The sequence below is a fragment of the Triturus cristatus genome, chromosome 7 (genome assembly GCF_964204655.1).
Source record: "Triturus cristatus chromosome 7, aTriCri1.1, whole genome shotgun sequence".
Classification (NCBI taxonomy): domain Eukaryota; kingdom Metazoa; phylum Chordata; class Amphibia; order Caudata; family Salamandridae; genus Triturus; species Triturus cristatus.
The window spans coordinates 21633449-22564761 of NC_140590.1; the positions used below are offsets into that span (position 1 = coordinate 21633449).

General features: G+C 48.4%; 3 protein-coding genes and 1 pseudogene across 7 annotated transcripts; 2 read left to right on the plus strand and 2 right to left on the minus strand.

The window, feature by feature from the left end:
* Nucleotides 1-42871: 42871 nt before the first annotated feature.
* On the minus strand, nucleotides 42872-245062 carry LOC146808710 (cell adhesion molecule CEACAM7-like). Its single transcript, XM_085614783.1, has 6 exons — nucleotides 244868-245062; nucleotides 217294-217416; nucleotides 198125-198475; nucleotides 57271-57549; nucleotides 48557-48618; nucleotides 42872-43033 (listed from the first exon to the last, which is right to left on the minus strand). The coding sequence occupies exons 2-6, from the start codon at nucleotides 217361-217363 to the stop codon at nucleotides 42872-42874; spliced, it is 924 nt and encodes a 307-aa protein (XP_085470909.1). The 5' UTR covers nucleotides 217364-217416; nucleotides 244868-245062.
* A 26431-nt stretch (nucleotides 245063-271493) lies between these two features.
* On the plus strand, nucleotides 271494-615739 carry LOC146808711 (cell adhesion molecule CEACAM6-like). Of its 5 annotated transcripts, none has more exons than XM_085615521.1 (14): nucleotides 271494-271604; nucleotides 351763-351831; nucleotides 424417-424514; nucleotides 452360-452479; nucleotides 465100-465450; nucleotides 466126-466422; nucleotides 507617-507895; nucleotides 510520-510783; nucleotides 524675-524806; nucleotides 599233-599318; nucleotides 599498-599530; nucleotides 606320-606363; nucleotides 612441-612524; nucleotides 612633-615739. In XM_085615521.1, the coding sequence occupies exons 4-14, from the start codon at nucleotides 452413-452415 to the stop codon at nucleotides 612709-612711; spliced, it is 1716 nt and encodes a 571-aa protein (XP_085471647.1). In that variant the 5' UTR covers nucleotides 271494-271604; nucleotides 351763-351831; nucleotides 424417-424514; nucleotides 452360-452412; the 3' UTR covers nucleotides 612712-615739. The 5 variants fall into 5 exon arrangements, with proteins under 5 accessions (XP_085471647.1, XP_085471650.1, XP_085471646.1 ...); XM_085615520.1 differs by lacking the exon at nucleotides 271494-271604 and adding an exon at nucleotides 323540-323673 and having other exon boundaries at nucleotides 612633-615732; XM_085615524.1 differs by lacking the exons at nucleotides 271494-271604; nucleotides 452360-452479 and adding an exon at nucleotides 323355-323673 and having other exon boundaries at nucleotides 612633-615732.
* LOC146808712 (lymphokine-activated killer T-cell-originated protein kinase pseudogene) lies at nucleotides 498065-498832 on the plus strand (annotated as a pseudogene).
* Nucleotides 615740-649890: 34151 nt separating the features above from the next.
* LOC146808713 (endogenous retrovirus group PABLB member 1 Env polyprotein-like) lies at nucleotides 649891-651698 on the minus strand. The gene has a single exon (XM_085614220.1). The coding sequence runs from the start codon at nucleotides 651436-651438 to the stop codon at nucleotides 649891-649893; it is 1548 nt and encodes a 515-aa protein (XP_085470346.1). The 5' UTR covers nucleotides 651439-651698.
* Between the last annotated feature and the right edge of the window lie 279615 nt (nucleotides 651699-931313).

Below are 931313 nucleotides of genomic sequence, written 5' to 3' on the forward strand. Positions count from 1 at the left end.
TCCCGCTCTTGGCACTCTTCGGCGGTGGTAGACCGGGGTAGGTGTTCCTCGGAGGACCGAAAGAAAAACAAACAGAGGAGCCGTCAGTCCTGCAGGGATTCTGCGGAAGATACCGTCCCCGAGACCCACAATGTGATGAAGAGGAAACGGACCGTGAGGGGGGGGGGAAAGAAATGGGTCGAGGAGGAAAAAGGACAAGACTGAGGGTGCTCGGAAAGGGTTTGTGAGAAATAGGACTTATAGTGTAAACAGTGCTGTATAGTATTTACAAGGGGGTTGGACGTGACTGTAGAAGTGAGGGAGTCTATATACAAGGAGGCTTCTATGGTTTTACACAGCGTACCTAGCGAGCTAGAATATGGGGGAAGGTACTCACACGCTCCGCCGTAACTCTCCTTTGAGTTACGGCCGCTCTTCAGCTACCTCCGGAGGACTCCACCAGTCTTCCGACCATTCCTCGAGGTCCCCACTTCCGTCTTCTCCTTCCTCCGTATCGCCAGTCGAGAGTTCCTGCCACGATCTTCCGACTCCTTCGTTCTTCTCAATTCCGTCTTTTCTGTGGTCGTCCACCGGGGAGGGGGAGGGACTTCCGGGGTACCGGTCGAATCCTTCCGGTCTGTCGTCACATCGGATTGGACCCTGTAAGAGAGAGAGGGGCGGGGTCGTCGTTGTCACGGACTCTTTGGAGATCATATCGTTTGGCGTGTCCGGGAAGGGAGAACTCCGTAAAGGAGGTAATCCGGGTGGTACACGGGAGGGTTTAGGGTTCGGGGAAAAGGGTCCCTCACATCCCCTTTCCCTAGGTGTCTTTGGGGGTGGGATGTCGGAGTAGGGTCTCAGTGTCTGTGGTTTTTTTCAGTAAGTCGGTGAGCGGTGCTGCCCTTTGAGAAAAATTGGGCACGAACCTCCGATAATACCCTAAGAGGCCTAGGAAGGCACGGAGGTCCTTTTTCGTTGCAGGAAAGGGGAGGGAACGGATGGCTTCGGTTTTGGTATGTTGGGGTCGTATGAGGCCCTCACCCAGAAGGTACCCCAAGTAGTGGACTGTTTGAGCAGCTAGGGTGGTTTTAGCGGGATTGATCGTGAATCCGTATGACCCAAGAGAGGAGATGACTTTGTGCAGGTGGTCCAAGTGTTGTTTCCAGTTATCGCTATAGATGACTATGTCGTCTAGATATGCCCCAGCATACTGGGTATGGGGTCGTAGGATGTGGTTCATGGCACGTTGGAAGGTGGCGGGAGCACCGTGTAGGCCAAAAGGGAGGACCAGGAACTGGTATAACCCCTCAGGAGTGGAAAACGCTGTTTTCTTCCTATCCTCTTTTCTGAGGGGTATCTGCCAATAGCCTTTACAGAGGTCCAGAGTGGAGATGAACTGGGCCTTCCCTATGCGTTCGATCATTTCGTCGACCCGCGGAAGGGGGTATGTGTCGAATGAGGATATCTTGTTGACTTCCCTGAAATCAATGCAAAACCTGACGGACCCGTCAGGTTTGGGAACCAGGACGATCGGTGAGTTCCAATCGCTCGATGAGGGTTCTATTATGCCCATTTTCAGCATCTGTTCTATCTCTTGTTTTATGACAGTCCGACGGGCTTCAGGGACTCGATATGGCCTTTGTCTGACCACCTTTCCAGGTTCTGTGTGAATAGCGTGTTTGGTGATGGTCGTATGACCGGGTACCGAGGAAAACACCTGACGTAAGGGGTATAGATATGTCATAAGGTCGTGACTTTGGTGGGAGGGGAGCCCCGAATCTATACAGGCAGCAAAGGAGAGGGGTACCTGCTCCAAGGTGTTAGTGAGGACGGGACGTGGGCCTTCCCACTTTTTCAGCAGATTCACATGGAAGATCTGCTTGGTGGCTCGTGTTGGGTCCAGTTCCAACTCATAAGTGACAGGGGTTACCTGTCGAATCACGGAATATGGGCCTTGCCACTGCCCCAGGAGTTTATGGTCAGATGACGGCATCATTAACAGAACCAAGTCCCCCACGGAGAAGTTTCGGGTTTTTGTTCCCTTGTCGTATTGAACTTTTTGTTTGTTTTGGGCGTTCTCCAGGTTCTGATGTACAATGTCTCTCATTAGAGCCAAATGGGTTTTCAGGTTGGATATGTATTCCGGGAGGGGGCGAGTACGGTTGGGTTCCGCTTCCCAGGCTTCTTGAGCCATATCCAACAGGGTACGTGGGGGTCGTCCGTATAGTAGCTCATAAGGTGAATAGCCGGTACTGCTCTGGGTTTTGCACCGAATAGCAAACAACGCTAGGGGTAGCATATCCTCCCACCTTTTTGCTTCCAACCCCAACAGTTTCTTAAGCGTTTGTTTCAGCGTTGCGTTATAACGCTCCACCAGCCCATCGGTTTGAGGGTGGTATGCTGAGGTCCGGATCTGTTTGATCCCTAGTTGTGAGCAGACCTGTTTCATCAGGGCGGACACAAAAGGCGTACCCTGATCGGTTAGAATCTCCCGGGGAAATCCTACCCGAGAGAACACTGAGATGAGGGCTTTAGCTATGTTCTGGGTAGTCGGTTGTCGCAGAGGTATCGCCTCCGGGAAGCGAGTGGCATAGTCCACGAGGACTAGGGCATAGCGACAACCGCTACGAGAGGGTAACAAGGGGCCTATAATGTCCATCCCTACTCTGCTAAACGGGACATCTATGATAGGGAGAGGCAACAAGGGCACCCTAGGGGGTCGATATCTACTGTTTTTTTGGCATACCGGGCATTCCCTGCAGTATGTTTTCACTTGTTGGTGGACCCCGGGCCAGTAGAATCTTTCCAGAATGGTTTGGCTGGTTTTTTCGTCGCCAAAATGTCCGCCCAAGAGGTGGCTATGGGCGAGAAACAGGACCTTGTCCCGGAAAGGGCCGGGAATCAGGAGTTGAGGCTTTTGTTGCGCCCCTCCCTTACGGTACAACAACCCTTTTTGTTTGAAAAAGTAGGGACCTACGGTAAGTGGATCTTCTTGCTCTAACGCCGTAGCCCATGCTTCCTGTAGAACGGGATCCTCTTGTTGAGCGGCTCGGAATTCCTGGTCTATCTGCCAGGGATGTTCGTCCGGGATAGCTGGGAAGACGTCTACATAGTCTCTTTTCTCCTTTTTCTTCTGTGCTTTGGTTTTCGGGAGTTTGGGTTGGTTTATGGGCGAGGAGAGCCCCTGAGGAAAGGGGGCTTCTTCCCACCAAGTGTTTAGGGCATCAGTTGTGTCCTGGAGTAGACCGGGCAGACCGTGATAATCGCTCCCCAAGATGGCTTCTTCTGGAAGGGAGGGAACGAGACCTACTGTGAGGGAGGTTCCCGGATCCTTGGAATGTTGGACCTGGACTTGGGTGGTCGGATATCTCTTCGTGTCGCCGTGAACACATTGAATGGCGACCATCCCTGAGGGGGGATCGACAGGGCTCTGCATGACCTGGGGCCTAATAACACTCTGTCTACACCCTGAGTCAGCCAGAGCGGTGAGGGTTTGTCCGTTTATTGTCACTGGACGATGGAACGAGGGCGGTCCGGTACCGGGAACGGAACAAACATAGTTTCGGGCCATACCAATCTCCATGGGTTCTTCCTTGTGGGGGCACATTCGAGCGATATGTCCAAAACCCCCACAGCCGTAACATTGAGGTCCTGGATTGGTAGGGCGTAGGGGTATTGGGGAAGGCATCAGAGGGGTTAGTATGGGTCTTTTGGGTGGAAGAGGGCGGATAGGTCTGATCCCTGTAGCGGGAGGGTGTCTCTGGGGATGGTCCTCCTTGACTCGTAGGTTCTCTTGGGCTCGACTGTATGCACTTGCTATTTCTACCGCTGTTTCCAGAGAGAGACGGGCATGCTGACGTACCCACCGTTGGGTGCTGGGATGGAGAGAGGACAGGAATTGTTCTAAATGTATTTTCTCCAAAATCTCCTCTTTAGTGGCTGTCTCCGGTTTCAGCCACCGCGCGGTCAGGTCCTTGATCCGAAACGATAAGGCTCGGGGAGTCTCCTGTGGTCGTTCCTTGACTTGTCGTAGCTTCACCCGGTAGGTCTCGTCATCAATGCCCAATCGTTCCAATATACAGGTTTTGATGTCCGCATACGGAGTGGTGCCTTGTACGTTCGCTTGCTGATATGCTGCCTGTAATTCGCCAGTGAGTAAGGGCCCTAGGTAATGTCCCCAACGGTCTATAGGCCATGAGGCGGCCTGGGCTAACCGTTCAAAGTTTGTGAAGAAGAAATCCGGGTCTTCTCCCGGTACGAACTTTTGGAGGACCACCGAAGGTAGGGAGGCTGTTGGTCTCTGTTGCTCCAAAACCGTGGTCAGCTTACCCAGCGCCTGTTCGTGGGTGTTTCCCTGGCCTTTCAGGACGTCATGGAGCTGCCCTCGGTCGTCTTCGGCTGTTTTTAGGAAGCGTTCCATCAGGTTCCCGAGTTGTTCTTGGGAGGCAGCCATCCTCTGCATTACGGCCTCCATGTCTCCAGCGGATCCCACTTCTGACACCAACTGTGATCGTGGGGATGTGGCGGGCTGGAATAACAGACGAGGAGGCCAGATATAGTGGGCTATAGTGCGTTTCTTTAATATACACAAGTTCCAGTATAGGGTTGAGAGTCACGGGTAACGGGGTGATGGTTCTCGTCTCGGTCGTCGTTGTCGGGGTTTCTGGTACGCTTCCCGCTCTTGGCACTCTTCGGCGGTGGTAGACCGGGGTAGGTGTTCCTCGGAGGACCGAAAGAAAAACAAACAGAGGAGCCGTCAGTCCTGCAGGGATTCTGCGGAAGATACCGTCCCCGAGACCCACAATGTGATGAAGAGGAAACGGACCGTGAGGGGGGGGGGGAAAGAAATGGGTCGAGGAGGAAAAAGGACAAGACTGAGGGTGCTCGGAAAGGGTTTGTGAGAAATAGGACTTATAGTGTAAACAGTGCTGTATAGTATTTACAAGGGGGTTGGACGTGACTGTAGAAGTGAGGGAGTCTATATACAAGGAGGCTTCTATGGTTTTACACAGCGTACCTAGCGAGCTAGAATATGGGGGAAGGTACTCACACGCTCCGCCGTAACTCTCCTTTGAGTTACGGCCGCTCTTCAGCTACCTCCGGAGGACTCCACCAGTCTTCCGACCATTCCTCGAGGTCCCCACTTCCGTCTTCTCCTTCCTCCGTATCGCCAGTCGAGAGTTCCTGCCACGATCTTCCGACTCCTTCGTTCTTCTCAATTCCGTCTTTTCTGTGGTCGTCCACCGGGGAGGGGGAGGGACTTCCGGGGTACCGGTCGAATCCTTCCGGTCTGTCGTCACATCGGATTGGACCCTGTAAGAGAGAGAGGGGCGGGGTCGTCGTTGTCACGGACTCTTTGGAGATCATATCGTTTGGCGTGTCCGGGAAGGGAGAACTCCGTAAAGGAGGTAATCCGGGTGGTACACGGGAGGGTTTAGGGTTCGGGGAAAAGGGTCCCTCACAACTGCCTTTTCCCCTCATATTAATGAATATTGTTCTGCACTGCCCTCTACCTAGATATTTAGTAAACATGAACCTGCACTGTTCTCTCCCCCCATATGAAGTAAAAATGGTTCTGTACTGCTCTCTCCTCTCCAGATTCAGTTAATATGGCCCTGCACTGCTCTCTCCCCTATGGCCCTGTACTGCTCACTCCCCTTATATTGAGTAAATATGGCCCAGTGCTGGCCTCTCCCCTCATATTTACTAACTCTGGCCTTGCACTGCTGTCTCCCCTCAAATTTAGTAACTGTGGCCCTAGACTGCCCCCTCCCCTCGTATTTGGTAAATATTGTATAATGTGTTCAGTGCATGGCCCATTAAAGTTTTCCCTATGTTAGCCTAACTGTGCATGATACAGACCCCATTTGCTTTGCACACATTTCTATATAAGCACGTTGTTTTTGTGCCACATTGTGCTTTCACTCACAGCTGTTTTCGCATTCTGTTCTTTCCTGGGATTTAGACTGAACACAGCGGACAAGGCCAAACAACAATGTCCCTTGTTATTTCTTTATGGTCAGGCACTAGCAGCTAGACACAATACGTGAGCTCAGCTGTTGTTTGTGAGCAGATGAGCCTTGTCATATAGGTATGCACAGTAATGTAACATACATGGAGAGAGAGAGAGAGACATTTTGAGAGATGACAGCTATGCCTGAGATGTAGAAAACGTACACCTGTGTATGCTAAGGTATGGGGTCAGCTGCTAATCCCAGAGATCTTTGTTATATAATCATGCCGCTTCTGTAGAAGGGGAGGGGGGCTAGGCTAATCTGTTTTATAATATGTACGAGTGTGAGAGTGAAAGGGGGTGTCCTGTTACAGCCATCCCTGAGAGTGTTGTGTTCTGGAGTGTCGATTCACTGGTCTTTCTGGATGTGGTTAGGAGGGCAAGTGAGGCAATATAGCTAGTAGGAAACGGGCTCATGGGTACTGAGGTGGTATGGTGAATCAGTCCCTACCTACTGATGTTTTATGGTCCCAGGCATAGTTTTGTTCATGTGCAGATCCCTGCAACATGGTACCACCAATGTTTTGTCAGGTACGTAGGTACCCTGAGTATCGCTTATGCTTGTCCAAAATACCCTCACACTGTCTTGCAGAGACGTCTGTGGTGTTTGGGGTTTATCCTCCACAGTTTTTAGCGATCAACTATTTTTTGGGGGGGTTTTCAAACTTGAATAGTAAAAGGCCTATACCCGCTATTATGCTACCATTTGAATCCTGTGCTAATTTATTATGGTGCAACCTGTTGCGATTGCGGTTAACTACTGCCCAGTGGTTACTCAACATTTACTTCAGTACGGCTTGCCTAACGCGGGGGCTGCTGTGGTTTTTGTAATTGAGACAGATGCTGCACCTGCAGCACCGTAGCTTTATCGTCCCTATGTTCTTCTTGAAGTTCCTCTTACCAACAGGGAACACCAGACTTGATTTAATGGCCCCCTTCCCTATGTCCATTGTTCGCATGGGCCCCTTGAGTATTGACGGGCCGCTTGGCCTACTCTTGTGGGCTTTACACCATACCCTAATCTAAATGCAGCGGAAACGCATGCTTTGTATAACCAGGTAGTTCTTTTATACAAACGCTTGATCCAATTTGTTTCCCACGCTTTCCTAGCGGGATCTGCTAGAGATGGTTCACAAGCACGGGCACAACAAGCACTGGGACTTGTTATCAGTCCAGTTATTGTTGATTCAGTAATTGGCAAACGCCCAACTAATTGAGAGGACATTCCCTTTTGGATTGCCCAGAAAATTGATCAACTTGATGCTGTGTTTCCCCTTACAAGACCACAAGGGAAATATAAGATTTTGACTATGTGTTTGCCCAGTGGTCTGGTTCCCATGTTGGCTGACTGCAACACCTAGGGGGCTGTGTTTTGCCACAGGGTATCATCTCTGTTATGACACACCCTCGATGGGCGTTCTGCCGAACGTCGTTAGACAATTACAGAATGAACATGGGGCAGGTCCTGCTCTCAATTTGGGGATAAAACTTGTGAATAATTATCCAGTTATCTCCCAAATGATTCTTTCTAATTTTAAAGGTGAAATAGCATCTTTGGCAATACTCCAGCAACTTTCTGTGATTGTATTAGCAGACAGTGAACGTGAGTTGCCTATTTTCATACCTCAGGTATATATGTCCTTGGGACGTAAAAGTCTGGAGACCAAACCCTCCATTCTAGCTCTTCTGAAACCTGTTTCGGAAAAGGATGCTTTTCTGTCCTGTGACTTTTCTAAAAAAAACAACATGGGATAAGAAAGAACAACCATAACATAGCAGTAAACCTTGTGGGGATTCGCCACCCTCTGAGTCACCTGAACTACAAAACAATTTTTGTGATTGCTCTAAAATCAAGACTCCTGATCGATATCAGATTCCTGATGCCCGTTCTCCTCGTTCCTTTCAGGACTTAGTGGACCAGCAGAACAACAGAGGAGGTTGATCCAATCACAGATAAGGAGGGTACATGCAACCTAAATGGGAGACACAACGCTTGTTTGACATGAAGATAATGAAAGAGGATCAACTACCTCCTTACAAAGCCCCTTTTCAAAAGAAGAAAGTTGCAGCCGTGATGGCAAAATATGCCCCAGACCGCGAGAACCCTTCTCCTGGACAGGAGTTGGGAGGTGACTCGCCTCGATAGCACAGCAGAAGTTACCATAGTGCGCTAGACACTCCACCATTTCCTGGAGGCGAGAGCAACTGAGCCTTTTATCACTATAGAGACCGGGGACACCTGCGTTGCACCCCAGATAGGCTCTATCACTTAGATATTCAAATTAAAGGTGATGTTAAACGCACCAATAAATCCATTTTTTGGGACAATTTAACTTCTTCTTATGGCATTCTTTTATTTATTTATGATTTTTTTTCTTTTGTTTTTTTAGTCCTCATTGCACAATAAACAGGTAGAGTAAATATGACAAGATTCTTTCCATGTTATGGGGGACCATCTTCACCGTGCTGTGCCGCCCTGGCCCTGCCCCATGACAGACGCCATTCGGTTGGGGGTCCACATGTGTCGGGATATCCTATCGGCCGCTGGGCACCCCCTATGCACCTTGCCCACTCATCCCTTGTTGGGATTCAAATCCTGTACCGGCAGCTCTCCCTTCCCCTATTGCTGTTGTGCTTAAATATTGGACTTCCGCTTTCCTGGGTACTCCGTTCCAACAATTCAACAGTCCCAGGATTGTTCCCACATATCCCAGAGTTCTTGCCTCTTGATTTGTGTTCCTGCCCTGTCTAGTTTATTTATCCTATGAACTGAATCCAGCCATTCTGCTTGAGTAGGCGGATTGTGAATAACCCATTTAATGCAAATCTGCCGCCTGGCCAGTAATATAATAGGAAGAGCAGGTTATTTTGCTTTCTGTTTAATCTGTGTCCTCCCCTGCTGTCCGTATCACCTTCCACCCCAAACATGACTATCTATAAGTTTTCCTCTATTTTATGGTGTAGTACTTCTGAGAGGATCTTACCCACCTCTTCCCAAAAGACCTGTAGTTGGGGGCACCACCGGGACATGTGGATATCGTCCACTCTCTCCTCGCCACATTTGAGACACTCTTTCACTCCTCCTCTTCTCAGTTTGGAAAATTTCTTTGGTGTCCAATAGGCTCTCTGCAGGGTGAATAAATTGTTCTTTTTTGAGAGGTGCAGATTTGATTATCTACCCACATGTAGCCATTGATACTTGCCATAAATGAGATACATCCAGCATCGGCAGGTCTTTCCCCCAGGTCTCTGTGGGTAGAGTAAATTCTTCCTCCCCTTCGGAGATAAGCGACCAATACCAATATGCTACCTCTTTCTTCAGAGCTTCCCCTTGAATTTTCGTCTACAAGTCCCTGTTTCCTGAGTCATCATTCCCCAGGGAGTTTGCCCAGCTCGTCAGTTGATAACATTTAAACTTAGACCAAACCCCATTAGTCAGTGACACTAGGGGGTCCCAGCTGATTATTGCGTTCCTTATTAATAATTGTCCCCACTTTCTTATCCCTCCTTCTCTTAGAGGAGCTGATAATGTGTCTTCTAGTCACTCCTGCATTCCTGGTGAGTTCCAGATTGGGACATATTCACTGTAATAAGGGATTTTCTATAGGCGCCTCAATTGAACCCATAGTCTGGCTGCAGACCATAGTATCTTTTAATTTCACCTTTAAAACACATTTTGGGTGACCAAATTTATACAATAAGTAACTTCCTTCTGAAACTGTCATAGCTTGCATGTAACGTGGGTATAGCCGATGTTCTTTGAATAGCACTCTAATGTTTTTTAAATGAAAAGCCCTGTAATATCGGAACAAGTCCGGGCTGGCAATGCCTCCATGTTCTTTCTTCCTCCTTAACTTCTTCCACGCAATTCTAACTCCTCTTGAAGCCCGGATGAAACCGCTGATATACCCCTGAATTCTGTTGAACCACTCTTTTTTTATTTCTGGGGTTATGGAGTTAAACATATACATGAATTTAGGGAGTATCATCAGCTTTGCTATATTGGAGAGCCCCAGGAAAGACAAAGGGAGGCTACTCCATGCATTGAGGAGTTTTTTTAGATTCCGCTAGAATATTATTGATTTCTCCCACAATCTGAATGCCCAGATACCTGATCTGTTGCTTTACCATAGGTTTGTTGCACTGGCTGTTCCACTCCATGATCTCCGTCTTCTGTTGGTTTATCTGATCGCCAGAGATTTTTTCCGAACTGCTCAAGTGTCTCTTTTATTCTTGGAAGTGAACCTATCAGATCATCCGTAAATAACATTAAATCGTCCGCATACAGTGAGACCTTCTTCTCCCAGTTCTTATACTTGAAGGGGGATATCTGGAAGCTTGAACTTAAGGCATTCACTAGAGGGCAGCCCCGCCTGGTCCCCCATCCAATGCTTATCTTCCTCGTAAGGGACCCATTTACTAGTACTCGCGCTGAGGGGATTCTATATAGGGATCTTACAGCTCCTGTGAAGGTACTTCCCAGGTTGAAAGCTTCTATTGGTTTATGTAAAAAGGACCAGCTGACCCTGTCAAACGCCTTTGCAGCGTCGAAATTGATTACTGACAGGGATCTTTTCTTGCGTAGCCACATCATCACTGAATTCTGTCCTTCCTAATAAAACAACATTTAACACAGCAGAAACCATTCGTAATCCGTGGTATTCCCCGAAACTTCGTGAATTTAAGAAGATTTGCAAGAGAGCCAAAAGGAAATGGAGGAAGGACTTTTCTGCCAGTCATAAACAAACTTATAGAGAGGCCAGAAAAACCTATGAAACTGAAATTCAATTGGCCCAAACTCTATACGACGAAGAGAGAATTCTAGCAGCTGCAAATTCCCCATGTGAAATCTTTCGCATTGCTAAGGGTTTACTTACCATCCCCTCTCCCCCTACTGTATCGGAAGATACTTCTGCGCGATGTAACGCCATAGCAGATTTCTTCTCCAGTAAAATCCAAACCATTTATTCCTCCTTCCCTCAAATAACATCTCAACTACATATTGGAGAGCAGGAGAACTTGGACAAAGGGAGAGTTGGCCTAATTGAGGAAATCCCTCCACTTAACCCATCCATGTTGCTAGACATCATGAGTAAATTGAAATCCGGCTCCCCCACTGTCCCTGCCCCTCCTAACATCTTAAATTTGGCCTCTAAAACTCTTTCTCCAGTAATCCTTGACCTGATTAATGCCTCTTTTTTCCTCAGGAACGGTCCACCCACCGTGGAAATGGGCTATGGTTAAAGCCTTACTGAAAAAAACAACTCTGGACTCGGAAGTCTGGAGCAATTACCACCCCAGCTCCCTGCTGCCAGCTATCAGTGAGATCGCAGAAAAATATGTGAACTCGGTATTGTCCACCTTCTTGGAGAGTGATAATCATCTCCATCCCTCCCAGAGGGGTTTTAGACCTCAACAGGACACCAAGACAGCTCTTCTGGTGGTAGTGGAAGAGTCTAGAAAAATCCAAGACACTGGATGCTGTGCGGCCATCATTCTTTTAGATTTAAGCACGGCCTTCGATATGGTAAACCACCGGCTGTTGATAAAAAGGCTAAGTGAGGTGGGAATTGCTGGGACCATGCTCAATGGGCTGCAGTCGTTTTTAGAAGACCGATCCTTCGAAGTTCTTGAAGAAGGCATTTCCTCAAAGCGCATACCTCTTAACTGTGGGGTTTCCTAGGGGTCTTCGCTGAGCCCCACACTTTTTAATGTTTATTTGAGGCCTCTGGCAGAGGTAGTGCTACCTATCGGGATCCAGATAGTCACGTATGCTGATGACACTCAGTTGGTTGTTTCTTACAACCAACGGGACTCTTCCAGCTCTGGTCTTGCCCTTTGTCTGGATAAAGTATCAAGGTGGATGGAAGAATCATTTTGAAACTCAATGGATCAAAAACGGAACTAATGCTACTAGGTAATAAAGAAAAGACAAATCTTGGGCTACTCTGGCCCAGCTCTTTTGGTCCTGCTCCCTCTTTGGCTCGACCGGAACCTTGATTTTAAAGAGCAAGGGCAAAATGTAGCTGCAAGCCGCTTCGGGATCCTATGAATGGTCCGTAAAGTGCTCCCACTACTCCCTTTTCCAGCAAGAAGAGTCCTAGTTCAAGCTCTCATCCTGTTCCGTCTTGAATATGCTAATGCACTTTATCTTAGAGCTCCTTGCTCCTCGATACGAAAGTTACAAGTTGTTCAAAACTGTGGGCACGCATGCTCATGAACATCCCAAAGCATTCTTCAGCTAAACCAGCTTTGGCATCTCTACACTGGCTCCCCTTCCATGAGCGTATTCAGTTTAAGGCATTATGCATAGCCCACAGGGCACTTGCAGGTAAGGAATCCTTGGCTATTCAGTCCCTTATCCATCTGTACCACGCAAATAGAGCCCTAAGGTCGGAAACTAAATATTTACTGTCAACACCAAGAATAAAGAGAGCACGAAGTGGGGGCCGCCTCTTTTCTCATAATGTGGCTAAAATCTGGAACAGTCTGCCTTTGCAGATCCGTGCTCAACCTAACTACCTCATCTTCCGGAAACAGATTAAAACACTACTCTTCCCTAAATGAATGCGTCACAGCTCAGTGTGTTAGCAGACATTAGCGCGGGGATGCCTATGGGTAACCAGGCGCTTTAGAAATCCTGTTTTCATTTCATTCATTCATTTCATTTCATCTATTGCTCCGATTAGTTCATGTGTTAGCTCTTGGATCTGCCTACCCTTTATAAAACCTTTGTTGTCCTCATGGATTAGACTCCCAGCCATCTTGCCCATCCTTTTTGCCAGCAGTTGAGAGTAAATCTTGTAGTCGCTGTTTAGCAATGATATTGGTCTATACAATTTGCACCGGTTTGGGTCCTTTCCTGGTCTTGATAAAATGCATATTGTTTTCTCTGCCCAGGACTTTGGTAGCCCCTGACCCTTTAAGACTACCTCGATAAACAAATCAGTCAAGCAAGGGACCAGTTCTTCCTTCAAGGATCTATATATCTCCTTAGGTGGTGCATCTGGATCTGCCGCTTTTACCTTTTTTACCTCTTTTATCACCCCCATTACCTCTTCTTCTGTTATTTCAGCGTTTAACTCCTCTCTGTTCTTTCCTGATAAGGTCTGCTTTGTCCTGGTTTTAAGATAATCCTCTATGTGCTCTTCACTGGCTCGCGTGTCCTCTGTATATAATTCCCTAAAGAAACAGTCGAGTGAGCTCCTGATTGCCATTTCTTCTATGCTGGGGTCCGCCTTATGCTCCCCCTGGATACATTCAAGCTTTTTGCAGCTTTGTTGTGTCTTGGTCTTCCAAGCTAGTGTCAGGAATCAACGCTCATTAGCAGGTTCCTCATCCTGCATGATTTGCTGCTATGCACAGGACAAGTACATCAACCATGTACGTCTTGTACACTAGATAACTTATGAATGTCTTTGCCCTGCTTCTGTAATTTATTTATGTAGTCATTTTCCTGTCTCATGATGTGTTTTTACCCCTCTTATTTTTTTAATCGTAATTGCTTGTGCCATGATATATTTTGGTGCACGCACTGGTTTGTGGCAGTTTAACACGTGTTTCATTCAATTAATATTGACACGTGCTTGTTAGCACGGCCAACGCCCTCCCTCAGCTATAAATAGATGCACATCCTTTCCTCTGCGCTTGACTTCGTTTTTCTTCAACTGGGATTACTGTCTTTTCCCAGCAACAAATCAAGACGCCTTCCTGAAGACCTCCGAGCAGGCTCCAACGTGGGACAAGGACGTTTCAAGTTCAAGGAGATAAGTCCTTTTCCTTTCAAGACTTTTTCTTTCGTGTGTGTTAATGGTGTGTGTTAATGACAATGAGAACAGCCTTCAAGACACTGTCAGGACGCTTTCTAAAGAATATTATCTTTGAACTATAGTTTCTGTGAAAAGAGTCAAGACTTTCATGTTTAAATCTTTTGACCTATGACCTATAAAACCCTGCTTGCTGAAAGGTTGCTTTATTTTCATGTTAGTAGAATCATTTGAAAGGCACAGTTTATTGTAAATTAAGGAATCCATGAAACAAATGGCACCATTAAGTGATATGTTAAAACAAAGCTGAAGCATTTGTGTTTAGTTATTTGTTGATGAGCACCTGATTCGTGTTAATTAAGAAAATATCACCAGGGGAGAAAAGATAAAGTCAAGGTGAGAATCAAAGTAGTCACTATTTATATTTAAATTTAGCCAAGCTATCTAAAAAGAGTTGTTTATGAGTAAATGAGTAAATGTTGCTTTCTGCCTGTTGTAGATTCCTTCCAACTTAAGAGTGCAAAACAATTCTATTTCTGGAAAGAGAACAATAAGGCCTATTCAATAAAAAGGTTGAGAAGCCTTGATACTTCAGGTGATTTTGTTTACATCCTAGTGATTAAACCTTCTGCATAATTGATAGGATTATTATTACAGCTCATTTGTATTTGTGTCTAGGCAGTCTCAAATTACTTTGTTTTGCTTGGTTTACCAATGACTTCCCTATTAGATCTTTCTCGTTCGCTTGCAAGACCCTGATCTCCTCCTTGTTGGTCTCCACGTTTTTCCTGGCTCCTCCACCACGGCTTCCACTGCATTAACCTGTTCCATAATTATGTTAATCTTTGTTTCCAGTACTTCACAGGCCCCCTTAATTCTGAGTTGGTTTTTCTCTGAGGTAGCAAAATTCGCCCTCATTTCCAAAATCAAGATCTCAATTAGGCCTTCAGTGTTTTTTGAGGATATTGAGTGATGACCATCAACCATCCCAGGCTTCACAGGGTTCTGCCTGAGAGAGACCCTGCTAAGCATCAGATTGGCACTAAGTGCTACACATGATTCTTGCCTATAGAGCTCGGGAGCTCCCTATCGGGCTTCCTATGCTGCCGCAATGTTCTCCAAAACGACCATATGACATTCTTTTGGCGAAGTTTGATTAGCGTCCTCCTTTTTTTTGCTTGTCTCCAAGGCAAGGATTATATCCTCCCTTCCTTTTCGTATCTAATCCCTGACAAAGTTAAACACGCATATGATTATGAATGGGCTCTTGCTTTTGCTTTCCCTGTATATCACAACCACGCTTGTTGGGATAAGGATTCCCCTTTCCATGTCATTCCTATATATTCCACTACGCAGCCACAGTATCCTCTAAAACGTGATGCCAAGGCTTCCGTTACATATTTTTTTACCGATTTAGAGTACCAGGGTGTAATTGAACCTTCTGTGTCTCAGATCAGTAGCGGCCGGAGGTGGGAGTGCATGCTGCGGGGCGGTGAGGCGGGGCAGGGGAGGAGCAGGGTGGGGGGTAGTTAACTACGGCATAGGGCCGAACAGAGGTAAATAAACAAATAAATATATTAAACGTATTTCATTGCGTGCGCTGCATTGCAAAATGCGATGCAGTGCGCGTAGCGAAATTTGTTTTATTTATTTATTTGTTTACTTACCTCCGTTGGGTCATATTCCATAGTTTACTACCCCCCACCCTGCTTCACCCCCGCCCTGCCCACCACCCCGCAGCACTCCCACCACCGGCCGCTACTGTCTCAGATGCTCTGTTTCTGGTTTTTAAACCTGATCACTCCTATCGTATGGTGTTAGATTACAGATATTTCAATAGTCAAACATGCACATTTCCTGTGCAAAATGCACAATGTACTAGCTTAATTCATAATATTGTTTGTAAGAAATTTATGACTATACTGGATATTTCTAATGTTTTTTTCAGTCACAATTTGCAAGAGAGCTGTGATTCATCTGCTTTTTCAGGCCTCGGTTCCCAGAGGCACTACTCTCATTTGCATATGGGCTACAAAAACAGCCCATGTGTCTTTACAGCACATATTGTGTCAATCAATTCTGCATGACATTGACCTGGATCCTATGTCCTATTTCGATGACTGCTACTTAATGGATGACAAATTAAATCCTCACTTAGCAAGAGTACATCGCATTATACTGCAATTTGCTGACCTTCGTTATGAGTTCAATTAAAAAAAAAATTCACATTGATTTCCTCAGTGTTGTTTTCCTTGCTAGTGAATTAACCAATGAGGGTAAAAGCCTGGCCCCTCACTTTTTGGAAAAATGTGTGTAGTTGAAACCCGTAAGTAACCTGAAAAATGTGCTGTCTCTGCTTGGATTTTTTAATTTTGGCACAACATATATTCCTGATTATGCTCAGTGTATTAAACCGCTCAATGCCTTGATACATCCAGATTTTTCTGCATCCTGCTGGATGCCTAAACACAGTGAGATACTCAGAGCTTTACTTTCTGACTTGCTTGAAACATGAAATTTACTTACACAACTTAATACAACGAATTTGGTTATCCTGATCTTACCGGGATTACTTGGATTTACATATGTCCCCTTTAATGAGGGTGAAATTCTTCCCATTGCTTTTAAGTCGAAAATATACTTCTTACCAGAACTGCGTTTTGCTTCCACTGAGACAATGATAACTGCCATAAAGATTGGCATCCTCAAACTATAAGCTCTTGCTCAAGGTAAACAAATTATTCTCATTTCTCTTGTGCCCACCTTGGAAGCTGCCACAAAAGCAAGAGTTCCTAATTCTAAAGCCCATCATCCTCATCCTAGATGGATTCAGTGGGCTGCGTCCTTAACAGCACTTGATGTCGACTTCGCCTTTCACCCTTCTTTACAGATGCAATAAGTTTTGCAATATGAACACATTTATCCCAAGCCGTCTTCAGTTCTTCCGCTTGATGATCACATGTGTGTCATTTACACTGATGGTTCAGCACAACCGGCTATAGGTTCTAGGCAGCAATATTCTGCATGTGCCTATGTTATATGGCGTTTTTCACCCTACACTTACTCGCACTCAGTCTCCGGGAGACTATACCGCACAATTGGCTGAACTGATCTTAGCTTCTTGCACTTGAACATACGAATCCTGATTTCCCCACACTATTAGTGGGTGATTTGTTTTAATTTGTGCAATCATTTAATAGTAATTTGCATTTCTGGCAACAAAATTATGTCAAGGATTCAAAGGGTAGAACCATTAAGCACAAGATGCTTTGGGTAAAGGTGGCGATTCCTAAAAAACTCAAATAATGCATACATTGAGTAATCAACGTGTGGGAGCACAACGGTAGGGAAGTATTTGGCTGATGAAGCAGCCAAATATGCAATAGCCAGGTCACAAATACCAGCAGTTAGTCACTCTAAAACTCCTACTGATAATGACATTGTGGCTGCCTTCCATGCTTTTAAAACCGACATCACATTACCGAAAGGTTTTCCCACAAAATATTCTTATTATCTAAATGACAAAATGTCCCATTTGTTACTATTCCAGGGGTTGGCGATTTTTGTATTCCCAACCTTGATCACAGACATTCTTCAATAGTTGCCACGCATGAAGGCGTCACTTCAGCACATGCAGGAATGGCTGCCACTATTCCCCTTTTGCAACAGAGGTATTGGTGGCAAGTGTTATACCAGCAAACAAGAAAATATGTCTTATGTTGTACATTTGTCAACAAATTAAGAGTTCTATTGTGTCTCGTCCAAAACAGACATGTTTGTTTATTTCTAATCGGCTTTTTGGCTGTATTTACCCAGATCATTGTGTTCCCTTGATCTCAGATATTGCTTTCATTTAATGTTGGTTGCAGTTGATTCTTCATTTTATTTTGGTTGCAGTTGATTCTTGCTCTAGGTGCCTCGGGTTTGGCCACAGCGTTTGGCTGGTGCTTGAACTGCTATTAAAGACTTGCAGGTCTTCATCAGGACTTGTGCCTGTCATGCATTCCACTCAGCCAAAGGACCAGCTTTTGCTTCTAAAGCGTACCATGATTCATTGAAGTCCATGCGTGTGCAAGTGCATTTTTCTTCTCCGTACAGGCCAGAGGGCTATTCTGTTGCAGAGAGAATGTACCACAATTAAAAGCATTCCTTAACAGATGGAGTTTTAGTTACAGGGTGTGGTTCATTGAACCATCTCTATGGGGTTTAACTTGCATTAAATAACCACCCTAAAAGATCTCTGGGTGGGTGGACCCCAAACGAAATGCTCTTTGGCATCAAGATGTATGTTCCAGACCTTGATGGTCCAGACATTGTGGTGGCAGCCGCGACCTTTGACGTAGATGACCACTGTACTGTATTTCAGAATCTATAAAAGCACAGTGATTCCTTGTCTCTGAAACATTTGCCTGCAGCTCTATCAGCGAGTTCTGAAACTCAAATTCCTGTATCTGGTTGGCTCCTCAAAGTTGGAGACATTGTTACGAAAAAGTAGCCATCAAGAAGGAATTCGGTCAAAAGTACTGTGCTCCTGTTCCAGTCCTTGGTATCCAGGGTACACAAACTGTGATTTTGCTGCTTCTTCCAGGATATAAAGAAAATCAATCAATCAATCAAAGCATTTATATAGCGCACTACTCACCCAGAGGGTCTCAAGGCGCTGGGGGAGGGGGGTCCGCTACTGCTCGAACAGCCAGGTCTTGAGTTGCTTCCTGAAGGCGAGGTGGTCCTGGGTCAGGCGGAGGTGGGTCGGGAGGGAGTTCCATGTCTTGGCGGCGAGATATGAGAAGGACCGTCCCCCTGTGGTGGCTCTTCGGATGCGGGGGACGGCGGCGAGGGCGTGGCCGGTCGATCGAAGCTGGCGTTTGGGAGCGTAGAAGTTGAGGCGGCTGTTGAGGTATCCTGGGCCTTGGTTGTGTAGGGCTTTGTGTGCGTGGGTGAGGAGTCGGAAGGTGATTCTCTTGTTGACCGGGAGCCAGTGCAGGTCTCTCAGGTGTCCGGAGATGTGGCTGCGACGGGGGATGTCCAGGATGAGTCGTGCTGAGGCGTTCTGGATCCGCTGGAGTCTCTTCTGGAGTTTGGCGGTGGTTCCGGCGTAGATGGAGTTGCCGTAGTCCAGACGGCTGGTGACGAGGGCCTGGGTGACCGTCTTCCTGGTCTCGGTGGGGATCCACCGGAAGATCTTACGTAGCATGCGCAGGATGTTGAAGCACGACGAGGAGACGGCATTGACTTGTCTGGTCATGGAGAGGGAGGAGTCCAGGATGAAGCCCAGGTTGCGTGCGTGGTCTGTTGGTTTGGGTGCACTGCCTAGGGCGGGGGGCCACCAGGAGTCGTCCCAGGCGGAGGGTGAGGATCCCGGGATGAGGACTTCCGTCTTGTCCAAGTTCAGTTTCAGGCGGCTGTTCTTCATCCATTCGGCTACCTCTTTCATCCCTTCGTGAAGGTTGGCTTTGGCGGTGGCGGGGTCGTTGGTGAGGGAGAGAATCAGCTGGGTGTCTTCGGCGTAGGAGATGATGTTGAGGTTGTGCTGGCGTGCGATGTCTGCGAGGGGGCTCATGTAGACGTTGAAGAGGGTTGGACTGAGCGAGGAGCCTTGAGGAACGCCGCAGATGACTTCGGTGGCTTCAGATCTGAACGGGGGGAGGCGGACTCTCTGTGTCCTTCCGGCGAGGAAGGAGATGATCCACTTCAGTGCCTTCTCCTGGATTCCGACGTTGCTGAGTCGCTGAACTAGTGTACGGTGGCAGACAGTGTCGAAGGCCGCGGAGAGGTCTAGGAGGATGAGGGCTGCTGTTTCTCCGTTGTCAAGCAGTGCTCGGATGTCATCGGTGGCTGCGATCAGGGCGGTCTCGGTGCTGTGGTTGGCCCGGAAGCCAGACTGCGAGAGGTCGAGGGAACCGTTCGTCTCGAGGAAGGCGGCCAGCTGCTTGTTGACGGTCTTCTCGATGACTTTTGCAGGAAACGGGAGCAGCGAGATGGGGCGGTAGTTCTTGAGGTCGGTGGGGTCGGCTGATGGCTTCTTTAGTAGAGCGCTGAGTTCGGCGTGCTTCCAGCTCTCCGGGAAGGTAGCGGTGTCGAAGGAGGTGTTGATGATGTCCCGCAGGTGGGGTGCGATGACAGCGTCGGCCTTGTTGAAGACGTGGTGAGGGCAGGGGTCGGTAGGAGATCCGGAGTGGATGGAGTTCATCGTGCGGGCGGTGTCTTCGGTGCTGATCGGGGTCCAGGCGCGGAGGGTGGTGGTGGTGGGCGTCGGTTGAGTGCTGAAGCTGTTCTGTATGTCCGCGATCTTGTTGTGGAAGTAGGAGGCGAGGGAGTTGCAGAGGTCTTGCGAAGGGGTGATGTCGTTGTTTCCGGCGTTGGGGTTGGAGAGCTCTTTAACGATGTTGAAGAGTTCCTTGCTGTTGTGTGCGTTGTTGTCCAGTCGTTCCTTGAATGCGGTTTTCTTGGTGGCGTGGATGAGTTGGTGGTGTTTTCGGGTGGCGAGCTTGAGGGCAGTCATGTTGTCCGGTGTTGGGTCTCTGCGCCATGTTCTCTCGAGGGCTCGGCAGTTCTTCTTGGAGCTCTTGAGTTCGTCAGTGAACCATGGGGCTTTCTTGCTACCGGGTCTGCTAGGCGTGGTCTTCAGATGGGCGAGGTCGTCTGCGCAGTTGCTGATCCACTTCACGAGGTTGGTGGCCGCATTGTCTCGATTGAATATGTCAAACAACACCATATGGCTGATTCTCCATAGTATGCCCAGGGGTGATACCCCATATGACATTTCTTTGCAGCTCATGAGAAACTCTGTTACTGCTTATCACTGGCTGCTGGGGGGGGCGCAGGGCAAAACCTCCTTTGGTATGCTACCTGTTTCAACATTCGAGCCTTCTACAATGGGGTCATTTACATTGACTGGCCATTGGACACCCCTTCTGAGTTACATTTTTCAAATCCGACTGCTGAATCACAGCCTCCTCTTTTCCAGTTGAGCTCCTCCAGGTAATATATGGATCAAGACCATTTTTCTTTTGACAGTTCTTCAATATCTTTGGCGTTGCATCCACCTATTGTGTGGATTTGTGTTTTTATTTCTTGGTTGAAACTCACTGATCTAGTCCCTCTTTGGACAGATGTCTGGCTCTTCTTTTCCTTGATTTGTTTATTCATGTGGATTGGATTGGTAACAGTTTTTTTTCCTTCATATCAAGGCCATTACCTCCCAGAACGCTCTGCTACAGAGCTGGTTGATGGGGTGTTGGCCCCCACTACTCCTCTTATAAAATGAAAAGAGACTTGTCCCTAGTCAACATTTCAGCCGTTCCAGTGAATGATGGAATTGTTTGGGATCAAGTACCTTTCAATATATTTGGTCCTATGGAGACCCTGCTGATTCCATAAGTGTTCAAAGTTTCTAAGGGTTACAATCAGATGATGGGGATGTTGACACTGTAAATTAAATGCTTTCTGAATTAGAATATTATCCAGTTTCAATCGGAATATTTATATTTTAATTCTTCTGAGATGTTCTGCTACCACCATTATGGACATAATTGTCTACATATGGCAAGTAGACGGTGTTCCCATTGCCATTATACACAATGGGAACATTGTCCAACTCCACCACAAGTAAGTTAAAAAAACACAGACCGATAAGTACGCATATTTTATGAGCTATGACATTTCAGACCCAAAGTCATACTATTTTTAAATTGGTTCCTTCTCCACTCAAAAATATATGGTTATTCAGGCCAAACTTATATATGCGGCTTCATTTTTCGATCAGCTGACCCTTGAGGGCTATGATTATTGAAAAGAAAATAATGACCAATTTGGGGTACAAGATCCTGGCAGGTCCAGAGCACATAAACTTTATTTCAAGCATGTCTCCTCCCCACACAAATTCTCTTCCTAAACTAAACAATCCATCAAACTACTTGTCTGGGATTGGCCAAAATGAAAGAATTTAGGAGCATATTATCAAGCCAGGCGATAAAATTATCGCCGCTTTAGCTGCAGAAAACTGCCGCTAAAACGGCGATAATGGGCTTGATAATATGCTCTACGGAATTCTAACTGAAGCCCATGTTAGATGTGAAGGGCATCTAACCCGAGCTTCAATTGGAATTCCATAGAGCATTTTATCAAGCCCATTATCACCGTTTTAGTGGCAGTTTTCTGCCGCCAAAGCGGCGATAATTTTATCGCCTGGCTTGATAATATTCCCCTTAATTCCCAGACCATTCCTTCAATTGCCCGCTTTGATGATTGCTAGTCTTACACAAACTATACTGAACCCAGTTAAATGGGATGATACAAATCGGTTCATTTAACTTGTCATTTTAGAATCTTAATGGGTGGTTATTGTGGCAAGTGGACACAAATAGTTTTCACGCTTGTTTTCTTAACTCCACACCAGAGTTCAAATTAAGTAGACCTTATCAAGGGTATTCACAGTCAACCCATTCGAACATCATTACCATCTATTCAGTGGGTAAGCTATGCCAGCAACGGTTGGAACATTAGCTGCAGTGAAACAATATCTTCATCTTTTGTCCAAGATCAGGAACCTATCTGACTTTTTAACGGGTCCTAAGTACCCTCGTTCCGAAAGATTCCTATATGCAGCTTACAATGAAATCTGGAAACTATCACAGATGGAAACTGCTCTACGTTTAATACAAAGTGATCAAGATAAATTAGAAAAAGTGCTTGCTGTAGAAGACAACAGTATTAATACACTGTCATTCCATATTTATAATTCAAATAACATTGTGTCCTCCGTTCTTGATACTGTACAGAGTGATATGTCAACATTTTACAATGGTCAAAGTCAGCTCAGATTTATTATGCAGTTTAGATAGACGCTTTAAACACTCAAAAATGGACGCCTTCCTTTGCATTATCTGAACTGTACTGCTTCGTTTCTGCCTTTCAAGTTAACACACAAACAACAATCAATGGCTATGAAAGACGCAACTTACACCATGCTACATTTAGAGAAGTTAGAACAACTCCCATTTACTAAAGAAGAAACACCTTCAGCAGCGTGGTTATTACAAAGTGTTATTTTATTGCCCGTCTTGACTTTCCAGTTTAGAGCTTGCATGAGGAGCTGCTATATACATGAGTTATGGTCCATGCCCTTTAGCTATCACAGTGAACCTACTGATAGGGAAGTTTAACTCATTGGAGAAGAGTGTGACTCTACTGCCGGACATTCACTTGTTTGTCATCACGTTAAAATTCATGGTGCGTTTAGTGCTTCAACACCCAATTTGGCTTGTTTTTGAAAAGGAACTCTGGTTCCTGCAATTCTCCCCTTCATTACAGTACTTGCAAATGGAAGCCATCTCATACTTAATAATCAATACTGTTGTGGTATGCGGGCGAGAGCCCCGTATATTGTATCCGTTAAACAGTTAGTCACTTGTTGCAATAACGTCTTGTTTCCTCCTCCACATGGAAATGTAGATAACTCGTTGTGGCCTTCCATTCAAACTTTGAAAGCAGAGTTTAAAAAGTTAAACACACTCAAAGCATTATTGTTCCAACATGAAGTGGCTCTTACATCTGCCCGTGAGACCTTTGAATTGCAGGTGGCTAGAACTTCCAGTGAATTACAATCGTTGTTAAATACACATCTTCTTCTGCATTTCGAGAACTCATACATAAAATATATAATGCCTCTGATACAGATGGCATTGCCCATTTTTTAAACTTGTAGGCTCCGGCCTCGTGACATCTTTTCAAACTATCTTTGGAGTAATTCTGGCTTTTATACACTCTATTTTTTGCAGCGTGTTCGACAGGTTCCCGTTGCTGCTGTTCTTCATTTACGGAAATCTTGTTCTGTTACTACTGTTCTGTAATGGATGCTCCTTCTGTGGGTGACCAGGAGATGACATTGCTCCAACGCTTACCGTATGCTTTGGATCTTTGGAATACTTCCGCTGCAAGTATTGGATGAGGTTGGTGTTTAACATTTCAATATGCTTATTTCACCTGCATGCAACCTGTGTTTCACTGCATCCGGTGCCCGTTCCAAAGGGCACTGGACATATGTCTAGCTTCATAGACGCTGCTGCCCTGGATTTTGAGCTGCTGATAGTGGCCCATTACCTGGACTGTTCCTTGGGTTTGCGACCTCTACATCATCCATGTCTGGAGCCAATGGCCAACGAGGATTCCTGTGCAACGACACAGCGATTACTGGACCAAAGTTTCATTAAAATCAACGGAGGTTGCCCGGTGACTGTCCCCGCTTTTGCTGGGAATGAGGATCATTTATGCTCTTTAGAACTTTTGTATTGGGCAGTGGCCCAATCCTCCTACATGGAGTCAGACTCCGTCATAGAGCCCTTCGTCTTTGCTATGGCTGATCACATATTGGATGCCATCGACATGCATTGATTGGATATTTTTGATTGAAATTTTCTTTTACATGCCCTTACTGAGAATTGGTTCTAGAGAATGGCTTCCAGTTTGTTTATCTTCCTCATTCCATTATCCCTTTCTGTGCTACCTTCTGACCGAGGGGAGGGTAGCTTTACTGAAGTTAGCCTAACTGTGCATGATACAGGCCTCATTTGCTTTGCACACGTTACTACATAAACGCGTTCTGTTCTTTCCTGGGCTTTAGTCTGAACACAGCAGACAAGGTCAAGCAACAATGTCACTTGTTATTTCATTCTGGTCAGGCACTAGCACCTAGACACAACTCGTGAGATCAGCTGATGTTTGTGAGCATATGAGCCTCGTCATATAGGCATGCAATGTAATGTAACATACATGGAGAATGAGAGACATTCCAAGAGGAGATGACAGCTATACCTGAGATGTGGAACTTTCACCTGTGTGTGCTAAGGTAAGGAGTCCACTGCTAATCCTAGAGATCTTTGCTATATAATCATGCTGCTTCTGTAGAAGGGGAGAGGGGTAGGTCTAATCTGTTTACTGACTATGCTGAATGCATTTGTTTTCTAATTGTGGTGCAAATACTGCATTCTGGAGCACAATAGTTTAAATAAATATTTCAAACTTCCTTCTTGTCTCTGTTATATCTTATTGTCGATGAGTATGAGTGTGAGAGAAAAAGGTGATGTCCTGATACTGCGATCCTTGAGAGGGTCTGGAGTGTTGTGTTCTGGGGTGTCAATTCACTTGTCTCTCTGGATATGGATAGGAGAGAAAGTGAGACACTATAGCTAGTTGGACTCTGGCTTATGCGTGCTGAGGTGATATGGTGAATCAGTCCCTTCCTACAGATGTTCTATGGTCGCAAGCATAGTTCTGTTCCTGTGCAGATTCCCTGCAACAATGCGCACTCCCAAAATGTTTAGTAAATTTGGCCCTCCACTGCTCTCTCCTCTCATATTTAGTAAATATGGAGCTGTACTGCTCTCTTCCCCATATTCAGCAAGTATGGGTTTGCACTGCCCTCTTCCTTCCTTTTTAGAAAATAGGCCCCTGCACTGCTATCTCCTATCATATTTAGTTAATTTGGCCCTGTACTGCTCCCTCCCCTCATATTTAGTAAATATATCCTTGGACTGCTTTCTCACAACATATTTAGTAATATTTGGCCCTGCACTGATTTCTCCTTCCAAATATAGCAATGATGGCCCTGGACTTCCCTCTCCTCTCATGCTTAATAAATACCGCTCTGCAACGCCCTCTCCCCAAATACTTAGTAAGTATGAACCTGCACTACTCTTTGCTCCCATATTTATTAAATATGGCCCTGTACTGCCCTCTCCCCTCATATTCAATAAATATGATACTGTACAGTTGTCAACCCCCATATTAAGTAAATTTGGCCATGTACTACTCTCTTACCTGTATTTATTAAATATGGGCCTTTACTGCTCTCACCCTCATTTTTATTAAAACAGGCCCTGTACTGCTCTCTCTCCTCATATTTATTAAATATGGCCTCGTACTGCTCTCGCCCCCAACAATGATTAAATATGGCCCTGTACTGCTCTCTCCCCTTGTACTGCGCTCTTCCATTATATTTAGAAAATATGGCCCTGTAATGCTTTCTCCCCTCACATTTAGTACATATGTCCATGCACTGCTCTCTCACCCATGTTTAGTAAATATGGCCATGTACTGCTCTTGCACCTCATATTTAATAAATATGGCTCTGTACTGCGTTCGCCCCTCATATTTAGTAAATATGGCCATGTACTGCTCTCCTCCCTTTTATTTAGTAAATATGGCCCTGTACTGCGCTCTTCTCCATATTTAGTAATTATGGACCTGCACTGCGCTCCCTATCATACTTAGTAAACATGGCACTGTATTGCTCTTTTCTCTCATATTTAGTAAATGTGTCCCTCCACTGCTTTCTTCCCCATACTTTGTAAATATGGCCCTGTACCGATCTCCCTCATATTAAGTAAATATCGCCCTGTATTGCTCTCTCCCTTATATTACGTAAATATTGCCCTGTACTGCTTGTCCCCCTCATATTCAGTAAATATGGGCCCTGTGCTGCTCTGCCCCCATATGTATTAAATATGGCCCTGTGCTGCTCTCTCCCACCCATATTTAGTAAGCATGACTCTAGACTGCCCCATCCCTCCATATTAAGTAAATGTGGCTCTGCACTGCTCTCTCCACTCTTAATTAGTAAATATGGCCCTGTACGTCTCTCTCTTTTCATATTTAGTCATTATGGCCCTGTACTTCTGTATCATTTCATATTAAGTCAATATAGCCCTGCACTGCTTTCTCCTCCCATACATAGTAAACATGGCCCTGGACTGCCCTCTCCCCTTATATTTGGTAAATATTGCTCTGCACTGCCCTCTCCCAAACTATTTAGTAAATGTGATCCTACATTACTCCCTACCCCCATGTTTATTAAATATGCCCTGTACTGCCCTCTCCCCTCATATTTAGTAAATATTAACCTGCACTGCTCTCACCCCCATATTACATTAATATCGCCTTGTACTGCTCTCTCCACCTACATTTACTAAATATGGCCCTATAATGCTCTTGCCCCATTTATATTTATTATGGTCCTGCACTGCTCTCTCTCCTATATATATTAAAAATTGACCTGTACTACTCTCTGCGCCAATATTTATTAAATATGGCCCAGTACTGCTTTCTCCCCTTGTGCTCTGCACTCCCCTCATATTTAGTAAATATGACCTTGAAATGGTTTCTTACCTCATATTTAGGAAATATGTCCCTGTGCTGCTCACTCTACCCATATTTAGTAAATATGCCCCTGTATTGCTCTCTTCCCTCACATTTAGTAAATATGTCCCTCTACTACTCTTTCTCCTCATATTTAGTAAATCTGGCCCTGTATTGCTCTCTTCCCCACATTTAGTAAATCTGGCTTTATACTGCTTTCTCCCCCCATATTTAGTAAATATTGCCCTTTATTGCTCTCTCACCCAATATGTATTAAATGTGGCCCTCTACTGCTCTCTCCCCTTGTACTACTATCTTCAGTCATATTTAGTAACTATGGCCCTGTACTGCTGTTAGACATGGGATTTCTAGCTAGCTGAGACTTGCGCCAAAGCGAGGCAGAAACCACCACTCTAGTCAGGATAAGGGAGTTACACGTCTAAAATAACCCCTGCTCACCCCCTTGGTAGCTTGGCATGAGCAGCAAGGCTTATCTTAGAGGCCGTGTGTAAAGAATTTGCACATAACCAACAGTAATACAGCGTACGCACTACAAAAGGACACCACACCAGTTTAGAAAAATATCCAATATTTTTATATAATTAAAATAAGACCAAAACCGATATAAACTCCACAACACTATACTTAAAAGTTCACAGTTCAAAAACTACGTTGATTAAAAAGAGTTCCTTGGGTGGATAGCTCCGTCCGGGCTTCCACGGCGTTGTGAGGACACAAATCCGAAAACAGTTCTGGCTGACCGCGGGGTGGCGGCCAACTACGGTGTTGGGAAGACCCGCAAACAGTACCTTTCAGAGATGCAGGGCGACGGGGCCCTTGAAGTCACTCACGTTGCAGGTCGAGCTCCCCTCTGATGGGATCAGGAGCGCTGGCGCCAGCAGGTGCCGGGTGCTGCGGTGTGAAGTGCAGCAGTGCGGCGTGCGGTGCCCCCAGGTTGCGTTGTGAGCAGCGGCTCGGTGGTGGCGTCAGAGGGTGTCGTCGGTGAGAACAGGGTCGCGGTGCGAGATGGAGGCGGTGCTCGTCATGGTGCAAGCAGGTCACAGTGCAAGCCGCGGCATTATCGTTGCTGGAGCACTGTTGTCAGCTGAAGAACTGGAGTCGATGACACCGGTGGGCCAAGGCTGTGGTGTGGGATGAGTATGGTGCGTTGTGTAACTTACAAGCGGTGCCCCAGAACCACGGTGCAAGCAGCAGTGCCGATCTCGGCGGGAGGTGGCGGTGTCAGGAAGGCCACGGCCTCGTCGTGTAGCGAGGCGGTGCAGAGTGCGGGCCCCAAGGTCGCGGTGCGAGCAGCGGCTCGGTGATGGCATCAGCAGGCGTCCTCAGTGAGGCCAGGGTCGCGGTCCGGTGTGGTGGCGGTGCCCTGTGTGGTGCCAAAGCTTTGGGGTGAAGCAAGGCAGTGCGGATTGCGGTGCCCACAGGTCACGGTGTGAGCAGCGGCTCGGTGATGGTGTCAGCAGGCATCCTCGGTGAGACCAGGGTCGCGGTGCGGCATTGCGGCGGTGCCCTCTGCGGTGCATTCAGCACACACGTTCGGCAGTGTCGTCGTAGACGTCTTTGGGTGGCGTTCTTCGGTTTGCAGCACAAAACACACAGTCCCCATTGCTTCGGGTCGAAGAACCTGAAGTCTTTGCAGTTCCTGAGACTTTGTGAACAGGGGGCAAGCTCTACCTCAAGCCCTTGGAGAGTCTCACCAATTTGGTTGCAGAAAGTCCAGTCCAGGCCTTTCACTGCCCACGACAGAAGCAGCCACTGCAGGTCAGCCCAGCAAAGCACGCAGCAAAGCGGTCGTTCCTCTTAGCAGTTTCTCCAGCGCTTCTCCTGTGCAGTCTTCTTGATCCAGGTGAGTTCTAAAATTCAGGGGTCTGGAACCAGGCATTTGTACACAAAAATCCTTTGATCTGCCAGGCAGAGGGTATCGGTGTCTGGCCAGAACCAGTTGGGCCTTCTCTGGCGTGCGTTTCTGGCAGGAGGTGGAGACGGCTTTGTCAGAGGCAGACCAGGCCCTTTAAGGTGCAAGGAAATTCCTCCCCCTTCCGCCATCGCAGCCCAGGTCTACTCAGCCCTTTCCTGACCTATCCAGACCATCTGGAGCCCCTTCGGCCCCCCAGCCTTCTGTCCTCCAAAACTCAGACAGGCAATACACATTCCAGCAGAGGCATATGGAATGACCAAGCAAAATAATACCCACTTTCTAAAAGTGGCCTTTATGAACTCAGAATGAAAAGGGCACCCTCGCTAAAGGCTGTGTCTTTAGACACTGAGTTCAGGCATACCAAACTTCATTCACTTATCCCGTTTTCAGGCTACGTATGTGGGGGGCACAATCTGTGCTGCAGGCTCACGAGTAGCGGTCGACTCACAAGCCCCAGGACCCGCAGTGCCTTTTACTGGGGACTGACAAGTACGTTGAACATCCAATCATAACACAAATTACCACAGGAGCACCAGCACTTTACCACTGATCAGCAGTGCGAAAAGCGCGCAGAAACGTTATACCAGCAAAACTGGGAGGGCAGAAAGCAAAAACTCGGGGGAAACACGCCAAAAGATGCCAAGTCTAACAACTGTCCTCTCCACATATTTTGTAATTATGACCCTGCACTGCTTACTTCCCTCATATTTAGTAAATATAGTCATGTGCTGCTCTCTTCCCTCATATTTAGTAAATATAGTCATGTGCTGCTCTCTTCCCTCATATTTAGTAAATATGTCCCTGCACTGCTCTCTCCACCCATATTTAGTCAAAATGACACTGTACTGCTCTCTCCCCTCATTTTTTGTGAATTAGCCCTGCAATTCTCTCTTCCCTCTTTTTAATAAATATGCCCTGCACTGATTTCTTTCCTCATATATGTAATACTTATGGCCAAGTACTTTTCTCTTGTGACATATTTAGTCAATGTGGCCCTGCACTGCTCTCTCTCCTCATTCATATATGTATTAAATATGGCCCTGTACTGCTTTCTCACAAATTTTTAGAAAACCTGGCCTAATACTTTGCTGTACAGTGCAGCACACATGCAAAGTCAGAAAGGAAAAATAAAAGCATTTTTCTTTGATAGTGCCTGGTTGAAGTGGGCTATATTTTTTGATGCAATCCTATGTCTACTTTTTTCAGTATATAGGGTTTCGTGTCAAAAACCTTTGGGTGAAATGCATGGGAATGTCTATGCACTACCCATGGAACGCCCCCTTGGTGCTAAATAATGCAAAGCACTACTTTGAAGTGGTTTTCCAGTGCAAAACAAGTTTTGTGCTGGAATCAAATTGGTAAAAAATTGGTTGTGTTGATTTGCGTCACTTTTGTGATATGAAACATGACTATAAATCTTAGCAAATATACCCCCTGATATCAATTCACCCTCCAGTGATGTGAGGCTGGATGGACTTTTAGAAAGGAAGGTCCATGTGCAGTGCCCCACAGGGGTACATGTAAAGTGGCCAGTTTCCTTGGGCTACAACTCTGTGGCCACCACAAAGTCACATCTTGAGCCCTCAGTAATGATGGCCTGGCCTGGCCACATTAATCATCGCATCTACTAAAATCTGATAGCTCTGGGTTGGGCTTTAACTATCGCCTATTCTGAGTTCATCCTGCAAAATGGGGCATAACATGTGGATTTTAGTGTTTCCTGCAACAAATCCAAATGTCCCAATATGTTCCGGACATTGTTCCCTTGCAAAATTAGTTTTGACCTATGAAAGAACACTAATGTGGTGCGGTGATAGCCTTAAGACCTGGAATTCTGGTATGAACAGTAATAAGAGCTACTACACAGAGCCACAGCTGCTGCAGGTAAGAGTGGTGAGTTGGTGGGGCCGGCTGGAGAGAATTTAGAGAGACGACCACTTGGTAAAATTAAATAAATATCTAGTTTTCCCTAGTGGTCATCTCTTGAAATCCCCCCCCCAGCAGGCCACCCCGCCCACCGCCCTTACCTGCAGCGGCTGCGGCTGGCTACACATACTGTTATTTCACAGGACAGTCGTTGTTCTCAGAAGGAAATGGTGAGCACAGAGACTGACTGATTCAGGATACTTGTACTGCACTCTCCACAGGAAGAGACTGACCCTATACATTAGTTTCATTGCTTCAGCCATTAAATTGCTCTTCTGTCACATCTTCTTTGAAGGTCCACATTGAAGTGCCAATAACTGAGGGTTACTGGAGAGGCCATGAATTCTGTTATTGTTTCTCAGATTGATTACCCGTGTGTGTGTCTGTAGAGGACGTATTTGCATGTATCATAAACCCAGGCAGAGGCAGAGAAGGGCTGGAAAAGAGGAGTGCTGAGTTCTGAAAGGACGTCTCCTTGGCGCTGAAATGTAGTGTTCTTTGGAGAGTTTTAAGTCCTTCCTGGATTGAATGAAGGATGGAGCTGTCCTTATATCTATGGGAAACCAGCCAGAGGAGGTATCTTCCTGGGTTTTTAAAAAACTTTTTGTTTTTATATTTGTCCATGAACTAATGGAAGTCTCTCAGATTCAATATTAAGGCCATTAATGGAGGGTTTAGATTTGTAGATCCACGTTTCCCTATTCGGGCTGAAAGCTGCTCTGTGGGTGTTTACAAAGTGCCAATCCTTCAGCACAGATTGTGGCAGCACAGGGCATGCCCAGGTGTGTACCTTCAGTCTGGCCCCTGCCACCGGGGGGATCAGTCCTTGTATCTTCATTACCATGTCCAGTCTTCAGTTCAGCAGTAAATGCTGATCCTCTTGCATTCAGGTGACTTCAGGGATGTCAACAGTTTCATTCCACTGTCACTGAGGTCACTCCATGAGTCACTGACCTCCTGCATCTGCTGCAGGAGAGAGGTCAGGCTCAGGCAGATTGAGGCATTAGTGAGACCGTGACCATTGCAGACCAGTGCTGAACCAAAAGGGGTTTGTGGTATCCCATAATTGCTTATGTTATTTGTTGTGCATTATAGTTCATCCTCCTTTGTTATAGTATTCCCCCTTTCATGTCTATGGAATGTTCTTCTGTATCATTCTAATGAGAATGTTGATGTCTGAAAGAAGCAATGATTAGTCAAATGAGAAAGCTGTTCCCTTGCAGTGGCTGGAGTTTCTTTCCTTACAATAAAACAACTGTGTTGGGGCATAACTACTGCTACCCGTGTCTACTTGAAAAGATCTTCACAGGGCTCTCCTGTTCATTGTTAGCAGCACTCCCTTTCTTGATAACTAGTGCTTAGAGGTAAGAAACCCCACAAACACTGCACGCAGTCATAGGAAAAATGCACACTTAATGTGAGCAGATGCCCTTCTGGAAAGCTCAGAAAATCACACAGTTAGAGGCAGTGTTCCCAAACACAAGCCCCTGAGAAAAACACAGAATGGCAACAATCTGCTTGCCAATGGGGATAGCTCCCCAGATAGAGGATTGTACCTCTTGTGGTACAGTTTTTGCTGCCATCTATGCCAGAACTCATGCTATCCCTTCAATAGCAGTGATACCAGACGTATTAAGACACATACAGAACAAGTACGGAGCAGAACCTGCTGAGAACTTAGGGATCAAATTATCAAGAAATTTTACCCAGACATCTACGATTATGTTTGCAAACATAAAAGGGGAGGCAGCAGCGGTGGATGTGTGGTGGAGGCGGAGCTACAGGTAGACACATTGCTAAGTTAGCATAAGCGTCTTAGACATTAAAACGCCATCTTGCCACTTTTGCTGCTTATGCACACGACACTGTGGATAGATGTTATTATGTGAAAACTGCTTGCTTGCTTTTTCTTCACATGAGAACGATCTGTTGTTCACATCCCTAGACGTGAACCGCGACCTTGGTCTGAACATTGTGTGCAGAAACAGTCAGGGCCAACAAACAATGTATGCTTTTGAATTCAGGTTGATCGGCCCACGCTCTAGCCATAACACGCACACAGCTGCAAATATCGGAAACTCGAGCGCCTTTAATATTGCAGTTTGCATGCATGAGACACACATTCTGGAGAAGACCTTTTCCAGACACAGAGCAAAGCTGATCCTGTGATGTGATTCACCTAAGCTGTTATTTACGGTATGGGTTCCCCATTCAAACCTAGAGACCTTCTATTAGTATAATAATACTAGCTTACTAGCGAAGGGAGGGTGGTTGTATTCCACTATCATTTGTAATATGATTTCTCCCTTCATTTTCTATGGTATTGTAACAATGCTGATGGTTTTATTTTTAATCATTTGTCTGCTTATGTTAGCCAAAGTACTGCATCTAAGGACACGTAGTCTATAAAATAAACATTTTAAACTTTACTGTGTCTCTTAATACTCTTGTTGTGGACTGATATGAGAATAATAACGAACCGGTATTTCTAATTCCCACCATTCCTGAGAGTACTCTAAGTCGCATGTTCTGGGTTGTCTAATCATTGGTAGCTTCGAGATGATACGAAGAGCGAATGAGACACTGATGCTAGTCGCATAGGGGTTCTGGGTACTGAGGTGAGTTTTTGGTACACCGCAATTCACTGTAGTCCTGGTTTCCTGCGCATAGTTCTGTGCATGAGCAGAATCCCTGCAACATGGCGCACCTAACGTTTGGTCTTATGATTTGAGACGCCTTAGTAGTGCTTATATTAGTCCACGACGCCCTCACTCTTGTCTCCGGATAACGGGAGTTACGGTTTTATCCTACCTAATAGTTATTCTATAGGTTCAAACAAGCTTGTCAATTAAAAAGGTTTTTAATTTTATTTTAACCCCCTTTTTGTTCTACTGTTATAATAGATTGTTTTTCTTCTCTGTGTCCTTTTGGCTGCGGTCGCTATTGCGGCGCATAGCCGTGCACCTCTTAGGCGGCATTTGACGCAGTTTGGGGTGCCAGACAATGGGATGGCTGTTATTTTTGTCATAAGTGCTGATGCATCGTATCCCTATGAGTTGTTTTACTCTTGGGTTACGATGCCGGCGGTGAATGCGGACAATAGTACGTTTCACTCCTATACTCCCACACAGGTCCCAGCGAATTATACGCCATATAGGGCACAGGAGATTTCTATTTCGGCTTGACAGCATCGTATTTGATTTACTGGCGCCCTCCCCCACACGGTTACACCAGTTCGTTTGGGCCCTTTGTCCATTCCAGGGGCCACTTGGCCGGTATTGGCCGGATTCACTCCTCATCCTCGTTATTTAACTGCTACGGTGGATGAGTTACGTCAACTACATACAGCCCTGATTACAGTAGATCGGGCTTTCGTGCAATACGTTTCCCGCAATGTGCAGGTGGGGACACCTGTCGTCGCGGGGCAGCCAGCTGGCCCGGCCGGGATTGTAATTAGTCCCGTCATGGTTAATTCGGTGATGGGCAAGCGCCCCCAAAATAAGGACGATTTGCCTTATTGGCTTGCTGAGAAATTTGACCAGCTGGAAGCAGTATTTCCGCACACTACTCCTGTGGAGAAACACAGGACACTCACCATTAGTTTGCAGAAAGACTTAGTCCCAGAAGTGGCCGATTGTGAGAACTGGGGTAAGGTTTTTGCAGCGGTCTACTGGAAGTGCTTCGGCACCCCATCTATGGCCGTGCTTCCTTCCGTGATCAAACGTGTTCAAGATCAACGCGGTCCGGAGGCGGCAGTCGAGTTGGGAATGAGGCTTGTTGGTGTGTTCGACGTGGTTGCCACTCTCATCCTTGGTAACCTCAAGGGAGATGCGGTTCACTTTCAAGTGGCGAATGGTCTAGCCCTCGTGAACGACGACGATAAGCCCCAAGAGTTGCCTAAAATTATTGTGGAGGCGTATCTAACCAGAGGCCGCAGTAGTTTAGGGATTAAGCCTTCCGTTCAAAACATAGATGTGCAACAGCAAACTAAGGTGGGTTCGTCTTTCAAAGAAGATCGTCCAGCTTTTCCAAAACAAAGATCTAAGAAACAGGGAAGCAGCAGCAGAAACAGGGGTCTCGTCCCGCGTCACCTGTACAGGTAACTAGTGAACGCACATATGATTTGCGTGATCGTACTAGACTTAGGTCACCTGATAGATTTCAGGTTACTGAACAACGTTCTCCTCGTTCTTCACAGGAAACATCGGTCTCGCAGTCCGGTGGCGGAGAACGTGGCAAAGGTTGGGTGACCAACAAGGACGTGAGCAACCCCGTCAGCCTGATGGTAAAGGCAAGCAGGACGAGTTTGCACGTCAACGTACCCCATTTCAGAAGAAGAAAGTTGCTGCACCAACAGCGAGGCATGCCACAGATAGTGAGAACGCAGCTTCGGAACCTGACATGGGCACTAACGCTGCTCGACAGCGCAGCAGAGGTTACCGTAGTGCGGCAAGCACTGCATCCATATCTGGAGGTGACAGCAACTGATACGTTCATTACTGTAGAAACTGCGGATACTAGAGTGGCTCCCCCTGATAGACTATATGACATAGTCCTTTTAATAGAAGGTGACATACAACGTAACATAAAAGGGATTTTTTGGGAAAATCTGACCTCTACATATGACATCCTGTTAGCGGAGGCAGACTGGCCCCCAGCTTTTATTTTGGCCGCTCCTAGAGGGGAGGAGGTAATCCTCCCGTCCTTCGCACACAGTGCCGAAGGATCACACTCAAAAGTTTGCAGAAGAGTGGGTTCAGGTTCTTGCTCCATCTTTGTACCGTACTCAGGTTAGGTGGGATAAATTGTCGCCAAGCCATGAGACTCCTTTACGGTCTATGCCCCAGCCGCAACCCCAATATACCATGCGCCGTGAAGCAAGATCACACGTCGCGGAAATCCATGAACAATTGGAATATCATGGTGTAATCGAGACATGTGTGTCACCCATGAATAATCCTTTATTCACTGTAACTAAACCTGATGGGTCGTACCGCCTAGTTTTGGATTATCGGCATTTAAACTCTCATTGTCGGACTTGTGCTGTACAGAATACCCACAGTTCTGCCCTCGTTGATAGTCTCGTGAGAAAAAGGTTTAAAACCACACTTGACATATCTAATGGATTTTTCAGCCATAATCTGTCCTCTATTAGTAGTCAATGGACAGCCTTTACTTCTGGCGGCAAACAAAAACAGTTTAAGAGATTGGCCATGGGCTATAAAAACAGCCCTGGCATCTTTTCCGCACGTGTAGTCTCTCTGTTAGAGAGCATTGACCCTGATGTGTACTCATATGTTGATGATAACTATCTCACAGACGACGAGTTGTGGCTGCATCTGTGTCGCGTTGACCGCATCATTGTTATGTTTGCGGATTTCGGTTACAAATTCAACTTTGCGAAGTCTCACATTGCATAGTATACAGTGTTGTTTTTGGGTTATGAACTCAACAATGAAGGTCGAGGATTAGCCCCTCACTTTCTGGAGAAGTGTGCATGTTTGTGCGCTCCGACAACTCTGAAAAAACTACAATCTCTGCTGGGTTTTCTAAATTTCGGGCGTACTTACATTCCCGATTATGCCCAGCGTATCAAGCCACTATATGCCTTGGTACAACCTACTTTTTCCAAATCGAGCTGGCTACCAGAACATTCAGCTATCTTGCAATCTTTGCAGGCTGACCTTCTTGCTTCGAAATACTTACTGACGGATGTATGACGTTACAACGCACACTTTTACAACGCATAATCCATTACAACGCATGACATTACAACGCATGACACTACAACGCATTTTTAAAAAATACCTTTACAACGCATTTCCATTACAACGCATACTACCTTTACAACGCATACCATTACAACGCATAATATTAAATTACATTTAAGGTAAGTATTAGATAGTATAGGGGTAAAAGTTACTTTTCTAACTCCAGGGGGTGCAACGGTAGGGTAAGTGTTGGATAGTATAGGGGTAAAAATTACTATTCTAACTCCAGGGGGTGCAACAGTGGGGTAAGTGTTGGATAGTATAGGGGTAAAAATTACTATTCTAACTCCAGGGGGTGCAACAGTGGGGTAAGTGTTGGATAGTATAGGGGTAAAAATTACTATTCTAACTCCAGGGGGTGCAACAGTAGGGTAAGTGTTGGATAGTATAGGGGTAAAAATTACTATTCTAACTCCAGGGGGTGCAACAGTGGGGTAAGTGTTGGATAGTATAGGGGTAAAAATTACTATTCTAACTCCAGGGGGTGCAACAGTAGGGTAAGTGTTGGATAGTATAGGGGTAAAAATTACTATTCTAACTCCAGGGGGTGCAACAGTAGGGTAAGTGTTGGATAGTATAGGGGTAAAAATTACTATTCTAACTCCAGGGGGTGCAACAGTGGGGTAAGTGTTGGATAGTATAGGGGTAAAAATTACTATTCTAACTCCAGGGGGTGCAACAGTAGGGTAAGTGTTGGATAGTATAGGGGTAAAAATTACTATTCTAACTCCAGGGGGTGCAACAGTAGGGTAAGTGTTGGATAGTATAGGGGTAAAAATTACTATTCTAACTCCAGGGGGTGCAACAGTAGGGTAAGTGTTGGATAGTATAGGGGTAAAAATTACTATTCTAACTCCAGGGGGTGCAACAGTAGGGTAAGCGTTGGATAGTATAGGGGTAAAAATTACTATTCTAACTCCAGGGGGTGCAACAGTGGGGTAAGTGTTGGATAGTATAGGGGTAAAAATTACTATTCTAACTCCAGGGGGTGCAACAGTAGGGTAAGTGTTGGATAGTATAGGGGTAAAAATTACTATTCTAACTCCAGGGGGTGCAACAGTAGGGTAAGTGTTGGATAGTATAGGGGTAAAAATTACTATTCTAACTCCAGGGGGTGCAACAGTAGGGTAAGTGTTGGATAGTATAGGGGTAAAAATTACTATTCTAACTCCAGGGGGTGCAACAGTAGGGTAAGTGTTGGATAGTATAGGGGTAAAAATTACTATTCTAACTCCAGGGGGTGCAACAGTAGGGTAAGTGTTGGATAGTATAGGGGTAAAAATTACTATTCTAACTCCAGGGGGTGCATCAGTAGGGTAAGTGTTGGATAGTGTAGTGTAATATTATGCGTTGTAATGGTATGCGTTGTAATGGTAGTATGCGTTGTAATGGAATGCGTTGTAAAGGTAGTTTTTAAAAATGCGTTGTAGTGTCATGCGTTGTAATGTCATGCGTTGTAATGGATTATGCGTTGTAAAAAATGCGTTGTAAAGGTAGTGCGTTGTAAAAGTTGCGTTGTAAAGGTTGTTCCCCCTTACTGACATGTGTTAACCACACTAAACTGGTAATAAGAATTGTGCCTGGCGCAGTGGGTTTCACGTATTTAACGTTCAATGAGGGTGACACAGATCACACCTGAACACTTCGGCTGAAATGCGCTTTTCCACGGTCAAAAAAGTTTTGACTGCGATTCTCAGGGGAAACGCATGTTGGTTGTCACACCGTATCCTGCCCTAGAGGCAGTGATGAAAGCCAGTGTACCTAATTCAAAAGCTCTGCATCCACGTTGGATACAATGGGCCACTTCATTGACGTCACCTGATGTCACCCACATCTTTGATGCCTCATTGCAGACTCAGGAGTACTTGCAGTATGAATTAGTTCATCCAGCTCCTCTGTCTTTGCGCCCACTTGAAGATTACCATTGTATTATTTACACAGATGGTTCGGCGCAACCGGCGACGGAATCGAAGCATGCTTATTCAGCCGCCTGCGCAATTGTATCTGGTATTTTTGAGAATGGTGAATTCAAGTCTGATGTCATGCATACGCAGTCATTGGGTAATTGTACCGCACAGTTGGCAGAGCTACGGGCTCTTGTGCTTGCACTAGAGTTTGCTGATCCACGAGTTACAACTCTTATAGTGAGTGACTCTTTTTACTGTGTTCAGTCTTTTAACGACAATTTATTCTTTTGGTCTCAGAATGAATATCGCGATTCCAAAGGTAGCACAATCAAGCATACAATGCTTTGGGTTCGAGCGGCAGAACTTAAACAGACTCTGCCTCTGGTGAATGTAATTCACACTCTTGGGCACCAGCGAGTTGGTGTCCACGCTGACGGCAACAGCTTAGCTGACGAAGCAGCGAAAACAGCAGTGGCAACATATCTAGTAGCAATCCTATTGGTTAGGGGTATACCCATCAATAACCCTCCTATTACCTGGGTATTAAAGACACAGTTTCAAGAGAAAGATTGGCAAGGAGGAAAAGATACAACAATGTTTTTGATCAAGGATACATTTAATTATCCTTTCATGTGTTTATATATTCACATTTTCTTTTTTATCATTTTATCACTGAGCATATACAAATTGTATTTACAAAAACAACACCTCTGAAATGAAAAGAAACTAACGCTACTGTACACCAAAAAATATTTCCGATTGTAGAGCCACCTTTCAATAGTGTGAGCTACCCAGAAGGCTCGTACATTGCATGTAGGAAAGTCTATCTCCCAAGATTAAAAAGCAACGGTAAACTTATTAAATCCACCAAAAGTTCAGTTGATTTAAGGTCCTTCTGTACACCAAAACTGTCGACGCGGTCACGTTTCAGCCAATCAATTTCTTTTGGCCTCTTCAGGACAAGAGCAACAGCAGCACTCTACATGAAATAAATAATAAACTCACATAACGTGTAAAATACATAAACACCAACAAATACCTTGCCGATATCTACACACAGGTCTCGTTCACCAAACTAAAATACAGGAAGTACCACCACCACAATATACACACCGAATACAGTGCTACATGAATTTCAAAGTGAAAGGTCCCTCGGTTTTACACGTCAAAGCCTTGTATATTTCACCCTAAAGGAAAGTGAGTAAAATCATTGGTGTTTCAGGTGGTTCTGCTTACTGGAATCACTTAAAGAAAAATAGCTAATAGGAGGGATCTCATTGTTCTCTCTATAGAGCTCTATACTGACCTTAACTTAATCGCCTCGTTTCGCGCATCCAGCATGAGAACTCCATGCTAATAGGCGCTGGCGCGTGAGGGAATCAATCACTGGCCCAACTCTAAAAACAAGGATATTACTTTAGATCCGGTCTGCTGTGGAGAGCCACTCTATTGCTCAAGTGATCAAACTTTGTTCCTTATTCACGCATAGTTGTACTTGGCGCCTCACTTGGGTTCCTTAAAGGTGCTATCAGTTCAACGCGGTATTCAATCTGAAGACTTAGAAAGTAAGCAATACAATACGCGGGGATAGGAATAAAGGTCTCAATTCCATATTGGAGCAAACAGACGGATACCATCTGTTCCTACCTTATAATTCTCTCCTTTCTTCAGATTCTATTCAGCGGTTAGCCGTGTACGATGGCTTGCTCCTGAACCACGGTTCCCAAGTCAAAACTCAGGATCTAATTTCTAGATAACAGAGAAAATGGACTAGCACATCTCCCCTAAACAGAGTGAAGTGAATCAGCCATTTTAGAAAGGGAAATAGTTAAAGGTCAACTGATTCAGTTTGTTGATCTCTCCCTTTAAACGGGAAAAAAATTAAATTGAAAGAGAAAATATACAAAGCAAATTAAAATAATAATGCTCAAAGTAACAAAAATAACTTAATCAACTAAATACTAGTGCAACGGTGTAAAATAATCGAAAGGGCTAACTAAAAAATAAAGTGAAACCGCCACAATTATAACCCTTGTGTCAAAAAGCAAAGTTAGAGAACCTGTGGGCATAAAAGGCTCACAATCTACTGATGTATAAAAAACATTTTACATATATACATACACCTATGAATAGTGACCACACATATCAGGTATTGGCTGGCTAAACCTTACACCTTTGTCTGAGCTTAAAGGCAGTCCTCATATCTAAAGATCTTATCATATTAGGGCCCATATTTCGTCTCTGTCATTTAAACCATCAATGGCTGTGCGGTACTTCTCAATCAACCGTGCTTCTAGACGGTTCAAAGTATTTTGTAACATGGCTTTGTTTATCGGGCGCATGACCATTAGAACGGTCCACCTCAATTCATCTTCCTCATGCCCGTGTTCCAAAAAATGTTGGACCAATGGGGCACCGAGAATTTTGCACCGAATTCATGATTTGTGTTGTTGGATGCGTAATTTAACAGCTTGAGTTGTCTGGCCAATATAGGTTTTTTTGCATGGACATTCGATTGAGTAAATCACATTCTTGGAATTACAATTTGAGAAAGTCAGTTGTACATGTTTTTTATTTCCAATCATAATACATTTGGAGTCATTTGTCTGTGGACACACCACACAGTTTTGACATCTAAAGTGTCCCTGCACTGGCGGCAGTCCCATCATAGTTCTTATATCTTTTTTAGATATTGGTCTAGCCGCTTTAACCAAATGTTCTCTCAAATTCTTTCCTTTCTGGAAAGCAAAAAGCGGTGTACCCAATCCCAAGTGCTCCACCAACCGCCAGTTTCTCTGGATGATCTGTCTCACTTTGTTAGCTTTCGGATTATATGTCAGTACACATGTGAGTGGATCGTTCTTAACCTTACTTCTTGGTATGAGTAAGGTCTCACGAGGTGTGAACCAAGCTCGTTTGAGGGCATTCCTGACTAATTTCTTAGGGTACCCTCTATTACATAGTTTGGTCTTCAGGATGGCATCATTGTCAAAATAGTCACTTTTGTTCGAACAATTGCGACGAATTCTCAGGAACTGCCCGTAAGGTAAATTATCCTTAAGGTGTCGAGGATGTCCTGAGCTGTATGCCAGTAGCGTGTTTCTATCAGTAGGCTTGGTGAATAGACTCACTTCTAGAGCTCCTTCGTTATTTTTTACCCAAACGTCTAGAAAATTGACTTGGGTGTCACTAACATTTTTGGTAAATTTTAGATCTTGTGTCCGTGTGTTGAGCCAATCGTGGAATGATTCTAGATCTTCTACATTTCCATTCCATATTAAAAATATATCGTCGATGAATCTGACCCATCTCGCAATGTGTGCAGAGTATGGGCCAGTTTCATCGAAGATAAAAATGGTCTCAAAGTGATCCATAACCAAATTCGCTATCTCAGGGGCAAAGCTGCAACCCATGGCTACGCCTTTTACTTGTAGGAACAGGTCTTCTTTAAAATTTAAAAAGTTGTTTTTAAGACATATTTTGGCCAAAGAGATCAAAAGATCTGTTGGAACTTGGTGTGGTCTAGGTCTTTTATTTAGTACCAACGTCATGATCAAAAGTGCCTCATCCTGAGGGATGTTAGTATAGAGGCTTTCGATGTCGAAAGTAACCAAAAGACTTTGGTTGCTATCAAACACCGATCCCTCAACCTTGGCAATGAAGTCCATGGTGTCCCGTACATACGCTTTTGTCTCTGGGACAAATGGTTTAAGAAAGTGATCCACATATTTTGCCACAGGCTCTAGAATGGAGCCACAAGCCGAAATAATCGGCCTCCCTGGTGGTTTGGTGGCATATTTATGGATTTTAGGCAAAACGTATAGTGTGGGGACTTTTTGAGATGTAATATTCAAGAACTCGAATTCGTTTTTACAGAGGAACCCATTCTCAAGTGCTTTGTTGGTCAAATGCAGTATTTCAGCTTTCAACCGCGCTGTAGGGTTATTTTCCAAGGGTCAATAATGTAGTTGATTATTCAACTGCCTAGTGATTTCCTCATCGTAATTGTCCGCATCCCATAGCACAATTCCTCCGCCTTTATTGGTGGGTTTCACTACCACAAGTGGATTTTTTGCTAAATCAAGAAGTGCCTTATGTTCATCTCTAGAAAAATTAGGTTTGAAAAAGATCTTTTAGAGTGAAGATTATCTACCTCCCTAAGTATTTGATTTTCAAACAAAAGAATTTGATCAGGCATAGCTGCATTTTCGGGACAAAAGGTTGATTTATTTTTTAGTCCGCTAATGTTATTCTCAGAGGCTTCATTAAATTCTGAAAAGAAGATTCTCAATCTAACTTTCCGAAGGAACTGTAGAACCTCTTTTTTGGTATCAATTGGGTTCTGTATAGCATGGGGAACGAATGATAGCCCTTTATTGAGCATTTGGGTCTCGGTTTCAGATAAATGATGCTTTGACAAATTATAGATAGGGATTACCTCATGCGTTGTCAAGGGCAAGGTGGATATTGATGGGTCTATCTTCGATAAGCTCTTTGTCTGGTCCGAAAGTAATTTTGTTCTTGGATCTGCTGTGGAGCAGGTGGTTGCCATATTTGCTGGCTTCGCCAGTTGCCTCTGAATCCTCTTCCCCTGCCTCTGCCTAAAAAAGGAGGGGGAACACGTGGATATTGGTAATATTGAGGATATGGAGGAAGATCGGGACCAGTCCCCTGATCTGAGTCTGAGGAAGAATCAGAAAAGGTAATGAATTTAGACCGTGATCGTGTTCTGCATTGGAGGTTCAATGTGCTTGGATTGTTATTTTTATTAAAGTACTCCTTGAGATAAGGGTAAACTGTTAAGTTATCGAACCCCTTAATGTCTCTGGTGACTTTTAAAGTTTTCGCACTGATGGTTTGATTTTTGAAGTCAACAAGTGTTTTTTCTATAGACTCTAAGAGTGTCTTTGCATCCTGAACAGTACTGTCACCATTGATTTCTTTCTCTAGCTTTCGAATTTCTTTCAGTTCTTCTTCACTAATTCGTAATGCTATATGGATAGATAACACGAGCCAATCTCTAGAACACTTTGTGCTTACTCCACTGAAGTCCAACAGATAGGCTTTATCGTTTACAAAGATAATTGGGATGTTTTTCGCCTGCAGCCCTACTGGGATGGTATTAGATTTGAGGTACTCAAGTAGGACCTGGGCATGCAGTTGTGTCCTCGTATTTTTCTTTCTAAGCTGTATTAACCTTTCACCTTTGTCTGTGGTGATATTTGTAGAATCACTAGTAAAGAAGGAGTCTCAATCAATTTATTAATCTCGTCTTCCGAGAAACTCACCATATGTGGTAGTGCCATAACCCCAAGAGAGCACAATAATTAACCTCTTTCTGTGCAGTCACTATCACAAAAACACAAAACTAAACAAAATATATACAATGCTCATTCATTACATCGATTTTTACATCTAGTGTATTAATAGTATTTGTACTACAGCCCTCACACTTAAAAAAGTGTAAATACACAATCCTATTGGTTAGGGGTATACCCATCAATAACCCTCCTATTACCTGGGTATTAAAGACACAGTTTCAAGAGAAAGATTGGCAAGGAGGAAAAGATACAACAATGTTTTTGATCAAGGATACATTTAATTATCCTTTCATGTGTTTATATATTCACATTTTCTTTTTTATCATTTTATCACTGAGCATATACAAATTGTATTTACAAAAACAACACCTCTGAAATGAAAAGAAACTAACGCTACTGTACACCAAAAAATATTTCCGATTGTAGAGCCACCTTTTAATAGTGTGAGCTACCCAGAAGGCTCGTACATTGCATGTAGGAAAGTCTATCTCCCAAGATTAAAAAGCAACGGTAAACTTATTAAATCCACCAAAAGTTCAGTTGATTTAAGGTCCTTCTGTACACCAAAACTGTCGACGCGGTCACGTTTCAGCCAATCAATTTCTTTTGGCCTCTTCAGGACAAGAGCAACAGCAGCACTCTACATGAAATAAATAATAAACTCACATAACGTGTAAAATACATAAACACCAACAAATACCTTGCCGATATCTACACACAGGTCTCGTTCACCAAACTAAAATACAGGAAGTACCACCACCACAATATACACACCGAATACAGTGCGACGTGAATTTCAAAGTGAAAGGTCACTCGGTTTTACACGTCAAAGCCTTGTATATTTCACCCTAAAGGAAAGTGAGTAAAATCATTGGTGTTTCAGGTGGTTCTGTTTACTGGAATCACTTAAAGAAAAATAGCTAATAGGAGGAATCTCATTGTTCTCTCTATAGAGCTCTATACTGACCTTAACTTAATCGCCTCGTTTCGCGCATCCAGCATGAGAACTCCATGCTCATAGGCGCTGGCGCGTGAGGGAATCAATCACTAGCGCAACTCTAAAAACAAGGATATTACTTTAGATCCGGTCCGCTGTGGAGAGCCACTCTATTGCTCAAGTGATCAAACTTTGTACCTTATTCACGCATAGTTGTACTTGGCGCCTCACTTGGGTTCCTTAAAGGTGCTATCAGTTCAACGTGGTATTCAATCTGAAGAGTTAGAAAGTAAGCAATACAATACGCGGGGATAAGAATAAAGGTCTCAATTCCATATTGGAGCAAACAGACGGATACCATCTGTTCCTACCTTATAATTCTCTCCTTTCTTTAGATTCTATTCAGGAGTTAGCCGTGTACGATGGCTTGCTCCTGAACCACGGTTCCCAAGTCAAAACTCAGGACCTAATTTCTAGATAACAACAGAGAAAACGGACTAGCACATCTCCCCTAAACAGAGTGAAGTGAATCGGCCATTTTATAAAGGGAAATAGTTAAAGGTCAACTGATTCAGTTCGTTGATCTCTCCCTTTAAACGGGAAAAAAATAAAATTGAAAGAGAAAATATACAAAGCAAATTAAAATAATAATGCTCAAAGTAACAAAAATAACTTAATCAACTAAATACCAGTGCAACGGTGTAAAATAATTGAAAGTGCTAACTAAAAAATAAAGTGAAACCGCCACAATTATAACCCTTGTGTCAAAAAGCAAAGTTAGAGAACCTGTGGGCATAAAAGACTCACAATCTACTGACGTATAAAAAACATTTTACATATATACATACATCTATGAATAGTGACCACACATATCAGGTATTGGCTGGCTAAACCTTACACCTTTGTCTGAGCTTAAAGGCAGTCCTCATATCTAAAGATCTTATCATATTAGGGCCCATATTTCATCTCTGTCATTTAAACCATCAATGGCTGTGCGGTACTTCTCAATCAACCGTGCTTCTAGACGGTTCAAAGTATTTTGTAACATGGCTTTGTTTATCGGGCGCATGACCGTTAGAACGGTCCACCTCAATTCATCTTCCTCATGCCCGTGTTCCAAAAAATGTTGGACCAACGGGGCACCGAGAATTTTGCACCGAATTCGTGATTTGTGTTGTTGGATGCGTAATTTAACAGCTTGAGTTGTCTGGCCAATATAGGTTTTTTTGCATGGACATTCGATTGAGTAAATCACATTCTTGGAATTACAATTTGAGAAAGTCAGTTGTACATGTTTTATTTCCAATCATAATAAATTTGGAGTCATTTGTCTGTGGACACACCACACAGTTTTGACATCTAAAGTGTCCCTGCACTGGCGGCAGTCCCATCATAGTTCTTATATCTTTTTTAGATATTGGTCTAGCCGCTTTAACCAAATGTTCTCTCAAATTCTTTCCTTTCTGGAAAGCAAAAAGCGGTGTACCCAATCCCAAGTGCTCCACCAACCGCCAGTTTCTCTGGATGATCTGTCTAACTTTGTTAGCTTTCGGATTATATGTCAGTACACATGTGAGTGGATCGTTCTTAACCTTACTTCTTGGTATGAGTAGGGTCTCACGAGGTGTGAACCAAGCTCGTTTGAGGGCATTCCTGACTAATTTCTTAGGGTACCCTCTATTACATAGTTTGGTCTTCAGGATGGCAGCATTGTCAAAATAGTCACTTTTGTTCGAACAATTGCGACGAATTCTCAGGAACTGCCCGTAAGGTAAATTATCCTTAAGGTGTCGAGGATGTCCTGAGCTGTATGCCAGTAGCGTGTTTCTATCAGTAGGCTTGGTGAATAGACTCACTTCTAGAGCTCCTTCGTTATTTTTTACCCAAACGTCTAGAAAATTGACTTGGGTGTCACTAACATTTTTGGTAAATTTTAGATCTTGTGTCCGTGTTTTGAGCCAATCGTGGAATGATTCTAGATCTTCTACATTTCCATTCCATATTAAAAATATATCGTCGATGAATCTGACCCATCTCGCAATGTGTGCAGAGTATGGGCCAGTTTCATCGAAGATAAAAACGGTCTCAAAGTGATCCATAACCAAATTTGCTATCTCAGGGGCAAAGCTGCAACCCATGGCTACGCCTTTTACTTGTAGGAACAGGTCTTCTTTAAAATTAAAAAAGTTGTTTTTAAGACATATTTTGGCCAAAGAGATCAAAAAATCTGTTGGAACATATCTAGTAGCAGCAGTTACAAGATCCAAAAGTAAGATTGATGATGACATCTTGGCAGCTATAGCTGCGACAGAGAAGGGAAGTAATTACCCTAGAGGTTTCCTTCTAGGTACTCTTATCATTTAAGTCCTGATAAATTTCCTTATGTGAGAATTAACGACGTTGGTGACAGATTGATTCCCAACGCGGACTGCAGACTATCAGTGGCTCACGAAGGCATTGCTTCTGCACATGCCAGCATTTCAGCGACTGTTACTCTCTTACAACAACGTTACTGGTGGCATGGAATGTATAAACACAAAAGACTTTGCTGTACCTATATGTTTTGATATTTCGCAAAAAAGTTGATTATTGAAAAAGACCACTCTTGCTAGACCATGCCGTTAAATTATAATGCGAATCTGATAATCACATTGATATTTTGTCTTTTCTTTAATTAGAAATTAATTGAAACAAAACATAAATGTATCCATCATGTATTGAGAAAAGAGGTTCAAATAGCAAGAAAACATCGGAAACCTGCTAAAGCATAATTCCCATGGACAATCTAGGACACAAAACACTTTCTCTTTCATTCAAAACCATTCAAACCAAGAAAACACATTAAACGAACATACATCCTAAAATCTGGAAAGTCATAATTCAGATGCCCAAAAGTAACTGGCATATCTCGTTTAAATCCCTAAAAAAACGAAGAATAATAATATGCTGTTGATAATGATTTATAGTCAAAGTCTATAGAACTGACATCAATATATTGAAATGTTAAATAAACATGTTAATTCGAGACGCCGACGCGCGTTTCGGTGTAACACCCCCTTCCCCGGGGTAACACCTTCTTCAGGGCGTGAACTTATTTGCGTCCGATGTCCATGGGACCTGTTGGATGATAAACAAAGTTGACATACAATCTATTTCATGATTGAAATCAAACTAGCTGTATAGCAAGAAGTACAATGAGGAATAATTTCTAATCCCTGCTGGGTATATGCATTGGTCAAGGCGCAAGAGTGGTTAAAACAGGATAAGTGGGCTAAACCAAATAGCTGCACACATACAACAAATAGAAGTTCAGAAAGAGAAAAGAATAATATACTATGGAAACAACTATTACGAGTCTGAGAGTTCTCACACAACTTTAAAGGACTGATGGTTTCTAAGATTCCTAATGTAAATGTTCCACAGTTGTCGTAAATAACACTAATGAGTAAAACAAAAGAATAATTATTGGCCAAGGATCAACATGACTACAATCAGTTCTTAAAAGGAACAGTTAGAACAGAAATCCAAGCTAGCAGAGGATGTCTCTTTGCCCTTGAGACATAAACGGTATCATGTGCCGCCCCTGGGGCGTAAGAATGGAAATAGGCAAAGTTAATGGTTCATAATAAAACTCACCGTAAGCAGAAAGAAGAATGTTAATGGGCCGTGTTAGTAAGCTGAAACAAGCTTGTCGAATGAGCCAGGCAGTGATAATATTTTCATCCACTAGAGGGAGATGTTGATCTGAATCTAAAGACAAAAACGATAGTAACTCTAAATTGCTGCCTAACGAGAATACATGAGCATGAGTAGCACCGAAGGGCAAAGAAGGGGAAGGTTTCCCTAATGCAAGAGTTGATAGCTACCTTTAATGCAATAGTTCGACTATCTCTTTGAAGAGCATTTCCAAACAGTGATAAAAGAGAATCTGTAAAAAACACATGGAATACAGTAAGTCCCACGTCACAAGGTTTCCAAGTGCGAACTAATTACGCTATTCAGGAGATGGTACCACAGAAGAGGCAGAATCGGAAAGACACCTACTTCATAAATCGAAGTTTCTACAAATCAACTCTGATCCAGTGACGAAAAGGCTCCAAGTATTAAGCTGGTCCAATGGTTGGTAATACGATCCTAAAGGTCTGAGATAATCAAAAATGTAAAATTAGCCATTGCAGAAAACGCTTCAGGCCAAAATAGTTCAAGTTACAGAGATTTTGAACGCTGCTAGAGCACACCGTTAGAGTTGCTTAATGCCAAAATGGAGAAACACCTCTTCTTCCGACTGATCTTTTCCTGATGCAAGGAACCTTGGGAACAAACAGCCAGAGAGCATTCAGCTGTTTAAATACTGCTCGTGTACTGCGCGGAATGTATAAACAGACTCCTGCTTATGTTCTTGATTGTGACATATGCCAGCAGATTAAACCTTCAACTGCTGCACGTCCACCACAGACACAGTTGTACTTATCTAATAAACAACTGGGGGGGGGTGTCTATTTAGATCACTGCGGTCCATTCTCCTCTGATACTGCGTATAAGTACATCTTAGTTGCAGTGGATTCGTGCACTCGTTTTCTTTGGGTATGGCCACAAAGGAGTGCTGATGCTCGAACTGTCATTAGGGATTTGCGTGTCTTTGTGGGAATTTTCGCATGTGGTACCCTTAATTCTGACCAAGGTCCTGCATTCGCCTCTAAGCCATACAAAGAAGCCATGAGATCTTTCGGGGTCCAAGTCAAATTTTCGTCTCCATTCAGGCCTGAGGGCAATAGTGTTGTGGAGCGAATGAACCGTGACTTAAAGCAATCCCTGACAGCTAGGGTTTTAGGCACTGGCTGGAACTGGTTAGCCCATCTGTATAACGTGCAACGTGCGCTTAATATCTCCCTAGAAGGTCTCCGGGTGGGTGGACACCATACAAAATGCTCTTTGGCATAAAAAATTTTGTCCCGGACCTTGATGGACCAGAGACAGTCTTGCAAAGGAACACTTGCCCTCCACAACTGATGCTGTGCTTCAGATTCCGGTAGTCGGCAGGCTACGAGTTGGTGACCTGGTCCGTGAGAAGGTGGAGAACAAGAAAGAGTTTGGCCCCTCTTATCGTGCACCAGTGCCAGTGCTTGGCGTGCAGGGTACAAGAACAGTCATTCTACCTCCACTTCCTGGTTGCAAGGATAACAGGTACATCTCCATTGACAATGTCAAACTACAGCTAGTGGCCGATTCTTCTTAGTATGACTCCAGCGGTCTTTTGTCCAGCGATGCTGAGAAATTCTGTTTTGGCTACGGCATCTACAACCAGGCCTAAGATTGCTATCAAGATGCATACAGTTACTCATCCTTTGTTGCCTCCACCGGCTGGTGGTCAATCTGAGGATACAGTGTATGCTTATCCCACAGATGTGTCGTTGCCTGGTTTACAATCTACTGCAGTTGACCAGTCACGTTTTTCATTTGACACTAACTCTATAACTTCCAATCCCCTACGAAAGTTTCTATTTTTGCTACTTGGTTTAAGAGACATTTTTTAATAGCCCCTTGGACTTACATTTGGCTGCTGCTCATAAGTATTTTTTTGTTTATGTCCATTGGATTTGTGGTGGTATTTTTTCGTCTTGTAAATGGACACTATCTCACCGAAAGATCTGCAATTAGACTAATTGATGGAACTTTGGCCTCCCACTCCTCATCACACATCATGAAAAGGGACCAGACTTTTGTGAATATTACTGCCTGGCCTGTGTTGGATGGGATTGTGTGGGATGCTGTTAAATTTCACATTCATGGTCCCACAGAGGTGATTAATGTCCCCAATGTGCTTCGTGTTTCTATGGGAGATGTTGTGAAACAAAACATCCGCTCTGATGATTGGGATGTTCAGGTCATAGAGGCACTGTTTTCAGATTTGAAATATTATGCTGCATTTGACGCTGAAGATCTGTATTTAGACACTGCTAATTATGGGGAGCTATTTTGCTACCAACTCTATGGCAATCATTTCCTACATAAAGCAAATACATTTAGAAATGTTGTTAATTATACGCAATGGGAACATTGCCCGTCACCGGTTGAAGGCAGCTCCAGAACCTTAGTGAACAAATTTACATATTTTACTGATTTCAGCGTTACTGCACCTGTAGCCTTTTATTTTAAGGTGCCGGCGGAGTCAGATTCCAAAGTTAGACTGACCCACACTAAATTGTTGTATTCCAAGTCCTTTATGGATGAATTGGCTATTGGGGGATATGAGCTGTGGAAAGATACTATTGATCTTAAATCTGTTTGGGGTTCTAAGACATGGCAGGTACGAGGGACTGAAGCTCTGCATCGTGCTTGCCTTATCCAAAACCACATGTTATTTTTGAATTCCACCATTTTTCAAACCACCTGCTTTGGATTGGCTACTTCTAAAAAGATGAATTTCCCCCTCAACTCCTGATCTGGGAGCTTATCCAAAATGGGATAATCACACAGATCTGTCCCTTGATGCGTTGCAGTCATACATTACTAATACATCCTTCAACATTTCCGATTTAGATCACGAAGGATGGTTGATATGGCAAAAGAGCTCAGATTCCTGTCAACATCGTTTTCTGGGTCTATACCCTGGATATACACAGGTTAGAGTGGGCCCCCGCTTTGAATCTTCCCATTCGGTTGCAACCTATTCTGTAGGGAAGTTATGTCAGAAATGGCTGCAACATTCCACCTTGACATCTGTTAAACTCCATTTATCAAAATTACATGACAAAATAGATTTGAATGATTTTGTTAAGGGTCCTGTGGGTGGCAGATCCAAAAGGTGGGTGTATGGTATTTATAACGAAGTTTGGAAATTATCACAAATTGAAGCTGCTTCCAGATTAAGAGCTATTGATCAATCAAATTTAGAAAAAGTGTTAGCTGTCATCGATAATAGCATTAACACCCTTTCTTCCAGAATTTACACGTTAGATAATATTGTTTCATCTGTTGTGGATATTGTACAGGATGATATGTCTGTTTTATATCATGGTCAAAATCAATTGCGTTCTATAATGCAGTTTGCATGGACTTTACAAACATTGAAAGCTGGGAAGGTTCCCTGGGACTACATGAATACGTCCTCTTTATTACTTAGGACTGGCAGGTTCAGGGAACGGAGGCACCATTTAGAGCAGCCATATAACGCTGCAAATTATCTTCCTGAATGACATTGTGCAACAAACTTCCTGTCTTAGGTTAGCCAAGATTAAGGACTTGAACACATCTCATATTTCCTTGATTTCACACTTTGAGGAATGGCAAAACTATACAGAAAATGGTGAGGGTACACTAGATGATATCATGCATGGCGTTTCATACAATACAACAGACCCCAATTGGAAACGATGGTTAGTTTGGCCTATCAATAGTAAAGTATGTATAGGCACTTCAATTTAAATCAAGGTAGGTAACTCGATTAATTAGTTTATGGGTGCTACTGAAGAGTTTCGCCGTCTGGTCCCCAGGACATAGAGAAGTAAACAAGTAAGATTCGTCTCCCTGCTAGGGAGATGTCCCCTTAGTGCACACCAATGGTCCATATAGATTGGACTGGTCCTTAGTATATTTGTATTCAATGATGGTATTGGTCTCAAGGTAGTTAAAAAAATACGCTGGATTTAATCCTGAGATCAGTCAAGATAAAATGTATTGCATCATTCTGTCCGGTTTCTCGATGTAAACAGAGCATTCATAAGCATGTCTCTTGTTATGTAGATACATCATGTTTTTTCAATCCATAACCCAATGTATTTCGAGCTAAATTAGCCCTTCATCAGGGGAATATTCTATTCTGTGAAAATACAAATAAGAGCAGAGTCGAACAACCATAGGCAGTAATATAGAGCACAGAATGGCTGAATAAAGTATTGTGACTTGTAGCATGCTAAAAATAAATGTCATGCTCATGTAATATTGATAAATGTGTTTGAATCATTGATAAACTAATATCGCTACTGCGAATGAAACCATAAGTGTGTGAAGTGAAAAACGTCCCGTTTATGAAGGGTGACGTTGAAGATAGATGAACTAAGTGCTAATGTGCACGGAAAAGTGAAAGTAGGAATCTGTGAATAACAATATTAATCAAGACGGTGTGTGCGAAAAAACAAGCTTGCGTGTCATATTAATCATGTAGGTAGCAGGCGGAAGAAACAAGTCAGTGCGAGGTAATATCATGCCTCTAAGTTAAACATAGCCACATGCATCGTCGATTCGGGATTATTAACAAAAAGAAGAAACACTAGCGTCAGTAACGGAAGGCTTACCAGTGATCGTAAGTTGTTATCTTACCATATAGACGCGATGAAACAACATGCATTGTGAATTCAAAGTCCCGAACGGTAAAGTCGGGAAGCATAGAGTGCAAGCGAGTTAAAACGCGGAAGTACGTGCGTGTAGAACATGAAGTGTAAAGATCGAAGAGGGACTCTTGTGTGCAAGGATAGCCCAATAGAGTGCCGCCATATTGGAAAGGTCAAGAAAAACAAAGTAGTTAAAAGTGAAATGTAAATGGCCATGAAATTACAATGACAATAAACTATGAGAAGTACTGATATGTTTACAAGAAGCAACTATAGTCTAACTGGTCATTCATCCATGAATCTTGGGAATTGCGGTATAGATTTAGATGCAGAAATGGGGACACTGAAGTGTTTCTCAGCAGTACAGACTGTGAGAATTCTTTGAGTGGATCTCTTATTTGCCAGGATATTATGCTTCACAGGGCCTGCAACGGTTCAGTTCCAAACTTATCTTGTCATTTAAAGTGTTTCTCAGCTGCCGTGATTAATTCAATGTTCAGGCTGCTCTCGAATGGGAGTTACTTAATGCTGAATGATCAATGTTGTTGTGGGATGCCTCCAGGCATTGCATATCTAGTCACAGTAAGTTCCAGGCTTACTTGTTGTATGCAATCACTGTTTCCACCGACTCACACAGTCAGGGTGGCACCGTTATGGCCTTCGTTGAATGTTTCCTTTATATGGTTTGATTCTCTGAGCCGACTGAAAGCCATGCTTCTACAAAAAGATGTGCCCTTAACCTCAGCCCGAGAGACTTTTGATCTTCAGGTTGCAAGGTCCTCAGTTGAGATCAGGCACTAGTACAAACTAATTGCCCTTCCCATTTGGGAGAAATGGTACAATGTATGTTTAAAATGTCTGATACGAAGGGTATAGTACACCCATTTAAACCCATAGATTCTGGACTATTAAGCACCTTTCAGATAGTCTTCGGAGTGATTTTTGGAGGACTTTTGCTTATCCTGCTACTGGTAGTGGGAGTTGTGATGTACATTGTTCTGCTATGCAATGGATGTTCCAGTCACCAAGGAGATGGAAAAAATGCTCTGGAGTGCCGTTACCATATGGTACACCATCTGGGCACATCTAGACTTCGGGAGCTCAGCAAGTCTTGGTTCCTATCATTCCGACCAGTCAGTGTTTTTCCTGTTCTCTGCTGCTTGTTCTGGATGAGTGTTGGATCTCTGTCTAACACTTCCATCAGTTGCGCCACCGAACGTTAAAGGCCAACGTAGTGCTGTGTCCTCAGCGTATTCCCATGTTGATGTTGGCATTTTTAGAGCCACCACAGGATGCTTCAGCTCCTGTTGGATTGGATTCTGGCTCTACTACAGGTACACAGGCTTTGGATTTTCCAAATTCTTCCCCAGCATCGGCTGTGGAACTGAAGAAGATCATCTTTGCTCGATCGACCTGATCTCTGAGGTGTTACAGGGACTGTCGTCTGAGAAGGCAAGCAGCAGGGATGTTGCATCTCCCACACAGGACACAAACATTTGGCTCTCCGTGTGCTGGGAAGAATTTGGACTTTTTTCCTAAACAATCAAAATTGAAATTAATTAATTTTTTTTTTAGCTTTTACTCTCACTCACTCACCTCAGGTCCTTCACCAGATTGAGTCTGGTTCACTCCACCGGTTTCGTTACTTACTGGGTGCGCTTCACCATCCCCCCTCACAGCCATGTAAATAATTGTAATCTGGTCCTGATGATGGGCTAACATCCCTAAAGGCAAAAACGCTATCAACTCTCAGCATAATTTACGACGCCAATCCTTCAAGGGTACCCACGTCCCTCCTTGTCGCTGTAACACTGTCTCACATGGCACTTGAGCTGTTCTCTACTTCACAAGCACTTGTAAACTATCACATAGGTTACATGCTATTGAATGTAACGCAGTGCTCTTTCATGTCTTTCTAAAATATATTCATTTGTCTCCCTGTTCACCCCTTGTGCTCCGAGCAACTAATTGTGCTCCAGATAAAATTGCCCTATTACTTACACCCTTAGAGATGTTGTTCTATGCTACACATGTTGGCCCTGGTCTCTATAGGGCTTAAGGGCGACCTCCTGTAGTCTGATACTGCATCCAGTTTCTCTTCGGCAGTGTTGGGTTGTATTTTAAATCTACTTGCTTCAATGGGGTTTAGGTGTCAGACAGTGAATACCTCAGTATGTGGTGGACTGCAGGTGCACTCAGTTACACACGGATGCTGTATGTTATAGATTGGTGCTTGAGCCCACTGAGGCCTGGGTAGTGTCCTACACAGGTATGCCTGGCCATGCGGGTATGTACTGTACACTGGGCAGTTGTGCCCTCCTGCGACGGTTGTGTGCTCTACACTGGGCATCTGTGCCCATCTGCAGGGTTGTGTGCTGTACATTGTGCAGCTGTGCCCAGCCTGTGAGGAATGTGTTGTACACTTGGCATCTGTGCCCAGCTGCAGGGATTCTCTGCTGTACACTATGTAGCTGTGCCCAGTTGACAGGGAATTTGTTGTACACTGGGCATCTGTTTCCAGCTGCAGGGTTTGTGTGCTGTACATTGTGCAGCTGTGCCCAGCTGACGAGAAATGTGTTGTACACTGGGCATCTGTGCCCAGCTGCAGGGTTTCTGTGCTGTACACTATGCAGCTGTGCCCAGCTGACAGGGAATGTGTTGTACACTGGTCATCTGTCCCCAGCTGCAGAGTTTGTGTGCTGTACACTGTGCAGCTGTGCCCAGCTAACGGGGAATGTGTTGTACATCGGGTAGCTATGCTTGTCCACAGGTGAGTGCTGTATCCTGGACAGCTATGTTTAGCTGCAGGTGGGTGCTGTACAGTGGATAGAAATGCCTTGCCACAACTGTGTGCTGTACACTGTGCAGATGTGCTTGGCCGCAGGTGTGTGCTGTACATTGGGAATCTGTGTCCGGCCACAGCTGAGTGCTGTACACTGGGTAGGTGTGCTTGGCATCAGGTTAGTGCTATGCACTGGAAGGTTATGCCCAGCTGCACGAGTTGCATGCCTCACATTGTGCAGCTGTGCCCAGCTAGAGGGGGCTGTGTTGTACACTGTGCAGTGTGCTCGGCTGCAGGTGAGTGTTGTTCACTGGGCAGCTGAGCCCAGCTGCGTGGGTTGACTGCTGCACACTGGGTGGCTGTGCTTGGCTGCAAGTCAGTGCTGTACACTTGGCAGCTCTGCTTGGTCACAGGTGTCTGCTGTACACTATGCAGCTTTGCCCAGCTGACAGGGCTGTGTTGTACACTGGGCAACTTTGCCCGGCCACAGGTGAGTGCTGTACACTGGGCTGCTGTGCCAGGCCACAGGTGATTGCTGTACACTGGGCAGCCGTGCTGGACCTCAGATGAGTGCCTTACACTGGGCAGCCATGCCTCAGAAGAGTGCTGTACACTGGGCAGCTGTGTCTAGCCACAGTGGAGTGTGTTGTAAACATCTCACTGTAAATAGAGAGGACAGTTGGATGGTTTACCTCCTTTGTGCCATACTCCCTCCTGCAGTTGGATGAATGAGTGATTACTCCAAAGGAGTAACTTTTACTTCATCAATATAAACCTGGTGATGCGCTCGACTCAAAACAGGGTGGGCAGACCAAGAATTTGGGCAACAGGGTTCTCAGTTGATGTTTGAGATGGAATATCTAATTGGCCAAACTTGTAATCAGGCCCATATCACGACGCAGTCTTTACCTTGAGCTGTGCTGAGTGCACAAGCCTTAGCAGGGTTGTTCTATTTTCTGGAGGCTCTCTCTGGTATTTTACTAATCCAGGTGCTGTAGCACATGATGAGGAGTGGTAAGTGCTCTAGTAGTGTCCTGGTTTAGCTTGGATGCTGTTGTGCAAATCGGAGGCCTAAGCACCTTCTTTAAGAGAGACAATTAGGACAGAATGCAGAGGCACTGGTGGACTCCTGCACTGCACGTTGATTGCTGTCTGTCAGTGGTTGATGACACCCCCCTCAGCTCCACTCTCTGCTGAACTTCAGCAGAGACCTCCTGGAGCTGACTTTACTTTAGCAAAGGCTCTGTTTGTCTATTATTAATGACTCTCTACTGAGGCCGTTTTGCACAGACCCATTGAGATGGTGCTGCCTGCCTTTATTCCTCTTAATACCTGAAAACAACTCGGTGTCAGTACAGCACCAGAAAACCACTTAGTACAAGTCTGTTTGCGAAGTACATGTCTGTTAGTGAAGAACATGTCTGTTATGGAAGTCTCGGATTTGGACATGCTTCTTATTCATACTTACAGCTGACGGTGAGAGTGTATTGACTGCTGGTGGAATGACTGACAGCATTGGACACCCTGCAGGTGAAGTTGGTGCCGGTATCAGACCTGGTGCAGGGGAACAGGGTGAGGATCTGGCTGTTGCCGGTGACAGAAATCCTTCCTTCAGACACCACCGGTTTGTCCTCCTGACACCACTGGTAGGAGACATCTGTGCCCGAAGCATTGCAGAACAGAACCAGTGATCCGTTCTCTATTGGGCTCTGAGTCACTGCACCGATCACAGGAAGGGACACTCTCTCTGTAGAGAATAAGACAAGAATCACAGGATTACAGGAAGATACACTCTCTTTGCAGAGAATAAGACAAGAACAACAGGATCACAGGAAGGGACACTCTCTTTGTAAAGAATGAGACAAGAATCACAGGATTACAGGAAGGGACACTCTCTCTGCAGAGAATAAGACAAGTATCACAGGAAGGGACACTCTCTCCGCAGAGAATAAGACAAGTATCACAGGAAGGGACACTCTCTCCGCAGAGAATAACACAAGTATCACAGGAAGGGACACTCTCTCCGCAGAGAATATGACAAGTATCACAGGAAAGGGACACTCTCTCCGCAGAGAATATGACAAGAATCACAGGAAGGGACACTCTCTCCGCAGAGAATAAGACAAGTATCACAGGAAGGGACACTCTCTCCGCAGAGAATAAGACAAATATCACAGGAAGGGACACTCTCTCCGCAGAGAATAAGACAAGTATCACAGGAAGGGACACTCTCTCCGCAGAGAATAAGACAAGTATCACAGGAAGGGACACTCTCTCCGCAGAGAATAAGACAAGTATCACAGGAAGGGACACTCTCTCCGCAGAGAATAAGACAAGTATCACAGGAAGGGACACTCTCTCTGCAGAGAATAAGACAAGAATCATAAGATCAGAGGAAGGGACACTCTCCATGCAGTGAATAAGATAAAAATCATAGGAAGGGACACTCTCACTTTAGAGAATAAGACAAGAAACACAGGATCACAGGAAGGGGCACTCTCTTTGCGGAGAATAAGACAAGCATCACAATATCGCAGGAAGGGACAGTCTCTTTGCAGAGAATAAGACACATATCACAGGATCACAGGAAAGGACACTCTCTCTGCAGAGAATAGGACTACAACTATAAGATCAGAGGAAGGGACACTCTCCATGCAGTGAAAAAGATAAGAATCATAGATCACAGGAAGGGGCACTCTCTCTGCAGTGAATAAGACAAGAATCATAAGATCAGAGGAAGGGACACTTTCCATGCAGCAAACAAGATAAACATCACAGGATCACAGGAAGGGACACTCTCACTGCAGAGAATAACACAAGAATCATAAGATGAGAGGAAGGGACACTTTCCATGCAGTGAATAAATAAAACTCACAGGATCACAGGCAGGGACATTCTCTCTGCAGAGAATAACACAAGTATCACAGGAAGGGACACTCTCTCCACAGAGAATAAGACATGTATCACAGGAAGGGACACTCTCCATGCAGCGAATAAGATAAGAATCACAGGATCACAGTAAGGGACACATTCTCTGCAGAGAATAATACAAGTATCTCAGGAAGGGACACTCTCTCTGCAGAGAATAAGACAAGTATCTCAGGAAGGGACACTCTCTCTGCAGAGAATAAGACAAGTATCACAGGATCAGAGGATGGGAGACTCTCCGCACAGCGAATAAGATAAGAATCAAAGGATCACAGGAAGGGACACTCTCTGCAGAGAATAAGACAAGAATCATAACATCAGAGGAAGGGACACTCTCCATGCAACAAATAAGATAAGAATCACAGGATCACAGGAAGGGACACTCTCTCTGCAGAGAATAAGAAAAGAATCATAAGATCAGAGGAAGGGACACTTTCCATGCAACGAATACGATAAAAAACACAGGATCTCAGGAAGGAACACTCTCTCTGCAGAGAAGAAGACAAGTATCACAGGATCACAGGAAGGGACACTCTCTCTGCAGAGAATAAGAAAAGAATCACAGGAAGGGACACTCTCCCTGCAGAGAATAAGACATGTATCATAGGATCACAGGAAGGGGCACTCTCCATGCAGCGAATATGATAAGAATCACAGGAATTGACACTCTCTCTGCAGAGAATAAGACAAGTATCACAGGATCAGAGTAAGGGACACTCTCCACGCAGCAAATAAGATAAGAATCAAAGGATCACAGGAAGGGACACTCTCTCTGCACAGAATAAGACAAGAATCATAAGATCAGAGGAAGGGACAATCTCCATGCAGACAATAAGATAAGCAAGACAGGACCACCCGAAGGGACACTTTCTCCCTGCAAAGTATAAGCCAAGAAGCACAGGATCACAGGTACGGACACACTCTTTGCAGAGAATATGACAAGGATAACAGGATGACAGGAAGGGACACTCTCTGCAGAGAATAAATCAAGAACCACAGGATGACAGGAAGGGACACTCTCTGCAGAGAATAAATCAAGAACCACAGGATGACAGGAAGGGACACTCTCTCTAAAGAGAAATAGTCAAGAATCACAGGAAGGGACACTCTCTGCAGTGAATAAGACAATAATCAAAGGATCACAGGAAGGGACACTCTCTCTGCAGAGAAAAAAACAAGAATCTAGACTTATTCAGCTGTGCTAGACATGAAACCCTGATTCAGCTTCAATGCTTTCCTCAATGTTGGCCATGCAGATGTAATGAAGGACTATAGTACACAAAAGAGAGATGGATTAAGTTTTAAGACTGGCAGTAGCCACCTCCCCACAAATGGAAATGAGTCACAACAAGACCCCTGGGTCTAAATAGAAAGTAAGAAAGGTTGGAGAATACTGGAGTATTTATTTTATGCGCTGGTTACACTCACCCACCTGTAGGTGGCATGCTTTATCACAGGGAATTCTCCTCGCATTGCAAACCTAGTCGCAGTGTGGGCTGCAGCCCCCTCTCTGAGAGGTAGGAGCTCAGGGATGTTTTAGTTTGTCAGAAGAGGTCTTCTAAAGCCTGTCAGAGAACAGGATGCGATGGAGAAAAGCTAAGAAAGTGAGTGTTGAAGGTGGGATAAAACTAATTTTAAGGAGTCGGTAGGTTAGAATAAAAACAAATACTATGAGAGGAGGGGATTCAACCTCTCACAGAATGGTTGTGGTCAACATGTTTCTGCCATATACCTTCAATAGAGGTGTGACGGATTTCATCAGGACCAAGAGAAAATAGTAAAAAAGTAAGAGTCAAAAGGTTGTTATGCGTGTGTCGCAATACCTTAAAAACAGAATACTAAGCCAATGGTTGGAGTGAATTTCACTCAGATGGAATTCCACTGGTAGTGATGTTCTACCTATTGAAACAAGAAATCGGGAGGGTACCGGTCAGGCTGGTGGGTAGGGATTGTGGCCTCAGTGCAACATGTGATGCCAGCATCAGCAAGGGCCATGCCTGAGATCTGCTTACCTCACTCGGAACCTCGGAGTCTGTACAGAATGGTATGAATAAAAAAGATATTAGGTTCTCAGCCGGCCTTCTGTCATAAGGCTGTAATGATTAATTCTGTAGTAGTTCTCTAGTCTTTCCAAGTTCCCACCAGATCTGGACTGTCTTGCCATGTTTCCTTTGTTAAAACTTCCTCTACAGCTTATTTTTCAAGTCTGCTGCCCACTCTCCGAGGATGAAATCAGGCCAGGGTGAAATCACATCAAGAAGTTGGAATAGCCACACTTGCAGTGGCAGCTGGTCATTTTAGGAGGGAGGGGAAAGAGGAACATGCATGCACAAACTCACTCACTCACCTACTCACTCCCTCACACCCATGCATTCACACTTGCGCACACTCTCAAGCATTCAAAACACTCACTCACAAATACACATACATACATACATTCATACATACACACCCGCATGCATCAAACATCAAATAAACAAAATTTACCTTCATTGCTGCTCTCCAGGAGGAAAGCCTCAAAGGTCCCAGGAGGGTTGGGACTGCTACCTTTCCTCATTGGCTGACCTTTATTGGCTGACCTAAGTTCAGCAAATGTAAATGTAAATGTATGGATACTTGTATAGCGCACGACTACCCGGAGGTCTCTCGGCGCTTGTACGAATACCGCTGTGGAACCCATCCTGGCTTTTCCCTGTGAGGCGTCCACTCCTGGGCACCCCCAAGGTGAAGGCCAGGCATCCTTAGCGTTGTGGGGGCCGTTGTGGAGATTAAGCAAGCTATTGCCCAGAGTTGCAGAGTGGGACTCCATGATTAGAATGGCACCGAGGCGAGAATTATCAGGTCCGTGGAATTTTTGAGCCCAAGACCCGCCGAGGCGGGGAATTGAACCCTGGTCCCGGGCTAGACCTCTGCATCAGGGTCTGCCGCTCTAATCATTGAGCCACACTTCTCCAGCAAATGAGGGAAGGCAGCACTCATTGGCTGATCTAAGGTCAGCCAATGAGGGAAGGCAGCAGTCCATCGCTCGTTACAGAGTGTGATGGGGTCAGTGAGACTGCTGACTCCACCCCACTATGTGATGAAGTGTCACAGATTGACATTCGGCCCTGGGTGCTTTCAAACTGGAGTACCCCGGTATGAGGCAATCAGTGATGCACCCCCTCATCATGAGGGGAGAACCTTGGGACACTTCTGCCAGGCTGAGGAGGTCACACCCATACGTAGTTGAAATCCTCAGCCTGGCAAAGTTCCTCTCATGCAGCCTGGCGCCTGCGCTTTTAGCCATGTATAGCACCTGGCAGCCTGACCTAAACCTGAAGGGTGTATGTCCAGATAATCTTTGTTTACCCTGACAGACACTCTTCTTATCAGGAAAAAGGTAGGGGGGCACGGCCACTCTGTCCCTATTGATGGGCCGCCACCGTACACAAACTATTCAAGAGAGTTCATCGTTATTAGTTAAATTAAAAAATGTATTGCCCAACAGCAAACTTTTCTGCTTTCTCTGGGCCTCTTTTTCAGATCATTCATGCTACAGAAGTAAACATATAGACTCACAATTAGAAGGCTTAGACAGAAGAAAATATATATACCAAAATTACAAATCCATAAAAATAAAAATCACTCAATCCATCCTGTTTGAAAATTGCACACCATTGACACATGGGAAAATCTAAAAAGTATACTGATTGTCAGTATACTGAAGACAGAAAGTATTTTCACCTACATTATACCTGTCATGCCATGACATATGAACTGTTGTATTCCAGTTTCTAACATCCTTTAATATAAACATTATTTATACAAGTATGGCTTTATGTTAACTTTTTTAATTACGAAGCAATGCAAATCAACATTAGCGCTGCTTTGTAAATACCATCATGGGTTTTGTGTCGGGTCTGCATGAAAACAGTGATGCAAACGTGAGTAAAATCTTTGAAAATCTGGGCCCCAATTCCCACTGAGCAGCACGCTATTTCTGACAAGGAGTGTCGTCTTTATTGGACAAAATGCCTATATTTGCTATTGCTGTTAATGACCAGACAGGTCAGATCCCATCCCATTGTGAGTGCCCACAAAGACAAGGATGCAGACACAAGAACCATTTATTACTCTTTCTATGTGTTTCAATGACAGTTTATCTGTTCTGAGCTTTAAATTAGGCAGTGCAGAGATTGCTGTGTAAACAGCATGCCCTCATTGCACGTACTTTAAATATTAATGTAATGGGTAGGCGCCTCACCAGAATTAGAAATATTAGATTCTTTTTTTAGCCTTGAAAAAGGACTGAGCAGGGCTGTCCCTGGAGGGGCGGAATATGCACTGGATAATGTTAAGCGTTGATTAAAACTGCAATGTTGTAAGTACCACTTAAGATACTTTTATTGCAGGAGTGGCCGGCTTTCCTGCTGCTGTCTCATGTTGTTGTATTCTAAGTTCTACATGCCGTCAGAGAATGTCTAAGTTCAAGCGTCCGGCAGTTGGATACTGGCCATTGGTGTACATGGTGACTTACCTCAGCTGCTGGGGACAATTGTACCATTAAAGCTTTATTTTATCACTGTTGTGGTCTGTCGTACTTACTGTTGTGTGGGCCCTGATGAGCCAGACTCATGCGGTCACCCACTTGAGGGGTGTTTCTGCAACTCCCCCTTCATTTGCTTTCCACCTTCTGCCAACGGTGGAGGAGGAACTGGTCAAACTGGAACAGGCTGATATATTTGAAAAAGTAGATGGCTCAACACCCTGGGTGTCTCCAATTGTGGTCGTCCGCAAACCCGAGGAACCTGGAGTGGTTCGGATCTGCGTAGATATACATCTGCCCAACCTTGTCCTTTAGCAAAAACGGCACATCTGCCCTACGGGAAACATCCATTATAACACAGTTATTATATTGCACTGCATTTACAATGCAGCTGTTACAACGCAAGTGCCTTTACATCGCATGCCATTACAACGCATGTCATTACAACGCATGTCACTACAATGCATGGCATTACAACGCATTATAAGGTAAGTAATGGAGATTTATTAGTTTCAGGGTGGCTATGGGTTTTGCGGTAGATGGGAATAGTAATTTTTACCCCTACACTATCCAACACTTTCCCTACTGTTGCACTCACTGGAGTAGGCATAGTAATTGTTACCCCTACAGTATCCAACACTTACCCTACTGTTACACTCACTGGAGTGGGAATATTAATTTTTACCCCTACACTATCCAACACTTGCCCTACTATTGCCCTAAAAGTATTATGTGTTGTAATGGTATACATTGTAAAGGTGTGCATTGTAATGGAATGCGTTGTAATGGTAGTTTTAAAAAATGTGTTGCAATGGCATGCGTAGTAAATATATGTGATGTAATGGTGGTTGTGATGTGAAAACTGTGTTGTAAAAGCATGTGTTGTAATTGTTTGCATTGTAATATCATATATTCCACCCCCTACAGTGGATTATGTCATGACTGAGGTCAGTGGTTTGAAATGGTTCTCCAAGATCGATATCACCAATTGATGCTGGATCCAGTCTCCTGTGTGATCACCACTTTTTCCACTCATGTGGGATTAAGAAGGGACAAGCGCCTCAGTTTTGGAATCTTGAGTGCTGCAGAGGTCTTCCGGAACACCATCAGGGGGGTACTTTCCACACAGACCCTGGTTACTTGACGAGGTCCCGATCGTAAGTGACATTGCCTCAGCCCTGCACAGAGCCGGCGCTCATGTAGCGTACATGTCGTAATTTTAAATTTACAATTTCAGCTTTGCCTGCACCTCTTGCCACTAGTCACATGGCGCTCATGTACTTTATGTGCCCCCATTGTATTGGCTAATCCCTTATCCAGTTGTAAAGCCAATCATTGCCTCAAGCCACCCACTGCTGCCATATGCGTGCCACCAGCCTATGTGGAGTTCTTCTGTTGACAGATACCAATAAGTTTTGCACATCAGCATTGCAGCGCATGGAATGCCAGTCCAGCTCTTTAATGCCACAGTTATTAAATCAATGCCGCATGTTCAATTTTAACCACTTTTAGCCACTTTTAATGAATCATAACTGTGAACATCGTTCCCTATTTCATTCACATATTCTGGCCTCTGCACTCATCTGATACTGGACAATTACTTATAACCACAGGTATTTCCATTTTATTATTTTTATCAGCATGCAGAAGTGTTGAAACCCACCACCACCTATAATCCAAACCCCTGGAGATCTGCCCATGAAATGTAGTAAATGAATAGGGTTGATTTACAGCAACAAGAAAGAAAGGGTTGGTTGCTATTGAACTGTATTGGTGCTGAGGCACAGCACATTTTTGATCACTTACCTCAAAGTCAAGTGCCTGTTGGGGTTGAGGAGTATAATGAGTTTTGCGTAGCTTTAGACAGACTAAAGTTACATTTTACTGTTGAGCTAAATGTGGTGATTGAGCACTTTAACTTATATTAAAGACATAATTTGGGCACTGAACCTGTTGACGGTCATGTTGCTGCTCTTCACATTTTGGTGTCAATGTGTGAGTTTGTTAATATAGCTGAGCATTTGGGATCAGGTGATCATGCATTGCAATAACAAAATAAATTCAGGAGCAAATACTAAGACATCAAACCCCACGTTGTCTGAGACGGCAGAGGTGTCAAAGGGTATTGAGAGGTCAATACGTTCATGCAAGATGATATATGATGAAATAGGGAGCCATCTTGAAGTTGCTTTTGTTTGTAATGGTAATAGAAATAAATTCAACAGAGGATTTAGCAAACCTCCTAGCAATAAGGCCAAATGTATAAGATGTGGATCTGGCATATACTTCAAGAAATCCTTGTGTCCTGCTATTGCTAAAGAATGCTTCCATTGTGGGAAGTTCGGACACTTCTCAACTGTCTGCAGGTCACAACCTAATGTACATGCCATAATGGAGAATACATCTGACTCTTATCAAGACACACAAGTAAAGGAAATTCTAACTTTGACATTAGGCTCTGATGAGGAGAAAGAAGACTGCTATGATTAGATTCTAGCCATGTCCATTGTCAGTGATGTTTGCAAACCACCAAACTGTGAAATTGTTATGGATGGAGTGAAAACCATCATGTTGGTGGATTAAGGAGCACCTTTTTCATTAGTTTCTGAAGCATTCTTCAAAAACATTGGAGTGAAAGAAGTTTAGCAGATAATGATGTGAAAGGTTGTGGTTATGTGTAATCCATCATTAACATGTTCAGTTACTCTGTGGCTTCCATTTCCAATATGTCTCGCACCAATTTGGGGAAAATATACGTTGTTAAAAGTTGTTAACATGTCTTAGGGTGGAGGCACCAAGGGAACCTAGTACTCATTCTGGATCCATCTTCAGTTATTCCAGTGCATTTTGTGGTCATTCTTCAAGGTATTGATGGTGCTATTTTCCAATACAAAGATGTATTTAGAAAAGAGTTGGGTACGGTTAAAGGATTCTCTCATGAGATTAAATTTAAAGTCGGGCCGTAACCTGTTAGACATAAACTCAGAGATGATCTCAGTGCTGTACCACAAATGTTGCGGGAAGAAGGTGTAATTGAACCTTTTGATTCTTCTGAATGGGTGTCCCCATTGTATTAGTGAAGAAAAAGTCTGTCTCCTTTAGCTTATGTGCTGATTGAGGTATCTAAACAAACAGATTATCTTTGACTTTCAGACCCTGCAGAAAATAAAAGAACCTCTGGTCCAATTGGATAGAAGCAACATTCTTTACCTCACTATCCTCAAATATGCATATCACAAGATTTTACAGGAAGATGTTTGCATATACCTTACCATATTTATCACCCCGGAGAGAGCTTTTAGGTATGTGCGTATGCCTTTTGGCTTAGAGTTAGCTGCATCCATTTTCAAAAAACAAAAACGTATGTTTACCCTTTTCAAGGGCATGGAAGGCGTTATGGCGTTTCAAGACAACATTCTGTTTTTGCTGACACTATAGAATTACACAATATATGGCTATCAAAAGTATTACAAATCCTACAGGAAAAAGGTATGTTGTTACAAATGGAGAAGTGCAATTTTCTCACTCCGGAAATCGATTATTTGGTCACACCAAATCTGACAAGGGAAGATCACCTAAACTGTGCTTAATACAATCTATTGAAATGTTATGCACACCTCCTGACAAAGATCAACTAAGATCTTATTTAGGGTTGTGTGGATTTAACTGCAGATTCATGTGTATGTTTTCTCACATAGAGAAATTTGCTCGAGAAAGCAGTAAAATTCATATGGTCTAAGGAACATCAGGGGCATGTTGGTCAATGCTCTACCTCTAATTCCTTTCAATCAAAAATGACAATGTCATTTGTATATGAATGCTAGCTCTGAAGGACTTGAGGCTTAATCATAGAGGACAATGTTTGGAAAACACTGTGGCTTTCACTTCAAGGCCCCTATCCTGCTCCTACTCCACTATTGAGAGGAAAGGTCTGGCCTGAATGTAGGTGGTAGAACATTTTAAAACATATCTATGGGGTGGGGAATTTATCATCAAGATGGATCATAAACCCCTTTTAGCATTACTTAACAGAAATGGCACAGATACAGCGTCTGTCCGTTTGGTTAAAATTCTTTCCAAACTTATGAATACAATTTTCATGCAGATTGCATCCAAGGAACTAATGCGTTGTCCAAGACTAGAGCAGCGTCTCCACTAAGCACACCCTAAACCATGTCGATAACTTCCATCATTTGTAGATACTTGTATTAAGTGCTTTATTAAAATCACACGTAGATCACTTTTTTGTAATTAAAACAATCCCAATGCATTTTGGGACACAGCCCTTCATCAGTGGAAATGTTCCTATAAAGTAACAGAACAACATGTATTCAAAGATCCAAACGGAAGATTTCAGATGAAAGAATGAAGACAGAGGAAAATTCAGATGAAAAAGAAAAACGTCCACCGTGGTATTGCATATGCACATTTAGGAACGTCACTTTAGTTCGTGGTAAAGCAAAAATAGTATATTCGTTCGGAAATGAGTACTAAAAGAGTTGTGCACATACTTAAAACACCCAAAAGCAAGATCAAAAACGAAGAGTAGAACCGGAGTGCAGTGACTGAGCGTTTTACGAGTGTGATAAAAATGAAAATAAGAGCATGGGTTTGGATTGAGGTAAACTAAAGAAAACCGCATAGTTTCTTACCATTCCATTACAATCCGGCTGGGTTAATGTGTCCGTGCAGTGCATGCAAGTGAATTAGTTTCACAGCAGTATTTAAGACAAAGTCAGGGAAATGAAAAAGTAAAGAAGGACTAAATTACAGCCCTATTCTAATATAGACACCCGCATCCGCCATCTTTGACAGCCCAATGCAAAAGGTGTTCTGTTATTGTGATTCTTAGTATGTCTAAAATGCAGTGTGTTTACGAATGTTCATATGCGGTAGAAAACATGTTAGTAAGTCTCATAGCAATGTAAATAGCGTGATGTGAGATGAGTGAAAAAATACAGAATGTAAATCAAACCCACGAGTAGACACCTAGGTCGGTCATTTTAAAGAGGCAAGAAGAAAAAACTTTTAAGATAATAACTGGTCAAACTGGCCAGATCCAAATCCATAACTGCAAAAAATCAAATAAAGCATGAGCAATGTGTGTGAATCATCATGAAAAGGACATGATTGTCAATCGGGAAGCAATACACAGAAGATGCATGTTATAGATAACAACTTAAGTCCAATCTTTCGTTTAACCCTTTAGGGTAGCATGAGTCAAGTTTGTTAATCCAAAATGCTTCAGGTTGAAGCAGCAATTTTTGTTGACTCTTCCTTCGTGGATTGATATAGATTCAAAAATCATAAATCGTAGTTGACTGACGTGGTGTTTGTGTTAAAAAAAATATGCCCTCAACCGTTGACTTCTCGTAGTGGTTGAGAATGTTGCTTTTAGGTTCTATAATCCGAACTTGTACCTTACGCTCAGTTTTTCCCACATAGACCAAGCTACATGGGCATTTTAACATTTACACAACATTTTTAGTGTCACACGTATCCGTCGTGTAAATTTTGACACGTGTACCTTGAGTGGAGTGCATAAAGTATTGCCTCTAATGATGTTATTGCAATGTCCACAATTCAAACAAGGTATAATTCCCTTGTGAACGGTAGAAATGATTGTAGTCAGTTTGCTGAGACATTCTTTAAGATATTTTTACCTTTGGTATACGAAAAGTGGAGTATGTTTAAAAATTGCTCTGAAGTCAACTTCAGTTTGTAACATAGGCCAATGTTTTAACACCATCTTTCTGAATAAATGAATTTGAGTTGAGAATTTGGAAACAAATACCATTCTTTTTGGGTTTTACCTTGTACCGTAATGGATACATCCAAGAATGTTAGGTGTTCCTTACTTATGATAAGGGTGAAGCTAATACGTTCATCAATGGTATTTAAATCTTGAATAGCAGTAAAGGACGGGGCCCTTTAGGGCCACACGGGTTATAGACAACCACCTGCTATGCCTTCCCCAAAATGAAGAGTAGGTCAGACAGTAGAGAATGCAAACTTACTTTATTCAGTATATACTCTGCAGAGGAGCCCCGTCAGGCCTTCACCCTAAGATGTCTGCCAATGGGACTGACGCTCCAGGGTACGTTAATACTTAAAAACCCCTTCTGGAGACTTCGGCCACGACTCTATGGAAAGTTACCGACTTGAGCCGGCCATGAACAAAGGAGATACAGAGAGATGAGCTCACACCTGCCAGATGGACGCACTATCAGTACTCCAAGGCCACTGTGCCAAGTCTCAGCGTCTCCTAACGTGGGAGCAGAGCTACACATTGAGATTGGAAAGCAGAGAAAGAATATTCGTTCATTAGCAAGTCGAGTTACAGCCTTGAACAGGAGAGAAAATAATAACGAAGTACAGTGTTTTGCTGAGGCAAGCGAGAACAGAAATAAGGCCTAGTATGAGCACAGCCCAAGCAGTCTTCTAGTGGTTGCGAAATACAAAATGGATTCACACAAGCTAACTAAAGCTTACATGTTGCACGGATGACTCAGTGGGTTGTATAGCGTGAATACAAATGGCGTCATTTTTAGCCACATATTGCTAATCTAATATAGCATGTGTAAGTGCACAATGGGAAGGGGAATTTCAAACCTAACAGCAGTAACAAGTTGAGATTCCTGACCTTTACATATTAGGAATATATCATCGATATATCTCCAGAAGGTGATTACGTTTTGAGACCATTCCTTATTTTGAAAAATTTGATCAATTTCGAATCTATGCATTAACAAATTCGCAAATGACTTGTTATTTGATAGGTGTGGATGTGAGTCACAGGACCTGTCTGACCACATATGTCTGACTTGGGGTTGATGGGGAGGTCACCATCCCATCCCTGCAAAGCAATCGTTTCATGCTATATTAGGTTAGCAGTGCGTGGCTAAATATACGCCATTTGTATTCCCGTTATGCAACCCACTGAGTTATCCCTATAAAGTGCAAAGCTTCAGTTAGGGAGTGTGACTCCATTTGGTATTTCGTAATCCCTACAAGACTGCTTAGGCTGTGCTCGAACTAGGCCTCATTATTCAGTATTGCTTGCCTCAGCAACACACTGTACTTCGTTATTATTTTCTCTCTTGTTCAAGGTTGCTGCCTGACTCACTAATGAATAGGCCATTCTGCCCTCGCATACCTATTCCAGTGTGTAGTTTCTGCTCCCACGTTAGGAGACTCTGAGAACCAGTGCCGTAGCCTTGAGTCGTAGATAACATGTACCCATCTGGCAGGTGGTAACGCATCACTCTGTGCCTCCTTTGTTCATGTTTGGCCTAGGCCGGTAGTTTTCTATTGTGGGTGTGGTTGGAGGCTTCTCGAGAAGAATGATTACTGTGTGCACCAGGCGAGTGATTTGATTCATGGCGCCAGTCTTGAACGGCACAGGCCTACGGGCTGTGTCTTGGTACGGTCTCTGGGCCGTCTTGGTTTGAACTTGGTGGGTTTGTGGACCCTCTAAAAGACACAGAGGGGCCAATTCCGATTTCGTTCGTGAGAGACTCCGACCGACGGTTGGAGCCATTCCGATCAGATCGTGTTGGCCGGATTCCTTTCCAACCAAGCCATTCTGATGGACTTGGTCGGAAAGGAATCTGACACGGATTTCCGGATTGCGGACGACAGGCTTGGGGAGCCCGTCCGCCGTCCAGAAATCCCTCAGTACTCCCCCGGATGCCTCTTTGCGACCGAAGGAGTACGATGATAGTTTTTCACTGCCTTTTCGTGCCGATTTTTCCAGCACAAAAAGGCAGTCGGAAACTGTCTTTGGGGGCTCCCAGCAGGGCCCCATGGGTGCGAGGCTGCCGTATGGTGGCCTGGGGGCACCTATGGTGCCCCTCTGTGGATCCCTGCACCCGGTGACAGGCACCTTGGAGTGCCGCCCACAGGGTGCAGGGATGAACTGCAGCCCTGCTTTCCACGATGCAAGCATGCATTCCGCTCAGAATGCATGCTTACATTGTGATGTATGCGAGTGCGACCGAACCCTGTTCGGTCGCATCATACTAGCAGGGCCGTAACCGATGACAGCAGGTCGGTCGGTTACGGCTCCTTACCGATGTCGGATGAACCTGAGTTCGTCCGACATCGGAATCGGCACCATAGGCCATTTCCGACTGCCTTTTCGTGCCGGAAAAACCAGCACGAAAAGGCAGTGAAAAACTACCATCGTACTCCCTCAGTCACAAAGAGGCGGCCGGGGGAGTACTGAGGGATTTCCGGATGGCGGACGGGCTCTCTGAGCCTGTCGTCCGCAATCAGGAAATCCGTGTCAGATTCCTTTGTGACCGAGCCCATCAGAATGACTCAGTCGGAAAGGAATCCAGCCGACACGATTCAATTTGGTCGGAAGGGCTCCGGCCGAAATCAGAATCGGCCCCAGAGTGTTTGTAAACAGTCTACCAGACCAACCTGAAATTTGGCCCACTCTTGAAAAAGTCTGTGGCTGTTCGTGAACAGTCTGCCAGACCAACTGGTAATTTGGTCAATGCTTGAAAAGGTCTGGGGCTAGAGCCTGTCTTCTTGGACTCGGTACAGTCTCTGGACTGTAGGGAGCAGTCTCTGGATCGTTTTGGTTTGGTTCTTTATTATTTATCCTTTCTTTCATTGCTGTTGTTGATGTTATACTTGTCTGTTGGGAACTGCGCATGTGTCTTATATTAAGATGCCTTGTTTAAGTAAGTTAAGATGCTTTGGATGTCAATGTTGTTCCACTGATGCTCGGCTGGAAAAGAGCCAGCCTGCGCCTCTGGAGGGCTTCCCAAATTTCGATGTATACGTCAAGCATGGAATTGGCCCTATTATGTTTAGCACACTGTGGAATAAATATATGAGGGATAATGCTGAGCTACAATGGCCACATACTGGTTCAACAGAAAAAATGAATTACCTGCAGGACAAATTGTTTCCCTAAGAGTATGGCAAAAGCAAGCAAAGCAACGGGGTATGAGAGCAGAGAAAGAGGCTTACTATACCACAGAAACCAGTAGCCTATGTAAGAGAAAAGATAGAGAAGGGCATAGAATGCGCAGATAGAAAGTTTTGGTTACAGACAGATACATGTTATGTTACTAGAGAGGAAGGTGATGATTTTGTTGAAGAACTATTGGATTCTCGCCCTCTTCCACCTTATGCCCCTGAACGGATATACCCGACAGTCCTGACGTCTCAGTCCTCGGACCCTAGTGCCGCCCTCTCCAATGTTACTGTTTCTAGTGCTACTGCCTCGGCCCCAGCCCCCCTCGCTTCTCCTCCACTCACGCCAGTCACAGGAGTGGGTGCTATTAGCTCTCACACCCTGTCTATTGGTTCCGCATCAACTGCTACTCCCCCTTTCACTCCTACAAGCCTGTCTCCCTACATGATGGTACCTGTCTCTGCATCTCCTCTTTCCTCTGTGAGTGTGATACCCCAAACACTGTCGAATGTCGAAACGCCTGTGCATGGAGAAAGTGTTGGTGCGCTCTGCTATGGGTGATGAGGAAAAGCAAATGGTGGTGAATCAAGCAGCTCAGTGGGCTTGGAACCCGATCTATAGTTTGGAGGATATATGGAGTGTGATGAAAGATTATGAGGCTTTCATACAGCAGTATGCTCTTAAGCATATGTTGGCCACGCTAATAGGACTGTGGTAAGAGTGCTTTCAGGGTGTTGCACAGCAAATCATCAATGACATACGGGATAGGGTATATGCTGCAGGTATGGCCGCCAATTAGGTTTTTAGCAATGTAACAACATTAGTGGGTTACAAAGGCAGATTGCTCCAGAAGGCTCCAGAAGGTTCCGATGATAGGGACACAGCACCACATGAGAGAGGTTCAACCCATTTATCACCCTGAAATACCAGAACTGCGCCACTCCACAGACACTGTGATTAGACCACAAGTCGACGCTTGGTTTCAGGAACAGTGGATCTATACTCCCTGGAAGAGGAGTGAGGTACTATCCCTAAAGAGCTAGCTCCCAGACCCTCGAAGCACCCTACTGCATATTATAAGTAATTGACGGAGGCGGCATCCTCCACAGTGATGATATTAGCTGATATAGAGTTATTTTTCGGCCTGTTGGTACCGGTTGATATATGGAGGCAGGTTCATACACAGGATAATGCACTGGAGTTGGGTGGCACATGGGATGAGATTAGGGCTTGGGATAAGGAGCATAAGCCCGGCGACAAGCTGAAAGCGGAGCTTCTAGCTTTGCCGGGGCGCATCATAACTTACATGCACTCACTTATCCTGCCGAAGCGAGTAGATTGGGATAAGTTGACTGCGTGTCGTCAGAAGAAGGATGAAAGTGTGCCGGAGTTCTTTACTAGATTTCAAGGGGTATTTTTAGATTTTGGTGGTCAGGACCTGTCACAGGAGGGTGGTGTTTGTTTGTTTGTTAACAGATTTGTCAACAACTTGCTTCCCGAGATTGCAACCAGTTTGCATGCTTCGGAAAGCACTCGGACGACCTCATCACCGTCAGTGATATTGAGTATGGCACAGAGAGAATGAGGACAAGGAAAGGGTAGAGAAAAAGTCAAAAGATTTGAAGACGAGGGTATTGATGCAGCAAATTGCGAGGGCAAGTAAAAGAGGAAGAGGTTCAGGTTCGACCCCATGGCTACCCCTGTCAAATAGGGGTGGTGCTTCAAGTGTGCCCCTCTATGTGCATACTGTAAGCAGGAGGGACAATGGCGGAACGTGTATCCAGAGTTGTTGCAGAAAGGTGAGGCCCGAGAGGTGGAGGGTTTCCAGGACGTGGATGAGGAGGAGGAGGGCGAGGGGGGACGCAGTCAGAGTATACATCACACAATCTGCAAAACTGGAACTATTTTGATGACCCTCGAGGCCAGCAGTACTACCACGATGACTACGACATGGATGAGGTGATGGGGTTTTTCCACAGCTAGGACAGCTAGGAATAGGGCAAGGGACCAGTTCCGGTGCCTATAGATCAGCGCAAACCCTACATCACTGCTGATTTACAGGGTATGACCGAGGAATTTTTAGTTGATAAAGGGGCTATGAATAGCTCTGTTTCCATTCACTGGTCCCGGAGCAGCTCTGTCTGGCCAAAATAATGTTTTGGTGGGTTTCTCAGGTGTGCCGGTTGTTAGCCCCATTTCCAAACCTCTTGCTTTGACTATTGGCCCCTTTACGGTTGATTCACCATTTCTATTGACGTCGAATTGTGGGGAGAATTGGTTGGGGTTGGATTAGTTAAAAAGGTTGCATGCGACAATTTTTTGTTCTCCAGTTGGTGTTTACATGACTATTGGACCGCAAGTAGCCTGTGCCAAACAATGCCTCGCACAGGATTTTTCCCTCCCCACTGAGTTTAAGGATGTGCCACGTACCCTGTGGGCTACAGGAAACACGGATGTAGGGCTACTTCAGATCCCACTGGTCTCTATACAGATTAAGGACAATGCTGTATTGCCACAAACTCCCCAGTACAAGATATCCCAGGCAGGGGAGAAGGCCCTATTGCAAATAATACAGGATTTGATTAAGTCTGGTGTGGTAGAGGAGACAGTGGCGAATGTGTGTAATTGCCCTATCCTCCCTATTCTTAAAAAGGCACCCCTGGATTCTTCTGATGCCCACCCTGATGTTTACCGCTTTGTAATTGACCTTAGAGCAGTGAACAAAATAGTGGTTCCACAATACCCTGTGGTTCCAGATATTACTGCGATTTTGACAATGATTCCCTTGTCAGCAAAATTATTTTCCATGATCGATTTAAAGAATGCTTTCTTCAGCATCCCGAGCCATACAGACAGTAGGCATCGTTTTGGATTCCCAATACGCGGCATAAGCTTTAGATTCTGCCATGCTCCACAAGGCTATACTGAAAGTCTTAGGGGCCCATTAGGATGGCGGGTGGATTGCCCCCGCCGGGCCGGCAGTAGTCCCCGCCGGCCCAGCGGGGGCAATCCACCTGCCATCCACACAGCAAAGACCCCCAACCATATTATAATGCCTGGGGGTCCGCGGCGGATGGAAAGACCGTCCGCTGCTTTTCCGCCGGTCGACTCGCCGACCGGCGGAAAAAGTGCCTGCTTATGGTGGCTTATGGTGGCCATCCATATTACAATGCTGGCGGTCGTATGCCTTTCCACGGCGGCGTTGCCGCTGTGGAAAGGCATATGGTCTTTGCTTTCGGGCCTGTTGTGGACCCCCAGGGTGAGGGGGTGGAGGGGTGCACATGGGGGGTACCTATGGTACCCCCCCTATTGCCATGCACTACGTGGCAGGCACCACATGGTGCCTGCCATGTAGTGCATCGAAATGATGTGCACAGTCCTTTTCCAATGCGGCCGGGTCTGCAGCCAGCAGATCCACCCGCAATGGAAAAGCCACCAGTGTGGCGGGCACATCCTAATGTGCATGGCGGCACCGCTACAGCTTTGGCGGGCGGTCCCGCGCTCCATTACAGTGGCGGGCGGACATAGTCCCCGTAATAGGCCCCCTATCTATAGCCAAGCTTTGAAAGCTCAATTGGACTCTTTGACACTTCCCCTCGGTAATGTGCTATTGCAGTACGTTGACGAACTCCTTGTGGTTTCAGACACTGAAGATGGTATCAAAGAAGCCACAGTTAAATTATTGTTACATTTGGCACACCATGGCCAAAAGTTGTCACTTTCAAAATCTCAATATTATCGACAGGAGGTCACCTATTTAGGTCACCTACTGTCGAAGGAGGGTCGCAGACTAACACCTGAACGCATAACTGCTATTACTAACATGCCTGTTCCTAAGACCCAACGCAAGGTACACACGTTTATTGGGATAACTTTGTATTGTCGGCACTGGATCCCTAATTACTCCTTACTAACAAAACCCCTTTTTACCTAACCACCAAGGATGTGCATGAACCCTTGCCTTGGACACCTGCATGCCAGCAAGCTTTTGAGCAATTAAAGGTTGCTCTTTGCTCTGCTCCAGTGCTTGGTACTCTTGATTACCAGAAGCCTTTTGTGCTCTATGTACAGGAGGTGGATGGTTGCGCGCTTTCTGTCATATTTTTCAGTTATTCTCAACAACGTTACCAGAGCTCTCCCGAGCTGCCTGAGAGCTGCCGCGGCAGTGGTGGTTTCTATCAGACAATCGGCAGGGCTCGTCCTTGATACTGATCTCACAGTAATGGCATTCCATGCTGCGGGCACGCTTTTGAACAAAACAAAGACGCAGCACCTTATTAGTGCGCGTCTCACTGGATATGAGCTAACATTTTTTGCTCTGCACATTACCACCAAACGATGTGCCACTTTGAACCCAGCCACGATAATACCCCTCCCTTCAGAAGAAAAGGACAATGATGTCCATGATTGTTTATTTCGGACTGAGGAAGAAATGAAAGGATGGGTAGATCTGACTGATGTTCCCTTATCTGACCCCCAAGGGGAACTATATGTTGAAGGCTCTTGTTTCAAGCTACCAGATGGCGCTACTACTGCAGCTTATGCGATAACAACGTTACACACTGTAGTTGAGACATCCCGAATCTCATACCAATCGTCCAAGCTGCAGAGCTGGTTGCCCTCCTTAGGGCTTGCAAGTTGAGTGAGGGACTGACTGTCAATGTCTACACTGACAGCCAGTACGCCTTTGGGGTGGCCCATAACTTTGGGCACCTCTGGGCGGAGAGAGGGTTTTTGACCTCGCATGGGCTGAGAATACAGCATGGGCCATTGATACTTCGACTGTTATCTGCATTGACACTTCCTGATAAGTTGGCGATACTAAAATGTAGCGCTCACAAAGCCATCACAGACGATGTTGGGAGGGGAAATGCGTTTACAGACCAAAAAGCTAAGGAAGCAGCTCGATGAATGAAAAAGATGTTTGTGACAGGTCCCACTAGATGGGTTCTAGACAATGGGATGTTCGAGGATACATTGGAGAATGTGTGGGAAATACAGAGGGAGGTGACTGTAGATGAAATGGCAATATGGGAAGAGAGGGCAGGGTGTCTAGATGAGGATGGGTGTTGGACTGGCTTGTCGGGAAAACAGAGGTGGTTGCTCCCAAACGCATCCATGCTCCCTGTTGTGTCGCCTCCCTTCCCTTTCGAGGTTCTCCAGATGGATTTCATCAAAATGGAACGGGTGAATAGCTTGAAGTATGTGCTGGTAGTGAATCGTGCATTCAGTAAATGGATTGAGGCTTACCCCACTAAGGAGAATAAGGCCATGGCGACGGCAAAAGCACTCTTAAAAGAGTTCTTCCTGCGCTACGGATTGCCATGTGTCATTTGGAGTGACAACGAAAGTCACTTCAATTCAAAGATGATTGAATTGGTGTGCAAGGGCTTGCATGTTAAGCAGAAGTTTCATGCAGCAAACCATCTCCAGTCAGCAGGCCTGGTTGAGAAGTACAATGGTACTCTCAAAGTGAAACTAGCAAAGATCCAAGAAAGCACAGGATTGCGATGGCCAGATGCGTTACCTTTGGCCTTATTATCTACCAGGGTGACAGTGCATTCTAGAACAGGGTTGTCCCCATACGATGTGGTCTTCGATCGCCCCACTAATGTCTGGGGCGTTCCAAGACTCAAGCGCTTTTACAAGATGGAGTACCCCCTGCTTGTAGATTATCTGTATGAATTGTCCAAAGATCTTTGTTCTCTTCACCAACAGATTCATGCCATGCTGCAACCAGTACCAGAGGGGTCCGGGCATCAGATACAGCCTGGGGACTTTGTGCTTGTCAAGAACTTTCAGCTGAAAAACTGCTTGGAGCATAGGTAGAAAGGGCCCGTCCTTGTCCTTCTCGCCGCCCGCACAGCCATGTAGCTTGAAGGCAGGAAGCACTGGGTCCATACGCTCTCCTTCCTGATCAGCGATGCCTTCGAGGACTCAGGGATCATACGGAAGTGGTAGTGGTATCCGTTTGACATGCGATCTATAGACTCCATAGATCGCATGTCAAACGGATACCACTACCACTTCCGTATGATCGCTGAGTCCTCGAAGGCATCGCTGATCAGGAAGGAGAGCGGGTGCCTCGCTTCATTCCTTTCTCTGATGCCTGATTGAGGTGAGTGCAGACGGACGAAGAAAGTGACGCAGCTATGTTTGAGGTGATTCCACCAGCCATAAGGGCTGCCTCGGATAGCCCTGTTTCCAATACACCAGAATCTGATTCTCGATACCCACCTGACCATGAGTTTTTGCCCCTTTTTGTTGATGAAACATTGCCAGGAATAACAAGGTACAACCTGTGGCCCTGAAAGAAGGACTGTGCACCAGCCGAACAGTCCAGGAGTTAGGGAAGGACTTGAGCTTAGGGCACAGGTGCTGTGCCTAAGGTGCCTGTATTAGATTAGAGTGAACTGCACTGTTGCACTGCCCTGGACACTGGACAGGATCATTGAGAGTATTTGCCGAGGAGGGAGGGTGCCCAATCCTGAAATAAGATGATTTGTTTTCCAGCAAGGGCTGCGATCACGCAGCTCCCCCGTGGGAGTGCTTCATAGCACCGTCGTTGATACAATAGGAGCCTGCCAGCTAAGGTTTCTTCCTATGTACCCGTTTTGACGTTCAGTCATGAGGGAGGAGCAGCCCTTGGTGGCCACTTGGTTACAGCAGAATGGTCCTGGGTGGTCTTGTTGGTCTACTGGGAGGGTAACTAGTCACAATAGCGAATTTTTAATATCGATATACTATAATATCGAGTTTAGTATATCGACAATACTAAAATAACAATTTTATATATATCGATGTTAAAAATATTGTTTTTTTGTGTAAAATATCAAAGTATAAAATATCAAATCAAAAATATCGCCATAGTATTATTTTATCTTAAAATATTGCTAATGTAATAATAGTTGTAGTATATTGTTTAAAAAATAAATGTAATATAAATTTTAGAAGTGGGATGTTGGGGTTTTAGGGGATTAGGGTGGGGAGTGTTTTAAAATATATTTTTTTATTTTTTTTATTTAAAAACTTGATAATTTCAATTATGAATTGTTGTTTTAGGAGTGGGATATTGCGTTTTTAGGGGATAAGGGTGGGGAGTATTTTAAAATAAATGTATAAAATTGTATTTACAATTAAAAAATTTGAAATTTCAAGTTATGAAATGTTTTTTATGAGTGTCATGTGTTTGTAGGGATAAGGGTGGAGAGAGTTTTTTAATAATTTTGAATTTAAAATTTAAAAATGTGAAAATATTTTTTGAAAAACAATTATTATTTTGGATTAGGAATTTTGTGTTTTTAGGGGTTAATGGTGGGGAGTTTATTTTAATTTTTCTTTTATTTTAAATAAATAACTTAAATATAAAAAATAAAAATTTAAATATGGAGTTATTTGCAATGGGATGTTAGGATTATAGTATATGATGTTGTGAAATATCATTTTAATATAAAATGAAAATGTTAAATTGTAATTAAAATATTGTTTATAAAAATTGAATTTATAATTGCAAATTTGTGTTTATCGGGATGAGCGATGACGAGTGGTTTGAAATATAATGTAATATTTTATTTAATATTACATTTTTAATAATGTATCCAAAAATCAAAATAAAAATGTATTTCTAATTAACGAGTGTACTTTAAAAAAAAATTGTATTTTTAATTTAAAATGTTCATATTTTAAAATGGTTAAGTAATAAGAATCTTATAACTATTGGTGAAAAAATATATTTTAAATGTGGAATAATGTGTTATATTTAGTATATGAATTTGAGTTTAATAAGATATATAAATAATAATTTTTTGATAATTTATATAATGTTCAATGTCCAGCACCTTCTTTTAGTTAATATTAACTGGAGTGGAAAGAGTAAATTATATATGTTTACTGTCCAGCACCTTTCCCTGAGTTAATACTAACTGGAGTGGAAATAGTAAATAATATAGGTTTAGTGTCCAGCAGCTTGTCTGAATTTATACTATTTGGAGTGGAAATAGTAAATTATATATGTTTAATGTCCAACACCTTCCCTGACATAATACTAACTGGAGTGGGAATAGTAAATTATATAGGTTTAGTGTCCAGCATCTTCCCAAAATTAATACTATCTGGAGTGGGAATAGTAAATTATACATCTTTAATGTCCAGCATCTTCCCCAAATGAATACTATCTGGAGTGGGAATAGTAAATTTTATATCTTTAATGTCCAGCACCTTCCATGACATAATACTAACTGGAGTGCGAATAGTAAAATATTTATCTTTAATGTCCAGCATCTTCCCAAAATTAATACTATCTGGAGTGGGAATAGTAAATTATATATCTTTAATGTCCAGCACCTTCCCTGACATAATACTAACTGGAGTGGGAATAGTAAATTATATAGGTTTAGTGTCCAGCACCTTCCCTGAATTAATACTAACTGGAGTGGGAATAGTAAATTATATAGGTTTAGTGTCCAGCACCTTCCCTGAATTAATACTAACTGGAGTGGGAATAGTAAATGATATAGGTTTAGTGTCCAGCACCTTCCCTGAATTAATACTAACTGGAGTGGGAATAGTAAATTATATAGGTTTAGTGTCCAGCACCTTCCCTGAATTAATACTAACTGGAGTGGGAATAGTAAATTATATAGGTTTAGTGTCCAGCACCTTCCCTGAATTAATACTAACTGGAGTGGGAATAGGAAATGATATGAGAATAATGGTGATGTCAATTTACCCCTCGTATTGAAAACTGTGAATAAAGACCAAGCAGAATTTGAGGACTCCATACCTCCCGAGGAGCTGAGAGTCAGTGGAAATCAAGTACTCAGCCCTATTCAATCAATACAACAAGTTCAATTAAGCCAAGATGTATCTGTGGCGAAACAATCAACGCACAAAATGGTAGTTTATGTCCAAGTCCATGTTGTCCCAATTAATGAGTACATAAAGGAGGAGTCTCAATGGAAGACGCGGCCTGGTGTAAAGGTTGCTCAGTCAGCGGTCATTTCTTTGGACTTATCAAGCTGCACTATGCCCTTGAATGTTAGTGATGCATCTGTTATTTGTATGGGGGATGAGCAGGTTAACAAAGTGTCCCAAGACCCTTTGATTACTGGGATGCCCGTGTTTGGGGCTGGTAAAAAAGGCAAGAATCTAGGAACGACGATTTTAGAGATAATAAATGATAAGAATATGTTAAGTTTATTTGGTTCAGAGAAATGTGGTGCTGGTCAGGTATCAATCCAGCTATTGGATGAGCGGGCAATTTTAATTCCGGTAAAAATGGATAATATAAACAATCCTCAGGGTGTTCAGATCCTAGGACAAGCTGATGCTTCATTGAATGCTGCAGATTCTACTCTAGGTCAGCATGATAATTCACTGAGCCCTGCGGATCTTTAATGTTTGGAAAAATATGACATTTTAGCCAATGTTGATGGTCATGTTACAAAAAACGAAAATATAGCTGACATGGGTGTGTGGAAAAGTTTGCTTAATACCATGAATATTATAACAGGTGCACTTGATTTCCACTCCAATAAACTTGAAATTCAGGTTGATTTGTTAAATACTTTAGCAGTCTATGTGGCCGGTATTGACTCGAAATTACAAACCCTGACAGGTTTGGTGGTTAAGGCCCAGGCTGAGGTGAATGACCAATTGATAAGATGTACCTGTTCTCATATGTTGGACAAAATGTCTGAGCTCCCAGAAATTTTAGGCTCTCTTGTGAAAGAAGTAAAGAAAACAGCAGGGAAATCGGTTTTGGATAAAAACTTGGTTTGTACAAAGGAAGGGGACGATAGTGTATATATTGAAAATAAGAAGATGCAAGATGTTGAGGCGAACATGGGTTGTGTTAACTCGGGGCTGCGAAAGGAGGTAGACGGGGAGGCCGTAGTCAGCAAGTGTCTAGATGTACATGTAGATGATGGCCAGGCCTCCAATGGACCTAAGAAAGGCAAGCCACTACTCACAGCCAAACCACTGTGTATAAGTCCAGGGGAAGGTATAAATGATTGTCCTCCGTTATCTAAACGCTCAAGGAAAAGGCTGCGGAAAGAGCGGAATAAGGCCAGAAGTGCAGTTGCGTTAGCAGCTATAGCAGCAAAGTCTAGGGAGTATTACCCTATATTTAAACCAGCCGTTAAGAAATGCCCACCGCAGGCCACCGTTGTAGCAGGTGGGGATTCTTCTATAGCACTGCCATTCCCTATGAGGGATAACAATCAGGGACCTATAAATAGTAATAAGACTGAGGTTCCCAAACCAAATGATATAATAAAATCGGATTTGGTAGACGTCAATAAGGAATGTGTAATAAAATTGGATAATATACCTCAGGGGTTAGGACTTTTGCTCAAAGATAATGTTGTTGATACACGGAATCGGTCGAGTATGGTAGAAATACTAGAACCTATCATTGCCCAGAGTCAACCCCCACTACAAATATTCTCTAAATCTATTTTATCTAAAGAAATTAACTCAGGTTTATTAAGCCCCTTGTGTGGCAGACAAGACGATAGTTGTATAAACGGGGACACCAAATTAGTAATGCACCCATTGTATGAATCCCAGGGATCCTAGGATAGCCTCAACCGGGGTTTATTATTGAAAATCATTTCAACTATCCCTGATTTAGCATTTATTAAATCTTCTGATTTGGTGTCAGTACAATTTAGACAGGTACAGCCCAACACTCCTCGGGAGTCCACTATTACAACTTGGTCCTCGAGTGATATTGTTACGAAGATTTTAGGATCTAGGTTGAATTTTATGGACTGTGGAATCAAGGTCGAGATCTGGGCCAGTGTACAATATCCCCCGAACTTGAAGGTATTGGCCCTTAAGATGGATATGGGTTGTAAAATTGTTGAAAGTAAAAAGTCAAATCCAGTACTTAGAGGTGCAGTGGGCCCATCAAATAACCAATCTTGCAGCTCTGGTTTGTTAATTTCCAATACCCAGTCAGGGGGCCATCTTTGCGAGTGGTTACCTAAAAACAATGTGGGAATGGAGGACTGGTCTTGGTTGCCAGCATCATTGGCAAAGGTGCCCCGTGGAGACAGTAATTGAACAACCGGAGCTACTAAAGATAATATAAATGAAATAAGTCTATGCTCCTGGAATGTCCACGGTTTGCATCATTTATTGTCTGATCCAGATACGATATCATTTTTAAATTCATTTGCATTTTTATTATTCCAAGAAAAATTGGTGTGAACAAATGACTCCTTTTTCCGGATTTAATGAATATAGTATTCCAGCAGTAAAAACCAATAACTTTGGCCATGCAAAATGTGGATTGTCGTGTTATATCGCGGCTAATTTAAACCTAGCTGTGGAAGTGGTAGATTTTAATTTGGGTTGGTTACAATGCCTTGTGGTAAATACCTCTGAGTTAAGGTTACTTTTTCTTAATGTGTATCTGAGTACTAGTAAAAATAAGTCTGCACAGCTGTATATCCTTCCGAGTGTATTAATACTCCAATAACTACATGCTGGCTTAAAAGTATCAGGTGATTTTAATTTGCAATTATTTCGGTACTCAGATCAGGAGGTTTAGCTAAGGACTGCTGTGACATTATGTCCAAGGCTGGAACCAGCCAGTTAAAATAAAAATCTAGATCTACTCCCACGTTTAAAAACTCTAAGCAAGGTTCAATTATCGATTATACATTTATTTCAGACAATCTGAGATTACATTTGTCTGAATATAATGTAATCGGCCGGCCAGAAAGTGATCACAACCCCCAGGTTGTAAAATTTAATTTTTTGGTAGAATGTCTTCTAAAATCTAAGGATCTCCCCAACATGGCATGTTCTGCATATAACCTGAGGAGGCAGGTATGGAATTTAGCCAAAAAGGAGGATATTATGCAAACAGCTGAGGCATTGATTAAGGAAAGTGATCAGGGTATCCAGGGTGACATGAATATGATTAATAAATGGAATTTTATCACAGAGTCTATCGTGGGGAAATTTTCATCTGGAAAGACTAGGAAAATTACCACCAATCTGAATATACATAAAACATGGTTTTCCCCCAAACTATTAAAGTTAAAGAAAGTACTCAATAGAGTTGTCCGTGAGGCATACACCCGTAGATTTTGTCAGACCTACCCAGTGTATAAAGAAAACCTGAAGAAACTTAAGAAGACCTGCAAACAAGAAATATGGAAAGCAAAACTTAAATATGAAATTGGGCTATGGAATAGCTTACTATCCGCCACTAAGCAAAATAATGCAAGAAAATTTTGGGGGGTTATTAATAACCTCGAAAGGGGAGGCTGTAGGGCTTTTCTATAAATGAACCCAGTTGGGTAATTTTCATAACCAATTTGTATGGTGTATTGGGTCGGGTGGCAAAACACCCAGACAGGTTTGCTTTAGGTGGGGTAAATAATATATCACTAACCAATGCGGGGAATGGAGAGTGTCTCGATATTGAACTCTAATGATCATGTTATTGATTCTAGTCCTGATTCAAATTTCAATTTAGAAATTCCAAGCTGTAATCAAGTATTGACCCTGTTACGTGGGCTGCGAGCAAATGGAGCCCCGGGACCTAATGGGCTACCAAATGTCCTGTTTCGTGTTAATAGTGATCTGTGGGCCGGCATTTTGCATAATTTATTTAGGGAAGTTTTGACATTAGGGGTTGTTCCGGAGTCATGGCAAGGAAGCATAGTGCAACTAATTTATAAAAGCGGCCAAGTGTCAAACCCCGCTAATTATCGACTAATCTCGTTGAACGATGTCGATGCAAAGGTGCTTGCTTCTTGTCTCCTAATAGAATTGGAAGACTGGGCTATGAAGGAGAGTATTATCCCATTTAATCAGACTGGTTTCCAGAAAGGTCAATCCACTATCACTAATTTGTTGGCTCTAACCTTGCTTGCGGAGAAGGCTGTCTTGAATAAGCAAAATTTATATATTGCTTTTATTGATCTTAAGGCAGCCTTCGACTCTGTGCCTCGAAATTTATTATGGAAAAAATTGTCAGATCTGGGAATCCCAAAGAAATTGTTGAAAGCTATTATACTTCTGTAGACCAACACTTGGGTTCAAGTTAAGATTGGGGAGGGTAATTCTTTATCAAGGAAGATTAGAACATATAATGGCCTGAAGCTGGGCTGTGTTCTTGACCCCTGCTTATTTAATTTATTTTTATCAGACCTTTATCAGCATTGGGATGTTGTGAATGGGCATGTTCCTAGGATGGGGGGAGTGCAAATTAACTACCTCCAGTATGCTGATGATAGGATTCTTGTGAGCCATACTCCTATCGGCCTACAAAGACTTATTACTGCCTTTGATGATTATACACAACAGAATGGCCTTGAACTGAATGTTAAAAAAACTAAAGTGATGAAGATCGGTGCAGTCAAACAGAAGTTTAATCCCTGGAAGGCCAGAGCAGGTACAATTGATATTGTTAAGACGTATAGATACTTAGGGGTGATACTTGACAATCACATGTCTTTTAAATTTCACCTCAAAGATCTAAGGGCTAAGGCTGTGACATTGATCCATGCTTTTAAATGTTTAATCAATCATATGAGTTTATTCTTAAAGTAATCAAAGCCAAGTTACAACCTACCCTCATTTATGGTTCCCCGATTACTAGAGGAAAAGATGTGAAGGTGCTTGACTTATTGATTGTTAAGGTTTTTAAAGCAACCTTTGGAATTGCCAGGTCAGTGTGTCAAGCAGCAATTAGATTGGAATTCGGTCTCCAAAGACAGTGCTTGGTAACAAAAGGATCTTGCCGAAAATGTACGGCTGCATTGTCAACATCAGCCCCTGCTTCTTTAGGGAATATTTGTTGGCAAGAAATTGATAAATCTGCTTACACGGTTAAATGGAGAGCTTATATTTTAACTGCCTTTCGAGATATCGGCCTGCAAATTGAACTGCCAACTTTGGAAATGCCCAACTATAAATTAATTTTAAAAAAGCATATTAAAGTTGAATCGTTTAAATTGGATAAAATTGCATTAGCTGAGAAAAACTATGCATGGTATGTGATCAACTCATACCAATCCCCACGTGTTCAGCTGTATTTAAATGTTTTAATTTCCGTAAAGTTTAAAAAAATGTTTTTAAGGCTACTTATGGGTATAAACCCAACAATGGAGGGCACTCGATCTTGGATCAAACAGTGGCTGGATTTTAATTGTAGATTTTGTGGATGGCCACAGGAAACTCTTGTACATATAATATGTGTATGCCCGAAGCTGATTAATCTTAGACGTTTAGTTTTGAGACCTTATTTTCTGATGAGTGGTGTTAGATCTGCCCGACAGGCATTAATCATGTCATTGTCTGGTGAATCGGTTCCATTACAATGTCAATTGGTAAAAATTTTAATGGCAGTTGAAAAATGTCTAATATAGGGCAGATCCTCTCTAATTTTATGGCCTTGGTGCTTTTAGTTTTAATGGCTTATAAATTCTATTATTTAATAATTTTTGTTGCGATGGTATTAATTCAAAATGTAACAATAGCTGGGTTATCATCGCAGAAAACTGATGCATTTTTTGCACATTAGCACTTCGAAAGGAAGGGGAAATTAATGTTAATTGGTTAGATTATTTCTCTGCTATATCCATGGAAATAGTATGTAATGCACACCGTCACTTTAAAATGTATAATGTGCAATAATATTCTGTGATTAACAATGCAAAGTTGCTAGATTTGGGCTTATCGATTAGTTTTTAAATTGTATTTATGGGACAGTTTTTAGTATTCTGTGATGAGATGATGTTTTGTTGTTTATAATGTAAATGTGTGTTGGAGATATAAGATGTTGTGATTGCACTGATTTTAACTAATCAAGCAATAAAGATTATATATATATATATATATATATAGATATAGGTTTAGTGTCCAGCACCTTCCCTGCATTATTACTAATTGGAATGGGAATAGTAAATTATATCTCTTTATTGTCCAGCACCTTCCCTGACTTAATACTAACTGGAGTGGGAATAGAAAATTATATAGGTTTAGGGGCTGATTCCGATGTCGGACGGACTCAGGTCCGTCTGACATCGGTCAGGAGCCGTAACCGACAGACCTGCTGTCATCGGTTAATGCCCTGCAAGTACGATGCGACCGAACAGGGTTCGGTCGCATTCGTATACTTCACAATGCAAGCATGCATTCCGAGTGGAATGCATGCTTGCAGTGCGAAAAACAGGGGTGCAGTTCATCCCTGCACCCTGTGGCCGGCACTCCAAGGTGCCTGCCACCGGGTGCAGGGATACACAGAGGGGCACCATAGGTGCCTCCAGGCCACCATTCGGCAGCCTCACACCAATGGAGGCCCCACTGGGGGCCCCCAAAGACAGTTCCCGACTGCCTTTTTTTGCCGGCACGAAAAGGCACTGAAAACCTGCCATCGTACTCCCTCGGTCGCAAAGAGGCGGCCAGGGGAGTCCTGAGGGATCTCCGGACGGCAGACGGGCTCTCCTAGCCTGTAGTACGCAATCCAGAAATCCAAGTCGGATTCCTTTCCGACCGAGCCCATCAGAATGGCTCGGTCAGAAAGGAATCCGGCCAACGCCTTCCGATTCGGTCGGAAGGGCTCCGACCATCGTTCGGAGCCCTTCCGACCGAAATCGGAATCAGCCCCTCAGTGTCCAGCACCTTCCTTGAATTAATATTAACTGGAGTGGGAATAGTAAATTATATATCTTTAATGTCCAGCACCTTCCCTGACTATATATTAATTAGAGTGGTAATAGTAAATTATATTTCTTTAGTGTCCAGCATCTTCCCTGACTTAGTACTAACTGGAGTGGGAATAGTAAAATATATATCTTTAATGTTCACTCAGTGTATGTTTATGATATATTGAGATGATATATATTAGTTTAAAAAACTTATACATTACATTTAAATATACATATAAGGAAAATATTTAATAATAATAATTGAATAGAAAAAGAATAACACTTTTTTCTTTTTCACATTTTTAAATGATCTTTATTTTATTAAGGCCACATTATACAAGTCAGGAAACATGCAAAATAAATACACATTTTTCTTCTTAAAACAAAAAATAATTGGGATATATGTTTATTCACATATATTATATTTTTTAACATTTTATATTTTAGAAGACAGGTATTTATTTTTTGTAACGGACAATATTTGTTGACATTTTAGTTCATAATACGTTTGTCTGGACATCAGGGGATGGACACCAGGCAATGACAACGCAACATACACACACATCACTGCATGCACAACAAGCAGTGTGTGCACACCAAGCATACCAGCCACACACAGACATGAGTGACAGAACATCAACTCACACAACACCAGTCAGCACAGCACAAAGACAACAGCACACCCAGGAAGTGAAGCAATTACACAGCCAACACACATACATCCAACTCAACACCAACAGATGCACAAGTCTGGGACACAAAGGTGGAAACAACTTGACCAAAGGACTAGACAGCACACACAGTTGAACTGCATAGGAGCAAGCATGACTGCCAAACAGCACAAGAACATCACTGAGTGACACATGGATCCTGGCCAAAGAACTGCACCACAAAGCTGTCACAAATGAAGTGATGGGAAGGCACACGAGCATGTAAACCAAGGGGGCAGCTCACACCAAAGTGAAGTGTACTGCATGTCAGTAGGGGACATGGCAGGAGTGTACCATACACAAAGAGAGGGAGTGCAGACCCACAATGAGTAGGCATCTGAAGCACAGATAGGGGATGGTATGACAACACACACAACATCACTAGAAGTTAAACTGAAGCACACCCTTTTTGCGTCTCGTGTTCAATCCATGTTTTACCTTTACAGTTCTCAAGTTTGGCGTGCATGCACTCTTAGGGGCCGATTCACAGAACAAACTTAAGACAAAATCCTAAACTTAGTACCATTTTGGTATTCACAGAATGCACTTACTACTTCTGGTATTCACAGAATGAACTTACTACTTTTTCGATTCACAGAATAAACTTACTACTTTTGCTATTCACAGAATGGATTTACGACTACTAAACTTACGTCCGCACTCGGGCCGGAAATTCCGGCCCGGAGGTGGAGCTTCCGGCCCGGAGGTGGAGCTTCCGGCCCGGAGGCGGAGCTTCCGGACCACAGGTGGAGATTTTGGCCATGGCTAAATCTCCGTCACTGGCCGGAATCCCCACCTTCGGGCCAGAAGCTCCGCCTCCGGCCCGGAAGCCCCGCCTCCGGGCCGGAAGCTCCGCCTCCGGGCCGGAATTTCCGGCCCGAGTGCGGACGTAAGTTTAGTAGTCGTAAATCCATTCTGTGAATAGCAAAAGTAGTAAGTTTATTCTGTGAATCGAAAAAGTAGTAAGTTCATTCTGTGAATACCAGAAGTAGTAAGTGCATTCTGTGAATACCAAAATGGTACTAAGTTTAGGATTTTGTCTTAAGTTTGTTCTGTGAATCGGGCCCACTATGCGCCCCGTCCCAGGTGCGCTTATGTAAATGCATCAAAAACGTGACCTGTGGTTTACAAGTCACAAAAGAGTTGCACAGCCTTATGCACATGTGTGATCAAAATTATCCACATACTCTAATACATTTGTAGAACCCCCTGACGAAGGTCACTGTATGACCGAAATGCATTGGGTGAAAGTAAAATGTGACGGAGGATTCGAGATTCATAACGTGCCTGTGAATAGGCCCGGATGGGCAATTCCTGTGCAAATATAAAGCATGAAACAATGGAACCTCGCACCTTTGACGTGATGGACAAGTTTTGTCAACAACATTAAATAAATAAGATTAAACGTTTTGGAATACTGACTGAGTACGTGGATAATTTTGATCACACATGTGCATAAGGCTGTGCAACTCTTTTGTGACTTGTAAACCACAGGTCACGTTTTTGATGCAACACACACAACATGCCATACAGGAGGCAAGAAGGCACCATGTGACAGCAATGCATGAGAAAACACAACCACAATGGCAGTGTGGAATAACAGGTCTGCAGAGTCTCCACAAACAGTAACAAGACACATGGATGTGCAACAAAACACAACACTGACTTGCCAGTCTCACACTCTGCATACTCACAAGTGACAAAAACAACAAGTAGGAGTCAGACAGAACTGCAAGGACACAACAACACACTGCACAGTGCACAACATACAGCTCACACATGTGCATACAACCACATCCACAGGGCTTAACAATCAAAACAAGAGGCATACAACTCCTGGGTGACACATGTGTGTAGTTGACAATGCAGGGGCATGCACACATCAACACTACCCACAAACTCACCCCTTCACACTGCATACTTCCTGACCATCCACGAGCACACATGGAAAGTAAGCCGTGGGACTAGGATGACTGGCCATCACAAGATGACCACACACATACACCACTGGTCACACATAAAGGAAGAATACACATACATGATGAACCTGGCCAGCCTGCCTGCAATACTGTGTGCAGAAACCCACTCTGTGCTGGCAGTGCCCCCCAACCTGACATGTGTACAATATAGCCAACATGAACACAATAACAAAATTAATTTACACCATTGCCCCCACAAGTATCTGGGTCAGGAAGAACTGAAGACCCTGTCACCCCTGTAAAAAATAGAGTAAGTGAGCCCAAACATTGACTATGTTGAAGTGGCACACAGACCATGTGGCAGAGTAAACCATATACACACAGCAAAAGAACATTATTCAGTAAGGACACTGACAAAATAGACAACAGGAGCAACTGTCTTTATTCACATATTGCACAGATAGGCACCATGAGAAGACAAGAGTAAGGCACAAAATGCAGAGCATGTCCACGAGAAGCTGCACAGGCAAGGGCAAAACAGCAGTGAACAACAAGGTCAGTGGCCAGGGCTAAGTTCAGAGTATGTCCATGAGAAGCTGCACAGGCAAGGACAAAACAGCAGTGAACAACAAGGCCAGTGGCCAGGGTGAAGTGCAGAGTATGTCCATGAGAAGCTACACAGGCAAGGGCAAAACAGCAGTGAAAAACAAGGCCAGTGGCCAGGGCTAAGTGCAGAGTATGTCCTCGAGAAGCTGCACAGGGAATGTGTGTGACTGTACCTTTCCATGGTCAGCAACACAGTCAGGGGGTAACAATGTGCAGTACAGGCCCACCTGTGTGAGAGACGGGTGTGTGAGGGTGACTACCACTCAGACTTGGCTGTGATGCGGACTTGGAGCTGGCTGTGTCTCGGGGACCGTTGGGGCACTTGACGGGGGAGAGAGCGGACCAGCTGAGGTAGAGCTATCAGTGGTTTGGCAAGCTGGAGGGCTCCTTGGACCAGGTGGTGTATTGGCACGTGGAGGCGGAGTCATGCAGACGGGAGACACAGTGTGGCTGGGAGATTGTGGAGGGGTGCCTTCCACTTCTTGGGGATCCTAAATGGCCTGCCTGACTTTGGATCAATGGGAAGTGGTGTGAGCACAACAGGAACACTCACCACCAAAGCTGCATCAGGTGAAGACGCTGGCACCCCCTCTGGAGATGTGCTGGATCCAGCGGAACGCTTCGCCTGGCTTCGCCTCTACCCCCCTTTCCCTGTTTACTAGGTGTCACCCCTATAGTGCCCTCCTTCCCCTGCTTCACTGGGCTTGGAATGGGAGTCGAGGTGGTGGGTGAATCTGCCTTGGAGTCCTTCCTAGGTGTACCCTTGGCATGCACCACCTCCTCTGTGGGCAGAGAAACTGTATGCTTCTCTTTGCGAGATGCTTTAGGGAGAGTCCTTGGATGGGGATGCCTCTGAGGCATGTGTGCCTGAGGTCTGCTGCTTTGCTTTTTGTCCCCTGGTGTCGCCTGACGGGCTTTTCTCCCTGCGCTCTGGGGTGGCTTTGGTCTTCTGTGGGGATGGTGTCTGCGCCCGGGACCGCTTGGGTTGCTGCTGCTGTGTGCTTCGTGTCCCGTATCGTGACTTTGATGTATGTGGACCGTGGTCACTATCGTCAGATGTGGCTACTGCCAGGGGGGTGGACAAAGGGACCGGAGTTGGACTGTGAGTGTGTGGCTGTTTAAGGACAGATGTCACTGTGGAGGACAAAGCCTGGACAGTCCGGTGCAGCCCACCCACGTCAGAATGTATGCCCTCCAATTTTTTGTCTTGGTCAAAGAAGGCATTGAAGAGAGCTGTCTGGCCTACACTAGGCCTGGGCAAAGATTTCCGTTCCGCTCGCGGAAGTTGCAAAGTTTTGGCATTTCTGCGTTCCGCCGAAAACACGGAGATGTCGAAACTTCGGCGATCCGCTGCGAAAGCGGATGTATTTTCTTCTTCGCTCTTTAAAAATGCATTCTCGCACGCGCGGTAGTGACTTACTGGATCCATGTGTTCACCGACAAGTTTTCCTATCCGTTCACGGGCACCACGAGATGTTGGATTGTTGATAGTCCGTCGCGTTATACTGCGAGATTTTGCGATCGCGAACACGTCATTTGACCCGGAACAGGAAATAAGCATCGTGAGCAAGATGGCCGCGCCCATTAGCGACCACATGGGCAAGTTAGAGATATATTTCCCCGCGAGCACGCAAAAACACATCGCGAATGGGCAGGAAAAGCAATCTCCGCGTCTTCGCGAAAGTTCGGCGTGCTCGCGGAGATTTAGAGCAATTTTGCGATAATTTGCATAGGGCAACTACACAAATTCTGCCCACCCCTAGCTTACACACAGCTGGCGCAAAAGGTCCACAGACTCAGCACTGATGGCAGCAGGGGGGGCAGGGGCAGCGGTGCCAGGGGTGAAGGACACTCTTGCCCTCTTACTGAGGCGGACACAGGCAGCACCAGAGGAAGTGGCTGGGAGGGTGGGCACTGGCCGCTGTGTGGTGGAAGATGATGCAGAGTACCCGTTCTCTGTGCCCGCCAACTTGGATGCATCACCGCTGGCATCAGATGACGTGGAACTTTGCGTCTCAGGCTGGGATTCCTCCAGCGGACTCCTGTCCCCCTCCGAGGCGCTGGTCACATCTGTGTCACTGGGCTCCTGTGCGGCTGTTGTGCTTGTTTCACCCCCACTGGTGTCCGTCTCCTGTCCCTCCGTGACCACAGGAGATGCTGCATGAGAGAGAGAGAGATGTAGGGTCCGTTCAGTGGCAGCAACATGACAAACATATGCAAGCAAAGCATCACAGAAGATGGCTAAATCTACATGTTGCACACCACCCTGTGCAATCACATTGTCCTAACTCACTATATTGACTCAAACAGTGCGTGGAAACTGGAAATTCAAGCATGAGTGAGCCACGTGATGACCACACAGCACAACACCCTGCTAGTGGCTCAGTTCAACCAGACACACGAATAGCTCTGAGCACACCTAGGGCCATGATGGGGGCACACTACTTGTTGCCACTGACAGATCTGGATGGAGCAGTACGGGACAACACAGACACAGACTACAACATGGCATTACACAATGGCCATGAGCCCATGCCACCCACCATGTTGTACTTTGGGGCACAATGACTAGTGCACATTGGTGCCAGATGACTAAGCCTCCCTAATCGGAGTTCAGGCAATTGATGCATTGATGAAGGCACACTCAGATTGTGAGAAAACTCGATTTTCGATCGTGATCGAATCGACCCGCCATTTTGTGCTCCGCCGCCATTTTGTGTTGCCTTCACTCAGGCAGCACGGCGAACAAAGTCTATTCTGCTTTTCCTGCAGCTTCGTGTCGAAATAAGCCTTCTGCCTCTATTTACAAAGCTGGTGTTAGGACTGGCCGAGAACACTAATCCCTGTCTGGTTTTTCTAATCCCCGTCTCAAATATCTGTTGGTTCACACTTCTTTTCCGACTTTATCTTATCGTCTGGCCTTCGCTGTCCTCTGCTAGCATTCTCTCGTTTCACAACTGTCCTCCAACACACACAAACGTATCTCGCCACCTGCAAGTTAGTTGCAGATCTGTTAATGAATTAGTTTGAGGGAGGGGTGACAAACACAGTTGGAGGAGAGGTTTCCTCGAGTCATCTGACACTTTGTTTTCAAACTTTTTCTATTGGTTCTGTCCTGTTTTCCAACTTTTCTAATTGGCTCTTCCTTATATGTTCTGGGTGTGTATGTGGTTAATGTATATTTCACCTATGTGCTATATAAGATTGTGCGCCACGGAGTGAAGTGGCAGTCTCCTGAGAACCTACCTTGTGTACTTCTGGGATAACTGTACTAGCTGCAGCTAATAAATCCGATCTTCTAACTCCTGACAGAGTGTCCCGTGTCTCTGTGTAGCTGAGCAGGAGAACCCCGGAGATTAAGGCGTACCCTGCGCCGCCAGGCCCAAAAGGTTCTGGTTCTTCAACTGGCGCCCAACGTGGGGCGGCTTCAGTGGTACCGGTTCTGCCTGAAGGTCGTGAGGAACCCCGCAAGAAAATTCTGGAGGATTCGCGAGCCACGTCAAGCGACCCCTGTATGTCGAAAGTGGTCCGAAGGTCTTTTTCAGTGTGGTTACTCCTTCCTGACGGCTACTGACGACTGCTGCCCTGACTGCCGCCCTGCCTTGGCCCTTCCTTTTGTGATGTATGGTAAGGCAAGACGATAGACGGGCCTCTGTTGGCGTGAGAAGACATCCTTAGTTAAGTATTTGGTGGGTCGCTCCCACAATTTTGTTCCTTAGTTTCCTTTTGTTCCTTTGGTCCTTAGATTCGACTATTGCAATAGCCGAAGCCGAGGGGTAAGTGCATTTGTGCTGCGTAAACTGAGTTTTACCCCCTTGAAGTTTGTGAACAGTCCGGTGAAATCACGAGAAGCCTGGTCTGACTAAGTTTGGAAAATTTTGTTGCTTTGGTTGTAATAGGGACTCCCGGCTTGAGGACTCTTGTCCGATTCCTTCGGTTGGAACTCCCACATACGAGCTCTATTGAAAACATGGTATTGGCCCCATTGCCTTTAACGAGGCATGGACCCGATACACGAAGAAAGATGGTGTTCTAAAATGGCCAGAAAATGGTAGTTTTGAGCCTAATGTGCTAGATAATTTAGAAGCAGTTTTATTCAAAAGAAAAGCCCGGCCGGCAATGTTTTACTCTTTCCGCCTTTGGCACAAGGAAGCCAAACAGAAAGAAATTAAGCAAGCAAAACGAGATAGGAAAGCACAGGTTATGACAATTATACAGGCTGCCCAACGATTTAAAGATGATGAAATTGATAATGCGACGGAAGTCTCAGAGAGACAGCATCGTATGGCGATACATAAATGCTATCCGGTGTTGCCTGTTTCCCCTTCCGATAACAAGAGAGATTTAGAAGAAGATCCCCTAATGTCTCATTTATTGAGATTGCCTCCGCCCTATGCACAAGGTGCCAATGCACCCCAGTTGTTACAGGCTGTTCAGCCGCCAGCAATACCTCTGCCTGTTCCGGCTCTTCCACATTTGCCTCCTCCAGTATTACCGCCTCTGCCAGTTTTTACCATTAACTTCGACTTCTTTGCCCTCATCACCTGATCTTCGATCTTCTTTGCCTTCTGCACCTCCTGCAATTACCGGTTCTCCTTCTGTTAGTTCGCCTAATACCTTGTCTCCTATTCTTATGTCCAATTCTCCGTCTATGCGTAAGCGACTCACGGACACTGTCACTGGTATTCTATCTCCTTTCTTTGAAGCTTTAAATGTGTCTCCGGCTTTTGCTCGAAGACAGTCTCGTAGTCAGTTCCCAGATTCTGAAGAACGAGAAAGGTTGGACTCTCTCGCACATAAATGGATCAAAAAGGGTCCCCAATACAGTGTGCCTGATATTATGCCTACCTTCTCACAATGGAATGCACCCACGCAAAGATATGTTTTCGATGTAATGTGTGATATTCTCATTAAAGAATGGGAGGATGTGAATTTGAATTTGGTTCCACAGGGTCTGTTAGATGTTCAGGCTGACTTTGATAAAGGTCTTATTGTGGGTTCCAAAGTTGAAAACGCTGTAAGGACACTTATTTCCTTTAGAAACTTATTGTCCTCTCCGAATTTCCTTGATTCCGATCCGTCGGTTAGACTGACACTGAAAAATTATCCCATGAGAGAGGTCCCTCCAGTATGGAAGGAAGAGGTTGCAGCAGTAAGTGCTAATCCAGTTATTCCCGCTCATTTTCAACGTATATGGGTACATGTCCCATGGAAGAGATCTGAAGTTTTGGCCCTTAAACAGACTCTACCAGATCCTCGTAAAAACCCTGCGGGTTATTATAAAGAATTATCACAGACAGTTGACGCTTGCATCATGAATCATAGATACTGGGGCGATGAGAAGTTCTATCATTCATTCTAAACTCCCTGGGGCACCTTTGTCTGGTTTAACAAATGTATCTGTAGGATTCTCTGGTGCCCCTGTTCGTAATCCGGTTTCTTGCCCTTTGCCTATTTCAATTGCCCCTTATGATTTGGAAGCGCCACTTCTTTTGACGAATGGTTGCGGTGAGAATCTGTTGGGTCCGGACTTATTGAAAAGAATGCATGCTACAATATATTGTTCTCCTTCTGGTGTACATCTTACTTTAGGACAGAAACTGATTCCTCCAATGTATTTGTCCAAAGATCAGTTTCCACCTGAATTGCTTTCTCTTCCGGCAACGCTTTGGGCCACGGGTCCGAATGATGTACGTTGTCTTGAAATTCCTCCTTATGTTGTCACTCTCAAGCCTAATGTTGAATTGCCACGTATTCCGCAGTATAGAATTTCCACTGAAGGTGAAAAAGCGCTTTTGGAAATCATTCATGATTTGATTCAGAAGGGTGTGGTTGAAGAAACGAGAGGAAACACATGCAACAGTCCTATTCTTCCTGTTCTTAAACGCACTGATCCTTCTCAGCCACCTGTATATCGTTTCGTAATTGATCTTCGAACAAAATTGTTGTACCGCAATTTCCTGTCGTTCCAGATATCACTGCTCTATTGACAATGATACCTTCCACAGCGACTTGGTTTTCTGTTATCGATCTCAAGAATGCCTTCTTTAGCATTCCCATTGCAGAAGAGAGTAGGGACATTTTTGGCTTCTCTCTTGGATGCCGAAGCTTCCGGTTCAAGCGCGCACCTCAGGGCTATTGTGAAAGTCCCTCCATTTACAGCCAAGCTTTAAAATGTCATCTTGATTCTTTTCATTTGCCGTCTGGTGCTGCTCTTATACAGTACATGGATGACTTGTTGATCGCTGCTGATTCAGAAGATATTTGCAAAAATGTGACTGTGGCATTGTTACGCCATTTGTTTAATCTGAATCATAAGGTTTCACCTTCCAAACTGCAATATGTCCATCGAGAGGTTACCTACTTGGGTCATCTCCTATCAAAGGAGGGACGACGATTAACCCCAGAACTAATTCAGGTGATTACGCAAATGTCTGTGCCATCCACACAAAGGGAGGTACGTGCCTTTCTGGGTATTACTTCCTATTGCAGGCAGTGGATCCCTAACTTCTCTTTGTTGGCCAAGTCTTTGTTGGCACTCACTTTGAAAGATACACCTCAGCCTCTTCCTTGGACTGATGAGTGCCAAAGGAGTTTTACTGATTTGCGTACTGCTCTGTGTTCCGCTCCTGTCCTAGGTACTCCTAATTACAGTAAGCCTTTTACGCGCTATGTCCATGAGAGAGAGGGTTGTGCATTGTCAGTTTTAACACAGCAATTTGGAGACAAACAGCGTCCATGTGCCTATTTTTCGGCTACGCTAGATCCCGTAGCAAAAGCATTGCCTAGTTGTCTTAAAGCGACAGCAGCAGCAGCAATTTCTATTCGACAGTCTGCTGGAGTGGTGCTAGACAATACTCTCATTGTCATGGTACCACATGCAGTGGATACTTTGCTAAACAGAACAAAAACGCAGCACCTTACGAGTGCTCGTTTAACTGAATACGAGCTGACGCTTTTGGCTAGTCACGTACACATCAAACGATATAATACCCTAAATCCAGCTACTCTGTTGCCCCTTCCAGAAGAGAAAGGTGTTGAGGAGCAACATGATTGTTTCTTTCGTACTGAGGAAGAGACAAAAGGAAGAATTGATTTGAAAGACACGCCGCTAGAGAATCCGGATGGAATTCTATGGGTAGATGGTTCTTGTTTTAAAATGCCTAATGGAGATACTGTTTCAGCCTATGCTGTAACTACTTTACATACAGATGTGGAAACAGCACGTATCAGACACAACTCAGCTCAAGCAGCGGAACTGATAGCTTTAACGAGAGCATGTGTATTGTCAAAAGGGAAAAGAGTGAACGTGTACACCGACAGTCAATACGCCTTTGGTGTAGCGTTCAATTTTGGGCGTCTTTGGAAAGAGAGGGGATTCCTTACTTCACATGGCACTAAAATACAACACGTCAGTTGGTGACTGATCTTCTTGAGTCACTTGCGTTGCCTACCCAAATAGCAATTGTGAAGTGTAGTGCACACAAAAAGATTGCAGATAATGTTGGCCGAGGAAATGCATTTGCAGATGAAGTAGCGAAAAAGACAGTGAGAGACGCAACAAGTCGAATGTATGTGGCGGGTCCTGCGAATTGGGTCAGAGAAAGAGGAATGTATGAGAATACAGTAGAAAGTGTGAAGTCGATTCAGAAAGAGGCTACAGAGAAAGAATTAAGTAAGTGGAATGAAAGTACGGGAATGTTAGATGAGATGGGTTGTTGGGTGGAATTATCTGAACACCAACGTTGGCTGTTACCAGATGCCTATGTACTCCCAGTGGTTACTATGGCACATGGTCCAGCTCACTTAAGTGAAATATGCAAGCTTCTGGCTCCAGTGTGGCAAAATGAAGGAATCCCAAAATGCGCAGACAATGTAGTGAAACATTGTATTGTTTGTTTGATGTACAACCCAGGAAAGGGAACCCCAACTCCAGCGGGTTATTTTGCTCCTCCGACATATCCATTTGAGGTGTTGCAGATAGGTTACATTCACATGGAATGATGCAACAATCTCAAATATGTTCTGGTGGTAGTATGCGCCTTTTCTAGATGGATAGAAGCATACCCTCTAAAAGATAATACAGCCTTATCCACAGCCAAAATTCTACTGAAAGAATTTTTTCCTAGGTTTGGTTTGCCGCGCATTGTCTGGAGTGACAATGGGAGCGAATTTGTGGGCCAAGTCATGCAAAAAGTTTGTGCGGGTCTTGGTATCAAGCAAAAGTTCCATGCGGCAAACCATCCACAGTCAGCAGGTTTAGTAGAATGCTATAACGGAACTTTGAAGCTCAAACTAGCGAAAGTGCAGGCTAGTACACAACTTAATTGGCCCGATGCTTTACCACTGGCTCTCCTGTCCACCAGAACTGCTGTACACTCTCGTTTGGGACTTTGCCCTTACGAAGTGGTCTTTGGGCACCCAGCTAACATATGGGGAGTCCCTCGCCCTAAGAAATACTCAGACTTGCCATATCCAATGTTGATTGATTACTTGCATGAACTTACAACTAAATTGCGTGTTCTCCATCAACAGGTTCAGAGTGCTTTACCGGAGGCTTCCACAGACCCAGGTCATTCCATCCGACCAGGTGACTGGGTCTGTATAAAGAATTTCCAAAGGACGAAAAATTTGGAGCCCAGGTGGAGGGAGCCTCGTTTAGTGCTTTTAGTAACGAGAACAGCAGTCAAAGTCGAAGGAAAGAAAAATTGGATTCACGGCGTGCATTGTAAGAAAGTGCCTTTGCATCTACCCTTTGATCAATGGGTGCGTAGGGGCATTGGTGACTCTGAGAGTGAGAAGGTTCCACGATTCATACCTTTTAGCGATACACGCCTGAATGGAACACTATCTGAGAAAGAGGACGACGACATTCTTCAGGAAGCGATAACACCACATCGTCGCTTGAATACGACAAATCTGCCAACATTGTTCCGAGACCAAACTGTACCTGATAAAGAACATTATAATCTGAGACCTAGACAAAAGAACACTTAAGATTTTTCTCTCTCCTGTGTAGTATTCTAGGTTGCAGGGTCACGGTAGGAGTCTTGATTGTGACCTGAGTAGTGGCAATAGGCCTGCAGGACTTGCAGTGTCATAGGACGGCAGATAATCATAATTAAGTGATTGAGGAAGATTGCCGTGAGCATCCATTAGAAAGATGGAAACTACACTAGGCAAAAAAGAGAGAAAAGATTAAATTAAAAAAGAATCCTGTAGATTAATGTACAGTCGTTTTAGTATATCCTTATGTATTATTATATTATTGTGTATCCTTTTGGCGTTTATAAATTGGATTATTTATGCTCTGCAGCAAAAAGATGTCTCTCCTTCTACCTCTTCTTCTTCTTCTACTGTCTCTCCACATCTATTTCATACCCTTCCTCAACATGAACTCATTAGAAGAACTGAATATTATAACAATTCCTTTGTCCAGTTATTACATCAACACCAATTAGTGATCAATACGACTGATTGTTGGGTGTGTGGACTTATGCCACATACCACAGAAAAAGGAATGCCATATTTAGTTCTCCCGTTTTCTTATGAGGGTTCTGCTTGGGCTTATTTTGTTATCTTCTCCAATGCCTATCAAAGCAAATTCAGACGATCCGTTAGTTCATATATGGGTGGTCCAGATTTTAGTCATAGCTCATTGATAAAGGGAATGGTAGCTATGGCTAAAATCATGGAAAATAGTAAGATTTCCGTTGACGAAAAGAAAGCGTACACAAACTGGAACGTCACCCATTATGTCACTAGCCTTAGTGATAAGGTCAAACAAAGAAAATCTCCACCAATTTGGACTATACCTCATCAGGGAAATTTCTCTCTGCAAATAAATGGTCAGTCTTCTGACACCACACAAAGGAACAACTGTTCCCACACATACGTCTACTCCTCTCAGAACTCGCCGCCTCTGGTGCCATCTCAAGGCACGTACTTTATCTGCCACAACAGGGCTTACAAGTGGTTGACAACGTTTTTTTTTGGTACCTGTTATATAGCTTTCCTTCTTCTCCCTACATACACCGCTTCTGCAAACTATCATCGAAACAGATATGGCAGAGGGATTATTAATTCCAAAGACACAGCAGGACAAGAGGGAGGAGATTTCCTCAAAGGATTTCTTCCTTTTTGGGGTCCAATGGCCAACAGCAGAAATATAAGGCAACTGGTTCGTGTCGTGGAAACAACAATAGACATCACTGTAGGAGCCTTAAGTAATATCACGGCAGAACTACAGGCGGATCGTCTTATGACTTTACAAAACCGAGTTGCCTTAGATTTTGTTCTTGCGGATCGCGGTGGAGTGTGCAAATTGATCGGGTCAAGTTGCTGTATTTTCATACCTAATGACGCTCCGACAGTATACCAAGCTATCTCTAAATTACATATAATCTCTGAGTCAATTCATCAGGATGAAGGAGATTGGTCATTATCAAAGTGGTTTTGGGGACTACTGTCCAAATGGGGTTGGAAAGTATTGACATTCCTTGGAATAGTTTTGACCATTATTTTCTCCTGTTGCCTTTGTATGCACTGTGGTCCCGCCATTTGCGACCTATGTGCTACTATGTGCATCCCTAAACCCAAATCGCAAAGAACGGAAAATATAAGAATGATGCTACAGCAACAGCTCGATGACCTCATGGCCATCGACATTGACTCAGATTAAAATGAGTCTATCTTGCCTGAGTTCTGGCAAAAGGAGGGTCTGAGAAAACTCGATTTTCGATCGTGATCGAATCGACCCGCCATTTTGTGCTCCGCCGCCATTTTGTGTTGCCTTCACTCAGGCAGCACGGCGAACAAAGTCTATTCTGCTTTTCCTGCAGCTTCGTGTCGAAATAAGCCTTCTGCCTCTATTTACAAAGCTGGTGTTAGGACTGGCCGAGAACACTAATCCCTGTCTGGTTTTTCTAATCCCCGTCTCAACTATCTGTTGGTTCACACTATTCTTTTCCGACTGTATCTTATCGTCTGGCCTTCGCTGTCCTCTGCTAGCATTCTCTCGTTTTACAACTGTCCTCCAACACACACAAACGTATCTCGCCACCTGCAAGTTAGTTGCAGATCTGTTATTGAATTAGTTTGAGGGAGGGGTGACAAACACAGTTGGAGGAGAGGTGTCCTCGAGTCATCTGACACTTTGTTTTCAAACCTTTTCTATTGGTTCTGTCCTATTTTCCAACTTTTCTTATTGGCTCTTCCTTATATGTTCTGGGTGTGTATTTAGTTAATGTATATTTCACGTATGTGCTATATAAGATTGTGCGCCACGGAGTGGCAGTCTCCTGAGTACCTACCTTGTGTACTTCTGGGGTAACTGTACTAGCTGCAGCTAATAAATCCGATCTTCTAACGCCTGACAGAGTGTCCCGTGTCTCTGTGTAGCTGAGCAGGAGATCCCCGGAGATTAAGGCGTACCCTGCGCCGCCAGGCCCAAAAGGTTCTGGTTCTTCATTTGGGCACACTGCAGTTCCCCCCCATGGGATTCCCCAGACCACCCCAATACAGACGATACCTGAAGACCATGACTGAATGCAGTGGGAATGCACAGTACTCAAATTACCTTAGTGAGTACAGTTGAGGCAAATGCATAACACCTGCACCTGCACCCAGCAGCCACTTACAAGCCACTGCATCACACTACCAACATCACATAGGCCAGCGCTGGCACAGGCTCTGTACACATGCAGCAACTCCCAGCCAAAGTCACCCTTCCCAGAAAACTCACCCCTGGCTTGCTGCTGATGCTCCTTCAAACGTGCATCAAGCTCAGGGTGTGTCACGGCCAAGATGCGGCCCATGAGTGGTGTCATGCTGCGCCGTGCCAATTGCCCAGTGTGAGGAAGCAGCCCCAAGGTCATCTCCGCCACGTTCTTTGCCAGCTGGCTGATGTCGTGCCACCATTCTGGCAGTGGGTGCGCCGTCGATTTGAGACACCCAGAGCCCGCACCTTGCCCACAATGGCCCTCCACACAACCTTATGCTGGTGTACCTTGAGCTGCAGGCATGGGAGACAAGAGGGGGAAATTATCAGTGACACAGTGTTATGTACCTACATCTCTCAGTACAGTAGCATGATACAAACTCATCCCAGATCCAGAGATATGTCTAACAGAGACAAGGATATATCTCACATGGTACATCTGCATGGGAAAAGCTGATGTAAATGCATGCAGGTGTGAGGGGGAACCCAGTCCCTGCACATATCACACACATGCAGGATACCAGCACCGAAACACCTATGTAGCCTGCCCACATCTCCGGTCCATTGTTGGGTTGAGCAACACACACATCACATATCGACCTGTGTCTGGGGGTGGACTCACTGTGTATAAGACTGTGCAGCCCCCAATGTACCTGCCCTGTGAATAGATAACTGTGTCATGATTGTAACATTAGGGGACATGATCTCACAAATCCAAAATCTTCATCACAAGGCCGGTCGTATGCAACCTACAGTGCTGAGATGGCCCATAGCTGGAGTGCAATGAGAAAAGACTGATGTAATACTCTGTAAGTGGAGGTCACTCATACAGACATGTGCAGGCAGGGAAACCTGTGGCATTGGGTACACACACCTTCCCCCTGGAGACAGCATGTTAGGCAGTGCATGACACAACCCCACAATCCCAGGCACATACTGCATCAGTCCAACCACATGTGTGCCCCCGTGCCCTCACCCCCACTGTTGAGGACTTACCACAAAATTTGGGGCACCATATAGCCTTACGTACTGTGTAAGCACCTCGTCCACCAGGACCTCCAGCTCCTCGCTTGTGAAGGGACTGGCACGGATCTTCTCTGTCCTTGCCATCACTGTTGACATGAGACAACAGCGGAGGAATTTGGTGGTGAGGTTTCTCAGGCAGCAGTCCCTGGGGGCAGCAGCAGGTGAGGGGTCTCTGGCAGAAGTCCCTGGAGGCAGCAGCTGGTGAGGGGTTTCAGGCAGCAGGCTCTGGAAGCAATGGAAATGTGAGGCTCACTCCCACACATATATAGCCCCCTGGGGTCATTTCAAAGGTGCCGAGCTGCAGGAATTGGTGGTCCAGGTCCGCCTCTTTCAAAATGCATCTAATAACCGCCTCTGCGGTGGCGGAGCACACCTACCGTGATCTTCGAAAATTGCATCATGCCACCGCAATCAAGGTTTCCATTGGCTGTAAGGGCATGCTCCATGGCAGTGTCACACCGCTGGGGCCCGGTGTGCGCTACTGCGATGGTGCATCTTTCACATGCATCCAATGGCTGCCTCCGCGGTGGCGGAGCACGTCTGCAGCGATCTTCAAAATTGCATCATGCCACCGCAATCAAGGTTCCCATTGGCTGTATGGGCATGCTCCATGGCGGTGACACACTGCTGGGGCCCGGAGTGCGCTACCGCGATTTTAGCGGCGGAGCATGCCCACCGCCATTTCCCCATGTCTCCATGCCAATCACTATCGCACTTGTGTGAATGGGGGTGCTGGTGACACACCGCTGGGGCCAGGTGGTAGCTACCGCGATATGGGTGCCATACAGTGGCAATGGCCATCTGGCAAACATCAACAGTGCACAGTACCCACATGGCCAATGGCACATCATTGTTCACACGATGGTAATGTTCCATTTACACTTATATAAACAAAGGGATCCACCCGCATGTATAACATACCAAGAGATTCCCATTCATACCATGTGTGTCCCACGGTCGTGGAGAATACACATCTGTTGTTAAAATACCCCTCACACACCAAAAGGGCCCTTGGTGTCATGCTTCATCATAGGGGTCTTCCCGCCCCTCTACGGGGCGTGCTACGACCAGCGTGTACGTGGGAGCACTGTTCTTGGTAGGACTACTATGTGTAGTGCAGGGGTGTGCAAGGAAGGGTCAGGAGCGACGGAGCCGACCGGGGTGGTTTTTCCAGCAGGACATTGATCCTAGGAGGCGTAGCCTATTTTGGCACTTCAACCACCCGGTAAATGAGCTCATGAGGAAATCATCCTTTTTGCAGCAAGTCACAAGGAGTACGTAAGACCCAGTGGGGCGGTACCAACTTTTGGAGGCTATTTACCTCCTATGTTTATTTTTACACCCACTATTTCTCACCACATCACAGTGCATTGTTGGAAGGGATCTTCTTAGGTCCTGACGAAGAAGCTTGGGGTAAGCTTCGAAACATGTCGACATCAGGAGGTCAAGCTCATTGAGGCATACACCCTCCATCCCCACATTTTTACTAATACCAGCTTAGATGGCAGAATAAAAATTTTTTCCTAGTCCAGTAAGCCAGGTATTTTTTAACATCACTCTCCACTCACTCCTGACCCTTCCTTGCACACCCCTGCACTACACATAGTAGTCCTACCAAGAACAGTGCTCCCACGTACACGCTGGTCGTAGCACGCCCCGTCCCGTAGAGGGGCGGGAAGACCCCTATGATGAAGCATGACACCAAGGGCCCTTTTGGTGTGTGAGGGGTATTTTAACAACAGATGTGTATTCTCCACGACCGTGGGACACACATGGTATGAATGGGAATCTCTTGGTATGTTATACATGCGGGTGGATCCCTTTGTTTAAGTACGCTTGGTTGGGAGGAAGTATCCACCTCCACCACTCGTTGAGTGGAACCTCTCTACTCCCCCCCTTGTTTCTCTTTCAATGTTCCATTTACTCCACTGGTGACTACACATGCCATGTTTGTGTGTCTGATTTCGTAGATTGGCCTATACTCACTCACATGTCACTTATGAATTTGATGGTCGTGTAGGCAGAACAGTGTTGTTCTGGACTCTACAATGTGTACACATGTCAATGTGTTGAGGTGCAGTGACAATCACAGCAATGCTTGTCTTAATGAATGATGATCTATTTTGCAGTGCCTCTCATGTCTGCTCATGCACACATTCGTCATTTCTGCACTGACTGTGGTCATTGTGTGGTGGATGTGTGCCAGGTTGAAATGACGCATGAAGGTGTGACAGGTAAAGCAGCTAGGTAGGAGACAGTGGGGTTGATTTGTTACACATATGCTGGATGCTATACTTCCAGGTGTGCCCATGTGAAATGTGGCCAGATCCCTCTGTGCATTCACATTGACCAAGGTGATGTTTTGGGTACTTGTTCTGTGTAAGTTGACAGGCGTGCCCTTTGTGTAGCTGAAGGTGTACCTACATATAAGCTGGTCTGTAACTCAATTTTGATGGCAGTCATTGTTGTCATTGTGTCCTCCAGAACATGAGATGCTGTGCCCAACTCATGATGTATTGCATTGACATGTGTCCACTTTCATCTCAACTAAGAGGAGGCCAAATCTGATTCATCACTTGACAGTGCTGGAGGACATGGAGGATGTGGTGATCATCCGGAAATGCCATCTGGATAGAGCCACCCTAAAAACCCTTTGTGATATGTTGGAGCCCCACCTTCAGCCTTGCCGGACATATCCAACAGCTTTCACCCCAACTTATAAGGTGATTGCGGCCCTGCATTTGTTTGCCACTGGATCGTTCCAAGAGACAGTGGCCAGTGCTGGTGATGTGTCACAACCGATATTCAGCATGGTGCTGGGTGATGTTCTGTCCGCCATGATGATATACAAGGACAGATATATAGATTTCCCCAGGGGTGCTGAATTGCCAGCTGTGAAGGGAGACTTCTATCCCCTTGGACACATCCCCCATGTTGTTGGTGCCATTGATTAGACCCATGTCGGGCTTGTGCCGCCACAGGCAAGTGAGCACATTTACAGGAATCGCAAACATTACCACTCCATAAATGTGCAAGTGGTGTGCCTGGCAGATATGATCATCTCCCAAGTGAGTGCCAAATTCCCATGCTCAGCCCATGACTCCTACATCCTGAGGATCAGCATTGTGTCCCAGCTGATGGCTAATCTGCTTCCGAGCGTTCATGGATTGTGGGTGAGTATGCCTAGTCGTATGGCGTGCTGTGTGTGTGACCTGCTGCCTTATGCCCACTGCAGAATCTCAGGACCCTGGCTGAAGTCCACTACAATGAGGCCCATGGGAGGACACGTCATGTGGTGGAGCGCACTTTTGGCCTGCTCAAGTCACGTTTCCGCTGCCTGGACAAGACCGAAGGTGCACTGGCATACTCGCCCGGGAAGGTGTGTCACATTGTGGTGGCATGCTGCATGCTCCACAACCTAGCCATTCACAAGGCGATTCCCCTGCTCCTGGATGATGATGAGGACCCAAGGCCCCAGCCTGCAAACCAACCCGTGTCCAGTGATGAGGATAGTGGAGAGGAGGAAGTTGTTGACCTGCGTCAACAGCTCATCAGCCGCTACTTCACTTGAAGGTGAGTGACAATGTACAACATACCCATTGTCTGCTGATATTGCTGTTGTCGTGAAGGGGTATGTGAGAATTGTGACATCAGCCAGTTGTAGACTCAACAGTGGTTGGCAATGTTTCTGGGACAGGTCATTTTGGAACATCTACAGGACGTGTATGTTGACACTTGTTGCCCATCGTGACGTGTGCATGTTGGATTATCTTGATGGTAGGTGTTGTGTGATGTCTGTGATGCCACACCCAGACTAGTGAATGTTGTTCTGTTGTGTTTCCCTAGGTGCCTTCAACTTCTCCTTGCCTACATACAGTCCACACTCCTGGTACATTGTGATCATGTTGAAGACTGTACATCCTGCAATAAGGACGGAGCAGACACGACAACATGTGTGTAAGTATTTTTTATTTACAATGGTGACATGTGAGGGGGTGTACATTTCCATTGAGTTGGTGGTGGAGCAGTGAGTTGACAGTTGTGGGAAATGAGATAGTCGAGTAGTTACCACATTGATGTGATGACCCAGTCCAACAGACAGATGCCATTCACAAGGCAGTGTGGGGAAGGACAGTCCATAAAGTCAATTCAGTGGTGAAGAGGGTTGACATCAGGACTGGCTCCGTGACTGGCGTTTGGCAGGTGCTTTGCCTCCAGATACTCCCAGGGTCTTCTTAGGATGGCCCCTTCATCGCTTGGCAGGGGGGGCCCTGCTGCAGGGCCAGTGGCATCTGAGGACTCACCCCTCTCTGGGGGCGCAGGGGAGGATAGTGAACTGTCATCCTGCAGCCCACCAGAGGGAGGTGGAGGTGTTGGTTGTGGCGCAGGCCTGTCCCTCAGTACCGCCACGTGCTGGCCCAAGAGGTCCTCAATTTGTCCCATGCGGGTGTCGATGGACCTCATCAGCAGGATGAGCTCGCATAACAGTTCGTCCGACCGGCCCGTTTGTCCCTGGGTCTGTTCAAATGCGCCAAGGACTCTGGTGATGTGTTCCAGGGATTGAGCCCCAGCCTCCTGGTGTGTGTGGGTGACCCTGCCCCTCCCACCTACCCTACTGCCACAAACTTGTTGCCTCACCACTGTGGGCACCCACATCCTCTTCCTGCCCTCCTCAGTCGGTGGTGTGGGGTGGTCATCCTCTGGTACAGGGAGGGTGTTGAAGGCACCACTGGTGGTGGTGGTGATGCTGGTTGCGGTGGCCGCACAGGCCGTAACAGCAGGGTTCTGCAGTGAAGTTGTTATTTCCGCAGATGTGGTGGGGAGGATGATGGGGTCCTGGGACCTGTTGCTCCCTGGCACACCAGATGGGCCGGCTTCAAGCTCATTGTCCGTAGAATCCTGGGAGTCAACATCCGAGAGTTCATGTACCGGGGGGGAGACTGGCTCTGCAGGTTGCTGGTGTTGTCCTCTGCAGTGAGTTCTTGGTCACCTGTGGATCAGATGGGAAATTGTCATTGTAGTGCACCCCGTAAGCTTTTTGTTAGCTGTTTGTCATTCACTGTTTGTACACTGCACAATTGACTGATCATCACATTGTTTCCTGTGTGCACTACTGTGCCTCCTGACATGATGCAGTGGTACATGCATTACTTGTCCATGGTGTGAGGTGTCAATGCATACCATGCGAGCCGTGCATAATTTATGTTTACAGGGACCTGTTGCCATCCAGGGACTTGCACCACATGTTTCTCATTGTGGTCTCTTTGTTGATTTGTCTGACCTGGCAGACATTACATCTGGCCATGGACTGGCCATTGTCATCTCCTGCATACCTTTGTCCTGTCATGTGCATATCTTGATTTATACCACCACACATGCTTTATTATTTCTCGAATGGTCCTGGTTGCACTGACCCCATGGCGATGCACATGTCAATAGGTGCTGTACATGATTGTGCCCAGACTTTCTTCTACATGTGCATTGGTGTGTCACACTTTGGTAGCAGTGACAGTTTCCTTAGCTACCTGTGTGCACACTGTGTGTAGCAATGGGGTCGGTGTGCATATTTGTGCAATGAGAGGGCTGGTGTTGTCATATGGCACCATTTCGTTTGTGGCAAATGTGTGGGTGGACGTACTGGCTACTTGCCTGTTAAATGCTTGCCTTTGGCTTTGTGATGTGGCACATATGTGTGTGCGTGGTGGAGGCTTACATCCTGCTCAGTGGTATCATAAGACAGAATGATATGTCTACCTACCTGTAGGTTTGTTTGCTGTACTGCAATGGCTTCCAACTGCTTCTGGGTGGGGTGGGGCTGGGTTCCATATTGCTAGGCTGTGGGATAGGGGGCATGGTGGGAGTAGTAGTGCAGGCCTCCCACCCACAAACACCCTCCTAGGGAAGATGGCTACCTACCTGTGAGCTTGATGTGGGTTGTGTAATGGCTGACATGCTTCTGGGTGGGGTGGGGGGAGTGCTCCATCCTGCTGAGGTGTAGGGCAAAGGGCATGGTGGGAGTAGTGGTACAGGCCTCCCTCCCACAAACACCCTCCCAGGGAAGATGGATACCTACCTGTAAGTTTGTTTGGTGTAGTGCAATGGCTTCCAACTGCTTCGGGGTGGGGTGGGGTAAGGGTTCAATCTTGCTAGGCTGTGGGACAGGGGGCCTGGTGGGAATTGTAGTGCTGGCTGCCTGTACACATGCCCCCATGGTAATGTTGGTAGCTACATTAGGGGTGAATGGGAGTGGGTGAATGTTGGATCTGTGGGACATGTTATTGTGAGTGTGTGGTGCAGATGGATGGAATTTGTCCTAGGTGGTGTAGCTTTGTAGTTGTGCAAGACAGTACATAGCAGTGTGGTGGTAGTCATTTGTTTGTACTTACCAGCCTCCACTCCCCTGGCTACTCCTGTGAGACTCTCTGGATGCAGTATGGCAAGCACCTTCTCCTCCCATGGTGTGAATGGTTTTGGTGGAATGGGAGGGTCACCGCCAGTCCTCTGAGCCAACTCACGGTTCTTGCTTCTCCTCTCCTTGTCAACCCTCTTCAGATCATGCCAGCGCTTCATGATCTCCTTTTTGGATCTTGGGGTGGTCCCTACTGCATTGACCCTTTGGACTATCCTTGCCCACATTTGTGTCCTTGTGGCTAATGGTGTCTGTTGGACCAGGCTACCAAACAGTTGTGGTTCCACTCTGTCTAGCTCATCTACCATGACTGTGAACTCAATCTCTGTGAATTTGGGCATCTTATGTGTTGCCATGGTGTGTGGTGTGCAAAGTGGTTGTGTGGGCAGGAGTGTGAGTGGTGGGTGTGGTTGTGATGTGTATGGTGTGTGATATGCAGGGGGGTTAGTAGTGCAGGTGTGGAAGTGGTGGTGGTGCTGTGTGTGGTGTGGCTAGTGATGTTGTGTTCTTTGTCTCTCCTTTAAGTTGGGGTGTATGTCACTTCTCTCCTGGAGTATTGCAAAGGATTGTGGTCAGGGAAGGGGCTGGTTTTATACTCAGCTATGTGGGTGTGTCTAAATGGGGTATTGCTGTCAGGTGTGTTGTTCTTTGAATTGTATTTAACTTTTTGCCATGTGGTTGTGTCATTGGGGTGTGTTTTGTGTATTTGGGGGGCATGGCTAGTTTGCTGTGTGCAGTTTTTGGCGTTATTGTGGGTTTTTTGCTTCGTCCAACATTCATTTCACGGATCGTCCGCAGCGGTGGCTATGCTGCAGCTCTTCCACTGGCTCTCCCATTCATACCAGTGTGTGACCGTGGCGGTCGGAAACAGTGGTACGTACCGCGGGACCATCGGGGATATCATAATTTCCCGTGCTGTGTCTCCACTATGCTTGCGGCGGGTTGGTGTTTTTCCACTGCGTATCTGACCGCTGTGGATGGATTTTGACCATCATCACCCGCTACGGGCAGTTTTCCTTGGCCCCGTTCCGCCGCGGTCGGCGTTTTTTGGCAGATGATCCTGATTTGGCTGCCGGTTTTTCCATGGTGCAGGCGAGCGGTTGTTTTCCGCTTCCATGACAGTCGAGGTGGTTTTCCGACCGCCATCCTAATGGGCCCCTAAGTTTTCACTTGCATTTGAATGTAGTTAGCTGGTAGGTAGTATGTGTAGTGTTAGCTAGTTGTGTTTTTGGTGTGTTTTAGTTGTTAGTTATGTTTTAGCGAGATGTCGAGAGTTGGTGTTTGAGGCCTAGTGTAGAGAGGGTAGGATATATATACAAATGTGTGTATATGGTAGCTAAAGTGTTTTTTATGTTATTTATTACAGTGGATGTGTATGTTTGTGTGGGTGGGTATGTTTAATTTTATTTTCACAGGTTTCGTTATCGGAATCGCTTTTTGGAGAGGATAGCGTTTTTTTTATTAGGAAGTCTGTATTAGTATTTAATACTAATATTTATTTAATACTTTCTTAATTTTGGGGGGTTTCATTAGAGCGTTTCTTTTTTTTAAGAAATATTTTCATGTTTTTTTATGGTTTAATTGCGTTGGATTTATTGACCGTGGATTTAGCTTTGGAACAGTTGTATTTGCACATTTGTTTGGGGTTATTTTTTATATTTATTTGGATTGAGAGATACCTGGATGGGTTAACGATGTTTGGACTACATTTTCATCAGCTACAGAAACCGTAATTTATTTAATAATTGTGAGAGGGCAATGTTGAGTATATTATTTTTTATATGTGTTATTTTTTGTAAAATGATATTAAGATGTCAATATATATTTTTATTATTAAATTAAATATATATGACAAATTATTTATATTTTACAAAGTTATGAAAAATTATATGTACAGTTACGGTTTGTTATTTGTAAGAAAGCTATTTTAAATTATTTTAGATTAATAGTTTAGGGTATTGTTTTTGCTTTCAGCACCGGGACACTTGCATGAGTAGCCGTGCGCTTTACAAATACCCATATAACATAACATATAACATAACATAACATTAGTGATAGGTATTCTAGGCCTCTTGTGGTTGGGTATAGTGTTACCTGACTTTGTAGTCATTCGTAAATTTTTTTGGTTTGCTTGGTGAGCATTGGCCTATTTGGGACACAGATTGTTCCATTCTAAGTTCCTGATAACTTTGTTCTTTTTGGAGGGCTTGGAGTAGTTTATGTAGGGTAGGTATCCCTCTCCCTGTTGTTGATTGGAAGGCATTATGCCATCCTTCAACAGCATTGTTGCTTTTGACTTATTTGTTTAGTGTGCTCAAGTACACCGTCCACCATGGAAAGTGGAATTTGGGTCTTCTGTGGCCTGATCTGTGGAGTCTTCCCACCCAGGTATCTTCGAAGTAATTTAAAAGTGGGCTTAGTTTTTCTTCATGTCGTTTATAGTGTGGGCTTTCTATTAGGGTGTTATAGTGTTCTGCTACCTCAGTTACTGGGACATAGGCCAGTGCTATCAGTTTTTTTACTTGGTATGCAAAAGTACTGTCAGTTGCATATTCCACACTTGGGGGCCTATTACGATGGCGGGCGGACTTTGTGCGCCTGCCACCGTACTGGGAAACAGGACCGACCACCATAGGTGCGGCGGTCCCACCATGGAAATTAGGATGCCACCGCCACGGTGGCGGTGGCATCCTGCTTATATTGCATTGTTGCGGGCGGTGCTGTAAGCAGCACTCACCACAATGCAATATATGCATGTCGTGCATTTGCATGCACAACGTGGCAGGCACCGCGCGGTGCCTGCCACATTGTGCATGTAAATGGAGGGGGTACCATGGGTACCCCCCAAGTGCACCCCCAACCCCAGGGAGCCCACAACGGGCCACCAAAAGTTCACTCCACCTGCCTTTTCATGGCGGGGTCTCCGCCATGGAAAGCCCTGCACCGTCATCCATCCTAATATGGATGGCGGTGTCTTGCAGACACTGCCACCATGTTGAAGCCCTTTTTTGCCCAGTCCCCTGTCCGACCGGCGGAAAACCGGCGGTCGGTCTTTCCGTCCGCCGAGGTCCCCACCGCCATCGTAATTTGATGGGGGGAAATGATAGGTGGGCGGTGGAAAATGGCGGTTGGATGGCCACCGCCAGACGGGCGGTGGCGATCCGCCCGCCATCTTAATAGGCCCCTTAGGCTTGACTTTTGCAGGTGTCTCCATAGACATTGGTTAAAATGGTAATAGCAACCCTGGATTGCTGTATGTGGGTAGCATTTTAGTATAGTATTAATCATGGCTTGCTCAAATTCAATAATTATTTTCTGGGGGAAATAATTATTGATTTTATCTTTTATTTGGTTTAGAATTTTTATGTAGGTAGCTTCTTGTTTATTGGGGAGTAGGGTATAGATAAATGGAATATTAGTATTTTTGAGAAAAAAAACAGATTGTGTACAACTGATAAAATGGTTTGGGACATATTTTGAAGGTCCCATCCATCATCCAGGTGTTACATTGTTGTAATTTAAGTAAATTGTTTGCAGTAGCAAACATATTAATTCTTTTATCTTTGCATTTATTGACAAATAGTATAAATGGTTCATTACTGTGTGTTATACTTAGTTCATGGGGAATCTCTACCTCTTAAAAGGTTTTAGGGGCAGGTGTAGTAATTGTAGTGACTTTCTTTTGTCTAGCTATTGTCCTTTTTAAGGAATCAATAGAGGGTAATTGGCCAGATGCATGTTGTGGTACTCTTAGTAACTGCTCTTTTAGTATTTTTGTAGTAGGTCTCTCTGTATTAGTGCTAGCTTCTTTTATTGTTTCAAGAGCATCTCTTACTTCAATCTCTGTTACATTTGGTGGGTGGTTATGTTATTTTACAGATACAACAGTAGCTTCCTGTGTAATGGCTCTTCCATAGCATTTATTCGAATAATATTTGCTGCATTTACAAAATACTTTTAAACCAGTTTGTTTTTCTTGTGGGTATATATAACCCATATAACATGATAACATTTTCCCTTTTTGCAACGTAATAAATTGTGCGCCTTCAGTAATGGTGCTCCTTTTAGTTCTGAGGAAAATATTTATAAAAATTAATTGAAATAATACAGCATAGTTTTTAAGTAAATACATATACATTTCTGTGCATATACTTACAATGTTGCTGTTGATGTGAGTAAAGATGGTTTTGAATATTTTTCACAGTTCTATTTTCGTTTTTTTTAAGATGTTTCCATTGGGAAGAAGAAATATAATTGTAATATTTTTGTTCTATTGTGTTGGAGGTGATGGGGACATTGCAGATAGGTGGGGTTTTGGGTTGGGATTTTAGGGACTTGCTCAATATAAAATTACAATATACTTACTTTTTTGAATTTTGAATTGAATTTAAAAACATTTCTATAGCGCACTTTTACCAAGCGGTTTCTTGGCGCTGTTGGATTGCGAGAAGCAAGCAGGAGCAAAGGGGAATTTAAGCATTGTAAGCACGAGAAAAAAGAAAAGTTTTAAGACCCTTCCGGAACTCAATGTAGGAAGATGACATACGGAGTTCCGGGGGGAGGGAGTTCCAAAATGCGGGAGCAAGCACTGCGAATTTCGTACCGCCAGTCTTTTTCTTGCTGAAGCGGGGAATGGTTAACAAAGCCTGATGAGTAGACCTAAGCTCTCGTCCAGGTGTGTAGGGGGTGATGGCAGAACAGATAAATTCCGGGGCAGTGCCTGTTTTGGCCTGGAAAGTAGTGCAGCCAAGCTTGAACAGAGCACGCTCTTTCACCGGCAGCCAGTGCAAGGCCTGCAGTAGGGGAGTAGCTCTATGGTATTTGGGCAGGCCGTGGATCAGGCGGGCAGCCTGATTCTGCACTAGCTGCAAACGGCGAGTGGCGTAGGCTGGAGCGCCATTATAGATGATGTTCCCATAATCGAGGCGCGAAAGCACCATGGCCATCACTATAATTTTTAGGGCAGGTAAAGAAAAAAAACGAGAAATCTTCCTAATGATTCGAAGGGAAAAAAAACAGGAGGAAACAACTAAATTGACCTGAGAGTGAACAGAAAGTGAGGGATCCAGGAGAATGCCAAGGGTCTTGACCTTAGGAACTGGGAGCGGGGGAACACCAAGTGAGGTTGGCCAATGGGAGGGGGACCAGGGACTGCAACCACCTCTGGTCAGGACTAATTCCGTCTTGTCCGGGTTGAGTTTGAGGTGGTTGCAGTTCATCCAGTCCAGGATGAACAGCATGACGGATTGGACATTTGAAGCAGAGGAGGTGGAGTGGGAAAGGTCAAAAATTAGCTGGAGGTCATCGGCGTAATTGAACACCGTGACCTCGAGCTGCTGTAACATAAAAATGACTAATAGTTAAATAGTAACTTTATTGTTGATGCAGCAGAAGTAGTTTGTGTTCCTTTTTAGAAGGTATCTGTAGAGGAGATATAAGTTTAAGAGACATATATTAATGAAATATATTTTTATATATTTTTTGCTGAAGACTATAAGGGGCCGATTCCGACCGGGTTGGAAGGGCACCGAACGCGATCCAGATGGAAAAACTGCGAGCCGTACGCGTGTTTTCCGCCCGACTCATACAGCTGTACGAGCGAGCAAGTACGATACGAGCTACGTGAAATTCACCGACCGAGTTGTTTCCGGGTCCGAACCGCTCCGTACGTCTCGGTCGTAAGCTAACCATAGCGTGCAATGGATGAGATTTACGACCAAGCCAGTACAATGCACGCATCGGACAGCCGGTGCGAGCCAGAGTGTCCGGCTCGCAAAACGTCCGGGTGGTTGCCTTTGGGGACCCCCTGTCGGTCGGCAAACACTCCGGATCCGGCTCAGTCGGAGTGGTTTCCGACCCGGATCGGAATCGGCACCTAAGTAGTGTTTTATTCTAACTGCAGTTTTACTTACTTGGTGCAGTTGCAAAGCTTCCTTCTGTAATGTAAATCTGCGTTCTGGAAGTAATCCGGCAGAGTTTCCTCTCCTGTTTTTTTGTAGAGTTGTAGTGTATATTAAATGTAACTTTTTGTTGTTTATATAGTGTTTGTTTAATTGATAAATGTATTTCTTTGGAGTATTTAATTAGTGTGAGGTTTTCATTTGTTGTTAATTGTTTTTTTGTCTTTGGCAGTTGTTTTTCATACGTGGGAAACGCTAATTAAGAAGTTGTTAGTGGTCATTTTTTTTTCAGATTTCTTTGCTTATGTATGTTTTAAATTGGTTATAATGTTGTATGTGTTATGTTTCCTAATATTTTATTTTATATGTATTAATGTGTTTTGCTATTATTGTATGCTTTTATATGTTTATATGTTATAATAATATTATGTTGTAGTTATAATGTGTGTAGTGAGTGTTTATATTGTTAAAATACATTTTGGGCTAAAAATATCTTGTTTTTAGTTGTTTTTTGAAAGTCGATATTAAGTATAAATTTGCTGTCTATATTTTAGTATTCGATATTTAGGACATGTTATATGTTTTTAAAGAAATGTTGATATTTTATATAACGATATTTGTGTGTTCGGTAATGTTGTTTACGATATTTGTTGTTGACGATAATATGGTTTCGATATTTGTGTTATTTCTTAAATAAGTATAGTTAGTCGATAATAGTGTTTTCGATAATTTTGTGTCGATATTTTTGCATGTCGATATTGTGGTAGTCGATTTTATGTCAGTGATTCCTACTGGGAGTAGGGTAGTGGTGGTAGTGTTCCTTCTCACAGTAACTATAACCCTATTTGGGGTGGTCTGGTGTTTAGAAGAACAACATCCTGTGCATATCTTGATAGGTACTACCCCTGATCCACCTGAGCATTTGTTTATTACACTGGCTCCGCATAAAGAGAGACATAGACAGACTTATGCCCAGAACGCTTTTGTCCAGATGCTTCATCAGGTACACAGTACTACTAATGCCACAAATTGTTGGGTGTGTGGTTTACTTCCCTCAGATATGCACAAAAATGATTTGTTGGTGTCATTGCCCCTGTCATATTTGGGTAGCTGTAAAGCCTGGTTTCAACGGCTCTCTGTGGTATACTTGCACTATCATGCTGATGCCATGAAAATGGTACAGGCTGACTACGGAGCAGTATTGGAGTATATAGTAGTACACCAATGATATACACCTGGAGCAGATGGCAAGGAGGGTACCCTGCACCCAGATGCTTGTATGAACATTTTCGAAGCTAATGAGAATGTCACTTGGTTACAAAATGAAATGCTAGATTTTTAGGGATTTAATGTTACCGAATACTTTAAATGTTTCCAGGAACACAATATTACAGAAGACAAAGCCATGCCCGTCCCTGTGATCAATGCAACAGCTAGTTTCTCGGTTGAAGGATCAGGAAACATTTCAGTAGGACAAAGCCATTGTAACTACACATATTGATTGAACACTACCAGTAGCCCACCTTTGCTTACACCTCCAAATGTATACTTCATCTGTGGGGAGCAGGCTTATACATGGCTTCCCAGGGGATGGTCTGGCCAGTGTTATGTTTCCTTCCTCTTACCTCCCGTTTACATTGCTCTGCCCAATTATCACAAGGATCATAAGCTGCAGCTCAGGTATCTCCATGTGAACAAGTCAAAAGAGTAGTCAATCCAGATAATATAGATCAAACAGACACTTTCCTCCAGCAATTTACTGACATAATGAAGGGCATTTTGCCATTCTGGGGCCCTGTGTTCAATAGTCGTAATATTTGTCGCCTTGCAAGAGTAGTCAAGGGAGTTATTAATACTACTGACTAATCTTACAGTCGAGCTTCAGGCTACGGGGCTCATTGCTCTTCAAATTGGATGGTTTTAGACGTCATCCTTGCTGATAGGGGTGGAGCCTGCCGTGTCATCGGCAGCAGTTGCTGCGTTTACATCCCTGATAGGGCCCCTACTGTATATTCCGCAATACAAAAATTACACAGGCTTGCTTCAGAAATTAACCAGGATAATGGTTCATGGTCCCTCACAGGGTGGCTCTGGGGTCTGCTGACATCATGGGGTTGGAATATATTTCTTGTCCTGATAGTTATCGCAAGTGTCATCTTTACATGTTGCTTATGCATTAATTGCCTTCCAGCCTATTGCACCTATTGTGTGAATAAAGTCACCCCTACCCCTAAACTGCCAAGACAAGATAACAAGGTCTCTACTATGATGATGAAGAATATCCAGGACATCATGCTTATTGATGAGGGCATCTTTGAATATTAAATGGATTTGATATTTGAGTGCTACTGTATTTTCTCCCTGTGATTTGAAAGACTGCGATTTCCCCTCCCCTACCGGATAGCTCAATAAAGCATTTAGCTACCCATGCTAAAAGGAGGGTCTGTTAGGCTTGAAAATCCCATCCCAGCAACGCAATCGTTTCATGCTATATTAGGTTAGCAGTGTGTTGCTAAATATACACCATTTGTATTCACATTATGCAGCCCACTGAGCTATCCCCGTAAAGTGCAATGCTTCAGTTAGTGAGTGTGACTCCATTTTATATTTCGTAATCCCTATTAGACTGCTTAGTCTATGCTTGAACTAGGCATCATTATTCAGTATTGCTTGCCTCAGCAGAACACTGTACTTCGTTATTAGTTTCTATCTTGTTCAAGGTTGCTTCCTGACTCGCTAATGAATAGGCCATTCTACCCTCGCATACCTATCCGAGTGTGTAGTTTCTGCTCCCACGTTAGTAGACGCTGAGACCCAGCACCATAGCCTTGAGTCGTAGATAACACGTACCCATCTGGTTGATGGTAGCTCATCATTCTGTGCCTCCTTTCTTCATGTTCGGCCTAGGCCGGTAGTTTTCCATTTTAGGTGTGGTTGGAGGCTTCTCGGGAGGAATGATTACTCACTGTAGACTGTTGGGGGGTCAGTCTCTCGGCAGACATCTTAGGGTGCGGGTCAGATTGGACTCCTCTGCAGAGTATTGGTAATAAATGTATGTTTGTATTCTCTACTGTCTGACCGACTCTTCGTTCTTGTGAAGGCATAGCAGGTGGTTGTAAGTAACCTGGTGGCCCTTGAAGGCCACTTCCTTCATTGCCTTTATTGGGCCTGCATACATCATGGTACTCACTGACGTCGTATTTACCCATTCCAACACCATGGTCCAGTCTCTTGAGCAAATTATACGGCCAATAATTATGTCATGCTGTTACAGAAATATATTTCCCATGGGAATATATCCAAATGCTGTGCTTCCACACATCTTTCTGCAGGCATTGGTGAGAATATGGCCAACAATGTTGTGCCTCTGACAAAAGCAGTAGGGTGCACCTTTTTTGGGGAAATACTCGGCGCTACAGGATTTTATGGGATGCTGGTGGGATCTCTATATGAAAGTCCATAATATAATATAATCTCAAATCCATGTATGGGATAGAACTTGACCACAGTTGAACAGGGGTTGATAACACATTTTAGAAGAGTAGAAATGGGAGGACTTTGCAATTACAGTGAACTAATGTTTGCAAATGGACCTGCGAATACCTTTTTAATAATAGAACAGAAATTTACAAGACCAATATTTGTCAGAAACACGCTGTATACAGGGTGAGCCTAGAAGTAGGGTACAGTCACTGAATAGAGAAAGTAGTGCTCCCTCCTCATAGCAATTGTGTTTTTCCAGCCCCTGCATTAATAGTGTATATGGGTGGTTCCTTTTTTGTGGTCCCCATAGTCATTTTTATCTTCTCGAAGGATGGAACAGGTAATGTTATTTATCTTTCCAGCTACCCAGGATGTATTGCACTGATAATTTGCCGGGGAGCATACCTTTAAGAAGAAAGTGGATGGCAGAATGGGTCATAAAGGTCTTAGATTTTTTGGGGGGAGATATGATTCCTCGAGTAGGGATAGCACAGAATTCTGTTCAAATAAAAAAGTTGGCTCTGCTAGTGAAAAACAAGGTGACGCATAACTCATCGCCTCTAGGACATAAAATGGATTAAATGGTTGCCGTCAGAAGTGTGGCGTTATGGAACAGAATGGTGCTTGACACAATAGAGCGAGTGTTGTACCTGTAATCCAGATAACAGTGATAACATACATGGATTAATAAGAAGGATCACCACCATTACAGAAAAAGCGAGGGATCAAAAGGATGGAGGATTATGAGAACCATTGCCATCCTGATTAGGGAGTTAAGGGACTTGAATGGCAGAGAAAGTACTAGTGGGCTTGGAGATCCTAATTATTCTCTTTGTGGACATTTATGTTTTTCTTTGTTGTCCTGTGTTTGGGTTACCGAGCAGTGCCCAAGTCCATATGTTGAAATTACCCCTATTTATCAAACAGCCTCAAGGATTGTGAAGGACCCCCTGATTGACGATGAAGCAAAAGGCATTATGAATAAAATAATATGATGTAGGGTACTAATTAGTGTCAGAGAAGGGGATGGAGAATTCATTTTAATTCAGGTTCCATTTTGTGACACTTAACATGAACTTTCAGAATGTCTAGAGGCCTGCTGATATGTGAGGAATTCGCAATGAGCTCAAGACTTTGAGAAATGAGGAATCAGGAATGTAGATGACAATCTGCTACTTTACTTAGCATTTAAATGTTAGGTAGGAGTATACAAACTGCCTCAAAAGAGAGCAAGGAGATGGAGCAAATATGAAATGACAGTGTAGAACCTTCAAGCCACAGCATTAAATACTGTCAAAGACATTATACCAGAGACGAGCGGGAACACCTATGCCTGTTTTGAGCACAGGAAAACTCTGCCCCGTAACATAGCAGGAATCCTTGACATCAATGTAAATTCAACATGTGTCAATATATGTCCGATAAATACGTCTTATATATTTCTCAGGAATAAACTACATACCAGATAATGATGTGAATTTATTAGGTTTGTCTCCACCTTCCACTTTCACTCCTTCACTAGACCAGTTAGGTCCGGAAGTTCTAATGTTTGGACATTCTGTCCTGAAACGGCTATATCAGGCAACCAAATATGTCCTGCTCCCTAGATCCAATTTTGATCAAGAACAACAGCAGGCCTTGCAAACATTGCAAAGCAATAAATATCTAACAATCAAGAATTGTGACAAAGGTGGAGAAATTGTGATTTTGGACACTAAAGAATATGTATCTAAAATGTATTCTTTGCTATATGACCCCAGTAACTACGTTAGGATCCATTCAGATCCCATGCCCAAAATAGCTAAGACTATTGAACATATTACATCATCGGCTCATCAAACTGGAGACATCGGTAAAAAGGAATTTGAATACTTGCACAAAAAAACTCCTCACTTGGCGAGCATCTATGGGATTCTAAAAATACATAGGAGCATAGAAAATCCTCCTTATCGTCCGAATGTCCCTATGATCGTTTCCATTACGGAACCTTTGTCTAAAAAACATTGACAGCATGCTACGTCCCTATGTCCCTAACATCAAGTGTCATATAAGACACTGGACACATGATTAATATGGTGGAAAATGTACCATTTCATACTCATAGCCAGATTTTAGTTATGTTGGGTATCGATTCACTCTACGGTAATATCCCTTAAGTTCGAGCACTAGAAACCGTAGACTGGTTTATAACAGAACAACACATTGACTATCCCTCTAAATGTATCTTAGACTGTTTCGAGATAGTATTGTCAGAAAATACACCTGAATTTGGAGACCATCTCTACAAACAGACCAAAGGAGTCAGTATTGGGGCATCCGTACACCCACGGTTTCCAATATCTATATGCCAAATTTTAAGATATTAACATCTATAATGAGATAGCCCCTTTCTTTGAAACCATCCAATATTGGTCTTGAGACGATATATTCTTCATCTGGACCGATTCTGAAGAATCACTACATGAATTTATGTTTTGGCTAAACTTGTGTGATTTCAATATACGGTTCACTAGTCACTGTAGTTGAGTTCTTAGACATCTTTATTAGGCACAACAATGACGTCCTTGAAGTGGACCTCTTTGTTAAACCTACCACAAGAAATACGTTGCTTCATTTTGAAAGCTATTATCCCAGGACTCAAAAGCAAAGTATCCCTTTTGGACAATTTTTGCACCATTGCAGAAATTGTACCAATCTTTCTGACTATGACCTTCAATTTGTAACCATGAAGGAGAAATTCCTCATGAGAGGCTACCCTAGATGCATAGTTAGGGAAGCATTCAAAAGAGCACATTTTTTGACAGAGATCATCTGCTCAAAAAATCTACACAACCAAGTCCATCTCGTCTAGTCTGTGTCACCCACCACTCATCCATGAATGAAAAAATTTGATGGATTATCTGTTCCAATTGGCACATCTTGAACTGTGAAGCGGACAGTAATTCCCAACTACCTAAACCGATGTTTGCGCACAAACAAAATCAAAACGTCATAGATTTCATAGTACAGTCTCGGCTCACAAATTCCACACCCCTGGTGCAAAAGACTATGGGGTCTATTAGGATGCCGGTCGGAAAACCACCCCAACCCCCATGGAAGCGGAAAACAACCGCCCGCCAGCACCGTGGAAAAACCGGCCAAGAAAACCCACCCGTAGCGGGCGGAGATGGCCAAAATCCATCAGCGGCCCGCCGCAAGTATAGCGGAGACACCGCATGGGAAATTATGATATCCCGATGGTCACGCAGTACATTCTGCTGTTTCCGACCACCACGATCGCAAACAGTGAGGAATGGGAGAGCCGGCGGAAGAGCTGCAGCATAGCCATCGCTGCGGACGATCCGTGAAAAATATGGGGGACGAATAAAGAAAAACACAATAAGTCAAAAAAGTGCACACAACAAACTAGCCATGCACCCCAAAACAACAAAACACACCCCAATGACACAACAACATGGCAAAAAGAAAAATACAATTCCCAGGACAACACACCTGACAGCAATACCCCATTAGGACAAATCCACATAGCTGAGTATAAAACCAGCCCCTTCCAGGACCACAATCCTTGGCAATACTCCAGGAGTGAAGGGACATGCACCCCAGCTTAAAGGAGAGGCAAAGAACACAACATCAATAGTCACACCACACACAGCACCACCACCACTTCCACACCTGCACAACTAACCCCCCTGCACATCACACACCATACACATCACAACCACAACCACCATTCACACCCCTGCACCCACAACCACTTTGCACACCACACACCATGGCAACACATAAAATGTCCAAATTCACAGAGAGTGAGTTTTAGGCCTCGATCGGATAAGGGTATGCATCATGTTAGTTAGGTTTGGAGATGCTGCACTGTTGCAGGGATTCTGCTCATGCACAGAACTATGCACAGGAAACCAGGACCTCATTGAATTGTGGTGTACCAAAAACTCACCTCAGTACCCAGAACCCCAATCCGACTAGCATCAGTGTCCCATTCGTTATCTGTATTCTCTCGGAGCTCCCAACGTATAGACAACCCAGAACAAGCGACTTAGAGTACTCTCAGGAATGGTGGGCATCAGAAATACCTGTTCATTATTATTCTCATATAAGTCCACAACAAGAGTAATCAGAGACACTGTAAAGTTTAAAATGTTTATTTTATAGACTACGTGTCCTAAGATGCAGTACTTTGGCTAACATAAGCAGACAAATGATTATAATTAAAACCATCAGCATTGTTACAATACCATAGAAAATGAAGGGAGAAATCATAGTATAAATGACAGTGAAATACAGCCACCTTCCCTTCACTAGTAATCTAGTATTATTAGACTAATAGAAGGTCTCTAGGTTTGAATGGGGAACCCCATACCGTAAAGATCAGCTTAGGTGAATCACATCACAGGATCAGCTTTGCTCTGTGCCTGGAAAAGTTCTTCTCCATAATGTGTGTCTAATGCATGCAAACTGCAATATTAAAGGCTCTCGACTTTCAGGTATCTGCAGCTGTGTGCGTGTTATGGCTAGAGAGTGGGCCGATCAACCTGAACTCAAAAACATGCATTGTCTGGCGGCTCAGACTGTTTCTGCACACAATGTTCAGACCAAGGTCGTCGTGCATGTCTAGGGATGTGAACAACAGACAGTTCTCATGTGAAGAAAAGGCAAGCAAGCAGTTTTCAAATAATAACATGTATCTGCAGTGTCGTGTGCAAAAGCAGCAAAAGAGGATAAATGGCGTTTCTAACATGGAAGGCGCTTATGCTAACATAGCAATGTATGTATCTAAAACGCTGCCTTCACTTATGCCCTTATGCTTACACTGATGGTTCTGTGCAGAATGTGCTTTTATGCCTAATGCCCTACAACAATGTTTTCATCCCAAGCCTGCGCTAATGTGTTCATGCCAATGCAGGTTCTGGGCCTAGTGTTTTCCTACCTACGGATGGCGCTTGACCTCATGTGATTATACCTAGTGGGCATACAGTACTGCAAAGGCACATTATGTTTTCATGCCTCATGTCATGCAATGGTATTTTACCCTTTGCCTAGCCTGATAAAGGCCTTGGTTTATGTTAAGGGGGTATGCTTTATGCTTTGCCTACCAAGGTGGGCCCTATAATGCTGGGGTACTTTATGCATGCTTACTGCTATGATGTTTTTCAGACCTGATGTTCTCACTCCAGGCATCCTGCAAACGCGACTCATGCTAAAGATGTATGCCTAACATGTCTTTACACTAATGATATTGCACTTATGCTTCATCTGTTTTACTGCATAAGGTGGCTGCAGGCTAATGTGTCATGCTAATGTGATTTATGCCCACAGGGTTGTGCCGGATAATAATGCTTTTGTGTTTATGGCAATTTTGCCAATGCTAAACTGTTTAGGCCTAATGCCCTTATGCTAACGGGTTGTTTCTAAGTTCAGGATTTGGCCAGGACTACTGGCCATCATACCTTGGTTATTGATGGACTTTACATTTACTGATTATACCTTATGATGGTTCTGGCAGCGGCCTGATTGGCCCTGCCTTGTAATTAGTCCCCTGTGAATGGTTACCCGGTGCCGGCTGGCATGGAAGATATGCACCTGTGTTCTGCATTCTAATGTGTTTTATAAATACACAAGTTATTTTTCATGCAACCTGGTGTGGAATCTCTTTTTGCAGTGTGCCTGGTGTGTCGCCTGTGAGTGCTGCGCGGATGCTTTACACATTTCCTCCGGAGTTTGGCCCGCCCGCTCTGTACCACGCTTCCCCGTTTCTAACACCACCACACTGCTATGTACTGTCTTGCACAACTACAAAGCTACACCTCCTAGGCACAACTACTTTCATATGTACCATATACTCCCCAGAACATGTCTCACAGGTCAAACATTCACACACTCACATCCACCCCAAAGGTAACTAGCAACATTACCATGGGGGCATGTGTACAGGCAGACAGCGCTACAACTCCCACCAGGCTCCTTTGACCCACTGTATCAGGAAGATGGAGCCCAGTCCCCAGCCCACCCAGAAGCATGTGTCAGCCATTACATAACCCACATCAAACTTACAGGTAGGTAGCCATCTTCTCTGGGAGGGTGTTTGTGGGTGGGAGGCCTGTACCACAACTCCCACCATGCCCCCTGTCCCACACCTCAGCAGGATGGAGCACTCCCCCGAAGCAGAAGCAGTTGGAAGCAATTGCAGTACACCAAACAAACGTATAGGTAGGCAGACATCTTCCCTGGGAGGGTGTTTGTGGGTGGGAGGCCTCTACCACTACTCCCACCATGCCCCCTGTCCCTCACCTCAGCAGGGTGGAGCACTCCCCCTACACCACCCAGAAGCAGTTGAAAGCCATTGCAGTACACCAAACAAACTTACAGGTAGGTAGCCATCTTCCCTGGATAGTTGTTTGTGGGTGGGAGTCCTGAACAACAACTCACCCAAGGCCAACTCGTCCCCAGACCATCACGAAGGAGCCTCCACTCCCACCCAGATGCATGTGTCAGCCATTGTATCACCACAAACAAACTAACAGATAGGTAGACATATCATTCTTGCTTGTCACACCCCTGAGCACGATGCAAGCCTCCACCACACACACACAGATGTTTCAAGTCAAAGCCAAATGGGAAAACATAACAGGTAAGTAGCCAGCATGTGCACACAGCCAGTGTCCGCAAAAAGCATGGTGCCACATGACAACACCAGCCCTCCCATTGCACACACTTACCCACAGATCCTATTGCCACTCACAGTGTGCACACAGCTAAGCCAATGAGACTGTCACAGCAACCAAAGTGTGACACACCAATGCACATGTAGGAGAAAGTCTGGGCACAATCATGCACAGCACAGAATTCCTTGTGTAAGTGCCATGTGGCAAGAGCAGCAAGGACCAAATGATAAACTAGAAAGCATGGTTGGTGGAACGAATCCAGATATGCACATGACAAGACAAAGGTATGCAGGAGATGACAATGGCCTGTTCATGGCCAGATGTAACGTCTGACAGGGCAGAGTGAGCACAAAAGAGTCCTCACAGATATGTTTCCCTGCGCTAGTCCCTAGATGGCAACATGTCCCTGTGCTCAGAAATCATGCACGTTGCACATGGTAGGTATTGACAACTCTCACCATGGACAAGTAATGCACAGTAGTGCACATACAACAAAATGTGATGATTAGTCAACTGTGTGGTGAACAAACAGTGAATGACATACAGCTAACACAAAGCTTTTGGTGTGCACTACAATGACCATCTCACATCTGACCCACAGGTGACCAAGTACTCACTGCAGAGGACGACACCAGCAACATACAGAGCCAGTCACCCCCCCGGTACATGGTCTCTCGGATGTTGACTCCAGGGATTCTTTGGATGATGAGCTCGAAGCCGGCCCGTCTGGTGTGCCAGGGCGCAACAGGTCCCAGGAACCCATTATCCCCCCACCACATCAGCTGCAACAACGTGTCTGCAGACCCTGCTGTCACAGCCTGTGAGTCCACTGCTACCACCACCACCACTGCTCCTGCAACACCCTCCCTGTCTCAGAGGATGACCACCCCACACCACTGACTGAGGAGGGCAGGGAGAGTATGCGGTTGCCTACAGTGGTGAGGCAACAGGTCTGTGGCAGCAGAGAAGGTGGGAGGGGCAGGGTCACCCACAGACAACAAGAGGCTGGGGCCCAATCCCTGGACCACATCACCAGAGTCCTTGGGGCATATGAACGGGTCGAGGGACGAACGGGCCGGTCGGATGAACTGTTCCGCGAGCTCATCCTGCTGATGAGGTCCATTGACAATCACATGGGACAAATTGTGGACCTCTTGGGCCAGTAAGTGGCAGTACTGAGGGACAGGCCTGCGCCACAACCAACACCTCCACCCCCCTCTGGTGGTCTGCAGGATGACAGTTCACCATCCTCCCCTGCGGCTACAGAGAGGGGTGAGTCCTCAGACCCCACTGGCCCTACAGCAGGGCCCCCCTCTGCCAAGTGACAAATGGGCCATCCAAAGAAAACCCTGGGAATAACAGGAGGCAAAGCACCTGCCAAATGCCAGTCACGGAGCCAGCCACAATGGCAACCCTCTTTACCACTGCATTGACTTCATTGACTGTCCTTCCCCACACTGCCTTGTGAATGGCATCTGTCTGTTGGATTAGGTCACCACATCAATGTTGTGACTACTCCACTATCTCATTTACCACAACTGACAACTCACTGCTCCACTAATCACCTCAATGTAAATGTTCACCCCCCTCACATGTCACCATTGTAAATAAAAAGATCCTTACACACAAGTTGTTGTGTCTGCCCCGGCTTTATTCCACAATGTACAGTCTTCACCATGATTACAAAGTACCAGGAGAATGGAGTGTATGTAGGCAAGGATAGGATGAAGGCACCTAGGAAAACACAACAGAACAACATTCACTAGTCTGGGTGTAGCATCACAGACATCACACAACACTTCACAAGAGAATCCCACATGCACACATCACAATGGGCAACAAGTGTCAACATACACATCCTGCAGATGTCCATAAATTAACTGTCCCAGAAACATTGTCAGCCACCACTGAGTCTGCTGTCACTAATCTAACATACACCTTCACAACAACTGCAACATCATCAGACAATGGGTACGTTGTACATTGCCACCCACCTTCAAGTGAAGTAGCGGGTGATGAGCTGTTGACACAGGTCAACACCTTCCTCCTCTCCAATGCCCTCATCACTGGACACGGGTTGGTTTGCAGGCGGGGCCTTGGGTTCTCATCATCATCCAGAATCAGGGGAATCTCCTTGCGAATGGCTAGGTTGTGGAGCATGCAGCATGCCACTACAATCTGACACACCTTCCTGGGCGAGTACATCAGGGCACCTCCGGTCTTGTCCAGGCAGCGGAAACGTAACTTCAGCAGACCAAAAGTATGCTCCACCACACAACGTGTGATCCCATGGGCATCATTGTAGCGGACGTCAGCCGGGGTCCTGGGATTCCGCAGTGGGCTCAGCAACCAGGGACGGTTGGGATATGCAGAGTCACCTAGGTGTGACAAACACAAAAAAACATTGCTATGTCGTGGAGGCAGAGGGCAGCAGGTCACACACCCAGCATGCCATATGACTAGGCATACTCACCCACAATCCATTCACGCTCGGGAAGCAGATTAGCCATCAGCTCGGGTACAATGCTGTTCCGCAGGATGTATGAGTCATGGGCTGAGCCTGGGAATTTGGCACACATGTGGGAGATGATCATATCTGCCAGGCACACCACTTGCACATTTATGGAGTGGTAATGTTTACGATTCCTGTAGATGTGCTCACGTGTCTATGGTGGCACAAGCCCAACATGGGTGCAATCAATGGCACCAATAACATGGGGGATGTGTCCGAGGGGACAGAAATTTCCCTTCACAGCTGCCAATTCAGGCCCCCTGGGGAAATGGATATATCTGTCCTTGTAGATCATCATGGCGGACAGTACATCACGCAGCACCATGCTGAACATCGGTTGTGACATCCCACCTGCGCTGGCCACCGTGTGCTGGAGCGATCCAGTGGCAAAAAAATGCAGGTCCGCTATCACCTTATACGTTGAGGTGAAAGCTGTTGGATATGTTCGGCAAGGCTGCAGGTGGGGCTCCAACATATCACAAAGGATCTTTAGGGTGGCTCTATCCAGACGGCATTTCCGGATGATCGCCTCATCTTCCATGTCTTCCAGCACTGTCAAGTGACAAAGCAGATTTCGTCTCCTCCTATTTGAGATGAAAGTGAACACATGCAAATACAATACATCATGAGATGGGCACAGCATCTCACGTTCTGACACAACGCCAACAATGACCGTCATCAAAATTGAGTTACAGACCAGACTACATGTAGGGACACCTTCAGCTACACAAATAACACACTTGTAAACTTACACAAAGCAAGTCCCTCAAACACCACCTCGGTCAATGTGAATGCACATAGGGATATGGCCGCAATTACCATGGGCACGCCTGGGAGTATAGCATCCAGCATATGTGTAACAAATCAACACCACTGTCTCATACCAAGCTGCTGTACCTGACACACCTTCATGCATCATTTGAACCTGGCACACATCAACAACGCAATGACCACAGTCCGAGCAGAAATGACGATTGTATGCATGATCAGACATGAGAGGACATGCAAAAAGAGAACATCATTAATTGAGACATACATTACTGTGATTGTCACTGCACCTCAACACATTGACATGTGTACACATTGTAGAGTCCATAACAACACTGTCCTGTGTACAGGACCATCAATATCACAAGTGACATGTGAGGGAGTACATGCCAATCTATGAAATTACATACACAAACATGGCATGTGTAGTCACCAGTGGAGTCAATCAATCAATCATCGGCATTTGTATAGCACGCTACTCACCCGTAAGGGTCTCAAGGCGCTGAGGGGGAGAGGAAGCTAAATGGAACATTGGCATTGTGTGCACAATGATGTGCCATTGACCATGTGGCCGTTGTGCACTGTTGATGTTTGCCAGATGGCCATTGTTATTGTATGGCACCCAAATTGCGGTAGCTACCGCCTGGCCCCAGCGGTGTGTCACCAGCAATCCCCATATACACAAGTGCGGTAGTGATAGCCATGGAGACATGCCCAAATGGTGGTTGGCATGCTCCGCCACCCAAATCGCGGTGCCTCATGTGAATGTATGGCACCCAAATCGCAGTAGCTACCACCTGGACCCAGCGGTGTGTTACCAGCAATCCCCATATAAACAAGTGCGGTAGTGATAGCCATGGAGACATGCACAAATGGCGGTTGACATGCTCCGCCACCCAAATCGCGGTGCCTCATGTGAATGTATGGCACCCAAATCGCGGTAGCTACCTCCTGGGCCCTGCGGTTTGTCACTGCCATGGAGCATGCCCTTACAGCCAATGGGAACCTTCATCGCGGTGGCATGATGCAATTTTGAAAATCGCGGTAGGCGTGCTCCGCCACCGCGGAGGCGGTCATTGGATGCAATTGAAAGATACACCATCGCGGTAGTGCCCGCCTGGCCCCTGCAGTGTGTCACCGTCATGGAGCATGCCCTTACAGCCAATGGGAACCTTAATCGCGGTGGCATGATGCAATTTTGAAAATCGCGGTAGGAGTACTCCACCCCCGCGGAAGCGGTCATTGAATGCAATTGAAAGATGCACCATCGCGGTAGTGCCCGCCTGGCCACTGTGGCGTGTCACTGCCATGGAGCATGCCCTTACAGCCAATGGGAACATTAATTGCGGTGGCATGATGCAATTTTGAAAATCGCCGTAGGCGTGCTCCGCCACCGCGGAGGCGGTCATTGGATGCATTTGAATAAGGCAGACCTGAAACACCAATTGCTGCAGTTTGGCACCTTCGAAACGACCCCAGGGAGCTATATATGTGTGAGAGTGAGCCTCATATTTCCAATACTCCCAGAGCCTGCTGCCACAGACCCCTCATCTGCTGCTGACTCCAGAGACTGCTGCCAGGGACCCCTCATCTGCTGCTGCCTCCAGAGCCTGCTGCCAGAGACCCCTCATCTGCTGCTGACTCCAGGGACTGCTGCCTGGGACCCCTCATCTGCTGCTGCCTCCAGAGCCTACTGCCAGAGACCCCTCACCTGCTGCTACCTCCAGGGACTGCTGCCAGAGACCCCGCATCTGCTGCTGCCTACAGAGCCTGCTGCTAGAGATCCCTCATCTCCTGCTGACTCCAGGGACTGCTGCCAGGGACCCCTCACCACCCAATTCCGCCACTGCTGTCTCATGTCCACAGTGATGGCAAGGACTGAGAAGATCGGTGCCAGTCCCTTTACAAGTGAGGAGCTGGAGCTCCTGGTGGACGAGGTGCTCACACAGTACCCAAGGCTATATGGTGCCCCAAATGTCGTGGTAAGTCCTCAACAGTGGGAGGGGTGGGGGGCACACATGTAGTTGGACTGATGCAGTATGTGCCTGAGAGTAGGGGGTTGTGTCATGCACTGCCTAACATGCTGTCTCCAGGGGGAAGGTATGTGTACCCAATGCCACAGGGTTCCCTGCCTGCACATGTATGTTTGAATGACCTGTGTTGTGTTGTCAGCCATACAGTGATGCAGTAAGTTGTTCATGCAGGAGTCAGGACAGTGATTGCTTAGCTGAATGGCTGTGTGTGCCTTTGTTGTCCCTCTCAGTGTGAACCCAGATGGCCTGCACAGTCCCAGCACAAAAAGAGAAGGACACATCACTTCACTTACAGAGTATTACATCAGTCTAATCTCATTGCACACCAGCTATGAGCCATCTCAGCACTGTAGATTGCACACAACTGGCCTTGTGATGAGGATTTTGTATTTGTGAGATCATGTCCCTCAGTGTGATATCCATGACACATGGCAGGGACATTGAGGGCTGCGCAGTCTTGGACACAGTGGGTCTACCCCCAAACACAGGTTGATATGTGATGTATGTGTTGCTCTACCTAAAAATAGACTGGAGATGTGGCAAGGCTACACAGGGGTTTCAGTATTGGCATCCTGCATGTGTGTGAGATGTGCAGGGACTGTGTTCACCCTCACACCTGCATGCATTCACATCAGCTTTTCCCATGCAGATGTACCGAGTGAGATGTATTCTTGTCTCTGTTAGACACATCTTTTGATTTGTGATGAGTTTGTATCTTGCTGCTGTACTGAGAGATGTAGGTACATAACACGGTGTCAATGATCATTCCCCCCTCTTGTCTTGTCTCCCATGCCTGCAGCTCAAGGTACACCAGCGTAAGGCCGTGTGAAGGGCCATTGCGGCCAATGTGCAGGATCTGGATGTCTCAAACCGACACCGCACCCTCTGCCACAAGAGGTGGGACGACATCAGCCGGCTGGTAAAGAACGTGGCGGAGATGACCTTGGGGCTGCTTCCTCGCACTGGCCGTTTGGCACAGCACAGCATGACACCACTAATGGGCCGCATCTTGACGGTGACACAACCTGAGCTGGATGCACGTTTGGAGAAGCATCAGCAGCAAGCCAGGGGTGAGCATTCTGGGAAGGGTGACTTTGGCTGGGAGTGGCTGCATGTGTACAGGGCCTGTGCCAGCGCTGGCCTATGTGATGTTGGTAGTGTGATGCAGTGGCTTGTAAGTGGCTGCTAGGCTGGGTGCAGGTGTTACGCATTTGCCCTACCTGTACTTACAAAGGTAATTTGAGTACTGTTCATTCCCATTGCATTCTGAGACGTGGTCTTCAGGTATAGACTGCATTGGGGTAGTCTGGGGAATCCCATGGGAGGGAACGGCAGTGTGTCCGATCGGAGTGTGCCTTCATCAATGCGTCCATTGCATGTACTCAGATTTGTGAGGCCTAGACATCTGACAACAATATGCACCAGTCTTTGGGCCCTAAAGTACAACATGGTGGGTGGCATGGGCTCATGACCATTGTGGAATGTCATGTTGTAGTCTGTGTCTGTGTTGACCACTCCTGTTCCATCTAGGTCTGTCAGTGGCAACAAGTAGTGTGCCCCCATCATGTCCCTAGGTGTGCTCAGAGCTATTTGTGTGTCTGGTTGGACGGAGCCACTAGCAGGGTGTTGTCCTGTGTGGTCATCACATGGCTCACTTATGCCAGAATTTCCAGTTTCCATGCACTGTTTGAGTCAATATAGTGGGTTAGCACAATGTGACTGCACAGGGTGGTGTGCAACATGTAGATTTAGTGATCTTTTGTAATGCAATGCTTGCATATGTTTGTTCTGTTGCTGCCACTGAACTGACCTTACATCTCTCTCTCTCATGGAGCATCTCCTTTGGTTACGGAGGGACAGGAGACGGACATCAGTGGGGGTGAAACAAGCACAACAGCTGCAAAGGAGCCCAGTGACACAGATTTCACCAGCGCCTCAGAGGGGGACAGGAGTCTGCTGGAAGAATCCCAGCCTGAGACGCAAAGTACCACATTATCTGATGCCAGCCGGGATGCATCCATGTTGGCGGGCACAGGGAACGGGAACTCTGCATCATCTTCCACCACACAGCAGCCAGTGCCCACCCTCCCAGCGAGTTCTTCTGGTGCTGCCCGTGTCCGCCTCAGTAAGAGGGGAAGAGTGTCCTTCACCCCTGGCACCACTGCCCCTGCCCCTGTTCCCCCTGCTGCCATCAGTGCTAAGTCTGTGGACCTTTTGTGCCAGCTGTGTGTAGGCCAGACAGCTCTCCTCAATACCTTCATTGACCATGACAAAAACTAGGCACAGGTGTTTGCTTTCATGGAGGGCATACATTCAAACGTGGGTGGGCTGCACCTGACTGTCCAGGCTTTGTCCTCCACAGTGACGCCTGCCCTTCAACAGGCACATACTCACAGTCCAGTTCTGGTCCCTTTGTCCACCTACCTGGTATTGGCCACATCTGACGATAGTGACCACGGTCCACATACCTCAAAGTCACGATACAGCACACGAAGCACACAGCATCAACAACCCAAGCGGTCACGGGCGCAGACACCATCCCCATAGAAGACCAAAGCCACCCCAGAGCGCAAAGACAAAAGCCCAGCCAGCGACACCAGGGGCCAAAATGCAAAGAAGCAGACCTCAGGCTAACATGTCTCAGGGGTATCCCCATCCAAGGACTCTTCTGTCCCTAAAGCATCTCGCAAACAGAAGCATACAGTTTCTGTGCCTACTGAGAAGGTGGTGCATGCCAAGGGTACACCTAGGAAGGGCTCCAAGGCAGATTCACCCACAACCTCGACTCCCATTCCAAGCCCAGTGAAGCAGGGGAAGGTGGGCACTAAAGGGGTAACACCTAGTAAACAGGGGATGGAGGGGCAAAAGCGAAGCCAGCCAAAGCGTTCTGCTGGATCCAGCACATCACCAGAGGGAGTGCCAGCGTCCGAACCTGATGCAGCTTTGGTGGTGAGTGTGCCTGTTGTGTCCACTCCACTTCCCATTAATACCAAGTCAGGGCAGCCATTTAGAATCCCCAAGAAGTGGAAAGGCACCCCTCCACAATCTCCTAACCACACTGTGTTTCCCGTCTGCATGACTCCCCCTCCACGTGCCACTACACCACCTGGTCCAAGCAGCCCTCCGGCTTGCCAAGCCACTGATAGCTCTACCTCAGCTGGTCCGTTCTCTCCCCGGTCAAGTGCCCCGACAGTTCCCGAGACACAGCCAGCTCCCAGTCGGCCTGACAGCGAAGTCTGAGTAGTATTCACCCTCACACACCTGTCTCTCACACAGGTGGGCCTGTACTGCACATTGTTACCCCCTGACTGTGTTGCTGACCATGGAAAGGTACAGTCGCACACATTCCCTGTGCAGCTTCTCCTGGACATACTCTGCACTTCGTTTTTGCCACTGGCCCTGTTGCTGTTTGCTGTGTTCAAGTATTCCCTGTGCAGCTTCTCCTGGACAACTCCACCTGCTCGTGCCATGTCCCTGACCTCGCTGCTACCGTGAGTTCAAGGCCCCCGTAAGTCTCTGCCTTCTCGCTCTGCCCGCTGAATTGTTCTGTGCTCATAGTTATATTGTGCTCCACTGTACCTCCTGCTGTTGTTTCTTATTGTAATTAACTGTTGATTTTCTGTTTTATTCTGTTCCCTCAATCTACTGCACTACTAGTTGTTGTCTGTTGTTCCCCCGTGGTTCGCTCATTTCTTTTTCACGCTGTAAGCCCACCGCTGCGTCCCCTGCAGCCCCGCCCCCCTCGCTCGCCCATTCACTCTCGTTCCCCGCCTCCCAGCTGCTCTTCCCTCCCACCTCCCCTTATTATGGCAGCCACTGCGTGGCCGCGCCAAAGGCGCACCTAAGGCAAGCTTGTCTGTGCCCGTCCACGCCTGGTCCGCGCCTAGTGCCAGAACCCCTGGTCCCCGCGAACGCCACGATGCCCGGCGCCGCAACGATGCCAGCATTCTCCATGCACTCAACTTCAGACGCTCACACACCTGCTTCCGGGCCACCCCAAAACGCACCCAAGGACCCTTCTCCTGCCGGAACTGCAGCTACACCAGCCTGCAAGCCTCCGCCACGCTCACTGGGGTAGGCCGCATAACCTACGATGCATACTTCTCAACACTCGCTCCGCCCGCAAGCATGCCATCAAACTCTGGGACCTACTTGACTCTTTCTCCCCAGACGTCGCCTTCCTGATGGAGACCTGGATGAACCCCTCCTCGGCACCCAACATTGCCATATCCATTCCCGATGGCTACAAGATCACCCGCAGGGACCGCACTAGCGGAACAGGAGGGTGTTCGCCATCATCCACAGAAACACCCTCAGAATCTCTACCAGCACCAACAACACCCTCAGCACCGCCGAACACCTGCACTTCCAGATCCACACCGACCCCAACACCACCCTCAGAGGTACCCTCATCTACAGACCCCCTGGCCCCCGGCCACAGTTCAGTGACTCCATCACCGACTTCGTCAGCACGCACACCCTTGTGTCCACGGACTACATCCTCCTCGGGGACCTGAACTTCCACCTCGAGAACACCAATGACAGCAATTCCACCACTCTGCTCGACAACCTCACTAACGTCGGACTCAAACAGCTCGTCACAACTCCCACCCACTCCACCGGTCACACGCTCGAACCCATCTTCTCTGCCAGCAACCACGTCACCTTCAGCCACACCAATGAACTCCACTAGACCGACCACAATTGCATCCACTTCACCTTCAAGAAGCCCACCAAACACCACCACTCAGCCGCTGCTGGAGCAAAGTGACCGAAGACCAGCTAAACACCACCCTCATCCAAAACCCACCTACCGACTCCACCAACATGGCCACCCGCAACCTCAGGCATTGGATCATCGACTGCGCCAACACTCTCGCCCCGATCAAGAAACCTTCCAACAGACGCAATGAAAGAAAGGCCACCTGGTTCACCGCCGACCTCCTAGCATCCAAGCAGGCCAGCCGCAGGATCGAGAAGTGGCACCATGAACAGACACCGGACAGCAATGCTACCTACAAGAGTGCCAGCCGCAGACACCATCAACTCATCCGAACAACCAAAAGGACAGCCTTCAAGGAACACATTAACAACAACGCGCACAACAGCAAAGAACTCTTCAACATCGTGAAGGATTTCTGCGACCCCAGCTCCAACTCCAATGACATCCTGCCATTGCAAGACCTCCGCGACTCCCTAGCCACCTTCTTCCACCACAAGATCGCAGACATCCACAACAGCTTCAACACCCAGACCCCCTCGACAGATACCGACACCTCAGACTCACCGCCCCCCAGCCACACCGTCTCCGTGCCCTCCTGGTCCCAGGTCAATGACGAAGACACCATCAAAGTCATGAACACCATCTACTCCGGCTCACCATCAGACTTCTGCTCGCACCACATCTTCAACAAAGCAAGCTCCAATATCGCACCCCATCTCCGCAAAATCATCAACAACTCCATCGAGACCGCCACCTTCCCGGAGAGCTGGAAGCACGCGGAGATCAACGCCCTACTGAAGAAACCCAAGGCAGACCCCAAGGACCTCAAGAACTTCCGGCCCATCTCCCTACTCCTGTTCCTGGCGAAAGTAATCCAGAAGATTGTCAACAGACAGCTGACCTCCTTACTCGAAGAATACAACATCCTGGACACATCCCAATCCGGATTCTGCAGCAACCACAGCACTGAAACAACCCTCATTGCCACCACCGACAACATCAGGGCCCTGCTGGACAACAGAGAAACCGCGGCCCCCATCCTCCTGGACCTCTCAGCCACCTTCGACACCGTCTGCCACCACACCCTATGCACACGCCTCCACAACGCAGGGATCCACGGCAAAGCCCTGGACTGGGCCTCCTCCTTCCTCACCGACAGAACCCAGAATGTCCGCCTCCCTCCTTTCCGATCTATAGACACCAAGATCATCTGCGGCGTACCCCAAGGATCGTCCCTCAGTCCGACACTCTTCAACGTCCACATGGCACCACTCGCCAAGATCATCTGATCACAAGACCTCAACATCATCTCATACGCCGACGACACCCAGCTCATCCTCTCCCTCACCAAGTCCCCCACCACTACCAAAACCAACCTCCACGAAGGTATGAAGGCCATCGCCATATGGATGAAGAACAGCTGCCTGAAACTGAACTCGGACAAGACGGAGGTCCTCATCATCAGATCCACCCCCTCTGCCTGGGATGACTCATGGTGGCCGGCCGCACTGGGAGAGACACCGACGCCCCCCGACCACGCACGCAACCTGGGGGTCATCCTGGACTCATCGCTGTCCATGACCCAGCAAGTCAACGCTGTCTCTCCTCCTCCTGCTTCAACACCCTCCGCATGCTCCGCAAGATCTACAGTTGGATCCCCACTGAAACCAGGACGGTCACCCAGGCCCTCATCAGCAGCAGGTTGGACTACGGCAACGCCCTCTACACAGGAACCTCTACCAAACTCCAGAAATTACTACAACGCATACAGAACGCCTCTGCACGCCTCATCCTCAGCATCCTGTGAACAAGAGGATCACCTTCAAGCTCCTCACCCACGCTCACAAAGCACTCCACAACGCCGGACCAGCATACCTCAATGAACGACTCACCTTCCACACGCCGAACAGCCAGCAGCACTCCGCCGACCTCGCCTTCGCCACCGTCCCCCGCATCCGACAAACAACCGCCGGCGGCAGATCTTTTTCCCACCTCACTGCCAAGACTTGGAACACTCTCCCCCTCCGCCTACGACAGACCTAGGACCTGCTGACCTTCAGGAGACTCCTCAAGACCTGGCTGTTCGAGCAGTAGCACCACACTCCCCTTCCCCCCCAGCGCCTTGAGACCCTCACGGGTGAGTAGTGCGCTCTACAAATGGACTGATTGATTAATTGATTGGACATACTATGCACTTTGTTTTTGCCACTGGCCCTGTTGCTCTTTGCTGTGTTCAAGTATTCCCTGTGCAGTTTCTCCTTGACATACTCTGCACTTCGTTTTTGCCACTGGCCCTGTTGCTCTTTGCTGTATTCAAGTATTCCCTGTGCAGCTTCTCCTGGACATACTCTGCACCCTGAACTGGCCACTGGCCTTGCTTTTTTGCTCTTGCCTGTGCAGCTTCTCATGGACATACTCTGCTCTTTGTCCTGCCCACTGGCCTTGTCATTCACTGCTGTTTTGCCCTTGCCTGTGTAGCTTCTCATGGACATAGTCTGCACCCTGAACTGGCCACTGGCCTTGCTGTTTTGCCCTTGCCTGTGCAGCTTCTCATGGACATACTCTGCACCCTGAACTGGCCACTGGCCTTGCTGTTTTGCCCTTGCCTGTGCATCTTCTCCTGGACATACTCTGCACCCTGAACTGGCAACTGGCCTTGCTGTTTTGCCCTTGCCTGTGCAGCTTCTCATGAACATACTCTGTACTTTGCCATGCCCACTGGCCTTGTCATTCACTGCTGTTTTGCCCTTGCCTGTGCAGCTTCTCCTGGACATACTCTGCACCCTGAACTGGCCACTGGCCTTGCTGTTTTGCCCTTGCCTGTGCAGCTTCTCCTGGACATACTCTGCACCCTGAACTGGCCACTGGCCTTGCTGTTTTGCCCTTGCCTGTGCAGCTTCTCCTGGACATACTCTGCACCCTGATCTGGCCACTGGCCTTGCTGTTTTGCCCTTGCCTCTGCAGCTTCTCATGGACATACTCTGCACTTTGCCCTGCCCACTGGCCTTGTCATTCACTGCTGTTTTGCCCTTGCCTGTGCAGCTTCTCCTGGACATACTCTGCACCCTGAACTGGCCACTGGCCCTGCTGTTTTGCCCCTGCCTGTGCAGCTTCTCATGGACATACTCTGCACATTGCCCTGCCCACTGGCATTGTCATTCACTGCTGTTTTGCCCTTGCCCTTGCCCTTGCAGCTTCTCATGGACATAGTCTGCACCCTGAACTGGCCACTGGCCTTGCTGTTTTGCCCTTGCCTGTGCAGCTTCTCATGGGCATACTCTGCACCCTGAACTGGCCACTGGCCTTGCTGTTTTGCCCTTGCCTGTGCAGCTTCTCATGGACATTCTCTGCACCCTGAACTGGCAACTGGCCTTGCTGTTTTGCCCTTGCCTGTGCAGCTTCTCATGAACATACTCTGTACTTTGCCCTGCCCACTGGCCTTGTCATTCACTGCTGTTTTGCCCTTACCTGTGCAGCTTCTCATGGACATACTCTGCTCTTTGCCCTGCCCACTGGCCTTGTCATTCACTGCTGTTTTGCCCTTGCCTGTGCAGCTTCTCCTGGACATAGTCTGCACCCTGAACTGGCCACTGGCCCTGCTGTTTTGCCCCTGCCTGTGCAGCTTCTCATGGACATACTCTGCACATTGCCCTGCCCACTGGCATTGTCATTCACTGCTGTTTTGCCCTTGCCCTTGCAGCTTCTCATGGACATGGTCTGCACCCTGAACTGGCCACTGGCCTTGCTGTTTTGCCCTTGCCTTTGCATCTTCTCCTGGACATACTCTGCACCCTGAACTGGCAACTGGCCTTGCTGTTTTGCCCTTGCCTGTGCAGCTTCTCATGAACATACTCTGTACTTTGCCCTGCCCACTGGCCTTGTCATTCACTGCTGTTTTGCCCTTACCTGTGCAGCTTCTCATGGACATACTCTGCTCTTTGTCCTGCCCACTGGCCTTGTCATTCACTGCTGTTTTGCCCTTGCCTGTGCAGCTTCTCCTGGACATACTCTGCACCCTGAACTGGCCACTGGCCTTGCTGTTTTGCCCTTCCCTGTGCAGCGTCTCATGGACATACTCTGCACCCTGAACTCACCACTGGCCTTGCTGTTTTGCCCTTGCCTGTGCAGCTTCTCCTGGACATACTCTGCACCCTGATCTGGCCACTGGCCTTGCTGTTTTGCCCTTGCCTGTGCAGCTTCTCATGGACATACTCTGCACTTTGCCCTGCCCACTGGCCTTGTCATTCACTGCTGTTTTGCCCTTGCCTGTGCAGCTTCTCCTGGACATACTCTGCACCCTGAACTGGCCACTGGCCCTGCTGTTTTGCCCCTGCCTGTGCAGCTTCTCATGGACATACTCTGCACATTGCCCTGCCCACTGGCATTGTCATTCACTGCTGTTTTGCCCTTGCCCTTGCAGCTTCTCATGGACATAGTCTGCACCCTGAACTGGCCACTGGCCTTGCTGTTTTGCCCTTGCCTGTGCAGCTTCTCATGGACATACTCTGCACCCTGAACTGGCCACTGGCCTTGCTGTTTTGCCCTTGCATCTTCTCCTGGACATACTCTGCACCCTGAACTGGCCACTGGCCTTGCTGTTTTGCCCTTGCCTGTGCAGCTTCTCATGGACATACTCTGCACCCTGAACTGGCCACTGGCCTTGCTGTTTTGCCCTTACCTGTGCAGCTTCTCATGGACATACTCTGCACCCTGAACTCGCCACTGGCCTTGCTGTTTTGCCCTTGCCTGTGCAGCTTCTCCTGGACATACTCTGCACCCTGATCTGGCCACTGGCCTTGCTGTTTTGCCCTTGCCTGTGCAGCTTCTCATGGACACACTCTGCACTTTGCCCTACCCACTGGCCTTGTCATACACTGCTGTTTTGCCCTTGCCTGTGCAGGTTCTCATGGACATACTCTGTATTTTGTGCCTTGCTCTTCTGTACTCATGGTGCCTAGCTGTGCAATATGTGAATAAAGACAGTTGCTCCTGTTGTCTATTTTGTCAGTGTCCTTACTGAATAAAGTTCTTTTGCTGTGTGTATATGGTGTACTGTGCCACATGCTCTGTGTGCCACTTCAACATAGCCAGTGTCTTGGCTCACTTACTCTATTTTGTACAGGGGTGACAGGGACTTCAGTTCTTCCTGACCCTGACGTGTGGGGGCAATGATGTCAATTTTTAATGGAAAGCAGTTGTCAGTTTCTTAATTTGTTCATGTTGGCTATGTTGTACACATGCCAGGTTGGGGGGCACTGCCAGCACAGAGTGGGATTCTATCCACAGTATTGTAGGCAGGCTGGCCAGGGTCATCATGTATGTGTATTCTTCCTTTATGTGTGCCCAGTGGTGTATGTGTTGGTCATCTTGTGATGGCCAGTCATCCTAGTCCCATGGCTTTCTTGCAATGTGTGCTCTTGGGTGGTCAAGAAGTGTGCAGTGTGAAGGGGGTGACTTTGTCGTGAGTGTTGATGTGTGTATCCGATGACATCCGAACACTGCTCGACAACGGAGAAACAGCAGCCCTCATCCTCCTAGACCTCTCCGCGGCCTTCGACACTGTCTGCCACCGCACACTTGTGCAGCGTCTCAGCAACGTCGGAATCCAGGAAAAAGCATTGGATTGGATCACCTCCTTCCTCGCAGGAAGGACACTAGGGGGCAGATTTATGACGTCTGGCGCATCCCTGCATATCAGCAGGGATGCGCCAGTTATTGTGCGCCACAGCTCCGCCACCATGGATGCGCCGCATTTACAATGCGGCGCACCATGGGGCAAAAATGGCACAGATGCGTGACGCATCTGTGCCGTAAAAGTGGCGCATTGCTGGAGTTGCGTCGCAAGCGCGACGCAGCTCCAGCAATGCTCTGGGGGGCCCTATGGTTACAATGCTGCGTCAATCCTTACGCCTGCTTCAAGCAGGCGCAGGGTTTTGACGCAGCATGGGCTCAAAAGTGACTGAGTGAAATCTTGTAGATTTCACTCAGCCACTTTTAGGAGGTGTTCCTGCGCCAGAACGCCCCCCCCCTGTGCAGGTACGCCCACATGTGGCGCAAGCTTTACAACGTGACGCATCTCCCTAGATGCGTCACGTTGTAAATGGGGCGCAACATGGCGCAGGGTTTACGCCGCCGCTGCGTCACAAAAGTGACGCAACGGCGGCATAAAAGTGGCGCAAGTCCGATATAAATCTGCCCCAGAGAGTCCGCCTCCCCCCGTTCAGATCTGAAGCCACCGAAGTCATCTGCGGCGTTCCTCAAGGCTCTTCGCTCAGTCCAACCCTCTTCAACGTCTACATGAGCCCTCTCGCAGACATCGCACGCCAGCACAACCTCAACATCATCTCCTACGCCGACAACACCCAGCTGATTCTCTCCCTCACCAACGACCCCGCCACCGCCAGAGCCAACCTTCACGAAGGGATGAAAGAGGTAGCCGAATGGATGAAGAACAGCCGCCTGAAACTGAACTCGGACAAGACGGAAGTCCTCATCCTGGGTTCCTCACCCTCCGCCTGGGACGACTCCTGGTGGCCCCCCGCCCTAGGCAGCGCACCCAAACCAACAGACCACGCACGCAACCTGGGCTTCATCCTGGACTCCTCACTCTCCATGACCAGACAAGTCAACGCCGTCTCCTCGTCGTGCTTCAACATCCTGCGCATGCTACGTAAGATCTTCCGGTGGATCCCCACCGAGACCAGGAAGACGGTCACCCAGGCCCTCGTCACCAGCCGTCTAGACTACGGCAACTCCCTCTACGCCGGAACCACCGCCAAACTCCAGTAGAGACTCCAGCGGATCCAGAACGCCTCAGCACGACTCATCCTGGACATCCCCCGGCGCGACCACATCTCCGGACACCTGAGAGACCTGCACTGGCTCCCGGTCAACAAGAGAATCACCTTCCGACTCCTCACCCACGCACACAAAGCCCTACACAACCAAGGCCCAGGATACCTCAACAGCCGCCTCAACTTCTACGCTCCCAAACGCCAGCTTCGATCGACCGGCCACGCCCTTGCCGCCGTCCCCCGCATCCGAAGAGCCACCACAGGGGGACGGTCCTTCTCCTACCTCGCCGCCAAGACATGGAACTCCCTCCCGACCCACCTCCGCCTGACCCAGGACCACCTCGCCTTCAGGAAGCAGCTCAAGACCTGGCTGTTCGAGCAGTAGCGGACCCCCCTCCCCCAGCGCCTTGAGACCCTCTGGGTGAGTAGTGCGCTATATAAATGCTTGATTGATTGATTGATTGTATGCCCCTGTATTGTCAACTACACACATGTGTCATCCAGGAGTTGTTTGCCTGTTGTTTTGACTGTTCATCCCTGTGGATGTGGTTGTATGCACAAGTGTGAGTTGTATGTTGTGCACTGTGCAGTGTGTTTTTTTTGTTTGTTTTGTTTGCAAAGTTTTGTATAGCACTGGCTAGACCCGGAGGCATCAGAGCGCTTTACATGAGGATCAGAACGTTGCAGGTTGCATAATTACATCAATTACAGACTTCAAGTAAAGACATAGGAGAAAACAGAAACATGAGATGCGGGGGAGGGAAGGAAACACAACGGGGCAATGAGGAAAACAATGTCAGATGTCCGGCTGGGTAGGTGAAGGCCAAGGGGGTGAACCAGAGCCAAACTCCTCTATAGTTGCATAGGGCAGCTCCACCGGGCATCGGCCAACGTTGCTCGGGCTCCGCGGTAAGTACAAAACTGTTATGGTATCCGTCTAGGGGGCATCATGGGGTGTGTCCTTGCAGTTCTGGCAGACTCCTACTTGTTGTTTTTCTCACTTGTGAGTATGCAGAGTATGTGACTGGCAAGTCAGTGTTGTGTTTTGTTGATCATCCATACGTCTTGTTACTGTTTGTGGAGACTGTGCAGACCTGCTGCTCCACACTTCCATTGTGGTTGTGTTTTCTCATACATTGCTGTCACATGGTTCCTTTTTGCCTCCAGTATAGCATGTTGTGTGTGGTGTCATACCATCCCCTATCTGTGCCTCAGATGCCTACCCATTGTGAGTCTGCACTCCCTCTATTTGTGTATGGTACACTCCTGCTATGTCCCCTACTGACATGCAGTACACTTCACTTTGATGTCAGCTATCCCCTTGGTTTACATGTGTGTGTGCCTCCCCATCACTTCATTTGTGACACTGTGCTTTGTGGTGCAGTTCTTTGGCCAGGAGCAATGTGTCATTTCCCCAATGGTTTGTATGTCATGTTCTTGTGCTGTTTGGCAGTCATGGTTGCTCATATGCAGTTCAACTGTGTGTGCTGCCCAGTTCTCTTCTCAAGTTGTTTCCACCTTTCTGTCCCAGACTTGTGCATCTGTTGGTGTTTTGTTGGATGTATGTGTGTTGGCTGTAGTACTGCTTCACTTCCTGGGTGTGCTTTAGTCTTTGTGCTGTGCTGATTGCTGTGGTGTGGGTTAATGTTATGTCACTTAGGTCTGTGTAGGGCTGGTATGCTTGGTGTGCACACACTTCTTGTTGTGCATGCAGTGCTGTGGGTGTATGTTGCCTTGTCATTGTCTGATGTGCATCCCCTGATGTCCTGCTGTGTTTGCTATGTGATTTTTTTGCCTGTGCATCTGTTTTTTGTTTGATGTGGCTGTGTTGTTCTGTGATGGTGCACTTCTTGTCTGTGTTGTGGTATGTTGCCTGTGCATTGTTCCTGAGTGATGAGGTTGTGCACTCCTGCTGTGTCTGTGCTCCCATTGCCTTTCCACAGTTTAGCTGTACAGGGCATGTCTGTTCTTGTTGTGGTTCTGTGTGTGTTTCTGTTGGGTTATGTGTTTGTGTGTTTTTTTGTGCAGACATTTGTTCTGGCATCCCTGTGTGTGTGTAATGTTTGTGGCTACCCCTAGGGTGTGTGATTGTTTGTCTGTGTATTGACTGGACATTATTGCAACCCTCCAGTCTATTTGACACTGGTGTTGTGTGCTGCTGGTGTGAGGGAGGTTATGTTTGTAGATTCCTACTAGTGTTTGGCAGTCATGGAGTGTGTCAATGGTCCCTGTGTGTTGTGCTGCTGGTGTACTCCTGTGAAGTAGTTGTATACATGTGTGGGTGTTCACAGTTTGCCTTCAGGGCCTTTCTTTCATCCTTGTGCCTATACATGGTTTGCCTTGCTGTCTCCCTGTATTGTTGCACTGAGCTGTCTGTGGTTTGACTTCACTAACTGTGCCAGCCATGTGTACTTTAATGGGCTGAGGAAGTTGTTCTCTTTTCCTTGTCTTGCATGTGATGTACACTTGCTTGTTGGTTGTCTCCATGGCCTTACATTTGTGTGCACCACACTTTGTCTTTCCTATTTGTTGTGCTCCATTGCTGTTGGCATGTGGTGGGTGTATGTGTCTGTGTGTCAGTATGGGGTATGTATGTGTGACTTGGCAGGCTGTGTGTCCAGTTGGATGCTTTTTCCTTATATGTGTGTGTGTTCATTTGGTGCTTGTATTCATTTTTATTGCCATGAGTGTGGTGGTGTTGTGGTGTGTGTGTTTCCCTGGGCCTGTGCTTCTGTGCTGTGTTTTCCTCTGCAGCCACTCCTGCTGTGGCTGTCTTCCTGGTTGTTTGTTGTGTGGTGCAGGGTGTGGATTCACCTGGCTTGTTGTTGTGCATGGGGGTGCACAGGAGGGGCACATGGCATGTGCCTTCAGGGGGGGTGCTAATGTGTGGAGGGTGGAGCTGTGGCCCTGTGCTCTTTGTGCCCTGCCCATGCCTGGCGCTGGCCCTGCCTTCTGCATAGTGCACATGTATTCCCTTGTCTTCACCGCTGCGGTGACGTGACCGGGACATTGCTGCATGATCGCGGAATATGTGTGTCTAGGATGCGGAGGGGTGACTTGGTGTCAGGTGGGTCATGTGTGGTAAATATTTAAATTACCTGTACTATTTTTATGCGGTAAAGTCTAGTAAGAATAACTCAGTCAAAATAAGAGGCAGAATCCGTGGTATTAGAGGTTCTGAAAAGGGCTTTATTCCTTACAAAGGAATCATAGTTCGAACTAGGCAATCTTATTCCATCACCACGAAGGTTCAGGAAGGGATAGGCAATACATTATTGACAAGTAACAATATATATATGAAAAGCATTGCATTAAGACAGATGCAGGAGGCGTAACAGCTGATAATACAGATAAGAATACACATACGTAATGAGAATGGGCGTAATAACAGGCGTATACTAGAAACGTCATTTAAAATGATGTCACAAGTGGGTGGATCCATAAGAGAATCCTGCAGTGTCAGCAGAAATGTTTGGCAGAGATGCGCGCGCAGCCGCATGACGTGTGATTGACGTGCAACTAGAGGGTGAAGGGGAATTGACATTTAGCTCTACATGTGGAGACAAAAGTCTGGGGGGTCAGGTCAACCTAATCCCAAATCGTATCTAATATCTTTGTTTAAAGAACTGTTTTATCCAAAAGGAAAGGTCTCTCGGGCAGAATCTATTCTATACTGACTGTTAGTGCATGTACAAGCGTCTATGTGTCTACACGAGATGCGAGGGGGCAGGAATCTTCCATGGTAACAGGGGCTATGAATTACTTGCATAAAGACAGCGAGGCCAAGCTCTTTGCTCGGTAGCTGGAAGGATGTTTACCTAAACTACTAGACAGGAATGCATTGGATGAGGAGCGGAGCAGATAACTTGAAGGCTGAATACAGTTTTTGGCAGGCAACAGGCCGCGTCAGGCACCGTTAGCCGCGCAGGGAGTAGGACAAAGTTCATGGATACAGATGCAGGTCCAAGCTGGAGCATTTTAGAGGCAGAAGTAGGAAAAGGCTTGATGGTAGAATTCAGGGCCTGCTCGCCTGAACTGTAAAACATGAAAAGTGAACCAAATAAAGTCAGTGGCCAATCATATTTAGGAATGGAATATTCGACCCATTCATGGCGGAGCACAAAGAAAACATGTTGACGTTGGACGCACATGTATTTGCGTCTTCATAGCTGGAACCGGAGGGAACATACATGTACTTGTAGCATGTACATGGAGCCGTTGGGGTCTAAGATAGGGGACACAATTGACCATAAAAATTCATATTTCCTCACATGTGTGGGTGCACTTGTGGATGTGTTCCTGTCCCCACCAGGGTATCTGATGTGGATTTGGACCCTGTATCAGCCCATGAGTTGTGTGTAGTGGTTGTGTTATTGCGTACCTGCGGCGGTCCATGAGTTGCTGGTGATGTATCAGGCACAGCACTGGGAAAACGTGCAGAGCTGGATCCATGGCGGTCGGGACCGGGTGGAAACGACCAGGGCTGTGGTTTCGCAATCCGCTGTCGAGCTTCCGCCGTCTCTGGTTGGGCGGTTTCTCCGCTGTGGTGCGACTGGTTGTTTGGGGCATCATAATTTGTGGTGCGGGACGGACGTCATTCCGCACGGCGGTGAGTCTCCATTGGCTCCCACCGCCTCAGTGGTGGGCGCACTTTGATGGCGGTTCACGTCGCATCACGACAGATGGGAAATGGGCTATGTTTGGCCATACTAATATGGCGGGCGTGAGGACCGCTGCTCGCGGGCGGTAAAATGCATTTTTCCTCACTGCCAGCAACGCGGTGGTGCCACTGCATGCCATCCTAATAGGCCCCTACAGATGTTAATCTTCCAGTTGTAGGCATGTATAGGTGTAGCCAATGCAAAGCATGTGACCACGCAATAAAAATGCACAGTATCACCTACAATGGACATACAGTAAAGGTAACAAAAATGTATAACTGTAAAACGAAACAAGCATTTTCAATGCAATAGGCATTTGTTAGAGTTATAGCTATTGGCGCTGTAATTGACAATGTCTTTCACCCATGTGTTTTGGTGTGGAGTGTAGTGGTTGTATGTAGTGTGGAGTGGAATTATGTGGGTTGGATTGCTATTGTTAGTTGTGGAATTGTGTGTGGTGGAATTGTGTGGTGTGGAGTGGATTTGTGTTGTGGAATTATGTGGCATGGTGTGCAGTGGGTTTTTGTGATAGTAATGATGTGGTATTGAGTGTCCTGGAATGATGCCAAGTGGGATTGCGCGTTATTGAGTTGAATTAAGTGGAATGGTGTTTTGTGTTGTGGAGTGGTATGTAGTGGAGTTTAATTATGTGGTGTGCTGTTGAATTTTGTGGCATAATGTGGGATTTTGTGGTATGGATTGGATGTATGTGGTTTGTTGTGTAATTGTGTTGTTGAGTTGAATTAGGTGGTTTCTTGTCGAACTATGTGGTGTGGAATGGAAATGTGAAGATTTAAATTGTGTGGTGTGGAAGTGTGTGGCGTTGAGTGAAATTATGCTGATTGTATAGAGAAGAGAAGGGGATGAGCATGTAGATGTGAGGTAATAAGCGATGGAGAAGAGAGGGAAAAGAAAAGGGTGATGGTAGAGAAGTAGAAATCATGCCGATTGCAGAAGGGGGTGCAAAAAAATAGAAGAAAGACAGAACTTGTAAGGGGACTGGTAGAGCTAAAGGGGGAGGGAGAAGGCGAGGCAAAGGTAACAAAGAAAGGTGGGAGATGGTGGAGAGACCCTGCAGGACATGGACGTGGGGCGGTGACCGGAGGAAGATGATGAGGAAGTGAGGACAGTGGAGCTTTGAGACGGAGAAACAGCTAAACAATTTGGAGAAGCAGAAGTCAGAGACTCAGGTGCAAGAATAAGGGAATCTGGAAAATATGAGCCAACAGTGGAAGAGTGGAGTGGGAGAAAACCAGAGCATGAAAGCGATGCAGAGGGAAATGGGGGAAGAGGGGTATTGGCCAGACCGGAAGTGAGAGCAAACAGTGGAGCTTACCTGTTTATTTTTTTATGGGTGATTTGTTTCCCCTGTTGTTTGTGTGCGGAGTAAGTCACTGAGGAATGTGAATGAGAAGGAACGAGAGGGGAGAGCGAGGTAAGGAAGAGAGAGGTAGAGATAGTGGCGAGAAAGTGAACTGGTAAAGATGGAGACCAAGAACTAGAGAGATGAGGGTGAGAAAACGAGTGGCAGAAGTCAGAGCAAAACTGTGAAGGTGGGGAAAGGGGGGAAGTATGAGAAAACAGTGAAAAGGGAACTGGGACGAAGGTCGGGAAGAGTGGGACTGATACAGGTGTGTGCAGCACCGAAATGAAGTGCGGCGCCGAATAAATGTGCATCCCCGAATGTATGTTCCGTGGTTAGTACAGAGCTGGGCAACTGTGTGTGGGCTCAATATGCCCAGACAGAAAGCATGCCTGGCATAGAGTATACGCACAATCTAAATTTCGTCCGTCACAACGTATAGTAAATGCCTGCTGTAACAAGTGTCTAAAGGCCATGTTCCAAATACCTTGGAGTAACGGGTGGCAATGGTACTTAGTATAAATGAGATTGCAAAACACAACGAGGATCGGTTAACAACACAAGCCCTAGCAAAAAATATGAAAGCGCGCGCCGTGCTGAAATAAAGTGACGTGCCCATGTACAAAAAATGTATGTGTGTGGTGGCCCGTGAATCGGGCGCCATGGCAATTAAAACAAGCATTTGCAATGCAAATCGGTCTTGCATTTGAGAGAGTTAGAGGTATTGGCGATGCAAATGACAATGTCTTTTACCCATGTGTTTTGGATTGGAGTGGAAGTATGTGCTGTGAAGTGAAATCATTTGGGTCGTATTGGAATTGTTAGTTGTGGAATTGTGTGTGGTGAAATGTGTGGAGTGGATTTGTGTAGTGGAATTATGTGATATGGTGTGTAGTGGAAAAAAGTGGATAGTAAATATGTGGTATTGACTGGACTAGACTAATGTGAAGTGGGATTGTGTGGAATTGGATTTTGTGTTGTGGAGTTTAACTATGTGGTGTGCTGGTGAATTGTGTGGCATGATGTGGAATTCTGTGGTGTTAATTGGACATATGTGGTGTGTTGCGTAATTGTGTTGTTGAGTTGAAATATGTGGTTCGTTGTCTAATTATGTGGTGTGGAATGGAAATGTATAGAGTTGAATTATGGAGAGTGGAAGTGTGTGGGGTTGAGTAAAATTAGGGCAGATTGGAATTATGTGGCAAGGTATGGAATGCATAAAAACATGGGGGCATATTTACAAGCTGGCGATAAAAAATTATCGCCGCTTTTGTGGCCGTTTTCAGCAGAAAAGCGGTGATAATTTTATCGCCTAATTAGCAAGGCCACGCTAACGCGTGAAACCTTGCTTTAGCGTGGGGATTCCTAACGCCCAACTTTGCATCTCTAATGAGATGCAAAGTGGGCGTTCCTGACCTGACATGACTGGAGAAATGTCGCTAAGCGACATTTCTCCTATCATCAAGCCCCACGCTATGAAGCATAGCGGCAGGAAAAGTAGCGATAACCCCTGTTATCGCTACTTTCCTTAAACCTGCTTCAGGACTGACTTAGCCATGATATCCTATGGAAGGTGGATATCATGGCTAAATTTGTGAGTCCCTATCAACAAGCTAACGCCACATTGCGTGAGATTATCGCTGGGTTTCCAGCGATAATATCACGTTAGGCAGTTAGCGTGAGGATTTTTATCGCTGAGGAGACAAACGTTGCTAATAGCACGCTATCTCAGTGATAAAAATCCACGTTAGCCGGCGATAATTGTCCTAGCGCTAAGTGCGCTGAGCGATAATTATCGCCGGGTGTTGCTGGTATGCCCCTTAGTGTGTGAGGGGGTGCTGCACAGCCCACCTACCTGTACTGAGAGTCAGCTTTGTGCACCACTTTTTTGTTTCTCTGTCTCCACTTTATTAGTTATGAAATTTGCATGTGCAGAGCCTCTGACCCCAGGGCTGTAAATAAACAGAGGTCTCGTGTGGCCTGTGTCACACTAGGGAGTGCAGCTTGCGCAGAGCCCATCCACAGCGATGAAGGATACACACCACGGACATGAGGATCGGGTGGACATCCAGTTTGGCCACGGCGGAGACCACTCGGTGTCCACAGTGGCCAAACTTCTCCTTCGGCCCTGGGGAGCAAGGGCTGTCAGAGAAACGGCTACATGTCTGATCACCCAATTTAAATGGACAGATATGTAATCATTTTTTACTGTTTCTTACCGCCAAATTGTAAGCATTATGGGGCATATTTACAAGCTGGCGATAAAAAACTTATCCCCGCTTTTGCGACCGTTTTCGGCTGAAAAGCGGTGATAATTTTATCGCCTAATTAGCAAGGTCACGCTAACGCGTGAAACCTTGCTTTAGCGTCAGGATTCCTAACGCCCAGCTTTGCATCTCTAATGAGATGCAAAGTGGGCGTTCCTGATCTAACATGACAGGAGATATGTCGCTAAGCGACATTTCTCCTATCATCAAGCCCCGCGCTATGAAGCATAGCGTCAGGGAAAGTAGCGATAACCCCTGTTATCGCTACTTTCCTTACGCCTGCTTCAGGACTGACTTAGCCATGATATCCTATGGAAGGTGGATATCATGGCTAAGTTTGTGGGGGCACTATCAACAAGCTAATGCCACACTACATGAGATTATCGCTGGGTCTCCAGTGATAATTTCACGTTAGGCAGTTAGCGTGAGGATTTTTATCGCTGAAGAGATAAGCTTAGCTAATAGCACGCTATCTCAGCGATAAAAATCCACGCTAGCCGGCGATAATTATCCTCACGCTAAGAGCGCTGAGCGATAATTATCGCCGGGTGTTGCTGATATGCCCCTTAATTCATTGTGTGCTTACAGCACATTTCTTTGCCTATCTACAAAGTTTGCTTCAATGTGAGGCAGATGACAGATGACAGCACAGCCATACGTAGGAAATATTGTGTATTTGCAGCCTGTTTGCTGAAGGACACACCGGCTCATACACTGTTTACACACATCAAACATAGATGAACATGATGCTGCCTTGATCTTCACCATCTGTTGGAATGAAGAGGATGTGCACAAACCAATGTTCCAAGAAGGCTGAGAAGAGCTGTAAATTTAAGAGCACTGGCGCCCTCTAGAGGTTAATTGGTGCCGGCAGGATATGATCACAGTATCTGAAGCACAGGGTGAGGCTGGATGCCCTACGCTGGTTTATCTGCAGCCTTTGTTTCTTCCTTTGTGGTAGTTCAATGTATAATCCTTGAGAGTGGTCAGACTGTGAGACAACAGGAACACACTGGCACACAGACATTGACATGCAAGCAAGCACAGCCTGTCACCACAGGTATTGCATCTTTTTTCAAATAACACTGCATTCTGCTCTGGATCAGTCCCTCTTACCGAGCAAGAAGATTCTCCTTCGCCTTGATGATATATAAACACTATGTGGGTACCTGGCAGTGCCCTAACCTCTCTGAAGAACATGTTTCATGAAGTAAGCAGACACATGGGACTGGGATGTTTGTAGATTAAGTCTTTGCAGCTATTAGCCATTCAAATGCGAACCTCGATGTTGGGCACTCGGTGGAACTGGTGTACTTGCATGCAATATGTTTTGTATGGGGTATGTTAGAAGGCGACCTCAGAGGAGCCCGGAGGGGTGGTGGGGTGCCCCGACTCTCCTGAGACCAACCCTCGAGGTATCGTAGCCGGGCACTGGCGGGAGACTCCTCAGGGGAGGAATCTCGTATCTAGGATCATACACTCGGCACCACACGACAAAGAGACGCCACACCGTGAGTTCTTAAGAACAAATCTTTATCAAATCGAAGTCGTAGGATCTTTATGATCAGCACGGCAAATATATACAAGTAGAGCACGGGCTCTTAGAGTCTCGGGAGTAGTAGGAGGTAGCGGGACAGGCTTTGGGGAGATGGATCAAATGCAGGGGCGTACCCGGCGCGCAGCTCACAATCCTCGAGCTGGGGGGTACGCTTGTCGTCGTTGGGGTCCGGCGGGACCAGGAGAGTCTGAGAGGGCCGCGAGTTGCTCAGCAGGGCCCAAGCACAAGTTCGGAGGTCTTACGATCTTCAGGGAGCCGCGAGTCACTCAGCAGGGCTCAAGCACAAGTTCGGAGGTCTTACGATCTTCAGGGAGCCGCGAGTCACTCAGCAGGGCTCAAGCACAAGTTCGGAGGTCTTACGATGTTCAGGGAGCCGCGAGTCACTCAGCAGGGCTCAAGCACAAGTTCAGAGGTCTTACGATGTTCAGGGAGCCGCGAGTCACTCAGCAAGGCTCAGGTGTTTCCAAAAGCGAATCTGCCGAGAGTCCCAGAGCCCCCCTTGTTATAGGTCGACTCCTCTTTGATGTCCGGAGTCTGGGCAGGCAGGGGTCTTGTCACTTGGGGGCCGCTTGTCGGGGTTTCCTGCCATTGTCTTTTGATCCTTTCAGGGCCGGGTCGGGAGGAGTCCCAGACACCCAGCAGGCGTGGAGCCAGCCCTCGGGGAGGCTGGATGGCTGATCGAAACCCACCTTCCCAGGGGAGTTCAGAGGTGTGATGGAGGCTGCTCCTCCCTCTCGTATCCCAATGGGAGCGCGGTGTCCGCACGCCGGAGTGGCGCCTCTAGGCCCGGAGCGCGCTGGAGCCGGGCGGCCATCATGGTGCATGAAGTGGGCACGCGGGCCCGGTGTGGCCGAGAGGAGGAAGGCCATGGACGGGGAAGTCCGGGTCGTGTGTGTGTGTGTGTCCTGGTGGGAAGGATCGGCTAGGCCGTGTGCTCGGGGGTTGCATGAGGTGCATGGGTCAGGATATGTGGTACGGGGGCAGGGACGGCCATGCCACGAGGCCGGGTCTAACATGCGTCCCCCCCAGCTGAAAGCCGGAGAGAACTACCCATCCTCTTGGGGGGTTCTCTTCGCTGAGGCGGAAGAACCGGGAGAGGCCATCGGCGTTGGCATGGTCAGTACCAGGGCGATGTTCCACGGTGAAATCCATCCCCTGGAGGGAGATTGACCACCGCAATAGTTTGGGGTTTTCTCCTCGCATCTGCATGAGCCATCGCAAGGGGCGATGGTCGGTTTGGACTTTGAAATGGGTGCCGAACAGATAGGGGCGTAACTTCTTGAGGGCCCAGACGACGGCGAACGCCTCGCGCTCGATGGTGCTCCATCTCTGTTCTCTGGGCAGCAGCCATCGGCTGAGGAAGGCTACGGGCTGGTCTAGGCCCTGGTCATTCACCTGGGACAGGACGGCCCCAATGCCATGCTCGGAGGCGTCCGTTTGTACCACAAACTCCTTGGAGTAGTCGGGGGCCTGGAGGACGGGGGCAGTGCACATGGCCGCTTTCAGGGCATCGAACGCCTCTTGGCAGGCAGAGGTCCACTGCACTTTCTTGGGTTGTTTCTTGGACGTGAGTTCCGTGAGGGGACCGACCAGGCTGCCGTATCCCCGGATGAATCTCCGGTAGTAGCCCGTGAGGCCCAGAAAGGCTCGGACCTCCGTTTGGGTAGTGGGTGGTTCCCAGGTTAGGATGGCGTCGATCTTGGGCTGTAGAGGGGCGACCTGGCCGCTTCCGACCTGGTGTCCCAGGTAGACCACTGAACCTTGCCCAATCTGGCACTTGCTGGCTTTCACGGTGAGGCCTGCCTGGCGCAGGGCGGTTAGCACCCTCCGGAGGTGCTGGAGGTGCTCGCTCCATTCGGAACTGAAAACTGTGATATCGTCCAGATAGGCAGCGCTGAACTTTTCCAGCCCGGCCAAGACCCTATTTACCAGTCGCTGGAAGGTGGCCGGGCATTTTTCATCCCGAAGGGCATCACGCGGAAGCGATAGTGCCCATCCGGGGTGGAGAAGGCGGACCGCTCCTTGGCTCCTTCTGTGAGCGCAATTTGCCAATAGCCGCAGGTGAGATCGAATGTGCTGAGGAACCGAGCAGCCCCGAGCCGGTCAATGAGCTCGTCGGCCCGGGGAATGGGGTGGGCATCGGCTCGGGTGACTTCATTGAGTCCCCGGTAGTCCACGCAGAAGCGGAGTTCTGGGGAGACACCGGGGGCAGCTGCCTTCGGGACCAGGACCACGGGGCTGGCCCAGGGACTGTCTGACGGTTCGATCACTCCCAAGATCAACATCTTCGAGACCTCGGCTTGAATGCAGGACCCGACCCGATCAGGGACTCGGTAGGCTCGGTGCTTCACCGGTGGGCTGTCTCCGGTGTCCACGTCATGGACACACCAGTCGGTGACTTGGGGGACGAGAGAGAATAGGTCGGAAAACTGCCCCAGGAGCTGGCGGCAATCCTCACGTTGCTGGGAAGTGAGGGATGGGGAGAGGTTAACTCCCTCTACGGAGCCATCCTTCTCTTGGGTACACAGGAGATCAGGGAGGGAATCCGACTCCTCTTCGGCTCCGTCATCGGTGGCCAGCAGGAGGCTCAGTTCCGTCCGCACAAAGTGAGGCTTGAGGCGGTTCACGTGAAGGACCCGGAGGGGGTCCCGTTGTGACTGGACGTCCACCAAGTACGTGACCTGGCTCTTCCGCTCAATCACTTTGAAGGGCCCGGTCCATTTATCCTGGAGGGCGCAAGGTTTCACGGGGGCCGTGACCCATACCTGCTGGCCCGGCTGGAACTCGACCAGAGTGGCATTCTGGTCGTACCAGCGCTTCATCTCTTCCTGGCTCGCCTCCAGATTGGCCTCGGCCAGCTCTCGGAACTTCCTAGTCTGGTTCCGGAGGGTCAGGACGTATCGGAACACATCTCGTGGGGTGTTTCGGGGTGCCGCCTCCCACCCTTCCTTGACCAGGCTGAGGGGCCCCCGGACGGGGTGTCCATATAGTAATTCAAACGGGCTGGACCCCAAGGATTTCTGGGGGACTTCCCGGTAGGCGAACAGGAGGCAGGGGAGCAGGGCGTCCCACTTACGCCGGAGGGGCTCTTCCAGGCCCGCGATCATTCCCTTCAGAGTCCGGTTAAACCGCTCTACCAGGCCATTTCCTTGGGGGTGGTACGGGGTGATGAACTTATAGGACACTCCACATTGTTGCCACAGGGACGTCATGTATTTGGAGATGAAGTTCATACCGCGATCGCTCACGACCTCGCGGGGAAAACCCATACGGGAAAAGATTCCCATCAACGCCCGGCCCACCATGGGGGCTGTGACGGTGCGCAGGGGTATGGCCTCAGGGTATCGGGAGGCATGATCCACCAGGACGAGGATAAAGCGGTGACCTTGGGAGGTCGGGGGGTCCAGGGGCCCCACGATGTCGATCCCGACCCGTTGAAAAGGGGTACTGACGACAGGGAAGGGTTGGAGGGGAGCCTTGCGCTTTCCTCCGCTCTTCCCACTAGCCTGGCACGTGGGACAGGACTTGCAGTGGGCTTCTACATCCGCTTTCATTCTGGGCCAGTAGAAGTGAGTCACGAGACGACTGTAGGTATTGTCCTGGCCCAAGTGGCCTGCGAGGGGGACGTCGTGGGCCAAGCCCAGGAGGAGGTCTCGGAAGCGTAGGGGTACCACCAGCACCCGGGCGGATCCTAGCTCCACCGCCTTCTGCTCGCTGTACAAAAGGTCATTTTCCCAATACATCCGGTGCGTCCTAGTTTGGTCGCCCGCGGCCTGGGCCTCTGCTTGTCGCCGGGGCCCGACCAGGGAAGGACAGGTAGCTTGCTCCCGGCAGAACTCCTCTCGGGAGGGTCCCCCCTCGTGGCGCCACTGGGCCAACTCGGGCAGGTCGCCTAACTCGGTGACCTGTGCGGAGTCGGAAGGTTGGGGTTCGTCGCTGGCGACCGGCCCTCCTTGTGGGGGAATGTGGGGCCCCTCGGCGGGGACCATCCTGTCTTCTGTGGTCGGGGCGTCTTCGACTTCCCCCAGGGGGGTCAGTCGGGCTGCCATAGATCGGGTGGTGGCGCACACCCACTCGGGGAGACCCATCATCCCTAGGTGGGTCTTGCACTCGACTTGTTTCCAGGGGGAGCTTTCCAGGTCGTTCCCCAGGAGACAGTCGACTGGCTGGGAGGTTCTCACTGCGACTTTCAGCTTACCGACCACCCCTCCCCATTCAAAAGGCACCAGGGCTACCTTACACAGACTTTCCGTATTGTCAGCGGAAACTACCGGGCAAAAGACGTTGGGGAGGACCTGGTCTTCGTTGACTAAGTGACTGAGGACACCGGTGATGCTGGCCCCGGTGTCACGAAGGGCCTCTACTTGGTGGCCATTGATTGTTACGAGCTGCCCGTATTTCTTGGTGTTGGAGGGCAGGAGGCTTCCAGGGACCATTTCTCTATCTCCTAATGATACTAGGGCCATGGCGGCGGGTTCCCACTCTACGGTCTCCTCAACCTCCTCCCCCAGTGCTACATTGGCTATTTGTCTAGCGGGGGGTACTGTCGGGGTGATGTGTGGGGCCATGGGGCATTCAGGGTCGTTTGCATAATGCCCGGGCTTCTGACAACGGAAACAAGTGATGGTCACCCGGTGCCCTCGTCTCATGAGTGGGCCGGATACAGCTGGTGGGGGCGCCGGGAAAAGCGGAGGTTGGTTTTCGGGGGACTGGACTGGGACTCTCTCTGCCCTCCCTGGTTCCCCCCCCCTCTCTGATGGGGTGGTCCCTGACTGGCTCGGGGGTACTCTCCTACGGGGCCCCGGGAGACCCGGGTGTTGGTCCAGCGATCTGCCTCGACAGCCAGCTTTCTCGGATCCATGAGCTTGCTGTCGAGCAGATGCTGGCGTAGTTCCACAAAGCAGTTCGCAGCCAGGTGTTCCCACAACATGAGGTCGGTTAGTTCTTCCAGGGTGGTTACCTTGCTGCCCTTGATCCACCCATCGAATGCACGGCTGAAGAAGTTTACATACTCCACCCAGGTGGTGCCTGGGATCTTCCTGCAGTCCCGGAACCGCTGGCGGTACATTTCCGGGGTGAGGCCGTACCTGGTGAGGAGGGCCTCTTTCATGTGGTTGTAGGAGGTCTGCATGGAGGTGGGCAGGTCGAGCAGGGTGTCCCTTCGCTCAGAAATCGTCCCCACAACCCGGCCCCCCAATCCTTCTGCGGGACCCGATGGGAGGTCATGGCGACCTCGTATGCCCTGAACCACTGTTGGATGTCATCGTTTTTGTAATATTATTTGACCACATCCTTGGGAATGTGGACCTTCTTCTCCGCCGGGGAGGCCGCCTCTCGGTTTCCCGGGGGCCGTGCTTCTTCGCTTTTTGCTTTTAGCTCGATTTCCTTCAAGCTGCGTTCGTGCTCCAGTTGAAGTCTCCTTCCTTCGTGTTCCCGTTGGAGTTTCTTCTCCTCTAGTTCTCCTTGCACTCGCATCTGTTCCACTGCTAGCTTTTTCTCGGCTAATTTCAACTCGCCCTCGATTTTAAGTTTGGCCAATTCGAGTTCGTGATGGCGACTTCTCTCTCTGTCTGTGAGTTCCTCCAGGGTTAGGCCCCCGTCTGGTACGAAGCTTCGCACCTGGTTGCTGCTGCGTTCTCCTTGGGAGGCTCCAGCTTCATCGTGGAGCTCCACCGCTCCTTCTGGGCGGGGGGCTCCAGAATCCACCCAAGCTTTCAGTGCCTTCTGCATATCTTCTTTGGTGTTGAGACCAGTGGTAGCGATTTTTAGTTCTTTGCAGAATTGCTTCAGTTCTCTGTGCGTGTACTCTTCCAGTTGTTCCACCTGGAACACGGTACTGGTGTCGTTTTCTACGAGACTCATGGCGTTTCCTTCTGCCATCTTTGTCGGTAGTGCGTCAGCCGTTCACGGTACGATCTCTAGATTATGGGCCCGAATCCCATCGCTTGCCACCAATGTTAGAAGGCGACCTCAGAGGAGCCCGGAGGGGGGGTGGGGTGCCCCGACTCTCCTGAGACCAACCCTCGAGGTATCGTAGCCGGGCACTGGCGGGAGACTCCTCAGGGGAGGAATCTCGTATCTAGGATCATACACTCGGCACCACACGACAAAGAGACGCCACACCGTGAGTTCTTAAGAACAAATCTTTATCAAATCGAAGTCGTAGGATCTTTATGATCAGCACGGCAAATATATACAAGTAGAGCACGGGCTCTTAGAGTCTCGGGAGTAGTAGGAGGTAGCGGGACAGGCTTTGGGGAGATGGATCAAATGCAGGGGCGTACCCGGCGCGCAGCTCACAATCCTCGAGCTGGGGGGTACGCTTGTCGTCGTTGGGGTCCGGCGGGACCAGGAGAGTCTGTGGGGGCCGCGAGTCGCTCAGCAGGGCCCAAGCACAAGTTCGGAGGTCTTACGATCTTCAGGGAGCCACGAGTCACTCAGCAGGGCTCAAGCACAAGTTCGGAGGTCTTACGATCTTCAAGGAGCCGCGAGTCACTCAGCAGGGCTCAAGCACAAGTTCGGAGGTCTTACGATGTTCAGGGAGCCGCGAGTCACTCAGCAGGGCTCAAGCACAAGTTCGGAGGTCTTACGATGTTCAGGGAGCCGCGAGTCACTCAGCAAGGCTCAGGTGTTTCCAAAAGCGAATCTGCCGAGAGTCCCAGAGCACCCCTTGTTATAGGTCGACTCCTCTTTGATGTCCGGAGTCTGGGCAGGCAGGGGTCTTGTCACCTGGGGGCCGCTTGTCGGGGTTTCCTGCCATCGTCTTTTGATCCTTTCAGGGCCGGGTAGGGAGGAGTCCCAGACACCCAGCAGGCGTGGAGCCAGCCCTCGGGGAGGCCGGATGGCCGATCGAAACCCACCTTCCCAGGGGAGTTCAGAGGTGTGATGGAGGCTGCTCCTCCCTCTCGTATCCCAATGGGAGCGCGGTGTCCGCCCGCCGGAGTGGCGCCTCTAGGCCCGGGGCACGCTGGAGCCGGGCGGCCATCATGGTGCATGAAGTGGGCACGTGGGCCCGGTGTGGCCAAGAGGAGGAAGGCCATGGACGGGGAAGTCCGGGTCGTGTGTGTGTGTGTGTCCTGGTGGGAAGGATCGGCTAGGCCGTGTGCTCGGGGGTTGCATGAGGTGCATGGGTCAGGATATGTGGTACGGGGGCAGGGACGGCCATGCCACGAGGCCGGGTCTAACAGGGTAATATACATATTTGATTATGGCACCCTAAGCAGACCGGGGCACTAAAGCAGCCCAGGAACATAACATTGCTTGAGCATCCTTTTCCTGATAGGACAGCACCACTGGCAAAACTTTAGGCACATTGATTAGCCCCGCTGGCCCACTGTAAGGCACATTGATCAGCACCGCTGGCCCACTGTCAGGCACATTGATCAGCACCGCTGGCACACTGTCGGGCACATTGATCAGCACAGCTGTCACACTGTGGGCACATTGATCAGCACCGCTAGCACACTGTTAGCACATTGATCAGCACTGCTGGCACACTGTCGGGCACATTGATCAGCACCGCTGGTACACTGTCGGGCACATTGATCAGCACCGCTGTCACACTGGGGGCACATTGATCAGCACCGCTAGCACACTGTTGGCACATTGATCAGCACTGCTGGCACACTGTCGGGCACATTGATCAGTCCCGCTGGCACACTGTGGGCACATTGATCAGCACCGCTGGCACACTGTCGGGCACATTGATCAGCACAGCTGTCACACTGTGGACACATTGATCAGCACCGCTGGACCACTGTCGGGCACATTGATCAGCACCGCTGGCACACTGTCGGGCACATTGATCAGTCCCGCTGTCACACTGTGGGCACATTGATCAGCACCGCTGGCCCACTGTAAGGCACATTGATCAGCACCGCTGGCCCACTGTCAGGCACATTGATCAGCACCGCTGGCACACTGTCGGGCACATTGATCAGCACAGCTGTCACACTGTGGGCACATTGATCAGCACCACTAGCACACTGTCAGGCACATTGATAAGCACTGCTGGCACACTGTCGGGCACATTGATCAGTCCCGCTGTCACACTGTGGGCACATCGATCAGCACCGCTGGCACACTGTCAGGCACATTGAACAGCACTGCTGGCCCACTGTCAGGCACATTGATCAGCACCGCTGGCACACTGTGGGCACATTGATCAGCACTGCTGGCACACTGTCGGGCACATTGATCAGCACAGCTGTCACACTGTGGGCACATTGATCAGCACTGCTGGCACACTGTCGGGCACATTGATCAGCACCGCTGGCACACTGTCGGGCACATTGATCAGCACAGCTGTCACACTGTGGGCCCATTGATCAGCACTGCTGGCACACTGTCGGGCACATTGATCAGCACCGCTGGTACACTGTCAGGCACATTGATCAGCACAGCTGTCACACTGTGGGCACATTGATCAGCACCGCTGGACCACTGTCGGGCACATTGATCAGCACCGCTGGCATACTGTCGGGCACATTGATCAGTCCCGCTGTCACACTGTGGGCACATTGATCAGCACCACTGGCCCACTGTAAGGCACATTGATCAGCACCGCTGGCCCACTGTCAGGCACATTGTTCAGCACCGCTGGCCCACTGTCAGGCACATTGATCAGCACCGCTGGCACACTGTGGGCACATTGATCAGCACTGCTGGCACACTGTCAGGCACGTTGATCAGCACCGCTGGCAAACTGTCGGGCACATTGATCAGCACAGCTGTCACACTGTAAGCACATTGATCAGCACCGCTAGCACACAGTCGGCACATTGATCAGCACTGCTGGCACACTGTCGGGCACATTGATCAGTCCCGCTGGCACACTGTGGGCACATTGATCAGCACCACTGGCACACTGTCGGGCACATTGATCAGCACAGCTGTCACACTGTGGGCACATTGATCAGCACCGCTGGACCACTGTCGGGCACATTGATCAGCACAGCTGTCACACTGTGGGCACATTGATCAGCACCGCTGGACCACTGTCAGGCACATTGATCAGCACCGCTAGCACACTGTCGGGCACATTGATCAGTCCCGCTGTCACACTGTGGGCACATTGATCAGCACCGCTGGCCCACTGTAAGGCACATTGATCAGCACCGCTGGCCCACTGTCAGGCACATTGATCAGCACCGCTGGCACACTGTCAGGCACATTGATCAGCACAGCTGTCACACTGTGGGCACATTGATCAGCACCGCTAGCACACTGTCGGACACATTGATCAGCAACGCTGGCACACTGTCGGGCACATTGATCAGTCCCGCTGTCACACTGTGGGCACATTGATCAGCACCGCTGGCACACTGTCAGGCACATTGATCAGCACCGCTGGCACACTGTCAGGCACATTGATCAGCACCGCTGGCACACTGTCGTGCACATTGATCAGCACAGCTGTCACACTGTGGGCACATTGATCAGCACCGCTAGCACACTGTCGGGCACATTGATCAGCACCGCTGGCACACTGTCGGGCACATTGATCAGTCCCGCTGTTACACTGTGGGCACATTGATCAGCACTGCCGGCACACTGTCAGGCACATTGATCAGCACAGCTGGCACACTGTGGGAACATTGATCAGCACAGCTGTCACACTGTCGGGCACATGGATCAGCACAGCTGGCACACTGTGGGCACATTGATCAGCACCGCTGTCACACTGTTGGGTACATTGATCAGCACAGCTGTCACACTGTCTGGCACATTGATCAGCACAGCTGGCACACTGTCGGGCACATTGATCAGCACAGCTGGCACACTGTCGGGCACATTGATCAGTCCCGCTGTCACACTGTGGGCACATCGATCAGCACAGCTGTCACACAGTCGGGCACATTGATCAGCACAGCTGGCACACTGTGGGGCACATTGATTAGCACAGCTGGCACACTGTGGGGCACATTGATCAGCACAGCTGGCACACTGTGGGGCACATTGATAGGATGTTTTCACTATCAGGACATGTAAAACCTAAAAGTACGTCTTAGTTTTTGAATTTATTGCACCCTTTCCTTTAGGGGTGACATATGCATGGTGGTGATAAAGCCTCTTTAGGGGCAAATTTGGATTGAACACTACTATTTTATAGATGTCACTTTTAGAAACTATCACAAAAAGATGGAGTGGACCTCCACTCCACTTCGGATGCACAGCATATTCGGTTGTATATAACAACATACCACAAAGCTCTTGGTTTCTCATTTATATTTATTTCGCTTATGTTCTCTCCAATGTAGTTCAACTTTTCAAAATATTCGTGATGTTCACATGTCACAAGAGGGACACTCATGTCTTCACTCCACTCTTAAAGGTACAGAAATGTCCATCCGGGCATTATCCCTCACCTCGACTGTGTACATGAATTAATCCACAATGTTCTTAAATTACCCAATGCATTTCGGGCCCATTTTTTGGCCCTTCGTCAGGGGTTTTCTAAAAATAAAAACACATCAATTAGATTCCCAATGTCACCTGTTTACTGATGTACATGATTATTTGTTCTTTAAACGTTTCCCAGAAGTCAACATTCTATCCCACTAACAATTATGCTTCGCTGCGCAACGTTACTGTAACCTAAATTCCCATTGTAATCCTTCTTCCGTTACTACTACCCGTCAAGTCCCATTTATAAGTCGTAACCATACCCCTTCCCCATTCGTACACCAGCTATTTTTACTCCAAATATATGTCGAGAATCCCTCAAAGCAGTATAACTCTACCAATCCATACCTCTAAAGCCATCCATGTAGTCATTTTCCTGACTCATTTACTCAAATCAACTAATTCTGCAGCTCTCTTGAATCTACGCCTTTACTCTTACTTGTCTCCACCTGTTATCAGTTAAACTGCCTCCCGTGCTCAAACCAACTCCCGCTTTTCCTCCTACTCTCGATGATTCCCTCCAACTCCCACAATACCCCACTATCGTCAATCCATTCCATACCTAACATATTATAACAAGTCCCTACATTCACAGTAGTAACCTCAAAACTACCCTCATCACAGTATCCGTAAGCAATACACCGCCCACCCGCTGATGTCAACAACATTGATTTAAAACATACTGGCCTACGATAATAAAAACATCACGTGTCCATCATTTTATCTCCGCTTGTAAACATAAATGCTTGTTAAAAATCAACATTTTAGTGACCCAAGACAACAATCCCAATTAATATATCAGCCATATAACCCTTTTTGTGTTATTCAAAAAGGAATGTTTGTGCTATCGTCTCTCTTGTGACTGTTCGAATGTATGCCAAGTTCATCATAATCCTCAGTGGGTGCTACCCATCAGGTGGGCCGAAGGTACATTTAATCAGTTCAAGCAAAATGCGACGCGGTGCACTCCGTTATTCTTTTCTGTCTTTCGTTCGCCTTAGTTTGCACATTGATGGCGTGCCACCCGGAAACATGGTCAGCCCAAGCCACGCTATTTGAAATATCACAAAAAGATGGAGTGGACCTCCACTCCACTCCGGATGCACAGCATATTCGGTTGCATATAACAACATACCACAAAGTTCTTGGTTTCTCATTTATATTTATTTCTCATATATGTTCTCTCCAATGTAATCCAGCTTTTCAAAATATTCGTGATGTTCCGACATGTGAACATGTTGTGATATTTGCTGATCAGGCCATACATGAAGGTACCACGCTGTGATACAAGATAGAATTGTACATATATGGAGTGATACCTTTATAGTGCAGTTACAAACAGACGCAGAAAAGAAGCGCAAAAGACTGCTGTAGTCAATTACTGACAAAATACCTTAAAACTCTGGCTGACGAAAGTAGTAAGAAAAAAACATACGGTCATTGCACTTACCAGAGCCTCGACAAGCAAAAGACCCAAGAAGCAGCACAAGGGTTGTGCTTACTGAGCTGCCCGATATCCAAAGTGGCCCACCACCAAAGCTGCCAGGTGATGGCCAACAACTCCAGGGGTCTCTAGAAAGTGAAGGGCCCCAATGGAGACCAAGGATGAGGTCAGTGTCCAAGCGATTGTCTACAATGACTCTCAAACTGGTCTATCACAAGGCTTCAGAAACAAAGTGAATGACCAGGCTCTAATTGGCAGCAAAATGTTGTGGTAAGAGCTCCACTCTCAATGTTAACCACTCCCATAACTGGCTACCATGCTGCCACCTTCCAGAAAGCACCACCACCTCACGATAGAGCCAAAAAGCAAAATATTGGCAATAGACGGTCTGTGTTGATAGAGACATCTAATGATTGTATTGATGCAATAGAAGAGACTGATAACACGATTATCAAGTATCTCAAACATGTTGCTGGTGATGGTGTGAAAGAAGTCACATCATCTGCCGAAGCTTTTCAGGATGAAGTTAATATTTATAGATTCCATCAAATATCTTGGTTTAGCAATGTTACGAACATGCTAATCTCTTTGGGTCTGCAAGCAGCATGGAACACTACTCGTTCGGAACTCATCCCAAAGCACAGCTGAAGAAATACTTCTGAGCATGGGTAGTGCAAGCTGAGGCAGTATGCCCCTCAAGAGGCTCTTTGACAAACATGTTCTTAGATTCAAAGCCTGCTAGTGCACTCTGTTGGAACTTGAAGAAGATTTCAGGTACATTACAACGTTTTCTACACATGTTGGTCTGTATCATTACAAGAGACTCACCGCTGGTGGGGCATTGGCTGCAGAACTTTTACAGGACGTCATTCCATGTATCATACAGCCTGTTGTGAATGCATTCAATTATAGCAATGTGATATTGGCTTTTGGAGCTACACATAAGGGGTATGACAAAGCTCTCATACAAGTATGTTGAGAGTTCCGCAGGACGAAGTTGACATTTTTTGGCCATATCTTTTCAGATGGGGGTATGATTCCTGATCCTGTAAAAGTACAAGCGCTATGAAATGCTGATCCCCCACAAGATGTTTCTATACTACGTTTGTTTCTTGGAATGGCCAATTACTGTTCACGATGCATAAGAGACCTTGCTACTCTAAGTGCTCCATTACAAGATTTGACAAAGAAAAATATTTCATTTGAGTGTTCGCAAAAATGCACAAAAAGTTTTCAGAAAATAAAAATGCTTCATACAGAGGTTGTTGTTCATGCTAGTCCTGGTGGGTTGGGCGCTATTCTTGCATTGCATAAAGGCATATTGTGGCATATGCCAGTAGAAGTTTGTCCCAGACAGAACATGCTTACTTCCAGCCTGATAAAGAGAGTTTACCTCCGGTATGGTCTTGTGAATACTTCCATGTGTTTCTGTATGGAAAGCCTTTTACACTGGTAGATGATCATCAATCTTTTCTGACTCTCTTTGGCACTCCAGAGGCCAAGCTGCCTCCTCACATTAAAAGATTGGGATTAAAATTCCAAGAACATAATTATACCATCGTGCATCATCCAGGAAGTGATCAGAATCCTGATGACTACTTTTCCAAAGTGCCTATACTAGGGCAAGGTACTCCATCCAAGACGGCTGAGGCCTATATCAATATCATTGCCAAAGCAAATACACCAGCTGCCATATCGTCAGCCCAGATTATTACTGCCGCAAGTCATGATAGTCACATGCCGAAATTGAAAGATACAATAACACATCAGTCATGGAGCTGACACACATGACCCCTCACCAATGATGGTGAATATAGAAAAATACAAGAGCCTTAAAGACAAACTGTCCATAACTCAGAAAGGAGTCCTACTGCAAGGGTTGAGAATCGTTATTCCGGAGGGCCTTCAACAGAGAGTGATTGAAGTGGCTCACAAAGGACATCGCGGTATAGTTGCCTCAAAGGGAGCTCTCTGAAATCAAGTTTGGCTCCCATACATAGATGAGATGGTCAAAAAGGAACTCAAGGCCTATCATCAATGAAGCTTTCTACAAATGTGACTCAACATACGATGAATATGTCCGAACTCCCTAAGCATGCCTAAGAGAGAATAGCCATTGAATTATTTTTTTTGTTCTACTTGATAACAAAGATTATATGATAGTAATTTTTGATCAATACTGCCGCTTCCCACTCATCGAACGAGTTAATGAGAGACTGGATAACATCTGTGCCACATAGCACATTCCAGACATTGTGAAGTCTGAAAATGGCCCGCCCTTTAACAGTCGAGAATTGAAGGATTTTCTGCTGCATCTGAACATAAATGATCAGAAGAGTACAACTTTGTGGCCACAAGACAACGGACTTGTTGAGCATTTTATGAGTATACTAAAGAAAACGGTACAGCGTACAACTCTAGAAGAGCTCCGGTTGAATTCTGCCCTATAAGCCTATCATTGAACACTGCATTTGACCACTGGCTAAAGTCCTGCGGCTTTGATGTTCGGGAGAGCGATGACAACTAAGTTACCTCTCTGACACTGAAGACAACAGCTCCCAACTTCCAGTAACCAAGTCACGTTCTTTGGTTAAAGAGCCAAAAAGTCTCATTGAAGAGATGTAAATGTATGTCTATATTGCTGATTTGTAAAGAAAAAATTCTACATTTTTAATTACCATAGGGAGAGATGTAGTGTCCTACGCATTTTTTTGACAGAAGCCTTTCGGCTCCCACCAAACTCTGTAAAGCTGTGACGTAGGTGTTAGAGATGAATGCAATGAAAGCTTGGTTTAGAATGTTGAGTTTGCAGTTACACTCAGCAGACTAAAGATGGGTAATCCTAAAATCTATGTGTGAGCATTCTAATTCCCCAAGGAAATCATGGAAACAGATCTACCCTTTCGATGCTATGCACGGATGCCCAAAGGAGACACAAAAAAGATACACATTGCCATTACAAGCATTTCTTGAAAAAACTGTGGGGCATATTAGCAATAGACGGCGATAAATATCGCAAAGCGCGCTTAGCGCTTTTTTATTTATTGCCGTCTATCGCTGGAATTTATTGCCCGGTTAGCGTGTTATTACCAACGCGTATCACCGAGGCGATAAATATTCCTGTGATAGCGGGGATATCGCCGTTTTCCATGGAACGACCCTGGTTTTCCAGCGATGTTCCGTGGAAAACTGCGATATGGTTGATGAAAGGGCCCTGTGGTCTTAGCCCCACAATCCACCTCCCATGTTAGGTATGCCTTAGTCAGGAATTTAACAGACGTTAAATTTCTGCGTTAAGGCCGAGTTAGGGCAAAAAACCGGACGGGGCCTCATTGTAAATATAGTGAAGCCCCGTTAGCGACATTTTACACTGAAGTTTTATGAGGCACGCCTACCTTGCATCTCATTAGCGATGTGAGGCAAGGTGAAAAGAAACCGGGCGCTAAGGCAAGGAAACGCACGCTAGCATGTCCTTGTTAATAAAGTGATAAAATTATCGCTGCTTTTCGCCCAAAAACGGACGCTAAAGCGGCGATAATGTTATCGCCAGCCCTTGATAATATGCCCCAGTATTCTTGAGTTAAGAGCGTGAGCTGCAATTATAAGTAGGATGAAAACAAAGCACTGTAACCAGCATTACAAGAATGGTGAGGAAGATAAACAGTTCGACCATTATAACATCACTGTGTGATTATATAATTATATTTACATTTCTACTCCTATCTCCTACTACCTACACTAGTGAGAGCATAGTGCCCTCCCCCGATCTCTTGGGACAACCCAGCCCCCCATACGTGGCTAAGATATATCTGGAAGCCGATCTAGTGTAGAGAAGCCTCTAGTCCTTTGCAGGTTGAAGATTAGCGTCCGCATGGCTGCATCTCACTCACAGTGCACAGCATTCCAGGACAATCCAAGCAGAAGTGCTCCTCTGCAGAAATGTGGCACAGAGGCAGCTTACTTCCTAAAAGTATTGTTCCTATCGCACTGCGTCAGAGGTGCAGTGCTGATATGATTGGTTGTCTTGCGAAATACAGCTGTCTCCAACCGGACAACCAAATGCACGGGCATTGCTTTCAATGTTCCTAGACTTGGATGGAATGTACTGGCAACCTGATAATTTTCCTACTAGGACATGCACTGCATGCAGAATAATTTATAAGTATTGTATTGTAACTGTATTGCAATTGCATTTATATAGCGCCTACTACCACTGACGAGGTGTCAAATAGATTTTTTGGCTTTTTAGCAAGCTACTCCAGAACCCATAAAGAATTAGTGGTCATTTTGTATGTGAAATTTGAAAGAGGAGTTGGCCTAATGGCTAGGGCGCTCGACCTCGGACCTGGGGAACTGGGTTCGAGTCTCTGTAACGACGCTGAGCATCCTGTGATTCCGAGCAAATCACTTAATCTCCCTGTGCCTAAAAAAAATATGAATGTGTGTCCTCATGTAACGTAACTGGTGCTATGTAAAGCACTCTGATACCTGATTGGATTCGGGTCAAGTTTGCGCTATATAAAACTCAGCAAAAAATAATAATATATTTGATTGGTGGACATGTTAGTCAGTTATATTGGGAAGAATAGAATAGTGAAAAAAAATTGCATTAATATAGTGCTTGTAACCCCTGATGAGGTATTGAAGTGCCTATTCAACAAGTAGCATGCTACTCCAGAAACCATAAAGGATTAGTGGAGAATAAGTGTAGTAAAATATGAAAGTAATTTGAGTGGTGGATATGTAAGTAAGTTATTTGAATTGAGAAGGAAGCGGGAGTATGAGTGGGATTGGGGTGGGTAATGGGGAGGTGTTGGGGAGTGAGTATAGGGAAATATGAAATTAATGTGAGTGGTGGACATGTTATTCACTTTTTGTGATTGAAAAGGAATAGTGGAGGGGTAGAAGTGCATAGAAGATTCTCTTTTGAGTTCATAGCAGTAGGAGGGGGTTTGGAATGAGTAAAAGGGAGGCAGAGGGGGAAGAATCAGAGGTAAGGGTTTGGAAAGGCTTGTTTGGGAGATCGGAATAGTATAAGAGTTATGAGGTGATGCAAAGAGGGATAGAGGAGGGAAGAGTCTAGAAAGGGTTATTTTGGGGATCATAGTAGTGGTATGGGGTTTGGGATGAATGAGAGAGTGGAGGTAGAGGATATATTGAAAGAGGTATGGGATGAGAAATAGGGTAGGGCATTGGAAAGAGTAGTAGAATGAGGTTTGCGATGAGCCAGAGACTTGAGGTACAGGATATATTGAGAGTGATATAGGGTAATAAATAGGGTAGTACATTGGATATGCTGAATTAGAAGAAAAGTAATAAATATATTGATACATAAGTACATGGAAGATATATATATGCATAAGGAAGGTAGTACATGTAGATTAAAGATGCATTTAATAAACTCCAAATTTAAAGTGATGTACTTTAAATTAATTTATTTTCATTTTATTTTTTTAAAATTCAATAGTGAAGCAATTGTAGATAAATAACAAAGATAAAAGATTTATGCAGTCACTCATATGAATGATAAATACATAGAATAATGTAATTATCAGCAATATGTACATTTGTTAATCAGGACTAACGAATATCTATATTTTTAAAAACATAATTATTATACATGTTTATACAAAGCAATACACATATATAGGTACATATCTTTAGTCTGAAAAAATTCTTATATACAGAGGGATATGCTGTATATTTCTGTTTGCGTATAGTGCTGAAGATAAGTTGGTTATCCATGGACCTTATGTTGGGGTGTCAAGAGTTCCATAGTTTAGCTGCTTGAACAGAGAAGGATGTGCCACCTATGTTTTTTTTCTTGTATCTTGGGATTTTGAGGCGAGGTTCCACTTTTGAGTGAAGGTTCCTTTGTTAAATGTGCTTGGTGATTTTATTCCTGATGAAGAGCGATCCTGTTCCATGTATCGCTTTGTGGGTGATACAAAGCAGCTTGAACATGGACCTTCTGGTAACCGGTAAAATTGCAGGGCTTTCAAGGCAGGGGAGATGTGGGCTTGCAACTTTATATGTAAGAGTAATCTGGCAGCTGAGTTCTAAATTTTTTGCAGTCTTTTCATAGCTGTTAAAAGTGATCCATCGTAGAGGCTATTGGCGTAACCGAGTTTTGACAGAACAAGAGAGATGGTAGACTGGACCTTGTGTGGAAATCCTGTATGGGGGAAGATTTGTCGCAGAGTTTTTATAGAAATAAAGCTTGATTGTGCTAGTTTGTCCTCTTGGGCATTCATTGATAGATTGGAGACCATGGGCATTCCTAGGTTTTTTACTTCCTTCAATACATTAGGGGGTGTTTCCAGATCATCAGGTGGTGAGGGGTGTCATAATTTTTCCAATCGCCTAATGAGAGCATTTCTGTTTTGTAAGCATTCAATTTGAGAAGGCTCCAAGTCATCCATTGATCCACGGCTCTGAGACAACAAAAAATTGTGGACCTTCCAATGTCTTTTGGGGCATTCCAGTTGAAGGAGTATTTGCGTGTCAAATCAAATCAAAATCAAATATCTGTATTCGGGTATTTGAAAATATCCATAAAAGATACACATCATAAAAATGATCATACTTTTGTTAAAAACAACAGTCAAATATGCATAGTAACCCTTAAAATCAAAAATAATAAAACCCCATTATGCATGGTGATAAAAACAGGACAATCACATACTGTAGTCCATTATCTGCGACTTTCTCATAATGAATAATATGTACTGAATCTAGAAACAACTTTTATGTTCGTGTAAACAGGGGAACCATCCTGACAATTAGTCCTCTCCTCTGGTGTTTCTTAGTCTAACTGCCAGTCGCAAAAAGTGCACAGTGCTAAAGAATACAAATAGGTCAACGGAGAGTTTAAGAAATAAGAGGGCCACTTTAGCCTGTCTGATTTTTGAGCGTTTCAGGATGGTTTTTAAAAACCGCATCCTTGGATAGGCGTAAAAAGGACATATTAGGACGAAATGAAGGGTATCTTGCGGAGATCGTAGATCGTAGCTGCAACACCCTTTTGTGCTTACGTCGCTAGCAAAGCCAGCTGGGACTGATAAAATGTGGTGCAAGAGATTTAACCTAAATCTTGTCATCAGGAATCTATCCTGTCTATTGTGTATATTAGACAGGTAAAATTCCATGCCCACACAAGTTTTGGTAAGCTGGTGTTCTCTTACAGTGCATTTCCGCCCTTCCCTTTCCTCTCTGGCACTGGCTGAGTGTCGTAGGAAGTCTGCCTTTATGGCGCCCTTATCTCTATTAACTAGTGTGGAGGGAGCATCGAAATAATTGGCATGGCCCAGACTCATTAATGTGTCCCTTACGTATTTGAGCCAGGGTATTTTCAGCCCCTTGTCCCCTTTCATACAGTCCTCCAGGATTTGTCTACTGAGGCTTGCCTCAGGGTTTGTCCAGATTTTAATCCAACAAATGATGGGTTTGAGGCAAGCCCTCTCGCTAATATAGGAGATACCCAGCTCCTCGTGGACTATAAACGAAGGGGTGCTTTGAAGCACTTGCAAAAGTCTCCTTAAAAACTTATTTTCCTCCATTTGAATTTTTCCCCCATTTGTGAAGCCCCAGACCTCACTTCCGTACAGGGTTTTAGCGCAGCAGACAGAACCATTTAGGTGCGCTATTTCATTGGGTGACCAACGACCAAGTCTGCGTGCATAATTCATTATTGACCCCACCGCAGTGAGATGTTGGGTGCATTTGTGGCTTACGAGGGATTTAAAATTTAAATCTTTATCGAATACAATCCCCAGGTAATTAAAGTGTTTTACCTTCTCAAGTTTATGCGTACCTATGGTAAAGACACAGTTCTTATGGGGGGCTTTGCCCACTTCCATAATGTATGATTTTGTGAGATTGGGGACCAGGTCAAGGTCTGCCATGAAACTGACAAATCCGCTAATGAGGACCTGCAAACTCCTACCTGTGCGCGCCAAGAGGACCGCGTCATCTGCATATAGGAGGACGGGTATACCTCTCCTCCCAATGCAGGGACAGTCTGTCTCCAAGGCCCCAAGCGCCTTGTTGAGCCCATTAATGTATAGCGTGAACAGGAAGGGCGCGAGGATACATCCTTGCCTCACCCCGCCACGACATTTAAAGTCCTCTGTGACGTCACCCTCGTCAGTAAATCTGACCCGTGCCGTGGTGTTTTGATGGAGCATACGCAGAGCGTGGATCAGTCCTGGATCCACGCCCATGGCACTCAGAATTTCCCACAGCTTTCTTCTGTTCACGCAGTCGAAAGCCGCTGAGAGGTCCATGAATGCCAGATAAACTGTACCTTCCCTGGCCACGGTATACTTTGCCACCAGATGATAAAGGTTAAGGCATTGGTCAGTTGTGGAACGCCCATTTCGGAAACCATACTGGACGTCCGTAATAATGTTGTTTTCTTCAGCCCATATCATTAGACGGTTTAAAATGACTCTCCCCAAGACTTTCGCCGTACCATCTATTAGGGATATTGGGCGATAACATTGTGGGTCATTTCTGTTACCCTTCTTGAATATGGGCACAATGACGGCCGTAGACCAGGATCTCGGCATACCAACCTCCATAGCTGTATTATACACCCTAGTTAGTATGGGGGCCCAGAGATCTGTCTGGCTTTTAAATAAATCTGGGGGTATCCCATCCGGCCCTGGCACCTTTCTCACTACTAGGCCATCTATGCCCAGTTGAACCTCATCCACCGTGATGGGAATCCAGGCACCGGTGGAGAGTCCTGTGACTGGAGTTGACTGCTCTTCCGATTCCCCACGATTGTACAAACTGATGAAATGCGCCTCCCACGCCTCTGGCAGAATATGAGACGCCACTTGGGGTTTGTTTGGAGGTTGGAAACACGGGGCATTTATTACCTTCCAGAAACTGCTCATGTCTCTGATCTCAGCGGCCTCTCTTAACGATTCCCATGCTTCAATTTGTATGGAGGTTTTCCGCAGCTTGGTCGCTTTTTTATAGCGCTTCCTGCATGCGGCAATGTTTCCTTTGTCCTTAGGGACCGTTGTTAGTGCCAACTTCAGATCCCTATGAGCCTTTGAACAGTTCTTATCGAACCATCTAGGGTGAAAATCAACCCGGGGCTTTGTTTTTTTTCTTAGAAGGCTGTCTATGTGCTGAGCAGTACCCTCGAAAGCTAAAATAAGGTCCGTCCCCTCTACCTTAGGGTCTAGGCACCTCCAGGTGTAATTCTCAGCGTTGGCGAGGAGAGCTCTATGGAGTTCGTCACCATCAATGTTACTCCATTTAATTCTCCTCCCCTGATCCCTAGCCTTATATTCGCCCACGGTGAATGTTTCAGCCACTTTGCCGCCGAGTGTGTCCGCCAGTGACAGTGCCAGGGGGTTATGGTCGCTAAACACACTTGGCACTATCTCAAAATGGCCTACCCTACTTTCTAGCACAGTGGATATGAAGATGTAATCAATAATTGAATCATTTCCTCTCCCCTTAAAGGATGGGGTCAATGTGTTAGGTGTCCCACACCCAATCATATCCATCGTATGAGTTAGTGCAAACTTGCTGACAATTCTACTTAGTGCCAGACCCTCTCTGGAGTGCTCCGGGTGCCAGCCCTTAATAGAAGGACAGGCATCCCATCTCCCACCTTCCCATTTCAGGTGGGGACACTGATGACAATTAAAATCCCCCATAAGGATTAACTGGGTACCTGCATCCCTTGTGTCATTTAAGCTGGTCAGCCTCTCCTCCAACTCATTCAAGTTTAACAGGGATTGTCCTGCATTGTAAAAATTAATAAAAATAATCTTTGCGCCCTTAGTTGTGTATCTGACTCCCTCGAGGCAGCTTGAGTCCCACCCCAAGTCTGCCCATCTCCCATGCAGTGCCAATGCCACATACATGATTAACCCTCCCTTGGCACGACCCATAGGTGATTTCCTAGCTGCAACAAAGAACATTTTATAGCCTTCGAGGAATGATGCATTATTGCTTATTTCCCATGTTTCCTGAAGGCAGATGACATGTTGATTTTTAATAAAATCTTGCCAGTCCGAGTTATGGATCTTGGTTGCCAGTCCTGCAATGTTCCAGGAAATCAGCCTCAGTTCTTTGTGGTTTAGATCTAGACCCTTGAGTACGCCGGGCGACTTCCTTGGGGTGGTGCGCATGTTTAGACTGTTGGCTGATGGTATCATGATTCCAGCTTCCCTCCCCAACACTCCTGCATAGCCGGCTACTAAATCTGAGTCAGATGCCCCCGGTGCCAAATCAGGTGCCCCTAGAGGGTGTGTTTCTCCAGTGGTACATTGAATATATGGTTCTGTCTCAAACTCCCCGTTCCCTGATTTCGTCAGTCAATCTTGCTCATCCAGGGCAGACAAACTTGAAAGTGGAGCAAATCTATTCGATACATTACTATAAACCTCCTCCCTTCTATTCATGACTGCCCCTGACCCCTGCCATCTCGCCCCATTATCCGATGCTCTGTTCCTATAAAAGAACTGCAGGGGTAACATCCTGATGCAGGACCCGTTAACTCCCTCCTCATGGCGATTGTCAAGCAGATCTCTAACTACCTCGGGGTGCCTAAAATTGGCAATCACACAGTCGCCCGCAAATTTTTTCTCGGTTTTTCCAATCCAGGCAACTCTCCTAGCCATAAGGATGTGCCTGTGCTGCAATCTCCTGGCAGGTGTATTTCTAAGTAACCAGTGCGTGGCTTTATTAATCAGTGTGTCGGTCGTTTCTTCTCTATCGTTGTTAAGACCAGGCACGCCAACTAACACAATCGAATAGGGACTGGATGCGGGGGGTAAGTCTAGTGTCTGGAGACCTGGAGTGCTCTGGACGCAAACATTCCTAGTGATCTTATCAGCATTAACAAGCTCTTTTGGGCCCCGACAATTATCCTTGGGATCAAGAAGGGTTCGAGTGATACCCTGGGCCTGTCCACCGGGCATCATGTTGCATGTATTCCCATGTTCCCGGTGTATTTCCCTGTAATCTCTAGGCTCAGGGTCAGAATTAGTGGTAGCCTTATTCCCGCAATCAGCCACTGCTAGCTCCTCCTCCTCCCTCCTTTGTGGTTTGGCCCCGGGAGGCTGTCCAGTAAGTGGGTCAACCAACCTACTTATTTTCTCCACCAAGTTTAGGATTGCTGTCATAACTGGATCTAAATGCTGAGATAAAAGCTGTTCCATTTTTTCCCCAAAAGCTGTGGTGATGTCATGCAGCCCCACCACCCTGTTTGTGTTATGACAATCTGAGCATACTGTGGTCTCGGGGTTTAAATTACCTCCTTTACTAGGCTTAGTTTGCCCTCTGCGGCTAGGCTTGCTAGGCTTGCTGGGGCGATTTACTATGAGCGTTCCGCCACTATCTGGGTGCCCTATCACTAATTGAGATTTTTTAGAGCGTGTGATTACTTCACTAATGGGAGGCTGAGTGAGGTCACTATTAGGCGCTAGTCGTTGTGCGCTAGACGCCCCCCTTTGTTCTTCTCCACCCGGTGTATTATGTTCAGTAACCGGCTGGGTATTAATATTAGCGGGCAATTGCTTCGGGCTACCTATATTGATGAGGTCTGTCACAATTGGGCCTAGTGTGTCTAGGTCTAGGCCCCCCTGTAGGCTACACTCTGCCCCCGTTAGTGTGTCAAAGGAGGAATGGGGCTGGGTTAGATGGGCTTGTGTTGTTTTGGGTAAACGGGCTCCTCCACCAGGCGTTTGGCAAAGAACTATGTTGCCCAATGAAGACCGTTTATTTGCTATTAGGGAATCCAGCGCGAGCCGCTTCTCAGTCAGCTGGAGCTCATGAGCTAATAATGACTCGGCGCATATAATAAATGCGTCCAGGGTTCCCTTTACCCCTCCCTCTATCCTTGAGTGATGATTCTTTGACTTAACCATAGTCCAGTTAGTACTACCCCACTTGTTTGTACAAACGCCTCAAACGCTTCGAACGGGGGTGAAGTGTCTAGAGAGTACAATATCACACCAGAGGCTCACGGTGAACTCCTCAGGGCCACCTAGCGGCAGCAAATGGCATACATGACACTGAGGGTTTGAGCTACCTGAATATCGGTGCAGGAAGCAGAAGCCTCGAGCTCCAGTAGGTGAGTCAGGTGCGACCTCCACACGGGCAGTGTCCGGCGTAAATCCAAGGGACAGGACCCAGCCAGGCCCCGTTTGGCCCCGGACGGCCACAGACGGTCCCGCCCTTGTCCCGGGCTTCTCCCGGCATCGCCCGCACACGTCCCACGACGCGGGGGGAGCGCTGCTCTTTTATGCGCCTCCGGGCGCGTGGATGTCGTCAGGGCCCGCGAAGCACTCTGGGGGCTATAGTCTCCCCCCGCTCTCGGCCGCGAAAGGTAGTGGCGGTGGCGGGGGAGACACACAGCAAGGAGACACCCCGGAACGGCGGTGACAGCACCAGCAGCAGGGCAGCAAGTCAGGGTCCCCCAGCAGGTAAACAGCGATCTGATTTGAGAAGTTCCCGCTCTCCGAGACGAGCGCTGCTCTTTTATGCGCCTCCGGGCGCGTGGATGTCGTCAGGGCCCGCGAAGCACTCTGGGGGCTGTAGTCTCCCCCCGCTCTCGGCCGCGAAAGGTAGTGGCGGCGGCGGGGGAGACACACAGCAAGGAGACACCCCGGAACGGCGGTGACAGCACCAGCAGCAGGGCAGCAAGTCAGGGTCCCCCAGCAGGTAAACAGCGATCTGATTTGAGAAGTTCATCTGCATAGTTATAGCACGTGAGGTGAAATTGATTGATCGGTGCTGATAATGACTTCATGTAGATGTTGAAAAGCATGTGCAAGATGATAGAGCCTTCAGGGACCCCTGCTTTTGTGAAGTACTATTTGGACAGAACGTGGGGTTATGGATGACATTAGTTCTGTTGCGAAGGTAGGATGTGATCCAGTCTAGAGCAGTCCCCTCTATGCCGGCTTCGTAGAGTCTTTGCATCAGAGTGTCACGGTGAACCATGTCAAAGGCAGCCGATAGGTCAAGAGAAGTAGCGCAGCAACCCCGTTCCGATCAACTGTGTTCTTCAGGTCATCCCAGATGGCAAGGAGGGCAGATTCTGTGCCTTTTCCTGAATGGAATCCTGTTTTTAAGTCTGAAAGCATGGCATTATCTTCAATGAATTGTGACATCTGGGCGAACGCTGCTCTTTCTATTAGTTTGCCCAGGAAAGGTCCATTTGTAATGGGTCTGTAGTTGTCAGGGTTCAGCGGGTCCAAGTTTGTTTTCTTCAGTAGTAGGCACATATATTTATGACTTTTTGAGTTCTTGTGGAAATGTTCCAGTAATTAAGCAATTGTTGATGAATCTTCTTACTGGTGTGGCAGCAGAGGTTGTTAGAAGAATTCTCTTGAAGGTTTGTGGTAGACACTGGTCGAAAGGGCTGCCTGCAGGCCTGCTCGCTTTGACCATGTCTATAAATTCCTTGTGTGAAATGTGTTGGAGGGAACAAAGAGGCTCAGAGTCCAATGTGTCTGCTTTGGCCTTGAAATGATTTGCCAGTTTGTCTGTGAAATCTTGAGTAATGGAATGAGCTTCTTCTAGGCAATTTGGTTTACAAAATCCATTGAGAATTTTATAGAAATCTTTATTTGCACATTTAGCATTTTTGAATTCTGTATGAATAGTACTTTTACTTAGCTTTTCTGGTAGCTGACCTGTATAATCTGTTAAGTTTCAGTAGGCAAAGTTTTTCTTGATTGGTGTTTGTTTTGAGCCAGGTACGTTGCAGCTTTCTAATTTGTTGTGTTATCGCCTTTATCTCTGTATTTCTCAAAGTTGCCTGTTTTCCTTTGTTCTGTTCTTTTGTTTTTAGTGGTATTAGTTATCAAAGCTTCCTGTAGCCACTCATATAGTTTTAGAAACAGAATGTATTGTGCCTACATCCGTCCTGGATGTTAGTTGTGTTTGTAAGTGTTCCAAATTGAGTTTTTTCCACAGTCGATAGGTGGATGCATGTAATGTGGTTTTAGGTGCGTAGCTTTGTGTTGTTTTATATTGGAAAGCAAGTAAATGGTGGTCTGACCATTGTTTGAAAGGAAACTAGTTCTGCATTAGTAAAAATGACATCTAGGATGTGTCCAGGGTTGCGTGTGGGTTTGTGGACGATTTGATGCAGGTTCAGTGCGTCTAGGCCAGTGATGGTTTTTGGGGGATGGGGCCTATTGGATTTGTCAAACCGAATGTTGAGGCCACCCAGAAAGCATAGGTTGGAGTGTAGGGTTATCAGGTTTGAAACCTTGTCTAGAAGTGTGTCTGGGAATGTTGCATTGCTAGGTGGAGATCTGTAAAGGACCAGGACGTTACAGGAGGAAGATGGTGTAGGATTGCTTCTGGTGAAAAGGGCCTCACAATCTTTTCTGGAGACGTCATCAGCTTTAGTGATATGTAATTTTTGTCTGAACACAACAGCTAGGCCATCTCCTCTTTTGCCTATACAATTTTGTCGTCTCCCGAACATGAATCAGTTATGAATAGTATGTCAGGTTTTGTGTTAGTGAGAAGGTCGTAGATGTGATGTTTGTTTTTAGAGAGCGAGTGAGCATTTATTAGTAGACAGTTTAGAGAGCGTGCTTTGGTGATAGTGGGACTTTTTTTTGTAGAAGAGTGAGCAGAATTTTGTGGGCTTGCAGCAGGTGTGTCCTTAGTGTTGGTATTAGCTGTATGAAAATAGCAATCATGTAGCTGTTCTGTTATCGTTTTCCTTGTCCCGCAGGCTAAGAAAGCATTTTGATGGGTCTGAGTGTGTAGGTGGTGGGGACGGTGGTTGAAAGTGAGTTGGTGCACTGTGTTCATTTCTTTGTGTAACCTTGTTGTGCAGTAGACACAGAGAAGCAAAGTTGTGATGTGTGGCACATTGCTTATTTTGTTTTTGTATGTTTAGGGCTGAAGGTGTATGAGTCAGGGGTGGTGGTGCAGCATGTGAGTCATGCAGTAAGGTTCTAAATTGTCCAATGGATGGGAGGCAGTTAAAAGAGAGTTGCTGTGTTGCTGTGTGTGTGCTATATGTGGGGGAAGAGATAAAACTTGGGAATGGAATTTTTTAATTTGTGTAGTCTCAAATGTGATGTTTAATGAGATGTTGTGTGTGAGAGATTGTGTTGTGCGGGTGAGCATGTTTTGTTTTTGAAGAGAAGTGAAACAAGGTGCTGATTTATTTGTTTTATTAGATGGTTTTGTTTTTATAGTATTATTTGTGAGTGGAAGTTGTAAGGTAAAGGAGTGGTTATGTGTTTGTGAGTAGAGTGAATGTTGTGTGTAAGAGGGTATAAAGTTGAGTTAAGAGTGTTTGTCTTTATCTTGATTGCTGAAAGAGGTAATATGTGTGGTGCGGTGGAGTGTAAGTGTTGTGCGGTTGTGTTATTGTGGTAGGAAGAAGAGGAGGATGTTGGTTGGAGAAATGATGGAAGTCTGAGTATAGGTTTGTTAGTGACAATAAGGGATCTGTTGGGAGTAATCAGAGCAGGAAGTGTGTGTCTGGATGGATACTGTTACGTATGGTATGGATTTGGGTTGTTTTAGTGATGAGTGGATTGGTTACTGGTATTGCATAGAGTTGTGTATTGTTTGTAGGTGATGGTGCAAATGTGTGGTAGCTGGGATACAAGGGTGTATAGGTTTGATTTCTGGAGTTTTTTAGTGGGTTCTGAGACATTAAACTTTGTCTTGGGTTCGTTTGTAGTGAATGAGTGACAACTCTGGTTGTGGATGGGAGAGAGTGGGTGCTGATTTATATGAAATTGGGCAGCATTTCTGAAGCAAGCCCAGACCAGTCTCAAACAGTCTCAAACAGACAATTTCCCTTGTCCTTTCTGTCCTTAGCCTCGACGCCCGGGTTGATATGCCCTGAACCCTGGACTTAAATAGCCCTAGTAATCAGGTGACCCCTTCTGTCAATGAGAAACCCTCACCCTAACCAGTCACAACACTAGCCCTAAGCCCTAGTTTCAATAGGACATCAGCCTCCTATAGTCAACCACAACCTTAGTCCCAGCAGCCAATCAGGCACCAAGCCTTAAGCCCTACATCCAATAGAAATCTTAGCCCCAGCCCTAGTCCCATCCCTGGTCCCAGCAGCCAATCATACAGGAAACCCTAAGCCCTATGTCCAATAGACAGCCTTGCCCCAGGAACCAATCTAAAATACTAACCCTATCCACCAATCGAATCACTAACCCTAAGTCCTACATCAATAGAATCACTGACCTAGGAACCAATCAGCACCCCGAAATACTCAACCATTGAGAACACTAATCCCAATCCAATAGAAACACCAGATGCAACCACCAATCAGTGCACACATTTAGCATTCAATTGCAGCCTTTATAAGGTCCCTGCGACCTTAGGCAATGCTTGCTGGCCAGAGGGCTGGAAGCTCCAATTCAGCATCTCCTAGGAGACAGACAGGTTCAATCTACATTCTTCAGTTCTGCAGGTAAGGGACTAACAAACTTTACCCTCTAATAATACAATTGTTTGGAAACTTTACTCACACTCCTAGCCAAAAAAACAAGTGTGCTATCCCTAAAAACACAGCTTAAACAACTTACAGCAGTTTACTGCTGACTCGGAGCACCCTCTGTTCTGTCTCTGATGCATAATATCTCTTTTGCTAAGGGGGAGCTGGTTGGTTACATCTGGTTTGACTTACATGCTAAGACAAAATGGGAGCTGGGGGTGTATTGCTTAACACACAGGTCTCAGCAGAGATAATGGGAGAAACTAGGAGGAAAAATCAGGTCATAGGCATAGGCAATTTGAAAATACAATTTGGACTGCAAAACCCACAATGCAATAGGTAAAATGAAACAGTCAAGGGCAACTAAAAACTTCAAATATCTAAACAAAATATGTGAAAAATGATGCAATCACAGGCAGGTAACAACGTACATTTTTAAACTGTAACAACCACAAGTAAAACAGGTAAAAATGAGGCAATCACAGATAGAGGAAAATCACTTTTTAATTATCAGGAAAGAGACAGCACAAGTCTGCCTTTTTACCGCCTCCTAGTCACAGGCATAGGGAAACAGCAGCTCACAAAATGGAGCTGTTATTGTGTATATGCAGAGCCAGTAGAAAGCCTCCATCACAAAAAGATGTAAAAATTAAATGTGTGTTGTGACTTTAGCACAAACCCTGATGAACCTTACAACACTGTGGGGCATATTTCTGGGAATAGTGGCGCAGGGCAGCGCAAGAAGTTACCTTGCTGCGCTGCTCTGCGCCACAGGGAAAGGACAGGAATGTACTGCATTTATTCAATACGGTGCATTCCTGTTGTTTCTCCCTGCGTTGGTGCCGTTTCAGCAGCCTTCCTCCAATGAAGTGCTTGTGTTGTAGGCAGGATTGTTTTTGTGCAGGAAGGGGTACCTTCCTGCACAAAAACAATTTATAGAGCCATTTTACTCTTTCTATGTGTGCTGCAGAACAAATATATTTTTCTTCATTATGCCTGCCCTGGGGAGGTGTAAGATTTTTGACGCATTTCCTGGTTACAAGTCCTTGTAAATCTGGGAATGTGTCAAATTCCATGGGAGTTGCGTAGAAACACCCACCAGGACACCCATGGAACGCCTCCCTTGTGCAGAGTAAGGCAACGCAGCAATTTGCGCTGTGTTGCATTACTCCATATTTGCGAAGCCATTTAAATCCATGCAAAGTGGTTTTGCGTGGCTTTTTAAATATGACTTTAAGCTTTGCGTTGTGCATGGTGCAAGCATGGCACAAGGATCTTGTAAATATATCCCCTTGTGTTTGTGAATGTATGTGAGTGCTGCTTCAGTGCTGGAATGGCACAGCAGAATGCTGAGAGTACGTTTCCTCTTCGTGTCTTATGTTTACAGGTGTTTAATACACAGATGTCACAAAACACATTGTCCAAGGCTTGCAAATGTAAGGTGTGTGAAACAGCACTAAACAATACAATGTGGGTGAGCCACAAATTTCATGTTAGAAAGAAAACTGATAAAAGCTTAAATATCCAACTTCCAAATGAGTAACCAAGCAATATATTACTTGAATGGTTATTTCCCTGAACAAAAACTTGTAGTATCTTATGTAACTATCTGTGGGTGGGAGGAGGAGAGGTGTATGACATCAGAATAGAGAAGTGTGACTGAGCACTATAGGAGGCTGGCTTAGTACATGGTGCTCACTTATGTAAGTGTAGCACTCTGCACTAATTCAAACAACCCTTATAGTGGGTTTAGTGGTCTTAGACAACTTTAGAAAGCTCTCTAAGTGGTAGCTGTGGAGAGCTGCCTTCAGGCTTAGTCCAGAAGGAGTGTAAAGTAGCTTGTTTTACCAGAACGTAGGGCCCGATTTACAAAAGTAATCTGAGACAAAATCCTAACTTTGCAACTTTTGGTATTCACCAAAGGCATTTAGGAGTAGTAAAGTTAGGAATCCTATGTTCCACTGTATAGTCCATCCCTTGTAGGGAAATGGACCACCTCACCGCAGGCCGGAGTGCATGCTGTAGGGTTGTATTTCTGTCACTTGGTGATCTGCTACAAACTGGGAATGAATCTTCATACAGCTGAGTTGACTCCGTGTCTTTGCTTGAGATATTGCAAACTGAGGACCAGAGTGCATGTTGTAAAGTTGATCGGTGTCACAGGGTGACATATTACAAATGAAAGGTCAGTATTTATGCTGTTGAGTGGCATGAGGTTAGATGCTGAAGACAAGTATGCATGGTGCTACCCTGGAGGTGTATAATGAGGGAAATTCTATATTGAATTCTAAAATAATTGATCAAAAGTGCACAAGCTCTGGCGGTGTATAACGACGAATGATATTCTAAAAATTGTAGATTGCTGTGCATGCTATAGGGTTGAATCACAGGGTGAGATTTCTGGAAATTGAGGACCTGTGTGCATAGTTCTCTCCAGGAAGCATATAATGAGGGGTGAAATCCTAGAATGAGTATAAGTGTGCATGCTCCGGATGTCTATAACGTGGTGAGATACTCTGTGAAATTTACACTGGTGTGCATGATCTGGGGTGTGAATAACTTAATGAGTGAGAGGTGAGGTGTGTGAATGCACTGGGTGAGTAGTGTGACTTTGTGAGTGCAGGGTGAGGGGTATGCTTGGGTGAGTGTAGGATGAGAAAAGCAGTGAGCATCTGTGAGTGCAGAGTGAGCAGAGCAAAGGGAGAGTGATGTGTCTGTGTGACCGGGTGAGTGATGTTTCTGTGTGAGAGCAGCTTGAGTATAGTGTCTGTGTGAGGGCAGCTTGAGTGGTGTGTCTGTGAGTTCCAGGTGTATGGTGTGTCTGTGAGTTCAGAGTGAGTGGTGTGTGAGTGCAGGGAGAGGGGTGTTTTGATGCAAGCTTGCTCACACTTTATATTTTACACAAAGGTTTCTGCCACCACTTTTAAAATGCATGAGCCGCTACTGCAGGTGACCCAAGTATACAACCTTGCTCTGCCCTATCTTGCACTTGGTGGCCTTGATAGTGAGGCCTGCCTTTTGCAGGGCCTCCAGAACATTTCTGAGGTGGACCAAGTGATCCTCCCAGGTGGAGCTAAAGACAGCAATATCATCTGCATATGCTGTACTATAGGCTTTCAGACCTGTTAAGACTTTGTTCACCAGCCTCTGAAATGTGGCAGGTGTATTTTTCAGACTAAAGGGGCATCACAATAAATTGATAATGCCCACTAGGGGTTGAAAATGCTGTTTTAGGCTTGGCATCTTCAGCTAGTCAGATTTGCCAATAGCCTGCATGCAAGTCAAATGTACTCAGATATTTGGTTGAAGCCAAAGTATCTTTGAGCTAATCTGCCCTTGGAATAGGATGAGCATCAGTCCAAGTGACTACATTGAGGCCTCTGTAGTCCACACAAAACCTCATCTCTCTTTTGCTACCCTCGATGTGAGGTTTTAGTCCAAGGACTACTGGACTATCCCAAGGGCTATCTGAAGACTAAATGACCCCCAATTCCGGCATCTTTTGGCCCTCTGTCCTTATGCAGTCTCTGACATAGTCAATGCAGGAAAGTAGGATCTGCTTTCATGGTCACCCCCACTTTTTGCTGCTGTCATTATGTTTATCTGACTAGCCTGACTGGGATCCTACTCATCAGGACCCCAGTGTCTGTACTTCTTCCCTGAATTGGACATGGTGAGTACTTAGGTACACCCTAGATTGGCTACTGGTGTACATTTGTAACTACCTAGTATATGGTACTAAGGTACCCAGGGCATAGGTACACCAAGGGTCCCCCATGGGCTGAAGGATGTATTATGCCACGCATGGGAGACCACTCAAAGTGTGACTACAGGCCTGCCATTGCAGCCTGTGTTATCGGGTGCTAGCACCCCTTACAACAGATATAAGTTTCCTTATATCTGAGGTCACTGCACTTAAAAACTATAATTCACCCCAAAACAGGCCTTTCAATCCTGGAGGCAGGATGCTAGGCATAAGTTTGAGGGTGTCCGTGCATGAGCTGGACACCCCTACAATCCACGGAGTCCATTCTTCCGGGTTGTAAGTTCATCAGCCATTACGATACATAGAGTGGACGGGCGTCATTACGCGGTGGCTAGCTTTAAACTGGCTGTAACATATCCTGTTGTATTTGGCATCAAACATGTTGGATTCCATGCACTGTAAAGCTCCTCTGGGAGGCCCTCAGTTCTCCCGGTACCAGTCTTCCAGACCTGGACAGCAAACTATGGCTCCTGCCGACCAGAGTCACAATTTTGTCCTCCAGCTGCTGGGGAAGGCAGGGAATAGGTTTCTTGTCACTGGGAGGTGTGACCACCTCCTAGACAGGACTTAGTGTATTAGGACAGGGTGGGGGCTCTTGCCAGCGCCACTAGACTGCATTGAAGGGCACATTTGATACCCCCCTTGCATACTCCAGTTGGAACCCGTTCAGGGAGCTGTTGTCTTCCGCTCTGGCGCAAAACTGGATTCGTCGTGGGACAAGATTCAGATCCGAAACCACTTCATCTTGAACCATCTGGGCATTTAGGACTTCACTGGACTTCGCTTTGGGACAACTGCAAAGACTCCTGCTGCTTCTGGTCTCGTCGTTCTGTCAGTCTTCTGCATTGTCTGTGCCTGTGCTCCATACTGGTTCTTCTACAGGCCGGCTGTTAGAAGGCGACCTCAGAGGGGCCCGGAGGGGGCCCTGACTGCCCTGAGACCCACCCTCGAGGTATCGTAGCCGGGCACTGGCGGGAGACTCCCCAGGGGGAGGAACCTCGTATCTAGGATTGCACACTCGGCACCACACGACAGAGAGACACCACACAAGGAGTTCTTACGAGCAGATCTTTATCAAGTTAGAGTAGTAGGATCTTTATGATCTGCACGGCAAATATGTACAAGCAGCGCGTGGGCTCTCAGAGTCTTGGAGGGGGGTAGCGGGACAGTCTTTGGGGATATGGATCAGATGCAGGAGCGTACCCGGCGCACAGCTCACAATCCTCGAGCTGGGGGGTACACTTGTCGTCGTGGGGTCCGGCGGGACCAAGAGAGTCTGCAGGAGCCGCGAGTCACTCAGCTAGGCCCAGATACCAGTTCGGTGGTCTTACGATCTTCGAGGAGCCGCGAGTCACTCAGCAGGGCTCAAGCACAAGTTCGGAGGTCTTACGATCTTCAGGGAGCCGCGAGCCACTCAGCAGTGCTCAAGAGGTCTTACGATCTTCAGGGAGGCGCGAGTCACTCAGCAGGGCTCAAGCACAAGTTCGGAGGTCTTACGATCTTCAGGGAGCCGCGAGTCACTCAGCAGGGCTCAGGTGTTCCAAGGCGAATCTGCCGGACGGTCCCCGAGCGCCCCTTGTTATAGGGCGACCCCTCTTTGATGTCCGGAGTCTGTGCAGGCAGGGGTCTTGTCACCTGGGGGGTTGCTTGTTGGGGTTTCCTGCCATTGTCTTTTGATCCTTCCAGTGCCGGGTCGGGAGGAGTCCCAGACACCCAGCAGGCGTGGAGCCAGCCCTCGGGGAGGCCGGCAGGTCGATCGAAACCCACCGTTCCTCTCTCATCCCAAGGGGAGCGCGATGTGCTCCAGCCGGAGTGGCGCCTCTAGGCCAGGGTCGCGCTGGGGCCAGGCAGCCATCTTGGTGCATGAAGTGGGTACGCGGGCCCGGTGTGGCCGAAGGGAGGAAGGCCATGGACGGGGATGTCCGGGTTGGGTGCGTGTGAGTTTCTGGTAGGGAGGATCGGCTAGGCCGTGGGTTTGGGGACTGTGTGAGGTGCAGGGGTCGGGTCTAGCTATGGTGCGATGGCCGGGTCTAACATGCGTCCCCCCCAGCTGAAAGCCGGAGAGAACTACCCATCTTCTTGGGGGTTCTCTTCGCTGAGGCGGAAGAACCGGGAGAGGCCATCGGCGTTGGCGTGGTCATTCCCAGGGCGATGTTCGACGGTGAAATCCATCCCCTGGAGGGAGATTGACCACCGCAGTAGCTTGGGGTTTTCTCCTCGCATCTGCATGAGCCATCGCAGGGGGCGATGGTCGGTTTGGACCTTGAAATAGGTGCCGAACAGGTAAGGGCGTAGTTTTTTCAGGGCCCAGACTACGGCGAATGCCTCTCGCTCGATGGTGCTCCATCTTTGTTCCCTGGGCAATAGCCTTCGGCTGAGGAAGGCCACGGGCTGGTCTAGACCTTGGTCATTCACCTGGGAGAGGACGGCCCCGATGCCGTGCTCGGAGGCATCAGTCTGTACCAGGAAATCCTTAGAGTAGTCGGGGGCCTGGAGGACGGGAGCAGTACACATGGCCGCTTTCAGGGCCTCGAACGCCTCTTGGCAGGCAGGGGACCATTGCACCTTCTTGGGCTGGTTTTTGGACGTGAGCCCCGTGAGGGGACCGACCAGGCTGCCGTAATTCCTGATGAATCTCCGGTAATAGCCCGTGAGGCCCAGGAAGGCCCGGACCTCCGTTTGGGTCGTGGGTGGTTCCCAGGCTAGGATGGCGTCGATTTTGGGCTGTAGGGGGGCGACCTGGCCGCTTCCGACCTGGTGTCCCAGGTAGGTTACTGAACCTTGCCCAATCTGGCACTTGCTGGCCTTCACGGTGAGGCCTGCCTGGTGCAGGGCGGTCAGTACCCTCCGAAGGTGCTGGAGGTGCTCACTCCACTCAGAGCTGAAAACTGCGATATCGTCGAGATATGCAGCACTGAATTTTTCCAGCCCGGCCAGGACTCTATTTACCAGCCGCTGAAAGGTGGCCGGGGCATTTTTCATCCCGAACGGCATCACGCGAAAGCGATAGTGCCCATCCGGGGTGGAGAAGGCGGACCGCTCCTTGGCTCCTTCTGTGAGCGCAATTTGCCAGTAGCCACAGGTGAGATCGAAGGTACTGAGGAATCGAGCAGCCCCGAGCCGGTCAATGAGCTCGCCGGCTCGGGGAATGGGGTGGTCATCGGTTCGGGTGACTTCATTGAGCCCCCGGTAGTCCACGCAGAAGCGGAGTTCTGGCGCGACCCCGGGGGCGGCTGCTTTGGGGACTAGGACCACGGGGCTGGCCCAGGGGCTATCTGAGGGCTCGATTACGCCTAGGGTCAACATTTTTGAGACTTCGGCCTGGATACAGGACCGGACCCGATCAGGGACTCGGTAGGCCCGGTGTCTCACTGGCGGACTGTCCCCGGTATCCACGTCATGGACACACCAGTCGGTGACCCTAGGGACCAGGGAGAAGAGGTCCGAAAACTGCCCTAGGAGCTGGCGGCAATCTTCCCGTTGCTGGGGAGTGAGAGACGGGGAGAGGTTCACCCCTTCTACGGAGCCGTCCTTCTCTTTGGTGCACAGGAGATCGGGGAGAGGATCGGACTCCTCCTCGGCCCCGTCATCGGTGGCCAGCAGCAGACTTAGCTCTGTCCGCACAAAGTGGGGCTTGAGGCGGTTCACGTGAAGGACCCGGAGGGGGTCCCGGGGGGACTGGACGTCCACTAAGTACGTGACCTGGCTCTTCCGCTCAACCACTTTGAAGGGCCCTGTCCATTTATCCTGGAGGGCGCAGGGTTTCACGGGGGCCATGACCCATACCAGCTGGCCCGGCTGGAATTCGACCAGTGTGGCGTTCTGGTCGTACCAGCGCTTCATCTCTTCCTGACTCGCCTCCAGGTTGGCCTCGGCCATCTCTCGGAACCTTCGAGTCTGATTTCGGAGGGTCAGGACATACCGGAACACATCTCGGGGGGGGCCTCGAGTCGCCACCTCCCAGCCTTCCTTGACCAGGCTGAGGGGCCCCCTGACGGGGTGCCCGTAGAGTAACTCGAAGGGGCTGAACCCCAAGGACTTCTGGGGAACTTCGCGGTAGGCGAATAGGAGGCAGGGGAGCAGGATGTCCCACTTACGCCGGAGGGGCTCTTCCAGGCCCGCGATCATCCCCTTCAGAGTCCGGTTAAACCGCTCTACCAGGCCGTTCCCCTGGGGGTGGTACGGGGTGGTGAATTTATAGGACACCCCGCATTGTTGCCATAAGGACTTCATGTATCGGGATATAAAGTTGGTACCGCGATCGCTCACGACCTCGCGGGGGAAACCCATGCGGGAGAAGATTCCCATCAACGCCCGGCCCACCACGGGGGCCGTGACGGTGCGCAGGGGGATGGCCTCAGGGTAACGGGTGGCATGGTCCGCCAGGACGAGGATGAACCGGTGCCCTTGGGAAGTCGGGGGGTCCAGGGGCCCTACAATGTCGATCCCGACCCGCTCAAAAGGGGTACTGACGACAGGGAAGGGTTGGAGGGGAGCCTTGCTCTTCCCTCCGCTCTTCCCACTGGCCTGGCACGTGGGACAGGACTTGCAGTGGGCTCCTACCTCGGCTCTCATCCGGGGCCAGTAAAAGTGGGTCACGAGGCGACTGTACGTTTTGTCCTGGCCCAAGTGGCCTGCGAGGGGGACATCGTGGGCCAAGCCCAGGAGGAGGTTTCGGAAGCGTAGGGGTACCACCAGCACCCGGCCGGACCCTAGCTCCACCGACTTCTGTTCACTGTACAGGAGGCCATTCTCCCAGTACATCCGGTGTGTCCCCGTCTGGTCGCCCGCGGCCTGGGCCTCTGCCTGTTGCCGGGGCCCGTCCAGGGAGGGACAGGAAGCCTGCTCTCGGCAGAACTCTTCTCGGGAGGGGCCCCCCTCGTGGCGCCACTGGGCTAATTCGGGCAGATCGCCAAACTCGGTGACTGGGTTGGAGTCGGAAGGCGGGGGTTCGTCACTGGCGATCGACCCCTCGGGTGGGGTAATGGGGGGACCCTCTGCTGGGACCATCCTATCTTCAGGGGTCGGGGCGCCTTCGACTTCAGGGGGGTCAGACGGGCCGCCATGGATCGAGTGGTGGCGCATACCCACTCAGGGAGGCCCATCATCCCTAGATGGGTCTTGCGCTCAACCTGTCTCCAGGGGGAACTTTCCAGGTCGTTCCCCAGGAGACAGTCGACGGGCTGGGAGGTTCTCACTGCGACCTTCAGTTTACCGACCACCCCTCCCCACTCAAAGGGCACCAGGGCTACTTTACATAGGCTTTCGGTATTGTCGGCTGAGATGACAGGGCAAAAGACGTTGGGGAGGACCTGGTCTTCGTGTACTAAATGGCTAAGGACCCCGGTGATGCTGGCCCCGGTGTCACGGAGGGCTTCTACTTGGTGGCCATTGATCGTTACTAGCTGCCCATATTTCTTTGTGTTAGGGGGTAGGAGGCTCCCAGGGACCATCTCTCTATCTCCTAAGGATACTAGTGCCATAGCGGCGGGTTCCCACTCCTCGGCCTCCTCAACCTCCTCCCCCAGGGCTACATTGGCGATCTGTCTAGCAGGGGGTGCTGCCTGGGTGGTGCGTGGGGCCATGGGGCATTCAGGGTCGTTGGCGTAATGCCCGGGTTTCTGGCAACGGAAACAAGTGACGTTTACCCGGTGCCCCCGTCTAAGGGGGGGGCGGATACAGCAGGTGGGGGTACCGGGAAGGGTGGAGATTGGGACTTCGGGGGACTAGCTTGGGACTCTCTCTGCCCTCCCTGGTTTCCCCCCCCCTCTCTGGCGGGGTGGGCCCTGACTGGCTCGGGGGTACTCTCCTACAGGGCCCCGGGAGACCCGGGTGTTGGTCCAGCGATCCGCCTCGACAGCCAGCTTTCTCGGGTCCGTGAGCTTGCTGTCGAGCAGATGTTGGCGTAGTTCTACAAAGCAGTTGGCCGCCAGGTGTTCCCACAACATAAGGTCGGTTAGTTCTTCCAGGGTGGTTACCTTGCTGCCCTTAATCCAACCATCGAAGGCGCGGCTGAAGAAATGCACATATTCCACCCAGGTGGTACCCGGGATCTTCCGGCAGTCCCGGAACCGCTGGCGGTACATCTCCGGGGTGAGGCCGTACCTTGTGAGGAGGGCCGCTTTCATGTGTTCATAGGACGTTTGCATGGAGGTGGGTAGGTCGAGCAGGGTGTCTCTTCCTTCGCTCAGGAATCGTCCCCATAACCCAGCCCCCCAATCTTTCTGTGGGACCCGATGGGAGGCCATGGCGACCTCGTAGGCCCGAAACCACTGCTGAATGTCATCATTTTTATAATATTCTTTGACCACATCCTTGGGGATGTGGACCTTCTGTTCCGTCGGGGCGGCTGCCTCCCGGTTCCCCGGGGGCCGCGCTTCTTCGTTCCTGGCTTTTAGTTCTATTTCCTTTAGGCTGCGTTCATGCTCCAGTTGAAGTTTCTTTCCCTCGTGTTCTCGCTGGAGTTTCTTCTCCTCCAGCTCTCCTTGTACTCGTAACTGTTCTACTGCTAGCTTTTTCTCTGCTAATTTCAGCTCGCCCTCAATTTTGAGTTTCGCTAATTCGAGCTCGTGATGGCGACTTTTTTCTCTGTCTGCGAGTTCCTCTGGGGATAGGCCCCCGTCGGGTACGAAGCCTCGCACCTGGTTGTTGCTGCGTTCTCCTTGGGACGGTCCAGCTTCGTCGTGGGGTACCCCTGCTCCTTCTGGCCGGGAGGCCCCTGAATCCACCCAAGCTTTCAGTGCCTTTTGCATATCTTCTTTGGTGTTGAGACCAGTGGTAGCGATTCGGAGTTCCTTACAGAATTGTTTTAGTTCTTTGTGAGTGTACTCTTCCAGCTGTTCCACCTGGAACACGGCACTGGCGTCGTCTTCTACGAGAACCGCAGCGTTTCCTTCTGCCATCTTTGTCGGTAGTGCGTCAGCCGTTCACGGTACGATCTCTAGATTATGGGCCCGAATCCCATCGCTGCCACCAATGTTAGAAGGCGACCTCAGAGGGGCCCGGAGGGGGCCCTGACTGCCCTGAGACCCACCCTCGAGGTATCGTAGCCGGGCACTGGCGGGAGACTCCCCAGGGGGAGGAACCTCGTATCTAGGATCGCACACTCTGCACCACACGACAGAGAGACACCACACAAGGAGTTCTTACGAGCAGATCTTTATCAAGTTAGAGTAGTAGGATCCTTATGATCTGCACGGCAAATATGTACAAGCAGCGCATGGGCTCTCAGAGTCTTGGAGGGGGGTAGCGGGACAGTCTTTGGGGCTATGGATCAGATGCAGGAGCGTACCCGGCGCATAGCTCACAATCCTCGAGCTGGGGGGTACACTTGTCGTCGTGGGGTCCGGCGGGACCAAGAGAGTCTGCAGGAGCCGCGAGTCACTCAGCTAGGCCCAGATACCAGTTCGGTGGTCTTACGATCTTCGAGGAGCCGCGAGTCACTCAGCAGGGCTCAAGCACAAGTTCGGAGGTCTTACGATCTTCAGGGAGCCGCGAGTCACTCAGCAGGGCTCAAGCACAAGTTCGGAGGTCTTACGATCTTCAGGGAGCCGCAAGTCACTAAGCAGGGCTCAAGCACAAGTTCGGAGGTCTTACGATCTTCAGGGAGCCGCGAGTCACTCAGCAGGGCTCAGGTGTTCCAAGGCGAATCTGCCGGACGGTCCCCGAGCGCCCCTTGTTATAGGGCGACCCCTCTTTGATGTCCGGAGTCTGTGCAGGCAGGGGTCTTGTCACCTGGGGGGTTGCTTGTTGGGGTTTCCTGCCATTGTCTTTTGATCCTTCCAGTGCCGGGTCGGGAGGAGTCCCAGACACCCAGCAGGCGTGGAGCCAGCCCTCGGGGAGGCCGGCAGGTCGATCGAAACCCACCGTTCCAGGGAGGCGCGGAGGTGTGATAGAAACTGCTCCTCCCTCTCTCATCCCAAGGGGAGCGCGATGTGCTCCAGTCGGAGTGGCGCCTCTAGGCCAGGGTCGCGCTGGGGCCAGGCAGCCATCTTGGTGCATGAAGTGGGCACGCGGGCCCGGTGTGGCCGAAGGGAGGAAGGCCATGGACGGGGATGTCCGGGTTGGGTGCGTGTGAGTTTCTGGTAGGGAGGATCGGCTAGGCCGTGGGTTTGGGGACTGTGTGAGGTGCAGGGGTCGGGTCTAGCTATGGTGCGATGGCCGGGTCTAACACCGGCAAACATCCAATACACCCGAAGAAATCTCCCTTGAAGTGAAGGAGTCACTTTCCTGCACCTGCAGGCACAGCAACGAAGCTGACCGGTCTGCTGTTTCTGAGCTCCTACGGACTTCAAAAGGTTTAGCAACACATGTAGTGAGTCTGCAACTCCCTCAAGGCCTGCACTGTTTTCACAGCAAGTTTGAAGACAGTATCCCTTGTGTGAACCACTGGAGCAGTACCCTGTGCACTGCGTCCAGGTGCAGTTGCCAAGGCTTGTTGACTCTCTTCACCAGACATCTTCGGGCTCCAAGAAGCTCCAGACTCAACCATCTCTTACTACCAGGTTCTGCATCCTCACCTAATCCTCAGCACTGTGAGCATCCATCATTTGTGAGCTGCTTGAGGTCCTCTTGCGACTCCTGTGCCTTTGGCCCGTGGGTCTTCCTGAGGGTCTTCTTTGGCTCCAGTGGGCTCTCATGCCTGCCCTGACTTACCTGCTCAATGTGAGTCACTTGGACCTTGCTGGTCCTAACACTGCACCTTTTTCATCTACTAGGTTTGCTGCCATTGCCAAGGCTTGTTGGTGCTCCCCACAGACAACGACCCCCTGGCATACGATGTGGGACAGCTTGTGAATGGCTCCTGTTCTTCCACAGCATCACTTGATCTGCACAGCTGCAGCTTCAATGGCACCGTCAACTCTGCTGCATCTCCGACATTGGTGGGCATTCCTCTTCCGTGCCTCTTGGTCACTCCTGAGTGGCATAAACTTTTTCCCCTCTGCTTGCAGGTACCTCTCATCTTAAATCCACCTTTGGGTTCCACGGGACTCTTTCACCTTCTTCCCCAGTGGCATCTTCACTGAAGTCCTCCATTGTGGTCTACGGCGGTTTCTGACATCACATTGCACCCATGCTCCCATCTTCCCTGGTGTTGGTATCCTGGTTCCCAGAGTATCCACGGGTGGGGTGACTCTCCAACCTTCCATCATCCACAGGGTTTCTTCAGGGTCCTCTGGGAAGGGTCCTTCTTCTTAAAAACTGCAACCCTGAGGTACCCTTGACTTCTATTGAGCACGCCGCGTGTTCCCATTTTGCACACGGCCTCCGTAGGATTCCACGGTACTTACCTTGGAGGGTTCCTTGGGTCCCCAGCTCTTCTACGGCTTCTGGGTACAGTCTCGACTTAGGTCGTGGTTCACATTCCACTTTATTAGTATATGGTTTGGTCTCCCCCTGGAGACCACTGTGTATTTGTGCTACTTACTTGTTCCCATGTTGAAGTATTGTGGGCATTGGAATTACATCTCTGTGTAGGAGAAATTGCAATGTGTTAGTGAGTGATTATAATAAATACATATTTTTATAACTACACTATGTGGTTCTTTTTCACTGAACATGCACTGTATGATTAGTACTGGTAAAACAAACTGCTTACACTCCTTCTGGATTAAGCCTGAAGGCTGCTCTCCACAGCTACCACTTAGAGACCTTTCTATGGTTGTCTAAGACCACTAAAAGTACTATAAGGGCTGTCTGAATTAGTGCAGGGTGCTTCACTTAAATATGTGTGCACCATATACTAAGCCAGTCTCCTACTGTCAGGCTGTCTGTAAGGTTTGTTCTTTACAGGCAGACTGTCACCTGTGTCCACTTCATGGGTACACCAGGTGGTTTGACTAGGAGTCAAAGGGAACATGGGCTTGTACTGATTGAGGACCTTCATGCAACCAGCTTGCTGCTGGTCAGTGAGGCTACCTGCCAAGGCTATTCCTTCCACTGACCCATCAACCATGGTTCTGAGAGAGGAGATCATGGAGAGGGACACTTTCTTCCTCCTGTCCCTCATCAGTGGCCATGAGTAAGCTCAGTTCAGCCCTGTCTACAAGAGGTTTCAGGCAATTCACATGAAGTACCCTGTGGGGACCCTTTTGGAGTGCCTAGGTCAACCAAGTAGGTGGCCTCACCTTTCTTTTCATGGATTGTGTGGGAGCTATTCCCCTTGCCATGGAGGGCTGCTGGGGCCACAGGCTCCAACACCCCAAGTTTCTGTCCTGGCTGATAAACAGTCAGTACAGCCTTTTGGTCATGCCAAGCTTTCTCAAGCTCCTGGCTGGACTCAAGGGGCCCGAGTTACAAAGTTAAACTGAGACGAAAGTCTAACTTTACAACTTTCGGTATTCACAAAGGGCATTTACAAGTAGTAAAGTTAGACTTTCGTCTCAGTTTGACTTAAGGTTTGGTCTTAAGTTTAACTGAGACTGGATTTTGGTCTCAGTTAAACTTAAGACCAAAACTTAAGTTAAACTGAGACAAAAGTCTATCTTTACGACCGTCGGTATTCACAAAGGGTATTTACGAGTAGTAAAGTTAGACTTTTGTCACAGTTTTGGTCTCAATTAAACTTAAGACCTTCAAAGCATAAGTTGGGTGCAATTGAATAAAAGACCTTTAGTGGTTAACATCCGCCTTGCGTAAACTATTACTGGAACATGCTGCTCATTTAAAGTGACTTGAGCATAGGAACAAATGTGCAATATACTTGTGAGAATATCACTAGGATAAGGTGCTATGGTGCCTGGGCTCTGCCTGGTGCCAGTCAACAAGGATATTGCAAAGTGCGCCGTTCTAGTCTTTTCATTCATCCGTGCAATCCAAGATGTCAGCGGACCTTCTGCAGGGGCGCTCCGGCCTTTCGCATCGACAGATTTGTTTGCCTTCATCACAGCTTATCTCTGTCGCCAAATTCAGAGCCTCCTTCTCTACTCTCTGTGGGTATTTTACCACCAAGTCCTTCAACCGAGGATCACTGGGATGAAAGAAGCTACAACCGCCTCGCTGCATGGCCTTATTCTTCCTTCAGTAGATGTCATCCCTAGAACGGATGGACGACCTCCAAGGGGGCTTTCACAGACATAACCCATGGACCATATCTTCGACCCCCTGTCTGCACCATCTGCAGGTACCCTAGAGAGGCTCAAGAGCCGGAGTAAGGAACAGGCCTAATGCTGAGCGCACTGAGGAAGTCCTCGTGGACAGGGGGCAGCCAGGGGTGTGTCCCTGTTCCTTTCCTTTTTACTCTCTATATTAATAATCTGGAGAGGGTGTTTGTAGAGGAAGGCAGGGACATCCCCCAACAGCTCATGGACAAGTGCCAGCCCTCCTGTGTGCGGATGATGCAGTCTTAATGTCCCGCAACCCCTAGGGTCTTCTGCTTTTGTTGAACATCTGTATCTAATTTTATGGGAGCGCTGGACCTCAGGATATACCATGATTAGTGGGCCCCAGCACCCCCTCTCCAACCCTCGCCAAGGTTGGCTTCACCTAGAGGGAGCTATATTAAAGCATCAGACCAGTCCCTTCTTGTATTTCGTGGACATTTTGATTCTGATGGCTTATGGACCAGCAAACTGCCATCAGATGTAGCTAATCTGAGCAGGCTACAACTGGCCTTTTGAATGTTTTCTTCAAAGTTAGGAATGCAACCCCTGGAGCAGAAGAGTATCATTTACTGGGCGAAGCGTATAGTGCTGCCCACCTATGTGCAGACGTTGGGGGGCACATAAACCAGCAGAAATTACAGAGGTCAGCACATTCTTGTCTTTGCAGGATGCTACCTCTTCCCACATAGATGTTACATAAAGAGCTGGGTCTTTCCTTTCTGGAGGATCTTGGTACAATTCGTCCCCTGGTTTTCTGGCACTGGGTGTGGACTAGGGAGGAGGCCAAACTCTAGAGGCTGATAACACGGGGCTCTCTCACTCTGCATCCGGCACTGCGCACCCCTGGTTGAGGGATATTCTTTGTATGAAGAGGGACAGACCTCATTTGTTCAGCGATTAAAAGTTATTAAATCAGATTAGCAAAGAGGAATTTAAATCTTGTTGTCTCAAAATGTTTGAAGAGGAAAAATACTACAATGAATGTCAGAAAATGAGTGTCTCCCCCAACGCCGAAGGCTTCTTGGCGGCACATTTTACATCTCCAGCACAGGTGTGTGCTAACCGGGTTGAGATGTAATGCGGTCCACCGGTTAGTGAACTTCCCAAAGCGACGTGACTGGTCAAAAAAAGGAGTATGCTGTCCCTCCCTGTGATACTATTTCAAAACAATTCACCGTGCACTTGATTCACCGCGCACTTGATTCACCGTGCACTTGATTCACCATGCACTTGGTTCACCTTGCACTTGATTCACCGTGCACTTGATTCACTGTGCACTTGATTCACCGTGCACTTGATTCACCGCGCACTTGATTCACCATGCACTTGGTTCACCTTGCACTTGATTCACTGTGCACTTGATTCACCGTGCACTTGATTCACCGCGCACTTGATTCACCATGCACTTGGTTCACCTTGCACTTGATTCACCGTGCACTTGATTCACTGTGCACTTGATTTACCGTGCACTTGATTCACCGCGCACTTGATTCACCATGCACTTGGTTCACCTTGCACTTGATTCACTGTGCACTTGATTCACTGTGCACTTGATTCACCGTGCACTTGATTCACCGTGCACTTGATTCACCGTGCACTTGGTTCACCGTGCACTTGGTTCACCGTGCACTTGGTTCACCGTGCACTTGATTCACCGTGCACTTGGTTCACCGTGCACTTCATTCATTATGCACTTGATTCACCATCCACTTGATTCACCGTGCACTTGATTCACCGTGCACTTGATTCACCGCGTACTTGATTCACCGTGCACTTCATTCACCATGCACTTCATTCACCATGCACTTCATTCACCGTGCACTTCAGTCACCATGGTTGATCTGATCTTTCTTCTCCTCTGAGGTTCTTTCTCACAATCCTCAGCAACAACCCATGGTTCATGATTCAGGAGGTGGTGAAGATGGATGAGGCAATGAGCAGAGCTTACCGTAGACTCTTAGCTGCCGGGTGAGCGTTGATGGTAGTCCAACATATGGTATTAGGTGCACCGTGTAGTTGCCGGTGTCACTTGTCCGCAGGTTTCTGATCTGTAAGGACCCATAAGGCCCCACGAACTCGCGCCCTGTGTACTGAGCACCATTGTTCTGGATGGAAGTCGGCACAATGTATGTGATTATCCGCTGAGCATCGTCCACCGCTGTCCCTCTGAACCAGGAAACGGTCAGTATATCCGCAGTGACCGGGGCAGGGAGGGTGGCCGTCTGTCCCACCGCAGCTGTGACCACCTCCGCCCCGGGCCCCTGCCCGGCCATCAGCTGGATCCAGACACTCAGCCAGGCTGGAAGGGATAGAGACCAAGGAGACATTTAAATACAAAACGGTCCAAAACCACCAGTCAGAGAGGGAGGGAGGGAGGCGTAGGTGCTGGAAGCAGGGGTGCTAGGGGTGCTGGGGGTGCTGGGGGTGCTAGGGGTGCTGGGGGTGCTAGGGGTGCTGGGGCTGCTAGGGGTGCTGGGGATGCTAGGCGTGCTGGGGGTGCTAGGGGTGCTGGGGGTGCTAGGGGTGCTGGGGGTGCTGGGGGTGCTAGGGGTGCTGTGGATGCTAGGGGTGCTGGGGGTGCTAGGGGTGCTGGGGATGCTAGGGGTGCTGGGGCTGCTAGGGGTGCTGGGGGTGCTAGGGGTGCTGGGGGTGCTGGGGGTGCTAGGGGTGCTGGGGATGCTAGGGGTGCTGGGGCTGCTAGGGGTGCTGGGGCTGCTAGGGGTGCTGCGGGTGCTAGGGGTGCTGGGGGTGCTGGGGGTGCTAGGGGTGCTGGGGATGCTAGGGGTGCTGGGGGTGCTGGGGGTGCTGGGGGTGCTAGGGGTGCTGGGGATGCTAGGGGTGCTGGGGCTGCTAGGGGTGCTGGGGCTGCTGGGGGTGCTGGGGGTGATGGGGGTGCTGGGGGTGCTAGGGGTGCTGGGGATGCTAGGGGTGCTGGGGCTGCTAGGGGTGCTGGGGCTGCTAGGGGTGCTGGGACTGCTAGGGGTGCTGGGGGTGCTAGGCGTGCTGGGGGTGCAAGGGGTGCTGGGGCTGCTAGGGGTGCTGGGGGTGCTAGGGGTGCTGGGGGTGCTGGGGGTGCTAGGGGTGCTGGGGATGCTAGGGGTGCTGGGGCTGCTAGGGGTGCTGGGGGTGCTAGGGGTGCTGGGGGTGCTAGGGGTGCTGGGGGTGCTAGGGGTGCTGGGGCTGCTAGGGGTGCTGGGGCTGCTAGGGGTGCTGGGGGTGCTGGGGGTGCAAGGGGTGCTGGGGGTGCTAGGGGTGCTAGGGGTGCTGGGGGTGCTAGGGGTGCTAGGGGTGCTGGGGGTGCTAGGGGTGCTGGGGCTGCTAGGGGTGCTGGGGGTGCTGCATGCTGGAGTTCAGAAGGTGAATGAGCAATAAATATGCCTTGAAATGTTGTCTTGCTCTTGTCACATTTGCTGTGTGTTCAGAGACAGAGGTCAGATGCCAGGCTGTGTTTTCTGATAAACAGCTGCTCATGCATTTCTCACTGGGATGGGTGTTCACTTCCTCTGACTTTCAAAGTGAGAGGATTTTGTGAAGTCAGCTTTGTGACAATCTTGCTGGAGTGCAGGGAGCGTCATAGGAAAGGCAGTCAGATGTCAATTGTTTTCAAACATCACAAAATCCAAATACCTGTAAATGAGATATACAAATATTTCCAAAATATCAACAGTTACAAAAGCACAAAGTGCCATTTCAATGAAAAATGTGCCGTGTGTAAACGACAGCACGCTACTACGCCAAGCTTTAGTAACATATTTGTGACGGTGGGCTCCAAAATGCACCACCGGCTGTGCGCCACGCCCTCATCACTCTCCTGCTGAATGGGCGTGGCTCATTCTTTATACTTCTTTATAGCGTGGGTTTTTCATAATCCCTCTGACTTCAGTGAGATAACATTGAGAGCAGCTCCCCCTACTTTGAAAATGGTTTCCGCGCCACTGGACAGAGAAGTACCACCATGAAATGCAGTGGCCTGACATGGCAAGTCTCTAGGCTCAATTCACAAAGGGCCTCCGCACTCGTGGCAGAAGCCCCGCAGTCGTGGGGGAGTCACTGCACTCATGACAGAGGCCCCGCAGTCATGGGGGAGTCTCCGCAGGTGTGGTTGAGGCCCCGCAGTCATGGGGGAGTCTCCGCAGGTGTGGTTGTGGCCCCGCAGTTGTGGGGGAGTCTACGAACTCCTGGTAAAGGCTCCGCAGTAGTGGGGGGAGTCTCCGCACTCGTGGCAGAGGCCCCGCAGTCGTGGGGGAGTCACTGCACTCATGACAGAGGCCCCGCAGTCATGGGGGAGTCTCCGCAGGTGTGGTTGAGGCCCCGCAGTTGTGGGGGAGTCTACGAACTCGTGGTAAAGGCTCCGCAGTAGTGGGGGGAGTCTCCGCACTTGTGGCAGAGGCCCAACACTTGTGGGGGAGTCTCTGCACTCATGGTGGATGTCCTGTAGTCTTGGGGGAGTCTCTGCACTCATGGTAGAGGCCTCACAGTTGTGGGGGACTCTCTGCAGTTGTGTTGGAGGCCCCTCAGTTGTGGGGAGTCTCTGCACTTGTGACGGAGGCCCAGCAGTACTGGAGGGAGTCTCTGCACCCGTGGAGGAGGCCCCGCAGTTGTGGGGGAGTCTACGTACTCATGGTGGAGGCCGCTAGTAGTGGGGGGAGTGTACGCACTCATGGTGGAGGCTGCTAGTAGTGGGGGGAGTCTCCACACTCGTGGCAGAGGCCCTGCAGTCGTGGGGGAGTCTCTGCACTTGTGGCAGAGGCCCCGCAGTCATGGGGGAGTCTCCGTATTCATGGCAGAGGTCCCTCAGTTGTGGTGGAGTCTCCGCAGTTTTGTTGGAGGCCCAGCAGTAGTGGAGGGAGTCTCCGCACTCGTGGCGGAGGCCCAGCAGTCGTGGGGGAGTCTCGCATTCGTGGCAGAGGCCCCACAGTTGTGGGGGAGTCTCTGCAGTTGTGGTGGAGGCCCCACAGTTGTGGGGGAGTCTACGCATTGTGGTGGAGGCCCTGCAGTCATGGCAGAGGCCTCACAGTTGTCGGGCAGTCTCCACAGTTGTGTTGGAGGCCACGCAGTTGTGGGGGAGTCTCTGCACTTGTGGAAGAGGCCCAGCAGTAGTGGAGGAAGTCTCTGCACCTGTGGCGACGGCCCTGCATACATAGAGGAGTCTCCACACTTGTGGTGGAGGCCCTGCAGTCGTGGGGTAATCGCTGCACTCAAGGCAGAGGCCCTGCAGTCGTGGGAGAGTCTCTGCACTCATGGCAGTCGTGGGGCAGTCTCTGCATTTGTGGCGGAGGCCCTGCAGTTGTGGGGGAGTCTACACACTTGTGGCAGAGGCCCCGCAGTAGTGGGGTGAGTCTCTGCACTAGTGTCAGAGGCCCCACAGCCATGGGGGAGTCTCCGCATTCGTGGCAGAGGTCCCACAGTTGTGGGGGAGTCTCCGCAGTTGTGTTGGAGGCCCCACAGTTATGGGGGAGTCTCCGCACTTGTGGCAGAGGCCCCGCAGTAGTCAGGGGAGTCTGCACTCGTGGCAGAGGCCCCGCAGTAGTGGAGGGGAGTCTCTGCACCAGTGGCCGAGGCCCTGCAGTCATAGAGGAGTCTCTGCACTTGTGGCTGGGGCTTTGCAGTCGTGTGGGAAACCCTGCACTCAAAGCCGAAGCCCCGAATTTGTGGTGGGACCTCTGTACTTCAGTTACCCATTGCAGAGATCGCACCATGACTGCGGGGCTCTGCCACGAGTGTGGAGGTCCTTTGTGAATCGCTCCTAAATTTCAATGAGTCATTCCATCTAGTCCCTCTGGTGGTTGTGCGACAAATACTAGCCCTACGGGTTTTACGATTTCAGGCTAGAGAACACACCAATACACTGAAGTGTATTGTTTGCTCATTTAAACTACCTCTCCTCCCCTCAGGTATAGCACAAGGCGATAACTTGTTGTCTTAGTGATGTGGTGCTGGCTGGGGTCAGGGAGTGGTCTAAGGCTACTGGAAGTCTTAAAACACATCCGTCTCCTCTCACTCTCCTTGGTGCAAATGGGGAGCCGGGGCGTTTCCCCCTGGCTGCCTGAAACACTCTGGGGGTCCCTTTGGTTGGACTTGGCTTCCTTCACTTGCGCATTGTGCTCTCTAGCAGAAAGAGCCATCAATCAATCAATCAATCAATCAATCAAACAGTTCTTATAAAGCACAACTAATCATCCGAGAGAGTATCCAGGTGCTGAGAACCCTACTGCTTAGGGATTGTTTGGTTGAAACAGCCAGGTATTGAGTCCTGTCCTGAATTCCAGCAGAGAGGAAGAGGCCCAGAGGTGAAGAGGGAGGTTGTTCCAGGACTGCGCAGCGAGCGTCCTCCATTGTTGCTTCGGCCGATGCGAGGGTGTAACTGAGGGAGAGGAAGGTGGAGCGCAGGTGTCTGGAGGGCTGGTGGGAGTTCAGGCGGTGTTTGATGTATGCTGGTCCTTCGTTGTGTATGGCTTTGTAGGTGAGGATCAGCATTTTGAAATGACATCTCCACTGAATGGGGAGCCAGTGGAGTTTCTTGAGGTGCGGAGTGATGTGGGTCCATTTGGGGATGTTGAGGATAAGTCTGGCTGCTGAGTTCTGAATGATCTGCAGTCTTTTAATGGGGTGCGAGGTGATTCCTACTTAAAGTGCATTGCAGTACTCCAGCTGGCTGGTGACTAGGGCTTGAGTAACGGTATGTCTGGTGTTGACATGGAGACATTTTAAGATCTTGCAATGCAGGCAAAGAGTGAGGAAGCAGGCAGAGGAGACAGCTTTGATCTGGTTTTTTATGATAAGGTTACTGTCCAGGATGATGCCAAGGTTGTGGGCATGGTCTGTTGGAGTGGATGAGGGTCCAAGATGGAAAGGCCACAATGCTTCGTTTCAGGAGGAGGTGTTGTTCCAGAAGTTCGGCATTTCCGTTTTGTCCGTGTTGAGTTTTAGGCAGCTGTCTTTCATCTAGTCGGCGACACTCATAATTTATTTATTTATTTATAAAGTTTTATATAGCGCAAACTAGATCCCGAGGGATATCAGAGCGCTTTACAATTTGAGGGAAAGGAAGGTAACAGATCACAACAAGAATCAAATGGGGAATCTAATAGGCATTGAATCATATAGTGCACACATAACAGATCCTTTATAAACCTGGGGTAATGAAGAATGGGCTAGTCGATGATACATAATGACATAAGATGAGCAAATACAATAGTAATAAACAGGATTAATAACCAATACTGTAGTATTTCCGATGCGATTAGAGCTGATAGTTGTCCATCATGTTAAGGTAAGAACTTATTCATGAGGAATCTTTTTGCTTCCAGTTTGAAAGCAACCTTGGAAGAGATTCTACAAATTTCTGGTGGAAGTGAGTTCCAAATTTTTGGTGCAGAGCCAGAGAAGGCTCGTTGGCATGTTCTCTTTTTGCAGAAGATCTGAGGTTTCAAGAGGAGGGAGTTAGCACCCCTAGACGGTCTCCCCCCTCTGGATAGTTCTAGCTTTTGCGCAAGGTAGTTTTGAAGTGGAGGGCTTTGTGCGAAAGGCAGGCAATCTTCAATTGAATTCTAGCTTCATAGGGCAGCCAGTTTAGAGATTTTAAGACCGGGGAGATGTGTGCATTTCGCTTGGTGCCCGTGATCAATCTGGCCGCCGTGTTCAGTGAGGCCTTTAAGGGGGCCAAAGTGTATTTGGGGAGACACATAGCGTGGCACTGCCATAGTCAACCCTCGACAAAACAAGTGCTTGGACCACTTGCTTGAAATCTGCCTTAGGTAGGAAAGGTTTGAGATTCCTGAATGTTCTCAGAAGGTGGTTAGCTCCCTTGCACACGTTGCTAATGTGGGTTTTCATATTCAAATGCTTGTCCAGGGTGATTCCTAGAGATTTAGCCGAGTCAATAATGCGGAGCAGTTGAAGGCGGTGAGTTGGTTCATCCAGAGGTCTATTTTAGGAGTATGTTTCGGGGGAGAAATGAGGAGGAATTCTGTTTCGGAGATGTTTGGCAGGAGGTGGTGTTGAGTGACGTGATGTCATGCAGGGAGGAGATTTTCAGATAGAGTTGGGTGTCGTCTGCATACATGTGGAAGCAAATGTCCAAAGATGTTAGAACATTAGCTTATGGTTCCAGGAACAAATTGAAGAGAATGGGAGATAAGGAGGACCCTTGGGGAACCCCCATGGTGACTGGGGATGGTTGGGAGAGTAAGTGGTTCGCTTTAACTCTTTGGGACCTGTGCTGCAGGAAGGACGAGAACCAATGCAGCACCTGACCAGAGAGGCCCATCCCATGCTCAAGAATGACTAGGAGGTTATCATGATTGACAGTGTCAAAGGCGGAGGAAAGGTCGAGTAGGAGAAGGAGGCAGGATTCATTTCGATCAAGCTTCATTAAAATGTCATCCATCACGTGAGTGAGAGCCGATTCTGTGCTGTGCCCACTACGAAAACCAGACTGGTGTTGGTCCAGAAGATGGAAATTTTCGATGTGCGCACATAGTTGAGACTGGATGTATTTTTCAAGGAGCTTGGCTAGTGTGGGGAGACTGGAGATAGGTCGGAAGTTGTTAAGCTCTGTACTGTCAGTTGTAGTTTCTTTTTATATAGACGTTACCTGAGCCTCTTTTAGGCCTTCAGGGATCGTGCCTTGTGACAGCGATGCATTGACGATCTTTGTCCAGAAGGGGGAGATTTCGTCCTTAATTGCTTTGAAGATGGTGGGTGGTAACGGGTCACTGAAGTGATTAGATGGGTTTATACTCCGAAGAACCTTTTTGATCTCATTTTCATTGAGGGGAAGGAAGGTGTCCCAGGAAGCGTTGTTCTTGATCCCCAGCTACATGGTGCTGCTTTGTATAGTAAGGCCGTGGGGGGGCAGATACTTTGGGTAGTAATAGAGCCCTCCTGGTTTCCAGATCTATGTTAATAAGTCTAGTTTTCTCAGTAAAAAAGGCAGCCAGATCATCACATGAGGGAGGTCTGACTTCCGAAGCTGATCGGTTAGGGGCTTCCACCGATTGTTGTTTAATCAGTTCAAACAATTTCTTGTGTCGATTAGCCGCTCGGTTTAGTTGGGATCTGAAATATTCCACTTTTTCTGTCTTGATTTGTTTGTTATACGAACTTCTTGCTGTTCTAAGGATTTTTAGATGGTCCGCAGATGGAGTAGATCTCCAGGAACGTTTGATGGCCCTTAGATTGCGACGTTCCGAATTTAGGCTGCTATTGAGGACAAGGTTTAGATCTTTTTGTAGGTGCATTTTTTTGTTGGAGTGAAGCCAAAGAATCCATGATGCTGGAAATAGAAGAGTTGTAGAAGTCTGCGAGTGCATGGACTTCATGTATTTCCAATGTGTGAGAGAGGGCACGATTACAGCGGGTTGCTAGGTCAACTGTATTTATGTCACTGAAGTCCCTTTTCCAAATCTTTGGTTTGGTTGTTTGTGCCTTACTCTGGTAGACCTCCAAGTTAATATGGAAGGAAATGATGTGATGTCCCACCAATCACATGGTATGATGGAGTCCAATGTGATGTTATGACCTTTGGAGATGATGAGGTCTAGAGTTTCCCCTTTATTGTGGGTAGGCTGGTCACAGTGTTGAGTCAAATCGTGATCATTCAAGAAGGAATTGAGGCATGAAACTGCTTGGTCATTAGTGTTTGACCAGTGAAGGTTAAAGTCCCCAAGGTAGATGTGGGACTGGAATGAATCACATTGCCAGAGATGATTTCCATTAATTGTTCAATGAAGGGGAGATTGTCGCCTGGGGGGTGATAGAATGTGTGTAGTTTGCAAACCAGATGATTGTTACCAGAGATGTTGAGACAAAGGTATTCGCAAGTTCCTGGTGAAGAGGACTCAGAGAGGGAGACGGCAAGCGAGCTCCGATGTATACAAGCTAGGCCACCTCCCAGCTTCTTAACTCTGTCCAGGCCAATTATATCATGTGTGGGGGGCACTAGGAGGTCTAGAATTTGAGTGGACAAGGGGTTGAGCCAGGTTTCTGTGAGGATAATGATATCTATTGCATTATGTAGTATCAGGTCGAAGATCTCGGAGGTGTGTTTGTTGGCAGACCTACAAATGAGTAGTGTGTATTTGAGTGGAGCCGGGGTAAGGGTGGGAGAAATCTGAATGATGTTCACTCTCCTGAGGTTATCGTTGTTTATGACTCTGAGGTTGTGTTAGGGTTCTCTGTTAGGGTTAGATTGAATGGTTTGAATTATTCCCTTTGGACTCATATTGATATGCGTGCTAGACGAATAAGACTTGAGAAGGCTATCAATTTCCTTGGGCATAAGACTGGACGAGCTTTTTGGGCGAAAGGCTGCGTTAGGTAGGGGAACGGAATTGGAGATGGTAGGGGAAGAGGGATGGTCACGGGGAGCTGTGTCAATTGTGCTGGTGGGGGCTCTGGGCCTGTTCGGACTAGAGAGGAGGGGGCTTAAAAATGGGAGATAATCAAGTGAGAGGGCTTTCAAACCGTGGAGTTCAAGGGAGAGAAGGTGTATCTGGAGGGAGATATCGTCCAAGCGTGTGCACCTGCAGAAGTTTGCCATCGTAATGGAGGAGTCTTCTGATAGCAAAAGGATGGGCTGGGTGGTGTAAAGTATGATGTTTAGGGCATGGGTTCTGATGATATTGGCTAAGGGGGTCATGTGGGTGTTGCACAGTGTGGGGCTGCGGGATGAGCCATTAGGGATGGAGCAGATGATGTTGTTGGGTTACGGGGTGAAAGGTGGTAAGAGGATAGACTGGCTTTTTCCGGTGAGGAAGGAGGCAATCCATTTGTGGGCGTCTCCTTGGATTATAATGTGATGGAGCCTATTCATAAGGGTGTGGTGGGATACGGAGTCAAACACTGCCAAGATTGAGGAAGATCAGGGGCCCTATTTCTTCCCAGTCGAGGATTCTTATGTCGTCGGTGGCCGCAATCAGGGAGGTCTCGGTGATACAGTTGGTGCAGAGTCCGGATTGGAAAGGGTCCGGAAGATTGTTGCTCTCCAGGTGGTCGAGATTTGGTCGCTTTATGGCCTTCTCAAGGACTTTGGCAGGAAAGCAGAGCAGAGTTGGGGCAGTGGTTCTTGAGTTTTCAGGTGTTGGCAGATGGTTCCTTGAGAAGAGGTTTGTCCTCAGTGTGTTTCCATTTTTCGGGGAAGGTGGCTGTGGTGATGGAAATGCTAAAAATGGTGGTGAGCTCATTGCTGATTGTATTGCTCCTTTTGGTCTTTTCCAAGAGTCTGTAGTATTGGATGGGGGATGTCTTGAAGGTGGCTCGTCTGTGGGCTCCTTGCTGGTGCACCATTTCCTTTCTACTTGCTTGCAGTTGAGTTTTGTTGCCTTTTTCAGTTTTTTTGCAGGGGAGAGGAAGGACCCAGCTCACTTCCTGGTATTTCTTCTGGCGCAAGTCTCTGAGGGTGAAAGAATCATGGGGACTTTGTGGCTGTTGGTGCTGCTGAGTGCAGCAGCTGGAAGTGATGTCAGAGCAGTGGCACCTGTAGTGTCCTGAGGACAAGTAACAGTGCAGTTCCCTCCCAGATGGCTGTACCCATGCAGAACACACAGCACCAGAAGTGGCATAACTAAAGCTTAGAGGGCCCCATGCAAGATATCCTGAGGGTGCCCTCACACAATAATACTACTCACCGTTGTGTGGCAGCACCTTAACACTGCCACAGACTCTACAACATCAGGGTTTAGGTAAAGTACAGGCATAATATATACATACAGTTAGCACCCCAGGAAAAACAGATATGCATTCGACATAAACATGTTCTGCAGTCAGAGAGACTGCGTGGCACACTGAGAAAAAATGTATGCGGCCCTATTAAAGTGAACTTTAGGGGACACTACTGATCTTTATCCAAACCATTGGCATTTGGGGCACAGCTTATAATGGCTATAACTGTAAGAGTAGGGAGACTTGTTGAGTGCTGCTAGACTAGATGCACTCTCAGACAGTAATGGACCACCGCAGTACACAATGCTGTGTTGCTAACTGCCACCCTGGAACCTGGCGGCCTCTTTATTCCCTTAACAGTTCTCACCTGGGATCATCTATCAACATCCAGGTAGGGTTGACCGTGGAACTCTCTCCCCACTGGTACACTCCCTTCACTGTGAGAGCGTACCACAACATTACATTCAAACTCAACCATGCAAACTTCAAACATAACCAAAGAAATATGTTCCTTGAACCACTAGCGGTCTAGACCCTTGCAAGCCACACCATGAAGGTTTAGTGGAGCATAGAGGTTGCAGGATTCTGTCTCAACAGATAACAGGATTGGGTGCCCTGAGAAGCACTTGGGGTGAAGTTGCAACTTCCTTGGACAGTCTGTGTTTCAGGGCTGGTACAAGAATGTCTTTCTGAGTTCTTCATTGTCTCCTTATCTGAGATAACCAGCCTTGACGGTGATCTCTGACATTGGCTGTCCATTTCCACGTCATCTTTGCCGCCACCTTACTCTTCTCGGTCGGAATTTGCCCCCACCGGAATGGCACCATGATATTTTTTGAAGAACGATATACTCCTTGTTACTTTTTTGTCACCTCTCCTGGCTGCCACCATAGTGCCTTAGCACACCCTCATTTGCCATTGTGGTTCTGACTCGAATGGCATCCGTTACTAAATTCTTGGGTGCCAGTCACACAACATCCCCCATGTGCAGATCTCCATGCCAGACTCACCTCCGTACACTGCTTCGGGCATTCCTCTGCTTACGGCATTGAAACACTTCAAGGACCCAACCAGGACAACAGGATATGACGTCCTGAGCTACTAGCACCATGCTCACCTGAGGGGGCACTAGTATACCGTTGTTGCATGCGGACTCTGTCGGTACCCTCATAGGAAGGAGTAGCTGGCCCATTCCAGTGGCTTTCAATTACTCTGGGTGATGTGAATTATCTTATTTCTTGTTCTCATTCGATCTCACAATTGACCTCAGGCCATTGCTGTGTTATCCACTGGTGCAATATGTTCCAAGATTTCAGCTACTCAGCTGGTTCCTGCCGGTTGAGCGGAGGTTCAGCATCAGTCGTAACACCCGCAAAATGCCATGGGTGGCCATGATTTTCTCTAGTTTGGCTATAAATTCACTGGGTGCTTCAGTAGACATGATTTCACCCTTGGGATACTTAGTGTAATCGTCTATGACAGTCATCATGTGCTGGCCATCCGGAAGGCTACCTAAAAATCAGTGCTCACGCAGACCCAAGACTGACGTGGCTCCTTTCAGTGATAGTAAGAGCCAGGGAATCAGGTGACCCGGTACCTTGGCAAGGACTACTGGTCTTCGCCGTGGTCGCTACAAGTTCATCCAATTGCTGGATCCACAGCTTGCCTCACAGGCAGCTTTTGGTCTTCACTTTGCCTTGATGGCCGGAATCGGCCAGTTGTATCACATATATGCAGCTACCAGATGCTCTGTCAGTGCCTGTTACCATTGGACCAGTGGCCCCCATATATACTCCTGAAGAGAGACAAACTGACAGTCAACAGTACACAAGTGATAGGGAAGAGACAATATCTGGAGGGAGCCTTACCCAAATGGGAACAGGTCTTGGCTTATAGTACTCCATTGCCTCCTACTGCAGATCCATCAAGAATGGACAGTGGGTCAGAAAGGAGACCAACAGGATTCTTAGCGAATTCTAGGTCAGACCTCCGAATGTGGGTTCACCCAGTGAGAGAGTCAATGTTGCCAAGAGAAGACATGACGAGGGCAGAACCGCCTAGGGTACTGTGTGGGCCACAGGTTGTGTGTGCAGGTAATCACCGGCGGAGTAGGAGCCGGGATAGAGAAGAGCGTACAGCCAATCAATCAATCAATCAAGAAATTTGTATAGCGCGCTACTCACCCGGAGGGTCTCAAGGCGCTGGGGAGGGAGGGGGTCCGCTACTGCTTGAACAGCCAGGTCTTGAGTTGCTTCCTGAAGGAGAGGTGGTCTTGGGTGAGTCGGAGGTGGATGGGGAGGGAATTCCGGGTCTTGGCTGCCAGGTAGGAGAAGGTTCTTCCTCCCATGGTGGCTCTTCGGATGCGTGGAATGGCGGTGAGGGCGTGGTTGGTTGATCGTAGTTGGCGGGTGGGAGTGTAGAAGGTCAGGCAGTTGTTGAGGTACCTGGGGCCTAGGTCATGGAGGGCTTTGTGTGCGTGGGTGAGGAGGCGGAACGTGATTCTTTTTCTGACGGGGAGCCAGTGCAGGTCTCTCAGGTGTCCGGAGATGTGGCAGTGGCGGGGGGTGTCCAGGATGAGTCGTGCGGAGGCGTTCTGGATGCGTTGGAGTCTTTTCTGCAGTTTGGCTGTGGTTCCGGTGTAGAGGGTGTTTCCATAGTCTAGTCGGCTGGTGAAAAGTGCCTGGGTGACCGTCTTCCTGGTTTCGGTGGGGATTCATCTGAAGATCTTTCGGAGCATGCGTAGGATGTTGAAGCATGAAGACGAGACAGCGTTGACTTGTCTGGTCATCGACAGGGAGGAGTCCAGGATGAAGCCCAGGTTGCGCGCGTGGTCCGTTGGTTTGGGTGCGCTGCCTAGGGCCGGGGGCCACCAGTAGTCGTCCCAGGCTGATGGTGTTGATCCAAGGATGAGGACTTCCGTCTTGTCTGAGTTCAGTTTCAGGCGGCTGTTCTTCATCCACTCGGCTACTTCTTTCATCCCTTTGTGAAGGTTAGTTCTGGCAGTGGCGGGGTCGTTGGTGAGGGAGAGGATCAGCTGGGTGTCGTCGGCGTAGGAGATGATGTTGAGGCTGTGTTGGCGTGCGATGGCTGCGAGGGGGCTCGTGTACACGTTGAAGAGGGTGGGGCTGAGTGATGAACCTTGTGGTACGCTGCAGATGACTTCGGTGGCCTCCGATCTGAAAGGGGGGAGGCGGACTCTCTGGGTTCTTCCGGCGAGGAACGAGATGATCCAGCAGCAGCGAAGAGGGAAGAAGGAGCAATACCAAGGAGAACACAGAGTTGAGACAGAGAAGATGTAGGAAGGGAAAAAAATCAGACTGTGTTGCAGAGTGTAATAAAAGCGCCAATGTTGGATGTGGTTCGATTGAAGGTGGAAATAAATAGATAAAGTAGTTGAAGGGGATTTGCCTTTGGAGAGAATTGAGACATATGACCCAAATAAATTATTATCTGTAGCCAAAGACATTACAAGAAAGGCAAAGCGGGCTTATGATGCCCTATGGCAGTTAGCACAAAAGTATGATGTTGATTTGACAAAGACCAAAATGATGCTGGGTTCTTGTAGATTAAATTACACAGACAAGGAGCTGGAGGAAAAGCGAACTGTTGGATTGAGAGCCCAGATTAGAGAACTGGTGATAGGAATGCGAGCTTGGAAAGAACTAGACAGATGGGAAGAGAGATGGGTCAAAAAGAAATGTGCCAAGACCGGGATAGGTACCTCTCCACCTCGGGGGGGATGGGAGCCACAGGTAATTTTCCCTTGAGAGAAGTGTAGAATGGAGGGTACGTACATGTGCCGTGGAGCAGGGGTGATTTGGCTGCTTTTACAAATGATTTTCCTCGGCTGAGGGAGAAACCTGCTGAGTGGTACAAGCAAATAGACCGGTTTGTTAAGATCTCAATGGTGTTATGGATTGATTTGAACACTTTGTTTGATATAGTGGTCCCGGCAGATCTGCGGGCAGCATGCAAAATTGCCATTGAGAGCCTCCTAGAGATTCAGTAACGCATGGTCCTTCGCCTGACGTGATGAGGAAATATGAGCAAGTAATTACCTGGTTGCAGCCTAAGGTAGCTCCGCAGATTGTTGATTGGCTTAAAATTGATCGTACAACTCAAGAGCCTAAGGAATCAGTGCATGATTATTACGAACGATTGTTACTAGCTTGTAAACAGCATAGTGGACTAGATACTATTGATCACAAGGATATGGGACAGTTTGTCTCAAAGTTTGTATTGGGTTTGAAAGCTGATATTAGTTTGATGATACGACACCACCTGATATGTTGGCTGAATAAGTCAGTGGATGAAATACTGTGGTATGCCAAGTATTGTAGTGACCAAGTGGAATTGGCACAAAAGAAATTGCAAGACTAGGTGATGTTCGCTCAGTTGAGCAATGCAGACTACATGCAGGGGGTTGGAGGAGGTACGGGTCGAGGCAGAGGAAGTGGTAGAGGTATGGGTCAGCAGACGGTAACCTCATCAGGTCAGGGACGAGGAAGAGGTATGGAAATGAGGACAAGTGAATGGGTTGTACAACAAAAGAAAGTTACGGCATGTCACTATTGTCACAAGACAGGACATTGTAAGTGCGAGTGTCGCTTGAATCCCGCAAATCAATTCCAACAGGAAGGAGAGGGACACCTGTCTGAGATTATTCAGACTGTCACTAGACCTAGGTCTATGTGCAGCGGTTGTGAGCCGCAAGTACAGGTGCCACAGCCTCCCAAAATACCTATGCATAATCAGACATACCATCAGATGCCGTATTTTTAAATACGAGACAGATTCGATCAGTCTCAGAGTTCTCTAGAGTGCCAGAGGGGGGTGCAAGAAGAATGCCCTCTCGATACAGTACTGGAGGTAGATCAGAGTGGACCGTTCGTGGATGCAGGTGTAAATGGATATCCTGTCACCTTTTTATTAGATACTAGAGCGCGCACTCCACAGTAAGAACAGATGTGGTCCCCAATTTCTCTCTTTCTGGACAATCGATTCAAGTAGTGGGGGTCAGTAATCAGAAAATGACCAACCCATTAACAAATGCATTACCTGTAAGAATAGGGCAGTTCAAGGATAAGCATCAGTTTGTGATCTGCAATACAAGTCCCGTCTGTCTTTTGGGTTGTGATCTTTTGTGCAAATTAAATTGTAACATCTCATGCACTCCGAGACGTGTGGAGCTGCAGACCTATGATGACGATGACGATTTCAAAATGGCAAACATGAGCATGTGTGTAGAAATGTTTGTGGTTCTTACAAAAGCAGAACTGCCGCATGATTTGAGACACAGTATAATTAACAAGGGGACCCGAGAAGGTAGCTTTGGACCTCGGGTGATTACTTATTTTAAAGAACAAAGGTCCTTAGCTTAAGGTAGGTAAAAAACATTTCGACATAGACTTCAATGAGAACTATGGGTAGTCTTCCAATGTCCAGCCGGACAAAGGAACATTTATTTAGAACAGATGTAGCAGAAGTTAAACAGAGTGAAAGAAAGGAGAAAGGATGAAACATAGACACAATCCTGTACCGAGCTTTACAAGAGGGAAAATAGGGAAATGAGAAGAAATGGCAGGCAAAAACTTTGGAGCAAATGGTGGCTTAAAGTACAATACAATCTTAAATAAGCTCTAACCCACAGTTACCACAATACAATTTACACAATGGATACATTGCGGTACTGTTTGAAAAGTCGACGTTTCGATCCCTAGCTCCTAATGCAAGGGGATCATCCTCAGGACTAAACATAAACAGTTGCCTGATTTGAGTTTGTCGCCTGTAAGATACAACCAGGAAAAAAGGGGGAGAGAAAACAAAATAAGATCTACCATTTACAATTGGAGATAGCATGTCAGTGTCATTGCAAGTTGTGAGGACCATATATGTCGTCTGTGACCAAGTGAAGAATTTCTTAAGCAAAATAAGGGAGAACCCGATCGAAGTAACTCATGCAATTGGTTGCGAAAGCATCAGGGACAACCGTGGTGAGAGCTTTAAGAACTAAGGAAGCAGTTATATAAGCAGTTTTTACGAGAACTGTTAAACGGTGTCTAAGTGAAAATTTGTGAAGAACGAACGACGCAGTGAGAATTAAGACACAATCAAAATATCGCATATCATGTGCGTGTTCATGCGCTGTTGGATTTAAACGACATGCCAAGGAGGATTCGATGTTAAGCCAAGTTGAGTTATAATAAGCACAAGGGGCGAGGTGTGTCAAATTTTCGGTGAACGGGTAAGGGTGACAACGCAACTGTAGAATTTGTAAATAACGTGTTGGAGTGATTAAAAAGTGGTCGGCGCAGTGAAGGATAGCTGGCGTACTCACTGGGAGTTAAAGGATGGTCTTATGAAATAACTCGTGGTGTGACCAGCACAGGGAAAAGGCACGTAGTGTGTTGTAAGATCACCTGGGGATGAAGGAAATTGGTGAGCGGCTATGTTAATAAGCCGGAGGAACATGGTATGACAAAGTGCGGAGGTGGATGGGAATTACCTTGGACACGGGAAAGTAGAGTGTGGTCTAGATGGGTAAGGTCACGTTCAAAGAGCCCAGCCGGGCACCGCGTCGGTGGAAGCGACGTAGGAATCAAGGCAGCAAGCAATGGCTGCTAATATATGAGGAGCTGTGGAAGCGGGAGAGGGCATTAGGTTAGGGGTGTCAGGGGCACGAGCAATTCCTGATATGTCGGATTCAGTTTCAAGGGCTTACCTCAACGGAGTCTCGTGGCTACAGCGTACGGTCTTCCTTTGTTTACAGCATGGTAGCGGTAACACATTGTGGGTCGGAACATGCTGTTTATGTAAGCGCCTCATCGTCCACTTGTGTAACAATAGACGAATTACTTATATTCGTAGAATCGGCTCTGTATTGATTTATCTATACCTATATATGTTGGTTTTGCGATGTGTATCCATCTTATTATTTTTGGCTTTATAATAAATTGACAACTCTACAGAAGGAGTCTGTGGTCCTTTCAGGTATGCTAATTGAAGTATTGTTATGAAGTGTTTCTTCCCCGCCACCACTTTTAGTTGGTAAATAAATGATCATCGGTGCTAAATTCTAGGAAGCAGACAGGGGTGTAATTTAGCGTAATCAAATGCGTAACATGAGATTCTATGGGCATATGGTTTGATTGCCCATTAAAATTATGCAGAAGACCTATATAGAGTAAATGAGTCTCAGGAATTTCACAGTCGAGGAAGATGGAATCAATCAGCGGTCTGCGGCCATCCATATATCAATGCAACCTGTTGGCAAGCCATGTACAAGAAAGCCCCTTGACAAGGAGTGGTGTCCCGAAGTCAGGATCCACGTCTGGGGCTGAGCTGCGATTTCAGCAGCATCTCTCTGAAATTGCACAGTGCCGGAGTGGGCACTTCCGCACCGCAGGGGCACCGGGGCATTGTCACGCCCCTGGTGTGCACTGCATTATAACTTCTCAGTTTCTCGTCCACAGCATCTCCACCAGTCAGCCTTGGATTGCTTGTTATCACTGTCCTTAGAGTAAAGTGCTAAAACATGTTACGTTATCCCCTGCCAGCGGCTCCATAGTACGAAGGGTCCCGGGCGCCAACACAAGCATCCTTCAGTGACATAAGTGGGGTCCTGTCACTTTTGATTTCACTGAGAAGCAGGGTTCTGTTCTGTTAGTGTTTTTCTTCATGATGGCAATGTTCATTCACCATTTCACTCACCAACTCACAGGGGCTGTTCACAAAATGCATTTTGTAGTAAGTTTAGTAGGGCTGCAATAGTACACCTATTGTGCTGCAAAAAGCTATTCACAAACCTACAAGTGTATATCTCCACCTCCCCTCTCTTTTCCATAGGGGGTACTCATACATGTAAGTTTACTACTTAGTTGTAAATGTGGGAGGGGCAAGGGGAGTAGCTGAAACAGGGGCATAAGGAGGGGCTTCGGGAGCGGCGTATGCCCACTCACAGAAGAGGAATAGCATAGTCATTCACAAACTGCACTTATTAAGTAACTACAGCGATTAAGGGATCCAAAACAGTAGTAAATTACTCCACCTCACAGCTGAAGTAAGTCTAGCACTACACATGGCCAACCACTGCAGCTGCAACGTCCTCCAATAGAAAATAATGGAGTAATGGACTTAAATTAAAATCCCATAGAAAATAATGTTAAATTAAAATACATTATTTAAAATTGTTACAAATATAAATAAATATCATTTAATGTTAAGAATAATTTCTAAAAAAAGTACACATTTTTAGTTAAATAATTAAATGCTTATTTTATGTTTAAAAAGTAATGTAACAATTAGTTTAAATGAATACTATACGTCATATTTAAGAATTAATAATGCATATTGATTTTTTTTTACTTTAGGTGGGAATTTATTTTTTACTTTAAGTGCTAGAAAAATAATTCCATACCAATATTGTTTTAGATCTTTAAAATTAATATTTAAAATTAACTCATTATTTATCATAAAAATGTTTAATATTTTTACGAGTCTAATATTTTTAAAAATGTTATTGTACTTTACAATGAGGAGGCACTGCAGTAGGGTGAAGATCTTGTATATTTTGGGTCAGCGTTACCCGAGGATGCGACTCTGGAAATGTGCCATCTGCAGGTAGACATTTTAGACGTTCTTCGCTGCCCTGTAGTTCATTACTTGCTGCCCAGAGTTGAAAGAGGGAGTTACCAGCGCAGAGGTCAGGCGCTATTTCCGCACTACTTCTGGGCATTCTGACTATTAGTATCGATGTTGGGGAATATCCTGGTTGACCCGGAAGTACTGTTTTACCCAGGGTCTGGCCACTGTTTCCTCATATTTGTTGCCTGTTGTGATCTGGTGATGAGTGTGAACTGGATCCAGATAGGGTGGCGGCTGTGGCTGTTGGGTGGGGAGGGTTTCAGGAGCAAGGCAGGGTGCAGGGCTGCAAGGGAGAGCTTTACATGCCCCCTGCTGCTACAGAAGAAGTCAGATGGGATTGCACTGTGCCTTGGTACTCTGTCTGTATGTACTGGTATTTACATAGGGCTAGGTATCAACAGTGCATTGTACATTACGAGGGGTTGGAAGAAGTGTGCATCAAGTGAGATTACACATATACATTTTACACACATTACATTTCACATTTTTAGGCACAGGAAGAATCAGTGATTGCCTAAACACACAATGATGACCCGTGGACCAGATTCAAACCAGGGTACCCAGTTTCCAAACGTGGTGGCATCTCCTAACCTGCCTGTGGCCTGGAGCTCCAGTGGTTTTACCAGCCACATTTCCATAGCTAGTTAAACTGAGCCTGTCATCCCTGTTTTTCAGGTGTTGGAACACCAGGCCCCTAAGAGTGAAAAAGGGATGGTATCCAAGTCGTGGCCAACTCCTAGTAGGCCCCTCAGATGGTACACATTCCCTGACATCAACATGGGCTTAGGTGTGTAGCACCGGCTTTCTCACCTGTGATGGTGAGCCATGGGAGGCTGCCATTTCTTCCACATCGCTGACTGGGGAGGAGGGTCCTCATCATCTTCTTCTTTCAGTGATGCTCTTATTTCACTGGAGGACAATGTGGTCCAGAACCTGTGGAGATGCAAGGAAGTCAGGTGTTGCTGCATTCTTTCATCTGGTGCAAGAATCTATTCGCAAAGGTGATCTGAGGCAGGAGTCACCGCCAGCTTTTAGATAAAGAACGACTGTTTTTTTTTTACAGAGTTTTATATAGCGCGAACTTGACCCGAATCGGCTATCAGAGTGCTTTGCATAGCACGAGTTGCATTACATGAGGACACATTCATTTCTGTTAGGCACAGGGAGATTAAGTGATTTGCCCAGAATCACAGGATGTTCAGCGTCATTGCCGAGACGCGAAGCCAGTTCCCCAGATTCGAGGTAGACCACCCTAGACGTTAGGCCTACTCCTCTCCCCAAACTGTGCATTACCATGCTTTGCAGGGAACTTTAACCACATATGCAAGATATGATTACATTAAAAAACCAATGTCAAACTAGAGTCTTTAACACATCAGGGTTTAGAGGGGGGCAGGACGGGTAAGAATTAGGGAAAAAACAATGGAGAGGGAGGAGAACACATTTTGAGGTCGTGTAGAACAAGCAGGCCATGGTGGGCAAGAGAGGGTAGGAATGAGCAGTGAAGTGTAGATGGTGAGGAATGAGCAGGGAGAGGTAAAGGGTGAGGAATGAGCAGGGATCAATCAATTAATCAGGGAATTGTGAAGCGCGCTACTCACCCCTGAGGGTCTCAAGTCGCTGGGGGGGGGTGCAGCTCCGGGTCAGCCGAAGATCTTGAGGCTCTTCCTAAAGGTGTGAAGAGTGGGGCAGCATCTGATGTTCATCGGGAGCTCGTTCCAGGTCTTTGCTGCGATGTAGCAAAATGCTCTTCCTCCCGCTCTGGCTCTGTGGATGCGGGGGGTTTCTGAGAATGAGGTGGAGCAGAGGTTTCTCTTGGGGACTTGGAAGGAAGTCTTTTATTTGAGGTATTTGGGCCCGGTGTTGTGGAGGGATTTGTAGGCATGGGTGACTAGCTTGAAGGCTCTTCTCTACGGGGACCCAGTGGAGGTCTTGCAGGTGTCGGGTGATGTGGTTATGTTGTGGGATGCCGAGGACCAGTTTTGCCGCGGTGTTCTGGATGGTCTGGAGTTTGCGTAGCATGGATTTGTTGTTTCCGGCGTAAAGGGCATTTCTATAGTCCAGTCTGCTTGTTATGAGCGCGTGGCTGACAGTCTTTCTGGATTCGGGGGGGACCCATTTGAAGTTATTGCGAAGGATGCAGAGGGTAGAGAAGCAGGTGGAGGCGACAACGTTGATATGTTGGGTCATTGTGAGGGGGGAGTCGAGTATGATGCCGAGGTTCTGGGTGTGTCCGTGGGGATAGGTGGGTTGCAGAGGGCAGTGGGCCACCAGGTGTTGTCCCGTGCTGAGGGGGAGGGCCCGTGGACAAGGACTTCTGTCCTCTCTGAGTGGAGGCTTCAAACAGCTGCTGCTCATCCAGGATGCAACGTCTTTCATTCTTTCCTGGAAGCAGAGTACGGTGGTGGCGGGTTCCTTTGTGAGGGAGAGGATGAGCTGGGTGTCATCGGCGTAGGATATGATGCTGTGTCCATGCTGTCTTACGATGGCGGTGCGGGGAGCCATGTACATGTTGAAGAGCATGGGACTGAGCGATGATCCTTGGGGTACTAAGCAGGGATGGGCAGAGAGAGGGAATTAGCAGGGATGGGTAGAGGGTGAGAAGGGACAGGTAGAGTGTGAGGAATGAGTAGAGACGGATAGAGGGTGAGGAAAGAGCAGGGATGGGTAGAGGAATGAGAAGGGACAGGTAGAGGGTAAGGAATGAGCAGGGATGGTTCGAGAGTGAGAAATGAGCAGGGAGAGGTAGAAGGTGAGAAATCAGCAGGGACGGGTAGAAGCTGAGGAATGAGTTGGGATGAGAAGAGGGTGAGAAATGATCAGGGACGGGTAGAAAGTCAGGAATGAGCAGGGATAGGTAGAGGAATGAGCAGGGATGGGTAGATGGTGAGGAATAAGAAGAGAGTTGGAAGAGGGTGAGGAATTAGCAGGAATGAGTAGAAGGTGAGGAATGAGCAAGGTCGGGTAGAGACTGAGGAATGAGTAGAGATGGGTAGAAGTGAGGAAAGTAGCAGGGATGGGTAGAGGTTGAGGAATGAGAAGGGATGGGTAGAGGGTGAGGAATGAGCAGGGATGGGTAGAGGGTGAGGAATGAGCAGGAACGGGTAGAGGGTGAGGAATGAACAGGGATGAGTAGAGGGTGAGGAAAGTAGCTGGGATGGGTAGAGGGTACAGAATGAGCAGGGACGGGTAGAGGGTGAGAAATGAGCAGGGACAGGTAGAGGTTGAGGTATGAGAAGGGACCGGAAGAGGATGAGGAATGAGCAAGGACGGGTAGAGGATGAGGAATGAGCAGGGACAGGCAGAGGGTGGGGAATGAGCAGTGACAGGTAGACAGTGAGGAATGAGCAGGGGTGGGTAGAGGGTGAGGAATGTGCAGTGACGGGTAGAGGGCGAGGAATGAGAAGTGATGGGTAGAAGATAAGGAATGAGAAGGGTTGGGTACAGGGTGAAGAATGAGAAGGGACAGGTAGAGGGTGAGGAATGAGCAGGGATGGGTAGAGGTTGAGGAATGAGAAGGGATGGGTAGAAGATGAGGAATGAGCAGGGATGGGTGAAGTAATTAGGGATGGGTAGAGAGAGAGGAATGAGAAGTGGCGGGTAGAGGATGAGGAATGTGAAGGGGCGGGTGGAGGGTGAGGAATGAGCAGGGACAGGTAGAGGGCGAGGAATGAGAAGGGTTGGGTACAGGGTGAAGAATGAGGAGGGACAGGTAGAGGGTGAGGAATGAGCAGGGATGGGTAGAAGATAAGGAATGAGCAGGGATGGGTAGATGGTGAGGAATGAGCAGTGACAGGTAGAGGGTGAGGAATGAGCAGGGACGGGTAGAGGACAAGAAATGAGCATAGACGGGTAGAGGGTGAGGAGTGAGCAGGGGCGAGTAGAGGGTGAGGAATGAGCAGTGACGGGTAGAGGGTTAAGAATGAGCAGGGTCAGGTAGAGGACGGGGAATGAGCATAGACGGGTAGAGGTTGAGGAATGAGTAGGGGCGAGTAGAGGCTGAGGAATGAGAAGGGACAGATAGAGTAATTAGGGATGGTTAGAGGGTGACAAATGAGAAGGGGTGGGTAGAGGATGAGGAATGATAAGGGGCGGGTAGGGGATGAGAAATGAGCAGGGACAGGTAAAAGAATGAGCAGGTATGGGTAGAGGGTGAGGAATAAGAAGGGATGGGTAGAAGGTAAGGAATGAGCAGAGATAGGCAGAGGTTGAGGAATGAGCAGGGACAGGTAGATGGCAAGGAATGAGAAGAGACGGGTACAGGGTGAAGAATGAGAAAGGACAGGTAGAGGGTGAGGAACGAGAAGGGATGGGTAGAAGGTAAGGAATGAGCAGGGGCGGGTAGAGAGTGAGGAATGAGAAGGGATGGGTAGAAGGTAAAGAATGAGCAGGGACGGGTAGAGGATGAGGCATGAGCATAGAGGATGAGGAATGAGAAGGGATGGGTAGAGGGTGAGTAATGGGAAGGGCCGGGCAGAAGGTAAGGAATGAGTAAAGCATGAGGAATGAGCAGTGCAGGGACAAGTAGAGGACGAGAAATGTGAAGGGATGGGTACAGGATGAAGAATGAGAAGAAACAGGCAGAGGGTGAGGAATGAGTTGTGACTGGTACAGGCTGAGGAATGAGCAGGGACAGGTAGAGGGTGAGGAATGAGAAGGGATGGGTACAGTGTGAAGAATGAGGAGAGACAGTCAGAGGGTGAGGAATGAGTAGTAACTGGTAGAGGGTGAGGAATGAGCAGGGAGAGGTAGAGGGTGAGGAATGAGAAGGGAAGGGTAGAAGCTGAGGAATGAGTAGAGATGGGTAGAGGGTGAGGAATGAGCAGGGACCGGTAGAGAGCGAGGAATGAGAAGAGACAGGTACAGGGTGAAGAATGAGAAGGGAAGGGTAGAAGCTGAGGAATGAGTAGAGATGGGTAGAGGGTGAGGAATGAGCAGGGACCGGTAGAGAGCGAGGAATGAGAAGAGATGGTACAGGGTGAAGAATGAGAAGGGACAGGCAGAGAGTGAGGAATGAGCAGTGAATGGTAGAGGGTGAGGAATGAGAAGGGATGGATAGAAGGTAAGGAATGAGCAGGGACAGGTGGAGGACAAGGAATGAGCAAGGACGGGTAGAGAGTGATGCATGAGCAGGGACAGACAGAGGGTGGGGAATGAGCAGTGACGGGTAGAGGCTGAGGAATAAGAAGGGATGGGTAGAGGGTGAGGAATGAGAAGGGGCGGGTAGAAGGTAAGGAATGAGCAGAGATGAGTAAAGGATGAGGAAATGAGCAGGGACGGGTAGAGGGCGAGGAATGAGAAGGGATGGGTACAGGGTGAAGAATTAGAGAAACAGGCAGAGGGTGAGGAATGAGTTGTGACATGTAGAGGGTGAGGAATGAGCAGGGACGGGTAGAGGCTGAGAAATGAGAAGGGACGGGTAGAGTATTTAGGGAAAGGTAGAGGGTTACGAATGAGAAGGGGCGGTAGGGGATGAGAAATGAGCAGGGACTGGTAGAAGAATGAGCAGGGATGGGTAAAGGATGAGGAATGAGCAGGGACAGGTAGAGGGCGGGGAATGAGAAGAGACGGTACAGAGTGAAGAATGAGAAGGGACAGGCAGAGGGTGAGGAATGAGCAGTGACTTATTGAGGGTGAGGAATGAGCAGGGACAGGTAGAGGGCGAGGAACGAGAAGGGACGGGTCCAGGGTGAAGAATGAGAAGGGACAGGTAGAGGGTGAGGAACGAGAAGGGATGGGTAGAAGGTAAAGAATGAGCAGGGACGGGTTGAGGATGAGGCTTGAGCAGGGACAGGTAGAGGATGAGGAATGAGAAGGGATGGGTACAGGTTGAAGAATGAGAAGAAACTGGCAGAGGGTGAGGAATGAGTTGTGACTGGTAGAGGGTGAGGAATGAGCAGGGACTGGTAGAGAGTCAGGAATGAGCAGAGATGGGTAGAGGAATGAGCAGGGACGGGTAGATGGTGAGAAATAAGAAGAGAGTTGGAGAGGGTAAGGAATGAGCAGGGATGTGTAGAGGGTGAGGAATTAGAAGGGACAGCCAGAGGGTGAGGAATGAGCAAGGACGGGCGGACTGTGAAGAAGGAGAAGGGATGGGTAGAAGGTAAGGAATGAACAGGGACGGTTAGAGGGTGAGGATGAGAAGGGATGGGTAGAAGGTAGAAGGTAAGGAATGAGCAGAGATGGGTAAAGGATGAGGAATGAGCAGGGACAGGTAGAGGGTGAGGAATGGGAAGGGACGGGTACAGGGTGAAGAATGAGAAGGGCCAGGCAAGGGGGGGAGTGTAGGACTTTGCCTATTTGGCTAAAGTTCCCTAAACTTTTTGCTTTCCCCCTAGACTGTTTTCCTGACATAGAGTTGCCAATTTTGATGCTTTTGGTACTTTGCCACTGCTGGTCAGTGTCAAAGTACAAGTGCTCCCTGTGTAAAGTGTAACTGGTTGGCCATGATTGGTATATTTGCCTTACTAGTAAATCCCTAGTTATGTGCACTGTGTGTGCCTGGGCTAGTAATGCAAAGGTGCGCGGAGAAGGGAACTCAGGCCTGCAGTGTAGGGCATGCGCACAATTTTCTAAGTTAGCATGTTGTGCTGACAAGTGCAACCGCTTGTGAGGCCTTACTTTCCCTTTTGCGTACACAGTGGGAACCCCTGTGCTAGGTCCCGGGTAACCCCGGGGCAGGGTGCAGTGTAAGTAAAAGGCAGGACATATACTGAGGTGTGTGCTATGTCCTGACAGTGAAAAACACTCCATTTAGTTTTTCACTGGTGAAAGGCCATCCTGCCCATAGGACAGAACGGGGGAGGCTGGGTATTGTGTTTGTTAGCCTAGTTTCCCATAAGTTTAAAATGGAGAGGTGAAGTTTAGTGTGTATGAACTCACAGTGTCATAACACATCTTTCTATGAAAGTGGTTTTGTCACTGTGTATTCAGAAACCACTCTTTTAGAAAGTGGCTGAGTTTTGTGCTTTAAGCATTTCTGTGTGTCTCTGCTGAATGTGGATTGACTGTCTGGATCTGAGAGTTAAGAGGAGCAGGGGGAGGTCTTGACCCAGGGAGTGGTTGAGATGGCACCAGCCTGACCTACATCTGGAGACTAGGCGGAGGAGAAGCCCCCGGAGGTGAAGAGGCCTGGGGCGCTGCTATAAAACAATTGACTCGTCTCCTGCTGAGTGAATAAGGATCCAGAGCCCAGTATCAAAGGGAGAAAGGTGACACTGGGAGGGAGACACCCAGAACTGATTTAGGCAGAGGTCAAGGACCCCTGAGCACAACAAACTTCAAAGCCAATTAGGAGTATAACTATGAGAGCGGAGACCCCTGAATGTTGGAATAGAAATGGATTGAGACTGAAAAGGCTTGGACCCATTTTGTGGTCAAGAGGAACCTCTACTTCAGAAGGAACAACTGAAGAGACTGCTGGGAAGGACTGACCCTTGCTTCCTGATCTGGGGCTGGTCTGCAGTTTGCTGTTTTAACCAAGGAAGATGCTGTTGGGACTGTGCTTTGTGCGCTGTGTCCCCCTGCTTGAAGAAGACTATGCTTTGTGCTGTGTCTTGTTACCCCAAGGGCCCGAGGTGAGCTGGCTCCCTGTTTGGAAACACAGGAACATAAACGTTTCCGGAGAAGTTTCAAGCGATGCGGTGGGCGCGTGTTGTGGCAGCTTGAGACCCTCGAAAGGTGTGCCCTGTGATCTTGGACACACGGAGGAGAAGTGAGACTCGGATGCGCTGGGAGCGCGTCGTGGTGCACAGCAGGCATTGGGGAACAGCATCTGGTAAACATGTGCATCGAAGGTGTAGTGAGTCTCGGACACGTTGGGTGCGTGTCGCGGTGCATCGCAGGCGTTGGTGAAGACCGCCTGGTCAGTGTGTGCAGCAGAGGTGAAGGGAGTCTCGGACATGCAGGGTGCGTGTCGTGGTGCACAGGAGACGTTGGAGAGGAGTGCCAGAGGAAACCCAGAGGGTGTTATGGTGAACTTGCACCCAACGTAATCTCAGAGGCGTGGGGTACGTGAGCCCTGCAGCCACCTGAGACCTTCCTAACAGTCGCGGCCCAAACCGGCAGCCCCAGAGGAGCTGAGCTGCCAGGCCGAGCCACTGAGGCCCATTGAGAAAGTTCTGCACGGAAGACCCAGTTCACTGAAGGAGGGGAGGAGAATGGGGTTGCGCCCCCAGGTAAAGTAGATCACTACCTGAGAGGGGAGCAGGCTCGGAGGGACACTCTCGGCCTCTCAGTCCTTCTGGTGACGTGAGCCTTTGATTCGGCTCAGATTGGGGCCCGTACTGACCAAAGGAGTGGCAGTACTGGGGCCAGAGTGAGAAGCTGTACTTAATGTCATCGTTGATACGCGTGGGGCGGCAACTGTTATCGAAGAGGCTGACTGTCATAACACACATTGCCAATATTGCTGCTAATGAACTGCTGCACTGTCTTATGATGCCTGACATTATTTCTGCATAAAAAAGTACACGATTGTAGCGCTACGCATTGCATTATTTCTCCATAGCAAAGTACAGGAGTATAGTGGCCCACATTGCATTATTTCTTTATTGCAAAGTACTTGATAGTAGATACGCATTGCATTATTCCTTAATTGCAAAGTACATGATTGTAGCAGTGCGGATTGCAATATTTCTTCATTGCAAAGTACGTGATTGTAGCAATACGCATTGCATTATTTCTCGCATTGCAAGGTACAGGGGTGTGTCGTTAAGCATTGTATTATTTCTCCTTTGCCCAGCACAGGATTGTATCATTATGCAGCGCACTTTTGTTTGTCCATTGCAACGTTTGTGATTCTAGCATTGCGACCAGCATAGCTTTTTGAAAGCGGTGGTTAAGGTTTTTATACCTACCAGCCAGCCGGAACGAATATTACCCTTTAATATATGTTGGCTTTTGTATCATGTGGTCTGATCATATAACTTTTTATATAAAATGTATACTTGTTTTATCAAACTCGTGTGGAGTCCATTTGTGGTGTCACCAGTGGGTTGCTGTGAGTGTGGTTGCACATACTGTACACTTGTGCCTTGGAGATAGGCCTGGCTGCTCGTGCCAAGCTACTAAGGGGGTGAGCAGGGCTATCTCAAACGGTGTCCTTACTTGGCCTAACGTTGAGTGAGGAGTCCCAGGTCTCACATTTGGTGACAGTGGTGCGGGACTGGGACTTCGGCTTCCAACATTTGGCGGCAGAGCGGTGGGATACAATCCTAACGTAATTGAAACGCGTGTGTGCAAAACCACTCACAGTAATTGGTGTACATCATAAATTGATCGCAGAGCATGACACAACAACATATTGTTTTGAATTGTTGGTTCTATTGTTGAGTAACCTTTAAACCACACATCATGTCTCAGGAGGGGAGCCAGATAGCCAGTGAGACTGCGGCTGCAGAATTAGAGTTTGACATTGAGACATTGTTTACCTACCAGTTGAGGAAATTCTGCAGAGCTTTGGGATGTCCCATGAAGGGCAGCGCCAAGAAGCAGGAGCTGCAAGTGGCCTTGAGTGCCTGGTGGGAAGCCAAAGAGGCTCAGGAGACGGGTGATGTTGAGGTGGATGAGGATGACCCAGGGAATGGATTTGGTCCACAAGATTTGCCAGTGGAGGGACCAGCCGCAGAGGCTGGTAGTAGCCATTCAGGGAGGCGTATTTCACCAAAGGAGTGAGAGGGAAACCAAAGGGTCAGACTGCATGACGTCAGCTTCAGCCACACCACCGAGCTCCACTGGACCGACCACCGCTGCATCCACTTCATCTTCAAATAACCCATCACACATCACCACCCTCTACGGACCCCCCACTGCAGCTGGACCAAGGTCACCGAAGACCAGCTAATCGCCACCCTCGCCTGAAACCCACCAACTAACAGTGGGGACACCGACACCAACACCCACAGCCTCAGGCAATGGATCAACGACTGTGCCAACACCCTCTACCCGATCAAGAAACCCTCCAACAGACGCAGTGACAGAAAAGCCATCTGGTTCTTCACCGACCTCCAGGCATCCAAGCAGACCTGCCGTACACTCGAGAGGAAATGGCACCACGAACAGACACCAAATAACAACAACGCAGCCCACAAGAACGCCATCCGCAGGTACCATCAACTCATCAGAATCGCCAAAAGGACCTCCTTCAAGGAACGCATCGACAACAAAGCACACAACAGCAAAGAGCGCTTCAACATCATGAAGGGAGTCTCCAACCCCAGCTCCAACTCCAACGGCATCCCGCTGTCGCAAGACCTCTGCAACTCCCTAGCCACCTTCTTCCACCGTAAAATCACAGACATCCACGACAGCTTCAACACTCAGAGCCCCCGACATCCACCGACACCTCAGAACCACCGCCCCCCAGCCACACCGACCTCCTGCTCTCCTGGACCCACGCCAATGACAATGACACCATAAAAATAATGAGCACAATCCACTCCGGATCCCCGTCCGACCCCTGCCCACACCACATCTTCAACAAAGCCAGCACCATCATCGCACCCCACCTCCGCAAGATTATTAACACCTCCTTCGAGACCGCCACCTTCCCGGAAAGCTGGAAGCACGCCGAGATCAACGCCTTACTCAAGAAACCCAAGGCGGACCCCAATGACCTCAAGAACTTCAGGCCCATCTCCCTGCTCCCATTTCCGGCGAAAGTCACCGAGAAGATGGTCAACATACAACTGACAAGTTTCCTCGAAGAGAACAATGCTCTGGACGGATCCCAATCGGGATTCAGCAGCAACCACAGCACCGAAACCGCCCTCATCGCCGCCACTGACGACATCAGGACCCTGCTAGATAACGGCGAAACCGTGGTCCTCATCCTCCTGGACCTGTCTGCCGCCTTCAACACCGTCTGCTACCACACCCTACACACACGCCTCCACAACGCAGGGATCCATGCCAAAAAGCCCTGGACTAAACCACCTCCTTCCTCACCGGCAGAACACAGAGTGTCCGTCTCACCCCCTTCCGCTCGGAAGCCATCAAGATCATCTCCGGCGTACCCCAAGGATACTCACTCAGCCCAACACTTTTCAACGTCTACATGGCACCGCTCGCCTACATCATCCGAGCACACCACCTCAACATCATCTCGTACGCCGACGATACCCAGCTGATCCTCTACGCCGACGATACCCAGCTGATCCTCTCCATCACCAATGAACCCACCACCGCCAAAACCAACCTCCACGACGGAATGAAGGCCGTCACCGAATAGATGAAGAACAACCGCCTGAAGCTGAACTTGGACAAGAAGGAGGTCCTCATCCTCGGATCCACCCCCTCCGCCTGGGACGACTCCTGGTGGCCGGCCAAACTAGGAGCCGCACCGACACCCACCGACCACGCACGCAACCTGGTAATCATCCTAGACTCATCGCTATCAATGACCCAGCAAGTCAACGCCGTCTCATCCTTCTGCTTCAACACCCTCCGCATGCTCCGCAAGATCTACAAATGGATCCCCACAGAGATCAGAAGGACGGTCACCCAGGTCCTCGTCAGCAGCAAACTGGACTATGGCAATGCCCTCTACGCAGGAACCACGGCCAAACTCCAGAAGCGACTCCAACGCATACAGAACGCCTCTGCACACCTCATCCTTGACATCCTCCGCCACAGCCACATCACAAAACCCCTGAAAGACCTACACTGGCTCCCCATCAACAAAAGGATCACCTTCAAACTCCTCACCCATGCCCACAAGGCACTTCACAACACCGGACCAGCATACCTCAACACATGACTCACCTTCTACACCCCGTACCACCAGCTCCGCTCTGCTGACCTCACCCTCGCCACCATTGTAGTGTAGTTCCTATATCCCTGATAGGCTCTGCGCATTAGAATAATATACACTATAGTTTTGACATAGGACTGAGGTCAGTATGTCTCTATCGAGTACATTAAACTTAATTACTTGTGTGTGCCAGCTAACTCGGAGGTCACTAGAAACTTCTTGAATATACAAGAAGGGATTAGTTTCTGACAACCGCATAAACATGACAACTTTGTTTCCCTTAGAGTTGGAACAATCTCAGAATCGTGGAAACAATAGATAACAGTTTCACTCAGTCAATCGTGCATGCTTCGTTTCTTCAGAGTTGAACAGAAATAGAGAGACGGGCTTTCAATAAAAAGGGTTTATTGAACAGTCTTATTTCTCATGCAGGAGATATGAATTGCTACAATCGTAAGACAGGATGCGAAGTACAATACGTACAGAGTTAGCAGTAAGATAAAATAATACTGCAATAGCATGGTTTGTAGCTATGACATATTCCTAAAATATATACATAAATAACACAGGCTAAAATGTGAATACTCATCTGATGCTTCTAAATAGTTCTACCCCAGTGTACCTAACCTAAGTGTAGTAGGAGGTAAGAAGTAGGGGCTGTTTTTTAAAGTTTCCCTACACTGTATGTTGTTATTAACCATGGATGCTGTCTTTGAACATAGCGTGGGTCTGGCCTATTGATAGTGAAACCCTGTGTTTTGTTCAGGAATCGATTTTGACAGTTGTTTGTGTCTATGGGCCAGAGCAACAATTTTTTCCATTCTGTTTCTGATCTGTTGTGATGCAAAATATTATGTACGTCTGCCTCCACCCGTGTAGTGCTATTGCTTGCAGGTACTGGTATGGTCGGTGTGTTCATGTCTTTGATATTGGCTAACCCAAGGCAAGACGTTTGTTGGACAGTGTCATTCAAAAACATAATTTGCTCAGGGATGATACAGGCTCTAAACAAAGCTTCTACTCCCTGTACTTGCCAATCTTTTGTACCCCAGACAGATTTTGTGTCTTTCCAAAAGTCGAAACCCTGTCTAGACTGTTGGGCAATAAAGGCTGAAGAATAAATCTGTTTCGTATTGGTTAACATATTTTTAGTTCCTGTCTTGTTCACATTTTTGAAGTAAAACGTTTCTGGAGTAGACAAATTGTAGCCTGAAAAATATGTTCTACCTCAGTGTACCTAACCTAAGTGTAGTACGAGGTAAGAAGTAGGTGCTATTTTCTAAAGTATAGCTAGCTAAAGTTTTAGTTTTGCCAAGAGTTACCAAAAGTTTCTTTATGTTCTAGTCTGCTCCATACCTTAGAATGTGTGAGGTTGGAATCTCTTTCCAGGACTCGAAATCTAACACCCCGCAAGGGGAGTCAGAAACACTGGAGCTGGATTCTCAGCGAGGAGGATGACAGAGTCTGGTCAGTGCATCAGGCGGGAACTCGATCTCCTTACGAACTTGCTGTGGCGAACCGCAAGTAGGCAGTCGAACTGGACCGTGCCAGAACTGTGGTTTGCCAAGGCAAGTGCAGGTATATTAATACCCTAAAGGTGTCTAGGAATGCCTGTATTGACGTAAAAGTCGGGCATCGGAATGTCATGAATAAACCCCTAAGGAATAGATGTTCATGCATACTAAATGAGTTCTTGGAGAAATCAATATCCAAGCAAGGGAAATTGCTAAAGGCTTAAGAGTCTGCCTGGTCAGCATGTGCATCGGAGATTAAGGGAGTCTCGGACGTGCAGGGTGCGTATCATGGTGCACAGTAGGTGTTAGTGAGGAGCGCCTGGTTAATGTGTGCATCGGCAGTGGAGTGAGTCTCAGATGCACAGGGTGAGTGTTGGGGTGCACCGGAGGCGCTGGTGAAGAGCGCCTGGTCATTGAGTGCACCGGAGGAAAAGTGAGGCTCGGACACGTTGAGCGTGTCGGGGTGCGGCCGAAGGCGTTGGTGAAGAGCGGCTGGATATCGGGGCACCAGAGTTGGAGTAAGTCTCTGTGAAGCAGTTTGCGTGCTTTGGTGCAAACTGGGACTGTGGAGGTGATCAGCTGATCATCGTGTGCAGGGGAAGAAAGTGAGTCTCTGCAGCGCGGTGTATGTGTCTTGGTGCCAACTGAGACCGCAGGAAGGAGTGCCAGGTGAATGTGCACCCGGAGTCGACATAAAGTCCCATCAGCATTGTGTGTGTGGCTTCATGCGAGAGGAGACCCAGAGGGTGGTGTCGTGAACATACACCCGGAGTAACGTAATCTCAGAGGTGTGGGGTACGTGTGCCCTGCGGCCGCCTGAGACCTTCCTAACAGTCGAGGCCCGGCAGCCCCGAAGTAGCTGAGCTGCCAGGCCAATCCGCTAAGGACCATTGAGAAATTTCTGCACTCAAGGCCCAATTTGCTGAAGGAGCAGAGGAGAGTGGGGTCGCGCCACCAGGTAACGTGGATGACTGCCTGGGCGGGTTGCGGGCTCGGAGGGACACTCTCTCGGCCTCTCAGTCCTTCTGGCGATGTGAGCCTTTGCTTCGGCTCAGATTGTGGCCCGTACTGACCAAAGGAGTGGCAGTACTGGGGCCAGAGTGCGAAGCTGTACTTTATGTCATCGTTGATACGTGAGGGGGGGCAACTGTTTATCGAAGATGCTGACTGCCGTAATACACATTGCCAATATTGCTGATAACGAACCGCCGGACTGTCTTATGACACCTGACATTATTTCTGCATAATGAAGTACACGATTGTTACGCTACGCATTGCATTATTTCTCCATTGCAAAGTACAGGAGTGTAGTAGCCCGCATTACATTATTTCTTCATTGCAAAGTACATGATTGTAGCTACGCATTGCATTATTCCTTAATTGCAAAGTACTTGATTGTAGCGGTGCGCATTACATTATTTCTTCATTGCAAAGTACGTGATTGGGGTGGGACGCATTGCATTTTTCCTTCATTGCGCAGTATATGATTGTAGCAGTAAGCTTTGCATTATTTCTCCCATTGCAAGGTACCGGGGTGTATCGTTATGCATTGTAATATTTCTCCTTTGCCCAACACAGGATTGTATCGTTACGCAGAACACTATTGTTTGTCCATTGCAATGTGTGTGATTCTAGCATTGTGACCAGCATTGCATTTTGAAAGCGGTGGTTGGAATTTGAACCTGCCAGCCAGCCGGAACAAATATTACCCTTTAATATATGTTGGCTTTTGTATCATGTGGTCTGATCGTATATCTTTTTATATAAAGTTTATACTCGTGTGGAGTCCATTTGTAGTGTCACCAGTGGGTTGCTATGAGTGTGGTTGCACATACTGTACACTTGTGCCTTGGAGATAGGCCTGGCTGTTCGTGCCAAGCTACTAAGGGGGTGAACAGGGTTTTCTCAATCGGTGTCCTTACTTGGCCTAACGTTGAGTGAGGAGTCCCGGGTCTCGCATTTGGTGACAGTGGTGCTGGACTGGGACTCCGGCTGCCAACCAACTGTGAGGAATGAGCAGGGACAGGCAGAGGGTGAGGAATGAGCAGGGACAGGCAGAGGTTGAGGAATAAGCAGGGACGGGTAAAGGCTGAAGAATGAGCAGGGATGGGTGGAGACTGAGAAATAAGAAGGGATGGGAAGAGTAATGAGGAGGGATGGGTAAAGCGTGAGAAATGAGAGAGGAAGGGAATAGTGTGAGAAATGAAAAGGGACAGACAGAGTGAGGAATGAGCAGTGACGGGTAGTGGGTGAGAAATGAGCAGAGATGGGTAGAGGGTGAGGAATGGGCAGTGACAGAAGAATGAGCAAAGATGGGTAGAGGGTGAGGAATGAGAAGGGATGGGTAGAGGGTAAGGAATTAGCAGGGATGGGTAGAGTGTGAGGAATGAGCAGGATGGGTAGAGGGTGAGGAATGTGAAGAGATGGGTAGAGGAATGAGCAGGGATGGGTAGATGTGTGGAATGAGCAGGGAGGGGAAGAGGGTCAGGAATGAGCAGGGATGGGTGGAGGGTGAGGAATGAGAAGAGATGGGTAGAGGAATTAGCAGGGATGGGTAGAGGGTGAGGAATGAGCAGGGACAGGCAGAGGAATGAGCAGAGACAGGCAGAGGGTGAGGAATGAGCAGGGACAGGAGGGTGAGGAATGAGCAGGGACAGGAAGAGGGTGAGGAATGAGCATGGATGAGTAGAGGGTGAGAAATGAGCAGGGACAGGCAGAGGGTGAGGAATGAGCAGGGGCAGGAGGGTGAGGAATGAGCTGGGACAGGAAGAGGGTGAGGAATGAGCATGGATGAGTAGAGGGTGAGAAATGAGCAGGGACAGGCAGAGGGTGAGGAATGAGCAGGGCCAGGAGGGTGAGGAATGAGCAGGGACAGGAAGAGGGTAAGGAATGAGCATGGGCGAGTAGAGGGTGAGGAATGAGCAGGGACAGGCAGAGGGTGAGGAATGAGTGGGGACTTGGAGTCTGGTGGTACTTTGCTAATGTCAAAGTTTCAAGGTTGTGTGAAGTTTGGACAGACAGCCATTGCTGATCTGCCCTGGGGAGAGGGAGTTGAAGCTTGGGTAATTCTTTATTTTTTTTTTGTTTGTCCCTGCTGGGGACTGGGAGGGACGCAATGAGCTGCGTGTTCATGTGCATATGTTAAACGGCCAGCATTACCTATACTCCAATCATTGCAACAACTGCCCAGGACTTTGAATGTCTGACATGGAATATCTGAGGGATGGGGTCTGCTGACAATGGCATAATATATACCGTTACCTCAGACGTAGAAAAGTGCATATTGCTATTCTCCAAGAAATGCATCTTCTGGGTGTGGAAGTGGAACGACTGCGCCGTAGATGGTGTGGCCAATTATACGTGTTGTAATCATCCTTTCCCTCTTTTCTGTTTCCTTTGGTACATCCCTGGCACCCCCACCCTTTCCTCCCTCTTGGACTCTCCCTCCAGAGTGCACCTTAGAATGTTGACAGTGTTCTCCAGTTGAGGTGAGTGGATGGCCAATAAACTAGTTCTGGAACTAACCTCGGTTTCCTGTTGAGTCTGTACTTCCAACACTGGCGACGAGCCACTGCGCAGAGGGCAGTTTTGGCCATTTCCCCTTTAAGTGCTCTCTCCAACCTCTTTGAAAAAACGTAGAGGTAATGATAGGACTCTTCACCTGCTTGGTTAGGAAGCTTTTTCTCTGGTCGTCACCCTTATCAGCCATGCGCTAGGGACTGCTTCAAGTTGCTCCTCGCTTGTTTCTTTGCTGATCCTGAACTCTGGTCATGCTGCGCATCATCCGCCACACCATCGCAAGGTTATCTTTGTTGTGGTGCAAACAATATTGGCAGAATCAACTGTCCTTTTGAACTTGTTGTACTTCATTGCCTACGGACTGCAGATTGTTTCAATAGAACACTCTTTTCAGCAGTTGTGGAGCTGGTGAGGTATCGTGTGTGTACTTGTGCAGTGATGCTGTGTCGGTGCCCTTCTCATCGACTGTGCACTTGAGGATTGTGTAGTCGTGACTTTCACTAAGCCCGAGACTCCATTAGTCCTGGAAGCCTGTGGGCCCAGCTTCACTGGCGCTGGTGTCCCGAGGAGATTTGACGTGTGGCGCGAGCAGTTCCTCCTCAGCAGCGGTTCATCTGAGTGTGGCCGGCCTCACACTCTCTCAATTGCCAGCATTGTGCCTGTAGTGTTGGGCCTCAGGCCCAAATGGTGCAGAAAGGAGGGACGCAGACGCTTGATATGTGGTACAGAAAACTGGCCTCGAGCACGTGCACCCGGGCCTTTTTATTAGCGGGGCCACGTCACTCGTGACACCCGTGATGGATGGGTGTGGGGTGCCAGTGTGTCCAGCCCTCAGGGGAGTGGCTGGAAGTACAGCTTCCTGCGGGACACTAGAACGTGTCTCGCAGGACACTACGGGCCCGATTCACAGAACTAACTTAAGACAAAATCCTAAACTTACTACCATTTTGGTATTCACAGAAGGCACTTACTCATTTTGGTATTCACAGAAGGCACTTACTCATTTCATTATTCACAGAAGTTAGGAGTCCTAACTTTAGGACTCCTAAATGCCTTCTGTGAATACCGAAAGTCTTAAAATTAGGATTTTTCTCAGTTTAGTAGTAGTATAGTTAGGACTCCTAACTTTAGGACTCCTAAATGCCTTCTGTGAATACCGAAAGTCTTAAAATTAGGATTTTTCTCAGTTTAGTAGTAGTAAAGTTAGGACTCCTAACTCTAGGACTCCTAAATGCCTTCTGTGAATACCGAAAGCCTTAAAATTAGGATTTTTCTCAATTTAGTAGTAGTAAAGTTAGGACTCCTAACTTTAGGACTCCTAAATGCCTACTGTGAATACCGAAAGCCTTTAAATTAGGATTTTTCTCAGTTTAGTAGTAGTAAAGTTAGGAGTCCTAACTTAAGGACTCCTAAACTGAGAAAAATCCTAATTTTAAGACTTTCGGTATTCACAGAATGCATGTAGGAGTCCTAAAGTTAGGACTCCTAACTTCTGTGAATACCGAAGTGAGTAAGTGTCTTCTGTGAATACCAAAATGAGTAAGCGCCTTCTGTGAATACGAAAATGGTAGTAAGTTTAGGATTTTCTCTTAAGTTAGTTCTGTGAATCGGGCCCTACATTCCTCCCCAACTTTACTGAAGGACAAAGTGTCAGTCCAACCTGTGGGGAAGAAACAAACGGTTAACTAAATACCACAGGGTCCATCAGTCTCTCGAGTCAGGTGGCAGGACGACATCAGACATGAGCTGGCAAACTTGGCTAGCCGCAGGACCTTCTCGGCGGACACCCGTAATTTAACCTGAGGGACTCAGGACACGACTGCTGGCTTGGAGACGTCCGCTACGTACCGTCAGTTCGCTGACAATGTCATGTCTTGCTGTCTTGCATGGCTTCCCCTTGGCTGACATCGGGGATGGTCTGTGGTGAGTTCTAACAGTTCTTTGTAGGGTGCTGCATCGTGACCATGGATGGAGTCTCAATTGAGAATTTACAGAGGTGTTGCCAGACCGACTATCCCTGTTGAACCGCTTGGCTGTGACCGGTACCCTGTCGGTGGGGCAATGTTTCTCCTCGCTCTCCCGCCTGGGCAGGCCCGTCGTCGGGGTTGCTGCGGGACTGTAGGAAGGCTGCGCTGGAGCCGCTGCTTGTGTGCCATCTGGGGGCAGCTGCAGGACCACCGAGGAGCCGTTGCTTCGTCACACGCACAACCCTCCCGGGTGGATGAGTCTTGGCCAAGACTTGCACTCGCTGCCGCGGTTCCGGTGTAGGCCAGGTTCTCAGGTGGTTTCTGGTTCCATTTAGTCAGCTTGTGTGGCAACGGTTTCGGACTCCAGTCCATCGGTACTCGGGGAGTGGTGTTTGACGCATGTGCTGATGGCTGGTGTGGTGATGGTTGCCAGCCATGTGGCGAGTCAGAATGACAGGTGGTGGTGACTTGATGGGAGAGTTTGGATGTCAGGATGGACCTAGGCAGCCACGTGCCTCCGCCTTGCTGATGTTGAGTGTCTGTGGTGGCTTACCACGTAGAGTGTGTGGATCCTCTCTTACCTGGCTTGGGGCCACTGCCGACTCCATCTTGAGGCGGTGTGAGGAAGGACACTCACAGCTGATCTTCACGCGTGGCATCTGCGGACAGGAGCAGGGATGCCACTTGACTTGGACTGCCGACACTTGGGGAGTGGCCGTTCACCTGGGGAAGCGTTGTGGAGAGGCGTGGTTTGCGACTGCTGCGGCTTACATTCGGTTCTCCCGTGAGGCTGTGTCCAGGGACGTTGGTCCGCCTTGGTGGCTGTCGGATGTGTCAGGGTGTGCTCTTGGCTGCTGGGCAAATCCTTGGTCTTCTCTCTTTTGTTGGTCTATTCAGACCACCTGTGTTTATCCGGTTTTCAGGGTGACAGGGCTGTCACTCTTCTTTCATTGAGGGCGTTGCGCTTAGACCTCGAGGCGGCACTGTCCTGGCGCCGGCTTCTGCCTTTGCTCCGGTGCGCTCCTTGCTCGCTGGGGGACGTGACGTACAGTCGCGTGTCACTGGCATTGGAGCGCCTGTTGCTGTGGCGGCCTGCCACGTGGTGTGTGCGACTCCTCTCTTGCCTGTCATGGGTCACCGCCGACTCCATCTTGAGGCAGTGTTGAGGAGGACACTGTGTCGCTTTCGGGCCGCTGCGGGTGCGACTCCTCTCTTGCCTGTCGTGGGTCACCGCCGACTCCATCTTGAGGCAGTGTTGAGGAGGGCACTGTGTTGCTTTCGGCTCACTGCTGGGTTTTGTCGGTACAGTGGAGACGTGGTCGCTCTCTGTGCTGCGTTCAGCTGTGTTTCTTTGTTGAGATGTCTCGTTCTTGGACGCTGTCTTCTGGCACTTGGGGTGCCAGTGGTGTGGTTGGCGGTTGTGCCTGTTCGCCAGTAGGGGCGGGTGATGCAACCTCTTCCCCGGTGGTGGAATTGGGCAGCCACGTGTGGTGCGTGCTCTGCACCAGTCTGTCTTGCGCTATTGCTGGAGTTAGCTTCTCTCAGGACGTTGCTGTTTTAGCTGGTCGTCCTTTCTTGCTAATGGCGGCTGTCCGTGTGTGGCTCCGAGTTCCTTGTAGCTTCTTGCGGGGGTTTGTCGGTTTCTCCCCGTATTTTCCAGAGGTGACAGGCGGTGCTCCTGCCTCTCTGATGCTGGTTTGCGATGGTGCAGCTTGGGGCTTGAGTGTGGCATCCACCTGGAGACTTCGCTATCTTCCCAGGCGTCCTGGCTGATCTCACCTGCAGGGTGCGGGGGGCCACTCATTGAGCATTCTTTTCGGAAGGCATGCCTTGCTGCGCCTGGTGCAGTTCGTCTTAGCTGGTGGCGTGAGCAGGCCGTCTTCCTGGTGATGGCGGGGCGCACCCAGAGATCTGCTGACTGCTGTTGCCAGTTGGTTGGCAGGACACTGTGCTGGGCCCCGGTGCAGCTGGTCCATGGGGTACAGTGCTGCTTTGCTGGTCGCAGGTCTGCAGCCGTCGGTCGTGGTGGGCAGTTCATGTGCTGGACCGCTGCTTCTGGCAGGGTAGTGGGGTGTCCAGACTTTGCTTCCGGTCGCTGGTGCTGTTTGGGTTAATGGTCGTGGAATACCGCTGGCTAGTTGCTCTGGCCAGGCAGTCAGTCCGTCCCTTAGCGTGTGGCATTTGGGGAGCTACCACGTGGTACTGTGGTCATTGCGGTGGCTCGCCTTGAGTGCTGCAGGTTTCGGGTGCTGTGGGAGCTGTGCCGGCTTCTGCGCAGTGCCTGCCTTGCTACCTGGGGTGGAGTTACTGCAGGCGCCTCTTCCCCCGCCTTGGCACTCACCCAGGCCTCTCAGTTTTCTTGTAGGGTGATGCAGGCAGGTGCAGGGGCCATGCTCCCCTGGTGACAGCAGCAGGGTGCCCTTGCCGTGTGGGACATGAGAGTCTGATGCTGCAGTAAAGGCGACTCCTGTTCGAGTGGCGACCTGGGCTGGGGGGCCCCTTGTCTTTGCTGGTCCTGAGCCTGTCCTATTGTCTTGGCGTGTTGGGCTTGCTTCATGAGGCTGTAGGAAGGCGCCGTGCCTCAAATTACCACCTGGTGGCAGTGCTGGGTGTCCGTCTCCCAGGCCCTCAGCAGCCTGTTTCTGGAAGCTGCGGGCCTTCTTCTGACTGCTCTGGGGGTTGTTTTTCATAGAGAAAATGAAGTCCTGGAGCTTACTCCCGTGTCGCTCCTCTGTGCGGTGCGGGGCAGGTGGGTCATGCAGGCCGCTTCACCATTGCGCCGCCCAGCGCTCCGGATTACCGCTGGAGGGGCTGGGACGGCGAATCTCTTCTATTCTGGCTACATCACTATTGCGCTGCCCAGCGCTCCGTATTGCTGCTGGAGAGGCTGGGATGGCGAATCTCTTTCATGCTGTACCGGGGGCCGCGTTATGCAGTGTTCTTGCTGTGTGGGGGTAGCGGTGTGGCGTGAGACCAGCAGGTGGCGCTGCAGCTCTCCTCCTCTCGCTCAGCTCAGGCCAGCCGTCGCTCCCCACGGGTCCGCTCTGTGCTTCAGCTGGGGTTGTGGCAGCCTGCCACTCCTCACTGCAGGCCACGCTGTGCTCTCGGCGGTGGCAGCGGGTGCATCCGCCCACTACTCCCTCCCACAGTGCCAGCGAGACGACCCGCAGCAACTCAGCGCCGCTCGAGCGCCGGTCCACGGAGGCTGCCGGCGCGCAGGAAACCGGAGGCTCAGCAGGTGGGTGCGAGCGGTGCTGCAGGGTATGGGAGGCGCTGTGCCGCAGCAGGTTCGCAGGCCCTCCTGCTGTTGCGGGCTGTGTGGCAGTCGTCTTGTCTTTGCGGTCTGCTTACTACCCTTGCGGGAACGTTCCGAGTGTCACCAGGAAGTCGACGCTATCCGGGGATTCGGGCGGTAGCTGGGGGTAGTGTCTTCCCTCTCCGCACGCCGTGCAGTCGCGGAGAACTGCCCGTGGGCGCTCCAGAGTTCGCAGGGGGGTGTCTACACCCTTCACGCTGTCGAGGCTGGCCGGCTCCTTCGTCCCTCGCAGTGCAGTCACGGCTGTCGTGTTGGCACGGAGCTTTGTGCAGGCAGCGCTCGTCTCCTGAGGACTAGGAGGTGGGGACAAGGTGACGCGAGGGGCATAATTCTCACCTTTTTCACGGGTGGCGGGGAACGGTGCGTTGGGGGTGCCACTCACCGGGCACCTTTCCTCCCTCACGGGGGGCAATGAAGCGCAGAGCGGCAGGTCCGCGGGGTCAGCTGTCTGCCTCGTCGCCAGTGTAGTGTTGGGCCTCAGGCCCACATGGTGCAGAAAGGAGGGACACAGACGCTGGATATGTGGTACAGAAAACTTGCCTCGAGCATGTGCACCCGGGCCTTTTTATTAGCGGGGCCACGTCACTCGTGACACCCATGATGGATGGGTGTGGGGTGCAGTGTGTCCAGCCCTCAGGGGAGTGGCTGGAAGTACAGTTCCCTGCAGGACACTAGAACGTGTCTCGCAGGACACTACAGTGCCCTGGACGTGCAACTTGACGTGTCAGCGAGGAGCTCCAGTGCCCGTTGTACTTCGGCGTGGCACCGCCAGGATCACTAATTGCAGCAGCGGTACATCCGGCGGATTATCCGACGTCCTGAAATCCGTTGTTACCTCAGCGAGCTCCCAGCGCGACGCGGCTAGGAGATGCTACTCTCCTGAAGCGCGTCTTCCTCATTTCATCGCCAGTGCGCAGAAGCCTAGTGTACCACTCGTCGTTCCTGTAGGAATCCTGTTGTCTCTTCTTTTTCACGGTTGCTAAGGATCCCAGTCTATACAGGGTATTTCAGTTCGTTTTCACTACTTGTGGCTTTAAAGGCATTTGAAAACCTTGAGTTCTCACCCTTTCTTCCTCATCAAATGCCTGGGTGAGTGGCTCTCTGTTCCTTCGGCTATACCACCTTTATGACTATTTGCGCCTTGTATGGCGAGACTTCACATTTTTGCACAGCCCTGCCTTGTTGCCTGAGTTCTTTTCACTCCTTGACTTCATGAATTGGTCGTTTTGCAGCAGCTTAGTTTGCAGCCTGTCTGGGAGTCCCCCTCATTCATACCTTCATCCACCAGCCATTTGGTGGGGGAGTTATGTTTGAGTGCATGGTGTTGGGGACCCCCCTTGACTGCCAGATCTACCACGGCATTTGTATTTTTGCGAGCCTGCATCTCACTTCAACATCCACATTCCATTGACCTTTCCTACACCATTACCTTGCTTCATTATGATGGCTGCGGCGAGCATGAGTCAACCCCCATCCTTCCTTGATGAGAATGGAGAACCTGAAATATGCTGGAAAGACTGGGTCAAATTGTCTGAGTCGTATTTAATTGCCATCAGGGGGGAACGATTCACAGCATTGCATGAGCAACATTTTCTTCTTCATAATTTGGGCGTGTATGGGCGCAAAATCTACGAAACATTGCCTGAACCAGGAATTCAGGGAGAAGGTGAAGTAGAAGAACTAGACATTTTTGCAAATACTATGCTCAAACTGGAAACACGTTTTGGGGACAAAATCAATGTGGTTTTAGAACGTCACAGGTTTGTCTCTAGGGCGCAAGGAAAACAAGAGACAGTAACCAACTAGATTGCAGCGCTGAGGGGTCTAAGTCATTTATGCGATTTTGGGAACCTCACAGATTCTCTTATAAGAGACCAATTAGTATGTTGCACTAACAATGTGTGTATACAAGAAAAACTACAAGCCAAGAACCCAAGTCTTAGGGAAGCAGTTGTCATCGCTCAGTCAGTGGAACACACTGCTATGTGCCCCGCTGACGTACTGACCAGCATTCAGGGAGTTGAGGAGAAAAGTGAAGTTTGTAAAATAAAAGGAAAGGGAAGTTTGCACAACAAACCTCCCGTTAATGAAAGGTACCTCAGATGTTTTAGGTGTGGCAGTAATAATCATTTAGCCAACAATATTCAATGCCCAACCAAAAGTGTCACATGTAAGAAGTGCAATAGAAAGGGGCATTTTGCCAGAATGTGCTGAGATGGTGACCCACACACTGACAGCATTGTGGAAAGAGATCTTGGACAACTGGAAACACCTGGGTACAGACTCAGAGACAGAACCTGACGGCATGGAGAATGTGGAGAGAGGGACCCTGAGAAACGTGAAACAAACAGATAGGAAAAGGTGAATGGTGGTACCAGTATGATGACACCTGGGAGATGGGCATTGGTCACCCTGCAATCTTTAAGAGTTAGCCCTCACCGATCACACCCATGGCTTGAGCACTGACGAATGAAGCCCCCACCCTGGACCTATTCAGGCCGGACACCATTAACGCAAAACCTGAGTCACCTGCCTGAAGGCACAGGCACATGAGCACACACTCCTATAGATAATAGAGACACTCTACCCCCCCCCTCTACCCCCAGCAGCATAGTAGCAGAGAACCCCCCCCCCTTAGTTTCTATTTCATTTTTATAGCTTAAATGATTATGATTTTCTCCCAATTCAGCCCCACTAATGACCTCCAATTGACCACCTTGTAACACGTTCTACTTGGTGACGCTGATTGCCTCTTTGAATGACACACCAAAACCCTCTAGCCAGAAGACATGGGGTGAGAAGTCCTAGGTTACACTCTATAGAACAACTGAATTGATAGGAATGAGGACTCTTTACCTCACTGATGCATATATATGTTACTGATTGCTGCAATGGAGACAATTACAATAAGATATGGGGCTAATAGAGGCTGGAATGTTAAAACTATACTGGAGACAGATTGAATATTGCAACTGTACTGTATCAGACAATAACTTTAAATGCCAATAAACACATCTTTTAAAAAAATGTGCCTCTCCACTCCTGGTTGCGAGCAGCTCTCACCTACACATGTCCCTCTCCACTCCTGGTTGCAAGCTGCTCTCACTTACATGTGTCCCTCTCCACTCCTGAATGAGAGCAGCTCTCCCACCTACACATGTCCCTCTCCATTACTGGCTGAGAGCTGCTCTCACCTACACATGTCCCTCTGCACTCCAGAATGAGACCAGCTCCCTCACCTACGCATGCCCTTCTCCTCTCCTGACTGAGAGCAGCTCTCACCTACACATGTCCCTCGCCACTCCTGGTTGCAAGCAGCTCTCACTTACATGTGTCCCTCTCCACTCCTGAATGAGAGCAGCTCTTCTACCTACACATGTCCCTCTCCATTCCTGGCTGAGAGCTGCTCTCACCTACACATGTCCCTCTCCACTCCTGGTTGAAAGCAGCTCTCACTTACATGTGTCCCTCTCCACTCCTGAATGAGAGCAGCTCTCCCACCTACACATGTCCCTCTCCATTCCTGGCTGAGAGCTGCTCTCACCTACACATGTCCCTCTGCACTCCAGAATGAGACCAGCTTCCTCACCTACATATTCCCTTCTCCACTCCTGGTTGAGAGCAGCTCTCTTACATACATATGCCCTTCTCCGTTCCTGTCTGGGAGCAGCTCTTGCTCTTACCTACATATGTCCTACTCTCCTCCTGGTTGAGAGCAACTCTCTCACTTACACATGTCCATCTCCACTTGTGAATGAGAGCAGCTCTCCCACCTACACATGTCCCTCTCTATTCCTGGCTGAGAGCTGCTCTCACCTACACATGTTCCTCTCCACTCCTGAATGAGAGCAGTTCTCTCACCTACACACGCCCTTCTCCACTCTTGGTTGAGAGCAGATCTCTCAACTACATATGCCCTTCTCCACTCCTGGTTGAGAGCAGATCTCTCAACTACATATGCCCTTCTCTACTCCTGGTTGAGAGCAGCTCTCTTACATACACATGCCCTTCTCCGTTCCTGTCTGGGAGCAGCTCTTGCTCTTACCTACATATGTCCTACTCTCCTCCTGGTTGAGAGCAACTCTCTCACTTACACATGTCCATCTCCACTTGTGAATGAGAGCAGCTCTCCCACCTACACATGTCCCTCTCTATTCCTGGCTGAGAGCTGCTCTCACCTAAACATGTTCCTCTCCACTCCTGAATGAGAGCAGTTCTCTCACCTACACACGCCCTTCTCCACTCTTGGTTGAGAGCAGATCTCTCAACTACATATGCCCTTCTCCACTCCTGGTTGAGAGCAGATCTCTCAACTACATATGCCCTTCTCTACTCCTAGTTGAGAGGAGCTCTCTTACATACACATGCCCTTCTCCGTTCCTGTCTGGGAGCAGCTCTTGCTCTCACCTACATATGTCTTTCTCTGCTCCTGGCTGAGAGAAGCTGTAGGAGGCACCTTGCACTAATCCATGCAGCCCTTATGGTGATTTTATTGGTCTTTGATAACTATAGACAGCTCTCTAAGTGGTAGCTGTGTAGTGCAGCCTTCGGGCTTATCTTGAAGGTTTGTAAAGCAGCTTGTTTTACCAATTTTAATCAACAGTGTAAGTTAGATGAAAAATAACCACACAATGTTTATGGAAATATAAGTCTATTTATTTACAACAATAACTAACACATTGGTATTTCTCCTACCCGGTGAGATCAATAGCACACGCTAGAATACTTTGAAAACTATCAGGTAAGATGCACAAAAAATAGTGGTCTCCAATGGGCGACCAGACCACATATAAAGAAAGTGGAATTCAAACTGTAAAGGAGAACAGGACTTGGACCAGAAGACTCAGAGGAGCTGTGGGCACAAGGATCCATTCAAGGTAAGTACCCAGGGACGCCACGGAGGCTGTGTGCAGAGTGGAAACTCAGACGCATGCCCAATAGAAGTCAATGGAGAAGTTTGAAAGAAGGACCCTTCCCGGAGAACCCCGAAGAAACCCTTTGGAAGACAGGAGGAGGGAGAGCCACTTCGGTATACACAGAAGGCATTTAGGAGTCCTAAAGTTAGGACTCCTAACATCTGTGAATACCGAAGTGAGGAAGTGCCTTCTGTGAATACGAAAATGGTAATAAGTTTAGGATTTTGTCTTAAGTTGGTTCTGTGAATCGGGCCCTCCGTCCTGTCTGGGAGGTGGTCCCACCTCCCTGTGACAGGAAACCTATAGTTCTACCTTCCCCTGCTCGAGCTTAGCTCAGCAGCAGGAGGGCAGAATAGTGTCTGTGGTTAGCAGCAGCACTAGCTTGCTGCAGACCCTGAAATGCAGTTACCGGGAGTAGAGGGGGGTCCCCTAAGGAGCCCCCAAGTACATAGGATCATACTTCCATCATCAGAATTGGTGTTGGAGTACGATTCCAACATGTTTGATAGCACACATGACCAGGTTCGGTGCAGCTATTATATAGTTACACATCTCGTAGTGACTGATGTCCACTATATGTCTTAAAATGGCTGACCGCACTATCAAAGCCTGGATAATCGAATCCAGGGTTTGTAGGGGTTTCCTGCTCATGTAGATGCAATCTCACACTCACAACCAAGCACCCTGACCTCAGTCCTGAGGAGTCTGCCATAGGGGTGACTTATCTGTTTTAAGTGCAGTGACCACAGATATAAGGAAACTTATATCTGGTGTGAGAGGTGCAAGCACCAGCTCACACAGGCTGCAATGGCAGAACTGTAGTCACCGTTTAAGTGAACTCCCATGGGTGGCACAATACACGCTGCAGGCCATGAGAGACCCCTGGTGCACCGATCCCCTGGGTACATTAGTACCATATATTGGGGACTTACAAAGGTACACCAGTGGCCAATTGGGAAGGTACAAAAGTACTTACCGGAACCATTTTAGGAGATAGAGCACAGTTGCTGAGGTCCTGATGAGCAGGATCCCAGCAGGCTAGGTCAAAAACACACTGACACCAGGCAAGAGTGGGGGCAACCATGAAAGCAGATCCTACTTTCCTACAGCATCACTCTCACCTACATATGTCCTTATCGGCAACTGGCTAAGAGCACCGCTCTCACTTAACATTTGTCTTTCACTTTTTCTAACTGAGACCCGCTCTCCCACCTACACATGTCCCTCTCCAGTCTTGGCTGAGAGCAGCTTTCTCTCTTACCATACATATGTCCTTCTCTACGCCTGGCTGAGAGCAGCTCTCTGACCATATGTCATTCCCTGTTCCTGGCAGAGCGCAGCGCTTTCTCTTACCATATGGCCCCTTTAAGGTGCTGTATAAAAGTAGGTAAGTCACTCACCAGGTCTCCTGTCTTTGCCTGCAGCTCTGTCTCTTAAGAGGCCCCCAGTGCCTGCGGGTGACGGAGTGGCTCAGTCCCTGAGTCTGATTCCAGTACTGGCAATGCGGCAGGGTTAGGGGCTTCCTGTGAGGTTTCTGCAGCCTCAGTCCCCCGAAGACAGTGGCATCTTCTGCTGCATGTGGGGAGATGTGGTGAGCTCAGAGCTGTGGACAGAACCCTTAACAGCTTTATTCCTGGCAGGACACTTAATAATCCTACAAACAAATGTTGTGAAACTTCCTGGTGCTCAGGCCAAGGGGTGGAGGCAGATTAAGGAAAGCCTCGACTGGCCATCCATGAGGCACAGGCCCTTGTGCAGTGCATGAACACAAAGACACATAATCTACAGGCACACACAGACCACATATACCAGCACTAGCCCTTGTGCAGTGCATGAACACAAAGACACACAATCTACAGGCACACACAAACCACATTTGCCTGCACTGACAATGCATGCAGCACTGGCCCTAGTGCAGTGCATGAACACAAAGACACACAATCTACAGGCACACACAAACCACATACACCTGCACTGGCCATGCATGCATCACTGGCCCTAGTGCAGTGCAGTGCATGAACATAAAGACACAATCTACAGGCACACACAGACCACATACACCAGCACTGACCCTGCAAGTAGCACTGGCCCCTGTACAATGCATGAACACAAAGACAAACAATCTGCCAGCACACACAGACCACATACACCTGCACTGACCCTGCATGCAGCACTGGCCCTTGTGCAGTGCATGAACACAAATACACACTCTACAGGCACAAACAGACCACATACGCCTGAACTGACTCTGCATATAGAACTGGTCCTTGTGCAGTGTTGAATACAAACACACACAATCTACAGGCACACACATACCAGATACACCAGCACTGACCCTCCATGTAGCACTCGCCCTTGTACAGTGCATGAACACAAAGACAAACAATCTGCCAGCACACACAGACCACATACGCCTGCACTGACCCTGCATGTAGCACTGGCCCTTGTACAGTGCATGAACACAAAGACACACTCTACAGGCACAAACAGACCACATACGCCTGAACTGACTCTGCATATAGAACTGGCACTTGTGCAGTGCATGAACACAAAGACACACAATCTAAAGGGTCACACAGACCACATACATGTGCACTGACCCTGCATGCGATACTGGTCCTTGTGCAGTGCATGAACACAAAGGCACACAATCTAAAAGCACACACACAGAACACATACACCAGCACTGACCCTGCATGCAGCACTGGCCCTTGTGCAGTGCATGAACACAAATACACAATCTACAGGCACACACAGACCACATACACCAGCACTGACCCTGCAAGTAGCACTGGCCCCTGTACAATGCATGAACACAAAGACAAACAATCTGCCAGCACACACAGACCACATACACCTGCACTGACCCTGCATGTAGCACTGGCCCTTGTACAGTGCATGATCACAAAGACACACTCTACAGGCACAAACAGACCACATACGCCTGAACTGACTCTGCATATAGAACTGGTCCTTGTGCAGTGCTTGAATACAAACACACACAATCTACAGGCACACACATACCAGATACACCAGCACTGACCCTCCATGTAGCACTGGCCCTTGTACAGTGCATGAACACAAAGACAAACAATCTGCCAGCACACACAGACCACATACGCCTGCACTGATCCTGCATGTAGCACTGGCCCTTGTACAGTGTGCATGAACACAAAGACACACTCTACAGGCACAAACAGACCACATACGCCTGAAGTGACTCTGCATATAGAACTGGCACTTGTGCAGTGCATGAACACAAAGACACACAATCTAAAGGGTCACACAGACCACATACATGTGCACTGACTCTGCATGCGATACTGGTCCTTGTGCAGTGCATGAACACAAAGGCACACAATCTAAAAGCACACACACAGAACACATACACCAGCACTGACCCTGCATGCAGCACTGGCCCTTGTGCAGTGCATGAACACAAATATACAATCTACAGGCACACACAGACTACATACACCTCCACTGACCCTACATGCATCCCTGCCCCTTGTGCAGTGCATCAACACAAAGACACACAACCTACAGGCACATACAGACCATACAAGCCAGCACTGACCCTGCATATAGAACTGGCCCTTGTGCATGAACACAAAGACAAATAATCTAAAGGGGCAAACAGTCCACTTCCGTGTGCACTGACCCTGCCTGCGATACTGGCCCTTGTGCAGTGCATGAACACAAAGACACACAATCTACAGGCACACAAAGTCCACATATACCAGCACTGACCCTGCATGCAGTGCATGAACACAAAGACACACAATCTACAGGCAAACACAGAAAACACACGCCTGCACTGACCAAGCATACAGCACCGGCTCTTGTGCAGTGCATGAACACAAAGAAACACAATTGACAGGCACACACATGCCACATTTGCCTGCACTGACCCTGCCTGCGATACTGGCCCTAGTGTAGTGCATGAACATAAAGACACACAATCTACAGGCACTCACTGACCACAAGTGCCTGCACTATCCCTTCATGTAGAACTGGCCCTTGTGCAGTGCATGAACACAAAGACACACAATTTACAGGCACACACAAACCACATACGCCTGCACTAACTATGCATGCAGCACTGGCCCAACTGCAGTGCATGAAAATAAAGACACACTCTACAAGCACACACAGACCACATAAGCCTGCACTGACTCTGCATATAGAACTGGCCCTTGTGCAGTGCATAAACACAAAGACACACAATCTAATAGCACACACACAGACCCCATACACCAGCACTGATCCTACATGCAGCACTATCCCTTGTGCAGTGCATGAACACAAATACACAATCTATAGGCACACACAGACTACATACACCTGCACTGACCCTGCATGCATCACTGCCCCTTGTGCAGTACATCAGCACAAAGACACACAACCTGCAGGAACACACAGACCATGCAAGCCTGCACTGACCCTGCATATAGAACTGGCCCTTGTGCAGTGCATGAACACAAAGACGCACAATCTAAAGGGACACACAGACCACATACATGTGCACTGACCCTACCTGCGATACTGGCCCTAGTGTAGTGCATGAACATAAAGACACACAATCCTCAGGCACTCACTGACCACATATGCCTGCACTATCCCTTCATGTAGAACTGACCCTTGTGCAGTGCATGAACACAAAGACACATAATCTAAAGGGACACTGTTGGACTTGGCCCTTCTGGCAAGTTCACCCCTAGAACTTTTTGCATTATCCTAGCCTTTTCCCTATGTTGTATTAGTGGATTTAGGCCTCTAGGCGCTTTAACACTGTGTCCCAGTGTAAAGTGCATGCGCTCTGGGTTACATTGAATGAGACTGACCTGCCCTCCCATAGGAATGCATGGGGAGTGTGTGTGTCCATGGTAGTCCTGATGTGAGAGGAGTGCAGGGTCGAGTTTGGTATGTGCGAACTCGTGAGATTAAATGCTGCGCGATGATGTGTGCGGCGTTACTGTGGCGAGTATAGAAGTGCCACTTCTAGACGCTGGCAAAAATGTGCAGTGACTGTCTGGCTGGTGATTGGCTGGTGTGTCTGTCTCCAGGAGTCAGGATGGGTCTGCCCCGGTGGTGGGTGGAGAGATCTGCATGTTGATGGCAGGGAGGAGTACACCTGGGACCTGAATAGGGCTGGGCTTTCCCCACACAATGCTGGCTCCACCCCCTGTGGTGCGTCTGATGTCCCTGACCTGGCCTGTGAATAGGGAGAGGGGCTGAGCAAAACAAAGTGCTCAAGAACCAGTTGCATCTGGTTCGCCCCTTCCCTGAACCTTGAAACAAAGGATTCTGTGTATAAAAGAGGGGCTGTGACCCCATGAAAATGTTCAGTGTTCCTGTTCCTGACAGAGGAGGGGGCTTGCTGCTGCTGGGGCCCAGGAGGGACCGCCATGGGGGCTGCCTCCCTACTGGAGGACCCTGTGTGCTGGCCCCTGGGCCCAGCTCTGTCCCTGACACCTCTCCTGGTCTTGTTCTCCTTTGCTGCAGGACTTTTGCCTGCTCCTAGCGCCTGGTGAGCGCTCTATTCCTTTGTCTAGAGCCAAGCGCTTTATTTTTCCCCGAGGAGGAGCGAGCAGGCTTTGCAGCGCTGGGCTGCGATCTCCGCTGAGGGAATCCCGACGTAGGGATTCCCCCGTGATGCTGCCGGGCGCGGGTGCCCACCCCGCTGGTCGTTTCCCTTTGGTGCGCAGGTGCCCACCCTGCGTCTTCGTGGTGTTGGCAAGATTGATGCGGGAGCCCACCCCGCTTATGGCCGCTTATTGTTATGTTTGGTGCGCGGGTGCCCACCCGGCGACTTTGCCGGCCTTGGGGTGCGCGGGTGCCCACCCCGCGACTTTGCCTGCCGCCGAGATTGCCGCTCTGGGTCCCGCCGCGGCCGCCCCAGAAGTCAGGCTATTCCAGCTGTGACGGGCGCAGGGCCGCGGCTGGACCGGAAGCTGTGCGCGTCGGTGCGGGGCTCCCTTGAGCCGATGGGAGCCCCGAAGCGTATGACACGAGGGAGGACGGGAGCCCACCCCGCCTCCCAGAGCCGAGAGATAAAGTCCCGGGTCCCAGGAGTGTGCCCGGGTGAAGCTGGCAGCGCGGGGCTCCCAGGAGTGAGGGAAGCCCCGCGCCGCATGAGAAGTGCTGCCGCCCGCTGCCACCTCCAGGAGAGGAGTCCCCTGTGCCGGAGCCCGGTGAGTAAGGGCTGGGCAGGGGACAGGGCTGCACATCCCTCACGCTCCACCGAGGGAGCAGGTTTGGTGTTCGGTGCGAGGCACCGAGTCAGAGCAGGCCCGTGTGTGCAGTGGGCCGCTCCAACGCCGGGGGCAGTGTTCTCGAGCCCCTGTGAGGCTCCAACGACGGGGGCATCTTTGTCTTAGAGCCCCGAGTGAGGCTCCAACGTCGGACCTTCTTTTGTTTTAGAGCCCGAGTGAGGCTCCAACGACGGGGGCATATTTGTTATAGAGCCCTGACAGGCTCCAACAGTTGGGGCACATTTTCCTTTGAGGGCCCACGAGTCCCCCGAGCAGGACTCCAACCTTTTGGGGCATTCTTCTTTTAGAGCCTAGGTGGCTCCAGCGCAGCATAGTATGGTTTAGAGCTTGCATGCTCCCACATGTGGTATACTAACTTCCAGAGCCTAGGTGGCTCCAATGCTGCATATTTGTTTTGAAAGGCACAGTGGTGCCCCGGCTCATTTTCCCAGCTGCCCAGCACTTAGTGGCAGCTGCAACATTTAGGTGGTGCCCTGCGGCCTGCACCCTGTGCGTTGCTGCATTCGCAGCTAGCCCTGACTCTGCTGGACAAAGGGCGTTTGAGCCCCTGAGAGGCCAGGTTGGCCTAGGGGACAGGTCTAGGTGATCTGTGCGCTAATTGTCATTATTGCCTAATGTGATTTATGCAATGCTTTGTGTATACCTCTAAATGTGGTCTTTTCTGATTATGAGGTTGTTCTTGCGAGTGAGATTGTGTCTCCCTGTGTGATGTATGCCCCTAGTGTAGTTATACTTAGGTGGTTAGGTCTAATGCGTTAGACTAAGGAGAAATTGCATAATGTGTTTATGCCCCTGTGATGGATGCAGGATAGGTTGTATACCTGATTCTAGTGTGATGACGCTCAGGTCATTATTGCACCAGTAGTTACTGGTAGTGCTCTACAGTGATAATTTGTGTTACAGTTAGGATATGTTCTACATGTACACTTGGTGATTTGTGCTGATTCTGACAGTGGTCCATGTGGCCCTGTCCCGTGTAAATAGTCCCTTGTAAAATTCTGCCCAGTGCCAGTTGGCACAGTGTAAATTATGTGATTATCATCTAATGTTTTTATTATAATACAAAGGCTATTTTTATATTTAACCTTGTGTGGAGTTTCCTTTGTGGTGGGCCTAGGGTGTTGTTGCTGTGTGCGCCTGCAAACGCTTTACACATTGCCTCCGGGATAAGCCTGACTGCTCATGCCAAGCTACCAAGGGGGTGAGCAGGGGTTATCTTTGGCGTGTAACTCCCCTGCCCTGACTAGAGCGGTGGTTTCTGCCTGGCTTTGGCGCAAGCCTCAGCCAACCAGAAATCCCATTTCTAACAGACACACAGACTACATCCGTGTGCACTGACCCTGCCTGCGATACTGGCCCTTGTGCAGTGCATGAACACAAAGAAACACAATCTACAGGCACACACACCACATAAACCAGCAATGACCCTGCATGCAGTGCATGAACACAAAGACACACAATCTACAGGCAAACGCAGACCACACACGCCTGCACTGACCATGCATGCAGCACTGGCCCTAGAGCAGTGCATGAACACAAAGGCACACAATCTACAGGCACACACAAACCGCATTCACCTTGTTAGAAGGTGACCTCAGAGGAGCCCGGAGGGGGCCCTGACTATCCTGAGACCAACCCTCAAGGTATCGTAGCCGGGCACTGGCGGGAGACTCCTCAGGGGAGGAATCTCGTATCTAGGATCGTACACTCGGCACCACACAACGAAGAGACACCACACCGGGAGTTCTTAAGAACGAATCTTTATCAGGTCGGAGTTGTAGGATCTTTATGATCAGCAAGGCAAATATATACACGTGGAGCGCGGGCTCACTTTTGGAAAGCGTTCCCCCGGGATGTGCGGAATACGTTCCTGACCACCCGGAGGCCCACCTCTCCTCGAGTTCGGCCGAGCAAGAGCGGAGAGGCCCTTCCTGGAAGGGTCTCGTACCTGGGATCGCACACGCTGCACTACTATTTTCAGATAGAGGGACACCACACAGTAGTTCGTTGCAGGATAATAGATTTTATCATAGGTTCTTTGGGATCTTTATGATCCGGAAGGCAGGAGCAGAATTAGTGCCACAAGCGGCAGAGGTCTCGTGATGAGGGGTAAGGGGTAGCGGGACAGTCTTTGAATCAGTGTCTCTGCGGAGTACCCGCCGCACAGCTCTCAATCCTCGAGCTGAGGGGGTGTTGCTTCTCTCAGCAATCTCTGCCGGTTCTCTTGGAGGAGTGGGCCGCGAGTCACTCAGCAGGCACCGGAGGTTCGTAGTTCGAGGAGCCGCGGCGACGTCGGCAGGGCTCAGATGGATCAGAATTCGGGGAGCCGCGACAGCGTCAGCAGGGCTCAGATGTTTCAGAGTTCGAGGAGCCGCGACAGCGTCCGCAGGGCTCGGATGGTTCGGGGAGCCGCAACAGCGTCAGCAGGGCTCGGATGTTTCAGCGTTCGAGGAGCCGCGACAGCGTCTGCAGGGCTCGGAGGGTTCAGTGTTCGAGGAGCCGCGACAGCGTCAGCAGGGCTCAGATGTTTCAGAGTTCGGGGAGCCGCGACAGCGTCAGCAGGGCTCGGATGTTTCAGCGTTCGAGGAGCCGCGACAGCGTCCGCAGGGCTCGGAGGGTTCAGAGTTCGAGGAGCACCGACAGCGTCAGCAGGGCTCAGATGTTTCAGAGTTCGGGGAGCCGCGACAGCGTCAGCAGGGCTCAGATGTTTCAGAGTTCGAGGAGCCGCGACAGCGTCAGCAGGCTCTCGTCAGTCCAGGTCTTCTTCTTCTCCCATCCCTTCAGCACCCCTTGTTATACTCCCCCTCCTCTTTGAAGTCCGGAGTCCTCGTGGAGAGGGGTCTGGTGCCTGGGGCGGTGTGTCGGGGTTCTGGTCCTTTGATCTGCTCAGGGGGGTCCTGGAGGGACTCCAGACACCCAGCGTGTGAGGCGCCTGCTCACCGGGGGCCTGGTGGTCGATCGGGCCGCCCTCGGGGAAGAGACCAGAGGTGTCACCTGACCGGCGCCTCTCGGTCTGGTTTTGGGGGGGTTTCGCCCTCCCTCCGCCGGGCATGCGTGTTGGGGATCTGGCCGGCCCTCGGGAGGCTGGCCCACGGGGGCCGGGAGGCTGTAACATCGAGGTTCGGCGTGGTTGCAGGGTAGCTGGCTGGTCGGGAGGACCCATGCCACGAGGCCGGTCTCACACTCACAGAGTCTTGGAGGGGGTAGGAGGTAGCGGGACAGTCCTTGGGGATATGGATCAAATGCAGGGGTGTACCTGCCGGCCGAGCAAGAGCGGAGAGGCCCTTCCTGGAAGGGTCTCGTACCTGGGATCGCACACGCTGCACTACTATTTTCAGATAGAGGGACACCACACAGTAGTTCGTTGCAGGATAATAGATTTTATCATAGGTTATTTGGGATCGTTATGATCCGGAAGGCAGGAGCAGAATTAGTGCCACAAGCGGCAGAGGTCTCGTGATGAGGGGTAAGGGGTAGCGGGACAGTCTTTGAATCAGTGTCTCTGCGGAGTACCCGCCGCACAGCTCTCAATCCTCGAGCTGAGGGGGTGTTGCTTCTCTCAGCAATCTCTGCCGGTTCTCTTGGAGGAGCGGGCCGCGAGTCACTCAGCAGGCACCGGAGGTTCGTAGTTCGAGGAGCCGCGGCGACGTCGGCAGGGCTCAGATGGATCAGAATTCGGGGAGCCGCGACAGCGTCAGCAGGGCTCAGATGTTTCAGAGTTCGAGGAGCCGCGACAGCGTCCGCAGGGCTCGGATGGTTCGGGGAGCCACGACAGCGTCAGCAGGGCTCGGATGTTTCAGCGTTCGAGGAGCCGCGACAGCGTCCGCAGGGCTCGGAGGGTTCAGTGTTCGAGGAGCCGCGACAGCGTCAGCAGGGCTCAGATGTTTCAGAGTTCGGGGAGCCGCGACAGCGTCAGCAGGGCTCGGATGTTTCAGCGTTCGAGGAGCCGCGACAGCGTCCGCAGGGCTCGGAGGGTTCAGAGTTCGAGGAGCACCGACAGCGTCAGCAGGGCTCAGATGTTTCAGAGTTCGGGGAGCCGCGACAGCGTCAGCAGGGCTCAGATGTTTCAGAGTTCGAGGAGCCGCGACAGCGTCAGCAGGCTCTCGTCAGTCCAGGTCTTCTTCTTCTCCCATCCCTTCAGCACCCCTTGTTATACTCCCCCTCCTCTTTGAAGTCCGGAGTCCTCGTGGAGAGGGGTCTGGTGCCTGGGGCGGTGTGTCGGGGTTCTGGTCCTTTGATCTGTTCAGGGGGGTCCTGGAGGGACTCCAGACACCCAGCGTGTGAGGCGCCTGCTCACCGGGGGCCTGGTGGTCGATCGGGCCGCCCTCGGGGAAGAGACCAGAGGTGTCACCTGACCGGCGCCTCTCGGTCTGGTTTTGGGGGGGTTTCGCCCTCCCTCCGCCGGGCATGCGTGTTGGGGATCTGGCCGGCCCTCGGGAGGCTGGCCCACGGGGGCCGGGAGGCTGTAACATCGAGGTTCGGCGTGGTTGCAGGGTAGCTGGCTGGTCGGGAGGACCCACGCCACGAGGCCGGTCTCACACTCACAGAGTCTTGGAGGGGGTAGGAGGTAGCGGGACAGTCCTTGGGGATATGGATCAAATGCAGGGGCGTACCCGGCGCACAGCTCACAATCCTCGAGCTGGGGGATACGCCTGTCATCGTTGGGGTCCGACGGGACCAAGAGAGTCTGTGGGAGCCGCAAGTCACTCAGCAGGGCTCATGCACAAGTCGGGGGTCTTACTTTTCGGGGAGCCGCGAGTCACTCAGCAGGGCTCAAGCACAGGTTCGGAGGTCTTACGATCTTCAGGGAGCCGCGAGTCACTCAGCAGGGCTCAAGCACAGGTTCGGAGGTCTTACGATCTTCAGGGAGCCGCGAGTCACTCAGCAGGGCTCAAGCACAGGTTCGGAGGTCTTACGATCTTCAGGGAGCCGCGAGTCACTCAGCAGGGCTCAAGCACAGGTTAGGAGGTCTTACGATCTTCAGGGAGCCGCGAGTCACTCAGCAGGGCTCAAGCACAGGTTCTGAGGTCTTACGATCTTCAGGGAGCCGCAAGTCACTCAGCAGGGCTCAAGCACAGGTTCGGAGGTCTTACGATCTTCAGGGAGCCGCGAGTCACTCAGCAGGGCTCTGGTGTTTCCAAAGGCGAATCTGCCGGACAGTCCCAGAGCACCCCTTGTTAGAGGATGACTCCTCTTTGATGTCCGGAGCCTGACAAGCCTGACAAGTCATGTCACCTGGGGTTCGCTTGTCGGGGTTTCCTGCCATTGTCTTTTGATCCTTTCAGGGCCGGGTCGGGAGGAGTCCCAGACACCCAGCAGGCGTGGAGCCAGCCCTCGGGGAGGCCGGCGGCCGATCGAAACCCACCTTTCCAGGGGAGCTCAGAGGTGCGATGGAAACTGCTCCTCCCTCTCTCATCCCAATGGGAGCGCGAAGTCCCCCAGCCGGAGTGGCGCCTCTGGGCCAGGGTCGCGCTGGGGCCGGGTGGCCATCCTTGTGCATGAAGTGGGCACGCGGGCCCAGTGTGGCCGAAAGGAGGAAGGCCACGGACGGGGCAGTCCGGGTCAGGTGTGTGTGGGTTCTGGTGGGAAGGATAGGCTAGGCCGTGGGCTCGGGGGCTGCGTGAGGTGCATGGGTCAGTTTATGTGGTGCGGGGACAGGGATGGCTATGCTACGAGTCCGGGTCTAACACGCCTGAACTGACCATGCATGGAGCACTGGCCCTACTGCAGTGCATGAACAAAAAGAAACACTCTACAGGCACAAACAGACCACATACGCCTGAACTGACTCTGCATATAGAACTGGCCTTTGTGCAGTGCTTGAATATAAACACACAAAATCTACAGGCACACACATACCAGATACACCAGCACTGACCTTCCATGTAGCACTGGCCCTTGTACAGTGCATGAACACAAAGACAAACAATCTGCCAGCACACACAGACCACATACGCCTGCACTGACCCTGCATATAGCACTGGCCCTTGTACAGTGCATGAACACGAAGACACACTCTACAGGCACAAACAGACCACATACGCCTGAACTGACTCTGCATATAGAACTGGCCCTTGTGCAGTGCATAAACACAAAGACACACAATCTAAAGGGACACACACACCACATACATGTGCACTGACCCTGCCTCCGATACTGGCCCTTGTGCAGTGCATGAACACAAAGACACACAATCTACAGGCACACAAAGTCCACATATACCAGCACTGACCCTGCATGCAGTGCATCAACACAAATACACACAATCTACAGGCAAACACAGACCACACATGCATGCACTGGCCATGCATGCAGCACTGGCCCTTGTGCAGTGCATGAACACAAAGACACACAATCTAAAGGGACACACAGACCATATACGTGTTCATAGACCCTGCCTGCGATACTGGTCCTTGTGCAGTGCATGATCACAAAGACACACAATCTACAGGCACACACAAACCACATTCGCCTGCACTGACAATGCATGCATCACTGGCCCTAGTGCAGTGCAGTGTATGAACATAAAGACACAATCTACAGGCACACACAGACTACATACACCTGCACTGACCATGCATGCATCACTGCCCCTTGTGCAGTGCATCAACACAAAGACACACAACCTGCAGGAACACACAGAACCTACAAGCCTGCACTGACCCTGTATATTGAACTGGCCCTTGTGCAGTGCATGAACACAAAGACACATAATCTAAAGGGACACGCAGACTACATCCGTGTGCACTGACCCTGCCTGCGATACTGGCCCTTGTGCAGTGCATGAACACAAAGACACACAATCTACAGGCACACACAGACCACATATACCAGCACTGACCATGCATGCAACACTGGCCCTTGTGCAGTGCATGAACACAAAGACACACAATCTACAGGCACACACAAACCACATTTGCCTGCTCTGACCATGCATGCAGCACTGGCCCTAGTGTAGTGCATGAACATAAAAACACACAATTTACAGGCACTCGCTGACCACATATGCCTGCACTATCCCTTCATGTAGAACTGGCCCTGCGTGAACACAAAGACACACAATCTAAAGGGACACACAGACCACATCTGTGTGCACTGACCCTGCCTGCGATACTGGCCCTTGTGCAGTGCATGAACACAAAGACACAATCTACAGGCACACACAGACCACTTATACCAGCACTGACCCTGCATGCAGTGCATGAACACAATGACACACAATCTACAGGCAAACACAGACCACATAAGCGTGCACTGACCATGCATTCAGCACTGGCCCTTGTGCAGTGCATGAACACAAAGACACACAATCTACAGGCACACACAAACCACATACGCCTGCACTAACCATGCATGCAGCACTGGCCCTAGTGCAGTGAATGAACACAGAGACACACAATCTACAGGCACACACAAACCACATACGCCTGCACTAACCATGCATGCAGCACTGGCCCTAGTGCAGTGCATGAACATAAAGACACACTCTACGGGCACACACAAACCACATACGCCTGCACTGACTCTACATTTAGAACTGGCCCTTGTGCAGTGCATGAACACAAAGACACACATTCTAAAGGGATACACAGACCACATACATGTGCACTGACCCTGCATGCGATACTGGTCCTTGTGCACTGCATGAACACAAAGACACACAATCTAAAAGCACACACAGACCACATACACCAGCACTGACCATGCATGCACCTCTGGCCCTTGTGCAGTGCATGAACACAAATACACAATCTACAGGCACACACATACTACATACACCTGAACTGCCCCTGCATGCATCACTGCCCCTTGTGCAGTGCATCAACACAAAGACACACAATCTACAGGCACACACAAACCACATACGCCTGCACTGACCATGCATGGAGCACTGGCCCTAGTGCAGAGCATGAACACAAAGACACACAATCTACAGGCACACACAAACCACACACGTCTGCACTGACACTGCATGTTGCACTGGCCCTTGTGCAGTGCATGAACACATAGACACACAATATACAATCACACACAAATCTCATGGCGCTCCCGAACGGCTCTGAAATATCATAGGCAATCGCGAGCCCCCGGCAAGTCACTTCCACACAAGTGAAAGGACATTATGACCGCGTGCAGAGTTTATCGGTAACTTCGCATTCAATGCGGAGCGCCGAGTTGCCGAAGTCCGTAAACTCTGCGAGCGGAGTGGAGCTTTATACCCAGGCCTAGTCTACATTCACTGACCCTGTGGCTCTATCACTGTTGTTTAGCACTTCTTGTCTGGGTTTCCCTCACTGAGGTTTCCTGGGTCATTTCAGCATGCTATCCCCCTGCCTCGGGCCAGCGGCGATGGATGTGCTGTATTTTTGGGCCCCGTCTTGAGCCTCTTTTCTTTATATGTCTGGCCCTTTGGGGTGGAGATGGATGGCATGGAAGGGTGTCCTTTGTTACTTGTTCGTGGGGACCCCTTCTTAGATGCCTCTGGTTATTGATTTCGAAGTTTGGACTGGGGCTTTGACATTCCTCATAAGTAGTCTTACTAGTCCTCGTCGCTGTCAGTGGACCCAGTGGGCTCCCTTGACTAGTCCGGTGCTCGGTTTTGTCTTCATTATGTCAGGAGGAACACTGAAACCAGAAGCAGCTCTGTTGTGTTGTGTTTGATGGAAGTGTATTTTTATGCTGCTCCAAGGGCTCGCTAAACTCATCTCCCCGTGTGGGATGGAAAATTCCATTGCATGATGAGTGATGTACACCCCTGCGCTTAGTGACCCAGCTGCGAGGATGTTTGGTTCCTAAATCCTGATTATTTTTGTCATAGGCAAAATCAGATCATGCATGTGCACTACGGCATATGCCTGTCTCACGGACTGCGGTTTTGTTGGACAGTGAGGGGCACCCAAAGCGCTACCCTCATATGGTGAAAGGCTGCTGCCTTTGCCAGAAGTTAAGCAGCAAAAGTGCGGTGGTGGCAGCGTACTGTGTTGTGATCCGTAGGAGTGAACAGGTCATTTTTAACCGTGTCCCTGGAGTGAGGCCGACAGCGTCACTCATGTTAAGCTCTGCTGCTGTGTGCTCTGTGCTTAACTCACCCTTCGCTTATCTGAGTTTGGTGTGTAGTGCTGGACAGTGCATGTGTGGTATATATGTGCAGTGTGTATGTGTACCTGTGAATGACAACACAGGGATAATCCAGTACTGTGCAGTGCATGCATGCTATATGCGTGTCCTGGGTGTATGTGTGCCTGTGAATGGTGCAATTAATGGACAACTCTGGCTTCCATATTGGGACACCCTGGGCAGACTGGAGGAGCATCAGGAGGTAGAGGTCTCCTCCCAGACAAATTTGTGGGTTGCTGCGTTCCTGTGAGATGGGTGGGATGAACTGGAGGAAGAAGAGTCAGGCTCCCCCTGTGAGCTGGGTGGGAAACACTGGAGGAGAGAGCCAGATCCCCCTTTGAGCTGGGTGGGACACACTGGAGGAGAGAGCCAGGCTCCCCCTGTGAGCTGGGTGGGACACACTGAAGGAGAGAGCCAGGCTCCCCCTTTGAGCTGGGTGGGACACACTGGATGAGAGAGCCAGGCTCCCCCTTTGAGCTGGGTGGGACACACTGGAGGAGAGAGCCAGGCTCCCCCTGTGAGCTGGGTGGGACACACTGGAGGAGAGAGCCAGGCTCCCCCTGTGAGCTGGTGGGACACACACTGGAGGGGGGTGAGCCAGGCTCCCCCTGTGAGCTGGTGGGACACACTGGATGAGAGAGCCAGGCTCCCCCTGTGAGCTGGGTGGGACACACTGGAGGAGAGAGCTAGGCTCCCCCTGTGAGCTGGGTGGGACACACTGGAGGAGAGAGCCAGGCTCCCCCTGTGAGCTGGTGGGACACACACTGGAGGGGGGTGAGCCAGGCTCCCCTGTACACTTTAAAGTGTGCTCTTTGAATCAGAGAGAGGTCACAAGCACGGGGTCTGGGCACCTCTCAAGAAGGAAATGGGGCTGATAGGAGCCCCTCACTCTCACTCATTTCACTCCACAGAGCTCTGCTGCCTCTTCCCTCGCACACAGCTGGGCACGTTTTGTCATCCATATCCTTCCATTCAATATTGACCCTTTGTTGGACAGGCCACACGAAGGGCTTGCTCCCTCCCCGCACGACAGGGCCCGAGCTCCGGCCCGCCAGGCATAACCCACGAAAAGCACCTGCACCCCGTCTCCCGACGGATCTTCTGCCCTCGGACCTCTACTCATCACGGGCCCCAGCCCCACCGGCTTCCCCGGCCGGGTCAAGCCGCCATCTTGGGCCCTGCACCACGAGGCCGCGTGGCCTCGCCCCGACCCTAACCCCGGGCCTGGCCGGCCCCGACATCCCGGCACCACCATCCACCCAGGAGGTGAGCGGGCCACTTGGCAGGTCAATGGGAGAACGAAGCGTCAAGAGCTCTTCCCCCGCCAGGTGCCGATCGCCTCCAGCTCCCCCAGGCGCTGGCTCCACCCCCTGCTGGGTGTCTGGACACCTTCATCCCGGGCCCTCCGACCTCCAAGTGCGAGGGTCCGGACATCAAAGGGCGCCTGCCCTATAACTGGGGCAACTCCGGAGCAAGAAGGCAGTTGTATCCTGGAGTCGAGAGACACCGAGAGAACTCAGCCTTGAAGGACTACTGGCGCTGCCGTAGCCCTATCCTGTGAACCATCGTCTTGCCTGCTGGCGCTGCCGCGGCCTTCTGCAACACCTATCCTCGTCGGGACCTGCTGGCGCTGCCGCGGCCCGTTGTAACCACCATCCTCACCGTGACCTGCTGGCGCTGCCGCGGACCGTACATCGACCATCTTTCCGGGACCTGCTGGCGCTGCCGCGGACCGTGTACCGACCATCTCGACCGGGACCTGCTGGCGCTGCCGCGGCCCGTACCAGCTAAACCACCAAGCTCGAGGATTGTGAGCTAATCATCATCTCATCCGAACTACCTGACTGGTAAACAGACTGTCCCGCTACCCCCTTCCCTACTTTGAGAGACTTGAATCGAGGGGACCCCTGAGTCCAGACCTCCTTGTACCATTCAACCGTACCTTAAGAAGTGCTTATAAAGAACGCTGAATCTTATCCTTGTGTGGTATCTGTCTGTGGGGGGGGGAAGTTACTTGTCTGTACGATCGCTGGAGACGGCTCTCCCCGGAGACCTCTCCCCCTGACCTCGGCCGACCCTCCCGGTCCGTTTAACCTTTCTAACATTGGTGGCCAGCGGCGCGATCCGAATCAACGCGTAATCGTACAGAGAGTAGCTCACCCCACGACAAAACCACGATGTCAGCCAAAGATAGCGGTTCCACTGAGAAATTCCAAATGGATAAGTTAGAAGAATACAGCCACCGCGAACTGAAACAATTCTGCATAGAACTTGGCATTGCTACCACCGGCCTGAGTACCAAAGAGGATCTAAAGCACGCCCTTGAGTCGTGGACGGAAACTGGGATCGCCGGACCCTCCGACCAAAACAGTGTCGCACCAGAGGGGAACGCCACGGCTCCCGAGGAGCGGGGAACGGGCCTCTCGCAGGAGGAGATCCGAGAGAGAGAAAGAACCAGATTGCATGAGTTGGAAATGGCACGACTCAAGATGGATGGGGAACTCAAGTTAGCCGAACAGAAACTCAACCTAGAGCACATGCGGCTCTGAGAAGAACGAGAAGAAAAGCAGAGACAGAGAGAGCTGGAGGAAAAGAGAATAACACTCGAACACGAGCGCCAACTGGCGGAAATAGAACTTCGGAAACAGAGTAAAGAACTGGGGGTGCCTGAAAGACCGCACACCCCGGGGCCAACCGAGAAAAAAGTCCACATCCCCAAGGATGTTGTCCGCGAGTATGTCCGAGAAGACGACATACAACAGTGGTTTAAAGCCTACGAGATCGCCATGACCTCCCACCGGATCGACCGGAGCGATTGGGGAGCCGGACTATGGGGGAGGTTCGTCAACGAAGGTCGCGATGCCCTGCTGCAGCTCCCAGATCACCAAATGTCGTCCTACGACCACATGAAGGCTGCCCTCCTCACCCGCTACGGCCTCACACCCGAGATGTACCGTCAGAGGTTTAGAGATTGCACCCGGATCCCAGGTACAACTTGGGTAGAATACGTGAACTATTTCAGCCGTGCCTTCGAGGGTTGGATCAAGGGGAGCCATGTCACCACCTACGAACAACTCTTTAACCTTATGGTATGGGAGCACCTGTCGAACAACTGTTTCGTCGATAAGCTGACTGACCCCCGGCAGCTCGCCGCCGAAGCTGACCGATGGGAAAGCACCCGAGTGGGCCGGCAAGGGCCACACGAGCAGAACAGAAGCAACCAAGGCCAGCACCGTCCTCGGGGAGGAGGAGGGGGCCAGGGGCGAGGGAGAGACGCCTTGCCAGCAACACCCGTGGCCAGCACCCCGCCTCCGGCCGGCCGGGGTAACCCCCCGTTGCGTCCTGGGTTCCGAGCCAACGTCACGTGCCACCGATGCCAGCGAGTCGGCCACTACGCCAATGACCCGAGCTGCCCGCAGAACCAAACACCCAAGCCCCGCCAGGTAGCTGCCGCCGCACTGGGGGAAGAGCGATTATCGGAGGAACCAGAAGAGTATGAGCCGGCCCAGCAAGAGTGGGAACCGGCCGCCATGGTCCTGGCGTGCTTAGGGGGAAGAGACATGGTCCCGCGGGCTCCCCTACCCGCTAACACCAGGAAATACGGTCAGTGGGTGACCATTAATGGACAGCGAGCCGAGGCCTTGCGTGACACAGGCGCCAGTGTGACGGCCGTCCGCTGTCACCTGGTGAAGCCCGAGCAGATCCTGCCGAACATTCTCTGCCCCGTCCGCTCGGCAGACAACTCTGAGAGTATGTGTCAAATGGCCTGCGTCCCCTTCGAATGGGGAGGGGTCTCCGGCCTGTTGAAGGTGACGGTCCTTGACGATGCCCCCGTGGACTGCCTCCTGGGGAATGACATCGAGAGTTCCCCGTGGGCCACCGTTGAGAGAAGAGAGCACCTGGGGATGCTGGGCCTCCCGGACTGGGCCTGCATAACCACCCGGTCCATGGCCACCCGTGCCGTCCCCCGATCAGAAGAACCGGAATGGCCAGCACCTCCGCCCCCGGTCGCCCCAGTAGAAGACAACGACGAGGCCAGCCTCCCAGACCCGACGACCGAAGGGGACGCGCAACCCCAGGACCTCCCTGACCTGGCTCAGTGGCGTCAAGAAGGTGGACCCACCCAAGAACAGTTCCGCCAGGAACAAAAGACCTGTCCCTCCCTCGAGGGACTCCGCCAACAAGCCAGCGCCCAGAACGCAGGGGACTCCACCGGAACTCACTGGGTCTACTGGGATAACGACCTGCTATACAGCGAGCAAAGAATCGCCGAGCTGGGGGCCGGTCGAGTACTGGTGGTACCTCTCCGCTTCAGAGACTTTCTGCTCAACCTGGCCCACGATGTCCCCCTGGCTGGACACCTGGGCCAAGACGAAACGTACAGCCGCCTAGTGACCCACTTTTTCTGGCCGAAAATGAGGAACGACGTCCTGAACCACTGCCGATCTTGCCCCACATGCCAAGCCAGCGGGAAGAGTGGTCGGAAGCTGAAAGCCCCTCTGCAACCCTTCCCTGTGGTCACCACCCCGTTCGAGAGGGTGGGGATAGACATTGTGGGGCCTCTGGACCCCCGCACGGCGCAAGGACACAGGTTCATCTTAGTACTGGTGGACCATGCCACCCGCTACCCCGAGGTGGTGCCCCTACGTGGCCGGGCCCTAATGGGGATCTTCTCCCGGGTAGGCTTCCCCCGAGAAGTCGTCAGCGACCGGGGCACGAACTTTATCTCCAAATACATGAAGTCCCTCTGGAAACAATGCGGGGTCACCTACAGATTCACGACCCCTTATCACCCCCAAGGGAACGGACTAGTGGAGCGTTTTAACCGCACTCTCAAGGGGATGATTGGGGGATTGGAAGAGCCCCTCCGTCGCCAGTGGGATGTACTACTCCCGTGCCTCCTCTTCGCCTACCGAGAAGTCCCCCAGAAGTCCCTCGGCTTTAGCCCTTTCGAACTCCTGTACGGGCACCCTGTGCGGGGGCCCCTCAGCCTAGTCAAGGAAGGTTGGGAGATGGCGCCCCTAAAGACCCCTCCAGACGTCTTCAAATACATCCTGGCCCTACGCAACCAGACCCGGCGCTTCAGGGAGATGGCCAAGGCGAACCTCGAGGCCAGCCAGGAGGACATGAAGAGGTGGTATGATCGCAATGCCTCCTCCGTTGAGTTCGAGCCTGGTCAACAAGTATGGGTGATGTCCCCCACCGAACCATGTGCCTTGCAAGATAAGTGGACGGGGCCCTTCAAAGTGGTCGAGCGCAAAAGCCCCGTCACTTACCTCATCGACATGGGGACCTCCCGGAACCCCCTTCGGGTCCTCCACACCAACCGACTCAAACCACACTTTGTGCGCTCAGAACTCAGCCTCCTGATGGCTACGGACAGTGGGGCAGAGGAAGACTCCGAACCCCTCCCGGATCTTCTGAAGACTCAGGAGAATGACGGTTCCGTGGACGGGGTCCGGCTCTCTGACGCCCTCACTTCGGAGCAACGCCAGGGCTGCCGGAGCCTCCTGCTGCAGTTCGCTACCCTGTTCTCCCTCACCCCCGGGGTCACCCCTTGGTGTTTGCACGACGTGGACACCGGGGACAGTCCCCCTGTCCGACACCGGGCCTACCGCGTACCAGATCGGGTACGGGCCTGCATACAGGAGGAAGTGGCCAAGATGCTCACAATCGGGGTCATCGAGCCCTCGGACAGTCCCTGGGCCAGCCCGGTTGTATTGGTTCCCAAAGCCGCTGCCCCCGGCACCGCACCTGAACTGAGATTCTGCGTCGACTACCGGGGCTTGAACGCTGTCACCCGGACCGACGCTCATCCGATTCCCCGAGCAGACGAGCTGATCGACCGGCTGGGGGCCGCCCGCTACCTTAGTATCTTCGACCTAACAGCGGGCTACTGGCAGATCGGCCTCACACCCAGGGCTCAGGAACGGTCAGCCTTCTCTACCCCCGATGGCCACTACCAATTCAAGGTCATGCCCTTCGGCATAAAGAATGCCCCCGCCACGTTTCAACGCCTCGTGAACCAGGTCTTGGCGGGGCTCGAAGAGTTCAGCGCTGCCTACCTGGACGATATCGCTGTATACAGCCGCCACTGGTCCGACCACCTCCGTCACCTCCAAGAGGTCCTACAGGCCCTCCAGCGGGCCGGCCTCACAATTAAGGCCGGCAAGTGCCAAATTGGCCAAGGGTCCGTGACCTACCTTGGGCACCAAGTGGGAAGCGGGCTGGTGGCCCCGCTGCAACTTAAGATTGCTGCCATCCAGTCCTGGCAGCCCCCCGTCACCCAGACCGAGGTCCGAGCCTTCTTGGGGCTCACCGGCTACTACCGGCGGTTCGTGAAGGACTACGGCAGCATCGTGGGGCCCCTCACGGGTCTCACGTCTAAGAACCAACCGAAGCGGATTAGCTGGACCCCCGATTGTCAAGCGGCCTTCGAGAAGCTGAAGGCCGCCCTGTGCACCGCCCCTGTGCTCCAGGCCCCCGATTACAGTCGGGAATTCGTGGTACAGACCGACGCCTCCGACCACGGCATCGGAGCCGTTCTTTCTCAGTTAAACCCCGAAGGTCATGACCAGCCGGTGGCCTTCATCAGTCGACGTCTCCTGGCCCAAGAACAGCGCTGGAGCACCATCGAGAGGGAGGCCTTCGCAGTGGTGTGGGCCCTCAAAAAGCTCCGGCCCTATCTCTTCGGTACCCACTTCCGGGTACAAACCGACCATCGACCCCTGCAGTGGCTGATGCAGATGCGGGGGGAGAACCCAAAACTCTTGCGCTGGTCCATTTCCCTGCAGGGAATGGACTTCACCGTGGAGCACCGACCAGGCCAAGACCACGCCAACGCGGATGGCCTGTCCCGCTTTTTCCGCCTCGACGAAGAGAGTCCCCAAGGAGATGGGTGACTCTCCCCGCCTTCAGCTGGGGGGGACGCATGTTGGACAGGCCACACGAAGGGCTTGCTCCCTCCCCGCACGACAGGGCCCGAGCTCCGGCCCGCCAGGCATAACCAACGAAAAGCACCTGCACCCCGTCTCCCGACGGATCTTCTGCCCTCGGACCTCTACTCATCACGGGCCCCAGCCCCACCGGCTTCCCCGGCCGGGTCAAGCCGCCATCTTGGGCCCTGCACCACGAGGCCGCGTGGCCTCGCCCCGACCCTAACCCCGGGCCTGGCCGGCCCCGACATCCCGGCACCACCATCCACCCAGGAGGTGAGCGGGCCACTTGGCAGGTCAATGGGAGAACGAAGCGTCAAGAGCTCTTCCCCCGCCAGGTGCCGATCGCCTCCAGCTCCCCCAGGCGCTGGCTCCACCCCCTGCTGGGTGTCTGGACACCTTCATCCCGGGCCCTCCGACCTCCAAGTGCGAGGGTCCGGACATCAAAGGGCGCCTGCCCTATAACTGGGGCAACTCCGGAGCAAGAAGGCAGTTGTATCCTGGAGTCGAGAGACACCGAGAGAACTCAGCCTTGAAGGACTACTGGCGCTGCCGTAGCCCTATCCTGTGAACCATCGTCTTGCCTGCTGGCGCTGCCGCGGCCTTCTGCAACACCTATCCTCGTCGGGACCTGCTGGCGCTGCCGCGGCCCGTTGTAACGACCATCCTCACCGGGACCTGCTGGCGCTGCCGCGGACCGTACATCGACCATCTTTCCGGGACCTGCTGGCGCTGCCGCGGACCGTGTACCGACCATCTCGACCGGGACCTGCTGGCGCTGCCGCGGCCCATACCAGCTAAACCACCAAGCTCGAGGATTGTGAGCTAATCATCATCTCATCCGAACTACCTGACTGGTAAACAGACTGTCCCGCTACCCCCTTCCCTACTTTGAGAGACTTGAATCGAGGGGACCCCTGAGTCCAGACCTCCTTGTACCATTCAACCGTACCTTAAGAAGTGCTTATAAAGAACGCTGAATCTTATCCTTGTGTGGTATCTGTCTGTGGGGGGGGGAAGTTACTTGTCTGTACGATCGCTGGAGACGGCTCTCCCCGGAGACCTCTCCCCCTGACCTCGGCCGACCCTCCCGGTCCGTTTAACCTTTCTAACACCCTTCATTTGTTTTACTGTCTTCACTGTAGGTTTTATTTATCATCTCTGATGTGCCTTTGTCGCTGTTCTTTATAACCTTTTGCAGGCAAATACTTTTAAACAAAGAAACTTTTTTAGAAATATGTAAACAAGCCAATAAATTCATAATGAGACACGAGCCAGAGCCGAGCCACGTGTATGATAGGTAGTGTCTAAGAGTCATAATACGAGCCGAGCCGCTTGTATGACAGGATCTGAGAGCCAGAATACGAGCCTAGCCGTGCGTACGACAGGGTCTGAGAGCCAGCATACAAGCCGAGCCGCACGTATGACAGGATCTGAAAGCCAGAATACGAGCTGAGCCACGTGTATGACAGGGTCTAAGAGCCAGAATACGAGCGAGACCATCTCAAACTTTTCCACGTAAAGCACAGGCCAAACATCAAGTAAAAATATGGTAAATATGATTTCTATTTAAAAACAACTGATTAAAGTGTGTGCGAGTATGGTGTTCGGATGTGTGAGAAGTTGGCCTGGTATATGCCGGCCACTAGTTCTAGTGGGCACCCTGTATCAGTCCAAACAACCCCTTATGGTGAATAGGTTAAATACAACCTTTATTGAAAGCTATCCTAGTGGTAGCTATGGAGAGCAGCCTTCAGGCTTAGTCTTGAAGAATGTAAAGCAGGTTGTTTTACCAGTCTATAATCTCTTGAATGATCAAATGAAAGGACAACCACACCAGGTATATATTCAAAATATATGTATTTAGGATAAAACACTCCCCTCTAGTCTCTTTAAGAGGCTAGAGTTCAAAGTACATAAGTTATAAGTCAGTATTCAACAGTAAAAGCACAAATACACGTTTGGGTCCTAGGGGCGTAACAAACCATATACCATAATTAAAGATTAGGGATGCTTAAAAATGAGTCAGGGCCAAACCCTTTTGGACTAAGGAAGTTCTAGGTTTAGCACCCACGGGAGCACCAGAGTGCTTGTGTTACCTCACCCAGGGAAGCCGGGTGCATAGCTGTCTTTTGGTGTCGGGTCACGTCGTCGATTTCAATGGGAGCTGGCGAAGAAGTGCTACTGCCATGAACATGTGAAGTGTCCGAAGAGATCCAAGCCTGGATCGAAGATGAGAAGAACCTGAAAGCAGAGGGGACAGAGTCTGGGTCACTTGCCAGTGACCAGGGGCACGATAGTCCAATGTCCACAGATGGGTGCTTCAGGTGAGTTGACGGATGTCTTGACTCTTCAGCCACGAGGTCCAGGACGCGTCAATGACAACCAGGAGCTGGATTCGAGCTGTCCCACGAAATCTGTCGAGTGCTGCAATATCAGCGACCAGAATGGACACAACAAGCCTTGGCAACAGCAAGTCAAGTGGAAATAGAAGAAAGACGTCGGTGCAGACCAGTAAGATCTGGGGGACTCACCCAGCAAGGGTAAAACAGGGCACGTCTGGAGCAACCAGGAAAGCCCAAGCAGAAAAGGAATTGCCTTCATGGGGACCCACTAGCCAACGGGCTAGCATTTGCAAAGGAGCCTCGAGCAGTCGCACTGAAAACTGGCCCACGGGTCACTCATGGAGTGGAGGCCAGAGATCTTCAGTGCAGTTGGTGCTCAAGGCTGGGGCTACTCAAAGCCCAAAGCACAACTTCGAGGAAGACCAGGAAGATGATGTATCGGCAAAAGATCACAGTGTCCAGGGGTCACTGTTCCACGTCACCCACGAGAGCCACGGGCCTCAGCTTTGCTGTGGACACAGGGTAGCCTCTGGGAAGTCTGGAAATCCCCCTTTGGTGATGTAAAGACTTCGGCATCCGGCAGAAGCTTCAGAGTTGCAGACTGGACAGTTGCTTCTTTGGTGCCTGCCAAGCAGGGGAGTCACTCCTTGACCCCAAGGGAGATTTCTTCAGTCTTCTAGTTGAAATAGAAAGTCGAAGGGCCAGGATATATGTTGCAGAGTTCTGTCCAGGATAATCTAAAGTCTCAAGGACTGGGTTCCTATACTTATACTAAGATAGGAGGTTGGACATACTCTGGGGGCCCACCTGTGGGAGGATTTGGAAAGAGGAGTGGTTACACCCATTTCCTTTGTCCAGTTTCACACCAGAGCAGGGGCAGGTAGACCTGCAACCGGTTTGAACTGGACTATGCACAGGGAAACCAAGTGTGCCCCCAGTGCAGGACTTCAAAGCACCAGAGAGTGCTCCCACCCAGCCCCAATACACATCTGCCTGTCTGGGGAGGTGGTTACACCTCCCTGTGACAGGAAACCTATTGTCCAGGCCTCCCCTGCCGGAGTTTCAGTCAGCAGCAGGAGGCCAGACCCGTGTTTGTGGCAGTGGCATCCATTTTGTGATGCCAGGGCTTTAGAAAGTCTTTACCGGTTAGGCCAGTGTGTACATATCTCTCCCTCTAGAAGGGTGGAATGCTACCCCCGCCACCAGAACTGGCGTGGGGGTAGTATTCAAAGTGTTTGACACCAAACACAACATGTTTCCGTGCAGCCAGTCCAAAGTTAGCATTTAACACGAGGTTATAATGCACTTGAGAGTATATGGTCAGGTTGCACCACAAACAGCATCAGAAGAGGTACTCCGAATGCTGCAGAGGGGCTCTGCTCATGCAGGGGCACCATCGCACATAAAAACCAAGCACTCTGCCTTCAGGATTGTTAAGGCCTGCCTTAGGAGTGAGTTATAGGTTTTATATGTGTGTGCAATGGTAGTGATATATGTAGCCTGTACCACAGTAAGGGGTGCATGCACCACCTTACCCAGGCTGCAGTAGCAGACCTGTGGTGTCATTTTGTAGTGCTTCCCAGGGGTGGAATAATACATGCTGCAGCCCCTGGTAGGCCTCTGAGGTACCTATGCCCTGGGTATATAGTATACCATATACTAGGGACTAATAAGGCACTCCAGAATCCAATTAGAGATGTACCTAATGTACATGGAAACCATTTTAGAGAGGAGGCAGCTAGGCTGGGGTCCTGATTAGCAGGGCCACAGCCAGACTAAGGTCGAAAAACAGGGAAACACTAGCAAAAAGTGGGGGTACCCATGTGAAGCAGATCCTACTCTCCTACAGTATGGCACACATGCTGAACCAATTCTCTTCAATATGGTTTCCCATATAGCGCTCAATAAAAAAAGAATCACAGCAAAGTAAAGTTATTTAGGCAGGATTATACAATTTGGTTCGATGGGGAAGTCGGGATTGGACCCATTTTTCCTGCTTTCACGTTTTACAGTTCAGCTACTAGAAGAACACCCCCCGCCTCCCCCTCACCCCCTCTCCTTTTTACCACCAAAGGACACTGCTTAATGCTGAGTAAAGAAGAAAGAGAAAAGAGCACCCACTAGACCTGTATTTCTTACACTAAGCTAACGTATGCTGTTGGTTCTCTCCAATTACTAATAATACGAATCCTAACTTTACTACTCCTAAATGCCCTTTGTGAATACCAAAAGTCATAATGTCAGGATTTTGTCTCAGTCTACTTTTGTGAATCAGGCCCAAGGACAGACCACAGCGGAGATGTAGAATGTATTATTGTCCACTGTGGTGGTGTGGGCTGGGATCGGCTTTCCAACAATAGGTCAACGCCTCTTTCGGTGTGGGCCTCGGGTGCCCCCTATCACCTTCAGGACCACAGAACAGGGGTGAGAATGGAGGGAAGAATTAAGGTAGTTTAAGGAACGGCCTTAATGTTAAGGTATACTCGTCCTTATAAACGGTTGTAAATACTGGGACGTATCCACACTTGTCCAGGGTAAAGGAAGTTTCCTGCAGTGCGTCTCGACACACAAGGTCCTTTAACAGATGTTAGCTCAGTTCATACATGTGCATTGAAGTGCTATCATACTTGCAAAGCCAAAAGACTTGCCCAGCTTCTGATTTTGGTAAGCGTTAGACTCCAGGGGGCATATTCTCAAGAACGTGTGATAATCATCGCAAAAGTAACTTAGCGCAACCTGCAACATCGCAGTCTATCGCGGCAAAATTTACGCCGTGCTAACCAAGTATTCACAACACGGCGGTACCGTGCGATAGTCACCAGATAATGCGTCAAATGGCCATGTTAAAATCAACGCAACACAACCAAAATGCGAAACACGAATGGCAAAAAAGCTGCGATGAGGCCAAGTGCGATTCAAAAAGCTGCGAAAACCAGCGGCATGTCTGCAAATCCCACGCGTTCAGCGGGAAAATGCACTTTAAAAGCAGAACAAGAAAAACACACCAGAAACAATCCAAAGTGCGCAGCACCATTGATGCACCCTGACACAGCACAGAGGCCAACGCCAACCCCACAAGCCCCACAGACCACCAAGGTACAACAGAGTCGGGGAAGGCCATGGAGAAGAGGGAGAGGAAGACGGGGTGCAGTCCGCAGGAAAACAAGACGACCGTCACGGAGGTGACAGAACACTCCCAGCAACTGTCCCACAATCAGAGTACCTGGAATGCAGCCAGAGTGTCGAGGAGGCCAATGGATGTGCCAAGAGGCGCTGGCATGACGTGACAACCTAAACCAGGCACAAAGACGCTGCCAACAGGAAGGCAGCAACAGCGACAGGAGGTGGGAGTCCAGTGCCACAGGAGGAGCAGGAGCAAATGGAGGACAGTCATCATTGTGGAGACGGTGCAAGGAGGTGGGAGTATGGACCCAGCTCCAGAGAACCTGACACAACAACAACAGTGTGAGTAACGACCAGGGACTGGGGGAACGGGGGGAGACGGGCACAATGGCACACATGCACAATCAAGTATAGCACACTGCACACCCACAACGACCCAGGATCATGTCCCTCATCCCTGTGGCACACTGCAGCACACACACATAGCAATCACAGCACATCCCATGACAATGTGGCACCAAGTGCAACACCTACACAGCAGAACAGGGGACACAACTGGGTCCGCTCAAGCGCAGAAACTGGCCAATCATATTTGACAGAGCAGGGAACTGTGAGATGCATATGCACTGGTACAACCTCACATCCGTCATGAAGTCCAAATGTCCACTCTCCCCCCTCGAATTGCCAGCAACGCCCAATCAGTCACAGTGTACATTCTCACACTGTCTGCATGTCAACAAGAACAATGCACCAACATAAATGTCAACACGTGAACATGCATCTCCCCTTCACATTGCAGCGGGACAAACAACACATCCAGCAGGTCAGACCAGACAACCCATCAGTGATGCCGGGGCTGTGATGGTCGTAGTAGGTTGCCAGGTTCACATGCCTCGGGCTTTCAGCTTGCACAGGCATGTGGTTGGCCTTGTTTGATACACGCTGGTGTCGGCGGGTGAGCAGTGAGGCCAGGGTGCGCAGGGGCGGGCAAGTCGGGTTCGGGAACTAGCGGCCTGGGGTGCAGCAGATACATAGGTTCGCAGGCAACACCACTCAAGGCGACAGCATTGGCCTTGTGGTGGGCTGAGAGGTGCCGCCCTGGCAGCGACGTTGGGCATTCTGGAAGAGGACCACGCCCAGAGCTACGTGCTTTTTATTCACACTCCTATGCTGGCCTGGCGTATGCCGGGCCAGCCCACTCCTCTCACGCTTACGGGGGGACATAACAAGCTGAATTTCCGAGATCTTCCCCACTGGCTGGGGTAACATGGCTGCGTCCACTGTCCACTACACTCCATACACCAGCAGTGTATGTCAACATGGTTATGTGTGTTGTTTGCATACTGCAGTATGGCCATCACATCCACGCCACACTTGGCAATGGGTACTTTCTCATTCATGGGTCACTTGTCTCCTTCGCACATGCCTGGTTCCCACCTCTCCCCACATTCAGCTATTGTGTGGCTGAAGTGCCATGACGTTGATGGCTCATGTACATTGCTGGCCCAGGTTCCCACAGTGAGTTGTGCTGTTGTGTCTGTTTGGTGGGCATGTTGTTTGGCATGTTGTATGTAAGTTTGTGACGTGTGCATTCCCAGTAGTGTGCGTTGCATGATTGTGGAGTTGAGGTGTGTGTTGTTTTCCATTGGTACTTGCCAATGAGCAGTGCATTTCCTTAGATGCCATCCTGGTAGCGCTGGTTGCTAATGGACTGTCGGGAGATGTCGGAGTCATGCACACTGCCTGGGTGGTTGTCGTCGACGTTTGTGGAGATGTCCCGGGGGACCGCTATTGCATGCACATTGATGGGATGCGTGTGCTTTCAGTTGCAGTTATTGTGTGCAGTGTTGCCAGGGGGCACCAGTAGGACACGTGTGCAGTCAGTTGCTCGCACAATGTGCGGGAAGCCAGCTATGGCGTGGACGCCTTTCTTGGTCTCCAGCTGTTCCTGCGCAGTGTGTGGGTACTGGGGTGCAAAGCTGATGATGGCATCCAGGACAGGTTTGTGGGACTTTGATGCGGCTCCACCGACTCTGGCAGTTGTTGGTTGGGGGGTAGCAGGGGCCAACAGGTGCAGCACGGCCAGCAGATTTGTCTGAGGTGGGATGTTGGTTGTCCCTTTGTGCCTGTGGTGTGTAATGTAATTACTGGGGGTGATAGTGGTGGGTGTTGTGGCCCTCTTGGGTGTCTGGCCTGCATGATCAATGGCTCAATGGCATTTGTTGGTCTTCAGGTGTGGCTGTGGGCTGGTCTCCCTTTTGTGGTGCTGTTGTCCGACTTTGCACCAGGTCGGAGCAGGTGTTAGTTTCCTGCTGCTTACGCGGAATAGCGCATGTTTTGTGGACTTATCGCCAATCTGGTTGGTCGTTGAGAATGTTGTGGAGTGGTGTTTTCGCTGCTTTTTGCACGGGAACGCCTACTCTGCATCTCATTAGCGATAGTTGCCGGGGTCATCTGTGGCGATGTTTTTAGCGGCCGCTATCGCAGATAAAATGGTGTTATGGGCTGTTGACACCAGTTTGTGAATGGGGTAATACATTTATCGCAACTTTGGCTGAGATAAAGTGCCGTTACCTCGGCGAAAGCTCCTTGAGAATATGGCCCAGAGAGTTTTCCGCTTACCACGGCATCAAACTCCGCACAGGTAGTGTTAAATGTTGAGTTAAGTACAAGTATCAAGTTAATTAAATCTAACACAATATATGTGTAAATGTCAAAATGTCTGTCTTGAAAAAAACTACAAAGTTAAATGCAAAATGAGTTAGGAGACTACCTTTGTGTTAACATCACAGGGGCTTATTTAAGAGTGCCTCGCGACACACTTGCACCACGTGAACCGATACATGCCTGACGCAGGGCTGTGAATCAGATTTATAAAACCACGTACAGCCACCCTGCGTGGCTTTGAGTGGCCTCATAAATCATGAGTAGGCAATGCAGCGTAAATCGCTGCGTCTCCCTACTCTGCGCTAGGGGTGGGCGGAATTTGCGTAATCGCGTTACGCAAATCTCCGCGAAACGGTAAAAAATCTCCGCGAACATGCAGAAATTCCGCAAACACGCGGAATTGCTTGTTCGCGATACTTTTTTCCTGTTCGCGATTGCTGTTTGCGTGCTCGGGGTGAAATATCTCGCGAACATGCATATTGAGAACGCGAACAAGCAAAAAATTTCGCGAAGTTGCGGAACGTAGATTTTTTTGCAATTTCTCGTTCTCCGCGGAACGCGAAATTACCCAAATTTCGCAAATTCCGCGAACGGAACGGAATTTGCCGGCCAGGCCTACTCTGCGCTCAAGAGGCGTTCTGTGGGCGTTGCGGTGGGTTTCCCAAATACAGTGCATTCCAGCCATTTCACTTTGGAGATGGGCTGCACAGCAAGATGACTTTATGCACGGCTTCCTGCCAAAACCTCCCGAAATAAGGCCCGAGTTTCATGTTAATATCACAGTCCCCCCCTGCCACAGAGCCAGGGTGCCTGCGTTGGGGCTAGGCAGCACATTGTGTGCCAGCATAAGGAAAAGACAGGAATGCTAGGGTGACCAGATGTCCCGGTTTTTCCCGGACGGTCCGGGTTTTTCATGAAGTGTCCCTGTGTCCCGACTTTCTTGCAAACTGAATAAATGTCCCGGTTTTTAGATAGAGGATGGGATGAGCCCAGAAATGTCCCGGTTTTTGAGTAGTGGCTGAGTGGGTACTGATGTTAAAAAGATGTGCGCATCTGGATGTCACTCCAGATGAAGGTGGGAAGGGAAATCCTTTAAAAAGAGGCATTTTCTCTTGGGATTTCCCTTCTCTTTCTAAAACACAGAATGTCATTATGCCAGCCATTGTGGCATTAGCGTGTCCTAACCGCCAGCATGACCCTGTTCAATGGAGTCAGAGGTCACTGCCTGCACCAAGAACCAGCTACCCACCAGTGTAAAATGTAGTCCTACTTCTATGTTTATGACCTGTCCCAGTTTTTAGGTTGAGCCTAGAGCAGCGCATGCGCTGCAGCTCGACTTTTAGTAAGGGGCTTTTCAAAGTGCTACCCACAAGCTTTTCCTGGCAGAAAGCTTGCGTGCACGCTAGCGTGCACGCCGCCATCTTCCTTTCTTATCTCTTCCTCCGCATCGCTGGCCTAATTACTTTCACTTTCGTGGCCACACACACATGTGGTTCCCTCAGTATGTTTACAGAGCGCCCTCGCTTTCCACCTCCCCGGCTTTCTCTTCCTTCTCTGCCCTCACCCTCTTCTGACTCGATTTTGCTTCTGCCTCCCTATTCCTAACCCCCCGCCCTTCTCTTTTACATGATCGCAATCGCAATCAGTTTTGATTTTACGGGCGGCCATGTCACTTTTGCTTATTCAAAAATGCAGCAGGTCAAAAAGAAAATTATTCGGCATTGTCTCAAAACTGCATCCAGTAGGTGGCAAAACAGCACCCTCAAAGTATTTCCCGCAGACATATTCAGTTAAAAGGGGTTATGCAGACTTGCCCAGTGTTTGACAATTTGTTGTATAATTGAGTTATGCATCTGGCGAGATTTCAAAGATGCATAAGCATAGCTGAATAACAGCACTTCACACAACACAGCAGCTGACTCTTTGAAGACCTTTCTGTTCTTGCCTTACCTAAACTCGCAGTGTAACTCTTACTGCAGCACAAATGGTGATGGTGATGTGGGCTACACACACGCTCTACGATAAACCCGCAAAATGCCGCTTTATGACTGCTGCACCTGGAATAATTGAGTTAAAGCTACCTGAGCAACAGCGGGATTTCGAAATTGTAAGAACATTCAGGCACACGTTTTTTGGATAATTGGACAGAACCATAAATCTGTTGAATTGTATGCTGCATGCATGATATTTAAGCCTCTCTTTGCAAGTGGCTGATTGAAAATATCTTGCCTCACTTAAACCCGCCAATTGGTTAGTTTTGATGTGCAAACATTCAGAGGCACACGAATGCACCAATATGTGGAGGCTATTTGTACTTTGTCTCCTACGCCTGTGCCATGTTTTTTTAGCACTACAAACTTAGGGAATGCAACATGTGCAAGCACGCATTAGCACATTAAAGCCAGATCCGAGCTGCGCTGGAAGAGCGCCACACTCGTTTGAGACGCGGAGACTTCTGGAAGCTTCTCTCTCTCTCTCTCTCTTCCCCTCTCTCTCCCACTTTCACTTTGTCTCTACCTCTCTGCCTCTCTCTCGTCACCTCTCTCCCTCTCCGTTTCTCTCTTTCCCCTTTCTTTCTCTGTCTCTCCCCGTTCGCTCTTTCTCCTTTTCCCCCCTTTCTCTCTCCCCTCTCTCTCCTCCTCTCTCTCTCCCTCTCTTTCTACCTCTCTGCCTCTCTCTCTCCCCCCTCTCGCCGACTCAGCTTCTCTCTCTCTCTACCGCTCTCTCCCTTTCTCTCTCGATCCCCATTTCTCCCTCTCTTTCTCTTTCCCCCTCCTTCTCGCTCTCCCCTCTCTCTCCCTCTGTCTCTCTCTCTCTCTACCCCTCTCTCTCCATCTCCCCCTCTTTTTCTCTCTCTCTCGCCCTCTCTGTTTCTCTCCACTTCTCTCTCTCGCTCCCTCTCTCGCTACCTCTCTCCCCTCTCTCCCCCTCTCTCTCTCCTTCTCTTTCTAGCTCTCTGCCTCTCTCTCTCCCCCTCTCCACCTCTCTCTCTCTCCCCCTCTCCCTCCCCCCTCTCTTTCTCTCTCCCTCCTTGCCTTGGGGTTTTAGTGGCTTTGTGGGCGCTGTACTATGGTTGATGAGCTTGGTACACAGCAAGTGAAAGTGAAATTGGACCTGTACAGCCACCTAAGACTGGCAGTGTGGGAGCCTGGGGGTCATGGGCCCTAGTGCAAGCAATGAATCTAAGCCCCCAGCTGGTATTAAAATGCTGCCATAAATGAGGTGCAGCACCCAACACACCCCTGTACCCCGGTGTCACTGCACCTTCTCCGCTTTCGTCACCTTTTCCTGACCTCCTTCCCGTTCTTTCACCCTCTTCTGTTCTTTAATCCCTTCCTCTCCTTTATTGTTTCCTCAGCCGCTATTCAGTCTAAAAGTAAACACAGCTAAGCCTCTGACAGGCACTGTGATTAAACAAACAAGCATTGGCATAGCCAATGGGTCTCGCCTTTGGGGGCTTATAAGTATTTAGTTATGCAGCACAATATCCTAGGTGCAACATCAACTGTTGCATGGCTAAACACTTATAAGGTCCCAAAGGCGAGACCTATTGGCTATGCCAATGCTTGTTTGTTTTGGGAATCTGGTCACCCTAAGGCAGAGGTCTTCAAACTGGGGGGCCTCAAGTGATCCCAGGGGGGGATGCCAGTCTCTGGCCAGAAGAAACATTATGCTTTGTTTTCATCCCAAAAAAATGACCAGCAGTATGTTTGTCTGTAATGGGCCCTCATTAACATCCTTGTCATTTAAATCCTGGCCGGGAGAAGACGTCAAGAGGGAAGGGACTCTGAAACCCCCTCTACCATTTCGAATAATCACACTGTGACTACTGTTACACATTAGTAGGGCCCGCCTCACTTGAATAGGATGTTTGGAAATCCTGTATTTGTTTGCATTTGTAAAACAGTGACAGAACTTTGCTGAAATGTTTAAATAAGTCCAGAAATATTTCAACATTGCAAGTTAAACAGAATAATTGTGGAAAATGTTGAGGGGGGGCGGTGATTTTTTTTTCTACACTGGGGGAGTCGCGGAATTAAAAAGTTTGAAGACCACTGCCCTAAGGAATGCGCCATGGCATGTAAAACATGGCGCATTCCTGCCCTTTCCCCGTCACGCAGCGCAGCAAGGCGATCTGCTGCTGCGTGATTAGGTCTCGCCTACGCAGTGCGCATGCACTGCATAGGAGGGGACCTCATGTAATCGATCCGCTTTTGTCCCCAAAAACGTGCATACGTTGCATTGCTTTGAATGGCAACACGTGCACGGTTGGCGATTCCCTTGCGTGAGCGAGCTTTGGCAACATCTGTTTGTAATCAAGTTCCAAACAGATGGTGCCCAAGGCTCGCTAACACGAGGGAATCGCACTCCCCCCACCCGGAGTCGGTTTCACTTTCGCGGCCGCGGGGTTGCTCTCGTGTTTCAGCGCTTGCATTACTTGGTAATAATAACAGAGGAAACCTCCAACTGACTTGGGCGAGGAGATACGACGATGAAACACCTCAATGCTCAAAAGGTACGAAGTAACCTCTGTTTGTTCTGGTCGTCAAAGAAGACTTGTTGCTGAAAAGAAATGCTTTGGTCCAGTGTGCTTGGCCCGTTTTGGTTAGTGTGAAGGGGACGAGGGTGAGTCTGCCAAACTCCAGCTTTGTGGTTTATAGCACGATTTACTGTTTCATTTAGCTCGCGCTGCTACGTAGGAGCTTAATTTCTGTGGTGATTGTGATTTCAGGGTGAGGAGAGCCGCAGCTTGAAATATGTTGTCAGGCTCCATTAAATTGACCAGAGTTCATTCCAAGTATTAGCCTTTTGCTAATGCTGAGTGCGAAAATTCTCACTCTGCTCTCGCTTGGTCGACTGCATGCCATTAACTCGCTGCTCCACGCTCGTAAACTGCAGGCAAGGCTTTCAGCCACGTCCTTAAATCCTTCAGAATGCCATGGCAGGGGTCATGTGGCATGCACCGCACTGGCTTCCGGCATGTAACCCCTCTGTTTGCTGTGCAGCTTCGATTGTTTCTGCGCTGGTAATCCACTCACTGTGCATTACCTCCTTGTTAGTCTTCCTCGCCACATGACTAACAAAGGAGGGTTGGGCCGGCCGCCTCTTATAGAGGTCAGGTGTGTAATGGTCGGCCATATTGGGAAGGGATGGGAGGCATGGGAGGCTGACTCTTTTGCTTTGGAGGGTTCTGGTGTGGAGCTGAAGCTCACTTTGTTAGTCATGTGGTGAGGAAGACTATACTCGGAGTAATGAAGATTACCGGTAAGTAATCGGGGCATTCTTTTGTGCCATGTAAAGCAGTAGTTTGACTTTGTATCAGCGCTCATGTGATGGGGACTGAAAAGTTTGGAAAGAAGCACCAAAATTGTTACCGACTCTGAATGGCTTTGATATTATTGCCCGGATTCCCTTCATTATTGTTGGTTCTTCTCAACACTCTAAGCTACGCTGTCTCGTTCTCTTGAACACGGGGCGCGTATTACAAAGCAATAATCGGGATGTGAAAGGCAGGGACGGTGACGTATTAATTGCAATGCCAGTAATGTGTCTGTCTGAAAGTGATGTCGCCATCACAGTTGACCTACCCTGGCCTTGTCGTTCTTTGGGGTGCGTCTGTTCTATTTTTCGCGGGACTACATTGGTCTATCCGCCTATGTATGGAGCCTTCTCTCCAGGCATCTAGAGAGGGCTAGCTTTTTACAACTCCTGCTGGGGTTTCCTAATGTTTCTTTTGTTATACTGCACATACGTTAAATGTCAGTGGGTTAATATTTCATGGCTGCTATCTAGAAGTGACGTTGTATACATGCTAAGTTCCCGTAGTGGTCATCCTGCAAAGGTCATTGTGATGAGCACTGGTCTCTCAATCAATTAGGGTTCTTGTAAAGCGTGACTACTCAAACGTTAGGTTCTCAAGGCGCTGTGGAGGGGGGTGGCGGGGTCTCTCCATAGGAGCCGTATATGCTGTAATGTTGCTGCCTCTCACACAGACTACTTCCTGCCATCGGTTTGACCTTGCACCGCTTTCGCAGCCTGAGAACTTTCCTCCTGGTTCTGTTAACATTGGTGTATACAGGAGTTTCGTTTTCTGTGACCCTTTAATTAAAGCCTGGCTATACATCCAACTACCCCTTGCCAGCTTGAATGTTTAAGGTCCTACATTTAATCCTCAAGGTGAAACCACATGTCCCAGAAACAAAAGTGCAACGGCTAACAAGACAGCAGTGGCTGAATTATTGAAGTTTGACCGTTTATTTAAATCATAGAAACAATTCTACGTAGCACTGTGCCCTCCCGAGGATTATATATTGATCGTTTGGTAGATTGTTGCCATGGCAGCGCTCAGATGAATCAGCCAGCCCAACTCACCCCTTTGTCTTAACTCTATGGGAGATCAATACCTTTCTTAAATCCCAGTGGAATGCAATGGAATGGAAAGAACATTTGTAGAGCGCGATAGCTACTCTGAGGCGTCCTAGCGCTATAGACAGTCGAGTGTGGAGGGGCGGAGAGGGAGCCTAGTCTGATTTGTTAAACAGCGGGGTTTTTAGCTTTTTTCGAAAGGGTAGATGGTTGGACTCTGAACGTAGATGTAGGGGAAGAGATTTCCAGAGTTTAGCCGAATTGTAGGAGAACGACCGGCCCCCGGATCTGGCTCTCTTAATCTTGGGCACTCTGGCCAGAAACAAGGAGGCTGATCTAAGTTGTCAGTTGGGTAAATAGGGAGAAGTCAGGGAGTGGTTAATAATGGCGCCCATTTTCCAAAAGGCTCGATGAGCAATACATAGACTCTTGAATGATATTCTTTCCCTGATTGGGAGCCAGTGAAGTTTCTTTCATTCAGACTTAACAGAGAGGCGGCGAGGGATCTGAAGGAGAGTTCGTGCCAGGCGCGGATCGTCCATTGGGGCGTTGGGGCGTAGCCCCCCCGTCCCCCCGCGCACCCGCCCGCGCCCGCAGCTCCCTCGGTGTCTCTGAACTTAGTTTACTTAAGTTCAGAGACGCCGAGGGTGGGGAGAACTAACTGACAATGCATGTCAGTCAGCATGACGTCGGACCGTGGGCGGTCCGGCGTCATGTTGACTGACATGCATTGTCACAAGCCAGGGAAAGGCAGCACAAGTGCCCATGAGTGGGCATGGAGATTAATTTTTAGTCCGTGCCCAGTCATGCGTACTTGTGTTTTTACTGCCTTGCGCATGCCCATTAGGAGCCCCTCGGTCTCCTAATGGGCAGGCGGCGGGCGTAGCGTACGCTGTGCCCTCAGCCAATCCAGGCGCTGCTGGCAGTGCCAGGATTGGCTGAGAGTGGTTGGCAGGCCCCTCCTCCAGTACTGTTAGTGAAGGCGCCCAGGGGATCAGAGGTCTGAGAGGTGGCGTCGACCCGTGGACCAGCTGTGAGGTAAGTTTTAAAAAATATATATTTAATTCCCCCCGTGCGCGACCCCCTCCCCCCCTCTTCCCGCGAGCCACGACTAAACATAAGCCTTCTTGTCAGTGTGCCTGCTTCCCGGTAAGAAATGTAAATGTGCGCGCCAACTCCCCAATCTGCAAATGTAAAGGGTGCCAAGTTCGGATGTGTGTTGTCTTTGATTTTTATTTATTACACCTGTCAGCATCTTCTCTGCCTCTGTTCATGGGTGCCTGTATGTGTTTAGATTCGGTTTGTGGGTGCTTGTTTTCGTCCGTGGAATTCGGCACAAACCGGGCACGTGTATATTTAAATACAAAAATGAAAACTGAGCAGTTTAGGGCCTTCTGTCTTTCTGCAGGACTATGTAAAAGTCTGTCAACTGTCTCCCGTATGGGAAATTCAACAACTGTAGGAGGATTACAAATGCATGCAGTGCGCAAATAGATTTTGTGTTTTTCTGCACAAATAGATTAAAAAAATATGGCTGGCGTCTATTATGTAATAAGCAATAGGGCTGGACCGAGATTTGTAAAGTGTTCAGTCGAAGCGGACAGTTTTGGGGTACACTTTGCCTAGACAGGTGGCTTGCTCTTAGACTGCCCGATGCAGGAAGTTGAGTGACAATTGAATAACTTTTCCTCGCTCTTACCAAACCATGCGGTGGATGGACGAGCAAACAGGGAGAGGCAGACTCCAACGGCGAGAAGTGGCAGAAGCATCATGTTGACGCTGGCCGGAGCACTGTAAACTCTCTCTGCCTTCTCCCTCTTGGATGTCACATTCCTTCTTCCCTTTGGAAGGTGGGGTGCTGAAAGTTGCACTATTTGTGGTAGGGGTCACGGGTGAGGTGAGACAGGTAAATGGACGTCCGTCTTCAAACCGTGGCTGGGCTGGAAGCGTTTTTTTGGCTGATTGATGGAATCACTTGAAGGTACACGTTTATTCTTTTTCAGATGCATTGTAAGGGACCTACAAGCTATAATGTAATGTGTGAGCTTTTAAAGGTTGCCAAAAAAAAGGGTTTCCTGAAGACACATATTTATTCTTTTTGACGGGTATTGTAAGGGAGCTACCAGCTAAGGTGTGTGAAGTGTGTGCTTTTAAAAGACCGTGGCATTATAAACAAAACTGCTCTTACTGAGTGCAGTCCGCAGTAAATCTATATTTTGGAAACACTTATCTTAAAACTTTTTGTGTATTCTGTAGCAGCCTATTTTATACTGTGTGCAATGCAAGTTCGAAGCCTGTTATGAAGCTCTGTGGTTATACTGAATAAGCAGTTACCCACGTTATCACATGAAATCTCTTTATTGATGTCATAACTACACACAATTGCGTTAGTAACCTTCTTGCTTTCTCACATTTGCGTGAAAATGAAACATTTGCCCCCTCTTTTTTTCAAAATGTTCTCAGTTGTTTGCCACATTGCACTCAGCCGCAACTTTTACGCCTTACCACGTTTAAATGTCACCAGCCGCCACTGGTTCGTGCTGCACAATTCTGAATGACCGGGAGCTTATTTAGAGTAGCCTGGGGGGGCCCCTAAGTAGAGGGCATTCCCAAAGTCCAGACGAGACAAAAAAGACCCTGAATCATAATTTGTCTAGCTTTAAAGGGTAGTAGAGGAAGAATTTTCCGAATGAGCCTAAGTATACCGACGCAGGTTGCTGAAAGTTTGGCTGCCTGGTAGTTAAAGTCAAAAGATTTGCCCAGTCAAATGCCCAGGCTCTTGATTGATTCCTTGGGAATGGGGGTTGGTCCGAGACACACTGGCCAGAGTGAATTGATGATGTTGTTAGAGGAGTTACCTAGGAGCATCAGCTCTGTCTTGTCTCCATTTAGTTTGAGACAAGAGGATGTCATCCATGAGGTCACCACTTCTAAACAATCCCTCAAGTTGTTTTTCGCCTGAGTGTGGGGTTGATTTAGGGCTACCACTAACTGAGTATCGTCCGCATTGATGAATACAGGCCCCAGCTAGGCCCGCAAGAGACAAGGGTTCGCTCTCCTGTAACAGAATCTATAAGGAAGTTGGCACGGAAACTGCAAAGTACAAAAACAACGTTTATTAACCCTTAAGGGTGGTCCTACAATCCACACAACACTCTTCAGTATTGCAAGGAGTAGCACACCGAACTTCCGTACATTGTCCCCTTTTATACACAACAGAGGGGCTCATAAGTGGGTGGATACCACATGAAGTCGAAGAACATTACCATTTATGGCCATTCTCGATACTGAATCAATACATGGGCGGAGCTAACACACTCCTTGAGCCCGCGAAAACACATGGTCAAGCAAAGCTAATTATAACAGATGTGGTCAAGTCTGGGCATGCGCCAGATGGACAAGAGAGCTATTTTTAACTGTTACTAGGCAGATTACAAGAGCAACTAACACAGAGGTCGGACTCTCCTCGTGGCGAACACGTGGCAGCATGTCAATACAAAATGGAGTCCGGACTTCGGTCAACATAACGAAGAGAGCACGATCCAAAAGGGGAAAGCATTAATGTCTTCAGTAAATGCTTAATCACATTCTGCTTTAATTTACAACAGACGACCCTTTCAGCATTTACTGAAGACATCCGGTTTCCAAGAATAATCATCATATATATCAATTATCATCATTCCTTTAACCTCTTTGGCTAGACCCTTCTGGTGAGCAACATCGGCAATAGCTTTCTTATCTGGAATACAGAATGAAATGCATACGGAACAGCACAATGGTCCACATTGAATACACATACAAAGAAAGAACAGAATTGCTATAATAATGCAGAGACCAGTTAAGACCTTCCATCCCCAGGCGGTAACCAACGCCCAAAACCATCCAGAAAAGGACCAAGTGCCGTTTTCTGTGTGGATTTCAGCTGCTATTTTATGCAGCTTGTTAATGGCGTTATAAACGGATGGCGTACCTCCTTTCTTCTGATGGGCTGGCATCATCCCACATATCCAACAGTTCGTAGCGTTCGTAGCAACGTGGGTATGATGCAGCATCTGAATGAAAGTGTTATTCAAATAGGACTGTCGATGCTTCAACTCTTGATACGGTAATGTATAGAAGTAGTGCTCCGCCGGCACTGGAGTCGTCAACACAAGTGTTTTCCGAGCAGGAGTTACCTCTTCCACAAACCATGCGGTTATCCCAACAATAGCTACTGTTAGCATGAACCCCAACGCACAAAGGATTTTCTTCTTCTCCATGTCAAAAGAAACAATACCCTGATATCTTCCTGAAACTAAAAAGGTCTGTCAGAACTCTTCCCCTTGGGCAGCGGTTGATTTCTTCACCAGCGGGCCAAGACGGGTGTCACTACACTAATGCAGGGCTGATCCCCCCCCCTTGCCTCATCGGCTCTCCGTTTCACTAGCCCAAGGGCCGTTCTGACAGTATGTCCCGGTACTGGAAACCTCACTTCCTTGGTCGCAGATGATATCGCCTTCCTCCAGAAGTCGTGTGGTCCGGAAAGAGCTCCTCAGTGTCGTTCGGCTCCGCAGCACGGCCTGTCTCCGCTGCTAGGATTTCTCGTTGATCGGTCAGCACGGCAGACTCCACCAATCCGGGCGGTACCTTTCGACAGTGCAAGGAATGGATCCAATTCTTCCTGTTCGAGACTCGCACTGCCGTCCTCGTTGCAAGGAGGACTTGCTCAGGTCCTACCCATCTCGGCTCCAAACTGCTCTTTCTGTCGAAGACCTTTACCATGACATGATCTCCAGGCCGGAGACCATGTCCTTCGCCGGTAGACCGATCAGGGAGCGCCTCTCGGACCTGTTGATGAATAGAAACCAAGTTATCCGTTAACTGTGCCAGATAATCACTCATCATCACACAAGGTACATCATACACAGCCTTAGGCCTTGGTGGACCCCAAATATTCATTGGGCGTCCAAACACAATCTCGTACGGTGTAAGGCCGGTTCGAGAGTGTGGCACCGACCTAATTGACAATAACGCCAGTGGCAAGGCGTCTGGCCAAGTCAAAGATGTTGAAGCTTGGATTTTGGCGATCTTAAGCTTCAGTGTACCATTATACTTCTCGACTAGTCCTGCAGACTGGGGGTGAAACACGGCGTGGAACTTCTGGGTGATGCCTAGGCCCTTCAAGACATACTTTATAACATCCGCTACAAAGTGAGGGCCATTATCACTCCACAGAAGTCTACAGACGCCGTATCGAGGGAAAAACTCTTTTAGCAGTAGCTTCGCCGTTGTCATTGCAGTATTATCTTTCGTAGGGTACGCCTCAACCCATTTACTGAAGGCGCAAACCACTACTAGAACGTACTTCAAATTGTTACAGCGTTCAAGCTGGATATAATCCATCTGCAGAACCTCAAAGGGTGCAGTGGGCATCGCAAATCCTCCTGCTGGAGTTCGCGTGCCTTTCCCTGGGTTATACTTCAGACAGACCATACAGGTCTGCACCACCCTCTTTGCCGTGCTAGCAATCTCTGGATGCTCCCAGACTTGGGTAAGCAATTTCACAATTGCGGAAGCTCCAACATGTGCTAGCCCATGTGCCATTTGAACCATAGGTTGTACGAAAGCCGTGGGTAACTTCCATCTATCCATCTGCTTATTTCTCCAACAACCCTCATCATCCAACTCTCCCTCGCTAGCCCATTGCTCCCGCTCTTTATCGGAAGCGGTCCTTTGCATTTCCCGCACTTCTTCCTTTGCATCACGCCATCTCTCCACCTGTGATTTCACTACATACATGGCAGTAGTACCGGGCTGCATCGCAGTCTCCCGTGCTACTCGGTCTGCTAACGCATTCCCTTCTCCAACTTTATCAACTACTTTCCTATGGGCACTACACTTAACAATGGCAATTTTCTTCGGGTATGTCAATGCGGTTAAAAGATTGTGGACTAACTCCCCATGCATTATCTGTACCCCATGTGACGTTAGAAACCCTCTCTCCTTCCAGAGTAGGCCGAAATCGTGCGCTACTCCGAAGGCATAGCGGCTATCTGTATAAACATTCACACATAATCCTGTACTGAGCTCACATGCTCGTGTTAATGCTATCAGTTCCGCTGCTTGAGCTGATTTCTGTGGTATGCGTGCTGTCTCCACTATCGTCTGTAACGTGGTAATTGCATACGCTGCTGAAGTCGTACCATCTGGCAGCTTCAGGCATGAACCATCTACCCACAGTTCTCCATCTACATCTGGAAAGGGCGTATCCTGGAGATCAATACGACCCTTTGTTTGTTCCTCAGTCACAAGAATACAATCATGCGCTTTCTGTGCCTCCGGCTGGGTCTCGGGGTATGGCAACAATGTAGCCGGGTTTAATGTCACGCACCTTTTCAACGTAATATGAGGAGCTAAAAGCGTCAGCTCATATCCCGTTAAACGGGCACTGGTCAAATGCTGTGTCTTTGTTTGATTAAGCAGGGCATCAACAGCATGGGGAACTAACACCAACAGTTTATGGGACAACACAATTCCTTCACTCTGCCGTATTGACACAGCTGTCGCCGCAACCGAGCGAAAACACCCTGGTAATGCTCGGGCGACAGGATCAAGTACGGCCGAAAAGTATGCACAAGGGCGTTGCTTATCACCATGCATCTGTACTAGGACCGATAATGCACATCCATCTTTCTCATGCACATACAACGAAAAGGGTTTAGCATAATCAGGGGTCCCTAACACTGGTGCTGAACAAAGGGCCTGTCTCAATTGCTGAAAAGCAGCATCACACTCATCTGACCAAGGGATTGGGATAGGCGTATCTTTTGTCAAGAGAGCTAGTAATGGCTTAGCTATGTGTGAAAACCCCAATATCCACTGTCTACAAAAAGAAACGAGGCCCAAAAATGCACGCACATCCTTCTGCGTGGATGGTCTCGGTGTGTCCAAGATTACTTGGATACGATCTGGTGTGAGTGCACGCCCCTCCTTAGACAAAAGGTGACCTAAATAAGTCACCTTTGGTCTACAGAATTGCAATTTCTTCCTAGATACCTTATGATTGTGGGATGCTAAAAAGGAAAGTAGGGATAGCGTGCTCTTCTCGCACAACTCCAGGGTGTCAGCTGCCAGCAAGATGTCATCGACATATTGAATGAGGGCGACCCCCTCGAGTAAAACAAAGGAGTCCAACTGTCGTTTCAGAGCCTGACTGTAGATACTAGGGCTTTCTGTGTAGCCCTGGGGAATTCTACAAAAACGATAAGATCTATTGTTTAATGTGAACCCAAAAAGAAATCGGCTATCAGGGTGAATGGGAATAGAGAAGAAGGCATTTTTCAAATCAATCACGGAGAACATGGTCGCCGTAGGCGGGACCAAGGTAAGCAACGTCGTGATATCGGAAACCACCGGGTACTGAGGTATCACGATCTTGTTTACCTCCCTCAAATCAATTATGAACCGATAGACCTTTGCATCCGTGTCCTTTTTCAGAATAGGGATAATCGGACTGTTACAGATATTATAGGGAACTTCTTCCACTACTCCTACTGCGATCAAATCTTGCACAATCTGTATGAGAGCTTCCTCGCCCTCCTGGGAAATACGATACTGCGGGAGGCGTGGTAACACCGCCCCCTCCTGGACACTAATGTGGACCGGAGGAATCACCATTTGTCCCACATCTGTGTCCGAAGTCGCCCATAAAGCTCGGGGGAGGGTAGCCAACAATGCATCCTCTGATATCGTACACATCCGCCCAGACCGAGGATAGTTGTCATTTAAGATCACCCTCACACCCTCAGGGGAACAGCGGATTGTAACCCTAAAGTGCTTTAACATATCAAGGCCCATAATGTTATCCGGTGTATACGGAGCAAGCAGAAACGGACAGGGCGCAGAGAAACAATCAACTTTAAATGTAAGGGGCTGTGAAAGAGGGCTTCGGGAGAGTGTACCGTCAAACCCTACCGATGTAACCATTGAGCCGGATGGGGGAGCCCCCGGAACCAAGTACCTAGACAATGCACTACGTGTCGCTCCTGTATCCACTAGGAACTGATCAGTAGAACCTAAAACCTCAGCCGATACATAAGGACCCGTCTGATCGACCGACACCTCAACTGATTCGGACCCCCATCCAACGCGTTCCTATGCATGCTGAGAATCATGATATTCCGAACGATCGATGTCCGATACATGATACTGGTGCTGGCGATCAAAAACATTTGAGCTATCTCGATGCTGCCCGGCAGTATCGAAACGGACATTATCGTTAGAATTCCCTCTAAAGTTGGAGGAGCCCCCTCTACCTCTCGGGCCACCCGGAGTGTGCCCCTGACGCGAAGCACGCAACACTGGGCAATCCCTGGCCCAATGGCCCAACTGCTTACAGTACGCACACTGGTTCCTATTCAAATCAGACCGGCCCGAAGGGGGACCATAAGATCCACCCCTTCCTCTATTATTATTACCCCGTCGGGGCGGGCCATATACTTGTGCTAACATCACCTTGGTTTTGAGATCTTTCGATTTCTTCTCCTCCTGGCCCTTCGCCTCGTGTTCCTGACGCTCATAATACTGAGCGATGGTCAGAAGGGCCGTCGGTGTCGCGGAGGACCAAGAACTCTCACTCGCTTTCAACCGGGCCGCAACTGCCGGTAGCAGATTAGCCACATATTTGTCCGCGAAAAGGTGGCGGCCTGTGTCGTCAGTAAGCGATTGGCCACTAAAGTCATGAAACGTTTCTTCAAAGCGCGTGAAGAAATCTGCAACTGACTCGTCAACTTTCTGTTTACATGCCGCTAACATATTCCAGTCAATCTTTTTAGGGGGGATTATAGTTTTCAATTTAGCCACAATAGCAGCAGGGAGATCTAAAATATTCTGGGGTGGTTTTTGAGCGGGCTTCCTCTCCCTGTCTTCGTCCTCAAGCTCAGACCATCGGGCCTTGAAGGCAACCGAGTCATCTACCTTTCGGACAGACCGCCACGTGTCCGGTGGCAGAATAAGGCCAAAGAACAGGTCTATATCTGCTAAAGTCATAATGCAAGAATTCAAGGCCCCCTCGACTTCCTCATAGAAGGCCGCTGGATTCTTGCGGGGGTCAGGCAACGCATTCTTTAATGCCATAACATCGGCCCTATGCCATGGGGTGTAAACCCAATTATACACAAAATATCCCCTAGCATCGGCGGAGTTAATGTCCGAGCTAGTCCCCGCTCCTTTAGGAGGAACATACAAAGGCGCCGCCTCTCGCATTGGTTTAGCATGCACTACATTATCCTTATCTGACTGGGAGGTGGATGGGTGGCCCCCTGCCGCAACCGAATCCGACTGCTTCTCCTCCTCCGTTTGTTGGCGTGCTTTCTCTCTAAGGGCCAGCACCTCGTCCCGTAAGGCGAACAGCCGCCGAGCCGCCTCAGGAGCCTTAGAGGGAGAAAAAACACCGTTACGTATTGCTCTGGCATCCAAAGTCACTGCGTCAGGCTCTAGGACATCAGAATATTTTCGGAAAGCAGTAATCACTTCATCCGCGAAATGACCCAGAAAATACACTTTATCTCTCTCCTGCCACGGCCCCCAAGTTTGAAATAAGTCCTCCATGGATACCTTGGGCCCGATTCACAGAACTAACTTAAGACAAAATCCTAAACTTACTACCATTTTCGTATTCACAGAAGGCACTTACTCATTTTGGTATTCACAGAAGGCACTTACTCATTTCGGTATTCACAGAAGTTAGGAGTCCTAACTTTAGGACTCCTAAATGCCTTCTGTGAATACCGAAAGTCTTAAAATTAGGATTTTTCGCAGTTTAGTAGTAGTATAGTTAGGACTCCTAACTTTAGGACTCCTAAATGCCTTCTGTGAATACCGAAATTCTTAAAATTAGGATTTTTCTAAATTTAGTAGTCCTAAGTTTAGGACTCCTAACTTTAGGACTCCTAAATGCCTTCTGTGAATACCAAAAGTCTTAAAATTAGGATTTTTCGCAGTTTAGTAGTAGTATAGTTAGGACTCCTAACTTTAGGACTCCTAAATGCCTTCTGTGAATACCGAAATTCTTAAAATTCGGATTTTTCTCAATTTTGTAGTCCTAAGTTTAGACTTAGGACTACTAAATTGAGAAAAATCCTAATTTTAAGACTTTCGGTATTCACAGAAGGCATTTAGGAGTCCTAAAGTTAGGAGTCCTAACTATACTACTACTAAACCGAGAAAAATCATAATTTTAAGACTTTCGGTATTCACAAAAGGCATTTAGGAGTCCTAAAGTTAGGACTCCTAACTTCTGTGAATACCGAAATGAGCAAGTGCCTTCTGTGAATACCAAAATGAGTAAGTGCCTTCTGTGAATACCAAAATGGTAGTAAGTTTAGGATTTTGTCTTAAGTTAGTTCTGTGAATCGGGCCCCTTGCCCTTAAGTGCACGGAAGGAAATTTTCCGAAGCTCAGCCATTTGCTCGGCCGACAGCATGGACCGTGTGTCTACTTTACCCGAAGCTGGGTCAGAATCTTGCGGCCGTGGAGCAGACGCGCCAACATAAGGGGGCGGAGAGCGATCTAGCAAATAAAAATCATCATCAGAATTATTAAGGACAGGATAAAGCGGCTGGCGAACAACATATTGACCCGAAACTTGTAGCCTACGCTCTTTCTCTTGTCTGTCCGTTTGCTCTTTGTCCTCCCGACGCTTCGCTTCCTGCGCTCGCACATGATCATTCTTCCGTTGTTCTTTGTCAAACAGCGCTTTCTCACGCTTCTCTCGCTCACGCACTTCCTTCACCCATAATCGCACACACTCAAACATATCCTGACGAGCACGTCGCTTACACATACACTGTTCCACATACTCAATCTTACGTATATCAAACGATCCATACAAAGGCCATCGCAACTCAGGATCCTTCCTCGTATATTTCCTCCATAGCGTGCTGTACATTATGGAAGAAAGACCATGCTTCACATACATATCCCTATTAGGAGTCCCCTCTGGGGGAGCTGGAGCAGATTCCTTGAGGTTCAACCGGTTTCCAAAACAGCAGCACCACTTACGGAGTGCGCTAAAAGCAGGCATGCTAGCAATAATGCAAAATATGCAATATTATAAAGAAAAATGGCACTTAATCGTTGCGCCGTTCAAAGTTTACACAGCTCCGGAGAAATTTCTCCACATTACCTGCCTATATGTGTTGCAACGCATATATTTTCACAAAGACAAATTCAAAATATGACTAGTCACCATCAATCAAACTCAAATAGCCAACCCAGGCTTCAAAAACTCGGAGCAAGTACCGTACAACGGTTCTTACCAATCAAGAGTCCAGGTTCCAACTGCCAAGCTCCACAATCGCCCAAACGGCTCTCACGGCAGGACCGACAGAAGAGGTCTCAGTCGATGACCGGCGCCACCCAGACGGTCAGCTCGGAAGGGAAGGAAGAAAAACCTCGGGATGCCAGGGCTAAGACGCCGCTGGCAGTGATCACGTCCCCGGCCAAACTCCTCACCTTCGTCGTGACCAGTCCTTCGAGCATCCGAGTCGCCGATGAGCCCCATGTTGGGCGCCAATTGATGAATACAGGCCCCAGCTAGGCCCGCAAGAGACAAGGGTTCGCTCTCCTGTAACAGAATCTATAAGGAAGTTGGCACGGAAACTGCAAAGTACAAAAACAACGTTTATTAACCCTTAAGGGTGGTCCTACAATCCACACAACACTCTTCAGTATTGCAAGGAGTAGCACACCGAACTTGCGTACATTGTCCCCTTTTATACACAACAGAGGGGCTCATAAGTGGGTGGATACCACATGAAGTCGAAGAACATTACCATTTATGGCCATTCTCGATACTGAATCAATACATGGGCGGAGCTAACACACTCCTTGAGCCCGCGAAAACACATGGTCAAGCAAAGCTAATTATAACAGATGTGGTCAAGTCTGGGCATGCGCCAGATGGACAAGAGAGCTATTTTTAACTGTTACTAGGCAGATTACAAGAGCAACTAACACAGAGGTCGGACTCTCCTCGTGGCGAACACGTGGCAGCATGTCAATACAAAATGGAGTCCGGACTTCGGTCAACATAACGAAGAGAGCACGATCCAAAAGGGGAAAGCATTAATGTCTTCAGTAAATGCTTAATCACATTCTGCTTTAATTTACAACAGCATAGGTAACAATTTTTATCCCGAAGGGGCGGACGATCTCAGCAAGGGGGCTCATATAAATGTTAAAAAGCGTAGGGCTCAAGGAAGAGCCCTGCGGCACACCACATCCGAGCGGTTTGCTGGGAGAGGTGACGTCGCCCTCGAAAACCTGGAAGGAACGGTCAGACAGGAAGGATTCAAACCATCTGAGAACTTTTGTTGAGATTCCTAGGTTGGTGAGTCTTTGCAGTAGGATGCTATGGTTTACAGTGTCAAAGGTGGCACTTAGGTCCAGGAGGAAAATGGCCGCAGTACCTCCCTGATCCATGATCCTCCTTGCCTCCTCTGTCACGGCGACAAGGGCGGTCTCAATTCCATGCATGGGTCGAAATCCTGTCTGGGAGGGGCCAAGCAAATGATTGGTCTCAAGAAACTCTGTCAATGTCTTATTAACATGTTTCTCTAAAATCTTGCTGAGCCAAGGTAATAAGGAAATTGGACGGTAGTTCCCAGGGTTATTTCGATCCAGGTTGTTTTTTTTTAGGAGGGCTTTAACCATAGCCCATTCCCAGAGGAGCGGGACTGTCCCGGTAGCTAGGGAGGCATTGAGTTGATCAACAATAGTGGGTAGAATATGTGTGGTGACTGACAGCAGAGAGCGCGAGGGTGCTGGGTCGTTAGGAGAGCCAGATTTAATCTGAAGCATGATGGACTGTAGCATGGAACAATCAAGAAAGGGAAGGTTATCAAGTGTTGCTGGGGAATGAGGCTCTGTCTCAGTAGGTTTAACGGCCGATGTGGGGATCTGGGTATGAGGAAAGGAGGTGTAAATAGTTTGGATTTTATTATAGAAGAACTCTACAAGATCATTGCAGCGGGATTGGGCATTAATTGGATTAGGGGTTTTTTCTGGGAGTTTTGAAAGGGTCTTTACAATTTGATAGATTTCTCTAGGCTTGGAGGCCGCTGCATTGATCTTGTTTTCGTAGAAGGCCGCTTGCGAGATTATAATTTCGTTTTTATAAGATTTTATTGCGGCTCTATATGCGATTTTTCTGAGAAGTGAGTAGTCCAGACGCCATTTCCTCTCCAATTTTTTACATTGACGTTTGCTTTCTCGCAAGTCTTGGGAATACCAGGGGGCCGTCTCAGTGCCGCGCTTAGGCTTAATGCATTTTATGGGGAGTACAGAATGCAAAGAGTTTGAAATCCATCTATTGTAGTTTTCGCTGGCTAGGGTAGGGTCAGGGTTGAAAAATGGTCTAGACGCTTCGAGGATCACTGCCCATTCAGCCTGGGAAAGTTTTGACCAATTACGTTCCTTCCGAATAACTATAGTGGAGGAAGGAAGGGTATGTGCAGTGGCCCAAAAGATGGGAATCAGGAAATGGTCCGTCCATGGCAGAGGGGAGGGGTTTCCCACTAGTAAATCTATGCAATTACTGAAAATAGGATCCAGGAGGTGACCCTTAGAGTGAGTGGGTTTCATTACTAGTTGTTGAAGTTGTAAAGCGGCAAGACTAATAGTCAAATCTGAGGCATTGTGATCAGTGGTGTCATCAAAGTGGATATTGAAATCCCCTAGGAGTGTTTAATTTGCTGAGCTACACACAAGATTGGCTACCGATGAAGTACTGGGTATTTTAAGCCCAGCGGTGCAGGGGAACACACCCTATGACTTCGGGGTTCTTCCTGTTTCAGACCTACAGAAACACAGAGTCTTCTGGGTGAAGTCAAAGATCAGTTTATTGGCTGCAGACCAATTACAGGCGTGTATGTTCTCAGGAGACTGCTGAAAAACACAGAAACGGGCTTCTTCTTAAATACAGTGGGCCCGATTCACAGAACAAACTTAAGACAAAATCCTAAACTTAGTACCATTTTGGTATTCACAGAATGCACTTACTACTTCTGGTATTCACAGAATGAACTTACTACTTTTGCGATTCACAGAATAAACTTACTACTTTTGCTATTCACAGAATGGATTTACGACTCCTAACTTTACGTCCGCACTCGGGCCGGAAATTCCGGCTCGGAGGCGGAGCTTCCGGCCCGGAGGCGGAGCTTCCGGGCCGGAGGCGGGGCTTCCGGGCCGGAGGCGGAGCTTCCGGCCCGGAGGTGGGGGATTCCGGCCAGTGGCGGATCCGCCACTGGCCGGAATCCCCACCTCCGGCCCGGAAGCTCCGCCTCCGGCCCGGAAGCTCCGCCTCCGGCCCGGAATTTCCGGCCCGAGTGCGGACGTAAAGTTAGGAGTCGTAAATCCATTCTGTGAATAGCAAAAGTAGTAAGTTTATTCTGTGAATCGCAAAAGTAGTAAGTTCATTCTGTGAATACCAGAAGTAGTAAGTGCATTCTGTGAATACCAAAATGGTACTAAGTTTAGGATTTTGTCTTAAGTTTGTTCTGTGAATCGGGCCCAGAATATCCTGCCTCAGGCATACATTCCTTAGTTTACGATATGGCTATTACATGTATACATTTCAAACGAAAAGGCAGAGTCATGATGACCATCCCACATTCCAGTTAAGCCAGCCCGCAATTATTTACACAGCAAGGCTCAGATCCCACATCAGATATCGATAGGCCCCAATAAACATGAGCATCTCCTGTTTGGGAAACAAGCCATAAAGCAGGAGCAGTCAGGTGCGAAAGAGATTAGCTGGAGGCTCGTGTAGGATGAAAAGACTTTATGGTGTGTAGAGCCCTGATGCTAATCACAGGTGGCCAGAGGACGGGGAACTCGTGAGACCAGTTTGACCTGGGGCAGCGGAGCCAAGCTGCCCAGGTCACAGAAAAGTCAAAGAAAGGCACATGTGCTCTAAAAGGCCCGTATTCGCTTCATGCTATATAGCCTATGTGAGGGCAACCATAAGATGGCCACCGATACAAAATGGAACACACGTAGTGATGTATAATAGCGTATACACAGTGCATTCATAACTAAAACGTTACAAAAAACACTTGTACATACCGCATTAACCATTCGAGGTTCACTATTACCGGGATAGACAGGGGTAGGGCCCTGCCTCCTACGCGGTCCCAAATTCTAAAGTACGACAGACCCTCCTTTTGCCCTTACATAGGCAATAACTATACTCATTTCAATCCGAGTCTAGGTCAATATTCATGAAGTCATGGCGATGTTGCTGTAGCATCATCCTATTACTTAGCTCGTCCCTCGATACAGGTTTCCTTACACATAATGTAGCTCAGAGGCCACATATCGCAGGAGCACACTGTATGCACAGACAGAACAGGAAAAGGATGGCTAAGATCATTCCAATGACCATCAGAACGTTCCAACCCCAGGCAGATATCAGTTCCCAGAACCACCCCACCAGTGACCAATCTCCTTTATCCACGTGTATGGACTCAGATATTTTATGCAGTTTGGAGATGGCTTGATAAACTGTTGGAGCGTTATCTGGTATGAAAATGCAACAACTGGATTGGATAACCTTACATACCCCACCGCGGTCTGCAAGTATGACGTCTAGAACCATGCGGTTCTGCAAAGTCATGAGGCGATCCGCTTGGAGCTCAGCTGTCAAATTACCAAGGGCACCAGCCGTAACATTAACAGTGGATTCAACCACACGAGTCAGCTGTCTCAGGTTCCTACTATTGACCATAGGTCCCCAAAACGGCAGGAAACCCAAAAAGAAATCTCCCGCTTCCTGACCGGCAGTATCCTCCTTACTAATCACGCCTCTCACAACTCTGGTCTTGTGATAGTCAGAGGCGGCAGTAAATGTTGGCGATAGCAGATTTGCAATATAACATGTGCCCGAGAAGTCGGGGGGCAACCATGTATATGCTCGATCATTGCAGATAAAATATGTACCCTTGGCAGCCAAAAACGCAGGGGAAAACTGTGACGGAAAAGTGTACGTTTCAGTACAGTCACTTCTTCCCAGTTGAGCTCTAGGATTCTGACCATTACCTTGCAAACAGAACCGACCTATGTGGGGTACGACCCAGATTGGGGATGAGATTTTTCGCTGTCTTTCACCTAGACTAATACTATACCCCGTCGCGTTCCACCCTACATAAGCTCTCAACTCTTCTTTGGGAATGGATGAGTATGCATCGATATCTCTACTCATATCGGCAACTCCTTTCATTAAAGCTTTATTATTGGTGCTAGGTCTGATGGAACGCGGTTGTCGCGGGGAGTACGCATCTAGTGCATAGAGAAACATGGTCTGGAATGCCCATGACGATCCATTGTAACTATACGGCAGCACTAGATAGGGAATACCCTTGTTAATGGTATGTGGCATTAAACCACACACCCAACAATTTGTTGTATTCATGACTAGTTGGTGCTGGTGCAGGAGCTGAATAAACGAGTTATTCACAAACTCTGATCGTCTGGCTTGTTCATGTTCAGGCAGAGGGTGAAAAGAGTGTGAGGAGATAGTAGGAGGAGGTATAGGCTGTACAGTGGGTGCAATGGGCTCTTGAGAGGAGAAGAATACACATCCTACAGTAAACACTACCATACTACATAATACAAACAGGCATAAGAATACAAAACGTTTGCGCTTCATTATTTTACACATTCTTGCTTTAAAGTTCATTTCCTCAGCGGGTCTCTCCATCTTGAAAAACTCCATCCTCTAATCGTGCCGCTCGCGGCGGGTGAGTTTCTTCTGCTAAGGAGTACGCCTGTCAGTCCAGGGAACGCCCTAGACCAACCAGAACCGTCGACCAAACGTCTTCGGCCTGTACCCCAAAGTCTTGGCACCGCGACCCTGCGGCTGAACCCGGATGGTGGTTCGAAAAACAAAAATCAAGAAAGTCCTTCAGATGGGAGAGCTCTGGTTATCAAAAAATAGAAAGGTAAAAGGAAAAGAATATTTATTTGTCCATAGACCTTGGTCTTAGATTGTAACGAGAACGGCCAGGTACTGTTTGATCTTGGAACAAAAGTTCAGGCTCTGTAGTGTCCAATCGAATTGACGGTGGCACAGCTTCTTGCAAAATATCGTCACTTTCCTGCGCTGAAGTTGTGCCTTTTATGCGTGCATCACTGAACGGCACAAAACGAGGTACAGTGTCTGTTTCAGAGTCAGCGATACCCTCCTGGACCCACTGGTCGTACGGCAGAGGCAAAGGGATCCTCTTCACGTGTGCGCCGTGGATCCAGTTCCTTTTCCCCTTTACTCGAACAGCTGATCTTGTAGACAGTAGCACGAGATTAGGGCCAATCCGGCGGGGCTCATCGTTGGTTTTCCGCTGGAAGTTTTTGATGAGCACCCACGTGCCAGGTTCGATAGGGTGTCCAGGAGCTTCAGAAGCCGGGGGGAGAGTATCATGCACCTGTTGGTGTAAAACACGCAGTTTAGCTGTCAATTCGTACAAGTAATCAAGCAGTACTGGGTGTTCGATTTCACTGAATTTCGTCGGTCCTGGCACACTCCATACATTGGCCGGGCGGCCAAAAACTACCTCGTAAGGACTAAGTCCCACTCGTGAGTGTACGGTCATTCTGGTGGACAGGAGTGCTAGAGGCAGAGCGTCAGGCCATTTAAGACCTGAGCTCGCTTGGATTTTTGGCCAGTTTGAGTTTTAGAGCGCCATTGTAGCGCTCTACTAATCCAGCTGATTGGGGGTGATTTGCAGCGTGAAATTTCTGCCTTATACCTAGTCCCTCACACACATTCTTCATCACTTGGCCCACAAACTCACTTCCATTATCACTCCACACCATTCTTGGCATTCCAAACCTAGGGAAAAATTCCTTCACAAGGGCTTTGGCTGTGGACAGAGCAGTGTTATCTTTTAGAGGATAGGCCTCTATCCATTTTGAGAAAGCGCAAACAACCACTAATACGTATTTCAGGATGTTGCACCTTTCCATGTGGATAAAATCCAACTGCAAAACTTCAAATGGATATGATGGAGGCGCAAAATGACCAGCTGGAGTTGGGGTTCCCCTACCAGGGTTGTACTTCAAGCATACCATACAATTCTTGACCATATTCTCTGCACACTTGGGAATTCCAGCATTCTGCCATACTGGAGCCAACAATTTACAGATTCCTTTCGTACTGATATGTGCCATTCCATGTGCCATAGTAACCACTGGAAGCACATATGCATCAGGTAACAACCATCGCCTATGTTCTGACAAATCAATCCAACAACCATTCTCATCCAACTTACCGATACTTTCTCTCCACTTGCTCAACTCTTTCTCTGTGGCTTCAGCTTGAAGGGACTTTACACTCTCTATTGTGTTTTCACACATTCCAACATCACCAACCCATCTGGCAGGGCCTGCAACATACATTCGAGTCTTCACATCTTTTGCTGTTTCTTTCGCGACTTTATCAGCAAACGCATTACCACGACCAACATCATCAGTGATTTTCCTGTGCGCACTGCATTTCATAATCGCAACTTGCAACGGTAGGGTCAGTGACTCAAGGAGATCATTCACCAACTTGCCATTCTGAATCTTAGCTCCATGCAAAGTCAGGAACCCACGTTCCTTCCACAATTGCCCAAAACTGTGCGCCACGCCAAAGGCGTACTGGCAATCCGTATATATGTTCTCTTTCATTCCTTCAGACAACACGCATGCTCTCGTAAGGGCAATCAATTCTGCTGCTTGAGCCGAATTTTGTGGCACACGTGCAGTTTCCACAATCGTGTGCAAAGTCGTGATAGCATATGCAGCAGTCGTATCACCATTTGGAAGCTTGAAACACGAACCATCCACCCATAGATTACCATCACACTCAGTCAGGGGAGTATCTTTGAGATCTACTCTCCCTTTCGTCTCTTCTTCTGTTCTGAACAGACAATCATGTTGCTCAATCTCATCTAGGTCTGCTGGAATCGGCAATAATGTAGCTGGATTCAACGTGTTGCATCTCTTTATGTGTATATGATTTGCTAACAGTGTCAGCTCATAACCAGATAATCGCGCACTAGTTAAGTGTTGTGTCTTGGTCCTGTTTAACAATGTGTCCACAGCATGTGGAACCATAACAGTCAACGTGTTATCCATCACTAGGCCAGCAGACTGTCGAATAGACATAGCTGCGGCGGCTGTGGATCTCAGACAGCTTGGCAATGCCCTCGCTACCGGGTCCAAGGTTGATGAAAAATACGCGCATGGACGCGGTCTGTCGCCAAAAGGCTGTGTTAACACTGATAATGCGCAACCATCTTTCTCATGAACATACAATGTAAAAGGCTTTCTGTAGTCAGGGGCACCTAACACAGGAGCTGAACACAATGCATTACGCAATTCCAAAAAACTTTTCTGACACTCTTCAGACCATGGAATAGGATTCGGTGTGTCTTTGCATGTTAATGCTAACAAAGGTTTTGCCAACAAGGAATAATTAGGAATCCAATGCCTACAGTATGAAGTAATGCCCAAGAAAGCACGCACTTCTCTCTGTGTTCTTGGCACACTCAACTGTGCAATGGCTTGAAATCTTTCTGGGGTCAGTCTCCTTCCCTCCTTCGATAAGAGATGACCTAAGTAGGTCACTTCTTGTCGACAATATTGCAGCTTTGAGAGAGACACTTTGTGATGAAAGGCAGACAAATGACGCAACAATGACAAGGTAGCTTCTTTGCAAATCTTTTCAGTATCCGCGGCGATTAGTAAATCGTCAACATACTGAATGAGGATAGCGCCACTAGGTAAAACCAGTGCATCAAGCTGCGCTTTTAAAGCCTGACTGTATATTGATGGACTTTCACAGTAGCCCTGGGGAGCGCGTTTAAAGCGGAAGCTGCGACCTCCTAAACTGAAGCCAAAAATGTCTCTGCTCTCCTCTGCAATTGGGATGCTAAAGAAGGCGTTCTTCAGATCGATCACTGAGAACCATGCAGCGGAGGCTGGAATCATGGTTAACAAGGCAGTTATATCAGGGACAACTGGAAACTGTGGCACAACAATCTTATTAACCTCTCTAAGATCAATCACAAATCTATAAACAGGTGGCTGTAAAGGGTCCGTTCGTTTTAAGACAGGTAAAACAGGACTATTGCAAACGTTGCCTCTTGTCTCTTCAATTACACCCTTTTTAATCAAATCACTGACAATTTCTAACAACGCTTTCTGACCTTCATTGGAGATCTTGTACTGGGGAATGCGTGGCAATCTGACATTAGCTTTTAAAGTGACCACATATGGCGGTATTTCCAAAAGACCCACATCATTGGGATCAGTAGCCCAAAGGACATCCGGAAGGGACTCACTTTCTTGCCTAATGTAAGTTGTACTCCTGCGGGAGAACAATATAGCGTTGCATGCAATCTTTTTAGCAAATCTAATCCCAGCAAATTTTCACCACAACCTGTCGTTAGAATGAGGGGTGCTTTTAGCTCACAAGGTCCAACAGAAAGTGACATAGGACTAGAAATCGGGTTCCTAACTGGGGCGCCAGAAAAACCTACTGAGACATTTATTTCGCCAGACAAAGGCGCGCCAGGGAGTTTTGAATGCATGATTGAACTCTTTGCAGCACCAGTATCCAGCAGAAAGGGCTCCATTACATTTGCTGTAGTTACTTAACATAAGGTCCGCTCTGATCCACTGGCACTGAAACAACTCCCTCTCTCTGTCTAAAGCGTTCCTAGTAATCATCATCTTCTACATTGTCGTCTTCTGCATAATAATCATTATTGTAGTACTGAGCTGTATTACCAGACGCATTGGCTTGCTGATCAAAGCTATTTATGGTATTTTGAGGCGGAAGAGGACGCGCGTTCTGGGAAATAATTCCACACCCCCTGCCTCTAGGAGCTTGTTGACCACCTCTACCTCTTGCGCCATACGCATTACTGTTACGCTGCATTAATTTAGGGCAACTATATTTAAAATGACCTTCCTCTTTGCAATATGAACATTGGTTGGGACCTACAGAGATTCGTGGTTGATAATACCCGTTCATTTGCTGACTATTCTGAAACTGTTGGGGCTGCTGATAGATACCTTGTGTGTGCCTATAATTACTCTGTCCTCCACGTGGCGGATAGGCTTGCTATAAAAGGACCTTTGTCTTCAGTTCTTTCGTTTTCTTATCTGTTCTATCCTTCTCATCTTTGTCTCTATTCTCATAATACTGTGCAGTAGCCAGTATTTGCGCTGAAGAGGAAACAGCCCAAGAACTTTCTGAATCTTTTAATTTCTTACACAACTCGGGTAGCAGATTCTGCACAAATTTATCAACAAATAACCGTTGGCCACCTTCAGTGCTCATGTCTTGACCACTGTGGTCGATAAACGTTTCTTCAAACCTGGTGAAGAAATCGGACACTGTCTCATCTTTCTTCTGCTTACATGTGGATAGTTTATCCCAATTTACGCGCATCGCAGGCATTATCGTTTTCATGTAGGTAATGATTCGACCAGGGAGTTCTGCTACTAAAGGATCAGGTTTCGTGCCACCAACTTGGCCAGCATCTGCAGCAATGATATTAGCCCATGTGTTACCCAATTCTGCAGCGTGGTCTACATTACGAATGGATCCCCATAAAGGCTGTGGAACAACATTCCCAAACAACATATCTATGTCAGCCAAATTCATTACACATGATTCTGCAGTTTGTGATAACTCCTTATAATAACCGGTAGGGTTTTTACGGGGGTCAGGCAATGTCTGCTTAAGTGCTAGGACCTCAGATCGCTTCCATGGGACATGCACCCAAACACGCTGAAAATCTGCTGGAGCAGCAGCAATACCTTGAGCGGCATTAGCCGCGACGGCTTCTTTCCATACCGGAGGGACTTCTCTCATAGGGTATTGTCGCGATTTTCCCTTCTTCCCCACAGGGAATTCCTGTTCGAACAATGATTGTTGACAATCACCATTTCTGAGGGACAGTAAAATCGCAACTGCTTTATCTACATTGGGGCCCACAATTGTACCTTTTTCAAAATCAAATCGCACTCGACACAATTCCTGTGGGTTTGGGTTTGCACCATTATCCTCCAATTCCTCACAGAGGAATTCACACATCTTATCAAAGACATACCTCTGTTTTGGGGCATCCCATTGATGAAAAACATTAACAACTGACTCCACGTCATAGTGTGCGGGAAAAACAATCCACCTACGCGCCATATTATTCAATACCTCTTTTTCTTCAGGGCCAGGCAATTGACTGCGCAATTGCTTACGCTGCAACTCAGGGGTCGCACCAGACGACCCAAAGAGAGGCGTCATTAAACTAGTAACTACATTAGCTAGTCGTTGTCGTGCTGAAGGAGAAGTTTAGGCGAAAACGGGGGGATAGACAGAGGGAAGGAAAACAGATTCAGATACAGGTACCGGGGTAGTGCAGGAAGGAGCGTCAGAGGAGGCCGCTGGCGTGCTAGGCAAAGTCGCAGGAAGCGCGGGGGTAACAGGTAGCAAAACTGGTGGCCCTTGAGAGGGCTGCACTGCAGGGATAGGAGCCAGCTGAAGAGGAGCTGGCGGCTGCGGAAAGGCTTGCGGCACATTAACCGGAGGCTGCACATTCACGAGCTGTGGAGGTGCGGTGGCATTTTGCGCATACGGGGGTGGTGAACTTAACAAATGGGACATTAGAGAATCTTTCTCTTTCGTCTCATCTTGCACAAGGGGTGACAAAACAGGGTAACATTTATCAATCCCTAGTTTGCGCTGTCTATGTAACTGTTCCTTCATTTGTTCCTCCTCATTATCTTTAAATTGCACAGCCGCTTGCATCACTGACATACCTCTTTCTCTCTTATTTCTTTTCGCTAACTTTATTTCCTTCTGTTTGGCTTCCTTTCGCCATAGGCGGAAAGAATCAAACATCACCGGCCGGGCTTTCTTTTTAAACAATTTTACTTCCAAATTATCTAAGATATCTGTATCGAAACTACCATTTTGGGGCCATTTTAAAACACCGTCCTTTCTGGTGTATCGGATCCATATTTCATTATATGCAATGGGGCCCACGCCATGTTTTACATAAAGCTCATAAGTTGGAGTTCCAATTGGAGGAACCGGACATGAATCCTCCAACTGGAAATCCCTTCTACAACTCAAACAAAACCAATTTCCAAATACACTAGAACCAGGCATCTTCGCTCACTAGTCTAGTTTCAAACGTCAAAGGTTTATCGAATACGATAGTCTCGTGAATACACGAGTCCTCTGTGTTAGACGGACCGGGAGGGTCGGCCGAGGACAAGGGGAGAGGTCTCCGGGGAGAGCCGTCTCCAGCGATCGTACAGATAAATAACTTCCCCCCACAGACAGACACCACACAAGGAGAAGAGTTAGCGGTCTTTATAGGCAATTTCTTAAGGTACGATGAAATGGTACAAGGAGGTCTGGACTCAGGGGTCCCCTCGATTCAAGTCTCTCAAGATGGGGAAAAGGGGGTAGCGGGACAGTCTGGTTACCAGTCTGGTAGTTGAGATGGTATGGTGGATAGCTCACAATCCTCGAGCTTGGTGTTCTAGCTGGAACGGGCCGCGGCAGCGCCAGCAGGTCCCGGTGAAGGTGGTCGATACACGGTCCGCGGCAGCGCCAGCAGGTCCCGGGAAGATGGTCGATACACGGTCCGCGGCAGCGCCAGCAGGTCCCGGTGAAGATGGTCGTTACAACGGGCCGCGGCAGCGCCAGCAGGTCCCGACGAGGATGGATGTTGCAGAAGGCCGCGGCAGCGCCAGCAGGCAGGACGATAGTTCACAAGATAGGGCTACGGCAGCGCCAGTAGTCCGTCAAGGCTGAGTTCTCTCGGTGTCTCTCGACTCCAGGATACAACTGCCGTCCTGCTCCGGAGCTGCCCTAGTTATAGGTCTGGCGCCCTTTGATGTCCGGACCTTCGCACTTGGAGGTCGGAGGGTCCGGGATGAAGGTGTCCAGACACCCAGCAGGGGGTGGAGCCAGCGCCTGGGGGAGCTGGAGGCGATCGGCACCTGGCGGGGGAGAGCCCTTGACGCTTCGTTCTCCCATTGACCTGCCAAGTGGTCCGCTCACCTCCTGGGTGGATGGTGGTGCCGGGATGTCGGGGCCGGCCAGGCCCAGGGTTAGGGTCGGGTGGAGGCCATGCGGCCTCGTGGCGCAGGGCCCAAGATGGCGGCTTGATCCGGCCGGGGGAGCCGGTGGTGGCTCGGTCCCGTGATACATGGAGGTCCGGGGGCAGGAGTTCCGTCGGGAGACGGGGTGTGGGTGATTCTTGTGGGTCACGCCTGGCGGGCCGGGGCTCGGGCCCTGTCATGCGGGGAGGGAGCAAGCCCTTCATGTGGCCTGTCCAACATGCGTCCCCCCAGCTGAAGGCGGGGAGAGTCACCCATCTTCCTGGGGACTCTCCTCGTCGAGGCGGAAAAAGCGTGACAGGCCATCTGCGTTGGCGTGGTCTTGGCCCGGTCGATGTTCCACGGTGAAGTCCATTCCCTGCAGGGAGATGGACCAGCGCAATAGTTTTGGGTTCTCCCCCCGCATCTGCATCAGCCACTGCAGGGGTCGATGGTCGGTTTGTACCCGGAAGTGGGTACCGAAGAGATAGGGCCGGAGCTTTTTGAGGGCCCACACCACTGCGAAGGCCTCCCTCTCGATTGTGCTCCAGCGCTGTTCTCGGGCCAGGAGACGTCTGCTGAGGAAGGCCACCGGCTGGTCATGACCCTCGGGGTTTAGTTGGGAAAGAACCGCTCCGATGCCGTGGTCGGAGGCGTCTGTCTGTACAATGAATTCCCGACTGTAATCGGGGGCCTGGAGCACAGGGGCGGTGCACAGGGCGGCCTTCAGCTTTTCGAAGGCCGCTTGACAGTCGGTGGTCCAGTTAATCCGCTTCGGCTGGTTTTTGGACGTGAGACCCGTGAGGGGCCCCACAATGCTGCCGTAGTCCCTCACGAACCGCCGGTAGTAGCCGGTGAGCCCCAAGAAGGCTCGGACCTCGGTCTGGGTGACGGGGGGCTGCCAGGACTGGATGGCAGCAATTTTAAGTTGCAGCGGGGCCACCAGCCCGCTTCTCACCTGGTGCCCGAGGTAGGTCACGGACCCTTGACCAATTTGGCATTTGCCGGCCTTAATCGTGAGGCCGGCCCGCTGGAGGGCCTGCAGGACCTCTTGGAGGTGGAGGAGGTGGTCGGACCAGTGGCGGCTGTACACAGCGATATCGTCCAGGTAGGCGGCGCTGAACTCCTCGAGCCCCGCCAAGACCTGGTTCACTAGACGTTGAAAAGTAGCGGGGGCATTCTTCATGCCGAAGGGCATGACCTTGAAGTGGTAGTGGCCATCGGGGGTAGAGAAGGCGGACCGTTCCTGAGCCCGGGGTGTGAGACCGATCTGCCAGAAGCCCGCTGTTAGGTCGAAGATGCTGAGGTAGCGGGCGGCCCCCAGCCGGTCGATCAATTCATCCGCTCGGGGGATAGGATGAGCGTCGGTCCGGGTGACAGCGTTCAAGCCCCGGTAGTCGACGCAGAATCTCAGTTCAGGTGTGGTGCCGGGGGCAGCGGCTTTGGGGACCAGTACAACCGGGCTGGCCCAGGGGCTGTCCGAGGGCTCGATGACCCCGATCGTGAGCATTTTGGCCACTTCCTCTTGGATGCAGGCCCGTACACGATCTGGTACGCGGTAGGCCCGGTGTCGGATAGGAGGACTGTCCCCGGTGTCCACGTCGTGCAAGCACCAAGGGGTGATTCCGGGGGTGAGGGAGAACAGGGTAGCGAACCACAGCAGGAGGTCCCGGCAGCCCTGGCGTTGCTCTGGGGTGAGGGCATCGGAGAGCCGGACCCCGTCCACGGAACCGTCGTTCTCCTGAGTCTTCAGGAGATCCGGGAGGGGTTCGGAGTCCTCCTCCGCCCCACTGTCCGTAGCCATCAGGAGGCTGAGTTCTGAGCGCACAAAGTGTGGTTTGAGTCTGTTGGTGTGGAGGACCCGAAGGGGGTTCCGGGGGGTCCCCATGTCGATGAGGTAAGTGACGGGGCTTTTGCGCTCGACCACTTTGAAGGGCCCCGTCCACTTATCTTGCAAGGCACATGGTTCGGTGGGGGACATCACCCACACTTGTTGACCAGGTTCGAACTCGACGGAGGAGGCATCGTGATCGTACCATCTTTTCATGTCCTCCTGACTGGCCTCGAGGTTCGCCTTGGCCATCTCCCTGAAGCGCTGGGTCTGATTGCGGAGGGCCAGGAGGTACTTGAAGACGTCTGGAGGGGTCTTTAGGGGGGCCATCTCCCAACCTTCTTTGACTAGGCTGAGGGGCCCTCGCACAGGGTGCCCGTACAGGAGTTCGAAAGGGCTAAAGCCGAGGGACTTCTGGGGAACTTCTCGGTAGGCGAAGAGGAGGTATGGGAGTAGGACATCCCACTGGCGACGGAGGGGCTCTTCCAATCCCCCAATCATCCCCTTGAGGGTGCGGTTGAATCGCTCCACTAGTCCGTTCCCTTGGGGGTGATAGGGGGTCGTGAATCGGTAGGTGACCCCGCACTGTTGCCAGAGGGACTTCATATATTTTGAGATAAAGTTCGTGCCTCGGTCGCTGACGACTTCTCGGGGGAAGCCCACCCGGGAGAAGATCCCCATTAGGGCCCGGCCAACCACCGGAGCTGTTACAGTTCGTAGGGGCACCGCCTCGGGGTAGCGGGTGGCGTGGTCCACCAGTACCAGGATGAACCTATGTCCTTGTGCCGTGCGGGGGTCCAGGGGCCCCACAATGTCTATTCCTACCCTCTCGAACGGGGTGGTGACCACTGGGAAGGGTTGCAGAGGGGCCTTCAGCTTACGGCCGCTCTTCCCGCTGGCCTGGCACGTGGGGCAGGACCGGCAGTGGTTAAAGACGTCGTTCCGCATCTTCGGCCAGAAAAAGTGAGTCACTAGGCGACTGTAAGTTTTGTCCTGGCCCAGGTGTCCAGCCAGGGGGACATCGTGGGCCAGAGTTAGTAGGAAGTCTCTGAAGCGGAGAGGTACCACCAGCACTCGACCGGCCCCTAGCTCTGCGATTCTTTGTTCGCTGTATAGCAGGTCGTTATCCCAATAGACCCAGTGAGTTCCGGTGGAGTCCCCTGCGCTCTGGGCGCTGGCTTGCTGGCGGAGTCCCTCGAGGGAGGGGCAGGTCTTTTGCTCCTGGCGGAACTGTTCTTGGGTGGGCCCCCCTTCTTGACGCCACTGAGCCAGGCCGGGAAGGTCCCGGGGTTGCGCGTCCCCTTCGGTCGTTGGTTCTGGGGGGTTGGCCTCGTCGTTGTCCTCTACTGGGGCGACCGGGGGCGGAGGTGCTGGCCATTCCGGTTCTTCTGATCGGGGGGCGGCACGGGTGGCCATGGCCCGGGTGGTTACGCAGGCCCAGTCCGGGAGGCCCAGCATCCCCAGGTGCTCTCTTCTTTCGACGGTGGCCCACGGGGAACTCTCAAGGTCATTCCCCAGGAGGCAGTCCACGGGGGCATCATCCCGGACCGTCACTTTCAACAGGCCGGCGACCCCTCCCCATTCGAAGGGGACGCAGGCCATTTGACACAGACTTTCGGAATTGTCGGCTGAGCGGACGGGGCAGAGAATGTTCGGCAGGATCTGCTCGGGCTTCACCAGGTGACAGCGGACGGCCGTCACACTGGCGCCTGTGTCACGTAAGGCCTCGGCCCGACGCCCATTAATGGTCACCCACTGGCCGTATTTCCGGGTGTTGGCGGGTAGGGGAGCCCGCGGGACCATGTCTTTTCCCCCTAGGCACGCTAGAAGCATGGCGGCCGGTTCCCACTCTTGCTGGGCCGGCTCATATTCTTCCTGTTCCTCTGATAGTCGTTCTTCCCCCAGGGCGGCGGCAGCTACCTGGCGGGGCTTTGGTGTTTGGTTCTGCGGGCAGCTCGGGTCATTGGCGTAGTGGCCGACTCGCTGGCATCGGTGGCACGTGACGTTGGCTCGGAACCCCGGGCGCATCGGGGGGTTGCCTCGGCCGGCCGGGGGCGGGGTGCTGGCCACGGGTGTTGCCGGGATGGTGTCTCTCCCTCGCCCCTGGCCTCCTCCTCCTCGGGGACGGTGCTGGCCTTGGTTGTTTCGGTGTTGCTCGTGTGGCCCTCTCCGGCCCACTCGGGTGCTTTCCCATCGGTCAGCTTCGGCGGCGAGTTGCCGGGGGTCAGTCAATTTACTGTCGAGGAGGTGCTGCCTGAGCTCGACGAAACAGTTGTTCGACAGGTGCTCCCATACCATAAGGTTAAAGAGTTGCTCGTAGGTCGTTACATGGCTCCCCTTGATCCAACCCTCGAAGGCTCGGCTGAAATAGTTGACGTACTCCACCCAAGTTGTACCCGGGATCCGGGTGCAGTCTCTGAACCTCTGGCGGTACATCTCGGGTGTGAGGCCGTAGCGGGTGAGGAGGGCAGCCTTCATGTGGTCGTAGGACGACATTTGGTGATCTGGGAGCTGCAATAGGGCATCGCGGCCTTCGTTGACGAACCTCCCCCATAGTCCGGCTCCCCAATCACTCCGGTCGATCAGGTGGGAGGTCATGGCGATCTCGTAGGCTTTGAACCACTGTTGTATGTCGTCCTCTCGGACATACTCTCGGACAACATCCTTGGGGATGTGGACTTTTTTCTCGGTTGCTCCCGGGGTGTGCGGTCGTTCAGGCACCCACGGTTCTTTATTCTGTTTCCGAAGTTCTATTTCCGCCAGTTTGCGCTCGTGTTCGAGTGTTATTCTTTTTTCCTCGAGCTCTCTCTGTCTCTGTTTTTCTTCTCGTTCTTCTCGGAGCCGCAGATGTTCTAGATTTAGTTTCTGCTCGGCTAACTTTAGTTCACCGTCCATCTTGAGTCGTGCCATTTCCAACTCATGTAATCTGGTTCTTTCTCTTTCTTGGATCTCCTCCTGCGAGAGGCCCGTTCCCCGCTCCTCGGGAGCCGTGGCGTTCCCCTCTGGTGCGACACTGTTTTGGTCGGGGGATCCGGCGACCCCAGTTTCTGCCCACGACTCAAGGGCGCGCTTCAAATCGTCTTTGGTACTCAGGCCGGTGGTAGCAATGCCTAGTTCCATGCAGAATTGTTTAAGTTCGTGGTGGCTATATTCTTCCAACTTATCCATTTGGAACTTTTCAGTGGAACCGCTATCTTTGGCTGACATCGTGGTTTTGTCGTGGGGTGAGCTATTCTCTGTACGATTACGCGTTGATTCGGATCGCGCCGCTGGCCACCAATGTTAGACGGACCGGGAGGGTCGGCCGAGGACAAGGGGAGAGGTCTCCGGAGAGAGCCGTCTCCAGCGATCGTACAGATAAATAACTTCCCCCCCACAGACAGACACCACACAAGGAGAAGAGTTAGCGGTCTTTATAGGAAATTTCTTAAGGTACGATGAAATGGTACAAGGAGGTCTGGACTCAGGGGTCCCCTCGATTCAAGTCTCTCAAGATGGGGAAAAGGGGGTAGCGGGACAGTCTGGTTACCAGTCTGGTAGTTGAGATGGTATGGTGGATAGCTCACAATCCTCGAGCTTGGTGTTCTAGCTGGAACGGGCCGCGGCAGCGCCAGCAGGTCCCGGTGAAGGTGGTCGATACACGGTCCGCGGCAGCGCCAGCAGGTCCCGGGAAGATGGTCGATACACGGTCCGCGGCAGCGCCAGCAGGTCCCGGTGAAGATGGTCGTTACAATGGGCCGCGGCAGCGCCAGCAGGTCCCGACGAGGATGGATGTTGCAGAAGGCCGCGGCAGCGCCAGCAGGCAGGACGATAGTTCACAAGATAGGGCTACGGCAGCGCCAGTAGTCCATCAAGGCTGAGTTCTCTCGGTGTCTCTCGACTCCAGGATACAACTGCCGTCCTGCTCCGGAGCTGCCCTAGTTATAGGTCTGGCGCCCTTTGATGTCCGGACCTTCGCACTTGGAGGTCGGAGGGTCCGGGATGAAGATGTCCAGACACCCAGCAGGGGGTGGAGCCAGCGCCTGGGGGAGCTGGAGGCGATCGGCACCTGGCGGGGGAGAGCCCTTGACGCTTCGTTCTCCCATTGACCTGCCAAGTGGTCCGCTCACCTCCTGGGTGGATGGTGGTGCCGGGATGTCGGGGCCGGCCAGGCCCAGGGTTAGGGTCGGGTGGAGGCCACGCGGCCTCATGGCGCAGGGCCCAAGATGGCGGCTTGATCCGGCCGGGGGAGCCGGTGGTGGCTCGGTCCCGTGATACATGGAGGTCCGGGGGCAGGAGTTCCGTCGGGAGACGGGGTGTGGGTGATTCTTGTGGGTCACGCCTGGCGGGCCGGGGCTCGGGCCCTGTCATGCGGGGAGGGAGCAAGCCCTTCGTGTGGCCTGTCCAACACTCTGGCTTTGGGGTTTGCAAACTCCAAATAAACCAAATTTATCCCGAAGGATACCAAACAAATTGGGAGACGCTCCAGTTATACTTAACTGAATATCGATGATCAATGGCGTCACCAGAAGACTCTCTCGATTGTTTCGCTCTACCAAAATCGTCAAGGGTCCTAAACAGGGCGATTAATCAGGGCAGCAGTCCTTCGTAGCTGTCGGGACGCGGAGAACCTCGCAGAAAAGACCTTCGGACCACGTCAACATGCAGGGGTCGATGAAGTGGCGGCCTTCCTCCAGAATTTCCACACGAAGCTCCTCACGAACCTCTGGCTTGGACCGGTACCGCTGAAATCGTCCCGAGTTGGGCGCCAACTGAAGTACTGCGTATTTTAAGCCCAGCGGTGCAGGGGAACACACCCTATGACTTCGGGGTTCTTCCTGTTTCAGACCTACAGAAACACAGAGTCTTCTGGGTGAAGTCAAAGATCAGTTTATTGGCTGCAGACCAATTACAGGCGTCCTAGAAGTACAACAGCGTGTATGTTCTCAGGAGACTGCTGAAAAACACAGAAACGGGCTTCTTCTTAAATACAGAATATCCTGCCTCAGGCATACATTCCTTAGTTTACGATATGGCTATTACATGTATACATTTCAAACGAAAAGGCAGAGTCATGATGACCATCCCACATTCCAGTTAAGCCAGCCCGCAATTATTTACACAGCAAGGCTCAGATCCCACAACAGATATCGATAGGCCCCAATAAACATGAGCATCTCCTGTTTGGGAAACAAGCCATTAAGCAGGAGCAGTCAGGTGCGAAAGAGATTAGCTGGAGGCTCGTGTAGGATGAAAAGACTTTATGGTGTGTAGAACCCTGATGCTAATCACAGGTGGCCAGAGGACGGGGAACTCGTGAGACCAGTTTGACCTGGGGCAGCGGAGCCAAGCTGCCCAGGTCACAGAAAAGTCAAAGAAAGGCACATGTGCTCTAAAAGGCCTGTATTCGCTTCATGCTATATAGCCTATGTGAGGGCAACCATAAGATGGCCACCGATACAAAATGGAACCCACGTAGTGATGTATAATAGCGTATACACAGTGCATTCATAACTAAAACGTTACAAAAAACACTTGTACATACCGCATTAACCATTCGCGGTTCACTATTACCGGGATAGACAGGGGTAGGGCCCTGCCTCCTACGCGGTCCCAAATTCTAAAGTACGACACCGAGGAAGATAGGGCATTGAGAAATTGTCCCATGGTCCCCGGTGGATGGTATACAAGTGTCCCAGAAAAAGTACTAGTGGGGAAAAAGTCAAGAGAGAAAGCGAGGCTTTCGCAGTCGGGTAATGGATTTGAAAAGATGCGGCAGCTGTAGCAGTCTTTGTAGATAATTGCTAAGCCACCCCCTCTTCCAATAGGGCGGTCTGCACGTAGGATTTGGTATTCTTTGGGTAGGGCCTGGATGATATCAGGTTCTGATTCAAAGTGGAGCCAAGTTTCTGTCAGGAAGATAGCATCTGGGTTTAGTTCATCTAAAAGCAGGGATATATCTGTGGTATGTTTAGGGAGCGATCTACAGTTCAGGAGGTACATGCTCCGTTGAGTACTTTTAACTGTGGGCTCGAGGAAAGGTTGAAATCCGCAGTGTTGGCAGAATGACCCTTGTTCAGCGGGGTTGCATGTGGGGAGGCATAGGGGTGAGGCCTTTCTTCTAAGTTTGTGTAAAAAATTTGAGCTGTATCTCCTTATATGAGTGGTGGGACGAGCAGGGGTCATGGCCCCTGGCCCCGGCCGGCCGCAGACAGGCGCAGACGGGTTTGCCTTTGGCGCGCCCTCGGCGCGCGCGCGCCATCACCCCAATTCTAGCGTGTGGGAGTCAGACGCTAGTCTGCTCCCCATGCTACTCCCAAGATGGTGGCCGCACGAAGAAGCAGGTGATCTACCGCTCTTTAAGCGTTTATGTTTGAGTTGGCACAGATTAAAGAAAGTCCTGATTTTAAGGTGCAATAAAAGATTCTGTATATTTATAAAAAATACCCCGCATAAATAAAAGACACAGTGGGGGGTTAAAAAAGTAAATGCTACTGTTTTAAAAGCGAACCAAGTAGGAACGTCTCCAGTGCTCCACACACACACAATCAGCCTCCGTCTCCCGGCTCAAGCCTCAGGAGATGTGACAAAGCGCGCTCGCGCCATTACCCCAATTATAGCGTGTGGAAGTCAGACGCTAGACTGCTCCCCACGCTACTCCCAAGATGGCGGCCGCACGAAGAAGCAGGTGATCTACCGCTCTTTAAGAGTTTATGTTTGAGTTGGCACAGATTTAAGATCGTCCAGTGGCCCCTGCTCTTTCTAATTTACCTGATGCATTTCTGCCCATGTAGAATTTTCTCCCACACAACTTCCACTTCTATTAGGGAGAGACATTTCAGGATAAAAAGAGAAGCTCTTGAAAAGAGACTTGATCTGCTTCTGTTGTTTCAGCTAGGAAAGCAGCTTCAAGTGGGCAAAACAAAGCTGATTTAGATATGCGTGCGGTGTGAGGTAGTACGTTGAGGGCAAACATGGAGCTGATTTAGATATGCGTGCGGTGTGAGGTAGTACGCTGTGGGCAAACATGGAGCTGATTTAGATATGCGTGCGGTGTGAGGTAGTACGGTGTGGGCAAACATGGAGCTGATTTAGATATGCGTGCGGTGTGAGGTAGTACGGTGTGGGCAAACATGGAGCTGATTTAGATATGCATGCGGTGTGAGGTAGTACGCTGTGGGCAAACATGGAGGTGATGGAGATATGCGTGCGGTGTGAGGTAGTACACTGTGGGCAAACATGGAGCTGATTTAGATATGCATGCAGTGTGAGGTAGTACGTTGAGGGCAAACATGGAGCTGATTTAGATATGCGTGCGGTGTGAGGTAGTACACTATGGGCAAACATGGAGCTGATTTAGATATGCATGCGGTGTGAGGTAGTACACTGTGGGCAAACAAGGAGCTGATTTAGATATCCATGCGGCGTGAGGTAGTACGGTGTGGGCAAACATGGAGCTGATTTAGATATGCATGCGGCGTGAGGTAGTACGGTGTGGGCAAACATGGAGCTGATTTAGTTATGCGTGCGGCGTGAGGTAGTACGCTGTGGGCAAACATGGAGCTGATTTAGATATGCGTGTGGTGTGAGGTAGTACGCTGTGGGCAAACATGGAGGTGATTGAGATATGCGTGCGGTGTGAGGTAGTACACTGTGGGCAAACATGGAGCTGATTGAGATATGCGTGCGGTGTGAGGTAGTACGTTGAGGGCAAACATGGAGCTGATTTAGATATGCATGCGGTGTGAGGTAGTACGCTGTGGGCAAACATGGAGGTGATTGAGATATGCGTGCGGTGTGAGGTAGTACACTGTGGGCAAACATGGAGCTGATTGAGATATGCGTGCGGTGTGAGGTAGTACGTTGAGGGCAAACATGGAGCTGATTTAGATATGCGTGCGGTGTGAGGTAGTACACTGTGTGCAAACATGGAGCTGATTTAGATATGCGTGCGGTGTGAGGTAGTACACTGTGGGCAAACATGGAGCTGATTTAGATATGCATGCGGCGTGAGGTAGTACGGTGTGGGCAAACATGGAGCTGATTTAGATATGCATGAGGCGTGAGGTAGTACACTGTGGGCAAACATGGAGCTGATTTAGATATGCGTGCGGCGTGAGGTAGTACACTGTGGGCAAACATGGAGCTGATTTAGATATGCATGCAGCGTGAGGTAGTACGGTGTGGGCAAACATGGAGGTGATTTAGATATGCGTGCGGCGTGAGGTAGTACACTGTGGGCAAACATGGAGCTGATTTAGATATGCGTGCGGTGTGAGGTAGTACACTGTGGGCAAACATGGAGCTGATTTAGATATGCGTGCGGTGTGAGGTAGTACACTGTGGGCAAACATGGAGCTGATTTAGATATGCATGCGGCGTGAGGATGTACGGTGTGGGCAAACATGGAGGTGATTTAGATATGCGTGCGGCGTGAGGTAGTACACTGTGGGCAAACATGGAGGTGATTTAGATATGCGTGCGGCGTGAGGTAGTACACTGTGGACAAACATGGAGCTGATTTAGATATGCATGCGGCGTGAGGTAGTACACTGTGGGCAAACATGGAGCTGATTTAGATATGCATGCGGCGTGAGGTAGTACACTGTGGGCAAACAGGGAGCTGATTTAGATATGCGTGCGGCGTGAGGTAGTACACTGTGGGCAAACATGGAGCTGATTTAGATATGCGTGCGGCGTGAGGTAGTACACTGTGGGCAAACATGGAGCTGATTTAGATATGCATGCGGCGTGAGGTAGTACACTGTGGGCAAACATGGAGCTGATTTAGATATGCGTGCGGTGTGAGGTAGTACACTGTGGGCAAACATGGAGCTGATTTAGATATGCGTGCGGTGTGAGGTAGTACACTGTGGGCAAACATGGAGCTGATTTAGATATGCATGATGCGTGAGGTAGTACACTGTGGGCAAACATGGAGCTGATTTAGATATGCATGCGGCGTGAGGTAGTACACTGTGGGCAAACATGGAGCTGATTTAGATATGCCAGCGGCGTGAGGTAGTACACTGTGGGCAAACATGGAGCTGATTTAGATATGCGTGCGGTGAGAGGTAGTACGCTGTGGCCAAACATTGAGCTGATTTAGATATGCGTGCGGTGTGAGGTAGTACGGTGTGGGCAAACATGGAGCTGATTTAGATATGCATGCGGTGTGAGGTAGTACGCTGTGGGCAAACATGGAGGTGATTGAGATATGCGTGCGGTGTTAGGTAGTACACTGTGGGCAAACATGGAGCTGATTTAGATATGCATGCAGTGTGAGGTAGTACGTTGAGGGCAAACATGGAGCTGATTTAGATATGTGTGCGGTGTGAGGTAGTACACTGTGGGCAAATATGGAGCTGATTTAGATATGCATGCGGTGTGAGGTAGTACACTGTGGGCAAACATGGAGCTGATTTAGATATGCATGCGGTGTGAGGTAGTACGCTGTGGGCAAAAATGGATCTGATTTAGATATGTGTGCGGTGTGAGGTAGTACACTGTGGGCAAACATGGAGCTGATTTAGATATGCATGCGGTGTGAGGTAGTACACTGTGGGCAAACATGGAGCTGATTTAGATATGCATGCGGCGTGAGGTAGTACGGTGTGGGCAAACATGGAGCTGATTTAGATATGCATGCGGCGTGAGGTAGTACGGTGTGGGCAAACATGGAGCTGATTTAGATATGCGTGCGGCGTGAGGTAGTACGCTGTGGGCAAACATGGAGCTGATTTAGATATGCGTGCGGTGTGAGGTAGTACGCTGTGGGCAAACATGGAGCTGATTTAGATATGCATGCGGTGTGAGGTAGTACGCTGTGGGCAAACATGGAGGTGATTGAGATGTGCGTGCAGTGTGAGGTAGTACACTGTGGGGAAACATGGAGCTGATTTAGATATGCATGCAGCGTGAGGTAGTACGGTGTGGGCAAACATGGAGGTGATTTAGATATGCGTGCGGCGTGAGGTAGTACACTGTGGGCAAACATGGAGGTGATTTAGATATGCATGCGGTGTGAGGTAGTACACTGTGGGCAAACATGGAGCTGATTTAGATATGCGTGCGGTGTGAGGTAGTACACTGTGGGCAAACATGGAGCTGATTTAGATATGCATGCGGCGTGAGGTAGTACGGTGTGGGCAAACATGGAGGTGATATAGATATGCGTGCGGCGTGAGGTAGTACACTGTGGGCAAACATGGAGGTGATTTAGATATGCGTGCGGCGTGAGGTAGTACACTGTGGGCAAACATGGAGCTGATTTACATATGCATGCGGCGTGAGGTAGTACACTGTGGGCAAACATGGAGCTGATTTAGATATGCATGCGGCGTGAGGTAGTACACTGTGGGCAAACATGGAGCTGATTTAGATATGCATGTGGCGTGAGGTAGTACACTGTGGGCAAACATGGAGCTGATTTAGATATGGGAGCGGTGTGAGGTAGTACACTGTGGGCAAACATGGAGCTGATTTAGATATGCATGCGGCGTGAGGTAGTACACTGTGGGCAAACATGGAGCTGATTTAGATATGCGTGCGGTGTGAGGTAGTACACTGTGGGCAAACATGGAGCTGATTTCGATATGCGTGCGGTGTGAGGTAGTACACTGTGGGCAAACATAGAGCTGATTTAGATATGCATGATGCGTGAGGTAGTACACTGTGGGCAAACATGGAGCTGATTTAGATATGCATGCGGCGTGAGGTAGTACACTGTGGGCAAACATGGAGCTGATTTAGATATGCGTGCGGCGTGAGGTAGTACACTGTGGGCAAACATGGAGCTGATTTAGATATGCATGCGGCGTGAGGTAGTACGCTGTGGGCAAACATGGATCTGATTTAGATATGCGTGCGGTGTGAGGTAGTACGCTGTGGGCAAACATGGATCTGATTTAGATATGCGTGCGGTGTGAGGTAGTACGGTGTGGGCAAACATGGAGCTGATTTAGATATGCATGCAGTGTGAGGTAGTACGCTGTGGGCAAACATGGAGGTGATGGAGATATACGTGCGGTGTGAGGTAGTACACTGTGGGCAAACATGGAGCTGATTTAGATATGCATGCAGTGTGAGGTAGTACGTTGAGGGCAAACATGGAGCTGATTTAGATATGCGTGCGGTGTGAGGTAGTACACTGTGGGCAAACATGGAGCTGATTTAGATATGCATGCGGTGTGAGGTAGTACACTGTGGGCAAACATGGAGCTGATTTAGATATCCATGCGGCGTGAGGTAGTACGGTGTGGGCAAACATGGAGCTGATTTAGATATGCATACGGCGTGAGGTAGTACGGTGTGGGCAAACATGGAGCTGATTTAGTTATGCGTGCGGCGTGAGGTAGTACGCTGTGGGCAAACATGGAGCTGATTTAGATATGCGTGCGGTGTGAGGTAGTACGGTGTGGGCAAACATGGAGCTGATTTAGATATGCATGCGGTGTGAGGTAGTACGCTGTGGGCAAACATGGAGGGGATTGAGATATGCGTGCGGTGTGAGGTAGTACACTGCTGGCAAACATGGAGCTGATTGAGATATGCGTGCGGTGTGAGGTAGTACGTTGAGGGCAAACACGGAGCTGATTTAGATATGCGTGCGGTGTGAGGTAGTACACTGTGTGCAAACATGGAGCTGATTTAGATATGCGTGCGGTGTGAGGTAGTACACTGTGGGCAAACATGGAGCTGATTTAGATATGCATGCGGCGTGAGGTAGTACGGTGTGGGCAAACATGGAGCTGATTTAGATATGCATGAGGCGTGAGGTAGTACACTGTGGGCAAACATGGAGCTGATTTAGATATGCGTGCGGCGTGAGGTAGTACACTGTGGGCAAACATGGAGCTGATTTAGATATGCATGCAGCGTGAGGTAGTACGGTGTGGGCAAACATGGAGGTGATTTAGATATGCGTGCGGCGTGAGGTAGTACACTGTGGGCAAACATGGAGCTGATTTAGATATGCGTGGGGTGTGAGGTAGTACGGTGTGGGCAAACATGGAGCTGATTTAGATATGCATGCGGCGTGAGGTAGTACGGTGTGGGCAAACATGGAGGTGATTCAGATATGTGTGCGGCGTGAGGTAGTACACTGTGGGCAAACATGGAGGTGATTTAGATATGCGTGCGGCGTGAGGTAGTACACTGTGGGCAAACATGGAGCTGATTTAGATATGCGTGCGGTGTGAGGTAGTACACTGTGGGCAAACATGGAGCTGATTTAGATATGCGTGCGGTGTGAGGTAGTACACTGTGGGCAAACATGGAGCTGATTTAGATATGCATGATGCGTGAGGTAGTACACTGTGGGCAAACATGGAGCTGATTTAGATATGCATGCGGCGTGAGGTAGTACACTGTGGGCAAACATGGAGCTGATTTAGATATGCCAGCGGCGTGAGGTAGTACGGTGTGGGCAAACATGGAGCTGATTTAGATATGCGTGCGGTCTGAGGTAGTACGCTGTGGGCAAACATTGAGCTGATTTAGATATGCGTGCGGTGTGAGGTAGTACGGTGTGGGCAAACATGGAGCTGATTTAGATATGCATGCGGTGTGAGGTAGTACGCTGTGGGCAAACATGGAGGTGCTTGAGGTATGCGTGCGGTGTTAGGTAGTACACTGTGGGCAAACATGGAGCTGATTTAGATATACATGCAGTGTGAGGTAGTACGTTGAGGGCAAACATGGAGCTGATTTAGATATGCGTGCGGTGTGAGGTAGTACACTGTGGCCAAACGTGGAGCTGATTTAGATATGCATGCGGTGTGAGGTAGTACACTGTGGGCAAACATGGAGCTGATTTAGATATGCATGCGGCGTGAGGTAGTACGGTGTGGGCAAACATGGAGCTGATTTAGATATGCATGCGGCGTGAGGTAGTACGGTGTGGGCAAACATGGAGCTGATTTAGATATGCGTGCGGCGTGAGGTAGTACGCTGTGGGCAAACATGGAGCTGATTTAGATATGCGTGCGGTGTGAAGTAGTACGGTGTGGGCAAACATGGAGCTGATTTAGATATGCATGCGGTGTGAGGTAGTACGCTGTGGGCAAACATGGAGGTGATTGAGATATGCGTGCGGTGTGAGGTAGTACACTGTGGGGAAACATGGAGCTGATTTAGATATGCATGCAGCGTGAGGTAGTATGGTGTTGGCAAACATGGAGGTGATTTAGATATGCGTGCGGTGTGAGGTAGTACACTGTGGGCAAACATGGAGGTGATTTAAATATGCATGCGGTGTGAGGTAGTACACTGTGGGCAAACATGGAGCTGATTTAGATATGCGTGCGGTGTGAGGTAGTACACTGTGGGCAAACATGGAGCTGATTTAGATATGCATGCGGCGTGAGGTAGTACGGTGTGGGCAAACATGGAGGTGATATAGATATGCGTGCGGCGTGAGGTAGTACACTGTGGGCAAACATGGAGGTGATTTAGATATGCGTGCGGCGTGAGGTAGTACACTGTGGGCAAACATGGAGCTGATTTAGATATGCATGCGGCGTGAGGTAGTACACTGTGGGCAAACATGGAGCTGATTTAGATATGCATGCGGCGTGAGGTAGTACACTGTGGGCAAACATGGAGCTGATTTAGATATGCATGCGGCGTGAGGTAGTACACTGTGGGCAAACATGGAGCTGATTTAGATATGCGTGCGGTGTGAGGTAGTACACTGTGGGCAAACATGGAGCTGATTTAGATATGCATGCGGCGTGAGGTAGTACACTGTGGGCAAACATGGAGCTGATTTAGATATGCGTGCGGTGTGAGGTAGTACACTGTGGGCAAACATGGAGCTGATTTAGATATGCGTGCGGTGTGAGGTAGTACACTGTGGGCAAACATAGAGCTGATTTAGATATGCATGATGCGTGAGATAGTACACTGTGGGCAAACATGGAGCTGATTTAGATATGCATGCGGCGTGAGGTAGTACACTGTGGGCAAACATGGAGCTGATTTAGATATGCGTGCGGCGTGAGGTAGTACACTGTGGGCAAACATGGAGCTGATTTAGATATGCATGCGGCGTGAGGTAGTACACTGTGGGAAAACATGGAGCTGATTTAGATATGCGTGCGGTGTGAGGTAGTACACTGTGGGCAAACATGGAGCTGATTTAGATATGCGTGCGGTGTGAGGTAGTACGGTGTGGGCAAACATGGAGCTGATTTAGATATGCGTGCGGTGTGAGGTAGTACACTGTGGGCAAACATGGAGCTGATTTAGATATGCCAGCGGCGTGAGGTAGTACGGTGTGGGCAAACATGGAGCTGATTTAGATATGCGTGCGGTCTGAGGTAGTACGCTGTGGGGAAACATTGAGCTGATTTAGATATGCGTGCGGTGTGAGGTAGTACGGTGTGGGCAAACATGGAGCTGATTTAGATATGCATGCGGTGTGAGGTAGTACGCTGTGGGCAAACATGGAGGTGATTGAGGTATGCGTGCGGTGTTAGGTAGTACACTGTGGGCAAACATGGAGCTGATTTAGATATACATGCAGTGTGAGGTAGTACGTTGAGGGCAAACATGGAGCTGATTTAGATATGCGTGCGGTGTGAGGTAGTACACTGTGGCCAAACGTGGAGCTGATTTAGATATGCATGCGGTGTGAGGTAGTACACTGTGGGCAAACATGGAGCTGATTTAGATATGCATGCGGCGTGAGGTAGTTCGGTGTGGGCAAACATGGAGCTGATTTAGATATGCATGCGGCGTGAGGTAGTACGGTGTGGGCAAACATGGAGCTGATTTAGATATGCGTGCGGCGTGAGGTAGTACGCTGTGGGCAAACATGGAGCTGATTTAGATATGCGTGCGGTGTGAAGTAGTACGGTGTGGGCAAACATGGAGCTGATTTAGATATGCATGCGGTGTGAGGTAGTACGCTGTGGGCAAACATGGAGGTGATTGAGATATGCGTGCGGTGTGAGGTAGTACACTGTGGGGAAACATGGAGCTGATTTAGATATGCATGCAGCGTGAGGTAGTACGGTGTGGGCAAACATGGAGGTGATTTAGATATGCGTGCGGGGTGAGGTAGTACACTGTGGGCAAACATGGAGGTGATTTAGATATGCATGCGGTGTGAGGTAGTACACTGTGGGCAAACATGGAGCTGATTTAGATATGCGTGCGGTGTGAGGTAGTACACTGTGGGCAAACATGGAGCTGATTTAGATATGCATGCGGCGTGAGGTAGTACGGTGTGGGCAAACATGGAGGTGATATAGATATGCGTGCGGCGTGAGGTAGTACACTGTGGGCAAACATGGAGGTGATTTAGATATGCGTGCGGCGTGAGGTAGTACACTGTGGGCAAACATGGAGCTGATTTAGATATGCATGCGGCGTGAGGTAGTACACTGTGGGCAAACATGGAGCTGATTTAGATATGCATGCGGCGTGAGGTAGTACACTGTGGGCAAACATGGAGCTGATTTAGATATGCGTGCGGTGTGAGGTAGTACACTGTGGGCAAACATGGAGCTGATTTAGATATGCATGCGGCGTGAGGATGTACGCTGTGGGCACACATGGAGCTGATTTAGATATGCATGCTCTGAATGACGCAAGTGTTTGTAAAGCCCCTTCTCATACATGGGATGCAGATGCTTCAAACCTAGTTAAGAGGATCGCTTGTACCACTGTCTTCTAGCCGTACCCGATAGAAACTAACACTGTTTGACCAGTAGCCTCAAATGATGGCTGCAGACTGAAACGATGTTGTGCTTTCAACAGCAAATTAACTAAAGTCACACTTTTCTTTATAAAACTCCTAGACCGGATGGGCGATGATCCAGGCTGTGTGGGCCACCAATTCATAGGCCACATGTCGGAGGATCTTACTTATTGTCAGAGTTAAGTTTCAAGGTATCCTGTGACATTGCGGAAGCTGCAGCTGTCAGGCCACCTCTGGACCTGCTTGTTAGCACCACACCCAGTGGATTGAAGCCCTAAATACCTGCAAGAGTACCACAGTAATTCGCAAACTGATAATACAAACTTACAACGAACAACATTTATAAAATACAAACTTTATGACACCGCAATACAAATAGAGCATAATATATTAACTTTTGCAGATCCCCATAATAGTTGCTTCGCTTACCCTATGACATTTGTCAAGAGCTTGGATATGTGTTGGTATTCTGCTGTGATCCCACATTAGCCAGTCGCCTCAGACCACATGCCACCTTTCCTACCCACAAGCTTTACACTTAACCTGCTATTTTTTTCTTGATTAGCTTATTATTTTGGAGCAACTAAACTAGTAAATTTAAGCCACTCTTCACAATATGTGCACACCAGGACAGATCCCACTTTGCTCTTACAATAATTATCAAATGTAAGTGGCAGGACTATGGAAACAAGCATTGGCATAGCCAACAGGTCTCGCCTTTGGGACCTTATAAGTGTTTAGTTATCTGACACAATTTCCTTGGTGCAACAACGTCAACTGTTGCATGGCGAAACACTTATAAGGTCCCAAAGGTGAGACCTATTGGCTATGCCAATGCTTGTTTTTCGATACCTGTGCCCCCCCCCCATCCCCATGTGTTCAGCTGTCCTGCGCCAAGTGCTCCGCGACTCATAAAACTGCAAAACGGATGCAACAAGGAGGCGCCTCCGATAGCAGTCTTGGCTCTACGGGCTGGCCGGTCCAGTCCGCCAAACTGTAAAGGAGTCGGCTTCTGCTTATCTCACTTTCGATACTTCAGCACATGTGATCTTGTGCACATTAGTGAATACTCAGCTATCTTCAGTATGTCTTCCCATTCTTGTCGGATTTGTAGAATGAGGTAGTGACCCGGGATTTGGATTTATTTGCTGTTGCTCAGCACTCGTTGCTAATTAAAGAGTTTGGAAATGTCCCTGGTGGTTTTAGCATTGTTGATCTGTGCTGAGTGCCAGTGAAGCTTCACAAAAACCTTTTTCATCATACCAAGTCCAAAACGGTTGGCACTGCCAATGTTTACTTTATTTATTCTCTCAACTTCCTCGTCGCTTTGTTCTGAGCACGAGGAAGTATTTTCTCGTTTCTTAAAATGATTATTAGCGTCCACTGAGAGGGCCGAAGAGCTCAGAGTTTGTTTTCAGTGGAGGGTGTGTGCCTAACTCTTGACGCCCCCCCCCCCCCCCCGCCCCCTTCAACACCTGAGCAGTTCGGAGGTGAGAGAGATCACTCGCCCCATCGGTCGGTGAATCTCACAACCCCAAGAGAATGGAAGGTGCAAACCTGCTCAACGCCCAGTGAGTCAAAACCCCGCAGCGACAGAGCATCGGTCAGTCCTGGGCACAGACAGAGATCCGGAAGTGACAGAGGCCTCTGGGAGGGGCAAAGGCAGGGGACCGGGGTACGGCAGAACCACTCTGATCTACAGGCGAAACACACAGCTGGTAAGTGACAGAGCCACTCTCTTAGCCGAGGGGTGACAGGGGTCTGGTAAGAGACAGAGAGGTTCTGAGACAGTAGCAGCAACATACCCCAGGAAAGTGAAGTGACAGAACCACTCTCTATCTATCAAGAACAGAGATAGAGAGGCGCTGAGACAGGAGCAGGAACATACCCCAGGGAAGTGAAGTGACAGAACCACTCTCTACCGATCAAGAACAGAGACAGAGAGGCACTGAGACAGGAGCAGGAACATACCCCAGGGAAGTGAAGTGACAGAACCACTCTCTATCGATCAAGAACAGAGACAGAGAGGCACTGAGACAGGAGCAGGAACATACCCCAGGGAAGTGAAGTGACAGAACCACTCTCTATCGATCAAGAACAGAGACAGAGAGGCGCTGAGACAGGAGCAGGAACATACCCCAGGGAAGTGAAGTGACAGAACCACTCTCTACCGATCAAGAACAGAGACAGAGAGGCGCTGAGACAGGAGCAGGAACATACCCCAGGGAAGTGAAGTGACAGAACCACTCTCTATCGATCACGAACAGAGATAGAGAGGCTCTGAGACAGGAGCAGGAACATACCCCAGGGAATTGAAGTGACAGAACCACTCTCTATCGATCAAGAACAGAGACAGAGAGGCACTGAGACAGGAGCAGGAACATACCCCAGGGAAGTGAAGTGACAGAACCACTCTCTACCGATCAAGAACAGAGACAGAGAGGCACTGAGACAGGAGCAGGAACATACCCCAGGGAATTGAAGTGACAGAACCACTCTCTATCGATCAAGAACAGAGACGGAGAGGCACTGAGACAGGAGCAGGAACATACCCCAGGGAAGTGAAGTGACAGAACCACTCTCTACCGATCAAGAACAGAGACAGAGAGGCGCTGAGACAGGAGCAGGAACATACCCCAGGGAAGTGAAGTGACAGAACCACTCTCTATCGATCAAGAACAGAGACATGGAGGCACTGAGACAGGAGCAGGAACATACCCCAGGGAATTGAAGTGACAGAACCACTCTCTACCGATCAAGAACAGAGACAGAGAGTCGCTGAGACAGGAGCAGGAACATACCCCAGGGAAGTGAAGTGACAGAACCACTCTCTACCGATCAAGAACAGGGACAGAGAGTCGCTGAGACAGGAGCAGGAACATACCCCAGGGAAGTGAAGTGACAGAACCACTCTCTATCGATCAAGAACAGAGACAGAGAGGCGCTGAGACAGGAGCAGGAACATACCCCAGGTAAGGCAGTGACAGAACCACTCTCTGTCAATCAAGAACAGAGACAGAGAGGCGCTGAGACAGGAGCAGGAACATACCCCATGTAAGGCAGTGACAGAACCACTCTCTGTCAATCAAGAACAGAGACAGAGAGGCACTGAGACAGGAGCAGGAACATACCCCAAGGAAGTGAAGTGACAGAACCACTCTCTATCGATCAAGAACAGAGACAGAGAGGCGCTGAGACAGGGGCAGGAACATACCCCAGGGAAGTGAAGTGACAGAACCACTCTCTACCGATCAAGAACAGAGACAGAGAGTCGCTGAGACAGGAGCAGGAACATACCCCAGGGAAGTGAAGTGACAGAACCACTCTCTACCGATCAAGAACAGGGACAGAGAGTCGCTGAGACAGGAGCAGGAACATTCCCCAGGGAAGTGAAGTGACAGAACCACTCTCTATCGATCAAGAACAGAGACAGAGAGGCGCTGAGACAGGAGCAGGAACATACCCCAGGTAAGGCAGTGACAGAACCACTCTCTGTCAATCAAGAACAGAGACAGAGAGGCGCTGAGACAGGAGCAGGAACATACCCCATGTAAGGCAGTGACAGAACCACTCTCTGTCAATCAAGAACAGAGACAGAGAGGCACTGAGACAGGAGCAGGAACATACCCCAGGGAAGTGAAGTGACAGAACCACTCTCTATCGATCAAGAACAGAGACAGAGAGGCGCTGAGACAGGGGCAGGAACATACCCCAGGGAAGTGAAGTGACAGAACCACTCTCTATCGATCAAGAACAGAGACAGAGAGGCGCTGAGACAGGAGCAGGAACATACCCCAGGGAAGTGAAGTGACAGAACCACTCTCTATCGATCAAGAACAGAGACAGAGAGGCGCTGAGACAGGAGCAGGAACATACCCCAGGGAAGTGAAGTGACAGAACCACTCTCTATCGATCAAGAACAGAGACAGAGAGGCGCTGAGACAGGAGCAGGAACATACCCCAGGGAAGTGAAGTGACAGAACCACTCTCTATCGATCAAGAACAGAGACAGAGAGGCGCTGAGATAGGAGCAGGAACATACCCCAGGGAAGTGAAGTGACAGAACCACTTTCTATCGATCAAGAACAGAGACAGAGAGGCACTGAGACAGGAGCAGGAACATACCCCAGGGAAGTGAAGTGACAGAACCACTCTCTATCGATCAAGAAGAGAGACAGAGAGGCACTGAGACAGGAGCAGGAACATACCCCAGGGAAGTGAAGTGACAGAACCACTCTCTATCGATCACGAACAGAGACAGAGAGGCAATGTGACAGGAGCAGGAACATACCCCAGGGAAGTGAAGTGACAGAATCACTCTCTATCGATCACGAACAGAGACAGAGAGTCGCTGAGACAGGAGCAGGAACATACCCCAGGTAAGGCAGTGACAGAACCACTCTCTATCGATCAAGAACAGAGACAGAGAGGCGCTGAGACAGGAGCAGGAACATACCCCAGGGAAGTGAAGTGACAGAACCACTCCCTATCGATCAAGAAGAGAGTCAGAGAGGCACTGAGACAGGAGCAGGAACATACCCCAGGGAAGTGAAGTGACAGAACCACTCTTTATCGATCAAGAAGAGAGACAGAGAGGCACTGAGACAGGAGAAGGAACATACCCCAGGGAAGTGAAGTGACAGAACCACTTTCTATCGATCAAGAACAGAGACAGAGAGGCACTGAGACAGGAGCAGGAACATACCCCAGGGAAGTGAAGTGACAGAACCACTCTTTATCGATCAAGAACAGAGACAGAGAGGCGCTGAGATAGGAGCAGGAACATACCCCAGGGAAGTGAAGTGACAGAACCACTTTCTATCGATCAAGAACAGAGACAGAGAGGCACTGAGACAGGAGCAGGAACATACCCCAGGGAAGTGAAGTGACAGAACCACTCTCTGTCAATCAAGAACAGAGACAGAGAGGCGCTGAGACAGGAGCAGGAACATACCCCAAGTGAGTTAGTGTCCCAGGGGAACAAAGAGGGTTGAAGGATGGGTTGCACTGAGCGACAGCCAAATTCTGTAGATTTGAGATATATACAAGTGCCAATCCTTGGAGGGGCTTAGAGGATTGGAACCATCCTTCCTATAATTAATCACCTCCCTATATATTACTTTAAAAAGTAAACTCGGATCACTTTCATTTAAAATGCTGTCTGCATTCACTCCCTAAAAATAAGCTGCTGCGCAAGGATTTGGAGAGAATAAATATTATCTCCAACTTCAAGCCTGCCACCACGAATCATCATTTTTTTATGCAAATCCTTTTCTTTTAAAGTTCCTAGCCTCAGAATCCATAGGTGGAATGCCCGTGTACCACCTACGTTGCGCCTACTTGATGCAAAGGTGAACTCACTTTAGGGCTCCATTCTTGCACAATTCAGATTTTGCGCTGGAAAGTAAACCCCAAAACAACTCTTTGCACCAAGTTTCATTCAATTTTGTGACACAAACCAGGTGCAAAGTGTTAGTAAATCCTCACCATGACCTCAGGATTTGAAACATGACACAATGATTGATGGTGTTATGTGACTGAAATTGTTTTTCTACATAAAACAATCCTTTTTATCAATCTTAGAATAACCAAAGATTGACAAAAAAACAATACGGTTCTAAACTTATGCTTGCAATTTGAATGCAGCGCTTTGATTCCAGTTCATAGCTTATTGTGCCATACTGGAAGGATTGTGGCTTATGAATGGAAAGTAACGCAAGGATCTCTATGAGAAAAGCAGCCTCACACTGAGCTATCTAGATAAAATGCAATTGTGTGTTGTGCATGTAACAAGATGGACAGTAACCCTCTATGCTGCTTGACTAGACAAATCACACATCTCTCTGTCAAGTGCATTAACCACCAGAGTTATCATGCTGTTGTTATTATCCTAAGACAAAGGTCATCACGCAAAGATCTCTATTAAACACAAAAGGTTAAGTACTATTCAACAATTATAACAAGCAATATCAATATCAAAGGAACAGTGAGCACACAAGAAGATGTCCAGATCCCAGATGTTGATTTCTGAAAAGGAATTGTCTTTATTTAGTTCATTTAAAAATAAGAAGACCATAGCCAACGTGTTTCGTCTCACAAAGAGACTTCTTCAGGGCTAATAAAGAAAACATGCAAATACAGTTTTAAAACATATTCTCATACGTACAAAAAAGCACACTCACTACATTAAAAAGAGACACACATATATACATTTGTGTATAGGATATGCCATCCTTAAGATCTCTGTAGGCTGCTCTTACCTTCACAAAGCCTGTCATGCAAAGAGCGCCCACAAGAGCTTGGCACCAGGTGTGACAGCACCGGTCGCACTGCACTAAAGCTGGCATTGTTCAGGGTATCAGGTAACCTCTGACAGCGGCACACCATCTCTTGATGGGTTCAGGGTATTAAAACCACTCGCCTGCTCCTTACCTACTCTCATTTACCATGTAAAATCTGACGGCGCCCTGTTCTCCTAATAACTTCATGGCATTAAATCCATGTTCAGGCCACTGTCACTCGCCATGTAACCTGTCAACGCAGCACCCTGTTCTCTGTATGGTTTTATGTATTAAGGTATGTTAGTAGCTGCACGGAGCCTGGTGTCACTCACACTAAGATTTTGCACCTTGACTGCATCACAAAAGTGACGCAAAGCAGCAGGTAGTTGTACTTTGCATTACTTGGCGCCGAAGGGATGTTCCATGGGTGGTACATGGGGTTTCTCATGCAACCACCCATAGTTTTTGATTCAAAACCCTATCTATTAAATAAGGGAGACAGGGGTTTGCTGAAAAAAATAGCAGCCTTTGAAATAGGTTAACAAGGAGAAATGCTTTTATTTCATTCTATTTTTTCGGACTTTGCATGCACGCTTCACTGTACAGCACATATTTAAAGTAAGAAACGTTCTAAATTCAGACTAAGGGGAGTATTTTGTAATAGAAGGATGCCCTTTCATTACAAATCATAGACTCTGAGGATCTGCTTCACATGGGTACCCCCACTTTTTGCGGGTGTTTCACTGTTTTTCAACCTTAGTCTGGCTGTGGCCCTGCTAATCAGGACCACAGCCTAGCTGCTTCCTCTCTAAAATGGTTTCCATGGACATTAGGTACATATCTAATTGGATTCTGGAGTGCCTTTTAAGCCCCTAGTACATGGTATACTATGTACCTAGGGCATAGGTACCTCAGAGGCCTGCCAGGGGCTGCAGTATATATTATGCCACCCATGGGAAGCTCTCCAAAATGGCACCACAGGTCTGTTCCTGCAGCCTGGGTAAGGGTGTGCTTGCACCCCTTACAGTGGTATAGGCTATCTATATCCATGCAAATTTACAGACACATAAAACCTATAAGCCACTCCTAAGGCAGGCCTTGAAAATCCTGAAGGCAGAGTGCTTGGTTTTATGTGAGAAGGAGCTGAGCTGAGCCCCTCTGCAGCTTTCGGAAATACTTCCTTATGTCTGTTCTGTGATACAGCCATACCATATACTCTTAAGTGCATTATAACCTCGCGGTAAATGCTAACTTTGGAATGGCTGCATCAAAACAGGTCGTGTTTGGTGTCAAACGCTTTGGAATATAACCCCCCCCCCTCGCCAGTTCTGGCGGCGGGTGTAGCATTCCACCCTTCTAGTGGGAGAGATATGTTCACACTGACTAAACCCGGTTAAATCCTTTCAAAGCCCTGGCATCACAAAATGGATGCCACTGCACATGAAACATATATTCTGGACCTTCGACTTTCTATCTCAACTAGAAGACGGAAGAAATCTCCTTTGGGGTCAAGGAATGACTCCCCTGCTTGGCAGGCACCAAAAAAGCAACTGACCGGTCTGCATTGCTGAAGCTCCCGTCGGATTCCGAAGTCTCTGCATCACCAGAGGCAGATTTCCAGACTTCCCCGAGGCAGCAGGGGTAGCATTCCACCCTTCTAGAGGGAAAGACATGTTCACACTGGTCAAACCCGGTAGGACTTTCCTGAGCCCTGGCCTCACAAAATGGATGCCTCTGCCACAGACACGGGTCTGGCCTCCTGCTGCTGACCGAAACTCCGGCAGGGGAGGCCTGGACAATAGGTTACCTGTCGAAGAGAAGTGTGACCTCCTCCACAGACAGGCCGATGTGTTTTGGGGCTGGGCGGGAGCACTCTCTGGTGCTTTGAAGTCCTGCACTGGGGTCACGTTTGCTGTCCCTGTGAATAGCCCAGTTCAAACTGGTTGCAGGGGCTACCTGCCCCTGCTCTGGCGCAAAACTGGACAAAGGAAATGGGAGTAACCACCCCTCTTTCCAAGCCCACCCATAGGTGGGGCCTTAGAGTTAGTCCATCCCCTAAACTTACTATAAGTATAGGAATCCAGTCCCTAGGACTTTAGATTACCCTGGACAAAACTCTGCAACATTTATCCTGGACCTTCGACGTTCTACTTTAACTAGAAGACTGAAGAAATCTCCTTTGGGGTCAAGGAGTGACTTCTCTGCTTGGCTGGCACCAAAGAAGCAACTGACCGTTCTGCATCGCTGAAGCTCCCGCCGGACGCTGTAGTCTTTGCATCACCAGATGTGGATTTTCAGACTTCTCTGAGGCTACCCTGAGTCCACAGCAAAGCTGAGGCCCGTGGCTATCGTGGGTGACGTGGAACCGTGACCCCTGGACAGCGTGAACTTTTGCAGCAACACTATCTTCCTGGTCCTCCTCGAAGTTGTTCTTTGGGCTCCCAGTAGCCCCACCCTTGAGCAACTCCTGCACCGAAGATTGTTGGCCTCCACTCCACGAGTGACCCATGGGCCAGCTTCAAGTGCGACTGCTTGAGGCTCCTTCGCGATCACTAGCCCGTTGTCTAACAGGTCCCCACGAAGGCAACTCCTTTTCTAATTGGGCTTTCCTGGTTGCTCCAGACAAGCCCTGACTTACCCTTGCTGGGTGAGTCCTACCTACCTTGCTGGTCTGCACCGCAGTCCTTTCTCTGAATTCCAGTGACTTGCCGTTGCCAAGGCTTGTTGGGTCCATTCTGGTCGCCGACACCGCAGCACTCGATAGACTTTGTGGGACAGATCGATTCCGGCTCATGGACTTCGTTGACACCTCCTGGACCTCGTGGCTGAAGAGTCAAGACACCCATCAACTCACCTGAAGCACCTGACATCTGTGGGCATTTGTCCATCCTGCCCTTGGTCACTGGCTAGTGACCCAGACTCTGTCCCCTCTACTTTCAGGTTCCTTCCATCCTAGATCCAGGCTTGGATCTCTTTGGTCACTTCTCCTCTTCACGGCAGCAGCAGTTCTTTGCAGGCTCCCATTGAAATCGACAACGCGACCCGACACCAAAAAACACCGATGCACCCGGCTTCCCTGGGTGAGGTAACTCGAGTACTCCAGTGCTCCCGTGGGTGCTAGCCCTAGAACTTCTTAAGTCCAAAAGGGTTTGGTCCTGACTCGATTAGAAGTGTCCCTAATCTTTAAATTTCCAACCTCAACATTGCCGATAGAAGATAACGGGAACCTGGGGTTGTGTTTACACACTGCATACAGTCCCCGTGGGCCCCTGTGTCACTACCTTCGGTGGTTCCTTGGGGTCCCAGAGATTCTACAGGCTCTAGGCCTAGTGTCTATTCCAGTCGTCGTTCTTATACCACTTTTTTGGTATATGGTTTGGTACGCCCCTAGGGCCCAAACGTGTATCTGTGCTTTTACTGATAATTGCTGACTTGTAAACAAAGTACTTCGAACTCCAGTCTTATAAAGAGAGTAGAGGAGTGTGTTTTATCTTAAATACATATATTTTGAATATATACCTGGTGTGGTCGTCTTTTCATTTGATCATTCAAGAGATTATAGACTGGTAAAACAAGCTGCTTTACAATCCTTCAAGACTTAGCCTGAAGGCTGCTCTCCACAGCTACCACTAGGATAGCTTTCAATTAAGGTTGTCTTTAACCATTCACCATAAGGGGTGGTTTGGACTGATACAAGGTGCCCACTAAAACTATTGGACAGCATATATCATATATATAAACTCTCTCTTAGGGCTATAACCCTGTTCTCTACCCACAGTAGTGACTTGTAGAATCTCATTACAGATTTCTGTGAGGGGGTTGGTACGTAGTATCCTGTAGTGCTTTGTCTCACCAATTTTTTAAGGATCTCTATCTCATAATCTTTACGTTCTTGTACCACGATTCCCCCGCCTTTGTCAGGCGGTTTCAGTATTAGAGACTCATCACTTTTTATTGCCTTAAGAGCTCGTCTTTCTAGTAGTGTGATGTTGCAAGGAATGAATGACCTTGTTGTTTTCATTCTGTCATTGCCTTGTATGCCGCTGTCGCCATCGCATCACCAAAGCGCGGCGCGTCCCCGGAGAAGTGTGCCGCCGCCGCAGATGTCACCGTCGCATCACCGGAGAAACGCATCGCAGGGCCTGTCGCAGCTCCAAATATCATCGAGTCACCGCACAGCCGTCGGGCGTGCAAGCATCGCATCAACGTTGTCGCATCGTAACCAAGACGCCCTTTTGTCATATTGCACCGGGGAGAAGTATCACATTGAGGCGCCATCGTGTCACATCGTACCAGAGAGCAGAAAGAAACTGACGCATCACCTCTCCAAACACTAAGGAAGCGAGCATCAACTACCCTACGCAGCAGTAAGGAACCAACGCATCACCTTCCCTGCGACTCCTTTTGTTTGCACTGCGTTACGCATCCAAGGTACTTTGAGAATAAAGTGTCGTATTTACAACTTGAGAGAACTGAGCTATTTTCTACTATTTGAGAGTCGATTTTTAAGTACAGTATTGTGGATTTTTGTCATTTGGTCTAGTGTTGTCTATAAGAAAATACTTATTTTTATAATACAACCTGTGTGGTGTCCATCTGCAGTGTTGTCACTGTATTACTGTATGTGTTCACAAATGCTTTACACACTGCCTCTGAGATAAGCCTGCCTGCTCGTGCCAAGCTACCAAGGGGGTGAGCAGGGGTTATTTTAGGAGTGTAGCCCCTTACCCTGATGTGAGAAGTTGGCCTGGTATATACTGTGCACTAATTAAAGTAGGCACCCTGTACCAGTTCAAACAACCCCTTATGGTGATAGGTTAAAGACAACCTTTATTGAAAGCTATCCTATTGGTAGCTATGGAAAGCAGCCTTCAGGCTAAGTCTTGAAGGATTGTAAAGCAGCTTGTTTTACCAGTCTATAATCTCTTGAATGACCAAATGAAAGGACAACCACACCAGGTATATATTCAAAATATAAGTATTTAAGATAAGACACACCCCTCTAGTCTCTTTATGAGGCTGGAGTTCGAAGTACTTAAGTTACAAGTCAGTAGTCAACAGAAAAAGCAAAAATACACGTTTGGGCCCTAGGGGCGTACCAAACCATATACCAATAAAGTGGTATAAGAACCACGACTGAACTAGACATAAGGCCTAGAGCCTTTACAAGTATTTGGGCCCCAAGGAACCACCCAAGGTAGTGATGTAGGGGACCCAGGGGGACGCGTGCAGTGTTAGAACTCAGGTGCGAATCGCCGTTGACTTCTATGGGGAAAGTCGCGGTTGGAAAACTACAAGTTAAGGACACTAAGAGGATGACTACAAGCAAACCCTTTTGGACCTAGAGGTGTCTAGGGCCAACACCCACGGGAGCACCGGAGTACTCGAGTTACCTCATTCAGGGAAGCCGGTGCATAGGTGTCTTTTGGTGTCGGGTCGGGGCGCTGCTTTCAATGGAAGCTGGCAAAGAAGTGCTGCTGCCATGAAGAGGAGAAGTGTCAGAAGAGATCTGAGCCCGGATCGAGGATGGAAAGAACCTGAAAGCAGAGGGGACAGAGTCTGGGTCACTTACCAGTGACCATGGGCATGATAGTCCAATGCCCACATATGTCGGGGGCTTCAGGTGAGTTGACGAGTGTCTTGACTCTTCAGCCACGAGGTCCAAGAGGCGTCGACGACAACCAGGAGGTGTATTCGAGCTGTCCCACAAAGTCTGTTGAGTGTTGCAGTGTCAGCGATCAGAATGGACCCAATAATCCTTGGCAACGGCAAGTCAAGTGGAAATAGAAGAAAGACGTCGGTGCAGACCAGCAAGGTCTGGGAGACTCACCCAGCAAGGATAAGCCAGGGCATGTCTGGAGCAACCAGGAAAGCCCAAGCAGAAAAGGAGTTGCCTTCGTGAGGACCCACTAGCCAGCGGGCTAGCGATCGCAAAGGAGCCTCGAGCAGTCGCACTGGAAACTGGCCCACGGGTCACTCGTGGAGTGGAGGCCAGAGATCTTCGGTGCAGAAGGTGCCCAAGGTTGAGGCTACTCGGAGCCCAAAGCACACCTTTGAGAAGGGCCAGGAAGATGAGGAACCGGCAAAAGTTCACGGTGTCCAGGGGTCACGGTTCCACATCGCCCACGATAGCCACGAGCCTCAGCTTTGCTGTGGACTCAGGGTAGCCTCGGGGAAGTCTGGCAATCCACCTCTGGTGATGCAAAGGCTTCGGCGTCCGGGCTGGAGCTTCAGAGTTGTAGACCGGACAGTTGCTTCATTGGTGCCTGCCAGGCAGGGGAGTCACTCCTTGACGCCAAGGGAGATTTATTCAGTCTTCTAGTCGAAATAGAAAGTCGAAGGTCCAGGATATATGTTGCAGAGTTTCATCCAGGGAAATCTAAAGTCTCAAGGACTGGGTTCCTATACTTATACTAAGATAGGGGGTTGGGCATACTCTGGGGACCCACCTATGGGAGGGTTTTGAAAGAGGGGTGGTTACATCCATTTCCTTTCTCCAGTTTCATGCCAGAGCAGGGGAAGGTAGCGCCTGCAACTGGTTTGAACTGGACTATGCACAGGGACACCAAGTGTGCCCCCAGTACAGGACTTCAAAGCACCAGAGAGTGCTCCCGCCCAGCCCCAATACACATCTGCCTGTCTGGGGAGGCGATTACACCTCCCTGTGACAGGAAACCTATTGTCCAGGCCTCCCCTTGTGGAAATATGGATTTTTATGATCAGTTATGTCCCCTATCTTGGACCCCAACGGTTCCATGTACATGCTACAAGTACATGTATGTTCCCTCCAGTTCCAGTTATGAAGACGCAAACACATGTGCGTCCACCGTCAACATGTCCTCTTTCAGACCCGCCAAGAATGGGCCGGATATTCGATTCCTAAGTACGAAAGGCCACCGACTTTATGTGGCTCAGTTACTCCATTTTGCAGTTCAGGCGAGTAGGCCCCGAATGCTACCATCAAGCCTTTTTCTGTTTTCTACCTCTGACAGCTCCAGTCTGAGCTCGCATCTGTATCCATGAACTTTGTCCCACTCCCTGCGCGGCTAACGGTGCCTGACTCGACCTGTCTGCCTGCCAAAAACTGTATTTCACCTTCAAGATTATCTGCTCCGCTCCTCATCCAATGCATTCCTGTCTAGTAGTTTAGGTAAACATCCTTCCAGCTACCGAGCTAAGGGCCCGGCTTCTCTGTCTTCATGCAAGTAATTCATGGCCCTGTTACCATGGAAGATTTCTGCCCCTCGCATCTCACGTAGACACTTAGACGCTTGTACACGCACTCACAGTCAGTATAGAATAGATTTTGTTCGAGAGCCCTTCCCTTGTGGATAACATAGTTCTTTAAACATAGGATGTTAGATATGATTTGGGATTAGGTTGACTTGACCCCCCAGACTTTTTGTCTCCACATGTAGAGCTAAATGTCAAGTCCCCTTCACCCCCTAGTTGCACGTCAATCACACGTCATGCTGCTGCGCGCGCATTTCTGCCAAGTATTTCTGCTGACATTGCGAAATCCTTTCATGGAACCACCCATTGTGACATCATACCTAATGACGTTTTTCTTGTTAACGCCCAGTTACGCCTATTTTAGTTACGCATGTATGGTTTTATCTCTGTTATCAATTGTTACGCCTCTTGCATCTGTTTAACTTTAATGCCTTTTCTATAAAAGTGATTACTTGTCAATAATGTATTGCTCTTCACTTCCTGAACCTCCGTGGTGATGGAATCTGAAGTCCACAATTCGAATTGTTCTTGGAATAAAGCCCTTTCCGAACCTCTAATACCACGGATTCTGCCTCTTATTTTACTGAGCTATTTTTAATAACTTTCCGCATCAAATTAAGTACCGGTAATTAAATTATTTACCACATGATTGGCGCCCGAACAGGGACACTTTCTCATCTCACGCGCCGGAGGTGCGTTGCAGGCCCGGTCTCCTGCCACAGCTGGACGGACAACAACGCGTACCAGCAGGATTTCCTGTATCTCCCTCCGGTCAAGCGGGGGCGACTGAGGCTGCGATCAACACCCAGACGAGGCGGTGAGAAGTGCGAAGTATCCCGACCAGAGCCTAGCTGAGAGAGCAAGATCCGAGGTATACAGAGTCCCACCAGGTTCCGAAGTTCCGAAGTCCCGAGTCGAGTCCAGTCCGGTCCAGTTCAGTTCAGTTCCGTTCCGAGGCCTTCTGTTCCGAGCTACCCGGTGAGTACCATTGCCGGGGAGGCGTTCTGACGTGCACATAGGTTGTGCCGGTCAAGACGGGTTTGGGTACACAAATCCGGTCTGCACTGTTTCAGCAGTATATCTGTACTGTTTAGCAGTATATCTAGTATGTCAAGTATGTTAAGTGACTAGTTCCCTAATGGCCATCGTTATTGTTCGTTAACTGTTAAACGCTAAATGTTAAATGTTTTAGATACGTTCTGCATATTGTGGTGTGAATGACTGTTCATTATTGTGTTTTATTGTATTAAGTGTGTTCAAAAATCAGGTATCAGATCAGTCCTCAATATGCCGCTCTTTTCGAAATTAAGACAGATCAAAACTAGAAAAGGGGTACTCGAAGAAGCTGTTCCCATTCCTCCTAGGGACACTCCAGGGTACTTCATGTATCATAAACATGGCCTAGACGCCATATTATTTCTTGATTTATGGGTAGACTACACCAAGGAATTACCAGAAAATCAGAGGTGGCCCGCAGCTGGGACCTGGGATGCGGATTGCATCATGAAAGTAGAGGAAGAGTTATGGAAAAGGAAAGCTAGACAGTCACAGAAAGACGCCGTTGAGTTATGGCGTAAAGAATCCCATAGACGTACAGAAAAAGCACTCAGACAGGAAGAGAAAAGTAAGGAGAATTCAAATAAAGTCCGAGAAAATGTATTAATTGAAGAAGGTACACGAGTAAAATCAGAACAAGTAGACAGACAAAGAAATGCCCTTATGAATGGCATGTATCCACTTCTGGCCGAAGGGTTACCTAAGGCTACTCCGGAAATACCAAAAGACTTGCCACCCCCATTGTTTCCAATAAAAGTACACCCTAAAGGGCATCCCAGAACCGCAGAAGATGTTTTCCTTTCCTCTTATTTAGACGATGCAGCTCCCGAGTATGTTAACACCGCACCACACAGATCGTCTGCCGAGGGGGGTCAACGCCAAGACTCTGCGTCTGTACCTCTGCAACAACAAATTCCGACACAAGTTCCGGCAAGCACATCTGTTTCTACAGCTGTTTCTACATCCGTTCCTACAGCTGCTTCTACAGCTGTGCCCACACCTATGGTTGCTATATCACGTTCAACGAATCCTTTCACGCCCGGAACCCCAGACGGTGCTACCGGAGGTACAACAAACATTTTTTCCACGCCACCCAGAATACATAAACTTACCTTTCAAGAATTAGCACATCAACGTACGCCCAAACTTGTAACTCCCCACACGCTTAAGGAACTTCTTGTAGATTGTAGATACGACCCTGTGCGAAAGGACGAAATGCTCCTGGCATCATTACGTATCCGACGAGCTGCAATGTATTTAGGGAAGCTACCAGGAATGACTACACATTTAGAGAATATATATCATTTTGTCCAGTCAGGGCGAGATTCTGAAAGTATTAACAGAGCTATGGAATACCAGAAAGTGGAGATACAGGGGGAACTGTTACGTTTCCTCATAAATTGTGTGATCAGAAATCAAGACCGGCCGGGGGTAAATCCGGAAGCAATGCGAATTCTCACCAAATGGAGCCAGAACATATCAGAGGGGAAACATGATAGACTATTAAGTATAGTAGCTATGTGCCGAAAGATCCGCAAAGAAATAGAACGAATACACGAAGAAAGATTAGCGGTAGACCAGCCTGAACAAAACGAGGAGGAAGAAGGATTAGAATTACCCGCAGGACAGTCAGAAACCATGGCCTATGTAGGGAGAGGAAGATCTTGTAATAATACTAGATGCTTTACTGATCCGATACGTCCGATACGTCCAGATAATAACAGGAATTTCCAAACACCTATAATAAATATAAGGTCCCCCGAACATTCGTTCCAAGCCGCTGACAAATTACTCCGAGAACGAAGGGGTTATCATATACTCGATTCTATGGACGAACAAGAATTAGCCAGGTCAGCCGTTCACTGGGTTGACAGTCCCGGAAAATATGGTGATGATACACTAGCACACATGTTTTTGAACCTCACCCCAGATGAACAGCGTTTAGCTGGGATCTACATGATTCAACAACTCCTTATATTATATAAAAGCCAACACTCCGATCCTGGTTCCTTACCTGATATATTGACTGAATTACTCACGAATAGATGGAGAGGTTCAGGTACCGAGTTAATTAGAGAAATACTAGAATCCAGAAAGCAGTACATTCTCTTTGTATGCCCAGAACATGTCTCACTACCCATCAAGGAAAGAACGACGTATTATATGGATAGACAGAATCCCTTACGCGAAGTACACCCAATAAAAGGTGCAGACAATGAGTTTAAACGTGTATTTGTATACGCACCCATATCTAAAATAGAATTATTAGAAATGAAGAAAGTGGTACCCAGTCATGACAAAGATCCAGCGGGTTTCCACCGAGAAATTAAAGACATGTTGCTCATGGGAGAGTATACCTATCCCGACATTATGAAAATATTAAAGGTATTAATGCCTGCTGGCATTTATGAAAAACTCAAGGAAAAAGATTGGGAGGTGGGAGACCAAAAGATAGACTGGACAGCATTAGAAACAGAAGAAAGAGCCCGAGGTCCAGGTTCAGGGCTTGGGGAAAAGACTAAAATGTTACCAGGTTTATTAGTACAGGTATTGCCACGTTTATTAACTACGAAAAAGGAAGACTGGGGTGCAATCTCAGCCTGTAAACAAAAGCAAGATGAAGACACTAGTGATTTCTATGCCCGATTTGAAAAATGTTTTGGTATAAATAGTGGCATAAAAGCAAGTAGCGAGTCATATCCACATCTGTTTGTGACAAAATTAGTTGAAAATTCCTTGCCCCAAGTGAAGAATAGAGTATTGAAATTTGAGAGTACCTGGCAAGGTAACACTCCGTCACAAATGTTACAAATGCTACAGTACCACCACAATAGAATTAGGGAGGAACAAGAACATGAACAAAGACGCATGAAAGACACGAAAATGAAAATGCTAGTCTCCCAGACAGTTCCAGCTGACGGTCATAAAAAGGGTATGACACAGTCCAGTGATTCAGCAGGTTCTGTAAAAGGGACATGCAACTATTGTAAGCAGCCAGGTCATTATATACACGATTGTCCAGTCTTAAAACATAATATTGCCACAGGTAAAACACAGGAAAGACCACGGCCACCTAGACAGGATCAGAACCAACAAGGAGCCCCGCAGCATGCACAGTCCATGCCAGCTCCGCAACAGTCTATGCCAGCTCCACCACCGCAGCCTATTGCTGCCACACAAACAACGACACGACAAATGTACCAGACCGCACAGTATGACTATCCTGATTATCAACGATACTCATGAAACAGCCTAGAGAGGGAAGTTGACTTACCCCTTATCGAGGTCCCTGTAGATCAAGAAGGACCTTATGTACACAGTGAACTATTAGGCCAAGATAGAACATTTTTACTTGATACAGGGGCAAGCCGAACAACCATAAAACGTAGTGAAGTTCCAGGGGCACCCCTCTCAGGCTCACAGAATATTTCCCTTGGTTTTTCAGGAAAACCTATTGTTAATGAAGTATCACAGCCTCTTCCACTTACGATTGGACCCTTGACACGAACTACAGATTTATTGCTTACTAAATCATGTCCAGAAAACTTGTTAGGTATAAAAACATTGAAAGCTCTAGGAGCTATAATATGCTGCTCTCCGGAAGGAGTACGATTGTTTTTACGTGATTTCAAAGGGCACTATGTGTCTCGAGACATGGATCACCGACTGCAGAATTTACCTATACATTTATGGGCACAAGGCCCTACAGATGTTGGTTGCATGAACATTACTCCATATCGAGTCACACTAAAGGCAGGAGTGGTACTACCACGAATACGACAATACAAGTTACCCCCAGATGCTGTAGTGGCTTTACTGCAAATCATTGACAAGCTTATTGCCCAAGGAGTGGTTGTGGAAACAGACTCCAATGTATGTAATTCCCCGATAATTCCGATTCTTAAACGAACTGATCCAAAGGCCCCGCCAGTATATCGATTAGTTATTGATCTGCGCGAACTAAACAAATGCATTGTGCCACAATTCCCTGTGGTCCCAGACATCTCGTCATTACTGACAGCCATTGATTCCAAAGCAACGTTCTTTACTGTAATTGATCTCAAGAATGCCTTTTTCAGCGTCCCAATAGATCCGGAAAGCCAATACTTGTTCGGATTTAGTTTAAATGGACGAAGTTTTAAATTCACACGCGCACCTCAAGGATTTACAGAAAGCCCCAGCATCTATAGCCAAGCACTGAAACGAGAACTTGACAGTATACACATGCCAGTCAACACTGCATTGCTTCAATATGTCGATGATCTGCTGATCACCGCCCGAAGCGAACCTGAATGTGAAAAAGCATCACTGACGGTTTTACAATTTCTAGCCGAAAAGGGGCACAAGGTGTCCCCTTCTAAGCTGCAATTCTGTGTCCAGCGAGTTGTTTACCTTGGACACTCGCTGTCCAAGGAGGGAAGGCAGCTTACATCCGATCGCATTCAGTTAATTGCTAACATGCCAATACCCAAGACACAAAAGGAGGTGCGGGCTTTTATAGGCCTCACTTCATATTGTAGGCAGTGGATCCCTCAATATGCATTCCTAGCAAAACCACTCATTCAGTTGACAACACAGGAGGCGGCCACATCGACTGTCCTCCCTTGGACTCAGGAACACACACAAGCTTTTGAAAGCTTAAAGACAGCTCTATGTCAAGCACCTGTTTTAGCGACACCATGTTACAATAAACATTTTACACTCTTTGTTACAGAACGCGAAGGTACTGCCTTGTCAGTACTCACTCAGGAACAAGCAGGATCATACAAACCATGTGCCTATTTCTCTAGTACATTAGATCCCGTAGCCCAGGCTTTGCCTGCGTGCCTGAAATCAGTGGCAGCGACAGCTTTAGCAATCAGACAAAGCGATGCTATAGTGTTAGGACATCCATTGACAGTACAAGTACCACATGCAGTAGAGGTTCTTGTGAACCGAACGCAAACACAACACTTGACCATAGCAAGACTTACAGGTTATGAATTGACATTGTTTCAGCCACATATAGAAATCAGACGCTGTAATACATTGAATCCTGCCACACTTTTGCCCGTAAACGGAACAGACCCACTAGCACATGATTGTATTGAAGTTATTACTATCACGACGAAACCCAGACAAGATTTGACAGATGTCCCATTGTCAGATCCAGACCTGACGTTGTATGTAGACGGTTCATGTATGAGAACAAGTACAGGAGATTTAGTGGCCGCGTATGCAGTCACAACAGACACTGAAGTCATCGAAACAAACTGTATAACCACCTTGTCAGCTCAAGCAGCAGAGCTCACTGCTCTGACACAAGCCTGTATTCAAGCCACAAATAAGAAAGTCAACATATACACTGACTCACGTTATGCATTCGGAGTTGTACATGACTTCGGCGTGCTGTGGCGAGAGAGAGGTTATTTAACTTCTCACGGTGCCCACATTCAGCACGGATCCCTCATTCATGCCCTGTTAGACGCAATTCATTTACCCACTGCTATATCGATTATGAAATGCAAAGCTCATACGAAAGTTACTGATATCATTTCTCAAGGCAATGATCTAGCTGACAGAACAGCTAAACAGACTGCTCAAACTCACACATCTGACATGACAAAGACAATAGCTCCGACACCGACTCATTGCATGACAGTCAAGGATCCCGCTCTTGACGTAGTTGACATACAGACACATGCTACACCAGATGAAATAAAGAAATGGACTGAATTAGGAGGGATCCAAACAGACCAAGGATGGATGACGAAGGAAAAATCTGTATGGTTTCTTCCTGACTCTATGGACCAAGTTATCATTAACACGATACATAGTCCAGCGCATCTAGGAGAGAAAGCTATGCTAGACAGCATTCAACACATTTGGTTCAACAAACATTTACGAGCAGCTGCTAAACAAAAAGTCCGTACCTGTATGATATGTTGTCAGTTTAACCCAGGTAAAAGCATTCCCGTAGAACAGGGTGGATTTCAGCCTCCTGATCACCCTTTTGAAGTTCTCCAGATGGATTACATCCAGATGGAACGATGTCGAGGATTTAAATATGTTCTCGTAGTTGTCTGTGCTCTTTCCCGTTGGACCGAAGCCTACCCAGTTTCAGATTACACTGCCCCGACTACTGCCAAACAGTTAGTTCGAGAATTCTTCCCACGGTACGGTTTACCACGTGTTGTCTACTCAGATAACGGCCAGCCGTTTTCATCCGAATTAATGAAACACGTTTCACTTTTGTTAGGCTATCAATGGAAATTTCACTGTGTCAGACACCCCGAGGCAGCAGGTCTCGTGGAACGACATAATCAAACTCTGAAAATTAGATTGTCAAAAATATGTAGAGAGAAAGGTGTTGATTGGGTAGTAGCCTTACCAGTTGCACTCTTTTACATGAGAATGGTAGCGCACTCTCGAACAGGGCTATCCCCTTATGAGGTGATCTTTGGCAGACCACCAAATATGTGGGGGACGCCTATACCCCGTAAAATAACCGATGTTGACTGTAATATGCTGACAGATTACCTGGCTTCCTTGATGTCTGCACTACAATCTTGTCGTTCACAGGTAGCTGCAGCCTTTCCTGACAACACCGAGGTGAAACCCCATGACGTAGTTCCCGGGGACCTGGTGTTAGTGCGAAATTTTGACCGAAAGACTCAGCTGGATCCTAGGTGGAAATCACCGCAACTTGTACTGCTCACCACGAGGACAGCCGTGAAGATCGAAGGTCGCAAAGGCTGGTTGCATTCAAGTCATATCAAGAAATTTCATGGACTACCGTCAGATGTAAACGTCACACCTTGTGTGTCTTCACCTATTGACTCAAAGCTCCCTTTGGTTGAACCAAGTGATAAGGAACAATACAAATTAAAATTACGGTCTAGTAAGTCAGACAATTTGATTGTTTAAGTCCTCTCCAAGGTGAATCGGTTGAATTTGTCTCTGACATGTATCCCCTAGACCTGAATAGAGAAAGAAACCGAAAAATGTTGAAACAACATGCGTACTGTAAATCACTGCGTAGTCATTGCACAGTGACGTTATTAATTTTGTTTTTCTTAAGTCTTATAATAATCGCTGCAAGTATATTGTTGCACATATATTGTCCTATTTCTAAACATGTTTACAATGTTACTGCTGAACATTCTTTTAGTGAATTACCCCCGCATGAGTTGTCCTATAGATTTGCGCTGCGCAATAACACTTTTATTAGTATGTTACATCATGCCCATCAGACTAGTAATGCTACAAATTGTTGGATATGTGGCCGACTCCCTCCCTATCAGAACTATAAGGGAATTCTGCCTCTCTTTCCATATCCGTTCACACACAATGGCTCCTGTGGAGCATGGTTTAGTTTAATCAATTCCTTAGACTCAAACTCAGTAGTTTATCAAGACAATTGGGTATGGGGAAACCTGAACCTAGTTTTACTCAAAGTCTGCTACCCTGACAAGGAGAGTCATCCCAAAAGAACAGGAACTGATCTAGAAAATGAAGTATATGGATTAGGTAATTTTACGCTTAATCTCATGATCCTGAATGTTGAATCCGAAGCTGCACCAAGCTTGCCCGCCATGTCAGTATTTCCAGTTAAAGGTGAATTATGCGTAAGAAAGAATGGTTCAATACATATGGGCCATAGTAAATGCACCACTGTGATAGAATTTAATGATCAAGGCAAATCTACATTTAGAGCTTCTCGCCATTCCTACTTTGTATGTGGTCAGACTGCATATATACGTCTGCCTCTAGATTGGGACGGTACCTGTTACATCGCATTCCTCTTGCCACCTGTTTTTCTAGCCCCTCCTGATTATCACAGAAATATTCATTTAGTACACAGTAGAGAACGGAGAGATCTCCCAATTGTCGATTACACTGAAACGGCATGGGAAAAGTATACAGATTTTAATAAAGGTCTCTTTCCCTATATAGGTACAGTTACCAATAGTAAGCTGATACGTAGATTAACTAGGACTCTTGAAGCCGTAGTGAATGAAACTATTTCCGCCTTAGGCAACTTGACAGAGGAGCAGTCTGCGATGAGGATTGTTGTTCTTCTAAATCGTCTTGTCCTTGACGTCATCCTGGCCGATAGGGGCGGAGCTTGTAGGGTCATCGGATCAAGCTGCTGCGTATTCATCCCAGAAAATTCGCCATCTGTATATAAAGCTATAACTCGCCTTCATAAGATCGTAAACCAGATACACCAGAATCCAGGCACTTGGACTTGGTCCGGGTGGTTTTGGAGCGTATTGTCAGCCTGGGGATGGAGGGTTTTATCCTTCCTAGGTATTGGCTTTCTCATACTATTCAGTTGCTGCTTATGCCTGCAATGTGGACCAGCGATTTGTGGTCTGTGTGCCACATCGTGTATTCCACATCAAGGTTTTCACTCAAGATCCCGAAAGAAGAAAGAAGAACAAATGATGCTATATGAACAGATCGATGGATTGATGAAGATTGATATTTCCTAAGGGCCAGTAGGGGACAAGGAGGGAATGTGGAAATATGGATTTTTATGATCAGTTATGTCCCCTATCTTGGACCCCAACGGTTCCATGTACATGCTACAAGTACATGTATGTTCCCTCCAGTTCCAGTTATGAAGACGCAAACACATGTGCGTCCACCGTCAACATGTCCTCTTTCAGACCCGCCAAGAATGGGCCGGATATTCGATTCCTAAGTACGAAAGGCCACCGACTTTATGTGGCTCAGTTACTCCATTTTGCAGTTCAGGCGAGTAGGCCCCGAATGCTACCATCAAGCCTTTTTCTGTTTTCTACCTCTGACAGCTCCAGTCTGAGCTCGCATCTGTATCCATGAACTTTGTCCCACTCCCTGCGCGGCTAACGGTGCCTGACTCGACCTGTCTGCCTGCCAAAAACTGTATTTCACCTTCAAGATTATCTGCTCCGCTCCTCATCCAATGCATTCCTGTCTAGTAGTTTAGGTAAACATCCTTCCAGCTACCGAGCTAAGGGCCCGGCTTCTCTGTCTTCATGCAAGTAATTCATGGCCCTGTTACCATGGAAGATTTCTGCCCCTCGCATCTCACGTAGACACTTAGACGCTTGTACACGCACTCACAGTCAGTATAGAATAGATTTTGTTCGAGAGCCCTTCCCTTGTGGATAACATAGTTCTTTAAACATAGGATGTTAGATATGATTTGGGATTAGGTTGACTTGACCCCCCAGACTTTTTGTCTCCACATGTAGAGCTAAATGTCAAGTCCCCTTCACCCCCTAGTTGCACGTCAATCACACGTCATGCTGCTGCGCGCGCATTTCTGCCAAGTATTTCTGCTGACATTGCGAAATCCTTTCATGGAACCACCCATTGTAACATCATACCTAATGACGTTTTTCTTGTTAACGCCCAGTTTCGCCTATTTTAGTTACGCATGTATGGTTTTATCTCTGTTATCAATTGTTACGCCTCTTGCATCTGTTTCACTTTAATGCCTTTTCTATAAAAGTGATTACTTGTCAATAATGTATTGCTCTTCACTTCCTGAACCTCCGTGGTGATGGAATCTGAAGTCCACAATTCGAATTGTTCTTGGAATAAAGCCCTTTCCGAACCTCTAATACCATGGATTCTGCCTCTTATTTTACTGAGCTATTTTTAATAACTTTCCGCATCAAATTAAGTACCGGTAATTAAATTATTTACCACACCCTGCCGGAGTTTCGGTCAGCAGCAGGAGGCCAGACCAGTGTCTGTGGCAGTGGCATTCATTTTGTGATGCCAGGGCGTTAGAAAGTCTTTACCGGGTAGACCAGTGTGAACATGTCTCTCCCTCTAGAAGGGTGGAATGCTACCCCTGCCGCCAGAACTGGCGGGGGGTAGTATTTCAAAGTGTTTGACACCAAACATGACATGTTTCCATGCAGCCAGCCCAAAGTTACCACGAGGTTATAATGCACTTAAGAGTATATGCTCAGGCTGCACCACAAACAGCATCAGAGGAGGTACTCCAAATGCTGCAGAGGGTCTCTGCTCATGCAGGGGCACCCTCTCACATAAAAACCAAGCACTCAGCCTTCAGGATTGTTAAGGCCTGCCACAGGAGTGACTTATAAGTTTTATATGTGTGTGCAGTGGTAGTGATATAGGTAGCCTATACCACAGTAAGGGGTGCATGCACCACCTTACCCAGGCTGCAGCAGCAGACCTGTGGTGTCATTTTGGAGTGCTTCCCAGGGGTGGCATAATACATGCTGCAGCCCCTGGTAGGCCTCTGAGGTACCTATGCCCTGGGTACATAGTATACCATATACTAGGGACTTATAAGGCACTTCAGAATCCAATTAGAGATGTACCTAATGTACATGGAAAACATTTTAGAGACGAAGCAGCTAGGCTGTGGTCCTGATTAGCAGGGCCACAACCAGACTAAGGTCGAAAAACAGTGAAACACCAGCAAAAAGTGGGGGTACCCATTTGAAGCAGATCCTACTCTCCTACATCTGACTAGACGCAAGGGTCCCTATTTGGTCAAAGTTACCTATGTCTGCCAACTAGACATCCCCAAATCTAACATTGGTGGTCAGCGGTGAGGACTCTGGACTTTCTATTTCTATTTCTATTTAGGGAGTTTTGTAAAGCGCTTGGTGACGCACAGCGGCGTGTCCCCGCGCTAAGGAGCGGCTGCTTACTGGAACCTACAGGTTGCATTTGCATTTGTGACTCATATACAGTGATTGATGTACGCTACTAGTGCGTGCAGACCATAACGCAACCACATACATTTTGGTAGAGTTTTTCCTTGGAACTTCTTTTCTATTTTTGATTCTTGAGAACTGCCAGTCTTTTCTACCGTGAGTAAGCCAGCATCGATCGCATCTGTAGACATTGAATTGGAAGAAGAGAGAATTGATGCTTACACTGTGCCTAATCTCAAAGCTTTGTGCAAGAAATTAAAAATCTCTGTAAAAGGCCTCTTCAGGAAAAAGGAATACCAAAAGGCGTTGAGGGCCTGGTTGGAATCTAGAAATGCCAGTGAGCATCCTGAGGAGCCAGTGATGGAGGCAGAGGGTTTAGATGGGCAGCTTGAGAGGCCAGTGGGCCCAACCGGGGAGAGAGCACCTTTCAGGGTGGGCAGCAGTGTTTCTTCCTAGGGTCTGTCTCCAGGAGAGCTGGAGGACAGAGAGAGGGAGAGGGTGCACAAGTTGGAGCTAGCTAGGCTCAAGATGGAGGGTTGGAAAGACATAGAGAACAAGAACATAGAGCTTCGGATGGAATTAGAAATTAAGAAGTTAGCCTTAGAGGAAAAGAAAATGCTTTTTGAACATGAGAGAGGACTGAGGGAATTGGAACTCAAGGCCAAAAGTTTAGAGGTTCCTCCCTCTGGTGGCAGCGCACCACCAGTGCCTGTAGAAGCAAGAGCCTACATCCCCAAAGAAGTAGTTAAGATTTCCACAAAAACGAGGATATTGGTCAATGGTTTAGGGCTTATGAAGCTGCAATGTTGGCCCACCGGGTCTCTGAGAAGTATTGGGGAGCAGGGTTGTGGGGCCGCTTTGTTAGTGATGGGAGGGACACTTTGTTAGATTTACCTACAGAGGAGCAGGTGTCCTATGCTCATATGAAGGGAGCCCTTATGTCCAGATATGGTTTGACCCCAGAGTTATTCAGACAAAGGTTTAGGAATTGCAGAAAACCGGAGTCTACCACTTGGGTGGAATATGTGTCTTTCTTTTGCAGAGCATTGGATGGTTGGGTGAAGGGTAGCAAAGTGGATCATTTTGAGGCGCTCTATGATTTGTTTGCATTGGAGCACTTGTCCAATAATTGTTTTTAAGAGCTACTCCAGCACCTTATTGATAGCAAGCTGACTAACCCTAGGAAGTTTGCTGAGGAGGCGGACCACTGGGTGAGCACCCAGGTCCAGAAGGGTCTTGTGGGTGACTTTGCCCAAGGTGGGCAGGTCCTCAGCAGAGAAGTGGAGGGGACAAGAGTAAACAAAAGGAGTTCCAGAAAGGGCCCCAAAGTAATTCCCAAGGGAACCAAGGGAAAGGTTCCCAGCCTCCCCCTGAGAGGAAGCCTGTGGCCCGACAGAAAAGCCTGTTCACAGGGGGCCCAAGACTTGCTTTAAGTGTGGTAAAGAGGGCCAATGCTCTTATGATGCTAGATGTCCCTTGTATGGGAAGACAGCACCCACTGCTGCACCACCCCGGCAGATGGCCAGTGTAGCCCTGGGGGAGGAGATGGGTGCCCAAGATGAGTGGGGTCCGACAGAGATGTCCCTAGTCTCTTTAGGAGACTGTGAGGTGATCCCCAGGACCCAGCTGCCTGATAACACTAAGAAGTACAGGCAGTGGGTGACCATCAATGGCCATGGGGTGGAAGCTCTTAGAGACACAGGAGCCATTGTGAAAGCTGTCAGTTGTCGGCTAGTGTCTGAAGCACAGGTAATCCCCAATGCATTTTACCCAGTTGTTGCCACTGACTGCCAGGTGGCTCAGTTTCCCTTTGAGTGGGGGTGGGGGGTCTTAGGGACTCTTCAAGTAGCAGCGAGGCCAGCCATGCCTGTTGATTGTCGGTTGGGTAATGATTTGGAAAGCTCCCCTTGGGCTAAGGTGGAGCGAAGTGCTCATTTAGAGATGTTGGGCTTGCCTGAGTTGGCCTGCATGACCACTCGGTCTATGGCAGCCAGTAAGGGTGTTCAAGAGGACCTCGAGCTTGAAAGAGTGACCCAGGTGCCTACCTTAAAGAGAAGAGGCCGGAGGCGTGGGAAACCCGCCCTCACCGTTCCCACTGTCTAGGAGGAGGTAGACCTTGATGGGGATGCCGTGGAACCTACAGGGGAGCAGGTAGCTGAACTGTGGGACCTGCCTGAGCTGACTCATTGGCAGCAGGAAGGAGGACCCTCCAGGGAGGAGTTCTGTGAGGAGCAGAGGAAGTGCCCTTCTCTTGTGGGTTTGCAGCAGCAGGCTGCAAACCAGGCAGCAGGTGATCAGTCTGGATCACATTGGATCTACTGGGAGAATGGTCTCCTGTATAGTGAGCCTAACGTTGCTGAACCTGGGTCAGCCCGTATGCTGGTGGTACCCCAGTGCTTCAGAGCCTTCCGACTGGGGCTGGCGCATGATGTGCCTTTAGAAGAACATTTGGGGCAGGACAAGACCTTTGAAAGGCTTGTCACCCACTTTTATTGGCCCCAAATGCGCAAGAGTTCAGACACTCATTGCAGGACCTGTCAGACTTGCCAGGCAAGTGGAAAGAGTGGGAGGAAGCACAAGGCTCCTCTCCAGCAATTCCCTGTGGTCAGCACCCCCCTTTGAAAGGGTGGGCATTGACATTATGGGGCCTCTGAATCCCAAGACAGCCATGAGCAACAGGTTCATCCTGGTCTTGGTGGACCATGCCTCCTGGTACCTGGAAGCCATCCCTCTCTGGATGTTTATGGCCCCCGTGGTGGGATGTGCACTGATGGGTGTTTTATCCCGCGTGGGCTTCCCCAGAGAGGTGGTGTCTGACCGAGGCACAAAAGCATTTCCAAGTATATGAAGTCCCTGTGGCGGGAGTGCGGTGTAACATACAAGTTCACCACTCCTTACCACCCCCAAGGTAATAGGCTGGTTGAAAGGTTCAACCGGACCCTCAAAGGCATGATTATGGGTCTTGAGGAACCAATGAGGCATAAGTGGGACGTCCTCTTACCATGTCTCCTCTTTGCTTACCGTGATGTGACACAAAAAGTTCTAGGGTTCAGCCCATTTGAACTTCTCTATGGTCACCCAGTGAGAGGACCTCTGAGTTTGGTCAAGGAAGGCTGGGAGCAATTTTCCAGGAAACCTCCCCAGGATGTATATAGATACATGCTGGCCTTCAGGAACCAGACTAGGCGTTCAGACAACTCGCTCAGGCGAATCTGGAAGCCAGCCAGGAGGAGATAAAGCGGTGGTACGGCCAGAATACCACTCTGGTTGAGCTGCAGCCTGGTCAGAAAGTGTGGGTCATGGCCCCAGTGGAGCCCTGTGCGCTCCAGGATAAGTGGACCGGACTATTTGAGGTGGTGGAGCGCAAGAGTGATGTCACCTACTTGGTGAACTTGCGGTCTCCAAGGAACCCTTTGCGGGTCCAACATGTCACCCGCCTGAAGCCCCACCTAGAGAGGTCCAAAGTGGGCATGCTCCTAGCAACAGATGCTGGAATGGAAGAGGAGACTGAGCCTCTTCCTGAACTCCTGTCTGCAATAGAGCAAGATGGGTTAGTGGATGGTGTGAACCTCTCTCCCCCCTGACCCCTGAGCAACAGAATGACTGTCACCAGTTGCTGGGACAGTTTTCTGACCTGTTCTTCATGATTCCCAGTGTCACTGATTGGTGCGTCCATGATGTAGACACTGGGGACAGTCCTCCTGTTAAGCACAAAACTTACAGAGTGACTGACAGGGTGAGAGCTTGCATCAAGGAGGAGGTTTCCAAGATGTTTGCGTTGGGGGTGATTGAGTCCTCTAACAGTCCTTGGGCCAGCCCAGTGGTCTTGGTCCCAAAGGCTGCCGCACCGGGTGTCACGCCAGAACTGCGGTCCTGTGTGGACTACCGAGGGCTCAATTCAGTCAACAAGACTGACGTGCACCCCATCGCCAGAGCTGATGAGCTCATTGATCGGTTAGGGGCTGCCCGGTACCTCAGCAAGTTTGACATAACGTCTGGGTACTGGCAGATCGCCTTGACTGATGGGACAAGAGAGAGGTCAGCATTCTCCAAACCAGATGGGCACTACCAATTCCGGGTTATGCCTTTTGGGATGAAGAATGCCCCTAAATAAAGTGAAGGCCAGGTGGTCACTAACCTGGACACAAGAAAGCACAGCATTTACAATATACAACAATTGCATCAAAATTTCAACTCATTTAGTTTCACTTTTCTGAGAATGTTTAATTACATCCTATTTTCTTAAACCAAATCTCTGGTTTTATCTATGACATCACTTACTCTTATTTGTGCACGCCAAATATTCTTTATGCCTTCACCAAACCTATAAGTAACAGGGTAAAAACAGACTACACAAAGATATATGCAAATTGCTTTCTTTAACAGGTTTTTTTCTTTTAACTGAATGTCCAAAATCTAGCCTATGCAAATCATAAGCTGAAAGTTCCAAAAATGATTGTTCTACTTAACGTTGGTTAAGTTACTTCAAGCTTTCTTGCGTTGGGCGCCAGAAACTAAAATTTATTACTTAGCTCTTCATTCTCTGAATTGTCTCTGTCCTTAGATCCCTTTGATGAAGCGACGGCGCCCTCCTGTGGATGAAGACAGAAGACGCGGCCACAACGAAATCCAGGTGAGTTTCTTCGTCGAAGTCAGGAGGCTAAGCGAAGGAAATGGCTGGGTGTATCTTTAAATACCTCTGCCACACCCAGAATGCCCAGAACGTTCCTTACGTGGCTCACGCACGTAGCGCGAGACGCATCCTACCGATCCCGGTTAGAGACCGGGTCGGCTTTGATTGCAGTGCGCTTCACCCGCTGCGCGTTGGCTCTGCATCTCAAGACATGAGCTTGACAACAATGCTGAAAACAACCGGCCCATGCCAAAGATGGACTCAAGAAGCATTAACAAATATAGACCACAAATTCCAAATAAGAAATAAAAACACAAATATCACTGCGCATTGGCAAATAGTAATTTACATACATTTGACCTATATACTTCGTTTTCATCAATACAGTATTACATCATACCACATTATAAAATACATCACAGATCTACCTTAAGGAGTGCTGGTTGCACGGGACAGGGGCGGGTTTCAAACGGGGATAAATCAAGACGCTTTATAAGAAAGCGTGTCCTTGGTTTTGTATTTGCTTAAGATTCATGACAGCACCCCTACAGCCCTAGATTGAGACCATCATGTCTTGGGAACCTCCCAAGACCCAGACAGAGATGAGAGTCTTTTTAGGACTCACTGGGTATTACAGGAGGTTTGTCAAGGGGTATGGCAGCATTGTTGCACCCTTGACAGATCTGACTTCCAGGAAGCAGCTCAAGAAAATGAACTGGACTGACACCCGTCACAAAACTTTTGATGCCCTCAAGACTGCCATGTGCACGGCGCCCGTGCTCCTGGCACCCAACTTCTCAAAAGAGTTTATTGTTCAAACAGACGCTTCAGGGCATGGTGTGGGGGCTGTTTTGTCACAGATGAATGAGGAGGGCCTAGACCAACCTGTAGCCTTCATCAGTAGGAGGTTACTTCCACGGGAACAGAGTTGGAGTGTGATTGAGCTTGAGGCATTTGGTGTGGTCTGGGCACTGGAGAAGTTGAGACCATACTTGTTTGGGACTCACTTCCGGGTTCAGACAGACCACAGGTCCCTCAGATGGTTGATGCAGATGAGGGGTGAGAATCCAAATCTGTAGAGGTGGTCCATTTCCGTACAAGAGATGGACTTCACGGTGGTACACCGCCCTGGTACAGAACACACCAATGCTGATGGTCTGTCCAGATTTTTCCACCTTAGTGATGAGAACTCCCAAGAGGTAGGGTAGTTCTCCCCACATTTCAGCTGGAGGGGACACGTGTTAGACCTGGCACCATTGGCATGGCTCTCCCTTCCATTTTTTTCTGTTGCTTCTGATGTTTTTGCTGGTTTTAGATGCTTTGGGCACTGTGCCACTGCTATTCAGTGCCACAGTGCAAGTGCTGCCTATGGTAAATTGATGTATGGATTAGTGACTCCATGATTGGCTTATTTGCTTTACCTGTCAAACCCTAGTACAGTGCTGTGCGTGTGCCCAGGGCGTGTAAATCAAATGCTGCTGGTGGGCTTGATGCACTGATTGTGCCACCCACTGCAGCAGCTTGTAAAGTGTGTCTCAGGCCTGCCATTGTAGAGCCTGTGTGCAGTCTAGTACTGCTATGTTGACTTGGCAAGTGCACCCACTTGCCAGTCCCCAAACCTTCCCTTTTCTACATGTTAGCCACCCCTAAGGTAGGCCCAAGGGCAAGATGCACTGTATGCAAAAGGTAGGACATGCCCTGATGCGTGTGGAATGTCCTGATAGTGAATTACAGCCATATTCATTCTTCACTATTGCAGGGCTACCTTTCCCCATAGGCCAGAATGGGCAGTTTGATTATAACACCTTATGATCCTAACTGACTCAGGGAACATGGTAGAAATTCGAGATTAGTATGCCTGAACTCAGAATGATAAAATACATCTTTTAGTGAAGTTGGTTTTAACATTGTGTTTGAAAATACCACTTTTAGAATGTAGGTATTTTCTTGCCTAACTATCCAAGCCTGCCTCTGCTAGGTTGTGTATTCCATGTCTGGTTCCTAAGTGACAGGGGATGGGGGGCTCTAGGAGACAGGGTGAGTCAGCACAAGGCTGATTAGACCTATCGGCATGAGGAATGGTAGTAGGAGTAGCACCTGGGTATGAATAGGGCTGTGCCTGCCTTCCACAATGCTGGCTCCACCTCCTGTGGTGCGTCTGATGACCCTGGCACACACTGTCAAAGGAAAGAAGGAGTTCTGTACACAAAGTGCTCCAGGACTGCACAGTACTGGTTTGGACTAGGTACGGACACTCTCTGCCTTCAGAGACAAAGGATTTTGGTGTATAAAAGGGGGGACCCAGACCCCAGAACTTTAGATCACTTCTGGGAATCAAGACGAACCTTTGCTGAGGAGAACAAGTAAGCTGAAAGAGGATACCCCTGTGCTCTTTGTTTGGGGGTTGACCTGCAGTGGTTGCTTCATTGCCAAAGAAAGGAGAAGATTGTGCTTTTCATCAACTTGCAGAAGATCTCCAAGGGCTTGAACTTGAGCTTGCCGCCTGCCTGAAGTCTCGGGGATACAAGACTTCACCACCCAGCTCCCCCCTGAATTCCCTTACTGGAAATTGAAATGCATGCTGTTGTGCCGGGCCTTCTGAAAGACTGCGTGTCGCTGGAAGCTTGAAGCGCGACTCAATAACGAGAAGCGTGTCGCAGCCGCAGCAGTTGCCGTTGCATCGCCAAGGAAGCATGCCACCGCTGTCACCATCGCAGGGCCTGTCGTGGCTCCCAAGATCATTGAGTCGCTGCACGGCCGTCAGGCGTGCACGCATCGCATTAACGTTGTCGCATCGTAACCAAGACGCCATTTTGTCGCATCGCACCAGAGAGAAGTATCGCATCGAGGCGCCATCGTGTCGCATCGTACCGGAGAGCAGTAAGAAACCAACGCATCACCTCCCCACACAGTAAGGAAGTAAGCATCAACTCCCCTGCACAGCAGTAAGGAACCGACACAACCACTCCCCTTAGTGTAAGGAACTGACTCATCACCTTGCCTGCGACCCCTTTTGTTTGCACTGCGTTTCGCATCTAAGGTACTTGAGTTAAGTGTCGTATTTACAACTTGAGAGAACTGAGCTATTTTCTACTATTTTAGAGTCTATTTTTGAGTAGAGTATTGTGGATTTTTGTCGTTTGGGCTTGTGTTAAGTCTATATAAAAAGACTTATTTTTATAATACAACCTTTGTGGTGTCCATCTGTAGTGTTGTCACTGTATTACTGTATGTGTTCACAAATTCTTTACATACTGCCTCTGAGATAAGCCTGCCTGCTCGTGCCAAGCTACCAAGGGGGTGAGCAGGGGTTATTTTAGGAGTGTAGCCCCTCACCCTGACTAGATGCAAGGGTCCCTATTTGGTCAAAGGTACCTACCTCTGCCAACTAGAGACCCCCAAATCTAACAGACCTGGCTCCGACGGCCACCAGGTGGAATCCCAATTGGAGGTCTTGTTGCCGAAGACCAGTACTTCCATTTTGTAAGTGTTAAGTTTTAGGCAGTTGGTTCACATCCAGTCTGCTATCATTGGTGAAGTTGATTCTGGTGGTGTTTGACTTGTCTGTCAGTGAGAAGATGAGGTAGGTGTAATTGACGTAGGAGATGACGGTGATGTCTTGTAATCAGGTGATGTTGGTGATGTATAAAAGAGTGCAGCTTAGGGATGATCCCTGTGGGGAAACTGCATTTTAGTTTCTTGGTCTCTGATGTGAAGAGTGGCAACCCTTTTGGGTATTCCCGTGTGGAAGGAGCAGATCCATTTGAGAGCGAATCTTTGTATGCCAATCTCTTGGAGTCTTGTAATGAGGGTGTTGTGGGAGACAATGTTAATGGCTGTGGAGTGGTCAAGCTATTTCTTCTCAGTACAGGATGGTTCTAATGGCCTTGGTGGCTGTGATGAGTACTGTTTCAGTGCTATGTTTCTTTCTGAATCCTGATCGAGTGTTATCTAGAAGATGGTAAATTTTGAGGTTGGTTGTGAGTTGCTTGTTGATGGCCTTCTCAATCACTGTGGGTAAGAGGTTGTTCAGTTGATTCAGGTTGGCTGTGGGCTTCTTGAGGAGAGCGTTCATTTTGGCAAGTGTTCCTTTATCTGGGAAAGTGGTGGACGTAATAGAGCTGTTGATGATGTTAGTCAGGGTGGTGCTGATTGGTGATGTTCCCAGGTTGTAGGTGTGGTGGGGGCATGGGTCAGTTGGGGCTACATAATTGCCACTGTGTCTTTTCTGATTAGAGTTGTCTATTTGGTCATGTGGCTGTCTTGATTAGTGGTGGGTAGGTTAGCAATGAGTTCTCTAGAGTTGAGTTGGTGTGCGAAGTTAAGGTAGATGTTTGCAATTGTGCTGAGGAAGAAGTTAGATCGGTTTCTGCAGAGTTGTTAGGAGGCAGCAATGTGGTTGACAGTTGCTGAGGGTAAGGTGAAATCATTGTCTATTGAGAAGATCTTGCAGCTGTTGGAGCTTCCTTCAATGCTGTCCACTGTTGCTTTTTAGGTCTCGCCTGAGCCAGCGCGCATGGGCTGCTCTGCGAGATATTTAGTAAGGGCTTTAAACTTTGGAACACACGCTCGTGCGTGTGCTTTTGTTTTCTTCACCCGCTCTTGGCCTTTGCATGCATCTTTCTAAGAAAGACAGCATGCAATTGGCCAAAGGCGGGTGCATGTCCCGCCTTCTCTCTGCCCTGGCCTAGGGTGGGAGCGAGCACGGTTTTCCTCCCTCATCATGGCTCATTAAGCACAGCGTGCACTTTCAGCTCAAACATGGTCGCTTTCACTTTCGCGTATCGTGCTTGTTTTATTTATTTATTTACTAGAGCACCGTAATGCCTTTCTGCACAGAACACCCCTCCCACCTCCCAAACATCAACCAGAACAATGCGGTGGCTTATTTCTTTTCTTTGTGAGCCTCTCTCACTGCAGGCACAACGTGTTTTTTTATTAACGGAGAATTGCGCTTTAATGCGCTTTAAATTTTAAATGCAGTACTGGGTTGTACAGAGCCCTCATTGCTGTGCGTACCCTACATGAACGGATATTTGTTTGTTGTGTAGTGTGCAGTACTGGGCTGTACAGAGCCCTCATTGCTGTGCGTGCGCTACATGAACAGATATAATAGGCTCTTGCTCTACAAGGTCTGCTGGCTGTTTGTTTAGCAAATTCATACAGTGCAAACTGAACTCAAGAGTAGTAGAGACCTTTACAAGACACCCAGTTACATTACAAAAGAGCACATTCACACAGGAACACATTGCCTTTTATAAGGCACAGGAGATTAACTAATTTGCCCAGAATCACACATTGGTAAGTCAACGCCGTGGCTCGGACAACAGCAGCTTCTGCACACGATCATCATGCGTGATTAATCAATTAACCGCACTCGATCATCATGCGTGATTAATCAAATAATCTCCCAATGGTCCCCCATTTACTAAAAGCAGGGTACAAAGGAACATTCACATGCGCTATAAGAAGGGACCACCCTGTTAAATCTGTTTCGTGTTCTATCTATTCGCCGTTATTTTGGCCTCTTTCTGCTCTCCCATGTGCCCCTTCGAGATCCTCCTCTCCATCCACATTCTACCACCACCCTCCTACCCAATAGTCGTCCACCACCACGTCCACCACCACTACCACGTCCACCACCACATCCTCCACCACCACGTCCACCACCACCACCACGCCCACCACCATGTCCACAAACCACCATCATGTCCACCACCAGGTCCACCACGTCCACCACCACCACATCCACCAACACCACGTCCACCACCACCACCATGTCCACCACCACCACCACGTCCACCGCTAACACCACCACAACGTCTACCACAACCACATCCACCACCACCACCACGTCCACCACCACCATGTCCATCACCCCCATGTCCACCACTACCAAGTCCACCACCACCACCACGTCCACCACCACCATGTCAGCACCACCACCATGTCCACCACTACCACCACATCCAAAACCACCACCACATCCACCACCACCATCACCATGTCCACCACCACCACATCCACCACCTCCACCACCACCACCTCCACCACGTCCACCACCACCACCACCATGTCCTCCAACACCACGTCCACCATAACCACCACATCCACCACCACGTGCACTACCACCATGTCCACCACCATGTCCAGCACCACCACCACATCCACCACCACCATGTCCACCACCACCATATTCACCACTAAATCCACCACCACATCCACCACCACGTCCACCACCACCACATCCACCACCACGTCCACCACCATGTTCACCACCACGTCCTCAACCACCACGTCCACCACCATGTCCACCACCATGTCCACCACCATGTCACCACCACCACGTCCACCACCACATCTACCACGTCCACCACATCCACCATCACCACGTCTTCCACCACCACCACGCCCACCACCACCACGTCCACCACCACCATGTCCACCACCACGTCCACTACCACCACATCCACCACCAGCACCACGTCCATCGCCACCTCGTCCACCACCACCATGTCCACCACCACCATGCCAACCACCACCACCACATCCACCACCACATCCAAAACCACCACCACGTCCAACACCACCACATCCACCACATCGACCACCACCATGTCCACCACCATGACCTCCACCACCAATACCACATTCACCACCACCACGTCCACCACCACCATGTTCACCACCACCACATCCACCACCTTGTCCACCACCAACATGTCCACCACCACCACATCCACCACCACCACATCCACCACCACCATGTCCACCACCACCATATCCACCACTACCACGTCCACCACCACCATCACCACCATGTCCACCACCACCACCACGTCAACCACCACGTTCACCACCATGTCCACCACCACCACCACGTCCACCACCATATCCACCACCACCACATCCACCACCACCACCATGTCCACTACTACCACGTCCACTACCACCATGTCCACCACCACCATGTTCACCTCCCCACCACCAAAACATCCACCACCATGTCCACCACCACCACCACATCCACACTACGTCCACCACAAGCACCACCACTACATCCACCACCACAATGTCCACCACCACCACATCCACCACCAAAACATCCACCACCATGTCCACCACCGCCACCACATCCACACTACGTCCACCACAAGCACCACCACTACATCCACCACCACAATGTCCACCACCACCACAACACCACCATGTCCACCACCACCATGTCTACCACTACCACGTCCACCACCACCATGTCCACCTCCCCACCACCAAAACATCCACCACCACGTCCACCACCACCACATCCACACCACATCCACCACAAGCACCACCACTACATCCACCACCACAATGTCCACCACCACCACATCCACCATGACCATGTCCACCACCACCATGTCTACCACTACCACGTCCACCACCACATCCACCACCACCACATCCACCACCATGTCCACCACCACCATGTCCACCTCCATGTCCAACACCATGTCCACCACCACGTCCACCACCACCATGTCCACCACCATGTCCACCACCACCACCACCACATCCACCACCATGTCCACCACCATGTCCACCACCACCACATCCACCACCACCACGTCCACCATCAACATGTCCTCCACCACAACCACATCCACCACGTCCACCACCACCACGTCCACCACCACCATGTCCACCACCATGTCCACCACCACCACCATGTCCACCACCATGTCCACCACCACCACATCCACCACCACATCCACCACCACCACGTCCACCATCAACATGTCCTCCACCACCACCACATCCACCACGTCCACCACCACCACCACCACGTTCACCATCACCATGTCCTCCATCACCACCATGTCCACCACGTCCACCACCACCACATCCACCACCACCACCACATCCACCACCACCACGTCTACCACCACCACCATGTCCACCACCACCACATCCACCACCACCATGTTGTCCACCACCATGTCCAACACCACCACATCCACCAACACCATGTCCACCACCACCATCATGTTGTCCACCACCATGTCCAATACCACCACATCCACCACCACCACATCCACCACCAACACCATGTCCACCACCACCACCATGTCCACCACCAACATGTCCACCACCACATCTACCACAACCACATCCACCACCACCATGTCCATCACCACTGCCACGTCCACCACCACCACGTCCACCGCTAACACCCTCACAATGTCTACCACCACCACATCAACCACCACGTCCACCACTACCACTTCTACCACGTCCATCACCACCACCATGTCCACCACCATGTCCACCACCATGATCATGTCCACCACCACCACACCCACCACCATGTCCACAAACCACCACCATGTCCACCACCATGTCCACCACCACCACGTCCACCACCACCACCATGTCCACCAGCACACATCCACCACCACCCACCACCATGTCCACCACCAACACGTCCACCACTGCCACCACCACGTCCACCACCACCATGTCCACCACCACCACATCCACCACCAACACGTTCACCACCACATCCACCACCACCACGTCCACCACCACCACGTCCACTGCTAATACCACCACAACGTCTACCACCACCACATCCACCACCACCACATCCACCACCACCACATCCATCACCACCATGTCCACCACCACCAAGTCCACCACCACGTCCACCACCACCACATCCACCACCACCACCATGTCCACCACTACCACCACATCCACCACCACCACCACCACGTCCACCACCACCACCACCATGTCCACCACCACATCCACCACCTCCACCACCACCACCTCCACCACCATGTCCACCACCATGTCCACCACCACCATGTCCTCCAACACCACGTCCACCATAACCACCACATCCACCACCACGTGCACCCCCACCATGTCCACCACCACATCCACCACATCCACCACCATCATATTCACCACCAAATCCACCACCACATCCACCACCACGTCCACCACCACCACATCCACCATCACCACCACGTCCACCACCATGTTCACCACTACCAAGTCCACCACCACGTCCACCACCACCACGTCAGCATCACCACCATGTCCACCACTACCACCGCATCCACAACCACCACCACATCCACCACCACCACCACCATGTCCACCACCACCACATCCACCACCTCCACCACCACCACCTCCACCACTACCACGTCCACCACCACCACCACCATGTCCTCCAACACCACGTCCACCATAACCACCACATCCACCACCACGTGCACTACCACCATGTCCACCACCACGTCCAGCACCACCACCACATCCACCACCACCATGTCCACCACCACCATATTCACCACTAAATCCACCACCACATCCACCACCACGTCCACCACCACCACATCCACCACCACGTCCACCACCATGTTCACCACCACGTCCTCAACCACCATGTCCACCACCATGTCCACCACCATTTCCACCACCATGTCCACCACCACCACGTCCACCACCACATCTACCACATCCACCACATCCACCATCACCACATCCTCTACCACCACCACGCCCACCAGCACCACATCCACCACCACCATGTCCACCACCACGTCCACCACCACCACATCCACCACCAGCACCACGTCCATCACCACCTCGTCCACCACCACCATGTCCACCACCACCATGCCAACCACCACCTCCACATCCACCACCACATCCACAACCACCACCATGTCCAACACCACCACATCCACCACATCCACCACCACCATGTCCACCACCATGACCTCCACCACCAATACCACATTCACCACCACCACGTCCACCACCACCATGTTCACCACCACCACATCCACCACCATGTCCACCACCACCATATCCACCACTACCACGTCCACCACCACCACCATGTCCACCACCACCACGTCAACCACCACGTCCACCACCATGTCCATCACCACCACCATATCCACCACCACCACATCCACCGCCACCACCATGTCCACTACCACCACGTCCACTACCACCACGTCCACCACCACCATGTCCACCTCCAACCACCAAAACATCCACCACCAGTGGCGGCTCCTCCATAGGGGCGTTTGGGCGCCGCCCCCCTACTTTCTCGCAGTGCGAGAAGGCAGAAACATAAATGGTAATAACTACCATTTATGTTTCTGCCTTCTCGCACTGCGAGAAAGCAGAAGTGCCTGATCGGGGTGGGCGGTCCTGCTTGAGGGCAGGGGGAGTGGCTTGCCCACTGTTGTGCATAGGGACTGTTTGGTCCCCCCTGGGGCCGATCAAACAGTCCGTATGTACAACAGTGGGCAAGCCACTCCCCCCATGCCCTCGAGCAGCACCGCCCACAGCGCCCACTCTACATAGTGAAAATGGTCCCGGCTGGGGCGCTCTCCACTGCGCCTCAGCGTTGTGATTGGCAGAGCGGAGGCAGGGAGGCTGCCTTTCATTGATGACGACATGACGACGAGAGCTTCAGGACGGCGGGAGCGGCAGTTTGGACGAATCCAGAAGCTGCGGTGTTGCAGGACGGAGCGGGAGTTGAAACGCATCCAGAAGATGTTGCAGGACGAGGATGGTAAGTTTTATAATATTCTTTAATTTACCCACCCGCCTCCACCCCCCGTGACGACCCCCACCCCCATCATGCCGGCCGTTACTGTTGACAGAAGTATGAGTTGCCCAAGGCAGACCGGCTGGAAGTCTCCGCATTGGATTATCCGCTCGGCTCCACAAATGGAAAAGCACGTTCACTTTCCATGCGCCAGAATTAATAATAACTCTTATTAGTGGGTAACGGGGAGATGCAAAGGTACATAGCAGCTCTGTGAGATATGATGATTGCTCCGTACTTGTGCGCTGCGGCTGCACTGCAATTACGGGTTTACAACGCCTCCAGCCCGAGCTGTATTTACTAGACGCTATGTTTGTAATCATGGGCGAATTATGGTATTTAACTTCTGAATGCTCCGCGCTGGAGTCGGAATATATCCTCAAGCACTCAAGGAACGTGAGAGGCCCAGATAGCCCCACTGAAACAGGAGTTAAAATGTTACTTGGTGTTTTGTACTGGTCTGCTCAGGTCTCTCATGACTCATAGATGGCAAGTATTCAAACGTTTATACAAAACTATTTTAGGCCCTCCTTAGGCCTAAAATAGTTATGCACATTCATTACTATTTTAGACCCTCCGGTGCCGTATCAATGCCAGTCAGGGCCGGCTTTAGGGCGGTGCGATCGGTGCCACCGCACCGGCTGCTGGAATCCTGGGGGCGCCGTGTTTGAAAGTTTATTATGCCTTTGAAGCACCTGCTGCAGCGTTTCTTTCACCCCGCAATTACCAGGGCTCACATAAATGTCAAGATAACTCGTGTGATTAATTATCTTCCTGGAGAGAGAGATCAGCATTTTGTATAGTTGTGGTTTTGACTTAGGTGACCTTAGTGCAGAGGGTTAATATGCCTGCTGCAGAGAACGTGTACCATGTAGATTACAGATGTAAACAGATCAGCAGGTTACTTGCAATGTATAATTTAAAGTCCTAATATAAGAATAGTGAGGTATTAACTTTCATCCTAGAACTGCATACACTCTGCAAAGTACAGAACATTGATCAATGTTGCAAAAAGGGTTAATTTGGCTAGAAATCGATTCTTATTATTAAAGAAAACTCCCAACTATGCTGTTTCTTTTTCGACTCTGAGTTTGTGCTTCTCCACACCAAGCACTCTTAAACTATGCTGCCTACCAGTATGGATGACATGTGACTCCTACACTTTTAGTCCTTTGGCTTACGTAACATTTCCTACACAGTGATTTACACATGTATGATTGAATGTCTGTGTGTAATATGCGTGTGATGCAAAGTGCTCAGACACCCTGCACTGGTATGAGTGGCGCTATATAACTAATTCAATGCATCTGAGAGAGTGTGGTTATGGAGACTTGGTCATTGTTTTCGCCACCCAATCTTTGGCCCTAATGGAGACCTGAGGTGACATATAGTTCATCTTTCTTTGGCAATAAGGTCAGGCGGCTAACGCCAATGTTCCCTATTCTTTTAAAATAATGCAGTCAGGCTAAATGGATGGCACGGGTGCAAGCAGGAATGAAGCACGATATGGGACAGTTTTAAATGTGTTTAATTATTTCAAGTCTACATATCCTACCTACTTTTATAAATATTCTTGCTTTCTGAAATGTGGTTTAACCTGCATCCTTTGGGCCTTTTTTTTTTGTTCTTCAAAATTTCCTTGGCGTGAGGGTCCTGCAGTTCCCCTTTAGTCAATCAGGCTCGCTATGACACAAAACACATTTAGACCCTTTTTTTACGCCCCACCACTTTCAAATGTCACCAGCCACCACTGTCCACCACCATGTCCACCACCACCACCACATCCACACTACGTCCACCACAAGCATCACCACTACATCCACCACCACAATGTCCACCACATCCACCACCACCATGTCCACCACCACCATGTCTACCACTACCACGTCCACCACCACCATGTGCACCTCCCCACCACTAAAACATCCACCACCACGTCCACCACCACCACATCCACACCACATCCACCACAAGCACCACCACTACATTCACCACCACAATGTCCACCACCACCACATCCACCATGACCATGTCCACCACCACCATGTCTACCACTACCATGTCCACCACCACATCCACCACCACCACATCCACCACCATGTCCACCACCATGTCCACCACCACCATGTCCACCACCATGTCCACCACCACGTCCACCACCACCATGTCCACCACCATGTCCACCACCACCACCACCACATCCACCACCATGTCCACCACCATGTCCACCACCACCACATCCACCAGCACATCCACCACCATCACGTCCACCATCAACATGTCCTCCACCACCACCACATCCACCACGTCCACCACCACCACATCCACCACCACCACCACCACGTTCACCATCGCCATGTCCTCCATCACCACCATGTCCACCACGTCCACCACCACCACATCCACCACCACCACCACATCCACCACCACCACGTCTACCACCACCACCATGTCCACCACCACCACATCCACCACCACCACCACCATGTTGTCCACGACCACCATGTCCAACACCACCACATCCACCACCACCACATCCACCACCAACACCATGTCCACCGCCACCACCACCATGTTGTCCACCACCATGTCCAATATCACCACATCTACCACCACCACATCCACCACCAACACCATGTCAACCACCACCACCATTTCCATCACCAACATGTCTACCCCCACATCTACCACCACCACATCCACCACAACCATGTCCACCACCACCGCCACGTCCACCACCACCACGTCCACCACATCCACCACCACCACCATGTCCACCGCCATGTCCACCACCATGTCCATGTCCACCACCACCACGCCCACCACCATGTCCACAAACCACCACCATGTCCACCACCATGTCCACCACCACCACGTCCACCACCACCACCATGTCCACCAGCACACATCCACCGCCACCACCATGTCCACCACCAACACGTCCACCACTGCCACCACCACATCCACCACCACCACGTCCACCACCACCACGTCCACCACCAACACGTCCACCACCACATCCACCACCACCACGTCCACCACCACCACGTCCACTGCTAACACCAACACAACGTCTACCACCACCACATCCACCACCACCACATCCACCACATCCATCACCACCATGTCCACCACCACCAAGTCCACCACCACGTCCACCACCACCACGTCCACCACCACCATCATGTCCACCACTACCACCACATCCACCACCACCACGTCTACCACCACCATGTCCACCACCACATCCACCACCTCCACCACCACCACTTCCACCACAATGTCCACGCCCACATCCACCACCACCATGTCCTCCAACACCACGTCCACCATAACCACCACATCCACCACCATGTGCACCTCCACCATGTCCATCACCATGTCCACCACCAGCACCACCACCACATCCACTACATCCACCACCACCATATTCACCACCAAATCCACCACCACATCCACCACCATGTCCACCACCACCACGTCCACCATCACCACCACGTCCACCACCATGTTCACCACCACGTCCACAACCACCACATCCACCACCATGTCCACCACCATGTCCACCACCACCACCATGTCCACCACTACCACCACATCCACCACCACCACCACCACCACCACGTCCACCACCACCATGTCCACCACCACATCCACCACCTCCACATCTAACACCACCATGTCCACCACCTCCACCATTATCACGTCCTCCACCACCACCACGCCCACCACCACAACATCCACCACCACCATGTCCACCACCACGTCCACCACCACCACATCCAGCACCACATCCATCACCACCATGTCCACCACTGCCATGTCCACCACCACCATGCCAAGCACCACCACCACGTCCACCACCACATCCACCACCACCACCACCACGTCCACCACCACCACATCCACCACCACCATGCCAACCTCAACCACCACCATTTTGTCCACCACCACCACATCCAACACCACCACATCCACCACCACATCCACCACCACCATGTCCACCACCACGACCTTCACCACCAAAACCACATCCACCACCACCACAGCCACCACCAACATGTCCACCACCGCCACGTCCACCACTATGTCCACCACCAACATGTCCATCACCACCACATCCACCACCACCACATCCACCACCACCCTGTCCACCACCACCATATCCACCACTACCATGTCCACCACCACCACCACCACGTCCCCCACCACCACATCCACTACTACGTCCACCACCATGTCCAACACCACCATCACATCCACCACCACATCCACAACCACCACCATGTCCACTACCACCAAGTCCACCAGCACTACATCCACCACCACCACGTCCACTGAGGAAATATGAATTTTTGTGATCAGTTATGTCCCCTATCTTAGACCCCAACGGCTCCATGTATATGCTATAAGTACATGTATGTTCCCTCCAGTTCCAGTTATGAAGACGCAAACACATGTGCGTCCACCGTCAACATGTCCTCTTTCAGATCCGCCATGAATGGGCCGGATATTCCATTCCTAAGTATGAAAGGCCACCGACTTTATATGGTTCATTTGCTCCATTTTGCAGTTCAGGCGAGTCGGCCCTGAATTCTGCCATCATGCCTTCTACCTTTGACAGCTCCAGTCTGAGCTCGCATCTGTATCCATGAACTTTGTCCTACTCCCTGCGCGGCTAACGGTGCCTGACTCGGCCTGTCTGCCTGCCAAAAACTGTATTTCACCTTCAAGATTATCTGCTCCGCTCCTCATCCAATGCATTCCTGTCTAGTAGTTTAGGTAAACATCCTTCCAGCTACCGAGCAAAGGGCCCGGCTTCTCTGTCCCCATGCGAGTAATTCATAGCCCTGTTACCATGGAAGATTCCTGCCCCCTCGCATCTCATGTAGACATTTAGACGCTTGTACACGCACTAACAGTCAGTATAGAATAGATCTCGTTCGAGAGACCTTTCCTTTTGGATAACACAGTTCTTTAAACATAGGATGTTAGATATGATTTGGGATTAGGTTGACTTGACCCCCCAGACTTCTGTCTCCACATGTAGAGCTAAATGTCAAGTCCCCTTCACCCCCTAGTTACACGTCAATCACACGTCATGCGGCTGCGCGCGCATCTCTGCCAATTATTTCTGCTGACATTGCAGGATTCTCTTATGGATCCACCCATTTTGTGACATCATGTATAATGACGTTTCTAGTTACGCCCAAATGTACGCCTTTTTATGACGTATGTGTACTGATATCTCTATTATCAGCTGTTACGCCTCCTGCATCTGTCTTAATGTAATGCATTTCATATATATATCATTACCTGTCAATAATGTATTGCCTTCCCTTCCTGAACCCCCGTGGTGATGGAATATGATGCCTGCAGTTCGAACTGTAAAGGAATAAAGCCCTTTCAGAACCTCTAATACCACGGATTCTGCCTCTTATTTTACTGAGTTATTCTTATTAGATTTATCACATCAAAAATAGTACAGGTAATTAAAATATTTACCACATAAATTGGCGCCCGAACAGGGACACTTTCTCATCTCACGCGCCGGAGGTGCGTTGCAGGCCCGGTCTCCTGCCACAGCTGGACGGACAACAACGCGTACCCGCAGGATTTCCTGTATCTCCCTCCTGCCAAGCGGGGGTGACTGAGGCTGCGATCAACACCCAGACGAGGCGGTGAGAAGTGCGAAGTATCCCGACCAGAGCCTAGCTGAGAGAGCAAGATCCGAGGTATACAGAGGCCCACCAGGTTCCGAAGTTCCGCGTCGAGTCGAGTCTAGTCCGGTCCAGTCCAGTTCAGTTCAGTTCCGAGGCATTCCGTTCCGAGCTACCCGGTGAGTACCATTGCCGGGGAGGCATTTACACGTGCACATAGTCTGTGCCGGTCAAGACGGGTTTGGGTACACAAATCCGGTCTGCACTGTTTCAGCAGTGTATCTGTACTGTTTAGCAGTATATCTAGTATGTCTAGTATATAATTCAGTATCATCTAGTGTTAATATTATACCAGTAACTAGTTCCTCATAGTCATCATTGTTCGTTAATTGTTAAATGTTAAATGTTTAATACGTTCTACATATTGTGGTGTGAATGACTGTTCATTATTGTGTTTACTGTATTAAGTGTATTCAAGACTAAGTAACCAGATCTCAAGATGCCGCTCTTTTCGAAATTAAGACAGATCAAAACTAGAAAAGGGGTACTCGAAGAAGCTGTTCCCATTCCTCCTAGGGACACTCCAGGGTACTTCATGTATCATAAACATGGCCTAGACGCCGTATTATTTCTTGATTTATGGGTGGACTACACCAAGGAATTACCAGAAAGTCAGAGGTGGCCCGCAGCTGGGACCTGGGATGCAGATTGCATCATGAGAGTAGAAGAAGAATTATGGAAAAAGAAAGCCAGACAGTCACAGAAAGATGCCATTGAATTATGCCGTAAAGAATCATACAGACGTACAGAAAAAGCACTTAGACAGGAAGAGAAAAGTAAGGAGAATTCAAATAAAGCCCGAGAAAATCTCTTAATTGAGGAAGGTACCCGAGTAAAATCAGAACAAGTAGACAGACAAAGAAACGCCCTTATGAATGGTATGTATCCTCTTCTGGCCGAAGGGTTACCTAAGGCTACCCCGAAGATACCAAAAGATTTGCCACCTCCATTGCTCCCGATAAAAGCACATCCCAAAGGGCATCCCAAAACCGCAGAAGATGTTTTCCTTTCTTCCTATTTAGATGACGTAGCTCCCGAGTATGTTAATACCGCACCACACAGACCGCTTGCCGATGATGTTCAACGCCAAGATCATCCGACCATAGTCCCGCAACAACAAACTCCTACGCCCATTCCCGTAGGTCCGTCCGTTTCTACCGCTTTTCCCGCATCTACAATTTCTATTTTACATCCGACAAATCCTTTCCTGGCCAGCACCTCAGATGGTGCTACAGGAGGTACGACAGACACGTTTGCCACACCGCCACGAAATAAACAGACCCTTAGAGATTTAGCACTCCAACGTACACCCCAACTAGCAACTACCGACATGTTTAAAGAGCATCTTGTAGATTGTAGATATGATCCAGTGCCAGGTAAGCAGGATAGAATGCTACTGTCATCACTACGTATACGACGAGCTACATTGTATTTAATGACGATACCAGGAATGGTCGAACACCTAGACAATATATATCACTTTGTCCAAACAGGGCGAGGCCCTGAATGTATTAACGAAGCTATGGAATACCAGAAAGTGGATGTACAAAGACAACTACTACGATTTTTTATAAACTGTGTGATCAGGAATCAAGACAGGCCCGGGGCAGATCACGATACCATGCAAAAACTTGCCAAATGGGGTCAGAATATATCAGACGAGAAACATGATAGACAGGCGTGTATAATCGCCATGTATCGAAAGATCCGCAAGGAAGTAGAGCGAATACATAAAGAAAGACGAGAAGCAGTCAGAATTGAATCAGAGGGAGAGGAGGAGCAAGAATCAGAAATAGCCGCAGGACAATTAGAAACGATGGCTTATGTAGGTAGAGGAAGACCTCATAATAACAGCAGATGTTTTAATGACCCAATACGTCCGACACGCCCAGAATGTAACAGAAATTTCCAATCCCCTATAATAAATATAAGGTCCCCTGAACACCTATTTCAAGCTGCTGATAATTTACTCCGAGAACGAAGGGGGTATCATATGCTCGATTCTATGGACGAACAAGAATTAGCCAGGTCAGCAGTCCTATGGGCTGACAGTCCCGGAAAATATAGTGATGATGCACTAGCACACACGTTTTTTAACCTTACCCCAGACGAACAGCGTTTAGCTGGTATATACATGATTCAACAACTCCTTATATTGTATAAAAGCCAACACTCCGATCCTGGTCCCTTACCTGATATATTGACTGAATTACTCACGAATAGATGGAGAGGTTCAGGTACTGATTTAATTAGAGAAATACTAGAATTCAGAAACCAGTATATTCTTTTTGTATGCCCAGAACATGTCTCACTGCCCATCAAGGAAAGAACGACGTATTACATGGACAGACAGAATCCCTTACGCGAAGTACACCCTATCAAACTGGATGATGACAATTTCAAACGCGTGTTTGTGTACACGCCTATATCTAAAATTGAATTATTAGAAATGAAGAAAGTAGTACCCAGCCATGACAAAGACCCAGCGGGTTTCCACCGTGAAATCAAAGACATGTTACTCATGGGAGAATATACCTACCCCGACATTATGAAAATATTGAAAGTATTAATGCCTGCTGGCATTTACGAAAAACTCAAAGAAAAAGATTGGGAGGTGGGAGACCAAAAGATAGATTGGACAGCATTAGAAGCAGAAGAGAAGGCCCAAGCTCCAGGTTCAGGGCTTGGGGACAAGACTAAAACACTACCAGGTTTACTAGTACAGGTACTGCCACGTTTATTAAGTACGAAAAAGGAAGACTGGGGTGCAATCTCAGCCTGTAAACAAAAGCAAGATGAAGACACTAGTGACTTCCATTCCCGATTTGAAAAATGTTTTGGTATAAATAGTGGCATAAAAGCAAGTAGCGAGTCATATCCACATCTGTTTGTGACAAAATTAGTTGAAAATTCCCTGCCCCAAGTGAAGAATAGAGTATTAAAATTCGAGAGTACCTGGCAAGGTAACACCCCGTCACAAATGTTACAAATGTTGCAATATCACCACAATAGAATTAGAGAGGAACAAGAACATGAACAAAGACGTATGAAAGACACGAAAATGAAAATGCTTGTGGCACAATCAGTTCCAGTTGACGGTCATAAAAAGGGTGATACCACAGGTCCTGCAAAAGGGACATGCAACTATTGTAAACAACCAGGTCATTATATACATGATTGTGCAGTCTTGAAACATAATATCGCCACAGGTAGAACACAGGAAAGACCACGTCCACCTAGACAGGATCAGAACCAACAACAAATCCCTCAGCATGCACAATCTATGTCAGTTCCACAATCTATGCCAGCTCCACAACAGAACGTAGTTACATCACAGCAGCAGCCTATTGCTGCCACACAAGCAACAACGCAACAAATGTATCAGTATGCACAAGCAGATTATCCCGATTATCAGCGATACACATGAAACAGCCTAGAGAGGGAAGCTGGCTTACCCCTTATTGAGGTTCCTGTAGATCAAGAGGGACCTTATGTACATAGTGAACTATTAGGCCAAGACAGAAAGTTTTTACTTGATACAGGGGCAAGCAGAACAACCATACGACGCAGTGAAGTTCCAGGGGCACCTCTCTCAGGCTCACAGAATATTTCCCTTGGATTCTCAGGAAAGCCTATCATTAATGAAGTATCACAACCCCTTCCACTCACGGTTGGTCCACTGACACGAACTACAGATCTACTGCTTACTAAATCATGTCCAGAAAACCTGTTAGGTATAAAAACTTTGAAGGCTCTAGGAGCTATAATATGTTGTTCTCCGGAAGGAGTAAGATTATTTTTACGTGACTTCAAAGGTCACTACGTGTCCAGAGACATGGATCACCGACTACAGAATTTACCTACACATTTATGGGCACAAGGCCCCACTGATGTTGGTTGCATGAACATTACACCATATCGAGTCACACTAAAAGCAGGAGTGGTACTACCACGAATGCGACAATACAAATTACCACCAGATGCTGTAGTGGCTTTGCTGCAAATCATTGACGAGTTCATTGCACAAGGAGTGGTTGTGGAAACCGACTCAAATGTATGTAATTCCCCGATAATTCCGATTCTCAAAAGAACGGATCCAAAAGCTCCGCCAGTATATCGATTAGTTATTGATCTGCGCGAATTAAATAAATGTATTGTACCACAATACCCCGTGGTCCCAGATATCTCTTCATTACTGACAGCTATTGATTCAGGAGCAACGTTCTTTACTGTAATTGATCTCAAGAATGCTTTCTTTAGCGTCCCAATAGATCCGGAAAGTCAATACTTGTTCGGGTTCAGTTTAAATGGACGAAGTTTTAAATTCACACGCGCACCTCAAGGATTCACAGAAAGCCCCAGCATCTATAGCCAAGCATTGAAACGAGAACTTGACAGTATCCACATGCCAGTTAACACTGCCCTGCTTCAATATGTCGATGATCTGCTGATCACCGCTCGAAGCGAGCCTGAATGTGAAAAAGCATCACTGACGGTTTTACAGTTTTTGGCCGAAAAGGGGCACAAGGTGTCCCCTTCTAAGCTGCAATTTTGTGTCCAGCAAGTTGTTTATCTTGGGCACTCGCTGTCCAAGGAGGGGAGACAGCTTACACCCGATCGCATCCAGTTAATAGCTAACATGCCACCACCCAAGACACAAAAGGAGGTGCGGGCTTTTATAGGCCTCACTTCGTACTGTAGGCAGTGGATCCCTCAATATGCATTCCTAGCAAAACCACTCATTCAGTTGACAACACAGGAGGCAGCCATATCGACTGTCCTCCCTTGGACTCAAGAACATACACAAGCCTTTGAAAGCTTAAAGAAAGCTTTATGTCAAGCACCCGTTTTAGCAACACCATGTTTTAGCAAACGTTTTACACTTTTTGTTACAGAACGCGAAGGTACTGCTTTGTCAGTACTCACTCAGGAACAAGCAGGCTCACACAAACCATGTGCTTATTTTTCCAGTACATTAGATCCCGTAGCTCAGGCTCTGCCTGCGTGCCTGAAATCAGTGGCAGCGACAGCCTTAGCAATCAGACAAAGCGATGCCATAGTGTTAGGACATCCATTGACAGTACAAGTACCACATGCAGTAGAGGTTCTTTTGAACCGAACGCAAACACAACACTTGACTATAGCAAGACTTACTGGTTATGAATTAACATTGTTTCAGCCACACATAGAAATCAAACGTTGTAATACATTAAATCCTGCCACACTTTTGCCAGTAAGCGGAACAGACCCACTAGCACATGATTGTATTGAAGTCATTACTATAACGACGAAACCCAGACAAGATTTGACAGATGTCCCATTGTCAGATCCAGACCTAACATTATATGTAGATGGTTCATGCATGAGAACAAATACAGGAGAGTTGGTGGCCGCGTATGCAGTCACAACAGACACTGAAGTCGTTGAAACAAATTGTATTAACACTTTATCAGCTCAAGCAGCAGAGCTTATCGCTCTGACACAAGCCTGTATCCAAGCCACAAATAAAAAAGTCAACATATATACAGATTCACGTTATGCATTCGGAGTTGTACATGACTTCGGCGTGCTGTGGCGAGAGAGAGGTTATTTAACTTCTCACGGTGCCCACATCCAGCACGGACCCCTCATTCATGCTTTATTAGATGCGATTCATCAACCCACTGCAATATCGATTATGAAATGCAAAGCCCATACGAAAGTCACCGATATCATTTCTCAGGGTAATGACCTAGCTGACAGAACAGCTAAACAGACTGCTCAAGCTCACACAACTGACACGACAAAGACAATAGTTCCGACACCGGCACATTGCATGACAGTTAAGGATCCCACACTTGATATAATTGACATACAGACACATGCTACATCAGAAGAAATAAAGAAATGGACTGAATTAGGAGGGATCCAAACGGATCAAGGATGGATGACGAAGGAAAAATCTATATGGTTTCTTCCTGACTCCATGGTTCAAGTTATTATTAACACAATACATAGTCCAGCACACCTAGGAGAAAAAGCTATGCTAGATAGCATTCAACACATCTTGTTCAACAAACATTTACGAGCCGCAGCTAAACAAAAAGTTCGTACCTGTATGATATGTTGTCAGTTTAACCCAGGTAAAAGCATTCCCGTAGAACAGGGTGGATTTCAACCTCCTGATCACCCTTTTGAAGTCCTCCAGATGGATTATATCCAGATGGAACGATGTCGAGGATTCAAATATGTTCTCGTAGTTGTCTGCGCTCTTTCCCGTTGGACAGAAGCCTACCCGGTTTCAGATTACACTGCCCCGACTACTGCCAAACAGTTAGTTCGAGAATTCTTCCCACGGTACGGTTTACCACGTGTTGTCTACTCAGATAATGGCCAGCCGTTCTCATCCGAACTGATGAAACACGTTTCACTTTTGTTAGGTTACCAATGGAAATTCCACTGTGTCCGACACCCCGAGGCAGCAGGTCTCGTGGAACGCCATAATCAAACTTTGAAAATTAGATTGTCTAAAATATGTAGAGAGAAAGGTGTCGATTGGGTAGTAGCCTTACCAGTTGCACTCTTTTACATGAGAATGGTAGCACATTCTCGAACAGGGCTATCCCTGTACGAGGTGATCTTCGGTAGACCACCAAATATGTGGGGGACGCCTATACCCCGTAAAATAACTGATGTTGACTGTAATATGCTGACAGATTACCTGGCTTCCTTGATGTCTGCACTACAATCTTGTCGTTCACAGGTAGCTGCAGCTTTTCCCGATAACACTGAGGTGAAGCCCCATGACGTGGTTCCAGGGGATCTTGTGCTAGTGAGGAATTTCGAACGGAAGACCCAACTGGAGCCTAGGTGGAAATCTCCTAAACTCGTTCTGCTAACAACAAGGACAGCCGTGAAGATCGAGGGACGTAAAGGGTGGTTACACTCGAGTCATATCAAGAAATTTTATGGATTACCGTCCAATGTGAACACTCAGCCTTGCATTCCTTCACAGACTGATTCAAAGCTCCCCTTGGTTGAACCCATGAAAACCGAACTTTACAAACTGAAATTAAGATCTAGCAAGTCAGACAATTTGATTGTTTAAGTCCTCTCCAAGGTGAATCGGTTGAATTTGTCTCTGACATGTATCCTCTAGACCTGAATAGAGAAAGAAATCGACAGATGCAGCTTAAAAAGCACGCGTATTGTAAATCACTGCGTAGTCATTGCACAGTAACATTATTAATTTTGTTTTTTCTAAGTTTTCTGATTATCATGATCAGTATATTACTTCATATATATTACCCTATTTCTAGACGTGCTTACAATGTTACTGCTGAACATTCTTTTAGCGAATTACCCCCGCATGAGTTATCCTATAGATTTGCGCTGCGCAATAACACTTTCATTAGTATGTTACATCATTCCCATCAGACCAGCAATGCTACCAATTGTTGGATATGTGGCCGACTCCCTCCCTATCAGAACTATAAAGGAGTTCTGCCTCTCTATCCGTATCCGTTCACACACAATGGCTCCTGTGGAGCATGGTTTAGTTTAATTAATTCCTTAGATTCAAATTCAGTAATTTATCAAGATAATTGGGTATGGGGAAACCTGAACCTAGTTTTGCTTAAAGTCTGCTACCCTAACAAGGAGGGACTTCCCAAAAGAACAGGAACTGATCTAGAGAATGAAGTATATAGATTAGGTAATTTTACGCTTAACCTCATGATCCTGAATGTTGAATCCGAAGCTGCACCAATCCTGCCCGCTATGTCAGTATTTCCAGTTAAAGGTGAATTATGTGTAAGAAAGAATGGTTCAATACATATGGGCCATAGTAAATGCATTACTGTAATAGAATTCAGTGATCGAGGCAAGTCTACATTTAGAGCTTCCCGTCATTCCTACTTCGTATGTGGTCAGACTGCATATATACGTTTGCCTCTAGACTGGGATGGTACCTGTTACATCGCATTCCTTTTGCCACCCGTTTTCCTAGCCCCTCCTGATTATCACAGAAATACCCATTTAGTACACAATAGAGAACGGAGAGATCTCCCAATTGTCGATTACACTGAAACGGCATGGGAAAAATATACAGATTTCAATAAAGGTTTCTTTCCCTATATAGGTACAGTCACTAATAGTAAGCTGATACGTAGATTAACTAGAACCCTTGAAGCCGTAGTAAATGAAACTACTTCCGCCTTAGGCAACTTAACAGAGGAGCAGTCTGCGATGCGGATTGTTGTTCTTAAAAATCGTCTTGTCCTTGACGTCATCCTGGCCGATAGGGGCGGAGCTTGTAGGGTCATCGGATCAAGTTGCTGCGTATTCATCCCAGAAAATTCGCCATCTGTATATAAAGCCATAATTCGTCTCCACAAGATTGTAAGCCAGATACACCAGAATCCAGGCACCTGGACTTGGTCCGGTTGGTTCTGGAGCGTGTTGTCAGCCTGGGGATGGAGGATCCTATCCTTCCTAGGTATTGGCTTTCTCATACTATTCAGTTGCTGCTTATGTCTACAATGTGGGCCAGCGATTTGTGGTCTGTGTGCCACATCGTGTATTCCACATCCAAGTTTTCGCTCAAGATCTCGGATGAAGAAAGAAGAACAAATGATGCTATATGAACAGATCGATGGATTGATGAAGATTGAAATCTCCTGAGGGTCCGTAGGGGACAAGGAGGGAATGAGGAAATATGAATTTTTGTGATCAGTTATGTCCCCTATCTTAGACCCCAACGGCTCCATGTATATGCTATAAGTACATGTATGTTCCCTCCAGTTCCAGTTATGAAGACGCAAACACATGTGCGTCCACCGTCAACATGTCCTCTTTCAGATCCGCCATGAATGGGCCGGATATTCCATTCCTAAGTATGAAAGGCCACCGACTTTATATGGTTCATTTGCTCCATTTTGCAGTTCAGGCGAGTAGGCCCTGAATTCTGCCATCATGCCTTCTACCTTTGACAGCTCCAGTCTGAGCTCGCATCTGTATCCATGAACTTTGTCCTACTCCCTGCGCGGCTAACGGTGCCTGACTCGGCCTGTCTGCCTGCCAAAAACTGTATTTCACCTTCAAGATTATCTGCTCAGCTCCTCATCCAATGCATTCCTGTCTAGTAGTTTAGGTAAACATCCTTCCAGCTACCGAGCAAAGGGCCCGGCTTCTCTGTCCCCATGCGAGTAATTCATAGCCCTGTTACCATGGAAGATTCCTGCCCCCTCGCATCTCATGTAGACATTTAGACGCTTGTACACGCACTAACAGTCAGTATAGAATAGATCTCGTTCGAGAGACCTTTCCTTTTGGATAACACAGTTCTTTAAACATAGGATGTTAGATATGATTTGGGATTAGGTTGACTTGACCCCCCAGACTTCTGTCTCCACATGTAGAGCTAAATGTCAAGTCCCCTTCACCCCCTAGTTACACGTCAATCACACGTCATGCGGCTGCGCGCGCATCTCTGCCAATTATTTCTGCTGACATTGCAGGATTCTCTTATGGATCCACCCATTTTGTGACATCATGTATAATGACGTTTCTAGTTACGCCCAAATGTACGCCTTTTTATGACGTATGTGTACTGATATCTCTATTATCAGCTGTTCGCCTCCTGCATCTGTCTTAATGTAATGCATTTCATATATATATCATTACCTGTCAATAATGTATTGCCTTCCCTTCCTGAACCCCCGTGGTGATGGAATATGATGCCTGCAGTTCGAACTGTTAATGAATAAAGCCCTTTCAGAACCTCTAATACCACGGATTCTGCCTCTTATTTTACTGAGTTATTCTTATTAGATTTACCGCATCAAAAAATAGTACAGGTAATTAAATATTTACCACACCACCACCACCACATCCACCACCACCATGTCCACCACCACCATGTCCACCACTACCATGTCCAACACCACAACCACATTCACCACCACCACATCCACCACCATGTCCACCACCATGTCCACCACCACATCCACCACCATGTCCACCACCATGTTCACCACCACCACATCCACCACCACGTCTACCACCACCACGTCCACCATCACCATGTCCTCCACCACCACCATGCCCACCACATCCATCATCACCACATCCACCACCTCCACGTCGTCCACCACCACATCCACCACCAACACCACATCCACCACCACCCCCACGTCTACCACCACAACCATGTCCACCACCACCACGTCCACCACCACAGCCACCATGCCGTCCACCACCACCATGTCCAACACCACCACGCCCACCTCCACGTCCACCACTACCACATCCACCACTAACACCATGTCCACCACCATGTCCACCACCATGTCCACCACATCCACCACCACATCCACCACCACCATGTCCACCACCACCACGTCCATCACCAGCACGTCCACCACTAACACCCTCACAACATCTACCACCACCATGTCCACCACCACCACCACCTCCACCACCACCACATCCACCACCACCATATCAACCAACAACATGTCCACCACCACCACATCCACCAACACCACATCCACCACCACCATGTCCACCACCACCATATCCACCACTACCACGTCCACCACCACCACCATGTCCACCACCACCACGTCAACCACCACGTCCACCACCATGTCCACCACCACCACCATGTCCACCACCATATCCACCACCACCACATCCACCACCGACACCATGTCCACTACCACCAGGTCCACTACCACCACGTCCACCACCACTATGTCCACCTCCCCACCACCAAAACATCCACCACCACATCCACCACCACATCCACACTACATCCACCACAAGCACCACCACTACATCCACCACCACAATGTCCACCACCACCACATCCACCACCACCATGTCTACCACCACCATGTCTACCACTACCACGTCCACCACCACCAAGTCCACCTCCCCATCACCAAAACATCCACCACCACGTCCACCACCACCACATCCACACCACGTCCACCACAAGCACCACCACTACATCCACCACCACAATGTCCACCACCACCACATCCACCACCACCATGTCCACCACTACCATGTCTACCATTACCACGTCCACCACCACATCCACCACCACCACATCCACCACCATGTCCACCACCACCATGTCCACCACCATGTCCAACACCATGTCCACCACCACGTCCACCACCATGTCCACCACCACCACCACCACATCCACCACCATGTCCACCACCACCACATCCACCACCACCACGTCCACCATCAGCATGTCCTCCACCACCACATCCACCACCACCACATCCACCACCACCACCACCACATTCACATCACCATGTCCTCCATCACCACCATGTCCACCACGTCCACCACCACCACATCCACCACCACCACCACATCCACCACCACCACGTCTACCACCACCACCATGTCCACCACCACCACCACATCCACCACCACCACCACCATGTTGTCCACCACCACCATGTCCAACACCACCACATCCACCACCACCACATCCACCACCAACACCATGTCCACCACCGCCACCACCATGTTGTCCACCACCATGTCCAATACCACCACATCCACCACCACCACATCCACCACCAACACCATGTCCACCACCACCACCATGTCCACCACCAACATGTCCACCACCACATCTACCACCACCACATCCACCACCACCATGTCCACCACCACCGCCACGTCCACCACCACCACGTCCACTGCTAACACCCTCACATCGTCTACCACCACCACATCAACCACCACGTCCACCACTACCACTTCCACCACGTCCACCACCACCACCATGTCCACCACCATGTCCACCACCATGTCCATGTCCACCACCACCACGCCCACCACCACGTCCACAAACCACCACCATGTCCACCACGACCACGTCCACCACCACCACGTCCACCACCAACACGTCCACCACCACATCCACCACCACCACGTCCACCACCAACACCATGTCCACCACCACCACCATGTCCACCACCAACATGTCCACCACCACATCTACCACCACCACATCCACCACCACCATGTCCACCACCACCGCCACGTCCACCACCACCACGTCCACTGCTAACACCCTCACAACGTCTACCACCACATCAACCACCACGTCCACCACTACCACGTCCACCACGTCCACCACCACCACCATGTCCACCGCCATGTCCACCACCATGTCCATGTCCACCACCACCACGTCCACCACCACCACCATGTCCACCAGCACACATCCACCGCCACCACCATGTCCACCACCAACACGTCCACCACTGCCACCACCACATCCACCACCACCACGTCCACCACCACCACGTCCACCACCAACACGTCCACCACCACATCCACCACCACCACGTCCACCACCACCACGTCCACTGCTAGCACCACCACAACGTCTACCACCACCACATCCACCACCACCACATCCACCACCACCACATCCATCACCACCATGTCCACCACCACCAAGTCCACCACCACGTCCACCACCACCACGTCCACCACCACCATCATGTCCACCACTACCACCACATCCACCACCAGCACGTCCACCACCACCATGTCCACCACCACATCCACCACCTCCACCACCACCACTTCCACCACAATGTCCATGCCCACGTCCACCACCACCATGTCCTCCAACACCACGTCCACCATAACCACCACATCCACCACCATGTGCACCTCCACCATGTCCATCCCCATGTCCACCACCAGCACCACCACCACATCCACCACATCCACCACCATATTCACCACCAAATCCACCACCACATCCACCACCATGTCCACCACCACCACGTCCACCATCACCACCACGTCCACCACCATGTTCACCACCACGTCCACAACCACCACATCCACCACCACATCCACCACCATGTCCACCACCATGTCTACCACCACCACCATGTCCACCACTACCACCACATCCACCACCACCACCACCACGTCCACCACCACCATGTCCACCACCTCCACCATTATCACGTCCTCCACCACCACCACGCCCACCACCACAATGTCCACCACCACCATGTCCACCACCACGTCCACCACCACCACATCCAGCACCACATCCATCACCACCATGTCCACCACTGCCATGTCCACCACCACCATGCCAACCACCACCACCACGTCCACCACCACCACCACATCCACCACCACCACCACCACGTCCACCACCACCACATCCACCACCACCATGCCAACCTCCACCACCACGATTTTGTCAACCACCACCACATCCAACACCACCACATCCACCACCACATCCACCACCACCATGTCCACCACCATGACCTCCACCACTATGTCCACCACCAACATGTCCATCACCACCACATCCACCAACACCACATCCACCAACACCACATCCACCACCACCCTGTCCACCACCACCATATCCACCACTACCATGTCCACCACCACCACCACCACGTCCCCCACCACCACATCCACTACCACGTCCACCACCACCACATCCACCACCACCATGCCAATCTCCACCACCACCATTTTGTCCACCACCACCACATCCACCACCACCACATCCACCACCACATCCACCACCACCATGTCCACCACCATGACCTCCACCACCAAAACCACATCCACCACCACCACAGCCACCACCAACATGTCCACCACCACCACGTCCACCACTATGTCCACCACCAACATGTCCATCACCACCACATCCACCAACACCACATCCACCACCACCCTGTCCACCACCACCATATCCACCACTACCATGTCCACCACCACCACCACCACGTCCCCCACCACCACATCTACTACTACGTCCACCACCATGTCCAACACCACCATCACATCCACCACCACATCCACAACCACCACCATGTCCACTACCACCAAGTCCACCAGCACTACATCCACCACCACCACGTCCACCACCACCACATCCACCACCACCATGTCCACCATCACCATGTCCACCACTACCATGTCCAACACCACAACCACATTCACCACCACCACATCCACCACCATGTCCACCACCATGTCCACCACCACATCCACCACCATGTCCACCACCATGTTCACCACCACCACATCCACCACCACGTCCACCACCACCACGTCCACCATCACCATGTCCTCCACCACCACCATGTCCACCACATCCATCATCACCACATCTACCACCTCCACGTCGTCCACCACCACATCCACCACCAACACCACATCCACCACCACCCCCACATCTACCACCACAACCATGTCCACCACCACCACGTCCACCACCACAGCCACCATGCCGTCCACCACCACCATGTCCAACACCACCACACCCACCTCCACGTCCACCACTACCACATCCACCACTAACACCATGTCCACCACCACACGTCCACCACCATGTCCACCACCATGTCCACCACATCCACCACCACATCCACCACCACCACCACCATGTCCACCACCACCACGTCCATCACCAGCACGTCCACCACTAACACCCTCACAACATCTACCACCACCATGTCCACCACCACCACCACGTCCACCACCACCACATCCACCACCACCATATCAACCACCAACATGTCCACCACCACCACATCCACCAACACCACATCCACCACCACCATGTCCACCACCACCATATCCACCACTACCACGTCCACCACCACCATGTCCACCACCACCACGTCAACCACCACGTCCACCACCATGTCCACCACCACCACCATGTCCACCACCATATCCACCACCACCACATCTACCACCGACACCATGTCCACTACCACCAGGTCCACTACCACCACGTCCACCACCTCCATGTCCACCTCCCCACCACCAAAACATCCACCACCACATCCACCACCACATCCACACTACATCCACCACAAGCACCACCACTACATCCACCACCACAATGTCCACCACCACCACATCCACCACCACCATGTCTACCACCACCATGTCTACCACTACCACGTCCACCACCACCATGTCCACCTCCCCATCACCAAAACATCCACCACCACGTCCACCACCACCACATCCACACCACGTCCACCACAAGCACCACCACTACATCCACCACCACAATGTCCACCACCACCACATCCACCACCACCATGTCCACCACTACCATGTCTACCATTACCACGTCCACCACCACATCCACCACCACCACATCCACCACCATGTCCACCACCACCATGTCCACCACCATGTCCAACACCATGTCCACCACCACGTCCACCACCATGTCCACCACCACCACCACCACATCCACCACCATGTCCACCACCACCACATCCACCACCATGTCCACCACCACCACATCCACCACCACCACGTCCACCATCAGCATGTCCTCCACCACCACATCCACCACCACCACATCCACCACCACCACCACCACATTCACATCACCATGTCCTCCATCACCACCATGTCCACCACGTCCACCACCACCACATCCACCACCACCACCACATCCACCACCACCACGTCTACCACCACCACCATGTCCACCACCACCACCACCACATCCACCACCACCACCACCATGTTGTCCACCACCACCATGTCCAACACCACCACATCCACCACCACCACATCCACCACCAACACCATGTCCACCACCGCCACCACCATGTTGTCCACCACCATGTCCAATACCACCACATCCACCACCACCACATCCACCACCAACACCATGTCCACCACCAACATGTCCACCACCACATCTACCACCACCACATCCACCACCACCATGTCCACCACCACCGCCACGTCCACCACCACCACGTCCACTGCTAACACCCTCACAACGTCTACCACCACCACATCAACCACCACGTCCACCACTACCACTTCCACCACGTCCACCACCACCACCATGTCCACCACCATGTCCACCACCATGTCCATGTCCACCACTACCACGCCCACCACCATGTCCACAAACCACCACCATGTCCACCACCACCACGTCCACCACCACCACGTCTACCACCAACACGTCCACCACCACATCCACCACCACCACGTCCACCACCACCACATCCACTGCTAACACCACCACAACGTCTACCACCACCACATCCACCACATCCACCACCACCACATCCATCACCACCATGTCCACCACCACCAAGTCCACCACCACGTCCACCACCACCACGTCCACCACCACCACCATGTCCACCACTACCACCACATCCACCACCACCATGTCCACCACCACCACCACCATGTCCACCACCACATCCACCACCTACACCACCTCCACCACCATGTCCACCACCACGTCCACCACCACCATGTCCTCCAACACCACGTCCACCATAACCACCACATCCACCACCACGTGCACCACCACCATGTCCATCACCACGTCCACCACCAGCACCACCACCACATCCACCACATCCACCACCACCATATTCACCACCAAAACCACCACCACATCCACCACCACGTCCACCACCACCACGTCCACCATCACCACCACGTCCACCACCATGTTCACCACCACGTCCACAACCACCACATCCACCACCATGTCCACCACCATGTCCACCACCACCACATCCACCACCACCACATCTAACACCACCATGTCCACCACCTCCACCATCACCACGTCCTCCACCACGCCCACCACCACCACATCCACCACCACCATGTCCACCACCATGTCCATCACCACCACATCCACCACCAGCACCACATCCATCACCACCACGTCCACCACTGCCATGTCCACCACCACCATGCCAACCACCACCACCACATCCACCACCACCACCACATCCACCACCACCACGTCCACCACCACCACTTCCACCACCACCATGCCAACCTCCACCACCACCATTTTGTCCACCACCACCACATCCAACACCACCACATCCACCACCACCATGTCCACCACCATGACCTCCACCACCAAAACCACATCCACCACCACCATGGCCACCACCAACATGTCCACCACCACAACATCCACCACTATGTCCACCACCAACATGTCCATCACCACCACTTCCTCCACCACCACATCCACCACCACCCTGTCCACCACCACCATATCCACCACTACCATGTCCACCACCACCACGTCCACCACCACCACATCCACTACTACGTCCACCACCATGTCCAACACCACCACCACATCCACCACCACATCCACAACCACTACCATGTCCACTACCACCAAGTCCACAAGCACCATGTCCACCACCACCATGTCCAACACCCCACCACCAAAACGTCCACCACCACATCCACCACCACCACCATCATCTCCACCACATCCACCACCACGTCCACCAGCACCACCACTACATCCACCACCACCACGTCCACCACCACCACATCCACCACCACCATGTCCACCACCACCATGTCCACCACTACCATGTCCACCACCACAACCACATCCACCACCACCATATCCACCACCATGTCCACCACCATGTCCACCACCACATCCACCACCATGTCCACCACCACGTTCACCACCACCACATCCACCACCACGTCCACCACCACCACGTCCACCATCACCATGTCCTCCACCACCACCATGTCCACCACATCCACCATCACCACATCCACCACCTCCACGTCATCCACCACCACACACCACCAACACCACATCCACCACCACCACCACGTCTACCACCACCACCATGTCCACCATCACCACATCCACCACCACAACCACCATGTCGTCCACCACCACCATGTCCAACACCACCACACCCACCACCACGTCCACCACCACCACATCCACCACCAACACCATGTCCACCACCACACGTCCACCACCATGTCCACCACCATGTCCACCACCACCACATCCACCACCACGTCCACCACCACCGCCACCATGTCCACCACCACCACGTCCATCACCAGCATGTCCACCACTAACACCCTCACAACATCTACCACCACCATGTCCACCACCACCACCACGTCCACCACCACCACATCCACCACCACCATATCAACCACCACGTCCACCACTTCCACCACGTCCACCACCACCATGTCCAACACCACCACCATGTCTTCGTGCACCACCACCACCACGTCCACCACCACGTCCACCACAATGTGCACCACCACATCCACCACCACTTCCATTACCACATCCACCACCACATCCACCACCACCATGTCCACCACCATCACATCCACCACAACCACCACGTCTACCACCACCATGTCCAAAACCACCATGTCCACCACCACGTCCACCACCACCACCATGTCCACCACCACCACATCCACCACCACATCTACCACCACCACGTCCATCAGCACCACATCAACCACCACGTCCACCACCATCACCATGTCCTCCACCACCACCACTTCCACCACCACTACCAACACCCTTGACAGGTAAAGTGTCGCTTGAGGGCAGGGGTGATAGGAATGTCAACCCCGGCTGTACATGGGACATTTAAGGATTCATTGGGTGAGAGACAATGGTAATAGGGGCTAGAAGTATTACACCAGACCCAAGATACATTTTGAAGAGCCGCAATGTCACAGGGGCTCCTGTAAAAGCACTCGCAGCATCTCTACCTCACAGTGGCATTCCTGCACGAGCCACTCACTCAAAACAGGCATTGGCATAGCCAATAGGTCTCTCCTTTGGGACCTTATTAGTGTTTAACACTTGATGTTGTTGCACCAAGGATATTGTGCTGGATAACTAAACACTTATAAGGTCCCAAAGGCGAGACCTATTGGTTATGCCAATGCTTGTTTATTGCTGTCCCTAAATCGATGGTGATAGCATCCCAGTTCAGCCTTGTAGGCAGTTCTGTTGGTGGAGTTGAGAATGGCTCTCTATTTCCTTTCCGGCTGTTTGGAATTTCTGAGGTCTTCTGTATACTAGCTAAGCTGCTTTTTTGATCTACTATGCTTTTTGGGTTTGATGGGTCTGAGGGAGTCCATGCAGTTCTTGACCCAGTTGTTGAAGTTGTTGTTGTCCTTCTCAAGGCTGTTCAGTGCTAAGAGCGCTGAGCCAGTCTGCGTAAGTGATTTTGCCCCTTTGCGGCTTGGAGTGCTGAGCCTTGTAGGGTGTGTTCTTGAGGTGTGTTGATTTAGAAGTGGATGATGGAGTGGCCTGTCCATGTAAGCCTTGTGGTAGAGTTGTATTTGATGCTATTGCTTGTGGTGCGGTGTGTGTTGGTTCTGTGACAAGCCGGGTGAGTCTGAAGTTGCTAAAATTTTTGAGGAGTGCTGTGGAGCAGGGATCATTTTCAATCTTCCAGGTGAAAGTTGAGGTCACTGAGGAGAATGTAGGCTCTGGAGTCGATGGTGAGCTGAGCAACAAAGTGGGTGATGAGGTTGGTAAGGGTGGCTTGTGGTTCGAGTGGTCGGTAGGCAAGGGTTCCGTTCTGGGTGAATTTTTTGAGGATTTGAAGTTTGTAGTGCTGGTGTTCCATGAATGGAGTGGCATTTACTGTGGCTGTTGTGCATTTGATGGATTCCTTATACATGGTAGCGAGTCCTTCTACTGACTTGTGAAGGCAGTCCGGTTGAGCAATCTTACAGTCCGCTAGAATTGCTGTAGCGATGTCGGGAGCCGATGAGGGGGTGAACCAGATCTCTGTGATGAAGGAAATTTGTGCCTCCACACAGAACACAGAATTTTCCTTCACATAAATGTGAGGAAAATGTGTTTTTGTAGTAAAGGGTTGAGGGTTGCAAGGGATTCCGGGTTAAAAAGCCTGGTGAGATTCTGGGTATAAAAACCCGGTGAAAGCCATGCAATTCAGCCCTGCCTGGATTCACCCAGATGTCTAGTTTAAAAAAATGTGCCAGTTTACTAGGTTTGACTAGGTGCTGGCTGAGCTAGGGCGAAAAGTCCACAGCTACCCAATTTGCAAGAAGCGGAAAACTGTGATGCATCCAGGGTTCATTTTCGGCTATTTCCTGTCGCACGTACCGCCACAAGTGAAGTATCATTGTTATCGGAATTCATATGGGATTGTAGAACAGTAGAATATTTGTTAATTTCAAGAAGATTTCACTGCATTTATGCTTTCCAAATGTAAGCCAGTGTGTAAGAAAGAAGACGTTTTAAAAAACACCCTCTAAATCATATGCTATTATGGGTACCCATAAATTCAGAGATGTACCACTAAGCACCATATCCTGTGCTCATTTAAAACAATACATAGGTTTCCTTCATACCCATTTTCAGTCCACAAATTTCACCATATGAATTGGTCCATACTAAGTACATAATAAAAAACACATTGTACGGTGCTGTTCAGTTGTTGGTTCTGGGTACCTTGGGTTCCTGTAGAACCTAAAAACCCTGTAAATCCCCACAACAAGAAGGGTCTAGTGCATGTAATGGTTTATTGCTTTTATAAATCAGCCATTGTTTAAAAAAGTTACAGATGATAACTTTGTCACAAATGGCTGCTTTTCCTACTCATTTTCAATATTTCTTTATTTCAACATGTTGTTTCATTAGGAAAACCTTGAGGGATCTACACATATGACCCCCTTGCTGAAATTTGAATTGTGTCCACTTCTCTGTAATCTGTAGCTTCCTGGATCACCTGTGGATTTGACACTGGTTTCCACCACAAACTGGAAGTAGGTTGAAAGCACAAAAATAGGATAAACTAGGGGGCAAATTCACAAGGACTTATCTCCGATTTATCTCCACCTCAACGCAACAAAAGTGGAGATAGATTTAACACCCCATTCACAAGCAGGTGCAAACTGCAGACATTGCCAGTATTCTCGCGATAACTGCCGCAAAATCTAACACCACGCCGGATACCACCAACTAACTCTAATGAGATGCAGAGTAGGCGTTCGCATGCAAAAATACACGAAAAAACAACACCACTTTCACAACGAACTGACAGAACTGCGAAGCGAACCAAAAACAGGCAATAAGCCCCGGTGGCGGCAGGTACTTAGCACCTGCCTCAAGCAGGTGTAAAGACGGACGCCTATCTGCAGTAGGAAATGGAGCCCCGCACACAGCCATACCCAAAGAACAAACAATGCCATGGAGCTACTCATCATGCAGCTCGGAGCACCAACAGGGCCACAACACCCACCGCCACCACCCTCAGGACCGCCACCCCTAGGACCCTCACCAGCCCCGGACCACTACAGAGGCAGTGTAGAGTAAGACAGTGGACCTACCGAAAACGCACCACCCTCACAGACCTAACGCCCGCGGAAGTCATTGCCCACTACTGGCTCAAAAGGAAAACCATTCTCCGCATCATGACCCACATCGCCCACAGGCTGATGGTCCCAACACAGCGGAGAACCAACATCCCAACTCAGACAAAGCTGCTGACTGTGCTGCACCTGTTGGCCTCTGGGACATTCTCACCAACAACTGCCAGAGTTGGAGGAGTCTCACAGCCAGCCCTATCAAAGTTCATCACACCTGTCCTGGATGCCATCTCAGCTTCATACCTCAGTACCTTCACTTCCCCAACACTGCGCAGGAACAGCTGGAGACAAAGCAAGGCTTCTACGCCATAGCTGGATTTCAGGGCGTGTTGGGGGCAGTTGACTGTACACATGTTCCACTTATGCCCCCTGCGGATACTGCACACCACTACCGCAACAGAAAGCACATGCATTCCATCAATGTGCAGGCAATAGTGGACCACTGGGGATTCTCTACCAATGTCGTCGCAAACTACCCAGGCAGTGTGCACGATTCCTTCATCTTCCGACAGTCCATCATCAACCAGCGCTTCCAGGATGGCACATAGCGAATGGGACTGTTCGTTGGTAAGTACCAAATCAACACATCACACATCCCACAGCCCCCAACGCACAAAGCACATCTGTGGGGATGCACACATGACCAAGCCACATTCGACAAGTCAGACTACAGGACCACCTACCAGACACACACTCCATGGTCATCCTGGGCTACCCCTGCACCCTATAGACATTTCATGGCACCACTGCCACACAACAGCTTGACGTCTGGAGATGCGGAATGCAGCCATGACACATGTGAGGCACTGCTCTGCCCTCATGACCCTTCCCCATTCTCCCGCAGGTCAGCGTCCCGTGGCGGTGGGCCTGTGGCGGCCACTGTGCATCCGGGGCCACTGGCTCTGTGCGACTCGAATCATCCCCCCTTGTGGTTCTGACATTGCATGTCTGAGTGCCTGATGACTGTTGGAGTTGTTGCAAGCACCAGCTACTCCCTGAGGGCTGGCTTACACTCACCCCACACACAGCCAGCACAGGCGTCACTGAATTGGTGGGCCTCCCATTACATCCTGCCAAACCAAGTATTGACTCTTTTATCCCTGCACTGTCACAGGTGATCAAGGATATGCACTCTGGCCTTGGATGATGAAACTAGGCCTGGGCTAAAATTCTGTTCCGCTCGCAGAAATTGCGATAATTTGACATTTTCACGTTCCGCGGAGAGCACGAAAATGTCAAAATTTCCGCAATCCGCATTTTACTGGAAATTTTTTGCTTGATCGCCTTACCTGATTTCCCGCGTTTGCCGACAAGTTTTCCCGATCCGGTCGCGTTCTCCAAGAGATGTTGGATTGTTGGTAGCCATTTGCGCTGTCTCGCGACAGTTCGCACCCGCAGTAACGTCATTCGTCGCACGATCACGTCTTTCTTCTCACGATCATGCACCGCGAGACAAGTGAATACAAGATGGCTGCGCCCGTGAGCAACCGCATGGGTAAGTTGGCGAGCCGCGACCACGCAGAAAATACCGCGAACGGGCAGGAAAAAAACTTCCGCATCTTTGCGATATTTCCGCGTGTTTGCGGAGATTTTTTACAGTTTCGCGATAATTTGCGAAAGTGAATTTCGCAAATTCCGCCCACCCCTAGATGACACCCCTCCGGGACCCGAACACACCTGCCCAGAGGCAATACAATGCGGCCCACATACGCACCAGGGGCATCATTGAACGCACATTTGGCGTGTTGAAGTCAAGTCTCAGGTGCCTGGACTGCACAGGTGGGAAACTCCTGTACAGCCCGGAGGTCGTGTGCAGATGTGTGTTGCACAACATCTGTGTTCACACCAGGGAACAAAGGATCCCAGTTCCAGAGGTACCGGACGATGATGATGGTGATGGGGCAGGTGGCCCACATCCCACTGCAGCTGCAGCAGGAATGGCCCATAGGAACTACATCATTGACACCTACTTCTCATGAGCACGTCACATTGTGACCGTCCATGGTAATCATGGGAAAGTAGTAAATGTCCAATTGCACTGCATGTATGAATAAAACATATTTGCAGGTTACAGGTTGGAATTGTGCATTGTCATGTTACATATCCCTGGGGTTGTAGATCTGATTTGCCTGGGTGGGCACATTTGCCGATCTAGTTGTGTCCTGTGTTCAGTTGTGGAGGGGTTGTTGTTTGTACCGGGATGTTGCCAATGTCGAGGTGCACTTCTGCTTATGTGCATATGCTGCACAGTGGGTGTGTCGCTCCTGCGGCTCTGATTTGTCTGCCAATGGTCTCTTTCATGTGGTGTGCCTGTCGGTACTGTCCTTCCACGGTGCTTGGATGTTGTGTGGTGCATGTTGTCCTCTGCAGTTGGCCAGGGTGCATCCGTGGTACTCCGCTTTAGCTGTATTTTGTTCAGTGGCATTTTCCATATGCTGTTCTTGTGCTTGTTCCCGCATTGCGCGTGAGTTTGCTGCCCTTGCCCTGCTTATCCCTGCTTTCCTCATCGCAAAAGGGCTCATCGTCGGTTTTCTGTTGTTGTGGTTTTTGTTTTTATCTCCGTCGGGGTGGTTGTATCGCAGACATTCTCCGTGTTTTTTTGGCAGACTATCGCATAGTATCGCCGTGTTGTGAATTCCACGTTAACACAGGGTTATTTTCCCGCGATGGGCTGCAATATTGAAAGTTGCGTTACGCTACTCTTGCGGTAGTTATCGCACGTTCTTGTGAATATACCCTTGGGTTTCTTCTTTGAAAAATGCAAAAACTGTAGTAAAAATTTTTATTTTTCCAACTCTGCATGCTCCTGAAGGCTTTGAAGATGGTAACTTTAGCATAGCAAACAATTTATGGATGCCATTTCTAAGGAATGAAAATAGACACTCTTATCCTGAGTACTTATTTTCCCATATTTCCCCCCAAAAACTAAATTTATCTACATTTTGGGCCCGATTTCGATGTCGGATGGACATGAGTCCGTCCGAGATCGATTCTGATACTGACCGACCTCCTGTTGGCGACCCAACCCAGCAATTAGGATGCAACCAAACACTGTTTGGTCGCACTCCTATTCTTTACAATGAATTGGAGCATGCATTCTGACCAGAATGCATGCTCTCATTGTAAAAAGAAGAGGTGCAGTTCATCCCTCCACCCTGTGGCAACCCTGGGTACATTTAGAAATTCCTAAGATGTTGGAAAAAGAAGCACATTTGGTGTGGTTATCTTTTGCAGAAAAAACAGTTATCCGGCTCTAAGAACAAATTATCCCAAATAGCAGAACAAGCATTGGAAATGCAATTGGTCTCGCGTTTGTTTGAGTTGAAGCTATTGGCATTGTCAATGGCAATGTATATTACTTATTTGTTATGGAGTGTGTGTATGTGGTGTGTAGTGGAACTATATTGGTTGGATTGATTAGTTGTGTAAGTGTGTGGTGTGGAATTGTGTGGAGTGGCTATGTGTAGTGGTATTATGTGGCATGGTGTGCTGTGGAAATATATGGTTAGCAATTATATGGCATTCAGTGTAGTGGCATTATGTGGAGTGGTAAGTAGTTCAGTTTAATTATGTTTTGTGCTGTTGAATTTTGCGGCACCATGTGGAATTGTGTGGTGAGGATTGGAGATTGGATGTATGTAGTGTGTTGCGTAATTGTGTTGAGTGTTTTATGTGATTTGGTGTTAAATTATGTAGTGTGGATTGAAAATTTGTGGAGCTGAGTTGTGTGGCATGGAACGGTGTGTATAGCTTGCGTGTTTGGTGATGAAAAAGATCATATAGGTACGAGCAAGCATCAGATCTGTGTGTTTAAAAAAAGAAAAGAGTTGGAGCTATTGGCATTGTAAAGGTAAAAGTGGATGTATGGGGTGTGTACCAATTATGTAGTTTGGATTGGACTTGTTAGTTGTGAAACTGTGTGGTGTGGATTTGTGTAGTAGAATTAAGTGGTATTATGAGCAGTTGTAATATGTGGATAGTAATTATGTTTTATTGAGTGTATTGGAATAATGTGGAGTGGGACTGTGTGTATTGGAGTGTAAGTATGTGGAATGGTATTTTGTGTTGTGGGGTGTTATGTAGTGGAGTTTAAAGAAGCCATTGTATACAATTGAATGACTCTATTAAAAAAAGAATTAATACAAAATGTCTTCTAGTTTTTTTGTTCTTGCAATGATGGCAACCTCTTCCTGCCTGTGGTAAGGCTTGTTTTGTACAGCTTTTTTTGTTGTTATGAATGGAGGGACATAAACAGGAGGGTGGATATTAAGAAATAGTACCTGAAATACAACTCTAGCAGCGGAGGGGCACTAGGATAGAATCATTAGATTTCAGATTTCGTGGGCACACTGAGGTGGTGCTCAGTAATGCAGAAGTGGGGCTGAGGTGGTGGTGTGCATGTGCAGATGTAATGCTGAATGATACTCAGGTGGTGCTGAGTGATGCTGAGGTAGTGTGTGCTGGTGTGGAGGTGATACTGAGTGTTACTGAGGTGTGAGTGATGCAGAGGTGTTGCTGAGTGACGCTGTGGTGCTGAGCTATGCTGAGGTGGTGGTGAACTGATGAGGAGTTTATGATGAGGTGGTTCTGAGTGATGCTGAGGTGCTGGTTCATGCTAAGGTGGTGGTGCTGCACTGGTGCTCAGGTGGTGCTGAGTGATGTTGGTGCTGTGCTGAGGTTATGCTGCGCTGAGTTTGAAGTGGTGCAGTATTGGTGCTGAGTTGCTTCTGTGCTGTGCTAATGCTGAGGTAGTGCTGCGCTGGTACTGTGGTGGTGCTGAGTTATGCTGAGGTGGACCTGAGTCATGCTGCAGATGGGCGATTTCTTCGTCACCACCACCCTTTAACAGTGACCCTTAAGGCTCTATAACCACTAATGTTCAAATGCATTTGATTAATTATAAAGCGCTACTCATACCAGTGTAGGGTGTCAAAGCACTTTGCATCACACACAAATTACACAGAGGCAATCAATCATACATGTACAAATTACCGTAAAGGAAATGTTACATAAGACAGAGGACTACAGTGTACAGGAGTCAAAAGTCATGCAAATTGGTAGGCAACATTGCTAAAGAGTGCTTGGGCCCCAGAAGCACAAACTCAGAATTGAAAATGGAATACCATAGTTGAGGGTGCTCTTAAATAAAAACAATCAATTTCTACGGAGATGAACCATTTTTGCAACATTAATATCTGCTCTAATATATACTTTGCAGTGCATGCAGTTATTTGATGACAGTTATAAATTCACTGTTCTGTTTCAGGATTTTAATTTATAAGCTTGAAGTAACAGAAAAGCAGTAACCCACTGACCTATTCACACTTTATACACTTTGTGTTCTGCATGGTACACTTTCTTTGCAGTTGGCATATTAACCTTCTGCTACCTTGAAATGAGTCAAAACATCTTCCACTAGCCAACTCCATCTCTGAAGCAAGAACATTAATCACTGGAGTTATCTTGACATTTTTATTATTGTCTGGAATTGCTTGAGGCCAGGAATGTGTCAGTGAGTGCTTTTAAAAGCAATTTAAACTCGGAAACACTGCCCCTCTGCTCTGCAGTCAGTATCCAGTGCGATCTCACCGCACTTGTGCCGGCTCTGCATTCTTGTTCCGCATTTATTTAATGTACTTCATTCAAATAGACATTTACAGGGGACATTCTTCCAGAAAGAAACATTTAGGCCTCAGCACTAAACCGAGAGGGGAGACTTCCAACCCCTCAACCAACAGCCAAGCACAGGCCCTGGAGGAGAGGAAAGAACACAAACAGCATGCATATTATAGTATCATTTGAAGCATTGTTTTAATGGAACTGAAACAATGGTTGTTTTTAAGTAGTGGCTTAACTTTTTTGTACATGATTTAGAGCTGCAGTAGCTAGAAGGCATGCTGTTGCAGTGTTTTTGTGTATGTTTCTGGAGGAAATTAAAGGTGGAGGTGGCAGACTTAAGACTTAAAATCACAATAAATAATTGCTTGAATTCCTAGCCAGGCAGCGAGCTGTCTTCAGGAACAATACAAAAGAATGCCAGCCATATGGAAGGAACTGAGAGGGTTAAGGCTGCAATAAAATGTAAGCAGCTACAGGTCTGAGCAGCGACAGTGTAACACGAGGTTGAAAACATAATAATATAGTCCCCCCCAAAGAGCAGATCAACAGAACAAAGCGTAATGATATTGTACTAAGTACTAAGTCCCTGGTCCTTGGAAGAAAAAGGAGGGTCAAAGAGGCAGGACTGGCCATTGGCAAGCAAGGATTTTTAAAGGTCATTGAAACAACAAATGCGAAGCAAGGAATGGCATTTGGCTCACAGGGATATATGTATACTAAAGTATACAAGGGATCAGCACTGGGGCGGGGGAGGGCAAGACCCATCAGTTAAAGGGTTACTATACAATTGTGTTCATCAACACCTTTAGCAAAAAATGACAATGTCGTTCTTGAAAGCTTACACCCCAGGAACGTCTTTAAAGAGATGATAAAGGCAAGGCCAAAATGCATCCATATATATTTGTACACCCTTAAAGGTATTATGAAAGTGGTCTTCAGTGAGATTTTAATAAAAGCAACCTGGTGATAAGCAGCTTTCAATCAATGGTTCTAAAGCATTTATCACGACCAATAAGCGCCATAAGCTCCTTAAGCTTGGGTAAAGGGTGGCAAAGCAATTCTTGTTTGATGATATTAGATCCACACATAAACGGACATGTCCACCTGCAGTTTGTGCCATTACCACTCCACTTACCCACTTAAATGCATTCACAGGGTCAATGACCTTACTTTTACACCATTCATTTAGGTGTTTTTTTTAATCCTCTCTTATGCTGAGCAGAAAATCACAAACATTGCGAATAAATAGAAAGGCACCTTCTTTCACTTTAATTTCATGTTCAACACCTTGGACAATGGCAGTTCTATCATAAATACTTCCTCATATTTGTTCAGATTTTATGTTAAATCGTCATTTGTTTCCTGCAATATGCACAACTCATGTGCCAGTACCAGGTCTCAGCATAATTCCTAAGATACACTAGTCTACCCAAACCATAATGTCTCAACCATCTACTGCTACATAGATTTTGATGTAATTTCTCTACCAAAACACTGTCTGGCCCATGGAACACTCAAGCCCCCACCTACATAATAAAACAAATAAACAGAACTAAGTAGAACAACATTCTACTTATTAATTGTGCTATACTTATAGTTACCACAGCTTACTCTTTACAAAAATGAATAGGAAAGAAATATGTCTCACGCAGAAACTAAAATAGGCAAACAGCTATAACAACTTTTTTTTAATAATACTGTACATACACTTATTTTGTCTAATCTTGCAAATAGACAAGTGGACTGAAAACCTTCTGTGGCCCTGACAACTCACTTCTCAGATCAACATGCTTTTGCTCCCCAATGACCCTCCCAGACGCCCCATCTCCACCACCCATATTAAAACTGTGATGCCTCTCATTGGAATGACTTTTCCTCCCACCAACAATCAACAACAACTCACCATCATTCATCAGCATAAAGCTGCTGCAACCCTCCTCCTCTTCATCTCTCAAATCATCACCTTTATGATATAATTCCACTCTCCTTAAATTCCACAGGTTTACCATTTTCTAAAACCATGAACAAATCATACACCTCTGTTGTATTCCGCTTTAGGTGTCCGTATACAGGTTTTCCTGAAACACGTCCTTATATAGGCACAATTCGCATTGCCCTTATATAGGCATAAGATCCCAGTCCTTATTTAGGTATTAGCCATGCTATCCAAATACAGGCATGGTCACCTACATCCGTCCTCCCCAACGTCACAACGAGTTCTTAGAAACCATACCCTTAAGGTCTTGGGAGTTCCCCTAGCACAGGATCATTGATTTCTCCAAGAACTCATTTATTATGCATGAAACGCTATTCCTTAAGGGTTGATTCCTGACGTCTTCTTCTGCCCAACTTTACATCAATGCTAACATTCCAAGGCACTACTAGATATAAATATACCTTCCCTTGCCCAAGCAAGTAGGAGGAGACCTCGACTTTAGAGGAGCCCATGTCCCAGCCTGACGCACTGACAAGAGACGCTGTCATCCCAGCTCGCAGAGAATCCAGCTTCCAGTGTTCTGACTCCCTTCGCGGTGTGTTAGAATTCGAGACGCGGAAAGAGATTCACACCTCTCTCATTCTCAAGGTATGGAGCTGACTAGAACCTAGAGGGACTCTTGGTATACCAGACTTGGAATACCAGACTATAGCTTACCATACTATAGCCTACCATACTATAGAATATATCACCTACTTCGTACCTTGTACTACACTTAGGTTAGGTACACTGGGGTAGAGCTAGTTAGAGAAGCATCTTATGAGTACTCGCATTATTAGCTTATGTTATTTATGTATATGAATATATGTGTCATAGCTAAAAGATAATGCCAGCGCAGTATTATTTCTTTCTACTGCTTACGATGTACATAATATATCTCGCATACTGTCTTACGATTGTAACAGCTCATATCTCTTACACGAGAAACAAGACTGTTAAATAAATCCTTTTATTGAAATGCCTGTCTATTCTTTCTGTGTAACTCTGATGAAACTAAGCATGCACGATTAGCTGAGTGAAACTGTTATCTGTTGTTTCCACGATTCTGAGAGTGTTCCGATTCTAAAGGGAAACAAAGTTGTCATGTTTATGCGGTTGCCAGAAACGACTCCCTTCTTGTTTACAATGAGTTTCTAGTGGCCTCTGAGTTAGCTGGCACAAAGTAATTAAGTTCAATGTACTCGATAGGGGCATACTGACCTCAGTCCTATGCCAAATCTATAGGGTATATTATTCCAATGCGCAGAGCCTATAGGGAAATAGGAACTGCACCACATGGCGCCCAATGTTTGGTAAGGCACTAATTTAATGCTAGATACTGAGTAACTCAGTCGTGCTTTTCTCAGAGACCCCTACTCACATACTCCATAAGATGTCTGGAGTGGGTAGGGTTAAGTATCCGCCAAAGCTGAATAGGACAAAAATCCTATATATTAGCTGTTTGGTTTGTTCAACGTTGAAGGATACAGTGTTCCAAAATATTGTGCACCTTATCTTTGTTTACTTGAAACATGTTCTACATTTTTCAAAAACAATGTCCCTTAACGGGCATACTAACACCGAGAGCAGTGTAGCTGCGGCTGACCCAGTCGTAACAGCTTTAAATTTTACAGGTTTAATGAAATTGATGAGGGTGTTATAAACATCCCTCCAAACTTAAGGAGAACCATTACTCTAAAACTTATAAAACACGGCCTAACACCAAGAGGTGGTAGTGCAGTTTTTGTGATAGAGGCACACGAATCCTTTCAGACAGAGGTATTCTATTCATGGATTGTATTCCCAGAATCAAATCCAGTAACAAAAGTATTTCACTTCTTTAAAGAAGATGAACCACCTGAGGAATATATTCCTTTCGAGGATATTTAAATTCCACTCACATACTAGGAGCATAATCTCTGGTTTAAAGGCGCCCTAAAACATCACAAAAACATTACAAGGCTTGGTCCACTAGGTAGACCAGGAGCAACATGGCTGATTCTAGCCGGCTACACACCTCTTCCTGACATCAAAGCGATGTCAGACGAGGAATTACTTACTCAACTACAAGAGTTAATAAAAATTTACAGACAATTAGTTCAATATGTCATGCGGACTTTCACAGTCAAACCACCATTGACCATTCCAAATCAAACCCCTCAATAGGGGTATACACTAAAAATTACTCCACAGACTTTAAACACAGTCATGGGTAAAATGCCCACAAAACGTGAACAAATTCCATTCTGGATAGCTCAAAAAATTACTCAAATCGAAGCAGTGTTTCCAAATACTAGCCCTTATGAGAAACACAGAATCCTAACAATCTGTTTCCCAATGGGGATCACACCACAACTGAAAGACTGCACCACTTGGGGCACAGTCTTGCTGCCATCTTGCTGTACACACGCAATGAATCCGTGGGTACGGTGCGTTACACACGTACCCCTACAGCACCAGTAGAACAGTCAAACGAACCGTACACACGACACACGCAATGAATGCGTGGGTACGGTGCGTTCCAGACGTACCCCTACGGCACCAGTAGAACATTGATACGGACCGTACACACGCAATGAATGCGTGGGTATGGTGCGTTCCACACGTACCCCTACGGCACCAGTAGAACATCCATACGGACCGTACACACGCAATGAATGCGTGGGTACGGTGCATTCCACACGTACCCCTACGACACCACTACAATAGTGATACGGACCGTACACACGCAATGAATGCGTGGGTACAGTGCGTTTCACACGTACCTCTACGGCACCAGTACATTTGGGATACGAGGCGTACACACGCCAGGAATGTGGGCTTACGGACTGGCCCTGCATGTTACCTTCATAGTGGTGTGTGTGTAGGTCCAAGCCAGCAGTGTACTGCTCCAAGGGGGTGGGTGGGTGGGTGCAGGGGATTCCCAGCAGTGGCCACACATATAGGGGTGGGTGCAGATTAATACCAGCAGTGGACAGAGACATGGGGGTGGGTGCAGAGGACTCCCAGCAGTGGACAGAGACATGGGGGTGGGTGCAGATGAATACCAGCAGTGTCCAGACATATGGGGGTGGGTGCACAGGACTCCCAGCAGTGGCCTGCAATATGAGGGGTGGGTGCAGATGAATACCAGCAGTGTCCAGACATATGGGGGTGGGTGCACAGGACTCCCAGCAGTGGGCTGCAATATGAGGGGTGTGTGCAGATGAACACCAGCAGTGTCCAGACATATGGGGGTGGGTGCACAGGACTCCCAGCAGTGGACAGAGACATGGGGGTTGGCGCAGAGGACTCCCAGCAGTAGACAGAGACATGGGGGTGGGTGCAGATGAATACCAGCAGTGTCCAGACATATGGGGGTGGGTGCACAGGACTCCCAGCAGTGGCCTGCAATATGAGGGGTGGGTGCAGATGAATACCAGCAGTGTCCAGATATATGGGGGTGGGTGCACAGGACTACCAGCAGTGGCCTGCAATATGAGGGGTGTGTGCAGATGAATACCAGCAGTGTCCAGATATATGGGGGTGGGTGCACAGGACTCCCAGCAGTGGCCTGCAATATGAGGGGTGTGTGCAGATGAATACCAGCAGTATCCAGATATATGGGGGTGGGTGCACAGGACTCCCAGCAGTGGCCTGCAATATGAGGGGTGTGTGCAGATGAATACCAGCAGTGTCCAGATATATGGGGGTGGGTGCACAGGACTCCCAGCAGTGGACAGAGACATGGGGGTGGGCGCAGAGGACTCCCAACAGTGGACAGAGACATGGGGGTGGGTGCAGATGAATACCAGCAGTGTCCAGACATATGGGGGTGGGCGCACAGGACTCCCAGCAGTGGCCTGCAATATGAGGGGGGGGTGCAGATGAATACCAGCAGTGTCCAGACATATGGGGGTGGGTGCACAGGACTCAAGGCAGTGGACAGAGACATGGGGGTGGGTGCACAGGACACCCCCAGCAGTGGCCTACAATATGAGGGGTGGGTGCAGATGAATACCAGCAATGTCCAGACATATGGGGGTGGGTGCCCAGCACTCCCAGCAGTGGCCTGCAATATGAGGGGTGGGTGCGGATGAATACCAGCAGTGTCCAGACATATGGGGGTGGGTGCACAGGACTCCCAGCAGTGGACAGAGACATGGGGTGGGCGCAGAGGACTCCCAGCAGTGGACAGAGACATGGGGGTGGGTGCAGATGAATACCAGCAGTGTCCAGACATATGGGGGTGGGTGCACAGGACTCCCAGCAGTGGCCTGCAATATGAGGGGTGGGTGCAGATGAATACCAGCAGTGGACAGAGATATGGGGGGTGTACATCATTATCAGATGACCACACCTACATGGTGGTATGGGCGCATCCCTAACTTTGGACTATGATGAAAGTGCAATAACAACACATCACTGGCGGCTGTGTCCCACTCCCAGGAGGATGGATGTATTTCACACACTGCATGCCACACCACATGTGTGTGTGAGGACATATAACACATGCATACCCACCCATGGCGGATGCAGCACAATACACACCCTGATATCATGCCACAAGACTATAGTCATGTAACTGCTTACAAAACTAAGATAGCCAAAGGGAAGACACACTGTAACACACATGCCAGGACTGATAGGAATGTCCAGGTGCTGGTCCAGCCACCAAGATGTTGTCTCTCATGGAAGGAATAGGGTGGAAGTCCCCTAGATACAATGCCCACAATTGTCAGTCAGGTGCCCAAATACCCTGCATAACAAGTACCATTTGTGTGGTAGGCCACGATTACACACATGCATAGTGCTGAAAAGGGGGAATTTGTCCATGAAGGCATTTCGACATACTCAAAACACAAGTAGAGTGACTAGCAAGGATGGCACAGACGATTCAGCAGGAGACATCGGTGAGCAGGCATGGCCATTGTTGAAGGGATCCATCACCAACAAAGGAAATGTTGACACAGGTCAGCACAACAATTGTGCAACTGTTTGCAGGGAAGATGTCAGGTGCCACAGAGGAAGGAACACTCCTTGGGACAATGTCTCTAAACAAAATTAACACACACTACCAATGATTCTATGCAGAGACATTGTGATGGCACACAGATACCATGGTCCACCTCATGACCACCATACAAAAACATTTCTCACAACCCCAACACATTACCAGAACACCAACTCCAGGAGCCTCAGCACCAACATCAAGTACCTGAAATGCAATAGTGCTGAAAGTAAAAAGAAAGGCTTTATTCAGCACTTTAAAAAAAATAGAAAAATAGACTATGTACATAGACCAATGGCCAGTCCATATTTCAAGTCCAAGGGGGGACGTAGGGGACCGCGTCTACCCCTAGCTTGCCTGCACAAAGGAACCTCAAGGTTTGTCGACCGGGGGGGCATCATCTGTGGCAGTACCAGGCACCGCAGGGACAGGAGGGGGAAGGGTAGGTGTTGCGGGTGCAGGGGTGGATGTCTCCACCACAGGGGGTGGGGCAGCACCAAAGGTGGAGGTGAGCTCGGCGCTGCACACCGCTGCCAGTGCCTCCATCCGAACCCCTGCACCTGAGGATTGCCCAGGGTCAACAGAGGGTGTGGTGAGTGAGGGATGGGGTGCAGCGCTCTTGGGGGAGGGGGTCGAGCTGGTGGGGGACTCAACTCCCATGCCCGGTTACTTCCTCACCCGCTTGTGGGGTGGTCGCTCAGTGGGGGCGAGCTCCAGCTCACCCATAAAGATATTCTTGGGTGAGAGTTTGGCAGGAGAGCCAAGGGGAGTGGTTTTGGAGGAACAGGGTTGTGAGGACTGTGGACTGCGACTGTGGCTGCGTGTATGTCATCTGTCCCCAGACCCTGTGGGTGTGCCTACCTCCCCCTGAGTGTGCATGCCAAGAGGTGTGCGCTTTGCCTTACTTGGGAGTGTGCTGGCTGTGTCTGGTGGGGTGCGTGCCCGTGACTCTCTGTGTGTGCGTTGGACAGGCATGGGAGAGGGAAGTGTGGATGGGTCTGGGGTAGGGGGGGAACGGAGCGCTGCAGGAGACTAACTGCTGCCATCAGGGAAGAGTCCATGGACCGCAGAATCCTGCGTTGGTCAGACATCGTTGCTGACATGCCCTCCATGAACGATACCATCTGTGTGAGCAGTTGAGTGTGTCCATGGAGGACATTCAGCACCGATGCCTGCCCAACCTGAAACTGCCGCAGTATGTCCACAGACTCTTCACTGAGGGCAGCAGGGGTGACAGGGGCAGGGGGTGCGGTGCCTGGGCCGAAGGAGACATGGTGGGCCTCTGCACGGACAGAAGGGACGGGAGCAACTGGGAGGGCGGAGATGGTAACGGAGGAGGCGGGGACAGATGTGGGGATGGTGCCAGGTGGTGTTGCAGCCTCCGCCCCAAGGAGTTCAGGGTCAGACCCGTCGGCGTCGTAGCTGGTATCGTGTCCAGACAGGTCCTCTGACTGACTCCCTTCACCCTCCGTGCCACTGGCTCCTCCTGACTCTACAGCACTGGTGGCACTGTCGCTGGGTCCCTCCTCCAGGTCCGTGCAGGTGTCTCCCTCCGTTGCGGATGATGATGCTGTGGGCAAGGAGAAGAAACCGAAATGCATCAGTCACCTGTATACATCTGACACATGAGCACAAAAACAATTGGTCACAGTGCATATCAGGCAATGCATCATGAGTAACAGCTAGATTACTCCGCACATATGTAAGCCCTGTACTGCCCAGTTGGTAGACCCACTATGCCACTTGGACACAAGGAAAAAAAGAACACACCAGGCCACAACTTGAATGAGAAATACACTGAGAAGCTAGTGTCTGTGAACCGGTGAGCACAGCAATACAATGAAGTCATGCGACCTCTTGTTTACCCTGAAAGAAACAGTAGTGGTGCACCCAACGTAAACTGACACACCTCAACACTCAAGGTGTCACCACACTCAGAGACCTGTAGGTACTTTGGAACACAAAACGAAAAAATGTTCGTACCTTGGGACTCACAATACTTTACACAATCGACATGTTTGGAATGTGCCAATTCGCCATTTCGCAAAAAGAACACTCATGTGCCTGCATGAAATATGTCTCACAAGGCAGTGCACACATAACTACATTTACACTGTCATTGAAGAAGCTAGCACCTTTTCTAAGAAGCCACAGTTAGAAATGAATGGTGTTGCAGAAAGTACATATACATGGGCCCACGGAGGTCTGGATGTCTTGAGACTTGTTAGTCTGTATCACCAACAACAAAGGAGTCTCACAAAATCCAGACCACTGTGGGAACATGTATATGGAGAATCTGCAACACCAGTTAATTCTAACAGTGGCTTCTTGGTAAAGGTGCCAGCGTGTTCCATGAAAGTGGAAATGTCGTTTGGTGTGCACTTCCTTGGGAGACATCTTTCATGCAGGCACATCAGTGTTCTCAACACAAATCATCAAATTACCACATTTAAAACATGAAGAACTGTTGACAAGTGCTGTGAGTGCCAAGGTACAATTTTTTTAGAGTAACAACTTGAATTATGTCAGTTGTCACATGGCCATCCGTCACCTCAATACACAGTTGGCTACACATATGACCTAATGCCTGTCGTCTGGAGTGGCACCAATGTCCACACCCAGGACAATGCATAAGCTACTGTGCCTGCAATTGGGTTGTTAAAAAGCATAGCTGTACTGTGGAGACACCCTCATGGCAAGCCAGAATATCCACACAGATGTCAGCACACAAAGTCCAAACTGTGTTGCATCTGAACCACACACAGGTGCCAAAAATGTATGAGCAGGAATCATGTTTTTGAACAAATGACACAGGCTGCAAAGCACGAACATTAAGCACTGTCCAGCATCACAGGGGCACTGCACGGTGATTCTGTGTACAGCCAATTCGCACACACAGGTCAGACCTGGCAAGGAAAAATCAGGGGTGCCCATGTAGGCCTCTCCCGCACAACCACCCATACCTGAGTCAATGTGATTGATACAGATCAAGAAGTGACACCTCTTATTCAGGGTAACAAAAACTGTGCAGCAAAAATTGCTAGATTTACACAACATCACCTCCTGGGGCTGGCAACACATATTTGTGACAAACAACCAGCAACAGATTTTTGTGAATAGCCACACAGGCACTGCCCAGTGCGAGTATGTACAAGCAAAATGGTGTATCCCTGTCCAGTGGACACATGTAGCACACATTAGAAAAATACAAACTAGGCCAGGGACCAATGTCACAGAGGCAGACCTAGGCTGAACCCATAGAGAATGAGCACAGTGTTGGATGACACACACATGATTAGGAGGCCAGGGTGTCTCGGGGGACTGTAGTGGTCACACTGCTCTGTGTTCCTGAAATGAGCTGACTGTACCATGAGCAACCGTCATGGCACTATGCATATCTCACACTCATGCACATCATGTCTGAGGCCACAACATTGGTCATGCATGCTGCAAGGGTGTTCATTTGAAACCTCACACTCCTATGTTGAGAATCATCATCATTGCCAACAAATATGGACCCCCAACATAGTGAACTGGTCATGGCACAGGCAAGGTACCAACACAAGTCACAGACCACCCTCGCACATGATGCAGAAAGCAATGTGCACTTAGATTTACTGGAACCTTAGATGACCATGTGCAAATGTGATTACACACAGACCAGGGGACACATGTCAAGGAGGGGAAGGGATGAAAAAGAGCACCAGGTGACATTGGGGAACAGAAAATGCACTGCACATATAAACTCTGGGAGTGTATCCAGGCTACAGAGCACTTCCAAAAGCTGGTGATACATAACACAACAAACAGCCATGTACCTACCCCCTCGTTGCTGCAGTCTCTCCTGTAACTGCCTATCAGGGAATACCACCGCCAGAACACGGCTCATATGGGGGGTCAGGCGTCGGCGCCCGCCGTTGGGGCGAGGAGAGTCGATCCCCAGCTGGACCCGGGTGATTCACCGGGTCCAGCACCGGATGTCCTGCCACCTTTTGCGGACCTGGGGCAGGCTCCGACTACGCTCCCCCACAGATCTCACGGCCCTGACGATGTCCCTCCAGATCTCACCCTTCTCGTAGGTAGTTACCTGTCAGGATGACAAAGTGACACAACATCAATACACCTGCTCCATGCCCCAGAGACACACATTTGAACATCTTTAAAATGTTGAACAGGGCATAGGATGCGGACAGGAATGCATCATTCACAATAAGAAATTGGCCTGTGTGCAAGCCCCAATGCACTACATGGCATTGAAAGTCAACAGGTGGCATGAGGGGTGCGACACACTCACTGATCATGGCACACACTGTGCAGCACATGCAACAGCAGGCTGATGGACAGCACGTGTCAAGCAGTCACATGTCCCACTCCACTGACGCACCCTCAGCAGACTAGACAGACACACCCAGGCACAGATCACTCGCCTGTCAGTCACAACAGCGGATGCAACCCTCACTCTGCACATGTGCCACTTGCAAGTGGGGTGTCACAGGTGTCGTGCCAGCTCTGCAAGTCAGACACACAGCACGGCTTACTTGTCACATCAGATGGGTAGATCTGTTGCCTCCTCAATGCAGCTGTGGTGCAACACTTCACATAGACACTCACCCACATGACAAGGAACATTCACCCACTTCAATGTCCATGAGGTTGTACACATCATTTGGACACTCTCACCACAGGTCCACTAAACTCATACACATCTGTGGGTACAGTCACCTGTCACACCGGGGGGACCACTGAATCACCTCAAGACAATAGGAAAAAAAGCCAACAAGGATTTCCCAGGCTGAATGTGTCATGCACTATGCAGTGAATGTCACAGTAAGCACAATACAAGTGAGGAGTGCACACAGGAACTACCTCATGCTCTGCATGAGAGACATAAGCATGTCCACCCCCTGGGACCCACTCTAGACAACATTGCATGTCTGTCACACCTGGACACAATGCCAGAAGTGACAGTCACACAACAGGTGCATAGGGAAAGGTAGTGGAGTCAGCACTCACCAGCTCCCCTGGTCTCCCATACAGCTTGGGGTACTGTGGGAGGAGGACGTCCAGCAACGCCCCATTCTCCTCCAGGGTGAATGGCTGGGCCCTCTCCACAGTACGTGACATGGTCCAGAGGAAGCAGAGACAGCAGCAGTGTGGTCGACTGGAAAGTTGTGCAGGCAAGTGCCCTCTCATGGGTTCTGGCTGCCTTCTATCTGTCTTGCTGAGGGGCATTCATTATGAGGAGTACATAGTGATTGGTCAGACACATTTGCATTGTACGTTTACTCCAATCCTTTTAAACATACACCTATGACACGCATTCGCATCTTTCAAATTTTGAGCATCATGTCAAGTCAACAACCACTTTGCAACATTGTATTTTTTGGCCAACTGACTGTTCCAGGACACCTGATGGACACATTTCAACTGAAAACTCAGTATCCATGACAACCAGCATGCATTTAGGGCCTAATACTTGTCCCTTATGTGCCCCCATTTGTAATTTTGAAATCCACACACAGGTACGGTGCGTTTCACACGTACCCCTACGGCACAAGTACAATGGTGAAACGAGGCGTACACAGGCGACGATTGCGGGTGTACGGTGCGTTTCACACATACCCCTACGGCACAAGTACAATGGTGAAACGAAGCATACACACGCGACGATTGCGGGTGTACAGTGCGTTTCACACGTACCCCTACGGCACAAGTACAATGGTGAAACGGAGCATACACACGTGACGATTGCGGGTGTACGGTGCGTTTCACACGTACCCCTACGGCACAAGTACAATGGTGAAACGAAGCGTACACAAGCAAAGATTGCGGGTGTACGGTGCGTTTCACACGTACCCCTATGGCACAAGTACAATGGTGAAATGAAGCATACACACGTGACGATTACGGGTGTATGGTGCGTTTCACACGTACCCCTACGGCACAAGTACAATGGTGAAAGGAAGCGTACACACGCGACGATTGCGGGTGTACGGTGCATTTCACACGTACCCCTACGGGACAAGTACAATAGTGAAACGAAGCATACACACGCGATGATTGCGGGTGTACGTGCGTTTCACACACTTACAATGGTAATACAGGCGTACACATGCCAGGAATGGAGGGCTACGAGTCGCACAAGGATGTCCATCAAGTACTTGTCATTGCACACTTTCATGTGCAGGCCCTAGGTGTGTCAGCCAGTGATATTGCACATGTCATCTCATCTAGTTGCACAATTGATGTGTGATGACCTGTGTACACATGTTATGTGTAGTGGGGCACTATGTGGCACACATCACCTTGACACTTGCCACATGTGTGTCTGTAGTCCAACTGTGTCATGCACAGCAGCAGTGGGATGGCACAGTCATCACCACCCGCACCTGTCTCCTGATGCCAGGGACAGGGACACTCTCAACTGACATGTCACGATCAGCGTGCCCCTATGTGACTATGTCAGGTGTGTGTCATGTGTTCCCATGAGCTTGCTGTTAGTGTTCCGTCAACTGCATCTGCTGTTGGTGCATCCAACATGGGTCTGTGTGGAGATGTGCATGGCACACATCTATGCACACCATGCCACATGTGGATTCCCACGGCTGTAGGGTCTGTGTGCATCGGACATCATATTTTCCCAGGCATACATGTCTGCATCGTCTCAATGGCTGTGTTTAATTGTTGTCACGTGTACCCCTTCATCGCAATGTGTGTCATATGTACATTAGGCATTCCATGTGACCTGTGCGTGTGCCTTGCGGTCAACTTTCTGGATGAGATGACAACCTTCCAATGCAGCTATGTGGATGTGTGTCACTCCGGTGATATCTCTGCTTGTTCACTCAGACTTGCCCCCAGCTTATTTCAGGGCCTGTCATGTAGACTTGACAATCAACAGGTGCATCTGGCTTTTCGTAGGAGTGCCAGCAAGGTGGCATATGTGTCCTGGATGTATTGCACACACCAGACTCCATAGTCACCTGATGTGTAGTAGCAGTTTAGCATGTGCTATGTTCATTGACATTGATGTGGGCAGACTCTCAATCTTCATGATTCCTAACAATGGCTTGCAGGGCACCGCCTGTCCCAAGAACAATGCCAGACTTGGCTGCCATGAGGGAACGTGCCTGCATCCGATGTTACAGATTCACTCAACAGTTGATTGAGGACTTGACCAACAGGCTGGCACCACACCTCCAACCGCGACACAGGTATCCTACCGCGCTGCCCCCAAGATGAAGGTGTTGGCAGCCCTACATTTTTTTGCCACAGGTACATTTCAATTGACCATAGCTGATGTTGGTGGGATGTCACAGACAATGTTCAGCCGTGTCCTGCGTGATGTTTTGGCAGCCATGTTGGAACACCTTGATGAATTCATCAAGTTTCCTACTCCTGAGGAGTTGACAGATGTCAAGGGTGATTTTTATGCCCTGGAAGGGATGCCCCATGTCATTGGGTCCATTGATGGGACACATGTGGCTTGGTACCCCCACAGGCACAGGAGCAAGCCTATCGCAACCGTAAACATTACCACTCAATAAATGCCCTTGTGGTGTGTCTTGCTAACATGCTGATTTCCCATGTCTGTGCACATTTTCCAGGATCAGCACACGATGCCTACATCATGAGGCGTAGCAGGGTGCCACAAATGATGCTGCGGCTACACAACGAACGAGCATGTCTTGTTGGTGGGTATACTCTGTTGGTCCTGTGTGTTGCTGTATCTTTGGCTCTTACGGCATCTCCTGACCCACTTATTTACATGATGTTTCCATGTAGGGGACCCTGGATATCCCAACATGCCATGGCTAATGACACCTCTCCGCAACCCAAGAACAGCTGCAGATCACAGGTACAACAATGCACACAGGCAAACCAGGCGAGTGATTGAGAGGACGTTTGGCCTCCTCAAGAGCCGATTCCGGTGCCTTGACAAGTCAGGCGGGTCCCTCCCATATGCACCGGAGAAGGTGTGCCAAATCTTCATTGTGTGCTGCATGCTGCACAACATGGCCGTTGAGAAGGCAGTGCCACTCATCCTTGATCCTGATGAGGAGCAACACCCACCCGTGGAGGATCCAGGGCTTGGTCACGAGGCAAGTGATGAGGAGGAGGAGGATGATATCCGGAGTCAGCTCATACGCAACTTCTTCTCATAATGGTGAGTCACTGGGTATGAGTGTGCAAGCTTGTAGCATTGAGTGGCATGTGTTGCAATGTGTGTGTCCAGCTGACTGAATGCAAAGTGACTTTGATGTGTGTACTGATGTGTCACTCAAGTGGTGATGTCATGCCACACAGTTTTGCGGAGAGACTTTCTTTGAAATTTGCATGTGTCCAACATTGTTCATGTTTCGTAACTGACCATGTGTGCGGAGAGATTTGTTTTAGGTGACTTCTTGTGTGTCTGTCATTCCCAGGTTTTTTCGCCTGTTGTCTGCTCGTGTCATCGTTGTCCTCCTGCTATTCCTTGGAGGATTGCAACGTGTGCTGAATCAGCGTTCCATGCACGGACATGTGGAAATGTCAGTTTGGGTAAGGATTGCAGCAAGGTGGTGGTACGGGTTGGGAATGTGTGGGGACTGCTTCTGTGCATGTTGTGGTACCATGCATACATTTCTTCTCACCATGGAGCATATAACATGTAGCATCACTCCCATGACATAATAGTCATCCTTCTTGACAGTCATCTGTAGTGGAGTGTGGAGTCTGATGAAGGCATCAATGTGCGTAAACCTTGCCTCTGAAACATTGCTGATGCTACGGGTGGACATAGTGTGGGACATCACAACAACTGGCTCTATGGTGATTTGCAGCATCTCCGTGTGCAGCAGGATGTGTTTGGCTCATCCCCTTGACTAGTGTGCCAGTTCATTGGGATTTACAACATCGTGTTGTGAAGGGGGGTCCAGCATATGTCCCACATGTTCTGTCAACTGACCTGTCAGTCTGTTCATATGGATGCATTTCCCTTTATGTGAGTTTGTGCAATAAAGGTGTTTTGCACAATCCAAAGTGCCTCATCTCTGTCACTGCAGATCTCTTGCCAGTTTGCATGCGTCATCTATGGCATAATTGTTAAAGATTGAGCATATGAGTGTATGTGTACTTCGGCAACATGCATGCATTTCTTCATGGCTAATAATCTCTATTGTGCATGAAGTACCTGGTTGTGTATGTATTTGTGCAGGTTGCTCCCCAAAACGGGATGTCAACGCCTGCTGACGGTGTGTCTCCTGTGCGCAGCTCCGCATTTTGTTGCCTGGTCCTGTGGCCGTCATTTTTGTTGATTCTTCATACATTTTCTCGGAGTAACCCATGAGTAACCTGACACTCCTTCCTTTACATACACCTGTTGCACTGTGCCTTTCTGACCTCCTTGTCTTGTGTGCTACTTTTAGCCTAGTTTCTCACCCCTTCCGCCTGCTGCTGCCTCACCTGCGGCACCACCCCACAGAGTGCCCTGATTCGGCAAACCCACACACCTACAAAATGCTCCTCCCTTCCCCCTCCACCCATTCTAAATGCAGCCAGCAGCTTGTCTATGCCACTGTTGCACCAACGCCGTGCCAAAGGCAGGACCGTCTGCGCCTGCAACGTGCACAGTGCACGACCCTCTGGTCCTTTCATGACCCACGTCACACAACAGGCTCATGCTGCAGCCACCCTCCAAGCAATGTCCTGCACACAATCAACCGCCTGCTATCAGGCAACCCCTAAGCGCACACACAACACCTTTGCATGCTGAGTGTGCAACTCCAACTGCCTACACAGCGCTGCCCCGCCTACCAGACCCTGTCAGAACAACCAGGTCATGTGCCTCCTACTCCACACCCGCTCCGTCCACAAGCACGCCATTGGACTCTGTTACCTCCTCAACACAACGGCCCCACACATCACCTTCATGACAGTAACCTGGTCAAAAGCATCCTCAGCACACAACTTCTTCATTGACATCTCAGACGGATACAAGATCACCCGCAGGGACGGCAACAACAATCCCGGAGGATGAATTGCAATTTATTCCCAAATACACCCTCAGAGTCAAAAATCTGGTTTTGCTCCAACCACCTGGCAACCCTCAGAGTAACACTCATCTACAGATCTCCAGGCCTACATTCACAATTCCGCAAAGCCATCAACATGTACATCTGTACGCACGCCCTCACCTCCACAGGCTACATGTGGCTGGGGGCCAGTAACTTCTTGCTGGAGGAGAACCACACCACCATCCAACATTGGTCCATCAACATTTGCATCCACGTCTCCGACAAGTAACACACTGCCCCACACCCCGCTACCGATCCCCCAAAGATGCTTGATGTAAGTCACCACAGACAAGCTGTGTGGGACACTAGAACCAACACCACCGCCACACCCTGCAACCTCACACACTGGATCATCTACTGATCCAACAATATTGCCACATTGACAGACTTTCCTGTGAAGCACAACAACAGTTAGGCCACCTGGGACAAGGCAGACCTACTGGACTCATACAGATCGAGCCGGACTCTTGTGCAAACCTTGCAACACAAAGTACCTTCATTTACCTTACAGCCCTGGAAAACGCCACACACAGTCATCACCATATCATCAGCAAGGACAAGTGGAGATCCTTCAGATAGGGCCGAGGCACCAAAACACACGACATCAAGGAGCTCATCAGCATTGTGAGTGAACTGACAGCAGATCTCCATCCAAAAGACACCCCACCCTTGCAAGGCAGATCACATCCCTTGCAACTTTCTACCACTGCAAGCTCATGGCCATACACGACAGCCTTGGCACACAGAGGCAGACAGCACTATTACCCGCGTGACAAACCCCCCTCAGGTTCTGGACTCCCGTCAGCAACAAATACACCACCTGACTCACACAACATCTCAACCACATCATTCCCCATCCTTGAAACCCACGTCCAGGGCGTCCTAAATGTCTCTTTTGAGTTTGCCACATTCCATGGGAGCTGGAGGCATGCAGAGACCCAGGCCCTTCTTCAACAACGGATGGCAGTACCGCAGGATCTCCTGGAACATCACCCTGCTTCCCTACCCAGCAAATGTCATCAGGAAGACACTCAACGAGCGACTGACAAACTTCCTCCGCGCAAACAGCTCCAGGCAACCGGCACCAGAACATCTTCCACAGTAATCACACCACTGCAACCGTCATCATTGCCACCACCAACGACAACTTAGCCCTACTCAACAATGGTGAGGCCACCCCCCTTGACCTCTCAACAGCATTGTACACCATGTGCTACCACACTGTCAGCTCACACATCTCCAACACTGGTATCCAGAAGAGGGCCCAGGATTAAATCACCAAGTAGCTCACCAGCATGGCCCAGGGAGTCGGCCTCCACCCTGCAGCATGTAGTACACTGGGGTCATGTAGCCCATGTCCCAGGGCTAATCTCTCAGCGTGACGATCTTCAATGTTTCCATGACCCCACTCTCCACCATCACATGCGCACACGACCTCACCATCATCTCGTATGCCATTGACACCCAGCTGCTCCTCAACCTCACCAAAGACCCAGCCATTGCCAGATCCAACCTTCAAGAAGGCATGAGATCCGTTGACGAATGGCTGACCATCAGCCACCTGAGGCTGGACTTGGACAGGACTGAGGTCATCATGTGAGGATTGTCCCCTTATGGCTGGGTGAACTCCTTGTGTCCCACCGGCCTGGGCACCGCACCAGCACCCAGTGGCCACGCACGCAAGCTGGTGTTCATCATGGACTCATCGCTCACAATTACCATGCAACTCAACACCATCTGTACCTCATGCTGCAACACCCTCCGCATGCTGCAAATGATCCACAGATAGATCCACTCCAAGGCAAGACAGACTGTCCCCCAGGTCCACAACACCAGCCGGGTCAACTACAGCAATCCCCTCTACGGAGGAACAACAGCAAAACTGCAGGAGAAGTTGTCCACATACAGGGTGCATCCGCACACCTCATCTTCAACATCCCCCGCCCCAGCCACATCACCGTCCACCTGAGATAGCTAGAATGGCTCACTGTCTGCTGCAGGATCACCTTCAGACTCCTGAACCACACTCAGGAGGCAGTCCACAACCCCAGACCCAAAACCGACCTTGGACGTCTGTCATCCAACACCCCGTTGGCCCAACTCCGTGTAGCCCACCTTGCCCTGGCCACCATTCATCACATCCACAGAACAACTGCATGCAGGAGATAGTTCTCCCACCTCGCCAAACAGACCTGGGACTCCCTCCCCGGGCACCTCAACATGACCCATGACCTCTACACCTTCATGATACTCTGGCAAATTGGTCTGTCTGAGCAGTATTGCAAGCCCCCCCTCAGCAGCTTGAGGCCATCACGGGTGGGGATTGGGCTCCATGTCTGTATTTGGTGATACATTGTGACCCATGTGTGTCCTCGACCGGACTCAGATCCAAGTGCATGGATGGCTGGAGTTAGTTCCACACTCAGGCATACTTTGACATATCCCCACACGTATGTTGTGGACTCATGCTAAATGACTGCAACATCAAATTACAATTATAATTTTTTTTATTATAGGTCTGGGGCGTGATTTGTGCACAGAAAAAGGTGCAATACAGGGACCATAGAATCTAAAGTTCACAGGGGGAGATGGGATCCTTGGCATTTTAAGTCATCAGAGTCCAGGCCACAGTGTTTGGCATCATTGGTCAGACTGTGACCAGCAAGTCCATGTGGCAGATGATGTCAGTCAATGAGGTGATGCTGTCGCACATGGAGGCCAGGTGCCACGCCAGGTGACCTGGGAGATGTGGATGGTCCGCTGCCTCCCACGGTCTTTTCCGTGGATGACCCACCTTCCTCCGGGGACCCTCAGATGCAGGCCTTGACGATGCTTGGGACGCTCCGTCGGACGAATCCTCCTCCTCCTCCCTCCCTGTGGCTGGTGGTGGTCTTCGCCTGGTGGCACAGGGAGGGTTGCCCATGTTGTCGGCGATCCGACGGAGTGAATGGCTTATGTCCCTTTGCACCGCCAGGAGCTCAGCCAGTCTTGCCTCCATCCGTCCTTGGTGTTCTTGTTGACTGGCGTGTTGCTCGGCCTGCTGGATCTTCATCTCTGTGAGGGTCACCACTACCTGGCTGAACTCCCTGGTGTCACGCCGGTATGCGTCCATGATGTTGTCTATGTGTGACATACCGGTCCCTTCAGCTGGCTGGTCAGGTTCTCGCCTCCACCTGCCTCCACTCCCACCACCCCTGCCCACATGAGCCTGGGCTGCCGTTGTGGGCACATCGGGTCTATGGGACCCCTGAGGGATGGCAGTGGCAGTGTTTTCTGCCTCATCCTGGGTACCCGGCGCACCTTGTCCCTCCTAGTCAGATTGGCTCAGGTGTTCACTGTGGGCAGGGCTCCTCGGTGTCTCCTGGGATGTGGCAGGAATGGGGGTGGTGGTTGGCACAGATGTTCCTGAACCAGGTGCTGCAGGGGCTTGGACACCAGAGGGTCCAGGTCGGTCGGGGTCATCCGCGGAGTGTTGAGAGGCGTCGCTGCCGGTGGGATCAGGTTCCTCCCGAGCCTGGGACTGTGATTGTTCACCCCCATTGTTGGGGGGAGAATCATCACGTTGCCCTGTGTGTGAGAGACAGACAATGTTAATGCTGTTTCATGCAATATCCATGTTTCATACACATTCAAGTTTGCACTGTTCCTCCAGTTAGTTGTATGTGCCCAGCATTCTCCTCAATGTTCACTTGTGGATGGGTATGTTGCGGGGGACAGATTGATATGTTCTCATGAGTCTTTGACATGTAGATTTTTGGCTTGGATGCTTCTTCGGCTATGTATTGGTGTTGTTGTGTTACATGTCCATTGTGACAGTGGGTAAATCCATTACCTGTCCCGGGGGTGTCTGCTTGTGTAAGGGGTGTGTGTGACAGGGCCTGCTGGTGGGTGTAGTGTGATTTGGCACTGGGGCTCCCAGGTGATGTAGCTGTCCCCCCATGGCACATGCTGCCATGACAGTGAGTATGAGTTCCTGTCCTAGATATCTGACCTTGTTGTCTTGGTGTTTGTGTTTGCACTGGTCACAGGAGGGCCTTGTGCTGCCTACACCCGGGCCAAGTGTCAGCTATCTTGTCAGTACTTTCCCAATCCCTGTGCATTGCGCATGGTGCATGGGTATGTACCTGGGCCATATGGGATGAGGGCAATTGTGTCTGATTTGGAGTTAAACAATGCTTTTTGTGACACCCACCCTCCCAGCATACGGGACATCCATTCTTGGGTTGGTGCTTTGTGTAGCATGGGACATAGCATGGCCTTGCTTTCTCAATGGGGCATACACATGCTATTGGCATTAGAGTTGTTTTTGACTGTGGTTGTGGCCAGTGAGGGCTTGGGGGTAGTTGCGTGCATTTTGTGTAGTTGGGGTGTGGATGCCATTACCCCCATGTTACGTAAGTTGTTTGTGTACTCACCAGGCTCTGGAAGTCCTTGAAGTTCATGTACTCCCACCGGCGGAAGCAGGGCCATCACCGTCTCCTCCCAGGGATGGAAATGTACTGGTCTGCGGGGCCCACCCCCTCCAGTGATGTTGCTCTGGGCGTAGTCATCATTCATTTTTCACTTGACCGCCCTCCGCAGATCGTACCACCTGGCTTGGCATTCAGTCCTGGTCCTTCTGATGGGTGCAGCAGCATTCACCCTATCAACGATCCTCTGCCACAGGCATGATTTTTCGGCTATGCTGGTCTGTCTGACCAATGTTCCAAACAGCTGTGGCTCGACTCTGATGACTTCATTGACAAGGATGTCCAGCTCCTCCCTTGTGAACTTTGGATTCTTGTCTCTGGGCATGGTGTGGGGTGAGGGTGTGGATGGTTGTGGGTGTGTGGGTGTGAATGTGAAGTTGTGGGTCTGAATGTGAAGAGGGGGTATGTGTGAAGGAGGTTGTGTGAAGGTGTATATGTTAAGGTAGATGGGTGCAGCTGTTGGCGTGTGCTCTCTAGCTGCAGTGAGTCTGTTGCAAAGGCTCATGGTTTGTGTGTGTGGGGCCTTTTTATTGGTCCTTTTGTGGGTGGGCCTCAGTTTGAATTTTTGGTGGGTGTGTTATAAGGGGTGGTTGTGAGTTTGCCCCTCTGTTTGCCTGTTTGGATGTGGCCAGGTCAGTCATTTCCATGTTTTGTGCACTGTAGACGTGTTTTGTGGTGTTGTGTGAGTCGAATAGACCCTCCTTGTGCTGTTTTACATTGCCTATGTACGGTGCGTACATACGCGATGTTGTTGTGAGGTGCGTACATACGCGATGTTGGGGTACGCACCATACATACGCGATGATGTTGTTGTGAGGTGAGTACATACATGAGGATGTTGTTGTGGGGTGCGTACATACGCGATGTTGGGATACGCACCGTACATATGCGGTTATGTTGTTGTGAGGTGCAGACATACATGATGATGTTGTTGTGGGGTGCGTACATACGCGATGTTGGGGTACGCACCGTACATACGTGATGATGTTGTTGTGGGATGCGTACATACGCGATGTTGGGGAACGCACCATACATACACGATGATGTTGTTGTGAGGCGCGTAAATACGCGATGTTGGTGTACGCACTGTACATACGCGATGATGTTGTGGGGTGCGTACATACGCGATGTTGGGGTACGCACCGTACATACGCGATGATGTTGTTGTAAGGTGTGTACATACGCGATGTTGTTGTGAGGTGCGTACATATGCATGGGGGGGCCTGTACGACTCGCACCCCGGGAACTACTTTTCCCGTGATACGAGTCGTACAAAGTTTGCTCTGTAGCGGGTAAAATCATTCCCCGTGTACGGGACGTTTTCCAAACGAATCCTAAACCAGAAAGCCGGTCCGGATCGTACTTGTACGGTCGGACTATATTTTTAGGCTTTGTACGGAAAAGTGTCCGGGTCCGTCTCGTACGAATTCGTACGGATCCGGCCGATCCGTATGTATTTTTCCCGTACGAATCGTACTTCACGGGTGGGACGGGACTTGTACGATTCGTACGGGAAAAAATACGGATACGAGTCGTACGGAATAAAAAAATACAGGATCGTAATCGGCCCCCTTATGTAGAATTAGGCAGAGACAGTTTGGGTGGAAAACCTTTGAAGCCAAAACTATCTGAAGATCCTGAAAAGGACTGTATTAAACAAAATCCAACATCTTCTAAAACGAAGTTGGAAACTAATAAACAAAATTCAAAAGAGAAACGTTCTCAATCCCGAGGCAGGTCTCCTCAAAAGGAGCCCTCTGAAAGGAGGTATAACCTCGGGAATAGGGATAATTTAAGAAAACCGGACAGGTATCAGGATACTGATACACGTTGCTCTCGTACCTTTCAGATATCGTCACAGACATCAGAAAGAAGAGGACTGTCAGATCACAAAGAAGAACCCTGAAGTCCAAAGACGATCAACACGTTCAGAAAAATAAACCAAAACCTCAATTCACCAAAAAGAAGGTAGCAGGTCTGAAGATCAGACATGCCGAGAATACTGAGAACACAGCTCAAGAACGGAGAATGGGCTCAGACAATGCTGGACAGTGCAGCAGAAGTAACAATAGCTCACCAGAATCTGAAGGAACTTTTGGAGATAGTGGACTTGAATGAGTACATCACAGTAGAGACTGTAGACACCAGGGTTAGTACTCCACAAACGTTATATGAAATAACACTCCGGATGGAGGGAGACATACCAAGAAAAGTGAAAGCACTCTTTTGGGAGAAACTTTCAAGGGGTATTGATATACTTCTAGCAGAACAGGACTAGCCACCAAAATTTGTCAGGGAGTGCCCACATGGCGAGGACATCATTAATCCAGCCTTCTCCAACCATATTCCAATTTACCTAAAATATACTTATGCCAGGAAATGGGCAGTTGCCCAGGCCCCAGCATTATACAAAAATCATGTAGTATTGGATGACGACTCACCTCACCACAAAATACAGCTAAAAAATCAACCTACTGTATAAAGGCAGTACCCAATAAAGCAAGAAGCTAAAAAACAGGTCAGGGAGATCTTAGATCAACTTGAATACCAAGGGGTGATTGAAACATGCACCTCCTCATTGAACAATCCTTTGTTTCCTGTATCCAAACCAGACAATACATATCGTCTACTTTTGGATTACCGACACTTGAACACTTTTTCCAAAACATTTGCAGTGCAAAATGCACATAGTACAGCATTAATGAATAACATTGTGCGTAAAAAACATAAAACCACATTGGACATTTCAAATGGTTTCTTTTGTCAAAACATAGCAACTGAAAGCAGGTATTTAACAGCTTTCTCAATAATGGGGACACAGTGTCAATTTTGTCGACTCCCACAGGGGTTCAAAAACAGCCCGGGGCTATTCTCCGCAAGGGTAACAGAGTTACTACAAATTTATGATGACGAGGCATTGTCATATGTCGATGAAATCTATCTGACAGACGATGACCTAGATAGGCACTTGAAGAGGGTGAGTACCATTATACTGGGCTTCGCCACTGAGGGCTATAAATTCAACTTTAAAAAAATCCAGAATTGCCCATCTCAATGTCCTTTTCCTAGGATATGAGCTTTCAAGTGAAGGCAAAAGCCTGGCAGCTAACTTTTTAGAAAAGTGTGCGCTGCTCCAACCTCCAAAAACGCTGAAAAATGTACAATCAATCTTGGGTTTACTAAATTTTCGAAGAGCTTACATTCTAAATTACGCAGAAAGGGTTAAACCTCTCTATGAATTAATCAAAAACAAAACATTGGACACAGAAACACACAGACATCCTGGTTCACTCCAAGCTAACATGTTAGCAACAAATCACTTACAAACACGCGTAAATAAACGCAATTTAGTGATCCGAATAATTAAGGGGCAATGCAGATTCAGCTATTTAACATTTAATGAGGGTGAAAAAGTACCAATAGCATACAAATCACATTTGTATACACAAGCAGACATGCGCTTCACTTCAACAGAACAAATACTGACAGCAGTTCAAACCACTGTAGCCAGTACCAGACTTAGAGGCGGTTCCAAAAGCTAGAATTCCAAATGCAAAAGCTTTACATCCTAGATGGATACAATGGGTTAATTCTCTTGCTGCAACAGATGTTGAATGTTTTTGATCCTGATTTAAAAACACAAGCGTTCCTGCAATATGAACATGAATGTCCTCTGCCCACTGAAATTCTGCCACTCGATCAGTACAAATTAATAATTTATACTGACAGATCAGCACAACCCGCTACAGGGAGTAAGCAAGCTTACAGTGCAGCTTGCGCAATCCTTAAAGGTCACATGCGCGATGGTAACGTCCGACCAATGGTCACTCAAACTCAATCTCTAGGAGATTGTACAGCTCAGCGAGCTGAACTATAAGCATTCAAACTGCCACTTGAAATTACAGATCGCGAATTCCCCTCACTTATAGTGTGCGATTCCTTTTACTGTGTTCAGTCATATAATGAATATTTACAGAATTGGCTTCAAAACGGATTCAAAGATGCAAAAGGGAGCACAATAAAGCATAAAACTCTTTGGGAACAAGTAGTTCAGTTGAGAAACAAACTACCAAAAGCTCACGTGATACACACGCTGAGTCATCAACGTGATGGCGTTCACGTTGCGGGGAATTCATTGGCTGATGAAGCCGCTAAGGGGGCTGTTCAGACGACTCCCGCAGCTGGGATCACTCGTTCAAAAACGAGAATAGACAGTGAGCTATTGTTGGCTGTCAATGCTTCAAGCAAAGGCAGTGGTGCAGCGTTCCCAAAGAAATTTCTACTCAAGTACTCCTATTTAATTGATGCGAACAACGTTCCTTTTGCTCGAATCCCTGGAGTGTGGGATAGGGTAATTCCAAACATGGAACGTAGAGCAGCTTTGATTTATGAAGCACATTTTGGGGAGGGTCTGTCACATCAGGAGATCTCTAAAACCACATTAATATTAAAAGAGATGTACTGGTGGCCTGGAATGAATACACTGATTCACATCTTCATCAATGACTGCAGAGACTGCAATAGACAGCGTAGTGCAGAACGTCATCAGACACCAGACTACGAAGTAGCCTGCCCAGTACAGACACCGTTGTTAGACAGCATTAGACTATCTACGCGCAGACGTCCTTTATGACAAATGCATTCCCACAAACACTAAGTCAAGGTTCCTATGGATGTGGCCTCAGCGCTCGGCTGACGCTCGAACTGTTATAAAAGATTTGCGAGTCTTTATCGGCACATACACAATTGGCACACTACATTCTGACCAGGGCCGTGCATTTAGCTCTCGGGCTTACAAAGAAGACATGGCCAGTTTGGGCATAGCATTACGGTACTCCTCTCCATTTCATCCTGAGGGAAATTCTGTTGTGGAAAGGAAAAACCGGGACATTAATCAGTCTATAACAGGTAGAGTATTAGGTTCAGGTGATGGGTGGGTCAAACATCTTTTTTTTAATTTTTGTTTTTTTATTGCATTTCAACATAAAGCAATGAAAACATCTCACATTTCCGCCTCGCAGGGCGCATAAAAAGAGGGTCAAACATCTTTATGGGGTCCAACGCTCATTAAATAATTTGTCAAGAAGTTTTCTAGGGAGGGTCACTCCATATGAGGTCCTATTTGGTACAAGAATGTGGGTTCCTGATCTCAAATGTACAGGCACAGTGGTGGAAAATAAACCCTTTGATATCAAATATCGTTTGGCTGTTTTACAGGATCTAAATGAACTAAGATCGAAACAAAGCAATGTGCTCCTGAAGCCAACCACCACTGGGGCAAAACCGGCAGTCCCAGTAAGGCCTGTCTGGATCCCGAAAGTTGGGGATCTAGTCAGAGAGAAGATTGCGGACAAGAAGGAATTTGGACCTTCTTACAGACAACCAGTACCTGTCCTAGCCGTCCACGGAACAAGAACAGTACTTCTGCCGCCCCTTGCTGGAAAAAAAGAGAAAAGATTTGTGTCAATCGACCTCATCAAACCACACTATGTGGCCGATACTAAATAGTAGGCCTCGTGGACTTCGACCTCGTAACAGACACACTCCTCTCGCTACTATCCGAGAGGTTCAAACTGAAATACTCATAACCATCGAGAATTCAGCAGTAAGAGATGAAGGACTAAGCAACAATGCTATGGAACTCATCCCTCTTGAAACCCAAGTAACAGTTCGTCCAGATACACCAGTCTACACCAACGTAACACGTGATCAACTGTTTCCAGCGATTTCGACAAATCCTGATGCAATTCAAACAATTGACCGAACTGCTTCTGGCTACTTCATTAACTTTAATACATTTTCTGAGGATCCAAGTGAGCCTGAAACTACGCCAGCCCTAAAAACTTTCAAACAACAAGAACAAGTCTTTTTTCAATATCTGAAAGAGACTTATCTGGTTTCACCATGTATTGAACTATGGATTATTTCTGGAATATTTTTCTTTCTGCTTTGGCTAGCTTTGATACATTTTGGGCATACCTCGTCTACTGGAACTTAATGAAACATGGTTTCTGTCATTTAGACCAATCTGGCAATATTGCATCTTACCTGTTCTACGCTGCCTGCTTTGCGGTGAAGAATGCGTGTTAGACATCTGTCTAACACTCCCATCAGTCATGCCAATGGATATCGATACTCTGCTGGACCAGATAACGGACCATGCTCTGTGTTGTCCCCAGAGACACTTACATTTTCTAAGACGCCCTTGGTTATTTTTGAGTCTGGATTGCACGTAGCGGTTGTATCGCTGTTTCCAGATAACCTCATTGTAGTGCCTTATATGTCTTTCGGCTGTTGCGGCCGGTCTAATGTTTGCAAAAAGATTGCTGAACAATAGTTTTAGTTGTTTATCTCCCCAAATAAGACAGCCTGCATTCGTGTTACCATCGGTTGTGGGGGTCAATAAAACATTGCCCTACAATTATGATACTCTGTTGTCAATCCACCCCCATCTCTCGAATCAGTTTTAACCTCGTATACTATCAGAGCGGTTCTGCTGTTTGCATAGATGATGCCGACTTTGGCTGCGATTAGAATAGGTCTGTCTGGAACTTTCTTAAATTTTGTATATCTAAATTTGATGTTCTAATTACTCGATACATGAAGGTATAATAGAGGTCCACACTATTTTCCCAAATACTCATTTCCTTCTAGAGCTCCCATTACAAACATTAAATGAATCTACAAGTTGTTTTCTCTTCTTTTCGTCTAGCTGTTATGAGATTGAATCGCTCTACATACAGACCACCAGGTTATCTTATTGGAAATTGACATAATTTGCCATTTCTGCCAATTGTAGATTTGGAATTATAATTCACTACTCATACAAATAGGGTAAGCATGTCCCCGTGATCTTTAGCCTAAACATACTATGAATCTAAATTAGATCTTCTTTACTAATTAATTGCCTTCATATTTAGAAACAGACTGGCAAAATCGGGAACTGGATATATACGAGTATTCCTGATACTATCAAGATGACTAGAATGCATATTTGAGACAACCTGTTGTTTTATTTCAGGTAGTCTACACATTTAATTATAAAATATTAGCTTTCTACTATTTTTGAGATCTCTTATGACTAAATTCTATTCCTTTACACAAGGTGAAGGTTTCTTTTATATTCTAAACACACTTGTTTCATTTTTAAATACACGCTGGGTGTGTAATATCTTACTGGTGATACGACTAATGTGAACTGGTGATTCATCTGGGTTATATGAAGTCAAACGCACCATTAAATATATATTTATTTTCCCTGCCAATACTAAATTAATGTATTTAATTTCCTGCAGATAACCCCCCTTCATTTTAAGGGTTTCAAATCCCTCTTATTGCTGGTCCTGAGGAAGGTGGTTCTCCACCAAAACGCACGTAGGCCAAGACCTTAAAACTCCCATCATCACAGAGGAGTGGTCCCAGGAGATTTAGTACCATCAGAAACAATCATTAAAGTGTTTGTTTTCTCTCCATTTGATTTTGTTGGACCTTGCACAGTTTTTGAATTTTTTGTTATTTTAAGAGTATGAGGATGATTGATGTATGTTTGGAGTAGTGAGTATGATGAGAATATTTTTGTGTTTAGAGTGGTGGGGTTGTTTACAATTTTGAATAATATATCTGTTTGTGGACTATATGTAATATATGTCTATTGTGTATAAAGTATCTGATGTTACTATTGAAGATGAATTAAAAAATTGAAAAAATAAAATGACTGTAAAAATTATTTTGTATTTTATGTGTTTTCAACCATAGATCTCTTGTTGGCAGGATAGAACCTGAATAGGTCTCTTTAAAAGTAATATAGGTCTTGATAGAGGTTTCTACTGTTTTTCCTTTGTCTTCCCCCCTTCTCTTGGACCTTAAGTAATTTCAGGGGGGGTCTTTCCCTTATAGGTCCCCAGAGGCTACCAATCCTGATGACGGCATTTGTTGAGATCTCACAGACGCTTCCTGCTGCTGCTGAGGTTTAAGATGGATCAACAGGCACACAGGTAACAACGGACGCGAACATTTCTGCGGCATCCCATGCTGAAGGTGATGCTTCACATCTCTGTGCAGTTAACCTTCTAAACGAGGTGTTCCAACTGTCACCGACATCGGTAGACAATCTTTTGTATACAAGAGTAGATGAGTTCATGTTTACACCAGACCCTTACACCGACTTTGATTCGGCTCACAGTGTACCGGGGAAGCTATGAATTTGGCCTCCATCAGGCAAATGCATCAAAAGAAAAACCTGTTGCAAGCAGGTAGATTCTCAGAATCTGCCCCTTTGCGACTGGTATTTTTGCATTTGGGATGCATCATCCCAAATGCAAAAATCACAATTTAAGTAATCTCTAAATTGTGATCACTTCAATTACGATTGTATTTAAGGAATCGCAAATTGAGATTCCTTAAATGCAATGCAGTAAAGTAATAAAATTAGCGATTTTGCTAATAAGGGGTGCAAATTACCATGAAGTTGAACTTCATGGTAATTTGCAAAACCTTTGAAAAATGCACTTTTGAGCATTTTTCAAAGTTTCATGTTGCGCACACACATGCCCTTAGGTTATGTGTGTGTGCAACATATGTGCACAGGTCAATTCCAGGGCTGCAACAGGGTGTCCTTTTGACACCCTTGCACCCTGAAATTGCATTCGCAATTTGCGAGTACCTATTGGTACTCGCAAATTGCGCTTGCAATTTCCCATTCATTCCTATTGGCCTGTAGGACCATAGGAATGAATGGCAAGCTATTCCTTATTTGCGACTCACAATTTGCGGGTCGTAAATAAGAAATGTGTAGGAATTGCTATGACTATAGCGATTCCTACATGCATAGGATTTTGCAAGTCCTTAATTGCGAATCCTTAATATTCGCAATTAAGGACTCACAAAATCCTAGCTTGATGCATGTGCCAGCATATTTTCAAAACAGAACAAAACTTGGAATTCTTCCTAAAATTGACTTTTTTTCTAAATTTGAAAATACATGGCAATTCAATCTGCTTACAGTAGAACTATTCATATAGAACGGACTTCTTTGAATACTTCCAGGGACACATTGTCACCTTCTTTACCACTATTTCATTTAGTACCATGTTATGAAATGGCTTTGGTTTTTGAATAATTGTTAACCATATCGTCATATGTATATATTTCTATTCATTCATATTGCATTTATTTCTGATATTTGCTAAGAATGAAAAACTGCTTCAAGACGTACAATACCTTTGCATTACATGTTTTAGCAAAAGCTTTTTAAACTTCTTTTAGTATGCTTTTGCAAATTGTTTTTGCACCATGTGGTACTTAGTTTAATGTTTAGTATTTAATGTTTAGCATTTAGTATTATCGTTCACTCGAAAGTGGAGTGGGTCTTGTATTCCGCTTTAGGTGTCCGTATATGTATTGCCCTTATATAGGCATAAGATCCCAGTCCTTATTTAGGCATTAGCCATGCTATCCAAATACAGGCATGGTCACCTACATCCGTCCACCCCAACGTCACAACGAGTTCTTAGAAACCGGACCCTTAAGCCCTTGGGAGTTCCCCTAGCACAGGATTATTGATTTCTCCATGAACTCATTTATTATACGTGAACCGTTATTCCTTAAGGGTTCGTTCCTGACGTCTTCCTCTGCCCGATTGTATGTTAATGCTAACATTCCAAGGCACCGACTAGGTATAAATATACCTTCACTTGCCCAAGCAAGTAGGAGGAGACCTCGACTTTAGAGGAGCCCATGTCCCAGCCTGACGCACTGACAAGAGACCCTGTTATCGTTGCTCGCAGAGAATCCAGCTTCCAGTGTTCTGACTCCCTTCGCGGGGTGTTAAAGTTTGAGACCTGGAAAGAGATTCCCACCTCTCTCATTCTCAAGGTATGGAGCTGACTAGAACCTAGAGTGACTCTTGGCATACCAAACTTGGCATACCAAACTATAGAATGCATCACCTACTTCTTGTACTACACTTAGGTTAGGTACACTGGGGTAGAACTAGTTAGAGAAGCATCTTATGAGTGCTCACATTTTTAGCTTATGTTATTTTTGTATATGAATATATGTGTCATAGCTAAAAGATAATGCTAGCGCAGTATTATTTCTTTCTACTGCTTACGCTGTACATAATATATCTCGCATATTACGATTGTAACAGGTCATATCTCTTACATGAGAAACAAGACTGTTCAATAAATCCTTTTATTGAAGCGCCCGTCTATTCTTTCTGTGTAACTCTGAAGAAACTAAGCATGCACGATTAGCTCAGTGAAACTGTTATCTGTTGTTTCCACGATTCTGAGACTGTTCTGATCCTAAAGGGAAACAAAGTTCTCATGTTTATGCGGATGCCAGAAACTACTCCCTTCTTGTTTGCAAGGAGTTTCTAGTGTCCTCTGAGTTAGCTGGCACAAAGTAAGTTTAAAGTACTCAATAGGGGCATACTGACCTCAGTCCTATGCCAAATCTATAGGGTATATTATTCCAATGCGCAGAGCCTATTAGGGAAATAGGAACTACACTACACCTCTTTAATTTTTAATTCCATAAAGACCTCAACACTTTGACAGTACCACCTGATCTCCATTTAACAGTCATCCATCTTACCTTTACTAGCACGATTTCCCTCTTCATATTCAACCTTTTCCTCAAACTGCAACTCTTCTATCCATGCTGGCAACATCTAGGTATTGTCTTTCCTGCCTTTCATCACATCAAAGGAAATTTTACTTGTAACACTATTCACCATTGTGCAAGACTTCTTCAAACTAGATCAGAGTGCCATCTGAAGAAATCTGTTCACCATGCAGTTGTACCTCTCTCCTCTACCATTGGCTTGGGGATTATACAGCGATGTGCGTGAATGCATAATCCTACAAAACGTAAAAAATGTTTTCATTTCCTCTGATGATATTTGTATACCATTGTCTGTGATTACTTTTGTAGGATGACCCTCTTTCTTTAAAATTTCTTCTGGTATCTTAATAGTTAAATGTGTAGTGATTTCATGGAGAAATTATACCACTAACCATTTAAAATACACATGCACCAAGGCCAAGGTAATGTCAACACTCCAGAAACCCTTCCAATAGGTTCAATAAACTCCAAGTACACACTATGACAGGTTTTGCCTGGATCCAACATTTCTTCCATAACCAATTGTTTACTTACTTTCAACCTCTTCTCTCCCTCCTTGCAATCCGCACACCTCTCAACCCACTTAGTAACATCATTGTTCATAGCAGGCCCCTGAAAATTCTCTCTCAACCTTTTCTCAGATAACATTTGACCTAAATGAACAGTTTCAGCCTCAGACTTTCAGGAGGAACAAGTTATCTCTCAAAATGACTTCCCCCGCCTATCACATAATTCATTCAAGACTTTAATAATTGGACAGAAACTAGAAGAGAACTCTCTCTTTAACTTCAAATCTACAACAACACCCTCTGCAAAAGGACTTCTTCTGTCATACTGTGAGGCCATTCACCTTCAGATATAGCTCTGTGACTCCTTTCAGTTACATCACCCACATTTGCGACCTCCCTCTTTATTTAAATAAAGTAAGTAATAGCAAACACAACACACCTTCAGCCTGAGCATTCGTCCAACCTGGTTTATGTTCAACATTATACTGGTATCTTGAAGGCGAGGAGCTACACATGCTAATCGTGCAGAACATTTGCCTGCTCCTACACTCAAAAGTATCTCCAATGATGGCGTGGAGTCTGAGTGCAAATACGTTCTACAGTTTTCCGCAGCCTTCGCCGCAGCCAATGCTTCTCTCTCAATCACTGAGTTCTTCCTTTCATGATTGCTGAATGAGTAGGAGGCAAAGGCTAAGGCTTTCTGTGCTTTCTGGTGAACTTGTGATAATACAGCTCCCACCCCTAAAGCACTCACATCAAGAGAAACACTCAATCTAAGTTTTATGTCAAAGGGAGTCAAAATGGTGGCTGAGCAGATCTCTTGTTTTATATTCTCAAAACAATCTTGCTGACATTTAACCTAAACAAAGCGGCATCGTTTCTTCAAAAGTTTTTTCCAATGCTAAGTTTTTTTAGCAAAATTCTTTACAAACGTAGCGTAATACTCAGTGACATCTAGTAAAGACCTCAGTTGAGCCTTATCTTTGGGAGTAGGAGTCAATCTTATTGCTTCATTAAATCTTTTTTTTTGGCTTAACTCTGCAAACTAACAATGTACGTGTTGAATGCTCAGCAAAAATGAGCATTTTTATAAAAGTAAGACCTGCTTCAACAATCCTATCCAAAGCTTGTTTGAGGGCAATGCTGTGATTATCAATCATTTCCCCAAAAGTCAAGGTGTGATCTTGAAAGTAAATTAAATTCAATCAAGCAGAATTTATAAAGCACAGCTTGTCACCCGCAAGGGTGTTCAGCTGCTTGCTGTAGGTTTCAATCAAAGAGCCAAGTCTTGAGCCCCTTCCTGAAGTGAGTCAGTGAGGGCGAAGTGTGGAGGGGAGGGGGTTCCAAGTTTTGGCAGCGAGGTGGGAGAAGGAGCATCCTTTGATGCAGCAGAGGCGTATGAGCGGTATCTGTGTGAGGGCGAGGTGTGCAGAGTGGAGGTTCCTGAAGGGTAGTTCGAAGTGCAGACGGAGGTTTCTGTAGGCGGATCCTTGGTCAGAAAGGGCTTTGTAGGTGTGTGTCAGGAGTTTGAACTGGCATCTCTTCTGGACCGGGAGCCAGTGGAGGTCCTTCAGGTGCTGGGTTATGTGGGTTCTCTTGGGCAGGTTGAAAATTAGCATGGCTCTGTTCTGGATCATCTGGAGTTCGGTGGTGGTGCCTGCATATATATTACCGTAGTCCAGTCTGCTGGTGTTGAGGGCCAGCGTTACCGTCTTCCTGGTGTTGATGGGAGCCACTTGAAGATTTTGCAGAGCATGCTGAGAGTGTGGAAGTAGGCTAAGGAGATAGCAATGACCTGACATTTCATGGAGAATTTGCTGTCCTGGATGGTGCCGAGGCTGTGGGCGTGGTCTTTGAGCGTGGTGGTGGGTCCCAGTTCTGCCACCGACCAGGAGTCGTTCCAGAGGGCATTGATTTTGCCGAAGATGAGGACTTCTGTCTTGTCTTTGTAGAGCTTGAGGCAGTTTTCCTTCATCCAGGCTGCAATGTTCTTCATACAGTTGTGGAAGTTTGTCTTTGTCGAGGTGAGATCTGCTGAGAGCAATAGGACGAGTTGTGTGTCATCAATGTAGGAGATGATATTGATGTCATGAAATCTGACAATGTCTGCGAGTGATGTCATGTAGGCTTTGAAGAGGGTATGGTGGAGGGATGAGCCTTGGAAGAAAGCAGCAGATGTTGTGCTTGACTATGTGAAGGGGGGAGTCAGATTTTCTGGGTGCATCCCGTAAGAAAGGATGTCATCCATTTTAGAGTGTCATCTCTATACCAATCTGTGGGAAGGCAATCAATGAGTTTTTGGTGGGAGACCATGTCAAAGGCTGCGGAAAGCTTAAGCAGGATCAGGGCAGCTGATTCTCCTCTGTTGAGTAGGATGTGGATGTTGTCTGTTGCGGCTATCATAGCTGTCTTGTTTTCTGTGGTTGGTTCTGAATCCTGATTGGGAAGGGCCCAGTAGGTTGTTTCTCTCCAGGTGCTCAGTGAGTTGGAGGTTGATGGCCTTCTCTAGGACTTTGGCAGGGAAGAGAAGCAGTGAGATGGGACAGGAGTTCTGGAGTTTGTTTGGGTCTGCTAAGGGTTTCTTGAGGAGGGGTCTGACCTCGGCAGGTCTCCAGGCATTGGGAAAGGTGGCAGTGGTTAACGAAGTGTTGAGGGTGGTGGTCAGTTGGCGTCTGATCACGTCTCTTTCAAGGTTGAAGAGTTCATGGGGGTAGGAGCGGGTAGTCAGCGATGGTGGTCAATCAGAGTCTGAAGAGGACTGAGGGTTGGGGACTGAGTTTTTATAGATGGTCGCTATCTTGTTGTGGAAGTGATCGGCGAGGGTGTTGCAGAGTTCTTGTGATGATGGGATGGAGTTTTCGGTGGATGATGGGCAGGTGAACTCTCTGACGATGGTGAAGAGTTCCTCAGCTTGGTTGGTGCTGGTGTCAATCCGGTGGGCCAGGTCCTCAATTTTGGTGCTTTGATCTGTTGGTGGTAGTTGTTGAGGGCTGATTTGAAGGTGGCTCTGTCAGTGTGGTTCCTGTTAATGCATCAATCCAAAGAGGGGGGACCAGGAGCCAGTTTAGGTCCAGTGCCTGTGCTCCTAACGTGAACCGTTTTAATAAAAAAAGGGGGCACTGTTCCAGTCGAGTAGTGCAACTAGTCGTCTGCTCGATACAAAGGGGGAGAGAGAGAAAGGAGCGGAGAAGACAGATCACGGAAAGCAGAAAGGGAGATGAAAGTAATCATAGGTTTGTTAGGACAACCTAGGATCACTTTCATCTCCCGTTCCTGCTAATGCACCATCTTCTTTCTAGTTGCTTGCATTTGCATTTTGACGTGCTGAGTTCTGGGGTGTACCAGCTGGCTTGTTTGGAAGGTCTGTCGATTTTGGTTGGTTTGGTGGGGGCAACTCGGCGGCAATGATGATCCAGTCGTTGAAGTTCTGCACCGCTTGATCCACGTTGGTGGTGTCTTTGGGTTGTGTAGTGGTGAGGGCACAAGTTCATGTGTGACCTTGGACCAGCTGCAGAAGGGAGCACTGTGTCGGTTGGAGACAGTGTGGGCAAGGCCGGTGACAGTGAAGTGTACGATGAAGTGGTCCAACCACATGAGTTTCGGGGTGTGGCTATCTTTGACTCTGTTTCTGGACATGAAGATGGGGTCAAGTGTGTGTCCTGCTTTGTGCGTGTGGTCAATGACTAGCTTCCTGATGCCAATGTTGTCCAGTCTTTCCAGGAGGTCAGTGAAGTTGGTGTCAGTGCTGTTGTCCAGGTGAAAGTTGAGGCATCCCAGGAGGACACAATGTTCAAATTGATGGCGTGCAGGGTGACAAATTCATTGATGGTGTCGCTGAGTCCGATACGTGGTCAAGGTGGTCTGTACACAAGGGTGCCTTTGATGGTGGTGCTGTTGTTGGTGTGGACCTGGAAGTTCACAAGTTCCATGATTGGCATGATATTTTTGTCGGTGATGGTGCAGGTGATTGATTCCCTGTGTATGATGTCAATGCCGCCTCCATGTCAGTTGGTGCGGTTGCGGTGTTCCATCTTGTAGCTAATAAGTGTTGCCATGGCAATGTCAGGGAGCGATGCTGGGGTGAGACATATCTCTGTAATGAAGGCTGGGGTGGAGATGAGGGTGGAGATGGTGTCCGAGATTTTGGTGGCGCGTTTGCATGGAGATCTGGCGTTAAAGAGGATGCATCTAAGTTGATCTGGTGGTGTTTTCGCCGATGTGAACAGCAGAGTGTGGGATGTCACAGAGGTTGTCGGGCCTGGAGAGGAGGTGAGGCGGCAGTGGAGACAGGAGAACTGACTTGCTGTGTCTCACAGAGGTTGTCGGGCCTGGAGAGGAGGTGAAGTGGCAGTGGAGACAGGAGAACGGACTTGCTGTATCTCACAGAGGTTGTCGGGCCTGAAGAGGAGGTGAAGCGGCAGTGGAGACAGGAGAACGGACTTGCTGTGAAGGGGAGATAGGAGATGAAGCAGTTGTTGTTGCATCTGTTGTCTAGGGTATGGAGATCAGCAGCGGAGTACCTGTGGGGATCTGGGGGGGCCAGGGTTTGTGGTGCTGGGCGGGGTCCGGGGAAGGGCGGGCATTGACTGGCTTGCCTTTGGCACACCTTCAGCCTGCCAGCAGAGCACCCATTGCACGTGGCAGCTGAGCGGCACACAGCTACCTTCATTAAGTAGGTCCTGGGAAGAGCACAGGGGAGGCGGGAGAGTGGGAAGCGGGAACCACGGTGGTGGGAACAGTGGAAAAATGGCAAGAGGTCCTGGAGTCTAAGGGCAAGGGAACCTGGAGGCCTGGAGGGCTGGGGTCTGAGTGAAGCTGTGCTGAGGCTGATGTCTGTCTGCTGAGGCTTTCTCCAGGCAGGAGAGGCCTTGCAGAAGTCAGGTGACTGGCACCAAGGAGAGCTGGCAAGGACCTGCTCTAAGAAGCTGCGCTGCGGCCTTCATTAAGTAGTTCCTGGGAGAGAGAGAGGGGTGCAGGGGAGGTGGAAGAGCGGGGAGTGGGCACCACGGTGGTGCGAACGGTGGGAAAATGGCGAGAGGTCCTGGAGCCCAAGGGCATAGGAACCTGGAGGCCTGGAGGGCTGAGAGCTAAGCGGCACTGAGCTGAGGCTGCACTGTCTGTCCGCTGAGGCTTTCCCCAGGCAGGAGATGCCGTGCATCAGTCAGATGACTGGTACCAAGGAGAGCTGGCAAGGACCGGTCATTGTTCATGCCACTGAAAACTTCCCCCATCATTCTGTGTGGTGGAGGCTGCAGTGGCCTCTTGACATGATCCCTGGCAGTTTATTTTTTACATTAACAAGATTACAAATAAAGCACTGTCAAAGGGTATCTTCACAATGAATAACAGATTTGTATTGTTAACCAACTCAATGGTACGCATTTTATCGACCTCAGAAGAAGATGCACTGGGATTTGAATCTGTGATCATGAGTTCAATCATAGGCTCCTACAGTGGGTGCATTAGTCGGCCAACCAAAATTCACAAAGGAAAAGTTAAATTTTGCAAAAACACTGTTTTAGAAGTAGAGAGCACACCTTTCATGCACCATAGTGCCCATTTTCTGGTAGATGCTGGTGCTTGTGACTTTGTGTGTTTCTGCGTCCTCTTGCAAGTAGAATTACCATACCAGATTATTATTCTGTCCACACTCGTCTCTCGCCTAGTTGCTCCTGCCTCCTTAAGATGTCCCCGGCAGGGGAAGTCAATGTCTCACGTGGTGGTCTGTTGTGTAGTTTCAAATGAAGCAGACCTCACACACTGGCGGCTGCGCTGCAATATAACAAAAACTAGCTTAAACATTGTCATAGTGGGTGAATTTATTTGTCTCGGGCAATCGCACACCAGAGTGGCGACTGACCTCACCACCCATCATGTTTCTGGGCCACCCCGATCCTCAGAGGCAAAACTTCAGGATCAGGAGCTGCAGTGGGTCCTCGCACCTGCTGGGTCACCTGGATCCCTTGGCTGGATCTCATCACCAGTTGTGTAGTGATGACACTGGAGACTACACGTTGAGTTATAAGTAGCCTTGGTCCATGATGGTCCCCTGGCCCCCGCAGAAGCCACCCCACCCGCCGGACTTACGCCGCCGCCACCCTCAACGCACTCAACACCGGCCGGACCCCCGGCTGCTACCGAGCCACCCCGGGACGCACCCACGGACCCTTCACCTGCCAATCCTGCAAGTTCCCCTGCATCCGGACCCACACCCGCCAAGCCGAGCACCAGCAGCAACCACCTGAACTGCATCCTGCTCAACACCCGCTCTGTCCACAGGCACGGCGTGGAACTCTGGAACCTCCTCGACACCTCATCTCCAGACGTCGCCTTCCTCACTGGAACCTGGATGAATGCCTCCTCTGCGCCCGACATCGCCATCGCCATCCCGGACGGATACAAGATCACCCGGAGGGACCGCGTCAACCAGACAGGAGGAGGCATCGCCATCGTCCACAAGAACACCATCCGCATCACGACCAGCTCCGAGGACACCCTCACAGCCGCCGAACATCTTCACTTCCAGATCTACACCGACCCCAAGACCACCCTCAGAGGCACCCTCATCTACAGACCCCCAGGACCTCGCACGCAATTCAGCGAAGACATCGCAGACTTCATTAGCCCACACGCCCTCTCCTCCGCTGACTACATCCTCCTAGGGGACCTCAACTTCCACCTGGAGAACAACAACTACAACAACACCACCACCCTGCTGGACAACCTCGCCAACCTTGGACTCAAGCAACTGGTGAACACCCCCACCCACTACGCCAGCCACACGCTTGACCCAGTCTTCTCCTCCAGCAAGTACGTCTCCTTCGGCTACTCCACCGGACTCCACTGGACAGACCACAGCTGCGTCCACTTCAGCTTCAGAAGGACCATGACTCACCACCACCCGCAACAGGTTCCCCGCAGGAGCTGGAACAAGATCACCACCGACCAGCTCACCACATCCCTGAACCAGAATCCTCCCGCCAGCTCAACAAACCCCAACCAGGCAGCCAACAACCTCACACAGTGGATCACCAACTGCGCCAACGACCTGGCACCCCTGAAAAACCATCCCAGCAGACCCGGCAGCAAGAAAGTCTCCTGGTTCAATGACGATCTCAAGAACTCCAAGAAGAACTGCCGTACCCTCGAGAAAGCCTGGCGCAAAGACCCGACTACAGACAACATGACTGCCCTCAAGCACGCCACCCACAAACACCACCAGCTGATCCACACCACCAAGAAGACAGCATTCAAGGAATGACTAGACAACAACGCACACAACAGCAAGGAACTCTTCAGCATCGTCAAAGAGCTCTCCAACCCCAGCGCCGGAACCAACGACATCACCCCCTCGCAAGAACTCTGCGACTCGCTCGCCTCGTTCTTCCACAGCAAGATCGCCAACATACACAACAGCTTCGGCGCACAGACCACGCACCCAACCACCGAACCAACGCCTCCCACCACCACCCTCCGCGCCTGGACCCCAGTCAGCACCAAAGACACCATCCACACGATGAACACCGTCCACTCCGGATCACCAACCGACCCATGCCCCCACCACGTCTTCAACAAGGCAGACTCCGCCATCGCACCCCAACTCCGGGACATCATCAACTGCTCCTTCAACACCGCCACCTTCCCGGAGAGCTGGAAGCATGCCGAACTCAGTGCCCTCCTGAAGAAGCCATCAGCAGACCCCACCGACCTCAAGAACTACCGCCCCATCTCGCTCCTCCCGTTTCCTGCCAAAGTCATCGAGAAGACCGTCAATAGACAGCTAGCCGCCTTCCTCGAGACGAACGGATCCCTCGACCACTCGCAGTCCAGCTTCCGAGCCAACCACAGCACCGAGACCGCCCTCATTGCAGCCACTGACTACATCCGAGCCCTGCTCGACAACGGGGAAACAGCGGCCCTCATCCTCCTGGACCTCTCCGCAGCGTTCGACACTGTCTGCCACCGCACCCTAGTGCAGCGCCTCAGCAACATCGGAATCCAAGAGAAGGCTCTAGAATGGATCATCTCGTTCCTCGCAGGAAGAACCCAGAGAGTCCGCCTCCCCCCGTTCAGATCCGAGGCCACCGAAGTCATCTGCGGCGTACCACAAGGATCATCACTCAGCCCCACCCTCTTCAACGTCTACATGAGCCCCCTCGCGGCCATCGCACGCCAACACAACCTCAACATCATCTCCTACGCCGCCGACACCCAGCTGATCCTCTCCCTCACCAACGACCCAGCCACCGCCAGAACCAACCTACATGAAGGGATGAAAAACGTAGCCGAATGGATGATGAACAGCCGCCTGAAACTGAACTCAGACAAGACGGAAGTCCTCATCCTCGGATCTTCACCCTCTGCATGGGACGACTCATGGTGGCCCTCGGCCCTTGGCAGCGCACCCAAACCAACGGACCACGCACGCAACCTGGGATTCATCCTGGACTCCTCACTCTCGATGACCAGACAAGTCAACGCCGTCTCATCATCATGTTTCAACATCCTACGCATGCTCCGTAAGATCTTCCGTTGGATCCCCACCGAAACCAGGAAGACGGTCACCCAGGCCCTCGTCACCAGCCGACTGGACTACGGGAACACCCTCTACACCGGAACCACAACCACACTTCAGAAAAGACTCCAACGCATCCAGAACGCCTCCGCACGACTCATCCTGGACATCCCCCGACAAAGCCACATCTCCGGACACCTGAGAGACCTCCACTGGCTCCCCGTCAGCAAGAGAATCACGTTCCGACTCCTCACCCACGCACACAAGGCCATCCACGACCTGGGCCCCAGGTACCTCAACAACCGCCTGACCTTCTACACTCCCACCCGTCAGCTACGATCGACCAGCCACGCCCTCGCCGCCGTTCCACGCATCCGAAAAGCCACCATGGGAGGAAGATCCTTCTCCTACCTGGCAGCCAAGACGTGAAACTCCCTCCCCATCCACCTTCGTCTGACCCAAGACCACCTCTCCTTCAGGAAGCAACTCAAGACCTGGCTGTTCGAGCAGTAGCAGACCTCCCCCCCCCCAAGCGCCTTGAGACCCTCCGGGTGAGTAGCGCGCTATACAAATTTCTTGATTGATTGATTGATTGAGTATGGCACAGCCTCTCCAGTCAGCAGATAACTGTCTGCCCATGGAGCACTAAAGCGCCTCCACATAGGGAAGTGAGATTAGCATTCTGCATGCTTAAAGTTACAACACATATGCAACAGCTTGAATGTCAGATTTACATAAAATCTTAGTATCCCATACATTTTTAAAATTGGAAACATCTAACATGATAAGTTGCAAACTGGAATCAGTCACAATTTTCATGTCTAGGGGCCCGATTCACAGAACAAATTTAAGACAAAATCCTAAACTTAGTACCATTTTGGTATTCACAGAATGCACTTACTACTTCTGGTATTCACAGAATGAACTTACTACTTTTGCGATTCACAGAATAAACTTACTACTTTTGCTATTCACAGAATGGATTTACGACTACTAACTTTACGTCCGCACTCGGGCCGGAAATTCCGGCCCGGAGGCGGAGCTTCCGGCCCGGAGGCGGGGCTTCCAGGCCGGAGGCGGAGCTTCCGGCCCAGAGGTGGGGATTCCGGCCAGTGGCGGAGATTAAGCCATGGCCAAAATCTCCACCTCTGGGCCGGAAGCTCCGCCTCCGGGCCGGAAGCTCCGCCTCCGGGCTGGAATTTCCGGCCCGAGTGCGGACGTAAAGTTAGTAGTCGTAAATCCATTCTGTGAATAGCAAAAGTAGTAAGTTTATTCTGTGAATCGCAAAAGTAGTAAGTTCATTCTGTGAATACCAGAAGTAGTAAGTGCATTCTGTGAATACCAAAATGGTACTAAGTTTAGGATTTTGTCTTAAGTTTGTTCTGTGAATCGGGCCCAACATTTCTTACACTCAGATTGCAAAATAGACCTTTCTTTTTGGCTAAACTTCATTTTCCTCCTTCCACTTGTACAGTTAAGATTACACTTGCATTTGCCTCTGTTACTTCTTGAACATTCTCGCTTTGGATACTAGTTTTCATTGCATTACTAGTACTTTTACAAACATGCATAAAACCCCCCATCTACCGATACTTACTACACGTTTTCCAAATGCTGAACAGTTAACGTTGTTGCCTACATGGCTTCTAGATCTCCATCAGTAGCAGCAGGCACCTGGTAAAAAAGTGTTAATATTTCTAGAGGTCTTATCATACACTTCGCAAGGACCATTGGCACTCATACGTTCAGTTCCATTACTTTCCCCTAGAAATTACATGTACGGATTCTGCGGAATGATCAATGCCCATAGACATCTTAATCACCTCTACTAGTGTTGCATTTGTGCAACACAAAAGGTTATTCTTGTTCTTTCTTTGAAGCCTAGCCCTTGCTAGAATCAAATTGCAAATGTCTAAAGTGAGGCAGATTCAAATATTAGTATTACGCCTTTTATTACAGAGTAATTCCCAGAAACGTCACGTAGATGAGCCACAGCAATCATATCAAACATTTCCTACAGGAAAGATCAGAAAATAGGGTGATCAATGCCATAAACGAGAGAAAATCCAGGGACAGAAAGCATCAGAATAAGAGAGTGACCTACTGTTCCAAGGAGCCAACCACTAGTCCACGCCCTTCGCTTCTCACGGACACCCCTGCTGAACTGGCCACCAGAGTAGCTTTCGTCTTTCCAGGAAAATTTGTTGAGAAACCTGCGAGCCTCATCAGGTTGTGGAAAAAGCTTCCTTATCACACTCCAACCAGAACCTCACTGGATATGTAAGAGTGTCTTGAATCTCATGACTCAGCAGCCCTTAGGATCTTCCTCACTGTGCCTCTCACTTCCATCCCGGTGTAAGGTCCTCCCCAGCAGTCTGCAGGTGTCTCGGTGAAGGGGAGCACCTCTCCACTTCACCGAGAGTCCCGAGTGATGTCATCCTCTGTAAGTCCTCCAGCCTTCTGAACTCTTCTTGCAGAAACACAACTTCCTCCAAGGTACTGTGCAACACAGAGCTTCCTAAGCCACACTGGATCCGAGCACACATCCCTTACATTGAGTCAAGTGGAATTCAGCACACATAGAAAGAGGAAGGAACGAGGAGAAATAAAGATATTTCTCCTTGTTACGCCTCCCCTGGGTAGACGTACCTTTTTGGCTCATTCCCTGGTTCACATGGACTTGTAAATCTGGGAATGCGTCAAAAGCCATGAGAGTTGTGTGGGAATACAATGCCCCTTTGAGTGCCTACACAGGGCAGAGTCAAGCGACACAGCTATGTGCTCCGCGTTGTTATTCCATATTTTTGGAGCCCCTCAAAGTGACTTTGCGTGGCTCAAAAAATATGATTTACGGTTTGCGTTGCTCTCGCATCACGTTGCGTGGCGCATGAGCAATGCAAACCGGACCATACATATGGCCCACAGTGTTTTCAGATTATGATCATTCCTGTACGAGTTTCAGAAAGACACTGGCAATCCAATCCATCTTTCTGTTGTGAACAACAAACTCAAAAAGATGGAACTCAGAATAAGGGTCACGGAGATTAACATGTTCATTTTTAAATTCTAAGTCCATTGTGTAGAATATGAAGAGTTATTACACAGAATAAGAAAACAAAAGTGGTTCAACAGGTTATGATCAGCGAAAACAGACAAACATTTCTAGCATTTTAGTGAATTGTTCCCGGCATCCTGACACCCTAAGCCTGTTTCCAAACACTGAATGTAATTGTAGCTACAGCATTAAATAGCGGACATTGCCTTATGAGTTTCTCTAGAGGGATCGCATGCTTACCTTTAAACAACTACCAGTGCCGTAGCTGGGGTGGGGGGGGGGCTGGTTCGCACCAGGCAGCACTGTATTTTGCGGCACCGGAAATGAGCAAGTCATGTCTGTCGACTACTACCAGTCCCCCACCCCTGAGAACAAGTCATACGTCGGCTGCCACCCACACCACCCCCTGCCCCCGCTCTTACCTGCACCGGGCGGCAAACGTCTTAGTGTCCGCCCCGGGAGGCAGTAGGTCTAGCTCATCCACTGACAACTACTTCAGCTGTCCCTTATCGGAGCTGAGCTGGAGATGCAAACATGTGTGCTCGGTCAGAGACACCTTCAGCGCAGCTCGTGGACTTACCCGCTCTCAGACTGAGGGTCCTGGGCCGTCAGTCTGGCCGGACCCCTGGCAATAATCCTCCCAATCAATGGTCAAATCCAGGGGTTTAAATACTACCAGACTAGATTATTATGGCAAAATGTAGGTCAGATCGCCCCACTTGTTTAACTTTGAGTAAAGTGTCATGTAGTGAAGGACAAAAGTGTTAAAATATGTCACCTTAGGCAGCGGGCAGCCATGATAAACACAGCAGTTTCCGGGTGCTGGTAAAAACTGGACACTTTCTGTTACAGATGAAGCTCTACAGGAGGCCTGAAGCAAGGCAAGAGGTAAACATAAGCTTAGTAAAATAGAGCTTATCATGGTATTCTTGAAAGAGGCCCTCATGAGGCATCTAGACGCAGCTCTGAGCAGAACAGCGCGTCTGGACCTGGGACCGCACCAAAGGTCAGACATGTTGTTTCCGGTCAGGCCTGCCACGCCGAGTCTATCTGAATTGATGCAAGGTCTGTCATCAGCAGTGCATGACTTCAGACGGCCACGCCGAGTCTATCTGTACTGATGGAAGGTCTGTCATCAGCAGTGCATGACGTCAGACTGCCACGCTGAGTCTCTCTGTACTGATGCAAGCTCTGTCATCAGCAGTGCATGACGTCAGACGGCCACGCCGAGTCTATCTGTACTGATGGAAGGTCTGTCATCAGCAGTGCATGACGTCAGACTGCCACGCCGAGTCTATCTGTACTGATGCAAGGTCTGCCATCAGCAGTGTATGACGTCAGACGGCCACGCCGAGTCTATCTGTACTGATGCAAGGTCTGTCATCAGCAGTGCATGACGTCAGACTGCCACGCCGAGTCTATCTGTACTGATGCAAGGTCTGCCATCAGCAGTGTATGACGTCAGACGGCCACGCCGAGTCTATCTGTACTGATGCAAGGTCTGTCATCAGCAGTGCATGACGTCAGACTGCCACGCCGTGTCTATCTGTACTGATGCAAGCTCTGGCATCAGCAGTGCACGACATCAGACGGCCACGCCTAGTCTATCTGTACTGATGGAAGGTCTGTCATCAGCAGTGCACGACATCAGACGGCCACGCTGAATCTATCTGTACTGATGCAAGGTCTGCCATCAGCAGTGCATGACATCAGACTGCCACGCCGAGTCTAACTGTACTGATGGAAGGTCTGTCATCAGCCGTGCACGACATCAGACGGCCACGCTGAATCTATCTGTACTGATGCAATGTCTGCCATCAGCAGTGCATGACATCAGACTGCCGTGCGGAGTCTATCTGTGCAAATGCAAGGTCTGCCATCAGCAGTGCATGACGTCAGACTGCCGCACGGACTCTATCTGTACTGATGCAACGTCTGCCATCAGCAGTGCAAGATGTCAGACTGCCATAAAGATTCTAATTGTACTGATCCATGGTCTGCCATTAGCAGTGAATGATGTCAGACTGCCACGCCGAGTCCATCTGTGCAAATGCAAGGTCTGTCATCAGCAGTGTATGACGTCTGACTGCCACGCCAAGTCTATCTTCACTGATGCAAGGTCTGTCATCAGCAGTGAATGATGTCAGACTGCCATGCCGAGTCTATCTGCACGGATGCAAGGTCTGTCATCAGCAGTGCAAGATGTCAGACTGCCATGAGGAGTCTATCTGTACTGATGCAAAGTCTGTCATCAGCAGTGCATGACGTCAGACTGCCACGCCGAGTCTATCTGCACTGATGCAAGGTCTGTCATCAGCAGTGCAAGATGTCAGACTGCCATGAGGAGTCTATCTGTACTGATGCAAAGTCTGTCATCAGCAGTGCATGACGTCAGACTGCCACGCCGAGTCTATCTGCACTGATGCAAGGTCTGTCATCAGCAGTGCAAGATGTCAGACTGCCATGAGGAGTCTATCTGTACTGATGCAAAGTCTGTCATCAGCAGTGCATGACGTCAGACTGCCACGCCGAGTCTATCTGCACTGATGCAAGGTCTGTCATCAGCAGTGCATGACGTCAGACTGCCACGCCGGGTCTAACTGTACTGATGCAACTTCTGCCATCAGCAGTGCACGACATCAGACGGCCACGCCTAGTCTATCTGTACTGATGCAAGGTCTGCCATCAGCAGTGCATGACATCAGACGGCCACGCTGAATCTATCTGTACTGATGCATGGTCTGCCATCAGCAGTGCATGACATCAGACTGCCACGCCGAGTCTAACTGTACTGATGGAAGGTCTGTCATCAGCAGTGCACGACATCAGACCGCCACGCTGAATCTATCTGTACTGATGCAATGTCTGCCATCAGCAGTGCATGACATCAGACTGCCGTGCGGAGTCTATCTGTACTGATACAACCTCTGCCATCGGCAGTGCATGACGTCAGACTGCCACGCCGAGTCCATCTGTGCAAATGCAAGGTCTGCCATCAGCAGTGCAAGACGTCAGACTGCCGCACGGACTCTATCTGTACTATTGCAAGGTCTGCCATCAGCAGTGCAAGACGTCAGACTGCCATAAAGATTCTAATTGTACTGATCCATGGTCTGCCATTAGCAGTGAATGATGTCAGACTGCCATGCCGAGTCTATCTGTACTGACGCAAAGTCTGTCATCAGCAGTGTATGACGTCAGACTGCCACGCCAAGTCTATCTTCACTGATGCAAGGTCTGTCATCAGCAGTGCATGATGTCAGACTGCCATGAGAAGTCTATCTGTACTGATACAAGGTCTGCCATCAGCAGTGCAAGACGTCAGACTGCCATGTGGAGTATATCTGTACTGAAGCGAGGTCTGCCATCAGGAGTGCAAGACGTCAGACTGCCACAAAGATTCTAACTGTACTGATGCAAGGTCTGCCATCAGCAGTGAATGATGTCAGACTGCCATGAGGAGTCTATCTGTACTGATGCATGGTCAGCCATCAGCAGTGCATGACTTCAGACTACCATGAGGAGTCTATCTGTACGCGCTGATATTTGGGTCCCAGCCGTCCGTAGTTTACCTGACTCCGGCATCTTTTTGTGTAACGCCAAGACGCGTGAATTAACGGCTCGCTACCATTCCTTGTTTTCCTAAGAACGCCCGCAAACCTTTTTTGGCTACGTGAGGACGTCTCGAATTCCTTTCCTGATAGGAAAAATGTGGATCTCGTCCTTCCCTCCAAGCTCTACATAAAGCGGTCTTGCAGAGACGTTATCTGTATAGAATGCTGGACTTTTTTCCGTCTGTGTGAATAAACAGATTAGAATTCATTTTTTATTTCTTAAAGAGACTTGTGTTCATAACCACTCAAGGATCATCAATAAGATGTCATAAAGAAATACTGCATTTATTGAACTGGACCAGGGGGGCATTAGCGAGCGGAGACGGGGTGCCTGCACCTACCTACCTGGACTTTGGCAGTTGTTCCTGGGTCGCCTACGCTGTTGGTCTCCCCTGCTGCCGACGGAGTTCACAGCCGCAGTCGGGGGAGACTACAGCTCCCAGCGTGCTTAGCGCCACCACCACCTGACTTCCGCCTACCTTCGCGCCCGGAGGCGCACAAAAAGGAGAGGCTCCCTCGGTGGAGCGGGGGCATTAGCGAGCGGAGACGGGGTGCCTGCACCTACCTACCTGGACTTTGGCAGTTGTTCCTGGGTCGCCTACGCTGTTGGTCTCCCCTGCCGCCGACGGAGTTCACGGCCGCAGTCGGGGGAGACTACAGCTCCCAGCGTGCTTAGCGCCACCACCACCTGACTTCCGCATACCTTCGCGCCCGGAGGCGCACAAAAAGGAGAAGCTTCCTCCGCGTCGCGGGACGCGCGCGGGCGATGCCGGGCTAAGCCTGGGCAAAGGGCGGGCCGTCTGTGGCCGTCCGAGGCTGGGCTGGGTTACACTCTGTTTCAGTGATTTTTGAAAGTTATCGACTACACACACCTGGGTTATAGTGTATTTACCTACCAGGTTGTAGTCTCAAATAAGGATCGTTCATTGTCGTGTATTTGTATTTTAACTTTGAATAAGGAACTCTGGTAGATCCAGCTTAAGGCTTTTTTATTGCTGTATATTATTATTTTTTTTTTATAGATTTGTTTGTATATTTAGTGAGCCAATCATGTCTACAGCTAACAAAGAAAATGGACGTTCTAATATAGCCACCCTTGATAATTACCTTGTGAAAGTAGTCGACAAAATTAACAAAGAGCGTCGACTTTCTTTGGGTCGGGGGTGTACTTCGGCCCCCCCACTTAGCACTCCCAATTCACCCACTTTATTCCCTACCTTATCAGGGGATGGTAGTGGCAATCTTGAATGCCCTGTTCTTTCAACAACGGTTATCAATGAAGAACCAGACTCTACCCTGACCACGCCAGATTCGCCTCAAGTACTATCAGCTTTATGCTCTCCGGCTCCGAAAGTGCAGAGAGTATTAAGATCAGGGAAGGGTGTTGCTAGGTCAACTATCCCAAAACGGGGGGGGGGGAATCACCATAACAAAAAAAGATTGGACCCCCCTACTAAGTGTGTCATTAGTGGTCTAGATTTAGAAACTAATAACACCCAAGTAAAACTAGATCCCAAGCAGTTAGAGCTTTTGATTAGCATAATAGATACGAAGCTTGATAAAATTATTATGCCTCTAATGGATAGACTTGATACTCTTTCAGAGGAAATTAAAAGGCTGGGTGGTCTTTTGAATACGCATTCAGGGACAAAGGTAAATTTAGAGGACTTATCAACGGTTAAGACTTTTGAATAAAAAACTCCCAAGATTCCCAATGGGGGATTAAGTCCTAATATTGTAGATGTATCTAACTCAACGGTGGGCCAAAGCACATCACCAAAATCTACGGTAGTGGATAAGCCAGGGAACATCGCCGTTAAGCCTAAAAGCTATGGTTACTCTACGCCTAATTTACCCCCGGAATGTGCACCATATGTGGTGGTTTTAACAAATGTTCCACCACTTCTGGACACCGGGTCTCGAAGTAATCAAGAAACTCACGAGTCCCTTAAGAATAAAACGGTGGCTTGGCTTAATCGAGAGTGTGGTTACCCAATAGCACTGTCTGATCAAATTTTAACCACTACCAGAGCTAACTGGATAGGGAATTCTTCCAAAAGTACTAATGGCGATTGTGTGATTGTCAATTTTAACAATCCCCAATTAGCTACTACTACTCTGCTCAGAGCCACATCTCGACCCTTGAACGATCAGGGAATTTCACTCAGACCGTTGGGTTTTTTCTATCAACATGTAATTAATAAACCATCTAATGTTTTGAAAAGGGGTAGTGGCAGTGCCCATAGTGTGCCCAGCGGGTTTGAGGTGGTTACATCCAATCGGTTTCAATGCCTGAGCGGTTTGGATTGTAACGATTGACTGGTTTCTGATGTGGCGCCCTGTGAAGATGGAGTAGTATTTTGTGGTGCAGTGTCCGAAGGAATCACCTCCGGGCCGCTAGGTAATGTTAGTATCCCTCCTGACTTTTGCCCGTTAATTGGCGTTGCAGGCGATGTTGAGGGGGCTAAAGGAGCGGTTCCTGCAACTGACAACCACAGTTTGAGTTTAAGCATATTTTCCCAGGTTGAAGGCATTGAAACATCCTCTGGGCCTATGAGCAGCTTTCTTGTCAGCTGGAATGTTGCTGGCCTAGCATCTAAAGAAGATAGCCTGGGGTGGTCAGAGTTTATTAATCTTTTTGACATTTGTTGTTTCCAAGAAACATGGTGTAAAAAGTTTTCGGGATACAATGGCTTTGTTTCCTATCAGTTGCCTGCTATGGCATCCATCTCTGGCAGAGCTAAGGGAGGGCTTCTGGTTTTGATTTCCATCAAAATCCCCATTTTGGTTAAAAAGCATGTTCTAGTGGGGGCCCATGCTCAGATTTTATGGCTATGTGAGAAGGATGGAAGAAACATTCTTTTAATCAATTTTTATAATAATATATTTGACAGCACTAGGCACCTGGTGGTAGATGCACTGAGAAGTGCACTAGATGATATTTTCGAGGGCTCTAATGTTGTTTTCGAATTTATTTTGGCGGGGGATTTTAATACTGTAGTTTGTCCCCTCTCTAATCATTGTTTGTGTGGGATTACCAACCGCTTTGGGGATGTGGACGTTCATTTTCCTCACAATAAGTATGGGGATTCTCTGAACCATCTCTTAGCGGCCCTTGATATGGAAATATTGGTTACCGAAAAGAATGATCAAGCAGAAAGTATCCCGACATTTACAGGGAAGGGGGCAAATACTGTCATTGATTTTATTAGTATATCGTCTAGTCTTGTCCCATGGAGTTTGGCACCTAAGGTCGTGGATATTGTGCTTAGCGACCATAACTGTATTGTTGTAGAGGTTGTTTTGTGGAATAAAAAACCTGTACTTATACTGGAGATTATAGATAATATTGAACCACATAGACCCAATGGTATAAGGTTAAGATGGAATGGTGACAAAGCGGTTATGACGTCCAATTCTATTATCAATAGCTGCTTACCGGAAATCACTGCGATTCTTGAGCAGGCTGACGTCACTGCCGATCTTGTTCAACATTTTATCCGAAATAATTCCATCATAGACCGAAAATTTACTAAATCAACTGAGTGTAAGTCTAAACAACAAAGGGGTTGGTTTAATTGTGCTTGCACTCGTGCTCTCAAAGAGCTTAAAGACGCGCTGGCAACAAAACCTAGAGCTAGGGACCAGGTGTCTCAGCTTAGATTAAACTATAAGAATACAGTTAAGCGCAGGAAGATAGAATTACAACACGAGGCCTGGGATAAATTGACACAGGCCGCCGAACGGAAAGATTGTACATTATTCTGGGCTACGGTTAATTGCCCTTTTTTAAAAGATGAGAAGGTTCTGGAACTAACCTCAATGGTTAGTATGGATACATGGATTTCCCCTTTTTCTATTATTTTTGATTCAGATAATGCTTTGGCCATTCAAAATGATTGCTGGCCCATAGTACCCTTGGATATTAGTATCACGGAGGTTTTAGGTAGCATTGGTGCTAGCAAAGGTGGAAAGACCCAGGGCCCCGATGGGGTGCCCATCGACGTTTATAAGTTAGTGCCAGAGGTATGGGGTCCTATGCTGGTTAAAGTTTTTAATGCTGCAGTCTGCTTTGGGGTGCCCCCAACTTGGGAGAAATCAATTATCATTCCTATCTTCAAGAAAGGTGATCGGGGGGATGTGAAGAACTATCGCCCCATTTCCCTGTTGGATTCCTCTGTAAAAATAATGAGCAGGGTACTCCTGGTTAGGCTGGAAGAATGGGCAGAAAATAATGGCATTCTGGCAAACTGCCAGTATGGGTTCAGAAAGGGCCGCGGGACGATCGAGCAATGCCTGAATCTCGAACTTCTGATTGGGAAATACACCCAGGTCAGGAAGGGCTCTATTTATCTCTGCTTTGCAGATTTAAGTAGCGCCTTCGATTTGGTGGATCATGCTATTCTCTGGGCCAAGCTGATTGAAATGGGGGCCCCTGAGGGCATTATCTTTTTGTTGGCCCGTCTTTATGAAAAACTTCGTACTAGTGTACGGTATGGTTCTAATGGGGAGTGTACCACTAAATTCCGGATCGGGCGGGCATAAGACAGGGATGTGTTCTTGCCCCCCTGCTTTTTACCCTTTTTATCAATGAAGTGGACTCTGTCCTACAGTAAGTAGTGGCAGACGCCCCTAGAGTTAATAACATCAATGTCCCGGTATTACTCTATGCGGATGATGCCGTTTTATTGTCCAGGACCCCGATAGGTCTTCAACGCTTAATGGATAGGTTTTCACAGTTTATTACATCTAGAAAACTAGTGATTAATAAAACCAAAACTTAAACCATGGAGTGTGGCCCGGGGAAGAGTAAGCCTCACTCTTATTATATTGATCTACACAGGGTCAAACTAGTGGATAATTTTAGTTATCTTGGAATCACTTTCTCCAAGAACTGTAGTTGGGCCAGTGAGCATACTAGTGTTAGAGCTAAGATGGATAGAAGCTCCAACGGGGTGTTTACTTTTGCCACTAAACTTGGGGACAAACGGATTAGTGATATGCTTAAGATCTTTCAGTCACGTTGCCTCTCCACCGCCCTTTATGGGGCGGGGATCTGGGGCTTTGCCCCGGCTGGGTGTTTACAGGTGGAGGAGAATGTCTTTCTGAAAAAATTGTTGAACCTACCCAAATCTGCTTCTAATGATTTAGTTCACAGTGAACTTGGTATCCCATTTCTAAATGATCTGATTCTCCTAAGGCCATTATTGTTGTGGCGGTCAATCTGGTTGAAAGAAGAGACGTCATTAAACAGAGCCATCATTAACGACTGTCTCACTGCTGATAATTATTTAAAGATCCCATGGATCAAATATATTGTCAACAGTTTTCAGGAGATTTATGGTATTGATATCAAAGCTCATAGATATGGGGCCACAGTAATTTCCAAGTCAGAAATGAAGCATATCTTTCTGCTGTGTAAAACTGAGAGTCGGATTTGCAACAATGGAATTCTATCTACCTGTGTGCAATATAGCACTATGAATGAATTGAAGGGTTACCAACCGTATTTAACCCAGGTGACTAGAGTCTCTCACAAGTTTGTTTTAACCAGATTCAGAATGGGGATTGTGCATAAACTGGTTGCATTCCTTTCTATAAACAAGCAGCCCGTTGGTCCCTGTCAGTGTGACAATCTGTCAGCACAAAGCACGATGCACTTTCTTTTGTTGTGTCCACTGTATGGAAATTTTCGTGTAGCTTTTTTAAAACCTATCTTTGTAAAATTTGGTGTTAGGACAGTACATGATTCTTTTAAACTGCTTTTTAATCTACATCATCCTGATATTTGTTTATTTACTGCAACATTTTTACTAAAAGCAATTAATGTCAGGAAAATTATGAGTTTTCAAGTATTTATTCTCCCCCGTGTGTATTATATGTTTCTATTTTAGCTATATGCCGCTTATTGTGATGTTCTGTATTGCTATTAATTTTTATTATGTATGTGCTTATATGGACATTATTTTTTGCTCCGAATAAAGCCTTATGAAATGAATTAAATGAAATGATATAAGGTCTGTCATCAGCAGTGCATGACGTCAGACTGCCTTTCGAAGTCTATCTGTACTGATGCAAGGTCTGAAATCATCAGTGCATGACATCAGACTGCCATGCCGAGTCTATCTGCACAGATGCAGGGTCTGCCATCAGCAGTGAATGATGTCAGACTGCCATGCGGAGTCTATCTGTACTGACGCAAAGTCTGTCATCAGCAGTGCATGACGTCAGACTGCCACGATAAGTCTATCTGTAGTGATGCAAAATTTGCCATCAGCAGTGCATGACATCAGACTGCCATGCGAAGTCTATCTGTACTGATGCATGGTCTGCCATCAGCAGTGCATGACATCAGACTGCCATGCCAAGTCTAACTGTACTGATGTAAGGACTGCCATCAGCAGTGAATGATGTCAGACTGCCATGCTGAGTCTATCTGTACTGACGCAAAGTCTGTCATCAGCAGTGCATGACGCAGACTGCCATGCGGAGTCTATCTGTAGTGATGCAAGATTTGCCATCAACAGTGCATGACATCAGACTGCCACGCCGAGTCTAACTGTACTGATGTAAGGACTGCCATCAGCAGTGAATGATGTCAGACTGCCATGCTGAGTCTATCTGTACTGACGCAAAGTCTGTCATCAGCAGTGCATGACGCAGACTGCCATGCGGAGTCTATCTGTAGTGATGCAAGATTTGCCATCAACAGTGCATGACATCAGACTGCCACGCCGAGTCTAACTGTACTGATGTAAGATCTGCCATCAGCAGTGCAAGACGTCAGACTGCCACACTGAGTCTATCTGTACTGATGCAAGGTCTGCCATCATCAGTGCATGATGTTAGACTGCCACACGGAGTCTATCTATACTGATGAAACATCTGTCATCAGCAGTGCAAGACATCAGACTGCCATGCCGAGTCTAACTGTACTGATGCAGGGTATGCCATCAGCAGTGCAAAATGTCAGACTGCCTTTCGGAGTCTATCTGTACTGATGCAAGGTCTGAAATCATCAGTGCATGACATCAGACTGCCACACAGAGTCTATCTGCACTGATGGAAGGTCTGTCATCAGCAGTACATGACATCAGACTGCCACGCGGAGTCTAACTGTACTGATGCAACATCTGTCATCAGCCGAACTTGACGTCAGACTGAAATGCCGAGTTTAACTGTAACCATGCATGGTCTGACATCAGTAGTGCATGACGTCAGACTGCCACGACGAATTTAACTGTACTGAAGCAAGGTCTGCCATCAGCAGTGCATGACGTCAGACTGCCACGCCAAATTTGACTGTACTAATGCAAGGTATGTCATCCGCAGTGCATGACGTCAGACTGCCACGATAAGTCTTTGTGTAGTGATGCAAAATTTGCCATCAGCAGTGCATGACGTCAGACTGCCACGCCGAGTCTAACTGTACTGATGCATGGTCTGCCATCAGCAGTGAATGATGTCAGACTGCCATGCGGAGTCTAACTGTACTGATGCAAGGTCTGCCATCAGCAGTGCATGACATCAGACTGCCACGCCGAGTCTAACTGTACTGATGCAAGGTCTGCCATCAGCAGTGCATGACATCAGACTGCCACGCCGAGTCTAACTGTACTGATGCAAGGTCTGCCATCAGCAGTGCATGACATCAGACTGCCACGCCGAGTCTTACTGTACTGATGCAAGATCTGCCATCAGCAGTGCAAGACGTCAGACTGCCACGCCGAGTCTAACTGTACTGATGCAAGGTCTGCCATCAGCAGTGCATGACATCAGACTGCCACGCCGAGTCTAACTGTACTGATGCAAGGTCTGCCATCAGCAGTGCATGACATCAGACTGCCACGCCGAGTCTTACTGTACTGATGCAAGATCTGCCATCAGCAGTGCAAGACGTCAGACTGCCACGCCGAGTCTAACTGTACTGATGCATGGTCTGCCATCAGCAGTGAATGATGTCAGACTGCCACGCGGAGTCTAACTGTACTGATGCAAGGTCTGCCATCAGCAGTGCATGACGTCAGACTGCCACGCCGAGTCTAACTGTACTGATGCATGGTCTGCCATCAGCAGTGCATGACATCAGACTGCCACGCCGAGTCTAACTGTACTGATGCATGGTCTGCCATCAGCAGTGCATGACATCAGACTGCCACGCCGAGTCTAACTGTACTGATGCAAGGTCTGTCATCAGCAGTGCATGACGTCAGACGGCCATGCCGAGTCTAACTGTACTGATGGAAGGTCTGTCATCAGCAGTGCATGACGTCAGACGGCCACGCTGAGTCTATCTGTACTGATGCATGGTCTGCCATCAGCAGTGCATGACGTCAGACCGCCACACTGAGGCTATCTGAACTGATGCAAGGTCTGCCATCAGCAGTTCATGACGTCACACTGCCACGTATGAGCCGGTGTGGACTCTGCCCGATGCTACCTCTTTCCTGCATGTGGTGATGAGGCCGCCTGTTTGCTCTGGGTTTTCACAGAGCCTTGAACTCTGCTGCATCTCCTGTCCTAACTCGAGAGAGGCCTCCAGGTAGAAAAAGAGTCCCGAGCCAGTGACTCAGAGTGACAAGCACCCTCTGCACCCCCTCATCAGGCTGCCCAGAAACACCTCAACATCAGCAGGTGAGCGGAACCCGCGCATTGTCCTGTCGCGCAGACCCCGACAAGTGCCAGCACTTCTGCTCTTCATCTTTCCTGAATCCTGCCCCATCTTGCTTTTCATCTGGTAGGTATCTGAGCCCCCCACCTCGTTGGGGTCCTGGTGGCCTCAGCGCCAGAAGCAGGGTCCCACGCAGGGACCTGTGACCACGCTGAGCAGAGGTCCAGCCGGGCAGCTCGCTTGTGAGATGCAGAGGTCTTGTGGCTCCGGAGCTGGGCTTCGGTGTGGCTTGTGTCCTTGTGGGCGTCCCTCAGGGTCAGACCCTCGTCTGACCCCCTTCATAGACATGACCTGTCTTCCCTGGACCCCGAGACATCCCTTCAGTGCCACTGGTGCCTCTGGGCCATTTGACAGCCAACTTTACAGGTGCTGAGACCCTGGCTCATGTGACATTCAAAGTTCCATGTCCTGAGGCTGTGGGTCATCTGACAGCCAGCGTTACATGTCCTGAGAAGCCCAAACCCAAAACAGAAGGCAAAGCAGGTTTTCTCGGCAAAGCCTCTTGAATAAAAAAATGTAGCTATTAATCTGCTGACGTTTGTTGATCTTTAGGAAAGGTTGCCTTCATTTTTGTGACGTTATAAAATGTTACTAGTGGCCACCCTATCATTCAGACCCCTCCAACAGGACAATGTGGACCACAGGTCGTGTGATGATCTATTTTGTTTAGATCAGAGATGGCCTCAAACAGGACAGTGCCCCCCTCTGATCCACCCCCCACCCTCTCCCTCCCCACTATAGAATGTTACTGGTATTGATTCTGAGCAGCACACTGATTTCCATCAATATGTTATGATTCATTTTAGGGACCCAATGTGGAATAACCCCACCTCTTTCTTTGCCCAGGCCCAGCACAAGGTGTGTCTCAGCCTCCCTGAAGGAAGAGCTGTAAACACAAGATGTATCGCCTCTCTCCAGGTCAAGGCCACAGAGACCCCGGCAGCCTTCAGCAGCCTGTCCTCATGGGTGAGACTGGAACTACTGCCAGATGTATGTGAATTGTGCTAAATGTAAAGAAAGACGCGGAACAGCAGACACAAGGGCTGCTCCTGTGTCATGGCTAGAAAGCTGCTTCTAGAGAACAACTCGAACCAAACTTAGATATGTATCTGCCGCTCTCAGCTAGTGGGAGGCAGAAATATTGTGGATAAACTCAGAAACTTCCATTGTGGAGTAATGTTTACAAAGTGTTAAGCAAACGCCACCACACAAAGGGGCATATCAACTACAACCGGCGATAATTATCGCTGAGCGCACTTAGCGCTCGGATAATTATCGCCGGCTAGCGCCGATTTTTATCGCTGAGATAGCGTGCTATTAGCAACGCTTATCTCATCAGCGATAAAAATCCTAGCGCTAACTGACTAACGTGAGATTATCGCTGGAAACCCAGCGATAATCTCACGTTAGCTAGTTGATAGGGACTCACAAACTTAGCCATGATATCCACCTTCCATAGGATATCATGGCTAAGTCAGTTCTGAAGCAGGCGTAAGGAAAGTAGCGATAAATGGGGTTATCGCTACTTTTCCTGCCGCTATGCGTCATAGCGTGGGGCTTGATGATAGGAGAAATGTCACTTAGCAACATTTCTCCTATCATGTCAGGTCAGGAATGCCCACTTTGCATCTCATTAGAGATGCAAAGCTGGGCGTTAGAAATCCCCACGCTAAAGCAAGGTTTCTCGCGTTAGCGTGACCTTGCTAATATACGATAAAATTATCGCCGCTTTTCGGCCGAAAACGGCCGCTAAAGCGGCGATAATTTATTATCGCCTTGTTGTAAATATGCCCCAAGATGAGGAGGAGAAGAGCGTGTATTCAAGTTAGATCCCCACGCACCAGCTGACAAGTGAAGCGCTCTCAACATTCTACGGTGACCTTCCCTTCAAGATTCTACTGGAAGGTATGTACCAATGGGAGGAAGGATTTGAGAATCTCTGTTAATTCTTTAAGACTCTTTGGCCACCCATTGCAGCTTGTGTTGTTAAGATCAATGAGGATAGTATCACTTTTTATAAATTATTCTCATTCGTCTTTACTAGTGGCAGGGATATCAACTGAAAGAATGGTCTCGTCAGGGGGATAAAACTGGGAGATCTCATTAGTGATTGGGAGTCTGGAGAGACAGTCTGCAACTAGGTTTTTGTGGCCAGATACATAACTTTTAGTGTAGTTAAAGCCTTGTAGACCTAGAGTCCATTTGGAGATGTGGGGAGTGGTGGAGAACAAGGGAAGCAAGGGTTTATGATCCGTTTCTAGTGTGAATGGAATTCCCCATAGAAAGAATTAAAAATGATTTATCGCCCAATGACAAGCGAGAGCCTCCTTTTCAATTGAGGAATAGTTGCATTCCGTTTTTTTCAAAGTCCTTGACGCAAAAGCTGTCACTCTTTCTTGTCCATTTACATTTTGTGTAAGTGAGGCTCCTAATCCTTTCACGCTGGCATCGGTTGTCAAGGTGGTTCTGGCATTAGGGTCAAACATACTTAGAATGGGTGCTTCCACTATTGCTTGTGTAATCTGTGTGAAGTCATTTTGACACTGGGAGTTCCATTTGAACGGGGTACCTTTTTTGATTAACTCTGAGAGAGTGCATTGGTTCTGCAAAATCTTTTACATACTTGGGCTTATACTCAACCAGGCCCAGAAAAGATTTTAGTTCCTCTTTATTTGTAGGTGCAGGAGCTAGCTTCACTGAATCCACAAAGCTAGATTTAGGTTTGATTCCTTCACCTGAGATGGTGTGACCGGGATATACCACAGATTCTACACCTATTTTACATTTGTCCTTCTGTTTCCTCGGACTTCTACTAGAACCTTATTATGTTCTACCTCTGATTCTCCATAAATTAGGATGTCGTCCTGAAAACTCAACCCTTTGTCTGTTCCTTGCAGAATGTGTTACATTATCCATTGAAACACTGCCACGGCAGATGCTAGGCCAAATGGCATCCTAGAAAACTGGTATGCCACAAACGGAGTTATGAAGTAGGTGAGGGCTCTGGAGTCAGGATGGAGAGCTACCTGGTGGTAACCTGAGGAGAGGTCGAGAACGCTGAAATACTTTGCTCCCTGTATGACACTGAGCATCTCGTTGATGTTTGGGAGGGGGATGTCTATCCACCCAAATGCTGGAATTCAGGTCTCTAAGGTCAACACATAGACAGATACTCCTCCCTCCTTCCTTAGATGCTACCACAATGGGAGCCAACCATTCAGAGCACTCACTTTGCTCAATCTCACCGCTTACTTTCAATCTGTCAAGTTCTTTTATGTGTGGGTCCCTTATAAGTAGAGGAACTGATCTGGCCTTGTGGACAACCGGTTTGTGTTGAACCTTTAACTTGATCTTGTGTAGGAAACCTTTTAACAATCCTAATCTGTCAGACAATACTTCGGGAATTTTTTTTATTTTTTTTTTTTATTGACATTTTCAGTAACATACACCACATTACAGTAACAAAAACAAGCCAGTTGGACAGTGTATCTCCCCACAGCCTTATGTTCTAACGTGGGACAATCATGGAGAATAAAGGATGCAACATCAAATCACACATTTGACTGGGTATTATCTGCATGACCCTTTGTGTTGTTAAGCCTGTACCTTTATGTTACCCTACGAGGGCCCACCATGGCCCGTCTTCCCTCCACTGCAGTTCTACAACTATACCGTCCGACAGAATTACAGCTGTTATTTCATCTGTTCATTGACACCTATACATACGTGCGCACCTTTTATTAAGGTATGCGAAAGACCAAGGGGTCTCGCCTGATTCCCAACACCCCCACCCCCCAGTGACGTCGTGAGCCCTCATATCTACGCAGCCGCGTCCCTTTGGTTTTGTGCCCATTGCAGAAATGGCTCCCGGATATCTCGCGGCCTGGAAGTGGGCGGCATGAGCTCCCAAAAAGTAGACAGCTGAGTGTGCCCAAATGTTACAGCAGCAAGCCAGCCCTCAATCGATGGCAGCCTCTTCCCACCACAGCACACCGCCACCTGCCTTTTAGCAAACAATAATAACAGAGCATGTAGTTTACGCGCTTTCGGCAAGGTATCTTTGACAAATCCCAGTAGCCCCACTTCGGGAGTTGGCAAATCAGATCTTCCAATTATTTGATTAATTGAGGTAAATATCTTTGTCCAGTAGTCCGTTAATTTTGGGCAGTCCCATGCCATGTGCAGAAACGTGGCAGGGGAGAAACCACATCTCCAGCACCCACTGTCCGCGCGTATCCCCATCCTGTGCAGCCCTATAGGGGTCCTATAAAATCTGTGCAGAAACTTGAAATGAATTAATCGTAACCTGTAATTTGGCGACAACTCAGTTAGCTGCCCGCAACAGAACCTCCACTGGTCCTCGGTCAGCGGGGTGGCCAGCTCATCATTCCAGTATTGCAGTGATTTGGGGCAGACCACCGGGGCCGAATCCTGCATGCTCTTATAAATCCGCGTAACCATCCTGCGGGGGGATGGAGAACCAACCACGTTTTCCAGTGCGGCCAGGACCGGCGGGGCAGCCGGAAAGTCCCCACTAAGGGCTTTACATGCCGCCCGGAGTTTATGATACAGGAATCTCTCAGAAAAGGACACCTCTCGGTCTCCCTCCGCAGATGGAGGGGGTCTGAAAAAATGTTCAGGGAACAAGTCAGCAAAAGTGCGAAGGCGCAATTTCTGCACAAGTGTCCCATCGATTCCGTCCATAACACATGGTAGCAATGGATTCCGCAATAGTGACAACTATGGGGCATAGAGCAACGGGACCTACGCTCTCCTGCGCAGCTCCTCCCAAGCTCATCTTAGCGTGCCTGTGGTGTCTATGTCCACCCTAGGGCGGCCAGCGGGTTTGCAGATTGCCACATTCAACGGAGTGGGCGCAACCACATTGCGCTCCACCACCACATGCGGCTGGAACAGTGTTCGGTGCACCCAGAAGTGTAAATACTGGCCCTGAGCGCTGAGCGCATATAAACCCATATCTGGCGCTCCCATTCCTCCCTGCCGCAGTGGGAGTGTCAGCAAATCCCAGGATACTCTCGCCTGCCCACCCGCCCACGGCAGCGTTACAAGTTGTGACCTTAGAGTGTTAAAGAAGTGCGACGTTAAGGGAACAGGAACATTCGTGAACAAGTACAAAAACGTAGGGAGAACGATCATTTTAGCTAAGGCCAGCCTACCAGTCAGAGACAGAGGGAGCTTCGTCCATATTTTGACCTTCTCCTCCAACCATGTCATAGCTCTCCCGTAATTTAGATTCCAAATCTCCTCCACATCCCAACTAATCCATATTCCCAAATATTTTACTGTTTCTGCCTCCCACTTCAACGGATACTCGGAGTCCGATCTAGGCGTGCCGTCTGTTAAGGGGAAAATCACCGACTTTGACCAGTTAATGGTTATCCCAGCCAGTCCCCCGAATCGGATAAATTCCCTCAAAACAGGGTCCAGATTTTCTTTCGGGTTGATAAGGTAGAGAGTGACGTCATCCGCATATAGCGATATCAAAAGGCATCTGGAACTAAATCCTATCCCACGTGCCGTGTGATGCTGGCGTATGCACGCAGCGAGTGGCTTCATTGCTATTGCGAACAACAGTGGAGAAAGAGAGCACCCCTGTCTTGTACCACGTGATATTGGGAGTGGGTCAGATAGCATCCCGTTGACCCTAATCCTAGCACTGGGGGAGCTGTAGAGTAGCCGTACACTATTGATAAAAAGCGGGCTGAACCCCATATGACCTAGAATTGTGAACAGAAAAGGCCACTCCAGGGTATCAAATGCTTTTGTGGCATCAAGGAACACCACTGCAGCTTGGACCTCGGGATGCAAATAATGTAATACTGAAAAAATGGTTCGTAGGTTGTGCGACGTCGAACGCCCCGGAATGAACCCGGACTGGTCAGGGAGCGCAATCATGGGCAGCAGTGGCTGCAATCGATTAGCAATCAATTTCGCGTATATTTTGACATCTACATTTATCAACGAAAGTGGCCTATACGGATCCAACTGGGAGTCTGGTTTCCCTGGCTTTAGTAGCGTAATTATTATAGCTTCCCTCATGGAACTAGGTAGCACTCCCGTTTCCAGGGCTTCCTCATATACCTCCAGCATCCTTGGCGCCAGTTCGTCAGCGTAAGCTTTGTAAAAAGCTGTGGTCAGCCCGTCGGGGCCGGGGGCCTTGTCGAGGGGTAAACTTTTTATAACCTGCGCAACATCAGCAGCGGTGTACGGAAGATCCATGTATTTCCTATGGTTATCATTGAACCAGGCTAGTGCGATTGAGTCTAAAAATGATTGCATACCCTCAGGTCAGCCGTCCAGTGTAGCCTTGTATAGATTAGTGTAGAAGGCAGAGAAGGCTGCCAAAATCTCCCCCCTACCTCTAAGCACCTCCCCAGTCGCAGTGTGGATCTCGTGGATATACGTTGCAGCTCTGGGTGCCCTTGTCATGCTGGCCAGCGTTCGCCCCGGTCTGTCTCCTTCCCCATACCTCCTGGCCTCTGCATACTTCCCCAGGAACTTGACCTCCCGCTGCGCCTCCTCAGAGTAGTCTAATAATTTAGCTTTAATCAAGCCAGTAGTTTTCGGGTCCCCTGTGGCATAGAATTCGTCCTCCAGCGCCTTGATGCTGGTCTCCAACGAGGCAAGTGTCCCCCTGATTGCCTTGAGGACTCCCGCCTGTCGAGCCATATATTTCCCTCTAATTACTACTTTAAAAGCCTCCCACAGTGAGGCCTCGGTATCAACCGAGCCCGTGTTCAGATCAAAGTATTCGATGATGTCAGACCTAATTTCTTCTTTAAAGGCTTCGTCTAATAGAGCGTGAGGTGGAAGACACCAGGCAAAGCCCCTCTGTGGCGCGCCGGGAAGTGCCAATCGCAACACACACGGGGAGTGATCCGAAAGTGATCTGGGCATGTGCGCAACATCTACAGACCAGGTGGAAACATCCCGGGACACCAGCCAGTAATCCAGCCGGGAAGATGAGTTGTGGTGATCAGAAATGCACGTGCCCTCCCTCAGCTGGGGGTGTCTGTAGCGCCAGATTTCAATAAGATCCCCATCGGCCACTACCGCCCCCAGTGCGGCGCTAGCCGCCGGGTGCAAGGCACCGGCAGTTCCCCTCCTATCTAGCGTATCATCTAGGACAGCGTTAAAATCTCCACCCCATATCACAGTCGGACAGCCAGCAGCCCTAATCTTGGACCAGATGGTGTGGAAAAAATCAGGAGAATCAACATTGGGCCCATATACAGCCACGACAGTCACAAGAGTGCCACATAGGAGCCCCTGCACCAGAACATACCGACCCTCGGGGTCACTCTGTGTATACCTCTCCCTCCAATACAGCCCCTTCTTGACCAGCATGGCCACCCCTCGTGCATAGTTAGAATATGCCGATGAATAGACATGTTCCCATCGATTATGGCGGAGTCTCTGTGAAGGTGTTACATTCAGGTGCGTCTCCTGCAATATGCATATGTCTATGTTATGACGTGTCAGATATGCGTGGACCAGTCTTGCTTTCCTGCCATCATTAAGCCCCCGGACATTCCAAGTAAGGCAATTTAGAGTGCTAACAACCATAGGCTAGGTTCTCTATTCCAAACATTTTGCCTATACCCATTGTGCTATAATTCGACCCACTGCAATATAGTTTGCCCAAAGCATACCTCCAATACTGGCATTAAACAATAACATGGACCCTACCCCCTTCCCCCCGCCCACTCCAACCCCCCAAACAGGTTGTAGGAAACACCCCCTAAAGTAACCAAAACATACAACCCACAGCATAACAATCGGGATCCTTCCCATGAGGGCGCGGCAGCACTGGCGAACTTCCTGTCTTCGTGCAAGGTGGCCGGGAGGACTGCGGGTGAGTCTATCCGCACACAACCTGCTATGCACTTCATAATCTAAAATGATGCTGATTAGATCTGTAAAACAACAGGCAGTTCCTCTCTTGGCAGAGCACAGGGCTCCAGTCTGCACGGGCCCACCGGACAGAGCGCGGGCCAGGGTCTGTCCACGCTAGTCATTGTCACTCAGGTTGGCTTCCGCCCTCCCATCAACCTCGCAATGCCCCTTCTTCTGTTTCCCACAGGCATGTTTAGCAAACTTTAACGCAGACTTCGCATCCGTGAAAAAGTGGGACTGCCCTTCAATCGACACCTTTAGCTTTGCCGGGTACAACAGCGAGTACGGGATCTGTGCTTGTAATAGCATCCGCTTTACTTGAAGAAACTCACGTCTCGCCGCCTGCACCGCCGGGGTGAAATCCGGGTAGAAGGAGATGGTATTTCCTTTGTGTGTGATATTGCCTTTCTCCCGTGCCTTCCTGAGGACAAGGTCCCTATCCTGATAATTTAGGAGTTTCGCTATGATGGGTCTGGGTGGGGCACCCACAGGAGGTCGCTGGCTCAGCGACCTGTGGGCTCACTCCACCACAAAGACCAGGGAAAGGTGAGGATCGAACAGCTCGTGCAGCAACTCTGTTACGTAGGACTCCATTTTTGAGACTAGATCTAATTTCTAACATTAGGTATCTCAGGTCTCCCCCCTGGTCTTCCGCCTGCGAGTCCTGGGACCCCCCCTCCTGCGAGTTGTGTTCCGCCTCGGTGTGGCGGGAGGCGCGCTTGTTGTCGAAGTTCAACTTCGGTTGTTTGGCGTCGTGCTTGCCCATGGTTGTCTCGGTGCCGCAGGCCCAGTCAGGAGACCCAGCCCAGAAGCGTCCCAGCAGTGAATCACTCAATTGCTCGTCCCCTGTGGCACGGCAGCGCGTCGCTACCACCAAGCCGCCGTAGCAGTGTCAGGAACCACCACAGCTCCCACTTCGTACCGCTAAGCCTGCCAGGCCACCTACAAAATCAACCAACCAAGGGTAACAGGGTCAGGCCTCCGCAGCAAAGTCTCATGACCCCCTACAGGGCAGCGCCGCACCCAGGGTAACGCGATGCTCCCCCGGTCCACCAGCTCCACACACGCGGCAATGGCGGGGCCAGCAGCGGCGGTTAGCAGCTCCCCAGTGTGTCCAGCAACGTCCTCCACCTCGTTGTTCCCAGGTACTCATGTCACACCCACGCCTGGATATTCACAGAATGGGGCCCCAACACGGGCCAGTTAGCACCTCCAAATGCTCCCTCTGGAGCAGTATATACACCGGCAGCAGGGGCCAGCCACCTCGTCTCCCAGCCTCACAAAGCAAGCGAGGCAGCCTGCACAAGCGGCCCAAGGGCCCACCCAGCGTTCAGCTCCGTACTCGGCAGCAGCGCGGGGGCACATCAGCAGCTCAACAATCTTCCTTGGCCCCCAAGATGCCCCCACCGCATAGGAGCGATCCGCTGCAGCCGCACCCCCAGCAAGGCCGGGCCGGCTCCGAGCCGCGCAGCAGCCCCAGGTGCCGCCGTTCTCACCTCCCAGGTCCTCACGCCCTAGCTCCTCGAATGGACGCAGCCGCTCGGACCTCCGGCTCACCGCTGGGTCAGACTATCCACCAAGGACACTCCGCCTTCCCCGCTAACGTATAGAGGCCACGGGATCCCAGCACTCCGGCACCAGGGCCTCGCCGCGACCACGGGATCGCTTAGTTTCCCCGCCCGCTCGGCGATGTCAGGCCACAGCTCAGCTCCAGCACGGCAATTATCTCAGCCCCGGCCCGTCGGTGAAGCACCGGGAGGGCAGCGCTGGGGCCTCGATCACATCAGCGCAGGATACAGCAGGTTCCGGCAGACCAAGATCTTCCCACAATGTAGGATTTTTGAAGGATTTTCTCCCGGCCGGCGGAGAGCGCTCAGAAAGCGGCCATTCCGTTGCGCAGCCGGCCACGCTCCTCCCCAATACTTCGGGAAATTGCTCGCATTTTTCTTTTCCTACATTAGACCTCTCCACAAGATATAGCAGTTTAGGGGCATTTGGATCTAGCTTGATCCCCAAGTCTTTTTGGTGTTTCCACCCTAATAAATTTGAGACGTTTTTTGTGATATACACCTTTCCCAAATTTTTTGTGATATAAACCTTTCCCAAAGTGCATCTGTCCTTGAAATTGATGTGCATTAGAAGCATGCCCACAAGAGGTATAGGATCATGTTTGTATCCTCCTTGTTTGATGTCAGGAGGCAATAGTGCATAGTCTTGTTATCTGAGTTTTCCTGAAACGTGGATTCATTGATGAGAGCATATGAGGAACATGAGTCAACAAACACTATATACGGGATATCGTCTAGCAGGATCTTACATTTGGGGTAGTTGTTGCCAGAAGGTTCCATATTGTTTGCTGCTTGAAAAACGATATCTTCATTTGGAACCAGTTCATTGATGACCATATTTCGTTGCAAACCTTAGCAAAGTGCCCCCTTCTATTGCATTTTCTGCATGTAAAACTTCTGGCATGGCATTTAATGTTATTGGCCAAATGGTTGGGGTTACCCCACCTGAAGCATTTAAATTTGTTACCTTCTGTTTTTTGTTTCATGACCTCAGTAGATGGTGATCTGTTCTAATCATCTTTTGCAGACATTTTATATACACCATTGTCCATAACTTGCTTGACATCAACTGCGTCTCTCATTTCATTCATGCACTATGCAGTGTGTTCTATACTTTTCGCAATGTCAAGAGCATGTTTTAAATCTGGGGCATCAGCTAATAATTTCTCTTGTATCATCTTATCACTTGTACATCCCTGATGAGAGATTCAGTTAAAATACCAAAATCACAAGTTGATGGTAACCCCCTTAATACAGCTATGTAATTACACACTTTTTCATTTTTCCCTTGTGATCTTGAAAAGAATGGTGCCATTCTAGAACAACATTAATCTTTTCCCCAAATTGCGCTTCTAATTTCTTAAGAGTGTTTTGATAAACATCACGTTGTACACCACCATGCGCATCTTCATTAACATCTTCTCCTTCAATCATAGAATCCAGAAGATCACCAAAAATCTCTCTATCATGTTTTCCTAAATTATACAGAAAAATATGTTGTTTACGTAAAGACGCTTGTCCATCCATAAACCCAACGTTTCTGTAATCTCACATGAAACAAATAATGAACCTAAACTGAAGGCTAAGACCAGCTAAGGTAAAAATCACCCGGGCAACCCAGCAAGGAAAGCAAAGAGTGCAGGTTGGTAAGAAAGTTCATGAGTAGGCCCAGGGAAATGTAATCTTCCTAGACCTAACTTTTGCATTCTCAATATTTTCCATTATAAGCATCTTTATTAAGGAACTGACTGCAAATCTTTCAGGCATTCTTGTTATATACTAAAACCAGATTGTACTGGAATTACCTAACTCTGAAGCGGAAAGTCCCACACATATGAGCTGAATTATTTCAGAATCTAGTGATTGAAAATGATTCTCCAATGACTCAATCTACTCTGGGTATCTGCTCCTGAATACTATAATTGTGCTGCACAGATTATGCACCTGGTTAGAGGAAGTACCTTGTGGAACTACAGCTCCCTTCAGGAGACTCGCCTAGGGAAGTACTTCAAAACCTTTGAGTCAAAATGGTTTCTTGGCATGCAAGTCGTCCATGCTTTCCTAGAGAGGCACAATGTGCTTGCTGCGCTGAAGCAATGAAGGGCTGCAATGAAACGCTTCTTCCCCTTCTGACCTGGCCACGGTATCTGCAATTCGGAGGTGAGTGAAATGGGTAATGTTGTTCTTATTAAATTCAGTGAAATTGTATGAAAATTTGTGAAATTTCAATTATGTATCAAAATGTGGTTTGTCAGTATCTCACACCAAGTTTTTAAGTGAGGATGGATCTCCCTTAACGTCCTTGTGAGATCCCATCAGGATCCTGGTAAGGAGAGAAAATGTCTCTTGGGGCGGCATTTTCTGAGTGACACAGTCCCCTGCTGGTAAAGCACAAGATTGTTCATGCAAGGTGCACGTTTGAGTAAAAAAATGATGGACAGTGTGGAATTTGAAGGATTTAAAAAAAAAAATTTCATAATGCAATATTTGTGAATTTCACCAACATAATTAAATTGTGTCCCAGCTTACAATAACAATTGAAGCTTTGTGAGAACATCTATTCAGAAGAGTCGTTAGCGGAGTCACAGGGCCCGATTCACAGAACTAACTTAAGACAAAATCCTAAACTTACTACCATTTTGGTATTCACAGAATGCACTTACTGCTTTTGGTATTCACAGAATGCACTTACTGCTTTTGGTATTCACAGAATGCACTTACTGCTTTTGGTATTCACAGAATGGATTTACGACTACTAACTTTACGTCCGCACAAATTCCGGCCCGGAGGCGGAGCTTCCGGCCCGGAGGCGGAGCTTCCGGCCCGGAGGCGGAGCTTCCGGCCCAGAGGTGGAGATTTTGGCGATGGCTAAATCTCCGCCACTGGCCGGAAGCTCCGCCTCCGGGCCGGAAGCTCCGCCTCCGGGCCAGAATTTCCGGCCCGAGTGCGGACGTAAAGTTAGTAGTCGTAAATCCATTCTGGGAATACCAAAAGTAGTAAGTGCATTCTGTGAATACCAAAAGTAGTAAGTGCAGTCTGTGAATACCAAAAGTAGTAAGTTTAGGATTTTGTCTTAAGTTAATTCTGTGAATCGGGCCCCAAGTGTCTGCCATAAAATGGTTGTCTTATAATTAAGATCATTTTTTGATCTCTGCCACACGTTAGCGAGGAAGGCCAACTTTATGCAAATCTTTCTTAGCTCCACCAAGCTCCGCTAGGATGAGGCCTGCGTGACCTGTTGGGCCTTGTCCAGTCTGAATGGGACAATAAAGCTCCAGGCATGTGTCCGGCTTGATGGGCCTGGTCAGTGAGGCGCAGCTTGAGCTCTGTGGCTCAGCGAGAGATCGACCCACATCCGGGAAGTAGCAGACTGGAAGATGGCCCTGGTAGTAACCCGTCACTGAGATTCATTCAAGCATTCCACCCATCCCTCCGTGAGCTGTGTTTGTGGCGTCCTTCAGTAGGACTAATCATAATCTTCTGCTCTGGCCAATGTTCATATATCTCAGAGTTTCAATCCGGAGCCACCGACGCAGATTTGAGGTTAAGGTTCAAAGGCGCATAGAAATGGGGAATGGCAGCTATTACTGTAGGAAGCAAGGTTGAACCTGTGACAAATTACTGTAAGATGTTTTGTAATTTTCTCATATTGCGTTAGAAGCCATGCCTGTGTGATCTTCAGGAACAGGTGGTTTATTTTCTTTCCATTGAAGTGCCACCATTTGATCACTCCCTTCTGCACAAAACCCTTCTGAGGGTGCCAGACACGAGGGGTGTGAAGGAACACCAGAGGAAAGTTCCTTCATGGTTTAGGACTCTTTGACCACAAGTTCCCTTGGAAAGCTGCAGGGTACATTGGGTTCTGCGGACTCGCATTATGACTCATTGTGTTCTGTACGAGGCACTTGTCCTCTGCTGCTGTATGATTTGTTGATGGATATGTAACCAATAAATAGCATTTAAGGTAAAGTTAAGGAAATCAATACTGCTCAGCATCCAACAGAACCCTCTCTTGGATCACAGAAGACATTGCGTTGACCACAGACTGAGTTCAGTAACGTGTCCGTCTGTATCTCTCCCTCTTCGCTCTTTCTCCTGCAGTCTGGCTGACTCTGTGTGCTCGGTGGACGGCTGGGCAGGGCTCGGGTGCAGATGTGGCCATTGCTGCTGTGGGACACACAGCCACCCTGAGTGCCGCAGGGTCGAGAGATGTCTTCTCCTTTTCCTGGTACAGGGGGATATCAGTGGTTTATAATCAGAGAATCCTCAGTTACACCGTGTCAAGTTCCATACAGAACAGTGGACCCCAGTACACGGGTCGAGAGGCGGGACGACCAGACGGATCCCTTCAAATCAGAGACCTGCTGACAAACTACACGGGATACTACACAGTGACCGCGACACACACTAATGGACGTATAGTGGGAGCCACCCGGCAGCTCAGAGTCTACGGTAAGTTGTCGCGAAATCCATCTCTGCCACAAAGATTGTTTGGCTAAAGAAGAGAGGGGGCTGATCTAGACTCTAGACTCTAGACTCTGCACTCCCCACTCCCCATCGTCTTTCCTGCTCCTTCTGCCGCAGAGGCAAAACTGTGCCACACTTGGACTTCAAGGGTTACACTTTCAAATGGAGGGTAATGGTACGGTATATGCGTTTGTCACCAACATTTGATTAACTTCCTGCAAATATATCTAAAACAAAAGTACTATTCAGTACGTTTGTCGGAGAAATGTTTGTATTAACTATATATCTTTTCAAGACACTGCTATCTGAGTCCTGTGGATATTTCTTTTCTTCTGCGAAGGTGACATTTTTCTTGTGATAAAATCTGATGGCAGGCCAAGAAAGAAAATGTGTTTATCCACATAATATTTAAGCCTGCACCATGTGTTCCATATAAAGTATGCGGTCTAATATAGTCGCAGTGAGGCTTAGCCCTTGTCCAACTGCTTCCACCAGACGATGCTGTTCTACCTTGTGCCTTGTGGCCGCGTTGGCTCAGGCAGCAGCCCCTTCAAGGCCATTCATGGTTTCATCCAGCCTCGCTCACTCTACTTTGCACAAGAAGCCCAGAGGCATAAGAGGAACCCTGGTTCACGCACCTTATCATACCTTTCCTTCTAGATGCCATTGGTGCTGTCGGAGAGACCATCACACTCCTCGCCCCGGTCTCTTCAAATCTATTGACGTTTTCCTGGTACAGGGGGCGAGTGGTTACCCCCAGAGAATTGATCTTCAGTTACATTGAATCAACATCCACGCAGAACAATGGCCCCCAGTACACGGGAGCGGAGAGAGGAATGGCTGACGGGTCCCTGCTGATCAGGGACCTGCTCATCAACCACACCGGAGAATACACCGCGACTACGATACTACACGACGGATCGCTAACCACGGGCACCAGGCAGCTGAGAGTCTACGGTAAGAACTTTAGTATTATTATTATTTAAGAATTTATACAAAGGCTACTTGAAAGAGTGTCTTGGCGCTAATAGTGAAGTCTAGACCAGTAAAAGAAGCAATTTAGAAGTAGACCCAAAGAGCTTGGTTTTGAGGAGTTTTTTGAAAAGCAAATTGTCCTCAGTGTCCCATAGGTGTAAGGGGAGACCATTCCACTTCTTGAGGTCCAAGTAAGAATAAGAACTGCAGCCCCATTTTTTCCTTTTGAACCGAGGGGTGACCACCAACCGAGAATTGGAGGACCGAGGAGATCTCGTTGGGTGGTACAAAATGAATCTGTCAGACAGATACTGAGGGCCCTTATGATGGAAAGCTCCATGAGTGAGAACTAAGACTTTAAACCTGACATGATATTTACAGGTAGCCAATGTAGATGTTTCAAGCCTGGTTGCATTTGAGCTCTCCTAGGGAGATGCAGCAAAATTAGAGGTGTAGCATTCTGCGCTAGCTGCAGTCGTCGAAGGAGATAGGAAGTCAGCCCCCAGTCAAGTGTGTTGGAGTGGTTCAACGTAGGACTGATCAAAGCTTTACCCACACATTTGTGCTGCTTAAGAGGGAGCAAATGCAATAATTCTTTTAGCATTTTGTAACAGGCTAAAACAGGTGCCTACTACTCCAGTCACCTGAGGCACAAAAGTCACAGAGTTATCGAACTTCACCCCTAGATTGCGTGCCACCACTGCCAGAGGGGGTGGGGGAGGGGCATTCTGTGGCCACAGATCATTGTACCAGGTTAGGGTGGGGGACCTGAACAGCAAAATCTAAGTCTTGCAGGCATGGCATTGGAGACCGCTGTTATGCATCTACTCAAATACAGCGGTCAGACAAGCCTTGGAATTGTAACAGCATTGGGAGATTTGCGATCCAATGTAAGAAGTTGCATATCATCAGAGTATGAGACAATATGTACACCAGGTGATTCAATCACCATAGCCGGGGGGTTCATACACACATTAAACAGTGTCATGCTCTAAGCCAAGCCCTGGGGAACACCAAACCCAATGCCTTCGGGTCATAGGCATAGGGGCCATCCACACTGATTGAGAACTGTCCGCCTGAAAGGAACTCAGCCAAGGCGGAACCACACCTACAGCACCGAGATGCTGCAAAAGAACAGAGTGTAAAATAAACAGAGCAACCGGTTTCCTCTGATCCACCACTAGCCTGATGGTGTTTGCTACCTCCAATAGACTTGGTTCCATGCTGAAGAGAGGGTCGAAGCCCGAGTGGGACGGGCGAAGTATCTAGTTATGCCCTAAAAAAGCTGACAGCTGTTTATTAATACGTTTCTCCAATATCTTGGTGAGGGTTGGGAGCAGCGAGATAGAGCGATAGTTTGCAAGAATAGTTTTATCAGCCAATGGTTTCTTTTATAATGGGATTAGATTCATTTGTTTCCAACCACTAGGCACTGGGGCCGACTGAATTGATTGATTCAAGAAATGGTTAAGAAGTGAACTGATAGCATCACAATTGGAGACCTAAATGTGAGGGGACAGGGATCATTTGGTGACCCAGGATCTTAGAGTAAGCTTGGAATCTTCCAATAAAACAGGAGCAATCCTGCAGTAATGGGCCCTTGGGTGTTCTGGTACCAATACACTGTGCTCCAATTGTCTCTATCCAGGAGTTGCCACTCTTTCAAAGTATTCCAAGGGAGAAACTGAAAGGTTCTGTATGTTCAAACCCATTGAATAATTGTGCTTTCCCTAAATCCCTCTGCAGACTTAACAAATCGCCCATCAGAGGAACGGGTGGAAAAAGTGAGAAAGCGCTGAAAGAGAAACACTAGGCTGAAGTCGTCCTCTGGGTGGATCCGTCTCCATCAGTGGAGGACCTTAGAGACGAGAGCTGGGGGACTCCAGGGTATGTAATACAAGGCAGCAGAGGGTGACAAACAATGTGCAGCCTTATCGGACCAAGATTAGCGACCCGTTTGAGCATGCTAAAATTGTCATGACCATGTACCACACAATTTTGCGAGTTGCAAACGACTTGCGAAGTGCTAAAAAGTGTTTAGAGACTCGTTATTTGGAAGAGGCGTCCCCTTCCAAATAGCGAGTCTCAAACCCATGTACTAATGTTTTGCAACCCCAATTGCGGTCACAATTACCCCCTTCTTCAAGTAGGTGGTAATGCATTTGCAAATGGGCAGGGGTCCCCAGGGGACCCCTTCCACTTTGCTAATGCATGCAAAATTATTTTTTAAGGGCAGGCAGTGGTCCCAAGGACCACTGCTTTCCCTCAAAAAATTAAACAAAAATGTATTTTATTTTTTTCAAATGCATCCCGTTTTCCTTTAAGGAAAACAGGATGCATTTAAAAAGAAAAACTGCTTTATTTAAAAGCAGTCCCAGACATGGTGGTCTGCTGAGCCCAGCAGGCCACCATCCCTGGGAGGGCTTGTCATTTTCCAATCGGCTTGCAAATTGCGAGAGGCTTATTAATATTAATGAGACCCCATTGGGAATCGCAAACAGTGTTAAACACACTGGGGCATATTCTCAAGGACACATCGCCGATTTAGCGGCACTTTTCCGCCACGAAAGTGACAATAGGTTTATCGCCCCATTCACAAGCCTGCGCTAACAGCTGACATTGTCAGTTTACCTGCAATAGCTGCCGCTAAAAACATCACCAAGGCTGTTAGGACAACTAACGCTAATCATATGCAGAGTAGGCGTTCCCGTCCAAAAACTCACGAAAACACCACTTCGCGATATTCTCAACGGCCAGCCAGGTCGGCAATGCGGGCCAAAAACAGGCGATAAGGCACGTTAGCAGCAGGGACTTAAGACCTGCTTTTTTCTGGTCTTAAGTAGGACGAAAACCTGCAGTAGAAAGGGAGCCCAGAGCCACACCTGAAGAGCAACAGATGCAATGGAGCTACTAATCATGCAGCTCAGAGACCCAAGAGGGCCACTACCCCCAGGACCACACCCACCCCCAGGTCCTGCCCCCCGGACTACTACCAAGACAGTGTAGAACAAGACAGCGGACCTTCCAGAAACGCACCCCCTCAGAGACTTAACGCCAGAGGATGTCATTGCCCATTACAGGCTCAAAAGGAGAACGATCCACCGCATCCCGACCCACATTGCAGACAGGCTGACAGTACCAACACAGCGTACAACCAACATCCCTCCGCAGACAAAGCTGCTGGCTGTGCTGCACCTGTTGGCCTCTGGTACCTTCCAACCAACAACTGCCTGGGTCGGAAGTGTCTCACAGCCAGCCCTATCAAAGTTCCTCACACCTGTCTTGGATGACATCATTAGCTTGATACCCCAGCAACTTCACTTCCATCACACTGCGCAGGAACAGCTGGAGACCAAGCAAGGCTTCTACGCCATAGCTGGCTTCCCGCACGTGCCATGGGGCAATTGACTGCACACATGTCCTACTTGTGCCCCCTGCCGATACTGCCCACAATTACCACAACAGAAAGCACATGCATTCCATCAATGTGCAGGCAATAGTGTACCACCGGGGACTGTTCAACAATGTCTTCGCCAACTTCCCAGGCAGTGTGCATGATTCCTACATCTTCCGAAAGTCCATCATCAATGAGCGCTTTCAGGATGGCACCTATGGAAATGGACTGCTCGTTGGTAAGTACCATCGGAACACATCACACACCTCAACTCCCCAATGATACAACTCACAACTGTGGGAATGCACACGTAACAAAATCACATACAACATGCCAAACAACATGCCCACCTACCAGACACGACAACACAAGTAACTATGGTAACAGGGGCCAGACATGTAGACAAATCATCCACAAAGGCATAGCCCCTCTGCCACACAATTGCAGAATGTGGGGAGAGGTGGGAACCAAGAATGTGCGAAGGAGGCAAGTGACCCATTAATAAGAATGTAAACAATGCCAAGTATGGCGGTGATGTGCTGGACAGACTTGGTTATGCAGAGCACAGACATGTCCATGTGGACATATACTGCTGGTGTTTGTAGTGTTGTGGACAGTGGATGCAACCATGTTACCTCAGGCAGTGGGCAAGACCTTGGACATGTAGCTATGTCGCCCCCCGTAAGCGTAAGCGTAGTGGGCTGGGCCGGCGTACGCCAGTCCAGCATAGGAGTGTGAATAAGGCTCTGGGCGTGGTTCACTTCTGGGACAGCCACCAAAGTAACTACTGCATGTGTCTCTGTGTCCGCCATATCCTGACCATAGGCCTACACACACGTGGCCGACCACATTCAACGGACAAATCTAAACCGGCGACGAGGTGGCTACGTCACACACCACCTGGCGCACATCTCGTCATCGCCTGCAGGGGCGTGTCTGCCAGGGCGGTGCCCCTCATCCTGCTACAAGGCTGCTGCCGTGACCGGTGGTGCCTGTGCAATCCTGTGCACCTGCTGCACCCCAGCCCGCTGGTCCCCAGACCCATCCGGCACCCAGGGGTGATTGCCCGCCCCTGCGCACCCAGGCCTCACCGCTCACCTGCCTCTACCAGTGTGTCTCCATGAGGACCCAACTCATGCAGGTGCAATCTTCAAGCCTGAGGCCCGCGAGCTTGGCAACCTCCTCAACCGATCGCTGGCTTCCGCTCACCAGGCCCCCAGCGCACCCAGCGGCACCGCACTGCAGAGTTCTGTGTGTGATGACTGCTCCCTTCGGCCTACACTGCTGTCCAGCAGGTCTCAGACAAATCCATTCCAGTCCACCCCAACAGGCCTACTGCATCACCACAGGTGGCACACCCGCTCAGCTCTTCAGGTGGGCCTAACTCAGTGCACCACAAGTCGCCATCCAGCCTCCAGGCCACGGCATCATCTCGGGCTACACACCCGCTCAGCTCTTCAGGTGGGCCTAACTCAGTGCACCACAAGTCATCGTCCAGCCTCCAGGCCACTGCATCGTTGCAGACTGCACACCCGCTCAGCTCTTCCGGTGGGACTAACTCAGTGCACCGCAAGTCATCGTCCCATGGGGGTACCCCACAAGTCCGCCTCCTGCAGCCAACAGTATGTCCTCGGTAACACCACTGAAGCCCTTCACAGTCACGGGGCCACCCCTGTCCCATGCAGGCCACTGGAAACCCTGGATGGAACATCTGGAGATGTACTCCAAAGCGCATGGCATCCCAGCGCCACAGCTGCGGACCACGCGTAGGCGTGTGAGGAGTGTGAAGAAATGGCCGGGAACTCTGGGTGTGGTTCAGTTCTGGGATCTGGGCGTGGTTCAGTTCTGGGCTCGGGCGTGGTTCAGTTCCGGGCTCAGGGCATGGTTCAGTTCCCGACTGGCTACAAAAATGAGTATGGCGTGTATCTCTGTTGTAGTGTCAGCGCCACCCGGCCCTTAATCGACAATGTTGCAATGTAGCATGCACCCGGAGGACGGGCTCGCCCAAATGGATAAATAAAAGAGCGCAAGACCGCTCGGGGCCTTGGCTCATACATGCCAACTGTTATATGTGTATCTTCATTGCCGCAGCATAAGCCAAAGGCCTAGCCTCAATCGCAGTGCGAGTTCAGCCAGGCCTTAACTCTTCATCTGTGTCCACCCATCCTTATCATAGGCCTATACACACGTGGCGGCCCACCTTTAACGGCCCACATTACAGTGTTGTTGTCAGGCTTGCGGACATGCCCAGACAGGCATGAAAATGGTGTGCCATAGGAGTGCAAGTGATGCAACCGCGCACCGCACACAAGTAAATAGGCTCGGGGGGAGGGAGGAGCAGCTGTGAGGCTACGTAACACACATTATTCCCGCACATTTTCCAGAAGCAATACGTGGCAAACAGGAATCCCAAAGTCGCAAAAATCACACGCCACTAAACTTGCAAGGCTGCCAACACAGCTTGCAGAACCATCAATTTACACTCAATCTCACTTACCTCTTACAGGAGATCAAGGATATGCACTCTGCCCGTGGATGATGACACCCCTCCAAGCCCTGACCACCCCAGCCCAGAGGCAGTGCAATGTGGCCCACAAACGCACCAGGGGCATTGTTGAGCACACATTTGGCGTGTTAAAGTCACGTTTCAGGTGCCTGGACATCACAGGTGGAAGACTCCTGTATAGCCCAGAAATAGTGTGCAAGATGATCATTGCACAACATATGTATATGCACCAATTCCCCATGGATCCAAGTGCCAGATGCACCGGACGATGATGAGGAAGATGAGGCAGGTGTACCACACCCCACTGCAGCTGCAGCAGGAATAGCCCGACGGAACACGATCATTAACAATTTCTTCGCATGAGCACGTCACATTGTGACTGTCCTTAGCAATCATGGAACAGTACACAATGACCACATGAACAGCATGTTCTAGTAAATTAATTGCAACACACATTGCCTGTGTGTATGTCAGTCCTCTGCATTAGCACATCACTCTGACATGTGTAAGTGCAACATTAAGTGCCAACAATCTCACAAATAGCAGATAGATGGTGGGGATGTCACCTCTGTGCAGAGAGGCTGTTTAGTGTGTCACGTATTCAAAATGCCATTTCAGGGTGTCAAATGTAGTACGTAATCCCACTCTTCAGCGTATCACATGTGTACAAAAACATGACATGAAGGCTGTCATTGGGATTCAAAAAAAGACAAAAGGGTGTCATCTGGGGTCAGATATGAAATTTCTAATGTAATTTGGGGTCAAATATGAACCACCCTCATGCAGAGACGCACCCTGTGACTCAAGTCCCACAACATGAGCAACATGGACGTAAGGGGGATGACGTCAGGAGTTGTTTGTGCACGTGGATGTGTCAGAGTGTGACCTGCTCCTTTACAGATGTGGTCCACACTCGGCCACCTCAGTGTCATGGTGTGCACGGTTGCAGGGATTCTGCTCATGCACAGAACTATGCGCAGGAAACCAGGACCTCAGTGTATTGCGGTGTACCAAAAACTCACCTCAGTACCCAGAACCCCTATCCAACCAGCATCAGTGTCTCATTCGATCTTCATACCATATAGAAGCTACCAATGATTAGACGACCCAGAACATGCGACTTTAGAGTACTCTCAGGAATGGTGGGAATCAGAAATATCTGTTCGTTATTATTCTCATATCAGTCCACAACAAGAGTATTCAGAGACACAGTAAAGTTTAAAATGTTTATTTTATAAACTACGGGGCTTATTTACAAGGTCCTTGCGCGACTTTTGCGTCATTTTTAACATGGGAAAAGTGACGCAAAAGTTGCGCAAGGGGCTTGTAAATCTGCCCCTACGTGTCCTAAGATGCAGTACTTTGGCTAACATAAGCAGACAAATGATTAAAATTAAAACCATCAGCATTGTTACAATACCATAGAAAATGAAGGGAGAAATCATATTACAAATGATAGTGGAATACAACCACCCTCCCTTCGCTAGTAAACTAGTATTATTAGACTAATAGAAGGTCTCTGGGTTTGAATGGGGAACCCCATACCGTAAAGATCAGCTTAGGTGAATCACATCACAGGATCAGCTTTGCTCTGCGCCTGGAAAAGTTCTTCTCCAGAATGTGTGTCTAATCCATGCAAGCTGCAATATTAAAGGTGCTCGAGTTTCAGATATTTGCAGCTGTGTGCGTGTTATGGCTAGAGCGTGGGCCGATCAACCTGAACTCAAAAGCATACATTGTTTGTTGGCTCAGACTGTTTCTGCACACAATGTTCAGACCAAGGTCGCAGTGCACATCTAGGGATGTGAACAACAGACATTTCTCATGTGAAGAAAAGGCAATCAAGCAGTTTTCAAATAATAACATCTATCTGCAGTGTCGTGTGCAAAAGCAGCAAAAGTGGCAAGATGGCGTTTCTAACATCTAAGACGCTTATGCTAACATAGCAATGTGTGCATCTAAAATGCTGCCTCCACTACAGCACCATGTCATGATAATTGGACTGGAGCCATGTTAATCATCATGCAGTGTCACTTGCATTGTCAGTGTGGCCCATGGACCCGCAACTTTGCTGGGTTCAGCACATGTGCATGGGTTTGTTGTGAGATTAGTGATGTGTGGGGAGGGCCCCCTCTGAGCACATTGTTGACGGAGGCCTACTTGCTGTTTCTGTGTGCTGAAGTATGCCAAGGAGATCTGGGACATGATCCAGAGTCATTGTGGTTGTGCACTGTGCTATACTTAATTGTGCATGTGTGCCCATCCCCCCAGTCCCTGTTGCTGTTGGGTCAGGTCCTGTTGAGCAGTGTCCGGTCTCCCAAACTCCTGCCACCACCTCCCCACTGATGATGGTGGACATCATTTCCTTCATCTCATCCAGCTCCTTCTGTGGCGCTGGACTCCCACCTCCAGTCGGCATTGCTGCTTTCCGGTTTGATGGAGTGCGCAGGGAATTACCAGCCTCTGATATCTCTAACATCCAAACATTCACTTGGGCCCATAAACTTACATTCATACACTCATGCTGGTAAAACACTGCGGCTCTTCAAGATTTGAGAGAGAATACCTTTGATTTTATGTACCTGTTTGCTATACAAAGATTTCATTAAAAATGTATGTTTCACTGAGGTCAATAGATCATTAGATTTTAATTAGTGAAGCTTAAATTCATATGACGAATAATGATCACAGACTCAAGAAGGTTTAAAGTTTCTATTAAATTCATGTGAACATAGGTTACAGTGCAGAACTCCGTTTTCTCCAGGAGGAAAATCAATAATTTACTAAAATCACCCCAATTATTTAAATTTCACAAACGACAGTGCTCTGGAAAGAGAGGACAGAGAGAGCAGTACATTGACATACTACACAGATTTATATTTACCTAGGATGGTGTGAAAACCAAACCCCTTGGTCAAGGAGCAAGGAGGGTCCCCAAATTAGGGATCAGGAGACAAGGACTTCAGAGTAGGTCTCAGGACAGGCTCCTAGACAGGATACAGATCAGGTTACAGGACAGGATCCAGGACAGGATAAGTGACCTCTTCTAGATGCGGTGCCTGCGTCACACCCCTCTCTGGCACTAATTTCCTCCTCGATTCTTCTGCGATTTTCTTTCTAACTAAGTAGCTCAAAAATGTTTAAGTCAGAAAATCTTCTTCAGCATTTTATCAGCTCTCAGACAGCATCTCGGTCTCTCAGCATCTCGTGAAGGTGAGAAGAGCATCTAACTAACTAAACTAGCTCAATTATACCTTTCCCTACTTGTGTACCACCCATTAATGTTTCAAACTTAATGGAATCCCTATTTCTGATTGGACAGGCAAGGTGGATGATCATCACACCATGCTAAGTTTAATACATTTTTCTATCGTCTTTTGTTTTAATATTCCCACCCCTTATTACTTATTCAAGAAATCTTTCTTCCCACCCACATTCACAATTTTATCAACATAAAATGTAATATGTTTAATTTGTCTTCCTATTTTTCGGATCATCGGGTCTGTTCCCAGGGATTGTTGCAAGTCTTGATTCTGGAGGTCATCCAAAGATGGCGGGGTAAAAAGTTCATTTCGGTCTGCGCAAGACTAGTGGGTCACATGGGGTGCAGGCAGGCCACGTTCTCTCTCTGAGGCCCAAATACGAACTATTAGAAAAGTCGAGAAAATTAATATTAGTTTAAAAAATAAATGATTTCATTGTATACCACCTATTTCTACTCTACTCCCATTTTCTTAAAAATAATCTACATGCATTACCAATTAGTATATACGCACTTTAGTTTTAGCATAGGCAGGTGCTTAGCATGTGAGATCGCAAGCGGCTTTTTTAATTGCAATTGCGCATGAGCAAAACTTTCCCTCCAAAAGCGTTATAGCGTCACTGTACGTACCAGCAGTTGATGCATGTGCAGAAACTTTCCTGCTCTTTTAGCAGCCATGTTAGGTTACTCTCGGGTTATTTTTTAGTATTGCACATAGGCAAGCTTCCCCGTTATCTATTTATGTCATGTTGGTGCACATTAGTAACATACCAAACAATAATAATTCAATATTACGGGTTAATAGGAGTGAATTGCTTCTGAGCAAGTCTCTTTTATACGAGTCCTTGCTCCAGCAATCCCCTCTCTGATGGCATTTATGCCATCAAAATTACTACCCATCCAAAACCAGATGCCAACTTCAGCACATCTCAATTCCCTTCTCTGTCTTTTATGTCCCTTTCTCATCTCTGACTTTTAGACTTTTCATCTAGTTCTCTTTTTACTTCTTCCAACTGTATTTCTTCATATTTTCTTTTCTTTCCTTTCTCATTCACTTAATTTATTTTTCTTTTTCTTTTTCTAGAACACCTGCAACAGGTCATTATTACTAGAACTGTTACTATTATTCCAAGTATTGGGAATATTATCTGACCTATAATTCCTTTATCTATGTTACTAAACCAAGTCTCTATTGTGGTAAGACTGTTTGTTAGTTTCTTCCATACACCAACAACTTCCAGTGGTTTCAAATCTTCTTCTAATTGTGAAATATTTTTAATATAATTTCCAATTTCAACACTTTTATCAGGTATATATGTGCAACAATGTTGCGCTTTCAACATTTTACAGACTCCACCCTCTTTTGCCAATAATATATCAAGGGCAAGTCGATTTTGCAAAACCATAGATCTGATTGCAACCATTTCTGTACTAATCATTAAATATCCTCCTGTAGTATCAGTTGATAAGTGATCAACCACTGTGGATAATTTCAAATCTTTTGCAAATTTAAGATGACTCCCACTGAAGGTATCAATGCACTGAATATATCACCTACTATTTCTGAAAAGTTAGGTCTTCTTCGTGTTATTTTATTTGTGTTTTCATTGCTTCCAGTGATTTGTTTTACATGGTAGACTTTGGGGAATACTATTCCAAAATAGCAACTCCTGTACCATTGTGCAGGCAGCTTAAAATATGCTTTATTCCCACACAAATAATAAACTCCAGGAAAAACTGGATATGTTCCACCTTTTATTCCCCACTTCCAAGAATTAAGATGTTTTGTTCACATTCACTGGAACCAATAAATACATTGTTATAGTCAGTCTTTAATCTAAGGAGGCAGATTCTTCCCTTCTTTTCAAAATATAGAGTCATTGCAGCATGAGTTTTGCCAGGTGTATAAATACTTTCTTTTTCAGCCCATGACGGTATCTTGGGTTTCTGTTCACTAGCTTTCTTTTGAAAATCCTGTCTCCTTTCCTCTCTAAATTCAAACATATTTTCTCTTCTTCTTGGAATGAGCATGTTAAATTATTCTTGTGAGCTTCTGCTATATCTATAGTCTTCAGTGTTAAGAAAAATTCACCCATAAATCGTGCAGCTTGATTACTAAGCACAGGATTCATACTCTTGCGAGTAGGAACTTCTGGAAAAATTACATCAAAGTTTGAATAATAGTACTGCAACTTCCCTGTTCTATAAAATAAGCTAGTTAATACACTACATGAAATGCCATATGTTAATTTCAAATGATGATGGGTAACGCCTTCTGGTACTAAAGCTGGTAACTTCATGCATACCTAACAATCACTAACCTCAATAGTGTCTACATACTGAAACAATAGCTTGGTAAATTCATTTAAAGCAGTTTCATTATCTGTCACAGTGTGATGCAAATCTAACTCATCTGGTGCTTCTAATTCTACTCTAACTCCTTTTTGGTTAACTACCCTTTCATTCGTGTTAGTACTATTCTTCTTGTCCACTTCCATCAAATATGGAATTGCTATGGTTAGAATTAACCAAACTACAATCACTTACATTGCACTACATATACATATTCTACAGAACTTTCTAACACAATTTCGTTGTGGTCTTCCAGTAACTCTTTCCTCAGCCATTTTGTTCTAAGAAGATTTCTCTTCTTTCTTTACTTTATTTAGAAACTTATTTTCTTTGTTTCTTCAAGGAGGCCTCACTTCGCTTTTGTCAATTTGTTCTTCAATTACTTCTTCGTCACTTTCTTCATTCAAGTCTAGATTTTCTAAATCTTCAAGAATGATATAGGTCCATTCAGGCCCTTTAAACTTATTGTTCAGGATTCTTCTTGGTCTCTGACTTCTTCTTGGATTCTCAGCTGTTTTATCAGTTTGACTAGTGACCTCATTCACTTGTTCAGGTTCTTTATTTATCGTCTTTAGGAGATATTTTACTCTTTTGATAAAGCTAAGCCAATTATCACCTTTCCTGATCTTCTTAGCTTGTACTGCACTTTCGCTTTCTTCATCTCTCTCAAGCGTTTTTTTATTTTCTTTACGTTGTGACACAATTTGATTGTCTTCGTTTTCAGAGTCCCTCTCTATCTGACCTGGTTCAGGGCTTTCTTGATGCGTTTCCTGCCTGAACACGTACGTCTTCCCTATTCTGTTCCTGTTCGGGTCTTCTTTCAGTTTGTTCTTCTTTATCCCAAACTTGTGTTTCTTCGCCTATCTTGTTCTGTTCAGGGCTTACTGCACTTTGCTTGTCTGCGGCCTGAACGGGTTCTTCTAAACCTATCTGTCCCTCCTCAGACCCGTGAATGTACTCACTCACCTCCGTCTGAGTATATTTTTCTCTTCTTACCTGGTCCTGCTCAGAATTGCCAACAGTCTTTTTCACCTTTTTCTGAGCTCGTTCTTCTATACCTTTCTGATTGTTTCTAATTTCTTGTCTTTCTACTTGTGATTGGCTTCTGGTTCCGATAATCACTTCAGGTATGTCAGCCACAGGTATCCAGTCTTCCTGACTTGTGTTCGGTTGTTCTTGATCAGCCACTTCAGAATCTGTTACCCTAGACTCTTTAGCTGGGCAACCTTCAGCAATTTCAACTGTACTTGTTGGTTGTTGTTCTTCTTCAGGAGCTGGAACTTTCTTCGTATGGCTGCCTGCACATTTCACTGCTGTTGTTGTAACCAATATGACCTGTTGAGGTTTTCCCCATCTAGGTGCTAGACACAACTCTCAGGTGTGCTCCTTCACTACCCCCCAATCTCCTGGATTCAGATTATGTGCTTAGTCCAGCTGCCTGGCAACTGCGTCTTCTCCAACCTGGTGGGAGACAGAACGCACTAGGTCAGCCAATCTTATACAATAATCCAGCTGCAGATCATCAGTTATACTTAGCAGTTTGTGCCCTGGTATAAATGCTAGTCTCATTGCTCTTCCCATGACGATTTTATGGGGACTCAATCCTGTATTAATGTCTGGAATGCTTCTGAGTCCCATCAGAACCAGGGGCAATGCATCTGGCCAACTCAATATAGTGGATTCACACACCTTCGCCAATCTGGTCTTAATTGTGCCATTTATTTGTTCAACTACTCCAGAAGCCTCTGGACGATATGCACAGTGCAGCTTTTGTTCAATAGAGAATGCTTCGCAGATTATTCAAATTATTTCATTATTAAAGTGAGTTCCTCTATCTGATTCCACAGTTACTGGAAAACCAAACCTCGGTATAAGTTCTCTCAATAGTAGCCTTGCAACTGTTATGCTGTCATTTCTTCGTGTTGGATATGCCTCCACCCACCGCGAAAACAAATAGACTATGACAAGGATGTACTTTAATCCCCTACATGCTGGTGACTGGATGACGTCTAGCTGCAGCCTCACAAATGGTCCTTCTGCCTTTCCAATCTTTCCCCAACTGACCACTGTTTTCCTCTCAGGGTTTATTTGTTGACATGTTAAACACCTCTGGCAAAGGCTCTCTGCAACAGCCCTAAATCTTGGATTGAACCAATTCTGTTTAAAAAAGTCTGATCATGGCGTCTCTACCTATGTGTGTGTCTCCATGATACATTCTGGCCGTTTGTGAGAGCAAACAGTCTGGCATCATTGGTCTGCCATCTGGATAAATCCAGACGTCATCTTCTGTTCTCCTTTTGACATCCTAATTTTAGCCAGCTTTCTTTCCCACTTGCTTCTACTTCATCCTGCAACTGTTTTACTTCATCCCATTTTTCTGGTGCTGAGAGTAACATAAGTTGGCATCTAATTTCCATTGTTTCAATTTTCTTATTCACTGCCATTTTATTTTTAGCACAGTATTGAGCAACCTGGTCAGCATATCGATTACCAGCTATCACATAGTCATCTCCTGACTGATGTGCGGCACATTTGACCACTGCCACTTCTTTTGGCAATTGTATTGCTTCCAGCAATTCCTTCACAAATTTCCCATTTTTAATAGGGGATCCTGAAGAAGTCATGAAATCCCTCTGCATCCAGAGCTGGCCGAAATCATGCACAACCCCGTAACCATACTAGTTAGTGTAAATGGTTACTTTCCAATTTTTCCCAATTTTACATGCTTTAATCAAAGCGATCAATTCGGCTACTTGTGCAGATTTGACTCCTTGTAAATAGGATGCTTTGACTAGTCCAGCCAATGTGCATATGTGTAAAAAAAAAAAAGCATAAGCTGCACTTAATCCTCCTTCCTCGTGCCTCATACATGAGCCATGTACAAATAACTCGTGTTCTGGTTCTTTTAAGGGCTCTTCCATTTTGTCAGGTCTAGGTTTAGTGCATAGCTCTGTCACGTCTAAGCAATCATGCTCAACCTCATCTCCCACTTCTTTCCCACGTACATCTGGTAGTAAAGTAGCAGGTTCAGTACAGTGCATCTGACTACTGTCACGTTTTCAGCTCCTAGAATAATACTTTCGTCCTTAGTCATCCGACTAGGAGTGAGGTACTGAGTTTGTGTTCTAGTCAGTAGTATTTCCACTGAGTGTGGGACATGAACCTTTACCGGGTGTCCCATTACAATGGACTCACTTTGCTCAAGACTCAGGCATGTGGCAGCTGCTGCTTTTAAGCATCCAGGTAATACTGCAGCCATAGGGTCCAAAGTAGCAGAAAAATATGCTACTGGACGTCGCATTAAACCATGTTGTTGAGTCAACACTGACAAAGCACAATTATTTCTTTCACAACAGAACAGGGCACATTCTTTTGTGTAGTCAGGCATACCCAGAGCAGGGGCTTCACACAGACAATTTTGCAATTGTACAAAAGCCTCCATGCTCTCGTCATCCCAAACTACTGGGTTTTGAGCGAGCTTCTTTGTCATTTGTATCAGTGGCTTTGCTAACAGTGGGAACCCTACAATCCACTGTCTACGTTATCCTATTACACCAAGGAACATTCTTATCTCTCTCTGGTTGTTTGGTAACTGCATTTGTTTTATTATTTTTATTCCTTCAGGGGTCACTTTTCTTACTCCTCTTTCTATTTGATGTCCCAAATATTTGACTCGGGTTTGACAAAATTGTAATATCTCAGGAGACACTTTATGTCCTCCATCAGCCAAATGGTTCAGCAAAGCAATTAAGTCAGTAACACAATCATCCCGTGACTTTGATGCCACCAGTAGATCGTCAATATATTGTACTACCACTGAGTTTCTGGGCATCACTAGGGTCTCTAAAAACCTTTACAGGATCTGATTAAAAATTGAGGGGCTCTCTGCATACCCTTGAGGAACCCTAGTCCAAACTAAAATATGATCCTCAAATTTAAATGAGAACAAATATTGGCTATCTGGGTGTAATGGGATCGAGAAAAATGCTTGCCATAAATCGATTACAGTAAACCATCCTGCATTCCAGGGTATTTGATACAGGATCTCTGCTGGATTAAGTACTGTATGACAACAGGGCACCACAATCTTATTAATTTTACGTAGGTCTTGAACTATTCTATATTTCCCTCTAGGTTTCTTAATGCCAATTATAGCTGAGTTACAAGGACTGCTCATTATTTCTTTTAAAATTCCCTGTTTAATCATTCGATCGATTTCTGCCGCAACACCTGCCTTAATTTCAGGACTCATTTTGTATTGACGTGTATTCGGGTAAACTGCACCTTCTTTCACTGTCACCTTTACTGGATCTACATTTGCCATTAGTTTGAGAAGTTGGCCTGGTACATGCTGTCCACTAGTTATAGTGGGCACCCTGTACCAGTCCAAATAACCCCTTATTGGTTATAGGTTAAAGACAACCTTTATTGAAAGCCGTCCTAGTGGTAGCTATGGAGAGCAGCCTTCAGGCTAAGTCTTGAAGGAATGTTTTACCAGTTTATAATCTCTTGAGTGCCCAAATGAAAGACAACCACACCAGGTATATATATAAAATATATGTATTGATTTCTAAACACACCCTCCTAGACTGTTTATGAGGCTAGAGGTCAAAACACATAAGTTACACTTCAATAATCACAGTAAAATAGCACAAATACACGTCAGGCCCTGGGGTGAGCCAAACCATATACTAAAATAGTGGTATAAGAACCACGACTTTACTAGACACAAGGCCTAGAGCCTGTAAAATTGCTGGGACCCCAAGGAACCACCCAAGGTAGTGACACAGGGGACCCACAGGGGCTGTGTGCAGTGTGAGAACACAGCCGCGAGCTCCCGTTAGCTTCTATGGGGAAAGTCGCGGTTAGATTTTTAAACATTAGGGACACTTAGAATTAAGTCAGAACCAAACCCTTTGGGACTTAGGAAGTTCTAGGGTCAACACCCATGGGAGCACCGGAGTACTCATGTTACCTCACCCAGGGAAGCCGGGTTCATAGGTGTCAAATGGTGTCGGGTCGCGTCGTCGATTTCAATGGGAGCTGGCAAAGAAGTGCTGCTGCCGGGAAGATGCGAAGTGTTCGAAGAGATCCAAGCCTGGATTGAAGATGAGAAGAACCTGAAAGCAGAGGGGACAGAGTCTGGGTCACTAGCCAGTGACCAAGATGGCGATAGGCAGACGCCCACCGATGTCGGGTGATTTCAGGTGAAGAAGGTGAAGCTTGACTCTTCAGCCACGAGGACCAGGAGGTATCCAGGATGACCAGGAGCTGGATTCGAGCTGTTCCACAAAGGATGTCGAGGGCTGCGGTGTTGGAGTCTGGATTGGGCTCACCAAGCCTTGGCAACAGCAACCCACGCAGAAAGGATAAAGATGCTTCTGTGCAGACCAGCAAGGTCTGTGGGACTCACCACTTGGTAGGGAGTCGGGGCATGTCTGGAGCAACCAGGGAAGCCCAAGGAAAATCAAAGTTACCCCCTCAGGGACCCACCAGTCGATGGACCAGGGATCGTGAAGGGACCTCAAGACAAAACACAAAATGGTGGCCCACGGGTCACTCGGGTTGACTAGGCTTTGGTGGATTCTGTGCTCGACGTGGGGGCTAGAAGTCAGCCTAAGCACGACTTTAGGAGACGTCGAGAAGTTAATGCACTTGCAAAAGTGCACAGTGACCAGGAATTCCGGTTCCACTCTACTCACGAGGGCTGCGGGTCTCAGCTTTGCTGGGGACTTGGGTCGACCTCTGAGATGTCTGGAAATCCTCTTCCTGGGCTGCAAATACTTTGGAGTCCGGCGGGAGCTTCGGAAATGCAGACTGGCAAATTGCTTCATTGGTGCCTGCCAAGCATGGGCGTCACTCCTTGACCCCAAGGGAGATTTCTTCAGTCCTCTAGTCTTGAGTAGAGCATCGAAGTTCCAGGATTCAGCTTCAGAGTTTCGTCCAGGGATATCTAAAGTTCTGGTTACAGAGGTTCTTTATTTATACCTAAGGAAGGGGTTGGACTAGCTCTGGGGACCCACCTATGGGAGGGTTTGGAAAGAGGGGTGGCTACACCCATTTCCTTTGTCCAATTTCGCGCCAGAGCAGGGGCTGGAAGCCCCTGAACCGGTCTGAGCTGGACTATGCACAGGGACACCAAATGTGCCCCCAGTGCAGGACTTCAAAGCACTCAGGGAGTGCACCCACCCAGCCCCAATAGACATAAGCCTGTCTGTGAGGTGGGGACACCTCCCTGTGACAGGAAACCTATTGTCCAGGCCTCCCCTGCCGGAGTTTCGGTCAGCAGCAGAAGGCCAGACCCGTGTCTGTGGCTGCAGCATCCATTTTGTGATGCCAGGGCTTTATTAACTTTCTATCGGGTATACCAGTGCTGCCATGTCTCTCCCTCTAGAAGGGTGGGATCCTACTCCCACACCAGTTACTGGTGTGGGGTATGATTCCAAGGTGTTTGACACCAAACACGACATGTTTCCATGTAGCCAGTCCAAAGTTAGCATTTACCATTGGGTTATAATGCACTTACGAGTATATGGACAGGATGCACCACTGACAACACCGGAGAAGAGATTTCGAAGGCTGCAGAGGGGCTGAGCTCATGCCTGGGCACCCCCTCACATATAACCAAGCACTCTGCCTTCAGGATTGTTAAGGCCTGCCATAGGAGGGACTGAAAGGTTTATATGTGCAGTGATAGGTGAGGTATAGTGAACCTATACCTCAGTAAGAGGTGCATGCACCACCTTACCCAGGCTGCAGTAGCAGACTTGTGGTGTCATTTTGGGTGGCTTTCCAGGGGTGGCATAATACATGCTTCAGCCCCTGGTAGGCCTCTGGGGTACCTATGCCCTGGGTACATAGTGTACCATATACTAGGGACTCACAAGGGTACATCAGGATCCAATCTGTGGTGTACCTAAAGTACATGCAATCAATTTAGAGAGGAAGCAGCTAGGCTGGGGCCCTGAATAGCAGGGTCCCAGCCAGACTAAAGTCGAAAAACAGTGAAACACCAGCAAAAAGTGGGGGTAAACATGTGAAGCAGATCCTACTCTCCTACAATTAGCCCTACGTCTTTTCCAGTGAAATCCCACACTTCCGGATTCACCGTTGTTTTCAATTCATCAGGTAAGTCATCTTTTGTTATTATTTCATACATTTCGTCTACTTCTGTGCCCTGCTTTGCTAGCATTATTTTACACTGTCTTTATCAGGGGTCTGAATCGCAACACCGTCCGGTGTACAGAAAATTGTGCAGTTCATCTTGCACAGTAAGTCCCTTCCTGATAAATTTACTGGACTAGAATCACACACAACAAACTTGTACATTTCCCTAAAGTTACCAATTCGCACCTCCATGGGTTCTGTGACTGGGGTTCTAATCTTTTTGTTAGATACTCCTACTACTTTGATGGACTCTCCCGAGAGGGGTATGTTTGGAATGTCTGCTGTTCTCACAGTAGAACGGGTAGCACCAGTGTCCAACAAAAAGGTAATATAATTTCCTTCTACCTTCCCGTTAGTATATGGACCTGACTGATCTACCGGTAAGGATGCGCCAAGTACGCACTCCTCATCCTCCCCTCTCAGGCACCGTCATTCTTCTGTTTCATAGAAAGGTTTTTCCTGCAAAAGATACTGTGAAGTTACAAAATGTTTCTCACCACTTTCTCCTGGAAAGCCGGCGTCTGCACTTTATCTTGCTTTGCTCACATAATTTGGCATAGGGGCAGGTGGCAACTGACCCTGTGGATTTAAAACCTGTTGCGGTTGATCCAATAGCACCTCATTCTGCATCTGTGGATTTAAATTATGATTTGGGCCATTATTATTCTGAATATTTTTACACTCGTTTTTCCAATGCCTCAGCTTTCCGCACCCATGACAAGGAAATTTCTTCTTGGCCTCTTCTCTTCTCCCTCTCTGTTTTCCCCCATTATTATCATTTGGACCATGTCCTTTCCCTTGATAATCATTTAATTTTTGTTCCTAATGTTCTGCTAATTTTACTTGTGCCCACATTACCTTTTCTTCAATTTTTCTTTGTTTATTATCTATTTCATCCCCACAATACTTGGGATATTTTAGAATCTCATCTATTGGCTTCACTCGCCAGCACAACATGTGTTGTTTAATCATTTCACTTATTTCTGGTTTTAACCCTGTCACAAAACGATATACAAAATGTTCCATTCCCTTGTCTCTGATATTTTCAAATCCACTATAATGCTTGAACACCTGTAAGAGACGTTCATAGTAGGCATGTACAGATTCATTACATTCCTGAGTTGTTCTGTCTATTTTTACCTAATCTGTCTCTTTTGGTGAGATCTTACTTTTTAAAAATGTAATCACCTGGTGATATTTTATCACTACTTCTTCTGAAGGGGTTCCGGTTTTAGAATCTCTTGGATATTCTTCACTAGGCCAGTCAACTGTTATTTTACATTCCGTCCATAGGTCAACAGGCACTACTATGTCGAACAAACCATCGAAATATTCTAACAAAACATTGGAAACTTTCACAAATCTTTCCACCTGTCTATACCATTCAACCAGTTTCTCTCTTAACTTGGGAAAATCATTTGTAAAAGATAAAAAATCTTGTCGAGTCTATGGGACATGTACATAACCTCCTCCTCGGACTTCTCGCATTGGGCACAATCTTTCTACTTTGCCTGATTCTCTTAATGGAAATGCTGATACCGTTCTGTTTGCCTGAGCTTCTTTCTTTTTCTTAGCCCACCTAGTTTTCCATCTTTCTAAATCTCCCCATTCCTGTAAAATGGTCATTAATTCTTAAATCTGTAATTTTCTTCCGGACACATTCATATTTTCCAAATCTTTGTCAGTAAATTCTGCTCTGTAGGGCTTCTGCAATACTTTCGACCTCCCTATTTCAATTCCCGTTTTAGTAGCTAAGTTTGTCAATTTTTCATAAAATAGTTTCGTGTTTCTGGTGATGCTTCGACAAATAAACAACAACTCTTCTTCACTGTAAGTATTCAGTCTGTCTAGTCCCACATTTCCAGCTATAATTTCTTCTAATTCTACTTTCAATTTAAAAATGTCCAAAATGTTTGGGGGCGAACTTTGTTTTTCTATTCCCTGCGCCCATCTCTCCAGATCTTCCGGAGTCATTGCTGTAACGCTTCTACTTCCAGAGGATGTTATTAGCCTGCCTTCCTTTGAACAACTGGGTACAGCTCTTTTCGGGGTCACATTAACCTGTTCTCTTATTGGTAAATCCATGAAAGAAATTACTGATTCACATTCACTAGCTTGATCCTCAATTATTATATTTTCCTTTCTAGGTTTGATATGGGAGTGGTCATAATTGGCGGTTTAGGACAATTTACTTTATCCCCATACAATGGAACTACAGGGCCTATAGTTACTGGTATAGTCAATGCTTCAGGGTTAGTATTCAATTGAGTTATTTTCCGTATTAATTCCTCCCTTTTCTTGTTTATTGCTTCTCTTTCTTTTTCTTGTAGTACCTTCTCATTTACTGGGTTATATATGACTTGTGAAACCATTAGTGTTCCTAAAAAGGGGCAGTTGGAATTATTCTATTCTGCTCTTCATGATAAGGCGGAGGATTTTTCGTAAGAATATCCTCTAAAAATTCATCTTCTGATTCTCTACAACCTGTCATTGTTAATTGCTTAGTTTTCTTTGTACATTTGCCTCCGGACTGTTCCTCAGTCATCAATACGGGGTACAGTCCTTCTGTGATCATTGCTTGTCTCCATTGTTTCATCTGACTCTCTCGGGAATCACGCATATTTCTGGGGAAAAATCCTGTAAAATTTCTAGTACTTCTAGATCTGTCTCATTCATATGCCTCAGTCTCCTATTCTTCTAATGGTTCATACTGCGTTAATCTAGGTCTGGGTTCTAACTCATTCATTCTTATTCTTAATTTATGAAGAATTCTCCCATTAAACGTACCATATTATGGGAAAGCTAACACTCCGTCATTCTTAGTGAATTCTATCCAATTTTCTATCCAAACACACGTATGGTAACGCCTTTCCATCATCTTACACGAGGCAGGTGTCTTCCCTGGTGGGATAAGAATCCCTTCTCTTGTTTTTATTGGCTTATCTTTCTTAAAGAAATTTTTAATTTTCTGCACTAGCGACATTTTTGTCTTTTCTCCGTACATTTTAGTTGAGGGTCCTCTTATATATTCCTCTCTTGCAAATCCTAAATATCTTCTATCTGGACGATTTCCCACTAAAGTTGGATCGTATGTCCACATACAAACTCTACTTATTCAATTTTGCTTTCATTAACCAATTGAAATCTGTTTCACAGTTCAGGTTTTACCAATCTTAGTACAGCATTTATTCTTTTATCCAATTAAAATTGAGTTCACGCTCTCAGCTTAACCAATACTAGCACGGCTCTTCTGTGACATCAGTATCACACCTCACAACTGACCCCTCCTTTACAAAAGCGCATCAGTCACACACCCGCTGTTTCAACCAATCCCAGCGCGGCACTCTGTGACGTCAGTACCACTCTGGCAACTGATCCCTCCTTTACAAGGTAACGCAAAACTTATCTTTTCACAACCTTTACTTAAAATTTTCATTAATAACAACATAAAACATTTGCTGCTCTGTTTGTTCCACTAACCAAAGGATAGTTTATTTCTTTCACTGCGAGTAAAACCTTCCGCTTACTCTTCACACACTATGCGTAAAACCTTCTGTTTACTCTTCACACAAGCTCTGAAGAACCTGTTACTCCTTCAGTATTACCCTTTTTAGGTGATAGTGAACTCTTTGCTAACAGACACTCTCACTTTTACACAAGAAATAGTCCCTAACTCAGCACTGCCAGCCCTACCTAGCTTCTCAGTGCTCTTCTTAGACAAATAAGCAACCTCACTGCAGTGTGGCTTCCATTTACCACCCGCTATTCATTTCCTAGGAATTTCCAAAGAACATAAAACAAAAACGAAACAAGTTTGTTAATACATAAATCAATATCCAATAATCAATAATCTAGCTAATAAAATAATTCATAACTCTGTTACCAAGAAAACTGATGGAGCGCGCAGGGAATTACCAGCCTCTGATATCTCTAACATCCAAACATTCACTTGGGCCCATAAACTTACATCATACACTCATGCTGGTAAAATACAGCGGCTCTTCAAGTTTTGAGAGAGAATACCTCTGATTTTGTTTACCTGTTTGCTATACCAAGATTTCATTCAAAATGTATGTTTCACCAGAGGTCAATAGAACATTTTAGCTTGAATTTAATTAGTGAAGCTTAAATTTATATGACGAATAAGAAGGTTTAAAGTTTCTATTAAATTAATGTGAACAAAGGTTACAGTGCAAAACTCCGTTTTCTCTAGGAGGAAAATCAATAATTTACTAAAATCACCCCAATTATTTAAATTTCACAAACAACAGCGCTCTGGAAAGAGAGGAAAGAGAGAGCAGTACATTGACATACTACACAGATTTATATTTACCTAGGATGGTGTGAAAACCAAACCCCTTGGTCAAGGAGCAAGGAGGGTCCCCAAATCAGGGATCAGGAGACAAGGACTTCAGAGCAGGTCTCAGGACAGGCTCCCAGACAGGATACAGATCAGGTTACAGGACAGGATACAGGACAGGATAAGTGGCCTCTTCTAGATGCGGCGCCTGCGTCACACCCCTCTCTGGCACTAATTTCCTCCTCGATTCTTCTGCGATCTTCTTTCTAATTTGCCTAATTCCCTCCTCGATTCTTCCGCGATCTTCTTTCTAACTAAGTAGCTCAAAAATGTTTAAGTCAGAAAATCTTCTTCAGCCTTTTATCAGCTCTCGGAAAGCATCTCAGTCTTTCAGCATCTCGTGAAGGTGAGAAGAGCATCTAACTAACTAAACTAGCTCAATTATACCTTTCCCTACTTGTGTACCACCCATTAATGTTTCAAACTTCATGGAATCCCTATTTCTGATTGGACAGGCAAGGGGGATGATCATCACATCATGCTAAGTTTCATCAATTTTTCCATCGTCTTTTGTTTAATATTCCCACCCCTTATTACTTATTCAAGAAATCTTTATTCCCACCCACATTCACAATTTTATCAACATAAAATGTAATATGTTTAATTTGTCTTCCTATTCTTCGGATCATCGGGTCTGTTCCCAGGGATTGTTGCAAGTCTTGATTCTGGAGGTCATCCAAAGATGGCGGGGTAAAAAGTTCATTTCGGTCTGCGCAAGACTAGTGGGTCACATGGGGTGCAGGCAGGCCACGTTCTCTCTCTGAGGCCCAAATACGAACTATTAGAAAAGTCGAGAAAATTAATATTAGTTTAAAAAATAAATGATTTCATTGTATACCACCTATTTCTACTCTACTCCCATTTTCTTAAAAATAATCTACATGCATTACCAATTAGTATTAGTATATACTCACTTTAGTTTTAGCATAGGCAGGTGTTTAGCATGTGAGCTCGCAAGCGACCATTTTAATTGCAATTGCGCATGAGCAAAGCTTTCCCTCCAAAGGCGTTATAGCGTCACTGTACGTACCAGTAGCAGACGCATGTGCAGAAACGTTCTCGCTCCTTAAGCAGCCATTTTTGATTAAACTCGGGTTATTTGTTAGTACAGAACATAGGCAAGCTTGCCCGTTATCTATTTATGCCATGTAGGTGCACATTAGTAACACACGAAATAATATTAATGCAATATTACGGGTTAATAGGAGTGGATTGCTTCTGAGCAAGTCTCTTTTATAAGAGTTCTTGCTCCATCAGGTTGTTAGCGAGTTTCAGCTTGGTTTTGCTCTTCACATCATTCCAGCGCTTCTTGCAGTCGTCCACTTCCCTTCTCTTCACTCCGCGACTGCATTCACCTTGGTCAAGATGGACTGCCATATTGCATTTTTAGTTGTCAATGACACGCTGGAGGTGATGAACAGTTCTTCTTTTTTCCTTTAAAATCTTTATTTGATCTGTTTACAAATAGATCATAAAAGCACAATTTCATCATAACACACTGATATTGTAAAAACCATGAAAAACAGTTTAAAATCATTCTTAAAGTTAGGTGCCCCTTATAGATCATTGAGATAACAGACCCAGGGACTTTCTTTTCCTTATACAAGACCACAAGAATGATGCGATCGAGAAACATACATACGGATTAGGTAGGGAATTTAAAAAGTACAAAGCTTCCCTACATTGTTTAAAATTATGGCATCTTAAAATAGGGAGAATAAACACTTCTCTTTCTCTTTGATAGAATTTGCAGAACAGTACCAAATGTAAATCCATCTGGGGGGAGGCATTGTCACGGGGGCAAAAGCTTAAGTCAGCATGCTTGAACTTCCTCTCTGGAAATCCAAGCATCAATGGAATGAAATTCAAGTGAAAACGTAGCAAAATAAATCTATGGTGAGCTTATGTAAAACGTGAATGGTAAGAGTTAGCTTCCCCTGGTCTAGACGGAATGAGGGCACAGGCTCTGAATGACTTCAGCTGACAGTTCTTTTCCTTGCGAGCAAAGCTAGCCCTCTGTAAGACTAGCTCGATTATTTTCTGTTTAGGGATCTTTCTGCAATTAACAGGATCTCTATAAAGATCTACCTACCCGATAGTGGAGAGTTCTGCTTCCACATATCGGAGCCATCCGATCCTGCTGCACCCATCCAGCCTCATACAATCCCTAAGTATTCGTTGGGTTAGGTTGACCGTTGGCCTTCGCCAGATGGAGTGCCACAGCAAGATCGGTGTCATTCTAGACAGGTAGGGGAGCCCTAATTCCAGATGTAATATATAGTTGAAGGCTGAGGATGGTAATGAGACCCTGGACTTGAAAAAGATGTCTTCCTTTCTTTGCAGTTGTTCAATCTGGGCCATCCCCCAAACGCCAGCCCCATAGGTTACGGACGCCTTTGTTTTAGCTTGATATATGTTTTTAGTTGTACCCACGGGGTTCGCTCCCAGCTTCTTGGCGAAACCTTTTATTGCTTGGAGGCTTCTTTCCATACCAAGGACTCTTGCGGCCACCAGGTTCAACCAAGATTGTTTACTGTCGAACAGAACTCCCAGGTATGCGAAATATTCAAACACTTCAATTTTCTTTGAGGCCAGATGGAAATGGGGAGATTTTATTACTCTGGCAGCTCCAGCTATGATGACAAAGGATTTGGTTTCATTAACTCGGAGGTCTAGGAAGGCCATAAATGAGGCATAAGCTGTAATGAGGCTCTGGAGGGCTACACCAGTTCTAGCAATTAGGACTGCGTCATCGGCGTAGGCCAGTATTGGCAGTGGGAGGTTATGAAATATAGGCACGTCTGGGGTTGAGCCAGACAGGGCTGCCTCCACCCCGTTAGTATAGATGGAAAACAAAAATGGGGCAAGGACACAACCCTGCCTGACCCCTTTCTCAATTTTGAACTGACGTGTGCACTCCCCATTAACGCCAAGTGGTAGCATTTGCGTACATCTGGTGAATGAAACAGATGACCTGGGGATCTATCCCCATTTCCTCCATGATCGGCCATAGCTTCTGATGGGACACGCAGTCGAAGGCGGTTGAAAGTCCATAAAGGCCATGTATAGCTTACCACCTTTGGCCTTTGTGTATTTATCTACGCAGAGCGAGAGATTGAGACATTGGTCCACCGTCCCCTTCCCCTTCTGGAACCCATATTTTGCCTGCATTAAAATATTCCATTCCAGGACCCAATCCTCCAGCCGGGCTAGTAGCAACCGGCCCATTCATTTAGCTGTTGTGTCAAGAAGGGAGATTTGCCGGTAGTTTTTTGGAATGCCCCTGTCACCCTTCTTGAAAATAGGGACTATGACGCTGTGCTTCCAGGATGGGGGGAGGGGGAGGCTCTACCGCTATGCTATTGAAGACATTTGTTAGTAGGGAGACCCAGATATCATAGTTGTCCTGGAATAGATCAATTGGGATCCCGTCAGGTCCGGGGGCCTTTCCCGGAGTGCAAGCTTCTAGCCCTATTCTGACTTTGTTTGTCGTAAATGTCAGCGGTCTCGAGGGAAGGGACAATGGAGCGGAAAGAGGTGGCTCCGTGGCGGATTTTTGCCCGAAGATACCTTCAAAGTGCTCTATCCATGCCTCTTCCTCTACATGCGTGTCCAGGGACGGGTCTTTAGTATCTTTAAAGTAAGGGGTGTTTATAACTTTCCAGAACTCCCTACTATTTCCTAAAATGGCGGCTTCTTCGAGATCCTCCCACTCTTTCTCCCTTTTATCTTTTACACATTTGTTTCTGGCTTGTTTATACTCATGCCTCAATGTTTTAACCAAACACACATCTCTAGGCTGGGATTTTAGGGCAGTAACAGGACGTCTCTTTGCTAGGGACCACAATGTATCAAACCAGCGGCTCCGTTGGAGATCGGGTGCTGGCTTATGGTAAGTGAGTGCAGCTTTTAATTCCGATAGGAAGGTTATGAACTGAGTGACTAGGAGAGATGGGTACAGCTCCTCACCCAGACAGTGTAAAATATTGTCCCTTACTTGGGCTAGTATTGCAGGGGCCAAGTTCTGCTTCAGGACCTGTGCCCACTTTAACTGGTATCCGTTTTTCCTGGATAGTGCAATATCACCCGCTACCTGTTGGGATCTTTCCATTTTCTGGGGAATGCTCATATAAGTTATAGTATTGCGTGATCGCTATATGATGTAAACAGGTTAGCTGAGTGGCCCACTCTGTCTTGGGCTGCTGTGAAGACTAAAACAAAATCTATTGTGGACTCGCTGTTGTTCCTCCTGAATGTTTTCTCTACCAGGTCAGTCTTTGAGTTATTAATTATACTCAGGCACCTCGAATAGAGTAAGCTATTAAGTGTCTCGCCATAATAACTATGGGTGAAATGAAGGCGGGGGTTACCCTGGGAGTCATCCAACCCACACACCCTCGCCTCATTAAGCTTACACAAATGTGTACTGAAATCCCCAATCCAGATTAAACTAAATGGACCCTTGTGCAAACGTGTGTAGCGTGAGCCTAGCTCCTTATTTAAATCCTCTGCCACACATTTCATATTACACCCAAATTCTTTATTATAAAAAGTAATTAAAAGCCAGGAGTCAACCTTTTTGTGCTTCAATTTGAAGATTTGGAAATGATTATTCTGGGTGCCTACCTGTTTTACTTGAAGGGCTAAGGTGTTAGAAACTAAGGTTAATACCCTTTGGCCCTGCCTGACACTGAGGGTATTGCTGGGGTATGGAATGTACGGTATCCTGCGAAGAATACCGGGTCCTTCGCCCATGTTTCTTGAAGGCAGAAATGTCCACCCTTGACCAATAACTCTGCCACTCCAATTTTACAACCTTGCGGAGATCCCTGTTACATTCCATGAAGCCATACTGTCCTTCCTATTGACCACATATGCCGAAGATTAAGGGCACCTGCGGTCAAGATGCGGGATTGGATTGTGTGGTAACTGGAGAGGAAGTGGTTTTTGATGGTCAATCACAAACTTCCAGGTCTGAGAGGGGAGTAAATCTATTATGTAACCCGATAACCGGGCTGGTGGTTGCGTAAATCGGGTGGCGTGGTATATGTGTAATTGCCCCCGCCCTCTTAATGAAGCCTAGCGGGGGACCCTGCTTATAGAAGAACTCCAAACCAAGAAGGGTGATTTGGGTGCTTCTAGGGAGTGTTCTATGAACATTGTCAAGGAGTGCAGTGCCAGAAAATGAGTTATTAAAATGTATCACCACACAGTCCCCTGCAATAGATTTAGTGGAATTACCAACCCACCCCACTCTCCTTGCCATAATAATCTGGTTTGCTAGCTGATAGCTCCCTGTACCCCAGTCCGAGAGATGAGTTGATAGCCAATGTAGGCATTTGTCCATTAGCTGGGTGCTTGATTTGTGCTGCTGGTCCAGCAGAGGAGGAACATTTGCCAGGACCGGCATGAGTGGCGAGGAGGCCGGTGGGAGGTGGAGGTCAATTGATGTGAATAGTTTGCACCCGGTGCCGCATGTGGTCCTTGAATACCTGCAGGACAGGAACCCAAGTTTGCTTCGCCCGGCCCTTGTGGTGCTTGATAGTCCTTGTCCCTCCTAGCTAAATGGGTTGTGGATCGAGCCACTGGTTGTTCGGTAACTTGAGCACGGGAGGGATGGCCCAAATCAGCTTGCGCAGAAAGCTGTGTTATAGAACCCCGGTGCAATATAGTATTTGCATCCAAGACAACAGGCGCAGTGGAATTGGACTTCTTCAAAATGACAGAGGGTGTGTCAGCAGAATGTGTGGCATTTAGTGGGGGGGCTGATGTTTTCTAGGCCTCTAAGCCAACTAGTCTCTCTTCAATTTTGGTTAATTTCAGCATGATGGGCTCGAGAAAGGTGGACATCAATTTGGTCACTTCGTCCCAGAAGGCTATGTTAAGGACTGGTTCACAAGGCAGAGCATCCACAGTCAAGGGCAGCGATGTTACGGGGGACTTTAGGGTGGCAGTCTTAGCACGGATCGCCCGGGGTTAATTACTCGAGTGCTTTTAGGTGGTTTCGGCTCGGCAACCCCAGCGCCCCTGCTTCGCTTTGCTGGAGTATCAATTTCGGAGTCAGAGAGAAGTAGTAGGTCATCATTTCTCCTATTGAAGATATGAGAGGGTAGGGTGGTGGCTGAGGGCTCCTGTTGGCCAGCTGGAAGGTCGTCTAATATGGTCTCTTGAAATAATGGGGTGGGAAAAGTATTAATTGAGGTGGATCCATGAAGTTGACCTATTGGGAAGGAAAAGTGGTTCAATGGATAGGCGTCTCTCTGTAAGTTCAATTTCATGAGAGAGAACGCTTGCTGCGCGTGACAGAAATGAGTGTAGCCACTTGCACTCCCCCTGTTTTCTGCGCCGGAACCTTCCTTCTTCTCATGGTATCAAACTACCAGTGCAAAACAAAACAGCAAATACAGGGAGGTAAAGGAGTACCTTATGACCTGGGTCCGATGTGGGACGTTGGAGGGATGGCCCAGCCCAGTCTCCTCCGGGCTCCGACGGGTGTGGACGGGCCTGCTCTTGGCCCGGGCTTTGCCCAGGTACGACCCTGGTGTGTCCCGGCAAGCGTCCCGCGAGCCGCGGGGCAGCGTCCTGTCTTTATAGGGCGTCCACGCGCAGGAGGTGCTGGAAGTTGTGGTCCTGGTAAATGTGAGCAAGCGGCGGGGGACACACGCAGTCAAAGCGGGTACCAGGCGCCGGGGAAGGCGTCTCATCTTTATAGCGTGTCCGCACGCAGGAGGTGCTGGAAATTGTGGTGCTGGTAAATGCGGGCAAGGAGCAGGGTACCCACACAGTCAAAGCGGCTACCAGGCGCCGCAGGCCGGCATTCCGTCTTTATAGCGCATCCACGCGCAGGAGGTGCTGGAAGTTGTGGTCCTGGTAAATGGGGGCAAGCAGCAGGGGACCCACACAGTCAAAGCGGCTACCAGGCGCCGCGGGCCGTCGTCCCGTCTTTATAGCACGTCCACGAGCAGGAGGTGCTGGAATTTGTGGTCCTGGTAAATGCGGGCATGCAGTAGTAGACTCACACACTCAAAGCGGCTACCAGGCGCCGCGGGCCGTCGTCCCGTCTTTATAGCACGTCCACGAGCAGGAGGTGCTGGAAGTTGTGGTCCTGGTAAATGGGGGCAAGCAGCAGGGGACCCACACAGTCAAAGCGGCTACCAGGCGCCGCGGGCCATCGTCCCGTCTTTATAGCACGTCCACGAGCAGGAGGTGCTGGAAGTTGTGGTCCTGGTAAATGCGGGCATGCAGTAGTAGACTCACACACTCAAAGCGGAACAGCTGTTGGTGGTGTTCTGTCACCTCCGTAATAAGGATCTTGTTTTCCTGCGGACTGAATCACGTGTACCTCTTCTTCTCCTTCCCCGAGGTCCCTGGCTGGTCTTCCGGGGGGTTTGTGGGGTTCTGGTTGGCCTCTGTAGTTGCTCCAGCTTTCTCCATGGTGCTTCTCAGTACTTTTTTTTAGGGGCAGCTTTTATGGTGAATTTTTGTGCCTGACGTGAGAATAGCAGGCCTGGCGCTGATTATCGCTACTATTTTTATTGCTATTGGGCCCATCGCAACTTTTTTCACGTTCGGGTGTCCATTTTTATCGGCGTCCCGGTAATTTTAACATGGACATTTGTTGCGTTATCGGGGAACTATCGCCTGTTGCTGGCGTGTTGAGAATAGCTTAGGTTGGCGATGATTATCGCACATTCTTGAGAATATCCCCCACTGTTGTACATTTGATTTCGCGCCTCGCAATTTGCACCTTCCGATTTGTCGTAAATTGCGAGGTGCAAAATCAAATGGTCGTACATCTGGCCCAAAATCTTTTTAAAACCAAACTGTTCTAATTAAATTAAAAAAGTAAACAACTTAAAATTCTTAAAATGTAGTAAAAAATATTTTACACATTTCAAACATCAATAATTAAAAATCCTATAATTTTAAATACGCAAAAACATAAAAATATAAATACAATATAAAATAAAATATAGAATTTAACACATATACTATTACCACTACAATTTAAACAAAACTATGCATATTATTATAATAAATATTTTAAAAAAGCACATCTCCCACTTCACACAACGCAAAAATAATAAGACTTGGTAAAATATACAACTCTCCCTCCAGTCAGTAAAACAGTAGATAAAATGTTGGATTGCCAATAGGTCATATTTACTATATCGATTCCAGCCCTTACAACAGTATTTATTTGTTTATTTATAGTGCACAAACTAATACCCAAAGGCATCTAGGTGCTAGATGAAAAAAAACCTAAGGTGATAGCCCGGTCACAGTCATACTCACACTTTGCATCGAGTATGGAGGAGGAAAATCTCTCTGGGGCCTATTTCGACCTTTCAGCGGAGTGGTGGCGTGGCGGTGCACCTGCCCCCCAGATTTGACTAACATGTAGACCGGCAGGCAGGCGGCTTGGTGGTCCTCTTTTAAAGGCGGTGTGCCTTAAAAAAGGCACCACTAAGAGACACTGCAAGGTTCAGGCACGGCATGGACTCGAAAGTCCATGCCGTGCAGTAACCTATGTGTATGCACACAGGGGGGCAGATGTTATCCCTCCTACTCCAACTCCAGGGAATGGCGGTTCCCTGGCAGAGCCGGCAGTCCCAGGGTGGTCCAACTGCCCAGGTCGTTATTGGGCTGTTGAACTGCTGGTGCATCGTAACACCACAAGTCTGGCGGTCCTTGAACCTACAGACTTGTGATAAGGCTCTTAATGATCTCATAGATGTCAAAAAAAATGATGGTGAAGGGCCTTTTACAGCCGAGACAATTCTGAAAGTTGTGCTAAGCATGGCAAGGGGCTTAAAGTATCTGCACAAGGAAAGGAAACGCCTTCATGGTGACATCAAGTCTTCTAACGTGGTCATTAAAGGGGATTTTGAAGCAGTCAACATTTGTGATGTTAGGGTTTCTCTTCCACTGGATGAAAACATGACAGCAATGGATCCTCAGCTGCACTACATTGGCACAGAGCCATGGAAAGCTAAAGAAGCATTGGAAGATGACAGCGTCGTTACTGAGAAGTCAGATACTTTTGATTTTGGGTTGACGGTATGGGAGGTGATAACACTTGCCATCCCACATTCAAACTTACCTCCTGTTAGGGATGAAGATGATTCTTTTGACGAAGAGGACTGTGATGATGATGCCTACTACGAATCTTCTGGCACTCGACCTGAACTAACTTAACATAGGGGAGTTAGATGGATCAACAACAAGGTCATTGATCTGTTCTCTGTTTGCATGAACAAAGATCCCAAAAAAGACCCATCTGCTGCTCAAATTTTGGCAGACTCAGACTCAGAGGCAGAATGTAAAGAACAAGATGTCTATGATAATTAGTGCGATACACTCCACTTTGCTGTGTTAGATTTGTCGTCTTGCTAGAGGCAGCTTGGTTATACACAACCATTTTGGCTCTTGCAGCCAGACATGACCAATATTGCTGTAGTTTTGTTTTAGTTTTATTTTACAAATTAGTGTTGGCCAAACCACAATAAATGTATAAATACTGCTCTGGAAATTTCAGACTTGGGGGTCGATTACGATGTTGTCCGGAAAGGCTCCGAATGTCATTTGATTAGTCCTAATCTGATTCGAAACCCGCCTTTCCGACCGACTTGGACACATTTCCCAATGACCGATTACGATGGCTGGAAAGCATCCGAACTGTCCGACTCGGTTCTGAAAGGCATTGTGAGTAACCATGTCGTTCGGAGCCGAATCGTAGTGGTCTACCGATGGGGTTTCAAGCCGAGCGATTAGGATGTCATATTCGGACAGCATTTTCAATGCGGTTATGCCAACACGGATCGGCTGTCGGAATCTGTCTTTGGGGGCCCATAACAGACCCCCCTTCACCCAGGGCCCTCTGAATTGGGATTGTGGGGGTACCATCTTCCCGTGCATGCACAGTGTGGCAGGCACCATGGCGTGCCTGCCACAAGGTGTAAGGTTTTCCCCAACCACCACTTTTGTCAATGGGAGCCTGTGTTCTCATTCGGAACATAGGCTCCCATTGAAGTCAATGCAAGTCCGACCGCACGATGTCCAGAAGCATCGTAATCGTTTGGTAGGACTCGCAGAACCCAATTTGGTCAGAAACGATTCCAATACCAATTCGGTTGGAAGAGTTTCCAGACGACATCGTAATCGTCCCCTCAGTATAAATAGCAGTTAATGACTGACAGTAATATATTAATAGTTTAATTTGGCCAAGTAAATTACTTAGTTTAATTACGGTGTAGATATATTACTATCTACAGATAATTGCTGTTTTGGTATGTATGGTTAACACAGTACATGCAACCTGAGATCTCACTAGTCTCTGCGATCTTAACACTTTCTCTTTAGGTACATTCCCAGCCTGTCATATTGGCCCCCTGAAACAATGTAAGTTATCTTTACAAGAGTGTACCACCAGCAGAAGGACCCAATGTTTGCCTGGATCAGTAAGCAATGCTTTGATTGCACTGCGCGGTGTTCGCAAGTCATCTAGTTGGTTATGTAAAGACGGTTTAACTTGTTACACCCTTTTGAAGTTGAAACCAAATTGTTTTGTACAGTTTGTTTTCATATCTTGTGTGTCATCTCTATTCACGTCTTACTTTTACCACAGTAGCACCTTTCTAAAGGAATTTTTTTAGAAGCAATACTTTGTATGCCGAACGCTTCCTCATTATTGAATAGAATGATTTGTTGATAGAACTAAAAAAATAATTTTAACAAATATTTAATAATAAACTTTTATCTTTGTCTTTTTCAAGGATTACAACATAGCACAATGGAGTTAAAATTGGCTGCTCAGGAAGGGAAGAGTTTAGGGTAATATAAATTGAAGTTGTGCTGTGAGGACAGAAGTCTGCAGGAACGCATAGGGCGTGATGAAAAGTGCCCTGTTGCATTGAGATGTCATCTGCTTGTGCAGGGATCACAATTATAAGTGACCTGATGTCTCACGCATGCTTCGATGACCAGTAGAAGTTGGGTGAAGAATGAATCCAGCAGGGCAGACCCTTTAATCAAGGGGGATATGTGTGTGTGTATCTATGTGTGTTCCTGTGTCTATGTGAGTAGACGTGTCATTGTATGTATATATGCCTGCATGTGTGATGTTTTAGGGTTGTGTGAGAGTACATGGGTGGATGTATGTGTGTGTGTGTGTCAGTGTATGTCCATGTGTCTGTGTGAACAGACATGTCATTGTATGTAAAGATGCATGTATGTGTGATATTTCAGGATTGTGTGCGGATGTGTGCGTTTGCATGTGTGCGTGTGTATGTGTGATGTAGTACTGGGTCCTCACATGGCCTGGGTGGAATTTCGATTACACCGGAGTGATCAGAGTGGTTTCAGTAATTCTGCCTTACTCTCTGATGCAGAGTTACTGATAATACCGTGATTACTCCTAATCGCATCATTGTGGGCCGGGCCGGACTGGGAACCAAAACCGGCCCTGGCAAAGTGCTCGGCAGGCCCCCCGGGTGTTGGGGGTGCCGCCGAGCTCTTTGCCAGGGCTGGTTTTCGGCTGATTTTGTTACAGGGACGATTTTGCAGCTATGCTGCAAAAACGTCCCTGTAACAAAAACGGCCCCCATGGACCCAAAACCAGCCCCCAACCGTGCGGCGCACTGGGGGATTGCCCGGTGCCCGCTACAGCCAGTCCGGCCCTGATTGTGGGGGACAATCCTGCCGCAAGAGCACAGTTAGCGAGTGGCAGCTACGCTTGCTATTCCAGTTCTGCCGCATTTAGTGCTATTTCTTATTGCTAAAATGCTTCTCTGCATCCATTTGGGCACGGAGGTGCATTTTCCGCTATGAAAATAGCGTTAAATGCAGAAATAGGTCTGGGAAAAATCCTACCACAAGGGCAAATTTAGCGAGCGACTGCACGCTCTCACTTGTTGTGTTCTGTTGCATGAAGCATTATTTTTCAGCGCAAAAATGCATCTGTACATCCACTTTGGACAGAAAAGTACATTTTGCACAAAGAAAATAGTGCTAAATGCTGGGAGCAGGTAAGGCAAAATCTTACCCAAAAGCACATTTAGTCAGCATGAGCGGCTGCGGGCGCCCGCGGTTCAGGTTCTTTGCATTTAGAGCTATTTCTTAGCATAAAATGCATCCTCGCATCCATTTTGGAAACAGAAATAGCATTAAATGCAGAATTACTCTCCTTGCGTAATTTCACAGAATTCTATGTCAGGACAGGAGGCTCCGATTATGCTTTCTCATTTCTTTATTAGAAATGCTCAGCAGCCAATTAGAATAACCGTTGTATAACAAAAAACTACAGTACCCATGAACACCAGGGTACCACATGACCAACCATAGAGTCTCTCATATAAAAGGTATTGTAGGTGAAAGTACGTCCTCTTTCTTTGCTGCTCCGCAGCCAGTTAAGTGTTTTTTGTTTATCTCTATTACTAATGGGTTTGCATTGCTACTTTGTTGCTGTTTTCAGCTTAAACGTGCATGCTTTCTGCTTCGATATTTCTTTGACTTGTTACATTGTTGCACTGCTTGCCGCTTCTACCGCATTTAATTTATGCTCCGCTCGGTGAATTTAACACGCGCGAAGCTGTGCTGGGAGCGTGCTCTCACCTCCCGATGTCCGAACGCTCGTCGGAGCGTCCGTGCTTGTATTTTGGTGGAGTGGGAGTTTCTGGGGCATGAGAGACTCGCGCTTTAACACGCAAGCTCTTTTTCACTTTATTCTCGAGGCGGCCGTTACCGCGCATGCGCGGCGGCCATTTTGACTGTTTACTTCGTGATTTCCACACGGAGCTTGTCAGGAATCGGTTGTTTTCACACACTGCTGCCCACAGCCTCGGAATTAATACAGCCCCATCGACGCCCATTGTTTGTTAAAGGCTTTGGGCTGCATAATAACGAATAGGCACTGCCTAGAGTGATTGTTCAGCAAGCCCTCCCTCCACAATTTATTTATTTATATATTTGGGTCAGGTTTTTCTACCTTTCCTTCTGGCTTGCTGTGAGGTTATTCACTCCCCCTGAATTGTGCCTTTGGCATACATATTGATTTTGGAGTATCATTTTGTGGGCATTATTATCTCATTACTGTGAGAGAAATGGAGGAATATTTTGATGATGATGATTACTCCTATGAAGATGATGACTCTAGTTTCCTAGAGCAAGATTTGGTGGAGGCTCTGGACCAAGGGGTTCAACACTCCGTTAATAAGGCCCTTGTCCACGCTATCAATCCCCTGAAACGTCATTTGACGAACTACGCCAAGCAACAGGGTTGGTTGCCTCCTTCACGTTCCTCCAAATCTCCTGCTAATCCGCATAGGTCGTATTTTAAAAGATTGTCTAAATCTTTAGCCTCCGAGAAGGTTTCCGCCTTGCCTTCGGTGGGCGCTTCTGCCTCTTCTGGACTTCTGTCTGACTCTGATGGTCCTCCTTCCTCTCCTTCGGACCAGGATGTTCCGCCTCCATGCAAGAAGTCTCGTAAGGAACATTATGTTGATGCTCCAACTCATCCTCAGGTCCTTACTTTTGAACCTTCCGAACTTTATCATCCGCATTCTTCGTCCTGGCTCCCTTCCCCTGCAGTAGCGGCCTATGTTCAGGCGCACATTCGTCAGCCCTTTGAGAGGGATGTTGGGGCTCGCCTTCGCTCTGAGTGTCCTCGCCCTGATCTCGCTGATCACCTGGCAGACACCCCAGAGATTGATCCCACTATGATGTCATACCTTAAAAAATTCGCAAAAGATCCAAAAAAGGGTCTTGACAGGTCCTGGCGTTCCTGTCAGGATAAAATGCTGGATTTACTTGGCCCACTCATCAAAATTCTGGAGCTTGGATTTCACGCCAAGGAATCTTCCACCCTTGTCGATCCTGACGACTTGATTGAATGGGCTCAGAGGGCTATTTGCCAGTTAGGCAACGCTAATTGTGTGATTTCGAGCGAGCGTCATCGCTCTATCCTGCTAAAAATTGATCCTAAGTTGGCGGAACTTTCTACTTCCGAATCTGGTCCGGTGGCTCAGGGTCTTCTTTTCGGCCAACCTTTTCTAAAAGAATTGACTAAGTTTGTTGCGACCTTCAGCGGTCTGGACAAGGCTCAGGCTTCCATCAAACGTGCTCTTCGTCCGGTTTTTGCCAGGGCCGGACGACATAGGGGACGTTCGTTCGGCCGTGGCTCCCTCCATCCCTCCCAGAGGGGTTTCCAGTCCCAGAGAGGCGGAGTTCAAGAGTCCGGATACAACTCCCGCTCAAATTTCTATCCTTCCCGCAAAGGGAGAGGTCAATTTCGAAAGGGCCGTTCCGGTGGAAACCAAGGTGCCTACCACGACTCTAACACCTCAGGTGAGTTTGATACCCTTTTCAAAGGTGATTCTAGGGGGCAGAATACGATTTTTTCTCCACAACTGGCGTCTAATCTCCAACGATGCTTGGGTTTTGCAAACAGTTCAAGGTTTCAAAATAGAGTTTTATCAGTCCCAACATCAATACCTTCCTCCAAATCCCCTAACCTTTTCTCGTCAGGACCAAGGGTTTATCTCGTCGGAGATCGAATCCCTCCTCAAAAAAGGGGCAATCATTCCATCTCCTCCCCACCCACAAGGGTTCCTCAGCACTATTTTTCTGGTTCAGAAAAAAGGGGGTGGCAATTGTCTGGTCCTCAATTTGAAAGAGTTCAACGGAAATGTAGTTTACAGACACTTCAAAATGGAGGGGATTCATCTATTGCGCGATCTTCTTCGCGAGAGGGATTGGATGGTTCGGCTCGACCTCAAGGATGCGTATCTTTCGATTCCTATTTTCGAGCCTCATCGCCGATTCCTTCAATTCAGTTGGCAGGGGACAACGTACGAATACACGGTTCTCCCATTCGGCCTCTCGTCAGCACCTTGGTGCTTCACGAAACTTCTGAGGCCCGTAGTGGAATGTCTGCGTGCTCGGGGTGTCCGCTTAATAATATATCTCGACGACATTCTTATCATGGCGGACAGTCCCCTCACAGTCTTATCGCACCTGGAGTGGTCTGTCCACCTTTTACAATCTCTGGGATTTCTCGTCAATCCTCAGAAATCTATCTTGATCCCTACTCAGGTGATAGAGTTTCTGGGCTTTCAGGTGAATTCTCTTTCATGTCAACTTCTACTACCAAACCAAAAGATTCGGTACATCAAGAGGGAATTGAGGTCGGTTCTTTCCAAACAGACTGTGTCGTTGAGATCGTTAGCACGTGTAGTCGGTCTTTTAGCGTCTTCCATTCAGGCAATCTTCCCGGGCCCTCTTCACTACAGGGCACTTCAAAGGCTGAAGATTCGTCATCTCCAAAAAGGGCTTCGCTATTCCGATCTGATCCCTCTTTCCCAGGATGCGAAGGGCGAGATGCAGTGGTGGCTGGACCACATGGAGGCCTGGAATGGGCGAGCCCTGTTCGGCTCCTCTCCGGATCTAGTGATAGAATCCGATGCCAGTCTATGGGGTTGGGGAGCCCGGTGCGGTCCCGTCTCAACGGGGGGTCGATGGTCATCCCAGGAACTGTCCCTTCACATCAATTGCCTGGAACTCCTGGCGGGTTCCTTCGCGATCCGGTGTTTTTCTCCTCTTCAGTCCAATTGTTGCATCCTGCTCCGCATGGACAATGTTTCAGCGGTTCGGTATGTCAACAAGTTAGGGGGAACGAGATCCAAGATTTTGGCGGAGATCGCCAAGGATTTTTGGCACTTCTGTCTTCAACAAAAGATCACAGTTATTGCCGAATATCTTCCCGGCTGTCACAATCAGATTGAGGACTGGAACTCTCGCCATCTTCGCGACTTCAGCGATTGGCGCCTTCATCCCCGCATTTTTCGCATTCTCCTTCGGACTTGGGGTCACTGTCACCTAGATCTGTTCGCCTCTCGCCTAAACACTCAGCTCCCTCTGTTTTTCAGCTGGAGGCCGGATCTGAAAGCCCTAGCCACGGATGCTTTCCTTCAGACTTGGCCGTCGACTCTCTGTTACGCCTTTCCCCCTTTCATGATGATTCCCAGGGTTCTGGCTTACTCGAAACGCTTTCAAACAGAGTTGATCCTAATTGCTCCGCTGTGGAGAGCTCAAGCGTGGTTCCCGGTTCTGTTGGAGATGTGCTGTGTGGTCCCGTTCCTTCTTCCTCAGAAGTGGAATCTGTTGTTGGATCCCCTCGGCAATCCGCATCCCCTTGTTCTATCAGGCAATCTCCTTCTGTTGGCGTGGCAAATTTCGGGGGTCGCTGGTCGCTCCCAGGCCTTTCATGCGACGCTTCCAAATTCATCTGTGACGTCTGGTCTCCCAGTACTCACAAACGATATAGAGCCTCATGGAAACGATGGTGTGATTGGTGCGTTCAGCGGGAGGTTGATCCCGCTTCAGCGGATGTGGCTATGATTATTAATTTTCTAGCCTCTCTCGCTTCCTCTGGTTTGGCTTATCGCACGGTCAACAACTTCCGTTCCGCCATTTCAGCGGCTCATGTTCCTATCGATGGTAAACCTGCGGGTGAGCATCCCTTGATTTCCAAATTGCTTAAGGGCATTCGTTTATCGAACCCTCCGTGCCCTAAATATGTCTCGCTTTGGGATGTTTCTATTGTTTTGAGATTTTTGGAGGCCTGGCCTTCTAATTCCTTGCTTTCCCGCAAGCAACTCTCTGCCAAACTGACTATGCTGTTATGTCTTGTTTCTTGCAAACGAGTCTCTGATGTGCGGGCGTTGGACTTGGCAGGTCGAAGTTTTACGCCCGAGGGTGTCACTTTTCTCCTTTCCAAACGCACTAAAACGGCTACTTCTTCGGTTACCTATCCTTCATTTCCTCATCATCCCAATCTTTGTGTTGTTCAATGTGTTAAGGATTATGAAGTATGTACTGCCCCTTTACGTACAGATACTCAGGGTCAACTACTTATTGCTTTACAGAAACCTTTTCGTCCTGTTACTCCTGCTACTTTAGCTCGCTGGGTGAGATGGCTCTTGTCTGAGGCTGGTATTGATGTTTCCATTTTTGGTGCTCATTCGGCTCGTGGGGCTATGGCCTCGAAAGCGTTCTCGATGGGCGTTTCATTATTGGACATCATGAAAACCGCAGATTGGTCTTCTGACTCTGTGTTCAAGACTTTTTATTACAAACCTATTGAACATATTGCTTCTGTAGTGGTGGATCAGCTTTGAACAAGCATAATCGGAGCCTCCTGTCCTGACATAGAATTAAAAATTTGCAAACATTCGTGACAAGAATTTTCAATTCTATTAAGGACAAGGAGGCGAGGATTATCCCACCCAATGTCATTGTTATATTTGCATATGAATTTTGGTTTCTCTCTTTACCCCACCCTTTTGTTGACTTCACTCTCTTTATGGGATGAGTATTACGGCTGTATATTTCTTTTCAGGTTCTGACCCGAAATAGCTGTCCTTCTGTTCAACCTGCTTACACTGTTGGATGGTCTTCTGCCTCCTGTGATCTGCGGTTGCTGTGTTCCACATCGTCTGGGTCATCGCCGGCTGTGGCTGTTGGATTCTTCTACCTGGCATTCATCGTTTTTTCATTGAACTTCCTGTTTCCTGTGAACTGTTCCTCACCAAAGAAAGAGGACGTACTTTCACCTACAATACCTTTTATATGAGAGACTCTATGGTTGGTCATGTGGTACCCTGGTGTTCATGGGTACTGTAGTTTTTTGTTATACAACGGTTATTCTAATTGGCTGCTGAGCATTTCTAATAAAGAAATGAGAAAGCATAATCGTCGCCTCCTTGTCCTTAATAGAATTGAAAATTCTTGTCACGAATGTTTGCAAATTTTTAATTCTTAGGTAATTCTGTGTGATTGCGCTACATAGAATTACACGTGTTACCCCCACCCGTAGTCCTGACGGGCTTGTCAAGAGCACCAGGGGCTCCATATTTGTCTCACGTGCACCCTCGAGTGTGCTAGGGGACTGTGCAGCATTGTTCTCTCCCCACATGGCTTGAGGTCCCAGTCCGTCTTCTCTTTCTGCCACCGGCAGTGCATGAGCTGTCTCCTGGATCACAGACATAGAAATACGCAGTGAAACGAGACGCCTCATTGGCCAGGGCCAGCAATGCTGTATTTCACCCTCTCTGTGTCTCTCCTGTGCTCTGATTTCAGAGGTGGTGTCCAGCCCCACAGTGGACGTCAGCACCCAGTACCCGGTGGAGGATGTGGACTCTGCAGTGCTCACCTGTGAAACCTCCAGCCCAGCGGACACAATCCTCTGGTTCTTCGACCATCGCCCACTGGCAGGTGACGTCAGGATGGAGCTGTCTACAGATAACCGGACCCTCACCCTCTCCAGGGTGTCCAGGGCTGACTCTGGCCTCTATCAGTGTGAGGCCAGGAACCCTGTGAGTGCTGGTGTGAGCGCCCCGCAGACTCTCACTGTTGCCTGTAAGTCAGCTCCGAGTACCCTCTTTCTTCCTGTTCTTTGCTCTGTCTGTCACTTGTCATTCTCAAGTTTCAAGTTTATTTGATTTGATTTAGTTCTCAGCTGACAACAAAAAATAAGAAAATCAAAAGCAATAAAAAGACATTTGTTAAAAAATTATAAGACGTTCATCCTAATACAAATTTGTAAAAGTTTTCAAAAAATTTAAACAGATTCTAACACACAAATTCATTGGGAGGTGACTTTTATTTTATTTTGAAATTAATTTTTTTACTATTGTATATATCCAATAAACCCCCAAATGTACAATACATCATACATCAAATCGTCTGCCATAATGGTGGTACATGAAGCAGAATATATAACTTTTGTCAATCAAGAACTGAACAAAAACAACATGGAAGCATTGCATTCAAACAGTACAGTATAAATCACAGTGAGTGTGGCAACTCACAGCAGTAAAAAAGAAAGGTTCCATCCCCAGCAAGTTATGATCAATTGTATGGTGTGCACCGCCCGGGCGGCCACCAGCCTAGCCGGGCACAGTACCCCCAGCCAACTTCTCTCATTTCACTCCGATGCTTCGTCCAACGGGTGAAGTTGCAAATAGTCCTTGAGAGGCGGCCATATATCTCGGGCTGTGAGGGTTCAATTGGGAGGGGATTTAGGAAGAGAGACCGGGCTCTATACAGTTATGGTGTTACACTTTGTTTGAATTGGATTTATAAACCGCTTCTGGCATCAACCACTGTCAAATTAGGGCAAACAAACAAAACGTGCTTCAAGTCCTGCACACCACCTTTACAAAGGGCACAGAAGCAACTGGCATCTTCATTCCGAGTACATTAACAGGCAAAAGATCGACAAGGAAGGATCCCAAGCCGAAGCAATATCAAACATCGCCGGGCACCATGCCTTGAGGTGAAACGAGTATATTGTTGCATTTGTTTGAATTCTATTGACTCCGCGTGTACTTTATAATGTTGCAATTTAATGCAATGCTGGATATCGAGGTCATAACTTATCCTTGGTGTTAGATGTTTTAAGAAGAGCTTCAAGTGCACCGGAGTCCAAGATTTCAACAATTCGACTGTACAGTTCGATATCTTGAGTGCAATGATTACATTTTGAGTAAAACATGTTTCGGTAATCGGTGATCGAAGGTCTCCGATTTTAGTAAAGCTCTTAAGGTACCTTGTTCAGCATGTGAACTATTGTAGGCCCATCTTATAATGCTGGTAATTCCTCTGGCGTATGTACTAACGAAAGAAAGCTCAAGGCGCAAGGCTTGTGCAGGGACGGCTTGGTGCCCTTTAGATAGTTTCCGAAGAATTTGGCCTTCGGTATTAGTTGCCATTGGGATATATTCAAGAGCATTGATAGACCTGTTGGGATCTTGGAGCTAAAAACCTGTAAAACAGACGAAAAATGCCTGTGCCCAGAGGAGGAGTATAGTCGTTGGCGCGCCCCAACTTGTACGTCTGCTTTGCGAGCCAAATGCTGCAGATGAGGGAGATTTTGTAAAGTTTCTGAGACAATTCGCCCTCGATAGGTGTATTCCTTCACTACCTCCAACGATTTTCCTCCTGAAGTCCAGTTGTAATTTGCGTACTTTTTCTTCCTCGAAATGAAACTATTTTTGTTTGTGCTTGTATGTTCCTCTGGAGGCCAAATAGGGTAAGGTCTAAAATAATCACACCATCGGCATACATCATGGTATACATTTTGTGTAATGATATCTTTGGGGGAAAATTGATTACCTGCATAAAAAACATTCGTGAGCTAAAAGGCAACCTTGCCTTAGGCCGTTTGATGTATTAATTGGGCGTGTGAGACCCTTCTCTTTCCCCAATTGTACTTGACACCAAGTTTAAGAGTGAAGTGACATCATTATATGGAGCAAGTTGTCCTTCTCACTTTATGTATATTGTCAGGTTACATAGTTGCATAGCGCCACGATACCTGACGGCGCTTCACAAATGTCTGTCAATTACTTACTTGGCAGCTCTTCCCCGTATGTCTTCATCTCAGCTTGCTTCTCTCTCTGTCTTCATCTCAGCTTGCTTCTCTCTCTGTTTCATCTCAGCTTGCTTCTCTCTCTGTCTTCATCTCAGCTTGCTTCTCTCTCTGTTTCATCTCAGCTTGCTTCTCTCTGTTTCATTTCATCTCAGCTTGCTTCTCTCTGTTTCATCTCAGCTTGCTTCTCTCTCTGTTTCATCTCAGCTTGCTTCTCTCTGTTTCATCTCAGCTTGCTTCTCTCTGTTTCATCTCAGCTTGCTTCTCTCTCTGTTTCATCTCAGCTTGCTTCTCTCTGTTTCATCTCAGCTTGCTTCTCTGTTTCATCTCAGCTTGCTTCTCTCTCTGTTTTATCTCAGCTTGCTTCTCTCTCTGTTTCATCTCAGCTTGCTTCTCTCTGTTTCATCTCAGCTTGCTTCTCTCTGTTTCATCTCAGCTTGCTTCTCTCTCTGTTTCATCTCAGATTGCTTCTCTCTGTTTCATCTCAGCTTGCTTCTCCCTCTGTTTCATCTCAGCTTGCTTCTCTCTCTGTTTCATCTCAGCTTGCTTCTCTCTTTGTTTCATCTCATCTGTTTCATCTCAGCTTGCTTCTCTCTCTGTTTCATCACAGTCGGGCCAGAGAAGGCGGAGCTCGAGCCCTCGGGGTGTCGAATCATCGAGGCGGGGGCTGCGCTCTCCTTGAGCTGCTCTGCAGAGTCGGCCCCCGCCGCGGAGTACCACTGGCTGCTGAATAGAACAGACTTGAATCACAGTGAAAGTCGATTCAGCGTCCCCAAGGTATCAGCCTCTGGGGACGGTGGGAGGTACACCTGTGTGACGCGTAACCCGCTCACCGGCCAGTCTGTGAACGCCTCTGTGTTCGTCGCTGTGCTGGGTGAGTAGAAACATAACTTGCACAGGAAGTCACTTCATATGATCCTTGCTTCACTGTCACCCTCACATGAGCTGTCTCTTTATTATCTCTCTCTCGTCTATCTTTCTCAAATGAGCTGTCTCTTTATTATTTCTCTTTTCTGTCTTTTTCACCCGTTGCTGTCTCTTTATTATCTCTCTCTCATCTGTCTTGCTCGCTTGTTATTGTCTCTTTATCATCTCTCGCATCTGTCTTTCTCACCTGTTTCTGTCTCTTTATTATGTTTCATCTGTCTTTCTCACCTGAGCTCTCTCTTTAGTATTTCTATCTCATCTACCTCACTCACCTGTTAATGTCTCTTTATTATCTCTCTCTCATCCATCTTTCTCACCTGAGCTATCTCTTTATTATCTCTCTCTCATCTGTCTTTGTCTCCCAAGATATCTCTTTATTATCTCTCTCTCTCATCTGTCTTTCTCACCTGTTGATGTCTCTATATTATCACGCTCATTTAACTTTCTCACCTGCTCTGTCCCCTTTTCACCTCTATTTCACCTATATCTACCTTCGCCTACTCTCTTGTCTGTGTCTTTCTCACCTGTCGACTGTCTCAATATCATCTCCATATCTCTCACCCGCCTCTCTCTCCCATGTGTATATAACCTGTCTCTGTCTCTGTCTCTCCCTAAATGCTATAACCACTCTGTCTTCCGCTCAGCGGTCACTTTATCACCACGCTCTCAACTATCTCCCTTCTTTCACCTTACACTTTCTCACATGTCCACCTCCCCAACTCTCTCAAGGGTCTGTCTAATCCGTCTTTTTATTGCATCTGTTTCTCACACCTTCGATCTTTTTCTCTGAGCTGTTCTTTCTCATCATTACCGCTTTCATCTCTCTCAACTGTCTTCCCAACCCTCTGCCTCACCTGTTTGAACAGGGTCTCTCACATTAGTTTCTCTCCACCCTCACCTGTCTCTCTGTCTGTCTCTCGGCTGTCTCTTTATTACTTGCCTTATCTACTCACATTAAAGGGGCTACCTTAGATCTAGTCATTGATAAGCCCAACTCTATTCACCTTGAATCTATACGTCCCTTGTGATTGGACTGATCACCACTGCATCACCCTCCCCATCTCAGATTCTGTGTGAGCTAACAGAGTCCAGCCTAAGTGCCCCAGACATTGGAAAAGATGTCTCCAAAACATCAACTTGCGTGATCTGACTGTTCTCTGCGATAACACCATGCCACCTCTGGTGGATATGTCCGACGTTCATGAACTCACGGATCACTATAACAGTTCCATGACTAGTATTCTAGACTCGATGACGCCTCTGCAGCTAAAAAGATTGTCCTCCAATGTCTCCAAAGCTTGGTACAACGATAGTCTAAATTCTGAAAGACAGAATCTGAGACTAGCGGAAAAATTGTAGAGATCCTCTCCCTCCCTTAAACATCTCAACCAGCTGAGATATGTAAGAAATATCTATTACAAACGCATCAGATGCTCTTACGCCACCGATTTCAGAAACCAATTAGAGCATGCAAAAAACCATCCAAAAAAACTGTTTGAGCTCATCAAGCTTCAATCAAACAGTCAACCGAACCTTTCCACACTGGGGCTAGGTCCGCAGCCCAACTGCGATGAATTTGACAACTTCTCTTAATAAGACGACTGAGATCGAAGCTGAACTATGTTCAGCCTTGGAGCACCTTTCGATCGCCCCTCCTAACTCACTCCTTCCTATTGGGTCAGATGACGTTCTTCTTGTTCGGCTCTGCCCCCCCCCAAAAACAACCCCTCTTGGAGCATTTTGAAAACTTTGGATGAAAATACTATACGCAAAACTCCAGCTTCTCTGAAACTATCTAACCATTTCAACGACCTCCTGCCGTCGAACTTCTTCTCTGAGATCAGAGCCTCCTTACTCCCACTCTGGACAAAGATTGTCAATGCTTCACTTCTGCACGGTGCTATTCTGGCTGCCTAAAATCTGGGCAAGTTACCCTTATTCTAAACAAACCATCCGCAGATCCCTCTGACCTACACAACTTCTGCCCAAGTTCTAATATTTTCACTTTGGAAAAGCTCCTGGAGAAATGTGTGCATGCCCTGCTTTGTGACTACATAGAAAAATTCCGACTCCTGGACCAATTTCAATCTGGTTTCCGCCAGGGTCTTAGCACAGAATCAGCTCTCACCCACATTGTAGATGATGCGCTAAGATTTCTAGATCAAAACGAATCTTGCCTACTGATCCTCCTCAACCTCCCATCAGCTTTTGATACTGTTAAACACGACAACCTAATTGACTGATTGGAACAGAAGATGGGGCTTTCTGGGCTTGTACTAAACGGGTTCTCCTCATTTCTCCACCATAGAACCCAAAGCTTCAAGGTGAACCAGTCCCTGTCTCATCCGTCACCGGTCACCCTGGGGGTTCCACAGGGATCTGCGCTCTCACCCACGCTCTTCAACCTGTTCATGGAGCCTTTCACGGAAATCTCGGAATCATCCAGCATTCACTATCACATGTATTCTGATGATACCCAACTACACCTGAAGATCTCCTCCCCAGAGGATATCTGGTCTCTCAACTCAGTCTTTCTGAAAACACAAAGCTGGCTGACACAGTACACCCTGAAGCTCAACGCTCTTAAAACTGAATTCCTCCTAATTGCACCAGCCAAGCAGTCTCCAGTCATCGAAGAATGGATGACTCAACTAACAGCTCTAAATTGCACGCCACATATCTTTGATTCCACAAGTTCATTGGGAATAATGCTAGACAAGATTCTGAATATGCAGAAGCACATTACCCTCACCAAAGGTGCAAACTCCCAACTCAGCCTCTTAAGGAAAATTAAACCTTTCCTCCCTTCACATGACTTAAAGGTTGCGGTGCAAGCCCTAGTGATCTCCAAGCTTGAGTATGGAAGCGCAACCCTTTGTGGCCTTCCTAGAGTGAAGACTGCCCCTCTCAGGGCTACCCTCAATGCTGCTGCCAGGCTCATAACGGCCTTGAAACGATACAATCATATCACGCCAGAGCTGATATTCCTAAATTGGCTCCCTTACGAAGCTAGGATACAATAATAATTGCATGTATGGCACATAAAGCCATTCATTTCAATACCCCAATGTACCTCGCTCAAAAGTTGGAGCTCTCGGGTGGATCTAGATCCTCGAGAAGTGCCAGCACAATACTGCTCAAACAACAAAAATTTAACAACAAAAAAACCTACAATCGAGCCTTCTCCGGTATCACCCCGAGGATTTGGAACGCCTTACCCCCTGAAGTCAGGTCGAATCCCTCTCCTGCCCTTTTCAAAAAGGAAGTCAAATTGATACTGATGAAGAAAGCCTTACCATTGGAATGGATCCTCCAAGTCGCTAGAGGACACCCTTGCCAGTTGGAGTAAATGAAGATTGGCTTGCTGATCTGTCGGTCCTCTGTTACCTACGCTGCATTCAGCTTGCAACTGATATATGGTAATGTGCTATGATACCCCCTGTGACCATGGAAACCTTTGCCTGCACTCATTGGGGCCGATTCACAGAACTAACTTAAGACAAAATCCTAACTTAAGTCTGTCCTACGTCTGTCTTAAGTCTGTCTTAAGTCTGTCTTAAGTCTGTCTTAAGTTTGTCTTAAATCTGTCTTAAGTATGTCTTAAGTCTGTTTTAAGTTTGTCTTAAGTTTGTCTTAAGACAAACTTAAGACAAAATCCTAACTTCTGTGAACACCAAAAGTAGTAAGTTTAGGATTTTGTCTTAAGTTAGTTCTGTGAATCGGGCCCTCAGCTTCCGTTGCTCCCTAAGGCACCTCGCTTTATGAGACTGTTAAGACAGTTAAGAGTCCTTCCCTGACTTATATACTGTAAAGAGCTCTGATACCCCCGGTGGTCATGTTTGCACTATAGAAAACATTTAAAATAAAGTATCTTTCCTCCCTCCCTCTTCCTATCAATTGGAGTACTGAGGAGGTCTCTTTTGTGTGCTTACCACCCCCTTCTCAGTCCTCTCTTTTTCCATAGCCAGGATTTTGGCTTCCAGGCCTGCTCTTCTTGCTAGTCCCTCAAGAAATTCTTCATCATCGAGCCCTTCTCTGAGCCTTGAGTTGCCTGATCTACCCCCGCTAGAGGAAGGTACTTGAGGTACATTTCTAGGGTAGAGGTGAGAGGGAATCTCATCTCCTTCTCTAGGGAAATTATGAGGACCAGTCTGCTGGAGTACTTTCCACGCTGTCATGGTCACTGTCCACCTCCTCCTCTAGAGCGCGGCAGGATCCTCTCCTACTCTGGCAGGAACTCCTGGAGCTCGGCCTTGGCAGGGTCTGAGCCAGTCTTAATGTTATAATCCTTACAGAGGAGCCCTACCTGCCTCGCCTCAAGATGCAGATAAGAGGCAGGTAGAAGTCAGCTGAACTCTGTCCTCTGAGGAAGACATTATTCTAGTACAATTGGGACCTTTTTAAAATAGCAATAAACATTTTAAATAGACTTTTAAGGCTTACTTGACTAGTACACTTTTTAAATGTCTAATACAAAAGGACTGCAAGACTTAACCCAAGGCCGTACTAGTTTAGATTTAAAAAAAATTATTACATTTGAAAAACAAAACCTTTGCAAAAACATTTTTGACTAAGGTCAGTTGTGGATTTTTGAAGTGGAATCTCCTATTGACAGACTCGTATCAGTCAATGCAAAGTCTTGTGTCCCACCGCCAAACCACCAATGTAGGAAGCTGGCTTCTATGTAGGGACCCAAAATGAGGTACACTATGTAGAAAGTCCAGATACCCCTAAATGGTTTACAAGGGCTTGCTTTTAAAATCCCAATGTGCTCTGTTCATGGAAGTGTGGTCAAGCAGTTTAGGCTTATCTGAGGAGAGTGCTAAATATGTGTTGTACACACAGAGTCAATAAATGAGACACAGTTGAATTGCAAAGCTGTCAGTTTTGAGGCATGAACTTCGAACGCAGTAATGTTATCATGTGGAAGAAAAAGACATGTACTGCATACAGGTATTTGCAAACGCTTGTAGTAGGTGCTCCGGGGCCAAAGTCCAATATACCACCAGCTGTTTGGGTTTACTAGCCCTGGTGTGTCGTGGTGCAGAGGTGCTGGTCGTGATAGTAGCTTGGAGTGAGGTTAGCTCTCATAGTTTAAAGGGACCTGCCAAAAGAACTATGGGGCATATCAACAAGGGCTTTATCTCTGCTTTTTTGGCTTTAAAAGCCAAAAAAGCAGAGATAAAACTAGCGCCCTATCAACAACAGGGTGCTAACATGCAAATTCGCATGTTAGCACCCTTTTACTCTACGCTTCCCCTTGCATCTCTAATGAGATGCAAAGAGGGCGTTCCAGAGTAAAATAATAGGAGAAATGTCGCTAAGCGACATTTCTCCTATTATCAAGAATATCGCTAACCCTGTCAGAGACAAAAAAAGCAGCGCTAACCGCGGTTAATGCTGCTTTTTTACGTCTGATATTTTCCTGACTTAGCCATGATATCCTATGGGAGGAGGATATCATGGCTAAGTTTGCCTGTCCCTATCAACAAGGTAACGTGAGATTATCACTGGGTTTCCAGCGATAATCTCACGTTAGCCTGTTAGCGGGAGGATTTTTATCGCTATTGAGATAAGCGTTGCTAATAGCATGCTATCTCAGCGATAAAAATCAACGCTAGCCGGCGATAATTATCCTAGCGCTAAGTGCACTTAGCGATAATTATCGCCGGTTGTTGTTGATATGCCCCAGAGTCTGCAAAGGGGGACTTGGGGACACGTTTGGCAGAAACTAAAGGGGGGCTCAGCTCGTAGTGACTCCTAGGCCAAGGGGACACAGGCAAGACGTGAACTCGAGCTATGGGGCAGGGTACAGAGGTGCTGGCTGATGGTCCACTGTAGCGTTGGAGGTTCACGCAGTTCTTTGTATACCTGCAGAGGAGGGAAAAGAAACACAGCAGGGCCTCTCTCAGTGTGGAGCTCACCTCTCTTGAAGTCTCTCAACGTGCAGGTAAGTCTTTGTGGTGGTGGTGTCCAGACTGGACACAAACAAGCCTTGGTGGGCGCAAGTCCCCTGGTAGTCAGGATATTAGTGCAGGGGGAACCCTGGAGGGTTTCGCGTCTTAAAGCTCCCCACAGCGGACCACTGAGAGCCTCAGGGACCTCCTCCTGTTGCGCTTCTTCTTCCGTGGGCCAAAAGCATGTGTAGCCGGGCAGATGCTTTCGGTGTCTTCAGAAGCAGGGGAGTGGCTCCTCCACCCCAAGGGAGATGCTGCTTGGTTGTTTAAGTTGGTGGATGGTTCTCCACAGCTTGGGGAGGAGTTAAGCTTCTGGACAAGCCAGGTCGGTGCAATTGTGAAGTTTACAGCAGCAAGGCAGGGTTAGGCCGCAAGTAGTGGTAAAGTCCTTCATTCTTGCAGTGATTGCTCTTCTTTGTACTTTTTTCCGCTCCCAGTTGACACATCTGAGTTACTGGTGTCAGAGGACCTCTAAATATGAATTTAGAGGTGGTAAAGGGGGTATAGGGTAGTAGCAAAAGAGCTATTTACCTCTGGATTGACTACACCCTCTAGATTACCACTTCCTGAGGCGATTGGGCATAAACCTGACCCTGAGTTCTTAATTTCACCAAATCCAAGATGGTGAAACCCTTCTTTCGTTGTTCACTTCAGCTAGCCCACCTTAGAGGTGTGTCTAGCCTGTAAGTTAACATGCCTTCTGATGACATTTCCGGCCTGCTCTGGTGCCAAATGGGCCCCAGGGCAGATAATGGCATTCACAGGTCTGGGGGGAAGCTGGGGTCGCATATCAAATGTGGCAGAGGGTTTGAAGACTTGATGTGTTAAATTTACTAGCCATCCTGTTGCAAGAGGTGCGATCGCCTTCCTTAGGAAAGGCATTGTTTCTTACTTCGGGAGCATGGGCTCTCACCTGCAGGGGTCAGAAACATGTCTGTGGTGGCAGACTGGGAGATACTAGTAAGCCAGCATACGCATCTAGGGTGCCCTCTGGTCATAATGAATTTAGTACTGGCATCAGTACAGATTTAATGAGATGAGGTGTTTGATAACAAACATCATTGGTTTCAGTGAAGCCATTATGCAGCTGGGTAACTCGTAATGACCAGTGCCCAATACGTATGCCTAAAATTATTTCCTGATCACCTGCAATGTCATAGCAATGGAATTAGACATCACAGGGGCAGATCTGCTCATGCACATATGTCCTCACATATAATATAATGCACCCTACCTGAGGGCTCTAGTAGTTCAAACGGGGGTAGAAAGTGGGAGGACATCTGCAAACAAGTCTAGTTTCCTACAGAGAGGAGAGGAAAGTGCCAAACCTCTGTCGATGTGGTGCTCCCCTGCTCTCTCCCTGTCATGCAATGCAGCGCAGTACCTGGCTCTTAACCACTTCCAGCACACTTTACAACCAATTCTTCTGCCTGCAAGTCCTTCTGGGATATGTAGTGTATCTTGTCTCTACACTTAAGCTGTCTCCCATCAAGGCTTGTGTGATTCCTCCCCATGATGTCAGCCCAATGCATCCTCAAATCTCTAACAATAGCTGACTTCTTCAGACCGTTTACATGGAAACCATCCCTTTACCCTATCATTTGCTCACTGATGTGGTTGTTAGAATGTGTTGGGTAGAAGTTATTCTTTCTCTTCCTTCAAACCCCAAAATGAACTATTTTCCCTGTGGGTGGCTGTTAGAAATGGCGGTCTCTAGTTGGCAATGGTTTTCACCTTTGTCTAAGTTGGGACCCTTCATCCTAGTCAAGATAAGGGGGATTCACTACTGAAATAAACCCTGCTCACCCCATTGGTAGCTTGGCATGAGCAGTCAGTCTGATCTCAGAGGCAGTGTGTAAAGCATTTGCACATAACCAACAGTAATACAGTGAGAACACTATAAAAGGAAACCACACCAGTTTAGAAAAGTATCCAATATTTGTATATATCCAAAACAAGACCAAAATGATATGAGTCCAAAATACAGTACTTAAAATATATACTTTGCAGAAATATCTCCAAAACATAGTTCTTCACAAAGTCGGTAGCTCCGTCCGGGGCTGCCACAATACTGAAAACAACAGATTACAACAGTTCCATCTGACCGCATCCGTTGAGTGTTGACAGACTTGTAAACAGTACCTTTTTTGGTGCGGCCGACACCTTGGTGCAAGCTGGTTCTGGCAACCATCGCGGGTGCAATGTGATGTGAAGCATGGGAAGCATGCGGTGCCCTCAAGGTGTGGAGCAGGCAGCGGCTCGGTGACGGTCATCCAGCAGCGTCGGTGAGACCAGGGCTACGATGCAGAGTGAGGCAGTGCTCATTACTGTGCTGGCAGCTCATGGTGCAAGCGACGGAGCCGGTTAGTGGGAGCTGGCATCGGTCAGCCCAAACTGCTGTGTGAGATGAGGCAGTGTGTCGTAAAACGTGCGAGCAGTACCCCCCACCCACGATGCGGTCTCGGTTGTTGAAGCCAGCAGACAGCATCGGTGAGACCAGGATGGCGAAGTGAAGCAAGGCGGTGCAGAGTGAGGTGCCCACAGGTCATGGTGCAAGCAGTGGCTCGGCGGTTGTGTCATCGTCGGTGAGACCAGGGTTGCAGTGCGAGATGTGGACGGCGCCTTATGCGGTGCCTTCAGGACACAGAGCCAGCCACAGAGTTGGTTGCCTTCCCCCCTATGTGGCAACTGAAACTAGAGGCAGTACCCAGAGGTCGGTGAAGTCTCTGCGATCCCTGAGACTTTAGAACAGGAGACAAGCTCCACTTCAAGCCCTTGGAGATACTCAGCACAAGTAAAGACATTTCAGTCCAGTCCTTTCACTGCCCAAGGCAGAAGAAGCAACTGCAGGCCAACCTAACAATCTAACAACACAACAAAGGGGCATTACTTCCAGCTCTTCTTCTTGGCAGGTTCCTTGATTGCAAGGAGTTCTAGGAAGTCTTCTACCTCCCTGAGTCTTCCAACAGGAGGCAGGCTTTACTTCAAGCCCTTGGAGAAAACTCTGACAGCAGGATGATGAAAGTACAACCCAGTCCTTTCCCTGCCTAAGACAGAAGCAGCAAGCAGCAGGCCAACATAGCGGAGCACGCAGAAAAGGGCAGTTCCTCCTGACAGCTTTTCCAGGCCTTCTTACTGGCAGGTTCCTTATTTCAGCAGTAATCTAATGTTCTGGGGTCTGGGCCCAATATTTATACTCAGTTTCTCTTTCTTCTTTTGGGCAGAGAGTGTCTGTGCTCAGCCCAAACCAGTTCTGTCCTCTCTGGTCCAGCTTCCTGGTGGAGACAGGTTTGTCTAAGGCAGACAGGGCCTATTCAGGTACAAGGGAAATCTTCTCCCACCACTCTAAATGCAGGCCAGGCCTACTCAGGTGCTAGTGAAAACTCCTCCCACTACACTGAATGCAGCTAGGGTCTATTCAGCCCAGCCCTGACTCATTCAGGAAAGGTAGGACACACATCAACCCCCTCCCCTGTGGCTGTCTGAGAGAATGCACAACCCCAGCCACTGTCACTCCAAATTTCCAGACAGTCAATCCACAAACCAGCAGAGGCACACAAGATGGCTAAGCAAGAAAATACCCGCTTTCTAAAAGTGGTATTTTCAAACACAGAACATAATCATCTTTACTAAAAGATGCATTTTTACATTCTGAGTCCAGGCATACTAAACACCATTTCCCTATCTTGTTCCAATGGTAAGTTTAAGATGTTATAAGTAAACTTCCATTCTATCCTATGGGACAGATAGCCTTTCCATAGTGAAAAAAGAAATACACTGTAATTCACTACCAGGACATGTCACACACACCAGTGCATGTCTTACATTTAACATACAAAGCAACCTGCCCACAGGGGTACCTTGGGCCTACCTTAGGGTGTCTTATATGGAAGAAAAGGGAAGATTAGGGCCTGGCAAGTGGGTGCACCTGCCAGGTCGACATGGCAGCAACAAACTGCGCACAGACACTACAGTGGCAGGTCTGAGAACTCTTTTCTGGGCTGCTTGCGTGGGTGGCACAACTAGTGTTGCAGGCCCACCAGCAGCATTTGATTTACAGGCCCTGGGAACACATAGTGCACTATACTAGGGACTTAAAAGTAAATCAAATAAGGCAATCATGGAAACATCAATCCATTAATAACAATTTACACAGAGAGCATTTGCACATAAGCACTGATAAGCAGTGGTAAAGTGCCCAGAGTCCTAAAACCAACAAAAACAGGGTCAAAAACAGGAGGCCAAAACGCAAAAAGTCTGGGGGTAAACCTACTGAAAAAGCCAAGTCTAACAGTGACTTTGGCAGAATGTGTGAAATGCGGCTAACGTTCTCCCTTGTATCATTGACAAGTGGGTGCTTTCTTCCTTTTCCTTGACTAGTTCTTTGGAATTGTAGCTTTAAAAAACTGATGTAGACCCATAGTATCATATTTTCAGTCATGTCCTTGGTTTAGCGAACACCTCCGATAGCACTGCTTTACTGTCCCGTAGCCTGGCCTGGAAACTATGTCCATGTTCTTTCCTCTCCTTTTTCATTTGGGTGCATTTGAGACATAGGGGCTCATTTTGATGTCGGGCGGAAAGCCTCCTCCCAACAGTTGGAATCTCTTCAACCGCATCGGAGCGCTTCTGACTGACTCGGTCGGTTTACATTCCGACCGCCTGATTATGATGTTTGCATTCAAAACGTAAACCGTCCGGTCATTCCGACTCAGTTCTGACCAACTCGCAAAGTATTCCTGTCGCTCAGAACAGCATCGTACACCGCTAAGAAGAGCATTTCTGCCATAGGGATTAAGATGCCGATTTCCAAAAGCCTTTCCACCTCGACCTGTTTGACACGGAAATGCTGTCGGAAAGTGACTTTGGGGGCCCCATGCAGGGCCCCCTAACCCCTGCAGCCTACAGTTGATAGCCGATGGGGTGTCAAAGGAACCCCCATGTAAAACCCTGCACTGTGTGGCAGGCACCGTGGTTGCCTGCGACAGGGTGCAGAGTTTTACACACACACCTTATATCTCTATAGGAGCCTGAGTTACGGCCGGTTGTCGGGCGTAACACGAGCTTCCATAGGGAACAATGGGACTCCGACCGAACAGTGTTCGGTCGCATCATAATCCGGAGGTCAGAACCGCCCACCGCAAGTCAGTCAGTCCTGAAACCGAGTCGGTGTTGGGCAGAGGCTTTCCGCCCGACATCGTAATGAGCCCTTTAGTATCTGGCTTTCTCTCTGGATCTTCTTTCTCAGATAAAGTCTTAATAGTTCTTGGCTACTGTCTCTAAAGCATGAGAAGACATGTCCGGACTGTGGAAGCTGATTGATTCAAGGACACCAAAGGGATCAATTGGAAGTTTCAGTTGTTTATTCTAGATGGATCTGATACGAACAATTCAATACCACTGTTTTATATCTATTGATCCTTTATGCTCAGTATTTGTACTGTCCTGTGAGTAGACAGGTCACAGGAACCATTTTCATGAATTGAATCCTGGATCCTTTGTGTGGTTTCACATCGGTGCTGCTCTGAGCTCAGAAGGTTCCTCGTCTGCTCAACTGAGATCCCTTTATCTCCTCGCCTGCTCACCTGAGATATTTTTCTCTCCTCTCCTTATTACTCACTTGCTCTATAAATCTGGGCATGTTCTAAATTTAAAGGTAAAGTCATTCTTTCTGGGACAAAAAAAGAAAAAGGTTAAGGAGATGAACATTCCACATATATTAAGGTGAGCTACAAAGAAAACAAGTCTGACCTGGTAGCTGGGCGAGGTGGTGATGACAATAAACTTCAAAACATGAGCAGCGAGGAAAAGCAATGAGCATATACCGTGTAGCCGATAGGAAAAAATCGAGAATTGCTTATTAATGGGCTATTGGGGACTTTACTACTAAACAGGCAGCCACAAGTGCTGTTATGTTGCAGACAACAGGGTCATGATTTGAATGGTGCAGCAGGTGCAGTAGCACTGGCCACAAAAGTTGTCAGAACTCCTCTAAACACATAGGGGCAGATTTATGTTCCCTGGCGCATCCCTGCAAATCAGCATGGATGCGCCAGGGAAGATGCGTCACGCAATTTACCCTTGCGCCACAATAGATGCGCCGCAATTACAATGCAGCGCATCGTGGCGCAAGGATAAACAGATGCGTGACGCATCTGATGGCGGAAGGGCGGCGCATTGCTGGAGTTGTGTCGCAAGCGCGACGCAACTCCAGCAAGGCTCGTGGGTGCCCTATCGGTACAATGCTGCGTCAATCCTTACGCCTGCTTCAAGCAGGCGCAGGGATTTGACGCAGCATGGCCGGAAAAGTGACTGAGTGAAATCTTGTAGATTTCACTCAGCCACTTTTTGGAGGCGTTCCTGTGCAGGAACGCCCCCCCCCTGTGAAGGTATGCCCACATGTTGAGCAAGCTTTACAACGTGACGCATCTCCCTAGATGCGTCACGTTGTAAATCTGCCGCAGCATTGCGCTGGCTTTGCGCCGCCGCTGCATCACAGAATTGACGCAACGACAGCGCAAAAGTGACGCACAGGGCTTATAAATCTGCCCCATAGTATTGCGATATCTGACTACTAGACAGGCAGTCACAATTGCAGATACCTTGCAGTTAAAAGGGACTTAATTTAAATGGTGCAGCTGGTGCAGTGGCACTGGGGCCAAAAGCTCAAGGGACCCCACTAAACCCAGATTATTGCTACATTTTAGTGCTAAACGAGACGGTCACGAGTGCATTTATCTATCAGGCAATAGGGCCATGATTTGAATGGTTCAGCAGGTGCAGTGGCACCTGGACCAAAAGCTCTAGGGACCCCACTAAACACAGAATTTTGCTAAATGTTACTACTAAACAGGCAGTCACAAGTGCAGTTATCTAGCAGGCACTAGGGCCATGATTTCAAGGGTACAGCAGCTGCAGTGGTACCGGGGTCAGAATTGCATGGGACCCCACTAAACACAGAATATTGCTAAATGTTACTACTAAACAGGCAGTCACAAGTGTAGTTACCTTGCAAGCACAAGGGTCATGATTTAAATGGTGCAGCAGGTGCCATTGCACCCAGGCCAAAAGTAGTCAGAACTCCTCTAAATACCAAATATTGCAATATTTTACTACCAAACAGTCAGTCACAATCGCAGTGATCTTGCAGTGTAAAGGGACTTGATTTGAATGGTGCAGCAGGTGCAGTGGCACCGGGTCCAAAAGTTGTCAAATTCCTCTAAACACATAATATTGCTATTACATCAATTCATTCTATTATTTCCCTCTTTTATTTGTTTCTCTTACTTACCACTAGTATCAGCACAATATATTGCTTTTTTGTACATAGACAAGTCATAACAGACTTTCTTAAATTATATTGCACAACTACTCAGCAAACTACAACTTAAAAAAACACGGCTTATTATTAATCACATAGGTGAAACCTAATGCATGTACCAATGCTTGTTTTAATGAGGTCACTAATTTTCATGTATTAATGTATGACTTCATGCTTGCTCGCATCTATGTTATTTATTTTTGTAAATGGACTGATGGTTGGATTTTGCACACTACTTTTGACTCTAAAAAGTAAAATTATTTTCCAATTCTTCTTAAATTTGATATCTAAACTTATTTGTGTTCAGTTTTTTTGTAACCATAACCATCTGATACATTTTTATAAAGATTATTTTTCATTTATTTGATGAAATTTGGATGACAACTGTAAATTTGAGGAGGAAAAGATAATTGCATCTCAAAACGACGCCTGACATTCACTAAGGCACAACTCCACTGAAAAGGAGGGGCCACAAAATAACGGGGTTCATTAGCATTAAAGTGCTGAACCCTTGAGGCAGTATCTTGACCTGAGCTTCACAGACACTCTCTGATTCCCAGATCTTTACCCAGAGACTCCGGCGTCTGGCTGGCGGGGGACTCTTGGCGTGGCTGTCGGGGTCTTCCTCTGCACATCCCTCATCTACATCACAGCTTTCCTGCTGTATAAGAGACTCAGAAATTCTAAGACAGGTAAGTTCACTCATTTATAATCAGCTGTAACTTTTTGGAGTCGGAGAGGTCTCTCATTGTCTCATTGTAACCTCCCCCCCCCCCCCCTTCACCCCCCCCAGGGTGTTTCTGCATGGATTACCAAACTTTGCATCACAAACATCTAAACTTTTTTGCAATACTTTATATTGTTTCTATGAATTCCTTATTAGTCTTAAAAACAGAAACCCTTCCATTAGAATATTGCATGTTGAAACAGGCAACTTCAAACTAATTAGGAGTAATTCTGTGCTGTGCGTTCCTCGCCCATTCTTCCTACAGAAACAAATCGTGCCAGGGACTGGGTGGGTAAGTGCCTGACAGGACTGCTGCTGGGTGCCTAGCATTCAGGCGCCGCACAGTGACGGACAGCAGGATGCTGGTGGGGGAGTGGTTAGGTAAATGCCTGACAGGACTGCTGCTGATTGCCTAGCCATCAGAAATCCGACACCGACTGACAGCAGGATGCTGCCGAGGGAGTTGGTAGGTAAGTGCCTGATAGGAATGCTGCTGAGTGCCTAGCCATCAGGAATCAGACACTGACTGACAGCAGGATCCTGGCGCGGGAGTGTGTGGGTAAGTGCCTGACAGGACTGCTGCTGAGTGCTCGACCATCAGGAACCAGACACTGGCTGACAGCAGGATGCTGGCGAGGGAGTTGGTAGGTAAGTGCCTGATAGGAATGCTGCTGAGTGCTCGAACGTCAGGAACCAGACACTGACTGACAGCATGATCCTGGCGTGGGAGTGTGTGGGTAAGTGCCTGACAGGACTTCTGCTGAGTGCTCGACCATCAGGAACCAGACACTGACTGACAGCAGGATGCCTGCGAGGGAGTGGGTAGGTAAGTGCCTGAGAGGACTGCTGCTGAGTGCTCGACCATTAGGAATCAGACACTGACTGACAGCAGGATCCTGGCAAGGGAGTGGGTAGGTAAGTGCCTGACAGGACTGCTGCTGAGTGCTCGACCATCAGGAACCAGACACTGACTGACAGCAGGATCCTGGCAAGGGAGTGGGTGGGTAAGTGCCATACAGGACTGCTGCTGAGTGCTCGACCCTCAGGAACCAGAGACTGACTGACAACAGGATCCTGGCGAGGGAGTGGGTGGGTAAGTGCCTGACAGGACTGCTGCTGAGTGCTCGACCATCAGAAATCAGACACCGACTGACAGCAGGATCCTGGCGAGGGAGTGGGTAGGTAAGTGCCTGACAGGACTGCTGCTGGGTGCCTAGCCATCAGGCGCCGCACAGTTACGGACAGCAGGATGGTGGCGAGGGAGTGGTTAGGTAAATGCCTGACAGAACTGCTGCACAGTGCCTAGCCATCAGGTATCAGACACTGACTGACAGCAGGATGCTGGTGAGGGAGTGGTTAGGTAAGTGCCTGACAGGACTGCTGCTGAGTGCTCGATCGTCAGGAACGATACACTGACTTACAGCAGGATCCTGGCGACGGAGTGGGTAGGTAAGTGCCTGACAGGACTGCTGCTGAGTGCCTAGCCATCAGGAATCAGACACTGTCTGACAGCAGGATGCTGGCGAGGGAGTGAGTGAGTAAGTGACTGACGGGACTGCTGCTGAGTGCTCGACAATCAGGAACCAGACACTGACTGACAGAGAGGATGCTTGCGAAGGAGTGGGTAGGTAAGTGCCTGACAGGACTGCTGCTGAGTGCCTAGCCATCAGGAATCAGACACTGACTGACAGCAGGATGCTGGTGAGGGAGTTGGTAGGTAAGTGCCTGATAGGAATGCTGCTGAGTGCTCGAACATCAGGAACCAGACACTGACTGACAGCAGAATGCTGGCGAGGGAGTTGGTGGGTAAGTACCTGACAGGACTGCTGCTGAATGCTCGACCATCAGGAACCAGACACTGACCGACAGCTGGATGCTGGCGAGGGAGTGGGTGGGTAAGTGCCTGACAGGACTGCTGCTGAGCGCTCGACCATCAGGAACCAGAGACTGACTGACAGCAGGATCCTGGCGAGGGAGTGAGTGGGTAAGTGCCTGACAGGACTGCTGCTGACTACTCGACCATCAGGAATCAGACACCGACTGACAGCAGGATCCTGGCGAGGGAGTGGGTAGGTAAGTGCCAGACATGACTTCTGCTGAGTGCTTGACTATAAGGAATCAGACAGTGACTGACAGTAGGATTCTGGCGAGGGTGTGGGTAGGTGCCTGACTGGACTGCTGCTGATTGCCTAGCCATCAGGAGCTGGACAGTGACTGACAGCAGGATGGTGGCGAGGGAGTGGTTAGGTAAATGCCTGACAGAACTGCTGCACAGTGCCTAGCCATCAGGAATCAGACACTGACTGACAGCCGGATGCTGGTGAGGGAGTGGTTAGGTAAGTGCCTGACAGGACTGCTGCTGAGTGCTCGATCATCAGGAACGATACACTGACTTACAGCAGGATCCTGGTGAGGGAGTGGGTAGGTAAGTGCCTGACAGGACTGCTGCTGAGTGCCTAGCCATCAGGAGCCAGACAGTGAATGACAGCCGGATCCTGGCGAGGGTGTGGGTAAGTGCCTGACAGGACTGCTGCTGAGTGCTCGACCATCAGGAACCTGACACTGACTCAGAGCAGGATGTTGACAAGGGAGTGGGTAGGTAAGTGCCTGACAGGACTGCTGCTGAGTGCGCAGAGGGGATGTGATCTCACAGGTAAGGACTGCATCGGGGAAGACTTGAAGTAATAAAGATTACCGTTAAGTAACCGGTGCATTCTCTGCCCTCGGCAGAGGAGCCGTGAGGGCCACTCTTCAAGTCCACAGCACAGCCAGGCTTGTCTTTCCCATTGGGACTGCAGGATAGGGCTTGCCATCCCACTGCTGCACTGTTCTCTGTGGCAGCAGGGATCTCATCCTTGACAGTACCTCTGCTCACTCCTGTGGGCAGCAACCCAAGCCGGCTTGTCTCTCAGATCAACATCACGAGGCTATGCTGTAGTAGGGGCCATAACGGAGCGCAGTCGGGTCTGGGTCACCATGCCCTTTGGTGCTCACCTCTTTCTTCCACCCATTCAGGTGTGGACAGAGGCGGTGCTACCCTACGCTCTCCCTAGTGACCGCTCCATACCTTATGAAGCCAAGACACGCCCCTCTCCTGCTCCACACAGATGAAACCTCTCCTCGGCAGAGATGGAGTATTTTGCGGCACTCGTGGAGTCTCCAGCAGTCCTCTGTCAGTTGGGAATCACAGGACACACTCTCTGTTGTAGCACTGGACCCACTAGAGAGGCAATGTTGTGGTATGGTGTGGGCAACCGTCCTCTTCGCCAATGTGGTGTTGTGGAATGGGCCGCATGTGCATAAACTAACGTACACTGACACCAGTGGTATCGGTACTTAACTGGCAGTGTGCTCGTGCACCTGCCCTTTTTATTTGCAGGGTCACCTGATTGGTGACGCCTGTGACAATGATTGTGGGAGGACACTACAAAACTTGGCCCAGAGCCAGAGGGGTTGGAGTGGGCTGATTACTACCCTATTTGAAGCCAACACCACCTCCTGGTGGATGATGGCTGAGGAGGCGGATCCAACAGGAGTCAATTAGTGATGATCACTCAGGGCCAGAGCTGAGGTAAGAAGCACGGCAATGAGAAAGCAAAACAATGTCTTGCTTGGGAAAGGAAGACGCGGAAGCAATTGAGATTGAGGTGTCCCTCTGGGAAAGTGTCTTCACACCCACTGTACGCGATAGAGCACACACAGCTCAGCTGTCTGAACAAAGAAGCACAACATGTGTGTCCAGTAGGGAGGTGGAGGGGCTATAGCAAAGGAAAACAGAGCACAGAGCAGGCCCGGTTCCAGCATTGGAGACCTGGGAGGGCAATGAAGCTGTCGTGTAGTTCCTATATATCCCATACAGGATCTGCGCGTTTGGATAACATAAACTGTGGGTTTGGTGGCAGACTGGTTCTGAGCACCCCCACCAGATATGTTGACCTGTTTGCATAAGCTAGCACACAGTGCCACTTGAATCTCCTCTTATCGGGGAGAGAACAGTTTCTGGCAACCTTAGAACATGACAGCCCTGATCCCCCAGGATCGTGGAAACAATGTACTACCTTCGCTCAGTCACTCGTGCTCACTTACTGTGTCTCAGAGATACACATAATAAATAGTCTGGGCGTTTCAATAATGATTTATTGAACAGTTGTTAGTCCAGTGTAGAATATATTTGCTGTAACAACCATTAGACAGTAGTAGAGATATATGATTAGCAGTACTACAAAAGTAAAGGGATGGTACAGTTCTACTATTTTGCAGTAATCATGAATATATACAAGTACATAAAACACATGATAAGAAACTGCGTACTCCTATGATGTCTCTGTAACTAGATGTTCATAAATGTACCAAGCATCGGTGTAGGTGTTATGTCAAGAATCCGTCTATGGTTTAGTCAACCCCATTAACTGAGAAAGGAGAGAATATGGGACCCCGTCCTGGTCTCAAGTTGGACACCCCGCGAGGGATGTTAGACGACTGCGAGCTGGAGCGTCTGCATGCAGGAACCTCAGCGTCTCTGGTCAGTGTGTCAGCCGGGAAGTCTCGGTCTCCTCTATCTTTCTAAGCAAGACATGATGTATATATACCCACCGGTCTCCCCAGGGTTCCTACCTTGCTGTGTAACTGTGTCGGCCTATAGGATGACTTCCGGCTTCAACTTTATACATAGATATCATACAGGAGATGTTTGTCCTGCTGTTAGTCTTGCAGTGCTTCCAAGAAGCCTCATGAATAATGTATGAGTTTCGAACTAGGGAAAAACCCACGCTCTGAATGCAGTATCGTATATAGGTAAAAGTTAAGTCCCTATGAACCGTTATGTATGTAATGTAGGGAAGGATATAGGTTGAAAGTTGCAGTGTTACCTGCGCCTATTTTGGGTACCTATATGGAATATAAAAAAGAAGCATTGATGGGCCATAAAGATAAATGGGGTTGTCCAGCGACACCCAGGTGCCTGAGACCTGGGTTTAGGTACGCTAGATGCCCTTGTATGGGTGCCAGTTGGGCACCATACCTGCTGCCGGCCTCTGTCTAGTATTTTAGACTGTAGATTTCTAGAGGTTTAAACATATGGGCGTGATCTCTTCTGTTCTCTACTTCACCCTCCTTTCTCTCTGTCTCACATTCCTCTCTCCTGACTTCACCCTCCCTTCTTTCCACTTCACCTTGCTGTCCCGCTCCCCCCACCTTCCACTTCCTTCCACCTCACACTCTACTCTCTCTACCTTATCCACCTGTTTCTGTGTTGTGTCCTTCTTCTTTCTCTACTTCACCCTCATATTTCTCTTGCCTCACCCTCTTCTCCACCCACTATATTCTAGTTTCTCTCTCCTTACCTCACAATCCTTTCAATGTCCATAAACGTACTCTTGCTCCCCTTCACCCTTCTATTTCTTTTGTATCCTTCCCACTTCATCTCATCCTTCCTCCCACTGTTCTCTGTCCCTGTTAGAAATGGGGGTCTCTAGTTGGCAATGGTTTGCACCTTTGTTCAAGTAGGGAGCATTCCTTCTAGTCAGGGTAAGGGGGATAAAATGCTGAAATAACCCCTGCTTACCCCTTGGTAGCTTGGCACGGGCATTCAGGCTTATCTCAGAGGCCGTGTGTAAAGCATTTGTACATAACCAACAGTAATACAGTGAAAACACTACGAACGGACACCACACCAGTTTAGAAAAATATCCAATACTTTATATATTTAAAACAAGACCAAAACTATAAAATCCAACATACAGTAATTAAATATGCACTTTGCAAGAATAACCTTAAAATGCAGTATCTTGAAGTCAGTAGTTCCGTCCGATGCCACAGCAGAATCCACCAGTTCTGTCTGACCGCATCAGTCAGGGTGTCGGCAAACTCGTAAACAGTGCCTTTTGGTTGTGGCCGATCACATTGGTGTGGGCTGGTCGTGGCAACCATTGCCGTTTTGTGTGAAGTGGAGCAGTGCGGCATGCGGTGCCATCAAGTTGCAGTGCAGACAGCGGCTCAGTGACGGTCTTTCAGCAGCATCAGTGAGACCAGGGCTGCAGTACAGAGTGAAGGCGGTGCATACAGATCGTGGTGCAGGCGACAGTGCTGGTTGAGGGGAGCCGGCGTTGGTCGGTCCAGACTGCAGTGTAGTATAGGGTCTTAAGACTTACGAGCGGTGCCCCCAAGCCATGGTGCAGTCACGGGTGTTGAAGTCAGTGGGCAGCGATGGTGTTGGTGAGACCAGGACGGTGAAGTGAAGTGAGGAAGTGTGGAGTGCGGTGCCCACAGGTCACGGTGCAAGCAGTGGCTCAGTACGGTGGCGTTTATCGGTGAGACCAGGGTTGCCGTGGGGATACGGTGGTGCCCACTGTGGTGCCTTCAGGGCACGGGGCCAACGACAGAGTCGGTTGCTTTCGACCCTCTGTGGCAGCTGTAAACCATAGTTCTAGAGGCGGTACCCAGAGGTCGGTGAAGTCTTTGCGGTTCCTGAGACTTCAGAACAGGAGGCAAGCTCTACTTCAAGCCCTTGGAGGTACTCAGAAACAAGTTTAAGAAAGTTCAGTCCAGGCCTTTCACTGCCCAAGGCAGAAGCAGCAACCACAGCTCAACCCAACAAAGCAACAACACAGCAAAGGGACAGTACTCCTGGCAGTTCTTCCAGCTCTTCTTCTTGGCAGGTTCCTTAATTCTAGCGAGCTCTAAAGTTCTGGGGTCTGGACCCCAATATTTATACTGCATTTCTCGTGTCTGTGCCCAGCTCAAACCAGCTCTTTCCTCTCTGGCCAAGTTTCCTGGCAGGAGGTGGAGACAGCGTTGTCCAAGGCAGATAGGCCCATTCAGGTGCAAGGAAATCTCCTCCCACAATTCTAAATGAAGCCCAGGTCTATTCAGCCCAGCCCCAACTCATCCAGGAAAGGCAGGTCACACCTAGAGCCCCCAGTGGCTGTCTTAAAGAGAATACACATCCCCAGCCCCTGTCACTCCAAAGCCAGACAGTCAATCCACAAACCAAGCAGAGCCACACAGGATGGCTAAGTAAGAAAATACCTACTTTATTAAAGTGGTATTTTCAAACACAGAACACAAAAATCATCTTTACTAAAAGAAGCATTTTTATACTCTGAGTTGAAGCATACTAAACCCCATTTCTCTATCTTGTCCCAATGGGAAGATATGTGTATAAGATGTGACAGATAGCCTTTCCACAATGAAAAACGAATTACGCTGTAATTCACTATCAGGACATGTCACGCACCAGTACATGTACTTCCTTTGATATACAGTGCACCCTTAGGGGGGACTTATATGTAAGAAAAGGGATGATTAGGGCCTGGCAAGTGGGTGCACTTGCCAGCCCAACATGGCAGTTACAAACTGTATGCAGACACTGCAGTGCCAGGTCTGAGAACCCTTTACACCGCTGCTTGAGTGGGTGGCACAATCAGTGTTACAGGCCTACCAGCAGCATTTGCTTTACAGGCCCTGACACCCTCAGTGCACTTTACTAGGGACTTACTAGTAAATCAGATAAGCCAAGCATCGTAACACCAATCCTTAACACGATTTACAATAGGAGCACTTGCACTTTAAAAACTGAGCAACAGTGAGAAAGTGTGCAGAGAAACTAAACCAGCAAAAACAGAGTTAAAACTGGGAGGTTAGAAAGCAAAAAGACTGGGGAAACATGGCAAAAGTTGCCAGGTCTAACAATCCCTCTCCCTCCTCTCACCCTTGCTCCCCCTTCTCTGCCTTTTTGACTCACCCTTCTTCCCCTCTCACTCCTCCCTATTACCCTTCCATCCCTCTTCTTCACCTTCCCCTTTCTCCACCTCACCCTTCTCTTTCCTATCAGTTTAGGACCCGAGGCGTAATAGCGGTGCTATAAGCAACGCTACTGGAATTTACGAAACAGGGAAGCACCAAATTATTCCGCAGGGGTAACTAAATTTTGCATCGTAATGTGAGGTAACATCACATCATTATTTTGCCCTGAAAAAGGTTTTACTTTCTTAGTACCAGTTTGAAATGTAAGCACAGCAGTAAGCGGCTGAACAGTGATGAGAAAACCTTTGTGAAGGGCCTTCGATTGTGCAGCAACACGTGCCTGCGTTTGTAGTAGCTTTTGTTCCATTCATGGTGGCTTTTTTGAATCTGCAAATTATGCAGCAAATGATGGATAATGAGGCTAAATCCATAATCACTAATGAAATGCTGCTGCTGCAGAATCACATATTCCAGTGGCACTGACTATAATCCATTTCTGTATCAATGATGTCCCAGTAATCTGGGAGGGCAATGACACTACAGGAACACATTTCCTGACCTGGCTAAATGTGCAGAATGATTTTCTGAGTTTCACTAATAAGATGAGTAGAAAACAACTTGAGTTTTGAGACCTGAATATAGTTACAGACCAAAGGTAACTGAAGACCACCACTCATGAAAAAACCCCTATGAAGAACAGGCTTCTGCTATACGACAACGTTTGTCCCAGGCACTTAAGAGAGAATCTACCTTTTGGATAGTTTGTAAGAATAAGGAGGAACTACTCTGAGCTGAGTGACTATAAGAAACAAGCCCACCACCTCATTTGCAAACTGAAGGCTAGGAAATATCCAAGCAAAATAGTGTGCCGAGCTAAAAAGCAGGCTCAAAATAATAACAGTGATGCCCTTCTAGGACCTTCACCACAGAAAGACAAAGAAGAAAGACCGATCTATATTACCACTTTCAAAATAGCATCAAATTTAGTAACAACAATCATCCCAAAACACTGGCATGAATTGAATAATGGATCCTTATCTATACCACGTGTATGTTTTCCCACAGACGCGGAAAGAGCCTAAAAGATATGTTGGTACACCCACGCCCCAACAAAACGCAGGATACCACAGAGAATTCACGGAGCACCATGACACCAACCATGGGCCACTACCCATGTGGCACCTGCAGTGTCTGCCACCTGGCTAAACCAACAAAAACAGTGTTTTTTAATAACCAAATGACCTGGCAATTAAGGAATTTCACCAACTGCAATACACAAAGAGTGGTATACTTAATAACATGCCCATCTAACCTACATTATGTAGGTATGACAACCAGAAAGATAAAAAACAGAATTTGCAAGCACTGCAGCAACCTTAAGTGTGGCGGTGCACCCACACAGATGTCAACCCATTATATGGAAAAGAAACATACAGTGACTACCAATGGGTCTTCCTTGAGCACGTAAAAGACACTGTGAATTCTTAACCATGTTTTTTTGACAGGGAACAACGTTGGTTGTTCAAACTCAAAATGCATATTGATGGTCCGAACGACAGAATCCCGTGGGGCCGATTCATTAATTGAGACAAGGCTGTATGGGATTTATATTTCATAGTACAATGTATTTTATATAAAAAAAAGAACGCACAAAAACAGAGACTTCTGTTCTGTTTTGAATCCACCTCATAGTGTCACTTCACCCATTTTTAAACACCATCAACTGTGTTCAAATTGTTTTCGTATTACAGAACATCACTCTCAAATATTATGTTCCTCTACAAGGACTAACTACATAATAGCCTTTTGAAATATGGTCAGGGAATGCCATCCCAGCATTTCCTGGGCACCGACCGTATACTTTGATGGAATCAGAGAAATGTTCCATTATAGACCGCCATTTTGACTAGGATGGCGGTCTACCTTTTTTCTCAGAGGGACAAGGACGCAACGTCCCGAAGTGTCTCACCAAAATTAACACTCCGTCCGGCACCGGTTCAGCAATATGCAGTGTATGAGAATAGGTGTCAGAGAAGAACGTTTGCCTTAATGTGGTAAGCACGGCGCCAACACTTTTTCTAACTTTCCTAAACACGGCTTTAGCTGCCACAGTGTACAGACCGCTCTTTTTAAGCCAGCATTGTTTCTAATGGTTGTATGACATAATTTCGACAGACAGAAAATCGACCTACAAATATATCGCAACAAAAATATCGATGTCAAGAATATCGACATCCTATCTACAACATGGTAAGTACAAAAATATCGAAAATTAAATATCGATGTCAAAAATATCGTTATTAAAAATATCGGTTTTTTTTACTTTAAAAGTATATGTAAAATAAACCAAATTATACTTAGAAATTAAATAAACATAATTAAATATATTGTATAATATTTAAAATATATAATTAATATACATAATTTAATAAAACTTTAATTAAACATTTACTAATAATTTCTGTAACGTATAAATTATTACATGTTTTTAAAAATTACCAATACATCTATACACATAAAATAATAACATTAATAAATATTTAATATTTACATATAGCAAATAATAATCAATATTTTTAATGTGAATAATTTTTATTATTAATGATATATTACAATAGCAAAAATAATACAAAACATATGAAATATCAGACACAATAAAACTACTAGTCCAACTCCAACAAAAACAACAGAATGTAAAATGTTGGATACCGTAGGGGTAAAAATTACTATTCCGGGGCGTGGCCAAGATGGCGGGGTGAGCGGACGCTTCCTCCCGTAGCTCCTCCGGCCCGGCCAAGCTAAAGCCCTTTTCTTATGCTTCTCTCCCCCCGCTGAGGCTCAGCGCGGGAGAGGAGCGTGGCGGAACATCAGGGGCACACATCGGTGCTGTTTTGGTCCGGATCGCCCCGGAGGAACCCCCCCAAAAGTTCGCCCGAGCTCAAGGGACGACGGCGGCGAGCCCGAGGGGCGGAGCGTATTGGAGAGCTGTCCGGGCGCCTCGGTTGGGCCTGGTGCTGAAAGTTGCGGTCTGGAGGGGATCTGGCCCGCCGCTCGACGGTGACTGAGGGAGCCTGGCGGGAAGGGGCCCGACAGTGTGGAAGGCTTGGGACGGGTGCCCCGGCGCTCGGACTGGTGACGGCGACACCTTGCACTGCGGAGGCCCTGACCCCTAGCCGAGGTACGGCGGACTCTTTGTTGGGGTCGGATCATCTGGCCCCCTGTGCGTGACAAACGGGGGCCGGTGGTGGAACTTATTTCACTGCGGGGTGCCTCGGAGGCCCCGGGGGTGTCGCCGGGCCTAGTCGTTGTGGCCTGCTCCGCCCGGCCGCCATTTTGTCCCCGAAGGAGCAGTGGTGGCGGCCTCCGCTGGAGTCCTGGATGTTGGCTGCACGCGACCTCCCGATATTGCTGGATTGACTACCGGAGGGATGGGCTGTTGGGACCCCTCCGCTGCGGCCCCCTCGGTTGTCTCACACTAGCTCTTGCGGCTGACGGTGACCGGGCTAGGCCGCCATTTTGTCACCTGTGACGCAGCGACCTCACTTGTGGGGGATACCTGGGCCGAGTGCTTGCCGGCGGCTGGGCATCTCTGGGGCGCCTGGATCGGGGCCCGACTGCGGAGCTGGCGATGGCTGGAAAAGGAGGCCCGAAGAAAGGGGACCGTACTCTGCCGGACATGCTTGGCAGGGCCCAGCACTTGCGGGATAGGACACAGCCCTCGCCGGGGCCCTCTCGGGCTCCGGCGGATGTGACTGGAGGGGAGCCCCCCATCACGAGGGCCTTCATGGAGGAACTGTTTAGCTCCCTCAGGGAGGACTTCCAGACACTGAAGCGGGAGGTGGCCAGCGAGGTCCGAGAAGTGCGCAGAGAGGTGGAGGGCCTAGGTGAGCGCGTGGAGGCGGTGGAGACGGAAGGCCAACAGCGAGCGGAGGAGATAGTCCACCTCCAGCAGGACGTTCTTCGCCTCCGGGAACAGTGTGTGGAGCTCCAGGCCCACTCTGAGGACCTTGAGAACAGATCTCGGAGGAACAACATCCGAGTGCGTGGCGTGCCGACTGCGGATGAGGGGTCCGATCTGGGGGGCTACCTGGGGGCCCTGTTCCGAGAGATCCTGGGGGAGGCCGCGGACTTTCCCATCAGCATCGACAGGGCGCATAGGGTTGGCCGTCAGCGCCAGCCATCGGCGCCCCCACCGGACATTCTGGCCTTCCTGCCCGACTTTCCGCTAAAGGAGCGTATCATGGCTGAAGCCCGCAGGAAACAGCCCCTGACCTTTCGGGATCGGCCGGTGGCGCTTTACCAGGACCTCTCCGCCATCACTCTGCAGAAACGCAGGTCCTTTAGGATTGCCACTGACTTTTTGCGCGAGCATGAGACGCCGTACTCTTGGGGTCACCCCTTCCGCTTGATTTTTCGGTGGAACGGAGTATTACATCAGCTACGCTCCTTGCAAGACATTTGTGGTGTCCTGGGGCTCACGGCGGCGGAGGAGGAGGGAGCTACGCCGTCGTGGAGGTCCTCGGAGGGACGGCATCGGCGGAGGTCATCGAGGCGGCGCTCAGCGACCAGTGCAGGGTGCCCGGACTCCCCTACCATTAGGGCAGACAGGGCCGACGCCCTGAGGGCGGCGGCCGGGGACTCGATCGGCTCCTCTAGCGTGGCCTTGACGGCCTAACACACACTCCGGGGGGAGATGTCTTTAGCTTCTTAACATGCTTGGCACGGGGCGGGGGGGTTGGGGGGGAGCGGGTGGAGGTGAGTGGCTGGACGTCCACTTTGCTATTTTCTACGGACTTGCCCGTTTTGGGGCTTGACTGAGACTATGGGGTGTTTGAGTTTGGGGATGGCTAGTTGCCAAGGTTGTGTTTTGGGTGGGGGAGGGGGTTGTTTTGGGGTTGGGAAGGTCCCGTCCGATGTTGTCTATGCTCGCTTTGTTTTGGCTTGTCCCGCGCTGCGGCCCCGCGCGCCCCACCCGCTGATTCCCTATCCATTGCATGGCGCTCCCGATCCCTGCGAGGAATGCCGGGCCTAAAGGTAGTGACCCTTAATGTTCAGGGTCTGAATAACCCGGTGAAGCGCAGAGCGATCCTGTCGTTGCTGGAGGGGACGCAGGCGGACATTTGCCTTTTGCAGGAGACACACTTATTGCCCCGAGACTGCCATAGGATGCGCTCTGCTAAGTTCCCCACCCAGTTCTTTTCCTCGGCAGCGAACAAGACGGCGGGGGTAGCCATTCTCCTAGCGAGCTCCTTTCGGGGGGAGGTGTTGCATAAGTGTGCTGAACAGAAGGGGAGGCTCCTTGCGTATCGCATGCGCCTGGGAGGCATAGCATTTACGGTCGGCTCCGTCTATAGCCCAAACGATCACCAAGAGCGCTTCCTAGATTCCGCGCTGGTAGATGTCACTGCTTCCCCAGACCGACACATTATCTTGGGGGGAGACCTCAACATTGTCTTTGACTCTGTGATGGACAGATCGGCGCAGCGCTTCCCGCAGACGGGGGAACTGTCCCAGGCTGGGAAGGCCCGGATTGCGGAAATGGACTTGCACGACCTCTGGCGCTCCATGCACCCCACGGATAGGGACTACTCTTTCTTCTCGCACGCACACCGCACCTACTCACGGCTGGACTACCTCCTGGTGAGTGGTCCGATGCGTGCCGCTGCCACGGCGGCGGACATCGGGGTCCTGACCCTGTCTGACCACTCCCCAGTCACCGGCGTTTTCCAGTGGCCGGCGGCCTCCCCCTCTCGGGGGATGTGGCGCCTCCGGGATACACTCCTACACAAAAAGTCGGTGGTGCAACGCGTCGGGGAGGTCATACGGGACTATCTCACTCACAACAGCAACACGGACACCTCGCAGGCGACACAGTGGGCGGCACTGAAGGCCGTCCTACGGGGGGAATTCATCTCTATCTCTGCGGCCGAGAATAAGGAGCGACAACTGAAGAGGGATGAGTTGACAGCTCAAGTCCGGGAGCTTGAGCAGGTCCACCGCCGTACGGGAGCGCCGAGGGTCTGGAGGCAGTTGAAGGCAGCGAGGAAGCTCCTCTCGGCTCTGGACCTTGACAGGGCGGAGTACGCCGCCTTACGTTTGAAACATGCCTACTACACTGGGGGGGACAGATGTGGCAAGCTCCTAGCACACCGGCTCCGGGTCGCGCAACAGCGCAGCGTCGTGAAAGAATTGGTGGGTGCGGACGGGGGGGTTGTCTCCGGAGACGCGGAGGTAGCGGAGTCTTTCCGCGGCTTCTACGAGGCGCTGTATGCTGAGGAGCCCTCCCCGCCACGGGCTGCCGATAGCTATTTGGAGTCGGTGACCCTCCCGGTACTGGACCCGGCTCAGGCTGACCACCTGGAGCGGGACATCCATGTGGAAGAAGTGATTTCAGCTATTGCGCGGCTGAAACATGGCAAGGCCCCGGGCCCGGACGGGTACACGTCGCTATTCTACAAGACTTTTTGCACGGCCGTGGCCCCTGTCCTTACGCGGCTGTTTAACTCTTTCTCCGAACCGGGAGCCATCCCTCCGGATCTCCTGAGGGCGACGGTCGCGGTTATCCCGAAGCCCGGGAAGGACCGGGCCCTCTGCGGCTCGTACCGGCCCATCTCGCTTTTGAATGTCGACCTCAAGTTGTACACGGGGATTCTCGCAGCCAGGCTGGGTCCACACCTCCCCGACCTGGTGGAGGCGGACCAGGCTGGTTTTGTGCCCGGTAGACAGACGGTTGACAACACCAAGAGGGTGACACATGTTCTGGAGAAGGCCTCGAGGATCTCCGGGGAGCGGATGCTGTTGTCCGTTGATGCGGAGAAGGCCTTCGACAGAGTTCACTGGCCGTATCTTGAGCGGGTCCTCAAGAAACTGGGAATCGGCGATAAGTTCCGCACCATGGTATTTAATTGCTATAAGCATCCTTCAGCGTCGGTGCGGGTAAACGGGTGTAGCTCTGGTGGCTTTGCCATCGAGCGCGGCACGCGGCAGGGCTGCCCTCTCTCGCCGCTCCTGTTTGCCCTCTACATGGAGCCGTTTGCTCAGAGGATTCGTGACAATCCGGATGCTGTCGGGGTCCGGATGGGCCAGTACGTCCACACCGTCAGTCTCTACGCGGATAATGTCCTGCTGACTTTGGACGACCCTAGGAGGTCGCTGCCTGCTTGCCTCCGAGAGTTGGACGCCTTTGCGGGGGTGGCCGGCTTCAAAATGAATATGAGCAAGTCGATGGCATTGGACGTGTCCCTGGCGGCGGAAACCAGGAGGGATCTCCAACGGCTCTTCCCCATGCAGTGGTCCTCGTCCACGGTGCCGTATCTGGGGATTCTGCTGGCGCCTACATTATCGGAGATGGTTACGGCCAATTATGCCTCCCTCAGCAGGAAGATCAAGGACGAGCTTGGCCGCTGGAATAAAGGTCTGCTGTCCTGGCTGGGGCGAATCGCGGCGGTCAAAATGACGGTGCTGCCCCAGATACTATATCTTTTCCGAGCCCTTCCGCTCCAACCCCCGGTGGGCTGGCTACGACAAATGCAGGCTGACATCTCCCGCTTTGTCTGGCAGGGCCGCAGGCCACGCATGAAGAGGGTCCTCTCCACGCTTGCTCCGGAGGCGGGGGGTCTCGGCATTCCAGACCTCCGTAAGTACTTCCAGGCGGCACAGCTCCGCTATCTGGTGGAGTGGAGCAGGTGGGAGTCCGACAAACATTGGCTCTTCCAAGACCAGGCAGTGGCGGGCCGCACCTTACAAGAGGTTCCATTCCTGCGCCGCGCGCATCGCCCCCCTAATCTTTACGCTTCCTTTGTTACGCGGGTCCCCCTGCGTGTGTGGGACGCGGTCTGTGAGGCCCGGGGCCTTACCACCTTCCCTTCGCCGCTCACGCCCATTGCGGGCAACCCGGACTTCTCCCCAGGGATGGAGCCGGGGGTTTTCTCCCACTGGGTGCAGGCGGGCTGCAGGGCACTTTTCCAGATCTATGGCCCGGAAGGAGTGGTTCCTTTTCAGCAACTCCGCCAGGAGTTCGGCCTGACGGAGCTGGACAGATTGCGCTACATGCAAGTTCGGCATTGGGCCCTCCAGCCTCAGGTGCGTGCCACCGCTGCCCGTCCAATTACACCATATGAGCGGTGGTTGGCTACTCGGACCTCCGACGCTAAACTGATCACTGATCTGTATAAACACCTACAACCCCCGCCGTTTCTCTACTACAATCCGGGGAGGGAGCGTTGGCACAGGGAATTGGGTAGGACACTTAGCCACAAGGAATGGGACAAAATTGCGTATCGGGCGCGGCACTCTGCATATCACACGGGCCTTACGGAGACCTTCACTAAGGTGTCCACATACTGGTACTACACCCCGGAGAGACTGTATGAAATGCATAGACACACTGACAAGGGGTGCTGGCGGAGCTGCGGGCAGGAAGGTACCCTTACACACGTCCTATGGGATTGCCCAGTGCTGACCGCCTACTGGAAGGAAGTCTTGGACGAGGTGGAGGAGCACTTTGGGATAGAGCTGCCGCGACTCCCGGCGTATGTCCTGCTGGGCCTCCCCAATGACCTAATGTACCCACTGAAGTCCCGCAGGGGTCGGCAGATTGCGATAGCGCTGGGGTCTGCGGTTCAGAACATTCTAGTCCACTGGCGCACTTCCACCGTCCCCTCCATCACCGGTTGGTTGCACAGGCTCTGGCATGTGCTGGGGATGGAGAAGCTGTCGCTTACGGTTGCGGGGGAGATAGACCAATTTGAAGAGCTATGGCAACCCTTTCTAGCGCTGCTGTCCACTGAATTCCGGGAGCTCACCTGCCCGAGGTATCTTAGGCTTCTCAGGCTGCGGCCGCCGGTGACCCCGGCGGACTAGTTTACATGTGAGATGGGGACCCCCCGGGGGGGGGGGGGGGGGTGCGGGGCTTCCTGGTTAGGGCTACTTTGCTGCGGGACCATAGGACGGGGGGGAGGGGGGAGTGTGGTTGTTTAGTTACTGGGAGGATGGGGGATGGGAGGGGGAGGATTGTGTTCTGTTGAGGTGTTGATTGGGGGGGGGTTTTACTGCTCAGCTTTGGGGTGTCGGATACGTGCGTGGGATTCCACAGCTTGTAATCCTAGCGTTCATTTACTGTGTTCTTCCCTCTGAGCCAACGCGTCACCTATTGCCAACCCTCTGGAGATGCATCCCTTCTTCTTTGATTGTATTCCATGTATCCTGCCTCCTGTCCCCCTCCCCCATGGTTTGTTTTGTCTCAATAAAAACGTTTTAAACATAAAATTACTATTCCAACTCCAGAGAGTGCAATAGTAGGGAAAGCGTTGGATAGCGTAGGGGTAAAAATTACTATTCCAACTCCAAAGAGTGCAACAGTAGGGAAAGCGTTGGATAGCGTAGGGGTAAAAATTACTATTTCCACTCCAGAGAGTGCAACAGTAGGGAAAGTGTTGGATAGCGTAGGGAAAATAATTACTATTCCAACTCCAGAGAGTGCAACAGTAGGAAAAGCGCTGGATAGCGTAAGGGTAAAAATTACTATTCCAACTCCAGAGAGTGCATCAGTAGGGAAAGCGTTGGATAGCGTAGGGGTACAAATTACTATTCCCACTCCAGTAAGTGAAACAGTAGGTAAAGCGCTGGATAGCGTAGGGGTAAAAATTACTATTCCAAATCCAAAGAGTGCAACAGTAGGGAAAGCGTTGGATAGCGTAGGGGTAAAAATTACTATTCCAACTCCAAAGAGTGCAACAGTAGGGAAAGCGTTGGATAGCGTAGGGGTAAAAATTACTATTCCAACTCCAGAGAGTGCAACAGTAGGGAAAGCGTTGGATAGCGTAGGGGTACAAATTACTATTCCCACTCCAGTAAGTGAAACAGTAGGGAAAGCGCTGGATAGCGTAGGGGTAAAAATTACTATTCCAACTCCAAAGAGTGCAACAGTAGGGAAAGCGTTGGATAGCGTAGGGGTAAAAATTACTATTCCAACTCCAGAGAGTGCAATAGTAGGGAAAGCGTTGGATAGCGTAAGGGTAAAAATTACTATTCCCACTCCAGAGAGTACAACAGTAGTGAAAACGCTGGATAGCGTAGGGGTACAAATTACTATTCCCACTCCAGTAAGTGAAACAGTAGGAAAAGCGCTGGATAGCGTAGGGGTAAAAATTACTATTCCCACTCCAGTAAGTGAAACAGTAGGGAAAGCGCTGGATAGCGTAGGGGTAAAAATTACTATTCCAACTCCAGAGAGTGCAACAGTAGGAAAAGCGCTGGATAGCGTAGGGGTAAAAATTACTATTCCAACTCCAGAGAGTGCAATAGTAGGGAAAGCGTTGGATAGCGTAAGGGTAAAAATTACTATTCCCACTCCAGAGAGTGCAACAGTAGGGAAAGTGTTGGATAGCGTAGGGAAAAGAATTACTATTCCAACTCCAGAGAGTGCAACAGTAGGGAAAGCGTTGGATAGCGTAGGGGTAAAAATTACTATTCCAACTCCAGAGAGTGCAACAGTAGGGAAAGCGTTGGATAGCGTAGGGGTACAAATTACTATTCCCACTCCAGTAAGTGAAACAGTAGGGAAAGCGCTGGATAGCGTAGGGGTACAAATTACTATTCCCACTCCAGTAAGTGAAACAGTAGGGAAAGCGCTGGATAGCGTAGAGTTAAAAATTACTATTCCAACTCCAGATAGTAAAACAGTTGGGAAAGCACTGGATAGCATAGGGATTCTATAAACATAATAACCAATTAAATAATTAGTTATAAAAAAATAGCATATTAATAATTAATTTACAAAATATGTATTATTAAATACCAATTATTTAAAATAATTATTTATAGAAATAACTTTAAATTACATCCTACACTATTCCCCCTTTAACACACAACACACTACACATACAAAATACACAATACATTTAAATATCAGTTTATCTATTATTTACATTTCATAATACATTCTTTATAATTAATATACTTATTATTTACAAATTTATACATATTAACTACCAAATTACAATTATTCACAAATTAATTATTAATTAACAATACATTAATTAGCAATAACAACAAATAACATGGAATAATAAATTATTTATATTTACTATATTTAACGTACTAATAACAATTAAATACCAATTAATAATTAATTAACAATTAATTATTATTAATTACAAATAAATAAAAATTATCAGTAATTATTTGAATTTAATTACATCCCACCCTATTCCCCTATAAACCCACAACCCACTACACATAAAAATTCACATAATTAATTTAATCATCAATTAATCACTTAATAAAATTAAATCACCAATTAATTAGTAATTAACAATTAATTAATTAACAATACTAATAAAAAAATATTAATATTAAACTAATTATAACTTATATAATTAACCAATTAATAAAATTAATTTACAATTAATAATTAATTAACAATTAATTAATCAATTAATATATTTAATTAACAATTAGTAATTAATTAACAATTAATTAATCATAAATACCAATTAAACAATACATATTAATTAATTAAAATTAAATTACTTCCCACCCTATTCCCTTATAAACCCACAACCCGTTCTGATACTAAAACGCTAAATTATATTTTACATAATTATTAATCTCTAAACATTTATTTTTAAATGTATTAAAATACATTACAATAGTCTTTAACATACAAATAAAATACATATTAAAATACATTACACTAATAAAATATCGATATTCTTGACATCGAAATTTTTGATTACGATATTACTTACATCTATATTAATAACTTCGATATTATTAACTTCGATAATACTTACCTTGGGGTCGATATTCTGTCCATCGATATTCTTGACTTCGATATTCTTTACCTACGATATTTACAACTCGATATACTTGTAGTTCGAAATTTAAAACTCGATATTTAGACTGCTCATCGTTTCTAATATCCTCCAATGCCTCGCTCAGCTCCAGTGTAGCCATTAGCCTGGGAATACGGCACTTACCCTTTGCATTTTCTTTTGACACTGATGCCCATATTCAGACCACATAGAACCACCCGAAGTACTTTAGAAATGAGGAGTCAATCAAAGATGCTGCATCTAGGGCCTCAATTGAGTCTACAATTAAAAACTATCTGAAAGTAACATGATCTCTGGTACTTCCCCGACTACCCACTGGGATGCTCTCAAGGCCACTGTTAGGGGTACCTTAATTGAAATTCAATCTAAATTAAACAAATCCCACTGCAGGAATCTCGACTTCTTGGAGAAAGACATTAAAGCTTTGGAAACAGTACACATCTCCCATCCGGACACGCAAACCCTCTCTACTCTCTCCAACAAGAAATACGAATACAATAGAATTCTGAGTGAAAGGGCATGGATTTGGATTAATAAATACAAGTCCCTTAAACTCTGTGAAGTCAATAAGGCAGGGAAAATCCTGGCCTCATACTTAAAACATAAACAAAACCGTAGGGGCATTAACTCTCTCAAAGACAATTTTAATGTTCCTCACTCGAACCCTGATACATTCATAGGGATTCTGAGGGACTTCTATGTATCTCTTTACTGGGAAGACTCTGCCCCCACAGTAGAGGAGTGTCAGAAATATCTCGAGGAGTCTACACTCCCATTCAACACTGACCAGGAAAAAATGCTGCTTAGTAAACCAATAACGCTGGAGGAAGTGTCCAAAGCAGTCGACCCCCTCAAACCTAACAAGACTCCAGGCCCTTATGGCCTTACAGCGAAATTCTATAAATCATTTGCCTCTGTACTTAATCCTACTTTACTGGAATTATTCCAACACTTCTCAGTCTCAAGTTTCATAACTGGCTCGACCAGCGAAGCCACATAGTGGTTATCCCAAAAGAGGGTAAGGATCCCCTACTGGTAAAAAATTATAGACCAATTTCTTTAAGTAATCTAGATGCAAAAATCTATGCCAAAATCCTCTGTAAAAGTCTAGAACCGCTGTTGCCAACCTTAATTAATCATTCCCAGGAAGGATTCATGAAAAATAGACTATCCAGCGACAATACTCGTCTCCTCTGTCACATTATTGAGAAAGCCAAACTTTCCATCTCCGATGCTGTGGCTGTCACCCTCGATGCTGAGAAAGCATTTGACAGGGTCTCTTGGTCCTTCCTTCGAGAGACTCTGTTGAAATACAACCTGGGTGAGACCTCCACAAGGATGATCATGGCCCTGTACAGCACCCCCTCCACTAGAGTCCGTTCTGACGGGCTCCTATGCTCTTCTTTCAAACGCTAGAAAGGGACCTGGCAGGGCAGCCCATTATCTCCGTCCCTCTTGATCCTGACACTGGAATCACTCCTCCAGAGGATCCGCTCAAATGCCTGCATTTTTGGTGTCACCTTCAACCAAAAGGCAATAAAGGTGGCGGCATACGCGATGATATTTTGATTATGACGGAGGACGTGACACGCTCAATTTCCTCTCTATTAGAGACAATCAAAAGCTATGCTAGGGTGTCCGGCTACAAACACAATAAAGGCAAGTCTGAAATCATGGATTTAAACACGCTTTGCTCAATTGATCTCTTTATTTCTACAGGTTTAACCTGGCAACCCCACTTCAGTAAATATCTGGGCCTAGAATTCAACGCACACTTATTCGAATCACTGCAACATAATGTAAATGTATCATTGAAAAAGGTTGAAAGCGACCGACTGCAAAGATGGCGGCCGCTAGTCAGCCGTCTGAGAGATGAGCTCCTCACTGAGCTCCCCTTCACTGTAGGACGGCTGCTGCAAATTACCAAGGCGGCAATCACGGCGGGAAAGCTCAGAGAAAACTTTCTTACGAGGAAATTCTAACCGCGGCAATTTCAAACACAACGGCAGCATTGTTTCCTGCTCGCTCGTATATCGCCTACCTGCGAGGAGGAGGAGGAGGCGGCAGGCTACTGCTTGGACTGGAGCTCGGACCGGAGCATGCCAGGGCAGCGTTTCAGCTGCTCGCTGCCTGGAACAGCTCGTAATTGACTGGGAAAGAGGGAAAGGGGGAGTCTGGCTGCCTGGTTGCCGGCTGATATGTTGAGGCGGCGGTGAGACCGATGTAAGGACGACGGTGTGATCCATATGAGCACTATACCGAGGGGAAGGACAAAAAACTTTGCCGGTAAGTGCATAGATTGCCTGTTTAGTCGGAGAATATGTAACTTGGATGAAACGCTGGTACTGGACTAATGTGCTGATTCTAAAAGGAAAAAAGAAAACAGCTTTGAGAATATATAAAGGGCTAAGGGCTCTGTACTATAGGGAGGCAAGTCATACCTCAGTTAAGGATTGCAGACTGAGGCACGAAGCAGACATTATGCCCCCAAAATCAATGCGTGGTGGCAAAAGACGTGGTGTGACGGAACCTATGGTTGGAAGCAAATTGGAAGCTCTATCTAAGTTAGGTATTAATGCTAAAGCCGCTCTGGAAGGCGCCGTCGGTGATATGAATGCACAGGCCGGGGAGCATAAGCTGATTATGAAAAAAAATCCCTTAAATGTTCACAAATGCTAAAAAGAACAATGAGGATATTAAGGAGAAAATGGTAGGTGCTGAGATTCCGGCTGGGATTGACAGCACTGATACTGCATTGATTAAAACACATTCTAATAAGGAAAAGGGATCCACATCGACCTTAGGCCAGGCTACCTCCGAGTTGCCACAGGATATAACAGCGGTAAGGTCTGACATTGCAGCTGGAGACTTACAATGTTCTCAAGATACTCCCACGCAGGATTCCACGTCAGACCATGATTTAAAAAGCAGGAGTACACCAAAATCCCTCAAAGAGGGCGACTCGGGGGAATAATACTATTCCCTTTCAGAGTCCTCGGATCTATCAGAAGAGGATCAAGATGGGCAGGACGAGCAAGATGGGGGACCAAGTTCTGGCTCTTTGGAAGGGTCTGCAATCAGCTTATGGAATGAATCGACCGCTTCAAACATGGAAAAGGCAAATTTGGATATCACTATGTTACAAAGTGGATTGATAAATACAGCAAAGGCACCCCATTCGGGGACAGCTAAAAGTCTGATGTGGGAGATCTCCCTGACTCCTGAGTCTCGACCCCCAGCTACAGAATCGACAGATCTAGCTCTGGATAATGGTGGTGAGGTAGGGGGTCAGGTGGTGGATCAGATGGGAGAAATATCGCTGGCTGCTATTTACCAATCCATCGTGGATCATAGGCCTGAAAGCCGAACTGAAAACCTTAAGACCAATACCGCTTGCCGGAAACTCCAGAACACAGTCAGAAAAATTGCAAAAACCTGCAATGAATTTACGGACAGAATGAATGAGGCAGAGGCGAGAATATCAATCCTAAAGGATGAGGTAATAGCACAGAAAACCCACCCTTTATGCTATGACCTCTAAGAAAGATGACACTCAGATGAAAATCGTGGAGTTGGAGAATAACTTTTTAGCGCGTCAGGCTGTATAGGATCTGGCTCGACCAGACAAGAAGCGGCATGGAAAGGGTTCTCAGTTCTTCGTAAGTGTCAGGACTGTCAGGCCACATTCAAAGAAACCACTCACTGTAAGAATTAATGTCTTAAGATCTAATAATTCCATAAGAAAGCGCTTTATGCTGAGCCAGTCTAAGAATAGATTTGCATCTAAAATGGCCGCTAGGCTAGTAACTGGAGAGCAGCAGGTTAGCGCTCTAGTGTCTCACAGCAATCACCAAGATCCAGATGTCGGGCCGTTGGAGTGGCGCACTTCACCACCATTCTGAGGAGAGAAGGTCACACAGAAAACGTTGCGTAGTTAGAGAGGGAAAAACTACGTCGCGTATTTCAAATATTCAAAGTTCTTGGTCCGGAGCTAAGGAGGGAAGCATTCTCAAGTAAGACTGTTCTTTTTTGCGAGTTAGTGAGAAAGCTCGCGCTTTAATTCAGGAATAGTTATTTGTAGTCATGCGCATGTGGAGCGATAAATGATCTGAAGATACAGCAAATATATTACGAGAGGAAGCGAGAGCTTCAATTCGGAAGCGTTTATCTGCTAGGCATGCGCAATGAAGAGTGGAAAATAATCTGGAGTGAAAAGCTAAATTAAGTCGCATTTAATAGCCACTAGCGCTGAGTTAGTTCAGGCTTAAGTAAGCAATGGTTACTTACTGTAAATATTATATTTATGGTTGTCAGAGAGCAGCGCTCATATTTGTTTAGTTAAGCAACCGGAGAGAATTGAGAGTCAGTACAAGTCATATTAAGACGCGCTCTCTCTTGTGAGAGTCCCTTGAACAGTATCACCGTCTAGGATCATATTAAGGCAGTCTAGAGCAGAATATAGAAAAAAGGGTTTGTGGTTCTAGGCTACTATATGAGAGGAGTGTCCACAAGAGAGAAAAAACAGTAAGCAAGGATAATAGAAGCAAAATAAGAGTGGAGATATTCTTTAAAACAGGAAAGCAAGAGAAGTTAAGAGAGACTTTCTACTTACCCATTCCGAATCCAGTTAGAGGCTGCAACCATAGTGCTTTGGGTGAGAACACTGTAAAATAAAAGAAAAGAAAGATTTAGGAACTGGGTGGAATAGAAGTTTACACATTCTATTAATTCTAGTTCACAGCACATTGAAGACATCACACACAACAAACAAGAAATAAAGAAGAGAAGCATTGGTCACTTCGGACAGGGTAGGTACACGGTAAAACTAGAGAAGTTCACAGAGAGATAGAACAGGAGAGAGTTTAGAGACAGAAACCTTAACAGAATGTGAAAACTTCTTTTACAGTACATACTCACCTGTACAGCCATTGAGAAGATAGAAGGGTGTCAATACAGAAGAAAAAAAGAAGATGTGAAGTGACTGTCTCTTCTCTGTCCCATCCCCTTTCCCCCCCTTGGGTTTCTGGGGCGTACTCGCATAGAAAGAGCGGGGAGCCCAGAAAGCTAGGAGAGGCATTGGGAACTTGCGGCATTCTGCTCCTGAGCGTTGAGGAAGAGCACAGACCTTGACAGAGTGAAGTGCCTACGTATATATTTCGCACCTGAGCAGAATGGCGGTAGGGTTGGACTTAAAGAAATTAGGAGAAATTATAGAAGGTATCCAACGGAAATTAATTTCAGTTAGAGAGAAGAATTGAGAGTTGAGAAAAGAAACTACAGATTTAACCTTAAAAATGAGTAGTCTAGTGTCTGGCCCAAGTTTAAGATATTCAGCCTATTCAGAAGGGAATCCTAGTAACACTTCAGTTCCCCAACCTAAGGTTACGACTCAAGTAATACATTCCTTATCTCCCGTAATTCCCTTGGCCCCCCCTGAACGTTTCAGTGAAGATCCCCAAAAGGCTCAAGTGTTTCTGACACAATGCACATTACACTTTATGACTTTATGTGTCTCCCAGCACTTTTCCCCGATACACAGTCTCGAGTGGCATTTATTTTGTCTTACTTAAGTGGAGATGCAGCGTCGTGGTCAATGCCCTTGGTGACTCGCAATGCTCCGATATTATATGATTTGGATGAATTCAAGAAAGAATTTCTTCAAATCTTTGACAGGAGAAGAGTTTCGCAGGCTGCAGACAATGAGTTATTAGAAATTAAACAGGGCAATCGAGATCTGGTAGCTTATTTGGCCCAGTTTAATAAGTTGGTTGTAGAAACTGAATGGCCGGAAACCAAGAGAGCAGCTGTGTTTTATCGAGGGTTAAAGGACGAATTAAAGGATGCATTAGCGCAAGGACCCAATAGACCCACAGAGATATCAGCATTAATTGATCTAGTTTTAGAAATCGACTTTCGACAAAGCGAAAGAAGAGGAGAGAAGAAGCAAGATTATCGTCCTAGTGTGGCCAGATTCGATCGAGTAAGATCCGAAGGCAGCAAGGAAAATGACTCCGCGCGTGGGGGAGAACCCATGCAAATCGGAATGATCCGAGGGCCGCTTTCTAAAGAAGAGAAAGAAAAATGGCGAGTGAACAAACAATGCCTTTACTGTGGAGGTGTGGGGCATTTCGTTCGGAATTGTCCCAAAAAACCTAAGCAGAAGCCGTTGGAAAACGCCTTGCACCACCAGTAAGTGGAGTTGGACTGGTGGATGCAGATTCTAAAACAGCTCCAGATGCACATACCTTGGCGAATATCTTGCAGTCTGCAGCTCCGCATTTGGTGGTGATGATGACTCTAAGGTTTGGAGGAAGAATATTAAAGCAAGTCACTGTAATGATTGACTCAGGAGCAACGGGCAATTTTTGTGATTTAAAGTTTGCGGAGAAGATTGGTCTGAAGGCAATCAAGAAAGAAAGAAGGGAGGCTGTTCGAGCGGTTGACGGAACTAATCTTTCGTCAGGACCCATAGCGAGCCATACAGAGTCGGTGGAGTTGGAGTCAGGAGAGGGACATCGAGAAATCTTACAATTCAACTTAATAGATGCCCCACAGTTCCAATTGATATTGGGACTGCCATGGCTCACAGAGCATAATCCTACTATAGATTTGGGAGCTCGCTCAGTAATGCTGAACTCGGACTATTGCAAGGAAAATTGTTATAAAGAATGTCACAGTGATCCAGAAAAAACACAGGCCTTTCATTTGAGTGAAAGTGAATCTACAATTTGTGTGATAAATACGACAGAACTGCCAAAAGAGTATACGGAATTTCAGGATGTTTTTTGTGAAGTGGAAGCGGAGAGGCTTCCTCCACATAGAGACTTTGACTGTAAAATCGATTTGGAACCTGGGTCTAATCTTCCATGCAGCAGAATCTATGCCTTGACGGAGAGAGAAGATGAACACTTGAAGGAGTATATACCAAAGTATCTTGAGAACGGATTTATAAGGTCGTCTCAATCCCCAGTCTCTTCTCCACTTTTTTTCATTCCGAAGAAAAGTGGAGAATTGAGAACCTGCATTGACTATAGGGCAATAAATCGGATAACCGTAAAACATTTATATGCCTTGCCTTTAATCTCAGTATTATTGGATCAGGTGAAAGAGGCTAAAATTTATACCAAATTGGATTTGAGAGGGGCATACTATTTAGTCCGAATTCGAGAAGGGGATGAATGGAAGACAGCTTTTAGGACTAAGCATGGGCTCTTTGAATATCAAGTCTTGCCGTATGGCTTATGCAACGCTCCAGCCGCCTTTCAACATTTCATCAATGATGTGTTGAAAGAATTCATTGACCGGAATGCAATAGTGTACATAGACGATATACTAATCTACTCGAACACCGCAGAAGAACATGAAGAACATGTTAAAAAGGTCCTGCAGAAACTGCGAGAGAACAGTTTATTTGTAAAGTTGGAGAAATGTGCGTTTAGTGTTTCCTCTGTGGAGTTTTGGGGTTTTGTGCTAGCTCCTAGTGGAGTAACCATGGATGAAAACAAGATCCAGGCAGTTTTGGAATGGGAATCTCCTAAGTCAGTGAAAGAAGTTCAAAGTTTCATTGGATTCACTAATTTCTATAGGAGATTCATCCAAAATTTCTCCCAAAAGTTGATTTGAATGACCAGGTTACTTCAGAAGGGGGTTAAGTTTGAATGGACTACAGAAGCAGAGGAATCATTTAATCAACTAAAGAAGGATTTCACCACAGCGCCTATATTGCTTCATCCCGACCCATCAGAGCCATTTTTTGTAGAAACAGGCGCCTCCAATTGGGCTTTGAGAGGAGTGTTATCCCAAAGACACAAGACTACAGGACAACTGCATCCGGTGGCTTATCGCTCTAGGAAACTAACTGCAGCGGAAGTCAACTACACCATTACAGAGAAAGAGTTATTAGCCATCAAAGATGCTTTCAAGGAGTGGAGACACTATCTCATGGGAGCTAGGCATGTGGTGACAGTCTATACAGACCATAGAAATTTGAAATTTTTGAAGTCGGCCAGAACCTTAACTCCAAGACAATTACGTTGGTCATTATATTTCGCCGACTATGACTTCATCATTACCTATCGTCCTGGTGCGCAAAATGGTAAGGCTGATGCCTTGTCTAGAAGAGGAACTGAGGGAGTTTTGGAGGAGGTCAAGACCCAGACAATCATCCCTGCAGAAAAGGTGATTGGAGCAGTTTTGCAAGAGTCTCAGGATGGAAGAAATCAGACCCTCATGTCTTTGAAAGAAATAGAAAAGTGGATGAAAGAAGATTCTGGGCGAGAGATTCGAGAAGGTTTGCCGTATCATCATGGAGCCCTTTACCTGCCAACGCCAGAAATGCAACAAAAGGCCTTGAAGGAAAGCCATGATGATATATTGGCAGGTCATAAGGGAATAATGAAGACTGAAGATCTAGTGAGGCGACGTTTTTGGTGGCCAAGTATGATTAAAGATGTACGACAATATGTGACCACTTGCGAGATCTGTGCTAGGGGAAAGCCGGAGAGGCAAGTCCCCAAGGGGTTACTGCAGCCTCTGCCTACGCCCCCGCACCCATGGCATACCATCACATTAGATTTAATTGTTGATCTCCCATCTAGTAAAGGTTTTGATACTATATTGGTGTGCGTAGATGCGTTACTAAAATGGCCCATTTTATACCCCTAAAAGGAATTCCCACAGCGACAACCTTGGCACATACCTTTAGCCAAAACATAGTTCGAGCCCATGGGATACCTAAGGTGTTGATATCAGACAGGGGTTCCCAATTCATATCCCATTTTTGGAAGGCCTTTACAAAGAAATTAGGTATTGACACCAGGTACACTACTAGTTATCACCCAGAGACAGATGGCCAAACTGAGTGCACCAATCAGGAGTTAGAGCAGTACCTCAGATTGTGTTTGTTAGAACAGGACGGTGATTGGCCGGATTATCTGTGGGTGGCTGAGTTTGCACATAACAATGCAAAAAATATGTCTACAGGTTACTCGCCATTTTATCTAAACACAGGAAGACATCCCCACCAATCTTTAAATTTTCAGGAGGTAGATGTACCAGCGGTAACAGATTTAGTAGAACACATGACACGAGTGCATAAGTTAGCCACCGGAAATTTAACCAAGGCAAAGGAAAGTTATAAGTTTTATGCTGACAGGAAAATAAGAAGAGAACCAGACTTACAAGCAGGAGATAAGGTGTGGTTAAACAGAAAAAATCTTAGACTTAAGGGAGTCAGAAAATTGCAGCCAAGATTTGTAGGTCCTTATGTGATTGAGAAGAAACTAAGTGCAGTAAATTATCAGTTAAGGTTGCCTAAGGGTTTACGGGTACATCCGGTGTTTCATGTCTCTTTATTAAAGAAGGTGTCAAAAGATTTACGGATTAAAAAAAACCCTAAACCAATTCAAACAGAGGTGGGAGAAGAGTTTGAGGTACACCATGTATTAGATTCTAAAGTACTTAATGGCCGACTGTACTATTTGTTGGATTGGAAGAACTGTGGCCCTGAGGAGAGATCTTGGGAGTTGTCTTCAAATGTCCATGCCCCTAGGTTAGTTAGGGAATTTCATAAACGATTTCCAAATAAACCCAAACTGGGAGGACATTCTTTGAGGGGGGGTATTGTCCGGACTGTCAGGCCACATTCAAAGAAACCACTCACTGTAAGAATGAATGCCTTAAGATCTAATAATTCAATTCGAAAGCGCTATATGCTGAGCCAGTCTAAGAATAGATCCGCGTCTATAATGGCTGCTAGGTTAGGAACTGGAGAGCAGCAGGTTAGCGCTCTAGTGTCTCACAGCAATCACCAAGATCCAGGTGTCGGGCCGTTGGAGTGGCGCACTTCACCACGATTCTGAGGAGAGAAGGTCACAGAGAAAACGTTGCGTAGTTAGAGAGGGAAAAACTACGTCGCGTATTTCAAATATTCAAAGTTCTTGGTCCGGAGCTGAGGAGGGAAGCATTCTCAAGTAAGACTGTTCTTTTTGCAAGTTAGTGAGAAAGCTCGCGCTTTAATTCAGGAATAGTTATTTGTAGTCATGCGCATGTGGAGCGATAAATGATCTGAAGATACAGCAAATATATTACGAGAGGAAGCGAGCGCTTCAATTCGGAAGCATTTATCTGCCAGGCATGCGCAATGAAGAGCGGAAGATAATCTGGAATGAAAAGCTAAATTAAGTCGCATTTAATAGCGACTAGCGCTGAATTAGTTCAGGCTTAAGTAAGCAATGGTTACTTACTGTAAATATTATATTTAAGGTTGTCAGAGAGCAGTGCTCATATTTGTTTAGTTAAGCAACCAGAGAGAATTGAGAGTCAGCACAAGTCATATTAAGACGCGCTCTCTCTTGTAAGAGTCCCTTGAACAGTATCACCGTCTAGGATCATATTAAGGCAGTCTACAGCAGAATACAGAAAAAAGGGTTTGTGGTTCCAGGCTACTATATGAGAGGAGTGTCCACAAGAGAGAAAAAACAGCAAGCAAGGATAATAGAAGCAAAATAAGAGTGGAGATATTCTTTAAAACAGGAAAGCAAGAGAAGTTAAGAGAGACTTTCTACTTACCCATTCAGAATCCAGTTAGAGGCTGCAACCATAGTGCTTTGGGTGAGAACACTGTAAAATAAAAGAAAAGAATGATTTAGGAACTGGGTGGAATAGAAGTTTACACATTCTATTAATTCTAGTTCACAGCACATTGAAGACATCACACACAACAAACAAGAAATAAAGAAGAGAAGCATTGGTCACTTCGGACAGGGTAGGTACACGGTAAAACTAGAGAAGTTCACAGAGAGATAGAACAGGAGAGAGTTTAGAGACAGAAACCTTAACAGAATGTGAAAACTTCTTTTACAGTACATACTCACCTGTACAGCCATTGAGAAGATAGAAGAAGATAGAAGGGTGTCAATACAGAAGAAAAAAGAAGATGTGAAGTGACTGTCTCTTCTCTGCCCCATCCCAGAGCGGGTCGCCCGGAAAGCTAGGAGAGGCATTGGGAACTTGCAGCATTCTGCTCCTGAGCGTTGAGGAAGAGCACAGACCTTGACAGAAAGGCCTGATTTTTGCCATTATACGGTTGAGAAGAGGTGATTGCTACGACAACTCATAACCCTGTTTCAGAACAAGGGAGCACAGGCGTTTCTACTCAATCCTGCCACATTAAAAATTGTCAGCAAAGGTCATACAAGATTTTTTACATCAGAAATTCAAGCCAAAGAATATCTGGATTCTATCGGAACCATTTAAAAAAGAAAATGGAATGGACAAACTGTTGGACTCCGGATGGTTGTATTGTCGGACGATATCGGCTTGAGACTATATTATGTGTAATTATGCAACAGCAATAACATATGGACGCACACTTTGGGGGCTTATACCCATTGAAGATAGAAGAAGCGGAGACACCAAGGCGCAAGTCTCTCTCCATCGTAAGGGCCATAAGCCCTTTTGCCTATGTAGAGGGAAATGGGTGGGGGAGGGGGAGAGGTTAGTCGGGGTTAGGGGGGGCACAGGGTTGGGTGAAGATGGGTTTAGTGTTAGGGGTAGACGGGGACAAGGGAAGGGGGGATGGCAAAAAGGGGGAGGGATGAGGGCAAAGATGAGCAAGATAAAAAACAGAAATCAGAGATATCTATTTTTATTGGAAACCACAAAACTGGGGTGCAAAAGCAGCAATGGTCAGATAAGGGAACTAACAGTATAAAGTATGGATAAATTCAGGATCTAGTCATCTAATGTGGGTGGCTTAAATGACAGAAAAAAACGGGAAAAGGTTTTTGAGATACTCAGAACATTGAATCCAGACTTAATATGCTTACAAGAAACGCAGATACCATGGCGAAACAGGAGCCTCTTAGAGATTAGGGGCTATTGTTTAGTGGCATGTTCTTTTCAGGATACGATGATCAGAGGGGTAGCGATATATCTTAGACAATGGGATGGGCCGGTAGTACGATCAGCCGCGGACAAGTGGGGGCGCTGGGCGATAGCAGAACTGCCCAGTGGTCTAACAGTTGTGAATATCTATGGCTCTAACTTAGATGATGATGGTATTTGGAGTGCATTAGAAATGGAATTAGCTAATTAGTCTCAACGGCTGATAGTATGTGGTGATTTCAATATACACCAGGATGTGAGGGATGTCCAGAAACAAATGTATGTAGGAAGGAAACCGAAGGTATACAGGGCAATCAGAGCATTCAAAGATACTCATGGTCTCTGTGATGTCTGGTCACAACCCCTTGATATTAGAGTTAAGGGAGGCCATGAAAGGTAGACAAAGGGCTCTATGGTCTTTTGATAAGAAACTGCTCTCAGAGGAGGAATTCTGTATTTATATTAAACAGTGGACACAGGAATGTTACGATTGCAACAGGTACAGTGCATCCCGCGAGATAGTCTGGGATACTTTTAAAGCTGCCCTGAGAGGCCATATAATAGGGTATGTAACTCGCACCCAGAAACAGCGTAAAATGCAAACCGATCAATTAATTAACAAGTTATCTAAATTAGAGGCAGAACACATCCAGATAATAAACAAGGGAGATTCAGAGTGCTTAATAGCTGAACAAATGACAAAATTAGCCATAGCTAAATCAGAAATAAAAGTATACTTTCAGAATAAAGTCGCCCAGATGTTTCAAGTTTATCGCGGGGAGCTGTATGAATATGGGGAGGCTACGCGGCGACTCTTAGCATTCAGAACAAGGCAGAAAGCCGGTAGAAATAACATAGCAAAAATGAGGGACAGAAATAACCAGTTAGTATCTGGACCACAAGAAATTATTGGGGTATTTGAAGAATTTTATACTAAGCTCTATCGCTCAGAGGAAAATCACGAATATGACGCAAGTGCAGATGAATACCCTCTCCCATCAACATTAGATCCTGAGGCTGCCATAGAAGTAGAAAGGGAAAAAACTACAGAGGAAGTGCATGAGTCACTGGCATCCCTTTCATTGGGAAAAGCTACAGGCCCTGATAAAATTCCCTTAGAGATTTATAGATTATTACTGCCACAAATACTTCCTATTATGCAAGATTTATTTGTCAGCATTCAGTATAGAGGGATTCCACCCGTCTCGTGGCAGGATACGGATGTGGTTGTCTTTCTCAAAAAAGATAAATCTCCAGAAGTACCATCGTCATATCGACCAATATCGATTATGAATGCGGATGCAAAAATGTATTCAAAAATAATGAACACTCGACTACAAAAGACCATTGTTGCCCTTATATCACCGTGGCAACATGGCTTTGTTCCCGGCAGGGGGACCACAGACCATACAAGGCGGGTTATCTCAATTTTGGATATCGCAGAGGTGGACGAGGTAGAAATGGCTGTGGTCCTCCTGGATGTGGAGATGGCCTTTGATCGAGTGGCCTGGCGATATTTATGGAGGAGTCTGGTACATAGAGGATTCCATCCAGGAATTATCAAGCCTCTCCAGGCAATGTATTTTAAACCACATGCCCAGATTCAAATTATGGGTTATACTTCTAGGAGGATAGAGATAGCCAGGGGTACCCGTCAAGGCTGCCCCTGCTCTCCTATTCTGTTTGCATATTATTTAGATCCTTTTATTATTCGTATTTTACATAATCAGTTGATCAAACCAGTTAGAATTTGTGACTATGAGACAAAACTTTTAGCGTATGCAGACGACATTGCGATTATCACAGCCGAACCTCGAACTGCTATTAAAGAAATTGAAAGTATGGCAGCAGAATTTGGGGAGAAATCTGGGTATCTTTTAAACAAAACTAAAACGCAAATTATTTGTTCCTCGAAGTGCGTCTTTCAAGATTCCCGTGTAGTTAGGACAGCAATGTATTTAGGGGTCAAAATTACAGCAGACATTAAGGAACTCTGGGCGATTAATATTGACCCAGTATTACAAATAATAAATAACGACCTTAGACGCATAAATAATTTACATCTCACAATCATTGGTCGAATAAATGTCATTAAGATGAAGATTTTTCCTAAAATTTTGTATCTTATTCGGGCAATACCACTGGAGCTTACTGCTACTAAAATACACAGAATTGAGACAATGCTTTCTAAATTTGTCTGGGGGTATCGAAAGGTACGCCGAGCCTATAAATACCTGACGTTGTCTAGAGACCGGAGAGGGTGGGGAGCCCCTAGCGTACAGTTGTACTACTGGGCTACGGCCCTGCAACAACTTGGGACACTATTTTGCTTTCTGGATGAGGGGGAGCGATCTCAAATACCCACTATATACCAATTGGCTGTGGGCAATGATGCCAGGGGATTGCCGCAACGGAAAACAGACCCAATACATAAAAATCCTCGATATAAATGCATCCAGACGGTGTTAAAGATTTGGAAAAAAGTGGAAAGAAAACTGCCAAATTAGCAGGTATAATAAATGCACTTCACTTTGGCATTCTGATTTTTTGACTTTAGCACTGTATGATGGAATGGCTAAGAAATGGGAACAGGCGGGGGTTATACTATTAGCAGATTTATATTCAAATAAGGAAAGGAAATCTTTTTTAGAAATAGTTCAAACATTTGGTATACACAAAAATTCCTGTTTTAAATATTTACAAATTCAAAATCGAATTAGAGGGCTTTCTATAGGCCTTATCAATATGGAACCAGTCCCTACACTGAAAATGATGAAAAACCCAGACAGTAAGATTAAGGGTTTTTCTCAGGAACTAATAGCAAAGATACCAGATGATATAGCCAAAATAGAATCTAAATGGGCCTGTAAGCTTGAGGATGGGGAAATAGATATAGAGATTGGGAACTTTTTGTGACGTTCCGTGGCGCAGAAACCTGCGTGATATTTATCAGGCAGCACTGAGCCTCGTTTTTCCTTTTTCTATGTGTGCTGCATTCTGCAGCACCCGTACAAAGAGGACAAACCTCTTGTGATTATTTTTGTACAGAAAGGTTTCCCTTCCTGTACAAAAATATTCATCCCCGCAATGCAGGCACCCTTGCACCATGGTGCAGAGGTGCCTGCGTTGGCGCAGGCAGCCCATTGTGCGCCGGCGCAGGGGAGAAGGACAGGAATGCGCCGCATTTTATAGATACGGCGCATCACTGCCCTTTTCTTTTGCCGTAGGGAAGCGCAGCATGAAGGCCTGCTGCGCTTCCCTACGGCAAAACCTCATAAATGAGGCCCACAGTACTTATGGCAGCCAACCTCAAAGCCCAGCAATATAAAACTGTATATGATCTTTACTACACGCCCGCTAAACTATTTGGGTGGGGAAAGAGGCTAAATGATAAATGCCCAAGATGTAAGGTGGGCCCGGCGGATAGCATACACATGTTTTTTTCATGTGAAAAGCTGAACCTGTTAAAAGAGGGTATCGAAAAATTCTGGTTTCAGGTTCTAAATAAAGAGATTAAAATTACCCCAAAAGTGATGCTTTTAGGTTTTGATGCTCGATTAAACTTAATTTTAAGGCAGCGGGATTTTGTGTTTTTAACAATGGTGATAGCACGCTTACTGATTGTCACAGTTTAGAAGGATAGTGAGCCACCTACATATTCCCAATGGCTTTATAGGCTATTATATCTCGGCCGCCAGGAAATTGCTTTGTATAAGTGTAAAGGGGTAAGGGCCAGGAGGAAAGGCGAGAGTATATTGGAACCTCATACAACATGGATGGAAAAAAAGGTGCGTTCAGGGATTGGGTACATATGTTTAATCATAGAAGGAATATGAACTGGATTTTTGGCATAAAAATTATGTACATATATGGAAATTGAAAAGAACATTATGGTATTCCGGCCTGTAGAAACATTTTTTGGAAAAAAAAAAAGAAAATGTCAACTGAATGTAAAAGATGTGATAATATCTGCATGATATCTCTGATTTCAAATAAAAAAAAAAGAAAAAGGTTGAAAGCTTATTGAAGGGCTGGAACCCTAAATTTCTTACATGGTGGGGCCGCATTGAGACCATCAAAATTATGGCCACACCGATAGTTAATTATCTTATCAGGATGCTACCCGTCACTCTATCAGAAGATTTCCATCAAAAATTGGACAAGCTATTATCAAAATTCATTTGGCAGAAAACGTGCTAGGATCTCTCTAAAAAAACTGTGTTTACCTGTTCACCCTGGTGGAGTGAACCTGGCTGACTCAAAAAATTATCAATACGCCTTCCTGGCAAGACAAGGCTCCTTGTGGTTTTCGTACCCTCCTGACTACACTCCCTCTTGGCCAATAATTGAAAAAGAAATCTTTTGTGTACTTCATCCTGTCACATTTTTAACTGGTAATAGAATTCCCACATCGTCTGGTAAAATCATTTTTAACAATACTAAAAGCCCTGAGAAGAATCGATAAAATATTAGACACTCCTCTTAACCTTTCAAACATGATATCGATCTGGCACAACTCAAAGATCAAAATCCAGAGGAAAACTATTTTCTGGGAATCATGGGAGTCAAAAGGCATCCACTTTCTAAAGCTACTGGGCACTCCAGAATCACCGATCTCCTTCAGAATACTCCAAAAAAATACAATCTTCCAGACATAGATTTTTATGACTTTCTTAAGCTTAAAGACAGTTTGTCTACGATCAGCTGCCCAGACAAAGATCCCTCCATCATGAAGATTATTCTCTCCCTCAATAAGCAAGGTCATCCGGACATCCAAACTTTATCACATTCTAAAACCAAAGCCCAAATTTATCACGGGGAAAGTGTTAAAAAACTGGGATAACCTTGGGCCCATTCCTCCAGACAAGTGGCAGTTTATCTGTTGTATCCCAGAAGATCCCTCCCTCCCTCGCCCAAACAAAATACTGGCTCCTTCATAGGGCATTCTGGACCCCGGCTCGACCCCATAAAATGGCTTTATGAGAGGATCTAGCTTGTTGGAACTGGCATGCAGCTACGGGGGACCTTTCTCATTTTCTTTTCCGCTGCAAGGCGGTTGTCTCTTTCTGGGATAAAGTGTTCGACTTTATTCACGCTCTGTGAGGGATACATCTTGAAAAAGATTTTCTCACCTTAATTCAGGGTTTCTTAGACCCCCAGAACCATTCGAAGAATGATAGACTTCTTGTAGACATACTGCTAACCTCAGCCTGTAAATCGATATTGACCAACTGGAAGAACATGTCTGCTACTTCCTTTCATGCATGACTTAACTGGATTACGTTTCTAAGAGGAGCTGACAATATTTCCCTCCAGAACTCTCCATGGAAACCACAGATTAATAACATCTGGGAATCCCTCGACAACTACTTTGCCAGGACAAGACCCCATGAGACAGGAGGTCAACCCTCCCCAGTAGCACTTGTTCACCTACTGGTACCAAATAAACATTCCAATTTTTATGTGAGCAGGAATTAACCATGTTGGCTTTATAGGTACTGTTTACGTGATACTATAAGGTCCTATGAAGATGTTACATGTTTCGATACACCTCCTTTACTAGTTAGCTGATTCAATAATGCCAGGTTGGAGTTCGACAAGAGGGTTTCTGTACCTTCTCTCGTTGCCTTTTTATATTAAGTTCTCCCCCCTTTTTTCCCTATTTTGTGTTATGAGGCTGAACTCAGGCTTTGCATATCTTACACGCTTTCAGTGTCACTAAATTAACTTAAACTTACTCGAATAATTAATCTGGGCCGGCCGGTTACTGGGCCACGCCCGAGCAGTCAGGCATGCAATGGCTCTGAAGGGGGTGGGGCACGTACTGGCAGCAAGTTTGACTGACACAACATGCAGCAAGGGTCAGTGGTGGTGGTCTAGCGCAGCAGCAAGAGAGTGCCCATGTTCGGTTTAGGGCTGATCATTTTTCCGACCAGCCCGAACATGCGCACTATGTAACGATCCCGTCCAAAGGCGGGTGCTCCTCAGGATTCGTGCGACGCAATAGGGGTTCCACTCCGTGACATCCCCAACTCACACAACAATTGCACAGAGTATTAGGGCGATCAAGTAAGGGAAACGGAAGGCAAGGGAACAGCTGGGAGAAGAACCTGTAAAATAAAGAACAGTGCAATGATAAAACATATGAGCATGCAACTGTACACTCAATGGGTCTCACTAGTCTGTCTCATACCTAAAACATGTCTCACAAACAACCACCAGCCACGTCTCCCTAGACTCAATTACTAGGTATTACTTCATACCGAGCTCGGTAGTCACATAGAAAGTTTTTTATGCGCAGTGAGACAAGTAGAGGATGGAAACCAGGAGAGATCAGCTGCGACCCCTGTGATTGTCTCGTTCCGACGGTCTCCCCCAAGGGAGGGTTCACTCTGAGGTCCAAGCCAGGGAATTTAGTCTTCCTTTCCCTGGACTCTTTAACTAACCCAAAAAGCGGAAAGCTCCTACATCGGAGCTGCGTGAAAACTACACATAGAACAGCGTCTTGCACTCCGGGAATGTCAGTAGGCGTGTTCTTTGTGGTGCACAGAGTATTTTCCGAAAACCTACTACTACTAGGTTGAGGGGTCAATCCGTGAGGGAGAAGGCACTAAATCCTGCCTTAGCGCCCCTCTCAACTGGTTACTTTGGAAACCGATATGCTCTTACCTCAGAGCGCCTTGAAGGACTATGGGAAGTCCACTCCCTCTCCAACGTGGAAGCCGGCACCTGCCTCACAGGTCGAGAGAAGTTTCAGGATTCGTCCACGATGCCCGCTGGGTTGCGGAGGGGTCAAAAGCCCGCTCTGGCGCTCCTCTGGCTCTCTGCTGCGCTGGCCGACTACTTTCCTCATGGAAAAGGGAGTACAGCGGTCTGCCTCAAGTACTGCGGGGATTCAGGGTCGTGGAACAGGGGACGCTCTCGTCCGTCCGAGTTCCGGCATTTCCGGGTCCGTGAAGTGACGGGTTCGCAGTCAGGAATAACGCACGCCTACCAGGCGTGAGGCGTCCTGTTTTAAGGACGTGGCTCCGCCCCTGCCGGGCCGGGTCTCCTGTGACACGAAGTCCCATGCAGGCGCAATCCCGCCGATTCCTGACACACTAGGCTGCACATTAGGGGACCACGGGTTGTTTAATGCCGCAGCCCCCAGTCTCCTAATGAGCGAGGAGTATCCCTGCTCAAGCCAATCCTGGCACTGCTGGAGCAGAATCTGGATTGGCTGAGAGGCCTCTCCGGAGCTGGCGTGCAGTCCTGAGCATTGGGCGCTGCGCGTGGGTGGCACTCTGTGTAACAAGCATGACCAATCACTGTCATGGCTTATGAAGCCGTGCAGACAGTGATTGGCCATTTTTACGTTGCTGAAGCAAGCGTGACTGTGACGTCAGAGCAGACCATGCTACCGACACCTCGTGTTCAGTGCTGCTACTGCCAGACAGAGCCTACTGCTCCCTCGTGCTTGGGTCGCCTCACCTCAGCCTTGATTTATTTCATTCAACCATCAATCGCTAGAGTCATTTCTGAGTGAGTAAACATCTCAACATTGGGAAATGGCGGGTAGAAACAAGGTTCCCCCAGAATCGGTGTATGCAAGATTGACTTCAGTGTCTTGGTGGGCCTATGTCGGCATGAGTCACTGTATACACTGATATTTGTGTTTTAGTTTGATGGGATTATTGGTTTACATGCCATGCTGCCTTCCGAATTCCTATTGCTTGCTATCTAACCATGTTGTTTATTGCAGCCCTAGTAAACCATAGTGCATGAAAGTTAGAGACCATCTGTGCCTGTGCATCAGTGCAGAAACGAGCCACACATCCTTTTTTACAATAAATCGCTCTGTTTACAGCAGATGTACAAATACAGTAATTCCACAATTAGGAGGGCACGAGCTCCGAATGGGCACAGATCATAAACATGCAGCAACATCCACTGAGCAGTGCAGTCGCAGCGCACGCGCTGACTCATTGAGTTGCCATGTGCACAGCGTCGTTCCTTGAGAAACAGTCGCATGGCTTCATTGTGTCCCTAAGAACAGGCACAGAACATATCCAAGGTAACCAAAAAACTCTTACAAGAATCCTGCATAGAGCAATGGCGCTGTTTACCAAGGGATCCACTATTCTTCACGTAGGGAACCTATGGAAATCCACCGGGAAAGACAACAAAAAGCAGTCCAGCTAGTACTTCTTATTATTTACGACTCCTAGAAGGACCTTTGCACTTGTCCTTCATATTAATTTAGTGGTACTGCTTGTTTACTACCATTTATATTTTTCCAGTAAGACGCTCTAGTAAGTTAATGTGCCCAGAAGATGGACTTATGGTTAAACTGAAGGTTGCATGTTCCTTTTCTACACAGGGCCGACCCAGACTGTCATGTTTCTGAGGCTGATACCATTGTGCTGGGTTACAGTAGCAAGCCACAATACAACCCACTGTCTTTATAATAAATGAAATGCAGAGAAATAAGGGACAGCGATATTAGTTCATTTCATTCAGATCAAGTTTCTTCCAGCTCATCCTACTTTCCTCGGCCACCCCTGCACTTTCCTCGGCCGTCCCTGCACTTTCCTCGGCCGTCCCTGCACTTTCCTCGGCCACCCCTGTACTTTCCTCGGCCGCCCCTGCACTTTCCTCGGCCACCCCTGCACTTTCCTCGGCCGTCCCTGCACTTTCCTCGGCCGCCCTGCACTTTCCTCGGCCACCCCTGCACTTTCCTCGGCCGCCCTGCACTTTCCTCGGCCACCCCTGTACTTTCCTCGGCCGCCCCTGCACTTTCCTCGGCCACCCCTGCACTTTCCTCGGCCGTCCCTGCACTTTCCTCGGCCGTCCCTGCACTTTCCTCGGCCGCCCTGCACTTTCCTCGGCCACCCCTGCACTTTCCTCGGCCACCCCTGCACTTTCCTCGGCCGTCCCTGCACTTTCCTCGGCCGCCCTGCACTTTCCTCGGCCACCCCTGCACTTTCCTCAGCCGTCCCTGCACTTTCCTCGGCCGCCCCTGCACTTTCCTCGGCCACCCCTGCACTTTCCTCGGCCGTCCCTGCACTTTCCTCGGCCGTCCCTGCACTTTCCTCGGCCGCCCTGCACTTTCCTCGGCCACCCCTGCACTTTCCTCGGCCGTCCCTGCACTTTCCTCGGCCGCCCCTGCGCTTTGTAACTCCCCCAGCCGTGGGTAAGCAGATTTTACATCACTGGAAGGCTATGACAGCTGCATAGGTGGCTCCTGGTCATGATGGCCACTGGCTGATACATCTGCAGGCTCATTGGCGACCATCCCTGGAGAGAGGCCTAACTGAGAGTGAAGACTAACCTTTACCAGGGCCGGCTCTAGGGCGGTGCCATCGGTGACACGCAAAAAGAGACATTTACTGTACTCAGGGAACTGAGTAGGCTGTCTGAACAAAAACCGATCACTAATCAAGCTGAATGTGATGAAATACAGAATTTCTTTCAAACTAAAGTTGAAGACATCGTAATGGCTATTAAGAATATGCACATAACCCCCTGCCTACAATCAGCAGAGGAAGAGCTCTCTGATTCCCTGAATGCCTCCCTTTCTCAGTTCCCGGTGCTTGAACCAGAGGATTTGGCTCGTATAGCGGCTAAGGTGAAATCCGGGTCACCTGAGGACCTCTGTCCTCCTAAGGTGTTCAAAATGATCATCCCTCTAGTTCGGGCTGAGGTGCTGTCTGTTCTGAATCTATCTTTGACCTCAGGAAAGGTACCTCAGAAGTTTAAGGAAGCAATAGTTCTCCCTCTGCTGAAGAAAGCAGGGGCGGATGTTAGAAATCTGAATAACTTCCGCCCCATTTCCCAACTCCCGTTCCTGGCCAAAGTCCTTGAACAGCATGTGCTTAGAGCTCTTGCATCATATATTGAACAACATCACTTGCTGCATTATCGGCAAGCTGGGTTTCGGGTGTATAACAGCACTGAGTTGGTGATGCTTTCAGTTCTAGGTGACCTACGACTGGCAGCAGATAAGAAGACCCATTCAGCTTTAATTTTACTTGACCTCTCATCCGCCTTTGATACGGTGAATCACTCGTATGCAGCGGCTGGGAGTAACAGGGATGGCCCTTCAGTGGCTCACTTTCTTTCTGGAAGATCGCCGACAGAAAGTCCAGTTGGGTGACCTCATGTCTAAACAGGGCACTCTTCATTGGGGGGTCCTGGAGCGTTCGGCATTGTCCCCCCTTCTTTTTAACATCTACCTTCAACCCCTAATTGAGGCCCTGGCTAAGTTAGACTGCCAGGTGTTTAATTATGCGGACGATAGCCAGCTAATAGTCCACATTGATCACACGTGTGACTCACAATGGAATGTTCAGAACATTCTTAGGTTCACCATGAACTGGATGGCCTTGAATTCTTTAAAGGTGAATCCAGATAAGACTGAAGTCCTGGTACTCTTTCCAGACTCCTCCCCTTGGTCCAGCCTGTTCTGGCCTCAAGAGCTTGGCACTACTCCTACGCCAGTGCCGACCGTGAAAAGTCTGGGTATCAAACTGGACACCGGACTGACCATGAAGAATCAGGTTTCCGCTGTTGTGGGAAGCTGTATCAGATTACTGCGTCAGCTCCGAAAACTATCTGTCCTTTTGTCATCGACCACCCTGCAGGCGGTGGTAACTGCTTTAATACTGTCTCACCTAGACAATGGCAATGCAGTCTATATTGGCCGCCCTGTATCACTCTTGAGGAAACTCCAGGTGGTCATGAATGATGCAGCAAGGTTGATATTTAAGCTGCCCCGAAAAACGCACGCTACTCCCTTGCTGCGCCATTTGCACTGGCTGCCTATTAAACAAAGGGTAAGCTTCAAGGGCGTGTGCATTGCACATAAGTCCCTGTTTGGTGAAGCCCCCAAATACATTAAAGACCATCTGAAGCCCTAGTCACCGGGCCGTCACCTTCGTTCCTCACAGGCCAATCTTCTTACTTGCCCTCGTTTCAGCATGACACTTGGTGGTCGAGCCTTTTCGGTCTTTGTACCCCAGATGTGGAACAAGATTCCAGAGGATATGCACAGGGAAGTTAAACTGCTCCCATTTCGGAGGAGGCTTAAGCCGATGTTATTTCTGGAGGCATTTGTTTAGGTTTATTAGGATTAGGCCAAATTTAGCGTTGTTGCTAGGTTAGGTCTGTCGTCTATGATGCAGCGCTTAGAGACCTTTGGTGATTAGGGCTACATAAATGTAAACAAACAAAAACAAACAAACTATTATGTCACCTCAGAAGACTGAGAGTAGGCAGGACAGAGGCAGCACATGTTGCCAGAGGTGCCACGGAATTGTTGGCAGCGCATTGTTGTGCAGGATAAGACTGTAGGAAAGTGGTTTTCGTTGCAGTATCCACCCCCACTTTTTGCCAGAGTGAGTGCTGGGGTCCTGCAAACCAGGCCCTAGCACCTGTGTACTTTCCCTCAACTGTACCAATGTTTCCACAATTGGCACACCTCTGGCCCACATATAAGTCCTTGTTAAAGGTATCAGTAGTACCATGGGCCTTGTGACCAAAGAGGGTAAGTTAGGACAGCAGCATGTATTGTGCCACCCTAAAGGACCCATACCGAAGACATACACTCTGCCATTGCAGGCTGTGTGTTATGGTGTAACTAAGCTAAAAGAGTCGAAATGGCACACCTTTCTGGGTGCCGTGCCAACACAACACTGCCAGCTAAGTCACACATCTAGCAGGCCTCACAGCCCTAAGGCAAAGTGCACTATACCACAGGTGAGGGCATAGCTGCACAAGTAAAATACCTCAACAGTGTCTGTGCCATTCACAGACATTGTAAGTGCAATTAAGCCATTTTGAGTACATGGGCTGAGAGTTTGAAATAATTTTATTTTAATTTTATTTATATATTTGCAAATTTTATATAGCGCTGGCTAGGCCCGGAGGTCCAGAGCGCTTTACATGAGGATCAGCGAGTTACAAGTTACATAATTACATCAGTAACAGGAGCCAAGTATAGACATAGGATGAACTTCACAGCTCCATGATGGCTTTACTGAGGACTGAGGAGATTGGTATCAAACGTCTCCGCATATTAAACCCACACTGATGCCAGTGTTGGATATATTATAAAATGCAGTCAGAGGGAATCTTAGAGATGCCCCCTGAAAACCAACCAGCTCCTAGTGTATCGGCTAACTGGTCCCTGCCAGCCAGTCACCACCAGACAGGTTTCTGACCTCATGGGATGAGAGCATCTGTACTCTCGGTGGTCAGAAAGCCTGCTCTGGGTGGAGGTGCTTCACACCTCCCCCTTGCAGGAACAGCGACACTTGGAGGTTATAATGCAAATTTAAAAACTACCATTACAGCGCTATCCATTACAACGCATAACATTACAACACATACCATTACAGCGCATACTACTTTTAGACAACAGTAGGGTAAGTGTTGGATAGTGTAGGGGTAAAAATTACTATTCCCATCTACCCCAAAACCCATGCCCACCCTAAAGCTAAAAAATCTCCATTACTTACCTTATAATGTGTTGTAATGGCATGCATTGTAATGGCATGTGATATAAAGACAGTTGCGTTGTAACAGTTGTGTTGCAAAAGCAGTGCAATGTAATGACTGCGTTGTAATGGACGTTTCCCGCCTCAAAAGCTCCCACCTTGGGTTGTGCTGATTTGGGCAGCTCAACATAGTGGAGATGCCCGCCCCCTGTCCTAGCCCCACTTTTGGCAGCAGGACAAGCAGGAAAATTAGTAAGCATAGCAGGAATGTCCACCTTAGCATCGCACACCCCTAGGGTGGACAGGAGCTGAGGTGAAACCCTCTCCTCAAAATTCTCCATTTTAGTTTGGAGAATTAGGCCCAGTAGGAATAGGGCTGTGCCCTTCTCCCCCAAGGGAGGGGGCACCTGAAGGGTGTAGTCACCCTAAGGGACAGTAGCCATTGGCTACTGTCCTCCAACCTCAGTAACACCCTTAAATTGAGTATTTAAAGGCTTCTCTGAACCCTGTTCCCCAGATTCAATTACCTACAAAGAAGAAGGACTGAATAGCTGTGCAGAAGTGAAGAAGAAGACGGCAACTGACTTGGCCCTCTAGCCCTTCTGTCTCTGGATTTTGCAGTCTAGAAATAGTGGGGGTGTCTCAGGCAGTCTCATTTACACTTGCACAGTAGTAGTATTCACCCCCTGTGACCTCACCCCTGTCCCCAGGCACTGGCATTTTACATGAAAGTTCACAATTAGACTTTGCTGGCGAGGCTGCAGTCCCGTGTTTTTCATTAAGTAAAAGAAAAAAGGGTTGTTTTCTACTCGTGAATGGGCCTTGGGTGAGCCACAGGGCTATTTTGGGAGGGCTTAACCTACCCTCTAGAACCAGGCCTGGCACAGGGTGACAGGGGTCCTGGGAGAATAAAGTAACAATATATGTATGTGGAACTAGTTTCTAAAATATTACCACCATGAAATGTGGTACAAATATGGATGGACAACCCCTAAAGCCAAGGCAAGATGGCGGCCGGCAGCTCGGCCGAGTGAGCTGGATTAGCGTCTACGGTCCCCTCCGCTTGCAATTTGCCTAGAAAATGAACTCCCGGATCCCTTGAGATAAACTGACCAGGATTTTCTGCATTTGTAGCCGGTCCCGCTGCGGGTGATGCGAGGGACGGATTGTTTGTTCTCCGAGTATCGTAGAAACCGTCTTGCTTGGTTACTCTGTCACCGCGACTCAAGGGCTCTACCTCCCGGATGGCTGCGGTAGTTTTGCCGGGATCTCTGTCCGCGAAGATGCCTCCGAAGACTCAGAGGCAGGGTGCTGCTTCCGCGGCACGTACTACAGCTCTCAAGAATACAACGAACGCAGCGAAGCCTGGGGGAGCTACGGTACAGTCCCAAGGTACGGCGGGATGCCATGTGAGTGATGGAGGTGGTAATGTGGAGGCGGGTAAGCAAGGAGGTGAGCAAACGCCTAAACGACTGGGGGCCAAGCCAAAAAATAGACAGACAGTACCACAGATGTTTAAAAACAAAACAGACAAAATGACAGTGGCTCTGAATAATGACACTAATGACACTATACAGAATATCTCCACTTTGGATTGCGATCAGGTACTATCAGATAAAAGGCAGAATGTCACTACCTTGGGCCAAGATCAGATAGTATCTGCTCTCTCGCGTTTGCCTTTAGACCCTCTCAGCGGGGTAACTACTAATGCAACTGCAGCGAAGGATAAAGCGGAGGTGAGAAAAGAGGCCGGTGAACTTGCAGGAAGCAATAATCTTTGTGTTAATGAAGTTCAGAAGGATTCTATATCTCAAACAAAGAGGATGCTGGGAGCTGTAGTCCAGTCTGACCCACTGGCAGTTATCCCCTCTGCCATTATGCTCTCAGGTCAAATCGTTAAACAGCAGACGGTTCAGGGGGAAAAGCTAATGATTCATAATGATATACTGGATGCTGAGGGCAATAATTTTTTTTCCCTATCGGATCACACAGTTTCTTCAGACGGTGATACCGCTCTGAGCAGAGACTGGACGGATGACGATAGTGACCTAGGAGAATGGCGCAGCAATGAGGTTTTAAATACTGATGCAGTCTCTAAAGGTTTGGATACAGTCCGCAGAGCTTATAACAATCAGGGGCTCTTGCCTCGGGGGGCGGATACAGGTTCTTTGGCCTGGGATTACTCGTTCTCCACTCAACCGGATTCAGAGGGAAAAACGATTATTCAAAATGACACTAATAATGGTACTGGGATTATTCCACCGTCAGGCGAGATAACACTGGCTATTATTTATCAGACATTAATGGCACATCGCGAGGAAGCTCGCCATGAGAATGCTCGACTTCAGGGTGTATGTCGTCGTGTCCAAAACTCCATTCGGAGAGTAGTCAAGACGTGCTCTGAGATCACTACAAGAGTTGGTGAAGCAGAAGTGAGAATATCTACTTTGGAAGATGATATGGTAGTCCAGAGGAGTGTAACTGACGCAATTCAGTCTCAAAGAGACGACATTCATTGGAAGCTTGCTGATCTTGAAAATAGAGCTCGGAGAAATAATCTAAGAGTTCTGGGGGTGCCTGAAGGGATCGAAGGCTTGGATGCTAGAAGCTTTATTATAGCGTTGTTTACTGAGGCATTCCCTGAAGTTCAACAATGGGATTGGCAAAAGGAAATGCAGAGAGCCCATCGTTTTCCATTTAAGATCAGGCAACGACCTGGACAAGAGGACACTAGGCCTCGAGCAATTTTAATATGCTTTTCGAGTTTTTTAGCAAGAGAGAAGGTTTACGATCTGGCAAGACCTGATAGAAAAAGGGTTGGAAGGGGGTGTGAGTTCTTTGTTAGGCCTGATCTATGTCCAGCGACTGTGGAACGGAGGTGGCAGCTCCGGCAGTTAATCGGACCTTTGCAGACTAAGGGAGCTCAGGTGTTATTGTTGTTTCCCGCAAAGCTAAACATTATTTTTCAGGGTCAGACCAAGTTTTTTGACTCAGAAATTCAGGCTAAGGCATATTTGGACTCATTGTAAGGTCATAGTTTTCTCTTATTGCTCTCGACTTTGATGTCTTTTTTCTTTTCAATGCAGGGTCCAGGGGTCCAGGGATCTTAGGGGAATGTGTTTGGTTTCTTTAAGGAAACACCGTATCACACAGAAAGTATGGTGGCGGTGCTCATACATCCCTACATGTGCAATTAAGGGTCTTCTTTTTGATTTTTTGGGTTTTGGCAGTTGCGCAGGAGGGGACGGGCGGTTAACCAGCCCTTCCATCGAAAGGACGATGTCCTTATGCCTCTTTTGGGGGGGTTTGGGGGGGAGGGAGGGAGGTGGGAGGCATGGAACAGGAGGGAGGGGTTAGGGAGAGATCAAGGGGGGCTAGGGAAGGTCGGGGTTAAAAAAATTTAAAAAGAAGCTAGAACTAACAAAGTGCTCATGGTTTTTACACAGTGTGTCTTATTCTTGTTAAATGCAAATATCTGTGGAGTAAGAGCTGGTATTTTTATTGTTTGGTTTTTTTCTTTTCAACGTAGATGGCACAGGGCAAAATTCGTATAGGGACTTGGAACATTTGTGGCCTCAATGATGGCAAAAAGAGGGCATTATTCTCAAAGGTTATTTGGGCCTTCCACCTTGAGGTGGTGTGTTTGCAGGAAACGCATGTATCCTGGAATGATCGGGCATATTTAAAAATTCCTGGGTTTGACTTAGTTGTGTGTACTCGACAATCTGTTAGGATTAGAGGGGTTGCAATTCTTTTGAAATGTGGATCTGGGGTATGCAGTAGAACTGCACAAGATAGTAATAGCAGATGGGCAATAGCGGAGTTGGTGGTTAATGGTAGTCCCATGACTGTCTGCACAGTCTATTGCTCAAATTTTGATGACCCAGCAGTTCTACACTACTTAAACGTAGAATTAGCACTTTGGCCTCATCCTGTATGTTTCTGTGGGGATATGAAGGTTAACCTCTTAGCTGATTTTAACGTAGGAGGGTCTCAAATTTATACTGGAAAAAAACCTAGAGTTTTTAGAGCTCTCCAAGCTCTGGTTCAAGAACATCGTCTGACTGATTCTTGGTTTTATAATAATAAACACTTAGATGGTTACACTTTTTTTTCAGTTCCCCACAATAAGTTGGTTCGCTTAGACTATGTTTTTGTATCTGATCAGGTGGTAGAAGCCACATCTATTGCAGTTTTACCTAGGATACTTTCGGATCATAATCCTTTAATAATTGAATGTACAACAAGGGGTTCCCAAAAGGCTCCAAGGATTTGGACTTTTGAGAGGAAATTATTATTGGAACAGTCCTCTATAGATCATATGAAAAATTGGATGAGGGAATTTTAAAAAATCAACAAAGATACAGCAACACATACAATAGTCTGGGACACATTTAAAGCAGCTGTAAGGGGGGAAACTAAAAGTTTCTCATTCTTTAGGAGAAAGTCAGTCCAGGATCAGACTAAACGGCGTATCGAGGAATTGGGGATCGCAGAGACTCAGTTGGTATGTGCTATAAGAGAGGGTCGTGAGACTCTGGAAATTCAGTCACAGATAGCCAGAGCAAGGACCTCTCTGTTGGAATTTTTTGGGCAGGACCTTGCGGCAAAGTACGTACAATTTAGATCACAGATTTTTGAATTTGGGGAAAAAGCCGGCAGGGTTCTAGCCAAGTGGCTGCATGAAAAAAGATTGGCGAATCATATTTTAAAGATCCAGGACTCTCAAGGCTGTATACAGGGTACGCCGGAGGGGGTCATTGAGGTCTTTAGGCAGTTTTATTGCTGTTTGTACTCACAGGGAGATGTCCTATCCAATATGGAGGTAGAAATAGAAGATTTTTTTACACGATCTCACTACTACTGCGGTCTCCGCTCAGCAAAACGAAATTCTTTCAGCTCCTATAGAATGGGAGGAGGTTGAGCTGGCAATTAAGTCTTTAGCCAGTGGGAAAGCCTCAGGCCTGGACTTCATTCCTCTTGAATTTCATAAGTTGTTTTGTTCGGAAATTCAAGCAGAGATGTTGACTATTTTTAGAGGAGCACAGGGAGGACATATACCAGATTCTTGGCGACAGACAACCATAATTCTTATTAAAAAAAAAAGACAAACCTAAATTGGATCCTGCTTCATTTCGTCCAATATCGTTAATAAATGTGGATAGTAAGATATATTCGAAAATTTTAGCCACTAGACTAGCAGCTGTGATCTCTCCTTTAGTGTCCCTACGACAACATAGTTTCATCCCAGGTAGAGACACAGCCGATCACGTTCGGCGTGTAATAGCTCTTTTAGACTAGGCTCAAACCACATATTCTCCCCTCGGAGCGATCCTGTTGGACGCCGAGAAGGCGTTTGACAGGGTCGCCTGGGGGTTTCTGTGGGCAGTTCTACGATGGAAGGGATTTAGTCTGGAATTTCTCCAAGCACTTCAGTCGCTATATATATCTCCGGGAAGCGACTCTCTCAGTCTCAGGATTGCGATCAAGATCTTTTTGCATTGGAAGAGGCACTCGACAAGGTTGCCCTTGTTCGCCCCTTTTGTTTGCTTTGTATATAGATCCGCTTTTAACAAAATAGAGAAATGTGCCGAAATATCTCCAGTTAGGGTTCCCATAGTGGAGTATAAGGCATTAGCATATGCCGATGACATTGTAATATTGACTAGCAATGTGGCACTGGCATTTTCTGCTATTAAGAGTTTCACCGAACAGTATGGATATCTGTCTGGTTATAAACTCAATGTCACTAAAACTCAAGTGATCCAGTCAGCATCTATGGGTCCGTCTGATGCCCCGGTGGTGCAGACCGCGGGTACTTAGGGGTTAAAATAATGGCTGCAGTAGAAAACATCCCAGATCTGAATATTTTGCCTGTAATCAAAGTAATTAACTCGACATTGACAAGGATAGATAATCTTCATCTGTCTCTATACGGTAGGGGAAATGTATTGAAAATGTTGGTCCTACCCAAGTTTTTATATCTCTTTAGGACCATTCCATTGGAGTTTTCTCAGGCAAGCTTAGCTCAAGCTGAAAGGTGTTGTAATAGATTCCTTTGGGGTTACCATCGCCCTCGGAGAGCAGCTAAATGGATGTATCTTCTGAGAGAAAGGGGAGGATGGGCAATACCTAATTTAATGCTGTATTATTGGTCAGCTCTTGCCCAACATTTTGCCATACCGCTTTTTGGAGATAGGGCATGGATACCATTATTCTGTAGGCCCTCTATCTTTGAAATAGGACTGGGAGAAGAAGCTAAGGGGATATTAGTTCGCGTTTTGGAGCCCAGTTATTACAAAAAGACAAAGTTCAAGGTTATAATAGCAATGTTCTCGCTTTGGCGTAAGATTCGTCGTAAATATCTGATACCTAGAATCAATAATTATACACCCTTTGCTGCAGCAGGACTCTTACCTCCTATTTTTCAAGATTTAATTATATTTAGGTGGTCTCTACAGGGAGCAAGGACACTGGGAGATCTTGGAACTGAGGGAGTATTGGCTTCCTTTGAGTTCTTGAGGGAGAAATTCAGCTTAAATGTACATGACTTCTTTAAGTACTTACATATTCGTAGCTTTGTAGAGAAAGCAAAGGGGCAAGAGGTTGGATTTTTCAAGAGAAATTTACTTATGGAACTGATATTGAAACGCTCTAGAATAGGCACGCTATACCAACATCTACTCTCTGGTTTCTCAGATGATATACTCTTACAGAATGCTAAATGGGAAATGAAGTTAGGTACAACAGATCTAGATATCTCTCAGGCTTTAGAACTTTCAAATAGCGTCTTTACATCAGGAAGTTTATGGTCCCAAAGTTATATGGCATTATTTGATTTGTACTATACTCCGTCTAAAATTGCTAAATGGGGAGGTAGAGGAGGTCATTATTGTTCGAGATGCGGCCTGGTAGCCGCTAACGATTTGCATATGTTTTTTTCGTGTCCCAAATTGTATATATTTCTTCATGATATAGAAGTTTTTCTAAATTCTAAACTCAATATTTCAGTTGTTTTATCGGTAGAGCTTGTTATATTAGGCTGTGAGAGTAACTGTCTGAAGCAGAGGACAAGATATGAAATTGCTTTTTTGTTTATAGCCATGTCTGTGGTAAGGCTGGCCATAACATCGGAGTGGAGAAGCCCGGATGCCCCTACTTTTTTAAATTTGAGAGCAAGGATTTTGGCGTTATATAATTTAGAATCAGCCAATTTTTTTGAGATAGGGTAGAAGAAGGCGTGAGATGGGGCAATGTATTTGGGATCCTTTGGAAAAATGGATTAAGGAATAGTCAAAATTTGGTAGGCTAAATATGAATTCATTTATTGTATTACGTTTCAATTCTTTTTCCTTGTGCTTGACCTTACCATCTCCTGTATTTGATTTTTGAAGATATCTGCGGGGGAATCTATCATGTATTGTAAAAAAAATACCATGTTTCATTTTTTTCTCTTTTTTCTTTCTCTTGTATGCTTTTTTTTTTTTTTTTTTTTTTTTTACAATGTTGTCTGTTCTAAGCTTCTTAATAAAAACAACATATTAAGAAAAAAATAAAAAAGACAACCCCTAAAGCCAAATCCTACAGCCTGCTCAGCTACAGTAACCAATGGCTGAAAGGGGCTGCCCTAAGGCTAATGCCTGCAGTCAGCTGAATTACAGTAACCAATGGCTGAAAGGGGGTGTCCTAAAGGCAATGCCTACACCCAGCTCAGCCACAGTAACCAATGGCTGAAAGAGGCTGTCCTAAAGCCAATGCCTACACCCAGCTCACCACAGCAACCAATGGCTGAAAGAGCGTTGTCCTAAAGGCAATACATAAAGCCAGCTGAAGGACAGTAACCAGTAGCTGAAAGGGGCTGTCTTAAAGGTAATGCCTACAGTAAGCTCAGCTACAGTAACCAATGGCTGAAAGTGGTTGTTGTAAAGCCAATGCCTAAACCCAGCTCAGCTATGGTAACCAATGGCTGAAAGGGGCTGTCCTAAAGCCAATGCCTACACCCAGCTCAGCTACAGTAACCAATGGCTGAAAGGGGCTGTCCTAAAACCAATGCCAACACCCAGCTCAGCTACTGTAACCAATGGCTGAAAGGGGCTGTCCTAAAGCCAATGCCTAAAGTCAGCTCAGCCACAGTAACCAATGGCTGAAAGAGGCTGTCCTAAAGCCAATGCCTAAAGCAGGTTGAAAGGGGCTGTCCTAAAGCCGCTACCTAAAGCCAGCCCAGCTACATTAACCAATGGCTGAAAGGGGCTGTCCTAAACCCAATGCCAACACCCAGCTCAGCTACAGTAACCAATGGCTGAAAGAGGCTGTCCTAAAGCCAATGCCTAAAGCAGGCTGAAAGGGGCTGTCCTAAAGCCGCTACCTAAAGCCAGCCCAGCTACAGTAACCAATGGCTGAAAGGGGCTGCCCTAAAGCCCTTTTCTGTATCGCTAGGTGTGAGTATAAAACATTTGCGCCAAAAATGTTCAATTCTTTCAAGGTCACGGAGGCGAGGATTATTGCTTCTCTTTCTTTATTGGCAAAAATTCAGCAGCTAATGGAAAGCTTTAAACCAAATTACAAACTACATTTCCCATGATGCTATGCTGTCTATCTACAATCACGGTCTCTCAGTCCATATAAATAAGATGCATTTACATAATGCGAGCCTCTTTCTTTGCATCAAAACTAATAACACCAATATCTGTATATTCCCAGCGTCAACAGCTCTCTCCTCAGTTATCCTTGACATCAACAATGGTGCAAACGTGAACCAAGACACGAAGTGTCAAACTTGACCAGAAACTTGAAACAGGATCCACCCCTTTTTTCAGAACTTTAAATGAAAAAATAGCCATGGAAAAAACACCCAGTATATAAGGGCGGGCAACAAATCATAACAGTCATAATAATGACAGAAAGGGCAGGATAATCCTTGACTCCAGGTCCTTAATCGAATTGGATATTCTTGGCGTGAATGCTAGCAAATTTACCATTCTCTTCGGATTATTGATAGTTTAACGCTTATTAAAAAGATTTAAAAATGTCCTTATATCCTGAATATTGGAACCCAACATATATGACTTAGACGCCATTGTGCCTCTAACAGAAGGAGCACCAAACACTTGCATGTCAATATGAGACTCTGCAACAACAACAACAACAACAATGACATTTATAGAGCGCGCTACTCACCCGCAAGGGTCTCAAGGCACTGGGGGATGAGGGGGGGGGTGGTGCTGCTACTGCTCGAAGAGCCAGGTCTTGAGGTGTTTCCTGAAGGTGCGATGGTCCTGGGTCAGTCGTAGGTGGGCGGGGAGAGAGTTCCATGTCTTGGCGGCCAGGTAGGAGAAGGATCTTCCTCCGGTGGTGGTTCTGCAAATCCGTGGGACGGTGGCGAGGGCGAGGCTGGCGGATCGGAGCTGGCGGGTGGGAGTGTAGAACGTGAGGCGGTTGTTGAGGTATGTGGGGCCCATGTCGTGGAGAGCCTTGTGTGCATGGGTGAGGAGCCTGAATGTGATTCTCTTTCTGACGGGGAGCCAGTACAGGTCTCTCAGGTGGGCGGAGATGTGGCTGTGGCGGGGGATGTCCAGGATGAGTCGTGCCGAGGCGTTCTGGATGCGTTGGAGTCTTTTCTGTAGTTTGGCTGTGGTTCCAGCGTAGAGGGCGTTCCCGTAGTCCAGTCGGCTGGTGAGGAGGGCCTAGGTGACCGTCTTTCTGGTTTCGGTGGGGATCCACCGGAAGATCTTACGGAGCATGCGCAGGGTGTTGAAAAATGATGATGAGACGGCGTTGACTTGTTTGGTCATCGTGAGGGAGGAGTCCAGGATGAAGCCCAGGTTGCGTGCGTGGTCCGTGGGGTTGGGGGCGGTTCCTAGAGCCGGGGGCCACCAGGAGTCGTCCCAGGCGGAGGGGGATGATCCGAGGATGAGGACATACGTCTTGTCTGAGTTCAGTTTCAGACAGCTGAGCTTCATCCAATCCGTGACTTCTTTCATTCCTTCCCGGAAGTTGGCTCTGGCGGTGGCGGGGTCGTTGGTGAGGGAGAGTATCAGCTGGGTGTCATCAGCATAGGAGATGATGTTTAGGTTGTGTTGGCGTGCGATGGCTGCGAGGGGGGTCATGTAGACGTTGAAGAGGGTGGGGCTGAGCGAGGATCCTTGGGGGACGCCGCAGATGATCTTGGTGGCTGCTGATCAGAAGGGAGGGAGGCGGACTCTCTGCGTTCTGTCTGAGAGGAAGGAGGTGATCCAGTCCAGAGCTTTTCCTTGGATTCCGGCGTGGTGGAGGCGGGTTGTAAGGGTGCGGTGGCAGACTGTGTCGAATGCGGCCGATAGGCCGAGGAGGATGAGGGCAGCAGTCTCTCCGTTGTCGAGCAGGGACCTGATGTCGTCGGTGGCTGCGATGAGGGCGGTCTCTGTGCTGTGGTTCGCTCGGAAGCCGGACTGCGATGGGTCGAGGGAGCCGGTTGTCTCGAGGAATGCGGTCAGCTGTGTGTTGACGGTATTCTCGATGACTTTGGCGGGAAAAGGGAGGAGCGAGATGGGGCGAAAATTCTTGAGGTCCGTGGCGTCCGCGGTAGGTTTTTTAAGGAGGGCGTTTATCTCCGCATGCTTCCAGCGACCGATCTCAGCCATCTAGCAATTGTGGCAGAAGTAACAGGATTGAAGGGTTTTTGTAAGGCAATTAACACTCTTGTACAACCATCTGGTCTTACAGGACGGGTGCATTCTTCATACGCCTTTAGGCATTGAACTACACATAATTTTGCATTAGAAGGAAAAACATTATATTCAATACAACGTGAAAAAGTTTTAGTTCTGGCAGAAATAGCAAACGAAACCCCTTCCGCAGTGAATACTCTACCTGTCAAGTTGAGAACTCTCACATCCGAGGTGCATCAACAAGCAGACAAACACAAGAGCATAGATAGTTTGTCTGACAATTGTTTCCTAGACAACTGGGAATTGGCTGGCCATCGTTCAAACAAGGCTAATACCACAGACACTGTCATGGTCACTGGAATATCCTCAGGGTCTGGCCGTTGCTCAAAGGGGTCCACCTCTCAACAGCCCCAGGTCCGGATAGAATAGATCAACTCGCACTGTTGGGATGGTCAAGCGGGGGAAGGAAAGGGTAGGAACTGCAGGGTAGGAGACCCGAGAATGACAAGGAAAAGAACTCAATACTTCATCCCTTTATACATCTGACACTGTCATGTATACATTGTAGAAAAGGTGTTTATGAGATACCTGTAAAGAAAACATATGTGACCCTTCACCAGGAGAGATGAGAGGATGAATTTAGGGTACCAGCACATTACTATCCAAGAGAAAGAACACTGTACTGTTAGAAAAAAACATATTGCCTCTAATATCAGATAATCATGAACAGCAGAAGGGTGAGGTATTTATAAGCTAGACCACCTACCCTAGAAACAAGAGGATGCTACTCAATAGTGTACACCCCCTACTGACCTCCCCTGTAAGAAACGAACGAAATAGAAAGGCCACTGTTAATAGTGAGGGTCATGATCTGTTCCTCTTTAAGAATTCATATTCCATAAATTCAGAGATAAAACCTTTCCCCAAACTTGGAGGAGTGAACAAAGGCTCCACATTTTGAGTCACCAATAATAGCTTGATGCAGAGCAAGAGCACTTCCAATAGTCAAGAGAAAGAGATCCTCTCTTTCCTTTAGAGAACAGACAACTGCACTGGAAAATGTAAAGTAATTCATAGGAAATATCACAGGGCAAAAAGGACAGTCTAGCCCAGTAGTTGCAAAACAAATATTCCCACTCTTACTTCAAAGTGGGCGTGCACAATCCCTGATCGGTATTAGTTATGCACGGGATACGTAATTAGCCCAACAGTAATGCAAGCAGCTCAAAATACCTCCTCCGCATGAGCCTATCCAAACAAAACGTAGACTCGCCAACGGAGGAGGTTAGAACACACACTATAACCCTTAGCGTCAGGGTTCAAAGGGATCAACAGAGGTAATTTCTTCCACTTGAATCACGTCTCGCCAGTGGGAGAAATCCGACGTACTTGCTTTGGAAGCCTCCAAAGCACATCAGCTACAAATGAACACAAGATTGGTGGGAGAGGCACCCTTAGCGGACCACTTCCTCAGCCATGAATGCCAGATTCCACAAAATAATTTGTGTCTTCATGAAGGTGCCTTATGTCTATATCCTGGTTTTGCTGACGGCACGCTCAACCCTGCGTGTGTCGTCAGAAACGTAAGGATCGACAGGAAATTGAGTTCTTCATCCCACTTCAGCTTCGTACTACCTGTCAGTGTATTCGATCACAATGCGCCCTGACAGACACATCCCACAAAAAAGAATACTTAGCCTTTGGAGGATTCGGTACCCGAATACCTTTATGCAATTTGCATACCAATGGGTGCATACCTACCAGTCTGGGCATGCCCTGCAAAAATGGCAGATCAAAAATTATTTACTGACCTATAAGTATTACCCTCCGAGACCTTGTGTGAAAGGTAATTTATCACCTGAGATAACTCTGCCTCCACGGGATCCGTGTACCGTTCCAAGCACCAACCCATCCAGCCTTGCCTGGCTGACGAGTACTGCTTCCTAGTGGAGGGTGCCCAGACCTGCTGAATGAAACCTGAAGCCACTTCTGAAATTCCTGGCAATGTCCACTGTTGCCGGCAAGCCTCCTGGAGCATCGTCTGGGACCAAGGAAGAAGGAGGGGGCAAACACACGCCAACTCCAACAGCATTGGAACCAAGGCTGTGATTTCCACAGGGGGATGACCATGAGCAATCCTGTGAAAAAGCATCCTTGGCCCTTGCTACAGGGTCCTGCCTCCAGAATGAAGAAAACCTCTAGCTGGCAATTTAGTCTGGAGGCGAACAGATCTATGAGACAAGGACCCCAAATTGAGTGGATCATCTGAAATAATGATGGATGGAGCTACCAATCGCTGTAATCTTTCAGGTGTCGAGAGTTCCAGTGTGCTACAGTGTTGGACTTCCCCGGAATGTACTCCGCATTCACTGAAATCTGGTAAGAGAGACAATAGTGCCAGGAATCCTTGGCAATCTCCACAAACATCAGGGACCTCATGCCCCCTAGCTTGTTGATGTATCGCACTGCTGATATGCTGTCCATCCGAAGAAGGATACAACAAGATACCGACTTTGGAGAGAAAGTCTGAATCACCAAATACACCGTCAGAAGCTCCCGCAATTAATGTGGAGAGACAATTCCTGAAGAGACCATCTGCCCCCAGTGGATACCTCTCTACAATGAGCCCTACCAGACCCAAAAACTGGCATCAGACTCTATCACCATTTTTGGTAGAGATCCGAAGATAGCTCTGCTGTTACAGGCATCCACATGGCTCAGCCACCTGATGTCCTCTGCAAGGTGCACTTGACCTGTGTATGACAAACCCTTCTGAAGATGACGTATCTTCAGACGTTGTAATGCCCGATAATGAAGGGCACCCTGAAAAATGGCCTGTATCGATGAGGCCAGAAGACCGACCAGGTGAGCTATAGCCTGCAAGGAAACCACCTGCCTGGACAAAGTCAACTTCAGTTCCTTCTTCAAATTGGCAACTTGGGTTTGGGAAGTTTCAACTGTGCCGTCTGAGAGTCGATCATGAACCTCAGGAATTCTATCAACTGTGATGGACAGAAAACTGATTTGGACTTGTTGATGATGAACCCCAGCTCCTGCAGCAGGGAAATCATCATCCTCAGATGAAGGTAGGCCAGGAGTAGTGACAGAGCAGTGATAAGAATGTCCTCCAGATAGATTATCAAGCGTATTTCCTGCTCCCTGAGGTGGGCCACTACTGGCTTCATCAGCTTGGTGAAGCACCATGGAGCCAAAGAAAGCCCGAAAGGAAGTACCAAATATTACAACCATCTGTCCTTCCACTGGAATTGCAGAAAGCGCCGATGTGGAGGGAAGATCGGAATAGTTAAGTATGCATTCTTGAGTTCCAACTGGACCATCCAGTCTCCCTCCAGCAGTAAGTCCACCAACAGATGTATACCTTCCATCTTGAAATGCTTGTATATGACGAAGCGATTGAAGTATCTCAAATGCAAGACCAATCTGTTACCACCTCTCCTCTTCTGTACCAGGAAGACATTGTTGCAGAAACCCACGTGACTATTGTCACAGTAAGCCACTGCATTTTCCTGCAGCAAGTCTCATATTTCCGCGTCTATAAAAGCGCAGTCTTGTTGGGAAAAATGTAACTGGTGGGGAAGGAACTGTTGATGTGGAGTCTGATGAAAATGTATCTGGAAGCCCTGAATTGTCTGCAGGACCCGCGCATCTTGGGTAATGGACATCCATGTGTGAGAAAATATTGGACACGACCCCCCAAGGCAATTGAAGAAGTATCGAGAATCCTTACCAGAGGTAATTTGGGGCTGGAAGCCTGGTCTATGACCTCCTTGGTTGAAGTGACGGCAGGAGCACCTCTGCCTGGTTGGATAGAAGGTACCACCTCTGGTGGTGTCCTGCCATTCTCCTCTGACACGACTATAGCACCTCTTTGCGGACCTTGATAGTAATATCGAGCTGCCCCTACCTAGCCTGGCCCTGCTGAAAAGTCCAACTTGAAAGACTCTCTTAATGTTGGTTTGGGCCTTGTCAAGGGATGTAAAGGTGCCTACCTATTTGGACACATCCTTAATGAGCCTACCCCAAAGAGGAGACCCTCAGCTAAGGGTCCTGCCTCCGTGGAGGCGAGTTCCATCAGGTTGGAATCCATTCTCATCAGTAAGGACTTGTGCCTTCCGGTGGAGACAGCGCAGTTGACGTTCCTTAGAAAACAGTTAGCACTCTGAGTTCGGTCCGCTAAAATGGCAAGATCCACAGGCGAACCCATGTCTTTAGCAGTGAGAGCTATCACTAGGATTTTTGTAAGCGGGACAGCTAAATATAATAGTTTGCACATTCGATACCCTTTTTCGGGCCCACAGCAAATTTCTTTAGGAAGTCCAACATGTTAGGTCAATGTCTGGGGTTTCAGCTACTTTGTCAGGAATGTCAGGACGGGGACATGCAGCCCGGAAGCGGCTGCAAACCTCTTTATCAAAACTCTTACCCACATTCTCATGGAGATACTCTGGAACTTCAGGGGCGGGAGCCCAGTTGGAGGATCAGGGATGGATGATGTCCCGGGGATAAAAATCAAATGGGGTAGAGATTTGTACGGTAGAGATGGAAGACTTAACTCTGGGTGATTTTTTGCACTTCCTTTTATGGAGGAGAATTATGGTCTGAAGAATCAGTATCAGTGTTGGTGTCTTTGTCCACCTTGTGCTTCGGAGGCGCACTTGATGAAGCAGAAGGGGCTAAATACTCATGGTCCTGTGAAGGAGTTTGAGGGAGGTTGGCTAAACCCTGAGCGTGAGGCCATGTAGATGACTTGTGTCGCGTATCAATGGGGAGACCTGAAAGCCTACCAGACCAGGGTTAGTAGTTCAGTACAATAACAAAATGGTCAGGTAGTATGCAACAATTTTAGATATATACAGAGTCATTCACATCCAAAATACCAGGTTTTCAAAAAAATGATAAATCAGCGATTTATTATGCTATTGTTGTAAATCACATCAGTACTCATCAACTGGTACTTAGGGGCAGATTTATAACGGACTTGCGCCACTTTTACGCTGCCGTTGCGTCACTTTTGTGACGCAGCGGCGGCGTAAACCCTGCGCCATGTTGAGCCCCATTTACAACGTGACGCATCTAGGGAGATGCGTCACGTTGTAAAGCTTGCGCCACATGTGGGCGTACCTGCACAGGGGGGGGGGCGTTCCGGCGCAGGAACGCCTCCGAAAAGTGGCTGAGTGACATCTACAAGATTTCACTCAGTCACTTTTCCGGCCATGCTGCGTCAAAACCCTGCGCCTGCTTGAACCAGGCGTAAGGATTGACGCAGCATTGAAACGATAGGGCACCCCCGAGCCTTGCTGGAGCTGCGTCGCGCTTGCGACGCAACTCCAGCAATGCGCCAACCTTCCGCCATCAGATGCGTCACGCATCTGTTTATCCTTGCGCCACGATGCGCTGCATTGTAAATGCGGCGCATCTATTGTGGCGCAAAGGTAAACTTTCGTGACGCATCTTCCCTGGCGCATCCATGCTGATTTGCAGGGATGCGCCAGGGAACATAAATCTGCCCCTTAGTATTTATACAAATATTTACACATTATGGTGCTCAGGATAGAAGAGAGGGGAAAGGAGTGTTTGTGATCATTGTGGGTTTGTGAGGGTAGTGGACACGGACAGAATGGTGTGACATATATACATCACATTAACATTGTGATAAAGATCCGGCCTAATGAATACGTCAGTTGTTCCACGTAATATACATAGCTCAACCTGGACATTGTTAGTTTTATACAATTGTCCTAGCTTGTAATCTTATGGGTATTTGTCGACGTTTCGACCCCTATAACTAGAACAAGGTGAGTCCAGTCTTAGGTTGGGGTCTTCATCAGGACTGTGGTAGAGCACCTAGAGAACTCAAGACCTGGCTTTTCGAGCAGTAACAGACCCCTCCCCCCCAGCGCCTTGAGACCCTAGCGGGTGAGTAGCACGCTATATAAATTGTTGATTGATTGATTGATTGATTGATGTGTTAGGGTGGTGATATGGTTAACTGATAAAGGATGTGATAAGAATCTGTAAGATCAATTACCTATTCATGCTTCCAGCTAATGACTTTTTGCTGGGCGAAGTAGAGAAAGTGGGCTCGAACGAGCTCCTGTATGAAGAGAGAGGTGGATGTCAGTGAACAGCCCAGGGTTACAGCATACTATAAACTCCTGGCGGTCTCAAATGAAATTTACTTGTATGCTGAACGGCCTTGCATGCACGTGGCGTTAGAGGAGTGGCAGGTCATCCAATCTCTGTCATCTCAAGAATAAATCTGTGTGGCCTTTGTTGCCCTGTCTAAAGGGCCTGGTAAAGAACCTGAACTTTCTGGCGTTTGTAAACCATGTCTCTCCAACTGCGCAGTAATCGGTTTCAGAGCAGCCGCCAAAGCCTGGTTGGCAGTATTGGGGATGGACAACTAAATGGCCCTGTTGGCCGATTGCAGGATTGAGGCATCTAGTGCATCCACCAATTTGTCCTCCAAGTAGGGCCCTTGCAACTACTTATAATAGTCACACTCATCCTCTTCAAAAGTGGCTCATTCCTCTATTCTGAGGTGATAAGTGGTAACTATCACTGAGAAGCCAAGTCTATTCCAGAGGAATCAGTCAGGGGGAGCCAGCCCTCAGTGCCACAAAAGTAGACAGAAATGAGCTCCTCAGCAAAGCTGTAGCAGAATTATTACAGCCCAGTGGTTTACGGCGTCAAGAGGCAAATATATGAGCCTGCATACAGCGTAGGGCCAAGGTCTGGTTAATACAGCCAGTGGACAGCATCACACCATGCTGCAGGCTAGTTAGCAGTGTGGAATCCGGCGTTAAAAGATCACCCAACAAGGAGGCAAGGAGGAAAAAGACATTGCGTAGCCCAAAAGGAGCCCAAATACAGCCCAATTAGGCTATGCGCCTGTGGCTCTTTGTCACATGAAAAGACACCCACTGCCCCATGAGGGAAGGCTGTGACAATAGAGCTGTGAGGGCCACCGGCTAAGCAGGCGCGCGTCTGGCTCCAGCAGACTAAGACACCCACTGGCCCGATGAGGGAAGGCTGACAAAATAGAGCGGTGAAGGCCACCGGTAAAGCAGGCGCGCGTCTGACTCCAGCAGACTAAGACACCCACTGGCCCGATGAGGGAAGGCTATGACAATAGAGCGGTGAAGGCCACCGGCTAAGCAGGTGCGCGTCTGGCTCCAGCAGACTAAGACACCCACTAGCCCGATGAGGGAAGGCTGACACAATAGAGCGGTGAAGGCCACCGGCTAAGCAGGCGCGAGTCTGGCTCCTGCAGACTAAGACACCCACTGGCCCGATGAGGGATGGCTGACACAATAGAGCAGTGAAGGACACCGGCTAAGCAGGCGCGAGTCTGGCTCCTGCAGACTAAGACACCCACTCGCCCGATGAGGGATGGCTGACACAATACAGCAGTGAAGGCCACCGGTTAAGCAGCCGCGTGTCTGGCTTCAGCAGACTAAGACACCCAGTGGCCCGATGAGGGAAGGCTGACAAAATAGAGCGGTGAAGGTCACCTGCTAAGCAAGCGTGCCTCTGGCTCCAGGAGACTAAGACACCCAGTGGCCCGATGAGGGAAGGCTGACAAAATAGAGCGGTGAAGGTCACCGGCTAAGCAGGCGCGCGTCTGGCTCCAGCAGACTAAGACACCCACTGGCCCGATGAGGGAAGGCTGACAAAATAGAGCGGTGAAGGCCACCGGTAAAGCAGGCGCGCGTCTGACTCCAGCAGACTAAGACACCCACTGGCCCGATGAGGGAAGGCTATGACAATAGAGCGGTGAAGGCCACCGGCTAAGCAGGTGCGCGTCTGGCTCCAGCAGACTAAGACACCCACTAGCCCGATGAGGGAAGGCTGACACAATAGAGCGGTGAAGGCCACCGGCTAAGCAGGCGCGAGTCTGGCTCCTGCAGACTAAGACACCCACTGGCCCGATGAGGGATGGCTGACACAATAGAGCAGTGAAGGACACCGGCTAAGCAGGCGCGAGTCTGGCTCCTGCAGACTAAGACACCCACTGGCCCGATGAGGGATGGCTGACACAATACAGCAGTGAAGGCCACCGGTTAAGCAGCCGCGTGTCTGGCTTCAGCAGACTAAGACACTGTAACGCCCTGAACGTCTCAGGATCGTTTAACAGACACGATAATGAGGACGCAACCACTTGTGAAGGGTTAGTTATTTTAATGAAGGCAAAAACAATACAACGAATAAACAAAAGTTATAGTCACTGGAATCCTCCAGGCTAAGTACGTTACCAGCCCACAGCACGGATGGTCCTAACCGTCCTCTGCATATACGCCGATCCCGGCGTATGCCAACAGAGGGCAGAAATGAAATGGCCGACAATGCCAATCGGTAGGCTGTGAGGGGCACGACGAGTTTTGGGGAGAATCGAGGATTCAGGGAAACACCCAGCCGGGGTCTCTACCTGAAGGGAGCAGCCGCTCAACCTCTTCCTCCGACTGCACCGGGACGCGGAGTCACCTCCTGGTGATGCGTCACCGATACCCCAATCAAAAGCAAGAAGACTGAACCGAGAGCAGCCGCTCGATCGATCCTGTGGACTTCCGAGTCTGTAACGCGGCGAACACCTCCTGGTGTGCGTTACAGCTGGCAGTCCCTGTATCTCTGGTCGGGCTGGGAGTTACGACTCCAACCAGCAAAAGCGCCACTGCGCTTTGACTCAGCCGAGTCAAAAAGCCAAGCTCAATGGTTGACCGGTAGAGCTTCCGGGTCCTTCACAGGTGACGATGGGGCAAGACACGGCCCAGGGAGTAACGACTCGACCTACCTCCGTTCTTGCCTTACTGGAGCACCACTCCGGAACACTGCTCTTCACGAAGCAGGTACGTCGGTGTAAACACAATATCCGACAGCCTTGTACCTCCCGGTTCCTCCCTTTATAGGGCGTGTTTTCCTTGAGTTATGTAACAGCTCTCCTGTTTACATAAGGGCGTGTTTTCCCTTGAGTTATGTAACAGCTCTCCTGTTTACATAAGGGCGTGTTTTCCCTTGAGTTATGTAACAGCTCTCCTGTTTACATAAGGGCGTGTTTTCCTTGAGTTATGTAACAGCTCTCCTGTTTACATAACCTCTCAACCGCTAAGCATCCTGGGAGATGTAGTCCGTTTACGCTGGTTACCGTTTTCCTCCCCTCGCATGACAGGAATTCTTGACAGTACATCCTCCCTCTCAGCGGCTCCCCACGGGTCCAGCGCTGGCAGGAAAACGCCGATGGAACAAGGAGACCAAGCGCGGAGCATGAACCCCTTCAGCCGGTTCCCATGATTGCTCCTCCGGGCCATAGCCTTTCCACGCAACCAGGTACCACAGCTTCCCCCTGCGCCATTTGGACGCCCGTATGCCCGACACTTCATACTCCGCCTCCGACTCCACGCATACCGGCCTAGGTGTCCCAGACGGCTTGGAGGGTGCTGGTTTGAGCAATGATACATGAAAGACAGGGTGTATCCGCAATGACTGGGGCAAGCACACCTTCACGTTCACGGGACCCATACACTTGGTAATGCGATAGGGGCCCATGTACTTGGGATGGAACACACTGTTCTTTCGAAACCTCATGTTTCTTGTGGATATCCAGACGTAGTCTCCAGTGCGGTACAGTGGCCCGGGCCTTCTCTTCCTGTCGGCCGCAGCCTTGTATCGTCTCTTGGCCTCTATTAGGACAGCCCTTGAGCGCATCAACGTGTCTTTTATGTGTGCCACCCTGTCCGCTGTGGCGGGAATCCTGTCCTCTCTGAACGGATGTAGAAATGGCAAGAACCTGGGATGTTGGCCATAGTTGCTATAGAACGGAGATGACTGTGTGGAGCTGTGAGTGGCGTTGTTATAGGCTATCTCTGCAACCCATAGCAAGTCGACCCATTCTTCCCTGCCCTGGTCCACAAAACATCGCAGATACTGTTTGAGCGTTTGGTTCAGGCGCTCGGTTTGGCCGTCCGTTTGAGGGTGGTAGCTGGTGGACAGGGCGGTCTTAACATGCAGCGCAGTGCACCAAGTCTTCCAGAATTGCGCAGTAAACTGCGACCCCCGGTCCGACACGATCACCCCAGGTAATCCATGCAGTCGTACCACATTCTTTAGGAGTAGTGACGCCAATTCCCCGGCCGTAGGGACTCTCTTGCAGGGGATGAAGTGCCCCATTTTCGTCAAGTAATCCACCACCACCAGTATTGCCGTCATCCCCTGGTCTACCGGTAGGCCCACCACGAAGTCCAGTGATATGCTATCCCATGGTCTATCCGGGGTCGGAAGTGGATGTAAGAGCCCTTGGGTTCGGCCATGGTCGGCCTTCATGATAGCACACGTAGGACACTCCTGTCCCCACCTCCTGACATCCACTCTCATGGTTGGCCACCAGAAATGCCGTCCCATGCTAGCCACCGTTTTTTCAAAGCCCAAATGACCTGCGCATGGAGAGTCATGGCACCAGATGAATGCTTGTTTCCTTAGCCTAGGCGTGGGTATCAACAGGCACCTGCCCTTCAGGGGTATCCCGTCCTTCAGCTGCCATTCTCTGTGACTGAGGAGCCACCTCCGCCATGCGAATGACCTGATCCCTCTCTTTATTCCCCTCAGGAAAGTATCCGGTTGGATAACCCCCAATACCATCCTCGGGGAAATGATGGAACGCTCGGTCGCAGGCAACTGTTCCTTAACTGCAGATTGACGGGACAGGGCGTCCGCCTTCCGGTTTTCCGTCCCCGGCCGATATGTGATGCGGAAGTTGAACCCCGCAAAGAAGATCATCCACCGCAGCTGCCTGGGAGAAAGGTGTCTTGTGGCCGTCATGAACTGTAGATTCCGATGGTCCGTGTACACCGATACCACATGTCTTGCCCCCATCAACCAATGCCTCCATTCGGTGAAGGCGTCCTTGATTGCGAGAAGCTCCTTCTCCGCAATATGGTAGTTGCGTTCGGCGTCGTTGAGTTTGCGGGACATGTACGCAACGGGATGAAGCACCCCTGTGTCGTGGTTGCGTTGGGACAAGATAGCCCCCAGCGCCACATCCGAAGCGTCCGCTTCCACCACGTAGGGGAGATCCGGATCGGGGTGAGCCAACACCGGCGCCTTACCAAAGGCGCTTTTCAGGGCCTCAAAGGCTGTGTTCGCTTCAGGGGACCAGACAAACTCCTTGGACTTCCTCAGTAGCTGTGTGATTGGGGCCACCAATCCTGAAAATCCATCTATAAACCGCCTGTAAAAGTTGGCGAAGCCAATGAAACTTTGGACGTCCTTCACGCTTTGGGGCACCGGCCATTCTTTCACCGCCTTGATCTTTCGTTCTGCCATCTCCTGTCCCTCTGGACTCAGCATCACTCCGAGGAATTCCACGGACGTGACGTGGAAGTCACACTTGCTGAGTTTACAAAACAGCTTGTTTTCCCTCAGCTTTTGGAGCACAGCATTGACGTGGTGTACGTGCTCCTCCACACTGGACGAGTAGATGAGGATGTCGTCGATATATACGACCACGTAGATATCCAACTCCTCTCTGAATACCTCATTCAAAAAGTACTGAAAGGCTGCCGGGGCGTTGCACAGACCGAACGGCATGACGAGGTACTCAAAAAGGCCGAACCTGGTCTTAAAGGCGGTCTTCCACTCGTCTCCGTCCCTCATGCGCACCAGATGGTATGCCCCTTTCAAATCCAACTTGGTGTAGATACGAGCTTTCTTGACCTGTTCCAGCAGTACACTGATGAGAGGCAAGGGGTACCGATTCTTTATGGTTATCGCATTCAATGCCCTAAAGTCCACACAGGCTCTCAGCTCCCCATTAGCTTTCGGGATGAAGAAGAGTGGCGAGGCGGCCGGAGACTTGGACGGGCGGATGAATCCTAGCTTGAGGAGTTTATCCAGGTACCCCCGGAGATGCACGTTTTCAGGCTCCGTCAGGGCATACAGCCTGCCGCTGGGAACGCTGGCCCCTGGCACCAGGTCGATCTGGCAGTCAAACTGTCTATGTGGTGGTAGCACTTCCGCCTTCACCTCATCAAATACATCCTCAAAACTGTGATAAGCCTGGGGGAGAGCCACATCTTTTTCTGCCGCTGTAGCCACCGTCTGACTCCCGCTCTCATCTGCGTCAAGGGATTCCGTTCTTTTTCCACAATGCAGGATGCAATACGGTGACGTCATTTCGACGCGATGTGTTGGCCAATCAACAGAGGGGTTGTGTTTCTGTAGCCACGGCAATCCCAATATGACGCCATATTGGGGCGCTCGGATGATGTTAAAATCGATTTGTTCCAAATGGTTCCTCCCATATCTCATCGGAAGGACCCCCGTGTGCTGCCCGATGGGCCCCGTCACCAATCGCCTTCCGTCTACAGCATAGACGTCTTCGGGTACAGCTTTGGGAAGAAGAACTAGCCCTAGCCTGCATGCCTCGTTGTGGTCCATAAACATGCCAGTGGCCCCTGAATCCACCATGGCCACAACGGGTATCCACTGGTCATGCACTCCCACGTGCACCGTGAGAAACAGGTGTCGGTGTCCCTTAGTGACCGAGTTGGAGAGTGAAGGGATGGATGAGTGACTCCGAGATGCCCCTTCTTTGGTCTGGGAGTCCTCTAGTTTTCCGCCGGTATGTCCACCACGGCTGTTACTGACCGGTTGGCCCGATAACGTGACGTCTTCGGTTTGGCAGGGCATTCACGTACGTAGTGGCCTTTTTTGCCACAATATAGGCACAATCCTTGTTTACGGCGTGACTCTTTCTCCGTGGCTGTGAGGCTCGCTCGTATTGCGCCGATGTCCATGGGTTCTCCCTTGGATGCGGTGGAAGTTTCAGGACTTCCCACCGTCACATAGGATGGAAGGGATTTTCCTTTTCTCCCATGATCCCCTTTTCTTTCACTCAGCCTATGTTCCAGCCGTAATACCAGGTTGATAAGGCCCTCACATGTCTTGGGTTGAGGGTCAATATGAGCCACGGCGTCTTTGAGCTCATCGCACAGCCCGTGATGGAAGAGCGCCATCTGTTTAGCAACAGGCCACTTGGTTTCCGCAACTAGCCGTCGGAACGCGTTGAGATACTGCACCAGGTCGTTGGATCCCTGTCTCAACTCAAGCATTTCACGGTCCGCCGTGTACGAGTCAGCCCTTCTGTCGAATACCTTCAGGAATTCCTCGCGAAAAGCACCCCAATCACATAAGATGGGGTCGTCCCTGCTCACCAGAGGTACGGCCCATTGTGCCGCGTTTCCAGCCAAATAGGAAATAAGGAAAGCCACACGAGCCTGACTCGTGGGGAACGCCTTTGGTTTGCACGATAAATGTAGCGCCACTTGTGTGAGGAATACCTGCACTGTGTTAGGATCCCCACTGTACCTCTCTGGTGTTGCCAAGGGGATGGCTACCGGCATTTCCACTACTACCGCAGGGGTCTGGTTCGTGAGGGAGGTGCTGGGCGTGAGCGGGTCCAATTGGATAGCATCCAGTCTGGCTTTTACATCGGCTGTTTCTTGCCTAGAGGCAGCCACTTCAACTTGCACGGTCGCTAAAGCAGCCAGCACATCATCAAGTGTTGCCATGTCTGTTATCGACCGGGAGACAGTTAGTGTTATTACGGTCGGATATTTTGTAACGCCCTGAACGTCTCAGGATCGTTTAACAGACACGATAATGAGGACGCAACCACTTGTGAAGGGTTAGTTATTTTAATGAAGGCAAAAACAATACAACGAATAAACAAAAGTTATAGTCACTGGAATCCTCCAGACTAAGTACGTTACCAGCCCACAGCACGGATGGTCCTAACCGTCCTCTGCATATACGCCGATCCCGGCGTATGCCAACAGAGGGCAGAAATGAAATGGCCGACAATGCCAATCGGTAGGCTGTGAGGGGCACGACGAGTTTTGGGGAGAATCGAGGAGTCAGGGAAACACCCAGCCGGGGTCTCTACCTGAAGGGAGCAGCCGCTCAACCTCTTCCTCCGACTGCACCGGGACGCGGAGTCACCTCCTGGTGATGCGTCACCGATACCCCAATCAAAAGCAAGAAGACTGAACCGAGAGCAGCCGCTCGATCGATCCTGTGGACTTCCGAGTCTGTAACGCGGCGAACACCTCCTGGTGTGCGTTACAGCTGGCAGTCCCTGTATCTCTGGTCGGGCTGGGAGTTACGACTCCAACCAGCAAAAGCGCCACTGCGCTTTGACTCAGCCGAGTCAAAAAGCCAAGCTCAATGGTTGACCGGTAGAGCTTCCGGGTCCTTCACAGGTGACGATGGGGCAAGACACGGCCCAGGGAGTAACGACTCGACCTACCTCCGTTCTTGCCTTACTGGAGCACCACTCCGGAACACTGCTCTTCACGAAGCAGGTACGTCGGTGTAAACACAATATCCGACAGCCTTGTACCTCCCGGTTCCTCCCTTTATAGGGCGTGTTTTCCTTGAGTTATGTAACAGCTCTCCTGTTTACATAAGGGCGTGTTTTCCTTGAGTTATGTAACAGCTCTCCTGTTTACATAACCTCTCAACCGCTAAGCATCCTGGGAGATGTAGTCCGTTTACGCTGGTTACCGTTTTCCTCCCCTCGCATGACAGGAATTCTTGACAGACACCCAGTGGCCCGATGAGGGAAGGCTGACAAAATAGAGCGGTGAAGGCCACCGGTTAAGCAGGCGCGCATCTGGCTCCAGCAGACTGACACCCACTGGCTGGATGAGGGAAGGCTGTGACAATAAAGCGGTGAATGCCAGCAGTTAAGCAGGCGCACGGTCCGGCTCCAGCAGACTGACACCCACTGGCCCGATGAGGGAAGGCTGTGACAATAGAGCGGTGAAGGCCACTGGTTATGCAGGCGCGCGTCTGGCTCCAGCAGACTGACACCCACTGGCCCGATGAGGGAAGGCTGACACCATAGAGCGGTGAAGGCCACCGGTTAAGCAGGCGCGGGTCTGGCTCCAGCAGACTGACACCCACTGGCCTGATGAGGGAAGGCTGACACAATAGAGCGGTGAAGGCCACCGGTTAAGCAGGCGCGCGTATGGCTCCAGCAGACTAAGACACCCACTGGCCCGATGAGGGAAGGCTGTGACAATAGAGCGGTGAAGGCCACCGGTTAAGCAGGCGCGCGTATGGCTCCAGCAGACTAAGACACCCACTGGCCCGATGAGGGAAGGCTGTGACAATAGAGCGGTGAAGGCCACCGGTTAAGCAGGCGCACGTCTGGCTCCAGCAGACTAAGACACCCACTGGCCTGATGAGGGAAGGCTGACACAATAGAGCGGTGAAGGCCACCGGTTAAGCAGGCGCGAGTATGGCTCCAGTAGACTAAGACACCCACTGGCCCAATGAGGGAAGGCTGTGACAATAGAGCGGTGAAGGCCACCAGTTAAGCAGGCACACGTCTGGCTCCAGCAGACTGACACCCACTGGCCTGATGAGGGAAGGCTGACACAATAGAGCGGTGAAGGCCAGCGGTTAAGCAGGCGCGCGTATGGCTCCAGCAGACTAAGACACCCACTGGTCCGATGAGGGAAGGCTGTGATAATAGAGCGGTGAAGGCCACCGGTTAAGCAGGCGCGCGTATGGCTCCAGCAGACTAAGACACCCAGTGGCCCGATGAGGGAAGGCTGTGACAATAGAGCGGTGAAGGCCACCGGTTAAGCAGGCGCGCGTATGGCTCCAGCAGACTAAGACACCCACTGGCCCGATGAGGGAAGTCTGTGACAATAGAGCGGTGAAGGCCACCGGTTAAGCAGGCGCGCGTATGGCTCCAGCAGACTAAGACACCCACTGGCCCGAGGAGGGAAAGCTGACAAAATTGAGCGGTGAAGGCCACCAGTAAAGCAGGCGCGCGTCTGGCTCCAGCAGACTAAGACACCCACTGGCCCGATGAGGGAAGGCTATGACAATAGAGCGGTGAAGGCCACCGGTTAAGCAGGCGCGAGTCTGGCTCCAGCAGACTAAGACACCCACTGGCCCGATGAGGGAAGGCTGACACAATAGAGCGGTGAAGGCCACCGGCTAAGCAGGCGCGAGTCTGGCTCCAGCAGACTAAGACACCCACTGGCCCGATGAGGGAAGGCTATGACAATAGAGCGGTGAAGGCCACCCGCTAAGCAGGTGCGCATCTGGCTCCAGCAGACTAAGACTCCCACTGGCCCGATGAGGGAAGGCTGTGACAATAGAGCGGTGAAGGCCACCGGTTAAGCAGGCTCACGGTCCGGCTCCAGCAGACTGACACCCACTGGCCCGATGAGGGAAGGCTGTGACAATAGAGCGGTGAAGGCCACCGGTTAAGCAGGCGCGGGTCTGGCTCCAGCAGACTGACACCCACTGGCCTGATGAGGGAAGGCTGACACAATAGAGCGGTGAAGGCCACCGGTTAAGCAGGCGCGCGTATGGCTCCAGCAGACTAAGACACCCACTGGTCCGATGAGGGAAGGATGTGACAATAGAGCGGTGAAGGCCACCGGTTAAGCAGGCGCGCGTATGGCTCCAGCAGACTAAGACACCCACTGGCCCGATGAGGGAAGGCTGTGACAATAGAGCGGTGAAGGCCACCGGTTAAGCAGGCGCGGGTCTGGCTCCAGCAGACTGACACCCACTGGCCTGATGAGGGAAGGCTGACACAATAGAGCGGTGAAGGCCACCGGTTAAGCAGGCGTGCGTATGGCTCCAGCAGACTAAGACACCCACTGGCCCGATGAGGGAAGGCTGTGACAATAGAGCGGTGAAGGCCACCGGTTAAGCAGGCGCGCGTATGGCTCCAGCAGACTAAGACACCCACTGGCCCGATGAGGGAAGGCTGTGACAATAGAGCGGTGAAGGCCACCGGTTAAGCAGGCGCGGGTCTGGCTCCAGCAGACTGACACCCACTGGCCTGATGAGGGAAGGCTGACACAATAGAGCGGTGAAGGCCACCGGTTAAGCAGGCGTGCGTATGGCTCCAGCAGACTAAGACACCCACTGGCCCGATGAGGGAAGGCTGTGACAATAGAGCGGTGAAGGCCACCGGTTAAGCAGGCGCGCGTATGGCTCCAGCAGACTAAGACACCCACTGGCCCGATGAGGGGAGGCTGACAAAATTGAGCGGTGAAGGCCACCGGTAAAGCAGGCGCGCATATGGCTCCAGCAGACTAAGACACCCACTGGCCCGATGAGGGAAGGCTATGACAATAGAGCGGTGAAGGCCACCGGCTAAGCAGGTGCGCGTCTGGCTCCAGCAGACTAAGACACCCACTAGCCTGATGAGGGAAGGCTGACACAATAGAGCGGTGAAGGACACCGGCTAAGCAGGCGCGAGTCTGGCTCCAGCAGACTAAGACTCCCACTGGCCCGATGAGGGATGGCTGACACAATAGAGCAGTGAAGGCCACCGGTTAAGCAGCCCCGTGTCTGGCTCCAGCAGACTAAGACACCCAGTGGCCCGATGAGGGAAGGCTGACAAAATAGAGCGGTGAAGGTCACCGGCTAAGCAGGCGCGCGTCTGGTTCCAGGAGACTAAGACACCCACTGGCCCAAAGAGGGAAGGCTGTGACAATAGAGCGGTGAAGGCCACCGGTTAAGCAGGCTCGCGGTCCGGCTCCAGCAGACTGACACCCACTGGCCCGATGAGGGAAGGCTGTGACAATAGAGCGGTGAAGGCCACTGGTTATGCAGGCACGCGTCTGGGTCCAGCAGACTGACACCCACTGGCCCGATGAGGGAAGGCTGACACCATAGAGCGGTGAAGGCCACCGGTTAAGCAGGCGCGGGTCTGGCTCCAGCAGACTGACACCCACTGGCCTGATGAGGGAAGGCTGACACAATAGAGCGGTGAAGGCCACCGGTTAAGCAGGCGTGCGTATGGCTCCAGCAGACTAAGACACCCACTGGCCCGATGAGGGAAGGCTGTGACAATAGAGCGGTGAAGGCCACCGGTTAAGCAGGCGCACGTCTGGCTCCAGCAGACTAAGACACCCACTGGCCCAATGAAGGAAGGCTGTGACAATAGAGCGGTGAAGGCCACCGGCTAAGCAGGCGCGCGTCTGGCTCCAGCAGACTAAGACACCCACTGGACCGATGAGGGAAGGCTGTGACAATAGGGCGGTGAAGGCCACCGGTTAAGCAGGCGCGCGTCTGGCTTCAGCAGACTAAGACACCCACTGGTCCGATGAGGGAAGGCTGTGACAATAGAGCGGTGAAAGCCACCAGTTAAGCAGGCACACGTCTGGCTCCAGCAGACTGACACCCACTGGCCTGATGAGGGAAGGCTGACACAATAGAGCGGTGAAGGCCACCGGTTAAGCAGGCGCGCGTATGGCTCCAGCAGACTAAGACACGCACTGGCCCGATGAGGGAAGGCTGTGAGAATAGAGCGGTGAAGGCCACCGGTTAAGCAGGCGCGCGTATGGCTCCAGTAGACTGACACCCACTGGACCAATGAGGGAAGGCTGTGACAATAGAGCGGTGAAGGCCACCGGTTAAGCAGGCACACGTCTGGCTCCAGCAGACTAAGACACCCACTGGCCCGATGAGGGAAGGCGGTGACAATAGAGCGGTGAAGGCCACCGGCTAAGCAGGCGCGCGTCTGGCTCCAGCAGACTGACACCCCCTGGACCGATGAGGGAAGGATGTGACAATAGAGCGGTGAAGGCCACCGGTTAAGCAGGCGCGCGTCTGGCTCCAGCAGACTGACACCCACTGGCCAGATGAGGGAAGGCTGTGACAATAGAGCGGTGAAGGCCACCGGCTAAGCAGGCACGCGTCTGGCTCCAGCAGACTGACACCCACTGGACCGATAAGGGAAGGCTGTGACAATAGAGCGGCGAAGGCCACCGGTTAAGCAGGCGCGCGTCTGGCTCCAGCAGACTGACACCCACTGGCCCGATGAGGGAAGGCTGTGACAATAGAGCGGTGAAAGCCACCAGTTAAACAGGCACACGTCTGGCTCCAGCAGACTAAGACACCCACTTGCCCGAAGAGGGAAGGCTGACACAATAGAGCAGTGAAGGCCACTGGTTAAGCAGGCACACGTCTGGCTCCAGCAGACGAAGACACCCAACTGGCCTGATGAGGGAAGGCTGACACAATAGAGCAGTGAAGGCCACCGGTTAAGCAGCCGCGTGTCTGGCTCCAGCAGACTAAGACACCCACTGGCCCGATGAGGGAAGGCTGACACCGGGTAAGCAGGAGCGCGTCTGGCTCCAGCAGACTAAGACACTGGCGGGCCCGAGGAGTTTGGCTCTGTAGTGAGAACTGGAAGAGCATCAAAGGCCGCTTGGCACAGAGGAAAGTGCGCACTCCAATCAAACAGACAAGCAGCGTTGCTGCAACGCACCCGATAGAAACAATCAGCCCGCTACGCGGATGGCACGGTCAGCGATCACTGTTCAAGTAGTTCGGAATAACAATCATGTACACACAGTACACAAGCAATGAGCGTATAAGAAATCAAACAGGCAATGACAAGGAATGTGAGGCACTTAACTCGACTGCGAGCAGCAAAGAAAGAGGCTTGCGTTATGTAAATGGGTCTTACTTATATGGACTAAGAGACTGTGAATGGTGAACAGACAGCATTTGGGAAATGTAGTTTGCAAGCTGTTTAAAAGTTTTTCGTTGGCTTCTGTAATTTTGCCAGTAAAGAAAGAGAAGCAATAATCCGAAGCCTCCAGTCCTGTAATAGAAGGTGTATGTTGTTTGATTTGTGGTGTATGTCGACATGAACTAGAAAACTATAGACTGAGAACTAGAAGGAAGGCACTTGCACTTTGTGGAGCTGCGACCCACAGATGACCCCTTCCTGTCTTGTTCCAGCTGAGAAGACGTCAGACCCCAGTGTAATGCAGGTTCCTGCACACCATTATGAGACCGTCGTTGAAGTAAGCTGTCCACAGTCTCAGGTGAGTGCCCTGCTGGGCAAGCGTTCAGCATGAAAAATGTACCCTCCAAACTTATGAGTTTGCTTTTCTCTATCCAATTAGTGGAATGTTTCTTTAGAAGGTCAGAACCTTGTCTAGACACTCCCTGTTTATTTGCCAAAGGGACTGAATGTGAATTAACACTGCTTTCTCTTTCACAGACTCAAACCCCAAGTGTGGATTCTCCATACCTGGTAAGAGGCATGTCGGCAGCTGTGCGCAGCGCGGTAGACCATGTGGTGGCCCCTAGTCTCCTAGTATCTCTTAAGATACTAACCTGTGGAATACATGGAACTCACTCATAGGTTATTGGCTTTCAGGCCTCCTTTTTTTTTTTTTTAAAGAAAATTTATTGTTTTCATACAAATTACAACAAAAGGACACGGAATCAGATCGTACACCCATCGTAGTGGGCAAAACACCATACACAATCAACATTTCTCCAAGTAGACCTGGATCGAGTCTCCTGAGGCCATCCGTATCAGCCACCCTCCCCTTCTCTCCTTCAGCTTCTCTAGTCATCTGAGTCAGAGGACTCCTCATCAGAAAGAGGCGGCGGATCACATATGTTGCCCCTATATTTGTTCCATGCTCCCCACACTCTGACCCACTTTCGAGGACAACCCCGCCTAATAAACACGTAACGCTCAGCAAACATAGCCACATCCATTTCCTTTTTCCACATCGAGAGCAGTGGTGTATCCGCCGCTCCCCACTTTTGAGCTATGATCCGTTTAGCCATCATGTTCCCGAGCGTCACCCAGCCCTGCGCCTGGCGATTAAGATCCGTGGGCTCCCACACATTTAGCAGACATCGTTTGGGGTCAGGCAGTAGTGACACCCCACACACCTGCGACATCGTTCGCAGCACTCGCTTCCAGAAGAGTTGAAGAACCGGACAGTCCCAGAGCAGGTGATAGAAGGTTCCCTCCTCCCCGCAACCCCGCAGGCAGAAGGGATGTGGTGCTCTGCCCAGTCTGTGCAATAGGCTCCTGGTGAAATATGAGCGATGTAGAATACGAAGTTGCACCAGACGCAGCCGCGAGGGTATACCCGCCTCGCGCGGTGACGCCAGCGCCTCCCGCCAATCTGGGTCATCAAAATCACCGACCTCGTCGGCCCATTTCTCCCGCAGGCCCCCCATAGGGTCCGGCAAATTGTTGACCAATTTGCGGTATGTGAAAGATGTGGCTCGCTTAGGCTTATATTCGGTCAACAGCCTGTCTTCTAGCGGAGATGCCTCTGGAACCTGCACACCTGGGGTTAACTGTGCCGTCAGGGCGTGTTTCATCTGTAAATATCGGAACCATTCCGAGGGAGCCAGCTCATACTGTTGTTGCAAGCGAGCGAACTGCACCACCTCCCCTTTGTGCCACACGTCGCCTATCACCGAGATCCCGATAGCGTCCCACGCGGCAAAGCCCTTGCTGTCCCTAAGTCGTCCCAGTCGCTTCGTGTCCCAGAGAGGCGTGAGCTGCGTCAGGACTCCACGCCACCCCAGCCTGGCCTGTGCCGCATGCCAGATAGACACAGTGTGACGCAGAGGGCCAATCAGCTGCGGGGCCAGCCGGGCATAATATAGTGGGGACAGCATACCCCTTTCGCCCAGTATATCCCTATCTGCCTTAAACGCTGGATCCGATTGCGGCGCATGGAGCCACTGGTTAATCACCTTGAGCTGCGCCGCCCAATAATACAGCTGGATATCTGGGATAGCAATTCCCCCATCGTACCACCCACAGACCAGCTTCGCCTGTGCAATGCGTGCTGGTTTGTTGCCCCAGAGTAAGTTAGAGACTTGTGCTGCAACCGCTCGGAAATAGGCCGGCGGCACCGGATAAGGAGTATTTTCCAACACATAGAGAAACCTCGGTAGGGCCATCATTTTAAAGAGCGCCGCCCTCCCCACCAGGGTCAAGGGCAGCGTTCCCCAGTGCCGCACATCCTGCCGGAGGCGGTCCAGTTGAGGGCTTAAATTGTGCCTGTGAAATTCCATCGGATCCGAGGCAACGTGTATCCCGAGGTATTTGAATGACCCCTTCGCCACCTGTAACTGGCAGCCCTCTGGCAGTCGAGGGGTGGGGCCCCTCAGCACCATGAGGACCGACTTCGACCAGTTGATCGTATAGCCGGATGCCCGGCCAAACACCTCGCAAATATTAAGTAATGTAAGGATGGACCGCCTCGGAGATGACAAGTAAAGCAGTATGTCATCCGCGTATAGGGAGACGCGGTCCTCCCAATTCTCCGACCATCGAAGGCCTCTCATCATAGGCTCCCAGCGTATCCATGTCGCGAGGGGCTCGAGTACGAGGGCGAAAAGCAGCGGCGAGAGCGGGCAGCCCTGTCGCGTACCTCGCCCCAGGGGGAAATCCTCCAACATGTGCCCGTTGGCCGCGACATGGGCCAGTGGCTTAGTGTACAGGAGGCGGATCCAGGCACAAAATTTCGGCCCAAACCCCAGATGAGATAATACTGCGAAGAGAAAGGGCCACTCCACCATATCGAATGCCATACGGGCATCAAGGGAGAGAATGACAGCGGGTTCCTGAATTCGGTCCATCCGGGCCAGCACGCTATGTAAGCGCCTCAGATTGTGGGAGGTACTCCTCCCGGGCATAAAGCCCGACTGGTCCGGGTGCACTATGTCTGTTAAGTGCGGCGTGAGTCGGAGGGCCAGCAGTTTCGCAAGGATCTTGGCCTCTGCATTAAGCAGGGAGATGGGGCGATAGGAGGCGCAGTGGTCCGCCTGTTTACCCGGCTTTGGCAGTACCACGATGGTGGCCGTTCGCTGGTCTGCGGGAAGTTCCCCCATCTCCAGGCTGTGTTTGTACATATTCAGCAAATGTGGGGTAAGCATCTCGGGCAGTCGTTGATACAGCTCAATCGGGATGCCATTAGGACCCATTGCCTTGCCAGGTTGTAATACCGCAATAGCCACCTGCAGCTCCTCGACTGTAAGATCGGCCTCTAAAGACTCCCTAGCTTCAGGGGAGAGCTTAGGCATCTGTAGGTCACTAATGTATGTCAGCGCCACCTCCACCGACATGGAGGAGCTAGAGGAATATACACCACGAAAATGCCCCGCCAGGATGCGCACTATTTCTCGTGGGTCCGACGTTGTCGACCCCTCGGCCGTGGCCAGCCGCGCGATCCATCGGGCTCCGCTGTCTCGCCTGTCCAACCACGCCAGTAGCCTGCCGGTTTTATCGCCGACATCGTAGACCGTGTGCCGTGAGGCCTCAAGTCGCTGTTTGACACGGTCTGCCAGGTGTTCCCTGTGTTTTACCTGAGCCACTCGCAGGTCATGGGAGGCTTCACGGGAGGGGGTTTCGGCTTGACGAGCTTCCGCAGCCCGGAGCTCAAGCTCCAGCGTCTGCAACTCAGACGTTTGCATGCGTTTATGTCCTGTGATGGCAGCCATCGCCTGGCCCCGCAGCACCGTTTTGTACGCCTCCCAAAGAATTGTGGGAGAGTCGACCGAAGCGGCGTTCTCGTGGAAGTAGAGCTTCGACTCCTGTGTGATGGATTTACTAATCTTCGAGAGACGCAGATAGCTGGGGCGTATCGGGTAAACGCGGCGGCGCATCAGGTGGGAACTGTGGTAGTGCAGAAGGATCGGGGAATGGTTAGAGATGCCCCTGGGTCGAATTTCAATACGTTCAACGTTGTGGAGGCATCCGGGGGAGCCCAGAAAATGATCAATGCGGGTTAGACTGTTGTGCACCCCGGAGTGGAATGTATAGGAGCGTGTCTCTGGGTGGTGCCAGCGCCAAAGATCTGTGAACCCTAGCACCGCCACGAAGCCCGCAAGTCGCGTTGCGCCGCTGCCCTGCGCCCGAGGCGGGGACCGGTCAATGTGATCATGCATCACCGCATTGAAGTCTCCCCCAAGCAGCACCTCTCCCCCCGGCAGGGTAAGGAGAAATTCGCTAAGTGCCGGGAACGCCGTGGTATGCAACCCAGGAGGGATGTAAACCGACACTACATTATACAGGTGCCCTTCCCATTGTATGTGAGCCGCGGCAAACCGCCCGGCTCCGTCCGTTTGTATACCAAGCACTATTATTTGGGACTGTTTGCGCAGCCAGATGCCAACCCCTCGGGACCCAGAAGTAAACTCAGAGTGGACCACCATCTTATATCCCCATCTGTCCAACGCTTTAGTAGCCGTGCCGGTGAGATGGGTCTCCTGGAGCAAGACCAGCGCCGGGGCGCACCGTTTAATACTATGCAAGACCAGGCCTCGTTTGATTTTGTCTCCTAACCCCCGTACATTCCAGGTCAATAAAGAGAGGGGCTGCACCGGGGTCAAGTCAGTGTCGGGGGCTATTGGATTAAGTAAATCTGGCTTCATGGCGGGTGGGAGAGGAGATAAAGCAATAGGCGGATATAGCATAGTGTGACCCAGGGTGTGTGTACGACATGTGTGTGATGTAAGTCAGAAGGCCGTGTCCTACCAAACCAGAACCAAGAAACAAAACCAAAGAACATACCCCGTCCCCCCACCCCCCTCCCTGCCTCCCTGCCACACGGACTCAGAACTGCCCGCCACCCCAACTCAGCAGAGTGCTCAGTCCCTTGAACCCCAAACAGTACTTGCGCTTTTTAGGGGACGTGGAGTCCGAGGGGGACCAGGACATCCCCCGTCCCCAGGTCCATCGTTCATATCGTAAACCATTCAGTATGCGGACATTACATCAACATCAGTTCCCAGCGGGTAGTCTGGAACTACAGTTCGGTCAGGATGCGAGCCGCCGCATCAACCCGCGGGTTCCTCCTCAACCTCTGCAAGGCTCTGTTCATGTCCAGTAGGATCGACCTCACTCCCGGGACGCCTTGTCCCTCGACTCGAGCGCCCCGTGCCACCAGCTCGGCGCCACCCCTCCAACCAGTCATGAGCTTCCTCCGGTGTGTCGAAGAAGAAAGTCTTGCCCTCCGCCGCCACCCGGAGACGCCCCGGGAAGAGCATTGCATAGGGAAGTTCACGAGCCCGCAGTTTCTTCTTGACCTCCACAAAGCTCCGCCGCTGCGCCGCCACCGCAGCCGTATAGTCTGGAAAGAAGGATACTGTGGAGTTTTGAAGCCGAATCGGCGGTGCCACCCGCGCCGCCTGTAGAATGGCATCCCTGTCTCTAAAATTAAACAGGCGGGCCAGGACAGGCCTCGGGGGCGCCCCAACCTTCGGACGCCCCCCCGGTACCCTATGTGCGCGCTCCACTGAGAAGAATGTCGAGAGGCCCCGGGGTTGCAACTTAGATTTAATCAGTTCTTCTACATAAAGGTCCATGGCCGGGTGCCCCTCACTTTCGGGAATCCCAATAATGCGCACGTTGTTGCGGCGAGAGCGCCCTTCTTGGTCGTCCAGCCGGGCCGCCATGCGTTTGTTCTCTGATTCCAACTGCGACACTCTCTGTAAGAGGCCTTTGGAGTCCTTCGCCAAAGTCTCCGTTGCCTGCTCCACCTCCGCTACCCTGGCAGACATTTTCTGGAAGTCTGCGCGGAGCAGGGATACGTCCGTTGAGATTGACCCCACTGTGGATTGTACCTGCGTTAAGGCCAGCATGATGTCCTCCAGCGTCACCTTCGGCGTGTCGGTGGCCGTCGCCATCTTCCCGGTGGGGCCGCCGCGGTCCGGCACCTCGGAGTCCTTGGTGTAGGCGAACTTAGCAAGTTTGCCTTGATGGTGCCCCTTGGTTCCTTTCCCGCTCATGGCGTTAATGCCACCCCCCAAATGTCACTCCTGCCGAGCAGCGGGGGAGCGATGCGTCGGGGGCCCCCCAGGCCGAGCCCGAACCCTCCAGGCAGCCCAGGGAGCGATCCCCGTCCCAGGTCGTCCCCGAGAGGGGGGGGGGCCGGCACAGAGCAGCAGGGGCGGCCTCGCGTCCCAGCGGGGGCCCGGTACAGGTCCGGATCGTCGACTCCGGTGCAGCTCAGGCCCGAGGCCCGGTCGCAGCGCGCTCCAGCGCAAGCCAGGCCCACCGGAGGGATAGTGGATTCCGGCGCCTCTCGCAGTCCCTTTGTCACGGGCCGATGGGGGTCGTCCAGCGCTCGCCTCACTCCTGCCTCGGCCACCCCAGGCGTCGCCAGTATTAACTGTGGGCGTCCAGCCTCCGCCACCGCCGCAATGCAGATCCGCTCGGGCGCGCCCCACCCAGGGTCGCCCCGTCACTCGAGGCCCCGGTCGCGCACGCTGCGGCAGGCCGCAAAGGTCCGGGCCCTGCCGATTCCGTCGTAGACGTCCGAGGGACCCCGGAGTTGGACCGGGGTGCAACGCTGTATGTCCGCTGCACGATTTTGGACCTTAGGGAGCGGAGCAGTGCCCGGATAAGTGACGGATGAGAGGGGGAGTCGATCGTTCCCCAGGAGCCCAACTAGGCTGCGGCCATCTTGCTTGGCTGCAGGCCACGCACCCCAGGCCTCCTTTTAAGTCTTTCATTTCAGTAGTATTTTCACAGTACCTTGAAACAAGACACCTTGGGTAGCTTGAAGTGAAGTGAAAACAGAAGTCGCGCATGAACAATACAAGAGAAACACTGGGACACTCTGAGGTAGATGCAGCGAGTCTTGTTTCAGCGTGAATCCAACAGCTGGAGACACAACCTAGTGTGTGCTCAGGTTCAGCCATTCTCCACTAAGACACAGAAAATACAACACCACATGTCCATGCTCAGAACAAACACAAGGCGCTAGAACCGAAGACGAGCAGGGCAGGGTTTTATTTATTTTATTTATTTATAACGTTTTGTATAGTGCAAAGATGACCCTAGTGGGTATCAGAGCACTTTACATGATGAGAAGTGGAGTAACAATTAATTGGCCTGGTAAACAAGAAACACATGTGTGAGAGACAAACATCTGAAAGTAAAAATAGGAAAAAGGTTTTGTTGAGTCTTCTTCAGGGCTGCAGTAGAGAGCACTAGGGGACAACCAGGAGAGAACACCATCTTTACAATTACGAACAATTCTTGTTTCTCTTCCAGAAATTAAAACATGGAGATCGAGCCATCTACGAGCAGCTGTCGAGGTAAAGTGTACAAGTAGCTATGGGCAGTCGTGTCCGATACCTTAGTAGGGCGTCCTTGCCACATTGACAAACACTCAGCTTTTGCTGCCTGACCTTGATGGTCTGTCCACAGGGCCCTGATTGGCTGCATCAGACCTCTTTCTCAGTGGCTCCTGGGGCAATGCCATTGGCCAGGTGCACTGCCACTCCTCATGCACATTACCATGGGGACTGGGGGTACATTGAATTTGATGGTGTCGGAGGATTTGCTGTACGGGATTAATGACTCTACTTACAATGATGTGAAGATCTGAATTAATGATTTTGCCTAACTGGAATATATAATTTATTCATGCTCCATTGGAGCTATAGAGTAGGTGTGCGTGGCCCTCCCTACATTGGGTGATTACTTGATGTACATTGAGCCTTTGATTAAGTGCTTTGAGCAGTGATTGGTAAGTCAGTGTGCTGGATCAGTCTATCTTCAGACAAACCAGAATCAGTGATGGAGCGCTTGTGATCTATCAGTGGAATGGTCTGCGTATCTTCGGACAGGTCAAAAGTGGTGAGGGAATGGTTGGGAGCTGTCTGGGGATGGTGCGTTGTTTCTTCTGACAGGTCAAAAGTGGTGAGGGAATGGTTGGGACTGTCAGGGGATGGTCCGTGTGTCTTCTAGCACGTCAAAAGTGGTGAGGGAATGGTTGAGAACTGTCATGGGATGGTCCGTGTGTCTTCTAGCACGTCAAAAGTGGTGAGGGAATGGTTGGGAACTGTCATGGGATGGTCCGTGTCTCTTCTAGCAGGTGAAAAGTGGTGAGGGTATGGTTGGGTACTGTCATGGGATGGTCTGTGTGTCTTCTAGCAGGTCAAAAGTGGTGAGGGTATGGTTGGGTACTGTCATGGGATGGTCCATGTGTCTTCTAGCAGGTCAAAAGTGGTGAGGGAATGGTTGGGGCTGTCAGGGGATGGTCCGTGTGTCTTCTAGCAGGTCAAAAGTGGTGAGGGTATGGTTGGGAACTGTCATGGGATGGTCTGTGTGTCTTCTAGCAGGTCAAAAGTGGTGAGGGAATGGTTGGGGCTGTCAGGGGATGGTCCGTGTGTCTTCTAGCAGGTCAGAAATGGTGACGGGGTATTGTGAGCTGTCAGGGGATGGTCCGTGTGTCTTCTAGCAGGTCAAAAGTGGTGAGGGAATGGTTGGGAACTGTCATGGGAGGGTCCGTGTGTCTTCTAGCAGGTGAAAAGTGGTGAGGGAATGGTTGAGAACTGTCAGGGGATGGTGCGTTGTGTCTTCTGACGGGTCAGAAGTGGCAGCAGGTGGTTGTATGCTGTCTGGGGTGGTCCATGTGTCTTCTGAAAGGTCACAGGTGGTGATGGAGGGGTTGTAAGCTGTTTGGGAGTGGTCTGTGTGTCTTCTGGGAGGTCACAAGTGGCGACTGAGCAGTTGTGATCTGAAGTGGTTTGAGTCGTATTTGGTGAGTCAGCGTGCTAGAATGGGCTATCATCTGACAGACATGAATTGGTGTTAGAGCGGTTGTGATCTGTTAATGAATGGTCCATGTGTCTTTAGACAGGTCACAAGTAGTGACGGAGGGGTAGTGAGCTGTCACTGGATGGTCAATGTGTCTTCTAACAGGTCAGAAGTGGCAACACAGGGGGTTGTGATTTGTCAGGGGATTTTCTGTTGTGTCTTTTGACAGGTCAGAAGTGGTGACAGAGCTGTCAGGGGATAGCTCTGCTGGGTCTCCAGGACAGGGACCCATGTAGTCTAACTTGTGGGGTCACCTACTCAGTCTCCAGGACAGGGAACCATGTAGTCTAACTTGTGGGGTCATCAACTCAGTCTCCAGGACAGGGAACCATGTAGTATAAACTTTGGGGTCATCTACTCAGTTTCGAAGGCCAGGAAGCCCGTTAATCTTACTTGCGGGGTTACCTGCTCCGTCTCGAGTTCAGGAAGCCGTGGGGCCCGATTTACAGAATTAACTTAAGACAAAATCCTAAACGTACTACTTTTGGTATTCGCAGAATGCACTTACTACTTTTGGTATTCACAGAATGCACTTACTACTTTTGGTATTCACAGAATGGATTTACGACTACTAACTTTGCGTCCGCACTCGGGCCGGAAACTCCGGCCCGGAGGCAGAGCTTCCGGCCGGGAGGCGGGGCTTTCGGCCCAGAGGCCAAAAGTAGTAAGGGCATTCTGTGAATACCAAAAGTACTAAGTTTAGGATTTTGTCTTAAGTTAATTCTGTGAATCGGGCCCGTGGAGTCTAACTTGTGGGGTCACCTGCTCGGTCTCCAGGACAGGAAGCCATGGAGTCTAAATTGTGGGGTCACCAGCTCAGTCTCCAGGACAAGAAGCCCGGTAATCTAACTTGTAGGGTCACCTGCTCAGTCTCCAGGACAGGAAGCCATGTAGTCTAACTTGTGGGGTCACCTACTCAGTCTCCAGGACAGGGAACCATGTAGTATAACTTTTGGGGTCATCTACTCAGTTTCGAAAGCCAGGATGCCCGGTAATCTTACTTGTGGTGTCACCTGCTCCGTCTCGAGTTCAGGAAGCCGTGGAGTCTAACTTGTGGGGTCACCTGCTCGGTCTCCAGGACAGGAAGCCGTGGAGTCTAACTTGTGGGGTCACCTGCTCGGTCTCCAGGACAGGAAGCCATGGAGTCTAAATTGTGGGGTCACCAGCTCAGTCTCCAGGACAAGAAGCCCGGTAATCTAACTTGTAGGGTCACCTGCTCAGTCTCCAGGACAGGAAGCCATGTAGTCTAACTTGTGGGGATCACCTGTTCTGCCTCCAGGACAGGAAGCCATGGAGTCTAACTTGTGGGGTCACCTGCTCGGTTTCCAGGACAGGAAGCCATGGAGTCTAACTTGTGGGGTCACCTGCTCGGTCTCCAGGACAGGAAGCCATGGAGTCTAACTTATGGGGTAACCTGCTTGGTCTCCAGGACAGGAAGCCATGGAGTCTAACTTGTGGTCAGTAAGAAAAAGAGTCAAACTCAAACCAAGTCACATCTTGGAGTGGAGCTGATTTATATCGATCAAGACCAGGGCGATGGCAATCTGACTGTAAATGATATTCTAATGTCTACGCAAAGCCGTTGTGCGATGATGGTGAAGGCATGGTGAATAGTTGGTGAGTCGTTGGATGAATGTGTGTGTAGTCATGGATTTTAGGATGACATTTTGTAAAGGGGATTTATAATAATATTGAATTTCTAATATGAACATCACGGAATGAAGTTTAAGCTTTTTATATTTCTTTTAAAAAAAAGCAGCTAAGATTTCCATAATTGATGAGGGTGTTGAGAGTCTTTTAAAGATCTGGACATGATTGTCTTGCAATACAAGTGATGGGGGGTTAAGATTGATTAAGAGAAGAGTGCACCATCATGTTGTCTCAGTGTATGTTTGTCCAGCACCAAGGAAAACAACGATACCGTCCTGTGTGATATTAAATGACCCTGGTATAAGATAATAAGCGATAACGTTGAATGTTGTTTGATGAATTTGATTCTTATTTAGCTATCTCTCTGGTAGGAAATTGTTATTTGTCGCCCGTGAAGTAAACGAAAAACTGTGGCATGTTTCCATTGATAGATTTGTCCACAGCAGCAGGAAAGTTCCTCTGCATAAGTATTGTGTTTTACAGAGTGTGGGAAAATGTCAAAGATGTTAAAGTAAGAAAGGCATTTAATCAACTAAAATAAAAAAAAACAAATTAAGTCAAATTGTTAACGATGTAAACACCATTTTATCTGTCAGTCCCTACACACACCTCTGCTGCTACACCCATCTATCCACACCTGTTCACACCCTCCGTTAACTTTGTCCTCATGTTCCTGTATCCTCCCATCTTTGCCCCTTCACTCACTCATTAATTTATCTACATATACATGCACCACAATGACTCAAATACCGCCTCCCTCCTAGAGAACCTCACCAACATAGGACTATAACAACACGTCACTGCCCCTACACACACAGCAAGACACACACTCGACCCTGTCTTCACTGAAGGAAATAGCGTCTCCTACAGCGACACAACAGAACTCCTCTGGAAAGATCGCCAATTCATCCATTTCTCCCTAAAAAAACACACCATACTCAAGCATGCTCACCGCCGCCATCACAGAAGCTGGAACAAAGTCACCGAAGACCAGCTCACCTCCGCTCTCGTCAGTACCCCACCACCGACTACATCCGACGCAAACACCGCAACACTCAACCTCCACCGCTTGATCACGAACTGCGCCGACACACTCGACCCCTCAATAAACCTTCCAGAAGACACATCATGAAAGCAAGCTGGTTCACCCCTGCCCTCCAGATGCTCCTGCAGACAAATCGAAAAGACATGGAGGAACAACAAAACCCTGGAAACACGCACCGCCTACAAAGCAGCCACCACTGCACACCACCAACTCATCAAATCCACAAGGATGAAATCCCTCCAAGACAGAATCCTCACCAATGCACACAACACCAAAGAGCTCTTCTTCATCATCAAGGAATTCACCGAACCCTGCAGCAAAACAACAAACGTCCCACACTCCCAGGAGCTCTGCAACAGACTCAGCACCCTCTTTCACCATAAGATTAAGAAGATCTACGACAACTTATGCAAACAAGACCACCTCACTGCTCCAGCTCCCCCACCATGCGGTGACACCCAAGAGACCCTGCTGAAATGGATCCCGCTCATGACAGAAAACACCTTGAAGACCATGGAAAGCATCCCCTCCAGAGCACCCTCAGACCTCTGCCCACACCACATTTTCCACAGAAGCGCCTCTGCCATCACACCCGAACTACATTGGACAATCAACTGCTCCCTCGAGACCACCACCTTTCCCGATGATTGGAAACAAGCCAAAGTCAACCCCCTCCTGAATAAACCTTGCGAGGACCCAATGGACCTCAAGAGCATCTGGCCCATCTCCCTGCTTCCATTCGTAGCCAAGGTCATCGAAAAGGCTGTCAACACCCAGCTAGCAAACTTCATCAAAGCTATCAATGTCCTGGACATCTCCCAATCCAGATTACGTAGCAACCACAGGACCCAGACCACCCTACTCGCCGCCACCGTAAATGTCCTCACCCCGACAGACCACACACGAAACTTCAGGGTCATACTAGACTAATTGCTCACAATGGACCGCCTGATAAACAACGTATCCTCGACCTGCTTCAACAGCTCCGCATGCTTTGAAAGACTTTCAGATGGATCGCAACCGAATCCAGAAAAATTGTCACGCACACAAGCACTCATGAGCAGCAGACTGGACTAGGCAAAGGTCTCTACGTCAGAATCAACAAGAAACTCCTTCGCAATTCCAGACTGTCCAGAACGCCGCAGCCAGAATGATCCTCGACATCCCCCATCACAGTCACATCACCCAACACTTCCGGGATCTCCGCTGGCTCCAAAGCGAAAGAAGAATAACCTTAAAACTCCTCACCCACGCATACAAGGCCCTTCACAACACCGGACCGACATACCAGCACGGAAGAAAAGTCCTTATCCAACCTCGCACCCTGGAACACCCTTCCCCTCCACTTCCGGCTATCTACCACATTGCCCCAGTTCAGGAAGGACGTCAAGACCTGGTTCTTCGGATGACCCCAGCACTCAATGGAGTGGGCCTCCCTGCCCCCCAGCGCCGTGAGATGCTCTCGGGTGAGTAGTTGCACTTTACCGACCCTGATTGATTGATTTATTGAAGCCGTATCTGCACCCTAACTCCTCATCCATCCTTGCTAATGAATTGATTTGCCCACCCACACGCTCATGCATCTATCTTTTAATGTTTTATGGTGGAGTGTAAGTGTGTTGTCTATGACTCCACAGGGGCCCCTGTGTGTGTTGTCTCTGACTTCACAGGGAGTCCTGTGTGTATAGCCTGTGCTTCTTTGTGGCAGTAAAGGCATTGATCTGTGTACATGAGTGTCTGTCTGTATTCTGACCAGCGTGTTGTTGATGCATGGCCTAGAGATAGGATGCTGTGTGTCTTCTATCCATTGTACTTCTGCTAGCATGCACTATACAAAAGCCAATCCTATGGACTTCATCATAGTTTGTTTTACAGGACAACATTAGGGGCCGAAAAGGAAAAAGAGAAAGTGGATGCCGTCATCAGAAAAGGAGATTCACCCAGGGAACAACTTCAAAGGTAATATTCTTCAAAAGCTTCCACTTATCGTTAGTCAGTAAATAATGAAGTGTGGGGATCTCATACAAACAGCCTCATGTCTGACCTTCCTGACTTCCATCCTTACAGGATCACATCTGACACTGAGAGAAGGGTGGATCCTAAGACAGAAGTCTCACCACCAGAACCGGAATATCTCCCCCGATGAAGCTATGGCATGTGCAGGATTCTTTCGACTCAGACTACAGGTCACTACTCAAACCCAGGCTGTTCACATCCACAGGACAGAGGAAGTGAAGAACTCCTCCATCAGACGCAAGTCTTTGTCACATAGACTTTCCCAGCTACAGGACACAGGAAGTGACGAACACATCAGTGAGACGCAAGTCCCTGTCACATAGACTCTCCCAACCAGTGGCGGCCGGCATGGCTCGTGGGTGGGGGGACGGATGTGGGGGTTGCAGAAGGGTCGAACGGGGCAAGTGGGGGGGCAACAATGCGGGAGGGAGCATAACAAAAATAAGAATATAAAAAACGTACCTTGCCACCGGGTCTCACGTCCCTGCTCCTGCTTTCCTTCCTCGGACTTCAGGAATAGGAAGCAGGCAGCCAGGCTCCCTTCCCAAAGTCAACCACAATGCTGCAATGCAGCCCTGTGATTGGTCTGAGTGCCATGACAAAGTGCTGAGCCAGGGGCTGGAGGAGTGGGCATGTTCTCCATGCAAGCTGTAATGCAGTCTGCATGGAGAACGGGGAAAGTGCGCATGACTAGTTTGGGTGGCCCAAGAGGGCTGCCCAAACAGTCATTGCTCACTTAGGTGTGGGCAAACCACTCCTCCCCTGCCCTGCTCCAAGAGCAGAGCAGCCCCGCCCGTCCGCAAACCAGCACAAGCATAAAATGATAATAACTGGAAGTTATTATCATTTAATGTTTTTGTTTCTCACACTGCTTGAAATCAGTGGGGCGAGGCTTCCCCGCCAAAGCAGAGGAAGTGATGAACGCCTCCGTCAGGCACACATCCCTGCCGCATTGACTCTCCCAGAGTCACAGAAAGTGACGACCCAGGAGTGACGAATGCCTCCATGAGATGCAAGTTACAGTCACATTGACTCTTTCAGCTACAGGAAGCAGGAAGTGACGAACGCCTCCATCAGACACACATCCCTGCCACATTGACTCTCGCTAAGTCACCGAAAGTGACGACACAGAAAGCTATGAACGCCTCCATGAGATGCAAGTCACGGTCACATTGACTCTCCCAGCTACAGGACACAGGCAGTAACAAACGCCTCCATCAGATGCAAGTCCCTGTCACCTACACTCTCCCAGGGGCAGGACACGTGATGTGACGAATGCCTTCATCAGACACAACTCCCTGTCACATAGACACTCCTAGCTACAGAACACAGGAAGTGATGAATGCCTCCATGAGACGCACGTCCCTGTCACATAGACTCTCCCAGCCATAGGGCACAGGAAGTGGCGAACGCCTACATCAGATGCAAGTCCCTGTCACATACACTCTCCTATCTCCAGGACAAAGGATGTGATGAACGCCTCAAAGACGCAAGTCCCTCTGACATTGACTTCCTCAGCTACAGGACACAGGAAGTGATGAACGCCTCCATGAGATGCAAGGTCCTGTCACATCAACTCTCCCAGCTACAGGACACAGGAAGTGATGAATGCCTCCATCAGACACAAGTCTTGTCACATAGACTCTCCTAACTACAGGACACAGGAAGTGGTGAAATCCTCCATCAGACAAAGTCCCAGTCAAATATACTCTCCCAGCTACAGGACACAGAAAGTGATGAATGCCTCCATGAGACGCACGTCCCTGTCCCTGTCACATAGACTCTCCTAACTACAGGACACAGGAAGTGATGAACGCCTCCATCAGACACAGATCCCTGTCACAGAGACTCTCCCAGCTACAGGACATAGTAAGTGACAAATGCCTCCATCAGACACAAGTTCCTGTCACATAGACTCTCCCAGCTACAGGACACAGGAAGTGACGAACGCCTCTATCAGATGCAAGTCCCTGTCACATACACTCTCCTAGCTTCAGGACACAGGATGTGATGAACACCTCAAAGACGCAAGTCCCTGTCACATAGACTCTTCCATCTAGAGGACACAGGAAGAGATGAACGCCTACATCAGACACAAGTGCCTGTCACATAGCTACAGGACACAGGAAGTGGTTAACGCTTCCATCAGACACACGTCCCTGTCACAATGACTCTCCTAACTACAGGACACAGGAAGTGATGAAAGCCTCCATCAGAAAAAAATTCCCAGTCAAATAGACTCTCCCAGCTACAGGACACAGGAAGTGACAAACGCCTCCATCAGATGCAAGTCCCTGTCACATACACTCTCCTAGCTCCAGGACACAGGATGTGATGAACACCTCAAAGACGCAAGTCCCTGTCACAAAGACTCTTCCCTCTAGAGGACACAGGAAGAGATGAACGCCTTCATCAGACACAAGTGCCTGTCACATAGACATAGACAGTCTGAGCTACAGGAAGTGGTGATCGCTTCCATCAGACACACGTCCCTGTCACATTGACTCTCCTAACTACAGGACACAGGAAGCGATGAAAGCCTCCATCAGAAAAAAGTCCCAGTCAAATAGACTCTCCCAGGTACAGGACACAGCATCCAGGGTGTGTTGAATGACTTCATCTGACACAAATTCCTGATCCTACAGCTACAGACACTGGAAGTGAGGAACTTCTCCATCACACTCAAGACCCTGTCACTTAGACTCAACCAGCTACATGCCATAGGATGTGACAAACGCCTCCATCAGACACAAGTCCCTGTCACATAGACTCTCCAAACTCAGAACCATCAGCCACTGGACCCACTGCTCTTTTGTTTAACTTCATGTTGAATCTGAGTTACATGTTGTTAAATTTGGGGGTCTCTAGTTGGCAATGGTATACACCTTTGTCCAAATAGGGACCCTTGCTTCTAGGCATAGAAAGGGGGATATACTCCTGAATCACGCCTACTCACCTCCTTGGTAGCTTGGCACGAGCAGACAGGCTTATCTCAGAAGCAGTGTGTAAAACATTTGTGAACACATACAGTAATACAGTGAAAACACTACAAATGGACACCACACCAGTTTAGAAAAATAAGTAATCTTTACTAGACTTAACACAAGACCAAATGACAAGATCCACAATACTGTAATAAAAATATGACTTTAAAATGGTAGAAATAGCTCAGTTCTCTAAAGATTGTAAATGTAACACTTTACTCTCAAAGTACCTTGGATGCGAAACGCAAAGCAAACAAAAGGGTTGTAGGGAAGGTGATGCGTTGGTTCCTTACACTGAGGGGAGTAGATGCGTTGGTTCCTTACTGCTGCGCAGGGGATTGATGCTCGCTTCCTTACTGTGTGGGGAGGTGATGCATTGGTTTCTTACTGCTCTCCGGTACGATGCGAAAAGAGGGCACCTCGATGCGATACTTCTCTCCGGTGCGATGCGACAAAATGGCGTCTTTGTTATGATGCAACAACATTGATAGGATACCTGCACGCCCAACGGCTGTGCGGCGACTCAATGATCTTCTGAGCTGCGACAGGCTCTGCCACACGCTTCTGTGGTGATGCGACGGCGGCACGCTTCTCCGGTGTTGCGACGAGCTTCGGAGATGCGATGGTGACAGCGGCGGCACGCTTCCTTGTCAATGCAACGGCAACTGCTGCAGCGGCGACACGCTTCTCATCGTTGAGTCGCACTTCCAGCTCCCAGCAACACGCATGTTGGAGCCGGCCTCGTGGCGTGGTCCTGTTCCCCCTCGCCAAGCCGCACGAGGTCCCCTGCACCTCGGGGCTCCTCCATTTTGGATTGTACGTGACTCTGCGCACCAGCCTACGTGACCCCGCTCAACCCGGCCTCGGCCCCAGCAAGCCCCGACATCAAGGCACCAACAACTGGCCAGGGGGTACCACGTGAACACTTCCCCACTCCCGGCGGAGGGCAGTATCGATGGGACCCCCAACCGTCCTCCCACACCTAGGTGCGATCGCCCCACAGCTCTCCTGGGCCTGGCGCCTCTCCTGCTGAGCGTCTGGCCGCTCCCGACCCGGCCTCTCCGCCCCTCCGGGTGCAAGGGTCCGGACATCAAAGGGCTCCAGACCTATATCTGGGGCGACCCTGCAACAGGACAGCAGTTGTATCCCGGAGTCAAGAGCCCTGCTGATCGGATCGCGGCTGACCCTACGGAGAAAGACTCATCCTGGAACCACGCTCTGAGCCCTGCTGACTACGTCGCGGCTCCACCGTGCTTAACGACCTTCACGAACCTTTGGGGCCCTGCTGACGCTGTCGCGGCCCGACCTTGTTGAACTTGCCATCAGAGCCCAGCTGACCTCGTCGCGGCTCGACCGAAGCGGACCTACCACCGGAGCCCTGCTGACTGTGTCGCGGCTCGACCCAAGCGGAACTACCACCCGAGCCCTGCAGACACCGTCGCGGCTCTCCACGTCCGAGCTGCTTTGAGATCAGCACCTGCCGCTCTGGCCCCCGGAGCCACCTTCGGCCTAACGCAAGGTCTGGCGCAGAGCTTCCGCGTACCAGGCTGGTACTAAGTCTGTCCCCCTACCCTATCCCTACAAAGACATTGAGACTCTTTCTGGATCTCTCGATCCCCCTGTAAATATTTCGAATGTGCTACTATTGATAAAGTACCTAGATAAGCAACTGATATGGAGTCCTGTGTGGTGGTGTTACTGGGCCTAGTACGATCATAGGAGAAAGACCTCTCGTAGGAGGCTTCTCAGCGGCGCTCGGCTATAACTTTGCGGTAGGAAGGTACCCCGGAGTGGGCCCCCTGACTCCCCGGTGGTCCTCCCTCCAACATTTGGTGGCCAGCGACGGGATCCGAGCCAGACGCAATCGTACAGGCAAGTAACGCACCCGCTGCCTAACCAGACGGAAAAAGAAAGAGAACCATGAGCAGCCAAGAAACAACCGTGGCCGCAACCTTCCAGCAAGAAAGGTTGGAAGAATACACCCACAAAGAACTGAAACAATTCTGCAAGGACAAAGGGATCCCAACCACAGGATTGGACACCAAGGAAGAAATGCAGAAAGCCCTAAAAGCCTGGGCAGAGTCCGAGACCACTCCACCCCAAGGCGAAGGGACCTCGGCCCGGGACGAAAACCTGCTGCCGACCATGACCCCGGCAGATGGGGGACGAAGCATCCTGGAAGCCGGCCTATCTCACGAAGAAATGAGAGAACGGGAGAGGGTCCGGACACACGAATTGGAACTCGCACGACTCCGGCTGGACGGTGAACTCCTGCTGGCGGAGAAAAAGTTGGCCTTGGAGCAACTACGGCTGCAGGAGGAAATCGAAGAAAAGAAACGGCATCGAGAACTAGAAGAGAAACGGCTAACCCTCGAGAGGGGCCTCAAGGAACTCGAACTGAAATCCAAACCGGGGGAGACCAGCACCCCCGGATCACGGGACGCTCTGCCACTGACTGAGCCAAAGGTTCATATCCCCAAGGATGTCGTCAAGGAGTACTATAAAAACGACGACATCCAGCAATGGTTCCGAGCATACGGGGTAGCCATGACCTCCCATCGGGTACCCCGGAAGGATTGGGGTGCCGGCCTATGGGGGAGGTTCCTCAGCGAGGGCCGGGATACCCTGCTGCAACTCCCCGACGCGGTGATGACCTCGTACGACCACATGAAAGAGGCCCTACTCACCCGCTACGGACTATCAGCCGAGATGTACCGGCAGCGCTTCCGGGACTGCAAGAAGCTCCCCGGTACCACATGGGTTGAATACGTGGACTTCTTCAGTAGAGCCTTTGAAGGATGGATAAGAGGGAGCAAGGTCACCTCGTACAACGAACTGTTCGACCTCATTGTCTGGGAGCACCTCGCCAACAACTGCTTTGTCGAACTAAGGCAACACCTCCTTGACAGCAAACTGACCGAGCCCCGAAAGCTCGCCGCCGAAGCCGACCGATGGGTCAACACCCGGGTCCCCCGGAACCCCGTGGGGGACTACCAACGGAGTACCACGGGACCTCCTCGCCAGCGGGGCGGAGGAGGAGGGTCCCACCGCAGTCGAGAATTCCCGGCTGGGCCGCCCCGAAGCCCGCCACGAGGCCAAGCCGCCAACTACACGTCCCTGACCCTGGTCCGTAGGGGGACCCCCATCGCCCGGCCTGGACCACGACCAACAGTGACCTGCTTCGGCTGCCAACAGACAGGCCACTATGCGAGCGACCCAGCCTGCCCCGTGAACCGACGAAACGGGACCGCTTGGCCCCCTCCCCGACAAATAGCCGCCGCAGCCCTGGGGGAAGGAGAAGAAGAGGAGGAAAACCGCGACGTCGGGTCCCCCGAGTGGGAACCGGCTGCCATGTCACTCGTATGCCTGGGCACCCGAGAAATGGTGCCCCGAGCCCCCATCCCGAGCAACACCCAGAAGTACCAGCAGTGGGTCACCATCAATGGGCAACGGGCCGAAGCCCTCCGTGACACTGGGGCCAGTGTGACCGCTGTCCGCTGCCACCTGGTCACCCCCGAACAGATCCTGCCGCATGTCCTATGCTCTGTCCGGACCATGGACAACACCGAAAGCATGTGCCGGATGGCCCGGATCCCCTTCGAGTGGGGAGGAGTGTCGGGCACCCTAAAAGTAACTGTCAGCGACGACGCTCCAGTGGACTGCCTCCTGGGGAACGACCTGGAGAGCTCCCCCTGGGCCCAGGTGGAGCGCCGAGAGCATCTGGGGATGCTAGGGCTGCCCGAATGGGCCTGCGCCACCACCCGGTCCATGACCGCCCAACCAGCCGCTGCAACGGCCCCCGTCGAGCCTGCGGGTCCAGAACTGCCACCCTCCTCCGGCACGGAGGAGCCTGACGAGGAGGCCGGGCCATCCGAACTTTCCCCCGACGAGGCCGCCTCCCTCAGCGAGATCCCCGAGCTGGCCCAGTGGTGCCACGACGGGGGCCCCACCCGCGAACAGTTCAAACAAGAACAGAAGGCCTGCCCGTCCCTCGAGGGGGCCCGACAGCAAGCGGCCGCCCAGGCCACGGGGGACCCCACGGGAACCCACTGGATCTATTGGGACAATGACTTGTTATATAGCGAACAGAAAGTCGCCGAACTAGGAGCCAGCCGTGTGTTGGTGGTTCCCCTCCGATTCCGAGAGTTCCTCCTGAACCTGGCGCATGACGTGCCCCTCGCCGGACACCTCGGGCGAGACAAGACCTACAGCCGCTTGGTGACCCATTTTTATTGGCCCCGAATGCGGAGAGACGTGGACCACCACTGCCGGTCCTGCCAGACCTGCCAAGCCAGGGGGAAAACTGGGGGACGAGTCAAGGCCCCCCTCCAACCATTTCCAGCCGTCCACACCCCGTTCGAACGGGTAGGGATCGACATCGTGGGGCCCCTCGACCCCCGAACCGCCCTGGGCCACCGCTTCATCCTGGTACTGGTCGACCACGCCACCCGATACCCAGAGGCCATCCCCCTCCGAACTGTGACAGCGCCGGGCCCTGATGGGCATCTTCTCCAGGGTGGGGTTCCCCCGAGAAGTGGTGAGCGACAGGGGTACGAACTTCATCTCGAAATACATGAGATCCCTCTGGCAACAATGTGGGGTCACCTACAAGTTCACCACCCCTTACCACCCCCAGGGGAACGGACTGGTCGAGCGGTTCAACAGAACCTTGAAAGGAATGATCAAGGGCCTGGAAGAGCCCCTGAGGAGGAGATGGGACATCCTGCTGCCATGCCTCCTGTTCGCCTATCGAGAGGTTCCACAGAAATCCCTGGGCTTCAGCCCCTTCGAACTGTTGTATGGGCACCCCGTCCGAGGGCCCCTCAGCCTGGTCAAAGAGGGCTGGGAGGCGAGCGTCCAAGATGCCCCCCCCCCCGACGTCTACAGGTACCTCTTGACCCTGCGGAACCAGACTCGGAAGTTCCGGGCTCTGGCAGAAGCCAACCTCGAAGCCAGCCAAGAAGACATGAAACGCTGGTATGACGAAAAGGCCTCGACCATCGAGTTCGAGCCGGGCCAGCAAGTCTGGGTCATGTCGCCCGTGGACCCCTGCGCCCTTCAGGACAAATGGACCGGGCCCTTCAAGGTGGTTGAGAAGAAGAGCCCCGTCACCTACTTGGTCGACATGGAGTCCCCAAGGAACCCCCTCCAGGTCCTACACGCCAACCGGCTCAAACCCCACTTTGCCCGAACCGAACTAAGCCTGCTGCTGGCTACCGACGATGGGGGCGAAAGCGACTCCGAGCCCCTACCCGACCCCCTGGGGTCCTCGGACCAAGACGGCTCCGTGGAGGGCGTCAAACTCTCCACCACCCTGACCCCAGAACAGCGCCATGACTGCCGGCAGCTGCTGCAACCCTTTGCTGCCCTCTTCTCTCTCACGTGACCCCCTGGTGCGTCCACGACATGGATACCAGGGACAGCCCCCTGTGCGACACCGCGCCTACAGAGTGCCCGACAGGGTCCGAGCCTGCATACAAACGGAGGTCTCCAAGATGCTCGCCCTCGGAGTCTTCGAGCCATCCGACAGCCCGTGGGCCAGCCCTGTGGTCTTGGTGCCGAAGGCCGCCGCCCCCGGCACCCCCCCCGGAACTCAGATTTTGTGTGGACTACAGGGGCCTAAACGCAGTCACCAAGACCGATGCCCACCCCCTGCCACGGGCAGACGAGCTGATCGACCGCTTAGGGGCCGCCCGCTACCTAAGCACTTTTGATCTCACCGCTGGGTACTGGCAGATCAGGCTCACCCCCGGCGCCCAGGAACGATCCGCCTTCTCCACCCCCGATGGGCACTACCACTTTCGGGTGATGCCCTTCGGTATGAAGAACGCCCCAGCGACCTTCCAGAGACTGGTGAACAAGGTCCTGGCCGGACTAGAAGCCTTCAGCGCGGCCTACTTAGACGACATTGCAGTCTTCAGCAACCACTGGGCGGCGCACCTAGAACACCTCAGAGAAGTCCTGGCCGCTCTCCAAAGGGCCGGGCTCACGATTAAGGCCAGCAAGTGCAGATCGGTCAAGGATCAGTGACCTATCTGGGCCATCAGGTGGGGGGTGGCCAGGTGGCGCCCCTCCAGTTGAAGGTCGATGCCATCCAGGCGTGGGAGCCCCCCGCCACCGAAACAGCTGTCCGGGCCTTCTTAGGCCTCACAGGCTACTACCGGCGATTTATCAAAGACTATGGCAGTATTGTGGGCCCCCTCATGGAGCTCACTTCCAAAAAGCAGCCCAAGACGGTGCACTGGACACCCCGCTGTCAGACCGCTTTTGAAACCCTCATGGCGGCAATGTGCGCTGCCCCTGTACTACAGGCCCCTGACTACGGCAAGGAATTCGTGGTTCAGACAGATGCCTCGGAGTACGGGGTTGGGGCGGTCCTCTCCCAGATGGACACCGAGGGCCTCGACAGACCTGTGGCCTTCATCAGCCGCCGACTGCTGCCCCGAGAACAGAGGTGGAGCACCATCGAGCGGGAGGCCTTCGCCGTGGTATGGGCTCTCAAAAAGCTCCGGCCCTACCTTTTCGGCACCCACTTCCGAGTCCAGACTGACCACCGGCCCCTGCGGTGGCTAATGCAGATGCGGGGCGAGAACCCCAAATTGTTGCGATGGTCCATCTCGCTGCAAGGGATGGACTTCACCGTAGAGCACCGGCCCGGCAACGACCACGCCAATGCCGACGGCCTATCCAGATTCTTCCGCCTCGGCGAGGAGAACCCCCAAGGAGATGGGTGACTCTCCCTGCCTTCAGCTGGGGGGGACGCTTGTTGGAGCCGGCCTCGTGGCGTGGTCCTGTTTCCCCTCGCCAAGCCGCACGAGGTCCCCTGCACCTCGGGGCTCCTCCATTTTGGATTGTACGTGACTCTGCGCACCAGCCTACGTGACCCCGCTCAACCCGGCCTCGGCCCCAGCAAGCCCCGACATCAAGGCACCAACAACTGGCCAGGGGGTACCACGTGAACACTTCCCCACTCCCGGCGGAGGGCAGTATCGATGGGACCCCCAACCGTCCTCCCACACCTAGGTGCGATCGCCCCACAGCTCTCCTGGGCCTGGCGCCTCTCCTACTGAGCGTCTGGCCGCTCCCGACCCGGCCTCTCCGCCCCCCCGGGCGCAAGGGTCCGTACATCAAAGGGCTCCAGACCTATATCTGGGGCGACCCTGCAACAGGACAGCAGTTGTATCCCGGAGTCAAGAGCCCTGCTGATCGGATCGCGGCTGACCCTACGGAGAAAGACTCATCCTGGAACCACGCTCTGAGCCCTGCTGACTACGTCGCGGCTCCACCGTGCTTAAAGACCTTCACGAACCTTTGGGGCCCTGCTGACGCTGTTGCGGCCCGACCTTGTTGAACTTGCCATCAGAGCCCAGCTGACCTCGTCGCGGCTCGACCGAAGCGGACCTACCACCGGAGCTCTGCTGACTGTGTCGCGGCTCGACCCAAGCGGAACTACCACCCGAGCCCTGCAGACACCGTCGCGGCTCTCCACGTCCGAGTTGCTTTGAGACCAGCACCTGCCGCTCTGGCCCCCGGAGCCACCTTCGGCCTAACGCAAGGTCTGGCGCAGAGCTTCCCCGTACCAGGCTGGTACTAAGACTGTCCCGCTACCCTATCCCTACAAAGACATTGAGACTCTTTCTGGATCTCTCGATCCCCCTGTAAATATTTCGAATGTGCTACTATTGATAAAGTACCTAGATAAGCAACTGATACGGAGTCCTGTGTGGTGGTGTTACTGGGCCTAGTACGATCATAGGAGAAAGACCTCTCGTAGGAGGCTTCTCAGCGGCGCTCGGCTATAACTTTGCGGTAGGAAGGTACCCCGGAGTGGGCCCCCTGACTCCCCGGTGGTCCTCCCTCCAACAACGCAGTCTCTCAGAAGGCCCAGCACAACAGCAGGCACTTCAATTCCCAGCAAGGGAATTCAGGGGGGAGCTGGTTGGTGAAGTCTTGTATCCCTGAGACTTCAGGCAGGAGGCAAGCACAGTTCAAGCCCTTGGAGATTCTTCTTCAAATTGATGAAAAGCACACTCAGTCCTCTTCTCCTTTCTTTGGCAAGGAAGCCACCACTGCAGGCCAACCCCCAAACACATAGCACAGGGGTAGTCTCCTACTTCAGCTTCTCTGGTTCTTCTCCTCAGCAAAGGGTTGTCTTGATTCCCAGAAGTGATCTAAAGTTCTGGGGTCCCCTTTTTATACACCAAAATCCTTTGTCTCTGAAGGTAGAGAGTGTCTGTTCCTAGTCCAAACCAGTTCTGGGTGCATTCTGCCAGTGCACAACTTCTTCCTTTGTCAGTGTGAGCCAGGGTCATCAGACACACCAAAGGAGGTAGCATTGTGGAAGGCAGACACAGCCCTATTCAGGTCCCAGGTGCTACTCCTACCACCACTCCTCATGCAGATAGATCTATTCAGCCTTGTGCTGACTCACCTGTCTCCTGGAGCCCCCCAGCCCCTGTCACTTACAAACCAGACATGGAATACACAACCTAGCAGAGGCAGGCTTGGATAGTTAGGTAAGAAAATACCTACTTTCTTAAAGTGGTATTTTCAAACACAGAATGTTAAAACCAACTTCACTAAAAGATGTATTTTATCATTCTGAGTTCAGGCATACTAAATTCGTTTTTTCACCATTTTCCCTGGGTCAGTTATGATTATAAGGTGTTACAATCAAACTGCCCATTCTGTCCTATGGGAGCAGGTAGCCTTGCAATAGTGAAAAACGAAAATGGCTGTTATTCACCATCAGGACATGCCACACACATCAGGGCATGTCCTACCTTTTACCTACAATGCACCCTGCCCTTGGGCCTACCTTAGGGGTGTCTGATACTTGGAAAAGGGAAGGTTTGGGGGACTGGCAAGTGGGTGCACTTGCCAAGTCAGCATGGCAGTACCAGACTGCACACAGGTCTTGCAATGGCTGGCCTGAGACACACTTTACAAGCTGCTCCGGTGGGTGGCAAAATCAGTGCTGCAAGCCCACAAGCAGCATTTGATTGACAAGCCCTGGGCACACGCTGTGCACTATAATAGGGTCTGACAAGTAAACCAAATAAGCCAATCATGGAGTCACTAATCCATACATCAATTCAACATAGGGAGCACTTGCACTGTGGCACTGAATAGCAGTGGCACAGTGCCCAAAGTATCTAAAACCAACAGAAACATAAGAGGCAACAGCAAAAAATGGAAGGGAGACCTACGCCAATGGTGCCAGGTCTAAAACATGTCATTGCCTCCACTGTGGGCACTGGGTGTTGAATCGTATCCTCCATACTTAACTTTTTGTAAACTCGAGTTCTGTCCAAGACTGCAAGTGGATTAAGTCCATGCGTATGATCTGTCAAAGAAAGGTAACACGTGAGCACATTTACAACATGAAGCCGGCCAAGACTTCCATCAGAGCTCGAACCCAATGGGGTATGTACCAGAGAGCGCCCTTAGTACACTGCTGTGGCTTCAAGTGCAGTTAACTTTTTCCTATGACTACTTCTTTATTTAACCTCTGTTCTCCGACCTTCAGCGTCTCACTGGTGTTGTTCTACACAAAAGGGAGTCTCACATCAGCCACATCTCGGACATGCTGGCATGAACAAGTCAACAGGTTATTCTTGACTGATAGTTGCCATATTACACCACACCCTGCATGCGTAACTTAAAACTTGTTGATTTAACTTTTCATTTTTAAATGTTGAAATCATTTTAAGAAAAACCTTATACTTATTTGGGGCGACTCGATTTCATTTTACTGTCTGTGATTCTCTTCTGTTTGTTCTCCTCGGCATTACCCAGTCTGTGTTGCACACCGGAGGGTCTGCCACAGTGCTTTTTGGCCGCCATCTTCCTGCTCCAACTAGAGGTGCCATCTTGGCACAGCATACCCTGGTTGTTAGGAGAGTGTTACTTTTCCAAAACCGCCAAGTCCTTATATTGATCGGTGATGTGTAGACATACAGCGGACGTCCCCGGCGGGTGAGCCGCTGACGCGTCAATGGCAAGCCCATCCACACCCGTGTTCACCTGTTTTCCCTCACAAGTCTACATTTATTCGTCAAGCATGCGCCGCTCATGCACAAGGATCCAGGGTGTTGAGCACCTACACTCCATTAATGTTGCTACTCTGGAGGTACGAAATAAGCAATGTTCATTTAGGCTTTCTCACCACACCGTCACCTCCGTGCAATCCTGTCCTAAAGGTGAGCCTCAGAGGTCCTTAAGCAATGCATATTTGAATTTGTTTAGCATTAATTGCCCAACCACAAACTGGACGTCTTTACATTTACTGAGGATAGACGCCCTGATGCATTCTTCCCCACGGACACTTGGCTTAATGACCTCGCATCACCTGATGTGGTGTTACCTGTGCCAGATTACTATCACATTATAAGGGGTGACCGCATTGATAGACATGGAGGTGGCATACTGATAATTGTGAAAACACCTAATCAGTGTGAGTCTAGTGACATTGCGATTCAAGGATGTGAGGGGTTGTTATTTCCTTTAAAGTTCACCCCTACCTTCATTTGCACGGATACATTAATTTATGGCTCTCCCGGTGCCTAAGAGCACTTTACACTGGCATTGGGGTACGTAATGCCCCTTCATCCTACCAAACCCCACTAGGTGTAATGACTCAGCTAATTTTTTCTCTGAAAAAGTGAAAACAATATATTTCTCATTCCTGGTCAGACAGACCCTCTTAAGGATCAGGCAGAATTATCTCTAGGGCCAGTACCAGAGCTAACCAGTTTTTAGCCTCTTATTTTGGAAGACTTCAATAAACTGGCTGACTCCGCTGGATCAAGGCTAGCCCCATGTTCTTAAAGCGGCTTCCATATTTCACTTTCCCAACCAGAGACATTGAATTTGATTTAACCATTAATGGCCCAATTACAATGTCATTCGGAAGGCCTCTGTATTTGATTTGGTTTTGCTGGATCCGATTCGTAGCCCTTGTTTCCGACCGAATTGTACGCAGGTCCAAACAACCAATTACGAAGCGAAGATTGCATAAGTGCCTTCCGAATCGTTTCCGGACCTGAACCACTCTGTATGACTCATTCGTAGCCAAATTGTGCCGTGCAATGAAGCTGAATTCTGACCGAGCGAGTATGATGCACGATTCGGACGGCCGCTTCGCCTCAGCGAGACAAAACAGCTGTCTGAAGCGTACTTTGGGGGCCATAGCAGGATCCCCTTCACCTGGGGCCCTCCGAATCTATCACAGGGTGTGCCCATGGGCCCCCCCAATCCAGGCATGCACAGTGTGGTGGGCACCTTGGGATGCCTGCCACAAGGTGTACACTTTTCCCCACCCACCCCTTTTCTACTATGGGAGCCTGTGTGTGCATCTACACATGGGCTCCCATAGAGTTCAATGGGAGTCCAAGCGAACCGAGCCTGTAAACATGTGGCAGCATCGTACTCGCTTGTTCAGACTCCTGGAGCACGTCTCGCTCGGAAAGCCCTCTGAATCCGAGTCGTATGGCGGGCTTTACTAGCGAGATCGTAATCGGGTCCTAAATTGGATTTAATACACAGAATTTTTCGATACCTTGAAATACCAACTTTGGAAGTCCCATTCAGAAGTTAGCAGGGTTGCAATGTCAGCCTGTAACTCTGCGTGGGGATACTAGCTTTTCAACAGTAAAAATTACAAGGGTGTTTTTTACTGTTAGGACCTTACAGGTCCAACCTTTAAATATAATGCTGCCTTGCTTAAGGGCTCAGTCGACCTGCTTTAGAGATGACTTGCACATATTAAGAAGCGGTGGAAAGGACAACAGGTCTGGCATTCGCTGACAGTCTTCTGGGAAAACTTGCTTTTTTTTGTCATGGTTTTTGGAAAGCTTTATTGTTCGGAAATATGCCGGGCCCTCATAAATCTAAAAAATGATTTGCTACAGGCAAAATGTTTTTGGCTTGCAAAAAAGCGCAAAAAAACACACATTAACATAGTACCCCTGGCTCTGAAGGAGACCACTATGTGTTTGGACATATTCATTGTGAAAGGGCAGCATGCAGTAACTCATATTGAAGTCAGGCAATGGCTGAAGTGGGCTGATGCATTGCCCCATAATTCATGCTGGAGCGGGCGAAAGCAAAATTGAATACAAATTTGAAGTGAATTGAATAACATCAACCACTGATTAATGGATAAAGTCTGGCTGAAACTCCGATAAGAAACAATGTTATGCACACCATTTTAGTAAAATTAAAAGGTCTTGGCAAACACAGACCTACAAAAGGGAATCAGTGTGTCAGTGGTTGCTATCCTCTTGCCTTTGAGAAAGAAAGGAAGGAAGGAAAGAAAGAACGTAGGGAAGAAAGGAAGGAAGGAATGAAGGAAGGAAGAAAGGAAGGAGGGAAGGGAAGAAAGGAAGGAAGGAAAGAAAGAACGTAGGGAAGAAAGGAAGGAAGGAATGAAGGAAGGAAGAAAGGAAGGAGGGAAGGGAAGAAAGGAAGGAAGGAAGGCAGGCAGGAAGGAAGAAAGGAAGGAAGGGATGAAGGGAGGAAGGAAGGAAGAAGGATGAGAAGAAGGAAAGAAGGCAGGAAGGAAAGAATGAAAGAAGAAAGGAAGGAAGGAAGGAAAGAAGGGAAGAAAGGAAGATAGAAAGATAGAGGAACTAAGAAAGAAAGAAAGACAAACAACGAGCAAAGGAAGAACGAAAGAATGCGCAAAGGAAAGAAAGAAGACAAGCAGTAAAGAGAGTAATAAGAGGAAAACTTACTACAGATTAGTTTCAAACACAATCTGGAATGGTGTGAAACAGAAGCTGCCAGAAAAGACACCAAAAGGAATTTGCAACAGCATTGGCAGGATGTGCATCAGAAGCGTCCTGCTGTTGCATCAGGCACTAAACACAAAGGCAACACTAAAGTAACTCTGGCACTGAAGGAAACTAGGTTGTGGGCGGATGTGCCCCTTGTGAAAGAGCAAAATGCAGTCAGTCAAAGTGGAGTTAGCCAGTGGCTGAAGTAGGCTGACCCAATGCCTGATGCAATATGCTGTAGTGGGCGGCAGCCAAAGGTGAATGACACAACAACAGACCAATGGATTAAGAGAGGTGGCTAAAAGTTCCTGTATGTAAGTAAAATACACACATTTTGTAAAATTAAAAGGTCTTGGCTAACGACAGACCTAAAAAGCATTGGTAAATGCATTAGGTTTCGCCAATGTGATTAATAATACTTTTTTGTTGTAGTTTGTAGTTTTGTGAGTAGTTGAACAATGTAAGTTACTGAAACTCAGTTAAAGTGTTATGAGTTGTTTATCAAACCAAGAGCGAATGGTGCACCACTTTATGAACAATCACACAAAAGCCATAAGATCTGTGTCCAAGGTTGTTCTTCAAATCTTCCTTTATTTATTCTTAATTATTTTTAATTATATCAAGTTGAGTTGAACAGCCAACGAGTTGTTTATTGAGAAAGGCAATATATTCTGCTGTTTCGGGTGGCATTATAAAGAGGTGATATTAAGTAAATCGGGGAGGTCGAAGTGAAAAGAGAATGTAGAGGGTTGAGCTGGGCGCAACCAGGGTAGCCTCGGTAAAGGGCAGAGGAAAAACAAAACAAGCACAATGCAAGTGCTGTGCACCTGTCCCCTTCGGTCAGCTAAGCAGCCTACCTTATGAACAGAAGTGCAACATCTCTCCCTTGTGGTAACAATTAGGCCAGCAGCATCACAAAAGTCTATAGAACTAGATTGATTAGTTATGAAGCGTGTCGCTCTCTGAAACATACATAATTCTTCCCCGAGGAAGCCGGGAGACAGGTCATCTTTATGACTATGCTAAACCCACAACTGCAGGATTCACAGGAGCGTCTGCAAAGGGAGAGAAAAACACAAGTGAAAATCAACCCCAGAGAACAGTAAACATTCACATTGTCCACCGACCACCAACTTTACCCGCTATATCTTACATTTCAGACCCCATCTGAGGGCTTGCCTCAGACGTTCAGCATGTACAGTGTAGTTCATATCGCTGTCTGATTCTGCGCCACCAAACAGATGTGTACTCCTAAGTGTAAAGTTGCTTTTTCTGCTGAACATTGCAGAAATAGCTACTACTCAAAAACAGAGCTCATAATCCACATACTTAATATAAACATGCAGAAATGCTGTATTTTGGGCAGTGGGTGATACAGAGCCGTTTACTTTAGTGTTCAATGGTTTGCAACCAAATTAGATCAAATTGTGAATTGAATTTTGTATACAAAATATTCTGAAGACTGTAAAGAGTGTCTAGCGCCCTTTGAAAATGACAGAGCTCTTTGTCAGGCTTCTTGGCCCGGACACTTCACGCACAACTACAGACCGCAGAGGAATAGTGCTGGGGGGTGCTTGTAATGCTGGAGATCACAGAGGAATGGTGCTGAGGGCGCAGGTAATGCTGGAGACCACAGAAGAATGCTGCTGGGAGTGCAGGTAAAGCTATAGACCGCAGAGGAATGGTGCTGGGGGCGCAGGTAAAGCTGGAGTCCACAGAGGAATGGTGCTGGGGGTGCTGGTAAAGCTGGAGAACTCAGAGGAATGATGCTGGGAGCACAGGTAAAGCTGGAGACCGCAGAGGAATGGTGCTGAGGGCGCAGGTAAAGCTGGAGACAGCAGAGGAATGGTGCTGGGAGTGCAGGTAAAGCTGGAGTCCACAGAGGAATGGTGCTGGGAGTGCAGGTAAAGCTGTAGAGCGCAGAGGAATGGTGCTGGTAAAGCTGGAGAACTTACAGGAATGGTGCTGGAAGCGCAGGTAAAGCTGGGGACCGCAGAAGAATGGTGCTGGGGGCGCAGGTAAAGCTGGAGATGGCAAAGGAATGGTGCTGTAGGGTGCTGGTAAAGCTGAAGACCACAGAGGAATGGTGCTGGGGGTGCAGGTAAAGCTGGAGACCACAGAAGAATGGTGCTGGGGAGCACAGGTAAAGCTGGATACCACAGAGGAATGGTGCTGGGGGTGTAGGTAAAGCTGGAGACCGCAGAGGAATGATGCTGGGGGGTGCAGGTAGTGCTGGAGACCACGGAGGAATGGTGCTGGGGGGCACTGGTAAAGTTGGAGACAGCTGAAGAATGATTCTGGGGGTGAAGGTAAAGCTGGAGACCACAGAGGAATGGTGCTGGGGGCACAGATAAAGTTGGAGACCACAGAGGAATGGTGCTGGGGGTGCAGGTAAAGCTGGAGACCACAGAGGAATGGTGCTTGGCAGTGCAGGTAAAACTGGAGACCTCAGAGGAATGGTGCTGGGGGTGTAGGTAAAGCTAGAGACCACAGAGGAACGGTGCTGGGGAGCGCAGGTAAAGTTGGAGACCACAGAGGAATGGTGCTGGGGAGCGCAGGTAAAGCTGGAGACCACAGAGGAATGGTGCTGGGAGTGCAGGTAAAGCTGGAAACCACAGAGGATTTGTGCTGGGAGTGCAGGTAAAACTGGAGACTGCAGAGGAATAGTGCTGGGGGTGCAGGTAAAGCTGGAGACCACAGAAGAATTGTGCTGGGAGCGCAGGTAAAGCTGTAGACCACAGAGGAATGGTGCTGGGGAGTGCAGGTAAAGTTGGAGACCACAGAGGAATGGTGCTGGGGAGCACAGGTAAAGCTGGAGACCACAGAGGAATGGTGCTTGGGAGCGCAGGTGAAGCTGTAGACCGCAAAGGAATAGTGCTGGCAGCACAGGTAAAGCTGGAGACCACAGAGGAATGGTGCTGGGGGTGCAGGCAAAGCTGGAGACTACAGAGGAATGGTGCTGGGGAGAGCTGGTAAAGCTGGGGACCACAGAGGAATGGTGCTTGGGAGCGCAGGAAAAGCTGGAGACCTCAGAGGAATGGTGCTGGGGAGCGCAGGTAGAGCGGGATACCACAGAGGAATGGTGCTGGGGAGTGTAGGTAAAGCTGTAGACCACAGAGGAATGGTGCTGGTGAGTGCAGGTAAAGTTGGAGACCACAGAGGAATGGTGCTGGGGAGCGCAGGTAAAGCTGGAGACCACAGAGGAATGGTGCTGGGGAGTGCAGGTAAAGTTGGAGACCACAGAGGAATGGTGCTGGGGAGCGCAGGTAAAGCTGGAGACCACAGAGGAATGGTGCTGGGGAGGGCAGGTAAAGCTGCAGATGTTGCTGGAGGGCGTTGGTAAAGCTGGAGACCACAGAGGAACGGTGCTGGGGAGCGCAGGAAAAGCTGGAGACCACAGAGGAACGGTGCTGGGGAGCGCAGGTAAAGCTGGAGACTAGACCTGTGTGTCGGATTACATGAACATTAAAGTCACAGGAGCAATGGGTCACAAAAGCTCCTTCTTGGAGAGGTCCCCCCCCCCCCCAGTGAGGGAATGAGGGGAGTGAGAGATTATGGATAATAATGTCCGAATGTAAAACCCGCTCTACCTGCATCCACATTCCCTGCTAATATGGGATAGCTCAGGTAGTGTGCGCCAAGAAGCCCTTGGAATCACTGCGTTGTGCAAATAATAAAATGCCTTGAGAAAGATATGATTTATACCTTTGTGGGTGTCTGCGTGGATGAAAAGAAGTGCACTGTGATCACTAACAGTAACGCTGAGGTTATACTGTGCCAAGAGGCAACCTGGTTTGTGAGGAGGGTAAAATGTTTTGAGCAGCATTTATTAGTAGCCAATGTGTGTCATAAAAGCACAGTTCCTACCTTGATCCAATCCCATGAAGGGAGAATGAAGATCATTTTATTTTTATTTTTGGGCATGCTCCCATGGTTCTTCACCGGCCTGTTCCTGCTCCTAAAACTCAGAGTACTAAATGCATAGCCTTGGATGCACAGCTGAAATCTCCCGCCCCGTCTGTATCTCCAACTGTTGATGGCTTTCTGAAGAAAATAAACAGGCACACTTCAAATGCGCGCAGCCATGGAGGATTAGTACACGGGCACAGCGCAAGCGCTGTATAGGCTAAACTTAAAAGTAAGCACTTGCGCTATGCTTGTTTATCCAGTCTCCCCGTAGCTGCATGCATTTCAAGCGTACTTGCAAAGGCAATCTGTGACGTGAAACAAGCATGCTTGAAATGCATGCAGCCATGGGGAGATTATGTAACTCTGTGCAGCTAAACATAACTAGAATAGTTTACAAAAATCATCTTGATGAAATAATCAAAAATAGTTTCAGAAAAGCATATGTAAACAGTACTGTGGCACCAGGAAACTGATAAGAGAAGCCATGAGGAACAACATGAGGAAACAACAGGAATCAGTATGCTGCAGCCAATTGTAACACAGGAAAAGTGAGTGGCAAACATAGAAGCCAATGAAAAGCACAGGGGGCGGGATGTAAGCCCCTTTTAAGATTTATATTGAATACAATAGATTTCACAAGCACTGTGTGTAGGAAAGTGGCTCTGTATATACTGTTCCCAAATAAGTACAGTGTGCACAGAGTCTACAGCCCCCAGTGGGTTGGCAGAGGTTAAAGTTAGATATAACCGTACTCTCTAAAGTGGTAGCTTGGTCGAACAGTAAGGCAGTATCAGAGGACAGTGTAAAGCATTTGTTGTACACACTCAGTCAGCAAATGGTCTCACACACTCAAGAACTGAACTCTAGGCCAATGGTTTGTGTAAAAAAATATATGGTTGTTTTATTTTAGAACCAACAATAGGTATCAAAATATACTTTCTCAGATTGAGATGCTTTAGATAAATACTTTGCAAGAGGCAATTGACTTTTGCAGGTAATAGTTACAGTTTATTGCAATAGGCAACACAATTTCAAACACAATATAACATTGAGCTCAATGGGAATTTCAAGTTAAATGCAATTGATTACTTTTAGGATTACTTTTCTAACTCCAGGACTGGATCCTAGATTCAGTCCTGGGACAGTTCATGTAAACAAGTGAGTTCATGCGATTTAGTTACTGTTGTGATTTTTAAGCAGTATTTTGGTATTTTAAAAGTTGACAGAAACTTTTTCTAATGAAATCACCAATGTTATCCTATGGGAGGAAATTCACTTAGCAGGTAAGTGGGGTTATTGTTACTTTTTCTAGCTCAGTGTTGGATCCTGGGTCCAGCACTAGTGTACCACCTGTAAGCAGTTGAGAGAATGTGTTTAGGTTAGACAGGCAATTTTTAACGAATATTTGTAAGTTTGCAAAATCGACACTTAGAAACTTTTTCAGCAAAAACCAGGCAATGTTATCCTACGGAAGGAAATTCAAGATGCAGGTAAAGTATGTTCTCGTTACTTTTGTAATCCAGTGCTGGACTCCTAGGCTCAGTACTGGGACATCTATCTAAAACAGGTAAATAATTACGTTTTCACAGTTGGTGCGATTTTTAAAGAATATTTGAAGTTCGCAAAAATCGACACGAAGAAATTTCACAGAAAAACAGTCAATGGTTTCCTATGGGAGAACATTAAGTTAGCGGTAAGTAAGGTTGTAATTACTTTTCAGGCTCAGTGCGGGGCTCCAAGATCCAGCACTGGGATCTCTCCTAATAGCAGGTGAGTATTTCCATTTTCGTTACTCGGTTGATTTTAGGTGAATATTTTAAAGTTTAGAAACTCCACACTTAGAAGAATTTTCAAGTGAAACCAGGCAATGTTACCCTATGGAAGAAAAGTGAGTAATCAGCTTTTGGGTAATTACTCGACTGGCAGAGTTAAGGTCCTGGGCATAGACTCAGGGGTCTCCCAGGGTCAGGTAAGTACAGTTGTTACACCCTCAGCGGCACAGGGGCAGCCGGGTGCAGAGTGAGGTAGGCCCAATGTTATCCTATGGGAGGCAGGGGGCCTGTGGTTGGTGGCTGCTGGCTAGCAGGCCACGCGGCTGTGGGAGCTGGGCTCCTGGTCACTTGCTTAGGGCAAATAGGGAAGTAGGTTAGAGTAGAAGTTGCACCGCCAGGGCCACTCGGGCGGCTGGGTGCAGGGTGCTTTTAAGCCGTCGGGCGATCAATGGATTGCAAAGGAGAAGCTCAAGCTTTGTTCGTACAAAGGCTGCAAGCTCGGGGACGAAGATTCTTCAGGTGCGACCACCACTTTGAGAGGTAAGTTGGGTAGATGGAGGATAGGTAGGTACCCAGGAGTTGGGCACAGGGGGGCGCAGGGCGCCGGGTGCCTTTTGGTGTCGGGACATTTTACCCTCTGTTGATCGCGGTTGGGGGTCCCTGGTTCTGAGGCTGCAGGCGTCATCAGGAGCGTTGAGGTGAGTCCTTGGGTGCCGGATTCGGGGTCACAGTTACCGGGGGGGACGTCCTCGGGGTCTTTGTCCACTCCAGCACAGGCCAGGCTTGGCGGGTGCAGAGTGTGCAGGGTTCGTGGTTCCTGGCTGATGCCAGGGGTCAGTTACTTGCTTTGAGCAGAACCACTGCTCGTGGGAGTCCCAGATGCTCAGAGTCACAAGGTAGCCAGGTCCTCCCTCCGGGGTTTGTGAGGTTGCTGGCCACGGGAGATGCCGGGATTTAGCAGGAGCAGGTTAGAGGGTCGACAGGCCGGTGGGGCTGGGGCCAAAGCAGTTGGTGTCTTCCTCTTGTTAGCAGCTGCACGGCAGGTCTTCTTTCTTCTTGATTTTCTTTGCTGTTTCAGAATCTGGATCTAAGGAAGGAAGGATCAGGGTGCCCCTAAATACTAAATTTAAGGGCGTTACAGGTAGGTAAAGGGCAGGGACCACTGGGTCCCTGCCCTGGGGTGGGTACACCCCCTATCCTGCCACTCTCCTGTGGGAGGGGGGCAGTTGCCTAGTCCTGATTGGGCAGGGCTCCCCATCTTCAAGATGGTGAGACCCCGGAGACGTGCTTCACCTCACATCCCCCACCTGAGGGGTGGGGTTGGCAGAGGCTGGCACACCTCCTGTCCTTCCTTGGGGTTTCCGGACAGTCTTCCCGCCAAAGTGGGGGTTTAGAACCGGTAGGGGCCAGTTGCTGAGTACAGCAAGTGGCCTGGAGAAGCTCACAAAGGCGGCATGCCTTTGAAGCTTCCCCTGCCCATCCTGAGGGAGGAGACCTAGCACCTCGCCCAGGATGTGCATTGTTGCAGGCCCAGGAGAGCAGGGGCTCTCCTACCCAGGGGTCCAGCAACATGTCTGCTGTGTGGCAGCCTAGGCAGCCCCTCAGACCAGACGTGGATTGTAGGTTAGGTTCAGGGGGCATCTCTAAGCTGCCCTCTGTCGTGCATTGTACATTAAATCCTGTACTGGCATCAGTGCGGGTTTAATGTGCTGAGAAGTTTGATACCAAACTTCCTAGTCTTCAGTGGAGCCATCATGGTGCTGTGGAGTTCGTGTTGACGATTTCCCAGCACCATATACTCTTAAATGGCAGCACTGCACTTACAGTACCCAGGAATGGACCTGGGTACTGTAGGGGCACAGGGCTCATGCTCCTGTACCCACACCACTGGCATAGAGCACTCAGCTAGATGGGTGGCTGATGTATGCCAGGGCAGTGTATGTTGTGGGCATGGCACACAGGGATGTGTGCCATGTCGACTCTCTGTTTTGTTCTATACCCAGACACTCAGCCTGCAAGGGCAGTGTGTTTGTGTCAGGGTACAGGGCCTCTAAGGGTGGCACAATAAGTGCTGCAGACCTTAGGGGGCTTCCCTGTTCACAAGGCCCTGGGTACCTAGTGTACCATTTACCAGGGGCTGACATGTGGCCAGGGTTTGCCAATTTGGATTTTAGGTTTCAGCACAGTTTTAGGGAAGGAACACAGGCCCTGGGCACCTGATTGGCAGGAGCCCAGGGCACATTCAGCAATTCAGCAAAAAGTGGGGGCAACCATGCAAGAAAGATGGCACTTTCTCACACTGTGCAAGTGTTGAGAGGGTGAAACCGAGAAAGGGAGGGTTGACCAGAGAACATACGCTGCATACCTTACAGTGACTCGTGGAGTCTAAATGATTTTCTTTAATATCTCACTGATTTCCGTAAATGACCACACAGGAGCAGAGGCTCCTATTTCAAAATGAAGGAAATGGTTTGAAGTTTGCTTCACGGAGCAGTGTCGATCTTTGAGTTTTGCTTGTAAGCTGAACATATTCAGAGGTGAAGGAAGTTTTACTATTCACAAGGCATTTGCTTTGAAAACAGACTCTTGGCTTGACTTGCGAGGCCTGTCTGCCTGCCTGAGTGTTACTCTGGGGGTGCCCGCCCCGGCAGGTGCCCTGCAGCGGTGGCCCTCGGAAGGTAACTCACCTGCAGTAATAGTGGGAGGAACACAAAACCGGCGCATGCATAATTAACACCCTTACATATTCTGATGTTACACCTGCCTGTGTTATTGACAAAACTGTCAAGATCTAACGGTTACAACTTGCACTTGTGAAAGCAACACGCTGCATAAATGTACGCCATTCATTAACACGACAGAAATACTCGCTTTTTCTAAACCCTTTTTGGGGGTGTATGTTATGCAGTGAGTAAAATGCACAATATTAGCGTTGGGGAATTTGAAAATGTTCTTTTTTTTTAATTCTCATGTAGTTTTCTCTATCATGCCAGTCCTCAAACTTGCTTATTTTAGCTGTAAAATATGTGCTGGAAATACAGGTGCAGCTTTGTTATATTTAATAAGTTACATCTAAGTGGACGTCTGCTCCTATGCATAGAGCTTTCCTGACCACCACCCTGACTCAGAAGTGTTAAGAAGGCTAAAACCTGTGTGAACAAATTATGCTCACATGTTTGACACTTTTATGTCTATACCACCACCATAGTGATTTGTGTGCATTATGCAAGCACAAGCAATAATGTATTCTTGGTACATGACTTGCTTTCGGAACAGGAAAATGTATTTATTTTTCTTTAGGGTTTGAAATGCTCTTAGTTCTGTATTCACAGACCCAATGAACACAACCTATACAAGTGTCTCACCTTAGGCATAAAATATGACCTGAGTACTGTATGGCTCTGGAGTCTGGGGCCATGCTGACTTGAACCCATTACAACTAGTGCAAAGCGTGTTTTTAAGATTTTTACTAGCAGTCCCTAGCAGTACATCGTCCTATGTATGTCATTCTCAACTGGGTGTGCCATGCATGTCAGACCTCATAAAAATAGAGCCCATTGTATTATGGCGCAGGATTTGCCTATCATCAAAAGCTATCTTCAATCGGGACATTTTAAACGATAGTTTTAAACTTGAATAGGTTTCTACCATACCATGGTTCAAGTATGTCAAAATGTTTGTGTGTGATCTTGGCCACCCCGATTTTTACAATGAGCCCAGTTCAATGACTGCTGTAACAAGAAAATAACTTAAGGAAAGGTGTCTGATATTACTGGATTTGCTTAGATTATCTACAGAAATTATAAAGCCAACAGTATTGGCAAATCAAATTATTTTACAAAACTGCAGCTTCCAGCCTGGTCCCAAAAGTGTTCCTGGTGGAGATGATGGATTTTTATTGACCAGATTTAGACCTGGGGTTTTCCAAAGATTAACAAATTTGCCAACAAGGAATGATTGGTCAAGGGTCATGAATCTGTGCCCTTGGGATGACCTCTCAAAACTATCTACACTTCATTTCATTTTATTTTGTAAATGTTACTCTGTGCAAAGGAAAAGATGGATGTTACCAGTTTTAAGGTTACTTGGTTTTAGACAATGTTACCCTGCATTTATAGCCCTACAATGTTTAGGAAATTAATATCTAATAAGGATTTTATCAATGTTTTTAAAAAGTGTACTCAAATGTAGAAAAACTATCTTGCTGTGAACGTTTTACCCTTTTAGATATTAATGAATATGAAATTATAAAGAGATTTTATTTGAAGCTATATGAATAGACTCTACACATAATGGGGCTAAATCAGAGAACTAATGTGAGATAAAATCCCAAACTTACTACTTTTGGTATTTACAGAAAGCATTTAGTAGTAGTAAAGTTAGGATTGTGTCTTAAATCTGTCTTAAGTCTGTCTTAAATCAAACTTAAGTCAAATTTAAGACAAAATCCTAACTTTACTACTACTAACTGCCTTCTGTGAATACCAAAAGTAGTAAATTTAGAATTCTATCTCGGATTAGTTCTGTGAATCGGCCCCCTAGTCTTTTATATATTTTGTGCTATGATATGTGATATTGTGTGCTTTAATGATTTTCTAAAAATAAATGGAATAAAGCTTTGTTGACTTGACTTTAGTACGGAATGTCAGACGTGCGCATTGTCATGTTGAAATTTTGTTGACATTTAGTAATTTTATTGAGATTTTATGATGCCAAATGTTTAACACAATAATGTAGACAGTGAGTACATGTTTATACATGTATCATGCCCAAATCTACTCAAATGGTATGTTTAAGTGAACAGCACTGAGAGTGAGTATTGTCTGAACGTATCTATGACTTCTCGTAGCAATTTCAATATTTGTAGAACACTTGATACATTTGATTTTTCCACCTATTAACCTATACGTATCAGTGATTATAAATTCACAACTCAATGGTAAATAATTTATCAACTAAAGGCATGATTATGAGGTCTCTGTATTTCAATCACTCATCTTCATCCCCCAAAATCGCTGATAGCAAGGGAACTGGAAATCCTGGTGGTGGAGTCATGAGTGGGTCTACAATGCTGGTGATGGAGTCAAGAGTGTGTCTACAATCCAATCCTGGTGGCAGAGTCATGAGTGGGTCTAATATCCGGGTGGTGGTGTCATGATTGGGTCTAAAATCCTGGTGGTGGCATCATGATTGGGTCGACAGTCCTGGTGGCAGAGTCATGAGTGGGTTTAAAATCCTGGTGTGAAGTCAGGAGTGGCACATCAACCCTGGTGTAGAGTCAGGAGTGGGTCTAAAATCCTGGTGTGGAATCAGGAGTGGCACTACAACCCTGGTGTAGAGTCAGGAGTGGGTCTAAAATCCTGGTGTGGAGTCAGGAGTGGCACTACAACCCTGGTGTGGCATCAGGAGTGGGTCTAAAATCCTGGTGTGGAGTCATGAGTGGGTCTAAAATCCTGGTGGCTGAGTCATGAGTGGGTCTAAATTCCTGGTGTGGAGTTGGGAGTGGGTCTACAATTCTGGTGACATAGTCATGAGTAGGTCTAAAATCCTGGTGTGGAGTCAGGATTGGGTCCACAGTCCTGTTGGTGGTGTCAATGAGTGGGTCTAAAATCCTGGTGGTGGCATCAGGAGTGGTTCTCAAATCCTGGTGTGGCGTCAGGAGTGGGTCTAAAATCTTGGTGGAGGAGTCATGAGTGGGTCTAAAATCCTGGTGGTGGAGTCAGCAGTGGGTCTAAAATCCTGGTGTGGAGTCAGGAGTGGGTCTAAAATCCTGGTGTGGAGTCGGGAGTGGGTCTACAATTCTGGTGGCGCAGTCATGAGTGGGTCTAAAATCCTCGTATGGAGTCAAGAGTAGGTCTAAAATCCTGGTGTGGAGTCAGGATTGGGTCCACAGTCCTGTTGGTGGAGGAGTCATGAGTGGGTCTAAAATCCTGGTGTTGGGTCATGAGCGGGTCTACAATCCTGGTGTTGGGTCATGAGTGGGTCTACAATTCTGGTGGCACAGTCATGAGTAGGTCTAAAATCCTGGTGTGGAGTCAGGAGTGGCACTACAACCCTTGTGTAGAGTCAGGAGTGGGTCTAAAATCCTGGTGGTGGCATCAGGAATGGTTCTATAATCCTGGTGGTGGAGTCATGAGAGGGTCTACAATCCTGGTGGTGGAGTCATGAGTGGGTCTACAATTCTGGTGGCACAGTCATGAGTAGGTCTAAAATCCTGGTGTGGAGTCAGGATTGGGTCCACAGTCCTGTTGGTGGAGTCATGAGTAGGTCTAAAATCCTGGTGTGGAGTCAGGATTGGGTCCAAAGTCCTGTTGGTGGTGTCATGAGTGGGTCTAAAATCCTGGTGTTGGGTCATGAGCGGGTCTACAATCCTGGTGTTGGGTCATGAGTGGGTCTACAATTCTGGTGGCACAGTCATGAGTAGGTCTAAAATCCTGGTGCTGGGTCATGAGCGGGTCTACAATTCTGGTGGCACAGTCATGAGTAGGTCTAAAATCCTGGTGTTGGGTCATGGGCGGGTCTACAGTCCTGGTCTTGGGTCATGAGCGGGTCTACAATCCTGGTGTTGGGTCATGAGCGGGTCTACAATCCTGGTGTTGGGTCATGAGCGGGTCTACAATCCTGGTGTTGGGTCATGAGCGGGTCTAAAATCCTGGTGTTGGGTCATGAGCGGGTCTAAAATCCTGGTGTTGGGTCATGAGCGGGTCTAAAATCCTGGTGTTGGGTCATGAGCGGGTCTAAAATCCTGGTGTTGGGTCATGAGCGGGTCTACAATCCTGGTGTTGGGTCATGAGCGGGTCTACAATCCTGGTGTTGGATCATGAGCGGGTCTAAAATCCTGGTGTTGGGTCATGAGCGGGTCTACAATCCTGGTGTTGGGTCATGAGCGGGTCTACAATCCTGGTTGTGGCATTCAGGAGAGGGTATATGAGTATCGACTCAGAAATGTGGACTTTAGGAATCATTAATTCCTAATCCAATTTCGTAGTGATTTGAATTTTTCTCCCTAAATTTCCCCCAGTGGTTTCAGCAGCCGAGGTTCCACATCTGTGGCCTTCACACGGGCCTTGGAATCCAACAGGGGAGCTGAGCCAGGGGAAGAGAAGAAACATATAACGAGGCCCGAATAAGGAAAGCGGTGTCACCTCTGCAGGGTCTCCAAACAAGACTGCCATGCTTCACACATTTGAAGAGCAAATTATTAACTGTAAACAATAACATTCAGCTCTGGTGCTATATGTACTGCTCGCTCATGCCTTGACAGATGTGTGCAGTAACCTTGGGAAATTACAGTGCAAAAAGGCATTCAACTTATTGAGGTAAACAAAGGATGCTTTCCCTAATCTGTTTCCTAAACCGTTTGAGTGTCAAAGGTCAACCCGGAAATAAATCACTATCGAGCTCGCTGAAACGATTTCCGAAATACACGATGGGCAGACATTTCTTAGACGAATTTAAACTAAGTCGAATTTAAATCATGCAGCAATCAAACACATTAGATCGTTCTGAGTGCAGCTAATCAGGAACACAATTGACTATCTTTGTAGCGGATGTCTCATAAAGGTTAAAGTAAGGCTATAAGAAGGGCATACGCATTTAACGTTTTATAGCTGGTTTTTTTGGGGAGGACTAAATGTTTTGAGCAGCATTTATTCGTAGCTAATGTGTGTCATAAGCACATTTCCTACCTTGATCCGATCCCAAGAAGGGAGAATGAAGATATTTTTAGGTCGAGCATCAGCACGCATGCGCTGTCTGCAAGACCCGTTGTCACCAATAATACCACGGTTTTCCCGCCTCCTACTTACAATTGGCTCACTTCGGTCACATTTCTTTGGTGACTCCTTACTTGTTCACTTTGGCTCAGGCGCACCGGCCAATCACAGTTTCCTTACACATTCCCTCTTCAGATGCTGTGTGGGAGAACTCTTTTTACTTTCTGCCGCCACTTGTCGCAAAACAGGTGAGGAAAAACACATTTTTATTGAATATTTAATTCTTGCATTATATTTTTGAAACAATAATTAACTGTGGGACGTGCCATCCACGGCCGCCACGCTTCGCACGCACGCACGCATATCTTTACTTTTGCATAACTTTGTTTTAATTTCCTTTTTCTCTAGTAAAATGCCCTGCTCCACTTTCAGGAGCCTTTGATCAGTGCGGTCGGAGTGAGCATGCCGCAGATTACGTGGCTTTACAGCCGAGAACGAGCGGCACTCATTCTTAAAAGTGCTCACATTTCTCACAGCAGGGAAGGGTATCCTGCAGCCATGGAAAGTTTGTCTTTTATACAAAATCAGGGGCGTAGCTTCCAGTGGTGCAGTGTCAGAGGGGCCCGGAGACGTGGACCCTGAATATCGCTGTCTTTTACACTTCAAACAGTGGCTAGGGATCGGATCCTTCCTCGCACTAGGGCTTATGACACTTTCCTAAGCTTTAAACAAGCTTCAAATAATGCTTAAAGCAGCTGCAGCTACTATCAAGCCATACCGTGATACATGGCTGTGCACATGGTCGCAATCAGGAGTCTTGCACTGTGCGCCCCCCTCCACTCCTGGTCTCTATGACATACTAAATTAGATAGGGGCTAAATTAGAATCGTGTCCCATCTCAACCAACCACCAACTCCTCCCGTTCTTACTTGGACCATTCCACCCCCCCAACCCCCGTCCATCTCAACTCAATGCACCGGAATGCCGCCGACCGTGGCCCCCGCAGGGGGCCACTATAGCGGTTGGCACCCTAGTACCATCGGGGCACCGGTCACCCCTCCCCAACCCCTCCCAAGGGGAGGGGGCGGGGACGCCGACCGGTGTCCCCCTCTCCTCGTGCTGGCCGGATGTGACACCCAAGCGCGTCACTTCCTGGCCCCTGTGGGGAAGGGGAGGCTATTTAGTCTTCCCCCACCCTCCTGGCGACCTCTTTGCTATGTGACGCTCCGCCCCGAGGGGGCGTGAGTAGAAGTTACCAACGGCACGTGATCCTAGAAAAGAATCACCTGGATGGCAGCAAAGGCGGGGTTCGCTCCCATGCTGCCCGTCTCATCAGGCGGGCAGGCGGCCCAGTTGGTTGCCTGCCCTTGGATCGCCCGTAAGATAACCCACCCATTACCTATTGTAATATGTAATAAACCTGCAGCAAATTTTACCCAACTCAACAGTCTGTGTGTGTGTTATTTGGGTATGCATTTTGGGGGAGGGGGGACAGAGGGGTGCCCCTGGCGGTGCTATGCTCTCTGCTGGCAACATGCCGAGTGCCGCGCTCCCCTAAGAAGTACGTTAAGACCCTCAGGTTTCCTTGAAGAGCCGCTCCGCTGTCGTAAATCCTGAAGGACTCGAGTTCCACTGACAGTAGCTCTACTTCAGGACCACCGTCAAAACCACCTCGCCTCTCATCCTTCCGCGGCGGATAGTACGAACACCGCTGTTTAAAAGCAACATGTTTATTGAACGCCAAATAAAGTTGTATAGTTTTTGCTGTATTGTCACGCTTGTTTTATTTTTGCAGTTCTGTGAGGGCACGAGTTGGGGGTACACGGCGGCCGCCCACTTTTTTCACAGGGTGAACGCCACTCTGCCAAGAATTTGGGCCCCACTGAAGAATGTGCTGAACTAGTTCTGGTTTAATTTCCAAACACCGGGACACCTTCAGCAGTGCCTGCCCATTGTCTGCTTACCATCTGCAACAAGCAACAACTGCAGGTGGGGACGGGGATTTCTTATTTAGGACTCCTGCTGGGCCCATAACAAAGGCCGATTCTGAGGGGTCATTAAGCCTCATTTTGTTCGAGTCTCCTGGAGGGGAAACAAAGGCTCACACCTTGTTAGCTATTCACACATACTTAAGAGAGGCAGCTTTTCACTTTGTTTAGTCCCTGTTTAGGAGATATGCAAGCACTGTAAGAAGGTCAGATGTGTTGGTCTTTCCCAGAATTTACACAAAATAAATGGCTTTTAAAGGGAGCTTACTTCCCCTGAGGACGCGTTGAAATAATTTTAGTTCCACTACTTTTTCTTGTATAGCCCTACTCATCCCAATGCACGGTGTCAGAGCGCTTTACATCAACACGTGCATATTACATGTACAATAAATTGTATAAGTTTGCAAATGAATGTACAGGATGTGTTAGATAAAACTGGGGGATCGCAAGGAGTAGAAGTCACATATCATCTTCCATAGCTCACTGTGCTATTATCCTCGCAATGCGTTCAAATGTACACATGATAGACATGCTAAACATATATGTGAGGGCTTTATATCTGATGTCACTTCTTGTGATGACACTTCCTGTAAAGTCTTGGCTCGTGATGCCACTTTCTATGATGTCAATTCCTGTGATGCCATGTGTGATGTCATGCGTCGTGATGTTGTGCGCCATGATGTTACGCACCATGCAGTGATGTTGCACGTCGTGATGTCGTGCACCGTGATGTCACCTTGCATTCTACCTAACTAGGTTAGTCCCCCACTTCTTTTTAGGTCTCGGCTGGTGTTGGAGCGCACATGCGCTCCTTGCCTCGAGACTTATAGTATTCAGCTTAGTTTGGGAGAAGGGGACTCGAGGCGCGCCCCTCATTTTCATTGAGTAGCGTCAGCGTTTATGTTAAACGCTGGCTTCCCATTGAAAAGGAGGGTTTTAGGTTGCCTCCCTTTTTTGGACGGCCCACTTGGACAGGCTCTCCTGCTTTCCTTCTGGCGTAAAATGTTTCTTATCGTTAAGGGGCCATGTGTTTAAACACATGGCCCCATAAAGACAAGAGATCCTCTTTCCCTTTCGGGACCGCGCCGTGCTTATTCACGAAGCAGGCAAGCAGGATGGCTGCGTGAGTTGGACATGTGTGACAGGCATTGATGTATAGGTCACCAGTTTGAGCTCTCACAAGGTCAGCTCCGCGTTTAGTCCTTCCAAGTCAGTAAATTCAGTGGAATAAAGGAGGTCGTTGTTCTACCTGTTATTTATAGCGCTTGGAAATTGTTATTATTACTTGTACCAGTTACTGTTCTCCACTTGCCTTTTTTGAACAGTGCTCTGGTGTTTCACAGCTAATTTCATGCGCAACGCCTACTCATACATAGAGGTGCTCATTAAATGCACCCTAAAAGTGCCTCCTGTCGGAACACAGTCATCCTGTGTGAAACTTCCAACCACTCCCCGTGTCCTGTTGAGTGCTGTATATTTAATGTGTAGATTCTAAACGAATCCTCCATTACGAAGGAATAATGCCTGTAATATAGGCTGTGGATGTGACGCAGCGCCAGAGCAGCATGTGATCCGGTTCGAGTCTTGGTGTTGGAACAGCATCCCGTGATTCTGGGCAAATCACTTCATCTCCCCGTGAACATGGACAGCGCCTGGATGCCCCAGAGGTGATTTGATAAGCTTCGCTATATAAATCTACAAACGTCACTCGTTCCCTCCGCGTATGGAGCGCTCAGTGACCCCAGGGCTCACCTCACTGCACCTCCTGACTGAAAAGCGACGGTCCGTTATCTGGTATTGGTAAGAAATGGGTACATTGATGGTAACATCTCTTCAAACATGGGCCGTCAGAACCTCTGCTAACCAGGTCCTTCCTACCTAGCTAGAGCCCCGAGACAGGGAGCAGAGCAGTGCGTGACGGTTCCACCCAGAGCAAACCACAGGGTCGGAAACAAGAAAGGCGGCCCTGTCGACGATGAATGAATGGAACACTTAGGGGCATATTATCAAGGATGGTGTTAAAATTAATGCCGCTTTAGCTGCAGGAAACTGCCGCTAAAAACGGCGATAACGGGCTTGATAATATGCCGCAGAGAATTCCAATAGAAGCCCATGTTGACACCCGAACATGGGCTTCTATGGGAATTCTCAAGGGCATATTATCAAGCCCATTATCGCCGCTTTAGCGTCAGTTTGCTGCTGCTAAACCGGCGATAATTTTAACGCCGTCCTTGATAATATGCCCCATAGATGGCTATTCTATGTGTAAGAAATCACCGCACGCGCTACTAGCAATCGGAAACAAAATATCGCCATGATCAAATGAAAGACTGGCCTTAGCGTGGACGTAACACTTTGCGAGAGAGTGACGAAAGTACAAGAAGTGCGCGAAGACCAAATAGTCTCCCCAGGCCACAGATTCGTGAAAGGTTCGAAAAGCGCACGTGCGTGAGTGTAAAATATATACAATGGAATACACAGGCAGCTATCGCCGCCGCGAGGACTTTCTGTTGGTGTAAACTGTTTGCAGGCGTTGACTGCTGAAGCTGTAATCAGTACTGGAATTTAAAATGCTTTACTTCTGGAACGAGAATCCATAAACTGGGAATGAAGGAATAAGGTGGGGTCCTGAGGGGCAAAGTCATGAAAAGAGGAGCCTGAGAGTGAACTTATATATTTACCTGTTAAAAACTCTGCCGCAAAGAAATTTGCAACATGGACAAACGTGACATCATCTGTTCTGGCTTATTTCATTGGCCACAAAGAGGCTGCATTTTAAAATGTGGTGTGGGGTTAAGCACCTGCTGCAGAGATCTTTGCTTGGGCTGCAAAATTCAGGGGATAATAATATTAATAGTAAATTAACCCTGCCTGTAGCTATGCACCTGCTGGAGAAATCTGCCATACGTCTAGTCGCAGTTTTGGCACAGAGGTTAATGTGCCTGCTGCAAAGCACGTCGTGTAACGCATCTTGGTGGAGGGGGAAGAGGTGCGTTCCTCATTCTATGTCTGTTGCAGAATGCACCCCACACTGATGGAGGAAAGAACGAGGAGGGCCCTCGTCAGGGGGCGTCTGCATCTTGGTGGAGGGGGAAGAGGTGCATTCCTCATTCTATGTCTGTTGCAGAATGCACCCCACACTGATGGAGGAAAGAACGAGGAGGGCCCTCGTCAGGAGGCGTCTGCAGCTTGGAGGAGGGGGAAGAGGTGCGGTCCTCATTCTATGTCTGCTGCAGAATGCACCACACACTGATGAACGAAATACGAGGAGGGCCCTCGTCAGGAGGCGTCTGCAGCTTGGTGGAGGGGGAAGAGGTGCGTTCCTCATTCTATGTGTGCTGCAGAATGCACCACACACTGATGAAGGAAATACGAGGAGGGCCCTCGTCAGGAGGCGTCTGCAGCTTGGTGGAGGGGGAAGAGGTGCGTTCCTCATTCTATGTCTGCTGCAGAATGCACCACACACTGATGAACGAAATACGAGGAGGGCCCTCGTCAGGAGGCGTCTGCAGCTTGGTGGAGGGGGAAGAGGTGCGTTCCTCATTCTATGTCTGCTGCAGAATGCACCACACACTGATGGAGGAAATACGAGGAGGGCCCTCGTCAGGAGGCGTCTGCAGCTTGGTGGAGGGGGAAGAGGTGCGGTCCTCATTCTATGTGTGCTGCAGAATGCACCACACACTGATGAAGGAAATACGAGGAGGGCCCTCGTCAGGAGGCGTCTGCAGCTTGGTGGAGGGGGAAGAGGTGCATTCCTCATTCTATGTGTGCTGCAGAATGCACCACACACTGATGGAGGAAATACGAGGAGGGCCCTCGTCAGGAGGCGTCTGCAGCTTGGTGGAGGGGGAAGAGGTGCGTTCCTCATTCTATGTCTGCTGCAGAATGCACCACACACTGATGGAGGAAATACGAGGAGGGCCCTCGTCAGGGGGCGTCTGCAGCTTGGTGGAGGGGGAAGAGGTGCGGTCCTCATTCTATGTGTGCTGCAGAATGCACCACACACTGATGAAGGAAATACGAGGAGGGCCCTCGTCAGGAGGCGTCTGCAGCTTGGTGGAGGGGGAAGAGGTGCGGTCCTCATTCTATGTCTGCTGCAGAATGCACCACACACTGATGAAGGAAATACGAGGAGGGCCCGCGTCAGGGGGCGTCTGCATCTTGGTGGAGGGGGAAGAGGTGCATTCCTCATTCTGTGTGTGCTGCAAAATGCACCACACACTGATGAAGGAAAGAACGAGGAGGGCCCGCGTCAGGGGGCGTCTGCATCTTGGTGGAGGGGGAAGAGGTGCGGTCCTCATTCTATGTCTGCTGCAGAATGCACCACACACTGATGGAGGAAATACGAGGAGGGCCCTCGTCAGGAGGCGTCTGCAGCTTGGTGGAGGGGGAGGAGGTGCATTCCTCATTCTATGACTGCTGCAGAATGCACCACACACTGATGAAGGAAATACGAGGAGGGCCCGCGTCAGGGGGCGTCTGCATCTTGGTGGAGGGGGAAGAGGTGCATTCCTCATTCTGTGTGTGCTGCAAAATGCACCACACACTGATGAAGGAAAGAATGAGGAGGGCCCGCGTCAGGGGGCGTCTGCATCTTGGTGGAGGGGGAAGAGGTGCATTCCTCATTCTATGTCTGCTGCAGAATGCACCACACACTGATGAACGAAATACGAGGAGGGCCCTCGTCAGGAGGCGTCTGCAGCTTGGTGGAGGGGGAAGAGGTGCATTCCTCATTCTATGTCTGCTGCAGAATGCACCACACACTGATGAACGAAATACGAGGAGGGCCCTCGTCAGGAGGCGTCTGCATCTTGGTGGAGGGGGAAGAGGTGCGTTCCTCATTCTATGTGTGCTGCAGAATGCACCACACACTGATGAAGGAAATACGAGGAGGGCCCTCGTCAGGAGGCGTCTGCAGCTTGGTGGAGGGGGAAGAGGTGCGGTCCTCATTCTATGTCTGCTGCAGAATGCACCACACACTGATGGAGGAAATACGAGGAGGGCCCTCGTCAGGAGGCGTCTGCAGCTTGGTTGAGGGGGAAGAGGTGCATTCCTCATTCTATGTGTGCTGCAGAATGCACCACACACTGATGGAGGAAATACGAGGAGGGCCCTCGTCAGGAGGCGTCTGCAGCTTGGTGGAGGGGGAAGAGGTGCATTCCTCATTCTATGTGTGCTGCAGAATGCACCACACACTGATGGAGGAAATACGAGGAGGGCCCGCTGAAGGACTGGGTTTTCTTAGACCCAGCGGTGCCAGGGGACAACACCTGAAACCTTCGTGGGTTACCTGTTCTGGCGTACAAGACACAGAGACACGGGACACTTCCAGCGACGTCAGAGATCAGCGTTTATTTACTGCAGGGATACAGAGGTCACAAGAAGTACACAGCGTGTAGGTTCTCGGAGACTGCTTCAAATTCGTAGAAGTGGGTCGCTCCTTTTATACACGATTTTGCCATAGCACAACATAGTGAACAAAGATTCAACTCAGTTCCCACAGTAAACTTCAAAAGGGTCGCATTCATATTTCAAGAGGCCGGAACATAATTACAACAGTCCTTGCCGGTTCCCAACTGTAAAAACATATCCCCTCCGCAATAAACACATTTCCTCTTAACCATAAACACATTAAGGAAGGACGAAAAAACAGAATGCGAGGAAAGGGCAAGGATGCACAACAGGTTAGAAAAGAGTGTTAGGGTAATAAAGGAAACTCGATAGAGGGATCAAAGACCTCGTGTCTAATGTATGCGTGACTGAAACAATAGACCGGAGCGGCAAGATGAGCCTCGAGCGGGGCCATCTGCCTTACTCGTGTCATTCCCCTCATCGTAAAGTCACCTCAAAGGAACACGTGTCCTTCGTACTATCTTGGAAATCCCAGGGTCACGAAGCGGACAAAAAGCCCGTTCGCTGGCTACTTGAGGGCAAGAAACAAAATGGACGCTGTATCTAAAATGGAACCCGAGGGTTCGAATGAACGAACACAAAAATGAGACGAACCGTACAAGGTTGCATAGCGAAACTTCGCACACCCACTGTACTCGTCATTTGCGGTTCATAGATACCACACTCGTCCATATTCGTCACCACTCGAAAAGTGCCGTCCCGTCTCACACGGAACCTCAGACGCTCCTTTTGCCCTCATGTAGGCAAGCACTAGTCTAGATCGGAATCTATATCGATATTCATCAGATCGTTCAGATGCTGCTGAAACATCATTCTATCCATCAATGTCTCCTTGGTAACAGATGGCCGCCTTATACACGTCGCAGCACATAGGCCACATAAGGCAGGACCACACTGCACACAAAGACAACACGTGAACAGAAACGCTACAACAGCCCCTACAATCATCAGAATACTCCAACCCCAAGTTGACATCAGGCCCCAAAACCATCCTAGAAGCGTCCAATTACCTTCGTCCACGTGTATGGACTCGGAAATCTTATGCAACTTCGAGATGGCTTGATATACAGTCGGAGCATTGTCAGGAATGAAAATGCAACAACTAGAATGGATAATTTTACACACACCCCCTCGATCTGCAAGAACAACGTCTAGAACCATACGGTTCTGCAACGTCATGAGTCTATCCGCCTGTAGTTCCGCTGTTAGATTACCAAGGGCGTTGGCCGTAATATTAGCAGTCGATTCCACCACACGGGTCAACTGTCTTAGGTTCCTACTATTAACCATAGGTCCCCAAAACGGCAGGAAACCCTTAAAGAAGTCTCCTGCTTCTTGACCAGCAGTATCCTCTTTGCTAATTACGCCTCTCACGACTCTGGTTTTGTGATAGTCCGAAGCAACCGTGAAGGTCGGAGGTAAGAGATTCGCAATATAACAGGTACCCGAGAAATCGCGGGGTAACCATGTATATGCGCGCTCATAACACACAAAATAGGTGCCCTTGGCGGTCAGAAAAACAGGGGAGGAGAGCATCGGTAGGACATACGTTTCAGTGCAAGCACTGTTCCCAAGTTGTGCTCTCGGATTTCGACCCAAACCTTGCAAGCAGAAATTACCAAGGTGCGGTACAATCCATATCGGGGACGAGCTCTTCAACTGTCTATCTCCCACTGACGTACCATACTCAGCCTCACTCAGATCTTTATAAGCCTGCACTTCCTCGTCTGGAATGAGTGATGGATCGAAAACATCTCTATCCAGATCTGCTATGGCTATCGCCAGAGGCTTGTGGTACGGACCAGGACCGGACTTGACAGATCGTGGCTCTCGACTGGGGTAGGAGTCTAGTGCGCTGCGAAACATGGTTTGGAATGCTCGAGCTGAACCCTGGGAGCTGTACGGAAGGACCAAGTACGGAATACCCCTATCCATGGTGTGTGGCATTAACCCACATACCCAACAATTTGTAGTATTCACCACTAACTGATGCTGATGTAGGAGTTGAACAAAGGAATTATTCCTGAATTCCGCACGTCTAACCTGTTCGTGTTGAGGCAAAGGATGAAAAGAATGTGGGGAAACAGTAGTGAGGGAACTTAGGTTAGGAGAGAAGGTAGGCGAAACAGAAGGCATGAATTGCGATACTCCAAAATACACTCCGCCCACCAATAACATAGATACAGTTAGGAATAACAAAAACACCTGCAACAGAAAACATTTCGTTCGTGTGACCCTCAATAACTCTGATCTCTGTGCCACTACCCTTTCTTCTTCCACCAGCTTAGAGAATGCCATCCTCTACAAACCGTCCGTGACGTTCTTGACGCACTTTGTTCTGAGCAGCGATTATCAATCCCCAGGAGTTCCCAGGAATCGACAAAAGTAACCAACCTAGCGTCAGAAACCTGCTAAACAGAAAGAAGTACCCGCACGGCCCTACGGTAACCCAGATGGCGAGGTTCAAATTTATTACAAGTCTCTTTAGCAGTGGAAAACACGAAAAACTCAAGAAGAAAGGATGTAATTGTTCATAACATTCGTAATGTCAAAACCACTATACTATCAATTTTTATTAGTCCTTGAAGTCCTTGAACGAAGAAAATATCTATTTCTTCCAGGTTGAGTTTGCTCTACGAACAATTGTTCAGATGGCGCAGCAGTGTTCAATGAAGCAGATGACGAGTCGGACCTTGGGTTTTCTGCTACTGATGACTCCACTTGTGGATCTGGTAATGACGAATCCTCCACAAGTTGAGCGTCGCTGAAGGGCACAAAACGCGAAGGGGTCTCAGTCTCTTCGGCCGAAATGCCAGTTCTCACCCAACCGTCAGTTGGTAAGGGGATCGGTACCTTCTTTGTATGACTGGCGTGGACCCAATGTTTCCGGCCCTCCAGTCGAACCGCTGTCCTCGTCGTCAACAGGACTAAGTGGGGTCCAACAAATCTTGGCTCCAGATTACGCTTCCGACCGAAATTGCGGGTGACTACCCAGTCACCTGGCCGGAGCTGATGTCCAGGACCCTCTGTCTGCGCCGGTAGAGCTTCAAAGACCTGTTGATGAATTAATCGTAGTTTAGTGGTCAAATCATACAAATAATCGATCAACATTGGATATTCAAGACTATCAAAAGCCCTAGGTCTCGGGACTCCCCAAATATTCGCAGGGCGGCCGAACACAATCTCATATGGGCTGAGCCCTACTCGAGAGTGTACAGTCGCTCTGGTCGATAGGAGAGCCAGAGGCAAGGCATCCGGCCATGACAGGCCAGTCGAAGCCTGAATCTTAGCGAGTTTCAGCTTCAGGGTACCATTGTACCCTTCAACCAAACCCGCTGCCTGAGGATGGTTGGCACTGTGGAATTTTTGCTTAATTCCAAGGCCCTTACACACACTCTGCATTACACTTCCCACAAACTCACTTCCATTATCTGACCACACAATCTGCGGCATTCCATACCTAGGGAAGTATTCCTTTAACAGGATTTTCGCAGTGGACAGGGCAGTATTATCCTTGAGAGGATAGGCCTCGATCCATCTGGAGAACGCGCAAACCACAACCAAAACATACTTCAGGTTATTGCATCTTTCCATATGGATGAAGTCTAGCTGGATAACCTCAAAGGGACAGGTAGGAGGAGCGAAATGACCAGGTGGAGTGGGGGTACCTTTTCCGGGATTGTGCATCAAACACACCATACAATTCTTAACCACTCGTTCGGCACATTTAGCAATACCATCATTCCTCCAAACAGGAGACAAGAACTTGCATATTCCTTTCGCACTGATATGTGACAACCCATGAGCCATCGTCACAACAGCTAACACGTATGCATCTGGAAGCATCCATCTCTGACATTCCGTCAGATCGACCCAACATCCATGCATATCCAACTTCCCTGTACTTTCTTTCCACTTGGTCTTTTCAGCTTCAGTAGCTCCATTCTGAATTTCTTTCACACTCTCGACAGTACTTTCACACATACCAGTCTCCGCCGGCCATCTCACTGAACTCGTAACATACATTCGTGTCGCAAGATTCTTAGCCGTTTCTTTAGCAATCTCATCCGCAAACGCATTACCACGACCAACATCATCCGTCACTTTCCGATGCGCACTACATTTCACGATCGCCACCTGTTTAGGCAATGTAAGTGCATCCAAAAGATCATTCACTAGTTGCCCATGTTGGATCTTCGTACCATGCGATGTCATGAATCCTCTCTCTCTCCACAATCTTCCAAAGTTGTGCGCAACACCAAACGCGTACTGACTATCGGTAAACACATTCACACGCTTTCCTTTCGACAGAACACACGCTCTCGTTAATGCAATTAATTCTGCCGCTTGTGCTGAATTCTGGTTCAATCTCGCAGTTTCCACAACCGTGTTCAATGTCACTACAGCATACGCAGTCGTCACATCACCATTCGGCAACTTAAAGCAGGAGCCATCCACATACAAAGTACCATCGGGATCTGACAAGGGAGTGTTTTTCAGGTCCACACGACCTTTTGTTTCTTCCTCAGTTCGTAAATAACAATCATGGGACAGCACATTATCTGATTCCATATTAATCGGCAATAATGTCGCCGGATTCAGTACGTTACAGCGCTTAATCTGAATATGACTTGCCAAAAGGGTAAGCTCATACCCAGACAACCGTGCACTCGTTAGATGTTGAGTCTTTGTCCGATTCAAAAGCGTATCAACTGCATGCGGAACCATTACTATGAGCATATTGTCCATGACCAAACCTGCGGACTGCCGAATAGACGCCGCAGCTGCCGCCGTCGCCCTCAAGCAACTTGGCAACGCTCTAGCTACCGGGTCTAAGGTCGAGGAAAAATATGCACACGGACGCTGCTTATCACCAAATTGTTGCGTTAAAACACTCAACGCACAACCGTCCCTCTCATGGACGTATAATGTGAAAGGCTTACTGTAATCAGGAGTACCTAACACAGGAGCCGAACACAGTGCATCACGTAATTCAGAAAAACTTTTCTGACATTCCTCCGTCCAAGGCAAAGGAGTCGAAACGTCCTTGCACGTAAGAGCTACCAATGGTTTCGCTAGCAGTGAAAAATTCGGGATCCACTGTCTGCAGTACGATGTGATTCCTAAAAAGGCACGCACATCTCTCTGGGTTGTCGGCACAGTCATTCGAGCAATTGCTGCAATTCTTTCAGGGGTCAACCTTCTTCCCGCCTTTGACAATAAGTGACCGAGGTAGGTTACTTCTTGACAACAATATTGTAGTTTGGAAGGTGACACTTTATGATGCAAGTCGCAAAGGTGCTGTAACAAAGACACTGTAGCAGATTGACAAAGCTGTTCAGTATCAGCAGCAATTAACAGATCATCAACGTACTGAATCAAGGCTGCACCAGCCGGTAACACGAATGCATCGAGCTGACTTTTAAGAGCTTGACTGTAGATCGATGGACTCTCACAGTAGCCCTGTGGAGCGCGTTTGAATCTGAAGCTACGCCCACCTAATGAGAAACCGAACAAGTCTCTGCTTTCCTCAGCAATCGGAATGCTAAAGAACGCATTCTTCAGATCGATGACCGAGAACCATGATGCAGTGGCTGGAATCAGAGTCAGTAAAGCTGTAATGTCTGGCACCACAGGAAACTGTGGAACAACAACTTTATTTACCTCTCGCAAATCGATAACTAAACGATACACGGGAGGCTTGGAGGGATCCGTTCGTTTCAAAATAGGCAACACGGGACTATTGCACACATTACCTCGTGTCTCCTCAATAACATCTTTACCGATCAGATCGTAAATGATCGCTAACAGGGCCCTTTCACCATCAAGGGAGATACGGTACTGAGGTATACGTGGCAAACGCGCACCCACTTTTAGTTGGACAACATAAGGTGGTATGTCCAACAGGCCCACATCATTGGGACCTGTTGCCCACAAGGAATCTGGAAGAGACTTCAATTCCGGGGGGAGCTTGTCGATCGATAAATACATAGGGGAAATCACACTTTTACCCAACGTAAGCTCCACACCCGTAGGAGAACAGTACAAAGTCGCATGTAGCCTCTTCAACAAATCTAAGCCCAAAAGATTCTCACCACAACCAGTAGTCAAAATCAAAGGAGCTTCCAGCTCATGAGTCCCAATTGTAAGGGGCAAAGGGCTAGAGACCGGATTGCTAACGGGGGCGCCAGAAAATCCAACGGAAACATTCGTTAAGCCAGACAAAGGCGCGCCAGGGAGTTTCGAATGCATGATGGAACTTTTCGCTGCACCAGTGTCCAACAGAAAAGGCTCAACAACGCCCAAAGTGGCTACTGCAACATAAGGCCCTCTCTGATCAACCGGAACTGATACTTCTCCCTTCCTTTGTCTACGGCTGTCCTAGTAGATACCATCCGTATCAACATCACACTCAACATAATGATCGTCCACATGATACTGTGCAGACCGACCGGACGATGATTCGCGCCGATCGAAACAATTCTGCGAATCCGAAGACGTCGCAAAGCGTTCGGTCTGGTTCTGAGTAACTCCGCGACCTCTACCGCGAGAAGTCTGTTGAGGGCCACCACGTCCTCCTCGAGCCGACACACCATTGGACCTATCACGTAGAACCGGACAATCGAACTTCAAATGGCCTTCCCCACGACAATATGCGCACTGATTATATCCCAGCGCAGCGCGAGGCGCCGGTGAAACATTTCGCTGCTGTGGTCTAGAGAACTGCGATTGCGATATGTTTGACTGCTGCGTATCATTGAAATTCGAACGCGGAGGATAAGCTTGCTGCAACAAGACCTTAGTTTTGAGATCCTTAGTTTTCTTTTCTGCACGCTCACTTTCCTCTTTTTCTCTATTCTCGTAATATTGGGCCGTAGCCAATATTTGGGCAGTGGTAGAAACAGCCCACGCACTCTCAGAATTCTTCAACTTGTTGCTCAAGTCGGGCAACAAATTCGATACAAATTTGTCAACGAACAACCGCTGACCACCCTCAGAACCCATATCCTGACCACTATGATCAAGGAACGCCTCTTCGAACCTAGTAAAGAAGTCGGACACACTTTCATCCTTCTTTTGCCTGCACGCTGACAGTTTGTCCCAATTGACGCGCATCGCTGGCATAAGCGTCTTCATGAGGGTGATAATCCTTTGGGGCAAAGCCGTAATAACCTGTTCAGGTTTAGCCCCACCAACCTGTCGGGCATCGGCCGCTGTAAGGGCAGCCCAGTCACCGCCTAACTCGGCTACATGATTCTCCTGACGTATTTTCGCCCAAACCGGCTGAGGCACCACATTACCGAACAGCATATCAATATCAGCTAGGTTCATAACTGTAGCATCCACCAATTGGGACAGCTCCTTATAATAACCCGCAGGGTTCTTACGAGGATCAGGTAGGGATTGTTTCACTTGCAAAACTTCCGATCGCTTCCAAGGGAGGTGTATCCACACTCTCTGGAAATGCGGTTGGACAGGAGGGTTAGCACCAGCATCACCTGGCATCCACACTGGGGGAACTTCTCGCATTGGATATTGACCAGGTTGTGCCATCCATTCCGCAGTCACGTCCTTAAACAGTGCACGTGGTTGCACTGTACATCGAAAGGATAACAAGCGTTCTAAAGCTTCTCGGACTTTATCGCCTACGATAACACCCGTGGCAAACCGGAGCTGTAGCTCGGAAACCTCAGGTGGTATATCATCAGTCATATCATCGTCCCACTCCTCTTTCAATGACTTACACAATTCTTCGAACACAAATCGTTGCGTGGGCGCATTGAACTGAGAAAATGTTTCGAACACTACACGTGGGGTGTATCTAACAGGGTTGCGAATCCATCTGCGCGCCGTCTTTACCAACGACTCACGTTCCCTATCATCAGGAAGCTGACTGCGTCTTTGAGCAACATCCGAAAGAGTCGAGCCAAGTATCGGCCCAAAGAACGGAGAATAAAGAGAAGCAACAGCAGTCAAGAGACGACTACGAACAGAAGGAGAGGAGGAAGAAGACGAAGGTGTAGCAGCCATAGGGGCAGGAACAGTAGAAGTAGACGCAGCAGCAGGAGTAGCGGGAACAGCAAGTTGCGGAGGGACTGGGAAAGGTGCACCAGGGAGAGAAGCCGGAACAAAGGGATGTACGATCTGTGGCCCAAGAGGATTCGGGAGTACAGGAGGAACGGCGGGCTGACCAGCAGCCGCCAGAACAGCAGGTTGAGGAAGAGGGGGATTAACAAGACCCATAACATCAGGAGCATAAGGAGGTGGCGATTTCATCAGATAAGACAAAAGCGGATCTTCCACCGATTCTTCTCCTGTCTTATCGGTCGCAGAAGGTAGCGACGGATAACATTTGTCCACTGACATATGGTGAAGCCGAGCACTAACTTCTTGCTCCTTCTCATTCTTTTCTAACTGATACTGTTCTGCATTACGTATCACCGTAATGATACCTTCACGTTTATTTTTCTTGTTCTGTTTGATTTCTTTCTGCTTGGCCTCTTTCCGCCATAACCGGAAGGAATCAAACATGGCCGGCCTAGCTTTCTTTTTAAACAATTTCGCCTCCAAGTTATCTAAAATGGCAGTCTCAAAACTACCATGAGGTGGCCAACTAAGGACACCATCCTTTTTAGTATAGCGAACCCAATATTCATTATATACGATAGGACCCACGCCATGGCGACTATAGAGCTCATAAAGCGGAGTTCCAACCGGAGGTATCGGGCAGGAATCCTCCAGCCGGGAATCCATGCTGCAACATTTGAGAAACCCAAACAAAGTACTACGGCCAGGCATCGTGCACACTAGCCAAGTATACAAACTTCAAGGGCTATCGAATTACGATATCCTCGCAAAAATGCAAGACCCTCGGTTTTTGGCAATTGCAATCGTCAAATAAAACCCAACAACTAAGAACCAACAACTAAGAACCAACAACTGCAATGGAACCATGCAAACAACAAAGCAACACTGGGAGCGACCCACAAATACTTAACTGAGAGAGAGCAATGGCGTCACCAGGAAGGCCCGTCTATCGTCTCGCCGTACAAAGGACTACGCCAGGCGCCAAACAGGTCGACAGTCAGGGCATCGGTCCGTCGCAGCCGTCAGGAGGCGGGGGATCTTCGCGGAAAGGACGTCGGGCCACTTATTTCGACAACTGGATCGATGAAGCGGGGTGCACCTTCCCTCGGAGATTTCACACGAAGTTCCTCACGATCGTCGGGCTTTGGACCGGTACCGTTGATGTCGCCCCACGTTGGGCGCCAACTGAAGGACTGGGTTTTCTTAGACCCAGCGGTGCCAGGGGACAACACCTGAAACCTTCGTGGGTTACCTGTTCTGGCGTACAAGACACAGAGACACGGGACACTTCCAGCGACGTCAGAGATCAGCGTTTATTTACTGCAGGGATACAGAGGTCACAAGAAGTACACAGCGTGTAGGTTCTCGGAGACTGCTTCAAATTCGTAGAAGTGGGTCGCTCCTTTTATACACGATTTTGCCATAGCACAACATAGTGAACAAAGATTCAACTCAGTTCCCACAGTAAACTTCAAAAGGGTCGCATTCATATTTCAAGAGGCCGGAACATAATTACAACAGTCCTTGCCGGTTCCCAACTGTAAAAACATATCCCCTCCGCAATAAACACATTTCCTCTTAACCATAAACACATTAAGGAAGGACGAAAAAACAGAATGCGAGGAAAGGGCAAGGATGCACAACAGGTTAGAAAAGAGTGTTAGGGTAATAAAGGAAACTCGATAGAGGGATCAAAGACCTCGTGTCTAATGTATGCGTGACTGAAACAATAGACCGGAGCAGCAAGATGAGCCTCGAGGGGGGCCATCTGCCTTACTCGTGTCATTCCCCTCATCGTAAAGTCACCTCAAAGGAACACGTGTCCTTCGTACTATCTTGGAAATCCCAGGGTCACGAAGCGGACAAAAAGCCCGTTCGCTGGCTACTTGAGGGCAAGAAACAAAATGGACGCTGTATCTAAAATGGAACCCGAGGGTTCGAATGAACGAACACAAAAATGAGACGAACCGTACAAGGTTGCATAGCGAAACTTCGCACACCCACTGTACTCGTCATTTGCGGTTCATAGATACCACACTCGTCCATATTCGTCACCACTCGAAAAGTGCCGTCCCGTCTCACACGGAACCTCACCGCGTCAGGGGGCGTCTGCAGCTTGGTGGAGGGGGAGGAGGTGCGTTCCTCATTCTATGTGTGCTGCAGAATGCACCACACACTGATGAAGGAAAGAACGAGGAGGGCCCTCGTCAGGAGGCGTCTGCATCTTGGTGGAGGGGGAAGAGGTGCATTCCTCATTCTATGTGTGCTGCAGAATGCACCACACACTGATGGAGGAAATACGAGGAGGGCCCTCGTCAGGAGGCGTCTGCAGCTTGGTGGAGGGGGAAGAGGTGCGGTCCTCATTCTATGTGTGCTGCAGAATGCACCACACACTGATGAAGGAAATACGAGGAGGGCCCGCGTCAGGGGGCGTCTGCAGCTTGGTGGAGGGGGAAGAGGTGCGTTCCTCATTCTATGTGTGCTGCAGAATGCACCACACACTGATGAAGGAAATACGAGGAGGGCCCGCGTCAGGGGGCGTCTGCATCTTGGTGGAGGGGGAAGAGGTGCGGTCCTCATTCTATGTGTGCTGCAGAATGCACCACACACTGATGGAGGAAAGAACGAGGAGGGCCCTCGTCAGGGGGCGTCTGCATCTTGGTGGAGGGGGAAGAAGTGCGGTCCTCATTCTATGTGTGCTGCAGAATGCACCACACACTGATGGAGGAAAGAACGAGGAGGGCCCTCGTCAGGAGGCGTCTGCAGCTTGGTGGAGGGGGAAGAGGTGCGGTCCTCATTCTATGTCTGCTGCAGAATGCACCACACACTGATGAACGAAATACGAGGAGGGCCCTCGTCAGGAGGCGTCTGCAGCTTGGTGGAGGGGGAAGAGGTGCGTTCCTCATTCTATGTCTGCTGCAGAATGCACCACACACTGATGGAGGAAATACGAGGAGGGCCCTCGTCAGGAGGCGTCTGCAGCTTGGTGGAGGGGGAAGAGGTGCGGTCCTCATTCTATGTCTGCTGCAGAATGCACCACACACTGATGAAGGAAATACGAGGAGGGCCCGCGTCAGGGGGCGTCTGCAGCTTGGTGGAGGGGGAAGAGGTGCGGTCCTCATTCTATGTGTGCTGCAGAATGCACCACACACTGATGAAGGAAATACGAGGAGGGCCCGCATCAGGGGGCGTCTGCAGCTTGGTGGAGGGGGAAGAGGTGCGGTCCTCATTCTATGTGTGCTGCAGAATGCACCACACACTGATGGAGGAAATACGAGGAGGGCCCGCGTCAGGGGGCGTCTGCATCTTGGTGGAGGGGGAAGAGGTGCGGTCCTCATTCTATGTGTGCTGCAGAATGCACCACACACTGATGGAGGAAATACGAGGAGGGCCCTCGTCAGGAGGCGTCTGCAGCTTGGTGGAGGGGGAAGAGGTGCGTTCCTCATTCTATGTCTGCTGCAGAATGCACCACACACTGATGGAGGAAATACGAGGAGGGCCCTCGTCAGGGGGCGTCTGAAGCTTGGTGGAGGGGGAAGAGGTGCGGTCCTCATTCTATGTCTGCTGCAGAATGCACCACACACTGATGGAGGAAATACGAGGAGGGCCCTCGTCAGGAGGCGTCTGCAGCTTGGTGGAGGGGGAAGAGGTGCATTCCTCATTCTATGTGTGCTGCAGAATGCACCACACACTGATGGAGGAAAGAACGAGGAGGGCCCTCGTCAGGAGGCGTCTCCAGCTTGGTGGAGGGGGAAGAGGTGCGGTCCTCATTCTATGTGTGCTGCAGAATGCACCACACACTGATGAAGGAAATACGAGGAGGGCCCGCGTCAGGGGGCGTCTGCAGCTTGGTGGAGGGGGAAGAGGTGCGGTCCTCATTCTATGTCTGCTGCAGAATGCACCACACACTGATGGAGGAAAGAACGAGGAGGGCCCTCGTCAGGAGGCGTCTGCAGCTTGCACCACACATTGCTCCTGCCAGTGCCAGTACCAACACAATTACTAATCATCACACTCTTACCAGTGTGACAATTCAGCCTACTCTTGGTCCCCAAAGCTATAAGAATGGCTTGGGCGGCAGCCAATAGTCATGTTTATCAGTACCAGCATGTGGCAGACTGGTGCAAGCCCTGGTATTGACAATTAAGTGCCAGTGCTGAGCACTGGAAACACCGACTCAAATTAAGCACTGCTTGACCTCCAATTGTTTGTGTTTCCAGGGTAAGTTTCTTCCAATTCCAGCACTGACAGAGACAGCCAAGTGTAATGTTCAAAATCAGGAGCTCCCTTTCTCGGCTGTCCATGCAACGCTTTCCCTTTTCCCTTGAAAGTTCACCTGCCTATTGTGGCCTATGAATCGGAGTGACCGTCCAGGTAACAGGTAGAGACAGACTCTGGTCAAGGAACAGATAATTAGGGCGAGAAGGATTATGCTTAACCCTGGCACAGTCCCTTTACTTGCTAAATCAATGCGCACAGGAATGTCAATAACTAGGCGTATGAACAATGAGCACGGCTGCCCTCCAGCACTTGCCCTGCACCCCTTATTCCTTATGGGAATTTCGACCGCTCAGCTCCCTCTGGTGAAGCCCCCTAGGCATACCCACTAGGAGAATCTGCCTGATTCGATAAAGGGCGCACTGTCTGTAATCCAGTACCTAAGATTTGATGTGGGAGATGCCACACACCACCTAGGTCATGGGAACCTAAAGGAGCACACCATTTTCCCCCAGGCGTACCTGTAAATGGGACTGGCTCCACCCAGCTGTAACGCCAGAGACACGCATCTTAAACATCTTTACTGTTTTTTTGCCACTTGGCACCCTTCTGGATGCAGCTCTGTGTATTTGTAAAGTGCGCATGCCCCCGGGGCAGGAAGTCACTGACTAGCCAGTGTATGTTACCCACTCGCTGATACTTATCCATCGCTAACTGCCCTTACTTGTATTGAAGGGTTGCTGGATGCTACCCAAGAACTGAAGACTTAATGCTCCAACCCAATTTGACCCCAGAACTTGGGGACAACCCAAGTAGTGACCATGCCTTTCATGGTACATTTACCCCAGCGCTTGACTATCAATGTGTTAGGGATCCCAGTCCCAAAAGATGCCCCTTCTGTTGTCTGGTTCTAGCCCGCAGAAGGATAACCCAGGGGGGGCAGACAAGTCTGTTGAACCAGAGGGGAAAGTTATGTGCAAATACCTGCCCTTTCCTGAATTTTGGAACGCCAAAAGGTCGATAATACCCTGTCGCCATTTGGCACTAACGCAGTGTTTACCAAACCTTTCTGCGCCACAGCACACTTGTTAGCTGACAACTACCACCACCCGCCTGCTGCCCTGGTTAACGCGCGGGTGAATATGTCTAAACTGATGCTACCAGATACCGGCCCTTGGCTGCAGGGGAATGCCCACCCAGTGTACATGGTACCTGATTCTATATGGTGCCTGCAGGTGTTCCCCATGAAGGCCCTCGTAGCCAATTGCACAATGCAGTCTCAGTATTTCGCAGTGCCTCTCTTTGCATTGAAATTTCCTGAGTAAGTGTAAAATTATACTTTCCCACCATTGGGCTGTTTACCGGTGGCAGAGGCAGACTGTTATTTTGTGGCTACTGACATTGCCTCCGGATATATACTACAAAACCACAGTACCTACAACACGCCAGTACCCTTGGCTTTAACTTAACTTAAACTTATAAGAACAGTGAAAGGTGCCCACTTCAAGAGTAGAATAGAATTCGCCGATAATCCCACCAAAGAACTCTTCACCATCTACAAAGAGCTAACGGTCCCTACCAGACTCGAAGCGCAAGACACCTACTCCAGTGAGTTATGTGATGCTATTGCAGATCATTTTGTGGGCAAAGTTGATAAAATACACGCCACTTTCACAACCCACACTGATATCTCTAGTAAGCATGTGACATCTACAGACAATTCTACCACAATATCTGGTCTGACACATTTCAAAGTTCCCGGAAGACAGGAACTGTTGAACATTGCTTACAGCATACAATCGGGCTCCCCCTGTGACGTTTGTCCCCCCAAGCGCTGTAAAGGAGTTCTGGATAGTATGATTGATCAGATCACTCACATTGCCAGCCTCTCCTTCCAAGAATACCATGTGCTCGATGCATGGTAAACAGCCCAGGTCATCCCACTGAAAAAAAAAACCCAATACTCACATTTCCCAACTTCAGAATCTTAGTCCCATCTCCCTTCTTCCCTTCTGCTCGAAAATTTTGGAAAAAGTGGTCAACGGTCAACTCATGACCTATCTAGAGGAGGAATTCCTTCTCCACCCCACCCAATCGGAGTTCAGAGCTGGCTATTCAACGGAATCGGCTGTCCTATTCTCCACCGAAAGCCTCAGACAGAGGGCGGACGAAGGACAGACAGCAGCGTTGGTTTTACTTGACCTTAGTGCAGCTTTTGACACCGTGATGCACACCACGCTGCTGTCTCGCCTCTCTGATATGGGAGTGAAGGGGTCCGCCCTTGCCTGGATAAAATCTTTCCTAGAGAACAGGAGTTTCCAAATGCACTGCCCTCCTTTTAAATCTTCCCCCCGCAAGCTGACCCATGGGGTTCCTCAAGGCTCCAGTCTAAGTCCAACCCTGTTCAATCTTTATATGGAACCCTTAGCTCATATTGTTGAAGCTTTTGGAGTAGAGATTGTCACCTACGCTGATGATACACAGCTAATGATCAAGCTTACGCACGACCGCACGGAAGATGCCACTAATTTCTCCAAATGCCTTTCATCTGTGGCAACATGGATGAATAACAAATGTTTGTGCCTTAATGGCGATAAAACGGAACTCTTAATTGTCGGAAAATCTTTAAATGCCTGGACGCACATGTGGTGGCCTGTGGAACTAGGAAATCTTCCCATTCCCGCCAAATCTGTCAGAAATCTCGGAGTAATGATCGACTCCGATCTCTCTTTTAGGTCACAGGTTAGCAAAGTTACAGGTAGATGCTTCAGTACATTAAAGACTCTCCGCAAAGTCCTCGATCTGCTCCCCATCAACACTAGAAAAACTCTCGTCCATGCCTTGGTCACACCCCATCTTGACTACGGCAACATTCTACTTCTAGGTCTAAGTAAATCAGGTCTTCATCGTCTTCAGTGTGTTGAAAATTGAAACAGCGATCTGATTAAGCATTCACTGAAGATATGAACTCCCCTCTACTCGGAACGGGTTTCTCTTCTTATGTTGTCTAATGTCCGGACTCCATTTTGTATTGTCATGTTTCCATGTGCTGTACACGAGAAGAGTCCTACCTTCTCGTCAGTTGCTCTTGTAATCTGCCTAGTAACAGTCTATAAATAGCTCCTTTGTCCGTCTGGCGCATGCCCAGACTTGACCACATCTGTTATCAGTTAATCCTCGCTTGACCATGTTCTCGCGGGCTCAGGAAATTGGTTACTCCGCCCACATATTGGTTCTGTATCGAAAATGTCCATAAAAGGTAAAGATGTTTGCCTCATGTTGTATCCACCCACTTATGAGCCCCTCTGTTGTGTATAAAAGGGGACCGTGTACGCAAGTTCTTTGTGCTACTCTATGCAATACTGAAGGGTGTTGTATGGATTGTAGGACCACCCTTAAGGGTTAATAAACTTGGTCTTTGTACTTTGCAGTTTCCGTGCCAACTTCCTTGTAGATTCCATTGCAGGAGAGCAAACCCTTGTGTCCTGCGGGCCTAGCTGGGGCTTGTATTCATCAATTGGCGCCCGTCACGTGGGGCTCATCGGCGACTCGGATGCTCGAAGGACTGGTCGTGACGAAGGTGAGGAATTTGGCCGGGGATGTGATCACTGCCAGAGGCACTTTAGTCCTGGCATCCCGAGGTTTTCTTCCTTCCCTTCCGAACTGACCATCTGGGTGGCGCCGGTCCTCGACTGAGACCTCTTCTGTCGGTTCTGCCGTGACAGCCGTTTGGGCGAATTTTGGAGCTTGGCAGTTGGAATCTGGACACTCTTGATTGGTAAGAACCGTTGTACGGTACTTGCTCTGAGTTTTTGAAGCCTGGGTTGGCTATTTGAGTTTGATTTGTGATGACCGGTCATATCTTGTATTGATTGCTGTGAGAATATATGCGTTGCAACACATATAGGCAGGTAATGTGGAGATATTTCTCCGGAGTTGTGTAAATTTGAACGGCGCAAAGTTTTAAGTGCCATTTTTTTGATAATACTGCATATTTTGCATTATTTCTGAGCATGCCTGCTTTTAGCGCACTCCGTAAGTGGTGCTGCTGCTTTGGAAACCGGTTAAACCTCGAGGAATCTGCTCCAGCCCCCCCAGAGGGGACTCCTAATAGGGATATGTATGTGAAGCATGGTCTTTCCTCTATAATGTACAGCACAGTATGGAGGAAATACACCAAAAAGGATCCTGAGTTACGATGGCCTTTGTATGGATCGTTTGATATGCGTAAGATTGAGTATGTGGAACAGTGTATGTGTAAACGGCGTGCTCGTCAAGATATGTTCGAGTGTGTGCGATTATGGGTGAAGGAAGTGCGTGAGCGAGAAAAACGTGAGAAAGTGCTGTTTGATAAAGAGCAACGGAAGAATGATCATGTGCGAGCGCAGGAAGCGAAGCGTCGGGAGGAAAGAGAACAGACGGAGAGACAAGAGAAAGAGCGTAGGCTGCAAGTGTCGGGTCAATATGCTGTTCGGCAGCCTCTTTATCCTGTCCTTACTAATCTTGATGATGATTTTTTCCTATTAGATCGTTCCCCGCCACCTTATGTAGGTGCGTCTGCTCCGACAGTTCAGGATTCCGGATCGGGTAAAGATAGGATAGACACGCGATCCATGTTATCTCTTGAGCGCTCGAGTGAGCTTCGGAAAATTTCTTATCGTGCAGTTTCAAATAAGCTGTCTTCTGCAGAGTTATTACCGGTTCTGGAAGGATGGCAGGATAGGGAGAAATTGTATTTTGCTGCCGTTTTCTCTGATGAAGTGGTTGCTGCCTTTCGCAAATATTCTGATGCTTTTGAGCCGCAGGAGATAGTGTCGGATTCTAGAGCACTACGTAATGGTACTTTCTCTCCCTCTCAGGTGCCTGATGCGGTCCGACGTCTGTTTGCGCTACGGGATGAGATGCTTCGACTGCGGGACAAAGCGCGCCGGAACAAGGAGGAGGAGAGCTTGACCTTGCAGGCGGACGACCAGCAGCTGTCTTCCTCCCAGTCAGATAAGGGCGAACTAGTGCATGCTAAACCCATGCGAGAGGCGGCACCTTTGTATGTTCCTCCTAAAGGAGCGGGAACTAGTGCGGATATTTCTTCTGCCGATGCTAAGGGATATTTTGTGTACAATTGGGTTTATACTCCCTGGCATAGGGCTGATGTTATGGCATTAAAGAATGCATTGCCTGATCCCCGCAAGAATCCAGCGGCCTTTTACGAAGAAGTCGAAGGGGCCTTGAATTCTTGTACTATGACCTTAGCAGATATAGATCTGTTCTTTGGGCTTATTTTACCACCGGATATGTGGCGATCTGTACGGAAGGTGGATGATCAAGCCGCTTTTAAGGCTCGATGGTCTGAGATTGAGGATGAGGATAAGGAGAGGAAGCCCGCGCAGAAACCGCCTCAGATTATTTTAGATCTCCCCGCTGCTATTTTGACCAAGTTGAAAACAATTATTCCCCCTAAAAAGATTGACTGGAACATGTTAGCCTCGTGTAAACAGAAAGCTGATGAATCAGTTGCAGATTTCTTTACGCGCTTTGAGGAGACATTTCATGATTTTAGTGGTCAGTCACTTACGGATGATACGGGTCGACACCTTTTTGCCGATAAATATGTGGCGAATTTATTACCGGAAATAGCAGCTCGTTTAAAAGCGAGTGAAAGTTCTTGGTCCACCGCGTCTCCGACATCCCTCCTGACTATAGCTCAGTATTATGAGCGTCAGGAACAAGAAGCGAAGGGGCAGGAGGAGAAGAAATCGAAAGATTTAAAAACGAAGGTGATGTTAGCGCAAGTGTATGGTCCGCCCCGTCGGGGTGTCAATAGAGGTAGGGGAGGATTCTATGGTCCCCCTTCGGGTCGCTTAGATTTAAATAGGAATCAATGTGCGTATTGTAAACAATCGGGTCATTGGGCCAGAGATTGTCCGGCGTTGTATGCATCTCGTCAGGGGCATAATCAAGGTGCACCGAGAGGTAGAGGGGGTTTCCCGAATCTCAGAGGGAATTCTAATGATCGTGCTCGTTTTGAACCTACCGTGCAGCAGCGAGATAGACCTAATGTCTTTGATCGACAGCACCAGTATCAAGTGTCAGGGACGGACCACTCTGGGTACCATGATTCGCAGCATGCATAGGAATGTGTTGGATGGGGGTTAGAATCAGTTGAAGTGCCGGTTGATCAGAAGGGTCCTTATGTCTCAGCGAAGGTTTTGGGTTCTACTGATCGGTTCCTAGTAGATACAGGAGCGACTCGTAGTGCGCTGTCTAAACAATTGGTTCCGAGGGCTCCCCCATCTGGCTTAATGGTTACATTGGTAGGGTTTGATGGTACACTCTCTCGAAGCCCTCTTTCTCGACCCCTTGCATTCCAGGTTGATCCCTTTTCTGCACCCTGTCCGTTTTTGCTTGCCCCGAACACGCCTGACAACATTATGGGTCTGGATATGCTCAAGCATTTCAGAGCTACGATCCGCTGCTCCCCCGCTGGAGTACGTGTGATATTAAACGATAATCCCCCTTTGACAGAACGGATGTGTGCGGTAACAGAGGATACTGTGTTAGCTTCTCTCCCTCGTACTTTGTGGGCCATTTCGGATACCGATGTGGGACAGATGGTGATTCCGCCTGTCCATATTAGTGTCCAGGAGGGGGCGGTGTTACCACGCCTCCCTCAGTATCGTATTTCCCAGGAGGGGAGGAGGCCCTCATACAGATTGTACAGGATTTGATTAAGGTGGGAGTAGTGGAGGAAGTTCCATACAACGTCTGTAACAGTCCGATTTTACCCATCTTGAAGAAAGATACGGATGCCAAAGTTTATCGGTTTATCATTGATTTGAGGGAGGTGAACAAGATCGTGATACCGCAGTATCCAGTGGTTTCTGATATCACGACGTTGCTCACTTTGGTCCCGCCAACGGCGACCACGTTTTCGGTTATTGATTTGAAAAATGCCTTCTTTTCGATCCCTATTCATCCTGATAGTCGATACCTTTTTGGTTTCACTCTGAATAATAGGTCTTATCGATTTTGTAGAGTCCCTCAGGGCTACACAGAAAGCCCTAGCATTTACAGTCAAGCATTAAAAAGGCAATTGGACTCCTTTGTTTTGCCCGAGGGTGTCGCCCTTATACAATATGTCGATGACATCTTGTTGACGGCTGACACTCCTGAGCTGTGTGAGAAGAGTACGTTATCCTTGCTTTCCTTTTTGGCATTTCACAATCACAAAGTATCGAAGAAGAAATTGCAATTCTGTAGACCAAAGGTGACTTATTTGGGTCACCTTTTGTCTAAGGAGGGGCGTGCACTCACACCAGATCGTATTCAAGCAATTTTGGACACGCCAGTGCCTTCCACACAGAAGGACGTGCGTGCATTTTTGGGTCTTGTTTCTTTTTGTAGGCAATGGATATTAGGGTTTTCACACATAGCCAAGCCATTATTAGCCCTTTTGACAAAAGACACACCTATTCCGCTTCCCTGGTCAAATGAGTGTGACATTGCCTTCCAGCAATTTCGACAGGCCCTTTGTTCAGCACCAGTGTTAGGGACCCCTGATTATACAAAACCCTTTTCGCTGTATGTGCATGAGAAAGATGGATGTGCACTATCAGTTTTAGTGCAGATGCACGGCGACAAGCAGCGCCCTTGTGCATATTTTTCGGCTGTACTTGATCCTGTTGCCCGAGCATTGCCTGGTTGTTTTCGCTCGGTTGCGGCGACAGCTGTGTCAATACGCCAAAGCGAAGGAATTGTGTTATCTCACAAACTGTTGGTATTAGTCCCCCATGCTGTTGATGCCCTGCTTAATCAGACGAAAACGCAGCATTTGACCAGTGCCCGTTTAACGGGATATGAGTTGACGCTTTTGGCTCCTCATATTACGTTAAAGAGGTGTGTAACGTTAAATCCGGCTACATTGTTGCCGTTCCCGGAAACTCAGTCTGAAGCACGAAAAGCACATGATTGTATTCTTGTGACTGAGGAACAGACAAAGGGTCGTATTGATCTCCAAGATACGCCCTTTCCAGATGTAGATGGAGAATTGTGGGTGGACGGATCATGCCTGAAGCTACCAGATGGTACGACTTCAGCAGCGTATGCAATTACCACACTGCAAACAATAGTGGAGACAGCACACATACCACAGAAATCAGCTCAAGCAGCGGAACTTATAGCATTAACACGGGCATGTGAGCTCAGTACAGGATTGTGCGTGAATGTTTATACAGATAGTCGCTATGCCTTCGAAGTAGCGCACGATTTCGGCCTGCTTTGGAAGGAGAGAGGGTTTCTAACGTCGCATGGAGTACAGATAATGCATGGAGAGTTAGTTCACAACCTTTTGACTGCATTGACATATCCGAAGAAGATTGCTATAATTAAATGTAGTGCCCATAAGAAAGTGGTTGATAAAGTTGGAGAAGGGAATGCTTTGGCAGACCGGGTGGCACGGGAGACGGCAATGCAGCCTGGTGCTACTGCCATGTACGTAGTGAAGTCGCAGGTAGAAAGATGGCACGATGCAAAGAGAGAAGTGCTGGAAATACAGAGGACCGCTTCTGACAAAGAACGGGAGCAATGGTCCAATGATGGAGAATTGGATGATGAGGGTTGTTGGAGAAATAAGCAGATGGATAGATGGAAGTTACCCACAGCTTTTGTACAACCTATGGTTCAGATGGCACATGGGCTAGCACATGTTGGAGCTTCCGCAATTGTAAAATTGCTTACTCAAGTCTGGGAGCATCCAGAGATTGCTAGCACGGCAAAGAGGGTAGTGCAGACCTGTATGATTTGTCGGAGGTATAACCCAGGAAAGGGTACTCGAACTCCAGCAGGAGGATTTGTGACACCTACTGCACCCTTTGAGGTTTTGCAGATGGATTACATCCAGCTTGAGCGCTGTAACAATTTGAAGTATGTTCTAGTAGTGGTTTGTGCCTTCAGTAAATGGGTAGAGGCATACCCTACGAAAGATAATACTGCAATGACTACAGCCAAGATGCTATTGAAGGAGTGCTTCCCTCGATATGGCGTTTGTAGACTGCTGTGGAGTGATAACGGACCTCACTTTATAGCGGATGTTATAAAGTATGTCCTGAAGGGTCTGAACTGGGGTGGCAGAGTGGGCTAAAGAACGGTGATGGATCAAACCCAGATCTGTTGACTGGGTGTGAGTGTTTGATTGGTTCTGATGCTCCGTCCATCACCACCCCCTTTTCTACTGAAGGGTCTAGGCATTACCCAGAAGTTTCATGCAGTGTTTCACCCTCAGTCTGCAGGACTGGTTGAGAAGTATAATGGTACGCTGAAGCTCAAGATGGCTAAGATCCAAGCTTCGACTTCTTTGACTTGGCCAGATGCTTTACCGCTGGAATTATTGTCAATTAGATCGATACCACATTCTCGAACCGGTCTCACGCCTTATGAGATCGTTTTTGGATGCCCAATGAATATTTGGGGTCCACCAAGGCCGAAGGCTGTGTATGATGTACCTTGTGTAATGATGAATGATTGTCTGGCACAGTTAACGGATAACTTGGTTTCTATTCATCAACAGGTCCGAGAGGCGCTCCCTGATCGGTCCACAGGCGAAGGTGTGGTAAATAATTTAATTACCGGTACTTCATTTGATGCGGAAAACTAGTAAAGATAACTCAGCAAAATAAGAGGCAGAATCCGTGGTATTAGAGGTTAGGAAAGGGCTTTATTCCTTATACAATTCGAATTGTGGGCTTCATATTCCATCACCACGGAGGTTCAGGAAGTGAAGGGCAATACATTATTGACAGGTAATCATTTTTATAGAAGAGGCATTACAGTGAAACAGATGCAGGAGGCGTAACAGTTGATAACAGACATAAAGACATACATGCGTAACTAAAATAGGCGTAACTAGGCGTAACTGGAAAACGTCATTAGGTATGATGTCACAAATGGGTGGATCCATGAAAGAATTTCGCAATGTCAGCAGAAATACTTGGCAGGGATGCGCGCGCAGCAGCATGACGTGTGATTGACGTGCAACTAGGGGGTGAAGGGGACTTGACATTTAGCTCTACATGTGGAGACAAAAGTCTGGGGGGTCAAGTCAACCTAATCCCAAATCATATCTAACATCCTATGTTTAAAGAACTACGTTATCCAAAAGGAAAGGTCTTTCGAGCAAAATCTATTCTATACTGACTGTGAGTGCGTGTACAAGCGTCTAAGTGTCTACATAAGATGCGAGGGGCAGAAATCTTCCATAGTAACAGGGCTATGAATTACTTGCATGAAGACAGAAAAGCCGGGCCCTTAGCTCGGTAGCTGGAAGGATGTTTACTTAAACTACCAGACAGGAATGCATTGGATGAGGAGCGGAGCAGATAATGTTGAAGGTGAAATACAGTTTTTGGCAGGCAGACAGGCCGAGTCAGGCACCGTTAGCCGCGCAGGGAGTAGGACAAAGTTCATGGATACAGATGCGAGCTCAGACTGGAGCTGTCAGAGGTAGAAAGCAGGGAAAGGCTTGATGGTAGCATTCAGGGCCTACTCGCCTGAACTGCAAAATGGAGTAACTGAGCCATATAAAGTCGGTGGCCTTTCATACTTAGGAATGGAATATCCAGCCCATTCATGGCGGATCTGAAAGAGGACATGTTGACGGTGGACGCACATGTGTTTGCATCTTCATAACTGGAACTGGAGGGAACATACATGTACTTATAACATATACATGGAACCGTTGGGGTCTAAGATAGGGGACATAACTGATCACAAAAATCCATATTTCCACATTCCCTCCTTGTCCCCTACTGGCCCTTAGGAGATATCAATCTTCATTAATCCATCGATCTGTTCATATAGCATCATTTGTTATTCTTTCTTCTTTCGGGATCTTGAGCGAAAATCTTGATGTGGAATACACGATGTGGCACACAGACCACAAATCGCTGGTCCACATTGCAGGCATAGGCAACAACTGAATAGTATGAGAAAGCCAATACCTAGGAAGGATAGGACCCTCCATCCCCAGGCTGACAATACACTCCAAAACCAACCGGACCAAGTCCAGGTGCCTGGATTCTGGTGTATCTGGTTTACAATCTTATGAAGGCGGGTTATAGCTTTATATACAGATGGCGAATTTTCTGGAATGAATACGCAGCAACTTGATCCGATGACCCTACAAGCTCCGCCCCTATCGGCCAGGATGACGTCAAGGACAAGACGATTTTGAAGAACAACAATCCTCATCGCAGACTGCTCCTCTGTCAAGTTGCCTAAGGCGGAAATAGTTTCATTTACTACTGCTTCAAGGGTTCTAGTTAATCTACGTATCAGCTTACTATTGGTAACTGTACCTATATAGGGAAAGAGACCTTTATTAAAATCTGTATATTTTTCCCATGCCGTCTCAGTGTAGTCGACAATTGGGAGATCTCTCCGTTCTCTATTGTGTATTAATGAGTATTTCTGTGATAATCAGGAGGGGCTAGAAAAACAGGTGGCAAAAGAAATGCGATGTAACAGGTACCATCCCAATCTAGAGGCAGACGTATATATGCAGTCTGACCACATACGAAGTAGGAATGGCGAGAAGCTCTAAATGTAGACTTGCCTTGATCATTAAATTCTATCACAGTGGTGCATTTACTATGGCCCATATGTATTGAACCATTCTTTCTTACGCATAATTCACCTTTAACTGGAAATACTGACATAGCGGGCAAGCTTGGTGCAGCTTCGGATTCAACATTCAGGATCATGAGATTAAGCGTAAAATTACCTAATCCATATACTTCATTTTCTAGATCAGTTCCTGTTCTTTTGGGAAGTCCCTCCTTGTCAGGGTAGCAGACTTTGAGTAAAACTAGGTTCAGGTTTCCCCATACCCAATTGTCTTGATAAACTACTGAGTTTGAATCTAAGGAATTAATTAAACTAAACCATGCTCCACAGGAGCCATTGTGTGTGAACGGATATGGAAAGAGAGGCAGAATTCCCTTATAGTTCTGATAGGGAGGGAGTCGGCCACATATCCAACAATTGGTAGCATTGCTAGTCTGATGGGAATGATGTAACATACTAATAAAAGTGTTATTGCGCAGCGCAAATCTATAGGACAACTCATGCGGGGGTAATTCACTAAAGGAATGTTCAGCAGTAACATTGTAAGCATGTTTAGAAATAGGATAATATATGTGCAACAGTATACTTGTCGCGATGATTAGAAGACTTAAGAAAAACAAAATTAATAACGTCACTGTGCAATGACTACGCAGTGATTTACAGTACGCATGCTTTTTCAACTGCATCTTTCGGTTTCTTTCTCTATTCAGGTCTAGGGGATACATGTCAGAGACAAATTCAACCGATTCACCTTGGAGAGGACTTAAACAATCAAATTGTCTGACTTGTTAGACCGTAATTTCAGTTTGTATAGTTCCTTATCGCTTTGTTCAACCAAAGGGAGCTTTGAGTCAATCGGTGAAGACGCGCAAGGTGTAACGTTTACATCAGACGGTAGTCCATGAAATTTCTTGATATGACTTGAATGTAACCATCCTTTTCGACCCTCGATCTTCACGGCTGTCCTCGTGGTGAGCAGTACAAGTTGAGGCGATTTCCACCTAGGATCCAGCTGAGTCTTCCGGTCAAAATTTCGTACTAACACCAGGTCCCCGGGAACTACGTCATGGGGTTTCACCTCGGTGTTATCGGGAAAGGCTGCAGCTACCTGTGAACGACAAGATTGTAGTGCAGACATCAAGGAAGCCAGGTAATCTGTCAGCATATTACAGTCAACATCAGTTATTTTACGGGGTATAGGCGTCCCCCACATATTTGGTGGTCTGCCAAAGATCACCTCATAAGGGGATAGCCCTGTTCGAGAGTGCGCTACCATTCTCATGTAAAAGAGTGCAACTGGTAAGGCTACTACCCAATCGACACCTTTCTCTCTACATATTTTTGACAATCTAATTTTCAGAGTTTGATTATGTCGTTCCACGAGACCTGCTGCCTCGGGGTGTCGGACACAGTGAAATTTCCATTGATAGCCTAACAAAAGTGAAACGTGTTTCATCAATTCGGATGAGAACGGCTGGCCATTATCTGAGTAGACAACACGTGGTAAACCGTACCGTGGGAAGAATTCTCGAACTAACTGTTTGGCAGTAGTCGGGGCAGTGTAATCTGAAACCGGGTAGGCTTCGGTCCAACGGGAAAGAGCACAGACAACTACGAGCACATATTTGAATCCTCGACATCGTTCCATCTGGATATAATCCATCTGGAGGACTTCAAAAGGGTGATCAGGAGGCTGAAATCCACCCTGTTCTACGGGAATGCTTTTACCTGGGTTAAACTGACAACATATCATACAGGTACGGACTTTTTGTTTAGCAGCTGCTCGTAAATGTTTGTTGAACCAAATGTGTTGAATGCTGTCTAGCATAGCTTTTTCTCCTAGGTGCGCTGGACTATGTATTGTATTAATGATAACTTGAACCATAGAGTCAGGAAGAAACCATACAGATTTTTCCTTCGTCATCCATCCTTGGTCCGTTTGGATCCCTCCTAATTCAGTCCATTTCTTTATTTCATCTGGTGTAGCATGTGTCTGTATGTCAACTACGTCAAGAGCGGGATCCTTAACCGTCATGCAATGTGTTGGTGTCGGAACTATTGTCTTTGTCATGTCAGATGTGTGAGTTTGAGCAGTCTGTTTAGCTGTTCTGTCAGCTAAATCATTGCCTTGAGAAATGATATCAGTAACTTTCGTATGAGCTTTGCATTTCATAATCGATATTGCAGTGGGTAGATGAATTGCGTCTAATAGGGCATGAATGAGGGGTCCGTGCTGAATGTGGGCACCGTGAGAAGTTAAATAACCTCTCTCTCGCCACAGCACGCCGAAGTCATGTACCACTCCGAATGCATAACGTGAATCTGTGTATATGTTGACTTTTTTATTTGTGGCTTGAATACAGGCTTGTGTCAGAGCGGTGAGCTCTGCTGCTTGAGCTGACAAGGTGTTTATACAATTTGTATCGATGACTTCAGTGTCTGTTGTGACTGCATACGCGGCCACTAACTCTCCTGTACTTGTTCTCATACATGAACCGTCTACATACAACGTCAGGTCTGGATCTGACAATGGGACATCTGTCAAGTCTTGTCTGGGTTTCGTCGTGATAGTAATAACTTCAATACAATCATGTGCTAGTGGGTCTGTTCCGTTTACTGGCAAAAGTGTGGTAGGATTCAATGTATTACAGCGTCTGATTTCTATGTGTGGCTGAAACAATGTCAATTCATAACCGGTAAGTCTTGCTATAGTCAAGTGTTGTGTTTGCGTTCGGTTCACAAGAACCTCTACTGAATGTGGTACTTGTACTGTCAATGGATGTCCTAACACTATGGCATCGCTTTGTCTGATTGCTAAAGCTGTCGCTGCCACTGATTTCAGGCACGCAGGCAAAGCCTGAGCTACGGGATCTAATGTACTAGAGAAATAGGCACATGGTTTGTGTGATCCTGCTTGTTCCTGAGTGAGTACTGACAAGGCAGTACCTTCGCGTTCTGTAACAAAGAGTGTAAAATGTTTATTATAACATGGTGTTGCTAAAACAGGTGCTTGACATAAAGCTGTCTTTAAGCTTTCAAAAGCTTGTGTATGTTCCTGAGTCCAAGGGAGGACAGTCGATGTGGCCGCCTCCTGTGTTGTTAACTGAATGAGCGGTTTTGCTAGAAATGCATATTGAGGGATCCACAGCCTACAATATGAAGTGAGGCCTATAAAAGCCCGCACCTCCTTTTGTGTCTTGGGTATTGGCATGTTAACAATTAACTGGATGCGATCTGGTGTAAGCTGTCTTCCCTCCTTGGACAGCGAGTGCCCAAGGTAAACAACTCGCTGGACACAGAATTGCAGCTTAGAAGGGGACACCTTGTGCCCCTTTTCGGCCAGAAACTGTAAAACCGTCAGTGATGCTTTCTCACATTCAGGTTCGCTTCGAGCGGTGATCAGCAGATCATCGACATACTGAAGCAGGGCAGTGTTAACTGGCATGTGGATACTGTCAAGTTCTCGTTTCAGTGCTTGGCTATAGATGCTGGGGCTTTCTGTAAATCCTTGAGGTGCGCGTGTGAATTTAAAACTTCGTCCATTTAAACTGAATCCGAACAAGTATTGGCTTTCCGGATCTATTGGGACGCTGAAAAAGGCATTCTTGAGATCAATTACAGTAAAGAACGTTGCTTTCTTCTTCTACTTTCATGATGCAATCTGCATCCCAGGTCCCAGCTGCGGGCCATCTCTGATTTTCTGGTAATTCCTTGGTGTAGTCTACCCATAAATCAAGAAATAATACGGCGTCTAGGCCATGTTTATGATACATGAAGTACCCTGGGGTGTCCCTAGGAGGAATGGGAACAGCTTCTTCGAGTACCCCTTTTCTAGTTTTGATCTGTCTTAACTTTGAAAAGAGCGGCATGTTTGAGGACTGATTTGATACCTAATCATAAACACGTTTAATACAACTAAACAAAATAATGAACAATAATGAACAGTCATTCACCCCACAATATGTAGGACGTATTTAAAACATTTAACATTTAACATTTTAACATTTAACAGTTAACGAACAATAACGATGGCCATTAGGGAACTAGTCACTTAGCATACTGGACATACTAGATATACTGCTAAACAGTACAGATACACTGCTGAAACAGTGCAGACCGGATTTGTGTACCCAAACCCGTCTTGACCGGCACAACCTATGTGCACGTCAGAACGCCTCCCCGGCAATGGTACTCACCGGGTAGCTCGGAACGGAAGGCCTCGGAACTGAACTGGACTGCACTGGACCGAACTGGACTCGACTCGGAACTTCGGAACTTCGGGACTTCGGAACCTGGTGGGCCTCTGTATACCTCGGATCTTGCTCTCTCAGCTAGGCTCTGGTCGGGATACTTCGCACTTCTCACCGCCTCGTCTGGGTGTTGATCGCAGCCTCAGTCGCCCCCGCTTGACCGGAGGGAGATACAGGAAATCCTGCGGGTACGCGTTGTTGTCCGTCCAGCTGTGGCAGGGGACCGGGCCTGCAACGCACCTCCGGCGCGTGAGATGAGAAAGTGTCCCTGTTCGGGCGCCAATTATGTGGTAAATAATTTAATTACCGGTACATAATTTGATGCGGAAAACTAGTAAAGATAACTCAGTAAAATAAGAGGCAGAATCCGTGGTATTAGAGGTTAGGAAAGGGCTTTATTCCTTATACAATTCGAATTGTGGGCTTCATATTCCATCACCACGGAGGTTCAGGAAGTGAAGGGCAATACATTATTGACAAGTAATCATTTTTATAGAAGAGGCATTACAGTGAAACAGATGCAGGAGGCGTAACAGTTGATAACAGAGATAAAGACATACATGCGTAACTAAAATAGGCGTAACTAGGCGTAACTGGAAAACGTCATTAGGTATGATGTCACAAATGGGTGGATCCATGAAAGAATTTCGCAATGTCAGCAGAAATACTTGGCAGGGATGCGCGCGCAGCAGCATGACGTGTGATTGACGTGCAACTAGGGGGTGAAGGGGACTTGACATTTAGCTCTACATGTGGAGACAAAAGTCTGGGGGGTCAAGTCAACCTAATCCCAAATCATATCTAACATCCTATGTTTAAAGAACTACGTTATCCAAAAAGAAAGGTCTTTCGAGCAAAATCTATTCTATACTGACTGTGAGTGCGTGTACAAGCGTCTAAGTGTCTACATAAGATGCGAGGGGCAGAAATCTTCCATAGTAACAGGGCTATGAATTACTTGCATGAAGACAGAAAAGCCGGGCCCTTAGCTCGGTAGCTGGAAGAATGTTTACTTAAACTACCAGACAGGAATGCATTGGATGAGGAGCGGAGCAGATAATGTTGAAGGTGAAATACAGTTTTTGGCAGGCAGACAGGCCGAGTCAGGCACCGTTAGCCGCGCAGGGAGTAGGACAAAGTTCATGGATACAGATGCGAGCTAAGACTGGAGCTGTCAGAGGTAGAAAGCAGGGAAAGGCTTGATGGTAGCATTCAGGGCCTACTCGCCTGAACTGCAAAATGGAGTAACTGAGCCATATAAAGTCGGTGGCCTTTCATACTTAGGAATGGAATATCCAGCCCATTCATGGCGGATCTGAAAGAGGACATGTTGACGGTGGACGCACATGTGTTTGCGTCTTCATAACTGGAACTGGAGGGAACATACATGTACTTATAACATATACATGGAACCGTTGGGGTCTAAGATAGGGGACATAACTGATCACAAAAATCCATATTTCCACAAAGGACATAGTCTCCGACCTGGAGACTATGTTATGCTGAAGATTTTTGAAAGGACGAACAGCTTGGAGCCGAGATGGGTTGGTCCTGAGCAAGTCCTACTTGCAACGAGGACGGCTGTGCGGGTTTTTAACCGGAAGAATTGGATCCATTCCCTGCACTGTCGCAAAGTGCCGCCCGGATTGGTGGAGCCTGCTGTATTGACCGACCATCGAGAAATTCTGACGGCAGAGAAAGGCCGTGCTGTGGAACCGAACGACACTGAGGAGCTCTTTCCGGACCACGTGATTCCTGGAAGGAAGACGATATCATCTCAGACCAAGGAAGTGAATTCTTCAGTATCAGGACAGGTTGTCAGAACGGCCCTTAGGTTAGTGAAACGGAGAGCCGATGTGGCAAGGGGGGGGGATCAGCCCTGCATTAGTGTAGCGACACCCGTCTTGGCCCGCTGGTGAAGAAATCAACCGCTGCCTAAGGGGAAGAGTTCTGACAACCTTTTAGTTTCAGGAAGATATTGATTTTTCATTCTAAAATGGAGAAAAAGAAAATCCTTTGTGCAACAGGTTTTATTCTTACAGTAGCTATTGTTGGGATAACCACAGGGTTTGTGGAGGATGTGACTCCTGCTCGAGAGTTGCTTGTTTTGACTACTCCAGTGCCTGAGGAGCACTATTTTTATACCCTTCCGTATCAAGAGTTGAAGCATCGCCAGTCTTACTTGAATAACACTTTCATCCAGATGTTGCATCATACCCATGTTGCCACGAATGCTACGAACTGTTGGATATGTGGCATGATGCCAGCTCACCAGAAGAAAGGAGGAACTCCGTTCATACCTCTTCCTTTTTCTCATAATGGCTCTTGTAGAGCATGGTACACTTTGCTTTTTGCCACACGGAAACCTACAGTGGGACGGTTACTCTTCAGACTTAATAGGGAATGTCATCAAGATAAGGATGGTTATCCACAAGCGAATGGGACAATTTGGGAATGGGAAGAGTATCGACCAGACAATGAATCGATTCCCTATATTTTCACGAACACTAGAGACACTGTGGGGAAGGACCGATTTGTGATCCAAGTGGCACAAGCTCAAGCGGACCTGTGCGTCCAGAGTGTGGGCTATATTCCTGTTGGTGTTAGTGATTGTGTCACCATCCTGAACATTGATGGGTTGAATAATAGTACCTTCTTAGCATCCCATAATACATACTTCGTATGTGGGAATAAGGGTTATTATCGTTTGCCAGCCGGTTGGTCTGGGGTATGTTATGTAGCATTCTTATTACTTCCTGTATTTTTGGCACCTGCATCCTATCATAAAGATTTGAAGTTGTTGAATAATGTGACTGTAAATAGGTATAAACGTACTCTATCTATTGATGATGTCGACCAGACCGATACTAGTCTGCAGCAGTATATCGATTTTAATTTAGGATTGTTCTTTGTTGGAGCTGCCCTAAATAGTAGGAAAGTCCGAAGGTTAACAAGAGTTGTAGAGGCTGTGACAAATCAAACCGCTGCTGCTCTTGGGAATCTTACAGAAGAATTACAAATTACTAGAATTGTTGCATTGCAGAATCGTATGGTGTTAGATGTTATGTTAGCTGACCGAGGTGGAGCATGTAAAATTATCGGAAGTAGTTGTTGACCACACGCCATCGGTCTATAATGCTATTAACAAGTTACATAAAATTGCATCTGAAATCCATACAGAAAATGGCACTTGGACCTTTTCTTGATGGTTTTGGGCATTGATCACCACATGGGGATGGAAGGTTTTAACTGGTCTCTGTATTATCGTAGCAATTTTGTTTTCCTGTTGCATTTGTATCCAATGTGGTCCTTTACTCTGTTCCCTATGTGTGTCACTCTGTATTCCTGATAAGAAAGCTATTGCCAATGTCACTTACCAGAAACATTTGACTAAAGAAATAGAAGAAATGATGAAAATTGACATATACGATGATTATTTTAATAAACCGGATGTCTTCAGTAAATGCTGAAAGGGTCGTCTGTTGAAAATTGAAACAGTGATCTGATTAAGCATTCACTGAAGACATGAACTCCCCTCTACTCGGAACGGGTTTCTCTTCTTATGTTGTCTGATGTCCGGACTCCATTTTGTATTGTCATGTTTCCACGTGCTGTACACGAGAAGAGTCCTACCTTCTCGTCAGTTGCTCTTGTAATCTGCCTAGTAACAGTCTATAAATAGCTCCTTTGTCCGTCTGGCGCATGCCCAGACTTGACCACATCTGTTATCAGTTAATCCTCGCTTGACCATGTTCTCGCGGGCTCAGGAAATTGGTTACTCCGCCCACATATTGGTTCTGTATCGAAAATGTCCATAAAAGGTAAAGATGTTTGCCTCATGATGTATCCACCCACTTATGAGCCCCTCTGTTGTGTATAAAAGGGGACCGTGTACGCAAGTTCTTTGTGCTACTCTATGCAATACTGAAGGGTTTTGTATGGGTTGTAGGACCACCCTTAAGGGTTAATAAACTTTGTCTTTGTACTTTGCAGTTTCCGTGCCAACTTCCTTGTAGATTCCATTGCAGGAGAGCGAACTCTTGTGTCCTGCGGGCCTAGCTGGGGCTTGTATTCATCAAGTGCGTACAAAACGCGGCTGCCCGCCTGGTACTTAACCTGCCCCGCAGAGCATCTGGGAAGAATGCTCTTTCTAAACTCCACTGGCTCCCGGTCAAGGAGCGCATCATATTCAAAGCTCTATGCTTCACGCACCGCATCGCCCATGGTAAAGGCCCTAGATACTTGCAAAAGCTCCTCACTAGTCATCGCCCCACCCGGAATCTTAGGTCATCCGGTGCGATGCTGTTCAAACTTCCCCGCATTCATAGAGCTAGAATGGGAGGATGTTTGTTCAGGTACCTGGCCCCCAGGCACTGGAATGAACTACCGCTTGACCTCCGTATGGAAACTTCAGAGATCAGATTCAGTGCTAAACTGAAAACTTACCCATTTCCTCCCGACTAATCTCCTTTTTTCCTCTTTCCCCTCTTCGCTCTCGTGACTCTTTGCCTCCTGACTTAGCAACAATCCAGCGCGGGGACACACTATCTTTAGTGCAGCCAGGCGCTTTAGAAATGGCTTTATTATTATTATTATTATTATTAACAATGCTTGTTAGTTGTATAGGATAACTAAAGCCACAATTCTGGCTTCCCTGCGTAGCATCTTGAAAATGCTTCCATTCTGAACTGGTGGGACTGTCACCCTAACGTGTTGAACATTCATTAAATGTCTCCCTTCGATGACTAGCAAGCTCAGCCGCAAATGGGACCAACACACTAATCAACTTCCGCAACAGCCAGACAGGTCACCTGCACGTGGGCCAGGTGCCGAAAGCGGAAAGCGGGAGCCCTTTGGAAACAGAATAGTGGCGCACAAACCCCGCGTTGGAGACAAAATTGACCTTGTTGTACTGCGAAAGAGGCACATGCGGCGACAAAATACTATTCTTTGCAAAACAGAGCCTGTCCGTAACTTTTGTCCATATTGGGACAAAGGATGAGCCATGATATTATCATTGATCAAGTCTGTGATGTCATATACGCTACCTCTGGCATATTTCTCATAATTCGCCATATATGACTGACACCGCACTCTCCTCCTGTGCTTTGTGTGATCTTGGCCCACTTTGGTGTGAGCAGAGCCCCGTGAAGTATACTTGGCTTCTAGGCCGATAATGCACAAGTGTTAGATGAGAACGATGAAACCAGTCAACGGAAATCAACCATACCCCCTTGTAAAACAGGTAAAATGTGTGTGAAACCCAGCCATAGCCAGACGAAACCATAGAAGCAGTTTATCTGGGGCATTGTAGAGATGTAACTGAAACTAGACAACCTGTCACTTCTGTCTGCATGGCTGACCCGTACGCTGGCGTTTCGTGCTAAGCTTAGTGAGCTGCCGGCTGGTGTTTTGCGGCATCTGACATTGCCTCTGGATATATACTACAAAACCAGAGTACACCTACAACACGCCAGTACCATTGGCTTTAACAATGATTAAACATCCAAGCTGGACCTCTTTGCTCAGCATGGTGTGCTGCATAGTTCTTTCTCTTCTACCCTTGTGTCCAGATATATAATCAACTGTAACATGACCCCTACAGCAAGCCAGGACCCTTGACTATCAATGGGTGATAGTTGCATAAGGTAAATAAGCAACCACATATGGCTTCGTTGTAAGAATATGGACCATGACCTGTGCGAGGGTCAGTAGATAACACTAGCCCCCGCTAAACTGCCAAAGTGAACGCACCATGCGCACAAGAGAGGCCCTATGTGAAACACGGATGCAGCAGAACCCAGTCAGTTATAAAAGACACCAGCAGCGCAAAAGAAGCCATGGTTAAGCTTCTAGAGTGTGCACCCCGTTCTGAGGCCGGGATAATGAAGCAGTCCGGAGCCCCCGCCAAACAACACTGGGAGCAACGGACCCCACCGCGCTCTGCTCTCACAACCACAGATGCCCGACGCCAGTGGTTTCGTAAAATCTTGCCCCACTCTTGGTCTTATACCAAAAACATCCCTGCACGTAGTCCTGTGTCCTAAAATTGCAAGTATCTTTGCACATTGTCAACGCATTGTCAAATATTAGTGACCCCTGCCATTGATAATATGTGTAACGTCAAGGCCTGTGAGCGTCCGTCTCAAACATCAAAACGCAGTGCACCCCGCCGAGGCGGCCCCACTCAAAGATTAACAAATCAGTCAATGCCCCCCGCAATGTGGGATTCTCAAAGGGGGGAGGGATAAGATCATGCCCTGCTCTGGAACACCAGCAATGGTTTGTCTCTCTCGGTGTCTGGCCACTGTAATTAAGGTTGTGGCTTACACCCGTGGGCTAAGAGTCTGTGCTTCGCCTAGTGTCCTGCCCCACTTGTATATGGCTGATTCTTTCATTGCATCTAGGGTGTGCTATAGCAAGTAACATCAGTCCTCCCCATTACAGTCCTGTCGGCTTTGTCGTTTGTTGCCTAAGATAATAAGCAGCGCTCGAGATGGGCCGAAACCCTGACTCCCGCTAGAGCAGACCAGGGCTGGGACAGGAGCCCTGAGGGGAAAAACATGAAAACAGCTGGCCAGTGTGAACCCTAATGAAAGGCCAGGTTAATTGCGACCCGAATTGGGGGAAGTTAAAAGCAGCGCGCTATGAGAATGTCTAGAGAAAAGGCGGCCAACACAGGTGTCTGGGCCCCTAAGCTGTACGATCTAACATGGGGGCCCAGGCACCCGACACCGGCCGCGCCTGACCTAGCCACCCCCATCCCGAGCTGCCAGGTTTCTGATAGCTATTTGTGGCATTCTCATACTTGCAGCAACTATGGATGGCCATTCAAAGACTACGAGAGACACTGTCTAGCGAGCGAACCAAACAAAGTCAAAAGGGGAACATATCCATATCAGGACTTACAGCCATCGCAACGAAATTCCAATAAGACCAGGTTTTGAGGCTGCTTTTTGTGAAACTTTTCCAAGTTTAGAGTGTGCCTATGTGTTATTATACATAGACTGCTCCAGGTGAGGGGGGGGCAAAACCGTGCCAAGGCGCCCGCCGCGCAAAGCCAACTCACGCTTCAAAAATTGGCCCCGTCTGCAGACTCCGGTCTCCAACGGGGGCCGTGCGGACCAGGGCCGGCTTTAACTCTGGAGGCGCCCTGTGCAACACCCCCATGGACTCCCTCACTAGCACCCCCCAACAGTGCCCCCTCAAGTCCCCCCAACCACACTCCCTCAGATGTATGACCACCCTTCAAACTGCCAGCAGCAGCCGCGCTCCTCCAATGCGACACCGCAAAGGCAACATGCATACCCCCTGGCGGCAAAAAAAGACCCTGTGAGCCAAACAGCGAACCATTCGTTCAATGCACTCACCACAGGCCCGACTCTTCCTGCAATCTTCAGCCCAAAGCAGTACCAGTGCCAATGAGAGACCCCAGCCCCCACTGCACCATGGCAGAGCAAACCGTCAACTCGACCGGCACCCATCAATCCGAAATGCCACCTGGCACCACCCCATTCGCACAACGGAATGCTGGGCAATACCAACCGAACGAACCCGGAGGCCAAGCAAACCCGTGGCTTGGGTAGAGCTGCCGAGGGAACCACCCATGGCTCCACAGGCTGCCACCCTCTCACACAAACACTGGCGCCCTGCCTCTGATCCGGCGACGTGACTCTAGCTTGTTCCCGCAGCAGCCAAGGTGGTCACACTGGCTGCAGTGGCATCCTCCCCGCGGGTGCTAACTCACCAAGGGGCAGGGGCCGCACCGACCTGTCCTAGTTGCGCCCACCGAAGTTGGAGCCACCACCCCCAGAAAAGAATGCCCAGAGGCAAACAGTGGGAACGGGCGCCACCAGGAGACAGAAGAAAAACTGCCCCCAGAAGTGGGACCCCGACTCACCATAACACAGGGTGACCAGAACTCTAAAGCCAAAACCCGGTACATCCCACAAAATAGAAGAAGGACTACAATTTACTTCAAGCGAGCGCACAGAATGGCAGCGCTCCTCAGCAGAGAACTACAGAGCAGGCAGTAAGAACATACATAAAATGCAACTCTGAAACCCAGTAGCTCGCCTGTTTAATCAAATTGCTGTCTTGAAACAACTGCTAACTATCCCTGCTTTGAAAAACACAAAAAAGCACCTCCCGCGGTTTTCAGTCGACTCTCCTTAAACCGGTACATGAGCTATCTCGAGCATGCGTGACCAAGACCCTCGGTTTAAATCGGCATCCAAATGACCCTTCCCCCTGTAGTGTTCTCCGGCTCCCGTCGTCAAGAGACGGGGATGCAACCGCCGGGAGGTCGCGACTAAAGGCCTACACTTTAATATAAAACTCAAAGACCGGGTGAGTGTTTTACTAGGTCCGCCGTCGTAGCCTTAGAGGCGTACGTACGCGTGCGACCGTCTTTTATTGGCTAAACCCACGTGACCTGACGCGTACGCATTAGGCGTATCGTGTCACAGTCACGACATTACATTCCTCCTCAACAAACAAGAAAACCAAATTTAACTACAACATTCCTGACATTGGACTCCTCGCCCGGCGTTCATCTTTAGCAGAACATTCCAAAACTTCAAATAATATAATATGGAACAGTCTTACGTGAGGTAGTCTTTGAGGCGACAGGAGGGCTCAGGATTGTTCCACAGGCTGTACTGCGATGCGCCCCGGCCTTGTGATTCTCCAGTATCTCCACCTGGTTCCTCGACGGGGGTCACAGCCTCTCGAGACTGTCGCCCAGGACTCACTGCTGTACCATACAACTCTCTCTGCGGAGATGACCGGGGAATGTCAGTTTCTCCCGTGTCCTCCATGGCGGGTTCCATCTCTCCGCCACCAGTTTCGACGTCTTCCACCCGCCTTGTGTTAAGGGTGTCGCCCACCTGGTCAGGGAATACTTCTGCTCGCTGCGGATGATACCTTTTAAAATGCAACACGTTTCTGGTTATTCTCTCTCTCCCGCGAGTGGCAGTGACACAAGTTCCCTTGACGGACACCACCGTCCAGGGTTCCTTTTCAAAACTCAGGCGGAATTTACTTCCCTGGGCTCGGTTCTTGAGCAGTACAGTGTCCCCCCGGAGGATGTTTGGTATGGCGGCTCTCCGCCTGATACTGACATGAGCATGTGCTTTTCGTCACCGGGCATCAATGGCACTCGGGGTGATGAGGGATCGTGTCAGCGACTATTCTTCCCATTAGTAGATGTTCGGGAGCCACCCCGGTGGTCGTGTGGGGTGTCTGGCGATAACTCCGTAGAAAGTGAATATGGCCAATTCTACGGATTGAGCTTTGTCATGTGCAATGCGTATTACTTTATTAAGTGTTCGCATAAATCTGTCAGCTTCCCCATTCGCTTGCGGCCAGCGTGGGGTGATCCGGCGATGATGTATACCCAGCGCTTGCAGGTATGAGGCAAATACTTGACTTTGGAAAGGGGATCCATTGTCAGTTCTTATCTCTTTCACGAGTCCATGAGCGGCCATGATCTTCTCTAGTTTTGGTATAACTTCAGTCGCACTGAGTGCCGACAGTATCTCTACTTCGGGATATGTAGCGTGGTCGTCAATGGCTACCAGGGTATGGCGTCCGTCTGGAAGACTACCAAAATCTACACTCACTCGGGACCAAGGGACCCTCGGCCGAGCTTTCACGATGACAGGGGCAGGTCGGGGTGCCTCCCCAGTGACCTGGCATGATGGGCAAGCACGGACAGTGGCCTCTACCAGGTCGTCCATTAGTGGGAACCAAACCGTTGTGCGAAGCCTCGATTTTGTTTTAACCATGCCCTGATGTCCTACATGGGCAAGGTCCACCACCCTCTGTGTTAGGGATGTAGGAATTACTAGCCGGTGTCCTCGTAGCAGGCACCCTGTGTCATCCTCGGTGAGCTCGCCCCGGACATGGTACAAATTGTCCATTATTCGTTGTGCCGTGTTTGTCAAGCCCTTCCACTCCTCCTTCGCTTTGTGCCAGCTACTGCTCCAGATAGCTCCCTTAGCGCGCTGCAGACACTCATCCTGGTCTGTGGCTTCCCGTAGACTGGCCATGGAAATGGGTATGGGGCATGATCGAGCGGTGACACACCTAACATATTCCTCAGTGTCAGCGGCCTCCTCCATTTCCTGGGCCGTGGTTTCCGAAGATGGCGGGACAGGTAGTCGGCCGGATTCTTGGATTCGGGCTGATACTCTATTTTACAATTATAGTTCTGGAGTTGTAGCATCCACTTCTCAATCCGTGGCGGCGGCTTAGTCGAGGTCCCTGAGAAAAGCGCCACCAATGGCTTGTGGTCTGTTGCTACTACAAACAGTTTTGCGGAGAATGTATAGCCAAAAAATTGCAGTTTTGTGCACAGGAACTCGCATTTCTCTCGGTGAAGAGTGAGGCCGGCATCTCGTATCCGGCGTAGCACTTGGAGCAGTCGCTCATTGTGTTCTTGGATAGTTTTGGCGTGGATCATGATGTCCTCGCTGACATTGATTACCCCCGGGACACCTGCAATTAATTCCTGTATTACACTTTGGAATACCTCTGCGGCACTGGATACTCCAAAACTTAACCTGGTGTATCTCCGGAGTCCCACATGTGTGGAAAATGTGGTGATGTTGCGGGAGGCTTCGTCCAGCACCAGTTGGTGATATCTGGACCTGAGGTCCAGTTTTGAGACCCAACAGGCTCCTGCCGTCTCTCCGATGAGATCATCTATCGTGGGAGTGATGTGGCGTTCCAGCTTGATCGCGACGTTGGGAAGTCGCATGTCGACACAGATCCTCACCGCGCCCGGCTGTTTGGGCTTCCGGGCGACAACGATGGGGGATACCCACGGAGTGGGACCGGACACTTTTTCGATTATTCCTGCTGCTTCTAGCTTCTTGAGTTCCTCCTCCACCAACGGCCTCAGGTGAAACGCTATCCGCCGATGTCGTAGGGCGACAGGCTGGACCGTTGGGTCGATGTGGAGATGGATTTCTTTCCCTCGGAACTTCCCGATCCCCCGGAAGACTTCCTCGAATTTGCCCAGGATGTGCTGCAGGGATTCCTGGCGTACTCCGAAAGCAGATGTCACGACTCCCAGGTCCTCGGCCGCTCGGCACCCCAGCAGCATCCCCTGACTGTCTTCTGTGACGTAGACGTTGGTGGTAACCGACTGCGTGCCGTGGGAAATTACCGTCCGAAACCGCCCGCGTATTTTCAAAAGGGCTTCCTGGCCATACGCAAACACTGTTATCGTTGAGGGGTGTAGATCCGGCTTCGGGTGCATAGTGCTGTGTAGAGCTGCAGCCATGATATTAATGGTGGCGCCTGTATCCACAACTGCGGTGACCTCCTGTGACCCTACTCGGATGCTGCATTGTGGTAGGCGTCTTGCCTTGCGGGTGGCGGTGCTAATCATGTGGATTTTGTGCACCACTCTCTCTTCCTCCTCATCGTCATCCATGTCGCTGGGTGCTGGATCTTCTTCCTTGAGAGTGTTCGCCGCTTGTTGGGGCCTGCGGTACTTTTTTGACCGGCATACCTTTTTGAAGTGTTTGAATCTTCCGCACTCCAAGCACCTTTTGCCTTTCGCCGGACACTCTGCTGCTGAGTGCGGCGATCCCCCGCAGTACCCACACGACTTTGACTGTCCTGGGGAGGGAGTTCCCACTCCTTTCTTGCCCCACCTCTGTGTGGGTCTGGTCGACACCGCGTTTACAGGTTCGGTCTTCACTGGCGCTTGAAGGACTGCTTCCATGTGCGCCGCCACCGCTTTCGACAGCTCTTTAGTCCGACCCATCGTCAGGATTTCCGCCAACGGCTTCCCGGACTCTTCCAATATGCGCTCTCGCAGCTTGGCTGATGCACAGCCCTGGATGATCTGCCCTCTGATTTCTTCAGTCTCAGCCTGGAACCCGCACGTGGCTGCAAGGTTCTTCAGGCGGGCGTGATACGTGTCTAGTGATTCTTCCGGAAGCTGGCGTGCTTGCCAGAAGATGAACCTCTCATAATCGCGGTTGGCCATCGGTTCGAAGTGTTCATTAAGGGTGGCTATCAGTGTCAGGTGTGTTCTGGGAGTGGCCTTTGCTAGCGTTTTGACGATGTTGTGAATGTCTTTTCCACCCAGGTGTATGATCATTGCCCTTTTCTGGTCCCTATGGACCTTGGTGGCCTCAAAAAATATACGCAGCCGATCTTCCCAGTCCTTCCACTTGGCTGCAATCGAAGAAGGTGACCCCTCTACTATGAAGGGTTCTATTGGTGGTATTGTGGCCATGGCTATTGCTCAACGCTGTGCGTGGTCCTCCCTGGCCTCTGCGTGTGTGTGTACACTGCCTGTTGTGCCTCTAGTCCTAGTGGGCCTTCCCCTTCTCCGGGGCGCTGCCCCTGTGTCCTTGTGCACGTGTGCTTGGGGTTCTCCACTGTGCACTGTGCCTGCCCCTGACTGATAGGTCTCCCTCCTAAATGAAGTAATGAAAGACTAGGCCTCTGTACTTTGATATGAGCTTTTCCTGACTTCCCAGCAGTTGGGGCCACAGTCACTCAGCCACAGGTACTCACAGGGCATCCCAGGGGCTGCCTGCCCTTCTTCAGTACGAACAGCAGGCACTTGCAGGGCTCACTCGCGCACTTGCAGGGCTCACTCGCGTTGGGGCACCACGACCGGCACCCTTCAAGGCCTGGACCACGTGGCTGGCAGGTCAATGAATCGCGCGCCTCGTGCACGAACACTGCAGCGCCTCCGCCGGGCAGTGCGATCTCACCGCGCACCAGGCACACCACGAGGGGCGCCGTGAGCCAAGAGCAGCGCTCGCGGCCGCCACACCAGCGCACCACGTGTCGGCGAGGGCACGCCCGCCCTCGTCGCCAGTTCGTGTAGTGTTCTGCGGCTCCCGTCGTCAAGAGACGGGGATGCGACTGCCGGGAGGTCGCGACTGAAGGCCTACACTTTAATATAAAACTCGGAGACCGGGTGAGTGTTTTACTAGGTCCGCCGTCATAGCCTTAGAGGCGAACGTACGCGCGCCACCGTCTATTATTGGCTAAACCTACGTGACCTGACGCATACGCATTAGGCGTATCGCGTCACAGTCACGACATTACATCCCCCTCAGGCCCGGCGTAGTTCTCTCACCTGAGGAGAGGGGCAAAACAGTGCGAGTACCGAGGGGAACTGTCCCAAATGGCCAGACTCACCGCAAACAACACCGACACCATCTCGGGCCAAAACACGACGAGGACCAGGATACGAACGCAAACAAAGTGAACCTGAAACCCAAAGACGTCGATACCGGCGAGACAGGGCAGCATGTCGCGTGGAGTACCCAGATGGCGTGCCCCAGACGGCTCGCATAGCGTGCTGCAAAAAGGCTGGGGGGGACTCCTCCCTGAGTCCCTGCCCATAAGGGGGGTGTGGGGTGCCCCGGTGGCACTAGAGGGCTGCCCTCCTTAGTGGTCTACTGCGGGGGCCTCGGGCAGCAGCAGAGTTACTGCTACTTACTTCTCAGTGGACTTTTCTTTCCTCTTCTTTCCACGGTGCTTGGCCCTGGCTCTTGAGGCGGTGGGGTTCCTCGTGGCCTCCCGGGTCTTGTATTTATTGGGGCTCGGGGCTGATCCCAGCTCTGTGTTTGGGGGGAGGTTAGTAATGATGGCATCATTTCTTTGCCCCTGGAGTTGAGATACCAGGGCACAAGCAGAGGAAGCCCCTTTTGTGTTGTGAAACAGACGTCATTACTCAAGCAAGACAGGAATTGGGAAACAACAGAAACAGCTGAATGAGTGACGTGGTAGTTGTGTCATTTGAATGCGAGCAGAGCAGGCAGGCTTACCATACTCTGCCTGTTTTCACCCACAAGGTGTCGCTGGTCTTAATATTAATCATTATGTTTTGCTTGCAGCGCCTCATTCCACACTTATGCCAGTGTTAAGTGCGGTAGAATCGTGCATTACACGAGCAGAGATGTGGCGGGGGGGCTTTTATGTAACTAAAAGGCACATGCTTCGGGGGGCTGTGCTAACAATAGCTTATTTTTTTACAGGGATTCATCCTTCCGGGGTCTACAGTTTAGATCATGCTCACTAGCACCGGAGGAATGTTTTTACCCAACGGATATGGAACAGTCCAGCGGTTTAATAACGTCTTTAATGCACTTTTGAACAAATTAGTAAAAAAATTGTCTTAGTCACGAATATACGTTTCATGTTTGCCTTTTCCAATACAATTGCACATCCCCATTATCTTTTAACACTTACCAGTATCGTAAAATGGTTATTGGTTTATAGTTGTTCAGAACTGCTTGATAGTTATTCTGTTTGTATCGGTTTTTGTTGACTATACAACAATTTGGTCATGTTGATATATAGCGAGTCATGCCACATGCCCGCCACTTGGAGGACTGTCAATTTCAGTTTTATTGATACATATTTAATGCTATCCAATGGACTGATGCGGAGGTCCTTTCCAACTCCTAATTTGCACATTCCACCAGATGCCTGTGATGAGGGTTAACCCGCACAGTAGTCTGGTTCCTGAGGGAGGGATTATTCCATCATTACTACTATTACAGGGCTCGATTGGCCCTAAATGCAGTGGTCGAAGTGGGCGGGATCAGCAGGGCACGGCGTGCCCCTACTTCTTTCACTTAACCGATTCCGTTCCCCTCGTTTTTAGGTCTCGGCTAGCGATGGCTGCGCTTGCGCAGTCTCGCTCGCGAGAGATAATGACTTGGGTGAAGAGGGGCTTGAACCCGCCCCTCTTCTCCCCTGTTCTCAATTGGCTGGCCTAGTAAATGCTGGCCAGCCATTGGAGAAGAGGTCCCGTCACTCCAATAATGCCCCGTCCTTTTCGGATCGGGGGGCGTGTTTTTTGCGAAAAGTCTCAGGGAGGAGACAACAGCAAAACACGCCCCCGAATCCGAAAACGACGTTGCGTTTCTCCGAGGCATTTCTGGCTGACCTCGGAGAAACATGGTTACCAAGTCGGCGTGCTCCTGCGATTTGTAAAAAGGTATTTTTTTTTAACTACATATCCCGGCCTTTCTTAAACCGTGTACAAATGATCGGTATTTATTTCTGGGAAAAGGTGTCAGTCCTGCCTGGTAAGCGTGCCCCAGCATTTGACAAAACATACTCACGAAGTCAAAACGGTGCGGCAGAGTGACTCCGATACTTCTCCCCTATCGAAGATCTCACAGAAGCAGCGCTGCTGTGCAATGGTCAGTGCATATTCTGCCACCTCTGTATTTTCGACGAATTCCACGAAGGCTCAGTCCGCACGAGTTGCAGTAAAGGCTGCCTCTACCCAGCAATTATGTTCAAATTGAGAAAATCTTTTTATTCTGCGCGCACCGTGAAAGTAACGATGCAAAAGGCCATTGACACAATGAGGCGACCAGTGCAAAGGCCGTGCGCACACACAGCAGCGCTTCGCCGTGTGAAACCACATACACTTGGGTATTGTTTAACCATCATAAACCCACACGAGCGCGTCATCTGCCAGGGACAGGCATCTCCGCGACGCGCGGGACAATGTCTGCACACAACTGTGAGATTACACTTCGGAGAGAGCACAGGGGAAATAAATGCGGGTTAACCTTTGCTCCGGCACCGTTCTTTTAATGCGCAACTAGCACTTGTTGATGGGGCGTTCGTGGTTCGACTGATGCGGTGAGCCCAAGATCACAGGCCTCGAACCCAAGGCCCTCTCTCGTGCACTGTTCACTTCTAGCAACTGTACATCGGGCTTTATGTGGATCCGAGTGTGATCCCCACCACAAAGACTGTGGTTAACTTTTCTGAAAGGAAATATTTGCCTTCTGTAAGACAGCAGTCAGGGAGCATGTAAACAGAAGTGTACATTCAGGGCGATGTCGAAGTTCACTCCCTGCATTCTCTGCACGCCCCTCCCCCTCCCTGGGAATCCCCTGGGTCAGCAAGCTGATTTCAGACAGTCATGAAGAGAAGCTTTGTCCTGGGTAATAACTGACCAGAACAGTCCACACAGAGCCAAATCTAGCCTCGGCTGCATGGCGGCAGCTGCTTCATGACTAGGCAAAAAGCGGTCTCTCTTGGGCGGGAGTGCAAATGTTCCACTGTGCCAGAACCACCACTACATGCTCAGAGGTGTGCTACCGAATGGGTTGGGGGTGCCCCATGTCTGTCCCACGCCTGACCTTGCACTCTCGCTACTAAGTAGTTGACGCCCTGCTGCTCTTCTACTCTCATTCCCCGAGTCTCGCATCCAGCTGTTATCCAAATTATTCCCGGTTATTGATACCCCCAACCCCTTAGAGGGGTTTCAGTGCTTTAAATGGGCCGGTACTGAGTACTGTCACTTTTTTATTTTGAGAGGGAAGAGTACCTCCACTTCTCAAGATAAATGTAATACTTTTAATTGTAGAGTACTGGCACTTCTCAGAAACAAGCAGGTACTCTGGTACAGAGTATCTGCACTTCTATTTTGCAATTTCAAGCACTAAGAGGTGTGATGTCTTTTTCGAACTATGGTTCGCAGCATGTTGTTGTGGTTCATTCTGTTTACCACTATGGCCTCTGTGAGCACTCTGTGCTATCTATATCTTTGCATTGTCACAACAAACTTAATAAAGAACTGAAACACCGAACTGAGTTAAGTGAAGCCTACCCCGACCCCGAGATTCAGGTGCCAAAATGCAGTGTCTGTGGTCGTTTATTCGATGGGACAAATCATCTTTGCAAAGTTTTTTCTTGTGGGACATTTGGCTTTAGGCAGTAAGCAGCAATGTTTTGGGGTGGGTGACTTTTAATTGTATCTGTTAAGTTTTGCAAGTTTTATAAACTTCACGATTTGTAAAATGTCGGGAACCTTTTACTACATGGGCGCTTTTGCTGCAATATCCTTCCGCAATATCCACTCTTGCTGAAGTTTGTTCTCGCAACTTCAACTTTGCAAAGGTCATGAGGTTCGCAAAGCTCATGTTACTTTTTAAAATGTGTGGATTCACACATGGCCTCCTTAACTTGAATTCTCAGCTTCGAACATTGGCTCTAAAGCAGACGTTTTCCCTCCACTGCTATGAGGCAACGACAAGCCACAAACAGGAAATGATTGTCTAGCTTCGTTATGACCTGTAACTTGGACTGGAGCTGGTCGGCGACGGGGCGGCACTGGGGACCGAGGCGTGCCAACATTTTCATACTGGACAGGCCAGTTTCCTCCTGAGTGAAATCTGAAGAACACTCCTGGGTCATACCGGAAACCTTTTTAGGTCTCGGCTAGCGATGGCTGGTTTAATGCCGGGTGTGATTCACACCAGAAACAAGTCTTTTTCAAGTCCTTTGTGAATTTGATTACACAAGGAGTTTGCATGTATCCTGTTTTAAATAATTTCGTAGAGTGCTAATTGCTTCCAATTTATAGTGCTCTCGCAACGTGCAAGTGGCTTCCCCCACCCTACCCCGAAACCACTCCCAAAGAGAGACAACAGCGATAGCGTGGTTCAACCAAGGCATAGTCTTTTATTTACTGTGTGTGTATGTGGCTCTGTGTATGTATGTGTGGCTGTGTGTGTGTGTGGCTGTGTGTGTGTCTGTGTGTGTGTGGCTGTGTGTGTGTGGGGGAGGCTCTGTGTTTCTGTGGGAGGCTCTGTGTGTGTGTGGGAGGCTCTGTGTGTGTGGCTCTATGCGTGGTGGCTCTGTCTGTGTGTGGGTAACTCTGTGTGTGTGTGTGTGTGTAGGTGGCTCTGTGGGTGGCTCTATTTCTGTGTGGGTTGCTCTATGTGAGTGGCACTTTATGTGTGGGTGGCTCTGTGTGTGGGTGGCTTTGTGTGGGTGGCTCTCTGTGTGGGTGCAAATGCAATAGGTCTCGCATTGGAGAGTGATTAAGCTATTGACATTGGAAATAACAATGCCGTTTCTTTAAATGTTTTAAAAACAAAAACATAAACAAAAATAATGTCGAGCAATGCCAACAGCTCTAACCTTAACAATGCCGAGACCATTGCATTGTAAATGCTTGTTTAGTTAAACACCGACACCGTCCCAGGGCCAGAAATAGCCGAGGCCTACAAGGCTTGCTGGTCGTGGCAGGTCGGGAGGCAGGACGGGCAGAGAAGGAAAATAACTCAGTATCTTCCTTCCTGCCCCCCCCCACCCCCACCCTCCCAACAACACCTGGTCGTGTGTGGCAGCCCGGGGTGAGACAGCTTCCCGGGCACCCACAGCCGCACCCGAGCACTTCACAGGTCTTTAAAAGACCATTTACGTGTAGAGAGGCGTTGTTGCTTTTCAACCCTCCTTAGAGCCCCTGCAGTTCCATTCTGCATATTGCTGGAAAAGTCAGTCCCCCCCCGGAAATTTTTCGTAGCTGCCCACCCCCCCCCCAAATTTGGCTCTAGTTGCGCCTCTGCTGCCCAGAGAAGGCAACAATAAAGATGTAATGATAGCTGAGGTGATTCATTTTCTTCTTAGAGAGAGATGCAGTGTCCACTTCTCCTGCTCTGCAGCTGCCCACCACCCCCAGCAGCTGCCCCCGCCCACTTTCTTACTTTCTCTCGCTCTCTTTATGTCTTTGCTCCGCCTCGCTTATTGAAACTATTCCATTACAAATGCTTGTTTGAGGTAGTATCCCGTCGTCAAACTTTAAATAAGCCCATAGCGTATTTGGCTATACCAGACTTTTTGTTATGTAACACTGTAATTAATCCGTGTCTTTTTTCCCAATCTCAGTGGTTTTAATTAATCAACCTTAGAGGGATGAAAAGTGGCCCTGGAATCCATGGGTTTCAACTGCTTTACAGATTTCCCCAATAGAATCCTTACCTCACTCGGCTATTGTAATGTTTGTATGCGGGCCAGATGCATCAGAGAGTAAGATATCTCAGCGGGTTAAGGGACTTTCTGCAGCGACCCGTGTGTATTCAAAGTCTCTGCTTTCTTTCAAACGAATGGAATAGCTCAGTTGGTCAGTGTGTTTGATGCAATGTGCTGTGCGTGATCTGTGTGTCACAGGGTGGAATCCTAGCAGGGTGCTCGTGCGCTCACGCATTTGTTAGAGAGTTAGTGACCACCTGTAGGGCATAGGTTCTGATGTAGCGCTTAAAAGGTTGAAAATCGTAGGGGTGCGTTATATTCACTGTTAGTCGGCACCCGCATATAATCAAAATGTGTACTCAGGTATTTTGTGTGCAATGTATTAAAGAATTGTATAATCTATATCGATTTCAATAGAAGTGTTAGCTATGTACAAGCATATTGTGAATGTATTAGAGAAATGCATAGGGTTTAGTCATTTGAACAATGTGATGTTAAAAAACGTGTAGTTTAGCATTCGTGCCTGTAGACTGTTTAGTTTGACCACACATGAAAGAAAGACGTAAATGTCAATACTGTGATTTAGGCCTGCTTGTGTAACCGTAGTAGTGGCCAGAATTCGCATATATCGTTGAGGCGAAAGGCCTGGTGTTTTCTTATGTTAGCCAAGGGCAATAGGCCAAAAAGGATTTATTCCAGTAGAGGTTTTAGGCTGTAGTAAATTGCAAGTTAAAAGATGTGAAGTATGTCTGCCTTGCATGATCTCACCCCAGGTGCAAGGACAGTTGCTCGTTAGTAGAGAAGCTCTTTGTTCATGAATTGACTTATGTAGTAAAAGCCAGACATGGAAGTGCATTGGAATATGCCAATTGTAACTCCTAGTGCGGATGGCGTCTGGGACTCAAGGCCAAGCGATGGACGATGGAACTGGACAGCGCTCTGTGGAAAATTACTGAAAGTCGACCCCGCAGAAGAGGAGGCGCAAAGGGCGTGTTCTGAGATTTGGGGTTCTGTATTAGGGACAGCGCCCCGAGGGTGGAAGCAGATCAGAGCAGCCCAGAGCAGAGAAAGGCTAGGCGAAGAGATAGAGGGGGCAACTTAGACCAAGCTCTCTAAGTGAAGACTTCTTAGGAAGTTTCACTCTGACACCTTTTATTCGATTGAGGGTCTCATGGGATTGCTAAGTAGGGATGTCATCTAGTACAGAGTAGGGACAGAGATGGTATGGTCCAGTGTCCCTAATATCGACATTGGCTTGGTAGTTTTCTACCTCATGCTTTTAGAAATTGTGCTTTTAGTTATTTTTAGTCGTATGCGGATTCTTCGTAGAGTAGCATTTGTGTTAGTGCCTATGTACTTGCTGCGCCTCGTATTGAGGACTTTGTATCTTCAAATCTTTATGCTGATAATAAAAGCCAGAGAGCCAAGAGATTAAGTCTCGAGTCCTTGATTATGACAAATTGCGGACAGCATTTTTGATAATTGTGTTTACTCCCTCCACGCTATTGGGCAAGTAAAAAGTTCCATCCGACCAGAGTGGGTTCTAGTAGATAATTGCCAGATACTAAAATGGGCCGGAGCAGTTCTGTTACTGATAAGAAAGCGAAGTGTGTTCTGCACATGCTGCAATCATCTGCATGTCGTGTCCATAGCATACATTTGAATCCCTGCAGGGTCAACTTGTGTTTTCATTCTTCTGAGGGTGACCAAACGAGAACCTTTGGGAAGTAATTAACGCTGTATTTAACGCTAATTAAAGGGTGCCCGGGAAGCTGTCTCAGCCAAAACATGTGCCTTTTAATTACAAAAAAGCACCCCCACCACATATCTACTCTTGTAATGCACTGTTCTACAGCAATTAATATTAACAATTACTTTCATGTTCTATGCTGTATATGTGGACTTTATTGGCTGAATGTTCACATACGCTTCAAATATATGAAATATGTTGTCCATTCAGGAGACCTGCTTTCCGTACCTGCTCTAGAGGTGAACTGCAGCACATTGAATTTTGGATGTCAATCAGCAGAAATACTATGTTTACCTGTTCTGAGGGCTGGAGCACGGAGACACAGCTCTGTTGGGCCCTAGCTGATGTGTGCTCTTGTGCTGCAGCCCCCCGACCTCCCACCCCAACTCCCAGGATACTTAAGTGCCTAAGATAAAACTGGCACTGTGTGTCCTCGGGTCAGTAGTTACAGAGAGGGCTGGGCCAGCTCTCTGCACTACTCCCTTGTGGGCTGGGCAAGCTTTGGTCGAGCAGGAGAAGGGGTAGATCCGGCTATGGTGGCGAGAGGGAGTAAGTTGGTGCCCCTTCCCAGGGCTGTGCAGTGTGGGGCCACCAGCTAGACTCAGCCTCAAACATGTCTGCTCCTTTCAGTCAGACCACTGAATGCCCGCCCACTCCCGTTTGTGTAACAGACTAACATATCCACCACTCAAATTAATTTCATATTTCACTATACTAATTCACCACTAATCTTTTATGGGTTCCGGAGTACTGTGCTACTCGCAGAAAAAGTGCTTAGACGCCTCGTCAGGGGTAGTACACGCAATAAAAAATGCTATTAAAATACAATAAAAGATAGAGTGGTCTCAAAATGGCCAGATTGATTTTATTCACCAAAACATATTAGCGCCACTTTATTAAGTTTGCCAGTGAAGCGCTACTTGTTTTCTCATCTTTCTTTGAACAACATTGTTTTCCAAGGGTGGGGAAGGGCACCATTCCTGGGGGTACTGACTTGGGTGGGGGCTTCGTGTTTGTAAGTATATTATGTTTCTAAAAGCACTTGCTGCCTCCTTCCAGGCCTCCAGCATTTTTGGAAACAATACAAATGTAATGATAAGGGGAAGTTTTGACTCGTGGAAAGGTAGAGCAGAGGGTTAATGTGCCTGCTGCAAAGAGCATGTACCATGCAGATCACAAAGTGCACATAATGTAAACAGGTCAGTGGGCTACTGCTTTTGTCAGAGAGATCCTTTTCTTAATTGCAGTTTATAAGTCAAAATCCTAACATAGAACAGTGAGCTATTAACTGTCATCTAAGAGCTGCAATCAAACTGCAAGGTATAAATTAGAGATTTATGTTTTTTCCGCCAGACTTTGACTATCCTAATGTTGCAAAGGGTGTTCATATGGATAAAATCAATTCTGATTATTAAACAGAACCCCCAACCATGGTATTACGTTCTAAATTCAGAGTTTGTGTTTCTCCAGACCAATCACTATCAAACTGTACTGCTTACTAGTATAGTGTCATGTGACTCCTACACCTTGTAGTACTTTGTCTTATGTATTTCCTATAGAGTGATTTAAACACATATGATTGATTGTCTCCCTGTAAAGTGTGATGTGAAGTGCTCTGACACCCTACACTGGTAACAGTGGCGCTGTAAATCAAACCAAATGCATCTGAGCGAGACAGTGGTTCTGGAGACTCGTGGGTCACTGTTGAAGGGTGGTAGTGAGTGTAGGAAGGTGGAATCTGACTATATGGTTGCCCCCACTTTTTTCCTGGTGTTTTGCTGGTTTATAAACTTAGTTGGACTGGGATCCTGATATTCAGGGCCCCAGCCTAGCTGCTTCCTCTCTAAAATGGTTTGCATGGACATTTGGTACATATCTAATTAGAGTGCCTTATAAGCCCCTACTATATGGTATACTATGTACCTAGGGCATAGGTACCTCAGAGGCCTACCAGGGGCTGCAGCATGCATTATGCCACCCCTGGGAAGCACTCCAAAATGGCACCACCGGTCTGCTACTGCAGCCTGGGCAAGGGTGTGCTTGCACCCCTTACTGTGGTATATGCTACCTATATCACTACCATTATACAGACACATATAAACCTATAAGCTACTCCTTTGGCAGGCCTTGACAATCCTGAAGGCAGAGTGCTTGGATTTATGTGAGAGGGTGCCCAAGCATGAGCTGAACCCTCTGCAGCTTTCAGAAAAACGTCCTTATGGCTGTTCTGTGATACAGCCATACCATATACTCTTAAGTGCATTATAACCTTGCTGTAAATGCTAACTTTGGAATGGCTGCATCAAAACATGTCATGTTTGGTGTCAAGCGCTTTGGAATCCTACCACCCCCCCCCCGCCAATTCTGGCGGCGGGGGTAGCATTCCACCCTTCTAGAGGGAGAGACATGTTCACACTGGCTAAACCCGGTAGGATTTTCCTGAGCCCTGGCATCACAAAATGGATGCCTCTGCCACAGACACGGGTCTGGCCTCCTGCTGCTGACCGAAACTCCGGCAGGGGAGGCCTGGAAAATAGGTTTCCTGTCGAAGGGAGGTGTGACCACCTCCCCAGACAGGCAGATGTCTATTGGGGCTGGGCGGGAGCACTCTCTGGTGCTTTGAAGTCCTGCACTGGGGGCACGTTTGCTGTCCCTGTGCATAGCCCAGTTCAAACCGATTGCAGGGGCTACCTGCCCATGCTCTGGGGTGAAACTGGACAAAGGAAATGGGTGTAACCATCCCTCTTTCCAAGCCCACCCATAGGTGGGGCCTTAGAGTTAGTCCATCCCCTAAACTTACTATAAGTATAGGAATCCAGTCCCTAGGACTTTAGATTACCCTGGACGAAACTCTGCAACATATATCCTGGACCTTCGACATTCTATCCTGACTAGAAGACTGAAGAAATCTCCCTTGGGGTCAAGGAGTGACTCCCCTGTTTGGCAGGCACCCAAGAAGCAACTGACCGGTCTGCATCGCTGAAGCTACCGCTGGACGCCGAAGTCTTTGCATCACCAGACATGGATTTCCAGACCTCCACGAGGCTACCCTGAGTTCACAGCAAAGCTGAGGCCCGTGGCTATCGTGGGTGACGTGGAACCGTGACCCCTGGACACCGTGATCTTTTGCAGCAACACTATCTTCCTGGACCTCCTCGAAGTTGTGCTTTGGGCTCCGAGTAGCACCAGCCTGGCGCACCTCTTGCACCAAAGATAGTTGGCCTCCACTCCCCGAGTGACCCGTGGGCCAGCTTCAAGTGCGACCGCTTGAGGCTCCTTCATGATCACTAGCCCATTGGCTAACAGGTCCCCATGAAGGCAACTCCTTTTGTGCTTGGGCTTTCCTGGTTGCTTTAGATGTGCTCTGAATTACCCTCGCTGGGTGAGTCCCTTAGACCTTGCTGGTCTGCATCGCAGTTCTTTCTCTGAATTCCTGTAACTTGCCGTTGCCAAGGCTTGTTGGGTCCATTCTGGTCCCTGACACCTCAGCACTTGACAGACTTCATGGGACAGCTCGAATCCGGCTTGTGGACTTTGTCGACGACTCCCGGACCTCGTGGCTGAAGATTCAACTCACCTGAAGCACCCGACATCTGTGGGCATTGGTCCATCCTGCCCTTGGTCACTGGCAAGTGACCCAGACTCTGTCCCCTCTGCTTTCAGGTTCCTTCCATCCTAGATTCGGGCTTCTCCTCTTCACGACAGAAGCAGTTCTTTGCAGGCTTCCATTGAAATCGACGACGCGACCCGACACCAAAAGACACCTATGCATCCGACTTCCCTGGGTGAGGTAACTCGAGTACTCCGTTTCTCTCGTGGGTGCTGGCCCTAGAACTTCTTAAGTCCAAAAGGGTTTGGTCCTGACTCGATTAGAAGTGTCCCTAATCAATAAATTTCCAATCGCGACATTGCCCATAGAAGATAACGGGAACCCGCGGTTGTGTTTACACACTGCATACAGTCCCCGTGGGTCTCCTGTGTCACCACCTTGGATGGTTCCTTGAGGTCCCAGCGATTCTACAGGCTATAGGCCTAGTGTGTATTCCAGTCGTGGTTCTTATACCACTTTTTTGGTATATGGTTTGGTACGCCCCTAGGGCCCAAACGTGTATTTGTGCTATTACGGATTCTTGCTAACTTGTAAACAAAGTACTTCGAACTCCAGTCTCATATAGAGACTAGAGGGGTGTGTTTTATCGTAAATACATATATTCTAAATATATACCTGGTGTGGTTGTCCTTTCATTTGATCATTCAAGAGATTATAGACTTAGCCTGAAGGCTGCTCTCCATAGCTACTACTAGGATAGCTTTCAATAAAGGTTGTCTTTAACCATTCACCATAAGGGGTTTTTTCGACTGATACAAGGTGCCCACTAGAACTAGTGGACAGCATATATCAGGCCACCTTCTCACATTTGGGATGCCAGTGCCAGATCAACTCAGGCTCAGGGCATGAGAGCATTGATGGGCACAATATGGGTGCCACTCACAGGGTCACACTTCCTTGGGGTCAAGAGGTTAGCAAACGTGATAGGATACCAGACAAGCTGCCTACTGCAGTGTCACAATACTGCCACATGCCTGTGGGGTGCAGAGCCTCACAAGGTTGGTGGGACGCCTCACGCGCTGTCTTTAGCACAGTTGCTGCAGATCGGAGCATATAAATTCTCCCTACTGAGGTTCTGTAGCGATCCGAACCCATGTATTCGGTATCGTAGTACTGACACGATTTTGGTACCAATGAACCGTAAATGATCCATTATATGCATGACAGTGTTTTCGCTGCGCAACTAGCATGAATTCACTGAGAAATAGGGCATTCTGTTGTTAAGTCATGGCATCCATTTTAGTTACGGCATCCATTTTGTTTCTTGCCCTCACATAGTCAATGAACGGGCGATGACCCCGGCAGAATCACCTTGTTAAGGATACGTAAGCTCGAGCCCCGAGAAAGGCTGACGCTGCATGACTAGGCAGAATCAAGCTGCCTCCCTTGCCTGAGGCCAGTCATGCTATACTGGTTCTCGTGTCCTGACTGAAAGGCCGAAGACGGTAGCCATGCCCGTTTATGATCCATAAAACACCTCTTATCCTACTTTTCAATCCTTTGCACCTGGCTCTGCTCCTCTCCTTCTGGGCTTTTACAATGGGGAGGTTACGATTTTTATGATGGGGAGGATCGGGCAAAGAATGGAAAACTGACAAGGGGACCTGATCGAATACTGAAAACCTACGACTAATTATTGTTTGATGTCTATTTACTGTTTGTTTGGGATACCGGGTTGGGCATGAGAAATATTCGTGTAATGTTGCCTAAAGACATTTTTCGTGTATTTAAGGAACAACCCACTTAATGCAATTTGAACAGTCTCGTAGATTCTGCCTCTGTGTGGTTCCTATGACTTCTGTGTCCCTGCAGTAAATAAATCTTGGTCTCTGACGCCACCATCGAGAAACCCGCGTCTCTGTTTATTTGTGCACCGAGACAGGAAGGAACTCAGGGGTCTTCGGGTGTTGTTTCCCTGACACCTCTGGACTCTTAAAAGTCCAGAACCTCAAATTGGCGCCCAATGTGGGGCGACGTCATCCGGTACCGGTCCAAAGCCTGAAAAGTTCGAGGAGTTTCGTGTGAAGATTCCGGAGGGAGGTACCCCGCTTCATCGATCCCTGCATGTCGTAAAAGTGGCCCGACGATCTCTTCCACGAGGGTTCCCGTTCCCAGACGGCTACAGAGGACCGCTGCCCTGACTGTCGCCCTGTCTTGGACCCGAGGTGCAGACCTTAGTACGGCGAGACGTAGACGGGTTCTCCTTGGTGACGTCTTCTACATTTCAGTTAAGTATTAAGTGGGTTACGCTCAGTTTGGTTGTTCTTTGTTGCTCTGGTTTATTTCGTAGATTATCATTGGTCGCTCTTGTTTAGATAATCTTTTGTTTTGGTATTGGTTCATTCTGGTAGGCCTAAGTTCTCTGCGCATTTTGGTTGGAATTTGTCTTTGTTTGTCATGACTAACAGTAGTAATTGTTTCCTGTCCTGGTTACGTTGCAACGGGGATTCCCGGTTGGAGGATTCGTGTTCGGTTCCTCCGATTGGAACTCCTACATATGAGCTCTATTGTAAACAGGGTGTAGGTCCTATTGCGTATAATGAAGTATGGGTCCGTTATACCAGAAAAGATGGTGTCCTTAGTTGGCCACCGCATGGTAGCTTCGAAAGCGAAATTCTAGACAATCTAGAAATGAAGTTGTTTAAAAGAAAAGCCCGGCCGGCAATGTTTGATTCTTTTCGCGTATGGCGTAAAGAAACCAAACAGAGAGAAATTAGGAAGACGAAGAAGGAACAGAAAGAGAAAGGGTTGACTTTAATGGAGTCTGCTAGGCAGCTGCATGTCAACGAGACTGAGAAAGTAATGGAGATGGCGAATAGAAAATATAATTTGGCAATTGATAAATGTTACCCTGTATTGCCATCTTGTCCTACTAAGCCGATAGAGGATCATGAAAAGGATCCTCTGTTTTCTTACCTGTTGAATTCACCTCCACCGTATGCACAGGGTATTACAGCACCACAGTTACTACCTGTTGTACAGCCAGCTGCTGGTCAGCCTGGAACAGTTGCTCCACTTCCTTTGATTCCAGCTCCTGTCCTTCCCATGGTTAATGTTCCTTCGGCACCCCCTCTTCCTGGGTCGCCTGTTCCGCCTTTGCCTGTCGTTTCGCAAACTGCTTTACCTGCTACTCCCACCCTTACTATTTCATCTGCTCCAGCTGCCCTGCTCCCGAACCCTGTGAACATTCTGACTCCGCTTTCCGTTCGTCGGAAAATAACCGACTCTGTAACTAATATCTTAACTCCTCTCTACAGGTCTTTAATTGGGACCCCCGTTTCTGACTCTATACAGAGACGTAGCCAGCTTCCTGGTCCTCAGGAACGAGAAATGTTAGATTCGACAGCTCTTAGGTGGATGTCGAAAGCTGTGAAGTATGATGCACGAAGAGTGTTAGATACCTTTATGCAATGGAATGAACCAACTCAACGTTATGTTTTTGACGTGATGTGTTCTCTTGTGCGTGAGGAATGGGAAGATGATGACTTAGATTCCGTCCCCTCTGATCTGATAAATGTTCAGCGGAAATTCGCCGCAGGAATGGTGAAAGGGTCAGAAGTAAGGGGAGCGATAGAACTGATTTTAGCTTATAGGGATGATTCCCCTCTTCGAGCGACAAGGGACCCTGATGGTTCACCGATTACTAGAAAAAGACGAGGTCAATATCCGATGAGGGAAGTTCCACCGATATGGCGTGATGCAGTTCAAGCTGATGGGGCTAATGGTATTGCAGCTGCCCCGGCACAATTCCAGAGAGTGTGGATACACATCCCTTGGAAGCCGGCCGAAGTATTAGCAGTAAAACAAGCGCTGCCGGACCCGCGTAAAAATCCTGCTGGTTATTATAAAGAGTTAACACAGACAGTTCAAGCGTGTGTCATGAATTTGGCAGACATTGAAATGTTATTTGGCAATGTAGTGCCACAGCCTATATGGGCCAAGATTCGGCAAGAGAACCACCCAGTCGCCCTAGGAGGTGATTGGCCAGCTATTGTAGCAGCAGATGCGCAACAAGTTGGCGGTGCTAAACCTGAACCTCTGATTGCTGCCTTACCTGGCAGAATAATTAATCTGATGAAAACGCTGATGCCAGCGTTACGAGTTAATTGGGATAAACTATCGGCATGCAAGCAAAAGAAGGACGAAAGCGTCTCTGACTTCTTCACTAGATTTGAAGAGACCTTCGTAGACCACAGTGGGCAAGATATGAGTACTGAGGGAGGCCAGAGGTTATTTGTCGACAAGTTCGTGTTTAATTTACTACCTGAGCTTAGTAACAAGTTAAAGGATTCTGAAAGTGCATGGGCAGTGTCGACAACAGCACAAATACTTGCAACTGCTCAGTATTACGAGAATAGAGAGAAAGAAGAGAAGGAAAAGTCAGAAAAGAAAACGAAAGATTTGAAGACTAAAGTACTATTGCAACAGGCGTATCCGCCTCGCTCGAATCAGTCAGATTCACAGCAGCGACCCCAGTTTCAGCACCAGCCACAATTCCAGCAAGGGACGTCCCAAAGATTTAATTATGGTTTTTCCCGACAACAGTTAGCATGGAAACAGTGTGCCTATTGTAAAAAGGAGGGTCATTATAAGAATGAGTGTCCGGTACTGCACACACAGACTAGTGGTGTCCCAGCTCAGAGAGGTAATGTTGGGTTTATGCAAGCTCCTAGAGGTAGAGGACGTGGTACAATGACACCACAGGCCGATCGCCCATCAAATTATTTCGATCAGCGAAATGTACAACCTGCACAACCGGGTAGATCTCCACAGTATCATGTTGAAGATTATTATGATCATAATGAAGAGATTCAGAGAAGCGAGTACTAGGACAGCCACAGACAAAGAGAGGGAGTAGTATCAATTCCAGTTGATCAGAGTGGACCTTATGTCGCAGTAGTTACATCAGGCGTGGTCGAACCGTTTCTGTTAGATACTGGTGTGGCAAAAAGTTCAATTATGCATGCGAAACTCCCTGGCGCACCTTTGTCTGGCTTAACGAACACTTCAGTAGGTTTCTCAGGCGCCCCTGTTCACAATCCTGTTTCTAGTCCTTTATCAATTTCTGATGGGCCATGCGAACTAGAAGCACCCCTTATCCTAACAACCGGTTGTAATGAGAATCTGCTTGGTTTACATCTATTGAAACGCCTGCATGCGACACTGTACTGTTCTCCTACAGGAGTACAGCTCACATTAGGCAAAAGAGTCATCTCTCCAATGTATATGTCGATGGATAAGCTCCCACCGGAGCTGCGTTCTCTCCCGGACACTCTTTGGGCAACTGGTCCTAACGATGTAGGCCTCTTGGAAATTCCCCCTTATGTGGTAAGTCTGAAAGCGAATGTTAGATTCCCACGAATCCCACAGTATCGGATTTTGAATGAAGGTGAACGTGCACTTTTGCTGATTGTGAAAGACTTGATACAGAAAGATGTGATAGAGGAAACCAGAGGAAATGTCTGCAATAGTCCTGTTCTGCCGATTTTGAAACGCACTGACCCGTCCAAACCTCCAATCTACAGATTTGTGATTGACCTCAGAGAGGTTAACAAAATAGTGACTCCGCAGTTTCCTGTGGTACCAGATATCACTGCATTATTAACGTTGATTCCTGCCTCAGCCTCATGGTTTACAGTGATCGATTTGAAGAATGCATTTTTCAGCATTCCGATAGCCGAGGAAAGTAGAGACATTTTTGGTTTCTCCTTAGGAGGTCGCAGTTTCAGATTCAAACGCGCTCCACAAGGTTATTGTGAGAGCCCTTCAATTTACAGCCAAGCATTGAAGAGTCAATTAGATGCTCTTGTACTTCCTCCTGGTGTTGCTCTGATCCAATATGTAGATGATCTTTTACTGGCTGCTGATGACAAGGAAACTTGCAAAATAGCTACAATTTCTTTATTACGTCATTTGTCAGACTTACATCACAAGGTTTCACCTTCTAAACTGCAATATTATTGCCAAGAAGTGACCTACTTAGGTCATCTTTTGTCAAAGGAGGGAAGAAGGTTGACCCCAGAGAGAATCAAAGCAATTTCGCAGATGACTGTACCAAGCACACAGAGAGAAGTACGTGCGTTTTTGGGTATTACGTCATACTGCAGGCAATGGATCCCAAATTTTTCTCTCATGGCAAAACCATTGGTAGCCCTGACTGGAAAAGGTGTTCCGAGCCCTTTGCCATGGTCTGATGAATGTCAACAGAGCTTCTCCGACTTACGTGATGCGCTGTGTTCAGCTCCTGTGTTAGGTACTCCTGACTACAGTAAGCCGTTTACTTTATATGTTCATGAAAGAGAAGGTTGTGCATTGAGTGTTTTAACGCAACAATTTGGTGACAAACAGCGACCTTGTGCGTATTTCTCATCCACATTAGATCCGGTAGCCAGAGCATTGCCAAGTTGTTTGAAAGCTACAGCAGCAGCTGCAGTGTCTATTCGACAGTCTGCTGGACTAGTCATGAACAACATGTTAGTAGTCATGGTTCCACATGCTGTGGATACACTCATGAATCGAACGAAAACTCAGCACCTCACCAGTGCTAGACTATCAGGCTATGAGCTGACACTTTTGGCAAGTCACATTCAGATCAAGCGATGTAACATATTGAATCCAGCAACGCTGTTGCCGACTACTCAAGAGTTGAGTGATTCAGAGCCCCATGATTGTTGTTTTAGAACTGAGGAAGAAACAAAAGGTAGGATTGATTTAAAAGACACTCCGTTACTAGATTCAGACGGCACTTTATATGTCGATGGGTCATGTTTTAAACTACAGAATGGTGATGTGACGGCCGCGTATGCAGTTACGACTTTGAGTACGATTGTTGAGACTGCAAGAGTAAGTCAGAATTCTGCCCAAGCTGCAGAATTAATTGCATTAACAAGAGCGTGTGTTTTAGCTGAGGGAAAGAGAGTGAATGTGTTTACTGATAGCCAATACGCCTTCGGCGTAGCACACAGCTTTGGACGTCTGTGGAAAGAAAGAGGTTTTCTCACGTCCCATGGGACTAAGATCCAATATGGACAGTTAGTCAGCGATCTATTAGAATCTCTGACCCTACCGAATGAAGTTGCGATTGTGAAGTGCAGTGCACATCGAAAGATTACGGATGATGTTGGCCGTGGGAATGCGTTCGCTGATGAGGTCGCCAAAGAAACGGCCAAGAACATGACGAGCCGAATGTACGTTGCAACGTCTGCAAGATGGATTGCTGAATCAGGGATGTGTGAGAATACGATTGAAAGTGTGAAAGCAATCCAGAATGAAGCAACTGAAAATGAGAAGAATGAATGGAAGGAGAAAACGGGTAAAATGGATTCAAGTGGATGTTGGGTTGATTTGTCTGAACAGCAGCGTTGGATGTTACCTGATGCGTATGTGCTCGCAGTAGTCACGATGGCGCATGGAGCGGCGCACATCAGTTCGAAAGGGATCTGTAAAATGTTAGCTCCAGTATGGAAGAATGATGGAATTACTAAGTGTGCGGAAAGAGTGGTGAAAAACTGCATGATATGCCTGATGCATAATCCTGGCAAGGGAACCCCAACCCCAACTGGTCATTTTGCTCCCCCTTCTTGTCCCTTTGAAGTGATTCAGTTGGATTTTATCCACATGGACAGGTGTAACAATCTTAAATATGTCCTAGTGGTAGTCTGTGCCTTTTCAAGATGGATTGAGGCATATCCATTAAAGGATAACACTGCTATGTCCACTGCCAAAATCCTCCTCAAAGAATACTTCCCCAGGTATGGTATGCCACGGATTGTTTGGTCGGACAATGGAAGTGAGTTTGTAGGGAAAGTCATGAAGAGTGTGTGTACGGGTCTGGGTATCGCCCAGAAATTCCACAGTGCGAATCACCCACAGTCAGCAGGTTTGGTTGAAGGGTACAATGGTACCCTGAAACTGAAACTTGCTAAAATTCAAGCTTCCACTGGTCTATCTTGGCCAGATGCACTGCCTTTAGCTCTACTGTCCACCAGAGCGACTGTACACTCTCGAGTAGGGCTTAGCCCATATGAGATTGTGTTCGGTCGTCCTGCTAATGTTTGGGGAGTCCCTAGGCCAAAGGAATTCAAACAGATCGAATATCCAATGTTGATTGATTATCTTTGTGACCTGACTGCTACACTAAGCCTTATTCATCAACAGGTATTCGAATCCTTGCCTAAACTGCCAGAGAGTCCAGGCCACACGTTGAAACCAGGCGACCAAGTGGTGGTGCGGAATTTTGAGCGAACCCGGAACCTCCAGCCAAGATTCGTGGGCCCGTTCCAGGTGCTCCTAACAACGAGAACTGCTGTACGCCTAGCTGGAAGGAAGAATTGGGTGCACGCTAGCCATACGAAGCGCGTCCCTCTCCCACTCCCCTATGACAACTGGGTTAGGCAGGGATTTGGTGTATCCGAGACAGAACCTGTTCCTAGGCTCATCCCTTTCAGTGATGCAGAGTACATAACGGACCCACGAACTGAAACGCAGAACTCTGACACCTCAGCAGGAACCGCTCTTTTGAATCCTGGACAGAGTGTTGTACAAAGTGAACATTTGTCACCTGTTGGGTCGAACATTTCTGCACCTGTAGACCAGCTATTTCAAGATCAGACAAGACCCGGGAAGTACGGATATAATCTACGTTCTCATGCTATGAACTAATGACATTGCATAATTACCTTTCTGTTTGAAAACTGTTTTTATCTTATCACATTCCATTCAGTCAGGAAGTTTACTCTAAATTTTTTATCTTTTTGTTTGCGTTGTTCTCTCACCTTGCCGTCTGGGTTACCGTAGGGTCGTAACGTGTGCCTTGTTTTAATTTGCAGGGAACCAGACACAAGGTCGGTTTCTTCTGTTTACTTTGGGAACTCCCAGAGTAGACAGAGGCAATTTTTAACAGGTACAAACCATCCGTTGCGAACGGTTGTAGAAGATGGAGCTTCCTGAACTGCGACGGGTTAACGTCATAAATGTGCACAAGACAAAACTATATGACATATTGTATAGCAAATGTTTTCTAATGCAATGTGCTCTGACACTTCTGATTGTTTTTATAACTTTGGTAGGCGGAATTATTTTTGGTATTCAGTTGATCTTTACACCTGTTACATCTACAGTATCTCCCCATGTTCCTGTTTCTCCGACTGTTGTTTCTCTTCATTCTTTCCATCCTTTTCCTGCCCACGAGCAAGCTCGACGCTCTGAGTTTATAAATAACACTTTCATTCAGCTCTTGCACCAACATCAACTAGTGGTTAACACAACGAATTGCTGGGTGTGTGGCTTGATACCACATACCATGGACAAGGGCATCCCTTATCTGGTTCTGCCCTTTAGTTATAATGGATCATTCTGGGCATTTCAGACCATGTTCGCTTATGCCCTAGAGACCTATCCTCCACGACCTCCGCGTTCCACTAGGTATAACTCCGCTAACAGAGCCTTGGTAAAAGGAATCACTGACATGGTTAGAGATGTCAATAACACTCCGTTCATTCCCAAGGATGAATTGCGAGTTTACATGGGTTGGAATGTTACGGAATATGGCATTACTTTGGGTGAGAACAAACGTAAAAGCTCGACTCCGATCTGGGTCGTACCCCACCAAGGTCAGGTCTGTTTGCAAGGAAATGGGAGGAATCCGAAAGCTCGACTAGGGAAGAGTGACTGTATCGAAACATACGTTTTCCCGTCACAATCTTCCCCTGCATTTTTAGCTGCTAAGGGCACCTATTTTGTTTGCAAAGACAGAGCATACACATGGCTGCCTGCTGACTTCTCAGGCTCATGTTATATTGCTCAACTGTTACCTCCGACATACACTGCTGCACCGGACTATCGCAAAACTAGAGTTGTGAGAGGTGTTTTCAGTAAAGACGATACTGCCGGCCAAGAAGCAGGAGACTTCTTCAAAGGTTTCCTTCCATTCTGGGGGCCTATGGCCAACAGTAGAAACTTACGTCAACTAACACGGGTAGTTGAATCCACTATCACCGAAACTGCGGGTGCCCTTAGTAACCTGACAGCTGAGCTTCAAGCGGATCGCCTCATGATGTTACAGAACCGTATGGTCCTTGATGTGTTACTTGCAGATCGAGGTGGAGTATGTAAAATGATCCAATCGAGTTGCTGTGTTTTTATCCCAGATAATGCGCCAACGGTATACAAGGCCATCTCTAAGTTACATCAAATCTCTGACTCTATTCATGTAGAGGAAGGTGACTGGTCATTAATGGGATGGTTCTGGAGTCTGTTATCTGCGTGGGGATGGAAGGTTCTGATAGTCACTGGTGTTGCATTGGTATTTTTATTTTCGTGCTGTCTCATTGTTCAGTGTGGTCCTGCCTTATGTAGCCTTTGTGTTTCGACATGCGTAAGAAGACCACCTGTTTTTAGAGATACGCCACGGGATAGAGTAATGCTTCAGCAACATATCAGTGACCTGATGAACATAGAAATGGACTCTGACATAGAGTAAGTTATTGCCTATGTAAGGGCAAAAGGACGGTCTGAGGTTCTGTAGCGATCCGAACCCGTGTATTCGGTATCGTAGTACTGACACGATTTTGGTACCAATGAACCGTAAATGATCCATTATATGCATGACAGTGTTTTCGCTGCGCAACTAGCATGAATTCACTGAGAAATAGGGCATTCTGTTGTTAAGTCATGGCATCCATTTTAGTTACGGCATCCATTTTGTTTCTTGCCCTCACATAGTCAATGAACGGGCGATGACCCCGGCAGAATCACCTTGTTAAGGATACGTAAGCTCGAGCCCCGAGAAAGGCTGACGCTGCATGACTAGGCAGAATCAAGCTGCCTCCCTTGCCTGAGGCCAGTCCTGCTATACTGGTTCTCGTGTCCTGACTGAAAGGCCGAGGACGGTAGCCATGCCCGTTTATGATCCATAAAACACCTCTTATCCTACTTTTCAATCCTTTGCACCTGGCTCTGCTCCTCTCCTTCTGGGCTTTTACAATGGGGAGGTTACGATTTTTATGATGGGGAGGATCGGGCAAAGAATGGAAAACTGACAAGGGGACCTGATCGAATACCGAAAACCTACAACTAATTATTGTTTGATGTCTATTTACTGTTTGTTTGGGATACCGGGTTGGGCATGAGAAATATTCGTGTAATGTTGCCTAAAGACATTTTTCGTGTATTTAAGGAACAACCCACTTAATGCAATTTGAACAGTCTCGTAGATTCTGCCTCTGTGTGGTTCCTATGACTTCTGTGTCCCTGCAGTAAATAAATCTTGGTCTCTGACGCCACCATCGAGAAACCCGCGTCTCTGTTTATTTGTGCACCGAGACAGGAAGGAACTCAGGGGTCTTCGGGTGTTGTTTCCCTGACACCTCTGGACTCTTAAAAGTCCAGAACCTCACTACTTCCACGGACAGAGTAAATCCACAGTCGCACGCACATACACTCATCATACACTAGGGCCCATCACACTGAAATTCATACTATTACTCTATCCACACTGAATATAGGAGAGGAACCTAAACCAATCTGCATCTAAAGCGAGGTCAATGCGACCATAAAGAATTTGTCCTGAGTCATGATTTTAAACATAGGAAAAAACATTTGAAACTCAATAAATGACAAAGAAATAACCACCCGACACTGATATTCAAACAAAGATCATTTTTTTATCTAAATTAGTTCAATGAAAGTCAATAAATAGCAAGATCATTATTCTCATAATTACCTATTCTAGCTAAATGGGTCAGGACAGGTCTCTCAGTAAAGTCTCCCGAGTCGCCGTCCTCTCGATCAGCATCGATCCTCACGAGCATAGGTTCGGGAAGAAGTGGCCTTAGACCCTCTCTAGTCTAACATTATTTATAACAAAACTAGCGAAATTAAAGTAACAAACAAACTCTGAACGTCCGTTGAGCCGCTGAGCAGAGCGAGCAGGAAAGGATGTCGTTTGGCAACATTTAGAAAACCTCCGCTCAGAAAAATCACAAAAATAAAAACACGGAAGAAGGAAACTCGAGCTGAGGGAACGATACATTTATGAATGCTCTTCCTTGGTACCATAGTGAAGCCACCGCAAGTTATCTCAGTTCATTGCGGCTTTCTTCAATCAATCAATCAGTGACACTTATAGAGCGCGCTACATACCCGTAGGGTCTCAAGGCGCTGGGGGTGGGGGGGGGGTGCCGCTACTGCTCGAGCAGCCAGGTCTTCAGCTTCTTTCTGAAGGAGAGGTGGTCTTGGGTCAGGCGCAGGTCGGTCGGGAGGGAGTTCCAGGTCTTGGCGGCCAGGTAGGAGAAGGACCTTCCTCCTGTAGTCGCTCTTCGGATGCGGGGGACGGCGGCGAGGGCGTGGTTGGCTGATCGGAGGTGGCGTTTGGGAGCGTAGAAGTTGATCCGGCTGTTGAGGTAGCTCGGGCCTTGGTTGTGTAGGGCTTTGTGTGCGTGGGTGAGGAGGTGGAAGGTGATTCTTTTGTTGACGGGGAGCCAGTGAAGGTCTCTCAGATGTCCGGTGATGTGGCTGGTTCGTGGGATGTCGAGGATGAGTCTGGCTGAGGCGTTCTGGATCCGCTGGAGTCTCTTCTGGAGCTTGGCGGTGGTACCGGCGTAGAGGGCGTTGCCGTAGTCCAGTCGGCTGGTGACGAGGGCCTGGGTGACGGTCTTCCTGGTCTCGGTGGGGATCCACCGGAAGATCTTCCGTAGCATGCGTAGGATGTTGAAGCACGCCAAGGGCAATTGGAAGCAAGCCCGGAGCTGCTGTCCTCACGGAAACTTTTAAATCAGACAGAGGCTGTGGTCAGGTGACTTCCAACCATGTTCAGCAAGGCCTCTTGTCAAATCTCAGTCACTCGAGTGCAGGCTGTAAATAGCGGCCATCTTGGTTTAGGCCAAAACGGACCATCTTAATTAAAAGAAACACAAAACAACGTTACCACATCATAATGATTATACAGTGTTAATCCCCTCTAATACCCTTATGTGTATGTAATTACCTAGCCGTCTACAACACAAAGAAGCATTAGAGCACATTATTTTAAAGCGCAAACACGAAACAAATAGCACTTTTGCGACACTCATTTAATTAATTGCTCACCAATTTAGTTCACGTATCAATTAAGCAACATAAATGCATTCCCACGTGTAATTTCTCTCATTAGTAATGTTGGTTAGTCAAGACTTTTAAACAAAACTAATAATTAGTAATTATAAATCAGTAATTTTAATCATAACATATAGGCAAATCTGGAGCTTAAAACTCAATAAATTTTCAACAGAAAACTCTGCTCCAGCAATGTCACACATCTGCCTCGTGCCTGTGGGATGTGGAGGGTCACAAGGTTGGCGGACCGCCTTGCATGTTGTCTGTGACAGAGTCACATATCTGACTCATGCCTCTGGAATGCAGAGGCTCACAAGGTTGGCTGGCCACCTTACATGTTGTCTTTAGCAGAGACACACATCTGCCTCATGTTTGTGGGATGCAGGGGCTCACAAGGTTGGCGGACCACCTTGCATGTTGTCTGAGACAGAGTCACACATCTGCCCCATGTCTGTGGGATGGAGAGGTTCACAAGGTTGGCGGGCCGCCTTAAGCATCGTCTGTGGCAGAGTTACACATCTGCCTCATGTCTTTGGGATGCAGAGGCTCACAAGGTTGGTGGGCTACCTCAAGCGTTGTTTATGGCAGAGTCACACATCTGCCTTATGTCTGTGGGATGCAGAGACTCATAAAGTTGGAGGCCACCTCACGCAGCGTCTTGGGCAGAGTCACATATCTGCCTCATGTCAGTGGGATGCAGAGGCTCACAAGGTTGGCGGGCCGCCTCAAGCATTGTCCTTGGCAGAGACACACATCTACCTCATGTCTGTGGGATGCAGAGGGCCACAAGGTTGGCGGACCGCCTTGCATGTTGTCTTTGGCAGAGTCACACATCAGCCTCTTGTCTATGGGATTCAGAGGCTCACAAGGTTGGCGGGCCAACTCACGTGTTGTCATATCTGCCTCGTGTCCGCAGTGTTTCACTGAGGAGGCTGCTAAAGCTATGGAGGTCACATTCGGCCACAGTAAGTCTTCACCTGTCTAAGTGTGTGGGTTTAGCACTGCCAAGGACCTCACATGGCCCCTTACTCTGAGGCTCAAGCAGTGCACGTGAGGAGGCTACTTCCTTCTCAATAACCTAGATCCTCCTACAGTCTGTGGGATTGTTTGTGTCCTGATCCCATAAAGGAAGACAGCCCTAGATCCTATTCCTGGCCAGGGAATTTCTCTATACAGGAGTGCAACACGTCAGTGTGTCAAAAACTTCAGTGAGACAAAGGCTTCAGTGAGACAAAAGCTTCAGTGAGACAAAATCTTTGGTGAATCATAAGCTTCAGTGAAACAAAAGCTTCAGTTAGAAAAGGCATCAGTGAGTCTATCAGTAAGACAAAAGGTGGCATCAGAATAGATGAGAGTGGATCCTTTTAGGTCTCGCCTGGCGAAATCAGCTCATGCGCTGCTCTCGTCAGAGAGACCTTTTGGAATCGATTCTCCGCCATGGGCTCATGCACGCGTCTGCATGGAAAAAGATGGCTGCTCTCACCATCAAACCCAGATCTGTTGACTGGGTGTGAGTGTTTGATTGGTTCTGATGCTCTGTCCATCACCACCCCGTTTTGTACCGCTTTGTTCGCCATAAGTTGGCAGGGTATGCTCAGACGTGAGTCCCTTGCTCACTTTGCCACTGGATTCAAGCAAGCCTGGCTGAAGACGGCTGAAATGCCAGAAACCGGTCCTAGGAAGCTTGTTTCCGGTCCAGGGAAGGCATGGCTTGGCAGTTCGGGCTGGACTGTTCCCATGAGGCACAGGGTCAGACTGATTTGCATATGGCCATGTCTGAACTGGGGTGGCAGAGTGGGCTAAAGAACGGTGATGGATCAAACCCAGATCTGTTGACTGGGTGTGAGTGTTTGATTGGTTCTGATGCTCTGTCCATCACCACCCCGTTTTGTACCTCTTTGTTCGCCATAAGTTGGCAGGGTATGCTCAGACGTGAGTCCCTTGCTCACTTTGCCACTGGATTCAAGCAAGCCTGGCTGAAGACGGCTGAAATGCCAGAAACCGGTCCTAGGAAGCTTGTTTCCGGTCCAGGGAAGGCATGGCTTGGCAGTTCGGGCTGGACTGTTCCCATGAGGCACAGGGTCAGACTGATTTGCATATGGCCATGTCTGAACTGGGGTGGCAGAGTGGGCTAAAGAACGGTGATGGATCAAACCCAGATCTGTTGACTGGGTGTGAGTGTTTGATTGGTTCTGATGCTCTGTCCATCACCACCCCGTTTTGTACCGCTTTGTTCGCCATAAGTTGGCAGGGTATGCTCAGACGTGAGTCCCTTGCTCACTTTGCCACTGGATTCAAGCAAGCCTGGCTGAAGACGGCTGAAATGCCAGAAACCGGTCCTAGGAAGCTTGTTTCCGGTCCAGGGAAGGCATGGCTTGGCAGTTCGGGCTGGACTGTTCCCATGAGGCACAGGGTCAGACTGATTTGCATATGGCCATGTCTGAACTGGGGTGGCAGAGTGGGCTAAAGAACGGTGATGGATCAAACCCAGATCTGTTGACTGGGTGTGAGTGTTTGATTGGTTCTGATGCTCTGTCCATCACCACCCCGTTTTGTACTGCTCTCACCATCTGTCCAATGCAGACAGCATGCGGGTGTCCATGGGAGAGTCAACAGTCCCACGTCATTTTGACTTCCCGTCGCACACGCGCACGCATGGAGGCGTGCTTTTAAAAAGCCGGGCCTTAGCACAATAGCTTTTACTTTCGCGCGGTTGCCAGTTAGGATTTTTACCCCGGAAACTTCCACCTCAAAGTGCAGCAAAACCCAGCATCATACCTTAAACTCAGCCAAGGTGAGTCCTCGGTTGAAGCGCTTCTCGGAGCTGTTTGGGTTCAAGGTGCTGCTGATCCGCACTGTCACCGTGGGTGCAGAGTGCACGACTGTCCCACTCATGGTGTCGAAGCCTGTTACTACAGGTGAACGTGTGGTGTTGCGGTCTAGTCGACGGCACGCTAGGCGTGACGTCACCGGACTTCCGGCGGCGGCCATCTTAGGGTCGCATTAGCGCGCCGATTCAAATAGCGGACGGAGCTCCGTGCCGGCGCTCCTGCTGGAGTTGAGTATTTGAGAATAAACCCCTCAACCCTTACCAGCTGTCCTTGTCATCTGTGGGGGGCAATATTACATAAGGAAAGGGGCAACATTACAATGGCGACGAGGAGGTGAAACGGCCCAGCGCTGCCTCCAGGGTGAGTGCCTCGTGGTCTGCAAGCCAACGACGCCCACAGTCACCACCCCTGATCAGCAGGAGCGCGGCAGTGTCGCGGAGAGAGGAGGTGAGAGCGCTACATTCCAGACGAGCCCCTCCTGACCCCGATTCCGGACCGCGACAAACCCACAGCGTGGGACCGCCCCAGGAAGAGTCCACGTGGAGAGGCGTTTACACGCATCGTGGCGGGGGTCACAGGACGACACGCGAGCGGCAGCACCACAGACCAAGACGACGACCCGGACGCAGGGAGCCCCGACAGCACCCAGGGGTCGAGTAGCTCGAGTCCTAGACCGCGGCAAACGGAGGCAAGGAGAACGATGAGTGCCACATCGACGGGACTGCCGAACCCGATACCCTTCCTCACGAAAGCAGGGGTTCCGGATATGCCATGGGAGGATTGGAAGCCGTATTTCTTGAATTTCTTGTTCGCTTTGGAGGAAGAAAGTGGCGCTGAGATCTCGAGCTCGCGCAGGAAGAGGATGCTGCTACACCATTTAGGCCCTGCAGGTCAGAGGGTTTACGCCGATCTGGTGAAGGTGGCGCGGCCCGCGGCGGATGATAACGTGTTTCAACACGCGATCGACGACATGGATGCCCATTACCGCCCGACTGTGTGTGTAGCCGTCGACAGGTACAACTTCTACCACAGAGCGCAACAGAAAGGAGAGACGATTGACCAGTATGTAGCGGCGTTACAGAAGCTGGCCCTAACGTGCAAGTTCGGGGCCTTCCAGGAAGAGTTGATCAGGGACCAAATAGTAATGCACGCAGCGAACACGTCCATCCAGGATAAGCTGTGGGCTAACGGAGACGAACCCCTCAAAACGGTGATAGCCATGGTGAAGAAGGCAGGAATGTCCAAGAGATGTGCGGAGACAGCAAAGAAGGACCGATACCCAGAACAAGCAGTGTGCAAGATAGAAGACCGAAAAGGCCACGAGAGACAGACGACGGCGGAACAGCACGGCACGCGCCAACACAGGAAGCCCATGTCCCGGGGCGCGAAACAGCAGACGCAAGGACAAGGGAGCACCAACGGGTGCTACAGATGCGGCAGCGAAAGGCATGCCGCCAATGACAAAGGGTGCCCAGCGTTCCGGGCCAAATGCACGTACTGCGGGCTGATGGGGCATTATGAGAGAGTATGCCGAAGGAAGACGTCAAGGCAGCAAGTGAAGTACGTGGCGCAGGAGATGACCAAGGAGGAAGAGCAAGAAGGGCAGGAGGACGACGAAGAGATCCTGATGATAGACGACCAGATCTTGGGGATCGACGGCGCGGTCGACAAGAAACCGAGGTGCGCCATGACCATAGGGGGCGTAGAAGTCACCATGGTCGCAGACTCAGGTTCCCCCTACACGATCATAAAGAGGAAGATATGGGAGGAGGACTTTGCACCTGTCACGACACACCGACTGCGCCCCACGGACATCCACCCGGTGACATTCACAGGTGGAACCCATACCCATGGTAGGGTATTGCCCTCTAACGTTCGAGTTCATGGGCAGGACGTGTGAAGGAAAACTGTACGTGGCGGAAAAGGGGCCATCAGTGTTGGGATGGAAGGATCAAGGGAAGTTGAAAATAAAGCTGAACCCAGGAGGCCGCATACAAGTGCTCATGATGGAGGACGACCCCAAAGTGGGAGCAAGGCAGTGGAAGGAAGAGTTCCCCGAAGTCTTCAGAGACGACATAGGGAGGCTAACAAAGTTCACGCACAAAATAAACCTCAAAGAAGGGGCCCGACCAGTGTCCCACAAAGTGCGAAACATCCCGTTCCGCACCAGGGAGGCAGTACAAGAGGAACTGCAGAGATTGGAGGACAACGGGATCATCGAAGCCATCGACAATGCGGAATGGTTGGCCCCCTTAGTCGTGGCGCAGAAGCCGAACGGGAAGGTGAGGCTATGTGTGGACCTCAGGGAACTCAACAAGAACATTGTAGTGGACAAGTTTCCCCTTCCCCGCATCAATGAGATGTTAGCTAAGACCAAGGGCGCCAAGTGGTTCTCCACTGTGGACTTAACATCTGCGTATCACCAGATCGCACTCCACAAATCGTGCAACCACCTCACATCATTCATCACTCCTTTCGGGTGCTACAAATTCCTACGTATGCCGTTCGGGCTCGCCTCGGCAGCGGCGGTATTCCAAAAATTGATGTACCGTCTGTTCAACAAGATGGAAGGTGTCCAGTTCTTCCAGGACGATATCTTGGTGATGGGCGCCTCCACGGAAGAACATGACCGGAGGCTAGCGGGTGTCTTGACAGTACTGGAACAAAACGGGCTTACGGCCCAGTGGGACAAGTGCAAGTTCGGACTGGGGAAAGTCACGTACCTGGGACACGAAATCAGTCAGGAAGGCATAAAACCCAAGGCATCCAACGTAGCTGCCATCAGAGATGCGCCCACACCCACTAGCAAGGAGGAGGTACGGACATTCTTAGGGATGGCTGAGTTCTACAGCAAGTTCGTATCCCACTTCGCGTCAAAGACACACCACCTGAGGTCGATCCTGAAGGAGAAAACGGCGTTCTCATGGAAGGAGGAACAAGAGAGAGAATTCGAGGAGGTGAAGAGAGAAATTTGTAGCGCCATACCCATCCAAGGGTTTGACCCAACGGCTCCCACGACCCTGACCACGGACGCTAGCGACCGAGGCCTTGGAGCAGTGCTCACTCAACAGTCGGCACGAGGAGTGACAGCGACAATCAGCTTCGCGTCCCGCACGCTGGCCGACAATGAACGCAAATTCAGCGTGATTGAAAAAGAAATGCTGGCGGTCGTGTGGGCAGTGGAAAGATTCCGGCAGTTCCTGTGGGGAGGACGGTTCCTCTTACGGACAGACCACAAACCCCTGATTAAAGTGCTCACGTCCAATGGCCACGAGCACGCTACCCCAAGAATTGCGAAGATGACACTGCGACTCCTCGACTACGTGTACGACGTAGAGTACATCCCAGGCACCAAGAACCGCGTGGCGGACTACCTGAGCAGGGCGGCGGCGAAGGAGTCGGCAGAGGCGCAAGACGCAGGGAATTGGGCCGAGTACGCAGTGGCGTTCATGAGCGATCACGAAAGAGCAATCAGCAAGCAGGAGTGGGAAGAAGAGTATGGGTCCGATGAGAAGGTGAAGGCTGTCAAAACGTACGTGACGCAGGGGTGGCCGGAGAAGAGGCTGCTTGGAGAAGAACTAAAACAATACTGGGAAGTCAGGGAAGAACTGTCGCTGGGGGACAACCCGTGTTTTCTGTTCCGAGGCAACAAGGTGATACCCCCGATGGCGCTGAGGCCTAGAGTGGTAGCTCTTGCCCACGAAGGACATTTGGGCATCGTGAAAACGAAGGGTAGAGTGAAGGAGGACTATTGGTGGCCAGGGTTGGATCTCGCGGTGGAAAGACACGTCAGAACGTGTGAGCAATGCAACAATGCAGACAAGACGCAGAAAGTGCTGCGCCCACCGCTGGGACGCTTCGACTACCCGGAAAACCCGTGGGAAGAGATTTCCATAGATGTTCTAGGTCCCATACAAGACGCCAGTGGCAACCAGAAGTACCTCACCGTGGTTGTGGACAGGTACTCGAAGTGGCCAGAAGTCCATGTGGATGAAAACGCAGAGACTGACACCATCCTGGGATTCCTCACGGAGGTGTTCATCAGAGAAGGGATCCCCAAAGGAATCCTCAGTGACAACGGCCCACAGTTCACATCCACCAAGTGGGAGGCCTTCATGGACAGGAACGGGATAGCCGTCAGGCGCACACCGGTCTACCACCCGGCTGGGAACGGAGCAGTAGAGAGATTCAACAGGGTGATAATGGGGTCAGTGCAAGCGGCAATCGGTCAGGGAGCAAGCTGGGAGAAAGAACTCAAGCGTATGCTATGGGCGTACCGGATAACTCCCTCGTCCACAGGCTACAGCCCATTCCGCATTCTGAGAGGAAGAGAACCGTTCACCCGAGACAATGTAGCCTGGAAGAGGCTCACGGTGCAGAGTCATTGGTCGCCGGCAGTGGTGCGCAGAAACTTGGAGAAAGCACAAGCCGTATACACGAACTACTATGACGCAAGGCATAACACCAAGGATGCCGCCTTGGAGAGAGGAGAGTGGGTGAGGGTGAAACTGCCAACACCGGGGAGGAAAGGGGACAGCAAATTCACGCCCCCCTTCCAAGTGGTGGAACCCTATTCCACATCAGCCTTACTAAGTGACGGGAAGATTTGGGCACAAGATCGGATGGCAAGATGCACCAGGATTGATGAGACTGAGCGGAACGTGGAGCTGGACGGCGAGGCAGGAGCCGGGGCCACACCGGCGGGAATAGGCGATAGTAGGAGACCAGAGGGAGAAGCAGGAAGCGTTCCCAAGGGACCCTGGAGTCCACGAGGAGGAGAAGTCGAGACTCCGCGACGGGGTGACCGAGGGACTGAGTTAAGTGGGATTGAGCCCCAAGAAGCGTGTGGGGAAGCTGATCCGATTGGGGGGGGCAATACCCTGACCGCAGGCGCAGGAGGCAGGAGGACACGCTGCGGAAGAAGAATAATGCTCCCCCGACGGTTCGAGGAGTTCAGCCTAGACCACAAGTAAGACTGTTCGATTGTTAGGAGGGACTGTGACTATTGTGTTGTAAAGGAGGGAGATGTGGTGTTGCGGTCTAGTCGACGGCACGCTAGGCGTGACGTCACCGGACTTCCGGCGGCGGCCATCTTAGGGTCGCATTAGCGCTCCGATTCAAATAGCGGACGGAGCTCCGTGCCGGCGCTCCTGCTGGAGTTGAGTATTTGAGAATAAACCCCTCAACCCTTACCAGCTGTCCTTGTCATCTGTGGGGGGCAATATTACATAAGGAAAGGGGCAACATTACAGAACGGACGATGAATGCGAATGGGGCTCTTCAGCTTGGGTGGTATAAGAGCAGGATCCTAATCTCTCAGCCGGTGTTTCAATAACATGTAGGTGAGCTCAGAAGGCTTTTCCCATACTTTCTTCAGTGCGTGCTGTGGTCTTTGAGTCAGCTTCTACTAGCCTCGCCCAGTTCTACCAAAAGCAGAATCTGAAATAAGCGCAATCGTTGGTCAATATAAACGGAATCTAGAAGCGGCTACAAAAGGCAGAGCTCAAAATATTCATAACTAGTGATAATATTGTATTTGTGTTGTTCTCCTTCACGCAGATCTCAGGTATGTCATCTGTATGGAGAGTGTATGGAGTGTTTATGTTAAGCTTGTCATTCACTCTGGAACCTCTTACTTCACAGTTCATTGCGTGCTCGCTTTAATGTTATTGCATATTTTCGATTTTCTTTTAAGTTGTATATAGTGCGGACTCGACCCGAAGGTATTGGAGCGCGTTACAGGAGCACCAGTTACATTACGCAACAACTTATTCATTTGTTTTTTCGTTTTCTAAAGCACGGGAGATAAAGTGAAGTGCCCAGAATCACAGGATGTTGAGTTTATGCCGGGATTAGAACCTGGCTCCCAGCTCCAGAGGGGGCAGCTCTGGCCGTATTCTGTCACGTTGCCTATGTTGATGCTCACTGGACATGCGACTGCCTATTTGCATGTTGCATGTTTTTTCTTCGTACTTTGGTGTTCATTTCGCTTTTCTTTATTGTTTTGTTGTTCATGGTTGCTGCGATACCTTTTCTGCTACCTTCGTGTCTGCCTCATGTATCATTGCCTGTCTTGTATACTCTGCTTCCCTTCCACGTTTGAAGCGCTTTTTGCAACGCCGTTCTTGCACTCTACCTTTTCTACTAGGTTACAACGTTTGCTACTATTCCTTTCTTGCAGTAGTTTCCATTTGAACATTTGTGCTTTTCTACTGTTGCCCTTTTGGGTGAACTTGTTTTATCAAGAGATATAATTATTGATCAATTTTATTTCGTGTCTGATAGAACAAGTAATATTCCAAGAAGCTTAGCATGCTTGGTAACATGCATCGGAGGACTCTGTGAACACTGTTTTGGTATCGAGTCTGCAACATTTATTATGCTACGAGCCGAAAGTAAAACAAAACGGCCTGAGGTGAAAATCTTGTTAAGATGGATATGTGAAAACACGTCAAGAAAACTCACTTCTATTTTTGTAATTTGCATTCTACTGACTCGCATGAACTCAGACGTTTTCAATAACTTCCCCTATTTTCATATCCGCTGTGAAACTGCCAAAACAGCGCTATGCAAGCGAATGCGTGCAGACGCATGTTTGAGTGACTTGCTGTGAACCCTACTTAATGAAAACATTCCAGCGCTACCTGCTGAACATGAACTTTCTCTGACACAAATAAATCAGGGAAAGAATTCTGGTTTGGAGAAAAATAACCTAGGCTAATTAATTCTTGGCTGCCATATTTACAACTCTGCAAACAGCGCTCAGATTGTGACCCAGTGCAGCAAATCCAACGCGCATCACTCACAGCAGCTTAAAAACAAATATGTTGCCATTAGTGGAGTAAAACAAAAGGATGACCCCCTTCCCACCCCCCCCCGGCAGAATATCTGACGGACGGTGCTGCAGGAGGCCTGAGGAGGGACGGACTCACCGTCAGACGGCAGTCGTACATCTGATACTGCTTCCTGCCTCCTGCCACCTACAAGGATCCTTCTTGCATTTCTGATGCCCATCACATCTTCCTCTGCTGGTTAACTTCAGTGAGAGACTGCATGATTTTCCATTTTATTAGCACCCTGTGTTTGGAGAGGGGTTGAGGAGCTCTGTGGGAAACGTGCCCATTTGACCGAGTAAGGTTGGCCGATAAGGAGGACTGTGCCCGAAACGTATATACCATTTTGTTTATAGTTGGACCTGACTACTTCCTGGGCACTAAGTGTGCTCATCCCAGGAAGCAGCTTATATCTGGTTTTGAACACTGGAAGCTGCCACTAGAATCAGAGATTATTATTATTATTATTATATGTTCTTATATAGCGCTCAACTACCCTTGGGCATCTTGGCGCTTGCCTTGGGCCCTCGTCACCATCACCCTAGGCTTGGGTAGTGTGCTGACGCCTGTTTTGGCAGTCTCCCATCGTTCACCTCTCGAGCTGTGATGTTGCTTTTTATGTCTCACCTGGGACAGGTATTGTATGGAACAAGGGGCTTGAAGCCCACCCATTGGTTACAATTTGTTGGTTTCATTGTCTCTTTTATTTTCTGCCTCCTGATTGGGCAGCATGTAGCGGCTTCACTTTCCCTTCTTTCCCCAGGAGCATGGACCAAGTACAGATTCATGTCTTTGAATAGCGTCCTTCCACTGCTACTCACACTGGGATTGGGGTACTTTTTTCTCTTGTTCCCCCGTTGTTGCTTGTGCATTGTTGATTGCCCCGTTGTCTGTGTTTCTTTTTCCTTTCCATCCCCCAATTGTCCGTGTTGCTTTTTCCCCCTCCAACCTTCCGTTGTCTATGATGCTTTTACCCGCTCCCACCCTCCATTGTGTGTGTAGCATTTACCCCCTCCCACACCTCATTGTCCTAGTTGCTTTTAGGCCCTCCTACCGCCGTTGCCTGTGTTGCTTTTACCCCTTCCCACCCATTGTTGTCTGCGTTGCTTTTACATCCTCCTCCCTTTGTCCATGTTACTTTTTTCCCTACCCACTTCCCCGTTGTCCGTGTCGCATTTTCCCCTCTCCCGCTCTCCCCTTGGTTTGCCCTGTCCTCACCTGCCGTAATAAAAACAAGCATTGAAAATGCAACAGGTCTCGCCGTTGATTAAGTTAAAGGCATTTGCTTTGGTAATGGTATTGTATAGCAAAGAAAATGGCGTTAACTTAATAAAAGGCGAGGCCTATTACATTTTCAATGCTTGTTTATCCAGTCCTCGGGACAACTGGGATTCCAAGCGTCCAATCAAATTGAACATGTGCTCGTCTGGGGGAAGCCAGTGCTTTCAGGCTGCGTTGCTGCTCTGGGGTGAAGCGGCCCCTTTTCTCTCTGCATTGCAGACAGTTCATGACTCCAGCTCAGGACCGGATGTTGGGGGAGGGCCCTCCCTGTTCCTGTCTCAGCTCGCATCTCCACGTGCTGGAACTAGTTTGCGGTTTCAGTTGGACCACAAAGGGTAGTTTCGATCTTACTGGCAAGTGTTTCCTCATAAAAGGAACAGGAAAGTTCTGAATAGTTTTCTACAAACCATGATGTCTGATGCTATTTTGTCATTATTAAATGGGAAACATATTGGAGGTATTCTCCAATGTCAAGGCCTTACATTTCATTTTAGGGGCGGATCTAACAACTGTTTGTATTAAACGTGATTTCTAAAACCATATATCGCCACCAGACATATTTTTCTAAAAATGCACACATATTCCATCAATAGACCTCTAACCGTTTTAGGAAAGCGCCGCCTACAGGAACACATTTTCCTGTCCAAAGAAGGTTCTTATAGGAGAGTTGTTGAGGTCACATTAATGGCGTCATGAAATGATTGGATGTGACACGTCATTGGGCGTAGCACCTCACTCAGAGCTTTCCTGTTTACCTGAAACAGGCCAGCTGCCAAACACACTGAACAGATTAAAACCCACCGGCCTGGTCAGAGCTTTCCCGAGATACAAAAGCCAGATGTTGGAAGACCCCCCTTGTGAGGAGCGGGAACTTTATTCGCAACGTTCACTTTAACTACAGAGAAGTTCTGGAAAGGCTTAGGGTGTGAGAACGGCCGACATGCTCTGGGGGAAAGGGGGTGGAATACTTCAGCAAAACTGGGAAAGAACTTCACCTGATGACACAAACACAACTGCTGTGTTCAACTTGCGTCACTCAAAGTGTCATACATGTAGCACTGAAAGGTCAGGCATAGGAACACTGGAGACATGGAAATGTCACGCATAAGAACCCTGAAAACAGGTAACTGTCACGCATAAGAACCCTGAAAACATGGAATGTCACACATAACCACATTGGAGAAATGTAAATGTCACGCATAAGAACCCTGAAAACATGGAATGTCACATGGAATGTTACACATAGGAACCCTGAAAACATGGAATGTCACACATAAGAACACTAGAGACATGGAAATGTCACACGTAAGAACACTGGAGACATGGATATGTCACTCATAAAAATTCTGAAAACATGGAAATGTGTCATACAAGAGCACCGAAGACATGGAAATATCACACATAAGAACCCTGAAAACATGGAATGTCACACATGAGACAACTTAAAACTTGGCATCTGGATTATGCTCTTTAAATTCCTGCTTTGGCATTTAGCTTTTAAACACAGAGGGGCAGATTTACAACCCCTTGCGCCACTTTTAAGATGGGAAAAGTGACGCAAAAGTGGCACAAGGGGCTTGTAAATCTGACCCCAAATTCTTGGAAATCGTTGCAACGCACATCAAAGTGAGAGCCACGCCTCTGACAGAAGGAAGATCACATGTGTCTCACCAAGGGAAATAGATCTAACCGAATAAAAAAATATAACCTGACTGGTTCTGTCCTCTTCCTCTTCCACATCCTCTTCTCACTTTGCTTTATGATAATGTCTCACCCACACCCAGGCTCTTCCTGAAAGAGAGACTATCCTCCTCTTGCTTCCCTTTATGATAACGTCTCCCTCACACCCAGACTTTCCCTGAGAGAGAGACTATTCTCCTCTCACTTTCCACTTTATCATAATGTCTCACTCCCAGGCTCTTTCTAAAGAGAGACTATCCTTCAGTCTCTTCCCATTATTATATTGTCTCCCTCATCCCAGGCTCTTTCTGAAAGAGAGAGACTATCCTCCTCTAACTTCCAATTATTATAATTTCTCCCTCACACCCAGACTCTTCCTTAAAGAGAGACTATCCTCCTCTCACTTCCCGCTTTACGATAATGTCTCACTCACACCAGGCTCTTCCTGAAAGAGAGACTATCCTCCTCTTGCTTGCCTTCATTATAATGTCTCACTCACACCCAGGCTCTACCTGAAAGAGAGACTATCCTCCTCTCACGCTTCCAATTATTATAATGTCTCCCTCACACCCAGGCTCTTCCTGAAAGAGAAACTATCCTCCTCTATCTTCCCGCTTTATGATAATGTCTCACTCACACCCAGGCTCTTCCTGAAAGAGAGACTATCTTCCTCTCACTTGCCTTTATTATAATGTCTCACTCACACGCAGGCCCTTCATGAAAGATCAACTATCCTCCTCTCACTTCCTCCTTTATAGTGTCTCCCTCACTCCCAGGCTCTCCCTGAAAGAGAGACTATCCTCCTCTCCCATCCCTTTATGATAATGTCTCACTAACTTCCTGAAAGAGAGACTATCCTCCTCTTGCTTGCCTTCATTATAATGTCTCACTCACACCGAGGCTCTTCCAGAAAGAGAGACTATCTTCCTCTCACTTGCCTTTATTATAATGTCTCACTCACACGCAGGCCCTCCATGAAAGATCGACTATCCTCCTCTCACTTCCTCCTATATAGTGTCTCCCTCACTCCCAGGCTCTCCCTGAAAGAGAGACTATCCTCCTCTCCCATCCCTTTATGATAATGTCTCACTAACTTCCTGAAAGAGAGACTATCCTCCTCTCACTTCCCGCTTTATGATAATGTCTCACTCATACCCAGGCTCTACCTGAAAGAGAGACTATCCTCCTCTCACGCTTCCAATTATTATAATGTCTCCCTCACACCCAGGCTCTTCCTGAAAGAGAAACTATCCTCCTCTATCTTCCCGCTTTATGATAATGTCTCACTCACACCCAGGCTCTTCCCGAAAGAGAGACTATCCTCCTCTCACTTCCTCCTTTATAGTGTCTCCCTCACTCCCAGGCTCTCCCTGAAAGAGAGACTATCCTCCTCTCCCATCCCTTTATGATAATGTCTCACTCACTTCCTGAAAGAGAGACTATCTTCCTCTCGCTTGGCTTTATTGTAATGTCTCGCTTACATCCAGAATCTTCCTGAGAGAGAAAACTATCTTCCTCTCACTTCCCTTTATGACAATTTCTCACTCACACCCAGGCTCTTCCTGACAGAGAGACTGTCTTTCTCTTGCTCACTTTATTATAATGTCTCACTCACACTCAGGCTCTTCCTGATAGACTATCCTCCTCCAACTAGACGCTTTATGATAATGTCTCACTCACACACAGGCTCTTCATGCAAGAGACCCTGTCCTTCGCTCGCTTCCCGCTTTATGATAATGTCTCACTCATACCCAGGCTCTTTCTGAAAGAGAGACTATCCTTCTCTCTCACTTCCCATTAATATAATGTCTCCCTCACACTCAGGCTCATCCTGAAAGAGAGACTATCCTCATCTCACTTACCACTTTATCCTCCTCTCACTACTCGCTTTATAATGTCTCACTCACACCCAGGCTCTTCACGAAAGAGACACTGTCCTTCTCTCGCTTCCTGCTTTATTATAATGTCTCCCTCACACCCAGGCTCTTCCTGAAAGACAGACTATCCTCTCATCTCACTTCCCACTTTATTATAATGTCTCACTCACACCCAGGCTCTTCATGAAAGAGACACTGTCCTTCTCTTGCTTCCTGCTTTATGATAATGTCTCACTCACACCCAGGCTCTTCCTGGATGACAGGCTATTCTTCTCTCCCTTCCCATTATTATAGTGTCTCACTCACTCCCAGGCTCTCCCTTAAAGACAGACTATGTTCCTCTCTGTTCCATTTATTATAGTGTCTCACTCACTCCGAGGTGCTTCTAAACAGAGACTATCCTCCCCTCGCTTCCCTTTATTATAGTGTCTCACTCACTCCCAGGCTCTCCCTTAATGACAGACTGTCTTCCTCTCTGTTCCATTTATGATAATGTCTCACTCACTCCAAGGCTCTTCTAAAAGAGAGACTATCCTCCCCTCGCTTCCCTTTATTATAGTAAAAACAGTGGTTCTGTTGGGAATAAACTTAGTTTAAACACCACTACATGTATTCGATAACTGCTGCAATAGTCATTAGATACAGTTATAAAGACACACACAAATACACCAATTTGGGTAACACAAAGTGATTTTCATTTTCACTGTATTCGAATCCACATAGATATTACTACTGTACAGGACTGACCAACAAAAACTGAAATATACCACAATATACACAGTGACTAATAGTGCATAATGACATAACAATCAGACATTAATTGACATCAAACACATATATACACAATGAACAAAAATTATACTTTGAGCACAGATAATCCAAAATCATTAGCATATAACACCACAACATATATCCTTAAATGTTCAAATGGTGGAATTGCATGGATCAATCAGACTGGTAACGTCGACGTTTCGACCCTAAGTTGACGTGCAGATTTATACGCATCTAAAGCGGGTCTTCATCAGGACAAAAAAGTATGGCAGCCTGAGGACTAGGAAAAGACAAATTATCCTAAGGTCGCATGCGAAGATATCAGCCAACCTCTCACTCCGTCAGGTCAATATATTCTTAAAATGTGTTCAATACCGGCAAGAAGAGCGGTGCCGTCGTAACGGTCAACGAAATTTAGAGCGCAGTAAATGTACTTCCAATTTCCACACAAGCTGGGCAAACAATGACTTTACCAGTCTGATTGATCCATGCAATTCCACCATTTGAACATTGAAGGATATATGTTGTGGTGTTATATGCTGGTGGGGTCTTTGGTGAGGGAGAGGATGAGTTGGGTGTCATCATCGAATGATACAATGTTTAGGTCATGTTGTCAGACGATGGCAGCGAGGGGGGCCATGCAGGCGTTGAAGAGGATCGGGCTCAGTGATGACCCCTGTGGGACTCCGCAGGAGATATGCGTGGAATGGGGGAGGAAGGGTGGCAGTCTGATTCTCTGGCTTCATACGGTGAGGAATGATCCCATCCAGTCTAGGGCTGTTCCTTGTATGCTGGCGTCATGTAGTCTGGCAAAGAGTGTGCAGTGTGGCTCAATGGTTAGAGCGGCAGACCCTGATGCAGAGGTCTGGCCCGGGACCAGGGTTCAATTCCCCGCCACGGCGGGTCTTGGGCTCAAAATTCCATGGACCTGATAATTCTCGCCTCAGTGCCTCTTTCAATCATGGAGTCCCACTCTGCAACTCTGGGCAATAGCTTGCTTAATTTCCACAATGGCCCCCACAACGCTAAAGGATGCCTGGCCTCCACCTTGGGGGTGCCCAGGAGTGGACGCCTCACAGGGAAAGCCAGGATGGGTTCCACAGCGGTATTCGTACAAGCGCCTTGAGACCTTTGCGGGTGAGTAGTGCGCTATACAAGTATCAATTTACAGTGGGAAACCGTGTTGAAGGCTGCTGATAGGCTGAGTAGGATGAGGGCTGCGGAGTGGCCTTGGTCCAGGAGGGTGTGGATGTCGTCTATGGCAGCGAGTAGGGTGGTCTTGTGCTGTGGTTCCTTCGGAATCCGGATTGGGACAGGTCAAGGATGGCGTTGTCTTCGATAAATCATGTCAGTTCCCTATTGACTATTTTCTCTGCAACTTTGGCCACGAAGGGGTGTAGCTACATGGTCCGGTAGTTCTTGAGGTCAGTGGGGTCAGCTGTGGGCTTATTGAGCAGGAGCCTGACTTTTTTGCGTTTTCAGTCGTCTGGGAAGGGGCCTGTTTCGAAGGTGGTGTTGATGGTGCGTTGTAGTTCGGGTGCGATGGCGGTGGCGGCGGCGGCTCTGTGGAAATGTCATGCATAGGAACCATGGAAAGATAAAATGTCAAACATAAGAACCTTGAGAATATGGAATGTCACACATAAGAACCCTGGAAACATGGCATGTCACACATAACCCTGAAAACATGGAAAGTCACACATAAGAACACTGGATACATGGAAATGTCTCACACGAACACTGAAGACATGGAAATGTCACGCATAGGAACCCTGAAAACATGGAAATGTGCCATATAAGAACAATGGAGACATGGAAATATCACGCATAGGAACGCTGAAAACATGGAATGTCGCACATAAGACACCTTAAAACTTGGCATCTGCTTTATGCTCTTTAAATTCCTGCTTTAGCATTAGCTTTCAAGCACAGAATTCTTGGGAATCGTTGCAACGCACATCAAAACGTGAGCACGGCCTATGACAGAAGGAAGGTCTATGTGTCTCACCAAGGGCATAAGATCTAACTGAAAAAATATATATAACCTGACTGGTTCTGTACTCTTCCTCTTCCTCCTCTCCCTTACTTTTATGATAATTGTTAGACCTCGTACCATTGGCGTGAGTCTCCCTTCCATTTTTTCTGATTGCCTCCTCTGTTTTTCATATGTTTTGCTGGTTATATGCTTTGGGCACTGTGACACTGCCATTCAGTGCCACAGTGCAAGTGCTCCCTATGTTAAATTGATGTATTAATTAGTGACTCCATGATTGGGATTATTTGATTTACTTGTCAGACCCTAGTACAGTGCACCATGTGTGCCCAGGGCTTGTAAATGAAATGCTGCTGGTGGGCTTGCAGCACTGGTTGTGCCACCCACAGAAGCAGCTTGTAAAGGGTGTCTCAGGCCTGCCATTGCAGAGCCTATGTGCAGTCTGGTACTGCCATGCTGACTGACCACGTGCACCCACTTGCCAGTCCCTAAACCTTCCCTTATCTTCATATCAAACAACCCTATGGTAGTCCCAAGGGCAGGGTGCATTTTAAGTAGAAGGTAGGACATGGCCTGCTGTGTGTGGCATGTTCTAATAGTGAATTACAGCCATTTTCGTTTTTCACTATAGCAAGGCTACCTGTTCCCCATAGGCCAGAATGGGCAGTTTGATTATTACATTTTATAATCCTAACTGACTCAAGGAACATGGTGGAAATTCAATTTTAGTATGCCTGGACTCAGAATGATAACATACATCTTTTAGTGAAGTTGGTTTTAACATTCTCTGTTTGAAAATACCACTTTTAGAAAGTAGGTATTTTTTTGCTTAACTGTCCAAGCCTGCCTCGGCTAGGTTGTGTATTGTGTGTCTGGTTCTGTGAGTGACAGGGTCTGGGGATTCCAGGAGACAGGGTGAGTCAGCACAGGGCTGAATAGAAAGATCTGCATGTAGATTGGTGGGAGGAGTTGCACCTGGGACCTGAATAGGGCTGTGCCTTCCCTCCACAATGCTGGCCCCACCTCCTGTGGTTTGTCTTATGTCTCTACCCTGCACTCTGAAATGTAAATGTAAATGTAGTGCATTTATATAGCGCTCCGCACACCCCCGAAAGGGTCTCTCAGGCGCTGTGCACATACCGCTGTGGCCTTTCCCTGTGAAGTGCCCACTCCTGGGCACCCCCAAGGTGAAGCCAGGCATCCTAGCGCTGTTGGGGCCGTTGTGGAGATTAAGCAAGCTATTTCCCAGAGTTGCAGAGTGTGACCCATGTTTAGAATAGGCACTGAGGCGAGAATTATCGGGTCCTGGGAAATTGAGCCCAAGACCCGCTGAGGCGGGAATTGAACCCTGGTCCAGGCCAGACCTCTGCATCAGGGTCTGCCGCTCTAACCATTGAGCCACACTTCTCCACAAAAAGGAAAGGAAAGAAGGAGTCAGGTAAACAGAGTGCTCCAGGACTGACCAGAACTGGTTTGGACTAGGCAAAGGCCTTTCTGCCTTCAGAGAACAAAAAGAAAAGTAGTATAAATATGGGGACTGTTAGACCTCGCACCTTGGCGTGGGTCTCCCTTCCATTTTTCGCTGTTGCCTCATGTGATTTTGCTGGTGTTAGATGCTCAGGGCACTGTGCCACTGCTGTCCAGTGCCACAGTGCAAGTCCTCCCTATTGTAAATTGATGTATGATTTGTGATTCCATGATTGGTTGGTTTGGTTTACCTGTCAAACCCTAGTACCAGGAGTGCCCCAGGCTTGTAAATCCAAATGCTGCTGGTGGGCTTGCAGCACTGGTTGTGCCACCCACAGAAGCAGCCTGTAAAAGTGTGTCTAAGGTCTGCCATTGCAGAGCCTGCATGCAGTCTGGTACTGTCATGCTAACTGGGCAAGTGCACCCACTTGCCAGTCCCTAAACCTTCCCTTTTCTTCATATTTCTTCACCCCTATGTTAGGCCCAAGGGCAGGGTGCATTGTAAGGATAAGGTAGGACATGCCCTGGTGTGTGTGGCATGTTCTAATAGTGAATTCCAACCATTTTCGTTTTTCACTATTGCAAGGCTACCTGTTCTCCATAGGCCAGAATGGGCAGTTTGGTTACCACATCTTATAATCTTAACTGACTCAGGGAACATGGTAGAAATTTGAATTTAGTATGCCTGAACTCAGAATGATAAAATAAATTTTTTAGTGAAGTTGGTTTTAACATTCTGTGTTTGAAAATGGCACTTTCTTGTCTAACCATTCAAACCTGCCTCTGCTAGGCTGTGTATTCCCTGTCTGGAGTTTGAGTGACAGGGCTGGGGAATTCCAGGAGACAGGGTGAGGTGTCCCAGTGGTGAATAGAGAGATCTGCATCTAGATGGGTGGGAGGAGTTGCACATGGGACCTGAATAGGGCTGTGCCTTCCCTCCACAATGCTGGCTATACCTCCTGTGGTATGTCTGATGTCTCTGCCCTGCACTCTGAAAGGAAAGAAGGAGTCAGGTAAATAAAGTGCTCCAGGGCTGACCAGAACCGGTTTGAACAAGCCCTCAGAGGACAAAGGATTTTGGGGTATAAGTATTGGGACCCTGATCCCAAGAACTCAGATCACTTTGGGAAACAAGAAGAAACTCTGCTGAGGAGAGGAACCAAGAAGAAACTGAGGAGAGACTATCCATGAAACTGGAGGATTGGCCTGCAGGGGTTGCCTACTGCCAAAGAGAGGATAAAGGAACTTTGAGTGTACTTTTGCTCAACTTGTGAAGGATCTCCAAGGGCTTGGAAAAGAGCTAGCTTGCCTCCTGCTGAAGTCTCAGGGACAACAGACTTCAACCACCAGCTCCCCAAAGTTCTTTGGAAGTGCCTGCTGCTGTTGTTGTGCCTTCTGAGGGACTGCATGTTGCAAGGAGCTGGAAGCGCGAATCAAGATGGAGAAGCGTGCCGCCATCGAAGCTATTGTCGTCGCATCGCGTAAAGTGTGTCGCGGCTGCAGCGGTCACATCGAGCAGAAACGTCTCGCATCATCAAGGAAGTGTCTCGCAATGCCGAAGAAGCGTGTCGCCATCGCAGCCATCGTAGTTGTCGCATTGCACCGCGTCAACAAAAGCGCCTCGCATCCATGGAGTGCCGCCGTTGGAGCTGTTGTCGTCGCATCGCATAAAGGGGTGTCGCCGCTGCAGCATCGCAGCGAGCAGTAGCGTCTCGCAATGTCGGAGAAGAGTGCCACTGCCAAGGCCGCTGTCGTTGCATCGCGTAAAGTGTGTCGCCGCTGCAGCTTACGCATCGAATCGAGTCTTCTCGCAACATCGGAGAAGAGTGCCGCATCTGGAAGATCTTCACGTCTTTATTTCTTTGCACCAAAATCTTCAACGCATCAACCTCGTTGCAACACTTTCGTTGCCCTGCGTGTCGCATCTAAAAGGTACATTGACTTAAAGTGTCGCATTTAAGAACTAAAGAGAACTAAGCACAATTCTACCATCTAAAGTAATAGTATTGTGTATTTTTGTTGTTTATGGTCTTGTGGTAAATCCATATAAAGAATACTTATTTTTTATATAAAACCTGTGTGGTGTTCATCCGTAGTGTGTCACTTGATTACTGTATGTGTTCACAAATTCTTTACACACTGCCTCTGAGATAAGCCTGTCTGCTCGTGCCAAGCTACCAAGGGGGTGAGCAGGGGTTATTTTAGGAGTGTACCCCCTTACCCTGACTAGAGGCGAGGGTCCCTATTTGTCGCAAGTGCATACCTGTGCCAACTAGAGACCCCCAAGTCTAACATTTGTGGTCAGCGGTGAGGATTCTGGACTTGCATTTGGGACTCATGTACAGTGATTGGTGAACACTACTTAGTGAGTGCAAACCATAATGCAACCAATACTTTTTGGTAGATTTCTTTTTGGCAATTTCTATTTTTGAGTACTGCCAAGCTTAACCACCATGGAGAAAGCAGCATCCATAGTCTCTGTTGAGAATGAGTGGAAGTGGGAAGAAGAGAAACTGGAAAGCTACCTAGTAAGACAGCTAAAGTTCTTCTGCAAGAAATGTAATGTTTGCACAACTGGATGCAAAAATAAGCCAGAGTTCTACAAGGCGCTGAGAGCCTGGGTAGAAGCAAGGAATGCCACTGATGATGATAATGCAGAGGAGCAGCTGGAAGGGCCAGTGGGTCCAAGAGGAAGGAGAACCCCTTCCCCTCCCGGTAGCAGTGTTTCTAGTAAAAGTCTATCTCCAGAGGAGTTGGCAGATAGAAATGAGTGTAGGATGCACGAAATGGAGCTGACCAAGCTCAAGTGAAGTGGGCAGTTAGAATTTGAAATGCAAAGTAGAAAGTTAGCCCTAAAAGAGAAGAAGCTACAGTTTGAACATGAAAAGGTTTTGAGGGAGTTGGAGTTGAAAGCCAAGAGCTTAGATATTGCTCCCTCTGGTGGCAGCACACCGTCAATGCCTGTGGAATCTAGAGTGTACAGCCCTAAGGATGTGGTGAAGGAATTTTTTTTAAATGATGATATTGGGCAGTGGTTCAAGGCCTATGAGGTAGCCATGTCTTCCTACCGGGTCTCTGAGAAGGATTTGGGAGCGGGGTTGTGGGGGCGGTTCCTTAGTGAGGGGCGAGACACACTGCTAGAGTTGCCTTCTGATGTCTATAATTCCTATCCCCACATGAAAGATGCATTGATGTCTAGATATGGATTGACCCCTGAGATGTACAGACAGAGGTTCAGGGGTTGCACAAAGATAGCAAACAGTACCTATGTTGAATATGTCACTTTTTTCTGCAGAGCATTGGATGGTTGGGTGAAGGGTAGCAAAGTTGATGATTTTCAGGGACTTCTTGATTTAATTGCATGGGAGCACTTGTCAAGTAACTGTTTTACTGAGCTACGCCAGCACCTGATTGATAGTAGGCTGACTAATGCTAGGAAGCTTGCTGGGGAGGCGGACCGCTGGGTCAGTTCCAGGGTCCACAAGGGTCACAGATGACTCAGCCAAGAGTGGGCAGGGTCCCCAGCAGAAGAGTGGGGGGGGGACAAGGGTAAACAGAGGGAGTTCCATAGGAGGCCCCAAAGTAATCCTCAAGGGAACCAAGGGAAAGGTTCTCAGCCTCCCCCCAGAAACCGTCAGGGGCCCAGACAGGTCCACCTGTTCAAAGAGGGCCCCCCAAATGCTACAAATGTGGAGAACTGGGTCATTGTGCCAATGATCCCAAGTTTCGCCTGTTTGGAAAACCAGCACCCACTGGTGCAGCCCCCCGGCAGATGGCTAGTGTAGTCCTGGGTGAGGAGATGGGTGCCCAAAGTGGGTGGGGTCCCGCAGAGATGTCCCTTGTCTCATTAGGAGACTGTGAGGTGGTCCCCAGGACCCAGCTGCCTGATAACACTAAGAAATACAGGCAGTGGGTGACCATCAATGGCCATAGAGTGGAGGCTCTGAGAGACACAGGAGCCAGTGTGACAGCTGTCAAGTGTCACCTGGTGTCTCAAGAGCAGGTTGTCCCTGGAGCATTCTACCCAGTTGTTGCCGCTGACAACACAGAGAGTCACTGCAAGGTGGCTCAGGTTCCCTTTGAGTGGGGGGGTGTGGAAATTTAGCTTGTAACTGAACATTATCTGCGCCATCTTGCCTCTCCCCAGCGCCACGCACAGCGAACGCACGGCCGCCATATTAGGCACCCCACTCTCTCCCCGCTCATTTTCGATCGCCAGCGCGTTCCCCTGGCGCTGCGAGCATCCCCCGCGCGCCGGCCACCCCCGCTCTCTCATCCACGGGCCATAAAACCTCTCATTCTGCGAGACCCTGCCATGGAACCACATCCCACGCCTGACCGACATCCCATACATGGTCATGCCTCTCTTTGATAACCCCCTTCCTCTGCGCCCCATTGTCCGAACCGATCCCAGGCCATCACCTAGCCCTGCGGATGCAGTTTATTGCCCCTACTGTAAGGGAAACACCCCACATCAAAGGGATTACAGTGGATCAAAGCCTCTACCCCCTGAGACCCGGCCGGTTGCACACACCCCCGGGAATTGGCAGAATGTCCGGCTGCGTGATAGCCATCTCCTACTGTAGATGGGGTGGGGACTTCCACTGTAGATATGTGTGGGAACGAGTTTGAAGTGGGGATTCCGAAGACGTTCTTTTATACATCAAAGTAATCTCAAGAATGTGCCATGTGTGGAGGAGCTTAGCGCGTGATCAAGATGGCCGCGTGAGCCCAGAGCTCCCGAGACCCTCGCTCCCTCCGGCATTTATCCTGTCTACTATCCTGTACTTGATGCCCGGACTATTGGAGGGGAGCTGCTGCTGAGGCGGGAGCTGCTGCCCGGGTCGAAATCGCCCACCGGAGACCGAAGTTATACCGCCTGGAAGTTTGGGGCCTACTCCCCGCACGGTGCCCGGGACTTGCGTTGGCACAGTGCCCGTGCCCTAATTGAACAACAGCGGCCTGGTTGGGGAAGAGTCGGCGGAGGGGAGGTGATTTCGCTTTCACTTTCGCTTTCGCCTTCCAGTCTCCAGGGCGCCCGGGACGGGGCGTGCGCAGCGCCAGCCACTGGTTGCATGCCCATTTACCCTGTACGGGCCGGGAGATCGTCTACACGGCAGAGCGCGATGTCGACCAGATCGGACGCCGAAAAGCAGAAGCCCAAGAACACCAGGCGGGGCACCTACACCCAGACTAATAACATGGACCGCTATGCCCATCAGAGGGGGTCCCCGGGCGGATCGGGCCCGTCGTCGGAAGCCTCGAAGGACGCGGCATCCCCCTCCACAGAATTAACCCTGCAGGACATCATGGGGGCCATCGAAGGGATGAAGTCCTCGATTGGGCAGCAATTCGAAACCCTGGCACAAAAAGTAGATGCCATATCGATAGATGTCAATCTGGTTCGGGCTGACCTCGGCAAAACTAACGAACGGGTACAGTCCTTGGACCTCAAGACTGCTGGCCTCCTGGACGATGTCTCCGGCCTTCAGCGGGAAGTCCGTACTCTCCGGACAGCAAATGATCACTTTGCCCGACGGTTGGAAGACTTCGAAGGCCGTGCAAGGCGCAACAACGTGCGCATCATTGGGGTCCCGGAAAATTCGGAGGAGCAGTCGGTGGACCTATTCGTGGAGGACCTGGTGGTGAGCCATCTGGCACCCAAAGGCCTTAGCAAGTTCTTTACCGTCGAACGGGCCCATAGAGTTCCTGGCGGGAGGCCCAAGGTGGGGGCCCCACCAAGGCCGATTGTCGCCCGTATCTTCAACTTCAGGGACCGAGACGCCATTCTACAAGCATCGCGGATGGCCGGCCCGCTGCCATTCCAGAACACTACTGTGAGCTTCTATCCGGACTTCACCCAGACGGTGCAGAAGCAGCGGCAGGGCTTCATGGCGGTCAAGAGAAGACTACGTGAGATGGGACTAAAATATGCCATGCTTTTTCCGGCAAGGTTGCGGGTGGTGTTCGAAGAGCGAACTTTCTTTTTTGAGGCACCCGACATGGTCGGAGACTGGTTGGACACTCTGCCCCAAGGGCGGACTGGCGTGGAACGCTCTGATGGCGCAGATGGTGCTGGCGACGAACATTGAACCATGACTCCGGTCCCTCCGGGAGGTTGATAGTCCGGGGGGTGGCGGGGGCAGTAGGGGAGCTTTTTCCTCCTCTGGGGTTCTTTCCGTAGACTAGTTTTATAAGGGGCGACAGGCACACTGCAAGTTGGGGGGCACTTTAGAGCTTACGCAGGGGTGCAGGGTGGGGGGTGGGTGGGGTTTGTTGTTGGGGTTGTTGTTGTTTTTGGTTCTGCAAGGCGTCAAGATGCAAGCTCCTGTGACTCGAGTCGGGCTCCACGCGGGTGGTGGTGGTCTCCTTACATGCTGGGATTGGGGGTAGGGGCCTTAAAATACTCAGTTGGAATGTAAATGGCCTGGGGGATCGTATTAAGCGTGGGATTGTCCTGCAATTTTTGAAGAGATGTGCCCCTGATATTGTCCTCTTGCAAGAGACGCACTTGATTGGCAACATGTGCTATGCACTCAATCGTAGAGGGTATAAATTTGTTGCACATTCCGGGTTCACCTCGGGTTCCAGAGGGGCGGGAATACTAGTCAGGTCCTCTCTGCCATTTGAGGTTGATTCCACTACTGTAGACGATAGGGGGCGCTTCGCGGCAGTGGCGGGACGGTGGGAGGGCAGGACGCTGGTTCTGGTGTCGGTCTATGTCCCCCCTGCACTGCAGCCCTCTACCCTAGCAGACTTAGAGAGGACATTACTGGATCTCCCAGAGGGAATGTTGGTGGTGGGTGGTGATTTTAATGCAGTCGGCTCAGGCTTGCTTGACAGACACCCGCAGAGGATTCTGGGGGGGGCGCAGAAGTGGCTTCCTGATTTCATAGATACCCTAGGGCTGGTTGATTGCTGGAGACTGTTGCATCCCACACAACGGCAGTACACTTTCCACTCAGGTGCGCATGGCAGTCTTTCCAGAATTGATTATGTCCTTACTCTGGCTGCGCACGCTTCCCTTGTCTCTGAAGCCAGGCACATGGCACGAGGTATTTCCGACCATTCCCCGGTGTGGATCTGTATGGATGTTGTCAAGGGAGTGGGTGGCAGGATGGCCCCAATTAACCCGTGGCATCTTAGAGACCCCGTGACTCGTAGTGAGGTACTTAAGGCGATCGACCGTTATTTTCAAGAAAACCTCGGTTCGGTCACGTCGGCGGTGTCCTTGTGGGAAGCATTCAAAACAGTGATTAGGGGTGAGGCCCTCTCCTTGATAACAGCGGCCAAGCGTCGGAGAGACGCGGAGGTCGCCCAGCTTGAGGCGGAGATCGCAGACCTAGAATTGGCCCTGGAGGGGGAGGTCGCGGAGGAGGTGCTGCACAAACTGAGCCTTAAACAATCGGAGTACAGGGCCCTCGCGACCGACGCAGCCAAGGCTCTGAGTAGGGAACAGCGGGGCCGTCTGTACGACGTCGGGGACAAGGCCGGGAAGTTGATCGCGTGGCTAGATAAGAAGGAGAGGGTCAATCGAGTGGTGCCGGACCTAGTGACGGAGGATGGCGTCACGGTCACAGAGCCGGACGGCATAGTCCAGTGCTTTGCGGACCACTTCCGCACGGTCTATACATCCGTGTCGGACAGGCCAGTGGAGGATTCATGTGCGCTCCTCCGCGATCTCGCCCTGCCTTGCCTCTCCGACGTGGACAGGGACGATCTTGATGGCGACATCACGGTTGATGAGGTAGCGGGGGCGATCCGCTCTTTGCGCCCGGGCAAGGCCTCGGGCCCGAATGGTCTGCCCATTGAGCTCTACAAACTCCGGCCGGACAAGATCGCTCCGCATCTGCGAGCCATGTTTGTGGAGGCGCGGGAGACGGGTTGCCTCCCGCTCGACCAGCGCCTGGCAACGATCGTTGCCATCCATAAAGACGGCAAGCCTAGAAACAGGTGCAGTTCATATAGGCCGATCTCGCTCCTTAATGCTGAGCCGAAGATCCTTGCTAAAATCCTCGCAAACCGGCTAGTCAGGGTGGTCGGTGACCTGATCCACCCCGACCAATCTGGATTCATCCCACATCGTAATACTGCGCTGAATCTTAGGCGCATTCATGGTGTGATCGCGAGGGCCGGGACGATGCGGGAACCGGCCGTGGTGGCGGCGCTCGACGCAACAATGGCATTCGACACGGTTGAGTGGGCATATTTGTGGGCCGCGCTCGCGAAGTTCGGCTTCGGGCCCGGATTTGTGGGCTGGGTGAGGCTCTTATACGAAGGACCTCTTGCCAAAGTTGCGGTTAACGGGAGGGCCTCCAGTCCCTTTGACTTGGGACGGGGTACCAGGCAGGGTTGCCCCCTCTCGCCGCTGTTGTTCGCTCTCGCCCTCGAGCCGCTCGCGGCATGGATACGGTGGCACCCAGACGTGAGGGGGATTCGCTGGTCCCCCGACCACGAGGACCGCATTTCCCTCTATGCCGACGACATTCTGCTCTATCTTACCTCACCCCGGAAGTCCCTTATAGTTGTCTGCGACATCTTGACTTCCTTCGGGAGGAACTCGGGGCTCACCATCAACTGGGGTAAGTCATATCTGTACGCCTTGTGTGGAGACGTCCCGGTTCCCCCGCGGACTTGCCCGATCCAGATCGCACGGGAGGGCTTCCTGTATCTTGGGATCTATATTTCGGCCGACCCCACGGTGCGGTATGAGCGAAACCTGCTCCCTCCGTTGGCGCGCCTGCGGCGGGACGTGGCAGGCTGGAGGCGGCTGCCGCTCTCCCTCCTCGGCCGTGCGGCGCTCTTTAAAATGATGTCTCTTCCCCGTTTTCTCTATGCCTTGCAGAACACCCAGGAGCTGGTCCCGGCCAGTTACTTTCGGGAGGTCGAGAGTCTACAGCGTTCGCTGCTGTGGGACGGCCGCCCGCGTATAGCGATAGCAAAATTAACTCTCCCTTGGTACGACGGGGGTATCGCGCTTCCCGACATCCGGAGATACTATTGGGCCTCCCAGCTGAGCGCGATCAATCACGGAGTCTACGGTCCTGCGCTTAGCCCCGGCTTTGCTATGGACCGGTGGTTGCTGCGGGGTGGTGGCTACTATAGAGCACTTTATTCAAGGCCCCCGGCTGGGTCCCTCACGGGGCCGACCGGGGTGGCGGTGCACGTGTGGAAGGCAGTCACGAACTCCCTGGGGTGGAAGGATAGACTCACACTGGCCACTCCGTTGTTTGACTCGGACCTGTTAGGGAAACTCTGGCACTCTAAGGGTTTCGACAAATGGGACCTGATTGGTATCTCCAGGGTGGGAGACATGCTAGCCAAGGGGCGGATTAAGTCATTTAAAGAGCTGCAGACGGAATATGCGCTTGAGGGCACGGAATACTTCCGGTACGCGCAGGTACGCCATGCGTTGCGGTCGGTCCTCGTTGAGGGGGAGAAGGTGCCTGAATCCTCTCCGCTGGAGGACCGGATCTTGGACGGCCATGTGCCAGAGAGCACAATCTCTCTCACTTACAAGAAGCTGGTGAACGTTCGTACCGATCTCCTCCTGGGGGTGCGGGACCAGTGGACTAGAGACGGTCTTGAGCTGGACGACGAGGACTGGCAGTACGCTGTCTCCTCCCCGAAAGAGGTTGCCATCCCCGCCAGGCTGCGGCTGGTCCAGCTTAAGATACTCCACAGAGTCTATGTCACTGGCCCCCGGTTGGTCCACATGGGTTTCTCCGAGGACGGGCTGTGTAAGAGGGGCTGCGGGATGGTGGGCACCTTTCTGCACATTATATGGGAGTGTGGTATGATTGCGGAATTGTGGAGGCAGATTCACGTGGTGATGCAGGAGGTCACGGGTATTGTGTTGCACTCAGAGGCGCGGCGCTGTCTTTTGAATGTGTGGGGCCCTACAGACCACGATGCTGCGCAGACCCAATGGGTGACCCTAGGAAATATGGTGGCCAAGCGGGATATTGCACGACTGTGGGGATCCCCTAACCCGCCCACCCTGGATGCATGGAAGGACAACATGGACTGGTGCATGTTTCGGGAGAAAACGGTGTATTGTGCACGGGGGAGGCCCAAGAAATGGCATAAGGTGTGGGGGGGCTGGAACCAGTATAGGGGATACATCTGTCTGCCTCCTGCCACTGACCCACCAGAGGAGCACCTTTCCCCCTAGCCTCACTTCCGACTTGAGTTTTGCTGATGAAATCTGACAGAATGTTGGTGCCTCTGCCTCTCCCTCCCCTCCACACTTGAGGGCTGACCTGATGTTGGCTATGGGGCCGCCCCCTCGGTGGGAACTGACCCGAACTCAGGATGTATATTGCCTTGCCTGTTATGTCTTACTTTAAAAATTGAAACCTTCTTTCCTCTCCTGCTTGAAAGCTATAGAAGGCTATTCCTGTAGATTGACGAGCTGCCGAACCTCCGGGTTGTCGGCTGAATAGCTGTGTATCGGAAATATCCGAATAAAGGTTTTAAAAAAAAAAAAAAAAAAAAAAAAAAAAAGAATGTGCCATGTATGATACACCTGCAATAAAGTCATAAACCTGTGTATAAGAGGCCAGGCCTCAGAGATGCAGTTAGAGCACCTCGTGACGATACCTTGCTGTCTGATCTGATGTGTTCTGCTCCGACGGAATAAAACTTTGTTTCCTGCCTTCCAGTCTCCGGCGCCTGCCTCTTTCATTGGTAAATTATCGAGTGGTATGAGAGGGGATTACCGCCGGGCAATACTTGAAGGGTTATTGACTGAAACTGCTGCTACCATTTAACAATTGGCGTCCCAAGCGTGGGGACCATCAGAGACACGTGGATCCAGTGGGAGAGGTCCTGACGACAGAGTGAACGACTGCAACGATCGGGAGAGCTCCTGCCCAATAGACCCTCGTCTGGCAGCCGATCATCCGAACTTCACTGGTTCCGAGCAGACCTCTCTCGAGTGATCTACGGTCCTGACTGGGAACCATCAGGAGTGCCGCGGCAAATATGGAGAGTAGAGGACGATCGGGCGCTGGAGGCGGAAGACGAGAAACTGTCCACGCGGTCCGGGTAAGGTCGTGATACACGACAAATTGCGAAATAATTGATTGATTGTTTGAAGTTTTGAAATACTAGTATTGCTCATTGATTGTTCTCTTTGAGATATTCGCTGTCTACAAACGGGGAGGAATAGAAATACTCTCTCTCTCTCCCTTTGCAGATAGTGAAGGGTAGGTAACGCAGACTTTTGTCCCCGTTGAAACCCGTCGTGCCTATCTTTATCTCCCCCCTGATTGATTGTCCGAACATTGATTGTTTTGAAGAATAGTGCTCTCTGAGATATTCTCTGTTTGCAAATAACGTAGAATAGAAATATTCTGTCTAGTCTTTGCAAATAGTGAAGGGTAGGTAACGCAGACTTTTGTCCCCGTTGTAACCCGTCGTGCCTATCTTTATCTCCCCATTGATTGATTGATTGATTGTCCGAACACTAGTTGTTCGATATTGGTTCTTTGGAGGTATTCTCTGCTTACAAATAACGAGGAATAGAGATATTCTGTCTAGTCTTTGCAAGCAGTGAAAAGATAGGTAGTGCTGACTTTTGTCCCCATTGAAACCCGTCATGCCTATCTTCTCCCCACTGATTGGTAGTTGGTTCTGCCCGGACCGCTTATTAGAGGTGGACCATCCGGCCCCTCTGGAAGGCACCCCTAATAAGGACATGTTCACTAAAATACAAACTAATCGCCGTAGTTTATAGCAAGCTATGACATAAAATATACAAAGGGGGACCCCGAGAGTCAGTGGCCACTGGCAGAATCCTTTTTGACCCTACAAAACTAAAGTAATGCTAGGAAATAGCCCTTTGTGGGATATATGGAACTAAGGGAAGGAGCCAAGCTCACGGTCGAGACGGCCACGAGGTAACCCGACTCCATCGCTCTCGCTACCTAAACATGTCTGCCCTACTACCCACCCCGCCCAATAAGCATGACCAAATCCTGCACAAACGGAAGCCTGCTGATACCCACCATCGACGTCACCGAACTAGGGCTAGATAGCGCACAATTGGGCTATGTTATTTTTCCTATTACGCAGTAGCATCCTTGTGCTCGTCGCCAGATTGCAAATATGTACAAACACTCCAACGAAGTGGTATAGTTATAACATTTTAATAACTTATAGGTATAACAAACATACCAACAGAATAAACAGGTTAAAACACATTTTAAACAACTATTTACACGACGGTCTGCTGCAACCTGCATCCCAAAGCATCCACGTCCACGTGACACCGTCCTCGCCTCTCCTTCCTCGAAGTTGCAACAATGGCCTGTTTTGGGCGGTCCTTGTTAGTCGGTTTTGGGCTATAAAAGCCATGCAAAAATCCATTGACATCAGTGGCGGACGACTATGCGAATAGGCCGGAGGCTGCACGAAGCGCCGAAGCTCTGGCAGCGCCAAGGCGGGGTCTGCCATGCTGGGCGGATCTTCCCATTCTCTTCTTCTTTCTTCATTAACGGAGGGTGCCCTGGCCGGGGGAAGCGCCGCGGACAGGCCTCCCCCACCTCCCCAGGTGGAGGCTCGCCAACAGATGAGGGCACCCCAACCGTCCCTTTTCACCGGCCGGCCTAGTTGGCGCCCCCTGCGCTCGACCGCCGGACGGCCACCCAAGCACGGGTTCACCAGGATCGCCACTAGCGCCCGACGCGAGGAGTGGGCCCCCGCAGCCAAGTAATCGGGGACCCACCCCGGTGGCGATACCATCCAAACTGCTGTTGTTGCTGCTACTGGAATCACCCCGGTGGCGATACCATCCGAACTTCTGCTTTCGCTGCGACTGGGCCCACCCGGTGGCTGTACCGAAGAGCTGCTACCGCTGCTGCCTTTGGACTCCGGCGGTCGGTTCTTCGGATCCAGACCTAGCCCTCCGTGAGGCGATTCTGGACTCGAAAGCTTGTCTGCTTGGGCGTGGGCCCCACCCTTGACAAAACGCTCCCCTCAGCTTTGCAGAATCTGCTGGAGTCATTGGCACTCGACTCCCGCGGACTTCCGGTAAGGACAAACCGCCGCCATCACTCTTTGCACCGGACGGCAGCCACCTTGTCTCCGCTTGGTGCAGTAAGAAAGACTGATTCAAGTCGTCGGCGGAAGAACCCGCCTGCTGCCCCGCCCCAAGAACGGACCACGGCATGGCTACAAAATCGCGGTGACGCCATGCTGACGCAAAGCTGGCGCTAACGAAAGTTCTCGAACTACCGAAAGGAATTCTGGTCCAACAGCTAATTCATGGAAGGACTTAGACTGTACACTGGCCCGATCACGCCCCAAAATGGCGCCGATGTAGGAGAGGCCTACAACTCCTTGTGGCGTTCCAGTCACGTGGCATTTTGTGTTAAAAAGAGATATGTATGCGATGCTTCCACACATGATGGTCGGGGGGTGGGGGGAAACCGATGTTATACTAAAATAATGTTGCTCATGATACTCGACGCCTCTCACGCCGTGGCCGGCCTGTAACGGTTGCAGGCCCGTATTTGTATACTGACATTGTTTTAAATAAAGGGCTTCTAAAAAGGAATTACGGAATCAATGTCATGACAAATCATCTAAAATTGGCAAAGGTTTTTCTTTTGAATAAATGATTGTTACTCCCAAGCAAAAGAATACAGATAATGCAGACCCCATTTGCTTGAATCTTTTTGATTAACGGAATTTGTACCCATCACACCTGTCCTTTTCCAAGAGTTGTCAAATCGATGGTCAGCTGTAGCTTAAGGTGTAGGCCGAACGCAAGGTATGATATCTTACACCATAATACACGACCGATTGAGAAAGGCATGCGCGACCAGGGAACCCGAATTTAGGAGATGAATGAAATAGAGCATCTTTGCCTCGGACAAAAAGAATAATAGGTCTGTGGTATTACCCACTCCTGCGGCCAGCCTGGTACGTGGTAAGTAAAACTTTTCCGTGTCTACGCGCGCTAAGGTACTTTGAATCCTGCACATCCCCTCCCCTCTTTTCTCCCCTCTATAGGTCACGACGAAGTTCCGACTGAAGAATGGAGTGGACATGGACCGCACCGCGTTCGATATCAGGAACAACATAGACAAACGTTGTGGGGTAGCGTGTAAAGTGCAGACCACCATTGGGAACATGAAAAACTGTATGATATGACTGTGCGTATGTGCTACGATTATACGGCATGACTGTGTATGCATTCCATGCTTGGGTGACTTGAAGAGAGCGTCACCGTATGATTGAAGTGCTCGCCCATCGACCAAAGGGAGGAGAGTAAAAGGTCCAACACCCCCCCCCAAAGAAAAAAAACTACAAAAATACTGAAAATACGCAGCATGCATAGGAAAGAGGACAGGAAAGGAGAGGTCCCCATACTCAACGTAGCCCTGAGTCTCCGTCTTAAGTCTTTGCGCTTGATGCATGTACTGTCACACCCTATCCGGCATTTGTGTGTACGTGATCACCGAATTTATGTCTTTTCCCCGCTTGTGTTTTCCTACATAGAACAGACCCATGCTACTCCATGTTGTGTGTGCACCAAGTGGCCTATCATCATACCCATCTCTCTCTCTCTCGTTTTGTATCGTGCGTATGCCAAATAGCCTACTTGATGCACATCTCTCTCTCTCTCTCTCTCTCTCTCTCTCTCTCTCTCTCTCTCTCTCTCTCTCTCTCTCCCTCCCTCCCCTCCCTCACTAAAGGCTCTCTTGCCCCTTTTTTTCTTCTCTTTTTGAATAAATTAACGACACATACCTCTTCGATAAATGTATAATTGGCCTGAAACACGGTGGTGTTCGAACAAATTGACAGAAACAAAACGACCATACTTTACCACGTTACTACCTCTCCTTTCTGCAAATGTTGAGCTTAATGGCTGGGAAAGAAAGGACAGGTAAGACGACTGATGTCTCCCAATCTGGCCCTCATCGCGGGGGCTATATGTCAGTGGTTTTTGTTTTTAGAAGACACCATCTCCACCACCTAGAATTACCCCCCGACCAATTACCCCGAAATAGAATGTCTAAAGCACCCCGTTCTCCCAAAGATAACCCCAGCCCTATACTAGCCGCCTCAGAGTATTTTGAACGAAACCGCTGATGACCCTATTTTCGAATGATACATCACCTAAACTGATAAAGGGTTACCTGTTGTCCCCAGCAAAAATAATGCTTAGCTTATGTTCCTCCCCGAAATGGATACTCGTGAACATATGACAGTAGCACCTCGCACTTTCTTTTTCATAAACTTAGCAGTCCTCGGAGGAAAATGTGTGTTACCAAAACTTGTGCTGAGATGAACGAGTCTCTACCGGAGAAGCCGGTTTGAATTTTTAATAGACCAGAAGGTTGACAGATGTCGGGCTTCCTGCAACGATTATAGGGCGCAGGAATCGACACCTAGAAGGCCAGACGATGGACAGGGACACCCACAGAAACCTGCACCACAACAATAATCAATAGATTAGTAACATGCACATTAACATCAGAGTTAATAGACACCAATCATACAGCAACAGATAAGAGCACTTCCGCAAACTACCCGGTGGTTGGGAGAGAGGATGAAGTATGTAAATGTCTTCCCTGCCAAAATCTCTAAGATTTTTGTTTCTTATACCCATTCAAAGATAACCTGCGGCCATCGGAAGAGAGGGATCGGACGTGACGCACAGGCTGGCTGCGGACCATGGTACATCTATGGCATCGACCAAGGGGGAAGCATCGAAGCAAAAAGGGCGTGAGACGAGGTACCAAACTGTCACCCTTGGCCCCTTCCAATCTAATGAGAAAAAGGTGTCCTGTGGAGTTCCCCAGGGTTCCATCCTAAGTCCCCTCCTCTTCAATATCTATCTTATCCCTCTTCTTACCCTTATAGAATCGTTCGGCATAACCGTCACCTCCTATGCCGACGATACTCAGCTTATCATCCCCCTAGACGACAATTCCAATATGGCAGAGCTCAATCTGAAACACTGCCTAACAGAAGTCTTTCAATGGATGGACGCTAACCATCTCCGCTGCAACTCGAATAAAACCGAGATCCTTCCCATTGGAAAGAATGCCTCTTTCTGCCCTGCCCTGTGGTGGCCTGACAATTCTGCTGCTCCACCTCAGACAGTTTCATCGGCCAGAAACCTTGGGGTCCTTTTCGACTCTGAGCTCTCTTTCGATCTCCACGTCTCGACCGTAGCAGGAAAATGCTTCGGCATTATTAAGTCCCTGAGAAAGCTTTTTGATTTCCTCCCGCTCGACTCCAGAAAGACTGTGGCGGTGGCCCTTATACTCTCTCGAGTGGACTACTGTAATGGTCTTCTGGCAGGGACCAAAAAGTCCACTCTTTCGAAACTTCAAAGTGTTCTGCACACTGCCGCCCGTCTTGTCTTAAAACTTCCATGCAAATCCTCTATTTCTACAGCCCTTAAAACCTTACATTGGCTCCCCTTGCACAAGAGAATACTCTTCAAAATTCTCATTGTAGCCTTCCGAGCCTTCAACAAATCCGGTCCGTCCTACTTGTCTAGACGCTTCCCTCACTATACTCCGTGCCGCTCCCTCAGATCCTCACAAGAAAACCTCATGACCCCCACCAAATTCAATCTGAAGTCTAAAGGCGGAAAAACTCTCAGCACCCTGGCTATTAGAGCCTGGAACAGCATGCCAAGGCATCTCAGACTTCAGACACTCGAGAAGCCTTTTAGGAAGCTCCTCAAAACGTGGATTTTTAATCTTTCCGACGACTGGACTAAAGCTGCCATCTAGCCCCCCCCTCCTTTCACTCTGTGGACTGGTCACAGGATTTACAGCGCCATGATGCTCCTTCCGGAGCGAACGTCTGCGCTTTAGAAATACCCCTCCAAATTCCAAATTCCAAATTCCATTATCAGGATGATAAGCGATAAAACGAAGGGCTATATCAAGGCCCCCTGCTCACTGACCAGCGTGCCTGAAGTCCCAACCCGTTGGGCCCGATTGATGGGCACAGTGCTGGAAGATTCTGCTCCCCTTGGTCCGCATTTTGATCCGATCCCACTCCACCCCCCTCTTCCCTCGGCATCCCGAAACACGTCACACCCTTCTCTCTCTCTCCCTCTTTTTTTATGGATTATGAATCTGACTTAACTACAGAAGAACAAAAAGCAGGTACCCTGTCTCAAAGTACCTATGGTGAACTGTGTTAAGGAACAGGACTGTGATCGGAGAACAATGAATGGTCACACCCTGCCACGTAAGAAATTGGATTTGAGCTGGACCTTAGCTCCACCGCCGGTGCTCAACAGTGCCAACGAAAGAACAACAACAATAAGAGCTTACCAGTGATGGCTCTTTATAAAAGGACACTGGAAAGAAGAACCCATGTCAAGTTGAAAATCCTCTCCCAACCACCTTTTTATATTAACTATCTTCCTATCGAGTTTTCATGATGTTGCATCAATCGCTTCCGACTGTACACTGAGAAGTTAAGAAAATATAACTTTGTATAGTGACATTCATACAACACCAGCCATGCACCCGACTATACTGACTATTTTCGATCCACACGAAGTCTGGGCCTTAAGTAATGTACGAAATATCCCTTGTTTTGCCAGAAACGTCCTTTTGCTTTACAGTATCCTATTTGTGCTCAAACAAACCCCCCTCCTCCTATCCCTGGGCCTGACATGCGGCACAGCTGACGTAATTTTGTATGTACTACCCCCTCGCCTACTTTATCAACTGTATGTAACTATGTACAAATGTGTCAGATTACTCCCGCCTGCCCCAAAAACTCTGTATCTTTAAGGAATGTATGAAACATTAACGATATTATAGTATAGCTGAAGGGTTAACGAAGGTGAATGTCGGCCAGGCAAGCTGGCGAGATATGTTAAAAGGGAGGACTGTGGAAATTTAGCTTGTAACTGAACATTATCTGCGCCATCTTGCCTCTCCCCAGCGCCACGCACAGCGAACGCACGGCCGCCATATTAGGCACCCCACTCTCTCCCCGCTCGTTTTCGATCGCCAGCGCGTTCCCCTGGCGCTGCGAGCATCCCCCGCGCGCCGGCCACCCCCGCTCTCTCATCCACGGGCCATAAAACCTCTCATTCTGCGCGACCCTGCCATGGAACCACATCCCACGCCTGACCGACATCCCATACATGGTCATGCCTCTCTTTGATAACCCCCTTCCTCTGCGCCCCGTTGTCCGAACCGATCCCAGGCCATCACCTAGCCCTGCGGGTGCAGTTTATTGCCCCTACTGTAAGGGAAACACGCCACATCAAAGGGATTACAGTGGATCAAAGCCTCTACCCCCTGAGGCCCGGCCGGTTGCACACACCCCCGGGAATTGGCGGAATGTCCGGCTGCGTGATAGCCATCTCCTACTGTAGATGGGGTGGGGACTTCCACTGTAGATATGTGTGGGAACGAGTTCGAAGTGGGGATTCCGAAGACGTTCTTTTATACATCAAAGTAATCTCAAGAATGTGCCATGTATGATAAACCTGCAATAAAGTCATAAACCTGTGTATAAGAGGCCAGGCCTCAGAGATGCAGTTAGAGCACCTCGTGACGATACCTTGCTGTCTGATCTGATGTGTTCTGCTCCGACGGAATAAAACTTTGTTTCCTGCCTTCCAGTCTCCGGCGCCTGCCTCTTTCATTGGTAAATTATCGAGTGGTATGAGAGGCGATTACCGCCGGGCAATACTTGAAGGGTTATTGACTGAAACTGCCGCTACCATTTAACAGGGGGGTGGTCTTTAGTACTCTTCAGGTAGCTGTGAGGCCCGCCATGCCTGTTGACTGTTTGTTAGGGAATGACTTGGAGAGCTCACCGTGGGCGAAGGTGGAGCGGAGTGCTCATTTAGAAATGTGGGGTTTGCCTGACTGGCTGTGTGTGACCACCCAGTCAATGGCAGCAAGTAAAGGTGCTAAAGAGGACCTGGAGCCTGAGAGGGAGGCCCAGGTACCTGTCGTCAAGAGTAGAGGAAGGGGGTGCGGGAAACCGGCCCCTGAAGTTCCCACGGTCCAGGAGGGAGCAGACCCTGAGGGGGATACCCTGGAGCCTATAGGGGAACAGGTAGCCAAACTGGGGGACCTGCCTGAGCTGACCCATTGGCAGCAAGAAGGAGGCCCCTCCAGGGAGGAATTCTGCAAGGAGCAGAAAGAATGCCCTTCTCTTGTGGGCCTGTGGCAACAGGCTGCAGACCAGGCAGCAGGTGATCAGTCTGGGTCACATTGGATCTACTGGGAGAATGACCTCCTGTATACAGAGCCTAAGGTTGCTGAGCCTGGGTCAGCCCGTGTGCTGGTGGTACCCCAGCGCTTCAGAGCCTTCCTACTGCGGCTGGCTCATGATTTTCCATTGGCAGGACATTTGGGGCAAGACAAGACCTTTGAAAGACTTGTCACCCATTTTTATTGGCCCCAAATGCGCAGGAGTTCAGACACTCACTGCAGGACATGTCAGACTTGCCAGGCTAGTGGTAAGAGCGGGAGGAAGCGCAAGGCTCCTCTCCAGCCCGTCCCTGTAGTCTGCACCCCCTTTGAACGGGTGGGTATTGACATTGTGGGGCCACTGGACCCCAAGACAGCCATGGGCAACAGGTTCATCCTGGTCTTGGTGGACCATGCCACCCGGTACCCGGAAGCCATACCTCTCAAAGGGTAGCTTTGGATTCATGTGAATTACATTGCGCGCCTTAATGCACAATAGTTCTGGGGCATTATGGCATTCTGGAAACTAAAATTTTGAGCCCGTTTTTTTAGGTACTAGAAAAGCGCAGTACACAAGAATAAAACAAATACTAAAGAGTAAAAGTTACATCCTACCTTTAAAATATCACCACCGGAGTCAGCCCTTCAGTCATACTTCTCAAGAGTTACTTTGAATTGTAAAGGCCGCATGGGAATAGCCTTGCTCAGACAGGGGACAACAGGTTTAAGGGTCAGAGGCCAAATTCTGTATTTAGAACTGACCACCACTACTGAAAGAAAAATGTCCACGCAGGGAGTTTTTGGAGCAATTTATTTTATCTGAGATTAGCCACTGTGACAGTGCGCGATTTCTACATTACACTATGAAAGCATCACAGCATTTTTTTTATGTGTACATGTACATATATAATTGTGTAAATGCAAGTTGTACATTTAGTCTATAGCCCCTGTAGTAATAATACAAAAAAAACAACAAAAAAAACAGGGCTGTATTTGATTGAGCGGGTAACATATTCCTTTTCAGCAGATTTGCTTCTATTTTGGTCTATAGCAAATAACACGTGCTAAGCAAACGCACACTCCAGTGCTACTTGTTCTACATAGGAAAAACATACATATAATACCTGCTTGTATTGTTGAAGAGTAGTTTAACAAATGAATTCCTTTGTGTTAATTAAATTTCCTGATTCTAACATTGTAAGGTAAAACACTACAGGTAATGTAAACTTTGCTCTAATGATGTCTGAGGCTATAATGTGCCTAGGAAAATTAGGGTCAAATGAATTCTCAATTCATGTTAATAATATTTAGGATATCGTCATTAGTAATTTAGCTACACTTAAGAAATGGAAACATTTACTTAGTTGTTTCAACAAACTTATGGCCTTGATTAAGCTTTCCTGGAACAAGATTGGACACCACGGATCTGTTTTAGGTACCATTAGCTAAAGGAAATATTGCATATTCTGTTAGGAGTAGATGAGGATATCACTGTTTTCTTGAGACTACTGAATAACATTATCAGGGAGCAGGAGCGTCTGTGCGCCATGTGCAGAAAGCAGCTCTGCCATGTATACAGAATAATGATTTTTAAATTAAAATTGTTCTGTTTAGGGCCAGATACAAAGGCCATGAAATTAAGCTTGTATTCATGCGCCATCATGTTAAAACAGTACCAAAGCTACAGGAATTGGTAATTGGTTTTGGATTAATGTTTTCTAGTTAGCTCAATGTGCTTGTACACCAAAATGTATAAAGTGGTACAGTCCACTAGTATTGGACATGGCCACCTTGATATGGATTCCCCCCGCAATTTACCTCCTACAAGTCTGTTTGCGCCGAGCTGCCAAAAAGGGGTAAGTATTGTCGACAGAAGGTAACCTAAACAGGTAACCTACTGTTGAAGGGGGGTAGAAGACTAGCTCCTGGGCAAATTAAGGGTAAGCAAAATTAAGCTTGTTGTTGTGTTCTCTCTCTCTCTTTTCTCTCTCTCTCTCTTTTTCTTACTCACTGTTGAGCCTGTCTAAGCTGTCTAGGAACGGCCATGAGACAATTGGTTGGGCTCGCTTTAGTCATTCATTTCACAAGATGCTGTATATATGTTCTTGAATCAATAGAGACAAAGCACCTCGCCAGTGTATGTCTAATTGGCAATTAAGTAATACTGTTTTTCTCTGAATATGACGTCACATAGTCCACATTGTGAAAAGTACAATGCACAAGGTTTACAATGTTAGGAAAAATGCCTGTGTGATCCTCAGCAAACATTTTGAAGGGAATTATTGCCTTATAGGAGTTTGTTTGCCACAGCAAGTTCTGCTGGTGAAATCCATGTACCCACTATGTTGAGGTTTTGTTAGTTATTTATGTAGTAAGGATCCCTCTTAAATTAGGAGTTTTTAGATTTTCCCACTGTGCCTATAACATGACAGCATGGTTATAAGTGTAAAATGTAGGTGTTTTTACATAAGAAAAATCATTTTAGAAGTGTCTGCAGTCCTGTACAGTAGTGGAAGGTTCATAAGTAGAAATGTTGTGAACCATATGACTTATGAAACACAAGCTTGCTAAGACAAGAAGCACAAAAGAATAGATCTGAAAATTCCCTTTTTTGGGGTCCTTCAGAAGAATAATATAGGAATACAGAAATGTAAGGATTCAGAGTATGTCCTTATTGTTTTTCTTTTTCCCTCAGAATTTAATAAATAAACACAGACTTCCTTGGCTGCTTGGGATTGAGAGAAACAAATCAAATTGTGTAACGTTTTACTCTTGTCAGGTCACCAAAAATTCCTTTTATACTCGCCAATAGGTCCAGGTGTGTTTCTTTTACTCTCAGATAGATGAAGTGGTTCTCGGGTGTCCTGCTAATGTATGGGGTGCCCCAAGACTAAAGAAGGTTTGTGAAATACAGTATCCTCTCTGTTGATAGATTATGTGTATGCCTTGTCTAAACGATCATTGTCATGTTCACCAAGTGATATATGCTGCCCTACTACCATCGCCAGAGGGGCCCGGACATCAGATCAAGCCTGGGGAGTCGGCGCCAGTCCAGCTTGGAGCCGAGGTCAAGGGAACCAGCACAGGTGTTGCTGGCAACTAGGACTGCAGTGAAGGCCGGAAGCACTGGGTCCATCGAAACGACGTGAAGTGTGTACCCCTACCACTGCCTTGGGCGAAAGACAAGGTCACAAATCAGGATGGAGGATTCTTTGTGTTGATCTAGTTTTTGGATGCCCAGCTGAGAGTCACAGACCGACAAGGACGGCAAAGAGGTTTTGCTTGAGGTGACCGCCTGTGAAACTAGGGTTGCTTCAGATACTCCAGCATCAGGCCTCCGAGTCCTGGTCCTCATGTGAATGCAAGTCTGCATCTCTGTTTGTTGATCAAGAGGTGTCTGGGCATACTAGGTACAATCTGTGGCCCCGACGAAAGAGCAGTGCGCCAGCGGAGCAACACAGGAGTTAGGAAAGGACCTGAGTTCAGGGTACAGGAGCTGTGCCTCTTGTGCCTGTTAGATTAAAGTGAAGAATACTGGTGCACTGCCTGAGACACTGGACAGGATCGTTGAGGGTGTTTGCCCTGGAAGGTGATTACCCTATCCTGAAAGAAGAAACTTTTCCCTTAAAACTTGGCTGTGATTGTTTTCTTGAGTTGTAAGTTGTGCAGCTCCACCGTGGGAGAAGTGAACATTTGCTTAACGATAAGAGCCTGCCTGTGAGGCTCAGACAGACACAGGGAGAAGACTCCCCTCTGGCTGGTTGTACAGCGGCCTCTATTCTCCAAGTACATTTTAGCAATGTACCCCCTTGGTCGTCCCATTTTTGAGGAGGAGCAGCCCTTTGCAGCTCCTCGTCCTAATTCCCATGGCCCCGTCTGGTCCTCCTGGTCCCCCGAAGCAAAAATTGTTTTTGTGATAATCTGTGTATTCTCTTTATTATTTGTATTTGGAATACTGTTTTTTCTCCAAGAGAAATATTTTGTGCAGTTTTTGATAAATACTACTCTGCCCTCCTCCTGAACATATCATTGGTACCGTGGCCCTCATAAAGAAGAACGCTATGTCTAGCCCTCATAAAGAACACTGGAAGGTCTATTAAAATGTTTTTATTTTAGACATTGCATCAGACATATGCTGTTTGGCTATTTCCAAACTGAATAAAATAGCCACTGAAACCCACTAGAGCTCAGGGACATGGACTTGGACTGCTTAGCTTTAGACACTGTTTTCCGTCTGGGGCTGGAAGTTATCAGCCCTATATAAAATTGTTGCAATCCTTTTTTCCCCCGCTACCTTTGTATACAACGTGGCACTACTTTGCTTTTAATTTTCCTCACCTCCTTTTCCTTTAACAAAGCTCCTTAAGGTGGTGTAGGAAATGTTAACTCTCTTCACTTATAGCACCAATCACTCATCTTCTGATCTCTGGACCCTACTGTAACACCAGTTGGTCTAACCTCCGGGTGGAGGTCAGCATAACCAAACTAACCCTATGATGATGCTGTCACTGTACTGAAAGGCGGAGAATCAAGATATACCGCCTCACGCCTGTGTACAGATATGAGGGTTTTCTAAGAAGGATCCACTATAGAATAGACCCTGGTTACACAGGACAAGTGGTCCATTCTCCCCCCCACCCCCCTTGATTCTATGTTGAGTACACATATTTACTTTGTCTTCGTCAAACGTTTCGTTTGCTGTTTCAGCATCAAACCCAACCAATTTGACTGAACTAGAAGCTCTTTTCTGGCATTGTAGGAGAGTAGGATCAGCCTCTTATGTTGGCCCTACTTTTTTTCTGATGTTTACACTGGTGTCTGGCTATAGTCTGGCTGGGTCCCTGCTAATCAGGGCCCCCGCCTCTCTGTTCTCTCTAAACAACATGGAGTGCATATTAGGTGCACTAGTGATTGGATACTGTGGTGCCTTATGATTCCCTAGTATATGGTACCTTAGGTACCAAGGGCATAGGTACTTCACAGGCCTACCAGGGGCTGAAGCATGTATTATGCCACCCCTGGTAAGCAGACTAAATCTGACACCACAGGCCTGCTGCTGCAGCCTGGGTGAGGTGGTGCTAGCACTCCTCACTGAGATATAGGTTCACTATATCTCTCCCTGCACACACATTTAAACCTATCAGTCACCCCTAAGGCAGGCCCTATCAATCCTGAGGGCAGGGTGCTTGGTTTCCATGTGAGGGGGTGCCTCTGCCTGAGCAGGGCCCCACTGCAGCTTTGAGTCCATTCTCTGGGGCTGTTTGTGAATGCGGTCAAACCATATACTCTTAAGTGCATTATAACCTCGCGGTTAATGCTAACTTTGGAATGGCTGCATCAAAATATGTCGTGTTTGGTGTCGAACGCTTTGGAATAATATCCCCACACCAGTAACTGGTGTGGGAGTATGATCCCACCCTTCTAGAGGGATAGACATGTACCTACTGTGGAAACGCAGTAGAATCCTGAAGAGCCCTGGCATCACAAAATGGATGCCACCAGTCACAGACACTAGGCTGCCCTCCTGCTGATGACTGAAACTCGCAGTGGAGGAGGCCCAACAATAGGTATCCTGACACAGGGAGGTGTGACCACCTCCCAGACAGGGTTTAGTGTATTGGGGCTGGGTGGGTGCACTACTAGAGTGCTTTGAAGTCCTGCACTGGGGAGCAGTAGGCTCCTCTGTGCATACACCAGTTCAAACCGGCTCAGGGGCTACCTGCCCCTGCTCTGGCGCGAAACTGGACAAAGGGAAGTGGGTGTATCCACCCACTCCCCTGACCCTCCCATAGGTGGGGTCATAGAGCTAGTCCCTCCCTTCCTTTCAGTATAAGTTAGGGAACCCTTGCCATTGCAAACTAGATACCCCTGGACGACGCTCTGAAGACGAATCCCGGACCTTCAAAGTTCCACTACCTCTGGAAGATGGAAGAATCTCCCTTGGAGTCAAGGAGTGACTCCCCTGCTTGGCAGGCACCAAAAACTGCAATCAGTGATCGCAAACTCCATTGCTCCCACCAGAGCCCAAAGTCCCTGCAGCCCAGGAAGAGGATTTCCTGACTTCTCCAAAGCCATCGTGAGTCCGCAGGGACGCTGAGGCAAGTGGACCCCACGAGTGACGAGGAACCGCAATCCCTGGGTACTGTGCACTATTTTCAAGTGCAACCCCTTCACGACGTTCTACGGACCTGTGCATTGGACCACGTGTGGTCCAAGCCTCTAGCAGGAATCCCTCTGAAGATCAGAGCCCTACCCCATCCCGAGTGACCATCGGCCCCTGTTGAGTGGATCCTCCTGAGGTGTCTTCGCGATCCCTTGCTGGTTGGCTTGTGGGTCCCCTGAAGACTTTTCTACAGTTCCAAAGGGCTCCCCTGGTTGCTCCATGCCTGCCCTGACTTACCCTCACTGGGTGAGTCCCTCAGACCTTGCTGGTCTGCACCGCTGACTTTTTGTCCTTTCCACGAGACTTGCTGTTACCAAGGCTTGTTGGCTCCAATCTGGTCACCGACACCGCATTAAGCTGCAGACTTTGTGGGCCACGCCGAATCCAGCTCCTGGTCATCGTCGATGCCTCCTGGACCTCGTGGCTGAAGAGTCAAGACACCCGTGGATCACCTGAAATCAACTGATGACTGTGGGAATCCATCTTTCTTGCCCCGGGTCACTGCCAAGTGACTTTGAACACTGTACTCTCTGCTTTCAGGTCTTCCTTCTTCTGAATCCAGCCTTGGATTCCACCAGACACTTCTCCTGTCTTCACAAGCAGCAAGTCTTCATTGGCTCCCATTGAAAACGACGCCGCGACCCGACACCAAAAGACACCTATGCACCCGGCTTCCCTGGGTGAGGTAACTCCAGCACTACAGTGCTCCTGTGGGTGTTGGTTCTAGAACTACTTACCCTGTAAGTGACTTGCTTGTAGACTCTCCCAAAGTATCCTTAAACTCTTAATTTCCAATCGTGACTTGCTCCATTGAAGTCAATAGGGATTCGCGGCTGTGTTCTCACACTGCATGCGTCTCCCGTGGGTCCTTTACTTACCTGCCGTGGGTGGTTTCGTGAGGCCCCAGCGCTTCTGAAGGCACTAGGCCTCGTCCCCTTGCAATTCCTAAACCTCTTTTTTAGTATATGGTCTGGTACGCCCCTAGGGCCCCAGCCATATTTGTGCTTAACTTATTGTGAAACGTTGATATTTGAATGTGTTCCTGACTTCTAATCTCATAAAGAGATTAGTAGAGTGTGTCTAGAAATAAATACATATATATTTGATATATATACCTGTGTGGTGTCCTTTCATTTGGTAATTCAAGAGATTATAAGGTAGAACAAGCTGCTTTACATTCCTCTGAGACTTAGCCTGAAGGCTGTTCTCCACAGCTACCACTAGGATAGCTTTCTTTAAAGGTTGTCTTAAACCTACTACCATAAGAGTCGAATTGTACTGGTGGAAGGTGTCCACTTTAACTAGTGAACAGCATATACCAGGCCAACTTCTCACAGGCATACTTTTTGAAAGTGCCCTATCACTCCGCAAAAGGAACCTTTTATTTTTCTAGCAGGGCATTTCTTGTCATTTGCTAAGTGGTTGGTACTTCGCATCCGTAGCAATGTTTCCTGTTGCTGGACTGCACTCTACTGGTAACAGGTTTATTATCACTATATTTCTTACCCAGCTTTGCCAACGTTTTAGATTCAACCACCCTGGCCACTGTACTCTCCTCTTTTTTTCCCTTTGTTTTCAGATAGGACTGTCTGGGCGCACCTCCTAGAAATTTCTGCCCTTCTAGCTACATCCATAATAATTTGTAATGGATATTCATCTTTGGCCCAAAGATTTTCCTGAATTTTTGTATTCGAACTTTGAATTACAAACTGATCCCTGATGAACTTGTGATGGAAGTCCCCAAAACAACAAGTAATGGCCACGTTTTTCAAAGTGGAGACATAGTCATCTATAGATTTTTCCTTATCCTGTTACCTGTGGAAAGATTTGTATCTATCCTCAACCGCACAGACTGTGGGTTTATAGTAAGTCTTAAGATCATCAATGACATTGGTGTATACATCACCTTCACTTGATGCTCTAACTTCTTATTTATACCATTGTACACCTTAATACCACCTGCTTCCAAACAATGCAAGAGTATTTGGAATTTTGTTTCCGCCGTGAAGTCCTCGTCATCATCAAAAGTTGAAATGTACTTTGTGAAGTACTCCCTCCAGCCCTCCCATTTCAGTACTGTTTCACCTACAGCTGGTAGAAATGTTTGTGGTGGGGATAAGTTCCATAAGTATCCAGAGGACATGCTAATAATTACGGCGAGGCAGTAGTTTCAAAGTAGATGAAATAGAAACTGTGCTCAGAACAATTGCTACTATAACTGTATGTATTGTCTGTATATGCTTATTGATATATATTTACTTCAACAATGTATAAACAAAATTGGCACAGAACTGCTTTTCAGTAAACTACTCATGCGTCAGAGAAACAGTATCATCACATTGATGTTATGAGAAAAATGTACAGCTGAATCTGCTATGCTGTGCCCATCAGCGCAAGAAAGCAAGATTGAACCAAGCCTTGTGTTAGAATATTTTGTTGTTAATGCATCTATAATGTGTTGTTCTTCATCCTCGCGCTAGAGTGTAGCGCGAGGATGTATCACGAGGCTATGCGTTGTTTGAAAGTCGTTCCGTGATCGGACGCTGCTTGATGCGTTCCAGGGTTCCGACAACGTTAATTCAGTTGTCTGGGGTCCTGGTGCGCAGCGGGAGCGTCTGGTCGTGGGTGTTGGTGTTATTAAAATAAACTTCACATCTTTAACCTTCAAGAAGACTCAGAATTGTTTTACAACATTTGGCTACGAGCGGAAGAAGAATCCATCCCAACTCCCACCAGCCAAGCTGTACTCACTTTGCCACCTCTTATTTTACTCTCGTTCCTGCCTTGCTGGTATAATCCTGCTTTACCGAGTTCAGACTCTCTACGTTGAATTGGGTTTGACTCCTCCCTTCTGCCTTCAGCGATTTGTTCTGATTTGGCCGTTCCCGGACGCCCCATGACGTCAGCTGCCCTACGCTGGTCGTGTTAGCATCGCATCGCTACACGGATTGGAGCGTCAAGAGGAGAACACTGTGCAAGCGTCGAGCGGCCATTTTCTGAACTTGCAGTCGCCTAGCAACGCGTGTTTACACTTCCATCGAAGCAGGAAGACACGCATTTATACGCGACTTCGTTTCTTCACGTCTATGAAGGTAGGATCTAGCCTGCACTCTTCTGCGGTGACAGGCACACCTTAAACATTATATTTAAAGGAATTTTTTACCAGGACACTCCATTCAGGCTCTGAAATTTAACGGTGACAGGCACACCTTTCTCCTTAATTTTATTTTTAAGCCTGCACATCTCATATTTATAGTTTAACACTCAGAAACAATTTACATTAATTTAATTCTTTAGTCTCACATTTACTCTGTTGACATTTGTAAAAAAAAAGAAGAAAACAAAAGAAAGAAGAAGTGTTATTTTCAAATTGTAAATGCTGTGTTAACCTTTTGTGGGTAAAGATATACAATACTTTTTCTTCCATGGCATCATCACAACAGTTTGCGCAACCTCCTCCCTTTTTACAGAATCCTGGAAAACCAAGCATTCCGTGGCGTCAGTGGGCAAAGGCATTTGAAAACCATATTGTCGCTATCGATGCTGTTAAGTTTTCTCCTGCACGCAAAGTTGCAATTTTGTATGGTTGCCTAGGTGTTACAGCACAACATGTATTTGAAAATGTACCCAAATTTCCAACTCCGACTGGTGAGGCTGGTGATGCAGATCATTGGAATCCTTACAATGAGGCATTATCTCGTCTTGCAAATCATTATGATGAAGAACCGAACATAATGCTAGAAAGACACAATTTTTTTAGGAGAAAACAACGTGAAGATGAGACAGTCGAAGAATATATCGCACAATTGAGAGTGTTAGCTTCAACTTGCGAATTTGAAGCAAATCCAGACATTTACATACGTGATCAATTTGTCTTTGCTTGCCACTCAAGGAAAATTCAAGAACGTTTATTGAGTTGTAGGAAACCTACACTTCAAGAAACTATAGACATTGCCAAGAGCATTGAGAGGTCTATTACTACTTCCAAAGTTCTTCAAAGTGATCAATCTTCCAGCCCTTTTAAAACGCCATTTCAAGATGTTACCAATTCAATTAATGCTGTTAGTGCTAACAAACCTTTTAAACAAGGGTTTAGAAAAACTAATACTGTTTGTTATAGATGCGGATCTAAATCACACCTAGGAAATAATCCCATGTGTCCTGCCATTGGAAAGAGATGTGTATTGTGTAAGAAAATAGGTCATTTTCAAACCTCATGTAGATCTGTTAAAAAACCTACAGGCATCAATAGCATTGAATACTCAGGTACTGTCGATGATTGTATAGACAATTTCCAAGATATGGTTGTCTCAATTGAGTGTAACTCTATTTCTACTACACATTTTGTAAAAGGGCCTTTAGGTACAGCATTCTTTGGTGATATAGAGATTTCTATCATGGCTGATTCTGGATCCCCAATTACTATATTGTCAGATGTTATATTTGTAGAAAAATGGCAAGGATCAGTATCCTTATTTCAAACGGATGTCAACCCAAAAGCATTTGGCGAGTTTGACATTGACATGCTGGGCTACTTTAATTCTAGGCTAGAATGTTTAGGAAGGTCCATTTTCACAAAAATATCTGTTGCAGTCAAAGGACACAACATCGTTGGCTGGCAAGACCTTGCAAAAATGGGTCTTTATTTAATTCCAGGTTCAGAAAACCCAATCGGCTTTGGTGAACCCCCACAAGGTTATTCGCCTGCTGGCCTTAGAAATGTTCCACATCCAATAACTGATTGTTTAAGTCTCACCACCCACACTTCTGACATTAGAAAGATTTTGGTCAAATTTCCCAATCTATTTTCAGATAAATTGGGAACTGTTAATGGTTTTCAACACCAAATCAGACTCAAGCCACAGGCTCAACCTGTCGTTCACAAGGTGCGTCCTGTTCCTCTTAGTGCGAAAGATGAACTCAAGTCAGTTCTTAATTCCCTGTGCAATGATGGTGTTATTGCACCTTCTGACTCTTCTGAGTGGGTTTCTCCCATCGTTATCGTCCGAAAAAAATCTGGAGAGGTCAGGTTATGTGTGGACTTGCGCACATTGAATAAGAACATTTTGGTTGACCGCCACCCCCTCCCTAAAATTCAAGAACTCCTTGCCATCCTGGGAGGAGCAAACATTTTTTCAATTATTGACTTGCGCTCAGCCTACCACCAAGTACCATTAACAAAGAATTCACAGGAACTCGCCACATTTATTACACCTTTTGGGGTTTTCAAATATCTCAAACTTCCCTTCAGCCTGGCCTCCACGGCCAGTGTTTTCCAAAAGATAATGGACAACATTTTTCAGAACATGCCCGGAGTCCAGGCCTACCAAGATGACATTTTGTTTTTTTCAGATAGATGGGAATCACATTTATCAAAGTTATCTTCAGTCTTATCCAAATTAGATGAGGCAGGTATGACCATCAGAGCTGACAAGTGCAAGTTTGGCACACAATTATTGGATTATTTGGGTCATACCTTGTCCCCGGAAGGGATTAAACCCAAAGTATCCCTCATCAAGGCCATTAGTCATGCTACCCCTCCTAAAGATAAAGATTCACTTCGATCCTTCTTAGGCCAGGCAGAGTACTATGCCCGATTTGTCAAAGGATATGCTCAAACAGTTGAGCCATTATGTGCCCTTTTACGAAAAGGCTCCAAGTTTGATTAGTCTGAAGAAATTGTGTCTTCATTTGATAAGGTAAAAAAAATCATAATTGAAGCGCCGGCTCTACATCCCTTTCATGACTCCTCTAGATGTTTCATAATGGTTGATGCCAGTCTCACGGGTTTGGGGGCTGTCTTGGGCCAATGGGTTTCAGGAAAAGAGCACACCATAGCTTTTTCCTCCAGAATACTCAAACCGTCTGAAACACATTATAGCACCATTGAACGCGAGTCACTTGCATGTGTTTGGGCTATCGATAAATTCAGAAATTATATTTGGGGACGTGAGTTTGATTTATTCACGGATCATAAACCACTCACACAATTGCTCAATGGTAATGGGCTTGGAAAAGCCTCAGCCAGATTGGTCAGACTTCTGTCAAAATTGCATGAATTTCATTTTTCTATTAAACACATTTCAGGGGGAAAACATTTCAGAGCGGATTGCCTTTCACGCATGGCGTTTTAGGACCCTTCGGAAGTTGAAGCTATTGAGGATGTTGAATGTGTTGTTGCTGCTCTTGATGCAACCAAATTATGCCCCTGCATTTCCGAACAGTCCTGGTTTGAAGCTCACAATCAGGATGAAAATTTGAAATTAGTAACTGAATATATTGTCAAGGGTTGGCCAGAAAATAGGAAACTATCTAATGAGTTGAGAGCATTTGCCATGGTTGCATCAGAATTATCATTGGTTAATGGTTTAGTAATGAGACATGATTCCTTTGTACCTCCCTCCAGTCTCAGAAATGATATTATTCAATTTGCACATCATGGTCATCTTTGAATCTCAAAGACTTCACAACTTATTAAGTCTCACTATTGGTGGCCATCTCTTGAATCTCAGGTCAGGTTTCATATTGACTCGTGCCCTGAGTGTCTATTATCTGACAAAAAGTGGAAAGTCATGAACATGCCCTTACATCCTGTTCCTTTTCCCGATAAACCTTGGGAGAAAGTCGGCATAGACTTCTCTGGTCCTTATGAGGTTCTTCCTCATGACCTAAGATATCTCATCTTGCTGATTGACTGTCATTCCAAGTGGGTTTACCATATGTTCTGTGATTCATCAAATTCCTCTAATGCTGTTAGGTTTCTAAAAATAATATTTTTTGGTAGAAGGCTCACCTTCCGTCATAGTTACAGATAATGGCACTCATTTCATTTCTGAGAAGTATAGTTCATTTTTGGCTGAACGAGATGTTAAACATTTTAAAGTTGCTCTATATTCACCGACCTCGAATGGTTTAGTAGAAAGAGCAAACAGGTTGGTTAAAGATGCCATTTAAGCGGCCATTTCTTCTCATCAAGATGTAGAAGATTTTCTTGAGACTAAGTTGTGGTCTTATAACATTTCTCCACATTGTACCACAGGTGTTTCTCAGTTTTCACTATTAAGAAACAGGACTGCTCACACCAGCTTATGTCCCAATTGGTTACTTAGTAAGAACAACAAGAATTGGCTTCCAAAGTTTTGAAAAAACAAGATCTAATGAAGTCAATGTTTGATGCGAGGAAAAAATTTGATTCACTTGAAATAAAAAATTGGTGATTGGGTTCTCATCAAAAATCCTAAAAAAGTAACCAAGGGTTTGTCGAAATTTTCCCCGCCAGTACAGGTTACTGGTGTCAGCAAAGGTTCAGCCTTACTTGGTGTCAAAGGATGGTGGAACAAAAGATCATTAGTACACCTTTCTGTCTCACAGGCTCGCTCCTTACTTAATTTGACCAAAAAGGAGTTTGAAAATTGTGACTGGTCTTTTTGGTTAAAAACTTCAACATCTGAATTTGCAAGTTCTTCCACATCTTGCATTCCAACTACACATGCCACATCATGTACTTTAGGTACACGTTCCAACTTGTCTGGTCCATCCACTTCTGACACTGATGTGGTTAATGCTGACACATACTCTTTACCACCAGAATTAGTCATTCGCAATAGGAAATTACCTACCAAATTGAATGATTATGTCTTATCATGATTTCATATGCTATTTAATGTTTTTGCAATTCTCTTGTTTTACTTCTTGCATTATTTCTTGTCACATTTTAATTGTCCTTATTTACATAAGTTGTTGCTTCTCTTTGTGGTGAAGAGGGAGAAGTTATAATGTGTTGTTCTTCATCCTCGCGCTAGAGTGTAGCGCGAGGATGTATCACGAGGCTATGCGTTGTTTGAAAGTCGTTCCGTGATCGGACGCTGCTTGATGCGTTCCAGGGTTCCGACAACGTTAATTCAGTTGTCTGGGGTCCTGGTGCGCAGCGGGAGCGTCTGGTCGTGGGTGTTGGTGTTATTGAAATAAACTTCACATTTTTAACCTTCAAGAAGACTCAGAATTGTTTTACAACAGCATCCTCCTTTGCTGACGTGTATCTTATTACCTTCAGTCCTTTTGAATGTTTTCGATCATATGCGTTCAAAAGGAATGCAGGTGATAAAGACACACGTCAGGAAAGGAGGATGCATTAACAACTAAACATTATACCTTGCCATGCAGCACAGAACTGTATTAAGTTCCGCCCACCCCATTCATGACGTAAGCACTCAAACGGGAATGCATTTGCTTTGTGATCGATGTAAATAAACAAAATCTTGAAAGATGGCGTCACGTTACGAGTCTACATAACTGCGTATACTCGTTTGCAAGGTAGACTGAAATGCTATCCTTTTTGGTGAGAAAACTTCATCCAAAATGGCGCCGGTTGTCACAACTGTACGTAACAGCTCTCACCAGGAAACGGGCTTCGTCAACAACTCCGCGTGCAAACCGCAGTTGAATCCAGCACGAGATCAGCTGTCAGTTGGAACGCGCATAAGCCGTTGGTTGACAGTTGAACTGCCAAGGCTGCCAGGCTGGATAACAGTTATTCAATGGCTTTTCATACCTCATGCCATTCACACCGCCACGAAATATCATCGACATAAACTCCTAGTGCAAACATTCATTCACCGTGCTGTAGACCATTAAACTGAAAATCACTGAGGTACACGGTGGATTGCTCGAATTAGAATGCATGAATTACTGACTGACCGGAGTGGTTCGCATTCAGGTACATCTCTAACACCAAGGAGAGTAAGGCTTCCGAACAAATATTACTTTTTTCGAAATCCAGGTTTTTTCAGAAATACCCATCCACGGTTAATAGTGTAGTAAAGTGATTCGCCAATTTGGCAGCTTTAAACTTGCACGCCGTGGGTCCTTGGTGTTCGTCGCTCGTTGCCAAAATTGTAAAGATGCAAAGTACACAACCTCGTTTAGAAGGCAGGCTTTATTTGTACAACCAGCACCCATTCCACTCTGGGCTGGAACCGAACAACCCCTCGCTACAGCTCCTTACTTCTTACCACTTAGAAGCTGGAAAAGATTTTAAAAATTAAAAAGCAAACCAAATTGGAGTGGAATGGAGATTATGAGGGCCAGAGAAAGCCATGGAGGCACTTAAGGGTACGGAGAGCAAACTGCTTGCGCGCGCGCCTCGCACTGAAAGTTTTTAAACAAGGTGTGCACCAAGACCAGGGGTGTGCACTGAGATCAGGGATGGGAGGCGCCTAGGCCATTGTGCCGTGCGCCAAGGGAGGGCACGTCTGCCCGGAGAACTGTTGTTTTGCTCTCGCACGCTGTGCGTGTGGACAGAGGAGACAGAGAGAGGAGCAGGCGTCATTCCAGGCCCGTGAGTAAGCCAGCTTGAATGTCTGGTATTTGTAGTAATTATCCCCCGCCTTCCTCCGGGGTTGAGTTGAGGGATTCTTAGACAAGCCTGCCTATCCTAGACTGCTAGGGATCACCGCATGCCTTGCTCACATGTGCGCCCTGTGCGGAGAGCTTTCACCCCGGCCACACTCATGCCTATGGAGGCTCCGAGAGTGAAATGTGAAAGAGCTCCATCTATGGGTCAGGAGAGGGAACACCATACATACGGAGGCTGTGACTGGGGGTGGGGACCTGGCACCCATGGCTGCATGCCTGATAGACTACGGAGGAGGCAGAGAAAGAAGGAAAGGTAACAAGAGAGAAATTTAAAGTTAATAAACGTGAGAGAAATTGTGGTGGCGAAAGAGATGGAAAATAAATGAGGGGTAGACAAAGAAAAAAAAGCGATAAGTAAAATAAATGGAAGTGAGCGAAATCGCGTGCTCGGGTAAAGCGCTCTAATGCCCCTGCGCCAAGTTCGAATTATATGCAAACTAGACAAGCGCGCGCATTGCGGCAAAAGTAGGCTGGCGAGTGGTGTGCGATGCGGGGCTGAAAGCTGGCGGATGCGCGCGTGCACGCTCCTGTGAACGCAAGCGCTAGGCCAGCCAGCAGCACTTTGAAAACTCACATACAAAATGTCTCTCCGAACAGCGCATGCGAGCTGACTTAGCGAGACCTAAAAATAAAGCGCTGTACAGGCTAAACATAAAAGTAAGCGCTTGCGCTCTGCTTGTTTACCTAATCTCCAGTGCTTCAAATGGAAAAAAACAAGTGCAGGTACTCATTAAATTGAGTTGGGGGCGTGGCTAGAGGGCGGGGTTAGAGACGGGTTAAGATATGATGATAGAAACACTTCTTTTGAGTATTCATTTTTCCCTTGCATTGCCCTTGACAGTTGTCCCAAACTTTCCATATGTGCAGATTAACAGGTACATATGCTAATTAAGGGTGGTGTGAAGAACTTCTGGGAACAATGCAAGGAGCTTCTAAACCCTGAAGGCAGCCAAGCCATCAACAGAACTATTTGCCCTTCCAGGCTAAGAATCAATGTGCACCAGGACGAGAGAGACTGGCATAGCATCATTAATAACAAGTATTAGTCGCATTTCTTTTCAAATACCTCCTGGGTGTCCTGATTCTCTTTCTCTCTGATTTAGTTTCTCTCACACACAAACATACACACTGTGAGAAGGTGGCCTGATATATGCTGTCCACTAGTTCTAGTGGGCACCTGGTATCAGTCCAAACAACCCCTTATGGTGAATTGGTTAAAGACAACCTTTCTAGAAAGCTATCCTAGTGGTAGTTATGGAGAGCAGCCGTCAGGCTAAGTCTTGAAGGAATGTAAAGCAGCTAGTTTTACCAGTCTATAATCTCTTGAATGACCAAATGAAAGGACAACCACACCAGGTATATATTCAAAATATATGTATTTAAGATAATACACATTCCTCTAGTCTCCTTATGAGACTGGAGTTCAAAGTACTTAATTTATACGTTAGCAATCAACAGTAACAGCACAAATACACGTTTGGGCCCTCGGGGCGTAACAAACCATATACCAAAAAAGTGGTATAAGAACCACGACTGGAATACACACTAGGTCTATAGCCTCCAGAATCGCTTGGACCCCAAGGAACCAAGGAATTCTCTAATTCCTATCACCTTAGGTTGTGCTATTTTCATGGATTTATCGGAACACAGAACATAAAAGAATAGCCATCCCCTTTCAACACCTACTATATTTGAATGAATAAACATCAATTATGCTATTAATCAACTTGGGCTGAACTAGAATAAAGAAAATGGCTTCTAATAAAAACAGCTAATCATATGTTCTACATTAATAGGTATTCACCTACAAGAAAAATAACCTACCTAAATTCCTGGAAACCCCTCCTTTGAACCTTGAAGCACAGGTAGACATGTAACGAATTATCCTCTGTCTTAAACTAAATCAATGGAGAACACAACTATCTGCTCTATATCCTCTCACTACTCCTTCTTCCTGTAAAAATTACTACTAATTAGCAATAGGCTGAAATGTTAAAGAATGGAATATACTGTTTTAATAGTTCTATTGTATCTGGAAGCTACTGATGTCTCAGATATTGTTCTCTTCTTTTTGTGATCGAACTCAGTGTTGTTATAACAAAGTCACAACTATAACCTTGTGATCGAAGGCATACCATATGTTTATTAAATCAAACTATTTAGTCAGACTTAAGATATGTTAAACTCAACATTAAGAGAAATTGTAACAAATATACTGGCAGTGACGAAATATGATTTAGAATTTTTATATTTGTTTTTATATTACAGGAATTGTGGCCTTATTTTTCCTGACGAAGGCATTCACTACGCCGAAACGCGCGTCGAATAATATACAGTTGTGCCACCACATTTGTTTATTCTTCATCCCTGTGTAACCCACAATCTATTTTATTATTTGTCATGATTTTTTACTATGTGTATAATAAATTTGTTTTTAATTGTGAATGTACTCAGAACTTATAATTAAAAAAGAATTACAATTTTCATTTTTCGTCTCACTGCTTAAACTGTTCTGACTATTAGATAGAAAATATTTACAACTGCTACTCACAAGAATTGCCTAGGTTGTTATTCTACAAACATATATTACCCTGTCCTAGGAATCTTCAGGGGGTCCTCATTATTTGCATAAAATTTACCTACAACTTGTTTGTATGGGACTCTATGTACTATCAATATACAAAGAGGATAGCCATAATAGACACCTCTCATTTATCAGTATGCCTTCAGATGTTCTAAAAATTTGTTAAATTAGATACTCAAGTGTTATTCTCTATTCTTTGCAATTCCTGTCCTCTATACTGTCCAGTTCTACTAAACTCTATACTCCCGTGTGGCTATATTAACAAGCTCTTTAACATCCTATAAGTCTGATACATCCTATATCATTATCTGCTCCCTATCCTTTGCCATCTCGTGTTCCTTGTACTACCTAGCCTCCCCATATTATCCATCTCCTTGCCCAAAACCCTCATGGCCCAATTAAAAACATTTGGGTTTACAGATGAGGAATTTGCACTACTAGTAGGCACAAGCAGCTCCTTTGGTAACAGCTCCAGAACAGGCTCCATAAATAATGACGATACAAATAAATTGATCGACCTTAAGAAAAAACTAAAAAGAATAGAAGCCCATGGAGAATTTATGCTGGAATATTTAAAGGCAGGAATTATTCCACAAGGCTTGCGAGTCCGCAACATACCTGGACTATTTGTCCATCACAAGGAATTTTTAGAAAAGTGGAGCATGATTGCCAGCCGCTGCTCACGAGATCTAATGATATTGATCATCGAGACAGCCAAAGAGCTAGCATCGTCACTCAAAGTAGAACTAAAAGAATTAGAAGAGCTAATAAGAAAAAATAACAATATAGAAGAAGCAACAAAAAAACTGGAGGACTCGAATAGAGAACTAGCTTCCTTTGCAGAATACCTCAATAAAAGAAAAGTAGACAAACTGACAAAAGACAAAAGGTTCAACACATTAGAGAGAACATATCCTTATCTCAATGTAGATTTCTACAAACATAACCACTTTTTAAATGACCAAACATCAAGACAACAGAAAGTTAGGACCTTTTCAGATACAACTGATTCCGACAATGAGGGACCATCTCATCCATATGATGCATCGGATGCATATAGTTCCTTTAACCCAAAAAATTCTTATCAGCCTTTTTTAGGACAACGAGGGAGAGGCAGAGGCAAACAAAGAGTCCGATTCCAAACACAACCCCAATCCAGAGGGAACTACCAGGGGCACCATTACCAACCAGACCCCCAACACCTATTAGAGACAAGAAACAGGCAATATTGGAAAAGCGGAATGTAATTCCCATCTTTAATTTGTCATCTCACCAATTAGAACCCCCCGCTATAGACCTTCTATCCAAAGGCCTCTCTTTTGTTCCCCACACATCGGCTAATACATTTGAACTTTTTCAAGACATCTTTTCATTCTTTAGAAAAATTAGACTTAGCAAGTTCTTCGCGAACAATGAACAGAATACAGATTCAGACCCCAATGTGAGTAAATTAAGACTACCGTCCACATTCACCCCCACATTAGAGCAACTAGGACCAGAGGTATCAACTTTTCAAAACACGGTCCTCAAACAACTTGAGCAAGATCTAAAATTCATTCCCAAACCAGCCTACAATCTGAACAAACAAGAATTCACAGCAATGAAAAGTCTAATAGGAAATAAGCACTTAACAATAAAATGCTGCGATAAAGGTGGCGGAATTGTCGTCTTAGACACTGACGACTATAAAAATAAGATGCTCAATATGCTACAAGATAATACCTTCTACTCAAAAATACAGACTAACCCTATTTTTGAAATAGAAAAAAGAATATTAACTCTAACAACCCATGCCCTAGATGAAAAACATATTACAACTAAAGAATATGATTACCTCAACTCCTCAAAAAACAAAACGGCATGTATATATGGAGTACCAAAAATCCATAAAAGCCTTAATAACCCCCCATATAGACCGATAGTCTCCACTATCGGCACAGTCACAGAACCTCTATCTAAATTTGTAGATAACCAGCTAAGACCCTACATCTCTCAAATCACATCCTATGTGCAAGACACAAGAGATATAATCAACAAAGTTGAACATCTAACCTTCAACAGTAACCATGATGTATTAGTGACCCTCGACATCGAGTCGCTATACAGCAACATTCCACAACAAGAAGCAATAGAGGCCACTGACTGGTTCATAGATGCATTTAAAATACCTTGCTCTAAACCATTCATTAAAGAGTGCCTACAAATCGTACTCACAGAAAATATTTTTTCATTTGGACATCATCTTTTTCGCCAAACCAAAGGCGTTAGTATGGGAGCATCTGTAGCCCCATCTATAGCCAATATCTATATGGCAAGATGGGAATCCAAATTTATTTACAATGAAGTAGCCCCTTTTTTCGAATCTGTGACCCACTGGTCCAGATACATTGATGACATCTTCTTTATCTGGACTGGTGGGGACGACACACTTCCTGAATTCATCCAATGGCTTAACCTAACAGACCCTCACCTGAAATTTACAAGTAATAGCAGCAATGATCAAGTCGAATTTTTAGATATCAACATCATAAACCGATCAGGACTACTAGAAGTAGATCTCCATATCAAACCAACTGCAAGAAACACCTTACTACATTTCCAAAGCTATCACCCCCGCAGCCAGAAACAAAATATTCCTTTTTCACAATTCCTAAGAGTCAGACGGAATTGCTCTAACCTTTCAGACTTTGACAAACAAGCCACCATCATGAAAACCAAATTTCTAGAAAGAGGCTACCCCCATCGCCTCATAAGAGAATCATATAAAAGAGCTAGATTCTACGACAGAGACTGCCTATTGCGAAAAGAGAAAATACAAGAACAAAAACAATTGGTATGTATAACAAGGCATTCAACTTTGAATGCTAAAGTCAAATACATTATCAATAAAAATTGGCATATTTTGAATTGCAGCTCCACTAATACCACCAAACTAGAAAAACCTCTATATGCCCACCGCAGGAATAAAAATCTGAAAGACATCTTAGTACACTCCAAATTTGAAGATGGCAACATCAAATCCCAGTACATACAGAAATCCATTGATGGGCAACGTCCCATTAAAGGAACATTTAAATGTACTAATTGTAAATCCTGTGATCTCATCAGTTCAGGTGAGACACTAATACATAATGGTTTTACAATTCAGGCAACACAGATGTGGAACTGCAAAACACAAAACGTAGTGTACCTTATTCTCTGCCCGTGCCAATTAGGCTACGTGGGAGAAACATCAAGAGCAATACAAACAAGAATATCTGAACATCGCTCAGCCATAAAAACTAAAAAACTGACAGCCCCTCTGGTAAAACACTTCTTAGAACTTCAACACAAACCAGATGACATCCGCTGGCGCATCTTAGAGAAAATCAACATACCAGATGAAACATATGGAACCAAAATCCGCAAGAAACGGGAAGTCTTTTGGATTTTTTCATTAAATACCTTTAAAAATGGTCTCAACAATGAATTACCGTGGGAAAATGCAATCATCTAAAGTACCCTTTAATCTGCTAACTCTCCCAATACAATATGCATTCACCCTTTATCCTAGTAGTGATACACCCTCACCATTAAGAAATCCTATAACCCAAGAAAACTCTGAGAAATTCCTTCCCCCAAAAATAACATAATGGACGAAAGGTTCTTCTTCCTAATTCTTTCCGTAGAACTTCCCTTGTAATCCAAATTTGTGCTGTACCAATTAATTCATTACTACAGCTACAGTACATCACAACAAAAAAAGTTTTAAAACTCACTGTTTAGCGAATAGGAAAAACAACAATAGGCCTCTCATTATGTCACTAATGTGATACATGATATACTCCACCATACAACATGGGGGCTTTACCATTTCCAGCGACACATATACCCTTTTTTTATATACGATCTAGACGATAAAAGTACGAATTGCGACATGGGAAAGATCACCATGTGTTAATGAATTCCGCTACGCTACGCGCCTCTTCTTTTCACATCACGTTAGAACACAACTCGAAAAGCGATACGTTGCACTGATAGGCTAGCCACTTTAATACGCTGTAAACGTAGCCTAACGTCATTAAAGCTAGGTAATTTTCACACGTTAGGCTCTAGAATTGCACCAATCGGAAGGCACCACTCATAAAGACGAATACCAATATATAGACGGGATACATTGATACATTGTTTCAACCATTATCCACAGAGCCCGGTCGACATCGATAACGCGTCTAATGCAAAGGTAAGCCTGCTCGCTACTTAATATCACCTTAAATACTTAATAATAGATTACGTGACTGAGTTATTAAGAGCAAGCTCGAGACTGTTAATATTTTAGATTTAAACATAAGTTTGTAACAAGTTTATAAAATCGCCCATCACTCGCTTTGCGCGTATACACAATGTAGCTGCGTCTTCGTGTAATATACAAATAAAGAATCGGAGAATATCCCTAGAAATGACACGGTCTATTTTTTAGGCGCCTCTAACGCTTAAGTAAACCTGTTTAGATCGACCGATAGACATTTTCACATTTAATGCGACACGACCAAGCCCTGCTAACAACTATCAAACGCTGCATGTTTAAACTATGCTATAATGATATCTCTCGCGCATACATGAATCATATTAAAACATTTGATTCAAATATCACCCAAAAAGCGGTACTCTTTTCAACTTGGCAGACTATTAGCAGCATACATATTTTTTTGTACCAATAACACAGTAATTATTCTGATTTCCACATCTTTCCCCCACACATTGCTTTAACTTCATCCATGTTACTTCCAACTCCTAGGTTATATCATACCTGCGACGCCTCTACTGCCACTGTTTTATATATCAACCTTTTTTATCAAGACCGGCACTTACAGAATCTACTCGATACCAGGTAATGCGGCAACCACATTAAACCATAAACTAAACCTCACATTCTGATTTAAATATATATAACAGTCATCTGAACATCCTCGTGCTTTCATTTTCCTAGGTTTTAACACATATATGAACTGCTTGCAATGAAGTATTAAAGAACTGTCATCTATACGTAAAACTTCCACTAAATAAGGTAACGTAACAACGGCACTAATGAGTAACCCAGCTGTGCTGTTTCATTCCCTTCTAAATATCAGCAAGTTATATATTCTCTAACTCCTATCACCTTAGGTTGTGCTATTTTCATGGATTTATCGGAACACAGAACATAAAAGAATAGCCATCCCCTCTCAACATCTACTATATTTGAATGAATAAACATCAATTATGGTATTAATCAACTTGGGCTGAACTAGAATAAAGAAAATGGCTTCTAATAAAAACAGCTAATCATATGTTCTACATTAATAGGTATTCACCTACAAGAAAAATAACCTACCTAAATTCCTGGAAACCCCTCCTTTGAACCTTGAAGCACAGGTAGACATGTAATGAATTATCCTCTATCTTAAACTAAATTAATGGAGAACACAACTATCTGCTCTATATCCTCTCACTACTCCTTCTTCCTGTAAAAATTACTACTAATTAGCAATAGGCTGAAATGTTAAAGAATGGAATATACTGTTTTAATAGTTCTATTGTATCTGGAAGCTAATGATGTCTCAGATATTGTTCTCTTCTTTTTGTGATCGAACTCAGTGTTGTTATAACAAAGTCACAACTATAACCTTGTGATCGAAGGCATACCATATGTTTATTAAATCAAACTATTTAGTCAGACTTAAGATATGTTAAACTCAACATTAAGAGAAATTGTAACAAAATATACTGGCAGTGACAAAATATGATTTAGAATTTTTATATTTGTTTTTATATTACAGGAATTGTGGCCTTATTTTTCCGGACGAAGGCGTTAACTACGCCGAAACGCGCGTCGAATAATATACAGTTGTGCCACCACTTTTGTTTATTCTTCATCCCTGTGTAACCCACAATCTATTTTATTATTTGTCATGATTTTTTACTATGTATATAATAAATTTGTTTTTAATTGTGAATGTACTCAGAACTTATAATTAAAAAAGAATTACAATTTTCATTTTTCGTCTCACTGCTTAAACTGTTCTGACTATTAGATAGAAAATATTTACAACTGCTACTCACAAGAATTGCCTAGGTTGTTATTCTACAAACACCACCCAAGGTAGTGACACAGGGGACCCACGGGGACTGTATGCAGTGTGTAAACACAACCGTGGGTTCCCGTTATCTTCTATGGGCAATGTCGCGGTTGGAAATTAAAAGATTAGGGACACTTCTAATCGAGTCAGGACCAAACCCTTTTGGAATTAAGAAGTTCTAGGGGTAGCGCCCACGTGAGCACCGGAGTACTCGAGTTACCTCACCCAGGGAAGCCGGGTGCATAGGTGTCTTTTGGTGTCGGGTCGCGTCGTCGATTTCAATGGGAGCCTGCACAGAACTGCTGCTGCCGTGAAGAGGAGAAGTGTCCGCAGAGATCCAAGGCTGGATCTAGGATGGAAGGAACCTGAAAGCAGAGGGGACAGAGTCTGGGTCACTTGCCAGTGACCTAGGGCAGGATGGACCAATGCCCACAGATGTCGGGTGCTTCAGGTGAGTTGATGGGTGTCTTGACTCTTCAGCCACGAGGTCCAGGAGGTGCCGATGAAGTCCACGAGCCGGATTCGAGCTTTCCCACAAAGTCTGTCGAGTGCTGCCATGTCGGTGATCATAATGGACCCAACAAGCCTTGGCAACGGCAAGTCACTGGAATTTAGAGAAAGGACTGGGGTGCAGACTAGCAAGGTTTGAGGGACTCACCCAGTGAAAGTAAGACAGGGCACATCTGGGGCAACCAGGAAAGCCCAAGCAGAAAAGGAGTTGCCTTCATGGGGACCTGCTAGCCAACGGGCTAGTGATCGTGAATGAACCTTGAGCGGTGACACTTGAAGCTGGCCCACGGGTCACTCGTGGAGTGGAGGCCAACAATCTTTGGTGCAAAAGGTGCTCAAGGCTGGGGCTACTTGAAGCCCAAAGCACAACTTCGAGGAGGACCAGGAAGATAGGGTTGCTGCAAAAGTTCACGGTATCCAGGGGTCATGGTTCCTCGTCACCCACGATAGCCACGAGCCTCAGCTTTGCTGTGGACTCAGGGTAGCCTTGGGGAAGTCTGGAAATCTACCTCTGGTGATGCAAAGACTTCGGCGTCCAGCGGGAGCTTTAGCGATGCAGACCGGTCAGTTGCTTCTTTGGTGCCTGCCAAGCAGGGGAGTCACTCCTTGACCCCAAGGGAGATTTCTTCCATCTTCTAGTCGTTATAGAAAGTCGAAGGCCCAGGATATATGTAGCAGAGTTTCGTCCAGAGTAATCTAAAGTCCAAGAGACTGGATTCCTATACTTATAGCAAGTTTAGGGGATGGACTAACTCTAAGGCCCCACCTATGGGTGGGCCTGGAAAGAGGGGTGGTTACACCCATTTCCTTTGTCCAGTTTCGTGCCAGAGCAGGGGCAGGTAGCCCCTGCTACCGGTTTGAACTGGGTTATGCACAGGGACAGCAAACGTGCCCCCAGTGCAGGACTTCAAAGCACCAGAGAGTGCTCCCGCCCAGCCCCAATACACATCTGCCTGTCTGGGGGGGTGGTCACACCTGACTTCGACAGGAAAACCTATTGTCCAGGCCTCCCCTGCCGGAGTTTCGGTCAGCAGCAGGAGGCCAGACCCGTGTCTGTGGCAGAGCCATCCATTTTGTGATGCCAGGGCTTAGGAAAGTCCTACCGGGTTTAGCCAGTGTTAACATGTCTCTCCCTCTAGAAGGGTGGAATGCTACCCCCGCCGCCAGAATTGGCGGGGGGAAGTATTCTAAAGCGTTTGACACCAAACACGACATGTTTTGATGCAGCCATCCCAAAGTTAGCATTTACCGCGAGGTTATAATGCACTTAAGAGTATTTGGTATGGCTGTATCACAGAACAGCCATATGGAAGTATTTCCGAAAGCTGCAGAGGGGCTCAGCTCATGCTTGGGGACCCTCTCACATAAACCCAAGCACTCTGCCTTCAGGATTGTCAAGGCCTGCCATAGGAGTGGCTTATAGGTTTATATGTGTCTGTATATATGTGTGGATATAGGTAGCCTATACCACTGTAAGGGGTGCAAGCACACCCATACCCAGGCTGCAGTAGCAGACCTGTGGTGCCATTTTGGAGTGCTTCCCAGGGATGGCATAATATATGCTGCAGCCCCTGGTAGGCCTCTGAGGTACCTATGCCCTAGGTACATAGTATACCATATACTAGGGGCTTATAAGGCACTCCAGAATCCAATTAGATATGTACCTAATGTTCATGCAAACCATTTTAGAGAGGAAGCAGCTAGTCTGTGGTCCTGACTAGCAGGGCCACAGCCAGACTAAGGTAAAAAAACAGTGAAACACCAGCAAAAAGTGGGGGTACCCATGTGAAGCAGATCCTACTCTCCTACACACACCACCAGGCAAACACACACAAACACGCAGACAAATACTCTCTATCAATCTTCACATCTCTAATCTCGCGATCCCTCCCCCACTCACTTCTCTCCCATTTGTATCTATTTCTCTTGCTGCCCCACTCTCTTTACCCCTAAGGTATTCTATAATCCTCTACTATCACTCTTTCTATTTCTAATCTGCCATCTCCGTGCCTCTGACAAGAGCTGTCTCGATCTCTTTCCCATCTCTGTCTGCACTTACCCCTTCTGTCTCTTTTTTCCCCCTTTAAACTATCCTCTGCTCACTGGTTAGAGGAGGCAGACCTGGAAGCAGAGGTCAGCCCGGGACCAGGGTTCAATTCCCGGCTCGGCTGGGTCTTGAGTCCATAAATGTCCATGGCCTCGATAATTCTCGCTCCAGTGCATACTCAATTCATGGGTTCACACTCTGCGACTCTGGGCAATAGCTTGCTTAATCTCCACATGGGCCCCTCGCGGCGGGATGCCTGACTTTCACCTTGCGGATGCCCTGCTGGGTTATCTCACAGGGGAATACCAGGACGGGTTCCCTAAGCAAGCGCTTAGAGACCGCTTGGTGATTTGCGCTATATAAATTCCTGCACATTCATAACTGCTCCTTCTATCTCTGGCCCGTCATTCTTTACCTTCTTTCACCCCATTCTCCTTCCTCTTCCCTTGGCAGAAGGCCACACAGTGGCAGAGTGTGCACTGTAGGGTCATGAGCATGTGCATAGTCCAGTAGGGCAGAGGTCAGGGGAAGAACAATACTGACTGGTTACTCACCGGTGATATTCATTACTCCGAGTTGTAGCCCTCCCCGTCCCAGTACTAACTACATGAGCATAGCTCCTCCCACCAGAAACTCCCAAGCAACTTAAAACCCAACCCTTCCCTCCAGGCCACACCCACACACTGAGGCATATAACTCTGTGACCCGCCTATCCACATCCTGTTTGTTTTTTCTGTGGAATAACTTCCGGGCAGACTTCGTCGGGGGGGGGGGGGGTGCTGGACCTGTGCCTTCTTTTGAGTAAGTGTGAAATGGGATGCTCAGCGGCCGTTTAAACCCCGAAAAGTACCTGTTGATTATGTTGCATGTACGTTTGAGTCCCTGCTTTAGTAAGACCATGGGGTTGGGGGGTCCGGACTGCCTGGTGCCCTTGTTGTTTCCATCTCTGTCTGGGGGGTGTGTGGTCCGCCTGCGACTAGCGGGTTGGCCTGGAGGGAAGGGATGGGTTTTAAGTTGCTTGGGAGTTTCTGGTGGGAGGAGCTATGCTCATGTAGTTAGGGTTGGGGAGGGCTGACGAGGAGGTAATGGCCTTTGATGGGCAGGTCAGTAGACCTCCTCCCACCTCACCTGTGCTCCAGGCAGGCCGCATAGGCCATCTCCACCACCTCATCTCCGTCCATGTCCCAGCAGGTGGACAGGGGTGGGGGTGGAATTGCAGGAGGAAGTGAGTCAGGCCTCAGTGGGAGGCCACGGTCACTAATGCAGGATCTCTTCCCTTCCACCCATTCAGGCTGCACACATTACTGTGCCCCTGGCAGCCGATGTCCAATACACTAACAAGACGACCCAGCATAGAGGCCCGCAGGGGGCGGCTGAGGACAATGAGAGCTTTGGGAGCAGAGGCCCACATACCCCTGCGGCAGGCCTTCAGCAGGCGCCAAAACGGAAAACATGCTGCCAAATAAACGGGCCACACTGGCCCTTAGGCATCGACCCAGTGCCCATCTGATCAATCCGAGTACCGGTACTTTCCTTGGCACTGGAAAAGTGCCAATGCTCAGCTCGGTAAAAAGAAGAGGTGCCGGTACTCAGTACCTGTGAGTACTGGCCCATTTAAAGGACTGCTAATCTCCCCATTGCTACACGCATTTCACGCATGCTTGTTAAAGGCGATATGTTTTTAATCTGAGGCCAGGCGTTCTGAACTACTTTCAGGAGCAGGAACGCCCAGCGGAGAACCATAGGAGCATGCCTACAAATTAAAAACAAGCATTTGCAATGCAACAGGTCTCGCATTACTAAAAGTTTGAGCAATTGGCGTTGCATTATTATTTGCAATGCCAATAGCTCAAACTTTCAGTAATGTAAGACCTATTGCATTGGAAATGCTTGTTTAAAAATCCGATCATTCTTCGGTAACTGAGGTTCTTCTCATACCCTGAATATATGAGGTTCAACTATACTTACATGTGACAGGCGTGTTGGGAGTGAACTGTACAAAGTGCTGTGTTCACTGAAGATGCTGTACATGTCACACAAGATGAGGGTTCTCTGGTTCGGGCTGAGCACAGGTCATTACAGTTTCTCTGTTCATGTAGGTCTGGGTTCTGGACTGCAACAAATAGAAAAGCTAAGAATAACTGTCTTCAGCAGCTGATTTCTCAGATTCTATGATGCTTATTTCCTTTCCTCGAGTCACAGCACTCTAGTATGATCAAAAAAGCCTACATTTTAGGCACTTCCTTCACAGGTGCAAACTTTCATTTGCACCAGAAACAGGATTACAAGTTGGCTGGAGTAGCCCAGCCACTCATTGAATATGTGTTTTTTGTGCTGGTGGGAATTGGAGACTCCTGGTAGTATCACTCATGTATAGGTATCTTGTTGACAGATGGTGTGAAATTCCAATTTGCACACTCGGGGGCACATTTCTTTTGCATCTGGGTGTGTGCTAAATACTACACTCAGTGTGATACCGTCACTGTTTACAATGTGATGACGTATCATTCTCCACTGTTGACTGCCTGTTGCACCAAGATGTTTGTCAAGTCGATGTTTTTAATTCACACGGCAGTGTTCTCTAATTCCCCCGCATTACCACACATTCTGCGTTTTCCTAAAACAAAAGACGTCAGGGTAGGCAAAAAAGCTTTCTGGGTACCGTAGCAAAGAGGTGGAACTCACTTCCTGTTGAGATGCTGCGACGGCAGTGATTCACTTCCATGTAAGTGGGCAGTTGTTCGTTGATTAGATTTTCAAAGGCCTTGGCTGGGTAAGACAGGAGGGAAATGGGTCTGTAATGGGCATAGTAGAGGGTTTATTTTAGCAGAGGCAGGAGATTGGCTTGCTTCCAACGGAAAGGTCTGCTGTGGACGGGGAAACATTGAATACTGAAGCAAAGAGTGTTGCTAAAAAGCTGTGCATGAGAGGAGAAGATGGACTGAGAGCAGGGATCATCAGGCGAGCTTTGGACCTGTGAAGCTCCCATATGGACGTTCAAAGGAACCTCAATACTGTTCTCTTCCAGACGAAACTGGCATTATCAATCAATCAATCAATCAAGCTTTATTTCGACATGTAATGTCATAAAAGCACAGTACTTTTAAAAAACACGAATACATAAGAAAACAGTACATTTAAAACATGTCGTAAAAGAGATCTAAAATACATTGTGAACAATAAATATTTAAAAAAAAAATTAAACTTAACAGCTTTGGTATAAAAAGAGAAATTATCTGGGACAAGTCAACCTCTGCCTAATCAACCATGCCCATCCTAAGAATTTTGCCACTCCACAAATTATAGTGGTATTCGTTGTAGAATTGAGAATTCTCAGGGCAATAGAGCTGTCCCTAGTCCCAAGCAACAGGCAGACAGGCCTAAGCCACTTCGTTCTTGGGGATGCATAGGCTGGACAGACAAAGAGAAAGTGAGAGGTATTTTCGGCAACACCTAAACAGGAAGGGCAATCGGGGAGCGTTTTGTGCGGAGGATTCCACTTGCTGGTACAATCGCGGAGGGGAAGGGTCCCGAATCTAAGCTGGATAAAGAGCGTCCTGTCTCTGGGCTTAGAAATAAAGTCCAGATATGGTTCTAAGAAAGGAAGAAGCTTATGTTGATAAAATGCCTCTGTAAGCCTACCATGGTTAGGGTCGCTGAGAATCCGGGCATCGATCCACGCCCAATATGCTTTCTTAACTGTATCCTTAGACAACGGTATCCCCGGAACAAAGTCCGATGCGAGACCTATTGCGACCAGGAGCTTCTTGATTTTTGTCAGCCACTCGATCTTGTAGGCTCCCGGTAGGTTCATGACCTCCCTGAGACCATCAGCGTAATTAGAGAGCTCAGGGGTACGCCACAACCGCGCCCAGTGTAACAAAGGACGAAGGGAGGCTAGGTCTCTGATGGAGCGCCTTCCGAGATCACTTAATAGAGGACCAGTCGGTGTGCCCCTCGGGAGTGATAGAAGGTCTCTAAAAAATTTGTTCTCGTTGGATACTAGGGTGTCTACGCAGCAAAAGCCCCATAGTTCTGCGCCGTATAGGGCGCTACCTATCGCCTTTGCAGCATAGATATCCAAAGCTGGTGCGATGGGTTTGGTGGTAGAGGCACGAAATTCCTTCCCCAGGCTACCTGTGACCCGCCTATGATTAAGTGTCATTTTGTCAATATGGGGCTGCCACTTAAGCCTATCAGTAATCCTAATCCCCAAGTAGTCAAACTCCTTAACTCGCTCAAGTGGTTTGCCATCTAGGGTAAGGGTAGACCGGAAGGATCTGGTAGGGTTGAAGTAGAGGAGTTTGGTTTTGGAGGTGTTGATGACAAGGCCTCTTAGCTCACAGAACATAAGGAAGCGATCTAAAAGCTTCTGTAGTCCTGCAGGTGTTTTTGAAATTAGAAGAGTGTCGTCCGCAAAAAGAAGGGCAGGGACTTTGACACCCGCCAATGTGGGGACGTCAGCTTCAATTTCGAGCAAGTAAGAGACTACGCCATTCACAAAAAGGGTGAAGAGCGTAGGGGCCAACACACAACCTTGGCGAACCCCTCTATTAACCGGGATCTTATCGGTTTTCTGGTCCTGAGTTCCCCATCGAATGCGTGCATAATTGTTGGTATGCATCCGGATGAGAAGATTCAGGATGTAAGGGGGGATTCCCAATTCCTCCAGAATCAGCCACAAGCGATCACGAGGGACCAAGTCAAATGCGGTCTTGAGATCTATAAACGCCAAATATAAGGCGCCCTTCCCAATAGTGACCACCTTCCAATATAATAGCACCAGCCTAAACACTTGATCAATTGTGCTAGTACAGGCCCTAAAGCCTGCTTAGAACTGCGTCATAATGCCTTTTTCATCTACCCAGGAGTGGATTCTCTCCAGGAGGACCCTCCCGACCAGCTTCTGTCCAGTATCTATTAAGCTGATTGGGCGATAGTTCGCTGGATCACTCCTTGAGCCCTTTTTAAAGATGGGAATTACTTCCGCCCCTTCCAAGAATCGGGCACCGGGGAGCCGTCCAGGAGATTATTAATAAAGATTACAAAATACGTAGCCCATCCGTCAGTATTTGCCTTAAAAAGGTCACCTGGAATGCCATCTGGCCCTGGGGCCTTTCCAGAAACAATTTTGTTAATGGCAGTCACTACCTCTTTCTTCTTGATCCTATCAAATGGAGATTGTTCAGTGGGAGAGGCTATGGACCTCTGATAGGTGCCCTGCTCCTCCTCAGGTCCCGCCCCTACATAGAGGTTCCTAAAGTGGTCAAACCATTCCCTGTCCCTAATATGGTTGGGGATTTTATCCTGGTCATACATGGAAGATTTTCTCAAGGTGGACCAGAAGAGCTCGCCGTTTTTAGAATGGCTTGCAGATTTTAGGGCATCCCAACGCTGGTCATCCCAGTCTTTTCTCGCAGTAACAAGTGCCTGTCTATAAGACTGCCTTGCTTCCCTGACTGCACCTGGAATATTAGATTTAATTGCAGCGATCAGGGTATTTTTTTTAAGTCTGCAGTCCTTGTTGAACCATTCATTTTCTGACTTAGGTACAGGTGTTTTATTTTTCCTATGGTCAAGGAACAAGGTACCAATCGAAGCGATGGTATCCTCGAAGATTTTGGTATAGCCAGGCATATCAATCGAAGCCATGGAGAGCCTGGCAGTATATTCAACAAGGATTCTACTCAGGGCAGCAAGTTTTGTATTAGACAGGACAAATTTAGACCATCTTAGGAATCTGTTGCAGTTAGAGGGATAGAGCATCTTAGTAATCATCTGCGATCCATGTGGAGGAGTTTGCTCTTGACTAAGGCAAAACTCTCTCATGCTGAGCGACAACGGGTTGTGATCGCTACAGGTTGAGGGAGTTATTATCATATCAGCAACAGATTTCCAGCCTCTTCTATCAATCAGAATGTAGTCGATTCTGCTTTGGCAGGCGACCCTATTGAAGGTGTTAGCACCCCCCAGGTCGGAGGCTGTACGCCCATTTGCAGCTCTTAGACCAAATTCTAAGGCCAGTGCATTTAGCTGAATCACGACCGGGGACCATCTCTTTACAGGGTTGAGCGATAATAAAGGAATGCCCCATCTAGCATCCTCGTCGTGAGTTCCCAAAATATCATCGATGGCCAGTGGTTCAAAAGAACAGTTGAGATCACCAGCCACTAATAAGAGAGAATCAGGAGGGCAGGTAGAGAGCATACCTGAAAGTGATGTGATAATGGGGGACTTAGCACCCCCATGTGTACCACGAGCATAGACATTAAAGACTTCCCACGAATGGCCATTCTTTAGACCCTTGATGGAGAGTCTCATTATGTCTGACGTGGAACAGCTATTGTGTGTAATCTTAAGATTAAGGTGTGCCCTAACCCAAACCGTGAGTCCTCCGGAAGGACGGCCTCGCCCAATTGTGGTAGCTGGCTCAAAAAAGCAACAATACCCTGTCTTATACAGTGGCTCCACACTCCAAGTTTCCTGGAATATGCATATATCATGTTCCTCAATTAGGTCATTCCAATCTGGAAGGGTAAGCTTGTTACGCAAGCCTGCCACGTTCCAGGAAAGAAGCTTAGCATATCCAAGAGATTTTTCCTGGGTGGTAGAAGTACTTGGGAGGTGGTCTAGGTGGCTGGGGGTATGCCTCCTTGGTAGATCCGTTACAATAGATGGGACGTTGGCTGAAAATGCTAATGGAGTAATAGGACCTGGTACAGGAGAGCCGGGGCGACTCAGGGGAGTAGATGGAATATCTCCATTGCCCTGCAGTCAGTCAACAGCCTCTAAACAGCCATACCGATTTTCCATGGAGACAGGATCTAACATCGGTGGGCGTAAAGGCTTGCTCAACTGAGAGGTACCTCTCCTGGTCCGCTGGACATGTGTCCATTCGTCCAGAAAGTGACCAGGGGGATAAAAATAGGTCAGAGGTAAGGCTCTAATGAGTGAACCTGTGCTAGGGTATCTCCAATTACAAATGTAGTCAACGATTTGAGGGTCATTAAAGTTAATTAGAATGCAGTCCCCCTTTATGTTTTTTGCCAGGTGACCCACCCATGGGACCCTTCTCACTGTGAGTATTCTGTTGCTTTTAAACAATGGCAACGGTCTATTTCTGTTGAGCCAGTGTATCACCCTATTCCTAAGGGTTGTGGGAGACTCAGATTCGTTTTCACCCTGTTCTGGAACCCCTGCCAGAATAACAACATATGGAGCAGTTTCAGGTGGTAAATTGGGGATATTTGCCCTATTTGGAGACCTGGGTAGTGAGGTCCTAGGAGCCTCTTTTGGGTAGGTAGTACTAGGGTGTCTAGGATTTCTATGGGCAGTAACCGAAAAGGACTCTTTGACAGGCATTATCTCCTCCTGCCCTACTCTGCGCCTGGATACCCCCAGGGGTGATTAGCTGTGCTCTACAAATTCCCATAACGTAACATAACAAGCAGGAACAGATTGAGAGCATGCATCACGGTGGTAAAAGTATTGGACAATCTTGCAGATTTTTCATGGCTCTGGCATTTGATAGAGTCTCTAAGTGGACCTAAGTGCAGTTTTATCAGACTCGAGTTTCAGCGCCTCCACATACGTTCTAGGGGGCATATCAGCACCAACCGGCAATAATTATCGCTAAGCGCACTTAGCGCTAGGATAATTATCGCCGGCTAACATGGATTTTTATCGCTGAGATAGCATGCTATTAGCAACGCTTATCTCAAAGGCAATAAAAATCCTAGCGCTAACTGCCTAACGTGAGATTATCACTGGAAACCCAGCGATAATCTCACGAAATGTGGCGTTAGCTTGTTGATAGGGCCTCACAAACTTAGCCATGATATCCACCTTCCATAGGATATCATGGCTAAGTCAGTCCTGAAGCAGGCGTAAGGAAAGTGGCGTCGCTACTTTTCTTGCCGCTATGCTCCATAGCGTGGGGCTTGATGATAGGAGAAATGTCGCTTAGCGATATTTCTCCTATCAAGTCAGGAACATCCACTTTGCATCTCATTAGAGATGCAAAGCTGGGAGTTAGGAATTATTGTGCTAATGCAAGGTTTCACGCGTTAGCGTGACCTTGCTAATTAGGCGATAAAATTATCACCGCTTTTCGGCCGAAAACGGCCGCAAAGCCGATGATAATTTTCTATCGCCGCCTTGTAGATATGCCCCTGGGTACTTTCAGTAGCGTTTGAATTCCATGAGTTTATAGGAGAACTCATTTGCGTAGTCTTGTATGCCTAGAGGCGGAAAGTGGAGTCTAATACTTCCGGGATAGATTTCTGGAAGGCGATGTTGGACAGCATTTTCAGGTGGCCGGGAGTAGAGGGTCGATGCTAAGTTTTCTTTTGTGACTACTATCCATGAGCTACATTAGAGAGTACTTTGAGATGGGGAGGAGGGGATTAAAGGGAGGCATTTGATCATAATAGGGGGAAAAGTTGATGATGTACTATGTCCAGCCATGGGGGGGGTGGGTTCCATAGCAATGGTGTTAATATCAATAACATGCAGAAAGAAAAGAAATATATATGTAAAGAGACAGTCGCACACTGGAGGGACGCTTAGAAAAATACGGACATAGAATAGAGGAAGGGATAAGTGGGAGGACAACGAGACAATGGATGAGATATAGATTCTACTGATGGAAAGGAAATGCAAAAATGTGAGTGTGAGAGAGAAGAGTGAAAATGTGCAGAGGATACACACAAGCAGGAAAGACGGTAGAGAGAGCTGGGTTAAATGGGGAAAAGCAGATGGCAGAGACAAGGAGAGGAGGAAGAGATGGAGAGGACATGCGTGTGGTAAGTGAGAAATACAGATGGATACAAAGGGGCATATTTACAAGGTCTGGCGTATCTCTGCAAATCAGCAGGGATGCGCGAGAACACTTGCGACAGGCAAAACCACCCATGCGCCACCACTGACGCGCCGCATTTACAATGCAGCATGCCATGGCGCATGGATAGGCAGATGCATGTCGCATCCCCCGTCGTAAAGGCGGCACATTGCTGGAGTCGCGTCGCAAGCGCGACGCGGCTCCAGCAAGGCTCGGGGGCGCCCTATGCCTAACATGCTGCATCACTCCTTGCGCCTGCTTCAAGCAGGCGCAGGGTTTTGACGCAGCATGGCTGTAAAAGTGACTCAGTGAAATCTTGTAGATTTCACTGCGTCATGTTTACGAGGCGTACCTGCGAGGGAATGTCCACCCTGCTCCGTAACGCCCACATGAAACCTGACGCAGGTTTCATGTGGCGCAGGGCTTTACAATGTGACGCATCTCCCTAGATGCGTCACGTTGTAAATAGGGCGCAACGTGGCGCAAGGTTTATGCCGCCGCTGTGTCACAGAAGTGACGCAACGGCGGCGCAAATGAGGCGCAAGGGGCTTGTAAATAATACTGGATTTTATACAGCGCGAACAGCTACCTCGCGAGGAGGTGTCCCGGCGCTAGTAGATCACTGATAACCTTAGGCATAAAAATAGGAGAGCTAGCGTGGCTGGGAGAAAAGCCAGGTCTTTAGCAATTTCCTAAATGTGAGGCAGAGAGTGGGACAGGCGTGTAGAGAGAGGAGCGGAGGAGCAGAGGGTAGAGACAAGGACAGGAGGAAGACATGGAGAGGCCATGCGTGTGGTAAGTGAGAAATACAGATGGATACAGAGTGAGGCAGAGAGTGGGACAGGCAGGTGTAGAGAGAGGAGCGGAGGAGCAGAGGGCAGAGACAAGGAGAGGAGGAAGAGATGGAGAGGCCATGCATGTGGTGAGTGAGAAAGACAGATGGACACAGAGTGAGGCAAAGAGCGGGACAGGCAGGTGTAGAGAGAGGGGCAGAGGCAGGAGGCGGAGTGGGATCTGGAGGCGGAGAGTGCGACAGGCCAGTAAGGAGGGGCGGCTGCTGCCAGTGGCCCTGTGCTTGCTGTTTGCACTATTTCCTAGGGTTGAATACAGAAAGTGTGTGGTGGTAGCAGGTTAGAGAATGGGGGTAATGGGTCTAGAACCTTAGCAATCCTACGTTAACAGAGCATTTATGGTGTGGTTCACTTGTTCTTGACAATGGGAACCCCTTTCCCCATTACTGGTGCTGAGCTTTAGGATGTGCCAGAACAAGGCAAAATAATCACTCTTTTTATGGAAACAATTCCAATTTATTGCTTTCCTTAGATAGTTTTATGATGCTTGACTCTTAAGCATTCCGAATCATGCGCAGCAGAGACGGATCATAGATGCCCGAAACAAAAAGAAACATTTAACAGCCAACACGTGTTTCACCCTCTCACATTGGCCTTCTGACCTGGGGCTTCCTCAGGGCGTAGTATGGGCTATTATCATGGCAATTGGTATAAAAAAGAATCCTTTCTCTAATGTTGCGTTTATACGATTTCTTTGGAAAAGAACGTCCGTCTGCTGGTGTGTAGTCTGGATCAGTCGGCATTACCATGATAATAGCCCATACTACGCCCTGAGGAAGCCCCAACCCAGAAGGCTAATGTGAGGGGGTGAAACACGTGTTGGCTGTTAGATGTTTCTTTTTGTTTCGGGGATCTATGATCCGTCTCTGCTGTGCATGACTTGGAATCCTTTAGCATCATTATACTATTTAAGAAAGCAATAAATTGGGATTGTTTCCATAAAAAAGAGTGAAGAGTGATTACTTTGACTTGTTCTGGCACATCCTAAAGTGTAGTGGGAGCGGGGCCTGACTAGGTTGCAAGTGATGCACAAGAAGGACATGGAGCACGCACAGTACAGCAAGCTCTGGCTGCGCTTCTGCGTGGCAAAAACACTCAACAAATCACACACAATGAGCATCACAAAACTCCGCCTTCAAAACTATTATAAAATGCAGGAAGTAGAGTGAACCCGACCCGAAGGTCTCACAGCTCTTTGCAGGAGCCCGGGTACATGACAAATAGTCATATACATGGTCTACAACCCGCGTGCCTGATGTTACCAGGTGATTAGCATACCATGCACTGACTTTGGGCCCCTTAGTCAATTTAATCTATTCCTTTGGTAAATCTATGCTGCAGCCTTGGCTCAAAATCATGTGCAACAGTCTTGTAGAAGACCCCTGGCATGAGCCGGCTCACGAATATGTGCCTAGCGTCACCAGCTGTGATTTACCCCACACAGCAAGGTTGGCTTTTGGATTTTCTGCAGTTTTCATATAGCGCCAAATTAACTCAAAGGTATTAGAGCGCTGTACGTGCCCAATGGCTCCTTACTCAAACAGACAATCTACCCCTGACGCGGACTGCAATGGGGGTGGGACGAAATTGCCCACACAGGTAATGCGCCCCCAGGCAAACGGTTCCATCGGGCAAGACAAGGACCAGACGCATGAGCCGCCTGGAAACACGGACCCCTGCTGAGGGTCCGAGAGCCGTAGGACACTCCGGGGCAGATTTAAAAGCCCCTTGCAACACCTTTGCGTCACTTTTCCCCTGTTAAAAATGACGCAAAAGTGGCGCAAGGGCCTTGTAAATAAGCCCCTCTGAGTCCCCACCTTACATTCTTGACCAGATGGCGCTGAATATCTACGCCTCGCAACCCAGTAGGAGCCGGCCAAACAGGTGCCAACCAGAGATAGGAGCTTTGACACCCAATTTAACAGGCCCATCCCCCAAAAGGCCCTAACCAACCAGTGTTTGTCCTTTTGGGGGAGGGGATAGCCCCTCCCTCCGGCGGACCGCCAGTCCACCCCTTACTCACGCCCCTCCCAGCTAAGGGAGGTGGAGCGTTGCAGGCAACCCCCGGTTGCTCAGGTCCACAACCGCCCGTAGGACTAACGGGGCGCCGTCGCTCCTCCAGGATCCCACGCGAGGACCTCCCTGGGGATAATTGGCTTTAGCACCCTCACTGTACTCCTGTAGAGGGTACCCTTCTGTACCTTACAGCCTTTGGATCGCCCTGTAATTCTACCACAGCCCTGGTTTGGCCCCCGCCACCCCAGGGCCCCCCACCATATAGTCCTAATCACTTACACCCTGCTGTTTCCAAGGACTCCCCCAGATCCAGACAGAAAAAGTCCATACCCGCTTTGGACAGGTGTATCCCATCAGCATCGAAACACCTTGTGCACTTAGCGTGTAGCAACCCATGCCGGATAAACCCAAAACTCCTTTGCTCAGTGAACTTCCGCATTACGCTGTTCACCCTTCTGCCCAAGGTCTCCATGGCTTCCCCGGAACGCGTGCCCTCCCATACCTGCCTAGGTGTAATTTCTGACCACCATATTTCACAGGTGCCCAGCTTGTAGCTCAACTCACACATGGTGGCCCTCATCTCGTGAAGCAGGTCCCTTCTCCCCAGGGGAACCAGGTCATTCCCTCCTAGGTGTATTACTAATACAAAAAAGTTTACTGCGAGAGACCTCCATGGCTTCCCTTGAATGTGCGCCCTGCCACAGCCGACGGGGCGTTATCTCTGACTACCATATCTCACCGGTCCCCAGCTGGTTGCTCCTTACACATGGTGACCGTCAATGCATGAAGCAGTGCCCTTCTCCCCAGAGATGCCAGATTATTCCCTCCCAGGTGTATGACCCGCATATTAGGAGGAGGAATCCCCCCCACATATCATACGCATGGAGGACTTCATGTCTTACAGAAGTGCCTTCCTACCCAGGAAGGACAACTCATTGCTTCTTAAGTGTATGCCCCACTGTTAAAGGAGGGAGGCACTCCCCCGGTCTGTGACACAGCTAACTACAGCAAGCTGTTCCAGCGCTCGCCTAGGCCCCCAAATCGAATAAGTCAGTGGTGGAAACACCTGTCTCCGGTCCCTGACTTCCACCCCTCGTGCCACCCTGAAGACTTACGAAAGGCCATATACCAATCATTGATCCTGGCAATAAAGAAATGCTTGGTTGCTAACACCCTAATTGAGCACTGCACACCTTTCTATACACTCCCGTTTGCAAACCTGTCCCTCCCCCTCTGGTCAAGGGTAGGCATCTTTACCTACATCCAGCTGATACCCGGGCCTCTCCCCGGTCCAGCAAACAAGTCCAAGGCCACTTAAGCAGGTGAAGCCCCATCTTCTTCTTAAACCCCGTGGACTAGGCAAGCAAAAGCCTAACGCACATGCCCTCAATTGTTGCCTAACTTACAGCTGGAGGACTTTACCTCTTGCAACAGATCCCTCTTCCCGCAGAGAGACAAGTGTGTACACAGGCCAGTGTTCTTGCCTAGTGGAGTCCTGTGGTGAGTCATACGCATAACTTGCCTGCCCTTTCGTTTCCTATTGCCTGCACGTCCATCACCGTCTGCAGGCGCGCAAAGATGCTGAGACACCCTGCTATTGCCCCACCCTGGCGTGAGTGACCCCCTGCCGAACTACTGCTGTGGTAACCTCCAGCGCTAAGCGCCGCCTGGCCTCTACTGCGCCTGCCCCCAGACATGCTACTGAACTTTACTGCCTGTATGTTAATTGGGGACTATTATGACAGGTCAATGCCTTTACTACTGACACATGTTCAGACTCTTATGGAGCCCCTTGTGGTCTTTCCATTTGCTGGTTAGCACCCATTGCTGCCTGGCACCAAATGCTGCTTGCCACATACCACGCTCTACCGTACCTCTATCAGGTATTTTTTACATACCCCGTATCTTCGCCCTGCATAAATCAATTCGTTGATACCCCCAAAGGCCGGTATTCTCTGGCACCGCATCTAGAAAACTTCCCCCAATAAGGTGCTAATCCTGTGAAGTGGGGATCCAAACTTGATAACAGCGCCGCTATCAATGTTCATTATTAGTGAAATGCCTTCGTCCCCTGGATAGCTAGAAGGAGCTAGGATGTGGAGGGCATCCCTACCCACGTGTAGGAAATATTGTACAGCCCTGTCTACATTCCCCAGGGTGAAAATAGTACCAATGTGAGTGGACCCGATGACAACAGCGTCACGTATAAGATTCTCAGTATCCCGCCCGGACCCCACTTGCCTTACTTCTTGGACCTAGCTACTCCAGACACAGCGCTCATGCGTGCCCTTCCTGTAGAAACCCGCCGACCAATCGCAGGCCCTCATGCGCAGAAAAATAATACCTGGCCCGAATGTGCCAATGTGTGTCCAAAGAGATAATACCAGTAAGAGGCTATTGTGTCCGCCAGTCCAACAGTGGAGTCAAAGCGAAATGGACTAAGTGTGGGCTAGGATGAAGGAGGTATGTGGGCGACGACTACCGGCCCCAAGGTCTGTGCCCTGCTGCTGCTTCACCAAATAACAATGGCCCTGAAGATGGTGATGTTGTGATACAACTTAAGATAATGTGGGCAGAGATATATCCGTCAGTTCATGGTTGAAGTTCGACTGAAAAGTGTGTATCACTGTGACTCTAATGGGAGGGTGACTGTTGATCGCGTCCTTCCCCCTGCAGGTTACAAAACCCTAGTGTCTAACATGTAAAGTGATCTGTGAATAACAGCATGACAGTCACAATCCCCCACTGTTGGAACATAGCTGCAGTTCCCTGATATTACGCAAATAATGTCTGACACCCACCAATTCTTCATGATTGCTGGCTTTGCTGTGAAGTGTGCCCAGTTCATGCACTGCTATTCCTTTACACTTCTTTTCTTTCTATAACTGCTAAATGCAAGGACATTGAAGGCACCAGTCCCCTTGCTGAAATAACAAAATGCGAGCACAACTTTGTCAAGGTGTTGATCCAACCATGCCCTGGTTCGCTTTGTATCCCCCGGAATTGCTAGCCCTCCACATGGAGTGTGGGAAATGGGTGAGCCTGAATCTTGGAGGTACTGGAGGAAGTAAGTAATATGCAGTTCTTGTGGTATGCCATGCCCTTACATAAACATGCATTAGATTTGCGTGCTGGATACAGCAAGGAGCATGCCCAAGTAACTGCCCCTTGTTTTGAAACCTGGGCAGGAGAAGACATGCGACACCCCACTATGGTTGACCTACTCGCAGTCAAGCTGTGCCCACAGCCCCTCAGATTCCAAACGTCACGTGCTTAATTTGTATACCTGTAAGCTAGGGCTGGCGGCAGGCGGCCCCTTTCGTTCGCACCATACCTTGCCCCTGCCGTGCTGGCAATCCTATCACTTCACCACACCTGTTGTTGTGGTTGTCCCTAAAAGACAGACAGCGCCCACTTGTCCCCAATCGCCATTTTTAAATTAAGTGACAGTGCCGAGTGCCCTGACAAATATTGCACAGGTAACTAGATAATGTATTTTAGCAGAGTGGACAATTGCAGCACTATAGAAAGTGCTGGGGTGACCTTCTCCATTGAGGTTTAACTCAAGGAGGCTGTACATATTAAGCCCGATGCAACTGTTAAAATTGTGGCTCACCAGTGGGCCCAGGTTAAGATTATGGATGGTATTGAGGGACCCCTCTCTCGGCGCCTGCTTGCAACACTTACCACTGCATCACCCTACTGCAAAATAGAGCTTGGCTTGGTTTGCTGCCGTCTGGTATTATGTGACTTCTATCTTTGCAGCCAGATCTGTACTCCTTCAACACTGCACCAACAACAAGGCAGAACTATTAGCCTTGACGCTGCCTCTTTGTTGCATAAGATAAATGAGCCACAATTGTGGCTAACAAGCATATCATCTTGAAAATGCCTCCATACTGGCATGGTGAGGCTGAGTCACCAAACACTACTAGCCAAACTTACTAAAGATTTATACTCCCAAGCCCTTTCAGAGTAAATTATCCTAGAGTCAACTGCAACCTGCATATATGTAACTCTAGCCACATTTCAACATATGACTCCACAGCCCTTGCACTGCTGTTCTGGTGCTCAACTCAAGATCTGAGCTCTCACCTATGGAAGTCCAGCTGACTGCTTGTCCCGCCCTACCAGGGCCGTGCTAGTCCCATGTGTCCTCTCTAGACCCTCACCTACCCATTTGATACACTTTTCTATTTGCACACATAATTGATTAAAACGAGCATGTTATCTATTGAGCAGATCCTCCCCATTTGACTGGCCAAAACAATCTGAAATATTTGCTTAGCATAGACCTGCCTCTTCAGTCAGCAACCAGCCATATAATCTACCCGTAAAATACACCTACCGCAAGCCAGGACTGTTGACCTTGCCACTGGTCAGTAATGCATGAGGTAAAAAGCAACTATTATGGCTTAATGTAAATTACATGAAGTGCTTCAATTCTGACTCCTAAGCCAAAGATGTGGCTGTGCAAGATCTTTAATGAGTCACTAATGTACTAACGTAGACATTAACGTACACTCACTTAAATCATGGTACAGTTTTGCATAAACGTTGCACAGATTCTAAAAAGTGCAAAGTGGCGGCGGCTGCGTGGGCAGACTCTGCCTGCATTCTCTAACAGGCAGACGACCTATCCTCCACAGCATGCCGTGCATCTCTGCCTTCTCTTGATGTGCACATGAGACCGCATGAGGAAGCAGTTTGTGAGTCAAGGAAAGGCAATTGAATCATAAAAATACACCTATCGCAAACCAGGACTGTTGCCTTGGCCCTGGTCAACAGTGCATGAGGTAAACAAGCTGCAATATGGCTTCCTGTAAAATACTTGAAATGCTTCAATTCTGGCTCATAGGTCACTTATGTACCTGTGCAAGATCCATGATGCCTCAGCAACGTAGTCATTAACCTACGCTCACTTACATCAAAGCACAGTTTACATATACTTTGCAGATTCGAAAAAGTTTACGGATCGTCGGGTCCTGCGTCCCTCAATCTACGGAGAAAAAGTTAGTGTCAGATAGCACCTCACCACACCCTTAGTTTGGCCAGGCCTCTTGCCGCCAGCTGCAGAGCCCCATCCCCACTCCCCGTAACCACTTACTCAGAGAAGATGTCAGATATGTTTGTGTGCGTTCCAGGACTGAACACGGCGAGAATTCTGCGTGCGAGATGAAAGGAAAAGTTAGCATAGCCCTCCGTTGCATCGTGACCTCCTCTCAGTCCGTGTCTGAAACACACCCTCAGCAGAAGCACCACCTGCCCGTACCTGATCCTGTTCACCATCAGCTCCTTTCCTATTGCTGTTTGAATACTTATTCACTTAGCTCTGAAATTAGAAAACAAGAGTTACCCTCCATCCTGAGCCTGGCTGCCCCAGACCCCAGCACACTGACCCCAGTGTGCTCTGACCCTTGTACCTGTCGATGCCTCAGGTGGCCCCCCAGGTGAGTAGGGCAGCGTTCGGCGCGGTTCCTGCATTGGGACATAAAATATACATCAGAAACCCTGCCCCCCCCCCATCATATACAACTACGGATTACTCCGCGTGGACCGGGGTCCCAAATGCCCCAACACTGCTGCCAAATGCATTGAAACGAGGTTGCCTGCCTGCAAGCCCACCCCCCCTCTGGAACAGTCCCCCCCCGCCTCCCTATGCCCGGCCATGAAACTGGACCCTCCCGGAGAGCAGTTGCCCTGGCCATGGAAAACACGCCCCACAGCAGGCCAGAAAAGTTCCCAGCTGATCCCAAAGGCCAGGGAAGGGAGGAAAAACCGGCTGAAGAAAACTACCCGGAAGCGAACCGGCCCAGTGGAGAGAGCAAGCGACCAAGAACACACAAAATTTATGCGGCCACCGTCCGTGACTGGAGCGGGCGTGGCAGGCGCGGCGAAAATCCGAGAAAGCACGAGAAGAGCAGATGCCCTCTCGTGGCAGTCTGGGCCACTGGCCGGGTGGGGACAGCCCAAGACCCGCCGTGCTGGAGGAGTGGGTGGGAGCAGGAGAGGGAGTACACCCCCGCCCCGCTCGCGGGTACCCGCACGCCACATCCGGAGCGCAGCCGGGAGCAGGGAAACCCCTCCCACCGCCCTCTCTGTAGGCCCCGGCAGGCCGGACCCAGGAGCGAGGAGCCGCTTGCACGCCCCTGGTGCAGGGAGGGGAGGGAGGTCGCCTAACGCGTCGGATCCCCCCACCTCCGCACGGCACACGAGGCCCCTGGCTCCCTGGGCCCACAGACCCAGCCTGAACCTGTGCCCGCCACAGGCCGGGGCGCCTGCAGGCCCAACAAAAACCCCTCCTACGCCCCCTCAGCAGGACACGGCCACGGCGGCCACGGCCCCACAGAGAGATGCCGCCCAACCTCTCCCGGGACGGGGAGATGGAAGGGAGCCGGCCACGGCAGGTAAGGCCCCCTGCCCCGCACTTCAAGGCCCCAGGCGACCTGGGCCCGCTGTAGGGACCATTTTGCGCTGCAAGGACCCCTCCTTCACCCCCACCTCAGGGCCTGGCCACAGCGGCCCAGACCGGCAGAGTGAGCGCGATCCGCACCACCCTCCCCTTGCTGCCCCCACCCCTGTAAAGAAATAACTCCCATGGGGAAAGAGAGGATCGAATGCGGGGACAGGTACCGCCCGGCCCCCGGAGGAGAAGCCCGGGGCGGGGAGAAAGCACTCACCTCGTGCTCAATGCAAAACAGCGTCAGGGCAGCCAGGCAGGAGGGGCACCGTCGTCTGGGTAGCAGAAAAAGAGGGCGCTCTGAGGGCGGGAAAGGTATAAGTACCTTTCCCCCTGCCCCCCCCCCACTCCCGGAAGTGACGCCGCTCAGGGGGACCCACCCGGGTCCCCCCAACACTGCAATGCTGGCGAATGTGCCATCCTGTGGCACTAAGGATGGCCGCCCTCTTAGGAGGACCCCTTAGTCGGCCCGGCGCAGCCTGGCAAACTGCTTACTGTGAGTCTGGGGCGCTTTTTCTTGATCCCATGTCAGCCGGGCGCTGTTTTAGGGGGGTCCTTTTTCTACGGTGCGTTTTCTCTTGCGCTGTATTACTTCCTGATGATGATCCCTGCGCAGTATAGTGTTGTGTCTACATCTCCGAGGGCATGGGGGGGTGTATCTCACAGGGATGCAACGCAATCTGCTCCCGTCTCTTCCTGGCAGGTGATGCTCTGAGCTAGAATCGCTGCGCCACTATTTTTATGTGAACCCTGGCTCCTGGCCCGTGCAGTGACGTCATGTACTTGCCCTGGCTCTGAACTTACTGGAATCACCCTGTCTGACCCGCGCTAATTGTGTCTTTTTCTCCCGCAGCATCCAGCCCAGGCCCTCTCCACCTCTGCCCTCTGGCCCTGTGTTAGAAATGAGGGGGCTCTGGTTGGAGCAGGTAAGTACCAGAGACAAGCAGGGACCCTTCACTTCTAGTCAGGGCGAAGGATGGCTCCTCAGAATGACCCCTGCTCACCCTCTAGGTGCGTGGCGCGAGCAATCAAGGCTAAACTTCAGGGCGTACACGGTTAAGCACTCCCAATGCCTGCTTCACCGGCATTCTCATTTATCGCCCTCCCGGTCCTATAGGACAATTTAACACTTCCTTGCTCTCTGTGACCTCTCAGTCGGTTGTCTCCCCGTCCAACTTCTCCCTACTTGGAGATTTCAATATTCACTTTGACAACTTACTAGACCGGTCGGCACAAGAGACCAAGTCAAGCCTGGCTGCATATCAACTCGAGCAACGAGTTCCATCTGCCACACATGAAAAAGGACATCTGCTGGATCCTATTTTCAGCAACTGTGACCAGCTTGAAGTGGGAAATATAACCAGACTCCCCTGGTCAGACCACTTCTTAATAGCCTTCAACTGGACCACAAGCAAACTACCCTCCTCCTCATTTACTATTAGGAAAACCCGTAACTGGTCCAAACTCCCCATTGACAACTGGGTACAAGCTCTAGGCACCATGAAACCCTCCCTTTCCCAAGACCCAACTGTTAATAATAAAAAATATGAAGAATGGATAACCCCCTCTCTGGACCAGGTCCTCCCAGAATACGCACCCAAATCTAAGAGACATAGTAAAACAGCTCCCTGGTACACAGAAGAGCTCAGGAACCACAAACGTCTCTGCAAAAAACAGGAGAGAAAGTGGCGCACCTCATACAACCCTGAAGTAAAGGCCACATACAGGGAAATGATCAGGAACTATAAACTGGCTATTAAATCTTCGCAAGCTGCCTTTTACAACCTTAAAATAACCACGGCAAAATCTAAATCCAAAGAAATCTACTGCATAGTTAACTCCCTGATCAAACCCCCGCCCCCAGTCACAGATAACAACAACTCACCAACCAAATGCAATGATCTGGCGGAATTCTTCTTCCAAAACATTAATAAAATCTATCTTTCCTTCCCCAATCCCCCCTCTGATTCCCCTGGCCAGAACCCGCACCTGACTTCTAATTCATCCAAGTGCCTAGAGTCTTTTCCCTTGATAACTTTGGAAACCGCACAGACACTGGCACAAAAAATAAAATCCGGCTCCCCATGCGACCCTGCCCCCCCAGGCTCACTGAATCTTGCCAGTACTGCTATTCTCCCCACGCTCTTGGAGCTCACGAACTCCTCCATAATCAGTGGGATAGTCCCTCCAACATGGAAGCATGCTATGGTGCGGGCCCTGCTGAAAAAGCCTTCTTTAGACCCAGCTAATCCTAGCAATTATCGTCCGATCTCGTTACTCCCCTGGGCATCGAAAATTCTGGAGAAACATGTCAATACCACTCTGACAATGTTTTTAGAAGAAAACCATCTCCTCGACTCCTCCCAAACAGGTTTCCGTACCAAACATGGGACTGAGACGGCGTTACTGGCTGTGACTGAGGAGGCAAGACGGCTCCTGGATCGAGGAGGATCAGTGGCAGTGATCCTCCTCGATCTAAGTGCCGCATTTGACACGGTGCATCACAAGATCTTGCTAACTCGTCTTGCCAACTTAGGAGTGACCGGAGAGGCCCTGACATGGTTCAATTCTTTTTTGTCCAACAGAACCTTTCAGGTCTTCGATGGCACATCACGCTCATCCATTCGTCCCTTGGGATGTGGAGTCCCCCAGGGCTCCTCCCTGAGCCCTACGCTCTTCAACGCTTACATGAGGCCACTGGCTGAGGTAGTTCGTCCGCATGGTGTAAAGATCATTTCCTATGCGGACGACACCCAGCTGGTGGTCTCCCTGGCAGAGAAGGGCGGCCTCCAGGCACCACCAGACCTAGCGGCTTGTCTGGAGGACGTAAAGAAGTGGATGATGAGCTCCTGCCTAAAGTTGAATGACGACAAAACTGAGCTGATGATCCTGGGCACAGCCTCCCCCGTCTCCATAGAGCCGAGCTGGCCATCAAGCATGGGAGTGGCTCCACCCTCCAGAGACAACATCAAAAGCTTAGGGGTCTGGCTCGACAAGTCTCTGAGCTTTAACACACAGGCCACTAAGATCTCAGCCACCTGTTTTGGCCTCCTCAGAGTGATCAAGAAAGTCCTTCCCCTCCTCTGCTTCGAGGCCAAACAGATAATTATACAGGGCCTTATCCAATCCCGCTTGGATTTTAATAACGCCCTATACCTGGGAGCCCCGGATTACACCCTACAGAAGCTCCAACGCACCCAAAACTGTGCTGCCAGAGCACTGTTGGGCATCCCCCGGAGGACCTCAGTGAGAGCCAGCTTAAGGACCTTGCACTGGCTACCTATCAGGGACAGAGTAAGATTTAAATCGCTCTGTATTGCCCACCAGACTTTCTGGGAAACGGGCCCAGACATCAATCGACCCCTGATTTCTCCCTATAGGCCGAATAAATCTCTCCGCTCTTCTACAGCATTCCTGGCCGAGACCCCCAGAACTCGCAGAGCCAGAGCAGGAGGACGCTCCTTCTCGTATAACGTTTCCAAACTCTGGAACTCACTCCCTTTGCAACTAAGAAACAACCCCAACCTGACCACTTTTCGTAAACAGCTAAAAACCTTGCTGTTTAATGCCTAGCTAGTAACCTCAAGAGGGCCCCATCTGTTTCCAGCGCCTGGACGCCTCAGGGCAACTGTAGCGCTTTACAAGTCAAATTTTCATTTCATTTCATTTCATTTCATTTCACTTGTCATTATACACACAGCGGAATCATCACATGCACCACAAATGGACTCTAGGCAGGTTGTATAGAAAAATAAGACATTTATGTACTTTCAGGCAGAATTGGTACAAGGCTCATAAGCGTTGACAAGGTGGGGCCACAATCTCTATTCTTACGGAAGTTCTTTCAGGCGGGACAACAAGGAGAACTGGAGGTCTCAGCGTGCTTCGCGCTGAGGCAGCGACCGGGTAGAGCGCGTCAGGTGACAGGGAAAACAAACAGTGCGGACCCTGGATCCGATGCGAACTCGCGATCGAGTTCAGGTGTTACAGTACCTTGTTTCTTGCAGCAAAGGTGGTTGCGGGGCGTCCAGCGGCTCTTGTAGAAGAGCGAGGCGGTGTCTGGGGCTCCCACACTTTACGAGGACCCACCGGGGGAGTGGGGTGCTCAGGTGGGGCAGGTGAGCAGAGCGGGGCAGCCGGGTACGTAGTCTATGTCCGGGCCGTCCGAGGCTTCGGGATGCTCACAATGCCGATTCCGGCGGGAGGGGTGAAGGTGCGCAGCGGGCCTCCAGCGGGCGAGGTGACGGAGGCAGCCCAGCACAGCGTAGAGGGAGCGGCTCGGATTGAGCAAGGCTCGGCTCAAGGTGGGGGCGGCCGAGCAGCCCGGTCACGGCTCGAGGAGGGGCTGACAAGCACGAGGGTCACAGCTCCGGCGAGGGAAGGAACACCACAGTCCAGCGGCAGGCGGGTGAAGGTCAGGATGAGCCCAATGGTCCTAGGGCTCAGTTCAGGGGGCAAGCTCGCTTCCAGGCCCTTGGAGATCGTTTTTGGAAAGCACAAGTTTTCTTGAAAATAGAAATGCTGCAAATCTTTAGTGAAGGGTTCCTCTTCTCTCCTTTGGAAGCAAGGACACCACTGCAGGCCAGTCCCCCAAGATAGGGACAGTCTTCCTCCTTACAGCTTTCCTGGCGCCTCCTCCTCAGGCAGAGATTCTTCTTGGTTCCAAGCGGATCTGATTTCTTAGGAGCAGGGCTCCTTCTTTTATACACCATTTCTTTTGTTCTCCCAGGCCAGGGGGGCCCTTGCCTAGTTCAGTCCAGTTCTGGAGCACTTTGTTGACGCGATGCAGGCTTCTTCTTTCAGAGTGCAGGGCAGAGTCATCAGACGCTCCACAGGGGGCGGAGCCGGCATTGTGGTGGCAGAGCACAGTCCTATTCGGAGTCCAGGTGTACTCCTCCCACCCATCTACCCGTCAATCTTTCTATTCACCACCAGGCTACCTAGCCCTGCCCATCTGGGTTTCCCCAGCCCTGTCACTCACACAAGCCAGACAGCAGATACACATCACGCAGAGGCGGGCTGAAATGGTTAGGCAAGCAAAGGCCAACTTTCTAAAAGTGGCGTTTGCAAACGCAGAATATTAAAATAAACCTTACGAAAAGATGTACCTTATTATTCTGAGTTCAGGCATACCAAACTCGATTTTCTACCATGTTCCCTGGGTCTGTTAGGATCATAGGATGTAACAATCTTAACAGCCCATTCTGGCCTATGAGAACAGGGTAGCCTTACAATAGTGAAAAAAGAAAATGGCTGTAATTCACTATTAGGACATGCCACACACATCAGGGCTTGTCCTACCTTATGCTTACAACGCACCCTGCCCTTGGGCCTACCATAGGGGTGACTAACATGAAGTTAAGGGAAGGTTTAGGGACTAGCAAGTGTGTGCACTTGCCCAGTCAGCATGTCAGTACCAGACTGCACGCAGGTTCTGCAATGGCAGACCCTAGACAGATTTTACCAGGCCGCTTCTGAGGGTGGCACGACCAGTGCTGCGAGCCCACCAGATTTGTATTTACACGCCCTGGCACTCCTGGTGCACTTTACTGGGGTCTGATAGTAAACCAAATAAGCCAATCATGGAATCCAACCAGCATATACATTTTACATAGGGAGCACTTGCACTGTGGCACTGGTTGGCAGTGGCACAGTGCGCTGAGCGACCAACACCATAAAAACACATGAGGCACAGTGACAAAAAGTGGAAGGTAGACTCACGCCAAGGTGCCAGGTCTCACACCCTGGCTCTCAGCCTGGCGCTGCTGCCCCCCAGCATCTGCGCCTTCTCGGTGTCAGACTCGTCTGGAGAGGAAGAGCTGCCGGAGGCAGGGCAGCAGTGGGCGGGAAGGCATGGGGCGCGAGCTGCAAGCTTTGTGGGGGACGGACTGGCATGAGGCTCGAGGGTAGCAGGTGAATACAACCAAAGGTAGCGTCGCAGGAGGCGCCTGAATGGGGGGTCCCACTTGTAGGGCGAGTGGGTGTAGGCGGGTCCAAATTGGTAGGGGCTGAAGGGGCGGGTGGTCGATTGTCCATGGGACAATGCCAGCCCTCACTGCCCTATGTGACGTGCTTGGCAAGGTGCCGAATTCTTTCTTGTGTGTGAGAATACAATAATTACACAAATAAAACAAAACAATAACTAAGTAATAAAATTCAATATGAAAAAAAAAATTAAAGAAACAGTTTGTAAAAAAAAGGTTACCTTAACACGTTCCCCTGTCTATAAAACAAACAAGCAGCGCATGTGCTGCCACGAAAAAGGAGTGCTAATTCACCTTCCAATCCCACACCAGACAAGCATTTAAAATGCAACAAGGACTCGTATTTACGCAAGACTTGTTGCATTTTAAACGGAAGTGAGAGCATTAAAAAGGCACAAACGGGAGGGGGTGGAGGGGTGCTACTGGCCTGAGAAGTCACGGACAGCGGGAGGGAACGGGAGGAGGCAGGGAAACGAAACAGTTTTAAAGGTAAAGGGGCCGATAGCTGTGGAAGGACAATAATGACGACATGGCCCTCAGGAGGTTGGATTAAGTTTACAATAACCAATCAGCATGCAGCATTTATGATTGCGGCCACTCACAAAGTTAGGCTGAAAGTGGGCGGAGCTTCCCCCACTATACTGTATACAGCATCTCCCGATGAGACAGCGCATGCGCTGACTAGCCGAGACCTAAAAACCAAACAGCGTCCAATCCTCCTTGCAGAGGCACGGGTAAGGGGGAGAGGGAGGGGTTGGGTGTTTTATCCGTGTGTTTTTGTGTGTCTGTGCATATGTTTCCCTTTCCAGCCCCTCACCTGCCTCTATTCCTGCCAAGGAGCTGGACATGGTTTGGATTTTATTTTAGGATAATAAAATGGTCAAAATACATCTGGCTCCTTACAGGGGCTGAAACGATGTGTCCGTACCGCAGAAAGGAGTCAGACACTGTTTGGCATGGGCCCCAGACAGCTCCTTCCTTCCTCTTCCTAACCTCATCAAGGTTATTGAAAGGGCTCCAGAAGCAAAAAAATTGCTAACATAGTCTTTGTTCCGCAAGAAAACTGTGTCAGAGGGAAAAGTCATCTTTCGTCTTGGGCGATTTTCTGGTCTTAGTATCATGAAATTTCAGCTTTGAGCATGGAACAAATATCCAGTTATTTTTGATGATGTAGGCGAATACTAAGTGATTGTCCCTAAACTTTTATTTTATGCCAAGCATGATTTACTAGTAGTGAAGTTAGACTTTAGGTCTAAACTTAGGGCCTCATTTATGAGGTTTTGCAGTAGGGCAGTCCCGCCGGCCTTCCTGCTGCGCTTCCCTACGGCAAAAGAAAAGGGCAGGAATGTGCGGTATCTATAAGATACGGCGCATTCCTGTCCTTTCCCCTGCGCCGGCGCACAATGTGCTGCCGTGCGCTAATGCAGGCACCTTTGCACCATGGTGCAAGGGGGCCTGCGTTGCAGGGGATGATTATTTTTGTACAGGAATGGAAACCTTTCTGTACAAAAATAGTGACAGAGGCTTTTTCCTCTTTCTATGTGTGGTGCAGAATGCAGCACACATAGAAAAAGGAAAAACGGGTAGAAATAAAGATATTGCTCCCCGTTGTGCCTCCCATACGCCTCCCCTGGGCAGGCGTAAGCTTTTGGCGCTGCCTCAGATTTACGATTTCTCGTAAATCTGGGGCAGTGTCAAAAGGCTACGGATGTTGCTGGGAACGCCCCCAGCGACACCCATTGCACGCCCCTTTAACGCAGAACACTGCGTTAAAGGGACTGATATTTATGAGGCAGCATTAAGCCCAAAAAAGTGGCTCAGTGCTGCCTGATGAATATCACGCAAGCTTCCGTGCCACGGAACGTCACAAAAATGACGCCCTTGGACTTTTGGTCTAAGTTAACCTTTGTGAATCAGGCCCAATGACTGTTAGAAATGGGTTTCTTCTTGGCAGAGTTATGCACCCTGTTCAATCAGGAACCGGAATCTAAGTCAGGGTCGATCACAACACAAGGAATTACCTGAACATAATAAGAACACGGAAGTCACTAGAACTCCTCCTGGGGATGACAAGAGGGTCATTTACAACATCCAACACATTATGATTATGAACAGATGAATGCACAGAGCCAGTGTCAGACCCATGGCCAGACCTCTTACCACACACATTATCGGATTTTACAATTTTGTTGACGTTCCACCAATTTTGCTTATTGAGCCGTACAGCACTGCCACATATTTTATCTATGCAAACAGGTTCGCTGAACTTGGGAGTCACCTTTTCTGACAAACCCTTGTTTCTTTATTCTCACCATATCACCCACCACGAATTTCCGGTTGGAGACATGTTTTCTGGAGTCAAAGTATATTTTCTGTTTGGCTTGAGCTTCTCTGCTTCTGTTCCTAACTATGTTGTCTATTTCCAGTGGAGGAATTCTACGTTTGAACCACTTGGACATCCATGCAGGTCTGAATTCAGAGCAAGCTTTTCTGCCTCTAAGTAGTTCATAGGGAGACACGCCGGTAGACGAGTGAGGCGTAGTTCTGTAAAACCACAACATGGTTCTGACAGCCATTGGTATGGCTTTGTGGTGAACTAAGGCCCACTGTATACAGTTGCAGATTACTCTGTTGAGTCTATCTACCAGCCTGTTTGTTTGGGGATGATAGAGAGAATACTTGATGTGGGAGATGGAGGATTCTTTAAAGAATTGTTCAGCTTCAGCTGAGACAAACTGCACCCCATTGTCAGAGATGACAGTCTTGGGAAACCCTCCCTCATAAAAACTTTTTTCCTGAAGTCGAGGATCTCCTTAGAGTTAGCTAAATCTACAAATTTCACTTCTGGCCATTTGTAGTAATAGTCCACTAGGACTATGGTGAACCTGGTCATATGAGGTAAGATATGGAACGGACCCAAAACGTCAATACCAAGTTTCTCCCAGGGATTCACTGGTAGAGGAATGGGGTTAAGTGGGGGATTGGATATGTGAAGTGTTTTGTCACTACCAGCACAAATGGTGCATTCTTGGACCATGGCGTCAATGTCACGGTCCATCTCACGCCACCAGAAGTATTCACACACTCTACCTTTTGTGAGTGTAGCTCCCAAGTGACCCTCATGGGTGTTTGTGATGAGTGTTTTCCTAAGGTTGAATGGGGGCACAATCTTGTCCAACCTGAAAATGAGACTATCTTCAACAGTTAATTCTTCACAGATTTTAGCATACGGTTACACATCAACATCTAAACATTTCTCTTTGGGCCACCCATCAGCAATGTATCTCTTAACACTTTTTAGCACTTCATCACAATCCATGGCATCGTACCAATCACATTCATTGACGGAGCAAACATGTTGAAGTTTAACATTAGCAACTATACAGTCTTCTAGTTCGTCCTCACAACTGGGCTTACCACCTTCATCATCCCTGTCCAGCTTGGGAGGCCGCCGTGAAAGGGCGTCAGCACGTACATTCTTCCCACCAGGGATGTGTACAATTTGAAAGTTGAATTGCAGCAGTTTAGAAGCAAGACAAGCAAAACGTGGTGTGGTATTGCGAGGGCTTGTATTACCTAAGATGGCCACTAAGGGTTTATGGTCCGTTTGTAGAGTGAAGTTCCTGCCCCAAAGGTAACATTTGAACTTTTCGATCGCCCACCAACATGCGAGGAGTTCTTTTTCTATGACTGAATAGTGAGACTCAGAGCTTCTCAGTACCCTAGATGCAAACCAATGGTATGTTCTTGAGTCTCTGCTTGTTGGGTAAGGACGGCACCAAGCCCGAAACAGCTAGCGTCGACAGTCAGTGTGCAATGTAATAAGTGATCAAAAGGTTTAAGCGCTTTGACGTTGGTGAGTTTGGTTTTAAGCCACTCAAAAGCTTGTCTGCACTCGTCGTCCCATACAAAAACAGTTTGATTTTTCAACAGGTTGGAAATAGGACGTATCATTGTCGCGTAGTCGGGAATGAACCCAGAATATTCGGATAGAAAAGGTATTATTTATGGAGTTGAGCATGGGTTGAGCAGCAGACAGGCTGCTCCTGGCGGGGCTGCCTGACAAGATCTTATCTACTTGTAACTATGTACAATAAAGCTTCCTGAATTACATCTGACCTGCGTGGACCTTCTCACTACATTTATTTGGCGATGAGTTGGTGACAACCTACTTGCTACATGCGGATCTCAGGAACCTGGCAAACAAAAGAGGACCTGGAGGTGGCGCAATCTACAGAGACTACAGTGGCAACAACCAAAATGTACAAAAATGGAGGTATCCACAAGAAAGGAAAATCAGCGAACATGATACATGGGTGTTCAACACAGAACAACGATGTCGTCAGCAAGGAAGATGTAAGTTTCTCACAGAAAACCAAGGAAGAAAAGAATAACTGCGAACAAGAAACATGCGTGTTCCTCATAGAACAACAAAGACGACTTCAAGGAAGAAATAGGTACTACTCAGAAAAGAAAAGAAGTCTACAAGAAACAAGTATGGATGAAGCACTATGCCTTTCAGCCCCACCAGTGACCACCCCCCCACCCCCCCGACAACCCTAGCCCAGGCGTGCAGCGCTCATCAACATTACTTATTGTGGACTTTCTTGCAGCAACCACTGATTCCTGACATCAAGCCTTCAACCTACAGCTCGAAAATTCTTTTGTCTCAGTACAAAACCATAAAGAACATGAAACCTGGCATTACTTTACATTCAACCTGACACAGCACTGATGCAAGCTGTTTTATACAACCTTTTGGTCACGACTGTAGGATATGTTTCCACAAGGATCAGGCTGAAACCTACACTCCCCAAGTGATTGTATTTTCTTTGCAAGTGAGCGCATTGAAAATTCATTGAAACTACATTTGGATTTAATTTAAATCTGTCCATGCGGCGCATAGTGGAGTCACTAAGCTGTTTTTGTGCTTTGCAAACCTTTTTTACCCTTCGGTCATCCAGAGACATAAGGACCGTGGTAATACAATCCTGTCTACAAATATGGGAAGATTGACTTTTTCTCACAACCTTTCACCCCACGTATCACAGCGCTGACGAATCCAGCCTACGTGAGTGTGTTAGGCGCTGGCGTCGTTCCTGTCATTCCGGTGCCTCGGTGTCTGGAGACGCGCAGTTGTACAAAGCCAAATTGTGTTCTCTGTTGCTGTGTTTAAGTAAGCAGAATTGTACACTTCTCCTCAATAGAGTTCATGTTCTAGAAGTGGCCTCTGAGCTGCTTTGGTTCGTGTTCAGTCAGTGTGGGGAATTTTGTGACTGAATTTCTCTCTCATAATATAGAACTTGTGACGTTTTTCTGCCTGCCTACGATATATCTTTTTCCACAGGTGCGGGACATTGCTGGTGAGTGTAAGGAGCCGGAGGACACGGCCCGGCGGAAGTGTGGCAACACTACCGACGACGAAGAAAACAGACCGGAAGCAGCCTGTGCTCTAGTCGCGCTTGGGAAGCGTGGCGACAGCGTTCAGCAACGTATTGAAATACATGAGGGCGGAACCACGAAGGAAGGCAGGAGCAGCGTGGAGAAGGAGCCCGGCGGAGGAGAGAGGACGGCGGAATCGCGAGCGACCAGAAGGGAAGGGGCCAACGAGTGCGGGAGGAGAGACGGAGGCACCGACGACGAGTCAAGGAGGAGAGCGAGATCAGCGACGGCAGGCGGACCTGGAGAAGGAGCCACGGAAGACGCGACCCCAGCGGAAACTGAGTACACTGCGTCCAAGCCCGGCGGCCTAGAAAGAGGAGAGGACGCCCCGGGTCCAGCTGCCGCGGCCCGGTTCACGGGTCGTGGCCCCAGGCAAGTGCCATTACGGGGGTCTTTTTGGAGGGGCTGCTGGGGTGCCAGGGTGTAACCACACGGAGACGGTAGCACTAAATCCGACAACCCCACGACCCTCTCACCACCACTTCCTCCCTAAACCCCGGTCTTTCCCTTTCCCTTTCCCTCACGACCGACCGGTGAAGGTGGCACAACCCTATAATAGAGTACAGAGCCTAACCAGGGCGTGTCTTTCTTTTCTTTTTCTTTCTTTTTGGCTTCCCTGGTTCTTGGACCTCCCCGGAGAGAGCGAAATCGGGAGGAAAGACAGGAAGACCAGAACCACTCCGAGGACAGGAAGAAGCACTAGGGAAATCAATCCCCATCCACGCCCTAAGCGATGAACTGGTTATTTACGTGGAGGCTGCTAGGAGTTATTTCTTTTGTTGCAAACCTTGTTACATCCTGCCTCCCTGCCACTGTGACGCACAATAAACAGTCTTTACCTAGCAATTCCCTGACACTGCCTGGTTTCTGTTGACAACCATAGGCTGCCCGCAGGCATTCCCTACAAAGTGGTGTCAGAAGTGGGATACTAGTGTGCAGAACCATGTCACAGCCCGTGCCTCTAGAGGACATGTGTAGGAGAGTAGGGTCTGCTATCCTATGGTCACCCCAAATTTTTGCTTTTTGCTTCACTGGTTTTCGACATATTGAGGCTGTGGGCCTGCTAATCAGACCCCCAGCCTGCTGTTCTCTCTAACTAAATTGACACTATGCACCCTAGGTGCATAACCAATTGGAAGTGGATCACCATGTGAGCCCCTGTACCAGTGTACACTAGGTACCCAGGGCATTGGTGTATCTAAGGCCTGCCAAGGGCTGAAGCATGTATTATGCCACCCCAGGCTTGGCCTAACAAATTTGACACAACTGGCTGATCATTCAGCTGGGGTAAGTTGGTGTAACCACCTCTTACTTAGGTGTAGTATACCTATACCTAACCTTAAATGGGACACCTGTTAACCTATAAGTCACTCCTATGGCAGGCCTTAACAATCCTGAAGGCAGAGTGCTTGGTGTCATGTGAGATGGTGCTCTGGCATGAGCTGAGCCTGTCTGCAGTGGTCAGAACAACTTCCTTCTACCGTTTCCAGATATCGTCATACCATATACTCTTAAGTGCATTATGAACCTCGCGGTTAAATGCTATCTTTGTTTTGGCTTTATCAAAACATGTTGAGTAAGGTGTCATACGAATTGGAATACTAAACCCTCACCAATTCTGGCGACGGGGTTAGCATTCCACCCTTCTAGAGGAACACGACATGTACAGTACCTGAAACCCGGGTAAAATCAGACATAGCCTCAGCTCCACAAAATGGATGCTGCCACGACAGACACAAGTCTGCCCTCCTGCTGCTGGGAGTCCTTCCAGCTTGGGAGACGTGGACAAAGGGTTTCCTGCCAGGGGGGGGTGCGAGCACCACCCCAGACAGGATTTTGTGTATTGGTCAGGTAGGGCTTGAAAGGAACCAGACATGCCTGAGGCTCACAAGGAGCCTCGGTGCATATGCCAGTTCAAACCAGTCCTGGGGCACACCAGCCCCGGACCTGGGGCGAGCTGGAGAAAGGATTGGGGGTGTAACCACCCCCCTTCCTGGTCCCACCCTTAGGGAGGGACCTAGCAGGTAGTCCAGCCCCTAGAATCCGCTTAAAGGTAGGAGCTGTGTCCTAAGACTTCAGACATCCTGGAATCAACTTACTACAAAGAAGAAGACGGGAACTTCGACGCTCTGCTGCACAGAGGACTGAAGGAAATCTCCCCTATGGTCAGGGAGTGACCATCTTGCTAACGCAAGCACCAACCAGCTATCCAACGTCTGCTTTGCCGCCGCCTCCAGCCGGAGCCCGAGCCCAGAGCCCGACAAGACCTGGACCTCCAGACCTCTCACTGCCCGATCCACAGTCCCTGCAAAGAAGGAACCCGTGGAGGCACCGAGACACGTGGAGCCAGCCATCTTGGAAGACCGACGACAAGCTGCAAGCGCAACGACAGAGGCTCCCTCCAAGTTGTGCTTTGGGTCCTGAGAAGCCCAACACCCGAGTAGCATCTGCACCAAAGGTGAGCCCTCCAGCATCTCCGCGATCTGCGTGGGGCCCCTCTGCACTTTGCATCTCGACGCGCCTGCCCGGTCCCTGGCCCGTTGGCTAGTGGCCATTTTGGTGACCTATTTTAAAATCAACGATGCTGGTCTGGTTGCTCCAGACTGGCCCTAGCTGCTCTCCAAAAGAGCAGCCCCTCTGACCTTGCTGGTCAGAACAATCAGCTTTCTTGAACTTCCATGACTCCTGCCTTTGCCAAGGCTTGTTTGCTTCTTTCGAGTCGCCGACACCGCTGACAGCGAGAGCCTGCGTAGGACAGCTCGTGAACCGACTCCTGGACGTCGTCGACCTTCAGGGACCACGTGGCTGCGGAGACAAGCTACACCTAACCACCTGTTTGCACCCGACATCGCCTGCTACCTACCTGGTGCCACGCCGGTCACTGGCTAGTGACTGTGAACACTGTACCCTCTGCTTTCAGTTCTTCTACAACTCCGATCCACCCTTGGATCCAATGCAGCTCTTCTGGACCGACCGCCTGCAGCATCTTTGTCATTAGGCTCCATTGAATCGATAGAAGAAACACGACGCACTTCGAGACCTATGCACCCGCTTCCTGTGGGTGAGGTAAAGCTGGCACTCCGGTGCCCAAGTGTAGAGAAACATCTCTAGTGTCTGTGTTTCGAATCTTGAGATCATAGTCCACCCAGAAGACCCTGTCTGCAGTAACTTTCTAACTTTTACGCACCCATTGAAAACCTATGGGAGCACGCGTGTAACTTTCCTCACTGCACACGCGACCCGTGGACCTCCTGGTCACTAACTGAAGTTAGCTCCTTGTAGGCCCAGCGATTCTAGAGGCCCTAGGCCTTTTCCCTTTCCTGTTCGTGGTACTTATACCACTATTTTAGTATATGGTTTGAGTGGCCACCAGGGCCCATCCATATAAAGTGCAACTTCTGTATATTATAACGTTGTCTTGTTTAACGATTTGTGCTCCTGTGCTCATAAAGAGTCTAGGGGATACTTTGAGAAATAAATACATATATATTTTGAATATATATCTGTGTGGTGTCCTTTCATTGGTATAAAGGGGGGTTACATTTGGTAAAACAGCTGGCTTAACGCGCTTTAACGAGTTTAGCCTCAAAGACTGCTTAGCCTACGCTACCACTAGGGCAGCTAGTCCGAAAAGGTTGACTTACAACCACACCATAAGGTTTGCTTGGCATGGTACAAGGTGGTCACTTTAACTAGTGAACAGCATATACCAGGCCAACTTCTCACAACATGCTAACCCAATTGGCCGAAGGCCAAAGACACTTGCAGTTGGTGTTTGAACAACAGTTACAGGCAGCTAGACTGGAGAGAGAAGCACTGCAGGGTGCCCTTAAGGACCAGGCAACAGTGGTTGCCTCGAATCAACAGGTGCAGGATACAGCCATACTACGGCTTACTGACGCCATAGAACATACCCGAGTTAACCCCACGGTCCCAGGAACAGTACTGCAGAAATATAAGGAAGGAGAGGACCCTGATTATTTCTTTCTGAACTTTGAGCGGGTAGCGTCCACAGCAGCTTGGCCACAAGAGCGATGGGGCCAATACATCGCCCCGCTCCTTTCAGGGGAGCTGCAAGCCGCGTATCAGGCTGCCAATCCGGATGGGACGACCACCTATGTGGAAGTTAAAAAAGCGATACTTGAGAGACTGGGGTTCGACCAGGAGCATTACCGCGTCAAATTCAGAAAAGAAAAATGGACAACCGGTGATTATCCCCGTGCTCTGTACTACAGAATAAGGGATTTGGGAACGAGATGGCTAACACCCCACGTATCCACGATAGAAGAAGTGATTGAAAAAGTTTTTCTAGAACAGTAACTAGATGCCCTACCACCCACCACCAAATCATGGGTGAAACAACACCCAAATCTCACCACTGCTTCAGCAGTTGAAATAGCTTGTGCCTTTCATCGAGGACCCGAATTTAGAGCAGGCACTGTACGAACCCAGACTCCGGTTCCACTTTCCCGACCCCGTTGCAATCCTCCTTTAGACCTACTCCTAAACCCGACCCACGACCAATGCCATCCCTCCGTCCCTTTCAAAAACCAGCACCAGTTTCTGCAGGTGCTAGTGGACAGGGTCCTCAATGTTTCAGCTGCGCTGAGTGGGGCCATATAGCCAGACAGTGTCCTCACCGTGTACCCTCCACTGAACCCATGGAGGTGGGGTACTCTCGTGGCCGAATCATGTTAACCAGGGAGGGTTCCCAACGGTACAAAACGGAGGTGTTTTTAAACGGAAAGAAGCGACAGGCACTGTTGGACACTGGGTGTCATGTTACGGTGGTTGACGGGTCCTTGGTAGGGAATCACCAGTTACAAACCACAGAACTAGTGAATGTGACTTGCGTCCATGGGGATACGAAATCATATCCCACTGCAGAAGTCCTATTAGATGTGGATAACGACCCGCACCTGAAACGGGTGGGAGTGATTCCCTGTTTACCCGAACCCGTTATCATAGGGACCGACCACCCAAAATTTGAAGCATATATAGAGGGAACAAAAAGACAGAAACCCACTTGGCTAGACGAGGCTCCTTTTGTCTCTACCGAGATAGAGACCCAAAATACCCGAGAAAAGAAAAGTAGACGAGAAAGAAGAAAAGATAAGAAAACATTTGTTTGTTCACCACTGTCACGAACTGCCTTTCCCCTTTCACTTACAGATACCGAGGAAACAACCCCGTATAGTTTCCGGACTGCCCAACGGAACGACCAATCACTCATACACGCCTGGGAACAGGTCCAGGACGAGTCACCAGACAAGGTAGGACCCTATTTCATACTAAAGAAGGGGTTGTTGTATAGAGCCGAAATGAGAGACTCTGTAGTAAGGACCCAATTACTGGTTCCCCAATCCTTCAGAAGCCATGTACTCCAGTTGGCCACAACAAAATGGGGGGCGGCCACTATGGAAAGGAAAATACTCTGAAGTATCTCTTAGAGAAATTTTACTGGCCAGGTGTATATAAGGACGTAGCCAAACACTGTACAACATGCACACGATGTCAATACACCAGTCCGGGGTCCATCACCAAAGCTCCCCTCATGCCTTTGCCCATCATCGACATCCCCTTTAAACGAGTAGGGATGGATTTAGTCGGGCCCTTGGTTCCTTCAGCCCGTGGACATCGTTACATACTCGTCATAGTCGACTATGCTAGTCGATATCCCGAGGCTTTCCCATTGTCCCGCATGACAACCCCGGCTTTGGCCCAGGCCATGATTACCCTGTTTTCACGAGTCGGTTTTCCCTCTGAGATCTTGACCAATCAGGGTACCCCGTTTGTGTCCCGGATGATGAATCAGATCTGTACCCTGCTCGGGATAAAGAAAATAAGGACATCGGTGTACCACCCCCAAACAGACGGCCTTGTGGAGAGGTATAACAAAACCATCAAAAACCTACTCCGCAAGGTCGTCTCTGACACAGGGAGGGATTGGGATCGGAAGCTACCCTTGGTTCTCTTCGCCTTAAGGACACACGAGCAGAGATCTACGGGATTTTCTGCGTTTGAATTGTTGTTTGGGACAAAACCCCGCACTTTGTTAGATATGGCTAGTGAACAGTGGGAAGGGGAGGAGGAAGAAGGGGAAACCCTGTTGAAGTACACCACTGATCTGAAATCCTCCCTAACACATATATGGGGGTTAGTACAAGAAAATATGCAAGAAGCTCAGGAGACACAAAAACGGTATTATGATCGCAACAGTCGTCTTAGGGTGTTTCAGCCCGGGGACAAGGTCCTTTTGTTACTCTCCTCCACAGACGACAAATTGCTAATGAAATGGCAGGGACCGTATGTAGTGGAAAAAAAGGTTACACCTGTAACCTGCAGTGTTCTACTGCCCCATAGAGTTGGAGGTAAACAAATATACCATGTGAATCTCCTGAAGAAATGGGAGGAACCCGATGTGGAACACACCCGAGCTTTACTGGCCTGTCAATCACCACAGTTAAAGATCCCTCTCCTATCAGTCAGCGACTTCACTGAACACCCTGTTCCCTTCGGAGAGGTGTTAACAGCTGAACAAAAAAAACAGCTGGGTACATTAACAGATTCTTTTCCCAACCTCTTTTCCACAAGCCCAGGGAGAACCACCTTGGTCCAGCACGAAATAGTGACCTTACAACCACAAATCATAAAACAGAAACCATACCGCATTCCAGAAGCGCGTAGGGAGGCAGTAGAAAAGGAAGTGGTTGATATGCTCCGGGCAGGCATCATAGAGCCCTCCCAGAGCAACTGGTGTTCTCCGGTTGTGATTGGGCCAAAGCCAGACGGCAGTCTGAGCTTTTGCATTGATTTCCGACAGGTGAACACCATCACAAAGTTCGATACATATCCCATGCCACGGATAGACGAGATGGTGGAACGACTGGGCCAAGCCCGCTATATGTCAACCCTAGACCTGACGAAGGGCTATTGGCAAATACCATTAGATCCAGCTTCCAAAGAAAAAAACGCCTTTTCCACACCGTCCGGCCTCTACCATTTCAACGTACTCCCGTTCGGGTTACATGGGGCCCCAGCCACATTTCAGAGGCTAATGGACCAAGTGCTACAGCCGCACCAGAAATATGCCGCGGCTTATCTTGATGATATTGTGGTTTTTAGCCCTACGTGGGAGGACCACCTCGTGCATCTCCAATCCATATTTTCTGCACTACAGGACGCGGGTCTTACAATCAACCCCAAGAAATCCCTCTTAGGAACCAACACCATAAAATACCTGAGGTATACCATACAGGAAGGGCATATTAGACCCCAAGTGGATAAAGTCGAGGCCATCCGTATCATTCCCAGACCCCAAACTAAGAAAGAGGTCCGTTCCTTCTTAGGCTTTATAGGTTATTACAGACGGTTCATTCCCCATTTTTCGTCCATCGCCAGTCCACTCACAGACCTCCTGTCCAAAGCACATCCCTCACACATACGGACATGGACCATAGAACAGGAAGCCAGTTTTGAGGCCCTCAAACGTGCTATTTGCACCGCCCCGTGTTACGGTGTCCTAACTTCAGTCGCACATTTGTGCTTCAAACGGATGCCTCTGGCCACGGATTGGGGGCAGTCCTGTATCAACCAGACTCCTGCAAAGAACTACGATCCCTGTTGTATATCAGTAGAAAACTGTTCCCCCGGGAATCGAACTACTCTACTATAGAGAAGGAATGTTTAGCCATTAAGTGGGCTATAGAGTTCTTACAATACTACCTCTTAGGCAGACAGTTCCTTGTCCTTACCGATCACGCTCCCCTGACATGGCTAGCACAGAACAAAGACTCCAATTCCTGCATTCTCAGATGGTTTCTTGCCTTGCAACCCTTCTCGTTTCAGACTATCCACATGCCGGGTACGAAGCAAGTGAGTGCAGATCACTTGTCCAGGCATCCGTTCTATGAATGGCCCCAACGTCCATTCCTGAGGGGGGGCGACTGTAAGGAGCCGGAGGACACGGCCCGGCGGAAGTGTGGCAACACGACCAACGACGAAGAAAACAGACCGGAAGCAGCCTGTGCTCTAGTCGCGCTTGGGAGGCGTGGCGACAGCGTTCAGCAACGTATTGAAATACATGAGGGCGGAACCAGGAAGGAGGGCAGGAGCAGCGTGGAGAAGGAGCCCGGCGGAGGAGAGAGGACGGCGGAATCGCGAGCGACCAGAAGGGAAGAGGCCAACGAGTGTGGGAGGAGAGACGGAGGCACCGACGACGAGTCAAGGAGGAGAGCGAGATCAGCGACGGCAGGCGGACCTGGAGAAGGAGCCACGGAAGACGCGACCCCAGCGGAAACTGAGTACACTGCGTCCAAGCCCGGCGGCCTAGAAAGAGGAGAGGACGCCCCGGGTCCAGCTGCCGCGGCCCGGTTCACGGGTCGTGGCCCCAGGCAAGTGCCATTACGGGGGTCTTTTTGGAGGGGCTGCTGGGGTGCCAGGGTGTAACCACACGGAGACGGTAGCACTAAATCCGACAACCCCACGACCCTCTCACCACCACTTCCTCCCTAAACCCCGGTCTTTCCCTTTCCCTTTCCCTTTCCCTCACGACCGACCGGTGAAGGTGGCACAACCCTATAATAGAGTACAGAGCCTAACCAGGGTGTGTCTTTCTTTTCTTTTTCTTCCTTTTTGGCTTCCCTGGTTCTTGGACCTCCCCGGAGAGAGCGAAATCGGGAGGAAAGACAGGAAGACTAGAACCACTCAGAGGACAGGAAGAAGCACTAGGGAAATCAATCCCCATCCACGCCCTAAGCGATGAACTGGTTATTTACGTGGAGGCTGCTATGAGTTATTTCTTTTGTTGCAAACCTTGTTACATCCTGCCTCCCTGCCACCGTGACGCACAATAAACAGTCTTTACCTAGCAATTCCCTGACACTGCCTGGTTTCTGTTGACAGCCATAGGCTGCCTGCAGGCATTCCCTACAGTGAGTCAGTTTGTCTTTACAATTTCCCTCACCAGTGTCCTGGTGTCTGTGGTCGTTAAACGGCTGTTTTTCAGTTCTATTTCAAAGCCAGTGTTGCCAGATTTTTTCACACCTTTCAAGCCCAAAAGCAAGGAACGGAAAAGTAGCCCAAAATAGCCCATGTTGCCACTCCATTAACTTACGTGTAGCCTGACTACAAAATTAAACAAGCATTTGCATTGCAATAGGTCTTGCATTTACGCGAGTTTAAGCTGTTTGCATTGTAAATGACAATGCCTTTTATTTCTGTTTTAAAAACAAAAATAAAAGACATTGTTGTTTTCAATGTCAGTAGCTCAAACTCGTGTAAATGCGAGACCTATTGTATTAAATATGGCTCCAGTGGCATGGCGAGCACGGGACCCACGTCTGGGCATACCCGTCCCATACGGGGTGGCAAATGTAAAAAGAACAATTGATGGACAGAATGCAGAACAATGTCATACATTCACCCCAGTACAGAGATCTGGGCCTAAATCCATTGTTCTTTTGCGCCCTAAGTGCGCTGGGTATGCCCAGACATGGGTCCCGGGCTCACCATGCCACTGGATTCAAGCCACATCCGGGATTTGCACCGATTGGTTACTGGTTTGAATCATTGCAACCGAAGGAAGAGTAGACTTCTCACCTTGCATCGTTTCTTGTAGGCGTGAGATCCACCGAGGGAGGGAGAGAGGAAGAAGAAGAGAAGGCAGAAGAATAGAAGTAAGGCCCCGGCAGTAGAGCTGATAGAAACCAGTGCTGCAGTTATATTGTAGAACTGGGGGAGGTTGGAAATACAAATGAGGCTCAGTTACCAGAAATATTTTGGAAAATTGCGTGTGAGTGTACGCTCTAACCTCTGGGACTGTGCTGCAATTAATAACCTTGCGTCATGGGGACAGCTGTAGCCTGATGGCTAATGCTACTGTGCTACTGCGCGAGTACTGAGCCAGGTGACTAGCTTCCACTGGCGCAGCAGGTGCAGTAGCACCAGGGGACAGAGGCCTGAGGGGCACACTGAGCCCTGATAATTGTTGTCTTTCAGACAACAAGCAGCAGCCCGGGGGTGGGGGTGGGGTTCCTTCTTTGCACTAGGGCCCATGGCCATTGGCTAGGCCAGTGTCCTGAGCCTGCAGTATTATCACTCAGGTTAAGAGTAACTATTAAAATGTAAATGTCCATTCAGGAATTACATTGTAGTCCTTTAATTGGCAGCACGTTCAAATAGGTACATGCATCTTCCAAGTTCAGGTAGCAATAAATCTTCAACAGCACTTCTCCCACAAAACTCCACTAGTGGAATATGGAACACCATTGAAAACATTACATGTCGCATGTAGGGGCATGCGACTGAGGACCAGCAACTTAAAGAAACACAATCATAATATTAAACAAAGAATGTAACACATCTCCCTTATTAAACAAAAAGAAAAAGAGAGAATGGAGAAACAGAGAAAGAAAACACACACAAAAAAAGCATAAAATAACAATGCAGGGTTATGTGAATTTTTTTTAATTTTTTTTAAAACCTTTATTTACACATCAAATATTCACAGTCATGGGCCTACAACCGCATGGGCCGTCCGCTAACATAGAAGAAGGAGGACAACAATAATACAGCAGTCATGAGAGCAGGAGCAAACTGCGCGTGTAACGGCTGCAGACGCCCACAACTTAACCCAACACTACAAAAAGGTTTCTTATTAACTTTTTTCTTAAAAAAGACAACAAAAAGAAACTTAGACCAGGCATAGGAACTCCATTAGCAGGAACTTGCTCTCTCATGAGCGGGGGACAACAGCGACAATGCAGCACACTATACATCAACTCGTGTTAAGAAAGGCAGGGGGGGGGGCAGGGAAGAGACCAGTCATCAATCCTGCAATGCGAAAGGGAGAAAGACCAGGAACATCAAAGTCAAGGGGACATCGTTACGTCTGGTGTGACCACCAAGGGGGGAGTGCACGGTAGGAATTCCACGGTCCCCACATCTTACTCCATTTCTTAGGTTTGCCTCTAGCCACGTAAACAGTCTTCTCTCGGAACATGCACCAATCCATATTCTCTTTCCACTTCGAAACTGTGGGAGGCCTACCGGAACCCCAGAGCTGTGCAATGTCTCTTTTAGCGATCATGTTCCCCAAAGTCACCCAGCGCTCTTGTGCCGCATTGCAGTCAGTCGGTTCCCACACATTCAACACACATCGCCGAGCCTTAGGGAGCAGAGCCACACCCGTAACCTCCTCCATCACTGCATGCACACCAGTCCAGAAACGTAGCACCATCGGACACTCCCACAGAATATGAAGAAAAGTACCAAGCAGGCCACAACCACGCCGACATAAACCATCACTTGTGTAACCCATGTGAAGCAATCGGGGACCGGTGACATAGACCCTGTGTACTATCTTTAACTGCACAAATCGAAGGCGAGCCGGTATGGCAACCTCCCCCGGTGAGGCTATGGCCGCGACCCAGTCCTCATCATCCAATTCTAGGCCATCGGCGACCCAGACCTCTCGCAAATGTGTGAGGAGGTCCGCGCGAGTATTGATTAGTTTTTTGTAGATCAGGGAAATAGTACTATCCGGCAGGTAGCCATCAAGTAAACGATCTTCCAACGGGGAGGCTTCAGGGATATCTGCAGGATTCGGGAAAGCGGAAAGTAGCGCATGGTGAATCTGCGCATAGCGAAAGAACTCCCTATCGCTCAGCTTATATTCCGTCCGAAGAGCTTCAAACGTTTTAAAAGCGCCTTTCGCCCAGAGATCCCCCACACGACTAATTCCAATCAAATCCCATTTCTCAAAGCCCTTAGTACGCCATAAACCACCCAATGCATCAGACGCATACAGTGGAGTCGCACGAGACAGACGGCCCGTCCAACCCGTAGCAGCGGTGGCGCAGTGCCAGGCACGTACTGCATTTTTCGTAGGGCCTGTCAATTTAGTGCCTCCCTTCGTAGAATAAAGCGCTCTATTGAAATCTCTGCCCAGCAACAGTAGCTTATCCATCTCGTACGCGGGGTTCACCGCCGGGCCATATGTCCCATGGTTCACCGCCACCAACTGGGACGCCCAATAATACCTTCTAATATCAGGAAGCGCTATGCCACCGTCATACCACGGAAGGGTCAATTTAGCAAGAGCAATACGCGATCTCCCATCCCAAACTAGTTGCCTCTGTAGGCTCTCCACCTCACTAAAATATCGGGCGGGCACCACGTCCAGCGTATTCTGCAATGCATACAAAAAGCGTGGAAGAGACATCATTTTGAATAAGGCTGCCCGGCCAAGCGGCGATAGCGGGAGCTTCCGCCAACGAGCGACATCGGCCCGAAGCCGCTGGAGCGGGGGCAGCAGATTCAGAGCATAACGGACCGCTGGATTCAGGGACACGTGGATACCTAAGTATTTAGATCCAGAATGTGAAATCTGAATCGGACAGCCACGGGGGAGAAGAGGGGGGTCGCCAACCAGCACACAAACACAGGATTTCACCCAAATAATGACAAGCCCGGAATTGCGACCGAAGGAGTTTAATACATCAAATAACACTATCAACGATTTCCGCGGGGAGGTGAGATAGAGCAAAATATCATCTGCGTAGAGTGACACGCGATCCTCAAACGTCGGTGTCCACCGAATACCCGTCATGGAGGGTTCCCACCGCAGCCACGCAGCCACGCCGCCAAGGGCTCCAACGCGAGAGCAAAAAGAGGCAGGGACAGGGGGCAACCTTGCCGTGTGCCCCTCCCAAGCCCAAAGGGGGTAGACACTCTACCATTCACCACCACCTGCGCCAGTGGTTCCACGTATAACAACTGCACCCATCCAATGAATCCGGGTCCAAAACCAAACTTAGCCAGCGCCGCCCAGAGATACGACCATTCCAACGTGTCGAACGCCATCGTGGCGTCTAAGGACGCCAAAATGGTGGGCTCCTGAATAGAATCAACTCTCGCGAGGACTCCGTGGAGGCGCCGCAGGTTCAGCGCGGTGTTGCGATGCGGAATAAAACCAGACTGGTCCGGATGAACCAGGTCACCAATGACTTTAATCAGACGATTAGCGAGCACTTTAGCGAGAATCTTAGGTTCAGCATTCAGGAGTGAGATAGGCCTATAAGACGCACAGCAATCACGCGGCTTGCCCTCTTTATGGATCACCACAACAGTTGCAAGACGTTGATCACGCGGAAGGGAGCCGACCTCTCGGGATGCAATAAACATCTCGCGGAGATAAGGCGCCAGCCTATCTGGACGAAGCTTGTAAAGCTCGATCGGAAGACCATTAGGGCCGAGAGCCTTTCCTGAACGGACCGAGCGAATCGCCGATGCTATCTCATCGTTCGTCAACGCCGCATCCATCAATTCTTTATCGTCGACAGAGAGGCACGGCAATGCAATATCTCGTAGCAGTTGACGAGAGTCGTCTTCTGGCCTCTCCGAGACCGGAGAGTAGACGTCACGCCGGCATCAGCACATAGTCCAATCTAGATAAGGAGCCGAGGGCGCCAGAGTGAAATGTAAACTGGGCTAGCCCCGTATGCATCGATCTCCAACAGTCCACAAGCCCCATAGTGTCGATAAAGCCACCCAGCCAAGAGTGCGCCCCGGGGAGGTCTCTGGGAGGGTGCCGATCCTCTCTGCCCGATACAACAGAATTGAAGTCGCCACCCACCAGCAGGAGGCCCTCCGGGAGCCCAAGCAGCAACCCTCCCAAATCCGCAAAGGTGGTGGTTTGCAACCCAGGGAGGACATAAATTGAAACCAGACACAAAGTCTGTGCATCACCTCATCAATTTCCAGCGGGAGAGAGGCTCGAACCAAAATGCCCACCCCTCTGGATCCGGTGGTGAAACCAGAGTGGGCCACCAAACGGTAGCCCCTTCTATTCATAGCATGGCATGAGTGTCCCACCAAATGCGTCTCCTGCAACAAAACCACAGCAGGGGAGAAACGTTTCAGATATTGAAGCACCACCCCTCACTTCAATCGGTCCCCCAAACCATTGACATTCCATGTTAAAATGCGCAATCCCCTACCCCCCATTCCCACCACAACGGTCACCCCGCCCACGTTGAGAGCAAAAAACAGAACACTGGTTGCCTGGTACAAAACAAACGCCACCCAAAAACAACTCCCCTACCGCCACCCCCCCCCAACTCCCGTTACACACCCCCCCACCCTGCACCCCTGCACAAGACCATCCAGCCACCCCAACTCGCAGTGTGCCTGTCGCCCCAACATGAACCTACTCTACGGAAAGAAAGAAAACCCCCCGAGGAGGAAGAATCTCACCAGATACCCCGCAGCCTCCCAATGATGAAGGAAGGGTGATACAATCCTAAAAGAGAAAAAAAAAAAAAAAAAAACACACATCAAACCCAAGTCGGAGGTGAACACAAGGTTATCTAGGAACCACCAGTCATTCGTTCACAATTGATCCGCTGATCCACCACCCTCATCCTCGGCTCGTTCCTCCCCGCCGCGCCGACGGTGCAAGGTGTCAAGCCAGTCCTCAACCGCCTCGGGCCGGTCAAAAAAGTAAATCCGTTCTTCCAGTTCAATACGTACTTCAAGCCCATGTCTCTCAGCCGCCGCTTGACAGTCATAAATCCCATTCGCTGTTTTTGAACCGATTGTGTAAAATCAGGATAGAAACTGACGTCTACATTTTCATACTTCATCGGGCCATTCACACGGGAGGCCTGCAGGATTGCGTCACGGTCCCTGAGGTTGAAGATTCTGGCAACGATAGGTCGCGATGGGGCCCCCAGCCTCGGCCGGCCCCCCGGGACTCTGTACTCTGTGTGCCCGCTCCACCATGAAGTATTTGCTGAGGCCTTTCGGCACTAGTTTGTTCAGGATCAGATCTTCCACAAAGAGATCGACCGACCCATCCTCCGACTTCTCCAGCACACCGATGATGCGCACGTTATTCCGCCGAGCCCTGCTTTCAAAATCCTCCAGTCTCTTAACAGAGAGGTCGTTGAGGGCCCGCAAACTGCGGATCTCCATCTGTAGTTCAGAGACATCTGTCTTGAGGCCCGAAGTCGTGAGATCGAGTGATTTGACCTTTTCACTGGTTTTCGACAGGTCCGCCCTAAGTAGGTTGACATCGATCAACACAGTGTCCAGCTTGTGGGCCAGCGAGTCGAATTGCTGGCCGACCGAAGCCTGCATGGCGTTGATGGCACCCATTACATCTTGCAGTGTCAATTCCGTCGGGGGTGACGGGCCCTCCTTGACCACATCCGAAAGCCCACTCGAACCGGGAGATCTCTTCTGCTGGGCATAACGGTCCATGTTGTTCGTTTGCACGTAGCCACCTCTCCGGGTAGCTCTAGACTTTTGCTTGTCACCGTCCAGCCGGCCCGCCATTACACAGCAGGGAGAACAGATCCAGTATACCTGTGAGGCGTATCGATCTCCCTGGGGAGTCCACCTCAAGCAGTGATGGACAGCCCCCTTTGTCAATGCCACTCGACAGCCACAGATCGGTCCAACTGAAGAACCACTGCGAGCGCCCGCCGCCAGACTCGTAGAGGAAAGTCAAAAACGAAAGTGAAACCAGGGGGGGCGGGCCCGCCCGAGACTCTGGAACCGTTGTTGTTCGATTGGAGCTCGGGGACAGTGCCAACCCGAGTCCGGGGTGGCGCAGCGGGGTAGGCCTCTTTCTTGAGGGCAGAATAAGTCGAGTTCCCAAAGTCCGATTTAAGTTCCGAAAACAGGAATCACCTCAGCTTCGGTTCACCCGTAATATTCTTTCAAGATAACAGGATTATAGCCAGGATAGACGTGGGAGGCTGCGAGGGTCTCGGGAGCCCTGTCCCTACGCGTCCATCTTGGTTGCGCTCTAGGCTCCTCCTCCCGGTTATGTGAAATTTTAAACTCTTTTTGGTACATTAATAATACGTCTAAAATCTTTGACTCTGCGAGCAACAGAATCATATTTGTCAAGATTAACATCCACGTCAGAGAATTTTTTTTTGTAAGGTTAAGCATAGGACACTTTGCCAACCTTTTCACATTCCAAATTTTTCCATCTTGTGTCCTAGCACTATTGGTAAAAACTCTTTTAATTTGGATAGGATCACTAAACTTATTAGTGCCTTTACTCATCAAACCTGGTTTGAGAATCTTTGCCCAATCTACTACTTGAAAAATGTGTAATCTTGTTCTCCATTTATTGTCATGCCAATTTTTGGTTTTAAATTGTTTGTCTTCCACATGCTTTGCAACCTCACTTATATTCTCCCTACCAGAGACAAAATGATGTGTTTTCTCTCTCAACCACCACGGTAACATTTGTGATGCAGGATCTGTTCCTTTGAAAAGTTTAAAAGGACTCACCTCAGTTGTGGTGTGAGGTGTTATGTGGTAGGTCCACAAACATTCTCTTAACGCACTTATCCAATTCACACCAAATTTTACAGAGTCAACAGTAACCTGCACCCATCATAGCGCCTTGATCCAAGAATAGCAGCATCCTTCAGGGTCTGGCAGTGGCAGCTTGAGGTGTTCTGACTGGTTTAGTCTGATTACTTATAAAATATGAGGCTTTCTTGGAGATTGCTGGTTCTGGGACTGTGCTTAACACGTTGCAGGCTGATTTCTAGAAGAGGCATCGTGTGTTTGTGCTTCTATGACTCTCCTGATGTTTCAGCTTGTTCATCATTCTGTTTTGTTGTATTTTGTCATGTTTCAGACCTGCAAATAATAGGATGTGTGAAGTGTTGCATGGTGAATTAACGGAAGCACTGTGCTGGAATTGGGGACACAGAGTGAGGTTGTAATGACTGAGTGCTGCTTAGGATTTTATATGTTCTACATTGGAATCAATTTTGCATGTTGTTTTCAATGATTATACCTTTGCTGCTCAACGTTTCACAAAAGTAGTGCAAGAAATAACATTTGCCTCTGAGCCTTTAATAGAATCCAAACCACCTGTCACTTCAGTGGCAGCTTTCACACTATTTGTAAAAAAGGCCAAGATACAAAGGTGTCTTATATTCAGGCTATGTGTTTCAAGAATTCATCTACTTTCAGAATTAAAAGTTTATTCTTTCAGCCCATCTTCAGTGGTGCTCATCCTAGTGGCAATCACCAAGAGAGTCAGTGTGATGTTTGTGCGTGAGGGTGTGACTGATGACTGCTGAGAAGAAGCCCTGAGAGCAAAAGATGGGGTGGAGATTAAAGAGATTAAATTAGGCAAGAAATGAAAATGTTAAAATATGAAAAAAAGCTAGGGGCACTAAATGACAGGAAGTTTGACGCAGCACTGAAAAACAATATGGACGAGACACACATTAAACGTAGAAAAAATACATATGTGTCCCGCTTGTTTCAAACCAAGTAGTGCCCACTATTGATAAAGGACTTTAACCCAAAGGGTTTGATCTGCTCTCAAATATATTCCAAGGTGATGTCCAAGTGTTCACAATTATTTAAAAAAAGAAAAAAAAAGTCACATTTAAAAAAAAGTTATTTAATTCTAGTAATTATTGCCTGGTTGAAAAGCTCAGTCATAATGTTCTACCCAATAACCTGTGCCTCTATATATTTCATAAACAGATAGTAGGCGCGCTCAAACAAACCAGCACAGAACATTTCACTGTTTTTTGCGTTAGTAAGATTCTTCAGCATTGTGATGGATGCCGTACGTGCGTCATTCATTTCCTTTTCAATAATGATTTAGCAATAAAACACTGATCAAGATTCGCTGAGGTAATTCGATTTTCATGGCACTGTACAATTTTCAGGAAGGCTCCATTTCTTCAGTATGTGCATCCATTATAAAATATATGTTCTACTGTTCACAAGATTAGTCCCCAGAATATTCTACAGGGCTGTACAGCGTCTCACTCACCTTGTCTGACTTCATCCCCGTCAAGTTGCTTCAGCAACCTAGTTAAAAGCGTCTCTTGTTAAATTTCGGAACGGGGGTGATGGATTACGAAAACAAATCCATCTTTATTTTTTGTAACACGGCATTCTATGTTGAATGCCAGGATTCGCCAAGCGGTTTGCTCTAGTTGGCATATACTAAATGTGGACAAACCCAAAGAAAGGGACATCATATCCAAGCCACTATTTGCGTACAGGCGCAATAAAAGTTTGAAAGATCACATAGTACACTCAAGGATGAAAAATGAGATCACCTTCCTTCAAACCAATCTGGAAGGCTGTGGTGGGCAATTTTAGATGCACTTCGTGCAAATCCTGCTCCATGGCCATCGAGGCATTGACATTTACATTTAATGGGGTCGATATCTCTCCTAATACACTTAACAACTGTAAATCGACGAATGTCATTTATCTGATCATATGTCCATGCCACATGGGGTATGTAGGAGAAACAGGGCGAGCCTTTAATGTCAGGCTAACAGAACACAGATCTGCGATCAGAACGCAGAAAATATCGGCGCCCATGGTTCAGCATTTCGTGAACCTAGGACATACGCCAGAGGACATCCAGTGGTATATTCTGGAAAAGATTTTGCCTCGAGCAGGTTTGCCGACGGATAAAATCAGAAAAATGAGAGAAGTCTATTGGATGTTTATCCTTAATACAGCAACATCGGTGTTGAACCAAGAGATCCCCTGGGATCAAGCCATCAAAAATAATTGATATACCAGATTTGTGTCTGATGTTGTGACAGATAAACCTAACCTGTATCTAATGTGTTGACAGATAAATTTTGCGTCCTAGGGATTGTATGTAGAACTACCCATTAATAAAATACTAACTTTCGTCTTAGAGCAATTTGACCTATGAGATCTGAGACCAGGATGTAATTTGGTCTTGGTAATAAACGATAATGGTTATGAAACCAAGTGATTCAGTCTCCAGCTGTACTTGGATTTTTATTTTAGTTAAAAAGAGCGACAAATTAACGGTTATCTTGGCCACATGAGCAGGTAGGATGAGTTTTTATACGGATACCTGGGTTCGACTGCCAGATGGAATGTATACTGATCTGTAAATTTTGAGGATAAAGGCAAACTGGGGGCATTTTTGTATTTTCCTAGGTAATATGTATCATTCTTGGTGAGGATTTTATTAAAAATAGTTCTACAGTTATGCCATAGAGTAAGCTCGTAAAGTAAAGGCTAGTTTACACGCTGCACGCAAATAGATTAGAAAGGGAATGAGATAAATTCACCATTCCAAAATGGCGCGAGGTCAACAAGCGTCATCCTGTAAGATACAAGTCCTATATCTATGCTAGTGATCAAGTGCGTCTAGCAAACGTACGTCCCTTTGACATACGTAAATAGACTCAAATGGCAACGAATCGGGTAGCTGCCGAACCAAACGGAGACGCGAAACACACAAGAGAGGAGGTACGTTTAGTTTAGGTCCTTACCGAACTAACTCTTGAGGAATATACATAGCAATATAGAAGATGGAAAGATGTAAAAGGATACAAGACTACACTTGTCTTAGGGTGAATTGAAGGTTAATGTTGTGTTGGGAATTGATTCGCTTCATCAGACCTTGAGAGGTGTTATGATTTATAGTGATAATAGCCTCAACAAAGACCGTATTTCGATTACTCAATGCAAGGGCAGGCTTTTAATTTAGTGCCCTCACAATTGATTTGTAGGGAGCGCTCACAATCAGATTTTTAAGTTAGTGCTGCCATATTTGAATCACGGGGAACATAAATAATCAGATACAAATGCATACTTTATCTACATGAATTAATAAAAAAGAACAATCGATTAGTATGTCCTTGAGAGTTGAGCCTCAGGAGAAATAAATGTAGAAGAAATACAATACGTGATTTATGAATTGATGCATTCATATTCATGTCATTAACCAGACGGACGGATTAGGCAATTAGACACGGAAGAAGCCATATTGCCGGAAAAGACGATAAAAACGAAAAAGTCCAATCATGACTAGAACAATAAGAAAAGACTGACTCCGGTATGTGCATTTAAATATATGGGTTAATTACGGCAACTAAGGGATATAATTATTGTTAAGTTTAAAAAAATGAAGAAATAGTAAGTTGCAGAGGCATGATATAGAGTAGGTAATTGAAGCATCTGTAACAATTTAAATTATATAACCTGTGAGACCTTATATTAATTGAACATATACAAAGTGAGTTTGACAATCATCGGCATTAATCTATAAAATACTAAACGTCTTTGAGTGGATTTTCTCTATATCGAATAACTTAAGGCTAGTGTTTACAATATATCCGTTTATATATCTGAACCCCCAGATCCGATTCCTCCGTTGAAGATAGGATAGAAGTTGTAACCTTCTGCCATTTTTTATTGGATGCCATATGGATGTCCAGAGTATTACCTTTTAGCAAGTACTGGAGACAACGTATGGTAGAATGGTTATCATTCACAATATAAACGCATGTAAACAGCAATAGATGTGGACCATATACCGATCAGTCGCTCTATTGTGATATATGTATGCATCTCTCTTGTCTTGAAAATAGTAATACCGTAGAATATCAACTTTAAGAAGATCACATTTTGGGTTCCACTGACTAATCGAAGTAAAGAATTTGAACTGCAACACGAATGTTGGTATTAAAATGTTTTGAATAGATTAACCGATATAAACAGTATCCTGTGAGAGTATTGATGAAGTATATTCGCCTTTATTAGGTACAGATAATCGATATACAGATACATCCTATTTAGCAGCAGAACACCTAGTTCTCCCACCAATAAAAGAGGTATGCAATCATTCTGGTAATTATAGCCTATAAACATGAATCAATGGGCTCTTGGGTGAACAGATTAACTAGATTGAATATGTCCTCTTAGCATCTTAAAGTCAATCATGCTTATTTTCCATCATAAGGGTGTTATTCTCAGTCGAATTTTGAGACCTTGGATCAGATCAGATAATTCTTATTAGTTTAATATATATTTCACTTGTTGCGCATGAATAATGATTGCTATATTGACTCCCAATTTTAAGATTGGTTTTAATTGGTATACGTTTCTTTTGTTATTATTTTTTTATATGTAGTGTAAATATCAGAGCGGGTTCCTGACGAAGGCCTAGCCGAAACGCGTTGTGTCAACCTACCGCCTATGTGTCCATCTATCGTCCATAGAGTAAAAATCTGAAAAAGAAATTCTTACACTGCTTTTTGATTATTGTTATTGTTTATGAGACATTTGATGAAAAATAATCAGAGTATAACAAGTGAGAAATAATTGTGGCATAACAAGTATGCACTGCAAATTTATTATGATTAATTAATCATGTTCATATGCATTACATAAGAAATAATCTGTATATATATAAGTATTATGATGAGATATTGTTGCCCACAAATGTACATGTTTATATAGAGAAAATAATCCATTGAAAAATCAGAAAACTAAATCAAATAAATATTTATATTTTGTATTAATTAAAGAGACATAATATCAACATATGAGTTTGTTTGTTTCACTATATGTAGTCATATGTTTGTCAGGCATGCATGTTAATTGTTAGTCTAATTTGAGGTAATCTCATCAAACTGGGAGTCAATTTGCAACTATTTTGTTAACTACACCGTGCCCGGTGTTCGCTTTTTCTTTATCGGGTTATGAAACCAGGTCAGCCCATTATTGGGGGCAGGTCAGAGGTCACTGCAGGTCTTGCAGGACCCTGATTGGAAGAAGCTTTCCGCCCGCAATGATATATGGCCCTGTAGGTGTTACTTGTGGGCAGGGGCCGCAGGGCACAAACACACATACAATTAGGAACATGCGTGACAGGCAACCATAGGCTGCAGCACCGCACAAAGCCTTGAATCCGCCGCACACACGGCGGATTGTAGCTCAAATTTCTGTAGCGCGCCCAACATGATTTTTGCTCGCACAATCGGGCAAAATATCACCCAATTGTGTGAGAAATAGCCCAATCTTTAACCTTTGCTGTGGTGACGTGACCAACAACATCCCACCCTCGCAGGACCTTTGTGACTCGCTGGCCATCTTCTTCCGTCGCAAGATCGCAGACATCCACAAAAGCTTCAATGCCACGACCGCCCTGACTACCAATGAGACCTCCGCCCCCACGACCACCTTCCACCCGACCGCCTGCTCTTCTGGACCAACATCAACAACAACGACACCATCAAGATCATGAACACCATCCACTCTGGATCTCCGTCCGACCCATGCACTCACCACTTCTTCAACAAAGCCAGCACCACCATCGCACCCCATCTCCGGAAAGCCATCAACATTTCCTTCAAGACAGCTACCTTCCCGGAGAGCTGGAAGCACACCGAGATTAACGCCTTACTCAAGAAACCCAAGGCGGACCCCAAGAACCTCAAGAACTTCCGGACCATCTCCCTGCTCCCGTTCCCGGCGAAGGTCATTGAGAAGACCATCAACAAACAACTGAAGGAGAACAGCATCCTGGACCCGTCCCAGTCCGGGTTCCGCAGCAACCACAGCACTGAAACTGCCCTCATCGCCGCCACCGATAACATCAGGACCATGCTAGACAACGGAGATACAGCGGCCCTCATCCTCCTGGAGCTATCAGCCGCCTTCGACATGGTCTGCCACCGCACACTACGCACACGCCTCCACGATGCAGTGATCCAAGAGAAGGCCCTGGACTGGACCACCTCCTTCCTCTCCGGCAGAACACAGAGGGTCCACCTCCCCCCCCTTTCGCTCCGAAGCCACCGAGATCATCTGCGGCGTACCCCAGGGCTCATCCCTCAGCCCAACGTTGTTTCACATCTACATGGCACCGCTCGCCCACGTCGCCTGACTGCACGACCTTAACATCATCTCTTACGCCGATGACACCCAGCTGATCCTCTCCCTCACCAATCAATCAATCAATCAAGGAATTTGTATAACGCGCTACTCACCCGGGGGGTCTCAAGGTGCTTGGGGGGGGGGGTCCGCTACTGCTCGAACAGCCAGGTCTTGAGTTGCTTCCTGAAGGCGAGGTGGTTCTGGGTGATCCGGAGGTGGATGGGGAGGGAATTCCAGGTCTTGGCTGCCAGGTAGGAGAAGGATCTTCCTCCCATGGAGGCTCTTCGGATGCGTGGGATGGCGGCGAGGGCGTGGCTGGTCGATCGTAGTTGGCGGGTGGGAGTGTAGAAGGTCAGGCGGTTGTTGAGGTACCTGGGGCCCAGGTCGTGGAGGGCTTTGTGTGCGTGGGTGAGGAGGCGGAACGTGATTCTTTTGTTGACGGGGAGCCAGTGCAGGTCTTTCAGGTGTCCGGAGATGTGGCTGTGGCAGGGGATGTCCAGGATGAGTCATGCGGAGGCGTTCTGGATGCGTTGGAGTCTTTTCTGCAGTTTGGCTGTGGTTCCGGTGTAGAGGGTGTTTCCGTAGTCCAGTCGGCTGGTGACAAGTGCCTGGGTGACCGTCTTCCTGGTTTCGGTGGGGATCCATCGGAAGATCTTTCGGAGCATGCGAAGGATGTTGAAACATGAAGACGAGACGGCGTTGACTTGTCTGGTCATTGACAGGGAGGAGTCCAGGATGAAGCCCAGGTTGCGTGCGTGGTCCGTTGGTTTGGGTGTGCTGCCTAGGGCCGGGGGCCACCAGGAGTCGTCCCAGGCAGATGGTGATGATCCGAGGATGAGGACTTCCGTCTTGTCTGAGTTCAGTTTCAGGCGGCTGTTCTTCATCCACTCGGCTACTTCTCTCATCCCTTCGTGTAGGTTGGTTCTGGCGGTGGCGGGGTCGTTGGTGAGGGAGAGGATCAGTTGGGTGTCGTGGGCGTAGGAGATGATGTTGAGGCTGTGTTGGCGTGCGATTGCTGCGAGGGGGCTCATCTACACGTTGAAGAGGGTGGGGCTGAGTGATGATCCTTGTGGTATGCCGCAGATGACTTCGGTGGCCTCAGATCAGAACGGGGGGAGGCGGACTCTCTGGGTTCTTCCGGCGAGGAACAAGATGATCCAATCCAGTGCCTTCTCTTGGATTCTGACGTTGCTGAGGCGTTGGACTAGGGTGCGGTGGCAGACAGTATCGAACGCTGCGGAGAGGTCCAGGAGGATGAGGGCCGCTGTTTCCCCGTTGTCGAGCAGGGTTCAGATGTCGTCAGTGGCTGCGATGAGGGCGGTCTCGGTGCTGTGATTGGCTCGGAAGCCAGACTGTGAGTGGTCGAGGGATCCGTTTGTCTCGATGAAGGCGGCCAGCTGTCTGTTGGCGGTCTTCTCAATGACTTTGGCAGGAAACGGGAGGAGCGAAATGGGGCGGTAGTTCCTGAGGTCGGTGGGGTCTGCTGATGGTTTCTGCAGGAGGGCGCTGAGTTCGGCGTGTTTCCAGCTCTCCGGGAAGGTGGCGGTGTTGAAGGAGCAGTTGATGATGTCCCGGAGATGGGGCGCGATGACGGAGTCGGCCTTGTTGAAGACGTGGTGAGGGCATGGGTCGGTTGGCGATCCGGAGTGGATGGTGTTCATCGTGCAGATGGTGTCTTCGGTGTTGACTGGGGTCCAGTCGCGGAGGGTGGTGGTGGGGGGCGTTGGTTCAGTGGTGGGGTGCGTGATCTGTTCGCCGAAGCTGTTGTGTATGTCTGCGATCTTGCTGTGGAAGAACGTGGCGAGTGAGTCGCAGAGGTCTTGTGAGGGAGTGATGTCGTTGTTTCCGGCGCTGGGGTTGGAGAGCTCTTTGACGATACTGAAGAGCTCCTTGCTGTTGTGTGCGTTGTTGTCTAGACGTTCCTTGAATGCTGTCTTCTTGGTGGTGTGGATCAGCTGGTGGTGTTTGCGGGTGGCGTGCTTGAGGGCGATCATGTTGTCTGTGGTCGGGTTCTTTCGCCAGGCTTTCTCGAGGGTGAGGCAGTTCTTCTTGGAGTTCTTGAGGTCGCCGTTGAACCACGGGGCTTTCTTGCTTCCGGGCCTGCTGGGATGGGTTTTCAGGGGTGCGAGGTCGTCGACGGAGTTGGTGATCCACTGTGCGAGGTTGTGGGCTGCTTGGTTGGGGTCCGTTGATCTGGCGGGAGGGTTGTGGTTCAGTGATGCGGTGAGCTGGTCGGTGGTGATCTTGTTCCAGTTCTTGCGGGGGACCTGTTGCGGGAGGTGGTGAGTAGTGGTCTTTCTGAAGTGGACGCAGCTGTGGTCTGTCCAGTGGAGTCCGGTGGAGTGGCTGAAGGAGATGTACTTGTTGGAGGAGAAGATTGGGTCGAGCGTGTGTCCGGCGTAGTGGGTGGGGGTGTTCACCAGTTGCTTGAGTCCGAGGTTGGCGAGGTTGTCCAGTAGGGTGATGGTGTTGTTGTCGTTGTTTTCCAGGTGGAAGTTGAGGTCCCCTAGGAGGATGTAGTCAGCGGAGGGGAGGGCCCCCCACACCGCCAAAACCAACCTCCACGAAGGAATGAAGGCTGTCGCCGTGTGGATGAGGAACAGCCAACTGAAGCTGAACTGGCACAAGATGGAGGTCCTCATCCTCGGACCCACCCTTTCGGCCTGGGATGACTCCTGGTGGCCGACCGCACTGGGAACAGCTCTAACACCCACCGACCACGCACGCGACCTAGGATCATCCTCGACTCCACCCTCTCCATGACTAAGCAGGTCAACGCCGTCTCTTCCTCCTGCTTCAACACCCTACGCATGCTCCGCAAGATCTACAAGTGGATCCCCACCGAAACAAGAAGAACGGTCAGCCAGGCCCTCGTCAGCAGCAGGTTGGACTACAGAAACGCCCTCTACACAGGAGCCTCGGCCGAACTCCTGAAACGGCTTCAACGCATCCAGAACGCCTCTGCACGCCTGATCCTCGACATACCTCGCCGCAGCCACATCACACCCCACCTGAAAGACCTACACTGGCTCCCCGTCAACAAGAGGATCGCCTTCAAGTACCTCACCCACGCACACAAGGCACTCCACAACACCAGATCAGTGTACCTCAACAGACGACTCAGCTTCTACACCCCCACCAGCCAGCTCCGCTTCGCCGACCTCGCCCTCGCCACAGTGCCCCGCATCCGAAGTACCACCTCCGGCGGCAAGACCTGGAACACCCTCCCCATCCACCTACGGCAGACCCAAGACCTGCTGACCTTCAGAAGACTCCTCAAGACCTGGCTTTTTGAGCAGTAGCAGCACCTCCTACCCCCAGCGCCTTGAGACGCTCACGGGTAAGTAGTGCGCTTTACAAATGCTATGATTGATTGATTGAGACAGTATGTACAAAGGCTAATGTTTTTTTTTGTAAAGTCCTCAACGAAATGTGTACATTTCAACAAGGAAATAAGACTTAAGACATGTCCTCGATGGAGACGCACTACACAGCACTAATTTTAATTACACTGTGCCCTTGTTTCTCAAAGCATATCTGGAGCAGTGAAAATAGTCAGTCATTCATTAGAATCTCTCATCACACCTGTGATCAGCCATCATTTATTTCTCTCTCCTTAACTAGTCTGACTGTGCATTGCTCAAAGAGTTAATTGGTCACGATGGACCGGGAGAAAGTCAAGTGGAGCGAATGCCGGCTACAGGACCACATCAATGATGCGCCGATTCTGCTTTGTAGAAGAGGATGTGCCGGTTCCACTGGAGCAAACCCCCAGGTCCACTTCTGAGGGTCCTGGACAAGGTTGACACCACTTGGCAGGACAGACTCACAAGCAGATGAGCCCAAGGTTTGGAACAGGAGGGTTCTAAGTCTTTTGTTTCCCCGAGACAGGGGGCAAGCAAGAAAGTTCTTGGAGTCACTCTGGGTTCAAGTGGTGCAGAACAGCAGGCAGCCGGGAAGCTCAGCAAGATAAGAGCTCAGCAAGGTAGGGTCCAGGAAAGCAGCAGTCCAGCAGGGTGGCAGCCCTTACAGATGCATAGCAGCTCTTCCTGGTAGAGTAGTCACAGGTCCAGAAGTGCACTTATTTGGTAGTGCCAGATGTCCAGTACTTATATCTTGTGGTGCCTCTGGAGTGGGGGAGACTTCAAAGAAAGCTTTGAAGTGCACAGAGGTTCCCCCTTCCAGCCCTGGCTCCCGACACATTACAGGAGGCTAATCAATCCTTTGTGTGGGGACAGAACACAGTCCTGTGGCAGGCCTCAGACCTTAAGGGGCTACGTATGTGGGCAGCACAATCTGTGCTGCAGTCCCACTAGTAGCATTTAATTTACAGGTCCTGGGCACATGTAGTTCACTTTATTAGGGACTTAAAAGTAAATTAAATATGCCAATTGGGGATTATCCAATATTACCATATTTAAGGGAGAGAAGACAAGCAATTTAGCACTGGTTTGTGTGCAGAGTCTGAGAGCCAGCAAAAGCAGGTCAGAAAAACGGTGGTAAGTCAGGTTTAACAATCGCCATCCTAAAATAACGGCTCTCTGACTAGAACTAGAGGCAATGCAAGCACAATATGTGGGTAGGTTGGCAGGAAATGTACAGGACAGGTGAAAAGCCAGTAAAATGCATAAGTTTGAATATGGGGAACACTGCAGTGCTGTTTTAGCTGAAAGACGAAGACTGACAGATTTAGTAATTTTATACACATGGTAGTCAACTCTGATACAGGAAAGGTTTTAAATATTACTAAGGAGGTAGAGGGGAGATGCGGAAATATGTGAGATCACTATAGAGAAAAAATCTACCCAGAAATAGATGGCATTTAAAAAAATAACTCCAAGAGATCTGCCCGGGTTAACAAAGTTACAGGTTAAAGCTCTGAGCTCTGAGATCACTGAAGAGGAAATACGCAGACAGGTGATGCGGCAGAAGGGCGTTAAAGCATCTGGGCCTGATAAGCTTCCAGCAGAACTCTATAAGGTGCCCTTGGAACCCTTGATTCAAGTGCAGAAGACGCTGTTTAACTCAATCTATATTAGTGGGAGAAGACTCCGTCTTCTTGGTCAGAGACTACCATTGTAATGGTGTTGAAGCCAGCCAAAGACTCAACGAGAGCGGACTCTTATAGACCGGTACCGCTACTAAATTCTGGCGATATGTCATATTGGCTACTAGAGTAGCATCGTGCATGCCAATCTGAGGGGCTTTATTCCAGGACAACAGTTGAACGAACTGACTCACTTTCTGATTGGTGCCATGATTTAGCTGGTATTCAGAATATTCCTTTGACAGTAGCAGCCCTAGAAGCGGGTAAGGTGTTTGATGTGGTGAATTGAGCATATCTTTGGGAAGTCCTTAAAAAATGTGGGTTTAGTCAAATAATGATCAGGACACTACAGAGCCCATATGAAGCTCCAGTCGCTAGAATCTTAGTGAATGATGTGTTAATTGAGAATGTTCCTATCACAAAGGGTAGGAAAGGTTGTCCCCTGTCACTGCCGTATTTGATCTGTGTATTGAACCGTTTGCCGATTGGATCAGGTCAGATACCATTATTATTCTGCTTCGTGCCCTGGGGTTCGAGGTCAAATTGGCAGATAATATCTTGTTGTTTACTTGCAATCCAACCTGTTCAAAACCTAAAACAATGGAGTGTGCCGCGGAGTATGGTAAGATCTTGCGGTATCAAATCAACACAGAGAAAACTGAGGTTGTGTCATGGGGGTGGAGAGTGGAGCCCAGAATTCTAAGAAGCGGATGAGATACCTGGGTTTTCAAATAGTACACAAACTCTCCCTGTTGTAAATTTGAAAAACGTCAGCTGTGAATTAGAGAAGCTCCTTACGAGATGGAAGAATTTACCACTGACGATCTATGGGAGGGCAGACCTGGTTAAGATGATGGAGCTTCCAAAGGTCACTTTACTGTAGAACACCAAATACCTCACTTTTCCAAAAGAGAATATTAGTAAGATACGGGATAAAGTATGTTTTCTGAGACAGGGAAACACACAAGACTTAACTTTGAGATTGTGCACCACATTGTTCATCCTTCTAAGGGAAGCAAGGAACCCATTTGAAAATGGGCCGAAATAGCAGAGCTTGGATATTTTAAGTTGGATTTAACCCAGATCTCTTGACTGGGGGTGAGTGTTTGAAATGTTTCAGCGCTCCATCCATCATCTTGTTGTGTTTTCTATGTTCATCCTAAGTGGCCACAGGTATGCCCAGATGTGGGTCCCTTGCTCACTTTGCCAACAGATTCAAGCTAGCCTGGCTGATGAGGGGTGATACCCCGACACCAGTCCCAGGATGCTTGCTTCCAGTCCAGGGAGGACCTGGTCTGGCAGTTTGGACAGGGCTGTTCCCATGAGGAGCAGGGCCAAGAGTGATGTACATATGGCTGGGTCCAAGCTGGAATGGCATGGGGAGCAAAAGAATGATGAATTTAACCAATATCTCTTGACTGGGGGTGAATGTTTGAAAAGGTTCCGCAGTCCGTCCATCATCTTGTTGTGTTTGCTATGTAAGTTGAACCAAAACATGAGCTTTTGAAACTGAAAAGCTTTTTTGTACATGACAGTACAGAGCCCTGCCTTGGGTGTCACCCACTCCAGACTGTGGTTTAACTCTAGTTGGAATGTGGAAGGAACATGCTCGTAGGGGTCCTTGTGGTGCTCTGGGCCTGGCACAGACCCACATGCTGAGATAACAGATGACACACGCATTAGAATATGGTATAGCGATCTGGCCACAAGCATGTGCACACTGGCCCTTTTATTGACAGGGTCACTTGACAGGTGACACCTGTGTTGGATGGGTGTGGGGTGGATGTCAATCAATAAATCAATCAAACAGTGGGGAGAGGGATTGGCCTAATGACTAGGGCGATCGACCTCAAATCTGGGGAACAGGGTTCAAGTCTCGGCAAGGACGTGCAACATCCTGTGATTCTGGGCAAATCACTTAATCTCCCCGTGCCTAACAAAAATGAATGTGTCCTCATGTAATGCTACTGGTGCTCGTAGAAGCGCTCTGATACCAATACCTTTGGGTCAAGTTCACGCTATATAAAACTCCATAAAAAATAAAAATAAAAACAGTACTTCTAGAGCATGGCTAATCATCCCGGGAGGTGCATCCAGGTGATGAGGTTTTGCAGGTTTTTAATCAAAGAGCCAAGTCTTGCATCTCATTCTGAAGTCTGTGAGTGAAGCTGAGGTACGCAGGTGGAGGGGGAGGTTGTTCCAGGACGTGGCGGTGATGTAGGAAAAGGAACGACCTCGGCTGTTGCATTGGTAGATGCAGGGAACGTGGGAAATGGCAAGGGAGGTGGAGCGCAGTTGCCTGGCAGGTTGGTGTAAGGTCAGACGAGGGTTGATATAGGCTGGTCCCTGGTTGTGGAGGGCTTTGTAGGCATGGGTTAACATCTTGAATTGGCATCTCTTCAGGATGGGGAGCTAGTAGAGGCTTCTGAGATGAGGGGTGACGCTGGTCTGTTTGGGGAGGTTGATGATGAGTCTGCCTGTAGTGTTCTGAATGGTCTGTAGTCACTTGAGGAGTTGGGTGATGGTGCCGGTGTAGAGGGTGTTCCTTGTCCTGTCAGCTGGTGATGAAAGCTTGTATGACTGCTTTCCTGGTGTTGATTGGGATTCATCTGAAGATCTTTCGAAGCATGCGGAGGGTGTGGAAGGAGAAGAATAATGTGTTGACCTGCCGCTTCATGGTGAGTTTGCTGCAGAGGGTATGGGCGTGGTATGTGGGGTGTAGGTCGGAGTTTGGGGGTGGCCACCAGGTGTTGTCCCACGGTGAGGTGCTCCTCCCAAAGATCAGCACTTCCGCTTTGTCCGTGTTGAGCTTTAGGCACTTGGACCTCATCCAGTCAGCAACACAAGTCATGGAGTTGCAGAAGTTGGTTCTGGTGTAACGTGGTCTTCAGTGAGAGAGAGGATGAGTGAGGTGTCATCAGCGAAGGAGAGGATGTTGAGTACATGGGTGTAAGGCCAGCCCTCGATGAATGGCTGGAAACAAATTATGTGCCCAGCAGGACACTACGGGGGTTATTCACAAGAGGGCTCCGCTCCCAGGGCATCACGTTTTTTTAACCCTCCCGTGGCGCAGGCCTCTAAATCATATCTATGAGGCGATAGATATGGAGTAAGGCAAGACAGCGCAAAGTGCTGTGTTGCCTTACTCTACATCAAGGAGGCATTCCATGGGTGTTGCGGTGGGTGTTCCCAGGCAACACCCATGGAAATTGATGTTGTTCCAGGTTTATAAAATCACGTAAACCTGGGGCGGCACCAATAACCTACACCTCCCCGGAGCAGGCGTAATGAGAAGAAATGTTTTAATTTCTCCTAGTTTTTTCCTCTTTCCATGTGTGCTGCATTCTGCAGCACACATAGAGTGAGGAAAAAGCCTCCATGGATTGTTTTTGTGCAGGAAGGTGTACCTTTTTGGCGCTAGGCTGCAAATTGTGCACCAGCGCTGGCTTAAATTACATGAATACACCACATCTTGTAAATACAGTGCTTTCCTGCCCTTTGGTTAGGGCAGCGCAGCAAAAAGACTTCCGGTGCTGCCCTATGCCAAATCATTATAAATGAGGACCCACATTCCTCCTAAAATTCGACGAAAACAAAAATGAGTCCAACTTGTGGAAATCAACAAAACAAATGGACACCACTGAGGGGCCGATTCATATAACTAATCTGAGATAAAATCCTAATTTAAGACAAAATCCTAACTTTACTACTACTAAATACCTTCTGTGAATACCAAAAGTAGTAAGTTTAGGATTTTGTCTTAGATTAGTTCTGTGAATCGGCCCCAGAGTCTCTAAATTGCTCGAGGCGGTCTGCAGGACAGTACTGGACAAATGGACAGGTGCAGCCAGCAGCACCCAGACATCACTGCTCGCATCCATGATTTAACCAGATGACTCTGGGCAGAAACATGTGTGTAGATGTATTCGAGATCCTTCAATAGCAGGTCGGTTGGATCAAAGTCCACCCGTACAATGTTGGTTGATCCCAAGTGAACTTGCGGTGTTGGAGTGGGTGTCAAGAGTTCAAGTAGAGGAGCCTTAGTGGAGTGTGCTGCAGAGTTTTCTCTCTGGGTGTTTGACTCCGTGAAGGACAACCTTATTGGGACTGGAACAGCGTGGCCTTGGTGCCTCCCAGTACATATCAATGGAGCAGCTTCTGGCCCAAACTCTCAGGGGGCTGACACCCATGACTGGGGACTGGGCTATGGGATGCCAATATCAGCAGAAGAAGAGAGCAGTGGGGGTAAAGCAGATGCCCACACGCATTTTGAGTTTCCTAGCCCCCCTGCAAATGGGTGAGTGCATGAAGGGCCTCCCACCTCCTCTGTGCATGTTTGTGCACATGAAGGGTCTTCTACCTCGCTGTGAATGGGTGTGTGCATGAAGAGTCTCCTACCTCCTCTGTGCATGTGTGTGCACATGAAGGAGCTCCCACCTCACCTGTGAGTGGGTGTGCGTATAAAGGGTCTCCTACCTCCCCTGCTCATGGGTATACACATGAAGGGTCTCCTACCTCCCCTGCGTATGGGTATGCACATGAAGGGTGTCCTACCCCCCTGCGTATGGGTGTGCACATGAAGGGTGTTCTACCTCCCCTGCGTATGGGTGTGCACATGAAGGCTCTCCTACCTCCCCTGTGCATGGGTGTGCACATGAAGGGTCTCCTACCTCTCCTGCACATGGGTGTAAAGGGTCTCCCACCTACCCTGTGCATGAAGAGACTGAGCTGACAGGAAGTTACATCACACCGGCAGAGATAGATCTGCATGGATTGAAGAGTAAGAAGGAAGAAGGCATGTAGACGCATGACGTCCTCAGGTGTGACCTGCACTGCACATTACTCCATCTGCAGTGATGGACTCTTTTTCCTTTTGCCTCTCGTCCTTCAGGGTGCGGACACCTACAGTAATGAGGTATGATGACAGCCCCTACACCAATGACTGTCTTGGGGTGACCCAATATGTGCATGATGCTAGCGACTAAGCCAGTCAATGAAGGGAATGGACCCAGTGCCCATTCTAGGAATGTATCCTGTGGGCTGATCAAAGATGTGAGTGACACTTCAACAGAGCAATGGCTGAAGGAGGTGGAACTAAGGCCCCTTTCAATATATGTCATTTGTTGTTTATTTACATGTTACTGATTACATAAGCCTGGAGATACAGCTAAAGCTGTCTCTATCCCAAACATTTTTGAAAACCCTCAATAACACGGCCAGTGTTGACCGTTCAAATCGCTGTTCTTCTCCTTTAAGCCATGTTGCACAGCAGCCCTCATTGCTGGCGAGGGGGGAGAACAAACTAGGGAACAGCAGGAGGCTGGGAATCCCAATGGACAGAGGGAGCACGGGGAGGGGAACACAACAGACATAGTATCGCCATTGGCACCCCTCAGTCCCCCCTCCGACCAAAATACATTACCCAATAATAATCACACAACACAGACTGTTTGATTGGGTACAATTGCTGCAGGTTTATTACATACACCATTATGTAATAGGTGGGTTATCTTACGGGCGATCCAAGGGCAGGCAACCAACAGGGCCGCCTGCCCGCCTGCTGAGCCGGGCAGCACTGGGGCGAACCCCGCCTTTACTGCCGTCCAAGTGATTCTCTTACAGGATCACGTGATCGTTGGTAACTTCTACTCACGCTCCTTCCCGGGGCGGAGCGTCACATAGCAAACCCCCGGTTGTTCAGGCCCACAACTGCCCGAAGGACTAGCGGGGCACCGACACGGCTTCCAGGACCCTCCCATGAGGCTCCTCGGATTTGGCTCTGGCACCCCCTATGGTGCCGCGCAGAGGCACCCTTTGTACCGGCCTGCTTCCAGATCGCCCTGTAACTCCGCCTGCAATGAAAAAAGAAAACATTACAATATTCTCACCCCCACCTGCCATCACCACGCCGGGTAAGTGGTAGGGAGGGATGCGGCGTGCGAGGCGATCAAGAGGTCGCCAGCATGGTGGGGGAGGGCTATATACCTTCCCCCCGCACAAAGAAGCCCCGGAAGTGATGCCCCTCGCGTCACTTCCGGGCAGGAAGAGGAATGGGACACCGACCGGAGTCCCTGCCCCCAGGAAGGGGAGGGGGGGGAGGGGTGACCGGTGCCCAGGCGACACTAGGGTGCTCACCGCTATAGTGGCCCCCTGCGGGGGCCGCGGTCAGCGGCATAGTATCACCATTGGCACCCCTCAGTCCCCCCTCCAACCAAAATACATTACCCAATAATAATCACACAACACAGACTGTTTGATTGGGTACAAAATGCTGCAGGTTTATTACATACACCGTTATGTAATAGGTGGGTTATCTTACGGGCGATCCAAGGGCAGGCAACCAACAGGGCCGCCTGCTGAGCCGGGCAGCACTGGGGCGAACCCTGCCTTTGCTGCCGTCCAAGTGATTCTCTTACAGGATCACGTGACCGTTGGTAACTTCTACTCACGCCCCTTTCCGGGGCGGAGCGCCGCATAGCAAACCCCCGGTTGTTCAGGCCCACAACCGCCCGAAGGACTAGCGGGGCGCCGACACGGCTTCCAGGACCCTCCCATGAGGCTCCTCGGATTTGGCTCTGGCACCCCCTATGGTGCCGCGGAGAGGTACCCTTTGTACCGGCCTGCTTCCAGATCGCCCTGTAACTCCGCCACAACTCTGGAGGTGGCCCACGTCACCGCCAGGGCCCCCCACCACAGCTATGGTCCTACCTGCAACCTCTCCTGTCTAGAGCTTCCTGCAAATCTAGATGAAAGAGAACCATCCCTACTGGTTATAGATGGCCCCATCTATATTCCAAAGCCCTTGACGCTAGCCTGGGTCAGATAGTGTCTGATGAAACAAAAGACCCGTTAGGCCTGAGAAGTTGTGCCAAGAACTATTCACCCCCATGAGGGAAAGTTCCACTGCTTCAGTTGCCTCAGCCCCGAGCCAAGTCTGGGCGGGGGGCGATGCCGGCACCCAGTCTCACAAAGCCCCATTTATTTGCTGATCTCACATAGCTGCCGTCCTACTAACGCGGAGTGTGTCTGAACACCAGCGTGCACATCTATGGGACAGCAGCCCACTTGCTAGGTGACTACTCCCCGACCCGCCTAACTACTAAGGCTATTCTGGCGAGGAGGAGTATGCTTCCTTTGAACAGTCCCTGTGCTTGCCAAATGAAGGCGCACAGGAATGTCCATAACTAAGCGACTGTGACAATGAGCCAAGCTGCCCCCTGCACTTGCTGTGCAACCCTTATCCCTGCAGGGAATTTCGCCCGCTCAGCGCCCTCTGGGGAGCCCCCTAGGCACACCCGCAAGGAGAATCTGTCTGATTCAATACCGGGCGCATTGTCTGTACTATGGTGCCTAACCTTTGATGCAGGCGTTGCCACGCACCGCCTAGGTCATGAGAACCTTAGGGAGCCCCGCATTTCCCCCCGGCGTGCCTCTAAATGGGCCTGGCTCCCCCCAGCTGAAGTGCTCCTACTGGGCTGTGTAAATGCGGCCCAGGATGACCTTAAACAATCAGCTTGGTGTGCTACCACAAACCGTATTGTTCATGAGAACCTTGAGAAGCACACAATTTTCACCTGTGCGTACCCCGCGTTGAGACCGCCTCCACCCAGCTGTAAGGCCAGAGAGAAATATATATTCCACCTATCTACTTGGTTTTTTGTCCCCTGGCACCCGACTGGTTGCCGCTCTGTGGTTTTGTGATGCGCGCGTGCCCCAGGGGCCCGCTGTCACTGACCAGCCGGTGTCTGTTACCCACCTTGCTGTTACTTATCTATCTCCAACTGCCCTTACTTGGATTGGAGGAATGATGGGTGCTTCCTAAGGACTGTGGATTTAAAGCTCCAACCTAGTTTGAACCCCAAAACTTAGGGAAAACCAAAGTAGTAATCATGCCCTTCATGGTATATCTACCCCGGCGTTGACTATCCACGTATTAGTGATACCGGTCGCAGAAGGTGCCCCTTCCAATCTTCAGGTTCTGGCCCATAGCAGGAAAACCCAGGGGGCAGGCAAGTCTGTAGGAGACAGACGGGAACCTTCTGTGCAACTACTTGCCCTTTTCCGGAATAAAGGCAATGCCAGGTCATTAATACCCTGTTGCCAATTGGCTCTAACGCAGTGTTTACTAACTTTTATGCACCGCAGCACACTTGTTAGATGGCACGACCACCACCCGCCTGCTGTCCTGGCTAAAGCGCGGGTGAATATGTCTTACTGAAGCGATCTAAAACCTATTCATGGTTGCAGAGGGATGCCCACCCAAGTACATGGTATTCGTCTATTTGGTGCCAGCCGATGTTTGAATAAGGCCCTCGTGCCGAATGCAGTTCAGCGTTTCGCAGCGCCTCTCTTTGCGTTGTAATTTCCAGAGTGAGAGTGGAAGGGAGTAAACATACTCAACACTCGCCCCTTCTGAAATAGAGAAGCCGACTGTACGGGTAGTTGTGGGCAGTTGTGCTCCAACCACATCTTCCCAGCCTGGCGAATGACAGCGCCCATTCAGAAAGCTCCTGTGCTGGTGGGAGCAAAACATTTACATTTCCACTTCTGATTAATTGAATACCTTCCCCCGGTGGTAGCTAGTCGCTGACTAACATAAGGTGCTTTCTTTACATGCCTACGCATAATCTGCGGTCATGTGACCTTGGCTGGTGGAGAGCTATCTCTGAACCTAACAGAAAATGAAAACCCTGGAGCTGCAGCCATGAAAGCTTATTAACTGAAGACCAGTGGACCAGGGCAACTCCAGGAGTTTGTACTCGCAAAGCTGAAGTCATGAGACAATCGACACCTTTAGGGTACCAGAGCATGTTCAAATTGGTCCGTTAATATCCTTCTTGAATGCTTTAAACCTATGATGCATGAGTCTACTTAGACCACCCTTGGAACTGCCCACATTGTGAACGGTCCCTTAATTGTATGTAGCCACCCACTGGTTAGCCAACTCCATGTGCCTGCAAAGGACGCAGTCCTTTATCAAGTTGGTGCCAACCGAGAACTGGTTTCTTTTTAATCCTCTCAACCTGTGGGAGCAAAACTAACATCAATGGTCGCACTACCGACCCACAGCGCTCCAATTACCGACCCCGGTATGCCTACCTGCAAAGCTTCCCCATGCGCTGCTTGGGCCATGTGTTCTACACTTACCATCACTAGCAGGTTTCTCTGAACAGAACCTGTAGTCGCTAAGTGGGAGGGTCACCTATTATTTCTGTAATAATAGTGAGCTGCTGCTGTGTAACCGTGTTGAAAACACGCCACCATCCCTGAATAGTGTATGCCAACTCATTTAGAAATTGGAAGGGTGTGCCCGTGCACTGTCAGTAACTTTCCCAAAGTGGGCATAAAAGGGGCTGGACTTTATCAAAACCAATGCTGTTCCAAACAGGGGCCCTCAAATAAGTGTCTACCTGTCAAGAATTCCTGTCATGCGAGGGGAGGAAAACGGTGACCAGCGTAAACGGACTACATCTCCCAGGATGCTTAGCGGTTGAGAGGTTATGTAAACAGGAGAGCTGTTACATAACTCAAGGAAAACACGCCCTTATGTAAACAGGAGAGCTGTTACATAACTCAAGGGAAAACACGCCCTTATGTAAACAGGAGAGCTGTTACATAACTCAAGGGAAAACACGCCCTTATGTAAACAGGAGAGCTGTTACATAACTCAAGGAAAACACGCCCTATAAAGGGAGGAACCGGAAGGTACAAGGCTGTCGGATATTGTGTTTACACCGACGTACCTGCTTCGTGAAGAGCAATGTTCCGGAGTGGTGCTCCAGTAAGGCAAGAACGGAGGTAGGTTGAGTCGTTACTCCCTGGGCCGTGTCTTGCCCCATCGTCACCTGTGAAGGACCCGGAAGCTCTACCGGTCAACCATTGAGCTTCGCTTTTTGACTCGGCTGAGTCAAAGCGCAGTGGCGCTTTTGCTGGTTGGAGTCGTAACTCCCAGCCCGACCAGAGATACAGGGACTGCCAGCTGTAACGCACACCAGGAGGTGTTTGCCGCGTTACAGACTCGGAAGTCCACAGGATCGATCGAGCGGCTGCTCTCGGTTCAGTCTTCTTGCTTTTGATTGGGGTATCGGTGACGCATCACCAGGAGGTGACTCCGCGTCCCGGTGCAGTCGGAGGAAGAGGTTGAGCGGCTGCTCCCTTCAGGTAGAGACCCCGGCTGGGTGTTTCCCTGACTCCTCGATTCTCCCCAACACTCGTCGTGCCCCTCACAGCCTACCGATTGGCATTGTCGGCCATTTCATTTCTGCCCTCTGTTGGCATACGCCGGGATCGGCGTATATGCAGAGGACGGTTAGGACCATCCGTGCTGTGGGCTGGTAACGTACTTAGCCTGGAGGATTCCAGTGACTATAACTTTTGTTTATTCGTTGTATTGTTTTTGCCTTCATTAAAATAACTAACCCTTCACAAGTGGTTGCGTCCTCATTATCGTGTCTGTTAAACGATCCTGAGACGTTCAGGGCGTTACACTACCAAGGGCAGCTGCTAATACTAGCGCATGTGCTGTAGTGCACGAGCAGGCATTCCTAACCTCAAATCTTAAAAATGCCGTGGTAAACGCACCAGAGCCAAAGGCACATTTTTTTTTTTTTTATATTGCTCAAGTAGCTGCCTTTAGTCTTACTTTGCACTTTGGGCGAATGGCCAGTGCAAAATTGCAGCATACATTAAGGTCCCTGACTGGAACCATAAAAACCCCTGCATTTTATGGGTAGCATGTATCCACTATGTGCTAGATCTGCCTTTCATGTGGGCAGCTGGGTCACTGGATCTTTGCATGCCTTCAGGGCTGGACTAAGACTATTTGTTCATTTAATTTCTTTATAGAGTTTTTATATGGCGCGAACTGCGACCCGAGACGTCACCAAGCACTTTACATGAGCACCAGTTCCGTAACCTGAGGACCCTTCATATTGTAAGGCATGGGGAGGTTAAGTGATTTGCCCAGGATTCCAGGCTATTGAGCATCGTTGCAGAGACTACAAATTGTGTGCTAGATTTTCGCCCCAAACAATGTGAGTATTCTATCCTGTCATCCTAGGAGCATCGCCTTGGCCTTTGATGACAGAGACCCTCCCAGGAACTTCCCTAGCCCCTTGTCAGCCCGCTGCAGCCAGATGTGCAACTGTATGCCTGCACACACCACAGGCGGCCACCTCCGGTTGGCCCACCCTAGCTCCTGCCGTGCTGCCAAGCAAAGTAACATCCCTGCTGTAAACCTTGAGCATGTGCAAGAGGGCATCCCGACTATGCCAGGCCCATGACGCTGTGAGCATGGCTTGTGCAGCAGGCAATCGGATTTCAATGCATAATAATTTGGTCGATGCCATTTGGAGTGGACATCTCTAAAATGGATAGCGCCCTTGGGGCAGGCAGTCAGGGTGACAGTAGTGGGAAGCCGAGGCGGTGCCGTGCACCCAAACCCCCGTCCAGTTGTAACCAGGGAAACTTGCTGCTGGGTATAACACTGGGGGGGGGGCCGTGCAATGGATCCTTGTTTTGGCCACACACGCCTATGACGCCCAGTGTTGGCAGTCACTGCAATGCACGTCCTAGGCGCAGGCCCTGAAACAGCCCTAAAAGCTTGGCATTAACTGCACACTTATCTAACACAATGATTGCAGGTACTGAACCTGCACACTTATCCTGCCCACCGCATTACTTAGCACCATGGCACGGGAGATAATTGATTTGCCCAGCCACCTGTGGTAAATATTCTATTACCTGGACTGAATTTCATACGGAATCTTAAATAAAATAGCTCAGAATAATAAGAGGCAGAATCCGTGGTATAAGAGGTTTCTGAATGGGCTTTATTCCAAAATGGCCGACTCGAGTCGCGGCCTTCAGGTTCCGTCACCACGGGGGTTCAGGAAGTGAAGTACGATATTTTATTGACAGGAAATTGCCTTTATAGAACATACATTACAATGAAACAAATGTAGAAGGCGTAACAATTGATAAGAGAAACGATAATGTAAGTGCGTAACCGAAAATGGGCGTAATAAGGAGTAAAAAGAAACATGATTGGTTATGATGTCATACATAGGTGGATCTATAAGATAAGACTTGGTAGAGATGCGCGCGCAGCAGCATGACGTGTAATTGACGTGTAACTAGGGGGTGAAGGGGACTTGACATTTAGCTCTACATGTGGAGACAAGAAGTCTGGGGGGTCAAGTCAACCTAATCCCAAATCATATCTAACATCCTATGTTTAAAGAACTATGTTATCCGCAAGGAAGGACTCTCGGACAGAATCTATTCTATACTGACTGTGTGTGCGTGCACAAGCGTCTAAATGTCTATATGAGATGCAAGGGGCAGAAAACTTTCCATGGTAACAGGGCTATGAATTACTTGCATGAGGACAGAGAGGCCGGGCCCTTTGCTCAGTAGCTAAAGGAAATGTTTACCTAAACTACTAGACAGGAATGCATCGGCTGAGGAGCAAAGTAGATAATTCGAAGGTGAAATACAGCTTCTTGGCAGGCAGGCAAAACTGGCCGAGGCAGGCACCGTTAGCTGCACAGGAAGTAGGACAAAGTTCATGGATACAGATGCGAGCTCAAGCTGAAGCTGTCAGAGGCAGAGAGCAGGGAAAGGCTTGAGGACAGAATCGGGCCTACTCGCCTGAACTGTAAAAATGGAGTAACTGAGCCATATAAAGTCGGTGGCCTTTCATACTTAGGAATCGAATATCCAGCCCATTCATGGCGGATCTGACAGAGGACATGTTGACGGTGGACGCACATTTGTTTGCGTCTTCGAAACTAGAACTGGAGGGAACATACATGTGTTTGTAACATGCACATAGAACCGTTGGGGTCCAAGATAGGGGACATAACCGATCAGGGAAATCCACATTTCCACATTCCCTCCTTGTCCCCTACTTGCCCGTCAAGAAACATCAATCTTCATTAATCCATCGATTTGCTCATGGAGCATCATTTCTTCTTCTTTCTTCTTCCGGGATCTTGAGCGAAAACCTTGATGCGGAATACACGATGTGGCGCACAGACCACAAATCGCTGGTCCACATTGCAGGCATAAGCAGCAACTGAATAGTATAAGAAGGCCAATACCTAGGAAGGATAGAACTCTCCATCCCCAGGCTGATATCACACTCCAAAACCACCCGGACCAAGTCCAAGTGCCTGGATTCTCGTGTATCTGGCTCACAATCTTATGAAGGCGAGTTATAGCTTTATATACAGATGGCGAATTTTCTGGTATGAATACGCAGCAGCTGGATCCGATGACCCTACAAGCTCCGCCCCTATCGGCCAGGATGACGTCAAGGACAAGACGATTTTGAAAAACAACAATTCTCATCACAGATTGCTCCTCTGTCAGATTGCCTAGGGCGGCTATAGTTTCATTCACTACAGCTTCAAGAGTCTTGGTTAGTCTACGTATCAGTTTACTATTTGAAATTGTACCTATATAGGGAAAGATACCTTTATTGAAATCTACATACTTGTCCCATGCCGTCTCAGTATAATCGACAACTGGGAGATCTCTCCGCTCTCTATTGTGTACTAAATGAACATTTCGATAATAATCCGGAGGGGCTAGGAAAACAGGTGGCAAAAGGAATGCTATGTAACAGGTACCATCCCAATCTAGAGGTAGACCCATATATGCAGTCTGACCACATATGAAGTAGGAGTGGCGAGAAGCTCTAAATGAGGATTTGCTTTGATCACTGAATTCTACTGTAGTAGTGCATTTGCTATGGCCCATATGTATGGAACCAACTTTTCTTACACATAATTCACCCTTAACTGGAAATACTGACATGGTGGGCAAAATTAGCTCAACTTCGGATTCGACATTCAGAATCATGAGATTAGGTGTAAAATTACCTAATCTATATACTTCATTTTCTAGATCAGTTCCTGTTCTACTGGGGTGACCCTCCTTATCAGAGTAACAGACTTTGAATAAAACTAGGTTCAGATTTCCCCATATCCAATGGTGTTGATAAACTGCTGTGTCTGAGTCTATGGAATTGATTAAACTAAACCATGCTCCACAGGAGCCATTATGTGTAAACGGATGTGGAAAGAAAGGCAGAACTCCTTTATTATTCTGATAGGGAGGGAGTCGGCCACACACCCAACAATTAGTAGCATTACTAGTCTGATGGGAATGATGTAACATACTAATGAAAGTGTTATTACGCAGCGCAAGTCTATAGGACAATTCATGTGGGGGTAGGTCACTAAAAGAATGTTCATCAGTTATATTGAAAACATGTTTAGAAATAGGGTAATATATATGCAACAATATACTTGCAGTAATTATTATAAAACTCAAGGAAAACAAAATTAATAAAGTCACAATACAGTGGCTACGCAGTGATTTACAATATGCATGTCGTTTCAACATTGTTCTCGATTGTTCATGATTCAGACCTAAGGGATACATGTCGGGGACAGATTCAACCGCTTCACCTTGGAGAGGACTTAAACAATCAAATCGTCCGACGGCCTGGGTCTGAGTTTCAATTTATAAAGGTCTTTGCTACTGGCCTCAGCCAAAGGTAGCTTTGAGTCAATGGGTGAAGACACACGAGGAGGGCTATTTATATCCGAAGGAAGTCCATGAAATTTCTTGATATGACTTGAATGGACCCATCCCTTTCTTCCCTCGATCTTCACGGCTGTCCTTGTGGTGAGCAGGACCAGTTTGGGCGTCTTCCACCTGGGCTCCAGCTGAGTCTTTCGGTCAAAGTTCCTCACAAGCACATAATCCCCCGGAATTACGTCATGGGGTTTCACCTCAGTGTTGTCAGGAAAGGCTGCAGCTACCTGTGAACGACAAGATTGTAGTGCAGACATCAAGGAAGCCAGGTAATCTGTCAGCATATTGCAATCAACATCAGTTATTTTACGGGGTATAGGCGTCCCCCACATATTCGGCGGTCTGCCAAAGATCACCTCATAAGGGGATAGCCCTGTTCGAGAGTGTGCTACCATTCTCATGTAAAAGAGTGCAACCGGTAAGGCTACTATCCAGTCGACACCTTTCTCCCTACATATTTTGGACAATCTGATTTTCAGAGTTTGATTATGTCGTTCCACGAGACCTGCTGCCTCGGGGTGTCGGACACAATGAAACTTCCACTGATATCCTAGCAGAAGTGAAACATGTTTCATCAGTTCGGATGAGAACGGCTGGCCGTTATCTGAGTATACAACACGTGGTAAACCATACCGTGGGAAGAATTCTCGAACTAGCTGCTTGGCAGTGGTCGGGGCAGTGTAATCTGATACTGGGTATGCTTCAGTCCAACGGGAAAGGGCGCAGACAACTACGAGAACATATTTGAATCCTCGACATCGTTCCATCTGGATATAATCCATCTGGAGGACTTCAAAAGGGTGATCAGGAGGCTGAAATCCACCCTGCTCTACGGGAATGCTTTTACCTGGGTTAAACTGACAACATATCATACAGGTACGGACCTTTTGCTTAGCTGCTGCTCGTAAATGTTTGTTGAACCAAATGTGTTGGATGCTGTCTAGCATAGCTTTCTCTCCTAAATGCGCCGGACTGTGAATCGTAGTTATAATGGCTTGGACCATAGAATCAGGAAGAAACCATACAGATTTCTCCTTCGTCATCCATCCCTGATCTGTCTGGATCCCTCCTAGTTCAGTCCATTTCTTTATTTCTTCTGCGGTAGCATGTGTCTGTATGTCAATTATGTCAAGTGCGGGATCCTTAATCGTCATACACTGTGTTGGTGTCGGAACTATTGGCTTTGTCATGTCGGATGTGCGAGTCTGAGCAGTCTGCTTAGCTGTTCTGTCAGCTAAATCATTGCCTTGAGAAATGATATCAGTAACCTTCGTGTGTGCTTTACATTTCATAATCGATATAGCAGTGGGTAGATGAATTGCGTCTAACAGAGCATGAATGAGGGACCCGTGCTGAATGTGGGTGCCATGAGAAGTTAAATAACCTCTCTCTCGCCAAAGCACCCCGAAGTCATGTACGACTCCGAATGCATAACGTGAATCAGTGTATATGTTAACTTTCTTATTTGTGGCTTGAATACAGGCTTGTGTCAGAGCAATAAGCTCTGCTGCTTGGGCTGACAAAGTATCTATACAGTTTGTTTCAATAACTTCAGTGTCTGTTGTGACTGCATACGCGGCCACTAAATCTCCTGTACTTGTTCTCATGCACGATCCATCTACATACAACGTCAGGTCTGGATCTAACAATGGAACGTCTGTTAAGTCTTGTCTGGGTTTCGTCTTTATTTCAATAACTTCAACACAATCATGAGCTAGTGGGTCTATTCCAATTACGGGTAAAAGTGTAGCAGGATTCAATGTATTACAGCGTCGGATTTCTATATGTGGCTGAAACAATGTCAGTTCATATCCTGTAAGTCTAGCTACGGTCAAGTGTTGTGTTTGCGTTCGGTTCACAAGAACCTCTACTGCGTGTGGTACTTGTACTGTCAACGGATGTCCTAACACTATGGCATCGCTTTGTCTGATTGCTAAAGCTGTTGCTGCCACTGATTTCAGACACGCAGGCAAAGCCTGAGCTACGGGATCTAATGTACTGGAAAAATAAGCACATGGCTTGCGTGATCCTGCTTGTTCCTGAGTGAGCACTGACAAGGCAGTACCTTCACGTTCTGTAACAAAGAGTGTAAAATGCTTATAGTAACATGGCGTTGCTAAAACAGGTGCTTGACATAGAGCTTTCTTTAAGCTTTCAAAAGCTAGTGTGTGTTCCTGAGTCCAAGGGAGGACAGTCGATGTGGCTGCCTCCTGTGTTGTCAACTGAATGAGTGGTTTTGCTAGGAATGCATATTGAGGGATCCACTGCCTACAGTATGAAGTGAGGCCTATAAAAGCCCGCACCTCCTTTTGTGTCTTGGGTATTGGCATGTTAGTTTTAGTTTATTTTATTATGATAAGGAACTCTTTATGAGGTCCACATAAAACAACATATACATACTAAACCAACAAATTCATAATATATTATTCCATCACAATTACTCAAGCTTAATACAGGTCCAAAAAACATTTTAAAAAGTTGTACAGTTTAAAAACAAACATTTCATTAGGTGGATTAATCAGGGCTGTCTTAAATGAAGAAGCAGATAATATGTTGAGTTGTAAGCAAATTGGTCTCAACCATCTACGCCTGCAAGACATCAGTGCAGGGCAAACAAACATGACATGATCTAAGTCCTGATCATACAAATGACAAAGATCACAGCATGCCGGACGACCATACCAGCTGGCATGTAGAGCTTTCAAGGGAAGCAAATTATGTCTTACTAAGAATACAAGGCGTCTAACGCCATGAGAGATGTTCCAAGACAAGTACAATTGAGCTTTTCGCAGGGTATAAGATTCAACAACAGGCGAACCACCTTTTTTCACTAAACAGAGGTCTCTATCCTGACGAAACCCCAATTCCCAAGTGGCTGACTTCAGAATAGTTTTTAATTGATGAGAGGATAATAGAAATAAAGTTCCCTCATCCAATTTTAATTGCTGCACGGCAAATCTGAAGTTTTTTACAATCAGGGAAAAATCATTAAAAGATCCTAATAATTCATTTTTTATAAGAACTCTTAGGGTATTAGGTTCACCTTTAGATAAAGCTACTACCCAACGTATTATACTTGCCAGACCTTGAACCCAACTGCTACGTAAGCCCAATTCCTGTCTCAACGAAGCTGTCGAATTTGCTGTACCAACAGATATTAAACTGCGTAAAATTTTTCCTTCCGCAGAGTTTAAAAAATTCCACTTTTTTACATCAATTAACTCAATACCGTACAACAGGGAGGCCGGAACTTTCGCTCTGAAAACATCTAAGAGAATAGAAAAATGCCTTCTACCTGTGGCTTTATACAGGGAAATTAGACTCTTTCCCTGAGAAATAGCCTTCCGGGAGTTATTATCAATGTGTAATTTGTCACTTAAATTATGAGTGACAATTTTACCTAGAAAGGTGAAAGATTTCACACATTCCAATTTTTTCCCTCCCACAGCCCATGGATAATTAAGGCATTTAGGCTTCTTTCTACCGGAAAAGCAAATCACCTTGCTTTTTTCTGTATTTATTGATAAGAAATGACTTTCCGCAAATTCAAAAAGTGCTTGCAACCGATTGTTCAGGCCCCTTGGGGTGAGATCCAAAATCAGAATGTCATCTGCATACATAAGGCATGCAATTGGAATACCACCCAAGGAAGGGGCAATACCGGCGCAAGCAGAGAGTGTGACGGGTAAATCAACTGTATATAAAGAAAATAACAATGGAGCCAAAAGGCAACCTTGCTTCAACCCATTGAAAGTGGGAATTAATTTAGATACACCCCGTTCGCCTCCAAGGAGAACTCTGCACCAAGTATCAGAGTAAAGGGCGCGAATTAACTTGATCAGGAACGGGGGCATACCTAAGTTAAATAATTTTCTCCACAGCAAAATTCTATCTACTTTATCAAAGGCGGTGGAGAAGTCAATAAAGGCGCCATATACCTGACCACCGCGGATTTTCACATATTTTTCAGTAATAACTTGCAATGCAGTCAGGTTATCTAAAGTTCCATGATTTTGTCTGAAACCTGTTTGCTCCATGGGAAGAATTTCATGTTCAGATACCCATTGATTCATTAAAGTAAGCACACATTTTGCGAAAACCTTGCCAATGGCATCTAGCAAAGCGATTTGACGGTAATTTTGTGGAAGATCTCTTGGCCCTTTCTTATATAAAGGGACAATAATACTTCCTTTCCAGGAGGGGGGGACTGTTCCACTAGAGAAACAAAATTTGAACACTGGAAAGAGTATTTTACTCCAGAGTTCACCCTGGTGTTTTAATACTGAAATAGGGATTTTATCAGGGCCCATCGCACCAGAGGAACGCATGTTCTTAATTGCATATTCAATTTCCCTTTCCGTAGGACAGTCAAGTATATGTGAGACATTTTCCAATTCAACATTAAAAACTTGAGAATTATTATTACTGTACAACTTCTCGATATAATGAACCCACACCTGTTCCTCAATGGCAATAGGCGTAGGACTGGCTCTGGTACCGCAACCTTTGCCAATTAAGGACCAGAAAGTCTTGGGATGGCCATTATAGGAAGCTTCCCTCAGTTGTATCCATAGGGCATCTTCCTTAAAACGTTTTAAACGGGCCTTAAGTCTAACTCTTCTTCTCTTTAAGATAAACAACTTAGACTTAGCTTCTTGGGTAAAAGATAAAAATTGTCCCCTTACCACTTTGTTTATTTCTCTATTTATAGCCCGTAAAGGATGAGGGACTACGAAGGATTGTTTCACACCTGGTTTCTTTTTTGCCCTAACAGTTACAGAATCTAAAAAATTAGTAAAACACAACAACTCTCTCCCTTCCCAGTGTGGTAAATTCTCAATAGCAAAATACAAAAGAGGCACCACATTTTCAATAGTACAAGTGTTCCAAAAACATTTCCCAGAACTGGAATCAAAATTCACAAAATCTGAATCCAGACTCCACGGATCCACTTTCTGGAGATTAACGGAAACAGAAAGCATCAATGCATTATGGTCACTAAGAATAGACTCAATGACCTTCATATCCTTTAGTAGGTGAAAACCGGCATAGTCTACCATGATAAAATCAATAATAGATTTTCCCTTATTAGATTTATGAGTATAAGCTGCCGGGGTGTCAGACGGTAGCCTCCCGTTTACTATTAAGCATCCAGCTTTAAGTAAACCATCTAAAATAAGTTTACCTCTTTTGTTAGTTTTAATTTTAGAGGGAAACTGGGCAGGTGGTATATTCAAAGACTCTTCCAATTGAATATTTCTAAATAACTCCAACCCACAGTTAGATATATTACAATTTAAGTCCCCAGACAATAACACGAGCGGCGTTGGGGAGACATCCAACACTTTAGTTAAAAAAGTAAACAAAGTTTTTAAACCAACATTAAAACTACAATTGGGGGGGATATAAATATTAACCACAATCAACAGTCTATTAGGGCAATCCTTAAAAACTTCTTTTAGGGTTATTGCTTGAAACAGTTTCCCTGGATCTAGATAGTGTGAATAGTTCCATTGCAAACTATTGGATAACAAGCATGCTAACCCTCCCTTAGCATGGCCTCTTCTAGTGCTGGTTGCACTGTATTCCAAAACAAAATAGTCTTTTTCCAAAGCTAATCTTCCTTCAGCCCAGGTTTCTTGTAAACAGATTATGTCTGCCTTTAGAGAATGCAAGAAACCCAATTTCTCCTTATAATCCTTGAAACCTGCAGTATTCCATGAGATAAATTTCAGCTCTCTGTTAAAAATTGGAAGGCTGATTAGAACAGGGAGCGGATTTACTCGCAAGGACTCCAGGTAACCAACTCCATTTAGATTGGACATCCTTCACTGTCTGCCTGAGGGGAGCATTTTTGTACGAAACTAGCCTTTCATTCCTAGCCACACAAATTTTTAGGTCCTCTGATCTGAGGTTAGACCACACACCCGTATCAGAGGGAAGTGATAGTGAAGAATTGACAAAAAACCCTTGAGTACATTTCTCCCCAAAGTGTGGCATAACATCTATCCCTCTAACTTGAAATTCCTCTGCCCACTGTAGAACAAGATTTAATACAACTTTCGAAAAGAATTTCACCCTTGTTGATCTTATTGGTTTCCCCACGGAGGAGTTAAGGAGAAATACAATATCTAAATCGGACGTTTGAATTAATTTCAAACTTTCGATCTCTTTAAAACAGGTCAGTAGGGCAGATCTATTTAAAATTAAATCTGGTTCAAATAAGGGAGAGAAATCAAGATATAAAGTGTCCACACTTATTTTTTCTTTTGGGACTGACAATGAAGATGGGACCAGAAAGTTTCTTGCTGAAGGATTCAAGGAAGAAGAGGACGGAATGACCGAAAAAGAATTAACCTTAGGACTTACTTGGGAAGATCCTGCATTAACATTACAATAAGCTGGGATAGAATTAGCAGAAGGAAGGGAAACCTTAGAGAAGAAGGGTTTAGTAAAGCTTATAGGATCAAGACCAGAGGCGGGGGTGACTTCTTTTGGTGAGATAACTCTAACCTCTACATGCGAGGTAGGAAACTGCTCCACCTGCAGGGAATCTTCTGCACTTAAATCAGCATTCTTATCAAAAAGGAGTTTCCGCTGTCTTTTTTTAGCGAATCTTCGAATGGGTCTCCTCTTCTTCATTCTAATCTTTTTGTGTTTCAGGGGACTCACTTTTCCCATCAATCCTGAATTTACTTTGGGGATCTCCTCTTCTTTAGTTGTTGGCAAGGAGAATATCGGAAAAAGGGATTTGGGAATGAGAGGAGATGTTGCTATTACCTCTATCTTATCACTCATTTGAGCTATACAATTAGCGCCGGCCGAAACCACTTTGGCAGGATTGGAGACAGCTGGAAGAGCTACCTGTTTCTTTTCCTTTTGACCTTCTGTCAAAGGAGAGGATTGATCTGAATCCAAAACTGCCGAAGCGGAAGGAGCGCTTATTTTTGGAGGCATCAACAGGGAGGTCGGTGGTAAGGGGAGATCTAACACTGACTCATTTTTACTTAACAGAAGTACTTGTAAAATTTGCGTTACAGTGTCAAAGATACATTCCGAACCTCCCACAAACTTTTCGAGTAAACTCAAAATCGAGGAAAGAATTGATTCCAGAGAGGACAAAGAATTAGAAATTAGTCTCCCATTAATGTTTGGAGACCCCTCAGTTAAATTGTTCAACACTGGACCTGAACAAGATGTAAAGTTTAATTGAGAAAGGGAAAAATCAAGTTTATTAGAAGGAGTGCTTCTTAGAGGACCGGTATTCGAAACAGTTATTGCTTCCTCTAAAGGCACACCGTTAGGGTTCCCATGTAACGTTCCCACCCGCGCCCTATGAGCTGTTAAATCAATGTCAGGCAGTGTAAAATCGTCCCCTACTACCTGAGATTTAATTAACGCGGCTGACAAAGGATCAGTATTCACTGAAACTTTAGGAACATCCATTGTTGCAACTTGAGAGGGGGCGGTTTTATCCGATTTTGGGGACATATTACCCGAGGATTCAAGGGGAGCATTCTGTTTCAGATGTACATTGTTTAACACCGAAGGCGAGCCCCTTAGTACTTCGGGGCTGATTACAATAGGCAAAGAATGACTAGCAACCAAGCTCAGACTAGAGGAAACATCGATAACCCCATTAACAGGCACCAACTCATTAGACACAGGGATTTCATTCGGGGACTGAAGATCAATGGGTTTGTCTTTCCCTTTGTCCCAAAAATTGAAAAGCTGACATTGACCTTTCAATTGCATGGAAGTTGCAATTTTGTTCCGAAGGGGGTTGGATTTAGTTTTAGCCCCAGATCTCCCTACAAGCACTCGCCCAGAGCGCAGTTTTTTAGCCGTCATGAGACTGTATTTGAAAGGGAATAAGAAATCAATTAAAAACAGTTGTAGAATAAGAACACTAAAATATCTGCAATACAATAAAATCTATAAGAACAGTGTCACACAAATTTAATACCGGAGAACCAAGGGAGGGGGCCCAGCCCAGCCTTCTTCAGCCTCTGACGGCCTCAGACGGTCCCGCCCTTGTCCCGGGCTTCTCCCGGCGCGCTCCCGCGCGCTCCCGCGTTGCGGTGTCACAGGGGAGGTTTATAGCCGCGCTGAGGCGGGGGAGGAGCCAGCAGGGAGAGCGGGTCAGCTGTTGTTAATGCCGAGGGTCAGGCGCTCCTGGGACTTGAAGTCCTCGCTTGACCACGCTCGCAGCCCTGCACACACCGCCGCCACAGAGGCACAAACAGGAGTAGAAGAACACATTCACAGCGCGCTTCCAGCAGCGCTACTTAAGAAACCAGATGCGAAGCGGGACCCGCGAAGCGGGTTCCGCTAGGAGTAGATGAAGGGAAGAGCCGCTCCAGCGTGCTCGAAGTCCAAAAAGCTCCCTCTTCAATCTGCACAAAAGACAGGTAAAGGAACCAACAGGGAAACTGACGCGCTGGTTTTAGCCGCGCTGAGGCGGGGGAGGAGCCAGCAGGGAGAGCGGGTCAGCTGTTGTTAATGCCGAGGGTCAGGCGCTCCTGGGACTTGAAGTCCTCGCTTGACCACGCTCGCAGCCCTGCACACACCGCCGCCACAGAGGCACAAACAGGAGTAGAAGAACACAGTCACAGCGCGCTTCCAGCAGCGCTACTTAAGAAACCAGATGCGAAGCGGGACCCGCGAAGCGGGTTCCGCTAGGAGTAGATGAAGGGAAGAGCCGCTCCAGCGTGCTCGAAGTCCAAAAAGCTCCCTCTTCAATCTGCACAAAAGACAGGTAAAGGAACCAACAGGGAAACTGACGCGCTGGTTTTAGCCGCGCTGAGGCGGGGGAGGAGCCAGCAGGGAGAGCGGGTCAGCTGTTGTTAATGCCGAGGGTCAGGCGCTCCTGGGACTTGAAGTCCTCGCTTGACCACGCTCGCAGCCCTGCACACACCGCCGCCACAGAGGCACAAACAGGAGTAGAAGAACACAGTCACAGCGCGCTTCCAGCAGCGCTACTTAAGAAACCAGATGCGAAGCGGGACCCGCGAAGCGGGTTCCGCTAGGAGTAGATGAAGGGAAGAGCCGCTCCAGCGTGCTCGAAGTCCAAAAAGCTCCCTCTTCAATCTGCACAAAAGACAGGTAAAGGAACCAACAGGGAAACTGACGCGCTGGTTTTAGCCGCGCTGAGGCGGGGGAGGAGCCAGCAGGGAGAGCGGGTCAGCTGTTGTTAATGCCGAGGGTCAGGCGCTCCTGGGAGTTGAAGTCCTCGCTTGACCACGCTCGCAGCCCTGCACACACCGCCGCCACAGAGGCACAAACAGGAGTAGAAGAACACAGTCACAGCGCGCTTCCAGCAGCGCTACTTAAGAAACCAGATGCGAAGCGGGACCCGCGAAGCGGGTTCCGCTAGGAGTAGATGAAGGGAAGAGCCGCTCCAGCGTGCTCGAAGTCCAAAAAGCTCCCTCTTCAATCTGCACAAAAGACATGTTAGCAATTAACTGAATGCGGTCGGGTGTAAGCTGCCTTCCCTCCTTGGACAGCGAGTGACCAAGATAAATAACTCGCTGGACACAGAATTGCAGCTTAGAAGGGGACACCTTGTGCCCCTTGTCGGCTAGAAACTGTAAAACTGTCAGAGATGCTTTTTCACATTCTGGTTCGCTTCGGGCGGTGATCAGCAGATCATCGACATATTGAAGCAGTGCAGTGCAAGCTGGCATGTGTATACTGTCAAGTTCTCGTTTCAGTGCTTGGCTATAGATGCTGGGGCTTTCTGTAAATCCTTGAGGAGCGCGTGTGAATTTAAAACTTCGTCCATTTAAACTAAATCCGAACAGATATTGGCTCTCTGGATCTATTGGGACGCTGAAAAAAGCATTCTTGAGATCAATTACTGTAAAGAATGTGGCTCGAAAATCAATAGCTGTCAGTAATGATGAGATATCGGGGACCACAGGAAATTGTGGCACAATGCATTTGTTTAATTCGCGTAGATCAATAACCAATCGATATACTGGCGGGGTCGTAGGATCAGTTCGTTTAAGAATCGGAATTATCGGTGAATTACATACATTGGAGTCGGTTTCCACAACCACTCCTTGGGCAATAAGCTCGTCAATGATTTTCAGTAAAGCCACTACAGCATCTGGTGGTAACTTGTATTGTCGCATTCGTGGGAGTACTACTCCTGCCTTTAGTGTAACTCGATATGGTGTAATGTTCATGCAACCGACATCAGTAGGGCCTTGGGCCCATAGATGTGCGGGTAAAGTCTGTAGTCGGGGATCCATGTCTCTGGACACATAATGACCTTTAAAATCACGTAAAAACAATCTTACTCCTTCCGGAGAACAACAGATAATAGCCCCTAGAGCTTTTAATGTCTTTATACCTAACAAGTTTTCTGGACATGATTTTGTAAGCAATAAATCTGTAGTTCGTGTCAAGGGACCAATCGTAAGTGGAAGTGGCTGTGATACTTCATTAACAATAGGCTTTCCCGAAAAACCAAGGGAAACATTTTGAGAGCCTGAGAGGGGTGCCCCTGGAACTTCACTACGTTTTATTGTTGTTCGACTTGCCCCTGTATCAAGTAAAAATTTTCTGTCTTGACCTAATAATTCACTATGTACATAAGGTCCTTCTTGATCCACTGGGATCTCAATAAGGGGTAAGTCAACTTCCCTCTCTAGGCTGGTTCATGTGTAACGTTGATACTCAGGATATTCGTACTGTGCGGTCTGATACATTTGTCGTGTTGTTGTTTGTGTGGCAGCAGCAGGCAACGGTGGTGCAGCTGGCACAAACTGTATGGGCTGTTGTGAGGCTGGCATAGACTGTTGCTGAGCTGGCATGGACTGTGCATGCTGTGAAGCTCCTTGTTCATTCTGATCCTGTCTGAATGGTCGTGGTCTTTCTTTTGCAATACCTATGGCTATATTACGCTTCAGGACTTGACAATCGTGTACATAATGGCCTAGTTGTTTACAGTAATTGCATGTTCCTTTTACAGGAACTGCTGAATCTCCGGAATGTGTCACACCCTTTTTGTGACCATCCGCTGGTACTGTCTGGGAAACTAGCATTTTCATTTTAGTATCCTTCATACGTCTTTGTTCGTGTTCTTGTTCATCTCTAATTCTATTGTGATGATACTGTAACATTTGTAGCATTTGCGACGGAGTGTTACTTTGCCAGGTACTTTCGAATTTCAATATTCTATTCTTCACTGGAGGCAAGGAATTTTCCACTAGTTTTGTCACAAATAGATGTGGATACGACTCGCTATTTGCTTTTATACCACTATTTATACCAAAACATTTTTCAAATCGGGCATAATAATCACTTGTGTCTTCATCATGCTTTTGTTTACAGGCTGAGATTGCACCCCAATCTTCCTTTTTCGTAGTTAATAAACGTGGCAGTACCTGTACTAGTAAACCTGGTAATGCTTTAACTTTATCCCCGAGCCCTGAACCTGCAGTTCGGGCCTTTTCTTCTGCTTCTAATGCTGTCCAATCTATCTTTTGATCTCCCACTTCCCACTCTTTTTCTTTCAGTTTTTCATAAATGCCAGCAGGCATTAGCACCTTTAATATCGTCATGATGTCAGGATAGGTATACTCTCCCATCAGTAACATGTCTTTAATTTCTCGGTGGAAACCTGCTGGGTCTTTGTCATGACTGGGTACCACTTTCTTCATTTCTAACAATTCGATTTTTGATATGGGTGTATATACAAATACACGGTGAAAATTATTGTCTTCGCCTTTTACTGGGTGCACTTCTCGTAAGGGATTCTGTCTATCCATGTAGTACGGCATTCTTTCCTTGTTGGGTAGTGAGAAAGGGTCTGGGCTTACAAAAAGAACGTACTGTTTACGTGACACTAATATTTCTTTAATTAACTTGTTACCAGAACCTCTCCATCTATTCGTGAGTAGTTCAGTTAATATATCAGGTAAGGGACCAGGATCAGCATGTTGGTTCTTATATAATATAAGAAGTTGCTGAATCATATAGATTCCAGCTAAACGTTGTTCATCTGGACTGAGGTTTAAAAACGTGTGTGCTACTGTCTCATCACCGTATTTTCCAGGACTGTCAATCCAATGAACAGCTGACCTAGCTAATTCTTGCTCGTCCATAGAATCGAGGAGGTGGTAACCCCTTCGTTCTCGTAGTATTTTGTCAGCGGCTTGAAACAAATGTTCAGGAGACTTCAGATTTATTATAGGCGTCGGATACGTTCTGCTATTGTTTGGACATACAGAGTGTATCGGATCAGAAAAACATCTAGTATTATTACAGGATCTTCCTCTACCTACATAGGCTATGGTGTCTGACTGTCTTACGGAATCCCCTGATTCGGACGCTTCATCTTGCTCGAACTCGTCTGTCTCCAATCTCTCTTCATGTATACGTTCTACTTCTTTCCTAATTTTTCGGCACATGGCTACTATACTTCCTTGTTTATCATGTCTTCCGTCTGATATATTCTGACTCCATTTAGTAAGAGTTTGCATTATTCCCGGGTCTACCCCCGGTCGGTCTTGATTTCTGATCACACAATTTATAAGAAAACGTAACAATTCTCCCTGTATCTCTACTTTCTGATATTCCATAGCTCTGTTAATGCATTCAGGGTCTTTCCCTGTTTGGACAAAATGATATATGCTATCTAAATGCACAGCCATTCCTGGTAGCTTCCCTAAAAACGATGCAGCTCGTCTAACACGTAATGATGCTAGAACCATTTCGTCCTCTTTGCCGGGCACCGGATCATATCTACAATCTATCATAAGATCCTTAAGCATACGGGTATTTATAAGTTTGGGCGTACGTGCATGTACTGGTTCTTGAAAAGTGAATTTACTCACTCGGGGTGGCGTGGAATGAATGCTAGTAGCACCTCCAGTAGCCCCCTCTAGGGTACCGGACGTGAAAGGATTCGTTGAACGTGCTACAGCAACTACAGGTGTGGACACAACTGTAGAATCAGTTGCGGGGACAGATGCGGAAACAGATGTGCTTGCCAAAGCTTGTGTCGGGGCTTGCTGTGGCACAGGGACAGATACCTGATCTTGACGTTGAACCCCCCCAGCAGACGGTCTATGTGGTGCGGGGTTAGCATACTCGGGAGCTGCGTCATCTAGATATGAGGAAAGAAAAATATCTTCTGCGGTTCTGGGATGTCCTTTAGGATGTACCTTTATCGGAAACAATGGGGGTGGCAAGTCTTTTGGTATCTCCGTAGTAGCCTTAGGTAATCCTTCGGCCAGAAGGGGATACATACCTTGCATAAGGGCATTTCTTTGTCTATCGGTTTGTTCTGCTTGTACTCGTGTACCTTCTTCAATCAACAGATTTTCTCGAACCTTATTTGCACTTTCTTTACTTCTCTCTCCCTGTCTTAGCGCTTTTTCGGCGCGCCTATGCGATTCTTTACGCCATAACTCAACAGCGTCTTTCTGTGACTGTCTAGCTTTCCTCTTCCACAACTCTTCTTCTACTTTCATAATACATTCTGCATCCCAGGTCCCAGCGACGGGCCACCTCTGACTTTCTGGTAATTCTTTGGTGTAGTCCACCCATAGATCAAGGAATAATATGGCGTCCAAGCCATGCTTGTGATACATAAAGTGCCCTGGAGTGTCCCTAGGAGGAATAGGAACTGCTTCTTCAAGCACCCCTTTTCTAGTAGTAATCTGTCTTAACTTCGAAAAGAGCGGCATATTGACAACTGATCTGATACCTAGTCTTGAACACACTTAATACAAAAAGCACAATAATGAACAATGAACAATGAACAATCATTCATACCACAATATGCAGGACGTTTTAGCACATTAAACATTAAACATTTAAACATTAAACATTTTAACCCTTAAAAATGACCAACAATGATGATAGTCTGCATAACTAATCACCAAGCAGAATTCTTGACAATAACTAGATACTTCGGAATACTTGATATACTGCTAAACAGTACATATACACTGCTAAAACAGTGCAGACCGGATTTGTGTACCCAAATCCGTCTTGACCGGCACAACCTATGTGCACGTCAGAACGCCTCCCCAGCAATGGTACTCACCGGGTAGCTCAAAACGGAAGGCCTCGGAGAATGGACCGGACTCGATGACTGCGGACATCGGACCCTCTGGACATCGGGACTTCGAAAACCTGGTGGGCCTCTGTATACCTCGGATCTTGCTCTCTCAGCTAGGCTCTGGTCGGGATACTTCGCACTTCTCACCGCCTCGTCTGGGTTGATCGCAGCCTCAGTCGCCCCCGCTTGACCGGAGGGAGCTACAGGAAATCCTGCTGGTACGCGTTATGGTCCGTCCAGCTGTGGCAGGAGACCGGGCCTGCAACGCACCACCGGCGCGTGAGATGAGAAAGTGTCCCTATTCGGGCGCCAATTATGTGGTAAATATTCTATTACCTGGACTGAATTTCATACGGAATCTTAAATAAAATAGCTCAGAATAATAAGAGGCAGAATCCGTGGTATAAGAGGTTTCTGAATGGGCTTTATTCCAAAATGGCCGACTCGAGTCGCGGCCTTCAGGTTCCGTCACCACGGGGGTTCAGGAAGTGAAGTACGATATTTTATTGACAGGAAATTGCCTTTATAGAACATACATTACAATGAAACAAATGTAGAAGGCGTAACAATTGATAAGAGAAACGATAATGTAAGTGCGTAACCGAAAATGGGCGTAATAAGGAGTAAAAAGAAACATGATTGGTTATGATGTCATACATAGGTGGATCTATAAGATAAGACTTGGTAGAGATGCGCGCGCAGCAGCATGACGTGTAATTGACGTGTAACTAGGGGGTGAAGGGGACTTGACATTTAGCTCTACATGTGGAGACAAGAAGTCTGGGGGGTCAAGTCAACCTAATCCCAAATCATATCTAACATCCTATGTTTAAAGAACTATGTTATCCGCAAGGAAGGACTCTCGGACAGAATCTATTCTATACTGACTGTGTGTGCGTGCACAAGCGTCTAAATGTCTATATGAGATGCAAGGGGCAGAAAACTTTCCATAGTAACAGGGCTATGAATTACTTGCATGAGGACAGAGAGGCCGGGCCCTTTGCTCAGTAGCTAAAGGAAATGTTTACCTAAACTACTAGACAGGAATGCATCGGCTGAGGAGCAAAGTAGATAATTCGAAGGTGAAATACAGCTTCTTGGCAGGCAGGCAAAACTGGCCGAGGCAGGCACCGTTAGCTGCACAGGAAGTAGGACAAAGTTCATGGATACAGATGCGAGCTCAAGCTGAAGCTGTCAGAGGCAGAGAGCAGGGAAAGGCTTGAGGACAGAATCGGGCCTACTCGCCTGAACTGTAAAAATGGAGTAACTGAGCCATATAAAGTCGGTGGCCTTTCATACTTAGGAATCGAATATCCAGCCCATTCATGGCGGATCTGACAGAGGACATGTTGACGGTGGACGCACATTTGTTTGCGTCTTCGAAACTAGAACTGGAGGGAACATACATGTGTTTGTAACATGCACATAGAACCGTTGGGGTCCAAGATAGGGGACATAACCGATCAGGGAAATCCACATTTCCACACACCAACGGTATTGGCGCGCTTACGTGCGTGAGCACATTACAATGCACAATCGGGCACAGTAGTCAGTATGCCCAACGGCACAATGCGGCCTATGAGCGCTAGCAGTGCCCCGCTTCCATTGCACAAATGGGCCCGGGAGATAAGTGAATTGCCCGGAAGCGCAAAACGGCATGGGAGCGCTATCATTCGCCCAGCTATACACTGCCCGCACAGGCACGGGTCAGTATAGGTACGCACTGCCTTACATAACATTCAGGTACGGGAGATAGGTGCCTCGCCCCGGAGCACAGCACAGTATTGGAGCGCTAGCCTGCGCAGCACTTGCATAGTACATACAGGCATGGGAGATAAGCATTTGCCCAGAAGCACCGGGTGTGGGCGCGACGCACCTCTTTCCCTATCCAGAGCATGCTCGTAGAGCCTTGCCTACTGCTTCTAGTAATCTGCGAGCAATCTCGTCGCCCGCATCCAGCCCGCCGCGAGGAAAATGATTTGAATCGCTACCCTCACTGGATGGGGGGTGCACCCACCACTCGCCGCACTAAAGCTATTCTGAGTTATGGCGGCAGGCAAAATCCACACATGGGCACTTATCACCCAAACCCCCCACCTTCCGGGCCAAGCCCATGACATAGCTTAAAACGTATAGCGATGCAGGCCATGCTGACTTTAAAATATACAAATAATAGCAGGCTACTGCATGCGCATGGAGCTCGAACCCCCCACCATCTGGGGCAGGCAGGCAGCATTGCTTAAGACATATTGCAATGCATGCCCCACCGGATTAAATAAGGCAAAAGAAGCTCGTCCTGGGGGACAGCAAGGGCCTCAATGCCTGACCTACTTCCTTCGGGACAGACTCGTCAGGCAACTGAAAGGACGCGACTCCCGAGGGATGAAAACCCTGAAATCCAAGTGCCCAGGGGCGGTCCTTGCCTCAAATGTTTTCCGCCAGTTAATTTAAAGGATTGCATCCTCTAAATTAGGCAGCGGCCACCCTAGCGTACATCTTCTCGGTTGTTGTGTGCTGCCTTAAAATCAGCCCTCCTCCCTCCCATGCGGGTGGCACACGAGGGAGGGTGCGTGCCCGAGGCGCCGACCCTGGTTTCCAACCCCAGAGTCGGCATTGTATAGCACAGCCAAGGGTATAGGAACGCTATACACGAGCCCCGTATTTCATTGCACATTCACGCATGGGCAGATTGGGGATAAGGACTAAAATTCCCGAATGAGGATTGCTCTGGCGCTATCCACCAAGCGAGGAATGCTCGGCACTCTCGATCACCAGCAAGGTCTGTCCGTGACACGCGGCCCCGTTCTGCACCCAGCTACGGGAGCCGCGTGCCGCACCCCGACCACCACCCAGAGATAGGCAGACACCCGCACCAAGTCGTCAGTCTCGCCGACGAGTCTCATCCAGACATGCCAACCCTCCCGATTCCGGCGGGAGACAACCGATTTCAAGGCAAGTCTCCCACCTCCCTATTTCTGCAAGCAAATCCCCGATTCCTCGAGATTTCAGCTGACAGGGCTTGGTATTGTGTAACGTGCTAATTCTTCCAGCAATAGTCAGAGTGGCGATGCAGGGGCTCTGGAAGGGGTGAAAAACCACAAAGCCCCATTAACAAGTGAATGGTCTTTTAAGGACCTGTGAAGTACTCTGGCGGCTGTGTGTGTGCCTGGGCTGCCCCACAGGTGGAGGGGGTGGGGGGTGTTGGTGTATGCACTGCTAGCAACCTGCAGGCCAGTGAGTGCAGAGCACTTGCATCACCCTCTCTCTGCCTGCCATTGCGCATTTGCGTTTCAAATGTCCGATCCTGCAGCAGCACACTTCCAAAGCCCATACATGACAGTAACCCAATTCAAGGCCCCGTTCTCCCGATTTTTTAAATTTTTTTTATTTTAAGAATCTCCCCTTTGCTCGTCCGAAATGTTGGCATGTATGCTCATCTCCTCCCGATGGGGCGGGGTGGGGGGCGCAGGCCATAGCAGGACCGGGCGCCGGGAACCGCCGGCGCGTTCAGCCGTGGGAGAGGGAAGGCACCTGAGCACAGGGAGGCAGGCAATAGGACACGCGGCCCAGGGCGCCCAAAATGCAACCCTCACAGGACTTCACCCGATGTCTAAAAAACACCAAAGGCAGCCGTCCGCATGCTACTCGTCAGCCAACCAGCTCGCGGGCCGCACATGATCCCCCTCTGAGGTGATGGAGACGGGGCCCAGCGGACACCGCGCCCCCATGTGTCCTGAAGTCCGCACACTGGGAGGATGTCATGCTGCCGCACAACGCGTGCACCGCCTCAGTGCCACAAGCAAGGCGAAGACCTCCCAGCCACCAGCGAGAAAAGGCGATTGGGAGCACATGCAGGCAAGTCCAGTACCAGCGGGGGAAGAGGGGGTTGGGTGCCCGGTGGTGGGCCCGCTCAAGGGCCTGCTACATGCGTGGCATGCGGTCCATCACCGCTGCATCCCCTCACAAGGAGCTGGCAACCGCAGATCCAGAACCCCCCCAACCTACCGCTTTCACCATCCCTCAACACAGCCCCGACCGCGGGCACACCCGGCGGGTCTCTGAATTTTCATGGACAGAGATCTACCCGGTCCGAGGCCAGCATGGTGACGCAGCCCGCAGGGACGGGGGACTGAACAAGGCCGCAGGGAATGCTGCTGCGGAATGCGGCCGGGAGTTGAAACCCCCACTCGCCCCAAGTGCCGACTGAAGCCGCCCCCAGCGGGACCATGTCCCAGGACGCACAAAAGTGGTGGGGCCCCCCACTGCCCGTGGCAGTATGGTGAAACGGGGGGAGAGGGGGGTGACCATTAGAGGTGTTGAGCTCACCTCAATTAACTCCACTCGCCATCCGCACGACCTCCAAGGCTCGGAGGAGTGGTCCACAGCGGCTGCCGAAGGACAACCGGGAGGCATGCCGCAGTCATGCGGCGTGCGAGGTGATCAAGAGGTCGCCAGCATGGTGGGGGAGGGCTATATAGCCTCCCCCCACGCACAAAGAAGGGGGAGGGAGAGGCAACAGGTAGAGAGTGGGAGTAGGGTGTGGGGTGGTGATGAGAACACAACAAACAGCAGGAAGAAAGTAGATGGAGAACCAAATGGAGATAAGTGGGGAGGCAACACGCGTATATTTCAGATGAGAGGGGGGAGGGAGAAGCAACAACAGACAGCAGGAGGAGGGAGGGTGTGGAGATACGGTACAGTACCATTCACTCTCGTAGCACACATGGCAAAATGCAGAAAATAAGTCCCTGGAGCAACATGCGGCCAGTGGAAGGACACTGCCCCCAAACAGGAATTTGTGATAGGTCCATTCCATGGCAGGAACAGAAGCCCTGGGAAGAACACAGGAGGAGGGGCGCAGCTGGCAGGAAGCAGGAGTGACCAGTAAGAAGCAATGAAACAAGAGAGACGTGGAAGCCAACCAATGATAAGTATTAGTAAGCAATGGGTGGGCTCTAAGCCCGTTTTTAGGCTTTTTTCAAAAAAGAAATAGATTTCACTGACAGCACATGAGCACTGCAGGCGAAACCTAGTAAGAGGCTATAGTGAGTGGGGAAGGCGTGTGAGTTTGGAAGGGCTGGTATTAAGTACAGGGTAAGCAGTAGGGTGAGTGGCAGTGATACTTCATTCTAAGCGTGAACATGCATGGGTTGGTGTGATTGTTGCAGCAGTGACAAGTGAAATGTTTATTGCTTGTGCATTTATTATTGCATTAAAAGTAAAGTCCAGCGCTTGAATGCTGCCTCTGTATCTCTTCGGCCCACATCATGTGCTTCCACTGGAAACACTGACATCCTCTGTGCACCAAGGGGTCTGGTTCAGTGCATGTCATGTGAGACATCACAGGGTGTCTCTGTCTCCTGCTGTCCCCTCGTGCCCCGCCCTGTGGGCTGATAAAAGAGGGAGCGGCCAGCACTGAGAGAGAGGCGGGACAATGAAAGTCACACTGGAGAGAAAGATTTAAAGTATGCGCGCGAGAGAGACAGTGCAAGCTGTGCTGTCCATGTGATCACGTGGACAAAAGGAGCGCTGCGTTTGAACACATAGGGCCTCATTTATGAAAAGTGACGCATCACTGCGTGAAAGCAGTGATGCGTCACTTTTCACTGCGCCCTCCCTGCGACTCCAATGATGCGTCATATTTACAGTATGACGCATCATGTCGCAAGGAGTCACAGATACGTCAGTATTTCTGACGTATCTGTAGGCGCAAAAGTGACGCATTGCTGGAGTGTGTCACAAAAGTGACGCAACTCCAGCAATGTGTCCTTTCACATGGGTCCTTTCACATGGGGCAAGCCCCATATGAAAGGGCCTGCGTCAGTCTTACGCCTGATGTGAGGCAGGCGCAACATATTGACGCATTTGCACCCTAGAAGTGGCGCAGTGAAATCTCGTAGATTTCACTGCGTCACTTCTACGATGCTTACTTACGTGGGAACGCCCACCCTGCATACATTATACCTGACGCAGGTATAATGTAGCGCAGGGGTTTACAAAGTGACGCATCTAGGTAGATGCGTCACTTTGTAAATATGGCGCATCATGGCGCATGTTTTACGCCACTGGTGCGTCACAAAAAGTGACGCACCGGTGGCGCAAAAGTGACGCAGGGGCTCATAAATGAGCCCCATAGGACGTGGGTGCTCGGTATTGCACGGGGGCAGAGGAAGCTGTGCTGTGCGTGGTTTCATATGGAACAAGCATTGGCATAGCCAATAGGTGTCGCCTTTTGGGCGGTGTAAGTGCGTAGCCATGTAGCAAATTATCCTGGGTGCTGGTCCGCCAGGGATTGAAGGGGCTGCTCCGTGGCAGGAAAGAAATGACAGCACGGAAGCCAGCCCATCATTATCCCATGACTCCGGATAGGAAATTTGCCCCAGTAAATGTATTTAAGTGCACAGCCAAGTGTAACTTAAATGTATAAAGTGCTTTACAAATGGGGTTCTACATTTCACAATGAATGTAAACATGACGTATATAGATACTGCACAAACGCCTGACACATTAAAGAGCCTACGGATGATATCCTAATAACAACAACAAATCCCCATTCCTAAGAATGGGTTCAAAGGAGAAAACCATCAAGACCGAGGCAACAATAGTCACCCTATAAACCGACATTCCTGAAGCAGCGACGTAAACACTGCCTGCGCCCTCGAGTGCTGCTGAGACAAGAATGCTTGAGGTCCGCGGAGGGAGGTGGAGACCCTGCTGTGAAGCTCACAGACTGCTGGCAGTTACAACGCACACTGTGCACTGACTGCGAATGAGCTGCTGAACACCACGGCACCCAAGGAAGTGTTCCCAACCAGCCCACACTTTGACACATGAATCAAGAGCAATGTAAATATACACTCACATAATCCAGAGTCGTGGTTTCATGGTAGATGCCCAGGACCTGTCAAAATGAAGTCCACTCTCAAACCGCGCTCATTACATAGCGCCATAAAAAGCCAAACGTTGTCTTTCTTTTGAAGCACTAATGCACAATTTACTTTCATTTTATCTTCAATCACAACTGTCGGCTGAGACTACATCCGCTCCTGATTTCTCTAAACCGGATGCTTTCTTGCTATTTTTTCCCCCCTAGTTTTATATAGCGCAAACTTGACCCGAAGGTGTCGGGTATCAGAGCGCTTTACATAGCACCAGTTGCGTTACATGAGGACACATTTATTTTTATTAGGCACAGGGAGATTAAGGGGCATATTATCAAAAACCCACTAAACACCAGGGATTTGTTTGGGCGAAATTGTTTTTAGGGTGGGGGCTGCCCGAAACGGGCACGCCAATGCCCCCACCCCACCACCATTACAGCCTTTCTGCCCTGGGGGGCAGATGGGGGCAGCAACCCCCAATCTGCTCCCCCGGGGGGGGGCAGAAAGCCCACTTGACCTCGGGGATTTTTTTGGGCCCATTTGTTTTTACGCAGGGGCTGCCCGAAACAAGCATGCCAATGCCCCCACCCCCACCACCATTACAGCCTTTCTGCCCCCGGGGGGCAGATTGGGCAGTAGCCCCCGTTCTGCCCCCACCGGGGGGGGGGGGGCAGAATGCCCACTATACACCAGGGATTTTGTTTGCGCAATTTTTTTTAGGGTGAGGGCTGCCCGAAACGAGCACGCCAGTGCCCCCCCTACCACCACCATTACAGGCTTTCTGCCACTCCTAGGGAGCAGATGGGGGCAGTAGCCCACTTGATGCCAGGGATTTCTCGATGCCATATATAATTAGGGTGGGGACAGCCCAAAACGGGCATGCCAATGCCCCCACCCCCCTGCCACAATTACAGCATTTCTACCCCTCCGGGGGCGGATTGGGGGCAGTAGCCCCCAATGTTCCCCCTGGGGGACAGAAAGCCCACTAGATGCCAGGGATTATTTGGGGGCAATTTTAATATGGGTGGGGCCTGCCCAAAATGGCCATGCCAATGCCCCCACCCCCCTACAAAAATGACAGTCTTTCTGGCCCTCCGAGAGGAAGATGGGAGCTGTAGCCCTCAATCTGCCCCCCCCCCCCGGGAGACAGAATGCCCACTAGAAACCAGGGATATTTTTTAATCATGTAGGGGTAGGGGCTGCCCAAAATGGGCATTACAATGCCCCCACCCCACCCCAGAGAAATTCCAGTCTTTCTGCTCCCCGGGAGGGCAGATGGGGGCAGTGGCCCCTGAGTTGCCCCCTGAGGGGGCAGAAAGCCCAATAGGCGCCAGCGATCACGCTGGCTTTTTTATTGTGTGGAGGTGGGGGCTGCCCAAAATGGTCATACCAATGCCCCCACCCCCACAAAAAATAGCCACAGTCTTTCTGCCCCACTTGGGGGCATATCGGGGCAAACCCCCTCTCCCAATTCCCCCCCCCCCCCAGGGCAGCAGAAAGCCCACTATGCTCCGACTTTTTTTTAGCAATGTGCCTACCTGTGGATTTTGGGCCCTAGCGCAGCTGGCACGCAGGGAAGCCTAGCAAACCTCTACATTTTTTAAAACTAGATACCAAGGGGAATCCAGGATGGGGTGACTTGTCTGAATCTCACCAGGTTCTGTTACCCAGAATCCATTGCAGACCTCAAACTTTGTAAAAAAAAAAAAAACATTTGTCTCACAATTCTGTTGTGGGAAAGTTCTGGAATATGCGTGGATCCACAAATTTCTACACAGCATTCCCCCAGGCCTTCCGATAAAAATGGTACCTCACTCGCATGGGTGGGTCAAGTACCCGCGACAGGCAAGGGCCCAAAACATTTTGAGGCGACATCAAAATTGTCGCGGATACTTGGGCCTCCCACATGAGTGAGGCACCATTTTTATCGGGAGACCTGGAGGAACGCTGGGTGGTAGGACATTTTTGTCAGCCTGGTGATGCCACAACTTTCCCACACAAAAATGTGTGGAAAAGGTGATTTTTTCAGCTATATTTGAGGTTTGCAGGGGATTCAGGGTAAGAAAACGTTGGGGGATCCACGCAAGCCACACCTCCCTGGAATCCCCGGGGTGTCTAGTTTTCAGAAATGTGTAAGTTTGGTAGGTTTCCCTAGGTGGCCGCTGAGCGCGGGGCCAAAAACCCAGGTGACCCCCGTTGCAAAACCAGATCGGTTTGAGATAGGCAACTTTGATGTCGCTGCAATAAGTTTTGGCCCCTTGCCTGTTACGGGTACTTGGGCCTCCCACATGAGTGAGGCACTGTTGGACCTGTCAGCCCTAGGGTGGTCTCCCCTTCTATTTTTGTATCGTGCCTCATTTTTTCCACCCTCATTTTTATGTTGGACTAGGTCTCCGGGCGCCTTTTCATTGCCAGGCAGTGTTAAGGTGCAGGTGCTCCCTTCTCCCAAGATGGCTGCCACAGACCCCTGCTACTGCAGGGTGGTCGTTTTTCATAGTAGCACCCTAGCTGCCAGGAGCTGGCTGGGACCCACAACAATGTTGCGATACCAGCCCGCCTTTTTGTCCCATAGTTAGAGTGGGGAAGCTCCTGGAAGAAGCTGGAACCTTCTAGAAGGGAGGTGGGGTTTTACTTTTGCCGCCTTGGCTAGAGGTCACCTGACCTAGGGTTACTTAAGAGTGGGAGGGAAACTTTTGTGGTGAGTTGGCCATTGGGGTGAAGCAGAGCTGGAAGAATCCACCAGGAATGTAGGCGGTAGGGCCTAGCCAGGGACTTATGCCTCTGAGAGTGACAGGATTTAGGTACTGCCTCTTAAGTGAGTGAGGTGCCCTGTGAATCCCACTGATCTTGCCCAGTAGTAGGAGGACCCAGAGACTCTCTGCCAACCTGACTAGGAAGGATCTAGTCGCCCTCTCCATCCCTACCCCTGTAACAGAACCCCTTAAGGGCGCCAGATACATCTGCGCCAAAAGACTTCATCTGTCAACTGAGAACTGAAATCTAACTTTAAGAACTGAGACTGCATGACAAGAGCGAGCTGTAAGCCTTGAATGCCAGAGCTGAGACTGCGTGTCCAAGCTACCCTAGTGAACAAAATACTAAGCCGATTGCCAAGACACCGGGGATCGACCAGGTACCAGCGCTGTGACCCCCGCGCTTCCTACCCTGGTCTGGGACCCCCGGCAGCGTGCTCCGCTGAGCACTTTACCCCATCCTTAATTTGAGCCCCCCCCCTGCGACGACGAAGCCAGCGCGCTCACCGCTGCGGCCTGGAGGCCTGGAGGAGTGCCCTGCTGTGTCGCGAGGCCCAGGAGAAGCCCGGGGCCCCGTCGCTGCCGTCGCAGCCGAGTGAGGAGGTGCGCAAGGTCGGGGCCGAGTTCCCCCAACGTCGTGAGGACGGACGCCTGCTGACGCCGAGACGGAGGTAAGCCCGGAGGCCGAGATCCCCCCTGGTGCGCCCCCTGCTGGTCCGGAAACCGCACCGCACTTGGCCCGGGTCGTCCCCTCCGTGGGAATCCCCTCCCCTGCCTGCGCGACGGAGAGACCCCGCCGAGGGATCCTGTCCGTGTCCCCCCTTCTGTAAGACTGAAAGCGGTGCTAAGTGAACTGCACCGGAGCATAGGGACCCGCTCCGCAAGTCCGGTCAGTCTCCCCGCTGGAAGCCGCCTAAAGAACTGACTAACTTTACCCTCGTGTGGCGCTTCCCGCCACCGACCCTGCTTCCCCAGCCGGAGCGACAAGGAAATGCGAGTAGCGCCTTGTGTTACATGCTCTACTCGAGAGTAATTGTTTGCCAGGAAATGCGAGTAGCGCCTTGTGTTATATGCTCTACTCGAAAGTAATTGTTTGCCAGGAGATGCGAGTAGCGCCTTGTGTTATATACTCTACTCGACAGTAATTACATGCCAAGGGATGCGCGTAGCGCATTGTATTATATGTTCTGCACGAAGGTAATGCCATACCAGGATCACGAGTAACGTATTGTATTATATGCTCTGCTCGACTGTAATTACCTGCAAATGGTTGCGCGTAGCGCTTTGTTTTATATGCTTTACTTCATAGGATCAGGGGCCATCGATTCCGAGGAGCGCTCAGTTCCACAGGCGCCATGTTAGTGAGCCCAATGTGTCCCCGTTCAAGTATCATGCTTAGTTAGACGGCTCGTTGAGGGAAAGACTTCACGTAAGCGCGCACAGCGCTAGAACAAGGTTAGGCACTGCATGAATATCGAATGTAATGTTATGATGGTATTATAAGTCATGTATTGCCTTGTTATTTCCTGAACTGCACCTGACCAGCTATACTTGGATAAACTTGAAGTATTTGCATAATTTGAACGGTGTGGCGTCCCTTATTGTGTGTGTCCCTAGTCCATGAGAAGCGTGTGGTGTATGGTTGCTTAACACATCGCCCTCTGGTTGCCCGACCGGCTCGCGCCACGCTACCGCCTATAGGGCCTGGTGACCCCAGGTTCCTACATTGTTGGCCAGCGGTGGGATCCTTGGGACTTGTGACCATACAGCACCCTTCCGTGAGGCGAAGGGCGCCACAATTAAACGCCTATCCTACATTTTTTTTTGTTCCACAGCTCAGAAACCATTGTTGCTGGATCATTAGTTCCACTGTCCAGGTAGAGAGTGCGAGAAGCCTGGTTAGCTATTGACTGTTGCCTACACCCTAGGAATTTTCTCCTTAGAGTCTAGGTCCCCACCTGCCAGAATGGAATCCCGGCTAGCGGACCTCGAGGGGTACACCGTGAGGCAACTGAGGGAGTTCGTGCAGGAGTTGGGGGTGCCTGGGATGCGGAGGGCCAAAGCGCCGGAACTCCGTACCGCCATTAGGGCATGGGTAGAAGCCCACCCAGAAGGGAGAGGGGATGAGGGACAGGAAGCGCCTGACGCACCTCAGGAGGAGAGCGCCCAAGAAGTCCTAGACATTGTGAACATAGAGGAGTCTGAAAATGTGCCCCCAGGGAGACGTTCTGGGGCCAGTAGTAGGACAGGGTCTAGTAGGAGCGCGTCTCCAAAGGAGTATGAGGACAGAAGGGAAGAGAGGCAATTAAGATGGGAACTAGCCAGATTAGAACAAGAAAGGGAGAATAAGAAATGGGCAATGGAGGAGAAGAAGCTGGCGCACGAGCTTCAGTTAAAAGAGCTGGAGTTACGCGCCCTTCAATTGAATGCGTCTAATAAAGACAATGGTGGCAGCATACCCAGGGAACCTCAAGAACCAAAATTCTACCTACCCAAAGAAGTCATAGCCAATTATACATTAGGGGATGACATCATGAAGTGGTTGGAGGCATACGAGGTGATGAATACAAGCCCCAGCTAGGCCCGCAAGAGACAAGGGTTCGCTCTTCTGTAACGAAATCTATAAGGAAGTTGGCACGGAAACTGCAAAGTACAAAAACAACGTTTATTAACCCTTAAGGGTGGTCCTACAATCCACACAACACTCTTCAGTATTGCAAGGAGTAGCACACCGAACTTGCGTACATTGTCCCCTTTTATACACAACAGAGGGGCTCATGAGTGGGTGGATACCACATGAAGTCGAAGAACATTACCATTTAGGGTCATTCTCAATACAGAATCAATACATGGGCGGAGCTAACTCACTCCTTTAGCCCGCGAAAACACATGGTCAAGCAAAGCTAATTATAACAGATGTGGTCAGTTCTGGGCATGCGCCAGATGGACAGGAGGGCTATTTATAAACTGTTGCTAGGCAGATTACAAGAGCAACTAACACAGAGGTCGGACTCTCCTCATGGCGAGCACGTGGCAGCATATCAATACAAAATGGAGTCCAGACTTCGGCCAACATACTAAAGAGAACACGATAAAAGGGAAACAATAATGTTTTCAGTAAATGCTTAATCACATTCTGCTTTAATTTACAACAGACGACCCTTTCAGCATTTACTGAAGACATCTGGCTTCCAGGAATAATCATCGTATATGTCAATTATCATCATTCCTTTAACCTCTTTAGCTAGACCCTTCTGGCGAGCAACTTCGGCAATAGCTTTCTTATCTGGAATGCAGAATGAAATGCATACAGAACAGCATAATGGTCCACATTGAATACACATACAGAGGAAGAACAGAATTGCTATGATAATACAAAGACCAGTTAGAACCTTCCAACCCCAGGCAGTAACCAACGCCCAGAACCATCCAGAAAAGGACCAAGTGCCGTTCTCTGTGTGGATTTCAGCTGCTATTTTATGCAGCTTATTAATAGCACTATAAACAGATGGCGTATGATCAGGGATAAACACACAGCAGCTACTTCCAATAATTTTACAAGCTCCTCCTCGATCGGCTAGCATCACATCCAATACCATGCGATTCTGTAATGCAACAATTCTTGTGATCTGTAATTCTTCCGTAAGATTCCCAAGAGCAGCAGCAGTCTGATTAGTCACGGCTTCTACCACTCTCGTTAATCTCCGGATCTTCCTACTATTTAAAGCAGCCCCGACAAAGAAAAACAGTCCTAAGTTGAAATCAATATACTGTTGCAAGCTAGTGTCTGTCTGGTCCACATCATCAATTGATAAAGTACGTTTATATCTATTTACAGTCACATTATTCAGTAATTTCAAATCCTTGTGATACGATGCAGGTGCTAGAAATACAGGAGGTAATAGAAATGATCGAGTAGCAAACAACAAAGTGTACCATGCTCTACAAGAGCCATTATGAGAGAAAGGAAGTGGTATGAATGGCGTACCTCCTTTCTTCTGATGGGCTGGCATCATCCCACATATCCAACAGTTCGTAGCGTTCGTAGCAACGTGGGTATGATGCAGCATCTGAATGAAAGTGTTATTCAAGTAGGACTGTCGATGCTTAAGTTCTTGATACGGCAATGTATAAAAGTAGTGCTCCGCAGGCACCGGAGTCGTCAATACAAGTGTTTCCCGAGCAGGTGTAACGTCCTCCACAAACCAGGTTGTTATGCCAACAATAGCTATTGTTAGCAGGAACCCCAACGCGCAAAGAACTTTCTTTGTCTCCATGTCAAAAGGAAAACAGTACCCTGATATCTTCCTGTAACTAAAAGTCTGTCAGAACTCTTCCCCTTGGGCAGCGGTTGATTTCTTCACCAACGGGCCAAGACGGGTGTCACTACACTAATGCAGGGCTGATCCCCCCCCCTTGCCTCAGCGGCTCTCCGTTTCACTAACCCAAGGGCCGTTCTGACAGTATGTCCCGGTACTGAAGATCTCACTTCCTTGGTCGCAGATGATATCGCCTTCCTCCAGAAGTCGTGTGGTCCGAAAAGAGCTCCTCAGTGTCGTTTGGCCTCGCAGCACGGCCTGTCTCTGCTGCTAGGACTTCTCGTTGATCGGTCAGCACGGCAGACTCCACCAATCCGGGCGGTACCTTCCGGCAGTGCAAGGAATGAATCCAATTCTTCCTGTTCGAGACTCGCACTGCCGTCCTCGTGGCAAGAAGAACTTGCTCAGGTCCGACCCATCGCGGCTCCAAACTGTTCGACCTGTCGAAGACCTTTATCATCACATGATCTCCGGGCCGCAGACCATGTCCTTCGCCAGTAGACCGATCAGGGAGCGCCTCTCGGACCTGTTGATGAATAGAAACCAAGTTATCCGTTAACTGTGCCAGATAATCACTCATCATCACACAAGGTACATCATACACAGCCTTAGGTCTTGGTGGACCCCAAATATTCATTGGGCGTCCAAATACAATCTCATAGGGTGTGAGGCCGGTTCGAGAGTGTGGCACCGACCTAATAGACAATAACGCCAGTGGCAAGGCGTCTGGCCAAGTCAAAGATGTCGAAGCTTGGATTTTGGCGATCTTAAGCTTCAGTGTACCATTATACTTCTCGACTAGTCCTGCAGACTGGGGGTGGAACACAGCGTGGAACTTCTGGGTGATGCCTAGGCCCTTCAAGACATACTTTATAACATCCGCTACAAAGTGAGGGCCATTATCACTCCACAGAAGTCTACAGACGCCGTATCGAGGGAAAAACTCTTTCAGCAATAGCTTCGCTGTAGTCATTGCCGTATTGTCTTTCGCAGGGTACGCCTCAACCCATTTACTAAAGGCGCAAACCACTACTAGAACATACTTCAAATTATTACAGCGCTCAAGCTGGATATAATCCATCTGCAGAACCTCAAAGGGTGCAGTGGGCGTCGCAAATCCTCCTGCTGGAGTTCGCGTGCCTTTCCCTGGGTTATACTTCAGACAGATCATACAGGTCTGTACCACCCTTTTTGCTGCGCTAGCAATCTCTGGATGCTCCCAGACTTGGGTGAGCAATTTTACAATTGCGGAAGCTCCAACATGTGCTAGCCCATGTGCCATTTGAACCATAGGTTGTACGAAAGCCGTGGGTAACTTCCATCTGTCCATCTGTTTATTTCTCCAACAACCCTCGTCATCCAACTCTCCCTCGCTAGCCCATTGCTCCCGCTCCTTATCAGAAGCGGTTCTTTGTATTTCTCGCACCTCTTCCTTTGCGTCACGCCATCTCTCCACCTGTGATTTCACTACATACATGGCAGTAGTACCGGGCTGCATCGCAGTCTCCCGTGCCACTCGGTCTGCTAACGCATTCCCTTCTCCAACTTTGTCAACTACTTTCCTATGGGCACTACACTTAATAATGGCAATTTTCTTCGGGTATGTCAATGCAGTTAGAAGATTGTGGACTAACTCCCCATGCATTATCTGTACCCCATGTGACGTTAGAAACCCTCTCTCCTTCCAGAGTAGACCGAAATCGTGTGCTACTCCGAAGGCATAGCGGCTGTCTGTATACACATTCACACACAATCCTGTACTGAGCTCACATGCTCGTGTTAACGCTATCAGTTCCGCTGCTTGAGCTGATTTCTGTGGTATGCGTGCTGTCTCCACTATCGTTTGCAATGTGGTAATTGCATACGCTGCTGAAGCCGTACCATCTGGCAGCTTCAGGCATGATCCATCTACCCATAGTTCTCCATCTACCTCTGAAAAGGGCGTATCCTGGAGATCGATACGACCCTTTGTTTGTTCCTCAGTCACAAGAATACAATCATGCGCCTTCTGCGCCTCAGGCTGGGTCTCGGGGTATGGCAACAATGTGGCCGGGTTTAATGTCACGCACCTTTTCAACGTAATATGAGGAGCCAAAAGCGTCAACTCATATCCCGTTAAACGGGCACTGGTCAAATGCTGCGTCTTTGTTTGATTAAGCAGGGCATCAACAGCGTGGGGAACTAACACCAACAGTTTATGGGACAACACAATTCCTTCACTTTGGCGTATTGACACAGCTGTCGCCGCAACCGAGCGAAAACACCCCGGCAATGCGCGGGCGACAGGATCAAGTACAGCCGAAAAGTATGCACAAGGGCGTTGCTTATCACCATGCATCTGTACTAGAACTGACAATGCACATCCATCTTTCTCATGCACATACAACGAAAAGGGTTTCGCATAATCAGGGGTTCCTAACACTGGTGCTGAACAAAGGGCCTGTCGCAATTGCTGAAAAGCAGCATCACACTCATCTGACCAAGGGATTGGGATAGGCGTATCTTTTGTCAAGAGAGCTAGTAATGGCTTAGCCGTGTGTGAAAACCCCAGTATCCACTGTCTACAAAAAGAAACGAGACCCAAAAATGCACGCACATCCTTCTGCGTGGATGGTCTCGGTGTGTCCAAGATTACTTGGATACGATCTGGTGTGAGTGCACGCCCCTCCTTAGACAAAAGGTGACCCAAATAAGTCACCTTTGGTCTACAGAATTGCAATTTCTTCCTAGAGACCTTGTGATTGTGGGAGGCTAAAAAGGAGAGTAAGGATAACGTGCTTTTCTCGCACAACTCCAGGGTGTCTGCCGCCAACAAGATGTCATCGACATATTGAATGAGGGCGACCCCCTCGAGTAAAGCAAAGGAATCCAACTGTCGCTTCAAAGCCTGACTGTAAATACTAGGGCTTTCTGTGTAGCCCTGGGGAATTCTACAGAAGCGATAAGATCTATTGTTTAATGTGAACCCAAAAAGAAATCGGCTATCAGGGTGAATGGGAATAGAAAAGAAGGCATTTTTCAAATCGATCACTGAGAACACGGTCGCCGTAGGCGGGACCAAGGTAAGCAACGTCGTGATATCGGAAACCACCGGATACTGAGGTATCACGATCTTGTTCACCTCCCTTAAATCAATTATGAACCGATAGACCTTTGCGTCCGTGTCCTTTTTCAGAATAGGGAGAATCGGGCTGTTACAGATATTATAGGGAACTTCTTCCACTACTCCTACTGCGATCAAATCTTGCACAATCTGTATAAGAGCTTCCTCGCCCTCCTGCGAAATACGATACTGCGGGAGGCGTGGTAGCACCGCCCCCTCCTGGACACTAATGTGGACCGGAGGAATCACCATTTGTCCCACATCCGTGTCCGAAGTCGCCCATAAAGCTCGGGGGAGGGTAGCCAACAACGCATCCTCGGAGATCGTACACATCCGCCCAGATCGGGGGCAGTTGTCATTTAAAATCAACCTCACACCCTCAGGGGAACAGCGAATCGTAGCCCTAAAGTGTTTTAACATGTCAAGGCCCATTATGTTATCCGGTGTGTACGGGGCAAGCAGGAACGGGCAGGGCGCCGAAAAACAATCAACCTTAAATGCAAGGGGCTGCGAAAGAGGGCTGCGGGAGAGCGTACCGTCAAACCCTACCGATGTAACCATTGAGCCGGATGGGGGAGCCCCCGGAACCAAGTACCTAGACAATGCACTACGTGTCGCTCCTGTATCCACTAGGAACTGATCAGTAGAACCTAAAACCTCAGCCGATACATAAGGACCCGTCTGATCGACCGGCACCTCAACTGATTCAGACCCCCATCCAACGCATTCCTATGCATGCTGAGAATCGTGATATCCCGAGTGATCAATATCCGATACATGATACTGGTGCTGGCGATCGAAGACATTCGAGCTATCTCGGTGCTGTCCTGCAGTATCGAAACGGACATTGTCATTAGAGTTCCCTCTAAAGTTCGAGAAGCCCCCTCTCCCTCTCTGGCCACCCAGAGTGTGCCCCTGCCGCGAAGCACGCAACGCTGGGCACTCCCTAGCCCAATGGCCCAACTGCTTACAGTAGGCACATTGGTTCTTATTCAAATCAGGTCGGCCCGAAGGGGGACCATAAGATCCGCCCCTTCCCCTATTATTATTACCCCGGCGGGGCGGGCCATATACTTGTGCTAACATGACTTTTGTTTTGAGATCTTTCGATTTCTTCTCCTCCTGGCCCTTCGCCTCGTGCTCCTGACGCTCATAATACTGGGCGATGGTCAGAAGGGCCGTCGGTGTCGCGGAGGACCAAGAACTCTCACTTGCTTTTAACCGGGCCGCAACTGCCGGCAGCAGATTGGCCACATATTTGTCCGCGAAAAGGTGGCGGCCTGTGTCGTCGGTAAGCGACTGGCCACTAAAATCATGAAACGTTTCTTCAAAGCGCGTGAAGAAATCTGCCACCGACTCATCAACCTTCTGCTTACATGCCGCTAACATATTCCAGTCAATCTTTTTGGGAGGGATTATTGTTTTTAATTTAGCCACAATAGCAGCAGGGAGATCTAGAATATTCCGGGGTGGTTTCTGTGCGGGCTTCCGTTCCCTATCCTCATCCTCAAGCTCAGACCACCGGGCCTTAAAAGCAACTGTATCATCCACCTTTCGGACAGAGCGCCACGTGTCCGGTGGTAGAATAAGGCCAAAGAACAGATCTATATCCGCTAAGGTCATAATGCAAGAATTCAAGGCCCCCTCAACTTCTTCATAAAAGGCCGCTGGATTCTTGCGGGGGTCAGGCAATGCATTCTTTAACGCCATAACATCAGCCCTATGCCAAGGGGTATAAACCCAATTGTACACAAAATATCCCCTAGCATCGGCGGAGTTAATGTCCGAGCTAGTCCCTGCTCCTTTCGGAGGGACATATAAGGGTGCCGCCTCTCGCATTGGTTTAGCATGCACTATGACATTCTTATCTGACTGGGAGGTGGATGAGTGGCCCCCTGCCGCAACCGAATCCAACTGCTGCTCCTCCTCCGTTTGTTGGCGTGCTTTTTCTCTAAGGGCCAGCACCTCGTCCCGTAAGGCGAACAGCCGCCGAGCCGCATCAGGAGCCTTAGGGGGAGAAAAAACACCATCATATAATGCTTTAGCCTCCGATGTCACCTCTGCAGGCTCAAAAACACCGGAATATTTTCGAAAAGCAGCAATCACTTCCTCAGAAAAATGAGACAGAAAATACACCCTCTCTCTATCTTGCCACGACCCCCAAGTTTGAAATAAGTCGTCTAAGGACACCTTGCCCTTAAGTGCACGAAGGGAAAGTTTCCGAAGCTCAGCCATGTTCTCGGCCGATAACATGGACCGCGTGTCTACCTTACCCGAAGCTGGGCCAGAATCTTGCGGCCATGGAGCAGACGCGCCAACATAAGGGGGCGGAGAGCGATCTAGTAAATAAAAATCATCATCAGGATTATTAAGGACAGGATAAAGCGGCTGGCGAACGACATATTGACCCGAAACTTGTAGCCTACGCTCTTTCTCTTGTCTATCCGTCTGCTCTTTGTCCTCCTGACGCTTCGCTTCTTGTGCTCGCACATGATCATTCTTTCGTTGCTCTTTATCAAACAGCGCTTTCTCACGTTTCTCTCGCTCACGCACTTCCTTCACCCATAACCGCACACACTCAAACATATCCTGACGAGCACGTCGCTTACACAGACACTGTTCCACATACTCAATCTTACGCATATCAAACGATCCATACAATGGCCATCGCAACTCAGGATCCTTCCTAGTATATTTCCTCCACAACGTGCTGTACATTATGGAAGAAAGACCATGCTTCACGTACATATCCCTATTAGGAGTCCCCTCTGGGGGAGCTGGAGCAGATTCCTCGAGGTTCAACCGGTTCCCCAAGCAGCAGCACCACTTACGGAGTGCGCTAAAAGCAGGCATGCTAGGAATAGTGCAAAATATGCAGTATTATCAAGTAAAATGGCACTTAATCGTTGCGCCGTTCCAAGTTTACACAGCTCCGGAGAAATTTCTCCACATTACCTGCCTATATGTGTTGCAACGCATATATTTTCACAAAGACAAATTCAAAATATGACTAGTCACCATCAATCAAACTCAAAATAGCCAGACCAGGCTTCAAAACTCGGAGCAAGTACCGTACAACGGTTCTTACCAATCAAGAGTCCAGGTTCCAACTGCCAAGCTCCACAATCGCCCAAACGGCTCTCACGGCAGGACCGACAGAAGAGGTCTCAGTCGATGACCGGCGCCACCCAGATGGTCAGCTCGGAAGGGAAGGAAGAAAAACCTCGGGATGCCAGGGCTAAGACACCGCTGGCAGTGATCACGTCCCCGGCCAAACTCCTCACCTTCGTCGCGACCAGTCCTTCGAGCATCCGAGTCGCCGATGAGCCCCACGTGACGGGCGCCAATTGATGAATACAAGCCCCAGCTAGGCCCGCAAGAGACAAGGGTTCGCTCTTCTGTAACGAAATCTATAAGGAAGTTGGCACGGAAACTGCAAAGTACAAAAACAACGTTTATTAACCCTTAAGGGTGGTCCTACAATCCACACAACACTCTTCAGTATTGCAAGGAGTAGCACACCGAACTTGCGTACATTGTCCCCTTTTATACACAACAGAGGGGCTCATGAGTGGGTGGATACCACATGAAGTCGAAGAACATTACCATTTAGGGTCATTCTCAATACAGAATCAATACATGGGCGGAGCTAACTCACTCCTTGAGCCCGCGAAAACACATGGTCAAGCAAAGCTAATTATAACAGATGTGGTCAGTTCTGGGCATGCGCCAGATGGACAGGAGGGCTATTTATAAACTGTTGCTAGGCAGATTACAAGAGCAACTAACACAGAGGTCGGACTCTCCTCATGGCGAACACGTGGCAGCATATCAATACAAAATGGACTCCAGACTTCGGCCAACATACTAAAGAGAACACGATAAAAGGGAAACAATAATGTTTTCAGTAAATGCTTAATCACATTCTGCTTTAATTTACAACAGAGGTAGCCTTAACGGCCCATGGGGTACCCGAGAGTAACTGGGGAGGTGGTCTCTACCGGTATATACCTCCCACTGTTAGGGACACCCTGTTATATTTGGCCAAGGCGGATCAGGTTAAGTACGCCCCCATGAAAGAGGCCTTATTAAAGAAGTTTGGCCTCAACCCCGAGAAGTATAGGCAGATGTTTCGTGGCAGCCATAAGCTGTCCACCCAGACATGGGTAGATTTTTTTGATTACGCAAGGAAGGCACTAGATGGTTGGGTGCGTGGCAGCGAGGTACAGGACTACCAAGGGTTGTACGATCTTTTTTTAAGGGAGCACCTCTTGGATAAGAGCTTTCCGGAGCTGCGCCAACATCTGGTGGACCGCAAGCTGAAGGATCCTCGAGAGCTTGCGGAGGAGGCAGATATTTGGGTGAGCACCCGGGTGTCTCACAAGGGCCCGGGGGAGATGGCTCGAAAGGTGGACAGGGTTTCCCCCAGAAGAAAGAGGGGGGAGATAAAAAGGTGGAGTTCTCGAAAGGTCCCCAAAATAAGTTTGGGAAGGGAGTAGGAACCCCACCCCCGTCCAATTCCACAAGACCCACTTACCCTGACAGGAGTCAGCAGCCAAGGATTGTGCGGTGCTACGAGTGTGGGGAGATTGGACACTACAGAGGAGATCCCAAGTGTCGCAAGCGACCACCAGCCCCATCGGGCGTGAAGAGTCCCGGGGTGAGTAGTATAGCGCTTGGGTTGGAGCTGCCCTTAGATAGGGAAGGGGAGTGGACAGGCCTGACACTGGTTTCACTCGGGGATAGAGAGGTGGTCCCCGTAGTGTCCCTGCCCCCGAACACTGCTAAATATCAGCAGAGGGTGAGAATTAATGGGGAGGAGGTGGAAGCTCTGAGGGACACAGGGGCCAGCATGACCACTGTCGTGCGGCGGCTGGTGTCCCCAGACCAAGTAGTCCCTGAGGAGTTCCATCCGGCCGTATTGGCTGACGGCAGTTTGAGTCACTATCCAGTGGCTCGTGTTCCATTCGAGTGGGGAGGAGTCAAAGGCCTACTGCGAGTTGCTGTGAGCCCTGCCTTGCCTGTGGGGTGTTTGCTAGGGAACGACCTGGAGCACACCAAATGGAAGGACGTCGAGTTTCACGCTCACACTGAGATGCTGGGATTACCAGGGTGGACTTGCGTGAGCACGCGGTCCATGGCTGCCCGGCATGGAACTCACCCGGAGTTGGAGCCTGGAATCATGGCCCAACCCAAACCCAAACGTGGGAAGAAGAAGGAGGTAGAGGACATGCCCCGTGAGTCGGATGGGGAGGCCGCAGAGGTGCCCCCGGAGTCCGCGGAGGTGGATGTCGTTCCTGTGGAGGACTTGCCGACCCTTGCTGACTGGCAAGTGGAAGGAGGGCCTACCCGGGAGGAATTTTGTCAAGCACAAAGGACGTGCCCCACTCTTGAGGGTATGCGGCGGCAGGCCGACGCTCAAGTGGCTAGTCAGGAACTGGGAGGTTATCATGTGTATTGGGAGGATGGTCTCCTATACAGTGAGCCCAGGGTGCCGGTACATGGATCTTCGAGGGCCATAGTGGTCCCCCAGTGTTACCGGGCCTTCCTGCTGGAGTTAGCGCACGAGATCCCCTTAGCTGGACACCTGGGCCAGGACAAAACCTTTGCACGGTTAGTCCCCCATTTTTATTGGCCCAGGATGAGGATTGCCTCAGACGCCTTTTGCAAGACCTGCAAGTCTTGTCAGGCTAGTGGCAAGACTGGGACAAAGTTGAAAGTCCCATTGGAACCGCTCCCCATGGTCGGGACTCCTTTTGAGAGGGTCGGTATCGATATTGTTGGGCCATTGGACCCTCCGACCGCAGCGGGACACCGGTTCATCTTAGTTTTGGTGGACCACGCCACAAGGTACCCAGAGGCTATTCCTCTGACGACCATCACTGCACCGGTGGTGGCGCGGGCACTGTTGGGAATTTTTACCCGAGTGGGATTCCCGAAGGTCGTGGTGTCGGACAGAGGCACCAATTTCATGTCGGCCTACATGCAGGCCATGTGGAAGGAGTGTGGAGTGACCTACCGGTTCTCCACCCCTTACCACCCCCAGACTAACGGGCTTGTAGAGCGCTTCAATAAGACATTGAAGGGGATGATCCGAAGCCTTCCCGAAGGCTTGAGGCGTAAATGGGACGTCCTCCTCCCCTGCTTGTTATTCTCCTATCGGGAGGTACCGCAGAAGGGAGTCGGGTTCAGCCCGTTTGAATTGCTCTATGGCCATCCCGTTAGGGGTCCCCTCAGTTTAGTGAAAGAGGGGTGGGAGAAGACTTCACAGAAGCTTCCCCGTGACATTGTCAGCTACATGCTGGCGTTCCGCAGCCAGATGGCCAAGCTGTGGAAGGCAGCCACAGAGAACCTGGAGGCTAGCCAGACCGTAATGAAGGAGTGGTATGACCGCAACGCTCGGACGGTCGAGTTGGACGTTGGACAGAAGGTGTGGGTTATGGAACCTGGAGAGCTTTGTGCCCTCCAGGACCGGTGGACTGGCCCCTTCGACATTGTGGAGCGGCGAGGCCAGACCACATACGTTGTGGATGTAAAAAACCCCCGTCAACCCCTCAGGGTGCTCCACGTCAACCGCCTGAAGCCGCACCATGAGCGATCGGAGCTTGCTCTCCTTATGGTGACGGATGGGAGCAAGGAGGAAGAGAGTGAAGCTCTTCCTGACCTTCTTGCGGCGCAAGAGAAGGATGGTTCGGTGGAAGGTGTAGTCCTCTCCCCATCCTTGACCCCAGAGCAGCAGAGGGACTGTCGCCATGTCCTGGGACAGTTCGCCTCGTTGTTCTCCCTCACGCCTGGAATCACTCATTGGTGTACCCATGATGTGGACACAGGGGATAGCCCCCCGGTGAAGAACAAGTCTTACCGGCTTTCTGACCGAGTGAAGGATAGCATCCAGCGTGAGGTGGCAAAGATGCTGGAGCTGGAGGTGATAGAATCTTCCAGCAGCCCGTGGGCTAGTCCAGTGGTGTTGGTGCCGAAAGCGGCCCCACCGGGTACGACGCCAGAACTTCGGTTCTGTGTGGACTACCGGGGGTTGAACTCTGTCACGAAGACAGATGCTCACCCCATCCCACGTGCAGATGAGCTGGTGGACCGGCTGGGAGCAGCCCGGTACCTCAGCACCATTGACCTGACATCCGGATATTGGCAGATTGCATGGCCGACGGAGCACGGGAGAAGACAGCGTTCTCCACCCCAGAGGGCCACTACCAATTTCGAGTGATGCCCTTTGGGCTCAAAAATGCTCCGGCCACATTCCAGCGGTTAGTGAATCAGGTACTATCTGGCCTGGAGTCCTTCTCAGCAGCCTACTTGGATGACATAGCTGTCTTCAGTAGCAGCTGGGAGGACCATCTGCGACACCTCCAGGAGGTATTGCAGGCGCTGCAACGCGCTGGCTTAACTATTAAAGCCAGCAAGTGCCAGATTGGACAGGGATCTGTCGTGTACCTGGGACACCTGGTGGGCGGAGGTAAGGTGCAACCCCTCCAGGCCAAAATTGAAACCATCTTGGCTTGGGAGCCCCCCAAGACCCAAACAGAGGTCCGAGCTTTCCTCGGCCTCACTGGGTATTACCGCCGGTTCGTCAAGGGATATGGCACCATCGTGACCCCCTTGACGGAGTTGACCTCAAAGAAACAACCTCGCAAGGTCATGTGGACAGCTGCATGCCAAGAAGCCTTTGATACGCTGAAAAATGCGATGTGTACAGCTCCAGTACTAGCAACACCCGATTTCATCAAGGAATTTATTGTACAGACCGATGCCTCAGAGCACGGCATAGGTGCGGTGCTCTCGCAACTCAACACCGAGGGCCAAGACCAACCTGTGGCCTTCATATCTCGAAGACTCCTCCCTCGGGAACGGCAATGGAGCACCATTGAGAGAGAAGCCTTCGCGGTGGTATGGGCTCTGAAGAAGTTGAGGCCATACCTCTTTGGCACTCACTTCCTTATCCAGACCGACCACCGCCCCCTTCGCTGGCTCATGCAGATGAGAGGCGAAAACCCCAAGTTGTTGAGGTGGTCCATTTCCCTACAGGGGATGGACTTCCGGGTGGAACATCGGCCCGGAGTTGACCACGCCAATGCCGACGGTCTCTCCAGGTTTTTCCGCCTTAGTGAAGAGAACTCCCTAGAGGTTGGGTAGCTCTCCCCTCTTTCGGCTGGGGGGGACGCATGTTGGACCTGTCAGCCCTAGGGTGGTCTCCCCTTCTATTTTTGTATCGTGCCTCATTTTTTCCACCCTCATTTTTATGTTGGACTAGGTCTCCGGGCGCCTTTTCATTGCCAGGCAGTGTTAAGGTGCAGGTGCTCCCTTCTCCCAAGATGGCTGCCACAGACCCCTGCTACTGCAGGGTGGTCGTTTTTCATAGTAGCACCCTAGCTGCCAGGAGCTGGCTGGGACCCACAACAATGTTGCGATACCAGCCCGCCTTTTTGTCCCATAGTTAGAGTGGGGAAGCTCCTGGAAGAAGCTGGAACCTTCTAGAAGGGAGGTGGGGTTTTACTTTTGTCGCCTTGGCTAGAGGTCACCTGACCTAGGGCTACTTAAGAGTAGGAGGGAAACTTGTGTGGTGAGTTGGCCATTGGGGTGAAGCAGAGCTGGAAGAATCCACCAGGAGTGTAGGCGGTAGGGCCTAGCCAGGGACTTATGCCTCTGAGAGTGACAGGATTTAGGTACTGCCTCTTAAGTGAGTGAGGTGCCCTGTGAATCCCACTGATCTTGCCCAGTAGTAGGAGGACCCAGAGACTCTCTGCCAACCTGACTAGGAAGGATCTAGTCGCCCTCTCCATCCCTACCCCTGTAACAGAACCCCTTAAGGGCGCCAGATACATCTGCGCCAAAAGACTTCATCTGTCAACTGAGAACTGAAATCTAACTTTAAGAACTGAGACTGCATGACAAGAGCGAGCTGTAAGCCTTGAATGCCAGAGCTGAGACTGCGTGTCCAAGCTACCCTAGTGAACAAAATACTAAGCCGATTGCCAAGACACCGGGGATCGACCAGGTACCAGCGCTGTGACCCCCGCGCTTCCTACCCTAGTCTGGGACCCCCGGCAGCGTGCTCCGCTGAGCACTTTACCCCATCCTTAATTTGAGCCCCCCCCCTGCGACGACAAAGCCAGCGCGCTCACCGCTGCGGCCTGGAGGCCTGGAGGAGTGCCCTGCTGTGTCGCGAGGCCCAGGAGAAGCCCGGGGCCCCGTCGCTGCCGTCGCGTGAGGAGGTGCGCAAGGTCGGGGCCGAGTTCCCCCAACGTCGTGAGGACGGACGCCTGCTGACGCCGAGACGGAGGTAAGCCCGGAGGCCGAGATCCCCCCTGGTGCGCCCCCTGCTGGTCCGGAAACCGCACCGCACTTGGCCCGGGTCGTCCCCTCCGTGGGAATCCCCTCCCCTGCCTGCGCGACGGAGAGACCCCGCTGAGGGATCCTGTCCGTGTCCCCCCTTCTGTAAGACTGAAAGCGGTGCTAAGTGAACTGCACCGGAGCATAGGGACCCGCTCCGCAAGTCCGGTCAGTCTCCCCGCTGGAAGCCGCCTAAAGAACTGACTAACTTTACCCTCGTGTGGCGCTTCCCGCCACCGACCCTGCTTCCCCAGCCGGAGCGACAAGGAAATGCGAGTAGCGCCTTGTGTTACATGCTCTACTCGAGAGTAATTGTTTGCCAGGAAATGCGAGTAGCGCCTTGTGTTATATGCTCTACTCGAAAGTAATTGTTTGCCAGGAGATGCGAGTAGCGCCTTGTGTTATATACTCTACTCGACAGTAATTACATGCCAAGGGATGCGCGTAGCGCATTGTATTATATGTTCTGCACGAAGGTAATGCCATACCAGGATCACGAGTAACGTATTGTATTATATGCTCTGCTCGACTGTAATTACCTGCAAATGGTTGCGCCTAGCGCTTTGTTTTATATGCTTTACTTCATAGGATCAGGGGCCATAGATTCCGAGGAGCGCTCAGTTCCACAGGCGCCATGTTAGTGAGCCCAATGTGTCCCCGTTCAAGTATCATGCTTAGTTAGACGGCTCGTTCAGGGAAAGACTTCACGTAAGCGCGCACAGCGCTAGAACAAGGTTAGGCACTGCATGAATATCACCCAGAGTGTCGAATGTAATGTTATGATGGTATTATAAGTCATGTATTGCCTTGTTATTTCCTGAACTGCACCTGACCAGCTATACTTGGATAAACTTGAAGTATTTGCATAATTTGAACGGTGTGGCGTCCCTTATTGTGTGTGTCCCTAGTCCATGAGAAGCGTGTGGTGTATGGTTGCTTAACACATCGCCCTCTGGTTGCCCGACCGGCTCGCGCCACGCTACCGCCTATAGGGCCTGGTGACCCCAGGTTCCTACAGGCACCATTTTTATCAGAAGACCTGGGGGAATGCTGGGTGGTAGGAAATTTGTGTCAGCCCGGTGATGCCTGTGGAAAAAGTGATTTTTTCAGCATAATTTGAGGTTTGAAGGGGATTCTGGGTAAGAAAACGTTGGGGGATCCATGCAAGCCATACCTCCCTAGCATCCCCCAGGTGTCTAGTTTTCAAAAATGTATAGGTTTGCTAGGTTTCCCTAGGTGCCGGCAGAGCTAGGGTTCAAAAGCTACAGCTAGGCACTTTGCAAAAAAAGGGTAATTTATCACTGTGAAAATGTGGTGTGTCCACCTTGCGTTTTGGGCCGTTTTCTGTAGTGGGCACTAGGCCTACCTACACAAGTGAGGTACCATTTTTCTCAGACGACTTTGGGGAACGCGGGGTGGGTGGAATTTTGTGGATCCATGCATATTCCAGAACGTTCCACCACAGAAATGTGAGAAAAATGTGTTTTTATTTACACTTTTTCAGGTTTGCAAGGGATTCTGGGTAACAGAACCTGATGAGTCAGTCAAGTCACCACATCCTAGATTCCCCTGGGTGTCTAGTTTTCAATCATGTATAGATTCGCTAGGTTTCCCTCAGTGCAGGCAGAGCTAGGGTTCAAAAACTACAGCTAGGCACTTTGCAAAAAAAGGGTCATTTTTCACTCTAAAAATGTGGTGTGTCCCCATTTCCTGTCGCGGGCACAAGGCCTACCCACACAAGTAAGGTACCATTATTCTCGGAAGATGTTGGGAAACGTGGGGTGGGTGGAGTTTTTTGGCTCCATGCAGATTCCAGAACTTTCCACCACAGAAATGCGAGGAAAATTTGTTTTTTTTGACAATTGTTTAGGTTTGCAAGGGATTCTGGGTAACAGAACCTGGTGAGAGCCAGTCAAGTCACCACATTCTGGATTCCCCTGGGTGTCTAGTTTTCATAAATGTATAGGTTTGCTGGGTTTCCCAAGGTGTCGACAAAGCTAGGGTTAAAAAACTACAGCTAGGCACTTTACAAAAAAAGGGTCAATTTTCACTCTAAAAATGTGGTGTGTCCCCCATGCGTTTTGGGCCATTTCCTGTTGCGGGCACTAGGCCTAGCCACACAAGTGAGGTACCATTTTTCTCGAAAGACTTTGGGGAACGCGGGGTGAATGGAATTTTGTGGATCCATGCAGATTCCACAACTTTCCACCACAGAAATATGAGGAAAATGTGTTCTCTTTGACAATATTTTAGGTGTGCAAGGGATTCTGGGTAACAGACCATGGTGAAAGCCAGTCAAGTCACCCCATCCTAAATTCCCCTGGGTGTCTAGTTTTAAAAAATGTATAGGTTTGCTAGGTTTCCTTAGATGCCGGCAGAACTAGGGTTAAAAAACTACAGCTAGGCACTTTGCAAAAAAAGTGTCATTTTTCACTCTAAAAATGTGGTGTGTCCACCTTGCATTTTGGGCAGTTTCCTGTCGCGGGCACTAGGCCGACCCACACAAGTGAGGTACTATTTTTCTCGGAAGACTTTAGGGAACGCAGGGTGGGTGGAATTTTGTGGATCCAAGCAGATTCCAGAACTTTCCACCACAGAAATGTGAGGAAAATGTGTTCTTTTTGACAGTGTTTTAGGTTTGCAAGGGATTCTGGGTAACAAAACCTGGTGAGAGCCAGTCAAGTCACCCCATCCTAGATTCCCCTTGGTGTCTAGTTTTTAAAAATGTTTAGGTTTGCAAGGTTTCCTTAGGGGACGGCAGAGCTAGGGTTCGAAAACTACAGCTAGGCACTTTGCAAAAAAAGGTTACATTTTCACTCTAAAAATGTGGTGTGTCCACGTTGCTTTTTGGGCCATTTCCTGTCGCGGGCACGAGGCCTACCCACAGAAGTGAGGTACCATTTTTCTCAGAAGACTTTGGGAAACACGGGATGGGTGGAATTTTGTGGATCCATGCAGATTCCAGAACTTTCCACAACAGAAATGTGAGGAAAATTATTATTATTTTTTTTTCAGATTTGCAAGGGATTCTGGGTAACAGAACCTGGTGAGAGTCAGTCAAGTCACCCCATACTGGATTCCCCTGGGTGTCTTCTTTTCATAAATGTATAGGTTTGCTAGGTTTGCCTAGGTGCCGAAAGAGCTAGGGTTAAAAAACTACAGCTAGGCACTTTGCAAAAAAACAGTCATTTTTCACTCTAAAAAATGTGGTGTGTCCACCTTGCGTTTTGGGCCATTTCCTGTCGCGGGCACTAGGCCTACCCACACAAGTAATTTACCATTTTTCTCTGAAGATTTTGGGGAATGCTGGGTGGGTAGAAGTTTGTGGCTCCACGCAGATTCCAGAAATTTCCACCACAGAAATGTGAGGAAAATGTGTGCTTTTTGACAATTATTTAGGTTTGCAAGGGGTTCTGGGTTACAGAACCAGGTGACAGGCAGTCAAGTCACCCCATCATGGATTCCCCTGGGTGTCTAGTTTTCATAAATGTATAGGTTTGCTAGGTTTCCCTAGGTGCCGGCAGAGCTAGGGTTCAAAAACTACAGCTAGGCACTTTGCAAAAAAAGGTTCATTTTTCAATCTAAAAATATGGTGTGTCCACGTTGCGTTTTGGGCCGTTTCCTGTCGCGGGCACAAGGCCTACCCACAGAAGTGAGGTACCATTTTTCTCGGAAGACTTTGAGAAACGCGTGGTGGATGGAATTTTGTCGATCCACGCTGATTCCAGAACTTTCCACCACAGAAATGTGAGGAAAATGTTTTTTTTATTTTTCAGGTTTGCAAGGGATTCTGGGTAGCAGAACCTGGTGAGAGCCAGTCAAGTTACCCCATACTGGATACCCCTGGGTGTCTTCTTTTCATAAATGCATAGGTTTGCTAGGTTTCCCTAGGTGCTGGCAGAGCTAGGGTTAAAAAACTACAGCTAGGCACTTTACAAAAAAAAGGGTAAATTTTCACTCTAAAAATGTGCTGTGTCCACCTTGGGTTTTGGGCTGTTTTCTGTCACGGGCACTAGGCCTACCCACACAAGTGAGGTACAATCTTTCTCGGAAGACTTTGGGGAACGCAGGGTGGGTGGAATTTTGTGGATCCACGCAGATTCCTGAACTTTCCACCACAGAAATGTGAGGAAAATTTGTTTTTTTGTCAATTTTTTAGGTTTGCAAGGGATTCTGGGTAACAGAACCTGGTGAGAGCCAGTCAAGTCACCTCATACTGGATTCCCCTGGGTGTCTACTTTTCAAAAATATATAGGTTTGCTAGGTTTCCCTAGGTGCCGGCAGAGCTAGGGTTCAAAAACTACAGCTAGGCAGTTTGTAATTTTGGGCCGTTTCCTGTCGTGGGCACTAGGCCTACCCACACAAGTGAGGTACCATTTTTCTTGGGAGACTCAGTGTAACACAGAATTGTAGAGCAACTGTTGTTACCTTTTGACTTTCAATACATTTCTGCCTTCCAAATGAAAGACAATGTGTAAAAAAGATGTCATTTTGAAAAATGACCTATAATTCTCATGCTAGTATGGGTATTTTGGAAATGTGCAAATATCTACTGTTTCTAAACTGTATATTTTGTTCCCATTTCAGAAATACATTGGTGGCTATCATACCAATTTATCCATGTATACAGTTTCCCAAAATATTTGCTATATACCCGGTACATAATAAAAAAACATTGCAAGTCGCTGCTCAGTTATTGGCTCTGGGTCCGTCGGGTTCTTGGTGAACCTACATGTTCTATATATCCCCACAACCAGTAAGGTCCAGCGGATGTAACAGTATATTGCTGTCAAAGAGCTGTCATAACTAGAAGAAGTTACAGGTGAAAATGTTGACACAAATGGCTGTTTTTTTCAAATAATTTTCAATTTTTCCTATATTTAACTGTTAATTTCTATAAAGAATCCTTGAAGGATTTACACAAATGACCCCTTGCTGAATTCAGAATTGTATCTACTTTTCTGAAATGTATATCTCTCCAGGATTCATTATTACTTTCATACCCATTTCTACCATTAACTGGAAGGAGGTTGCAAGCACAAAAAATAGCAAAAATAGGCTATGTCCCAGAAAAATGCCAAAACTGCGTAAAAAATGTTGGTTTTCTGACAAAAGTCTGCTTGTCCCTGAAAGCTGAGAAGATGGTGATTTCAGCACCATAACCCTTTTTTGATACCATTAGCAGGGAAAAAACAAGATGCTTTCATCTGGAGCCTTTTTTTCCATTTTTCCCAAAAACCCCACAATTTTGTGGTATTTTGGCTAATTTCTGGGTCCCCTCCAGGGGAATCCACGAACCCTGAGTACCTTTTGAATCCCCATGATGTTGGAAAAAACAGACGCAAATTTGGCGTGGATACCTTATGTGGTCAAAAAGTTACAGGGGCCTAAGCGCGAACTACCCCAAATAGCCAAAAAAAGGCTTAGCACGGGGGGGGGGGGGAAGGCCTAGCAGCGAAGGGGTTAAAGCAAAGGAAACGATACAGGAGGAAATGGATGTTATGTGTTATCACACACATAAGAGTACAACCAGGGGCCCCATATGATATAAAGTCATAACCATTCTGGTGCTGACCCCATATTAAATGTCCCTGTGGAACATCCACTAAAGCAGAAACTGCGTAATGGTCCGTACTGTGAGAAGTTGTCCTGGTATATGCTGTCCACTAGTTATAGTGGGCACCTTGCACGTGGAGAAGTGTGGCTCACTGGTTAGAGTAGGCAGACCTGGAAGCAGAGGTCAGCCCGGGACCAGGGTTCAATTCCCGGCTCGGCTGGGTCTCGAGTCCATAAATTGTTCATGGACTCGATAATTCTCGCTCCAGTGCATACTCGATTCATGGGTTCACACTCTGCGACTCTGGGCAATAGCTTGCTTAATCTCCACAATGGCCCCTCGCGGCGGGATGCCTGGCTTTCACCTTGTGTATGCCCTGCTGGGTTATCTCACAGGGGAATACCAGGACGGGTTCCCTAAGCAAGCGCTTAGAGACCGGTTGGTGATTTGCGCTATATAAATATCTGTACATTTACATTTACAAGTCCAAACGACCCTTATTGATGATTAGGTTAAAGTCAGCCTTTATTGAAAGCTATCCTAATGGTAGCTATGGAGAGCAGCCTTCAGGCTAAGTCTCGAAGGAATGTAAAGCACCTTGGTTTACCAGATTTTAACCTCCTGAATGACCAAATGAAAGAAGAACCACACAAGGTATAAATAAAATATATGTATTTATTACTAAACACTCTCTGCTAACTTCTTTATGAGATTAGAGATGAAGATACACAATATTAAGACACTAGAACGACAGTAAACAGCACAATACACAGTGGGCTCCAGGGGGAGACCAAACCATATATTAAGAAAGTGGTATAAGAACCACGACTTGACTAGACACAGTGCCTAGAGCCTGTAGAATCGCTGGGACCCCAAGGAACCACCCAAGGTAGTGACACAGGAGACCCACGGGGGACGCGAGCAGTGTGCGAACACAGCCGCGAGCTCCGTACAATCCTATGGGAAAGTCACGGTTTGAATTTTAAAGATTAAGGACACTTAGGAGAGGACTTTGAGCAAACCCTTTCAGACTTAGAAGCTTCTAAGGCCAGCACCCATGTGAACACCGGAGTATTCGTGTTACCTAACCCAGGGAAGCCGGGTGCACAGGTGTCAAATGGTGTCGGGAATCGTCGTCGTTTTCAATGGCGAGATGCTGCATAGTGCTGCTGCAGTGAAGAGGAAAAGTGCCCAGTGTGATCCAAGCCTGGATCGGAGCTGAGAAGAACCTGAAAGCAGAGGGGGCAGAGTTTGGGTCACTTGCCAGTGACCAGGGGCTCGGTAGACGAATGCCGCCCACCGATGTTGGGTGTTTCATGTGCGAAGAGGTGAAGCTTGACTCTGCAGCCACAGGGACCAGGAGACGTCGACGACGATGACCAAAGTCTGCAGGTGAGCTGTCCCACGAAGGATGCAGAGTGCTGGGGGGTAGTGTCCGGATTGGAGAACAAGCCTTGGCAACTGCATCCCACGCGGTTAGAGAAAAGATGCTTCGGTGTGGACCAGCAAGGTCCTGGGGACTCCCCAAGCGATGGAGAGTCAGGGCACCCCTAGAGCAACCAGGTAAGCCCAGTGAAGGTTAAAGTTCCCTTTTTAGAGACCCACAGGTCGGCGGACCAGGGATCGCGAAGGGACCTCGAGAGGAATCACTAAATACCAGCCCACGGAACACTCGTGGACTGTAGGCCAGTAATCTTCAGTGGAATCACTGCTCGGGGTCTGGACTACAAGTAGCCCAAAGCACAGCCTCACGGAGTGCCAAAAAACATATGCTGCTGCAAATGTTCAGGGTGTCCAGGGGTACTAGTTGCACTGTCCCCACGAGGGCTGCGGGTCTCAGGTTTGCTGAGAGCACTAGTCAACCTTGGGGACACTTGGAAACCCACCTCCTGTATTGCAAAATCCTCGGAGTCCATCAGGAGCCGCGTAGATGCAAACTGGTCAGATGCGTTGAGGTGTCTGCTTTGCAGGGGAGTAACTCCTTTACCCCAAGGGTGATTCTTCATTGTCCAGCAGAGCGTAGATTGTCGAAGGATACTTGGTTTCTGTAGTAGAGTTTAGTCCAGGTAATATCTAAAGTCCTGTAGCCAGGGGTTCCTTCTTTATACCCAAGGAAGGGGTGGGGAAAACTCTGGGGACCCACCTATGGGAGGGTCAGGACAGAGGGGTGGCTACACTCTGATAGCCCCTGCAACTGGTTTGAGCTGGACGATGCACAGGGACACCAAATGTGCCCCCAGTGCAGACCTGTTGTGTCATTTTGAATGATCCCCAGGGGTGGCATAATACATGCTACAGCCCCTGAGAGGCCTCTGGGGTACCTATGCCCTGGGTACATAGTATACCATATACTAGTGACTCATAAGGGTACCCCAGAATCCAATCTGGAGTGTACCTAAAGTACATGCAGTCAGTTTAGTGAGAAAGCAGAACGCAAGAGAGGGCTGGCCCAGCATCTCTTTCATCTCTGCTGCAAATGTTCAGGGTGTCCAGGGGTACTAGTTGCACGGTCCCCACGAGGGCTCAGGTTTGCTGAGAGCACTAGTCAACCTTAACCTTGGGGACACTTGGAAACCCACCTCCTGTATTGCAAAATCTTCGGAGTCCATCAGGAGCTGCGTAGATGCAAACTGGTCAGATGCGTTGAGGTGTCTGCTTTGCAGGGGAGTAACTCCTTTACTCCAAGGGAGATTCTTCATTGTCCAGCAGAGCGTAGATTGTCGAAGGATACTTGGTTTCTGTAGTAGAGTTTAGTCCAGGTAATATCTAAAGTCCTTTAGCCAGGGGTTCCTACTTTATACCCAAGGAAGGGGTGGGGAAAACTCTGGGGACCCACCTATGGGAGGGTCAGGACGGAGGGGTGGCTACACTCTGATAGCCCCTGCAACTGGTTTGAGGTGGAGGATGCACAGGGACACCAAATGTGCCCCCAGTGCAGACATCAAAGCACTCTCAGAGTGCACCCACCCAGCCCCAATACACTAAAGCCTGTCTGGGAGGTGGTCATACCTCCCTGTGACAGGAAAGCTATTGTCCAGCCTCCCCTGCCGGAGTTTCATCCAGCAGCAGGAGGTCAGACTAGTGTCTTTGGCTGGCAGCATCTATTTTGTGATGCCAGGATTCTGTGACGCTGGTACCGGGTGAACCGGTGAAAGAGGTGTAGCGCAGCAGCCAAGGTACCTGACTCCGGACTACGGGGGTCACGGTTCGATCCCCGACGCCAGGTCAGTCCAGCACCATGTGAGCAATAGCTTGCTTAATCTCGCTTAATCTTCCGGAGGGCCCCCAGCGCTGCAAAACCACTTCGGAGGTAGCTGTGCGCTTTACAAATTCAAGATCATACCGGTAATACAATGTTTCTCCCTCTAGTAGGGTGAAATCATACTTCCCACAACAGTTACTGGTGTGGAGGTATGATTCCAAGCTGTTTGACACCAAACACAACATGTTTTCATGAAGCCGTTTTAAAGTTAGCATTTACCGTGAGGTTATAATGCACTTAAGTATATGGTTGGCTGCATCACAAACAACCCCGGAATAGAGGTTCTGAAGGCTGCAGAGGGGCTCTGCTCATGCAGTTGCATCCTCTCACATAAATTCCAGCACCCTGCCTTCAGGATTGTTAAGGCCTGCCATAGGGGTGAGTGATAGGTTCATATGTGCAGTGGTAAGGATAGATATAGGGACCCTATATCTAAATAAGGGATGTATACACCACCTTACACAGGCTGCTGTAGCAGACCTGTTGTGTCATTTTGAATGATCCCCAGGGGTGGCATAATACATGCTACAGCCCCTGAGAGGCCTCTGGGGTACCTATGCCCTGGGTACATAGTATACCTTATACTAGTGACTCATAAGGGTACCCCAGAATCCAATCTGAAGTGTACCTAAAGTACATGCAGTCAGTTTAGTGAGAAAGCAGAACGCAAGAGAGGGCTGGCCCAGCATCTCTTTCATCAAGATGTCTTGTTCACGACAATCAACCCTCTCGAAGCACGAATTGGAGGCCGCCTGCTTTTCTGCCAGTCAGTGATCCAAGTGCTTTAAATACAAGCTTCATGTGTGATCGCAGCACAACAGCTGGCCTTTTCCAGCTGCAGCCACGAGGAAGTCACAAGCAAGGTTGAGCAGGAGGATTGCTAAAGGGGCGGAACCGCAGCAAAGCGGGAGGGTGTTGGGGGAGGTGAGAAATCCTCTCTTTAAAGTCCGAAAAAGAAAACAGCGTCTGACATTTGATGGGTTCTGAACGAACAGCAAATGTGAGGAGAAAACAAGAATTTTACAGCCTTGTTTAGGCAAACAGGGGTCGGGGCTCTGAACAACTGAAAACATCCAGCACTGGTGTTCGAAGCTCTTACCCAAAGGGATAAGTAGTCCTAAAGAGATGTTAAAATGGGATACTGGAATCCTACAAGTCCTGGGGGCCTACTCCGTGGGAGTGAACAACCAACGAAAAGGAGGGTCTAATAGGAAAGGATGACCACTTAGAAGCAATGATTTTTGAAGGACATTGAGAGAATCCAATGTAAAGTAGCTAAGCCCACAAAGATGTATATTCTAAAGTATATACAAGAGGTCTGAAATGCTCGACCTAAAAAAGAGCGCTGCTTGTGATAACACACGGGAGGCGCTGTACATGTGTAGACAGAGCTTGTGTGCACTGGTTATCACATAGAGACACTCTCTGACATCCATATGTGAGAGGGTGTGTAGAAACAAGCTGACGGTTGTAGGAAAGTAGTTTCTGCTTCTTATGGTTACCCCCGCTTTCTTGCTGGATGTCTCACCTTTTTTGACTAGTCTGACTGGGGTCCTGCTATCAGGACCCCAGTCTATCTGCTTTCTCCCTTATATTGACATGCAGTGTACTTTGGTACACTCCAGATTGGATACTGGGGTACCCTTATCAGTCTCTAGTATATGGTACACATGTACCCAGGGCATAGGTATCCCAGAGCACTCCCATGTGCAGAAGCATGTATTATGTCACCCATGAGACGCCATACAAAGTGGAACTTGAGGTCTGCTACTTCAGCCTGTGTAAGATGGTGCTTGTATCACTTACATTATATATAGGTTCACTATATCTAATAGTCACTGCACTTAAAACGTCTGAGTCACCCCTATAGCAGGCCTTAACATTCCTGAAGGCAGGGTGCATGGTTTTAAATGAGAGGGCAGAGCCTCTCTGCAGCCTTCGGAGACCATTCTCCCGGGTTGTCTGACTCAGCTGGGCACATAGGTAGAGGTGCATTATAACCATGCAGTAAATGCTATCTCAAAAATGGCTGCATAAAAACATATCGAGTTAGGTATCGAACACCTTGGAGTCATACCTCCACACCAGTAACTGGTGTGGGATGTATGATTGCAAACTTCGGAAGCAAGCTTTGTTGGGTCACTGGTCTTACCGGTGCCAGACTTCTCGACCCGGACAGCACAAAATGGATGCTGCCGACCAGAGACACATTTCTGCACTCCTGCTGCTGCGCCAAGCTCTAGCAGAGAAAGGCTGCACAATAGGCATCCTGTCACAGGGAGGTGTGACCACCTCCCAGACAGGGTTTAGTGTATTGGGACAGGGTGGGTGCACTCTTAGAGTACCAGAAAGTCTGCACTTGGGGCACATTTGGTGTCCTCGTGCATAGTCCAGCTCAAACCAGTTCTGGGAGCCATTGGCTCCTGCTCTGACGCGAAACTGGACAAAGGACATGGGTGTAGCCAGCACTCTGTCCTGCTCCTCCCCTAGGAGGGTCCCCTGAATCTGGCCAAACCTCTCCCGTGGGTACAAAAGGGCTTACCTGGCTGTAAGACTTTGGATTTTATGTGGACAAGAATCTACGAGAAGAAACCACTGACAGTCGACCGTCTGGACACCTTGGACTTCGCTGGAACTTGACTGGGCTCGACTTCATCCCCCTTTCCATCCGAAGGCTAGTTTGTGCCTTTGCTCCATACAGGCTCTGTGCAGGACCTGTGGTGCACTTCAGACAACTGAAGAATCTCCCTTGGAGTGAAGGAGTCGCTTCGCAGGCACCCAAAGCGCAACTGACCGGTCTGCTGCTCCTGAGCTCCTGCGGATTCTGAACGTTTCAGCAGCACAGGAGGTGGGTTCCTGAAGGTTCCTGAGGACGATCTGCCCTCTTACCGAGTTTGAGGCCAGTATCCCTTGTGGGGGCTGAGTAACCTGTGCACCGTGTCCATATGCAAGTGCATATGCTTGTTGGCAATTCCCGAGCTTGTCCATTAGACTCCTTGTAGTCCGGACCCTGAGCAGTATTTGCACCTAAGAACGCTGGCCTCCTCACACCGTGTGCTCCGTGGGCTGGTGCCTTGCAATCTTGCTCGATGTCCCCTCGCAACTCCTAGTCATTCGGCTTGTGGATCCTGCTGAGGATCATCTTGACTTTTCTTGGGATTTCCTGGTTGCTCGAGATGTGCCCTGATTCCCCATTGCTTAGTGAGTCCCTTGGACCTTGCTGGTCCACACCGTAACCTGTTTGACCTTCCTGCGTGAGTTGCTGTTGCCAAGGCTTGTTGATGCTCCCGCCGGAAACCGACCCCTAAGCACTCAACATCCTTTGTGGGACAGCTCACCTCCGGCTCCTGGTCATCCTCAACATCTCCTGGTCCTCGTGGCTGCAGAGTCAAGCGTCCCTTCTTCGCACCTGAAGCACCCGACATCGGTGGGCATTCGTCTCCCGAGCCCCTGGTCACTCTGAAGTGACCCAGACTCTGTCCCCTCTGCTTCCAGGTTCCTACCATCTAGAATCCAAGCTTGGATTCCACCGGACCCTTTTCACCCTTCTGGCAGTAGTACTTCTTCACTTCCTTCCATTGAGAACTTCGAGGGTTTGAGGCGCCACTTCAGACCTATGCACCCGGCTCCCCTGGGATAGGTAACTCTGGTACTATGGTTTCCACGGGTGGGGTGGCTCTCTAAACTCTTAACTTCGAAAGGATTTGCTCGAAATCTGTGACAGGATGCCTATTGTGCTGTCTTCCTCTGCTCGAGCTTGGCTCAGCAGCAGGAGGGCAGAAATGTGTCTCTGGTCGGCAGCATCCATTTTGTGCTGTCCGGGTCGAGAAGGCTAGCACCAGTAAGACCAGTGACCCCACGAAGCTTGCTTCCGAAGTTTGCAATCATACATCCCACATCAGTTACTGGTATAGAGGTATGATTCCAAGTTGTTTGATACCAAACTCAATATGTTTTTATGCAGCCGTTTTCGAGATACCATTTACCTCAAGGATATAATGCACCTCTACCTATATGTCAGGCTGAGTCACAGACAACCCGGGATAATGGTCTCCGAAGGCTGAAGAGAGGCTCTGCTCATGCAGGTGCACCCTCTCACATAAAACCACACCCCCTGCCTTCAGGATTGTTAAGGCCTGCTAAAGGGGTGATGTTGGAAATGGCCCTTTTTGCAGGGTTATCCCTTTTTGCTTTTTCCTCCTATTTTTCCTGACCTGTGTGTGTTGGTTTTAGGACTCTGGGCACTTCACCTCTGCTGATCAGTACTAAAGTGCATATGCTCTCTATGTAAACTGTGTTTTGATTGGTGTTTCCATGATTGTCTATTTGATTTATGTGTCAGTCCCTAGTAAAGTGCCCTGCGAGTGCCAGGGCCTATAAATCCAATGCTGTTGGTGGGCTGCAGCACTGGATTGTGCCACCCACGCAAACAGCCTGTAAAGTGTGTCTAAGGCCTGCCATTGCAGAGCCTGTGTGAAGCCTGGGGCTGCCATGTTGACTTGGCAAGTGCACACACTTGCAAGTCCCTAAACCTTCCCTTTTCTACATGTTAGTCACCCCTAAGGTAGGCCCAAGGTACCCCTGTGGGCAGGATACATTGTATGTGAAAGGTAGGACATGCCCTGGTGTGTGTGGAATGTCCTGATAGTGAATTACAGCCTACTTCGTTTTTCACTATTGCAAGGCTACCTGTTCTCCATAGGCCAGAATGGGCGGTTTGATTATTACATCCTATAATCCTAACTGAGCCAGGAAACATAGTAGAAATTCTAATTTAGTATGCCTGAACTCAGAATGATAAAATACATCTTTTAGTGAAGTTGGTTTTAACATTCTGAGTTTGAAAATACCACTTTTAGAAAGTGGGTATTTTCTTACCAAACCACCCAGCTTCCCTCTGTTAGCTTGTGTATTGTCTGTCTGGTTTGTGAGTGACAGGGGCTGGGGGAGACTCCAGGCAACAGGGGGAGTCAGCACAGGGCTGAATAGCAACATCTACACATAGATGGGTGGGAGGAGTCGCACCTGGGTCTGAATAGGGCTTTGCCTGCCTTCCACAATGCTGGCTCCACCTCCTGTGGTTCGTGTGATGACCCTGGTCTACACTGACAAAGAAAGATGGTGCACACTGGCAGAATGCACCCAGAACTGGTTTGAACTAGGTACAGGACCCTCTGCCTTCAGAGGACAAAGGATTTGATGGTATAAATATTGGGGCCCAGACCCCAGAGATTTAGATTACTTCTGAACTAAGGAACCTGCCAGGAGGAAGGACCGGGAAATCTGGAAGAGGAGTACTGCCCCTATGCTGCGTGTTGAGGGGTTGGCCTGCAGTGGTTGCTTCTGGCTTGGGTAGGGAAAAGACTGGACTGTGCTTTCATCATCCTGCTGTTAGAATTTTTTCCAAGGGCTTGAGGTAGAGCTTGCCTCCTGTTGGAAGTCTCAGGGATAGAAACAAAACTTTAGAGATCTCGCTGGAATCAAGGAACCTACCATGGCGAAGAGCTGGAAGAGCTGCCAGGAGGAGTGCTGCCCCTTTGCGGTGTTGTTGCTTTGTTGGGTTGGCCTGCAGCTGCTGCTTCTTCCTTGGGCAGTGAAAGGACTGGACTGAACTTTCTCTACTTGTGCCAGGTATCTCCAAGGGCCTGAACCTAGCTGGCCTTATGTTAAGAAGTCTTAGGGACTGCAAAGACTTCACCAACCTCTGAGTACCTCTCCTAGAACCGCTGTTTCAGTTACCACAGAGAAGAGGGAACCGCGACTGACTCTGTCACCCGACTCCATCACTGGCCTTGTGTCCTGAAGGCACCGCAAGCCGCACCGCCTCACCCTGCACCGTAAGCCTTGGTCCCACCTACTCCGTCATCGAGACGCTGACTGCACCGCATCGAGAGACACCGCAACCTGCATCGCCTCGCTTCACTTCGCTGGCCTGGGCTCACCGACACAATCGCTGCTGGCTCGACACCCGTGACCGACTCGTCACGAACAGCTTTCCGATTCGGCCAGTGTCACTTCCCGCCAACTGGCTCTGTCGCTCGCATCGCAACTTGCCAGCACCGCATCGAGCACAGCCTCGCCCCGCACTGCCCCCCTTGGTCTCACCGACGCCGTCTGGACGATCGTCACCGAGCCGCTGCTCGCATCGAGAGGCACCGCTGCCACTTTGCACAGTAACCGCGACGCCACGCCCGACTCTGTCACCTGCACCGCAACCTGCCAGCACTGCAACGAGCACCGTCTCGCCCTGCACCGCCTGCCTTGGTCTCACCGACGCCGTCTGGACGATCGCAACCGAGCCGCTGCTCGCACCGCATTGAGAGGCACGACACTGTGCACCGCTTCCACTTTGCATCGCAACCACGACGGACACCAAGACGGACTTGCACCGCCGTGTGGGTCACACTAAGAAAGGTACTGCGAACAAATCCGTCCCACTGTTGCTGGCCTGTACTGATGCGATCAGCTGGAACTGCGAGACTCTGTTGTTTTCATCATCGCGTTAGGCTCAGACCAAGCTACCGACTCGTACGAACTGTGTTTTTCAACTTATTTTGCAACTTAAAGACATTTAGAGAAGTAACTATTTCTAAAGTACTGTATTGTGGATATTTATCGTATTTGGTCTTGTTATATAAAAATATTGGATGTTTTTCTAAAACTGGAGTGGTGTCCGTTTGTAGTGCTTACATTGTATTACTGTTGGTTTTGTGCAAATGCTTCACACACTGCCCCTAAGATAAGCCTGACTGCTCGTGCCAAGCTACCAAGGGGGTGAGCAGGGATTATTTTAGGAGTGCAACTCCCTTATCCTGACTAGAGAGGTGGTTTCTGCCTGGCCTTGGTGCAAACCTTAGCCAACCAGAAATCCCATTTCTAACAGCGGTGAGGATAGGACTTGGGTTTGCACTTGACTTACAGTTATTGGTGTGCACTACTACCATATCGCAGACCATTATGTACCACGAACAGGTACTTTTCTTTTTGGCCTATTTTTGACCTTGCCAGTTTAAACTTGCTTCAACATGCCTGAATCAATTGCGTCATCACTTGCATCAATGGATATTGCCTTTGAGGAGGATCGATTGGAAGCCTACACTGTGAGGGAGTTAAGATCAATTTGCAAGAACCTGAAAGTCCAGGTCAGAGGCCTCACCAGGAAGGGGGAGCTACAAAAGGCGCTGAGGGCCTGGGTAGCAGCCAGAGATGCCAATTGGCAATTTGGTGATCTCACTGGAGAAGTGGAGGAGCCTGTCCCTAGGGTGGATGTGCTTTTGGGAGGTGGGGAACCCTCCAGACAAGGCAGCAGTAGCTTGTCTCCAGAGGAGCTGGAGGACAGGCGGGAAGCAAGGAAGTTTGAGTTGGAAATGCTCCAAATGGAGAGGGAAATAGAAGACAAAAGAATAGCCATGGAGGAAAGGAAGATGATCTTGGATCATGAGCTTAAAATGAGAGAGCTGGAGATGGATTGGGAAGCCGGTAGTGCTTTGTCCAGCCTGGATGGTGGCAGCAAAAGTGTTAGGTCCAGTACTGAGGGTGAGGTACACGCACACAGATCTGGGGCTCTGCTTCAAGGAGGAGGTTGACATACACCAGGGGGTTCGGGCTTGTGAGGTTACTTCGGTGGTACGCGGTGTCCCTGAGGTGGATTGGAGAACTGGCACAGGGAGTCATATTCCTGGTAATGGGAGGGACACTCTACTGACTCTAGATGAGAGGTGCAGGGAGAGGGGTTCCCCCATGATAAAACCCTGGCAAGTGAGTATGGAGGCCAGCCAGAAGAGCATGGGTTGAGAGATAGCACCAGTCAGACACTGTCTCGCCAGTCTTGTGAGAATGATGTGGGGTACTTTTCTGAGGCACTGGATGGTTGGGTTAAGGGTAGTTGGGTTAACTTTTTTACATAACGGAAGGTGCGCTCAAAAGAACAAAGTCCAGATTGATATATATTTTCCAAAAATTTCTTAGTCTTCCTTTTATTTGTTAAAGATAGCGGACAGCGAACGCGTTTCGTTCCTTTAGCACAGGAACTTCTTCAGGGCTGTAATCAATTATAGAACAACATGTATAAAAAACAACATATATACTGACAATACACTTAAAAAACGACATATAAATATAACTGATAATGACAACATTAAAAACAAATCAATAAATAACAAGACCAACCTAACATACATATATATATACACATATCATTGATATACCATCTTTAAGGAGTTGCCTTATGAATACTCCATCAATAACATACAGAAGAGGGAGATCACTGCGGAATGTCCTGTGTCCCAGTTATATGACTAATTAAAGTGAAACGTGGTTGCCCACTAAACCTAAGGGTTTCTTCACCTGTGGAATGTGTAACATGTGTCCACATGGGAAAAATAAAACCCTCAAATTTTGTTACAACACTACTGTAAAGTATGATGTCATGCATTTTATAAACTGCAATACTACTCGCGTTATTTACGTAATAGGTTTTAATTGCGACATCATTTATGTAGGGAGTACAGTACACCCTCTAAAAATTTGAATACAGGAGCACCGTAGGGCCATTGTAAATAAAGATCAAAGATATCCCTTGAGTGAACATTACAGGTCAATGCACCCTGACAATGATATGTTTTGGTTCCACGGAATCGATCATGTCCCAATCAACAACCGAGGAGGTAATAGGGAACTTTTGGTCAGACAAAAGGAGGCAAAATGGATTTGCAGACTGAGGGCCACATATGTGGGTCACAATACTGATAAAGAATTACATTACTTCCTAGGTTAATATTGGCCCTGTTATTGACAAGGAGGTAACTTACTTTCTTTGGATCAATACTGCATTGCTTGATCGGATCTACTGATTTCTGTATGTGTTGTCATCTCCTTGGATGTACATATTCTAGAGGTTCATGATTACGTGTTTAAAACAATTGTATGGTGCAAATTGGGAAGCCCCATATCTCTCGTATACTGTTGAGTTATATCCTATTTTAACTTAACCTTTCTGTGAATATATGGTTTAAAGTTTGGCTATGTCGCAAAGATATTATATACATATATCGCTTAGGCATAGTATACACAATGGTATGTGACAAATGATTGTCTGTACTTTCTTATTTTCTCTTTTTCTTTGTTTCTTTTCTTTTTTCTTATGGTCTTTCTTCCATCTTTACGAGTCACCATAACATTCAATATATTGCGTTCTATATATTTACTATGGTCTTGCCATTTTTTGGGCGCCGATGAATTTGGCATATTTGACTGGCCGTGCGAAGTTAATAACACTTTGTTGTTTTAGGATCGGTTTCTAACCATGCGATCATTTGATTAGCCTCTTATAATAGTAAGCAGTAGTTATATTATGACCACTTGTTTCTTTATCTGTATGACCGCCGTTACTAGTTCTTTGCAGTTTTTTGACATATACTATAATATTTTGTGACATCATTTATTACTTGATGCCCGTATTTTTGATTCTATAAGTTATTTGGCTGTACGTTCCCACTTATAGGGTGCACGTTCCCACTTATAGGGTGCTCAAACATGAGGGAATACTGCCCCCCCCGCATACTATAATATTTTGTGACATCATTTATGATTTGATGCCCGTACGTTTGATTTTATTAGTTATATGGCTATATGTTTCCATTTATAGGGTGCTTAAACATGAGGGAATACTGCCCCCCGTTTTCTTTTGACATGGATCTTATACAATCTTACCTCTGTGGCAGTTACACCTATTCTAAGATGGCCGCTGTTTTTTGTATTTTAGAAATGTGTGCCTTCTTTTTCTATTCAATTACACTATTATACTTTAAAGCGCGCTAATATTTATCCAAATAAAGACGGCTTTGCGGTTATTATGTTGCTCGTTTCCTTTTGATTTAAATTATGGAATCTAAGTACTCGTTTTTGGAGGTAAACTGTTATGATTTTGGGCTTGTCTGTTGACATAAATCGATTTGGTGTACAACTCCGTTTCTATTCATGCCCATTCTAAGATGGCCGCTTCTTTAGTCAGACTAGAATTGTCCTTCTTTCTATTTTTTACATTGCTTCATGGCTACGCAGCGTTACGTTTGGCCGGTATATTTAAAACCAACCCAAAAATGGTGGTCCGTTTGCTGTGTCGTTTCACTGTCGGTTATCATGCTGTCCGGTATTTGCTGATTTCGGAGGTAAGCATTCTTAAGTCTGATTTGATTTGTGGCCATAAGAACGTTGTTGTATGGAATGTTACGGGTTTTTAACTTGTGTTAAAAATAGTGATTCTTTGGTGTTTCTTTAATTGTGCATAGCGTTGCCTCTTTTGAATCCGTTTTTACACATTGCGGTGATTATATATGTGAACGGTTTGCTGTTTGACACGGGGTTTCTCGGCTGGCTTTAAATGGATAAGTGGCTTTTATTTTAAAATGCCGGTGGAATATGATGTGAGGAGCTCGTTATCTTGTTTGAACGACACTTTTGCTCTATTGACACGTTGATTGACAACAATTTTTTATTAACCTTGTAACTGCCCTTGGGGTACATAAACAATGTTGATAATACGCTTATAATCAGATGTTAGGTATGATATATTCGTCTCTGATGAATTAATATCTCTGTTTGCAACGCTTTGATGAATAGTTGTGGTGAAAATACTTTTTCCTTTAGATCTTTTGGTCCAACAGAGGAATTTTTATTATTCTGAGTGATTACTCTTTGTAATATATCAATAAAACTCCCTCAAGGGGTATTATCTAGACCTTCATATTTGAAGGTGAGTTTATTTTACATTGGTTGTACATTTTAGAATTGTGCACTTGTGTCATATACTCAGCTTTTCAACTATGATGCCATTGGTTTTTTGTATCCCTATGATGCCATTGGGTTTTTGTATTCCTATGTTACAGACGCTTTTCTCAATATTGAACGTGTGATACATCACACTGAGTTGTGAATAGTTTGAATCAAACAATATGGAATGAGTATATATTCACGCAACTAACTATACGGTGAGCTTTTCCTCACTTTTCTCTTCCCTTCTGTCAACCCTTTGGGCCTGATTCACAGAACAAACTTAAGACTAAATCCTAAACTTACTACTTTGTGGTATTCACAGAATGCACTTACTACTTTTGGTATTCACAGACTGCACTTACTACTTTTGGTATTCACAGAATGGATTTACGACTACTAACTTTACGTCCGCACTCGGGCCGGAAATTCCGGCCCGGAGGCGGGGCTTCCGGGCCGGAGGCGGAGTTTCCGGCCCGAAGGGGGAGCTTCCGGCCCGGAGGTGGAGATTTCAGCCATGGCTAAATCTCCGCTACTGGCCGGAATCCCCACCTCTGGGCCGGAAGCTCCGCCTCCGGGCCGGAAACTCCGCCTCTGGCCCGGAAACTCCGCCTCTGGGCAGTAAGCCCCGCCTCCGGGCCGGAAGCTCCGCCTCCGGGCAGGGATTTCCGGCCCGAGTGCAGACGTAAAGTTAGTAGTCGTAAATCCATTCTGTGAATACCAAAAGTAGTAAGTGCAGTCTGTGAATACCAAAAGTAGTAAGTGCATCCTGTGAATACCACAAAGTAGTAAGTTTAGGATTTAGTCTTAAATTAATTCTGTGAATCGGGCCCAATCTGTCTATTTTTTGTCTATTTCTTTGTTTATTTTTTGTCTTATACGAAATTGCTTCTTTCTTTCTTTCGTTTATCAGGTGTTAATTCTTGGAATATTAGCAGCAGTATTTGAGTAGTGTTTTTATTGAGATCTCGAGATATTTACTCTGGTCTCTGATGCTTCTTTCTCCCTTTCTCTTTGTACCTTTATTCTGATATATATCTCAATGTTTTCAATTTTTGGTGTAAGATCTTTCCATGGTTATGGTAATATGGGAGATATATATATATTTTTTATCTGAGATAGAAGATTTCAGATGTGAAATATTCTATGCACACAAATTTTAACACAATAATATGTGTATATATGTATGTTAGGTTGGTCTTGTTATTTATTGATTTGTTTTTAATGTTGTCATTATCAGTTATATTTATATGTCGTTTTTTAAGTGTATTGTCAGTATATATGTTGTTTTTTATACATGTTGTTCTATAATTGATTACAGCCCTGAAGAAGTTCCTGTGCTAAATGAACGAAACGCGTTGCTGTCCGCTATCTTTAACAAATAAAAGAAGACTAAGAAATTTTTGGAAAATATATATCAATCTAGACTTTGTTCTTTTGAGTGCACCTTCCGTTATGTAAAACATTTCTGGACTTGCTTTGCATCTAACAACGACGGATGCTGGAAGTTGTTGCACCACACATATAAACTTAGTGTACATAATTGATAAGACAAACTCTTGGAATTTAAGTGCTTAACTGTGGTCCGTCGTTGGTGTTGCTTTGTTTATGGTAGTTGGGTTAACAACTGTGGGGGGCTGTGTGATTCAATTGTTGGAGAGCATATTTTAAGTCCCTGTTTTCCAGAGCTATGCCAACACCCAGTGGAGTGTGAGATCTCTGACCCCAGGGAGCTTGCACTGGATGCAGACCTTTTGGTGGATTCCAGAGGGTCTACAGAAGCATCTGGGGGTGACCCTGTAGGAAGTGGTTCAGGTATTTCCCAACCAAGGGTGGTGGGAAAGGTTTGTGGTAGCCCAGATAGGTCCCGGTGTTGTGGGAAGGGTGTAGGGACTCACGTCCTGTCTCCGCGGAGAAGGAGTGGGAAGGGGCTGAGGCCCAAGGTGCCCGAAACCCGGTCCCAGAGGGAACACCAGGTGGGGAGCCTAGGCTGTACTGGAAGGCCACCCCTTGAGGGGGATCCCCTAGTGTGTGGGGGATTGGGGGGGACTGCTGTAACCAGCATCCCGCCGGTTTTGGTGTCTGGCAGCACTGCTCCAGTTGGGAGAGTGCATGAGTCCAGATGGAGGGGTGAGAGGCGGATGCATTCCCCAGTGGGAGAACCAGTGGGTCAGGGTCCAGCCAGAAGGTCTGAGCCGCCTAGCAGTGACCATGGTGACACCACTTCTGTCCTGGGGGATCTTTGTGCACTGTCAGATGGACAGAGGTCAAGAGATCTGCGCCAGGCAGACTATCACACAACGCATGAGTCATGTGTTACCCTCAGGGGGAGCCTGCCTCTGACCCCGGTTCAACCTGAGGGTTTAGGCCCTAGGTTGATAGGCCAGTTGTTGGAGAGAGGTCCTGCACTGGTAGGCGAGTTGGGCAGGACACCTGCCATAGGTGCTCTGACAATTCTGGAAGGAGCAGTGGGTCAGGTGTTGCCAGCTCTGAGGTCAGAGCACCCCAGGATTGACAATGGTGAGGCTGCCGCTGGCCTGGGGGGTCTTCATGCTCTGTCAGGTGGACAGGAGGCTGGAGACCTGTGCCAGGCAGACTCTCGCACAACTCGTGAGGAGTGTGTTTCCCCTGGGGAGGGTTGGTGTACTCCCCCAAAGTCCTGGGTTGCCAGGCTCAGGTCCAGCCTAAGGGTACAGACCCTGGGTTGGAGGGCCAGGTGCAGGGTTTCCCCCCTGACCTGGAGGGAGGGGTGACTGCTAACAGTCCCCCTACCAGTTGGTCTTCTGGGGGTGCCGCTCCAGGTGGGATAGTACAGAGCCCCAAGGAGGAGGGCCGGGTGCCGGGTGTGGGAGAGCCCACCCCAGTCCCTTATTCAGTCTCGGGGTACAGACCCTGGGCTGGTGTACCAGTTGCAGGATAGCACCCCTGTTAGAAATGGGGGTCTCTAGTTGGCAATGGCTGGCCACTGTCCAAGTAGGGACCCTTCTTCCTAAGTCAGAGTAAGCGGGCTGCACCCTTTGTATAACCCCTGCTCAACCTTGTGGTAACATAGCACAAGCAGCTAGGCTTATCTCAGAGGCAGTGTGTGAAGCATTTATAACCATACACAGTAACACTGTGAGGAACACTACAAAGGGACACCACACCAGGAGTTATAAAAATAAGTATCTTTATATATAGACTTAACACAATACCAATAACATTAAAAATCCACAATACTAGGAAAATAGGGTTACTCTTAAAATGCTGCAAAAATAGTTCAAAGTGTGCAAAGAGGAGTTCAGTTCAAGGCAGTGGTCTCTGCGACCCTTTTACTCACAAAATACCTGGATTCTGTAGCAAAGCAACCAAAATGTCTCTAAGGAGCTGTAGCGATGATTTTCCTCACGTGTGACCAGCGATGTGTTGAATCCTTGCCGCAAGGGAGGATGATGCGCTGATCTCTGTGCAGGACAAAGCGACAAACTTCTCCACGCTAAGCCGGCGATGCGTTGAAATCCTTGCCGCAAGGGAGGATGATGCGCCAAGCCTGTTGCGTGTGCAATCTTGTTGCGATGAAAAGAAATGGCGTTCCGCGAGGGAGCGATGATCCTGATGCGATGCTATGAAAATGGCAGACGCTCGGCGTCCACGCTGCGATGTCGTGAAGCGATGTACTCGATGCGATGATCTCTGGTTAGCGCGCCTTCGGCAATCCGCAAACAGGTGATGCGATAATCTTGAGGTCAGCGAGCATTTGGCAGCCCGCAACCAGGTGATGCGATAATCTTGAGGTCAGCGAGCATTTGGCAGCCCGCAACCAGGTGATGAGATAATCTTGAGGTCAGCGAGCATTTGGCAGCCCGCAAACAGGTGATGCGATGATCTCCGGTAGCGAGCACTCAGCGGCAGCAGCGCGATGATTTTTCGTACGCACTTAAAGCTGCGGCGGCTCGCAAACAGGCGTTAGTGACGATTTTCAGCACTCTCTTCTCCACAGTAGAACTAGAGGCACTGGAACTCACAGGAGCCTCACCTGCAGATAGAAATCCTTGCTGGGAGGAAACAGGAGGCTGGTGGTGGAGTCTGATGTGCCTGAGACTCCAGCAGGAGGCTAGCTCTCTTCTAGCCCTTGGGTGATTGCTGTAGCAAGTTGAAAATAAAAGTTTCTTCAAAGTTCTTCTTCCAAGTCCAGTAGTAACCACTGCAGGCCAATCCAAGAAACAGCACACGGACAGTCACCTCCTGCAGATTCCTTCAGTTACACGGACAGAGGTTCTTCTTGTTGTCCAGGAGCGATACAAATTGTAGGGGTTTCAGCACAGATATTTATACCCCAAAATTCTTTGTTTTCAAAAGCTACAAGTCACTGAACCCAGCCAGAACCAGTTCTGCCCAGTCCTGGAGCACTTTCTTTACCAGGCTGCATCCTTCCTTTCAGAAAGAGGGGGTCTGCCATCAGACGAACAGTAGGAGGTGGAGCCAGCATTGTGGCGGGAAGACCCAGCCCTATTCAGGTCCCAGGTGCAACTCCTTCCACCCACCTAGATGCAGATCTCTCTATTCACCACTGGGACACCTCACCCTGTCTCCTGGAATTCCCCAGCCCTGTCACTCCAATACCAGACAGCCAATACACAATACAGCAGAGCACATTGGAAGGCTTAGGCAAGAAAATACCTACTTTCTAAAAGTGGTATTTTCAAACACAGAATATAAAAATAAACTTCACTTAAAGATGTATTTTAATATTCTGAGCTCAGGCATGCTAAATTCGTTTTTCTGCCATGTTCGTTGGGTCAGTTAGGACTATAGAATGTAATAGTCAAACTGCCCATTCTGGCCTATGGAGAACAGGTAGCCTTACAGTAGTGAAAAACGAAATTGGGTGTAATTCACTACCAAAGCATGCTACACACACCAAGGCATATCCTACCTTACACATACAATGCACCCTACCGTAGGGGTGACTTACATGATGCCAAGGGAAGGTTCAGGGGCTGGGAAGTGGGTGCACTTCACAGCCAAGATGGCAGTTCTGGACTGCACACAGACTCTGCAATGGCAGGTCTGAGACACACTTTACAAGCTGCTTCTGTGGGTGGGGCAAACCAGCGCTGCAGGCCCACCAGCAGCATTTGGTTTACCAGCCCTGAGCACACACAGGCCACGCTACTAGGGACTAACAGGTAAAGCAAATAAGCCAATCATGGATATACCAATTCACATGTGATATTTACAAAGGGAGAGCATATGCACTTTAGTACTGATCAGCAGTGGTAAAGTGCCCAGAGTCATAAAGCCAACAAAAACAGGTTAGAAAAAATACAGGAGGAAGGCAAAAAGTTTAAGGATGACCCTGCAAAAAGGGCCATTTCCAACACAACTCCCTTCCAGCCAAAACGCAGGGGAGACCCATCACTACTTTGATGGGCTTCCTGCTTTGGGTGATAGAACATGGATCTGGCCCGCGACTGCAGGGGCATACTCCAGTTCTACGCCACTCTGAAGCCTGTGGGATCCCCTGGTCCACACTCTCAGGGCCCACTACGACAACCAATGGGGAACTCTTCGCCTCACAGGTGTGTCCCAACAGAGAGACAGCAAGCCACAGTTGCCACTGAAAGTAGTCAGCGATGAGACCCTGTTCCTATACCTCTCAGGGCTCTCAAACCTCGGTGGCATCAGAGGGCGGGGGGTAGTAGCCCCAGGTGCCCAGCACATTTTGTCCACTCTCCCTCCTGTCAGGTCAAGCACGGCACCCTGACTCTGACCCACCAGCCCTGGGCCTGTACCCAGCGGCTGGACCAGAGACTGGGGTGGGCTTTCCCACTCCCGGTCCTCCTCCTCACTGGTGGACACCACCTGTGCAGCACCTAACCTTAACTGGCTCACAGGTGTGTCCCAACAGATAGACAACAAGCCACAGTGGCCACTGATAGTAGTCAGTGAGGAGACCCAGGTCTGATACCTTTCAGGGTTCTCAAACCTCTGTGGCATCAAAGAGTGGGGGGCAGTAACCCCAGGTGCCTGGCACCTTTTGTCCACTCTCCCTCTCATCAGGTCAGGCAAGACACCCTGACACTGACCCACCAGCCCTGAGCCTGTACCCAGCGGCTGGGCCGGAGACTGGGGTGGGCTTTCCCACACCCGGTCCTCCTCTTTGGGACTCAGTACCCTCCCACATGGAGCGGTACCCCCTTCAAGAATTGTCAGGGCACCTGTGGCAGGTGTCCTGCACAATTCGCCCACCAGTTCAGGAGTTCTATCCTGCAACTGGCATCTCAGCATAGGGTCTGTACCCTTTGACTGGGCGGAGGTCAGGGGTGAGGCTGTCCTCTCCCCGCCCTCCTTACTGGGGCCCTGCACCCTCCTACCTGGAGAGGTGCCCCCATAACAAAAAACGGTAGGGGCACTGTCAGCAGTGGCCCCTTCCTCCAGGTCAGGGGGGACACCCTGAACCTGGCCCTCCAACCCAGGGTCTGTACCCTTAGGCTGGGTCTGTGCCTGGCAACCCAGGACTTCTGGGGGAGTACACCAATTCCCCCCAAGGACAACACACTCCTCTAGAGTTGGGCATCAGACTACCTGGCACACCATTACTTCCTGGGGAGCACACAGGCCCCCCTTGAGGGAAACACACCCGTCCACCAGTTCAGGGCCTTGACCCTGCAACCGATCTACCAACCTGAAAAAAACCCTCAGGTGGCACCGGGTTCAGAGGCGAGGACTCCCTCCCTCTGCACCCCCTTCCAGCATACTGCACCTTTCCCCCTGGAGTGGTGCTCTTAGAAAAAAAAAATGGCCGGGACACCGCTTACAGTTGTCCCTCCCTCCAGGTTAGACAACACCTGGACCTGACTTCCCAACTCGGGGACCAACCCCTTCGGTTAGGACTTCTAACTTTACTACTCCTAAACTGAGAAAAATCCTAATTTGAAGACTTTCGGTATTCACAGAAGGCATTTAGGAGTCCTAAAGTTAGGAGTCCTAACTTTACTACTCCTAACCTGAGAAAAATCCTAATTTGAAGACTTTCGGTATTCACAGAAGGCATTTAGGAGTCCTAAAGTTAGGAGTCCTAACTTTACTACTCCTAACCTGAGAAAAATCCTAATTTTAAGACTTTCGGTATTCACAGAAGGCATTTAGAAGTCCTAAAGTTAGGACTCCTAACTTCTGTGAATACCGAAATGAGTAAGTGCCTTCTGTGAATACCAAAATGGTAGTAAGTTTAGGATTTTGTCTTAAGTTAGTTCTGTGAATCAGGCCCCTAGGTACCAGATACGGGACTTTCTGCAAGACGTATACCACTGGTGGCAAGTAGAGACCGCAAAAGATGCAAAGATGAAATCCCAGTTGTTTGAACATGCTGTACTACATGGAAATTACTAAAACTAATTAAGAAATGTAAACAAAGAAGGTCAAAACACATTGGCGTGTATATATAAATGTGGCCAGGAGATAGTTATTCCCTAGCAAAAGAAGCCAAGTAAAATACAGGAGAGGCAAGGAGAGCATTGATGCCTCCATGACGGTCAGAATGTACTCCGGCCACTAACAGCCATATGGTTCTTTTGGAAACTTAACACTGAGAGCTCTGCTAATGGTGATGGGTAACCTTTGGTGGTTATTATTGTTGGACGCTTCTTCTCAAAGTATATATATAATATGTGAATATATATGTTGCACACTTATACATGTAAAGTTATTATCTCTTACTATACAGTAATGTTTTAAATGTATGTACTGCCTTCTTTTGTCGTGACGTTTATGTAAGAGAGATGGGAGACACATGTGTCCAGTCACACACGGTGCTAGATGGCCACCTCCAGTGTGATCAGGAAATAGGTGGGGCATCGTGTGCCAGGGTGTCTGAAACTGTCCCGCCCAGAGTGGGACGGGCTGAGTCATGTGACGCAGTGGAACTTTGCGGCGTGAGGTGAATAGTGCTTGACACAACTTCACAGGCATAAAGGGCGTTTTGTTCCATCAGACACTAGTTGACCCAAGCTAACGTCTAGGGCTATTGGGATATAGATGGGGCATCGATAACCAGTAGGGATGTTCTCTTTCATCTAGATTTGAAGGAGGCTCTAGACAGGAGAGTTAGCGGGCAAGACTATAGCTGTTTTGGTGGGGGGCTCTGGTGGCGACGGTGGCCGCCTCCAGAGCTGTGGCGGAGTTACAGGGCGATCTGGAAGCAAATGGGTACCGAAGGGTACCTCTGAGCGGCACCATAGGGGGTGCCAAAGCCAGAGCCCAAGAGCCTCATGGGAGGTTCCTGGAAAACCGTGTCGGTGCCCCGTTAGTCCTTCGGGCGGCTGTGGGCCTGAACAACCGGGGGCTTGCCTTGCTACGCTCTGCCCTGAAAGGGGCGTGAGTAATAAGGGACCGTGATCCGGGAAGAGGATCACCGAAGGGGCAGCACAGATGAGGTTCGCCCCAGTGCTGCTTGGCTCATCAGGAGGGCAGGCGACCCAGATGGTTGCCTGCCCTTGGATCGCCCGCAAGATAACCCACCATATTACATAACGGTGTATGTAATAAATCTGCAGCAGTTTTTACCCAAACAAAAATTGTGTGGTGTGTTTTATTTATGCGTAGAACATGCATGCTATTGTGGGGGGGTGGGGAGTGTTGCCTACTGCTGGTTTTTTGCGGCAGCCCTGTCACCCGCAGGGTGCCCTAGGAGGGTGGGCCTCTAGTGCCAGCAAGGCACCAGCTCACCCCCCTTCTTCTAAGTGTGTGGACCCCTCGGGGAGGAGTCCCCTACTCTGGCAGCCAGGGGCTGCGGCGCACAGGGTGCGTCATTTCCCCGGGTCCGAGGAACGGGGGGGTTATAGGCCTCCCCCACCCACTGGCCTTCCTCTTTTGCACCCTGGACACGCCGTCTCCCACCCTACCGCTTACCCGGCGTGGAAGCAGCGGGGGAGGCATAGAATGTTGTAATGCTGTTCTTTTTTGTTGCAGGCGGAGTTACAGGGCGATCTGGAAGCAAATGGGTACCGAAGGGTACCTCTGCGCTGCACCGCAGGGGGTGCCAGAGCCCAGGAGCCTCATGGGAGGTTCCTGGAAAACCGTGTCGGCGCCCCGTTAGTCCTTCGGGCGGTTGTGGGTCTGAACAACCAGGGGCTTGCCTTGCTATGCTCCGCCCTGAAAGGGGCGTGAGTAATAAGGGACTGTGATCCGGGAAGAGGATCACCGAAGGGGCAGCACAGATGGGGTCGCCCCAGTGCTGCTTGGCTCATCAGGCGGGCAGGCGGCCCAGATTGTTGCCTGGCCTTGGATCGCCCGTAAGATAACCCACCATTTTACATAACGGTGTATGTAATAAACCTGCAGCAGTTTTTACCCAAACTAAAATTGTGTGGTGTGTTTTATTTATGCGTAGAACATGCATGCTATTGTTGGGGGGCGGGGAGTGTTGCCTACTGCTGGTGCTATTCTCTCCGTGACTCCCTTTGTAACTTGAGAGGTTCAATCATGACCCATCTGTTTCTTCAGGCGTTTAACTAAAAGCCAGGAATCTCGTCTACTTCACCCAACTAGCGCCAAGAAACATTCTGGGGTACATGCGCTTTAAATGAGTCACCAACATAGCCGTACATTTATGTAGCGCTTCATATCCCTGATGAAGAAGTGAAGCGCTACTGATGGCATCATGTCAAGGCTGCCCAGGGGGCCGCATAGAGGCCCCTCAACAGGGCGGCTGCCTTAGTGCCACAGGAAGGCACTGGAGTCGGCCTCCTAGGCTCCCTGGGCGTGGGACCAGGGTGACTTCCGGCTGGCCACTTCCGGTAGTGGGAGTGGGGACAGGGGTACATATACTGTCCCCCGCCCACTGGGCAGTCTCTTGTCCGCTGCCCGTCTCGCCTTTCGGTTGTGCGCCTCCCCCGCTGCCATCTCGTGGAAGACAACGAGGTTAGTTCGCACCCTCCCCCCCCCCGTTATAATGGGACTGCGGTGGTGTCTCTTTCCCACCATGTTCTATATTGGCTTCTGGGCCCCTGGTCTCCGTGGAGATAGCGGTCTCCGCCGGAGGGCTGGGGGGCAGAATAGGGGCACGGGGCCGGGAGTGGTCACGAATGCAGCAGTCGCGGTGGCCTCACAAGAGCTGGCGTGCATGCTCTCGGGTCGGGTAGATTCTCACCAGGGCATCCGCATGTTTAGCGCTCCAATCCTCCGGGCCAGCTACACCACAGTCAAGTGCGCAGGCCGTCTTTAAAGAGGGAACAGTCCGCTGTATATCTGTTTTCCTGAAAACTTGCAGGAAGCTATCCAGGTTATCTTATTTAGTCAGCTGCTGAGAGTGAAAGCTGGCTAGCATTTGTATACCGGATGCCCTAATTAGGTGCAGATTTACAGAGCGCGAACCTTTAAAGAGGGAACAGTCTTCCTCCCCCCCCCCCCCGTCCCTCCTTTATTATCCTTGCTGGGAGTCGGGCCCCACGAGACACGCAGGGGCGGCACGGGTATTTCCTTTGGGAGGGCTCTGGCGCAGCGATCCGCGGCATGCGCCTCGGGGTCGCGTACAAATTATTGGATTAATGTGGGAGAGGATGTGGTCTGGTGGCCAGAGCTGCCGACTCAGGTGCTGTAACCAGAGTTCGAGCCACGAGGTCGCGTCCACATCCTGTGATTCCGGTGGGCAATTCACTTTATCTTGGCAACTGCGCTCGTGCCACACGGTGCCGCAGCTTATGCCCGGCCCTCAGGGCCAAACGAAATCACAACGGTCCCCCGCTCTGGCTCTGGCGGCGGTGTCAAATGCACGGCGCCGCAGCTCAGGTGAGGGACTCACCTTAATCTACCGGCTCCCCCCGCTTCTGCCCCCAACACCGGGTTTGGTCGGTTGGTGGGGGGTGGACAACGCAACTGCAGGCACATCTTTCCGGCCATGGCGTGGGCCGCCAAATTTCAGCTGTGCTCGGCTGCGGGGCTGTGTCACGTGTCACGGTACCGCCCCCCCAGCGGGGGTTTTGTGAGGCGGGAGATTCTTCTTGCGGCCAGAGCTGCCGTTGTAGAGGTGGGGGCTCCCCGCCTGATTGTGTAATGTAAATACGGGCCATGTAAGCGCTCCAATACCTTCGGGTCGAGTTTGAGCTAGAGATTTCGCACCGCCCGCCGCTGGGACTCGGCGGAGATGTCCTGGACATATAGGGGGAGGGGGGGGGCTCCCCGCCGGATTGTGTAATGTAAATACGGTGCTATGTAAGCGCTTCAATACCTTCGGGTCTAGTTCGCGCTAGAGAGTTCGCCCCCCCCTGCCTGCTGGGACCCGGCGGAGATGTCCTGGACCTCATTGGAACTAGGGGTGTGGTTTGCATCGCGGGCCTACAGCATAAGTCAGAGTGCCCAATATGTGCATATTTATTTCTCTGTTGCCAGATCTGTGGATATTAGGAGGGAAATTTTTACATAAATATACTGATGGAAGGTTCTTTATAAATGATATATTTTGGACACCTCTTCTACATTAACAAGCAACCCTAAGTAATCAAACCGTGGGGCGATTTGTTCAGGCGCTTCGTTGGAACGAACCTTTTCACCTCTGGTGACTTATGTTCACCCGGCCCAACACTGGGGGGGTTTGGCAGCTCCTTCGCTGCAGAGGATAGTGTCAGTCAGGGAGCCTCGCGCACGCAGCCGGCTCCTCAAGAAATTGGACGTTCAGGGTCCAGCTTGGAAGTTAAGCATGGTCGGGCCTGGTCAGTACTTGGATGGGAGGCCTGTATGGGAACACCAGGATGCTGCAGCCTTTGCTCCGAGTTCAGGGCAACTTTTGCGGGCAAACTAGGATCTTAAGGCAGGCAGCGCGGTATTACTGGGGTGGCTCGTGGCAGTTGCCCCCCCCCCCCTCCACCACCAAAAAAAACAAAAAAAAAGTGCCCTCCCGTTTATGGTGCTTTTCAGCTATGGTACGATTGCTTGAAGGGTTTGGTTCACTAACTGGGGCATCGTCTGATCGCTACATGCTTATTCTCCTTTACTTCATTATGCTCACGAAAAAGTGTCTCTCAAATCGGTGTATTTACACTTGTTACACAGAAATTTGGAAATGTCACTTTTTGCAATCCTTTACTTCGCCAGCTATCTTCAATGTTTGATCCCTTTCCCTGCCAGTGCCATCCACAGTTGAATGACTGACACAGGTAACAGCAGTTACAAATTACGCGAGCAGTAAGAAGCGATTATACGAATGTTCAGCAGCAATAGCAGCCAACAATTTTAATCGGGAAGTCAGTGCTCCCCCACCAGTAGCCAAAGGCAAATGCAGCATTGTAGCTTTCAATGTAAACGGGTAAAAACAATGTTCGTGGCAGGGATGATGTACTTGCTGCATCATAAGCAATATGGTCTGTCAGCGCGCTCAAGTGAAAGTTTGCAATATTATTTACAAGCGCAGTTGCTGCTTATTTATCTTTTGCAACTAACAACCATTGACAAAGCCAGCAACCCTGACGTGTCAGGTATGATGTTCTTGCTGGATCATATATCCGCATGCAATGACAGAAACAGCAAATTACCAGTCTTGAGGCACATCACCTAGGAACAGAATAGCTCCCTCAAGCACAGGGGGACCCGGGTGCAGGTACTCAGGGGGTGTCACCCGGGGCAGGTTTACATGAGGTTTTATGGTTGCAGCGACACAAGAGGGGACACCGGGTGCATCACTCATCTGTGGTCACGGTGTGCAGGCACGTTTCCTGGTAAGAGGACCAGCTTTGCCCTGGGGGAGGCCTTGGGTGCTTTCGGCACAGTTACCCACTCGGTTTGGAACACTGGTCATTAATTTTGTGTTCCCGATTCACCAAATAATGAGCATGGGTAGCGGGTGCAAAATGCTCCTGCCCTGCACCCCGGTTATGTTTCGCGGTTTTGGAATGATTTGAGGTGTGCTGTGTCCCTTGGGAGGCCGTGTGCGTCTCTCTTCACAGTTGGCGGTTAACTCGACTATAATATATGGTGTTGATGTTATGTCTGTCATCTTGCTGCCAATCCCAGATTAATGCGATGGGGTGTGCGTTTCATAAATGTGCAGGGTGCCATTGCAGAGCATGTCAACCGTGTCCTCTGGGCAGCACAGCGGGATTAGTTTGGCTGTGCAGTCCTCACAGGTGAGGCGAGAGGTGTAATCTGCTTGGGTCAGCATCCGTCTTGGGGGAATTTTGACATAGTTCAGTGTCAACAAAGGTGTGGGCTCATCGTAAAATGGTTTACCTTTCTAATGAGCTTGGTGATTGGGATGACATCAAGAAAGGTTAGGGAAGGGAAGCTTGGAAAATATATAATTATAAGAAGTATGTGGTATGCACGAACAGTACTATGCCTCTCACGGGACAGATATTTCAGTGTCAAGCTCTTTACCCAGACTTTGGTTCTTTAAGCAATAATATCCGCCACCCGGATCTACATGCTTTCCGGGTGGTCATGCGTTGCGGATGTCTTACCATGCGATGAACCACAGCAATGTAAAAATACTTGGGGAAGCAAAGGACTGCCAGAGTTTGCCCAGGCTTACCAGTGTTGAATATGGCAGCCCGCTGTGGGTAATGCAGTGGTGTAAGGGAGGTCTCGGTTTCAGGGGCTCCAAGCCAACTGGGGGGGGCTCCTAGCGGGATCTGGCTAGTGTGGCGGCCAGCTCAGCCTTAATTTGGGGCTGGAACAGGTATTGGCATGCACTAAGTACTTAGATGGTAGTGGTCTGCCCTCAGGGGAGGGTTCCCACAGTACACCCGTGCCTATGCATCTGAATGGGTCAACCTGCGACGCACCTGGCGATCATGTGCAACGCGCTATACCTGGGCGGCATCTGCGCATGAGAGTAACTCCGCGTAGGGGTATTCTCAGGTATTACAAGACAGTGAAGGAACAACAGAGACTTATATTATATTGGATTCACTTTGGGTAGTCAATACTCCAGGGGGAGGGACCCATACAGTTTCTCCCCTGCCACATAAAGCCACAGTGATACACTCTTGACATACTTAAACTGTGCAGTATGTCTATCTGATTGAATCACAGGGTGCAGCCCCAGGAGCACCGGGTTCTAGGTCTGCTCCAAGACTCAATTAGTAACGGCAGGACAGTCATTTGTTCGACCCAAAATGACATTATCTGATTGTGGGCATGTTGCCCAGTGCCAACCTAAAAGCTTTGCATGAGTATACAGGAGGGGTCTTTACTTTGAGTGTCCGGTAATTTTATGAGTGAGGCAGTTGAACCGATACCACTAGGGCTATCATGACGGTCTTTTGTTGGCAGCTGTTGAAGGTAAGGGTCCCCATTTTCGCAGTAACTGTGTGCTTACTTGTGGTAGGATTTGGTTTGTCGGTTACAGTCAGCTTTCCTCCTGCCCAAGCCATCCTTCTAGCCTTGGAGAGGGGGAGGGGGGCTGGATTGCCTCATTTGTCATACTTGGAGTTCAAGGGAAATAGAGGCGTGTTAGCTCTCTAATTTCGATTGCCACGTTTGCTGCGTTTCAAGGACAGACGTTTAATGTCTCCTGACAAGTGCCGCTTGCAATTTTAGTTTACATTGGGTTTGGTGAATACATTATCCTTTCACTTGCGGTCAGAGAAAGTAGATAATCTGGTTGGATATAGCTTTGCTTGACCTGGGCCACTTAGCAGCAAAGCCGGCTAGCATTAAGCACATATATTGTTATCCGGAAGGGGGATGCAGATGTCAGTTCTGTGTGGACAAATGCTCCGTTAGTAAGGGAGCTCCCTGGGTTAGGTGTGCACGGCAAGGATCTGAGGGTAACCAGCATAGGCTTGCTTCCAGGGTTTGAAAAGTATCAGATGGGCGAAGCTGTGCTGCAAAGCACCATGCATAATCTATAGGTAACAGTTTTGAATACTAAGGTCCTATGCACAGTTACTATTAGGTTCCGATTCCTATACGCCTGCACACCATCACGTATATTGTACATTCGGGACTCATGTTAGACGTTCCACGACCCCCAATGAGAGGTGACCACACATTTCCAGCGATGTAATTTCCTACGGGTCAAGAGGGGCGAGTTGTGGTGGCGGCAAGACGCCTGCAGCAGGGAGCGCCGCCAGGCGGCAAGGAGTTGGAGAGTGAATGGGATTTGATGGTCCCGCTGGGTGCCGGCCACCTGGCCACTGCAGGTTGTTGATGGTGATCTCTAAGGGCTTAGTAGGGGTCATGACAAAATACACCTGGGCTGATTCACAGGCGGGTGTGGTGGTCCCTACCTCATTTCACGTGATCCTCCCTGTCGGGTCTGTCTAACGATCATCTAAAAGGGCTTTAAATTAACGGCCTCTCTTGTCTCAGCCATACTGTGAGCATTAAGCAAGCGGTCTAAGCATCAGTAGGTTGGGGTGAGCACGTCCGTTCCCGGCGTTGTGGCTGTGATTCCTGATTGTGACTCTTGGAGTCCTAGTCCTGCTGGCTGTTGTGTGGCTGATGAGTGTTGATTACATAACTGGATGCGATGGCTGAGGAGGCAGAACCTTGCAGCACACTCTGCTAAGCAATGTTCCTGGCGAGTTGTTTTGACCCAAGGCCGAAACGAGAGCCTCTAGTGCAGGGCCAGAATCATTAGGCGACGGCAGCATGACAAAGGTCTTTTAGGCACTGGCAGAATGGTGCATGCCAAGTAATCCTGTAGGCCCACCCCCCCCTGGCAAAGATGGCAAGCAGGGGTCACACGGGGGACGGAGCTATCAGCTGCCAATCTGTTGAGCATTTCACCAGCATGAAAGTCGGAGGGAGGCTGCTGAGTTGCCCTAGCATTGTTTGTCTCGCTTCAGGGCCAGTTGGGGTTACTGTTCAGGGTAAGGTTAGATTTCTTGGTTGCGTTTGGATACTTTGACATGTTGCCCTTGCTCATGCAACACGGCGATAAGTAGCATAATTTTGTGGGTGTGAACTAGGTGTCCTTCAAGAAACTCATTAGATCGTGCAGTCCCGCCATTGCAGAACATAAGATTTGTCTACTTTCTTTAAGGAAACCATGGAGAGCCAATGGTTGTGGGTTCGTGCACAACAGTAGTATGGGAATTACATTCAGTTTCAACAGGCTATGTGGACCATCAATAGCACCAGCAGCTGTAAAGCTTCTATTTTCGCCCGGGATTGGGCCTGGCAATGTCAAAAAACTGTGCAGCCAGACACGGAATAGGCAAAGACATACCTGTGAGGGTGCAACGTGCACTCAGCAGTAGAGTTAGCGGAGTATCATCATACCCTGGTATACCGTCAGTGATAAACCTAAGGTTAGGGGCTACACACGAACAGGCACTTTCTGTCTGCTGGGGCGGGAGTGTGCCAGTGCCAAGAGGGTGCGGGTTGCCTGGTTAGGGCTGATATGGACGGGAGGGAGCACTAATACGGACAACCACAAGAGCACATTTTGCAGTCATAAAAGGTTAAATTGATAATTTGATGGCAGTTGCTTCAGTTATGCGCATTTTCCGTGGCAGTGGTCAGCGAATATTCAGAATGCAATGTTGGTGGTTAGCCTGTGTCATGCCTTTCAGATGTGTTTTAGCTCAGGCATGGCCTGATGCCTGAGGTGCGCCCTGGGATACATGTTCACAGGCATGTGGAGCGGCAGAACTTAGAGGGGCTTGGGTCGGACCTCGTTACAGGTGCAGATCCTGGTAGGTCCACTTAGTATCCCGTCCTTCTGAGTTCGATGAAACAGGTACCATTGATTGGAGTAATGATAAGGTGTAATTTCTCCCGCCCTTCAGCCTTGGCTGGCAGCTATGCAGGTTGTGGAAGTCGTCTTCCAACTAGGGCGATAGGGTCCATATGTTTGGGGGAAACGCCTGGGTTAAACTCAACTGTGCTACAAAGTATTAGAAGAACACTTGGCAAGCCCAGTATTCAAAAGAAACAAAAGAGAGGTATTTATACTTTGGTTCCCCTCTGGGTCACCCTGTCCTGTCTGCTCCCTGGTAGACTAGCAGAAGTTTGGGAGGGCAAGGCTTCACATAGGGTGGTGACTGACGGTATGCGATGGACATCCTCCGACTAGTGCTAGACTCAGATAACTGAGTGAAAGAGGAAGTAAGGCGGGCTTGTCAACGCTTACCTCCACCCGCATTGGCATTTCCTGGCAGAAGTGGCTGGTTCAAGGTATTGCTCTTCAGCCAGGCAATGTCAACACTGAACCAACACCTAATTATTGGTTTTAGGTCATATCAGTCAAAAATCCACCGGGAGTTTAGAAAGGATGGGGGCACCTGTCCAGAAGGGGCATGTTGGCCTCCGGTCCGGTATGGGCTAAAGACTTGTTTTGGCTGGATCTGGGAGAGGCCCGGTATCAGCATGTTGTAAGTAAAGAGGCCTACCTTGGTGGGGGCCCTGGTTGTGACGGTGGCCACCCCCAGAGCTGTGGAGGAGTTACAGGGCGATCCAGAGTCTGCAAGGTAAAGAAGGGTACTACATGCAGCAGCACATTATGGTGCTAAGCCCAGGATACCCAGGGATGTCTTAGCGTTGTCCCCTGGAAGAACTACGGCGCCCCGTTAGTCCTACGGGCGGTTGTGGGTCTGAGCAACCGGGGGCTGCCTGGAACGCTCGGCCCACCTTTTAGGGGGGCGTGAGTAAGGGAGTGGACTGGTGGTCCACTGATGGGAGGGGTGGCCCCTCCCAAGAATTGGTAAACACCGATTGGCGACGGCCACGGTGTAATTTGGCACATCAGACGGGCAGGCGGCATAAGGGTTGGCCTGCCCTGGGATCGCCCGTAAGATAACCCACCATGTTGGCATATTTGTTATGCAAATAAACCTGTAGCAATTTTCTCCACTAACAAGGTGTGGTGTGGTTTATTGATGTATTTTGCTGCATGATAACTGACTACTGTTGCCGATATTGGCACTATGCTCGTAGCACCCTTTTGAGGTGCTTGGTTGACAGGGTGTAGGATGAGGCACTAAGGCACGGGTACTCATAGTACGGCCCGGCAAGCCTTTCTTGGCGGCCCGCGGACCTTGCAGACATCGTACCGGTGTTTGTTTTTTTTTTCTTCAGTGTCAGCAAACACAGACTGCTCTGTGGGGGCCGAGCGATGCAAGTGATAGCCCGAGTGGAGCTGCTGTGGCGCTAAGAAGAGGTGAAATACAACAAAGCCTCGTTATCATGCAAATGGTCTCTTAAAGACCAGTGAAGTACTCGATGGGGCTGTATGTGTGTGCCCGGGAAGGGAAGCTGCCTCAGCTGCAACACAAGGAGGGGGAGGTGACAAAGAATGACAGAGCACAGCAGGGTGTGAGAGTCAGGTAAGGGGACAGAGGGTGACAGAGGGCAGTAGGGAGAGACAGAAACAGACAGAGACAGACACGGACAGAGACAGGGACAGACTGACAGATAGAGGCAGAGATAGTTCGAGGCAAAGACAGATAGAGGCAGACAGAGCTAGATAGAGACAGGGACAGACTGACAGAGACAGATAGAGGCAGAGACAGCGAGAGAGACAGGGACATATAGAGGCAGGGACATATTGAGGCAGAGACAGACAGAGCTAGATAGAGGCAGAGACAGGGACAGACTGACAGAGACAGATAGAGGCAGAGACAGACAGAGACAGCGAGAGAGACAGGGACATATAGAGGCAGGGACATATTGAGGCAGAGCCAGATAGAGGCAGAGCCAGATAGAGGCAGAGACAGAGCTATAGACAGACAGAGGCAGAGACAGGGAAGGGGCAGACAGAGGCAGAGACAGACAGAGATGGAAAGGGGGACAGAGGGAGGGAGACACAGACAGGAGCAGACAGAGCTAGATAGACAGACAGGGACAGACAGGGACAGACAAGGACAGACAGGGACAGACAAGGACAGACAGGGACAGACAAGGACAGACAGGGACAGACGGGGACAGACAGAGACAGGGACAGACAGAGACAGGGACGGGGCAGACAGAGACAAAGGGAGACAAAGGGAGGGAGACAGAGACAGGGACAAAGACAGGGAAAGACAGATAGAGGCAGAGACAGGGACAGATAGAGGCAGAGACAGGCAGAGACAGAGGCAGAGAGACAGAGATGGAGAGGGAGACCGAGAGGGAGATGGAGGGAGGGGGACAGAGGGAGGGAGACAGAGAGGGAGGGAGGCAGTGGGAGGGAGGGAGGCAGAGGGAGGGAGTCAGGGGGAGACAGAGGGAGGGAGGCAAAGGGAAACAGAGAGTGAGACGGAGACAGAGGGAGAAGGAGAGAGAGGGGGACGGAGAGAGAGAGAGGGGGACGGAGAGAGAGAGAGGGGGACGGAGAGAGAGAGAAGGGGACGGAGAGAGAGAGGGGGGACGGAGAGAGAGAGGGGGGGCGGAGAGAGAGAGGGGGGGCGGAGAGAGAGAAGGGGGACAGAGAGAGAGAGGGGGGACAGAGAGGGAGGGAGACTGAGGGAGAGGGACAGAGGGAGGGAGATAGAGGAAGGGAGGGAGGGAGGGAGACAGAGGGCAACAGACAAAGGGAGGGAGACAGAGAGACAGAGGGCGACAGAGAGAGGGCGACAGAGAGAGGGAGACAGAGGGAGGGAAACAGAGGGAGGGAGTCAGGGGGAGACTGACAGACAGAGGGAGACAGACGGAGGGAGACAGACAGAGAGGGGGAAGAGAGAAAGGGGGACAGAGAGGGGGGAGACAGAGGGAGGGAGACAGATGGAGGGAGGGAGGGAGACAGACGGAGGGAGGGAGGGGGGGAGACGGAGGGAGGGAGACGGACGGAGGGAGATGGACGGAGGGAGGGAGACGGAGGGAGGGAGACGGACGGAGGGAGGGAGACAGAGAGAGGGAGGGAGACAGAGAGAGGGAGGGAGACGGAGAGAGGGAGATGGAGACGGACAGAGAGGGAGGGAGACGGACAGAGAGAGAGGGAGACGGAGAGAGAGGGAGCGAGAGAGAGAGATGTGTATGCCGGGTCCAGTGGCTAAGTGTACGAAGGCGTCTGCTCTGCTGCAGGGGCCTGTGTTCCACCTCATGGTCACAGTTTTGTTTTGTTGCTCTAGCCCCGCCCCCTCCCCCTCCCCCACAACC

Excerpts from the sequence above, each read along its gene's own strand:
- LOC146808710 (XM_085614783.1), bottom strand. The coding sequence starts at position 217,363 with ATGATGAGGACCCTCCTCCCCAGTCAGCGATGTGGAAGAAATGGCAGC. Across the intron at positions 48,619-57,270 it reads ATACACTCTCACCGTCAGCT|ATTCTCTTTTATCACTGTTT; the intron begins GTAAGTATGAAT and ends TGTTTTTTACAG. Across the intron at positions 43,034-48,556 it reads GTCGAACTATTGCATTAAAG|GCAGAGGCAGGGGAAGAGGA; the intron begins GTAGCTATCAAC and ends CTCCTTTTTTAG.
- LOC146808711 (XM_085615521.1), top strand. The coding sequence starts at position 452,413 with ATGTATCGCCTCTCTCCAGGTCAAGGCCACAGAGACCCCGGCAGCCTT. Across the intron at positions 465,451-466,125 it reads CCGGCAGCTCAGAGTCTACG|ATGCCATTGGTGCTGTCGGA; the intron begins GTAAGTTGTCGC and ends CTTTCCTTCTAG. Across the intron at positions 599,319-599,497 it reads TAAGCTGTCCACAGTCTCAG|ACTCAAACCCCAAGTGTGGA; the intron begins GTGAGTGCCCTG and ends TCTCTTTCACAG.
- LOC146808713 (XM_085614220.1), bottom strand. The coding sequence starts at position 651,438 with ATGGCATTCTCTAAGCTGGTGGAAGAAGAAAGGGTAGTGGCACAGAGA.